Source organism: Mastigoproctus giganteus, chromosome 5 (assembly GCF_048544385.1).
Source record: "Mastigoproctus giganteus isolate SK-2022 chromosome 5, ASM4854438v1, whole genome shotgun sequence".
NCBI classification, from domain to species: Eukaryota; Metazoa; Arthropoda; class Arachnida; order Uropygi; family Thelyphonidae; genus Mastigoproctus; species Mastigoproctus giganteus.
The window spans coordinates 150,465,530-151,618,962 of record NC_143579.1 but is presented as its reverse complement, the minus strand read 5'-3'; the positions used below and the strand labels follow the sequence as shown (position 1 = coordinate 151,618,962).

The window sequence follows — 1,153,433 nt, the reverse complement described above, 5'->3', positions numbered from 1 at the left end:
GACTTTACGAGATAATTTGTTCCTAGCGCGGACTCGTAAAGCGGGAATTTATTTCTCGGAGACATAAGGTTAAAAATAGGGGTTTCATTCTCAACAATTAAATTAGTTAGCTAATTAGTTTATATTTAAACAATGATTGATTTATCGAAAGAAATCAAAGCGTAGCCCTGTAAATGTCAAGCAAATTGTAATAATATAGAAATTATTTACGACTTACAAATGTTAAAGAATGTTTATTCTTCACCATCATCATTGACTAAATGCACACTCATTGATTACTCATTATTGGCTCGGCACTTGGTTTGTTGCACAATGAGACATCTTCTTCAGAAATGTTTCAAGAGCCGTTTGTTTCCAAGATAATCTTCTCTTTTAATTATAAATTTCACAATTGCATAAGCATTTTTTAACGGCACACAGAAATTGCAACTAATATGGTTCGCGTGGAGTAACAAGTTTGCGAAACTTAAAAAAAAAAGGAATGAAGAGAAGATTCTGAAAATTTGTTTTTTTATACGATTGAAGATTTCAGTAAAGGGGAAACACATTTCACCATAGTAACATAAAAAGCCGCACAATTCCAGCTATTGGTATTTTCGTGAATGCAAGAAGATCGAGTTTACTACCCCTTTATAATTGCTTGCAGTAACAGAAAAGCCCAATAAACCAGAAAGTGCAAATTGTATTTATTGTTTTATGTTCGTGACCTCCAGAAATGTGCTTTAGAAAAATATCACAAAGCATTCAAAATTGATTCATATAACGGAACATATGATAACGACGAAATTGTAGTGCATTTTAATGACTTGAATTGGTAACTAATACAATTTACAAACCATGCTGACGACTTTTTATGTGGCCTTAAGGTCATGCTCGTGACCTTAAAAATGATAATTTAGAGAGATAAATAGCTTAGTTATACAGTGAAAATTTCAACTTCTGAGGTCTTGAAATTACCAATAAACAATGTGTTATTGGGTTCACATTACGATTTTTTCATGATATGATGGTGTCTCTGGAACGGATTAATATCGTAAAGCGGGGTACACTGTATTGTATAGCTACACATGTGGTTTAGAATGCGGCATTTGTGAATGTTTAACATTCATTTTTTGCAATTGATGTTCATATTTTCAATTTTGTTGAATACTTGATACTTGGGGGAAAAAACTCGTAAAGCGAGAACTGCCTGTATTTAAATTTGCCATTACTGCGTAGAAATAATAGTCCATTTCTGTGGTGGAAAAACATGCAACGCAAACTACTTCTTCTGAATAAACTGGCTTTGAAATATTTAAATGCACCAGCTTCATCATTTGAAAGTGAAAGAATAGTTAGTATTGGTGGTAATTTGTATGAATTTGCAAGAAGTATGCTGTCCTGAAAATAGGGAAACTCTGATGTTTTTGCTTTATGCAATTAATTCAAAATCAAAAGATCAATTAATCAAAATTGAATAAAGAGTATTCAGTTTTGATTACTCTGTGTAAAACGACTTTTGATTTGTTTTTTCCTTTATACTATGTTAAAAAGGGTAATAAATTTGATTAAAATGCCTGTTAAATGCATTTTTTATTGTATTCTCTGTATTAATAAAAATAAATTGGCAATGACGTTAAGCAGCCAAACTCAGAAAATGTTTACTTAATCCATTTCAGTTTACCAAAGCTATCGGATGAATCTCTTGGTAGTGATTAACTGGCTTAAATTTAGCAGGAAATGGCCGATTAATAAAACTGATTAAGTGACAGATAACCGATTTAAGGATTAATCGGCCAAGGATCCGATTACCAATTATGTACCAATTAATCAGTGCATCCTTAGTTCAAGGGATACATAAGAAAATTTAGTCTCAGTCCTCTCTGCTGTAATGTCACACATTTCCAGATTTGACATAATGAGAATACATACTTTTATAAATCATTTTCAGTAAAATGAGTGAATTTGTACCTTGGTTAGAACCAACACTAACATAACAGGCTTGTGTCATGGTGTCACCCTCAAGTGGTTATGATGAGTTTTCTCTGTGCTATTTGTAAGTATTTAGGAAGAATAGGCAACATGTAAGGGGGTGGGCTTGTGCTTTTTATCAAAGCAGTCTGAGCATGAAAACAGCTCATCCTGTTCAGAACCTAGATGTGCCACCATAGAATCTGTGGTGTGGTAGTTGGAACAAATGATAAAAGGAAAGTGTAGTATGCTACAGAACAGAAGATTGTAAAGAGTAAGACGAGGGTCTGTTTATCTAAATGGAAGGGTTGAGCAAGTGTTGAATGTCTTATTATGGGTGATTATTTCAATTTGCTCCTTATTGATTGGACCAAGCAGGAGGAAGACACCATGCAGAACAGAATTTTTAAATCAGCTAGACTAGAGGTTTCCAAACTTTTGTGTTGTACTCTCCTCAAAATATTTCATAAATTTTATGTCACAGATTTCCAGAATAAATGTAGATAAACAGATTTGACATAATGAGAATACATAATTTTATAAATCAATACAGTGGATGCTGCTTATTGTGGTCACTTTGGGGCTCGGCTAAAATGATAACAATAACCAATTAATAAAATAGGTGATGAAACAAGAATGCAGCTGTTCAGTTTTGTTTATTGAAAAGTTATTTACATAAAAAGGTGCAAGTGGATAGAAAGTAAGCAAGCATTAAAATCAAGTAATATAAAATACTTTAATTTGACTGTCATAATGTTTCTGGAAATCCATATAAGCCATTAAAAACAAATAAAGAAAATATTAAAATCAAGAATTAGAAAAAGGTTAATGCTCTCTAACAGTCAGCTTGGTGGGAGTATAGATTGTAGGAGTATACTTTCTTTCATGGAGCAATGACACCGACAACCTTATGAACTGTACGAAGTGACTGCAGTAACTGGACGTGCAATGGGTCAGAGTTGAACAACAAATTGGAATGTTACATAATTCCACTGCATGTGCAGATGCTCTCATAATTATAGCTGAGGGTTTGCTTACCTCCTTGCTGCCTCTCTTAATATTAATTGTATAGATCCCATCCACCCCAGACACCTTTTTTATATTTATCTTCAATTTCTGTTCCACTTTCCTCTGAGTTATCACAAGATCGTTTAGCTCATTTATGTGAAAAGTATCAAAAGATTTCCTGAAATCCAAGTATATGACATCAAAATTATTGTTTGCATTCAGTTCCTTTGTTGTTGCATTACAGTATCCATTCAGATTGGTCAGACAAGATCACCCTTTAACAAATCCATATTGTGAATGCAAGTATGACTGCATCTTGTCTAGGTGGTCCATTAGTTTTTTAATCATTGACTTGACTGTTTTCCCTGGAATAGAAGTTAAGCTGACAGGTCTTAATTACTCATGTCACATTGTTTTAGAGTTTGATAAACTTCTGGCATCTCTTTCCCTAAAGATTTCCTCATGTGTTGAATGTACAGCCAGGCCTCGCATAACGCGAGTTCGATTAACGCGTTTTTCAGTTACCGCTATTTGAAAAAAAATATACCACTTTTCACTTTACACGATGCAAATTTCCAGTTAACGCGACCTTTTTTTTTTTTTTTTTTTATGCAATAGTTGAAAAAGATGTGAATCGCACATTAAGCTCGGACGGGCAATAAACAAACTTTTGCCTGCTGCCCGCCTCAGTGTGTTCCATCAACCATCGGAAGAAGACGTGTTACTTGTTTGTCTCCTGCTAATAAAGTCAATGCAGACTTGCATTTAAAAATTCAAATTTTTAAATGAGCCAGATGAAAATGTTACCGCAAAGGAGATAATGGCAAAAGAACTAGATGAAATCTTTAGTATCGCAGAGAACCTCAAACCTTTTGTTTGAGGTTCTCTGCGATATTTAATTCGCCAGGGCCAAGAGAAGATTGTTGTCGGCTATTGGAAATTGATTGATGAAAAGAGAGAGTCAACACTGTTCAAATATTTCCGTAACAGTCATTTCTTCATTGTGTATTTTATGTTAGAGGTTTCCAAACTTTCTCGGTTCACGGCACCCTTAGAGTCTCAGTAATTTTTTCACAGCGCCCTTAGTGTCCGAGTAATTTTTTCACTGCACACCCAGACCAAAAGAAATACCTAACGGCGTCTCCGTAGCCAGGTGGGAAGGAGCAGCAGTGCGTAGCACACGCTTCTTGATTAGACCGGGGTTCGAGCCCGTCACCACCAAATACGGAGGATGCGGAAAGGTATCCGCATTTCCCGGAGCAATATGGCCTTAGTTGCTAATGCTCCTAAAATCCAAATAACAACAAATACCTAACAGTTCCGTTTAGTAGTTCGCTCAGTGCCCGACAGATGTCGAGTATCGCTGTGTTTCCCTCGAAAATTTAAAATATTCCGCAGCCCACAGTTTGGGAACCGCTGTTTTATGCAATACACATTTAATTTCATAATTATTTTCATCATCTTTTACATTGTATACAGTTAAAAAGGTATTTTTTAAAATTCTTTATGGACATTCCAGAAGGTCAAGGCCCAATTATAATTTTTCCTATTGATTATTATATTCAATTAATGCGTTTGCGCAATGCGCTCACGGGATGAATTAATCGCGTTAATCGAGGCCAGCCTGTAGTTGCAAAATAGCCATTCAATTTTTCAGCAACCTGAGCAGGATAATCAGCAGTTAAACCATCAACATTCAACAGTTTTCATTCTTTTAAAGCTTAACCAATTGGACTTGCAGTCTTTATATGAGAAATGTAAAATTTTGCTTGTAAAATTAGGGCTTGGGTAGGAATTCATGCTGATAGATTGGCTATTTTTTGAAGCCTATCTAAAAGTTGCTAATATTGTGTATGCATTTACCATAGCTTGAAATCTTAGTTAATAAATCTTTATTTTACTAAGAAAGTGTATTTGTATTTATTTTGAATACAAGTGTTTTAGTAAATTCTCTGAGTCAGACTATTTGAATCTGGCAGTTTATTAGGAAACATTTCAAGTTATCACCTAGTAAAACAATTTATTAGAAAAAATTTTGGAATTTTTGGAAATCTTGGAGTTGATGATATATCATCATCATCAGCCATTTTCAATCCACTGCAGGATGAAGGCCTCTCCAGCAACTTTCCAGTTCCTTCTGTTTTGAGCACTGGCCATCCATTTACTACTCAAAAACTCATGAATTTCATCTATCCATCTCCGCCTTTGTCTTCCAGGTTTTCTTCTAGCTCCTCTTGGGTACCATTCTGTTATTTTCTTAGTCCATCTGTCATCATGTCTTCGAGCTATGTGTCCTGCCCAAGACCATTTTAGTTCTTTAGTTTTGATAAGAATGTCCTTTACTTGAGTTTGCTGCCTAATCCATGTGTTTCTCTTCTTATCTAACAGTCTGATTCCCAATATAATTCGTTCCATTCTTCGCTGTGTTGTTCTTAGCTTCTCTTCCATTCTTTTGGTGAGTGCCCAAGTTTCACTTCCATAAGTCATGGTGGGGAGTATACATTGATTCATTATTTTACGTTTCAGACAAACTGGGATATTGCTCTTCAGTATGTGACTATATTTCCTGAATGCTATCCATCCAAAATTTATTCTTCTCTTGACTTCCAGCCATTTATCATTATTACAGCTAATAACTTGTCCCAGATAAGTATATGACTCCACCTTTTCAATTACTGCTCCTTCAATCATTATTTCCCTTTCCGTGGCATACTTGTTCATCATTACTTTTGTTTTAGCCATATTCATCTTTAGTCCAAAATCCTTACTAACTGTGCATAACTGATTAAGATTTTCCTCTAATTCTTTGGGATCGTGGCTTATGACCACAATGTCATCTGCAAATCGTAAATGGTTTAAGTACTCTCCGTTCACATTGACTCCTTTCTGCGACCAGTCTAATCTTCTGAAAGCTTCCTCAAGGGCAGCAGTAAACAGCTTCGGAGATATTGTGTCTCCTTGTCGAACTCCTTTCTCGATTTTAAATTTCCTACTGTCTTTGTCTAGTCTAATAAAGGATGTAGCACTCTCATATATTTTCTTCAAAATCATAATATATGGAGTATCTATGCCTTGTCTTTCCAGTGCCCCAAACATTGCCTTATGCTGTATGGAGTCAAATGCCTTTTCATAGTCCACAAATGCCAGGCATAATGGTGTTTTATATTCATTTGCTTTCTCCATTAGCTGTGATATTACGTGAAGGTGATCCATAGTTGAGAATCCTGTCCTAAAGCCAGCTTGCTCTTTTGGTTGATTCTCATCAAATATTCTTTCTAATCTGTTAGTAATGACCCTTGTGAACAACTTGTAGATGTGGGATAACAAGCTAATTGGTCTGTAATTTCCAATTTCTGATTTATCTCCTTTCTTATGCAGCAAAACTATGATTGCATTATTGCACTGCGTCACACCTTTTCTAATGCACTTTGTGAAGAGCCTTGCCAGTTTTCGTGTTATGTCTCTTCCTCCCAATTTTAACAACTCTACAGTAACTTCATCTTCCCCCGGAGCTTTCCGATTCTTCATTTTCTTCAATGCATGTTCTACCTCATCAGGAAGAATATCGGGTATGTCGTATGTGTTGCTACTTTGCAATCCATCTTCCCCACTGCTGGTATCATTCCCTCGCTCCTTGTATAATTCTCTATAGTAGTCTTCTGCTATTTGAATTATGCCTTCTCTGCTGTTTATAAGTACACCATCGCTATTCTTCAGTTTCAGTATCATTTGTCTTTCTGTATTACTGCTCATGGCTGCTGATTTAAATCCTTTGTTGGCGCCTCCGTAGCCAGGTGGGAAGGAGCAGCAGTGCGTAGCACACGCTTCTTGATTAGACCGGGGTTCGAGCCCGTCACCACCAAATACGGAGGATGCGGAAAGGTCAGGGAATGACCACCGCATATTCCCGGAGCAATATGGCCTTAGTTGCTAATGCTCCTAAAAACCAAACAACAACAACAAATCCTTTGTTTTCCCTTAATGCTTGTTCTACTTTTCTTGTGTTAAATCTTCTTATGTCCTCTCTGAGTCTCTTTCTAATGGCTTTGCATAACTCAGTATACTCAATTTTCTCCCTGTCAGTGTTTTTCTTGCTCTTCATTTGTCGTCTTTGGTTCATCATGACAAGTGTTTCTTGACTAATTTTTTCTTCTTTGGATTTCTGTTTCCCTATAGGTTTCTTGGGCTTTATCACTTTCAGAAAGTTGTAATATTCCTCGTCGATATCTTGGTCCTGAGCAGTCTGCAGAAGCTCAAACTTGTTCTTCAGTTCCAGTACATACTGCTTTTTCTCCTCCTCTGTTATTTCAAAGACCTTTGTATTATTTACTCGAGTCAGTTTTTTCCTTTCCTTTCCTACATCTATATCAAGTGTACATCTTACCATTCTGTGATCACTTCCAACATTTACCTTATTCAGGACGGTAACATCATTCACAATATATCTTCTGTTAGTGAGGATGAAGTCGATTTCATTAGTTGTTAATCCATTTGGACTCTTCCATGTCCACTTTCTGTTCACCCTTTTCTTGAAAAAAGTGTTCATTACTGACATTCCTTGAGATTCTGCAAATTCCACAAGTCTTTCACCTCTTTTATTTCTTTCACCAATTCCAAAATTTCCTATAGTTCCTCTTTCTGCGCTGTTTTGCCTTTTTCCAACCTTAGCATTGAAGTCCCCCATAATAATAGTGTAGTGGGTTTTCTGCTCATCTAGAAGACTCAATTTCAGTGTACATTTCTTCAACCTCATCATCATGGCTCGATGTTGGTGCATAAATCATTATAATCTTCAGCTTGTACCTCTTAGAAATCTTGAGTATTAGTCTTGACACCCTTGGTGATGTACTTTTGAATTCCAAAATGTTGTTTTTAAAATCTTTATTGACCAGAAACCCAACTCCACCTTCACTCTTTTCACTGTTTCCATTGGTGTACAGCAGATTTCCACTTGATAAACTTATAAGTGATTCATTTCTTCTTCTTGTTTCAGCCAAACCGATGATATTCCAATTCACATTTTCTAATTCCTTTTCCAGCTCTAATATCCTGTCTTCACCGATGAGTGATCGTACGTTATAACAGGCCAAGTTCAATTTCCGTGCATGGCAGCCTGGTCGTACCCAGAGATTCTTAGCACCCTCTGCTTCCACTCTGATCCTCTCGCTGCCGTAAGAGGGAGAGTGAAAGCTGCTGGGGACTGAGGGCCATTTGTATTGTTGTGCTCTCATTGCTGGAGGGTTTGGTCTTTTCCTCTTCACGCTGACCAGGCGTCTTGAAGAGAACCACTCTACACGTTCGTTGCCACCTAAGTGACGTAACAGGGCTTACCATCGAGAAGGTGTGCATGAGTGGATTTTAGGGAGGCAGGCCAACCGGACTTCTCCTAAATCTTCTGTAATAGAGAGATATTGGATCCATCAGTGTTTTAGGCTGAGTGTCTGATAACACACAGGATACCTGTTCCCCTCTAAGCCCCGATATATATACACCAGTAATTTTTAGGAAGATAGTGAGAGAATGCAGCTCACCATTAACATTAAAATTAATTATGAGGACATCATTGGACTTGGGAGAAATTGCTATGGATTGGAGAAATGTGGATGTATCACCAGTACATAAAGGCAAGGAGTGAAATGGGTAACTGCAGACTGCACCTGGCTTTATTGGTAGGAAAATCATGGCAGTGATTAATGGGGACATTTAGATGGAAGAGGAATTCTAAAGGAAACAGTGGTTTTGTGAAGGGAAAATCATGTTTGAGTACCCTGGTTGGAGTACTCATGGATTGGATGTTTTATAGATTTATAGATATTGGATGTTTCATGGATTAAGTTTTGTAGAGCAGGAGGCATAAGGTTGGGATTAATGGTTACTCCTCAGATTGGGCCAACAATAGAAGTGGGATCCTCAAAGGATTCGTACTGCAGTCGTTCTTGTTTCTGAATTTCCTAAATTATGAAGATGAAGGGATGGGAGTGTTAAGATTTGGAGAGTGGTAGGGTTTAATTTTTATATTATTTGGATTTTAGTAAAGAATTTGATCTGAGTTTTCCTTATAAGCTGGAACATGGGATCATGAGTAAGATCCTCAAATATTGCAAGATGGATGTAGAGCAGGAGGCATAAGGTTGGCATCAATGGTTACTCCTCAGATTGGGCCAACAATAGAAGTGGGATCCTCAAAGGATTCCTACTGCAATCGTTCTTGTTTCTGAATTTCCTAAATTACGAAGATGAAGGGATGGGAGTGTTAAGATTTGGAGAGTGGTTGATGATCAGTGCTCCTTCACAAAGACTTGTATATGTTTCCCACACTGTCAGAAAAGAGACAGTAATTTTTACTGTAGCAAAATGTGGTGTCTTATAGTTGAGGAATGGCAACCCCAAAAATATATACTTGTTATGGTTGAATTAAAAACAGTACAGGAAGAAAGGTATTTATGATATAGTCAGACATTAAGTTTTCTAAGCATTGTAGACAGCTGGCAAGCAGATTCCATAGTATTCTGTCAGTGATATATTGAACTTTTACTTGTGGAGATAGGTCGTAATGCCACTATACAAGGCAATTGTAAGATTTCCACTATGACTGGATAGATTTCCACTATGACTAGATGGATTTCATTATCCAGTCATAGTGACTACACCTAATAAAACAATGAACTTCTTGGAAGGGACCAAACACAGGCAGTGGGCAGGAGCAGCAGTGCATACCACATTCTGCCTGATTAGACCAGGGTTCGAGCCCGTGACCACCAAATACAGAGGATGCAGAAAGGTCAGGGAATGACCACCGCATATCCCCGGAGCAATATGAAAACCAAAAACCAATCAGTCAACCACACAGGCAGTGCATGGTTGAGATCAGCAAAAGAATGTTGAGGAAAGATTTAGAATTTGTGTGCTGCTTAGCTTGATAAACTAGGCATATTAGAGGATGTCTGAAGGGCTGTAAGAGGGGATGGTAAAGTGAATTAAGGTGAAATACAGAATGTAAATAAAATGTGGTGTAATCAATTAATGATTTACAAAAGTAAAGTTCACTTGATTTATAGAAGTAAAAGTTTCTTTTAGCAAGTGAGTTGTTAATTACTGGAATAAGTGGGTAGTTGAGATTTGGAGAAATTAAGTTAGCAGGACAGTTACCGGCTTTATTTTATTTATTTTTGGATACCTCACAGCATTTTGTGATTTGTATATTTTTCTAAAGGACATCTTCAAATTAACATAAATCTGTAAATAACCGACCACTGTGATTATTTAGAAGCAACGTTTATAACTATCCATATTATATACATATAATATGCACATTTCCAAATGTTTTTATTTGAAAATTAAATCTTTGGAAACACAAATACATATAGAGCTGTACGCCTAGACCTGTACGTTAAAAATACTGCTTTCTGCAAGGCAGATATCTCTGATTAACAAGTAATATGACCACTTTGTGTGTATATTCAGCAAGAATGTTGCTTTGCCATTTTTTTGACCATATTTAGTAGAGATTTTTTACTTTTTTTTTCGAAACTATGATAAAACATTAATTTGAGAAGCATTGTGAATTTTTCTTGAGTGAGCAGAATAGTTTTAAAGTGCACTCTGTGAAATAGCAAAAAACATGGTAATGAAATTACTTCCATACAGATAGTATTGGATAAAGGCCATTAGAAACTTGCTGTAAATTCTCTATACCAGGTTCAGTGTAAAATTTGTAATGGGAAATATTTGTTTCTTTTAACTCTTGAGCATATTGGAATTTTACTTATATATTAAAATATAAATACGTGAAAATTTTGTTTTTAAATTAAAATTTATTTATTAGGTGTGAAAATGATCGGGACAAAGCTCTACAGAATTTGCAAGGGTTTGTATGGAAAGGAAGGGAACTCCGTGTTAAGGTAAAATTGTGAGGTTTATATTTATGAAGTGATATATGTCTTCAAAAAGAATGTAGCTTTTCATACTGTTATATTTTTCAATAAATCCATTTAGAATTTTGGCAGTGAAAGACAATGAAATAGCAATTTTATTGTTATATTTCAAGAATAAGTGCTCCATGATTGCAATTGAAAGAGCTGTCTATTCAGAACTTTTTTATTTATTTGTAAAGGTCAAAAGATGCAAAGAAGCTGGGCTTTTGCTGCTTCCCCCTCCATCTTCAAATACGCACATACAGGGTGTCTCAATTAATCTGGACCTTTCTTGTCATATTTGAGTGGAAATTTTTGGTTTTTTTTTATATAAATTTTGCTTAAGCTGCTTTTTCTCAGTGGGAAAGTTGTACCCCTTTGGTGTATATCTGAAACAAACATAGAATGATTTAATTTGGAATCCTCATACCCTCCCCCATTTTGGAACAGGTATGAGGTTACTGCCGTGTTGGTCAAGATTTTTGCAGCTCTGTCGAACACTAAGTTTTCATTTATATTTAGTTGTTTTATTGACTTAATTGTTATACAGGTTGACCCTCACTAATCCGGCCACGAGTAATCCGGTTCCACCGCTAATTCGGACATAATTTCCCCTAATGTAATTTCAAATTTCCCGGGTCGGCACACCGACCTGCCACTACTATTTTGGTGGCGTTGGTTGCAGTGTCAGCTGTTGGCTTGAACTCGTAAACACTGGTAAGCCATTCCCACTTGTTTTTCCGCATTTATTATTATTATAACTCGCTCACATTTAGTCCCAGCCATGGTTCCAATGCATAAAGGAAGTGCCTCTTGTGTAAAACGCAAACACCGTACATAACAGATAAAGTTGATCTTCTGAAAAAACTCGACAGCAGTGTGTCTATGAGAAGTTTAACTCTGCTTAATTGTAAATTCCAGCAACTTCTCTCAGTTCCTCTTATCTTAGTAATTTTCTTTTAGCCATTCCTTTTTAGGTTTTTTTTTTTTTTTTTTTTTTTACAACACACTTATACAAACTTGCGGAAAAACACAACACAATATGATGGATGATACAGCATGCTAATGAACTTGTTTTCACAAAATCTCTAACAATACTGACAAACTTATTGCGATGTTTGAGAGTTTATTTTATCGTAATTAGTTTTATTGCAGCTCTTGCAATAAACTAATCACAATCGACCTTCATATGTATGCCGTAAAAGCGTCACATGTATGTGGCTGACACGGCTTCTCAAGAAATAAAGTAACCAACATATGTGGCCACTTTGGCCACATATGTTGGTTATGATCTAGGACATGATCTAGCCAAGGAGGATGTCTTTGTGTGTGTGCTAGGTGCAGAGTATGTGAAGAAATTAGGCTCCAACTCAGCATTTTGATGGGCATCTATGAGAGTTTGAGGTGTAGGGTAAATACCCTCGAAGAAATTAATGAGTACCCCATCAAGTTCTCAGCTGCCCAACACAATGCCAGAGTTCACTCCTGTGCATCGGGCAACACAGCAGCAATCTCCAAGGCAGAATGCACTGGTCCCACAGGAAATAATTATTGTCAGTGGCTCTATTGTCAGGGAGCTGAGAAATGTGTTATGCAAAAAGGATAGGTGGAACAGGACCAGGGTACTAATGACCTTAAGAGTAAGAGACACGTTGGCACTAATGACCTTAAGAGTAAGAGATCTGTAGATTTACTTAACAAGTAGGCGCCTCCGTAGCCAGGTGGGAAGGAGCAGCGTGCGTAGTGCACGCTTCTTGATTAGACCGGGGTTCGAGCCCGTCACCACCAGATATGGAGGATGCGGAAAGGTCAGAGAATGACCACCGCATATCCCGGAGCAATATGGCCTTAGTTGCTAATGCTCCTAAAAAAAAAAAAAAAAAACCAAAAATACTTAACAAGTACAGGTCAATGCTGAAAAAAAAGTCGCGAGTTAGGGTTAAATTTGAAAGTGTCTGCAATTCTGCCCAGACATGATAGGAGGGAGTATATGATGAGAGCCTTGTCAATCAGTTCAGCCCTGGAGAGATTGTGCAAGGCTCATGGGGTAGAATTTTTTTCAGCATGGTCTGTGCTTGCTAACAGGAGAGACTGCTTCCACAGGGATGGGATACACTTAAATAGAAAGGGTGTAAGAATATTTGCTGATGCTATCGAGGCAGTGTTAAGTAGGTCGGAAAACTGCTAGTTTGAGGGGATTCACAGACTAAAAGATTAACCTGTGCCTGTGAGATCAACTGGCAATGTGAGACTATGTGCCTGTGAGATCAACTGGCAATGTGAGACCATGTGCCTGTGAGATCAAATTTTTCTGATCTCACAGGCAATGTGCTTGTGAGATCAACAAAAGGGCATCCTTACAAGAATAGACTTTTAATATATGAGCTACAGAGCCTGATAACTAGGCACCTTAGAAGTATTTGATCAAGTTCTGTTAACCGTAGAACTGCCACGATTGTCAGTTTGATCATTTGCTTATGAATTTGGAGATCATGATATTTCGAACTTTCTATTAACTTACAGCATGCACAATTAGAAATAATTTTGTACCAGTTTTTCTTTTAAATTTTAGCTCTACCTAAAACTGCCAAAGCAGTCAATTTAACTGTTTGTAAGATTTTAATAAAATTAGCTAATTTTTATACAGTTAATCAAGTTTTTGCATTTATTTACCTTGTGACAAACAAACATTTGTGATTGTGCAACTACATGCCCAGGTGCATATGTTTTCAAACCACTTCAGGTCTGAACGTGTGTAGGAGTCACTGCTATATATTGCTGCACTGTCATTTTAGTTTAGTATGAGTGAAACTTTATACGTAGAAAGGTATTTCAATAATTTTTATAGTGATAATTCAGTTGTGTTACTAAAATGTGGCAATCTTGTGGTCTTAGCTATAAGCAGATTCAAAAATGTCTAGAGGAATTAGAAAAGCTGTCTGAAAATGAGTCTGGAGAGGAGAGTGGAGACGAATTTAGAGAAGAAGAAAGTGATGAATGGATTCCTAATGGAAGAGGTGATGAATCTGGTAGAGTGAAAATTATACCTCTGATTCTTGTACATCAAGTGATACTCTGTAAATGATAATGCATGGCATCATAATCATAAAAACTATGTGTCTATCAGTGGGCAGCAAACAAACTTCAAAATCTGGATGCATAGGGAAGGTTATAAAATCTGGTAGTCCTTCAGCTGGATGTGCACTACAAAGGAACATAATTCATGATAACCCTGGGCCATCTCCTTATGCAAGACGAAACGTATGTATGGATTCTGTGGTGAGTGTAGACACTTCAGTGATAAAACACGTACAGAAATGCACTGAAATCGAAATGCGTAGACAATTGAAGGATAATAATCGGTCTACATCCATTCAAGAACTTGATGCATTGGTTAGTGTACTTTAATCTCATGGAGCATATGATGCTAGAAATTTAGAACTGGATAGTTTGTACCCAAAGGTCGTGGGTTCGAATCCCACCTCGGACTTGGATCAAAGTACTGCAAAAACCTTGGGAGTTGCACTATGGCCACAGAAGCCGATGTGCCAACAACTACAAAAAAAAAAAAAAAAAAGTCAACTGTTATGGGCCTCAGTTTTTTCATGATACAATGTCGTATAACAGCTTTCGTGAAATTAAGCGGTTCATAAGATTCAACATACATTTTTCAAGGAAGGAGCATCTAGGAAATGATAAATTTGCAAATTTATTTCCAACTGTAAAGCTTGCTATATACCTGGAGCAAACATTACAATAGACGAGTAGCTGTTTCCAGTTAAAGCTAGATGCTGATTCACCCAGTATATGGCCAAAAAAACAAACAAATTTGCTATAAAGTTTTGGTTGGCAGCTGACACAATTTCAAAATATCTACTGAATGGCTTTCCTTATTTGGGGAAAGACTATATGTGCCCAGCTAGTCAACCACTTTCTGAATATGTTGTCCTAAAACTAATGGAACCATTTTTGAATCAAGGTAGAAGCATAATCACTGATAACTTCTTTGCCAGTTTTGAGTTGGCAAAGAAATTAGTCCAGAAAAATGCTACTATGGTGGGAACTGTGAATTGTGCTCATAAAGAATTTCCAATATCCATAAAAAAAGGAGGCAGAATTATTCCCCTTCAGTTTTCAAACTTAATAATTTCACTCTGACGAATTATCCGGCCAAAGCAAATAAAAATGTTATAATCTTGAGTACACTTCATACAAGTGTTGCAATAAGTCAGCAATTTTAAACCTTTTTCAACTCGCGGCACAGTGAACAATGTGATAAAATTGTCAAGGCATACCATCAGTTTTTTTTTTTTAAGGAGAGATTTTTATCATTAAAAAAACAAGTATTAAGATTGTGTTTAAAAGTTCAATAGCTAAAATTTTAATCATTGTGTTATTTTTAAAAATAATATTGATCTGGATTTCAAAAGATTTATTTTTAAAATTTACGTTCATATTTGTTATTATTCCAATTATTGAAATGAGATATAATTGAAAAAACTGTCATTTATAAAAAAAAATTATTAAAATATCATTTATATAAAAATATCAGTGGGAAACCTGTACTTGGTGATGTCTCATGATGTCTCTTGTCCGAGGTCAGATGGTTGACAAGCATACCTTCAAGTCCTCCTCCGGGATTTGAAGCCGCAACCTGTTCTTGCTCTTCAATGCAATTCATAGCAGAAAAGCCAGCCTCACACAGATACAATTTAGAGGAAGGAAGGAGTGCTTCAGTCCGCTTCTTTGTGATAATGGGGTACTCTTGTCAGAGAGACAACTAGAATGAGGCCATATCTTTTGAGTGCTTTAGTTTCAGTCTCTGTCATTTCTTATTTTTCGTCAGCTCATCTTCTTCCGCAACAGTTAATTCTGCTGATTCCAATGCACTTAACACAAACATATCTCTTACCCAGTCCAAGGAAGATACATCAAGTGATGGGAAATACTTTTCAATGTTTTTACTCAGCAATGACAAACTTGGTAGAATTAAATTGACAAGATTTTTGCCCAGCCTTCAACTTTTTGTCAATTCAAACATTTCAACTTTGTTCTCTTTTTTGATTCTGGCTCACCACAATGTTAATTTTTCCTTCAAAGAGTCCATTTTGTCAGTACAAGTAAGAATATTTTCATTCTTTCTCTGCATACTCTTGGATAGATACTCTTTTCCTGCATACAGCTAGGAAAGCAACTTTATTGCACCAGGTCTCTCATCACTAAGCAGGTCAGTCAGCTCAGACATCTTCAGATGTAAAAAAAAAATTTAAGTTCTACCCTCAGTTCATCGCGTTAGCATTAGTAAAGGCACATGATGCAAGAAAGCAAGCTTATATAGCAACAGCCAAAAAAAACAAAAAGCACCCTTCTAATTTCACCCATCCACTCCCTCCAAATGTCTTTCTAGTTCTGCCTTGAATCTATTTAAGCTATTAACTAATATAACAACAGATGGAAGTTTGTTCCAGCAATCAACCACCCGCTGGCTAAAGGCAAACTTCCGCACATCTATCCTACAACTGTCTTTTCTCAATTTGAATTTATGCCCTCTCAGGTGATTATTCTCAGCAAGATGAAGAATCCCATCAGCATTGAGCATGCTCAAACCATTCAAGACTTTATACACCTGAATCAGGTCACCTTGCAGGTGCCTAGTCTCCAGACACTGCAATCTGCAAAACTTAAGCCTTTCTTCGTAAGAGCACCCCTTTGTTCCATTCACTAATCTTGTTGCCCTTCTCTGTACTCGTTCTAACATCTCTACATCCTTCTTAAAATGAGGCCTACAGACCTGTATACAGTACTCAAGTTGTGGCCTGACCATTGCCTTATACAAAGGGATAATCACCTCCTTATCCCTGCTAGAAAAATTCCTGTATATCATTGACAATACACCATGAGCTACTCTTGCAGACCATCTGCACTGCTCAGAAAACTTCATATCTGCCTGCACAATTACCTCCAGGTCCTTTTCATTCTCTACCACTGTCAGTGTAGTACCACACAGTTGATATGTTACTCTGGGGTTACTGCTTCCCATATGCAGTATTTTAAATTTGTCAATGTTAAACTTCATTTACCACCTTTCAGCCCATCTGCTCAACCTTTCCAGATCCTGTTGCAGCAGTATAGCGTCAGTAGTGTTCTTAACAACCCTGCCAACCTTTCTATTGTCTGCAAACTTGGACATTAAGCTTGATATACCATCATCAATATTATTTATAAATACAGAAAACAATAATGGACCTAACACTGAACCCTGAGGTACTCCATTAATAACATTAGCCCACGATGAGCAGTGTCCGTTGATTACCACTCTCTGTCTTCACCCCCTCAACCATCCCTCTATCCCTAGCAGCAATTTGCCTCCAATGCCACACTGCTCCAATTTGTGCAGCGGTTTTCCATGTGCAACAGTATCAAAAGCCTAAGATCCAGATATATGATATGAAAATTGTTCTTTGTATCCAGTTCCTTTGTGACCACATCATAGTATTCCAATCAAATCAGTCAGACAAGACTTCCTCTTAACAAAACCATGCTGTGTCCAAGCTATAACCGAAGTCTTGTCTAGATGATCCTACAGTGCCTCTTTAACCATTGCCTCCATTAATTTCCTTGGAACAGAAGTTAAATTAACAGTTTTGTAATTATCTGTGTCTCCCTTTGCTCCTCCTTTGTGGATTGGGGTCACATTTGCACATTTCCAGTCCATGGGTACCTCCCCCGAGTCCAAGAAAGCTCTCATAATTATGGCTAAGGGTTTGCTTACTCCCTTTGCTGTCTCCTTTAATATAACTGGATAGATTCCATCCACCCTGGGTGCCTTATGTTTATCTTCAACAATTTCTCCTCCACTTTACTCTCAATTATTACAAGATCATCTAGCTTACTGCCAGAGTTTAATTCACCTCTGGAATTCCCCTCCCTGAATAACTCCTCATGTGTGAATGTAGATGCAAAATATTGATTTAGTTTGTTAGTTACCTGAGCAGGATCATCAACAGTTGAACCATCGATATCAAGGGGACTAATCTGATTCATTCCCTTCCTTTTAGAGTTTACATAAGTAAAGAACTCTTTGATGTTTTTCTTTGCATCCTTTGCCAAAGATTTCTCGTAATCTGCATTTGCCTGCCTAACCTCCTTTGTGACGTGGCTACAGACCAGCTTTTATCTATCATAGGCTTCCATGTCACCTGTTAATTTGTACAACAGGTGCACGTGTATTCCATGCATTTTTCTTCTTTGTCATCTGTCGATAATTAGTGTAGTCTAATAGAACCTTGAAAGCACTTGCCCTCGAGATAACACCTCACTTCCATGTGCAGTCGGAGTTGTCTGTGAGCAGCTTCCATGGTAGAACACAGTGCTGAAAACATCCTCAATTTTAATGGCCTATTCTTGATGTAGTTAACCATTTTGATCATCTCATCCTGTACTTTATGGAGCTCAGGTTCTGCTGAATTTGAAATGAGGGCCTCTCTGTGCAGGACTCTGTGTAAAAACAATGCCAGTGTTCTCTTTTGCTTGGCCAGTGCGACGAATCCTTTCAGGCTTCTCGACATAAACTGACGATGTTACCAACAGTAAATTCTAAGTGGGAAGCATTCAAGGAATTAATCGTGGAAGCTACTAAAAGTTTCATACCTATTAAGAAATACTGTTCAAGGTTTAGGCCTAAGTTTTTGTCAAACGAACTAATGAGACTCGTAACAGAGAAGAAAAATGCAAGGGATGCATATAAATTATCAAGCGACTCAGAAGCCTATGGCAGATATAAGCTAGTCTGTAATCAGGTCACAAAGGAGGTTAGGCAGGCGAAGGCAGATTATGAGAAATCCTTAGCAAAAGATGCTAAGAAAAACAGCAAGGATTTCTTTACTTATATAAACTCTAAAAGGAAGGGGATGAATCTGATTGGTCCACTTGACATCGATTGTTCGACTGTTGATGATCCTTCTCAGATAGCAAACAAACTGAATGAGTATTTTGCATCTACATTCACGCACAAGGAGTTAAGGTTTGGAAATGGCAGGAGGTTATCAAATTGTAGCAGGATACTTAATGATTTTGTAATAACTGAGAGCAAAGTAGAGGAGAAATAGTTGAAGTTAAATATAAGAAAAGCACCTGAGGTGGATGGGATCTATCCAGTTATATTAAAGGAGGCGGGAAAGCAACTAAGCACACCCTTGACCATAATTATGAGATCATCCTTGGACTCAGGGGAGGTTCCCACGGACTGGAGATGTGCAAATGTATCCCCAATTCACAAAGGGGGAATGAAGGGTGACACGGGTAATTACAGATCAGTTAGTTTAACTTCTGTTCCGGGTAAAATAATGGGGTCACTGGTTAAAGATGCATTGCAGGATCATCTAGACAAGACTGCTGCAATAATTCAGACACAGCATGGGTTTGTTAAGGGAAAGTCTTGTCTGACAAATTTGATAGGATATTATGATGTGGTTACAAAGGAACTGGATGCAAAAAATAATTTTGATATCATCTATTTCGATTTCAGGAAAGCTTTTGACACTGTTGAAAGACTATGGTACAAATTGGAGCAGAATGGTATTAAGGGTAAGTTGCTACAATGGATAAAAGGATGGTTAAGTGGGAGAAGACAGAGGGTGGTAATCAATGGGTGCTGCTCTTCGTGAACTAATGTTATTAGTGGAGTCCCACAGGGTTCGGTGTTGGGTCCACTGTTGTTTTGTATATTTATCAACGATATTGATGAAGGTATATCAGGCTTAATGTCGAAGTTTGCAGATGATACAAAGGTTGGCAGGGTTGTTAATGACAGTAATGGCAGTGTGCTACTGCAACAGGATCTAGATAATTTGGGCAGATGGGCTAAGAAGTGGCAACTGAAGTTTAACCTTGACAAATGCAAAGTACTGCGTATGGGTTTGCAGTAGAAACTGCAAACCCATATGCAGAGTTGCCCAGAGAAATGTACCAACTCTGTGGTACTACACTTAAGGTAGTAGAAAATGAAAAAGACCTGGGAGTAATTGTGCAGGCAGATATGAAGTTTTCTGAGCAATGCAGACAGGCTGCCAGGGCAGGTCATGGGGTTTTGTCAATGATATATAGGAATTTTGCTAGCAGGGAAAAGGAGGTGATTATCCCTCTGTATAAGGCAATGGTCAGCCACGCCTTGAGTACTGCGTACAGGTCTGAAGGCCTCATTTTAGGAAGGATGTAGATTTACTTGAGCGTGTACAGAGAAGGGCAACAAGATTGGTGAAGGGAATGAAGGGATCCTCTTACCAAGAGAGGCTTAAGTTCTGCAAATTGCAGTGGCTGGAGACTAGGCACCTGCGTGATGATATGATTGAGATATATAAGGCCTTGAATGGGTTGAGCACGCTGAATTCTGATGGGAACCTTCCACTTGTTCAGATTACGAACCTAAGGGGGCATAAATTCAAATTAAGAAAAGACAGATGTAGAATAGATGTGCGGAAATTTTCCTTTAGCCATCGGGTGGTTAATTGCTGGAACAAACTTCCATCTGTCGTTGTGGAAATTGATAGGTTGAATAAATTTAAGGAGGAACTGGACAGGCATTTGGAGGGAATGGTGTGTTTTTTTTTTTTTTGGCTGTTGCTGCATAAGCTCATACACATGCTTTCCTGCTGCTACTACTACTACATAGAGGGTGCACTGTCTGTGCAGATGCTGAAGCATGATTTCCATGACAAGTCGTGAGAACTGAAATAACTGTCGACAACATCAAGAATATCTTGGCCTTTTGTTGTCTCTGCAAGTGGTTTGCAAAATAAAAATTGTTCAATGATGTATCCATTACAAACAAACCTGCTGAATGCTAGGAGTTCAACTTTTCCAGTGATGTTAGTTGACTCGTCCAGCTGGATGAAAAAAAAAAAAAAAAATCAGCTTCTTTAATGTTAGCTGTCACTTGTGACTCAACGTCTTGTATATGCTGACTAATAGTGTTATCAGACATAGGGATTTTCAAAATCCCTTTTCCCTATTCCTCAACAAACATAATACTGACTCAGAAATTGTATGTGATTTCATATTTTTTGCCACGATTTCAGCAATGGCATAGCTTGCTTCTTGAGTTTTGTCATAAATAGTTGTGATTTTGGTCCATTGTTTAGCCTGGTGTGTTTGCCCTTTAGGCTTTAAGATTCTCAGCAATGGATCACCGTCACGTACTCTTACAGCTAATGGAGAAAGCAAATGAATATAAAACACCATTATGCCTGGCATTTGTGGATTATGAAAAGGCATTTGACTCCATTACAGCATAAGGCAATGTTTCGGGCACTGGAAAGAGAAGGCATAGATACCCCATATATTATGATTTTGAAGAAAATATATGAGAATGCTACCTCCTTTATTAGAATAGACAAAGACAGTATATAGAATAGACAAGGACAGAGTTATACAAGGAGCGTGGGAATGATGCCAGCAGTGGAGAAGATGGATCGCAAATTAGTAACACATACAACATACCTGATATCCTTCCTGATGAGGTAGAACATGCATTGAAAAAAATGAAGAATCAGAAAGTTTCGGAAGAAGATAAATTTACTGTAGAGTTGTCAAAATTGGGAGGAAGAGACATGACACAAAAACTGGCAAGACTCTTCACAAAATACATTAGAAAAGGTGTGGCACCTAAGAAGTGGAATAATGCAATCATAGTTTTGCTGCATAAGAAAGGAGATAAATCAGAAATTGGAAATTATAGACCAATTAGCTGGTTATCCCACATCTACAAGTTGTTCACAAGGGTCATTACTAATAGATTAGAAAGAATACATGATGAGAATCAACCGAAAGAGCAAGCTGGCTTTAGGAGATTATTCTCAAGTATGGATCACCTTCACGTAATGTCACAGCTAATGGAGAAGGCAAATGAATATAAAACACCATTATGCCTGGCATTTGTGGATTATGAGAAGGCATTTGACTCCATACAGCATAAGGCAATGTTTCTGGCACTGGAAAGACAAGGCATAGATACCCATATATTATGATTTTGAAGAAAATATATGAGAATGCTACTTCCTTTATTAGACTAGACAAAGACAGTAATAAATTTAAAATTGAGAAAGGAGTTTGACAAGGAGACACAGTATCTCCGAAGTTGTTTACTGCTGCTCTTGAGGAAGCTTTCAGAAGATTAGACTGGTTGCAGAAAGGAGTCAATGTGAATGGAGAGTACCTAAACCATTTACGATTTGCAGATGACATTGTGGTCATAAGCCATGATCCCAAAGAATTAGAGGAAAATCTTAATTGGTTATGCAGAGTTAGTAAGGATTTTGGATTAAAGACGAATATGGCTAAAACAAAAGTAATGATGAACAAGTATGCCACAGAAAGGGATATAATAATTGAAGGAGCACTAATTGAAAAGGTCGAGTATATACTTATCTGGGACAAGTCATTAGCTATAATAATGATAAATGGCTGGAAGTCAAGAGAAGAATAAATTTTGGATGGATAGCATTCAGGAAATATAGTCGCATACTGAAGAGCAATATCCCAGTTTGTCTGAAACGTAAAATAGCGAACCAGTGTATACTACCCACCATGACTTATGGAAATGAAACTTGGGCACTCACCAAAAGAATGCAAGAGAAGCTGAGAACTACACAGGAACGAATTATATTGGGAATCAGACTGTTAGATAAGAAGAGAAACACATGGATTAGGCAGCAAACTAAAATAAAGGACATTCTTTTCAAAACTAAAGAACTAAAATGGTCTTGGACAGGACACATGCTTGAAGACATGATGTCAGATAGACTAAGAGAATAACAGAATGGTACCCAAGAGGAGCTAGAAGAAAACCTGCAAGACAACGACAGAGATGGACAGATGAAATTCATGAGTTTGTGGATAGTAAATGGATGGCCATTGCACAAAACAGAAGGAACTGGAAAGTTGCTGGAGAGGCCTTCATCCTGTAGTGGATTGATAATGGCTGTCGATGATGATGTTTGCCTTTTAAAATATTCAATTGATTTCTTTCATAAATGTTGAGTGCTTTATGTGAAGGTGTCTTTTCAGCTTACTTGGAATCATAGCTTGATTTGCCAGTTTCTCACCACAAACAACTCACTTAGGAAGTAGCTACTCTTCTCCAGACAAAAATAATCCAAAGGACAAATAGTCTTCATTATACTGACACATGATGGTTTCAGAACTAACACTGACTGTACTATGTGTTATACTACCAGAAGTAGTGCTAGCTACACTTAATCATTTTCATCATCTAACTTAGGTTTTTTAATTAGAAATCTGTCCATGCCTAATAAGCCAAAAATAAAAGAAAAAAAATCAACTAAATTCAAAAATAACAAAATAACTGAACAACAGCTGATTGAAGACTGACACTGATAGCTTGACAAGGGTTGAAAGGTGGAGTGTTAAAAGTACATTGCAGAGTTATTTTGGGATCTGGAACAATAGGGATGGAAGTTCATTCATATCGTTTTCATTCTTATCTGCCTTTTATGAAAAATATACAGTACAAAAATTTACCTTCGACTATTTTTTCATTCCTCAATTTTTTTCTTCCTTTTTTTCCACCTTTCCCCCAAACTCCAGCGGCATATGTACGATTCCTTTACGGCACTGTGGCTGAAAATCGCTGCAATAAGTAATGGTACAAAGAAAAAATGGTACAATTCACAACAAAACAAAGGATGCAGTTGATGTTTTAGACCAAATGTCAAAAAAAAATTCGAAACAACTAGGTTCTTGTAGATAACTATTCATATCTTTCATGATATATTAGATTTTGCAGTAATCGATGCTTGGATTGTTTGTAAAAAAGTTACAGGGAAAGTTATGAAGAGAAGAGATTTTATATTGAACCTAGCTGAAGAACTCAGAAACAAATACAGTATATAGATTCACAAAAAGCAGCAGGTCAAACCAGTAACAATAGCAGCTATGTCAAACCTCTCAAAAAGCATCAGTGTCAAGTTAGGCAATGCAAGGCAAAAAAAAACTACAGAAATGTGCAGTGTGTGTAAAAAAGTATGTATGTGGAAAGTGTACAGGGACTGCTGAAAAACTGTCATTTGTTTAAATTGTGTAAATTAATTTTTAAACTTCATTTCCTAGACAAAATTTTGTTTAAATTTTTGCTGTCAGAATGATTACTTTTATGTGGGTTACCACAAGCACAACACTATGTACTGTTGCCAGTTACTTTCCAATATCAGTGCTTAAAATAAAACGTTGAAAACACAGCTTAAAAAAATTGTGTGTGCTGAGTATGCATAGCAGAAGCTAAGTGAAACTTCTTTAGAATTTTTTGAAATGTTTATTATTTTAATGTTACAGTGGTTTAATATTTTACAATTGTTTTACAAGTTTATCCAGTTATGTACATTTAAAATGTGCATGGATGTTTCGGTGTTTCTTAAAATCAGTATATGGAGTGTTGTACGTGAGAGTAACTTCATTCTCATCATTTAACGATAATCGTATGAGTCTCGGTGAAATATGACATCGTATGATTATATCTAAACACGAGGATGATCTGCTTGAGTGATCAATTTCCAATTGCTCCTGTTTCTACTCTGGCTGTGTGTTACTCCTGCTCCGTGTTGAATGATTTGATGGAGTACTTCTGGCAGTCGGTTTTGGCTTCTTTGCTCTTCCACTGTTAAAAGAGCTTAGATCTCTCCTTTGTACTCAGTGGAGATGGTTTCGGTGGTCACATTTCATGTATGTGTGCTCTAAATGCTTTACGGCACTTGCTATTAGTCATTGGCATGTTGAATTTTTTTATGAAATTCAAACAATTTTTTATGAAATACATGAGAGAATGATGAAAGAAATATTTTGTTGATTTTTAAATTTTAAAATCGGACTGCTAGAAGCTGAGATATAGCAATTTAAAACGTAAATGCAACATGTATGAGAGTTGCACTGTAGCTGCTCTGTAGGGATACTGATTGTGTCATAAGTCACTGCTACATACGATTCTGCATTGCTTGTGCCTAGTATGGAGTGGTACAGTGGTGAGGGAACGATGAATCATTTCATGTCGCATTTTTGTGGCAATTTTTGTCAATCTACGGACTCAAGTTATTTCAATGTGAAAACACCTGGGGCTTGCCTAAAGAAGTTTCACTTCAGAAATCTTTTGTGCACAGCATTCAAATGAGTGGCATGGCGGTTTCAGGTATTTTGCTAGCTGGCAATTGTAGTGTTAAGACTTCGGGAAAGTTTAGTAAAGTGAATAAAAATGAAAATTTTCATGGTTATGGATGACTTTATGAATGGGGGCCATAAATTCAAATTATGGAGGAAGTGGTTTACACTGGGTTGTTTTAATTTCTCTACCAGCATAAGGAAGTTTAAAGATATGCTAGATAGGTACTGTTTTGAGGAGGGGAAATAAATAATTTGTTTTATATATTTATTAGATATTAATAAGTGAAGAGATATACTTGTTTCCATGATCTGAAACAAATTGACCTGTAATTTATTCCATGTTCTGTTTCTTCAAAATACATTGTGCAGTTAAAAACATAAAAACCTCTCTCTATTTAATTCTAAATGCAATAAAAATACCAAGTAAAATCCTGATAATTACAAAGTAACCATTCCTGTTTAGTTATCAAACAGTTTAATTGCAATATCTCTTGAAAAATCCAGCTCTAATGCCACTGATAATGAAATAAGAAAAACTAGAATCTACTAAAAACCAGTGCGACTGAAACTTGTTTGTATTGTTGGCAGGGATGACAATATATTTTTGAAAGAGGTATATGCATTTATTTATATAGCAAACAACTTTTTCTAAGAGAGCGATGGAAATTACTTCTGACATAAGCCACATATTTCCATGCACCAGTGATAATAAATGATAATAAAGCTTTCATTTATTTTGATATGAAACAATTTCAGAATAAGTAGTTTATAATAATTGGCTGGTGGTGTTCACTATGGAATTCTGGTCAAATATGACACTGTTACAAAAGGATACGGCATGTTGTATGAGTTCCAAGACTCCAGAATGACTAGCATTAACAGAATTTATATCGTTATTAGTTCTATCCAGTAGGGTGCATTGGGTTGACTCCTTGTATGAGGAGGGACAACTCGACCACTCTACACGATATACTACACTGTGCTTAAACATAGTAGATTTGTCATATCTGATCTGACCATATGGAGAGCAATTTTACTAATTTTACAATGGGAAGGAATTTCAGTATTTCAAAAGATTTTATTTAATTTCCTGAGCCTAAGATATAAATGGTAACCAAACTATTTTTCTTCCTTACAAATCTGAATGTTTACAACAGAAGAATACCTGTTGAGAACATTATTTTTAATGTTATCAATTAATGATATGCATTAACCATGATTTACAAATCTGTGAATGAGACTCTCTGTCATCACTCTGTCTTCTTGTTACATACAAAATTTTATAGCATTTAAGAATTGGTTGTATACAACCCCTTTTTTATATCGGTGAGTGGGAATTTCGAAAATTACAAAAAATGCACATATAAACCTATGTTAGTACTTCTATGAAATTATTTTAGTGTGTAGGACACTGCTTCTGCATGATAGTGAGATTTAGAAAATTCAAATAATTAGCTCTTTCTACTACTGATATATAATTTCAAATGTTAGTATTTACTATTGAATGAATGAATTAAAACTTGATTTATGGTTTCTTTCATCATTATTGGTATTGGGAATATGATACAGGGAAGCAAGGCTTACACAGAACTAGCCAAAAAAAAAAAAAAAAAAAAAAAAAATTGGCTATTTCTTCCAATAATTTGTCCAAATTTTCCTTAAACTTAATTCAGACTACCCAGCTCCACAGCTCCAGGGGCTAAATCTGGGGCTGCACTGATTGTAAGGCTTCGTAGCCAGGTGGGCAGGAGCAGCAGTGCGTAGCACACGCTTCTTGATCTGACCGGGGTTCACGTCCGTGACCACCAAATATGGAGGAAAGGTCAGGAAATGACCACCATATATATATATCCCCGGAGCAATAGTCACATTTGAGATATGCTGTGTACGGGCTCTTGATTCTTAGAGTTGTATATAGTGTAAATATTTACTGTCATTTTGATATAGAGCAATAGTTTTTAAGTGTAAATAGTATTTATATTTTATTATTTACAATGAGTCAAACTAATGAAGAAGCGGTTTTGAGTGAAGAAGAATTGTTGGAGGCCACTTCTGATATCACAGATGATGAATGTGAGGAAATTGATGCAGAAATATACTCCCTAGCACAAGATCTGACAGAAATCAAAGTTTTCTTTGGAAAAACTCTCACAAGGACTCCTCCAATGCCAAGATTGTCCTCGCTCTCTAGTCTTCCTCTGGGGTCACAAAAGCCAAAAGAACCAAGAAAAAGGAAAGCAAAAACAAAGGCAACTGATAAACAAGATAATGATGGAGGTGTAGGTAATAGTAAAAGGCTTAAAAGGGATCCAAGCAAAGAAAAATCAAAGTTTACTGGACATGAGTTTATCAGGGAAATGAGAGGTCGATTAAAGTCTTTTCTGTGATGTGGGTAATAAAGTGCCAACCACATCAATGCGAACTATTCTAGAATTTTGGGATATATCGGCGACCAAAGTTACTGATATATATATATATATACTGAGAACTTGCTTTTAAAAGAAAAGTTAAACACCAAAAAACGAGAAAGGAAAAGTTATGCTAAAGCTGTTCAAGAGTTGCCCAAAGAAATAAAGAAGAAAGTGCCTAAAGTGTTAATTATAAAGGCTGCTTATCATAAATTTAAAACTAGTGAACTAGTAAAGCCATTATTGAGTGAAGTAAAAGTAAAGGATGTGCAAACAGTTAGAGATAATGGTGTCCTGATTGAGGCAGAGAGTGAGGATGATATAACTCAGTTACGGGGTTGTGCCAGAATACAGGAAGTTGGTCTTCAGTTCTCTGTCCCGAAAGAAGTTCATCTACGAATAGTGGTCTATGATGTGGACAAGAATGTGGATCAAGGCAAGTTTCTTGATCAAATGTGGATTAAGAACTGTAGAGAATACGGTATGTCAAAACAGGATTTTAAGGATACTGTGCAGGTGGTTTCGATCAATAAATCTAAAACTAATAATGAAATGTCAAATTGGGTATTGGAGACTAAGTCAAGTGCCTGGAAGATTCTTAGAAAAAGCAAACGATTGTATGTTGATTGGAGAGCATATAAGTTCAAAGAAATGTTTTCTGTAGTTCGGTGCTACAAATGTCTTAATTATGGACATGTGGCCAAGTACTGCAAGAGGGATGCTATATGTGGACATTGTGCACAGATTGGACATGCTTATAAGGATTGCATAAAGAAAGGAGAAAATCCTATATGCTGTTGTTTGTTGTTATTTGTTTTTAGGAGCATTAGCAACTAAGGCCATATTGCTCTGGGGATATCTGGTGGTCATTCCCTGACCTTTCCGCATTCTCCGTATTTGGTGGTCACGGGCTCGAACCCCGGTCTAATCAAGAAGCATGTGCTATGCACTGCTGCTGCTCCTGACTACAGAGGTGCCTCCTATACGTTGTAACTGCAATATTAAGAGTAGAAAAGCAACACATACTGCAGTAGATAGGACTTGTATAGAATATGTGAGAGCATTAGAACAGTATAAAAATAAGATATGTTATGGATTGGTTTTTTTTTTGGTTTTTTTTTTTTTTAGGAGCATTAGCAACTAAGGCCATATTGCTCCGGGATATGCGGTGGTCATTCCCTGACCTTCCCGCATCCCCCGTATTTGGTGGTGACGGGCTCGAACCCCGGTCTAATCAAGAAGCGTGTGCTGCGCACTGCTGCTCCTTCCCACCTGGCTACGGAGGCGCCTATATGTTATGGATAGTTGCCATAAGAGTGTACAAATGAATGCACAAAGGTCAAAGAGTATTGCATTTAAGTTGAATGCTGAGATGGAGAGGCACGGTTTTGATATTGCCGTATTACAAGAGCTGTATGAGGGTTGTGGTTATGTAAGAGGTTATCCCAGTAACTATAGAATATTAGTGCAGGGAGACCATCCTAAGGTTGCAATAGTCTTGAGAGAGTGTGATCTAGTGGTTACTAGGATTGCTAGGCTCTCAAACAATTGTGATCTGTTACGAAATAATAGGGGATTTTGATAGTATCTACATTGTATCAATATATTGTCAGCCCTCTGATGACATTGCACCATATATAAATTATATGGAGTGAATTGTTCAGTCTTTGGTGACTTACCATATAATCTTTGCTGTTAGAAGATGAAATGCACAAGGCATAATTTATTATGGCTTTAGATAATTAACTATACAATATCAGTGTAGATACATCATAGTTTACCCATAAATTTTAACTACGTATGTAGTGTAAAGGCATCATTTTAATTGCATCTCATATTGTGGGTGCCTTCACAACGAGATAGCTGGTATTGCACTACTTCAAATAAATAATGCTTCTCTAGTAGAGAAGGCTACTGTTATTTATTTTCAGTGGATACCACCACCCAGATGATCGTTTCGAAGCTAGTGGGCTTCATCATCAGTGGGTGGGCAGGTACCCTGGTAATGCAACATGCCATCACAGTTGTGAAGTTATTTCCACAATATGAGAGATGCCAAATGGTGTAGATAATAATAATGTATTAGAAGATGAAATGCACAAGGCATTTCTTATGGGTTTAGGTAATTAACTAGGTAATTAAAACGATGCCTTTACACTACATACGTAGTTCAAATTTATGGGTAAACTATGGTGTATCTACACTGATATTATATAGTTAATTACCTAAGCCTATAAGATATTATGCCTTGTGCATTTCATCTTCTAATACATTATTATTACCTACCCCATTTGGCATCTCTCATATTGTGGAAATAACTTCGCAACTGCGATGGCATTGCATTACCAGGGTACCTGTCCATCCACTGATGATGAAGCTCACTGGCTTCAAAGTGATCGTCTGGGCGGTGGTATCCACTGAAAATAAATAACAGTAGCCTTCTCTACTAGAGAAGCATTATTTATTTGAAGTAGTGTAATACCAGCTATCTCATGAAGGCATCCACAGTATGAGATGCAATTAAAACGATGCCTTTACACTATATACTTAGTTCAAATTTATGGGTAAACTATGGTGTATTTACACCGATATTTTATAGTTAATCTTTGCTGTTGATACCAACTCGAATTCCACTCTTTGGGATGGGGAGAGAACCGATGACAGAGGTGAACTTCTCGAGGATTTTCTCTCTCTGCCTCTGGACTGGAGGTGTTGAATGTTTTGGGGCATATGCCCACATATTCAATGATACATGGACAGTCTCATATAGATGCAACTATAAGTACTGTTTCGACCTTGAGATATGTCCAGAATTGGAGAATGCTTGCTCATTTAACGTCAAGCTATCCTAATGGCATCTCTTTTGATTTGGTGTTTAGCCAGTATGTGAAAGAAATTAGGGAATTAGAGAGATTCTCAATAAAAACAATGAATTGGGCCAGATTTGACATGGTCATTGATACCATGAAAGATGAAGTGAATTGGGAACAGATTGAACCATTAGAGCATGTAAAAGCATTGCAGGATATAATGTTTTATGCTTCTGAGAAATGTATGAAAAGAAGTAAATATCATGATAGACCTGTGTTCTGGTGGAGTGGGGAGTTAAATTATAAGAGAAAACAACTTAGAAGTAAGGAGGAAACTCCAAATGTATAGGTGTTATGTGTGATATGCAAATGTCTAATGTATACTATGATAGTTATAAAGATTTAAGGAAAGAGTATATAAAAGCAATCGCTCAGGCTAAGAAGTTGTTGTTATTTGGTTTTTAAGAGCATTAACAACTGAGGCCATATTGCTCCGGGGATATGCAGTGGTCATTCCCTGACCTTTCCGCATCCTCTGTATTTGGTGGTCAAGGGCTCGAACCCCAGTCTAATCAAGAAGCGTGTGCTGTGCACTGCTGCTCTTGCCCACCTGGCTACAGAGGCGCCCTAAGAAGTTGTCTTGGCACAGGTATGTTGAAGAAGGATCAAGAGACCTTGGTAGTCTGTTTTTAAAATTAGTAACAGAAAAGTACTTTTTTAGGGGCGTAAATTGTTCTTTGGGTAGTGGTACAAGAACTACCTTAAACTGCCAAGAATCTGTGAACATGGTCCTGGATGAATTGTGTCCTAGGGAACAAGAAGATCTAACAGAATATCAGTCTCAAATTATGCTTCTGATTAACTTTGGATTTCAAACAGATACAAGTGAGGAATTGTTCACACTTGATGAAGTAGTCTAGGCTCTGGAAAGGTCTAGGGGTGCTGGTCACCGGGCCTTGACTTAATTGAAGTGAAGGTCTTTAAAAGAGCATTTTATAGAAGACAAATATTTTTATATGAGCATTTAATAATTGTTTTGAGCGAGATGTCTTTCCCCAGGTATGGAAAGTGGCTGATTTGCAATTAATAGTCAAAAATCCGGAGAAGTTGCAGAGCAAGCCTGGATCATATCATCCAATTGCCCTGATACTGGTGATGGCAAATTATACGACAGACAGTGTATCAGTTGATATATGATTAAATATGTGTCTGAGAACATGTCTTCTAGTGTTCAGTATGGCTACAAAAAAGAAAGTTCTACATACAGAAGATGCCATTTACCAGATGATTATGGAGGGGTATGAGGGGCAATATGTTCTGGGCTTGTTTATAGATTTCTGAGGTGCCCCCCTCCCATTAGTTCCATCTGAAAAGTTAAAATCCCCCATGATAAGACATTCTGATTTGCTAGCTCGCTCTGTGTAGTTAGTTGTTCATTTTACTTATCACAATCATTTGGCCAATAATGGGCTCCAACTTTCATTTTTGTTTTCCAAGTGGCTATGTCACACCAGACTGAACTCATTATTACATTGACAACCTGTGTCTACTGGTTGTACTATTTTGGAGTCTATATGCTTCTTCACCAAAAGTATTACTCTCCTTCCACACGCACGCACATGCACACACAGTACATATCCACATGCAAATCTGTCTTGTCTGTCTTTCCTGTATACATTATAATTACCATATTCAAATTCTGGATCCTCAGTTTTAGATTACACACCATGGTTCTCTATAATGTTAAATTTATTTAATTTTTTGGGAGAGAGAGGCTCGTGGGAATTGACTAATTTTAGTAAGAGATTATAGAATACTGAACTCCGTGTAAATTTTAAGACAAAGAATTACCAAATTTATTGAAATAAGCTGAAAAGAAAACCTTGCAGAAAACATTCCAATGGCCCAATAATTTAGAGGCCAATTTTGATGACAATTTGAAATTCTTCATTTCATTTCAAGTCTAAAATATGGAGCTGACCACCGCTTATCAGCATTCATATCTTATCGTGATTCAGTTGAATAGCAGAGTGCTTGATGATTCAGTCTCCTTATTTAATTCCTTCCAGAGACAATAGCCCTTTTTTATAAGCACCTAAATTTGTTCATTAAAATGTTGAGTTGAGCATCCACTTTATTTCTTCACCCTTTCTGCACCTAGGACACACACACACACACACACACACACATACACACACCAAGGCAATTCCTGTGGCATTATGTTGAGCTATAGTTGGGTCTGCATAAATAACACACATGGTATATGTAAAGGCTTGATTTGTAGAACTATCCTTGTTAATTCCCTAGAAATTGTAGAACTTTTGATTTTCTAAATATCTGTACAACTACAAGAATAAACAGATCTGCTGAATTCTAAAAGTATTCAAAATTATTCCTTTTCTAAATGTTTGTGAAGCAAGAGATAAATGTTTTCAACATTTATCTTTTTTTATTTTGTGCAACAGTTACAGTATGCAGGATGCTATATCCCAATCGTCTTTCTGTGGGTCAGTGTATGTTGTGACAATGTAAACTTGCATTCTGAGAAGATAATTCTTTTTTTCAGGGCTCTTCTTCATGTGTTGTCAGATTTGGAGGTTTTCTGGGTCATTTTTTGATGGTTTCTCACACCAGTCTGCTTCCATTTGCAGATGGCATCACCATTCATCAACCAAGAGATCTTTAGTGCTCTTGAATTGTCACGTACATACCAATTGCTTATGTGGCTCCCTATTATCATTCTTCGATGGAAGTCTTTACTCTGTTGATTGTGGCATCATGCATTCATAATCGTACTACTGGGCTTGTACTACTTTAGGCCTCTTTGAAGGCCTAAAGCATATTTATAGTTGTATGGTATGCACTTGTGTAGGACACGATCAACTATCAATGGAGGATTGTCTGGATATTAATGGTAGGGCAGTGTTTATTTTATATATTAGGTTCCTTAAGCGTGTCTGAGTCTTAACATAGTTCCTACCTTTCCAACAAATTGAAATGAATATTCATGTTTAATTATGAAGTTAGCATTAAAGCAAAGGTATGCGTAAAATTATAAGTGTACACCCTAGCAAAATAGTTGTGATTCTGGATTTAAAGGTCTATTATACTATGTATATAAAGTGCTTAGCATCATAATACACAGCCATTTCTGAATAAACAGAAAATTTTTAAGGTGGCATCGTTTTAGGTTATATCTCATATTGTGAATACCTTCACAACGAGTTGCCATGATATTGCACTACTTCGAATAAGTAACACTTCACCTAAGGAGAAGACTAATGTTACTTATTCTCATATAGGTACCACCACCCAGACAGCACTGTTTCAGGGCTATTTGTGAATTTAATGTGAAAAAAAAACCCATTGGACCAAATCTATTAAACCAAACAAATGAATTATAAAATTCAAATCTGAATCATAAAAAATCTAAATTTAGACGATCATTTCACAGCTATTATGAATTAAATGTGAAAAAAAATCCATTGGACCAGATCTATTTAACCAAACAAATTTTGAGTGATAAAATTGAAACCTATATCATGGAACTGGTTTTAATGAGAACCTAAGACATCTAGATTTTTTATCAAGAAAACTGAATTTTGTAATAGACGAAAAAAAACCCTGCTTTTTTTTTTTTTTCCCTCTCTAAAATAACTAAAACCAGTACTTTAGATGAACCTCATCTCCAACCAAACTGCACAGAAGAGGTGGCTCTCCCCACCTTTTCAGAAACCTATCAGACCCTAAACGCCATTTTTCCAACTGTAAAAACCTTTGCATGGAAGCATACATTGTTTGTTTCAAGTCCCAAAGAGATCCCCTAAAGGTCCCAAACCTTTTCTGTTTTCGAAGCTTCTACACATGATATTTTGCCTCTGTAATTAAAAATATAGTGAACATTTTTTTCTTGCCCAAGGGATGATCGAATTGCAAGTAAATTACCTCCTCTAGTGTGAACTGTCTTATCCTCAAAAATCTACAAATTCTTTTCCAAACTTCCTGCGCGAATCGACAGTAATAAAATAAATGGTACACTGTTTCAATTTCGGTACAAAATTCGCATAATCTGTTGCCAGTCTGACTAAATCTATACGTGATATCGTTCACTGGTATGTTTCCGCCAATTTTTAAATTTTTAAAAAACAACTGGGCATTATTTCCTAAATTTGGCTTTTCTGGATTTTCTGAGTTAAACAGTGTCCAGTAGAGTCGTTTTAAACCCCCCTTAAAAGGATCTATATCTTTCTCCCTTAACTGCGTGCACATATCCCGAATTTTTTTGTAATATATAGGAATTGTCTCTGCTTTTGGCCCTAGATAATTACCGCCTTTAATTAAGGCTGTATTAAATCCCATAAAATACTTTATCAGTACCGCTACTAAATGGTTAGATTGCACCATATTAGCCACATCCAGCAGCCTCTTACAGCTACACCTCAAATTAATTTTTGGAATACTTATTCCCCCATCTTCCCACGGTAAAAATAAAAATTTCTGTGCTATTTCTTGCCGTTTTCCTCCCCATAAAAACTGAAATGTTGGAACGTAAAATCGTCTCATTGTCCTAGCTGTGATTCCTGTTATAAACACCGTGTATAAGATTTTAGGAAGAATTACGGTTCTAACAATAATGGATTTGTTCTCAAAAGAAAATTGTCCCACTTCCCACTCTTTTAAACTTTCCCGTATTTTAGTGGTGAGCCCTCCTACAGGTAGCATGGGACTCTCTCTAAACGGAACTCCCAATATTTGAATCGATTTATTCGACTCCACTTCTCGTTGTGGTAAAGGCCAATGTACCCATTCCCCTAACAATTTTATCCTGGTTTTATCTTCGTTTATGTTTAACCCCGACTTTTTACCAAAAGTAGTAACGAGTGACATAAATTCTTCCACCGCATAACTCGTAGTGAGAGTGGCGGTAACATCATCCGCATACACTATACATTTACACTGCTCTGCCGGCTTTGGCAACGGTATCCCCTGAATGGCCTCAGTTTTGTCTATTCTTCCCAACAGTGGTTCTAGTGCTAACGTAAATAATAAAGGACTAAGCGGACATCCTTGTTTTACTCCCCTATCAATTTTAATGTTTTTCGAAATTTCTCCATTTACCAAAAGTCGCGTGCTACTATGTGTGTATAGATTTCTCAGGACTGTAAACAACTGAGATCCTACGTTCGTATCTTTAATTATAGAGAAAAGGTAGTCGTGGTCGATTCTATCGAAAGCCTTTTCTAAGTCGATTGCCACTAACGCTAAATTGTAACTCTTTCGTTTCCGATATTCTAATATATCTTTTAATAGCCAAAGGTTATATTCTATCCGCCTCCTCGGTATACCGTAGCACTGTGTGCTTCTAACTACCTGGGTTACGTTGCGTTTTAATTTAGTTGTCAAAATCTTTGCAAATATTTTATAGTCACAATTAGCCAACGTTATAGGTCTCCAGTTAGCAATTTTCGTTAAATCCCGTCCATGCTTCGGAATGAAAGTAGTATAGGCATTTAAGAAGCCTTCGGGTACAATCCCTTCCTGAAAAAATTTGTTAAAGACGGCCAGAAGAATAGGCGCTAACAAGTTCCAAAATTTCTTATAAAATTCAAACCCCAAACCATCCGGTCTCGGCACGCGTCGTAATTTACATGATTTTAGAGCCACAGTTAGATCCCCCATAATTACTTCCCTGTCCTGTAATGCTTTTTGCTCTGGTGTGAATTGTCCAATCGTCCAAATGGAGTTGTCTCTCTCTTTTTTTTGCAAAGCAAGCTCTTTTTCATAGTAGTTTACAAAACTATTCATAATAGTTGGCGTTGTTGAATGTGTGTTGTCATCGTCTGTAATTTCCTGAACAGTTTTGGCTAAATTATTTAACCTTAGTCTTCTTTGGTAAAACGCAGCTGAAGGACTATCAGCCTCCCTAAATTTCAGCTGTATTTTTCGCACCTTTTCTTTCTCTTCTTCCAATATCATATTGTCAATAATCGCTTGTACTTCCGCTGTTGCACTTTCATCCCCGCACCGGTGGTAAATTCTTTTTTCTTGTAGGAGATCTTTCAGTCTATTTCTGCGTTGTTCGTTTCTTTCCTTAATTTTGGAGTAATAAAATGATTTAGCACTTTCTTTAATTTTCGCCAACATTTCCCACTCATTTCTACCTGACTCTACTATCTGTTTAATAACTGTTGTAAAGTCCCAGTCCTCTCTCTCCAGAACTGCTGGGTTGAGCTTCCAATAGCCATTACCCAGACTAACGTTCGTGAATAAATCTCCCTTCCACATTACTGCCAAGTGATCTGAAACTTGTCGACCTCCCGCAAATTTCACATGCCTTATCATTGTTATCTTATCCTTCAACTGACTTGTTGCGTAAATGCGATCTATCCTAGTTCCTATATTATTGGCTATTCTCGTGGCCGCTCGTTTCCCCGGATTTTTTTCCCTCCAGACGTCTACCAAGTCTAATTTAGTACAAACCTCGATTAATTCACGAACCCCCCAGTACCATGATGCGGGTTACCCGCCAGAATTTTGTCCATAATGGGGTCAGGAACGCAGTTCCAGTCCCCTGCCATTATAATCCACTGCACCCCCCTCATATAGTTGCCCAGCCCCTGAAACAGAGTTTTCCTTTCTAAAGTGGAATTTGGACTATAGACACAGATTAGTCTAATTGTACGCCCCCATAACTCCAATTCACTGCCACAACCCGACCTTCTGTATCCCTACCTGCCAGTCGTACAGTCCCTAAAATTGGAGGAACCACTACTATTCCCACCCCTGTGGATCGATTTGTCCCAAAACTCCAAAATCCTAACAACCGGTATCTGTTTTGAAACTGCTGGATGTCTGCTAAGCTGGCGAAGTGAGTTTCTTGTAGAAACCAAATCTTTACCCCCATGTTCATCATAATTTTCCATATCATCCTTTGTTTGTTAATCGCTCTCAGACCCTGTACGTTTAACGACATAAATGTTATTCCCGACATTATGAGCAGAACTTTACTAAAACTTCTGCTAAGATATTCCTATGTTCGGCATATAACTTTAATTTGTTACTGGTGAGTAACACAGTGAGATCTCCAACATTCTTGTTTTTAATATTAGAAATAACGAAATCACCCCAGGTGAACTGAATATTACCTACCTGACCCTCCTCGTTTTCATTCCAAAGAAAATTCGGTTCTCCTCGAGTTTTAACAATTTCCGCCAAGCTTCGCCTATATTCCCTGTATTCTTTTGTGTTTCCTACTACATTTAACCATTCTATCCCTTCGTATTCCCTCGTTTGTATGCCATCTGAATCCGAATCAGACCCCGAAAGTGTTTTGCAATCTTTCTTACCGCCTGACAAAATTGATAACTCTTCCCCCTCTATTTGTTTTATTTCGGTCTCTTCTTGAATTTCCTCTGTTCCCCCTTTTGCTCTTTTAGTTTTACCGCTTATTTCTTCCTTCTCCCCCGTTTATGTACATTTCGTACTGTATTTTCCGCTTCCATATCCTCGGTTAGTTCTGCGTATTCCGATTGTTGCCGACATATCGTACGCTATTGTAAACGTTGGTGTGATTTCTTTAATCTGCGTCTCACCCCTCTGCGCTCCTATAGTTTCCGCGCTCTCAGCGTTAGGCATATCTTTTGGTAGCTCGCTCGCTTTCTGCTGTCCTCCCGCACCAGCAACTCTTTCGGCAAACGTGCGTTCCGGGCATTGAATGAATTTATGCGTGGAAGCTCCGCATTTTTTACAGTTATTAAGGCAGTTGGCCGTAATATGACCGGTGCCATTACAATTAAAACGTGATTTTTGGCATTCTGCTCCCAAATGGTCTTTACCTCCACACCTCAAACAAACTTTTTGAACTCCTGGGTAATTTATTAATAACCTATGACCCATCAAATCGATGATGTTTGGCACGGGCGTTTTCATGTCAATATGTATTTGCACCGTACCTGTTTCCACGCCTGGCCATTCCTCATATTCTTTTCTATGAATCTTAACAACCTTACCAAACTTGTTAAAAAAACTCTCGACAGGACTATTAGACATTTCTACCGGAAATCTATCAATAGTAATCACTTTGCGTATGTTACCAATTTGCACAGGTTTGATCATTACGTTTCTAATAGAAAACCCTTTCAAGACCTTTTCTCTTGCCTCTATTGTTTTCAAGACCAACTGATATTTCTGCCTCGGTAATGGAGTTAATCCTTTTATCTCGTGAACCGAAACAACCTGAGTCACTCCCCGCATTACCTCTCTAATTGGACAAACCTCTGTAGTCTGAAACTCCACTGTTCTTTCTCTAAAGAAGAACTGTGCCATAATTAATCTCGGTTCCTTAAGGAAAATGAATAGTTAAAAAATCCCGTGTCCTGCCTGACACCAGCAAAACGAAAAAAGAAAATATCTAACTTGGCAGAAATAAATTTCAAAGAAATGTAAAACAAAAGAAAATCAATCACTTACTACCCTCCTAAAGGAGGTTCCCCACAACGGGGAAACCTCAGCTGAAAGGACCGCCGCTAACCTTATTATAGCCTTAGTTGCTGATGCGCCAATAAAACTAAAACCGCTAACCTCTTGATGCGATCGGACACTTTCTTCAACCTTCAGAACGAGAAGAACACTAATGAACGAAATAATTCACAAAACAGCCTCTAGACGGCACTGTTTCAGGGCTATTTGGCCCTTCTTCAGTGAGTGGGTAGGTACTCAAGTGATGCAATGATGGCAAAAACAGTTATGAAGTATAACTCCACAATATGAGAGATGCCTGATGGTGTATGATGTATTTAGACTAAGGCGCATTTAGGGCTAGAGCCTCAAGCTGCGAACAAATTTAGACTATGTATATAAAGTGCTTAGCATCATAATACACAGCCATTTCTGAATGAACAGAAAATTTTTAAGGTGGCATCGTTTTAGGTTATATCTCATATTGTGAATACCTTCACAACGAGTTGCCATGATATTGCACTACTTCGAATAAGTAACGCTTCACCTAAGGAGAAGACTCCTTAGGTGAAGTCTTCACCTAAGGAGTCTTCTCCTTAGGTGAAGACTTCACCACCAACCAGTTGATGGTTGGTGGTGAAGAACCATCAACTGGTTGGTATTAAACCACCAACCAGTTGATGGTTCTATTGCCACCTCAGCTAAAACTGACCAGCCAGCATCTTACTTTTATTCTAAAATTTGTACTGTAGATATTGATTGCACAATTGACAAGAAAAAATAAGATGCAAATCTTTAACATTACATCTACTAACAAAAATTAAATAGAAAACTACAAATTAAGTACAGAATTAGAGTAATTTATTAATCAATTTATTAAGTTATTCTTTCTTTATTGAGAGAGAGAGAGAGAGAGAGAGAGAGAGAGAGAGAGAGAGAGAGAGAGAGAGAGAGAATACAAATAAATTAACCAACTAAACAAAAAAAGGGGTAACCATATTGAAAAATACAGTCAAGGGGAGCAGTTGCCCTGAACTTTATTTTTGAGTTTTTTTCTTCTTCGGTGGTGTCTACATGTGGCCATTGGGAGTGGGAGTTTCTGAAGCATTTTTCCAGTAACAGTTGTGCCAACTTTAAGCAGCAAGTCTTGCTGCTTTGCTTTCCTGGGTGGGATTAGGCTTCTGATTATGTATTACAAAATTTTTCTAATTCTTATTTTAATTTTCACTTGTATGCACATGGCATCTCATCTTTCTTACTGGTTGCAGTTGCAATTATTTCTTCAGTGTGCTTTAACCTATTTTAATTTCATAAAAAATCTGCTTTCAATCCAAGAAGTAACTTTAACATTGTATATTTGGACTAAGAAAATCATTTCACTATTAGTATTGCATGATTGATTGCTTTATAAGTGGAACATGTTCTATATTGGGTAAGTTTGCTAATGGACAAAGGCAGACACAGTAGTTAATGACAGTAATCAGGGTATGCTAACTCAAGAATATCTTGATAAGCTAAGCAGATGGGCAGAAAAATCACAATGGAGGTTTAAAATTGATAAATGTAAAGGAATACATTTGGGTAGCAGTAGCCAACCCGCACTGGACCAGCATGGCAGATTATGGTCCATTTCCCTCAGCATGATTTGTTGAGGAGGCTTCCATCCTGCAGTGGGTTGATAATGGCTGCACTTTACTTTTTTTTTTTTTATCAATGCAGTACCTTGAATTGTAGTACCAATCCTAGAATTAATATATCATTTGGGTGACACCAGACCCAAGGAAGTTAAGGTAAAAAATACTTTGAAGTAATTGTACAATCCAGTTTTGAGTAGTTGCTAGGACATCTCATGGGTTTCTTTCAATGATATACAGGAATTATTGTTTATATTATTTTATATTTTATTTAAAATAACTAAATGCACAAGGCATAATACGTTAAGAGTTTATTATCTATATAATATCGGTGTATAGATACACCCTAGACAACTCTTAAGAAACTACGAAGATACAAATACTCGGTGAGTACCACCACCCAGACGGTGCCGTCTGGGTGGTGGTACTCACCGAGAATAAGTAACAATAGTCTTCTCTATTAGTGAAGCGTTACTTATTCAAGCTAGTGCAATATCATGGCAACTCGTTGTGAAGGCAGAGCACAATATGAGAAACAGAGCAAATGATGCCTACAACAAACTACTTTGTAGTTTCTTAAGAGTTGTCTATGGTGTATCTCTACACCGATATTATATTTATATTTTATATATTTTTTGTTTTAGCTAAGAAATTTTACTTTTAGCAAGGATATAACTAATAAAATATTGCGGATGTAAGGGTATAGCACAACATATAATTTGAACTTGATAGCATAAGGTAAAACGTAAACCTGATAGTGTAGTATTGTCAATTAATCATTTAAATTATTTTTTTTAATTTTTCATTGTTAATCAATTAAATTGTATTTAAATGGAAATCATGCCTCAGAGAAACAAAGCAATGGGCACAAAGTAGCGGGAGAGATGTGGCTCGGGATTGAGCCAAAGAGGACAATAATCCTATGAATTATGGCTTAACAAAATGAGCAACTTATGCAATGTTTGTTTTGTGAACCTTTCTGGAACAGGACATGATACTGCCAGGGATGTCTTTGTGTGTGTTTGGTGTGAAGAAATTCAGTCCAACTCAATGATGGGAATTTATGAAAGCTTGAAGAGTAGGCTGTAGATGCCTTCAAAAGAATTAAAATGGAGGGCCCAATCAAGCACTCAGCCTGCCAAACTCAACATAAGAGCTCACACTTGTGCATCAAACAACAGTGACAATCCCCAGGTTAGAATGTATTCATTGTTGACAATCCCCAGAGAAGGTAGTTATTGTTGGTGACTGTCTCTTCAGGGAAACGTAAAATATATTGTTCAAGAAGAATAGGTTAGGGTCTACCTGGGGCAAAAGTAGATGATATTGTAGAGTGGGTATCCTTTAAGAGTGCAAAAGATATTGTTGTACATCTTAGCACTAATGATATTAAGAGTAGGAGACCCTTATTTGACAACTACAGAACATATGTTGGTAAAAAGTTGCGAGTTAGGATTTAATTTGAAAGTGTCTACAAATCTGCCCATATGTGATAGGAGAGATTACACGTTGAGAGCCTTGTCAATCAGTTCAGCCCTGGAGGTGTTGTGGATTTCAAGCCCTGCTGTGGGTCATAATGGAAGAAGTAATTATATGAGCTGTGTTAGGGTAACTAAGAATAAGAACATGTGCATGTATACTTGCACGTAAACTAATGCTACGAGCATTATAAATAAATTTGATGAACTGATAAGTTATGAAATCAAACGCATAGGGATATTGGAGACAAGATTTCACTCAGACATAAGCGATGCTGAATTTGAATATGAAGAGTACAATGTACAGGCTGGCCTCGATTAATGCGATTAATTTGTCCCGCGAGCGCATCGTGAAAAATGGAAACGCGTTAATCGAATATAATAGTCAATAGGAAAAATTATAATTGGTCCTTGACCTTCTGGAATGTCTATAAAGAATTTTAAAAATACCTTTTAAATAATTTTTTAACTGTATACAATGTAAAATATAACGAAAATAATTATGGAATTAAATGTTTATTGCATAAAACAGCGGTTCCCAAACTGTGCGCCGCGGAATATTTTATATGTTTGAGGGAAACACAGCGATACTCAACATCTGTTGGACACGGCGCGAACTACTAGCTGGAGGTAGTTCACAGTTTCAACATTTCTTATTAAATTGTTTGGACCTAACTATTAAACAGAACTGTTAGGTATTTCTTTTGGTCTGGGTGTGCCGTGAAAAAATTACTGAGAAAAATAAGGGTGCCGTGAACCAAGAAAGTTTGGGAACCTCTGACATAAAATACACAATGAAGAAATGACTGTTGCAGAAATATTTGAACAGCGTTGACTTTCTCTTTTCATCAATCAATTTCTGATAGCCGACAAAAATCTTCTCTGGGCCCTGGCAAAATAAATATCGCAGAGAACCTCAAACCTTTTGTTTGAGGTTCTCTGCGATACAAAAGATTTCATCAAGTTCTTTTACCGTTATCTCCTTCGTGGTAACATTTTCATCTGGCTCATTTAAAAATTTGAATTTTTAAATGCAAGTCTGCATTGACTTTATTAGCGGGAGACAAACGAGTAACACGTCTTTTTCCGATGGTTGAGGAACACACCGAGGTGGGCAGCAGGCAAAAGTTTGTTTATTGCCCTTCCGATGCGCGGTAAACTTAAAACGCACGATTCAAATCTTTTTCAACTATCGCATAAAAAAAAGATTGTGTTTACTGGAAATTTGTAAAGTGAAAAGTGGTATAATTTTTTCAAATAGTGGTAACTGAAACACGCGTTAATCATACTTGCATTATGTGAGGCCTGGCTGTATATAGACAGGAGGGGTGGAGAATTATGCTTCTTAGTTAAGAAGCATATTAAATCTAAGACAATGAATCGAATCGACATAGGTGACCAGCGCAATGTTGAGTGACATAAGCATGGGAAAAACAAAAATGAGGGTAAGAATTTGGTGTGACATAAGCATGGGAAAAACAAAAATGAGGGTAAGAGTGCGTTATAGGCCTAATGGCTATGATGAGAATACAGAACAGAGAAATAGAATGGGTCAGTAAATCAGAATATGATGATAGATATTAATTTTTCAGTTAATGTTAGAATTTGTTGTTTGGTCATTCACACACTAGCAAGACTTGTAGATTTATTGGATGACTGTTTTCTACAGCAGCATGTTAGAGATGCAACAAGAGGAAACAGTACTCTTGGTCTGGTTATCAGCAGTGATCTTCATGTATTAAGAATATGCTGGTAAAAGACCCACTTGGTGGCATGATCACAGTGTAGTGTACTAATGTGGAATTTAATTAAAGATATAACTACTGTCAAGGTTAAGGGGAAAGGCTTTTGGTTTCTTGAGGGTGACTACAGTGGTCTAAGATGCATATAAATTATCAGGTCATACAGAAGCCTGTGGGATGCATATGAATTAGTCCGTAATCAAATCACAAAGGAGGTTAGGCAAGCTACAACAGATTATGAGAACTCTCTGGCAGAGAATGCAAATTACAGCAATAAAGACTTCTATGCTTATATTAACAGTAGAAGAAAGGGGTTGAATCACACAAATTGGCTACTTGATCTTGGAAGCTATTAGGCTTTTCATACCAACTAAAAAAATATTGTTCAAGGTTTAGGCTTAAATGGATGTCAGATGAACTAATTGGACTCATGGCAGAGAAGAAAAGTGCATGGGTCGCATAAATTATCAGGAGACACAGATGCCTGTGGGAGATATAAGATAGTATGTATTCAAGTCACAAAGTAGGTTAGGCAAGCAAAAGCAGTTAACGAGAAATCTTTGGCAAAGGATGCAAAGAAAAACAATAAATACTTCGGATTACTTGCATTTTATGGGATATATCAATGAGCCTGATGCCATTTTTGCAAATCTAGGTTTAGTGTATCATGTCACTTATACATAGATTGAAAAAAAAAAACACACTTTTCTTCCTCTAGACGCTGGATTATTCAAGCGAAAGAAATAGGTTTTTTTTTAATATATTTTCATTTTTAACCACTTAAAAAAAGTTATGTTAGTTTATGCCACCAATTCTGGATGGATTCAAGCAAAAAACGGTGTGTCAATAATCTTGTATACTGTATAGATTATGAAAACCGTTAGTCTTGGGTGTTTAGCCACTACTTATCGCTATTTTAAATAGCGGCAAATGGTGGATAAACACCCTAACTAAGAGTAACCATAGCTGGCTAGGCGTGTCAATAACTACTACTCGCAGTCAGTCGAAAATGGGTTACCGATTGTAAAGACTTAAGTTTTTTATATTATTTTACTTTTACTAGTACAGGAACTCCTCGACTTACGCAAGGATTGCATTCAGCGGAACGCTACATAAATTGGATTTTATGTAAGCTGAATTTCCCCCATGCTAGTGCAGCACTTGCAACTGTGCTTGCTGAATTGATTGAATCAAAAAAGAAATGTTCGTCGAACATGTAAATAGAATTATTTATTCAATTTTTTATCTTGTGCACTCAAGCAATTTAAAAAATTTCAAAATTATAAAATTACAAAAAGAGAGGAGACAGGCATAACGTCAGTAAGTTTTACCTCTCGAGCATCGTTGCCAGAATCGACATCTTCAGCTGATAAGTACGCTGCTGTGGAGGTTGACGGCTGTGGAGATTTAGAAGGGGTTGGCCACTCAACCTTACGAAAGAACACATTAATGGATGACTGGATGGTGGCTTTTTTATTTTGATCGTAGATTTCCTTGTAGCAAGCAAACATATCATTCACCCCTCTGTTAACTTTTAAGAATCGTTCACTATCAGGTTCCATCTTCTCAAACCTCGCCATTGCTGATGCAATTTCACGAAATGCCATTGCAATCTCTTTGGTGATGAAGCATTTCCTCAGCTCCTCATTTGGTTTATCTTGAGCTTCGTCAGCATTTTCTTCTTTTACTATCACTGCCTGCAAATCAATAAGTTCTTCGTTAGATAATTCCTTTTCTTCTTCCTCTATTAACACCTCCATGTCTTTGGCATCAACCTCCAACTGAAGTACCTCTGCAATCTTTACAATCTTATCTGTAACCTCTTCATATGATTCGTCTTTCTCAAATCCTTCGAAGCCTTTTAAGTGCTGTGAGAATATTTTCTTCCATGCGCCATTTAAACAACTTTTAGTAATTTCCACCCAGGCCTTATTATTGTTTAAGATGGCTTGGTAAATATTGTAAGATTTCCAAAAGTCTCTTAACATGAAATTTTTCTCACCATCTACTGCAGACAATGGCTGAGCAAATGTCTGTAAATAGTATGCTTTGAAATTCAAAATAACAGCCTGATCCATAGGTTGGATGAGTAAAGTTGTGTTTGGCAGTAGAAATATGACTCTGGCTTTTCGAATTGAAATCATCTAGATGCATAGGATGTCCAGGAGCATTATCTAATAGATGAAAATCTGCAAGGAACGTTGTTGTCTTTAAAATATTTTTCAACCTTGGGAATGAAGCAGTATTTAAACCAATCCTCGAGAGATATTGTTATCCATGCTCTCTGGTTCTATCGGAAATGCACAGGTAGGGTGGCTTTATTGATGCCCTTAAATGCACGAGAATTTCCAGAATGGTACACATGTATTAATCTCCCACTGCATTAGCCCCCAAGCAAGAGTGTGGCCCTATCTTTTGAAGCCTTGAAACCTGGCATTGTCTTTACCTTTTTGGCAATGTATGTTCGATCCGACATTTTTTTCCAATACAAAACAGTCTGGTCAACATTAAAAATTTGCTGCGTTGAATAGCCAGCCACCTTCATCAATAATTTTTTCTAACACATCACAATATTTCTCTGCAGCTGCAGAATCAGCACTGACGACTTCACCGCATAATTTAACGTTGTGGGAACCAGCGCGATGCTTGAACCTATTAAACCACCCATTGCTTGCCACGAACTTGGGTTGGGATTTGGCATACTTATCCTTAATATCTTCATAAATACTTCTTGAATGGTCATTAGACTCAGGGGGCACTCGCTTCTGAATCTGATTTTCCATCCATGTTATTAACAGCTGTTCAGTCTTCGATATAGCATCTGAATGCTGTTTTGTGATCACTGTTGATCTTAAGTGAGTTAATCCATTGACATGTTCCTTTATACGCACACTGTCCTTTAAAATAGTATTCACTCTTGAAGCAGCTAGACCTAATTCCCCTGCAATGGATGACAAACTTTGTCCTGCTTCGTACTTCTTAATCATTTTCATCTTCATTCCTAAATTAATTTTGTTTCGTTTCCTGGCACTACCAGCATTTGCCCTTTCCATTGGTCGCTTTCCCTTCATCATTGTAATACGTAAATAGGAATGGAGAGACGATTCTGGAAATTCATTTATGTTTTTTTATATGATTGACGATTTCAGTGAAGGAAACTCATTTCACCATAATACCATAACGTAAAAACCCACACAATTGCAGTTATCGGTATTATTGAAAATGCAATAAGATTGAGTTTACTACTCATTTATAATTAGATGCACTAACAGAAAGGCACAATAAACTGGAAAGTGCAAATTGTTTTTATGTTTTTGAAATCCAGAAATGTGCTTTAGAAAAAAAATAACAAAGACGTTCAAAATTTATTCTTATAATGGGAACATATGATAATGATGAAAGTGTAGTGCAATTTCCAATTATAAATATGACCTTTTAGAGAGAGAAATAGCTTAGTAATATAGCGAAATTTTCAACTTCCAACGAATTACAAAAATAAAAAAAAAAAAAAACAAACCAATGTGTTATTGGGTTCACATTATGATGTTATCATGATGCCTCCATTTATTCCTATGGGATGCAAAATACATTTCCATGATTTTTTTAAGTTTGCACTGGATGGCAAAAACTATGTAAAGTTGAATATCCATAAGTTGAGCATTACATAAGTTGGGGAGTTCCTGTATAATGCAATGTGTTTTTTTTTTTTTTTAAATTTGATAATTTTTTGTTTTTAGGCATAATACGATGGTTTTTCCTCATATGCCGTTGTATTAATTGGAAACTGTGATTCGCTGTAGAAGTGTTTCCTCAGAATTTGTATAAATCACACGATACACTAAACCTAGATTTGCAAGAATGACTTCAGGTGCATTGATATACCCCATAAAATGCAAGTATGCCAATACTTCTTTACTTATGTAAACTCTAGGAGGAAGGGGGGTGAATCAGACTGGTCCACTTGATATCAATGATTCGATTTTTGATGATTCTGCTCAGGTAGCTGACAAACTGATTGCGTATTTTACATCTACATTCACACATGACAAATTCTATAGGGAAGCGGAGGCCAGATGCTTATCAAACTCTAACAGGGAGTTAAATGATTTTGTAATAACTGAGAGCTAAGTGGGGGAGAAATTGCTGAAGTTAAACATAAGGAAGGCACCTGGGGTGGATGGGATATATCCAGTTATATTAAAGGAGGCAGCAAAGGAAGTAAGCAGGCCCTTAGCCATGGTTATTAGGCCATCTTTGAGCTCAGTGGAGGTCCCCACTGACTGGAGATGTGCAAATGTATCTCCAATTCACAAAGGGGATCGAAAGGTGACACGGATAATAACAGACCTGTTAGTTTAACTTCTGTTCCACGGAAAATGATGGAATCACTAGTTAAAGAAGCACTGCAGGATCATCTAGACACGACTGCAGTTATAGACACAGCATGGGTTTTTTAAAGTAACATCTTGTCTGACCAATTTGATTGGATACTCTGATCTGGTCACAAAGGAACTAAATGCAAAAAATAATTTTGATATCATATACTTGGATTAGGAATGGTGTTAATACTGTTGCACCTGGAAGACTACTGTACAAGTTGGAGCAGTATAACGTTAAAGGCAAATTGCTACAAGTTAAAGGGACGGATGATTGGGAGAAAACAGAGGGTGGCAATCAATGGATTAGTGTTATTAGTGGAGTCTCAATGTTGGACCCATTGTTGTTTTCTGTATTTATTAGTGATATTGATGAAGGTATATCAGGCTTAATGTCGAAGTTTGTAGATGATACGAAGGTTGGTAGGGTTGTTAATGACAGTAAGGATGGTATGCTATTGCAAAAGGATCTAGAAAATTTGAGCATATGTACTGAGAGGTGGCAACTGAAGTTGAACATTGACAAATGCAAAGTACTGCATATGGGTATCAGTAACCCCAGAGCAACATGCCAACTGTGTGATACTACACTGAGGGTAGTGGAGAATGATAAAGACCTGGGGGTAATTGTGCAGCCAGATATGAAGCTCTTTGAGCAGTGCAGATGGTCTGCCAGAGCAGGTCATGGAGTTTTCTTTCTCTCTCTCTCTCTCTCTCTCTCGGGTAATTCAGAATTTTTTTTTTTTTTTTGGCTGGTGCAGCATAAGCCTCAGGCTTCCTTGCACCATATAGCTAATTCTTGGACACTTAAAATTTCCTTAAAGGGCCTGCTGGATAAGTATGGGTAAACGGGAAACATATAATATAGATTTTCTTTGAGCTGATGTAGCAGAAGCCTCTAGTTTCTTTGTAGTGTATGGATTGATAATAATGATAATAAAAATAATAATATGTCAGTGTAACTGCTAATTTCAGTTTACGCTATTGCAGAAAGCAAATCCTATGGCAGATCCTTTGGTGAAGAAAAGGAAAGAGGGAGATGCTGAAGATTCAGAAGGTGTAAAAAAAATTAGAAAAGAAGAAGATTTACAGGTTTCAGTAAGGTAAGACTTAAAAATAACTGCTTCAATTGTTATCACAAAGCAAGGATTAATTTTATTTGTAATTTGCAGTGGTTAAACAGATTTGACGATAAAATGTTTAGTTAAGTGACTACTTAAATAATACAGTACTGTTCCTTTGTCAGCTCTGAGTGCTCTCAGGCAATAGTGAAACAATTTTCTCTTTGCAGTATGTAGTATGAATTTTCCAAGCGATAATAGGTTTATTTCTTTTCTAATCCCAGTTTCTCTTTTGTTTATGTCAAGTTGTTCTGTACTCGCATTTAAAGTTTAAAGAGTACAGAGTGGCATGAAGGGTAACCCTTCATGCCAGTCTGTACTCTTTAAAGGGGTAATAGAGTGGTATCTCTTTAATGTATTTGATGAAGAGATCATTCAAGAACTAAGCAATCAGGATTTAATACATTCTTAAAGGATAGTCATTAAGAAAGATGGTACCCTTGGTACTACTTTCTTACTCTTACTTGGACAATCCTTCCTACATTCAAAACGCCAAATCTGCCATCAAGCATAAAAGTTGGATATCTAAGTTGCAAAATTTGATTTGCATTCCCAACCCAGTCCGGTGTTTTAAGTGTCAAAAATTTGGGCACTCTACAGTCTGCAGTCTACAGAGGTGGAACTACCTGTGGTTCAAAGGAACATGTTCACACAGACTACACTACTGAAACACAGTGCTGCCCAAATTGTCAGTGAGATCATTTGGCATACTCAAAGGAGTATATGTGGTAGAGAGAAAGGAAAGTGCAAAAAAAGTACAAAGTCGAGCACAAGGTACCATACCAAAAAAAGCAAAGAAACAAATTTTGGTATTTACTAAATTGTCCTCCTGTGATTCAATTATACAAAAGCAATGCTCCATAACATTAAAGGCAGATTGTTCACTTCTGCACTTCAACATTTCAATATCTGACTGGAAAAGTGCAATCTATTCAGCACATTTCAACTCTTTCAGTAAATGCGCCCTATTAACAATACTGCCAAATAAAAAATGCAGTACAGCAGCCAGTAGAGAAAAAAAAAAAAAAAAAAAAAAAAAAAAGCTCTGAAAGAGCTAAGCAAAAATCCAGTACTCATACCATGGACTTATAGATGAAAAATAACATGCAGAAGAGAACATGGACATTGGCAGACCATTGTTACTAACCAGTAATAATGTATCATCTATTCCAGGAGTGGCCAACTTAATTTGTGATGCGATCTACTTTTTTCCTTTAAAATGTGCCGTGATCTACTATCTCAAAAATTTCATTGCACAAGGTGCACAAATCGAGGTATGACTGTATATTTAAAATTTGTTGTGATCGACCGAAATTAAATCTGCGATCGACTCATTGGCCACCCCTGATCTATTCCATTGGCCAATGATGTTCCTAGTCAAAGTAAAGAAAGTAACTTTTTTCTTATTTTTTTTATTTTTTTATTTTTTGTCTTACCTTTATCCATTTTAAATTAAAATTGATAGTTTATTCCCTAACATATAACACTGAGCAACAAATTTTTGGTCATATCTTGTTACAGCATGAGAGTAAGATTACGTTATTGATTTTGGGGTACTAAACATGGAAATAGTGCTTAAAATGGCAGATTGGCTCTTCTTTTCGAAAAAAGTAGTTTTTTATGTTTATACAAGGTATTTTTTAATTATATGGTAGTAAGATTGTAGGTACGAACATACCTATATCAAACATGGGACCTTTTTGCCTTTCGCTTGTATTTGAGTTCGGGAGCATCCCTTTTCACCATCCAACAGTAATCGGCTAATATGACAGCACTCCATTTGCTTTTGTATCTTTGTTCCATTGCTACGATGTCTTGATGGAAGCACTCACCATGTTTGTCGGTCGCTGATGACACCACAGTTTGGTGGGAAGAAATCAAGGTGTGAGTGCAACAAATGCACATCAGTGGCATGTTGCATCCCAGTTTTTTGTAAAGAAGTAATGAGATCTTCCACAAGCTACCTGTAGTTGCCGGCTTAAATATTTTCTAGAAAACCAATCGAAACATTTTGAAAGGCTTTCCAGGCTGATTTCTCACAGTCCCTACATGTTTCAACTGTTTTTATTTTTGAAAAGTTGCCTTATTTGTGGACCAGTGAAAACACCTGCCTTAATCTTCTCTGTATTGCCACGACTATCGCAGAGAAAGCAACAATACTTAGTGTAACTCTTTTGTAGTCCTAATAAAATGGTAATTATCTTAAAATCACCACATATCTTCCACTCATACTTCTATAGTGTACACCTAAGAGGATGTAGTAGTAATAATGGCATGTGATACAAGAAAGCAAGCTTATGTAGCATCAGCCAAAAATAAACAAAAAAAAAAAAAAAAAAAACATTTCACACAACCATTCCCTCTAAAAGTTTGTCCAGCTCCTCCTTAAATTTATTTATGCTATCAACTTCCACTACAGATGGAAGCTTGTTCCAGCATCAACTACCCACTAGCTAAAGGCAAATTTCTGCATTTATTCTGCAACTGTCTTTCCTCAATTTGAATTTATGCCCCCTCAGGTTCATAATCTGAGCAAGCAGAGGAATTCCATCAGAATTGAGCCTGCTCAACCCATTCAAGGCCTTACACACTTCAATCAGATCACCTTGCAAGTGCCTAATCTTCAGATGCTGCAATTTGTAGAACTTAAGCCTTCCTTGGTAAGAGGACCGCTTCATTCCCCTCACCAATCTTGTTGCCCTTCACTGTACCTGCTCAAGCAACTCTACATCCTTCCTAAAATGAGACCTCCAGACCTGTATGCAGTACTCAAGGCGTGACTTGACCATTGCCTTATATAAAGGGATAATCACCTCCTTTTCCCTACTAGCAAAATTCCTGTATATCATTGACAATACCCCATGACTTGCTCTGGCAGGCTGTCTGCACTGCTCAGAAAGCTTCATATCTGACTGCACAATTACTCACAGGTCTTTTTTTTCATTTTCTACCACCCTAAATGTAGTACCACATAGTTGGTGCGTTCCTCTGGGGGTTTACTTCTACCCATATGCAGTGCTTTGCATTTGTCAATGTTAAACTTCAGTTCCCACTTCTCAACCCATCTGCCTAACTTTTCTAAATCCTGTAGCAGTAGCACACTGTCATTACTGTCATTAACAACTGTGCCAATCTTTGTATCATCTGCAAAGTTTGACATTAAGCGTGATATACCTTCTTCAGAAAGAATTACTGTGAAATGTTCAGTTATCGGTAACCTGTAATATCAGATGATACTGCAATCATTGCAATATCAGAGGAAAAGCTATAGTCACTGCTCAACAAAGTAGTAACAGATGTGCTTAACAATTAATGCCAAAAAGGTCTTTGGGAACGAGAGTAGTCTTGTGCAGACGAAGTTTTTATGGCTCCGGATAATACAGAAGTTTTTTTTAAAATCTTTTCTGTTTTATTAACTTAAATTGGCATATTAATTTATTTTCTAGAGTAGCTTTATATTCCTAGTTACGATACTTAGTTTAATTTTTAACTTTGATAGAGATTTTGTAGGCTGTTACTATCGGTAAGGGTATCCAATCCACGTGTTTTACAAGTTTTGCAGCTCCAGCGAATGCTTGGTTTTTTAGCTATATTTAGCCGCTTTATTGACTTAATTGTTATATTAAATTATTTTCTATCAGATCACCACGCAAGTGCCTAATTATAACCCTAGGTCTATAAGTAGCTTATAGACCTAGTCAAGATCATTAGTTTATTCTGAATTTAGATGGTGAAATTTTGGAAGTTAATTAATACTTAGTGTCTGTAGATTGACCATTCGTAACTTGCCGTCATTGTTATACAATACGTTATATCCCATACTAGATAGCGTTAGCTTAGTATAGTATATAATATTATCAATTAATCAGTAAAATTTATTAATCTTATTAAACTTCATTGTCAATTAAATTGAACTTTTTCTTAATTAATACATATAATGACTTAAATTTTACAAACATAACATAATTAATTAATACATAACCTGATACGGAAGTTATATAATGAAACTTGGAGATAATACTCGATATGGAAAAAAAATATATATATGTATACAGCAGTCCTCGTATAGCACAATAGTTGTGTTCCTAGAAACCCTCGTGCAATATAAATAACAGGCCCTGTAGGAAAAATAGGGTTAGGTGCCGACCACCCAAGATTGAACACACATTTGTAACCAAAACATTACCAAACACAATAAATAATCATAATAAAGTACGTAAGTATTTTATTATGACTGTTATATAATAAAATATTGCTAATGCTTTTGCTTCTATCGTAAGCAAACTTGTTCTTTGTTTGATGATCTTCTATCCAAACAGACGTTCCATCTCTTCCAATTCTTTGTGTCTTGATGTAATGAATTTTGTTACACTTTGAGTTGTTCCTGCTATGAAAGTTGTTTTTATTTTATCTGCATTCTTTCTAATTCTCAGCGTTGCCTCATTTAGGCTGGTAGCTCGTGCAATATCACACGGTCTTTCATTTCACTGTGTTTCACAATTTCATATTTTTTCTCTATCGACAGAAGCGGACTGGCCATAAGCCTTGTTTTGTTGTTGTTATTTGGTTTTAGGAGCATTAGCAACTAAGGCCATATTGCTCCGGTGCGGTGGTCATTCCCTGACCTTTCCGCATGCTCCGTATTTGGTGGTGACGGGCTCGAACCCCGGTCTAATCAAGAAGCGTGTGCTACGCACTGCTGCTCCTTCCCACCTGGCTACGGAGGCGCCCCCCATAAGCCTTACTGGGGAAACTCCGGTGGGCCGGAGACCAAAAGATGATGGAGGCCAGTGTGATTTTCGCCATAAATGCTAGTATGAGGCCACTACAGATATTCCCGGGTAAGAATTTTTGACCCAGTCCGCCTATGTCTATCAATATTGCTTTTCTTTTTCTCTCTGAATATGTAGTGTCTTCACCAGACGGTTCCTTTTCACACCTTTTAAGTATTTTACTCATCTTTAGAGAATAAAGCACAATTACAAAATGAGGAGGCATGCTTGATACACATAAACAAAGATGCTCGCGTGTAGCAACCGAATAAACAACACTGTAAAGGCAGCAACACACCTCACATTTTACTAAAGCACATTTCTGGGGGTTACTACCATAAAACAATAAAAACAATTTTCATTTGCGTTTCTGCTGGTGGAATCTGTTATAAACTGGTGGCAAATGCGATCTAATTGCATTTGCGATAATACTGATAGCTGGAATTGTGTGGGTTTTTACGTTATTATGATGAAATGTGTTTCCCCTTCACTGATATGAAAAACATAAATACATTTTCAGAATCTTCTCTTCATTCCTATCGTGTTGCGTTCGGTTGGGGTTATTCCGTGTTTGACTGCCATTTCTTGTAAACACAAAGGCGAATCATGCATAAGCAAATTCGGTTCGTGTTATATACGATATCGTTCCCCTATTTATAAATCGTGTATGATCGAATTTGTGTAACCTAAACACGTGTTATACGAGGACTGACTGTATATTGTTATTACTACATTGGGATATAAGTTTAGGGTTATAATTTTGTACTGAAATTGAAATTTTATTGAAATTGAATTGAAATCACATTGTTATAGGCTTAATTACTCTGATGAGTATAATAAAAAACTATACAGGGAAATAGAGTGGGCCAGTAAATCAGAGAGTCTTATAATGAGGGATTTTTATTTCAAGGATGTTGACTGTTGACTCAGACCAGAGCAACAAAGCAAAAGGCTCAAACAAATGGGAGTGCTGTGGCTCAGGGGAGAACTGAGGGGGGCAGTTGCCCTCTGAATCACAGCCTTTTAAAATGCACTGCTTGTTTGATGTTTGTGGTGCAATTACGAACCTGACATGATATTGTCAAGGGAAATGTCTGTGTGTGCATATGCGATGTAAGGAGTGTGAGGAAATCAGGCGACAACTCAGCATTGTTATGGGCCTATATGAGAGCTTGAAGGACAGGGTGGATGCCCTTGAAGAATCTAAATTGGGGACCCATCAAACTCTCAGCTGCCCACATCAATGCCAGAGCTTGCACTTGATCATCACAACACAGCGGCAATCCCCAAGGCAGAATGTGCTGGTCCCACAAAAACTAGTAGTTGTTGGTGACTCTATTGTCAGGGAAATGGGGAACATATTGAATAAAAAAGATAGGTGTAACAGGACCAAGGTATGTCTTCCGGGAGCAAAGGTTGATGACGTAGAGCAGATATCTTTTAAAGGAACAAAAGGTGATATTGTTGTACACATTGGCACTAAATGATATTAAGAGTAGGAGACCAGCGGAATTACTTAACAAGCAGGTCACTGTTGAAAAAAAGCCGCGAATTAGGGTTGAATTTGAAAGTGTCTGCAATTCTGCCCAGACACGATAGGAGGGAGTATATGATGAGAGCTTTGTCGATCAACTCGGCCATGAAGAGATTGAGCAAGAGTCAACGGGTAGAATTTTTCTCAGCCTGGTCTGTGCTTGTTAACAGGAGAGACTGTTTCTATGGGGATGGGATACACTTAAATGGAAAGGGTGCAAGAATATTTGCTGATGCTATCGAGGCAGTGTTAGTTGGGTTGAAAACTGTTAGCTTGGGGGGGCGGGATACACAGACTAAAAGATTAACAGTAGCCGCTGGCAGAGGGGTAAGTGATTCTTGCACTGCTTCTATTGGAATGAGCACCAGCCTGGAAAACAAGATGCAAGGGATTTCAGATACTGCTGGGAGTCATTGCAGTACAAGTGAACACATGGGTTGTGTTAGGGTAGCTAAGAATAGGAACAGATGCATGTATACTTATGCTAGGAGTTTGATAAATAAATTTGATGAATTTGAGGTGTTGGTCAAAACATCAAAGGCAAATATTGTTGGGATACTAGAGACGTGGTGTGTCACACAGATATAAGGAATGCAGAACTGGAATTTGGGGACAACGTCTACAGAAAGGATAGACAGAATAGGAATGGAGGAGGGGTTATGCTATTAATTAAGAAATTTTTATAAAATTCAAGTTAGTGTAGCCAGTCGACTTCGCTGGACAGTGCAGTGTCGAGTCGGTTTGATGTGACATTGGCACTGGTGAATGAAAATTGAGAGTAGGAGTGTGTTATAGTCTTAATTACTCTGATGAGTATAATAAAAAACTATACAGAGAAATAGAGTGGGCCAGTAAATCAGAGAGTCTTATAATGAGGGATTTTAATTTCAAGGATGTTGACTGGAATTTGTGAGTTGGTCACTCACACACTAGCAAGGCTTTTGTGGATTTACTGGATGATTGTTTTCTACATCAGCATGTTCAGAAGGTAACTAGAGGGGGGTAATACTCTTGATCTGATTATCAGTAGTGATTCTTCACGCACTAAGAATCTGCAGATAAAGGAACCACTAGGTGAAATTGATCATAGTGTGCTGAAGTGGGATTTACTCAAAGAGGTAACTACCATCAGGGGTAAAGGGAAGGGTTATTGCTTTCTTAAAGGCAACTACGATGGTCTGAGCCAGTATTTAAATTCTATACGGTGGGACCAACTGATGATGTTACCAACAGTAAATTCAAAATGGAAGGCATTCAAAGAATTAATCTTGGAAGCTACTAAGCTTTACATACCAACTAAGAAATATTGTTCAAGGTTTAGACCTAAATGGATGTCAGATGAACTAATGAGACATGTGACAGAGAAGAAAAATGTATGGGATACATATAAATTAATGGGTGACATGGAAGCCTATGATAGATATAAGCTGGTCTGTAACCAAGTCACAAAGGAGATTAGGCAGGCAAAGGCAGATTACGAGAAATCTCTGCCAAAGGAAGCAAAGAAAAACAGCAAATAGTTCTTTATATATATAAACTCTAGAAGAAATGGGATGAATCAGATTGGTCCACTGGATATTGATGGTTCAACTGTTGATGATCCTGCTCAGGTGGCTAACAAACTAAATGAGTATTTTGCATCTACATTCACACATGAGGTGTTATTCAGGGAGGGGAATGCCAGAGGTGAATTAAACTCTGGCAGTGAGCTAGATGATTTTGTTATAACTGAGAGGAAAGTGGAGAAATTGTTGAAGATAAACAATAAAAAAGGCACCCGGGGTGGATGGGATCTATCCAGTTATCTTAAAGGAGGCAGCAAAGGAAGTAAGCAAACCCTTAGCCATAATTATTATGAGAGCTTCCTTGGACTCAGGGGAGGTACCATGGACTGGAGATGTGTATATGTGGCCCCAATTTACAAAGGAGGATCAAAGGGCGATGCAAGTAATTATAGACGTGTTAGTTTAACTTAGTTCTTGTTCTTAGTTCTTAGTTCTTGTAACTTAGTTCAGGTCTGGAGGCCTCATTTCAAGAAGGATGTAGAGCTGCTGGAACGAGTACAGAGAAGGGCAACAAGATTAGTGAATGGAACAAAGGGGTGCTCTTACGAAAAAGGCTTAAGTTTTGCAAATTAGTGTCTGGAGACTAGGCACCAGCGAGGTGATCTGATAGAGGTGTATAAAGCCTTGAATGGTTTGAGCATGCTCAATGCTGATGGGATTCTTCCTCTAGCTCAGAATAATCACCTGAGAAGGCATAAATTCAAATTGAGGAAAGACAGATGTAGGATAGACGTGCGGAAATTTGCCTTTAGCCAGCGGGTGGTTGGTTGGTGGAACAGACTTCCATCCCTTGTAGTGGAGGTTGATAGCCTAAATAAGTTTAAGGCTCAGCTGGACAGGTATTTTGAACGAACAGAGGGGTGAAGTGGAAGTGGTTTTTTTTTTTTTTTTTTTTTTGGGCTGATGCTGGATAAGCTTGCTTTCTTGCATCAAATGCCTCTACTAATGCTAATGCTAACTTGTTCCAGTGAAATTAATGGATGCTCTGGTTAAAGAAGCACTGCAGTATCATCTAGACAAGACTTCAGTTATAGCTCGGACACAGCATGGTTTTGTTAAGGGGAAGTCTTGTGTGACTAATTTCATTGGATACTATGATGTGGTCACAAAGAAACTGGATGCGAGGAATAACTTTGATATCATATATTTGGTTCTTAGAAAGGTTTTTGATACTGTTGCACTGCAGCATTAGAGGCAAATTGCTGCTATGGATAAAGGGATGGCTGAGTGGGAGAAGACAGAGAGTGGTAATCAATGGACACTGCTGTTCGTGGACTAATGTTATTAGTGGAGTCCCTCAGGGTTCAGTGTTGGGTCGATTGTTGTTTTCTGTATTTATAAATGATATTGATGATGGTATATCAGGCTTAATGTCCAAGTTTGCAGACGATACGAAGGTTAGCAGGGTTGTTAATGAGACTAATGACAGTACATACGCTGCTGCAACAGGATCTAGAAAAGTTGAGCAGATGGGCTGAGAGGTGACAAATGAAGTTTAACATTGACAAATGTAAATTACTACATATGGGAAGCAGTAACATATCAACTGTGTGGTACTTCATTGACAGTGGTAAAGAATGAAAAGGACCTGGAGGGTAATAGTGCAGGCAGATACGAAGTTTTCTGAGTAGTGCAAATGGGCTGTAAGAGTAGCTCATGGTGTCTTGTCAATGATATACAGGAATTTTTATAGCAGGGATAAGGAGGTGATTATCCCCTTGTATAAGGCAATAGTCAGGCCACACCTTGAGTACTGTATACAGGTCTGGAGGCCTTATTTTATGAAGGATGTAGAGCTGTTGGAACGAGTACAGAGAAGGGCAACAAAATTAGTGAATGGAACGAAGGGTTGCTCTTTCGAAGGAAGGCTTAAGTTTTGCAGATTACAGTGTCTGGAGACTAGGCACCTGTGAGGTGGTGTGATTGAGGTATATAAAGCCTTGAATGGTTGAGCATGCTTGATGCTGATGGGATTCTTCCTCTTGCTCAGAATAAGCACCTGAGATGGCATAAATTCAAATTGAGGAAAGACAGTTGTAGGATAGATGTGCGGAAGTTTACCTTTACCCAGCGGGTAGTCGATTGGTTGAACAGACTTCCACCTTTATTGTGCAAGTTGATAGCCTAAATACATTTAATCCTGAGCTGGAGAGGTATTTGGAATGAACGGAGGGGTGAAATGTGAGCATTTTTTTTTTTTTTTTGGCTGCTGCTGCATAAGCTTGTTTTCTTGCATCACATGCCTCTATTAATGCTAATGCTAAAAGACCAAAACTATGGTCATAATCAAAAACACCTTGTCTAGAATCAAATTATGTTGTGGCTGTTCCCCCTTCAAACAAGTGAGTAGCTTTATATATCTAGAGAAGATCTTTACAAATAATAATGATCAAGGCACAGAAATTAGAAGCAGAATTGGTATGGCCAAAGAGGTATTTAAGAATTTTATGAACTGCCTATGTGACACAAAACTGGATTTCCAGAAAAATATCGAATGGCCAAATGCTGCATATGGAGCACATGATACACATGTTAAAAATTCCATGGACAGATTGGGTCACCAATGAGTGGGTCCTTAAGAGGGCAAGAACCACAAGAGCACTACTAACTACAGTAGCAAAGAGAAAACTGCTTACCTCAGGCATATTATAAGAGGCCCACAATATGACCTGCAGAGACTCATCCTGCAAAGGAAGATTAAATGCAAAAGAGCAAATGGAAGACAAAGAAAAAAATGGCTTGATAATATCAAAGAATGGACAGGGGGTCTTACGACACAAGAACGATTTTGCAAAGCAAGAGACAGTGTTGACTGGAAAATGTTGGTCTCCAACGTTTCAATCAAACATGGAACTTGAAGAAGAAGGTGTACCAGTAGGAAAAAATGGCTATTCATTTGGCAGTAGCATAAAAGCAATAAATTGTTCCACATTAAGCATGATAATTAAGCATTTTGCTATCAAGTATAAGAAGGGATTGGAAGGAAGAAGTCTTGCTTAATATGAGGTGTGATTTGCAGATTGGTATGAGATCTTATCTTTATTGTCATCATCTTAACCTTCTGCAGATTTCTCCTTCTCAGAATAATCTCCCTTGAACTTTACACACTTTTGCCACCATCGTACCCACACATTAAATGCTTCTTGCAAGCCATTTTTCAAAAGAACAATATGCAGAAAGAAATGCAGAAATATTTGTAACATTTCAAAATGAAAATGATGGTATTTATAAGTGCTGAATACTTGTTTTCATCATTTATCATAGAACATTATCTTTCATATATTACCTAAATAATTGTTGTGTCAAGATCCACCTTCAACACAAAGTCTAAGGACAGCATGACTCAGCCTGAAATGCCTATGAACATTTCTGGTGTGAGTCATGAGTTCGTTGCTTGTATAGCCTTTGGAATGTACTCTAATAGCTCAAATGATGGTTCTTTTCTTGGCACTCACTGTAAGGAATGTACTTATCTCAAAGTAAAACATTGTGCATTACTAGAAGAGTTTGAATCTCTGAATAAACAGGTGCTTGCCCTAGAAATGATGTAACTGGGTGCTTGTAAGGAACCAAAGTATCTCGTGACTTGTCAAGTGATGCACCCCCCCCCAATTTAGGTCACAGAAGATAATAGTCAAGTGCATACCGCTCCGATTGAAGTTGTTTTATTTGGAGATTCTGTTTCAAAATCTCCAAATAAAGATATGTGGACTAGAACCAGGGTGTGTTTACCAGGAGCAACAGTTGATGTTGTTACCAACAGACTCTCAGATTTTGAGGGGGGGGAAAGAGAGAGCATTTTATTCATGTGTTGACTAATTATAATTAACAAACATGAACTGACGATTTGTTAGATAAATATAGGACCATGCCAAAAGCATGCTGCGAGTTATCTCAAATTGCATATTTCTGTTTCCAATTCTGCCAGACATGTTAGGAGGGATTATATGCTGAAAGCCTTGCGTATTACTTCAAGACTTAAGGGTGTCTGCATGGCTCTGAGAAAAATTATTTTGTGGAGTCTATTCATTTGAACAAAGTTGGGGCAAAATCAATATTTTGTCAATATTATTGAGGATACCTTAAAGGCTCGCGGAAACTGCTAGTTGGGGGGGGGAGGTAATATAGACCCTCGTTTATCTGATGATATCAGTCCAGGTATTGTTAGCATAATTCTCAAGAATTCTTGTTTGTTTTCACCACAGCTAATTTTGGCTAGATGTTCTGAGAGTGGCAATGTTTTAAATGAGCAGGAAGGTAAAGCTAGGGAAGGAAGCCTAAATAACTTCAAGGAGTCTGTTGGGGTAGTAAACTGTAGAAGCATACTTAGTCTTAACTGTATCTGTAGTAATGACAATGTAAATGTGTATAGTATCTTATGCAGGGTGGCTCCAGAATTTTAGTTGAACTCTTGCCATGATGGTACACTGTGATGATATAAAACTAAACTTTTCAGAAGGCCAGAAAGGTGTGTAATGTGTTTGTGCAGTGAAAGCGTTGCATTGTTTAGGTGTTTCTAGCCACGTAGTTACCAGAGAGGTGATCACCTGGAAAGCCTGCCCATGTCTGTTTACACCAGTGTTTCCCAAATGCAGAACACTAGTCCAGTGAGATGTGAATAAGTGTTCCGTGAAAAATCGTAAGTAATAATTAAAAAAAATAATAATAAAATAAATAAACTTTGCATATTTGTAGCGTACATCACTTTTGTATCATTATAATTCTTCACATTATTTTTTTTTGGTTATTAATATACTGGCATAGACTAATAATCAAATAGACCACGGAACACTTTATTTTGGCGGGCTTTTGAATAGAGGTAATGACATCTATGAAAAAGTAGCAATATGCTATTCATATGCGATTTAGCCTGGAGTACATGGGTTGAGCGGGGGTGGGGAACCTCTAACGCACAGGTGAACTTTCACTCCCAGTCTAATTTGAAACTGCTTACTGTTGAAGTCCCTCTAAAATGCAATACGCAAAAGTGGCATAAGCCTTAAGAGCAAACAGTCATTTAATATAAGTTGTTTTTAGCACTCTATAATAAACAAATTTCTGTTAGCTGTAATCAGAAGTGGACTGGGTCAAAAATTCTTACTGGGGAAAACTTGTAGCAGCCTCATACTAGTGTTTATGGCTATATTGTGAGGAAGTGTGTGTGTATGTCTGGGGAGGGGGGAATTACAAATAACTACAGTAATTATCGATCATTAATTTTTTAATAAATTTTAAATATAAATCACAATTAATTATTTGATAAAAAAAACCAATTTTTTTTCATTTATTTAACATAAATAAATGGTGATAGCTTCACAATCATAAAGATAAAGTTTTATTGTGAATTGTGGAATGTTAATCCCTCTAACTCTTAATTCATGGGTGGTCCAATTAACACAAATCACGAGCTAAAGGGATTAACGTTCTACAATTCAGTGGTGTCTGTAAAATTATACGCCGTCTCTCCCACATACTGTACTGAGAAGTTGCACTTGCTCTAACCACACCACAGCGCCCCACAGTCACACTACTTGTATCAATATGTATGATAGCCACTAGTTGCAATGGAAATCTGGTAGTGCTGCTTTTATCAAACAAACTCTGTGTTGTTGGGACTACTATACAGGCAAATAAAACATTTCCAAATGACTTGACTCGTATACTATTGTGGATAAGGAAGATCCATATTTTTCATATGATTTTTGTGCATTTAGGTTTCATATATCAGTCAACAAATAGAATATTTCGGAGATCAGAGTACAATATTGAAAATCACACCGATACCCGGAGTTTCTTCATTCAGTCTTATGGACAATCCGCCTATGGCCGTAATGCTTGCATTGTAACATTAATCATGAGTTGAAATACATACAAATTGATGTCCCATTATTACAGCCAATTAGCATTTGTTTCTCCCTCAAAACCATGCTTGCACGCATTGATTCTGTTTTATTAGATCTTGTTATTGGTGATGGATAGTCAGTGTTGATTTAAGTGTTTTGTCTTTGTTGGTTGCATAATTGCAAATGTTCAATAATTTTGAATGCAGCAACATTTATGGTTCTTTTGTTTAGTTCTATTTAAGTCAATATTGTAAAGTGCATAAAATAATACCTTTCTGCAATGATTAGCAATCATAAAAGAAGAGCTGCAGGCAAAAGTTCTTTGTTTAATGAGAAATGGATGAATAATTATTTTTTCATGGAAATAAATGGAAAGTGAGTGTGTCTCATTTGTAAAGAATCGGTTGCAGTTTATAAAAAGTACAATCTTGAATGCCATTATTTGATCAAGCATAAGGAATACAAAAAAACTAAAAGAGACTCAGCGTTTAGACAAGCTAACAATTTTAAAAGAATCTTTATGCAAACAGCAGTCAAGTAATGAAATGTGTGAGCTAATTTCAAAGAAACTGAAACCATACATTGAAGGCGAGTTTGTTAAAGAGTGTATAGTTGCAGTTGCACAAATTTTAACTCCAGAAGGAAGCAGATTGTTTGAACATATTAGTTTATCACAGAGGACAGTTTCTGATCATATAAAAGACATGGCTAACGATATCCATGTATCCTTGAAACAAGCAGCATCAGAATTTGTGTATTATTCCATAACTGTAGAGATGAAAGAACAGATATAACAAATACGACATATTTGTACGTGGGATAACTGTAAACTTTACATACGAGAACATTTACTTGCCTTAAAATCAATTCGCATGGATTACCACAGATGAAAATCTCTTTCCTGAAGTCAAATCAGCAATACGTGATTTTGATTTACCCTATGAAACACTGAACAGTGCAGTTACTGATGGTGCACCATCTATGATAGGATGTTAAAGGACCTTGAAGCTGAATATGGTGATTTATTATATCGTTGTGAGGTTTGCTGGCTAAGCAAAGGGCACATACTCAGTGCTTCTATGAGCTGAAAGATGAAGTGAAACTCTTCATGGATATTAAAGGCTCCCCATTATGGAATAAGAGCACCAAAAGTGGTTGTGATTTGGCATTTTTGGTTGATATCACTAGCCACTTAAATTATCTAAATTTGAAATTACAAGAGCCAAATCAGCTTGCTCAATTGTTGCTCAATACCCTGCGGTGTCACCTAACACTGGCACTCAGAGCAGACTTGGAGAACTCAGAGCAAAATATTGAGCACTTGTTGATAACAGGCTGCCATCATCTCATTAATCTGAGTGCTGTAAAATAAATTTTTCTATATAGTTTTGTTATGGAATTCCAGATGCTTTCAGGTTGGTCAGAAGAAAATGTCCAGTACTGAATTCTGTAGTCAGTCAGTATCATGGTGATCCTTAAGCAGATTGCTTAAAAAAGATATAGCTTGGAATCACTTATACATATCAGGCCTGACGTAGCCCAGTGGCAGGAGCGAGAGTACCTAGCACGCATTCCTTGAGTGGACCGGGGGTCAAGCCCGTGACTGCTAAATACGATAAATATTTGTATTGGCGATTTATTGTAAACTCTACTGACTTGGTTGTCATGCCGGAGTATAAACAGAAAATTTAGCCTTTCACATTTAATCCTAATTTACATTGCTCTGTATCTGCTAAGTAAATCCTCAGATCATCTGTTCTTAATATCATTGGTACCAATGTGTACAACAGTATTACCTTCCCCCCCTCCCCCAAAAAAAAGGTTGCTATTCTACCTCATTAACTCTTGTTGTTGGTAGAATATGATTCTTCATCTCCTAATCTTCTATGTTGAATTGGAGGAGCAGTTACAATTGCAGTTCCTGATGTTATTGGCTTAAAAATTATGAGAGAGAGTTGGTTGACAAAGAATCAACTTTTACAGTTTTTCTACACAGCCATTTTGTAGAAGTCAGAGGAGAAAGTGAATAAGAAACTAAATCCAAAAACAGCTGGCCTGCATTGTAGGAATAAGGTAGTCCCAAGGAAACCACCCCTTATTCTAACAGTTAATATTTTTAGCATTTGTACTTCATATCATATAGCATTCATACTTCAGTTCAATTTCTAAGGTTTCATGACCCAGAATTCCAAGCAGTGGTTTCCAAGTGATTTTACTAGTGTCTTTTTAGGGTGAGTACTAGCTATGCATAAATTTTTCTCTGCTCACAACATTACTACTACCCCTGCTAGCAACGTACTCCTGCCTCCACATAGCAGGGTCAGAAAACTAGGTGGAAAGAGTTATTTCAGGGTTAAAAGGATCAAATTACGGAATTTGATAATTACCCTCTAAAGAGCCTTGATGCCTCTGCACTCATTGTTTTCTTAGTTAAATGAAACTGACCATGACACAACACAATCAAAACGACTGTGTACTGACTGGTGTGCCCATCTTTTCTTGGCTTCCACTCCCTCCTTGTCAAACAAATGCATGATTAAATACTCTGTCCCCATTTCTCACACAGAAATGATTAGAAAGCAAAGCAGGTTTGCCAAAAATGGTGAGAAGACTTAGATCTGGTGATTTATTAATTGAAACTACTAAACTAGATAATCTTGTAATAACTGAGAGTAAAGTGGAGGAGAAATTGTTGAATATAAACATAAGAAAAGCACCTGGGTTGGATGGAATCTATCCAGTTATATTAAAGGAGAGAGCAAAGTAAGGAAGCAAACCCCTTAGCCATAATTATGAGAGCTTCCTTGGACTCAGGGGAGGTACCCATTGACTGGAAATGTGCAAATGTGACCCCAACCCACAAAGGAGGATCAAAGGGAGACACAGGTAATTACAGACCTGTTAGTTTAAGTTCTGTTCCAGGAAAATTAATGGAGGCACTGGGTAAAGAAGCCTTGCAGGATCATCTAGACAAGACTTCAGTTATAGCTAAGACAGCATGGGTTGGTTAAGGAGGAGTCTTGTCTGACCAATTTGATTGGATACTATGATGTGGTCACAAAGAAACTGGATGCAAAGAATAATTTTGATATCATATATTTGGATCTTAGAAAGGCTTTTGATACTGTTGCACATGGAAGACTGCTGCACAAATTGGAGCAATGTGGCATTGGAGGCAAATTGCTGCTATGGATAAAGGGATGGTTGAATGGGAGAAGACAGAGAGAGGTAATCAATGGACACTGCTCTTCATGGATTAATGTTATTAGTGGAGTCCCCCAAGGTTTAGTGTTGGGTCCATTGTTGTTTTCTGTATTCATTAATGATATTGATGATGTTATATCAGGCTTAATGTCCAAGTTTGCAGATGATATGAAGGTCAGCAGGGTTGTTAATGACACTAATGACAGTACGCTGCTGCAACAGGATCCAGAAAAGTTGAGTAGATGGGCTGAGAAGGTGGCAACTGAAGTTTAACATTGACAAATGTAAAGAGCTGCATATGGGAAGTAGTAACCCCAGAGTAACGTATCAACTGTGTGGTACTAAACTGACAGTGGTAGAGAGTGAAAAGGACCTGGGGGTAATTGTGCAGGCAGATATGAAGTTTTCTGAGCAGTGCAGACAGTCTGCAAGAGTAGCTCATGGTGTCTTGTCAGTGATATACAGAAATTTTTATTGTAGGGATAAGGTGATTATCCCCTTGTATAAGGCAATGGTCAGGCTACACCTTGAGTACTGTATACAGGCCTGGAGGCCTAATTTTAAGAAGGATGTAGAGCTGTTGGAACAAGTATAGAGAAGGATAACAAGATTAGTGAATGGAACAACGGGTTGCTCTTACGAAGAAAGGCTTAAGTTTTGCAAATTAGTGTCTGGAGACTAGGCACCTGTGAGGTGATCTGATTGAGGTGTATAAAGCCTTGAATAGTTTGAGCATGCTCAATGTTGATGGGATTCCTTCCCTTGCTCAGAATAAACACCTGAGAGGGCATAAATTCAAATTGAGGAAAGACAGTTGCAGGATAAATGTGCAGAAGTTTGTCTTTAGCCAGCGGGTGGTTGATTGCTGGAACAAACTTCCATCTGTTGTTGTAGAAGTTGATAGCTTAAAGAGATAAAAGGCAGAACTAGACAAACACTTGGAGTGAGTGGATGTGTGAAATGAGAAGGGTGTGTGTGTGTGTTTTTTTTTTTTTTTGGCTGATGCTATATAAGCTTGCTTTTTTGCATCATGTGCCAATGCTAACTGCAACTCATAAGCAATCTGAATCTCTGCTGAAACTCTCAACCTTTGGTGATATTCCTATGCAAGTTACCCACACGCAACACAAAATATCTCCGAAAGAGTAATTACAGAGTGGACTTGTTCAGAAGATGAACTGGCCCAAGAGTTGAAAGATCAAAAAGTTATGCATGCTAAGCAAATTATGATCAGAAAAGATGGTGAACTTCTTCCTATACGAAATATCCTTACTTTTGATATACACCTCCCAAACTTACCTCCCAGTGTTAAAGCCAGCTATATCAACTGCCATGTAAGACCCTATATGGTGCCTCCGTAGCCAGGTGGGAAGGAGCAGCAGTGCGTAGCACACGCTTCTTGATTAGACCGGGGTTCAAGCCCGTGACAACCAAATACGGAGGATGCGGAAAGGTCAGGGAATGACCACTGCATATCCCGGAGCAATATGGCCTTAGTTGCTAATGCTCCTAAAAATCAAATAACAACAAGACCCTATATTTCTTACTCTATCAGAAGTTAGAAGTGCCAAAAATTTGGTCTCTCTTATATTGTGTCTCATATTGTGCCCAAACCGTCGATCCACATATGGCACACAAATTGCCTGTGATGCTGAAACCCCAAATCGTCCAAACTCTCAAGGCCAACACACCCGCCTTACTCAAAGTCCTGTAAACTATGGAAAACAGGGAAAATTATATAAAAATATAAAGTAGAGCAGAAAGTCACTTATCAGGAGGCAAAGAAGAAAATGCATACCTATGCAGCAGCAACAAAGAAATACCAGTCAGCAGTGGCACAAACTGACATGCATGTTCCACCAATCATGTCAATTGTAGATTGGGCTCGAGCAATACTCTGTCTCACAGCAGTCTCCTAAGGAACAACAATAGATTGTCCAAATAATATGCCAATTACAGCCCAATCCTTGCCTCCAAGCCTGACCACAGCATTCCAGATGCAGTCTTACCATTAATTTGTATAATGGAACTGTAACCTCCTTTTTGCCTAAATGCAAAGGTGTAGTAAATCATTGATCAAATACCAAGTGCCTTCCTGGTTACATTGCTTGCTGACCTTTTTGTCTGATAACATCAAAACACCCAGTTTGATTCCAGAATATAGAACTTTACATTTGGCATCATTCAAATATAACTGCCATTTTTTCCAGCCATCTATGAAACCTATCGAAATCACTCTGAAAAACGTTGATTTGTTTTATATTGTTAACCACCCTTCCGGCCTTTATATCATCTGTGAATTTCAATTTTGTAATGCTCGTTTATTCCTCTGTCCTTATTGCTCAAAATCAGAAACAACACTTGAGAGACACCACTTATCACCATGGCTCATTCTGAAGAATGACCATTTATAGTAGCTGTCTGCTTTCTGTCCTTCAGCCATCCCCTAATCCAATATTGTTGTCAGCGTAGAATGTATTGAGCATTACAGCTCTGGTTCATAGAATACATGTAATAGTGATAAGCTGTTCTGACTTTTCATGTATGATGTGATACCATTGTGATGGGATTGAGATGTTTAAAGTTTTGAATGGATTGAGTAAGCTAAATGTTGATGGCATCCTTACTCTTGCTTAGACAATATACATAAAGGGGCATAAAGGAAGATGGCTGCTGGATAGATGAATGGAAATTTGCTTTCATCCAGATGGTAGTTGATTGTCAGACAAACTTCCATTCAGTGTTGTTGGAATTGGTTATTTTGGATAAATTTTAGGAATTAGACAAATCATTCTTATATATAAAAAATAAGAGACTGTACCTCAGTGCTCTTTTGTAGAATCCTTCAGCATGCCGAACTCCTGAATTCAACCGAACATAATTATTTAATGACTTTTCTCCTCTAAAGATGCATGAATGGTTCGACATGTCCACGATCAATAGCTAAGGACCCCCGCCCGACTGCCAACACATCAAACCACTGCCCACGTAATCCTGGATGACAGAAGGCTTTATGTCTAATAATAAAAAAATCAGTTCTAGGGCAGGTGTCTCAGAATTAGCTTTTCATGCCATCAGTGAAAATTTCCCACACTTTTTTTTATTTAGCGAATCCAAAATACTTAATATACAGCACAACTACACTAAGTATCAATTGCTGAAACCCTGAAAATCAAAATGCATGAAAATTCGATTAATGTATGTTGCCCATATCTCATATGTGATTCTTGGTCATTTTTGCACATGCACAAGATACTGAATAATCTCTATGTTAAAATTTTCACTCATTTAACTCATGTTACTTCTCTCCTGTGACCAAGACACTGTCGAAAAGCCCCAGTCCGCTTTAGGAAGGAAGTTATTCAAATTTGCTTCAAAATTATTTTAACTAATTAATTTTTTTTAGCTATTACACTCTGCAATCCTTTTATTGATTTTTTTATTATTAGACATAATGGCTTCTGTCACCCAGGGTTATGTGGTGGTGGTGGTTTGATTTGTTGTCGGTCAGGTTAGGGGTCCTTAGCTATCATTCGCGGACGTGAACACGTCCGCAAATTGATAGCTAAGACAAAGATGCATGAACCATTTTTGCATCTTTGGAGGAGAGAGAGGGTGTTAAATAATTTTATGTTCAGTTGGATTCAGGAGTTTGGCTTGCTGAAGCATTCTGCAAAAAGAGCATTGAGGTACAGTCTCTTATTTTTTATATATATTAGCACACAATTGTAGAATTCATTGAGTGTCACAGCTCTGTTGATATTTACAAATCATTATTAGAGAGGATGGATGGTATGAAGCTTTTGTATAAGCTTACATCATTTGCTGCTGCTCATACTAAAAAAGGGTTGACACTAATGTTTTTTATCAGTAATTCAGCTGCTGCAGTATTATTTTGCAATAATTGTAGTCATATAGAATCTTACTGAAATTGTAAAAGTTAATTAAAACTAAAATATAAAAAATAAATTTATACTATGAAAAAAGGGAAAAAATCATTAATAATTTGTCAAAAAAGAAGAAATTACTGCATGGATATACTGTGAATCTGTGTTGGGGATGGCCTCATCGTTTTTGCTGAACATGTGCATTCCAGCAGTGTGTTCTACTGGAGGTATGCCAATAATGAACTTTTTTTTTTCTTTTTTACGAAACAAAACTTTGTCTGGTGTACTTTGTACAGTGCTAGACTTCTGCTTCTCCCTATAAATTTCCCTGTAACATTCATTTTCTTGATCCAAGTTTCTATAAACACAAAACTTTAGTTTCCACAGGATCCATCTTTTCAGTAACTGACTATACCTCATCAATTAAGGTGAAATCATATGAGTTTTTTGTTGTAATTTGACTTCAGATCTGCTTTTCAGTTTCTTTCAGCATTTTCAATTCAAGTAAGTTTTCATTTGATAGTTTCACTATGCGAGTGTAACAACTCCCTCTCATCTCCTTCCTCGACTCAAGGAAGGCCACAACTCTTGTGAAACTTTAATGATGTCTATTATTACTGGTGTTTGTTCATCAAAGCCTTGAAAAACATCTTTTCACAGTTTCTTTCAGCATTTTCAATTCAAGTAAGTTTTCATTTGATAGTTTCACTATGCGAGTGTAACAACTCCCTCTCATCTCCTTCCTCGACTCAAGGAAGGCCACAACTCTTGTGAAACTTTAATGATGTCTATTATTACTGGTGTTTGTTCATCAAAGCCTTGAAAAACATTCCTTCTGACCATATTTTATGCACCTTAAATTCGCTGAATGATTGATTTCACCCCACGATTCTCCCATATTGTTTTATTAATGGCATTAATTATGTAAAATTTCCAGAATTCTTAATCCATTGATCTTACCCAAACTTTCTGTTCTGTGAATCACCTGGGCTAATGTTTTCTTTAAATAGTTTGCCTTGAATGTGTAGATTGTGCCTTAATTCATTGGTTGGATCAATGTTGTATTTTATTGGAGGGATTCAATTCATATATCATCAGACTTCTCATTTGTATTGATTAGGTGGCCTGGGGCATTGTCAAGATGCTTTGTGTGCAGTATTATTTTTGCAATATTTCTCGACAGCAGTGTTTCTCAAACTGTGTTCTGTGAGATGTGAACAAGTGTTCCGCGAAAAATCACAATTAATAATTAAAAATAAAATAAATAAATTTTGCATATTTATAGTGGACACCACTTTTGTATAATTATAATTTTTAACATTATTTTTTTTTTTGGTTATTAATATACTGGCATAGACTAATAGTTAAATAGACTGCAGAACACTTTTTTGGCGTGCTTTTGCATAGAAAAGTATGCGTAGAGATGACATCTACAAAAAAGTAGCAATGTATTGATCTAATATGCTATTCTTATGCAATTTAGCCTGGAGTACTCGGGTTGAGGGAGAGGGGGGAAGCGAAACCGATATCATAACTAAACTCACTTCCCTGTTTACATTTTTTTTTTTGATAATTTTCAGTATTTCGGAATACTATTATTAAAATAAATGACCATGGGTTTGTGGTTGAAAAAAGGAACTTTAAAACGAGAAGCAAATTACTTCTAGTAGTGCAACTGTGGTCAATGAAAACGCACACAATATTATCACACTTCAAAGAGAGGATGAACAGTCGCAGCCTTTTGTTCCCAAAAAATCCAAAGTGAAACAACTGTAACCAACTATTAAAAAACCAAAACGAAAGTAATGACAATTATTTGAATTTCGGCTTTACATGTATTGGAAATAAAGATGCTCCTGATGCACAGTATGTCTTATGTAATAAAATATTGGGCTCCTGCTAAACTTGTTTCGTAAGTGTTCCGTAAATATATAAGCATTCTGTCAATATATTGTGAGATGAAAAGTGTTCCGTGACTAAAAAAGTTTGTGAAATGCTGCTCTACAGTAGGGCAGAAGTAAGAAGCAAACCATTCTTTTAAAATCTTCCTTGTTGTTACCCATCTGTCCTGATATCACAAAACAACAGAAAGAGTTTTTTTTTTTTTTATATATATATATATATATATATATATATATATATATATATATCCTTTAAGAGCCATTAGATTCTTTCTGTGATATACTATCTTGGGTTTTAACATTAAATCCCCTTCAGAATTTGCTTCTAAAAGAAGTTTAACCTAGCTTTTGCCACCTTAAACCTAGATGTGGATATTTCTTGCAGGAAATAAAGGTTCTTCTGACATTCTTTTCTAAAAAAGAGAAGTCTGTTCTGCATTGAAGAAACAGCATGGTAAACATCCTTCTGCAATAGCTTGCAAAATTTCACAATATGGTTCTGTTGCTGCCTCAATTTACTTCACTTAATATTGAACTTTTATTGGTTGCTGATTGACTCTTTAAATCCTTAAAGAGACTTGGCTTTCTCTTGAATTATTGTTGTGCTTAACAGGAAATGTTGTTGTGTTTGGTCTTCAATTCAGGGCTTCCATTTTTATCTTTCATCAAGCTATCCAAATGGTGCAAAGTTGCAGTTGCTGATTGAATTACATCTTTACCACACTTTATTTTGTATTTATTTTTTCTTATGGTATGCACAGTAGATTCAGCCAACCCCATTGAATTAGCAACAGCAATCATGGTTGATGTTGCTAATTCATCCTTTTCAATGAGCATAAGCACAGTATGTTTTACTTTTAAATTAATAGTTTCCTCTAGGTAGTCCAATGAGTTGAGGATGGTATCTTTTTGAAGATGTAATGGGAGGGAAATTCCTTTAAAATATGAACCACAAATAATTTTAAAAACTTCACAGAGCAGAAACAATAAGCAATTTTCATGTGTGACACACACTAAAAGACTGACGGAGTAAAATAAGGAAAGGCAATGCATGATTTTGACAGCTTTGATTACCAATAATTTTTCTACATTTTAATGTATTCAGCCACTTGCAGTGTGATGAAAAAGCTGTTTCTTGCATAGTTTTGACATTTCTTGCAATGTCAAAGCTGTTTCTTGCATAGTTTCGACATTTCTTGCAATGTCAAAGCTGTTTCTTGTATTCACATTATAGTAATTTATCAGGTTAGTCAAACAACCTGATAAATTTACATTTAAATTGATCAATTTGTTTAATTTAAATGTAAATCAGAATTTCATTAATACTTCTCCTTATAAATCTGTGTTGTAATCAGTTTAGGACATTATATTTCTTAAGATGATCTTTGCCATAGATCACACGACCTTCCCTGCCATTGAGGCTAAACTAACCATTCCATAGTTATTGATATGTTCCTTAGTCTTCCCCCCTCCATGTATTAGTGATACACTGAAGATTACACTGGATTGGTCCTGAATGTAAAAGCAACCTCATAATTAACCCTGTGGGTTTGGCAGTTTCTTTGCAGTCTCTTTTAGTAAAGGGGTAAATACCATCTGTACCTGTAACCTTTACCGACTTTCAAGCTCAGTAGTGTTTTTCTTAATATACTTTTTATTTCCTTAATTTCCTGAAATCCTTTATTTCACATTCTACCTTAAAATCTCATCCTTAATGTAAACCTTAGTTTTCCAAGAAACATTCTAAGGCTGTTCAAGATAAGAATGTGCATATTGTAGTTGGTTCACATACAAATCTCTAGGTTAATTTTCTGCCTACACTAAAGGTTGAAACAATTGGAAAGCAGTTATTAATCAATTCAAACTAGATTTTTGAACTGTTTAAGATTTGCAAACTTCCATCTTGTCTAAATGCTAGTTGAACACTCTGGTCTGTTGCTGAAGCTGTTGGCTGCAAGCGATGCAGTCAACAGCTTTAGCAGGTATAGCCCATTTATACTTCTGCCTGTGCTAAAAGTTCACGGTTCTGTTGCATTCTCAGCTAAAGATAATTCTGACTTTCTTGCATTCACTTTTCTTCTAACTCTTGTATTGACAATCTTTTAGAATTAGTAGAGGTACATGATGCAAGAAAGCAAGCTTATACAGCATCAGCCAAAAAAAAAAAAAAAAAAAATCCTTCCCATTTCACTGATCCATTCATTCCAAATGAATTTATTTAAGCTATCAACTTCCACAACAACAGATGGAAGTTTGTTCCAGCAATCAACTACCCGCTGACTAAAGGCAAACTTCCGCACATCTGTTGTACAACTGTCTTTCCTCAGTTTGAATCTATGCCCCCTCAAGTTTGTAATCTGAGCAAGAGGAAGAATCCCGTAAGCATTGAACCTGCTCAATTCATTCAAGACCTTATACACCTCAATCAGATCACCTCGCAGGTGCCTAGTTTCCAGAAGCTGCAATTTTTCAGAACTTAAGCCTTTCTTTATAAGAGTATCCCTTTGTTATCTTCACCAGTCTTGTTGCCTTTCTCTGTACTCGTTCTGGCTACTCTACATCCTTCCTAAAATGAGGCTTCCAGACCTGTATGCAGTACTCAAGTTGTGGCCTGACCATTGCCTTACACAAGGGGATAATCACCTCCTTATCCCTGCTCACAAAATTCCTGTATATCATTGACAAGACCCCATGACCTACTCTGGCAGCCTGCCTTGCTCAGAAAACTTCATATCTCACTGCACAATTACCCCAGTTCTCTTTTATTCTCCACTACCTTGTGAGTGTAAACATCTTGGTAAACTCCCTCCTAGCATTCCAGTACACTCCACCCAGCAGCTCCTTTGGTCTTCTGTAAAAAAGGATGTCAGAAGAATTTTGAACAGTCTTGGTGCCAAGAAAGCTCCAGGTCCTGATGGCATTTCTCCACTTGTTCTCAATACCTATGCTTCTCAGCTTGCTCCTCTTTGTTGCCTCTTTGCATTTTCTTATTCCTTGCTCTTGAATTTCTAACACATTGATCATATTTGGCATAAAGGTCTTGTAAACAAGCTGCCAGCTTTTGGATTGCCAACTGCATTTTGCAATTGAGTATCTAATTTTCTCTGACTGCTTTGCTGTGGTTGCCCAACCCTGAATTATCTTGCCCAATTCCTTAAATACTGCTCTCCACATGATTCTCCAGTGAGACAAATTATAATTTGCCTCACTGGAGAATTAGTTAATTTTAATCCTTCTAAAACTCATTCCTATCTTATATCTCACCAAAAGGAGTCATGTTCCTGTGTTTACCTTCAATTCTACTCATATCTCTTGCCAAGATCGTATCTATATTAGAAATAACCCTGACTTCTATTCTCGCTTGGCACAAGCACATTACAAATATTACTTCTTCTTCTGCATCTGAAAGACTGTTTACTCTTTCTTTCATGGCTTTACTTTTCTTCTAAGCAATTACTCACTCTGTACAAATTTACCCTACCATGAAATGTTTTTCGCATATATATATATGGAGTGGTGAAACCCAAAGCCTCTCTCAGGCTTATTGTCTCCATTCAAAAGAGGGCAGTCAGTGTAATTAATGACTCGACTCTTACAAAGTCTCTCCACTCTGTCTCGCAGGTGTTTTCTTTTTCTGCTCAATCAATACGCGGTACTAAGTACTGTAGGTTCTAATACCTTTTGTGTTTGGGGCTTTCTTATTAAAAAAAAAACCACTTGTTTAATATCAATAACACATATCTTACAGTGCTTGGATATATTACCATATACCCCAACTGGAAAGGGCCTATGTCCAATTACCAAAAATTTAATTTCAATTGATTCAGCTTTTATCTCTGTACTTTGAACCAGTTTTAATAAACTTAGAACAGTTTTAATATTTCTATTTTGCCTGGTGCATGAATCTGAGTACACTTATTTTTTTTATTATTTTTAGCATAAGTTTTGTATGCTTAATTAAGCATGATGAAAAATCTTGGGAACCAGGCGATCCTTCAGTTCTTTGGCTTCAGACCTTGGCTTCTCAGTGTTATCTTTGGGACGATGTCTTTTTATTGTTGCAATCCTAATAGAATCCCGTATAAAAATATTTTGCTTAACTTGACTCTTCAAGTTGCAAAATGCCTTCATGGCTTGTTCTCTTTGATCAGAAGTGATATTTTGATTACATTTCCAAGCACACCGACATGGTTTATCTTGAAATTCTTTTGCAAGCATTAAACGTCCATTCCTATACTGGATACTTCTGTAGGAAGTATCCAGTATAGGAATGGATCAGCTTTCTACTGATTCTGTGGCATTGGATTGTTCATGTACTAAGAGTGTTGAACACATTTTATTATTTTAAAGAAGTTTTTATGCATTTTAAATTATTTAAATCGGACCTGGAGAGTAGAGGATAGAAGTCATCCTATGAAGAAGTACTGAGGTAACTCTTGTAATTTTCAAACATTGATAAAACATAGGATATATTGAGCCATAGTTGCTGTTAGATTCATAGTAATCTTGATTCCTATTATTAACTACTATGTCAATCTTTGACTCACATGTAAACTTAGACAATAAGCTTGATATTCCTTCTTCAATATTATTATTAAATACTATAAACAGTAAGGGGCCAACACTGAACCTTGGGGGGGGGGACTCCACTAATAACATTTAGTCCAAAAAGAGCTTTGCCCATTGATAACCACCCTCTGTATTATTCTTCCACCAAACCATCCCTTGCTCCAATTTATTGGTTTAATTCATGTGAAATAGTATCAAAAGCTATAAATAATAAGTATGTTCAGAACTTTCAGAAGGGGCCCATTGCTATATTTCATTTTATCTTATTTGAAATTCTCCTGATTGTAATGCCATTTAAGATGTGTGTAATTCACATTCTTTTATTCTTATAGATTAAAAAATGCAGTTACTCCATTGTGGAAAATACCATATGAAGAACAATTAAAACAGAAAGAGGAAGAAATGTGTCAGTTCTTAATAAAATTTGGACGACAATTGGAAAAAACTAATAGATTCCTTCTCCATAAGCTACAACAAGAGAGGTATATAGGCAAACAGATTATAATTTCCACTTTATTCTATTTTTTATACAAGTACAGGTAGTTCCCGACTTTACGAGTTAATTTGTTTCTAGCGAGCGCTCATAAAGCAAACTCATTAAGCAGGAATTTATTTCCCATACACATATGGTTACATTCTCGATAATGAAATTAGTTGGCTAATTAGTTTGTTTAAACAATGATTGATTTATCCAAAGAAATGAAAATGTAGCCTGTAAAATCAGGCAAATTATAATAATAAAGAAATTATTTATGACTTACAAATGTTAAAGAATGTTTATTATTCATCATTATTGACTAAATGCACACTCGTTGATCACTCATTATTGGCTCGGCACTGGTTGGTTTGTTGCACAAGGATTCGTTTTCTTCAGAAATGCTTCAAGAGGTATTTGTTTTCAAGATAATTTCATGATAGAATGCATGAGCATTTTTTAACGACATGCACAAATTGTAACTAACTAACATGATACGCTCAAGTGAGATTGCAACTAACACAATTTGCATGGGGTAACAACTTTTATGAAGCTTAAAAAAAAAAAAAAAAAAAAAAAAAAAAAAGGAATGAAGAGAAGATTCTGAAATTTATTTATATTTTTTATATGATTGAAGATTTCAGTAAAGAGGAAACACATTTCACCATAATAACGTAAAAAAACCACACAATTCCAGCTATTGGTATTTTCGCAAATGCAATAACAGCAAGTTTATTGTCTGCTTATAATTGCTTGCAGTAACAGAAAAGCCCAATAAACCAGAAAGTGCAAATTGTATTTATTGTTTTATGGTCGTGACCTCCAGAAATGTACTTTAGAAAAATATCACAAAGGCATTCAAAATTGATTTTTGGAACATATGATAACAATGAAATTGTAGTGCATTTTAATGATCTGAATTGGTAACTAATACAATTTGCATTATAAAATGACTTTTTAAGAGAGATAAATAGCTTAATTATATAGCGAAATTTTCAACTTCCAAGGTCTTGGAACGAATTATGAAAAAAAAAACAATGTGTTATTGGGTTCACGTTATGATATTTTCACGATACGATTTGGGTTTGTTGATACTTGAAAAAAAAAAAAAAAAAACTCGTAAACCCGGGAACTCACAAATCGGGAACTGCCTATATAACTGTTTTATTTCCACTTTTACTTGTGATTACATGCTAACTTTATCAATTTTTTTTACAAAGAGGAATAGAAAAGAAATTAATTTAGCATAATTTTCTTATACACCTGTCAGGAAAACAGCAATGAATTATCTGTAATATAATAATGTATAATATTAATAATAGAATATGTTATTATAAACATGCAATATTATAATATGATATTGCATGTTCTCCTGATATAATATATCAGGAGAACATGCAATAGTTTTGAGTTCTTGGGCTGGCATTTGCGAGTTTGGTGTAATTAAATGCACATGACTTTTTTTTTTTTTTTTAGTTAGTCTTGCACTTTAGTGTTAAAATTTTGTAAGCAAGATGAAGTACTCTGCTGGCACTTTTGTTGCAGTACATGTGAGTTTAAAATGAAATATGGTTCCTATTCCAGAGGGATTTCCCAGTGATGAAATTTGAACAGTCTGGTTCTGTGATAGACACTATGAAGTGAATTGTTGGCAGAAAATAAGTCTGCAGGGATGTCCAAACAATACAGGTTTGGAGGTTTTGGCCATCATATTCTCTGTGTCTGTATACTTGTGGAAATTCTTCCATCTGTAGTTGTGGAAGTGGTTCCTTGAATAAATTCAAGGAACAACTAGACAAATTCTTGGAGGATATGAATGTTTTTTTTTTTTTTTTGCTGATGCTTTATAAGCTTGCTTTCTTGCATCATTTGCCAATACTAATACTAAAGGGAAGAGTAAATGCAGCAAATGTCTCTGAAGAAACATTTGCTGCATTTATGTTAAGTTTGATTTTTTTAATGTCTTGTATGCACTGAGATCATATATTGTATGTTTTTGCTGGTACAAGACACTACCATGTCTTAATTATTTAGTGGTAACAAACTTATAAATGACATTACACTACTCAAAAAAAATTAAAGCGTTGTGTTTTCTTGATGCCTATGTATATAATATATATATTCTACCTCAGCTTTACCAAAATTTATGAACACCCTTCTATTCAGGAAACAATATGGGTTTATTAACAAAATTAATACATGATTATGCCATCTTTGGTCTTGATTGTACATACATGTAAATCTTTTCCACACTTTATGCTGAAAATCTTCCAGTATAGTGCTCTGTTCTTCCTTCAAATTATAAGTAAATTCCAGCAGTGTAGAGGACAAGTGGCCTAGGGGTCTTGGGTAGCTGAATAAATATGGCATTCTAATTCAACCCTTGTACATAATTTTGTTGAGTTAAGGACTCTGTAATGTACTCTAAGGCATCATCATGATGCTCTTTTCTTCAAAATATGAGTTTCATCATAGTTCACAAGTTATCCTTTGTGACACAGTTTATTGTCATGTTTGAAAGTATGGGGACTACCATAATCACAGTGTTGAGAAGCATGTCAATAGCCATGCTTCTTTTCATGTACTACCAGTACATGAAAAGTCTCAGATTTTATAGTTCCATGCACAGAGACCAGTGGATCAAGGCCATACTATATGGAACATCCCCACAGAATAATACATCTACCTGTAATTCATTCTGAATTGTTAGATAGTATGAATCAGAGCTGTAATACTCAATACGTTCTACATTGATAATAATATTTGTAAAATAATAAGAGGAGTTTACCTCAATATAGTACGTAGAACACTTCCGTATGATACCCTCCAGAAATTAAAACGGAAAAAACAAAAAAATCGACAACTTACTGGTACATTAGAGTAAAATATAAATAATTAAATAATTTAAAAACCAATTTAACACAATTCAAATCAATTTAAAACAATTAAAAATCAAATTAACGCAATTAAAAGAATCTAAAGAAAATATTCAAAACGATTTTCCTTCCTGAAGCTGACAACGCTTTTCGACCGTATGTCGTGATCACAGGAATGAAAATTACCGAATTGGGTTAAACCTGAAACTTAAATAGTGATTATTTGTCTTCGCGCATGCGCGTAAAGGTCCACGCATCGGAGATCAAATATGGCCGCTGAACATTAACAGAATTCTCGTGTAATTTAATTTCTACGGTTTCTGCAATTAATAGTCGCGTATAATTACATTGAACATTAAGTATTTTGGCCTCATTAAATAAAAAAGTATATTTTTCGCTAATGGCATGAAAGGCTAATTCTGACGCTGCCGAATGAGAAGCACGAATGAGGCTTCATGTTGATTTACATGAATATTAAGAGAAAATCGCGTCGAACCTTGGTAAGACGAGTCGCAATCAAAGACATCGTTCAATAATATTCATTCTAGACTCAAATTTACATTGGAAAGGGAGGATACGGATACAAAGTCATTAAACTTTCTAAATTTCATGCTTACCCGGCACTCGAATAAAATACAATTTAACATCTATCGAAAACCTACAAACACCGGTATGCTTCTACATTATAATAGTTATCACCCGTTCACCTACAAAAGATTGATTATCTTTAATCAATTTCTAAATGCCTATAAATATTCAACGACGGAATCTGTTTTGGACTCAGAAATACAAATATTAACTAGCAGGTTCTTAAACAGGGGTTATTCCATTGCCACAATAAACCGAATTAGGGTACAGGCTAAGGATAGGATACAAAATACTACACCAACCAACAATAGTAATATCAAAAAATTCTTTATTTCTGTCCCATATGTTGAACAGTGGCACAAACAGCTTAATAGATTCTTTAAAGATACCGAATTGAAAATTGTAGCCAGGCCAATACGGAAGTTACACACTATACTGAACGATCGCTCGGTTCTTTCTGCGTTTGCAACACAAATTAATGATCTGGTATACAACATGCCTTGCGGTGATTGCGACTCGTCTTACCAAGGTTCGACGCGATTTTCTCTTAATATTCGTGTAAATCAACATGAATCCTCAGTTCGTTCTTCTCGTTCAGTAGTGTCAGAATTAGCCTTTCATGCCATTAACGAAAAACATACTTTTTTATTTAACGAGGCCAAAATACTTAACGTTCAATGTAATTATACCCGACTATTAATTGAAGAAACCGTAGAAATTAAATTACACGAGAATTCTGTTAATGTTCGGTAGCCATATTTGATCTCCGATGCGTGGACCTTTACACGCATGCGCGAAAGCAAATAATCACTATTTAAGTTTCAGGTTTAACCCAATTCGGTAATTTTCATTCCTGTGATCACGACATACGGTCGAAAAGCGTTGTCAGCTTCAGGAAGGAAAATCGTTTTGAATATTTTCATTAGATTCTTTTAATTGTGTTAATTTGATTTTTGATTGTTTTAAATTGATTTAAATTGTGTTAAATTGGCTTTTTAATTATTTATATTTTACTCTAACATACTGGTAAGTTGTCGATTTTTTTCGTTTTTTTCCATTTTAATTTCTGGAGGGTATCATACAGAAGTGTTCTACGTACTATATTGAGGTAAACTCCTCTTATTATTTTACTAATATTATTATCAACGTGAACGTATTGAGTATTACAGCTCTGATTCATACTATCTAATTCATTTTTTAAACCCTTATTCACTATTTCATTCACTTCCTGTCTCTCCAGTAGTAAACAATCGATACGCACAATTATGGGAGATTTTTTGAATGGCTTGGTGCAAAATTACATTAAATCTACCCTAAGGTATTCGGCCCAAAGTTACCATATTTCTTTTCTAAAATATTGCTGTCAAAACAACATCGTTCTGAAGTTTGCCAGGGTTAATTTAAATCAAAAAATTTCAGGCATAAAACAACTAACACTGGAGTCATCGCATAATATTGTTAAGCTTGCCTTAAAATATTGATATTCGAATAAACAAAAATACCTTTCCCAGGTTAGGAAGCTTCGCGATAAATTAAAAAATTATCTACATCCGAACGATTGGTCTGTATTAATTGTTGTCGATTTTTTTCGTTTTTTCCATTTTAATTTCTGGAGGGTATCATATGGAAGTGTTCTATGTATTATATTGAGGTAAACTCCTCTTATTATTTTACAAATTCTGAATTGTTATATTAATTACCCACCAGAATTTTCCAGACTGAAAAATGTGTCTGGCAAAGAAACAAAAAAATTTGACTAGAAGAAATGAGTTGCACTATTATATAGTGCAAATCATCTTTCCCCAGTACTGTTTCAATTGATCGACAGGCTAGTTTTGATGCTCATGCACCATGTCACTCAGTACTGTACATTGGATTTGGTAATCAAGAGTTTATTCTCTGAAACTATCAGAAAAAGTCATGGAATGCAGTTTCTATGAATTGGGGAAGTACTTATAAAATACTACCATTCGTCTCCAAAGATAGCGTTACTAAAGGTAGTTGGCATGATGATGTTAACGCTGTCAGAAAATCCTTACCCCATTGGTAAGGATTTTGAGGCTGTCTGGATGTTTATTCATCACAGGAACACCTTCAGTCTTTAATTTTTGCAGCATGCTATGAATAGTCAATTTAGAGATGTTAAATTGTTGCACAATAGCACGTACTGACATTTTTTTTGAATGACATGACATTAACTATTCCACCCCTCTGATGAAAGTTTGTTAGCCCTTTACCATTGCATTCTGGTTTGATGAGGTTGATCTACTTACTGTGTAGTGTGCTGATTACCTTGAGCATAACTGCTTTTCATATCCAGTAAAATGTGTATTAGTCAGAGGGGTGTTACACTACCTCTGGAACATCAAAGGTAGTAAATATTCATTAAAGGTAGTGCATTCTAATGAAATCATCAAACATGACATGAGTAATTACAGACCTGTTAGCCTGACTACTCTTCCATGGAAAATAATAGTTGCTGGTTAAAAAAGTAATGCAGGACCACCTAGACAGGAATTTAGGGAATACAATGTGAATAGTATTCCCTACATTCTGGACAGGAGGGGGAGAAGTTAAGCACTTATTTAAGAAGCACAAAATCTAAAGTGGAGCATCCAGTGTGTATGCAGGAGGGAGGACATTGTTGAAGCCATATTATTTTTTGTTTTTTATTTTTTTGAAAAAAAAAAAAAAGTTATTCCGAGGAGCTACGTGTATTCTTACTATGCTTATGCCATATCCAAAAATTTCATTACTTCATACATGTCTTCTCCACCTTGGGTGGCCAGTTCCGTGTTGAATCAGTTTGGTGTGACATAATCACTGAGAAAACAAAAATAGGAGTAGAAGAGTGTTATAGTCCTGATAATAGTGATGTGTATAATGAACAACTTAACAGACATAGAGTGGGCCAGTGAATCAGAATATCTTATAACGAATGACTTTGACTTTCCCAAATATTTACTGTACCTATAGTGACAAATGGGCCTGGAGTACTGGGGTCCATAGTTTAACAAATAGATATTTATTTAAAGTATACCCAGTATAAAATAAAATAAAATAAAATATTTCAGTAGCTTTCGGAACTCGTGTCCCTTCGTCAACTGACAAATTTGAATACATTACAAGCAAAGTGTGGCACGTTACTCATTCGTCATTGTTGTAGCACGGACGTGTGCTGCCTTGCGCCAGTGATCATCCATCAATAAAACGGTTGTCTCCAGGATTGGATGTATACGCATGCCTTTCTGGCGATTTAATGCCTTAGGGTTGTTCATTATGTTTAGTGACTCTAGCCATAGGCGGTGGTGAAAGTGTCGCGCGTGGTCCACTATCTCAAAGTCGCGCTTGGGGTCAAGATCGTGGTTGGTAGCCCAAAAATGTTCTGCAAGCGCGGACTCCAGGATCGCCTCACGGAACACGACAGAGCAATCCGGCTTGCCGAAACTGGCCAGTCCGCGCTTGCAGAACATTTTTGGGCTACCAACCACGATCTTGACCCCAAGCGTGACTTTGAGATAGTGGACCACGCGCGACACTTTCGCCACCGCCTATGGCTAGAGTCACTAAACATAATGAACAACCCTAAGGCATTAAATCGCCAGAAAGGCATGCGTATACATCCAATCCTGGAGACAACCGTTTTATTGATGGATGATCACTGGCGCAAGGCAGCACACGTCCGTGCTACAACAATGACGAATGAGTAACGTGCCACACTTTGCTTGTAATGTATTCAAATTTGTCAGTTGACGAAGGGACACGAGTTCCGAAAGCTACTGAAATATTTTATTTTATTTTATTTTATACTGGGTATACTTTAAATAAATATCTATTTACTGTACCTTGTGGGTTTTTCACTTGCACAGTAGCAAGACATTTGTGGATTTATAGGATGATTGTTTTCTACCTCAGCAAGTTAGAGAGGCGATATGGGAAAGCAGCACTCTCAATCTGATTCATGAATTAAGAATCTGCTGGTAAAAAAAAACCACTAGGTGGCAGTGATCACATTGTGCTGATTTTGGATTTAATTTAAGACATAACTACTGTCAAGGGTAGAGGCAAGAGCTCTTGTTTTTGTAAAGGTAACTACAGTGGTCTCAGACAGTTTTTAAATTCTATATGGTGGGACTATCCAGTATCCAGCACTCAGACAATTTTTTTAAAATTCTATACAGTGGGACTAAATGATGAAGTTGCCGACAGAAAATTCTAAATGGAAGCATTCAAGGATGTTGCCCTAGAAGCTACTATGCTTTTAATACCAACTACAGTTAGCATTAGTTAAGGCATATGATGCAAGAAAGCAAGCTTATACAGCATCAGCCAAAAAAAACCCCTTCCCATTTCACCCATCCGGTCACTCCGAATGTTTGTCTAATTCAGCCTTAAATTTATTTAAGCTATCAACTTCCACAACAACAGATGGAAGTCTGTTCCAGCAATCAACTACCCACTGGCTAAAGGCAAACTTCTGCACATCTATTCTACAACTGTCTTTCCTCGATTTGAATCTATGTCCCCTCAGGTTCTTAGTCTGAGCAAGCGGAAGTATCCCATCAACATTGAGCCTGCTCAAACCATTCAAGGCCTTATACACCTTAATCAGATCACCTCGCAGCTGCCTAGTCTCCAGATGCTGCAGCTTGCAGAATTTAAGCCTTTCTTTGTAACCGCACCCCTTTGTTCCTCTCACCAATATTGTTGCCCTTCGCTGTACTCATTCTAGCAACTCTATATCCTTCCTAAAATGAGGCCTCCAGACCTGTACGGAATACTCAAAGTGTGGCCTGACCATTGCCTTATACAAAGGGATAATCACCTCCTTGTCTGTGATAGCAAAATTCCTATATATCATTAACAAAATTCCATGACTTGCTGTGGCAGCCCACCTGCCCCTCTCAGAGAACTTCAAATTTGACTGCACAATTACAGTCGGTCCTCGTATAACACGTGTTTGCATTACACGAATTCGATCATACATGATTTATAAATAGGGGAACGTTATCTTATATAACACGAACCGAATTCGCTTATACACGATTCGCCTTTGTGTTTACAAGAAATGGCAGTCGAACGCGGAATCACCCCAACTGAACGCAACACGATAGGAATGAAGAAGATTCTGAAAATGTATTTATGTGTTTTATATCAGTGAAGGGGAAACACATTTCACCATAATAACGTAAAAACCAACACAATTCCAGCTATCGATATAATCGCAAATGCAATTAGATGGAGTTTACTACCAGTTTATAACAGGTTCCACTAGCAGAAACGCAACTGGAAATTGATTTTATTGTTTTATGGTAGTAACCTCTAAAAATGTGCTTTAGTAAAATGCGAGGTGTTAATTAATAGTGTATCTTGGCCTTTACGGTGTTATTTATTCAGTTGCTACACGCGCGCAGCTTTGTTTATGTGTATCAAGCATGCCTCCTCGTTTTGTAATTGTGCTTTATTCTCTAAAAATTAGTAAAATACTTAAAAGGTGTGAAAAGGAAGCGTCCTGGCTAAGACACTGCAGATTCAGAGAGAGAAAAAAAAAAAAAAAGCAATATCGATAAACAGAGGCGGACTGGGTCAAAAATTCTTACCCGGGAAAATTTATAGTGGCCTCATACTACGGTTTATGGCCAAAATCACACTGGCCTCCGGCTCACCGTGGTTTCCCCTGTAAGGCTTATGGCCAGTCCGCTTCTGTCAATAGAGAAAAAATATGAAATTGTGAAACGCTTTGAGCGAAATGAAAGACCATGTGATATTGCACGTGCTACAGACCTAAATGAGGCAACGCCGAGAATTACAAAGAATGCGGAGAAAATAAAAACAACTTTCATAGCGGGAACAACTCAAAGTGTAATTAAAATCCATTAGATTAAGACACAAAGAATTGGAAGAGATGGAATGGCTGTCATCTCTTTGGATAGAAAATCAAACAAAAAGCAAGTTTGCTTATGATAGAAGCAAAAGCATTAGCAATATTTTATTACAACTTATGTATTATAATTTATACTTACGTATTATAAAATACGTAAATATTTTATTACGACTATTTTATTTAATATAATAAATTTTTTACGAATAAAATACGTATTTTATTCGCAAAAAATACTTTTTTAGTATTAAAAAATACTAAAAATACTTTATTATAATATAATATTATTTTTATTACGTATTTTAATCGTTATAAAATACGTAAGTATTTTATAACAATTAAAATTACCCGATTATTTATTGTGTTTAGTAATGTTTTGGTTCCAAATGTGTGTTCAATCTTGGGTGGTCGGCACCTAACCCTACTTTTCCCATAGGGCCTGTTGTTTATATTGCACGAGTTTGCATTGCACGAGGATTTCTAGGAACGCAACTATCGTGCTATACGAGGACAGACTGTACCCGTCTTTTTCATTCTCCACCTTCCTGAGTGTAGTACCACAGAGTTGGTACGTTTCTCTTGGGTTACAGTTCAAGGCATAGACCTAAATGGATGTAAGATGAACGAATGGGACTGTTGGCAGCAAAGAAAAGTGCATGGGTTAGGCAAGCTAAGGCAGATTGAGACATCTCTGGCAAAGACTTCTTTACTTATGTAAACAGTAGAAGGAAGGGGTTACCTCACACTGGTCCACTAGATAAGGATGGATGCTCTTGCGCAGGTTGTTGACAAACTGAATGGGTATTTTGTATCTACATTTATACATGAGAAATTTTTTAGGTATGAGGGAGATGCCAGAAGTAAGACAAATTCTGGCGGGGGAGCTGAATGATTTTGTGATAACTGAGAGGGAATTGGAAGAGAAATTATTGAAACTAAATGTAAAAAAGGCACCTGGACAGGTTAAACTATCCAGATAAATTAAAGGTGGCAGCAAAAGAGCTAAGCAAACCTTTAGCAGTGATTATGTGTGCATCCCTGGTCTTAAGGTTGTCCCTCTGGACTATAGATGTGCAATTCAATACCTCAATTTACATAGGTGAATCAAAGGGTGACATGAGTAATTACAGACCTGTTAGCCTTACTACTCTTCCATGGAAAATAATAGTTGCTGGTTGAAGATTGGGGGGATACAAGGACTAATAGATTAACAGTAGCCACTGGCAGAGGAGAAAGTGATTCTTGCACTCCTTCTATTGGAATGAGCAGCAGCCTGGAAAATAAGATGCAGGATATTTCAGAGACTGCTGGGAATCATTGGGGTACAAGTAAACACATGGGTTGTGTTAGGGTGGCTAAGAGGAAGAGCAGGTGCATGTATACTTGCGTGTACACCAATGCTAGGAGTCTAGTAAATAAATTTGATGAATTTGAGGTATTGCTCAAAACATCAAAGGCAGATATTGTTGGGATTTCAGAGACGTGGTGTCACACAGATATAAGGAATGCAGAACTGGAATTTGGGGAGTACAATGTCTACAGAAAGGATAGACAGGATAGGAAGGGAGGAGGAGTTATGCTATTAGTTAAGAAACACAAAATCCAAGGAAGTGAAGCCAGTCAACATCGCTGGACAGTGCAGTGTCGAGTCAGTTTGGTGTGACATAAGCATTGGGAGATCAAAATTGAGAGTAGGAGTGTGCTATAGGCCTAATGACTCTGATAAGTATAATAAGAAACTGTACAGAGAAATAGAGTGGGCCAGTAAATCAGAGAGTCTTATAATGGGGGATTTTAATTTCCCAGATATTGACTGGAATTTGGGGGCTGGTCCTTCACACACTATCAAGGCTTTTGTGGATTTATTGGATGATTGTTTTCTACATCAGCATGTTCGGGAGGCAACTAGAGGGAGTAATACTCTTAATTTGATTATCAGTAGTGATTCTTCATGCATTAAGAATCTGCAGATAAATGAACCACTAGGTGGCAGTGATCACAGTGTTCTGAAGTGGGAGTTACTCAAAGAGGTAACTACCATTAGGGGTAAAGGGAAGGGTATTGCTTTCGTAAAGGCGACTACGATGGACTGAGAGAGTATTTAAATTCTATACAGTGGGATCAACTGATGATGTTACCAACAGCAAATTCAAAATGGGAAGCATTCAAAGAACTTATCTTGGAAGCTACTAGGCTTTACATACCAACTAAGAAATATTGTTCAAGGTTTAGGCCTAAATGGATGTCAGATGAACTAATGAGGCATATGGCCGAGAAGAAAAATCCATGGGATACATACAAATTAACACGTGGCACAGAAGCCTATGATAGATACAAGTTGATCTGTAACCAAGTTACAAAGGAGGTTAGGCAGGCGAAGGTAGATTACGAGAGATCCTTGGCAAGGGATGCGAAGAAAAACAGCAAAGAGTTCTTTACTTATGTAAACTCTAGAAGGAAGGGGATGAATCAGATTGGTCCACTTGATATCGATGGGTCAACTTTTGATGACCCTGCTCAGGTAGCTAACAAACTAAATGAATATTTTGCATCAACATTCACACATGAGGAGTTATTCAGCGAGGGGAATGCCAGAGGTGTACTCAACTCTAGCAGTAAGCTAAAGAATCTTGTAATAACTGAGAGTAAAGTGGAGGAGAAATTGTTGAAGATAAACACAAGAAAGGCACCTGGGGTGGATAGGATCTATCCAGTTATATTAAAGGAGGCAGCAAAGGAAGTAAGCAAACCCTTAGCCATAATTATGAGAGCTTCCTTGCACTCAGGGGAGGTACCCATGGACTGGAGATGTGCAAATGTGACCCCAATTCACAAGGGAGGATCAAAGGCTGACACAAGTAATTATAGACCTGTGAGTTTAACTTCTGTTCCTGGAAAATTAATGGAGGCACTGGTTAAAGAAGCACTGCAGGATCATCTAAACAAGACTTCACTTATAGCTCGGACACAACATGGTTTTGTTAAGGGGAAGTCTTGCCTGACCAATTTGATTGGATACTATGATGCAGTTACAAAAGAACTGGATGCAGGGAATAACTTGGATATTATATACTTGGATCTTAGAAAAGCTTTTGATACTGTTGCACATGGAAGACTGCTGCACAAATTGGAGCAGTGTGGCATTGGAGGCAAATTGCTGCTATGGATAAAGGGGTGGTTGAGGGGGAGAAGACAGAGAGTGGTAATTAATGGACACTGCTCATCATGGACTAATGTTATCAGTGGAGTCCGTCAGGGTTCAGTATTGGGTTCTTTATTGTTTTCTGTATTTATAAATGATATTGATGATGGTATATCAAGCTTAATGTCCAAGTTTGCAGACGATACGAAGGTTGGCAGGGTTGTCAAGGACACTACTGACACTATGCTGCTGCAACAGGATCTGGAAAGGTTGAGGAGATGGGCTGAGAGGTGGCAAATGAAGTTTAACATTGACAAATGTAAAGTACTACATATGGGAAACAGCAACCCCAGAGCAACGTATCAACTCTGTGGTACTACACTAACAGTGGTAGAGAATGAAAGGGACCTGGGGGTGGTTGTGCAGGCAGATATGAAGTTCTCTGAGCAGTGCAGACGGGCTGCAAGAGCAGCTCATGGTGTATTGTCAATGATATATAGGAATTTTTCTAGCAGGGATAAGGAGGGGATTATTCCGTTGTATAAGGCAATGGTCAGGCCACACCTAGAGTACTGTATGCAGGTTTGGAGACCTCATTTCAAGAAGGATGTAGAGCTGCTGGAACAAGTACAGAGAAGGGCAACAGGGTTAGTGAATGGAACAAAGGGGTGCTCTTACGAAGAAAGGCTTAAGTTTTGCGAATAACAGTGTCTGGAGACTAGGCACCAGCGAGGTGATCTGATAGAAGTGTACAAAGTCTTGAATGGTTTGAGCATGCTCAATGCTGAAGGGATTCTTCCTCTTGCTCAGAATAATCACCTGAGAGGGCATAAATTCAAATCGAGGAAAGACAGATATAGGATAGATGTGCGGAAATTTGCCTTTAGCCAGCGGGTGGTTGGTAGGTGGAACAGATTTCCATCCCTTGTCGTGGAAGTTGATAGCTTAAATAAGTTTAAGGCTCAGCTGGACAGGTATTTCGAACGAACAGAGGGGTGAAGTGGAAGTGGTTATTTTTTATTTATTTATTTTACTTTATTTTATTTTATTTTTTTTTTGGCTGATGCTGCATAAGCTTGCTTTCTCGCATCAAATGCCTCTACTGATCCTAATGCTAATGCTAATGCTAAGTGATGCAGGACCACCCAGACAGGAATGTAGTTATGCAGTAGTCACAGCATGGATTTGATAAGGGGTAATCTTGTCTAACCAGTCTGATTGGATACTATGACACAGTAACATAGGAACTGGATGCAAAAATTGATTTTGACATCATACTCATATTTCAGAAAAGCTTTTGATACTGTTGCAAATGAAAGGCTGCTATACAAATTGGAGCAGTGTGGCATTAAGTTCAAGCTGCAGCTGCAGTGGATAAAGGTTGGGATGGTTTAGTTGGAGAAGACAGAGTGGTTATCAGTGGGCACTCCTACTCTTCATGGACTAATGTTATTAGTGGAGTCCTCCAGGATTTGGTGATTGGTCGATCGTTGTTCTCTATATTTATTAAAGATATTGATGAGGGCATATCTGTAAGATTACATGATTTGAAGGTTAGCAGGCCAGTTAATTACAGTAATCCTGAGTATACCATAGCAACAAGATCCAAAAAACTCAGATGTGCTGAGAAATGACATTTGTAGTTTAATACTGACAGATGCAAATATGAGGAGCAGTAATCCCAGATTAATGTTCCAACAGTGCGGTACCAAACTCAGGGCAGTGAAGAATGGAAGGGGATATGGGGATAATTTTGCAGTCAGAGCTGAAGTTCTTTGATGGAAAATAATAGTGTGGTGCACACAGGCTATCAAGATAATCATGGAATTTTGTGAGTGATATACAGAATTTTGCCAGCAGGAATAAGGAGATGAGTATCCCATTGTCTAAAGCAATGATAAGGCCACAGTGAGTACTGCATACAGGTCTGGGAGCCTCATTTTAGGAATGGCATTGATCTGTTTGAATGGCATCGATCTGAAAAGAAGATCTGTGAGGAAATCTGCTCAATCAGATTTCCTCACAGAGGAGTTTAAGGCAATGAATGGAATGGGTAAGTTCAGTTCACATACATGAGGAGGACATAAATTTGAATTGAGAATGGATGATTGTAGGTTGGATGAGCAGAAATTTGCATTTAGCCAGAGGGTGGTTGATGGTTGGAAAAAAACCTCCTATCTGTTGTTAGAGGTGGGTAGTTTGAATAAGTTCAAGGAAGAACTAGATAAACTGTTAGAGGGGTGTGAAGTGGGAAATGTTGGCCTTTTTTTTTTTTTTTTTTTTTTCCTCACTTATGAGCTTTCTTTCTTGCATCATTCCACTACTATTTATAATAATAATAATAATCTTGCAAAGTGTAGATATAATAATAATATCTACTAATAATATTAGCATTAGCATTAGTAGAGGCATTTGATGCAAGAAAGCAAGCTTATGCAGCATCAGCCAAAAAAAAAAAAAAAAAACCCACTTCCACTTCACCCCTCTATTCGTTCAAAATACCTGTCCAGCTGAGCCTTAAACTTATTTAGGCTATCAACCTCCACCACAAGGGATGGAAGTCTGTTCCACCAACCAACCACCCGCTGGCTAAAGGCAAATTTCCGCACGTCTATCCTACATCTGTCTTTCCTCAATTTGAATTTATGCCCTCTCAGGCGATTTTTCTGAGCTAGAGGAAGAATCCCATCAGCATTGAGCATGCTTAAACCATTCAAGGCTTTATACACCTCTATCAGATCACCTCGCTGGTGCCTAGTCTCCAGACACTGTAATTTGCAAAACTTAAGCCTTTCTTCGTAAGAGCACCCCTTTGTTCCATTCACTAATCTTGTTGCCCTTCTCTGTACTCGTTCCAGCAGCTCTACATCCTTCTTGAAATGAGGCCTCCAGACCTGTATACAGTACTCTAGGTGTGGCCTGACCATCGCCTTATACAATGGAATAATCACCTCCTTATCCCTGCTGGAAAAATTCCTGTATATCATTGACAATACTCCATGAGCTACTCTTCCAGCCCGTCTGCACTGCTCAGAGAACTTCATATCTGCCTGCACAACCACCCCCAAGTCCCTTTCATTCTCTACCACTGTCAGTGTAGTACCACAGAGTTGATACGTTGCTCTGGGGTTGCTGTTTCCCATGTGTAGTACTTTACATTTGTCAATGTTAAACTTCATTTGCCACCTCTCAACCCATCTGCTCAACCTTTCCAGATCCTGTTGCAGCAGCATAGTGTCAGTAGTGTCCTTGACAACCCTGCCAACCTTTGTATCGTCTGCAAACTTGGACATTAAGCCCGATATACCATCATCAATATCATTTATAAATACAGAAAACAATAATGGACCCAACACTGAGCCCTGAGGGACTCCATTAATAACATCGGTCCACGATGAGCAGTGTCCATTGATTACCACTCTCTGTCTTCTCCCCCTCAACCACCCCTTTATCCATAGCAGCAATTTGCCTTCAATGTCACACTGCTCCAATTTGTGTAGCAGTCTTCCATGTGCAACAGTATCAAAAGCCTTTCTAAGATCCAAGTATATAATATCAAAGTTATTCCCTGCATCCAGTTCTTTTGTGACTGCATCATAGTATCCAATCAAGTTGGTCAGGCAAGACTTCCCCTTAACAAAACCATGCTGTGTCTGAGCTATAACTGAAGTCTTGTCTAAATGATCCTGCAGTGCTTCTTTAACCACTGCCTCCATTAATTTTCCTGGAACAGAAGTTAAGCTCACAGGTCTATAATTACTTGTGTCAGCCTTTGATCCTCCTTTGTGAATTGGGGTCACATTTGCACATTTCGAGTCTATGGGTACCTCCCCTGAGTCCAAGGAAGCTCTCATAATTATGGCTAAGGGTTTGCTTACTTCCTTTGCTGCCTCCTTTAATATAACTGGATAGATCCCATCCACCCCGGGTGCCTTTCTTGTGTTTATCTTCAACAGTTTCTCCTCCACTTTACTCCCAGTTATTTCAAGATTCTGTAGCTTACTGCTAGAGTTGAAACACCTCTGGCATTCCCCTCGCTGAATAACTCCTCATGTGTGAATGTCAATGCAAAATATTCATTTAGTTTGTTAGCTACCTGAGCAGGATCATCAACACTTGACCCATCAATATCAAGTGGACCAATCTGATTCATCCCCTTCCTTCTAGAGTTTACATAAGTAAAGAACTCTTTGCTGTTTTTCTTTGCATCCCTTGCCAAGGATTTCTCGTAATCTGCCTTCTTCTGCCTAACCTCCTTTGTAACTTGGTTGCATATCAACTTGTATCTATCTTAGGCTTCTGTGTCATGTGTTAATTTGTATGTATCCCATGCATTTTTCTTCTCTGCCATATGCCGCATTAGTTCATCTGACATCCATTTTGGCCTAAACCTTGAACAATATTTCTTAGTTGGTATGTAAAGCTTAGTAGCTTCCAAGATAAGTTCTTTGAATGCTTCCCATTTTGAATTTGCTGTTGGTAACATCATCAGTTGGTCCCACTGTATAGAATTTAAATACTGTCTCAGTCCATCGTAGTCGCCTTTACGGAAGCAATAACCCTTCCCTTTACCCCTAATGGTAGTTACCTCTTTGAGTAAATCCCACTTCAGCACACTGTGACCACTGCCACCTAGTGGTTCATTTATCTGCAGATTCTTAATGCATGAAGAATCACTGCTGATAATCAAATCAAGAGTATTACTCCCTCTAATTGCCTCCCGAACATGCTGATGTAGAAAACAATCATCCAATAAATCCACAAAAGTCCTGCTAGTGTGTGAGTAACCAGCCCCCAAATTCCAGTCAATATCTGGGAAATTAAAATCTCCCATTATAAGACACTCTGATTTACTGGCCCACTCTATTTCCCTGTACAGTTCCTTATTATACTCATCAGAGTCATTAGGCCTATAGCACACTCCTACTCTCAATTTTGATCTCCCAATGCTTATGTCACACAAAACTGACTCGACACTGCACTGTTCAGCGATGTCCACTGGCTTCACTTCATTGGTTTTTATGTGTTTCTTAACTAATAGCATAACCCCTCCTCCCTTCCTATCCTGTCTATCCTTTCTGTAGACGTTGTACTCCCCAAATTGCAGTTATCTAAATAATAATAATCTTGCAAAGTATTTCTTCAGGAAATACATCTAACTTCTCAAGTTACTATTTCACTGCAGAATTATATAGTAGATCAGCATAATAATGATGAAAATAATTTATTCAGTTCAGTGAATGTGGCCGACCGGGCTAGCCGAGTGGGTAAAGTACTTGCCCGGCAACCCAAAGGTCGCGGGTTCGATTCCCGCCTCGGGCTTGGATCAGAGTACTGCAAAAACCTTGGGAGGTGCAATATGGCCACAGAAGCCGATGCGCCAACAACTACCAAATCAAAAAAAAAAAAAAAAAAAAAAAAATCAGTGAACGTAAAGGTAGCTTTGCTAATAATCTCCCGATTTTCTTGAAATTGGCAGTTTATTAACTCTTCATCAAAAAAAAAAAAAATATATATATATATATATAATATATATATATTAGAAACTTAGTTTAATATATCTATTAGAATTAATTAATTGGTGTGAATTTTAGTGAGTTCTTCATATACAGGTCTGGAAGCCTCAATTTAGGAATGAAGTCTGGAAGCCTCATTTTAGAAATGATACTTCCAGACTTCATTCCTAAATTCAGTTGTTCTGCACCAGTCATAAGTCCAGTCATTCTGCAACAATCAAATCCTCTGCTTGCACCTTCATGATGCTGGAACTGTCTAACCATAGGTATAACCCCTGTATGTAGTTCCTGAAATACAGCAGCTAGTATACTGGAGGTGATCCCCAAGGTGTGTGTGTGTGGGGGGGGAAAGAAAGAGAGAGAGAGAGAGAGAGAGAGAGAGAGAGAGAGAGAGAGAGAGAGAGAGAGAGAGAGAAAATTTTGGCATCCACATCACACAAGAGGAATACTGCCACGCGTTACCAGGCAATACTAAGTGGCAGTTGACACCCATCAACCAGTGTAGTGCTACCACTTTGCTTATTGGAGGCTTGAAGTGGTGAAACCTGTGTTTAGTCTTTAAAGCAAAGCTCTGGCAGGCCACCCATCTCTTCCATCATGCAGTATGATGGAAGAGATGGGTCTCTACAGCTTTAAAGCAATGTTTGGCTGGCCGCTAGACAGTCCACTGGACCCAACATATTGCTAACTCTCTAGGAGGCATCTGGATTAATTAGTGTATAATTTTGCTGCCTCTTCTCTGCAAGATAGTGAATGGAGGGAGTCCGAGTAGTGTGTATGCAGGAAGGAGGGCTATATTATTTTTTGATGCTATATTATTTTTTGTTTTTTTTTTTTGTTTTTTTTGAAAAAAAAAAAAAAAGTTATTCTAAGGAGCTGAGTATATTCTTGCTATGCTTGTGCCATATCCAAAATTTCATTAAATTCATACTTGTCCTCTCCACCTTTTGTTACTATTGAATACATCATGAATAGTCAAACTTAATAGACCAAACTTATCTATGAAAAGATCTAAACTTCCCAAACACTTGTTTGTTCATTTCACAAATATATGTGGTCTCTGCCAACCTCATTACTTCTAACAGAATCCCAATGATTGGTTCATTCAACTGCTTCTCATCTCAGTCTCCTAATTATTCACTGTATGATTCCTTCTTCAAGGGTAGTACTTGTACATATATCAGTTCTGATATTTCCTGTCAGTGACTTAGAATTTTCGATCTTCTTTGGCTTAAAATCTCTCTACCACATTCTGTTAAATCCATCTGTTGCCTCTATCGTTTTCCCAACCCCACTAATCACTTGGAACTCTTTGAAACTTGACTTTCTTCAGTCCATCTTTCCTAACAGTGAGGTAATTTTCCTTGGTGATTTTAATGTTCACAACTCCAGCTGGCTTCTGTTTTCTAGTGACATGGACCCAGCTATTCGAGATGCTGAGGTTTTTTCAATTACTAATTACCTTGCACAGATTGTAGATTTACCTACCAGAATACCCGACAATTCTAATCACCCAGTCAATAATCTCGATGTTTTTCTCACAAACAATCATTCCAAGTACAAGGTTGAGGTGAGTGGCCCTCTTGCTACCTCAGATCACAATTAGTGATGATCTCTTCTTCAATAGAGTCTTTCTGTCATGGCCATTCTCAACCGTGTGTTAGTTTTAGCCACATGTGCAAGGAAGCCTATGGCTTATGCTGCACCAGCCAAAAAATAATAAAAATAAAATAATAATAATAAGAAGAAAATTTAAAAAAAAAATAATTAATAAAAGAAAAGGAAATAGACAACCTATGCACTTCCTTCTTCCCGTAGGTAAGTGTATAATTTATCCAACTGACCTTTCAATTACCCCAAAATATCAGCCTCAACCGCCCATGTAGGCAATTTATTCCAGTAATTTATAACTTGCTTTCTAAAATAAAATTTCCTGTGATCTGATCTCCCCCGTAACTTAAATTTATGGCCCCTAGTTCTAGAATCATTTATAACCCTGAAAATTTTGTCTCAGAGCCTTAAACACCTCAATCAAGTCTCCTCTGAGGTGCCTCATTTCCAAGCTCTGCAACCCACATTATTCAAAGTCTTTCCTCATGTGGAGGCAGGCCATTTTGTTGATCTCACCAGGCTAGTTACTGTCTTTGGACCATTTCAGTGTTGTTTGGCATTACAGGAATGCAACATGGGATTAGCTGCGAGATTTGTATTCTTCTTTTCTTTGGTGTTCTGTTTTGAATTTTTTGATGGCAGTGTTTGCTTAGCTTGTGCTATTGGAAAAAAACCTTAGTTCCCAAGAAACATGCTAAGGCTGTTCAAGATAAGAATGTTGCATATTGCAAATGGCTCATATTCAATTCTCCAAGTTCATTTTCTATCTACACTAAAGCTTGCAACAATTGTGAAGTAGTTATGAATCAATCCGAACTAGAATTTGAACAGTCCAAGACTGGAAAACTTGCTTTTAGTCTAATCAGTAGTCAAGCATTCTGGCCTCTTGCCAAAGCTATTAGCTGAAGATTTTGCCTGTCTCTGGTTCCATCTCTGTTAAAATATATTGAGATGAAGGTAAAGAATGCCAACATGAATACAAAGTATGTTTTTACCATATCACTGATTTCTTTGTATATTTTTAAGTTTAGGTTAGGAAACTTAAAAACCTTAAAAAAGTAAAGTAAAGTGCAGCCATTATCAACCCACTGCAGGATGGAAGCCTCCTCAACAATTCATGCTGAAGGAAATGGACCATAATCTGCCACGCTGGTCCAGTGCGAGTTGGCAGATCGACCGTATTCAGCAGTCAGGGGCTTGAACCCCAGTCTACTCAAAGAGCGTGTGCTACTGCACTCCCGCTCCTGCCCACTCGGCTACGGAGGCCGTCTAAATGTACAAATAAATCAGTAATACGGTTTTTTTAATGGTGAAAACACTCATGAACTCCAATAATCTTCTTTTAACAATGAGAAAAAACTAATCGTTACATTGTCTGTCACACCTTCGTGTTGATCAATATATTCTTCTTCACTTCTACTATGACAACATGCACCATCTGTTTACCAAGTATGCAAAGAGAAACTGCAGTAGTGGCAAACCAATTTGTCCGGTAAGTTTCCCGTAGTTTGCTGTGGTTCTTGTGTTGCTGTTCTTTATCTTAGCCTTTATTGGTTCTGTTGCCACCTCAACCAAAGATAAAGCTTGATCTGCTAGCATCCTACTTTTCTTCTAACTCTTGTACTAATGAACTTGGTAAACTACACCCTAACATTCATAGTGTACTTCATTCAGTGCCTCCTGTTGTCTTTTGTCAAAAAGATGCCAGAAGAAGTAGTTTGAACAGTCTTGATGTGAAGAAAGCTCCAGGTACAGGTTGTATTTCTTCAGTTCTCTAAAGCTGTGTTCCTGAGCTTACTCTTGCTCTGTCACCTGTTTTATTCTTGTACTAGTGTTTTTTCTCGGAAAAAACTTATAAATTTCTGCTTATAAATTTTTCTCATATCCAGCCAGTTCCTATCCTAAACTATCTAGAAACCTTCCATCTGATCACTGATCACCAATATGGTTTCTGTAGTATCAATCTACTGTTGATATACAGGCTTTATGTTATCCATCTGTGGACAAATTCAATGGAAAAGTTTCCTGAAACCCAAGAAGTCTTTTGATAATTTTTGGCATAAAGCTCTTTTAAATGAGCTTCTGTCTTGTGGATTGCCAATTATTTTTTTATTTTTATTTTTTTTGTAAACGGGTAACGGTTTTCTCTCTGAGGCTGTTTGCCCTTCACAAAGAGGTTCAACTTATTGAATATCCACTACCAGTTCTTTAAATTCTGATCTCCAGTGTGGTAAAGATAACTTCAGTTAATTTCCATCCTTCTAAAACTCATTCTTGTCTTAATCTCACAAAGAGGATTCTTCTGCTCCTATTTGTATCTTCAATGACACTCAGATTTCTAGACAATATCCCATATCTCTATTAGTGATTATCCTGATGGCATAAGCCATCAGGATAATCACTAATTGATGTGCTTATGCCAAGATAATTTCTCTTGGCATAAGCACATCACAAATATTGCTTTCTCTACATCAAAAAAATTTTTTTTTTTTTTCTTTCACTCTCAGCATTACTTTTTCTTCTGAACAGCTACTCACTTTATGCAAATCAAAAAACTCCATTCGAAAAGGGACAGTTAGGTTAATTAATGACCAATCTCTTATGAAGTCCCTCCACTCTTTGTTTCAGAGATGGTCCTTTTCTACCGCATGCCTTTTCTGTAGATATTTTGGCACTGTTCTTCCGAAGTGGCTTCCATAAAACTCCCTCCCCCTCTCACTTTCTCTCTTCCAAACATTTTGAACATGTGCCACGGCCACTCAGCATCCTTTTACTGTCCAATTCAAACTCACAGAACCAACTTTTCTTCATCCTCGTATTGCTTCAACTTCTGTTTTCTGGAACATTTCTTCACATGTTTCGTGAAAATTACAACCTACAGAAATTCAAGTCTAATGTCAATGGGTATTCTCTTTCATCTTCTCAACCATCATCCCATGCATGGTACTAAGTACTACAGGTTCTTATACTATTCTTGTTTGTGGTTTTCATTTAAAAAAAAAAATGGTGTCAACTTTCAATCAGTGATTGCATTAGAATTGGAGGAATTAGCTTAAAAAAAACCAGATATCTCACTATTGGACACATGCTGTCCACTCTGCATATGTACTGCACTCCACAATTTTGTGGAAAATTTGTGAAGTGCAGATATAAGAATGCAAGTACTCACCCTTAGGAAAACAAAAGATAATTGCATTAGATATTAATTGGTCAGTTTCATATGGGTCCTTTGAGGTAGGTTAAGGTGAGTCAGAAAACTGCGAATTAGTAGTAGTAGTGGCATGTGATGCAAGAAAGCAGATGTATGAGCTTATGCAGCATCAGCCAAAAAAAAAAAAAAAAAACACACCATTCCCTCCAAATGCCTGTCCAGTTCCTCCTTAAATTTATTCAACCTATCAAATTCCACGACAGATGGAAGTTTGTTCCAGCAATTAACCACCCGCTGGCTAAAGGCAAATTTCCGCACATCTGTTCTACATCTGTCTTTTCTTAATTTGAATTTATGCCCCCTTAGGTTCATAATCTGAACAAGTGGAAGGATCCCATCAGAATTCAGCGTGCTCAACCCATTCAAGGCCTTATATACCTCAATCAGATCACTGCGCAGGTGCCTAGTCTCCAGCCACTGCAATTTGCACAACTTAAGCCTCTCTTGGTAAGAGGATCCCTTCATTCCCCTCACCAATCTTGTTGCCCTTCTCTGTACACGCTCAAGTAAATCTACATCCTTCCTAAAATGAGGCCTCCAGACCTGTACGCAGTACTCAAGGCGTGGCCTGACCATTGCCTTATACAGAGGGATAATCACCTCCTTTTCCCTGCTAGCAAAATTCCTATATATCATCGACAAAACCCCATTACCTGCCCTGGCAGCCTGTCTGCATTGCTCAGAAAACTTCATATCTGACTGCACAATTACTCCCAGCTATTTTTCATTTTCTACCACCTTAAGTGTAGTACCACACAGTTGGTACGTTTCTCTGGGGTTACTTCTACCCATATGCAGTACTTTGCATTTGTCAAGGTTAAACTTCAGTTGCCACTTCTTAGCCCATCTGCCCAAATTATGTAGATCCTGTTGCAGTAGCATACTACCATTACCGTCATTAACAATCCTGCCAACCTTTGTATCATCTGCCAACTTCGACACTAAGCCTGATATACCGTCATCAATATCATTGATAAATATACAAAACAACAGTGGACCTAAAACCGAATTCGGGACTAATAACATTAGTCCACGAAGAGCAGCACCCATTGATTACCACCCTCTGTCTTTTCCCGCTTAACCATCCTTTTATCCATTGTAGCAACTTACCCTTAATACCATTCTGCTCCAATTTGTACAATAGTCTTCCATGCGCAACAGTGTCAAAAGCTTTCCTGAAATCCAAATATATGATATCAAAATTATTTTTTGCATCCAGTTCCTTTGTAACCACATCATAATATCCTATCAAATTTGTCAGACAAGACTTTCCCTTAACAAACCCATGCTGTGTCTGAGTTATTGCTATAGTCTTGTCTAGATGATCCTGCAATGCATCTTTAACCAGCGACTCCATTATTTTACACGGAACAGAAGTTAAACTAACTGGTCTGTAATTACTCGTGTCACCCTTCGATTCCTCTTTGTGAATTGGGGATACATTTGCACATCTCCAGTTGGTGGGAACCTCCCCTGAGTCAAAGAATGCTCTCATAATTATGGCTAAGGGTTTGCTTAGTTGCTTTGCTGCCTCCTTTAATATAACTGGATAGATCCCATCCACCCCAGGTGCTTTTCTTACGTTTAACTTCAACAATTTCTCTTCCACTTTGCTCTCAGTTATTACAAGATCATTAAGCACCCTGCTACAATTTGATAACCTTCTGCCATTTTCAAACCTTAATAACTCCTCATGTGTGAATGTAGATGCAAAATACTCATTCAGTTTGTTTGCTATCTGAGCAGGATCATCAACAGTCGAACCATCGATGTCAAGTGGACCAATCAGATTCATCCCCTTCCTTTTAGAGTTTATATAAGTAAAGAAATCCTTGCTGTTTTTCTTAGCATCTTTTGCTAAGGATTTCTCGTAATCTGCCTTCGCCTGCCGAACCTCCTTTGTGACCTGATTACAGATTAACTTATATCTGCCATAGGCTTCTGAGTCGCTTGATAATTTGTATGCATCCCATGCATTTTTCTTCTCTGTTACGAGTCTCATTAGTTCATTTGACAAACATTTAGGCCTAAACCTTGAACAATATTTCTTAATAGGTATGAAACTTTTAGTAGCCTCCACGATTAATTCCTTGAATGCTTCCCACTTAGAATTTACTGTTGGTAACATCGTCAGTTGATCCCACTGTACAGAATTTAAAAACTGTCGGAGACTACTGTACTCGCCTTTATGGAAGCAAAAACCCTTTCCTTTACCCCTGATTGTAATTAAATCTTTAAGTAAATCCGACATCAGTACACTGTGATCACTGCCACCTAGTGGTTCTTTTATCTGCAAATTCCTAATACATGAATGATCACTGCTGATAACCAGATCAAGAGTATTACTTTCTCTGGTTGCCTCTCGAACATGCTGCTGCAGAAAACAATCATCTAATAAATCCACAAAAGTCTGACTAGTGTGTGAGTGCCCAACCCACAATTTCCAGTCAATATCTGGGAAGTTAAAATCCCCCATTATAAGACATTCCGATTTACTAGCCTACTCTATTTCTCTGTACAATTGTTCATTGTACTCATTCAAGTCATTAGGCCTATAACACACTCCTACTCTAATTTTTGCTTTCGCAGTGCTTATGTCACACCAAACTGTCTCAACAGTGCACTGTTCATCTATATCAACTGGATGCACTTCTTTTGATTTTATGTTTTTCTTTATTAACAGCATAACACCTCCTCCCTTCCTATCCTGTCTATCCTTTCTGTACACATTGTACTCCCCAAATTCCAGTTCGGCATTCCTTATATCTGTGTGACACCACGTCTCTGATATCCCAACAATATCCGCCTTTGATGTCTTGACCAACACTTCAAATTCATCAAATTTATTTACTATACTTCTAGCATTGGTATACATGCAAGTATACATGCACCTATTCCTATTCCCAGCCACTCTAACACATCCCATATACCCACCTGTTTCGTGATGACTGACATCCGTCCCTGAAACCCCCAACACCCCTCGCCCCTGTCGCTACTTATTCTAATAGAAGTTGTGCAAGAATCACCTTCACCTCTGCCTACGGCTACTGTTAAACTATTAGTCCTTGTATCCCCCCAAGCTATCAGTTTTCCGACCCACCTAACACTGCCTCGATAGCATCAGCAAATATTCTTGCACCCTTTCTATTTAAGTGTATCCCATCCCTATAGAAGCAATCTCTCCTGTTAACAAGTACAGTCCAGGCTGAAAAAAATTCTACCCCTTGAGCCTTGCACAATCTTTCCAGGGCCGAATTGATCGACAAGGCTCTCATCATATACTCCCTCCTATTGTGTCTGGGCAGAATTGCAGACACTTTCAAATTCAACCCTAGTTCACGGCTTTTTTTCATCAGTGACCTGTACTTGTTAAGTAATTCTGCCGGTCTCCTACTCTTAATATCATTAGTGCTAACATGTACAACTATATCACCTTTTGTGCCCGTAAAAGATGATATTTACTCTACAACGTCATCAACCTTTGCCCCTGGCAGACATACCCTGGTCCTGTTCCATCTATCCTTTGGGCGCCTCCGTAGCCAGGTGGGAAGGAGCAGCAGTGCGTAGCACATGCTTCTTGATTAGACCGGGGTTCGAGCCCGTCACCACCAAATACGGAGTATGCGGAAAGGTCAAGGAATGACCACCGCATATCCCGGAGCAATATGGCCTTAGTTGCTAATGCTCCTAAAAACCAAATAACGAACGAACGAACGATCTATCCTTTCTACAAAGGATGTTTCCCCTTTCCCTGACAATAGAGTCACCAACAACTACTAGTTCCTTTGGGACCAGCGCAATCTGCCTTGGGGGTTGCCGCTGTGTTGCGTGATGAGCAAGTGCAAGCTCTGGCATTGATGTGGGCAGCTGAGAGCCTGATGGGCCCCTCAATTTAGATCTTTCGAGGACATCCACCCTGTTCTTCAAACTCTCATATAGGCCCATAACAACGCTGAGTTGTCGCCTGATTTCCTTACACTCCTTACATCGCGCACACACAAAGACATTCCCCATGGCAATATTATGTTCTGTTCCAGAGAGTTCGGCAAACATTTCACAAGTTGCACATTTTTTAAGGCTGTGATGCGTTGGAGAATCGCCCCCCCTCAGTTCTCCCCCGAGTCACAGCACTCCTGCCATTTTGTGCCCGTTGCTTTGCTGCTCTAGTTTGGGGCATGATATTTCAAATTAATAAGATCAATAAATTAAATTAAATTAAATGTCAATACTACACTATCTAATAGAAACAGTGAAGCGTATTACTGTTTCTATAATTATACGTTAGAGCTACCTAACTACCTCAATTAAAAATTTGAATTCCCGATCACTATATATAAAACAATGCATTTGAGGAATACAGGCTAGTTTACTAGCACTGCATTATTAATGTCACTTTAGGATTCATTTTTGAATCCCAAAGTTTACAGTAATTTTACAATAATACAGTTTACAGTTTAATAATTAGTTTATGATAATAATTTATAGAGTTCTTACTGTTAGCAGACTTTGTCTATATAACTGATCATGAAAGTTTTTTGTTTTTATATTTACTTTTCTCAGTTTTTAGCTTTGTTTTTATTTTCTTCTTACATCACCTAGATCAGTGGTTCTCAGTCTTTTGTCACTGAAGTTAAACTTTATGTTAAAAGACGAATATTAATAGCACACTGAAATAGTGATTTCCATTGAACTCAATGGAAATTTTCCTAATCTCGCTGCATACTTGAAAAGGGTTGTGGCACACTGGTTGGGAACGACTGACCTAGATAAACCCAGCGTTCTGATGGGTGTTTATGAGAGTTTGAGGTGTAGGGTAGATGCCCTTAAGAAATTAATGTGAGAGGCTGACAAGCTCTGAGCTGCTCAACAAAACGCCAGAGCTTATTCCTGTGTATCAGGCAACACAGCAGCAATCTCCATAGCAGAATGTGCTGGTCCCACAGGAACTAGTTATTGTTGGTGACTATTGTCAGGGAGACAGGGAATATATTATGCACAAAGGATAGGTGGAACAGGACTAGGGATATGTTTGCCAGGGGCAAAAGTTGATGACGTTGTAGAACAGATATCATCTTTTAAGGGCACAAAAGGTGATATTGTTGTACACATTAGCACCAATGACCTTAAGAATAAGAGATCTGCAGATTTACTTAACAAGTAAATCTGCAACACTGACCTGTACGGTCAATGCTGAAAAAAAGTTGCAAGTTAGGGTTAAATTTGAAATTGACTGCAATTCTGCCCAGACACAATAGGAGGGAGTATATGATGAGAGGTCATGATGTTAGCAAGCATGGTCTATGCTTGCTAACAGCAGAGGCTGCTTCTACAGGGATGGGATAGACTTAATAGAAAGGGTGCCAGAATATTTGCTGATGCTATTGAGGCAGTGTTAGGTTGGTTGGAAAACTGCTAGCTTGGAGTGGATTCACAGACTAAAAGATTGAGTAGCCGCAGCAGAGGTGAAAGTGATTCTTGCACTGCTTCTATTGGAATGAGCAGCAGCCTAGAGAGAAAGTTGCTGGGAGTCATCATGGAACAAGTAAATACATGGGCTGTGTTAGGGTAACTAAGAATAAGAACAGGTGCATGTATACTTGCATGTACACCAATGCTAGAAGTATAGTAAATAAATTTGATGAATTTGAAGTGTTGATCAAGACATCAAAGGCAGATATTGTTGGAATATCAGAGACGTGGTGTTGCACAGATATAAACAATGTAGAATTGGAATTTTGGTAGTGCAACGTGTATGGAAAGGATAGACAGGGTAGGAAGGGAGGAAGGTTTATGCTGTTAGTTAAGAAACACATAAAGTCTAAGGAAGTGCATCCAATTGACATGGGTGGACAGTGCAATGTTGAGTCTGTTTGGTGTGACAAACACTGGGAAAGGGAAAATGAGAGTAGGAGTGTGTTATAGGTCTAATGACTCTGATGAATACAACGAACAATTGTGCCGAGAAATAGAGTGGGCCAGTAAATCAGAATGTCTTGTAATGGAGGATTTTAACTTTCCAGATATTGACTGGAACTTATGTGTTGGTCATTTGCATGCTAGCAAGACTTTTGTGGATTTATTGGAAGATTGTTTTCTACAGCAACATGTTCAAGGGGCAACTAGAGGGAGTAATACTCTTGATCTGATTATCAGCAGTGATTATTCATGCATTAAGAATTTGCAGATAAACGAAACACTAGGTGACAGCGATCACAGTGTACTGATGTGGGATTTAATTAAAGATTGAACAACCATCAAGGGTAAAGGGAAGGGTTGTTTTTTGTTTTTGCAAAGGTGACTACAGTGGTCTCAGACAGTTTTTAAATTCTATACAGTGGACTGAACTGATGATGTTACCAATGGAGAATTCTAAATGGGAAGCCTTCAGGGATTAATCTTGGAGGCTTCTAGGCTTTTCATACCAACTAAGAAATATTGTTCAACACTCAGGCCTAAATGGCTGTCAGATGAATTAATGAGGCTTGTGGCAGAGAAGAAAATGCATGGAATGCATATAAATTATCAGGCAACACAGAAGCCTATGGCAGATATAAGCTAGTCTGTAATCAAGTCACAATGGAGGTTAGGAAGGCGAAAGCAGATTAAAAAAAATCTTTCGCAAGGTATGAAAAGAAAAACAGCAAATTGTTCTTTACTTATGTAAACTCTAGAAGGAAGGGGATGAATCACTTAACATAGATGGTTCGACTATTGATAATCCTGCCTAAGTTGCTGATAAACGGAATGAGTATTTCATATTAACATTCACACATCAGGAGTTATTCAAGGAGGGGAAATACAGAATTTTATCACTCTAACAGGGAGCTAAGTGATTTTGTAATAACTGAGAGCAAAGCAGAAGAGAAATTGTTGAAGTTAAACATAAAATAGGCACCTGGGGCAGATGGAATCTATCCAGTTATATTGAAGATGGCAGCAAGGGAAGTAAGCAAACTCTAGCCATAATTATGAGAGCATCCTTAGAGTCAGGGGAGGTCCCCATGAACTGGAGATGTGCAAATGTATTCCCAGTTCACAAAGGGGATGCAAAGAGTGGCAGCACCTGCATAGCCAGGTGGGCAGGAGCAGCAGAGTGTAGCACACGCTTCTTGATTAGACCAGGATTCGAGCTCGTGACAACCAAATAGAGGATATGGAAAGGTCAGGGAATGACCACCACATATCCCCAGAGCAATATGGCCTTAGTTGCTAATGCTCCTAAAAAAAAAAAACAAATAACAATAGCAAAGAGTGACACAAATAATTATAGACATTAGATTAACTTCTGTTCTGTGGAAAATAATGGAGTCACTGGTTAAAGAGGTGATACAGGATCACCTAGACAAGACTGTAGTAATAGTTCAAACACAGCTTGGGTTTGTTAAGGGGAAGTCTTGTCTGAACAATTTGATTGGATACTACATGAGGTCACAGGAACTGGATGTAAAAAATAATTATGATATCATATACAGTAATACCCCGAAGTTACGCGATAGGTGGGTCCGACGAAAATCGCGTAAGTCGAATTCGCGTAAGTCGGGGTACAACTTTGCATATAAATACATATAAATTTTGCTTAATTGGGACCAAGGACTAACAAAAACACTAGTTTAGAAGAAAAATATTAATAAAATTGCAGTTCTTTATACATATTAATACAAAATATGTATTAAAAAAACAAATGACTTACGTTAAAAAGTTATTTCGATGTCGAATGCTTCATAAAATCTAACAAATTCGTCTGACGACACAGCGCGTTCTTTTTTTCACGCAGAATTTCTTCGTAGCAAGCTAATAATTTTTTTATTCCTTGCTTTGTAGCTATAACGCGTTCTTCGTTGGAGTCTATGTTTTCTAAAATTTTTAAGCCCTTTACAATTGAGCCCTTTTCAATTTTCAACCTGTCAAGTTTGCAATTGTCATGTGCTTTTCGCCGTTGCTTCATTTAGGCCTGTAGCACGTGCAATATCACATGGTCTTTCATTTCGCTCAAAGCGTTTCACAATTTCATATTTTTTTCTCTATCGACAGAGGCGGACTGGCAATAAGCCTTACCGGGGAAACCCCGGTGGGCCAGTGTGATTTTGGCCATAAACCATAGTATGAGGCCACTATAAATTTTCCCGGGTAAGAATTTTTGACCCAGTCCGCCTCTGTTTATCGATAATTGCTTTTCTTTTTCTCTCTGAATCTGCAGTGTCTTCACCAGGACGCTTCCTTTTCATTTTTAGGGAATAAAGCACAATTACAAAACGAGGAGGCACGCTTGATACGCATAAACAAAGCTGCGCGCATGTAGCAACTGAATAAACAACACCATAAAGGCAGAGATACACTATTAACACCTCACATTTCTAGGGGTTACTACCATAAAACAATAAAAATCCAGTTGCGTTTCTGCTAGTGGAATCTGTTATAAACTGCTAGTAAACTCGATCTAATTGCATTTGCGATTATACCGATAGCTGGAATTGTGTTGGTTTTTATGTTATTATGGTGAAAGTGTGTTTCCCCTTCACTGATATAAAAAACATAAAAGCAGCAAAGTTGAATTTTGTTCATCTTTCGCTCTCATTCTCCGCCGTCGCACCGTATATCGATAATATATGAAAAACGACCTTGAAGATAGTGGGCGGCAGCGTTGCCAAACAAAAAAATCAGGAACCGCGTAACTCCGAGTTCGCGTAAGTCGGGGTATTACTGTACTTGGATTTCAGGAAAACATTTGATAGTGTTGTGCATGGAAAACTGCTGTACAAATCGGAGTGGTATGGCATTAAGGGCTAGCTGCTGCAATGGATTAAGGGATGGTTGAGTGGGAGACGGCAGAGAGTGGTAATAAATGGACACTGTGCGGACTAATGTTATTAGTGGAGTCCCCCAGGATTCGGTGCTGGGGTCATTGTTGTTTTGTGTATTTATCAATGATTAACCCTTTGTATAAGGCAATGGTCGGACCACACCTTGAGTACCACGTCCGGGTCTGAAGGCCTCGTTTTAGGAAGGAAGTATAGTTGCTAGAAAGAGTACAGAGAAGGACAACAAGATTGGTGAGTGGAACAAACGGATTCTCTTACTAGGAGAGACTTAAATTCTGCAAGTTGCAACATCTGGAGATTAGGCACCTGCGAGGTGATCTGATTGAGGGGTATAAGGCCTTGAATGGTCAGAGCAGGCTCAATGCTGACCGGATACTTCAGCTTGCTCAGATTAAAAACCCGAGGTGGCATAGATTCAAATTGAAGAAAGACAGTTGTATAATAAATGTGCGGAAGTTTCTCTTTAACCAGTGGGTTGTTGATTGCTGGAACAGACTTCTATCTGTTGTTGTTGTGGAAGTTGATAGCTTAAATAAATTTAAGGCTGAACTAGACAAACATTTGGAATGAGTGGATGGGTGAAATGGGAAGGGTTTTTTTTTTTTTTTTTTGGCTGATTCTGTATAAGCTTGCTTTCTTGCATTATATGCCTCTACTAATGCTAATACAGGCAAATCTCAGTTTACAAATGAGTTCCGTTCCAAGATGTTTCTTATGTGTATCTTGCATTCCTGAGCTTTTACTATACGTATCTTATACATTAGCAGTAATTTTAAAGCATTACAACCTTGTACTAAATATCGAATGGTCTATGCCTCGCGTTCCCAACCCGTGGGTTGTGACCCCAATGGGATTGAAAAAGGTTTTCTGGGTGGTCGCTGCAGTTATTTTTAGTTGCAATTATTTTTATAGAAAATTTTACCACGAAGGTTTTCAACACTTATATTTCAATATGGCATATGGCTACACTGCAATATTCTACTAGTGGTTATAACATTGATTTTGATAAATGAAAGGAAGTGACTTAAGGTCCACTGCAACGGATACTTAAAAAAATATTAAAAAACCCGTTGTGTGTGTTCATAAAAACATATTAAACATTTTATATTATTTTAATTATTTGCTATGATGGGCCTTTAATATTTTTTCAAATTTCCGCTGCGGTGGACCTTGATTCACTCCCTAAAAATAAAATATAAAAATTCAGTATTATCATTAGAATAAAATTCCATGTTACAAATAGTAAACTGAAAAAAATATTCACTACGATGCAAAATTCAGTATCAAAATTCATTTTTAATTGGTGTCTCAATGTGTGAATAAAAGACTGTCTAATATGGACTATCAAATAAAGGTGAGTTATTCTCTTAACGCAGTTAAAGATCACCCTGTATGTTTTGCCGATGCCGCCATGTTTGCAATAATGTAATTCAATAATGTCTGCGATGGGCCATCTAATGCAAACTGGCGCGAACTTAGTTCACCAGTAGTCAACCACCTTTAGTTGGCACCATGATTTAAACCAGCCACTTGCTGTCGAGGGTGGGTTAGCTACTGCTTGCACTTTCTAAAATATAAAGAGCGTCAGTAGGTCATCAGTTCGTGCTAAATCCGTACCCATGGAGAAAAAACGTAAATATTCAGAAGACTATCTAAAATTTGGCTTTACCACCTTGATCAGCAATGGCATAGAGAAGCCACAATGCATTTTTCACAATGTCGTTCTCAGTGCTGACTATGAAACCTTCAAAACTGAAACGTCACTTAGAGTCAAAGCATTCAGAACATACTAAAAAGGATTTGGAGTTCTTTCAACACCATGAAACTGCTCTCAGATGTCAGAGACTTGATCCTACAGGAAGTTTTCAGCAACGGAGCACAGCAGAGGTGCAAGCATTATATGAAGTCGCACTGGAAATTGACAAACAAAAAAAACCTTACACGATTGGAGAAACTGTAATCAAATCCTGCATGTTTAAGATGGCGAAGTTAATTCTTGGGGAAGCCAGCGAGATAAAGATGCGACAAATATCTCTGTCTATTAACACTATTCGGAGGCGCATTTCAGATATGTCCGTAGATGTGAAAGATCAGGGTTTGAATGAAATCAAAGCTTCTCCATTGTTTTCTTTTCAAGTCGATGAATTAACCGATGTTTGTTCTCAGTTGCTTGTCTTCGTGAAATATATTCATTCAGATGACATCAAAGAAGAGTTCTGTTTTGTTTTGTAGTGCACTTGAAACTACTACAAAAGGTGAATATATTATGGAGAAGATAAATACCTTTATTGAAACTGGAGGACTACAGTGGAAAAACGTCTGTGGGGTTTTTAACAGATGGAGCACACCAGCTATGCTAGGGTCAAAGTCAGACTTTCAGACAAAAGCAAAAGTATTTGCCCCCCAAGCAAAGGGCATTCACTGCATGATTCATCGATATGCTCTTGCCAGTTAGACTCATCCAGCTCCTCTGCAAGAAGTACTTGATTCTCTGATCCAAATTGTGAATTACATCAAATCTGGAGCCCTCAACACCTGTCTGTTTAAAGAACTCCGTAAAAACATTAATTCTGATCACGAGGTTCTTCTTTTCTACACTGCTGTACGCTGGTTGTTGAAAGGAAATGTTGTTAATCGTGTCTTTGAGTTGAAAGATGAAATCAAGTTGTTCCTGGAAGTGCAAGGGAAACATGACCTTGTGGCTTACTTTAATGATGAAACTTGGAAGAAAAGAGTTGCTTACTTAGTAGACATTTTAGCCCAGCTAAATAAGCTGAACCTGAAACTTCAGTGAAAGGAAACACATCCAATTTTAACACAAGTATCCAAGCTGCAAAACTGGCATCGGAAAGTAAATCTTGGAAACATTGCCATGTTTGATAAATTCTGCAGTGTGGTAGAGGAATCTGTAAGAGGAGATTACTGGGCACCTTGAATCCCTTGAAAAGGAATTTCAGCGGTACTTTCTGAACATATAGAAGAAGACGTTGCACTGGTACGAAACCCGTTCTCTGTTTCCCTGAATGTAGCCAACATTCCCTGTGAAGTACAAGATGAATTCTTGGATCTGCGGAACGATTCCTCGACATGCAATTTGTTTTATGAAAAATTGCTGACTCAGTTCTGGTGTGCTATGTATCAGTCATATCCAAATGTCATCATGCTTGCCTTTCGAGTTTTACTTTCATTTGCCTCTACGTATCTCTGCAAGAGTGGATTTTCAACGCTTCTTCATATCAAAACAAAGGCAAGAAACATATTGAACGTTGAGGTTGGCTTTAACAAACACTCAGCCGTGAATTTTGAAGCTGGTAGCCCAGATGCAAGTACAACCATGGCATTAAATATTAGGTTAGAATTATATTCTGAAAAATCAATTTTTAATGTGTTTTCTTTACCCTCTTAAAAATGTCTTTTTATGCAAATGTGGCAGGCGTCGCAGGTTACTTGGCTATTATAAAAGGGGGTCACGACTCGAAAAAGGTTGGGAAACACTGGTCTATACAATACGTTTTATTATAATGTATGTGTCCTTTATGGTTTATTGTATACGATATATAACCTAAAATAAGAAAAGAATAAAAAAACAAGGTATTGTACTTTTTAATTTTAATTAAAAACTAGAGTTACAAAATATAAATAAATAAAACGAGTACAATACTAATGTAATATTTGTACTGTACGTATGTGTTCAACTTTTACTTGTCAATATCTTCATTAGAGTTCAACATTCTACATGGCGTGGCATGTAAACGAACAGTTTTTTTTACTACCTAGATTAGTTTTATTAACCAAGAACAGTTCAGTATAATTATCATATAATAATTTTCTGAAAATTATTGTAATAAATACATTTTTTAAAAGTTTATTTATATAAATCTTACAATTATGTTCACTATACTTTTTGGCATTTTGTTTTATAAGTAACTCTAACTATTGGCGACTTTAAGAAATTTTGAATGAATTGTAACATTCGTTATAGCGAATGTTCGTAAATCGAATGTTTGAAAACTGAGAGTTGCCTGTATATTAAAGTTTATTATTACAATCATGCACAACTTAAATTGAAACTGAACTAACAATGAATGATCTATACCAGGGGTTCCCAAACGTTTTGGTCAGATACCCCCTAAGTAAAAATTCAGTAAATAAAAAAGATCCCCCCCAAGAGCAATAAGCTTCATGTTAATATATTTTATAAACAATTTTTTTAGAAAATGTATCCAATTATGATTTGCAATGCATATTAAAAAAAATTTAATGAATCAGCCATTTTCAATCCACTGCAGGATGAAGGCCTCTCCAGCAACTTTCCAGTTCCTTCTGTTTTGAGCACTGGCCATCCATTTACTACCCACAAACTCATGAATTTCATCTCTCCATCTCCGCCTTTGTCTTCCAGGGTTTTCTTCTAGCTCCTCTTGGATACCATTCTGTTATTTTCTTAGTCCATCTGTCATCATGTCTTCGAGGTATGTGTCCTGCCCAAGACCATTTTAGTTCTTTAGTTTTGATAAGAATGTCCTTTACTTGAGTTTGCTGCCTAATCCATGTGTTTCTCTTCTTATCTAACAGTCTGATTCCCAATATAATTTGTTCCATTCTTTGCTGTGTAGTTCCCGGCTTCTCTTACATTCTTTTTGTTGAGTGCCCTAGTTTCACTTCCATAAGTCATGGTGGGGAGTATACTTTGGTTCATTATTTTACGTTTCAGACAAACTGGGATATTGCTCTTCAGTATGTGACTATATTTCCTGAATGCTATCCATCCAAAATTTATTCTTCTCTTGACTTCCAGCCATTTATCATTATTACAGCTAATAACTGGTCCCAGATAAGTATATGACTCCACCTTTTCAATTACTGCTCCTTCAATCATTATTTCCCTTTCTGTGGCATACTTGTTCATCATTACTTTTGTTTTAGCCATATTCATCTTTAGTCCAAAATCCTTAATAACTGTGCATAACTGATTAAGATTTGCCTCTAATTCTTTGGGATCGTGGCTTATGACCACAATGTCATCTGCAAATCATAAATGGTTTAGGTACTCTCCATTCACATTGACTCCTTTCTGCGACCAGAAAGGATTTGAATGGTCTAGTCTTCTGAAAGCTTCCTTAAGGGCAGCAGTAAACAGCTTTGGAGATATTGTGTCTCCTTGTCGAACTCCTTTCTCGATTTTAAATTTTTTACTGTCTTTGTCCAGTCTAATAAAGGAAGTAGCATTCTCATATATTTTCTTCAAAATCATAATATATGGGGTATCTATGCTTTGTCTTTCTAGTGCCCGAAACATTGCCTTATGCTGTATGGAGTCAAATGCCTCTTCATAATCCACAAATGCCAGGCATAACGGTGTTTTATATTCATTTGCTTTCTCCATTATCTGTGATATTACGTGAAGGTGATCCACACTAACACTTACCACATATCTAATGTGAAGGATGTGGTTGATGTGCTTTTAGAAGAGAGGAAATATTGGGTTCGTAATTTGTTAGTTTTCATATTAGAACTCCATTATTTTCGAGATCTAGTTGATTTCTCTGCTTAGTTAAAATGCTGTTAGTATGGCTAAATCTACCCTGTATGAACTTGGAATGGTCAATAATAAAGGCTGACAGTTTTATACAGTTTGGGATAGTTTTCAGTAATATTTTTACTTATCGAAAATCTCCTGAAACTTTCTTGACTGCAGTGATTTAGCTTCTAGATCCATCTTCATTTGAATAATTTCCTCTTGCAAATCCAGATCCAAATCGTCTCTATCACCTTCTGCATGAAATGGAGACATAATCCATTCTGGAACTTTCATATCTTCAAGATCCTTGAATCTCTTTTTAAAATCCTCTTTTAAGCATTCAAGGTGAGCTATATAGATAAATATATCAGCATCTGAAAAATTTCCTTCGGGTTCTTGTTCTAAAGATGACATATTTGGAAAGTAGTAAGTGTTAGTAACAGAAATACGAAAAATAAAGAAAGATGGCTTTTCTTTCTTGCTCCGTACAGGTACTTTTGTAACAGGAGCTGTTATTAAATAAATAAATTTCTTAAGGATAGGAACTTAAAAGAACTACAGGTCGACTGTCATTAATCCGGCAGTGTTGGGACCTGTGGGGTGGCGAATCAGTGAGTTTGCCGGATCATCAGTGGTTATTTTAGCACATACAGTTTATCCAACAGCTAACCACCTCATCCTACCTTTAACACCTTGACTGCCAAGCTAGTTTTTGTATCACTGCCACCTTGTTTTTAAGGTGGTGGTGGTTGTATAGGTTTTATGGGCAGGACTAAATTGTGGACTTTTTAAGCTCTCAATTTGTGGTCTTAAGAATTAATCACTTTAACTCTTAAAATCTAAAGGGATTAATTCTTAATCCTTTAAGCTCTTAATTCCTGCTTTCTACAGCTCTATTGCCTAGAGGTCAGAGGTGCGAACAGTGCTTACCAAGGTGTCTCGAAATCACTTCATTATATGGAAATTTTCTTATTTATACAGAAACTATTTTCAATTTAATAACCAAGGGGAAATCAGGAAAATTTGCATATGGAAGTTTGTTTAAGAGGTCCAACTGTGTGTGCGTGTGTGTGTGTGCGTGCGTGCGTGCATGTGCAGTATTTTTATAATATTATGGCGAAGATTATAGTAAGATAATCATGTTAAGATTTATAGAAAATAATAGATCTATAGAAAATGTTGTTGTTGTTATTTAGTTTTTAGGAGCATTAGCAACTAAGGCCATATTGCTCCCGGGATATTCGGTGGTCATTCCCTGACCTTTCTGCATCCTCCGTATTTAGTGGTCACAGGCTTGAACCCCGGTCTAATCAAGAAGTGTGTGCTACCCACTGCTGCTCCTGTCCACCTGGCTACAGAGGCACCTGTAACTTGGCTACAGACCAGCTTATATCTATCATAATGTTGTGTCACATTAATTTATGTGTATCCCATGCGTTTTTCTTCTCTGCCATGTGTCTCATTAGTTCATCTGACATCCATTTAGGCCTAAACCTTGAACAATATTTCCTAGTTGGTATGCAAAGCCTAGTACAGTAAACCCTCCCTATTCGCGGTATCTGTATTCGCGGTTTCGCGTATTCGCGATTGCTGATTTAATATAAAATGAAACCTAAAAAAATGTGAATTTTAAAGCGTCGTGAATATTATCTGCCATAAAAAACATGGGCGTGGCTAAAATGATCTTTCCCGGTCAAAACAGCGCTCAGAATTTTCAGCCATAGAAAATGCATAGGATAATATAATGTACAACAGTTAGTATACAAATGAATAATATACAAAACTTATCGTTGGTTACTCAGACACTTTGTCTGCGGTCAACCACCCAAATTTGAAAGTAAAACAGCAATAAATGGGTTCTCTGTTTCTATGATGATCATTATGCGCCTCAAAATTAATTTTGAGGTTCAAAACCAAAAATATAATTTTGCGTAATATAACATGTAATAAATTTAGAGGTTACATAAATAATTTGAATCTAAACCATAATACAATAAGAAAGATTTTTTAATAATGCTGTAAAGCACTCATTGATCATCATTGAACCGACAGAGAATGAACGATGTAAGTTTTTAGAAATTAAAGTAGGAATAAAGCATAAGTCATATTTACTGTGCTCAAGCCGACGAACCATGTGTAGCACAAACTGAAGTCAAAAAAGAAAGGGTATTGTGTGTAACATATGGCCCCCTAGTGAGAATTACCATGTGGTGACCCCTATGTTGGGCACAGTAAAATGTGTGTAGAAACGGCTATAAATAGCCAATTAGTTACTATTAAGTTAATGCAAAAAGAAACATGCTGACAGCGAGGTGGGATGAATGGCTAATGGAGTAGGAGTAATAGGACTTGAACTCCACAAAAAGCGAAATCCTCAGATTGCCCTAATAACTTGGAGAATAAAAACGAAGAGTAAAGGATAGCTTAAAGTCTGATGCAAGGTGTGGCTCTGGTAAGTCCGGGATTGCAAGCTCATTCCAATACCAAATAACACCTAATTATATTTTTGTTTATTAAACCTCAAAGCTGATTTTGCTTTGGTGCATATTGATTATCACAGAAACATAGATCCCATCTACCCAAGGTGCCTTTCTTATGTTTAACTTCAACAATTTGTCCTCCACTTTGCTCTCAGTTATTAAAAAATCATTTAACTCCTTGTTAGAGTTTGATAAATATCTGGCCCTCTCCTCCTTGAATAACTCCTCATGTGTGAATGTAGATCCAAAGTACTGATTTAGCATAAGTAGAAGCATATGATGCAAGAAAGCAAGCTTATGCAGCACCAGCAAAAAAAAAAAAAAAAAAAAAAACCCTCCCATTCCAGCCCTTCATTCATTCCAATTGCCTGTCTAGCTCAGCTTTAAATAATTTAGTTTATCAACTTGCACAACAAAAGATGGAAGTCTGTTCCACCAATCAACTACCTGCTGGCTAAAGGCAAATTTCCGCACATCTGTTCTACAACTGTCTTTCCTCAATTTGGGTCTGTGCCCCCTCAAGTTCTTAATCTGAGCAAGAAGAAGAATCCCATCAGCATTCAGCTTGCTCAACCCATTCAAGGTCTTATACACTTCAATCAGATCACCTTGCAGGTGCGTACTCTTCAGGCATTGCAATTTGGAGAACTTAAGCCTTTCTTGGTAAGAGTACCCCATTTGTTCCCCTCACCAATCTTTTTTCCCTTCTTTGTACTCTTTCTAGAAACTCTACATCCTTCCTAAAATGAGGCCTCCAGACTTGTCACAGTATTCTAGGTGTGGGCTGACCATTGCTTTGTGTAACAGGATAATCACCTCCCTGTCCCTGCTAGCAAAATTCCTAAATATCATTGACAAGACTCCATGACCTGCCCTGGCAGCCTGTCTGCAGTGGTCAGCAAACTTCATATTTGATTGCACAATTACCCCCAGGTCTTTTTCACTCTCCACTTCTCCGAGTGTAGTACCACACTGTTGGTACGTTTCACTTTGGTTATTGCCATCCATATGCAGTACTTTGCATTTGTCAATATGAAACTTCAGTTGCCACTTCTTAGCCCATGTGCCCAACTTATCTAGATCCAGTTGTAGTAGCATAGTGTCTTTACTGTCATCAACACTGCCAACCTCGTATCATCTACAAACTTGGACATTAATCATGATATACCTTCATCAATATCTTTGATCAATACACAAAACAACAATGAGCACAGCACCGATCGCTGGGGAACTTCACTAATAACATTTATCCACAAAGAGCAGTGTCCATTGATTACCACGCTGTCATCTCCCACTCAACCATCCCTTTATCCATTGTAGCTACTTGCCCTTAATGCCATATCTCTCCAATTTGTACAGCAGTCTTCCATGTCCAACAGTATCAAAAGCTTTCCTGAAATCCAAGTATATGATATCAAAATTAATTTTGGCATTCAGTTCCTTTGTGACCACATCATAGTATCCAATCAAATTGGTCAGACAAGACCTCCCTTTAACAAACCCATGCTGTGTCTTAACTATTACTGCAGTCTTGTCTAGATCCTACAATGCTTCATTTAGCCCATCTAAATGAAGTTCCTTTTGTCAGATAATGGCCCTCCTCAGTGTAATCATTGTAACCAAGCACATACTTCTCGAATGTACTCTATATAATAATGCTCGACTAGTGTCATTCAGTTCTTTGTCAAATTTAAAGGAACCTTTGTCACTTAGCCATATCATAGGTGAAAATTCAAATCTTCAACAATTTTTTGAAGATTTGATTTTTTTTTTAATTCTTCTCCTTCCTAAAACGAATAGGATTGTATAGCTGTTTTTAACTGCTTCTAAATCAACAAAAGCAGGCAGTATGCACCACTTCCATAAGTGCAATATGGCCAAGTAGCCATTGTACTTAAAACCCCATCATCAACAACTGTAATGCTTCTTTAACCAGTGATTCCATTATTTTCCCCCCGGAAGTTAAACCTACAGGTATATAGTTACTTGTGTCACCTTTGAACCCCCCCTTTGTGAATTGGCGATACATTTGCACACCTCCAGTCCATGGGGACTGGAGGTGTGCTCTCATAATTATGCGAGCACACCTCCAGCCATAATTATGAGGACGCTCTCATAATTATGGCTAAGGGTTTGCTTACTTCCTTTGCTGCCTCCTTTAATATAACTGGATAGATCCCGTCCACCCCAGGTGCCTTTTTTATGTTTAACTTCAACAATTTCTCCTCCAGCAGCTATGTGTATTTATTACTAGTTCAGCAGCTATGTGTATTTATTATGTATATTATGTCTTTATTATGTATATATCAGTCATTTATGTGTTTTATGTAGGAAAAATGAATGTATTACTAGTTCAGCAGCTATGTGTATTTATTATGTATTATGTATATATCAGTCATTTGTGTTTTATATAGGAAAATGAATGGTTTCAAGTGCTGCCCTCTGTTACCAATTAGAGCATCGCCTGTGATAACTGCCTATAGGAATAAGTGTGAATTTACAGTTGGCAGACATTTGGATACGGGAGATAGAACTGTTGGCTTTCGTCTCAGTCGGTATAAAGAAGGATCAATGAGTGTAGCAGAAGTAGATAATTGCATAAATATACCTGAAGCCATGATAAAAGCTGTAAAGGTTAGGTAGAATGGAACAGATTTTCATTCATTCCTTTTTGAGTAGAATTTTAACTATATATATATTTGTATGTACAGAGTGATTCAGGAGGAATAGTAAATATTTTGAGAGGTTATAGTATCAATTATTCTGACATATAAAAGTTCATATATGTCCAATATGAACTTTTTCAATAGAAAAAGTTCATATTGGACATATAAACATGTTTATATGTTCAATTCTCAATGGATACGGAAATACAAATGTTTGAAACTGCCACTCACAGAAATTATGAGAGGTATTAAAGAACGATGACTTATTGTTTGTATTTATTGACTTTTTGAATGATACAAAACACAAATAATTTACTTTTTTTTTTTTTTTTTTGTGTATGACACAACTTGGAAATTTCATATTTTAAAAAAACCTGTATAGTCTTGTTCTCAGAGGTCACCTCCAAATTTTCATTAAATACTCTTTATTCCATAAGTCATTCCAAGTTTGTGTAGGATTCATCCACTCTCATTCTTTTTCCAAGAGTAGGGAGTGTCCCAATGGTCAGTTTTCAGTGTTATGCTCTTTTTCATCATAATGAATTTTATTACCAAACAATTTCTGCAAAATGTAAACAGCACCCACTATTTTGATGACTTTGGCATATTTTGTGTCATCCAACATGAGGGTCATTGAAAGACAACTGCAGCGGCTCATTGATTGCATTCTATCCTGACCATTAACTAATGGTTTAAGGTTCTCATCGCAACAGACTGCTTACATTTTTGAGATAAGCATAATCTTCATTCTGAATTGGAACTTGGGGGGGGGGAATGTTGTAGTAGCAAAGTCTCTCTTCTATCTCATGGGATGCAAACCTTACCTTAAATATTGTGCAATTGAGTGATATCAATTAGATTTTGGATTGCACGTACTATCTGCCATAAACAGTGGACTCTGATTACTCGTTCCAATCCACCATAAGGCAATCTGTATTGCTGTTGGAGCATTTTGAAAGTCTCCTCTCCAGAGTCCTGTCTTGTACATGGAAGCAAATGAGATACACTACTCATCCAGCCCTATTTCAGGTTCAGATGATACATTCTCTCTATGATGGGAATTTGATATTTGCTTTTACAGGATCTCTAGCCACATTGCAGTTAGGGGAAATGATTTGACTGATATTGCAATAAGATCAGCTATTCCCTTGATTAATCTTCAACATTAAGTCCCATATAGAGACTACAGATGAATAATATTAGTCCCGTCTGCAGTCTGTAATAATAATATTATTACAGACTGCAGGAATGAATCTTTTAAGAATGAAAGATTCCTTTAAATTGTTATGTCATGTCTTTCTGATACTATAACGTACGCCAATAAAAGAAATACAGTAAACCGTCATTAAACCGGACTAATAGGGGCTGAGAGGTGTCCGTTTTAATGAAAGTCCAGATTATATGAAATACGCTTTGTAATGTGGGTAAAGCTTATTTAAACAACATAATGTACCTGGATAACAGTAAGAACAGGTTTATTTTACTGTAAAAACATGTTTATTTTACATTAAAAATATGTATGTACATAGTCAAAAATATGTAGTAGGTGGTAGATGACTTTCATCAACCGGTGAAATACCACCACTTTGCTTATTGGAGGCTTGAAGTGGTGAAACCCATGTTTAGTCTCTAGAGCAAAGTTTCTGGCATCCCCCCTCCCCCATACTTCTCTTTCAACCCATGCACGGTACTAAGTACTATAGGCTTTGATACCTTTCGTGTTTGGGGGTTTCATAAAAAAAAAAAAAAAAAAAAGTAAATATATATATGTACATACTGTATTCACATTAAAAATACAGAATTTCCGTAATCACTTAGAACAAGATTGCACTGGTTCATCTTCACTTACATGACTTGCCACATTCACTGGTTTGAAAAAATTACTTTTTTTTATGATGTTTGCAGTTTATTTCCTTTACTACCAATTCACGTTGGTGTCTTAAGTGTTCATAATAGGCAGATATATTTTAATTTGTTGATTGTTCAATGTACTGAATTACGAAATTCAAATGGTCTTTCACTTTGCTTACCTTAATTTTTGTCTGAGAGTTGTTGCTTACTTTATCTTCCTCATCTGAACTTTCTGCTGCTACCATTACACTATCTGCAATCTCCTCCTCGGTCATGATGTGGTATCCAGGATCACCTTTATCTTCTTCCATCCATGACTCTATCTCCTCTAAGGACAGCTCTTTCCCCTCCTCATTGTAGAGTCTCATGAAAGTCTTCTGTCTCACAGTCATCTGTTTCTGGATTTGCCTCTTCATCTAAGAGAAGTTTTTTTCTATGAATTCACCAAAGTTTTTGAATTGATTTCTTTTGCAGCATCAGCAAAGTTGTAAATCATAGATCTTATGCTGTACAACTTTAAATTTTTCAATGTCTGTTGACCTCTTCTGTCTTCTTCACCAACTAGTGGCTCCTCAACTTCTAGGACTTCACTTAAAAACTTCTTTGTGTAGAGCCGCTTTGTTGTGTAGATCATCTCTTGGTCCACAGGCTGGAAAACAAATGTCGTGTTTGGTGGCAGGAACATGCACTTAATCTTCTTATCTTGACTGGCGAGTTTGTCAACATCAGGGTTGGTTGTTGCGTTATCTAGCAAAACCAAGGCCTTTACTTCGTCTTCTGGAATTTTCAAATTTTTGATTTGATGTCTTCTGATTTCTGGCACAGTTTTCTTGTGGAACCAATCCATTGTTATTTCCATGGTAAACCATGCATTGCGGGAATTGTAGTAGTGTACCGGTAGATCGTCCATTACTACAATGTTTTTTAGGGCACGTGTTTTTTTTGCTTTTCTCAATGATGACAGTTTTTTACATATGGCTTCTGTCGGCATTTGCACACAGCAATGCTGAAACACGTTCCTTGCTTATTTTTCTTCCGGGCGTGGTTTTCTCAGTCTTTGACGCTTGTGTGTTTTCAGGCAGAGCTCTCCAAAACAGTCCCGTCTCATCAAAGTTACCTGGTTCAATTGATAACCCTCCTGTTGAATAAAATCATTCAGTTGTTTCCTGAAAGGCTCAACAGCTTCAAAATCAGCACTAAGAATTTCCCTACACATTTTCTTGTTTGAAATGTTATGCTCTTCTAAATCTAAAAAGCCAACTTGAGCTCGCTTTCAATTGTTCAATTCCTAACTGTTTAGCCAGTCTCTCCACCACTGCTTGAATTTCTATTCCTTGCACAGCCAAACCAGACGAACTAAGTTGGGAAAACCATTTGTACACAAATGGTTTTCCCAACTTTTACATCTAGTGCTTTATCAGTAGGCATCCGCATTCGTTTAGCTTTACTTTGTTCTTTCTCCATGTTAAACTTGAGAACAAAATTACGAATTTCACTTTTTTTTTTTTTAATGTCCGACACGGTTTGTTTTCCGATGCCATACTCAAGACAGTTGCTGGACACTGAAGCTCCTTTTTCCAAGTTTTTCTATCATTGATAGTTTATCATGAAGAGAAAGTGTTTTATGCTTACGTGTCTGTCCTACACTAATCTTACTTAAAGACATTGTTTAACTGCACAGCACAAACAAAAGATAAAGCATGTAACTGTGGAGCAAAAGACAAACAACTGTCTGAACCGCAGCCAAGAACCAGATTTTTTGCGCAGTGTGAGTCATCATGGCCCAGTGACCTCGGACACAATACATATGACCTTTTAGCCCAATTGTCGTTTGATTTTTAAATTTTAAATTTTAAAAAAATTTTTAAATTTAATTTTTTTAAATTTATATTAAACTTTTAAATTTTTTTTGAGCTGTCTGGATTAAGCGACGTACGGATTACCGGGGTCCGGATTAATGAGGGTTTACTGTAGTCTGTAAAATAAACAAAGAAATAAATGACAATCTAACCGATGAAACATTGTTTCACTAAGGTGGCAATTAAGTTTTTAACAGATAATTGCTGTGGCTTACACATTGTAGTTAACAATCTAATAACAGAAAATGAGAAATATTAAATAAGAGGAGTTGCAAAAAAATGGTAGACAACGCTATCTTAAAACATTTCCTCTCCATCTTCTTATGCTGATGCTGTTAAAGGTCAACCTGTTCTTGGCTTAACCCCTAATAGTCAACACAAACATTTCTCAAAATGTTAATGACTTTCCAATTAATAATGTTCTGCTGATGCTGTTAAAGGTCAACCTGTGCCTGGCTTTACCCCCAGTTTGCCCCTGAAGTTTCTCCTGTAGTTAACAGAAATATTTCTCAAAATGTTATTGACGTTCCAGTTAATAATGTTTCTTTTCAAGAGTAATATTAAACTTAATTTACTAATTCTGAAAGTGTCACTTTATAGCCACCAATGCAGATATTAGGAATGAGGTAGTAAATGTTATGAAAGCATATTTTAAAGAGAGAGAGAGAGAGAGAGAAAGAATTCATTAAAATTAATTAATAACAAAGGGGTTATAATAGAAACTGTTTCCAATGAAGAGATAAATAAGATTGCCTCTTCTATGCATCTTGCTGAAAAAAGTTATAAAATCGGAAGTCTTAGGCTTCACCCCAGTGTATTGCTATATGAAAATGATGAAACCTATCAAAAAGTGAAATAACTGCAGATTTATTCTTTAAGAGTTTGCAGCATTATGAAATAAGTTACAACAACAACTTTGTTAAGGAGTTAAATTTTAGATTCTCTATAAAAAAAAAAAAAAAAAGTTATTCCTTAGTTAATTGGGTTACTGGTTTAATTCCCAGACTTTTTAATTGAGTGTTGATTGCCTTTTTTGTGGGCCGGACCACTCACAAATGCAAGCCTTTCACTGTTGTTACACTTTTCTTTGCTTGTCATGCCTATGGATATACTACACAATCTTACACACAGGATGCTCCTTCCTGTAGGTGTTGTTCCCATATGGTTCATGGGTTTGCTGACTGCCCAAATGGGGAACAACTGCTACATTGTTCAACTTGCAAGCAGGAAAAAACATGACTTTTGTCATTCAGTTAGGGATATAAACTGTCCTGAATGCATTGGAAATATCAAAAACTGAACCATTTATATCTAAATAAACTTGATTCCAATTGTGTTTCTTGAAATTATCCATCTTCTTCTTCTGAATAATCACATTTAAAAGTATCATAAATTAATGAACAAAAGTCAAAACTATTTACTTTTGTCCATTAATTTGTGGTTGTCTTGTTGCAGATTAAATTAGACATATAACATACGAGAAAAACATTGACATAGTTTTTCTACAAGAATCATATTATTTGCATGGTACAGTTGTGAGTTATCCTTCCACTAGAGGGTCACTCAGTTTGCTCGTGATAGTTTATCATGAAGAGAATATGTGATCCTTAATGATAGTCTAGATATAACTTATTAGTGTTCACGTTAATAACAGCTTTGTGAACAAAGACATTAATATTAATGTCTGTGTTCAGTTTATTACTTTCATTCTAGCTACTGGTGGTTTGGCAGTGCCTATCTTTTCTCTGTTTATTGTTCTCCTACAGTATGGATTTAGAAAATCCATACTGTCTTCATCATTGTATTTGGCTCCTAATTCTTCAAAAATTCTCATTTGTGGTGATTTGAATGCAAAATCAGCATCCTAGTTTGGTCCGATTACAGATCCTAAGTTGTATTGTTGACTGATATATTCTTTGCATGTTATTAATCTGTTGTTAATCAGCCTGATATGATTAATAATGATTAATCTGTACCATCGACATAACTTTAGCCTCTTTTCCTAGGTTCCATTTATTAACTCCTGGACCGTCTGTACAAATTGGACTTTGTCTGATCACAGAACAGTTGTTTTTAAAATTTCACACCCTTTGGGTAATGTTGCAAATCTCCCTTGTTCACTTTCATGTTTTTCTTTTAAAAAGGTAAATTAGGATCATTTCTAAGACATTTAATCACTGATCTTTCTAATTTTGAGGAAATTTCTGAAATTTTATTATCTGCATGAATGTGCTAAATTTTCCCAAACAGTTTTGCTTAAGGCTGCCAAATTTCGTCAAAAAAGAAAATTAAGCATTACAAGGCAATTATACGGTATCATACATAGACAGTTGACTGAAGTGTGACATTCTGTTTTAAAAATTTGTCCTTATGGGTATTAAAAAAAAAGCATTTGTTGTAGGTCATCATAGGAAGGAATAGAGCAATTAAAATGTGTTTGTTACCAAAATAAATTGCAATATGTAAAATTAATTATTAAAAGTAGGGGCAAATACTTGGAAAAAACTTGGTATGTGAAACAGAAAAAAATGAAGATTCTTGAGGTGTTATTTACAAAATTGCTTGTAACAAGTTATACTCACAAATAATTTATAATTCTGAATTATTATTGTGGGTATCTATGGTTGAATATAATATTAACATCATTTTCTTGCCTGATGATTTCTGACTGATTTATCTGTAAATCAAATCACAAGAAACTTAAATGACACATGCTTTAACTTTACTCCTAAGCTTCTATTCCCTTTTCATCATGTTATAGCTAGAATAAAACCCAAAAAACATCCCAGAGCAGATCTAATGGAAAGAGAATTTATTGTGAAACTTCTTTGAAAATGTCCAAATTTTCCCTTAATTTGTTTAATCTTATTAAACAAATGTCAGTATCATTCTATTTTCCCGTCATTGTGAAATCAGTATTGCCTTAAGTATTTGAGTGAAAGTGCTGTCAAATGTCTAAGACTTTGAACTCCTCAACTTTTTTTAAAACTAGTTTAAAAACTACTTTTCAGAATGTTTTATATTGTACTTAACTGAAAAAGGCAAAAAATTTTCAGCTCAAATAATATGCATTATAAAATTGGACTGGAGATTAAAGCATAATACTTTTCAGATCCTTTACAAGGCCTTAATTTTACCAATAATTAAATAAGGCTCCAGCCATTCAATCTAAATTAGCCCTATATAAAGAAAATTTTTACTTGTCTTGCTTAGAGCTTGCATGACTGTTTTGACCTGAATGTTAGGTTATATTGGGCTGCCACTGGATCTTGTATTAGTTTTTCATGGTCTTATATATTACACCAGGAAAGGTTTAACCTTAAATCTTCCTATTCAGATAAATGCTTCCTCAACTCCAAAAACAATGTCTGCAAATCTTGACTCCTGGATGGCAAGGCCATTGGTATTCCTCAATGAAAGGGTTAGTTACTAGATGGTGTATACTTAATATTCATTTTGTAAATAAACATTAAAATCGCTTTCACCAAGTACATTGACCAGTTTTTTATTCTAACCAGCCATGGATTGTTTATTTCAAGATTAGCTTCATTTAATTTAGTTTCTGCAAACAAGTCTGCTGAAACTAAATAAAAGTAGCCTCACAGAATACTGGTCCCATGTTTTGTATCATTGCACTTATTATTTTCGTTCACAACTTTTCTCTGCCAATTGGGCTAGCCAGGTGGGTAAAGTTTCTGCCTGGCAACCAAAAGGTCACAGGTTCGAATCCTACCTCGGGCTTGGATCAGAGTAGTGCAAAAAAACTTTGGGAGGTGCATTATAGCCACAGCAGCCGATGCGCCAACAACTAACAAAAAAAAAAAAAACTTTTCTCCATAACTGGTACAAAAATCAACATGCACATGAAACATATTTTTACAAAATTCTCAGTTTTTTAAAGCTTTACAAAATTTTGCAAAATTAGTTTTGAAAAAAGAAAAGTTATGGTTAATTCAACTCTGTGTTTCTTCTGACTAATATTAGTAGAGTTATAATAATAGCTCTACTAATATTGGTTAGAAGTGAGAGGAACTGAATTTGTAAAACCTGTTAAACCATACTTGCATTTCTACTAGGTTTTAGATTTGTCTGCCCTTCTTATTAAGTGAAATCCTTTTTTAAAATGTATAACTCATTTGTGTTGTCTCGTCGTGATTTTGGATGCAGTGACACTTTCAAACTTACTGTTATTTCTGAAACTCTGCTTATGAAGATGAACTTTTAGCTCCTGGAACTTTACTCATTCATACTTTTGCAGCCTTATGTCGTACACTATAGACTTTTGGCTTATTCTAAACCTGTGTTGACGGACATTCTCAGTACTGTATATGTTATTCAGTATCATCTTGGTTGTAATATCTTTTGTTTCATAACCTCTGAGACTTACAACTGCTTCATATTTGTTTTAAATGTACCACTGTATACTATGTATATTAACTAACTTGTACTTTGCTCTCTCTCTCTCTCCCTCCCTCCCTCCCCCTCTCTCCCTCTCATACTAGTAGTATAGTACTATCTGCAGTGTCCATAGATGGGGCAGGTTTATGCCCCATCTCTGGACAGTTAATATTAGTAGAGGCCTGGCTGTCTATGCCAGGGATGGGCATTGAAAAACATTCCTGGTGATTGCTGCTTCTTGGTGACAAAAGAGGCTAAACAAGAAAAAAAACATACAATACACATAAACAACACATTATTCAAATATTAGCCTTTTTTACATCATCATCAGCCATTTTCAATCCACTGCAGGATGAAGGCCTCTCCAGCAACTTTCCAGTTCCTTCTGTTTTGAGCACTGGCTATCCATTTACTACTCAAAAACTCATGAATTTCATCTATCCATCTCCGCCTTTGTCTTCCAGGTTTTCTTCTAGCTCCTCTTGGGTACCATTCTTTTATTTTCTTAGTCCATCTGTCATCATGTCTTCGAGCTATGTGTCCTGCCCAAGACCATTTTAGTTCTTTAGTTTTGATAAGAATGTCCTTTACCTGAGTTTGCTGCCTAATCCATGTGTTTCTCTTCTTATCTAACAGTCTGATTCCCAATATAATTCGTTCCATTCTTCGCTGTGTAGTTCTTAGCTTCTCTTCCATTCTTTTGGTGAGTGCCCAAGTTTCACTTCCATAAGTCATGGTGGGGAGTATACATTGGTTCATTATTTTACGTTTCAGACAAACTGGGATATTGCTCTTCAGTACGTGACTATATTTCCTGAATGCTATCCATCCAAAATTTATTCTTCTCTTGACTTCCAGCCATTTATCATTATTACAGCTAATAACTTGTCCCAGATAAGTATATGACTCCACCTTTTCAATTACTGCTCCTTCAATCATTATTTCCCTTTCCGTGGCATACTTGTTCATCATTACTTTTGTTTTAGCCATATTCATCTTTAGTCCAAAATCCTTACTAACTGTGCATAACTGATTAAGATTTTCCTCTAATTCTTTGGGATCGTGGCTTATGACCACAATGTCATCTGCAAATCATAAATGGTTTAGGTACTCTCCGTTCACATTGACTCCTTTCTGCGACCAGTCTAATCTTCTGAAAGCTTCCTCAAGGGCAGCAGTAAACAGCTTCGGAGATATTGTGTCTCCTTGTCGAACTCCTTTCTCGATTTTAAATTTGCTACTGTCTTTGTCTAGTCTAATAAAGGATGTAGCACTCTCATATATTTTCTTCAAAATCATAAGATATGGAGTATCTATGCCTTGTCTTTCCATTGCCCGAAACATTGCCTTATGCTGTATGGAGTCAAATGCCTCTTCATAATCCACAAATGCTAGGCATAATGGTGTTTTATATTCATTTGCTTTCTCCATTAGCTGTGATATTACGTGAAGGTGATCCATAGTTGAGAATCCTGTCCTAAAGCCAGCTTGCTCTTTCGGTTGATTCTCATCAAGTATTATTTCTAATCTGTTAGTAATGATCCTTGTGAACAACTTGTAGATATGGGATAACAAGCTAATTGGTCTATAATTTCCAATTTCTGATTTATCTCCTTTCTTATGCAGCAAAACCATGATTGCATTATTCCACTGCTTAGGCATCACACCTTTTCGAATGCACTTTGTGAAGAGCCTTGCCAGTTTTTGTGTTATGTCTCTTCCTCCCAATTTTAACAACTCTACAGTAACTTCATCTTCCCCCGGGGCTTTCCGATTCTTCATTTTCTTCAATGCATGTTCTACCTCATTAGGAAGAATATCGGGTATGTCGTATGTGTTGCTACTTTGCAATCCATGTTCCCTACTGCTGGTATCATTCCCTCGCTCCTTGTATAATTCTCTATAGTAGTCTTCTGCTATTTGAATTATGCCTTCTCTGCTGTTTATAAGTACACCATCGCTATTCTTCAGTTTCAGTATCATTTGTCTTTGTGTATTACTGCTCATGGCTGCTGATTTAAATCCTTTGTTTTCCCTTAATGCTTGTTCTACTTTTCTTGTGTTAAATCTTCTTATGTTCTCTCTGAGTCTCTTTCTAATGGCTTTGCATAACTCAGTATACTCAATTTTCTCCCTGTCAATGTTTTTCTTGCTCTTCATTTGTCGTCTTTGGTTCATCATGACAAGTGTTTCTTGACTAATTTTTTCTTCTTTGGATTTCTGTTTCCCTATAGGTTTCTTGGGCTTTATCACTTTCAGAAAGTTGTAATATTCCTCGTCGATATCTTGGTCCTGAGCAGTCTGCAGAAGCTCAAACTTGTTCTTAAGTTCCAGTACATACTGCTTTTTCTCCTCCTCTGTTATCTCAAAGACCTTTGTATTATTTACTCGAGTCAGTTTTTTCCTTTCCTTTCCTCTATCTATATCAAGTGTACATCTTACCATTCTGTAATCACTTCCAACATTTACCTTATTCAGGACGGTAACATCATTCACAATATATCTTCTGTTAGTGAGGATGAAGTCGATTTTCATTAGTTGTTAATCCATTTGGACTCTTCCATGTCCACTTTCTGTTCACCCTTTTCTTGAAAAAAGTTCATTACTGACAGTCCTTGAGATTCTGCAAATTCCACAAGTCTTTCACCTCTTTTATTTCTTTCACCAATTCCAAAATTTCCTATAGTTCCTCTTTCTGCGCTGTTTTGCCTTTTTCCAACCTTAGCATTGAAGTCCCCCATAATAATAGTGTAGTGGGTTTTCTGCTCATCTAGAAGACTCTCAATTTCAGTGTACATTTCTTCAACCTCTTCATCATCATGGCTCGATGTTGGTGCATAAATCATTATAATCTTTAGCTTGTACCTCTTAGAAATCTTGAATATTAGTCTTGACACCCTTGGTGATGTACTTTTGAATTCCAAAATGTTGTTTTTAAAATCTTTATGGACCAGAAACCCAACTCCACCTTCACTCCTTTCACTGTTTCCATTGGTGTACAGCAGATTTCCACTTGATAAACTTGATTTACATAGTCTGTATCAAAAATATGAACCATGCCAGTGTTAAACTAATGTTACCATGGCAGAGTTAAACTGATGTCACCTGCTGCTACTGTACATTAGAAACACATATGTACATACATATACAGACTATAGGCAAATAATACACACATGCCCCATCTCTGTATACTCTCTTGGCAAGATTTATGGAATGGGAAGACTATGAATAAATTATGTCAGATTAAACCTGTGATCAAAACATGGCAATCTAGCCAGTGCCCGAATATAAAAAGAACTAGCCTTATCACTCAGATTTGTGAGAAAAGCAACATATCAGGAATTTTAAAAGTTATAAATCTGTACCAAGGTATATCATTTTGGTTTCTAAATTGTAATAGATATAGTAACTTCCCATTACATGGCTTTCGAAGGGACTGATCTCAAAGAGCACTATAAGGAGGGCGCCCCTCTCCCTTTTGGAGGCTATTTTGATAGATAACATTGAATTATTGGACTTTTTTTTTTGCTGTGTTTATGAAGCAGTGGTTGAAAACTTTAAACTTAATGTTCCATGCTTGCTTCATTGGCACTTTTATTTTTTTTTAAGCCATTGCTTAAAAAGAATGAAAATTAAAAAAAAAATATATATATATATTATATTAAACTAAAAATATGTTGAGTATTACATATAAACATGATGAAATGCTCAGCATTAACATTAAAATGATAATAACAATGCTGACATTGATGAAAGTTGCTGATATCATGTTGAATATATGCACACAGAAGACACTCAGCAAGGAAAGCAAATTGATAATGTCAAATAAAAAAATAAATGTATCTGAAGTCATCTGAATGCAATAGTGAATAGCTAGACATTGAGTGTAAAGAGCAGCCTATTTAAAAAAATTAAATTTTCTGTTTACACTCTGGAATGGCCACATGGTCAAAGGAGTTTACAAGATAGAGACTGAAAGAATACAAGAAACAGCATCATATTTTGTAGTAGGGGAGTTATCCTAAAAATAATGAACAAAAGCAGTTTTAAATCAATTTATTTTACAATGTAATTTATAGTCTCTTTCATGCCTTATGATGGGCTCCCCTGAGTGCTAAGCAATAATGTCCAAGTGATTTCCTCTGTGATTTATAGATGCTCTTCGCAATGCTGTTGTCAGTTCTATTTCACTTAGTGCAGTTCTCCCCCTCTGTAGTTCATTTCAAGGGGCTTCTTAAAAGGTTTCCAGTAAGAACCCAGAAAGGAAATCCACCTTTCTTTTTGTGTGTGGGTGTGGGTACATTAGTATTAGTTTATACTAATACTAATGTACCCACTAAATATAATTTGCGACTCGATTTACTTTTTTCCTTCAAAATGTGTCGTGATCTACCATCTCGAGAATTTAATTTCTCGTGGTTAAAAAAGTTAATCAACATATATTGAAAAATGTTGTTTATAAATTTTTAAATTCATACGTATTTAAATTTTTAATTTATGTGAAGCTTTCAAAACGGGGATATACTGTGATAAGGCCAACTGTAAAGAGTCTTCTGTATGCAAGTCCATAAGAGTAGAGCAATTCTTCATGTTTTGTTTCCAATACGAAAAGGCCAATTCACACAGATAATGTGGAACCAAAACAGGAATTTAAAAGTTGACAGCTTTTTTTTACATTTGAGTACTTTTCTCAGCAAACATATTTCCAAAAATCTTTTTCTGATGGTCTGGCTTTTAGGAAGATATCGTTTTGCAATGTAATAATTTCATTTTCAAGTAATATTTTCTCCATGTGAAAAATCTTAGCGATTTTTTTTCTGTAATTTGTTTCATATCTAAGTCAACATTAAATGGATAAGAAATACAGTTTATTGAAAAATGTCTTCAATTGTTTTAAAATCACTGAATCTGGTTTTCAAAACTGTCCACAACTTTCTCAATTTCAGAAACATATTTCTCACTATTAAATTCAAAAACAGAATATTTTTGCAAATGATCTTGCACATTTGCAAAATGATCAAATTTTTTTTCTTTGAGATCCTTAGCCATTGCCAAAAATTGATATTTACGTGCAGAAATACTACTAATCATGTCACCCACATTTTTATTTTTTCTTTGTAATTCCAAATTCAGATCATTTAATTTACTGGTAAAGTCTGCCAAAAAAGCCAGATTACACAACCACTCTGTATTTTGTAGCTGCTGATAATCATCTCTCCTTTGATCAACAAATTTTTTAATTTCATTCAGCAAATTTCGAAATCTCTGTAGAAACTTACTCTGACTCAGCCACCTCACATCTGTGTGTAATATCAGATCAGGTTCATTTTCATCGAGGTGCATTTTGAAAAGTCTCCTTTGAAGAGATTGTCCTCTGATGGAATTCACGATTTTGAAAGTTATGTCTGTAACACTTTTAGTATTTAATCTTTTGCTGGCTAACACTTGTTGGTGGATGATACAGTGGTAACTCAAAAAATCTGGGAATTCATCACCCTTTTGGCACAATGCAATGAATCTGTTAAGATGTTCCGTCATTGCTTTAGCTCCATCTGTTGTTATTGATACGACCTTAAATAGTGGTAATTTATTTTTTCAATAAAATTTTTAAACGCTTTAAATATCAAGACCTCTAGTTCTTTCTTTTAACAAAACCATACCCAGCAGTTCTTCTCTAGTGGCAAAATAATCGAAAACCATACAAATAAAAATGAGCAGTTGGGCTGTATCACTGACGTCTGTAGATTCATCCAGTTGTAAAGAAAAGGACACACAATTAGTAATATCAGCTTGAAATTGTTCGCTCATACTTTTACTCATTTTTTCGATGCGTCGCATCACAGTATTTTGAGATAATTGCAGATCTTGAAGAGCACTTTTAATTTCATTTTTGTTCTTAAAATTTTAAAAAAGAGAATCTGTTATTTCTAAAAATGCATCTTTGATGAATTGACCATAAGAAAATGATTTGTATTTTTTTGCAAGAAGATGACTTACTTTAAATGATATTACAGTTACTGCTTTAGATTGCAAATTAGGTGTAATGAAGAAAATTTGTTTCGTGAATAATCTGGATTTAAGTTCGTTTAAGTTATTTTTTCTAAGGTCGCTATTAGGCGGAAAATCCGATTGGCATTTACCATGGAGTGCATTGAAGTGCGTTACTAAATTTCCTTTTTTAGGTATAGCCACGTAAGCATTGCAAATCAAACAGCAACATTTTTCTTTTATCATTACAAAAAAGTATTCTAGTTCCCACTCTTGAGGAAAATGATACGTTTTACTCTTTTTCGTAGTATTTATTTTAAATCAAAGGATATTAAATTAACATTTAAGTACTACCCAGTTATTAACATTAAGTAAGCTAAATAAGAATTTCACACACATGCTATGCTCTCTACAACATAACTGCGTGAATTTTCAGTCGACAACAGGGGCTCACATCTTGTGAGTATGGGCTTAGCACACCCAGGGTCCTGAGCTAGATATCATCATTCTTCTCTTTCATGGTGATTCCTTTCTATTTCTCACTATGCTCTCTCTCTCTCAGGGTAGCTCGGGAATTTTTTTCAACCGGTGCAGCATAAGTCTCAGGCTTATGCCTTCCTTGCGCCATATGGGTAATAATAATAACAAGCTTACTTAAAGTAGTCACGTGCAACGGAGTTGTAATAAGCGTATGCAGTGGGGCGCATAATAATAATAACATTTATATTTTGACTAATCTATTTTTTATATATATACAGTATATTTAAAATTCGTTGTGATCAACCAAAATGAAAGCTGCAATCAACTGGTAGATTGCGACTGACTCGTTTGGCCACCTCTGTTATACAGCATCAGCCAAAAAAAAAAAAAAAAAAAATCCATCCATACCTATCACCTATTTCACCTATCCATATGTTCCAGTGGTGTGTCTAGTTCTTCCTTTTATTTATTGAAACTTAACTTCCACAACAACAGATGGAAGTTTGTTCAAGCAATCAACCATTCACAGGCAAAAGGCTGAGGTAAAGAAAGCCTGCATGAGAAGCATGCAAAAGTTCAATGAAATTTACCGCTAAAAGTACTTTGCTGTAACGGCATTTGTATTATTGCTCGCTCTGTAAACAGATGGTGGGTGTTATTGGTCTGGAGTAGAAATTGAATCCCACGGGAGCTTGAAATTCTCCCAAAGTGGAGGGGGTAACCTGACCTTTTTTCTTTAGAATCACTAATTGAATCACAAACAGAGTCATATTGGAAGTTCTGGCGTCGTAAAAAATGTTCGTAACGTAAGGGGTGTACTGGTAAACTTTCACCGGTAAACTTTTTTGAAGTTTGCCGTGTGGGCTTTCTTTGCCTTTTTTTTTTTTTTTTGCTTAATAAAAAATTTATCCACTAGTCATTCTAAAGAAAAAAGGTCAGATTACCCCCTCCACTTCACAAGGGTTTCAATCTCCCACAGGATTCAATTTCTACTCCTGACCGATAACACCCACCGTCTGTGTACTGATCGAGCAACAATAAAAAAATGCTGTTACGGCAAAGTACTTTTACTGGTAAATTTCATCGAACTTTTTCATGCTTCTCATGCAGGCTTTCTTTACCTTTGCCAGGCAAACTTCTGCACATCATTTCTGCAACCACCCCTTCCTCAGTTTGAATTCGTAACCCCAGGAGCATTCTTAGGGTATGTGGTGCCCAGATGCCAACTGAAATTTGATGCTCTCTTTGAAATTTTCTTCATATGTGTATGTAAGTTTCAGGTGCCCCTTGATCATTGATGCCCGAGTTCAGTACACCCCTTACACCCTCAGGACAGTCTGCCCCTGCGTAATCCCCTCTTGTCTGTAGTCTGAACAGGAGGAAGAAACCCATCAGCATTGAGCTTGCTGGGTCCATTCACAGCCTTAAACACCTTGGTCAGATCAGCCTTGCAGGCGATCTGACTGAGCGCTGCAATTTGCAGGACTAGAACCTTTCTTCGTAAGATGCCCCTTTGTTTCACTCCCCAATCTTGTTTCCCTTCTCTGTACTCTTTCCAACAGCTCCACATCCTTTTTAAAATGAGGCCTCGCAAGACATGTATGCAGTAAAGATGTGGCCTGACCATTGCTTTATACAATGGGATAATTATCTCCTTATCCCTACTAGCAAAATTCCTGTATACCATTTACAAAACTCCATGAGCTGTCCTGGCAGCCTGTCTGAATTGATCGGAGGACTTCATATCTGATTGCACAATCATTCCCAGTTCTTTCTCATTTTCCCCTACCCTGAGTGTAGTACCACACCATTAGTACATTACTCTAGGGCAGTGTTTCTCGACTTTTTTTAATTATCGTCCCCTAAAGGGCTTTTTTAGACTTTTTTTTTTTTTTTTTCCCCTGTAATTGCTCCCTCCCCATGAAATTTTTATCCTTTTTATTCAATAGGATCCCGGAGCCTCATGCTTCTTAGCTAAAAGTTCAGTGGTCAGTATGATATTAATAAGTTTAATTCTAATGTCTCCTCTTGAACATATATCAATTCTGTTTCTTTCCTTCGTAAATATGTTATTTTCTGAACTAAAACCACTTTCAACCATATAAGACGTTGGAAAACAAAAGTACTTTGGCCATTTCAGACCACATTGTTGGATAAAAAAGTTATTGTATTTTATCCCCACAACTCATCCATTCCACCTTTTTTGAATTTATATTTGCATTCTTTGTTATGTTTTAATTCAGTGAGTTCTTGAATTTCTTCCGGCATCACATCCCATTGGATCTAACATCCATGGCTTCACTTCAAAAGAAAATAAATCTGAAAATCTATATTTCATTTCACCTTTTAAAGAACACAAATGATCTGAATAGTTCTTAAGATCATTTCTTGGTGAGAGATTCATTGATTTCAGCTAACTCTTGCATATCATGAAATTGTTTCTCATTAAATTGCTTTCAAACATTTTCAGTTTATCGATGAAGGCTTTTAATACACGTTTGCTGTCTATCACCATAATTAATTTCCCTTGAAGTTGAGATAATACTTCATTACGTTTTCGAAAAATCCAAGCCATATAGTATATGTTGTTTTTGTGTTTTCTGATCTCCTTTGCTAAATGTGTCTCCTTCACTTTCTAAAAAATTAATTATTGCATCAAAAAGGTTTACAAATCTTGTTACACTTTCCTTTAGAAAGCTATCTGACTTCTGGATGTAAAAGAAGCCTCATATACTGTTCTTCATTATCAACACAATTTTCCGAAAAGGAAATCATATTTGCTCTATAACTTTATTTTATTGATTATTTTAATGACTATACTGAGAGATTGATAAAGATTGATTACTGAGTGGGACCTGATGAATGCCTCAGAAGACGAACTGGTCCAAGAGTTGAATGATCAAAAAGTCATCCACACCAAACGAATAACGATCAAGGAAGATGGTGAACTTATTCCCCCCCCTCAGAATATAGTCTTCACTTTTTGCATTCCAATTTTACCAGCCAGTGTCAAAGCTGGTTACCTTAATTGCCAAGTGCAACCTTATATTCCCAAACCAATCAGATACTACAAGTGTCAGAAATACAGCATTCTCAAACAGTGTCCTAACATCAGGTCCAAGGACCATACACAAATGGATTGCACTGTAGAAAAATCACATTGTCAGAACTGTGAAGGTCAACATCCAGCATATTCAAAATCGTGACCTTTGGAAAATAGGGGGAAAAAAGTATGGAACTATGAAATTGAGCAAAAAGTAATCTACCAAGAGGGAATATACCAAAACACACCTGTGTCGTAGCAATGCAGTCAATCAACAACACAAACAGAAGTCTGAGTACCTTCAACTATTTGAGTTGCAGATTGGGCCAGAACCATACTCTAATCAGTACAGCAGTTATGTAAGGAACATGTTGTTAGGAATCATGCCAACAATACACCAGTTACCGTATTTCCCCATGTATAAGATGCACCTTAATTTTGGTGCCCGAAATATGAAAAAAAAAAGTATTACATAAAGTTATTGAACTCAAGTTTTATTCATCATAAAATTCATACAACTCATCACTGTCAAAACTCCCATCCATTAGCTTGTCCTCATCTGTGTCTGGTGACGAATCACTGTCTTCATATATTGCCTCATCCTCAGTTCCATCTATGGCATTTGAAATGCCACACTTCTTAAATGACTTGACAATGATCTCAATCTTGATATTATCCCAGGATCTTTTTACCCAGGTACAAACTTCTCCTATAGTTGGTTTCTTCACTCTTCCTGATGGTGTCAAATTGTCCCCAGAAGACTTCATCCATTGGTTCCATTCGTCTCTCATGGCAGCTTTGAAGGGCTTGTTAATGCTGACATCAAGTGGTTGGAGCTGGGATGTCAAGCCTCCAGGTGTGACGGTAAGTTTTGTTTTTTGCTCTACAGCAATCTTCTTTGTATTTTTTGTTATGTGTGCCCTGAACTGATCAAGCACCAATAGGGCAGGTTTGCGTAAGAGCCCACCTGGTCTCCTGCTCTAAACTTTCTCAAACCAGATCTTCATCCCATCCTGATCCATCCAACCCTTGTCATGAACGTGGACAATCACTTCTCGAGGAATGTCTTCTTTTGGCATTGTTTTGTGTTTGAAAATCAGCATAGGAGGCAGCTTGGTTCCGTCGGCACGCCAAGCTAGAACAACTGTTATAATGGCTCTTTTCATGTCCACTTGTCTTCACAGTTACAGTTTTCACCCCCTTCTTATCAACAGTTCTGTTACTTGGGACATCAAATTGAAAGGGACTTTGTCCATATTTGCAGTCTGTCCTAACTCAAACTGATGTGTCTTCCAACATTGAATGACAAAACGATGAAATTCAAGGACCTTCTGCTCATAGCTTTCAGGCATCTTTTGGGCAAGTCTGGTGCGTGTATGCATGCTTAGTCCATTGCTTTTCATGAACCTGAAGCACCAATTGTGTCGTCCTTTGAAATCAGTAACTTCTTTTTCATCAGCAATTCTTCTTACCTCATGCTGAACCATCTTTGTGGACACAGGAATTCCAATTGCCCTTTGCTCCTCAATCCACATCTTCAATTCCCTCTCTAAATCAGGCCATTTTGCTGACTTGCCTCTAATGGCCTTCTTCTGCCGTGGCATTTCCAGTAGGGTTTCTTCTTCCCGTAGCCAGTCTCGGATTGTTTTCTCAGTTGGAGGAGGACCAACCTTACGTTCAGCGATTTCCATCTGATCACTTTTAACTTGAATTCACTGGATCACTTTTAACTTGAATTCAGCACTGTACAAAAATCTTTTCTGAGCCATTTCTGGGCAGAATGTGGCAAAACTTAACCTAATATACTGGTAACAAGTGCGAAACAATGAGCGCAAAGACAACAAACGTGAAAAAGCAGGAAATGCAAGTAAAAAAAAATCTACAACCACTGTATAAGACGCACCCAGTTTTTAGACCCCAAATTTTTCGAAAAAAGGTACGTCTTATACATGGGGAAATACGGTACTTCTCATGCTATACCAGATGAAACAAAATTAAAATCATGAGCCCCAATGAAGAAAGTTCAACCTTTAGCAATGACTATGGATATAGATATTGACATCAATCAGGATTAACTGATCATATATCTCCATGCATAAAATGACATCTATGCTGGACTTACAACCCTCCCCAAGAAAGAAAAAATGAAATTAGATCACTATAAACAGAATGGATCCAAAAAACAGATAAAATCATATTCACTCTCTAAAACTAAATGATGGAGTGCATTATTGACAGCTTATATGATGTGATCAAACATTGTAGTCCAGTAAGCATCTGTTTATAGATGCTTACTAAATCAACTTAACCCCTCAACAATTAAGAATTGCACAATTTATCGACAAGTATAGTATGACTAATGGTCATGCTATAACCAGTTTTTTGAATTCCAGAGTTCCTGCCAAACATACCCCACTGCAGAGTTGACTAGAAGCTGTAGCCATACACATTGCTCTAGGAATCGTGTTTATCATTGTTTCCATGTATCTTTCACCAAACAAAGAATATACTCTGCAAAAGATCTCACCTTTTATTTTACTGGGTGACTTTAATGGGCATCGTCCTTTGTGGGGCTCTCCACAAATAGATAGAAATGAAAAATTAATTGAATCTCTTCTTGGCAAGCAGAATCTTACATTATTGAACAGAGGCATTATCACTTATATGCACTTCCCAACAGAAATATCCATGGCTATTGATCTTTCACTCTGCTCTCCAGCATTATTTCCAAGCTTTAAGCAAACCATTCAGTAGTGGATCACTATCCAGTTCTTTTCAAACTTCAAACAGCTAATACACCACAGACAGAAACCTGCTCAAAATGGAAATTCTCCAAAGTGTATTATTGAAATCTGACCAATCAACAATTTTACTGACTACACTGTGACGCAGATTCTAACAGTGGCAACCATTGCTATATCCCAGACATGAATAGGCGTACTCAGCATTAGTGGAACAAAGCATGCTACCAGGTTAAAAAAGAAAAGAACAAAGCATAGAACAAAAAAAAAAAAAAAAAAAAATTTGTGTTGTAAATTTTCACTATCATTGTCTCCAGTCTTATGGTGGAATGGACAGGGACAGGATTTATTCCGATAGAAACAGCAAATGCTCTGGCAGAATCCTTTTCTCAGATCCCAACCAGATCTGTATACGATCCATCCATCTATCCTTCTAACAAGCTAAAGCTAAGTGACACAAATTAAACTTCAGTATCAAGTTTAATACTCCACTACTCTTTCATATAAACAGCCCTTTATGAGCAGGTGTCATTAAAAAATCGGCACATGGTTCACCAGGTCGTAATATTAGCATTACCATTAGTAGGGCATATGATGCAAGAAAGCAAAGCTTATATAGCATCAGCCAAAAAAAAAAAGAAAAACCTTCCCATCCATTCACTCCAAATGTTTGTCTAGTTCTGCCTTGAACTTATTTAAGTTGCTGACCTCCATTACAAGATATGGAAGTTTGTTCCAACTATCAACCACTCGCTGGCTAAAGCCGAATTTCTGCATATCTATTCTACAATTGTCTTTCCTCAATTTGAATTTATGCCCCCTCAGGTGAGTAATCTGAGCAAGAGGAAGAATCCCATTAGCATTGATCTTGCTCAATCCATTCATGGCGTTATACACCTCGATTAGATCACTTCGCAGTTGCCTAGTCTCCAGACGCTGCATTTGCAGAACTTAAGTCTTTCTTGGTAAAATCAACCCTTTGTTCCTCTCACCAATCTTGTTGCACTTCTCTGTATACTTGTTCCAGCAGCTCTATATCTTTCCTAAAATGAGGCCTCCAGATCTGTATACACTACTCAAGGTGTGGTCCGACCATTGCCTTGTACGAGAGAACAATCAATTCCTTATCCATGCTAGCAAAATTTCTGCATATCATTGACAAGCCACCGCGAGCTACTCTTCCAGGGGGCAGTTGTCCTCTGAATCACAGTCTTTTGAAATGCATTGCTTGTTTGATGTTTGTGGAGCAATCACGAACGGGACATGATATTGCCAAGGGGAATGTATTGCCTTTGTGTGTGCGCAATTTAAGGAGTGGTGTGAGGAAATCAGGCAACAACTCAGCATTGTTATGGGCCTATATGAGAGCTTGAAGGACAGGGTGGATGCCTTTGAAGGATCTAAATTGGGGGAGGCCCATCAAGCTCTCAGCTGCTCACATCAATGCCAGAACTTCCACTTGAACATCACGCAACACAGTGTGAAACCCCAAGGCAGAATGCGCTGGTCAGAAAGGAACTAGTTGTCATCAGTGACTCTATAGGCAGGGGAAACGGGGAACATATTGTGCAAAAATTATAGGTGAAACCGGACCAGGGTATGTCTGCCAGGGGCAAAGGTTGATGACATTATAGAGCAGATATCATCTTTTAAGGGCACAAAGGGTGATACTGTTGTACACATTGGCGTTAATGATATTAAGAGTAGGAGACCGGTGGAATTACTTAACAAGTACAGGCCAATGTTGTAAAAAGCTGAGAGTTAGGGTTGAATTTGAAAGTGTCTGCAATTCTGCCCAGACATGATAGGAGGGAGTATATGATGATAGCCTTGTCGATCAATTCGATCTCTTTACTATCTAACTTCAAACTCACAGAACCAGCTTTTCTTCTTTCTCATTTATCTCTTCAACTTCTCCATATTTGCTGAAAATTACAATCTACAGAAATTCAAGTCCAATGTCAAGAAGTCGCTTCTTTCATGTACTTGACCTTCAGCTCATGTACCACTACTAAGTATTATAGGTTTGAATATCTTTCTTGTTTGAGATTTTCATAAATAAAAAAATAATAAAAAAAAGGAATTAAATTCACATCACACCATGGGTTTATTAAGGGAAAAGATCTTTTTTTATCGATATGATTGAAATAAGTTTGATATTATGTATTAAGATTTTAGTAAAGCTTTTGATACTGTTTCACATAAAAGACTGCAAACAAAATTGAGCAGTATGACATTAGGGGCAAGTTACTATTGTGGATAAAAGGATGGTTTTTTCACAGAAGGCAGAATGGTGGGTAGGTATATAAATGGGCACTGCTGATCTTGGATTAATGTTATTAATTGAGTCCATCTGGGTTGAATGCTAGGCCTCTTACTATTTATAGTATTAATGAACAATATTGGTGAAGGCATATCAAGGTTATTATGTAAACAGCTGTGATTACTTATCACACCCAGATACAACAGCCTAATTTTTCACCAGAGTCGTCAGCTAGCCACACTCACTGTTAATACCTCAGTAGATCGAGGTCGCTTTGGTAGTGCTGTTATCAATTCGTGGTTAATTTTGCTATTGTGTGATTTTTTTTTTTTTTTTTCACCGAAATATGCAGGTTTTTTTTTTTTTATTTGCAAATAGTGTTCATAAATCTTAGTTAAATAGCCTACAATAGACGCAGTATAGAAGGTACATTCGAAGATAAGTATATTTCTCAATTTTTCCTCGATTTGACCCCAGGGGCTCACATCTGGTGTGTATGGGCTTGGCAAACCCAGGGTCCTGAGCTGGATATCATCATTCTTCTCTTTCTTGGTTATTCCTTTCTACTTCTCTCTCTCTGTCTCTCTCAGGGTAACTTGGGAATTTTTTTTGGATGGTTCAGCATAAGCCTCAGGCTTCCTTGTATCATATGACTAATAATAATAATAATTAATTATTGTTAGGTCTAACAAGCTTCCTATCACATTAGATCACCAATATGACTGCCATTGTGAGTTGACATGCTATTTTGTGCTCCTGATTTATCTGCTTGATTAGTAGTTTAAAATGTGCATTCTAGCTAAAAAAAAAAAAAAAAAAAAAAGTGTACCCATCAAAAGAACTTCACTTGAGGATTCCCTAGGTGAGAAACTTTTAGCATTTTAGCAAACTGTCAGTGTAATTATCTGTGTCCTTTGTTTGGCAGACTACACTGGTCACCATGTGGCTGGCAGTAGGGCCATAGAGAGGCACCGGTTACTATGCAGAGGCCACACTGGTACTTTATACTGACTGGGTAGGGTGCCCCAATAGTGTCTTTATCATGCTGTGAGCTCCAACAATTTGTGCATCTTACTGTCTTAAACAGCTAAGAAATATGTTTTTAGTGATTCTGCTCCCACCATAGACTTAATATGGTCAGATCATTGCATCCTAACATGTAGTGAAAAACAGGCTTCAGCATCGCCATCTGCTCAACAGAAAACCTCCAAAGAAAGTAGCCGGTCTCTCTAGGGCTATTTTCTCACCTGGGTATTCCTCCCCCCCCCCCCCAAAAAAAAAACCACTTCCAGTGACAGCCCAAAACTTTAAAGGCCTCCAAATTCAACTACGAACTTGTGGTGTGCATCGTTTGCCATAATTTCTTGAGCACTACTCCACTGTGAGAGAACAACCTCGATAATCCGGCAGAGTCCGTTTATTCAAACATTCATTCAAATGGTGGGGGATGTTGTTATTTGTTATTTGGTTTTTAGGAGCATTAGCAACTAAGGCCATATTGCTCCAGGGATATGCAGTGGTCATTGCCTGACCTTTCCGCATCCTCCGTATTTGGTGGTATGGAGGGGGAAATGGATAGCACCAAGGATCCACTGCAACAAATGTATTGCCATACTTAACCAACAGGATGAAGGAATGGACCCCCACAGACTGGCAATAAAAAAACCAGGAAGGCAATGATACCAAGTCAAAAAGGAAACGCGTTCCCAAAGCAAGTTAAAGGAGATGCAAAAAACCCCATAATGATAGAGACAAAAGAGACCAGCGACGACAAATTGCAGGAGCCACCCCTGGATCCTACCCTACCAGAGGGCGCCTCGGTAGCCAGGTGGGCAGGAGCAGCAGTGCGTAGCACACACTTCTTGATTAGACCGGGGTTCAAACCCGTGCCCACCAAATACGGAAGATGCGGAAAGGTCAGTGAATGACCACCGCATATCCCCAGAGCAATATTGCCTTAGTTGCTAATGCTCCTAAAATCCAAATAACAAACAATAACAAACAAACCCTACTAGAGGGCACAATATATGAAAAGTCCCTGTTCTTAAAAACAGCTCTGGAAACCCTCTTCAAAGAGCAGACAAATAGGGTCACCACCAAACGACTAAGGGCACAGATAGTGACACTATGGAGCAAACTAGACATACTCCTGGTCGAGGCCTATCTCAAGAGTGAGAGGGCCAATACCAAACTTCAGGCCTACGGCGAATGTAGGGCAAAACAAATACCACAGCGTGCACCCATGCTCAATCACTGAGGACCTTGGCTCCAGATACCATACCTCAACAGCCACACATTACAGCCATAACAAAATGTAACAAGACTCTCCTGCTGACACTACATCCGATAATACTCAAACCAACATCCACGGCAGAGCACCAGACCAGTGAAGACGTCAAAAAACTTTTATAAAGAACTTCTCGCAAGATCTAAAGATGACAAAAATTAAATCCATTTGAAAGACAAGGAACACGGATGTTATTATAGAAACACAGACGAGGGTGGATGCCAATCAAATCATGAAGAACCTGAAGATTCAGACCCCCAAAAGAAAGGCCTCCAGCATTTTCATTTTCACCACTAACGAAGATTTAACTTTAGATGCACTGCAGGAGGAACTGTACACTAGGAACCTTCAACATGAGTATCTGGAAGTGGAACCAGCTATCTTGATAACCCTAAAATTCCAAACTAAGTCTAGAATAGGAGGCCACACAAACTGGTTTGTGGAACTCACACCAGAGGCATAGAAAACAATTAGCCAAACAACTAGAATCTTTATACATTGGGGCAGTCACTGCTTTAAAGAGCACGTGTCTGTCTCCAAATGCTATCAGTTGTCGTTTAATAAACTTTTAATAATCTGGCTGAACCATTTACACTCAGTCAGATTTTATGTGACAGAGACAACATGTCTGATGTTTTTAACTTTTTACTCTTGATCAATTTATACACAAAGATTTAAGTTTATATTTTATACCTTTTATATAACCTTTAACCATAGTATCATATTTACCTTTTTGCCATGGTAGCCTGTTTTTAGGCTGACCAATATTTTTGTATTAGTTTTATTTTTGATTTGTTGCATTATGGCCATAGCTGCTAATGCGCCATTAAAAACCAAATCATTCATGCACATCTGGAAATGATGACCCCTAGGGGGGTCGTCTATAGAGTGACAACAAACAAATTCCCCAGGGGCAAAGTCATCCCTGCAACCAAGACACCACAAGTAGGGCTTAAATATAGGTATTTCAGTATTTTTAATTTATGAAACTGGGATGCCGGTATTAATACCGGTATTCCAAAAACAAACGTTTTTCTCAAATTTTGATGACAATTAGGTGCAATAAATTAAGGAAAAAAACAAGTACTGTAATTACTTGAATTCAAGTTTTAAATAAACTTTTATTGCACATAAATATTCTGAAAAAAATCATTAAAATACAGTTATTCTAAAAACAAAAAAATACATATTGTTACTGCAAAATTTAGTTATGTTTAAACATCCATACTACCTGTTCGAATAAAGTGAGCTCTTAAGAAACATAAGCAATCAATAGTATGATCGTTTAAAATGGATCTAATTGTGGTACATATTTGATTAGCAGCAGAAAACGCCCTTTCAGATTCTATTCTGGTACTGAGATAATCGTAGATTGTCTCAGTCCATATTTTCTAGGCTTTGAACTTTTTTAGCAAAAATAGTTAAAAGTATTTCATTAATTTCCGACTCAAGTTCATCTTTTAAAATCTTGTTGGTGTCAGGCAATTTCTTATTTTGGAAAGAATTTGCGGAACACTGATGTTCTGTTCCATGTTGGGCTTCCATGGTTGAATTATGTTCATCATTTTCGGAAGGAGAAAGACGTTTTATTCAGCGAAGTATCATTTTCACTGTAGTACCTTTACTGAGTCTGAGAGAGAGCAAAGAGTGCGGTTAAGGAATTCTTCACATATATAAATGCAAAGAACAGAAGGACAAATCAGATTGGACCCTTATGTAATAGACGTGGGACAGTATTAGATACCACAGCTGAAGTTGCAGATAAACCCAACAGTTACTTTGCATCAATATTTACATTAAAAAAATACCTTTGTGTCAATGAAATATTATGGAAGTGAAGTTGAAAAAATGTAATTAATGATGTTGAAATTTCAAATGATTATTTAATGAGAACTTTCGTTCCTACAGACAAGTAAGGTAAGGCTCCCGTGGTTGATGGCATATACCCTATAATCTTAAAGGAGGCGGCAAGTGAGTGCATTGAACCATTAAGGCTAGTTATGAGGGCATCACTAGACTCAGGAGAGATTCCATTGGATTGGTGTAAATTGGAACATAAAGGCTGTTCTGGGAGTGTGACGGGAAATTACTGACTGGCCAGTCTAACCAGTAGTAGGGAAAATCAAGGAGGCAATGATCAAGGGTGGAATTCAGGATAATGTAGATAGCAATGGAATTCTGTGGGATACACATCATAGTTTTGTAAAGGGAAAATCATGTTTAACAAATCTGGTTAGCCATTTTGACAGGTCGCTTGTAAGCTGGATTTAGGGAATAATTTCGACATTGTTTATTTGGATTTCAGCAAAGTATTTGACTCAGTCCCTCATGAGTGGTTACTTTATAAGTTGGAGCAGGCTGGAATCATAGGGAAAATCCTTAGATGGATAGCACGATGGCTTGAGGGCACCAGGCAGAGGGTTGCGATAAATGGTTATTCTTCAGTTTGGGTTAATGTAAGTAGTGGGGTTCCCCAAGGATCAGTATTGGGACCACCGTTTTTTTTTGATTATCTTAAATGACATCTATGAAGGGATGGAGGGGTCTAAACTTGCAGATGATGTAAAAATCAGTAGAGTAGTTAATGATTGCCGCCAACCAGAGCTTCTTCAGAGTGACCTAGATAGACTTCCGGGATGGTCAGAAAAGTGGCATCTATGCTTTAATTCAGAAAAATGCAAGGTCTTACACCTGGGGAACAGCAACCCCAAAATAGCTTATACATTGGTGAAGTTGAAGTCAGTAGTGGAGGAACGGGACTTGAGAGTTACAATTCGGTCAGACATGAAGTTGTCCAAGAATTGTGGACAGGTTGCAATGTTGCATGGTGTCCTATCAATGATTTATTAAACATTTCCTAGTAGAGATAACAACGTCATAATCACATAAAGGTGATTTTATAACCTTTATGTGATTAAATAATAAATATTTTTTTTTTTTTTTTTTAATTAGTACCAAAAAACCGGTTGTGGGTTTTTTTTTTTTTTTTTTTTATCAATACTGGTATTTCAATGCCGGAAAAAAAATGACCGGGATCCCGGTATTCGAGATCCCAGTATTGTAAGCCCTAACCACAAGGGACCTATACCAAAATGTGGCAGGAGACCACAAATATCATCTTGGACAGTATGTTCAGGGAACACCTCACCCCATCTACACCGGAATAAGTGCTACTATGCCAGGAAAATTACATCTACCGCACTACAAACAAAGAAGAACAACTCACCAAAACTTGGCAACACTACTAAGAAGCTGCAAAATAAGAAATCAGTGTGTGCCAACTTCTTGGAACCAGAGATCATCAGGAGAGCTCTCTAGGCCATTCCAAAGGAGATACTTGCCCTCTTCAACCATTGCCTAAACGAAGGTTACTTCTCACAAGCTTGGAGGATTGCCAGGCTGCATCTCATCTTAAAAAACCAAAACAAACAACAGGACCCTCCGTAGTCATATTGACCAATAGCACTACTCTCTGTATTAAGCATTCTATTCGAACACCTGCTCAGAGACAGGATTGAAACTCACTACTCAGCTGCAGGCCTCCAGTCACCAAACCAGTTTGGCTTAAGACAGGGCTTCTCCACCCAGGACACCCTAGAAAACATTACCAGAGCTGAAAACATTACCAGTAGACTTTGCCGGGTATTTGACACCTTATGGTGGCCAGGTGTCCTCAGCTGACTCTGGAAGGTCAACATCCAAGCCAACCTCTTCCAGTGTATAAAGACATATCTCACCAACAGATCAGTCGCCGTACTGCTCCACAACCAGACAGATCTTCAGAGGGTGCCTCCAGGGTTCAGTATGCACCTCATAAGCCAGGTGGGCAGGAGCAGCAGTGCATAGCACATGCTTCTTGATTAGACCTGGGTTTGAGCCCGTAACCACCAAATACGAAGGATGCGGAAAGGTCAGGAAATTACTACCGCATATTCCCAGAGCAATATGGCCTTAGTTGCTAATGCTCCTAAAAACCAGATAACAACAACAGCAGGGTTCAGTCTTGGGTCTGTTCCTTTGGAACATGATCCTCGACAGCTTTCTAAACCTGGACCTTGGCCAGGTTGCATCCCGGGCATATGCAGGCGACCTGGTCCTGGTACTGAGGGAGGATTCCAGAGCTATGCTAGAAGCTTCAGCCACCTGTGCCATCGATATCCTGCAGGAGTGGACCGACAACAATAACTTCCACGTATCCTCAACCAAAATCAGCTCGATTCTACTAAAAGTGACCCTAGACATAAGGAGATCTCCACAAATCTGCATACATGGAACCACCATAAAGCTTACAAAAGAAATAAAACACCTTGCTGTTATACTGGACAGCAACCTTACGAAGAACGTTGCATATTGTAATTTCTGAGCAGTGCAAACAGGCTGCCAGAGGCCACCTTTTTGCACTGCTCAGAAAACTTCATATTTCTTATGTCTCAAAAAAGACAGGTAGGTCATGGGGTCTTGTCAATGATATACAGGTAGAAAGGCTGCTTGATATACGAGAGACAGGATTTTATTTTTTGAGGCCCTAGTCTGATCAATTGATACAGGCTATCAGAGCTGCATAATTTCAGATCTTTTTAGGAAATAAAAGCTTACTTCCCTAATTTTAAAACAAAAGTTGATGAAAAATTTGCTGCTTAGTAAATTTTAAAAAGAATAAAACACCTTCTATTCAGTACTTGCTTATTCACTCTGACTGCAAACAAACGGGCAATTTTTGCATTACTCTGTATAGATAAGTCACTAAACATTTTGGAACAAGCCACAACTAATGCCATAATTTCAATATATGAAGACAGCCCAAGAACTTTTAATCAAACCTGATGTGTTCAACTGTTATTAGGAACATAAACGTTATAAAAAATTTTAAAAAATGCTTATATTCTATACAAATAGAATACGATATCATATTTTAAAGAATAAACTCTAATTAATATTTAACATTAATAACTATAAATTTATTTGCTATAGATGGCCTCTCCCCAGTTGTATCATCTTTTTTTTTCCTTTTGTTTTTTTTTTTAAGAAAATTAAAATTTTCTTTGAGTAAAGGTGCCATTATACAACTGTTTCATTATATGGTTCTTCATTTCTATCAAAAATATTTTTGGAATTCCTCATCAAAATTGGCAAATTTGACAACAGTATCATTGCAGCTTCTGCCTTTGTGCAATCTAACCTTTTTTCTTCACTTTCACTTAAAGATTTTTTTCCCTTGACATGGTGTTGCTATTACTTCTATCACCATATGATAATCATTCTCATCTTATAGCCATGTTATTACATCGTGCAATCAATGGAAACGAGATCATTTGCATCTAAATACAATATAAAATTAGATTCTTCATTCTAAGAGTTTGCACAAACGGGTTGTCAGAGCAATAGCATGACAGTTGGAACTAAGGGATTTATTTATTGAAAATTATTTATTATCTCCCAAATTAATATCTTTTTTGTCACGTTTGTTCAACACAACATGTTTTTACACCCTTCATTTTATTACACCTAAATGAATAAGAATACCATCATTAGTTAATATCTTTTTTTTTTTTTTACAAGCAGCCCAATTTGTAAACAGTATCACTTTTTAAACTATAATTTTTCATAGTGTGCTGTGCTGTGTATTTTCAGCTTTCGTGCCCAACTCTGTCAGAATCATCAAAAAAAACCAAACACTTTCCAACTGTTTCCTCCAATACAAACATGTATCATGATGATTGCCTGATGCTAAGGTTTTTTGAGGGTTGAAGTCCTGGGAAGTAAGAAGAAGAAGATGCTCCATCACTGAAAATGAATGAATGAATTTATATATATTAGTGTTCTAGTGGGCAGGAGCGGGAGTGCAGTAGCACACGCTCTTTGAGTAGACCAGGGTTCAAGCCCCTGACTGCTGAATACGGTCGATCTGCCAACCCGCACTGGACCAGCGTGGCAGATTATGGTCCATTTCCCTCAGCATGAATTGTTGAGGAGGCTTCCATCCTGCAGTGGGTTGATAATGGCTGCACTTTACTTTTTTTAGTGTTCTGTAATATTTAAGACTACATGACTCAATTACTGTGCTTTTATTTGCAAAAAAGTTATGCTTAATAAAAATACTTCTTACTAAACAAACATCAAACCCCAGGGTTTGGTGTTGTGCCCATTGTTGTTTTCGGTATTTATCAGTGATATTGGTGAATGCTCAACCATTCTCTAAAATAATGGAGAAATCCACTCTTTCATGTTCTCTTCAAGCAAATGAAGTATCGATATTAGTCAGGCTTAATGTCTAAGTTTGCAGACGATGAAGGTCACCAGGGTTGTTAATGACAGTAATGATAGTATGCCACTGCAACAGGATCTGGAAAAGTTGATGGGCTGAGAGGTGGCAACTGAAGTCTAATATTGACAAATGTAAAGTACTGCATATGGGTAGCAGTAACCCCAGAGTACTGTATCAACTTCATGGTACTACACTCAGGGTAGTGGAGAATGAAAAGAGTCTGGGGGTGCATTCACATATAAAGTTTTCTGAACAGTGCAAAAAGGCTGCAAGTGTAGCTCATGATATACAGGAATTTTGCTAGCAGAGATAAGGGGGTGATTGTCCTGTTGTATAAGGCAATGGTCAGGCCACACCTTGAGTACTGTGTACAGGTCTGGAAGCCTCATTGTAGGAAGGATGTAGAGTTGCTAGAATGAGTATAGAGAAGAGCAGCAAGATTAGTGAGTGGAACAAAAGGTTGGTGTTACCAAGAAAGGCTTAAGTTCTGCAAATTGCTGCGTCTGGAGACTTAAGCTTCTGCGTGGTGATCTAATTGAGGTGTATAAGATCTTGAATGGATTGAGCAGGCTCAATGCTAATGAGATCCTTCCTCTTGCTCAGTTTACGGACCTGAGGGGTGAGTAATCTGAGCAAGTGATAAGTTCTAGACAAACATTTGGAGTGAATGGATAAGTGAAATGGGAAAGGTGTTTTTTTTTTGTTTTTTTTTCTGGCTGATACTATATAAGCTTGCTTTCTTGTATCATATGCCCTACTAATGCCAAACTATTCAATCAGCAATTTTGAATGTTAGTTATTGGAACACCAAATCTATATCAATTCATTCATTCACTTTCAGTACAATAAACCACACTAATTCAGATCCTGTGTAAATTCAGACCAGCTTCTTTTTTTTTTTTTATGTATGTAGTTTATTTAAGACTGAAGTAAAACCATTTCTCACGATTTTGCGAAACAGAAATGACGTCCCTTGATGTCACTTCCAGTTTGTAGATTTGATTGGCAAACTGGAAATGATGATTTTGTAAACATCATTTCTGTGTCGCGATTTTGATGTGTCACAATGTCATGCGTCTAGAAGATTTTGTCGATTAGAAGCACGATTCGTGCAACAAGGCATAAATGCTGTTTCCAGTCGACATGTCTGTTATTTCTTGAATGTATGTTTGTGAGTTTGAAGCCTCACTAGCAAAGACACACTAACCTTGTCGATCATTGTGATGGCTTTTTCTTTATTATTGCCCAAAGGATCTTTGGGAGAATTGTTTAGTCAAAGCAAAATGTGCACGTGTGGACTACTGAAACGTTGAAATTCTATGTGCTTGAAAAAGTTGACCATGTAAAATTGACCAAACAGGCTATAATATTTTGACTACAATATGTTCATAGTTGCATCCACAATCTTTTTGAAGTATATTGCAGAAGTTACAGCATCTTCGTTCCCTAGAGTCGCCTTTAGCATGAAGTCAGTGTTGCTCGCATCATCCTCACTAATATCGCGTCCCTTATTCTGTAGCTTGTACAATAGCTGAAGCAAGCAAAACCAACTGATTTTGTTGGCACTCAGAGTCAAGAACTTTGTAGGTTTTCGGAGCTGTCTAATCAACATAAGCGCGAATAGATCGTGCTTATGTTGAGCCCAGTAGGTCGAGGTTGGAATTGTCCTTAGGAAAGCCAAATTGTTTTGATACAGCTGTTAATGTATTCTTTAGATTGAACTTACTCGTGAGTCAGTTTTGTATCTTTACCTATTTATTTGAAAGCCACAAAGAGTTTCTCGGTCTCAATCTCATTACCTTCATTGCTACGTAAAGGAGATGATATGGAGTAATGCCACGTCGGTCACATCGTCTGAGCTCACTCATTGCCATCATGAACTGAGTCACATGTATATTCTCTCTGAACTTTCTGAATTATCCAAAATAAATGCTGGGAAAGGACAGTTCTCCTACATGCTTGATAAACAGTAAGCTCTATAGTATGTTAGTTTCTCCTGGGGTGTTTCAAAATATATTTATTATTGCTCCACAACATTTGCTGTTGGGTGGTGAAACTTTCCTTAATTGGAACTGCTTTGCTTATGTCGTGCTTAGCCAAATTAATTTCTGTGTGACTGTCATCAAAGAATGATTGGTCTATTGTGATTTGATACAATCGATAGAGAGATATGTCAACCAAATATTGAAGGAACGCACTTGTTTTTTTACTAATCTGATTAAATAGCTGGACTCGTATTTTCTTATATTTTATATGCACAAATAAGACACCTGAGACATTCATATGAACAATACAGCATTCTGGGCCAAGTGATCAATGTGCCTGTTTCAGTCAATCTCCTTTGGCAAGCTATGGATCATTGGTTTACTGAAACAGTCACATTGATCACTTGGCCCAGAATGCCACATTGTTCATATGAATGTTTCTGGTGCCTTATTTGCATGAATGATAAGCAAGCAGAAATAAGCTTCTCTGTTACTAAAACTTTGGATAAAGGCGATGTAATTTCAACTTAGATAGCACTGGAATGGTGCTGTTCTTAAGTGATCCTCTGCAGCTATTACACACAAGGATCCCATTGACATCAACATCAGGAAATGCAGTGTGTATCAATGATGCATCTTTAGTGGAAACCAGGAGCCAGATGGTTTCTTTCTGTCATATTCGAACCATAGACGATCACAAAAATGTAGCATACAGAACAGAAATCATTTTTCATAAATATCCTTTCAAACTCTCCATGCTCATTCTTATGTAAATAGCAGTCGGTGTAAGGAAAAGGAGCTTGATCATTTAAACTCATCTGCTCTGCAATTGGAGAAATGTTCCGTTGTACATAATTAATACTCATTTTGGGTACATTATTGTTAGATCGCACACCGGCATGGCTGGTTGAATGTGCTGCTAAATGGAATGCTTGATTTTCTGTTTGTCTTTTACACAATCTCAATAGTCTTTGTTGTTTTTGCTTGCTCATTGCTACCTCCTTTATTTTGTTAGGTTGGCCTGCTTGATACTGTCAACAATGCTCTGCATTTGACTTTGGCATCATTGAACACAAAGGTTGTAGCAGTGTGGCATTCAGTCCCTCTCACTGCTCAGAAAATTATTGATATGAAAACACCTAACAATGGAATGTAACGAAAATGCAGATTGCAACAGTACAAATGCTTGTATTGTTGCAATCATACTATTCAACAAAAGGCTACAATTAAATGGGTAATTTGGCTATTGGCTTGGATTTCGCTAACCTCTTTCAAATGTTGATTTGCTAGAGTAAGTAGCAGGCATGTGCATAAAACATTATATTTTTTTTTTTTTTTTTTTTTTTTATGAGAACCCCAAACACGATAGGTATTATAACCTATAGTACTTAGTACCGTGCTTGGGTTGGAGGTTGAGAAGATGAAAGAAGATATTTGTTGATATTGGACTTGAACTTCTGTAGATTGTAATTTTCAGGAAATACGTATGAAGGAAGGTTGTTCCAGAAGACGGCAGTTGAATGAATAAATGAGGAAGATGAAAAGTTGGTTCTGTGGGTTTGAAGTTGGACAGTAAATGGATGTTGGCTGGTGGCGGCACGTGTTCGGACTGTTTTGAAAGAGAGAGAGCGGGAATTATAGAAGCCAATTCAGAAGAACAGTGCCCATGGAAGTATCTGTAGAAGAGGCATGCAGTAGAAACAGTGCGTCTATGAGAAAGCGAGTGGAGAGACTCTGTTAGAGATGAATCATTAATTAACCTAACTGCCCTCTTCTGAATGGAATCAAGAAGCCTGAGAGAGGTTTTGGGGGCACCACCCCAGATGTGGAAACAATATTCCATGGCAGGGCGGATTTGCGATTTATACAGAGTGAGCAGCTGTTTGGGAGAAAAGTAACGCCGAGAGCGAAAGAGAAAACCAAGTTTTTTAGATGCAGAGGAAGCAATATTTGTAATGTGCTTGTGCTAGTCGGTGGTGTGACTAGAAGTCAGGGTAATCCCCAAAACAGATATATCATTTTGCCTAGAAATCGGAGTGTCACTAAAGATAAGCATAGGAGCAGAAGAATCCTTTTTGCGAGATATAAGACAAGATTGAGTTTTAGAAGGGTTGAAATCAACTAAGTTGTCTTTGCCCCACTGGAGAATTACCTGAAGATCAGCATTTAAGGAATTGGCAGCAAATTTTCGAGAACTTGAAGCTGATTGAGCTGGACAGGTTTTCTCAAAATGGAAAGTTGAGTGCAATGTGCTATCATCGGCAAAACTATGGATAGGATTTCCAGTCAATGGAAGAAGGTCATTGATATACAAGAGGAAAAGAGTGGGGGAAAGAACTGAACCTTGGGGGACACCGGCATTAGTGGAGAAGTTAGAAGACAGAGAGCCATCTACCATCACTCTCAGTGAGCGATCAGAGAGAAAACTGGATAACCAATTACAAAAAACAGTTGGAAAACCATAAGATGGAAACTTGTTTAGAAGACCTTTATGGAAACACGATCAAAAGCCTTTGTGAATTCAAGAGCAACTGCTTGTGTTTCACCAAACTTTTACATTAAATTTGCCCATAAATGAGTAACATAAGCCAGAATATCACCAGTGGATCGACACTGACAGAATCTATACTGGCGATCGTTGATCAGATGGAAAGTTTCTAGGTAGTTTAAGAGTTGGCGGTTAATTGATTTCTCCATTACTTTAGAAAGAGTAGAAGTAATTGCAATCATACGATAATTGGATGGGAGGGATTTGTCACCCTTTTTTGGGAACTAGCTGGATGTGGGCAAATTTCCAAGCAGAAGGAAAAACACCTTTGGAATAAGAAAGTGAAAAAAAAACGGCAAAGAACAGGAGTAAGTTCAGGAGCACAGATTTTTAGAACAAGTGAAGAAATACCATTAGGACCTGGAGTTTTCTTTCCATCAAGATTCATCAAAATCCTTCTGATATCCTTTTGACGGAAGACCACAGGAGGCATTGAATGGAGCATGTTGGGAATGGTGGGAGGTGTTTTACCAAGATCATTAATACATGAGCTGGAAGAAAAATGGGATGCTAGCAGGTCAGCTTTATCCTTGGCTGAAGTAACAACTGAACCATCTGGTTTGGACAGAGGTGGGAGCAGAGATGGGCAAAAGTTGCGGCCAATAGCTTTGGCAAGAGACCAGAATACTCGGCTACCATTAGGGCAAGAAGCAAGTTTTCTACTCTTAGCCTGTTCAAACTCTAGTTTGGACTGATTAATAACTGCTTTACAATTGTTGCGAGCTTTGGTGTAGGCAGAAAATCAAACTGAAGAATTAGAAACAAGCCAATTACGATATGCAACATTCTTCTTTTGGACAGCCTTATCACATTTATTGGAAAACCAAGGTTTAGATAAAGGATGAGATTTTAAAGTGGAGTGTGGGATAAAGGATTCGATTCCTGCAAGAATAATTTCACTGTCACAATCTGACCAAATGTTGAAAGCAGAAGTTTTGAAACAGTAATCTGACCAAGGAAAAGAAGAAAAGAAATCTCGCAGGTTATCCCATTTTGCATTCTTGTAATGCCAAACATGAGGCTGGGAATAGCCATGAGATAAAGGTTCCATTGGAGAAGAGACAATCGCCAGGTTGTGATCTGAGGTGCCTAAAGGACCACTTACTTTGACCGAGTACTTAGAAGGGTTGTTTGTGAGAAAAAGATCAAGCGTGTTGGCTGTATGATTAAGATTGTCCGGTATTCTTGTAGGTAAATGAACAATCTGTGCTAGGTCATTAGTAATTGCAAAAGCCTCAGCATCTCGACCTGCTGGGTCGGTGGTGTGACTAGAAAACGGAAGCCAGCTGGAGTTGTGAACGTTAAAATCACCAATGAGTTGATTAATATCGTTCATACTAAATATTTTGGACTGAAGTATGATGCTAATGTTACTAATGTTGATTCAGTAGAGTAAGTAGTGGGCATGAGCTGATGATGATGATTTTGATTTTATTGGCGCAAAAACGACTAAGGTTACACGGCGCCAAGAAAAGGGCATGAGCATAAAACATTGTTTATAACTTAGGTTCTAGCTGTTTGATTTTAAAACAGTTCTGATTCTTGTCAAAGGTGTCTTCACATAAAACATCTTTCGTGTGTCAGGGTACACACACGGTTTATTTTAGAATGGTTTTACAATCATTTCACAAAAGAAGTAAAACCAAAAAGTTAAATGCAAATGAAAACATTATAAAACCATTGCTGTTAGATAATGCAGTTGCACTATAGTTGCCACCTGTTTGGTTTGACTTACTTGATTTTCAGTTTTAAACATACCATGTTCAGGCTCGAGGTTTTTCCTGTATTTTCTGTGGATAATAGAATGGTAGAGATTTTATATACTTCTTTTGGATTGTTTATAAATTACAAATTTAATTAATGTTGTACCATGTATCACAATGTTTTAAACCAGGAGCCAACAGCCTTTTTCAGTATGAGCTACCATAAAATAAACAATGTTATGAGATTGACTGATCACAATTTTTTTTCAATAAAATAAGCATGTTATATAATTATTTTAACTTTTTCTATAAAATACTTATAACAATAATTATTATTATTTTATTATAATAATTATTATAATAATCCATACTAATCTGGTTGCTCTTCTCTGCACCCATTCCAAGAAATACACATCATACTAGAAGAAAGGTCCTAAGTGCCAGGTATATTTATAATGAATAATATCATACCAATCAGCAAACTATTTAAAAATAAATAACTTTAATCTGAAAATTTAATTCCCTATACATACTGTTCAAGGCTTAGACCTAAATGGATGCAGACAAAGAGAGAGAGCCAAGAGAGACCAAGTGAACTGATGAGACTAGGGACAAAGAAGAAAAATGCATGGAATAATTATAATTTATCAGAGGATACAAAGACTGAAAATTGTATAAATAAAAGTGCTGAAAATTGTATAAATAAAAATGCTAAAAACTGTATACAGTGAACTAAAATAAAATTTAAAAAACCAATATAAAACCTTTGAGACACTTTTAAGTTGAGACACAAACAATGGTTGAGCAACTCAAAATAAGAGACAAAATAGTACATCGATATGTTGGCAAAAGCATAACCTTGCATATGTGTAGACATCTTCCAGTGCAGATTGTAGTTGGCAGAAGATAAAAAAAAAAAAAAAATGAGAAACAGAAAGTGGTAGTGAGATATAAACGAGGGGAGGACATTAATTGCCAAACCCTGCAAACCCAGTGCAATGGAGTTGGCAATGCTATTAGGCTGCTAATAGCATTGCCAACTGCAGCTATATATGGAGTGCTTCCCTCCACATGAGATGGTGGGATTTGTGAATGCAGTCCGACATCTCAACATTAGAATGTGCATTACAATTAAGATGTTGTTCTATCCAAAAGTGCTTTGCAATGGTTGAGCTAGTAATATTGGCCTCCAGATAGTCCCGACCTTCATGCTTCAAGATACGATCACAGAGTCTGTGTTTAGTTTTCTCAATATAATGCATCCTACACTCTGGGCCCAGAATTCAATAAACCACGTTAGCACAATGTAATAAAAGGATCATTGGCTTAACTTTAGAAAGCATTGAATGCAATTTTTTCTGCCATGAAGTTGCAAACAGCCAATACAGTACTAGCACAATATCCTGGCAAGATGTGCCGACATGCCTGGATAATGAGGGATATAGGCTGTAACAATGTGTCCACCATCCCGACCAGAATGGGAAACAGACCCATCATATAACTGAAACTTCTGTGGAACATGAGGGAAGGGGGGGGGTATCCACATATGGCCAAATCCTATCTAAATCTAAGAATCCTACCTTACAGCATCAGTATGATGCAACAAACCATGGTTAAACAGTGCTTTAACTGTGCTGAGAGATACCAAACTATAAGTCAGTGCATGCTGACTTATAGTCAGCATGTGCTGACTATAAGAATGAAGACTGCACCTAAAGACAGACATGGTGCTTCTTGAAAGGATCCAAAGATGGGAAACTCGCCTGGTGAGATCAGCAAAAGGCATCCATATGAGGAGACTTCAGATGTGTGGGTTGCAGAGCTTGGAAACTAGGCACCTTTAGAGGAGACTTGATTGAGGTTTTTAAGGCTCTGAGAGGCATAAGTAAAATGATTGAGGATGAATTTCCAATTTGATAAATGATTGTAGAACTAGGGTCCATAAGTTGAAGTTACGGTAGAAGATGTTTAGACTGTATTGCAGGAAGTTTTATTTTAGCCAGTGAGTTATAAATTACTAGAATAACCTACCTATATGGGTGGTAGAGGCTGACATTTTGGGGAAATTCAAAGGTCAGCTGGATAGTTACCTACGAGAGGAGGGAAATGCATATGCTATTTCCTTTCTTTTATTAATTTTTTATTTTTTTAAATTTTCTTATTATTATTTTATTTTATTTTATTTAATTTTTTGGCTGCTGCAGCAGCCTAAAAATAAAATAAAATAAACAATAGGCTTCCTTGCATCATGTGGCCATTGCTAATACTAATACTAAATTGCCCCTGTCACACAGGCTTCCTATAGACTGAGGTGACCAAACAGTGGCCGTCACGGTGAATCAAGATATCCAGAAACGGAAGAGCACCATCCGCTTCCAATTCCATATGGTGATAAAAAGTTGAAATATTGAACGAGCGACTCCTCCAACCCCTGGGAATGACTGCAAATACATTGTCCACGTATTTCTGCTAGAGTCTTGTAGGAATAGACAAACATGCAAATATGTCCTCCTCCAGAGCCTCCGTAGTGATATTGGGTATCCTGACCAGAGCATATGTAGCGATACCTGGAATTTGTCTATATAACAAATCACCAAATGAAATCAAGCTACTAGATAAACAAACATTCAAAGCACTACATATATCATTAATAGAAAGCAAGATCGTATCCTTCAGCGTGGTATCCCTGTACAAAAACTGCCTGTCAAAAGCAATCACAGGCTATATGAGAATAGATGTAAATAGGGAGACCACTGTGAAGGAGACCAAGACCTTGCCCTCTAAAATACGAAAATCCTTGATGACCTGTAGGAATTGAATACTACTATTTACCGTATACTCCATGTTACCAATAAGCAGAGCCTGTAAACCAGCAATATATTGGGGAGTTCATACATTGGAGTGTCACAACAAGGGCATAAGGGAATACCTGGTTTATGTACCTTGGGCAACCCAGTGTGTGAAGTCTCCACCATTCGGTTTTGCTTATTTTCTTTTGAACATACCATGAATATATTAACTATTTCACCGTGAATTCTGATTTTTTTAAGAATAGTAATGTATGAGCCCCAATAATATACTTGAGGGTCACACAACAAAGCATGGTCTCTCTGAACATAGTCTGTCCAATTTAAAACACCAGTAGAGTGTCCCCTTTCTGCTGGCAAGACGAAAATGTCCTTATCTTTGCACAAAGAATTTAGAGCAGTGCACTGATATTGTGCAGAAAATTGGCAAAAAATTGACAAATCAATTGCAATTGATGCTTTCTAAAGTTAAGACAATGATCCCTTTCTTACATCATGCCAGTGTAGTTTATTGTATTATGTGCCTGGAGTGTAGAATCTGAGATCATATCTCGAAGCATTGAAGGGGCTAACCTGGCGGGGGGGGGGTTGCAATATTACTAGCTCAGTCTAATAACAGTTGAACACACCAGGTTTGATTAAAAATTCTTGGGCTGTCTTCGTATATTGAAATTTTAGCATTAGTTGTGGCTTGTTGCAACATGTTTAGGGACTTATCTAGACAGAGTAATGCATGACTCACCCATTCTGCAGTCAGTGTGAATTGAATAGAAAGTGTTTTATGCATTTTAAAATTTACTGAGCAGCGAATTTTTTGTAAAATTTTGTTTTTAAATTAGGGAAACATGCAATAGAAATCCATGAAATATTAAATACAGCAATTTTAAAAGATGCTATGTGTCAGTTTAAGGTTTTTGGTAGTTTACAAAGTTTTAAGAGGGTCACTTGTCCATTAAAACTGGTCCTTGCTCACGTTCTTGAAGTCACACTGATCATGTCCCTTTATTGTGAGGATTCTGTAAATAACTTCCTAGACAGTATCATTCAGACTGAAACTGGGAATCATTCCCCCACCCAGCTAGACATTATAAAAGAAAACGCTGAATATGACAATGCCAATATTGAACCTCTGTTCACTATACAAGATTTAGAAATAGCACTATCTAAAACCAAAAACAGTAAAAGCCCAGGTTTTGACCTCTTAGAGGTTGAGATTATCAAAAAATTAGCGGAAATAGCACCAGATAAATTAATAGCACTATATAATAACTGTAGGACAGAAGGTATATTCCCAAAAATATGGAAACAAGCTGTGTTAAGATTAATTCTCAAAAACCCTGAAAAACTCCCTACTGATCCCAAATCATATAGACCAATAGCCCTATTCCCTGTACTAGGGAAAATATACGAAAGACTAATATACAGCAGATTAGCTCAATATTACACAGAAGCAGGTTTGCATTTCAACAATCAGTACGGTTTTAAGCAGGGCAATTCTACAGAGGATGCCATGCACCACCTACTGACAACAGTTAAAAGCACAGAGGAGAAATATATGCTGGCAATCTCCATTGACTTTGCTGTGGCATTTGACTCACTCTAGTGGCCTAGTGTCCTTAGGAGACTTTGCCAGGCAAATGCCCCACAAAACCTCTATAAGGTAATAAACAGCTACCTTACAGACAGAAGTGTCTCAGTACGCACGAGGTTCCAGGAATTGACACTCCCTGTGAATAAAGGCCGCCCGCAGGGTTTAATCCTTGGCCCTTTCTTTTGGAACATTGTTCTGGACGAATTTCTGGCCTTGGATCTGGGCCCCGTGGAAAGCCTGGCCTTTGCAGATGACATGATTTTCCTTGTAAAAGGTAACTCACGAGTGGTTGTAGAGCAAAGATCAAATGCCGTCCTCTTGCAGCTGCAGGAGTGGGCACAAATGCACATGCTCAAAATATCGCCTGAAAAAACCAAACAAATACTTCTAAAAGGCAATTTGGACATAAGAAGACATCCACAAATCAAAATTAACACAACCATAAAAAATGGTAACAGAACTAAAATATCTTGGAGTGGTCTTTGATTCAAAATTAACTTTTTACCCCCATTTGATCTACTTGGCGAAGAAAGTGAGAAATTATGCAGGTATGATTGCCAGGATCAGTCGAGCAGACTGGAGACTCAAAAGAAAGACCCTGGCAATCATATACCGTGCAATGTTCCTACCTGTTATCACCTATGGAGCTGGTGCGTTGTTCATCCGCTCGGCCATAGTAAGAAATAGGAATAAATTAGAATTGATACAAAGGACAATACTACTCACTATTACCAGAGCATGTCGCACAGTAAGCACACCTGCACTACAGTTGCTGGCCGGAACTCTCCCACTTTACCTGGAAGTAGCCAAAAGAGGCTTGTATTATAGATTTAAAAAGAGCATACCCACAGAATTACTGGGAATAGCTCTTGATACAACCAATGCCTTCAATGATGAAAGAAAAAGAATAACAAGAAAGCTCCATGAGCTATGGCAAACAAAGTGGGAGCAGGAAACCAGAGGTCTGTTTACCAAACGGTTTCTGCCACGGGTGTCAATGGTTAGCCCAAAGCCACCTAAGTGGTATGTCCATGTACTTTTTACAACATATATATTGACAGGTCACGGCTCCCTAAAAGTGAAATTAACCTCCTTAGGCCTGACCGATGACCCAAACTGCACCTGTGGCGAAAGTGAAGACTGGGCACACATTCTATATGAATGTATAATATATGACATCCCCAGAACAGAGCTAATAGCACAGATTGGTCCCCTTCCCAGGGGAGAAGAACATCTGTTCATCCTAGAAGAGGAAAATTATAAAGCTTTTACATCTTTCACACAGAAAGTATTCGAAATGTGCAGAGCAATCCAAAGAATGGCAATTCAGCCACCCCAGCGATTAAACTATAATCAATAGTAAAATTGCCCACGTTTCCCAACACGCCCAGACGATGACTTAAAAACTGTTAGGATAGCAGTATTCTGCACCCTGACAGAAACCTGACATAACAAAACTCCCCAGGACTACCCTGCCATGTGTAGGAACCTGGGGGCCCACACCAAATAAGTAGGGAGATGTACAGGCAGCCAGGGAAGCAGATTAACTGAAAAATATCAGTAAGCTAGTAGCAAGGGGATGCAATGTAGAATGAAAGAAGAATGAATGAATGAAAATGAAAGATAGAATGAATAGGCTGGGCACTGAGTGAACTAGGAATTATGATAAAAGGGAATAAATGGCAGTTTTGTTGAAAGAAAGAGTGACCTAGCATGAGGGAAAGAGAGAGTGAATGGGAATGAGTGGAAGAGCAAATGTAATTGGCCGAAAGAATACAAAGTTAAAAATAACTTACATTACTTTATATATACTGTACCAACAAACATTTACTAACCACATAAAAACACTATCACTACATTCTCCCCTGGCCTGCAAAAAAAAAAAAAAAAAAAAAAACCATCTTGTGCTAGGCCTGCATCACAACTGAAGAATAACGGTAAATTGAGGTGCCCAGAGAGTGCAGTGCAGAATGTAAGAGTCGAATAAATGAGATGAGAGCTAGAAGAATGAATAAAAGTGTAAGCATGTGAGAAAAAGAACACAAACCATAAATGCTACAGTTAAGTACACACTAACCCTAGTTTTAATTAGTATTTAAATTTATACTACACATCATTGCATCCCCCCTGGTGTGTGAGAAAAAGATGAATGAGTTGAGTGAAAAAATTATATATATATATATAAAAACTTGGAAAAAAAATTATAAAATAAGAAAAAAGTATTAAAAAAAAAAAAAAATAAATAAATAATAATAATAATAAAAAAAAAAGAATGCAAGTAGAATGAGAATGCAGTTTATGAATGCAGTAAATGTGTGTCTCCCCCCCTCGCTTGTTGGGTTCCCCACTGCCAGCTAACATATCCCACCCCGGAGCAGGATGGGCAGCTTGACCTTCATACCGGATTCGACACTGCTTGGACATGACACCGACAAAGACATTCTGCGGCTTTGCTGCCAACACGCCATTGACGATCTGAACTGTGTACTCTAACCTGGTTCCCTTTAAAATCCTGTCCCCAGACAGGGGAGGGAGGAGATGGATCTCTGTCTCCTCTCCTCCCTGCCTACCCCCATACTTCGCCTGGTGGGGCTAGTCTCCACTGACCTCTTTGGGGATGCCTACTCTATGGTCCCTATTCTTATGCCACCAAATTCTAATCAACGTCTGAATTCTACGGGCTTCATGTAAATCTCTAAGACAACTAACACTATTAGCTTTTATCTAGTGTATAGCCTCACATGTCTAAGTTTAATAACATCAAAATTTTGCTCAACCTATTAGGCCTTTAACACATCTCTTTAGCGTTAAACCCCAACCAGTGATTTCTTAACAGCAATCCCATTAAGCATTAATGTCAAACACAATTTTTTTTTTTTTTTTTTATAGGTCCTAGCCACTGAAATCCCAGGAAACTAGGTGGCAGGACCTGCCAGAGCAATTTGTTGTGATACTGGATACACCCGGCTAGCCTCCACATGGCAATGTATGGGCAACGTCGGGCCCCACTAGGGGCCTGGTGGCCAATAAGCCGAACAAACAATGGGCACCACATATCACACTGCACAGACACGGCCCACGCACTTTCAGGTCTCTGGCTTGACAGTGTACTGTCCTCGATACAGCAAAACACACACGGAGATGGGAGAAATCCCAGATGCCGTCTGACACGAACATACCTTATGATCATGTCCCTTCCATTGAAAGAGTGTGAGAGACTGAGTGAATGCACTGGGCACCGGATGATAGAGTAAAATATGAGTTCTGGTAAGGGGGAATGAATGTTAGTTTTTAGTGAGTGAGAGTGACCCAGTAAGGGAGCAAGAGAAAGTGTATGAGTGTTATGGTAAATGGGAGCAATTGAAGGTATGAAAGGAAAGTATGTAAACACACTTTAATATGTAAACTTAGAATATATATACTAACATATTGGTTCTGGCTACTAACAACACCAACGTACCCACTGCTACCTCCCTGACATGCAAACTTGCGGCCCAGGACTGCACCTCAACTGAATAATAGAATAGTAATACTAAGTTCAGGGGCCTGGGATGACAGTGAAGAGAGAGAGAGAGAGAGAGAGAGAATGGAGATGAATACCTGAGCTGAATACTTGTAAGAATGAATGAAAAAACAGGGGTGTGAGTCAGAAAGAACAAAGTTAATTCCTTTTATTGCTGTAAATACTAACCCTCACTTAGTTATACTTAGACTTTAATTTTCTGTCTAATTGTTCTTCTTTGTAAACTAACATATTTATAATAACACTATACACCATTGCATTGTCCCCTGGTGTGTGAAAGAAGCTGAATACATTGGGTAAAAAAATTATTTTAAATTAATAGAAAATGTAAGGAAAAAAACAACTCTCTCTCTCTCTCTCTCTCTCTCTCTCTCTCTCTCTCTCTCTCTCTCTCCCTCTCCCTCCCAATTTAGTCAGTGTTGTGTGGGTGGCAGACACTGATCAGCAAGACCAGTGTGGGCACAAGCAGCAAACAATTGCTCCAACATAGGGATTCCTATCCCTATGTACTTTCACTCCTACCACTTACTATCACCTTCAACTTTTTTTTTTTACTGGATTCTGTAGCTTGACTACCATGGGTTTGTTTGTTTGTTTGTTATTTGGATTTTAGGAGCATTAGCAACTAAGGCCATATTGCTCTGGGATATGCAGTGGTCATTCCATGACCTTTCCGCATCCTCCATATTTGGTGGTAACAGGTTCGAACCCCCTGTCTAATCAAGAAGCGTGTGCTACGCACTGCTGCTCCTTCCACCTGGCTACGGAGGCGCCACTACCATGGGGTTCACCCCGCCAGTGCTTTCATAGTCCCTACCGCCTGGCCCACCTCCTTGTGGTGCTGTACAGTAAATGAAGTTTTTCTGTGAAAACACAGGCCCCCTAGGCTAAGAGGCCAGATGAACTACACAGCCAACACAACTCTACACTAATACTTCACAAACACTCACTAACTTACATAAATGTGGCCTTTACAGAGTTTTGTATTCAACACATTGTTTGATGCAGAATTGGGGGAGAACCCCCCCCAGAGCCTTGTTGCAATTAATGCTATACACTATGATCATATCCCTCTGATCTGGTGTGATCAACATTTATTTATCTGTGAAATTGTTAGTGAAATTATTATTTCTTATGGAACATGTCAATCAAGTTTAACACAGTACAGTAGACTGTCGAAATAATGGCACCCCAAATAACAGAACATTCAAACTAATGGCACATTGAGATTGCATGTTAACCTACAGCAAAGATATATTGCAGTGCCAAAAAAAAGAAAACGACAAGTCATGTGATTACTATATTTGTTTACATTCACATTTTGAAACTGAATTTGGTACTGATATCACAGATTATACCACTCTTTTACGTTTAGTTTAAATTAAAACCCCCTCACTATGGTTCCTAAAGTTAATAAACCTCATACAGAGAAGAAAAGAAGAATGACATTAAAGCTTAGCGACAAACTTGATATAATAAAGAAAATAGAATGGGGCATAAGTTGGAGTGTATTAATGGCAGAATATAACATTGGATCATCAGCATATTTGTTTTTTATGTGCATTTTTAGTCTCTATTTTTTATTTAGCTTCATTATTTCTGCATTAAATATATTAAAAATAAAACTTTCTTGAAAATGGAAAAATCAAAATAATGGCACCTTGAATCCCCGAAGTCTACTGTATTTGGGAATGCAACACATTTAAGCCAAGTTTGTGCCTTGCATCCTCGTTGATCATGGAGATTGGACAGTTCTTGTTTATCAAGTTGTTCATCAGCTTGTGGCTACTGCTGCTGACCCACACTTTGTTTCTTCCATCATTACTGATGAAAAATTGTGATTATATGGCTATGACCTTGAAAACAAATAAGCAGTGGTAAATTCTGTCAGCTTTAATGCCCAAAAATTAAGGCAATCTCAATCAAATAAGATCGTGTTTATTGTATTTTTTGACTTGCACGGCATCTTTCATTATGAAATTATCCTGCGTTGTCAAGTGGTGAACCAGAAATAATACAAAACATTTCCACAGTGATTGATCTGATCAGAGAAAGTGCTGGAAAAGTGGGCTTCAAGGAATTGGTGCTTTGCATCATAACGATACCTCTGCACACTCAGCATTTTACATTCAAGAATTTCTTGTGAAGCACTCGATTACTGTGCTTCTTCATCCACCAGTCCTCCATGTTCATTGGATTTCGCTGCTTGTGATTATGTTATATAGAAGATAATCAATGACTGAGGAAACAATTCAAATGTTAAATGGGAAATGTTAGCAGTTAAAAAAATAAGCCTATCAAGAATGCTTAAAAAATTGCGGAGACAGTGTAATTGATTTATATAGTTTTAAGGAGGCTCTTCATAAGCAACCCATCCGAGTGGACAGTAAGCTTTATCATTTCCCCAAACTTTTTTAGTTACACTCTATGTTTCTGGTTTGAGAAATTGAAAAAATTTGCTTGTTTTTATGAGCTGTGACTTGAACATATTTGATTATAATTATATTCTATAATTCAGATCAATCCTTCCTCCTACAAGTGTTAGCCCAAATTCATGTGATTTTAGTTCAAAAGCTCATTACCTGTTTCACTATACAAAGGGAAAAAAAAAAAAAAACTGTCTTCATGAATATAAACAGATGAATCAATTTAATTACATCACGAGTTTTTGTTTTAAGTATAGATTTATCATGTATATGGATGTGAATTAAATCAAGTTTTTTTTGAGTCCATTTTTACCTCATGTAATTAATAACTTAAACAGTTACTATGTGTATTAGAAACATTGAAGTAAGGTTAATGAGCAAAAAAACAAAACTTTTATTTACATTGATTTTATTGATTGATCCATACAAGGTCTTGCTATTACATTAAATTTGTGCGTAGTGACTGTACATGCAGTGACTTCGCACAAAATGCCATGTGTGAAACAAAGGCACAGCAGTTGAACACCTTTCAATAATTGTCTGCCAAGCCATGTTCCAATACACACTTTGCAGGAAAAAGATTTTCCATACTTTGTTTTTTTGCAGCTTCCCAGAAAAATTACAAACAAAAGAATTGAACAAAAAATCAACCTCACATTTTTAACAAAACTAATGACAACATCAACTGAAAGTTAAATTGTTATTGTGAAGTTTATGGGGAAGATACTATGTTAAGAGCTCTCACATTTGAATGGCATAAAAGATTTTTAGAAGGAGAAGAGAATGTGGAAGATGAGAATGACCAATTCATCCGGTATCTATGAAAATTGATGACAATATGGACCTGTAAAGGACATTGAGTAGAAGTGATTGGCATTTAAGTATCAGATTGGTTGCATCAGAACTCAGTATGGACAAAGAAGCAGTTAGACAAATAGTAATTTTACCTGCCTAAATAGAAATTTAGGCAGATAAAATAGTGTGTGCCAAAAACTTTGAATGAAGGTCAAAGAATGAGAAGACTCAAAGTTTGTGGGTAAGTTTTAAAAAAAATTGAAGATCTAATCCAAATTTTCTGAGTATTGTAATTACTTACAATGAAAGTTGGCTGTTCCAGTACAACCCGGACACTAAAAGACAGTCAATGCAGTGGAAGACAAAACAATTCTTCAGATTTAAAAAAGGAGGAATATCAAAATCAAAAATGAAAACCGTGCTTCTTGTTTTCTTCAATATTAAAAGAATTATTATGGCTATATATATCCCACGAAATCAGACTGTCAGTCAAACATGCTACATTGAAGTTCTGACAAGGCTGCAAGAAAAAAAATTTGAAGGAAGAGGCCTGAATTTGGGAGGGATGGTCAGTTCTTCCAGAATACAACCTGCAAAAAACAAATCCCTGTGTATGAATATGCACTTTACTTGTTAGATCTAGCTCCTTGTGACTTTTTTACGCTTCCTAAACTGAAAAGTGTGCTAAGGAAACCCATTTGCAGTCCATTGAAGACATTCAATGTCTTTGCCCCACTGGAGAATTACCTGCAGATCAGCATTTAAGGAATTGGTAGCGGATATTCAAGAAGTTGAAGCTGATTGAGCAGGGCAAGGTTTCTCAAAATGGAGAGTGGAATGCAATTTGCTATCATCGACAAAACTATGGATAGGATTTCCAGTCAATGGAAGATGGTCATTAATATACAAGAGGAAAAGAGTGAGGGAAAGAACTGAACCTTGGGGGACACCACCATTAGTGGAGAAGTTAGAAGACAGAGAGCCATCTACCATCACTCTCAGTGAGCGATCAGAGAGAAAACTGGATAACCAATTACAAAAAACAGTTGGAAAACCATAAGATGGAAACTTGTTTAGAAGACCTTTATGGAAACACGATCAAAAGCCTTTGTGAATTCAAGAGCAACTGCTTGTGTTTCACCAAACTTTTACATTAAATTTGCCCATAAATGAGTAACATAAGCCAGAATATCACCAGTGGATCGACACTGACAGAATCTATACTGGCGATCGTTGATCAGATGGAAAGTTTCTAGGTAGTTTAAGAGTTGGCGGTTAATTGATTTCTCCATTACTTTAGAAAGAGTAGAAGTAATTGCAATCATACGATAATTGGATGGGAGGGATTTGTCACCCTTTTTTGGGAACTAGCTGGATGTGGGCAAATTTCCAAGCAGAAGGAAAAACACCTTTGGAATAAGAAAGTGAAAAAAAAACGGCAAAGAACAGGAGTAAGTTCAGGAGCACAGATTTTTAGAACAAGTGAAGAAATACCATTAGGACCTGGAGTTTTCTTTCCATCAAGATTCATCAAAATCCTTCTGATATCCTTTTGACGGAAGACCACAGGAGGCATTGAATGGAGCATGTTGGGAATGGTGGGAGGTGTTTTACCAAGATCATTAATACATGAGCTGGAAGAAAAATGGGATGCTAGCAGGTCAGCTTTATCCTTGGCTGAAGTAACAACTGAACCATCTGGTTTGGACAGAGGTGGGAGCAGAGATGGGCAAAAGTTGCGGCCAATAGCTTTGGCAAGAGACCAGAATACTCGGCTACCATTAGGGCAAGAAGCAAGTTTTCTACTCTTAGTCTGTTCAAACTCTAGTTTGGACTGATTAATAACTGCTTTACAATTGTTGCGAGCTTTGGTGTAGGCAGAAAATCAAACTGAAGAATTAGAAACAAGCCAATTACGATATGCAACATTCTTCTTTTGGACAGCCTTATCACATTTATTGGAAAACCAAGGTTTAGATAAAGGATGAGATTTTAAAGTGGAGTGTGGGATAAAGGATTCGATTCCTGCAAGAATAATTTCACTGTCACAATCTGACCAAATGTTGAAAGCAGAAGTTTTGAAACAGTAATCTGACCAAGGAAAAGAAGAAAAGAAATCTCGCAGGTTATCCCATTTTGCATTCTTGTAATGCCAAACATGAGGCTGGGAATAGCCATGAGATAAAGGTTCCATTGGAGAAGAGACAATCGCCAGGTTGTGATCTGAGGTGCCTAAAGGACCACTTACTTTGACCGAGTACTTAGAAGGGTTGTTTGTGAGAAAAAGATCAAGCGTGTTGGCTGTATGATTAAGATTGTCCGGTATTCTTGTAGGTAAATGAACAATCTGTGCTAGGTCATTAGTAATTGCAAAAGCCTCAGCATCTCTGATCAGCTGGGTCAGTGTGACTAGAAAATGGAAGCCAGCTGGCTTGTGAGCATTAAAATAACCAAGGAAAATTATCTTACTGTTAGGAAAGTTGGACTGGACAATGTCAAGTTGCAAAGAGAGGGAGTCAAAGAGTTCTAGGTGATTAGTGGAGTTGGGAGAACGATAGAGACAACAGATGGGAATGAGGTAGAGAGATTTTAAGCCAAAGAAGATCGAAAAGAGGAGATTGCAAATTACCAAGTCTCTGACAGAAAATATTGGAACAGACATATGCACAAGTATCACCTTTGAGGCGAAAGGTGTAGTGAATAATTTGGACAACTGAGATAATAAGTGGCTGAATCAACCAAAAACTGAGATTCTGTCAGAAAAAGTACATGGTGTTTGGCAGACTGTAAGTGGAAATGGACATCACTGAGATTAGTACTGAGACCACATATATTTGTGAAATTAACTAGGAAGTGTTTGAGACGTTTTGAACTTTTCACAGATAAGCTTGTTCTAATAGTTTGACAATTCATGGTGTATTCAATAGTAAAAAAAAGTGGGTGGGGGACATGCTGTATGAAGTAATGAAATTTTTGGATGTGGCGTACATATGGTAAGAATATACCCAGATGCTTGACATAACGTGGCCTCAACGATGCCCCCCCCCCCCACCCTCTGCATACACACTACTCGGACTCCCTCCGGTCACTATCTGACAGCATAGAGGTAGCAAGATTATACACTAGCTGATCTGGAAGCCTCCAAAAGGGTTACCAATAGGTTTGGTCCAGTGTACTAACTAGCGGCAGGCTTGTGAACACCGTTTTAGAGCTGTATCCTCGAAATGTAAAGAAGATTGGATCTTGCCACGATGTTCATCATAACCTCGAAAGTCATTAGTCATACTGCATGATGGAATAGGTGGGGAAGGGTTGACCAGAACTTAGCTCTGGAGACTAAACATTGGTTCCACCACTTCAAGCCTCCAATAAGCAAAGTGGTGGTATTGCACCAGTTGATGAGAGTCATCTACCACCTAGTATTGCCTGGTAACACAGAGGGGTGGCATTCCTCCATGTGGTGTGGGCCCGTCACCTCGACCCTCGTTTACGTTGGTTCACACCTGGGTGGTCACCCACAGTGTGCTTGTGCATGGAAGTTATACCCAGGATTACTACAGTCTCACCATCGTGAAGATGCAAGCAGAGGATTTGGCTGTCACAGACTGTCCGGACTTCACTGAAATTGGATCCACTTGACTTGAATGTCACTCGAATATCAGTTCCATCAGCGTTTTAGACTTCCAGGTAGCAAGTACAGCTTGCCTGCCATATCTGAGAGAATGTCTGTGACAACCTGTGACCGTTGTTGAAGTTGAGATACTTGTGAGAATTTTAAGGTCTGAATGGTATTCCAGATGTGCTCAGCCAACTCTCTTCAGCACTGTGTACTCCTATGCTAGTTAAGAGCTGGCATACATGCCACTTACAAACTGTATTCTGGAGATTAGTACTCGTTGTGGGTGCCGCTGTTGGCAGGTGGGCAGGAGCAGCAGTGCATAGCACACACTTCTTGATTAGACCGGGGTTCGAACCCGTGACCACCAAATACGGAGGATGCGGAAAGGTCAGGGAATGACCACCGTATATCCCCGGAGCAATATGGCCTTAGTTGCTAATGCTCCTAAAAACCAAATAACAAATAGTACTCGTTGCCACTTCTGTGTATTTCTGTTGCCAACTGTTGAAACAGCATCAGCAAAAACTCCTTAATCCTGCAGTATTGGTGCACCTGTCAGTCTCCTCTTGAAAATAATGAAACTTTTTTAACTGTTGGAGCATCACTGTCTGTGTTCTATTATATGAAAGTTATTCAATACTAATGCAACTCATTATGAGGGCAAAGTTTTTTTTTTTTTTTACCATTAGCATAAAGACCATTGCATTAACGTTGTGAAACATGGAATTTTGTCCATAATCCACATATTATTTAGACTGTCTGTGGTGATTAAATGAATGGGTGATGTTATCTTTTGGAGATGTCATTTATTTGAATTAGTGCAATACCAGTGCAGACAAAGTTTGTTCTGTTGTGAGCATAATGAATTGTACAGTAGACTTTCTGTAAGCTCAATCTTGCATTTTATAATATCTGACATAGTTTGTTTTTACATTCAGTATTCCTCACTGATATGGGAAAAAGGCACACCACAGTTTAACTTCTCTAACAGCTTTAATTTCTGTGCAAAAAAAAATGCACATGCACAGAAATAGGGCACAGATGAGCACTTAAGGATATGATAGCGAGCTTATTCATAAACAGACTGGGATGCTTACTCATTACTTCCTTTTTCATGTACTCAGAATGCACTTCTTTGCTATTCACTTATTTGTGTCCATTAAATCTGATGTCTGTTAAATCAATGTCTATAAATTGAAGATTTACTATATATATGAAATTATGTAAAAGAATAAAGAATTTGAGCTAATGAGTATAGTGTTTCACTCCTAATACTTTTGTCCAATTTATCTAGTTGGTATTATAATTAACTAAAATATTGTTATATATGTGTGTATATGTATATATATATATATATATATATATATATATACACACAGGGTGTCTCAAAAATAGACGGTGTAACTTCAGGAATGAGTTCCTCATATGTAGACAATAAAAATATTTAATATCAACATAGTTCCGGAAATGCTTGGTTCCCGAGTTATTAACCGGAATGCTTTATCTACCGCAGGTGATTTCCTTCATCACAAGGTACTGACAGAATCTGGTGGTTTTCCGTTCCGACCATGTACTCAAATCAAGAGCAAGCGGATATGCACTTTATGTACAGTTTGGCGGATGGCAATGCTCTGGAGGCTCATCGTTTGTACCACGAAAGGTTCCCAGAACGAAGATATCTAGACAGGAAAACGTTTGAAGGTATCCATCGCCACGTTTGTGAACATGGGACCTTTACACCTCGTGCTGCTGACAGAGGACAACCAAGATCTGTGACTCCTGAAGTAGAGGAGGAGGAGGAGATTTTGGATGTTGTGCATGCCACTCCTGGAATCAGCACACGCAGAATAGCAATGCAACTGGCTGTTCAACGTTCGACTATTTGGAGAGTGTTGCGAGAACACCAACTGTATCCTTACCATCTGCAATGGGTACAGGCCTTTTCACCAGCAGATTACCCTGCATGAGTAATGTTCTGCCAGTGGTTCTTGCAGCAGTGTGGTACAACTCCTCACTTTCCTGCCTTAGTGATATTCACAGATGAAACACAGTTCACGCGAGACGGAATCCAAATCTTTCACAATCAGTGTATGGGCTGAGGAAAACCCACATGCAATTCTTCCATCACATCACCAACAGCAGTTCAGCCTCAACATCTGGGTGGGTGTTTTTGGTGATAAGTTATTTGGACCCCATGTACTTCCAAACAAACTCGCAGGGCAGGCATACAGAAACTTTCTGGAAAACAACATCCTGATTTCTTGGACGACACGCCACCAATCATTCGTCAACAAGCACACTTCATGCATGATGGCGCTCCCGCACATTTCAGCTACCTAGCCTGCAATTACCTGAATCGAAGGTTTCCTGGTCGGTGGATAGGTAGAGGTGGACCAACTGCCTGGCCGCCATGCTCACTTGATTTAAACCCACTAGATTTCTTCTTGTGGGGCCATTTAAAGTCATTGGTGTATTTGACTCCAGTAGTTAATGTGGAAACTCTCCGCAATCAAATTGTGGCAGGTTGTTGTTGTTTTGGTTTTTAGGAGCATTAGCAACTAAGGCCATATTGCTCCAGGATATGCGGTGGTCATTCCCTGACCTTTCTGCATCCTTCATATTTGGTGGTGACGGGCTCGAATCCCGGTCTAATCAAGAAGCGTGTGCTACGCACTGCTGCTCTTTCCCACCTGGCTACGGAGGTGCCCATGGCAGGTTGTGAGACAATACGAAACATGCCAGGAATTTGGCATCATCTTCACGGGTCCATGATACGTCGATGTGAGGCCTATATTCCGACAGAAGGTGAACATTTTGAATAGTTACTATAAGGTGATGTGAACAGTTAAGTGTCATAGACAGACCTTCAAAACTTGGAAAACAAGCATTTTCAGAACTATTTTGATATAAAATATTTTTATTGTCTGCATATGAGGAACTCATTCCTGAAGTTATGCCATGTATTTTTGAGACACCCTGTATTGTATATATATATTTTTTTTATTTTTATTTATTTATTTTTTTTTAAGTGCACTAAATTATTGAAATGTAGGTGCATAGTAATTTTTGGTAGAACGTGTGTGCAATGTTTTTGCAAACACCCGTTGAAAAATACTGTTATCAGTTGATTTAAATGCTACTATATAAAAGAAATTAATTTTTTAAACTCTTACAGGCTTTTCAGCAATATGTGCGAATATCAGACAAGGATGTATATAATCCCGAAACTCATCAAGGTTATTGGAGGCAACTTACTGTTCGTGTTACCAGAAACCAAGATGTTCTTTTAATTATCATCATGCATCCACAGAATATGACTAAGGTAGCATAGAGCTATTTAAAAGAATTTTGTATTTATTTTCTTTACAATGTGTAATTATATTATTCTGTAGAATATTAATATCAGAAGATCTCAAACTACCATGCGACTTCATGATAGTTTTAATCAGTGGTGTGCTGGAGCCGGTTTGTACCGGCTTGTGCAAGCCAATTATTAAATTTTCAAGAATTTTGCAAGCCGGTTGTTAAACCAACAATGCCTATAAACTGTAGAGTGGCACATACTTCAATCCATAATGGCTAGCAGAATTTGGGCTATAAGCTTGTATAGGGTGACAGAAAATCCAGTCGGGGTACATTTATTTCGGCACTCTTTCTGCTTGCTTTCCCCCTCCACCTTCCCTATGTTGCAGCCTGTGTAGGGATTATCTTCACTGGCAATTTTACAGGAATATTATTTCCAACAAACATCTGCTTAATTTTGCCTCGGCTGCTTCTTAAGCTAATGACATTCCCAGGCTCAATGTCTGCTAAAGATTTCGCTCTTTTACAATTGTTGTGAACCTTACAAGGTCATTACCCTAAGAAGAATCGGCCCAATTGCAACCATAGATTGTGTGTTACAGAGCTCTGCAAAAGTCAATAAAAATGTTTTGTAAGAATCAATTGGCTATATGGAAATAACAATAAAATAAAATTTCAATAAAAAAAATGAACTATAGCAGAAATAAATTGAGTTAAATTAAACTGAATTGTGTGATAGAAAGACACTTGTATGATTGATTAATAACATTGAAAAAATATTTAATGGCGAGTTATCCTGCTGTGTTAAAACTGAATTAAATTAGCAGAGGCATATGATACAAGAAAGCAAGATTATACAGCCTCAGCCAAAAAGAAAACCTTCCCATTTCACCCATCCATTCACTTGAATTTATTTCCGCTGTCAACTTCCACAACGACAGATGGAAGTTTGTTCCAGCAATCAGCCACCTGGCTAAAAGCAAATTTCTGCACGTCGATTCTACAACTGTCTTTTCTCAATTTGTATTTACGCCCCCTCGGGTGTGCAAGAGAAAGAATCCCATCAGCATTGGGCTTGCTTAAACCATTGAAGGCCTTACCAGATCACCTCTCAAGTGCCTATACTCAAGATGCTGCAATTTGCAGAACTTAAGCCTTCCTTGGTAAGAGTAACGCTTTGTTCCCCCTCACCAATCTCTTTGCAATTCTCAATACTCATTCTAGCATCTGTACATCATTCCTGAAATAAGACTCCAAACCTCTATGCAGTACTCAAGATGTGGCCTGACCATTACTGTATTTTTACTGACAATTACTCTATATCATTGACAAAACCCAATGATCTGCTCTGCCAGCCTGTCTGCACTGCTCAGGAAACTTCATATCTGACTGCACAATTATCCCCTAATCTCTCTTCTCCTACTCAGCCATCCTTTTATTCATAGCCGCAATTTGCCCCCCAATGCCACACTGCTCCAATTTGTACAGCAGTCTTCCGTGTGTGACAGTATCAAAAGCCTTCCTAAAATCCAAGTATATGATGTCAAAATTATTCTTTGTAATTGTGCAGTACTTTACATTTGTCAGTGTTATTTGTCAACTCTTAGCCCACTTCAGTTGCCACCTCTCAGCACATTTCTCAACTTTTCTAGACCCTGTTGCAGTAGTGAACCGTCATTATTGTCATTAACAACCCTGCCAACCTTTTTATAAGCATTAAGTCTGTTAAACCTGCATCAATATTATTGATAAATATAGAAAACAACAATGGTCCCAACACTGCACCCTCAGGGACTCCACTAATAGCATTAGTTCACAGTGAGCATGCCAATTGATTACATTCTCTATTCTCCCACTCAGCCATCCTTTTATTCATAGCAGCAATTTGCTCCCCAATGCCACACTGCTCCAATTTGTACAGCAGTCTTCCATGTGTAACAGTATCAAAAGCCTTCATAAAATTCAAGTATATGATGTCAAAATTATTCTTTGTTTTTTTTTATTTCCAGGATACATCATAGAATCCAATCAAATTGGTCAGATAAGACTTCACCCTAACAAGCCCATGCTGCTCCTGGGTTATAACTGCAGTCTTGGCTAGATGATCCTGCAATGCTTAGTTAACCAGTGACTACATTATTTTCCCTGAAAGTAAAACTAACAGGTCTGTAATTACTCATGTTACTCTTTGATCCCTATTGTGAATTGGGGATACATTTGTACATGTCCAGTCTGTGGGGATCTCCTTTGAGTCCAAAGATGCTCCCAAAATTATGGCTAAGGGTTTGCTTATTTCCTTTACCACCTCCTTTAATATAACTGGATAGATCCCATCCACCCCAGGTGCTTTTCTCATATTTAACTTCAACAATTTCTCTTCCACTTTGCTCTCATTTATTACAAAATCATTTAGCTCCCTGTTAGAGTTTGATAAGCTTCTATCCTGCACTTCCCTGCAGAATTTCTCATGTGTGAATGTAGATGCAAAATGCTCATTGTTTGTCAGTTATTACTTGAGCAGGACCATTAACAGTAGGATCATCAATATCAAGTGGATCAATCTGGTTCATCCCCTTCCTTCTAGAGTTTACATAAGTAAAGAACTCTTTGCCTGCCTAACTTCCTTTGTGACTTGATTACAGACTACCTTATATCTGCCATGGGCTTCTGTGTCACCTCATAATTTATATGCATTCAATAAATTTTTCTTTTCTGCCACGAGTCACATTAATTCATCCAACCTCCATTTAGGCCTGAACTTGGAACAGTATTTCTTAGTTGGTACGAAAAGCCTAGAATCCTCCAAGATTAAGTCCCTGAAGGCTTCCTATTTAGAATTCACAATTGGTAACATCATCAACTGAACCCACTGTATAGAATTTAAAAACTGTCTGAGACCACTGTAGCCACCTTTACAAAAACCTCTCCCTTTTCCCTTTGTGGTAATTACATCTTTAAATAAATCCCACAATAGTAGACTGTGATCACTGCCACCTAATGGTTCCTTTATCTGCAGATTCTTAATGCATGAATAATCACTGTTGATAATAAGATCAAGAGTATTACTCCCTCTGGTTGCTCCCTCAAACATTCTTCTGTAGAAAACAATCATCCAATAAATTCACAAAAATCTTGCTAGTGTGCAAGTGACCCACCCATAAGTTCCAATCAATATCTGGAAAGTTAAAATCCTCCATTATAAGACATTCTGATTTACTGGCTCACTCTATTTCCCTGTACAGTTGTACTCATCAGCGTCATTAGGCCTATAACACACTCGTATCCTTATTTTTCTTTCCCGGTGCTTATGTCATACCAAACTGATGCACTGCCTTAGATTTTATGTGTTTCTTAACTAACAGGATAACCCTCCTCCCTTCCTATCCAGTCTGTCTTTTCTGTACACATTCTACTCTCCAAATTCCAATTCTTCATTCCTTATATCTGAGTGACACTACTTCTACTGATATCCCAACAATAACTGCCTTCATATCTTCACCACCAGTTCAAATTCATCAGATTTATTTACTACTCCTATCATAGGTGTGCATGCAAGTATATGTGCACCTGGTCTTACTCTATGTTACCCCAACACAGCCCATGTATTTACTTATTACATGGTGACTCCCCGCAGTTCTTGAAATCTCCAACAACTTGCTTTCAAGACTGCTGCTCATTCCAACAGAAGCAGTACGAGATCACTTTCACTTCTGCCAGTGGCTACTGTTAATCTATTAATCTGTGAAACCCCTCAAATCAGCAGTTTTCTGACCCACTTAACACTGCCTCAATAGCATCAACATATATATTCTTGTTCCCTTTCTTATTTAAGTGTATCCCATCCCTATGGAATCAATCTCTCCTGTTAACAAGTACAGACTACACTGAGAAAAATTCTAACCCACGATCCTTGCACAATCTATCCAGGTCCGAATTTATTGCAAGGCTCTCATCATGTACTCCCTCCTATTGTATCTGGTCAGAATTGTAAACACTTTCAAATTTAACCCTAATTTGTGAATTTTTTTCTACATTGATCTGTACATTTTCAGTAAGTCCATAAATCTCCTATTCTTAATGTCATTAGTGCCAATGTGTACAACAATATCATCTCTTGTGCCCTTAAAAGATATGTTCTCTACAATGGCATCAACTTTTCTACTGGCAGACATACCTTTTTGCACAATATATTTCCTGTTTCCCTGACAATTGAGTCACTAACAGTAACAATCTCCTGTGGTACCAGTGCATTCTGCCTTGAAGATTGCCACTATTGCCTGATGCACAAGAGTGAGTGCCAGCATTGAGTTGGACAGCTGAGAGCTTGATGGGCCTCCATTTTAATTCCTTCAAGGGCATGTACCCGACTCCTTAACTTCTCATAGACACCCTTCCAAATGCTGAGTTGGCGCCTAATTTCTTGACGCTCTCTGCTCCTTGCACACACACAAGTGTAAAAGTGTAAAGTGTATTTGTGTCTAGCGGCACTGGGGGGTTCCCCCAACTCTGCGTTGCTTTCATTGTAGGTGTAACAGTTCACTGTAAAGGCCAGAGATTTAAAAATGTATGGATTTTGTAAGTGTATTGTTGTGTATCGTTGTTCTTCTGGCCATTTAGCCGCTAGACCCCTGCTGGGGCCCAATGTTGTCCACACTTAGCCTCGTAGAGGCAGAGACCGGGTACCCAGTAGTTGACATTTTACTCTGGCAGGCCCTGCCACCTAGTTTCCTGAGATTTCAGTGGCTAGGGCCTAAAAAAAAATAATAAAAAAATAAAATAAAATAATCGCTGAAAAAGGTTTAAGGCTTTTGTGTGCACGGTTTGAATTTGGACATATTTTAATTTTTGACATTGTGTAGGACATGCGCTGGTGTATAGAGAGATAGAGTAGGGGGAGGGAGACTAAAGACTGGGGGGAAAAGCCAGAAGTATGGGGACAATAGAGTAGGTGTCCCCAAAAGCAGTGGGGCAGGCCCATGCCCCACCAGGAGTAGAGAAGTGGGGAGTGGCAGGGGAGGGAGGGAACAGGAAACCATCTCCCCCTGCCTGGGGATTGGGAATTAAAGGTGAATAGGATTAGGGAGTCCTATTCAGACCGCCATATGGCATACTGCAAGTAGTTCCTGCATTTATGTCCAGTCTGGGTTTTTTGTCACTTGGTTTGTTTGCATGTACTCATCTTCGTCGGTTAGTTCCTGTGACTGTGTCTAACCACGTTCCTTGTCACTTTGCTATTTTCTTGATCTTTTAGGCTCCTGTTGGGTTCTTTGATCTGTTTGTGGCCTCACTTTGGTCGGGGTTGTCTTCTTCAGGGTTCTCATTTTGATTTCCTCTTGCTCTTTGCAGTCTTGTGGGGTGGTCGATTTTATTCCAGTATGTAATTTACTTTCATTCATTGTGGATGGCAATTTCTGTTCTTCTTCGGTTGAAAGCTTCTCGTGCAAACTGGCTGAAAGCCGCGTAGTCGTCTTCTGTATCCAAGAGATGGTGTTCTTTGTTTTTTTGGTATGTACTGTATTTTAGTTATTAGCATGCTTCTGTGTTCCTCATAGCACTCACAGTCATGCATTATATGATGCCATGTTTCAGGCTCACCACAGGTACAAATTAGCTCCTCCATTATACCCAGCATGTTCAATTTTGCCATGAATGGGCCATGGCCCGTTAGTAAGTAGGTTGCATTTAACCCCGGGTTAAACCATGGGGGGGGACTTTTGGATATGTCTTGGCAGCCAAATCCATTGGCTTTTGGATATGTCTTGGCAGCCAATGGTATGAATCTCTTTGTCACTTTGCCTTTGTTTGATGCTGTCCGTCTGTCGTGCCACAGCTGTAGCAGGTGGGCCATGATTCTATGCTTTTCTGCTTTGTGGTTGTTGTTTGGTTCTAGGGAGAGTCCCTAGATTGTAGTGGGTGTTCCCTTAGACAGGTGGTGCATCAGCCCGCAGCGAGTCACCTCCAGGTCCAGTGGGAGGACTCCTCAAGACCTGGAGGGCGTGCATGCTCACTGTTCTGCATGCACGAGAGATGATGAACATAATGCTACACTGGATTGTGTCTAGGTGTCTTTTATTTACTACTGTTGCTGCTTTTTTTGTACCATAGGTAATGGCTGGGATGAAAATTGCTTTGTAGTACAGGGACAGGGTTTTTCTGTTTAATCCCCAGTCCCTGCGTGAGACTCTTGCTATTAATGCTGTGTAATTCCTTAGTTTTTTCTTTCAGGTGGATGATGTGAGGAGTGAAGGATAAATCACTGTTGATTGTAATTCCTAAGTATTGTATTTGTTTTGCAAGTTTGATGGTTGCTCCTGCTATCTTTATTTGCAGTGGTCTGTCAATGTTGAGCATTCCTTTCAATAGAATAGAAGTTCGTCTTTGTTGGTGAGATCTTCAACTTGTGTAGCTTTCCCAGTCCTGTAACATCTGTATTGCCTGGTTTGCATGAGTCTCCAGGCCCGATCTGGAGTCCGCCTCCACCATCAGGACCAAATCGTCAGCAAAGGCCAGGCAGCTCACTTCGCCCAAGTCCTGAGCCAGGAAGTTGTCAAAGACAATGTTCAACATGAGCGGCCCCAGGACTGAGCCCTGGGGCCAGCCCCTGCGGACCCATCGTGCCACTTTTCGAAAAGCTGTTACCAGCTCAATTCTTCGGTCAGTTAGGTAATCCTTTATATACTTGTAGAGGTTTGTTGGGAGCGCTGCCTCCCGGAGCCAGCTGAGGACGCTTGGCACCACTGGGTGTCGAATACCCTAGCGAAGTCCACTGCAATGACTAGGAAGTACTTCCTGTTGCATTGGGTTGCTTTGAATATAAGGTTTTGGACTGCTTGTATGGTTGATAATCTCAGTTTGAATCCATATTGTTTTGGTGATTCTAGGTTTGCAGCTTTGTAGTGGCTTATAATTCTTTTATGCAACAGCCTTTCGTTCGTTTGTTTGTTTGTTTTGATTTTTAGGAGCATTAGCAACTAAGGCCATATTGCTCCGGGATATGCGGTGGTCATTCCCTGACCTTTCCGCATCCTCCGTATTTGGTGGTGATGTGCTCGAACCCCGGTCTAATCAAGAAGCGTGTGCTATGCACTGCTGCTCCTTCCCACCTGGCTACTGAGGTGCCTTCACAGCCTTTCGTATAGTTTACTCAGGGTAGTCAGTAAAGCTATCAGTCGGTAGGAATCCAGTTGTTCCGGTGGCTTGTTAGGGTTCTTCAGGATTAGTTTCAGATTTGCGGTTTTCCAGGAGGTCAGAAATTTCCCCGCTTGCAGGCAGCAGTTTAGAAGTTTGAGCAGGAGGCCAGGTATGTGTTCCACTGCCATTTTGATCAGCTTCAGCTCCAGGAGGTCCGGTCCCAGGCATTTCCTATTTCACATCTGTGCTGCAGCATCTTATATCTCCTCCATGGTGAAGGGCGGCTCCATTTGTTGCGATGTGTATGCCTCGTTCACTTGGGAGATTTCTTCCTGCTTCTCACTGAGGTTGTCTGGGGGTTCTAGAATGATTGTATTTAGAATATTATTAATTGAATCATCTCATGTTTAGTGAGGGATCCTTGAGGTGTTTTTGTTGCCATCATTATTTCCCCCCCCCCCACCTGAGCTTATTTGTGGTTATTTTGTATACAACCCTCCAGTGGTCCTCATTTCCGGTCGCAGAGACTAGTTGCTCCTAGGAAGCTTTCTTATTTTTCTTTATTTTTTCAGTGTAGGCATTGCGTAGCTGTTGGTATTGATGTCTTAGATAGGCTACCTCTGCCGGTGGCCAGGTTCTCCGCACCTTCTGCTATTCTTTTCTCTTTATTTGAACTTGCTTTTGTAGTCTTTATAACTTCGGGATCAACCATGGCATGGCTCCTACGGAGGGTGCCTTCCTTTTCATAGCCATTTCCGCTGCAGTGGTTATAATGTGGGTGACTTTCTCCTGCATCCTGTCTACGTTTTCTATCCGGTCACTTCCTCCTGTGCTTGTGCTTTGCGGATCAATTGATTTCAAAAGAGCTCCCAGTTTGCCTTTTTGATGGCGAACCTGCTCACCATGTATTTGTCACTTGTTGGTCTTGGCATCATTCTCTTGATATTGAAGGTGGTTGTGCGTTGATCCAATGTGGTCCAGGCGTTTTGCACAGTCCAATCAGTCATATGAGCTTCTAAGTTTTTTGTGGTTAGCGTGATGTCTATGGTTGATTCCCATAGGGTGTTGCAGTATGTCGGTAGATTGAAGGGTTGATTCTTTGCAGTGAAGATAGAATTTGCTAGGAACTCCTCAAGCCTCTGTCCATTCCTGGTGCCTTGTCGGTCCAGTGTAGTGCTGTGCCAGACAGGGGAGCAGCACTTTACATCGGCGCTGATTACGACTCTTTGTCCTGCTAGGGTTTCTTGCACTGTTTGTAGGTAAGTGATAGAAAAATCTCTTTCTATTCCGAGTCTGCAGTACAGCGAGATTATATACAGGCTGCCAACAGAACTAATAATATGGGCACATGCTGCCCATGGCATGCAGAGTTGTGGTATTTTTGTCGTGGTTATCTCCGGGTTCCATACTACCACCGCTGCCCTCAGAGTGTCTTCGTTGTATTGTACAATTTTATATCGGAGTGGATAGCCCCTGAGTTGTCCCGTGTGAGTGCAGGGCTCCTGTATAAGGATAACATTTGTGTTAGCCTCATCAGCGCTTTGCTGTACTTGGTCAGCTACTGCTCTGGCCCGCTGCGCATTTATTTGGTGCACCACAAGGATTCCGTTATTAAATTTCTTATGGTGTATCCCCATAATTGATTCGTGACTGGTGAACTCTTAGCTTTCTGGTAGGTTGGGCAGTTTGTGTCGCGTGTGGAATGGGCATGATCTAACCTCAGGGATTTGCAGTTGGTACAGATGGGATCTTTTTCTTTCTTTGGGCAGCTGCTGTAATTGTGGCCCATTTCAGAGCAGTGGCCACATGTTTCTTTTTGAGTGCAGGTATGTGTTGTGTTGTGTGGCCGTGCTTGCAGCATCAGAAGCACCTTGGTACATCCACATGTCCTCTAAATCTATGACTGCTCCATTCTATGTATATGGTGTTTTGCATTCGTAGGATCTGCCATGCTTCGTGGGCCAGCTCTACCACCCAGTTGCAGTTTCCACTATTTCTAGATTTTGTTCTGTATTTGGGTATAATCAGCTGTTTTTCATCCTTCTCAGGTAATTCGTTTAGGAGGTTTTTCCTGTATATCTCTTCCCTTACACTTTCAGATGTCATATCACACAGTGACATCCTCCTTGGCTAGATCATGTCCTGTTCCAGAAAGTTCTGCTAACATTTCACATTTTGCACATTTTTTAGCTGTGATGCACCAGAGAATTGCTTCCTTCGGTTCTTCCCCAACCAAGAACACTTGTCTAATTTGTGCTCATTACTTTGCTGCTCTAGTCTAGGGCATGATTTCTGTTTAAATGCAATTTAATTGACTAACAATGAAAATTAATAAGGTTAATAAATTTAATTGGTTAATTGGTAATACTGTACTAATGCACGGAAACTGAACTTGAACTTGGCCTGTTATAACGTACGCTCATCGGTGAAGACAAGATATTAGAGCTGGAAAAGGAATTAGAAAATGTGAATTGGAATATCATCGGTTTGGCTGAAACAAGAAGAAGAAATGAATCACTTATAAGTTTATCAAGTGGAAATCTGCTATACACCAATGGAAACAGTGAAAGGAGTGAAGGAGGAGTTGGATTTCTGGTCCATAAAGATTTTAAAAACATTTTGGAATTCAAAAGTACATCACCAAGGGTCTCAAGGCTAATACTCAAGATTTCTAAGAGGTACAAGCTAAAGATTATAATGATTTATGCACCAACATCAAGCCATGATGATGAAGAGGTTAGAGGAATATTACAACTTTCTGAAAGTGATAAAGCCCAAGAAACCTATAGGGAAACAGAAATCTAAAGAAGAAAAAATTAGTAGAGAAACACTTGTCATGATGAACCAAAGACGACAAATGAAGAGCAAGAAAAACACTGACAGGGAGAAAATTGAGTATACTGAGTTATGCAAAGCCATTAGAAAGAGACTCAGAGAGGACATAAGAAGATTTAACACAAGAAAAGTAGAACAAGCATTAAGGGAAAACAAAGGATTTAAATCAGCAGCCATGAGCAGTAATACAGAAAGACAAATGATACTGAAACTGAAGAATAGCGATGGTGTACTTATAAACAGCAGAGAAAGCTTAATTCAAATAGCAGAAGACTATTATAGAGAATTATACAAGGAGCGAGGGAATGATACCAGCAGTGGGGAAGATGGATTGCAAAGTAGCAACACATACGACATACCCGATATTCTTCCTGATGAGGTAGAACATGCATTGAAGAAAATGAAAAATCGGAAAGCCCCGGGGGAAGATGAAGTTACTGTAGAGTTGTTAAAATTGGGAGGAAGAGACATAACACAAAAACTGGCAAGGCTCTTCACAAAGTGCATTAGAAAAGGTGTGACGCCTAAGCAGTGGAATAATGAAATCATAGTTTTGCTGCATAAGAAAGGAGAAAAATCAGAAATTGGAAATTATAGACCAATTAGCTTGTTATCCCACATCTACAAGTTGTTCACAAGGGTCATTACTAACAGATTAGAAAGAATACTTGATGAGAATAACCGAAAGAGCAAGCTGGCTTTAGGACAGGATTCTCAATTATGAATCACCTTCGTGTAATATCACAGCTAATGGAAAAAGCAAATGCATATAAAACACCATTATGCCTGGCATTTGTGGATTATGAAAAGGCATTTGACTCCATACAGCATAAGGCAATGTTTCGGGCAATGGAAAGACAAGGCATAGATACCCCATATATTATGATTTTGAAGAAAATATATGAGAGTGCTACCTCCTTTATTAGACTAGACAAAGATAGTCGCAAATTTAAAATTGAGAAAGGAGTTCGACAAGGAGACACAATATCTCCAAAGCTGTTTACTGCTGCCCTTGAGGAAGCTTTCAGAAAATTAGACTGGTCGCAGAAAGGAGTCAATGTGAATGGAGAGTACCTAAACCATTTATGATTTGCAGATGACATTGTGGTCATAAGCCACGATCCCAAAGAATTAGAGGAAAATCTTAATCAGTTATGCACAGTTAGTAAGGATTTTGGACTAAAGATGAATATGGCTAAAACAAAAGTAATGATGAACAAGTATGCCACAGAAAAGGAATTATGATTGAAGGAGCAGTAATTGAAAAGGTGGAGTCATATACTTATCTGGGACAAGTTATTAGCTGTAATAATGATAAATGGCTGGAAGTCAAGAGAAGAATAAATTTTGGATGGATAGCATTCAGGAAATATAGTCACATACTGAAGAGCAATATCCCAGTTTGTCTGAAACGTAAAATAATGAATCAATGTTTACTCCCCACCATGACTTATGGAAGTGAAACTTGGGCACTCACCAAAAGAATGGAAGAGAAGCTGAGAACTACACAGCGAAGAATGGAACAAATTATATTGATAAGAAGAGAAACACATGGATTAGGCAGCAAACTCAAGTAAAGGACATTCTTATCAAAACTAAAGAACTAAAATGATCTTGGGCAGGACACATAGCTCGAAGACATAATGACAGATGGACTAAGAAAATAACAGAATGGTACCCAAGAGGAGCTAGAAGAAAACCTGGAAGACAAAGGCAGAGATGGATAGATGAAATTCATGAGTTTTTGAGTAGTAAATGGATGGCCAGTGCTCAAAACAGAAGGAACTGGAAAGTTGCTGGAGAGGCCTTCATCCTGCAGTGGATTGAAAATGGCTGATGATGATGATGTGCCTATTTTACTTACTAGGATATAAAAGAACAATATGGTATGTAATTAAAAATGTAAAAGTAATGAATATAACCATAATAAACATTTGAGAAAGGTTTCTGTCATTGTTCCATTAGTTATCAAGCAAAATTTGTTTTATGAGACTTTCATTTCCAGTGCAATGCAAATGGCATAGCATAGGGACGATGTGCTCAGTCAATCCACAAGAAATTAAGATAACTAATATCGATAGAGGTTCATTCAGATAAAAAATTTGCTAATTCTCCCTTGAATAAATTTGAGAAAGGATTCGCCATTATTAGAAAAGATGAGCAGATGATGTGAAGGGGGGGTAGTAGTAGTAGTGGCATGTGATGCAAGAAAGCATGTGATGCAAGAAAGCAAGAGCTTATGTAGCATCAGCCAAAAAAAAAAAAAAAAAAAATCGCACCATTCCCTCCAAATGCCTGTCCAGTTCCTTCTTAAATTTATTTAACCTGTCAACTTCCACAACAACAGATGGAAGTTTGTTCCAGCAATTAACCACCCGCTGGCTAAAGGCAAATTTCTGCACATCTATTCTACATCAGTCTTTTCTTAATTTGAATTTATGCCCCCTTAGGTTCGTAATCTGAACAAGTGGAATGATCCCATCAGAATTCAGCGTGCTCAACCCATTCAAGGATTTATATACCTCAATCAGATCACCGCACAGGTGCCTAGTCTCCAGCCACTGCAATTTGCAGAACTTAAGCCTCTCTTGATAAGAGGATCCCTTCATTCCCCTCACCAATCTTGTTACCCTTCTCTGTACACACTCAAGTAAATCTACATCCTTCCTGAAATGAGGCCTCCAGACCTGTACGCAGTACTCAAGGCGTGGCCTGACCATTGCCTTATACAGAGGGACAATCACCTCCTTCTCCCTGCTAGCAAAATTCCTATATATTATTGACAAAACCCCATGACCTGCTCTGGCAGCCAGTCTGCATTGCTCACAAAACTTCATATCTGACTGCACAATTACTCCCAGGTCTTTTTCATTTTCTACCACCTTAAGTGTAGTATCACACAGTTGGTACGTTTCTCTGGGGTTACTTCTACCCATATACAGTACAGTCGGTCCTCGTATAACACGTGTTTACATTACACGAATTTGATCATACACTATTTATAAATAGGGGAACGTTATCTTATATAAAACGAACCGAATTCGCTTATGCACGATTCGCCTTTGTGTTTACAAGAAATGGCAATCGAATGCGGAATCATCCCAACTGAACGCAACACGATTGGAATGAAGAAGATTCTAAAAATGTATTTGTGTTTTATATCAGTGAAGGGGAAACACATTTCACCATAATAACGTAAAAACCCACACAATTCCAGCTATCGATAATTTGCAATTGCAATTAGATCGAGTTTTTTATAACTTTATAACAGATTCCACTAGCAGAAATGCAACTGGAAATTGTTTTTATTGTTTTATGGTAGTAACCCCTAGAAATGTGCTTTAGTAAAATGTGAGGTGTTAATAGTGTATCTCGGCCTTTACGGTGTTGTTTATTAAGTTGCTACCCGCGCGCAGCTTTGTTTATGTGTATTAAGCGTGCCTTCTCGTTTTGTAATTGTGCTTTAAAAATGAGTAAAATACTTAAAAGGTGTGAAAAGGAAGCGTCCTGGCGAAGACACTACAGATTCAGAGAGAGAAAAAAAAAAGCAATATCGATAAACAGAGGCGGACTGGTCAAAAATTCTTACCCGGGAAAATTTATAGTGGCCTCATACTACGGTTTATGGCCAAAATCACACCGGCCTCTGGCCCACCGTGGTTTCCCCCGTAAGGCTTATGGCCAGTCCGCTTCTGTCGATAGAGAAAAAATATTAAATTGTGAAACACTTTGAGTGAAAAGAAAGACCATGTGATATTGCACGTGCTATAGACCTAAATGAGGCAACGCCGAGAATTACAAAGAATGCAGAGAAAATAAAAACAACTTTCATAGCAGGAACAACTCAAAGTGTAATTAAAATCCATTAGATTAAGACACAAGAATTGGAAGAGATGGAACGGCTGTCTTTTCTATCTGTTTTTCGATTTTCTATCTGTTTGGATAGAAAATCAAACAAAAAACAAGTTTGCTTACGATAGAAGCAAAAGCATTAGCAATATTTTATTACGTAATAGTCGTAATAAAATACATAAGCATTTTATTACGACTTACGTATTATAATTTCTACTTATGTATTATAAAATACGTAAGTATTTTATTACGACTATTTTATTTAATATAATAAATTTTTTACGAATAAAATACGTATTTTATTCGTAAAAAATACTTTTTTAGTATTAAAAAATACTAAAAATACTTTATTATAATATAATAAATAATAAAAAAATAAATATTTTTTATTTTTTATTATATTATAATAAAATATTATATTATTTTTTATTACGTATTTTAATCATTAAAAATACTTAAGTATTTTATAACGATTAAAATTACCCGATTATTTATTGTGTTTGGTAATGTTTTGGTTCCAAATGTGTGTTCAATCTTGGGTGGTCGGCACCTAACCCCACTTTTCCCATAGGGCCTGTTGTTTATATTGCACGATTTTGCATTGCACGAGGGTTTCTAGGAACACAACTATCGTGCTATACGAGGACAGACTGTACTTTGAATTTGTCAAGGTTAAACTTCAGTTGCCACTTCTTAGCCCATCTGCCCAAATTATCTAGATCCTGTTGCAGTAGCACACTGCCATTACTGTCATTAACAACCCTGCCAACCTTTGTATCATCTGCAAACTTCGACATTAAGCCTGATATACCTTCATCAATATCATTGATAAATATACAAAACAACTGTGGACCTAACACCGAACCCTGTGGGACTCCACTAATAACATTAGTCCACGAAGAGCAGCACCCATTGATTATCACCCTCTGTCTTCTCCCACTTAACCATCCTTTTATCCATTGTAGCAACTTACCCTTGATACCATTCTGCTCCAATTTGTACAATAGTCTTCCATGTGCAACAGTGTCAAAAGCTTTCCTGAAATCCAAATATATGATATCAAAATTATTTTTTGCATCCAGTTCCTTTGTAACCACATCATAATATCCTATCAAATTTGTCAGACAAGACTTTCCCTTAACAACAAGGGTTTTTGCTTATGTCTTATAAGGTTGCTTCCTTGTATAATTTTTACTACTAGTGCTATTACTAAAACAAAAAAAGTATGGGAAAGCAGTCCACCACCCAAAACCAACTAGAAATAGGAGATGAAACACCGTCATTCTTCATAAGTAAAAGTTGCTTTCCTCAATCATTGTAGACAAATGAAAATCATGTATGTGAGCATGTCATGACCATCACATGGGTGGATGAATGTCAAACTGATCATAGCACAATATTTGTGGAAAATTGAATCTGTTTATGTGTACAGTAAAGTAAAGCCATGGCTATATTAATGGGTAATTTTTTCATTTAAAAAAATGCACTCTCTCTGTGATTGTAACCCATTTTGGAATTATTACAAATCTCCATCTCACTAGCAAAAGGACAAAAGATTGCTTTAATCAATGCTCGTCGCTTTAAGGGTATGGAAAGTCAGTAACCAGCTCTTAGTAGAACTACTACTGCCTTCCTTTCTGAAAGCAGAAACAGTTCTACCAATATTTTTGCTGTAAGGTGAGTGATCTGATCTGATGAAGTGTTCAAATTTCAGATATAATATACAGGGTGTTTCAAAAGTGATGGTCAATAATTTAAAGGTGAACTGTTCAGGCTACAATATGCAAAAAAAAGCCTAGTAAACATGGGTCCTTAAATGAATTATTTTTGAGATATTGCACATTTCTAGTTTTTGATCCACCACTGACTTGTTTGTTTAGGTTAGGTTATGCTCATTCTCTTCCTTTCCCCTCTTTCAGTGCTCTGAGACATAGCAGGCATACTAGTACTTGTCAAAGGATGATCAACGTGGAAAGAAGTTACAGCAACGAAGAATATGTGGACATGCACTTCATGTATGTAAAGCCAACGGCAGTGCACTCAAGGCTGCACATTTGTACCAAGAAGCATTTCCCCGCTGTAGGCAGCCCTACATGCTCACATTCATCAAAGTACATCAGCACCTTAGAGAACATAGGCGCTTTGCACATGGAGTATACGAGGTAGGCCCAGAAGTATAACACCTGATGTTGAGGAAAGGGTGTTAGAAAGAATAGAACAAAATCCAGGAATTTTGACAAGGAGGGTTGCTCTGCAAGGGCGTGAGTCAGAACAGTGTGTGGCGAATTTTACTTCACCAATTACCCCTACTATATCCAGCTTGTACAAGGTCTCAGCAATACAGACTACCTTCCCAGAGTGCTCCCATAGTCAGTGACGGATGTTAACAGAAAATGTGCATTATCTCGAAAATGGTTCATTTGCGGCCCGATGTTCACTGGGACTTCTTTGCTTATTTTAGTTTGTACTTTTCATCTTTAAATTATTGACCATCATTTTTGAAACACCCTGTATTTGTAGCAGAAGTTGTCTTAGAAATAAACTGGGTAAATTGTGGACAGGTTTTTTTTTTTTTTTTTTTTTTGTGTGTCTGTGTATGTTAAATGTGACAATGACGAAAGAAAGCAAGCTTATGCAGCATCAGCCAAAATAAAAAAAAAAATAAAAAAAAAAAAAGAAAGAAAGAAACACTTCACATTCACTTATCCATTCGCTCCAGATGTTTGTCCAGTTTTTTCTTGAATTTATTTCAGCTGTCAGCTTCCACGACAGATGGAATTTTGTTCCAGCAATCATCCACTCGCTGGCTAAAGGCAAATTTCTGCACATCTATTCTGTAAATGTATTTCCTCAATTTGAATTTATGCCCCCTCAAGTGCTTAATTTGAGCAAGAAGAAGAATTCCATCAGCATTCAGCTTGCTCAAACCATTCAAAGCCTTATACACCTCACAGGTGCCTAGTCTTCAGACGCTGCAGCTTTAAAAACTTAAGCCTTAATTGGTAAGTGTGCACCCCTTCATACCCCCTCACCAATCTCATTGCCCTTCTCTCTACTTGTTCCTGTAGCTCTACATACTTTCCTAAAATTAGGCTTCCAGACCAGTATGCAGTACTCAAGGCGTGGCCTGATCATTGCCTTATACAAAGGGATAATCACCTCCTTATCCCTGCTAGCAAAGTTCCTGTATATCATTGACAAGACCCCATGAGCTGCTCTTGGCAGCCTATCTGCATTGCTTGGAAAACTTCATATTTGACTCCACAATTATCCCCAGATCTTTTACATTCTCCACTAAGCTGATTGTAGTACCGCACACTTTGTACATTACTCTGGGGTTACTGCTACCAATATGCAGTACTTTGCATTTGTCAATGTTAAACTTCAGTTGCCACCTCTCAGCCCATTTGCCCAACTTTTCAGATCCTGTTACAGCAGCTTACTGTCGTTACTGTCATTAACAAGCCTGCTAACCTTAGTCTCATCTGCAGACTTGGACATTAAGCCTGTTATATCTTATCAATAGCATTAATAAATATAGAAAATAACAATATTTATAGAAAATAACAAGGCTTAAACCTTGAACAGTATTCCTTAGTTGGTATGAAAAACGTAGTAGCTTTAGGCCTGACATAGCCAAGTGGTCAGGAGCCGTGAGTGCAGTAGCATGTATTTGAGATATCTTTGAGATAAAATATCTGCTCCAGTCCCAATGCTTTCTCCTCCTTGTTATTTCAAGGGCCTGTAAAACCGTTCCTATGGTCGTTCTCCAAGTCATCAATGGAAAACTACCAATACAGTATGAGGTGGTCTACCATTACCTAGAATATCACAGAAGAAAACAAATATCAGCTAAGATAAACAATTTCAATATAAATCTAGAAATATCACCAAAAGAAGATAACGACAGCATCATAAAAGCCATGACTGAGTCCTGGCAAGAGGAATGGACCAAATCAGACTTGGGAAGAACTACATTTCAGTTCCTTCCAGCAGTTAAGATCTTTAAAAACAGGAAATTCAATGGTTTCACCCAGGCCTAAGTCTTACATTCCTGCTGACAGGGCGACGCCTCTGTAGCTATGTGGACAGGAGCAGCAGTTCGTAGCACGTGCTTCTTGATTAGACCGGGGTTCGAGCCTGTGACCACCAAATACGGAGGATGCGGAAAGGTTAGAGAATGACCACCGCACATCCCCGGAGCAATATGGCCTTAGTTGCTAATGCTCCTAAAAAAAAAAAACCAAACAAACCTGCTGACAGGGCATGGAAGCATCAACTCCAAACTGTTTGCACTCGGTCTCTCTGACACTGATAATTGCTCCTGCAGCCTCCCAGAAACAGTGTCTCACATAATCTTTGATTGTAATCTCTATCTGGCCATCAGAACAGAACTACACCTGGAAACAAATATTTACAGCTTGGAAGAAGCACCACAACTAGTCTGAAGTAAAAAGATTCATGGCATCTGCCAATTTTGCAGACAAGGTTTTCAAGTGAAGACGCAGGATACTGCACTCAACACCCAATTAAAGAAACCTGTTACACCTTCATCCGCTGTAAAACTACTTTCTACTTCTCAAATTCTTTGTGGGGATACCTCAACTATCTCCCCACTCTACCTATCACCTATCCCATTTCCCACATCTCCTGTCTGTAACCCACGCTCCTTTCAGGATTTTTTTTGGGGGGGGGAGGTTCCTCTGGAGAGAAGCCCCCAGGGGGAGGCTTCTCTCCAGAGGAACCTCTTCCTGGGCATACCATCAGTGCACTGTGTACACCCTGGTGCACCTCATCTTGGCTAGGGACGGGAGGCAGGGAGCATTGAACAAACTCGTTTTATGGCCCATGCCTGCAAAGATGCCTGGAGCCAGCAAAATATCACTTAACAGATTTATGTTGTTTGGTTTTTAGGAGCATTAGCAACTAAGGCCATATTGCTCCGGGATATGCGGTGGTCATTCCCTGACCTTTCCGCATCCTCCATATTTGGTGGTGACGGGCTCGAACCCCGGTCTAATCAAGAAGTGTGTGCTATGCACTGTTGCTCCTTCCCACCTGGCTACGGAGGCGCCTCACTTAACAGAACAAACATGCCACTGTACCCACACTTACCACATTGCCGACATTGGCACATACCTCATACAGACACTACAGTGGCTAATGGGGAAAACCCTTGAGACTGCCATGATACATAAGCACATTATGACATTTTTGTCCTTTCTGTACACATTCTACTCCACAAATTCAAATTCCTTATATCTGTGTGAACCACGCTCTGATATCTCAACATTATCTGCCTTTGATTTCTTGACTAGTGCTTCCAATTCATCAAATTTATTTATTATACTCCTAGCATTGGTGTATATGCAAGTATATATGCACTTATTCTTACTCTTAATTACCCTAACGCAGCCCCTGTATTTACTTGTTCCATGATGACTCCCAGAAGTTCTAGAAATCCCCAGCATCTTTGCTTTCCAGGCTGCTGTTCATTCCAGTAGAAGAAGTGCAAGAATGACTTGCACCACTGCCTGCAGCTGTTAATCTATTAGTCTGTGTATTTCCCCCCAAGCTAGCAGCTTTCTGACTCACCTATTACTGCCTCAATAGCATCAGCAAATATTCTTTCACCCTTTGTATTTAAGTATATCCCATCCCTGTAGAAGCAGTCTCTCCTTTTAAGAGAAAAGTTGTACAGCATAAGCAAAAAAAAAAAAAAAAAACGTTCCCTCTTCACCTGTCCATCCCCTTCTATAATTTGTCAAGCCCTTATACACCTCACACATGCCTAGTTTCCAGGCGCTGCAATTTGTAGAACTTAAGCCTATCTTGGTAAGAGCATCCCTTTGTTCCCCTCACCAATCTTGTTGCCTTTCTTTTTACTCGTTCTGTTGCAGTCGTGGAATAGATGTGCAGAAATTTGCCTTTAGTCAATGAGTGGTTGATTACTGGAAAAACTTCCATCTATCGTTGTAGAAGTTGACAGCCTTAATAAATTCAAGGCAGAACTAGACAAACATGTGGACCGAATGGATGGGTGAAATGGAAGGGGATTTTTTTTTTTTTTTTTGGTCTGATGCTGTATAAGCTTGCTTTCTTGCATCATATGCCTATGCTAATGCTTTCTTGGTATGGCTTCAGTCCATTAACCACTGTGACAACATTTGTATCATCTGTAAACCTAAACATTTACCCTGATATGCTCACATTAATATGATTAATAAATACAGAAAACAGCAATGGGCCCAACACCAAACCCTGTGTCAATCCACTGATTACATTAGTCCATGAAGAGCAGTGTCCTTTGATAACCAGTCTTTGGCTTCTCCCACTCAACCATCCCTTTATCCATAGCCATAACTCTCTTAATGCAGCATCAAATATCAAATGCTTTCCTGAAATCCAAGTATATGATATCAGAATTATTTTTTGGAACCAGTTCCTTTGTCACTGCATCACAGTATCCAATCAGATTTGTCAGACAAGATCTCCCCTTAACAAATACAGTGGGGGTATGTTGGAACAGCGTAATTGGTTCTAGAACCTCGTTCGTTATAGCATCTGATCATTCTAACATACATTGAAATAAAACTATTTAGGGGTAATCCGTTCCACACAGTCTAGAGCATAGGTTCCCAAACTTTTTCGGGCCACCGCCCACTTTGCAAGACATAAATTTTGTAATCCCCCCCCCCATTATAACAGTTTTCCGCATTCAAGCCATTTGATATTTTTGACGTAAATAGCAACTAATGATACATTACTGCTTATGCCGTTAAATTATTGAAAAAAGTAGTGGCCGATGTGTGCTTCATCTTGAACGCAGTTATTGCTATACCGATTTTGATGAAACATAGCCCATATGTAAAGATTGTAAAATGTATGCTCGAATAACATTATGCACAGTTTCATACAATGGTTTAAATATGAAAATTCGGAATACATATTAAGAGATTGAAAATGCATTAGTAAGAATCTTATTGTAATAATTAAAACACCATCAAATATATTACAAAATTGTTTATTTCGAACTTATAAAGTAAAAATACAAAGCAAAAATAACAAATTAATGTGAAGTATGAGCCTGATGCATTTTAAAAGTTTGATAATATCGGCTTTAACTTTCGTTAAAAACAGTCATAAATCGCCACGCTCAGTTATATGCAATCAGTTCCTTTTCTTAGATACGAAATTCTACAGCACTAAACCCACGCTCAGCCAAATAAGAAGATGGAAATGCAATTAAAAATTTCTTCACTATTTCCCATAATCCAGGGTACAGTGTCGGTATTGATTTCTGAAGGCAGAACTCTTGGTATCCACTTTTGAATTTTATTTTTAGTTCTTCATTTGTTGTGAGTTCTATGAGTCCCTCTTCGAAATTTGATGATCCTGCTGTGTTTACATGTGAGAAAGGATCTAGAACCCAATTTGGTATATTTGTGTTTAGAATATCCTTGAATCACTCATTAAAATCAGCATGAAGAACCTCCAAGTGTTGGCAGTATGGAAGGAAATCTTCCTTTTTGAGAGACACTGCTGATAAATTTGAAAAGTGGCTATATTCCCCTCGGCCTAGATTCCGCTTGAACAGAAGAAGTTTCTCCACAAAAGTGGCAATAACATTTTTTGTTTTAATTAAATTCCATTCATCACCTTGTAATTGTAGATTGACTTCATTAAATATTTTATAGAGGTCTGTCAAATAAGCGATGTCATTTTTGGATGTAATCAGGTAGGCCCGCAATCCATCGTCTCTGTTTTCTAGGAACTCTAGTACTGAATCAACCAAATTTGCAAAATCGATTCAGACAAATACCTTTTGAAAGCCAACGAACTTCTGTGTGAAGCAGCAAACAATTGAAATCTTCATCGTTTCACTACAAAGTTGGCTAAACAATCTGTCACTCAATGAATTGCTTCTAATCTTGTTGATGCTCTAATAACATAATGGAGCGACGTATGCAGGCGTTCACTTAAGGAGCCACCGACCCCTAGACCGCTTGAATGCCCCCAATTGCTTCTGAAACCACTACCCCCCCCAAAGGCTTCAGCGCCCACTGGGGGGGGCGGTACTGCCCACTTTGGGACCCTATGGGCTAGAACAAGGTTACCGAAAAATGTCTGTAAAAATAATATAAAATTAATTTATTTTACTTTTATACACTGTACATAAAATCTGAAAAGCATAAACAATATTTCCTTAGTGAAAAATACAGTAATACCCCGACTTACGCGAACTCGGAGTTACGCGGTTCTTGATTTTTTTCGTTTGGCAACGCTGCCGCCCACTATCTTCAAGGTCGTTTTTCATATGTTATCGATATACGGTGCGACGGCGGAGAATGAGAGCGAAAGATGAACAAAATTCAACTTTGTTGCTTTTATGTTTTTTATGTCAGTGAAGGGGAAACACATTTCACCATAATAACGTAAAAACCAACACAATTCCAGCTATCGGTATAATCGCAAATGCAATTAGATCGAGTTTACTACCAGTTTATAACAGATTTCACTAGCAGAAACGCAACTGGATTTTTATTGTTTTATGGTAGTAACCCCTAGAAATGTGAGGTGTTAGTGTATCTCTGCCTTTATGGTGTTGTTTATTCAGTTGCTACATGCGCGCAGCTTTGTTTATGCGTATCAAGCGTGCCTCCTCGTTTTGTAATTGTGCTTTATTCCCTAAAAATGAGTAAAATACTTAATTAAAAGGTGTGAAAAGGAAGCGTCCTGGTGAAGACACTGCAGATTCAGAGAGAAAAAGAAAAGCAATTATCGATAAACAGAGGCGGACTGGGTCAAAAATTCTTACCCGGGAAAATTTATAGTGGCCTCATACTATGGTTTATGGCCAAAATCACACTGGCCCACCGGGGTTTCCCCGGTAAGGCTTATGGCCAGTCCACCTCTGTCGATAGAGAAAAAATATGAAATTGTGAAACGCTTTGAGCGAAATGAAAGACCATGTGATATTGCACGTGCTACAGGCCTAAATGAAGCAACGGCGAAAAGCACATGACAATTGCAAACTTGAGAGGTTGAAAATTGAAAAGGGCTCAATTGTAAAGGGCTTAAAAATTTTAGAAAACATAGACTCCAACGAAGAACGCGTTATAGCTACAAAGCAAGGAATAAAAAAAATTATTAGCTTGCTACGAAGAAATTCTGCGTGAAAAAAAGAACGCGCTGTGTCGTCAGACGAATTTGTTAGATTTTATGAAGCCATCGACATCGAAATAACTGTTTTACGTAAGTCATTTGTTTCTGTTAATACATATTTTGTATTAATATGTATAAAGAACTGCAATTTTATTAATATTTTTCTTCTAAACTAGTGTTTTTGTTAGTCCTTGGTCCCAATTAAGCAAAATTTATATGTATTTATATGCAAAGTTGTACCCCGACTTACGCGAATTCGACTTACGCGATTTTCGTCGGACCCACCTATCGCGTAACTTCGGGGTATTACTGTATAAACAAACTTTCCCTAATAAAAAGCCTAAACAATATAACGCACATGAAAAACATGAACAGTCTTTCTCTAGTGAAAACTATAATTGAACTTTCCATAATATAAGCATAAAAAATCTTTCACACATCAAAAGCATAAACAATATTCCACCAGTGAAAATATAAACAAACTTTCCCTAATAAAAATCATAAAAAAATGACATAGAGGTGGAAGGAGAGGAGTCATCATTCCTCCTCATCTTGGGTGACTGTCCTGTAAGAGGTTCATCAGTTGGAGGACATTTATCCACCTTTTTGAAGAAGGAATCCAGGGTTGACTGCTTGATCATGGTTTTTTGGACCCTCCAAAAGTGGGCCATCAAGGTGTCATTAAAAAGATTCAGACCCATTTCCACGGTGGAAATATCCCGGTGATAATCTTTTATAAGTTTGGAGAGTTTATTCCAGCAAGAGAACATCTCTTTAAGGTCGTCAGCTGGAATGCAATGATTTTTTTCCTTTTCCCTTTCCTCCTCCTCATCACCAAAAGCTTTCCTCTTCTTCAGTGCCTCTGCCTCTTCATGGTGAAGCTCTGCTAGCTCCTCCCTGTGGTCCTCCATGTCCTCCTCAATCATCTACAGGCTGATGGAACTGCCCAGACACACAATTTCCTGCACAACAGGTTCATTAGCATTAGTAGAGGCATATGATGCAAGAAAGCAAGCTTATGCAGCATCAGCCAAAAAAAAAAAAAAAAACTTCCACCCCTCCGTTCATTCGAAATACCTGTCTAGCTGAGCCTTAAATTTATTTAGGCTATCAACTTCCCCAACAAGGGATGGAAGTCTGTTCCACCAACCAACTACCCGCTGGCTAAAGGCAAATTTCCGCACATCTATCCTACATCTGTCTTTCCTCAATTTGAATTTATGCCCTCTCAGCTGATTATTCTGAGCAAGAGGCAGTATCCCATCAGCACTGAGCATGCTCAAACCATTCAAGGCTTTGTACACCTCTATCAGATCACCTCGCCGCTGGCTAGTCTCCAGACACCGTAATTTGCAAAACTTAAGCCTTTCTTCATCAGAGCAACCCGTCGTCGTTCCGTTCACTAACCTTGTTGCCTTTCTCTGTACTCGTTCCAGCAGCTTTACATCCTTCTTCAAATGAGGCCTCCAGACCTGTATACAGTACTCAATGTGAATAAAAAAATGTGAACTTATACAAGCCATCAGAACAACACGCAACAGTGCCGCTGGGCCAGATGGGATATATTATGTTATGTTACAGCACCTTGATGAGGAAAACTTACAAATGCTGCTAGCCTTTTTTAACCGAATCTTCCTGGGAAATGTTTATCCCATTTCTTGGCACCATGCTACAGTTCTGGCCTTTTTGAAACCTGGAAAAGACCCCTCCAATCCTAATAGTTACAGACCAATATCTCTGTCCAGTTGCCTCGGTAAAATTCTTGAAAAAATGATCCACAGTCGACTCACTTGGATCATTGAAAGCGAACATCTACTAAGTAATAGTCAGCACGGCTTTCGCCAAAACAGGTCCTCCTTTGATCTGATGATCAAGGCTGAATCCGAAATTCGCAATGCCTTTGTTAAAAACGAACACCTAGTTATGGTCTCCATAGATATAGAGAAGGCATTCGATACTACCTGGCATTATGGAATTCTCCGTGACCTCCATAATCATGGTCTCCGTGGCAACCTGCCTATAATCATTAAGAACTTCTTCAAGAGCAGATCTTTCCAGGTGCGATATCAAAATTCCCTTTCTACTACATTCTTGCAAGAAGAAGGAGTACCACAAGGGTCAGTTTTGAGTGCAACCCTGTTTGCCCTCAGAATTGATTCTGTCACAAAAGAACTTCCAAATACTGTAGAGGCGTACCTTTACGCTGATGATCTCTCTCTTTCTTGCCATTCACAGAATATGAGATCTATTGAAAGGCAATTGCAGATGTCTCTCAATAAAGTACAAAAGTGGGCTGAGCGCAATGGATATCGTCTTTCCCAACAAAAAACAGTTGCGATCCACTTTTGCAATCAACGCAAACTGCATACAGATCCTGAACTTCGCATATCAAATACCACTATTCCGATTGCCAGCAATATCAGATTCTTGGGACTAATCCTGGACAGTAAGCTGAACTTCTTTGAGCATGTTAAATTATTACGTACTACCTGTCTCAAAAAGATCAACATGCTAAGAGCTTTATCTGCCCATTCTTGGGGAGCAGACTGTACAACTTTGCTGCTCTTATATAGAGCATTGATCAGATCCCGTTTAGATTATGGTGCTCCAGTTTATGATTCTGCCCGAAGGAGTGTACTACGTGGCTGGATCCTATTCAACATAATGCACTGCGGATTGCAATTGGTGCGTATAGGACATCTCCAACTCATAGCCTATACATTGAAGCTCATGAGCCCCCTCTGCATCTCCGCAGAAAAATGCTGTTACTTAAATATGCAGCCAAAATACAGACTTGCTCTTTGCATCCTATTCAGCCATACCTTTTTAATCAACCACTAGTTAATCTCTATAGAAATAAACTAGGTAAAATCCGACCAGCTGGCCTACGGCTTCTTGAAATATCAGAGAACTGGAATGTTCCTCTCCACAACAGGCAACAGATAGAGAATTACTCTCATCCTCCGTGGACCCCGTTTCCTCAACTAACTTGTGATACTTATTTTCTCCAATGGGGAAAGAATCGCCTACTGACACTGAATGTGCAACAACTCCATGCTAGCCATCTTCAAAGCTGTGCTGACTTCTTGCCGGTATATACGGATGGTTCCAAATCTCTTTCAACTGTTGGAGCAGCAGCAGTGTTTCCCTCTGCTATCATATCAGCTTCTCTTCCACCTGAGTATACCAACTTTTCAGCAGAACTGTATGCAATACAATTAGCTCTAGAAAATTTGACTCTACACCCATCTGCAAAATATATAGTTTACACCGACTCTCTCAGCTCAATTAGAGCAATGCAGAATCCCTCTCAAAAGAATCACCATATTTTAGTTAAAATCAGGAGTTTGCTATTGCAAATTGACCACCGTCAACAACTAGTGAAGTTTTGCTGGATTCCGGCACATTCAGGCATAAAAGGAAATGAAATAGCTGATATATCTGCTAAAAATCCATCAACCTTTGACTTTACCTCTGCCTTCATTCCAGCATCTGATTATAATATCATAATTCAAACAGCATACCATGCACAGTGGACAGCGCTAGGGCATAAAGAAACAAATAACAAACTTTTTCAATTGAAACAGGACCCGAAATTATGGCACGCATGCACCCAGAAAGTTCGGCGAGAAGAAGTGGTACTTGCACGGATAAGAATAGGGCACACCCATCTGACTCACCTCCATTTACTCACCGGCAATGATCCTCCGCAGTGTTCACACTGCTCTGAACATCTAACAGTCAAACATATTTTGATTGACTGTCCACACTATCAACCACATCGTACTTCAACACTTCAAAATCTGGCTAATCTTCAAGAACCGCTGACACTACATCATATCATATCATAGGAGAGGAGGCAAATATTAAGGAACTTTTCTGCTTTCTGAAACAAATTAGAGTGTATAATCTTTTATGAATAGCTCTCAGAACTGAAATGAATTTGAATTGTTATGTTCTTTATTATTTTCTGATATAACTACGAATAGGCGCACTATAGCCATAGCAGCTGATGCGCCAATAAACACCCATACCACACACACACACACACACACACACACACACGCTCATTCCAATAGAAGCAGTGCAAGAATCATTTTCACCTCTGCCAGTGGCTACTGTTAATCTATTAGTCCTTGTACCCCCCCCAGTCTGGCAGTTTTCCGATCCACCTAATACTGCCTCGATAGCATCAGCACACATTCTTGCACCCTTTTTATTTAAGTGTATCCCATCCCTGTAGAAGCGATCTCTCCTGTTAACAAGTACAGACCAGGCTGAAAAAAATTCTACCCCTTGAGCCTTGCACAATCTTTCCAGGGCCGAATTGATCGACAGGGCTCTCATCATATACTCCCTCCTATCGTGTCTGGGCAGAATTCCTCCAACTCTTGAAAGCCTTCGAAGTTCCTTGGAGCCACAATGGCCTCCAAGCTGAATTCAAACACCTAAAAGAAACCTCCTTCCAAGCAACCACAATTAGGAAAACAGTATCTGCTATATTGAAGTGACCCTTCCAAAAGTCCTTCAGAGTCACATCACTGGAAGAAGTGGCCTCAAAACATTTCCTGAACAGTGCCTTAGTGTAGAGTTTTTTTTTAAATTTCAATCACCTGCTGATCCATATGCTAGAGGAGAGGCATCATATTAGGTGGGAAGAAGTGAACCTTGATAAAACTCAACTCATCTCGTAATTCTTCCATCAAATTAGGAGGGTGGGCTGGAGCATTGTCCATGACCAAAAGAACCTTAAATGGAAGATCCTTCTCCCTAAGGTAGTCACGGACATTGGGGCCAAACACCTCAGTCACCCAGTCGGAGAAAAGACTCCTGGTCACCCAAGCCTTATGGTTGGAATGCCACAAAACTCCAAGGTGGTTTTTTCTGGGGTTCTCCGAATGGTACATGAGCAGTGGTTTGATCTTGCAGTCACCTAGCATTGGCACAAAAGAGCAATGTAAGCCGGTCTTTCATTGGCGTGATATTGCATTCCTTCGTGATATATGTTTTGTGTGGCATTCTCTTCCAGAAAAGGCTAGTCTCATCGTAGTTAAACACCTGCTGCAAAAGAAAGCCTCCATCCTCAATTATTTTCTTAAATTTAACACGATGCTCAGCAGCATGCCTATCCGCACTGTCAGCCTCACAACACTGTGTAATCCAGTCCTTTTCCTAAATCCGATAAACCATCCCTTAGTGCCAAAAAAACTCCTTCACAGAACCGTACTTGTACTAGGAGCTTTAGCATCAAGTTCCTCAAACAATTGTTTGATCTTTTCACAAATAATCACATCACTGACACTATCACTTGCCGTTTGTTTTTCATTAATTCGAACTAATAGAAGAGTGTCCATCTTTTCCGTGATATTACAACGTGAACTCCTTAACCTAGAGATTCCCTTCGCGACCTGTGCACTTTTTATTTCTTCTTTTTGTACTTTTATTTCTTAAAATTGTACTTAAAATTGTACCTACGAATAGGCTATAGTGCGCCTATTCGTAGTTATATCAGAAAATAATAAAGAACATAACAATTCAAATTCATTTCAGTTCTGAGAGCTATTCATAAAAGATTATACACTCTAATTTGTTTCAGAAAGCAGAAAAGTTCCTTAAAAAAGTTCCTTGGTTTAGCCATACCATATTCAGCACTTAGATCTCATACACTTTTTTCCACTTTCTCACTTTGAAATTATTTCTTTCTTAATGTCTAAGTTAATTAGCTTTCTCACTCTATTTTGCCGGCTCATGGTTAAAATTATATAGCAGAATAATTTTAAAAAATATTTTCACTGCTAAAGGGCATATAAGCTGAATTTTACAAACATAACTGAAGCTCTAATCAAAGCGGGAAGGCCCCGACACATCATGCACATGTGCGTGCTACGTCGGCCGATAGTATTCTTCCGCGTTTGTTATAGCATCCTGATTTTATTGATAAAAACTGTTTGCTGTAGCATTCATTCATTGTAGCATACCTGACTGTACACTGAGTGGAAAGAAATCATGGGATACCTATGTAATAATGGGTAGGCCCACCTTTTGCCTGGATAAGGGCAGTCACACAGTGAAGCATTGAGTCCGCTAGTTGACGAAAGCGTTCCACGGATATTTCCATGGAACGCTGCACCGCTGTCCATAATTCTGTCGCATTCCTGGGTGGAGGATCCGAAGCTCGAAGAGACTTTTCCACAGTATCACAAAGATGCTCCACAGGGTTCATGTCCAGTGAATGAGAAGGCCATTCCAGGGTGGGTGGTAAAATCTGCGGAATGCTTTTCGAACCATGTTCTAGTCACCACGGCTCCGTGGGGAGGCACACTGTCCTGCTGGAAGAGTCCGTTGCCCTGTGGGTGCAAGAATTGGACATGTAACATGGACCGTTCAGAGATGTCTAGACATACCAGAGGTCCCAATGTGAGCCAGTTGAACATGCTCTAGATGACTACCGATCATCCACCTGAACAGTTCCTTCTTGACATGATGGGTGCATAGCTTTGTGCAGATTCTGCCAGATATGCACCCTCCCATCTGCTCAGAAACTGGAAACAGTACTCATCGGACCAGGAGACCTGTCTCCAATCATCCAAGGTACAGTGCAGATGTTCTTTTGCCCAGTTGTGGCATAGAGTCCCATATCATGTTGTTAGCAATGGGACTCTGGTGGGTCGGTGACTCCCATAACCTATTGTGGCTAATGATTGCCTGATGGTCTTGGTAGAGACGTTTCTGGCACCTCCCTCATTGAAGTCGGCAGTGATTTGTGCGACTGCCACTCTCCGAGTGGCTGAAACAATGCCAGACATGCATCGACGGCCACTTTCGTCCACCAACTTTCTCCGCCCACAGTGCTGTCCACGATGAATTGTTATTCCAGAAATGGCGTATTCCTGATTCTCTCTTGATACTGCCAAACGGGGATAGTGCAGTTTCTGTACCATCTCCATGATAGAGTGACCCTTGCATCGGGCACCCACCACCCACTATCATCCCTCTTTTCAAAGTCGTTTAACTCACAATGTTTATCCATACTTACATTGAATTACCAAGGTGCCTCCATAGCCAGGTGGGATAGAGCAGCAGTGCGTAGCACACGCTTCTTGATTAGACCAGGGTTCGAGCCCGTCTCCACCAAATACGGAGGATGCAGAAAGGTCAGGGAATGACCACCGCATATCCTGGAGCAATATGGCCTTAGTTGCTAATGCTCCTAAAAACCAAATTACAAACAAAACAACATTGAATTACCATCTAAGTGAATGCAGTGTACCTATATACCTGCCAAGTGGTGGGTTCATCCACTAGCTAGAGTGGTGACAGCATCACGTTGCCCAGGAATCAGGTTTCCCATGAATTTTGTCCTTTCAGTGTACATGCTGTGACTGGAATATAACTGCACTCCTGTCTAGATGGTCCTGCATTACTTCTTTAACTAATCAGTGACTTCATTATTTTCCCTTCCCTGGAACCGAAGTTAAGGTAACAGCCTCATATTACTAGCCACACCTTAATGTGAAGGTATGTGAATCAATAGATATATGACACAAACTTTGGTTACTGTTACAACTGTGTACAAAAATTATGCATTTGCTTCACTTGTACAATAATTATGTACCTATAGTAGCATGTAGCTTTTTAGCTCTAGACACTAATACAGTATATAAAAATTCACCTTGATTGAAGGTTTTCTTTTTACCCTACCTTTCATGGCAGTAGCAATAGGTATAATGAAGATTAATTATTTTTTGGTGTTTGTAAATACTATATAATAACATTTATTTACTTATTTATTCCGGTTATTTGGGACACATCGGGACTAGTGCATTTTGGCCCGATTAAGCGGCAGTAAGCGCCAGTCATTGTGATCACGTCTGTGAATTCAATTTTAATTCAATTAAACAGCGATTCTAATTAGCAAAAATAGGAGGAATATTATCCACAGGCTATAAAAGTAAAGATATATTAAGCACAAATTTACCCTTTATTACCTTACCAATTAAATAATTAAATGATACGTGATAATCAGAATAATTAATACTTACTGTAATATGTACATACTAACTAAACTAGTTGACATTTCTGTTCACTGACATTTGTGGGTAGGGGTTAAAATTTAAAACAGTAAAAAGATAAGCAATCGATAACAAAAAACACGGCACACACAAATTGCAAGTAACACGATTCGCGCAAGTAACAAATTAAAAGTAAGTAAAGTAAACTGCAGCCTTTATCAACCCACTTCAGGATGGAAGCCTACTCAACAATTCATGTTGAGGGAAGTGGACCATAATCTACCACGCTGGTCCAGTGCGGGTTGGCAGATCGACCGTATTCAGCAGTCAGAGCGAGTGCTACTGCACTCCCGCTCCTACCCACTCGGCTACGCAGGTCTTAACAAATTACGAAGCTTTAAAAATAGGAATGAAGAGAAGATTCTGAAAATTATTTTTTTTATATGATTGAAGATTCTATAGAAGTGTAAACACATTTAACCATAAAAACCCACAGAATTCCAGCTGTCGGTATTATCGCCAATTCAATAAGATCGAGTTTACTATCAGTTTATGATAGATTTCACTAACAGAAAAGCCCAATAAACAGGTGTATGCCAATTGTTTTTATTGTTTTATGGTTGTGACCTCCAGAAATCTGACCGAACTACGTGGTACGGTCGAAGACAACCATAGGGTATTCTTCAGTGCTGCGGTCTCCTGCCCCGATTAAATGGCATTTTGTCCCAATTAAGCGAAATAAACCCTGGCTATTTTCTCCATTGGGTTCTGTTTTTTAAGATTTGCCCCAAATAAACGGCTGCCCTGATTAACCGGTGGCCCAAATAACCGGAATCCACTGTATTATATTTTTTCTCTATATATGTCTATTAAATTTTATTCTGTGTATACTTGTGTTCTCTACTGTTTATTCTGTATATAGGGTGTCTCAAAAATATTGGTACAAACGTTTAAGGGAGGTAAGTAACATCTAAGGGAATGTGAATTGCATAGGAACCCATAACCGGAAACATTACCGTAAGTCGGTACACGGATATACGCATGCATCGATATACGAACTGTGAGCTGGCAGACATGCACCTAGTGTATGGATTAGCAGTGGGCAATGGACGAGCCGCTCAATGAATTTATGGAGAATGCTTCCCAGACAGACGTATACCAGACTACCGTTTGTTTGCACGTGTGCATCAAAATTTGTGTGATTATGGGTCATTTAGAGGTAACAGGAGTAGTGCAGGCAGACCATGTTCGACGTGAACTCCCGCCATGGAAGAAAGTGTGTTGAATGCCGTCCAGAATAATCCTACTACCAGCACACGTGCCGTTGCCTCTGCCTTAGGAGTGTCTCGTTGCAGTATACAGCATGTCTGCCACAACGATTCCTTACACCCCTTTCATCTCCAGAGGGTTCAGTTACTGCTCGCCCAGGATCATCCTGCATGTGTGGCTTTTGCACAGTGGTTTCTCCAAGAAAGTGTTCAAGTCTTGAATTTTCCAGCCTATGTTTTGGTCACGGATGAGGCTTATTTCACTCAGGAAGGCTCATGTGTGGGCTCACTCATGACAACCCACACGGTGTGCACCCCCATGCGGCCCAACATCTCTTCGCAATAAATGTGTGGGCAGGTATGGTCAGTGAATGCTTAGTCGGCCCATACCTGTTACCATCCCGCATGAACTCCGCTAAATATCGGATCTTTCTTGAACAAGTTCTACCAGGGTTACTTGACGATGTTCCAGCAAATGTGAGATGCAACATTTGGTTTCAACGTGACAGGGGGCCTGCCCATTATGGAAGGTGTGTTCATGACCATTTGAACAGGCATTTTGGGCATCAATGGATTGGCCGTGGGGGACCTGTTGCCTGGCCCCCACGCTCACCTGATTTATCAGGCCTTGATTTCTTTCTGTGCGGGGCCCTCAAATCTATCGTGTATGAATTGCCTGTGGAGACGGAAATGGATCTCATGGCGAGACTCGTCTGTGCTGCTGCTACTGTCAAAGAAACTCCAGGTATGTTCGACCGTGTCTGCCAATCCGTTCTGCGTCGGTGTCACGCATGCATCGCGTCTCATGGTGGAACCTTCAAACAACTGTTGTACCATCATGAAATGCATCCATCTTGTACTCCATTGTTAATATTATGCCAAATAAATGTTTGCCACTAATTACTGTCTTGTGTCATTTGTGCTTCTTGTGCCTTTGCTACTACTTTCCCGTGACGTTTCCGGTTATGGGTTCCTATGCGATTCACATTCCTTTAGATGTTACCTACCTCCCCTAAACGTTTGTAACAATATTTTTGAGACACCCTGTATATTTGTAACAAAGAGTACAGTCAGTCCTCGTATAACACGTGTTCACAACACGAATTCGATCATACACGATTTATAAATAGGGGAACGATATTGTATGTAACACAAACCGAATTCGCTTATGCACGATTCGCCTTCATGTTTACAAGAAATGGTAGTCAAATGCAGTATCGCCCCAGCTGAACACAACACGATAGCAACGAAGAGAAGATTCTGATAATGTATTTATATTTTTTATATCAGCGAAGCAGATACACATTTCACCATGAGAATGTAAAATCCCACACAATTCCAGCTATCAATATTATTGCAAATGCAATTAGATCGAGTTTGCTACCAGATTATAATAGATTCCACTAACAGAAACGCGACTGGAAATTGTTTTTGTTTTATGGTAGTGACCCACAGAAATGTGCTTTAGTAAAATGTGAGCTAGTGAGGTGTCAATAGTGTGTCTCTGCCTTTGCGGTATTGTTTATTCATTTGCCACTCACGCAGTTTTTTTTATGTGTATCAAGCATGCCTCCTCATTTGTAATTGTGTTTTATTCCCTAAAATTGAGTAAAATACTTAAAAGGTGTGAAAAGGAAGCATCTTTGTGAAGACACTGCAGATTCAGAGAGAAAAAGAAAAGCAATATCAATAGATAGAGGCAGACTGGGTCAAAAATTCTTATACAGGAAAATTTGTAGCGGCCTCATACTAGCGTTTATGGCCAAAATCACACTTTTGGCCTCCAGCCCACCGGGGTTTCCCCGGTGGGCTGGTTAAGGCCGCTTTGGCCAAAATTGCGCCAAAAGTGTGATTTTGGCCATAAACGCGTCTGTTAGAGAAAAAATATGAAATCGTGAAACACTTTGAGCGAAATGAAAATTTTAAGAAAAGGCAACATGTAATATTGCACGTGTTACAGGTCTAAATGAGGCAACGCCGAGAATTAGAAAGAATGCAGAGAAAATAAACTTTCATAGCAGGAACAACTCAAAGTGTAACAAAATCCATTAGAATAAGACACAAAGAATTGGAAGAGATGGAATGGCTCATCTGTTTGGATCATCTGTTTGGATAGAAAATCAAAAAAAAACAAGTTTGTTTGTGATAGAAGCAAAAGCATTAGCAATATTTTATTACATAATAGTCTGAATAAAATACATAAGTATTTTATTACGATTATTTGTTTGGTAATGAATTGGTTACAAACGTGTGTTCAAGCTTGGGTGGTCGGCATCTAACCCTATTCTTCCCATAGGGCCTGTTATTTATTTCGTATGATTTTGCATTGCACGAGGGTTTCTAGGAACACAACTATCGTACTATATGAGGACTGACTTATTATGTATTTCTTTAAAAAAAATTAATGCAGTATTATGAAGGAATTATAAAATAATAGTTCGTTTTATGTTTGTATTTTAAATTTCTCTCTCTCTCTCCATCTGTATTGCTAATTTTTCTTTTACTTTATTTAGTTTGAATTAGAAGATGAAAAAAAAAACCTTGAAAAATATTTTTCTGAAGGGGATGGTTATGATTGCAGAGTAACATCTCTCTATTTCAAAACTTTTAAGAAAAGGCAAACTGGGGAGGAATCACAATTAGAACATATTTATGGAAATAAGGTTAGACCCTCTTTCTCTACTTGCAACTATAATTTTTTGTCAGTAAACAATAAAACAAAAATATCTCATTATTTTATTAGTGCAGATATTAGAAGTCATATTGTTTTCAACAGTTTTATTTTTTAATATTTGTTATTTTGGGAAATTGTAAAAATGAACTGACTAATTTTAAATTTAGTTGCCCTACTTAGGCAAAATAAAATGGCAAGATGTGACAAAAATAAACTTTTCATTTTTTTCATTTCTTTATCAATTGCTGTGGAGTTTTCAAATATTGTGGGGAAGGCTCAGTTAAATACAGTTTTATCTTCATTAAAAAGGAAAATTATTTCATATGATGGTCTAGACATTGCCATAGTAGAAAATGAGGCATATATGTTTGAATATTTTTAATTAATATTGCTAACCAATTGGAGCTTATTGGGCTCTTCTTGTATATCAGTTGGATATGCAAGAAATTTTTTGCTGTCTCCATATCTCCTTGCTTGGAGAGAGGAAACAGAGCAATTTTTGTGTTACAGGCTACTTGATTTATGTTTTATGAGATTACATTTTCAAATAAACCAGAGATTATCTGAAACAATTTTTACATGGATGTAATTCAGCTTGGCTAATTGCTTCCGGCATTTGAATTGTTTTGCTCTTACTGACACTCTACATGTAAGTGATTATTAATAAATACAATTTCATAGAATAAGTGAGACTTATGTTCCTAGATCAACTTTGTAATCATACCATATAGAGAAAGTGACAAAGCTGTCTGATTTTATAAAATTTATTTCCGCAGAAGATTGAAGAGGGACAGAAAAAATTTCTCCTTGGTTCGAGTTATATTGCACAAATGAAGAGGTATTCATACAAATGTTTAAATGAAAAAACATGGATGTAATTCATTTTCAAATTTATGTATACACATATATAAATCTTTACTTTTAAGGTATACATACCAATAGCAAAATACACATATGAAGGAAAAGTTGCCACGGTGGCTAGAAAAATGGCTGTGGGATAATTACAATAAATAACAACAGGCATCATGGGTACGAGTTGTTTGCAGTTGGTTTCATAGATATCCAATTACTCTCAACACTCCATAAAATTTAAAATTTCTCCTCTATCCTACATTTCCCTCTTCACATAGCTTTCTGTTGCTTTCCTTTTGTTCTCCTTGCACTGTTAAGATTTCTGTTTATGTTATTGTATTTTAATTCATTCTAATTCTGTCTGTATTCTAATCATGTTCTAATCCATTTGCATTATCACTTACCAACTTAAACTTTAGCTCGTTACTATACTTACCTTTCCTAAATTTAAAATTTATCTCATCCTCCTTTATGTTTATCCTTGCTGAAAATGCTATCCCATCTCTCTCTCTCCATTTTGAAGCCGAGTGCCAAATGATATTACTGACCTATTTTTAAGTTTAATCTTTTAGAATATTAAAGTTCAGAACCCTTGAATTCATTGTACAGTAAACCCCCGCTATTCGCGGTATCTGTATTCGCGGTTTCGCGTATTCGCGATCGCCAATTTAATATAAAATGAAACCTAAAAAAATGTGAATTTTAAAGCGCCGTGAATATTTTCCGCCATAAAAAACATGGGCGTGGCTAAAATTATCTTTCCCGGTCAAAACAGCGCTTAGTGGGTGGGGGGAGAGGGGTGACAAAATCGCGAGCGTGGATGTTTCTCGCTAATCCTTGTGCAGTATGTATTATGCGTTTGTCATGGAAGGTTTCGTCGTTTGCTTTTAATTTATATGTTTATAAATTGAATAAATTTATCAATTTATAAATTGATATGCTTACAAAAATGATAAATCTACCGTTTTGCAGTGTAAAACAGACTTTTTCGAGTGTGTTAACGGAAGAAAGTGACTTTATTGTGGACAAGTTCTTTCTAACCCGTACAAAAATATGGCTACGAATAAAAAGAGAAATGTGAAAATATCAAAGAAGGTGATGACATTGGCGAATAAAATTGAGTTATTAGACAAACTTTCTAATGGTGAAAGTGTCTCCTCAGTGGCAAAACATTATAAAATCAATGCGTTAACGGTACGATCAATCAAGAAATCGGAAGAAAAAAATCTGCCGTAGTGTCCGTGAAAACGCGCTAATTGCTTCAAAAATTTGCTCTGTAACTCGTGATGTTAAATTAGAAAAAATGGAAAAAGCTTTAAATCTGTGGATAGAAGACCGAACTCAAAATAAAATTCCGTTAAGTTCACTCATCATTCGCGAAAAGGCAAAACTCCTTTATCAACACTTTAGCGAAACTGGTGATAGCACTGGCGGGATACGTTTTTTAGCTAGCAAAGGCGTTGGTTTGAAAGATTTGTTTGAAATTTCTAATAAATATTACATTTAATATTAAATTGTTTCTTATTTTCATTTCGATGCCATATGTTTGCATTTCACTATGTACTGTCTATGTACATAGTCATATTATGAAGGTACATATAATACATACGTAGACAAAATTTTAGACCACTTTTTCTTATATATTTCATACTTTGGAACGGATCCCCTTTATTACTATGGGAGCCATAACTCAGTATTCGCGTTTTCGGGATTCGCGACATTTCTCAGGAACGTAACCCCCGCGAATAGCGGGGGTTTACTGTATTTAATAAATTCTAATTAAGGCCACTAACCCCAGGAGGAAAGGTCTTCACTTGTACTGGTAACTTTTTGCTTGGTTATTTGTATGACAAATTAGGTGATACTGCTTCTGGGAGATTTCTGACTCTGTGTTATAAGTCAGATACCTGCAAAGAATTCATTCCCAGGATTATAAAAAGCAAACATAACTGATACCAGCACTAAAACCATATGACTTTTTACCTTGGCTCTAAAACAACTAGGGGTGGGTAAAAAATGAAGAAAGTGACAGTTTCTACAAAGAAATAAATAGCATATCCTTACCAACTGCTTCAGAATATCTGCTTAAAACACATGATAATATATTCAACAAACAACCAATCAGTAGGAAAAATTTCTACTTTCCTAATTCAAAAAATTCAGGAGAGCATAGCTGGATCCCAAAAAATATTGACCTTCTGGAATTAGGTAAAATCATAGTATTAGTTTTAAAACTGCCAAATTATGAAGAAAGCAAACTTATACAGCATCAGCAGAAAATAACAATTCATGATTTATAACAAAATAAGTCAACCCATCGACATGAAAATATAGTACAAAGAGGCATAAAATATACTAAGTGTGCATTGAAATTTTGAAATGGATTAGAGTTTTTCTTCTAGATTTACAGTAATATTTTTGTAGGGAACGTGGGGAGGTAATGCTATGAAATTGGAATTATAGTTAGAACCATCCCAGAGCCAATAGAATGTATATAGAATTTTGGTAGCAATCTGCATTTTTCTTGTTGAGTAATGGAAAAAACATATTTTAATTTATGCCATTTTTGTTGGCAGGGGAGGGAACGACTGTTATGAAATCATAATTGGACCTGAAATTTTCCCAAGCAACAACAGAACAAAGGTTGAAAATTTGGCCTTGAACAATATGTGAAATAAACGGGCAATTCCCACTTTACGAGTTCTTTTTTTTTCAAATATCAAGTATCAACAGAATTGAGAATATCAACATTAATTGCAATAAATAAATGCTAAACATTCATAAATACGGCATTTCAAATCAACCACATAGCTATATCATACATTGCTACTGTGTTTTTTATTATTTGTTCAGGCAGAGATAAGGAGGGAGGTCCAACTCGTAAACAATTTTGGAAAGAATTGCATATTTTAGATGTAATCAAAATGATAAAATGAGCCTGGGACAGAATTACAGAGAAGAACATGAAGGGTGTTCGGAATAAACTCATCAGTTTATTGATAAACTTTAAGAATTACAAGAACCAGTAGAGATTGTACAAAATGAAACAGAAGTGATTGTTAATATTGCTAACCAATTGCAGCTTGAGGTTTCTACAACTAACATCACTCATCTGCTTCAAATACACAATGGAGAGCTCACAAATCAAGATGTCTCCTTGAAATGGCAAAATGTGAAGAAGCTGAGAAAAAAGATTTCACAAATGAAACTCCTGTTCTTTCCTTTAGTCTCAAGGATCTTTTCAACATATAGAAAAAGTAATTGAGATTTTCGAGTCACAAGATTCAAATTTCAAGTGCACTAGAAAATTCGCTACAGATTTAAAAAAATGCTTATGCATGCTGTCATGAAATTTAAAAAGAAAAGGATTACTGTCTCTGAAACAAACGACTCCTGAAGCATTTCCAAAGAAGAAGAAGAAGATTCCTTGTGCTTCCAACAAACCGAGTGACAAGCCAAAGATGAGTGAAGAACAGTCAACGAGTGTGCATTTAGTCGATGATGACCAATAAACATTCTTTAACTTTTGTATGACAAATAATTTCTTTATTATTATAATTTGCTTGATTTTGAAGGCTATGTTTTCATTTCTTTGGATAAATAAATCATTGTTCAAGCATAAACTATTGTTTTGTTGACCTTTTTTTAACACACTATGGTAATATAGTAATTGTAATACCAATCGTGGCATGTGATGCAAGAAAGCAAGCGTATGGGCTTTAGCAGCATCAGCCAAAAAAAAAACAAAAAAATGTTTTCACACAACCATTCCCTCAAAACGTTTGTCCAGTTCCTCCTTAAATTTATTTAACCTATTAACTTCCACAACAGATGGAATTTTGTTCCAGCAATTAACCACGCGCTGGCTAAAGACAGATTTCTGCACATCTATTTTCCAGCTGTCTTTACTCAATTTGTATTTATGCCCCCTTAGGTTTGGAATCTGAACAAGTGGAAGAATCCCATCAGAATTCAGCGTGCTCAACCCATAGAAGGCCTTATACACTTCAGTCAGATCACCTCGCAGGTGCCTAGTCTCCAGCCACTGCAATTTGCAGAACTTAAGCCTCTCTTGGTAAGAGGATCCCTTCATTCCCCTCACCAACCTTCTCTGTACACGCTCAAGCAAATCTATATCCTTTCTAAAATGAGGCCTCCAGACCTGTACGCAGTTCTCAAGGCATAGCCTGACCATTGCCTTATACAGAGGGACAATCACCTCCTTTTCCCTGCTAGCAAAATTCCTGTATACCATTGACAAAACCCCATGACCTGCTCTGGCAGCCTGTCTGCATTGCTCAGAAAACTTCATATCTGATTGCACAATTAACCCCAGGTCTTTTTTATTTTCCACCACCTTAAGTGTAGTACCACACAGTTGGTACGTTTCTCTGGGTTTACTTCTACCCATATGCAGTACTTTGCATTTGTCAATGTTAAACTTCAGTTACCACATCTCAGCCCATCTTCCCAAATTTCTAGATCCTCTTGTAGTAGCACACTGCGATTACTGTCATTAACAACCCTGCCAACTTTTGTATCATCTGCAAACTTTGACACTAACCTTGATATACCTTCATCAATATCATTGATAAATAAAGAAAACAACAATGGACCCTGTGGGACTCCACTAATAACATTAGTCCACAAAGAGCAGCACCCGTTGATTGCCACCCTCTATCTTCTCCCGCACAACCATCCTTTTATCCATTGTAGCAACTTACCCTTAATACTGTTCTGCTGCAATTTGTACAGTAGTCTTCCATGCGCAACAGTGTCAAAAGCTTTCCTGAAATTCAAGTATATGAAATCAAAATTATTTTTTGCATCCAGTTCCTTTGTAACCACACCATAATATCCAATCAAATTTGTCAGACAAGACTTTCCCGTAACAAACCCATGCTGTGTCTGAATTATTGTTGCAGTCTTGTCTAGATGATCCTGCAATGTATCTTTAACCAGTGACCCCATTATTTTACCCGGAACAGAAGTTAAACTAACTGGTCTGTAATTACTTATGTCACCTGTCGATCCCCCCTTTGTGAATGGGGGATACATTTGCACATCTCCAGTCCGTGGGGATCTCCCCCTGAGTTCAAGGATGTTCTCATAATTATGGCTAAGGGTTTGCTTAGTTGCTTTGTCGCCTCCTTTAATATAACTGGATAGATCCCATCCACTCTAGGTGCCTTTCTTATGTTTAACTTCAACAATTTCTCCTCCACTTTGCTCTCAGTTATTACAAAATCATTAAGCACCCTGCTACAATTTGATAACCTTCTGGCATTTTCAAACCTTAATAGCTCCTCATGCGTGAATGTAGATGCAAAATACTTATTCAGTTTGTTTGCTGTCTGAGCAGGATCATCAACATTCGAATCATCGATATCGAAATATCGATATTTCATTGTTCAGAACGTAACTCCTGTTTTTAGCAATACGTCTATGGGAAAATATTCCCGCTTTACAAGTTTTTGCTTTACAAGCTCATGCTAGGAATGAATAAAGTTGAGAATTACCTGAACTCTTATTTTATATTAATAGATTTCTTTAGTCAAGTACGGGGGGGGGGGGGGTTGTGACTGATCTTAAAAGCTTTCCAGGAATCAACAAAACATAATCTGAAAATGTAATATTCATTGAACTTTTTATTATTAAATTGCATTAGCATTGGTAATGCATATGATTTCCTGCATATGATGCAGGAAAGTACACTATAGCCCCGGCTGCTTATGTGCACTTAAACCCCCATAACACACACACTTCAAGAAAACAAGCTTATACAGCAACAACAACAACAAAAAAAAAAAAAAACTTTCCCATTTTACACATCCATTTTTTTCCAAATGTTTGTCTAGTTCTGCCTTAAATTTATATAAGCTGTCAACTTCGCAACTACAGAAGGAAATTTGTTCCAGCAATCAACTATCCACTGGCTAAAGGAAAATTTCCGCACATCTATTCAACAACTGTCTTTCCACAATTTCAGTTTATACCCCCCTCAGCTTTGTAAACTGAGCAAGAGGAAGAATCCCATCAGCCTGGAAGGACCTGGTCAATTCATTTGGTCAATCCAAACAGTCTCCAGACACTGCAATTTATAGAAATTAAGCCTTTCTTCGTAAGAGCACCCCTTTCTTCCCCTCAGTGTCTTGTTGCCCTTCTCTGTACTACTCGTTCTATCAACTCTGCATCCTCCCTTTCAGACCTGTATGCAGGACCTATAATTTTGAGAGCAGGGATAAGGAGGTGATTATCTCCTTGTATAAGACAATGGTCGGGCCACACCTTGAGTACTGTATGCAGTAATCACCTCCTTATCCCTGCTCGCAAAATTCCTGTATATCATTGACAAGACCCCATGACCTACTCGGGCTGCCTGTCTGCACTGCTCAGAAAACTTCATATATTTGACTGCACAATTACCCACACGTCTCTTTCATTCTCCACTACCATGAGTGCCACACCACTGTTTGTACATTTTTCTGGGGTTACTTCTACCCATATACAGCACTTTGCATTTGTCAATGCTAAAGTTCAGTTGCCACTTCTCAGCCTCTCTGCCCAACTTTTCCAGATTCTGTTGTAGCAGCATACTGTCATTACTGTTATTAACAATCCTTCCAACCTTTGTATGATCTGCAAACTCTGATATTAAGCTTGATATACTTTCATCAATATCATTGATAAATATACAAAACAACAATGAGCCCAAACCCTAGGGGACACCACTAATAACATTGGTATGTGAAGAGCGGTATCCATTGATTACCACTCTCTGTCTTCTCCCACTCAACCAGTGGCATAGGGGCAGGGGACAAGTGCGCTGACAGGAGAAGGGCGCCACTGACAGACTACATCAGTACAGTGTCAAGCTATTTCGACATCCGAGGATAGCTGCCAAAATGGCACCCCTCGATGATGTTGAATCAAGATGACAGCACAGGGAGGGTGAAAATTAATTTTCACACGGTGATTCAAGCCTGCATCATCCTTACATCTGAATACATACTGCATAGCATCATAGATCTATTTGCTGTCCAGAATGTAACTTTGAAGGGACCAATCAGGCGATCACTTCATCAGCTCATGCTCGAATGTATAGTAGTTCGCAATTCACCTGAACTACTTGCATTCACACTATAACTTATAACTGAATAAGTTATAGTGTTTTTGTGATTGCTATATAAGCAAGTAATCATGAATATTGTGATTTATAATTTAAATAAAACAAAAGGCCAAATTAATTTTAGACATGCCACCAAAGGAAAAAAGTGGACATATCAGTACCGCGTAGAAAGTCTGCATAAAGAGGAAATTAGAAAAAAAACATTCCGCTAGTTTACAAAACTGGCTTACAATAAGCAACTCTAAACCTGAAAGTGACAAAGAAAACAAACATGATTCAAATGAAAATGAAACAAATGATGATGCCACTGAAATGGAAGTCCAAAAAAAAAGCTCAAACAGTTGAAGTTCTTTTAAAAGAATTAGAAAGTGTGGACAATAACCAACAACAGTTGGCAGAAGAAAATGATGGCAGCAATAATATTAACATGGAACATGTTAATATTATTGCTGCCATCTTGCTGCCATATTGCTGTAAGTCTGAATTTTAATGATCCGACCTCATGGAACTTTAATACCCACCAAAACAGATCTCTTTTGGTGCAACACTGTTCCGAGCATATAGTCTTAAATATGTATCCTGTCACTAATGGCGGATGTTTCAATAATTCGTGGAAATACAAAAATGAAAGTATTGAAGGAAAAAAAAAAGATTTTGATCTCTTTTTTTTTTTTTTTTTTTTTTTTTTTTTTAAAGGTAGATCATGAAATTGGTTATTTTATTGCAAAAACAAAGATGCAATATATTGTTTTCTGTGCCTCTTATTTGTATCTGGCACAAATAATGTTCCATTTTGCAGCTCAGATGGATTTAAGGATTGGAAACATCTAAATCCAAACATTCTTTTTTCATTAGAATTCATTACAACACACAAACAATTTCACAAAAATGGAAATTATTAGAAAAGGGTCTTCAAAAAGGTGGACTAATTGACAACGTTGCACACGCAGCACTATTAAGAAGAGAAATTTCGAAATCGCAACATATATCGAAAATAATATCGAAATGTATATTGTTCTGTGCTGAAAATAATTTGGCATTTCGTGGACATGCTAGTAATATTGATACCGAAGAAAAAAATTGTGCCGTATTTTTAAACTTGATAAAATTTGCCAGTCAATTTGACATTGGTGTGAAAAATGTTCGGGAATCGCATTTTAAACGCCACACTAATTATTTATCTCAAGAAATTCAGAATGAATTTATTAATTTGTTAGCAACAAAAGTACGAAGTGCTTTAATTTAAAATTTAAAATAATTTAAAATAACTAAATGCAACAAGGCATAATATGTTAAGAGTAAGTTTTATATCTATATAATATCAGTGTAGATACACCATAGATAACCCTTAAGAAAAAACTACGATAGTAGCATGGAAGGCTTCGTTTCCTCTGTATCTCATATTGTGCTCGATGATAGACCAATAGGTTTAAAACTGTGCCGTTTCACTTCCACGAAACAACAGATGACTGCTTGTCGGGATAAAAGAAAACCACTCTCTTCTAAATCTCTAACAGGGTGCTTACAACAGAAGGTTGACCAGAGTCTATTGTCCGAATGTTTAATACACCTTGGTCTGCCCACTGGCTTTGGATAGACAGAAAGTAGTTGACCAGCTCGACTTCTCGGTATGTAGGACAGGTAGACGGATAGGTTTTACGGGTCCCACTGAGTTGCAGATGGTAATCTCTTTATCTTTTAATTCGGGCGTAACAACAGCACTATTGCTTGCTTGAAAGCCATGGGTGCAAAGGATGTGTACCCAGTTAAGTTTCATAATGCAGTTGTTATATGGAAAATCTTCGTTCACATAAAACAAAGAAATAAAAAAAAATTTTTAAATTCGGTAAAGAATAAAATACTATTTAGCAAATTCTAAAAAAAAATCGGTAAAAAGAAAACATTTATCTCTAAATAGAAAACTTTGCTATAAAGAAGTTTGTTAAACAGAGGTCCCACTGTACATATTATTTATTATGATTTTACCAATTATCGAAAAAAGGCACGTAGCCACGAATTTGCCAAGGGCGCCGAAAACCTAGCTATGCCTCTGCACTCAACCATCCGTTTAACTGCTGTAGAAACTTGCTCTTAATGCCATACTGCTCCAATTTGTACAGTAGCCTTCCATGTGCAACAGTATCAAAAGCTTTCCTAAAATCCAAGTATATGATATCAAAATTATTTTTTGCATCCAGTTGCTTTGTGACCACATCATAGTATCGAATCAGATTGGTTAAAAAAATGACTTCCCCTTAACAAACCCGCGTTGTGTTTGAATTATTACTGCAGTCTTGTCTAGATGATCCTGCAATGCTTCTTTAACCAGTGAATCCATTATTTTACCTGGAACAGAAGTCAAACTAACAGGTTTCTAATTATTTAAGTTACCCTTTGATCCCCCTTTATGAATTGTAGATACATTTGCACATCTCCAGTCCATGTGGACTTCCCCTGAGTCCAAGGATGTTCATAATTATGGCTAAGGGTTTGTTTACTTCCTTTGCCACCTCCTTTAATATAACTGGATAGATCCCATCCACTCCAGCTGCCTTTCTTATGTTTAACTTCAATTTCTCCTCCACTTTGCTCTCACTTATTACAAAATCACTTAACTCCCTGTTCAAGTTTGATAAACATCTGGCCCTCTCCGCCTTGAATAACTCCTCGTGTGAATGTAGATGCAAAATACTGATTTAGTTTGGCAGCTATCTGAGAATGATCACCTACAGGCAAACCTTTGTTATCAAATGGACCAATCTACAGGAATTTTTCTAGCAGGGATAAGGAGGTGATTATTTTATTAGGTAATGGTCAGGCCACACCTTGAGGTCTGAAGGCCTCAAGGTGTGGCCTGACCACACTGTATACAGGTCTGGAGGCCTCATTTTAATAAGAATGTAGAGCTGTTGGAATGAGTACAGAGAAGGGCAACAAGATTAGTGAATGGAATGAAGGGCTCTCTCTTACGAAGAAAGGCCTAAGTTTTGCAGATTAGAGTGTCTGGAGACTAGGCACCTGCAAGGTTATCTGATGGTTATCTGATTAAAGCCTTGAATGGTTTGAACATGCTTAATGCTGTTGGGATTCTTCCTCTTGCTCAGAATAATCACCTGAGAGGGAATAAATTCAAATTGAGGAAAGACAGTTGTAGGATAGATGTGTGGAAGTTTGCCTTTAGCCATTGGGTAGTTGATTGGTGGAGCATACTTCCATCTTTCGTTGTTGAAGTTGATAACCTAAATAAATGTAAGGCTTATGAGCTGGACAGGTATTTGGAACAAATGGAGTGGTGAAATAGGAGCGGGTTTTTTTTGGCTGATGATGCATAAGATTGCTTTCTTGCATCGTATGCCTCTACTAATGCTAATCTGATTCATCCCCTTTCTGGCGCCTCCGTAGCCAGGTGGGCAAGAGCGGCAGTGCATAGCACACACTTCTTGATTAGACCGGGGTTCGAGCACGTGACCACCAAATACGGAGGATGCGGAAAGGTCAGGGAATGACCACCGCATATCCTCGGAGCAATATGGCATTAGTTGCTAATGTTCCTAAAAACCAAATAACAACAACAACAACATCCCCTTCCTTTTAGAGTTTATATAAACAAATCCTTGCTGTTTTTCTTTGCTATTATTTATTGTTGTTGTTATTTGTTCTTTTTTAGGAGCATTAGCAACTAAGGCCATATTGCTCCAGGGATATGTGGTGGTCATTCCCTGACCTTTCCGCATCCTCCGTATTTGTGGTCACTGGCTCGATCCCTAGTCTAATCAAGAAGCATGTGCTGCACACTGCTGCTCCTGCTCACTTGGCTACAGAGGTGCCGTTTTTCTTTGCATCCATTGCCCAAGATTTCTCATAATCTGCCTTCACTTCCTAACCTTCTTTGTGACTTGTAATGTCTAAACATCCAATAACATACTTCCATTACAGGTGCCTCCTAGCCAGATGGGAAGGAGCAGCAGTGCTTAGCATACGCTTGATTAGACCGGGGTTCGAGCCCGTCACCACCAAATACGGAGGATGCGGAAAAGTCAGAGAATGACCACCACATATCCCGGAGCAATATGGCCTTAGTTGCTAATGCTCCTAAAAACCAAATAACAATGACAACAAAAACTTCCATTACAAGTTAGGCAAAGGACAATGCAATACATTTCACATGAATTCTATTTTATTTTATTTTATTTTTTTTTTTTTGTTAGAACTAAGTGATCCCCCCCCCACCTTGTCTGTAATTAACTGAATGAAATGTAAATATAGTTATCTTCTTATTGCTTAATTATTGGGATTATAACTTTATGGGACACTTAATAAAACTTAGTAGTTTTATGTTTTAAAAATTTAGCCATCCAATTCAGTTACAACTTTATAATATTTATTCTTTTCTTCTCATACACTTTTTTTTTTAATTCTCTTTTCTTCTCTCTATATATTTCTTCAAAAGTGACACCCCCATTATGGTCTTATATAACAGTGCAACCGGACGGAGCATGCACGTGCTGTCTGAAGCTAAGAATATTGCATTAAAACTTTTTGTTGAAGAATAAGTGAAATTTACCTGTATATGATACATAGAACACTTCCCTGTGCTACTCTCCAGAAATTAAAATTAATATAACATTAACGCAAAATGATTACAGTAAAAAAATAATAAATTGAAAATAAATTGAACACAATTAAAAAATTAAAAGAAGTTTAATGAAAATTTTGAAAAATGATTTTCCTTCCTAAAGCTGACAGAACTTTTTAGTCATATGTCATAATTACAGAAATGGAAATTACTGAAAATGTGTGAGCATGAATCTTAAATAGAGATTATTTGTCTTCGTAAAGAACAAATAGGAGATTAGATATTGATGGCGAAGGTTAATAGAATTCTCATGTAATTTTATTTTGCCAGTTTCTGCAATTAATAGTCTCGTATAATTACGTTGGGCATTAAGTATTTTGGCCTCATTCAATAAAAATGTATGGTTTTTGTTAATGGCATGAAAGGCCAATTCTGACTCTGCTGAATGAGAAGCATAGACTGAGGACACATGTTGTTTTACTCTCATTATTTATGCCAAAATTAGTGGAGAATCTCTATCTGCAGCTCCAAAAATGGCAAATGAATGGATTTACCGTGTTTGGACAGAAGTCAAGAAAGATTTCAATGACGAAGACATTACAATGCTGACGAAACAGGAAATCATGTTTGTTTTTAATTATGGAGAAATAAATTGTGTTTAGTATTAAATGTATGGTTTTAAAATTACAGACAAATAAATTGTATTTAATATTAAGTGTATTGTAGTTTATACAAGCATATTAATACAAATAATATGTAGATATATACTATTTTTTTTTCTCTCTCTAATATTTGTGTTATTTTTTGAATCTATCTTTTTATCAAGTTATTGAGAATTATAAAAAATAGGATAATAAAAAAAAATAGAAGGTAGATTTAACTCATCACTGATATAGTGAGTAATGGTTATAACGAGGAAATTTTGTCAATCTCTTGATGCCCGTTATAATCAAGTTCAACTGTAGTTTCAAAGCGTGGCTGGTCACTTGACAGGTTCTTGTGTACAATTTCAGTATGAAAATCATTAAAAAATAACTTTAGAAACTATTGTAGTAAAAGCTTAACTGTATTTAGAAATTTAGAAAAAATTTCAGATTTTTAATCATTGATTAACAGTTATAACATGGGAATGTTATTTTTGAGACTCACCTGATAGGTGATCCTCGAAAACAACTACTAAGTTAAGAAATAAGTTAGCTTACAAGTGTACCCAAAACCAGCAAAGCTCTTATAGATTCAAATTATTTCTGTCCAGAGCATTAACTAGCTGCCTAGGAAAAGTCATGGAAAGTACAATCAACGTGAGTACATCTACTTAAAACATAACAATCTTCTATGTCCAGCACAGTGTTACTTTAGGCAATCTCAGTGCTAAACTTGCTGCTAAAATAAAAATTATAACTGGTATATGTTTATTATAAAAGAAGTTTGAAATCAATAGGGTATGTCAAGATAAAATCCTCACTGTGGAACTATTTTGTAAAAATAGTTACACAGTGCTTATTTTCACCATATTTGCCAATAAAATAAACAGGATAGCAGAACAAATAATGAACATTATAAAAAGAGCATTATAATATGTACATAGGAGATTTCAGTATTTCACGCAAATCTCAGAAATATGCAAACACGAGCCAATTTCAAATATAATAATCAGAGTCAGAAAGTGGACACAAATGGTGTTTGCAAATCTCTAATTTTCTAATCTCTGCACAGAGAATGACATGGATACAGTTCTCTAGAAAGCAATGTCCACTCTGATCTGGAATTCACAGATCAGAGTGGACATTGAGGAAGAGACAAATCTGATAACACAAATTACAAGATCTCAAATACAGTAGACTCTCGATTTTCCAGGATAGATGGTAAAAAAAAAAAAAAAAATCCCGAATAATCAATTTCCCGGTTAATCCAAAAATACAGAAGTTCCCGACATATGTAAGAGATACGTTCCAGGACTTCTTACGAAATCGAGTTTTGCGTAACTCAGGAATTACTAATAACATATTGCTGCTATATTATTATTGACAAATCTGAATTCGGCACGATACTTGTTAATGTTTGACCATTTTCATACATCCTTATTATTTTAATTTTCTGATCCAAATCGATTGCTTTCCTTTTGTTGGTAGATTTACTAGTACCGCTGTCACTTATTCTCTCAGGCAGCACCATGATAATGGTCAAAATGAAATTTTCTGTAAAGAACTTCACAGGGCGAAAACTTGTTATTATCATCCCACACGAGTTCACATTTTACTAAAACACATTTCTGGAGGTCACTACCATAAAACAGTAAAAATTATTTGCACTTTCCAGGTTACTGGGCTTTTCTGTTCGTGCATTTATTTATAAACGGGTAGTAAACTAGATCTTATTGCATTTGTGATAATACCAATAGCTGGAATTCTGTGGGTTTTTACATTATTATGGTGAAATATATCAACTCTGTGGTACTACACTGAGAGTGGTAGAGAATGAAATGGACCTGGGGGTAATTGTGCAGGCAGATATGAAGTTCTCTGAGCAGTGCAGATGGGCTGCAAGAGTAGCTCATGGTGTCTTATCAATGATATGCAGGAATTTTTCTAGCAGGGATAGGGAGGTGATTATTCCCTTGTATAAGGCAATGGTCAGGCCGCACCTTGAGTACTGTATACAGGTCTGAAGGCCTCATTTCAAGAAGGATGTAGAGCTGCTGGAACGAGTACAGAGAAGGGCAACAAGGTTAGTGAACGGAACGAAGGGTTGCTCTTACGAAGAAAGGCTTAAGTTTTGCAAATTACAGTGTCTGGAGACTAGGCACCGGCGAGGTGATCTGATAGAGGTGTACAAATCTTGAATGGTTTGAGCATGCTCAATACTGATGGGATACTGCCTCTTTGCTCAGAATAATCACCTGAGAGGGCATAAATTCAAATTGAGGAAAGACAGGTGTAGGATAGATGTGCGGAAATTTGCCTTTAGCCAGCGGGTAGTTGGTTAGTGGAACAGACTTCCATCCCTTGTTGTGGAAGTTGATAGCCTAAATAAATTTAAGGCTCAGCTGGACAGGTATTTCGAATGAACAGAGGGGTGAAGTGGAAGGGGTTTTTTTTTTTTTTTTTTTTGGCTGATGCTGCATATGCTTCCTTTCTTGCATCATATGCCTCTACTAATGTTAATGTGTGTCTCCACTGAAATCTACGATCATATAAAAAAAACAAATAAAAAGTATGATGATAGATAAAAAAATGAAAAACTTACCACGCCACTACTCGCGTGTTCAATCGATGCTTCCCTTTATTTTTTACGATGTCCATATTAAATCTAATAGCTTCCCTTTATTTTTTACGATGTCGCATATGGTTTGGTCACCAACATTATAATGGTTCATTAAAGATTTAAAGGATGCACCGTTTTCAAACTTTTGAATAATTTCAAGTTTTCGTTTAACTGAAAGTGCAATACTTTTGTGTTTACCCATCATTTTCGCGATTTCTAAACAAAAAAATTATTTACTATAAAAAAAAGTTCGACATCCCTGACATAAATAATGAAACAAAATTTGTCTTTTTGCTGTGCAACAAAACACAAGAATCACTGCGACGCACTAAAACAAACTAACCATTTCTTCTCTTTTTTTTTTTTTTTTTTTTTTAACAGCAGGTGTGAAGTCAGCGGGGGTTACAAGATAATAGGTACATTATCTCTCAATGACTTATAACGCTTCTTGTTGCTTATTTACAACTTGCAAAACACTGTTTATACCCATTCTAGTTATTACTTGAATTTTATGATTTCTGGTTGATTTTTTTTTTTTTTTTTTTTTTTTAATTTGGAATCTTGAACTGTCGCAGTTAATTCGATCCCAGTAAATCGAGAGGCTGCTGTACTTGTTTTAAACAAATAATTAACATCCCCTAAAACATGTCAAAAGCTGCAAATTGCATACCTATAGAAACAAAGCATTCAGAAAGTACTGTCTGCAGTGATGTGAATTTCAGAAACAGTATACACTATTTTGATTATATAGTGCATCAGTAAGATCACAACTAAAGAAGAAAATAATACAGTATATATCTAGTAATTAGAATTTTAATTACTGGATATATATACTATATTATTTTCTTCTTTAAGTCAGGGAATCCAGTACCACAGGCCCATTTGCATTTATAAGATCACAACTACATTATGGTGCTGCAGTATATGATTCAGCAAAAAAAAAAGAGTGCATATTTAATTTTAAATGAACCGATACTGTACATTACCAGTGCAAAGCCTTTATTTTGATGAACCTCCACTATAGCTGAGAAGACCAAACTTGCTACTATACTACAATGTCAAGATAAAATCCTCACAGACATCTAGCTTGACAAGCTTTATCTGCTCAGAAGTGGGAAAACATGTATTATACCCTCCCAAAATTCAGTTGATACCAGGACATATATTTGAGAGATCTGCTACCGTGTATTTGCTTAAATTTTGACAAAACTGGAAACTTAATGGAGCCAGCCTCTCCACCATGAGGACAGCTGTCCAACTAATATGAAATTGAATAAAAATGAAAATTAGTTTTGCAATGAATGAAAAAGAAAACCATACCAATACTTGTTCATCAATTAATATACTGGTTAACTTATATGCTTCAACATTAAATTAACTTAACTCAAGAGTTTTATATTGTCTTAAAAAACAATCTAACTTCTTCTGAACACTTTTCGGTGTTATAATTGTTCTTAACAATAGTATAAATCTTCCCAATGGGTACTGGTATCTTGCTGCTAACATTACTGCAAGCCAGTACATTTTGAATCACATTGAATTCATTTTGCACATTGGAATTTTTAGGTAATGTGTGAACAGCTTCATCTTCTTCTTCTAGAGCAATCTAATATTTGTCAGCTATTAGAACCCCAATAGAATGTGCAGCACAACAGCCCTCGATCATTAGAATTTTCATTTCTTGCATAAATATTCTTCTGGCCAATTTTATAACCCAAATTTTACCGTAATCCAATTTATTTGACTAAAACAGCAGTAAACTGCTTTAATCAAATAAAACAGAAGTAAAAAACAGCAATTCAATAAAACAGCTTACTGTTTTATTTGACTCAACTCACAGAGTAGAGTGGTCACTCCTTTTACGCATCTTGGCCGAGAAGACTTGTCCACTGATTAGTGGACAAAACTTTGTGGTACTGCATTAGTGCATAGCATCACAGTCACCTTCGATTTGCTCAGTTTCCTCCATAGCAGGTTTTGCCATCAACAGCATGTGTTTTACTGGGAAACAAATTGTAAAACACTCCTGTTTCCTGCATTAGCATTAGTAGAGGCATATGATGTAAGAAAGCAAGCTTATGCAGCATCAGCCAAAAAAAAAAAAAAAACTTCCACTTCACCCCTCCATTGGTTTGAAATACCTGTCCAGCCGAGCCTTAAATTTATTTAGGCCATCAGCTTCAACCACTGTTTCCTGCATTAGCATTAGTAGAGGCATATGATGTAAGAAAGCAAGCTTATGCAGCATCAGCCAAAAAAAAAAAAAAAAAAAAACTTCCACTTCACCCCTCCATTGGTTTGAAATACCTGTCCAGCTGAGCCTTAAATTTATTTAGGCCATCAGCTTCAACCACAAGGGATGGAAGTCTGTTCCACCAACCAACTACCTGTTGGCTGAAGGCAAATTTCTGCACATCTATCCTACATCTGTCTTTCCTCACTTTGAATTTATGCCCCCTCAGGTGGTTATTCTGAGCAAGAGGAAGAATCCCATCAGCATTGAGCATGCTCAAACCATTCAAATATTTATACACCTCTATCAGATCACCTCGCCGGTGCCTAGTCTCCAGATGCTATAATTTGCAAAACTTAAGCCTTTCTTCGTAAGAGCAACCCTTCGTTCCGTTCACTAACCTTGTTGCCCTTCTCTGTACTCGTTCCAGCAGCTCTACATCCTTCTTGAAATGAGGCCTTCAGACCTGTATACAGTACTCTAGGTGCGGCCTGACCATTGCCTTATACAAGGGAATAATCACCTCCTTATCCCTGCTAGAAAAATTCCTGTATATCATTGATAAGACGCCATGAGCTACTCTTGCAGACCATCTGCACTGCTCAGAGAACTTCATATCTGCCTGCACAAATCTCTACCACTGTCAGTGTAGTACCACAGCGTTGATACGTTGCTCTGGGGTTGCTGTTTCCCATATGTAGTACTTTACATTTGTCAATGTTAAACTTCATTTGCCACCTCTCACCCCATCTGCTCAACCTTTCCAGATCCTGTTGCAGAGCATAGCGTCAGTAGTGTCCTTAACAACCCTGCCAACCTTTGTATCGTCTGCAAACTTAGACATTAAGCTTGATATACCGTCATCAATATTATTTATAAATACAGAAAACAATAATGGACCCAACACTGAACCCTGAGGGACTCCACTAATTACATTAGTCCATGATGAGCAGTGTCCATTAATTACCACTCTCTGTCTTCTCCCCCTCAACCACCCCTTTATCCATAGCAGCAATTTGCCTCCAGTGCCACACTGCTCCAATTTGTGAGCAGTCTTCCATGTGCAACAGTATCAAAAGCCTTTCTAAGATCCAAGTATATAATATCAAAGTTATTCCCTGCAACTAGCTGTTTTGTGACTGCATCATAGTATCCAATCAAATTGGTCAGGCAAGACTTCCCCTTAACAAAGCCATGCTGTGGCCGAGCTATAACTGAAGTCTTGTCTAGATGATCCTGCAGTGCTTCTTTAACCAGTGTCTCCATTAATTTTCTTGGAACAGAAGTTAAACTCACAGGTCTATAATTACTTGTGTCAGCCTTTGATTCTCCTTTGTGAATTGGGGGTCACATTTGCACATCTTCAGTCTATGGGTACTTCCCCTGAGTCCAAAGAAGCTCTCATAATTATGGCTAAGGGTTTGCTTACTTCCTTTGCTGCCTCCTTTAATATAACTGGATTGATCCCATCCACCCCAGGTGCCTTTCTTGTGTTTATCTTCAACAATTTCTCCTCCACTTTACTCTCAGTTATTACAAGATTATCTAGCTTACTGCCAGAGTTGAATACACCTCTGGCATTTGCCTTGCTGAATAACTCCTCATGTGTGAATGTCGGTGCTAAATATTCATTTAGTTTGTTAGCTACCTGAGCAGGATCATCAATAGTTGAACCGTCAATATCAAGTGGACCAATCTGATTCATCCCCTTCCTTCTAGAGTTTATATAAGTAAAGATATAAGGTTAGGCTGCCTTTGCCTGCCTAACCTCCTTTGTAACTTGGTTACAGATCAACTTTTATCTATCATAGGCTTCTGTGTCACTTGTTAATTTGTATGTATCCCATGCATTTTTCTTCTCTGCCATATATCCCATTAGTTCATCTGACCTCCATTTAGGCCTAAACCTTGAACAATATTTCTTAGTTGGTATGTAAAGCCTAATAGCTTCCAAGACAAGTTCCCTGAATGCTTTCCATTTTGAATTTGCTGTTGGTAACATCATCAGTTGGTCCCACTGTATAGAATTTAAATACTGTCTTAGGCCATTGTAGTCGCCTTTATGAAAGCAGTAACCCTTTCCCTTACTCCTGATGGTAGTTACCTTTCAGCACACTGTGATCACTACCACTTAGTGGTTCCTTTATCTGCAGATTCTTAACGCATGAAGAATCACTACTGATAATCAAATCAAGAATATTACTCCCTCTAGTTGCCTCCTGAACATGCTGATGTAGAAAACAATCATCCAGTAAATCCACAAAAGCCTTGGTAGTGTGTGAGTGACCAACCCACAAATTCCAGTCAATATCTGGGAAATTAAAATCCCCCATTATAAGACTCTCTGATTTACTGGGCCACTCTATTTCCCTGTACATTTTCTTATTATAGTCATTAGGCCTATAGCACACTCCTACTCTCAATTTTGATTTCCCATTGCTTATGTCGAGCATCGCTCGACACTGCACTGTCGAGCGATGTCAACTGGCTTCACTTCCTTGGATTTTATGTGTTTCTTAACTAATAGCATAACCCCTCCTCCCTTCCTATCCTGTCTATCCTTTCTGTAGACATTGTACTCCCCAAATTCCAGTTCTGCATTCCTTATATCTGTGACACCATGTCTCTGATATCCCAACAATATCCACCTTTGATGCTTTGAGCAATACCTCAAATTCATCAAATTTATTTACCAAACTCCTAGCATTGGTGTACACCCAAGTATACATGCACCTGTTCCTATTCTTAGCTACCCTATCACATCCCATGTGTTTGCTTGTACTGCAATGACTCCCAGCAGTCTCTGAAACATCCTGCATCTTGTTTACCAGGCTTCTGCTCATTCCAATAGAAGCAGTGCAAGAATCACTTTCACCTCTGTCAGTGTCTACTGTTAATCTATTAGTCCTTGTATCCCCCCAAGCTAGCAGTTTTCTGACCCACCTAACACTGCCTCGATAGCATCAGCAAATGTTGAATGCATGTTGAATATGTCTTTTGTTTCCTATTTTCCAAGAATTGGTTGCACAGATTCCAGTCTAGGTTTTCTCCTTATCTACTCCAGATTCATTGTAGATATCAAACAAGATTAAGTTTTTTCACTCTTTAAAGCACTGCAACCAAACATTGCTGCACTTTAATCACTGATATTAAGGCTCACTGTGTGCTCACTAAGATTCAGCCTTTTGTTGCAGTTGGGGACCCTGTATTGGCAGATGCCTTGCCCACATTTGGTGGAACCATTCCAGTAGCTTTTCTTCAAGATCTTTATGCTTTGCGCTACATACATGTTTTCTACTTTTAAGTGCCATTCCAGCCTCAAAGTGTCTCCTAATTTTTCTGGTTTTTTACACCCTTGATAATGTTAGTAAAGGAATATTAAATTGCTTCTCAATTTCTGTTTTGGTGTACTCCATCTTGTCAACTCCTTCAGTGATTTTGAGTTTAGTATTCAAGCATTTAATTTTCACTTTGTATTCACGTTGAAGAGCAGTAATTTTCACTTTTGGTAGAAATCTGAATGTTTACTTCTCTAAAATATAATATTGGTTCAAAACGTGAAAATCTCACTTTCACAGAATAACTCTGCATTAGAAGTAGATTCCTTGAATGACTGTGATGTGGTCATCCCATTGGCCAATCATACAGAAAATTTATATATTGTTTTAGCATCCGTCAAATTTTACACTAAACTGTGACAGATCAGGGCTCTCCCACCAGCCAAAAAGACAAAGTGACCTTGACAATGTATGATCAGTATACTTTGTACTAACCATGGTTATACTATGGTTAGTACATAATATGGATGGTTATATTATCCATTGTATGGTGCAAACATTAATTTTGTAATACGTTAACGTATTTTTTGTAAACAAATAAGAGAAGTTTACCTGAAAATGATACGTAGAACACTTAGGAAGTGTTGTAAGTATCATATTGAGGTAAACTTCTCTTCTTCTTTTACAAATATTGAGATCAACATAGAACAGATTGAGCATCACAGCTCTGGTTTATACTAACCATATTTTGTATTTAAACCAATTTTTTAACCTGAAAACATCTATTCCTATTGAAGGGGAATGAAGACAAAAAATTCATAATGAACAAAGTGCCCTGTTAATCAAAAAAATATGATATTCCATATTGCTGATTTGAAACAGAATTTAATGCAAATTTCTCTGCACAGTAAAATCACCCTTTGTAAAATGTTACAGCAGAACACATGAAAGCACCTTCTATTCAGTGTTGTGCTAACTCAGACTACAGATAAATGGGCAATTCACATGTTACCAGGGCTATGGTGGAAGGTATATGTGGGTATACACTGTATATCCTTTAGATTTTTTTAGGTGAATAGTGTATACCTTCTGATTTTTGAAAGACTTGAAAAAAAACAAATATTATTAAGATAATTTACTGAAAATTAAAAAATAGATTTATTAGAATTTGATTCTTAGGCAATACTTAGTTTTATTATTTTTAATGTACATGCCATTATATAAGTAAGTAAATAAGCTGTGTACACACACACACACACACACACACACACACACACACATGTATATGATTAGTATATACATGTGTGTATAGTAATAGCAGCATGTGATGCAAGAAAGCAAGTATATGAGCTTATGCAGCATCAGCCAAAAAAAAAAAAAAAAGTGTAATTACAATGGAATGAATTGAGAGTGCCTGTAGAGTAAAAGCAGATTACCTGAAATTAAATAAAAGTGAGATCAACATAAAAATAATAAAATGGTACTTAATACTGTAGGTCCTAAGATCTTCAAAGGGTCGACAGCCAAAACCCAAGGAACACAGCAATAAGCAAGGTCTCTGTTTCTGTTATGACGTATACGTATGAAACATATACATCATAGCCAACCCAACAGAGACCAAAAAAGGAAAGAATAAAAAGAAGAATATAATTCAAAAATAAATAAATAGAAGTAAAATGCAGAATTAAACTAAAATAATACTGATTAAATCCTGTTAAAGGAAAATTGAATGAAAGTTTGAATTAAAAATTTAATGAAGGCAAATTGCCCAGTTTGTAATTTAAACAAAGTAAAATAAAGAGTAATCTTAAGACGAAAGAATAAAGTCAGATTTTGACAACTTATTGTAGGATCAGACAGTAGTCAGTGAAATTAGCTGAGTGTAGTGAACATAGGGCTGTATCAGAGACCAAAGAAGTTAGCCGATAATTCTCTCTCTCTCTCTCTCTCTCTCTCTCTCTCTCTCTCTATATATATATATATATATATAAAAATGGGTATTCAGTGTAATCCCTTAAAGGTAATGTTTAAAGAGTTACATATGAAAAGAGGTATACAGTTGATGAAATGGTTTCAGTGAATGCCAGATTAATAAATCAGGAATAGGTATGACAGATGCACCTAAAAGTGCAAAGCAGCATTAAAGGGTGCAAGAGTATATATGAGTTGTATTAATATATTGAATTAAGTATGCATAAATGGATGTGAAAGTTAGTACATCAAAATACTAATAAAATGCAAATAAAAATAAAATGAAAATGGTATAGTTGTCATCAGATATGGGAAGAAGCATTTTTAGTAAATGGTCTAATATAGGTAATGCAAAAAATGCTTGATCTGATGTCAGCTGAAATAAATATTGATACATGATCAGGTATATCATCAGGGGACTACACCTGACCATGTATCAGAAACTGTGTTTCTATACTTGTCCATAATAGTAGAAGAAAAGTGAAAGCCCAAAAAAGCAACGAAAATGAAATTAGCACTTTCTAACACAGTATGGACAAGGTAATCCTAATGCAGTGTTATTTAGATAGTATGAATCAGAGCTGTAATACTCAATACGTTCTACGTTGATAATAATATTTGTAAAATAATAAGAGGAGTTTACCTCAATATGGTACGTAGAACACTTCCGTATGATACCCTCCAGAAATTAAAATGGAAAAAACGAAAAAATCGACAACTTACCGGTACATTAAGAGTAAAATATAAATAATTAAATAATTGTTTTTTTAATTATTTAATTATTTATATTTTACTCTAATGTACCGGTAAGTTGTCAATTTTTTTTGTTTTTTCCGTTTTAATTTCTGGAGGGTATCATATGGAAGTGTTCTATGTACCATATTAAAGTAAACTCCTTATTATTTTACAAAGTGTTATTTAGGTAAAAATAAGTATCGAGTTAGGATAAAAATGGTTAATATCAATATGTTTAATATAAATATGTAGAATTTATTGTAGGATTTAATTTTTTTATAGATAGGAAATCAATGTATTTTAAAAATAATTTAGAACAAGCAAATAGTATAAGTGTGGGGTATTAAATTGAAGATCAGGAGTATTTTAAAAAAATAAAGACGAAAAATAGCAATAGAAGTAGGAACTTTTGTGTCACCCTCGTATTACACTAATAGTTTAACGAACGGGAAGAACTTTAGAATTAGACAGCAGAAAGATAAAAATCATAGGAAAAAAAGTTATTAAATAACACTAAGCTTGCTGGGGTTGTGAAACCCAACCTTATAGTAAGGGCTGTGGCATTTGTAAGTGTTAGTATAAAAGGGAGCTAATACCAAATTCTTGTTTTGAAAGGAAAAACTAGTGTGTCAAAACATGCCGAGAAATGAATCTAAAACAAAAAGTATGAAAGTATGATAAGACAGTGAAATTGTGTGAAGCGAAAATGAGCTGGCGGAAAAAATAAAGGCAGTGAGATAAAGTGCACAAATCCAGTAGAGTAGATGAATGCATGCAGGCTTCAACCAAATGAGCAATATATCTACATCATAAAGCAATTTATAGCAGTGAAGTGGACTTAATAGTAATCTGTGAAGAAATTCAAAATAGCTGGAAAATAGTGACCTCTATAGTCATATTTAGAATACAAGTGCATGAAGATAATTTATAATTAGTGTTTGAAAAATAAAAAGAAACACGTTTGGAATAGTATGGCTATACTGTGATAAAATCATACAAAATTAAACATTACCATTAATATATAAAGAATTATACGGTGGCAAAAAATATATACACGTTATACCAAATGATGATGGGACTACATTATAATAAGCTGAATAGTAAATGTATCAGAGTATGGTAAACAAGAATCATCAAATATTTTGAGATATAAATAAATTAATAACTTAATGCAAATTTCTCTGCACAGTATTAATAATAACCCTTCGTAAAATGTTACAGCAGAACACATGAAAGCACCTTCTATTCAGTGTAATTATAATCTACCCAAATTTGCGTGAAAGTACATCCAAGGAAAAAGAACTGGCATAAATCCATAGAAATAAGTAACATGGTGACTTAAGATCCAAAGGTGGTGTAGTTAAGCATCCAATTATAAAAGAACATGGAGTAACATGAAATAAGTCCATATATATGAAATAATTCCAAGGAAACGTTTATAGTATAGCAGAATACAGGAAATAATTCCAATAATTTACTACTATTTCCATTACTGTGGAAATAGTAGTAAATGAAACCAAGGAAGAAGAATCAGTTGACATTATATCCAATGGTAGTGTAGTTAAGAATCCAATTATGAAGTGATATAATTCCATGGATATAATTGACCAGTATGTAGTAAATTATAACTGAAATTATTACTGATAAAATGGTGACTAAAGATTTAAAGGTGGTGTAGTTAAGTGATCCAATTTATAAAAGAACAGGAAATCAGTCCATGTAAATGAAATAATTCTAAGGAACCAGCTACAGTATGTAAGAACACGAAATAATTCCATGTATATCAAATTAGATGTATCCACAGGTAGTATCGGGTATGAATTCACTGTTGAAAGAAAGAATAGTAAATGTATCACCAGATAGAACCAATTGACAGATCCATTGGTAGTGTAGTTAAGAATCCAGTTATAAAAGAACAGGAAACAAGTCTATGGACATGAAACAGTTTAATCTTAAGAGGAAAGAACAAGAAGTAATTCTAAGGAACCAAAATGTTTTTGGATGTCTCTATTGCATAATGTGACATACAATCCCCAGCAGCTTTCACTCCCCTCTTAAGGCAGGAAGAGGATCAGAGTGGAAGCAGAGGTTGCTAAGAATCTCTGGGTACGACCAGGCTGCCATGCACGGAAACTGAACTTGGCCTGTTATAACATAAGATCGCTCATCGGTGAAGACAGGATATTAGAGCTGGAAAAGGAACCAGAAAATGTGAATTGGAATATCATCGGTTTGGCTGAAACAAGAACAAGAATGAATCACTTATAAGTTTATCAAGTGGAAATCTGCTGTACACCAATGGAAACAGTGAAAGGAGTTGGCTTTCTGGTCCATAAAGATATAAAAAACAACATTTTGGAATTCGAAAGTACATCATCAAGGGTGTCAGGACTACTCAGGACTTCTAAGAGGTATATGCTAAAGGTTATAATGATTTATGCACCAACATCAAGCCATGATGATGAAGAGGTTGAAGAAATGTACACCGAAATTGAGATTCTTCTAGATGAGCAGAAAACCCACTACACTATCATTATGGGGGACTTCAATGCTAAAGTTGGAAAAAGACAAAACAATGCAGAAAGGGGAACTATAGGAAATTTTGGAATTGGTGAAAGACTTGTGGAATTTGCAGAATCTTGAGGAATGGCTGTAATGAACACTTTTTTTTCAAGGAAAGGGTGAACAGAAAGTGGACATGGAAGAGCTGAATTAGATTAACAACTAATGAAATCGACTTCATCCTCACTAACAGAAGATATATCGTGCATGATGTTACTGTCCTGAACAAGGTAAATGTTGGAAGTGATCACAGAATGGTAAGATGCACACTTGATGTAGATGTAAGAAAAGAAAGGAAAAAACTGACTCGATTAAATAATACAAAGGTCTTTGAGATAACAGAAGAGGAGAAAAAGCAGTATGTACTGCAACTTAAGAACAAGTTTGAGCTTCTGCAGACTGTTCAGGACCAAGATATCGACGAGGAATATTATAACTTTCTGAAAGTGATAAAGCCCAGAAACCTATAGGTAAAAAGAAATCCAAAGAAGAAAAAATTAGACAAGAAACACTTTTCATAATGAACCCAAGACTACAAATTAAGAGCAAGAAAAACACTAAGAAGGAGAAAATTGAGTATACTGAATTATGCAAAGCCATTAGAAAGAGACTCAGAGAGGACATAAGAAAATTTAACACAAGAAAAGTAGAACAAGCATTAAGGGAAAACAAAGGATTTAAATCAGCAGCCATGAGCAGTAATACAGAAAGACAAATGATACTGAAACTGAAGAATAGTGATGGTGTACTTATAGATAGCAGAAGACTACTATAAAGAGTTATACAAGGAGCGAGGGAATGATGCCAGCAGTGGGGAAGATGGATCACAAATTAGTAACACATACAACATATCTGATGAGATAGAACATGCATTGATGAAAATGAAAAATCAGAAAGCTCCGGGGGAAGATGAAGTTACTGTAGAGTTGTTAAAATTGGGAGGAAGAGACACGACACAAAAACTGGGAAGACTCTTCACAAAATGTATTAGAAAAGGTGTGACACCTAAGGAGTGGAATAATGCAAACATAGTTTTGCTGCATAAGAAAGGAGATAAATTAGAAATTGGAAATTATAGACCAATTAGCTTGTTATCCCACATCTACAAATTGTTCACAAGGGTCATTACTAACTGATTAGAAAGAACATTGTTGTTGTCGTTATTTGGTTTTTAGATGCATCAGCAACTAAGGCCATATTGCTCCCGGGATATGCGGTGGTCATTCTCTGACCTTTCCGCATCCTTCATATTTGGTAGTCACAGGCTCGAACCCCGGTCTAATCAAGAAGTGTGTGCTATGCACTGCTGCTCCTGCCCACCGAGTACCGCGGCGCCTTAGAAAGAATACTTGATGAGAATCAACCGAAAGAGCAAGCTGACTTTAGGACAGAATTCTCAACTATGGTTCACCTTCACGTAATATCACAGCTAATGGAGAAAGCAAATGAATATAAAACACCATTACGATTGGCATTTGTGGATTTTGAAAAGGCATTTGACTCCATACAGCATAAGGCAATGTTTCCGGCACTGGAAAGACAAGGCATAGATACCCCATATATTATGATATTTCCCCATATACAGGAAAAAAACAAACTTTACCCACTCGGCTAGCCGACCGGGCTAGCCGAGTGGGTAAAGTACCTGCCCGGCAACCCAAAGGTCACGGGTTCGATTCCCGCCTCGGGCTTGGATCAAAGTACTGCAAAAACCTTGGGAGGTGCAATATGGCCACAGAAGCCGATGCGCCAACAACTACCAAATCACAAAAAAAAAAACAGGAAAAAACTGATTCTAGTCAGTTTTTTCCTTTCCTACATCTATATCAAGTGTACATCTTACCATTCTGTGATCACTTCCAACATTTACCTTATTCAGGACGGTAACATCATTCATAATATATCTTCTGTTAGTGAGGATGAAGTCTATTTCATTAGTTGTTAATCCATTTGGACTCTTCCATGTCCACTTTCTGTTCACCCTTTTCTTGAAAAGTGTTTATTACTGACAGTCCTTGAGATTCTGCAAATTCCACAAGTCTTTCACCTCTTTTATTTTTTTCACCAATTCCAAAATTTCCTATAGTTCCTCTTTCTGTGCTGTTTTGCCTTTTTCCAACCTTAGCATTGAAGTCCCCCATAATAATGGTGTAGTGGGTTTTCTGCTTATCCAGAAGACTCAATTTCGGTGTACATTTCTTCAACCTCTTCATCATCATGGCTCGATGTTTGTGCATAAATCATTATAATCTTTAGCTTGTACCTCTTAGAGATCTTGAGTATTAGTCTTGACACCCTTGTGATGTACTTTTGAATTCCAAAATGTTGTTTTTAAAATCTTTATGGACCAGAAACCCAACTCCACCTTCACTTCTTTCACTGTTTCCATTGGTGTACAGCAGATTTCCACTTGATAAACTTATAAGTGATTCATTTCTTCTTCTTGTTTCAGCCAAACCGATGATATTCCAAATAGGAATAGGTGCAATGATATTCCAAATAGAAATAGGTGCATGTATACTTGCGTGTACACCAATGCTAGGAGTTTAGTAAATAAATTTGATGAATTTGAGGTATTGCTCAAAACATCAAAGCCAGATATTGTTGGGATATCAGAGACTTGGTGTCACACAGATATAAGGAATGCAGAACTTGAATTTGGGGAGTGCAACATCTACAGAAAAGATAGACTGGATAGGAAGGGAGGAGGGGTTATGCTATTAGTTAAGAAATACATAAAATCCAAGGAAGTGAAGCCAGTGGACATCGCTGGACAGTGCAGTGTCGAGTCAGTTTGGTGTGACATAAGTATTGGGAGATCAAAATTGAGAGTAGGAGTGTGCTATAGGCCTAATGACTCTGATGGGTATAATAAGAAACTGTACAGGGAAATAGAGTGGGCCAGTAAATCAGAGAGTCTTATAATCGGAGATTTTAATTTCCCAGATATTGACTGGAATTTGTGGGCTGGTCACTCACACACTAGCAAGGCTTTTGTGGATTTATTGGATGATTGTTTTCTACGTCAGCATGTTCGGGAGGCAACTAGAGGGAGGAATACTCTTGATTTGATTATCAGCAGTGATTCTTCATGCATTAAGAATCTGCAGATAAATGAACCACTAGGTGGCAGTGATCACAGTGTGCTGAAGTGGGATTTACTCAAAGAGGTAACTACCATTAGGGGTAAAGGGAAGGGTTATTGCTTTCGTAAAGGCAACTACGATGGACTGAGACAGTATTTAAATTCTATACAGTGGGACCAACTGATGATGTTACCAACAGCAAATGCAAAATGGGAAGCATTCAAAGAACTTATCTTGGAAGCTACTAGACTTTACATACCAGCTAAGAAATATTGTTCACGGTTTAGGCCTAAATGGATGTCAGATGAACTGATGAGGCATATGGCAGAGAAGAAACATGCATGGGATACATACAAATTAACACAAGACACAGAAGCCTATGATAGATACAAGTTGATCTGAAACCAAGTTACAAAGGAGGTTAGGCAGGCGAAGGCAGATTACGAGAAATCTTTGGCAAGGGATGCATAGAAAAACAGCAAAGAGTTCTTTACTTATGTAAACTCTAGAAGCAAGGGGATGAATCAGATTGATCCACTTGATATCGATGGGTCAACTGTTGATGATCCTGCTCAGGTAGCTAACAAACTAAATGAATATTTTGCATCGACATTCACACATGAGGAGTTATTTAGCGAGGGGAAAGCCAGAGGTGTATTCAACTCTAGCAGTAAGCTAGAGAATCTTGTAATAACTGAGAGTAAAGTGGAGGAGAAATTGTTGAAGGTAAACACAAGAAAGGCACCTGGGGTGGATGGGATCTAACCAGTTATATTAAAGGAGGCAGCAAAGGAAGTAAGCAAACCCTTAGCCATAATTATGAGAGCTTCCTTGGACTCAGGGGAGGTATCCACAGACTGGAGATGTGCAAATGGGACCCCAATTCACAAAGGCGGATCAAAAGCTGACACAAGCAATTATAGACCTGTGAGTTTAACTTCTGTTCCAGGAAAATTAATGGAGGCACTAGTTAAAGAAGCACTGCAGGATCATTTAGACAAGACTTCAGTTATAGCTCGGACACAGCATGGTTTTGTTAAGGGGAAGTCTTGCCTGACCAATTTGATTGGATACTTTGATGCAGTCACAAAGGAACTGGATGCAGGGAATAACTTTGATATTATATACTTGGATCTTAGAAAGGCTTTTGATACTGTTGCACATGGAAGACTGCTGCACAAATTGGAGCAGCGTAACATTGGAGGCAAATTGCTGCTGTGGGTAAAGGGGTGGCTGAGGGGGAGAAGACAGAGAGTGATAATCAATGGACACTGCTCGTCGTGGACTAATGTTATTAGTGGAGTCCATCAGGGCTCAGTGTTGGGTCCATTATTGTTTTCTGTATTCATAAATGATATTGATGATGGTATATCAAGCTTTATGTCGAAGTTTGCAGACGATACGAAGGTAGGCAGGGTTGTCAAGGACACTACTGACACTATGCTGCTGCAACAGGATCTGGAAAGGTTGAGCAGATGGGCTGAGAGATGGCAAATGAAGTTTAACATTGACAAATGTAAAGTACTACACATGGGAAACAGCAACCCCAGAGCAACGTATCAACTCTGTGGTACTACACTGACAGTGGTAGAGAATGAAAGGGACCTGGGGGTGGTTGTGCAGGCAGATATGAAATTCTTTGAGCAGTGCAGACGGGCTGCAAGAGTAGCTCATGGTGTATTGTCAGTAATATATAGTAATTTTTCTAGCAGGGATAAGGAGGTGATTATTCCCTTGTATAAGGCAATGGTCAGGCCACACCTAGAGTACTGTATACAGGCCTGGAGGCCTCATTTCAAGAAAGATGTAGAGCTGCTGGAATGAGTACAGAGAAGGGCAACAAGATTAGTGAATGGAACATAGGGGTGCTCTTACGAAGAAAGGCTTAAGATTTGCAAATTACAGTGTCTGGAGACTAGGCACCAGCGAGGTGATCTGATAGAGGTGTATAAAGCATTGAATGATTTGAGCATGCTCATTGCTGATGGGATTCTTCCTCTTGCTCAGAATAATCACCTGAGAGGGCATAAATTCAAATTGAGGAAGACAGATGTAGGATAGACGTGCGGAAATTTGCCTTTAGCCAGCGAGTGGTTGGTTGGTGGAACAGACTTCCATCCCTTGTCGTGGAAGTTGATAGCCTAAATAAGTTTAAGGCTCAGCTGGACAGGTATTTTGAACAAACAGAGGGGTGAAGTGGGAGTGGTTTTTTTTTTTTTTTTTTTTGCTGCATAAGCTTGCTTTCTTGCATCAAATGCCTCTACTAATGCTAATGCTAAATCACATTTTCTAATTCCTTTTCCAGCTCTAATATCCTCTCTTCACCGATGAGTGATCTTACGTACTCGTGTACTGGAACTTAAGAACAAGTTTGAGCTTCTGCAGACTGCTCAGGACCAAGATATCGACGAGGAATACTACAACTTTCTGAAAGTGATAAAGCCAAGAAACCTCTAGGGAAAAAGAAATCCAAAGAAGAAAAAATTAGTCAAGAAACACTTGTCATGATGAACCGAAGACGACAAATGAAGAGTAAGAAAAACACTGACAGGGAGAAAATTGAGTATACTGAGTTATGCAAACCCATTAGAAAGAGACTCAGAGAGGACACAAGAAAAGTAGAACAAGCATTAAGGGAAAACAAAGGATTTAAATCAGCAGCCATGAGCAGTAATACAGAAAGACAAATGATATTGAAACTGAAGAATAGCGATGGTGTACTTATAAACAGCAGAGAAGGCATAATTCAAATAGCAGAAGACTACTATAGAGAATTATACAAGGAGCGAGGGAATGATGCCAGCAGTGGGGAAGATGGATTGCAAAGTAGCAACACATACGACATACCCAATATTCTTCCTGATGAGGTAGAACATGCATTGAAGAAAATAAAGAATCAGAAAGCCCCAGGGAAAGATGAAGTTACTGTAGAGTTGTTAAAATTGGGAGGAAGAGACATAATAAAAAAGCAGGCAAGGCGCTTCACAAAGTGCATTAGAAAAGGTGTGACGCCTAAGCAGTGGAATAATGCATCATAGTTTTGCTGCATAAGAAAGGAGATTAATCAGAAATTGGAAATTACAGACCAATTAGCTTGTTATCCCACATCTACAAGTTGTTCACTAGGGCCATTACTAACAGATTAGAAAGAATACTTGAGGAGAATCAACCGAAAGAGCAAGCTGGCTTTAGGACAGGATTCTCAACTATGGATCAAAGATATTTGACTCCATATTACATAAGGCAATGTTTCGGGCACTGGAAGGACAAGGCATAGATACCCCATATATTATGATTTTGAAGAAAATATATGAGAGTGCTGCCTCCTTTATTAGACTAGTCAAAGACAGTAGGAAATTTAAAATTGAGAAAGGAGTTCGACGAGGAGACACGATATCTCCGAAGCTGTTTACTGCTGCCCTTGAGGAAGCTTTCAGAAGATTAGACTGGTCGCAGAAAGGAGTCAATGTGAATGGAGAGTACCTAAACCATTTATGATTTGCAGATGACATTGTGGTCATAAGCCACGATCCCAAAGAATTAGAGGAAAATCTTAATCAGTTATGCACAGTTAGTAAGGATTTTGGACTAAAGATGAATATGGCTAAAACAAAAGTAATGATGAACAAGTATGCCACAGAAAGGGAAATAATGATTGAAGGAGCAGTAATTGAAAAGGTGGAGTCATATACTTATCTGGGACAAGTTATTAGCTGTAATAATGATAAATGGCTGGAAGTCAAGAGAAGAATAAATTTTGGATGGCTAGCATTCAGGAAATATAGTCACATGCTGAAGAGCAATATCCCAGTTTGTCTGAAACATAAAATAATGACCCAATGTATACTACCCACCGTGACTTATGGAAGTGAAACTTGGGCACTCACCAAAAGAATGGAAGAGAAGCTGAGAACTACACAGCGATGAATGGAACAAATTATATTGGGAATCAGACTGTTAGATAAGAAGAGAAACATGTGGATTAGGCAGCAAACACAAGTAAAGGACATTCTTATCAAAACTAAAGAACTAAAATGGTCTTGGGCTTTACACATAGCTCGAAGACATGGTGACAGATGGACTAAGAAAATAACAGAATGGTACCGAAGAGGAGCTAGAAGAAAATGTGGAAGACAAAGGTGGAGAGGGATAGATGAAATTCATGAGTTTTTGGGTATAATTCGTTTCATTCTTTGCTGTGTAGTTCTCAGCTTCTCTTCCATTCTTTTGGTGAATGGATGGCCAGTGCTCAAAACAGAAGGAACTGGAAAGTTGTTGGAGAGGCCTTCATCCTGCAGTGGATTGAAAATGGCTGATGATGATGATGATATTATGATTTTGAAGAAAATATATGAGAATGCTACCTCCTTTATTAGACTAGACAAAGATAGTCGCAAATTTAAAATCGAGAAAGGAGTTCGACAAGGAGACACAATATCTCCGAAGCTGTTTACTGCTGCCCTTGAGGAAGCTTTCAGAAGATTAGACTGGTCGCAGAAAGGAGTCAATGTGAATGGAGAGTACCTAAACCATTTATGATTTGCAGATGACATTGTGGTCATAAGCCACGATCCCAAAGAATTAGAGCAAAATCTTAATCAGTTATGCACAGTTAGTAAAGATTTCGGACTATAGATGAATATGGCTGAAACAAAAGTAATGATGAACAAGTATGCCACAGAAAGGGATATAATGATTGAATGCAGTAATTGAAAAGGTGGAGTCATATACTTATCTTGTACAAGTCGTTAGCTGTAATAATGATAAATGGCTGAAAGTCAAGAGAAGAATAAATTTTGGATGGATAGCATTCAGGAAATATAGTCACATACTGAGGAGCAATATCCCAATTTGGCTGAAACATAAAATAATGAACCAATGTATACTCCCTGCCATGACTTATGGAAGTGAAACTTGGGCACTCACCAAAGAATGGAAGAGAAGCTGAGAACTACACAGCAAAGAATTAAATGAATTATATTGGGAATTAGACTGTTAGATAAGAAGACAAGCACATGGATTAGGCAGAAAACTCAAGTAAAGGACATTCTTATCAAAATTAAAGAACTAAAATGGTCTTGGGCAGGACACACAGCTTGAAGACGTGATGATAGGATGGACTAAGAAAACTTGGAAGACAACAATGGAGATGGACAGATGAAATTCATGAGCTTGCAGGTAGTAAATGGATGGCCATTGCACAAAACAGACAGAACTGGAAAGTTGCTGGAGATGCCTTCATTCTGTAGTGGATTGAAAATGGCTGATGATGATGATGATGAAGTGATATATACAAAGTTAAGTGGTATAGAAGACTGCTATATGGTTTTAGTGGAAAAATCTAGAAATGGATATTCAAAGGTGTAATATGTTAATATAAGCTTGAAAAATCCAAGACCCGCAATGTAAATTCTGCACGTAATGTAAACCATATTCTAAAAGAAATTAGTAGAAGTCAGCCAGCACTCAATAAAGGCAGTTAAATATAAGTAATCAATCCGAAGAAAATAGTTGCATCATAAATCATGTATAGCTATTACTTACTAAGGAGTGGAATTCCACCAGATAATTTACAACTATACAAATATAATTTACTATATACTGGTCAGTTTAGAACTGACCAGTATCTAGTAAATTATAACTGAATTTATTACTAATAAAATGGGAAACAGTATATATATATATATATATATGTATTTTGTCGGAAATATTGGAATGCCAGTTGGTTAGATAGATGACATCAAAGTTAAATTTATTTCTTTTATAATATATGTCAATGTTATATGTAGGTGAAGTATTGTTAATAGTAATATTGAGGTCAAGGAAGTTGGCTGTGTGATTGGAGGAGTTTTTATCTTAAGTTTACTAGGGTAAATAGCTTTGGCTATAGGTTCAAAGTTAGTATTTAAGACTAGGATGTTATCTACATATCTGAAAGCTAATCAGTTATAATTTGGATTATTTATGGTGTATAGTTCTTATAATGATGCAGGAATAGGTTGGAAACTAAGCTGGATATTTGGGAACCCATAGGAACACCAGTAGTTAGAAGATATAGTTATTAAGTAAATAGAAGTTTACATAGTTGTTCCATGTGTTTTCATTTAGTTTTTATTTATCTTTGTATCTGTGATAAATTTTTTAGAGCTGTATTACTATCTCTAAAAACAGTGGCTGCTGCCTTCAAGCCAAACATTTTTTCAAATTACTAAAATTTATTTTTAATAATCTCACATCTACTTGGGTAATTAATAATAACCTAGCTGTCATCAACACCTTTAAATCTAATATTACCATAACAAACATAGAAACATTTGATTTCACCACCTTTTTACCTCCATACCACATAATTTACTGATATTAGTGCTAAAACAGCTTTATCACCTTATCACTCTAGAAGAAAGGTATCCCACTGGAGACCTCTCTTGTCTGCCCAATTTCCACTCTCTGATTGTCTTGTAAGTGCTTTTGCATCTTTATGTTATGATCTGAAATTGCATGGTCTCTTTTATCCCATTTTCGCTATTTTCTTATACTACCTACTACTTCCCTTGCTTGAAGTTAGTTCATAGCCAAGTGATCAGGAGCGGGAGTGCAATGGTATACACTGTTTGAGTAGACCAGGATTCAAGCCCTTGACTGCTAAATGCAGTCGATCTGTCAACCTGCAGTGGACCGCATGGCAGAATATAGTCCATTTTCCTCAACAATTTATGTTGAGGAGGCTTCCATCCTGAAATGGATTAATAATGGCTGTAATTTATCTTTTTTTTTTTTTATTTACATACTACTTCCCTTGCTTTGAAGGTCCTCAGATGGTACCATTTGGCCAATGGCTATAATTCTCGAGTTTACTGTGTACAACATGGTTTACTCTCAATGTGCTTTTTTCATTTCCCCTTTAATGTCGTGCCTATTACCTATTCTGTACCGACGGTGTTCCCTGAACAACAAAAAGAGATATTTTATGTTTTCTGAAATTACAAAGACTCTGATGACTGTCTCCCCTTAACACAAGCTTCTTGCTCTTTCTTCTACCATATTCTTCCTTTCTAAAATAATAAATAAATAAAAATATACATTTACAGGGTGTCTCAAAAATATTAATACAAACGTTTAGGGGAGGGAGGTAACATCTAAAGGAATGTGAATTGCATAGGAACTCATAACCGGAAACGGAAAGGAAAGTAGTAGCAGAGGCACAAGAAGTAGAAATGACACAAGACAATAATTAGTGGCAAAGCTTTATTTGACATAATATTAACAATGGAGAACGAGATGGATGCATTTCATGATGTTACAACAGATGCTCGAAGGTTCCACCATAAGATGCGATGCATGCGTAACACCGACGCAGCATGGATTGGGGAACACGGTTGAACACGCCTGGAGTTTCTTTGACAGACAGTAGCGCAGACGAGTCTCACCATGAGATCCATTTCCGTCTCCACAGGCGATTCATACACGATAGATTTGAGGGCCCCTACAGAAAGAAATCAAGGTCCGATAAATCAGGTGAGCGTGGGGGCCAGGCAACAGGTCCACCACGGCCAGTCCATCGACACCCAAAACGCCTGTTCAAATGGTCACGAACACAACTTCCATAATGGGCAGGCACCCCGTCATGTTGAAACCAAATGTTGCGTCTCACATTTGCTGGAACATTGTCAAGTAACCCTGGTAGAACTTGTTCAAAAAAGATCCGATATTTAGTGGAGTTCATGCGGGATACTACCACCATCCCGTGGCACATGATGCAAGAAAGCAAGTGTATGAGCTTATGCAGCATCAGCCAAAAAAAAAAAAAACACACCATTCCCTCCAAATGCCTGTCCAGTTCCTCCTTAAATTAATTCAACCTATCAACGTCCACAACGACAAATGGAAGTTTGTTCTAGCAATTAACCACCTGCTGGGTAAAGGCAAATTTCCGCACATCTATTCTACATCTGTCTTTTCTTAATTTGAATTTATGCCCCCTTATGTTCGTAATCTGAACAAGTGGAAGGATCCCATCAGAATTCAGCGTGCTCAACCCATTCAAGGCCTTATCCGCCTTAATCAGATCACCGCGCAGGTGCCTAGTCTCCAGCCACTGCAATTTGCAGAACATAAGCCTCTCTTGGTAAGAGGATCCCTTCATTCCCCTCACCAATCTTGTTGCTCTTCTCTGTACACGCTCAAGTAAATCTACATCCTTCCTAAAATGAGGCCTCCAGATCTGCACACAGTACTCAAGGCGTGGACTGACCTAATCACCTCCTTCTCCCTGCTAGCAAAATTCCTATATATCATTGACAAAACCCAATGACCTCCCCTGGCAACCTGTCTGCATTGCTCAGAAAACTTCATATCTGACTGCAGAATTACTCCCAGGTCTTTTTCATTTTCTACCACCTTAAGCGTAGTACCACACAGTTGGTACGTTTCTCTGGGGTTACTTCTACCCATATGCAGTACTTTGCATTTGTCAAGGTTAAACTTCAGTCGCCACTTCTTAGCCCATCTGCCCAAATTATCTAGATCCTGTTGCAGTAGCACACTGCCATTACTGTCATTAACAATCCTGCCAACCTTTGTATCATCTGCAAACTTCGACATTAAGCCTGATATACCTTCATCAAGGCCTCTGTAGCCGAGTGGGCAGGAGCGGGAGTGCAGTAGCACACGCTCTTTGAGTGGACCGGGGTTCAAGCCCCTGATTGCTGAATACAGTCAACCTGCCTACCTGCATTTGACCAGCGTGGTAGATTATGGTCCATTTCCCTCAGCATGAATTGTTGAGGAGGCTTCGATCCTGCAGTGGGTTGATAATGGCTGCACTTTACTTTTTTTTACTTTTACCTTCATCAATATCATTGATAAATATACAAAACAAAAGTGGACCTAACACCGAACCCTGTGGGACTCCACTAATAACATTAGTCCACGAAGAGCAGCACCCATTGATTACCACCCTCTGTCTTCTCCCACTTAACCATCCTTTTATCCATTGTAGCAACTTACCCTTAATACCATTCTGCTCCAATTTGTACAATAGTCTTCCATGTGCAACATTGTCAAAAGCTTTCCTGAAATCCAAATATATGATATCAAAATTATTTTTTGCATCCAGTTCCTTTGTAACCACATAATAATATCCTATCAAATTTGTCAGACAAGACTTTCCCTTAACAAACCAATGCTGTGTCTGAATTATTGTTGCAGTCTTGTCAAGATGATCCTGCAATGCATCTTTAACCAGTGACTCCATTATTTTACCCGGAACAGAAGTTAAACTAAGTGGTCTGTAATTACTCGTGTCACCCTTCGATCCCCCTTTGTGAATTGGGGATACATATGCACATCTCCAGTCCGTGGGAACCTCCCCTGAGTCCACGGATGCTCTCATAATTATGTCTAAGGGTTTGCTTAGTTGCTTTGCTGCCTCCTTTAATATAACTGGATAGATCCCATCCACTCCAGGTGCCTTTCTTATGTTTAACTTCAACAATTTCTCCCCCACTTTGCTCTCAGTTATTACAAAATCATTAAGCACCCTGCTACAATTTGATAAACTTCTGCCATTTTCAAACCTTAATAATTCCTCATGTGTGAATGTAGATGCAAAATACTTATTCAGTTTGTTTGCTATCTGAGCAGGATCATCAACTATCGAACCATCAATGTCAAGTGGACCAATCAGATTCATCCCCTTCCTTTTTAGAGTTTATAGTATGAATCAGAGCTGTAATACTCAATACGTTCTACGTTGATAATAATATTAGTAAAATAATAAGAGGAGTTTACCTCAATATAGTACATAGAACACTTCCGTATGATACTCTCCAGAAATTAAAACTAAAAAAACGAAAAAATAGACAACTTAACGGTACATTAGAGTAAAATATAAATAATTAAATAATCAATTTCAAGTGGACCAATCAGATTCATCCCCTTACTTTTAGATTTTATAGTATGAATCAGAGCTGTAATACTCAATACGTTCTACGTTGATAATAATATTAGTAAAATAATAAGAGGAGTTTACCTCAATATAGTACATAGAAGACTTCCATATGATACTCTCCAGAAATTAAAATGGAAAAAACGAAAAAATCGACATTTACTCTAATGTACCGACTTACCGGTACATTAGAGTAAAATATAAATAATTAAATAATCAATTTAACACAATTCAAATCAATTTAAACCAATTAAAAACCAAATTACCGTAATTTAAAAGAATCTAATGAAAATATTCAAAACGATTTTCCTTCCTTAAGTAGGAAAATCGTTTTGAATATTTTCGTTAGATTCTTTTAAATCATTAATTTGGTTTTTAATTGTTTTAAATTGATTTGAATTGTGTTAAATTGATTATTTAATTATTTATATTTTAGTCTAATGTACCGGTAAGTTTTCGATTTTTTCGTTTTTCCGTTATAAGTTCTGGAGAGTATCATACGGAAGTGTTCTACGTACTATATTGAGGTGAACTCCTCTTATTATTTTACTAAATTTAGAGTTTATATAAGTAAAGAAATCCTTGCTGTTTTTCTTAGCATCTGTTGCCAAGGATTTCTCATAATCTGCCTAACCTCCTTTGTGACCTGATTACAGACTAGCTTATATCTGCCATAGGCTTCTTAGTTGGCCCATAACAGGTATGGGCCAACTAAGCAGTCACCGACCATGTCTGCCCACACATTTATTGCGAAGCGATGTTGTGCCGCATGGGGGCGCACACCATGTGGGTTGTCATGAGTGAGCCCACACATGAGCATTGTGCTGGTTGAATAAGCCTTCCCGAGTGAAATAAGCCTCATCTGTGAACAAAACATAGGCTGGAAAATTCAAGTCTTGAACACTTTCTTGGAAAAACCATTGCACAAAAGCCACACGTGCAGGATAATCTTGGGGGAGCAGTAACTGAACCCTTTGGAGATGAAAGGGGTGTAAGGAATCGTTGTGCCAGACACGCTGTACACTGCAACGAGATACTCCTAAGGCAGAGGCAACGGGACGTGTGCTGGTAGTAGGATTATTCTGGACGGCATTCAACACACTTTCTTCCATGGCTGGGGTTCTCGTCGAACGTGGTCTGCCTGCACTACTCCTGTTACCTCTAAATGACCCATAATCGCAAAAATTTTGATGCACCCGTGCAAACAAACAGTGGTCCGGTACATGTCTGTCTGGGAAGCGTTCTCCATAAATTCATTGAGCTGCTTGTTCATTGCCCTCTGCTAATCCATACACTAGGTGCATGTCTGCCAGCTCACAGTTCGTATATTGATGCATGCTCTTCATGCAGCGACTACTGCTTGAATGAGTAAACCAGAAATTTTCCCTCTCGGGAACTGATGAACAGCGCCGTCTACCGACTTACGGTGACGTTTCCAGTTATGGGTTCCTATGCGATTCACATTCCTTTAGATGTTACCTACCTCCCCTAAACGTTTGTACCAATATTTTGAGACACCCTGTATAAACCCTAACATCAACTTTATGTAAGATTTGGGTCTTACAAAACATTTCCCATGCTGATTTGAGAAATTTTCCCACACTCAAAAATATTAACCCATGCTAATTTAATTGCAATAACAGTGACTTTTTACGTAGTTCTAAGACCCAGTTAAGGAGTATACAGTATTGCTCGTAATATTTGTGTTATAATCACTAATGAGTACAGTGACCACAGTGTGTATTTGCATATAATCCGAAGTCTAGTCATCTCATATGTTGCAACAAGTTGCAATGTAGCAAGTCATTGAACTGTTCAATCACACTTCATATGTGCAAGTTTTTTTTTTTTATTATTATTATTTATTTATTTATTTGAAATTAAATTTCATAAAGTTAATCTAATACGCTTAAAGATTTGTCTAATCTACAGTTTAGAACTATTTAGATTATTAATGGGTAAGCTTTACTGCAGAATTTTTTAGCACATCTCCAGCTCATTTAATATGAAAATAATACATCATTTGATATGAAAATAACATTGTATTTTATAAATCCCAATGTGCTAAATAAGCACTCTAAAATAAGAATGTAAGATAAAGTAAGGTCAAAGAAAAATTAAAATTTCAAATTATTTTCTGTACAATTCACTTCAGAATTTGTAAATTCCAGCATATTGAAGAAACTCTGTTAAACATGAAGTTTTGCATCAGTCCTGAGGCTTTCTTCCAAGTGAATGCTGCTGCTGCAGAAATACTGTATATGGCCATTGCTGAATTAGCTAATATTCAGCCATCAACTATCCTTCTTGATATTTGCTGTGGTACAGGAACAATTGGGCTTAGTTTGGCAAAGGTAACTCTCTCTCTCTCTCTCTCTCTCTCTCTCTCTCTCTCTCTCTCTCTCTCTCTCTCTCTTATATATATAAGTTTGTATTAATATATTGAATAAAGTATGCATAAATGGATGTGAAAATTAAACAGTGCCAATAACTAGAAGGGTGTGGATAGTAGAAAAGGAAGTGTTGTACATATGTGAAAGGTGAAAGAATGTTAATATCCTAAAGATTATAATGAATTAAGAAAATTATGGGCTGAATTACAAAGCAAATAGAAGATGGGTGAACTGTAATGTAAAATTAGTACAGTAAAATACAAATCATCAGATGTGGGGGGGGGTGGAAGGAACATATTTGGATAAAGGTCGAATATAGGTAAGGCAAATGTGCAAAATCTGATATCAGCCAAAGCAAATATTGATACATGATAGGTTTATCATAAAGAGAATACACCTGACCATGTATCAGGAACTGCGTTTCTATACTTGTCCATAGTAGTAGAAGAAAGGTGAAAGGCCAAAAAGCAACAAAAATGTAATTAGCACATTCTAATACAATATGGACAAGGTAGTCCCAATGCAGTGTCATTTAAGATAAAAATAAGGATCAAGTTAGAATAAAATATGGTTAATATTGTTACATTGGGTTTTATCTGGGCATCTGTGTTCAGCTGGGCTGGGCTGGGCTTTAATATTCTGAATTACCTAAAATTCTTTGAACACTGCCTGAGTTTTGGGAATGGTTTGGATATTACTAAACTGATTAAGGTTTAGTAATATCCAAACCATTCCAAAGCATGTCCCAGAAAATGCCAATGAACTTATATGATTGCCTTGTGGTTTTTATGATAGGACAATGATCTCTGTGCCCTAAAGATCTATTCAGTGTCATGGTAAATAGAACTTGCATTTTGGATCAGCATTGTGTTTTTTTTCGCTCCAAGATCCTATCTATTATAATCAGAACTTGGAGTGCCGCAAATAATGGTTCCTTTACTTTAAAACTTGTGCTATGCTTAACGTGTAGCAAGAGAACAGATATGAGGCAAGGATACTTAAACAAAACATAATTTATTGTTACTACTACTACGTCAGAAATGTACATATAATATATTTATGGACAGATTGTTTTTTCTTCACACTAACATAAATAGAGATAATACTTTATGTCTCTAGCAGGTGATATGGGTTTAATGAATTGTTTGTGATCTTCGTGTGGTTCTCCCGTAGTATCTTGCCTGTATTCTAGTTGACAATCATCATCTCACAAGAGTATACAGGTATATACATGGTGTCTCAAAAATATTGGTACAAACTTTTAGGGGAGGTAGGTAACATCTAAAGGAATGTGAATCGCATAGGAACCCATAACCGAAAACGTCACCATAAGTCAGTACACGGCACTGTTTATCAGTTCGCGCGAGAGAAAATTTCTGGCTTACTCATTCAAGCAGTAGTCAGCGCACGAAGTTCATGCATCGATATACAAACTGTGAGCTGGCAGACATGCAACTAGTGTATGAATTAGCAGAGGGCAATGGACGAGCCACTTAACGAATTTATGGAAGACGCTTCCCAGACAGACATGTACCGGATCACCATTTGTTTGCGCGTGTGCATCAAAATTTGTGCGATTATGGGTCATTTAGAGGTAACAGGAGTGGTGGGGGCAGACCATGTTCAACGCGAACTCCCGCCATGGAAGAAAATGTGTTGAATGCCGTCCAGAATAATCCTACTACCAGCACACGTGCCGTTGCCTCTGCCTTAGGAGTGTCTCGTTGCAGTGTACAGGGTGTCTGGCACGATGATTTCTTACACCCCTTTCATCTCCAAAGGGTTCAGTTACTGCTCCCCCAAGATCATCCTGCATGTGTGGCTTTTGCACAGTGGTTTCTCCAAGAAAGTGTTCAAGACTTGAATTTTGCAGCCTATGTTTTGGCCACGGATGAGGCTTATTTCACTCGGGAAGGCTTATTCAATCAGCACAATGCTCATGTGTGGGCTCACGACAACCCACGCGGTGTGTGCCCCCATGCGGCACAACATCGCTTCGCAATAAATGTGTGGGCAGGTATGGTCGGTGACTGCTTATTCGGCCCATACCTGTTACCATCCCGCATGAACTCCACTAAATATCGGGTCTTTCTTGAACAAGTTTTACCAGGGTTATTTGATGATGTTCCAGCAAATGTGAGACGCAACATTTGGTTTCAACATGATGGGGCGCCTGCCCATTATGGAATGTGTGTTCGTGACCATTTGAACAGGCATTTTGGGCATCAATGGATTGCCCGTGGTGGACCCGTTGCCTGGTCCTCACGCTCACCTGATTTATCGAGCCTTGATTTCTTTCTGTGGGGGCCCTCAAATCTATCGTGTATGAATCGCCTGTGGAGATGGAAATGGATCTCGTGGCGAGACTCGTCTGCGCTGCTGCTACTGTCAAAGAAACTCCAGGTGTGTTCTACCGTGTCCTCCAATCCATGCTGCGTCGGTGTCACACATGCATCGCATCTCATGGTGGAACCTTCGAGCATCTGTTATAACATCATGAAATGCATCCACCTCGTACTCCATTGTTAAAATTATGTCACATAAATATTTGACTCTAATTACTGTCTTGTGTCATTTGTGCTTCTTGTGCCTCTGCTACTACTTTTCCGTGACGTTTCCGGTTATGGGTTCCCATGCGATTCACATTCCTTTAGATGTTACCTACCTCCCATAAACGTTTGTACCAATATTTTTGAGACACCCTGTATATACATATAGGTACTGCATTAAACCTGGTGTAACAATCTGTGTTTGTGTAATCACATTAAGACGAATAGATTACTAGACAAGTTAATCTCTGATTTATAAACAATGAATAGGGATGTTTATGTACTGAATAGGGTAAAAGTAAGTAAAACTTTCCAATATAATAATGATTCAGTCCAACTGTATCTGGAACAGCGACTGTATATACTTTCGTCCTATCATGTTCTATTGAAAACTTCAGCTAGGAGGACTTTGGGCAGAGAAGTTTCTGGGTAACATTGGTTTCGTCTTCTTCACTCTGAGGAGTAGGGTTTGGACATTAGGATGATTCTCGGATTCATTAAAACAAGGTAAGGAGTGGCAGTTGGTCGAGGTAACGATGATTGGTCAGGAGAACAGGAATTCTCTAAGTTTCCAAGCAATTCTTAGTAGTAATAGTAGTCGTAGTACTAGTCATCATCTTTGTCTTAGTGTTAGCACCACTTCTTGGTTCTCACCTGAGTATATATAGGCCCCCCCCCCCTTTTTTTTTTACACTTTTCATGCTCCTATTAGTCCGGAGCACATTTTAGTGGAGAAACTAAATTTCAAGGGCTGATATCTGGGGACCAAAAAACAGCAAAAAAAAGCAATTACATCAATATGAAATGAAACTCATATTTGTTCGGGGTGAGAGTTCCTGATCTCTGAACTCAGAAATCTAATTCCTGCAAAAGGGACTGCCCGACACAATCTATTCTACAGTTATAAGATTCAGATTACCCCTTAAAGTCTGTTTTCAATTGTCATACTTCTTATCCGATAAAGATAATCAAGTACGTCTTTGTTATGTACACTTTCCATCTCCCAAGTTGGTCAAAACTGATCAAATAACAGCCTCCTGTTGTGCCATGACCCCTCTAATAAGGGTGGGATTGCACCATAATTACTGACCTAACTTAATGTGGTGCCAGCAAGATGTGCGCTCTCGGAGGAACGGAATGCCGATAAGTGCGATGTTGTGTTTCATACTCCCTATAGTACAGTTCAGAGAAAAAGTATGGGGTAGCTTAAATGCGGAGATACAGTGTAAATACCGCTATTTCCACACTCCTCATTGCCAACCCCCCCCCCCTAGAATTTCTGGTAGGGACGAAAAGACAGTGTCCGAAATTCTGAGAGTCTGCACAGGGTTCCGAAGTTTCCGTAAAGGGGTAGCTTGGTGGGGAAAACAAAAACATACCTCCTCTTACAAAATTAAGTAAACCTTAACTAACAATAGATAGTAAACCTAAAGAAAACATATGATGTAAACTGTACATTACTTTAAATATTGTTCCATTAAGTTACATTTCTAGGTGCTTCAAAAACCGGCCCCGAGTGCCAAGCGAGTGACTATAGCGATTTCTAAGCGATTTTGAAAGCGATTTACTTAAAAGAGCGGTTGATTATAGAATAGTGTTATTTTTCTGAAGTTATTTAATTTTGCACTTCTGAAGTAAAGAAGTTAGCTCACTTGACAGAAAGGCAAGACACCTTTCTTTTTGTATATAGGAATAACTTATTAACACACTAACAACTAATCTCTTTATCGCTTGGTCACTGGTGGCACCGCTCCTGCCTCCACGTGGCGGGGCTGGAAGTCTGGGAGAAGAAATCCACTCTCCCAGGGCTAAAAGGAGCAGTAATGGAAAACACAAAACAGTCCAGCTGCGGATCTACTGATCCAGATCTAGATAGGCATGACCTAGATCATGACTTAAACCCATCCCATGCCAAGAGACAAAAAAAAGAAGGGACAGATTATTCTGCTCCTCTCTTTTTAATATTGCATTCCTCCACAGACCAACCACTGAGTAAGTTATCTCCATTTTTGATTCAGAAATGTCTCGAAAATGTGGCTGGCCCTCCAAAAATGGTTCGTCGATTAAGATCTGGAGATTTATTAGTGGAGATGAACGAACATAGACATGCAGAGAGACTCCTGAAAATTTCTACCTTTGGTGGAATTCCCACAAAGGTTACCCCACATGCCACCTTGAACTCCTCTAAAGGGGTAATATCAGAATGGGATCTCCTAAATGTATCGGAAGATGAACTTGTCCAGGAATTAAACAACCAAAATGTAATCCACGCCAAAAGAATTTTGATCAAAAGAGATGGAGAGCTTGTCCCTACTCGAACAGTTATACTGACTTTTAAAACACCAATTCTCCCCACAACTATAAAGGCTGGATACCTCAGATGTCATGTTAGACCATACATTCCCAATCCGGTACGGTGCTTCAAGTGCCAAAAATTTGGTCATTCGCAAACGGTATGCAGAGGTGTAGTCACTTGTGCTGCTTGCGGTTCTAAAGAACACACACATACCGATTGTAACAAGGAAACTCAAAACTGTCCTAATTGCCATGGAAATCATTCTGCCTTCTCTAAGGACTGCGATCAATGGAAACGAGAGAAGAATATTCAGAAATATAAAATAGAGCATAAGGTGTCATATCAAGAGGCAAAAAAACAATTTACAACTCCTGTCAAATCATCTACGTATGCATCAATTACTCAACGACTACGCTCAATATCAACTCAAACTGACTGCTCAGTCCCTCCAAATATCTCTATATCTGGTTGGGCTAAATCAGTACTTTCTTCATCAAAGGAACACTCTCCCTCCAGATATGTAACAAAAGAAGTAAATACACCAGTAACAGTTCCTCCAGATAAGAATCCCAAACAGCAACAGAAAGAACAAATCAAGAGCTCTGAAAGAAGTGATAAATACAAACTCAGATCTGATACCATGGACATCGATGAAAAAGCAGGCGATGACGATACAATTCTTGAAATTCATCCAGAAGATGACATCGACACAGGCAGACCAGTATTCTCAAAGAAGGAAAAGGGGAAACTAGACAGGCGTAAGCAGACTACTTCACGGATGTTAGCAGACACCAGTTAAAACCAAACAATGAGTACAGTTATTCAGTGGAATTGCCGTGGGCTCCGTGGTAACGTAGATGACTTTTACGATCTATTAAGTAAATATAAGCCTGTTGCAGTGTGCCTTCAAGAAACCAATCTCACAAATACAGTGTCTATGACAATTAAACATTATACTATATATAGAAAAGATAGAAGTTCCTCTAACTCAGCTCATGGAGGAGTAGCAGTCATAGTGAACTCTGTAGTTCCCTGTAGACCTATCCCCATGCAAACATCTTTAGAGGCAGTTGCAGTTCGTGTCACCATTGGTATAACAGTAACATTAGTTTCGTTGTATCTATCGCCAAACCATTCATACAGCCTTGATGATTTAGATGATATAGTTAAGCAAATACCTGTTCCCTTTTGTATTATGGGTGACTGGAATGGCCATCACCCACTATGGGGTTCCCAACATCTTGACTCTAGAGGACAGATAATAGAAAAATTTTTAGATGAACATAATCTAACTATTCTAAACACTGGTGATCACACATACATACACTCTCCATCTGGTTCAAGTTCAGCTATTGATCTTTCAATATGCTCCCCAACAATATTTCCTATCATAGACTGGACTGTTACTGACAACCCTTGTGGTAGCGATCACTTTCCTATCATCTGTACTTTTAGCTCAAGTTCTCCTCCCCAGAGAGAAATTAGGACAAGCTGGAAATTTGAAAAGGCTAACTGGACTAAATACCAGGAAATAGCTCGAATAGATACTGCCGTCATAACAACCCTCACAATTGATTCTGCAGTCAGGTATACTACACGAAAAATAATGAAAGCATCGGAGGCTGCTATTCCAAAATCTTCATCCAAAATCAGGCTTCATCCAAAAATGTGGTGGAATGAAGCATGTAACAATGCTAAAAAAGAAAGAAATAAGTACTGGAATCTGTTTCGAAAATATCCAACTACAGCCAACCTCCTACAGTTTAAGAGAGCCAGAGCTAAAGCTCGTCATATAAGACGAGAGAGTAAAAAAGAAGCATGGGCACGTTTCGCTTCCACCATAAACAGATCCACAGATACTTCTAAAATATGGAAAAAGATCAAACGAATTAATGGCAAATACACACAAACAATTTCTCCTATTCTACTCGTAAGAGGGAAGGAAATTTCTGAACCTCTGGAGATTGCCAATATCTTAGGTAATTCATTTGAAACACTTTCAGCTGTTGCCACATATGAACCAGCATTTCAATTGTTAAAATCCCGGACAGAAAAATACAAACTAAAATTTAATACTGCCGTCCCATATTCGTATAACCTACCTCTGACCATGATTGAATTGCGCAGTGCACTTTCCCAATTAAAGAATAGTGCTCCAGGCCCCGATGGAATTTTTTACACCATGATCTTTCATTTAAGTGAGGATTCATTAACTGCCCTATTACAACTGTATAACAGAATTTTTCTAGAGGAGTATTACCCTGCTAGCTGGTGCCATTCTTATGTGCTAGCTTTCCCGAAACCAGGAAAAGACCACACAGATCCCAGAAACTACCGCCCTATTTCTCTAACCAGTTGTCTGGGAAAAACATTAGAAAAAATAGTTAATGCTAGATTGACATGGTTTCTAGAAACGGAAAACATTCTAAGTCCAAACCAGCATGGCTTCCGGAGAAGAAGATCTACACTTGATCTCATTATCAAAGCAGAAACAAATATCCGGAACGCTTTCCTCAGAAACGAGCACCTAGTCATGATATGCGTTGACATAGAGAAAGCCTTCGATACAACTTGGCGATATGGGATTCTTCAGGACTTACATAAATGTGGACTTCGGGGTCATCTGCCGATATTCATTAAAAACTTTCTAGGCAATAGATCATTTCAAGTCCGATTCCATTCATCATTGTCTCGAGCATATGTACAAGAAGAGGGAGTTCCCCAAGGTTCAGTGTTGAGCGCTACACTCTTTGCCATTAGGATTGATGCCATAACCAAGTGTATACCTAATACAGTTGATGCATACCTATATGCTGACGATCTTGCCATCTCATGTCACTCTCAAAATATGCGACTAATTGAAAGACAACTACAAGGTACTATTAACAAAATAGTCTCTTGGGCCAAAAACAACGGATATCGACTTTCTAAACCAAAAACAACAGCCGTACACTTCTGTCGCAAACGTTCTTTACATCCTGATCCAGACCTACAGTTAGATTCTCATCGTATTACTTTCCAGCCTAGTATTAGATTCCTTGGTGTAATTTTTGATAAAAAATTAAACTTTCTGCAGCATATAAAACATATCCGTACAAGTTGTCTTAGAAAACTAAATCTTCTGAGAGTAATTTCCTCCATGTCATGGGGCGCAGATCGCTACATGTTGCTACAGCTATATCGATCGCTGATTAGATCCAGGTTAGACTACGGGTCTCCTGCATATGACTCGGCCAGACCGAGTGCACTTAAATGGCTCGATCCTGTACATCATAGTGCCCTACGAATTGCACTGGGGGCTTTTCGTACTTCACCAATCTTAAGTCTATATACCGAAGCCTATGAGCCACCGCTACATCTTCGACGACAAGTACTGTTACTAAATTACGCAGCCAAAATCAGCAGTCTTCCACATCATCCCATATGGCAATATCTCTTTATACCCAAATGGAGTAAACTTTATGAAAGTAAACCACGGCTCAATAAACCATCTGGCATTAGGCTTCAAGCTCTTATCACAAGCTGGGGCCTGAATTTTACTAACATTCTTCAGGACACTAGCATAGAAACCCAGCCATGGCAAATGCCCCCGATACATATTGATAGACACTTTCAGCAATGGGGAAAGAATAACCTTCCAGATTCCAACATTAGACAAATTCATAAGACCCACTCCTCTGAGTTTAGCACTTTCATTCAAATATATACAGATGGATCCAAAATTGGTAGTAAAGTTGGTACCGCTGTAGTATTACCAAATATCACCATCTCCAGACAGCTTCCGTCCGAATGCAGTACTTATACCTCAGAACTATACGGCATTGTTCTAGCTCTAGAGAATATCAAAGAAGAGTCGTGTACCAAATCCATCATATATACGGACTCATTGAGTGCTGTTAATTCTCTACAGCGTCAATTCTTCCCTAGTCATCCGCTGGTACAAAAAATTTGGGCACAGCTACTAGAACTTCACGGACATGGACAGCTAGTAATATTTTGTTGGATCCCTGGACACGCTGGAATACTAGGAAACGAGCAGGCAGATCTAGCTGCTAAATGTGCTACAAATGTGATACCATCTAATTTCAGGACTCCTTATATTGACCATAAATCCATTATCAAACAGATGTATAAACAACAGTGGACACGCATGTGGCAAGGTCAAGCAAATAATAAACTTCTTGAAATCAAGAGAGAACCCAAGCAATGGAAATCCAGTCTGAGACGAAACAGAAAAGAAGAAACCATCCTAGCCAGATTACGCATTGGTCATACATTCCTCACACATAGCTACCTACTAACAAACGATGATCCTCCACAATGCAGCAACTGCTTATGTTCACTAACAGTAAAACATATCATCCTGGAATGCCCGCTATATCTGCAAGAACGGAAATCTGCTTTCTTCTCTCATTTTCATAACTCCAGCCGGTTATCATTACAGAATGTTCTAGGAGATCGTGAGGACATGAATGACATTTTTCTCTTTCTAAAATTGATAAATAAATATCACAATATATGAACCATATCACGTGTAAGACAAACTAAGAAGATATTAGACAGTAACCAGTGCATTATAGCCTAAGTTGCTGATGCACCAACAAATTTAACAACAACAACAACAACAAGCTTCAAAAACCACAGGATGCATTCATTTACTGTTGAACCACTCTAACAGAAGGATTATGTCAATCAATTGTATAACTTATTTAACAATGTCCTTACCCGATGTACACCATCAGGCATACTTTTATACATGTTTCTTTCACTATAATATTTAGTTTGTGTTCTTAAAAAAGAGAGAGAGTTCAATTGTTCAAAGAAAAATGTTCTTTTTTTCACACATTGAAAGATGTGGGTCTTCTATTGTGAAGGTATTCTTCATGATCACTAAACGTCTGGGAACTGTGACATGATTTCTTTTCTTATTTCACTGTGAGAATATGGTGACACTGTCTATGAATTGAAGGAGTCTCCCAGTGAGCTGGAAATTCCGGGGAGCTCACCTCTTCAGAGACACACTGGATTCAGCTACCATTTCACAGTCTTCACTCGGTTCAGAAGAACATGATATGAAACAAAATAAACAAAGGGTTAGCATCTGCTCTTCATTCTTACACTTATATACATAGTATCATCCCTACCTTATGTTAACTATATTTAATATTTGCAACATTCAGTACCTAAATGATAAACATTATATATATTTATTCATGAGTTGTGAATATATATATAATTCTAATATATACTTTGGCTAGATTCAATATAACTTAGCCTTTTCTTAACAAACATCCATATTTGACATTAATTATTCAAGGTGATGAACAAATATAGGGTTCACCAAATGACATATACTGATATAATAATATAGTTACTAATACAATAACATAAATACTCATGTGATATCATAATAACTAAAGACAGTTGTTTCTAAATCTGACAGTAATTTATATTTCTATCTATGTAACATAACACACTAATACTACTTAGATATAAATCTACAGTTAAAGACAAGTCCTTTCCTTCTTCACAAAACAGTTCTTTTTGTCTGGGACTTTCCTGGAACCCTGGTCATCACTCGTCCCACCATTCTTCTGACTGAATGGGACGACCTCTTTTCACTATGAGCCCCTCACTCTCGAGCCATTGAGTGTATTGATTTGCTGCTCGAACAGTGCAATGAGTCATGGAATGATCCCTTCAAGTCCTTTCCTTCTTCACAAAACAGTTCTTTTTGTCTGGGACTTTCCTGGAACCCTGGTCATCACTCGTCCCACCATTCTTCTGACTGAATGGGACGACCTCTTTTCACTATGAGCCCCTCACTCTCGAGCCATTGAGTGTATTGATTTGCTGCTCGAACAGTGCAATGAGTCATGGAATGATCCCAGTAGCATTTAAACTGATCTTCATCCGGTCATGTGTCTTGATCAGAGCAAGATAAATCGCTTATGTTGATTATGGTTTTGGATTCCAGGATATTCTGCAGGAAATGATCTCTCCACCCCTTCTGTGAAGATCAAATGGTAGGATTTAGTGATGGTCTAATCCAAGAATCAAAGTGGGGTGCTCTGAAAACTCCTCATTCCCACAAAAGGCCTAAGCGCGGTCGCATAGCCAGAGGTTGCATGACTGCAACTGGTCAGGGAGCGAGGAGAACTGGCATGCTCCCATCAAGACCGCATTCTTTTGCTGATCATCACACCCTATGACTGCAGCCTCCTTCAGGGAGAGCGCTCTCTCAGCATCTCTGTAGAACTGAATATCCATAAAGGCCCAATTGTCAGCTGAGAATGGGACAAATCCACATTTAGATGTCATCTGCGAGATGGATGATCAAATTAAAGATGGATGAAAGGGGCACTCCACAACTCCAAGGCGACTTGGGGAAACTCGAACTTCAAATCTGTCATTCAGGAAATCGCCTGAACTCCTGGTATCTGTTGTTCTCCCTGGTATGTGTCTGACATGGGCTGTATCCTGGGTGTTGAGAGGAGTACTTCTTTCATATGGGTCCTGCTCTTTGCACTTCAATGAAGGTATGTAATTTGATGTTTCTGTAGTTGTAGTTGCATGGTTCGGGAAGGATTGGTTGTTTCTGGGAAATAAGCCTTGATGCTTCTTCCAGTGTTAAAAAAGTTGCTGGGGATGATGTACTAACTTTGCTGCTCCACTTGGATCAGTGTTGCGTGTGTGTGGTAAATGAAAGGAGAAAAATGGCTGTTGGCTGGGTGGAGGCTGGGGTTTCTATGTCTTCTTCTGCTCTACTACCTATGTCATCACCCTCTGATCCTCTTCTTCCTTGAGGTCCTCACTGGCTACTGCCTCCCACCACCAACATAAATGGGCGAGGAGGATAGACCAGATTTTCCTCAACACCCACCATCCATTTCAGAGAAAGATACCTGTAGATTTTGAGTGGCGAGGTGCACTACGAAGAATCTGTGAATATTAGGAGAAAGATAATAAGAAAAAAAGGAAAAAAATAATAAATTCTCATTTACTCTCTCTTTCTCTCTCCATACTTCCCTTTCAGACGAAAGATGCACTTCATTTGCACGTTTAATATTTTATTTTCTTTCCTTTTATTTTATTTTATTTTTTAAAGAGATGGGTATCTTATCTCATTTTTCACTTCTTGCTCTCTCTCTCTTACTCAGGTATAACTCTCTTGATCCCTTTCCTTTTCTTCTTATTCCCATTATGAATACAATAAAAGTTTATTTACAGAAACATGCCATACATGAAGAAACAAAAAATAATCCTAATAGAGTTACTGATAGGAGTATAATAGGTATTTTGATCCAGGAGATGAGTCCTTCACCAATTAGTTGATGAAACCATGCTGTCCAAGATGTTTGATCTCGTGCAAAACTTTGATACGTGTGAGACCTGTGAAAAGTTTGGGTGGCTAACTTAATATTTTATTTTCTTTCCTTTTATTTTATTATTTTTTTTTTTTAAGGAGATGGGTATCTTATCTCATTTTTCACCTCTTGCTCTCTCTCTCTTACTCAGGTATAACTCTCTTGATCCATTTCCTTTTCTTCTTCTTCCCATTATTCTGGGTCTTCTAAACAAAACTCTATGTCTTTACAGGCTGTAATAGTTCTGCCAACTAGACAGTTTCTCATTGTGACATTTAGTGTCTGTCTTGAATTGGATAGTGAAGGTCATTGGTTCCTTTGTTAGTTTAATTGACCTCATAGCCACCAGTATACCTTGGAAGCTTACAGAAACAGTTCCGGCAATGCATGTTGACAATGCTTGAAAGGTGAGGGTAGCTGGTGTACTGCATGCAACACATCCTATGGGTGCGGATCTGTTTTTAATGTCCTCAATAAATTTGGGGCATACAGTATGTTTCCAGGTAAAAGTCAAATCCAGTAAATCCAGAGTGGGAGTCAGAAGTGTTCAAAGCCGCTAAGTGGATTTTCTTATTTATTGATTTGAAATTATTGTTTTTCTAAAACTTTTGATTTAAATTTAGTAGTATAGCATTATTTTGTGATTTTCTGATTAATCTGATGTATTTATTCTTTACTCGGCCTTGTAATTGCTAAACGTATCGGTAAGGGTATCAAATCCACGTGTTACACGTTTTCTGCTGAACGAGAAGTTTTTTAGCCATATTTAGCCGCTTTATTGACCAATTGTTACATCAAATTATTTTCTATAAGCAGCTTATAGACCTAGTCAGCATCCTTAGTTTATTCTGAATTGAGACAGCGAGATTTGGAAGTAAATTAATACTTAAGTGTCTGTAGATTTATCGATCGTAACTTGCCGCCATTGTTATACGACACAACATTATATCCCAAACTAGATAGCGTAAGTTTAGTATAGTATAGTATAGTATATGGGCGAATAACAAGCTTCGGCTACCTCCCGCTACCACAACTACCATGATGGCACAAGCACTCGACATCCCGAGGTTGAAGTTCCTGATCGTTGAAAAGAGGCTGGTCTTCACAGCCAAACTCATCTCAGGCCAAATATCATCTCCAAATATTTGGAATGCTTGCTCTTGGAGGATTCCACAGCCAAGCCTAAGGTCGGTACCAGCACTTGTGGCTCACCACAACAGGCTTGTACTCACCGAAAGATTTCTGCCCAAGCAGATGCTCGCTGCCCTCAACCGTGTGGACGCCGACATCGACACCATAATAAGTAAAAAGAAGGACAGACACAACTTTATCAAAGCTCTTGAAACCTGAATCACTGCCAAGTTGTATTTGTTTTTCTCTATTTGTGTTCAGCTCCTTGTTTTTAGGATGTATTTGTATTTCTTTTGCATTTGTAATCTGTATTTTGTATTCTTTTGTATGTGTTCGCTATATTTTGTAGCCATTTGAATTTGTACTTATGTTATCTATATGTGAACCCCTGGCGCTCGTCGCCGTGATGGGATATTGTGCTGTAATTCTACTTCACAATAAAGATTTATTTATATAATATAATATTGTCTTAGTATAGTATATAATATAATATAATATAATTTTACTATTAATCTTTAACAAGATTAATAGTAAAATCGAATAATCCTGTTAAACTTCGTTGTCAATTGTATTGTACTTTTTAAATAAATACATATAACGACTTACAAATGTAACATAATTAATTAACACATAACTTGATATGGAAGTTATATAAATGGAACTCGTAGATAATACTCGATACTGAAAAATATATATAGCGTTATAACTGTGTTGTGATACAAGTTTAGGGTTATAATTTTGTACTGGAATTGAAATTTTATTGAAATTAAATCAAAATCATGACTTAGACCACAGCAGCAAAACAAAAGGCTCAAGCTAATTGGAGTGCTGTGGCTCAGGGGAGAACTGAGGGGGGCAGTTGCCCTCTGAATCACAGCTTTTTAAAATGCACTGCTTGCATGATGTTTGTGGAGCAATTGGGTACGGGACATGATATTGCCATGGGGGATGTCTTTCTGTGTGCACGATGTAAGGAGTATAACAAAATCAGGCGACAACTCAGCGTTGTTATGGGCCTATATGAGAGCTTGAAGGAGAGTGGGTGGATGCCCTCGAAGGATCTAAATTGAGGGGTCCATCAAGCTCTCAGCTGCCCACATCAATGTCAGAGCTTGCACTTGGTCATCAGGCAACACAGCGGCAACCCCCAAGGCAGAATGTGCTCGTCCCACAGGAACTAATAGTTGTTGGTGACTCTGTTGTCAGGGAAATGGGGAACATGCTTTGTAAAAAGGATAGGTGGAACAGGACCAGGGTATGTCTGCCAGGGGCAAAGGTTGATGACGTTGTAGAGCAGATATCATCTTTTAAGGGCAGAAAAGGAGATATAGTTGTACACGTTGGCACTAATGATATTAAGAGTAGGAGACCGGCAGAATTACTTAACAAGTACAGGTCACTGTTGAAAAAAAGCAGCAAATTAGGGTTGAATTTGAAAGTGTCTGCAATTCTGCCCAGACACGATAAGAGGGAGTATATGATGACAGCCTTGTCGATCAATTCTTGCCTGGAAAGATTGTGCAAGGCTCAAGGGGTAGAATTTTTTTCATCCTGGTCTGTACTTGTTAACAGGAGAGACTGCGTCTACAGGGATGGGATATATTTAAATAGAAAGGGTGCAAGAATATTTGCTGATGCTATCGAGGCAGTGTTAGGTGGGTTGGAAAACTGCTAGCTTGGGGGGATACAAGAACTAATAGATTAACAGTAGCCACTGGCAGAGGTGAAAGTGATTCTTGCACTGCTTCTATTGGAATGAGCAGCAGCCTGGAAAACAAGATGCGAGATATTTCAAGATGGGAGTCATTGCATTACAAGTAAACACATGGGTTGTGTTAGGGTAGCTAAGAATAGGAACAGGTGCATGTATACTTGCGTGTACACCAATGCTAGGAGTTTGGTAAATAAATTTGATGAATTTGAGGTACTGCTCAAAACATCAAAGGCAGATATTGTTGGGATATCAGAGACATTGGGATATCTTATATCACACAGATATAAGGAATGCAGAACTGGAATTTGGGGAGTACAACATCTACAGAAAGGATAGACAGGATAGGAAGGGAGGAGGGGTTATGCTGTTAGTTAAGAAACATAAAATCTAAGGAAGTGAAGCCAGTTGACATTGCTGGACAGTGCAGTGTCGAGTCAGTTTGGTGTGACATAAGCATTGGGAGATCAAAATTGAGAGTAGGAGTGTGCTATTGGCCTAATGACTCTAATGAGTATAATAAGAAACTGTACAGGGAAATAGAGTGGGCCAGTAAATCAGAGAATCTTATAATGGGGGATTTTAATTTCCCAGATATTGACTGGAATTTGTGGGTTGGTCACTCACATGCTAACAAGGCTTTTGTGGATTTATTGGATGATTGTTTTCTACATCAGCATGTTTGCAAGGCAAATAGAGGGGTAATACTCTTGATCTGATTATCAGTAGTAATTCTTCATGCATTGAGAATCTGCAGATAAAGGAACCACTATGTGGCAGTGATCACAGTGTGCTGAAGTGGGATTTACTCAAAGTGGTAACTACCATCAGAGATAAAGGGAAGGGTTTTTGCTTTCGTAAAGGCAACTACGGTGGTCTGAGACAGTATTTAAATTCTATTCAGTTGGACCAACTGATGACATTACCAACAGCAAATTCAAAATGGGAAGCCTTCAAAGAACTTATCTTGGAAGCTACTAGGCTTTACATACCAACTAAGAAATATTGTTCAAGGTTTAGGCCTAAATGGATGTCAGATGAACTAATGAGACATATGAAAGAGAAGAAAAATGCATGGGATACATATAAATAAACATGTGACACAGAAGCCTATGATAGATACAAGTCGATCTGTAACCAAGTTACAAAGGAGGTTAGGCAGGCGAAGGCAAATTACGAGAAATCTTTGGCAAGGGATGCAAAGAAAAAACAGCAAAGAGTTCTTTACTTAGGTGAACTCTAAAAGGAAAGGGACAAGTCGATCTGTAACCAAGTTACAAAGGAGGTTAGGCAGGCGAAGGCAAATTACGAGAAATCTTTGGCAAGGGATGCAAAGAAAAACAGCAAAGAGTTCTTTACTTAGGTGAACTCTAAAAGGAAAGGGATGAATCAGATTGGTCCACTTGATATCGATGGTTCAACTGTTGATGATTCTGCTCAGGTAGCTAATAAACTAAATGAATATTTTGCATCGACATTCACACATGAGGAGTTATTCAGCGAGAGGAATGCCAGAAGTGTATTCAACTCTGGCAGTAAGTTAGACAATCTTGTAATAACTTAAGAGTAAAATGGAGGAGAAATTGTTGAAGATAAACACAAGAAAGGCACCTGGGGGTGGATGCGATCAATCCAGTTATATTAAGGAGGCAGCAAAGGAAGTAAGCAAACCCTTACACATAATTATGAGAGCTTCCTTGGACTCAGGGGAGGTACCCATAGACTTGAGATGTGCAAATGTGACCCCAATTCACAAAGGAGCACCAAAGGCCGACACAAGTAATTATAGACCTGTGAGTTTAACTTCTGTTCCAGGAAAATTAATGGAGGCACTGGTTAAAGAAGCACTGCAGGATCATCTAAACAAGACTTCAGTTATAGCCCAGACAGCATGGTTTTGTTAAGGGAAGGTTTTGCCTTACCAATTTGATTGGATACTATGATGCAGTTACAAAAGAACTGGATGCAGGGAATAACTTTGATATTATATACTTGGATCTTAGAAAGGCTTTTGATACTGTTGCACATGGAAGACTGCTGCACAAATTGGAGCAGTGTGGCATTGGAGGCAAATTGCTGCTTTGGATAAAGGGGTTGTTGAGGGAGAGAAGACAGTGAGTGGTAATCGATGGACACTGCTCCTCGTGGACTAATGTTATTAGTGGAGTCCCTCAGGGTTCAGTATTGGGTCCATTATTGTTTTCTGTATTTATAAATGATATTGATGATGGTATATCAAGCTTAATGTTCAAGTTTTCAGATGATACAAAGGTTGGCAGGGTTGTTAAGGACACTACTGACACTATGCTGCTGCAACAGGATCTGGAAAGGTTGAGCAGATGTGCTGAAAGGTGGCAAATGAAGTTTAACATTGACAAATGTAAAGTACTACATATGGGAAACAGCAACCCCAGAGCAACGTATCAATTCTGTGGTACTACACTGTCAGTGGTAGAGAATGAAAAGGATCTGGGGATAATTGTGCAGGCAGATATGAAGTTCTCTGAGCAGTGCAGACGGGCTGCAAGAGTAGCTCATGGTGTCTTGTCAATGAAGTATAAGAATTTTTCCAGTAGGGATAAGGAGGTGATTATTCCCTTGTATAAGGCAATGGTCAGGCCACACCTTGAGTACTGTATACAGGTCTGGAGGCCTCATTTCAAGAAGGATGTAGAGCTGCTGGAACAAGTACAGAAAAGGACAACAAGATGAGTGAATGGAACAAAGGGTTGCTCTTACGAAGAAAGGTTTAAGTTTTGCAAATTACAGTGTCTGGAGACTAGGCACCAGCTATGTGATCTGATAGAAGTGTATAAAGCCTTGAATGGTTTGAGCATGCTCAATGCCGATGGGATTCTTCCTCTTGCTCAGAATAATTACCTGAGAGGGTATAAATTCAAATTGAGGAAAGACAGATGTAGGATAGATGCGCGGAAATTTGCTTTTAGCCAGCGGGTGGTTGGTAGGTGGAACAGACTTCCATCCCTTGTTGTGGAAGTCGATAGCCTAAATAAATTTAAGGCTTAGCTGGACAGGTATTTCGAACGAACGGAGGGGTGAAATGGAAGTGGGTTTTTTTTTTTTTTTTTTTCGGCTGATGGTGCATAAGCTTGCTTTCTTGCATCATATGCCTCTACTAATGCTAATGCTAAATGATCAGTCCAGTGTTAATGGCCCTGACTGCAACATGTTAAATGTGAGTCTGCCGGAAGTTTCAATTTCTAGCTGGTGAGAAATTTGAGTTTTTCGAAGTTTATTAATTTCGCTAGCTACCATCTGCTCTAAATATGACTCGCTTTTCGGACATCTTTGTCTACATAGAAGTGACATTGTATCATTCGGTTGTCAAAAATAAACTGTATGGAAACATTGTAGTGTTGCCGATTTTACCATATTTTGGTCGGGATACTAAAGCTGCCTGGTCAAGGTAAGCTTCATCATTTTTACCCACTCTTAAGATTAACCCCTTCGTGGATTATCCCGAGATATCTCGTTTTTTGTTTAGTTCCAAAAGTTATTTGGAACTACATGAAATATCTCGGGATACAATAATACCCAAAGCAAACATTAATACCTCCAAATTTATGATTGAAACGTATTTTCTCGGGCATTTATCTGGCTAATTTTGCATTAGCCAGATAAATCCCGAGATTTCTCAGGATTTTCTTACGCCTGTCAGCAGATGACTGACTTTCATTTACTTATTGTACAGCAATGTCACAACAGTAGCGCACCTTCCTTTCTATGTGCCACCAGTAAGCAAAATAAAATTTGCCGTCCTGAATGGTGAATAGTGATGAGCGTTAACCAATTAGGAAACAATATCGAAAAATATTTTGGCACCCTCTTGAACTGCAGCCCGTAAGCAACACTTACCTCACCCATCCACTTGTGGCGACCATGTGTCAGAATGTAGTTAGTTTGCAATTATTGCTTGTTTGTTCCACTTGATTTTTCTGTATGATTAGTAGTGAAGAGAGTTTTTCTGTTCCTTTCTTTTAGCTCAAGCACTAATTTATTAAAAAGATCTGTATAATTTGCACACTTTTTGGCATACTCAAGATAACTCGGGATAGCCCAAATGGGTTAATTACTCCCATGTATTTTCTTCTGAAAAATTATATAAAAAACAAAAAAAAAACTAGACAAATGAGTATTCGCATGTGCATACTTTTAATCTGTAAAATAAAAAAAGTCGATCCGTTATGGAACTTTTTCAGGAAAAAAATGTTCTGGGAAGGGGTTAAATAGTGTTCAGGGATGTCGGTAGGTTGACTAAATGTTCCTAGGTTAAGAACATTCGATCAACCTACTGGAGACCCATATGAGTGGTCTCGGTTCCATATTAACACGTTCTTCTAAGTTTTCCTGTACTCTCCCTGTAGTTGTTTTGACAGCTGTCCCTGTGGAACTTGAAGTTTAATGTTATTCTGCGTGATGGCAAAATTTTTTAATGATATAGTCTCAATTGTTTCATAGGCATGAGTTTGTACTTCCACTATGTACTGGCAAGAAACGCCTTCAATTTTCCAGACTTCATAAACTCTAGAAAAGTCTGAAACTAACCAAACGCAGTAATGTAAACAGGGTTGGCTATCGATGATGTGGCAATTTGAACCACTATCTCCTGCAATACAATTTGTAATTCCTGGCCAGCTTAGGGATTCCTTAATTAGGGCTTCAAATTTGTATTCTGGGTGACAAAGTAGACATCATGTGCAATAAGCATTCTGCGGACATGCAACCTGACTTATGAGATACAGTTCTGTGGGAAAAGTGTAGTACATCCGCTTTGTCTGCCAGTGACATTGCAGGTGTTTAAAGGTTATCTGTAGTTGGAAAAGAGTCTGTTTGGTATCAGTGACAAACGAAAGGCACTGCTTGTATTCTAAATTCAGCAAAGTCACACAGGCTTTAGTGGAGATTTTACACAGGTGGGACAAATCTGCTTGGCATTTTCTAATTTTGGCTTGTAAAATCTGATGATTGGTGCAAGTTGTGAACCCACTAAAAGTATAAGTGCTGACAAGTATAGGAGAATCTATAGAGGAGTGACCCGTAAGAGTGGTCTCGGTTCCATGTGAACATGTTCTCTAAGTGTTCCTGTACTCTTCCTGTGGTTGTTCTCACAGCTGTCCTTCCTTGTGGAAAGACCTGCCAGTCTTGTTAGGTGCGAGGCGGTTCGGAACATTTTCCAAGTGGCACTGAGTAATATAAAAAGCCCTCTGACTGTTTGCCCTACAGAATTAAGGATAAATTTAGAATAATAGATGATCATGGCTGCAAGAATACCAAGGGCCACATATATTATATAAGACACAATAGGTGGGGAGACAGTGTCTATTGTTTATCAATTCCCAACAAAAGATGCAGCTCATTCCAACGTCAACAAATATCTTCTTTCGTCTTCTCAACCTCCAACCCAAGCACGGTACTAAGTACTATAGGTTCTAATACCTCTCATGTTTGGGGTTCACATAAAAAAAAAAAAAAAGAAAATTCTTTTGCATTCGTCTCTGCCTGTCAAGTGTATTGATCCTTGTATTAACTTCCCTTGTTGTAATATAAAAAGGAACCTCAATGGTCCTGGAGTTAGCACAAACTCACGAGACACCTCTGCCTGTAATGGTTCTTCATTTATCACGTAAATTCTTTCATTACCAAATTTCCTTATTATTAGTGTGCCCTTCTCTAATGTAGTGAAAACTGCATCTGTAAACATGATTTCCAACTCCTGCTCTTCAAAATGAGCTTGTTCATCGGACATCGGATGTCTCACAAGTCTAGTCTGATACAAATTTCCCTTTTTACACCACTAGAGGGAATGCTACCAAACACATTCTGTACGAAATGATTGGCAGATTCCTGACAGTCTGGGATCCAAACTCTGCAAACCAATAGGTCTTGGCTGCTTATCTCTGACATATACATGAAGCCTGTTCACTGCAGTTGGACTCATAACAATATTCAAGGCTTCCCTTACAACGATCTTTACTACACTCACAATCCTCTTACACTGGTATATGACTGAAGTGCCATTGTCTTTTAAGGACTCTTTCAGTATAAAATGTTCTGGCGGGATCAAGGTGCCATTAGTAAGAATTCTAGATACCCACTGTTTAAGGCAATTTCCACAATTCGCTATGGAACAACTATTATGGGGAATCAACTTACGCAGAGCCACAGAGGGCTTGCTCATTACACAAACATAAGCACCGTGTTTCACCTGACAAAGTTTGATATCAGCTTGGCTAGACATTAAATATATCTCGTGTCAAAATCTTCAGCAGACGTTTCAGACTGTGCTCCATGATCGGATCAGATTACTGTAATCAGTGTACAAGGATAGAAAAAACAAAACTTTCACTTTCAGTAGAGGCTAGAAGTCATTACATATATTTTAACATAACACACATTCTCCTCCATGTCGATTTCATTATTTGGTTTTTAGGAGCATTAGCAACTAAGACCATATTGGGATATGCGCTGGTCATTCCGTGACCTTTCCGCATCCTCCATATTTGTTAATCACGTGCTCGAACCCCTGTCTAATCAAGAAGCGTGTGCTACGCACTGCCACTCCTGCCCACCTGGCTACGGAGGCGCTTATCGATTTCATCTTCAGGAAATTCGATGTTGGCGACAACCTGCTCTCACATGAGATCAAAACAAAAGCAAGACCTGTTTCATGTCACCGCCAAGCATCTCTGAGTAAGCCTGCTAAATCAAATCCTGTGGCTTGAGAGTTCTGATTGTTTTATTGATCCAATCTCGAGGCCAGTATAGCATCCACTGTATTGTTCTCTCTAGCCCACTCAAGGAATCTGTTTCTGCTCCTACAACAGAAGCTGTACCACAATCTGTTTCTGCTCCTACAACAGAAGCTGTATCAGGCACTAATGCTTCATTCTGTGACCGGGGTGTTACAGTCACCCCCTGTGGGACATGAGTCATATGATCATGACTGCACAAATTATACCTATGGGACTGGGTGGGCACATGGGCGGTTCCTTCTGAATTCGTAGACTGTTCTGTCTTTGACTGGTTTTTCTGATTTCTAGATAGGAGAGACAACAAAGGAATGGACACTAGAATACTTAGTTCTAGTTGTTGGGTTACTATTGGTCTGGGGTCTATTGGTGTGATCCAATCACACACTTCTACCTCAGGATCATCAAAAATCCATATTTCTTTCGGTACTGTCTCCATACACGTTTGATCCGGAGGTTCAGCATCTTCTGATTCCTCTGTTTTTAGTTCAGGAAAAATTTTCCGATCAACTACCTTTGTCAATCAATCTACATGCACTTGTTGGTTATCTTTGGGATGATACGTATGCTGTATCCTAAAGTTAACTGGTGGGGGTCTGACTGATCACTCTGTAAGGACTTGTGCTCAAAGGAACCAGTTTTTTCGTAGTACCTACTTTTAACTTAGGAGTAAAAAGATAAACAAGACTTCCTACACAGATATTCTTGTCCACGGCAATTGATGCCCTACGTTCTTGCGTTTGCACTGCTTCTTCCAGATGTTGAGAGATGATCTTGTAAGTTCTATGAAGACGTGCACACATCTGTTCCAAATAATTTTCCAAAGAGGCATAAGTAGGTCTTACTTGGGTGTGCCATAGGTCGGAGGGCAACACCAAATCCCTTGCGTACATCAGAAAGTTAGGAGACTCCTGTGTGGAACTGTGGGTTGTGGCATAGTACACAGCAACTGCCAGCGGAACCATGTCATCTCAATCTGACTGAGCATTGTTGACTACATGGGACAGAATTGTTGCTAACGTATGATCCAGGCGTTTTACTTTAGCACTGCATTGTGGGTGAAAAGAAGACGTGTTGAGTTGAATATTCAATTTCTCACACACCTGTCGTAACAAAGAAGATGTGAAGTCAGTACCTTGGTCGGTGAGTATATATTTAGGAATTCCATGTCTCGAGATCACTTTGTCGACAAAAGCTGTGGCAACTTCATCAGCTTTTTGTGTCTGGAGTGGAATCACTTCAGCGTAACGTGTATAATTATCTCCTGCCAGTAATAGATATTTATGTCCTCTCAAAGACATTGGGAGTGGTCCTAAGATATCCAGGGACTTTCATCATGGCCACATTGGCCTTAGGATTATATCCTTTGCGCTCCATGCAAGATGGGCAAGACTCGATGTAGTTCTCGACACTGTACATACCTGTTCAGAAGAAGTTTTTTCTAAGTTTTTGCAATGTTTTCTGGAGTGCCATATGTCCTCCACTAAGAACATTGTTGTGACCTGACTTCAACACTTCTGTTCTCAAGCCAACCGGTATTACTAATTGTTCAAATGGCTCTTCTCATGTAGTTCCAGATCAGATAAAGAAAAATGGTATAATATCCCATCTTCGATCAAATAAAAATGAATCTGGAATTTTCATTGATGCCTGGAGTTCTCCCTCCAGCTGTTCAATTAATTTCTTCAAATTCGGGTCTTCTCTTTGTAGGGATTTGATCAAAGTTCTAGTTTGCTGTTTTGTCATAACTAATGATTCCAAAGTTACAGCGGTTGATATAGGAGTGACTAATTCAGTAGTTTTTGGTTTCTTTGGCCTTTTCTGTTTTTCGCCTTTATCTAACACTGGTCTGGAAAGGAAATCTGCATTTCAATGGACTCTGCCAGGTCAATATAAAACTTTGAAGTCAAACCCTTGTAGCAACATGCTCCAATGCGCTAAACGAAGCAACGGATTCTTCAGATGGAGCAAGTAACTCAACAGATGGTCCATTATTAGTGTGAAACTTGTAGAAACTAAGAAAGGCCTGAATTGTAAAACTACAAAAACTATCACCAAGGCTTCCTTCTCTGTGATGCTATGCATTCTCTCTGACTTCTTTAAAAGTCTAGAAGCATAAGCCACAGGCTGTCTTAAATTATCGCCTACTTGTTGTTCAAGAACACCGGTAACAGCATAACTACTTGCATCAGTACTCACAAAGAATGGCTTTGTGAAATCCAGATAAATCAACAGAGGCTGTGTTGTCAAAGCAGCTTATCGAAGGATTGCTGGGTGGAACTGTCCCAAATGAAAGGAGTGTCTTTCTTAGTAAGCTGCGCCAACAGCTATTTCAGCGAAATCTGGGATGAACTTTCTATAAAATCCTGTCATCCCGAGGAATGACCGGACCTGTTTTACTGTCCTTGAGGGTAAACAATTCTGAATTGCGGCAACATTGTTCGGATCAGGGCAGACACTATCTCCGCTAACAAGATGACTCATATATTTCAACTGCTGTTTCAGACATTCGCATTTTTTAGGCTTCAGTTTTAGCATTAGCATTAGTAGAGGCATACAATGCAAGAAAGCAAGGTTACGCAGCATCAGCAAAAAAAAAAAAACTCCTATTTCACCCTTCCATTCATTCCAAATGCCTGTCCAGCTCAGGACAGGCATTTAATTTATTTAGGCTATCAAATTTATTTAGGCTATCAGCTTCCACAACAAAAGATGGAAGTCTGTTCCACCAATCAACTACCCTCTGGCTGAAGCAAATTTCTGCACATCCATTCTACAACTATCTTTCCTCAATTTGTAACTGTGTTCCCTCAGGTTCTTAATCTGAGCAAGAGGAAGAATCGCATCAGCATTCAGCTTGCTCAACCCATTCAAGGCCTTATACACCTTAATTAGATCACCTCACATGTGCCTACTTTCCAGGCGCTGCAATATGCAGAACTTATGCCTTCCTTGGCAAGAGCACCCCATTGTTTCCCTCACCAATCTTCTTGCCCTTCTTTCTACTCATTCTAGTAACTTTACATCCTTCCTTAAATGAGGCCTCCAGACCTGTACACAGTACTCTAGGTGTGGCCTGACCATTCTCTTGTAAAACGGAATAATCACCTCCCTGTTCCTGCTAATAAAATTCCTATATATCATTAACAAGACTTCATGACCTGCCCTGGTAGCCCATCTGCAGTGTCTAGCAAACTTCATATTTGACAGCACAATTACCCCCAGGTCTTTTTCACTTTCCACTTCCCCGAGTGTAGTACCACACAGTTGGTACGTTTCTCTTTGGTTATTGCTAAACTTGTTAAACTTCAGTTGCCACTTCTCAGCCCATTTTCCCAGCTTATCTAGATCCAGTTTGAGTAGCATACTGTCTTTACTGTTGTTAACAACCCTGCCAACCTTTGTATCAGCTGCAAACTTGGACATTAAACCTGATATACCTTCATCAATATCAATGATAAATAATGAAAACAACAATGGGTCCAACACCAAACCATGGTGAACTCCACTAGTAACATTTGTACAAGAAGAGCAGTGTCCATTGATTACCACTCAACCATTCCTTTATCCATTGTAGCAACTTACCCTTAATGCCATACGTCTCAAATTTGTGCAGCAGTCTTCCATGTGCAACAATATTACTTGGATTTTCCTAAAATCCAAGTATATGATATCAAAATTATTTTTGGCATTCAGTTTCTTTGTGACCACATCATAGTATCCAAACAAATTGGTCAGACAACACCTCCCTTTAACAAACTCATGCTGTGTCTTAACTATTACTGCAGTCTTGTTTAGATGATCCTGCAATGCTTCTTTAACCAGTGATTCCATTATTTTTCCCGGAACACAAGTTAAACTTACAGGTCTGTGGTTACCGTATTTGTCGGCTTATAAGAAATTTTTTTTTCCCTTATCAGTACCTTTAAAAATTGCCCTGCGTCTTAGAAGCCGAAAGTGGCAATACAGCACATGCGTAAAACTGAGAGTTAATGTATAGTAGTTAACAAATAGTTACCTACTACTATTGATTAGTACACTTTTCAGTAATTATCAGGCTGCTGTTGGAGTAACAAGTGAATTCCAGTTATACATTTAAGCCCTAATCAATGGCATGCGCATCAAGAAGGCAAAATTATACTATTGGATTTAAGCTAAAAGTAGTACAATATGCCAAAAAACATGGGAACAGAGCAGCAAAACGAAATATTGGCTAGTGTGTGTGTGAATGGGTGCTGAAGTCATGGCAAGACTGAAATTGTGGTCAAGCCCTATAAAAAATGTGGTATAAGTAATGCAATAAATAGAGAGTACAGAAGATCATTTGTATGAGAGTGACAGTGATACTAGTGAAGAGGATGATGTTGAGGATAATGATGATCAAGTCAATAATGAATCTGAAGTTGAATAATACTAAAATAATAAGAGTAATATTCCAAAACTTTTCATTACTGGGTTTTGTGTTTTATTTTTATTGAATTTAAAATTTCCATTGTATTAATAATAATTTTTTTTCAAAAGTTTTTTTCTTAAATTTACCGTTCCAAAATTAGGGTGCGTCTTCCACGCCGCAGCGTCTTATAAGCCAACAAATACGGTACTTGTGTTACCTTTTGAACTCCCTTTGTAAATTGGTGATACTTTTTCACACCTCCAGTCCATGGGGACCTCCCCTGAGTCCAAGGAAGCTCTCATAATGATGGCTGAGGGTTTGCTTACTTCCTTTGCTACCTCCTTTAATATAACTGGATAGATCCCGTCCACCCCCAGGTGCTTTCCTTATGTTTAACTTCAACAATTTCTGCTCCACTTTGCTCTCACCTACAGTGGATTCCAGTTATTTGGGCCACCGGTTAATCGGGGCAGCTGTTTATTTGGGGCAAATCTTAAAAAAACAGAACCCAATCGAGAAAATAGCCAGGGTATACTTCGCTTAATTGGGACAACATGCCGTTTAATCGGGGCAAGAGATCGCAGCACTGAAGATTACCCTACGATTGTCTCCGACCGTACCACGTGGTTGGGTGGGATTTCTGGAGGTCACAACAATTGGACTGCTAATTGTTGCAGTCTAATTGTTGGGCTTTTCTGTTAGTGCAATCTATCATAAACGGATAGTAAACTCAATCTTATTGAATTTGCGATTATACCGAAAGCTGGAATTCTGTGGGTTATTATGGTGAAATGTGTTTACACTTCTACTCCATCTCACTTGCACATATCATGTTACTTGAAATTTGTGTGTGCTGTGTTCTTTGTTATTAATTGCTTATCTTTTTACTGTTTTAAATTTTAACTCTCATCCACAAATGTCAGTGAACAGAAATGTCAACTAGTTAGTATGTACATATTACAGTACGTATTAATTATTCTGATTATCACATATATTCTTCCAATTTTCACATATCATTTAATTTTTTAATTGGTAAGATAATAAAGGTTACATTTGTGCTTAATATTTCTTTACTTTTATAGCCTGTGGATAATATTCCTCCTATTTTCACTAATTAGAATTGCCGTTTAATAGAATAAAAATTCAATTCATAAAGGTGATCACAATGACCGGCCCTTACTACACGTCGTATAGCGAACAGTACTTTACTATGGTGACTCCATTGTAACGTGATTTGATTGTACAGTGAACCAGTTGTAAAGCGGGGGTCCATTGCATTTTTAACTTTTTTACGTGACTCTCCGGATAATTGGGGCAGCCGCTTAATTGGGTGAAAATGCACTAGTCCTGATGTTCCCCAAATAACCAGAATCGACTGTATTAAAAAATCCTGTTAGAGTTTGATAAACTTCTGGCACTCCCCTCATTGAATAACTCCTCAGTGTGAATGTAGATGCAAAATACTCATTCAGTTTATCAGCTACCTGAGCATGATCATCAGTAGTCAACCCATCTGTGTTAAGTGGTCCAATCTGATTCATCCCTTTCCTTCTAGAGTTTACATAAATAAAGAACTCTTTGCTGTTTTTCTTTTAGATCACATTCTCTTGAAAACCTTTTCCAGTTTTGCTAGATGTGATTTCAAATTCAAGGAAGCTACAATAATGTCATCCAAATATGCAAAGATTGAGTCTTTTTCAAATCCTATAGTACTAATGACATAGTACAAACGAATGAGCTTGGGGCATTTTTCAATTCAAATGACATTTTCTTATATTGGAAGAGCGATTCACTGGTTGTAAAAGCGGTTTTGTGTCGGTCTGCAGGATGAACTTCTATCTGATGAAAATCACTTTCTAGATCCGTTGAACTAAAATAACGTGCATTGCCTAGCACATTCAAAATCTCAAACGTGTTTGGGATTGGATAATTGTTTATAGTGGTCTTTGCATTGAGTTTAAGGAAGTCATTTCATAAACGATAAGATCCATCTTTCTTCTTTACTAACACAATCGGTGCTGAGCAGTGGTGAGCTATATTGGGCTCACAAGAGCCCATTGTTATTTATTTATTTTTTTGAAAATTTGCGAGCCCATTGTCGAAACGATGATTTATTTTACAAATGAAATCCTGAATGCATTTATTGAGTATTCAGAGCCAAAACTTCAGTGAGGCGAGCGGGGCCCCCATCCCCAGCATTTTAATGGCACAATTAATCAGTTATGTATTTTAAAATTGCTCCATTTTTGATTTAATTGCAGTCCGACCTCTGTTTAACCAGCTTCTTTATAGCGAATGTTTTTGAATGCCTCTTGGTAATTACATTTAAAATGGTTTCCGTTGAACAAAGAAAATTTCCATGTAACGAACGGATTAGGAGGTACAACTTTGTATGCATTGTTCTCACCTTGAAGCAATTTAGGTAATTAAAAAGTGCGAAGTAAGGGTGTAAGGGATTGCTGTTTCACAATGTTAAGTGGTGTCTGTAAAACCTATGCAGCTACATTCTGAGAAGTCTCGCTAGTCAATATGCTTTCCATAGCCAGTCAGAGGATTAAGAAGATTCTCGACACGGATTATACCCTCTGGTCAATCCTGTATTGTGGTTGCCCTTTACTTCAACAGATGGGCATTTGTTTTTCGTAGAAGTGAGTGATCTACGCCTTCCAGTAAATTTCTTCGTCTATGTTTACATGGTCACAGCAGCTGAATATCCGAGTAATTCCAACATTTTGCACAGTATTCAAAGAACTAATGAAAGTAGCAATGTGGAGAGTGAGGCAACTAAGATATTATATAAACTTTACGAAGACGAAATGTTGGAAGATTTTGAAACTTTGTTGAGGCTTTCACTGTGTATAAAATGTTCTGAACTTTAATGGCATACAGGCAATACAACAGACCCCTATTATAACGCGGTTCGCTTTACGCTGATTCGCTATAATGCTGTTCTTATATTATAACCCGTATCTAACTATAACGCTGTCACAGATCACTATAATGCTCTTTTACAAATTGCATTTTTGGCATATTTAACGAAATCGTTTCATTTGATGGAGTCGATAGCTTGAAAATGAATAGCAAAACAGCATTAAAACGTTTCCCACACCGACTTGAGAAATTTTCCCACACTCAGTGAAATTTTCTCGCATGCTAATTTAATGCAGTACAGTGACTTGTTACGTAGTTCCGAGAACAACATTTTAAAAAATTATCAAGTATATTGCTTGTAATATTTGCGTTATATGCATTTATTCAAAGACTAATCATCACTCAGTACAGTATTAGACATCATGCGTAACAGTCAGTTTATGAAAATGAATAGCAAAACAGCATTAAAACGTTTCCCACACTCAGTGAAATTTTCTCGCATGCTAATTTAATGCAGTACAGTGACCTGTTACATAGTTCCGAGAACATTTTAAAAAATTATCAAGTATATTGCTTGTAACATTTGCGTTATATGCATTTATCCAAAGACTAATCATCACTCAGTACAGTATTAGACATCGTGCATAACGGTCAGTTTACTCGACCATTGTATCATAATTAATGCAACCAATGCAGTTACATTTTCGATGAGTTAATAATGGCCGATAAGAATGAAAAAGCAACAACGTCTGGACGCAGTACGAAGACTTTAAATGTAAGAAAAGGACTGAATTTGAAAATTAAATTAGACGTTGTGAAGCATATCAATTCCATTCAACAACAAGCAGATGTGTGCCATAATTTAGGACTTGCAAGTTTAACTATAAGAACAATTATAAAAAAATAAATTAATTTTAGCAGTGGGAAAGATAGCTGTTCCACTGCAAGCAACTAGGGCTAGGCCGACTATTAGGATTGAAATGGAAATTTCAATTAATTTTATTAATTGAAAATTTCCATTTTATTAAAAATTTTATTAACTAATTTTATTGAAGATAATATCCAATGCAGAATTCAGTTTAGTTAAATATTATAAAAGAGAGAGAGAGAGATCTGAAGAAAACTCACCCAAAAAAAAAAAAAAAAAAAATGTGGAACCATTTAAAACTGGTAAGGGCTGGTTGAATAGATTTAAAATCTAGGGAGAAGCTGCAAGTGCAGATCAAGGAACCGAAACTTTCAAAAAAGAACTTGTTAAAATTATTGAAGAGGGGTATTGTGTGTTATACTTCTCAACAAGTTTATAACATAGATGAAGCAGGACTTTTGTGGAAACGAATGTCTAAAAGAAGTTTCATATTGAAATAAGAAAAAAAAACATGCCAGGTTTCAAAGCAGCGAAGGATTGGGTGACTTTATTATTGGGTGGTAACCCTGCGGGGGATTTAAAATTAATACCCCTTTTAGTTTATTTAGAAGAGGGCCAACCCAAAATCGACACATTTTTCATGATAAAAATTCATCGATTAAATTCATGATTTTAATTGGAATTTTAAGTTTAATTTTGATACATAAGTAGTTACCACATAATTATATAAGTATGTAATGCAGAATATTTTATATGTACAAATATTTGAATATTAAATATTTTGACCGACATTTGTGCATCTTTTCACTACCGTTTATTATTGATTAGGAAATATCCTATGGCACCGACCGCAACTTACAAATACATATGTTACCTTATGGGAATGTGGCACTCGCTTAGCGCGGATTCACTTAGTGCTCTGTTTTTCCGGAACGAATTATCAGCGTTAATGGGGTCACCTGTAATTAAAAAAAAAAAAAAAAAAAACTGTATGCATATCACCAATCCCCAAAAAATCAGCTCGAATTAAGGATGATTGCTACAGAACTTGCTGTGGAAACTATAAAGATTGGTCATGTATTCGAGCCACGATGTATTAAATCAACTTTTAATCTGGAATTATGATACCATTGAAAGAAATTTTAAACATATGCTACTGGAAATCATGGAATATGAAAGAACTTTTGTCTCGGTGGCCAGACGGTGAAAACCAAATAAGAAATTTGTTTTCTGAAAAAGTATGAAATAAAAATTAATGTTTTTAAAGAGTTTGTCAAAGACAATTTATCTTTAAAATCGAGTGAAATGAATGAATAATGTTGACAATTAAACACGTAGATTATGATGACTGTAAATCTAAATGGAAAACCATTGCTTCAGTTTGATCAGTAATCATTGCTCATCTATTAAGCAAAGCAGAAGATTGACAACAAATATTAATAAAGAAGTAAATTGGCAATTTTTAGAATAAAATTTTCTTGAATATTTGTGTGATAATTTTTTTTTCATGTAATCTGTGATTTTTGTGTACTTTTTCTAGAAAGTTTGTTTTTTATGTAATATGTAATTTTATATTAGTAATATAATAGTAATAAGTAATAGTAATTGTCGCATGTGATGCAAGAAAGCAAGGGTATGAGCTTATGTAGAAAAAAAAATTCACACAACCATTCCCTCTAAATGTTTGTCCAGTTCCTCCTTAAATTTATTTAACCTATCAACTTCCACAACAGATGGAAGTTTGTTCCAGCAATTAACCACCCGTTGACTAAAGGCGAATTTCCCCACATATACTCTACAGCTGTGTTTCTTCAATTTGAATTTATGCCCCCTTAGTCTGTTTTTCTTCAATTTGAATTTATGCCCCCTGTAATCTGAACAAGTTGAAGAATCCCATCAGAATTCAGTGTGCTCAACCCATTCAAATCCTTATACACCTCAATCAGATCACCTTGAAGGTGCCTAGTCTCCAGCCGCTGCAATTTGCAGAACTTAAGCCTTTCTTGGTAAGAGGATCCCTTCGTTGTCCTCACCAATCGTGTTGCTCTTCTCTGTACATGCTCAAGCAAATCTACATCCTTCCTAAAGTGAAGCCTCCAGACCTGTACGCAGTACTCAAGGCGTGGCCTGACCATTGCCTTATACAGAGGGACAATCACCTCCTTTTCCCTGGTAGCAAAATTCCTGTATATCGTTCACAAAACCACATGACCTGCTCTGGCAGCATGTCTGCATTGCTCAGAAATTTACAATTGTGGAATGTTTTGTGATAGTTACATTGTGATATGGGAAATATTTCACGTTATTTTTTATTCGCAATATTAAAATTTTATCATGAAAAAAATGTATCCATTATGCACTGTGCTGCCACTTTATTAGGTACAACCCTGCTGTGAACACAAATGGTTTGTCCCACAACATTAGCATTAGCAATAGTAGAGGCATTTGATGCAAGAAAGCAAGCTATGCAGCATCAACCAAAAAAAAAAAAATAATAAATAAAAAATAAAATAATAATAATAATAATAATAAATGAATAAATAAAAATAACCACTTCCACTTCACCCCTCTGTTCATTCGAAATACCTGTCCAGCTGAGCCTTAAACTTATTTAGGCTATCAACTTCCACGACAAGGGATGGAAGTCTGTTCCACCAATCAACCACCCGCTGACTAAAGGAAAATTTCCTCACGTCTATCCTGGATCTGTCTTTCCTCAATTTGAATTTATGTCCTCTCAGGTGATTATTCTGAGCAAGAAGAAGAATCCCATCAGCATTGAGCATGCTCAAACCATTCAAGCCTTTATACACCTCTATCAGATCACCTCGCTGGTGCCTAGTCTCCAGACACGGTAATTTGCACAACTTAAGCCTTTCTTCATAAGAGCACCCGTTTGTTCCATTCACTAATCTTGTTGCCCTTCTCAGTACTCGTTCCAGCATCTCTACATCCTTCTGGAAATGAGGCCTGCAGACCTGTATACAGTACTCAAGGTGTGGCCTGACCATTGCCTTATACAAGGGAATAATCACCTCCTTATCCCTGCTAGAAAAATTCCTATATATCATCGACAATACACCATGAGCTACTCTTGCCGCCCGTCTGCACGGCTCAGAAAACTTCATATCTGCCTGCACAACCACCCCCAGGTCCTTTCGTTCTCTACCACTCTCACTGCAGAACCACAGAGTTGATATGTTGCTCTGGGGTTGCTGTTTCCCATATGTAGTACTTTACATTTGTAAACGTTAAACTTCGTTTGCCACTTCTCAGCCCATCTGCTCAACCTTTCCAGATCCTGTTGCAGTAGCATAGTGTCAGTAGTGTTCTTGACAACCCTGCCAACCTTCGTATCGTCTGCAAACTTGGACATTAAGCTTGATATACCATCATCAATATCATTCATAAATAAATACAGAAAACAATAATGGACCCAACACTGAACCCTGAGGGACTCCACTAATAACACTAGTCCACGATGAGCAGTGTCCATTGATTACCACTCTCTGTCTTCTCCCCCTCAACCACCCATTTATCCATAGCAGCAATTTGCCTCCAATGCCACACTGCTCCAATTTGTGCAGCAGTCTTCCATGTGCAATAGTATCAAAAGCCTTTCTAAGATCCAAGTATATAATATCAAAGTTATTCCCTGCATCCAGTTCTTTTGTCACTGCATCATAGTATCCAATCAAATTGGTCAGGCAAGACTTCCCCTTAACAAAACCATGCTGTGTCTGAGCTATAACTGAAGTCTTGTCCAGATGATCCTGCAGTGCTTCTTTAACCAGTGCCTCCGTTAATTTTCTGGGAACAGAAGTTAAACTCATAGGTCTTTAATTACTTGTGTCAGCCTTTGATCCTCCTTTGTGAATTGGGGTCACATTTTCACATCTCCAGTCCATGGGTACCTCCCCTGAGTCCAAGGAAGCTCTCATAATTATAGCTAAGGGTTTGCTTACTTCCTTTGCTGCCTCCTTTAATATAACTGGATAGATCCCATCCATCCACCCCAGGTGCATTTCTTGTGTTTATCTTCAACAATTTCTCCTCCACTTTACTCTCAGTTATTACAAGATTCTCTAGCTTACTGCCAGAGTTGAATACACCTCTGGCATTCCCCTCGCTGAATAACTCCTCATGTGTGAATGTCGATGCAAAATATTCATTTAGTTTGTTAGCTACCTGAGCAGGATCATCAACAGTTGACCCATCAATATCAAGTGGACCAATCTGATTCATCCCCTTCCTTCTAGATTTTACATAAGTAAAGAACTCTTTGCTGTTTTTCTTTGCATCCCTTGCCAAAGATTTCTCGTAATCCGCCTTCGCCTGCCTAACCTCCTTTGTAACTTGGTTGCGTATCAACTTGTATCTATCATAGGCTTCTGTGTCATGTGTTAATTTGTAAGTATCCCATGCATTTTTCTTTTCTGCCATATGCCTCATTAGTTCATCTGACATCCATTTTGGCCTAAACCTTGAACAATATTTCTTAGTTGGTATGTAAAGCCTAGTAGCTTCCAAGATAAGTTCTTTGAATGCTTCCCATTTTGAATTTGCTGTTGGTAACATCATCAGTTGGTCCCACTGTATAGAATTTAAATACTGTCTCAGTCCATCGTAGTCGCCTTTATGGAAGCAATAACCTTTCCCTTTATCCCTAATGGTAGTTACCTCTTTGAGTAGATCCCACTTCAGCACACTGTGATCACTGCCACCTAGTGGTTCATTTATCTGCAGATTCTTAATGCATGAAGAATCACTGCTGATAATCAAATCAAGAGTATTACTCCCTCTAGTTGCCTCCCGAACATGCTGATGTAGAAAACAATCATCCAATAAATCCACAAAAGCCCTGCTAGTGTGTGAGTAACCAGCCCCCAAATTCCAGTCAATATCTGGGAAATTAAAATCTCCCATTATAAGACTCTCTGATTTGCTGGCCCACTCTATTTCCCTGTACAGTTCCTTATTATACTCATCAGAGTCATTAGGCGTATAGCACACTCCTACTCTCAATTTTGATCTCCCAATGCTTATGTCACACCAAACTGACTCAACACTGCACTGTCCAGCGATGTCGACTGGCTTCACTTCCTTTGTTTTTATGTGCTTCTTAACTAATAGCATAACCCCTCCCCCCTTCCTATCCTGTCTATCCTTTCTGAAGACGTTGTACTCCTCAAATTGCAGTTCTGCATCCCTTATATCTGTGTGACACCACGTCTCTGATATCCCAACAATATCTGCCTTTGATGTTTTGAGCAATACCTCAAATTCATGAAATTTATTTACTAAACTCCTGGCATTGGTGTACACGCAAGTATACCTGCACCTGTTTCTATTCTTAGCTACCCTAACACAATCCATGTGTTTACTTGTACCGCAATGGCTCCTAGCAGTCTCTGAAATACCATGCATCTTGTTTTTCAGGCTTCTGCTCATTCTAATAGAAGCAGTGCAAGAATCTCTTTCACCTCTTCCAGTGGCTACTGTCAATCTATTGGTCTTTGTTTCCCCCCAAGCTAGCAGTTTTCCGACCCACCTAACACTGCCTCGATAGCATCAGCAAATATTCTTGCACCCTTTCTATTTAAGTGTATCCCATCCCTGTAGAAGCAATCTCTCCTGTTAACAAGTACAGTGCAGGCTGAAAAAAATTCTACCCCTTGAGCCTTGCACAATCTTTCCAGGGCCGAATTGATCGACAAGGCTCTCATCATATATTCCCTCCTATCGTGTCTGGGCAGAATTGCAGAAACTTTCAAAATTAACTCTAATTCTCGGCTTTTGTTCAACAGTGACCTGTACTTGTTAAGTAATTCTGCCGGTCTCCTACTCTTAATATTATTAGTGCCAACGTGTACAACTATATCACCTTTTGTGCCCTTAAAAGATGATATTCGCTCTACAACGTCATCAACCTTTGCCCCTGGCAGACATACCCTGGTCCTGTTCCACCTATCTTTTTTACAAAGCATGTTCCCCGTTTCCCTGACAATAGAGTCACCAACAACTACTGGTTCCTTCGGGACCAGCGCATTCTGCCTTGGGGGTTGTCTCTGTGTTACGCGATGCCCAAGTGCAAGCTCTGGCATTGATGTGGGCAGCTGAGAGCTTGATGGGCCCCCAATTTAGTTTCTTCGAGGGCATCCACCCTGTCCTTCAAGCTCTCATATAGGCACACAAGAACGCCGAGTTGTTGCCTGATATCGATACACTCCTTGCATCGCGCACACACAAAGACATCCCCCTTGGCAGTATCATGTCCCGTACTCGATTGCTCTGCAAACATCAAGCAAACAGTGCATTTTATAAGGCTGTGAGTAAGAGGACAACTGCCCCCCTCAGTTCTGCTCTGAGCCACAGCACTTCCATTAGCTTGAGCCTTTTGCTTTGCTGCTCTGGTCTGAGTCATGATTCTATTAATTTATTAATTAATTATAATTAATTATGTTATGTTATTAATTATGTTAAATATAATTAATTATATTACATTTGTAATCTAAGTTGTTATATGTATTTATTTAAACGTACAATTTAACTGCTAACGAAGTTCAACTAACGCTATCTAGTACAGTATATAACTATCTTATCACAAAGGCGGGAAAATTACGAACGGTAGCGGAGTTGAAACACGTGGAAACCTTTACCGATACTTTTATGCAATTACAAGGCCGAGTAAAGAATAAATACACCAAATTAATCAGAAAATCGCAAAATAATGTTATACTACTAAATTTAAATCAAAAATTTTAGAAAAACAATAATTTCAAATCAATAAATAAGAAAAATCCACTTAGCAGCTTTGAACACGACCGTCTCTAGTAGCCTCGTCAGCAGATCCCCACATCATGTCAGAATGACACATCATGTCAGAATGTGACCTTGGTGCGCAGAACAAAATATCGCAACAGACCACTAGTCACACTTCGCGAATGGGCATAAATTCAGCCAACGGCCACATCGCGTACCTTTGTTATCACTGAAGAACAAGAGAGCACGCCTCCTGTGGGCACAGCAACACCAACACTGTTTTGAGGATTGGAAAACAGTTGCTTGGTCTGACGAGTCGATGTTCCTGGTGCATCATGTTGACGGAAGGCTCAGAATTTGGCGAAAACAACATGCAGCCCGTCTGCACTGCAGACGGGCTGCAAGACTAGCTCATGGCATCTTATCAATGATATACAGGAATTTTTCTATCAGGGATAAAAAGGTGATTATTCCCTTGTATAAGGCAATGGTCAGGCCATACCTCGAGTACTGTATACAGGTCTGGAGGCCTCATTTCAAGAAGGATGTAGAGATGCTGGAACGAGTACAGAGAAGGGCAACAATTTTAGTGAATGGAACAAAGGGTTGCTCTTACGAAGAAAGGCTTAAATTTTGCAAATTACAGTGTCTGGAGACTAGGCACCAGCAAGGTGATCTGATAGAGATGTATAAAGCCTTGAATGGTTTGAGCATGCTCAATGCCGATGGAATTCTGCCTCTTGCTCAGAATAATCACCTGAGAGGGCATAAATTCAAATTGAGGAAAGACAGATGTAGGATAGATGTGCGGAAATTTGCCTTTAGCCAGTGGGTAGTTGGTTGGTGGAACAGACTTCCATCCCTTGTTGTGGAAGTTGATAGCCTAAATAAATTTAAGGCTCAGCTGGACAGGTATTTCGAATGAGTGGAGGGTTTTTTTTTTTTTTTTTTGTTTTTTTTTGGCTGATGCTGCATAAGCTTGCTTTCTTGCATCATATGCCTCTACTACTGCTAATGCTAATGCCTAGCACATCCAAAATCTCAAGACATGTTTGGGATTGGATAATTGTCTGCAGTTGTCTTTGCATTGAGTTTACGGAAGTCAATACATAAATGATAAAATCCATCATTCTTCTTTATTAACCCCAATTGTGTTAGTAAAGCCAAAGAAGCCAAAACCGACTTCTGGCTTCTTTGCTTTTCATTTCCGACTAGGCTTCGAGGACTCTTTGTCATTTTCATTTGCAGTATTAACTTCCATGACTCTTTCTTCCAAATTCAGTTCTAACATTTCTGGGTGACGTAAGACTTTGAAGATTTCGATGGACCTTCTCCGGCTTCCTTGTTCAACTCCATCTCATGCTGTTGTTTCTTTCCCTGTTGAAATAGCTTAGATCTCTCCTTTGTACTCAATTAAGGTGGTTTCGGTGGTCACATTGTGCATACACATGTTTTATGCACCTTAGAATACTCCCCATTAGTCTTCGGCATATTGAATTATAAATCTTTTCCATCGAAATTTTTTATTAAATATGTTGGAGAATGATGAAAGAAATAACATGACAAAATCATTAGGTATACTGAGTGGGCCAATTTTTTTTTTTTTTTTGGTTTTGGATTTTAGGAGCATTAGCAACTAAGGCCATATTGCTCCGGAATATATGCGGTGGTAATTCCCTGACCTTTCCACATCCTCCGTATTTGGTGGTCACGGGCTCGAACCCCGGTCTAATCAAGAAGTGTGTGCTACGCACTGCTGCTCCTTCCCACCTGGCTACGGAGGCGCCTAGTGGGCCAATGCATTGCTCTTGTCTGTACAGTGGTACAATGGTGCGGGGGGGGGGGGAGATGAATCATTTTGTGGTGCATTTTCTTGACAATTTTTATCAATCCATGAACGCATTGCATGTGTACAATTGCCTTACAATGCTCACTACAGTGGATCCCCCCCTCACTTTATGATTGGTTCACTGTACGAGGAAATCACTTTACAATGAACACTCCATAACAAAATACCGTTCACTATACAATATGTAGTTATTGTGATCATGTTTATGAATTGAATTTTAATTCTATTGACGGCGATTCTAATAGCATTAGCAGGGTATATGATGCAAGAAAGCAAGCTTATATATCATCAGCCAAAAAAAAAAAAAAAAAAAACACCCTTCCCATTTCACCCACCCATCCATTCATTCCAAATGTTTCTCTAGTTCTGCCTTTAACTTATTTAATTTGCTGACGTCAACTTCAACAGATGGAAATTTGTTCCCCCTATCATCCACCCGCTGGCTAAAGGTGAATTTCCTCACATCTATTCTGCAATTTTCTTTCCTTGATTTGAATTTTGTTCCCTCAGGTCAGTTATCTGAGCAAGGGGAAGAATCCCATTAGCATTGAGCTTAATCAATTGATTCAAGGCCTTATACACCTCAATTAGATCACCTCGCGGGTCCTAGTCTCCAGAAGCTGAAATTTGCAGAACTCAAGCCTTTCTTGGTAACACCAACACTGTGTTCCACTCACTAATCTCATTGCCCTTCTCTGAATTCGTTGCAGCAGCAGCACCACATCTTTCCTAAAATGAGACCACCAGACCTGTATACAGTACTCAAGTTGTGGCCTGACCATTGCCTTATATAAGGGGACAATCACCCCCTTATCCCTGCTAGCAAAATTCCTGTATATCATTGACAAGACACCATGAGCTACTCTTGCAGCCTTTTTGCATTACTCAGAAAACTTCATATCTGATTGCACAATTACCCCCAGGTCCTTTTCATTCCCCACTACCCTGAGTGTAGTACCACCCAGTTGATACATTACTCTGGGGTTACTGCTACCCATATACAGTACTTTACATTTGTCAATATTAAACTTCAGTTGCCCTCTCAGACCATCTGCTCAACTTTTCCAGATCCTGTTGCAGTAGCATACTATCATTACTGTCATTAAAATCACTTTCATCTCTCAAGAATCCCATTCTTCTTTCATCTTCTCAACTTAAATAAATTAAATAAATAAAATAAATTTACTCAAGTAAATAAATTTGATGAATTTGAAGTGTTGGTCAAGACATCAAAGGCGGATATTGTTGGGATAGCAGAGACGTGGTGTCACAAAGATATAAGGAATGCAGAACTGGAATTTGGGGAGTACAATGTGTACAGAAAGGATAGACAGGACAGAAAGGGAGGGGGTGTTATGCTGTTAATTAAAAAAAACATAAAATCAAAGGAAGTGCACCCAGTTAATATAGATGAACAGTGCTCTGTTGAGTCAGTTTGGTGTGAGATAAGCACTGCGAAAGGAAAAATAAGAGTAGGAGTGTGTTATAGGCCTAATGACTTGAATGAGTACAATGAACAATTGTACAGAGAAATAGAGTGGGCCAGTAAATCAGAATGTCTTATAATGGGGGATTTTAATTTCCCAGATATTGACTGGAACTTGTGGGTTGGGGGTTGGTCACTCACAAACTAGTCAGACTTTTGTGGATTTATTGGATGATTGTTTTCTGCAGCAGCATGTTCGAGAGGCAACCAGAGAAAGTAACACTCTTGATCTGGTTATCAGCAGTGATCATTCGTGTATTAAGAATTTGCAGATAAAGGAACCACTAGGTGGCAGTGATCACAGTGTGCTGAAGTGGGATTTACTCAAAGAGGTAACTACCGTCAGGGGTAAAGGAAAGGGTTTTTGCTTCCGTAAAGGGGAGTACAGTGGGATCAACTGACGATGTTACAAACAGTAAATTCTAAGTGGGAAGCATTCAAAGAATTAATCGTGGAAGCTACTAGACTTTATATACCGATTAAGAAATATCGTTCAAGGTTTAGGCCTAAATGGTTATCAAATGAACTAATGAGACTCGTGACAGAGAAGAAAAATGCATGGGATGCATATAAATTATCAGGTGACGCAGAAGCCTGTGGCAGATATAAGCTAGTCTGTAATCAGGTCACAAAGGAGGTTCGGCAGGCGAAGGCCGATTATGAGAAATCTTTGGCAAAAGATGCTAAGAAAAACAGCAAGGATTTCTTTACTTATATAAACTCTAAAAGGAAGGGGATGAATATGATTGGTCCACTTGACATCGATGGTTCGACTGTTGATGATCCTGCTCAGATAGCAAACAAACTGAATGAGTATTTTGCATCTACATTCACACGTGAGGAATTATTACAATTTGAAAATGGAAGAAGGTTATCAAATTGTAGCAGTGTGCTTAATGATTTTGTAATAACTGAGAGCAAAGTGGAGGAGAAATTGTTGAAGTTAAACATAAGAAAGGCACCTGGGGTGGATGGGATCTATCCAGTTATTTTAAAGGAGGCAGCAAAGCAACTAAGCAAACCCATAGCCATAATTATGAGAGCATCCTTGGACTCAGCGGAGGTTCCCACGGACTGGAGATGTGCAAATGTGTCCCCAATTCACAAAGGTGGATCGAAGGGTGACACGAGTAATTACAGACCAGTTAGTTTAACTTCTGTTCCGGGTAAAATAATGGAGTCGCTGGTTAAAGATGCATTGCAGGATCATCTAGACAAGACTGCAGCAATAATTCAAACACAGCATGGGTTTGTTAAGGGAAAGTCTTGTCTGACAAATTTGATTGTTTATTATGATGTGGTCACAAAGGAACTGGATGCAAAAAATAATTTTGATATCATATACTTGGATTTCAGGAAAGCTTTTGACACTGTTGCACATGGAAGACTACTGTACAAATTGGAGCAGAATGGTATTAAGGGTAAGTTGCCACAATGGATAAAAGGATATAAAAGGATGGTTAAGTGGGAGAAGACAGAGGGTGGTAATCAATGGGTGCTGCTCTTCGTGGACTAATGTTATTAGTGGAGTCCCACAGGGTTCGGTGTTGGGTCCACTGTTGTTTTGTGTATTTATCAATGATATTGATGAAGGTATATCAGGCTTAATGTCGAAGTTTGCAGATGACACAAAGGTTGGCAGGGTTGTTAATGACAGTAATGGCAGTGTGCTACTGCAACAGGATCTAGATAATTTGGGCAGATGGGCTAAGAAGTGGCAACTGAAGTTCAACCTTGACAAATGCAAAGTACTGCATATGGGTAGAAGTAACCCCAGAGAAACGTACCAACTGTGTGGTACTACACTTAACGTGGTAGAAAATGAAAAAGACCTGGGAGTAATTGTGCTGTCAGATATGATGTTTTCTGAGCAGTGCAGACAGGCTGCTAAGGCGGGTCATGGTGTTTTGTCAATGATATATAGGAATTTTGCTAGCAGGGAAAAGGAGGTGATTGTCCCTCTGTATAAGGCAATGGTCAGGCCACGCCTTGAGTACTGCGTACAGGTCTGGAGGCCTCATTTTAGGAAGGATGTAGATTTGCTTGAGCGTGTACAGAGAAGAGCAACACGATTGGTGAGGGGAATGAAGGGATTCTCTTACCAAGAGAGGCTTAAGTTCTGCAAATTGCAGTGGCTGGAGACTAGGCACCTGCGCGGTGATCTGATTGAGGTCTATAAGGCCTTGAATGGGTTGAGCACGCTGAATTCTGATGGGATCCTTCCACTTGTTCAGATTACCAACCTACGGGGACATAAGTTCAAATTAAGAAAGGACAGATGTAGAATAGATGTGCGGAAATTTGCCTTTAGCCAGCGGGTGGTTAATTGCTGGAACAAACTTCCATCTGTCGTTGTGGAAGTTGATAGGTTAAATAAATTTAAGGAGGAACTGGACAGGCATTTGGAGGGAATGGTGTGATTTTTTTTTTTTTTTTTTGGCTGATGCTGCATAAGCTCCTACACTTGCTTTCTTGCATCATGTGCCACTACTACTACTTACAGCCCATGCACAGCACTAAGTAGTATAGGTTCTAATACCTCTCATGTTTGGGTTTTCATTAAAAAAAAAAAAAAACTAACCCTGACAACCTTTGTATCGTCTGCATACTTGGACATTAAGCCTGATATACCTTCACCAATATCATTGATAAATATACAAAACAACAGCAGGCCCAACACCGAACCGTGTGACACTCCACTAATAACATTAGTCCAAAAAGAGCAGCATCCATTTAATTCCACTCTCTGCCATCTCCCACTCAACCCACCCTTTATCCATTGTAGCAACTTGCCCTTAATTCCATACTGCTCCAATTTGTACAGTAGTCTTCCATGTTCCACAGTATCAAAAACTTTCCTAAAACCCAAGTATATGATATCAAAATTATTCTTTGCATCTAATTCCTTTGTGACTACATCATAGTATGCAATCAGATTTGTCAGACAAGACTTCCCCTTAACAAACCCATGCTATGTATGAACTATAACTGCAGTTTTGTCTAGACAATCCTGCATCGCTTCCACACCAGACTCCAGTATTTTCTCTGGAACAGAAGTTAGACTAACAGGTTTGCAATTACCTTGTCACTCTTTGATCCCCTTTGTGTTTTTGCACATCTCCAGTCCATGGGGATCTCCCCTGAGTCCCAGGAAGCTTTCCTAATTATGGATAAGGGTTTGCTTACTTTCTTTGCTGCTTCCTTTAATATAACTGGATAGATCCCATCCACCCCAGGTGTCAACAATTTATACTCCTCTTTACTCTTAGTTATTACAAAATAACTTAGCTCCCTGTTAAGAGTTTGATAAACTTCTGGCATTCCTCTCCTTGAATAACTCTTCATGTGTGAATGTAGATGCAAAATTCTCATTCAGTTTATCAGCTACCTGACCATGATCATTAATAGTCAAACCATCAATGTTAAGTGGACCAATATGATTCATCCCTTTCCTGCTAGAGTTTACATAAGTAAAGAACTCTTTGCTGTTTTTCTTTGTATCTTTTGCCAAAGATTTCTCATAATCTCCCTTCACCTGCCTAACTTCCTTTGTGCCTTGATTACAAAGCAAAAAGATTAGGAATATTATCCACAGGCTATAAAAGTAAAGATATAAAGCACAGATTTACACTGTATTATCTTACCAATTAACAAAATAAGTGATATGTGAAAATCGGAAGAATATTTTACGCAGGTTAACAAAAGAAAAAGTGAATTACACCATTTATTGCCAGGTGGTCAGCCTCACAATTACTAACCGAGCCTAACACTGCTTAACATTGGTGATCACACAAAAACTTAAGCATCTATCCTAGTACAACAGTTAGCTGTTCAGAGTATCTGTAATGTGTTTAGTTATGGCAATGGTTGCCTTTTCGTTACATTTTTTGTCATTCCACGAAAGCAAGTTACTCCCATCTGAAAACTGTCTGGAGTGCGCCTAAAGAAGTTTCACTTCAAAAAGGTGAAGATAGTGAGAGATTAAGGATAGTAGGAATGTTTGTATTATCCTTGTATTGCACTAATAGCTTTACAAACGAGAAAAGGGGGAAGTAGAATGTATAAAGATAAAAAGCTGAGAAAAAGATATTAAAGATTATTGTAGCTAGCTGAGATTATAAAGCCCATCCTTTTAGTAAGAGCCGTGACAGAGAGTTAGTAGGAAAAAAAAAGAGACTAATACCAAATGCGTGCATTGTAAGAAGCCGAAAAATAACAGCCAAAAAATAGGAGCCAAAAATAAAAACCGACAGACTTTGCAAAAAAGTAGATAGTCACTAGTATAGAGTATAAAATTTCAGGTTGGAAACTGGAGAATTTCTATCCAGATACCTGGATAGAAATTCTCCAGTTTCCAACCTGAAAATTCCAGATATCCTCTATTTTATCCTCTATGCTAATAACTATCTACTTTTTTGTAAAGTCTGTCAGTTTTTGTTTTCGGCTCCTATTATTTTTTGGCTTCTTACAACACAAGCATTTGGTATTAGTCTCCTTTTTCTACTCTCTCTCTCTCTCTCTCTCTCTCTCTGTCTCTCTCTCTCTCTCTCTCTCTCTCTCTCTCTCTCTCAGTCAGGGTTCGTACTGAAAGGATGGGCTTTACGATCTCAGCTAGCTCCAGTAATCTTTAATCTTTTACTTAGTTTTTTATCGTATTATTACAATGATAATACAACACTCCTCTCCTCTCTCCTCAACTTTGTTCGTAAAGCTATTAGTGCAATACGAGGGTGTGGGTAAAGTACCTGCCTGGCAACCCAAATGTCGTGGGTTCGAATCCCGCCTCGGGCTTGGATCAGAGTAATGCAAAAACTTTGGGAGATGCATTATGGCCACAGAAGCCGATGCGCCAATAACTAACAATAAAAAAAATAAAAATAATAATAATAAATAAATACGAGGGTGATACGAATGTTCCTACTATCCTTAATCTCTTGCTATCTTCACCTTTTTTATCTACACTTTCATCCCTTCCAACTCCTCGCTTCTCTCCCGTGCCTTATACCAGGGGTCCCCAAACTTTTATAGAAGCAGGCCATGTATGAATTTTTGGAATATTTGGCGGGCTGAAGAAAATTCCTAATTACTGAAAACTACATTCTCTACATAACTTTCATTTTATGCGGAGAAACAAATTTTATATTTACCTATATCTACAGATTCAAAAATAAATCAATGGATATGTAATATAAAATATGCCAGTTTGTTTATATCAAATTTTAATTATTGCTTATTTATTGTACTAATTATATTAGTAAATTAATAAGAGGAGTTTACCTCAATATAGTACGTGGAACACTTCCGTATGATACCCTCCAGAAATTAAAACGGAAAAAACGAAAAAATCGACAACTTACCGGTACATTAAAGTAAAATATAAATAATTAAAGTAAATTATAAATAATTAAATAATCAATTTAACACAATTCAAAATCAATTCAAAACAATTAAAATTCAAATTAACGCAATTAAAAGAATCTAACGAAAATATTCAAAACGATTCAAAAGTAAGGAAGGAAAATCGTTTTGAATATTTTCGTTAGATTCTTTTAATTGCGTTAATTTGAATTTTAATTGTTTTGAATTGATTTTGAATTGTGTTAAATTGATTATTTAATTATTTATAATTTACTTTAATTATTTATATTTTACTTTAATGTACCGGTAAGTTGTCGATTTTTTCGTTTTTTCCGTTTTAATTTCTGGAGGGTATCATACGGAAGTGTTCCACGTACTATATTGAGGTAAACTCCTCTTATTAATTTACTAATATCATTATCAACGTAGAACATATTGAGTATTACAGCTCTGATTCATACTATCTAATGTACTAATTATAAAAATACAGTCAGTAATACAACAAAATTAATTATTACTTATTTATTGTAATAATTAATTAAACTTAATAATAATTAATGACTAAACTTAATAATTAATTTGTGATAAATAAGTTTAACTGTAATAATTAAACTTATTTATCACAAACGGATTTTGTGATTATTGTACTAATCACAAAAATACAGTTAGTAATACAACAAAATTATAATTAATGCGATGAATGTGGTTGTGTGTGACTAAGTTTCATAATATCTGGTTTTAAAGTACTAGTTCCAATTCTTAAAAAAGTCATGTAAATGCGGGTCAGTTAGACTAAATTGTATTTTTTGATTTTACATATTTAATTTTTGAAAAGATATGCTCACATACACATGTACTTCCAAAAATTGTTGTAAACCTTTCTTGCAAAATTTTTAATTTTTGGATAATCTGACTTGAATAATGATGAATAAAATTGAATTAGATTTTTATTTTTAAATATTCTATTCAGTGCATCATTAGATTGAAGATCTACCAACTCTAATTGTAAATTCTCATCAACATCGTTGACAGGTACATCAAACGGATTTTGAAAACGTTCAAACACCTTTGAATTATTTTTAAAATCAGAAAATCTATCTGCAAAATTTTCTTGCAACAAACTAACATTTTGAACAAAATTTGCAGTGGAAAAATTACAACTAGGCATATTTTAAATAAATTATCGCAACATGGAAAATGTGAAAAATTATTCTTGAAGTAGTTGGCTTTTAAATAACTCCAGTTTTGTTTCAAAAGCTTTGACATTATAATACAATTCATTGACAAGTTTGTCTCGTTTTTATAGTTTCATATTAAGAAAATTGAGGTGTTCACATATATCTGTTAAAAAGGCAAGGTTCCACAACCATTTGAGATCTGACAGTTCCAGAATAGATTTCAATACGAATAAGTAATTATTTACTTTTTGCTGCACCATTTTTGAACATCGTTTCTTTGCTGCCAGCACTCTCCCTTTTCAGCAAGACTAGTTGGATTGCATTTGGTTTGTTGTTCAGTTTGTTTGTTGATTTTCACATATCATTTAATTTTGTTAATTGGTAAGGTAATAAAAGTGTAGATTTGTGCTTTATATCTTCATTTTATAGCCTGTGGATAGTATTTCTCAGATTTTCGCTTATTAGAATTGCCAATTAATAGAATCAAAATTCAATTTGCAAATGTGGTCACAATAACTGTCACTTCCAGTAATCATTTGATGGCACCAGCATAAAAAAAAATAATAATAAATAAATGTTGGCTCATTCGAATTTTGAACACTGTATTAGAAAAATAATTACATTGTACAGAAGTATAGTACAAAAAAAGTTTATATTACAATTGTACATGGCACTGAAAAAATCTAAAAATTATTACATTGTACAGTTTGTGGTTTAACCTACATTAATTTTCAAAATTCAAGCTGTGCCCCACCAGCTTGAATGCACAACCTTGCTCATTTCCCTATAAAACATGTAATGCGCAATTGGACTGCATTATGAACATGCCTTGTGACACCAAAAATTCACTGAAGTAGTATATCTTTTGTATTTGCCCTTCAGTGAATGCAGCAGCTAATTGAACAAACCACAATAACAAATCCATATGTTACTGAACCAATTCATTCAGATAACCATGACATATCCAAACTGAAGTGTAGTTATATGTCATGTTTGTAGTACAACTGCAGTCATGTTTACAGAGGGCTGTACTCAAAGAGTGGTGACAGTTCATTTTGCAAAATCCAGCTTAAATGACATCAGATGTTGTCATGGAGGACATTGTTTAAAGAATAAACAAATCTGGTGGAAGGACACCACATTTAACTGTTCTGTATGTATTCTTATGGGCCTATAAATGAAGTTTGTTGTTCATACTGTCACAAGTAAAATGTGCCTCTCCAGTGAACAAAATATACACTGAATGATCACTGAATTATGACCACCCTATGAAAACTGAATGTGACCCGTTGACCATGTGAGGTACGAGAGTGCGGAGTTAGTCGAAGGTGTCAGTGGTTCAGTATGTAGTAAAATTCTGAGTGTGATGGATAAAAGGAAGGATTTATCGGACTTTGATAAAGGACAGATTGTGGGTACTCCTCCGATATCAATCCCATAGGTCACTTGTGGGACACTATGGAAATGCATATCAGGTGTCTGGGTACACCAATCACCTCCATACCTGCATTTCTGACCGCATTACATACAGCTTGATTGGCCTCCCGAACACTTCCGACATCTTGTGGAATCAATGCCACGATGGCTGCTGTACTGAGGGCAAAAGGAGGACCCATCAAATATTAAGTGGGTGGTCATAATTCAGTGACCGCTCAGTGTATATTAATTCATTTGGGGGGTGTGCATGAACTGTTGACAGAATTCCAACTGGTTACTCATATCTATAGGTTCTATGAGATAGCTACCCATGTCTATAGTAGGCTATGGGCATAATCGAATGATTAATAATTGATTATTTCAATAATTGATAATGGCATTTTCATAATATATTATATGCAAATTCTATTTTACGAAATCAAATCAACAACAGCAGTAATGATTTCATAATCAGCTGATATGCATATAAACAATTATGAAAGTGGTATAATCAATTATTTCAATTTTGACTCTCGATTATGCTCATTACTAGTCTATAGGTTCTATAAGGTGCTCAACTTGCAGCCCATAGTTGGATACATGCTGCTGTGGGCAGTGGTTATCAATTTACAATTATCTCTACATTTTGAAAACTCATCGATCCATAACTGTTGAGGATTGGACCCATGCTATCATTATATTTTTTACTCAGAATGACCCCAAATATCACCTTCAGAAGTAACAACATAAAGGCATAGGACACCCTGTATATACATTTGGACTTGCTAAAGGATTAATCAAAATTCAATTTGCAAATGTGGTCAAATTAAATTAATCAAAATTCAATTTGCAAATGTGGTCAAATCAAATTAATCAAAATTCAATTTGGAAAGCTTTGAAATCCATTAGTAAAAGAACAAGCATTTGTATATACTAAACAGATTTAAAATAAACCTAAAACTTTTTAAAGAAAAATTTTTTTAAAAAGTTGAGCACCTTTAAGGTTCTATGGAATTGTATTTATCACAATTTCAGTGAAATCACTACTACTGTGTATTCAGACATCATTAAGATGTCTGAATATTGATAACCTTTTATAGTGTTTATCAGAAAATCTTTATTATTCTATTATTACAGGTAGTCAGCAGGGTGACTGGAATAGAATGTTGTTCACAGGCTGTTGAAAATGCAAGAAGTAATGCACTACAGAATGGTAGGTTTGTATTGTTCTTAAATTAAGAAAAAGAAAAAGGAAAAAAAATCTATAACTTCATGTTTTATCTACTTCTCCCAAACATTTTATCTAATTCTTCTTTCAATCTACATATTATGCTTCTGATGGGGTTACAATTAAAGCTTCTTAGTTTTTTAGCATTAGTATTAGTGGAGGCATACGATGCAAGAAAGCAAGCTTAGGCAGCATCAGGCAAGACTTCCCCTTAACAAAACCATGCTGTGTCCGAACTATAACTGAAGCCTAGTGTAGATGACCCTGCAGTGCTTCTTTAACCAGTGCATTCATTAATTTTCCTGGAACAGAAGTTAAACTCACAGGTCTATAATTACTTGTGTCAGCCTTTGATCCTCCTTTGTGAATTGGGGTCACATTTGCACATCTCCAGTCCATGGGTACCTCCCCTGAGTCCAAGGAAGCCCTCATAATTATGGCTAAGGGTTTGCTTACTTCCTTTGCTGCCTCCTTTAATATAACTGGATAGATCCCATCCACCCCAGGTGCCTTTCTTGTGTTTATCTTCAACAATTTCTCCTCCACTTTACTCTCAGTTATTACAAGATTCTACAGCTTACTGCCAGAGTTGAATACACCTCTGGCATTCCTCTCGCTGAATAACTCCTCATATGTGAATGTCGATGCAAAATATTCATTTAGTTTGTTAGCTACCTGAGCAGGATGACATCAAGCTCCTTGATATCAAGTGACCCATTGATATCAAGTGGATCAATCTGATTCATCCCTTTCCTTCTAGAGTTTACATAAGTAAAGAACACTTTGCTGTTTTTCTTTGCATCTCTTGCCAAAGATATCTCGTAATCTGCCTTCGCCTGCCTAACCTGCTTTGTAACTTGGTTACAGATCAACTTGTATCTATCATAGGCTTCTGTATCACGTGTTAATTTGTATCTATCCCATGCATTTTTCTTCTCTGCCATATGTCTCATTAGTTCATCTGACATCCATTAGGCCTAAACCTTGAACAGTATTTCTTAGTTGGTATGTAAAGCCTAGTAGCTTCTTTGAATGCTGTTGGTAACATCATCAGTTGGTCCCACTGTATAGAATTTAAATACTGTCTCAGTCCATCGTAGTCGCCTTTACGAAAGCAATAATCCTTCCCTTTACCTCTTTGAGTAAATCCCACTTCAGCACACTGTGATCACTGCCACCTAGTGGTTCCTTTATCTGCAGATTCTTAATGCATGAAGAATTACTACTGATAATCAAATCAAGAGTATTACTCCCTCTAGTTGCCTCCCGAACATGCTGATGTAGAAAACAATCATCCACTAAATCCACAAAAGCCTTGCTAGTGTGTGAGTGACCAGCCCCCAAATTCCAGTCAATATATGGGAAATTAAAATCCCCCATTATAAGACTCTCTGATTTACTGGCCCACTCTATTTCCCTGTACAGTTTCGTATTATACTCATCAGAGTCATTATGCCTATAGCACACTCCTACTCTCAATTTTGATCTCCCAATGCTTATGTCACACCAAACTGACTCTACACTGCACTGTCCAGCAATGTCGACTGGCTTCACTTCCTTGGATTTTATGTGTTTCTTAACTAATAGCATAACCCCTCCTCCCTTCCTATCCTGTCTATCCTTTCTGTAGACATTGTACTCCCCCAAATTCCAGTTCTGCATTCCTTATATCTGTGTGACACCACGTCTCTGAAATCCCAACAATATCTGCCTTTTATTTTTTGAGCAATGCCTCAAATTCATCAAATTTATTTACCAAACTCCTATCATTGGTGTACACACAAGCATACATGCACCTGTTCTTTTTCTTAGCTACCCTAACACAACTGATGTGTTTACTTGTACCACAATGATTCCCAGCAGTCTCTGAAATATCCTGCATCTTATTTTCCAGGCTGCTGCTCATTCCAATAGAAGCAGTGCAAGAATCACTTTCACCTCTACCATTGATCTGTTAGTCCTTGTATCCCCCCAGTCTAGCAGTTTTCCGACCCACCTAACACTGCCTCGATAGCATCAGCAAACATTCTTGCACCCTTTCTATTTAAGTGTATCCCATCCCAATTGCAGACACTTTCAAATTCAACCCCTAATTCACGGCTTTTTTTCAACAGTGACCTGTACTTGTTAAGTAATTCCACCGGTCTTCTACTCTTAATATCATTAGTGCCAATGTGTACAACTATATCACCTTTTGTACCCTTAAAAGATGATATCCGCTCTACAATGTCATCAACCTTTGCCCCTGGCAGACATACCCTGGTCCTGTTCCACCCATCTTTTTACAAAGCATGTTTCCCGTTTCCCTGACAATAGAGTCACCAACAACTACTAGTTCCTTTGGGACCAGCACCTTGTTCAGGATGGCAAATTGTTCACAATATATCTTCTGTTAGTGAGGGTGAAATCAATTTCATTAGTTGTTAATCCACTTGGGTTCTTCCGACCCCGGATGCCAAGCAATTGTGACTGAGCGATTTTTTTTGTGCTTTCACTGCGATTATCTAAAAGGTGAATTATAGTTATCTTTTATGTTTGTCTCCTTTTATTTAATAGCAGCTCATTTATCAAAAGTACTGGTAGATAGTGAGGAAGGAAAGTAACCTTTCTTTATTTTAATGGTCGGCAGAGTAGTGTCTCAGTTTTATTGAGAATTAAATTGAATGACAATTACTGATGATAATGTCTTTCTCAGTTGTTCCTAACATATTAAATCAATATGCAATATCAGCTACACATTCACCTCTTTCGGTTTGTTCAGTGATGCAAAGATACAGATATTCAAATTTGTGAACTTTTTAAATGCACTAATTTTGTTTTTGTCCAAAACCGATTCACTAGCATCATCTTTCCTTTTTTGTGGGTTTTCCATAACCAGGCATTTTTTACAATTAAAATTGAATATATTTAATATATTATTATGAATTAATAATAATTATGTACAGTACAATGCACTGGTATCAACAATTCACCAAATCAAAAAATTACAAATTTTATCCCTAAAGTTTGCTTTTAATAATGAAAATTATTCAAATGTTCCAAAATCCAATTCCAAAACATACAATCTCTGGATGAAGAGTGTTATGTGCAGCACATGACCGTGGAATGTTTGCTTGCTTCTTTTTTTTTCCTTTGATACTACTTGTATGATATATCTTGCATAAGATGAGATGAAAAATGGAAGAATTGTTGAATTGTTTTTTTTTTTCTCTGACTAATTGGAAACAAAAACAAATCTAATATATAAATATGCAAAAAAATCAGTCAAAATTTTGTGAACTTGAAAAAATACATTGAGTGCACATTCTGTTCAATATTTATTCTGTGGCATGATAACATCTGTTGCTGATAGGCAGTATTAAATTTTACTCATTTGAACTGGAAAAAAAAAATTTTCTCATGCCTCGAATATGCGTGGCCAAGCAGATATGACAGAGATTTTTTTTTAATGTGTTCCAAAATAAAAAATACAGTAATGTGTGGATATCATGGTAAGTGGTATCATGTTTACGGTTGATGATTAAATTTGTGAATTCTTTAAGCAGGATTTTTTTTTTTTTTTTTCTTACTGCCCAAGTAATTTTGGTGCCTATGACTATAGAGCCTATGTATCCAGTCAGATTCATGTATGTAGAGTAGAGCTTATTTATTAAAGGCTAAATAAAATAATGCAAGGTTAATGCACAGCAGTCTAGCAACAGTCAGACTTGATGACAGCTGTAATCTGAATAATGTACCATTATTCAGATTACAGCTGTTAAAGTGAACAATGAAAAAAAAAATCCAAGGTTAACATATATCATTGAAACCATCAATTATTCATGTGATTACAGCCAGCACTCATGGCTTGAAGCACTGCATATAGTCAGTTGTAACAGTACTAGAATTGTAATAGTTGAGTGCTGGCATTCCTTACACGTGCATAATACTGTGTTACCGGCACCAGAGTTGTGATTTACGATCATGCCCAGTCGGCTTCTGTTATTTCACCCATTGTTTATGTATACTCAGCACACCATTCACTGACTTGCTGATAAAGGGACACCTCGCCCCAAAAGCTTCTCTTTTATTGCTTTTTATTTTTATATATATTTTAACGCTTTTATGTATTTTATTGCTTTTATTTTATATCTGTTTTAGTATTTTAATTATGTATCTATCTAGTTATTTTAATAAAGTTTAACTTAAACCAGTCTGACTGTTGCTACTAGAAAGTATATAGCGATATGCAGCCTGAAGCTCAAGGCCTGTTTTCTAATAGAAATGTAAGTTTTTGACATGGAATTAATATATTTTTTTTGAAATAAAGTTAATGGAAAACAAACTGTCCATTAAGACAATCAAGAAAGTTTATTATTCATACTTACCTAATGGAAAGAATTTTAGCATTTGGATTACTGGTTGCTGTGTATTAGTCAAGGAAAAGAAGTACTTACCTATGAAGAGAGAAATGTCTTGTCTTTTGCATTGATCTAAATAGTGCTTTATTTCTTATTACCTGTTCTTCATCATTCATTGCAGAATTACAATTGTTTAGTTGAGATAAGAGATTGAAACATAGCAGTTGAACTTTTCTTAAATGAGTGAACCCCAGCCTTAAATTGTTTTTGTGGTTGTAATTTTGTCACATGTTTACTCTTTTGAAGTCACAGTCACTCAGTGTCTGGCAACAGTCCACAATTATATAATAGGAAAGAATATAACAAAGAAATATAAATACAGTAAACCCCCGCTATTCGCGGGGGTTACATTCCTGAGAAATGTCGCGAATACTGAGTTATAGCTCCCATAGTAATAAAGGGGTTCCGTTCCAAAGTACGAAATATATAAGAAAAACTAGTCTAAAATTTTGTCTATGTATGTATTATATGTACCTTCATAATATGACTGTACGTAGACAGTACATAGTGAAATGAAAGCATATGGCATCGAAATGAAAATAAGAAACAATTTAATATTAAATGTAATATTTATTAGATATTTCAAACAAATCTTTCAAACTAGCAAAAAAAACTTATCCGCCAGTACTATCACCAGTTTCGCTAAAGTGTTGATAAAGAAGTTTTGCCTTTTCACGAATGATGAGTGAACTTAACGGAATTTTATTTTGAGTTCGGTCTTCTACCCACAGATTTAAAGCCTTTTCCATTTTTTCTAATTTAACATCACGAGTTACAGAGCAAATTTTTGAAGCAATTAGCGCGTTTTCACGGGCACTACGGCGAATTTTTTCTTCCGATTTTTTTATTGATCGTACTGTTGACTCATTGATTTTATAATATTTTGCCACTGAAGAGACACTTTCACCATTAGAAATGTTGTCTAATAACTCAATTTTATTCGCTAATGTCATCACCTTCTTTGATATTTTCACATTTCCCTTGTTATTCGTAGCCATATTTTTGTACGGGTAAAAAAGAACTTGTTCACAATAAAGGCACTTTCTTCCGTTAACACACTCGAAAAAGTCTGTTTACACTAACACACTGCAAAACGGTAGATTTATCACTTTTGTAAGCATATCAGTTTATAAATTGATAAATTTATTCAATTTATAAGAATATAAATTAAAAGCAAACGACCAAACCTTCCATGACAAGTGCATAACACATACTGAACAAGGATTAGCGAGAAACATCCACGCTCGCGATTTTATCACCCCTCTCCCCCCACCCACTGAACGCTGTTTTGACGGGGAAAGATAATTTTAGCCATGCCCATGTTTTTTATGGCGGAAAATATTCACGGCGCTTTAAAATTCACATTTTTGTAGGTTTCATTTTATATTAAATCAGCAATCGCGAATATGCAAAACCGCGAATACAGATACCGCGAATAGCGGGGGTTTACTGTATAGGAAATTAGAAAACCTGTCTCATAACAGAAAGTACCCCACAGCATTTTGCTATAAGAAATTAGAATATAGGAAATTAGGAAACTTGTCTCATAACAGAAAATACCCTACAGCATTTTGCTATAATGGCACTACCAATACTTGTATTCAAGCATAAGACCACAAAAGGAAGTCCAAAAGGTGAATACAGACACCTTGTGAATAAAATGTAAAACTAAAAGAAAGAGAAAGATTAGTTTGATTCACCACTGGTTGACATCAGAATTTTTATTTTGTAGCATTGTTCTCTTATGTCAGCCTGTAGAGGACTCGTATTTAAGTTTGTGCTTTCCTTAGTTCACCTGTCATCAGGGAACTTCAGGTGTGGTTTTATCAGGATTGTCCCTATATCTGTAGAACCCAAAAAAAAAAAAAAAAAATCATATTTCTACGGTGAACTATTGAGAAGTAGCCATTCACTGGTGCCTCTTTATGACCTTAAACACAGTGAAATAAGTAAACCACAAAATTAAATACATTAAGTCCACTAAAATTTATCATAACAAAATGAATCTATAAGATGTAAATTTTGTTCTCAACTAATTGTGAATTGACTAAGCCAAACAAAATTCAGATATGCAGAGTGAAGTATATAGAATCATAATAAAGGAATTAATAAAAAATAAAAAATTAAACTATAATAATACCAATTAGTCTAATAAAATCTCAGTCTAATAAAATAAACAACATTAATTTCATTTTAATAAATGCGATAGGCCTCAGCTGATCTCATTTATTTTATTTTATTTGTTTTATTATTTCCTCTATAATTTTGTATACTTTAGTTTGCGTTTCATTTGGCTTGGATTAGTTTGATTCACCACTGGTTGACATCAGAATTTTTATTTTGTAGCATTGTTCTCTTATGCCAGCCTGTAGAGGACTCGTATTTAAGTTTGTGCTTTCCTTGGTTCACCTGTCATCAGTTGTGTAGGAGAGCCAGTTAATGTTTGGCTCCTTCTGAGCAGTCCACTCTGCAAATGTGACTTTCTAGGTTTTACAGGTGTGGGTGCTCCTCTGATGAAATTACATGTGGTTTCATTCCTTTCTTTTAGCTTTTCATTATTTTTAAGGTGTCTAAATTCACCTGCCAGATTTACTTGCATTTACTGTCAGACTTATTTGCTTGAATACCTGCTTCCAGCTCATGGACATTTTGCCAGTGATATACAGGGATTTTTCCAGCAGAGAAAAAGTGAGTATCCTGTTGTATAAGGCAATCTTGAGTACTGTATGTAGGTCTGGAAGCCTCATTTTAGGAAGAACATGAATCTATTCGAATGGGTGCAGAGCAAATGAGTTTAGTGAGGAGAACAAAAGGTGCTCTTATCAAGAGAGGCTCCAGTTCTGCAATTTGCAGTGTTTGGAGATAGGCACCTGTGAGGAGTCTGATTTAGTTGTTTAAGGTTTTGAATGGATCGAAAAGGCTCAATACTGATGGCATTCTTCCTCTTACTCAGCTATGCATATGAGGAAATATAAATTCAAATTGAGGAAGGATGGTTGCAGGATAGATGTGAAAAAATTTGACTTTATCCAGTGGATAGTTTATTGTTAGAATAAACTTCTATCTGGTGTTGTGGAAGTAGGTAGTTTGACGAAATTCATGAAAAAAAACTAGGCAAGCTATTAGAGAAGATGGACAGGTCATGTGAGAAGTGTGTATGGGTTTTTTTTTTTTTTTTTTGTTGGTGCTGTTATAAGCTTGCCTAATTGTATTGTTTGCCACTACTAATACTATTAGTATAAAAACTGCTGTGAATTAAATTGACACTTCCCTTGCTATGCAACTGCATTGGACTATGCATAAAAATCTGTTAGGGTACTTGCTGTTGTGAGGGTAGGCTCTCTGATTTTGTATTTCTTCGTTATATCCTTTTCTATTGAAAATTAAATAAAGAACTTTATTTTTTTACTTTTGCATACATGTAACAGCAGTTCCTAGCAATCATAACATTTGCTAGTTAATTATTATGTAATAATAACACAGCATGTATGTCTTGAAACTTTATATTCCTTCAAAGATAACAAAAAAAAAAAAGACGCGTATCATATTATTACATAATAATTCTGTAATTTTTTTTCTACTCTTTTTATTTGAGGCATCACTAATGCTGAATTTATCTGTGGAAAAGTAGAAGATGTGATTTATGATGTTATGCAACATGTTATTGGGTCTGATATCCTTGCTGTCGTTGACCCACCTAGAGCTGGTTTGCGTAAGTATATTTTGAAAGTTAAAGAATTTTGTGCAATAAAAGCATTGCAGTTGACTTTGAGTTAATTTTGAGTTGTATCATGTCAAATGATTCATAAGAAAATGAAAACACTGATGACAAACCATTGGTAAAAATACAAAAGTTGAAATGCAAATGTACAAACTGTGTTTATTAGTCTTAGTGGAAAGCATTTTCAATAAACATTGTTTTTTACATACCTAGATTATTTTTCTTTAGGGTGTGCTTAATGACACCAAAGTCATCAAAGCCAGCCAAATACATAAAAAAATAATAATTCAAAACTGTTGCATGCTTTCTTGAGGATCTTATATATCAGGGGTGGCCAACAAGTCAATTGCGGCTTTAATTTCGGGCGATCGTGATGAATTTTAAATATATATAAAAATAGATTAGTCAAAATCTAAATGTTATTCATTTATTGAACTATGTGACTACTCTTTTTGCCACTCACCCGCTACACTTGTCTAGTGAAAATTCATGCAGTTACATTGTGGAGAGCATAGTATATGTGTCGAATAGTGGATGAATCTACAGATGTCAATGATACAGCTGAATTGCTTGTTTTTATTCATATGGCTTTCGATGATTCTGCCACTAGAGAAGAACTGCTGGGTATGGTTTCATGAAAAGAAAGAACTAGGGGTCTTGATATATTTGATACATTCAAAAATTTTATTGAAAAAATTAAATTACCACTATTTAAGCTTGTAACATTAACAAAAAATAGTAGTAGTGGCATGTAATGCAAGAAAGCAAGCATATGAGCTTATGCAGCATCAGCCAAAAAAAAAAATAAAAAAATTACAAAACAATCCCCACTAAATATTTGTCCACTTCCTCCTTTTATTTATTTAACCTATCAACTTCCACAACGACAGATGGAAGTTTGTTCCAGCAATTAACCACCCGCTGGCAAAAGGCAAATTTCTGCACATCTATTCTACATATGTCCTTCCTCAATTTCAATTTATGCCCCCTTAGGTTCATAATCTGAACAAGGGGAAGAATCCCATCAGAATTCAGCGTGCTCAACCTATTCAAGGTCTTATACACCTCAATCAGATCACCTCGCAGTTGCCTAGTCTCCAGCTGCTCAATTTGCAGAACACAAGCCTCTCCTGGTAAGAGGATCGCTTCATGCCCCCCCCCACTCTTATTGCCCTTCTCTGTACACGCTCAATCAAATCTACATCCTTCCTAAAATGAGGCCTCCAGACCTCCACGCAGTACTCAAGGCATGGCCTGACCATTGCCTTATACAGAGGGACAATAACCTCCTTTTCCCTGCTAACAAAATTCCTTTGTATCATTGACAACACCCCATGACCTGCCCTGGCACCCTGTCTGCATTGCTCAGATAAGTTCATATCTGACTGCACAATTACTCCCAGATCTTTTTCATTTTCTACCACCTTAAGTGTAGTACCTGCACTGTCTGCAATTCTGCCCAGACACGATAGGAGGGAGTATATGATGAGAGCCTTGTCAATCGATTCGGCCCTGGAAAGATTGCAAGGCTCAAGGGGTAGAATTTTTTTCAGCCTGGACTGTGCTTGTTAACAGGAGAGACTGCTTCTACAGGGAGGGGATACACTTAAATAGAAAGGGTGCAAGAATATTTGCTGATGCTATCGAGGCAGTGGTAGGTGGGTCGGAAAACTGCTAGCTTGGTGGGATACAAGGACTAATAGATTAACAGTAGCCAGTGGCAGAGGTGAAAGTGATTCTTGCACTGCTTCTATTGGAATGAGCAGAAGCCTGGAAAACAAGATGCAGGATATTTCAGAGACTGCTGGGAGTCATTGCAGTACAAGTAAACACATAGGTTGTGTTAGGGTAGCTAAGAATAGGAACAGGTGCATGTATACTTGCGTGTACCCCAGTGCTAGGAGTTTGGTAAATAAATTTGATGAATTTGAGGTATTGCTCAAAACATCAAAGGCAGATATTGTTGGAATATCAGAGACGTGGTGTCACACAGATATAAGGAATGCAGAACTAGAATTTGGGGAGTACAACGTCTACAGAAAGGATAGACAGGATAGAAACGGAGGAGGGGTTATGCTATTAGTTAAGAAACATAAAATCCAAGGAAGTGAAGCCAGTCGACATCACTGGACAGTGCAGTGTCGAGTCAGTTTGGTGTGACATAAGCATTGGGAGATCAAAATTGAGAGTAGCAGTATGCTATAGGCCTAACGACTCTGATGAATATAATAAGAAACTGTACAGGGAAATAGAGTGGGCCAGTACATCAGAAAGTCTTATAATGGGGATTTTATTTCCCAGATATTGACTGCAAATTGTGGGTTGGTCACTCGCACACTAGCAAGGCTTTTGTGGATTTATTGGATGATTGTTTTCTACATCAGCATGTTTGTGAGGCAACTAGAAGGAGTAATGCTCTTGATCTGATTATCAGTAGTGATTGTTCATACATTAAGAATCTGCAGAAAAAGGAACCACTAGGTGGCAGTGATCACAGTGTGCTGAAGTGGGACTTACTCAAAGATGTAACTACCATCATGTGTAAAGGGAAGGGTTATTGCTTTCGTAAAGGCGACTACAATGGTCTGTGTCAGTATTTAAATTCTATACCGTGGGACCAACTGATGATGTTACCAACGGAAAATTCAAAATGGGAAGGATTCAAAGAACTTATCTTGGAAGCTACTAGGCTTTACATACCAACTAAGAAATATTGTTCAAGATTTAGGCCTAAATGGATGTCAGATGAACTAATCAGACATGTGACACAGAGAAGAAAAATGCATGGGATATATATAAATTAACACATGACACAGAAGCCTATGATAGATAAAAGTTGATCTGTAACCAAGTTACAAAGGAGGTTAGGCAGGCGAAGGCAGATTACGAGAAATCCTTGGCAAAGGATGCGAAGAAAAACAGCAAAGAGTTCTTTACTTATGTAAACTCTAGAAGGAAGGAGATGAATCAGATTGGTCCACTTGATATCGATGGTTCAACTGTTCATGATCCTGCTCAGGTAGCTAATAAACTAAATGAATATTTTGCATCGACATTCACACATGAGGAGTTATTCAGCGAGGGGAATGCCAGAAGTGTATTCAACTCTGGCAGTAAACTAGAGAATCTTGTAATAACTGAGAGTAAAGTGGAGGAGAAATTGTTGAAGATAAACACAAGAACGTCTCCTCGGGTGGATGGCATCTATCCAGTTATATTCAAGGAAGTAAGCAAACCCCTTAGCCATAATTATGAGAGCTTCCTTGGACTCAGGGGAGGTACCCACAGACTGGAGATGTGCAAATGTGACCCCAATTCACAAAGGAGGATCAAAGGTCGACACAAGTAATTATAGACCTATGAGTTTAACTTCTGTTCCAGGAAAATTAATGGAGGCATTGGTTAAAGAAGCACTACGGGATCATCTAGACAAGACTTCAGTTATAGCTTGGACACAGCATGGTTTTGTTAAGGAGAAGTCTTGCCTGACCAAGTTGATTGGATACTATGATGCAGTCACAAAAGAACTGGATGCAGAGAATAACTTTGATATTATATAGTTGGATCTTAGAAAGGCTTTTGATACCGTTGCACATGGAAGGCTGCTGAACAAATTGGAGAAGTGTGGCATTTGAGGCAAATTGCTGCTATGGTTAAAGGGGTGGTTGAGAGGGAGAAGACAGAGAGTGGTAATCAATGGACACTCCTCATCGTGGACTAATGTTATTAGTGCAGTCCCTCAGTGTTCAGTGTTGGGTCAATTGTTTTCTGTGTGCATTATAGCCTTAGTCACTAATGCGCCAAAAAAATCCCCATTGTTTTCTGTATTTATAAATGATATTGATAATGGTATATCAAGCTTAATGTCTGAGTTTGCACATGATACAAAGGTCAGCAGGTTTGTCAAGGAAACTAATGACACTATGCTGCTGCAACAGGATCTGGAAAGGTTGAGCAGATGGGCTGAAAGGTAGCAAATGAAGTTTAACATTGACAAATGTAAAGTACTACATATTGGAAACAGCAACCCCATAGCAATGTATCAACTGTGTGGTACTACACTGACAGTGGTAGAGAATGAAAAGGACCTGGGGGTAATTGTGCAAGCAGATATGAAGTTCTCTGAGCAGTGCAGACTGGTTTCAATAGTAGCTCATGGTGTCTTGTCAATGATATATAGGAATTTTTCTAGCAGGGATAAGGAGGTGATTATTCCCTTGTATAAGGCAATGGTCAGGCCACACCTAGAGTACTGTATACAGGTCTGCAGGCCTCATTTCAAGAAGGATGTAGAGATGCTGGAACGAGTACTGAGAAGGGCAAGAAGATTAGTGAATGGAACAAACGGGTGCTCTTATGAAGAAAGGCTTAAGTTGTGCAAATTACCATGTCTGGAGACTAGGCACCAGCGAGGTGATCTGATAGAGGTGTATAAAGCCTTGAATGGTTTGAGCATGCTCAATGCTGAAGGGATTCTTCCTCTTGTTCAGAATAATCAGCTGAGAGGGCATAAATTCAAATTGAGGAAAGACAGATGTGGGATAGACGTGTGGAAACTTGCCTTTAGCCAGCGGATAGTTGGTTGGTGGAACAGACTTCCATCCCTTGTCGTGGAAGTTGATAGCGTAAATAAATTTAAAACTCACCTAGACAGGTATTTCGAACGAAGGGAGGGGTGAAGTGGAAATGGTTTTTTTTTTTTGTTTTTTTTTTTGTTTTTTTTTTTGGCTGATGCTGCATAAGCTTGCTTTCTTGCATCATATGCCTCTGCTATTGCTAATGCTAACCATACAGTTGGTACATTTCTCTGGGGTTACATCTACCCATATGCAGTACTTTGCATTTTTCAATGATAAATTTCAGTTGCCATTTCTCATCCCAACTGCCCAAATTTTCTAGATCCTGTTGCTGTAACACACTGCCATTACTGTCATTAACAACCCTGCCAACATTTGTATCATCCACAAACTTCGATACTAAGCCTGATACAACTTCATCAATATCATTGATAAATATACAAAAAAACAGTGGATGCAACACCGAACTCTGTGGGACTCCACTAATAACGTTAGTCCACGAAGAGCAACACCCATTGATTACCACCCTCTGTCTTCTCCCACTCAACCATCCTTTTATCCATTGTAGCAACTTACCCTTAATACCATTATGCTCCAATTGGTATAGTAGTCTTCCATGTGCAACAGTGTCAAAAGGTTTACTGAAATCCAAATATCAAAATTATTCTTTACATCCAGTTCCTTTGTAACCACATCATACGTTGTGGTTACAAAGATCCTTTGCTCTGGGGGTTACTTTACATTTGTGAATGTTAAACTTCATTTGCCATCTCTCAGCCCATCTGCTCAACCTTTCCAGATCCTGTTGCAGCAACATACTGTCATTAACAACACTGCCAACATTTTTATCGTCTACAAACTTGGACATTAAGCTTGATATACCATCATCAGTATCATTTATAAATACAGAAAACAACAATGGACCCAACACTGAACCCTGATGGACTCCACTAATAACATTAGTCCACGAGGAGCAGTGTCCATTGATTACCACTCTCTGTCTTCTCCCCCTCAACCACCCCTTTATCCATACCAGCAATTTGCCTCCAATGCCACACTGCTTCAATTTGTGCAGGAGTCTTTCTTGTGCAACATTATCAAAAGCCTTTCTAAGATCGAAATATATAATATCACAGTTATTCCCTGCATCCAGTTCTTTTGTGACTGCATCATAGTATCCAATCATATTGGTCAGGCAAGACTATCCCCATAACAAAACCAAGCTGTGTCCGAGCTATAACTGAAGTCTTGTCTAGATGATCCTGCAGTGCTTCTTTAACCAGTGCCTCCATTAATTTTCCAGGAACAGAAGTTAAACTCACAAGTCTATAATTACTTGTGTCAGCCTTTGATCCTCCTTTGTGAATTGAGGTCACTTTTGCACATCTCCAGTCTATGGGTACCTCTCTCTGTGCCCAAAGAAACTCTCGTAATTATGGCTAAGGGTTTGCTTACTTCCTTTGCTGCCCCCTTTAATATAACTGGATAGATACCATCCACCCCGTGTGCCTTTTTTTATCTTCAACAATTTCTCCTCCACTTTCCCCTCAGTTATTACAAAATCATCTAGCTCACTGCCAGAGTTTACTTCACCTCTGGCATTCCCCTTCCTGATGTGTGAATGTAGATGCAAAATACTCATTTAGTTTGTTAGCCACCTGAGCAGGATCCTCAACTGTTGAACCATCAATATCCAGTGGACCAATCTGATTCATCCCTTTCCTTTAAAAGTTTACATAGGTAAAGAACTCTTTTCTGTTTTTCTTTGCATCCTTTGCCAACGATTTCTCATAATCTGCCTTTTCTGCCTAATCTCCTTTGTGACTTAGTTACAGACCAGCTTATATCTATCATAGGCTTCCCAGACACTCATTAATTTATATGTATCCAATGCATATTTCTTCTCTGCCATATATATCATTAGTTCATCTGACATCCAGTTAGGCCTATATCTTGAACAATATTTCTTAGTTGGTATGTAAAACCTAGTAGCTTCCAAGATAAGTTCTTTGAATGCTTCCCATTTCGAATTTGCTCTTGGTAACCTCATCAGTTGGTCCCACTGTATAGAATTTAATTACTGTCTCAGACCATCGTAATCGCCTTTACGAAAGAAAAAACCCTTCCCTTAACCCCTGATGGTAGTTACCTCTTTGTGTAAACCCACTTCAGCACACTGTGATCACTGCCACCTAGTGGTACCTTTATCTGCAAATTCTTAATGCATGAAGAATCGCTACTGATAATCAAATCAAGAGTATTACTCCCTCTAGTTGCCTCCCGAACATGCTGATGTAGAAAACATTCATCCAATAAATCCACAAAAACCTTGATATTGTGTGAATGACCAACCCACAAATTCCAGTCAATATCTGGGAAATTAAAATCCCCCATTATAAGACTGATTTACTGGCCACTCTATTTCCCTGTACAGTTTCTTATTATATTCATCAGAGTCATTAGGCCTATAGCACACTCCTACTCTCAATTTTGATCTCCAAATGCTTATGTCACACCAGACTGACTCGACACTGGACTGCACTGTCCAGCAATGTCGACTGGCTTCACTTCCTTGGATTTTATGTGTTTCTTAACTAATAAAGCATAACCCCTCCTCCCTTCCTATTCTGTCTATCCTTTCTGTGCACATTGTACCCCGCAAATTCCAGTTCTGCATTCCTGATATCTGTGTGACACCACATCTCTGATATCCCAACATTATCTGCCTTTGATATTCTGAGCAATACCGCAAATTCATCAAATTTATTTACCAAACTCCTAGCATTGGTGTACATGCAAATATCCATTCACCTATTCCTATTCTTAGCTATCCTAACACAACCCATGTGTCTACTTGTACTGCAATGACTCCCAGCAGTCTCTGAAATATCCTGCATCTTGTTTTCCAGGCTGCTGCTCATTCCAATAGAAGCAGTGCAAGAATCACTTTCACCTCTGCCAGTGGCTAATATTAATCTATTAGTCCTTGTGTCCCCCCCCCAATCTAGCAGTTTTCCGACCCACCTAACACTGCCTCGTTAGCATCAGCAAATATTCTTGCACCGTTTCTATTTAAGTGTATCCCATCCCTGTAGAAACAGTCTCTCCTGTTATCAAGCACAGACCAGTGGGAAAAAAATTCTACCCCTTGAACCTTGCACAATCTTTCCAGGTCCGAATTGATTGAAAAGGCTCTCATCATATACTCTCCTCCTCTCGTGTCTGGGCGGAATAGCAGACACTTTCAAATTCAACCCTAATTCACGACTTTTAGTCAACAGTGGCCTGTACTTGTTAAGTAATTCTGCAGGTCTTCTACTCTTAATATCATTAGTGCCAACGTGTACAACTGTATCACCTTTTGTGCCCTTAAAAGATGATATCCGCTCTACAACATCATCAACCTTTTCCCCCGGCAGACATATCCTGGTCCTGTTCCACCTATCCTTTTTACATGCCATGTTCCCCGTTTCCCTGACAAAAGAGTCACCACCAACTATTAGTTCCTGTGGGACCAGCACATTCTGCATTGGGGGTTGCCGCTGTGTTGCGTGATGACCAAGTGGAAACTGCGGCGTTGATGTGGGCAGCTGAGAGCTTGATGGGCCCTCAATTTAGATCCTTCGAGGGCATCCACCCTGTCCTTCAAGGTTTCATATAGGCCCATAACAACGCTGAGTTTCCTTGCTCTCCTTGCATCGTGCACACACAAAGACATCCCCCATGGCAGTATCATGTCCCGTACCCGATTGCTCCGCAAACATCAAGCAAGCAGTGCATTTTAAAAGGTTGTGATTCAGAGGGCAACTGCTCCCCTTAGTTCTCCCTTAAGCCACAGCACTTCCATTAGCTTGAGCCTTTTGCTTTGCTGCTCTGGTCTGAGTCATGATTTCGATTTAATTTCAATAAAATTTCAATTTCAGTACAAAATGATAACCCTGAACTTGTATCCCAACTCAGTTATAATGCTATATATATTTTTCAGTATCAAGTATTATCCATGAGTTCCATTTATATAACTTCCGTATCAAGTTATGTATTAATTAATTATGTTACGTTTGTAAAATCTAAGTCATTATATGTATTTAGTTAAAAAGTACAATTTAATTGACAGTGAAGTTTAACAAGATTAGCATTAGCATTAGTAGAGGCATATGATGCAAGAAAGCAAGCTTAATCAGCATCAGCCAAAAAAAAAAAAAAATAAATAATAATAATAATAAATAAATAAAAACTAACCACTTCCACTTCACCCCTCCGTTCGCTCGAAATACCTGTCCAGTTGAGCCTTAAATTTGTTTAGGCTATCAACTTCAACAACAAGGGATGGAAGTCGGTTCCACCAACCAACCACCCGCTGGCTAAAGGCAAATTTCCGCACATCTATCCGACATCCGTCCTTCCTCAATTTGAATTTATGCCCTCTGAGCTGATTATTCTCAGCAAGATGAAGAATCCCATTGGCGTTGAGCATGCTCAAACCATTCAAAGCCTTATACATCTCTATCAGATCACCTCGCCGGTGCCTAGTCTCCAGACTCTGTAATTTGCAAAACTTAAGCCTTTCTTCGTAAGAGCAACCCTTTGTTCCATTCACTAATCTTCTTGCCCTTCTCTGTACCCATTCCAGCAGCTCTACATCCTTCTTGAAATGAGGCCTCCAGACCTGTATACAGTACTCAAGATGTGGCCTAACCATTGCCTTATACAAGGGAATAATCACCTCCTTATTCCTGCTAGAAAAATTCCTGTATATCATTGACAAGACACCATGCGCTACTCTTGCAGCTCGTCTGCACTGCTCAGAGAACTTCATATCTGCCTGCACAATTACCCCCAGGTCCTTTTCATTCTCCACCACTGTCAGTGTAGTACCCCAGAGTTGATACGTTGCTCTGGGGTTACTGTTTCCCATATGTAGTACTTTACATTTGTCAGTGTTAAACTTCATTTGCCACCTCTCAGCCCATCTGTTCAACCTTTCCAGATCCTGTTGCAGCAGCATAGTGTCAGTGGTGTCCTTAACAACCCAGCCAACCTTTGTATCATCTGCAAACTTGGACATTAAACTTGATATCCCATCATCAATATCATTCATAAACACCGAAAAGTGTCCAAAACAGTGTCCAAAAGATTAATAGATTTTACTGATTAATTGACAATATTATATTATATACTATACTTTACTAAGCTAACGCTATCTAGTTCAGGTTATAACGTTGTATCGTATAAAAATGGCGCCAAGTTACGAACGGTAAAGCTACAGACATTTAAGTATTAATTAATTTTCAAATCTTGCTGTCTCAATTCAGAATAAACTAAGAATCCTGACTAGGTCTATAAGCTACTTAATGAAAATAAATTAATATAACAGTTGGTCAATAAAGTGGCTTAATATGGCTAAAAAAACTTCTCGTTCAGCGGAACTACAAGTTGTAACACATGGATTTGATACCCTTACCGATACTAAGTAATACGTACAAAATCTGTCTAAGTTAAACTTTAAACTAAGTATCGTAGCTAGAAATATAAAGCTACTCTAGAAAATAAGTTAATATGCCAATTTAAGCTAATAAAACAGAAAAAACTTCTCTATTCCAAGAGCAGTAAAAACTTCACCTGCACAAGGCTACATTATATTGAGTTAAATTATGGCTAAGGATTTGCTTACTTCCTTTGCCACCTCCTTTAATATAACTGGATAGATCCCCTGGTGATCTATAAGAAACATAAGAAAGGCACCACCCCTGGTGCCTTTCTTATGTTTATCTTCAACAATTTCTCCTCCACTTTGTTCTCAGTTATTACAAACTCATTAAGCACCCTGTTTCAATTTGATAACCTTGTGGCATTTTCAAACCTTAATAACTCCTCGTGTGGGAATGTAGATGCAAAATACTCATTCAGTTTGTTTGCTATCTGAGCAGGATCATCAACAGTCGAACCATCGATGTCCAGTGGACTAATCAGATTCATCCCCTTCCTTTTAGCATTTATATAAGTAAAAAAATCCTTGTTTTTCTTAGCATCCTTTTCCAAAGATTTCTCATAATCTGCCTTCGCCTGCTTAACCTCCTTTGTGACTTGATTACAGACTCGCTTATATATATCATAGGCTTCTGTGTCTCCTGATAATTTATATGCATCCCATGCCTTTTTTCCTTCTCTGCCACGAGTCTCATTAGTTCATTTGACAACCATTTAGGCCTAAACCTTGAACAATATTTTTTAATAGGTATGAAACGTTTAGTAGCTTCCACTATTAATTCCTTGAATGCTTCCCACTTAGAATTTGCTGTTGGTAACATCATCAGTTGTCCCACTGTACAGAATTTAAAAACTGTCTGAGACCACTATAATCATCTTTATGGAAGCAAAAACCTTTTCCTTTACCCCTGATGGTAGTTATATCTTTAAGTAAATCCCACATCAGTACACTATGATCACTGCCCTCTAATGGTTCCCTTATCTGAAAATTCTTAATACACGAATGATCACTTCTGATTACCAGATCAAGAGTATTACCCTTTCTGGTTGCCTCTCGAACAAAGGTAACCAAGTCACAAAGGAGGTTAGGCAGGCAAAGGCAGATTACGAGAAATCTTTGACAAAGGAAGCAAAGAGTTCTTTACTTATATAAACTCTAGAAGGAAGGGGATGAATCAGATTGGTCTACTTGATATCGATGGTTCAACTGTTGATGATCCTGCTCAGGTAACTAACAAAGTAAATGAATATTTTGCATCTACATTCACATGAGGAGTTATTCAGGGAAGAGAAATGCCAGAGGTGTATTCAACTCTGGCAGTAAGCTAGATAATCTTGTAATAACTGAGAGTAAAGTGGAAGAGAAATTGTTGAAGATAAGGAAGGTACTTGGGGTGGATGTAATCTATCCAGTTATATTAAAAGAGGCAGCAAAGGAAGTAAGCAAACCCTTAGCCATAATTATGAGAGCTTCCTTGGACTCAGAGGAGGTACCTATGGATTGGAGATGTACGAATGTGACCCCAGTCCACAAAGGAGGATCAAAGGGAGACACAGGTAATTTCAGACCTGTTATTTTAACTTCTGTTCCAGGGAAATTAATGGAGGCACTGGTTAAAGAAGCACTGCAGTATCATCTAGACAAGACTTCAGTTATAGCTCAGACACAGCATGGGTTTGTTAAGGGGAAGTCTTGTCTGACCAATTTGATTGTATCCTATGATGTAGTCACAAAGGAACTGGATGCAAAGAATAATTTTGATATCATATTTTTGGATCTTAGAAATGCTTTTGATACTGTTGCACATGGTATACTGCCATAGAAATTGGAGCAGTGTAGCCTTGGAGGCAAATTGCTGCTATGGAGAAAGGGATGGTTGAGTGGGAGAAGACAGAGAGTGGTAATCGATGGACACTGCTCTTCATTGACTAATGTTATTTGCGGAGTCCTCCAGGATTCAGTGTTTGGTCCATTGTTGTTTTCTGTATTTATAAATGATATTGATGATGGTATATCAGGCTTAATGTCCATGTTTGCACACGATACAAAGGTCAGCAGGGTTGTTACTGACACTAATGACAATATGCTGCTGCAACAGGATCTAGAAAAGTTGAGCCGATGGGCTGAGAGGTGGCAACTGAAGTTTAACATTGAGAAATGTAAAGTACTGCATATAGGAAGCAGTAACTCCAGAATAACGTATCAACTGTGTGGTACTACACTTACAGTGGTAGAGAATGAAAAGGAACTGGGGGTAATTGTGCAAGCAGATATGAAGTTTTCTGAGCAGTGCAGACGGTCTGCAAGAGTAGCTCATGGTGTCTTGTCAATGATATACAGGAATTTTTCTAGCAGGGATAAGGAAGTAATTATCCCCTTGTATAAGGCAATGGTCAGGCCACACCTTGATGTACTGTATACAGGTCTGGAGGCCTCATTTAGGAAGGATGTAGAGCTGTTGGAACAAGTACAGAGAAGGGCAACAAGATTAGTGAATGGAACAAAGGATTGCTCTTATGAAGAAAGGCTTAAGTTTTGCAAATTGCAGTGTCTGGAGATTAGGCACCTGCTAGGTGATCTGATTGAGGTGTATAAAGCCTTGAATGGTTTGAGCATGCTGAATGCTGATGGAATTCTTTCTCTTGCCCAGAATAATCACTTGAGAGGGCATAAATAAATTCAAATTGAGGAAAAACAGTTGCAGCAGTTTGCATTTTGCCAGCGGGTGGTTGATCGTCAGAACAAACTTCCATCTGTCGTGGAATTTGATAGCTTAAACAGATTCAAGGCAGACAAACATTTTGAGTGAGTGGATGGGTGAAATGAGAAGGGTTGGTTTGTTTTTTTTTTTTTTTTTTGGGCTGATTCTATATAAGCTTGCTTTCTTCCATCATGTGCCCTTGCTAGTGCCAAAGACATTCAAGAAGTGTTTGCTTATTACTGTATACGTTCCTCCCTCCCAATACAAAGATAGAGATATATAATGAGTTCAGAATGTAAGTTTTCTTCCTGAAACTTAAAACTTCCGACATTGTCTATGGAAAATTTAACCTTCCTTTGCTTCTTATGAATGAGCTGCAAAAATTAATTGATAAGCAATTCAAGGCTCTCTTAATTATTAGCTGTCTCCAGTTATTAGCTTTCCTACTATAGAGAATCAAACCCTAGATCTATTCACTGTCATTAATATTTTGGAACCTTTTGTTGGTGATATTTCTTTTTACTCTGATCACCTTCTCATTATCCTAGGTTTTAATATTGAAAACGCAAGCATCATTATTAAAGACCTTTTCAAAAATGTGTTCATCATTTCTGCTTCCATGTAGTGTTATGTTACTGTGTTGTGTTGGTGTTTTAGCTACCCAAAAGCAGCAAACAGCTGCATTTGAGTACTCCTCATTTACCATAGGAAAGTGTACCAATTGTGCTGTAATACACTGACCATCTGACCTCCCTGGTGGCTGAAGCTAGGGAGAGGGGGAAAAAAGGGGGAGTGGTGGAGGTATAGGAACTTTTCAAACAATATTCTGAAGAAAGGAATAAAAAAAAAAAACTTTGTAGCAGAACTTTCATTATTAATACTATTCACAGCATTCTGAGTATTATACAGACTTTCTGCACTCGAAAACATATGATGTGACTCTTGAAGAAAAAGGAAATTTTGTTGACAGTGAAGAAGGATAGATTCTTGGCCAGGAGAGTATTATGCAATGGATAATGCCTGGTGAACAAGAAGGATGTCTCCAGAATGAACAAAAACTAAGCCCTTGATATTTTGTTTAGTAGAAACATAACATCAGGAAGAAACTTTCATGTAGCAAACCCCAAGGGAGAAGCGTCCCACGTGGTTTGCCAGATATTTATTAGTTCATTATGAAGCATCTTCGTTTCTCTTTCTTTGGATCAGCCTGCAGATAAGGAAAAGGTCAAGTAGGAGCATAACCAGCAGTAACTTGGAGGGCAACTGTAGAAAATATTCTGCGCACATGGGTACTAAATAATAACATAGACTGCTGAATTGAATTTAATCTTGATTGGAATTTTTTATTATCTACCTTATGGAACCATCCCCCAACAGCATAAGTTACATAGGGAAGAAGACAGCATGGTAATAAAGATGCTGAGTGTCATTGATAGACCCCATTAAGATATAGAAATTCAAACGACAGAATGAAAACATTTTAATTTTGGATCTTAGATGAAGAAGATAAGGGAAGAAGCCAATCAATTTTGTCCATAAATTTTGATTTGTGGTGATGGTTGAAGATTGGATTTGAAATGCATCATCTTTGTTTTAGACTGACTAATTTTAAGTTTATTAACTTGAGACTGAAGACAGAGATTCAACAGCACCTAGATGGCTCGAGAATTAAAACCTCCAAAAATTAAAGTCAGGTCAAGTACCGTTTTTCAAACTGTTAGGTTATCTTAGCTCTGTAGACAACATTGAAAAATTTGTCTGGTGTTATGTAGATACTTAGACTTGACTGTGATAAAATGATCAGAGATGTGGCTCCTGAAAAGTTTATAGGGTTGAAGAAGACACCCAGCAAAGCAAAGATGTTTGAGGATGCTGTCCCACTAGAGGAAATCAAATGCTGCCTCGAAACCCACAAAAACAGCTATCTCCTATTTTGCTGCAGAATTATCTAAATGAAGAATGAATGAAATCAGAGAGAGAGAGAACAACCTCACAAGGCCGCCCAGGACTGAACCCATATTGAGCAGAAGAATAAGTTGCTTCCATGAATAGTTCAAACCAGTGGCTTGGGGAAATTCAGTGGCTAGCACAGCTCAACAACTGTGGGATAAGGGGAAACACTGTTTCTGGTTTTTATTGTTTGTGCATTTATTTTTATTATTTTTTGTGGCTTACACAGCAAAGACTTAGCTTCCTTGTGCCATATACCAATGGTCTCCAAAGTGGGGTGCATGAGATAATCCACAATAAATCACTATTTATTAATTATGAAAACTAGTTTTTCGAAACATAATTGAAAATAAAAATTATAAATAAATGTTTTTTTAATACTTAATATGCAGTTTTGTTTGATCTCGTGGCTGTGTTTGATCATGCACTTTCAAGTACGTGCATTTTGTACTTGAACTTCAATTTAATTTTGTTTTGTATTTTTTTTTATTTTTTTTTATTTGTGATCTTTTAAAATTATATATGATTTTAGATATAATGCCTTTCATGTAAAATGATTTATAAATTTAAAAAATATATTAAACTTATGCATTTAATTTTTTAAATGCATAATTTAAATCCACTGCCATAGATCAATATTAATCCTAACAGTAATAAATAAATTATATAAAAACATAATAATAAATAAATAATAATTTAAAAATAAATTAGTAATTACTAAATAATGATTTAGTGAAACTTAATATCAAAGGTGCATTTCTGATATTTAGCCATAGGTGTCAAAAATCCTGATTATGCCTGAGTTAAATTCCTTATAAGCATTAAATTCCTTCATAATTTTCTTTGTTCTTAGCCAAAAAGTTTTCATCTGCTTTGTCATCTCTAAAATTAAATAACTTAATTATAGGCTAATTTACACTTATTGTAGGATCCTATTTCCCGACAATTTATGATCATTTTAAACATTTTTATCCCAGCCTCTGAGTTTAGAGGCACTGATAATATGCGTGACATCATTTTGATCTAAACTGTGAACATTATTTCTTAGTTGGCATAACAGCTTATAAATATCTAGTATTATCCCCAAATACATTTCTCATTTGGGATTTGCATTTTTTATTATCAGTTGGTCTCGCTGAAATGAAGTTAAAAAAATGTCTGAGTCCATTATAGTCATCTTTGCAAAAACAAAATCCTTCCCTTTACAGTAGTTATTCTTTGAGTATATCCCACATAATTACACTGTGATCACTGCTGTTTAGTGATTCCTTTACTCAGAGATTTTTAACACATGATCTATTAATACTGATAATCAGATCAAGAATATTCTCTTCTTATTTAGAATATCTAATGTTTTAGTATAGAAAGCAGTCATCTAGCAAATTTAAAAATGAGTAATCTGCCAACCCATGAGTTACATTCGATATCGGGAATCATGGAGAATTAAGATGTTTTATCATTAGGAATTAAAATCTCATTCTGATATGCTGGCCCATTTTCTATATGCTGAATTCTTGTTCATAGCAGTTATCACAGTTGTTTGGTCTCTAACATACTCCTCTCATTTTTGCTTTTCCTGGTACTTATGTCACACTGGACTGACTTTGTGTTGTACTGGAAACTCACATCTACTAATTCTACTGTTAGCATATATTCCTGTTCCCTCGTTTCAAGTCAGTCCTTACTGTACACATTGTATTCAGCATTTTCAAATTCTATATCCACAATATCAGACACCATATTTTTGGTATTCCTATAGTTCCAACATTTGATGGTTAAACCAACACTTGAAATTTGTCAAATTTATTTACTATAATCTATGCATTAGTGTACATCAAGTAAATATGTACCTGCTTATTTATACAGGCTGTGTTAAGAGTTTTTAGTAACTTTAACATGGCTGATATAATTAGTAGTCCCTTGTGCAACCCCAGAATGCCATTTAATGCCTTCTCTGCTTCTGAGGCCATTGTATATCCCAATAGAAGTAATGCAATGCAAGAATCAATTACACCTCGCTTTATAGCTGTTATTAAACTATTAGTCTTTTTATCTCCCCAAACTATCTAATACTGTAAAAACAGACCCTTCTGTTAATACTGGCCATGCTGAGAAAAAATTCTCTACCATGAAATTAACAAAATCAATAGAAAATTATAGAAATGTTATGGAAGAAATAAACTATTATTGTTTAACAAATTCAAATGCTTTTTTTTGTTAAATAAAAAAAATAAAAGGTAAACTGCAGAAATTATCAATCCACTGCAGGATGGAAGCCTTGTCGATGATTAATGTTGAGGGGAAATGGATCATAGTCTGCTACACTGGTCCAGTGTACGTTGGCAGATCAACCATATTTAGCAGTCAGGGGCTTGAACCCCAGTCTACTCAAAGAGCTTGTGCTACTGCACTCCCGTTCCTCACCACACAGCTATGAAAGCCTTATGCCAAATAAAAAGGTACATTAAAATTCAAAATTCGATGCAGTGGGCAGCATTGTTGCCACATTTTTGAAAACTCAGATAACACATGATCGGTTATTATGCTATTTTTAGATTTTCTATGATGCAGTTATCTTATATAAGCATGGCTCTTTAAATAGCTGTACAGAGGTGGGGGATTCTGTAGGGTTTCAATTTGGTTACCTGACCTATCGCTCAATAACATTACAATTTACATTAAACTTCCTTTCTAGAAAAAAATGTGCTCAGTCACAATGCCAGGATAGAAATTGAAGTGTCTTGTAATATTAATAGCAAACACTTAATTTTTATTCATTTTCAGTTTAGCTATTATGGTTTTTAGTGGCCCAGTAAACACAGACCACATTAATTGTGCTCCTAAACCTAGCGTAATTGAATCATTTTCATTATTTTTGCATATTTGAAGTTCCGGTCAACCCTTCCCTATCTCTTCCATCAATGCAGTATGATTGATGACTTTTGGGGTTATGATGAACATCGTGGCGAGATCCAATATTTCTTACATTTCAAGGGTACAGCTCTAAAATGGTGTTCGCAGGCCAGCTGCTAGTTAGTACACCAGACCGAACCTATTGGTAACTCTCTAGGAGGCCTCCGGATCAGTTAGTGTATAATCTTGCTACCTAATAGTGACTCCCTCCAGTCACTATCTGGCAGATAGTGACTGGAGGGAGTCCGAGTAGTGTGTATGCGAGAAGCATTGTCGAGACCACATTATGTCAAGGATTTGGGTATATTCTTCCCATGTGTATGCCACATCCAAAAATTTCATTACTTCATACAGCATGTCCCACCCACTTTTTCTTACTATTGAATACACCATGAATTGTCAAACTAATAGAGCAAGCTTATCTGCGAAAAGATCTAAACCTCCCAAGCACTGCCTAATTCATTTCACAAATATACGTGGTCAATCTCAACAATGTCCATTTCCACTTGCAGTCTGCCAAACCCCATGTACTTTTTCTGACAGAATCTCAGTTATTGGTTGATTCAACTACTTCTCTTCTCAGATGCCCAAATTATTCGCTGTATGATTCCTTTTGCCTCAAAGGTGGTACTTGTGCATATGTCCGTTCTGATATTCCCTGTCAGAGACTTGGCAATTTGGAATCTCCTCTCTTTGATCTTCTTTGGCTTAAAATCTCTCTACCTCATTGTGTCAAATTCATCCGTTGTCTCTACCGTTCTCCCAACTCCACTAATCACTTTGAGCTCTTTGACTTCCTCTCTTTGCAGCTTGACTTTTTCTAGCCCAACTTTCCTAACAGTCAGGTAATTTTCCTTGGTGATTTTAATGTTCACAACTCCAGCTGGCTTCCGTTTTCTAGTCACACCGACCCAGCTGGTCGAGATGCTGAGGCTTTTGCAATTACTAATGTCCTTGCACAGATTGTTCATTTACCTACAAGAATACCGGACAATCCTAATCATACAGCCAATACACTTGATCTTTTTCTCACAAACAACCCTTCTAAGTACATGGTCAAAGTGAGAGGTCCTTTAGGCACTTCAGATCACAACTTAGTGATTGTCTCTTCTCCAATGGAAACTTTATCTCATGGCTATTCCCAACCTCGTGTTGTTTGGCATTACAAGAATGCAAAATGGGATGACCTGCAAGACTTCTTTTCTTCTTTTCCTTGGTCGGATTACTGTTTCAAAACTTCTGATGTCACCATTTGCTCAGATCGTGTCAGTGAAATTATTCTTGCAGGAATGGAATCCTTTATCCCACACTCCACTTTAAAATCTCGTCCTTTATCTAAACCTTGGTTTTTTAGGTTCATATTCTTTTCAGAAAACTGTTAATTTCCTCCTGTTTTCTTTGACATTTCTTTATTTAACTATTAGTTTTTGTTGTATTTGCTGTTTACAGGCTTATTCATTCTGCTGACATTTTAATTTAAATATGTAACTTAATTTGCATTTTATATATATATTTATTTTATTTTATTTTTTTTTTTTTTTTATTATTATTTTTTTTTATGCATACTCTGACTTTTCTCTGCCAATCTCTCTCTCTCTCTCTCTCTCTCTCTCTCTCTCTCTCTTGTACAGAATATATACACTACATGAACAACAAATTATCAGCTAACTGGCCTAACAGATCAAAACTGGAATTAAGGCTAAAATTAACCAGAATTAAATGTGGAAAACTGAAAATAATGTTACCTGTATTGCTATTGTTATGATCACCTGCACCAACAAAACAGTTTGATGGTAAATTAATTAATTTCCACCTTTATCATTAAAAAGCTTATTTTATTAATGAGTGGCACATACATATGAAGTGATTATTGGTTGCACTGCTCATTTTATTGCAGTTTCTTTTCAACCTAATTAAATTTTTAAAATTTTAAATATTATTAATTTGGTTATATTTCCTTAATTATCTGATAGCCATTGTAACACTTGTAGATATTTAAAAATATATATACTGGTGTTCAAAGAAAGTGCATCACCCCTTAAAATTGTAATTGTCGTCCGAATAATGTAAGTATATGGCAATATTTCTTACAGATTGCATAAGATAAGATTGACATGCATAGGTAGTGATGTAATATTGCATCAGCTGTTACTTTTAGCTATATAAGCATGCTCTGCAAGAGTTGCGGTCATTCCTTGCTTTTGTCAGGATGGCAAGTTATATGCATTTGATGCCACGAAGATAAAGTGCTATTGTTGCTTTATGTGAGGAAGGATATTCTTCCCATCATATTGCTTATAGTGTCTTGTAATCAGTCAACAGGGGGTAGATTTCTTTCCAAACTCAAGAATACTGGTTCTGCTGATAGGAAAAAAGGAACCGGATGCAAACAAGTCTCTACACCAAAAACAGAACTGCATTTTGAAGCGCTTATGCCTTAAAAACCATAAAGCTTCTTTGTCTGAGCTGAAAATAGAATGGGAAGAACATACAGGAGTATTATCAAGTGCAGTAACAGTCAGAAGATGCCTCTTCAAAAATGGACTTGTATTGTAGCCCGTTGTCCTAAGAAGAAACCCCTCCTCACACAAAAAATGAAAAAGGCCTGATTAATTTGGTGTAAGGAGCATGTCAAATGGACCCCGCGAGCAGTGGAAGTCAGTTATTTTCTCAGATGAGAAGAAATTCAACTGCGTGGCTCTGATGGGAGACAAACGATTTAAAAGATTTGGTGAAGAATACCATCCAGACTGTATGGTGTCTGCAGTGAAATTCCCTACTAGCCAAATGATATGGGGGTACATTTCGTATCGCGGAGTAGATCACCTGTAGTTTATAAAAGGTTCCGTAAATGCCATATTGGCTATATTGGAAGGCAAATTGCTGCCAACCATTAGAGACCATTTCAACCTGCCAAGTAACTGCATCTTTCAGGATGACTCTGCTCTTTGTCATCAGGTGAAAAGTGTAAGTAGGCACTTCTGTAGTTACTTTAGCTTCATTTCTGCATTAGAGGTTCAACAATAATGTGTTTACATTTGTTACAGGTGAAAAAATGGTTGGAAAAACAGTCCATTACAACTCTTAGCTAGCCAGGAAACAGCAGCCAGACCTGAATCCTATAGAGAACTGTTGGCATGATGTGAAATCTTCAGTTGCCAGAAAGAAACCAAAGACCCTTCGTTAACTTCAGGAAGCCATAATTTGTGCTTGGAATCTTCAGAAATTGATCTTGTCAGTGCCTCGATGGTGTGCTTCCGCCATCAGGGCCAGAGGGGAGGTTCAACTAAATATTGGTTTGCACCTGGTGAACTTTTCATTTTCTTTTCCATTTAAAATGATAAACTGAAGCAAATTGAGGGCTTCTGATAACATTTCAGCCATAATTATCGTGTTTACCAAAACTGTTGTATACAGGTTGCAAATGCTCATTTTGGAATATTTTGAGAGCACCTGTCAATTATTACTTAGCTTTGCCTTAAATATTAATAAATATCTTTTGTTTATATTTCTGTTTGTGATGCTAGTCATTAATGTAACATACCATTGCAAAAAAGGGTTAGAAATGTGAAATTCCTAGGTGATGCACTTTCCTTGAACATCACTTTATAGATAGATAAATGCTTATTTTCAGTGTATTGGGTAGGGGTGCTGACCTGTTAATTGTAATTTCCATGGAAAAATTGAGAAATTCCATGAAATTCCTAGGTGATGCACTTTCTTTTAACACCAGTGTGTGTGTTTGTGTGTGTGTGTATATATATATATATATACTTTGAATGGATCTCTCATTAATTTTTACAGATTCCAAAGTTCTTAAGGCGATCCGAGCAAGCCAGGACTTAGAACAGCTTATATATGTTTCATGTAATGCAACAGCTGCCATGACAAATTTTGTAGAGTAAGTATATTGATTTCTGTTACATAATTTTTTAACTCATCCACAATGCTTGATGTGATATGCATACACTAATATACTTTGCATTAGGAACACTATCTTAGTACTTGGTTGCACTACCTTTAATGCATGGCCCCAGCTTTGATATGTTGTAGCTTAGACTTCATGAGGTGCTGGAGACTATCCAGCTTCTGGTGAAAATATGATAGCCCATACCACCACATGTAACCCACCGTTGCTAGGTATTCAACAGTACTGGATCCAAGTGTCAAAAGACCGTGCCATGGTGTCCTATGCATTTTAATTGGGCTGAAATTGAACAAGTTTGGCAGCCACAGAGGAGGCAAACTCACCAGAATACTTGTAAAACCAGTCCAATGTTGTTGCGTCCCCATGATATGAATCACTATCTTTTTGGAAAATACTTTGGTGGTTGAGAAAGACAGTAACCATAAATGGGTGCACTTAAGTCTCCATTATCAATAGGTATCTGCCCAGGGTCTCCCATCCAAACATTCCCCATGTCGTTGTTGTGACTCCACTGGCATGTACAATTCCTTTCATACACCAGGGTTCAAGAGTTCCTCACATTTCAACCTGAACGTTCCACCCCATACCCACTATAGGCACATTTGCTTGTGATGGACCAGTGGCACGATGAACCTTTAACTTCAATAGCCCAACTGTGCTAGTGTCTGATGTATGTATGTATGTATCACCATAGCAGTAAATGTTGTGTGAAGTCATGGTTATGGGTGTTCCTTATGTAAATCTCTCAGTGTATTTTATAGGTAATCCTCAGTGCTGCAAAATCCCATACAAAAATAAATCTTCCATTCTTTCTGAAGACATGTAGGCATGTATAGTATATTATGTAGGGTGGCTCCAGAACTTTGGTTCAACTCTACAAACTTAGTTCTAGTCATTAGTCACCAGGAAGGCGATTACCTGGAAAGCCTCCCCAAAGTCCATCTACACTGTGGGGAGGTGGGCCATAACTAAGTTTGTTCCGTAGCCCATCTTAACAATCTTGAATGCCCATCCTGAAATGGACAAAAAATATCCCACACCCACTGGAGGTAGTTCAATACCAGTGGATGCCAGCCATCCCATCCCATCCCATCCCATAGTTAAGACAGCCCATGTCTCAATTACCAGCAAAAAAAAAAGAGCTCAAGGCTTTGAGCTCTTTTTTTTTTTTTTTTTTTGCTGGTATTTGAGACCTAGCCTTTGACCTAGGTCAAAAAAAAGGTTATGTCAAAGAGCTGGATATATTTTTGCCATGTATGCCATATCCAAAAAATTCATTACTGCCCTCCCCACCTTTTCTTCCTATTGAAAACATCACGAATACGCCGAACTAATTGAAAAAAACTTATCTATCTGCAAAAAGATCTAAACCTCCCAAACACTTTCTCATTTGTTTCATAAATATACATGGGGGACAGTCCAATCTCAGTAATGTCCATTTACACTTTGTCCTGGTTACGAGGTTATCCCCGTGTTAGACAAGATTTTACAGCTCCGGCAAATGCTGTTTTTTATAAATATTTAGCCATTTTATTGACTTAATTGTCACATTCATTTATTTTCTAGAAGTAGCTTTATATTTCTAGCCAAGCTGCTTGGTTTATTTTGAATTTAGATAGCGATTTTGAAAGTTAATACTTAGTGTCTCTAGATTTTACCATTTGTAACTTGCCACCATTAGTATAGTATATTAGATCGATACAGAATAGCGTAATACATCGCTGTCTTAGAAATCAGTTAGCGTGGTATAGTATTATCAATTAATCAGTAAAATTTATTAATCTTATTAAATTTCATTGTTAATTAAATTGTACTTAAATGGAATCATGACCTAGACTAGAGCAGCAAAGCAACGGTCACAAAGTAGCGTGAGTTCTGTGGCTCGGGGGAGAACCGAAGGGGGCAATTCTCCAAAGCATCACAGTCTAAAAATATGTTCAAAATGTTTGCTGACATCTAGAACAGGACATGATCTAGCCAAGTAGGATGTCTTTGTGTGTAGTAGGTGCAGAGTGTGAAGAAATTAGGCATCAACTCAGCATTCTGATGGGCATCTGAGAGTTTAAGGTGTAGGGTAGATACCCTCGAAGAAATTAATGAGCGGCCCATTAAGCTCTAAGCTGCCCAACTCAACACCAGAGCTCACTCCTATGCATCAGCCAACCCAGCAGCAATCTCCAAGGTAGAATGCGCTGGTCCAGCAGAAGCTAGTTATTGTTGGTGACTCTATTGTCAGGGAGATGGCGAATATATTATGCAAAAAGGATAGGTGAAACAGGACCAGGGTATGTCTCCCAGAGGCAAAAGTTGATAATGTTGCAGAGCATATATCTTTTTATTAAGGGCACAAAAGGTGACATTGTTGTACATGTTGTCACTAATGACCTTAAGAGTAAGAGATCTGCACATTTACTTAACAAGTACAGGTCAATGTTGAAAAAAAGTTGCAAGTTAGAGTACAATTTGAAAGTGTCTGCAATTCTGCCCAGACATGATAGGAGGGAGTATATGATGAGAGCCTTGTGAATCAATTCGGCCCTGGAGAGATTGTGCAAGGCTCGTGGGGTAGGATTTTTTTCAATGTGATCTGGTTGCTAATAGGAGAGACTGCTTCTACAGGGATGGGATACACTTAAATAGAAAGGGTGCAATAATATTTGCTGATGCTGTCGAGGCAGTGTTAGTGGGTCGGAAAACTGCTAACTTGGGGAGATTCACAGACTAAAAGATCAACAGTAGCCATAGGAAGTGGTGAATATAATTTTGCATTGCTTCTATTAGAATGAGCAGCAGCCTAGAAAGCAAGTTGCTGGTGATTTCAAGAACTGCTGGGAGTGAGCATGGAACAAGTAAATACATGGGCTGTGTTAAGGTAACTAAGAGTAAGAACAGGTGCATGTATACTTCCATGTACACCAATACTAGAAGTATTGTAAATAATGTTGATGAATTTGAAGTGCTGGTCAAGACATCAAAGGCAGATATTGTTGGGATATCAGAGACATGGTTTCACGCAAATATAAGTGGTGCAGAATTGGAATTTGGAGAGTACAGTGTGTACGAAAGCATAGACAGGGTAGGAAGGGAGGAGGGGTTATGCTGTTAGTTAAGAAACATATAAAATCTGAGGGAGTGCATCTAGTCGACATTAGTGGAGTGCAATGTTGAGTCAGTTTGGTGTGACATAAACACTGGGAAAGGGAAAATGAGAGTAGGAGTGTATTATGGGACTTAATGACTCTGATGAGTACAGCGAACAATTGTGCAGAGAAATAGAGTGGGCCAGTAAATCAGAATGTCTTGTAATGGGGGATTTTAACTTTCCAGATATTGACTGGAACTTGTGGATTGCTCACTCGCACACTAGCAAGATTTTTCTAGACTTATTTGAGGATTCTTTTCTATAGCAACATGTTCGAGGGGCAACCAGAGGGAGTAATGCTCTTCATCTGATTATCGGCAGTGATTATTCATGCATTAAGAATTTACAGATCAAGGGACCACTAGGTGACAGTGATCACAGTGTACTGATGTAGGATTTACTTAAAGATGTAACTACCATCAAGGGTAAATGGAATGGTTTTTGCTTTCATAAAGGTGACTGCGGTGGTCTCAGACAATTTTTAAATTCTATTCGATGAGATTAAATAATGCTGTTAAAAACAGCGGATTCTAAATGGGAAGCCTTGAAGGAATTAATCTTGGAAGCTACCAGGCTTTTCATAACAACTAATGAATACTGTTCAAGATTTAGATCTAAATGGATGTCAGATGAACTAATGGGGCTTTTGGTAGAGAAGAAAAATGCATGGGATGCGTATAAATTATCAGGTGACACAAGACTAGGGCAGATATAAGCTAGTCAGTAATTAAATCACAAAGGAGGTTAGCTAAGCAAAGGCTAATTATGAGAAATCTTTGACTGAGGATGCAAATAAAAACAGCAAAGAGTTCTTTACTTATGTAAATTCTAGAAGGAAGGGGATGAATAAATCAGATCGGTCCACTTGATATTGATAGCTGACAAACTGAATAACTATTTTGCATCTACATTCACACATGAGGAATTCTGTAAGGAAGGGAAGGACAGATGTTTACTAAACTGTAACAGGGAGCTAAATGATTTTGTAATAACAGAGAGCAAAGTGGAGGTGAAATTGTTGAAGTTAAACATAAAAAAGGCACCTGGGGTGGACGGAATCTATCCAGTTGTATTGAAGGAGGCAGCGAGGGAAGTAAGCGAACCCTTAGCCATAATTATGAGAGCATCTTTAGATTCAGGAGAGGTCCTCATGGAATTGCAATGTCCAAATGTATCCCCAATTCTAAAAGGGGGTTGAAAGAGTGAAAAATAATTATAGTCCTATTAGCTTAACTTCTATTCCGGGGGAACTAACAGAATCACTGGTTAAAGAAGCATTGCAGGATCATCTAGATAAGACTGCAGTACTAATTCAGACACAACATGGGTTTGTTAAGGGGAGGTCCTGTCTGACCAATTTGATTGGATGCTACAGTGTGGACCGACCGGGCTAGCCGTGTTGGTAAAGTGCCTGCCTGGCAACCCAAAGGTCGTGGGTTCGATTCCCGCCTCGGGCTTGGATCAAAGTACTACAAAAACCTTGGGAGGTGCATTATGGCCACAGAAGCCTATGTGTCAACAACTACCAAAAAAAAAAAAAAAAAAAAAAGCTAAAGTGTGGTCAAAGCAACTGGATCCAAAAAATAATTTCAATATCATATACTTGGATTTCAGGAAAGGTTTTGATACTGTTGCACATGGAAGACTGCTGTACAAATTGGAGCGGTATGGCATTAAGGGCAAGTTGCTACAATGAATAAAGGGATGGCAGAGAGTGGTAATAAATGGACACTGCTCTACGTAGACTAATGTTATTAGTGGAGTCCCCCAGGATTCAATGCTGGGTTCAGTGATATCAATAAAGGTATACCTGGCTTAATGTCCAAGTTTGGAGATGATCCAAAGGTTGGCAGGGTTGTTAATGACAGTAAAGACAGTATGCTACTGCTTGTTGTTATTGTTTGTTATTTGGTTTTTAGGAGCATTAGCAACTAAGGCCATATTGCCCCGGGGATATGCGGTGGTCATTCCCTGACCTTTCCGCATCCTCCGTATTTGGTGGTCACAGGCTCGAACCCCGGTCTAAATCAAGAAGCGTGTGCTACGCACTGCTGCTCCTGCCCACCTGGCTACGGAGGCGCCGTATGCTACTGCAGCAGGATCTAGAAACGTTAGACAGGTGGGCTGAGAAGTGGCAACTGAAGTTTAACATTGACAAATGCAAAGTACTGCATATGGGTAGAAGTAACCCCAGAGAAACATACCAACTGTGTGGTACTAAACTCTGAGAAGTGGAGAATGAAAAAGACCTTGGGGTTAATTGTGCAGTCAGATATGAATTTCTCTTAGCAGCGCAGATGGGCTGCCAGAACAGGTCATTGGAGTCTTGTCAATGATATATAGAAATTTTGCCACCAGGGATATAAAGTGATTATCCCCTTTTATAAGGCAATGGTCAGGCCACACCTTGAGTACTGCATACAGGTCTGGAGGCCTCATTTTAGAAAGGATATAGAGTTGCTAGAATGAATACAGAGAAGGGCAATAGGACTGGTGAGAGGAACAAAAGGGTGCTCTTACGAAGAAAGGCTTAAGTCCTGCAAATTGCAGATCTGGAGACTAGGCAACTGCAAGGTGATCTGATAGAGGTGTATTAGTCCTTGAATGGTTTGAGCAGGCTCTAATAATATGTCATTTTGACATATTAATTTGCAACTCCTCTTTTTGTTTGTCTCTAGCTTAAAATCTCTAACCCATTTTGTCAAATTGTTATGTTGCCTCTATCATTCTCCCAATTCCACTAATGACTTGGAGCTCTTTGACTTCTTTTATTTGAAACTTGACTTTCTGTAATCAAACTTTCCTATCAGTGAGGTAATTTTCCTTGGTAATTTTATGTTCACAACTCCAACTGGCTTCCGTTTTCTAGTCACATGGATATAGAAGCTCAAGATGCAGAGGCTTTTTCAATTATTATTGACCATGCACAGATTGTTCACTTACCTACCATTGTCAAGGCCAAATACTCAACAATCCTAACCACACCACACCACACCACAAACACTTCTGATCTATTTCTCACAAACAACCCTTCCAGGTACACCGTTGAGGTGCCAACCGGACTAGCCGGGTAGGTAAAGTGTCTACCTAGCAACCCAAAGGTCGTGGGTTTGAATGCCGCCTCGGGCTTGGATCAAAGTATTGCAAAAACCTTGGGAGGTGTATTATGGCCACAGAAGCTGATGCGCCAACAACTACCAAAAAATAACCGTTGAAGTGAGTGAGCCACTGGTATCACAACAATGGAGCCTTTCTCTCAGGGCTATTCTCAGCCTTATGTTGTTTGGCATTACAAGAATGCAAAATGGGATGAGCTGCAAAATTCTTTTCTTCTTTTCCTTGGTCGGATTACTGTTTCAAATCTTCTGATGTCAATGTTTGTTCAGATCATGTCAGTGAAATTATTCTTGTAAGGATGAAATCCTTTATTCCACACTCCACCTTAAAATCTCATCCTTTATCTAAACCTTAGTTGTCCAATAAATGTGTTAAGGCTGTTCAAGGTAAGAATGTTGCATATCTCAATTGACTTGTATCCAAATATCCAGGTTCATTTTCTGCCTACACCAAAGCCCACAAAAATTGTAAAGCAGTTATTAATCAGTCCAAACTAGATTTCGTACAGGCTATGAATAGAAAGCTTGCTTCTAATCCAATTTGCATTCGAGAATTGTGGTCTCTTGCCTAAGCTACTGGCCACCAATTTTGCCCATCTGTACTCTCACCTCTGTTAAAACTTGAATGTTCTATTGACACCTCAGGCAAAAGTAAAGTCAACTTACATCCTGCTTTTCTTTTAACTCTTTTATTGATGATCTTGGTAAACCACCTTCTACCATTCCCAGTATACTCACCTCAGTGCTTCCCCGTGGTCTTCCATCAAAATGATTTTGAACAATCTTGATGCCAAGAAAGCCCCAGGTCCTGATAGTATTTCTCCACTTGTTCTCAAAACCTATGCTCTTGAGCTTACTCCTGTTCTATTTACACTTTCTTATTCCATTTCCATATTTCTTCTTGGAAATTTGCATATATATCCAACCAGTTCCTAAAAAGGGTGACAAATCCCTTCTATCCAATTATAGTCCCATTGCACTTAACCTGTACTCATTTCTAAAATAATGAAGGAATCCATTAACTGCCAACTCCTATAGAAACCTTCCATCTAATCAGTCAGTGATTGCCAATATGGATTCCGTCAGTGTTAACCTCCTGGTGATATACTGGCTTATGTTACCCTTCTGTGGATAAATTGAATGGAAAAGTTTCATTAAACTAAAGCAGTTGATCTTGACATTACAAAGGCTTTTGATTATATTTGGCATAAAAGTTTTATATATAAGCTCCTCTCTTGTCAATTGTCGACTGTTTTCTGTAATTGGGTATCCAGTTTTCCTCATTGCAGGTGATAATAGATGGCTCTCTTTCTTTTTTACTTCTAATACTGGTGTTCCCCATGGTACTATTCTTTCTCCCACTCTTTTTCTCTTGTATATTAATGACTTTCCATTGACTGGAAATCATATCCGTAGTTTTGCTGATAGCACATTGCATTCCACCTTCCAGTTTGAGAAACCCTGCCTACGCAAACAGCTTCAACTTCTCAAATATCCACCATCAATTCCTTAAATGCTGATTCTCTAGTAGGGGCAAAGATTAGTTAATTTCAATTCTTCTAAAACTCAGTCTTCTCTTTTATCTCACTAAAAGGATTCTTTTTCTCCTATATTTATCTTCACCAATGCTCAGATTTCTAGGCAGGATCACATATCTGTATTAGGGATTACCATGACTTTGAATCTCTCTCTCTCTCTCTCTCTCTCTCTCTCTCTCTCTCTCTCTCTCTCTCTCTCTCTCTCTCTCTGCATAAGCATATCAAAAATATTGCTACCTCTGTCTAAAAAACTGGGTTTTCTCTTTTGTTCTCGACATTATTTTAGTTCTAAACAGCTGCTCATTCTGTACAAATATCAAATCTCTTGTTACCATGGAATATAGTTCCCTTCCACATCAGAGGCAGTCCCCCTGAATCTCTCTCTCTCGACTCCATTCAAAAGGGGATAGTTAGGTTAATTAATTGACCCACTTTTACAAACACTCTCCACTCATTGTCTCATTTATTCTGTTTCTGCTGCTTGCCTTTTCTTTAGATCACGGATTCCCAACCTTTTTTTTACCTGCGAACCCCTTTAAAAAACACATTTTTCCTAATACACACATTTTAATTTTAAGGAATGGATTATAAGAAAAATCTGTTAATAACTATTAATTACTTACTAAGAAATATAAAATAATTATAATACATTGGTAAGTAAAAATCAGTTTGTGATTACTTACAATTACTTTAAGTTTAGTAACTCAGAACACAGTGGAAAGTATTATTTGGTTTATTATTGCTATTTTAATTTCGAAAAAATTACAGCAAGTTACATATCCATTTTAATCATTAACATTAATTGTTAATGAGACAATTATGGCTGATGGTTTGCAATAAGCTCTGTGGTGTCTGGGCTAAAATTACTTAATTTGGTCGTTAGGTCCCCACATTCTTATATGTTCAGTCCGTTTCTTCTTTTTCTCGGTAAATTATTAATATGGCTGAATACAACTTCTATTAGATAAAAACTGGGGAAAGTCAACAAAAGCAGTTCTGTCGTATCTTGCAATTTAGGTTATTTGTTTCATATACCTACATTATTCCAATTGGAGACATGCCCTTTACATTGGAACACAGATTTGGCCTCCAAATCTTCTGTCATTTCAGTTAACTCTTCTATTAACTGAAATGACAGTTAGCGCTTTTTTTTTTTTAAATTCAACTTGAGACAACTTTCAAATGATTGCAGAATTCATTCTGGTACAATTGGAGAAATGTTGATCAAATTCTGTAAACAATTTCCTTTTGATAGCCAACGTATGTAAAAGCAGCTGGTTGTAGATTTCATTTTGGTCATATAATTGACCAAACAGATGATCATTCAATGAGTTGGCCCTTTATTTCATTTATTGATTTAATACACACTTTCAGAACACAGTGTACATTTCTAACATCAGGTATCTTTTTCTTCAAAAATGCTAAAAACCCTCTATATTTAGTATTAGTATTAGCAATGGCCACATGGTGCAAGGAAGCTTATGGCTTATGCTGCACCAGCCAAAAAAAAAATAATAATAATAATAAAATAATAATAATAAGAAGAAAATAAAAAAATAATAATAATAATTAATAAGAGAAAAGGAAATGGACAACCTAAGCGTTTCCCTCCTCCCATAGGTAATTATCCAGCTGACCTTTGAATTTCCCCAAAATAAGTCAGGCTAAAATAAGACTTGCTGCAATCCAGTCTAAACATCTTCCCCTGTAACTTGAAATTACGGGCCCTAGTTCTATAATCATTTATAACCTTGAAAATTTTGTCCTCATTCGTTTTGCTTAAATAAATGAGGAGCCTTAAAGTGCATAGTTTCCAAGCTCTGCAACCCACATATTCAAAGTCTTTCCTCATATGGACGCCCTTTTGCCGATCTCACCAGGCGAGTTACCCATTTCTGGACCCTTTCAAGAATCACAGTTGGCACTTTTCCAATCCAACGGAATCACTCCTGAGTCCAGTGATGCTCACATAATTTGCCGAACATTGTTAGTGCTCCATCAGAAGAAGTGTACAATATTAGTAATAGTAATATAGTTTTATTCCTATATACATATTTGATTGTAATTGTTCAACAAAAAAAATTCTTCTGTTACTGCCTTTTTTTCCCCCTTGGGCTGTAATAATGGACATCAGCCATAAGGATGCTTGAAGGTCTAGCTTTTCCCCATCATATTTTACATTAAATTTAGTTGTCTGCAATTAAGAAACCACTTTTTTTTTTATATATATATCTTCAGCCATTTCATCAATACAACATTCAACTATATTGTTACTCTGCAGAATGCTTTTTAATGCTGGATTCAGATCCATTTTCATACCAGATCTTATAACTTCTTGTACTGATGGCAGTATCAATTGCTCCCAAAATGTCTGCAGATACCCAGCTTCTGCAATTTAGAATTTGACATTATAAGGGACTTCCAATCTTCTTTCAGCATTTCTAGAAACTGAAAGTTTCAAAAACGATTTTAAACCCAATGTGGAATATTTTATAAATTTAACTTTAAGACATTTGAAATATTCAAAATCCTTGTCTTTTGCAGCAGGATACATCCTTTCTAGATGGCCTTTCATCTTTGATGGTTTTCATAGCCTCATTCCGAAAGGTTTTCTCACATAAGAGACATTGTGGAATGAATTTGATGCCAGGAAAAGAAATAAATTCTTGTGTTAAATAAGTTTGTGTGAAGACAGCACTTCTTTTTTGGGAGTGACATGATATGAGGATCTTCCCAAAAAACTACCTGTTATCAAAATTGCAGTAGTAGTAGTAGTAGTAGTAGTGGTAGTAGTAAATAAATAAATTTTCTGTTTATACTTCGGGATGACCAAACGGTCAGAGGAGTTAGTATTAGTATTAGTAATGGCCGCATGGTGCAAGAAAGCCTATGGCTTATGCTGCACCAGCCAAAAAAAAAACAGAACAAAACAATGATAAAAACAACAACAAAAAAATAAATAACTAAATAATAATAATTTAAAAAAAAAAAAAAAAAGGAAATTAAACCTATCATCCTATGTGCTTCCCTTACCCGAAAGTACTATCTAGATGACCTTTGAATTTCTCCAAACTGTCGGCCTCTACCACCCATGAAGGCAACTTATTCCAGTAATTTATAACTCGCTGGCTAAAATAAAACTTCCTGCAGTCCAAGCTAAACATTTCCCCCCGTAACTTGAATTTATGTCCCCTAGTTCTAGCATCATTTATAATCTTGAAAATTTTGTCCTCATTCATTTTACTGATGCCTCTCAGAGCCTTAAACACCTCAATCAAATCTCCTCTAAGGTGTCTAGTTTCCAAACTCTGCAACCCACATATTCGAAGTCTTTCTTCATAAGGACGCCCTTTTGCCGATCTCACCAGACGAGTTACCCTTCTTTGCACCCTTTCAAGAAGCTCGATGTCTTTCTTTAGGTGCGGTCTCCATACTTGAACACAGTATTCCAAGTGTGGTCTAACATAAGCCTTATATAATGGGATTATCACGTCCCTATCTCTACTTGCAAAAGTTCGATAGATCGTCGATAGGACACCACCATGGGCCTTCCTTGCAACCTGTTTACAAGTTCACAAGATAGACAGAATACAGCAAACAGCACCATATTTAGCAGTCACGGACTTGAACCCGGGTCACTAAAGGCATATGTACTTATGCACCCGTGCACCTGACCACTTGGCTACAGTGGCAGTAGTAGTAGTAGAGGCATGTGATGCAAGAAAGCAAGCATGTGAGCTTATGTAACATCAACCAAAAAAACCAGATATACTGCATACCAGCAATCTGGTATGCAGTATATGATGAGAGCATTGTCAATCAGTTCTGCCCTACAGAGATTGTGCAAAGCTCATGACATAGAATTTCTCTCGCCGTGGTCTGTGCTTGTCAACGGGCAAGACTGCTTCTACAGGGATGGGATACACTTAAATAGAAGCATGCAAGGATATTTGCTGATGCTATTGAGGCAGTGTTAAGTGGGTCAAAAACTTGCTAGCTTAGTGGGGGGATACACAGACTAATAGATAAACAGGCAAAAGTGAAAGCGATTCTTGCACTGCTTCTATTGGAATGAGCAGTAGCCTGGAAAGCAAGGTGCTAGGGATTTCAAGAACTGCTCGAAATCACCATGGAACAAGTAAATATATGGGTAACTAAGGGTAAGAACGGGTGCATGTATACTTGCATGTACACTAATGCTAGGAGTATAATTAATAAATTTGAAGTGCTGATCAAGTCATAAAAGATGGATATTGTTGGGATATCAGTGAGAGAGAGAGATCATTCCTTATATCTGTGTGGTATCACATAGATAAAAGGAATGCAGAATTTGAATTTGAAGAGTACAATTTGAAGACAGAGTGGAGAGGGAGGAGGGGTTATGCTGTTAGTCAGGAAACATAAAATCTAAGGCAATGCATCCATTTAACATGGGTCGCCAGTGCAATGTTGAGTCAGTTTGGTGGAGCATTAGCAGAGGCATATGAAGCAAGAAAGCTTATATATATAGCATCAGTCAAAAAAAAAAATCCCATTTCACTCATCCATTTGCCCCAAAAGTTTGTCTATTTCTGCCTTGAACTTATTTAAGTTGTTGACCTCCACTACAACAGATGGACGTTTGTCCCAACTATTAACCACCCACTGGCTAAAGGCGAATTTCCTCACATCTATTCTACAATTGTTCTTCGATTTGAATTTATGCCACCTCAGGTGAGTAATCTGAGCAAGAGGAAGAATCCCGTTAGCATTGAGCTTTCTCAAACCATTCAAGGCCTTATACACCTCAATTAGATCACCATACAGGTGCCTAGTCTCCAGAAGCTGCAATTTGCAGAACATAAGCCTTCGAGATGGGTGAGTGGAACAAAGGGTTGCTGTTACACTCACCCATCTCGATGACCCTCTCTGTACTCGTTCCAACAGCTTCACATCTTTCTTAAAATGAAGCCTCCAGACCTGTATACTTTACTCAAGGTGTGGCCTGATTATTGCCTTATACAAGGAGACAATCACCCCCTTATCCCTGCCACCAAAATTCCTGTATGTCATTGACAAGCCACCGGAGCAACTCTTGCAGCCTGTCTGCACTGCTCAGAAAACTTCACATAAGCACTGGTTAGGCAGGGATGATAGTAGGTGTGTGTACAAACAAATGTACAGAGAAATAGAGTGAACCAGTAAATCTGAATGTCTTATAATGGTGCATTTTAACTTTCCAAATATTTACTGGAACTTGTGGGTAGGTCCCTTACACACTAGCAAGACTTTTGTGAATTTATTGAATGACTGTTTTTTATAGCAGCATGTTCTAGAGGCAACCAGAGGTAGTAATTAATGCTCTTGATCTGATTATCAGCAGTGATTATTCAATTATTCATACATTAAAAATCTGCAGATAAAGGAACCACTAGGTGGCAGTGATCACAGTGTATTGATGTGGGATTTACTTAAAGACGTAACCACCATCAAGTAAAGGGCAGGATTTTTGCTTTCGTAAATGCGACTATGGTGATCTCAAATAGTTTTTAAATTTTATAATGTGGGACCAACTGTTACCAACAGCAAATTCTAAATGGGAAGCATTCAAAGAATGCTTCCCATTTAGAATTTGGAAGCTATTAGGCTTTTCATTCTAACTAAGAAATACTGTTTATGGTTTAGGCCTAAATGGATGCAGATGAACTAATGAGACTTGTGGCAGAGAAGAAAAATGTATGAGATGCATAGAAACTATCAGGCAACACAAAAGTCTATGTTAGACATAAACTAGTCTGTAGTGATAATATTTGTCATATAGTGCAAGGAAGCCACAAACTTTTAAAAACCAACCAAGTAATTTAAAAATATAAATTATACAAATTGTATACAAATTATATACTTCCCTCTTCATACAGGTAAGTATCCATTTCACCTTTGAACTTATTGTAACTGTCAGCCTCAATTACCTGTGAGTGCAGTTTGTTCCAGCAATCAACAACTTTCTGGCTAAAAGAAAACTTCCTACAATCTATTCTAAACCTCAAGCCCTGTAATTTGAATTTTTGACCCCTAGTTTTGGAATTATTTATAATAGTGAGAATTCCACCTTCATTCATTTTACTAATCCCTCTCACAGTCTTGTAAACCTCAATCAGGTCTCTTCTGAGGTGCCTGGTTGCCAAGCTCTGTAGCCCACATAATTGGAGTGTTTCCTCATTCGGTCATCCTTCTGCCAATCTCACCATTTGATTTACCTATCTTTGGACCCTTTCAAGAAGCTCAATGTCTTTTTTCATATTAGGTCTCTATACTCGAACACAGCATTCCAATTGTGGTCTTACAATTGCCTTATACAGTGGGATTATGACTTCCCTATCTCTACAGGATAATATTTGATAAATCATCGATAGGACACTGTGGGCTTTCCTGGCTGCCTGTTTACAATGTTCAGAAAACTTCATATCTGCCTGTATTGTAACTCCCAGATCCTTTTCCTCCTCCTCCTCCTCCTCCTTCACTATAATCAAGGCAAAAAGGAGGTTAGGCATTCAAAGGTCGATTACAAGAAATATTTGGCAAAGGATGGACAGAAAAACAGCAAAGACTTCTTAACTTATATAAACTCTAGAAGGAAGATGGTTATCGATGGTTCGACTTTTAACGATCCTGCTTGGATAGCTGACAAACTGAATATGAGTATTTTGCATCTACATTCATTCGTGAGGAATTCTGTAGGGAAGTGGAGGAGAAATTGTTGAAGTTAAAGATATGAAAGCCACCTAGGATGGATGTGATCTATCCAGTTATGTTAAGAGAGGTAGCAAAGGAAATAAGCAAACCCTTAGCCATAATTATGAGAACCTCCCTGGATTCAGGGGGAGGCCCTCATGGACTGGAGAAGTTCAAACGTATCTCCAATTCACAAAGCAGGATTAAAGGTGACACGAGTAATTACAGACCTATTAATTTAACTTCTGTTCCAGGGAAAATAAAAGAGTAACTGTTTAAAGAAGCAATATAGGATCATCTAGACAAGGCAGCAATTATAGTTCAGAAACAGCATGGGTTACTTAAGAGGAAATCCTGTTTGGATCTAGAAAAGTTTGGGCAGATGGACTGAGGTGGCAACTAAAGTTTAACGTTGACAAATGCAATGTACTGCATATGGGTAGCAGTAACCCCAGAGTAACGTACAATTGTGCAGTATTGCAATCAGGGTAGTGGAGAATGAAAAAGATCTGGGGGTAATTGTGCAGTCAGATATAATGTTTTCAGAGCAGTGCAGACAGACTGCCAGAGCAGCTCATGGGGTCTTGTCAATGACATACAGCAGGGGTGGCCAACAAGTCGATCGCGATCTACCAGTTGATCATGGTTTTAATTGTGGTCGATCACAACGAATTTTAAATGTATATAAAAAAGATCCTCAGGTCTCAGGCTTCCTTGCACCATATGGCTAATAATAACTAATAATAAATAGATTAATCAAAATCTAAATGTTATTATTATTATGCGTCCCACTGCATACACTTAATAAGATCCATTGAATCATGTGACTACTCTTGTCTGTGCACAGCCACTAGGCTTGTCTAGTGAAAATTCACTTTACTTTACATTGTGGAGGACAGTGTGTGTATCAAATTCTTATTTAGCTTACTTGATATTAATAACTAAACAGTCTTATACATTAATTTAATTTATCCAGTTATGTTAAGAGAGGTAGCAAAGGAAATAAGCAAACCCTTAGCCATAATTATGAGAGCATTCTTGGATTCAGATTTAAATGAATTAATTTCATTTAATTCATTTTAAATGAATTAAATTTAATTCAGTAAATGAACTAAATAAAATTAATCTGATTTAAAATTAATACTACGAAAAGAGTAAAATGTATCATTTTCTTCAAGAGTGGGAACTAGAATACTTTTTTGTAATAATAAAAGAAAAATGTTACTGTTTGATTTACAACTCTTCCGTGGCTATACCCAAGAAAAGGAAATTTCGAAAGGCACTTCACCGCACTCCATGGTAAATACCAATTGGATTTTCTGCCTAATGGTGATCTTAGAAAAAATAAATTAAATCCAGATTAGCATTAGCATTAGTAGAGGCATATGATGCAAGAAAGCAAGCTTATTCAGCATCGGCCAAAAAAAAAAAAAAAAAACACAACTACTACTCCCATTTCACCCCTCCGTTCGTTCGAAATACCTGTCCAGCTGAGCCTTAAATTTGTTTAGGCTATCAACTTCAACAACAAGTGATGGAAGTCTATTCCACAAACCAACTGCCTGCTGGCTAAAGGCAAATTTCCGCACATCTATCCGACATCCGTCCTTCCTAGGTGCCTCCATAGCCAGGAGCAGGAAGGAGCAGCAGTGCGTTGCACACACTTCTTGATTAGACCGGGGTTCGAGCCCGTCACCACCAAATACGGAAGATGCGGAAAGGTCAGGGAATGACCACCGCATATCCCGGAGCAATATGGCCTTAGTTGTTAATGCTCCTAAAAACCAAAAAAACAACAACCGTCCTTCCTCAATTTGAATTTATGCCCTCTCAGGTGATTATTCTAAGCAAGAGGAAGAATCCCATCGGCATTGAGCATGCTCAAGCCATTCAAAGCCTTACTTATACACCGCTATCAGATCACATCGCCGATGCCTAGTCTCCAGAATCTGTAATTTGCAAAACTTTAGCCTTTCTTCCTAAGAGCAACCCTTTGTTCCATTCACTAATCTTGTTGCCCTTCTCTGTACTCGTTCCAGCAGCTCTACATCCTTCTTGGAATGAGGCCTCCAGACCTGTATACAGTACTCACCTCTGCCAGTAGCTACTGTTAATCTATTAGTCTTTGTCTCCCCCCAAGCTAGCAGTTTTCTGACCCACCTAACACTGCCTCGATAGCATCAGCAAATATTCTTGCACCCTTTCTATTTAAGTTTATCTCTCCTGTTAGAAGCAATCTCTCCTGTTAACAAGTACAGTCCAGGCTGAAAAAAAAATTCTACCCCTTGAGCCTTGCACAATCTTTCCAGGGCCGAATTGATCGACAAGGCTCGCATCATATACTCCCTTCCTATCGTGTCTGGGCAGAATTGCAGACACTTTCAAATTCAACCCTACTTCATGGCTTTTTTTCAACAGTGACCTGTACTTGTTAAGTAATTCCGCTGGTCTCCTACTCTTATTATCATTAGTGCCAACGTGTACAACTATATCACCTTTTGCGCCCTTAAAAGATGATATCCGCTCTACAACGTCATCAACCTTTGCCCCTGGCAGACATACCCTGGTCCTGTTCCACCTATCCTTTTTACAAAGCATGTTCCCCGTTTCCCCTGACAATAGAGTCACCAACAACTACTAGTTCCTGTGGGACCAGCGCATTCTACCTTGGGGGCTGCCTCTGTGTTGCAAGATGACCAAGTGCAAGCTCTGGCGTTGATGTGGGCAGCTGAGAGCTTGATGGGCCCCTCAATTTATTTCCTTCGAGGGCATCCACCCTGTCCTTCAAGGTCTCATATAGGCCCATAACAACGCTGAGTTTCCTTGCTCTCCTTGCATCGTGCACACACAAAGACATCCCCCATGGCAGTGTCATGTCCCGTAACCGATTGCTCTGCAAACATCAAGCAAACAGTCCATCTTAAAAGGCTGTGATTCAGAGGGCAACTGCCCCCCCCTCAGTTCTCCCCTGAACCACAGCACTCCCATTAGCTTGAGCCTTTTGCTTTGCTGCTCTGGTCTGAGTCAGGATTTCAATTTAATGTCAATAAAATTACAATTTCTGAACAAAATTAAAACCTTAAACTTGTATCCTAACACAGTTATAACGCTATATTTATTTTTCAGTATCGAGTGTTATCTACGAGTTCCCTTTATATAACTTCCGTATCAAGTTATGTATTAATTATTTGTTACGTTTGTACTCTAAGTTGTTATATATATATATAGTTAAAAGTACAATTTAATTGACAAAGAAGTTTAACAAGATTAATAGATTTACTGATTAATTGACAATATTATATTATGCACTATACTATACAAAGCTAATGCTATCGAATTCCAGATATGCTGTATTGTGTTACAATGGGGGTAATTACGAACGGTAGTTCTACGGACTCTTAAGTATTGATTAACTTCCAAATCTCGCTGTCTCAATTTAGAATAAACTAAGGATCCTGACTAGGTCTATAGCTACTTACAGATAATAATTTGATATAACAGTTGGTTAATAAATCGGCTAAATATGGTTAAAAACCTCTCGTTCAACGGAGCTGCAATTTGTAACACGTGGATTTGATACCATTACCGATACTAAGTAATACCCACAAAATCTCTATCAAGTTATACTTTAAACTAAGTACCATAACTAGGAATATAAAACTACTCTAGAAAATAAGTAAATATGCCAATTTAAGCTAATAAAACAGAAAATAAATCAGAAAAAACTTCTCTTCTCCAGGAACTGCAAAATGCTCTTTTGTTACCTAGTGTAATCATCAATAGTATGCGCACTGGCACAACAAAATTTCTTCATGACACCTAATTTACAATCTAAAGAGTAACTGTAGCATCATTTAAAGTGAGTCATCTTCTTGCAAAAAAATGCAAACCATTTTCTGATGGTCAATTCATCAAAGATGCATTTTTAGAAATAGCAGATTCTCTTTTTGAAAATTAAGAACAAAAAGGAAATTAAAAGTGCTCTTCAAGATCTGCAATTATCTCGAAATACTGTAATGCGATGCATCGAAAAAATGAGTAAAAGTGTGAGTGAACAATTGCGGGCTCATATTGCTAATTGTGTGTCCTTTTCTTTTCAACTGGATGAATCTACAGACGTCAGTGACCGCAGCTCAATTGCTCGTTTTTATTCACATGTTTTTCGATGATTCTGCCACTAGAGAAGAACTGTTGGATATGGTTTCGTTAAATGAAAGAGCTACGGGTCATGATATATTTAATGTATTCAAATATTTTATTGAAAAAATTAAATTGCCACTATTTAAGCTTGTATCATTAACAACAAATGGAACTAAAGCAATGACGGGGCATCTTAATGGATTCATCGCATTGTGCCAAAAGGATGATGAATTCGCAGATTTTTTGAGTTACCACTGTATCATCCACCAACAAGTGTTAGCCAGCAAAAGATTAAATACTAAAAGTATTATGGACGTAGCTTTCAAAATTGTGAATTCCATCAGAGGACAATCTTTTCAAATGAGACTTTTCAAAATGCTACTCGATGAAAATTAACCAGTTCTGATATTACACACAGATGTGACTTGGCTGAGTTGGAGTAAATCTCTACAGAGATTCAAAATTTGCTGAATGAAAATAAATTAAAAAATTTGTGGATCAAACTTTTTTGGGGAGATGATTATCAGCAGCTACAAGATACGGAGTGGTTGTATGATCTGGCTTTTTTTGGCAGATTTTACCAGTAAATTAAGTGATCTGAATTTGGAATTACAAGGAAAAAATAAAAATGTGGGTGACATGATTAATAGTATTTCTGCATATAAATATAAATTTTTGCACTGGCTATGGATCTCAAAGAAAAAAAATTTGATCATTTTGCAAATATGCAAGATCATTTGCAAAAATATCCTGTTTTTCAATTTAATAGTGAGAAATATGTTTCTGAAATTGAGAAAGTTTTGGATGATTTTGAAACCAGATTTGGTGATTTTAAAACAGTTGAAGACATCATTCAATATATTTTTTATCAATTTAATGTCGACTTAGATACAAAACAATTTCAGAAAAAATCGCTGAGATTTTTCACATGGAGGAAAAAAATATTACTTGAAAATGAAATTATTACATTGCGAAACTATATCTTTCTAAAAGCCAGATCATCAGAAAAAGACTTTTGGAAATATGTTTGCTGAGAAAAGTGCCCAAAAGTTAAAAAATGCAATGAACTTTTAAATTCCTGTTTTGGTTCCACATGTCTATGTGAATCAGCCTTTTCGTATTTGAAACAAAAAAAGACAAGGAATCGCTGTACTCTTACGGACTTGCATACAGAACATTCCTTACAGTTGGCCTGATCACAGTACATACCCGATTTTGAAAGCTTGGCAGATGACATGAAGACAAAACTTCACATAAATTAAAAATTTAAATACATATCAATTTAAAATAAAAATTCTGAATTGTATTTAATTTTAAAATTTATAAATGACATTTTTCAAAATCGGGTATTAACTTTTTTAACCATGTGCAATGAAATTCTTGAGATTGTAGATAGCAGCACATTTTGAAGAAAAAAAGTAGATCTCATCACAAATTAAGTTGGCCACCCTTGACATACAAGAACTTTGCTAGCAGGGATAAGGTGATGATTATTCCTATGTATAAAGCAATGGTCAGGCCACACTTTGGGTACTTACTAGTCTGGAGGTCTCATTTTAGGAAGGATGTAGAGATGCTGGAATGAGTACAGAGAAGGACAACAAGATTGTTGAGGGGAACAAAGGGGTGCTCTTACCAAGAAAGGCTTAAGTTCTGCAAATTGCAGAACTTAACTCTGGAGAGTAGGCACCTGCGAGGTGATCTGATTGAGGTGGATTTGAATAGTTTGAGCAAGCTCAACGCTGATAGGATTCTTCATCTTGCTCAGATTATGCACCTGAGGGTCATAAATTCAAATTGAAGAAAGACAGTTGCAGAATAGATGTGCATAAATTTGCCTTTAGCCAGTGAGTTATTGCTTGCTGGGACAAACGGCTAATGTTATATAAGCTTGCTTTCTTTCATCATATGTCACTACTAATGCTAAAGTGCCTTCTTTCATCTTTTCAACTATCAAACCATGTGGTTTCGTATATAAAACACAATTAGTAAATTAATAAGAGGAGTTTACCTCAATATAGTACGTGGAACACTTCCATATGATACCCTCCAGAAATTAAAACGGAAAAAACGAAAAAATCGACAACTTACCGGTACATTAAAGTAAAATATAAATAATTAAAGTAAATTATAAATAATTAAATAATCAATTTAACACAATTCAAAATCAATTCAAAACAATTAAAATTCAAATTAACGCAATTAAAAGAATCTAACGAAAATATTCAAAACGATTTTCCTTCCTGAAGCTGACAATGCTTTTCGACCGACTGTCGTGATCACAGGAATGAAAATTATCGAATCAGGCTAAACCTGCAACTTAAATAGTGATTATGTGTCTTCGCGCATGCGCGTAAAGGTCCACGCATCGGAGATCAAATATGGCCGCCGAACATTAACAGAATTCTCGTGTAATTTAATTTCAACGGTTTCTGCAATTTATTATTGAAATTAAATTACACGAGAATTCTGTTAATGTTCGGCGGCCATATTTGATCTCCGATGCGTGGACCTTTACGCGCATGCGCGAAGACACATAATCACTATTTAAGTTGCAGGTTTAGCCTGATTCGATAATTTTCATTCCTGTGATCACGACAGTCGGTCGAAAAGCATTGTCAGCTTCAGGAAGGAAAATCGTTTTGAATATTTTCGTTAGATTCTTTTAATTGCGTTAATTTGAATTTTAATTGTTTTGAATTGATTTTGAATTGTGTTAAATTGATTATTTAATTATTTATAATTTACTTTAATTATTTATATTTTACTTTAATGTACCGGTAAGTTGTCGATTTTTTCGTTTTTTCCGTTTTAATTTCTGGAGGGTATCATACGGAAGTGTTCCACGTACTATATTGAGGTAAACTCCTCTTATTAATTTACTAATATCATTATCAACGTAGAACATATTGAGTATTACAGCTCTGATTCATACTATCTAATATAAAACACAATAAAGTTCATTGTTGTTTTTAATACTTATCTCAATGATGTTGACGAAGTATATCAGGCTTAATGTCTGAGTTTGCAGAGGATACTAAGGTTTGTAGGGTGGTTAATGAATATTATCAGGGTGAGCTAATGCAACAAATTCCAGGAAAATTGGTCAGTGGGCCGATATGTGGCAGTTGAAGTTTAACATTGACAAATGCAAGATACTGCACATGGTTAGCAGTAATATCAGAGTAACTTATCAACTGTGTACTACAGGGTAGTGGACAATGATAAAGACTGGGGTAATTGTGCAGTCAGACATGAAGTTCTCTGAGTAGTTCAGACATGCTCCTTGAACAGCTTGTGGTTTTTTGTCAGTGATATACAAAAACTTTGCCTTATACAAAGGGATAAGGAGGTGATTATCCCTTTTTATATCCCTTTGTATAATCCTTTTGATTATTTCTTTGTATAATTATCTCCTTATCCCTTTGTATAACGGCATGATTAGCATTAGCAAGGGCACACAATGCAAGAGAGCAAGATTATATAGCATCAACCAAAAGAAAAAAAAAAAACACCCTTATTTCACCCATCCCCTCGCTCCAAATGTTTGTAAAGTTCTGCCTTGAATCTATTTAAGCTATCAACTTCTACAACGACAGATGGAATTTGTTCCACCAATCAACCACCCGCTGGCTAACAGCAAACTTCCACACATCTATCCTACAACCGCCTTTCCTCAATTTGAATTTATGCCCTCTCAGGTGATTATTCTGAGCAAGAGGAAGAATCCCATCAGCATTGAGCATGCTAAAACCATTCAAGGCTCTATACACCTCAATCAGATCACCTCGTAGGTGCCTAGTCTCCAGACACTGTAAATTGCAAAACTTAAGCCCTTCTTCGTAAGGGCAACCCTTTGTTCTGTTCATTAATCTTGTTGCCCTTCTCTGTACTTGTTCCAACAGCTCTTCATCCTTCTTAAAATGAGGCCTCCTGACCTGTATACAGTACTCAAGGTGTGGCCTCACCATTGCCTTATACAAGGGGATAATCACCTCCTTATCCCTGCTAGAAAAATTCCTGTATATCATTGACAAGACACCATAAGCTACTCTTGCAGACCATCTGCACTGCTCACGAAAATTCATATCTGCCTGCACAATTACCCCAAGGTCTTTTTCATTATACTACTGTCAGTGTGGTACCACAGAGTTGATACGTTATTCTGGGGTTACTGCTTCCCATATGTAGTAATTCAGATTTGCCACCTCTCAGCCCATCTACTCAACTTTTCTAGATCTGTTGCAGCAGTGTACTGTCATTAACAACCCTGCCAATCTTCGTATCCTCTGCAAACTTGGACATTAAGCCTGATATACGGATATTGTGTCCATTGTTTACCACTCTCTGTCTTTTCCCACTCAACCTCCCTTTATCAGTATCATTTATAAATCAGAAAAAAACAATGGACCCAACACTGAACCCTGAGGGACTCCACTAATAGCATTAGTCCACAAAGAGCAGTGTCCATTGATTACCACTCTCTGTCTTCTCCCACTCAACCTCCCTTTATCCATAGCAGCAATTTGCCTCCAATGCCACACTGCTCCAATTTCTGCAGCAGTCTTCCATGTGCAACAATATCAAAAGCCTTTCTAAGATCCAAGTATATAATATCAAAGTTATTCCCTGCATCCAGTTCTTTTGTGACTGCATCATAGTATCCAATCAAATTAGTCAGGCAAGACTTCCCCTTAACAAACCCATGCTGTGTCCGAGCTATAACTGAAGTCTTGTCTAGATGATCCTGCAATGCTTCTTTAACCAGTGCCTCCATTAATTTCCCTCAAACCGAAGTTAAACTAACAGGTCTGTAATTACCTGTCTCCCTTTGATCCTCCTTTGTGGATTGGGGTCACATTTTCACATCTCCAGTCCATGGGTACCTTCCCTGAGTCCAGGGAAGCTCTTATAATTATGGCTAAGTGTTTGCTTGCTTCCTTTGCTGCCTCCTTTAATATAACTGGATAGATTCCATCCACCCCATGTGCCTTTCTTATGTTTATCTTCAACAATTTCTCCTCCACTTTACTCTCAGTTATTACAAGATTATCTAGTGTACTGCCAGAGTTGAATACACCGCTGCCATTCCCCTCCCTGAATAACTCTTCATGTGTGAATGTAGATGCAAAATATGCATTTAGTTTGTTAGCTACCTGAGCAGGATCATCAACAGTTGAACCATCAATATCAAGTGGACCAATCTGATTCATCCCCTTCCTTCTAGAGTTTACATAAGTAAAGAACTCTTTGCTATATTTGTTTGCATCCTTTGCCAAAGATTTCTCGTAATCTGCCTTTGCCTGCCTAACCTCCTTTGTAACTTGGTTACCTTCATCTGACATCCATTTAGTCTAAGCCATGAAAGGTATATCTTTGTTGGTATGAAAAGCCTCGTAGCTGCTTTGATTACTTCCGTAAATATTTCCCATTTAGAATTTGCTGTTGGTAACATTATCAGTTAGTCCCACTGCACAGTATTTCAAAACTGTCTAAGACCCCTGTAGTTTCCCTTATGAAAGCAAAACCATTTCCCTTTACCTTTGACAGTAGTTATGCCTTTAATTAAATTCCACTTAAGTGTACTGTGATCGCTGCCACCAAGCAGGTCTCTTACTTGTAGATTCTTAATGCACGAAGAATCACTGCTGATAACCAAATCAAGAGTATTTCTTCCTCTTGTTGCTTCTCTAACATGCTGCTGTAGAAAACAGTCAACCGAGAAATCTACAAAAGTCTTGTTAGTTTGTAGCAACTAACCCACAAATTCCAGTCAACATCTGGAAAGTTAAAATTTCCCACTTTGTGAGTCATTCTGATTTTTTGGCTCACTATTTCTCTGTATAACTGTTTGGTATACTTATCAGAGTCATTAGGCCTGTAACACATTCCTACTCTCAATTTGGTTTTCCACTCAACTCAACATTGCACTTGTTATCCATATCAACTGGATGCACTGCCTTAGATTTAATATTCTTCTTAACTAAGAGCATAACCCTCCAACTTTCCTGTCCTGGCTGTCCTTCCTGTATACCTTGTAGTTGCCATATTCTAATACAGCATCATTTTTAGCATTAGCATTAGTAGAGGCATTTGATGCAAGAAAGCAAGCTTATGCAGCATCAGCCAAAAAAAAAAAAAAACCCCACTTCCACTTCACCCCTCTGTTCCTTCAAAATACCTGTCCAGCTGAGCCTTAAACTTATTTAGGCTATCAACCTCCACCACAAGGGATGGAAGTCTGTTCCACCAACCAACCACCCACTGGCTAAAGGCAAATTTCCGCACGTCTATCCTACATCTGTCTTTCCTCAATTTGAATTTATGCCCTCTCAGGTGATTTTTCTGAGCTAGAGGAAGAATCCCATCAGCATTGAGCATGCTTAAACCATTCAAGGCTTTATACACCTCTATCAGATCACCTCGCTGGTGCCTAGTCTCCAGACACTGTAATTTGCAAAACTTAAGCCTTTCTTCGTAAGAGCACCCCTTTGTTCCATTCACTAATCTTGTTGCCCTTCTCTGTACTCGTTCCAGCATCTCTACATCCTTCTTGAAATGAGGCCTCCAGACCTGTATACAGTACTCTAGGTGTGGCCTGACCATTGCCTTATACAATGGAATAATCACCTCCTTATCCCTGCTGGAAAAATTCCTGTATATCATTGACAATACTCCATGAGCTACTCTTGCAGCCCGTCTGCACTGCTCAGAGAACTTCATATCTGCCTGCACAACCACCCCCAAGTCCCTTTCATTCTCTACCACTGTCAGTGTAGTACCGCAGACAGTGGTAGAGAATGAAAATTTATGTCAGCATCTCTGCTATTCCTACAATATCTGCATTCGACAACTTAATCAGTACTTCAAATTCATCAAATTTATTTACAGTGATCCTAGTGTTAGAACGACTAATTGAATTTTCTTGGCTTGTTTTATGACCTTGTGTATATAATATGTAATTTATGATGATTTGTATAGTGTGCATGTAATATAAGGTGACCACTTTTTTTTCTTGGGGTTTCCGGGGACACGGGACTTTTTTTTTTTTTTTTAAAAAAGGGCCCATCCCCCACTCCTGGTAGAGGATGAGTCCTTTGATGTGCTCTATAAATGCCCTTGACGGGATCTATGCCCATTATGCGTGTGGACCAGCACTGACTGCCATAGAACGGTCACCCCTCCAAACTACTGACCATGCCTGACGGTGCTTAACCCCCAGCAATCAGAGGTATAGGAGCAGCCATTGCACAGCCTTTCTGGGACCTTAAATGATACTCTTTCTAGAGTAATAATAATTTAAATCATTTAAATTAAATAATAATCATTTTATTTGAACATTTGAAAACCAGTTTTACATAAATGTTTGCATTGCACTAATTAACTACTGTATTTACTTCTTTGTTAACTGCTGTGTTAATTGCTGTACTAACTGCTTTGTTATTTGTCCGAAGAATGAATTTTTTTTCAATATGCTTCAGTTTGCTGATATTTTCACACTAAAGGCCTCACACGATAAACCCATGTTTATTTTAACAGCTATGAAAGCTCGCATTATTTCCACTTTCAACTGTGATTTTTCTCTTTTAACAAAAGCATTGCTTCCAGGGAGGCACATCACAAGACTAACAACTTTCTTCGTGTTAGCATACGGCACATTATTTTCCGTCATATGAAGAAGAGCTTCGCACCATTTCTTAGCAAGAGCCGTAGATTGAACCATTCATTGTCTCTTCCCAATAAATATGTTCGCAAGTAAGTAAATTCATCAAAAAGCTGATTGATTGAATGTTCAAGTTGAAACCTTGGGGAGGGGTTTCCCAGTACAGTTACACTGTTGCCAGATTAGCAGAATTTTAATAGCAAAATCGTGACTCTGGTCTCATCTTCATTATTTTATAACTTTAAGGAAGAAAATGCAGAATCGGGGGTGAGTACCTTAATGTAATATGTATGTAGTATGTATAGTAGAGTTTAGCAGAGTTACCAGTTTCTGTCAGGAGCCACTTTTTAATATGGAAAATGTACACATCACAGAGTGCCAATTTCTGAGTTGTGGGAAACCCCAATTGCCACTATTCAAATTACGCTATATGTTCTTTCTGTATACATTGTACTCTCCATATTCAAATTCTGCATCCCCTATATCTGAGTGACACCACTTCTCTGAAATCTCAACAATGTCTGCAATTGATGTCTTCAGCACTTCAAATTCGTCGATTTATTACTATGCTCTTTACATTGGTGTACATGCAAGTATACATGCATGTGTTCTTCTTCTTAGTTACCCTGACCAGCCCATGTATTCATTTGTTCCACAATGACCCACATCAGAGCCTGAAATCCCAGACATGTTGCTTTCCCCAGCTGCTTCATGTACCAATAGCAGCAATGCAAGAATCACTTTCACCTCTGCCTGTGGCCCTAGTTAGACTATTAGTCTGCATATCTCCCCAAGCCAGCAGTTTTCAGACCCACCTATCACTGCCTTAATACCATCAGCAAATATTTTTGCACCACTTCTAATCCAGTGTATACTATCCCTGTAAAAACAGTCTCTCCTGTTAACAAGCCCTGACCACACTGATAAGCCTTGAATATTGTTGGTATGAAAAGCCTAGTAGCTTCTTTGATTACTTCCCTTTTAGAATTTGCTGTTGGTAACAACATCAATCGGTCCCACTGCACACAATTTAAAAACTGTCTCAGACCTCTGTTATCACCTTTACAGAAGGAAAAGCCTTCCACATTTATTAATACATTCACTAATTCACACATATAACACATTCACTAATTGGAATACATTCACTAATAGAGGTTTGGCCTCTATTAAACTAATATGCTTTAAACTAATATTCAAAATTAAAAACTTTTATGGCAATAAAACTTTAACACATACCATTGTTTCAGTGGTATAATTAATTTTAAGATGGATGTAAGGATGTTTGCGATGACCCAAGACATAGGCATCAGTCAACCTCTTGAAATGAGGATAGAGTTGCAGAAGTTCAAGAAATTGTTGCTAGAGATTGTCCTTTGACCTCAGAATGATGGCTGATGAGTTGGATATGAATAAGAAGGAAATTCATCAAATTCTGCACAACGATTTAGGAAAAAGAAAGGATTGTGCAAATTTTATGCTGCACAGCTTCATGTATTAGCATTAGTTGAGGCATATGATGCAAGAAAGCAAGCTTACATAGCATCAGCCAGAAATAAAAAAAAAAAACCCTTCCCATTTCACCCATCCGGTCACTCCAAATGTTTGTCTAGTCCAGCCTTAAATTTATTTAAGCTATCAACTTCCACAACAGCAGATGGAAGTCTATTCCAGCAATCAACTACCCACGCTGGCTAAAGGCAAACTTCCACACATCTATTCTACAACTGTCTTTCCTCAATTTGAATCTGTGCCCCCTCAGATTCTTAATCTGAGCAAGCGGAAGTATTTCATCAGCATTGAGCCTGCTCAATCCATTCAAGGCCTTATACACCCCAGTCAGATCGCCTCGCAGGTGCCTAGTCTCTAGATGCTGCAACTTGCAGAACTTAAGCCTTTCTTGGTAAGAGTATCCCTTTGTTCCTCTCACTAATCTTGTTGCTCTTCTCTGTACTTGTTCTAGCAACTCTACATCCTTCCTAAAATGAGGCCCCCCAGACCTGCATGCAGTACTCAAGGTGTGGCCTGACCATTGCCTTATACAAAAGGATAATCACCTCCTTTTCCCTACTAGCAAAATTCCTCTCTCTCTCTCTCTCTCTCATTGACAAAACTCCATGACCTGCTCTGGCAGCCCATCTTCACTGCTCAGAGAACTTCATATCTGACTGCACAATTACCCCCAGGTTTTTTTCATTCTCCACCTCCCTGAGTGTAGTACCACACAGTTGGTACATTTCTCTTGGATTACTGCTACTCATATGCAGTACTTTGCATTTGTCAATGTTAAACATCAGTCGCCACTTCTCAGCCCATCTGCCTAACTTTTCTAGATCTTGTTGCAGTAGCATACTGTCATTAACAACCCTGCCAACCTTTGTATCATCTGCAAACTTGGACATTAAGCCTGATGTCCAAGTTTGCAGATGATACAAACTTGGACATTAAGCCTGATATATATACCTTCATCAATATCATTGATAAATATACAAAACAACAATGGGCCCAGCACCGACCCCTGGGGGACTCCACTAATAACATTAGTCCACGTAGAGCAGTGTCCATTTATTATCACTCTTTGCCGTCTCCCACTCAACCATCCCTTTATCCATTGCAGCAGCTAGCCCTTAACGCCATACCGCTCCAATTTGTAAAGCAGTCTTCCATGTGCAACAGTGTCTAAAGCTTTCCGGAAATCCAAGTATATGATATCAAAATTATTTTTTGCATCCAGTTCCTTTGTGACCACATTGTAGTATCCAATCAAAGTTGTCAGAGAGAAGACTTCCCCTTAACAAACCCATGCTGTGTTAAGGTTAAGTCTTGTCTAACCAACTTGATTGATGACAGGATGAGCAGAAGCAATGAAGAATATATGTGAAGTCTTTCCAGACTTGTCAAGACAATTCTAATTTTTTCTACTTTATTGTTGCTGGAGATGAGTACTATGGGTTTCAGTACATCTCAGAGACAAATTGTGAGAGCTTGCATTGGACTTCAAAATCATGATCATCAATGCCCAAAAAGTTTTGTTTATAGAAGTTCAAGGTCAAAACAATGCTGATTATTATTTTCTTTTTTTTTTTTTGACAAACAGGATGTTGATTCACAAGGAATTTATACCTGAAGGGGAGCATTTTATTTTACATAAAGATGCTTCAAAGACTACTGAAGCACATTTCCCTGTGTGAAGCTGCAGTTTTGAGAGAAAAGCAGCTGGTTCTTTTTGCACAATGCCCCTGCCCATTCCACACTTGTTGTGAAGACATTTCTGATAAAACCTGGCATTGTACAGATCAACCATCCACCCTATTCTCCCAATCTAGCATCAGCAGACTTCTTCCTCTTTCCCAAGGTGAAAACTGCCCACAAAGGAAAGAGATTTCAGGATGTTGAGGACATAAAAAGAAAAATAACTACTGAAATGAACGTCACATATTTTGCTGCCTTTGATGACTCTTTTCAGAAACTTTTAGAATGACATAATAAGTGCAGTCAATCACGTGGTGATTACTTTGAATAAAAATAAAACTATTTTTGAATTGTTTCACTTTGTGTTCTTTATAGCACCAATCCATAACTTTATTGACACAACTCATATAATTCACATTTTATTTTGCTCACTTTATCAAATTCTCTAATTGTTTTTGTTGTAATACATGAATATATTTTATTTGATCAAAATGAGCTATGAGCCAAACTTAACATTCAGATATCATTATTTACACTAGTGATTGTTTGAATTTATCAGTTAATATTTGTCTCTGTCTGGTGGCACCTGGTGTTCCTGTAACTCCACAATAGTATCTCTGAGATGTATGCAGTACTCTGTAGTCACCAGAATTAGAGTAAAGTGTGTAGGTGATGGTTACGTTGTTTGTTTGGCCTCTTAGCCTAGAGGCCTGTGAAGTACCACTGACCCCTAGTTACCATACATGAGTAAAGGGAACTGGGCCTGAAAATTTCGAGTGGTAAACTCTGGCGGGACCATCCCCAGAATTGACCAAGCCTTCTGGGAGGGCCTAAGTAAAAAAATAATAATAATAATAAATTGTTGAAGAGAATTGGGGGGTAAGGGGTAGACAGAGGGTTGGATGGAAACAGATGAAGAATAAAACGCTGGATGTAATTTGGAGGTATCCACCAGTGAAGACTTAGGGATATACTGGAGTAAGGGAAGGCCTGTCCCTCCCCCAGGTGGAAGGAAAGAGAAAGAGAAATTTTTAGGGTCAGTGTGCCTTGTGTTTTTATTGAAGTATAGCCACTCCCCGACTTATATTAGGGTTGCCTTCCATGGAACTCTATGTAAGTCAGAATTTCCCTAAATGCTTATGCAGCACTCGCTAATATGTGCGCTGAATTTGATTGAAGCAAAAAAGAAATTAACATTAGCATTAGTAGAGGCATTTGATGCAAGAAAGCAAGCTTATGCAGCATCAGCCAAAAAAAAAAAATAAAGTAAAATAAATAAATAAAAAATAACCACTTCCACTTCACCCCTCTGTTCGTTCGAAATACCTGTCCAGCTGAGCCTTAAACTTATTTAGGCTATCAACTTCCACGACAATGGATGGAAGTCTGTTCCACCTACCAACCACCCGCTGGCTAAAGGCAAATTTCCACACATCTATCCTACATCTGTCTTTCCTCAATTTGAATTTATGCCCTCTCGGGTGATTATTCTGAGCAAGAGGAAGAATCCCATCAGCATTGAGCATGCTCTAACCATTCAAGGCTTTGTACACCTCTATCAGATCATCTCGCCGGTGCCTAGTCTCCAGACTCTGTAATTTGCAAGGCAGATATGAAGTTCTCTGAGCAGTGCAGACGGGCTGCAAAAGTAGCTCATTGTGTCTTGTCAATGATATACAGGAATTTTTCTAGCAGGGATAAGGAGGTGATTATTCCCTTGTATAAGGCAATGGTCAGGCCACACCTTGAGTACTGTATACAGGTCTGGAGGCCTCATTTCAAGAAGGATGTAGAGCTGCTGGAACGAGTGCAGAGAAGGGCAACAAGATTAGTGAATGGAACAAAGGGTTGCTCTTACGAAGAAAGGCTTAAGTTTTGCAAATTACAGTGTATAGGGACTATGCACCGGCGAGGTGATCTGATAGAGGTCTATAAAGCCTTGAATGGTTTGAGCGTGCTCAATGCTGATGGGATTCTTCATCTTGCTCAGAATAATCACCGGAGAGGGCATAAATTGAGATTGAGGAAAGACAGATGTAGGATTGATGTGTGGAAATTTGCCTTTAGCCAGCGGGTAGTGGTTGGTTGGAGGAACAGACTTCCATCCCTTTTTGTGGAAGTTGATAGCCTAAATAAATTTAAGGCTCAGCTGGACAGGTATTTCGAACGAACGTAGGGGTCAAATGGAAGTGTTTTTTTTTTTTTTTTTTTTTGGCTGATGCTGCATAAGCTTGCTTTCTTGCATCATATGCCTCTACTAATGCTAATGCTAATCTGATTCATCCCCTTCCTTCTAGAGTTTACATAAGTAAAGAACTCTTTGCTGTTTTTCTTCGCATCCCTTGCCAAGGATCTCTCGTAATCTGCCTTCGCCTGCCTAACCTCCTTTATAAGTTGGTTACAGATCAACTTGTATCTATCATAGGCTTCTGTGTCACGTGTTAATTTGTATGTATCCCATGCATTTTTCTTTTCTGCCGTATGCCTCATTAGTTCATCTGACATCCATTTAGGCCTAAACCTTGAACAATATTTCTTAATTGGTATGTAAAGCCTAGTAGCTTCCAAGATACGTTCTTTGAATGCTTTCCACATCGAATTTGCTGTTGGTAACATCATCAGTTGATCCCACTGTATAGAATTTAAATACTGTCTCAGTCCATCGTAGTCGCCTTTACGAAAGCAATACCCCTTCCCTTTACCCCGTATGGTAGTTACCTCTTTGAGTAACTCCCACTTCAGAACACTGTGATCACTGCCACCTAGTGGTTCATTTATCTGTAGATTCTTAATGCATGAAGAATCACTACTGATAATCAAATCAAGAGTATTACTCACTCTAGTTGCCTCACGAACATGCTGATGTAGAAAACAGTCATCCAATAAATCCACAAAAGCCTTGCTAGTGTGTGAGTGACCAGCCCCCAAATTCCAGTCAATATCTGGGAAATTAAAATCCCCCATTATAAGACTCTCTGATTTACTGGCCCACTCTATTTTCTCTGTACAGTTTCTTATTATACTCATTAGAGTCATTAGGCCTATAGCACACTCCTACTCTCAATTTTGATCTCCCAATGCTTATGTCATACCAAACTGACTCGACACTGCACTGTCCGGCGATGTCGACTGGCTTCACTTCCTTGGTTTTTATGTGTTTCTTAACTAATAGCATAACCCCTCCTCCCTTCCTATCTTGTCTATCCTTTCTGTAGACATTGTACTCCCCAAATTCCAGTTCTGCATTCCTTATATCTGTGTGACACCACGTCTCTGAAATCCCAACAATATCTGCCTTTGATGTTTTGAGCAATACCTCAAATTCATCAAATTTATTTACTAAACTCCTAGCATTGGTGTACATGCAAGTATACATGCACCTGCTCGTCCTCTTAGCCACCCTAACACAACCCCTGTGTTCACTTGTACCCACATGATTCCCAGCAGTCTCTGAAATATCCTGCATCTTATTTTCCAGGCTGCTGCTCATTCCAATAGAAGGAGTGCAAGAATCACTTTCTCCTCTGCCAGTGGCTACTGTTAATCTATTAGTCCTTGTATCCCCCCAATCTAGCAGTTTTCCGACCCACCTAACACTGCCTCGATAGCATCAGCAAACATTCTTGCACCCTTTCTATTTAAGTGTATCCCATCCCTGTAGAAGCAGTCTCTCCTGTTAACAAGTACAGACCAGGCTGAAAAAAATTCTACCCCTTGAGCCCTGCACAATCTTTCCAGGGCCGAATTGATCGATAGGGCTCTCATCATATACTCCCTATCGTGTCTGGGCAGAATTGCAGATACCTTTAACATCAAACATTTACAGTGACCTGTAAATGTTTGATGAACGTGTAAATTGAATTATTTATTCAATTTTTTTGTTTTATGCGCAGGAAAAATTACAAAGTGTACAAAATTATAAAAATTTCAAAATTATAAAATTACAAAAAAAGAGAGGGGACAGGCATAACGTCAGCAAGTTTTACCTTTTGAGCATTGTTCCCAGAATTAACTCTCCAGCTGATAAGCATGCTGCTGCAGAAGTTGAGGGCTGTGGAGATTTATGTGGGGTTTGTTCCAGCACATCACAAAATTTCTCTGCAGCTGCAAAATCGACACTGGCGACTTCACCGCATACTTTAATATTTTGGAAACCAGTGTGATGCTTGCACCTATTAAAATACCCGTTGCTTGCCACGAACTTGGCTTGGGGTTTGCCGTACTTATCCTTGATGTCTTCATAAATACTTCTTGCTTTTGCTTGAATGGCCATTAGACTCAGGGGCATTCGCTTCTAAATTTGATTTTCCATCCATATTATTAATAGCTTTTCCATCTTCGTTATAGCATCTGAACATTGTTGATCTTAAATGCGTTGATCCTTTAACATGTTCTTTTATATGCGCACTGTCCTTTAAAATAGTATTCACTGTTGAAGCAGTGAGACCTAATTCCCATGCAATAGATGACAAACTTTGTCCTGCTTCGTACTTCTTAATCATCTCATTTCTAAATCAATTTTGTTTTGTATCCTAACCCTGCCACCACTTGCAATTTCCGTTTTTCGCTTTCCCATCACCATTGTAATAAGTAAATAGGAATGAAGAGAAGAGTCTGAAAATTTATTTGTTTTATGTGACTGAAGATTTCAGTGAAGAGGAACAAATTTAACCATAATGCCTTAACATAAAAACTCACAGAATTCCAGTTAGTGGTATTATTGCAAATTCAATAAGATCGAGTTTACTACCCATTTATAATAGATTATGCTAACAGAAAAGTCCAATAAACCCAAAAGTGCAAATTGTTTTTATTGTTTTATGATTGTGACCTCCAGTAATGTGTTTTAGAAAATTGTCACATCGGCATTCAAAATTGATTCTTATAACAGAACATATGATAACGATTAAAGTGTAGTGCAATTTCCATTAGAAAAATGACCTTTTAGCGAAATAAAGCTTAGTTATATATTGAAAATTTCAACTTCCGAGCTCTTGGAACAAATTACCAAAAAAAAACTTGTTATTGTGTTCACATTATGATATTTTCACAATACCTCTATTTAATCCTGCAGGATGCAAAATACGTTTCCACGATTTTTTTTCCTTTAAGTTTGCACTGGCCAGCAAAAACTTACGAATTTCCATAAGTTGAGTATTACGTAAGCTGGGGAGTGCCTGTAGAGCATGGGAGTGGGACAGGTATAAACTGTTTAAGGAAAGAAATATTCCTTTTGGCTAAGGAAAATGCATAGTATGGTTCATACAATTAAAGATGTTACACAATACACACATCTGTTCAACATTACTGGAGTAGTCATTTCTGTCTAGATCTGAATTAGGGTGAGGTGAACATTAACTGCTCTTTAATTAATTAAAGGAAGCACACAGAAGAGGCAAAATTAAAGGTGTTACACAATACACACATCTGTTCAACATTACTGGAGTAGTCATTTCTGTCTAGATCTGAATTAGGGTGAGGTGAACATTAACTGCTCTTTAATTAATTAAAGGAAGCACACAGAAGAGGCAAAATTACATCTGCAAGAGTCTTTGGCTTTGGTCAAAGAGAAAAAAAAAATCTAGAAAGTTAAATTTAACTGGATAAATGTGAACACTATTGTTTGTAAGCTTACCAAAACTGATATGTTATCAGTTTTGGTAAGCTACTAAGAAAAGAAAAATTTTAAAGGATTAATATATACATTTTATATACAATGTTTTTAAAGAATTTGCAGGATCATCTTGGCAGGAATGAAGTTAAACAGAAATCACAGTGTGGATTTGTTAATGGGAGATCTTGTCTGACCAATGTGCTTACCTATTATGACACAGTAACAAAGGAACTGGATGCAAAAAATAATTTTGGTATCGTATAGTAGTTTTCAGTGAAAATTTTGACCCTGTTCCCTAAAAACTGCCGTATAAAGTACAACAGTGTGGAATTGTGGACAGATTACTGCTGTGGATAAAGGGATGGTCGAGCAGCAGAAGACAGAGAGTGATTATAAATGGGCACTACTATTCAACTAATGTTATTGATGTGTCCCTTGGGGTTCAGTGCAAGGCCCCTTATTTTCATGGGCTGAGAAGTAACAATTGAGGTTTAAATTTGATAAATGCAAGGTACTACATAATATGGCATAGCTTGCATTTATCTCCGAATGACATAGCAATTGTGTGATACCACACTCAAGATGGTAGAAAATAAAACATATCTATTTATAATAGATGCAGTCTGATATAAGTTTTCTAAGCAGTGCAGACAAGCTACTAGGAGACAGTATTTGAGCCAATGATATTCAGAAATTTTGCTAGCATCGACAAAAAAGTGATTATCCCATTGCATAAGGCAATGGTTAGGCCACATCTTGAGTACTGCATACAGATTTGGAAGACTCGCTTTAATAAGGATGCAGAACTCTTAGAACAAGTCCAGAGAAGAACAATCAGTTTAGTCAAGGATACACTTACCATGAAAGACTGCAGTTCTGCAAATCACAGTGCTTGGAAACTAAGAATCTGCAAAAAGACCTGATTGAGATGTTTCAGACATTAAATAGATTGAGTAAACTAAATGGTGATAGTACATACGTGCTCTTTCTCAGACAATACAAATAAAGGGACAAACTTAAATTGAAAAAGGATAGCTGCATGATAGAAGTACAAAAATTTATTTTCAGTAATAGATTATTGGAACAAACTACCATTTTGTGTCATGGGGATGGATAGTTAGAAGAAATTTAACAGAGAATTGATACAGTCAATGGATGTGGTGTTTGTGCGCACATGCCAGGAAGGAAACATTGAAGAAAGTGAAAAAGAAAATGTTTTCAGAATTTTCTTGTTATACTGGAGATATGCTGTCTCTAGCTCTTTGCGTTATGCTAATAGAATTCCAAGCAGTAGCCAGGGATATATGCAACAAACAATTTCTGTGAACTAACTCTCAATAATCTGTAACAAGCATGTTCTTTTTAATATCTGTATTTCATGCCAGAGTGAATGGCAAAGTTAATATCTTGGAGGAATGGGTGCGAGAATACATGTGAACAGGCGAAGTTTTTACGGCTCCAGCAAATAGAGAAGTTTTTGCTTTTTTATTGACTTATATTGGCATATTAATTTATTTTTTAGAGTTGCCTTATATTCCTAGTAACAATACTTTAGTTTAAATTGAATTTAGATAGAGATTTTATAGGTTATTACTTAGTATCGGTAAGGGTATCAAATCCACATATGGACAGGTTTTCCAGCTCCCGCAAACGAAAGTTTTTAATTATACTTAGCCGCTTTATTGACTTAATTGTTAGATTAAATTATTTTCTATAAGTAGCTTATAGATCTAGTCAAGCTCCGTGGTTTATTTTAAATTTAGATAGCACGATTTGGAAAGTAAATAATACCTCGTGTCCGTAGATTAACCGCTCGTAACTTGCCAACATTGTTATGCGATACGTGTGCTAGCGTAAGGTCTAACGGAAAACTAGATAGCGTAAGGTTTAACGGAAAACTAGATAGCATAAGGTTTAACGGAAAACTAGATAGCAAGCCTAGTAGTATCAGTTAATCAGTAAAAGTTATTAATCTTATTAAATTTCATTGTCAATTGAATTGTACTTTTTTAACTAAATAAATATAGTGACCTAGTTACTACAAACGTAACATCATAAATTAATACATATAAGTTGACAGGGGATAAGAAAGTCATGTAACATAACTCGGAGATAATATTCGATACCGAAATACATATATATAGTGTTATAACTGTATTGGGATATAGATTTAGGGTTATATTTTCTATTGGAATTTTATTGAACTTGAATAGAAATCATGACTCAGAGCAGCAAAGCAAAAGACTAAAACTAGTGGAAGTGTTGTGGCTTGGAGGAGAACTTGGGGGGGGGGGCGGTTGTCCTCTGAATCCAGTCTATTGAAATGCACTGCTTGTTTGATGTTTGTGGAGCAATCAGGATGGGGGTATGATATTGCCAAGGGGAATGTCTTTGTCTGTATGTGATGTAAGGAGTGCGAGGAAATCAGGCGCCAACTCAGCATTGTTATGGGCTTATATGAGAGCTTGAAGGACGGGTGGATGTCCTCGAAGGATTTAAATTGAGGGGCCCATCAAGCTCTCAGCTGCCCACATCAACGCCAGAGCTTGCACTTGGTCATCTTGCAACACAGAGGCAGCCCCCAAGGTAGAATGCGCTGGTCCCACAGGAACTAGTAGTTGTTGGTGACTCTATTGTCAGGGGAAACGGGGAACATGCTTTGTAAAAAGGATAGATGGAACAGGACCAGGGTATGTCTGCCAGGGGCAAAGGTTGATGATGTTATAGGGCAGATATCATCATTTAAGGGCACAAAGAGTGATATTGTTGTACACATTGGCACTAATGATATTAAAGGTATGATATCGGCAGAATTACTTAACAAGTACAAGACAATGCTGAAAAAAAGCCGTGAGTTAGGTTTGAATTTGAAAGTGTCTGCAATTCTGCCCAGACAAGATAGGAGGGAGTATATGATGAGAGCCTTGTCGATCAATTCGGCCTTGGAAAGATTGTGCAAGGCTAAAGGGGTAGAATTTTTTCAGCCTAGTCTGTACTTGTTAACAGGAGAGACTGCTTCTACAGGGATGGGATACACTTAAATAGAAAGGGTGCAAGAATATTTACTGATGCTATCGAGGCAGAGTTAGGTGGTTCGGAAAACTGCTAGCTTGGGAGATACACAGACTAATAGATTAACAGTAGCGCAAAAGTGATTCTTGCACTAGTTCTATTGAAATATAATTGAGCAGCAGCCTGGACAGCAAGGTAATGGGAATTTCCAGAACTGCTGGGAGTCATAGTGGAACAAGTAAATACATGGGCCATGTTAGGGTAACTAAGAGTAGAAACAGGTGCATGTATACTTGCATGTACACCAATGCTAGGAGTATAGTTAATAAATTCGATGAGCTTGAAGTGCTAGTCAAGACATCAAAGGCAGATATTGTTGGGATAGCAGTGCAGAACTGGAATTTGGGGAGTACAATGTGTACAGAAAGGATGGACAGGACAGGACAGAAAAGGAGGAGGGGTTATGCTGTTAGTTAAGAAACACATAAAACCTAAGGAAGTGCATCCAATTGATGTTGGTGGACAATGCAATGTTGAGTCTGTTTGGTGTGACATAAGCACTGGAAAAGGAAAAATGAGAGTAGGTGTGTGTTATAGGCCTAATGAATCTAATGAGTATAATGAGCAATTGTGCAGAGAAATAGAGTGGGCCAGTAAATTAGTGTCTTATAATGGGGGATTTTAATTTCCCAGATATTGACTGGAATTTGTGGGTCGGTCACTCGCACACTAGAAAGGCTTTTGTGGAGTTATTTGATGATTGTTTTTTACAGCAGCATGTTTGGGAGGCAACTAGAGGGAGTAATACTCTTATCTGATTTTCATTAATGATTCTTCATGCATCAAGAATCTGCAGATAGAGGAACCACTAGGTGGCAAGTGATCACAGTGTGCTGACGTGGGATTTACTCAAAGAGGTAACTACCATCATGGGTAAAGGGAAGGGTTTTTGATTTCGTAAAGGTGACTACGGTGGTCTGAGACAGTATTTAAATTCTGTACGGTGGAACCAACTGATGATGTTACCAACAGCAAATTCTAAATGGGAAGTATTCAAAGAATTAATCTAGGAAGCTACTAGGCTTTTCATACCAACAAAGAAATATTGTTCAAGATTTCGGCCTAAATGGATGTCAGATGAACTAATTAGACATGTGACAGAGAAGAAAAATGCATGGGATACATATAAATTAACATGTGACACAGAAGCCTATAATAGATATAAGCTGGTCTGTAACCAAGTTACAAAGGAGGTTAGGCAGGCAGATTACGAGAAATCTTTGGCAAAGGATGCAAAGAAAAACAGCAAAGAGTTCTTTACTTATGTAAACTCTAGAAGGAAGGGGATGAATCAGATTGGTCCACTTCATATCGATGGTTCAACTGTTGATGATCCTGCCCAGGCAGCTAACAAACTAAATGAATATTTTGCTTCTACATTCACACATGAGGAGTTATTGAGGAAGGGGAATGCCAGAGGTATATTCAACTCTGGCAGTACGCTAGATAATCTTGTAATAACTGAGAGTAAAGTTGAGGAGAAACTGTTGAAGAAAAACATAAGAAAGGCACATGGGGTGGATGGAATCTATCCAGTTATATTAAAGGAGGCGGCAAAGAAAGTAAGCAAACCCTTAGCCATAATTATGAGAGCTTCCCTGGACTCGGGAGGTACTCATGGACTGGAGATGTGCAAATATGACCCCAATCCACAAAGGAGGATCAAAGAGAGACAGGTAATTACAGACCTGTTAGTTTAACTTCGGTTCCAGGGAAATTAATGGAGGCACTGGTTAAAGAAGCATTGCAGGATCATCTAGACAAGACTTCAGTTATAGCTGGGACAAATCATGGGTTTGTTAAGGGGAAGTCTTGTCTGACTAATTTGATTGGATATTATGATGTAGTCACAAAGGAACTGGATGCAAAGAATAACTTTGATATCATATATTTAGATCTTAGAAAGGCCTTTGATACTGTTCCACATGGAAGACACAAATTGGAGCAGTGTGGCATTGGAAGCAAATTGCTGCTATGGATAAATGGGTGGTTGAGGGGGAGAAGACAGAGAGTGGTAATCAATGGACACTGCCCATCGTGGACTAGTGTTATTAGTGGAGTCCCTCAGGGTTCAGTGTTGGGTCCATTGTTGTTTTCTGATTTATGAATGATTCTGATAATGGTATATGAGGCTTAATGTCCAAGTTTGCAGACTATACGAAGATTGGCAGGGTTGTTAATGACACTAATAATAGTACACTGCTGCAACAGGATCTGGAAAGGTTGAGCAGATGGGCTGAGAGATGGGAATGAAGTTTAAACATTGACAAATGTAAATTACTTCATGTGGGAAGCAGTAACCCCAGAGTGACATAACAACTCTGTGGTACCACACTGACAGTGGTATAGAATGAAAAGGACCTTGGGGTAATTGTGCATACAGATATGAAGTTTTCTGAGCAGTGCAGATGGTCTGCAAGAGTAGCTCATGATGTCTTGTCAATGATATACAGGAATTTTTCTAGCAGGGATAAGGAGGTGATTATCCCCTTGTATAAGGCAGTGGTCAGACCACACCTTGAGTACTGTATACAGGTCTGGGGGCCTCATTTTAAGAAGCATGTAGAGCTGTTGGAACAAGTACAGAGAAGGGCAACAAGATTAGTGAATGGAACAAAGGGTTGCTCTTACGAAGAAAGGCTTAAGTTTTGCAAATTACAGTGTCTGGAGACTAGGCACCTGCGAGGTGATCTGATTGTGGTGTATAAAGCCTTGAATCGTTTGAGCATGCTCAATGCTGATTGGATTCTTCCTCTTGCTCAGAATAATTGCCTGAGAGGGCATAAATTCAAATTGAGGAAAGATGGTTGTAGGATAGATGTGCAGAAGTTTACATTTAGCCAGCAGGTGATTGATTGGTGGAACAAGCTTCCATCTGTCGTTGTAGAAGTTGATAGCTTAAATAGATTCAAGACAGAACTGGACAAACATTTGGAGCGAGTGGATGGGTGAAATAAGGGTTTTCCTTTTTTTTTTTTCCTTTTTTTTTTTTTTTTGGCTGATGCTATATAAGCTTGCTTTCTTACATCATGTGCCTTTGCTAATGCTAATGCTTGTTACAGCATCTTCTAATTTTGGTAATCAGTGAATCACGCGCTGTAGTAAAGGCAGCATTGTTGAAAGAATTTTTAAAGAAACAAAAGTTAATATATGAATACAGTAGGGAAGTCGATCAAGGAAAGCCTAGAAATCACTCCAAGAAATGAAATATTTACTGTTGATCTTTATTACATACTTTTATAATGGAATCTTCACCTAAAATAATAGAAATTGTGAAAAGGAAATAAAATCATTGGTTGAAATGCTGATTTCTGATGTTAAAATTAGGGCTATAACTTTGGATAATAAATTTTTTGAAAGGGAATTTAAAGAATCCATAAATTATCCAGTTTCTTCAGATAATAAGGATGATGGATGCTTTAAATTATATTTCTTCACTTGATACTTTTAAAGTAAAGTATCAAGAGGTACAAAAGAAATGGAACAAGAGACCCCTCTCAGCTGCAGAGTTTCAATAGAAACTACTTTATTGTTTAATACAGATACAGTAGAATACGACCATTAATAGTAACCGTGTACAGCAGCAACTGGTTCCTGTACACTTACTGTTGATGGCCGCATAGAAACCAGTTGTTTTACAGCATTAATGGTATACAGCAACCACTGGTTCCTGTAGTTAATCAACCTAAGAAATCCGGCAATCCAAATATTTATAAGGCTGGGAAACCTATCATTTACTTCTAATGCAAGAAAGAAGACATGTCAATAAATTTTATCCATACCAGAATTATAATATGCAATACTTATGAAGTCAAGAAAGCAGATCCCACTATTACAAGGTCCTTCAAGGCCAGCCTTTATGAATACATCAAAACAGTATGACTACCCTAAGCAGCATACCATTGATGTCACTAAGGTTGGCAGTATATTTGTAGTATATGCCTTAAGGGAAAGGGACAGACAGTCACGTGTGGCATTTGCATGAAAGCATCAAAGACAAATGCCAAGGAAAACTCAGTAAAGGAGTCTTGTTTCACTAGGACAATACTCCTGCTCACAAATGTCTGTAATTGCCATGGCTGCACTGCATGAGTGCAGCTTTGAAAATTTGTACCATCTCCCATATTCACCAGATCTATCACCATTAGACTTTCATCTACTTCCTAATTTGAAAAAAATACCTGGCTGAAATCCATTTTCCCACCAACAATGATGTCATTGGTGCAGTGGATGCATTCCTAGAGGCAGGAAAAAACTTTCTTTACAGCTGTAATCAACACATTGGAGCATCTGTAGCAAAAGTGTATTGACTCCAAAGGGGACTGAGTTGAAAAATAACATGTACCAGGCTCCTCAAACAAATCCTTCATATTCAGTCAATGAACTTTTTCAAATGCCCCTTGTAGATTCTGCAGCCAAAATGTCTGTTAAAAAATTTTGGTAGGATCCAACTATTCTCTTTTTTACAAGGAAACTCGCAGGCTCCTTTGAAGTTGTTGATTCCTTGAATGTTGATTTCAGCACATTGTGAAGTGTCTTTTTCCTTAAGCTTTCCATAGAAGCCCAACTTGCAGCCTTCTTTTGGTCACGATGGAACATAAGGTAATGGAATGTGATTTGTTCTTAGGAGAACCATTTTTAGAATAACATCAAGTTGGAATTGACTGTATCATGAGCAATCTATGGCTGTAAGTAGAATTGAGACAACTAAAGAGTCATCAAAGAGTACTCCCAGAAGACAATGGATAAGAATTAGGACTTTTGACTTCTGAAAAGACAGCTGTATCCTGCCAGATTTATGCTAATGAAACAAATAAGGCACATTTCATTGTAGCAAATTAAAATAAGATAAAGATAATGAAGGATGCAGAATCCAAGAACTTGATAAATTTCCATTGTATCAACTAGAAAGAGGTGAGATCAGTAGTCTCTTCTGTCTTAATCCTGAGGGACTGTTGAGAAAGAGATTTACAGAATGGCATTAATGCCTTGAATTGGTTGAGTAAGCTCAATGCTAATGACATTCTTCCACTTGCTGAGACTACACACATGAGGGGGCATAAATTCAAGTTGAGGAGGGATAGTTGCAGAATAGATGTGCAGAGGTTTGCCTTCAGACAGTGGATGATTGAATGCTGGAACAGGCTTCCATTTGTTGTGGAAGCGGATGGGTTGAATAAATTCAAGGAAGACGTAGACAAATTCTTGAAGAGTATGGTGGGTGAACTGTGTAGGTTTTTTTTTTTTTTTTTTTTGGCGCATGCTATATAAGCTTACTTTCTTGACTTACTAGTTGAGTGGTTCTCAAACTTTTTTGGTTCACACTGTAGAACAATTTTCTGGCGCACTTTGTGTACAAAATTAAAAATATATTAACATATTTTAAACTATGAATAAAAATAACTTAAACTATCGAAAACTATTACTTACCTTATTTTAATAAATTAAGCATGGTCATGTGAGACATGAACTTGATGCTTTTGGTGACCTTTTCAATGTCAGGACGTATGTGATATAAACATACCCTCATTTCATCTTCAACGCATTGGAGTGAGTCTTTCTGTTTTTTTGCATTTAATGTTAGTTTGTGAAGAAAATCCTAATTCACACAGGCATGATGTAGAAAACTGTATCAAAATAGACGAAGCTTTTTTAGCTATTGAAGGATATTCTTCTCTAATTAAAATCATAAATTTTTCGAAAGACTACTCTTCATGTTTGATTTTTAGTCCACGATCGCTGGATATAGAAGCCAGTTCTTCTTCTTCAGATAATTTCAAACCAATGTCTGATGGAATATTTATGAACGGGTTTCGAACCCAATCATAGGCTTCTACATTTAATGATGGAAAATAAAAGTTTAATTTCTCTTCCAGATTTGTCAAATGCTCAACCACGATAGGAGTTATTTCTTTTATATGGGTTTATACGTAGAAAAGGAAACATTTCAAAATAACTATCTCTAGCTCTCTTTTTCCAAATTGCTATTCTTTTCTGAAATGCAATAAGCTTATCTGTCGAAGCTAAAATATTTTCATTTTTACCTTGCATACTTGTATTGAGGTTATTAAGGTGCATAAATATCTCTGTTAAATATTCCAGCCTGAAAATCCAAAATTGACAAAGAAGATATTCACAAAAGTGGTCGTGTTTTTTTTTTTTTTTTTTTACCTCAAAAAACACAAGCATCTCTTTTCGGAGTTCATGTATGCGACATAGCACCTTTCCCCTTGACAGCCATCTCACTTCTGGGTGTAAAATTAATTGGCCCTGCTGTGAATATCAATACAAATTTGCATAAATAAATGAGTCTTTAATGGTCTGCTTTTAATGAAATTAACCATTTCAACAACTTGGCTTAAAACATTTTGTAATTAAATTCCTAATGTTTTTGAAATGAGGACCTCCTTATGTAGAAAGCAATGAGTTGTAATAACATTGGGATTTTGCTGTTTTACAAGCATTGTAAACCCTTTCATAGAGCCTACCATAGATGGAGCTCCATCCATACAAATGCCAACACATGATTCCATGAACATTTCCATTTTTTAAGGTAGGCGGTTAAAGTATTAAAAATGTCGTGACCGCTTGTGGTACCTGGCATTTCTTTTCAACAAAAAATTGTGCTTTGTTACTGATGTCAGTAAATTCGTCAATTTGCAAAACAAAATCTGAATTCTGAAGTTCAAAGTTTATTCCATGCATTTTCTTCTTTGTTTTATTTGGCTTATTTCTTGTTCTGCTTTATTTCCCAACATTGTTTTAATAATCTTTCTACATGTTGGCAAAATAATTGACTCAGATAGAGTATGTAACTTCATTTTTTGTCCAACCATTTCCGATATCTCATAAGAAGCGATTTGAGCCTTTTCAAAAACTGTTAATCTTTTTTAAAAATGTTTGCTTGTTTCTATTGCTGCTCTGACAAACTTTTGAAATGGTTTGAAGATATGAGTGTTTAGTTGTAAAATGCTTTTTAACTTGCTAAGAATCATGACTTCGTCAACATTTTTTCACAACACACAATGCACAGTGGGAAAGGCTTATCTTCGTTTCCAGTCTGTTTCCGGCAATTAGATCGTGTTTTAACTTCATTGACATTTGTTGCTTTTGAAGTAAGCTCACTTTCAGATTCACAGTCATCAATGCTACGTTTCCCCTTAACAAATTTATCCATTTATATGGATAAATTTGGGGTGCTATATGTCATAAAAAATAATAATAGAAAAGCTGAATTGTATATACATACAACATATATTGAATTGCACATCTAATACAGTCACAGAGCACATATAGGCTATTCTGTAACAGAGTCAGAGAGAACATGTAGCCTATTCCACTCTCTGGCTCAAACTAATATAAGTGAGCCACCAGACTGCATCCTGAGCAGCCACGCATGCATGCGTATTTTGAATGCATTTCAAATGCTCCTCGGTCACGTTGCTTGCTAGCTGTGTACAATAATAACTATTACCCTAGGGGCCTACCTATTAATTTATCACAGATGTAATAAATCTCTATACAAATGGGTTTCTTCTTATTTTTGAAATATACTTTCGTAATATTCATGGTGCACCATTTGAGAATCACTGTACTAGGTGTTACAATACACTTCCCTATCTAATTATACTGATGTTTTGGTCTAATTGTCCTACCTCACTCATTCGTCACTGAATTTTTCTCATATGAATAGTTACAGCCCTGTATGCAGGCAAGTTGAGGAGAATTCCCAGCGTGATCAACAACTGATCAAATATTAACATAATTGGAAATTACTTATTTTGAATCATTTTTCAAGAAATTATAACTTGTGATGGTTTCTACTGAGCAGTCCATAACTGCTCAGTAGAGACCATTTGAGAACTGCTCAAATCAGACCTGCATTTGTATGACCACACTCTTGGGTAGGAGTCTGTATTCCTTGAGAAAATGTAGATTTTCTCATTCTACTGTTGAATTGTAGAATGTGTAGAGTTATTAAAACTTCATATGAAATTTCCATTTTGTGATATGAAACTTTTGTCATTTTTCCTCTTTTACATTTATTACCCTTTCAGAAAGAAGTGTAAATTTATTATCTACATATGTATGAAACTATATTTAACACATTTGTTAGAATTTTCAGCATCAGAAAATTTTTGTTCCTTTTTTTTTATCTTGGTCATTTTGCCATTTAATCAAATGGTACTAATGCCAATGCTAATAGTTTTCTTTGTTAAAGTTTGCTTATAGGCCACTTTTCTTCTCTTTGATTCTAATACTTTTAGAAGTTTCTTTTAGACAAAAGAATTAATATCCTTGGAGACTACCCTCCAGCTGAGAGAACAATCCTACAGAGAACTAATCTCTAATCCATCCTTAATGTCAATTGATGAATAAATTGCTAGTATTTGCTAAGCTTAGAATATATCCATATTAGAATTGAGCAGTTTTCCTGTGTCTGCACATTATTATCAGTTGAAGATGTACAAAACATATTGAAATAATTCTGTATAATTATTCCTTTTCACCAATGATAAGGTTACAACATTAATTTTTATTCCCCCCCCCCTCTCTCTCAAAAAAAAATTTGAGAGAGAGGGGGGGGGGGGGGGGGAATTGAAGGCTGCATTGAAGGCTCTCAAAAAAAATTTTGAGAGCCTTCAATGCAGTGTTCTTTAATTTAAATTGACTTTTAACCAATACACCTAATTCTGTTTTTGCACGAACTTTTTTTACACGAATTTGATTTAACACGAATTCAAAATAAAAATTTCATTCTCTTTTTACGCGAGTCATTTTGATTTAACACGATTTCAATTAATTTTTTTTTTGCCTAAATTCTAAGAAAATTTTTTTTTTAATTTGTGGCATATTAGTATCATTTCTATTTTACACGCACCAATAGATTGGATAACAGCTAGTGTGTGCGTTTTGAAACGCGTGCTTTTGTTTACCAATGTGTACGTCTATGAATCGTCAACGTTTTTATTGAATTTGGTGCACATCTACGGTATTTGTGCATTGTATCTTCGGAAGACATTTAGTAGTACGCTCTATTTCAAAGTGAAAGAATCTTTAGTGAAATTTGTGCACGTAAAAATTTATTAATTTTGCCAATAGTCAATAAATTGTAAGTTTACAAAATTTTTCATACCTTTTTTTATTAATTATAACTGAGATATTTTTCGGTAGCCCTTATTAATGTCGAATAATTCGCCTATTACCAAAATGAAAAGGAAAGCGATTTCTTTGGAACTTAAAATTCAGGTTTTGGATCGTCTTGCAACTGGACAAGGGGCTACGTCTGTAGGAAAGCATTTTGGTGTACATGAAGCTACCGTAAGAACTATTAAGAAAAATGAAGCTGCAATTAGGAAGTCGGTATGTTCTGAAACAAAAGTAAGTGTTAATTCATCATCATATACAAGAGATATTGTCAAGGAAAAAATGGAAAAGGCTCTGGTAATATGGATAGAAGACCAGTCACAAAAAAAAGTACCAGTAGATGGAAATGCCATCAAGCAAACAGCACTAAGAATTTACAGACAGATTAAAGAAAAGGAGCCAAGCACTTCATTTCAATTAAACAGAAAGTATGAATTTTCTGCGTGTACAGGTTGGATGACAGGGTTTCTTAAAAGGAATACTCTTCATAATATAAAAATTAAAGGTGAATCGGCTGCTAAAGTATTCCCGCAGGAACTTGCAAAAATTATTGAAGATGGAGGATACACTCCTGATCAAGTGTGGAATGCAGATGAAACTGGTTTCTTCTGGAAACGAATGTCGAACAGAACGTATGTAGCCAAATCGCAGAAAACTGCTGGTGGTTTTAAGGTAGCTAAGGATTGTGTGACCTTATTATTTTCCTCTAACGCTTCAGGAGATCGTATGTTGAAACCACTGCTGGTAAATCGAGCCCTAAACCCACGTTCAATGAAAGGTGTAGATATCAATAAACTACCTGTTCACTGGATGGCAAACAAGAAGGCCTGGGTGACTACTGCTATCTTTATAGAATGGTTCAACAAATGTTTCGTCCCAGAAGTCAGACGTTATATGAATTTGAAAGGTCTCGAATTTAAAGTTCTTCTGATTCTTGATAATGCACCCAGCCATCCTGTCTTGGAACACCCAAACGTACAAATTTTATTTCTGCCACCTAATACTACATCTTTGATACAACCGGTAGACCAAGGTATAATTGCGACAATTAAAACATACTACGTAAAACGAACATTCCAACACGTTTTGGACAAACTGAATGATGAAACACTAACAGTCATTGATGTGTGGAAGAAATTCTCAATTATGGATTGTATCAATCAAGTTGGATTAGCGTTAACTGAATTAAAACCAGCAACTTTAAATGCGTGTTGGAAAGCGGTTTGGCCACAATGTGTAAAAATCAAAGATCCCATCATCCTTAATAGGACCGCATTTCCCAACATCATTACAATGACACACAAAATTGGTGGAGAAGGATTCGATGATCTATCGTTTGAAGATATTGATGAATTGTTAACCGACAAAGCCCTAAGCGAAGATGAAATATTAGAGATTGTCCTTGGGACTCCTTATCCCACAGAACGTAGTGATAATGAAGAAAATGATCCTGTTCTAAATGCAGATTTAATAAAAGAAGGTCTGGAACTGGCCAGAAAATTAGGTAATCATTTTGTCAAACATGACCCTAATGAGGAACGCGCTGAGAAGTTTCAACTTGAACTGAAATTGTTGACAGCCTCTTACAGAGAATTATATAACGGCCTAACCAAAACACGAACACAACGATTAATAACTGAATTCGTTCGTAAAACAGGTGAAACATCAGCACCAGAGGAGACTCGTGCTGATTTTGCTCAAGAGATCACAGAAAGAATTTCATTAATAGAGGAAGAAGACGATGTCCACAACATTTCTAGTGATAGCAGAAATGAATAAAATTTTGTTATGTGTAAAACAGATTTTTTTTGTTCATGAAGAATTCATTTCATATGCATACAAATTTACTTTAATACATTTTCATTGCATATTATTACATGTGTATTTTGTTGAAATAAAATAATAAGCTTAAAAAGAATATTTTTATGTGTTTTTTTTTTAAATTATTTTTACTGATTTTTTAGATCCGGAACCAATCTTCTTTTCTTCCATAAATACAATGTATTTTTTTACACGAATTTTTTTTACACGTATTTTTCAGGAACGTATCTATCGTGTAAAAACAGAATTAGGTGTACTGTAATTAACGAGAAATATACACTTCATACATTCTCCCCATCTGGTGGTGTTATGGAAAAGAGAACACTCACTTGGGGGTTCTAATTGACTGAATTTTATTGAAGTGTTATAAAACTTTTCTTTAGGAACTATTGTTTCCTGAGGGGGGGGGGGGGAGTAAGCTTTCAGGGAAACAAAACTTTTCTTTAGGAACTATTGTTTCCTGAGGGGAAGTAAGCTTTCAGTGAAACAAAACTTTTCTTTAGGAACTATTGTTTCCTGAGGGGAAGTAAGCTTTCAGTGAAACAAACACCTGCTTTCACTTTTAAATTGAAATCAGCAACTGCTTTCAGTTTAGTTTTGGCTTCTAGTCTGTTGCTATGCTTATGTTGTTTATGTGTGTTGTGTTTATTTTAGTTTATCATATAGGTAGGTTCAGATTCTCTCTCTCTTTTTTTAATGGCCTCAAAAAAATAAAGTGAGTAATTATGCAAAAAAAAAATGCTAATTATGCAAAGAGGGTGCAAAGCCTTCAGAAAAGCTTTTCATTAGAAACTAAATTGGACATTCCAAAAAAAGACTGGATTTATTTGTTTTGAGCAATCTGGAAATTAATTATTTCGTTATGTATTTATTCAGTTTTGCATTAAAATTAACAGTATTGTACACTGAAAGGACAGAATTCATGGGATACCTAGTTCCTGAGCAAAGCAACACTAGTAGACGAACCCACCGCTTGGCAGGTATTATAGGTACACTGCATGACTGCATTCAAGTATATAGTAATTCAATGTCGGTACAGATGATAGTGGGTGCCCAATGCATGGGTTACTGTATTGTGAAGATGGTACAAAAATTGCACTATCCTCCCTTCAGTATCAAGAATGTATCAGGAATATGCCATTTCCAGAATAAAATCTCATCGTGGACAGTGCTGTGGGCAGAGAAAGGTGGTGGATAAATGTGGTCATTGACTGTCTCGCACTGTTTCAGCCAACTGAAGAGTGACAGTGGCTCAAATCGCTGCCGACTTCAACAAGGGAGGTGCCAGAAATATCTCCGCCAAGACCATTGAGCAATCATTAGCCACAATACGCTATGGGAGCCGCCGACCCACCAGAGTCCTATTGCTTACACCACGACACAGGGCTCTATGCCTCAGCTAGCTGAAAGAACATCAGCGCTGGACCTTGGATGATTGGAGACAGGTCTCCTGTTCTGATGAGTCCTGTTTCCAGTTATTTTGAGCTGACCGAAGGGTGCATATCTAGTGGAAACCGCACAAAGCTATGCACCCATCATGTCAACAAGAAACTGTTCGGGGAGGTGGACGGTTAGTAATGGTCTGGAGCGTGTTCAACTGGCACACGTTGGGACCTCTGAACAGTCAAGGTTACGTGTCCATCCTTGCAGACCATCTGCATTCCTTCATGGTCAGTGCACCCACAGATCAATGGACTCTTCCAGCAGGATACTGCACCTCCCCACAGAGCCGTAATAATTAGAAAATCATTCGAAGAGCATTCCACAGATTTTACTACCCACAGGTCAATGGACTCTTCTAGCAGGACACTGCACCTCCCCACAGAGCCGTAATAACTAGAACATCGTTCGAAGAGCATTCCACAGATTTTACTACCATGGAATGGCCTCCCCTTTCACCGGACATGAACCCTGTGGAGCACCTTTGGGATGCTGTGGAAAGGTCCATTCAAGCTTTGGATCCTCCACCAAGGAATGCAACAGAATTATGGACAGCAGTGCAGCAGGCATTGATGGAAATACCTGTGAAACGCTTTTGTGAACTAGTGGACTCAATGCCTCGCCATGTGACTGCCCTTGTCCAGGCGAGAGGTGGGCCTACCCGTTACTAGGTAGGCATCCCATGAATTCTGTTCACTCAGTGTACATTGTTATTGTAAATGTAAATATAAGTATACAAATTAACATTCTGTTATTTTAAAGTACTTTTATTGCACTCCCTTGAACATATATTATATATACATTCAGTGATCACTGAATTATGACCACTTGCCTAATACCATGTTGGGCCCCACCTTTCACACAGATAATTATAGTTGCTGTTTATCTAGGCATCGACTCCACTAGATCTCTGAAGGCAGCCATGCTACATGCAAGGCTTTCCATAGTGTCTGAATAAATGACAGCATGTCTGTATGCCTCACTTCCTGTTCCCAAACATCATTAGGTGTTCATTTGGATTGAAGTCATGTGAATTTGGAACCCAATCAAAGTGTAGCTGATATCTTCACTGTGTTCCTCAAACCATTCATGCACAGTGCAGGCCTGAAGACACAGTGCATTATTGTCTTGGAAGATCTTGTTTCTGTCTGGAAAAAAATGCAACATGGTGCAGTGCACATGGTCTCCTAGGAATAGCTTGTAACCTCACCAGTAAAGTGTTGGTCCATACATACCAGTAGTCCTAGTTCTTGCCAGAAAAACTTATCCCATATTAGGTAACCACCACCACTTGCCTGGATAGTGAGCACCATCCATGATGAGTCCATGGACTAATGTTGCTTGCACCAAAAAAGAAGGCATGTGTCAGCATTTTGCACCAGGTATTTGGACTCATCTAACCAGCACAGTCATTTCTAGTCCTCCAGTATCCAATCAGTGTGTTGTCACCACAGCATTCACCATTAGTGATGATCAGCAGTAAGGAGAGGGTATCTCTTGGGTCATCTACTGTGTAACCCCCATAAATCTGTGTATGGTGCATCGTCATTTGGGATATTGTTGTCACATTCCTCATATTGTATTGTGAACTGTAACACTGAGCTACCATTGAGCCCTTACAACTTACAATGCATGCCCTGCACCCTTCACTTACCACAAACATACACCTTGCATAATCCTTTATAGTTCTGTAGCCGGGAGGTGGTTTGACCTATTTAACACCATTCTTTTTACACCTTGATCGCAGTGAGCCATGACAAGATGTGCCATTTCCAATATGGAAGCACCTGATGCCACAATCATGCCCTTTTGAAAGTCTGTGGTATCTTTGTAATCAGCAGAAACACTGGTCATGGCAACCAGCTAAAATTATTTACATTATTTCCTAATATTTACATTATCCCCTGCTTAATGCGGATCACTTAGCCCTCTGTTTTTACAGCTCCAATTAAGAGCACTAAGCAGGACACACCTGTACAATAATGTCAAGTAAGGAAAGAAAATATTATTTTCAAGAATTTAAGGATGTATATACAGGTATGTTCATCTGTACTTTCAAGTCAGAAAGTGGAAATTAGTTTACATTTATGCAGTTTGTGCTTGTGACATTAATATATCATATGGTAGGAGAATTGATATCATTCACTATATTAAGTGTGTAAAATGCATTCATAACGTCAAGTGTCAGAAAGAAAATTAAAGCAAAACAAAAAATAAATAAATAAATAATAAAGTTTTTTGTTAAATGCAGAAATTCCAATTTATATGTTATACATGTGTCTTTTTATGGAATTTTTATTAGAACATAATCTTTGCATGTCTTTAGCAGATTATACTGGTCTGTTGTTCAGATAAATGTTTCCTACACTATGATTAAATGCAAAGTTAACATGCTAACAGTATCTCTGACTGGATGCCAGAGATTTTTAATTTTAACAAAAATAATAATATGCCATTTTCTTTTATCCTTGGATTCAGGGGAGGTTCCTATAAGATTGGAGGTGTGCAATCGAGTCTCCTGTTCATAACAGATCAAAGGGCAATATGCACAATTATAGATCTGTAAGCTTAACTTTGGTTTCACGGAAAATAGTGGAATCAGTGGTTAAAGAAGTATTGCAGGATCATATTAACAGTAATGGAATTACTGTACAGAAATCCGGCATAAATTTGTTGGGGGGGGGGGGGTCTGACTAATCCGATTTGCTACTATGGCACATTAACAAAGGAACTGGATGCAAATAATTTGAGATCATATGATAATATGATATAAGCACATTATTATATGAAACAGCACATAGGGTGTGCAAAGAATGCCTCACCTAAAACTTAGATCTGACAGATATATTATATATAGGGTGCCTCCGTAGCCAGGTGGGAAAGAGCAGCAGTGCGTAGCACATGCTTCTTGATTAGACCGGGGTTCGAGCCCCTCACCACCAGATGCAGAAAGGTCAGGGAGTGACCACCGCATATTCCCGGAGCAATATGGCCTTAGTTGCTAATGCTCCTAAAAACCAAATAACAAACAACAACAAACAAACATATTATATATAATTATTTTTCTTATAGATATACTTTTAAATTCTAACAAAATTAGGGAAAAAAAATGAAAGTCAAAACTATATTACAGGAATATTAAAATTTACACTTGCATGACTTCGATGCCAATTTAAAATTTCAAGTTTTTCATTTTCATTATTTTATGCTCACCAATGAAGCCATCACCAGGTTAAGGAAGAATTACAAATACAGCCACTCCCCAATTAACATAAGGGTTGCATTCCGTGGAACTCTATGTAAGTCAGAATTTCCCCCGTACTTGTGCGGCACTCGCTGAATTATGATTGAATCAGAAAAAAAATGTTCGACGAACAAGTGAATAGAATTATTTATTGTATTTATTCAATTTTTTATCTTGTGTGCAGGAAAAATTACAAAAGTGTACAATTTTAAAAATTTCAAAATTATAAAATTCCAATAAAAGAGAGGAGACAGGCATAACATCAGTAAGTTTTACCTCTCATGCATCGTTGCCAAATTCGACGTCTTCAGCTGATAAGAACGCCACTGCAGAGGTTGAGGGCTGTGGAGATTTAGAAGGCGTCGGCCGCTCAATCTTACGAAAGAACATATTAATGGATGACTGGATGGTGGTTTTTTTCTTTTCATCGTAGATTTCTTTGTAGCAAGCATATCATTCAGGCACCTCCATAGCCAGGTGGGCAGGAGCAGCAGTGCATAGCACACGCTTCTTGATTAGACCGGGGTTCAAGCCCGTTACCACCAAATACAGAGGATGCGGAAAGGTCAGGGAATGACCACCACATATCCCCAGAGCAATATGGCCTTAGTTGCTAATGCTCCTAAAAACTAAATAACAAAAAAGCATATCATTCACCCCTCTGTTCAATTTTAAGAATCGTTCGCTCTCAGGATCCATCTTCTCAAACCTCACCATTGCCAATGCAATTTCACGAAATGCCTTAGTATTCACTTTGAAGCAGCAAGAACTAATTTCGTGTAACAGATGACAAACTTTGTCCTGCTTCGTACTTCTTAATCATTTTCATCTTCATTTCTAAATCAATTTTGTTTGTTTCCTGGCACTGCCAGCACTTGCACTTTCCGTTGGTCCCTTTCCCTTTATCATTGTAATACATAAATAGGAATGAAGAGAAGTTTCTGAAAATTTGTTTTTTATATGATTGAGGATTTCAATGAAGGGGAACACATTTCACCATGATACCGTATCGTAAAAACCCACAGAACTCTAGTTACCAGGATTATCGCAAATTCAATAAGGTCGAGTTTACTACCCATTTATAATAAATTGCGTTAACAGAAAACCCTAATAAAATGGAAAGTGTTTTTATTGTTTTTTGGTCGTGACCTCCAGAAATGTGCTTTAGAAAAATATCACAAAGGCATTCAAAATTGATTCTTATAATGGAACATAGGATAACGATGAAAGTGTAGTGCAATTTCCATTATAAATATGACCTTTTAGAGAGAGATAAATAGCTTAGTAATATAGCAAAATTTTCATCTTCAAAGGACTTAGATGGTTGGTTGGTTGTTTGGGTTTTAATGGTGCATCATCAACTAGGATATAATGCTCCAAAACCACCAAAGGACTTGAAACATCCATTTATACCTACAGATGCAAAATACGTTTCCATATTTTTTTCAGTTTGCACCAGCCGGCAAAAGCTTGCATAAAGTTTAGTTTGCTTGAGTTGGGGAGTTCCTTTATATTAAAGGGGATAGACAGATGATGTGGGAAGGGTGTTTTTTTGTTTTTTTTTTTTTTTGTCTGATTCTGTATAAGCTTGCTTCCTTGCCTTATCTGCCAATACTATGAGGGTAATCCCAAAAGTAATACAGAAAAGCAGTTAATTTAAAATGAATTTATTTTATAACAATTTACAATAAAAACCTTCAATGTGGCTTTCTCCCCTTATTGACTGCTACCCAGCATTCAGGTAATTTTTAAATGTTATTTAACTGTCTGTTGAAGTTAAACTATCTGTTGAATTGTGTCAAGGCTGCACTCAATACTTCTAAAGACAGAAATCTTTGTCCACACAATGGTTCCTTGAGTTTGGGGAAATAGATCATAATTGCAGGGACTCAATCAGAACTGTAACAAGGTTTATGTAGTGCTTTCCACTTGTAATCAGTGAAAACAAGGCACAGATTGTGATATAAGGCCTTGCTTTGTCATAGAGTATCACAACAACTTCCATCAGTAGTTGCTGCTGAAATTTGTGATCATAATTTCTGACAAAGAAATGTTGCACAGTAGTCTGCAGTTATTGATCTTCCAAGTGTCTCATAATTAGTGGCAATGATGCTCCCATAATTGTTGCTGGCAATATTTAGAGAGGCATTGCCAAGATGAATGCTTCCACTGAGCTGGTTGTGACTTCAGTTCAGGTTCAAAGTCACATGCCCGTGTCTCATCGGTGGCAACGTGTTTAAAAGTTAAGTGAATTGAAATCATCTACTGCAATGCACGTTGGTGATCAAATACTATGTAACTGTATCTTCTTTAATAAACATATTCTCATAAAAAAAGAGAGACTTACATATTTAAACTAACCTACTTTTCACAATAAACTCAACTACAATAACAAAAAAAAAAAAAAAAAAAAATCCAGTTACCACTAATTATGAAGGTAAGCTAAACTCCATTTGAGTTATTAATATTACAAAAAACAAGTACTAAAATTAAGATAATTTTAGTACCACTCAACACATGCCTAATTACATGTGTGTTGAGTGGCATCTGTCGTGTACAATTATTCACATTAAACTGTCTTTTATTGATATGCACTTTTTTTCAATGAGTCGGCTGTCTGGCTTCATGATGTTGAAGAGCATTGTCTAGAATCAAATTGCTGATGCAAACTTTACATTTTATACAGCAATGTCCCTGTTACTGGCAGAATGGCAACCGATTGCACATATTCTTGAAGAGTGTGGTTTTTTTTTTTTTTTTTTTTGAGTTTTGCTTGCTGACAGGTCTAAAAGTAATTTTTTTTGCATCAGTGGCATCAAAGAGTAAACAGTTTTGAATTATTTCTTGCTAATTTTTAAGATGCATGTGTGTGGGGCTACTTTGCCTCCATCCCCAGCAGTTAGAGGAGTAACAGTTCTTTGAGTGTCCAGATCCAGGTTAAGTTGAATGGTACAATGGTGTGCAGTAGTCAACTTCAACCAGGTCATGAAACATAAAGATTTTTCATTAGCCAATGCACGGTCTGTAATTGAACAGAATAAATAAATGACAACTTTAAATTAAGTTTGTTTCATTTCATGATGATATGCATGATTTTCCTGCTAAAACATACAATGTGCATTGATTTTTATTGTTAATGTGGAAGAAAAGCCTGGGAATTCTGTTTGGACAGCTATTTTTACAAACCTGAGAACTAGCATGTATGTATTTTAATATTTTTGGATAGAAGGAAGTGCTAAAGGAAAAGAAAATAAAAGCTACAGAGGTTTCAAAATATTCATAGCAAGAAACCAAGAAGGTCTAAATACTATCTGCAGTAGTAATGGGCATAATTGAATAATTGATTATTTCATTGATATCAATCATTCAGTAATCAATTATTTCTGCCTCTCCCCATATATATATATATATATATATATATATATATATATATATGGGGAGAGGCATATATATATATATATAGCAACAGAGTGGAATCATTGCCCATGTGGCAAAAGTATTTTTGGTTTTGATATCAAATCCCTCTACTATCATTTCTTTTTTCTCTTTTTTTTTTTTTTTTTTTTTCATTGTTGTTTATTTCTTAATAAATTTACATATAATTGATTATGAAATTTTCAGAATCGATTATTTGATTAAAATTCACAATTATGTTATCACTAAACTATGAAAAGGAAACCAGATATTTTTTTAAATATTAAAATTGTAAAAAAAAAATTTTTTTTTTTTTACAATTAATAATATCCTCTACATCTATTTATTTATCACTAATATCCTCTGCATCTATTTATTTATCACTTAAATAAATTTTATCAACTTTTGGATCCAAATTAATTCCAGAGCAATTCAGCTTTATTAAGTCAAAATCAGGTTACAGTGGCTCACAGGCTCAACTCCTCATTAATTTTAAAGCTATTTTTGTGCTGTCATCTATTAAAGTGGTATCTACTACATGTATTTGTAAATACTAAGAAGAGATAGCAGCACATGCTGGAAAATTTTGAAGATAATCCACGCATACAAGGCACATTATTTGAAATGCACTTGAAATAACCTGAAACATAAATCTATCTCCCCAGAGCCATCGGCACACCTATAGGCAGGGCCAACTTGAAGTGGGTGCAACATATGTGACTGCACCCGGAGAGCCATTTATTTTTAAAAAATATTAAATTACAAAAATTTTTTTTTAATTAACTAAAATATTTTATATTGTGATGATATGTAATATAAAATAATTTCACATTACTATTATACAGTAGAATCCCATTAATCCAGACTTTATGGGACTGCACTTGTTCCAGATTAACCAGAAGCTATCTTAACATACCAGTTTTTATTTAAAGTTACTAAATAACGAAATTTTAACTATATTGGTTTTTATATTAAATTAATAAAACAATATTTTAAAGTAAAAATTATAAAAACCCAAAACCACAAAAAAAGAAAAACAAAGCAATACAGCAGGTAACGAACTGAGGTAAGGTGTACGTGTGGACAATGCTAGCAGCAGCTGTCAACTGAATACAATAGCTGAGCAACTGATTTGTGAGTCATTTCCAAGAATGCATGATTTATTCCCCTTCCCATCACTGATCATGTGCGACGGCACACCATCACATTCACTCTTTATCCAGTGCAGTGGGCAGATACCAGTTAGTATACATAGACTAGTTGTAGTTCCTTAATCCCTGCTTTTCTTCTTTACAATGTTGTTAATTTAAACTTGGCTAGGTGAGCTCATGCTTGTAAATATATCGTACAATTTGCAGAAAACCCACTCGTAAGTCAGTTATTTTTATAATTCCTTCCATATATATATTTTTTCAATAGTTTGAATTTTTCCCCTGACGGAAAATCCAGTCCAGATTAACAGAAAGTCTGGATTAATGGGTTCTACTTAATAATTTAGTACATGTAGCACTAGACATTTTACTTCCTTTTTTGGTTGAGAGGAAGTAAAATGTCTAGTGGCCCACTCTGCCCTGCAGAAAAGCAGCGACTGCTGAACGCCTCAGGAGGCCCTGCATTCAATGTTTGCACTTGGTCCCCCATGAAATATCCCTCCTGCTCTGCCTATAGGAGCTTTAGTTTCCCCTCTCCCCATAAGAACAATTTGTTTTATACTGTATAGTTGTACTGTTGACTTTTATAAAATCTACAAATGTGAAACAAATAAACACCTTCCCCCAACCAAACATTTCTGGATATGCCACTGCCCAGGCCCACGTGTGAAAACTATAAATCAACATGCCCACTTCTGAAAGGATTAAATGACATAACAGATGATAAATTAATAATAAAAGAACTGCATATTGAAGCATGAGATGATAAATTACCAGTGTTTTAGTTATGAACATCCATCCATGTATGGATTAATGCGTTGTAAGTTACACGGTGAAATGTGTATACATAATGCTAATTATGGAGAACGGAGGGTGAATGGAACAGAAATCGCTATCACAGTGAACAAAAAGGGAGCTAAGATAAAGAAGTAATAAGAATAACTTAGTGCTGCTCATCCTGTGACCTCAGCACTTTTATCGAGGGCCAGCCACCGAAATCAAAGGAGGAAATGGTAATAAGTGGGTAAAGCCTCTGCTCCTGGCATGAAATACATGCCACACATGAAAAGTAGGTAAAGTTAGTTAAAATTTTAATTTTTATTTTTATTCAGAGGCATGCGTATATTTCATGGCTGACCCGACAGAGGCTGGAAGTAAAGAATAACAAGAATAAAAGGCAAGAAATGGGTTAACTTACTGGGGTGTGTAGGTTGTACAGTACAGTTGTACTTGCAGTACAGATCGCCACAACCTACACAACCCCAGTAAGTTATCCCATTTCTTGTCTTTTATTCTTGTTATTCTTTTTAATCTTTACTTCCAGCCTGTGTTGGGTCAGCCATGAAATATATGCATGCCTCTTGATTAAAATTAAAATTTTAACTAACTTTACTTAATTTTCACGTGTACCACGTGCGGCGTGTATTTCATGTCAGAAACAGAGGCTTTACCCACTTATTGCCGTTTCCTCCTTTGATTTCGGTGGCTGGCTCTCAATAAAGGTGCTGAGGTCACAGGATGAACAGCACTAAGTTATTCTTATTACTTCTTTATCTTAGCTCCCTTCTTTGTTCACTGTGATAGCGATTTCTGTTCCGTTCGCCCTTTGTTCTCCATAATCAGTGTTACATGTACCGTAACGTTAGCACTTTGGGTACTTCCTGCATATAGCAGTGTCCCAGTTCCATAAACCCTTATTATTATAAATAATAATACCTTAAACTGTTGCTTCCTTTAAAACATATATATAATAAGTTACACAGTATCATTCCAGACCTTTCTTTTATTTCTGGTATGCTTTCATTTCATCAGTATTTATGTATCTACTAAATTTTTATCCTAATTTATCATGATTTTCATTAATACACTGTGTTGGGACTACCCTGTCTAATCTCTGTAAAAGTTATATCACTTTTTCATTAACTTTATTATTTTGTTCTTTTTTCAAAATTTTCTTCTCTTACTAAGCTTTGGGTGGGTATAGTAATGCAGTCCTTTGACGCATGGTCAGGCATAGTTCCCTGATGAAATGCCTGATCATGTATCAAATTTTACTTTGGCTGATATCATATTTATTCCATATTTGCTTTATTTCCCCTTTTTGATGTAATTTTATTTTACAGGTTATTATATATTTCAGCCATAATTTCCTTTTGCTTTTGGCTGTCTGTGTAACTTATTATTATTATAGATATATATTTACTTTTGCATTCTTTGCTGCTGATTTGCGTGCTTTGGTGCAATTTTCATATCCGAGTTATTTTTATTTTCCCACTATTTCTACAGTTGTTAATTTATTAATATTTAATCTTTATATATATATATATTCCTAGTCAAATATAATTGGATGGAAGTCAGTGCATTAATGTTTATAAACAGTTTCCTATGGAAGCTGCAAAAGTTGTGTGGCATTCAGTAAAGCTATTATACTAACATGCTTTATATAAAGAGCAGCAGTGCGTAGCACACACTTCTTGATTAGACTGCTGTTCAAGCCCGTGACCACCAAATACAGAAGATGCAGAAAGGTCAGGGTATGCTGCATATTGTCGGAGCAATATGGCCTAGGTTGCTAATGCTCCTAAAAACCAAATAACAAACTTTATATAAAACTGGAGGGGAGGGGAATGAGAAAAACTGTTTAATTCTCTATCGTTAATTATTACTAATTTGCTAATCTTGCAGATTAACTAACAAAGAGTAAGAGTATCCCATGATCTACTGACAAACTTTCCCCATGCCATAAATAAATTTTGCATCACAAACATTGTGGTTTACTGTGTGTTCTCTTAAAAGTTGTTTGAGCATTACAGGAATTTTTGTGACTCATGAATGAAACCTCTATTCTGCCAGAATCATTCAAAGAAAATTGAAAAAAAAAAAAAAAAAAAAAATCTAAAAAATAGATAATCTAAAACCACCCTTATTCTGTTTTGAAATTGTGAAGGTAACACTGAATTAACCTCTACAATTATGTATGCCTGTGTTGTTCAGTTTACATAAATATTTATATACGTGTACCGGTGAACAGTACAATAAAGATCTTATTTATTTATCTTATTTATATTTTCAGCTTGTGTCGGCCAACTTCAAACAATTACAAGGGCGATCCATTTTATCCTGTAAAAGCAATTGCTGTAGATCTCTTTCCCCATACTCCACACTGTGAATTACTTGTGTTGTTTGAAAGAGTTCACCATTCCAGTGAATAGATCTCAAGTTTTGCTGGTTGTAAAACACAGAAATAAAAATATCTTTTTAAATGTCCCCATTGTATTTTTTTTATAAATACGTATATATGCATGAGCATGTGCATACATGCACATTCTTATATACACTTGCATGTATGGATAAAACTGCTAAACTCAGGATAGTTTGTAAATGTATTTATCAGGAATAAAATGCTTATATGAAATCAGAGGCTATTGTGTGCCGCTGCTTAATACTGCCAATTGATAGTTTATCATTATGACCGAAAAATGCTGATTTGAGACTACTAGATTTTATGTATTATCTTAAAAAAAACACTAAATATCACACTTCATGCCAAATCTGTCCATTTAGCTTTTATTGATGTTCTCATATTGTGCTGGTTGCCATTCCTAGCTTCCAAAGAGTGGAAAATTATTTTTAAGAATTGTACAAAAATTTAGAAATTTAAAAAGGCAAAATCCTTCACCTTATTTTCAAACTAAAGACAAACTAAAAATTTCCTGTTCCTACAGCTGATTTTCTCACTCTACTTTGCCTCTCCAATTTTGTAATTTACATTACTATTGCACTGTAATAATCAGCAAAAATTGCTACTCTAAAAGTTTAGATTTAATTGATTATTTTATTATTTATTTATTTATTTATATATATATTATATACATATTTACTTCATTATTGTGTATACCATTAATTCTTTTATGGGCAGTTAAAATATTACAATGGACTACTAGAGAAAGCCAGAAACCAGTCGGTGCAAATCTTGTTTTTAATTTTACATTTATCTTGGAAATAAGACAGGCCGTTTACATCCAACTTAATTATTATGAGCTTTGTCACTCAGCTTAAATCTATGCTTAAGCTTTTAAATGGCTGACATGAAAAAGCTGCAATTAAAAAGGATAAGGAAAAAATATACAGTTTCAGAAGTCAAATTACCAATAACAAACCTAATTTATTATTCAACCAATTTAAACTCACTCATTAAATCAGCCATCTGTTTTCACAAAATGTTAATGAAATACTACTCAAAATAAATTTTTCAGCTAAAGCTTCAGTTATACGAGAATTACAAAACATTACTGAAGAAGGTCGCATTGGATGCATAGGAAATAACAAATCTGGTTTACTACAAGGTACATCGATCTCATATTGCAAGTCAGTAATTATCTTTAACTTTTGTTAACTCTTGTAAAGTACTGATTTTCACTTTTATCAAATATGTTATACCAATTGAAGATTTTCAGGTCACTGTAGTGGCTCAGGCACTTAGAGGGTAACAGGCATTCTGTGTGTTATCAGACACTCAGTCTAAAACACTGATGGATCCAATATTTCAGATTTAGGTGAAGTCCAGTTGGTCTGCCCCCCCCCCCCTAAAATCCACTCGTGCACACATTCTCGGTGGTAAGCCTTGTTATGTCACTTCGGTGGCAACAAACGTTTAGAATGGTTCTCTTCAAGACGCCTGGTCAGCGTGAAGAGGAAAAGACCAAATCCTCCAGCACATGACAGCACGACGAAACACTGTCCATCAGTCCCCAGTGGCTTTCACTCCCCCTCTTACAGCAGCAAGAGGATCAGAGTGGAAGCAGAGGGTACTAAGAATCTCTAGATACGACCAGGCTGCCATGCACAGAAACTGAACTTGGCCTGTTACAACATAAGATTGCTCATTGGTGAAGACAGGATATTACAGCTGGAAAAGGAATTAGAAAATGTGAATTGGAATATCATTAGCATCGGTAGAGGCATTTGATGCAAGAAAGCAAGCTTTTGCAGCGTCAGCCAAAATAAAAAAAAAACCTCCCATTTCACCCCTACATTTGTTCCAAAAACCTGTCCAGCTCATCCTTAAATTTATTTAAGCTATCAACTTCTACAACAGCAGATAGAAATCTGTTAAACCAATCAACCACCTGCTGGCTGAAACGAAACTTCCACACATCTATCCTGCAACTGTCTTTCCTCAATTTGAATTTAGGTCCTCTCAGGCGATTATTCTGAGGAAGAATCCCATCAGCATTTAGCATGCTCAAACCATTCAGGGCTTTATACACCTCAATCATATCACCTCGCAGGTGCCCAGTCTCTAAACACCGTAATCTGCAGAACAGTTTTTCTTGCTACCACCAACCCTTTGTTCTCCTCAGAAATCTTGTTGCCCTTCTCTGTACTCTTTCCAGCAGCTCTACATCTTTTGTAAAATGAGGCCTCCAGACCTATATACTGACCATTGCCTTATACAAGGGGTCAATCATCCCCTTATCCCTGCTAGAAAACTTCCTGTATGTATCATTGACAAACACCATGAGCTACTCTTGCAGCCTTTTTGCACTGCTCAAAAAACTTCATATCTGCCTGCACAATTATCCCCAGGTCCTTTTCATTCTCTACCACTGTCAGTGTAGTACCACAGAGTTGGTAGGTTACTCTGGGGTTACTGCTTCCCATATGTAGTACTTTACATTTGTCAATGTTAAACTTCATTTGCCACCTCTCAGCCCATCTGCTCAACCCTTCCAGATCCTATTACAGCAGCATAGTGTCAGTAGTTTCCTTGACAACCCTGCCAACCTTCGTATCGTCTGCAAACTTGGACATTACGCTTGATATACCATCATCAATATCATTTATAAATACAGAAAACAATAATGGACCCAACACTGATCCCTGAGGGACTCCACTAATAACATTAGGCCACGATGAGAAGTGTCCATTTATTACCACTCTCTGTCTTCTCCCCCTCAACCACCCCTTTATCCACAGCAGCAATTTGCCTCCAATGTCACACTGTTCCAATTTGTGCAGCAGTTTGCCATGTGCAACAGAATCAAAAGCCTTTCTAAGATCCAAGTATATAATATCAAAGTTATTCCCTCCATCCAGTTCTTTTGTGACCGCATCATAATATCCAATCAAATTGGTCAGGCAAGACTTCCCTTTAACAAAACCATGCTGTGTCCGAGCTATAACTGAAGTCTTGTCTAGATAATTCTGCAGTGCTTCTTTAACCAGTGCCTCCCTTAATTTTCCTGGAACAGTAGTTAACTCACAGGTCTATAGTTACTTGTGTCAGCCTTTGATCCTCCTTTGTGAATTGGGGTCACATTTGCACTTCTCCAGTCCATGGGTACTTCCACTGAGTCCAAGGAAGCTCTCATAATTATTGCTAAGGGTTGCTTACTTCCTTTGCTGCCTCATTTAATATAACTGGATAGATCCCATCCACACCAGGTGCCTTTCTTGTGTTTATCTTCAGCAATTTCCTCCACTTTACACTCAGTTATTACAAGATTCTCTAGCTTACTGCCAGAGTTGAATACACCTCGGGCATTCCCCTCGCTGAATAACTCCTCATGTGTGAATGTCGATGCAAAATATTCATTTAGTTTGTTAGCAACCTGAGCAGGATCATCAACAGTTGACCGATCGATATGAAGTGGACCAATGTGATTCATCCCCTTCCTTCTTGAATTTGCTTAAGTAAAGAACTCTTTGCTGTTTTTCTTTGCATCCCTTGCCAAAGTTTTCTCGTAATCTGCCTTCGCCTACCTAACCTCCTTTGTAACTTGGTTACAGATGAAATTGTATCTATCATAGGCTTCTGGGTCACGTGTTCATTTATATGTATCCCATGCATTTTTCTTCTCTGCCATATGTCTCATTAAGGTTTTTCACGGTTTTGTCTCATTAGTTCATCTGACATCCATTTAGGCCTAAACCTTGAACATTATTTCTTAGTTGGTATGTAAATCCTAGTAGCTTCCAAGATAAGTTCTTTGAATGCTTCCCATTTTGAATTTGCTGTTGGTAACATCATCAATTGATCCCACTGTATAGAATTAAAATACTGTCTCAGTCCATCGTAGTCGCCTTTACGAAAGCAATAACCCTTCCATTTACCCCTAATGGTAGTTACCTCTTTGAGTAAATCCCACTTCAGCACACTGTGATCACTGCCACCTACTGGTTCATTTTTCTGCAGATTCTTAATGCATGAAGAATCACTAATGATAATCAAATCAAGAGTATTACTCCCTCTAGTTGCCTCCCGAACATGCTGATGTTGAAAACAATCATCCAATAAATCAACAAAAGCTTTGCTAGTGTGTGAGTAGTAGTAGGAGTAGTAGAAGTAATAGTAGTGGCATGTGATGCAAGAAAGCAAGTGTATGAGCTTATGCAGCAGCAGCCAAAAAAAAAAAAATCACCCCATTCTCTCCAAATGCCTGACCAGTTTCTTCTTAAATTTATTTAACCTATCAACTTCCACAACGAGAGATGGAAATTTGTTCCAGCAATTAACCACTCGCTGGCTAAAGGTAAATTTCCGCACAGATGTGTGGAAATTTGCAACTGTCTACAACTGTCTTTTCTTAATATGGATTTATGCCCCCTTGGGTTCGTAATCTGAACAAGAGGAAGGATCCCATCAGAATTCAGCTTGCTCAATCCATTTAAGGCCTTATACACCTCAATCAGATCACGGCGCAGGTGCCTAGTCTCCAGCCACTGCAATTTGCAGATCTTAAGCCTCTCTTGGTAAGATGATCCCTTCCTTCCCCTCACCAATCATGTTGCCCTTCTCTGTACACGCTCAAGCAAATCGACATCCTTCCTAAAATGAGGCCACCAGACTCATATGCAGTACTCAAGGCGTGGCCTGACCATTACCTTATACAGAGGGATAATCACCCCCTTTTCTCTGCTAGCAACGTTCCTATATATCATTGACAATGTCCCATGACCTGCTCTGGCAGCCTGTCTGCATTGCTCAGATCATATCTGACTGCACAATTACTCCCAGGTCTTTTTCATTTTCTACCACCCTAAGTGTAGTACCACACAGTTGGTTCGTTTCTCTGAGGTTACTTCTTCTCACATGCAGTACTTTGCATTTGTCAAGGTTAAACTTCAGTTGCCACTTCTCAGCCCATCTGTCCAACTTTTCTAGATCCTTTTGCAGTAGCACACTGCCATTACTGTCATTAACAACTCTGCCAACCTTTGTATCATCTGCTTACTGGGACATTAAGCCTGATATACCTTCATCAATATCATTGATAAATATACAAAACAACAGCAGGCCCAACACCAAACCAATGGACACTTCACTAATAAGATCAGTCCACAGAGAGCAGCATCCATTTAATTCCACTCTCTGCAGTCTCCCACTCAACCCACCCTTTATCCATTGTAGCAACTTGCCTTTAATACCATTCTCCTCCAATTTGTAAAAAAGTCTTCCATGAGCAACAGTGTCAAAAGCTTTCCTGAAATCCAAATATATGATATCAAAATTATTTTTTGCCTCCAGTTCCTTTGTAACCACATCATAATATCCTATCAAATTTGTCAGAGAAGACTTTCCCTTAACAAACCCATGCTGTGTCTGAATTATTGCTGCAGTCTTGTCTAGATGATCCTGCAATGCATATTTAACCAGTGACTCCATTATTTTACCCGGAACAGAAGTTAAACTAACTGGTCTGTATTTACTCTTGTCACTCTTCGATGCCCATTTGTGAATTGGGGATACATTTCCATATCTCCACTCCGTGGGGACCTCCCCTGTGTCCAAGGATGCTCTTATAATTATGGCTAAGAGTTTGCTTAGTTGCTTTGCAGCCTCCTTTAATATAACTGGATAGATCCCATCCACCCCAGATGCCTTTCTTATGTTTAACTTCAAGAATTTCTCCTCCACTTTGCTCTCAGTTATTACAAAATCATTAAGCACCCTGCTACAATTTGATAACCTTCTGCCATTTTCAAACCTTAATAACTCCTCATGTGTGAATGTAGGTGCAAAATACTCATTCACTTTGTTTGCTATCTGAGCAGTACTCAAGGCGTACATCAAGAGCAGTACATGGACAGTCGAACCATCGATATCAAGTGGACCAGTCAGATTCATCCCCTTTCTTTTAGAGTTTATATAAGTAAAGAAATTCTTGCTGTTTTTCTTTGCATCTTTTGCTAAAAATTTCTGGTAATCTGCCTTCGCCTTCCTAACCTCCTTTGGCACAGGGAGAATATAACAGAATTTTTAGGTATAAGCACCAGAGTTGACCAAGAAATGAAAGTAGAAAAAATACGTGTTTGGCAAGAAATGAACATCATGTGGCAACCTCGATCCATTACTGATAAACGTGTAATAACATACTCCGTGCTGCCACTTTATTAGGTACTCCTACCTAGTAGCCTCCTTTATCCTTCAAAACAGCCTGAATTTGTCTAAGCATGGATTGAACAAGATGTTGAAAACGTTGTGCAGGAATGGAGTAGCATGTAGACATGAGTGTGTCACGCAGTTCCTTGAGATTCGACGAAGGTGTAGGGCTGCAACGAACAATCCTTTCCAGCTCATCCCGAAGATGTTCAATAGGATTGAGATCCATGGACTGAGTGGGCCACTTCAGTAAATAAAGTCATTGTCATGTTCCTGGAACCATCCCATAGTGATTCGGGCTTTGTGCACTAGCTCATTATCCTGCTGGAATTATTTCCATTTGACTGAGGTTAAACTGTCAACATGAACGAATGCACTTGGTCATCAACTATGTTTAGGTACAATGTGGCATTCGGACGTGAATCTATGGGTATCAATGGACCCAATGCGTGCCAAGAAAACATATCCCACCCCATGTGGGACAAACCATTTGTGTGCACAGCTATTGTATCTAATAAAGTGGCTGCACAGCGTAGATGTTTATCCCAACCGTCGACCACTTTGTCAGCTGCACCCTGATCTAGTTCATCCCCGACCTGGAGATGACATATCTCTTCTCCCGACATGGGTCAACAAGGCAAACCACAGGATTTGGGCCTCTCTAACGATAAACTTTGCGTCTGCTCTGACGTGGAAGATTGGAGTCGCATCATGTTCAACTGTGTCGCCTACTTAGACATCAGCGAACAACTTCTTCTGGAGAGTGAATATACAAAATCTACAACCCATCCACTCCCTACTTGACTTTTCTGATTTCGCTGCCAAGGTGTTCAATTGGAGTAGGAACCTCTTTGCAGCTCTCCCATAGTAGAACATCCAGCTACTGCAGCCAGATATATTACAATCTACTCCGTGGATTTAAATCTCCAATCTGGTGACCTATAATTGGACCTGTACACTTAGTACCCTGGTCATTCCACATCCGATACTTCGCTGACAATGTCCTTGGGGATTGCTTTCTCCTTCTGGGAACCTTGTGAGATATGGCCAATAGTTAAACCCTTAAGTGGGATAATACGGCAGGCCCCCCCCCTCTGCCATATTGATGACGTCCACTTTTGTTAATTCCATTTTGAGAAGGATATCTAATTTTTTCCGGGGAATGCTAGGAGAGATAAAATACCGATGTTGGATTCCCCGTTGTATAAACTCTTTCAGCTGGTCGATCCAACGCATGCCTTTTGGGGTTGGATTGACTGGTCTGGTCTCCTCCTCGTCTAGCCTCTTAGTTACCGGGAGGAGCGATCATTAAGGAAGGCACGTTCCAGCATATGCCTACGGCAAGAGGAACCGGGCGAGGAGCGAATAAGATCGTCGGACGAGGCGCCCCCCGAGAGAATACTCACTTCTCACTACAACCTTCCACAGAGAGCTTTGTGGTCTCTCTCGGAGATGAAATATCACCGATCTTTTTCCTTTAGTAGAGGAATCACCTGTCAATGAAATCACTTATGATCTCCGGCATGCTGTTGCCTCAGAAATAATCCTTAGAAGTCTATATATTCATGCTTAGCCACTTTTACCCCCTTCTTACCATTCTTCACTGCATCCCACCCTCTATAGATTTTCTTGGCTCTTTCTCTGCTCAAGGACTCGGCTCCTCTCTTGGTGTCCCCCTTTCACCATAACCTTTGATTCACCCTTCTTCCACTGTCTTCATTTTTTTCCTTCATTTGGGCTACCACCTGTCTCTGCCAGGGGTCATCCTAGTCAGACGATCTTATCTGCTCCTGGTCAAGTTCCTCGTGTCATGGGCGTATGTTAGTGATCCTTAGCCTTCCTTAGTTATCGCTCCTCCCAATAACTAAGAGGCAAGATGAACAATACAATCAACACATAGCTTACGATACCCAACAACTCATGGTCATCTAGCTTTGCAGTCTTTCATTTTCACGGTGCCACTAAGCGCGGTTTTGTTGGACTCAACTGGCAGTTCCTATCAGACACACTGTCTACGGCTTCTCGAGGCAAAGGCCATTGATACGGCAAGGAAGACCCAAGAAACACCCGGAGGAGAGGCAAAATGACTAAATGCCAGCGTCCTGAATGTACTTCTTGTCTGGAATAATGGATCCATTACCTGACAGTGACTGTTGACATTGGCGACCTGAACGGGGCGCTCTAGGCCAGTTCACATTTAATTCCCTTCCTTTGGGCCGGTGGGGATGGTTTTATGTCCCCTCCCTGTTGCCCTCTTTTCTCCTGGTGGGGCTTGTCCCCATTGACCAGTTTGGGGTTGTTTTCCCTATCATCCCATGTTTCTACCTGTCCCCCATTCTTCAGGCTCTACCGCTCCTCTAACTTTTCACATTTTCTTTTTTAATTTTTTTAAAAAATTTTATTTATTTATTTTATATATATATTTTTTAAGTTCTTGCCACTGATATCTTGAGAAATTAGGTGGCAAGGCATTCCAGAGAACTTAAGCGATCCCTGTATTGCCTGACCTGCCTCATTGGGCTAAGTGTGGGAAACGGGGAATCCCACTAGGGACCCAACGGCTAAATGGTCAGAAAAACAGCAACACGACACTAAGCAACGCTAACACACGCATTACACTTTTTAAACTGCTGGCCTTCCCAGAATTCTGTGATACACAAACAGAGTACACAACGCGGAGATGGGGGTAACCCCTAGGGCCATCACACATCGAACACTTTACATTTTACTTTGTCCATTACTTACCATCCTGGATATTACCATACTCCAAACTCCCGACATGAAACGTGAAAAGAAAAGAATAGACATGTTACTTCAACAGAAATGACGACATGACTGGGATAAAAAATACAAAGAAACTCCTGCGTTGGGTATATTTTTATCAATTCAAAAGCCCCAGCTTGGCTTTCTCTCGGGCTGTATATCACATCTTTTCCCGAAAGGATACGTTCCTTGAATGCCTAACTTCATTCTCTTGGACTACTTGTGAACGTTATTGTATCTGTGGTTACAGAGACGATTCGGCGCATGTCCTTATAGCTGACCCAACTATGGCGACCAAAACACCAAATAATCAGTACCTTTTGTGCTATACTTAGAGAAAAGGAACACCTTCTCATCGTCGAGGATCGCTATCCTTCCCACACCGGGTGAAAAATACGTGAGTTCGAGCCCCGTCGATGACGTGAGGAATTTTTTAATGGTATTTTTACAACATGGCTGAGTTAGTCGGTCTCAGGCGAGAGTAGCATGATTTTTTTCTCCCTGAAACCGGGGTTTTTGTCCAGGAAACAGAAAATCGACCTCAGAACACGCGCAATTTACAGACAGTAAACACTGAACAATATGGCCTTGGTCGCTAATCCTACAACAACAACACAGAGGAGGCCTACTCCGGGTACTCACTCACTATGGGGCAGAAATAACAACAGGCAATCCCCGGAAACAAACACGATAACGAACCTGCAGAATTAATTTCTTACGGTGGTTCAGCTGGTGCCCCGATTCTCTTTAACCATACCCTGAATGAACAAAATACCCCACCAGACTCTGGATCTAAACTGACTGCCGAACCTGGGCTTTCTGCTCAGCTGGTAAACCAGGCAATGAAAAAGTAGTGTAAATTGGTCCTGCTCCTGCATCCTACAAAACTAGACAGAAATGATTGCAGAATATGGATACCCAACCTAGACTGGAATGGGTCAGCAGCCAATGTTTCATTGCCATAACTAGCCAGAGAGAATAAAGGATGTAAGCTGCATGATCACCAGGGTGTGGATGCGATCAGTGAATATTTTAATAATGTGCTCGCAATTTTTCCGACTTTCTACCCAGTAAATTTGATCGTTCATGGAAATGACGTCATCCGCGGCTTCCACTAGAGGTGTTTCCCACGCTCGTACTACTAGTAGTGTGTTTAGAGCGCGTGACGCATTTTTCGTGACCGGTATGACATCTCCAGTTAGAGGCGGATTTAGGGGTGGACAAATGCGGCTTATTACCCCCCGTAACCATGCGTATAAGTGTATGTGTAAAACGTTCCTAGGTCTATCTTAAAAAAACTTAAAAACCTTGTCGTCATGCCTCGCCTTACAATGATAACTGGATACAACAGTGTCTGGAGTTCTAAATTTTTAGAATTTTTGAATAGTATGACGTCACAATCATGCTTCCTGAAGTTACTACTGCATTAAGTATAATTGCAACAATACAAACATTTGTCAACAATTTCTTTTTTTGTCTCGCATTTTTGTTACATTCCATTGTTAGGTGCCCCTAATAGCTGCGTATGTCGCTTCAACTACAAGATCGGTACATCAATTGGTGCTATTTTACAGAGATATTTAGATACGTTGCACTCGCAAGTATTAGTTATCATAAATACATTGCATCATGTCTTCTAGAAATTATGAAAATCTGTGAATGATCAATAAAATATTTACAATAAAAAAAAATCTTTTATTTCGTAATCGCTATATACAAATCAAAATACCTAAAATAAACGCAAAGGACGATTCGCATAAACCGCCAAGCACGCGCGCAATTTTTTTTATTCGTTTTTTTTTTTTTTTTTTTTAACAACTAGGGAAATATAATGGGTATATTTTTTTTAAAAATTTTAATATTGCGAATAAAAATTAACATGAAATATTTCCCATATCACAAATAACATAAAACTATCACAAAACATTCCATAATATAAAAACAAACATTATATAAAAAAACAAACTTTCTAGAAAAAGTACACAAAAAAGTCACAGATTACATGAAAAAAAAATATTTCCCAAATATTCACTAAAAATTTATTCTAAAAATTGCTAATTTACTTCTTTATTAATATTTGTTGTCGATCTTCTGCTTTGCTCAATAGCTGACCGATAATTACAGAGGAATGATTTGACGTAACGATCTGGATCAAATTGAAGCAATGGTTTTACATTTAAATGTATGGTCATCATAATCTGCAAGGTGTTTAATTGTCACAATATTATTCATTACTCTGAAAGCTCACTCAGCTTCAGCACAGCTAATCGCAATGGTTTCAAAGATATTTCTGGCTTTCTTAATTGAAAAGGGAATTTCATTCGATATTAAAGAAAACTGACTTTGCCAAAATCTCTAAAATCATTAATTTTTATTTCATATTTTATCAGAAAACAAATTTCTTATTCGATTTTCACCATCTTGCCCCCAAGACGAAAGTTCTTTCACATTCCACGATTTCGGGTAGCATGTTTAAAATTTATTTCAATAGTATCGTCATTTTCTTTATTTAATTTGAAATCACATTAATAACTTATCCTTTAAGGATAAAACAATGTATTTAATAACCTGTCACGAAGTAATTTGTTTTTCTTTCGATTTTGATTCTTTCAAATTCTTCACACTTCAACATGCTCTCAGTTTTAACTTCATAATTTCCTTCAGAATTTTTTAAATTAGCAATAGCATTGATAGTTCGAATTATTAATTTATATACTTTTACCATTGTGATTCTGTAAAGATTCTGAATGGTAAAAGAGCTCTTGCAGGATGTCGATCATTAGTGCTAAATTTTTAAGAAATTATAAATTTAAAAGTCGATTTAATAATCCCGAAAATTTAACTTCTGATTCAAAATGTTTGCACAAAGCGGGATAATTCCTCCAACCCGCAATTGCCGTCCGCATGTTACAAGCCTGTCATCGTGGCCCGAACACACGACCGATTTTTATAATTTCCAAATCAAGTTCTTTAGCAATCGTTCTTAATTCGTGCTAGTTGTTTGGAGATTGGTAATGCAGTTTATCTATTTATTTTTTAAATTATTGCCTGTATGCCATTATATACAGTTTATCTATTTATTTTTTTAATTATTGCCTGTATGACATTATATTTTAGAACATTCTCTACACAAAGCTCGACAGAGTTTCAAAATCTGCCAACATTTCATCTTCGTAAAGTTTACATATCTTAGTTGCCTGAATTCTCCCCCCTCTACGTTACTACTGTCACTAGTTGTTTGAATACTGTGCAAAATATCGGAATCACACGAATATTCAGCTACTGTGACCAAGTAAAATATAGACAGGAGAAATTTACTGGAAGGCGTGGATCACTCACTTCTCCGAAAAACATAGGCCCGTTTTTCAGAGTAAAGGGGAACCATAACAGAGGTTGACCAGATGCTATCATCCGTGTCGCGAATCTTCTTAATCCTCTGACTGGCTATGGAAAGCAAATTGACGAGCTCGACTTCTCGGTATGTGACTGGATAGGTTTTATGGACACCCCCTAACATTGTGAAACGGTAATCCCCTTCACCCTTAATTCGCGCTTTCTAATTACCTAAATTGCCTAAAGGCCAGAGGTGAGAACAATGCATACAAAGCTCTCTCTCCTAATCCGTTCATTATATGGAAATTTTCTTCGTTCAACGGAAACTATTTTAAATATAATTACCAAGGGAAATAAAAAAAATTCGCTATAAAGAAGTTCGTTAAACAAAGGTCCGACTGTAATTAAATCAAAAATGAAGCAATTTTAAAATACATATCCGATGGATTGCGCCATTAAAATGCTGGGAATGGGGCCCTGTTCGCCCCACCGTAGTTTCGGCTCTGAATACTCAATAATTGCATTCAAGATTTCATTTGTAAAACAAATGATCATCTCAATAATAAGCTTGCAAATTTAAAAAAAAATAACAATGGGCTCTAGCGAGCCCATTACAGCTCAACACTGGATGCGAGTTTATGAAGAATAAATGCAGATGAGTGAAAGCGATTGAATGCGAAAATGTGTAAATGGTAGGATACAGTCGTTGAACTTAATGAAACAGTTCCCTGTATGAATTGTGATTGCAAATGAAGAAATGTTGATTAGTGAATACAAAACTTAAATATGTATGTGCATGCTGACACTTAGAATTTATGGATGAATAAATAGAAAGCTTCGTATGTATGCCTGAAGGCTGTGTGAATGTGATACAAGATAAACTGAAAGGGTCTAGGTATACATGACTAGCGAGTAATACTATGACCTGTATAAGTGTGATGTATGAGAATGATGTTTGGAAGTGAATGGATTGAATGCATTGGTTGGATGAAATTCAAGCTTGAATGTGGTTATTTAGTGTGCATATAAAGTGAAGGTAATTTTAATCAGGGTGAGCTTATGAATTCCTATCGCTTATATAGTTTGATATGCAGGTTATAATGATTATATTGTTTATGTATTTCTTTTAAATGTCACTTTAATATGTGTGATTTTTGATTTTTGATATTGCTCGAATGAGGATATTTATTGTGTATATACACTATAGTGAAGGTTATTTTAATGAGGGTGAACTTATGAATTGATGTTGCTTATATAGTTTAATATGCAGATTATATTGTTTCTGTATTTGTTCTTATTGTGTATATACACTATAGTGAAGGTTATTTTAATGAGGGTGAACTTATGAATTGATGTTGCCTATATAGTTTAATATGCAGATTATATTGTTTCTGTATTTGTTTTAAATGTCCGTTTAATATGTGTGATTTTAGATTTTTGATATTAAAATTGTTTTAAATGACATCTTAATGTGTGAGAGAATGTACTTTTGATATCAACTTAATGAAAGTGGGCTTATGTTTTTGAGAATTTTGTATTTAATGTTAGTTTTTAGTGATAGTATACCTCTGGTGTAAGTGAGAATGATGGATGGATGTTATAAGCCTAAAACTACATAATATAACATGTCTAAAAGCAATATTTAGTTCAAATGCAAAGAAAAATGTAAAAAAGTATAAAAATGCAAATGTATGAAAGATGTACGGATAAATTTCATTGCATGTTCTTTCTATGTCTACTGACTAAGACTGGTGGCATTGGAGGCCACAAAGGCTCTTCATGTGATTATACATTCTGGGAAGAGCAAACAGCACAGCATCCATGCTGTGGGATGACTCCAACTTTGGCTGGTACAAGTAAGATGTGGGACTTAGAAAGTCAATCATAGATGCAGCTTCTTTTCACGTAGGGCATTTTGCCTTCACGCACAGTTTTTCCCCCATTCCTCTTGTGGAACCCACCTCTTCAACTCTCCCCACCACCTACCCCCAATACAAGGCGGGTTCCTCCACTTTATTTCTAGAAACAAAATAAACACTGTAGGGATTCCAACCTGGGCCTTTTCCACCCGGTTGGGGAAAATGATAATGATTCCATTGTGCTACTGCGCAGAGTCTGATTTCACGCTGCGCTGTGTTGCTTTCAAATAAAAATTTATTTATATTTATTTTTCTTGGGCTCTCCCTAGCAAGCTTAGGTGAAACCAGGGTTTGTTTCGCCAGAGTCTCTATCCCTGCTACATGGCTAACCTCCCCCAGGCGCTGCACTATAACTAGGGTTCGGGTGTTCCACAGACCCCCGAGGCTAAAGGGCCAGAAGAACATAACAACACAACCTGATATTAACACTACACAAATACTCACTCACCCACAAAATCTAGCCGTTACAAGTTTACAGAGTTTTACACGCGGAGTTGGGGGAAAACCCCGGTGTTGCATTAGCCTAAACACCATACACTGTATCCTTCATATACTAACATATGATGGAGGTACGTCATGCACTTTACATTGGGACTGGCGTTAGTACTCGACTCCCTTACATCTCATTTTTTTTTTGCGCGATAACAAAAACAACAACAGTTGCACTTCTATACTCTTCTTCCCCAAAATTTTATTGGTCTAAAGAACAGCCTAGTTTTTTTTTAGTGCAGGATTCAACTTTTGTTGACTGTAAGAAGCCGATTACAGGAACTTTGCTCCATTTTCAAAATTAGTTATAAATTTAGCTGTTCTATGTCTTTAACTCCGTTCGGCGCATACTATGAATCAGCATCTATGGCCGGGGCCACTTTTGCCATTATATGGTTATGCGCTATCAATATTCTCAACGGAATTATTTTTATAATCCCGTTGAAATATTATTTTGTTGAAGAATTATTTTAAGTTACAAAAATTAGAAATAATATTTGTAAATTTACAATTTAAAAAAATTACAAATAATTTTTGTAACTTGTAATCAAAAGATTAAAATGTTTGAATTCTATTTTATCCGATAGATGGCAATGCTGGTAACTCTTTACTCTGGTTAATAAACTTTACGTGTTTGTGGTATTTAAAAGAATTTTATAGAGATGCTTTGCAGGTTTTATTTAAAAGATAATTGACGTATTGTTATTTCTCTAACAGATTTTAATTAAAATGCATTTATAATTACTTTAATAAAATACGACAGGGCATTTATTTTCATTTTTCCATGCTTAGAGTTACTTGGGACGACTTCATCGTAGTCGTGAAACGGTGGAGTCGAATTAAATTTTGAGGTGATAATGATTTAGGTTACGGCAAATTGTATAATCAAAAGGATTATAAAGAAACATGACAACTGTAGAATATGATCTGGATACGTCAGGTGGTTTAATGCCGGTAAGCATGATAGTTTTATTTGGATTAAAAATTAAGGGCAATAAAATGGCTCCCGCTTTTGACAGGATTGTTAATTTAAGATGTTGGTTATTTCGAATTTCATGTTGTTTATTCACTGAGTCTAAGATTAAAATATTAACTTTTCAGCAAATTCAAGCACTTATAGCCCCACCCGTCAGTGAGGAATTGAAGAAGCTTAAGAAAGAACGAGAGCAACGATATCGTCGTTTAGGGAGAGCCGTCAACCATGATTCTTGTGATAGTTGCAAGGAAGGTGGCGATTTGATTTGTTGCGACAGGTGCCCTGCTGCTTTCCATTTACAGTGCCAGTAAGATAAAACTTCCATTTACTTAAGGGTATATAGAATTATGCATGAAGCTAGCGGCTAATTGATTATACGAATTTTTACAGCTAATTTTTAGCTTATTTTCATTCAAGGTGATATTTATATATATTTAATATGTTGCTATAATTTTCCCATGTTATATTTGGTCAATGTAAGTTATACTTACATTGACCAATGTAAGTATAACTTTGTTAATGTAGTTGAATTTCTTTAATTCAACGAGTTTGGATCCAAAGACTGCATTTTTAGAATATTTCATATCACTGGGGTTAGCTAAACCTTAGCCAAAGCCATGTCACCCTCTTTATAACATAGTGTTATGCAGTAAGGTAGTTATGAAAATAAAATAATTAAAAAACATTAAGACCTTCAGTGTTATTAGATTTAAATATCAGGTAGGTGGTAGATGACTTTCATCAACTGGTGAAATACCACCACTTTGCTTATTGGAGGCTTGAAGTGGTGAAACCCATGTTTAGTCTCTAGAGCAAAGTTTCTGGCGCCCCCCCCTCCCCCATACTTCTCCTTCAACCCATGCACGGTACTAAGTACTATAGGTTTTGATACCTTTCGTGTTTGGGGGTTTCATTAAAAAAAAAAAAGCTACTAAGGTAATAAAAAAACATTTAAAAATAATTAAAGTACATGCACATTATTTTGTATAATGGCAAACTGCAACTTTAATGCCACATCAGTTGTTTTCCAAAGTAGTAAGGTTACGTGATTGTTACATTTAATTTATTTAGGTAGGTGTTCATAAATAAATTTTTTGTTTATATTTTGGGACAACTACATAAAGTCAGAGGAGTTCAGAAGATAGCAAGAACATGACTATTTAGTAGTTATGTGGGGCTTGAAATGCTGTCATGTGACGTATGCATTCAGAGATGCCCTTGCATTTGACCACTCAGCTGCATGCAGAAATTAATGATTTCCTGTTCTGAGATAAACTCCACTGCTTGAGCCCTGCTCTTATCCCATTTGTTAACTGAATACATGTCTTAGTAGATATTTTATCTTCAATATTTAATCTTCATGCTTTTTGTCACTGCATTCATTTTATCTTTTTGGGATTTGTTACTGTTTATATACTTTTGCAATGATTATTGATGTACATTCTTGTAGGAGGTTACTGATGCATTTTGCATTGCAAATGTATCCCCAATTCACAAAGGGTGATCAAAAGATGACACGAGTAATTACAGACCCGTTGGTTTAACTTCTGTTCCAGGGGAAAATAATGGATTCAGTGGTTAAAGAAGCATTGCAGGATCATCTAGAAAAGACTGCAATAATAATTCAGACACAGCATGGGTTTGTTAAGGGAAAGTCTTGTCTGACCAATTTGATTGGATACTATGATGTGGTTAGACGGCCGGGGTTCGAGCCTGTGACCACCAAATACGGAGAACGTGGAAAGGTCAGGGAATGACCACCACATATCCCTGGAGCAATATGGCCTTAGTTGCTAATGCTCCTAAAAACCAAAAATAACATAACTATGATGTGGTCATAAAGGAATTGGATGTAAAAAATAATTTCGATATCATATACTTGGCAGGAAAGCTTTTGATACTGTTGCACGTGGAAGACTGCTGTACAAATTGGAGTGGTATGGCATTAAGGGCAAGTTGCTACAATGGATAAAGGGTTGGTTGAGTGGGAGACTGCAGAGAGTGGAATTAAATGGATGCTGCTCTCTGTGGACTAATCTTATTAATGAAGTGTCCCATGGTTTGGTGTTGGGCCTGCTGTTGTTTTGTATATTTATCAATGATATTGATGAAGGTATATCAGGCTTAATGTCCAAGTATGCAGATGATACAAAGGTTGGCAGAATTGTTAATGACAGTAATGGCAGTGTGCTACTGCAACAGGATCTAGAAAAGTTGGGCAGATGGGCTGAGAAGTGGCAACTGAAGTTTAACCTTGACAAATGCAAAGTACTGCATGTGAGTAGAAGTAACCTCAGAGAAACGAACCAACTGTGTGGTACTACACTTAGGGTGGTAGAAAATGAAAAAGACCTGGGAGTAATTGTGCAGTCAGATATGAAGTTTTCTGAGCAATGCAGACAGGCTGCCAGAGCAGGTCATGGGACATTGTCAATGATATACAGAAATTTTGCTAGTAGGTAAAAGGTGATTATCCTTTTGTATAAGGCAATGGTCAGGCCATGCCTTGAGTACTGCATATGAGTCTGGTGGCCTCATTTTAGGAAGGATATAGAGCAAGTACAGAGAAGGGCAACAAGATTGATGAGGGGATGAAAGGTGTCCTCTTACCAAGAAAGGCTTAAGTTCTGCAAATTGCAACAGCTGGAGACTAAGCACCTGCGAGGTGATCTGATTGAGGTGTATAAGGCCTTGAATGGGTTGGGTACACTGAATTCTGATGGGATTCTTTCGCTTACTCAGATTACGAACCCGAGGGGCCATAAATTCAAATGGAGGAAAGACAGTTGTAGAATAGATATGTGGAAATTTGCCTCTAGCCAGTGTGTAGTTGATTGTTGGAACAAATGTCCATCTGTCCTTGTGGAAGTTGATAACTTAAATTCAAGGAGGAACTGGACTAACTTTTAGAGGGAATGGATGGATGTGTGGAATTGTTTTTTTTTTTTTTTTGGCTGCTGCTACATAAGCTCATATGTTTGCTTTCTTGTTACTACATATTTTGTTAAAGTAACTTTTTTATGTTTTTGTGCAGTATCATAGAAATCAGGATTTTTTACACCTGCATTGCAATTGCTTATGGCAGCCAACGTATGAGTGCTACAGTTAATGGGCCATGCATTTTTGGTGGCAGATTATGGATTCAGTTTTCAATGTGTATATTAGTGATCACAGCCGGCCAAACTTATATATCGGTTGGTTCTTCACCAATTTGTTTGTCCTTTCATACTATACATGAAACTCATTCAGATCTGTCTCACAATGCCGAATAATTAGTATTACGATGATTTTCAAAATTATCATCAGAATTTTTGCATCTTTAAGCATTAAGACTGGACAAAGTATTGCTTACATTTGTTTATTTCTGTTTGTCTGTATTTTTGAAAGTTGAGAGTTCTGATTGCCAGGCAGGAGTGCTCTATAAAACAATCTGGAATTATTGCATCAATTTTCAATTTTGATTTTCATCAGCACTTTAATGATTGTGAGATACCCTGATCTGACAGCTGAGGGTTGTGAAATTGGTTCCTTGAAGGTTTAACATTTATTTAAGATAAGTGCTTTTTGGAAATGTCCTGCACTAGTATAGGGTGTTCCACCTATAGAAACAATTTGCAAACAAGTCCAATGTAATCATTTAGGCGCCTCCATAGCCAGGTAGGAAGGAGCAGCAGTGCATCGCACACGCTTCTTGATTAGACCGGAGGTTTGAGCCTGTGACCATCAAATACGGAGGATGTGGAAAGGTCAGGGAATGACCACCGCATATCCCTGGAGCAATATGGTCTTAGTTGCTAATGTTCCTAAAAAACCAAATAACAAAAACATAACATAATCATATAGGTTTGTGGCTCACAACCAGGGGTACCTCGGGCATTGCATCCAGAATGGTGAATTTTCATGTGTTTAGTTTTCGGTAAAATATTTATCAAGTAATTGGGAAATTTTACTGATTTTGCTGTGTATTTATTTCTGATGCCTTAAAATTTATGTTTTGAGAAAACTAAATCAAAACCAAAATGTCCAGCCCTATCATAGTGCTGAAGTGAAGTCATGTGATTTTTCCATAATTTCTCACTTCATATATATTATTGTTTAGTTTAGCTCTTAGCAGTTTTTGCTATTCTAAGTGTAATTTCTAGTCAATGAAAGGATGTCATGTGCTGTTGTTTGCGAAAATTTACTTTGTAACTAATGTACTGCATAGTTCCGTCATGTATATCTGATCCCTGTGCAGCTGATTACACAAGGAAGTAATCTCTCCAGTGTCAATATTGTTGAATATAGCTTACACTGAAGCACACTTGTTGTCTGCAACAGATGTTAACACCAACTCTCACAATAGGAGATGATGCAAACTGTTTTGTTCAAACATTTAAAAGAAATCCATTTATATTATTGTCTCTAATATAAGATACCTTTGAAAGTTAACTGTTCTATTTCAAAAGCAGTTTTAGGATAAGCACATCTTGGCTTTATTAGTCCTTGTGCCAGAAAAATTAGCACAAACAAAATTTAATGTTTTTTTTAATGATAAGATATTAAAAAATAACATCTTTATTGCATTAGAGGTGGATTACATTTGAGGAGCCACACTTATAGTAATGAATCATATGAGTACCCATGCATTTTTATATGTACTCTGTGATTCATTATATGTTCAAATATTGAAAATGTTTGATTAGAAAAAAATCATAATGTTGTAGTTTAGTGCAGTTGCTTTGGAGTTGTGTATAGAGAATGGTTATTATTGTAATCACAGGAGTAACATTTTTCTGATGCTTATAATTGATTATCCTCCTTCTGAAAATCAAATTGCAGTGTAACTGACTTAATGGAAACTCTTTGTATCTTATACAGTTGTAATAAAATTATCATAAAACGCTTATTTATTACTGGAAACACGAAATGACTTTGGAAAGAATAGCAGTTAAATTATTCTAAACAAAAATTGCTTTTATGTTACAGATATTATTGGTAATTTGCATATTCATCATGTGTGCTTGACAGTACATTTCACCAAAATATTTTAAATTAGTGTTTCCAAAACTTTTATGCTCATGGAACCCTTTTGGCTTCAAAAAATAACATGGAGCCTCACATCCTTGCTCACGTAAATATAGGATGATAGTTATCCAAAATTAAAATTTTATATCTAAGACCCGATGTATTATATGTTTACAATCTACCTTTTTCAGACTGACACAAAAAATAACTGAATAATAAACTGTAACTATTTGGGTATACATTCAGTCATACCTCATAGGCTGCTAGTGTGAAGATTGGTGTTGTTTCTTCATCTCACAAAGTCCTTTAAATTTAGGAGTGATTGTAGACATCTGAATTCTCATGTTGGGTGTGACATCTAGTCTGTAACAATATTTAGATTTTGTTGCCGCATGTCATGAAAATCCAGCTTTGCACACGCAAGTTGTGGGAAACAGAAGTTTGAGCACTGCATATTTAGACACTTGTGGATATTCTTGAAGATGACTGCACCAGAATTCAACTGGAGGATGCTCACTGAATTTCTGTTTCAAGCTAGTATCAGATGTAATATCTGTCAAACATTCATAATTTTGTGCAGATATGCCATCCAGGTTCTCTGAAACACAAAATGGATTTTGAACCCAGGTAGTCTGGTAGAAGATGGAAAGTATTTCTGAAATGCCTGTTGCAAATCATTTAAATATTGGATGATGCTACCATAAATAGTTTCTTCCAGGCTAGATTCTGCCACTATCAAAAAATTCATTCAGAGTTGGAAAGCATTCATACTGCCTATTTTCTTTACACTCCTTCCATAATTCAAGTTTACATTGAAAATATGCAGTTCTGTTGCTTGTTGTGAATATTGACATGCTCTTCCCTTAACATGAGAGATTTAGTTCATTAATTCTTATAAAAATATGTTGACATCTGATTTGTCAAGTTGCAATTGAAAAGCAAAGCTCGATTGAAGTTGTGACACCAATTAAATAAATAAATAAATTTTCTGTTTATACTCCGGGACGATCAAATGGTCAGAGGAGTTTACAAAATACACAGAATACAAGAAATAGCACTGCATTCAGCAGTCACAGGCTTGAACCCCGGTCACTCAAGGCACGTGTACTTATGCACCCGCGCGCCTGACCACTAGGCTACGTCGTAGAAAATTGTTTTTCTATTCTTGACTAATCTTGAATGCTAACGTTTAACAGTATTATTAGATAACTGAACTGTTTTAAGTTTCTTTTTTGACTGTTCACCAAGCACAAAAGTTGCCATTGCCACACATGGCTCAATTAGGGTTTCTGCAATTGTACGGGCTTCTTCTGCAAGTGTAATATGGTAACTTATCCTGTAAGCGGCCTCGGTAGTGTTTTCATTATTAGTTTTTGAACAAAAGTTGCCATTAATCACTATAAGGCACTGACAGTTTGTTAATGCCTCAAGCTTATGCTTGAAAAAACTACCTTTGTCCTTATATTCAGGTGATTCGTATTATGATGTCTATGAAATTTGGTAGGTAACAGGTTGTTTGATAATGCATAGGGCATCAGGGGTAAATTCATCACCTGCATGCATAAACCCCAGAGGCAAATAGGAATCATTGTACTTCCATTTTTTACTACTTTCAGCAGTTCTAGAACTACCAATACTGAATAGAGACAAAAAATGTTGAGATTCACTTACAACTGCAAGTGAATCTCATTTATTTTGTTACACCTGCACTTATTGTAGTAGTACTTGATTGTTTACTTAAACTACCTCTCTTTAGCCACTGATCCATGATAAATAAAAAACAAATTAACATTAATGTTACTACATGTTACTTCACTGACTCTACCATAGCTAATAAAAATAACTACTTTACTTCCCTTTTAATTATGTTAATCCTATATGAACTAAACCAAACTGGTGATCTGTGATGGTGGAAGCCACAAGTAAAGATTACTAAATAATGTAGTAGATGCAACAATTCAAGTGTGTTTATTTAATGTGCATATTTTTCTTTCTGCCTCCATATGCAACATACTTTATAATCAGATAGCTACGAATATATACAGTAGCATATGTAACAATGCTTTGCATGATTTAACCTTAATTAAACTGATTGCTGCTTGCTTTGTGAGTAAAGGGGGTTTCTTAACTAGATATTCTAATGGTCATTCAAAATAAACATATCACCAATTAAAGAAGTTATTTATTTTTAACAAACCATTATTCCTTTAAAATGTTTCCTTTTTTTCCCACTTTATTTTCTGAAGGTGTTACTTTATGAAGTATGAAAATGTTTCCTTTTTTTCCCACTTTATTTTCTGAAGGTGTTACTTTATGAAGTCTAAAAAAAATTGTATGATTGAGATATGAGTTTGTAAATAAAAGGTCAAAAATTTTTGCTCATAATATTTGAGAATTTGTAAATCAGATGTTGGAAACCACTATTTGAGTGCGAGAGAGAGAGAGAAGGAGATGGAATAAAATTTGCACATGCTTTTTGGTTGCTCTAAATGTGAAACTAATATATTTGTGGAACACTTCTTTTCGTATTAAGTATGCTACTTGTTTGATTAGATAAATCATCTTTCCATCTCTTCTTAGCTGTTCTGTACTTCATCAGCTGATGGGTCTGTAGTTCTTCAGTATTTTTGTCCATTATCCATAATATTTATGTTTTTCCATTTCTTTTTTTCTATAATACATCCATTCATTAATAGGATGATTAAAATAAGGTGGATTCATTAACAGGTTGTATTTTACATTGTTTTTTTGATTTCCTTATTTTTAACTTTATTAGTTATTTTCTAACTAGAAAATAACTAATAGATTTCCAGGCAGAGGCATAACTATGTCTCTGCCTGGAAATCATACGGTTTATGCACCTTTCGGCATTCTGACAAAGCATTGAAAAATCTGTCAACAAAGTTGAGCAACCAGGTGGTGCACTGCTTTCTTAGTGTTTTCATTTCTGTGGCTTCATTTATTTGTTTTAATTTTGCTGTTGTATTTCTTGTTTCAGCTGCATATGCTATTATAGGTCTTATTACAGTTTTATCTATTTTAACTTTTGCATCCTGATTAATATTTGAATTATTCCAAGTTATATCATTTAACTCCCCTGATATTCTATTTGCTTTTAATGCTTCTTTGAGGGCCCACTTCTGCTTCTTTTTGAATTATTCTTGAACTATTTATCTGTACTAAACTATTCCTATTGAACTATTCCTAGGTATTTAAATTTCATTACTTGTTCTGTTATTTTCCCTTCTAATTCTAATTTACATACAAGTGTGTTTTTTTTTTTTTTTTTTTTTTTTTAGCTATTGTTAGGCATTTTGTTTTTCCTCTTATATTTTCATGTTATATTCTTTTGCTTTTATATTATAATTATGTTACATCCTCTGCACAGCAGGTTATATTTAATTTTTTATTTTAATTCTTTATTTATTTACTGTATTTACTTCATTAATTAATTCATCCATTATCAAAAGTTGAAGAGTTGGACCCAGTGATTCTCCTTGTCTTATTCCTTTAATTATGTCTATTTCCTCGACCTGTTTTGATTATGCATTTATTGTATATATATATAAATATAAAAAATAATTACTTTTACTATTAATTGTTTAGGAACTTTATACAGCTCTAAGATTTCTATTACAGTAGAATCTCATTAATGCAAACTCTTGTTATACAAAATACTTGTTTATACGAAGTACATATATCCCTTGCAGAAGGATAGGCTTTTCTATTTAAACTTTTTTGTTTATTATAAAATTTGGTTAATATGTATATTACAAAGTTTTCACCCTGTGAGAATAGTAATAGAGGCATGTGATGCAAGAAAGCAAGCGTATGAGCTTATGTAACATCAGCCAAAAAAAAAAAAAAAAAAAAAAAAAAAAATCGCACAACCATTCCCTCTAAAAGTTTGTCCAGTTCTTCCTTGAATTTATTTAAGCTATCATCTTCGAAAATGACAGATGGAAGTTTGTTCCAGCAATAAACCACCCACTGGCTAAAGGCAAATTAAATAATGTTATTTTGTATGTTTAATACAAAGCTCTGAATGGCTGTCATATTATTGCTCTTATTCCTGTGGTGGCCCATTTCCATGTTTCTCAAAATACAGCACTGACTTGTTAGAATTTACCTTTATGTAAACAAAATTTTTTTATGTTAGCTACAGTATAAATATGTTCTGACAAACATCATTAGACTCAGTTGCAGTTGTTAGCATTAGCATTAGTAGAGGCATTTGATGCAAGAAAGAGAGCTTATGCAGCATCAGCCAAAAAAAAAAAAAAACCCACTTCCACTTCACCCCTCTGTTCGTTCAAAATACCTGTCCAGCTGAGCCTTAAACTTATTTAGGCTATCAACCTCCACCACAAGGGATGGAAGTCTGTTCCACCAACCAACCACCCGCTGGCTAAAGGCAAATTTCCGCAAGTCTATCCTACATCTGTCTTTCCTCAATTTGAATTTATGCCCTCTCAGGTGATTTTTCTGAGCTAGAGGAAGAATCCCATCAGCATTGAGCATGCTTAAACCATTCAAGGCTTTATACACCTCTATCACCTCGCTGGTGCCTAGTCTCCAGACACTGTAATTTGCAAAACTTAAGCCTTTCTTCGTAAGAGCACCCCTTTGTTCCATTCACTAATCTTGTTGCCCTTCTCTGTACTCGTTCCAGCAGCTCTACATCCTTCTTGAAATGAGGCCTCCAGACCTGTATACAGTACTCTAGGTGTGGCCTGACCATTGCCTTATACAATGGAATAATCACCTCCTTATCCCTGCTGGAAAAATTCCTGTATATCATTGACAATACTCCATGAGCTACTCTTGCAGCCCGTCTGCACTGCTCAGAGAACTTCATATCTGCCTGCACAACCACCCCCAAATCTCTTTCATTCTCTACCACTGTCAGTGTAGTACCACAGAGTTGATACGTTGCTCTGGGGTTGCTGTTTCCCATGTGTAGTACTTTACATTTGTCAATGTTAAACTTCATTTGCCACCTCTCAGCCCATCTGCTCAACCTTTCCAGATCCTGTTGCAGCAGCATAGTGTCAGTAGTGTCCTTGACAACCCTGCCAACCTTTGTATCGTCGGCAAACTTGGACATTAAGTTTGCCGACATCATCAATATCATTTATAAATACAGAAAACAATAATGGACCCAACACTGATCCCTGAGGGACTCCACTAATAACATTAGTCCACGATGAGCAGTGTCCATTGATTACCACTCTCTGTCTTCTCCCCCTCAACCACCCCTTTATCCATAGCAGCAATTTGCCTCCAATGTCACACTGCTCCAATTTGTGTAGCAGTCTTCCATGTGCAACAGTATCAAAAGCCTTTCTAAGATCCAAGTATATAATATCAAAGTTATTCCCTGCATCCAGTTCTTTTGTGATTGCATCATAGTATCCAATCAAGTTGGTCAGGCAAGACTTCCCCTTAACAAAACCATGCTGTGTCTGAGCTATAACTGAAGTCTTGTCTAAATGATCCTGCAGTGCTTCTTTAACTAGTGCCTCCATTAATTTTCCTGGAACAGAGGTTAAGCTCACAGGTCTATAATTACTTGTGTCAGCCTTTGATCCTCCTTTGTGAATTGGGGTCACATTTGCACATTTCCAGTCTGTGGGTACCTCCCCTGAGTCCAAGGAAGCTCTCATAATTATGGCTAAGGGTTTGCTTACTTCCTTTGCTGCCTCCTTTAATATAACTGGATAGATCCCATCCACCACGGGTGCCTTTCTTGTGTTTATCTTCAACAGTTTCTCCTCCACTTTACTCCCAGTTATTTCAAGATTCTGTAGCTTACTGCTAGAGTTGAATACACCTCTGGCATTCCCCTTGCTGAATAACTCCTCATGTGTGAATGTCGATGCAAAATATTCATTTAGTTTGTTAGCTACCTGAGCAGGATCATCAACAGTTGACCCATCAATATCAAGTGGATCAATCTGATGACCCCTTCCTTCTAGAGTTTACATAAGTAAAGAACTCTTTGCTGTTTTTCTTTGCATCCCTTGCCAAGGATTTCTCGTAATCTGCCTTCGTCTGCCTAACCTCCTTTGTAACTTGGTTGCATATCAACTTGTATCTATCATAGGCTTCTGGGTCACGTGTTCATTTATATGTATCCCATGCATTTTTCTTCTCTGTCATATGCCTCATTAGTTCATCTGACATCCATTTTGGCCTAAACCTTGAACAATATTTCTTAGTTGGTATGTAAAGCCTAGTAGCTTCCAAGATAAGTTCTTTGAATGCTTCCCATTTTGAATTTGCTGTTGGTAACATCATCAGTTGGTCCCACTGTATAGAATTTAAATACTGTCTCAGTCCATCGTAGTCACCTTTACGGAAGCAATAACCCTTCCCTTTACCCCTAATGGTAGTTACCTCTTTGAGTAAATCCCACTTCAGCACACTGTGATCACTGCCACCTAGTGGTTCATTTATCTGCACATCCTTAATGCGTGAAGAATCACTGCTGATAATCAAATCAAGAGTATTACTCCCTCTAGTTGCCTCCCGAACATGCTGATGTAGAAAACAATCATCCAATAAATCCACAAAAGCCCTGCTAGTGTGTGAGTAACCAGCCCCCAAATTCCAGTCAATATCTGGGAAATTAAAATCTCCCATTATAAGACTCTCTGATTTACTGGCCCACTCTATTTCCCTGTACAGTTCCTTATTATACTCATCAGAGTCATTAGGCCTATAGCACACTCCTACTCTGAATTTTGATCTCCCAATGCTTATGTCACACCAAACTGACTCAACACCGCACTGTCCGGCGATGTCGACTGGCTTCACTTCCTTGGTTTTTATGTGTTTCTTAACTAATAGCATAACCCCTCCCCCCTTCCTATCCTGTCTATCCTTTCTGTAGACGTTGTACTCCCCAAATTCCAGTTCTGCATCCCTTATATCTGTGTGATACCACGTCTCTGATATCCCAACAATATCTGCCTTTGATGTTTTGAGCAATACCTCAAATTCATCAAATTTATTTACTAAACTCCTAGCATTGGTGTACACGCAAGTATACCTGCACCTGTTTCTATTCTTAGCTACCCTAACACAACCCATGTGTTTACTTGTACCGCAATGGCTCCCAGCAGTCTCTGAAATACCATGCATCTTGTTTTTCAGGCTTCTGCTCATTCTAATAGAAGCAGTGCAAGAATCTCTTTCACCTCTGCCAGTGGCTACTGTCAATCCATTGGTCTTTGTCTCCCCCCAAGCTAGCAGTTTTCCGACCCACCTAACACTGCCTCGATAGCATCAGCAAATATTCTTGCACCCTTTCTTTTAAGTGTATCCCATCCCTGTAGAAGCAATCTCTCCTGTTAACAAGTACAGTCCAGGCTGAAAAAAATTCTACCCCTTGAGCCTTGCACAGTCTTTCCAGGGCCGAATTGATCGACAAGGCTCTCATCATATACTCCCTCCTATCGTGTCTGGGCAGAATTGCAGACACTTTCAAATTCAACCCTAATTCTCGGCTTTTGTTCAACAGTGACCTGTACTTGTTAAGTAATTCTGCCGGTCTCCTACTCTTAATATTATTAGTGCCAACGTGTACAACTATATATCACCTTTTGTGCCCTTAAAAGATGATATTTGCTCTACAACGTCATCAACCTTTGCCCCTGGCAGACATACTCTGGTCCTGTTCGACCTATCTTTTTTACAAAGCATGTTCCCCGTTTCCCTGACAATAGAGTCACCAACAACTACTAGTTCTTTCGGGACCAGCGCATTCTGCCTTGGGGGTTGTCTCTGTGTCACGCGATGCCCAAGTGCAAGCTCTGGCGTTGATGTGGGCAGCTGAGAGCTTGATGGGCCCCTCAATTTAGTTTCTTCGAGGGCATCCACCCTGTCCTTCAAGCTCTCATATAGGCCCACAAGAACGCCGAGTTGTTGCCTGATATCGATACACTCCTTGCATCGCGCACACACACAAAGACATCCCCCTTGGCAGTATCATGTCCTGTACCCGATTGCTCTGCAAACATCAAGCAAACAGTGCATTTTATAAGGCTGTGAGTCAGAGGACAACTGCCCCCCTCAGTTTTGCTCTGAGCCACAGCACTTCCATTAGCTTGAGCCTTTTGCTTTGCTGCTCTGGTCTGAGTCATGATTCTATTAATTAATTATAATTAATTATGTTATGTTATTAATTATGTTAAATATAATTAATTATATTACGTTTGTAATCTGTTGTTATATGTATTTATTTAAACATACAATTTAACTGCTAACGAAGTTCAACTAACGCTATCTAGTACGGTATATAACTATCGTATCACAAAGGCGGGAAAATTACGAACGGTAGCGGAGTTGAAACACGTGGAAACCTTTACCGATACTTTTATGCAATTACAAGGCCGAGTAAAGAATAAATACACCAAATTAATCAGAAAATCACAAAATAATGTTATACTACTAAATTTAAATCAAAATTTTTAGAAAAATAATAATTTCAAATCAATAAATAAGAAAAATCCACTTAGCGGCTTTGAACACGACCGTCTCTAGTAGCCTCGTCAGCAGAATGTTAAGCTAGGTTCAAAGAGCCTTTTATGTTACACTTATCTGTTTTGTGCCATTTTTATCAGAGCATTTTTTTTGGAACTTGTCTTTTAAAAATCAATTGAAAGTTTGCTTATGTTAAACCTCATCTAGCAGTGTTATGTTAACAAAACGTAAATGCAGAGAATTAAGCCTGGAAATAAAACTGAAAATTATACAAGAAAATTATACAAAATTATACAAGAACTGAAAAATATACAAGGATGGAACAAAGCAAATCGGACATTGAAGAGAATACAACATATCTTTATCTGCAATACTGAAAAACTGAAAAAACATGAAGTGTGTGACACTGGAGCAGCGATAAAAAAAAAAAAAAAAAGAAAGAAACAAATTTGTGGTGCAAAACATGAAGGGTTTGAAACAAAACTTTTTGAGTAGTACTAGCGAATACGTACATCAAATTTTCCAATATCAAGTCCAATTTTGCAAGAAAAATTAATTATTTAGCTCAGCAACATGGAATTAGTGCTCCAATGCAGCCGTGACTCACTCCCAAGATTTAAGGACCGAGTTTCGTGAAATGTTTATGGCGAGTCTGGATCAGTTTACAAAGAAAAGGCTGAGGACTGATTGTGTTCTGTAAGATCCATTCTTGGAAAATATGAGGTAAAGGATATTTATAACTTTGATGAGATGGGTTTTTATTATAATTTGCTGCCAAACAAAATATTTGCTGTTTGAAGAGAGGCTTGTAATGGTGGAAAATTAAGCAAACAAAGAGAATCACTTTTCTGTTACTGCAATGCAAATGGCAGTACAAGACTTCGCCTGCTTGTGATTAGACATTTTCAAGCCAAGATGTCTTAAAGTAGTTTACCATCTTCCATGCAATTATGAAGTCAAAAGAAGCACTCAAGGTGCTTGGCCTACATCAAAAGTTTTTATTATTGGCTCTCAAAAGTGGATGGAAGAATGACATCAGCAAAAAGGAAAATTTTGATGATTCTGGATTGTTACAAAGCACATCCTGCTAGGACTCTTAAGTTGACAAATATACGTAGGGTTGCCAGATTGTCTGAGATGTATGTAGGACATTGGAATCGAAAATGTAGGATATTTTTATGAAAATGAGGACAAACAGAGGACATGTTTTTATTACAGAAATTAATATCAAATGACTAAAATAGAAATGGTAAAAATGGTATGTATAGGTTACAAAGTAAGAAATATAAACATCATAACCCACAGCAAATAATTAAACCACAAAAGAAGAAAAACCAGTTAACACTAAACAGATTACAAAATCCTGATGTATAGTCTACTTACATTATATATATATTATTATTTTTATTTTTTGGCTGATGCTGCATAAGCTCATACACTTGCTATCTTGCGTCACATGCCACTACTACTACAGTGAAAATATCAACAATAAAAAAAAATTATTTTTAAAAAACCAGATATATAAACATCAAAACATTATAATATATGTACAGAAATGAACAGTTTATGTAATGAAAATTAAATATGCACACATCAAACTTTACAGTAAAAAACAAGCATAAAAATTATATACAGTCGAACTTGGTTATAACGAGCATCAAGGGACTGACAAAATTTCTTTGTTATACTGTTACTTGCTATATCAATGATAGCAGAGATGGGGAAACCCCTGGTGCTATTCAACAATGAACACTTTATATCAGCGATGAGTTAAATCTAACTCCTATTTTTTTTTTAAATTCTCAATAACTTTATAAAATGATAGATTCAAAAAACCAAAGAAATATTAAATATATACCTGCATATTATTTGTATTAATATGCTTGTATTAATACAGTACACTTAATATTAAACACACTTTATTTGTCTGTAATTTTAAAACCATACGCTTAATACTAAACACAAGTTGCTCTGTAATTAAAAACAATACTATTTAATAATAAACATGATTTCAATTAGTCTTTATTTATGAATCTTAAAATTGATGTTTGTTTTAAAGATTTCACTTTGATATTTTTTAAGTTTCCCCTTAAAACACTCAACGCAGTGAAGGTCTCATTACTTGCCTCAGTTCCTTCAAAAAAATTGACTAACGTGTCCATTGCACCTTGAGGTTGTGAGATTGTCGGCACCGATTTTGATTCACTTTCGATTGTCATCATATCATCACAATCATCATCTTTACCATCGTCATTATCGTCTTCGTTGATCACAGCATCTAGAATGTCACTCTTTGTAGGAAGACCACAAGTTAATAAGTTGTCATTGACTCCTACAAATTCATCAACGTTATCTGTATTAAAACCAACATTGTTACGTAGCAACTACTTGGATAATGGTAAGTTGTTTTCTTCGTATCCATCTTCATCTACAATTGAAATTTCATTTGAATTTAATTTCAATTTCTTGAAACAATTTGATATGGTTGTCAAAGTAACATTGTTCCACACATCATTCAATAAATTTATAGCATCCAGTATCGATATAGACTCTGTAAGTTTCTGTTCTCTTTGACTGATCAGATGTAGAACTAGAAATTTTTTATAAAATCCTTTCGAACTCGTGATTACACCTATGTCTATTGGTTTTAAAATTGATGTTGCATTGGGAGGCAGAAACGCTAGCTTAATGTTGGACAAATTTTGAATCTGGGGATGTGCAGGATAGTTATCAACTAACAATAAAATATTTTTCTTCTTTTTGAATAGCTCCTTATTACAATCATTTATGTATTGCCGAAAAATATCCGAGGTCATCCAAGCTTTCTTGTTCGCAGTGTAATCCACAGGAAGTTTCCTTACGTTTTTTTAAACACCGAGGTTTTAGTGATTTTTCGATAACAAACAGTTTTTTTTTATCAGTTCCTGTCATTTGCGCATGAGTACCATCAAGTGAGCCTTTGATTTTTTCCCACCAACTCATTTTTCCCCTTTCAATTTAAATGTATTGTCAGGTGTCAATTTATAAAAAAGTCCTGTTTCGTTGGCATTGTACTACAATAGTACAATGCCAACGTATATATAGTAGAGGCATGTAGTGCTATAGAAAGCAAGATTACGAGCTTGTGTAAAATCAGCCAAAAAGAAACAATTTCACACAACCATTCCCTCTAAAAGTTTGTCCAGTTTCTCCTTGAATTTATTTAAGCTATCAACTTCCACAATTACAGATGGAAGTTTGTTCCAGCAATTAATTACCCACTGGCTAAAGGCAAATTTCTGCTCATGAGGAAAGACAGTTCTGTTCTACAACTTCAAAATGAGGAAAGACTTCTATTCTACAACTGCCTTTCCTCATTTTGAATTTATGCTCCCTTGGGTTTATAATCTGAGCAAGCGAAGAATCCCATCAGAATTCAGCGTGCTCTACACCTTATACACCTCAATCAGATCACATCGCAGGTGTCTAGTCTCCAGCCACTGAAATTTGCAAAACTTAAGCCTTTCTTGGTAAGCGAACTCCTTCGTTCCCCTCACCAATCTTGTTGTTCTTCTCTGTACATGTTGAAGAAACTCTTATTCCTTCCTAAATTGAGGCCTCCAGATCTGTATGCAGTACTCAAGGCGTGGCCTGACCATTGCCTCATACAAAGGGATAATCACCTCCTTTTTCCTGCTAGCAAAATTCCTGTATATCATTGACAATATGATTTGCTCTGACAGCTTGACTGCACTACTGAGAAAGCTTCATATCTGACTGTACAATCGTTCCCAGGTCTCTTTCATTTTCTACACCACCCTGTTTAGTACCACACAGTTGGTACATTCCTCTGGGGTTACTTCTATCCATATGCAGTGCTTTGCATTTGTCAATGTTAAAACTTCAATTGCCACTTCTCAGCCCATCTGCCCAAGTTTTCTAGATCCTGTTTCAGTAGCACAACTGCTGTAGATGTCTTCATCGTTGAAATCTTTCCTGATTTCTGCCCAAACACGGTCAATCCATTCGTTTGCCATTATTGGATCTGCAGATCGAGATTGTCCACTAATTTTTGCATAAACGATGTTGTTGGTTTTTAAATCTATTCAGCCAACCTTGTTGCACACAAAATTGTTGTGCCCAAATTAGATCCTGACTTTATATACTGCACTTTATATACTGCACTCTAATTAACAAGGTGATGTGTCCAATAATACATCAGTATATATTAACTTCACTCTGGCATCACCCTAGGAATAAAAGGTGTAATATACATATAAGACCAAAGAGTTAATGATAAAAGTAACAAAATAGGTTCTTTTTTTTTTTTCTTTCTTTTTTATGAAAATCCCAAACATGAGAGGTATTAGAACCTGTAGTACTTAATACCGTGCTTGGGTTGGATGTTGAGAAGATATTTGTTGGCATTAGACTTGAACTTCTGTAGACTGTAATTTCAGGAAATACGTATGAAGTAAGGTTGTTCCAGAAAACAGCAGTTGAATGAATAAACGAGGAAGATGAAAAGTTAGTTCTGTGAGTTTGAAGATGGACAGTAAATGGATGTTGTCAGACAGCACGTTTTCGGGCTGTTTTGAAAGAGAGAGCAGGAATAATACAAGCCAATTCAAAAGAACAGTGCCCATGGAAGTATTTGTAGAAAAGGCATGCAGCAGAAACAGAACATCTATGAGACAGAGTGGAGAGACTCTGTTAGAGAGGAGTTATTAATTAACCTAACTGCCCTTTTCTGAATGGAATCTAGAAGCTTGAGAGAGGTTTTGGGGACACCACCCCAGATGTGGGAACAATATTCCATGGTAGGGTGGATTTGCGATTTGTACAGATTGAACAGCTGTTTGGAAGAAAAGTAATGCCGAGAGCGAAAGAGAAAAGGAAGTTTTTTTAGATGCAGAGGAAGCAATATTTGTAATGTGCTTGAGCCGAGAGAGAGAGAGAGAGTGTGTGTGTGTGTGTGTGTGTGTGTGTGTCAGGGTAATCCCCAAAAGAGAGATATCAACTTGCCTAGAAATCAGAGGAGCAAAGATAAGCATAGGAGCAGAAGAATCCTTTTTGTGAGATATAAGACAGTACTGAGTTTTAGAAGGATTGAAATCAACTAAGTTGTTTTTGCCCCACTAAAGAATTACCTGGCAATCGGCATTTAAGGAATTGGTAGCGAATATTTGAGAAGTTGAACCTGTTTGAGCAGGGCAAGGTTTCTCAATATGGAAAGTGGAATGCAATGTGCTATCATCGGCAAAACTATGGATAGGATTTCCAGTCAATGGAAGAAGGTCCAATTAATATACAAGAGGAAAAGAGTGGTGGAAAGAACTGAACCTTGGGGGGACACCAGCATTAGTGGAGAAGTTAGAAGACAGAGAGCCATCTACCACACCAACTACGGAGGATGCGGAAAGGTCAGGGAATGACCACCGCATATTCCCGGACCAATATGGCCTTAGTTGCTAATGCTCCTAAAAAAAAAACCAAATAACAATAACGGCCATCTACCATCACCCTCAGTGAGCTGTCAGAGAGAAAACTGGATAACCAATTACAAAAAAAAACAGCTGGCAAACGAACAAATGGAAGCTTGTTTAGAAGACCTTTATGCCAAACACGATCAAAAGCCTTTGAGATGTCAAGAGCAACTGTTTGTGTTTCACTGAACTTTTCCATTGAATGTCCATGAATGGGTAATGTAAGCCAGAATATCACTAGTGGATCGACACTGACGGAATCCACACTGGCAATCATTGATAAGATGGAAGGTTTCTAAGTAGTTTAAGAGTTTGTGGTTAATTGATTTCTCCATTACTTTAGAAAGAGTATAAGTAATTGCAATCGTACGATAATTGGATGGGAGGGATTTGTCACCCTTTTAAAGAATTGGCTGGATATGAGCAAATTTCCAAGCAGAAGGAAAAACACCTTTGGAATAAGAAAGTGAAAAAAGGCTGCAAGGTCAAGAGTAAATTCGGGACCACAGGTTTTGAGAATAAGTGGAGAAATACCATCAGGACCTGGAGCTTTCTTAGCATCAAGATTCCTCAAAATACTTCTGACCTCCTTTTGACGGAAGATCACAGGAGGCATTGAATGGACCATGGCGGGAGGTGTTTTACCAAGATCATTAATACATGAGTTGAAAGAAAAATGGGATGCTAGCAGGTCAGCTTTATCCTTGGCTGAAGTGACAACAGAACCATTTGGTTTTGACAGAGATGGGAGCAGAGATGGGCAAGAGTTGCGACCGATATAGTGTTCTTCATGTCTTGTTGTTGCTAGTACTCACTTCTCCATTTACATCTTACACGGGTATAAGTGTATATGTACTTGAACTGTAACACATCAATGTATAACAATTGACTTTATATACTGCACTCTAATTAACAAGGTGATGTGTCCAATAATACATCAGTATATGTTCTAATGAGGAGGGATGCTTCTATGTTATAGAATGAGAGCAAAAATAAGCAGAACTTACCAGTATAATAACTGTCTTGGTCCGACAGGAACTGATTCAGTGTCTGTATTTTTCTTGTCTTACTCTGGAAGCTTCGGCTGGGAGGGCTTGGGAGTACTTCAAGGTGAAATAGCGGGATCGGCTTCCTTAATATGGAGAGTAGATTTTGTCATAGATATGACTCTGAAGTCAGGACAAGACGGAGAAGCGAGCAGTTGATTAACGGCAAGGTGATCGGACAAAAGGTTTTACCCTAGGTCTCTGGGTTAGTCTTCATTCAGTCAAAAAACAGGAACTGCAGCATAACAGAATGAGCCAGCCAACACACTGTTCTCTGTCACCCACCTGAATATATATCCCCCCCCTTATGTCTTTACCATGTTTTCATTGGCTAGGGTACTCATTAATGGGGGACTAATTCCCAGGGTCTGTTAATTGGGAATAAAACACTGCTCAAAAAGGAACTATGTTGATGCGAAAACTGAACCTCATATCTAGGCGGGGTGAAGGTACCAAATATTTCAGTGGGTGTCCGCTGGGTTGGGGGCCTCATGTCGTGCATAGGAACTGCTAAATGCAATTAACTTGCAGACATGAGCAGATATACATCCTTTCTAGAGTGAGGCATCCAAACTTGTGTACAGTACTCAAGATGCAACCTAACAATTGCCGTATTCAAAGGGATAATTACCTTCTTATTCCTGCTAGTAAAGCTTCTGTATATCCTTGACAAAACCCCATGAGCTGCCCTGGCAGCATGTCTTCACAGATCAGAGAATTTCATTCTGACTGCACAGTTACTCCCAGGTCTTTTTCATTCTCTACTACCCTGAGTGTAGTACCACACAGTTCCTCTGGTGTTACTGCTACCCATATTGCAGTACCTTGCATTTGTCAATGTTAAACTTCAACTGCCATTTCTCAGCCCATTGACCCAATTTTCCTAGATCTTGTTGCAGTAGCTCACCCTGACGACTGTCGTTAACCATCCTGACTGCACATCCAACTCTGCAAATTTACACATTAATCCTGATCTACAGGAATACCTCGCATAGCACGGTTAATTCTTGCCAAAAAAATACCACACTATGCGAAACCACGCTGATCGAGGTATTATTAGTATGTATTTTAATGTAATGCATTCCGACAATTTGATTATATGGGTTGAGTTGCAAAAAATATATAGGTGTTTGTTTACAGTGGTCTCAGACAGTTTTTAAATTCTGTACAGTGGGATCAACTGACGATGTTACCAACAGTACATTCTAAGTGGGAAGAATTAAAGGAATTAATCGTGGAAACTACTAAAAGTTTCATACCTATTAAGAAATATTGTGCAAGGTTTAGGCCTAAATGGTTATCAAATGAACTAATGAGACTCATGACAGAGAAGAAAAATGCATGGGATGCATATGAATTATCAACCGATTGAGAAGCCTATGGCAGATATAAGCTAGTCTGTAATCAGGTCACAAAGGAGGTTAGGCAGGTGAAGGCAGATTACGAGAAATCTTTGGCAAAAGATGCTAAGAAAAACAGCAAGGATTTCTTTACTTATATAAACGCTAAAAGGAAGGGGATGAATCTGATTGGTCCACTTGATATCGATGGTTCAACTGTTGATGATCCTGCTCAGATAGCAAACAAACTGAATGAGTATTTTGCATCTACATTCACACATGAGGAGTTATTAAGGTTTGAAAATGGCAGAAGGTTATCAAATTGTAGCAAGGTGCTTAATGATTTTGTTATAACTGAGAGCAAAGTGGAGGAGAAATTGTTGAAGTTAAACATAAAGGCACCTGGGGTGGATAGGATCTATCCAGTTATATTAAAGGAGGTGGCAAAGCAACTAAGCAAACCCTTAGCCATAATTATGAGAGCATCCTTGGAATGCATTACATTAAAATACATACTAATAATATCCACATCTCCACTCCATGGGAGGTTCCCATGGACTGGAGATGTGCAAATGTGTCCCCAATTCACAAAGGGGGATTCGAAGGGTGACATGAGTAATTACAGACCAGTTAGTTTAACTTCTGTTCCGGGTAAAATAATGGAGTCACTGGTTAAAGATGCATTGCAGGATCATCTAGACAAGACTTCAGTTATAGCTCGGACACAGCATGGTTTTGTTAAGGGGAAGTCTTGCCTGACCAATTTGATTGGACACTATGATGCAGTCACAAAAGAACTGGAGGCAAAAAATAATTGTGATATCATATATTTGGATTTCAGGAAAGCTTTTGACACTGTTGGCATGGAAGACTTTTGTACAAATTGGAGCAGAATGGTATTAAGGGTAAGTTGCTACAATGGATTAAAGGATGTTTGAGTGGGAGAAGACAGAGGGTGGTAATTAATGGGTGCTGCTCTTCGTGGACTGATGTTATTAGTGGAGTCCCACAGGGTTCGGTGTTGGGTCCTCTGTTGTTTTGTATATTTATCAATGATATTGATGAAGGTATATCAGGCGTAGTGTCGAAGTTTGCAGATGATACAAAAGTTGGCAGGGTTGTTAATGACAGTAATGGCAGTGTGCTACTGCAACAGGATCTAGATAATTTGGGCAGATGGGCTAAGAAGTGGCAACTGAAGTTTAACCTTGACAAATGCAAAGTACTGCATATGGGTAGAAGTAACCCCAGAGAAACGTACCAACTGTGTGGTACTACCCTTAAGGTGGTAGAAAATGAAAAAGACCTGGGATTAATTGTGCAGTCAGATATGAAGTTTTCTGAGCAATGCAGATAGCTGCCAGGGCAGGTCATGGGGTTTTGTCAATGATATATAGGAATTTTGCTAGCAGGGAAAAGGTGATTGTCCCTCTGTATAAGGTAATGGTCAGGCCACGCCTTGAGTACTGCATACAGGTCTGGAAGCCTCATTTTAGGAAGGATGTAGATTTGCTTGAGCGTGTACAGAGAAGGGCAACAAGATTGGTGAGGGGAATAAAGGGATCCTCTTACCAAGAGAGGCTTAAGTTCTGCAAATTGCAGTGGCTGGAGTCTAGGCACCTGTGCGGTGATCTGATTGAGGTGTATAAGGCCTTGAATGAGTTGAGCACGCTGAATTCTGATGGGATCCTTCCACTTGTTCAGATTACGAACCGAAGGGAACATAAATTCAAACTAAGAAAGGACAGATGTAGAATAGATGTGCAGAAATTTGCTTTTAGTCAGCGGGTGGCTAATTGCTGGAGCAAACTTCCATCAGTTATTGTGAAAGTTGATAGTTAAAATAAATTTAAGGAGGAACTGTACAGGCATCTGGAGAAAATGCTGTGTTTTTTTTTTTTTTTTTTTTTTGGCTGATGCTGCATAAGCTCATACACTTGCTTTCTTGCATCACATGCCACTTCTATTACTATAAATTGATGCACACAAATTTCTTGCAAAAAAAGAAATTAAAATGATAAAAATGAAAAATACTAGTTAAGTACAGTACAAAACTATTTTATTGCAGTATGTACATACCAAAAGAATATAAGTGAAGTATGTACTGTATTTTTATTTTGAAAAATAACTGATCAGCTTAGTTTGCACAGTTTTTTCTTTTTTTTTTTCTTCTTTTTATCTGCATATATCTCTTTATAACATCGAATGCCATTTTGCAACGCCTGCCTTACTTTCGTACCTTGTTCGATGTTTGGATCTAGAAGAACTCTCAGTGCCATTACATTTCTTCTTTCCACTCATATTTGCCTCTAAAGGTGTAACATTTTTAAAAAAATAATCTTTAATAAAAATACACAGCGAAAAATATTTGTACAGCTTGTGCATAGTGAACGACCTCACCACTCGGAATCTAGTGTTTAGTAATGTATGAATGCTAGCAGAGTCCATATATAATGGGAGTTGTGACAACAGTCAGCTGACCTTGAATCCATAATGCATTGGCCTACGTGCTGGCATTATAATACGTACATACATATCAAATGTATTGGTGCGTAACGCATTTAATTTTTTTTCAATTTGTAAACCGTGCTATAGCAAAACCTGCGCTACGTGAGATATTCCTGTACTGTCATCAGGCTTAATGTCTAAACCTGATTACCTTCATCAGTATCATTGATAAAGATTGAAAACAGCAATGTGCTCAGCACTAAACCCATGGGGAACTACACTAATAACGTTAGTAGTAGTAGTAGTGGCATGTGATGCAAGAAAGCAAGCGTATGAGCTTATGCAGCATCAGCCAAAAAAGAAAAATAAATAAATAAATTACAAAACAATCCCCTCTAAATATTTGTCCAGTTCATCCTTAAATTTATTTAACCTATCAACTTCCACAATGACAGATGGAAGTTTGTTCCAGCAATTAACCACCCGCTGGCTGAAGGCAAATTTCCGCACATCTATTCTACATCTGTCCTTCCTCAATTCCAATTTATGCCCCCTTAGGTTCGTAATCTGAACAAGTGGAAGAATCCCATCAGAATTCAGCATGCTCAATTGGTGCATAACGCAGTTAATTTTTTTTCAATTTGTAAACCGCGCTATAGCAAAACCTGTGCTATGCAAGGTATTCCTGTACTGTCATCACCCTTAATCTTTAAACCTGATTACCTTCATCAATATCAGATGCCTCCGTAGCCAGGTGGGAAGGAGAAGCAGTGGTAGCACACGCTTCTTGATTAGACCGGGGTTTGAGCCCATCACCACCAAATACGGAGGATGCAGAAAGGTCAGGGAATGACCACAGCATATTTCCAGAGCAATATGGCCTTAGTTGCTAATGCTCCTAAAAACCAAACAACAACAACAGCATCAATATCATTGATAAAGATTGAAAACAAGAAACAGCAGGCACTGCTCTTCGTGGAAGAGCAGTGCCCACTGATAGGCAACTCCTGTTTTCTTTTAGTTAACCATCCCTTTATCCATAGCAGTAACCTGACCTTAATCAAACTGACTCAAAATTACACTTGTCACCCATATCAACTGGATGCACTGCCTTAGATTTAATATTCTTCTTAACTAAGAGCGTAACCCTTCCACCTTTTTGTCCTGTATTTCCTTCCTGTATACGTATTGAGGAAGGATGGTTGCAGGATAATGTGCGTAATTTTCCCTTCAGCCAGTGGGTGGTTGATTGTTGGAACATGGTGTCCATCTGTTTTTGTGGAAGTGGATGGGTTGAATAAATTCAAGGGAGAACTAGGCAAATTCTTGAAGGGTAAGAATAGGTGATGTGGTTTTTTTTTTGGCTGATACTATATAAGCTTGCTTTCTTGCATCATTTGGATTTCGATGGTTCAAATGTTGATCCTGCTCAGGTGGCTAACAAACTAAATGAGTATTTTGCATCTACATTCACACATGAGGAGTTATTCAGGGAGGTGAATGCCAGAGATGAATTAAACTCTGGCAATGAGCTAGATGATTTTGTAATAACTGAGAGGAAAGTGGAGGAGAAATTGTTGAAGATAAACATAAGAAAGGCACCTGGGGTGGATGTGATCTGTCCAGTTATATTAAAGGAGGCAGCAAAGGAAGTAAGCAAACCCTTAGTCATAATTATGAGAGCCTCCTTGGACTCGGGAGGTACCCATGGACTGGAGATGTGCAAATGTGACCCCAATTCACAAAGGAGAATCAAAGGGCGACAAGTAATTAGAGACCTGTTAGTTTAACTTCTGTGTCAGGGAAATTAATGGAGTCACTGGTTAAATACATTGAGCACAGTGTGTACTGAAAGGACCTATACATTTGTATGTTTGTGATGTTGGCCATCTCTGAAACAGATATTCACCTCTGCTGTGTAAACCTATGCAGCAAACATATCTATAAAATATGAGCAAAGTTTTTGAAGTGTAGTGTAGTGTTGGGTAATGTTATTATGCAGACTGGCCACTTAGCTACAAAGAAAGCAAGCAACCAGCCAAAGAACTTCCTGGGACGCATCTTGTCACAAGGAGGCAGATCTTGACAAATGCATACTGAATTTTCTAGTGGCTAAACAAAGAAAACTCCCATACCACCAAGTTAGTGTCTGCTCACGCATAGACAGTATCATGCCCTAGATGGAAAAGAGTAAAATAGAAGAAAGAAATTAATGAAAGAGTAAAGTAGTAAATAAATCCAATAATGACCTAAGTAAAAAAAAAAAAAAATTCCCAACACAACCATATCAGGGCCAGAAAAGACAAAAGTATGCAAAGCTGATAGAGATGTTCAGAAAGAACTGACTGGAATGGGACGGGGGAGATTTGCACTTAGTTAAAAAAACATTTAGAATCTAATGCAGTATAAGTTGACTAATCATGCAGTTTTTTGTCTTGAAAATTTAAATTTCTCCTTAGTCATATATTCACTGTTTAAATCGACTTTTCCTGCCTCATTTCTGTAGTCATCCTTTGATCTCAAAGTGCTACACATTGAGTTACTGGCTACTTTTTAATTCAATTATTTCTGCTCATTTTTCTTTTCCCTTACATAGCAGATCATGAAACTAAACCTAGGCATAGGTGATGAGTGACATTGCTCATTGAAGCTGTATATATTCATCAGAGGCTTTGAATATGTAACTGAGCCTTTGCTTGTACTATTAATTGGTTTTCTATATAAACAGTGACTCAAAAGGGATGTGAATTATTATAAATTTATAATCACAAACGTTCACTTTTGTAAACTCAAGAAGTAAACCCGAATGACAGAAACTGTCATTCGTGTTTACTTCTTGAGTTTACATCCTTTTGTTTTAAAAGGTGAGAGACACTGTATATTTGTGATAAATATATTTGTAAAATTAATATCAATAAATTTATTGGTATTATTTCATGGCTTTCTAGCTTTAAGCAACTACTTTTAATTCAAGCTTAGGATTTTATACTTGGCATATTAGTCAATCTTAAAATTGTGGATGATTTTTTAAAAATAATTTTAAAGGAGTTAAGAAATTTTCATTGGAATAAACAACCAATAAAAAGACTAAGATGATAGCAAGTATTTTTTGTGGATTGGATAAAGGCATTGGATGAGTGATTTTTATGCAAGAAGTTTAAAGTTGCTTGATTATTGATAATCTTACCCCAACTGAAAGTGGAAAAACCTTTAGTCTCTCAGTTTAATATTTTTTCCACAAGCATATTGCAACCATGTGGCCTAAGTATAATTAAACCGGTATCAGTTGCACAAGATCAATTTGACCCTGCACAACTGACAGAGGTTTATGTATCATGTACTCCATCCACATAGCTGAAATTCCTAATACATCTTTTTGAAAATGTTTTCTGTGAATTGTCTGCAGAAAATTCCAGAAATTTGTTAATTATCACACAATTAGTAAAAAAATTCATGATTAACATAACCTTATTATATGCATATTGATAGTTACGTGTCATGAAGAGATATTGATAGATTTCATTTTACTGCTGCATGCCTTTTTCCGATCAGTAACGCTTTCTGGGTTCGTGACATTGATGCATTGTCTAGAATCAAAGTTAGAGAAGGTTCTAATGTAATTTTGCCTCACGTTACTGGCTGGTATCAGTTATGTGCTAATTTCCCCTCCTTTCTCTAACTAACATTTTCTAATGCAAAGATACTTGACCTTAGAGATATTAGCAAAGATCCTTGCACCGCCTTTGTTTGAATTCCATCTTTTCAAAATAAGTTGTCTGCCAACTGAGACCTGGTTTGCTTGTTTTTATGGACTGCAAATTGAAAATATTTATATATAGTATTCTATAATTTGGACTACTATTTCTTACTAGTGAGGGTTCTTCAGTACCAGTTCCATTTTACATCAGCTAAATAATTTATCCAGATTTTGTTGATGCAAATGTAGTAGATGATATAAATCCTGTGTCAACTGCAAATTTTGAAATCAGTCTTCTTATACTTTCCAAAATGTCATAAACAAATATCAGAAACAGTACATGTGATCAAGTATTGAACTGAATGTCTCATAGGCTAAGCAGAAATTTTTATTAGTAATTTTTATTATTCTTTTTCCCTTGTATATAAATGTGTTGAATAATGAATTTGTCATACACTCATTGTCAGATATAAATTTGATTGAATTTATTTTGAATGACATCTCTAAGAGCATTTGCCACAGATTCTCTTTGTTAAATGGCTCTGTTAGATTAGTACTATACTGTTTAGGTCAATTTATGTAAATTATTGTTAACCTTTGTTCAGTGATCCTCCTCTCTCAGAAGATGATCTTCCCTCAGGAGAGTGGCTTTGTCATCGCTGTAAATTATCTCCTCAGGTGTGTATTTATAACTGTTGGAATTATGTATTAATGGTATGTATTAATTTTATCATTTACAGTAAAGAAAAATATTTCATGTCAATGTGTCTGCAACCCCATCCTGATAATAAAAATCATTTTAACAAAGAATTTGATTATGAATTGGCTTTGAATTTTGTAGAGACCCCTTTTTATATCAAGAATCCTTACCTTTGATAAGGATAAAGCTTGACACTTGTTAGTTTCAGTCTTTATCTCTGGGGGTTTTGTTCATGTTGCTTTGGAAAATTAGTTTACTTATATTTGAAGACAACATCGAAAATAGGGACCTTAGAAGCAACTATATTCACCTTGAAGATATTGCCATATATGCTTGTGTGTATGTTTTGTATCATTTTGCCAGATATTTTTGTTTTATATATGTTTTTTCATTGTGAGGGTCACACCCTTATGTATTATCTTCCTGATTGTTCCTAAGAAAACTGATAGATTTTAGTGTGGTGGTGATCATGTATCTGGGCATTTAATTTATTAGTGTTAGTAGAGGCATATGATGCATGAAAGCAAGCTGATATAGCATCAGCAAAAAAACAAAAACAAAAAAAACCCTTTCCATTTCACCCATCCATTTACTCCAAATGCTTATTTAGTTCTGCCTTGAACTTATTTAAATTTTCAGTCTCCACTATGACAGATGGAAGTTTGTTCCAACTATCAACCACCTGCTGGCTAAAGGCAAATTTCTGCACGTCTATTCTACAATTGTCTTTCTTCAATTTGAATTTAGGTCCCCTCAGGTGAGTAACCCAAGCAAGAGGAGGAATCCCATCAGCATTGGGCTTGCTCAAACCATTCAAGGCCTTATACATCTCAATTAGATTAACCTCACAAGTGCCTAGTCTCCAGATGCTGCAACTTGCAGAACTTGAGCCTTTCTTGGTAACAGCAACCCTTTTTTCCCCTCGCCAATCTCATTGCCATTCTCTGTACTCATTCTTCCTAAAATGAGGCCTCCATACCAGTATGCAGTACCCAAGGTGTGGCCTGACCATTGCCTTTACAAGGGGACAATCACTCCCTTAACCCTCCTAGCAAATTCCTGTATATCATTGACAAGACACCATGAGCTACTCTTTCAGCCTGTCTGCACTGCTCAGAGAACTTCATATTTGCCTGCACAATTACCCCCAGGTCCTTTTCATTCTCTGCCACTGTCAGTGCAGTACCACAGAGTTGGTACATATCTCTGGGGTTACTGCTACCCATATGCAGTACTTTACAATTGTCAATATTAAACTTCAGCTGCCACTTCTCAGCACATTTGCCTAACTTTTCTAGATTCTGTTGCAGTAATATATACTGCCTTTACTGTCATTAACAACCCTGCCAACCTTCATATCATCTGAAAACTTAGACATTAACCCTGATATACCTTCATCAGTATCATTGATGAATACAGAAAACAACGAGCCGAACCCTGGGAGATTCCACTAATAACATTAGTCCACAAAGAGCAGTCCATTGCTTACCACTTTGTCTTCTCCCACTCAGCCATCCTTTTATCCATTGTAGCAACTTGCCATTAATGCCATATTGCTCCAATTTGTACAGTAGTCTTCCATGGCAACAGTATCAAAAGCTTTCCTAAAATCCAAGTATATGATATCAAAATTATTTCTTGCATCCAGTTCCTTTGTGACTGGATGCAAGAAAGGGGAAGTTTTGTCTGACCAATAAAGGAAGTCTTGTTTTTTAAGGGGAAGTCTTGTCTGACCAATAAAATTTGTCAGACAAGACTTCCCCTTAACAAACCTATGCTGTGTCTGAACTAGAATTGTACAGATAAGAAAATTGCCCGATTAATCAGCCAATTAATGACTACAATGCTTTCCCACCTTAATAGTGAGCAGCCCACTGAAAATGCTGCGTATTGCTTAATTACAGTACAGTACATACAGTCAAATATCAACTAAATAATACTAATATAGAGGAATATTATAAATAATGATTTATGTCTAAGAGTGTTCAATTACACATTAGTTACATATCTGTAACTAGTTCTTTTAGACCATCACCTTCCAGTAGGCATTTTTTGCATCCTGAGACACCAATACCACATTTGCATCTCAGAAACACTTCCCTGATATGCATGGACAGTTAAATGCCAGTCACATGACTCCTACTTCAATAGGCTGTCCATCTCACTTGAACCTGTGAAGAAGAATTGCAAATCATGGATGAAAAAAAATTTTTTTTTTTTTTACCCTACTTAAGTCTTTCTACATTGCTACTGTTCTGGCAGTGTGGCAGACTTCGACATTCTTCTCGACACCAATGAGTTAAATGATTTTTAATGGTTTTATACGTAAATTGAAGTGATATTTTGTTATTTGCAGTATTAATAATGGTGTTAAAATATATATTGATGGTTATTTTTGTCAAACTTGAGATTTGAAAAAGTCATTTACAAGGGGGATGCTGGAAATTTGGAACGAAAGCTAACACGAGAATTACGGGAAACTCTCCTGACAAACTGCATTCTCAGTAATCAGACGATGCATGTTATCGGTTAGTTTCCCATGGTTCTCGTGTTTTCTCATGGCTTTCGTTACTTTCGCATCATGTTGTATTCAACTTGTTTATACATCTTATTAATCCATAATGTGTTTCTAATCCTCTTAATATTTTTTCAGATTAAATTTTATTAAGATTTAAGCAGTAATGTAGTCGCAAAATTAGCAGAAGTTATACTCTATGAATGTTATGAAAAGCAGAGAGTATACTGTGCATATCAGGCTTATTAATTGAATTCTCTTTGATTGCAAAGAAGTCGCATAAAACTATAAGTATTGCTTAAGAATCAACTTCTAATAAATTTATTTTTTAATTTTCAGTATATGTTTTAATGATATTTGTTTTTTTCAATTCTTTCACCAGAAGGTATATGCTATTCACCTAAAAAATTTCTGAGGGTATACGGCGTATACTCTCCGCTATAGCCCTAGATGAAAGTAATTGTTAAGGTGACCGTTATGGCACCAAGTATTGAATGGAAGTATTTTATGATAAATCCAAAGGATAAAACTGTTTTCCTATGTAATTTATGTGATATTACCATATCAAGGGGTGGTAAAACAGTCAAAAATGTTTACAACCACAAATAATCATCTCAAAAAGTTCCATCCAGAAGAAGTCAAAAGAAACAGAATCATCAGAAACAGAAGTTGAAAAGGACATATGCTGAATGTTCAGGAAGTAGCCGCACCAGTGAACCTCCTGCTAAAGTGCAAACTGCTATAGAAGCAGTATTAACAAAGGAGAATCTTTGGGATATTAATGACTACAAGGCCAAAGAGATCCATTATTTAATTGGAGAAATGATAGCTGGTGATCTTCAACCATATTCTGTAACACATGGCAGTGGATTCCAAAGGCTATTAAAAAAAAAAATTGCCGAAATTACAATATTCCAAGTAGAAAACATTTTCACTGATAAAATCCAGATATATTTCAGAAGGTGAAAACAAAACTTCAAGCATCCCTTGATAAAGCCACAAATATTTCTTTTAACCAGTGATATTTGGACAGCTACTACAAATAATTCTCCATTTCTGAGTATTTCAGGCCACTGGCTTTCAAATGAGTTTGAATAGCACAGGGCTGTCCTAAGAATTCTTCCTTTTTAAGGCTCTTATACAGGGATACGGATCAGGGAAGAGTTGAACAATGTGCTAGAAGAATATAACATCTCAAAAAGCAAAGTCTTTCTCATACTGCAAGATTCTGGAACAAATATGATAGCTGGTGTCACTGGTAGTGGTTTACAGCCACAATCATGTTTCATAACACACATTACAATTTTCAATAAATGACTCCATGTTTGCCCAGCAAGCTGTAAGGACTGTTGTTACTATTAATAGGAATATTATAAAATACTTCAGTCATTATGCTTCAGCAGTTAACAAATTAATGGAAATATAGGAGCAGCTAAATTTAAAGAAAAACTATTATACTAGGCCACCCAAATATTTAAATTCATGTGCCATGCTGTATGTCTTATATCTGTTAATTGCATATGTTCTATGGTCAGTTTGGCTGGATGGAATCTTCCCCCCCCCAAATTTCTGGGGGAAAAACCTTTTTGCTATCTGTGCCTGACTAACTCTGCCATGGAGGGAAAAAAGCCCATTAAAGTTACTTGCATCATCGGCGGGATTCAAACCCGGGCCTTTTCCACCCAGTGGGTGGAGGACGGTGACAATACCACTGTGCTACCCGCACAGACTTTAAATTTAAAGAAGCATAAATTAATTCAAAATGTATCCACTCTTAGGAATTCAACGTATTACATACTAGAAAGAACAAGAACAGTGAAAAGCTCTCGCAACATATGCTGTGCATAATAATATTCCAATATTAAGTTTATATCAGTGAGATCTTGTAGAAAAAATTGTCCAACTCCTAGATTCATTTGAAGAAATTATTAATGAAGCTAGTAAAAGAAAATCTACCACTTCAGTGATAATCCATACAATTTTGACTCTTAATTTATTTTTGTCCAAAGCTGTCCAAAATGATAATTTCAGTGGAATTCTTACCACATTTGAGGAACTTAAATCATTAATTGTCAAAAAATTTTCTGCTTACATGGAAAATAAATATTTGTGTTTATCTACTTTTATAGATCCTAAATTTAAGATAATTTCAAAGAAGTGATATGAAAAGCAAAATGAAGGAATGGGTTTTAGAAGCTCGGGAGCAAGATCAAATGGAGGTACGAGGGAATTCTCTTGATGATATTTCAACAGGTTATGCTTCCACCAGTTCTACTGAAGATCAAGGTACCCCAGGTGTTACTGTGACTTTTTCTAATTTGTTTGATGAATTAGCTTCTACTAAGACAGAGAATGTTCAAAACAAAGGAACAGAAGAAATGTTACCCAGAGTAAGTTCAAAAGAGAAGCAATCCTCAAAAAAAAAAAAACAAAAGCATTATTAAGTGTTGCACTCAAGAATTGAATCGGTATTTAAATTTGCCATTACTGCCTAGAAATAAAACCCCTGTGGTGGAAAAATGTTGCAAGACAAACTACCTCATCTGAGTAAACTGGCTTTGAAATATTTAAGTGCACAGCTTTCATCAGTTGAAAGTGAAAGAATATTTGGTACTGGTGGAAGTTTATATGAACCTGCAAGAAATATGCTGTCCTGAAAATGGAGAAACTGATGTTTTTGCATTAAAATTTAAAAGAATTCAATTTTAATTATTCTGTGCAAAACTACTTTTAATTTGTTTTTTTCCTTTATACTGTGTAAAAAAAAGGTGATAAATTCGATTAAAATACTAGTTAAGTTGCATTTTTTTTTATTGTATTCTCTGTATTAATAAAAATAAATTGACTATAACACCAGCCAAACTAAGAAAATGTTTATTTAATTCATTTCAGTTTATCAAAGCTATCAGATGAATCTCTTGATAGTGATTAACTGGCTTAAATTTAGCAGGAAATGGCCGATTAATAAAAGCGATTAACCAGCAAAGGAGCCAATTACCGATTAATCGGTGCAACCTTAATGTGAACTATAACTGCATTCTTGTCAGATCTTGCATGGTTTCTTTAACCAGTGACTCCATTATTTTCCGCAGGAACAGAAGTTAAACTAATGAGTCTGTAATTATTCCTGTCACCCTTTGATCCCCCCCCTTTGCAAATTGGGGACACATTTGCACATCTCCAGTCTGTGGGGACGTTGCCTGTGTCCAAGGTCGCTTTCATAATTTGACTGAGGGTTTGCTTACTTCCTTTGCTAACTCCTTTAATATAACTGGATAGATCCCATCAACCCCAGATGCCTTTCTTATTTTAAATTTCAACAATTTCTCCTCCACTTTGCTCTCAGTTATTACAAAATCATTTAGCTCTCTTCTAGAGTTTAAGCTTCCATCCTCCACTTCTATACAGACATTCCTCATGTGAATGTAGATGCAAAATACTCAGTTTGTCAGTGACCTCAGCACTCAGTTACATCAACAATTGAACCGTCTGTATCTAGTGAACCAATCTGATTCATCCCCTTTCTTCTAGAGTTTACATAAGTAAAAAAGTCTTTGCTTTTTTTCTTTGCATCTTTTGCTAAATATTTCACATAATCTGCCTTAGCTTGCCTAACCTCCTTTGAGACGTGATTACAGACTAGCTTATATCTACCATAGTCTTCTGTGTCACCTGATAATTTATATGCATTCCATGCATTTTTCTTCTCTGCCATGAGCCAAATTAATTCATCTGATATCCATTTAGGCCTAAACCTTGAACAGTATTTCTTAGCTGGGAGAAAAATCTTAGTATCTTCCAAGATTACTTCCTTGAATGCTTCCCATTTAGAATTTTCTGTTGGTAACATCATCAGTTGATCCCATTGTATAGAATTTAAAAACTGTCTGAGACAACTGTAGTCACCTTTATGAAAGCAAAAACCCTTTCCTTTACCCCTGATGGTAGTTACATCCTTAACTTTCTGATCGTTCCTAAGAAAAAAGTGATAGATTTTAGTGTGGTGTAGTGGTGATCATATATCTGAGCATTTAATTTATTAGCATTAGTAGAGCCATATGATGAAAGAAAGAAAGAAAGCTTATATACCATCAGCCAAAAAAAAAAAAAAAACCCCTTCCCATTTCGCCTTCATTCGCTTCAAATGCTTGTCTAGTTCTGTCTTGAACTTATTTAAGTTTTCGATCTCCACTATGACAGATAAATCCCATCTCAGCACACTGTGATCACTGCCACCTAGTGGTTTCTTTATATGCAGATTCTTAATGCATGAAGAATCACGCTGATAATCAGGTCAAGAGTATTACTCCCTCTAGTTGCCTCTCAGACATGCTGCTGTTAAACAATCATCCAATAAATCCACAAAAGCCTTGCTAGTGTGTGAGTGACCAATCCACAAGTTCCAGTCAATATCTGGGAAGTTAATCTCCCATTATAAGACAGTTTAATTAATGGCCCACTCTATTTCTCTGTACAGTTGTTCATTGTACTCATCAGAGTCATTAAGCCCATAACACATTCCTACTCTTAATTTTGCTTTCCCAGTGCTCATGTCATACCAAACTGACTCAACATTGCACTGTCCACCCTTGTCAGCTGGATGCACTTCCTTAGATTTTATGTGCTTCTTAACTAACAGCATAACCCCTCCTCCCTTCCTGTCCTGTCTATCCTTTCTGTGCACATTGTACTCCCCAAATTCCAATTCTACATTCCCTATATTTGTGTGACACCATGTCTCTGATATCCCATCAGTATCTTTGATGCCCTGACCAATTCCTCAAATTCATCAAATTTATTTACTAAACTCCTAGCATTGGTGTACATGCAAGTATATATGCACCTGTTCTTACTCTTAGTTATTCTAACACTGCCCATGTATTTACTTGTTCCATGATAACTCCCAGCAGTGCTGGAAATCCCCAACAACTTGCTTTCTAGGCTGCTGCTCATTCAAATAGAAGCAGTACAAGAATCACTTTCACCTCTGCCATGCATTATTAGTATTATATAAACTTTTTATAATCCAACCCTTAGAAATACTCTAACTTAATGACACTGATTTATTTATAGCATAAACAAGTGTACGACATTCCTTAAAATAACTGTGATTTTTCTTTGTTCGTAAGCTATTATAAAATGATTCCAAGATTAATTTTGTATACTTTTATGAGGCTGTTTGTGAAGCGCAAGGTTTCTCGTGTTGGAAGGTGGAATAGTTTGCTATTATCAATAGAACTCTGGTGAAGTTTTCCATTCAGTGGAAAAGAATTCATTAATATACGAGAGCAAAGGAGTGGGAGAAAGAACTGTAGCTTACAGTTTCTAGAAAATGTAATGAAATGTCTAGAAAAACTTTACCTTTATTTTTTTTTACTATCATTATTATCATTATTATTTTTTTGCAGTTTATTATTATTTTTTTACTATCATTATTATCATTAACAACTCTGCCAACTTTCATATTGTCTGAAAACTTGGACATTGACCTGATATGCCTTCATTAATATCATTGATAAATATAGAAAACAATATGCCCAACACAAAGCCCTATGGGACTACCACTAATAATATTAGTCCACGAAGAGCAGTGTCTATTTATTACCACTCTGTCTTCTCCCATCCAGCTATCTCATACAGCTATCCCAGTATGGCTTTATATAAAGCCATACTGCTGATATTTGTACAATAGTTTTCCTTGTGCAATACTATCAGAAGCTTTCCTGAAATCCAAGTATATCAAAATTATTTTTTTGCATCCAGTTCCTTGTGACCACATCGTAGTAACCAATCAGATTGGTCAGACAAGACATCCCCCATGTTGTGTCATGGGAATGTCTTGGACATTAACCTGATATGCCTTCATCAATATCATTGATAAATACAGAAAACAATAGGCTCAACACAAAGTCCCTAGGGCTTTGTGTTAGGCCTATTGTTTTCTATATTGACAAACCCGTGCTGTGTCAGAACTATATCTGCATTCTTGTCTAGATGATTCTGCAATGCTTCTTTACCCAGTGACTCCATTATGTTCCCTGAAACAGAACTTAAACTAACAGGCCTGTAATTGTGAATTGAGGATGCATTCACACATCTTCAGTCCATGGGGAACCTCCCCAAATCCAGAGATGCTCTCATAATAATGGCCAAGGGTTTTCTTACTTACTTTGCTGCCTCCTTTAATATAACTGGATAGATCCCATCCATCCCCAGGTGCCTTTCTCATGTTTAACTTCAACAATTTCTTCTCTGCTTTGCTCTCAGTTATTACAAAATCCGTTATCTACCTGTTAGGTTTGATAAACATCTGGCATTGCACTCTCTAAATAACTCCTCAGATGTGAATGTAGATGCAAAATACTCATTCAGATTGTCAACGACTTGAGCAGGATCGTGTGAATGCAACAACAGTGTGTCCTGAACCCAAAATTTTTAAACAACACTTTGTCCACTGACGAATCTGGGTTTACTAGTGATGGTATTTTTAATTTTCATAACTGTCACGTTTGGTCCAATGAAAATCCTAATGCAATTCACGAGTCATGACATCAGTAATGTTTCTCGTTGAATGTCTATGCTGGACTATTAGGAGACTGTCTAATTGGACCACACTTTCTGCCAAGCAGGCTAACAGGAGAACTGTACCTTCAGTTCTTGCAGTATGTTCTTCCAGATGATGATAATGTTCCACTTCAGCAATGCCAGAACATGTGGTTTATGCATGATGGTGCACTGGAACATTTTGCTCTAGTTATAACTCGGTTTCTAAGTAGAAGGTACAGTCAGCGGTAGATAGGTATAGGTGGGCCTGTAATGAGGCTTCCTAGATCACCAGACTTAAATTCTATGGATTTTTGTATCTGTATCATGTAAAAAGCTTGGTGTACACTTCTGACATTAACACAGTTGAGGAATTGCAGCGTCTGGTTGAAGGAGCCTTTCAGCAAATCAGAAATGACCCAGGAATGCCTGAGAGGATTCACAACTCAATGCAGAGAAGGCTACAAAGCTGCATACAGATGTAAGGACAGCATTTTGAACACCTTTTGTAACATCCTGCAACATGTAACAGCTGTAAAATCCTGTGGTGTTGAAACCAAAAATTAAAAATGTATTATCTTATGTTTAGTAATACCACCCTTAGCAAAAGATACACAGCTTTTTGCTAAACTAGTGCTCCCATAGTCAGTGGCGAATCTTAATAGAAAATGTGCATTACCTCTAAAATGGTTCATTTGCAGCCCGATGTTCACTGGAACTTTTTTGCTTATTTTAATTTGTACTTTTCATCAAGTGGACCAATCTGGTTCATTCCCTTCCTTCTAGACTTTACATAAGTAAGGAAGTTTTTGCTGTTTTTAGAAAAGAGTAGATATAAACCAGGGTTTCCTAAAGTGTGGTCTGCGGACCGGTACCTGAAAAGAAAATATCGGTCCGTGAACAACTTATTTGAAATATACCAATATAAAACTATAAGAAAATTTCCTTAAGAAATGAAAATGTAAATAAAATACCAAATACGCAGTTATACTAAAAATACTCATTAAATAAATATTTATTTGCCCAAAAACAGACTCAAAAATATGTCAATTTTATGCAAACGTTTGATATTAAACAAAGAAATGTAAATCTTTTATTTATATTCACTGATGTTAATGAATACCTAATTGCATTATTACTGGTATATTAAATGTCCTAATGGTAGTGTCATTATTTCCTGAACCTACGAGTATAATTATTGAAAATGCATTAATTTATGGCTATAGGTGGGTTGCGAAAAAATAAATCTGCAAACACTGGTCCATGCTTGAAAAAGTTCGGGAAACCCTGATATAAACTAGTCTACCATAGGTTTCTCTGTTGCCTGATAATTTATGCATCCCGTGCATTTTTCTTCTATACCATGAGTCTCATTAGTTCATCTGACATCCATTTTTGCCTAAACCTTGAACAATATTTCTAAGTTGGTATGAAAAACCTTCCAAGATTACTTCCTATTTAGAAATTGCTGTTCGTAATATTATCAGTTGATCCCACTGTACAGAATTTAAAAACAGTCTGAGACCACCATAGTCACCTTTACGAAAGCAAAAACCCTTCTCTTTACCTCTGATTATAGTTACTTCTTTAAGTAAATACCAAATACGCAGACATTGCTCCTTAAAGCTCTTCAAACAGAGAAGGTTTTCCTGATTTATTTTCTGCTTTATTAGTTTAAATTGTCATATTAACTTATTTTCTAGAGTAGCTTTATATTCCTAGTTACGATACTTAGTTTAAAGTTTAACTTAGACAGAGATTTCGTAGATATTACTTAGTATCGGTAACGGTATCAAATCCACGTGTCACAAATTGAACGAGAGGTCTTTTAACCAAATGTAGTCGATTTATTAACCAATTGTTATATCAAATTATCTTCTATAAGTAGATTATAGACCTAGTCAGGATCCTTAGTTTATTCTAAATTGAGATAGCGAGATTTCGAAGCTAATCAATACTTACGAGTCCGTAGAAATACCGTTCGTGAATTCCCGCCATTTTTACACGATAGCATAAGCTTAGTGTAGTATACTGCATAATATAATATTGTCAATTAATCAGTAAATCTATTAATCTTGATAAACTTTATTGTCAATTAAATTGTATTTTTAACTCTATAAATATATATAACGACTTAATCGTAACAAATAATTAATACATAACTATAGTGGTACACGTGATATGGAAGTTGTATAAAGGGAACACTAGATACCGAAAAAAAAAAAAAAAAAAAAAAAAAATTATATATATATATATATATAACATAACTGTTTTGGGATATAACTTAAGGATTTAATTTTTGTTTTAAATTTTATTGAATTAAATTGGAATCATGACTCTGACCAGAGCAGCAAAGCAAAAGGCTCAAGCTAATGGGAGTGCTGTGGTTCAGGGGAGAACTGAGGGGGGCAGCTGCCCTCTGAATCACAGTCTATTAAAATGCACTGTTTGCTTGATGTTTGCGGAGCAGTCGGGTACGGGACATGATACTGCCAAGGGGGATGTCTTTGTGTGTGCACGATGTAAGGAGTGCAAGGAAATCAGGCGACAACTCAGCATTGTTATGGGCCTTTATGAGACCTTGAAGGACAGGGTGGATGCCCTCGAAGGAAATAAATTGAGGGGCCCATCAAGCTCTCAGCTGCCCACATCAATGCCAGAGCTTGCACTTGGTCATCAGGCAACACAGGGGCAGCCCCCTAGGCAGAATGCGCTGGTCCCACAGGAACTAGTAGTTGTTGGTGACTCTATTGTCAGGGAAACGGGGAACATGCTTTGTAAAAAGGATAGGTGGAATAGGACCAGGGTATGTCTGCCAGGGGCAAAAATTGATGACGTTGTAGAGCGGATATCATCTTTTAAGGGCACAAAAGGTGATATAGTTGTACACGTTGGCACTAATGATATTAAGAGTAGGAGACAAGCGGAATTACTTAACAAGTACAGGTCACTGATGAAAAAAAGCCGTGAATTAGGGTTGAACTTGAAAGTGTCTGCAATTCTGCCCAGACACGATAGGAGGGAGTATATGATGAGAGCCTTGTAGATCAATTCGGCCCTGGAGGGATTGTGCAAGGCTCAAGGGGTAGAATTTTTTTCAGCCTGGACTGTACTTGTTAACAGGAGAGATTGCTTCTACAGGGATGGGATACACTTAAATAGAAAGGGTGCAAGAATTTTTGCTGATGCTGTCGAGGCAGTGTTAGGTGGGTCGGAAAACTGCTAGTTGGGGGGGATACAAGGACTAATAGATTAACAGTAGCCACTGGCAGAGGTGGAAGTGAGTCTTGCACTGCTTCTATTCAAATGAGCAGAAGTCTGAAAAACAAGATGCAGGATATTTCAGAGACTGCTGGTAGTCATTGCGTTACAAGTAAACACATGGGTTGTGTTAGGGTAGCTAAGAATAGAAACAGGTGCATGTATACCTGCGTGTACACCAATGCTAGGAGTTTGGTAAATAAATTTGATGAATTTGAGGTATTGCTCAAAACATCAAAGGCAGATATTGTTGGGATATCAGAGACGTGGTGTCACACAGATATAAGTAATGCGGAACTGGAATTTGGGGAATACAATGTATATAGAAAGGATAGACAGGACAGGAGGGGAGGAGGGGTTATGCTATTAATTAAGAAACACATAAAGTCAAAGGAAGTGAAGCCAGTTGACATCGATGGACAGGGCAGTGTCGAGTCAGTTTGGTGTGACATAAGCATAGGGAAATCAAAATTGAGAGTAGGAGTGTGCTATAGGCCTAATGACTCTGATGAGTATAATAATATATTGTACAGGGAAATAGTGGGCCAGTAAATCAGAGAGTCTTATAATGGGGGATTTTAATTTCCCAGATATTGACTGGAATTTATGGGTTGGTCACTCGCACACTAGCAAGGCTTTTGTGGATTTATTGGATGATTGTTTTCTACATCAGCATGTTCATGAGGCAACAAGAGGGAGCAATACTCTTGATCTGATTATCAGTAGTGATTCTTCATGCATTAAGAACCTGCAGATAAATGAACCACTAGGTGGCAGTGATCACAGTGTGTTGAAGTGGGATTTACTCAAGGAGGTAACTACCATCAGAGGTAAAGGGAAGGGTTTTTGTTTTCGTAAAGGCGACTATGATGGTCTGAGACAGTATTTAAATTCTATACAGTGGGACCAACTGATGATGTTACCAACAGCAAACTCAAAATGGGAAGCATTCAAGGAACTAATCTTGGTGGCTACCAGGCTTTACATACCAACTAAGAAATATTGTTCAAGGTTTAGGCCTAAATGGTTGTCAGATGGACTAATGAGACATGTGGCAGAGAAGAAAAATGCATGGGATACATACAAATTAATGGGTGACATGGAAGCCTATGATAGATATAAGTTGGTCTGTAACCAAGTCACAAAGGAGATTAGGCAGGCAAAGGCAGACTACGAAAAATCCTTGGCAAAGGATGCAAAGAAAAACAGAAAGGAGTTCTTTACATACTTGAACTCGAGAAGGAAAGGGATGAATCAGATTGGTCCACAGGATATTGATGGTTCAACAGTTGAGGATCCTGCTCAGGTGGCTAACAATCTAAACGAGTATTTTGCATCTACATTCACGCATGAGGAGTTATTCAGGAAGGAGAATGATGTAGGTAAAGTAAACATTGGCAGTGAGCTGGATGATTTTGTAATAACTGAGAGGAAAGTGGAGGAGAGATTGTTGAGGATAAACATAAAAAAGGCACCTGGGGTGGATGGGATCTATCCAGTTATATTAAAGGAGGCAGCAAAGGAAGTATGCAAACCCCTAGCCATAATTATGAGAGCTTCTTTGGACTCAGGGGAGGTACCCATAGACTGGAGATGTGCAAATGTAACCCCAATTCACAAAGGAGGATCAAAGGCTGACACAAGTAATTATAGACCTGTTAGTTTAACTTCTGTTCCAGGTAAATTAATGGAGGCACTGGTTAAAGAAGCACTGCAGGATCATCTAGACAAGAATTCAGTTATAGCTCAGACGCAGCATGGTTTTGTTAAGGGCAGGTCTTGCCTGACCAATTTGATTGGATACTATGATGTAGTCACAAAAGAACTGGATGCAGGGAATAACTTTGATATTATATATTTGGATCTTAGAAAGGCTTTTGATACTGTTGCACATGGAAGACTGCTGCACAAATTGGAGCAGTGTGGCATTGGAGGCAAATTGCTGCTATGGATAAGGGGATGGTTGAGTGGCAGAAGACAGAGAGTGGTAATCAATGGACACTGCTCAACGTGGACTAATGCTATTAGTGGAGTTCCTCAAGGTTCAGTGTTGGGTCCATTGTTGTTTTCGGTGTTTATGAATGATATTGATGATGGGATATCAAGTTTAATGTCTAAGTTTGCAGATGATACAAAGGTTGGCAGGGTCGTTAAGGACACTACTGACGCTATGCTGCTGCAACAGGATCTGGAAAGGTTGAACAGATGGGCTGAGAGGTGGCAAATGAAGTTTAACATTGACAAATGTAAAGTACTACATATGGGTAACAGTAACCCCAGAGCAATGTATCAACTCTGCGGTACTACACTGGCAGTGGTGGAGAATGAAAAGGACCTGGGGGTAATTGTGCAGGCAGATATGAAGTTCTCTGAGCAGTGCAGACGAGCTGCAAGAGTAGCTCATGGTGTCTTGTCAATGATATACAGGAATTTTTCTAGCAGGGATAAGGAGGTGATTATTCCCTTGTATAAGGCAATGGTTAGGCCACATCTTGAGTACTGTATACAGGTCTGGAGGCCTTATTTCAAGAAGGATGTAGAGCTGCTGGAACGGGTACAGAGAAGGGCAACAAGATTAGTAAATGGAACAAAGGGTTGCTCTTACGAAGAAAGGCTTAAGTTTTGCAAATTACAGAGTCTGGAGACTTGGCACCGGCGAGGTGATCTGATAGAGGTGTATAAGGCTTTGAATGGTTTGAGCATGCTCAATGCCAATGGGATTCTTCATCTTTCTCAGAATAATCACCTCAGAGGGCATAAATTCAAATTGAGGAAGGACGGATGTCGGATAGATGTGCGGAAATTTGCCTTTGGCCAGCGGGTGGTTGGTTGGTGGAACCGACTTCCATCACTTGTTGTTGAAGTTGATAGCCTAAACAAATTTAAAGCTCAACTGGACAGGTATTTCGAACGAACGGAGGGGTGAAATGGGAGAGGGTTTTTTTTTTTTTTTTTTTGGCTGATGCTGAATAAACTTGCTTTCTTGCATCATATGCCTCTGCTAATGCTAATGCTAAATCCCACATTAGTACACTCTGATCACTATCACCTAGTGGTTCTTTTATCTTCAGATTCTTAATGAATAAATAATCACTGTTGATAATCAGATCAAGGGTATTACTTCCTCTTGGTGCCTCTTGAACGTGCTGCTGTTGAAAACAGTCATCCAATAAATCAACAAAAGTCTTTCTATATTGCGAGTGACCAACCCACAACTTCCAGTCAATATCTGGGAAGTTAAAATCCCCCATTATAAGACATTCTGATTTACTGGCCCACTATATTCCTCTGTACAGTTCATTGTACTCATCAGAGTCATTCAGTCTATAACACATTTCTACTCTCCTTTTTGCTTTCCCAGTGCTTATTGCACCCCAAACTGACTCAGTATTGCACTGGTCACCCATGTCAACTAGGTGCACTGCCTTTTGTTTCCTAACTAACAGCATAACCCTTCCTCCCTTCCTATCCTGTTTGTTTTTTCTGTACACATTGTACTCCCCAAATTCCAATTCTGCATTCCTTATATCTGTATAACACCATGTCTTTGATATCCGAACGATATCTGCCTTTGATGTCTTGACCAGCACTTCAAGTTCATCAAATTTATTTACTATACTTCTAGCATCGGTGTGCATGCAAGTAGACATGCACCCGTTCTTACTCTTTGTTACCCTAACACTGAATTTGCTTCTTCCAGATGACATGGAGCAACATGGTATTAGTTGCTAATGGTCCTAAAAACCAAATAACAACAACTTCCAGATGACTCCAAGCAGTCCCTGAAATCCCCAGCACACCTTGCTTTCCAGGCTGTTGCTCATTCAAATAGAAGCAATGCAAGAATGATTTTTACCTCTGACTCCTGATCTATTAGTCTGTGAATCCCCCAAGCTGGCAGTTTTCCAGTGCACCTAACACTGCCTTGATAGCATCAGCAAATATTCTTGCGCCCTTTCTATTTAAATGTATTCCATTCCTGTAGAAGCAGAATTTCCTGTTAACAAGCAAAGACCTACTCTGAGAATAATTCTACGCCTATAAGCTTTGCACAATCTCTCCAGGGCTGAATTGATTGACAAAGCTTTAATCATATACTTCCTCCTATCGTGTCAGGGCAGAATTGCAGACACTTTCAAATTTAACCCTAATTGATTACTTTTTGTTTCAACATTGATATGTACTTGTCAATTAAGTCTGCAGATCTACTCTTAATGTCGTTGGTGCCAATATGTACAACAATATCAACTTTTGTGCCTTTAGTCTGCTGCATAGGGTTATGACCGGAAAAAAATAACCCCATTTGTAGTATTATTTGAATACCATATTACACACTTTTCTTTTTTTTTTTTTTTTTTTTTTTTTTGTTTTTTATTTTTGTTAAGAATTTTGACAGTTCACTAATATTCAATTTTAAATTTCCCTTTATCCTCGATGGTAAGGAAATAAATTTGTATAACGAAAGAATTTCAAATGTCACTAATGAAAGATTTTCTGTACATAGTTACCCGAAACTTCGACCTAAAATTTTATTTAATTATTTATGTTGTTTGTGCATTCATTCATTAATATTATTTAATTTAACCATATAAAATCTCAGGGAAGTCATGTATAGACAAAAGGGAAATGAAAAGAAGGAAAATGAAAGGAAAATTAAAATAATTTGTATCTCACTTGTTTAATTTGTGAATGGAAGTGAAAAAATTGAGTCATAAGTTAGTGCTGTCATGATTTGTAGTAGTTGATATTACTTAACATAGGTAATAGTGGTTCTGAATAAAGGCTATACATATAATTTCAGGTTGTATCAGGAAAAATTGAAATGTCGAAAACTTGTAAATATATTTAACATGTTCGTTGCCGGTCATGAGTCAGCATGCTATCGTCAATAGCACGGCATAGAAGGAGGAGACTGTTGCCAGAAGTCGACTGTGTTTCCATAATGAAAAAGCTTTAAAATTGGTAATAAGGGATTGTTAGGTGTACCATATCAATATTCAAGTGTCGTATAAGCAGTTTCCAAAAGATTTTGAGATTCACGTCAGCACGTGATGGGAACTGGACGTCAAATTTGGCTGTAAATGCCGCATCATGCGCTGGCGCATGACACAAAAACATAATAATATAGTATGTAAATAATAAAACAAAAAACATGGTAACATTAAGAAATACGTATTATTTCATACCAAACCAATACAGATTACAAATACTATGTGTAAGAATGTTACTTATGTACAATGTTCGCACAATCTAAGCAATAGCCGGGTGATCCTTCACAAACACTGCAGATATAGATTGTATCCTTACGTTTCTCTTCGGAATAGTAACATTTCCATTGCTTCCTCAATATCTTTCCACCTTTTCTTTCTTCTCGCGATTTGAGCACATATTCCAGTGCAGGTACATCATGTACAGTATGAGGGAGATCAGATGGCTGTTTCAATAAAGATCTGATCACTGATAAACAGAAGTCATAAAGTTACATCTTATTATGTGAATATTTATATAGATATGGTGTGCATTCATCATTATTAGTTGCAAAATATGCATAAATATTTTTGTAGGCCACCTAATGGTTTTCCTTTTGCAAGGATAATAGGCAAGCATTTGATCTTGCTTGTCAATGCCTGACATAAACCTATTATATTCAATTATAGGCAGTGGTTTTGATTTCAGTCTGCCTCGTTTGTTCTGCCTTTCCACCATATCATTTTGGTATTCTGTAGATATGTAACTGACATCTCTTCTGTCCTTCCACTTAGCAATCATTACACCTTGGGCACACCTTGATAAAGTTTCCCCCTTCTTCAGCTTTTTTCTTGAACCTCTTTCAGAAATGTTTTCCTATTACTTCTGATTGTCCCAGTACAATGGGTTTGTCTGTCAGCGAGACACTTAGCGAGTTCATAGCTATTGTAATAATTGTCCATAAATATGCTATGCCTGACATCTAACATCCCATCAAGTAAGTTCATGACGACGTTTTGTGCATGTCCTTTTCCACCAGAATCATCCAACATACCGGTATATACTTGAAATTTGATAACCATGCCAGTAGGCGTTGTGATCATATATAACTTGATGCCGTACTTATGGCATTTGTTTTGAATGTACTGTTGAAAAACAAGCCTTCCACGCCACAATATCATAGACTCATCTAAGCTAATCTCACATCCTGGATAATATATTTCCAACATTCGTGCATTGAACAGATTCACCATTTTTCGAATTTTATATAGGCAATCCCGTGGCCATACCCCTTTCTTTTCTGGATTTTTTGCAAAATGCAAGGCCTGCAGTAATGATAAGAAAAGATTCCTGCTCATGTTATCTGCGAACACATGTAATCTGAACAGTTTATCTATTTTCCAATAATCTTTATGCGGTTCAGTCAAATGGTTCCCATATGTAAAATCAATCCAAAAAATACCAGCATTTCATCTCAAGTGGTGTCCTTCCATGCATTTATTCGAGAATGTTCTTTATTTTCTTGGGGAAGAAGTATTTCACGAGCATAAACATTTGTTTGTGTAATTATTTCATCCAAGATATTGTCGGTCAATAAATGACGAAAGTAATCTATAGGATTATCACCTGACACGGGTTGCAGCAAAGACTTGGATTTTGTAAAACGAAACTGTTTCATCGATGTTATGTCATTTTCCCACATGACGTTTTCCAACTCACTGGAATCCTGCTGTGGAAGTTTAGCCTCTTCCACAATATCTTCATCTACACTTTCCGAATCCGAAGCGTCCTTTGGAGGGATAAAATCGTCGTAACTGACGTCACTGGGATATACGTCATATAACTCTTCCAACATTTTTGCAATTTCTTCATCTGTAAGGGATTTTTTTATATTGCACTTTTCTTCTTTTTGGGTGCGACGGACCTGCTAAACTATCATCTGCACAACTCATATTACAAGGCTTTTCCGCATGTCACGTAACAAAATGTTCAACACCACATACAACTACATATAGTTTACACCCTTTACTTGATGCCGAAACAACTATACACAGCAGAAACACAATGCCAACTGAAGTTGAGAACTTCATACTAACATCTAATGAATCCCGCGCATGATTGGCTACTGGGTAATGATGCCACATCCTGCACTTGTGCGTGATCGGCTCTTCAATACTGCTGCGACATCACGCGCTGGCGCGTGATAGGCAGCGAATGTGTTAAAAAAATTTCATTTATAGATTATAGGTAACCCTGTAGTGGTGATTTTTTTCTACTTGGCATCTTATTGGTTGGGTGTTTTTTTTTTTTTTTTTTTTTTTGTTTATGGATAATACAAACAAAAGATGTTTGAGACCTATAGCAGTAGATTACCATGTATGGGTTGAGGGTTAAGACAAAAGAACACATTTGTTGACATTGGATGCGAATTTCTTTAGATCATAATTTTCAGGAACTACATAAGGCGGGTTGTTCCAAAGAACATAAGTAGAATTGATAAAAATAGAAGAAAGCCTTAGTTTGAGTTTATAAGTCAAATCATAATTGGATTTTGACTAACAGATGTGTATGTATGTGCTCAGACAGGTTCTATTCGAGAAAGGGGTCATATTGGTATTGAGGGGAATGTGTACATATAGGTATAAATTATTAGATAGACATTTACTTAATAAAGCCATATAATAAATTTCCTGTGAATAATTGTAAGCTCAACCACTTGAGCTTACGATTACTACAATACTCCTCAGCCAGTTGAGGAGTATTATTATTCTTAATAATAATAATAATCAAAAAAAAAAAAAATTCTTCTTTATACTCCGGCACGACCACCAGGTCAGTGGAGTCTACAATAAATCAATCAATACAAATGTTAATCGTATTTAGCAGTCATGGGCTTGAACCCTGGTCCACTCAAAGAGAGTGTGCTACTGCAATAGCCGGGTGAGAAGCCAATTCAGCTGACTGCTGCTTATGGAAATATCTATAGAAAAGGCATGCAGCAAAAACTGAATGTCTATGTGAAGAGCAGAGTGAGTTTGTAAGTGAAGGTTAACATTTCCGTTCAGGCAACTTGTCTGGAAATGAGCTCAGGTTTTTTTTATACTCTCTCTAGTTTTGACTAGTTTTTGAGTTAAATCCCATTTAGCTTTCAAATGACATTAGGCTGTATTGTTTCCAGTCGGTGCCTCCGTATCCAGGTGGGAAGGAGCAGCAGTGCGTAGCAGTTGTTGATTAGACCAGGGTTCGCGCCCGTCACCATCAAACACGGAGGATGCAGAAAGGTCAGGAAATGACCACCGCATATCCCAGAGCAATATGGCCTTAGTTGCTAATGCTCCAAATAACTAACTGACTAACAACCATTTTTTCCAGTTGTTTGATGTGACTTAATGGAGGTTATCAGACTGTCAGCCATAAAACAGTTTTCTTAATTATCTCTAAGATAAAAGGTCCAATTTATGCAAGCCTTGTGCATTTTTTAAATCTGTTTTTGTGATCCTTTCCCACTTTTATCAACAGAGAAATGGATACTTGGTTGAGAATCATCAAAAATCAGAATAAAATGTACCAAGAAAACCCCAACTGCAACCAAAAGGTTTGCAGGAGCTATGCACTAGTGCCATAAATTCACTTTTATCCATTTCATTTTACTAAAAAAATGTAATTTTTAAAAAGTATCAGAATCGATTGCTTCATTACTCCCAGCACTTAACATAATATGCAGTTCATATTTTGATTTTACACTAAATAAAATTGCATTAAAAGCGATTACCTAATTTTGCTTTGAATTCAGTCAAATTCTCTTCTCAACCACTTTGGCAGATCACTTATTCCAATAATCAATAACACAGTATCCAAAGATATACTTCCTGAGATCTTGCCCTCTGTTAGTCCCTAATCATGGTTGTTGTCTCACCTAACAATAGAAATATATCTCCCTCATTCATTTTACTGATCCCCTTAAAGCTATATATACTTCAGTGACAAAATTTACTATTAATAAATTTTATACAGCTAGGCCTCGCATAACGTGAGTTCAATTAACGCGATATTCAGTTAATGCCATTTGAAAAATGATACCACTTTTCACTTTACACGATGCAAATTTCCAGTTAATGCGATCTTTTTTTTTTTTTTATGCGACAGTTGTAAAAGATTTGAATTGCGTGTTAAGCTTACCGCGAGTCATACAGCCAATAAACAAACGTTTGCCTGCTGCCCGCCTCGGTGTGTTCCATCAACCATCGGAAGAAGACTTGTTTGTCTCCTGCTAATAAAGTCAATGCAGACTTACATTTAAAAATTCAAATTTTTAAATGAGCCAGGTGAAAATGTTACCGCGAAGGAGATAACGGTAAAAGAGTTAGATGAAATCTTTCGTATTGCATAGAACCTCAAACAAAAGGTTTGATGTTCTCTGTGATATTTATTTCTCCAGGGCCCAGAGAAGATTGTTGTCGGCTATCGGAAATTGATTGATGAAAAGAGAAAGTCAACACTGTTCAAATATTTCCGCAACAGTAATTTCTTCATTGTGTATTTTATGTCAGAGGTTCCCAAAGTTTCTCGGTTCATGGCGCCTTTAATGTCTCAGTAATTTTTTCAAGGTGCACCCAGACCAAAAGAAATACCTAACGGTTTCGTTTAGTAGTTAGGTCCAAACAACTTAATAAGAAATGCTGAAACTGTGGACTACCTCGAGCTAGTAGTTCGTGTGGTGTCCGACAGATGTCAAGTATTGCTGTGTTTCCCTCGAAAATTTAAAATATTCCGCGGCGCACAGTTTCAGAACCGCTGTTTCATGCAATAAACATTTAATTCCATAATTATTTTCATTATCTTTTACATTATATACAGTTTAAAAGGTATTTTTAAAATTCTTTATAGACATTCCAGAAGGTCAAGGACCAATTATAATTTTTCCTATTGGTTGTTATATTCGATTAACGCGTTTCCGTTTTGCGCAATGCGCTCGCGGGACAAATTACAAATTAATCGCATTAATCGAGGCCCGCCTGTATTCTAAAATAGCATTGTTTAGTATGTAGGTATTAAACAGAGATCAATAGTTTTTTTGGTTGCAACGTGTGTATTATGATAAAATATAAAATCAAAAGGTTCAAGTAATCTGCAAGACGAATGGTTGGTGGTAGTGTCGCAAATCTTACTCTTAGTTACTCTAACACAGCCCAAGTAAATACATAGGCTGTGTTAGAGTAACTAAGAGTAAAAACATGTGCATCTGTACTTGCATGTACACCAGTGCTAGGAGTATAGTAAGCAAATTAATTTTAAGTGCTGGTTAAGACATCCAAGGTGGATGTTGTTGGGATATCAGAGACTTGGTGCCACTCAGATATAAGGGATGCAGAATTGGAATTTTGGAAGTACAATGTGTACAGAAAGGATAGGAAGGGAGGTGGGGTTATGCTATTAGTTAAGAAACACACAAAATCTAAGGAAGTGCATCCAGTTGACAACCAGAGGAAGTAACAGTCTTGATCTGATTATCAGTAGGGATTATTCAGGCATTAAGAATCTATAGATAAAGGAACCACTAGGTAGCAGTGATCACAATGTACTGATGTGGGATTTACTTAAAGATGAGAGGTAAAGGGAAGGGTTTTTGCTTTTGTAAAGGCGACTACAGTGGTCTCAGATTTTTTAGGTTCTGTACAGTGGGACCAACTGATGATGTTACCAACAGCAAATTCTAAATGGGAAGCATTCAAGGAAGTAATGTTGGAAGCTATTAGGCTTTTTGTTCCAACTAAGAAATACTGCCCTAGATTCAGGCCCAAATGGATGTCAGATGAACTAATGAGACTCGTGGCAGAGAAGAAAAATGTATGGGATGCACATAAATTGTCAGGTGACACAGAAGCCTATGGTAGATACAAGCTAGTGTGTAATTAAATCAATCAAATAATCATCTTTGGCAAAGGAATCAAAGAAAAAAAAAGCAAAGACTTCTTTACTTATATAAACTCTAAAAGGAGGGGATGAATCAGATTGGTCAACTTTATCAGTGGTTTGACTGTAGATGATCATTCTCAGATAGTTGCTGAACTAAATGAGTATTTTGCATCTACATTTGCACGTGAGGAGTTATTCAAGGAGGAGAGGGCCAGATGTTTATTAAACTCTAACAAGGAGTTAAATGATTTTGTAATAACTGAGTGCAAAGTGGAGGAGAAATTGAAGTTAAACATAAGAAAGGCACCTGGGATGGATTGGATCTATCCAGTTATATTAAAGGAGGCAGCAAAGAAAGTAAGTAAACCCTTAGCCATAATTATGAGAGTATTCTTGGACTCGGGAGAAGTCCCCACGGACTGTAGATGTGCAACTGTATCTCCAATTCAAAAAGTGAGATCAAAGGGTGACACAAGTTAATTACAGACCTGTTAATTTGACTTCTGTTCCAGGAAAAATAATGGAGTCACTCTTTAATGAAACATTGCAGAATCATTTAGACCAGACTGCAGCAATAATTCAGACAGCATGGGTTTGTCAAGGGGAAGTCTTGTTTGAACAGTTTGATTGGATACAATGAAGTGGTCACAAAGGAACTGGAACTGGATGCAAAAAATAATTTTGATATCATATACTTGGATTTCGGAAAAGCTTTTGATACTGTTGCACATGGAAGACTACTGTACAAATTGGAGCAGTATGGCATTAAGGGCAATTTGCTACAATGGATAAAAGGATGGTTGAGTGGGAGAAGACTGAGTGATGGTCACTGGGTACTGGTCTACGTGGACTAATGCTATTAGTGGTGTCCCTCCAGGGTTCAGTGTTGGGCCTATTGTTGTTTTGTATATTTATCAATGATATTGATGAAGGTATATCAATCTTAATGTCAAAGTTTGCAGATGATACAAAGGTTGGCAGGGTTGTTAATGACAGTATGCTGCTGCAAAAGGATCTGAAAAAGTTTGGTTGATGGGCTGAGAAGTGGCAGCTGACAAATGCAAAGTACTGCATATGGGTAGCAGTAACCCCAGAGAAATGTATCAACTGTGTGGTGTTACATTCAGGGTAGTTGAGAATGAAAGAGACCTTGGGGTAATTGTGCAGTAAGATATGAAGTTTTCTGAGCAATGCAAACAGGTTGCTAGAGTAGGTCATGGGGGCTTGTCAATGATTGATGTACAGGAATTTTGCGAGCAGGGATAAGGAAGTGATTATCCCCTTGTATAAGGCAATGGTCAGGCCACAGCTTAGTACTGCATACTGGAAGCCTCATTTTAGGAAGGATGTAGAGTTGCTAGAATGAGTACAAAGAAGGGCAACAAGACTGGTGAAGGTAAGAATAAGGGGTGCTCTTATGAAGAAAGGGTTAAGTTCTGCAAATTGCAGCTTCTGTACTAGGCCCTTGCAAGATGATCTCATTGAGATGTATAAGGCCTTGAATGTGTTGAGCAGGCTCAATTCTGATGGGATTCTTCCTCTTGCTCAGATTACAAATCTGGGGGGCATAAATTCAAATTGAGGAAAGTCAGTTGTAGAATATATGTGCGGAAATTTTCCTTTAGCCAGTGGGTTGTTGATTGCAGGAACAAAATCTCATCTGTCATTATTGTCATTATTGAATTTATCTGTCTTAAATAAATTCAAGAAACAAGTGGACAAACTTTTAGAGCAAATAAATGGGTGAAATGGGAAGTATTTCTTTTTTTTTTTGACTGATGCTGTATAAGCTTACTTTCTAGCATCATATACTAAAGCTAATATCTTTTTTTTTATGAAAACCCCAAACACGAAAGGTATTAGAACCTATAGTACTTAGTACTGTGCTTGAGTTGGATGTTGATAAGACGAAAGAAGATATTTGTTGACATTAGACTTGAACTTCTGAAGACTGTAATTTTCAGGAAATACGAATGAAGGAAAGTTGTTCCAGAAAATGGCAGTTGAATAACTGAGTTGAATAAATGAGGAAGGTTAAATGTGAGTTTGAAGTCGGACAATGAATGGATGTTGGCTGGTGGCGGCACATGTTTTGAAAGAAACAGTGGGAATTATAGAAGCCAATTCAGAAGAACAGTGCCCAAGGAAGTATCTGTAGAAGAGGCATGCAGCAGAAACAGTACGTCTATGAGACAGAGAGTGGAGAGACTCTGTTAGAGATGAGTCAGTTAACCTAATTACCCTCTTCTGAATAGAATCTAGAAGCCTGAAAGAGGTTTTTTGGGGGGTACTGCCCCAGATGTGGGAACAATACTCCATGGTAGAACGGATTTGCAATTTGTACAGAATCAACAGCTGTTTAGAAGAAAAGTAACATCGAGAGTGAAAGAGAAAACAAAGTTTTTTTTAGATGCAGAAGAAGCAATATTTGTAATGTGCTTGTGCCAAGAGAGATTAGAAGTAAGGGTAATCCCCAAAAGAGATATATCATTTTGCCTAGAAATCGGAGTGTCACTAAACATAAGCGTAGGAGCAGAAGAATCTTTTTTGTGAGTTATAAGACAGGACTGAGTTTTAGAAGAATTGAAATCAACTAAGTTGTCTTTGCCCCACTGGAGATTGGCATTTAAGGAATTGGTAGTGGATATTTGAAGAGTTGAAGCTGATTGAGCAGGGCAAGGTTTCTCAAACTGGAAAGTGGAATGCAATGTGCTATTTTTTGGCAAAACTATGGATAAGATTTCCGGTCAGTGGAAGGTCATGAATGTACAAGAGGGAAAGAACTGAACCTTGGGGGACACCAGCATTAGTGGAGAAGTTAGAAGACAGAGAGCCATCTACCATCACCCTCAGTGAGCGATTACTAACCAATTACTAAAAAACAGTTGGCAAACCATAAGATGGAAGTGTTTAGACCTCTATGCCAAATACGATCGAAAGCCTTTGAAATATCAAGAGCAACTGCCTGTGTTTCACTGAATTTGTCCATAAATGGGTAACATAAGCCACAATATCACCAGGGGATCGACACTGACTGAATCCATACTAGTGATCGTTGATTAGATGGTAGGTTTCTAGGTAGTTTAAGAGTTTGGAGTTAATTGATTTCTCCATTACTTTAGAAAGAGGAGAAGTAATTGCAATTGTACGATGATTGGATGGGAGGGATTTGTCACCCTTTTTGGGAACTAACTGGATATGAGCAAATTTCCAAGCAGAAGGAAAAACACCTTTGGAATAAGAAAGTGAAAAAAGGCGGCAAAGAATAGGAGTAAGTTCAGGAGCACAGGTTTTGAGAACAAGTGGAGAAATACCATCGGGACCTGGAGTTTTCTTTCCATCAAGATTCATCAAAATCCTTCTGATATCCTTTTGACGGAAGACCACAGGAGGCATTGAATGAAGAATGTTGGGAATGGTGGGAGGTGTTTTACGAAAATTATTCAAATATCCCCCCCCACACCCACATACCCCACATAACACTACTTGGACTCACTTAAGTTATATCTGGTGGAGCAGAGGTAGCAAAATTATACACTAACTGATCCATAAGCCTCTTAGAGAGTTATGAATAGGCTTGGTCTGGTGTACTAAGTAGCAGCTGTCCTGTGAACACTGTTTTAGAGCTGTGCCCCCTTGAAATGTAACGAAGTTTGGATCTCACCATGATGTCCATAATAACCTAAAAAAACATCATCATACTGTATGATAGAAGAGATGGGGAAGGTTTGACCGGAGCTTAGCTCTGTAGAATAAACATGGGTTCCACCACTTCAAGTCTCCAATAAGCAAAGTGGTGGTATTGCACCAGTTGATGAGAGTCATCTACCACCTAGATTCCACCTAGATCTGCTCTACAAGATCATCATATTTTATATCTCTGACATACACTGCTCTTATTCCACCCATCCTTTTTGCATAGAATGTTTCCTGTTTCCCTGACAATAGCGTCATGAGCAGTAAATAACTCCTTTAGAACAAATGTATTCTACCTGGAAGATTTCCGCTGTTTTGTGTGATGCACAAGAGCGAGATCTCTGGCATTGAGTTGGGCAACTGATAGCTTGATGGGCCTTCCCCACTTTAATTCCTTTGAGGGCATCTACCCTACTCTTCAAATTCTCATAGATGCCCATTAGAATGCTGAGTTATCACTTAATTTTTTCAAACTCTGCATCTGCCATGCACAAAGACATCCTCCTTGGCTAGATCATTCCCTGTTCCAGAAAGATCTTGCAAGCATTTCACAAGTTGCACTTTTTTAGGATATGATGCATTAGAGAATTGTCCCTTCGGTTCTCCTCTGAGCCACAGCATTCCCGCTACTTTGTGCCCGTTGCTTTTGCTGCTCTAGCCTGGGGTACAATTTCCATTTAAATCCAATTTAATTGATTAACAATGAAAATTAATAAATGTAATTGATTAATTGACGATACTAAACTAAGTTAATGGATTCCTAAATGCACTGATATAGGTTATGCCATCTAGTTTTACATTTAACTTAAATTATATAATCTCACTTCATTGCCAAAATGAAAACAAAATAATAAAAAGTCATTTTAACGACTACTACAACTAAAAATTGAGGGATTTGGATTGGTTTCATATATTACAGATTTGGATAGATTTCATACTACAGATCTGTATTCCAGTTTGAAGGTGTTAAGGACTAAGTTCAGAAATCAGTTTGTACTTTTTTTTTTTTTTTTTTTTTGTTTCTTATGAGTGAGAAGTGGGGTCCAGGACCATTGTGCAGGATTCAGGCAGGAATCTTCCAGTTGTATAAATTTTTGTAAGGTTGTCATCTCTTCTGGACAGTCAGTAACAACCTTGCTGTCTGGAAATCCCAGATAGCTTGAATACAGGAGAGACTGAGAGAGAGAATTTGGAGACATCTGAGAAGGCACAGTAGTAAAGTTAAGTTTATTAGCTTCCCACTTTAACATCCAGAATTCAAGCCTGATGATTGATTGCACCTGGTGGATTGTGCTGCTACAGACCAGATGGTTGAGCATATGTCATTAGTGGTTGAATATGCAAGGTGAAATATTTTAGCACCACTTTTTGATGCAACAAAAATATCTGTATGTTCTACTTAAAAATTAAACAGTGGGCAGTAGCTGACTTATGTCATCACCTACTGCCATAGCACCCTTGAACTTCATTCTGTGTTAGAATAAAGATCACTGGTGTTCTGTGTCATTTTCAGCAAAGATGTTCATCATAGCCTCATCATAAACCAGTATTAATGCATTTAATGTAATTTAATTTAAATAAAACTTTCAACTGCATTCCGTATTAAAACCTCACCACAGCTTCCCCAAGGAATGCTGTGAAATATTCACTAGAATAATTATAATAATTATAATTGTAAGTGATAAAACAGAAGAATGGAACTGTATGATGTATTAAAACATTATTTGAAAGTAAATCTTTTAGTATTGCATTGAAATCTGCACAGAATTTATATTTGAAATGCAGTCATGTAACAAGGTAAATATGAGAAAATACCTTGCTGTTTTTAACCTGATTTTTGATTAGAATTGATCAAACTGTGCAAGTAATTTTATTTGTATCTACAATTGCTATATTATATGTAAAATATGACAAAATATTGTGTTAACTCAGATGTAAATGTCAAATAAATTTTTTTATGTATCTAAGATTATGTTAAAAATGTTTATCACTGTAATGCCTAGTGGAACAGAGATGCTTGATTTGACGAATGAGTAAACGTAAATGGAAATTTGCTGAGTTTGTGTAAATTTATTATCCAAGAAGATCAGCAATTAACAACTTTGTTAAAATATTTAAAGAACTGGCATGTATGACCACAAGGAGTTGTTGGTGCTGTTCATCGAATCATCAAATTTAAATCCATGTGATTATTTCCTTTAGAGATTTCTGAAGAAAAATACATACAGGAACAGTCCATATTCATTTGAAGAATTCGAAAGTTAATATCAGCTTCACAGAGAGTATTACTGAAGAAACACTAGCTGCAGTTATCGAAAATTTCTGGACTTTGTGCAAATAGTATTGGATGCACAGGGATTGTGTATTAACCCGGTGGTGGTGGCAGATCACCTGAAATGTAACTGTCGAAAATAACGTTCCTGTATTAACTTTTGATCATATACTGTAGTAGTTTCTGAGGTGATTTTTTTTGTTTACTAATTTCTCATTGAAATTGTGCATGACAGCCTGTCAGGTGACCTGTCGCTGTCTTTGCAACTGTGTGGGCTTTTTCCTTAAACGTGTGGCCTGGTACTGGACAGGCACTGATGTGTTTGTTTATAGTTTTAGATTACGGGTGGCCCCCGCTTAATGCTTATAATTTGTTCCGGAAAAACAGAGCGCTAAGTTAATCTGTGCTAAGCGAGCGTTGTGTAGCACACGCATCTTGATTAGACCGGGGTTTGAGCCCGTGACTACCAAATATGAAGGATGCGGAAAGGTCAGGGAATGGCCACCGCATATCCCCGGAGCAATATGGCCTTAGTTGCCTAATGCTCCTAAAAACCAAATAACAAACAAACAACAGCTAAGCAAGCGCCGCATACTCATAAGGTAACATATGTATTTGTGAGTTGCGGTCGGTGCCATAGAATATTTCTGCATTACATACGTATACTCTATAATTATGTGGTAGCTACTTTACATATCAAAATTAAACTTAAAATTCCAATTAAAATCATGAATTTAATTGATCTAATTGATTTAATTTAATTGATGAATTTATCATGAAAAGTGTTGAATTTGGGTTGTACTTTGACCCTCTAACTGGTAAACTAAAATGGGTTTTAATTTTAAATCCCCTGCAGCGTTACCACTAACAGTAAAGTCAACCAATCCTTCGCCGCTTTGAAACCTGGCATGTTTTTTCCTTCTTTCAATATGAAACTTCTTTAGGCTTTCGTTTCCAAAAAAAAGTCCTGCTTCATCTATGTTAAAAACTTGTTGAGAAGTATAACACATACCTTTCTTCAATAATTTTTAACAAGTTCCTTTTTGAAAGTTTCGGCTCCTTGATCTGCACTTGCAGTTTCTCCCTGGATTTTAAATCTATCCAACAAGCCTTTACTAGTTTTAAATGGTTCCACATTTATGGTTTTTTTTTTTTTTTTTTTTTGAGGTGAGTTTTCTTCAGATCATCATATAGGCTAATCTCTCTCTCTCTTTCTTTTTTTTTTTTTTTTTTTTTATAATATTATAATAATAACTTAACTGAATTCTGCATTGGATATTATCTTCAATAAAATTAGTTTAAAGTCTCTCCATTTCAATCCTAATTGCCGGCCTAGCTCTAGTTGCTTGCAGTGGAACAGCTGTCTTTCCTGCAGTTAAAATTAATTCTTTATTTTTTATAATTGTTCTTGTTATAGTTAAACTTGCTAGTCCTAAATTATGGAAAACATCCGCTTGTCATTGACCGGAATCGATTCGCTTCAAAACGTCTAATTTAATTTTAAAATTCAGTAATTTTCTTACATTTATAATCTTTATACTACGTCCAGACGTTGTTGCTTTTTCATTCTTATCCGCCATTATTAACTCTTCGAAAGAAAATGTAACTGCGTTGGTTGCATTAATTATGATACAATATTCGAGTAAACTGTCCGTTATGCACAATGTCTAATACTGTACTGAGTGATGACTAACTTCGGATAAATGCATATAATGGAAATATTACAAGCAATATATCTGATCATTTTTTAAAATGTTGATCTTGGAACTACGTAACAAGTCGCTTGACTGCAAAAAATTAGCGTGCAAGAAAATTTTGCTGAGCGTGGGAAAATTTCTCAAGTCTGCGTGGGAACATTTTACTGTTTTGCTATTCATTTTCAAGCTATCGATGCCATCAAATGAAACGATTTCATTAAATATGCCAAAAATGCAATCTGTAAAAGAGCATTATAATGATTTGTGACATCTTTATATTCAGATACGGGTTATAATCTAAGAACAGCGTTATAGCAAATCAGTGTAAAGTGAACTGCGTTATAACGAGGCCCTGCTGTACTTGTTTTTCATTTCCCATTAGCTCAATAAATATTTACCCTAAATGTTATTCTTGCCCAAGTTGTTTTTGAAAGATTTATTATTGTTTTTTACATAATAAAGATGAGAACACAAAATTCAGTATTTCCTCGATATGGATGCTACTCTTTGTGAAGTGATATACTTAATTTTGAATTTCAAAATTAACTTGAAAATGGTTGTAACTAATAGTATTGCAATTTGAAATTTTGAAATAAACATGAAAATGGAGATACTATTATCAAATATATACAATGGTTTTAAATTTTTTAATAATATTTACATACATAATAATCTGAAATATATGCTCACATTTGTAATTTTGTACCCTTAAAAACTGGAAAATAGAAGAGACTAACACACTAACATGGCTATTTTATGTAGAAAACATTTTTTATAATTTTCTGCAGAATTAATATTCTATTTTTGAAAATAAAAGGCGCCATAACACAATATATTTTAAAATTGAATTTTTAATTAATTTCAGTTGCAATAAGTATTACAATAATTTAAGAATGAAATGTTGGCATTGTTCAAGCAGAATTCAAAAATCCCAATTAATTTTCTGGAAATTAAAAAGAAAGTTGGCCACCTGTCAGGTCACCCACCGCTGTTTTTGCTAGACGTTTGGTTGCCATCACATAATGTATTTTCAGCTGAATATAATTTTCGCGCTTTCTGAGTTTTGTGATAACAGAAGTGACACTCTAAGTGAAATACTTTAATAAACATAAACAATTCAAAGTAGAACATCTTTTTCCAGTAACCCTAATCCTAGTATACTGGAAATGGCTGTCTAGGTGGGAGTCATTGCAGATAGAAGTTGGTTGCCTGTTGATCACACTCCCACAGAAGAATGGCTGAACTTTTGTGGTAAAAAAAAGTAAAGTGCAGCCATTATCAACCCACTGCAGGATGGAAGCCTCCTCAATAATTCATGCTGAGGAAAATGGACCATAATCTGCCACGCTGGTCCAGTGCGGGTTGGCAGATCGACCGTATTCAGCAGTCAGGGGCTTGAACCCCGGTCTACTCAAAGAGCGTGTGCTACTGCACTCCCGCTCCTGACCACTCGGCTACGGATGTGGTACTAGGCAATATTAAATGGCAGATGATTCTTGCCGGAGTTAAGCCACCTTGCTTAACTTTTTCAGGAGTATGCATATATATATATATATATATATATATATATATATATATATACTTCTATATTTTTTATGTGTGTGCTCTGGTGAGTATGTATGTAGATCTATGGTTTTCAGCTTTACTTCAAACACTCTGTCCATTAATATACAAATTGTCTTGAAATTTTTCTAGACAGTTTGTACATGTAATATTGTAGGTGATTTATAATAGATCAATAGATAATAACATGATAATAGGTTGCAAATTGGACATTGCACCTGTCAACTTCAGTTGTTTGATTCGAACTTAGAAAATCCAGAAATTGAACAACTTCTGGAATCAGAAACTAGGGAAATTGACAAATATCCTATACAAAAATAATGTTGGGAAATTATTGCTAATGATAGGTTTTATTTACAATTCTTTTTTTTTTTTACCCTATGAGTTATTTTAGATTATGATTTAATTTGATTTTTGAGACTAATTTACTCTGGAGATTGTTCAGCAATGAAGTCAAAACAAGAATGCATAAATCTGGAGCTGATCTTGCAGGGTCTTTGAGACCCTGCACAATTTCAGCAATTTTGTGCTCTTCTACTTGGTTCACACTGCTCCCAGTATTTTTTAGCAAATGTATTTTCTTCACTATTGAAAATTTTTAAAATTTCTGTTGTTTATTACTAGGGTTTGGATTTTTATGTATTATTATATTCATTTTTTGTTTACATAAAGGCATGAAACTTAATGCGTCCATGTTACATGGTCTGAGAATCCTAAAGAAGCGTGTTTGTAATTTCATATTTCATCATATTTTACACATTTGGTCATAATGTCAAAAAAATATATGAAATATATTTAATAGCATATTTTATACTTGTTACATAAAATTTTTATATTTCGTCTTACGATAATCAACAAATTATTTATCAAATTGATTTAAAATATATTTCTAAAAAACAGTGGGAATTTACATTTAATCATTTCACATTCCAGCGTGGATGGGCACGAGTAGCTAAATCCCAAAGTTATTTCGATTGGCTCTTTAGTCACTCACAATGACACCGTAGCGTCATTTTAGCTATAATTTAAAACTTTACAGTTGTTTCGCTTTATACTGAGTTCAACAAATTATTCATTCAACTTATTTTGTACAGTAGAAACTTCAGCTGTTGGCGAAATAAAGCCAAAATTGAGCTTTTTAGAAAATGGATTTCTTCTGTGTTAAAGAAGAGTCCAAAGACCCGTACCAAACGGATGGAAAAATAATTTATTGCCACGCATGCAATAAAGAGGTACGTAAATTAATTAATAAATATAATATCAGTGTAGATTAGTGTGAAAGGCATCATTTCATCTGTATGTCATATTGTGCTCTTCCTTCACGAGTTACCATTAGCCATAAGGTGCAAGGAAGCCTGAGGCTTATGCTGCACCGGCCAAAAAAAAAAAAAAATTCCTGCATTACCCTGAGAGAGAGAGAGAGAGAGAGAGAGAGAGAGAGAGAGAGAGAGAGAGAGAGAGAGAGAGAGAGAGAGAGAGAGAGAGAGAGAATCACCAAGAAAGAGAAGAATAATGATGCTCATGTATTACACTACCTCGAATAAGTAACGCTTCACTAATAGAGAAGACTATTGTTGCTTATTCTCAGTGAGTACCACCACCCGGATGGCACCGTTTCAAAGCTAGTTGACTTTTCATCGGTGGGTTGTGGTAAGACAAGTAATAATAGTCTTCTCTATTAGTGAAGCGTTACTTATTAGAGGTAGTGCAATACAGGGCAACTCGTTTTGAAGGAAGAGCACAATATGAGATACAGACGAAATGATGCCTTTCACGCTACTATCGTAGTTGTTCTTAATCTGTGGTGTATCTACACCGATATTATATAGAATTTTAAATATTATGCCTTTTTGCATTTAGTTTATTTAAGTAAATTAATTAATTACCTGGTAATAGATCTATAATTTTTATTTTTGGATGCTTCCATATATGGACATTCCAAATTTAATGCCCATGCATATTTAGTTTTAGTATGCATGACTTGTACTTAAGTTACTAAAGCACTTAGCAACTTAAGTGTTAGTAGCCTTAGCCTATACATTTTGGTTTTTGTATGTTTAAAAAAATTTATTTTAATGTTTATATTTCAAAAAAAAAAAACTTTCCAATTGTGATATTTTCATTATATTACTGATTAGAAATATGTATAACAAGTCGTACAAATTTAAAAGAATAAAAAAAGTAAATATTATCATTTATATCGTATGTAAAGGTAAATTATATAGTCCTATTTAAGGTCATATTTGGTTAAATTTAATGACATATTTTCATCATGTTTTGACATTTTTAAGGTCATAAAAATCCGAACCCTATTTGTTACATAAACAGGAAGAATGTTTAAACTTGATGTTCTTGATGATTATGTACATATACTGAGAAACAGAAGTTTAAAATTAGTAGCTTCTCTCAACTTATTTACTTACAAAACTTCTCACTCACAGGGCAGACCCTAGGTCAGCTGTTCCCAAACCGTGTTAATAATTTAAAAAATAAAATAAATTTTGCATATTTGTAGCATACACCACTTTTGTATCATTATAATTTTTAACATATTTTTTCAGTTATTAATATACTGGCATAGACTAATAATCAAATAGACTGCGGAACACTTTATTTTAGCGGGCTTTTGTATGGAGAAGTATGCGTAGAGTTAACGACATCTATGAAAAAAGTAGCAATGTAGTGATCTAATATGTCATTCGTATGCGATTTAGCTTGTGTACATGGGTTGAAGGAGAGGGGGAAAGCAAACTCATATCATAACTAAACTTACTTCCTTGTATAAATTTTTTTGATAATTATTAGTATTTTGAAATATTATTAAAATAAATGAGCATGGATTTGCGGTTGAAAAAAGGAACTTTAAAATGAGAAGCAAGTATTCTAGTATTGCAACTGTGGTCGATGAAAACGAACACAATATTGTCACCCTTCAAAGTGAGGATAAACAATCACAGCCTTTTGTTCCCCAAAAATCCGAATTGAAAATATAGGAACCAACTAATAAAAGATCAGAACGAAAGTATGATGACAGTTATTTCAATTTCGGCTTTACATGTGTTGAAAATAAAGATGCTCCTGATGCACAGTGTGTCATATGTAATAAAATATTGGCAAACAGTTCTTTGACTCCCGCTAAACTTGTGTTTTGTAAGTGTTCTGTAAATATATTGCAAGATAAAGTGTTCCGTGAATAAAAAAGTTTGAGAAACACTGCTCTAGATAATGGTGAGAAAGCTGAGAATTACAGAAAATCAATGCAAAACAGTCACTTATTAAAATATATACAAAATTTGGATTAACAAAGCAGAGTGAAGAGTAATTTCTTATACATAAGGTGGTTTAAGTTTAAAATCAATATTGTGATTATTCAATAACTGAATGAAATGGAACAGAGGACTAACTTCTAAGTGTTGTGTATGAGGGAGACGGGCAGTGAGAAATTGGATTTATAATGAGAATTCAGGTGGGGGTATGCTGAAAAGTATTTGTTCAAGAAGAGATGAAGAATCGATAATATAGTTTATGATATTGTAGACAAAAAGATCCATGGAGTTGTCTGGAGTGAAGAGGAACGAATCTGAATCGACCACAAAGAGCTCCACAGTTTCAATGGTGAAAGGCAAGGTGATTTCGAAATGTGAATTTGATTTGCATTTGCTCAAGTCCGTGAGAAAAGATGCTTGTCGTCTAGACCAAATAATATAAAAATAAAAAATGGGAAGTATAAGCTGCTTGTAGAGAAGAATTATAACTTTGTCACTTTTAAAAATCGAGCAAGAACACTTAGTTAATTCAAGAAGCGGAAGTATGAGATATTTTGTGAAGGTTAGGTCAGAACAGGACACTAACTCCTTGAATGTATCAGTACTTGCAATTAGAGAGTTTCCAGTATAATAATCAGTAAGGACAGAGAGTTTAGCTACACAATTTGAGCTAAAGTAATATAATTTACATTTTAATGGGTTCAGAAACAAGTTATTTTTATTGAGCCAGAGTGAGAGGGAATGAACACAGGACTGGAGTTCATCACTGGCAGTTGAAGAATAGATAACTTTATAAAGTTTAATATCATCTGCATAGAGTTTACCACTCAGCATTAACGGACTGATATGAAGTTGACAGATCATTAATGTAAACAATAAAGAAAAGTAGACCCATGGGTGAGCTTTAAGGAACACCTTGCAAAAAGGAAAACAGACTGGTTGAGGTACCGTTGATTGTTACAGATAGTTTACAATTTCTAAGCAGTTAATCAAGCAAATCCAGTAAAGGGGGTTGTAGATCATAATATGAAAACTTGAGCATTAATGTTAACAGAGACAAATGCATGTGAAATGTGAAGGAATAGTGAATCAGTTTGTGGAGAACAAGGCCGGATTTGAAACAGTTGATTTCCTGGGAAGAAAGGCATTCTGATGATTATTGATAAAAGAAGTGAAGATACGAACTAAGATATTTGTGAAGTAGGACTTCAGAAATTTTCACAATTGTATTCAGTATAGTAATAGGTTGATAGTTGCTAGGCATAGTTTTCTCACACAGTTTTTTATATATTGGGACGATATAAGCCTCTTTGAACACTGAAGGGTAACAACCATGAAGAAGACAGAACTGAAGAGATTTCTAAGAATTGGAGCTAGAGAGGAACTGTTTTTCTTGAAGAAAAAGAACATGGAGGGTTATCAGGAGCAGTGAAATCTTTAAGCTGAGAAATTGCTTACTGATCATCAATAGTGAGAACTAATCTACCAAAACAGTATTACATTTGGATGAATAAAAAGGAACAGAATGTTGCTGTTCAGAAAAACAAACTTTCGAAAAAAAATGGATAGCAAAAAAGATTAGCAATGGCAAGAGGATTGAGATAGTCGAATCATCGAATCATTAGTTAACATAGGAATTCTGGAAGATTTCGATAGCTGTTTGAGATAGCACCATAATGGTCTGGCATTGAAATTTTCAGTAAGTTCATCTCCTCTTCAACTGAGTGAAGACAAAGCAAGGAGTTTTGTAACTTTCTTAGTATGATGTCTCTGTCTATATAAGTACTCTGACTTTTTTTATGGCAGCTTCTCCAGTTGTTTACACTTTTTGGCTTTGTGTGAAGTAAGATTGTTGATCGACTTTTTTTGCAATTAATCAAGTTAAGAGAGGTAATTTTCACACTCTTAAATAACAGAGGGGGAAAAAAAGGAAAAACATGTCTATAGTTCTGCAGTGAGGAAGGTTTATTTTCAAAATATAATTAAAAAATAAATTTTTTTATATAAAAAATGGATTGAGATAAAGGTGTCTTTAAAAGTGAACAATTTTGAGTTATTTCTTGCTGATTTTAAGGTTATAAATGGGGTAAGAAAATCTATATGAGTTTCGAAAACATTTGCTTGACCAATTTTGAGTTAATAAAATTAAATTAAAAATATAAATCATTTATGTACAAAGCTTTCAATTTTTTTTTTTTTACAAAATTTAAAAATTCCACAAAAAAACTACAAAAAACCTACTACTAATGAAATTTCACTGTGGGGAACTTATTCACTTGAAGCAAACTCACTCCTGTTGAAAGTGTTAACAGGCTACACTCTGTTTTTTGAGGATCACTCTTGTACTCATAAATAGCTATCCTGTTTATGACCTTAAAAGTCAGCAGTAAGTAATTCAAAATTGTTTACTTTCTGATACTGCCTTTATTTTCAATCTGTTATGAACACAACAGTGAAAATCCATGTTTTTTTATGTTAAAAACATTTTTAATTTTTTATTTTTTAAATACAACTGTTGGTGCAGTGCTTTAGACGTGTTTTATACATATTTTTTTATCATCTCCCCTATTTGGGCAAGTGAAATGTAATTTGAAAATCCTTATTCACTCTCAGTTAGAAAAACGTAAATTGAAAAACCACCATGTGACTTGAATAGTTGGATACTCTCTGAAACCTTCCCCGACACAAAGCAAGAGTGTGTAACAATTGGAGGTGATGTCATGAAATGTAAAGCCAGTGTGCTTCAATAATGGTATGCAAGAGGTGCTGCTAATTTTAAATTTTTGTTTTTTTTTTTTTTTGTTTTTTTTTGTACATGCATATAATTATCGAGAATAGGCTTAACTGGATCAGACACAGCATGGTTTTGTTAAGGGGAAGTCTTGCCTGACCAATTTGATTGGATACTGTGATGCAGTCACAAAAGAACTGGATGCAGGGAATAACTTTGATATTATATATTTGGATCTTAGAAAGGCTTTTGATACTGTTGCACATGGAAGACTGCTACACAAATTGGAGCAGTGTGACATTGGAGGCAAATTGCTGCTATGGATAAAGGGGTGGTTGAGGGGGAGAAGACAGAGAGTGGTAATCAATGGACACTGCTCATCGTGGACTAATGTTAATAGTGGAGTCCCTCAGGACTCAATGTTGGGTCCATTATTGTTTTCTGTATTTATAAATGATATTGAAGATGGTATATCAAGCTTAATGTCCAAGTTTGCAGACGATACATCGGTTGGCAGGGTTGTCAAGGACACTACTGACACTATGCTGCTGCAACAGGATCTGGAAAGGTTGAGCAGATGGGCTGAGAGGTGGCAAATGAAGTTTAACATTGACAAATGTAAAGTACTACACATGGGAAACAGCAACCCCAGAGCAACGTATCAACTCTGTGGTACTACACTGACAGTGGTAGAGAATGAAAGGGATTTGGGGGTGGTTGTGCAGGCAGATATGAAGTTCTCTGAGCAGTGCAGACGAGCTGCAAGAGTAGCTCATGGAGTATTGTCAATGATATACAGGAATTTTTCCAGCAGGGATAAGGAGGTGATTATTCCATTGTATAAGGCAATGGTCAGGCCACACCTAGAGTACTGTATACAGGTCTGGAGGCCTCATTTCAAGAAGGATGTAGAGCTGCTGGAACGAGTACAGAGAAGGGGAACAAGATTAGTGAATGGAACAAAGGGGTGCTCTTACGAAGAAAGGCTTAAGTTTTGAAAATTACAGTGTCTGGAGACTAGGCATCAGCGAGGTGATCTGATAGAGGTGTATAAAGCCTTGAATGGTTTAAGCATGCTCAATGCTGATGGGATTCTTCCTCTAGCTCAGAAAAATCACCTGAGAGGGCATAAATTCAAATTGAGGAAAGACAGATGTAGGATAGACGTGCGGAAATTTGCCTTTAGCCAGCGGGTGGTTGGTTGGTGGAACAGACTTCCAGCCTTTGTAGTGGAGGTTGATAGCCTAAATAAGTTTAAGGCTCAGCTGGACAGGTATTTGGAACGAACAGAGGGGTGAAGTGGAAGTGGGTTTTTTTTGGCTGATGCTGCATAAGCTTGCTTTCTTGCATCAAATGCCTCTACTAATGCTAATGCTATCCAATCAAATTGGTCAGGCAAGATTTCCCCTTAACAAAACCATGCTGTGTCTGAGCTATAACTGAAGTCTTGTCTAGATGATCCTGCAGTGCTTCTTTAACCAGTGCCTCCATTAATTTTCCGGGAACAGAAGTTAAACTCACAGGTCTATAATTACTTGTGTCAGCCTTTGATCCTCCTTTGTGAATTGGGGTCACATTTGCACATCTCCAGTCCATGGGTACTTCCCCTGTGTCCAAGGAAGCTCTCATATTTATGGCTAAGGGTTTGCTTACTTCCATTGCTGCCTCCTTTAATATAACTGGATAGATTCCATCCACCCCCAGGTGCCTTTCTTGTGTTTATCTTCAACAATTTCTCCTCCACTTTACTCTCAGTTATTACAAGATTCTCTAGCTTACTGCCAGAGTTGAATACACCCCTGGTATTCCCCTCGCTGAATAACTCCTCATGTGTGAATGTCGATGCACCCTTCCTTCTAGAGTTTACATAAGTAAAGGACTCTTTGCTGTTTTTCTTCACATCCTTTGCCAAGGATTTCTCGTAATCTGCCTTCGCCTGCCTAACCTCCTTTGTAACTTGGTTACAGATCAACTTGTATCTATCATAGGCTTCTGTGTCACGTGTTAATTTGTATGTATCCCATGCATTTTTCTTCTCTGCCATATGCCTCATTAGTTCATCTGACATCCATTTAGGCCTAAACCTTGAACAATATTTCTTAGTTGGTATGTAAAGCCTAGTAGCTTCCAAGATAAGTTCTTTGAATGCTTCCCATTTTGAATTTGCTGTTCGTGACATCATCAGTTGATCCCACTGTATAGAATTTAAATACTGTCTCAGTCCATCGTAGTCGCCTTTACGAAAGCAATACCCCTTCCCTTTACCCCTAATGGTAGTTACCTCTTTGAGTAAATCCCACTTTACTCAAAGAGGTAACTACCACCTAGTTGTTCATTTAGCTGCAGATTCTTAATGCATGAAGAATCACTACTGATAATCAAATCAAGAGTATTACTCCCTCTTGTTGCCTCCCGAACATGCTGATGTAGAAAACAAGCATCCAATAAATCCACAAAAGCCTTGCTAGTGTGAGTGACCAGCCCCCCAAATTCCAGTTCTGCATTCCTTATATCTGTGTGACACCACGTCTCTGAAATCCCAACAATATCTGCCTTTGATGTTTTGAGCAATACCCCAAATTCATCAAATTTATTTACTAGACTCCTAGCATTGGTGTACACGCAAGTATACATGCACCTGCTCTTCCTCTTAGCCACCCTAACGCAACCCATGTGTTTACTTGTACCGCAATGGCTCCCAGCAGTCTCTGAAATATCATGCATCTTGTTTTTCAGGCTTCTGCTCATTCTAATAGAAGCAGTGCAAGAATCTCTTTCACCTCTGCCAGTGGCTACTGTCAATCTATTGGTCTTTGTCTCCTCCCAATCTAGCAGTTTTCCGACCCTCCTAACACTGCCTTGATAGCATCAGCAAACATTCTTGCACCCTTTCTATTTAAGTGTATCCCATTCCTGTAGAAGCTGTCTCTCCTGTTAACAAGTACAAACCAGGCTGAAAAAAATTCTACCCCCTGAGCCCTGACAATCTTTCCAGGGCCGAATTGATCGACAAGGCTCTCATCCTATACTCCCTCCTATTGTGTCTGGGCAGAATTGCAGACACTTTCAAATTCAACCCTAATTCACGGCTTTTTTTCATCAGTGACCTGTACTTGTTAAGTAATTCCGCCGGTCTCCTACTCTTAATATCATTAGTGCCAACGTGTACAACTATATCACCTTTTGTGCCCTTAAAAGATGATATCCGCTCTACATCATCATCAACCTTTGCCCCCGGCAGACATATCCTGGTCCTGTTCCACCTATCCTTTTTACATGCCATGTTTCCCGTTTCCCTGACAATAGAGTCACCAACAACTTCTAGTTCCTTTGGGACCAGCGCATTCTGCCTTGGGGGCTGCCGCTGTGTTGCGCGATGACAAAGTGCAAGCTCTGGCATTGGTGTGGGCAGCTGAGAGCTTGATGGGCCCCTCACTTGTAATCCTTCGAGGGCATCCACCCTGTCCTTCAAGCTCTCATATAGGCCCATAACAATGCTGAGTTGACGCCTGATTTCCTTACACTCCTTGCATCGCACACATACAAAGACATCCCCCATGGCAGTATCATGTCCCATACCTGACTGCTCTGCAAACATCAAGCAAATAGTGCATCTTAAAAGGCTGTGATTCAGAGGGCAACTGCCCCCCTCAGTTCTCCTCTGAGCCACAGCATTCCCATTAGCTTGAGCCTTTTGCTTTGCTGCTCTGGTTTGAGTCATGATTTCGATTACTTTCAATAAAAATTTCAATTTCAGTACAAAATTAAATCCTAAACTTGTATCCCAACACAGTTATAACGCTATATTTATGTTTCAGTAACGAGTGTTATCTACGAAATCTACGAGTGTTATCCACGAAATCTACGAGTGTTATCCACGAAATCTACGAGTGTTATCTACGAAATATTTGTTTCAGTAACGAGTGTTATCTACGAAATATTTATGTTTCAGTAACGAGTGTTATCTTCGAAATCCCTTTATATAACTTCCGTATCAAGTTATGTATTAATTATTTATTTTTACTAATTATTTATATTACATAACCTAAGTGGTTATATGTATAGTTAAATGTACAATTTAATTGCCAATGAAGTTCGACAAGATTAATAGATTTTACTGATTAATTTTCGCGTAGCAATGGCGGCTATTTACGATCGGTAAACACGTGGATTTGATACCCTTTCCGATACTAAGTAATACCTACAAAATCTCTATCTAAGTTACTTTAAACTTAAGTACCGTAAATAGGAATATAAAGCTACTCTAGAAAATAAGTTAATATGTCAATTTAAACTAATAAAGCAGAAAATAAATCAGAAAAAACTTCTCTGTTCCAAGAGCGGCAGAAAGGCACGTCCGCACAGGCAACCCTCGTCCTCAGACAGTTGATTGATGAAGAGCACAGCATTGCTGAAATTGTGTAGGGTCCAATGTGCCTGGCTTTGGGTTAAAGTTGTCAAACCACGTTTTGGTGCCAGTGGAAAGTTGTGGCTTCCTCACCTCTCCTATGTTGTTGAATATGATTATTTTGGGATAAGTAGCACAGTGAGATCTGACATTCCTTACACATGCCTGCCAACTCTTCTGGTTTAGTGAGAAATTCCTCATTAGGCCTGGCCTGGCCTGTCTTCCAGTTTTCTAATTTTTAATCAAGTTTGTGTAGTGTTTTAATCAAAGTCTGTGGTTCAGTGTTATTTTTCAAATATATATTTTTTCCAATTAACCAATCTATTGAATTTTGCAATATATGCTTAAAATCTAATGTTAGGTTGTTTTGCTCGCATTTTTACCTAGTATAAGTGTGGGTATTTTTACAGGATAGGGTTAAAAAAATATATCTGAAACTGTGACTCACCCTTGGACAGAACTGCCTTCTCCCGAGCCAGGGTGCTTTTTATTAGGAACAAAATCACCTTTTTATCATCTCCCTCTTGTTCCTAATATTTATATTAGGAACAAGAGGGAGGTGATAAAACTTCTACTAAAGCTTACCATAAATAAGGAGAAGCCTTTTCATAGAAGCCAATCAGAGTACACCAGTGACTCACTCAATCGTAGCTGTTGGTTCGACCATATAACTAGATTCTCTACTCAACCGGAATCCACTACACCACTGGAATTCCTACTCAGTACAATTTCAACAGACTCCTTAAATTCAGTTCACCTCACCAAATATCAACTGGTGGATGCAATAAATTGCTTAGTACCCACAGCTCCATCCAGTGCACACAGGATTCCTTAGTTTATGCTGAAATGACTAAGTATGTTTATTGTTGATCCTATCCTGTCGCTATTTAAGAAGATCATTCATCAAAATTTTTCCTTCCTGTGTGTCACTCTATCTAGTAAGATGGCTGCTGAAAATACCCTTTGCTTCTTAACTCGGTCACTTCTGCCCAATATTTTCTGCATCAAGCCTATTAAAGCTCTTTAAGAAGTCTCTTCTGAGAATGTTAACAGCCCAAATAATGCCACAACAGCTACCCCAAATCCACTCTGCTACCTTGTCAAGATCCACCACTACAGATCTAGTCACAACCACTACCAAGATCCTCAAGGCACCATTATGTATATCATCGTGTGTTGGCAAGCCTATTATGTGAGTAGTAGTAGTATAGTAGTAAATGGCATATATAGCATTATATAACCATTGTCTTACAGAAAGGATAATCACCTCCTTATATCTGCTAGCAAAGTTTCCATTGACAAAACCCCATGAGCTATCCTGGCAGCATGTTTGCACTGTTCAGAGAATTTCATGGCTGATTGCACAATTACCTCCAGGTCTTTTTCATTCTCCATTTCCCTGAGTGTACCACACAGTTGATAAGTTACTCTGCCGACCGGGCTAGCCGAGTGGGTAAAGTACCTGCCCGGCAACCCAAAGGTCGCGGGTTCGATTCCCGCCTCGGGCTTGGATTAAAGTACTGCAAAAACCTTGGGAGGTGCAATATGGCCACAGAAGCCGATGCGCCAACAACTACCAAATCAAAAAAAAAAAAAAAAAGTTACTCTGGTGATGTTGCTAACCATGTGCATTACCTTACATTTTTGCAAGGCACAGCACATGGGTAGTTGAAGATTAGCATTAGTTGAGACATATGAGCATCAGCCAGGGGAAAAAAAAAAATAAATAAAAACCCCTTTCCATTTCACCCATCCGGTCACTCTAGATGTTTGTTTAGTTCAGCCTTAAATTTATTTAAGCTATCAACTTCCACAACAACAGATGAAAGTCTGTTCCAGCAATCAACTACCCGCTGGTTAAAGGCAAACTTCCGCACATCTATTGTACAACTGTCTTTCCTCAATTTGAATCTAAGCCCCCTCAGCTTCTTAATCTGAGCAAGCAGAAGTCCCATCAGCATTGAGCTTGCTCAAACCATTCAAGGCCTTATACACCTTGATCAGTATTTGTAAATGTTAAACTTCAACTTCCATTTCTTAGCCCATCGACTCAATTTTCCTAGATCTTGTTGCAGTAGCTCACACTGATGACTGTTGTTAACTACCCTGCCAATCTTTGTATCATCTGCAAACAGACATTAAGAATGATATACAGTCATCAATTCATTGATGTAAGTAAACAACGATGGACACATCGTTGTTTACTTACTGAGGAACTCTAATAACATTAGTCAACGAAAAGCAGTGGCCATTGATAACCACTCTGTCTTCTTCCATTTAACCATCACTTTATCCATAGCGGTATTTAGCCCTTAATGCCACATTGCTCCAGCACAGCAGTCTTATGTGCAATAGTATCAAAAGTGTTCACGAAATCTAAGTATATATTGGCAAAAAAAATTTTTGCATCCAGATCCCTGGTCATTGTATCATAGTAACCTGCCTGATTAGTTAGACAAGACCAGCCCTTGACAAATCCATGCTGTGATTGCAGTATAATTGTATGCCTGTCCAAATGATCCTCATGTCGTCTTTTATGAATTGGAGTTATATTCGCACCTTTCATCAACCGGTGAAATACCACCACTTTGCTTATTGGAGGCTTGAAGTGGTGAAACCCATGTTTAGTCTCTAGAGCAAAGTTTCCGGTATCCCCCTCCCCCCACACTTCTCCTTCAACCCATGCACGGTACTAAGTACTATAGGTTCTGATACCTTTCGTGTTTGGGGTTTTCATAAAAAAAAAAAAAAAAAAAACCTCTCCGGTCCATGGGGGGGGGGATACCGGATACCCTCCTCTGAATCCAAGCATGCTCTCATAATTATGGCTAAGGGTTTGCTGTCTCCCGTAATATAATGTCGCACCAGTAAACCAAACCAAAACCCTTAATATAAGTGGATAGATTCCATTCACCCCAGGTGCCTTTTTTATGTTCATTCTCAACAATTTCTCTTCCACTCTTCTTTCAGTTATCACAAAATCATTTAGCTCCTCATTATAGTTTTATAAACATCTGACATTCCATTCTCTAAGGAATTCCTTGTGTGAATGTAGATGCAAAATACGTATTCAATTTGCCTGCAACCTGAGCAAGGTCATCAGCAGTTAACTCATAGAGATCAAGTGGCCCAGTGTGATTTAACCCCTTCTACAGTTAATATAAGCATAGAAGTTTTGCTGTTTTTTTTTTTTGCATTCTTTGCCAGAGACTTCTCATAATCTTCCTTAGCTTGCCTAACCTCTTTTGTGAATTGATTACAGACTAATTTATATCTACCATAGGCTTTGTGTGTCATCTGATAATTTATATGGATCCCATGCACTTTTCTCTGCTGTTTCTCTCAATAGTTCATCTGACATCCATTTAGGTCTAAACCCTGAACAGTATTTCTTTGTTGGTATGAAATGCCTAGTAGCTTCTTTGATTACTTCTGTGAATACTTCCCATTTAGTTTTCTGTTGGTAACATCATCAATTGATCCCACTGCACATAATTTAAAAACTGTCTGAGGCCTTTGCAAAAACTAAAGCTTTTCCCTTTACCCTTGGTATATTAGTTATGTCTTTAATTAAATTTCACATTAGTACATTGTGATCGATGCCATCCAGTGGGTCTTTTACCTGCAGATTTCTAACGCATGAAGAATCACTGCTCATAACGAGATCAAAAGTATTGCTTCCTCTTATTGCCTCTTTAGCATGCTGCTGAAGTAAACATTCATCCAAGAAATCCACAAAAGTCTTGCTTGCTTGCTTGCTTGTGTGTGTGTGTGACCAACCCACAAATCAGTCAAGTCAGCATCTGGAAAGTTAAAATCCCCCATTATGAAACATTTTTATATTCTGACCCACTTTGTTTCCCTGTATAGCTCTACTCATCACATTCCTACTCTCAATTTTGTTTTCCTGGTGCTAATATCATACCAAACTGACTCAACATTGCACTTGTCACCCACGTAAACTGTATGCACTGCATTAGATTTAATATTCTTCTTAACTAAGAGCATAACCCTGCCACCTCTCCTGCCCTGTCTGCCCTTCCTGTATACTTTGTATTCCCCATTTCTAAATTCAGCGTCGCTTATATCTGAGTGACCCCCACATCTCCACTATTTCTATAATGTCTGCATGCGATGACTTAATCAGTACTTCAAATTCATCAAATTTATTTGTAGTACTCCTAGTGTCAGTGTACATGCAAGTATACATGTTATGCATTCTTACTGGTAGTTACTTGGTGCCTCCGTAGCCAGGTGGGCAGAAGCAGCAGTGTGCAACACACGCTTCTTGATTAGACCGGGGTTCGAGCCCGTGACCACCAAATACGGAGGATGCAGAAAGGTTAGGGAATGACCACCGCATATCCCCGGAGCAATATGGCCTTAGTTGCTAATGCTCCAAAAACCAAAAACAAACAAACTGGTAGTTACCCTAAAACAGCCCACGTATTCATTTGTTTCATGATGACCCACGGCAGGTCTGAAATCCCTGACACCTCGCTTTCCAAGCTGCTGCATGTAGCAAAGGAAAAATCACTTTCACATCTGCCTGTGGCTCTGGTTAAACTATTAGTCTGTGTATTCCCCCAAGCTAGCAGTTTTTGGACCCACCTATCACTGCCTCGATAGCATCACCAAATATTCTTGCACCCTCTTCTATTCAAGTGTATCTTATCCCTGTAAAAACAGTCTCTCCTGTTAACAAGCTCACACCATGCTGAGAATAATTTTACACAATGAGCCTTGTACATACTCTCCAGAACCGAATTGATTGACAAAGCTCTCAACGTATACTTCCTCCTAACATGTCTGGCAAAATTGCAGACACTTTCAAATTCAATCGTAACTGGTTACTTTTGCCAATATTGCTCTGGACTTGTTATATAAATCCTTAGATCTCTTACTGTTAATAATATTAGAGCCAATGTGTACAAATTTTTGAAGTGCATGTTTTGTGCCCTTCAAAGATGATATCTGCTCTACATCGTCATCTACTTTTGCCCCTGGCAGACATACTCTGGTCCTATTCCACCTATCATCGCACAACATATTTTCCATTTTCCCTGACACCAAGTAGCTCCTGTGGGACAAGTGCATTCTGCCTTGAAGATTGCTGCTGTATTGTGTGATGTCAGGTGTGCATTAGTTTGGGTAGCTGAGAGCTTGTGGGCCCCCATTTTAATTCCTTTGAGGGCATTTACCCTACTCTTCAGACTCTCATGAATGCCCATAAGAATGCTGAGCGAGTATTACTTCATTAACGGAGACTTGCTGTTGTTTACTCAGACAATTCTTGAGAACAAGACTATTATTGTTTGTGATGGCAATCTGAGCTGCACCAGAACTGTTACAGCTGGAATCCTGCAAGGCAGTGTCCTGTCTGGTATCTTTGATTGTCCCTGGAAAGATGATTTACAAGAACTCCAAATCATCATATACTCAAGACTTTTTCAGGTCAATATTTTGCACATTACATAACAAATTCTCTCAAACTGGTTAATGAATATGTGTTATGTAATGTGCAAAACATATATTTTGTAAACGTTACCATAAATATGTCAACTTCATCACTTAGTTTTTACACATTCTGATGCGTTTGAAATTCTATGGCAGATTAACTTTTTACGATACAACTAGATTGAAAGTGGAATATAACTGTGCAGTGATTGTTTGTTCTGCTGCCAGCATTAAGACTATTGCATTATTGAAGCAGTTTAAATCCTGCTGTAAAAAAAATGTGGTAATAGGATAGTCCTTCTAACCCTATATGAGTTAATAATTATTTTATTTTGTATAATCTTCTTAATATTGGTATTACGACTATTGTAATATAATTATAATTTAATTAAATAAATTAATAATTTCAATATTTAATAACAGTTATTATTTAATTCTTTATCAGGAATTAAATAATAATGAAATTATTCCACATTCTTTATGATGAAGCCATTTTGTTCCTGGATTTGAAGTGAAAAAAAAAATGGTAACTCTAGAATATATGAAATTACGTAAAGAAAGCATACTAAATTAAATTATGTAAGACCCAAGCATGACCTTGGTTAGCTATGAGATGTGACTGGCCTGTATTGGAGTAAAAATAAAAGTGCCACGAATATGAAATATAACCAGTCAGTTTCTTGGAGGTGGTTGAAACTGAAGTGATATCTGAGAGAATTAGTATGTAAAATCGACTTAACACGAAGGTGAATAAATGTAGTTATAGGCAGGCCACATAAGTATATAGGAAAAAAAAAAGGTTAGAAGTAAATTAATGTGTTTTTGTTTTTTGTTGTTTTAGAATTAATTTAAGGTTAAAATTAAATGCAGAATAGTTGGTGGGTAGTTAATTGGAAATCCAAATATTGCTTTCGCGCTTACTGCTTAACTGAGATAAGCAGCAATGCTGAGGGCTACATTATGTTAATTGTTAATTATTATTATCACCACTGTATTAGTAATGGCATATGATGCAAGAAAGTGAACTTATAAAGCAACAGCCAAAAAAATATAATAAAATGAAATAAAAAACTCTCCTGCTCCACCTGTCCATCTCTTAAGATAATTTATCTAGTTCTTCCAAAAAAACAAATAAAATAATAAATAAATAAAAAACCCTCCCATATCACCTGTCCATCCCCTCCAATAATTCATCTAGTTCTTACTTGAATTTATTCAAACTGCCCACTTCCACAACACTAAATGGAAGTTTGTTCCAATAATCAACCATCTGCTAGCAAACCTCTGCACATCAGTGCTCCAACCATCCTTCCTCAGTTTGAATTTATCCCCCCCTCCACCTTGTGTGTATAGTCTGAGCGAGAGGAAGAGCGTAATCAGCATTGAGCTTGCTCAATCCATTCAAAGCCTTAACCACTTCAATCAGATCATCTTGCAGGTGCCTAGTATCAGATGCTGCAGTTTGCAGAACTGGAGCCTCCCTAGGTAAGGCACCCTTTCATTCCCTTCACCAGTCTCATTGTCCCTCTCTTTCCCCAATCCAGCAGATCTATATCCTTTCTAAAATGAGGCCTCCAGACTTGTATGCAGTGCTCAAGATGCAGACTGATCACTGTGCAATGGAATAATCACTTCCTTGTCCCTGTTAACAAAGTTCCTATATATCATAGACAAAACTCCATGAGCTGTACTGGCAGCATGTCTGCATTGCTCAGAGAACATTATATCTGACTGCACAATTACTCCTCAGGTCTTTTTCATTTTTCACTACCATGAGTGTAGTACCAAATAGTTGGTATGTTATTCTAGGATTACTGCTGCCCATATGCAGTACCTTGCATTTGTCAATGTTAAACTTCAACTGTCATTTCTCAGGCCATTTCATAATTTTTTTTAGATGCTTATCCTGATTACTGGCATTGACCAACCTTTGTATCTCTGCAACCTTAGACATTAACCTGATATAATATACCTTCATAAATATCATTTATAAATATAGAAAACAATGGGCCCAGCACTGAACACTGGGGGACTACACTAATTAGTTCATGAAGAGCAGCATCCTTCCACTTAACCATCCCTTTATCCAGAGTGGTAACTTGCTCTTAATGCTACCATTTTTTTTTGCTTCCAGTTCCTTTAATGCATAATAATATCCAATCAGATTGGTCAACCGAGATCACCCCTTAACAAATCCATGCTATGACTGCAGTTCCTGTCCAGATGGTCCTGCATTACTTCTTTAATCAGAGACTCCATTATTTTCCCTGGAACAGAAGTTAAAATTCACAAAGATAGCCTCATCATTATGGCTTACTTCCTTTGCTGCCTCCCTAAATATAATTTGATAGATCCCATCCACTCCAGGCATCTCTTTTATGTTCAGCTTCAACAATTTCACTTTCTCTCAGTTATCACAAAATCATTTAGCTCCCTGTAGATTTGATAAGCTTCTGGAATCCTTTATAAAGAATTCGTGTGTGAATATAGATGCAAATAACTATTAAGTTGTTAGCAGCCTGAGCAGGTTCATCAACAGTTAAACTATCAACATCAAGTGAAAAATGTGATTTAACCCTTTCCTTCTAATATTAAAATAAGTAAAGAAGTCTTTGCTGCTTTTCTTGGCATTCTTTGCCAGAGACTTCTCATAATCTGCCTTAGTTTGCCTAACCACCTTTGTCACTCGATTACAGACTATTTTATATCTACCATAGGCTTCTATATCACCCGATAATTTATATTCTTCCGATTCACTTTTCTCCTTTGCCCCAAATGTCATCAGCTCACCTAACATCCATTTAGGTATAAGCCTGGAATGGTATTTCTTAGTTGGTATGAAAAGCCTAATAGCTTCTACGGTTCCTCTCCTGAATGTTTCCCATTTAGAATTTGTTGTTACTAACATCATCAGATGGTCCCACTGTATAGAATAGAATGTCTGAGACCACTGTAGTCATCTTTATGAAATCAAAATCCCTTCTTTATCCTTGACAGTAGTTATGCCTTTAAGTAAATCCCACATCAGCACACTGTGATCACTACCACACAGAGGGTCCTTTACCAGCAAGTTCTTAATTCATGAAGAATCACTGCTGATAATCAGATTAAGAGTATTGCTTCCTCTTGTTGCTTCTCTAACATGCTACTGTAGAAAACAGTTATCGAATAAATTCACAAGTCTTGCTTGTGTGTGTGTGTGTGTGTGTGTGTGTGTGTGTGTGTGTGTGTGTGTGTGTGTGTGTGTGTGTGTGTGTGTGTGAGTGACCAATCCACAAGTTCCAGTCAATATCTGGAAGGTTAAAATCCATCTTTCTGATTTACAAGACCACTCTGTTTCTTTGTATAGTTGGTTTTTTATACTCATCACAATCACTAGACTAATAACATTCCCACCTACATTTTGTTTTCCTAGTGCACACCAAACTGACTCAGTATTGCATTGGCCATCCATGTCGACTGGATGCACCACCTTGGATTTAATATACTTCTTAACTAAGAGCATAACTCCACACCTGAAGTTGGTTAGACCTTATCTGAACACTTCGTACTACACGTCCCTATATATTAGATGAAGTAATTTACTACGTATTAGATAATGTGTAGTAATTTATTGACCAATCTATGTTTGTGTATATATCTATGCATGTGTATAGTTTTGACTAGATATTTGACTCCACACTGGAAAATATATGCACATATATCTGAGCGTATATTTGTGAAATATGTGTTATTTTCAATGCTGATGATGAATGTAGAAAGTTGAAAGTCTTGCTTGAAATTATTAGAAATAGCTTTTAAGACTCCAGCATGGGGCACTTTTTGTGTATATTAGGATTCTTACATAAGCATATTGTTTATACTGCATATTGAATGGCAAATGCCTAAAAAACGGTACTCACCTTGTATAAATCTGCAATAAATTTATTGGTAAATGGTGGCTGAATTTAGTTTGGAAGAAGCATTAAAAAGAACTAAGGCAGAGAATGGGGTAAAAATATTTTTAAACAAATTTTAAAATGAGCGCAAGGAAGTAGAAGTGCAGATCTCCAATCCTTGGTTGTCAAATGCTAATTTCATTCTTTCATTCGCGTCCTTCAACCTTTTTATGACAACCAAGGATTGGAGATCTGCACTTCTACTTCCTTGCGCTCATTTTAAAATTTGTTTAAAAATATTTTTACCCCATTCTCTGCCTTAGTTCTTTTTAATGCTTCTTCCAAACTAAATTCAGCCACCATTTACCAATAAATTTATTGCAGATTTATACAAGGTGAGTACCGTTTTTTAGGCATTTGCCATTCAATTTTTTTAGTCAGTTTGTCACGGTATTATAAGACTACTATAATTTCACTATCGTTATACTGCATATTTGTTTAAAGTTTTCTGCTTTAAAGTTCTCTGTTTTCATTGTGAAAACTGAGAACTTAATGGATATAATGGGTAATTTTTTTGCAATCTAGTTTTAGTAAATTATATTTATCATAGGCTGAAGATGACAGTGCATCTACTGGTAGTAGTCATAGTCGTCATAGCAGTAGTAAAAGTTTTCAGAAGATAGAGATAGAGAGTGAGAAATCTCGAGATAGTCCTATTGGTTCGGTATCAATGGATGTTGATGAACCTAGTGCCAATCCATTGCAGATACTCATTCGTGCAGCATCTATGATGAATCCACAACAGTTTCAGCTACCAAATGATTTAACTTGCACAACACAGCTACCAGGTAATTATATTATACATTGAAATCTTGTAATAATGTATATATTTTTTATTCTAATTTTAAAAGTTAGCTTTGCATTTTATAAACCTAGAAAATTTCCCTAGTAGAGTATATGTAGTATTGAAATCAATACTACATATACTCTCCTAGGGAGTTTATTATACTCCCTAGAGTATATATATACTCTTCCACGAAGTTTATTTTTATTTCTTTAACGAGTGTGAATATGTGCACCTTGAAACTGTAAGAGAGGTTTACTTTTACTAAAAATAATAATGACTTCTTTCCTGGATTTCAGGAAAGCTTTTGATACTGTTGCACATGGACAACTACTGTATAAATTAGACCAGTATGGCATTAAGGGCAAGTTGCTACAATGGATAAAAGGATGGTTGAGCGGGAGAAGACAGAGTGGTAATAAATGGACACTGCTCTTTGTGGATTAATGTTATTAGTGGAGTTCCCCAGGATTTGGTGTTGGGCCCATTGTTGTTTTGTATACTTATCAATGACATTGATGGCTTAATGTCCAAGTTTGCAGATAATACAAAGGTTGGCAGGGTTGTTAATGACAATAAAATCAGTACGTTACTGCAACAGGATCTAGAAATGTTAGGCAGATGGGCTGAGAAGTGGCAACTGAGGTTTAGCATTGACAAATGCAAAGTACTACATATGGGTAGAGGTAACCCCAGAGAAATGTACCAACTGTGTGGTATCACATTTAGGGTAGAGAGAATGAAAAAGATCCGGGGTAATTGTGCAGTCAGATATGAAGTTTTCTGAGCAGTGCAGACAGGCTGCCAGAGTAGGTCATGGGGTCTTGTCATTGATATATATAGGATTGTTGCTAGTAGGGAGAAGGTGATGATTTTCTTTGTATAAGGCAATGTTCAGGCCATGCCTTGAGTACTACATTTTAGGAAGGATGTAGAGTTGCTGGAACAAGTATAGATTAGTTAAACAAGGTTGATGAAGGGAACAAAGGGGTTCTCTTATCAAGAAAGGCTTAAATTTTGCAAATTGCATCGTCTGGAGAGTAGACACCTGCGAGGTGATGTGATTGTGGTATTTAAGGCCTTGAATGGGTTGAGCAGGCTCGATGCTGATGGGATTTTTCCTCTTGCTCAGATTACGAACCTGAATGAGGGGGCATAAATTCAAATCGAGGAAGGACAGTTGTAGAATAGACGTTCGGAAATGTGCTTTGGCCAGCAGGGTGGTTGATTGCTGGAACAAACTTAACAGTAAGTAAGTAAGTAAGTAGGCTTCTCTACTAGAGAAGTGTTGCTTATTCAAAGTAGTGCAATACCTAGGCAACTCGTTGTGAAGGTGTTCACAATATGAGATATGAATAAACGATGCATTCATACTAGCTGAGTAGTAGAAATGATGGAAGTGCCATACTAATGCATAAATAACCTCTTTCAAGAAAAAAGGTAATATAATCTAATCTATGCTTAGGAGTATCCTCTTCCCTTTAGGCCTGCTGAGAATTGAATTGCTTAATCTAATTATCAATTACTCTGATTTTTAGTGCAGAAGAATGAACTCTGATTTATTAAAATATTCATGTATATAAGACTGTTTGTGAGAATGAATATACCAACTTAAAGTGAATAACAAACATTTCAATAAATATAGTTTCACCAAATCTTTCCTTTTGGAAACCATATAGATGAGGAAGTTTTCTTATCTTGATATTATATTGTCCTCCAACATGTATTGGAACACTTTCTGGGAGTATTAATGAATTCCAGAGATTATATGACAGAACAGTAGTGCCAATCAAAAGTAGGATATAAAAGGTGGTCATACTCAGTGACAAATGGATGAAACAGAATGCGATGAAAAAAGTATCTTATTCTTATATACTAATCCACATAGAGCAATTTGCCCTTCATGGCTTTAAGTTCAGGGATTTTAGAGAAAGGTTTCAAGATTAGGTGAATGTGAAATTTGTTTAAAAGAGTATATAATGAGTAAATAATTAAGTAATAATAAATGAACAATAAAGTATCAAATAATAAGTAAATTATAATAGTTATGTTTAGATATATTTATGTAAGAGGTCGGTACAATATAAAAAATAATGATATATATCAAACCAAATGGTATATATCAAATCCTACCAGGAGGTCTGAAGAAATAAGCAGAAGGATACAAGCTTGTGGGAATTTCTATAGACAGACAAGAAACTTGATCTGGAACAGGAACATACATGGCCTTCTTACACTGAAGTGTAAGAAGGCCATGTACACAGATTTACTGTGTACCAATTGTGACATACGCATCTGAAACTTGGACTGTGAGGAAAAAGGATGAAAGCAGAATGAAGGGGGCAAAAATGAGATTTGTGAGAGCATAGTTGGAAAGACAAGACTCAAAAAGCTCCAGAATATGTGATTGAAAGATCCTGCTTGTGATGGTTCAGACATGTCAAGAGGACGAACAAGAGGCATTTGCCAAGAATGTTTGATTTACAACTAAAGGACAAAAGACCAAGGGGGAGACCGAGGATGAGATGGCATGATAAAGACCAATGTCAATATGAGCAGAGGAAACTGGAGTGAAGTCAACGACAGAGAGAAGTACATGGACAGGACATTGTGGCAGGGCTTCTTACATCAACCTGTGGAACAGCAGAACAATGACTAATGATATTATCAACCCAAGTATTTAGATGCTGATTTCAGTAATATTTGTGACAATTTTACACAGCCATCCTTTATAGGCATATATAGTTGGAGTGTTGAGTCTCATGGAAAACTTTGGATACATTTTCTGTGGAGTTCTTTGAGAAGATTTTGGGAAACTCATTTCATTTATTGGCACTAATGGAGCAGCCTGGACTACAGTCATTTGAAGGAAGGTCTGAGTTCAGGGAATATTAATGCAAGTACTGTTTTTGTAGACCCGGTTATTGACAAATTTTATGGGATCTGCATCTAGTGCATTCACACTTTGTACCATTTGTTCTTCAAGAAACCAATAAGCAAGATGAAGATGGATCTGAGAGGAACAGAGCTTAGAGACGGAGCCCACCTGCTGCTTTCAGAGCTGCAGGTGGGATCCTCTAGATGCAGGAGTCCTATAATGAGGGGGCAGAAATAGGGCCAATGGGTAGTTTTATTCTGATGCCAAGCTTCATTACCTGAATAAGTTCAGTCAACCATTGTAGGGAAGCTGTTAATTCATTATCATCTCAGTGAATATGATAGTATAGCTATTGTAGTATAGCCCACTATCCATTTCACTTTTCTCTCATTATCACTATTTAGAGGTTAGTCTACCATCCATTTCAGAATCCTCGCAATATCTGTGAGAAGTGGATGTTGAAAATATAGTAAAATGAATATTAAGAGGAATTCACAGATACCTTAATGAGCTGATTTGAGAGACAATTGACAAAACTGATAGGTTTGGGACAAAAAAAAACCATCAGAAGAACACCTCATATAATGGGTTACTGTCATTGCCAAGCTGCTTGTTTCTGGGTGAAATGTATACCACTGATTATCCTGGTACAGGAAACAGGAGCATTGTGTATTATAGCTGTGGCAGAAAGTAATGCAAAGTGATAAATCATGCTGTACAGCCTTGGGTGTGTGAAGCATTTGCAAAGAATGGTTTCACCAGGATTGTATTGCACGAGCAATGAAGTTTGATGGTGATAGCATAATGGTATGGGCCTGTTTCATGTGGTTTGGACTTGATTGGTCCACTGGTTGTCCCCTCGACGTGGGCACCTGTACGTGGTGAGGGGACCTCCCAGTGATGCTGCTGGTTTTCCAGATTAGCATCACTGGAATCTAATGCCCATACCTTGGTTCCAGGGTTAAATCATTGAAATCCGGTGTGTGCAGCCGTGCGCCGCGACCTGTGGAATTCGGAAAGGGGGATCCTGGTGGTTGAAGGGTCCAGCCTTATTACACCACTTTGGCCCCTGCTTCGACAAGACGGGTGGTCCCGGACCGGCTTGACTGGGATCAATCGGCGGGTGGTTTTTTTACTGCTAGGGTCAACTGCAATCCAAAAGTCTCCCTCCCTTTGGTCCTGGGGCGGGATCAAGCCTTATTGGTAACGTGGGTATGATGCTCCTAAGCGAACTTGGCGTCCCATTTGTGTACGCAGTACCTGCTGGTTCACGAGTGGGCGTCCCCTCTTTGCGCTCCGTGGTGGGTGAGGTACTTAGGGCATCAGAAACTTTCTCTTTACTCGTATGAGTAATTTAAATCTTTCAAACCCCTCTGGGGCCTCTACGAGGTCCCTACCTGAAACTGATGAAGATAATGTAACATCAAAAAAGAAACACCGAACAGAAGCTGCACCACCTCCTGTACCTTGATTCCTTATCATACATTCTACTGGTGATAAGGAAATAGGTAAAATGCCGCCCTTCTTCATTCAGAGAGTCTTGAAAGGCTGGAAGGGTCCCCAAAGTCGGTAAAACTACTTAGATCGGGTGACCTTTTAGTAGAAACTTCCTCGGTGTGACATTCAGAATTGCTTCTCGAAGCAACATATTTTGGGGGTATTCCAATTAAGATATCACCACACAGGACGTTGAATACATCGTGTGGCGTAATTGTCAAGTGGGATCTCCTTGAAACATCTGAAGAGGAGATATGCACTGAACTGAGAGTAACAGCCATTAAGAGGATATTTATGCGTAAAGAGGAAAAACTAGTCCCAACTAGGGTTCTTATCCTTACATTTAACACACCTAAACCACCTACTTCCATCAAGGCTGGTTATCTGAACATTCCAAACCCGTTGCGATGTTTCTTGTTTCAATATGAAACTTCTTTTAGGCATTTGTTTCCACAAAAGTCCTGCTTCATCTATGTTATAAACTTGTTGAGAAGTATAACACATAATACCCTTCTTCAATAATTTTTAACAAGTTCTTTTTTGAAAGTTTTAATGTGGGAAACGTTTTAATGCCGTTTTGCTATTCATTTTTAAGCTATCAACTCCATCAAATGAAACGATTTCGTTAAATATGCCAAATATGCAATCTGTAAAAGAGCGTTATAGTAATCTGTGACAGCGTTATAGTCAGATACGGGTTATAATATAAGAACAGCATTATAGCGAATCAGCGTAAAGCGAACCGCGTTATAACGGGGGCCTGCTGTACACATCAGTTCCTTCATCTATGTTACAACATAATGGTTGTAATACTTCTCATTGGCAATAGCAGACCCAACTGCTATTTCTAATGCTCTAGGAGAAGTATTCTCCACTATAGCTGCTGAAACTTCATACTCTGCTGAGTTTCTAGTTTTAAAGAAGAAAGTGGAGAAACAAAAACTCAATTTCCCTCCAAGCAAAGCTGAAACTTATAACCTGCCTTTTAGTGAAGTGGAATTAACCATTGCACTTGCTACCTCGAAAGTGAGTGCTGCAGGGCCAGATGAAATTCAGTATGAGATGATAAAACATCTTTCATCTCACTCTCTAGAGCTGTTGTTTTACAACCGAATTTATTTGGAGGATCAATTTCCCGTTTCTTGGTGTTGGACAGCTGTTCTCGCTTTCCCAAAGCCAGGAAAAGACCCCAAAATTCCTAGCAACTATCGTCCAATTGCTCTGAACAGTTGCTTATGTAAGATTTTGGAAAAAATGGTGAATGCCCACCTCATATATTACCTTGAGGTAAACAACCATTTGAACAAGATTCAGTGCGACTTCGATTTACTTTGGACCATTTAATCCGACTGGAAACAGTGATTCGCGATGCGTTTTTAAAGCGTGAGCACTTGGTATCAGTCTTCGTTGACATGGAAAAAGCTTATGAAACAACCTGGAGGTATGGTGTTTTAAAAGACCTCTGTTCTTTTGGTCTGAGAGGCCACCTCCCTATTTTTATCAGAAATTTTTTATCTAAACGACTCTTCCAGGTTTGTGTTAAATCCAGTGTGTCCTGCCTTTTTTTTTTTTTTTTAGCATTAGCATTAGTAGAGGCATTTGATGCAAGAAAGCAAGCTTATGCGGCATCAGCCAAAAAAAAAAAAAAATAATAATAAAAAAAATAAAATAATAAATAAATAAAAAAAAATAATAAAATAAATAAAAAATAACCACTTCCACTTCACCCCTCTGTTCGTTCGAAATACCTGTCCAGCTGAGCCTTAAACTTATTTAGGCTATCAACTTCCACGACAAGGGATGGAAGTCTATTCCACCAACCAACCACCCGCTGGCTAAAGGCAAATTTCCTCACATCTATCCTACATCTGTCTTCTCTCAATTTGAAATTATTCCCTCTCAGGTGATTATTCTGAGCAAGAGGAAGAATCCCATCAGCATTGAGCATGCTCAAACCATCCAAGGCTTTATACACCTCTATCAGATCACCTCGCCGGTGCCTAGTCTCCAGACACTGTAATTTGCAAAACGTAAGCCTTTTTCTTCGTAAGAGCACCCCTTTGTTCCATTCACTAATCTTGTTGCCCTTCTCTGTACTCGTTCCAGCATCTCTACATCCTTCTTGAAATGAGGCCTCCAGACCTGTATACACTACTCTAGGTGTGGCCTGACCATTGCCTTATACAAGGGAATAATCACCTCCTTATCCCTGCTAGAAAAATTCCTGTATATCATTGACAAGACACCATTAGCTACTCTTGCAGCCCATCTGCACTGTCAGAGAACTTCATATCTGCCTGCACAATTACCCCCAGATCCTTTTCATTCTCTAACATTGTCAGTGCAGTATCACAGAGTTGAAACGTTGCTCTGGGGTTGCTGTTTCCCATATCTAGTACTTTACATTTGTCAATGTTAAACTCCATTTGCCACCTCGAAGCCCATCTGTTCAACCTTTCCAGATCCTTTTGCAGTAGCATAGTGTCAGTAGTGTCAAGGACAATACTGACACTATGCTACTGCAAAGTGTCAGTAGTGTCCTTGACAACCCTGCCAACCTTCGTATCGTCTGCAAACTTGAACATTAAGCTTGATATACCATCATCAGTATCATTTATAAATACAGAAAACAATAATGGACCCAATACTGAACCCTGAGGGACTCCACTAATAACATTAGTCCACGATGAGCAGTGTCCATTGATTACCACTCTCTGTCTTCTCCCACTCAACCACCCCTTTATCCCTAGCAGCAATTTACCTCCTATGCCACACTTCTCCAATTTGTGCAGCAGTCTTCCATGTGCAACAGTATCAAAAGCCTTTCTAAGATCCAAGTATATAATATCAAAGTTATTCCCTGCATCCAGTTCTTTTGTGACTGCATCATAGTATCCAATCAAATTGGTCAGGCAAGACTTCCCCTTAACAAAACCATGCTGTGTCTGAGCTATGACTGAAGTCTTGTCTAGATGATCCTGCAGTGCTTCTTTAATCAATGCCTCCATTAATTTTCCAGGAACAGAAGTTAAACTAACAGGTCTATAATTATTTGTGTCGCCCTTTGATCCTCCTTTGTGAATTGGGGTCACATTTGCACATCTCCAGTCCATGGGTACTTCCCCTGTGTCCAAGGAAGCTCTCATAATTATGGCTAAGGGTTTGCTTACTTCCTTTGCTGCCTCCTTTAATATAACTGGATTGATCCCATCCACCCCCGGTGCCTTTCTTGTATTTATCTTCAACAATTTCTCCTCCACTTTGCTCTCAGTTATTACAAGATTCTCTAGCTTACTGCCAGAGTTGAATACACCTCTGGCATTCCCCTCGCTGAATAACTCCTCATGTGTGAATGTCGATGCAAAATATTCATTCAGTTTGTTAGCTACCTGAGCAGGATCATCAACAGTTGACCCATTGATATCAAGTGGACCAATCTGATTCATCCCCTTCCTTCTAGAGTTTACATAAGAACTCTTTGCTGTTTTTCTTTGCATCCCTTGCCAAAGATTTCTCGTAATCTGACTTCGCCTGCCTAACCTCCTTTGTAACTTGGTTACAGATCAACTTGTATCTATCATAGGCTTCTGTGTCACGTGTTAATTTGTATGTATCCCATGCATTTTTCTTCTCTGCCATATGTCTCATTAGTTCATCTGACATCCACTTAGGTCTAAACCTTGAATAATATTTCTTAATTGGTATGTAAAGCCTAGTAGCTTCCAAGATAAGTTCTTTGAATGCTTCCCATTTTGAATTTGCTGTTGGTAACATCATCAGTTGGTCCCACTGTATAGAATTTAAATACTGTCTCAGTCCATCGTAGTCGCCTTTACGAAAGCAATAATCCTTCCCTTTACCCCTTTCCCTTTACCCCTAATGGTAGTTACCTCTTTGAGTAAATCCCACTTCAGCACACTGTGATCACTGCCACCTAGTGGTTCATTTACCTGCAGATTCTTAATGCCTGAAGAATCACTACCGATAATCAAATCAAGAGTATTGATTTGCCCTCTAGTTGCCTCCCGAACATGCTGATGTAGAAAACTCATCCAATAAATCCACAAAAGCCTTGCTAGTGTGTGAGTGACCAACCCACAAATTCCAGTCAATATCTGGGAAATAAAAATCCCCCATTATAAGACTCTCTGATTTACTGGCCCACTCTATTTCCCCGTACAGTTTCTTATTATACTCATCAGAGTCATTAGGCCTATAGCACACTCCTACTCTGAATTTTGATCTCCCAATGCTTTTGTCACACCAAACTGACTAGACACTGCACTCTCCAGAAATGTCGACTGGCTTCACTTCCTTGGATTTTATGTATTTCTTAACTAATAGTATAACTCCTCCTCCCTTCCTACCCTGTCTATCCTTTCTGTAGACATTGTACTCCCCAAATTTCAGTTCTGCATTCCTTATATCTGTGTGACACCACGTCTCTGAAATCCCCACAATATCTACCTTTGATGTTTTGAGCAATACCTCAAATTCATCAAATTTATTTACTAAACTCCTAGCATTGGTGTACACACAAATATACATGCACCTGTTCTTTTTCTTAGCTACCCTAACACAACCTATGTGTTTATTTGTACCCCAATGATTCCCAGCAGTCTCTCAACTATCCTGCATCTTATTTTCCAGGCTGCGGCTCATTCCAATAGAAGCAGTGCAAGAATCACTTTGACCTCTGCCAGTGGCTACTGTTAATCTATTAGTCCTTGTATCCCCCCAATCTAGCAGTTTTCCGACCCACACAACTCTGCCTCAACAGCATCAGCAAACATTCTTGCACTCTTTCTATTTAAGTGTATCCCATCCCTGTAGAAGCAGTCTCTCCTGTTAACAAGTACAGACCAGGCTGAAAAAAATTCTACCCCTTGAGCCTTGCACAATCCTTCCAGGGCCGAATTGATCGACAGGGCTCTCATCATATACTCCCTCCTATCGTGTCTGGGCAGAATTGCAGACACTTTCAAATTCAACCCTAATTCATAGCTTTTTTCCAACAGTGACCTGTACTTGTTAAGTAATTCCGCCGGTCTCCTACTCTTAACATCATTAGTGCCAATGTGTACATCTATATCACCTTTTGTGCCCTTAAAAGATATCTGCTCTACAACGTCATCAACCTTTGCCCCTGGCAGACATACCCTACTTTTTGTCAAGAGGAAGGAGTTCCCCAAGGCTGTCCTCAGTGTTACGCTGTTTGCAGTCAAAGTTAACTCCATTACAAAACAGCTTCCTCCTTCAGTAAATAGTGCCTTGTACGTTGATGATTTTAGTATATTTTGTCACTCCTGTCGCATGAGAGTTGTTGAACGACAGTTGCAGCAAGCAGTCAATTGCCTTAGTTCCTGGGCTTTAAACAATGGGTTTAAGTTTTCCGCCCAAAAGACTGTTTGCGTGCACTTCTGCCACAAACCGAATCTACATCCCGACCCGGAACTCAACTTGGACAAAATCCAATTTGTGTGGTAGCAGAAACAAAATTTTTGGGACTTATCTTTGATAAAAAACTGACATTTGTACACCATATCCGTCAGCTTAGAGCAAAATGCATGAGCGGTTTGAACATGCGCAGTGCTATCTCCTTCAACATTTGGGGAGCAGATAGAAGCACATTATTGCGTGTATAGGAGTGTGTTATAGGCCTAATGACTCGAATGAGTACAATGAACAATTGTACAGAGAAATAGTGGGCTAGTAAATCGGAATGTCTTATAATGGGGAATTTTAACTTCCCAGATATTGACTGGAACTTGTGGATTGGTCACTCACACACTAGTCAGACTTTTGTGGATTTATTGGATGATTGTTTTCTGCAGCAGCATGTTCGAGAGGCAACCAGAGAAAGTAATACTCTTGATCTGGTTACCAGCAGTGATAATTCGTGTATGAAGAATTTGCAGATAAAGAAACCACTAGGTGGCAGTGATCACAGTGTACTGATGTGGGATTTACTTAAAGATTTAATTACCATCAGGGGTAAAGGAAAGGGTTTTTGCTTCCGTAAAGGTGAGTACAGTGGTCTCCGACAGTTTTTAAATTCTGTACAGTGGGATAAACTAACAATGTCATCAACAGTAAATTCTAAGTGGGAAGCATTCAAGGAATTAATCGTGGAAGCTACTAAAAGTTTCATACCTATTAAGAAATATTGTTCAAGGTTTAGGCCTAAATGGTTATCTAATGAACTAATGAGACTCGTAATAGAGAAGAAAAATGCATGGGATGCATATAAATTATCAAGCGACTCAGAAGCCTATGGCAGATATAAGCTAGTCTGTAATCAGATGACAAAGGAGGTAAGGTAGGCGAAGGCAGATTCCGAGAAATCCTTGGCGAAAGATGCTAAGAAAAACAGCAAGGATTTCTTTACTTATATAAACTCTAAAAGGAAGGGGATGAATCTGATTGGTCCACTTGACATTGATGGTTCGACTGTTAATGATCCTGCTCAGATAGCAAACAAACTGAATGAGTATTTTGTATCTACATTCACACATGAGGAATTATTAAGGTTTAAAAATGGCAGAAGGTTATCGAATTGTAGCAGGATACTTAATGATTTTGGAATAACTGAAAGCAAAGTGGAGGAGAAATTGTTGAAGTTAAACATAAGAAAAGCACCTGGGGAGGATGGAATCTATCCAGTTATATTAAAGGAGGCGGCAAAGCAACTAAGCAAACCCTTAGCCATAATTATGAGAGCATCCTTGGACTCAGGGGAGGTTCCCACGCACTGGAGATGTGCAAACGTTTCCCCAATTCAAAAAAGGACGATCGAAGGGTGACACGAGTAATTACAGACCAGTTAGTTTAATTTCTGTTCCGGGTAAAATAATGGAGTCGTTGGTTAAAGATGCATTGCAGGATCATCTAGACAAGACTGCAGCAATAATTCAGACACAGCATGGGTTTGTTAAGGGAAAGTGTTGTCTGACAAATTTAATAGGATATTATGATGTGGTTACAAAGGAACTGGATGCAAAAAATAATTTTGATATCATATATTTGGATTTCAGTAAAGCTTTTGACACTGTTGCACATGGAAGACAATTGTACAAATTGGAGCAGAATGGTATTAAGGGTAAGTTGCTACAATGGATAAAAGGATGGTTGAGTGGGACAAGACAGAGGGTAGTAATCAATGGGTGCTGCTCTTCTTGGACTAATGTTATTAGTGGAGTTCCACAGGGTTCAGTGTTGTGTCCTCTGTTGTTTTGTATATTTATCAATGATATTGATGAAGGTATATCAGGCGTAGTGTCGAAGTTTGTAGATGATACAAAGGTTGGCAGAGTTGTTAATGACAGTAATGGCAGTGTGCTACTGCAATAGGATCTAGATAATTTGGGCAGATGGGCTAAGAAGTGGCAACTGAAGTTTAACCTTGACAAATGCAAAGTACTGCATGTGGGTAGAAGTAACCCCAGAGAAACGTAACAACTCTGTGGTTCTACACTTAAGGTGGTAGAAAATGAAAAAGACGTGGGAGTAACTGTGCAGTCAGATATGAAGTTTTCTGAACAATGCAGACAGGCTGCCAGGGCAGGTCATGGGGTTTTGTCAATGATATATAGGAATGTTGCTAGCAGAGAAAAGGAGGTGATTATCCCTCTGTATAAGGTAATGGTCAGGCCACGCCTTGAGTACTGCGTACAGGTCTGGAGGCCTCATTTTAGGAAGGATGTAGATTTACTTGAGCGTGTACAGAGAAGGGCAGCAAGATTGGTGAGGGGAATGAAGGGATCCTCTTACCAAGAGAGGCTTAAGTTCTGCAAATTGCAGTGGCTGGAGACTAAGCACCTGCGCGGTGATCTGATTGAGGTATATAAGGCCTTGAATGATTTGAGCACGCTGAATTCTGATGGGATCCTTCCACTTGTTCAGATTACGAAACTAAGGGGGCATAAATTCAAATTAACAAAAGACAGATGTAGAATAGATGGAAATTTGCCTTTAGCCAGCGGGTGGTTAATTGCTGGAACAAACTTCCATCTGTCGTTGTGGAAGTTGATAGGTTGAATAAATTTAAGGAGGAACTGGACAGGCATTTGGAGGGAATGGTGTGATTTTTTTTTTTTTTTTTTTTTTTGGCTAATGCTGCATAAGCTCATTCACTTGCTTTCTTGCATCACATGACACTACTACTACTACTATACCGAGCACTCGTTCGCTCTAAACTTGACTTTCGTTGCCAAGCTTACTCTTCTGCTAGAAATTCTGTACTTTGATGGCTTGACCCAATCCACCATAAAGCCATTCGGATTGCCATGGGGGCATTCCGTACTTCGCCTGTTCAAAGTCTATATGTTGAAGCCAACGAACCACCACCACTGATGCTTCGACGTCAGCAATTGTCGTTACGATATGCTGTAAAAATAAAATCCCTGCCCGACTATCCTACGTGGATATGTGTTTATATGCTACGGTGGGAAAATCTATATAATACGCGTAAAACTGCCAGTCGGCCTTTTGGTATCAGGATTCAAGAGCTAGTTCATGATATTAACTTCACGTTGGATAATATATCCACTTCAGTCAAGCAAGTTCTTCTCCGTTGGAATATACGATCTCCGTCTTGTGACTTCACTCTTAGGAGTTGGCTGAAAGCTAACACATCGCCGTGTATATATCGGCAATTCTTTGCTGCACACCTTACCGGATACTCTGAATTCTTGCCGGTTGGTTATACAGATGGCTTGAAGTCTGAAGAGTTTGCAGGATCTGCTTGTGTCTTTCCAAGCAAAACAATCTGCAGTCGTATTCCAAGTGAATGTAGCATATACACTGCAGAGCTACATGCAATAGAACTGGTCTTGGATCATATAAAAACCCAGCAGTACCAATGGTGCATGTTATATACTGACTCCATAAGTGTATTTCAGGCCTTATTCAATGTGAGAAGTACTTACCCTCTATTATGTTGGGTGCAGCAAATATTTTGCAACCTTTCAGAGTTAAACTTTGATATTCGCTTTTGCTGGATCCCTAGCCATGTTGGTATCAAAGGCAATGACTTGGCTGATGCAGCAGCAAAATCAGCAACGCCACAAAGTCACATCCGCTTGTTAGTTCCCTATACAGACTGCAGGCAACTGATCTACAAAAAATTATGCGCACATTGGCAAGAATCTTTGAATGGGTGCCTTACCAACAAGCTGAATGAAATTAAGCCTGTAATAATGCTTTGGCATTCTAGTCAGCGCAGGGTTCGACGGGAGGAAGTAATTCTTGCTCGGCTACGCATAGGACATTCTCACCTGATGCATTTGTATTTTCTGAGGGCTGATGATTGTCCTGTGTGTAGACATTGTAAAGCAAATTTAACTATCGGTCATATTTTAGTCGAATGTACATATTTTAATAATGAACGCCGTTTATGTTTTAACCATCTGTCTGAGCCTTATACACTCAGGTAGATTTTATCCGACGATAACAATGTGTCATATGTATTCAGTTTTTACAACTGATTAATCTACATAGTTTTATTTAGATTGCTCTAATGTTTAATATATTATAAATGTCTTATGCCATATTTTTGTTTATAATATATTAACTGGATATGCTATTTTATTTTTCTACATATTTATATTTTATTACCTTAGACTTGGCGCACGACAGCCTTAGATGCTGATGCACCATTAAACTTCCAATAACCAACCAACCACTGGTTGTCATTGATGAAGTCATAAATTTGCACAATAGGGGAGCTGTTATTTGTATCAGTTTGACAATGTTTTGCATCAGAAAGCATATTAATGCAAAGTGTTTTCAAGAGAATAATGGTTAACCTATCATTTGCAGGCCAGAGCTGAGGTTAGAGAATTAGCTGCAGTCTTGTGGGAGGAGTGCAGCATGATTCCATCCTCCATACACCAAAAATTTGTATAAAGTGTTTACTAAGAGGTTATTGAAATCATCAAAATGACACCCAAAATAAATCCCTGGTGGGAGGGATTTATTGACCCGTGGTGAGGAGGAGGTATTATTATCAATATTAAAATATTTATTTTTCTAACCAGATGTTTTTCATTTGTTTCCCGATATGTGTTGAAGGATGCTGTATATATCATCTTAATACATGCTAAATTAAGGATAACCTGCCCCTGAGCAATACATTGTCCTTGAGGTTGCCACAGAATAGACATTCTCTCAGGTATGACAAGCTGGGCTTCTGTTTGTAAGTCTAAAACATTAATGGAACTGATATTCAGGTGAAACTTGACTCAAGTGGACAGAATTTTGGTGAACGCTGGTCATTCTGTGACAACCAAATCGTCTTCTTGCACCTTCATGATGTTGGCACTGTTAGTAACCCTGGGAATAAGCCCTGTGTTAAATCCTGAAATACGGCAACTAAAATACTGGAGACGACAGTAATGTTGAGCTGTGGTATCCATCAGAATGCCGCTACTCTGTGTCATCAAGCAGTACTAGATAATAGATGATTCTCATCAACTGGTGCAATACCACCACTTTGTGTATTGGAGACTCAAAGTGGTGGAACTCATGCTTAATCTCCAGAGCAGCACTCCGGCAACCTCCATAGCTTCCATCATTCAGTATGATTGATGTCTTTTGAGGGTTATGATGTCCATCATAACCCACGTAACCCCACGTGGGTTATGATGGACATCATAGCAAGATTCAGTGTTCCTTGTATTTTGAGGATACAGCTCTAAAACATTCGCAAGCTGGCCACTAGCTAGCCCACCAGACCCAACTTATTGGTAACTCTTAAGAGGCATATATATCAGCTAGTTTACAATCTTGCTGCCTCTACTCTGCCAGATGGTGACTGCAGGGAGTTTAATTAGTGTGTATGCAAGGAGGTATTGTCAAGGCCTCATTATGTCAGGGAGCTGGGTATATTCTTGCCGTGTGTATGCCATATTCAAAAATTTAATTACTTCATTCATGTTCCCAAATCTTCTAAACATTTCCTCATTCATTTCACAAACATGTGGTCTCATTTCCAGTCTCAATGATGTCCTTTACCACTTACATTTCTGACAAGCCTCACATACTTTTTGGGCGCCTCCGTAGCCAGGTGGGAAGGAGCAGCAGTGCGTAGCACACGCTTCTTGATTAGACTGGGGTTCGAACCCGTCACCACTAAATACGGAGGATGCGGAAAGGTCAAGGAATGACCACCGCATATCCCGGAGCAATATGTCCTTAGTTGCTAATGCTCCTAAAACCCAAAAATAACATACTTTTTCTGAGAGAATCCCAATTATCAAGTGATTCAACTACTGCTCATCTCATTTGTTCTAATTATTCACTTCATGGCTTCCTTTGCTTTAATGCTTGTGGATATGTCCACTTTGATTTTGGATGGATCGAAAAGAGGAAAAATCTTGTCAATACTAGTAAAATTGCTTCTTGTCCAAATGGTAATTGAGCATACTGATTTCTTGCCAAAGCTATTGGTTACGTCGTTTGCGCAACTCTACTCACACCTCAGTTAAAACTCAGTGGCTCTATTGCCAGCCAAGCTGATATACTAACATCCTACTGTTCTTCTAATTCCTGTATTGATGATCTTGGAAAACCAGCTCCTGCCATTCCTAGTACATTTTCATTGAATGCCTTCTGTGATTTTCTCTCAAAAGGATGTCAGAAGAATTTTGAACATCTCAGTGCCATGAAAGTGCAAGTCCTCATGGTATTTCTTCACTTGTTTTCAGGTCCTGAGCTTTCATCTTTTCTGTTACCTTTTTTCACTTTCTTATTCCACTGATGATTTTTCCTTCTGCTTGGAAACTTGCTCATATCCAGCCAGTTCCTAAAAAGGGAAACTAATCCTTTCCATTCAGTTATCATCCCATTTGCACTTCTGTCCATTTCTAAAGTAATGGAGCAATCCATTAACTGCCAATTCCTAGCTAAGAATTGGCAGTTAATACTTAGAAACTTTCTATCTGATTAATGATTGCCAGTATGGATTCTGTCAACTGTTGATCCACTGGTGATATATTGTCTTATGATACCTATAAATGGACAAATTCATGGCAAAGTGGTAAAACTCAAGCAGTTGCTCTTGATATTTCAAAGGCTTTTGCTTGTGGCTTGGCATAAAGGTCTTCTAAATAAGCTTCCATCTTATGGCTTGCCAACTGTTTTTTGTAATTGGGTATCCAGTTTTCTCTCAAACTGCTCATTTTGGATGATGGTAGATGGCTTGTTTCTTCTAAATACTCCACTAATTCCTGTATCTCCCGAGGTTCAGTTTTCTTTTCCTCATACATTAATGACCTTCTTCCCTTGACTGGAAATCTCATCAATCGTTTTGCTGAGGGTGAACCCCACCAAGGAATTGTCTTAAGGATTTAATCCTCTCTGGAATGTGTGGGTTTAATATGTGCTCATACTCCACAACTTAGGGCAAGGCCACAGCTGTCTCACTGATGTTAGATATTTTCATTAGCTGAAAAGTTAATTCTAATATCAGCTCCCTGCTCTGAAGTGGAGTCTCTTAAAAATAAACTTTTTTTTTCCTTCTGTTATTATTATATTATGTTTGCTGGGTTTGTAACTTATTTCTAAACAGTGGCACCTTACATTTTGCCAGTTTAGGTTATGATTGCAATACTATTTTGTATTATTCTGCATATAAACATATAATTTAATTCTGACTGATGGACAGTCAAAATCACCTTCTGAAATGGAGGGGTTTTCACCCTTTGATTGGGTGCCTCCGTAGCCAGGTGGGAAGGAGCAGTAGTGCATATCATATGCTTCTTGATTAGACCGGGGTTCGAGCCCGTCACCACCAAATACGGAAGATGCGGAAAGGTCAGGGAATGACCACCACATATCCCGGAGCAATATGGCCTTAGTTGCTAATGCTCCTAAACACCAAAACAACAACAACCCTTTGATTACTCTTTTAGCGGTTAGTTTTTTTTTTTTTTTTTTTTTTTTATGAAAACCCCAAACACGAGAGGTATTAGAACCTATAGTACTTAGTACCGTGCTTGGGTTGAAGGTTGAGAAGATGAAAGAAAATATTTGTTGACATTAGACTAACTTATGTAGACTGTAATTTTCAGGAAATACTTGTGAAGGAAGGTTGTTCCAGAAAACGGCAGTTGAATGAATAAACGAGGAAGATGAAAAGTTGGTTCTGTGAGTTTGAAGTTCGACAGTAATTGAATGTTGGCTGGAGGCAGCACATGTTTGGATTGTTTTGAAAGAGAGAGCAGGAATTATAGAAGCCAATTCAGAACAACAGTGCCCATGGAAGTATCTGTAGAAAAGGCATGCAGCAGAAACAGTACATCTATGAGACAGAGAGTGGAGAGACTCTGTTAGAGATAGTCATTAATTAATGAACTGCCCTCTTTTGAATGGAATCTAGAAGCCTGCGAGACATTTTATTGGCACCACCCCAGATGTGGGAACAATATTCCCTGGTAGGGCAGATTTGCGATTTGTACAGAGTGAACAGCTGTTTGGAAGAAAAGTAATGCCGAGAGCGAAAGAGAAAACAAAGTTTTTTTAGATGCAGAGGAAGCAAAATATTTGCAATGTGCTTCTACCAAGAGAGATTAGAAGTCAGGGTAATCCCCAAAAGAGATACATCATTTTGCCTAGAAATCGGAGTGTCATCAAAGATAAGTATAGGAGAAGAAGAAGAATCCTTTTTGCGAGATATAAGACAAGACTGAGTTTTAGAAGGATTGAAATCAACTAAGTTGTCTTTGCCCCACTGGAGAATTACCTGGAGATCGGCATTTAAGGAATTGATAGCGTATATTCGAAAAGTTGAAGCTGATTGAGCAGGGCAGGGTTTTTCATAATGGAAAGTGGAATGCAATATGCTATAATCGGCAAAATTATGGATAGGATTTTTAGTCAATGGAAGAAGGTCATTAATATACATGGGCAAAAGAGTGGGGGAAAGAACTGAACCTTGGGGTACACCAGCATTAGTGGAGAAGTTAGAAGACAGAGAGCCATCTACCATCACCCTCAGTGAGCGATCTGAGAGAAAACTGGATAACCAATTACAAAAAACAGTTGGCAAGTCATAAGATGGAAGCTTATTTAGAAGATTTTTATGCCAAACACGATCAAAAGCCTTTGAGATGTCAAAAGCAACTGCTTGTGTTTCACCAAACCTTTCCGTTTAATTTGTTCATATATGGGTAACATAAGCCAGAATATCACCAGTGGATCGACACTGGCGATCGTTGATCAGACGGAAGGTTTCTAGGTAGTTTAAGAGTTGGTGGTTAATCGATTTCTCCATTACTTTAGAAAGAGTAGTTCTAATTATACTCATCAGAGCCTAATGACTCTGATGAGTATAATAAGAAACTGTACAGGGAAATAGAGTGGGCCAGTAAATCCGAGTCTTATAATGGGGGATTTTAATTTCCCAGATATTGACTGGAATTTGTGGATTGGTCACTCACACACTAGCAAGGCTTTTGTGGATTTATTGGATGATTGTTTTCTACATCAGCAAGTTCGGGAGGCAACTAGAGGGAGCAGTATTCTTGATCTGATTATCAGTAGCGATTCTTCATGCATTAAGAATCTACAGATAAAGGAACCACTAGGTGGCAGTGATCACAGTGTGCTGAAGTGGGATTTACGTAAAGAGGTAACTACCATCAGGGGTAAAGGGAAGGATTTTGCTTTCGTGAAGATGACTACGATGGTCTGAGACAGTATTTAAATTCTATACAGTGGGACCAACTGATGATGTTACTAACAGCAAATTCAAAATGGGAAGCATTCAAAGAACTTATCTTGGAAGCTACTAGGCTTTACATACCAACTAAGAAATATTGTTCAATGTTTAGGCCGTAATGGATGTCAGATGAACTAATGAGACATATGCTAGAGAAGAAAAATGCATGGGATAAATATAAATTAATGGGTGACATGGAAGCCTATGATAGATATAAGCTGGTCTGTAACCAAGTCACAAAGGAGATGCCACCTCCATAGCCAGGTGGGCAGGAGCAGCAGTGTGTAGGACACGCTTCTTGATTAGACCGGGGTTCGATCCTGTGACCACCAGATAAGGAGGATGCGGAAAGGTCAGGGAATGACCACCGCATATCCCTGAAGCAATATGGCCTTCGTTGCTAATGCTCCTAAAAACCAAATAACAAACAAAGGAGATTTTGCAGGCAAAGACAGATTATGAAAAATCCTTGGCAAAGGATGCAAAGAAAAACAGAAAAGAGTTCTTTACCAATGTAAACTCTAGAAGGAAAGGGATGAATCAGATTGGTCCACTGGATATTGATGGTTGAACAGATGAGGATCCTGCTCAGGTGGCTAACAAACTAAATGCGTATTTTGCATCTACATTCACACATGAGGAGTTAATTAGGAAGGGGAATGGCAGAGGTGAAGTAAACTGTGGCAGTGAGTTAGATGATTTTGTAATAACTGAGAGTAAAGTGTAGGAGAAATTGTTGAGGATAAACATAAAAAAGGCACCTGGGGTGGATGGGATCTATCCAGTTATATTAAAGGAGGCAGTAAAGGAAGTAAGCAAACCCGTAGCCATAATTATGAGAGCTTCTTTGGACTCAGGGTAGGTACCCATAGACTGGAGATGTGCAAATGTGACCCCCAATTCACAGAGGAGGATCAAAGGCTGACACAAGTAATTATAGACCTGTGAGTTTAACTTCTGTTCCAGGAAAATTAATGGAGGCACTGGTTAAAGAAGCACTGCAGGATCATCTAGACAAGACTTCAGTTATAACTCGGACACAGCATGCTTTTGTTAAGGGAAAGTCTTGCATGACCAATTTGATTGGATACTATGATGCAGTCACAAAAGAACTGGATACAGGGAATAACTTTGATATTATATATTTCGATCTTAGAAAGGCTTTTGATACTGTTGCACATGGAAGACTGCTACACAAATTGGAGCAGTATGGCATTGGAGGCAAATTGCTGCTATGGATAAAGGCATGGTTGAGGGGGAGAAGACAGAGAGTGGTAATCAATGGACACTGCTCATTGTGGACTAATGTTATTAGTGAAGTCCCTCAGGGTTGTGTTGGGTCCATTATTGTTTTCTGTATTTATAAATGATATTGATGATTGTATATCAAGCTTAATGTCCAAGTTTGCAGATGATACAAAGGTTGGCAGGGTTGTTAAGGACACTACTGACACTATGCTGCTGCAACAGGATCTGGAAAGGTTGAGCAGATGGGCTGAGAGGTGGCAAATGAAGTTTAACATTGACAAATGTAAAGTACTACACGTGGGAAACAGCAACCCCAGAGCAACGTATCAACTCTGTGATACTGCACTGACAATGTTAGAGAATGAATTGGACCTGGGGGTAATTGTGCAGGCAGATATGAAGTTCTCTGACAGTGCAGACGGGCTGCAAGAGTAGCTAATGGTGTCTTGTCAATGATATACAGGAATTTTTCTAGCAGGGATAAGGAGCTGATTATTCCCTTGTATAAGGCAATGGTCAGGCCACACCTTGTGTATTGTATACAGGTCTGGAGGTCTCATTTCAAGAAGGATATTGAGATGATGGAACGAGTACAGAGAAGGGCAACAAGATTAGTGAATGGAACAAAGGTTTGCTGTTACGAAGAAAGGCTTAAGTTTTGCAAATTACAGTGTCTGGAGACTAGGCACCGGTGATGTGATCTGATGGAGGTGTATAAAGCCTTGAATGGTTTGAGCATGCTCATGCTGATGGGATTCTTTCTCTTGCTCAGAATAATCACCTGAGAGGGCATAAATTGAGATTGAGAAAAGACAGATGTAGGATAGATGTGTGGAAATTTACCTTTATCCAGTGGGTAGTTGGTTGGTGGAACAGACTTCTATCCCCTGTTGTGGAAGTTGATAGCCTAAATAAATTTAAGGCTGAGCTGTACAGGTATTTCGAATGGGAGGGGTGAAATGGAAGTGGGTTTTTTTTTTTTTTTTTTTTTTTGACTGATGCTGCATAAGCTTGCTTTCTTGCATCATATGCCTTTACTAATGCTAAGGGTAGAAGTTATTGCAATGGGATGATAATTGGATAGGAGGGACTTGTTACCCTTTTTAGGAACTGACTGGATATGAGCAAATTTCCAAGCGGAAGAAAAAACATCTTTGGAATAAGAAAGCGAAAAAGGCACCAAAGAACAGGAGTAAGTTCAGGAGTACAGGTTTTGGGAACAAGTGGAGAAATACCATCAGGACCTGGAGCTTTCTTAGCATCGAGATACGTCAAAATCCTTCTGACATCCTTTTGACGGTAGATCACAGGAGGCATTGAATGGAGTGTGTTGGGAATGGTGGGAAGTGTTTTACCAAGATCATTAATAGATGAGTTGGCAGAAAAATGGAATGCTAGCAGGTCTCCTTTATCCTTGGCTGAAGTGACAACAGAACCATCTGATTTTGACAGAGGTGGGAGCAGAGATGGGCAAAAGTTGCGGCCAATAGCTTTGGCAAGAGAACAAAATGCTCGGCTACCATTAGGGAAGAAGCGAGTTTTCTAATCTTAGCCTGTTCAAAATCTAGATTAATGTCTGCTTTATAATTGTTGCAAGCTTAGATGTAGGCAGAAAATGAAACTGAAGAATTGGAAACAAGCAAATTACGATATGCAATGTTCTTCTCTTGAACAGCCTTAGCACATTTATTGGAAACCGAAGGTTTAGATAAAGGCTGAGATTTTCAAGTGGAGTTTGGAGTAAAGTATTCCATTCCTAGAAGAATAATTTCACTGACACTATCTGAGCAAACGTTGACATCAGAAATTTTGAAACAGTAATCCGACCAAGGAAAAGAATAAAAGAAATCTTGCAGGTCATCCCATTTTGCATTCTTGTAGTGCCAAACAATACGAGGTTGGGAATAGCCATGAGACAATAGAGCATTGGAGAAGAGATGATCACCAAATTGTAATCTGATGTACCTAAATGACCACTCACTTCAACCATGTACTTAGAAGGGTTGTTTTTGAGAAAAATATCAAGCGTATTGGCTGTGTGGTTAGGATTATCTGTTATTCTGTTAGGTAAATGATAAATCTGTGCACTGTCATTAGTAATTGCAAAAGCCACAGCATCTCGACCAACTGGAGTTGTGTGCGTTAAGATCACCAAGGAAAATTACCTCCCTGTTAGGAAAGTTGGACTGGAGAAAGTAAATTTGGAAAGAGAGAAAGTCAAAGAGCTCCAAGTGATTATTGGGGTTGGGAGAATGGTAGAGACAACAGATGAATTTGACGCAATGAGGTAGAGAGATTTTAAGTCAGAGAAGATCGAAAAGAGCAGATTCCAAATTACCAAGTCTCTGACAGGGAATATCAGACCGGACATATGGACAAATACCACCTTTGAGGCGAAAGGAATCGTACAGTGAATAATTTGGACAACTGAGATGAGCAGTAGTTGAATCAATTGATAACTGAGATTCTGTCAGAAAAAGTACATGGGGGTTTGGCAGACTGCAAGTGGAAATGGACATTGTTGAGATTAGAATTGAGACCACGTATATTTGTGAAATGAACTAGGAATTGTTTGGGAGGTTTAGATCTTTTTGCAGATAAGCTTACTCTATTAGTTTGACAATTCATGGTGTATTCAATTGTAAGGAAAAGTGGGTGGGACATGCTGTATAAAGTAATGAAATTTTTGGATATGGCGTACACATGCTAAGAATATACCCATATTCTTGACATAACGTGGCCTTGACAATGCACCCCGCAGACTCACTACTCGGACTCCCTCCAGTCACTATCTGGCAGAGTAGAGGTAGCAAGATTATACACTAGTTGATCCGGAAGCCTCCTAGAGAGTTACCAATAGATTCGGTCTGGTGTACTAACTAGCCGATGGCCTGCAAACACCGTTTTAGAGCTGTACCTCAAAATGTAAGGAAGATTAAATCTCGCCATGATGTTCATCATAACCTCAAAAGTCATCAGTCACACTGCATGATGGACGAGATGGGGAAGGGTTGACCGGAACTTAGCTCTGGAGACTAAATATGGGTTCCACCACTTCATGCCTCCAGTGTTGCTTCTGCCAAAAGTAATGTTAGTACTAACACTAGTTTTGGCTGCGAATGTCAATTGTGTGTTGTTAAACACAGTTGACATTCACAGAAATTAAAAGATCTACTCTTTCAGAAACTGCTCTCTTGACCTCTCAACCTAATACTTGATGCAGACCAAGATGCTTTGCCTGATAATGGAACTTATATTGACTCGGGTCCCACAGTGGAACCAACCAAGCACATGGACCTGGGCTGGTGACCCGTCTTTAAAAACTGGGCCCACAAGGTTCTAAAAAAAGTGTCTCTGTTCCCTTTGTCGATTTTTCTCCAAAGGATGCTGCTGTTTTATTGTGTAAAGATTTAGAGGACTATCTGTTTAGGGAGTTAAATAACTTGACTAAGCAAGTTTCTAAGAAGGTTTTATATAATTGGTCTGGTTTGGAACATGCTCTAAATAAACTTTACTTGGAAAACCAAGTCCTCTCTAATATGGCCACAGTGGACAAGAATTCCCTTCCCATTTGTGCTGCTGCACCTGATTTTTTATCCTATTCTCAAGTAACATGTGCACCTTCTGCGTTGCCTCCATAGCCAGGTGGGAAGCAGCAGCAGTGCGTAGTACATGCTTCTTGATTAGACCAGGGTTCAAGCCCGTCACCACCAAATACGGAGGATGTGGAAAGGTCAGGGAATGACCACCGCATATCCCGGAGCAATATAGCCTTAGTTGCTAATGCTCCTTAAAAAAAAAAAAAAAAACCTTCTGCGTCACCTCCACCTGTGAGTGAGGATGTGTTCCACTGCCAAATCCGAATGTGCGTCCCTGAACAGGATATCTTTGTCTTCAAGGCTGATGAGAACTGCTGTCTTGCCAGGATATCAAATCCACAGTCATCAAAGTCATCAAACAAAACTTGAAACATGTGAAGATTAAATGCAATGTGTCTTACACATAACAATGGGGTTGTCATTGAAAGCCATTCTGCTATAGACACTGCTAAGATTGTCTCCTTACCTGCCTTTACTGGTATTTCTTCTGCTCCATCTAAAAAGTCTGATTTGGCCATCCTCATCCCCAATCTTGATAAAGATCTTGCCAAGGAGGACTTTTTAGAAGATTTTTTTTTTAAAGAATCTTCAAACCCCAGGTTTCATCACAGATGATCTTTCCAAAGAATTAACCTTTTACTTCACTGCCAAATCAACCCTAAGATTAATGTCCACTTGGTAATTAGTGTTTTGCCTAGACTTTATCATGAAATCTTTCAACTGCCTTGCCTCTACCTATAATTTACTACTCATTCCATTCCTTTTCTGTGTTCCATTAAGTACCATTCCTTTTCTGTGGTTATAAAGCCCTACGCATGCCTTGGCTTTGGCCCTACTGCAGCCAAGTGCTGAAAAGAATTGCCCACACATGGCCACTATCATGAGTGCTGGCAGCATGGTGCAAGTGCACCACCTTTGGATGTCGAAGTAATAAACAATTTTTAATATTCTCATTAATTTGTTGAAACATTCAAACCATACAAATTGTACAAAAAAAAAAAAAAAAAACCCTAAAATATTAAAATAACTCTTGCAAAACGGAATTATACCCCATTAATTTTCATCATTATCTTTAAATAAAAATTGCAATCATCTTGGCTTCTCTGCGAATATATTTTGATATTGTTATGTTTGTAAAATCTCAAGCATTTAGGGCATAAGCCTCAAGCTATGAAGGAGTCTAGACTATGTATAAATATAGTGCAAATGCATCAGGAATACATAGCTATATCTGAATAAATCAGATTATTAATAAAACGGCATCGTTTTAAGTTATATCTCATATTGTGAATACCTTCACAACGAGTTGCCATGATATTGCACTACTTCGAATAAGTAACGCTTCACCTAAGGAGAAGACTAATGTTACTTATTCTCAGATGGATACCACCACCCAGACGGCACCGTTAAATATATGATACACCATCAGGCATCTCTCATATTGTGGAGTTATACTTCATAACTGTTTTGCCATCATTGCATCACTCGGGTACCTACCCACCCACCGAAGAAGGGCCAAATAGCCCTGAAACGGTGCCGTCTGGGTGGTGGTATCCATCTGAGAATAAGTAACATTAGTCTTCTCCTTAGGTGAAGCGTTACTTATTCGAAGTAGTGCAATATCATGGCAACTCGTTGTGAAGGTATTCACAATATGAGATATAACTTAAAACGATGCCGTTTTATTAATAATCTGATTTATTCAGATATAGCTATGTATTCCTGATGCATTTGCACTATATTTATACATAGTCTAGACTCCTTCATAGCTTGAGGCTTATGCCCTAAATGCTTGAGTCTAAATATATGATACACCATCAGGCATCTCTCATATTGTGGAGTTATACTTCATAACTGTTTTGCCATCATTGCATCACTCGGGTACCTACCCACCCACCGAAGAAGGGCCAAATAGCCCTGAAACGGTGCCGTCTGGGTGGTGGTATCCATCTGAGAATAAGTAACATTAGTCTTCTCCTTAGGTGAAGCGTTACTTATTCGAAGTAGTGCAATATCATGGCAACTCGTTGTGAAGGTATTCACAATATGAGATATAACTTAAAACGATGCCGTTTTATTAATAATCTGATTTATTCAGATATAGCTATGTATTCCTGATGCATTTGCACTATATTTATACATAGTTTGTAAAATCTTTATTGCCAATGACGAAATTTCACAAATTTTTTCTTTTTCACTCTGCATGAACGTGCTCACAGTCTGCACAGTACTTTCTCCCACCGATCACGAAGCTTTGGCTCTGCTGTACACGTAAATCAGTCAAACTTGACTTAATTCAGATATTGCATGTATTTGAAAATTTGTTGAATAAACTATTTATTCCCACATGCACCACCTTCAGTGTGCGCAGTGGTACCATCACTGTCCTCCTACACACTGCATGGAAAAGGCCCAGGGTTTGAATCCCATTGTTGACACGAGGAACTTTTATGGGCTTTTTTCTGTGGCTGGGTTAGTCAGTCTCGGGTGTAGATAGCAAGGTGTTTTCATCCAGCAAATAGACAGCAAATAGACTATAGAATACATTCAATTTACAGACAATATACATTAGTAAAATAATAAGAGTTTGTTTGTTGTTTGTTATTTGGTTTTTAGGAGCATTAGCAACTAAGGCCATATTGCTCCGGGATATGCGGTGGTCATTCCCTGACCTTTCCGGATCCTCCGTATTTGGTGGTGACGGGCTCGAACCCCGGTCTAATCAAGAAGCGTGTGCTACGCACTGCTGCTCCTTCCCACCTGGCTACGGAGGCGCCTAAAAATAATAAGAGGAGTTTACCTCAATATAGTGCGTAGAACACTTCCATATGATACCCTCCAGAAATTAAAACGGAAAAAACGAAAAAATCGACAACTTACCGGTACATTAGAGTAAAATATAAATAATTAAATAATCAATTTAACACAATACAAATCAATTTAAAACAATTAAAAATCAATTTAAAACAATTAAAAATCAAATTAACGCAATTAAAAGAATCTAACGAAAATATTCAAAACGATTTTCCTTCCTTAATTAGATAGTATGAAACAGAGCTGTACTACTCAATATGGTCTACGTTGATAATAACATTAGTAAAATAATAAGAGGAGTTTACCTCAATTTAGTGCGTAGAACACTTCCGTATGATACCTTCCAGAAATTAAAATGGAAAAAACTAAAAAATCGACAACTTACCGGTACATTAGAGTAAAATATAAATAATTAAATAATCAATTTAACACAATACAAATCAATTTAAAACAATTAAAAATCAAATTAATATTTTCGTTAGATTCTTTTAATTGTGTTAATTTGATTTTTAATTGTTTTAAATTGATTTGTATTGTGTTAAATTGGTTATTTAATTATTTATATTTTAGTCTAATGTACCGGTAAGTTGTCGATTTTTTCGTTTTTTCCGTTTTAATTTCTGGAGGGTATCATACGGAAGTGTTCTACGCACTATATTGAGGTAAACTCCTCTTATTATTTTACTAATGTTATTATCAACGTAGAACATATTGAGTAGTACAGCTCTGATTCATACTATCTAGACAATATACATATATATTGTCAATATACAGACAGTATATGTAATAACTTACCCAGTGACCCTAATGTAATACAGTAGAACATCCATTATCCAAACTAACTGGGACCAGGGTTGGTTCGGTTAATCAAATAGTTTGGGTAATCAAACATACATGAGAATACCCAGTTTATTCGAAACAAAGTGTAATTAGGCCTACAATTAAATTATTGCACACAAGGTTATTGCTACTGTATTTCGAAATATGAAGTATTATAAAAAATAATTGATTTAGGAAATGGTTTGTAAATAATAACCAAAACGTTTTGAAGAAACAATGTATATTGTATTTATTTTGAACTTACCTAATTGTTTTTCATGGTTTCAACTATAAATCACACTTTTTTTTTTACATAAACAAACTCAGGTAATTGCACACATATAAGAGTATAACGAATCTTGGGAAGGTTTATTATGTAATCTTGAATTTTTATTTGAACAATGCGGGATTCTTTTTTTTCTGGCATGATCTCAATTCCTCTTTAATAGCAATATCTCTGTAGAGCTGTATTCAGACATTTGCTCACACCATGCCATTGCAGTTTCTAGTCAGTGAAGGCCTCTGAATGAGTGGGCCTGCTCCTTCTTCTTCAGTTAAAATATGGAAATCTAGGATCATCAACATTGTTGTTTAACCATGCCTCTGCATCATCTTGCCCACACTCTGAAAACAAAGGAATCCCTTGAAATAAAGTTACAATCTCACCTATGTCTTCATTCAAATCATGCAAATGTGTGACCGTCTCTTCGGCAGCAACCCAAAGTTTATGCCTTGCCTTTTTCGGATTTCTCTCCAACAACAAGTTCCAGGCATCTGCTAACATGTAGCAGCAATCCTTAATGTTGAGCTTCTTTGAAAACTCAACCACGCTGTTTTCATCTCCCTCTAGTAGCAGCAAGCGAAAAAAGACTTGGTTTTTTGTACATCTTTTTTAATTTTTCTATAATACCTTTATCCGTTGGCTGCAGCAGGGCTGTAACATTTGGCAGTAAAAACCCAGCAATGAAGTTCTCGTCAATTGAATTAATTTTTTCAAGAGGCAGATGGGATGGTGCATTATCAATAATAAACAAAACTTTATCAGCTTTACCCTCATTTTCTCCATGCCTCTTCACACTTGCAATAAATTCTTGGCTAAATCAATCCAAAAAAACGTTGGAATTCATCCAAGCATTTTTTACACCTTTAAAGCATCTTGAATTTCTCAATCACTAACAATGGTAAAACATGCTGTCCACTTGCATTTGCACACACCATAACTCTAACATGCTGTTTGTTAGCTTTGAAACGAGGAGCAGCCATTTCGTGTCGTGATGCTAGTGATTTACAAGGGAGTGACTTCCAATTAAGACCAGTTTCATCTGCATTGTAAACGTCATCCTTGGAAAATCTTCTTCCTCTGCCATTTTCAGCAAAGACTTTTTAAAAGCTTCTGCTTCCTTGACATCACCTGATAAAGCTTCTCCTTAAACTTCAAGCTTCCTATATGCTATGGCGAGATTTGAAAATTTTCAGCCATCGTGTACTGGCCTTTAAACTCAGATGAGTTTTTAAACTTTTGATTCATTTGTAACATTTTTTCGCATAACAGAGTCTAGAAATAATTTCGCCTTGACTTTTCTCTTTCGTAGAAACCATAAATAAACAGCGTATTCTAATTTCTCAATACTGGCTTTTTTCATAGTTTTCCTTTTTTTTAGAGCCATGTTCATTGTCAAACTTTGAAGTAAACTTCAAAATTTCATTTTTTTCTGCTCTTTATGTCAGATATGGTTGCTTTACCAACGTTAAAAATCTTAGCAAGAGATACACTGGTTTTGCCCTTTTCCAGTCTATTCATAATTATCTTGTCATCTACTGACAACACTTTGCGGTTTCTTTTGCCTGTAGACACCATTATTAACACATTATTAACACACCATTATTAACACAACCTGCATATTCTGTAGTTAAATGCACAACATTCACATCTTGTTTTTGATGAGTATGTCAGCAGTATTAAAATTAAAAAGCAAAATGACACAACATTTCACTATGAAATAGCCATGAACAAAAACTCGAACATTCAGCAATTAGAAACAAAACACATGAAATAACCTCACACTGCAGTGGCTCGCAGCAGACTGAGTGAAAGCTAACCAACCCCCACCATACTCCCACGCTCACAACGGACAACAACGTAACAAGGTCACAGGAGACTATCCTGGGTCCACACAGTAGTAAAAGCCAATATTTGATTTTTAACTCCTGTAATGACAAATTAAGACTATTTCTATGTTATTTCTGCATACATCTTCAAATAAATAATTGGAAATGTATGCATCAAGCTGCAGGAGTAATATTTTAGAATAACAACCAGTGCACTAAAAATAGATCATGTAATTTTTTTTTTTTTTTTGGGTGGTGCTTCAAATAATCGACATTCTACTATAGGGGTGGTTTTTTTTTTTTTTTTTTTTGGTACCACCTTTCAAAGTATCCTGCCGGCACCCATGGACACTATGCTAAACATGGCCATGTCTATAGTGAGTGTCCCTTGAAGGCAGAGTCACCTGTTTGTGCAAACTGTCAATCCAAGAAAAAAAAAAAGCTGTCTAATTCTCAGGCTGCTTTTACAGGTTATTTGGTTTGGTTTTTTTTTTTTTTTTAGTAGCATTAGCAACTAAGGCCATATTGCTCCGGGATATGCGGTTGTCATTCCCTGACCTTTCCACATCCTCCGTATTTGGTCGTAACGGGCTCGAACCCCGGTCTAATCAAGAAGCGTGCGCTACGCATGCTCCTTCCCATCTGGCTACAGAGGTGCCATTTTACAGATTCTAATCCTAAGTCTAGGTACCTGCATATTCTGTAGTTAAATGCACAACATTCACATCTTGTTTTTGATGAGTATGTCACTCTTTAGATTATTTCAATTTTAATGAAAATGTGGCTCTCCAGGAACCGCATTATCATTCCGGTACCCAATTTCCTTGTGTTTTTTCCCTGACCATCCCAATTCTCACTGTTCCTTTATTATAATTAATCCACTTCTTAATGTTGCCAAAATGCCAGAGCTTAATGTCAGAGCACTTTGTATGTATTCATGATGCTACATCTAATTTTTCTTACATTTTTGTAATCAAGTCTACAAGAAATTTCATCAGGATCAATTGAGCTGATTGGGAGCTTAAAAGAAGGACCCTGGCAATCATATACCAAGCAGTGTTCTTGCCTGTCATCACTTATGGAGCCAGTCTATACCTGCAGTGCCATAGTCAGAGAACAAATTAGAGACAATTCAGAGAACAATACAGTAAATCCATGGTCTGGCATGGTCTCATGGATCGTGGGGGTTACATTCCTGGGAAATGGCACGAATACCAAAAATATGAATACTGAGTTATGTTATTTTATTACCTATAGTAATAAAAGGGTTCCATTCCAAAGTATGAAATATATAAGAAAAACATTGTCTAAAACTGTCTATGTATGTATTATATGTACATTATATTATATGCTCCTTGAGGTCGTCACAGACATTCTGTCAGATATGCCAGACAAGCTGTACTTGCTACCTGGGAGTCTAAAACGCTGATGGAACTGATATTCGGGTGACACTCAAGCCAAGTGGACCCAATTTCGGCGAAGTCCGGATGGTTTGTGACAGCCAAATCCTCTGCTTGCACCTTCACGATGGTGGGACTGTTAGTAATCCCGGGTATAACTTCCATGCATAAGTACATGGTGGGTGACCATCCAGGTGTGAACCAACGTAAGCAGGGGTCGAGGTGTGGCGCCCACACCACATGGAGGAATGCCGCCCCTCTATGTTACCAGGCAGTACTAGATGGTAGATGACTCTCATCAACCGGTGAAAAACCACCACTTTGGTTATTGGAGGCTTGAAGTGGTGGATGTTATGTTTAGTCTCTAGAGCTAAGTTCTGGTCAACCCTTCCATCATGCAGTATGATTGACGACTTTTGAGGTTATGATGAACGTCGTGGTGAGATCCAATATTCCTTACATTTCGTGGGTACAGCTCTAAAACGGTGTTTGCAGGCCGGCCGCTAGTTAGTACACCAGACCGAACCTATTGGTAACTCTCTAGGAGGCTTCCGGATCAGCTAGTGTATAATCTTGCTACCTCTACTCTGCCAGATAGTGACTGGAGGGAGTCCGAGTAGTGTGTATGCGGGGAGCATTGTTGAGACCACGTTGTCAAGGATCTGGGTATATTCTTACCACGTGTATGCCATATCCAAAAATTTCCATACTTCATACAGCATGTCCCACCCACTTTTTCTTACTATTGAATACACCATGAATTGTCAAACTAATAGAGCAAGCTTATCTGCGAAAATATCTAAACCTCCCAAGCACTTCCTAATTCATTTCACAAATATACATGGTCTCAATTCTAATCTCAACGATGTCCATTTCCACTTGCAGTCTGCCAAACCCCATGTACTTTTTCTGACAGAATCTCAGTTATCAGTTGATTCAACTACTGCTCATCTCAGATGCCCAAATTATTCGCTGTATGATTCCTTTTGCCTCAAAGGTTGTACTTGTGCATATGTCCGTTCTGATATTCCCTGTCAGAGACTTGGCAATTTGGAATCTCCTCTCTTTGATCTGCTCTGGCTTAAAATCTCTCTACCTCATTGTGTCAAATTCATCTGTTGTCTCTACCGTTCTTCCAACTCCACTAATCACTTGGAGCTCTTTGACTTCCTCTCTTTGCAACTTGACTTTCTCCAGTCCAATTTTCCTAACAGTGAGGTAACTTTACTTGGTGATTTTAATGTTCACAACTCCTGCTGGCTTCCGTTTTCTAGTCACACCGACCCAGCAGGTCGAGATGCTGAGGCTTTTGCAATTACTAATGACCTAGCACAGATTGTTCATTTACCTACAAGAATACCGGACAATCCTAATCATTCAGCCAATACGCTTGATCTTTTTCTCACAAACTTCGACCGTGTACTTTTTCTAAGTACACGGTCGAAGTGAGAGGTCCTTTAGGCACTTCAGATCACAACTTGGTGATTGTCTCTTCTCCAATAGAACCTTTATCTCACGGCTATTCCCAACCTCATGTTGTTTGGCATTACAAGAATGCAAAATGGGATGACCTGCGAGACTTCTTTTCTTCTTTTCCTTGGTCGGATTACTGTTTCAAAACTTCTGATGTTAACGTTTGCTCAGATCGTGTCAGTGAAATTATTCTTGCAGGAATGGAATACTTTATCCCACACTCCACTTTAAAATCTCGTCCTTTATCTAAATCTTTGTTTTCCAATAAATGTGCTAAGGCTGTTCAAGGGAAGAATGTTGTATATTGTAATTGGCTTGTTTCTGATTCTTCAGTTTGATTTTCTGCCTACACCAAAGCTCGCAACAGTTGTAAAGCAGTTATTAATCGGTCCAAACTAGAGTTTGAACAGGCTAAGAGTAGAAAACTTGCTTCTTGCCCTAATGGTAGCCGAGCATTCTGGTCTCTTGTGAAAGCTATTGGCCGCAACTTTTGCACATCTCTGCTCCCACCTCTGTCCAAACCAGATGGTTCTGTTGTCACTTCAGCCAAGGATAAAGCTGACCTGCTAGCATCCCATTTTTCTTCCAGCTCATGTATTAATGATCTTGGTAAAACACCTCCCACCATTCCCAACACGCTCCATTCAATGCCTCCTGTGGTCTTCCGTCAAAAGGATATCAGAAGGATTTTGATGAATCTTGATGCTAAGAAAGCTCCAAGTCCTGATGGTATTTCTCCACTTGTTCTCAAAACCTGTGCTCCTGAACTTACTCCTGTTCTTTGCTGCATTTTTTCACTTTCTTATTCCAAAGGTGTTTTTCCTTCTGCTTGGAAATTTGCTCATATCCAGCCAGTTCCTAAAAAGGGTGACAAATCTCTCCCATCCAATTATCATCCCATTGCAATTACTTCTACTCTTTCTAAAGTAATGGAGAAATCAATTAACCACCAACTCTTAAAATACCTAGAAACCTTTTGTCTGATCAACTATCGTCAGTATGGATTCCGTCAGTGTCGATCCACTGGCTTATGTTTCCCATTTATGGACTAATTCAATAGAAAAGTTCGGTGAAACACAAGTAGTTGCTCTTGACATCTCAAAGGCTTTTGATTGTGTTTGGCATAAAGGTCTTCTAAACAAGCTTCCATCTTATGGTTTGCGAACTGTTTTTAGTAATTAGTAATCCAGTTTTCTCTCTGATTGCTCACTGAGGGTGATGGTAGATGGCTCTCTGTCTTCTAACGTCTCCACTAATGCCGGTGTCCTCCAAGGTTCAGTTCTTTCCCCACTCTTTTAATCTTCTATATTAATGACCTTCTTCCATTGACTGGCAGTCCTATCCATAGTTTAGCCGATGATAGCACATTGTATTCCACTTTCCATTTTGAGAAACCTTGTCCTGCTCAATGAGCTTCAACTTCTCGAAAATCTGCTACTTCCTTAAATGCCGATCTTCAGGTAATTCTCCAGTGGGGCAAAGACAACTTAGTTGATTTCAACCCTTGTAAAGCTCAGTCATGTCTTATATCTCGCAAAAAGGATTCTTCTGCTCCTATGCTTATCTTTAGGGACACTCCAATTTCTAGGCAAAATGATATATCTCTTTTGGGGATTACCCTGACTTCTAATCTCTCTTGGCACAAGCTCATTACAAATATTGCTTCATCTGCATCTAAAAAACTTGGTTTTCTCTTTTGCTCTCGCCGTTACTTTTCTTCCAAACAGCTTCTCACTCTGTATAAATCGCAAATCCGCCCTGCCATGGAATATTGTTCCCACATCTGGGGTGGTGCCCCCAAAACCTCTCTCAGGCTTCTTGATTCCATTCTGAGGAGGGCAGTTAGGTTAATTAATGATTCATCTCTAACAGAGTCTCTCCACTCGCTTTCTCATAGACGTACTGTTTCTGCTGCATGCCTCTTCTACAGATACTTCCATCGGCACTGTTCTTCTGAATTGGCTTCTATAATTCCCACTCTCTCTTTCAAAACAGTCCGAACACGCGTCTCCACCAGCCAACATCCATTTACTGTTCAACTTCAAACCCACAGAACCAACTTTTTATCTTCCTCATTTATTCATTCAACTGCTGTTTTCTGGAACAATCTTCCTTCATACGTTTTTCCTGAAAATTACAATCTACAGAAGTTCAAGTCCAATGTCAACAAATATCTTCTTTCATCTTCTCAACTTCCAACCCAAGCACGGTACTAAGTACTATAGGTTCTAATACCTCTCGTGTTTGGGGTTCAAATAAAAAAAAAAACAAAAAAAAAAACAGTGAAATACAAGCATAACGTATCGAAATGAAAATAAGAAACAATTTAATATTAAATCTAACATTTTATTAGAAATTTCAAACAAATCTCAAAAATGTATCAAGAATATGTGTTGCTGGGCAAAAAATAACTCTTAATCGAAGTTTGTTTCTTCATTTTTTTTTTTATTGAACTCCTTTTGGATTTCCATTTAAGGGAAGAGTAATTGTTCTAGGTCTCGTTTAAACTTCATGCTTCTTTTCAAATTAGGATCCATTTCCACCACCTTTTCTGAAAGTTGTATGGAGAGGCTGAAGATTTCATTTAATGATTTGTTATTTAATTCTGGATCTTCCTCCTCAGGATCATTTTTGTTCTCATTTGACCTCGTCACTAATTCATCCAGCTCTTCTATTGCAAGTTAATCTGCATGAGCCTTAATAAATTCCTGAATGTCTGTTGCAGCGATGTTTTCAAAGCCCCCACCTTCTATTCCCTGTGCGATTGCTACAATATTGGCAACCGGTTAATTGACATTGGGGATTGTTTTAGCAACAACCACTTTTGGCCAAGATTTTTGTTAACATGCGATAATTGTAGATGCTCTTATCTCATCAACTGATGCCTTGATGTTGATCAGGCAATCTGTGATGTTATAATTTTTCCAACTTTAACTTATTGTTAAGCTTGACTCTCTTTCCATTTTTTTCAATTATGCCAGTAAAAGTTCTAATATAGTAGGACTTAAGCGCAGCAGTCACACCTTGGTCTAGCAGTTGTAGATGTGGTGTTGGGTGGTATATTTTTTAGTGGAAAATGTTCATGGTGCTTTAAAATTCACATTTTTTAGGTTTCATTTTATATTAAATCAGCGACCGCGAATAGCAGGGCTTTACTGTACTTCTCACTATCACAGAGAGCATGTTGCACTGTGAGCACACCAGCACTGTAGGTATTAGGTATTTGCTGGTTCTCTCTCCCACTTTATTTGGAAGTAGCCAAAACAGGCTTATATTAAAGGGCATACCCACTGAATTTCTGGGGATAGCCCTTGACACAGCCAATACCATCAAAGCTGAAAGAAAGAGAATAGCCACAAAGCTCTGAGCTGTGGCAAACAAATTGGGAGCAGGAAATCAGAGGTGCTGTTACCAAAAGGTTTCTGCCACAGGTGGCAATGGTTAGCCCAAAGCCACCAAAGTGGTATGCCCCTGGACTTTTTACCACGTTTGTACTTAAAGGTCACTCCTCTCTAAAGGCTAAATTGACTTCCTTAGGGCTGACTGATGACCCAAAATCGGCACACATTCTATATGAATGTATAATTTATGATACATCAAGAACCCAACTAATACAGAAATTGCCCCCCCCTACCCAGGGGATAAGAACATTTATTTGTAATAGAAGAAAATAATTATAAAGGCTTCACAAGCTTTACACAAAATGTATTTGAAATGCAGGGAAATTATTATTATTAGCCATATGGTGCAAGGAAGTCTGAGGCTTATGCTGCACCAGCCAAAAAAAAAAAAATTCCCAAGTTATCCCGAGAGAGAGAGAGAGAAAGAAAAAGAAGTAGAAGGGAATTGCCAAGAAAGAGAAGAATGATGATATCCAGATCAGGCCCTGCCAGAGGTTGGCCTTACAGCCTCCACAGCAAATCAACAATCCATAACCAAAGTGTCCACTTCACTCACCACTCCCAGATGATGACATTGTAACAGACAAGGTAGCTGTATCCAGCTCTCTGACAGATATCCAAATATGACTAAACCAAATTGACTAAGGTCCCCACAGGATTACCCTGCCTCTAGTGGGGGACCTGGGGAGCCCCAGACCAAATAAGTAAATGTATGGGAGGGAGATGTATGAGCAGCCAAGGAAGCAGTTTAGCTGGAAAATCTTTATTAGCAAGATTCAATGCAGAATGAAAGAAGGATGAGTGAAATGAATGAATGAAAGAGATGTGGTGGACTGAATGTGCTGGGTACCAAATGGTAGTAGTGATACAGGAGTTGTGGTAAGAGGAAATAAATGTTAGTTTTGGTGAGAGAGAAAGGGAGGGAGGAATTAGTGTTATGGTAAATGGGATCGAGTGAAGGAATGAATCTAATTGGCTGCAAAAACACGTAGTTAACAATAATATATTTATTTAGAAACACTAACACAATTTCAACTATATGCTAACAACAATACCACACATACACGTTGAACACCCCCCCCCCCATCGGCTTGCAAGATATGCAGCCCGGACTGCACTTTAACTGAAAAGTATTAGTAAGTTGAAGTGCCCCGGGAGAGCAGTGCAGCAAAAAAGAACTGAGTAAATGAGATAAATGCTAGAAGAATGAATGACGGTGTCTGCGAGTGTGAAAGGGCATAAACTATATATTGATTAAGTTAAGTATTTACTAACCCTTAGCCTTTATTCTCTCTCTTCCTATATAGCTACTTAAATTTAATTACTAGATATTTAGTATATTAAGTACATTACACATTATTGCATCCCCTCCCCCAGTGTAAGAAAGATGGATGTGCTACCTCAGTATTAATAGAATTAAAAACTAAAAGTAGTCAGCATTTCCTCTGTTGTTAACTCGTCACCTTCTGAATTGTTTCAAACTAAGTATCACTTTCCTTCAGATACGTTGTCTCACGGAGATAGTGAGCAGGATTTGCTTCAGGTACCTGTGGAATCTCCTGTCAGATCTTTGCAGAAGTTGCCAGTGGCTCATCTAAAGGTATGCAGGCAAGTGATTCATCAAGGGATCAACAAGCAAGTGTTACTCCTAAGGTTGAATCCGACAGTATGCTTATTTTAAGATTGATTTTTTTTTTTTTTTTTTGATTTGGTAGTTGTTGGCGCATCGGCTTCTGTGGCCATATTGCACCTCCCAAAGTTTTTGCAGTACTTTGATCCAAGCCCGAGGCGGGAATCGAACCCGCGACCTTTGGGTTGCCGGGCAGGTACTTTACCCACTCGGCTAGCCCGGTCGGCTTATTTTAAGAGCACTAGATTCTAGTGACTGTAAGACTAGTGTTGAGGTTAGGAATCTTGTCACCAAGACACTTAAGAGTGATCTGAAAAGTATTAAAATGAAATTGTTATGCACTATTTGCAATAAAGGTGTTATTGTTGAAACTGCATCCAATGATGACTTGCACATCCTTACTGCATGAACATCTTTTGTGTGGGCAGGACTCTCTGGGTATTCCCTGTAAAGGTAATCCAACCATTTTGTTTTACGATGTCCCCCAGCAAATTTTCAAGGGATGAGATAGTTAAATCTTTTTCAAAAATATTATATAAATTTCAATTTTTCAATTGAAGTGAAACAAGAGACAGAATTTAGGTTCACAACTAAGGCTAGATCTGCATCATGCATGCACTGGGTCATCAGTTTCTCACCCAGACTGTTAAAGTGTATTAAGTCTCAAGATAGAATTTTTCTATCGTGGTCCTCACACAAATTTCATCCCCTTACTCTTGTTACAAAGTGCTACCATTGTCTGGGATATGGTCATACTACACAATTTTGTTCACATGCCTCCCCATCCTGTGGCCATTGTGCCCATAGTGGGCATATTTTTGCAGAGTGTCTGCACAGAGAAGAAGAAGAAGAAATATGCTGTGTCAGTTGTAAAAATCAAAGTCGTAACTACCAACATTCTGTCAGAGATGGTTCATGCCCAGAATATTTAAAAGGAGATGATTTAGAAGCGGCACGCCTAAGGACTGCCTATGAGTAACACAACTAATAGCCGTATACATACGGCTATTAGTTGTGTTACTCATAGGCAACACAACTAATAGCCGTATACATACTATACATTATAATCAAGGTGTAAATAATTCTGATTCAATTTTTTCAGATGTCTGCTCAGGCAATGGGAGACCCTCTTGGTGGATACAGATCCTAAATCTTATGTGGTTGTGTTTAATGAGAATCTAGACATTACAGCCATTAATAGCCAATTTTCTACCTGTGTTATGGTCTCCTATTCTAATTAATGTTGAATTCTACCTTATATCTTTATACTGCTCACCGTCAGCTGATTTTGATCAATTTTTGGTTTACCTGGAGAATACTTTTAATCTTCTTGGATCTTCCTGCAATATTTTAATCTCATCTGACATGAATGCCAAATCACATTTCTGGTTTTGCTCCTACAATGATTCTCATGGCCATCTCCTTGAGGAGTTCATAATTAGCCATAATCTCACTATTTTAAATAGACCGCAAAATATCACTACTTACTCCAGTTTTGCTGGTGATTCAAATATTGACTTAACTCTCGCAAATTCACATTTTGATCTGATAGTTTCTGATTGAAATGTCAAGCCTGACTGGTGTACGAGTGATCATTGTGTGATCTTTTTTCACCTTTTCATCCAAACCTATGTTACTTTCTGACTTCTTACCTCTGGAGACTGAATTAGTTTGATTCTCTTTTAAAAACAGACTGGCCTGCCTTTGATTCTTCTATTCTTCTGGACATTTTCAGATACATGCTGAAATCATTGACATCCCTTTAAATTATGGAACTTGTTGATAAAATTCAAAATTTGATAATTAAAGTTTCTTATCGATCTTAAAAAAAAAAAGAGGATAACCTTCAGGACTTGCCCATAGTGGACCAAGGGCAAGTCCTGGAGGTTTCTTAATCCCAATTAAGAAAGCAAATCACAGGGCATGCCATTTTTATCAGAGACATTTAGATTCGCCACAGGATGATGTAAGAGTGTTCTACCAACAGTATGTAGATTTAAAAAAGAAATATGTTAAAGCTATTGCAATTCAGAAAGGGGAAGCTTGGTTGGTTTTTGTGCAATACTCTGAGAATGCTGATCCTTGGGCTTGCTATATAAGCTTTCGTGTGGGAAAATTTTTACTCCAAATATATATGGATCTGTTTTGGCAGACTTGACTCAGACATTAACTTGGACAGATAGTGTTAATGCTATATGAGACAGTCTGTTTCCAGTGAATTGTGACCTCTGATTCTTTAGATCATTCATGGACTCATCTTGCTAATGCCAATTACAGTGTTGATATCCAGAGTGAGCCTTTTAATCTTCTTGAATTGAACACAGCTATCCAAAAAAATTTGCATTGCCAAATGTCCAGGCATGGATCTTGTTGAAAGTACCTTTATATTAAGACTCCTGAAACTAAGACCTGAAATACTTCTGTTTTTGTTTAAGGAATACCTTCGGAGGGGTATTTTTCCAGAGGTTTGGAAAATTGCACTGGTCAAACTCATAAAAAAGCCTAGTAAACCATTTCATCCACGGTCTTATAGACCAATAGCACTCTTGGCGAACTTGGGAAAATTACTGGAGTGCCTTTTGGCTATCTGTTTCCACAACCTATTGGGAGTGGAGACTACAGAGTTTAATATCTCCAAACCAATATGGATTTTGTTCTGGCAGGTCCTGCAAGGATGCATTGGTAGACCTGGTTGTTCATCTGGAAAACTCAACTTTATAAATATGTTTTAGCTATTTATATTGACTTCAAGGGTGCTTTCGATTCCCTTTTGTGGGAAAGTGCCCCCGAATGTTTTCATATTGTCCTATAACTATACTTCCTTTTCCACAGCTATTTTGAGAGCAATAACCATAAAATCTAAGTTCAATCAAGTTTTTAGGCAAGTTTTGTGAGGATGTCCCCAGGGTTCTATCTTGTGACTCCTTGTCTGGAACATGGTCCCGCAGCAGTGAATTTCTAGAGCCTTTGAAAATGTTAAGATTATTGCCTATGTTAAGATTTGACTATCCTTATCAGTGGCAATACTCTGAGTTGGAATCTGTTGCCAGTAGTACACTTCAGGACCTATATGAATGGACTCTTCTTAACAAGCTAAAGATTAACCCTCAGAAGTCAAAGATTGTGGTATTTGGAGCAAATTTCAATATCTCTCGTCTTCCTGAAGTTAAAATCAGTAATGTTCGTCTTCCTTTTATCACAGAAACTAAAATCCTTGGAGTAACAATAGACCGAAAGCTAAATTTTATTATACTTTATTAACTTAACAGTTAAAATCAAGAACTTCACTAGAGCATTAACAAGAATTTCAAGAGTTAAGTGGGTGCTCTCGAGGAATTTAAAAATTTATTATAATGCAGTATTTACCCAATGGCTACCTACGACGCCAGCACCTGGTTTTACAGGCCATTAATTGTTAGAATTAGAAACAAGTTATATTCTTTGCAGAGAACAATTTTATTTTCCATAGTTAGAGCATGTAATACAGTGTCGACCCTGCCTTACAAGTCTTAGCTGGAGTTTTGTCCTTAGACCTACATTTGATCTTTAAAGGATTGTCTTACAAGTTAAAGAAACAAATCCTGACAGTTTATGGTAATCACTATTGACTGTCAGCAGGATATCAAGCATGGAAAAAATAGAATCTGATATGAATTGTTGAATGAGTGGCAGACCTACTGCGACACAACCTCTTTAGGATTGGTGACATGACGCTTCTTCCTGGGAGTGTTTTTTTTTTTTTTTTTTTTTTCAGAATAAAAAAATACAGTCCTGGCTTTTCATGGATTTATACATTTCTTACTTCCGTATACATGGATCATTAAATCAGCAACACTTCGGGTTCAATTTGGCTACCATAGATTTATGTCTTTGCGGTGTAACAGAGAGTTGGAATCATGTACTATGTTCATGTACTAACTACGAGAATCAGAGAACTGTCACAAATTATTGTATTCTACAGCCTGGCCAGGAATCTTTGCTTATCCAAAATGCTGAGATTTTTCGGGCTTTCCAAACTTTTGTCAGAGAGAGGTTTTTGAGAAGAGACAGCTGCTGTTATCTACAGTTTCATCTTCTTGCTGATCATCTGAGAGCGGAATCTCTACCTCATAATTGTTCTCATGTTCTTGAAATGGGACCTCAGTTAAGGCCTCATTTGATACTGATTTGTGACTCATTTGGATTGGACTGTAGCCTCATTTATTGTAATTTTGTAAGTAATGTATAGCTGAAGAATTTTATTTTATTTATTTATTTTTTAACACCATGGGAACTCCCCCCCCCCCCTCTGGAGTGGGCCTTCAGAGGGATCTGGCCCACCTTTTGGCAACATCAGGTGGGTCAGCGTCTTGAATTAAGACAGTATGAGCCCTTTCGGAACTGGTTAACCTTCCTGTCATGTGGACAAGTACCCAGAATCATCTCTCCAGGTGACGGATGTTTCTGTTTAGCCAAGTGGCCAGAACATAACAGTAGAAGACACATAATACACAAAAATTTACGTTACTCATATATCTGGCCCATTTGCCAGTGGTACTGTTCTTCATAGAGATATGAGGCTGCATCGAACTGACTTTCTAGGAGCTGCCCTTTACAAAAAAACCTCCACATGTCCATGGATGTGTGGGGAGGAAAAAAAAAAAAAAATATATATATATATATATATATATATATATATATATACTGATTTGTGCTGTTTTTCTTACCTTTCTGTTAAGTTATATATATATATATATATATATATATAACTTAACAGAAAGGTAAGAAAAACAGCACAAATCAGTATAAAATGTAAGAAATTATTATAAAACCAGAATGAGAACAGAGTGAATGATGATGAGTGAACAAAACTGCTTGCCCTCCATCAATCATCCCCCCCTGGATAGGATGATGGCCCCTGCTCATCCTAACAAGCGCCATGCTGGCTACTTACCCACCTCGGTGTAGGATGCTGACACTGTCCAGCATGGCTTTCCCCTCCCCTGCCAGTGTGGGATAGAGCACCAACACAGGTGCTCCGACATAGGAATCCCTTTCCCTATGATCCTTCATTCCTACCACCTGGGTTGGTTGTTCTCTTCCCATTCCCTTCCCCCAACCACCACTGCTACCTGTCTACTCCCACCCCTAGTGTTGGAAGGGCATCCAGTCCTGGGCCCTCTTCCGTCCCCTTTTCAACTAGGTGGGCATACTCACTACTGCCTCCCCTCTTTCTCTCTACCACTTTAACCCTTACTTCTGTCTTCTACCCTTTTTTTTTTTTTTTACTTGGTTTTCCATGCCTGTAGCCTTAGCAGCGACAGGAGTTGCCCTGCTAGTGCCCACTCCCTACTTCCTGCCCCGCCTCATTGTGGCACTGGACGCTAGGCTAATGAACAACACAACCCCACACTAAAGTACATGAACACACTAACCTACATAAATCTGGCCTTTACAGTTTTGTGTTCATCACATTACCTGATGTGGAGTTGGGGGGAAATCCCCCAGAGCCAAATTACAAATAACACTATACACTGTGTTCTCCTATAATGGACATTGCTAACTATCTAAGTTATCTTGATAATGTCATATCTACAGTTGATGCTGCATATCTTATTATGATGTCAGATATCAATGGTAAGTCTAACCTTGGTTTAGCTCTTACAATATTGCAAAAGGCAAGTTAATTGGATAATTTCTCCTCTCACATAAGTTAATTTTTTGTAATCGACTTAATATGCCATCCACCTACTGCTCAAACAACGGTGAAAGTGATATATACATTACAGTAACATCATACAATGACACCTACTATTATCTCCACCATATCTGATTGATCTGTTGACCCAGGTTTCTGTTCTAGACCATAGAGCTATAATTTTTTTATCATATCTTCATCTACTGTCTGAACTCCTCAAGTTCTTCATTGCTTCTTGCTTTGCAACATTCATTGGGATTGATTTGACAGTGCTATTAAGTCCTCTTCTTCTGACACTAAGCTTGATAACCTTTCTAAATTATTTGTTCATGATTACTCAACTTAGGTTACTGATGCTATATTCATTGCTAGCTCTCCCACAGCTAGACTTGAAGTTACACCAAAAAACCCAACACCTTGGTGAACTCATGACCTCGCCATATTACATCGTCTTGTACTCTGAACATGGTGCTCAGATTACTTGATGAATACCCCTTTGCAACTTTCAGTGCCATTGACGAAGGTGCATCCCCCCCTCCAGGATGAGGAGTAACTATGGGATGAATACTGGCTCTTAAGAGAGAGAGAGAGAGAGAGAGAGAGAGAGAGAGAGAGAGAGAGAGAGAGAGAGAGAGAGAGAGAGAGTACATCAAGGCCATCAGTCACAATAAAAGTACTACCTGGTGCTCATATATCCTCTTTGCTGGCAATTCTAATCTTTGTGGATTTAATTCATTGCTAGCTCTTTTAGCTCAGCAGAAATAAAATTCATCCTCCCGAAATCTATCAGACAATACAAAATAATAATGGAGAAACTTTCTTTCCTGGACTTCAGCTGTTAGCTCCATCTTAGATGCTTCATTACCCACAGATGACGCAACTGTGATCTTCCTGAACAGCAGATTAGGAGTAATAATAATTCTTTTGCCTCCTCAGTCATCACCACCACCACAGTTTTCACACAGCCAGAAGTCGACACCGTGGTTTCAAAAATCAGAAATGAAAGCTCTCCTGATTCTAGATTACTTAGAAGGCACTTTTATTAAAAGAACGCACAAACTCTTTCCTTCCGTCCAAGTAATAGTTTTTTTAACAAGTGCTTAACTGAACAGTTGTTTCCCACTGTTTAGCAACCATCTCAGTTGAAACTGATCCCACCAGGTTCTCCTTTTACCAAAAAAGGCTTATCATCCAGTTGCTTTACTGTCAAATCTAGGTAAAACTTTAAATGTCTTGCTGCTATTCGTTGGACTCTCTTTTTATAGATTTCTCTTTAAAATCACCAGATCAGTTTAGGTTCTGTGCTGGTTACAGTACTGAAGAAGCTCTGGTTGAATTCTTTTCCCATGTTTCCAGATACACTTTTCAGATACATAATGGCTATATTTTGATTTCTCTGGGGCATTTGACTCCCTTGGTGAGGCAGTTTGTTTGTTTGCTTGCTTGCCTTAGGACTGTTAACTGTTTGTCAAAGCTTTACAATCTTACATGTAGTTACTTTTCTCATGACTCAGTTCAAATTATTTGTGGTACTCAAAGTCTGCATTCTGTTTCAAGAGGATACCCTCAGGATTCTCTTCTTGCACTGCTTCTCTGGGATTTTGGCCTGGACGAGTGGCTGCTTCTCTCTATTCCTAATACTTCGAGTTGCTTAAACCGATGATCTTTCTCTTTTGGTTTGTAGGAATTTGTGCTCCTCACTAGAAATATCTAATACAAAAATTTTGACCTATTTATGTTCTTGAGCTATCTCTAATAAACTTTCCATTTCCTCAGAAAAAACAAAGCTTCTCTACCTGAAAGGTATTCTATCTACATCTCTAGACTCCTGTTGTACGGCTTTATTAACATTCCCTCTCTGTAGTTGATTCTCATAAATTTCTGAGCATTGTATTAGATCGTAAACTTAATTTCCAAAAGTATATTTCACACCTGCATGATAAAACTATAAAATACACATCCACAATTGTTCGCCTCTCTCTAACCAATCTTGTGGTCTTAATCATCGTACACTCCATCTGTTTTATAAAGATGTGTTTCTCCTTTTCGCTACCTATGGTGTTGGTGCCTGGTTCTCTTACATTAAAAAGGTTCACCTTCTGAAACAAATACAGGTCGACCATCACTAATCCAGCCACCAGTAATCTGCTTCCACCGCTAATTCGGAGATAATTTCCACAAACATAATTTCAAATTTCCCGGGTTGGCAGAAAAACAAGTGGGAATGGCCTGCCGCTACTGTTTTGGTGCCGTTGGTTGTAGCATCAGCTGTTGGCACGAACTTGCAATTACTGGCAAGCCATTCCCACTTGTTTTTCTGTATTTATTATTATAACCTGCTCACATTTAGCCCCAGCCATGGTTCCAATGCATAAAGGAAGTGCCTCTTGTAGTGTAAAGTGCAAACAATGTACATTGTCCATAGCAGATAAAGTTGAACTTCTGGAAAAAACTCGACAACGGTGTGTCTGTGAGAAGTTTAAATCTGCTTAATTGTAAATTACAGCAATTTCTCTCAGTTACTCTTATTTTAGTAATTTTCTTTTAGCCATTCCTTTTTAGATTTTTTACAACACACTTGTACAAACTTGTGGAAAAACACAACACAATATGATGGATAATACAGCACGATATGATGGATAATACAGCAGTGTTAGCACACACTTCTTGATTAGACCGGGGTTCGAGTCCGTCACCACCAAATACGGAGGGTGCGGAAAGGTCAGGCAATGACCACCGCATATTCCCAGAGCAATATGGCCTTAGTTGCTAATGCTCCTAAAAACCAAATAACAAACAAAAAAAAAACAAACTACAAACTATACTTATGACCTTTAGTCTATTTCTATGGCCAACCCGAGGATTGGGAGCATGTCCTCTTTAATTGTTTACTTTATAGTGATCTTTGTCAGCCTCTTATCTCTTGTACTTCATTTTCTCCTGGGAATGAATCTTCTCTTCTGATATCAAAGGAAGTATTTAATCCTTTTCAGGACTTGCTTTCAAGACATTTACTTGCCATAAACAGATTACACTTTCTCGACACTCTAGTGATTCCTCTGCTCTGGCTTCCATCTCCCCTGAACATCCCCTGAAGAAATTAACTAGACTACAAATCTACACTCTGTCAGCTGCCGAGCTACAACTCTGTCTGCTGAATTCTATTGAATCCTTCCTGAACCTTCTCTCTATCATCTCTGTTGGTCTCAGATTTAAGGTGGAAGTCTGGCACATGCTTGCTTGTGCAGGATTGTTTCATTTTCATATATGTTATCAGGTGTGTGCTTAGGGTTGCCAGACCCCATCTCAGGGTATAATACCCCTTTTTTGGAATTATATTTCCAAGTTACCCCTATTTTAAATTTTTTGAATGATTTTTTGAAATGGGGTATTTGAAAAAAGCAGAAATCATAAAACACCCTGTTTAGATGATTATTTAGGAAGAAAGAATTAACTGATGATAAAGTTGTTGAAATGCACCCTTATAGACTCAAAAAACAACAACATTCTATCCTATTTACAAAGGCGCCTCCGTAGCCAGGTGGGAAAGAGCAACAGTGCATAGCACACGCTTCTTGATTAGACCGGGGTTCGAGCCCATCACCACCAAATACGGAGGATGTGGAAAGGTCAGGAATGACCACCGCATATTCACGGAGTAATATGGCCTTAGTTGCTAATGCTCCAAACAATCCTATTTACAAAGAGGGTTATAGAATATTTATATTATGCTTACTTTGTAACCATTTACATTCTACTTGACTTCTTTTTTATTTCATTGTAATGTTTTAAGGCTCAGGCAACAAACCTTTTTTTTTTTAATTTCCAATATCATTATTGATTTGCTGTATGAAGTCTATGTTCTGTTGAAATCATTCCATAAAAATATTTTTTTTATGGAATAAAGAAAGAAAAAGAATAGAGTATTTTTTTTCTCTCAAGAGAAAAGACCTCAAAAATACCACATATATTTGAATAAAATTTTTAAATGCATATGAAGTATGTAATACAGAAAAAATTATTAATTTTGTTTTTGCTTTGCCTCACTCAAATGCAGTCAGTGAGCAAGTATTTAGCTTAATGTTTAACACATGGAAAAAGGATAGAAATAAATTCGACCTAAAGAATGTTGAAGGAAGAACTGTTGGTGAAAACCAATCACAATATGTCATGCAAAGAATTTTATGGATATGCACTAAAAATGAAAAACTGTTAAAGAAAATTCACTCAAATGGAAAGTATTGCTAGGTAAATATTTTCTTTTTGATAAAATAAATCTGGTTTATTGAATATGTATTGTAAACAATTATGTGAAACATTTGATGTTAATATTTATAAAAGTTCCCTTTAGTGTTTATAACTCTAGCAATAAAATTTTCCAAATTAAATGAATTAAAGCACAGGCTATATTTGGTTAATTTTATTAAAATTTGACTAATTTTGCATTCCACGAATTTGTAAAAATCAACAAAATATAGAAATAAAATATTTGTTATTAAAATTGTTCGGTTTTTTAAAGATATAATGCGAGTAATCCAAAATGAGGAATGAATACCCCAAACATAAACCCCGAGATCAAATTTTTAATCTGGTCATCCTATGTGTGCTGTTTTCTGGAGTGGGATTACATTTGGGTTTTTTTTTTTTTTTTGAATCATCCTAAACTCACTTTGGGCATTCGGTATGAGATTGGTATTTTACAAATTAGGTAGATTTCAATTCTAGTAACTATAAGGAATGGTGTAAGATTTTAGGTCTTCCAACTCTGAAAGATAAAAAAAAAATGTTTGATTGTAAATTATTATATAGGATGTCCCAAAAGTCACTGCGAATTTTGGTGAAACAGTGTGATTTTCAAATAAATTTCATTACAAGTTTATTTTTTTACATAAAACATAATTTGTAATTTGTTAGAGATGTTGTTATAATTTTTATTATTTATTTATTTATTTTTTTCTTTTCAGACCCATAATTCATGATGAATGTTCAAGAGCAAATTTTTGTTGTAACATTTCGCATAAAAGGAATGAAATTTTGTGAAATTAGCAAAAGAATTTCAAGGAGATTTCATAGTCCTGGTCCTACAGACAATACGATTAGTGCACTCGTGAATAAGTTTAAAAGAACTGGGTCTGTGTGTGATGAGGAGAGATGTGGATGCCCAAGGACAGCACATGAAATCATTGAATCAATTCGAGAAATGTTCTAAGAGGACCCAAAATTATCAGTTAGGGAGGGATCTCGAAGACTGAACATACCTAAGACATAAGTTCAAAGATTTTGCATTTGACGCTAATGAAAAAGCCCCACCACATCCAGCTGTTGCATGACCTGTATAAAGATTTTCCATGTCGAGCAGCAATGTGTGCGGAACTTGTTAATCAAATCCAAAATAACAGCTTAATGGACCACACTATGAAATCTTAAATCTTCTCTAATTTCACAAAACTTCATTCCTTTGATGCTGGATGTTACCACAAAAATTCACTCTTGAACATTCATGAATTGGGTCTGAAAAGAAAACGTTAAAAATTTAATAAAAATTATAATAACATCTCTAACGCATTACAAGTACTTACGTTTTATGTAAAAAAAAATAAATATACTTATCATAATGAAATTTATTAACAGTGAAATATAAACAGTGAAAATCACACTGTTTCACCAAAACATGCAGTGACTTTTGGGACACCATGTTAGATAGTCCAAGGTAATGTTGATGTTCCAATACTTTTATGCTGTATTAATTTTAACTGTCCCCCCAGGCCACTAAGGAATCAAAATTCATTTAATATTACAGAATTCAGAACAAATAATTTTAAGTGTGAATTTTTTAACAGGACTTCTGCAGTTTTTAATATAAAGAAGAGTGATTTTTTTTCCTTATAAAACTAATATTAAAAGTGAATTTTATAACTTGTTTTTAAAATTATGTAATTTATAATTATTAATATATATTATTTAAACTAATAAGAGTTCATCTAAAAGAAAGAAATTGTTTTGCTTTTAATGTTTTTTTTTTTTCTGTAATTTTATTGTATTAGTTACAGTTAAATGGCTATATTTATTGCCTTATAATTATACCTTTATATTCTTAATATTATTGCATTTTGTTATTAAAAATTTGTATTTACTGATGTTTATATACTTTTAAAATTTATTGTTTAAATAATACAGTATACCCAGCTTTACAATATTAATCGGTTCCACAGACCATCGTATTATGAAAATATCGTAATGTGAACCCAATAACACGTTTTTTGGTAATTCGTTCCAGGACCTCGGAAGTTAATTTTCACTATATAAGTCTCTAAAAGAGACTTATATATAAGTCGTTTTTATAGTACAAATTGTATTAGTTACCAATTCAAATCACTAAAATGCACTAGGAGAACATATGATAACTACTTCCATAGTTATATGTTCTGTTATAAGAACCAATTTTGAATGCCTTTGTGACATTTTTCTGAAGCACATTTCTGGAGGTCATGACCATAAAACAATAAAAACAATTTGCACTTTCCGGTTTATTGGGCTTTTCTGTTACTGCAGGCAATTATAAATGGGTAGTAAAGTTGATGTTATTGCATTTGTGAAAATACCAATAGCTGGAATTGTGTTGGTTTTTTGCGTTATTATGGTGAAATGTGTTTCCCCTTTACTGAAATCTTCAATCGTATAAAAAAACAAATAAATTTTCAGAATCTTCTCTTCATTCCTTTTTTTTTTTTAAGCTTCGTAAACTTGTTACTCTGCGCAAATCGTGTTAGTTGCAATTTGTACGTTCTGTTAAAAAATGCTTATGCATCTATTGAAATTTATAAAGAAAAGAGAATATTATCTTGGAAATAAATGCCTCTTGAAGCATTTCTGAAGGAGACAACTCCTTGTGTAGCAAACCAACGAGTGCCGAGCCAATAATAAGTGATTGAGTGTGCATTTATTCAACAATGAAGAATAACCATTCTTTAAAATTTGTAAGTCATAAATAATTTCTTTATTATTATAATTTGCTTGATTTTACAGGCTACGTTTTAATTTCTTTGGATAAATCAATCATTGTTTAGTGTTTATAACTCTACCAATAAAATTTTCCAAATTAAATTAATTAAAGCACAAGCTATAAAATAGAGAATAAATATGTTTCAACTAATTTCATTGTTGAAAACATAACCCTTATTTTTAACGTTGTCTATGGGATTTAATTCCCCGCTTTACAAGTTTTCGCTTCACGAGCACGCGCTAGAAATGAATTAACTTGTAAAGTCGAGAACTACCTTTATATATATATATATAAAGGTGGACTACAGTACATACATAGTTGTGGCCCATCTTCCCTCATTTCCCCCCCCCCCCCCAGTGTAGATGGACACTGGGCAGGCTTTCCGGGTGATTGCCTTCCTTGTGACTAAGTGGCCAGAAACAGCTAAACAACACTTACACTGCATAAACACAACATTACAAACCTTTCTGCTGTGTACAGGGTTCTGTATCATCACAGTATTTCCCAATGGAATTGAACTAAAGTTCTGGAGCCAACCTAAATAAGATAAACATGTCTACATATATCAAATACCCTTTCTAACTTCCTGTCGATGCGACTGCATTTTCAGCCATGAAAGCACTCAGGTAAGAAGTTTTGGGTTTTAGGTGCATCAGTAACTTAGACCGTATTTGACTGTTGCATATGTCTGTTTAAATGTGTGTTTACAGCTGATATGCATGTTGTGTGGACTAAAAACTCATAACTCATGGAGTGGGAAATCTACTCCCTCCTCTGCCTGAGATCGGCTAACTATAGCCTCAATGGAGAGAATTTTAGAAATTCTTGTAGCCATAGATAGGAATGGAACCCTTTTCAAATGAGTGACAGGTGGAAAAATCACTATGCTGTCATGGAGGGCCAGTTGTTCAAAATTGAAAGATATGGAAGACTTCCATATCTGCTGTCAAGAGAAGGATTGAATACTGGGTTAATCATTCTGGGTCCCTGCTGCAACTCTGTTACTGCATACTGTTAAATCTAGCCTTGCTAGGGTTGAATGATTATGTCATGCCCATCAGTAACAAGTTTCCCACTAATGCTTACTGTTCGTATTAAATTATTAGTAATAATTATTGCCTAAAATAAATTAAATAAAAATTGAGTTTTTGTTTTCATAGAAATACTTATTTAAGTTGCATTAAAAAAAAAAAAAAAGAATAAATATGAGAATTGTAATCAGCGTTAAATACATAAGAGGAGGAGATTTTTTTGGGGGGATGTGTGAAGACTGGATGAGATGTTTGCCGAAAAAGGAAAATGGTTAGGGACCACTTGTTTAGTTGACAAATTGTAATTTGTTGGTCTTTAACCATGATTTCCTGGGCTCATGCAGTTTGCTTTGCTTTAAGACATATTTGTTTCTTCAAATACTTTGGCCCCCACTAACATTGCACCTGCCTTCAAATGCTGAATATCATAAAATTTTCCTTATTATTACTCATTGATTCATTGCCCAAAGTTCATTGGTCGTGATACTGTATAGTATGCTATTATTGTTTAATCTCTAAGTTTTTACCATTATGAAATACTCTCTCTCAAAAAAAATAAATAAATAATAATAATAAAAAAAAAAAGAAAAAAATATATATAATATTGATAAAAGTAATGAAATTACAGAAAGTCTTAGCAAACAAGGAAGGTATTAGAAATGAAAAATTAAAAATATTAAACTGGGTTATGGATCTGGGGTACTACTAATAATAGTAGAAAAAAACGGCAACCATAATGAACTATAGACAAATATGTTATTATCAGTGTATTAGGTGGGAGTGCTGAACTGTCAGGTGTAATTACCATGGAAGAATTGAGAGCATATGTATGCCAAAAAACAGATTACCTGAAATAAAATGAAATTAACATAAGCATAATTAATGTAAGTACCTAAAGCCATGGGTCTAGGACTTTAACCACTGCAGTGCTACAGGCATAGCACTGCAGGGGCCTCCTCCTGTATGCATCGACAGACACACGCCCACCGTGTGTCTGTCGATGCATACAGTCTTCGTATATGGCTTTCTTAGTTGCTAGTATTGCATTAATTATTTAACATTTGTTACAGACCAAATTTAAGTTGAAATGTCGAAGAAAAGGAAGTGTGATGAAAACTATGTATTATTTGGTTTCACTTGCATTAATGAACTTGACAGGACTCAAATACCATACTGCAGTGTTTTTTGTGCGGAAAAATTCTTGTGAACGGAAGTATGAAGCCAGCAAAACTGAAAGATCATCTCAAATCTGTCCGTGCTGAAAATGCATCTAAAGATGCTGGTTTTTTTTGTGCAAAAAAATCTCAATTCGAAAAAGCAGGGACACTTCCAAAACTTGGATTTGCCATTTCACGAAAACCTTTTCTTGAAGCATCCTATAAAGTTGTTTACTGGATTGCCAAGCAAAAAGAAGCCCCACACTATTGGAGAAACTTTAGTAAAACCATGTGCACTGGAAATGGTCGAACTGGTCTGTGGACTGGAACAGAGAAAAAAACTGGAAGCTGTTTCCTTGTCAAATGATGTAATACATTCTAGGATAGTTGATGTTTTTTAATATTTTGAAGCAGGTCATCGAGGAAATGGCAGCCTTGCCATTCCCCTTCAGTATGCAATTGGATGAAACTACAGACATTTCTCAATGTAGCCAGCTCCTTGTTTTTGTTCGCTATGTGCATGCTGATGCCATCAAAGAAGAATTCTTATTTTGTGAGTCTCTTTCGGAAACTACAAAGGCCGTTGACATTTTCGAAATGGTAAAAAGTTTTTTTTACAAACGAAACTTTGAATGGAAAGGAAAACTTCATTCTCTTTTCACTGATGGAGCTCCTGCGATGCTTGGTAATACATCTGGTTTTGCTACTTTAGTGAAAAAATAAGCTCCTCAAGTCGTTGTCACGCATTGCTTTTTACACAGACATGCACTGGCAACAAAGACTCTTCCAACAGCCATAAAAGTAATTAACTTTATCAAAAGAAGTTCTCTGAATCATTGTATTTTTAAAAGATTTTGTCAAGAAATGGGAGCAGAATATGAAGTGCTTCTCTACCACACAGCAGTGTGCTGGCTTTCAAGAGGACAAGCCTTGAAGCGCTTGTTCGAACTAAGGGCAGAAGTTTCACTTTTTCTCGAAGAAAGAGAAAACCCCTTTTGGAACATTTTGAAAGGAAGGATTTTATCTATGGGTTGGCTTACCTGGCAGATATTTTTCACCATATGAACGAGATAAATCTTTCCATTCAAGGTCATGAAGTCACCATTATGGATGCAACTGAAATATTACAAGCTTTCTTGGCTAAATTACCAATATGATAGGGCTATTTCTAAGTCTTGTGTAGTAAACGGAGATTCAATACTGGCATTGTCATATTCAGTGTTTTATTTTGTAATGTCTAGCTGGGTCGGGGAATGATCCCCAGTTTCAGTCTGAATAATGCTATCTAGGACATTATTTACAGAATCCCCCAACACAGGATTGGGGTTCCATCTAGTTTGACAGTAGTTTCTAAGACTCTTGGCATCTTGTTGGTCACTATTCTGTAGACAACTCCCCAAGAGTTATTGTTTCCAGTAGTTCCTACCAAGTGCCTCCAGCATTCCTTCTTCTTGTCTCTTATGAGGGCTGTATACTGATTCCTGAGAGATTCTATAAGAATCTCTCAGTGCATCCACTTCATTTTGTGGCCAAGATGTTCTGGCTCTTTGGAAATTTCTCCTCGCCTGGTGCACCCTTCTCCTGAGTTTGGTCAATTCAAGGCACCACCACCACCAGGGGACTACCTGCTTCCTCGGTTTTTTCCGTGGGATAGACAGATTTGCTGTTTTTATTAAAATGTTTGTCATAGTCAGTGCTTGCTCGTCCGGGCTATAGTTGCCTGATCTAGACCACTAATTTTCCTGTTTTTGCAGCTCAGCTGTTGTATGTTCTGCAAAAATCTGCCAGGTTGCCTTTTCAAGGTTATACCTTTTTATATCCAACAGGGAGTGTTGGGTTGTTGTAATTGCCAGTTTAGTTTGAAGGTGATGGCTCTATGATCTGATGTGATCCAGACTGCCTGGACACACCAGTCTGTGATTTTATAAGCTATTGAATTGGTGGCAAGAGTAACATCAGTGTCACTCTCTCACATAATAATGCTAAAAGTTGGGATGTTATCTGGTTGGTTTAGCACTTGAAAGGGTGAGGTACCTATATAGTCTGAAAGTATCTGGCCATTATGTGTGCCACCTCTGTCTTCCGTACGGCTATGCTATAAGGCTTGACCGGCAGTTGACATCAGCGTACACTATGATATTTGCAGTCGGTAGCAAGTCTATGACTTCTTGTAGGTATTTAATAGTTGGGTTTATACCTTTACCTGGTCTGGAATATAATGAAATAATATAAAACTGTCCTATGGCACTGGTCATATGGGCACACACTGCTACTGGAGAGCAGAGATGACCTACCTTTTTTTGACTGTAAGGTCATTATTTTTAACTACTGTTGCTGTAGAAGGGGGACACCTGAGGTGTATTTTATTATTTTATAGCCTCTTGGGTATCCTTGAACCCTATCCATATGTGTGTAAGGTTCTTGGAGTAACAAGATATCTATATTATGTTCTTCTAATTTGAGTTTAATCTGATCAACAACAGCTCTTGCTCCTTGAGCATTCAGTTGGACAAGATTTAGAGCCCTAGTCACATTTATGTTATGAATGGTCCTTGAGGTTGTCACAGACATTCTCTCAGATATGCCAGACAAGCTGTACTTGCTATCTAGGAGTCTAAAACACTGATGGAACTGATATTCGGGTGACATTCAAGTCAAGTGGACCCAATTTCAACGAAGTCTGGACGGTCCCTGACAGCCAGATCCTCTGCTTGCACCTTCAAGATGGTGGGGCTGTTAGTAATCTTGGGTGACCACCCAGGCATGAACCAATGTAAGAATGGGACAAGGTGTGGTGCCCACACCATATGGAGGAATGCCACCCCTCTGTGTTACCAGGCAATACTAGGTGGTAGATGACTCTCATCATCCGGTGCAATACCACCACTTTGCTTATTGGAGACCTTGAAGTGGTGGGACCCCATGTTTAGTGTCCAGAGCTAAGTTCCGGTCAACCCTTCCCCATCTCTTCCATCATGCAATATGACTGATGACTTTTGAGGTTATGGTGAACATCATGGCGAGATCCATTCTTCCTTACATTTCGAGGGTACAGTTCTAAAATGGTGTCCGCAGGTTGGTCACTAGTTAGTACACCGGACCAAACTTATTGGTAACTCTTTAGGAGTTACCAATAGGTAACTTGCTGAGAGTAACTTCCTCTTGCTAAGAACCGAATAGCTAGTGTATAATCTTGCTACCTGTACTCTGCCAGTTGGAGGGATTGGAGGGAGTCCGAGTAGTGTGTATGCGTGCCACATTGTTGAGCCCACATTATGTCAAGGATCTGGGTATATCCTTACCATGTGTACGCCATATCCAAAAATTTCATTACTTCCTACAGCATGTCCCCCCTGCTTTTTCTTACTATTGAATACACCATGAATTGTCAAAAAAATAAAAATAACTACAACGTGGTCACAAAGGAACTGGATGCAAAAAAAAAAATAATTTTGATATCATATACTTGGATTTCAGGAAATACTTTGATACTGTTGCACATGGAAAACTGCTGTACAAATTGGAGCTGTATGGCATTAAGGGCAAGTTGCTGCAATGGATAAAGGGATGGTTGAGTGGGAGACGGCAGAGAGTGGTAATAAATGGACACTGCTCTATGTAGACTAATGTTATTAATAGAGTCCCCCAGGATTCATTGCTAGGCCCATTGTTTTTGTGTATTTATTAATGATATCGATGAAGGTATATCAGGTTTAATGTCCCAGTTTGCAGATGATACGAAAGTTGGCAGGGTTGTTAATTCTAGTAAAGGCAGTATGCTACTGCAACGGGATCTAGAAAAGTTAGGTAGACGGGCTGAGAAGTGGCAACTGAAGTTTAATATTGACAAATGCAAAGTACTGCACATAAAAAAAAAAAAAAAAAAAAAAGTAAACTGCAGTCATTATCAACCCACTGCAGGATGGAAGCCTCCTCAACAATTCCCTGACACCATCAAATATGGATGATGCGGAAAGGTCAGGGAATGACCACCGCGTATCCCGGAGCAATATGGCCTTAGTTGCTAATGCTCCTAAAAAAAAAAAAAAAACAAACCAAACCTCAACAATTCATGCTGAGGGAAAGGGACCATAATCTGCCAAGCTGGTCAGCGTGGGTTGGCAGATCGACCGTATTTAGCAGTCAGGGACTTGAACCCAGGTCTACTCAAAGAGAATGTGCTACTGCACTCCCACCTCCCACTCCTGACCACTCGGCTGTGGAGGCCTTTTTTTTTTTTTTTTTTGTACTGCATGTGGGTAGCAGTAACCCAAGGGAAAAATACAAACTGTGTGTTACTGCACTCAGGGAGATGGAGAATGAAAAATACCTGGGATTAATTGTGCAGTCGGATATGTTCTCTGAACAGTGCAGACGAGCTGTCAGAACAGGTCATGGAGTTTTACCAATGATATATAGAATTTTGCTAGAATAGACAAGGAGGTGATTATACCTTTGTATAAGGCAGTGGTCAGGCTATACCTTGAGTACTACATACAGGTCTGGAGGCCTCATTTTAGGAAGGATGTAGAGTTGCTAGAATGAGTATAGAGAAGGGCAACAAGATTGGTGAGAGGAACAAAGGGGTCTCTTATCAGGAGAGGCTTAAATTCTGTTAGTTGCAGCATCTAGAGACTAGGCATCTACAAGGTGATCTGATTGAGGTGTACAAAACCTTGAATGGGTTGAGCAGGTTCAATGTGGATGGGATACTTCCTCTTGCTGAGATTAAGAACCTGAGGAGGCATAGATTCAAATTGAGGATAGACAGGTGCAGAACAGGTGTGCAGAAGTTTGCATTTAGCCAGTGGGTAGTTGATTTCCGGAACAGGCTTCCATCTGTTGTTGTGGAAGTTGATAGCTTAAATAAATTTAAGGCTGAACTAGACAAACATTTGGAGTGACCGGATGGGTGAAACGGGAAAGTTTTTTTTTTTTTTTTTCTTTCGCTTATGTTCTATAAGCTTGCTTTCTTGCATCACATGCCTCAACTAATGCTAATCTCCTACTCTTAATATCATTAGTGCCGACGTGTACAATAATATCATCCTTTGTGACCTTAAAATATGATATCTGCTCTACGTCATCAACTTTTGCCCCTGGCGGACATACCCCGGTCCTATTCCGCCTATCCTTTTTGCACAATATACAGTGGATTCCGGTTATTTGGGCCACCGGTTAATCTGGGCAGCCTGTTTATTTGGGGCAAATCTTTTAAAACAGAAACCAATCGAGAAAATAGCCAGGGTTTACTTCGCTTAATTGGGACAGCATGCCGTTTAATCGGGGCAGGAGACTGCAGCACTGGAGATTACCCGACGATTGTCTCAGACAGTACCACATGGTTCGGTCAAAATTCTGGAGATCACAACCATGAAACAATAAAAACAATTAGCAGTCACCTGTTTATAATTGAAATCTATTATAAACGGACAGTAAACTCGATCTTACTGAATTTACGATAATACCGACAGCTGGAATTCTGTGGGTTATTATGGTGAAATATGTTTACACGTCCATGAAATCTTCAATCATATTAAAAAAAAAATTTATTTTCAGATCTTTTCATTACTATTTTTAAAGCTTTGTAACTTGTTACTCCGTTCTCACTTGCGCGTATTGTGTTACTTGAAATTTGTGTGTGCCGTGTTCTTTGTTATTGATTGCTTCTCTTTTTACTGTTTTAAATTTTAACCCCCACCCACAAATGTCAGTGAACAGAAATGTCAGCTAGTTCGTATGTACATATTGCAGTACGTATTAATTATTCCGATTATCACGTATATTCTTCCAATTTTCACGTATCATTTAATTTTTTAATTGGTAAGGTAATAAAGGGTAAATTTGTGCTTAATATATCTTTGCTTTTATAGCCGTGGATAATATTCCTCCTATTTTCGCTAATTAGAATCGCTGTTTAATAGAATTAAAATTTAATTCACAAACGTGATCACAATGACTGGCGCTTACTGCACATCGTATAGTGAACGGTACTTTACTATGCTACCTACCAAATCACACTACGATGGTGACTGCATCGTAACGTGATTTGATTGTACAGGGAACCAATTGTAAAGAGTGGGGGGGGGTACATTGTATTTTTAACTATTTACGTGAAACTTTGCATAATTGGGGCAGCCGCTTAATCGGGCCAAAATGCACTAGTCCCGATATGTCCCAAATAACCAGAATGGACTGTGTTTCCTGTCTCCCTGACAATGTCAGAAAGATGGGAAATGTCAGAATCACCGACAATAACTAGCTCCTGTGGTACCAGCCCATTCTGCCCTGAAGTTTGCTATTCTGTTGCCTGATGATCAAGTGCAAACTCTGGCATTGATTTTGGCAGCTGAGAGCTTGATGTCCTCCAATTTAAGTCCTTCGAGGGCATCTACCTTTCCTTCAAACTCTCATAAAGGCCCATAACAATGCTGGGTTGGTGCCTAACTTTTTCACACTGCTTGCAATCAAGCACACACACACAGAGACATTCCCCTTGGCAACGTCATTTCACAATGCCACACTTGTACAATTTTGTACATCAATCTTCCATTAGCATTAGCATTAGTAGAGGCATATGATGCAAGAAAGCAAGCTTATTCAGCATCAGCCAAAAAAAAAAAAAAAAAACCCCTCTCCCATTTCACCCCTCCGTTCGTTCGAAATACCTGTCCAGTTGAGCTTTAAATTTGTTTAGGCTATCAACTTCAACAACAAGTGATGGAAGTCGGTTCCACCAACCAACCACCCGCTGGCCAAAGGCAAATTTCCGCACATCTATCCGACATCCGTCCTTCCTCAATTTGAATTTATGCCCTCTGAGGTGATTATTCTGAGAAAGATGAAGAATCCCATTGGCATTGAGCATGCTCAAACCATTCAAAGCCTTATACACCTCTATCAGATCACCTCGCCGGTGCCTAGTCTCCAGACTCTGTAATTTGCAAAACTTAAGCCTTTCTTCGTAAGAGCAACCCTTTGTTCCATTTACTAATCTTGTTGCCCTTCTCTGTACCCGTTCCAGCAGCTCTACATCCTTCTTGAAATGAGGCCTCCAGACCTGTATACAGTACTCAAGATGTGGCCTAACCATTGCCTTATACAAGGGAATAATCACCTCCTTATCCCTGCTAGAAAAATTCCTGTATATCATTGACAAGACACCATGAGCTACTCTTGCAGCTCGTCTGCACTGCTCAGAGAACTTCATATCTGCCTGCACAATTACCCCCAGGTCCTTTTCATTCTCCACCACTGTCAGTGTAGTACCGCAGAGTTGATACATTGCTCTGGGGTTACTGTTACCCATATGTAGTACTTTACATTTGACAATGTTAAACTTCATTTGCCACCTCTCAGCCCATCTGTTCAACCTTTCCAGATCCTGTTGCAGCAGCATAGCGTCAGTAGTGTCCTTAACGACCCTGCCAACCTTTGTATCATCTGCAAACTTAGACATTAAACTTGATATCCCATCATCAATATCATTCATAAACACCGAAAACAACAACGGACCCAACACTGAACCTTGAGGAACTCCACTAATAACATTAGTCCACGTAGAGCAGTGTCCATTGATTACCACTCTCTGTCTTCTGCCACTCAACCATCCCCTTATCCATAGCAGCAATTTGCCTCCAATGCCACACTGCTCCAATTTGTGCAGCAGTCTTCCATGTGCAACAGTATCAAAAGCCTTTCTAAGATCCAAATATATAATATCAAAGTTATTCTCTGCATCCAGTTCTTTTGTGACTACATCATAGTATCCAATCAAATTGGTCAGGCAAGACCTGCCCTTAACAAAACCATGCTGCATCTGAGCTATAACTGAATTCTTGTCTAGATGATCCTGCAGTGCTTCTTTAACCAGTGCCTCCATTAATTTACCTGGAACAGAAGTTAAACTAACAGGTCTATAATTACTTGTGTCAGCCTTTGATCCTCCTTTGTGAATTGGGGTTACATTTGCACATCTCCAGTCTATGGGTACCTCCCCTGAGTCCAAAGAAGCTCTCATAATTATGGCTAGGGGTTTGCATACTTCCTTTGCTGCCTCCTTTAATATAACTGGATAGATCCCATCCACCCCAGGTGCCTTTTTTATGTTTATCCTCAACAATCTCTCCTCCACTTTCCTCTCAGTTATTACAAAATCATCCAGCTCACTGCCAATGTTTACTTTACCTACATCATTCTCCTTCCTGAATAACTCCTCAAATAACTCCATGTGCAACAGTATCAAAAGCCTTCCTAAGATCCAAGTATATGATATCAAAATTGTTCTTTTCGTCCAGTTCCTCTGTGATCACATCAGAGTATCTAATCAAATTGGTCAGACTTCCCCTTAACTAACCCATGCTGTGTCCAAACAAAAACTTTGGCACATTATAGCCTTAGTTGCTAATGCGCCAATAAAATCCAAATCAAATCAAATCCGAACTATAACTGAAGTCTTGTCTAGATGATCCTGCATCACTTCCTTAACCAGTGACTCCATTATTTTCCCTGGAACAGAACTTAGACTAATAGGTCTGTAACTACCAGTGTCACCCTTTGATCCCCCTTTGTGAATTGTGGACACATTTGCACATCTCCAGTCCATAGGTACCTCCCCTGAGTCTAAGGAAGCTCTCATTATGGCCAAGGGTTTGCTTACTTCCTTTGCTGCCTCCTTTTATATGACTGGATAGATTCCATCCACCGCTGGTCCCTTTCTTATGTTTATCTTCAACAATTTCTGCTCCACTTTGCTCTCAGTTATTACAAAATCATTTAACTCACTTCCAGAGTTTAATACACCTCTGTCATTCCCACCCCTGAATAACTCCTCATATGTAAATGTAGATGCAAAATACTCATTCAGTTTGTTAGCTACTTGAGCAGGATCATCAACAGTTGAACCATCAATGTCAAGTGCACCAATATGATTCGTCTCCTTTCATCTAGCGTTTACATAAGTAAAGAACTTGTGGCTGTTTTTCTTTGCAGCCGTTGCCCGTCTGACCTCCTTTGTGACTTGATTACAGACTAGCTTATATCTACCATAGGCTTCTGTGTCACCTGTCAATTTATATGTATCCCATGCATTTTTCTTTTCTGCTACATGTCTCATTAGTTTATCGGGCCTCCATTTAGGGCTAACACTCGAGCAGTATTTCTTAGTTGGTATGAAAAGTCTAGTGACATCCAATATTAATTCCTTGAATGCTTCCCGTTTTGAATTTGTTGTTGGTAACATCATCAGTTGGTCCCACTGTATAGAATTTAAAAACTGTCTCAGACTACCGTAGTCACCTTTTTGAAAGCAAAAACCCTTCCCTTTACCCCTGATGGTAGTTACCTCTTTGATTAAATCCCACATCACCACACTGTGATCACTGCCACCTAGTGGTTCCTTTATCTGCAGATTCTTACTGCAGGAAGAATCACTACTGGTAATTAGATCAAGAGTAATCAGATCAATCACTACTGGTAATCAGATCAGGAGGCAACTAGACTCAATCTAGTTGCCTCCTGAACATGCTGCTTTAGAAAACAATCATCCAATAAATCCCCAAAAGCCTTGCTTTGGGTGCAAGTGACCAACCCACAATGATTGACAGTGGTCTCATCATACATTACTTCCCATCATGCACCTCTGTAGCCAGGTGGGAAGGAGCATCAGTGCGTAGCACACGCTTCTTGATTAGACCGGGGTTGGAGCCCGTCACCACCAAATACGGAGGATGCGGAAATGTCAGGGAATGACCACCACATATCCCGGAGCAATATGGCCTTAGTTGCTAATGCTCCTAAAAAAAAAAAACACAAATAACTTCCTATCATTTTTGGGCAGAATTGCAGGCACTTTCAAATTTAACCTTAGTTCTCAACTTTATCTATTATAATAATGATATAATCTTCCATGCTTTAATGTTTTAGATGGCTTCCAAATTTCCAAGATGGTGATGGAGTATTTGACTGTTCTCATGCAGAGTTGCTCTACAAAAGCCATAGAGAATCACTTAAAAACCATAGTAATTAAAAAATATAATTTTAGGAGGGTAGAAAAAAATTTCAGATTTTTCATATGTGGTTATTATTTTTGTGAGTCATCTGTTTGGTGCCACTTCATAACTGCCAGGTGAAATAATAATTTTGATGTTAGTGGTTAATTAATGAAAGATTACAAATAAAATTTCTTGAATAATGTTCATTTTTATGCATAATCAAAAAAAAATTATCTATTATATATAGGGAGGTTATAATTAGTCACTTTAGATGGATGTAGATAGAAAGCAGTTCAAGAAAGATGACATCTGAAATAACATTATCCAGAATTTGCTTAAATAATATTAGTTTCCAAACCTTCTACCAAGGTGCATTTGGCACCATGTGTAGACTACTATTTGGACGAACTGCTTGGTATGAAAGTTGAGATGTTCACTATATGGTGGATGCACTGTATGGAATGGTCAGAAATTTCCTGTAACATGTCTTGTGATATGTTAGAAAGTAGACTTCTGATGCTTTCCTTCAAATCTGTCAGAGACTGTTACACCCTATACTTGGACGATTTTCTTTTTGATCTCTCCCCTCCTCTCTCTCTCTCTCTCTCACACACACACACACACACACACACACACACACACACACCACACACACACACACACACACACACAGCTGTCCTCATCCTATGCAGTTCTGCTGTCTGTTTTTTTTTTCTTTACGATTTCCCTATGTCTCTTCTACCTTGCTTACATCTTCGGCCAGATTGGGCATCCAACTCAGTTTGGAATGTTAGGAATGATGTTTCCTTCCTTCATACACTGAGTTTTCCTGGCTCCACTTGCCAGGAACAGAAACCAGGGGCTAACAGTTTGCTGTAGGACCCTGGGCTAATGTGCTGGAACCATCTACAAAATAAAAATAAGTAAATAAGTGTTCTTGAGATATCTCCCATAACCAAAATCCAAAAGGACTGTGATCTGGATCTGGATAATTTGGTTAAATGTTTCTGTAGTAATGGTTAATGAAGTGGTCTTTATTGAATATGTTAAGAAGTAGCAGATATGCTGGCAACCAGTGTCCTGCATAAAACAGTTGTTTCTAAACCCTCTCTCTCTCTAGCTCCTAAAGAGTAGTAATCATGCAATAAATTTTCAGTGCTGCTTGGCTGTTGTGGTACTTGTCTCAGCATGATACGTTGTACATTGATCATGAGCTTGAACTTCCTTAAAGAAACATTATCAACTTACAAAGTTTGTTATTAAACCATCCGCAGTTTTACAATGATGGAGATGCATTTCATTGACTGCACATGGAGGTGATGATCTACCCACTTCCAACAATTATGGCTGTTCACACTGCCATTTAATTGAAAATGAGCCTCACTGGCTCATAAGATGTTCCACATGTTATTTACCTGAAACTATTGAGCATTACGTTTATTGTGGATATATTCTTGAATTCCTGTTAGCTGTTGCACCAAATAGATCTTGTTATGAGTGCCAATGAATGATGGATCAGAGAAATATTTGGACAATTATCATGGAATACTGACCTGTTGTGATCAGCCCATGTGCTGGGGAAAGTCTTCTATAGATAAGTCACCCATTATTTTCAAATTTGTGGTTTTACCTAGCCCAGTTTTTGTTTTTGGAAAATAGCCCTCTTCTTAATCCTTTTAAATGCTGATGTTATATAAGCACAGTCAAGGCGTTGCTATTGTCTCATAACAGTTTTACCAACCAAAAATTATCCTTCTTTTGGAGATCCTCACTATCTGTTGGTTGCATTTTCCATTAATATTGGATTTTCCATTGGATAGTGTCCAATGCATGCAGAAATTAACATGGATGTGAAAGTTTATTTATGATTTCATCTTTCTGTGACTATTAGTTTTCTGCCTACAGTCAGGTGGAGTTGCACACTTTAATTATAATTAACCTATTACTATATAAAGTAATGTCGTGTATAAAAAGAGAATTTTAAGGGTTTGTCAGACTTGTTGCTATTATTGTAATATTATATGCTTTAAATTTATCATCCACTATATGAGTATGTCATTGGCAAGCATAAATTTTAATAATGAAAATATTTTGCTATATGGAAAATATTTAAATACTTTTTCAGGTTCCAGTAAGCGACCAAGGCCTAGGGAAGGAAACAGGAGCAATATGAAGAAATTAGCTCATGAATTAGATAATGGTTTAGTTTCATTGCCAGCAAAATTGTGCTTCCAGTGTAGGAGGTAAAATTGTTAATAAACTAATAATAATTTAGAAGGGGAAGTTTATTTATGAATACATGCAAGCTTGTAAATTATTGTTTCCTGTATATGAGTTATAATTTTTTTTTTTTAATGTTATGACAATGTCTCTAACATAATCTTACAAAGAACTAACATAATCTTACAAAGATGGTTGAAATAAAGGCATCTGGATTGGTTGGCAGTGCTAAGGGCCTTGCCTATGATGAAAGTTTTAGATGTGAACTTGGAGACTAGACACCTCATGGGTGACCTGATAACGTGTTTAAGGCTCTTAAAGGAATGAGCAGAGTGAATGACGGAGGTATTTTTATGTTAGCTGGTGAAACAAGAATAAGGGGAGACAAACAAAAAAAATTTAGGAAACAGTAGAAGATTAGCTCTCAAGTTCACCTATGGACAGCATGTTGTTGATCATTGCAATAACTGGCTTTCCAAGGTAGTTGAGGTAGAGAGTCCAACAAAGTTCGCGCCTCCGTAGCCAGGTGGGAAGGAGCAGTAGTGCGTAGCACACGCTTCTTGATTAGACCGGGGTTCGAGCCCGTCACCACCAAATACGGAGGATGCGGAAAGGTTAAGGAACGACCACCGCATATCCTGGAGCAATATGGCCTTAGTTGCTAATGCTCCTAAAAAAAAAAAAAAAAAAAACCAAACAAAAAAAAACCAAAAACCAACAAGGTTTCAGGTGGAATTAGATTGTTAGTGAACAGAAATGGAAAACTGTGATTTGCACAGAATTGAACTGGGAATATGCTATTGGTTAAAACCACCTTTTATTGTTCTCCATTTCCAGATAGCATACAATTGGAAAATATCACTTTTATTCATTCAGAAAGGGCTAGAAGAGTTAGTATATCTCCAGAATCAGTGAAAAGACTGCATTCACAACGAATCAAAAGACAACATGAATAATTACAGACCTGTTAGCTTAATGTCTGTTCCAGGAATAATAATGGAATCACTGGCTAAAGAAGTAATGCTGGACCATCTGGACAGACATACAGTTATACTGGAATCACAGCATGGATTTGTTAAGGGGAAGTCTTGTTTTACCAATCTGGATGTAAAAAAAATGGATGTAAAAAATAATTTTGATTTCATATACTTGGATTTCAGGAAGGCTTTGATACTGTTGCACATAAAACACTGCTGTATAAACTGGAGCAATGTGGCATTAAGGGTAAGTTACTGCTGTGGATAAAGGGATGGTTAAGTGAAAGAAGACAGAGTAGTTATCAATGGACACTGCTCTTTCATAGACTAATGTTAACAGTGAAGTTTCTCGGGGGTTCAGTGCTGGGCCCATTGTTGTTTTCAGTATTTATCAATGATATTGATGCAGGGATAGACTTAATTTCTAAGTTTGCAGATGATATGAAGGTTAGCAGGGTGGTTAACGACAGTCATCAGGGTAACTGCAACAAGATCTATGAAAATTAGGTTGATATGCTGAGAAATGGGAGTTGAAGTTTAACATTGACAAATGCAAGGTACTGCATATGCGTAACAGTAACCCCAGAGTAACTTATCCACTGGTTGGCATACTTAGGGTAGTGGAAATGAAACAGGTTTAGAGATAATTGTGCCGTCAGACATGAAATTCTCTGAGCAGTGCAGACATGCTGTCAGGACAGCTTGTGGGGTTGTTTCAGTGATATACAGAACCTTTGCTGGCAGGGATAAGGAGGTGATTATTTCTTTGAATAAGGCCATGGTTAGGCCACATCTTGAGTATTGTATACAGGTCTGGAAGCCTCACTTTATAATGTAGATCTGCTGGAATGGGTGCAGAGAAGGGCAACCAGACTGGTGAAGGGAACAAACCGGTGCTCTTACCTAGAAAGGCTTCAGTTCTGCAAATTGCAGCAGCATCTCAAAAATAGTCACCTGCAGGGAGATCTGATTGAGATGTTTAAAGCCTTGAATGGATTGAGGGAAAAAAAAAAAAAAAGAAGTAAACTGCAGCCTTTATCAACCCACTGCAGGATGGAAGCCTCCTCAACAATTCATGCTGAGGGAATTGGACTGTAATCTGCCACGCTGGTCCAATGCGGGTTGGCAGATCAACCGTATTTAGCAGTCAGGGGCTTGAACCCTGATCTACTCAAAGAGCGTGTGCTACTGCACTCCTTCTCCTGACCACTCGGCCATGGAGGCGTGGATTTAGCCGAATGTAAATTCAATTCTTCCACTTGCTGAGACTATACATGTGAGGATATATAAAAATCCAGAGGCTAAAGCATTATTTTAATATATGTGTTCAATTTTGTCTTCAGCCATCAGTTGGTGATTGTTGGAACATGTTTCCATCTGTTGTTGTGGAAGTGGATTGGATGAATAAATTCAAAGAAGAACTGACAAATTCTTGGAGGGTACAGATTGGTGAACTGTGTAGATTTTTTTTTTTTTTTCCCTAGCTGATGGTATATAAGCTTGTCTTGCATAATTTGCCATTGCTACTACTATTATTCTGGCAATCTACAACCTGAAACTTCATGTCCCAAATATGCCCACACATTCTGAAAGCTGCATTGATTGATGGGGGGGGGGGAATACCTATCATTGTTAACCCCATAAAACTTTGAACTCTTTGTGGTGTCATCTCAGAGTAGCATTTTCTTCATGTCTCTGAGGAAGAGGTCTGCTCTGAACTGGAAATTCAGTGTATGACAACTGTGAAGCAAATTCCAATGCATAAGGATGGAAATCTTGTTCCTATCTGAGTTCTCATCTTCACTTCCAAGTTCCATCAAGGTAGGCTACTTAAAGGAATAACAGTATTAATTAGGAATCCCAGTAAGGATTCCTAATCCACTGAGGTGTTTTAAGTGACAAAAGTAGGCCATTTAAAAACAGCTTTTCATATCTTCCCTGCTTGTACTTGATGTGGTATCAAGGACTGTTCATCTCCTAAGGCGTCATACAAATTGCTAAGGAGAGCACCTTGCATCTCCTGGACACAAATGAGGACCCAATCACCTGCCACATTTTTATCCTCAAAAAATTCCTACTTCCCCACCTAAAAAAAAAAAAAAAAAAGTGAGTGGAAAGGAAAAGAAATCAAAACTGCCCCATCTCAACTGCAAGAACAAATGGATGTAGGGGTGAAGGAAGTGAAACACAACCCGGTCTTGAAAAAGCTTTTTACTGAAGAAGAAATAGATACTGGACAATATCCATACTTCCCCGAAAAAGAATAACCTGAAGTCTGAGGAAACAAATCCCTCAGCTCTTTGGAAGTCTGCAGACTGATCTAGCAAAACTGAATGATGGCCAGATTCAAATTCTTATGGTGGAATTGTTGCGGATTCTGTAAAAATAGTAGTGACATTGGGGGGGGGGGCCCTCAAGTAGAGCTGAACATGCTGACATAGCTTTGCCAAAACGGTTACCAATACAATGGCAACACATCTGGCAGAGTCAACCCAATAAAAAGCTACTCATATAAAAAAGGATCTCAAACCATATGTATACGTATTAGCCAGACACGAAGAAGTCATATTAGCCCGATTTTGGATAAGCCACACACACGCACATGCGTGCATGTGACACATATCTTTATCTGCTTGCAGTCACTGACACACCACGGTGCACAAACTGCAATACTGAGCTACATATTCTTATTCCCTCTTTTTCGTCAACGAGCTCTGAGTATTGTTCATCTCCTAGCGGATACACCACACATGGACAAAATCTTTACTTTCCTCAAACTGATACAACTCTATAATGCACTATAAACTTCAACTGCAATTCATATTGATAAAAGCGGTGCCTTGAACCGTGCCACAGTTAGGTGCCTTATGGCCTTGTTGCCCTTTTGCTTTAAAGTCCACAAACAAATTGACATTTGCATCATGCCAATGCCCCTACATGTTCAGTGCTCACCATTCAAGAATTTCATCAGAAGCACTCCATCACTGTGGTCTACCATCTATATTCACTGGATTTAACTCCATTTTCTTCCCCCCAAGCTTAAAGTCCCCCTTCCCCTGTAAGCTTACAAATTTGCAACAAATGAGGAAATTACTGAGAATGCAACACAGAAATTATTACTAATTCCAGAAGAAGCCTAACAGGAATACTTGCATAAGTATGGTTACACTGTTACGTAGTAGACTATTTCAAAGGACATTCATCTGAATATCTGGGTAAGTCTCGTATTATTTGCCAAATATTAGTTCTTTTTGATCACACCTTGCACCCAATCCACCTACCTACACACCACATATACAGTATAGTCAAAAAAGTTTAATTTAAAAAAAAAATTTTTTTTTTTAAAAAAGTGCTATTTTTGGGTAATGAAACACATGTGGTGCAGGTAAATAATGGGATGTGGAACCCAGCAGTACTGTATTTAGTAGAGCTCTTGTTTCCTGAGAAATGAGCATTGTGTAGATGTGTTGTCTTTTAACAACTTCTGGTCTTTTGACACTATCTGGCAGAGTAGAGGCAGCGAGTTTATACAGTAGCTGATCCGAAAGGAGAGAGTTACCAATAGGTTCGATCTGGTGGACTCGCTGGCCTGCGAACACCATTTTAGAGCTGTACCCTCGAAATGTAAAGAAGATTGGAAACGGTAGAAAATTGTTTTACATCAATAACAATCAATAGAAAAAACATTTTGTAAAATAATTAGACATAAAACAAAAAATATCTGATTTCTGTAGCTGATTCTTCTGTCACATCACCCAACACTCTGATTTCAGTTACTGAAGATTGTGCCTCAGCATGAAATTCAAAAATTGTAAATGCTAGTATTAGGACCCAGCAAGTCTTACACTTATAAATTCAAGTAAATAATAAATGTTCATTTCCAAAAGTCTCAAATAAAAGTTTGACTATATATATAGGAAGGTAGAAAAAATTTCAGGTTTTTAATCTTTAATTAACAGTTAATATGTAACATTTTTTTTTGGTGGTGGGGGGGGGGGGTGTCCCAGGTTCCTTGCAAGCAGTGGTTAAATAGCAAAGTGCTTTTCAGGTAATATGTTCTCCCTTCTCCCATAAATTTTGCAGATTGTGTTAAACAGTATATGTGTAACCTTTTGGCACCTCTCATTTTTATTTTAAATAAAATGTGTCAGAATTGATTTTTTTCCCCTTAACTACTGACAGTTTTAAATTCAGTTATACATATTGTTATTAAAACATTAGTAATTACTAAACAGAGCTATGCTGTTCACAATTTCTTTCATGATTAATTAATATTGCATGTATTAGTTATTGCAATTTTTTTTACACAGTGTAAAAATTAACGTATCATAAGAAATAGTTGCGAAACAGTTGTCAGGGATCGACAACCAACCTTATGGCATTGGTGTATAGGGTGACATTCGAGGCTGCTCTAAATGGTGCCATGTAACAATTTCTAATTGTCTCAACAATGATGCTGACACAAGTAAATAAAATTTAATTGTCTCAATGCACATGCGTACACACACACCCACCCACCCACCCTGTGATTTCAAAAATTAATCACTGACAGCTAAGATCCCCAAACTAAAGTTAAACTGGTGCTCCATCCCTGAAAAGTTGCTGACCTCTGAGTCATGATTATGTAGATCAGGGTGGCCCAACCACAGCAGTGAAGGCCATAAGACCCATCTATGGCACACGTGCACCAAAAAAAGTTGCTATGAAATAGGTTGGAATTAAATGCAATGAAAGCTTGCTTTCTTGCATCATATGCTCTTGGTAATGCTAATGATATCCAGTTCAGGACCCAGGTCGGGCCAAGCACATACTCACCAGATGTGAGCCCCTGTAGCAGAATCCATTGATAACCACTCTGTCTTCTCCTAAACAACCATCTTTTTATCCATTGTAGCAACTTGACCTTAATGCCATACTGCTTCAATTTGTACAGTAGTCTTCCATGTGCCACAGTATCAAAAGTTTTTTGATATCATATACTAAAATCCAAGTGTATGATATCAAAATTATTCTTTGCATCCAATTCCTTTGTGACTACATCATAGTATCCAGTCAGATTTGTCAGGCAAGACTTCCCCTTAAGAAACCCATGCTGTGCCTGAACTGTAACTGTAGTTTTGTTGATCCTTCATTTTATAGATGATCCTTCATTCCTTCCTTTACCAGTGACTGTATTATTTCCCTGGAACAGAAGTTAGCCTAACAGGTCTGTAATTACCTATGTCACCCTTTGATCCCTCTTGTGAATTGGGGACACATTTGCACTTCTCCAGTCAATGGGGACATCCCGTGAGTCCAAGGAAGCTTTCATAATTATTAATAAGAGTTTGCTTACTTCCTTTGCTGCCTTCTTCAATATAACTGGATAGATCCCATCCACCCCAGTTGCCTTCCTTATGTTTAACTTCAATTTCTGCTCCACTTTGCTCTCAGTTATTACAAAATCACTTAGGTCGCTGTTAGAGTTTGATAAACTTCTGGCATTCCCCTCCTTGAATAACTCCTTGTGTGAATGTAGACGTAAAATACTTGTTGAGTTTATCAGCGAGAATGATCATCAGTAGTGAAACCATCTATGTTAAGTGGACCCATCTGAATCATCTTTTTCCTTCTAGAGTTTACATAAGTAAAGAACTCTTTGCTGTTTTCCTATGTATCCTTTGCCAAAGATTTCTTGTAATCTGCCTTCACCTGCCTAACCTCCTTTGTGACTTGATTACAAACTAGCTTATATCTGCCATAAGCATCTGTGTCACCTGATAATTTATATGCATCCCATGCATTTTTCTTCTCTGCCACAAGCTGCATTAATTCATCTGATATCCATTTAGGCCTAAACCTTGAACAGTATTTCTTAGTTGGTATGAAAGCCTAGTACTCTCCAAGATTAAGTCCCTGAAGGCTTCCCATTTGGAATTCACTGTTGGTAATATCATCAGTTGATTCCACTGTATAGAATATAAAAACTGTCTCAGACCACTGTAATCAAAGTCTGCTGACGAGGGTACTAGGAGACGGTCGTGTTCAAAGCCGCTAAGTGGATTTTTCTTATTTATTGATTTGAAATTATTGTTTTTCTAAAACTTTTGATTTAAATTTAGTAGTATAACATTATTTTCTGACTAATGTGGTGTATTTATTCTTTACTCGGCCTTGTAATTGCATAAAAGTATCGGTAAGGGTATCCACGTGTTTGCAACTCCGCTGAACGAGAAGTTCTTTAGCCATATTTAGGCGCTTGATTGAATATTTTTTTACATCGAATTATTTCTGTAAGTAGCTTATAGACGTAGTAAGGATCGTTAGTTTATTCTGAATTGAGACAGCGAGATTTGAAAGTTAATTAATACTTAAGTGTCCGTAGATTACCGTTCGTAACTTTCCCGCCTTTGTGATACGATAGTTATATACCGTACTAGATAGCGTTAGTTGAACTTCGTTACCAGTTAAATTATACTTTTAAATAAATACATATAACGACTTAGATTACAAACGTAATATAATTAATTATATTTAACATAATTAATAACATAACATAGTTAATTAATTAATTAATAGAATCATGACTCAGACAAGAGCAGCAAAGCAAAAGGCTCAAGCTAATGGAAGTGCTGTGGCTCAGAGTAGAACTGAGGGGGGGCAGTTGTCCTCTGACTCACAGCCTTATAAAATGCACTGTTTGCTTGATGTTTGCAGAGCAATCGGGTATGGGACATGATACTGCCATGGGGGATGTCTTTGTGTGTGCGCGATGCAAGGAGTGTATCGATATCAGGCAACAACTCAGCGTTCTTGTGGGCCTATATGAGAGCTTGAAGGACAGGGTGGATGCCCTCAAAGAAACTAAATTGAGGGGCCCATCAAGCTCTCAGCTGCCCACATCAATGCCAGAGCTTGCACTTGGGCATTGCGTGACACAGAGGCAACCCCCAAGGCAGAATGCGCTGGTCCCGAAGGAACTAGTAGTTGTTGGTGACTCTGTTGTCAGGGATACGGGGAACATGCTTTGTAAAAAGGATAGGTGGAACAGGACCAGGGTATGTCTGCCAGGGGCAAAGGTTGATGACGTTGTAGAGCGAATACCATCTTTTAAGGGCACAAAAGGTGATATAGTTGTACACGTTAGCACTAATGATATTAAGAGTAGGAGACCGGCAGAATTACTTAACAAGTACAGGTCACTGTTGAACAAAAGCCGAGAATTAGGGTTGAATTTGAAAGTGTCTGCAATTCTGCCCAGACACGATAGGAGGGAGTATATGATGAGAGCCTTGTCGATCAATTCGGCCCTGGAAAGATTGTGCAAGGCTCAAGGGGTAGAATTTTTTTCAGCCTGGACTGTACTTGTTAACAGGAGAGATTGCTTCTACAGGGATGGGATACACTTAAATAGAAAGGGTGCAAGAATATTTGCTGATGCTATCGAGGCAGTGTTAGGTGGGTCGGAAAACTGCTAGCTTGGGGGGAGACAAAGACCAATAGATTGACAGTAGCCACTGGCAGAGGTGAAAGAGATTCTTGCACTGCTTCTATTAGAATGAGCAGAAGCCTGAAAAACAAGATGCATGATATTTCAGAGACTGCTGGGAGCCATTGCGGTACAAGTAAACACATGGGTTGTGTTAGGGTAGCTAAGAATAGAAACAGGTGCAGGTATACTTGCGTGTACACCAATGCTAGGAATTTAGTAAATAAATTCGATGAATTTGAGGTATTGCTCAAAACATCAAAGGCAGATATTGTTGGGATATCAGAGACGTGGTGTCACACAGATATAAGGGATGCAGAACTGGAATTTGGGGAGTACAACGTCTACAGAAAGGATAGACAGGATAGGAAGGGGGGAGGGGTTATGCTATTAGTTAAGAAACACATAAAAACCAAGGAAGTGAAGCCAGTCGACATCGCTGGACAGTGCAGTGTTGAGTCAGTTTGGTGTGACATAAGCATTGGGAGATCAAAATTGAGAGTAGGAGTGTGCTATAGGCCTAATGACTCTGATGAGTATAATAAGAAACTGTACAGAGAAATAGAGTGGGCCAGTAAATCAGAGAGTCTTATAATGGGAGATTTTAATTTCCCAGATATTGACTGGAATTTGGGGGCTGGTCACTCACACACTAGCAGGGCTTTTGTGGATTTATTGGATGATTGTTTTCTACATCAGCATGTTCGGGAGGCAACTAGAGGGAGTAATACTCTTGATTTGATTATCAGCAGTGATTCTTCATGCATTAAGAATCTGCAGATAAATGAACCACTAGGTGGCAGTGATCACAGTGTGCTGAAGTGGGATTTACTCAAAGAGGTAACTACCATTAGGGGTAAAGGGAAGGGTTATTACTTCCGTAAAGGTGACTACGATGGACTGAGACAGTATTTAAATTCTCTACAGTGGGACCAACTGATGATGTTACCAACAGCAAATTCAAAATGGGAAGCATTCAAAGAATTAATCTTGGAAGCTACTAGGCTTTACATACCAACTAAGAAATATTGTTCAAGGTTTGGGCCAAAATGGATGTCAGATAAACTAATGCGGCATATGGCAGAGAAGAAAAATGCATGGGATACTTACAAATTAACACATGACACAGAAGCCTATGATAGATACAAGTTGATATGCAACCAAGTTACAAAGGAGGTTAGGCAGACGAAGGCAGATTACGAGAAATCCTTGGCAAGGGATGCAAAGAAAAACAGCAAAGAGTTCTTTACTTATGTAAACTCTAGAAGGAAGGGGATGAATCAGATTGGTCCACTTGATATTGATGGGTCAACTGTTGATGATCCTGCTCAGGTAGCTAACAAACTAAATGAATATTTTGCATCGACATTCACACATGAGGAGTTATTCAGCGAGGGGAATGCCAGAGGTGTATTCAACTCTAGCAGTAAGCTACAGAATCTTGAAATAACTGGGAGTAAAGTGGAGGAGAAACTGTTGAAGATAAACACAAGAAAGGCACCCGGGGTGGATGGGATCTATCCAGTTATATTAAAGGAGGCAGCAAAGGAAGTAAGCAAACCCTTAGCCACAATTATGAGAACTTCCTTGGACTCAGGGGAGGTACCCATAGACTGGAAAAGTGCAAATGTGACCCCAATTCACAAAGGCTGACACAAGTAATTATAGACCTGTGAGCTTAACTTCTGTTCCAGGAAAATTAATGGAGGCACTGGTTAAAGAAGCACTGCAGGATCATTTAGACAAGACTTCAGTTATAGCTCAGACACAGCATGGTTTTGTTAAGGGGAAGTCTTGCCTGACCAATTTGATTGGATATTATGATGCGGTCACAAAAGAACTGGATGCAGGGAATAGCTTTGATATTATATACTTGGATCTTAGAAAGGCTTTTGATACTGTTGCACATGGAAGACTGCTACACAAATTGGAGCAGTGTGACATTGGAGACAAATTGCTGCTATGGATAAAGGGGTGGTTGAGGGGGAGAAGACAGAGAGTGGTAATCAATGGACACTGCTCATCGTGGACTAATGTTATTAGTGGAGTCCCTCAGGGCTCAGTGTTGGGTCCATTATTGTTTTCTGTATTTATAAATGATATTGATGATGGTATATCATGCTTAATGTCCAAGTTTGCAGACGATACAAAGGTTGGCAGGGTTGTCAAGGACACTACTGACACTATGCTGCTGCAACAGGATCTGGAAAGGTTGAGCAGATGGGCTGAGTGGTGGCAAATGAAGTTTAACATTGACAAATGTAAAGTACTACACATGGGAAACAGCAACCCCAGAGCAACGTATCAACTCTGTGCTACTACACTGACAGTGGTAGAGAATGAAAGGGACTTGGGGGTGGTTGTGCAGGCAGATATGAAGTTCTCTGAGCAGTGTAGAAGGGCTGCAAGAATAGCTCATGGAGTATTGTCAATGATATACAGGAATTTTTCCAGCAGGGATAAGGAAGTGATTATTCCCTTGTATAAGGCAATGGTCAGGCCACACCTAGAGTACTGTATACAGTTCTGGAGGCCTCATTTCAAGAAGGATGTAGAGCTGCTGGAACGAGTACAGAGAAGAGCAACAAGATTAGTGAATGGAACAAAGGGGGTGCTCTTACGAAGAAAGGCTTAAGTTTTGCAAATTACAGTGTCTGGAGACTAGGCACCAGCGAGGTGATCTGTTAGAGGTGTATAAAGCCTTGAATGGTTTGAGCATGCTCAATGCTGATGGGATTCTTGCTCTAGCTCAGAATAATCACCTGAGAGGGCATAAATTCAAATTGAGGAAAGACAGATGTAGGATAGACGTGCGGAAATTTGCCTTTAGCCAGCGGGTGGTTGGTTGGTGGAACAGACTTCCATCCCTTGTAGTGGAGGTTGATAGCTAAATAAGTTTAAGGCTCAGCTGGACAGGTATTTTGAATGAACAGAGGGGTAAAGTGGGTTTTTTTTTTTTTGGCTGATGCTGCATAAGCTTGCTTTCTTGCATCAAATGCCTATGCTAATGCTAATCAACTTAAGAAAGCTAAAACCCTTCCCTTTTTGGTAGTTACATCAGTACACTGTGATCACTGTCACCTATTGGTTCCTTTATCTGCAAATTCTTAATGCATGAACAATCACTGCTTATAATCAGATCAATTACTCCCTCTGGTTCCCCTCGAATATGTTGCTGTATAAGACAATCCTCCAATAAATCAACAACTGTCTTGGTAATGTGCAATTGACCAAACCACAAGTTCCACTCAATATCAGGAAAGTTAAAATCCCCCATTGTAAGACATTCTGATTTACTGACCCACTCTATTTCTCTGCACAATTGCTCATTATACTCATGAGATTCATTAGGCCTAAAACACACGCCCACTCTCATTTTCCCTTTTCTAGTGCTTATGATCCCCATTGCATTGTCCACCAATGTCAACTGGATGCATTTCCTTAGATTTTACATGTTACTTAACTAACACCATAACCCCTCCTCCCTTCCTTTCTGTACATGTTGTACTTCCCAAATTCCAGATTTGCTCTGCTTATATGTCTGTGGCATGTCTCTGATATCCAAACAATATCTGCTTTTGATGTCTTGACCTGCACTTCAAATTCATCAAATTTATTTTGTATACTCCTAGCATTGGTGTATGTGCAAGCATACTTAAACCTATTCTTACTCTTAGTTACCCTAACACAACCCGTGTATTTACCTGTTCCGTGATGACTCCCACCAGCTCCTGAAATCCATAGTACCTCGCCTTGGGCGCCTCCGTAGCCAGGTGGGAAGGAGCAGCAGTGCACAGCACACGCTTCTTGATTAGACCGGGGTTCGAGCCCGTCACCACCAAATACGGAGGATGCGGAAAGGTCAAGGGAATGACCACCGCATATTCCCGGAGCAATATGGCCTTAGTTGCTAATGCTCCTAAAAACCAAACAACAACAACAACCTCGCCTTGCAGGCTGCTGCAATGTGAGTCACTAATCTATTAGTCTGTGAATCCCCTCAAGTTAGCAGTTTTCCAACCCACCTAACAGTGCTTCGATATCATTAGCAAATATTTTTGCATGCTTTCTATTTAAGTGTATACCATCCCTGTAGAAACGATCTCTCTCTCCTGTTAGCAAGCACAGACCACCCTGAGAAAAATTCAACCCCATTAGCCTTGCACAATCTCTCCAGGTCTGAATTGATTGACAAGGTTCTCATCATATAATCCCTCCTATCATGTCTGGGCAGAATCGCAGACACTTTCAAATTTACCCCTAACTCCTGACTTTTTTTCAACATTAAACTGTACTTGTTAAGTAAGTTTGCAGATCTCCTATCTTCATGTCATTAGTGCCAACGTGTACAACAATATCAACCTTTGTGTCCTTATATCTGCTCTATAGTGTCATAAACATTTGCCCCTGGCAGACATACCCTGGTCCTATTCCACCTATCCTTTTTGCACAGTATATTTCCTGTCTCTCTGACAATAGCGTCACCAACATTAACTAGCTCCTGTGGGACCAGCACATTCTGAAGGTTGCCTCTGTGTTGCCGGATGATCAAGTGGAAGCTCTGGCATTGATGTCGGCATCTGAGAGCTTTGAAGGGTCCCCCAATGCAAGTCCTTCGAGGGCATCCTCCCTGTTCTCGTAAAGGCCCATAACGCTGAGTTGGCACCTAACTTCTTCACACTGCTTACATCGGGCCCACACAAAGACATTCCCCCCTGGCAACATCATGTCCCCCTCCCAGAAGGTTTGCAAACATTTCACAAGTTGCACATTTCTTTAGTCTGTGATGCGTTGGAGAATCCCCTTCTTCGGTTCTCCCATGATCCACAGCACTCCCGCTACTTTGTGCACATTGCTTTGCTTCTAGTCTGGGGAGTGATTTCCATTTAAATACGATTTAATTAACAATGAAAATTAATAATGTTAATAAATTTAATTGATTAATTTACTATACTATACTAAGCTAATGAAGTAATATGTATTCGCTATATACTTTTATGTTATACCTTAGCTATCAAATTCGAGATATACTTTGTCAAGTTACGCTATACTGTAACGAATACAGTGCTAAATTAGTTATATCCTTAGCTAAATACAAAAGATGTATGACCAAAAAGAGGTTAAAACCTTCAAAATACTCATTTATTACAGTTAAAACACTACTATTCTTCTGTGCTACAATATTCTAGCCAAAACACCAATACGAGAGAGGTAAGACTAGTGATTTATAATTTACAAAGTCACTAGCTAAATTTTAAAAAATATGCTAACGAACACTACTAAGGCTATTTAATCTATTTGTTAAACACAAATTAATGCGTTAATTAATCAAAAAATACTACAGATATATGCCCAAGAGGTGATTAAACCCTTCAAAATACTTAATTATTACAATTCAAACCTTACTATTCTTCTGAATAGTAAGGTTTGAATTACGCTGCAATATTCCCGGTTACTGGTTATCCTACTGGTTACGCTGCAATATTCCTGCCTAAAACACCACTACAACAGTGGTAGGAGTAGTGAGTTGCAACTTACAAAATCACGCGCTAAATTTAAAAAATAAGCTAATGAACGCCACTAATCTTATTTAATCTATTTGTAAAACACAAATTAATATGGTAACTAATCAAAAATACGATAAAATTTCAATGAAAACTTATCAGCTTGCAGCGGCTGCAGAAATCTTGCATTGTCTTCGACAATGTAGATGTAAAAAATACCCCCCCCCCCTCTCTCTCTCTCTCAGATTCTACTAAAGATTGGAAAGAACAGTCTTTTGGAGTATTATTCTGAGCATATTCTTTCCCTAGATGATATTCTCTGCTCATATCACTAGACAGAACTGCACCAAAATTCTCGTGTATTGTCCTCATTTAATAGTAATATTTATTAAAGCTGCTTTAGTACATTAACACAGATGGAGTAATGGCATTTTTTGAACTATGTTATTATTTAAATGTATGAGTTATATTTAGAGATAACTTGTGGCTTTTAGTGTTGATAGTGTATTGGACCAACATGAAGTAGATTTAGAATTATTCCTGTAGAAGTATGAACATTTGAGGTGCACTCAAGATTTGTATTTATGTTATTCTTGTAGAAGTTGCCGAAAAGCTCCTCTAATACAGTGTGACTATTGTCCTTTACTCTTCCATGCTGACTGCCTTGATCCGCCACTCACTACACTGCCTACAGGAAGGTGGATGTGTCCAAATCATGCTGAGCATATTTTGGTAAGTTTACTTTCTCCCAGCACTTGAAATTGTTAATGAATTTTGGATAAGGACCTTATCAGAGGTTTAAAGTGTTCTTTTACTCATATAATTTTCTTAGGTTGCAGAATGACAAATTATTGATGTTTATCCAGACATGGTAATGTACTCATACCTGCCAACTGTTTTTACCTGTAAGATTTCTTGAAATCATGTGTTTTGTGGACTTTTCTTTCAATTTTCTTTAACTGAAGTCTGTGATATATTTTTTCAAATATGAGCATATTTTATAAATATGAATCTAACAAATTTATCAATGTGCTTCAATACTGCTGTAGGTGGTTTTGCTCTTCTTTGTCATAGAGCATGGTATATGATGAACATGCGATTACCGTGTTTGGTTTTTACATTTGCTGTGATTTCTGTATCCATGTAATCTTGTCAAGTTTTGTTAATTCACCTAACTCTGCTCTTGAAAAGCACATGGGAAATGTACAGGCTACCTAAGTATTGCTTATTGTTTCCGATAAATGCATTGAGTGTTATACACCTACAGCAGAATAAAAGTTCTTTCATTTGATATGTGAGAAGTTTATAAGGATAATATTTCAGTCATTACCACAATAGAATATAATGTGGATGCAAATTGGGCTAGGATAGTCACTGTTCATGAATCGTATGTAATTATTGAATTATAATAGAATATCTAAAATTGTTTTATCTGTGTTCATTGTACTTCACAGTGATGCAGAATGTTAACATGTTTTGGGTATTTTCAAAAAGAAAAGTATGGAATTCAGATCAAATAAAAGATTAGTTTAGTTTGGTTTTAAGATGCATCACATTGAATTTTTATGTACAGGGTTTTAGTGCAGATTTCTTCAAAAAAAAAAAAAAAAAGTGAATGAAGATACTCAAAGTATTCCATATCAAGATGGATTTCTGCTTGCATTCTGATTTATTATGGATGATGAGAAATTAGCTGTTTATTCGACATATAATAGACGCCAACTAAGGAATGGAATTTTTTTACAGGATTATAGTTTTTTGTAGTTATTGGACTGTACAAATATCCCTCATTGAGCAGCTGCAATTTATCCCTCCATCCTTAAAGGTAGATATATAGTTGAATAAGGGCAGTATCCCTGCATTATATTCATTTGAATATTTTTCTAAACATCCTAGGAGTATTCATTTCAGCATATAGCAGTGATTACTAGTAAAGATACTGGTGGCAGCTGGTTATCAAGTACCACTGAACCATGTCAGTGGTACTTGATAATACTTAAAAATAATTAAGTAACACTACAGTAATACTTAAAAATAATTAAAAGTAAATACCCTTTTTGTGTTTATTACTGACATATATATTTTGTTAATTTATCATTTGTATTTATAACCAGTGTTATAAATGATTATTAATTACAACATTATAATATAATGATCAGTTTATAATGCATACCTGCCAAAGAAGATTTATGACAGGGAATCTGTATTTTTGATTAATTTTTATCACTTTTTTTTTCTGGCTCTCACAACAAATTTTTTCTGTACCCCCGCCCCCCCCCGGAAAAAGTTTTAAAGTTACAGCTAAGATGCTAAATTCAGAATTTCTGAATTTTTTTTAACAAATTCAGCATCATGTGTGCTTCTCTTTGTTTAAGTGTTGGAATAAAGGAAATATTAAGCATTGATCTTTGTTACATGTGATTGCATTACTTCGTGGTACTATTTTTTTTATTTATTTATTTGTGTGTGTGTGTGTGTGTGTGTGTGTGTGTGTGTGTGTGTGTGTGTGTGTGTGTGTGTGAACATTATTAACATTGTTTTTTAGTAATATGCCAAAGAGATACAATGCAAAATTTCAAAAGACGTATATGGAAGATTTTTCATGTATTGTAAATGGAAAAGGTAGTATGTCTGCTTTGTGTACTCTATGTAGATGAGATTTTTCAATTTAAAGTGGCAAGAAATGTGAAGTGATCTGACATTTGCAGACAAGATGATGTGCAGAAAAGAATGCAAGAATAGAGGTATCATTTCACAGCAAAGAAGATATTCTCATATGTGCCAAAGTGTTATTCACATTATTTATCATGTAACATAATCTTCCTCTGAATTGTGCTTATCATGTAGATATGTTTTTCATAAATGCTTTCAGATAGTGAAATAGTAAAAGCACACTGTTGTGGAAAAGCAGAAACAGCAGACTGGAAAAAATGCTACTCTAAATTACATACGGCTGTGATGTAATTTTCTGCCAAATGATGTAATTTTGGCTGTGATGTAATTTTCTGGATTTACAGTGGAGAATCCGTCTCTTTTTGGCTTGATGTTTGACCTTCTCCATCTCACCATTGTAATATAGTTGATACTATAGAGATTCACCTTTGTTTTTGCAAAAACACAGTTTTGCAAAAAATAGTAAAGCTGCATTAAAATTCAGTACTTTTCAAAAATTTTGTTTTCATCAACAACTGTGATAAAAACTTGTGAATAGTTTCTATAATTATTCAGTCAGCCATATTAAAAAAAAAAAGAGGGGGGGAGGACAAACTATATTCTGTGGGTAAATTCCAATACAACATATATGTTATTCTGCAATTCTGCCCAGACACGATAGGAGGGAGTATATGATGAGAGCCTTGTCGATCAATTCGGCCCTGGAGGGATTGTGCAAGGCTCAAGGAGTAGAATTTTTTTCAGCTTGGTCTGTTCTTGTTAATAGGAGAGACTGCTTCTACAGGGATGGGATACACTTAAATAGAAAGTGTGAAAGAAAATTTGCTTATGCTATCGAGGCAGTGTTAGGTGGGTCGGAAAACTGCTAGCTTGGGGGGATACAAGGACTAATAGATTAACAGTAGCCACTGACAGAGATGTAAGTGATTCTCGCACTGCTTCTATTGGAATGAGCAGCAGCCTGGAAAACAAGATGCAAGGTACTTCAGAGACTGCTGGAAGTAATTGCGGTACAAGTAAACACATGGTTTGTATTAGGGTTGCTAAGAATAGGAACAGGTGCATGTATACTTGAGTGTACACCAATGCTTGGAGTTTGGTAAATAAATTAGATGGATTTGTTGTATTGCTTACAACATCAAAGGTAGATATTGTTGGGATATCAGAGACATGGTATCACACAGACATAAGGAAGGCAGAACTGGAATTTGGGGAGTACAATGTGTACCGAAAGGATAGACAGGATAGGAAGGGAGGAGGGGTTATGCTATTACTTAAGAAACACATAAAATCCAAAGAAGTGAAGCCAGTCGACATCGCTGGACAGTGTCGAGTCAGTTTGGTGTGACATAAGCATTGGGAGATCAGAATTGGGAGTAGGAATGTGCTATAGGCCTAATGACTTTGATGAATATAATAAGAAACTGTACAGGGAAATAGAGTGGGACATTAAATCAGAGAGTCTTATAATCGGGGATTTTAATTTCCCAGATATTGACTGGAATTTGTGGGTTGGTCACACACACACTAGCAAGGCTTTTGTGGATTTATTGGATGATTGTTTTCTACATCAGCATGTTCGGTAGGCATCTAAAGGGAGTAATACTCTTAATCTGATTATCTGTTAGTGATTCTTTGTGCATCAAGAATTTGCAGATAAATGAACCACTAGGTGGCAGTGATCACAATGTGCTGAAGTGGGATTTACTCAAAGAGGTAACTACCATCAGGGGTAAAGGGAAGGGTTCTTGCTGTCGTAAAGGTGACTACGATGGTCTGAGACAATATTTAAATTCTATACAGTGGGACCAACTGATGATGTTACCAACAGCATATTCAAAATGGGAAGCATTCAAAGAACTTATCTTGGAAGCTACTAGGCTATACATACCAACTAAGAAATATTGTTCAAGGTTTAGGCCTAAATGGATGTCAGATGAATGAGACATATGGCAGAGAAGGAAAAATGCTTGGGATACATATAAATTAATGGGTGACATGGAAGCATATGATAGATATAAGCTAGTCTGTAACCAAGTCACAAAGGAGATTAGGCAGCAAAGGCAGATTATGAGAAATCCTTGGCATCAAGGATGCAAAGAAAAACAGGATAGAGTTCTTTACCTATGTAAACTCTAGAAGGAAAGGCATGAATCAGATTCGTCCACTTGATATTGATGGTTCAACAGTTGAGGATCCTGCTCAGGTAGCTAACAAATTAAAGGAGTCTTTTGCATCTACATTCACACATGAGGAGTTAATCAGGAGATAGAATGCCAGAGGTGAAGTATACTCTGGAAGTGATCTAGATAATTTTGTAATAACTGAGAGGAAAGTGGAGGAGAAATTGTTGAGGATAAACATAAAAAAGGCACCTGGGGTGGATGGGACCTATCCAGTTATATTGGAGGAGGCAGCAAAGGAAGTAAGCAAACCCTTAGCCATAATTATGAGAGCATCTTTGGACTCAGGGGAGGTACCCATAGACTGGAGATGTGCAAATGTGACCACAATCCACGAAGGAAGATCAAAGGCTGACATAAGTACTTATAGACCTGTGAGTTTAACTTCTGTTCCAGGAAGATTAATGGAGGCACTGGTTAAAGAAGCACTGCAGGATCATCTAGACAAGACTTCTGTTATAGCTCGGACACAGCATGGTTTTGGTAAGGGAAAGTCTTGCCTGACCAATTTGATTGGATACTATGATGCAGTCACAAAAGAACTGGATGCAGGGAATAACTTTGATATTATATATTTGGATCTTAGAAAGGCTTTTGATACTGTTGCACGTGGAAGACTTCTGCACAAATTGGAGCAGTGTGGCATTGGAGGCAAATTGCTGCTATGGATGAAGGGATGGTTGAGGGGGCGAGAAGAAAGAGAGTGGTAATCAATGGACACTGCTCATTGTGGACTAATGTTATTAGTGGAGTCCCTCAGGGTTCAGTGTTGGGTCCATTGTTGTTTTCTGTATTTATAAATGATATTGATGGTGGTATATCAAGCTTAATGTCCAGGTTTGCAAACAATACAAAGGTTAGCACTGTTGCAGCAGCTCTGCTGCAACAGTGCCAACCTTTCCAACAGTGCAACAGTGCCAACCTTTCCAGATCCTGTTGCATCAGCTCTGCTGCTGCAACAGGATCTGGAAAGGTTGAGCAGATGGGCTGAGAGGTGGCAAATGAAGTTTAACACTGACAAATGAAAAGTACTACATATGGAAAACAGTAACCCCAGTGCAATGTATCAGCTCTGTGGTTCTACACTGACAGTGGTAGAGAATGAAATGGACCTGGGGGTAATTATGCAGGCAGATAGGACGTTTTCTGAGCAGTGCAGATGGGCTGCAAGAGTAGCTCATGGTGTCTTGTCAATGATATACAGGAATTTTTCTAGCAGGGATAAGGAGATGATTATTCCCTTGTATAAGGCAATGGTCAGGCACTTGAGTACTGTATACAGGTCTGGAGGCCTCATTTCAAGAAGGATGTAGAGCTGTTGGAACGAGTACTGCAAAGGGCAACAAGATTAGTGAATGGAACAAAGGGTTTCTCTTACGAAGAAAGGGTTGTGTTTTGCAAATTACAGTGTCTGGAGAGTAGGTACCGGTGAGGTGATCTGATAGAGGTGTATAAAGCTTTGAATGGTTTGAGCATACTCAATGCCGATGGGAGAATCTTTCTCTTGTTCAGAATAATTACCTGAGAGGGCATAAATTCAAATTGAGGAAAGACAGATGTAGGATAGATGTACAGAAATTTGCCTTTAGCCAGCGGGTAGTTGGTTTGTGTTACAGACTTCCATCCCTTGTTATGGAAGTTGATAGCCTAAATAAATTTAAGGCTTAGCTGGACAGGTATTTCAGACGAATGGAGGGGTGAAATGGGAGTTTTTTTTTTTTTTTTTTATTTGGCTGATGGCTTGCTTTCTTTCATCATAGGTCTCTACTAATGCTAATGCTAATCTCTCTTGGCACAAGCACATTACAAATATTGCTTCCCCTGCATCTAAAAAACTTGGTTGGTTTTCTCTTTCGCTCTCGGCATTACTTTTCTTCCAAACGGCTGTTCACTCTGTACAAATCGCAAATCCACCCTACCATACAATATTGTTCCCAAATCTTGGCCGGTGCCCCCCAGAACCTCTCTCAGGCTTCTAGATTCCATTCAGAAGAGAGCATTTAGGTTAATAAATGACTCCTCTCTAATAGAGTCTCTCCACTTGCTGTCTGATAGACGTACTGTTTCTGCTGCATGCCTTTTCTACAGATACTTCCTTGGGCACTGTTATTCTGAATTGGCTTCTATTATTCCCACTTGTTCTTTCAAAACAGTCCGAACACGTGCTGCCACCAGCCAACATCCATTTACTATCCAACTTGAAACTCACTGAACCAGCTTTTCATCTTCCTCGTTTATTCATTCAACTGCTGTTTTCTGGAACAACCTTCCTTCATACGTATTTCCTGAAAATTACAGTCTACAGAAGTTCAAGTCTATTGTAAACAAATATCTTCTCAGCCTCCAACCCAAGCATTGTACTAAGTACTATAGGTTCTAATACCTCTCGTGTTTGGGTTTTTATATAAAAAAATAAATAAATCCTGAGAAGAAGAAAAATGATAATTTGTAGAAAACAAGTCAGAAGGTCACTTCGCTTCCCCCCTGACTTGTGTCACAGAAACCTGAATTATAAGTTTTTATATTATAAATATTTTATTGGAGGAAACACCCCACACCTCTTCTAATAATCAAAAGATGTACAAAAATTATATTATATTATTTTATTATCTAAAATCAAATTAATAACAAAACTATGATTTATATATTTTATTATAAACATTTCTTGTGTGTGTGTGTGTGTTTTTTTTTTTTTTTTGGTGGAATTAAGAATTTTAGTTCCACAAAAATCTGAAGCAAAGGAACTAGGATTTTTAGTTCCTTCACTCTACTTAATTTAACGTACAATTGTCCATGCACAAAACATGGTGATGTTACGTCAACACCAACATTAGATAATGTTTTACCTTGACTTTTGTTTATTGTCATACTAATACATATATGCTTTCGATCCATCTCTGTCACATGTGACGTGTTCACAAACCAAATAGTCCTTCCTTATTTCCATTACACTTAGTCTTGTACCACTGAAATTCCATTTTTTATATCTAAGTTTCTTAAAATCATAACAATTGTGTTTACCTTTAATAGTAATTTATGCGGAGTTAAACCTGAAGACTCCAGAGAATAAAGTGTTTCGGCGTTACAGAGTTGTATTCTTCAGCATTACTGCCATCTGGCATAATTTGGTCTGATGAATAAACTATTTTCAATTCTGGAATAATTTTGGATAAAATTTTTTCATTCAGCGACTTAACAGTATTATTTGGTGTGGCTAAAATTGCACATTGAAGCTTTTCTTCTAAAGGAATTTTGAAACTTCCAAAAACATCATGTATTAAATTTCCTGAACTGCAAATATTTTCAGGAATCTCTATTTGATCATTTTCGTCTTTTACCACTTTATCATTACCAACATCTACTTAGAAAATTCAGTTTCCATTACATGTACTGACGGCGCCTCCGTATCCAGGTGGGAAAAGGCCGCAGTGCATAGCACACCCGTCTTGACTAGACCGGGGTTCGAGCCCATCACCACCAAATACGGACGATGCGGAAAGGTCAGGGAATGACCACCGCACATCCGGAGCAATATGGCCTTAGTTGCTAATGCTCCCAAACAACAACAAAAAAAAAAAAAAAAACATGTACTGAATGCAGACTTAACGTTTACTTTTCTCATGTTTTCCAGAAAAAAAGTTTGGAAGCCTCACTTTTTCCATCTTGAAACAATTTTTTCAAACTATTGAGAAAGTTGTCAAAAATATCTTTGTAAATTAATGAATGTTTATTATCACAACACTTTCTTAATTTGGTTTCTTTTATGAAAAATAATATATCACAATGATTACAAACATCTGAAAGTGACTCCAAATAATATTCCGGTTCATTGTTGTTATTTCTTGCAGCTAAAGGGGACATTTTCCTCGTTATATGGCATTAAAGCATTTTGTGGTGTTTCTGTCATTCTTACTTTCCACTTACTTACTCTAAATCGAGCACTTTCTCTTCTTTTAGGAGTATTTTCATGCAAAATATTTTGACATGGTTCTACATTTTCAGTAGATTGTAATACAATTTGACCCTTTGTATTATCAGTTGGTGTAAAAAGAGATGGGGCACCAACATCATTTACCTTAACCAATTTAGGCACAGAAGGTTCATTGCTAGAACTTTTTTTTCTTTCTTGGTATCTTTTATGATCAGATTATGATTTCTTGGAAATAAATATTATTTTCAAATTTATCAAATATTGCTTTGTTTTCAAGCAGGTTTGTTAAGTGCTGCATCTAAAGCTCCACGTTCTTTTTTTTTCTGGATTCCTTCATTCTTAAACGATTTTTTCTTTTTTATCAACGATTTGAGTTACAGTTGAGCTATCAACATTTTGTGATTAATTTTTTTTGCTCGTTTCGTGTCTTTTCTTTCTTAATTGTGAAGCCTTTAACTGATTATTTTCATATTTTTCAATCACTTTTTCTTCAATATCAGGATTTTTAAATGCTGCTTCATGCTCTTCAAGATATTTTCTTTTCTTCTCCGCCTTTCTCATACGATCTTTCTCCTTTCTATTACTGCTGTTATTAACAACATTGCTTATACCTTGAGTCATGTAGAATTCTAAAATTAAAACCACTATTATAAACTATTCTTTCATATATAGAAAAATTTAAAGGCTAAAAAAGTAAAAAAGAGTTCATAAAAGTTAATTTGTTTGTTTGTTTGTTATTTGGAGCATTAGCAACTAAGGCCATATTGCTCAGGGATATGCGGTGGTCAATCCTTGACCTTTCCGCATCCTCCGTATTTGGTGGTGACGGGCTCAATGATAATTATATGCAAATGCTAAAAAAACATCAATTTAAAATCATTACATGTCTCTCTTGCAGCACATTTAATCAGTACACCTGGCTTTGCATCATGGGGAAGCCTGGCTGGTGTCCAATTGTTGAGAGAAATGTTTTTGATTGGCATTTTTCTTGCTGTCAGCCAAAGATAAAGAAAAAGAGATATTTAAATAAGAGAGGGTATAAAACATGTCTAAAGCACTTCAGAGCTATTTTATTAAAAAAAAAAATAATTCAGAATATGTTTTTAATATAAAAAATGCATTTTTCACAGTTTTTTGTGTTCAGAAAAAAAAAAAAAATTATATATATATTTTGTGTTCAGAAAAGCTTAAAAAAAAATTGAATAAAAAAATATGAACAGTTCTGAATTATTTCTTACCTATAATCATGACTTTTAATGTATCTTTGCTTTCATGGTCTAGTCTCAGGTAACTACAATTTAAACCACTATTACACCATAATAATTTATAAACATCATCCATTCTGGAACCTATACTAGTTTCATAATCACATGCACTACTTCTCTTGGTGGTCAGGTTGTCCAGGCAAGTAAATTAAGAGAAAGGTCATAAGAGAGTAAATCAGTTCAGGAATCAGTACTGTCTAATGATGTTATCTCCACTCACTTATTTGCCTGGATGACCTGTGACAACTGAGAGGTGAAGGTAATTATACTAGTCAACAAAATAATTTTTTTTCCCCAATCAAAGATGTAAACATGCTTTCCTAAACCAGTTTTGTATGCATATTTCAAATATGTTCATGGGTTTTTTTTCCCTAGTACATGTAGTTTTTTAATACAACTTCAGTAGAAGACAATTTTATTACAATTACAACACACACAATGGTTATGATTATATTTTTGTTACTTTTGCAGTTTAAACAAAATACACTTTATATAAATAGTTAAAATAACACAGTACACTATCATAAAAAAAGATATGCACAATTTAAACAGCTATGCAGGTGATTTACTTTGGTAAACTTCATCCAGAATGTTGCAGTACTCTGGTAGTCTGCCAACATATTTTTATTCCAGAGACCTTGGTAGCCATTTTCCTTTAACTTAATGTCTTGATTGAATCATTCTCCTAAGCAGGGGAAAATTATTTGATCACTCACCATGCCAATGTTATTGGGAAATCTAAATGCAAATGTAAGAAACAAAGTTTCAGTGACATATGATCTCTTATTTTTCTAAATGCATTAAGCAGTTTCTGAATTCTATCTTTCTTTGCAGAGGACGTTTGGGTTACCCAAAGAAGTTCCAATAAAGCCATTTAAAAGCCTGCCATTCTTTGCTATACATTGAGGCATTATTCAGAGTTTTTCATCCTGTAAAAGGCCCCTCATTCACTTTTGTGGCACTGTTCTTTGGAAATTTCTCACTTAAGTAATGAAATCCTGTCAAATTACTCTTACCCATTGCTTTTGCAAACTCTTAATTAGATCACATTTAATTTTGGAAAGAGGAAAGAAATTCAATCTAAATTGAATTTTCATTCAATCTACTAATGGAACATACTGCACACAACTTGTTCTTATGTGCTTCTTTGAGGCCACTCACATCTGATGTCTTCATTAGAACAATTATCTCATCCATTGACTCCTCACAATTCTTGAAAATCCGATTTTGAATTATTTTTAGGAACATTTTGAGAACTTGGCTCATCAAGCTGAAGTCTCAGGTTTTGGTGTTTAGTTTCTTGGGAAGAGTGATGAATGCCGATGTCAGCCAGTCCCAAGGGATGCTGCCTGCACTGTAAATTCTGTTAAATAATTCAACAAGAATGTTGGTGTTTTTGTAGATGAGCAGTTTGTCTGTTTCTGCTGTGATTTCATCAGGTTCTTTGGCTTTTCCTTTCATTGATTTAATCAGCCTCTCCACCTCGGATCTTAGGATAGATGGCCCTACCACTGCATCGTCGTTGTCATCTAACTCACGTTCACTGTCAGCAAAGTTATGTATTTAGTCCACATGTCCAGTTTTTCTGATTCTTCCGTGATAATTTCACCTCTGTCATTTTGGATTGAAGTTGGTTCTGTCCTATTAATTCCTGAAATCTCTTTAATCTTTTTGTGAAGGTTGAAATCATCATGTTTTTCTTGCAGAATTAATATTTCTTTGCATTTTTCTGTGATCTAGCTCTCTTTAGCTCCTTTAATTTTTATTCTTAATCAGTCTGTTCACCTCCTTATACCTTATTGCATTGCAGTTCTTTAATGCTCTACACTTTTCCACGAGTGTCAAAATTTCATCTGTTATCCAGGCATTCTTCAGACATACTATAACCTAGAACTTCTGAGTTCATTTCAGTCAAAACAGATTTAAAGGTCTTCCAATCCCCCTCTCCTTCTGCCTATGGATGTGTTGCATTCTTTCATTAAGGCATGTCTTCATTAACTGATACATTTATGGATTTTTTAACTTCTCTGTCAACTTTCTTCATCCGTTGCTTTCTCCCAGTAGCTTTCAATCTCAGATTGATCTCGGTTCTGGTTTGGATCAATATCTGCACTGGGGTATGTCTTGGAACTTTTAATACTGCTCCGGAAATGCCAGTTGATCATGATATAGTCAATTTGGTTTCTGACCACATTTTTTATGCTGTCTAGGGGTTATTTCCATGTATAGAGCCTTCTCTTGGGGATTTGAAACCAGGTGTTAGCAGTCATCAAGTTCTCCTTTTAGCAAAATTGTATCAGCTGTGATCCCCTCTTTTATTCCTTGCTCCAATACCAAATTCTCCTACAGTTTCACCAGATCTGCCCTTTACCAACCTTAGCATTCAGATCTCCCATAACAATATTTAGGTCTTGTTTCTTTGTTAGTTTGACTATTTCTTTCAGCTCTGTATAGAAACGTTCAATTTCCGTATCTTCCATATCAGCTTTTAGAGCATCTACTTGAATTATGTTGACATTTAAAGGTTGTGCTTTCAGCTGGAGTAACATTATGCGCTTGGAGTTTTTTTTTTTTTTTATGAAAACCCCAAACACGAAATGTATCAAAACCTATAGTACTTAGTACCGTGCATGGGTTGAAGGAGAAGTATGGAGGGAGGGGGATGCCGGAAACTTTGCTCTACTCTTGGGTTTCACCACTTCAAGCCTCCAATAAGCAAAGTGGTGGTATTTCACCGGTGGCACAAAGTTGAGGATGCTTTTGGAGACATCCTTGGTGAATAGAATCCCCACTCCATGCTGGTGTATGTTGTTGTCATTTCCAGAATAGTATAAGGTTATGTCTTCTATGCCATCTAGTTTCACACAAGCCCCGTCACCTGCACATTAAGTCTTTTCATCTCCTGGATCGCATTCTTAAGTTTTCCCGCAGCAAACAGCATTCTGACATTCTATGTTCTAATCCACAAAAGATTCACTGTTTTGAGCCTGGGAACTCGGGGCCGGTTGCTGTTGCTTTTTTTTTTTCATAGTGATTGTTCTAGGGATATAGTAATACAGTAGTTTCCCTGCTGGCTTTCTTCATCGTCTGGCTCCTACCTCAGTAAGACCTCTCTAGCTTGGGTGACCCTACTAGTAGCTATGCTACTGCCAGCATGGCTTTCGAGGTTGTCAGAGTATGCAAGTGCCATCACCACGAAAAGATGAAGATACCATTGAGGGGAAAAGGATATATGAAGAATCTTAAGAGTCTGTGCTGTGGGCACAGATAAACCTGGATAAACACAAGATAGTTTATCCAGGTTTGGATAAACTATCTTGTATTTATTCTTCACTAAGAATCCAGTTACATTCACAATATGAAAGTAACACTCGCCATTTTGATATTTTGGCTCCCTCCATATTATGGGTATGGCAAATGATTTGATACTTTTGCCACGTCCACAGCTTTTCCGTTTGCTCAACCAGTAATGTAATCAATTTGACTTATCAGTACAAATAACATATGGTGTCCACTTCTTATTTTTATCATCTAGAGGACAGCCAAAATATAACTGGTAAATTTTCGGGATCATGATCATACTTTGTTGTGATTTAGCAGTGAGCTGTACACATAGCCGAATTTCTTGATGCGATTTTTATATAACTTCACAGCATGATGATGAGCATATTTCGGTAATTCAAAGAATCTTCCCTGAAATAAATACATTACGAAATAACAAGGATATAGATAAATTCAAAGAATTATATAAATGTGAACGTATAAACAACAATAATTATATTTATGTAGGTTGGCTGAATGGCCAACCTACATGAATATAATTATTATGTAAGTGGTATTGTCAGTGTCATCATAAAACCTGATATGCTAGAGAAAAACAAACAGATTTGGAATTAGCATTCCCAAAGATATTTCTAGTCCACTTATTTTTTTTCCTAGTGAAAAACACTTGTTGACCTTTGTTATCATGATGGTATGGCACCATGTTAATGGACCCCTGCTTATGACCTGTGTAATAACAGTGGTTTAAACTGTAGTTCTCTCTTTATATTTCCCGCTTATTTTTAATGAATGGCTAAAGTGACCAGACGTCCCAGATTTCAGTCATTTGTCCCGGATTGGACATGTAGCCTCCATACTTAGTGGCAAACATAATGCAAATCATTTGCATTATATTCATTGGGAACCAGTAGTACAACAGAAAGAGTTTTTTTTTGGTAGTAAATAAGCTGTGGATGTCAACAAAAACACAACTGACTAGAAATGCTAAAAGTAGTATTACAAGTTAGGTGCAATTTTGCTAATTCTTGTGAAGAATTTTATAAAGAAATAGCAAATAATGACGAATTAAGAAAAATTCACTCAGTGGTAAAATATATTTAATTATATTTAATTTCTCTTGTTTTTATTGTTAAAAGAAATATGTATTTTTATTATTATTTCACAGAAGAAACTTAACCTTTTTTCACTAAACAAAAATGAAAATTGATTAAATACATGACCCCTCTAATGAGTGTTCCCCCCCTTCTAATTACAACTATTTTTCTCAGTTCATGTCCTTCACGCAACCTTCTTTTCATTATGTAGCATACCATGGGGGTACCGTATACCGAATTTCAGCCTTTCTGTGAAAAAAAAGCAAACAAAAATATAGACTATATATATATATATACACACACACACACACACACACACACACACACACACACACACACACACACACACACACTCGATTCCGGTTATTTGTGACACATCGGGACTAGTGCGTTTTGGCCAGATTAAGCGGCTGCCCCAGTTATCCGAAGCTTCATGTTAAAAAGTTAAAAATACAATGGGCCCCCGCTTTACAATTGGTTCACTGTACAATCAATTCACATTACGATGGAGTCACCATAGTAAAGTACCGTTCACTGTACGATGTGTAGTAAGTGCCAGTCATTGTGATCACGTTTGTGAATTGAATTTTAATTCTAATAATTAGCGAAATTAGGAGGAATATTATCCACAGACTATAAAAGTAAAGATATATTAAGCACAGATTTACCATTTATTACCTTGCCAATTAAAATATTAAATGATACGTGAAAATCGGAAGAATATATGTGATAATTGGAATAATTAATACGTACTGTAATATGTGCATACTAACTAGTTGACATTTCTGTTCACTGATATTTGTGGGTGGGGGTTAAAATTTAAAACAGTAAAAAGATAAGCAATCAATAACAAAGAACACGGCACACACAAATTGCAAGTAACATGATATGCGCAAGTGAGAAAGGAGTAACAAGTTACGAAGCTTTAAAAATAGGAATGAAGAGAAGATTCTGAAAATTAATTTTTTTATATGATTGAAGATTCCATGGAAGTGTAAACACATTTCACCATAATAACCCACAGAATTCCAGCTGTTGGTATTATTGCAAATTCAATAAGATAAGAGTTTACTATCCATTTATGATAGATTGCACTAACATAAAATCCAAGTAAACAGGTGTGCTAATTTTTTTTTTATTGTTTTATGGTTGTGGCCTCCAGAAATCTGACCGAACAACATGATACGGTCAGAGACAATCGTAGCATAATCTCCAGTGCTGCAGTATCCTGCACCGATTAAACAGCAAGTTGTCCCAATTAAATGAAGTAATCCCTGGCTATTTTCTTGATTGGGTTCTGTTTTTTAAGATTTACCCCAAATAAACGGCTACCCTGATTAACCGGTGGCCCAAATAACCAAAATCCACTGTATATATATTTTTAAGAAGTGTGATATTTTATTTTATACGTTTAGTTCAAAGAAGTATATGTAATTAATTTATATTTTGTATATGAATATTTTTTATATATAAAAATTTAAAAAAAAGAAGTTTATATTGTTTCTAGGGGGTGTTGAAAATCCCCCCCCCCAGATGGAATACTAAGGATCTGGTCATTTTATGAATGGCATAACTGTTTACCCCATTAATTGAGTGCACATGTGAGAAACAGAAAATCACTGGTGCACCTAGTGATTTTTTGTTCCTCGTATGTTATGTCATATTGAACAATTGACATTAATGTACTGTACTTAATGTATATTCTAATTTTTCAAAACCTAAGGGCCATTGAGGAATTAGCATGTTACAGTCAGTGGTGCATGTTGCTTGTGTTGATAGCTTCTCATTACATTTCAAGGGTTTGCTTGTGAGGTTGATTTTAATGACTTCCATCTAAATGCGTAGTGAAATTATATATTCTGGAATCAGAACCTGGTGCTGTAATTATTGGCAGTGATTTGCAGATTGCTAATACTTGATTCTGCTCTCCCTCTCCACTACACACATACAGCTACAGATTTTCTATGCAAGTGATGGTAAAGGGCAATATGCATGTAGGCGCAAAAACTTACTTTTCATGTTTACTATTAATTTTTATTATTTAGTATTATATTTTAAAAAGTTATCAGTAGTTGTATCATTTTATTTGCATATGTTTTTTTAATTATTTATTTTATAATTCTGTTTATACAGGGAGGTTTTTGAGGACTGTACTCAAATACAGTGACTTGTGGTGGATCACTTGCAATCAGTGTCACTTGATAGTTTCCTGAGCACATTATCTTCTCTTAACTGCAAATTAGAAATAAAAATTTCATTAGCTTATTTTTATTTTCCTGAACTAACCAGATGTAATAATTTCATTAAGAAAACTTAGGTAAAGTAAGAAATGAGGGAGAATGTACAAGTCATTGGCATCAGTAGTGACACACTGGACATTTGGGAGTCAGCACCTCTGGTAAATGTGTGATCCTTTGTTAATACAAGGCATCGTATTAGACCTTTATTTTCATTTTAGAGTTTGGCTGCTTTTTTTTTTTTATTGTCATTTTTACCTGATATTAAGATGTATTTTATTGGTAAGAGTTTCAAAAATATTGTTGATGCCATCCAGTGAAGGAGGCGCCTCCGTAGCCAGGTGGGAAGGAGCAGCAGTGCATAGCACACGCTTCTTGATTAGACCGGGGTTCGAGCCGGTCACCACCAATTACAGAGGATGCGGAAAGGTCAGGGAATGACCACCGCATATTCCTGGAGCAATATGGCCTTAGTTGCTAATGCTCCTAAAAACCAAATAACAAACAAACAAACATCCAGTGAATCTCCCCATCATAGAAAGAGTTTGATTCTCAGTGAACAGTATCATTTGCTTGTTGATTTATAAATGTCACTCGTTGAACCTTTTTTTTTTTTATTAGCCATACCAATTCTTGGCAAGAGTATTGACTTTATGTTAGTTAAAACCAGAAATGCCTAGCTGTTAATCATCATTAGTGAAAGCTGATGTCAACTAACATCAGCTGTGTTGTATAACCAGTCATAATATCTGTGGCAGTTTTCTGTAGTGTTATTCTTGCCACAAGTCTATAGTGGGAGATTGCCCAGCTGTCAGTCATCATTAGTGAAAGGTAACATTAGCTACCTCATACAACCAGATCTATCGCAAAAGTTTTATCAGGATAAGGATTCACTTCAGTACTTTTACCCTCATTTCCTACTTTCCATAACTTAACTTATCTTAATGAAACTTGTCTAGTTAGTTTAGAAAATAGGAATAAGTTAATAAAATTTTTATTTCTAATTTGCAGTTAAAAGAAGACAATGCACACATGAAACTCTCAAGTGACGTTAATCGCAGTTTTGCTGTGCCTGCATGATATTGATGGAGCCAACTGCGAGAAAATACTGGCTAGCATGCATCATTCTGTCTGAATACAGGCCTCTAAAATCTGTTTATAATTAGGTTTTGGATAACTTTTATTTTAATTGGGCACACGTATTTCACTTATTTGAATTAAAATATCATAAAAAAATTGTTCAAAATTTAAAATAAAAAGATTTAAAAATAATTTTTTTTTTTATGATTTTTGTTTTATTTAGCAGGCAGAGTGTGGTATTTAGTCTATTGTTTCTATCTAGTATTAAATGGGTGGAGTATTGTTTTGGACTAGGAGATTTGATATTAGAATTATCAAGAACCAAGATTGTAAATGTTTTAAAATACATATTGGAAGTGGCATATATTGGAAAGAAATTAACACTTTCTGTTAATATCCTATAATGACATATTTTAAGTGAATTTTTAAATAATTCTTTTTTTTTGAATGGAGTCATGTTGTTTTTGTAGTACATTGATTAGTGATTCTCTGTGCAAGCATTATTAGTGATTGTAGTTGCTTTGTGTTTTGAGATATATTACTTTTGTTTTAGAAAATAAAGCTTCCTTATTTCTCTAAATTATATTGTTGAGTTATTTCCATAAGATGATAGGTTCATTCTGTATTTTTTATATATATATAAAAGGATGGAATTTATAAGTTAAATATAAGAGATAGAGAAATGAAACTGATATGGCTAATGAAAAGTTTAGGGTAAACATAGAATAATTAGTTTTAATAGCCATTCCCCCCCCCTCCCCAAGTCAGTTTTTATTATTAGTATTAATAGAGGAAAAATGATTTCAGGCTTAATATAGCAAAAAAAAAAAAAAAAAAAAAATTTGTTTGCCCATCCATCCCTTATAATAATTTATCCAATCCATCTTTAAATTTATGCAGAGTACCCCATTTCACAAATCCAAATTTTAATGTTTCAACAACCAGTCACTGGCTGAAAACAGATTTTTACGTCTATCCTGTAACCACCCTCTTTATTATTATTATTATTATTATTATTATTATTGGCCATATGGTACAAGGAAGCCTAAGGCTTATGCTGCACCAGCCAAAAAAAAAAAAAAAAAAATCCCAAGTTACCCCCTGAGAGAGAGAGAGAGAGAGAGAGAGAGAGAGAGAAGTAGAAAGGAATCACCAAGAAAGAGAAGAATGGTGATATCCAGCTCAGGACCCTGGGTTTGCCAAGCCCATACTCACCAGATGTGAGCCCCCGGGGTTATTTTTTGTGGTCCCTTGAGTGTGTCATCTGACAAAGAGTAAGGATACCATCAGCATTTAGTTTACTCAGTTCATTTAGTTTATGCAACCTAAACAGATGCCTAGTTTCACTGCAATTTTCAAGCTCCAGTCTTTCTTTCTAAGAGAGTACTGCTCTGTTCTCTTAACTAGATATATTGCTCTTCTCTTCACCCATTTCCAACAGATCTATATCCCTTTGAAATGAGGAGTTTTCAATGCCTCATTTTAGGAGGGATATAGATCTGTTGACGACTGCCTTAGTTAATGGTAGGCTTCATTTTTAAGAATGCAAAATATGGCCTGGCTTAACCATTGCCTTATACAAAGAATCATTTTGTTCTCCCTGCTGGAAAAATTTCTGCATATCATTGACAGAACCCATATGATATGTGTTAGCAGCCAATATGTGTTAGCACAGCCCAGAAAACTTCATGTCAGTCTGTATAATTATGTAATTTTCATTCCCTACTACATTGAGTGTGGTACCACCCAACTGGCATATTATTCTAGGAGATTATTGCTGCTCCAGATTCTAGGTTTAATGTTGAAATATGCTACCTTGCATTTTTCAGCATTAAACCTCAATTTTCACTTTTTGGCCCATCTGCCTAAGTAATCCATGTCTTGTTGGAGTAGCATACCCAAATTGCTCTCATTAATCCCCTTGCTTACCATTCTGTCTAGGGGACTCCACTAGCAACAATAGTCCATGAAAACAGTGGTCATTAATAAAACATTGAAAGGCATTGGTTAATTTAGGATGGAGAAAACTTGCATAGAAAACACTTTACTGTGATGGAAAATAGTTTATTAAATTGTATTAACATTTGACTTTAAGATTTTAAATTTTGTGATACTTACATTCTGACTACTCTTTGTGGTTCTGCTTCATTAGATTTGGAATTAAAAGAACCTTTATTTATATTAAAAAAAAAAAAAAAATTAATTAACAAGCAAAGAACTCTACAACTCTTAATATCCTATTAGAATTATTGCTTATAAAGGCTCTTTAAATTCTAAATCTTTGGAAATAGTCCCATAAAGAGGCATGTGGTATCTCTAAATGTGAAAGTTGAATTTCAGTTAACATTGAAATTTAATTTTAACATTTATTAATCCATTGAATCCAGTTGGGCACATTGCAGTGACACCTCAAGGTTGTATATAAAAATGTGTTGTTTGCAGTATTATTTATATGGTGGGGGGCAAAAAGACCATTTTGAAGACTTCTCTTTAATCAGAATAAGAAAATTTCCATCTAAAATTAAGAAAATTTAATACCCCAATGTGCGGTTTCAATATTATGATCAGCAACTCAATCTTATAACTTGGTGATTCCTAAGCCTTCTCGAATGTGGACTTTATATAAAAATATGTTATTTTGAAGATGATGCACATATAAAGTGCCAGTCATATATGAATTTACATGCTACTCCAAAAGGAAATTAACCCACTTGATTATAATGCATTTAGGGCATTATAGTCTTAATACATCATACACCATCAGGCATCTCTCATATTGTGGAGTTATACTTCATAACTGTTTTGCCATCATTGCTTCACTTGGGTACCTACCCACTCACCGAAGAAGGGCCAAATAGCCCTGAAATGGTGCTGTCTGGGTGGTGGTATCCACTGAGAATAAATAATGTTAGTCTTCTTCTCTAACGTTAGTTTTATGTGAAGCGTTACTTATTCAAAGTAGTGCAATATCATGGCAACTCGTTGTGAAGGTATTCACAATATGAGATATGACTTAAAACGATGCCGCCTTTGCAGATATTTTGCTAATTTAGAATTGGCTGTGTATTAATGATGCATTTGCACTTAACTTACCCACTTGATTATTAAGTTTTTAATCAACACTGATTAAGACTTAAATAGTTCTAAGAATCACATTTATCAGTGGGGTCCCACATTAGGATGTTGATTGCATAGCTCACAACCATAGCTGGATATTTCCTCTGCCAAAAGGATTTGATACAATTTTTTTCTCTCTGAACGGTGATCTCACTTCATGCAGTGATTATTGATGGTTTATGGATGCTTTGGATCACAAGCATCACCCTGAAAACTGGAGGCATTTTGTAGACTCATCAAAACATAGTTCAAAGGCCCTACTGTTGCATTATATGAATATATATATATGTTCATATTGATTGGGTATCAATCCTTTTTATGGAAACATAAATAACACAAAATATAAAGTGGGAAATTTGTGTTGATCCTAATGCAGTTTTATTTTTAATAGTTTTCACTTTTAACAAAATTTTGTTATCTTGTGTGAATGAGGCAGAAAAACAAGGAGTTTTTATTATATTGTCGAAAAATTGGTCAATCAGACCCCATTATATTTTTGACTAGAAGATCATTCACCATCAATCTCTATATCAGATTAGACTTAATATAAAACTTGGTGAAAGCAAAGAAGGATGGGGTGCCTTATTCTCAAAAAAAAAAAAAAAACATTGACTTCAGTGATACAAAAATAAAACAGGGAATGTTCATTGATCAGCAAATTATGAGATGCTCACTGACCAACTCCTGTATGTGCACAAAGAACTGGGTATAGAAAATTCATCTTCTACACCCTGTTCTTTGTGCACATACAAGGGTACATTTAAATTTTTCTTCTTAAAGACATTTTGTGCATTAAAAACTGTATGAAGGCAAATGGAACCTGGAACGTGTTTTCTGATTACTGCTGAATGTTTAGAGTTCTGGGGGGGGGGGATGAAAATCATGTCCATGTGGAAATTATGATTCAAAATATTTAAACTCATAAAAATTTGCATTTTAATAAAATTTCTTAGGGAAATTGCAAAACAAAAATGTTATTTTTCTGAAAACCAGACATGCAGATATGATTAAAAAAGTTAAATCATATATATGATTTATGTTTGTTACTGCAAAATATGTGTTGATAACATATTTTATTATTTGGGGGGGGGGATTAATTTTTTGACCAATGTTTTTAATCAGTTCAAAAGTATTACTTAGGAACTGGAGATTGTAATTGGCAACTGTTAGAAAAGTAAAATTATTGATTTTTGACATTGAGGATGTTATATTTGCTGATTCTGTAATCATTTTATTGCACTTTAGACAGTGTGGAAATTGATTTTGGCTCTCACACATTTTATTTAAAGGAGGATACAATTTTTTTTTTAAATTTAGACAGCTTTGTAATTAGAAAATTACATCTATGGACTTTACAACAAATTTTGGCTATCAAAACTTTTAAAAGGAAACATCTGCTAATAGAAAAATAAGAAAATAAAGAAGAAGAAGAATATGAAGAAAAATGTACTTTTATTTTATTGTATTTTTCCCCCTTTTCCTATGAACTCCACTTCATCTCAGCAGAAAATATGGTGGTAAGTTACTAAAAACGAAAGAGAAACTTAGCTAAATCTTTGGTAATATCATGTTCTGTAATTTAAAAAGATTATGCCTATAATATGAAGAAATTGGGATTTTGTCATTGATAGGGACAAATAATACAAACTCACAAGCTTATACAACAACTGCAAAAAAAAAAAAAAAATGACAATTTTCATATCACCTGTCCATCCTCTCTAATAGTTTGTCTATTTCTTCCTTGAATTTATTCAAACTGATCCCACCTGTACAACACCAGATGGAAGTTTGTTCCAACAATCAATCAGCTGATGGGTGAAAGCAAATTTCTGCACATATATTCTTCAACCATCCTTTATCAACTTGAATTAATGTCCTAGTTGTAACACAGATTGGTGAGCACTGTACACCAATCTGAAATATTTCAAAAAGGTTAAAAGCTTAAGAGTAATTTGTTCTACTTTGTGGGATCAGAGCATGAAGGGCTAATTATTGGGATCTTGAAAAGGCTAATGATGGTTCGTACACAAAAAAGTTTATAACATATTTAACACATTTGCTGCTACCAATATTACTGCACTTTCATTGTGCAGTAATATCAGTGTTATTTTCCAGTATTTTCAAAAATTTTTAATAGTAGTTGAGACTTAGAAGTTTGGAATTCATAGCAGAAAGCCACACTAACTTTTAGGCTGAGCTGTAAATTGAAACAACTCAGTTTTCTCAAAAGTTTATTCAGTGTATAACCTCAATACAAGCAAAAAACAAGTAAAAATTGTACCAAGCTTTAAACAAAAACAAATTATTACTTCTAATAATCAAGAGTGCAATCAATGTGCTAACAAATTTGAGCAGTTAATTTCTGTGCTTTAATACTTTTACACCACTTGTATATTAACTACTTAAGAAGACCACCAATATACATTTGTAGTATCATACTACTATTAATGCATATAGGTGATATATATATATATATATATATATATATATATGCAAAGCACTTGTAGTATTTGTTTATTGCCTGTATGGGTCAGACAGTGCACATTGTAAATCTGCAAACATTTATAGTGACTGAAAATAGTACTAGTCATTAAAAATGTAAATTACAGTAAATAAAGTCACAGGAAATATGTTGTAATATACAATAATATCAGTACAGTTCAGACAGTATTATTGAGTACACATGTGCCTCAGTGAAAAAATATAGTTTTGCATTGGAGAATAAGTGGAAGAAAAACAGTCCTTCTTAGAAGATAATTATAATGAAATATGTGCAGTTACAATTTACATGGCATTTTATTAATATACTGTAGAGGAATTAGCGGAACGGGAGGTAAAATGAGTGATCTTGATTAGCTGTAATGCCTGCAAAAAACTAGGTTGTGGAGAATTAAATCTGTTTTTTGCGTGCCACTGTTTACGGGAAAGGATAACCACAGATTTAATCACTTATGTGAGGTGTCCCAATGAAGTACCTAGACTGATGCTGTTGTGGTCATGTTTGATGAGATTGAAAATAAATGGAAGTGGTATGTTTTTATGAGTCTGTCCAGTTGGCTGACAGGTTCAGGTAACAACCAGTCTTGTTAGTAGTGTTAACATTCTGTGTAACGATTTTTCAATGGGGCATGAATGAATATCAAATTTTGCTTTAAACTTGAAAAATCTGCAACAGAAATGTATGAAATGTTAAAAACTATTTATTGTGGTGAACTGTCAAGTCTTACCAGCGGTTTGAATGGTATAAGCGGTTCAAAGATGAATGTGGGGATGGTTGTGATGACCCAAGACATGGGCATCCATCAACCTCTCAAAATGAGGACAGAGTTCCAAACATTCAGGAAATTGTAGCTAGAGATCATTGTTTGACCTTCAGAATGATGGATTGGATATTAATAAGGAGATTATTCATAAAATTCTGCATGAAGATTAGGTAAAAGTGAGGTCTGTGCAATATTTGTGCTGCCTAGCCTCACGAATGAGCAGAAGCAGCAAAGAACGTTGTCATACAGAGGCTTCATCTAGACTTATCAATACAATCTTTGTTTCCTTGACTGTATTGTCACTGGAGATGAGTATTGGGTGTTTCAGTATGACCCAGAGATGAAGCCTCAGAGCATGCAGTGGACTTCAAAATCCTAATCAAGGGCCAAAAAGTTTCATTTACATCAGTGGTTCCCAAAGTGGGTGGTGGGTTTATTTAGGGGACACAATGAAGCAAGGGGGGACAGCAGGGGGGTGCTTGAGGCCAAACACTCCTGAGTGTGTTAATTGGTTATTTACTATTGTTCAGATTCCACGTAGCACGAATATTTGTGCATATTTGTTAAAAAATTAAGGGACAGGATTCCGTTCTCAAATTATAAGTGAAAATCATTCACCCTTGTCTGAGTACAGCATTTTCAGGAACTATCATCCTTAGGAACAATGGTCTCTGCAGCATTTTTTATTCCAAGCATAAAAGATTCTTTTACTTTCATTTGTATGCCAAGAATCAGCATATTTAATGAAAACAACTACAGTAAAATAACTAGAAATAGAAAGAAATATTTTACTGTAGCTTAGAGCAACAATTCAGTTCAAAGACAGATGAAATGGCTGAGAATGTGGAAGATATGTTATGTAGCATACTAGGGACTACAGAATTTGAATTACAGCTAGATTAGTCAACTTTTCCTGGCAATGAATCTTTTGCTTCTAGCATATGTGTGCTTTAAAAAGATGAAAGTTTAGTTCTAATGTTGTTGTTTGCAAAGCAGTTAGAAACAGAAACTAAAGATGAGTCAATATTTCGTGTTGTTGAGCAGTTCTTTAAAGAAAACAAAATTCCACTTGCTAACATTCTTGCTACGGATGGAGCTCCATCAATGACTGGTTGCTACCGTGGTTGTGTTGCGTACTTGAAGGTTGTACCAAAAGTCTTTACCATTCACTGTGTCATTCATCACTAACATCTGGTTGCAAAAAATGTTGGTGATCGCCTTCACAAGTCATTACATGTTGTCATTACTGATGTTAATAAAATGAAAGCCCATGCTCTCAATGATAGACTATTCCAAGAGTTTGTGTTGAGAACAATGGAAGATTTTCAACATTTGTTTCTTCACACTGAAGTTCGTTGGCTATCAAAAGGCATCAAATAATTTCTGCACGGGTGACTATTATCAGAAAACACACCTGTGCATGGAAAAGGTACAGAGCGATAAAAAGTACTAGACTTTGCCTGCTATCTGACTGGTTAGGCCTGAAGCTGTTTCATTTTTTTACAAATGGCCAGTTTACCTTGGAGAAAGGCCACCTTTTTTAAAACATTGTAAATGCAAGTTTATTGGGCTGTTAGAATTAAGTCTGTTGCTTTATCTATGCAGTTTAAATCCTGCTGGCTGCAAAAATAGATGAAAGAAATGTCACCTATTTTTGCACGGCTACTTAAAGGCAAATGCAGTCATGGGAGTGTTGTATTGCTTTCTTAATAATTCCAAATTCTAAAATGTTGATTTATTATTATTATTTTTTTATTCTCAGTAAAAGCCCTTGATTTTACAGTTTGCTATAAAATTATTCAGACACTTTTTATGGTGGTATGGACATTCAAAATGACATGTTGTCCTAAGTAAATTACCACAGCTGTAGTTCCCTGAAGAAGTTGGCAGTTATATTCTTCCTTTTCAAATTATATTAATAATGATGTATTAGTAGCAATGGTCACATGGTGCAAGGAAGTCTATGACTTATGCTGCACCATGTAGCTATCAAAAATAATAATAAAATTAAAAAATAAAAAGAAAATTGAAAAAAATAATAATTAATAAGAGAAAAGGAAATGGATAACCTATGCGTTTTCCTCCTCCGGCTGTCCAGCTGACCTTTGAATTTCCCCAAACCGTCAGCCTCTACCACCCATGTAGGTAACTTATTCCAGTAATTTATAACTCCCTGGCTAAATTAAAACTTCCTGCAATCCAGTCTAAACATCTCCCCATGTAACTTGAAATTATGATCCCTAGTTCTAGAATCATTTATAACCTTGAAAATTTCATCCCCATTCATTTTACTTATGCCTCTCAGAGCCTTGAAGACCTGTGAAGTCTCCTCTACGGTGCCTAGTTTCCAAGCTGTGCAACCCACATATTTGAAGTCATTCCCTCATACAGACGCCCTTTTGCCGATCTCACCAGGCGAGTTACCCGTCTTTGGAACCTTTCAAGAAGCACAGTGTCTTTCTTTAGGTGCGGTCTCCACACCTGAACACAGTATTCCAAGTGTGGTCTAACAATAGCCTTAATACAATGGTATTAGGATGTCCTTATCTCTACTAGCAATTGTTCGATAAATCGTCGATATGACACCATTGGCCTTCCTTGCAGCCAGTCTACAATGCTCGTAGAACTTCATGTCTGACCGTATTGTAATACCCAAGTCCCTTTCCTCCATTACTGGCCTTAGTTCAACTCCATCAAGTGTATAAGTTATTTTGGGGCACCTGTTCCCCAGGTGCAGTACCTTACACTTTGCTGGATTAAAGCATAGCTACCATTTTTCTGACCATCCCTGAAGTCTACCTAGGTCATTCTGAAGAAGCTCTGCTTGGCAGTAATCATTAACTACAATACCAATCTTTACATCATCTGCAAATTTAGATGTCATGCTCTCTATCTCTTCATCGATGTCATTTATGAAAATCAAAAACAAAAGTGGTCCTAATACTGATCCTTGGGGAACCCCACTTCTTACATCAACCATCAACCCAATCTGAGGAATAACCATTTATCACAACCCTCTGCCTCCTGCCCCGAAGCTTGTTGTTGTTTGTTATTTGGTTTTTAGGAGCATTAGCAACTAAGGCCATATTGCTCTGGGGATATGCGGTGGTCATTCCCTGACCTTTCCGCATCCTCTGTATTTGGTGGGCGTGGGCTCGAACCCTGGTCTAATCAAGAAGCGTGTGCTACGCACTGCTGCTCCTGGCTACGGAGGCACCCACCCTGAAGCCATCCAGCTATCCATCTGAGGGTTTTGCCTGTGATTCCAACATGTTCAGCTTATAAAGTAACCGCTCATGTGGACTGAGTCAAATGCTTTGCTGAAATCCAAATGAACAATATCAAAATTATTCTCTAAGTACAGCTCTTGAGTGACCCTGTAAAAATACCTAACCAGATTAGTTAAACATAATTTTTCCCTTTACCAAACCATGGCGTGTATCCTTCGGAATTTAATTTCTATCTAAATGATTCTGAATTCCACCCTTGATGATTTTCCCTACTACCGAAGTTAGACTAACCGGCTGGTAATTTCCCACTTCACTCTTAGAACCGCCCTTATGTATTGGAGATACATTGGCACTTTTCCAATCCAACGGAATTATTCCCGAGTCCAGTGATGCTCTCATAATTAGCCTCAGTGGTTCAATGCGCTCACTCGCCACCTCCCTTAAGATTATAGGGTATATGCTGTCAAACCCAGGAGCCTTACTGGCCTGAAAGGAAACTAATTGAAAGTTTTTTCATTAAATAACATGTGAAATTTCAACATCATTAATTACATTTTTTTCATCAACTTCACTCCCATAATTTCTCATTGATGTAAAGCATTTTTCTTCTGTGAATATTGATGCAAAGTAACTGTTGAGTTCATCTGCAACTTCAGCTGGGGTATCTAATATTATCGCACATCCATTACAAAAGGGTCCGATCTGGTTTGTCCTCTTCTTTGCATTTATATATGTGAAGAATTCCTTATCCTGCTTCTTTGCCAGCAATTTCTCATAATCTGCTTTTGCCAGCCCAACCTTTTCTGTAGCACTGTTACAGATCAATTTGTAGCTGTTTTATAGGCTTCAGTACTTTTTATTGCTCTTTACCTTTTCCATGCTGCCTTTTTCTGCTCAAGTGATCTGGCAACTTCGAATGCTAAGTTACAAGGTAATATCTACCCAGTTAATAGAGCTTATGTTGGCACCTTAAGCTGTCGTTATTTCCTCTCCTGAAATTATAACTGCCTTTAACTACTTCTACCTCTCTCTCTTTTCGTCGTCCACCATATAACTCAGTGATCACTTCCTGTACTGTCAGCCCTGTTATGTCATCTGGTACATGGTTGATGATGGGGTCTAGAGTATTCTTTTCCATAGCACTTACCCTGCCATGTTGATACGAATAGCAATCATGTAGTTGATTTAAAAATTTTGGCCTCCACGTGGAGTTTCCTTCCCATTTGCACAAATCAATTAGAGGCAAATTAAAATCACCCATAATGAGACATTCACACTTATTTGCTCATTCCATTTGCATGTAGAGGCTCATCATAATCTTCACAATCACGTGGCCTGCAGATTACTCCCACTCTCATTTGCTTCCAGTTATCTCACACTATACAGATTCTATACTTGCAAGCAAAACGTCTGAATCCAGGAAAGCTTTCATCATGCTCAGGCTGCTTTTGATAAGAAGCATGATCCCACCACCCCTTCTATCTTTCCTATCCTTCCTAAATACATCATACATACTGTACTGAAACTCATCATCCCCTACCTCTGTGTGGTACCACGTTTCTGTAAACCCTATTATGTCAGAGTTACTTGTCCTAACCAGAAGTTTGAATTCACTCATTTTATTGACAACACTTCTGACATTACTGTATAAACACAGACTTAGTGTTCTTGTATAGTTAACTGCCCTGACACACCCCTTAAAGTTATTTAAGCCCGCTTCCCTGGCATTATCTTCCTGCTCATTTGAAACGTTTTTGGCCTCAGAACATCTTGCTAATATGTTCTGTTGCGGTAACAAAGAAGAACTCTTGAGGTATGTGCAAATATTAATTTGACCAATATTATCAGATAAATGCATATCTGTATTACCCTTGTCCCCTACCCCCAAACTAGTAGTTTCCCTGAACCTTTAAGGTATCCTCAATAATACTGGCAAAAACTCTTGCACCACCTTTGTTTAAAGGTATCCCGTCTCTACAAAACAGATTCCTTCTACCTACAAATGCATGCCAATCTGATAGAAATTCCCCCCCCCCCCAAAAGCCTTGCAGAGTCCTTCAAGTCTTGAGTTAAACCACAAGGCTTTCAGCATATAATCCCTCCCATCTTGCCTGGGCAGAATTGCAGACACACACACACATCGATGTTGTGACCTTAAATCGCGGCATTTCTTCAGGTCCTGTTTTTGTGTAACAAATTGTCAGATCATGTATGCTTAATGTCATTAGTTTTCACATGAATAATAATATTCTCTTTACCCCAATTAAAATCTTACAACCTGTTGGTAACATCATTAATAGTTGCTCCTGGCAGACATACCCTGGTTTTAGTCCACCTATCCTTATTACAAAAAAAATTTCCCATTTCTCTGACAATGGAGTCTCCTAATAAAACTAAGTCCTTTTGAACCAGAGTAGTTTGCACTTGGTTACTCTGTTCTGGGGCTCGAATCAAGACTCTAGCAACCTATCAATTACTTGGTAGGTTGCTAGAGTCTTGAGTCCCTGATGAGCTCCCAGTTGCATTATTCCTGAGGGCAAGCGCCCATTTATTCAGTGACTCAAATTGTAACTTAAGATTGGTGCACTCCTTACAACGGTGACAAAGAATCTCCAAGTGAGCTAGAATTATACACTAGGTCGACCTTGGAATACATGCCACAGGTTCTGCAAAGGATAAAATCATTATTCACTTGGAAATCGCCATCGGCTATTTCCATATGAATCATGGTATCCTCTGACAAAGTGTTCAAGGTAGATCTTGTAATAACCATTTTAAAATTTACTAATTATTAATAAAAGAAACTCAAAAAATTATATTTATAATTTTAAAAATATCAAAGTATTATCTTATCAAATAAACTTTACAATATACAGTAAACCCCCGCTATTCGCAGGGGTTACGTTCCTGAGAAATGTCGCGAATACTGAAAACTGAGTTATGGTTCCCATAGTAATAAAGGGGTTCCGTTCCAAAGTATGAAATATCTAAGAAAAACTAGTCTAAAATTTTGTCTATGTATGTATTATATGTACCTTCATAATATGACTATGTACATAGACAGTACATAGTGAAATGCAAGCATATGGCATCGAAATGAAAATAAGAAACAATTTAATATTAAATGTAATATTCATTAGAAATTTCAAACAAATCTTTCAAACCACCGCCTTTTCTAGCAAAAAAACGTATCCCGCCAGTGCTATCACCAGTTTCGCTAATGTGTTGATAAAGGTGTTTTGCCTTTTCACGAATGATGAGTGAAGTTAACGGAATTTTATTTTGAGTTCGGTCTTCTATCCACAGATTTAAAGCTTTTTTTTCCATTTTTTCTAATTTAACATCACGAGTTACAGAGCAAATTTTTGAAGCAATTAGCGCGTTTTCACGGACACTACGGCGGATTTTTTCTTCCGATTTTTTGATTGATCGTACCGTCGACTCATTGATTTTATAATGTTTTGCCACTGAGGAGACACTTTCACCATTAGAAATTTTATCTAATAACTCAATTTTATTCGCTAATGTCATCACCTTCTTTGATATTTTCACATTTCTCTTGTTATTCGTAGCCATATTTTTGTAGGGGTTAGAAAGAATTTGTCCACAATAAAGTCACTTTCTTCCGTTAACACACTCGAAAAAGTCTGTTTTACACTGCAAAACGGTAGATTTATCTCTTTTGTAAGCATATCAATTTATAAATTGATAAATTTATTCAATTTATAAGCATATATTAAAAGCAAACGACGAAACCTTCCATGACAAGCGCATAACACATACTGAACAAGGATTAGTGAGAAACATCCACGCTAGCGATTTTGTCACCCCTCTTCCCCTACCCACTGGACGCTGTTTTGACCGGGAAAGATAATTTTAGCCACGCCCATGTTTTTTTATGGCGGAAAATATTCACAGCTCTTTAAAATTCACATTTTTTTAGGTTTCATTTTATATTAAATCAGCGATCGCGAAACCGCGAATACAGATACCGCGAATAGTGGAGGTTTACTGTACTAAGTAACCTTTAAAATCCTGCTGTATTTCACTAATCCTGCTCTAATCCCCTCTTATCTTTACTGTCTCTATGAAGAGCTCTAATAGGCATGTCTACTCGCCACAAATGCGAACTGTACATATTTATATCATCTCACATTTTCATTAACCTTTTTGCTAAAAAAAAACAAAAAAAAACCTCCCACACATTCAGTATTATCAACATTATTGATATTTATAATTTTTATAATTTATTGTTAATCTGTTGCTTTATTTAGTTATGTTTGTTTCAATTGTATATAACACTTTTAAGGTTTTACCTTGTAACTTAGCATTAGAAGAGGCATATGATGCAAGAAAGCAAGCTTATATAGCATCAGCCAAAAAAAAAAAAAAAAAAAAACCTTCCCATTCACCCCAAAGGTTTGTCTATTTTTGCCCTGAATTTATTTAAGCTGCCAGCTTCTACAACGACAGATGGAAGCTTGAATCTTCTACAACTGTCTTTCCTCAAATTGAATCTGTGCCCCTTCGGATTCATAATCTGAGTAGGAGGAAGAATCCTATCAGCGCTGAGCTTGCTCAAACCTTCAAGACCTTAAACACCTCAATCAGATCACCTCATAGTTGCCTAGTCTCCAGACACTGCAATTTGTAGAACTTGAGCCTTCCTTAGTAAGAGCAACCCATTGTCCGCTCACCAATCTCGTTGCCCTTCTCTGTACTTGTTCCAGCAGCTCTACATCTTTCCTAAAATGAGGCCTCCAGAACTGTGTACAGTACTCAAGATGCAGCCTGACCATTGCCTTATACAAGGGGATAATCACCTCCTTATCCATGCTAGCATTCCTGTATATCATTGACAAGACCCCATGAACTACTCTTGCAGCCGAGCTGCACTTCTCTAAAAACTTCATATCTGACTGCACAATTACCGCCGGGACTTTTTCATTCTCCAATAACCTGAATGTAGTACCGCACAGTCAGTGCATTACTCTGCAGTTACTGCCACCCATATGCAATACTCTGCATTTGTCAATGATAAACTTCAGTTGTTACCTCTCAGCCCATCTGCTCAACTTTTCTGTTTACTGTCATTAACAACCCTACCAACTTTCATATCATCTGAAAACTTGGTCATTAAGCCTGATATATCATTGATAAATTTAGAACACAATAATGGGCCCAACGTTGAACCTCGGCGGACTCCACTAATTACATTAGTCCTCGAAAAGCAGTGTCCATTGATTACTACTCTGTCTTCTCCCACTCAACCATCCCTTTATCCACAGAACAGCTTGCCCTTAATGTCTTACTGCTCAATTTGTACAGTAGTCTTTCATGTGCAACAGTATCAAAAGCTTTCCTAAAATCCAAGTATATGATATCAGAATTATTTTTTGTATCCAGTTTGTTTGTGACCACATCATAGTATCCATTCGAATTGGTCAGACAAGACTTCCCCCTTACAAACTCGTGCTGCATCTGAACTATAATTGCTGTCTTGTCTAGATGATCCCGCAGTGCTTCTTGAACCAGTGACGCCATTATTTTCCCCGAAGCAGAAGTTAAATGAACAAGTCTGTAATTACTCTTGTCACTCTTTGATCCCACTTTGTGAATTGGGAATACATTTTCACATAATTATGAGAGCATCTCTGATTCCAGAGATGCTCTCATAATTATGGCCAAGGGATTGCTTATTTTCTTTGCTGCCTCCTTTAGTATAACTGCATGGCACTCAACCCAGATGCTTTTCTTATTTTTAACTTCAACAATTTCTCTTCCACTTTGCTCTCAGTTATTACAAAATCATTAAGCTCCCTGTTACAGTTGATAAGTTTCTGGCTTTCACTTCCCTACAGAATTCATCATGTAGATGCAAAATACTCATTCAGTTTGTCAACTAACTGAGTCAAATCATCAACTATTGATATCAAGTGGATCAATGTTATTCACCCCTTCCTTCTAGAGTTTATATAAGTAAAGAAGTCTTTGCTGTTTTTCTTTGCATCCTTTGCCAAAGATATCTCATAATCTGCCTGCTCTTGTCTTACCTGCTTTGTGACTTAAATACAGATTTGTTCATGTCTGCCATAAGCTTCTGTTATTATCATAAGCTTCTGTTATCTGATAATTTATATGCATCCTTTTCATTTTTATTCTCTGCCATGAGACTCATTAGTTCGTCTGATATCCATTTAGGCCTAAACCTTGAACAGTATTCCTTAGGTGGAACAAAACGTTTAGCAGCTTCCAAGATTACTTCTTGAATGCTTCCCATTTAGAATTTGCTGTTGGTAATATTATCAGTTGGTCCCACTGTATAAAATTTAAAAACTGTCTGAGACCACTGTAGTCACCTCTATGAAAGCAAAAACCCTTCCCCTAACCCCTGATGGTATTAAATCTTTGAGTAAATCCCACATTAGTACACTGTGATCAATGCCACCTAATGGTTCCTTTATCCGCAGATTCTTAATGCAGGAATAATCACTGCTGATAATCAGATCAAGAGTATTACTTCCCCTTGTTGCCTCTGGAATATTCAGCTGTAGAAAACAATCATCCAATACATCCACAAAAGTCTTGCTAGTGTCGAAGAGACTCATCCACAAGTTCCAGTATATATCTGGATAGGTAAAATCCCCCATTATAAGACAGTCTAATTTACTTACCCACTGAATTTCTCTTTACAGTTGTTCATTGTACTCATCAGGGTCATATGGCCTATAATACACTGCTATTCACAATTTTGCTTTCCCAGTGCTTATGTCACACCAAACCGACTCAACATTTCACTGTCCACCCATGTCAACTGGATGCACTTCCTTAGATTTTATGTGTTTCTTAACTAACAGTATAACCACTTCTCCCCCCTCGACGTGGGCACCTGTACGTGGTGAGGGGACCTCCCAGTGATGCTGCTGGACTTCCAGACTAGCATCACTGGGATCTAACGCCCATACCTTGGTTCCAGGGTTACATCTTTGGAATCCGGCGTGTGCAGCCGTGCGCCGCGACACGTGGAAGCGGAAAGGGGGATCCTGGTGGTTGAGGGGCCCAGCCTTAATACACCACTTTGGCCCCTGCTTCGACAAGTCGGGTGGTCCCGGACCGGCCCGACTGGGATCAATCGGCGGGTGGTTTTATACTGCTAGGGTCAACTGCGTTCCAATAAGTCTCCCTCCCTTTGGTCCTGGGACGGGATAAAGACTTATTGGAAACGTGGGTATGGTGTTCTAAGCGAACTCGGTGTCCCATTCGTGTACGCAGTACCTGCTAGTTCACGAGTGGGCGCCCCCTCGTAGGGCTCCGTGGTGGGTGAGGTACTTAGGCATCAGACACTTTTTCTTTACTCTTATGAGTAATTTAAATTCTATTTCTTCTGGGGCCCCAACAAGGCCCCTACCTAATCGAGACGAAACCACAGAAAACACTTGTGCAAAAAGAGCCAGAACTGAGGATACACCACCATCTGTGACACCGCTTTTCCTCATTCTCCATTCCACCGGAGAGCAGGCACTCGGGAAAATGTCACCCTTTTTCATCCAGAAAGGATTAGAAGGGTTGACAGGCTCTCCAAAATCTGTCAAAAGGCTACGTTCTGGAGACATTTTAGTTGAGGCTGCAAGCCAAAAACATGCACAGCAACTACTGAAAGCCACATCTTTAGGGGGATTACCGATCATCGTTACTCCCCATAAAACCTTGAATTTCTCACGCGGTGTTATATCAGAGTGGGATCTTCTTCATGTTTCTGAAGAAGAGATCTGCTCTGAACTTAAAGAGCAAGGAGTGACGGCTGTCAAAAGAATATCGATGCGGTAGGATGGGAATCTCGTCCCTACCCGAGTTCTCATCGTAACGTTTAACACCCCACGGCCTCCAAGTTCCATAAAAGCAGGCTATTTAAACTGCCCAGTGAGGGTTTATATCCCCAACCCACTGAGGTGTTTTAAATGCCAAAAGTATGGCCACTCTCAAACAGCTTGTCGTGGCAACCCCGCCTGTGCTCGCTGTGGTGCTAAAGACCACGAGAGCAAGGAATGTTTAGCTTCTAAGCCATGTTGTACAAACTGCCAAGGGGAACACCCTGCATACTCTCGAGCATGCCAGCGGTGGAAAGAGGAGAAGGAAATTCAGAAACTAAAAACAGAGCTAAACATCTCCTATCAGGAGGCCAGAAGGCGCATCCAACCTATAAATAGCGCCAAGCCCTCATATGCCCAGAAAGCTTCTGGGAAAAGTACCATTGGTACTTAGACTGATATGAGTATTCCACCAAGGGAGTCTTTTACCCCCATTGCGCGCTATTTATTAAGTTCCGAAAAGCCCACCCAAAAATCACAGTCAGCCGCCACTGCTATATCCGTACCTCCTAGTGCTCCACCGCTTCCAAAACAGAGTACTAAAGAAACCAAGAAGAAAGGGGAGCAGGCATCTACAATTCAAGAGACAATGGATGTCGAAAATAAGGAGGTACAGGACGACCCTGTCCTGGAACTCTTTGCGAAAGACGAAGAAGAAATGGATACAGGCCAACGTCCAGTCTTTCCAAAGAGAGATAAACCCAGGACTGAGAAAATTAAGCCCTCAGCCCTTCGGAAGCCACCAGACGGACCCAGTAAATCAAAATAATGGGTACATTTAAATTTCTCCAATGGAATTGCCGTGGATTTCGTAGAAATAGAGATGACATCAAGGCCCTCCTGAGTAAGCATGAACCAACTTGCTTTTGCTTACAGGAGACGTATTTAACGGCAAATGAAGATCCTTACTTACGTAACTGCTCAGTTATTCGCAGAGACAGAGCTGGGGATGGACCTGCCCACGGAGGAGTTTCTATCCTTGTGGGTAACCACAACCCCTTTCAAGCTGTGATTCTTACCACTAATCTAGAGGCTGTAGCAGTTCGTCTTACAGTAGGGTTCCTACTAACTGTTTGCTCCATTTATTTGCCACCTGGGAATGACACCGCCCAGGCAGACCTTGATGATTTCATTAAGCAACTGCCACCCCCTTTCCTATTATTAGGGGATTTTAATGGGCATAATCCGCTGTGGGGTAGTTCTGACATCAACAGAAGGGGTCGGATTATCGAGCGATTGCTTGAAAACAATGATCTGGCCATTCTAAATGTGGGATGTGTCTAACACCTTTTTCCACACGGCTACCCGTACATTTACTGCTATTGATCTTTCCATCTGCTCCTCTTCCCTCCTGCCTCTGAGTACGTGGGAGGTTGAAGATAACCTTTATGGTAGTGATCACTTCCCCGTGTTATCCACCATTTCAAATGGGAGACAATGTCACCAGTCGAGGATACCACGTTGGAAGATCGATCATGCCGACTGGAATGCCTTTCGTCATCTGGCAACGTTTAATACCACCATAGTCAGCCAGGAGCCAATTAATGAGGCAGTAAAAGACATCACAGAAAGTATAGTCCAGGCAGCAGCAGTTGCAATTCCCAGGACATCGTCCCGCTTTCCACGTTTTCCAAAACCATGGTGGAATGGAGAATGCACAGCGGCTAGGAAGGCTCAAAACAAAGCATGGGGAATATTTCGCCGTTACCCCACGACAGATAATTTAATAGCCTTTAAACGTGCACGTGCCAAAGCACGGTACATTAGACGTCAGAGCCAAAAGGAATCTTGGATCAAATTTACATCTTCCCTTATACGGGCCGCCAATCCCAAAGCTATCTGGGACAAAGTTCGGAAAATGAAGGGCAAATACAACTCACACCCTTCATCGATCCTGGAACATAATGGATGTACAATTGCAGGTCTAACTGCAATTGCAAATACTCTAGGGGAGACATTTGCTAAAGTGTCTTCAGAAACAGCTTACCCCCCAGAGTTCCTCGCACACAAGCAGAGAGCAGAAAAACATCACCTAAAGCTGTCCTCTAACAATCGCGAGGAATACAATCAGCCCTTTACACAGTGGGAGCTGAAAGCAGCACTCTTACTCTCCAAGGCGAGTGCTGTTGGGCCAGACGACATCCGTTATGAGATGATTAAACATCTTTCATCGGAATCCACGGATCGTTTGCTCCGTCTCTATAATAGAATCTATAATGAAGAGACATTTCCGGACTCGTGGCATGTGGCAACTATCCTTCCCTTTCCGAAACCAGGAAAGGATCCAAAAACACCAAACAATTACCGTCCTATTGCTCTGACGAGCTGCTTGTGCAAGATCCTGGAAAGAATGGTCAATGCTCGTCTCTTGTGGTATTTAGAAACTAATGACCTCCTTTCCAGGATACAGTGTGGCTTCCGAAGGAACAGGTCAACACTTGACCATTTAATCCGCTTGGAAACATCTATACGTGATGCTTTCCTAAAACGTGAGCACCAGGTGTCAGTTTTCTTTGATATGGAAAAAGCGTATGACATGGCTTGGAGATATGGAATTTTAAAAGATATATATAACTTTGGTCTTAGAGGACACATTGCCCTCTTTATCAAAAACTTCCTTACAGACCGGTCTTTCCAAGTTCGTGTGGGATCCACCCTCTCCCGACCATTCTACCAAGAAGAGGGAGTTCCACAGGGATCAGTTTTAAGTGTTACGCGTTTTGCAATCAAAGTTAACTCTATAACCGAACAACTTCCTCCTACCGTAAACAGTGCCCTCTTTGTAGATGACTTTAGCATCTTTTTGCAGTCATGCAATATGAGGGTCATCGAAAGACAATTGCAGCATGCCATAGACCACGTCAACTCCTGGGCAGTGACTAATGGTTTTAGGTTCTCGCCACAGAAGACCGTCTGCATACACTTTTGTCGCAAACGGAACCTTCACCCTGAACCAGAACTTAAACTCGGACAAGACATCATTCCAGTAGCACCTGAGACAAAATTCTTGGGGCTCATTTTCGACAAGAAGTTGACATTCTTACCTTACATTCGTCAACTGCGGACAAAGTGCACAAGAGGGTTGAATCTCCTACGCTCTATTTCCTCCAATAAATGGGGAGCAGACCGCTCCACTTTGCTCAGCCTCTATCGTGCACTTGTCCGATCTAAACTAGACTATGGGTCCCAAGTGTACACATCGGCAGAAACCCAAGAAACAGCGTATTTAGATGGCTGGACCCAGTCCACCACCAAGCCATCCGTATTGCTACTGGAGCATTTAGAACATCCCCTGTCCAGAGTTTATATGTTGAAGCATCTGAACCACCACTGTCATTGCGACAAAAGCAATTGTCTTTAAAATATACTGTTAAATTAAAATCCCTGCCAGACAACCCTACGTGGACGTCCGTTTTCAAGCCACAATGGGAAAACTTATATAACACTCGTCAGACTGCCAATCGGCCTTTTGGTATCCGTGTCCAAGATCTGCTCAGAGAGCTCGACATCACGGTAGACAATGTTGCCCAGTCACCAAGGCAATCACTTCCACCCTGGCATGCTCGCATTCCATCATGCGACTTCTCCCTTAAAAATTGGGGTAAGTCCATAACTCCATCTTCTGTCTACCACCAACTCTACGCTGCCCATCGGACCGAATATTCCGACTTCTTGCCTGTCTTCACTGATGGCTCGAAGTCGGAGTTGTCTGTTGGATGTGCTGCTATCTTTCCAGATCGTTCTATATCTGGAAAGATTCCCCAAGAATGCAGCATATATACAGCTGAGTTGAATGCTATAGTGTTAGCCTTGGACCACATTAAAACCCATAGGTATCAAAAGTGTATGGTGTACACTGACTCTGTAAGTACACTGCAGGCTTTATCGGGTATGAGGTATAATCCTCATCCATTTGTGACCCGGATTCAGCAGACGCTACACTCTCTGTTTGAGTGTTCTTTCGACATTCGTTTCTGCTGGATTCCAAGCCACATTGGGATCGTGGGAAATGAACTGGCAGATGCTGCGGCCAGGTCACCAGAACCCCACAACACTTATTGCCTGTTAGTCCCCTATACAGACTACAGGCAGCTAATATACGATAAATTACTGTCCCAATGGCAACAATCCTGGCATGAGCAAGTCACAAACAAGCTCTATCAGATAAAGCCTGTGATCCGACATTGGCAGTCTAGTCTGCGCAGGAATCGCAGAGAGGAAGTTTTAGCTCGCACCCGCATAGGACACAGTCATCTTACACATGCCTTTTTGCTGAGGGCAGATGACTGTCCTATGTGTGAGAACTGTGACACCTATTTAAGCATACGGCACATTTTAACTGAGTGTCCACGTTTTAGACACGAACGTGAATTTTATTTTACTGCTTTTAGTCATCTGGCTGAGCCTTATACACTCAGTCAGATTTTATCCGACAATGACAATGTGTCTGCTGTTTTTAACTTTTTAAAATCAGTAAACCTTTTTTCTCGTATTTAAAATTGATTTGTCATTCCTTTGTTCATGTTTTGTACTATTACTCCTTTTATAGCTCGACATGGTGGCCTAACTCCTTAGGTCACTGCAGATCTTAACTTTTTATTTATGACCGGTATTTGGCGCATTATAGCCTCAGTTGCTGATGCGCCAATAAAACCCAAACCCAAACCACTTCTCCTTTTCTATCCTTTCTGTACATATTTTACTTCCCAAATTCGAATTCTACATTCCTTAAATCTGTGTGACACCATGTCTCTGATATCCCAACAATATCTGCATTTGATGCCTTGGCCAATACATCAAATTTATTTACTATACTCTTAGCATTGGTGTTCATGCAAGTATGCATGCAGTTGTTCTTACTCTTAGCCCATATATTTACTTGTTCCACAATGAGTCCCAGCAGTGCTTGAAATCATGAGCACTTTGCTTTCCAGGCATTTGCTCTTCAATAGAAGCAGTGCAAGAATCACTTTCATCTATGTCTGTGACTGTTAATGTATTAGTCTCTGGATCTCCCCAAGCTAGCAATTTTCTGACCCACCTAGCACTGCCTCAGCAGATATTTTTGCACCCTTTCTATTTAAGCGTATTCCATCCCTGTAGACACAATCTCTCCTGTTAACTTTTACTACACTTCTCTTATTTCTTCTTAATTTTTTTTATTTCTCTTTGGACTGGTGTTTTATACATAGGCCTTTTCATCCCCAATTTTACACTCTTAGATTATTCCTTTAAATATGTATACTCCCTGGTTTATGTTAATCCGTTCCAGAGATACCATCATATCATGAAATATCGTAATCTGAACCCAATAACACATTGTTTTTTCATAATTGGTTCAAGACCTCGGAAGTTGAAATTTTTGCTATATAACTAAGCTATTTATCTCTCAAAGGTGATTTTTATAATGGAAATTGTACATATTGATTAAAAAAAAATTGATTAAATTGATATATTGATTAAAGCAGAAAACAAAAATCACTTCAACCAAAGGATGCAAAAACAAAACATGTGGCCAACACATTTACAAACGCTACTATTGGCTAAGAGGCAAGACCACGTGGTCCTGTCGGAAATAACCGTAAGTCCATCCCATCGTAAAATGAAATAAGTAGGCAGTGGTTAACAGAATCACTCGTTAGTGGAATCAGCCACTTTAATTTCAAAAAACCAATCAGATCATTAAAATTGACCAAACTTTCATAGTTATCACATGTTTGGTTTTAAGAATCAGTTTTGAACACCTTTGGGATATTTTTCTAAAGCATATATCTGGAGGTCACTACCGTAAAACAATTTGCGGTTTCCAGTTTATTGTGCTTTTCTGTTACTGCAATCTGTTATAAATGGGTAGTAAACTCTATTTTATTTCATTTACGATTATACCGATAGCTGGGATTCTGTGGGTTTTTATATTGTTATGGCGAAATGTGTTTCTTATTCTGTCAATTAAAAAACATAAATTTTCAGAATCTTCTCTTCATTCCTATTTTTTAAGCTTCATAAACTTGTTACTCCATATTCTACTTGTGTGTATTGTGTTAGTTGCAATTTGTGCATGCGTGTTCTTTGTTATTGATTGCTTATCTTTTACTGTTTTCAATTTTACAACTACAAAAAACAAAAAAATCATGTTGGTGAATAGATATATCAATTAGTTAGTATGTACATATTAAAGTATTAATTAAGCTAGTATGTAAATTTATTTTCTAACCTGTGGAAAATGTTCTTCAGATTTTCACATAAAATATAATTTTGTTAATTGGTAATGTAATAAAGGGTCAATAGTAGTAGAGGCATGTGATGCAAGAGAGCAAGGTTATGTAGCATCAGCCAAAAAAAAAAAAAAAAAAAAAAAGCCATTTCACACATCCATATCCATTTCCTCTAGAAATTTGTCCAGTTCCTCCTTGAATTTATTTAAGCTATCAACGTCCACAATGACAGATGGAAGGTTGGTCCAGCAATCAACTACCCCTAGCTAAATGCAAATTTCTGAACATCTATTCTACAGCTATCTTTCATCAATCTGAATTTGTTTGTAATCTGAGTTAGAGGCAGAATCCCATCAGAATTGACCTTGCCCATCCTGTTCATGGCCTTATACACCTCAATCATATCACCTTGCAGCTGCCTAGTCTCCAGACGCTGCAATGTGCAGAACTTATAGTCCAAAATTATACTTGATATGAGGACCCTTCATTTTCCCTCACCAATCTTCTAGCCCTTCTCTGTACTTTCTCAAGCAACTCTACATCCTTCCTAAATTGAGGCCTCCAGACCTGTAACCAGTACTCAAGGTTTGACCTAACCATTGCCTTATATGAAGGAATAAAACCTCCTTTTCTCTACTAGCATAATTCCTGTATATCATTGACAACATGTCATGACTTGCTCTGGCAGCCTGTCTGCACTACCTCAGAAAACTTCATATCTGACTGCACAATTACTCCCAGGTCTTTTTTCATTTTCTCCCACCCTAAGTGTAGTACCACACAGTTGATACATTTCTTCAGTTGCCACTTCTCAGACTGTTCTAGATCCTGTTGCAGTAGCACACTGCCATTACTGTAATTAACAACCCTGCCAGCCTTAGTATCTGCAAAGTTTGATGTTAATTCTAATATACTTCCATGAGTATCATTGATAAATCATTGATACAAAACAACAGTGGGCCAGACACCAAACTCTGGGGGACTCCCCTAATAACATGAGTCTACAAAGAGCAGAGTCCATTGATTACCTCTGTCTTCTCCCACTCAACCACCTCTTTATCCATTGTTGCCTTTAATACCATACTGCTCCAATTTTTACAGTAGTCTTCCATGTGCAATGATATCAAAAGCTTTCCTGAAATCCAAATATACGATATCAAAATTATTTTTTGCATCCAGTCCTTTGTAACCACTTCATATTATTCAGTCAGATTTGTTAGACAAGACTTTCCCTTAACAAATCCATGCTAAGTCTGAATTATTACTTCAGTCTTGTATAGATGATCTTGCAATGCTTCCTTAACCAGTGACTCCATTATTTTCCCAGGAACAGAAGTTAAACTAACAGATCTGTAATTACTCTTGTCACCCTTTTATCCTCCTTTGTGAATTGGGGATACATTTGCACATCTGCAGTCAATGGGGACTTACCTTAAGGATGCTGTCAGAATTATGGCTAAGGGTTTGCTTACTTCCTTTGCTGCCTCCTTTAATATGACTGGATAGATTCCATCTGCCACAGGTTTCTACAATTTAAACAATTTCTCCTCCACTTTGCTCTCAGTTATTACAAAATCATTAAGCTCCCTGTTAGAGTTTAATAAATTTCTGTTCTCCACTTCCCTACAGAATTCCTTACATGTGAATGTAGATGCAAAATATTCATTCACTTTGTTAGCTATCTGAGCATGATCATCAACAGTCGAACAATCGATATCAAGTGAACCAATCTGATTCATCTCCTTCCTATAGTTGATATTAAGTAAAGATGTCTTTGCTGTTTTTCTTAGCATAATTTGCCAAAGAATGCCCATAATCTTCCTTCGCTTGCCTAACCTCCTTTGTTACTTGATTACAGAGTAGCTTATATCTACCATAGGCTTTTGTGTTGCCTGATAATTTATATGCATCCCATGCATTTTTTTTCTCTGCCACGAGTCTCATTAGTTCATCTGACATCTATTTAGGCCTAAACCTCGAGCAGTATTTCTTAATCGGTATGAAAAGCCTAGTAGCTTCCACAATTAATTCCTTGAATGCTTCCCATTTAGACTTTCCTGTTTCTAACATGAGCTAACATCTAGAGTTGGTTCCACTCTAGAGAATTTAAAAACTGTTTGAGACCATTGTAGTCACCTTTACCCAAATTTGTGATCTTTACTTTTATAGCCTGTGGATAATATTCCTCATATTTTTGCTTATTAAAATTGCCATTTAATGGAATTAAAATTCAATTTGCAAATGTGATCACAATGATCAGCCCTTACCACATATCATATAGTGAATGTATTTTATTATGGAGAGACCATTGTACAGTGATTTGATCTTACAGTGAACCAATCATAAAGCCGTATCCATTGTATTACATACTACATGGATCCATATTACATTCTTCTTATAGACATCGTGGAGTCTAGGGGACAAGTCTCAAGCTGTGAAAGCTACATAAAATCATTGTTATGGCAAATTCACAAGCAAAGAATGAAAAGAATAACAGCAAAGACTTCTGTGCTTATATTAACAGTAGAAATTAGGGTTGAATAACATTAGTCCACTTGATATTTATGGATTAACTGTTGATGACTTTGCTCATGTTGCGCTCAAATTGAATAGGTATTTTGCATCTACATTCACGAATGAGGAATTCTTTAAGGTAATGGATGCCAAAAGTTTATCAAACTGTAATGAGGAGCTAAATGAATTTGTGATAACTGAAAGGAATGCGGAGAAGTACAGTCAGTCCTCGTATAACACGTGTTTGCACTACACGAATTCTATCATGCACGATTTATAAATAGGGGAACGATACCTTATATAACACGAATCGAATTCGCTTAAGCACGATTCGCCTTTGTGTTTACAAGAAATGGCAGTCGAACGCAGAATCACCCCAACCAAACGCAACACGATAGGAATGAAAGAAGATTCTGAAAATGTATTTATGTGTTTTATATCAGTGAAGGGGAAACACATTACACCATAATAACGTAAAAACCAACACAATTCCAGCTATCGGTATAATTGCAATTGAATCAGATCGAGTTTACTACCAGATTATAACAGATTCCACTAGCAGAAATGCAACTAGAAATTGTTTTTATTGTTTTAGGGTAGTAACCCCTAGAAATGTGCTTTAGTAAAATGTGAAGTGTAAATAGTGTATCCCTGACCACTGCCTTATACAAAGGGATAATCACCTCCTTTTCCCTGCTAACAAAATTCCTATATATCATTGACAAAATTCCATGACCTGCTCTTGCCGTCTGTCTGCATTTCTCAGAAAACTTCATATCTGACTGCACAATTACTCCCAGGTCTTTTTCATTTTCTGCCACTCATTTGTCAATGTTAAACTTCAGTTGCAACTTCTCAGCTCATCTGCCCAAATTTTTGCAATCATGTTGTAGTAGCATACTGCAATTACTCTCATTAACAACCCTGCCAACCTTTGTATCATCTGGAAATTTCGACACTAAGCCTGATATACCTTCATCAATATCATTGATAAATATACAAAACAACAGTGGACCCAAAACCGAACCCTGTGGAACTCCACTAATAACCTTAGTCCATGAAGAGCATCACCCATTGATTACTACCTTCTGTCTTCTCCCACTCAACCATCCTTTTAGCCATTGTAGCAACTTACCCTTAATACCATTCTGCTCCAATAGGTACAGTAGTCTTCCATGTGCAACAGTGTCAAAAGCTTTCCTGAAATCCAAGTATATGATATCAAAATTATTTTTTGCTTTCAGTTCCTTTGTAGCCACATTATAGTATTCAATCATATTTGTCGGACAAGACTTTCCCTTAACAAACGCACGCTATGACTGAATTATTGCTGCAGTCTTGTCTAGATGTTCCTGCAATTAATCTTTAACAACTGACTACATTATTTTACCCGGAACAGAAGTTAAACTAACTGGTCTGTAATTACTCGTGTATTTAATTACCTTTTGAACTGCCTTTGTGAATTGGTGATAACTTTGCACACCTCCATTCCATGGATACCTCCACTGAGTCCAAGGAAGCTCTCATAATTATGGTTAAGGGTTTGCTTAGTTCCTTTGCCACCTCCTTTAATATAACTGGGTTGATCCCATCCACCCCGGGTGCCTTTCTTATGTTTAACTACAACAATTTCTCCTCCAGTTTGCTCTCAGTTATTACAAAATCACTAATCACCCTGCTAATGATAAACTTCTGGCATTTTCCTTCTTTAATAACTCCTTATGTCTGAATATAGATAAAAAATACTCAGTTTGTTTGCTATCTGAGCAGGATCATCAACATTCGAACCATCAATATCAAGTGAACCAATCTGATTCATCCCATTTCTTTTAGAGTTTATATAAGTGAAGAAATCCTTGATGTTTTTCTTAGCATCCTTTGCCAAAGATTTCTCGTAATCTGCCTTCACTTGCCTAATCTCCTTTGTAACTTGGTTACAGACTAGTTTATGTCTACCCTAGGCTTCTGTGTTGCCTGGGTGGATGGGATCTATTCAGTTATATTAAAGGAACTAAGCAAAGCCTTAGCCATAATTATGAGCATCATTGGACTCAGGTAAAGTCCCATGGACTGGAGATATGGAAATGTATCCCCAGTACACAAAGGGGGATCAAAGGGTGACACAACTAATTAGACCAGTTAGTTTAACTTCTGTTCCGGGTAAAACAATGGAGTCACTGGTTAAAGATGCATTGCAAGATCATCTAGACACAGCTGCAGCACTAATTCAGACCCAGCATGCGTTTGTTAAGGGAAAGTCTTGTCTGACAAATTTGATTGGATACTATGTGATTACAAAGAAACTGGATGCAGAAAATAATATTGGTATCATATAGTTGGATTTCAAGAAAGCTTTTGACACTTTTGCACATTCTAGCAGAATGGTATTAAGGGTAAGTTGCTACAATGGAATAAAGGGTGGTTGAGTGGGAAAAGACAGAGAGTAGTAATCGATGCACACTGCTCTTCGTGGACTAATGTTGTTAGTGCAGTACCACAGGGTTCAGTGTTGGGCCCACTGTTGTTTTGTATATTTATCAATCATATTGCAGTTGATACAAACGTTGGCACGGTTGTTAATGACAGTAATAGCACTCTGCTACTGCAAGAGAATCTAGAAAATTTGAGCAGATGGGCTGAGAAGTGGCAACTGAAGTTTAGCATTGACAAACAAAAATTTGAAAACTGCTAGCTTGGTAGGATACAAGGGCTAATAGATTAGCATTAGTAGAGGCATTTGATGCAAGAAAGCAAACTTATGCAGCATCAGCCAAAAAAAAAACAAAACAAAACCCCACTTCCACTTCACCCCTCTGTTCATTCAAAATACCTGTCCAGCTGAGCCTTAAACTTATTTAGGCTATCAACCTCCACTACAAGGGATGGAAGTCTGTTCCACCAACCAACCACCCGCTGGCTAAAGGCAAATTTCCGCACGTCTATCCTACATCTGTCTTTCCTCAATTTGAATTTATGCCCTCTCAGGTGATTTTTCTGAGCTAGAGGAAGAATCCCATCAGCATTGAGCATGCTTAAACCATTCAAGGCTTTATAGACCTCTATCAGATCACCTCGCTGGTGCCTAGTCTCCAGACACTGTAATTTGCAAAACTTAAGCCTTTCTTCGTAAGAGCATCCCTTTGTTCCATTCACTAATCTTGTTGCCCTTCTCTGTACTCGTTCCAGCAGCTCTACATCCTTCTTGAAATGAGGCCTCCGGACCTGTATACAGTACTCTAGGTGTGGCCTGACCTTTGCCTTATACAAGGAAATAATCACCTCCTTATCCCTGCTGGAAAAATTAACAGTAGCTACTGGAAGAGATGAAAGTGATTCTTGCACTGCGTCTGTTCGAATGAGCAGCAGCCTGGAAAACAAGATGCAGGATATTTCAGAGACTTCTGGAAGTCATTGCGGTACAAGTAAACACATGGGTTGTGCTTGGGTAGCTAAGAATAGGAACAGGTGCATGTGTACTTGCGTGTACACCAAATAAATTTGATGAATTTGAGATATTGCTCAAAACATCAAAGGCAGATATTGTTGGGATTTCAGAGATGTGGTGTCACACACAGATATAAGGAAGGCAGAACTGGAATTTGGGCAGTACAATGTGTACAGAAAGGAAAGACAGGATAGGAAGGGAGGAGGGGTTATGCTATTAGTTAAGAAACACATGAAATCCAAGAAAGTGAAGCCAGTTGAAATTGCTGGACAGTGCAGTGTCGAGTCAGTTTGGTGTGACATAAGCAGTGGGAGATCAAAATTGAGAGTAGGAGTGTGCTACAGGGTGATTCACTAATGGTGCGACAAACTTGCAGGAGGTGTAGGGGGCACAAAGACGAATCAGAATCACATAGCATTGCAGGGTCCGAAATGCCTTCATCATGCGGTACAGGACGTTGAACGGGAGGTCACGTGAACAGCGATCCCGCTGGAAGTCAGCATTTGCGAACTGTTTCTGTTGAAGAAACCAAGTAGCAAAAGTCCTCCGGAGTGGATAATTCGCAGGCTCCAATGATTGGACGCGTTGCAGATGGTATGAACTCATTTCGTTTGTTGACAGTATCCTCTATACAGTGCATTGGGAAATACCCAATCGTTGGCCTAACGCTAGAGTACTCATACTCGGCAATGAGTATGAGTACTCATACTAGAGTACTCATACTCATGTCCTACGTCTTGCCATCTGCAAGACGTAGGACATTCTCCTCATTGTCTGGCATCCTCCTCGTACACTCTCGATTCATGGTACCTCTCGTGAAACAACCAGTCTCACGTGACCGTCTGTGCACACGTGCAAAAATTGTATGATGAGAAGCACGCCTGTGCGGGAAACATTCCTGGTACAAGCGCAAAGTGGCACGCCCGTTACAGTCCGCAGCTCCATATGTGAGTTGCATGTTGGCCAGTTCAACATTTGAATACTTGTCCATCCTACTGCCTCGGGAACTAGTTCGCAAATGCTGACTTCCAGTGGGATCGCTGTTCACGTAACCTCCCGTTAAATGTCCTGTATCGCCCGACAAAGGCATTTCGGACCCTGCAATGTTATGTGATTCCGATTCGTCTTTGTGCCCCCTACACCTCCTACAAGTTTGACGCACTTGTAGTGAATCACCCTGTATAGGCCTAATGATTCTGATGAGTATAATAAGAAAGTTTTCAGAGAAATAGAGTGGGCCAGTAAATCATAGAGTCTTATAATGGGGGATTTTAATTTCCCAGATATTGACTGGAATTTGTGGGTTGGTCACTCACACTAGCAAGGCTTTTGTGGATTTATTGGATGATTGTTTTCTACATCAGCATGTTCGGGAGGCATCTAGAGGGGACTAATACTCTTTATCTGATTATCAGTAGTGATTCTTCATGCATTAAGAATCTGCAGATAAAGGAACCACTAGGTGGCAGTGATCACAGTTGATTCAATGAGGTAACTACCATCAGGGGTAAAGGGAAGGGTTTTTGCTTTCGTAAAGGCTACTACGATGGTCTGAGCCAGCATTTAAATTCTATACAGTGGGAGCAACTGATGATGTTACCAACAGCAAATTCAAAATGGAAAGCATTCAAAGAACTTATCTTGGAAGCTACTAGGTTTTACATACCAACAAAGAAATATTGTTCAAGGTTTAGGCCTAAATGGATGTCAAATGAACTATTGAGACATATGGCAGAGAAGAAAAATGCATGGGATACATACAAATTAATGGGTGACATGGAAGCCTATGATAGATATAAGTTGATCTGTAACCAAGTTACAAAGGAGGTTAGGCAGGCGAATGCAGATTACGAGAAATCTTTGGCAAGGGATGCAAAGACAAACAGCAAGGAGTTGTTTACTTATGTAAACTCTAGAAGGAAGGGGATGAATCAGATTGGTCCACTTGATATTGATGGTTCAATTGTTTTTTTTTTGTGATGATCCTGCTAAGGTAGCTAACAAAGTAAATCAATATTTTGCATCTACATTCACAAATGAGGAGTTATTCAGGAAGGGGAATGCCATAGATGAAGTAAACACTAACAGTAAGCTAGATGATCTTGTAATAATTGAGAGTAAAGTGGAGGAGAAATTGTTGAAGATAAACACAAGAAAGGCACCTAAGGTGAGTGGGTGGCATCTATCCAGTTATATTAAAGGAGGCAACAAAAGAAGTAAGGAAACCCTTAGCCATAATTATGAGAGCTTCCCTGGACTCAGGGGCAGTACCTATAGACTCAAGATGTGCAATTGTGACCCTAATTCACAAAGGAGAATCAAAGGCTGACACAAGTAATTATAGACCTGTGAGTTTGACTTCTTTTCCAGGAAAATTAATGGAGGCAGTGGTTAAAGAAGCATTGCAAGATCATCTAGACAAGACTTCAGTTATAGCTCGGACATAGCATGGTTTTGTTAAGGGACAGTCTTGCGTGACCGATTTGATTGGATACTATGATGTAGTCACAAAAGAACTGGATGCAGGGAATAACTTTGATATTATATATTTGGATCTTAGAAAGACTTTTGATACTGTTGCACATGGAAGACTGCTGCACAAATTGGAGCTGTGTGGCATTGGAGGCAAATTGCTGCTATGGATAAAGGGATGGTTGCATGGGAGAAGACAAGAGAGTGGTAATCAATGGACACTGCTCATCGTGGACTAATGTTATTAGTGGAGTCCCTCAGGGTTCAGTGTTGGGTCCATTATTGTTTTCTGTATTTATAAATGATATTGATGAATCAAGCTTAATGTCCAAGTTTGCAGACGATACAAAGATTGGCAGGGATCTTAAGGACACTACTGATGCTATGCTGCTGCAACAGGATCTAGAAAAGTTGAGCAGATGGGCTGAGAGGTGGCAAATGAAGTTTAACATTGACAAATGTAAAGTACTGCATATAGGAAGCAGTAACCCCAGAGTAACGTATCTCCTCATTGTCTGACATCCTCATCGTTCGCTCTCGATTCATGATACCTCTAGTGAAACAACCAATCTCATGTGACCGTCTGTGCACACGTCTGAAAATCGTATGATGAGAAGTGGTACTACACTGACAGTGGTAGAGAATGAAATGGACCTGGGGGTAATTGTGCAAGCAGATATGAAGTTCTCTGAGAGTGCAGACGGGCTGCAAGAGTAGCTCATGGTGTCTTGTCAATGATATACAGGAACTTTTCTAGCAGGGATAAGGAGGTGATTATTCCCTTGTTTAAGGCAATGTTCAGGCCACACCTTGAGTACTGTATACATGTCTGGAGGCCTCATTTCAAGAAGGATGTGGAGCTGCTGGAATGAGTACAGAGAAGGGCAACAAGATTAGTGAATGGAACAAAGGGTTGCTCTTACCAAGAAAGGCTTAAGTTTTGCAAATTACAGTGTCTGGAGACCAGGCACCGGCGAGGGGGTCTACTAGAGGTGTATAAAGCTTTGAATGGTTTGAGCATGCTCAGTGCTATTGGGATTCTTCCTGTTGCTCAGAATAATCACCTGAGAGGGCATAAATTCAGATTGAGGAAAGACAGATGTGTGGAAAATTGCCTTTAACCAGCGGGTAGTTGGTTGGTGGAACAGAATTCCATCCCTTGTTGTGGAAGTTGATAGCCTAAATAAATTTAAGGTTCAGCTGGACGGGTATTTCAAGCGATCGGTGTGGTGAAGTGGAAGTGTTTTTTTTTTTTTTTTTTTTTTGGCTGATGCTGCATAAGCTTGCTTTCTTCCATCATATGCCTCTACTAATGCTAATGCTAAAATTGCTGGTAGAAAATGAAAAAGACCTGGGAGTAATTGTGCAGTCAGATATGAACTTTTCTGAGCAATGCCGACAGGATGGAACAGCAGGTCATGTGGTTTTGTCAATGATATTCAGGAATTTTGCTAGCAGGGAAAAGGAGGTGATTATCCCTTTGTATAAGGCAGTGGTCAGGCCATGCCTTGAGTATTGCATACAAGTTTGGAGGCCTCATTTCTAGGAAGGATGTAGATTTGCTTGAACGTGTACAGAGAAGGGCAACAAAATTGGTGAGGTGATTGAAGGGATCCTCTTGCCAAGAGAGGCCTAAGTTCTGCAAATTGCAGTGGCTGGAGACTAGGAACCTGCGAGGTGATCTGATTGAGGTGTATAAGGCCTTGAATGGGTTGAGAACACTGAATTCTGATGGGATTCTTCCACTTGCTCAGATTGTAAAGCTAAGATGCATAAATTCAAATTGAGGAAAGATAGTTGTAGAATAGTTGCAAATTTTCACACACAGATATGTGGAAATTTGCCTTTAGCCAGTGGGTGGTTAATTGCTGAAAAAAACTTCCATCTGTTCTTGTGGAAGTTGATAGCTTAAATAAATTCAAGGAGGAACTGGACAAACATTGAGGGAATGGTTGTGTACATTTTTTTTTTTTTTTTTTTTTGGCTGATGCTACATAAGCTCATATGCTTGCTTTCTTTCATCACATGTCTCTTTTACTATTAATGTAGGAGCCTTTTTTAAATTTAATTCAACAATTTCTCCTTCACTTTGCTCTTAGTTATTACCAATTAATTAAGCACCCTGTTACAGTTTGATAAACGTCTGGCATTTTTCTCCCTTAATAACTCCTCTAGTGTGAATGTAGATGCGAAATACTCATTATTTGTTAGCTATCTGAACAGGATCATCAACAGTCGAACCATCGATATCAAGTGGACCAATCTGATTCATCCCCTTCCTTTTAGAGTTTATGTAAGTAAAGAAGTCGACGTTTGCAGGTGATACAGAGGTTGGCAGGTATGAACAACAGTCATTAGGGTGAGCTAGTGTAACAAGTTCTAAAAAAATTGGGTTGATTTGCCCAAGAAATGGCATTTGAAGTTTAACATTGACAAATGTAGGTTACTGCACGTGTACCTTCAACCCCATAGTAACTTATCAACTATGTGGTACTACACTTAGGTTAGTGGAGAATGAATTACCTTGTGGTAATTTTGCAGTCAGACATGAAATTCTCTGAGCACTGCAGAAGTGCCGACTGTGCTAGCCGTGTGGGTAAAGTGCCTGCCTGGCAACCCAAAGGCTGCTGGTTCGATTTTCGCCTCGGGCTTCGATCAAAGTACTGCAAAAACCTTGGGAGGTGCATTATGGCCACAGAAGCCTATGCGCCAAAAACTACTGGAAAAAAAAAAAAAAAAAAACTGCAGAAGTGCAGGACAGCTCATGAGGTTTTATCAATTGTATACAGAAAGTTTGCTAGCAGGGATAAGGAGGTTATTATTCCTTTGTATAAGGCTATTGTTAGGCTACATCTTGAGTACTGTATGCAGATCTGGAGGCCTCACTTTAAGAAGGATATAGACAGTGGTGGGATTCAAATAATTTAACAACCGGTTCGCTGCCCTAATGACCGTTCTAAGTATAAAAAACTATATACCAAAAGGTAGTTTATTATTTTCTGCAGTTAATACTTAAATAAGAACAATAAAAGAGGTCCACAAAACTAGATTATGTTATAAGAAAGAGTTTTTTAAAATATTAATGAAAAAATGTTAAATAATACCTAACAAAAAACAATAAAACTGTTATTTAAGATATTTCCATATCTTCTTGATTGGCGTCATCACTTTGCAATTTTCTTCGCTTTTACCCGAGCATCATCGGATGAGTGATTTACCCTTAACCATCTTTTCACTGTAGGAGTAGGATCCCATTCCTTTAGAGGTAGGCCGATTAGACTAATAGTCATTGTATTTGATATATTAGAAACAGTTAGGCGACTTCTCTTCTCTGAACATATTATGTTCATCTTTGAAAAACCTCTTTCTGCTTCTGCTGAACTTACAGCAATTGTTCTGACAATATTTTTAGCTCTTTGAACACTTTCAGGAATTGCATAATTCTGGGAATTTTTTAAAACGTTTTCCACAAAATCTCGATAATCATTAATATCAATTTGGTAATTAAAAATGTCATTAAATACGAGCAATTGTTCTTCAGCTGCTTTCCATGGAACTAGTACTTCTTCAATATTGCAGTAATCTGGCTCCAAAGAATTGAGATATTGTAATTTATTCCTATCTTGAAATTGACTACAACTTGCTTTTAAATGTTCACAATCCATTAGTCTTTTTTTTTTTCAAATTCGTTACGATGTTTTCTAAAAGTCTTTCCCAAGAAAGCCCAACAAATCGATGATTTTCTGCAAATTTTATATTTTTGAAGGTTTCTGAAGTAATTAATTCATCAACTGTTTTTTTCATATGGATCCTTTTCCTTTCCAAGCATTTCAAATGCTTTAATAGATCTTATCACGAGTTTTTCAGCCTTTATTATATTTATATTTCTATATTTCTTGCTTGCAGTGCATTTTGAAAGAAGAGAAATTTCTTTTAAAATATCAATCATCAATACCAAATCAGTTATAAAATATTTTCAAGATGAGCAGCCATACCTAAGTACTTTTTATTTGAATAAAAATAGTGATGTAGCGCTGGATAAGCACGCCACACAGCTAGGGTTGACCTTAAACTACAGCAGCCCATCTTGGTCCCAAAACTCTACCAATCTGTATAATTTCAATTCCAAGTTCAGATATTTTTGAAAGTTCAATTTTGTTCTTATTGGATTGATGAAAAATAGTATATATCTTATCAATAAATATTTTAAAATGATGTATTTCTTTTATCGAATCATCTAAAACAAGATGGAGGCGATGATTCAAACAGTGCCATATTATTATGTTTGGAAACTCTTTTGCAATCCTAGTGCTCGCTCCAGATTTTCTCCCAAGCATAATGCTGATACCATCAGAGCAAAATCCTATTAAATTTTCTTCTAGGTAGTTCTTCGTAAGCCCAACATTATTTAAAATTTCTATAACTGAAGAACATATTGTCTCTGCATCTTGTTTTTCCAATTCAACTAGTTCAACGAAAATTGTTGGTGATGTAACTGAATCCTCAAGTTTTAAGAAAAGTATAATAACTGGTTGCAGGATATAGTTGAAGCTTCGTCAATAATCAAACATATTTTTAGATTATTTTCAATAATTTTATTAAATATTTCTTTTTTAATTTCCTTTGCAATGAAATCAACTACTTTCACAGCAGTTTTACGAGAATGTAATCCTATTCTCATATATAATCCATTTTTAATTTGCACTTCTATCTCATCTTCTATGTCTGAAAACAGTTTACATCTTTTTTCCAGGCTGTAAACTGTATATTAAATACTCTACAAGTAGCATTTAAATATTTTTCATTCATTGTATCTATTACTTTTGTTATTGAATCCTGCTCACATTGTTTTAAGTTCTCTTTACAAATGTTATGAGCTTTTGATGAAAAATGTTCTTTCATTTTTTTTCTTAGAGAAGCCTCATGCCTCAATCTGAAAACATTTCCTCTGAAAACATTTCCATTTTTTTGACACATGAACACTTTTCTCTTTTATAAAGTCATATTTTGCACAATACTCACAACCTAACTTTTTGTTAAAAATTACCAGTCTGTCATATTTTATTTTAAAATTGTTATATTGTTGCACTGTCCAGCATTCAGGAAGATTATTTTCAATTTTGGAATTATTGTTTTTTATTTCAATAATTGACATGCTGCTTTCTTCAAGTTGGAGTGGTTGTGCTTGTGACTGTTTTGTACCATCCAAGGCCAATTCTGATTTTGGTTTCTTATTGAAAAAATCTGTCAAACTCTGTTGCCTTTTCATCCTTTTAAGGGCTACTGCAAAAAATTGTAAAAATGTTTTATTTTAATATATTATAGAGCAGGAGCAGATATGTGCCTATATACAGGAATACCTTGCATAGCGCGGTTAATTTGTGCAAAAAAAATACCGTGCTATGCGAAACTGTGCTGATTGAGGTATTATTAGTATGTATTTTAATGTAATGCATTCCGACAATTTGATTATATGGGTCGAGTTGCCAAAATATATAGGTGTTCGTTTACTATAAATTGATGCACACGAAATTCTTGAAAAAAAAAAAAAAGAAACTAAAATGATAAAAATGAAAAATACTAGTAAATACAGTACAAATGATTTTTATTGCATTATAAAGAATATAAGAACCAAAAGAATATAAGTGAAGTATGTACTTCATTTTTATTTTGAAAAATAACTGATCAACTTAGTTTGCACAGTTTTTTTTTTATTCTTTTTATCTGCATACATCTCTTTATAACATCAAATGTCATTTTGCAATGCCTGCATTACTTTCATACTTCGTTCGATGTTTGGATCTAGAAGAACACTCGGGGCCTTACATTTCTTCTTTCCATTCATATTTGCGTATAAAGGTGTAATGTTTTTAAAAATAATCTTTAATAAAAATACACAGCAAAAAATATTTGTACAGCTTACGCTCAACCAACGACCTCACTGCTCAGAATCTAGTGTTTACAAATCTATCAATGCTAGCAGAGTCCGTATATAATGGGTCAACAGTCAGCGTGGCCTTCAATCCATAATGCATTGGCCTACGTGCTGGCATTATAATACATACATACATATCAAATCTATTGGTGCGTAATGCAGTTATTATTATTATTTTTTTCAATTTGTAAATCGTGCTATAACGAAACCCATGCTGTGCGAGGTATTCCTGTATTTGAATATTTTTACTGGTTTTGTCCACGTGTGGTCATATCATAAACTTTTATAAACAAAGTACTGTTCTTATACCATTGATAAACATCAGTCAGAACATACATTTTCTTCATTTTATCAATACTAAACGAAAATTCCTTGCTGAATTAATAAATGGCATAGGCTATACAGATTAAATACGATAGAATAATGTGTATGACAAACCTGTTTGTCACGGGAAAGTTGTGATAAATACGCCTTAATTACCACATGTACATTGGCATAAGGATTCCAACATGGAAGAACATTCTTCCACAGTTTCCGAAATGGGCAATAAGATAACCCCTGAAATCTATATTTCTATTGGTTCGTTGTGTCCTAGCTTCCTATTGATTTTATTGATCGGGGAACACCAATGCACTCATAATATCTCGTGTGAATTTAGGGCGTAACACAAAGCTGAAACAAATGACAGTGTGTCACCCCCTGGTTGTTTGGCACTTTTTCTCTTTACATTATATGTTTATATACTTAAGTAACAAATGCGAGGGAATAAAAATGTAGTATTTCATCAAAGGTATAATGAGCTTTATGAAATTAATAAATAAATATTACGAGCATAGTTCCGTCTAATTTTTTTTAACCTATGGACGGACTGAACATTACTATGGGCACTTGGAATACGCTGTTGTGTAGATGAACATTAAAAAAGAGTAAGAAATGTAAATTTGTGATTTCCACATTGGGTGGCTGCCCAGGCACCCACCTTAGAGAGAACCCTGATCACAAGTGCCATTTTAACAACCGGTTCGCTGAACTCGACAAAAAATTAGGTATCGGTTCTGCTGAATCCCACCAGTGGATATAGATCTGCTGGAACCGGTGCAGAGAAAGGCAACCACATTGAAGGAAACAAAAGGTGCTTCTAAGTAGAAAGGCTTGAATTCTGCAAATTGCAGCAACTCCAGACAAGGCACCTTCTGGGAAATTTGATTCGGATGTTTAAAGCATTGACTGGATTGAGTAAGCTGAATGTTAATTCTTCCGCTTGCTGAGGCTACTCATGTGAAGGGGCATAAATTCAAGTTGAGGAAGGATGTTTGCAGGATGAATGTGTGGAAGTTTGTCTTCAGCCAACGGGTGGTTGATTGTTGCAACGTGCTTCCATCTGTTTTTGTGGAAGTAGAATGGTTGAATAAATTCAAGGGAGAATGAGATTTATTCTTGAAGATTACAAATGGGTGAAATGTTTTTTTTTTGTTTTTTTTTGTTGATGATATATTAGCTTGCTTTCTTGCATCATTTTCTATTACTACTACTACTTTCTGCTACAGCATGTGGAAGAGATAGATGCATATTGCTCAAGTTATATCAGGCACTAGTCTGATCCAAACTAGATTATGTGGCTCTGGTGCGTGGCTTAAAGACATGCACTTTTGTTGAATACCATGTCATAAAGGAATAATTAGTGATGCTGCAGCCGACCATGCCACAAAATTAACTACAACTTTGATAAATGAAGACTTTAAATTACCATACGTTGACTTTAAACCATCAATCCACAATTTCTGAAAACAGACTGTTCTAGATAAAACAGAAATTAAATATATGGATCACCAGTTAAAGATCAATGTGGCAGGAACAATTTGCCATATCTAGACCCTGAATTGGTCACATAAAACTAATCAATACATATCTACTCTGGGCTGACAATCCACCTCAGTGACAAATTTGTAACACTTCTCTAACGGTTAATCACATACTAATAGATTGCACAAATTTTGAAATAAATCTTAAAGTGGGTTTCTATTCATTAAGTCACATGAACAGCTTATTCTCAAAGTGTTACGGACACATGTAACATAAAATGACATGTTTAAATTTCTGATATACAGAAACTATAACCTTCTGTAGTGAACACAAAATAATACACATCCTGAGTCCCAGGGCACCATGAAGAGAAGACCATGTGCCACTAAACATCAAATCACATAACCTTTTCCTGATCTATTTCAGTACTTATTGTAATATACTTTTTTAAGTTTTAATAAAAAAATTTAAAGAATTTAAAATATGTTACAACTTTTATTTTCAAAAAAGAAAATATCTTGAATGTTGTAAAAAATCATTTTAGACATAAAATAGAAACAAAAGTCTGTTAGTATTTTCCCTTACCCACTTTAAAAACACATATATTTACTTCCTATTTAAGGTTTATTTCAAATTTAGTGTGCCCCACCTTGCATGGAATTTGAAACTACTTATCTTGCCTACTGTATTGTAAGTCATTTTGAGAGGGTTCATTTTTATTCTATGAAAACAAGAAATTTTTCAAAAAAGAACTAGGGTAAGGATGACAGATACTTAATGAATGAATGGGAGTATAGTTAGGGAAAATAGTTAACCTGAAACTTTCACAGTGTTGGTACTTGTTTGATATGATGCTAATTTTTGAGCAAAAGTAGCCAAATAATTGCAAAGGTAACCTGTCAGATTCTTGCAGTCCATCTCTGTAGGAGAATCGTAAAAACATCACTTCAGAAACTATTGGAGTAAATTACTATATTTAGGAAGGTAGAAAAAAATTTCAGTTTTTAATCTGTGATTAATGGTTAATGCTGGAACATTATTTTTGAGTCAGCTGTTTGATGAAGTCATCTACCTGTGATGAAGAGTCACCTATGTCTGTGTATTAAATTTCACCAGATGTTGACCCCAGCTATTCTAGAAGGCAGTTTGTTTTAGTGAGGTCCAATCAACCAGCTTTTCCTATAGTTTCCATTTATGCTACCTGATATTTCTGTCTTATGTCATTGTAAAAATTCCACCATGTCTTTCAGTTTGCTATCCTCCACTCCACCCATATCTTTTATACATGTTAGATCACCTCTGAGACACCAAGTTTTCAAGCTCTGTAATTCACACTTTCTGAATTCTTTCTTTGCACCAGTTAACCAACCTTTGGACAATGTCAAGAAGCTCAATGTTTTTCTTAAAATATAGCATCCAGACCTACTCCAAATATGGCTTCATCATTATCTTTTTTAATGGAACTATAACTCTGTTTCTGCAAGATGCAGAGGTGTTGGTAAATCATTAAAGAAACTGTGTGTGTTTGTCTTCAGTTTCATGCAACACTGGAATTGACATGGATGAAATGGGACTTACAGGTGCTAACTTTACTCTGGTTTTACTCCACCTGCCTTCCAATTTGTTGCCATCTATTACCAGTGTTTATTACTACTTTTAAACATAGTTAATAGATGATAACATGTACTTGTGTATTTTTAAAGGTAATTGGGAGTCATCTTGAAACAAGAAATATATGGGCTGTGTTAGGATAACAAAGAGCATGTGGATGTATACTTGCATGTACACCAATGCTAGGAGCATACTAAATAAATTTGAAGTGCAGGTCAAGACACCAAATGCAGGCATTCTCGAATATCAGAAAAGATATTCGAGAATTGGTGTCACTCAGATATAATTGATGCAGAATTTGAATGTGGGGAGTACAATGTGTACAAAATGTCAAAATGTGTTTATGTTTTATGGTGGTCTCCAGGGTTTCCCCCATTAGCTGTTGTAATGTCTGTATGAAGCATGTGCCAATGCTGGCAGTGATTAGTGTGGGTGTGAAGTGGTGTGTTTGTTCTGTTAAGTGTTCTTTGCAGGCAGTGGGGCATAGAACAAGTTTGTTCACTGACCCCTGCCTCCTGTCCCTAGCCACAAGGAGGCATGCCAGGGTGTATGCAGTGCAGGAAGAGGTTCCTCCAGAGAGGAGCCTCCAAAAAAAATAAAAAATAAAAATACAAGCTGTAAATATTTGTTTCCAGATGTAGTTCTGTTCTGGTCAGTCAGGATGGGAGAGTTTATGCTCTTAGTTTAGAAACACAATCTAAGGTAGTTCATCCAGTTAACATGGGTGGCCAGTACAATGTTGAGTCATTCTGGTGTGATATAAGCACTGGGAAAGCAAAAATAAGAGTAGGACTGTATTTTAGGCCTAATGGCTCTTGTGAGTACGATGAACAACTGTACAGAGAAGTAGAGTGGGCCAGAAAATCATAATGGGGATATTAACTTTCTAGTTATTGAATGAAACTTGTGGCTGCCACCAATGCTAGCAAGACCTTTGTGTGTTATTGGATGACATGTTTTCTACAGAAGCATGTTAGAAAGGCAACAAGAGGGAATAATACTCTAGATATTATCAGCAGTGATTATTCATGCATTAATAATTTTCAGATAAAAGAACCACTAGGTGGCAGTGATAACAGTGTATTTATTTGGGATTTACTTAAAGATGTAACTACCATCAGGGGTAAAGGGAAAGATTTTTGCTTTCGTGAAGGTAACTACAGTGTTCTCAGGCAGTTTTTAAGTTCTATACAGTGGGACCGACTGATGATGTTACCATCATAAAATTGTAAATGGAAAGCATTCAAAGAATCAATCATAGAAGTTACTAGCCTTTTCATATCAACTAAGAAATACTGTTCAAAGTATTTGATTAAATGGGTTTAAGCTGAACTAATGAAACTCATGGCATAGAATAAAAATACATGGGATGCATATAAATTATCTGGTGAAAGAGAAGTCTATGGTAGATATAAACTAGTCTGTATTCAAGTCACACAGGATATGTGACTTTATTACAGACTTGTTTAGGCAGATTATGTGAAATCTTTGGCAAAGGATGCAAAGAAAAACAGCAAAGCATTCTTTACTTATGTAAACACTAGAAGGAAGGTGACGAATCAAATTGTTCTGCTCGATATCGATGGTTCGATTGTTGTTGATGATCCTGCTCAGGTTGCCATCAGACTAAATGAGTATTTTGCATCTACATTCAGACATGGAGAATTCTTTAGGGAAGGGGATGGCAGAAGTTTTTAAAACTCCAGCAGAGAGCTAAATGATTTTGAAATAATTGAGAGTTAAAAGGGAAGAGAAATTGTTGAAGTTTAACATAAGAATTGTATCTGGGGTGGATGGGAATTATCCAGGGAGGCAGTGAAATAAGCAAACAAATCCTTAGCTGTAATCATGAGAGCATGCTACAATAATACCGCTCCGATCAGTACAGCAGTCTTCCAATTTGTAAAGTAGTCTTCCATGTACAACAGTATCAAAAGCTTTCCTGAAATCCAAGTATGTGATATCAAAATTATTTTTTGCATTTAGTTCCTTTGTGACCACATCGTAGTATCCAATTAAATTCAGTAAGACAAGACTTAACAAACCAATGCTGGTGTGTCTGAACTATTACTGTAGTCTTGTCTAGGTGATCCTGTATCACCTCTTTAACCAGTGACTCCATTATTTTCCTTTGAACAGAAGTTAAAAAAAGAGATCTATAATTATTTGTGTCATCACACTTTGAACCCCTTTTGTGAATTGGGGATACATTTGCTCATCTCCAGTCCATGGGGACCTCCCTTAATCTAAAGATGCTCTCATAATTATGGCTTGACTTGGTGCATTATAGCCTTAGATGCTAATGCGCCATAAAATCCTAAAACAAACAAACAATCATAATTATGGCTAAGGGTTTGCTGACATCACTCGCTGCCTCCAATATAACTGGATAGATTCCATCTACCTCAGGTGCCTTTTTTATGTTTAACTTCAACAATTTCTCCTCCAATTTGCTCTCAGTTATTACAAAATCACTTAGCTCCCTGTTAGAGTTTGATAAACTTCTGGCATTCCCCTCCTTGAATAACTCTTCATGTGTGAATGTAGATGCAAAATACTCATTCAGTTTATCAGCTACTTGAGCAGGATTATCGATAGTTGTACGATCTATGTGAAGTGGACCAATCTCATTCATGCTCTTCCTTCTAGAGTTTACATAAGTAAAGAACTCTTTGCTGTTTTTCTTTGCATCCTTGCCAAAGATTTCTCATAATTTGCCTTTGCCTGCCTAACCTCCTTTGTGACTTGATTACAGACTAGCTTATATCTGCCATAGGGTTCTGTGTCGCCGGATAATTTATGTGCATCCCATGCATTTTACTTTTCTGCCACAAGCCTCATTAATTCATATAATATCCATTTAGGACTGAACCTTGAACAGTATTTCTTAGTTGGTATGAAAAGCCTAGTAGCCTCCAAGATTAAGTCCCTGAAGGCTTCCCATTTAGAATTCATCTTTGGTAACATAATCAGTTGATCCCACTGTATAAAATTTAAAAACTGTCTGAGACCACTGTAGTCACCTTTATGAAAGTAAAAGCCCTTAATGGTAGTTACATCTTTAAGTAAATCCAACATCAGTACACTGTAATCACTGTCATCTAGTGGTTCCTTTATCTGCAAATTCTTAATGCATGAATCATCACTGCTGATAATCAGATCAAGAGTATTTCTGCCTCAGGTTGTCCCTTGAACAGGTTGCTGTAGAAAACAATCCTCCAGTAAATCCACAAAAGTCTTGTTAGCTTACGATTGACCAACACACAAGGTCCAGTCAATATCTGGGAAGTTAAAATTCTCCATTACAAGATATTCTGAATTACTGGCCCACTCTATTTCTAAGCAGAACTGTTTGTTGTACTCATCAGAGTCATTAAGGATATAACACACTTCTCTCATTTTCCCTTTCACAGTGTTTGTCACACCAAACAGACGCAATAATGCATTGTACACCCATGTCAACTGGGTGCACTTCCTTAGATTTTGTATGTTTTTTAACTAACAGCATAATTCCTCATCCTTTCCTACTTGTCTCTCCTCTCTGTACACATTGTACTCCCCAAATTCCAATTCTGCATTGCTTATATCTGTGTGACACAATATCTGTGATATCCCAACAATACCTGCATTTGATGCCCTGATCAGCACTTCAAATTTATCAAATTTATTTAACTATACTTCTAGCATTGGTGTATGTGTAAGTATACATGCACCTGTTCTTACTCTTAGTTACCCTAACACAGCCTATGTATTTACGTGTTCCATGATTACTACCAGCAGCTCTTGAAATTGCCAGCAACTTGCTCTCTGGGCTGCTGCTCATTACAATCGAAGCAGTGCACGAAACACTTTTTCCTCTGCCTGCGGCTACTGTTAATCTTTTAGTCTGTGAATCCCCCCCCCCCCAGGCTACCAGTTTTCCGACCCATCTAACACTTCCTCGATAGCATCAGCAAATATTCTTGCACCATTTCTATTTAAGTGTATCCCATCCCTGTAGAAGCAGTCTCTCCTGTTAGCAAGCACAGACCATGCTGAAAAAAATTCTACCCCATAAGCCCTGCACAATCTCTCCTGGGCTGTATTGAATGACAAGGCTCTCATCATATACTCTGTCCTCTCATTTTTAGAAGAAAAAAAATTGTGCATCTGTCATTTGAAAAAATACTGTAATTATTATTAAAGTCCATCACCATCACCTGTTTATTAAATTTGGGACAACTACCAATCTTTTTGTATGACCCAATTATTAAAATTTCATAAAAATGTGACCAGATGGAGTTCTGTTATTACATGTTCTACAATGCAAACAAACAAACAAACAAACAAACAAACAAGCAGATAGTAATTGGGATGGACAAGTGATTGGAAGTATTTTTTTTTTTTATATATATTTATATGGCTAATACTGCATAAGCTTTCTTACATCATTTGTCACAGCTAATACTATATGGACAAGAGGAAGAGAACTGGTGGTTTACACATTTGTGAAAATGCATAAAATTTGATATATGAGACATAGTCTCAAAAAAGTAGAAATGCGTATATGGTTTACTTACATAGTAATCTTCTCTGATTACTATAGTTTGTTGGATGTAGGTTATGTGTTCACAGGAGAGACTGCTTCTACAGGGATGGGTACACTTAAATAGAAAAGGTGCAATATTATTTACTGATGCTATCGAGGCAGTGTTAGATTGGTCGAAAACTGCTAGCTTGGGGGGGGGGGGGCTGAATACACAGACCAAAAGTTTAACAGTGGCCACAGGCAGAGGCAAAAGCGATTCTTGCACTTCTACTATTAGAATGAGCAATAGCCTGGAAAGCAAGGCAATGGAGATTTCCAGGACTGCTGGAAGTCATAGTGGAACAAATAAATACATGGGCTGTGTTAGGGTAACTAAGGGTAGAAAAAGATGCATGTATACTTGCATGGACACCAATCCTAGGAGTATAATATAGTTAATAAATTTGATGAGCTTGAAGTGCTAGTCAAAACATCAAAGGAAGATATTATTGGGATATCAGAGATGTGGTGTGACACAGACATAAGCAGTGCAGAATTGGAATTTTCGAAGTACAATGTGTACAGAAAGGACAGATGGGAGGAAGGGTTATGCTGTTAGTTAAGAAACACATAAATTCTAAGGAAGTGCATCTAATTGATTTTGGTGGACAACGCAATGATGAATCTGTTTGGTGTGACATAAGCACTGCAAAAGGAAACATGAGACTAGGTGCATGTTATAGGCCTAATGAATCTGATGAGTATAATGAGCAATTGTGCAGAGAAATAGAGTGGGCCAGTAAATCAGAATGTCTTGTAATGGGGGATTTTAACTTTCCAGATATTGACTGGAACTTGTGGATTGCTCTCTCGCATGCTAACAAGACTTGTGCAGATTTATTGGATGACTGTTTTCTACAACCATATGTCCAAGAGGCAACCAGAGGGAGTAATACTCTTGATCTGATTATCAGCAGTGATTATTCATGCATTAAGAATTTGCAGATAAAGGAACCACTGGGTAACATTGATCATAATGTACTGATGTGGGAATTACTTAAAGATGTAACTACCCATCAAGGCTAAAGGGAAGGGCTATTGCTTTCGTAAAGGACTACAGGGGTCTCAGACAGTTTTTAAATCATGTACAGTGGGATCAACTGATAATGTTACCAACATCATCGGTTGATCTAAATTGAATTCTAAATGGGAAGCCTTCAGGGACTTAATTTTGGAGGCTACTAGGCTTTTCATTCCACCTAAGAAATACTGTTTGGGGTTTAGGCCTAAATGGATGTCAGATGAACTAATGAGGCTTGTGGCAGAGAAGAAAAATGTATGGGATGCATATAAAGTATCAGTTGACACAGAATCCTATGGCAGATACAAACTAGTCTGTAATCAAGTCGCAAAGGAGGTTAGGCAGGCGAGGCAGATTACAAGAAATCCTTGGCAAAGGATCCAAAGAAAAACAGCAAAGAGTTCCTTTACTTATGTAAACTCTAGAAGGAAAGAGATGAATCAGATTGGACCATTTAACATAGATGGGTTGATTATTGATGATCATGCTCAAATAGCTGATAAACTGAATGAGTATTTTGCATCTACATTCACACACGAGGAGTTATTCAATGAAGGGAATGCCAGAAGTTTATCAAGCTCTACCAGGGAGCTAAGTAATTTTGTAATAACTGAGGGCAAAGTGAAGGAGAAATCGTTGAAGTTAAACTTAAAAAAGGTACCTGGGGTGGATGGAATGAAAGTAAGCAAACTCTTAGCCATAATTATGCGAGCTTCCTTGGACAGTCTCCATGTACTGGAGGTGTGCAAATGTATCACCAATTCACAAAGGGGGTTCAAAAGGTGACACAAGTAACTATAGACCTGGTAGTTTAACTTTGTTCCGTGGAAAATAAGGGAATCACTGGTTAAAGAAGCATTTCAGGATCATCTAGACAAGACTGCAGTAGTTAAGACACAGCATGGGTTTGTTTAAGGGAGGTCTTGTCTGACCAATTTGATTAGATACTATGATGTGGTTACAAAGGAACTGGAATTTTGATATCATATATTTGGATTTCAGGAAAGCTTTTTATACTGTTGCACATGGAAGACTGCTGTACAAATTGGAGAGATTTGGCATTAAGGGTAATATGCTACAATGGGATAAAGGGATGGTTGAGTGGGAGACAACAGAGAGTCGTAATCAATGGACTGCTCTGCATGGACAAATGTTATTAGTGGAGTTCTCCAGATTTCCGTGTTGGGCCGATTGTTGTTTTGTACATTTATCAATGATATTGATGAAGGTAGTGATACAAAGATTGGCAGGGTTGTTAACGACAGTAAAGACAGTATGCTACTCCAACTGGATCTTGATGAGTTGGGAAAGTGGGCTGAAAAGTGGCAACTGAAGTTTAACATTGGCAAATGCAAGTACTGCATATGGGTAGCGATAACCAAAGAGAAACGTACCAACTGTGTGGCACTACACTCAGGGAAGTGGAAAGTGAAAATGATATGGGAGAAATTGTTCAGTTTAAAATGAAGTTTGCTGAACAGTGGAGACAGGCTGCCCGGGCAGGCCATGGAATCTTGTCAATGATATATAGGAATTTTGCTGACAGGGAGGTGTTTATCCCCTTATACAAAGCAGTGATCAGGCCACGTCTAGAGTACTTTGTGCAGGTTTGGAGGCCTCATTTTAGGAAGGATGTAGAGTCGCTAGAACGAATACAAAGAAGGGCAACAAGATTGGTAAAGGGAACAAAGGGGTGCTTTTACCAAGAAAGGCTTTAGTTCTGCAAATTGCAGTGCCTGGAGACTAGGCCTTATACACATCTGATTGATGTGTATAAGGCCTTGAATGGTCTGAGCAGGCTGAATGCTGATGGGATTCTTCCTTTTGCTCAGATTAAGAACCTGAGGGGGCACAGCTTCAAATTGAGGAAAGACAGTTGTTGAATAGGCACCTCCGTAGCCAGGTGGGAAGGAGCAGCAGTGTGTAGCACACACTTCTTGATTAGACCGGGGTTCCAGCCCGTCACCACCAAATACGGAGGATGCGGAAAGGTCAGGGAATGACCACCGCATATCCTGGAGCAATATGGCCTTAGTTGCTAATGCTCTTAAAAACAAAACAAACAACAACAGTTGTAGAATAGATGTACGGAAATTTGCCTTAAGCCAGCGGGTAGTTGATTGGTGGAACAGACTTCCATCCTTTGTGGTGGAAGTTGATAGCCTAAATAAATTTAAGGCTGAGCTGGACAGGTATTTGGAACGAATGGAGGAGTGAAATGGGAGTGTTTTTTTTTTTTTTTTTTTTTTTTTTCGCTGATGCTTCATAAGCTTGCTTGCTTGTATCATATGACTCTACTGATGCTGATGTTCGACAGACTAGCATGGTGTTTGTTATTTTCCTCAAGTATAATTCTTTTATGGGATGCCAATTATAGAATTTTTATGGTGTTAATTATATTTGCCATACACAGTTAAACCATAATTGAATATTTGAATAAAGAATGGAAATATTTATTAGTGAATTTTAAATTGTGATTATTTCAATGAAAGTGAATTTTTTTTTTTTTTTTTTCCTTTTTTTTTTTTTTTTTTTTTTTAATAGGACCAGAAACTATTGACCTCTGTCAGTTTAACTGAAAGGGTTAAACTGTGGGATAAATTTTCTGGCCCAGTTTCACAGGATGCCATCAAAATAGATTTTTTAGGAAAAATTCATAGGCAAAATCCTCCCTTTAGGTATAAAACCAAGCTGCCGCTTAGGAACAGGGTACAGGTATGTTTTAAATTAAGTGACAGTAATTAAAACTATAAATATGAATTGCTGATTAAAAAGAAAATGAACGTTGAAATTGGATAGATTTTATCACAAGGTAATTTTTAAAACCTTTCTGTGTAGTTATCAAACTAATATAAGTGAATCTAAATATTTCAGAATATCTTACATTCTTCATAATTTTAAAACCTATCCATATGACTTTTCTCTTAGTTTGTTGACTATAGTCATCATCAGATGCTGATGCACATTAACTTCCCATCTCCGAACTATATCATTGTGTGACTTCAGATTTTTCTTTTATTTTTTTTACATTGCACAAACATATCAGATTTTTTTTTTCTTTTCTTCTTCTTACAGTTGGCTTTAGCTATAGATTCAATAAAATAGTGTTTTTGACTAATTTCTTTAATCCACCAATAGATAAATTACAATATTATCTTATTGATAGAAAATTGTATGCATAAATTTCTACACACCTATTCTGCAACTACCTTTTTCAATTAAAAATGATTCACGTCTGTGTATGATCTAAGAAAGAGTAAAGATGCAATTAGTATTTAGGTTATTTAACCTTTTTTAAAGCCTTTTACATTTTAATTAGGTCACAATGGTCATGCCTCATTTACTGAACCCTTGTATTTCTTGGTAAGTATACCCTTTTGTGCCCCAACTAATCTTTCTTGCTCTTCTCTGTTTCCTTTCCTACAGATTTATAACCTTCCTGAAGTGAGGGTTTCCAAACCCCTATGCTGTATTCTGAACGTGACCTGACGATTTCCTTATAATTGCTCTTTCCCCCCCCCCTTTATGAAAACCCCAACCACGAGAGGTATTAGAACCTTAGAGTACTTAGTACAGTGCACGGAATGCAGGGCGCCTCCATAGCCAGGTGGGCAGGAGCAACAGTGAGTAGCACATGCTTCTTGATTAGACCGGGGTTCGACCCAGTGACTACCAAATATGGAGAATGCGGAAAGGTCATTTAATGACCACCGCAAAACCCCGGAGCAATATGGCCTTAGGTGCTAATACTCCTAAAAACTAAAAATAAAATAACAATAATGGAGTGGAGGTTGAGAATGTGAAAAGAGATATTTTTTGACATTAGACTTGAACTTCTATAGCCTGTAAATTTCAGGAAATATGTATGAAGGAAGGTTGTTCCAAAAAACGGCAGTTGAATGAATAAACAAGGAAATTGAAAAGTTGGTTCTGTGAGTTTGAAAATGGACAGTAAATGGATGTTGGCTGGGGGTGGCACGTGCTTGGACTGTTTTGAAACAGAGTGGGAATTATAGAAGCTAATTCAGAAGAACAGTACCCATGGAAGTATCTGTAGAAAAGGCACAGAGCAGAAACAGTACGTCTATGAGACAGATTGTGGAGAGACTCTGTTAGAGATGAGTCATTAACTAACCTAAGTACTCTCTTCTGAATGGAATCTAGAAGCCTGAGAGAGGTTTTGGTAGCACTGCCCAGGATGTGGGAACAATATTCCATGGTAGGGCAGATTTGTAATTTGTACAGAGTGAACAGCTGTTTGGAAGAAAAGTAACACTGAGAGCGAAAGAGAAAACCAATTTTTTTAGATGTAGAGGAGGCAATATTTGTAATGTGCTTGTAACAAGAGAGATTAGAAGTCAGGGTAATTCCCAAAAGAGATATATCATCTTGCTGACTAAGGTAAAGAAAGCCTGCATGAGAAGCACGCAAAAGTTCGATGAAATTTATCAGTAAAAGTACTTTGCCATAACAGCATTTGTATTGTTGCTCGCTCGGTAAACAGACGGTGGGTGTTATCGGTTTGGAGTAGAAGTTGAATCCCACGGGAGCTTGAAACCCTCCTGAAGTGTGGGGGGGGGGTAACCTGACCTTTTTTCTTTAGAATCACCAGTAGACATTTTCAAAAATTTCCGTGCTTCTCGTGTGGGCTTCCTTTGCCTTTTTTTTTTTTTCTCTTAATAAACAGTTTATCCACTAGTCCAATAGTGATTCTAAAGAAAAAAGGTCACGTTATCCCCTCCACTTCGGCAGGGTTTCAATCTCCCATGGGATTCAATTTCTACTCCTGACCAATAACACCCACCGTCTGTTTACCGAGCGAGCAACAATACAAATGCTGTTATGGCAAAGTACTTTTACTGATAAATTTCATCGAACTTTTGCGTGCTTCTCATGCAGGCTTTCTTTACCTTTGCCGATAAGTAACACTGAGAGCGAAAGAGAAATCAAGTTTTTTAGATGCAGAGGAGGCAAATATTTGTAATGTGTTTGTAACAAGAGAGATTAGAAGTCAGGGTAATCCCCAAAAGAGATATATCATCTTGCCTAGAAATTGGAGTGGCTCCAATTTCTAGGCAAGAAGATCAGAAGAATTCTTTTAGCGAGATATAAGACAGAACTTAGTTTTAGAAGGATTGAAATCAACTAAGTTGTCTTTGCCGCACTGGAAAATTACCTGGAGATCGGCATTTAAAGAATTGGTAGCGGATATTCGAGAAGTTGAAGCTGATTGAACAGGGAAATGTTTCTCAATCCGGAAAGTGGAATGCAATGTGCTATCATCAGAAAAACTATGGATAGGATTTGTGGTCAATGGAAAAAGGTCATTAACACACAAGAGGAAAAGTGTGGGGGGAAAGAACTGAACCTTTTGGGACACCAGCATTAATGGAGAAATTAGAAGACAGAGAGCCATCTACCATCACCCTCAGTGAGTGATCAGAGAGAAAACTGGATAACCAATTACAAAAAACAGTTGGCAAACCATAACATGGAAGCTTGTTAAGACCTTTATGCTAAACATGATCAAAAGCCTTTGAGATGTCAAGAGCAACTACTTGTGTTTCACTGAACCTTTCCATTGAATTAGTCCATAAATGGGTAACATAAGCCAGAATATCACCAGTGGATCGACACTGATGGAATCCATGCTGGCGATCGTTGATCAGACTGAAGGTTTCTAGATAGTTTAAGAGTTGGCGGTTAATTGATTTCTCCATTACTTTAGAAAGAGTAGAAGTAATTGCAATGGGATGATAATTGGATGGGAGGGATTTGTCACCCTTTTTAGGAACTGGCTAGATATGAGCAAATTTCCGAGCTGAAGGAAAAGCACCTTTGGAATAAGAAAGTTAAAAAAGCCGTCAAAGAACAGAAGTTCAGGAGCGCAGGTTTTGAGAACAAGTGAAGAAATACCATCAGGACCTGGAGCTTTCTTAGCATCAAGATTCGTCAAAGTCCTTCTGACATCCTTTTCACTGAAGACCACAGGAGGCATTGAATGGGGCATGTTGGGAGGTGTTATACCATTAATACACGAGTTTGAAGAAAAATGGGATGCTAGCAGATCGGCTTTATCCTTAGCAGAAGTGACAACAGAACCATCTGGTTTTGACAGATGTGGAAGCAGAGATGGGCAAAAGTTGTGGCCAATAGTTTTAGCAAGAGACCAGAATGCTCGGCTACCATTAGAGCAAGAAGCAAGTTTTCTAATCTTACCCTGTTCAAAATCAAGTTTGGACTGATTAATAACTGTTTTACAATTGTTGTGAATAGGCAGAAAATGAAACTGAAAAATTGGAAATTTGCCAATTACGATATGCAACATTCTTCTCTTGAACAGCCTTAACACATTTATTGGAAAACCAATTTTATATAAAGGACGAGATTTTAAGGTGTGAATGTGGAATAAAGGATTCCATTCCTACAAGAATAATATTACTAACACAATCCGAGCAAATGTCGACGTGAAAAGTTTTGAAACGGTAATCCGACCAAGGGAAATAAGAAAAGAAATCTTGCAGGTCATCTCATTTTGCATTCTTGTAATGCCAAACAACACGAGATGATGTTATGAAATTTTTGAATATGGCGTACACATGGTAAGAATGTACCCAGATCTTTCACATGATGTGGCCTCGACAATGTTCCCCCCCCCCCATACACCTACTTGGACTCCTTCCAGGCACTATCTGGTAGAGGAAGCCTCCTAGAGAGATATCATTAGGTTCGTTTTGGTGTACTAACTAGTGGACAGCCTGCGAACACCGTTTTAGAGTTTGCCATTTTAGAGCCTTGCTGACAATGCCCCTATGCATCATTAGCAGTTCTCTGGAGCTCTTCTAACAGCCTGGTAGGAGTGCTCAGCGAACATGAAATCAGGATGATATTATTACTTCTGTAGTAGAAGGAAATTCTATAGGTGGTTGAAGGCCATTCTTTAGCTGCCATCTTTTTCATGTCATATACCTTTCACCCACATAATTTGTTGTACTGACTGCTTACATAAAAAGTTCATGTCTTATCCCAGTTGCTGCTACCCTTTTTCTGCATCAGATGATTTATAAGGTAAAAATACGTTATAAATCATTTTTCTTTTTGAATTTTTGTGATGGGTCATGACAGTCAATCAGTAACGAAAACTATGTAATGTAGATGTTGTAGATTATGTAGAATGTAATTAATAAATTTTAAAAAATCATTCACAAATCTTTTATTTTTGAAATCAGTCCTAAATACATTTATTTATATACATGTAATAATAATAATAATATTTAATTGCTACATTTTTCAAATATAAATTTTAGTAACGAAGTGTAAGAATTTTTAATGTTTTCCTTGATGCTGAATTTTTTTTAGAAGGATTTACTAAATTCAGTTGTTATTTTGCTTCATTTAACTGCACATATGATGCTGAATTGTCTTTTATTAGCTTGCTTCATAATGGATTTAACACATATTTCATTTGAGAAAATATTTGTTCACACATATAGGAAATGCAGATAGAATGGTGATTGAAATTTTTTTCCTATAGCAAAATTTTGTAGAAGAGAAGCCCAACATTCGGATGTTACTTTTAATTGATTTGAATAATTTTTTCCTAATTCATGGTGTAATTCTTTGAATTTAGTTATCCATAAAGGTGAACTTTTGAATTCTGTAAATTGCATGTAAAAATTGTCAGCTCCTAAAAATTGAAAATACTGAAGTGTATGGGCAACATCTATTTCATTGATTTCCTCAGGATCAATTATGAATGAAAACCTTGGACTATGTAATTCTAAATGTTAAAATCATTAAAAAGTTCCTCAGCACAATCCATAAAAGTTTTCTTTAGATATTCACCATCCTTAAAAGGCTTACCATGTTTTTCTGTACACATTGAAGCAGCAACAAAGCTTTCTTCTGCATTTAATTTCATCACTGGAATAACGTGCTTCATGGAATAATGATGCTCCTTGTGTGCGGACATTATGCTTTACACAAAACTCTGCCTACATTTGCAAAACATCCATTTTTTTCTCCTTACATAGATTGCCTACCTTTCTTAACTTTTTTTTTGGTTCCAACATGGCTAAAATTAAATTTTACATCCCATAAATATATAATTTAATTACTTATAAAAGTGATACTTAAATTTTCATTAAATGCTCAAAACAACAAATTATTGCAATCAATCTGTACCAACTGGTAAACATCCAGCTTTTGCTATGATTGTTGCATATAGTACATGCACACATACATCAACTTGAATGTTACACACATGCGTATTGATATATGAACAAACAGGAATGCAACACATCACATACTAGAACCATGCTTGCCAAGGTGCTTGAATTGAAATTTCCTCTTGGATTTTTAATTTTTTCAAATGAATTTAAATGTTCAGCTACTGGACAACCAAATTATACTGGTGGGACATAAGTTGCCAACAGTCTTATCCCAACAGCCTCTCTATGAGAAGGGTTGGAATTGTAGCATGAATGTGTTGTTGAATAGCTAGGGAATGATTTTGACCTACCTATCAGGGCCGGCCCGATGCAAAGTTGAGTTGCGGGGCCTTGATACAAATTTTGTACAACAAAATTTATTGCATTTTGATATTTATTACATTGCACAAATTGGTTTAGTAAGGATTACATGAAAATGATAAATAATTAAATTATTTTAATAAAATTAACATTTCAATCACAAAAAAATCTTCAATGAATCAAATAAGAAAAATAATTGCTTCATATACTTATAAAATACAATTTGGTATGCGGCTTAATCGAATAAGGTCACAATATGTGATTTTTGTTTCATTTTCTTATATGTTTTATAGCAAATTCGTTGATAATATCATCATAATTTAGTTTTTTGACTATTTCGGATTCAATAGATAAAATGGCTAATGAGGTAAATCGTTTTTGACTATTATTTTCAATCTTGAGAAAGATCTTTCTGCAGATACGACGGTAATTGATAAGGTTAATATAATTTTCAGAACAGTAACAAAATTTGGATACAATTCAAATAAATTAGTTTTCAGTAAATATTGTAATATTTGTAATCCTGGAAGGCAAAACTCAACGACAAATTTTGATTTCCTTAAATAAATCAATGCAATCAATATCATCTTGCAAGGTCGCATTTTAGTCTTTGCAACATTTAAGAAGATCATTTTCAGTCAGTTTTTGAATATTATCTGAGTTATATAAAAAACCATATGATGGTCTCATGTTCGTGATAAATTTCGAATCTTTTCTTAAAAGAAATAATCGCACTATCGATTATGACCAGAAAATATTGAATTCTGAAATATTCTTCGCCTGATGAAATAGGCTGATCGGTTCCTTCATAACAAAATTGCTTTGTTTTTCTTCCAGTTCTTTGATTCTTAAATTCAGATGTCACTTGTAATTTTTCATCTATTTCCTTTGCAGTTATTAAAGAAGATTTGAATCCAGATTCACGATACTGTTCAAAAAAATTTAAAAGGCCTTTTAAATGTGAATTTGCAGTACCGATATCTATATTTGAATTTTGAAATATCTTGCTCACAATATTTACTTCATTCAGTATGTCATACCAAATGACCAAACTTAATAAAATTCAAATGAAGTAAGTTTATTTTCGATTGACTTGATTTCGTTTTCATGTCACTAGTATGTTCATAAAGGCATTTCAAAGCTAGAGAAAATTATGGTACTTGGTATCTCACAATTTCACACTTTCGAGGCGACATTTGCACCTCGTTTCTGACAGTGGTTTTTGAGTAAGATGTTTGACATGCTCTTTTAATATATCCCAGCGTATCACAGAACTTGCAAAAATATTATATATGGTTTGTAAAGTCCCAAAAAATGAATTTGCAAGAGAAGATGATTTTGAAATGTCTCCAAGAACTAAATTCAAATTATGACTTCTGCAGGGCATATACTGTGCTTTGGAATTCTTTTGCAGGATAAGTGCTTGCACGCCTTTATATAAACCTCTCATATGAGCTCCGTTATCTTACCCCTGTCCTCGACAGTTCCCTAAATCTAATTCCTCCTTTTCTAATATGCTTTCAATTTTAGCTGATAACCCTTTTCCTATCGAGTATTTTACTGTTTCAAAACAAATAAATTGTTCTTGTATACTCACACCACTTTCAGTTATCTACATTAACATATCTTAAAATAACAGATAATTGTTCTTGATGGCTTACGTCTGGAGTGCAATCTAATAAAATTGTGAAATACTTAGCTTTCCGAACTGTATTTATTATTTCCTTTCTAACTTTTTTAGCCAAAGCAGAAATCAGTTCATCTTGTATTCTATGAGTAAATAGGAACGCGATGCTGATTCTATGCACCAATCCAAATGTTGTTTCATGATTGGGTTAAATCTTGCAAGTAATTAGTAGTAGTAATAGTGGCATGTGATGCAAGAAAGCAAGTGTATGAGCTTATGCAGCATCAGCAAAAAAAATACAAAAAAACACACCACTTCTATGAGACCTAAGAAATTACCATTGTGCGGTTTATATAAAGCTTCGCTACTGCCCCTGAACTCCAAATTATGCTCCGATAAATATAAAATTGCAGCCACTATTCGTTCACAAACACATTTTAAACGCTGTGTTTCGTTTTTAATTATTTTTTCGTGTTCTTTGTCAATAGTGTTTCCAAGTTTCAAATTCTTTTCATGTTGTAACAATTTGTACATAGCTTGTAAATAATATTCTGATCTTTCGTGACTTTGTAATCGCGAACTTAAATGTACCCAATCGTTAAGTCCAGTTAAACACAGGGCGCCTCCGTAGCCAGGTGGGAAGGAGCAGCAGTGCATAGCACACGCTTCTTGATTAGACTGGGGTTCGAGCCCGTCACCACCAAATACGGAGGATGCGGAAAGGTCAGGGAATGACCACCGCATATCCCGGAGCAATATGGCCTTAGTTGCTAATGCTCCTAAAAACCAAACACCAAACAACAGTTAAACACAGAGAAGTGGTATTTGAAGAGAATAACTTACACGCATAACACAATGTGGCATCTTTCTACTTTGAGTAGAGGAATCACGTTCGTTCTTGACGTTCCCCATTCGTTAATTTTCTTAAATAATAATTTTCAAAAAAACTTCTGTTTTTTTGAAAATTATTTTTATTGATATTTTTACTGTTATTTTTATCTTTTGGAAAATCATAGTTTTTTATTTGTGTCACGCCATTTTGTATGATAGCTATTCTAAATTTATCAGTTATAATTTCAGGCCAAGTACCAGGATCATTGATATAGACGTTTTCGTCTTCGTTGCTTTGTTGATTTTCTTGAAGCTGAGGTCCTCGGAATAATTCATCTTGTTCTTTGTTCGACGCTGATAAAAAATCCTCCATCTGTACGTTTCCCTCTGCTTCATGATAACTTCCCTTTCTACAGTTTTCTTATCATCGCTTTCCTCTTCATTAGGACGAGAGCTGGCTGTATGATGATCAGGATCATTTTTGTGGATGTCGCATGGCGTAATTTCATTTCCACGAGTTTGATCTTCCAGTAACTGTGAATTATGCGTTTCTTCAGTTTGTTGCACATTTTTGGTTTTTAAAAATTTTGCAAGGAAGTTCCTCTGTTTTTCCGTAATTTCTTCTCTCTTTCTTTTTTCTTCATTTTATCAGAGCCACACATATACTTTCTTCCTGCATCTGTCTCTACTAGTCATGTTGCGAAATAGATACGAATATGTTATTTATTTTCACTCCTCGCGAATTGTGATTAAAAATGTAAGATGTACGATCAGCTGTCATATATATATTCGTATTTGTGGGGAATATTTATTCAATAATTTCAAATGAAACTCCAATAAATTATTATATAATTATTATTTTTATTTGTAGGCTTTGATCAGTCTAATTGTTTATAAGGTCTCTAAGAGACTCAATAATATTGCAGTAGCCTAGATTAGGATCAAATGACTAAATGGCCTACTAAAGAAGCGTAGTTAATGAGTGGTATACTAAAGAGGCTTAAAATGAATAGCCTAGTCAGTGGTATATATAACCTTTAGAGTACGATAACTATGCAAACGCTGGCAACATATAATCGTATGTCTGAGCGACTTGTAAGGAGAGATATTTTAAATATATTTGAAAGAAAATATATTTTTCCATGTTCTTTGGAGAATTCTTGGCGGGCTTTCAGATAATGTTAATAACATGATTATTGACATGTTATTTCTTTTGTATATTAAAAATATGGCCATTTTATGATGATTTCGCTAGATTTTGCGGCAGTATTAAAACAAAAAAAAAAAAAAATGAAACCATTTTTATTTTGAAAAATCAGTCAGCGGCATGGGGCCTTGTGCGCTCAAAACCGTTCGCACCCCCCTTCCAGCCGGCTCTGCTACCTATAAAATATTCTTTCTACTATACATCTCTTTTTCCTTGAGTTTAGTACTGCCTAGATGTAATACCTTGTATTTATCATATTTTATATATTATAATGGCAGTAATCAATATCCTGTTTACTGCCATTAACCATTTTGTTGACCTTTATATCATCAGCAGATGTGGACATTGAACTTGAAATTCCTACCTATATATCATTCATTAACAGTAAGGGACTCAGTACTAGTTCTGTGTAGTATGCTCCACTCATCACGTTTTCTTTTGAGGAGCAGTAGCCATTTATAAATGCTCCTTGTCTCCTACCATTTAACCATCCTTTTATTTATAGTAGTGTGTGGGGGGTGTTTAGTGCGCTGGCTGTAGTGCATCCATTTATAGTAGTTACTTGTCCCTAATGACACATTGCTCCAATTTATACAAAATGAAAAAAAAAAAAGGTGTAACCACTGTCAAGAGCAATGGGAAGGGGTTTTGCTTTTGTAAAGGTGACTACATTTAGTATCAGACTGTTTTTAATTTCTTTTCAATGGTGCCAGATGTTCTTACCAAATGGAAATATAAATGGGAAGCATTCAGCGAAGTAATTTTTGAAGCTACCAAGTGTTTCATAACAACCTGTTGAATGTTTAGACCTAAATAGATGAACTGATTAGATTAGTGATAGAGAAGAAAAAAATTCATGGGATGATTACAAATTATCAGGAAAATAAAGTACAGTAAATATGAACTAGTCTGCAATCATGTCACAGGCGGGGTTTAGGCAGGCTGAGTCACATTATAAGGCTTTGGCCAGGAAACCAAAGAAAAGTTATGAAGAATGTTAAAATGCTTACGTTAAAAATAGAAGGAAACGAATAAACCAAATTGGTCCACTAAGATATGACTGACATAATTCTGGATAATCCTGTTCTGTTTCCTGATATAATGAATAAATATTTTGCATCCACACTCATGCATGAAGAAATGTTTAAATATGGACATACCAAAAGTATTACTTAAAACTGGCAATTAAATTATTTTGTGATAACTGAGAAGAAAGAAGAAGAGAATTTTTTGAGGCTAAAAGTAAATAAACATTTAAAGTCTGATGGAATCAATCTAGGTATATTTAAAAAAGCAGAAAAAGAAGTAAATATACTGTCAGCCATAATTATGAGCGCTTACTTGGATTCAAGGAAGTTCTTATGGATTCGATATTCTCAACTGCAAATGTCTGTCTTATTCATAAAAGTGATCAAAGTGAGAATTGAGCAATTGTAGGCATGAAAGCAGAACTTCTGTTCCAGGGGAAAATAATGGACTCTATTATCAAATAAAAAATAACACAAAATTATGACGGTAATTCAGTTTACAGCAATCACAGGACGGATTCATTAACAGAATACTTGCCAGTATTCTGTTCGAATCTGGAAAATCTGGTTGGGTACTATGATACAATGACAAAGAAACTGAATGTAAAAAATAATTTTGATTCGCAAAACTTTTGATAGTGTACCACAGGAAAAATTGCTAAATTGATGCAGTATGACCTAGATGCAAGTTACTATGGATGAAGGGATAGTGGAGTGGCAGAGAGTGATTATTAATGAGCACCATCTTTTTTTGACTATTGTTATTAACTGAGTCCCTCAGGTTCAATAACATTCATAAAAACATCAAATTTTAATGTCAAAGTTTGCAGATGATGCAGAGGTTTACAGGTGGTTAATGAGAGAAATACTAATAAATAGATTGGACAAACACCAAGCTGGAGGATATCATAAGAAAGACAAGGACAATGATGATCAAGAACTGCCAACACCACCCGAAATCAGCCATGGAGAGACTGACAATTGCGCGGAAAGGAGGAGGAAGAGGCCTGATAGACCTCATCGAACAACATGAGAACACAGCAATTGCTAACCTAAATGATTACTTCCAGAAACACATAGCAGCATTCCACTAGGCCATAAGGAATATAGACAAGCGGTGTACCCCACTCGACCTAAGCAAGGAGTCCCCTACCAACCAGGAGGCAGAAACAAAGCCAGAAAGATGGACAAAGAAGGCATTCCGTGGCAGACACTACAGTGATCTCCATTGAGATCACATAGATGAAATTGCTTCCAATGCATGGCTGACCAGCAGGATGCTCTTCCCCTGAGACTGAATGATTCATGTTCGCCATCCATCCAAAAAATATAGAAAATACATTGCCAAGGAGCCCAAAGTGTCATGTCGATGATGCTACCTGGCGTCAGAAATGATCCAACACATCACTATGGGATGCAAGGTGATCACCCAGACTCAGTATACTCATAGACACGACCAGGTAGCCAGAATAATACATCAGAAGCTAGCAAGGAAATGCCAGTTGACCAAAGAAAGTGTACCATATTACAAGTACGAACCCCAGGCAGTACTAGAGACCCCAACCCAAAAGCTGTACTGAGACCATGCCAAAATAATGGACAAGACAATCCCTCACAACAGACCGGACGTAACCCTTATCAACAAGAAGGGAAGGGCTACCTATCTCATTGACATAGCAGTGCCAAACACTGACAACCTCCAGAAAATCCATGAGAAAATGAAAAGGAAGTACGTGGACCCAAGACAGGAGATCAAACAGATGTGGCATAGGCAACAAGTAACAACCATCCCAATCACCATGTCAACCACTGATATGGTGTACAAAAGAACCTTCATAAAGCCTAGCAGCAAGAGGTCTCCCATAGAACACCTACAAGGAACTCTAGAAAGTTGCAATCCTGAACACCTGTAGGATAGTCAGTGAGTTCCTCGATCAACAGTAACACCAAACATTACAACCACCCTGAGTACTTGGTAGCAATACCTGTCGGGGGGGGGGTTGAACCCCCTCAGAGAGAAATAATATAAAAGCAATAATAATAATAGAGATAGTGGCAGCATCTTTTGTTGCGCCCAAGAACTAACACTGCCACTGGATGTAAGCTGAAGCCACGCAAGTCCACCTCCGTGGTGGATGATAATGTCGAAGAGAAGTAATGATCATACTGCATCGAGTGTTGTGCAGGATAAAGTCACTAGCATTCAGACTTTAGGCAGAGGGGTCGAATTGAAAAGTCAGAGACAGTCTACCAAGGAAGACAGTGGAGAAAATGATGCTTTCCCCCGTATGGCTACTACAAGGGAAGGGCACCATCTAGCCCAACCAACTGGAAGTAGTTCCAGTGCAGCTATAATGTAAAACTAGATAGGTTAATATTTGTCATATGCAACTTGTGAAATGTTTGCAGACTTTCTTGAACAGGACATGATCTAGCCAATGAGGATGTCTTTGTGTGTGCTAGCTGCAGAGCATGTGAAGATATTAGGTGCCGACTTGGCTTTATGATGGCATCTATGAGAGCTTGAAGAGGAGGGTAGATGCCCATGAAAAATTTAAAATGTGGAGTCCATCAGGCAATACAGCAGCAATCTTCAGGGCGGAATATGCTGGTCCCACAGTAGCTGGCTATTGTCGGCGAATCCATTGTCAAGGAAATGTATTGTGTAAAAAGGATAGGCAGAATACTACCAGAGTATGTCTGCCAGGGGGCAAAAGTTGATGATATTGTAGAGCAGATATCATATTTTAAAGGCACAAAAGGTGATGTTGTTGTTGTACACGTTGGCACTAATGACATTAAGAGTAGGAGATCTTAAGATTTACTTAAGAAGCACAGGGCAATGTTGAAAACAAAAAAAAGTTGCGAATTAGGATTAAATTTGAAAGAGTCTGCAATTTGCTCAGACCTGATAGATGGGAGTATATGATGAGAACCTTGTTAGTCAATTTGGCCCTGGAGAGATTGTGCAAGGCTCGTGGAATAGAATTTTTTTCAGCGTGATCTGTGCTTGTTAACAGGAGAGACTGTTTTTACATGGATGGGATACACTTAAATAGAAAGGGTGCAAGAATATTTGGTGATGCTATTGAGGCAGTGTTAGGTTGGTCGGAAAACATCTGGCTTAGGGGGGTACATGGACAAATAGATTAACAGTAGCCGCTGGCAGAGGTGAAAGTGATCCTTGCATTGCTACTGTTGTTACATGCAGCAGGCTGGAAAGCAAGGTGTCTGGGAATTCAAGCTCTGCTGTGGGATGAAATGAGTAGATGTGATGTGATAGGGTAACTAAGAGTAAGAATACCTGCATGTGAACTAATGCTAGGGGCATTGTAAATAAATTTAATGAATTTGAAGTTCTGATTAAATCATCAAATGTGGACATTGTAGGAATAGTGGAGATACGGTGTCACTCCCCCTCGACGTGGGCACCTGTACGTGGTGAGGGGACCTCCCAGTGACGCTGCTGGACTTCCAGACTAGCATCACTGGGATCCAACGCCCACAGCCTAGGTTCCGGGCTTACCTCAATGGAATCCGGCGTGTTTGCCGTGCGCTGCGACCCGTGGAAATTCGGAAAGGGGGATCCTGGTGGTTGAGGGGCCCAGCTTCAATACACCACTTTGGCCCCTGCTTCGACAAGACGGGTGGTCCTGGAAGGCCCGGCTAGGATCAATCGGCTAGTAGGCTCGCCTGCGAGGGTTAACCGTGTCAATGCCACGCCCCTACCCTCATGGTCTGAGGGACAGGATTCAGGCTGGCGGCGGTGCGGGTATAGTGTCTGGGTAGCCCTGGCGTCCCACTCCCGAGCGCATTTATTGCATGCCGGGTAGTGGGCGTCCCTTTGGGCTCCGTGGTGGGTGGGGAGCCCGGGCACTGAACCATATAAAAAACTTCATGAATCCTGAGAAACTTACTTCTTCAGGGGCCCCAACCCGGTCCCTATCTGAAAATACCGACACTGACAGCAATATTGCTTCAAAGAGGCAGCGGACTGAATTACCATCAGGTCCTATCCCGCGGTTTTTAATCATGCACTCCACCAATGAAAAACCGATTGGAAAAATGTCACCTTTCTTTATACAGAAAGGGTTAGATGGGTTAGTAGGTTCACCCAAATCAGTTAAGAGGCTCCGCTCTGGAGACCTCTTAATTGAAACTAAAAATGACAGGCAATCCGAACATCTACTCCGAGTAACATCAATCGGAGGAATCCCTATAACGGTGACACCACACAGAACACTCAATTCATCGAGAGGTGTCATTTCGGAGTGGGACCTTCTCGACGTCACCGAGGAGGAAATCTGTTCCGAATTAAAACCACAGGGAGTCATTGCCGTCAAGAGAATCACTGCGCGAAGGGATGGAAAAATAGTTAAAACCAGGAGCGTTATCCTGACTTTTAACTCTCCTAAACCTCCTGACGAGATCAAAGCTGGATATATTAATTGTTCAGTGCGTCCATACGTTCCGAACCCTTTACGGTGTTTTAAATGCCAGAAGTATGGACATTCTCAAATGGCCTGCCGTGGAGTCCTTGCATGCGCACGATGCGGTGCAAAGGACCACGAAACAACAGCATGTTCAGCCGCAAAACCCACCTGTATTCACTGTGAGGGCGAACATCCGGCCTACTCACGAGCATGCCAGAGGTGGAAAGAAGAAAAAGAAATTCAACGGCTGAAGGCAGAGCTAAATATATCATACCAGGAGGCAAGGAAATCGGTCAAACCCCTGAATATCAACAGACCTACCTATGCCCAGAAGGTAGCAGGGAGTTGTTCCGTTGGAACCCAGACGGACATGACCATTCCTCCAAAGGAGTCTTTCACTCCCATCGCGCGGTATCTTTTAAGTTCGCAAAAACCTACACAGAAGGACCAATCAGCTGCCACTCCTATATCGGTACCTCCTAATGCTCCACAAGTTCCAAAGGTAATTATGAAAGAAAAGAATAAGAAAGGGGAAGTCCCCCCTAGTACCCAAGAAAAGATGGATGTTGAGCAGAAGGAGGCACCCGAAGATTCAGTCTTGGAACTCTTTGCGGAGGAGGAAATGGACACGGGACAGCGTCCATTCTTCCCCAAAAAAGATAAATCCAAGACTGATAAAAGTAAGCCCTTAGCACCTCGGAAGCCGCCTGATGGACCCACCAAGCCAAAATAATGGCTAAATTCCTACAATGGAATTGTCGTGGATTCCGGCGAAATATTGATGACATCAAGGCCCTCCTGCAAAAGCACGAGCCAGTTTGCTTTTGCTTGCAGGAGACATATCTAAAGACAAATGATGATCCCACCATGCACAACATCACACTTTTTCGAAAGGATAGAATTGCGGATGGCTCTGTACATGGGGGAGTGGCTATCCTTGTGGGTAACCAGACCCCAGTGCAGCCCTTGCTAATTACAACCAACATAGAGGCTGTTGCAATTCGCCTTTCAGTGGGATTTTTAATAACTGTGTGCTCCATTTATTTGCCACCTGGGACTGACATCACCCAGGCAGACCTTGATGATCTTCTAACGCAGCTGCCTCCCCCATTCTTACTTCTCGGGGATTTTAACGGACATAACACCCTGTGGGGTAGTGCTAACATCAACGGAAGGGGACGAGTCATAGAGCGTATGCTCTATGACAATGACCTTTCCCTTCTAAATACTGGAACAAAGACCTTCTTCCACATGCCTACCCGTACTTTTTCTGCCATTGATCTCTCTATCTGCTCTCCTTCTCTACTCCCTTCACTCAGCTGGGAAGTGGAGGAGAATCTATACGGAAGTGATCACTTCCCTGTGATAACCTCGTTACACAGTGGGAGACCATGTCTTCCCTTCAGGTTACCACGGTGGAAGATTGATCAGGCTGACTGGACTGCCTTCCAACATCAGGCAATTTTTGATCTTAGCACTGTCAGTCAAGAGCCTATCAATGATGCAGTGAAGTACATCACAGAAAATATTGTCCAAGCAGCTGCGAATGCTGTTCCAAAAACATCTTCCCGGTTTCCACCATTTCCCAAACCTTGGTGGAATTCACAATGCACAGCAGCAAAAAAGGCTCAAAACAAAGAGTGGGGGATATTTCGCCGATATCCTACCACGAACAACCTTATAGCCTTCAAACGTGCACGAGCCAAAGCACGCTACATCCGTCGTCAGAGTCAAAAGGAATCGTGGATCCGTTTTACATCATCTATTAACCAGGCTACAAGTTCTAAGGTAGTCTGGGATAAAATCCGGAAAATGAAGGGGAAATATACATCCCACCCTTCTTCAATCCTAGATTATAATGGATGCGCTATTGCAGATCCAACTGCAATAGCCAATGCTCTTGGGGAAACATTTTCTAACATCTCTGCAACATCTTCGTATTCTCCAGAGTTCCTGGTCCTGAAATACAAAATTGAAAAACAGGCACTTAACTTTAAATGTAAGAGCATTTATCCCTACAACGGGGATTTCACTATTCAGGAACTCAAAAGAGCCCTCGCTCTTTCCAAAGCAAGTGCCGTTGGACCAGATGGCATCCATTATGAAATGATTAAACATCTTTCACCAAAATCTATGGATTGTCTGCTCCTTCTGTATAACAGAATCTTTACTGAGGGGCAGTTTCCAGATTCCTGGCGAAAGGCAATCGTTCTTGCCTTTCCTAAGCCAGGAAAGGATCCAACAGTTACAACCAATTATCGTCCTATTGCTCTGACTAGCTGTCTGTGCAAAATCCTGGAGAGAATGGTCAATTCTCGTTTAATATGGTATTTAGAATCAAATGACCTTCTCTCCAAAATCCAGTGCGGCTTCCGAAGGAACCGGTCCACTTTGGACCATCTTATTAGACTGGAAGCATCCATCCGGGATGCTTTCCTAAAACGCGAACACTTGGTGTCGGTGTTCTTTGACATGGAGAAAGCGTACGACACAACTTGGAGATTTGGCATTTTAAAAGATTTACATAGCCTAGGCTTAAGAGGGCATCTGCCCTTTTTTATTCAAAACTTTTTAGCCAATCGATCGTTCCAAGTTCGTGTGGGATCCTCACTCTCTCGCTCCCTTAACCAAGAGGAGGGAGTACCACAAGGATCAGTATTAAGTGTCACGCTTTTTGCCATCAAAATAAATTCCATCACAGAACAACTTCCTCCAACTGTAAACAGTGCCCTCTATGTTGATGACTTTAGCATTTTTTGCCAGTCGTGCAACATGAGGGTTATCGAAAGACAACTGCAGAAAGCCATTGATAATCTGAATGTCTGGGCACTTGCTAATGGCTTCAGGTTCTCGCCGGAGAAGACCGTTTGCGTACACTTTTGTCGCAAGTGTAATCTTCATCCTGAACCTGAATTAAGGCTCGGACAAAATGCTATTCCAGTAGTGTCACACACAAAATTCTTGGGACTTGTGTTTGATAAAAAGTTGACCTTTCTTGAACATATTCGTCAGCTTCGTACAAATTGCACAAGGGTACTAAATATTCTTCGCTCTCTCTCCTCCACGCATTGGGGAGCAGACAGGTTCACCCTACTACGTCTTTATCGTGCACTTGTACGATCGAAATTAGACTACGGGTCCCAGGTATATTCCTCAGCCAGAGATAGTGTCCTTCGATGGCTGGACCCTGTCCACCATCAGGCTATTCGTATCGCTACTGGAGCATTTCGAACATCTCCTGTCCAGAGCTTATACGTCGAAGCAAACGAACCACCGTTATCGCTTCGACGTAAGCAGTTGTCTTTAAACTATGCTCTAAAGTTGAAATCCCTGCCAGACCATCCTACGTGGACATCCGTTTTTGAGCCACGTTGGGAAAACTTATATAATACCCGTCAGACTGCCAACCGACCTTTTGGTATTCGTGTCCAAGAGCTACTCAGAGAGTTTAACATCATGGTAGACAAGGTTGCACAAACACCAAAAAGAAACTCTTCCACCATGGCATGCTCATACTCCATCGTGCGACCTTTCCCTTAAAAAATGGGTAAAGTCTGAGACCTCATCATCTGTCTACCAGCAGCTCTTTTCTGCACATCGAGCTGAGAACTCCGACTTCCTGCCCGTCTACACAGACGGCTCGAAGTCTGAATCGTTCGTTGGATCTGCTGTTTTGTTCCCGGACACTATAATATCTCAGCAGATTCTTCCTGAATCCAGCATATACACTGCAGAGCTGCATGCTATAGAGTTAGCCTTGGATCACATTCGAACTTGTCAGTGCCAAAGGTCAATAATATATTCTGATTCCTTGAGTGTATTACAGGCTTTATTATCTCTGAGACACAACTCTCATCCAGTTCTCTCTCGGGTTCAGCAGAAGATACATTCTCTTCATGAATACAAGTTTGAAATTCGCTTCTGCTGGATTCCTAGCCACATTGGGATAAAGGGAAATGATTTGGCCGACACTGCAGCCAAATCAGCAGCTCCCACTAATAATCGTTGCCTGTCAGTCCCCTATACAGACTACAGGCAAATAATACGAGAAAATATATATTCCCAATGGCAAGAACTATGGCATAGAGAGAGAACAAATAAATTATATCAAATAAAGCCTGTAATTGAAACATGGCAGTCCGGCCTGCGCAGGAATCGGAGCGAGGAAGTTGTTCTTGCCCGACTCCGCATAGGACACACTCATCTGACACATTGTTTTCTGCTGAGGGCGGATGACCCTCCTATGTGCGAGTCTTGCGACACCATTTTAACTGTAAAGCATATTTTAATAGATTGCGTTAATTTTACCGATATTCGCAATATATATTTTACCGCTTTTACTCATCCGACTGAGCCATATACACTCAGTCAGATTTTATCAGACAACGACCACGTGTCAGCAGTTTTTAAGTTTTTACAAGCTATTAATATATACAAACATATATAAATTGGATCATTTACTTTTAAACTTATACTGCTCTATATATAGAAATAACAATTTGACGAGGTAACCTTTTTAAAGGGTACCAGAATTTATATTTGTTGATATTTTAATTGATACTTGGCGCAGTATAATCTTAGTCGTTTTTGCGCCAATAAAACTAAAATCACTCACTCACTCACGGTGTCACTCAGACATAAGTAATGCTGAATTTGAATATGAGGAGTACAATGTATATAAGAAGGACAGAAGAGGTGTAGGGGTTATTCCCTTAGTTAAGAAGAATATTAAATCTAAGCCAATGCATCCAGTTGATATGGGTGATGATTGAAATGTGTAGTCAGTTTGGTGTGATATAAGCACTAGGAAAATAAAATTGAGAGTAGTAGCGTTTGTTTGTTATTTGGTTTTTAGGAGCATTAGCAACTAAGGCCATATTGCTCTGAGGATATGCGGCAGTCATTCCCTGACCTTTCCCCATCCTCTGTATTTGGTGGTGACGGGCTCGAACCCCGGTCTAATCAAGAAGCGTGTTCTAAGCACTGCTGCTCCTGCCCTCCTGGCTATGGAGCCGGCGGTGTTATAGGTGTGTTGTAGGTCTAATGATTGTGTTGAGTATAACAAACAGTTATACAGAAAATTAGTGGGCCAGAAAATCAGAATGTCTTATAATGAGGGATTTCAACTATCTGTATGTTGATTGGAATTTGTGGGTTGGTTACTTACACAGTAGCAAGACTTTTGTAGATTTTGTGGATGATTATGTTTTTTCAGTAGCATGTTAGAAGCAACAGTAGTAATCAATAGCTCTTGATCTGGTTATCAACAGTGATTCTTCATGCATGAAGAATCTGCAGGTAAAGGACTAACTGGGTTGCAATGATCACAGTGTACTAATATACAATTTAATTAACAATGTAACTACTGTCGAGAAGTTGGGTATAGGGAAAGTTTTGCTTTTGTGAGAGTGACTACAGCAATCGCAGACAGATTTTAAATTCTATACAGAATTTAAAATTGATAACTGATCATGTTACCAATAGCAAATTTTAAATGGATTGTAATCATATAAGCTACTAGGTTTTTCATACCAGCAAAGAAATATTGTTCAAGGCTTATACTTAAATGGATGTCAGATGAACTATTGAGACACATTGCAGAGAAGAAAAGTGCATATGATGCATTAGCATTAGTAGAGGCATATGTTGCAAGAAAGCATCAGCAAAAAAAAAAAAAAAAAAAAAAACACTTCCACTTCACCCCTCCTTTCATTCGAAATCCTTGTCCAGCTCAACATTAAATTTATTTAGGCTATTAACTTCCACAACAAGGGATGGAAGTCTGTTCCACCAACAAACTACTCGCTGGCTAAATGCAAATTTCTGCATATCTGTCTTTATGCCCTCTTCTGTCTGAATCAATCTGAATTTATGCCCTTAGGTGATTATTCTGAATAAGAGGAAGAATCCCATCGGCATTGAGCATGCTCAAGGCTTTATACACCTCTATCAGATCACCTAGCTGGTGCCTAGTCTCCAGATACTGTAATTTGCAAAACTTAAGCCTTTCTTAGTAGGAGCAACCCTTTGTTCCATTCACTAATCTTGTTGCCCTTCTCTGTACTTGTTCCAGCAGCTCTACATCCTTCTTGAAATGAAGCCTCCACACCTTTATACAGTACTCAAGGTGTGGCCTGACCATTGCATTATACAAGGGAATAATCACCTCCTTATCCATGCTAGAAAAAATCCTGTATATCATTGACAAGACACCATGAGCTACTCTTGCAGCCCGTCTGCACTTCTCAGAGAACTTCATATCTGCCTGCACAATTACCCCCAATTCCTTTTCATTCTCTGCCACTGTCAGTGTAGTACCACAGAGGTGATACGTTGCTCTGGGGTTGCTGTTTCCCATATGTAGTACTTTACATTTGTCAATGTTAAACTTAATTTGCCACCTCCCAGCCCATCTGCTCAACCTTTCCAGATCCTGTTGCAGCAGCATAGCATCAGTAGTGTCCTTAACAACCCTGCCAACCTTTGTATCGTCTGCAAACCTGGACATTAAGCTTGATATACCATCATCAATATCATTTATAAATATAGAAAACAATAATGAACCCTGAGTGACTGCACTAATAACATTAATCCACGATGAGCAGTGTCCATTCATTACCACTCTCTGTCTTCTGCCCCTCAACTATCCCTTTAACTATAGCAGCAATTTGCCTCCAATGCCACACTGCTTCAATTTGTGCAGCAATCTTCCATGTGCAACAGTATCAAAAGCCTTTCTAAGATCCAAATATATAATATCAAAGTTATTCCCTGCATCCAGTTCTTTTGTGACTGCATCATAATATCCAATCAAATTGGTCAGGCAAGACTTTCCCTTAACAAAACCATGCTATGTCTGAGCTATAACTGAAGTCTTGTCTAGATGATCCTGCAGTGCTTCTTTGATCAGTGCCTCCATTAATTTTCCTGGAACAGAAGTTAAACTCACAGGTCGGTAATTACTTGTGTCAGCCTTCGATCCTCCTTTGTGAATTGGGATCACATTTGCACATCTCCAGTCTATGAATACCTTCCCTGAGTCCAAGGAAGCTTTCATAATTATGGCTAAGGGTTTGCTTACTTCCTTTAGTGCCTCCTTTAATATAACTGAATAGATCCCATCCACCCCAGGTGCCTTTCTTGTGTTTATCTTCAACAGTTTCTCCTCCACTTTACTCTCAGTTATTACAGGATTATCTAGCTTATTGCCAGAGTTGAATACACCTATGGCATTGCTGAATGACTCCTCATGTGTGAATGTCGATGCAAAATATTCATTTAGTTTGTTAGCTACCTGAGCAGGATCATCAACAGTTGAACCATCGATATCAAGTGGACCAATCTGATTCATCCCCTTCCTTCTAGAGTTTACATAAGTAAAGAATTCTTTGCTGTTTTTCTTTGCATCATTTGCCAAAGATTTCTCGTAATCTGACTTCGTCTGCCAAATCTCCTTTGTAACTTGGTTACAGACTAGCTTGTATCTATCATAGGCTTCTGTGTCACATGTTAATTTATATGTATCCCATGCATTTTTCTTCTCTGCCATATGTTTCATTAGTTCATCTGACATTCATTTAGGCCTAAACCTTGAACAATATTTCTTAGTTGGTATGTAAAGCCTAGTAGCTTCCAAGATAAGTTCTTTGAATGCTTTCCATTTTGAATTTGCTGTTGGTAACATCATCAGTTGCTCCCACTGTATACAATTTAAATACTCTCTCAGACCCTTGTAGTCGCCTTTACAAAAGCAAAAACCCTTCCCTTTACCTCTGATGGTAGTTACCTCTGATGAATTTCCAGATAAAGGAACCACCTAGAGGTTCCTTTATCTGGAAATTCTGAATGCATGAAGAATCACTACTAATAATCAGATTACGAGTATTACTCCCTCTAGTTGCCTCCCGAACATGCTGATGTAGAAAACTCATCCAATAAATCCACAAAAGCCTTGCTAGTGTGTGAGTGTCCAACCCACAAATTCCAGTCAATATCTGGGAAATTAAAATCCCCCATTATAAGACTCGCTGATTTACTGCCCACTCTATTTCTCTGTACAGTTTCTTATTATACTCATCAGAGTCATTAAGCCTATAGCACACTCCTACTCTCAATTTGATCTCCCAATGCTTATGTCACACCAAACTGACTCGACACTTCACTGTCCAGCGATGTCGACTGGCTTCACTTCCTTGGATTTTATGTGTTTCTTAACTAATTATGGGTTATGCTTAACTAAATTAATTAGGAGGAGGGGTTATGCTTAACTAAAGCATAACCACTCCTCCCTTCCTATCCTGTCTATTCTTTCTGTAAAAATTGTACTCCCCAATTCCAGTTCTGCATTCCTTATATCTGTGTGACACTATGTCTCTGATATCCCAACAATATCTGCCTTTGATGTTTTGAGCAATACTTCAAATTCATCAAATTTATTTTCCAAACTCCTAGGATTGGTGTACACGCAAGTATATATGCACCTGTTCCTATTCTTAGCTATCGTAACACAACCCATGTGTTTACTTGTACCACAGTGACTCTCAGCAGTCTTTGAAATATTCTGCATCTTGTTTTCCAGGCTGCTGCTCATTCCAGTGGAAACAGTGCAAGAATCACTTTTGCCTCTGCCAGTGGCTATGTTAATCTATTAGTCCTTGTATCCCCCCAAGCTAGCAGTTTTCCGACCCATCTAACACTGCCTCGATAGCATCAGCAAATATTCTTGCACCCTTTCTATTTAAGTGTATCCCATCCCTGTAGAAGCAGTCTCTCCTGTTATAAAGTACAGACCAGGCTGAAAAAAATTTTACACCTTGAGCCTGCGCAATCTTTCCAGGGCCGAATTGATCGACAAGGCTCTCATTATATACACCCTATAAACATATAAATGATCAGGTGATACAAATGCCTGTGGTTGATATAAATTAGTCTGTAATGAATTCGCAAATGAGGTTAGGCAAGCTAAGGCAGGTTATGAGAAGTCTCTGAAAAAATTGCATAGAAAAGCATCCGAGACTTCTCTTCTTATATTAACAGTAGAAGGAAGGGAGGTTCAATCACATTGGGCAACTTTTTACTTGATGGGTTAACTCAGTGTTTTTCAACTGTTTTTTTTTTAATAACGGCACCCCTCAAGTAATTTATTTTATTTTGTGACACCCCTATTCAATTTTCTGCCTATTAGATCCGATTCTCTCCCTGTGTGTGTGTGTGTGTGTGTGTGTGTGTGTGTGTGTGTGTGTGTGTGTGTGTGTGTGTGTGTGTGTGTAATATTAAAAAATATATATGTTATATGATACTGATTAGAATAATATAGTTAGAAAAATTACATTTCATAATACAAATTATATATATACAGTATACAGGGTGTCTCAAAAATATTGGTACAAACGTTTAGGGGAGGTAGGTAACATCTAAAGGAATGTGAATTGCATAGGAACCCATAACCGGAAACATCACTGTCAGTCGGTACACAGCGCTGTTCATCAGTTCGCTACAGGGAAAATTTCTGGTTTACTCATTCAAGCAGTAGTCGTCGCACGAAAAGTATGCATCGCTATACGAACTATGAGCTGGCAGACATGCACCTAGTGTATGGATTAGCAGAGAGCCCACGCAGTGTGCACCCCCATGCAGCACAAATCGCTTCGCAATAAATGTGTGGGCAGGTATGGTCGGTGACTGCTTAGTCGGCCCATACCTTACCATCCCCCTTGAACTCCGCTAAATATTGGATCTTTCTTGAACAAGTTCTACCAGGGTTACTTGACAATGTTCCAGCAAATGTGAGACGCAACATTTGGTTTCAACATGACTAGGCGCCTGCCCATTATGGAAGGTTTGTTCGTGACCATTTGAACAGGCGTTTTTGGAGTCGGTGGATTGGTCGTGGTGGACCTGTTGCCTGACCCCCACATTCACCTGATTTATCGAACCTTGATTTCTTTCTGTGGTGGGGGGGGGTCCTCAAATCTATCATGTACAAAGGGTACTAGGAAAGTTTTGCAATACAGCTTTGTTTATTTAATTTTTTCAAAGTAATTTCCTCTACATTCAATACACCTCTCCATCCTTTGAAACCAATCTTTAAACAAGTTCTGCCAAGTTTCACTAGGGAGTAAAGCACACTCGTTGTCCCAAGCCCATAGAAGGTCCTCATCACTGGAAAACCGCCTCCCTTTTAGCTTCATTTTCACATCCGGGAACAGTGCAAAGTCACAGGGAGCAAGGTCTGGACTGTAGGGAGGGTGCTCGAGAAGTTTCAGTCCTGTTGTGGTCAAATATTCGGTGCAGGCTTTGGCGCGGTGACCTGGAGCATTATCGTGATGGAGGTACCAGGTGTCCATTCTTGACTTTGGCCGCAGGTTCTTCATAGATCCAATGACTTTAGGCAGGCATTGTTCAGAATACCACTTAGCTGTGACTGTCTTCTGCGTGTCCAAAACGACACGTTCCACAATTCCACTCGATTTGAAAAATACAGCTATCATTTTCTTCTTTACAGATCGGGATTTTCTGACAATTGCGGGTGTGTCGTCATCATCAAAGACCCAAACTTTGTTTTGAGCCTTGGTCGGCAGATCGTAATAGTACAGCCAAGTCTCGTCACCTGTCACGATGTTGTTCACATACCGAGATTGTCCCTTATCAAACTTTTTTAACATCTCCCAGCACCAAGTCACACGTCGTGTCATCTGCTCTTCAGTCAGTTGATGCGGCACCCAGAGAGAACAAAGTTTCTTCACGTGCAAATGATCTTGCAGAATCGAACGAATTGCTGGTGCATTTAGGCCCAAAGTATCCTCTATCTGTTGGTAGGTCACTCGCCTGTTTTCGTCAAGCATTTTCCTCACAGCAGTAACGTTTTCCTCCATAACTGGCGTTCGTGGCCTTCCCGGCCTCTCAGAATCCTCCAGAGTGAAATTTCCCCTTTGGAATTCTCTATACAACCTGAATATCGTTGTATGATGTGGACAATCATCATCTAGTGCAAGAGTCATTTCTTCTAAGCACTGGTCTATGGTTAAACCACGCACGAAATTAAACCGCAAAACTGTCCTTATCTCATTTCGTGACCACGATGCCATCGCAAGCACTTTACACTCTCACTACTAATGAATAACTGAGCCCATCGACTTGGCGCGGCGGCTACTATGCACGTATGAACATGTCTCAACATGCAGCAACAAGCAGCTTCCTGTGATTCATTGTTGCGTCATATTGCAAAACTTTCCTAGTACCCTTTGTATGAATCGCCTGTGGAGACGAAAATGGATCTCATGGCGAGACTCGTCTGCACTGTTGCTGCTGTCAAAGAAACTCCAGGTGTGTTCGACCATGTCCGCCAATCCATGCTGCATCAGTGACACGCATGCATCGCATCTCATGGTGGAACCTTTGAGCATCTGTTGTGACATCATGAAATGCATCCATCTCATACTCCATTGTTAATATTATGTCAAATAAATGTTTGCCATTAATTACTGTCTTGTGTCATTTTTGCTTCTTGTGCCTCTTCTACTACTTTCCCGTGACGTTTCCGGTTAGGGGTTCCTGTGCGATTCACATTCCTTTAGATGTTACCTAGCTCCCCTAAATGTTTGTACCAATATTTATGAGACACCCTGTATAATAATTTTATTCTTTATATAGAGGTACTAAGTAAACATATAAATTTAAAAAAAGTTTAAGTAACTTAAATCCAAATTACGTGGCACCTCTGGAATTTTGTTGCGGCACCCCGGTTGAAAACCACTGGGTTAATTGTTGATGGCTGTGCTCAGGTTGCTGACAAATTGAATAAGTATTTTGCATCTACATTCACAAATGAGGAGTTCTTTCCAGGATAACTGAAAAGAAATTATTGAAGCTGAATATAAAAAAGGCACCTTGAGCAGATGGAATCTATCCAATTATATTGAAGGAGGTGGCAAAAGAGGTAATAACCCTTAGCCATAATTATGCGAGCAAAGTTCAATTCGGATCCTGTGGACTGGAGATGTGCAAATGTATACTGAATTCATAAAGAGGATCAAATGGTGACATAGTAATTACAGACCTGTTATCTTAACATCTGTTCAAGAGAAAATAATAGAATCACTGGTTAAAGAAGTAATGCAGGACCATCTGGACAGAAATACAATTATACTGCAGTCACATCCTCGATTTCTGATGATATATTAAGGAATCCTTATGTGCCATGATGTAACAACTAGATCATAGGTATAGTGTAGCTTAATTATCAGCACTCACCTCATAGTAATCCGCTTGGTTTGATGAAACTTATAACAGGTACATAGTAGTTATAAAACTTTTAAATTCCGATTAGTATCTATTTATAACTTAAAGTAATTATGAATTAAAAAAAAATTATATAATGTACTAAATTATGAACTGTAAAAAATGTTAAAATTTGCCTAAGAAAAGAAAGTGCACATTCCATTCTATAGTTGTCTTATTAAAATGTGTTAGAAATTTTTGAAGTCCCAAATTTAGCTGTCTCTTGTACTACCAATGTAACATGCTTGACAATCTGATTGACATCTCATCAAATGTATAATGTTATTATAATCCTGTGTCGCATACTTATATCTTGTCCTGTGTGAATTAAATTTAGAACCTGATTTATTATAAGATGTAAATATTAACTTGATATCTGTATTCTTAAAAATCTGTCGAAGTCGTCTAGCATAGTGTTGATGGTATTGGAAGGACGATAAGGGGTTTGTGTATCTTATTCAAATAGTTATTAATGTTGTCAGGGTTATTAATACTGTTATGGATTTTAGTAATGGTTTCTTTTATTAGTTTTAATGGGTATTTCCTGTTGATAAATTTTTTAGTGAGGTATTGCAATTCTGTGGATAGATCTGCTTGTGTGTGACTATATTTAATAGCATTATATATCTGATTATAAAAAACTGCTTTTTTGATGTATAGAGGATGGTGTGAGTAGTAATGTAAGAACTTGCCTGTAGGTGCGTTCTTTCTGTATATTTTGGTGCCTAAAATTGTACCGATTTTATATATAGTGAGATTTAGAAAATTAATTTTATTATCGATTTCTACTTAAAGGGTAAATTTGAGTCTTCATATTACACACACACACACACACACACACACACACACACACACACACACACACACACACACACACAGTGTTCTCCCCAGAAAATTTTGCAGCCGAGTGGCATTATGAAGTAGCCCAATGGGGAACTGTAATACTTTGCAATATTATAAAATTTCCTGTTATTTATAAATGTGACAAGCAATCCAGAGCAAAAATTAATTGCATAATTTAACATTATATGCTCCTGTCACATTGATTTCGATCGCATAGTATGTTCGAATTAATATTAATCAAGATCAGTGGGCAGTACTATGCAGTACTGCAAGGATCACTTAAATTTTAGCCAGGCCGTCAATTAAATTACCGGGCAATGCACCCAATTGATAGGTTTTGGGGAGAACACTAATATATACAGGGTGTCTCAAAAATATTGGTACAAACGTTCAGGGGAGGTAGGTAACATCTAAAGGAATGTGAATCGCATAGGAACCCATAACCAGAAACGTCACTGTAAGTCTGTAGACGGCACGGTAGTCGCCGCACGAAGAGTATGCATCGACATACAAAGCTGGCAGACATTCATCTAGTCTGCACCTGGATTAGCAGAGGATGTGACCTGGCAGAGCATGCACCTGGATTAGCAGAGGATGTGACCTGGCAGAGCATGCACCTGGATTAGCAGAGGGCAATGTACGAATCGCTCAACGAATTTATGGAGAACGCTTCCAGACAGACATGTACCAGACCACCGTTTGTTTGCACGTGTGCATCAAAATTTGTGTGATTGTGGGTCATTTAGAGGTAACAGGAGTAGTGCAGGCAGACCACGTTCAACGTGAACTCCCGCCATGGAAGAACGTGTGTTGAATGCCGTCCAGAATAATCCTACTACCAGCACACGTGCCGTTGCCTCTGCCTTAGGAGTGTCTCATTGCAGTGTACAGCGTGTCTGGCAAGACGATTCCTTACACCCCTTTCATCTCCAAAGGGTTCATTTACTGCTCTTTGTGGGATGTCTTTGTGTGTGCGCGATGCAAGGAGTGTATCGATATCAGGCAACAACTCGGCGTTCTTGTGGGCCTATATGAGAGCTTGAAGGACAGGGTGGATGCCCTCGAAGAAACTAAATTGAGGGGCCCATCAAGCTCTCAGCTGCCCATATCAACGCCAGAGCTTGCACTTGGGCATCGCGTGACACAGAGACAACCCCCAAGGCAGAATGCGCTGGTCCCGAAGGAACTAGTAGTTGTTGGTGACTCTATTGTCAGGGAAACGGGGAACATGCTTTGTAAAAAAGATAGGTGGAACAGGACCAAGGTATGTCTGCCAGAGGCAAAGGTTGATGGCGTTGTAGAGCGAATATCATCTTTTAAGGGCACAAAAGGTGATATAGTTGTACACGTTGGCACTAATAATATTAAGAGTAGGAGACCGGCAGAATTACTTAACAAGTACAGGTCACTGTTGAACAAAAGCCGAGAATTAGGGTTGAATTTGAAAGTGTCTGCAATTCTGCCCAGACACGATAGGAGGGAGTATATGATGAGAGCCTTGTCGATCAATTCGGCCCTGGAAAGATTGTGCAAGGCTCAAGGAGTAGAATTTTTTTCAGCCTGGACTGTACTTGTTAACAGAAGAGATTGCTTCTACAGGGATGGGATACACTTAAATAGAAAGGGTGCAAGAATATTTGCTGATGCTATCGAGGCAGTGTTAGGTGGGTCGGAAAACTGCTAGCTTGGGGGGAGACAAAGACCAATAGATTGACAGTAGCCACTGGCAGAGGTGAAAGAGATTCTTGCACTACTTCTATTAGAATGAGCAGAAGCCTGAAAAACAAGATGCATGGTATTTCAGAGACTGCTGGGAGCCATTGCAGTACAAGTAAACACATGGGTTGTGTTAGGGTAGCGAAGAATAGAAACAGGTGCAGGTATACTTGCGTGTACACCAATGCTAGGAGTTTAGTAAATAAATTTGATGAATTTGAGGTATTGCTCAAAACATCAAAGGCAGATATTGTTGGGATATCAGAGACGTGGTGTCACACAGATATAAGGGATGCAGAACTGGAATTTGGGGAGTACAACGTCTACAGAAAGGATAGACAGGATAGGAAAGGGAGAGGGGTTATGCTATTAGTTAAGAAACACATAAAAACCAAGGAAGTGAAGCCAGTCGACATCGCAGGACAGTGCAGTGTTGAGTCAGTTTGGTGTGACATAAGCATTGGGAGATCAAAATTAAGAGTAGGAGTGTGCTATAGGCCTAATGACTCTGATGAGTATAATAAGGAACTGTACAGGGAAATAGAGTGGGCCAGTAAATCAGAGAGTCTTATAATGGGAGATTTTAATTTCCCAGATATTGACTGGAATTTGGGGGCTGGTTACTCACACACTAGCAAGGCTTTTGTGGATTTATTGGATGATTGTTTTCTACATCAGCATGTTCGGGAGGCAACTAGAGGGAGTAATACTCTTGATTTGATTATCCCAATATCTCCCAATGCTTATGTCACACCAAACTGACTCAACACTGCACTGTCTTCTTCATGCATTAAGAATCTGGAGATAAATAAACGACTAGGTGGCAGTGATCACAGTGTGCTGAAGTGGGATTTACTCAAAGAGGTAACTACCATTAGGGGTAAAGGGAAGGGTTATTGCTTCCGTAAAGGCGACTACGATGGACTGAGACAGTATTTAAATTCTATACAGTGGGACGAACTGATGATGTTACCAACAACAAATTCAAAATGGGAAGCATTCAAAGAACTTATCTTGGAAGCTACTAGGCTTTACATACCAACTAAGAAATATTGTTCAAGGTTTAGGCCAAAATGGATGTCAGATGAACTAATGAGGCATATGGCAGAGAAGAAAAATGCATGGGATACTTAGAAATTAACACGACACAGAAGCCTATAATAGATACAAGTTGATATGCAACCAAGTTACAAAGGAGGTTAGGCAGGCGAAGGCAGATTACGAGAAATCCTTGGCAAGGGATGCAAAGAAAAACAGCAAAGAGTTCTTTACTTATGTAAACTCTAGAAGGAAGGGGATGAATCAGATTGGTCCACCTGATATTGATGGGTCAACTGTTGATGATCCTGCTCAGGTAACTAACAAACTAAATTAATATTTTGCATCGACATTCACACACGAGGAGTTATTCAGCAAGGGGAATTCCAGAGGTGTATTCAACTCTAGAAGTAAGCTACAGAATCTTGAAATAACTGGGAGTGAAGTGGAGGAGAAACCTGTTGAAGATAAACACAAGAAAGGCACCCGGGGTGGACGGGATCTATCCAGTTATATTAAAGGAGGCAGCAAAGGAAGTAAGCAAACCCTTAGCCATAATTATGAGAGCTTCCTTGGACTCAGGGGAGGTACCCATAGACTGGAAATGTGCAAATGTGACCCGATTCACAAAGGAGGATCAAAGGCTGACACAAGTAATTATAGACCTGTGAGCTTAACTTCTGTTCCAGGAAAATTGATGGAGGCACTGGTTAAAGAAGCACTGCAGGATCATTTAGACAAGACTTCAGTTATAGCTCAGACACAGCATGGTTTTGTTAAGGGGAAGTCTTGCCTGACCAACTTGATTGGATACTATGATGCAGTCACAAAAGAACTGGATGCAGGGAATAACTTTGATATTATATACTTGGATCTTAGAAAGGCTTTTGATACTGTTGCACATGGAAGACTGCTACACAAATTGGAGCAGTGTGACATTGGAGGCAAATTGCTGCTATGGATAAAGGGGTGGTTGAGGGGGAGAAGACAGAGAGTGGTAATCAATGGACACTGCTCATCTTGGACTAATGTTATTAGTGGAGTCCCTCAGGGCTTAGTGTTGGTTCCATTATTGTTTTCTGTATTTATAAATGATATTGATGATGGTATATCAAGCTTAATGTCCAAGTTTGCAGACGATACAAAGGTTGGCATGGTTGTCAGGGACACTACAGACACTATGCTGCTGCAACAGGATCTGGAAAGGTTGAGCAGATGGGCTGAGAGGTGGCAAATGAAGTTTAACATTGACAAATGTAAAGTACTACACATGGGAAACAGCAACTCCAGTGCAACGTATCAACTCTGTGGTACTACACTGACAGTGGTAGAGAATGAAAGGGACTTGGGGGTGGTTGTGCAGGCAGATATGAAGTTCTCTGAGCAGTGCAGACGGGCTGCAAGAGTAGCTCATGGAGTATTGTCAATGATATACAGGAATTTTTCCAGCAGGGATAAGGAGGTGATTATTCCATTGTATAAGGCAATGGTCAGGCCACACCTAGAGTTCTGTATACAGGTCTGGAGGCCTCATTTCAAGAAGGATGTAGAGCTGCTGGAACGGGTACAGAGAAGGACAACAAGATTAGTGAATGGAACAAAGGGGTACTCTTAAGAAGAAAGACTTAAGTTTTGCAAATTACAGTGTCTGGAGACTAGGCACCAGCGAGGTGATAGAGGTGTATAAAGCCTTGAATGGTTTAAGCATGCTCAATGCTGATGGGATTCTTCCTCTAGCTCAGAAAAATCACCTGAGAGGGCATAAATTCAAATTGAGGAAAGACAGATGTAGGATAGACGTGTGGAAATTTGCCTTTAGCCAGTGGGTAGTTGGTTGGTGGAACAGACGTCCATCCCTTGTGGTGGAGGTTGATAGCCTAAATAAGTTTAAGGCTCAGCTGGACAGGTATTTTGAACGAACAGAGGGGTGAAGTGGAAGTGGTTTTTTTTTTTTTTTTTTTTTTTTGCTGATGCTGCATAAGCTTGCTTTCTTGCATCAAATGCCTCTACTAATGGTAATGCTCCCCCAAGATCATCCTGAACATGTGGCTTTTGCGCAGTGGTTTCTCCAAGAAATCATTCAAGACTTGAATTTTCCAGCCTATGTTTTGTTCACGGATGAGGCTTATTTCACTCGGAAAGGCTTATTCAATCAGCACAATGCTGATGTTTGCGCTCAAGACAACCCACATGGTGTGTGTCCCCATGTGGCACAACATCGCTTTGCAATAAATGTGTGGGCAGGTATGGTCAGTGACTGCTTAGTCGACCCATACCTGTTACCATCCCACATGAACTCCGCTAAATATCGGATCTTTCTTGAACAAGTTCTACTAGGGTTACATAGTATTAGCATTAGTAGAGGCATATGATGCAAGAAAGCAAGCTTATTCAGTATCAGCCAAAAAAAAAAAAAAAAAAACACCACTCCCATTTCACCCCTCCATTCGCCCGAAATACCTGTCCAGTTGAGCCTTAAATTTGTTTAGGCTATCAACTTCAACAACAAGTGATGGAAGTCGGTTCCAGCAACCAACCACCCGCTCGCCAAAGGCAAATTTTCGCACCTCTATCCGACATCCGTCCTTCCTAAATTTGAATTTATGCCCTCTCAGGTGATTATTCTGAGCTAGAGCAAGAATCCCATCAGCATTGAGCATGCTCAAACCATTCAAGGCTTTATACACCTCTAACAGATCACCTCGCTGGTGCCTAGTCTCCAGACACTGTAATTTGCAAAACTTAAGCCTTTCTTCGTAAGAGCACCCCTTTGTTCCATTCACTAATCTTGTTGCTCTTCTCTGTACTCGTTCCAGCAGCTCTACATCCTTCTTGAAATGAGGCCTCCAGAACTGTATACAGTACTCTAGGTGTGGCCTGACCATTGCCTTATACAAGGGAATAATCACGTCCTTATCCCTGCTGGAAAAATTCCTGTATATCATTGACAAGACACCATGAGCTACTGTTGTATCTCGTCTGCACTGCTCAGAGAACTTCATATCTGCCTGCACAATTACCCCCAGGTCCTTTTCATTCTCCACCACTGTCAGTGTGGTACCGCAGAGTTGATACTTGCTCTGCGGTTACTGTTTCCCATATGTAGTACTTTACATTTGTCAATGTTAAACTTCATTTGCCACCTCTCAGCCCATCTTTTCAACCTTTCCAGATCCTGTTGCAGCAGCATAGCGTCAGTGGTGTCCTTAACAACCCTGCCAACCTTTGTATCATCTGCAAACTTGGACATTAAACTTGATATCCCATCATCAGTATCATTCATAAACACCGAAAACAACAACGGACCCAACACTGAACCCTGAGGAACTCCACTAATAACATTAGTCCACGTTGAGCAGTGTCCATTGATTACCACTCTCTGTCTTCTGCCACTCAACCATCCCCTTATCCATAGCAGCAATTTGCCTCCAATTGCAACTCTGCTCCAATTTGTGCAGCAGTCTTCCATGTGCAACAGTATCAAAAGCCTTTCTAAGATCCAAGTATATAATATCAAAGCTATTCCCTGCATCCAGTTCTTTTGTGACCGCATCATAATATCCAATCAAATTTGTCAGGCAAGACCTGCCCATAACAAAACCATGCTGTGTCTGAGCTATAACTGAATTCTTGTCTAGATGATCCTGCAGTGCTTCTTTAACCAGTGCCTCCATTAATTTACCTGGAACAGAAGTTAAACTAACAGGTTTATAATTACTTGTGTCAGCTTTTGATCCTCCTTTGTGAATTGGGGTTACATTTGCACATGTGCAGTCTATGGGTACCTCCCCTGAGTCCAAAGAAGCTCTCATAATTATGGCTAGGGGTTTGCTTACTTCCTTTGCTGCCTCCTTTAATATAACTGGATAGATCCCATCCACCCCAGGTGCCTTTTTTATGTTTATCCTCAACAATGTCTCCTCCACTTTCCTCTCAGTTATTACAAAATCATCCAGCTCACTGCCAATGTTTACTTTACCTACATCATTCTCCTTCCTTAATAACTCCTCATGCGTGAATGTAGATGCAAAATACTCTTTTAGATTGTTAGCCACCTGAGCAGGATCCTCAACTGTTGAACCATCAATATCCAGTGGACCAATCTGATTCATCCTTTCCTTCTTGAGTTTAAATAGGTAAAGAACTCTTTTCTGTTTTTCTTTGCATCCTTTGCCAAGGATTTTTCGTAGTCTGCCTTTGCCTGCCTAATCTCCTTTGTGACTTGGTTACAGACCAACTTATATCTATCATAGGCTTCCATGTCACCCATTAATTTGTATGTATCCCATGCATTTTTCTTCTCTGCCACATGTCTCATTAGTTCATCTGACAACCATTTAGGCCTAAACCTTGAACAATATTTCTTAGTTGTTATGTAAAGCCTGGTAGCCTCCAAGATTAGTTCCTTGAATGCTTCCCATTTTGAGTTTGCTGTTGGTAACATCATCAGTTGGTCCCACTGTATAGAATTTAAATACTGTCTCAGACCATCATAGTTGCCTTTACGAAAACAAAAACCCTTCCCTTTACCTCTGATGGTAGTTACCTCCTTGAGTAAATCCCACTTCAACACACTGTGATCACTGCCATCTAGTGGTTCATTTATCAGCAGATTCTTAATGCATGAAGAATCACTACTGATAATCAGATCAAGAGTATTGCTCCCTCTTGTTGCCTCACGAACATGCTGATGTAGAAAACAATCATCCAATAAATCCACAAAGCCCTTGCTAGTGTGTGAGTGACCAATCCACAAATTCCAGTCAATATCTGGAAAATTAAAATCCCCCATTATAAGACTCTCTGATTTACTTGACCACTCTATTTCCCTGTACAATATCTTATTATACTCATCAGAGTCATTAGGCCTATGGCACACTCCTACTCAGTTTTGATTTCCCTATGCTTATGTCACACCAAACTGACTCGACACTGCCCTGTCCATCGATATCGACTGGCTTCACTTCCTTGGACTTTGTGTTTCTTAACTAATAGCATAACCCCTCCTCCCCTCCTGTCCTGTCTATCCTTTCTATACACATTGTACTCCCTAAATTCCAGTTCCGCATTTCTTATATCTGCATTTCTTATCCACGTCTCTGATATCCCAACAATATCTGCCTTTGATGTTTTGAGCAATACCTCAAATTCATCAAATTTATTTACCAAACTCCTAGCATTGGTGTACACGCAGGTATACATGCACCTGTTTCTATTCTTGGCTACCCTAACACAACCCATGTGTTTACTTGTACCGCAATGACTCCCAGCAGTCTCTGAAATATCCTGCATCTTGTTTTTCAGGCTTCTGCTCAGTTCAATTGAAGCAGTGCAAGAATCACTTTCAACTCTGCCATTGGCTACTGTCAATCTATTGGTCTTTGTCTCCCCCCAAGCTAGCAGTTTTCCGACCCACCTAACTCTGCCTCGACAGCATCAGCAAAAATTCTTGCACCCTTTCTATTTAAGTGGATCCCATCCCTGTAGAAGCAACCTCTTCTGTTAACAAGTACAGTCCAGGCTGAAAAAAATTCTATCCCTTGAGCCTTGCACAATCCCTCCAGGGCCGAATTGATCGACAAGGCTCTCATCATATACTCCTGCCTATCGTGTCTGGGCAGAATTGCAGACACTTTCAAATTCAACCCTAATTCACAGCTTTTTTTCAACAGTGACCTGTACTTGCTAAGTAATTCCGCCGGTCTCCTACTCTTAATATCATTAGTGCCAACGTGTAGAACTATATCACCTTTTGTGCTCTTAAAAGATGATATCTGCTCTACAACGTAATCAACCTTTGCCCCTGGCAGACATACCCTGGTCCTATTCCACCTATCCTTTTTGCAAAGCATGTTCCCCGCTTCCCTGACAATAGAGTCACCAACAACTACTATTTGACGATGTTCCAGCAAATGTGAGATGCAATATTTGGTTTCAACATGACGGGGCACCTTCCCATTATGGAAGGTGAATTAGTGACCATTTGAACAGGCATTTTGGTCGTCGATGGATTGGCCCCGGGTGGACCCGTTGTCAGGCCCCCCAAGCTCACCTGATTTATCGAGCCTTGATTTCTTTCTGTGGTGGGACCCTCATATGGAAATGGATCACATGGCGAGACTCGTCTGCGCTGCTGCTACTGTCAAAGAAACTCCAGGTGTGTTCGAATGTGTCCGCCAATCCATGCTGCTTTGGTATCACATATCGCGTCTCATTGGGGAACCTTCAAGCATCTGTTGTAACATCATGAAATGCATCCATCTCGTACTCCATTGTTAATATTATGTCAAATAAATGTTTGCCACTAATTATTGCCTTGTGTCATTTCTGCTTCTTGTGCCTCTGCTGCTACTTTCCCCTGACGTTTCCGGTTATGGAAATATACAGGATAAGCCTCCGTAGCCGAGTGGGCAGGAGCGGGAGTGCAGTAGCACATGCTCTTTGAGTAGACCGGGGTTCAAGCCCCTGACTGCTGAATACGGTCGATCTGCCAACCCGCACTGGACCAGCGTGGCAAATTATGGTCCATTTCCCTCAGCATGAATTGTTGAGGAGGCTTCCATCCTGCAGTGGGTTGATAATGGCTGCACTTTACTTTTTTACCTCCCCTAAACGTTTGTACCAATATTTTTGAGACACCCTGTATATATAAAATTTCTTAGCTAAAAATGAAAAAAAGAAGGGATTATATATATAGCCATTTCTGCATAAAGCTTACATTGAAAAGCACGTCAACTTGGAGCTAGAGCCTCTCAATATGTGCTATCAGTAACAACATGAGCCATCTTTTTCTGCGAGTTACATGCCAGGTCACATCTTATTAATATATACCAAATATAGTATATAAAATAGATGAAAAGTTAAATTTGAATTATTTAAATTTTAAGCTAAGATAAGGTTAAAGACGGTTAAGTTATAGATAGCATAATATGCTAAACTTGCCGAATATGACTTGCACAATAAAAAATTTTTACGAACGGCTGTCTGGCAAAATATAACTGCTAGCCCTACAGATAGCTTTACTCTTACAATATTTACATGTGTGTTTCTGTTACTGTAGCTAAGTGGGCAGGAAAAAGCAAAGGGCTTAAGCCAAAGAAATAGGCGGAAGGAGCCGGCAAAAGTAATAGTGGTAGCACCTCAATTTCCCTCGAATTACCCTAATAGATTTCGAGGCGGAAGAAATTAGAGTTAGATAGCAAATAGATAAAAGAATAGGTAAAGACAGCACTACTTCGGAATTTTACCGGGAGCATAAATCCCCGTCCCTTAGTAGGGTTCCTGGTAATTTGTTGTGTGAAGAATTTTGCACTATTACAACTAAGATTAAGCAACTGAGATGTATAAATGAATGCCATAGTAATAGCTAGTATTAAGTATCTCTAGACAAAATGCAAAGAGGCAAAGATTTTTCGATACGTTGGAGCTAACAATAATGCAAAAAGGCAAAGATTTTTCCGATACTTTGGAGCTACCAAAAACTTGGACTGACCAGAGCTGCAGCGAGAAACTAAAGAAAGTTCTAAGCTCCCTCTTTAGACTCAAAAGATTATGGAAATAGCATCCACCAATTAGAAGCGATATGAGTAGAGGCAATCTCTGGAAAAAAAAAAAATTGTTCTCATAGAACAACCATGGGTACAACTTTTTCAGAGTGTAAGACACGGATCAACTGTTCTATGAGAAGTACCTAGTATATACTTTTATACATAAGTTCCACCTAAGACATCACTTCAGTGTGACCCCAAATTCCTAACTATATCTTGTGGGCAGATATTAACATGCCATAATTTTATTGCAATATAAATAGTTCTACGTAGATGTCTAAATATAAATTTTTGAGGAAAGCCATTTTTACATAGCTTGTTGATAAAATCGGTTAGAGATGCTAGGATATTAACTCTACTATTACATATTCTTAATCCTTGTGATTTAATTACATTACTATGAATTCTGTGTGATATGTTTGAATGCCAGTGCGTGAGATTTATAGTCTCAAATTTAAAGTCAGTACGTTTGTTGTACACTTTAGTATCAACCTTCCCAACTTTCATTTTAATGCCAATATCTAAAAATGTGGGAGCAATAAAACTATCATCATTAGTACGTTCAAGCTGTAGATCCGAAGGATAAAAAGTTGCCATTTCCTGTAGAAAATTTGGCTCATTAATTGCAATAAGATCATCAATATATCTATAAAGTATAACATTTTTGTTAAATTTACTTTCAAAGTGGTGCAAATATAGGTTGGCCACGATACATGAACTACACACACCCATGGCTATACCCGTATGTTACCTATATACCGCACTTCCATTAACTATAAAGCAATTAAATAAACATTGATCTATTAAATTATCCCAATAATACTTATCACAAGGGATAGCCCTATAATATTCGTTCAAAACCTTTTTTAGATTTCTATGCAACATGCTAGTAAACAGATTTTTGAAGTCGTATGTGCCACTATGTCTGATGCTTGTGGTATTGGTATTAAGATAATCTAGAACCTTTCCGTTATTTAATATAATCTTTGTATCTCTTACCTTACTTAATATTATTCGTAACAATATTTCCAGCTTTGTATGTGGAACTTCTACATAACTATCCCTGCAAGAGGTTATAAACCTAAATGCCATTGGGGATTTATGAAACTTAGTGATCCAATGTACATATGGAAACTTGGTGTAATAGCAGTTGAGATTTAACCTTCTCATAGCTATTAGCCTTTTTCTGTGGTACTTGCATTAAGTAGCTATCAGCCTTCTTCTGTGGTATATGTGGTACTGCTATTAAGCTTTATATCCAAAGTGTCGATATAAAGCCTTTTACAGGTAATCCTATAGTTGTTGGCTGACATTTTTACTTTTTTATTTTCAGTAATTTTTTCTTTTCAATAGTTTTTACATATAAATCAGGTATTGCAGTTTATTTCTACTTTATACACACCAACTGTATTTTCTACAATCATATTCTATTTACTGTCCTTCCCCTAAAATTCTTCAACACTCTGAGCTATTAGTGCAATACGAGGTCAGGAGTGTCTATTGCTTTCCTAAGTATTTTCCTAACTTCACCTCCCACTAGCTTTATAGCCAGACATGGACTGCGTGTGGAAACAACCTACACTTAGAAAAGTCAATACAAAAAAAAAAAAAAAAAAAAATATATATATATATATATTTATATATATATATACATATATATATGTATTATAAAAATATTAGCATTAGCATTAGTAGAGGCATTTGATGCAAGAAAGCAAGCTTATGCAGCATCAGCCAAAAAAAAAAAAAAAAAAACCCACTTCCACTTCACCCCTCTGTTCGTTCAAAATACCTGTCCAGCTGAGCCTTAAACTTATTTAGGCTATCAACCTCCACCACAAGGGATGGCAGTCTGTTCCACCAACCAACCACCCGCTGGCTAAAGGCAAATTTCCGCACGTCTATCCTACATCTGTCTTTCCTCAATTTGAATTTATGCCCTCTCAGGTGATTTTTCTGAGCTAGAGGAAGAATCCCATCAGCATTGAGCATGCTTAAACCATTCAAGGCTTTATACACCTCTATCAGATCACCTCGCTGGTGCCTAGTCTCCAGACACTGTAATTTGCAAAACTTAAGCCTTTCTTCGTAAGAGCACCCCTTTGTTCCATTCACTAATCTTGTTGCCCTTCTCTGTACTCGTTCCAGCAGCTCTACATCCTTCTTGAAATGAGGCCTCCAGACCTGTATACATTACTCTAGGTGTGGGCTGACCATTGCCTTGTACAATGGAATAATCACCTCCTTATCCCTGCTGGAAAAATTCCTGTATATCATTGACAATACTCCATGAGCTACTCTTGCAGCCCGTCTGCACTGCTCAGAGAACTTCATATCTGCCTGCACAATCACCCCCAAGTCCCTTTCATTCTCTACCACTGTCAGTGTAGTACCACAGAGTTGATACGTTGCTCTGGGGTTGCTGTTTCCCATGTGTAGTACTTTACATTTGTCAATGTTAAACTTCATTTGCCACCTCTCAGCCCATCTGCTCAACCTTTCCAGATCCTGTTGCAGCAGTGTAGTGTCAGTAGTGTCCTTGACAACCCTGCCAACCTTTGTATCATCTGCAAACTTGGACATTAAGCTTGATATACCATCATCAATATCATTTATAAATACAGAAAACAATAATGGACCCAACACTGAGCCCTGAGGGACTCCACTAATAACATTAGTCCACGATGAGCAGTGTCCATTGATTACCACTCTCTGTCTTCTCCCACTCAACCACCCCTTTATCCATAGCAGCAATTTGCCTCCAATGTCACACTGCTCCAATTTGTGTAGCAGTCTTCCATGTGCAACAGTATCAAAAGCCTTTCTAAGATCCAAGTATATAATATCAAAGTTATTCCCTGCATCCAGTTCTTTTGTGACTGCATCATAGTATCCAATCAAGTTGGTCAGGCAAGACTTCCCCTTAACAAAACCATGCTGTGTCTGAGCTATAACTGAAGTCTTGTCTAAATGATCCTGCAGTGCTTCTTTAACCAGTGCCTCCATTAATTTTCCTGGAACAGAAGTTAAGCTCACAGGTCTATAGTTACTCGTGTCAGCCTTTGATCCTCCTTTGTGAATTGGGGTCACATTTGCACATTTCCAGTCTATGGGTACCTCCCCTGAGTCCAAGGAAGCTCTCATAATTATGGCTAAGGGTTTGCTTACTTCCTTTGCTGCCTCCTTTAATATAACTGGATAGATCCCATCCACCCCGGGTGCCTTTCTTGTGTTTATCTTCAACAGTTTCTCCTCCACTTTACTCCCAGTTATTTCAAGATTCTGTAGCTTACTGTTGAGTTGAATACACCTCTGGCATTCCCCTTGCTGAATAACTCCTCATGTGTGAATGTCGATGCAAAATATTCATTTAGTTTGTTAGCTACCTGAGCAGGATCATCAACAGTTGACCCATCAATATCAAGTGGACCAATCTGATTCATCCCCTTCCTTCTAGAGTTTACATAAGTAAAGAACTCTTTGCTGTTTTTCTTTGCATCCCTTGCCAAGGATTTCTCGTAATCTGCCTTCGCCTGCCTAACCTCCTTTGTAACTTGGTTGCATATCAACTTGTATCTATCATAGGCTTCTGTGTCATGTGTTAATTTGTAAGTATCCCATGCATTTTTCTTCTCTGCCATATGCCTCATTAGTTCATCTGACATCCATTTTGGCCTAAACCTTGAACAATATTTCTTAGTTGGTATGTAAAGCCTAGTAGCTTCCAAGATACGTTCTTTGAATGCTTCCCATTTGGAATTTGCTGTTGGTAACATCATCAGTTGGTCCCACTGTATAGAATTTAAATACTGTCTCAGTCCATCGTAGTCGCCTTTACGGAAGCAATAACCCTTCCCTTTACCCCTAATGGTAGTTACCTCTTTCAGTAAATCCCACTTCAGCACACTGTGATCACACAGTGTGCTGAAGTGGGATTTACTGAAAGAAGTTGATATGACAAATAAAAATATAGATGATGGTAGTACAAAACGTTCGGAAAGCCATAGACCTGTTACTAGCATTGGCATTTATTATTATTATTATTATTATATATAAAGTTATGTAAAAGAATATAAGAAAAAGAGTGGCAGAACAGATTAATTCCATCAAATTTATGATTGTACATTACATCTGTCTGTATATAACAATTTTTTAGTTAATTATAATGCCAACTAGATAAATTGGAGACTTTAGCATAAAAATATTAGGGGTGAAAACTATACTCATTAGTTCAAACGGCCAAGTTTTGGTAACCTAAGTTGGACTTATTTGTTGTACCCTATTAATAAACACCTAAAATAAAATAAAAATAAAATGAAATAGTAAAATTAAAATGATAATATAGCTAATTATAGATATATGGGTACATTGAATGGAACATTAACTAGGGCTAGCTCCACTCAATATATCTCATCAATAATTAGCTGAGGCTATCTGTTTCTGTTTGCCAGTTGCCAGTTTTTATATGTTCAAATATACTGAGAATTTACTGCGAATATATAATCAAATTGGCTTAATTACTTTAATATACCTTAAATTTAGCAGAAAACTGGCAGAATAACCGCTAGCCCGACAGATAGCAGTGAAAATTAATAATAATGGAAGTCAATAATGAATAATATATGTGAGTAACAACAATTTATTTATGTAGTGAAAGGAAGGCTTATGCCTAAAATTAAGGCGAATATGAAGAGGAATAGTAATAGACCTCAATTTCTTAATTTTCGCCTTAATTTTAGGCATAAGCCTTCCTTTCACTACATAAATAAATAGTTGTTACTCACATATATTATTCATTATTGACTTCCACTATTATTAATTTTCACTGCTATCTGTTGGGCTAGTGGTTATTCTGCCAGTTTTCTGCTAAATTTAAGGTATATTAAAGTAATTAAGCCAATTTGATTATTTATTCATAGTAAATTCTCGGTATATTTGAACATAGAAAAACTGGCAAATGGCAAACAGAAACAGATAGTCTCAGCTAATTATTGATGGGATATATTGAGTGGAGCTAGCCCTAGTTAACGTTCCATTCAATGTATCCATATATCTATAATTAGCCATATTATCATTTTAATTTTACTATTTCAGTTTATTTTATTTTATTTTATTATATGTGTTTATTTATAGGGTACGACAAAGAAGTCCAACTTAGGTTACCTAAACCTGACCCTTTGAACTAATGAGTATAGTTTTCACCCCTAATACTTTTATGCTAAATTCTCCAATTATATCTAGTTGGTATTATAATTAACTAAAAAATTGTTTTATATATATATATATATATACACACACCAACCCGTGTAATTAGAACCTTTGACCTACTTATTTGCCACAGTTAAAACACCAGTGCCAATACCATGTATTACATTATGAATTACTAGTTATGAGATATGATATTTGAGCCAAAATCGCCGGTATTCAAATCAGAATTTGAATATGGGGAGTACAATGTTTAGAGAATGGAGGAAGAGGGGTTATGCTGTTAGTTAAGCAGCATGTTAAATCTAAGGCAGTGCATCCATTTGATATGGGTGCCCAGTGTAATTCTGAATCAGTTTGGTGTGACATAAGCACTGAGAAAATGAAAATGACAGTAGGCGTATGTTATAGACCTCATGAGTGATGAGTACCACAAACAACTATACAGAGAAATAGAGCAGCCCACTGAATCATCAGAATGTCTTATAATGGGGGATTTTAACTTTCCAAATAATGACCAGAAAACTTGTGGGTTGGTCAGTCACATACTAGCAAGACTTTTGTGGCTTTGTTGGGTAAATATTTTCTACAGCAGTATATTAGAGAGGCAACAAGAGACTGCAGTACATTTGATCTGATTATCAGTGGCGATTCTTCATGCATTAATTATCTGCAGAAAAAAATACCTGTTGAAGTAGGATTTACTTAAAGATGTAAGTACCATCAGGATAAAGAAAAGGACTTTATTCTTATAAAGGTGACTATAGTGGTCTCAGACAGTATAAATTGTATGCAGTGGGACCAACTGATGAAGTAAACAAAATCAGATTCTAAATGGGAAGCATTCAGGGAAGTAATCATAGAAGCTACTAGGCTTTTTTTATACTAACTAAGGAAAGGAATAATGTTTAAGGCTTAGACCAGAATTATGTCAGATGTACTTGACACTTGTGGCAGAGAAGAAAAATGTATGGACTGCATATATAAATTATCAGGTGATACAGAAGCCTGGGGTAGATATAAACTAGTGTGCAAACTAGTCACAAAGGAGGTTAGACAAGCTAAAGCTGATTATGAAAAGACTATGGCAAAGGATGCAAAGAAAAACGCCCTCCGCATCCTCCGCTATGCACTGCTGCTCCTGCCCACCTGACTACGGAGGTGCTGAATGGAATCACTGGTTAGGTAATGCAGTAAATCCAGGACCATCTAGACAGGAATGCAATTATACTGAGCTTATAGCATGTATTTTTTAATGGCTGGTCTTGTCTGACCAATTTGATTTGACTGTGACGCAGTAATAACAAATCTGTGCAAAAAATAATTTTGATAACAAATATATTTGGATTTCAGGAATGCTTTTCATACTATTGCACATAAGAAACTGCTGTAAAATTGGAGTTTTGGCATTAAGGAAAGTTGCTGTTGTTGAAATGATGATTGATTTGAAGAAGACAGATAGTGGTTATTAATGGACACTGATCTTACTAGGCTATTATTATTAGTAGAGTCCCCCCCCAGATTCATTGCTAGACCCATTGTTGTTTTCTGTATTTATTAATGATGTCGATAAAGATTTATTAGACTTCAGTTATAAGGTTGAAGATGATACAAAAGTTGACAGGATGGTTAATGACAGCAATTAAAGTATGCTACTGCAACGAGATTTAGAAAAATTAGGCAGATGGACTGAGAAATGGATGAAGTTTGACATTGACAAATCTGAGGTACTGTATGTGGGTAGCAGTAATCTCAGATTAATGTATCAATTTCTCCAGGGGCTCACATCTGGTGAGTAGGGCTTGGCTCAACCAGGGTCCTGAGCTTGATATCATCATTCTTCTCTTTCTTGGTGATTCCCTTTTACTCTCTCTCTCTCTCTCTCTCTCTCTCTCTCTCTCTCTTGCCTGGTACAGCATAAGCCTCAGGTTTCCTTGTACCATATGGCTAATAATAATAATAATAATAATAATAAGCTATGACAGAAGGAGAGACCTACAAATACCTAGGAATGATGCAGGCTCATCAGTTAAGAGCACAAGGAAATCAAGAAGTGCCTGACTGAAAAATATCATCAGAGACTCAGAAGCCTGCTGAAAGCAAAATTGAATGGAGGGAACACAGTTAAACCTATAAACACCTATGCAACTCCAGTACTAATATACAACTTCGGGGTCATAATAGATTGGACTAACACCGAGCTAGATATCATGTGAAAGACAAGGACAATGATGACCAAGAGCCACCAACACCACCCGAAGTCAGCAGTAGAGAGACTAACAATAGCTCGGAAAGAGGGAGGACGGGACCTGATAGAGCAATAGAAAACAGCGATAGTTAACATGAGGGATTACTTCGCGTACAACACAGCACCACTCAACCTAAGTGAGGAAACCCCCACCCCCGAGGAGACGGCACAAGAAACGAAGTTAGAAAGATGGGCAAAGAAGACACTCCATGGCAGACACTACAATGACCTCCATCAAGATCATATCGATAACATTGCTTCCAATGCATGGCTCACAAGCGGGATGCTCTTCCCCAAGACTGAAGGATTCATGCCGGCCATCCAAGACCAGGTAATCAACACCAGAAACTATAGAAAATACATCACAAAGGACACAGGAATGTCAGATGACACATGTCGATGATGCCACCTGGCCTCAGAAACGATCCAACACATCACCGCGGGTTGCAAGGTGATCACCTAGACGGAGTACACTCATAGACATGACCAGGTAGCCAGGATAATACATCAGAAGCTAGCGAGGAAATACCAGTTAACCAAAGAAAGTGTACCATACTACAAGTACGAACCCCAGGCAGTACTAGAGACCCGAACCCAAAAGCTGTACTGAGTCCGCGCCATAATAACAGATAAGACCATCCCGCACAACAGACTGGACATAACCCTTGTGGACAAGGTGGAAAAGGCTACCTACCTGATTGACATAGCAGTGCCTAACACTAGCAATGTCCAGAAAATCCATGAGGAAAAAATTAGGAAGTAGACAAACCTGAGACACGAAGTCAAGGAGATGTGGTATATGCAAGAAGTATCGACCATCCCGATCATCAAGACTACATAGCAGCCTAGCAGCAATAGGTCTCCCAGAGAACACCTACAAAGAACTCCAGAAAGTCGCAATCCTGAACACCTGTAGGATAGTCAGAGATTTCCTTGACCAACAGTAACACCAGACATTACAACCACCCTGTGTACTTGATAGCGTACCCATCACGGAGTGGAATCCCCCACTCAGGGAGAAATAATATAAGTGCAACAATAATAATAATAATATTAATAACTGTGTTGTACTACGCTCAGGGTAGATGAAAATGAAAAAGGAACTGCCATTATTATTGTCATTATATCGATATAAGACTGTGACTTTTTCTTACTCCCCCATCAAAAATTTAAGCTAAGAGTATACCAGAATTAGTCTTTGCATCCAGTTCATTTTTGACAACCTCATAGTAACTAATCAGATTAGTTAGACTTAATATCCTCTTAATAAGTCAGTAGTAGCCTTGTAGCTGTATTACTTCTGTAACTATGGTCTCAATAAGTTTCATGGAAATATTTTTTTTACTTATCATACCAGATTAAGAATGATGCCCGAAAAAAAAAATTTTTTTTTTTAGTTAACCGTGTTTTTTTTTTTAGATTGATATTCAAGAAGTTGAAGTTGGTTTGTGTAGGGAAAGGTTTCATGAACCTAAGATGTAGTATATTGTTTGCCATCACCATCACACACGCCGACCGGGCTAGCCGAGTGGGTAAAGTACCTGCCCGGCAACCCAAAGGTCGCGGGTTCGATTCCCGCCTCGGGCTTGGATCAAAGTACTGCAAAACCCTTGGGAGGTGCAATATGGCCACAGAAGCCGATGCGCCAACAACTACCAAATCAAAAAAAAAAAAAAAAAAAAAAAACCATCACACACAGTATCGTCGACAAACCTATGAATGTGATTTTTAGTCTGCTGAAGAAGGTCATTAATATACAAGAGGAAAGAAAAGACTTTGAGAAAGAACTGAACCTGGGGGAACACCAGCATTAGTTGAGACATTAGAATACAGGATACCATCCTCAGTGAGTAGTTGAAGAATACCATGTCTGCTCAATTGCAAAAAACAGATGGATGGAAATCCATTACTGTGTTAAGAAGACCTATATGCCATACACAATCAAAACCCCTAGAAATGTCAAGAGCAACTTTTTGCATAGTTCTCTGAAGGTGAATAACATTGAATAACTTTTTAGGACCTTTCTGGATGTGTGCAGATATCCACGCAGAAGGAAAAACATCTGTGAGATAAGAAAGCATAAAAAGGCAAAAAAAAAAAAAAAAAACTTGCAAGCTCAAACACACAGGTTTTGAGAACAAGTGAAGAAATTCCTTCTGGACCTGCCATCAAAATTGTTCAAAATTATTCTACCATCCTTCTGTCAGCAGACCATGGGAATCATTGAATGGAGATTTGCCAAGTTCATGAATACAAGTGTCAGAAAGAAGGTAGGATGTTACTAAGTTAGCTCTATCTTTAATTGAGAACTGCAGAACCATCAGGTTCTAAGAGGTCAAAATATAAATGTACATATAAATGCAAGTATAGATGGACGTACAATTTGGTAAGAAATCAGAAGGCTTGACTGCAACTTTTACATGAATCAGAAGGACTTTAGAATGTCTGGTTATTTTCCAGAATCTGTATGCATAATGTCTAGAAAACTTTAATTCGTACGTATTGATGGCTGAAAAACTTGCCCATCAGTATATACAGGGTGATTCACTACCAGTGCGACAAACTTGCAGGAGATGTAGGGGGCACAACGACGAATCGGAATCACATAGCATTTCGGGGTCCGAAATGCCTTTGTCATGTGGTAGAGGACATTCAACGGGAGGTCGCGTGAACAGCGATCCCACTGGAAGTCAGCATTTGCGAACTGGTTCCCGAGGCAGTAGGATGGACGAGTATTCAAACGTTGAATTGGCCGACATGCACCTCGCGTACGGAGTTGCGGACTGTAACTGGCGCGCCGCTCTGCGCTTGTACCAAGAACGTTTCCCGCACAGGTGTGCTCCTCATCATACGATTTTCGCACGTGTGCACAGAAGGTTATGTGAGACTGGTTGTTTCACGAGAGGTACCATGAATCGAGAGCGAATGATGAGGATGCCAGACAATGAGGAGAATGTCCTACATCTTGCAGAAGGCAATCCGAGTACAAGTACTCGAGCGATAGGCCAACGATTGGATATTTCCCAATCCACTGTATGGAGGATACTGTCAACAAACCAAATGAGTTCATACCATCTGCAACGCATCCAATCATTGGAGCCTGCGGATTATCCACTCCGGAGGACTTTTGCTACTTGGTTTCTTCAACAGAAACAGTTCGCAAATGCTGACTTCCAGCAGGATCGCTGTTCACACGACCTCCCATTCAACATCCTCTGCCGCATGATGAAGGCATTTTGGACCCTGCAATGCTATGTGATTCCGATTTGTCTTTGTGCCCCCTACACTTCCTGCAAGTTTGTCGCACTGCTAGTGAATCACCCTGTATAGAATTGATGTGCGGGTAGTTGATTGGTGGAACAGACATCCATCTTTTGTTGTTGTGGAAGTTGATAGCCTAAATAAATTTAAGGCCGAGCTGGACAAGCATTTGGAACGAATGGAGGGGTGAAATGGGGGGGGGGGGGTTGGCTGATGCTGCATAAGCTTGCTTTCTTGCATCACATGCCTCTGCTAATGCTGATATATATGTACTGGCAAATTCAGATTATTATTTTAATGGCAGTGGAACTGTCTCTCGTTTCCATGTAGTTTTTGTCTGTAGATCTCTATGTGGACTTGTATGTTGTGTGGGCTGAAAATTCCAGAATAATTCAAATGACAAAATCTACTTGCTCTGCCTCTCAGATAGAATGGTTGACTACAACCTTGATTGCGCAGGACTTGAGAAATTCCTACAGTCATTGATGGGAATAACCAAACCTCTCCAAATAGGTTGCAGACAGTTATGTATTGTCCAACTATGCTGTCACAATAGACATGTAGCAGTAATAGTTCTCTGTTGTCAATGTGTTTGCTATGTAAGACTCCAACAGAACCCTCACAGGTATCTGCTGGAGTCTTAAGGAAAATGCTTTCCTTTCCATTGTGGATAAGACTTGGATTTGGATCCAAATCCAACCACTATCCACAGAAGGAATTTTTATTGAACTTTTCACATTGTAGCAGAGTTAGTCAGTTTCAGGCAAGGATTGCACAATGTACATTCTGCCCCAACAGTTTGGCTTTTTTATTCACTAGAAAAGGCAGCCCAACCCAAAAATATATATATAATTTACAGATATGTTATTCTGTACTAATTCTGTACTTACTTGCTTTGGCACAAATGCCAAGAAGGTCAAGATGCTCAAGTATATATTTATTAGTACTATGTATATCCTGATAAAGGCCCAGATTACTGAGATTTTTAGCAAAAAAAAATTACTGCAGTATCAGATATATACTACACTGAATGGCCACTTCATTGGATATGTCGGTCTAATAATGAGTAGTACGTACCTGCTTTAACTTCAGAACATTCTCAAGTATTTTGAGGGTATAAACTCCATGAGGTGCCAAAAGCATTCTACTAGAATACTGTCTCATACATGTGTTGATTGCAACCCACAGTTGCCTCAGATTGAATGACAGCCTTCTGTGAACAGTGTATTCCACATCCCATAGATGCTCAGTCAAGTTGAGGTCTGCTAACTGAGTAGGCCATCAAAGTACAATATTCACATTCATGCCCAGGAACCATTTGCAAACATTCTGCATCCTGTAATATGGAAATAACTAAATGAATAAAATTTGAGCATGTAGTATGCACATGATCAGCAACAATATTCAAGTAGGCAATGGCAGTCAAATGTGTGCAGTGAAGATATTCTATGTACCATGACACTTCCACTCTTACCTTGCATATTGAGACCTGGTCCTATATGAGTCTGTTGATTCATGCTGTTGCCATATACTTGTCTGCCATCAACATGGAACAATTGTAACTGGGACTTGTTGTACAGAGTAACCTTGTCTCACTCCCAGAATATCCAGTGTTGGTGTTTGCATGCTCACTGTATCTGCATCTGCTTGTTTTTCGTTGAGAGGAGTGAAATCCAGTGAGGTCATCTGCTGCTATTATCCCACCTGTGTCCTTACCCAATGCATCATCCATTCTAACTTACTCCTTTGTGCACAATTTCTATACTACACTATCATTTGACTGACTTAAAATTGACTGACTGCATTAAATGTTAGTGCAGTGCAAGAACCATGCACTATAACATCTGTTAGACTGCATGATTCTTTTTTCACTCTCTCTTTCTGCCTTTCATATAAGTGAGTTGTTTCTGGCCACAGAACTGTCATTATCTGGATGTTTTCTGGTTGTTTGATCATTCTCATTACACTCAGACACTGTTATGCATGAAAGACCCCCACTGAATTAGCAGTATCCATGTTTTTTTTGGATGATCGGAGTGTACCTGATAAACTGGCCACCCAGTGTATATTATGATCAGGGAAACTTCTTGAAGCGGTGTTTATTATTGTCATTAAGGTTATATCAGAGGTATCACAGGGCAGTTTATTGGCAATCACTCTCATGTTGTTTAACTCTCATTGGTTGTTCTTAATTAGATCTGACAAATCTTATTCTATATGTGTCATATAAATTTTAATGTGGGCATCTGCTTGGAATGTGGTCACCAGCAACTTTTCTGTGGCTAGTGCTTCAGCAGACAGCTGTTGTATTTTCCCCAAGTTGAGCTGTATCACCTATGGACCTACTTAGATAAAATAAATATAATATATATATATATATATTTTTTTTTTTTTTTTCTCTTTTTTGAACACTTTATGTTATTTTTAAAGTACCAGAGAAAATAATTTAATAGAATAATGAATAATATTCATAAATACACGTTTTATATCTGGACTGTAGAGAAAAATAATTGGTGTGAAGACATCAGTTATTTTTTCAGTCGCTAGCACTATGTGACCACTCATTTCAAGAAATTAAATGTTCTTTATTGTAGATGTTAATGATCTTTTATTGGAAATCTTATTATTATTATTTTTTTTTTTTCTGTACTCCTTGATTTAAAATCTTTAAAATGACTTTATTTTTGTTCTCAAGGATTTTTATGTAAATAAAAGTAATTCCAAATAATCAATGCACACATAAATGAATTATATGTATTGGTAACTGTGTGCAAAGTGGGATTATAATGGAAAGTGACTGCAGTTTTAGTTATTAAGTGCAGAACATAGTTGACTTTTGACTCAGTGGTGCAGCCTTTCCAATTTCATGTGGTTTCCAAGTTTGTTCTTTCTACTTTGTTTCCTAATCTTTGAAAGATTTTTTTTTTGAAGATATTTGTTATATTTTTTTTGATTCCCCTGTAAATGTGTAATCATACATATGTGCAATACTTTTAGGTCCCTAATGCAATAAAACAACAGTACAAATATCCACTGCCATTGTTGCCTCATGTTACAGAAGTACCACCACAATCCAGTGATGCCAGTTTAATTTCCACAGTATCAGAATCAGGTTTGACACCAGAAGAACAAGATGAGGTAGGTTGATTTTTAGTGTTTTTTTTTTTTAATTCTCCCTAATTTTCTTTAGTCTGTTAATGATAGTTGATTCTCAAAGTTCCTTGAGGATGTGTAGGACATTTTTTCTTTGCTTTATTGTTATTCTTATTATTATAAAACTTTTTCTCCTTTATGGTATTTTTTCCACCTCATGACCGGGTACTAGTACCAAGTGCGTGAGGTGGTTGGTTGTATTCAAGTTATTATTGTTGGTCAGTAAACTCTCTTACTATCCTAAAAGTAAGTGTGCATGAATTTTACTAAAAAAAAAAATAAATAATAAATTATATGCATAATTACATATCAATTAATATAAAATTCTCTGCCATTATCAGTGATGTTCATATCATCAGTCTTGAATAATTTTAGAAATCTGTTGGCTATTTAATTAAGTTACTGTATGTTGTAAGCTGCTTTTAATTATTTTTTCTATGAAATTTGCAGTTTGCAAAATTTGCAGTTTTCATAGAAAACTGCAAATTTTGTTGGCTGGTTATAACAGTTAACTTGCTAATAAATTCATGTCACTTGTGTGCTGCGATCAATAAATTAATAATAAGTTATATTAATGCTAAGAAGATACTATTAAATCATATGCAATATTAAATAAGTTTATTTAAATGGTTACACGAGAACTAACTAACTACATTTCGAAACTCACCTGAATAACAAAGTTAGAATGAAAAATTACAATTTACAATAATAAATTACAAAATAAACTTATAATTAAGGTTTTAAATTGCATTAGGATTGAATAAAAGTATTTTAATTCAGAAGCAAAATAGTGTATTATAAGTTGCTAAAAAGCTGTATTACAATTATTACAAAGATACATTACAAAAGTACAAGTAGAGGTAACATAATCGAAACTTTCATAGATGATCAACAACTGAATTTACTGAATACCGGATCTCACACTTATATCAGTTTGGGTACAGGTATCACCTCTGCAATAGACTTAACAATATGTTCTCCATCAATTTATCCTAGTATAGAATGGTTCGTGTTGAATGATCCTTACAACAGTGATCATTTTCCGATAGTATGTTCCATACGGGCACAATCAACTCTTACAGAAGGAACCAGAACAGTATGGAATTTTAAAAAAGCTAATTGGAGTAAATATATGCAATTAATTGAACTAGATAAGCAATTAATAGAAACCCTGCCAATAGATGATGCTGTCTTATATATCAATGATCAACTGCTAGAAGCTTCCAAAACTACAATACCTCAAATAAGTAAGGCAAGGCAGGCACGTTACAACTCTTGGTGGAATGCAGAATGTGCAACAGCAAAAACAAAACAAAATCATGCATGGAATAGATTCCGGCAATATCCAACTATCGCCAATTTAATTGCATATAAAAAAGCCAAAGCTGAAGCGAGGAGAATTCAGAAAAAACCAAAGTAAAAGTCTTGGATCGTGTTCGCTTCCACACTTACTAGGAACTCAAATCCTGGTTTGGTGTGGAAAAAAATTTGGATTTTAAGTGGAAGATATTCAATTACACAATCTCCAATCTTCCATTGGAAAGGGCAGGACGTTTTTACAACAGACCAGATATCAGAAATTTTGGCTGACTCTTTCGCTTCCATATCAGCAGTTACAAGCTACAGCACTGACTTTCAAAAATATAAAGAGCAAGCTGAATGGAATAAGTTGAATTTCTCTACCAAGATATCTCATTCCTATAATCTACCATTTCTAAAAGAGGAATTACTTACAACCATTACAAAATTGCCTAATAGCGCACCAGGTCCCGATGGCATTTATTATACTATGATACAACACCTAAACTCTGATTGTCTGGAAATCCTGTTAGCTCTATATAATAGAATTTTTCTGAACAACCTATATCCATCCATATGGCGGCATACAATTGTCCTTGCATTTCCCAAACCCGGAAAAGATCCTTCCTATACATATAATTATCGCCCGATTTCATTGACCAGCTGCTTAGGAAAAATCCTTGAACGAATGGTGCATAATAGACTTACATGGTTGCTGGAAAAAGAGAATGTTTTATCATCCCACCAATTTGGATTTAGGAAAAATAGATCAACACTTGACTTACATGTCAAAGTGGAAACAAATATTAGAAACTCATTTATAAGAAAGCAGCATATGGTGATGGTAAATCTAGATCTTGAAAAAGCCTTTGACACAACATGGAGATTCGGAATTCTACGAGATCTATTTCAGTTAGGATACAGAGGACAACTTCCACAATTTATAGAAAACTTTCTTGCAGACAGAACATTTCAGGTACAATATAAAGGCTGTTTATCTACAATCTATATACAACAGGAAGGGGTTCCCCAGGGCTCAGTATTAAGTGCAACCCTGTTTGCACTGCGGGTGAACAATATCACAAAGGTTATACCACCATCATTGGAATATATATGTATGCAGATGATCTTTCCATTTCATTTCAATCACAAAGCATGAACACAATTGAACGACAGCTGCAATTATCCATAAACAAAATAGAAGTATGGACTCAAAATAATGGATATAGAATATCTGAGAAAAAATCAGTTGTTATACACTATTGTAAAATGTGTGGTCTTCTCCTGAACCGGTCTTATACTTAAATAAAATTGCTCTACCTGTTGTTCAAAATTTCTCCTTTTTGGGCTTAACAATAGATAGAAAACTAAACTTTCATGAACATATATTAAGACTTCGAACTAGTTGCCTCTTAAAACTTAACATCTTGCGCACAGTATCTTCAATGGCTTGGGGAGCCGACAGGTCCACATTATTACTATTACATAAAATTTTGATTGGATCTCGTTTAGATTATGGATCTCCTATATATGCTTCAGCAAGAAGGAGCATCTTACGTCGCCTAGATACCATTCACCATAATGCTCTCCGCATAGCTCTAGGAGCATTTAGAACTTCACCAATCTACAGCCTGTATGCAGATGCTTTGGAACCCCCGCTGCACCTTCGACGAGATTATCTACTGTGCATGTATGTGGCAAAAATATACGGTCAACCATCACATCCAGATTGGTCCATTATTCACAATCCACCATGGACGAGTAATTATGATTGCAAGCCAAATGAAAATAAACCAGTAGGACTGCGCCTCAGACACTTAGCTCAAGTTTGGGAAATACATTTCCAGCACATTTCTGCAGACCTCCTTGGATTCCGACTGTGCCTTTATCCATATCACATCTTACAAACAGGAATAAAAAAGAGATCTCTCCAATCGTTATACAGAAGCACCATGCACTGCACAGTTTTGAAAATAGAAACAGTCATCAGATTTACACGGATGGTTCAAAATCGAACAACTCAGTAGGTGCCACAGTAGTTTTACCAGAATATATTATATCTGTCTCCTTGCTTCATGTTTGTAGTATTTTCACAGCAGAATTATATGCTATTAAACTAGCACTGGATGATATTACCCAGCATCAACTTCTACCTGCTCTAATCTATACTGACTCCCTTAGTGCAGTAGCAGCTTTACAGAACAGCAAATATTCCTCAAATTCCTTGATTCAGCATATCAAAAAACAACTCGGAGTTTTGCATAAAGCAAGAAAACAAGTGTCTATCTGTTGGATTTCCAGCCATGCTGGAATTCCAGGAAATAATCATGCAGACCAAGCCGCAAAAAATCCAGATCTTAATATACAAGATAACTTTCAGTTTGTACCATTTATGGATTATAGGGATGTATTTCGTACCAAATATACTTCCATCTGGAAACAACTTTGGAGGGACCAATCGTGCGATAAACTTCGCAGAATAAAAAAAGATCTATGTTTGTGGCGATCTAGCTCACATACAAATAGACAGGAGGAAATTATATTAACAAGACTGCGCATTGGGCATACCTTCCTCACTCACAAACATTTACTTTTAAGAGAAGATCCACCGCTCTGCTCTGTCTGTCAGATACAACTTACAGTAAGGCACATCCTGATTGATTGTCCATCCTATTCAGCTGTTCGAACCACATCCTTCCAATCATTAGCAAACTTGCAAGCTCCTCTAACCCTCTCTCATGTACTTGGTGACAAAGCAAACCTAAGTGAGCTCTTTATATATATTAAACATCTAGGAATAATAAATACACTCTGATATATCCATCCTAAATCATTAAAATGAATGTAATGATGCTGACAGACACATATTGGCCACAGTTGCCCTTGTGTCGTGAAACTTTCATACCAACAACAACAAAAGTACAGTTATTATAAAGATATTAGAAAAGTGTAGTATTTTACAAACATACAATGCTGAAAGTAAAAGTAAGCTAAGAAGAAGTTATTGTTGAAACACAACAGAAGTGAACACACAAACCCCAGATAGGTGACTTTATTTTAATAAAGGTCACTATCATGAATTTTTAATGAAGTACCTTAATTTATATCAAATGTTTTATTCATTTTAAAAGATGTCTGTGAAATTCTAGAAGTTGTGTTTTATAGATTTTGATCCACGTATTTTGCTTACCAACTATTTTTGGATGGATCTTCCCCAAAGTAGCCTCCTTGACACCATATATATTGATTTCTGCCAAAAAAAAAAAAAAAAAATCCCGAATAAAACAATGATAAAAAAAAAAAATAATAATTAATAAAAGAAAAGGAAATTAAACCTATCATCCTATGCGTTTCTCTCACCCGAAGGTACTATCCAGATGTCCTTTGAATTTCCCCAAACTGTTAGCCTCTACCACCCATGTAGGCAACTTATTCCAGTAATTTATAACTCGCTGGCTAAAATAAAACTTCCTGCAGTCCAATCTAAACATCTCCCATCCCCCCCCCGTAACTTGAATTCATGTCCCCTAGTTCTAGCATCATTTATAATCTTGAAAATTTTGTCCTCATTCATTTTACTGATGCCTCTCAGAACTCCTCAATCAAATCTCCTCTAAGGTGTCTAGTTTCCAAACTCTGCAACCCACATATTCGAAGTCTTTCTTCATAAGGATGCCCTTTTGCTGATCTCACCAGGCGAGTTACCTGTCTTTGCACCCTTTCAAGAAGCTCAATGTCTTTCTTTAGGTGTGGTCTCCATACTTGAACACAGTATTCCAAGTGTGGTCTAACAAAAGCCTTATATAATGGGATTATCATGGCCCTATCTCTACTTGCAAAAGTTCAATAGATCATCGATAGGACACCATGAGCCTTCCTTGCAACCTGTTTACAATGCTCAGAGAATTTCATGTCTGACCATATCATAACACCCAAGTCCCTTTCCTCCAGTACTGGGTTTAGTTGAACTCCACCAAGTGAATAAGTTATTTTGGGATTGCTGTTTCTCAGGAGTTGGATTAAAGCACAGCTGCCATTTTTCTGACCATTCCTGAAGGCTATCTAGGTCTCTCTGAAGAAGCTCAGCTTGACAGTGATCATTAACTACTCTACCAATTTTAACATCATCTGCAAATTTATCAATGTCATTTATGAAAATTAAAAACAACAGTGGTCCTAATACTGATCCTTGGGGAACCCTGCTTCTTACATCAACCCAATCTGAGGAATAGCCATTTATCACAACCCTCTGCCTCCTGCCCTGAAGCCATCCTGCTATCGATCTAAGAATTTTCCCAGTGATTCCAACCTGTTCCAGCTTATAAAGCAAGCACTCATGTGGGACTGAGTCAAAAGCTTTGCTGAAAGCTAAATAAACAATGTCGAAATTATTCCCTAAATCCAGCTCATGAGTGACCCTTTTAAAATAATAGCGAACCAGATTTGTTAAACATGATTTTCCCTTTACAAAACCATGCTGAGTATCCCTGAGAATTTCAGTTCTATCCAAATGATCCTGAATTCCACCCTTGATCATTGCCTCCATACCACTGAAGTCAGACTGACAGGTCGATAATTTCCCACTTCACTCTTAGAACCACCCTTACGTATGGGAGATACATTGGCACTTTTACAATCCAATGGAATCTCCCCAGAGTCTAGTGATGCTTGCATAATTATCCTCAATGGTTCAATGCATTCACCTGCCGCCTCCCTTAAGATTATAGGGTATATTCCATCAATCCCAGGAGCCTTACTGGCCTGTAGACTCGATAGTTTTTTCATTAAATAATCTTGCAAAATTTTAATATCATTAATTACATATATTTCAATTTCCCATTGCCACAAAAGGTTTTTCATCTGCAAATATCGATGCAAAATAACCGTTGAGTTCATCTGCAACAGCAGCTGATGTATTTATTACTATCCCCTTTCCCTTACGTAAAGGTCTGATCTGGTTTGTCCTGCTCTTCTTAGCATTTATATATGTGAAGAATTCCTTATCCCCCTCCCCCCCCTCTTTGCTCTGTTTGCTAGCGATTTCTCATAAACTGCAGATCATCTTGTAACTGTTATAGGCTTCAGTACTTTTTATTGCTCTGTAACTTTTCCATGCCACCTTTTTCTGCTCAAGTAATGTGGCAACTTCACTATTCATCCAATTTGGAACCCACCTCGTAGAGTATTTTTTTAAAGGTAAATGCATTCAAGGCATCTGTGATTAATGTTTTAAAAGCATACCACAGTTCAATTGTATTCATTCTCTGTGCGATATCTACCCAGTTAATAGAGGCCATGTAGCACATTAAGGCATCATAATTTCCTTTGAAATAACCTTTGAAATTACATTGAAATAATATCAGAATTTACAAATAAAATTCTCCAGTTGCATCTGTAGAATAGTAAATTTTTAAATGAGATACAGGTAGTTCTCAACTTTACGTGTTAATTCGTTCCTTGCGTACTCTCTTAAAGCGGGAATTTATTTCCCATAGACAATGTTAAAAATAGGAATTATGTTATCAACAATGAAATTAGTTAGCTAATTAGTTTATGTTTAAACAATGATTGATTTATCCAAAGAAATGAAAATGTAGCCTGTAAAATCAAGCAAATTATAATAATAGAGAAATTATTCTTCATCATCATCATTGACTAAATGCACATTCGTTGATCACTCATTATTGGCTCGGCACAAACTTGTGCCGAGCCAATAATGAGTGATCAACAAATTGAGCCAGACTTGATTCCTTATGTAACAAACTCGTTGGTTTGTTACACAAGGAGTCGTCTTCTTCAGAAATGCTTTGAGGCATTTATTTCCAAGACAATCTTCTCTTTTCTTTATAAATTTCAATAGCATGCATAAGCACTTTTTAATGGAATGCACAAATTGCGACTAACACGATTTGCGTGGAGTAACAAGTTTACGAAGCTTAAAAAAAAGGAAGAGAAGATTCTGAAAAGTTGTTTGTTTTTTATACGATTGAAGATTTCGGTAAAGGGCAAACACATTTCACAATGATATACAGGAATTTTGCTATCAGGGATAAGAAGGTAATTATACCACTGTATAAGGCAATGGTCAGGCCACATCTTGTGTACTAGAGTCTAGAGGCCGTATTTTAGGAAGGATGTAGAGCTGCTGGAACGAGTAACCCTAGGGGCTCACATCTGGTTAGTATGGGCTTGGCACACCCAGGATCCTGAGCTGGATATCATCATTCTATTCCTTCTTGGTGATTCTCTTCTACTTCTCTCTCCCTCTAGGGTAATTCTGTTTTTTTTTTTTTTTTTTTTCCCCGTTGGTGCAGCATAAGCCTCAGGCTTCCTTGCACCGTATGGCTAATAATAATAATAATAACCTAAAAGTGTTCAGGATCGCAGCTTTTTGGAGTTCCATGTAGGTGTTCTTAGGAGCCCTATTGCTGCTAGGTTCTTATGAAGGCTCTTTGGCACCATGCTGATGGTTGATACGGTGATCAGAATGATGATCGTTACTTGTTCCTTATGCCACATTTCTTTGACTTCCTGTCTTAGATTTGTGTATTTCCTGATGTTTTCCTCATAGGTTTCTGGAGGTTACTGTTATCAGGTAGATAGCCATTTCTCTTCTTGTTAATGAGGATTATGCCTGGTCTGTTTTGTGGTTTAGTCTTGTCCATTATTATAGCATGGTCCCATTATAGTTTGCAAGTAGGGATCTTTAGTACAGCCTGAGGTTTGTATTTGTAATATGGTACACTTTTTTTTTTGATCAACTATATTTTCGCGTTAGCTTCTGATGTATTATCTAAGTGATCATTTTGCATCCCGTGATGATATGCTGGATTGTTTCTGGGGCCATATAGCATCGTCAATGTGTCATCTGTCACCCCGGAATTTTTGGTGATGTATTTGCTGTAGTTCCTTGTGTTGATTACCTTGTCTTGGATGGCGAGCGCAAATCCTTTGGTCTTGGGGAAGAGTCTCCCATTCATGAGACATGCATTAAAAGCCACCTTATCAATGTAGTCTTGATTGAGATCATTGTAATGTCTTCCCTGGAGTGCTTTCTTCACCTATCTTTCTGGCTTTGTTTCTTCTGTCTGTGTAGGTGGGGTCTTCTTGTTGAGGTTGAGTGTCATTTGTCATTCTTATGGCTTGGTAGATTGGTTCTATGTTTTCCTGGAAGTAATCCTGCAGGTTCTTAATCTCCTCTTGCTCAATGAGGTCAGTCATTCTTCCTCCTCCTTTCTGAGCGGGGATCAGTCTCTTGATGGCTGATTTTTGGGTGGTGTTGGTGGCTCTTGGTCATCATTATCCTGATAGATCTCATAATCTTCTCCAGCTCGGTGTTGGTTTAATCTATGATCCCAAAGGAGTACATTATTATTGGGTTATTTTGGTTTGCTTTTTTTTTTTAGGAGCATTAGCAACTAAGGCCATATTGCTCCGGGAATATGCGGTGGTCATTTCCTGACCTTTCCACATCCTCCGTATTTGGTGGTGATGGGCTCGAACCCCGGTCTAATCAAGAAGCATGTGCTACGCACTGCTGCTCCTTCCCACCTGGCTACAGAGGTGCCACATTATTATTGGGACTGCATAAGTGTTTATGGTTGTGACCATGTTCCCACCATTCAGCTTTGATTTTAGCAGGCTTCTCAGGCAGGCCTTGATCTCCTTTTGTTCTAACTGGTGAGCTGCATCATCCCCAGATATTTGTAGGTCTCTACCTCTGTATCGTGGCTTTGTTCGCAGCTGATGTCAGGGATACCCCAGCCTTATGTGCATCCTATGCCCAGTCCATCTCCTCATGAAGCACAGGCAACAGGGGACTTTGGTTCTCTAAGAAGCTAAGCAGCTGGAAGACCAACATAATCCAACACCTACAGTACACAGATCACACAACAAACTTATACTCAATGGGCTTTAGAGAGTTGGGGGAGACCTCCATTGCAGCATCATTTAACATTAGATACACTATATATAGATTGGAAGAACAGAATTATGTAGGAAATGTGGTGTGTCTTTGTTGGAGGGAAGTCATTTGATGGTCACAAAAAAATATAGATGTAAAAGATAATTCTGATGTAGTCGTTTTTAGATGTGAGCTCTTGATGTATAGAGGACAAAGAGTCTTCTTTTTAAACAAAATGGTTACAAATAGTTATTACTTTTCATGGACAAGGGTCACAAGTAAGTCCTCACTGGGTTCGTACTGAAACTATTATTGTTTCTGATTTTCACTTGTGACTTTGAAAGTATAACAACTGCTGTATGTCAGATTGAGAGGATTACTTAAGCAATGAGTGTGCTATTTGATCCCAATACTACCAAAATTAAGTCAAAAGTATATGACTATTACTATTATCAGGAGGGTTGTGATTCTATGACAACTGGGCACCTACATTAGAACAGACCAGCAATGATGACAAAGCTTTCCTGACATGCCATCATTGCTAGTCTGTTCTGATCTATGTTTAAAATATATTTTAGTATACATGCTCACTTGTAGAATGTGTGTCACTGATTTGCCATTGCTGGACTAGAGCTTTTAGGTATTCCTCCATATAAAAATACATGGGATTCAAATGGTGGTGAGCATGGAGTCAGCAATAGTTGGCCCACCCCAGCCTATCCACCAACCAAGATAATGGGCAGTGAGCAGTAATGCCAAAATGATGAGGAGACCAGTCATTCACAAACCACAGACATACTAAGGTCTATAAATAGGGCTGGCACCTCTGTAGCCAGGTGGGCTGGAGCAGCGATGCGTAGCATGCGCTTCTTGATTAGACCGGGGTTCAAGCCCATGACCACCAAATACGGAGAATGCGGAAAGGTCTGGGAATGACCACCGCATATCCCCAGAGCAATATGGCCTTAGTTGCTAATGCTCCAAAAACCAAATAACAACAACAACAACAACAAGAACATAAATAGGGCATCTTTGAGAAATGCAAGTAGATTGTTTTCAAAAAAAAAAAAAAAAAAAACCATAAACCCTTCCTAATATTTGGTCAGTAATGGTGCTGAATGTTGCTAATGCACGAGGATTATTCCTCTGCCCACAGGTATCCATTATGAAAATTGATTGCAATGAAACAATTTGTGGTAATCTTCATAATAGCATTTGATAAAAATCCATTGTTACTAGCATCCATCATTAATGGGTGTGTGGTCCCTCTGCAACCTACATTACATGAATTATAAATCAGTGATTTAGAAAAAAAAAAAAAAAAAATTTCAGTGAGACAAGTCGAAGGGAAAATAATCCAGTCATTCACTGCCCACCATTCTGGATACTTTTGTTGAATTGCATCTCACAGTCAACAATACCTGCACACATCCCTCCTTATTCATATTGGCAGCCTTGAAAAATGAATTTGTAGCACACAATATACCATACTAGTTAAAAAAAAAACTTCTAGTTTTTGTACAGCATTCATTTCTCGTGCAACAGAACTTTTCCAAATGTGGTACCTGCAATATTGATGGTTTGTAAGCATTTTGATTTATTTCATCTTTGGAAAAAAATCTTGAAAAAAGGAAAAGTCAGTCCCAAAATTGTAGATAATGTTATAAACAAACATAACAGAAAGACCATTAAATTAAAAGGGACAAGAAAAGTGATGCTGCTTTGTGTGAGAAGATTGTCAAAGTTATTATAATAGCATTAGCATTAGTAGAGGCATATGATGCAAGAAAACAAGGTTATACAGCATCAGCCCAAAAAATCCAAAAAAAAAAAAAACACTTCCCATCTCACTCACTCATCCATTCATTCCAAATGTTTGTCCAGTTCTGCGTTGAATTTATTTAAGCTGTCAACTTCCACAATGACAGATGGAAGTTTGTTCCAGCAATCAAGTTCCAGCAAACTACCTGCTGGCTAAAGGAAAATTTTTGCTCATCTATTCGACAACTGTCTTTCCTCAGTTTCAGTTTATGCCCCCTCAGGTTTGTAATCTGAGCAAAGAGAAAGAATCCCATCAAAATTCAGTGTGCTCAACCCATTCAAGGCCTTATACACCTCAAGTACAGTGAGTGAAGTTTAAAAACTTTTTTTAAAAAAATATTGCATTAATGCGGAAATTTCATTCATAGTTTTTCTCCCTTTTATGTGATTAAAAGTTAAAAATAATAATAAAAAATTAATAACTAATATAATAAAGTCTCTTGTAAGTTTAACATGTCTTGAAGTCCACATGAAAGTATTTTCTACTTTAATTGATTTCTGTGTAAATAGAAATTTATTTTCATTACATGAGATTGAAAAGTTTGTGAACTAATGCTGCACACAACACTCTTACTCCCTCATATGATGAGTCAATTTTTGAGTATAGTTTCGTTCTTCTGTTTAGGCAAGTTTTACAGTTCAAAAAGTGGATGAAAAAATTGAGCTAACAATTTGCAGAAGCTATCGAACTGTTAAAAGAAGCTTTGTGGACCTTGCTTTCAGTAAAAGTGCCATTTGCAAGTATGGTACATTCAAAGATGCCAAAATGATGAGGAGATCAGTCAGTCACAAACTAATTGGGCCAAGCTTACTCTCACACTGTGAGAGTAAGCTTGGCCCAATTACTATCTTCTTCAGAAACTGCTAACAACATCACACAGGTAAGAGACCTCATGCATAAGAATCACAAATTGACAGTAAGGATGGCCAGGCACCTAGAATTCACACTTTTATGTTAAGATGGAAGTTCAGTCCATCTTAACTTTAGGCACTGCCAGAATGTACTGAAAATGATAATAATTTCTGAATTCAATCATTATGGGTGATGAGACATGGGTCTATAGTTAAGATCCTAATACTAGAGCCTAATCTTTGTAATGGGAGTCAAGATAACTTAGTAGCTCACTGTGACCAAATTTTTGGATAAATGTTAATTTCCTCCTTTCATAAACTGCTTATTTTAAAGATCAGTCCAATGCAGATCTATGTTTCAGTTTCAAAAATGAAATTGACACTTTAAGGGAAAAGATTTGACATTGAAATGAGTCGAGAAAATCCACTGAATTGGAAAAGCGGCTTTTAGTAAACCCTTAAAAAAGACATCCAGGAACTTCCACATCTGAATAATTTTTTGAATTGTTTTAAAGCTCAACAGGAAATGAGCTTTAAAACATAAGTACTCCGATTTAATATTTACAGCATTAGTCCACAAACTTTTCAGTCATACCTCCCATATGGGGTGATGCTTAACTTGTAAAATAGTGATAACTTTTTCATCTAATTTTATTTTTTAATTCATTCCTAAATTTTCTTTTCTTTCTCTCTTTTTAGTGGCTTTCTAGTGTAATATATTTCCAAACCAGTGTTGCCAAACACCTTGCTCAGAGACAGCTAGTTCTAAACAACAGCAAAAATGTTGAAAATCAAGAAATAAGGCCGCCTTCTTCTTTGTTAGTTAGTACTTCTTGTTTAGGATCTGAAAATCTGACTGCTGATACCAAACCAATCCTTAATAATAGTAATGCACACAGCATTACTAAACTTGTTTGTGTTTCTCAGAATGGGCCTATGTTAAATCATTCTAATTTGGTGACTTCAAATGGTGATGTGGATTCAGAATCTATGTGTAAAATAAAATTGGAATGTGAAGATAGCAATATCCTCACCAATGCAAGTGCCAATGGCCCACAGAATGGTGCTTTGAAAAGTGTCTCAGCAGTTACAGCTGCAGCTACACAATTAAGAACATTTGTAACTCAGAACAAAAGTGCAGTAGTAAATAATGCAAAGCCAAATAGTGTTGCTGTAGTGACTAGAGTGGTACGAAGTCCGACTCCAACTCCTAGGAGTGGAACAAATCCCAATATTGGTGTTGCTCATGGTACATCTGTAAGTATTTTACAGCCTCGTCCTCAGACTCCTAACCATATAGTTTCTTTACCTTCTGGAACCTTTCCCTCTACACCTAATGCAACTTTAAGATCTGTCGTGACAACAGGATCTAAAGTATCACTTATGCAGGGTGGCACTCCAGGATCCCCTAGAGTAGTAACAGTTCAGACAGGTATGCGATAGAAGATAAGTTATCTCTTCTAAGAATATTGTCATATTTATATTGTGTTATAATTGTTGAGTTTAGTCACAAAAAAAATGCTCATATTAAATTCAAATGAAAATTTTTGAGCATCTTATTATTGCACCATTAAAAATACAAGCCAATATATATATTTTTTAACAAAAAATTAACTTTAAAATTGCTTTTAACTGACTGGATATAATATAAATTCTTAGGAAGAAACTAGATTTTTATTAAAGGTGCACCATTGTTTATTTACAGATGTAATACTTTAAAAATATATTATATATATTATCTATTTTGGTAATATATAATATAAGTAAATAAATAAAAGTAGTAGAGATAAGAGAAGTAAATACAATTTATATAGATAAGAGAAGTAAGTAAAAAGTGTGAAAGAAAAGAGAAAAGAAGGGTAGGGGAAAATAAATAAATAAATAAATACATATATAAAGAATTAAGTCATTATTATTATGCACGGTATATTCATGATTATATTGCCATATATCTGTAAAAGAATAAGAGAAGTTTACCTCAAAATGATATGTAGAACTTCTGTATGATACCCTCCAGAAATTAAAACAAATATACCATTACAGTAAAAAATTAAATTAAAAACAATTAAAAAAATTTAAATATTTCATTACAGTAAAAAAAAAGATCATTGAACACAATTAAAAAAAAATTAAAAATTAATTAAAAATTTAACTGAAAGAATTGAATGTAAATTTTGCAAAACGATTTTCCTTCCTGAAAATTTACATTAAATTCTTTTAGTTAATTTTTTATTTAATTTTTAATTGCATTAAGTTGGTTTTTTAATTGTGTTAAATTGATCTTTTTTTACCGTAATATTTTCAATTTTTTAATTGTTTTCAATTTAATTTTTTACTGTAATGGTATATTCATTTTAATTTCTGGAGAGTATCATATGGAATTGTTCTATGTATCATGTTGAGGAAAATTTCTTATTTTACAAATATTGAGATCAATCTAGAACATATTGAGCATCATAGCTCTGGTTTATACTATTAAATTCATATTTTAAAATATTATTGACTATTTCATTAACTTCCTTTCTCCAGGTATTATCTATCGATACACACAAATATGGGAGTTTTTTTGAACAGCTTGGTGCAAAATTACATTAGATTAACATTAAGATACTCGGCCCAAAGTTATCATATTTCTTTTCTAAAATATTGCCTTCAAAACAACATAGTTCCAAAGTGTGCCAGGGTCAATTTAAACCATAAAATTTCAGGCATAATGTAATTAGCACTTGCCACATCACGTAATATAGTTAAACTTGCATTAAAATCTCGGTATTCTAATAAACAAAAATACCTTTATCGGGTTAGGAAACTTCACGACAAATTAAAAAATTATCTACATCCTAACGATTGGTCTGTATTGAAGACCTCCATAGATTTGCGGCATGAAGCACAGGCCTCAGAAATAAAAAACAGACACATTAACAAATTCAGTACATTATCGGGGGTTTCAAGACAGGATCATACGGGTTCAAAACATTGCCACGAGCTCTTGAGCCGACTGGGCCAGCCGGGTGGGTAAAGTGCTTGCCTGGCAACCCTAAGGTCGCGGGTTTGAATCCCGCCTCAGGCTTTGATGAGAGTAGAAAATGCAAAAACCTTGGGAGGTGCAATATGGCCACAGAAACTGATATGCCAACAACTAACAAAAAAAAAAAAAAAAACGAGCTTTTGACCAAGTACATACGAGTTTGGTAACGACCTCCCTACATACAACGAGCCAACACAGAATACTTCAACTAGTTCGTGAACATCCCCTCGCCCAATGTGCAATGAACCTACATATCAACAGGTTACAAATATTTCCTCGTATATGATATTGCAGGACCAGATTTCACTTTTATCCAAAGGATTAAATTATAATTTACCTCGTTGCAAGCTACCTAAAAAAACAGTGCGCAATTGATATTGAATTTGAACTTTGTAATGTTCCAGAAAATGATTTATTTATTCAACAAGTTAACCAAGTGGTGAATAACATAAAAGAAACTCAACTTCCTAAATTGAACAGACATGATAGTTCAGCTTTATGTGAACTTTGGGGAAATAAAGACATTATTATTCAGAGAGCAGTAAAAGAGATACAGTGGTAATACTTGATAAACCTGATTATAAAAATAAGTTCGATTCAATTGTATCAGATACCTCCACATATCGAAAAAATGACTACATTACTATTGCTTAGTTAAATGAATTGAAGGCCAGAACATATAACATTCCTACACTTTTCGGTCAGGTAAAATTGCATAAGATTGGATTTCCTATTCAGTTCATTGTTTCCTACAGAAACTCGGCATTTTCATCCTTGGTCACACATGTATATAATATTATAAAACCTTTTAGACAGGCGATACAATTTGGGATAAAAAACTACGATACATTATTTAATAACTTTAAGGACTGTAGACTCTGCGATAATGATAATTTATTCTCACTACATGTTACTTCATTATATACGAATTTAACTGTTCAATATACACATTAGATATTCTTTGGGACATGTTAAATAATAATTCTATACCGATTAATTATACAAAGCTTCCTCTTAAAGAAATTTTCCATTTAATTAAACTCTTAGTTGAAGCCAACTAAATCACATTTCGAGACAAGGATATTATGATATGGTTACAACGGAACTGGATGCAAAAAATAATTTTGATATCATATATTTGGATTTCAGGAAAGCTTTTGACACTGTTGCGCATGGAAGACTATTGTACAAATTGGAGCAGAATGGTATTAAGGGTAAGTTGCTACAATGGATAAAAGGATGGTTGAGTGGGAGAAGACAGAAGGTGGTAATTAATGGGTGCTGCTCTTCATGGACTAATGTTATTAGTGGAGTCCCACAGAGTTTGGTGTTGGGTCCTCTGCTTTGTATATTTATCAGTGATATTGATGAAGGTATATCAGGCTTAGTGTCGAAGTTTGCAAATGATACAAAGGTTGGCAAGGTTTTTAATGGCAGTAATGGCAGTGTGTTACTGCAACAGGATCTAGATAATTTGGGCAAATGGGCTAAGAAGTGGTAACTGAAGTTTAACCTTGACAAATGCAAAGTACTGCATATAGATAGAAGTAACCCCAGAGAAACGTACCAACTGTGTGGTACTACACCTAAGGTGGTAGAAAATGAAAAAGACCTGGGAGTAATTGTGCAGTCAGATATGAAGTTTTCTGAGAAATGCTGCCAGGGCAGGTGGGTTTTGTCAATTGTATATAGGAATTTTGCTAGCAGGGAAAAGGAGGTGATTGTCTCTCAGTATAAGGCAATGGTCAGGCCACGCCTTGAGTAATGCGTACAGGTCCGGAGGCCTCATTTTAGGAAGAATGTAGATTCGCTTGAGCGTGTACAGAGAAGGGCAACAAGATTGGTGAGGGGAATGAAGGGATCCTCTTACCAAGAGAGGCTTAAGTTCTGAAAATTGCAGTGGCTGGAGACTAGGCACATGCGCGGTGTCTGATTGAGGTGTATAAGGCCTTGAATGGGTTGAGCATGCTGAATTCTGATGGGATCCTTCCACTTGTTCAGATTAGAAACCTAAGGGGACATAAATTCCAATTAAGAAAAGACAGATGTAGAATAGATGTGTGGAAATTTGCCTTTAGCCAGCAGGTGGTTAATTGCTTGAACAAACTTCCATCTGTCATTGTGGAAGTTGATAGGTTAAATAAATTTAAGGAGGAACTGGACAGGCATTTGGAGGGAATGGTGTGATTTTTTTTTTTTTTTTTTTTTTGGCTGATGCTGCATAAGCTCATACACTTGCTTTCTTGCATCACATGCCACTCCTACTACTACTACGAAGTATACAAACAAATTTTTGGTTTGCCAGTGGGATTGAACCTTGAGCGGCTTAATATCGGAGATCTATCTCTCAAAAATTGAGTGTGTACATTTGATACCTTTTCTACCCTGTATCACATACTATGGGAGGTATTTAGACAATGTTCTTGTTATTACTGATAGTTATCCAAGACATTTTACATTCATTTAATAATATTCATCCTAGACTCAATTTTACATTGGAGAGGGAAAATACTGATACTAAGTCATTAAATTTTTTAAATTTCATGCTTACACAGGACTAGAATAAAATCCAATTTCACATCTATTGTAAACCAACAAACACTGGTATGCTTCTGCATTATAATGGCTATCACCCATTCTCCTGCAAAAGGTGTATTATCTTTCATCAATTTCTCAATGTCTATAAATATTCAACGACAGAATCTGCTTTGCACTCAGAAATACAGATATTAACCAGCAGATTCTTAAACAGGGATTACCCCCTTGCTACAGTAAACCGAATTTGTATTTTAAGGATAGGTACAAAAAACTACACCAGCCAACCATAGTAACATCAAAAAGTACTTTATTTCTGTACCCTATGTTGAACGAACGGTAACACACACAGCTTAACAGATTCTTTAAAGATGCTGAATTTAAAATTGTGGCCAGACCAATACAGAAATTGCACACTATACTGAACAATCGCCCAGTCCTTTCCTCATTGACAACACAAATAAATGATCTGGTATACATTTCTTGTGGTGATTGCGACTTGTCTTATCAAGGATCTACGTGATTCCCTCTGAGTTTTCATGTTAAACAGCATGCATCCTCAGCTCGTGCTTCTCATTCAGCAGCATCAGAATTAACCTTTCATGCCGTTAATGAAAAACATACCTTTTTATTTAACGAGGCCAAAATACTTAGTGTTAAACATAATTATACAAGACTATTAATTGCAGAAACTGTCAAAATTAAATTACAATAGAATTCTGTTAACGTTCGCCATCCATATCTAATCTTCGATTCTTGGTCTTTTACGTGCCTGCACAAAGACAAATAATCCTTATTTAAGATTCGTGCTCACACACATTCCATAATTTTCATTCCTGTGATCATTATATATGGAAGGAAAATCGTTATGCAAAATTTATGTTAAATTCTTTTAGTAATTTTTTCTTAATTTTTAATTGCATTCAATTTGTTTTTTAATTGTTCTCAATTGATCTTTTTTTACCTTAATGTAATATTTTCGAATTTTTAATTATTTTCAATTTAATTTTTTACTGTAATGGAATATTAATTTCAATTTTTGGAGAGTATCATACGACGGTTTTCTAAGTATCATTTTGATGTAAACTTCTCTTATTCTTTAACAAATATTGAGATCAACATAGAATGTATTGAGCATTACATTCTATGTTGATCTGGATTATACTATGAGCTCCTGATTATACTATCAAATTGCCATACATCGCCCAATCAAATTGTCATACATCGCCCAATCCTAGTGTCATTTTCAAATGTCAACCACCAGAATTGCCTGACAAGATGACAATATAGTGTTCTCTATTTCTAACATAAAATACATGCCATGGCAAAATAGAATTACATCAAAAAATATAGTATGGGGGGGGGGGTTATGTGAAATAATGTAAAATTAAAGCCATAAGGTAACATATATTTAGACTGCTGCCATGTAATTTAAGGTTGACATGACACAGGACCTTTATAAACATAAATGAACAACGAAACAAAAATAAAGCAAAAATGAACAAAGAAACTAAAACTAAATCCATTGTTGAGAGTAGAGAAATGGCCCGCAACTAATGGAGGAAATGTGTTTAAAACCTACTTACACCGATGAGCCAAAACATTATGACCATCTACCTAATATGATGTTGGTCCTCCCCATGCAGCCAAAACAACTTGTACCCAGCGAGGCATGGACACTACAGGATTTCTAAATGTGTCTTGTGGTAACTGGTACCAACAGGTAACCAGCAGATACTTTAACTCCTTAAGGTCCGTGGTTGAGACGCCACAGATCGGAGTTGCTGTTCCAACACAAACCACATATGCTTGATGGGATTGATGTCTGGGGAATTTGGAGTACAGAACAATACCTGGAAGTCTCCCTCATGTTCTGCGAACCAGTCTCGAACAATCTGGGTGGTGTGGCATGGCGCATTATCCTGCCGAAAGACAGCACTGCCAGAGGGGAAGAAAGGGTGTACCTGGTCAGCGATGATGTTTAGGTAGGTGGCAGACGTCACAGTGCCCGGCACATGGTTGACTGGACCCAGGTTATCCCAGCAGAACATCACCCAAGCCTTGACACCGCCGCCACAGGCTTGTTTTCATCCCACGGTGCATCCAGATGCCATCACTTACCCAGGTAAACAACACAGACATACCCGGCCATCCACATGGTGCAACAGGAAACGTGATTCATCAGACCAGACAATCTTCTTCCAATCATTCAAGGTCCAGTTTCGATGCACGCGTGCCCATTGTAGGTGCTGTCGCCAGTGAACTATGGTTAGCATGAGCACTCACAGCGGCATGCAGCTACACAGCCCCATTTTCAGCAGGGTTCGACGTACTGTGTGTTGTGACACATTACTCCCATCACAGCATTCTGATTATTACCGAGTTGCGCCACAGTTGCCCTTCTGTTGCCACGTACCATCCGGGAGAGCCTTGGCTCACCTTGAGCATCAATTGAGCTGTGGTCTGGCCACGGCTCCTCAACACCTCGCTGGCAGTTTGTGAGTTTTCCCTCCTCAGACCACTTTCGGTAGGTACTAACCACGGCTGACTGTGAGCATCCCCAGCCGTGCCATTTCCGATATGCTCTGACCCAGTAGTCTGGCCATTACAATTTGGCCTTTGTCAAACTCGCTTAAGTCTGCTGCCTTTCCCATCTGGGGAAGAATAAGAGTAACACTGATTAACAGAGCTCAGTATAGGGTGTTATTTTTACCATGTCCCAACCACGCATATGCCGTAGTCCTGCAGTTGCTTCAATTTGCATAACAACTTGCTGGTCATAATCATTGGTGTATATTATAGGCTAAGTTTTCTGATGATAAAGAAATTGGTAGGGTGGTTCATAAGCAACAGTATAGCAGTTTAACTAACCAGAGGTGAAATTAGGTAGGTAATTAGGATAGAAAAAGATACACCTGCCCTGGTATTACACTAATAGCCCCTAGTGTGGCAAAATGATAGTTTTAGGAAAGTGAACAGTATATGACTGAAGAATGTTAAAGTTGGAGCTCGGATTACTCTGGGGCATGATTTCCCATCCGTGCTAGTAATGGCTCTGGACGTAAATATGAGTAGTAAGCAGAGAGTAGCGGGAAACTAAGAACAGTAACTATATAGGTTATATAGTTACTACAGATGATTAGGATTAAAGAACCGACTACATAAATGTGAACTCACCCAATACAAGGCTATCGAACCAATACATGTTAATCAAACTAGATAAGACCTGTATAAGAAAGAAAGAAAGTAAACAGATACATGATGTGTATGCTAGCAACCTCAGTGCCAAAACTGTGAAGAAATGTGAAAAATTAATAAGAAATAATTTAGACAGCACCCAATAAGCATCTGAGCCGTATTCTGCAAAATATCACATTGAAAAGATGTTATTCTTTTCAGTGTGATGAGATGAGATTATTTTTAATAGGGCCTTTAAAAATAAGGTTTCTAGGAATTTTTTATTTTTTTATTATTTTTTTTTTAATGTAAATCCCAAACACGAGAGGTATTAGAACCTATAGTACTTAGTGTCATGCTTGGTTTGGAGGTTGAGAAGATGAAAGAAGATATTTGTTGATATTGGACTTGAACTTCTGTAGACTGTAATTTTCAGGAAATGTGTATGAAGGAAGGTTGTTCCAGAAAACGGCAGTTGAATGAATAGAGGAAGATGAAAAGTTGCTTCTGTGTGTTTGAAGTTGGACAGTAAATGGCTGTTGGCGGCACGTGTTTGGACTGTTTTAAAAGAGAGAGCGGGAATTATAGAAGCCAGTTCAGAAGAACAGTGCCCATGGAAATATCTGTGGAAGAGACATGCAGCAGAAACAGTACGTCTATGAGACAGCGAGTGGAGAGACTCTGTTAGAGATGAATCATTAATTAACCTAACTGCCCTCTTCTGAAACGGAATCAAGAAGCCTGAGAGAGGTTTTGGGGGCACCGCCCCAGATGTAGGAACAATGAGTGTATAGTTTCTGTATTGTATAAACAGATGTGCCAAGAAACTCTTGGATAGCGACCAGACCCTTGGCAGCAGGACCAAACTAACACCAGATGATATCTCCCTCAGACTGTGCTTAACTGGTGGCACAATAATTCACTCCATTGGTAAATGGAGTGAATTATGTTCACTCCATTTACCAATAGGTGCACAGCATAACCATGGGTTTCCCAGTTAGTTCTGTCACAGCAAACATTGCGATGGAAGAATTGGAGGGTCATGCATTTAGGAATGTACCAGATCCCATTACCTTTTGGTGCTGTTATGTGGATGATGTGTTTGTAGTTATCTCCTGAGATTCAGGCAACCAGCTCTTAGATGATCTCAACTCTATGTTGCCTTTCATAAAATTCACCATCGAGCTAGAGTCAGACAATACCCTACTGTACTTAAACACCCTTCTCTGACGAGAGAGCACATGCTTGGACAACTTTCTACCACAAACCAACGTGTGCTGACCAATTTACTAACTATCGATCAACACACACACACACACACACACACACACACACACACACACACACACACACACACACACACACACACACACACACACACACACACACACACACAGCCATCTTCTTGGCACTGCACAGACCTTGTTAATATATGTATTTTACAATTTAATAATATTAAACTTGTCATTTAGTTATTCTGTCTTTCTTTTCGCTCTGTGCTACGTAATAACTCATCATAATAAATCCAGAGCGCACAGGCCTCTTTAACTGTATAAACAGCATTATGTAAGCTGCATGCATAAATTTATTTTTTTCATTTTTAATGCTTTGTGAAGTAACTGGACTGGTCTGTGACATTGGTAAATGCTTAAAGTTGGGTATAGCTGATATAAGATTATAGTTAACAGATGTAGTGATCAGTTTTTTTATTATTAGCCAGGAAGAATTAGTTGGCTTCATGGTCTTTCTGACTTTAAACGTGGAATGCCAAAGGTCATACATGGAACTGCTTCAAACATTGTTGAATCCAGTGTTTGCACCAGGGAGGGAGAATATAAACTTCAAGGGGGGCATTTAGTATATTTGTATATTTTTTATTATTATTTAATATTTATAACATATGTATATGTTGCAAATAAATCTGCATATTTATGAATGTTATAATAAGAGAATATGAGAAAACAAAATAGGAAACAAAAAGAAATATTTATTATTTAACATTAAATACTAATAATCATTTTACAAAATACAATAATCACAAGACAATAATCAGAGTTTAATAATATAAAAATCGCAGATTAAAATTCTCAAAAAAATCATACAAATTATAATCAAATGTGCAAGTACAGTGGATTCTGGTTATTTGGGCGACAGGTTAATCGGGGCAGCCATTTATTTGGGGCATATCATAAAGAACAGAACCTAATCGAGAAAATAGCCAAGGTTTTCTTCACTTAATTGGGACAACATGCCATTTAATTGGGGCAGGAGACTGCAGCACTCGAGATTACCCTACGATTGTCTCTGACCATACCACATGGTTCAGTCGGATTTCTGGAGGTCAAAAACCATAAAACAATAAAAAAATTAGCAGTTTCTGGTTTATTGGGCTTTTCTGTTAGTGCAATCTATTATAAACGGAAAGTAAACTTGATCTTATTGAATTTGCGGTAATACCAACACCTGGAATTCTGTGGGTTTTTACGTTATTATGGTGAAATGTGTTTCCCCTTCCGTGAAACCTTTAATCATATAAAAAACATAAATTTTCAGAATATTCTCTTTTCATTCCTATTTTTTTAAGCTTTGTAACTTGCTATGCCGTTCTCACTTGTGTGTGTTATCGTGTTAGTTGCAATTTGTGTGTGCTCTGTTGTTTGTTATTGATTGCTTATCTTTTTACTGTTTTATATTTTAACCCCCCACCAAAATGTCAGTGAACAGAAATATCAGCTAGTTAGTATGTATTTATTAATTAAGCTATGACTTAAGCATAAATTTATTTTTATTTTGCTAACCTGTGGAAAATATTCTTCCGATTTTCACGTATCATTTAATTTTTTAATTGGTAAAGTAATAAAGTGTAAATTTGTGCTTAATATATCTTTACTTTTATAGCCTGTGGGTAATATTCCACCTAATTTTGCTTTTACATTCGCTGGTTAATAGAATTAAAATTCAATTCACAAACGTGATGACAATGACTTGGGCTTATTACATATCGTATAGTGAATGGTAATTTACTATGGATGAGACCATTGTAACGTGATTTGGTTGATCAATCATAAAGCGAGGATCCACTGTATTTTTAACTATTTACATGAAATTTTACGTAATTGGGGAAGCCACTTAATTGGCCCAAAATGAGCTAGTCACAATGTGCTCCAAATAACTGGAATCCACTGTATTATAATAATCACATTCTTTTTTGCCTTTTCTTTGCATATGTATCAATCATTTCATTTATTAATTTTTCCAATAACTCATTCAGGCCTTCTACACTTATCTCCATGCAATGTTGCCTGTCCCATTCGGTTTCTTAATTTTGTCACGAATCAATTCATTATGTTGAAAGAATGTTCAGCACTAGCAGGTAAAACAAGAATACAGCATACCTTGAAACAAAATGTCTTTAGCTCAATATATCTCCTCTGACCGTTTGGTCGTTCCAGAGTATAAACGGAAAATTTATTTATTTTATTTATATCCAACATTTGATTCTAAAATTGAATGCATAAGATGCTGTTGAATTGGTTTTCCGTTTTTTGTCACATATTTGAATGAGTGAATATCAGTCCACGAAGGATCAAAGTTCAAGTTTAGAAAAGACGAGATTATCTTTATGTCATCTTCTGTTAGTTCGCAGAAAGATATCTATGATTCAAACTTTGCAGAAAACGATCCTTCACTGAAAGAGTATTCTATCCCAACTGCACTACTTTCATGACTTTGAGTGATATTTGTGAAAGGTGACAGTGATAAAAGAATCAAAGAATTGGAAATCCCTGTGATTGGCTGAATTTTTCTCGTTTCAGTTCCCACCCTTTTTCCTAATTTTTCTTTGTTTCAGCTTTCCATACATGTATATAGCTTTATTATTTCTTTGTCCTTTGAAGGGCATTCATCAAGGTAACCTGGCAACAGATGATCCCACCACAAACTATATATATATATATATATATATATATATATATATATATATATATAGTATATATAGTTTTTTTTTTTTTTTATGAAAACCCCAAACACAAGAGGTATTAGAACATATAGAACTTATATGTGCTTGGGTTAGGAACTCTCCAACTTACGTAATACTTGACTTACAGAAATTCGACTTTACATAAGTTTTTGCTGACCGGTGCAAACTTAAAAAAATCATGGAAACATATTTTGCATCCCGTAGAAATAAATGGAGGTATCGTGAAAATATTGTAATGTGAATGCGATAACACATTTTTTTATTTTTGTTTCAAGTCCCTGGAAGTTAGAAATTTCACTGTATTGCTAACTCTCTAAAAGGTCATATTTATAGTGGAAATTGTACTACACTTTCATCTTTATCATATGTTCCCGTTATAAGAATCAATTTTGAATACCTTTGTGATTTTCTAAAGCACTTTTCTGGAGGTCACAATCATAAAACAATAAAAACAATTTGCACTTTCCAGTTTATTGGGTTTTTCTGTTAGTGCACCTAATTATAAACTGGTAGTAAATTCGATCTTATTGCATTTGCGATAACACCAATAACTGCAGTCGTGTGGGGGGTTTTATGCTATTGTGGTGAAATGTGTTCTCCTTCACTGAAATCTTCAAAAAAACAAATTTTCGGAAACTTCTCTTCATTCCTATTTACATATTACAATGATGAACGGAAAGCGACAAACAAAAAAGTGCAAGTGCTGACAGTGCCAGGAAACAAAACAAAACAAAATTGATTTAGAAATGAAGATGAAAATGATTAAGAAGTATGAAGCAGGACAAAGTTTGTCATCTGTTGCAAGGGAATTAGTTCTTGCTGCTTCAACAGTGAATACTATTTTAAAGGACAGTGCATGTATAAAAAATATGTCAAAGGATCAGTGCACTTAGGATTACAGTGATCACAAAACAGCTTTCAGTTATCAAAGATGGAACAGCTGTTAATAATATGGATGGAAAATCAGATTCAGAAGCAAGTGCACCTGAGTCTACTCACCATTCAAAAAAAAGCATCAAGTATTTATAAAGATATTAAGGATAAGTACAGTGAACCCCATCCCAAGTTCATTGCAAGCAACGGGTGGTTTAATAGGTTCAAGCATCGCACTGGTTTCCACAATGTTAAAGTATGCTGTGAAGTCGCCAGAATATGCTTTGAAGTTGCCAAAATTTCTCTGCAGCTGCAGAGAAATTTTGTGGTGTGTTGTAAAAAATTATTGATGAAGGCAGCTATTCAATGCAGGAAATTTTTAACCTTGACAAGACTGCTCTGTATTGGAAAAAATGCCGGATCGAACATACATTGCTAAAGAGGAAAATACAATGCCAGGTTTCAAAGCGTCAAAATATAGTGCCATGCTCTTGCTTGGGGCTAATGCAGTGGGAAATTACAGATTAAAACCACTGCTTGTGTACCATTCTGGAAATCCTCGTGCATTTAAGGGCATCAATAAAACCACCTTACCCATGCATTTCCGATCGAACCAGAGAGCATGGATAACAATATCTCACTTTTAGGATTGGTTTAAATGCTGCTTCATTCCAGAGGTTGAAAAATATTGTAAAGACAATGACATTCCTTTCAAGATTTTGCTTCTATTAGATAATGCTCCTGGACATCCTACGCAACTAGATGATTTCAATTCGAACGTGAAAGTCATATTTCTACTGCCAAACATGACTTCACTCAACCAACCGATGGATCAGGGTGTTATTTCGAATTTAGAAGCATACTATTTACGTACAACATTTGCTCAGGCATTGTCTGCAGCAGCCGGTGAGAAAAACTTCACGTTAAGAGACTTTTGGAAATCTTAAATGGCATCTTAAACATAAGGCCTGGGCAGAAATTACTAAAAGTTGTTTAAATGGTGCATGGAATAAAATATGTCGATGGCACGTAAAAGGCTTCGAAGGATTTGAAAAAGACGAATCATATGAAGAGGTTGCAGAGCTACTTCAGTGGCGCCTCCGTAGCCAGGTGGGAAGGAGCAGCAGTGCGTGTCACACGCTTCTTGATTAGACTCGGGGTTCGAGCCCGTCACCACCAAATACGGGGGGATGCGGAAAGGTCAGGGAATGACCACCGCATATCCCGGAGCAATATGGCCTTAGTTGCTAATGCTCCTAAAAACCAAATAACAAACAAACAACAGCTACTTCAGTTGGAAGTTGATGCCAAAGATGTGGAGGAGTTAATAGAGGAAGAAGAGAAGGAATTATCTAACGAACTTATTGACTTGCAGGCAGTGATAGTGAAAGAAGAAAATGCTGATGAAGCTCAAGATGAACCAAATGAGGAGCCGAGATGCTTCATCACCAAAGAAACGGCAATGGCATTTCGTGAAATTGCATTGGCAGTGGCAAGGTTTGAGAAGATGGATCCTGACTGCGAATGATTCTTAAAAGTTAACAGAGGGGTGAATGATATGCTTGCTTGCTACAAAGAAATCTACGATGAAAAGAAAAAAGCCACTGTCCGGTCATCCATTAATATATTCTTTCGTAAGGTTGAGCGGCCGACCCCTTATAAATCTCGATTACATTGATTCTGGCAATGATGCTCGAATGGTAAAACCTACTGACGTTATGCCTGTCTCCTCTCTTTTTTTTGAAATTTTTTTAAATTGCACGCTTTTGTAATTTTTCCTGCACATGAGATAAAAAATTGAATAAATACAATAAATAATTCTATTTACATATTCGTCGAACATTTATTTTTTGATTCAATCAATTCAGCGAACACAGTTGCGAGTGCTGCACAAGCATGGCCGACTTATGTAGCATTCCGTGGAACGCAACATAAGTCAGGGAGTTCCTGTACAGTACAGATACATGTGTAATAACAAGGTTATAAAATGTATTGTTTATAGGCTGTGACCAAGTTGTGTTGTCAACAACTTAGAATTAGCCACAAGTAGACTCTTTTTTGTGAAAAAAAAAATAAAGGGAATCTGAAACCATAAAGAAAAACTGCTGACAATTGAAATAGTGGCTGCAGTAGACTCCTCTCTCTGTCCAGACAATTTAGCCCTTCATCTGAAAGCAGTGAGACACTTTCTAATTATGAGTAGCATCCATCACTGAGGGACCAATTCAGGCGAACCTATCACTGCAGAATATAGTAAAAACAGGAACTGGTATCTTAAAATAGGCACTCAAGGTAATTTTTCTGGTTTCTCTCTCTCTCTCTCTCTCTCTCTTAGGCGCCTCCGTAGCCAGGTGGGAAGGAGCAGCAGTACGTAGTACATGCTTCTTGATTAGACCGGGGTTCGAGCCCGTCACCACCAAATACGGAGGATGCGGAAAGGTCAAGAAATGACCACTCCATATCCCGGAGCAATATGGCCTTAGTTGCTAATGCTCCTAAAAACCAAATAACAAATAACAATCTCTCTCTCTCTCTCTCTCTCCTCCACCTGATGATTTGTTGTTAGCGCACTCCATGTTGATGAATGCCAATTAAATCCATACTATTAAAGATGCACCCCAACATTAACAGGAACAGAGCTCCTCTCCCACAAGCCTTTGGTATTTTCTAAAATCATGAATGCTTCACTTGGTCATAAGAATACCCATATTATTTTGGAACTAAAGGCTCTGCAACAACTCTTAATTTTTAAAGCCATTTGTTCATTGGGAATTCAGCAATTCATATCCGAAATCTGAAATTTCATATCCGAAAGCCCTTTTTACTAAGTTCATTTGTTTACTACTATAATTTCTTGTACCGACTGACAAACTACTAAAATAAATTAAAGTAAAATACAATATAAAATATATACATAAATAAAGCACTAAAACAATGTGAAAACATAGATAAAAGTATTAAAATAAAATAGCAGCTTTCGGGGCAAAGTGTCCCTTCATCAGCTAGTTAGTGTATGGTGTACTAAGTGTATATACATTTGATATAACAGAAAATGACTGGTACATTTCATAAAATCACAAATCCAGTGCTGGTGATGTAGTATTATGCATGCGCAATGCATGCCACTGCTCATTGCACTGCACAATGGCAGACTCCATAATGGGCTGTATATGAACTCCCCTGTTCCGGTTCATAGTATGACTGCAGCTAACTTTGGGGAGTGCCTCAAGCCATGAGCTCTGGCGGTAATCACGGGAGTAGTAGATGGTTTCAATGTTGGATTAAGGTTATGTTGCTCGGCCCAATAGTGTTCCTGCAACAGCAGAGCGTTCACAGTTTGTGGTGCAGAGAGCCAGTTCATGCTCTGAAGCATGATATGGGACGTAGGCAATGGAGACAGACTCATTATTGCAGTGAGAGCATGCTCGGGTGAAAAAATTGTGGTTTTGTAGCTCACACTAACCCAGAACACCAGGAGGATAACCATAATTAGAAAGCCCCATTCTTACCTTAGAAATATCCATTTACTTATGACTAATGGAACTGGAATGTGTCCATTCGTGGGTAAACAAAATACGGTCAGTACTACGTAAGTGTCCAGGAACATGTGCAGATCCATAATTAGTAAATTGGCCAGTGCACATTGGTTTCGTGAAGGTGGAGGTTGTAAAGCGTGTACCTACACTTTGGACAAGAATGTTTAAGAAAGGAAGAGTATTGTTTGCTTCCTGCTCAATAGTAAATTGAATAAAGGGTGATAGACAATTGAGATACTGTAGGAGTAGAGTCTCTGACCCCCAAGAGACAGCAGCAAAACATTAGCATTGCATTGGCATTAGTAGAGGCATATGATGCAAGAAAGCAAGCTTATGCAGCATCAGCCAAAAATAAAAAAATTTCCCATTTCACCCATACATTCACTCCAAAAGTTTGTCCAGTTCTATCTTGAATTTATTTAGGCTATCAACGTCCACAACAACAGATGGAAATTTATTCCAGAAATGAACTACCTGATTACTAAAGGAAAATTTCTGCACATCTATTTTACACTATATTTTCTCAATTTGAGTGTATGATCCCTCATTTTCGTAATCTGAGCAAGAGGAAGAATCCCATCAGCATTGAGCCTGCTGAAGCCTTTCTTGGTAAGAGCACCCCTTTGTTCCCCTAACCAATCTTGTTGCCATTCTATGTACTCGTTCTAGCAACTGTATATCCTCATAAAATGAGGCCTCTACACCTGTACGCAGTACTCAAGGTGTGGCGTGACCATTGCCTTATAGAAAGGGATAATCACCTCCTTCTCCCTTCTCGCAAAATTCCTGTATATCATTGACAAGACCCCATAACCTGCTCTGGCAGTGTGTCTGCACTACTCAGAAAACAAACTTCATATCTATTATTGTCCTTTTCATTCTCCACTCCCTTGAGTGTAGTACCACACAGTTGGTACTACACTCAAGGGATTACTTCTCTGGAATTACTGTTACCCATATGCAGTACGCTGCAGTTTTCAATGTTAAACTTCAGTTGCCACTTCTCAGCCCATCTGCCCAACTTTTCTAAATCCTGTAGGAGCGGCGTACTGTCATTAGTGTCATTAACAACCCTGTCAACCTTTGTATCATCTGCAAACTTGGACATTAAGCCTGATATACCATAATCAATATCATTGATGAATACAGAAAACAATGGACTCAACATCGAACCCTGGGGACTCCACTAATAACATTAGTCCACGTAATATTAAAAATATTAGGTGAAAATATACTGCCGTTACTGTTATTAATAACCCTGCCAACCGTCATATCATCTGCAAACTTAGACATTAACCCTGATATACCTTCATCAATATCATTGATAAATACAGAAAACAACAATGGGCCCAACACTGAACCATGGTACACTCCATTAATAACATTAGTTCACAAAGAGCAGTGTCCATTGATTACCACTCTCTGTCTTCTCCCACTCAACCTTTTTTCCATTGTAGCAACTTTCCCTTAATGGCATACTGTTCCAATTTGTAAAGTAGTCTTCCATGTGCAACAGTATCAAAAGCTTTCCTGAAATCCAAGTATATGATATCAAAATTATTTTTTGCATGCAGTTGCTTTGTGACCACATCATAGTACATCATCGACATACTACCAATGCCAAAAAGGCGAGAGAACAGGTAAGTCCAAATATCCACAACCTTCAAGTTCCTCCATAGCAATATTTGCTATGATGGAACTGACGGGGGCACTCATAGCTGTGTCTTGGATCTGGAGAAACAAAGACTTTAAACATGATCATGCTACCAGTCAAACACTAATCGACGGCAGCACACAACTGTCATTAGTAGAGAGCCAGGTCCTGTCCTTCAAGGTAGTATCCCCATCTAAAAGTCACCTCATACAAGTAACTGCATGTTGCACAGGGAAGGAAGTAAACAGGGAGACCACATCAAAGGAAACAATAACCTCAGCCTCAGAAATGATAAAATCTTTAATAATATGTAAAAAGTGCACACTGCTGGATATAGTATGTTCAGTCCTCTCAACAAAGGGATAACAGCCTGAAAATATATTTGGAAAGTTCATATGTGGGTGTGTTACAGCAAGAATCAATAGGTTGCAAGGGAATACCAGGTTTATACATCTTTGAGAGTCCATAAAATTGTGGGAGATGGCAAACTGTTGCATGAAGTTTCCAATGTACATTTTTTTGTGATCTTGCTCTGAAGAAAACTAGGTGTGCACATGCTTATTGACTTTTGATTCCAAATCGTCCCTTGTGATGGGGATAGTACCTTGAAGGACAGGACCTCACTCACTACTAATGTCATATGTGCTGCCCTCAATTAGTGTTTGACTGCTAGCATGATCATGTTTAATCATGATCATGCTAGCAGTTTTGCCAGATCCAAGGCATAGCGATGGGTGCCCCCGTCAGAGCTAATATTGCTATGGAGGAACTTGAAGGTTGTGTATTTTTGAACTTACCTGTTACCATCACCTTTTTGGTGTCGGTATGTTGATGATGTACTGTAATGTGGTCACAAAGGAACTGCATGCAAAAAATAATTTTGATATTATATATTTGGATTTCGGGAAAGCTTTTGATCCTGTTGCACATGAAAGACTACTATACAAATTGGAACAGTATGGCTGTTACACCCCATGTTGGGAGGACTGAACACACTATATCTAGTAATGCACACTTTTTACATATTATTAAGGATTTTTTCAATTCTGAGGGCGAGGTCATGGTTTCCTTTGATTTTGTCTCCATGTTTAATTCTGTCTTTTGCAATAGGCTGTTGCATGTATTGGGTGACTTTTAGATAGGGGTACTTCCTTGAAGGACAGTACCTCGCTCTCTACTGATGACATTTGTGTTTGACTGGTAGCACAATCGTGTTGAACGACTTCGTTTTGCCAGATCCAAGGCACAGCTATGACTGCCCCTTTCAGTTCTGTCATAGCTAATATTGCTATGGATAGGCTGGCCATACATCCCGTTTTCAACAGGACAGTATCGTTTTTTTTTTTTTTTGCTATGTCCCGGCCTTTTAGTAAAAATATCACTTTTGTCCCGTTTAAAAAAAAAAAAAAAACTTTAAAGCACGCATGAATATTGGCACAACATAACCTATAATCTTGATTATTTTGTAGGACGGCTGCCATCATAGTAGTCATTTGTGAAACAGGTAGAGGCGTGTCGATTGAATGTCAAGAATTCCATCTGCTGGTAGCTGGTAACCACCAGCAAATGGAATTTTCATTTTCTACCACTTATGGTGGTAGAAACAAGATTGGTGAGGGGGAATGAAGGTGATCCTTTTACCAAGAGAGGCTTAAGTTCTGCAAATTGCAGCGGCTGGAGACTAGGCACCTGTGAGGTGATCTGATTGAGGTGTATAAGGCCTTGAATGGATTGAGCATGCTGAATTCTGATGGGATTCTTCCACTTCTTCAGATTACGAACCTAAGGGGGCATAAATTCAAATTAAGAAAAGACAGATGTAGAATAGATGTGCAGAAATTTGTCTTTAGCCAGCGGGTAGTTAATTGTTGGGACAAACTTCCATCTGTCGTTGTGGAAGTTGAAAGGTTAAATAAATTTAAGGAGGAACTAGACAAACATTTAGATGGAATGGTTGTGTGAATTTTTTTTTTTTTTTTTTTTGGCTGATGCTGCATAAGCTCATATGCTTGCTTTCTTGCATCACATGCCACTACTACTACTACCATTGCATTAACTAGGTAACTTAAATCCTGTCAGCCCTATAAACATGATTGAGCAAGATAACTGTTTTCATGATTATGAAATTTTCTTTTTTTGTCTTTTTTTTTATTGCTCATGTATGGCCTGCTACAGAATTTAGCAAAATGGCTGGTGAAAGCTTTATCACCACTGGAGGACGTAGTCATTAATTTTGAGGAATTCATCAAAGAAATTAAACAAAAACACAAAAAAAAAAAAAAAAAATGTGGACATTTTAGCAAGTCTGAATGAATGTCATGTTTACTAACATTCTTGTAGATCAAGTTATTAACAACATAGAAAGAAAAGTCCCAGGTTGGGAAGTAAAAGTGCCACAGACCATTTAAGATATTATCTAATAGAACTCTTATACATCTCATCAAATTAGCTTTAGAACCATGTTATTTTAAGTTTGAAGATAAAATATGTGTTCAAAAGTTAGGCATCACTGTGGGTCCATTTCATGGATGACATTTTCATAATTTGGGAACACGGATAGGAAGAATTACGTAATTTAAAGAATATATAAACACCATTCATCAGACCATTAAATTTACGCTTGAGTAGGAGGCCAGTGAAAGCTTTGCTTTCTTGGATGTCCTAGTGACCAAAGAGAAAGACAAATTATGTTTATGTATCAACCAATGAATTCAGGCTGATACATAATGTCTACCCAAGTACACAAAATTAAAGCAGGTATTTTTAAAACATTATTGAGTAGATGTTTCAAAATTTGCAAAAATAACAAAAAAAATTGCGGAGGAAATCTGCACTATTAAATTATTATTATTAAATAACAGGTACTCAAGTAATTTTATCAATGAGACCATAGAAAAAATTTTTAACAACAAAAAATAATAGCATAACACACAATACGGATTACTAAAGAGCAGTTGTAATTCTGCACATAAAAAGGTATTGGCAGAAAAACAAAAATAATCTGCAAAAAAGTACTGGCTTTAAATGATTTTTAAATCATTTAATATGGTGGGGGAGGGGGCTGATTCAAAGATCTTACACTAGAAAATACACAAAAGTATGTGTAAATGTGGCAAAATATACATAGGCGAGACTGGTAGGAAATTTTAAACATGTATAGATGAACACACGCAGTCAAAGGAAATTCTAAAGAATCAGAATTAGCAGATGCACTGGAATGCATATAGTGGTAGGAACTTTGCATTAATATAATGAGGGGGGAGAGATTTAGAAAAAAAGATAAATAAAAGAAGACTTTTACATTTAGAAATTTGACCAGCTGGCTTTAAATAGAAACAAGGGGAGAAATATAAGGAAACTGTGGAATGGGGCTTTTCAACAGTAAAATTAATTAGGGTCCAGTGGAGCATAGCAAGGGGGTGCTGTTTAATGTAAGGCTGAGAGAACACTGGATTGTAGACACCTCATATGACATGATGTCAATAGTGAGAGAAAAGCTAATTTGTAATCCTTGTTCTGAGTAATTTTTCTCTTGAACAAGAACCTGTGAAGTGGTTTGTAACATAATGCTCATTTGTTAAAATTAATTATTGTGGTGTACAAAGTGTGTGACTAGTTTATTTGGGATAACACCCATGAAGGAAATATCTCATATAATGATATGATTAAAGCCAAATGTGATATTCATTTCACATAGCTGGAATGTGTTTATATGGAAGATGTGACTAGCAAGTAAATTTTCCTGTTGCTTTCTATAGAATTTGTTAAATTTTATTATAGGAAAACCAAGTTCATCAGGGCCTACCAAAGTAAATATTGCAACTAGCCTAAGCAATTCTCCTGCCATCTTGAATTTGAATAATAGTTTGCAAGCATGTATAGAGGGAGTTGGAGGTAAGTTTGTTGTAATTACTTAAATTCATTTACAGTATTATCAAGGAATAACCAATTGCACATATTCCTTGTTTAATTTGTGGATTTTTATGTGTGGAATAATAATATGCATTTTGGAAATGGAAGATGAGTTATCTTTGTTGCTCCCCTGCATTATCAACTGTAACATGTTTGGAATTATCTTATTTAAACAAAGAGGTGTCCATATGAAATAAGGTACTTGCAGACAATTTTAATTGCATATAAAATAATATGTGGCTTTTCAACAGTAAAATTACTGAATATGAATAAAATACAATGTATTGTATATATTGATTGCATCTGAATAGCAGAATTTTTTCCCAAATTCTGCTATTTGCGTTTTATGTTCAATTAAGGTTGACCAAGGGTATTTAACCTGCAAATTTTATTGCAGGTTAAATACAATTGTTAAATACAATTTATTGCATTTAACTTTTATTGCAGGTTAAATACAATTGTTAAATACAATTGCAGGTTAAAAACAACTGTTATTCACAATAGTTGTGAATAACAGTTGTTATTCACAACTGTAAATAGTTGCATAATATTAATTATTGTACATTCATGTTCAATAATTAGGATTAATTAGACACATATTTTATATCTGTGTGGTAAATATTTAGGCTCTAAGATTAAAATAACAGTTTTTAATGGTTAGCACATTCCATATGAAAGGAGTGTAAATTTGAAATACAGGAACAAATATTTTAAAACGTAAGAAATGTATTCATTGGTGGGTTAAGACTGTGCGAATCAGCATGTAAATATGTTTATAGTAAGGAAATATTGCATTCTTTATGGTTTGGGAGAAATTTATTTTAAAATATATTCAACATAATTAATTAGAAATATTGGACATCGAAGAAGGAAGAAGAGGGATAAAAGCTTCACCTTATGAATAAATTCATTAACTGTAGATGTAATAACTACTGGTGCGAATCTAATGAATAATATATATCTGTTTATATACATAGACGACCTCTGGAAACCAGGCGAAAACCAGTTATAATCAGCCTTCTGCACTAAGTGGGACTCTGCTGTAGTCACCCTTCCTCTTCAAGAGTATCTCATGGGATACATGATGACTCTTCCTATGATTAAAGCCAGCCCCTTTCAAAATCGGCCATGTGGTAGGCAATGGCACACCACCACATTATCTGATGCCACAGAGACCATAACAAAACCAACTCCAAAAACTGCTGTTAAAGAAGACCTGCAACTAGGTGGAAGGATGGGATCAGTGAACTTTTGGGTGTGACATTTTGCAATACCTCTCACTTCTAAATGTGGATTCTAATACCTTCTTCCATATGTCCACTGTACATTTGCTGCTATTGATCTTTCTGTATGCTCCCCTTCTCTCTTTATGTATGAAGAAAAGCTGATGAAGAAAACCTTTATGATAGTGATCACTTCCTTGTGATATCCACCCTGAGAAATGGGGAACCACATCAACCATCGGATACCACAGTACAAGGATTATCTTGCTGACTAGAGTGCCTTTCAACATCTGGTATTTAATATCACCAAAGTAAGCCACGAGCCCATCAGTGATATAATAGTGATAGTATTTGCCCTATAGTGTAAGGAAGCCACAGGCTTTTGCTGAACAGGCAAAAAAAAAAAAACCAATCAAGTAGATAAGAAAACACAAATTATATGCTTCCCTCCTCACACAGGTAAGTATCCAGTTGACCCTTGAAATTATTCAAACTGTCAGCCTTGACTACCAGCAAGGGCAACTTGTTCCACCTATCAATGACTCGCTGGCTAAAAGAAAACTTACTACAATCTAATCTAAACCTTAAGCTCTGTAATTTGAATTTATGACCTCTAGTTCTGATTTGTTTACGACATAGAGTTATTTGTAATGCGGCTCCAGGGGTTCCTCTCAACCCCACACCAAGCAATGTGGTGAATACAAACTCTGTAAAGGCCAGATTTATGAGTATTAGTGCGGGTTGTGTTGTTCACCCAGTCTCTTAGTCTAGAGCAGGGGTTCCCAACCTTTTTTTGCTTGTGGACCCCCTGAGTCCTAACTTTACGTATGTGGACCCCCATATGTGCATATGTAATATTCCTAAATGAAATATTTATTTGTAGGTTAGTAAAAGCTAATAATTAAACAATTCCAATATAATGTAAAAAATGTAAATTACAAATTTTGAAAATTTTAATTGATAAAACTGAAACATATTTTTACTTGTAATGACAGAATTAGTAAAAAAAAAATTTTAAAAATACTATTTCAAACAACATATATAAATTTATTCCTAAGGCTATGAAATAGGATCCCATTAAATAGGCCCTACTAATGAGATCCTTGTGGCTGATGTTTTGATATTAGCATTTTAATATCTGGCTCCAATTTTGTGAGAGTCAGACGAAGATCACCTCTTTTTACTATATCAAGTCGATTACGAATTTTTGTTAACAACTGTGTTACACGACTAAAGCCAGATTCCACAAGATAAGATGATGAGAAAACAATGACATACATTTTAGCTTTCTCCCATAAAAGCAGATATTTACATGCAATGTCATTATTCTTCCATACATCATGCTTTCCTTTTTTGATTAGACTTCGGACTGTCTCATCAGACCGCAATTCAACAAGTTCCTCTTGTAAATCAATTTCAACATCAGCAACATTGGGTGCTGATTCCTCAAATGGAATCAGCACCCAATCTGGGATGTTCAGTTCTAGTAGGTCCTTGAACCGAACTTGCATGTCTTCATAATTTTTTTTTTAAATGATCAACATACACAACACAATCATCATCTTTTAAATCACTGCTAACTGAAGCAAGGTTTGGAAACCTTGCTTCAGTTAGCAAACCTTGAATTATGTTAAGAGAATTCAGTTTTTCAAACACATCTGAGAGATAAAATATGTCTGTTTTCATGGCAACCAACTGTTTTCCAATCTCCTTTTCGTTTAGAAATGATACAATACTGTCCCAAAGGACGACAAAGACAATTGCCTTTAGACAACCATCGCACCTCTGTATGCAGTACAGGACAGTGAAATCCTTCTTCATTTTCATCACAAAATTTGTGAAAGAAACGATCTTAAAGGGTCTTAATGAGGTTGACAGCTTTTATTACAAGAGTTAAGGCTTCATGAAGACGTCCACTCAATCTCTTTGTCACCAGATGTTGGCAGTGAATCATGCAATGTATGCAAAATACTTTTGGCAATGCATTTTTTAAATGAGTAATAAACCCTCTGTACCTACCAACCATGGAAGGAGCACAAGCCATTAAATTTTCGAGTGAAATATTTTTTTCTCTAAAATAAGACTGGACTTCCTTAAATATTGTTTCACCTTTAGTATTTGTTTTGAGGAATCTTGCAAAAAGCATTTCCTCTCTGAGTTGATTATCATCCATACATCTTACATATGCCAATAAAAGTGCTTCATTGCCCATCAAAGTTGATTCATCGAGTTGCATTGCAAACTGTTTCACTCGTAATTGAGCAATAAGTTGATTTTCTACATCTTCAGACATTTCATCAATGCATCTGGATATTGTGTTATTGCTCAAAGGAAGGTTATCGGTAATTTCATTACAACTGATATCGAAGGCAAGATGACAGTTTCACCAATGCTATGTGGCTTTCCAGATTTTGATATTATTTTGCTGATTTCACATGATGCTAATAAACCGCTATCTTTATTGCTTGCTTGTTTGCTAAAAATCTGATCCAATTTGTTTCTTCCTTGAAAATTGTCTCGTAGTTTTCAGAAATACTCCACTGATTTATTTTTATTTTCGCTGTGCCTTGTCTCCAAATGGTGACGAAGCTTACTTGGCTTCATGCTATCATTAGACAGCACAGTCATACATATAAGACACATTGGTTTTGTGATCTTCTCTGGTGATTCAATAAAACCATACATCAGATATTCAGTCAAATATTGTCTTGTTTTCTTCTTTGCAAGAGCCATGGGTAATCTGAAAACAATAATAATATTATTAACCTCAAATATTTAATGTTGGAAATGCTTGTAGGTACTAATGGAAATGTAGTTCACTAGAACAATAACGTTCAATAACACAAACAGTTGATTTCACCACGACGATGCCGATTACTCATTATAGAATGAAATGACTGCCTCTGACTGACTGACTCTTTCTAGATTAGTTGGTGCTTAAATAATGTTTTCTATGGAAAGAAATTTTTTTTTGCGTCAACTAAAGAAGGTTCCAGAAAATACGAGTATCTTCTAACTGCAAATTTCTGGACTTTTCTGTGACATTAGTTTATTTTATTATTATTATTTTTATTTAACAAATTATTTTATTTATAATATTTTATCATGAACCCCTTAGTTCATATTATGGACCCCCGAAATACAGTTTTTTTTTCCTTGTGGACCCCCCCCTCAAAGCTTCTATGGACCCCAGTTGGGAAACGCTGGTCTAGAGGCTTGTGTTTTCACACAAACCCTCTTAGTTTACCGTCCAGAACCACAGGGAGGGAGGCAGGCAGGCCAGGCAATAGGAAGTATGAAGCACTGGTGGGGCAAACCCTGTGGTAGCCAAGAGTACAGACGGGAAGAGCCAAAAAAAAATAATAATAATAATAATTGATGGAAGAGAATAGTGAGAAGGTAATAGTAGTATTAGAAGCATGTGATGCAAGAATGCAAGTATATGAGCTTATGTAGCATCAGACAAAAAAAAAAAAAAAAAAAAACATTTCACACATCTATTCCCTCTAAATGTTTGTCCAGTTCCTCGTTGAATTTATTTAAGCTATCAAGTTCCACAATGATAGATTTTCGAGCAATCAACTACGCTGGCTAAATGCAAATTTCTGCACATCTATTCCACAACTGTCTTTCCTCAATTTGTATTTATACTCCCTTAGGTTTGTAATCTGAGAAAGCAGAAGAATCCCATCAGAATTGGGTTGAGCCTGCTCAACCCATTCAAGGCCTTAAAGACCTTGAATCACTCAGATCACTCAGCAGGTGCCTAGTCTCCAGCTGCTGCAATTTGCTGAACTTTAGCCTTTCTTGGTAAGAGGACTCCTTCGTTCCCCTCACCAATCTTGTTACCCTTCTCTGTACTCGCTCAAGCAACTTTACATTCTTCCTGAAATGAGTCCTCCTGACCCTTACACAGTACTCAAGGTGTAGCCTGATCATTGCCTTATACAAAAAGGGGGTGCCTCTGTAGCCAGGTGGGCTGGAGCAGCAGTGCGTAGCACACGCTTCTTGATCAGACCAGGGTTCGAGCCCAATGACCACCAAATGCGGAGGATGCGGAAAGGTCAGGGAATGACCACCGCATATGCCCGGAGCAATTTGGCCTTAGTTGCTAATGCTCCTTAAAAAAAAAAAAAATGTACAAAAAGGAAAATTACCTCCTTTTCCCTACTAGCAAAATTCCTGAATATCATTGACAATATCCCATGACCTGCTCTGGCAGCCTAACTGCATTGCTCAAAAAACTTCATATCTGACTGCGAAATTTCTCCCAGGTCTTTTTTTATTTCCTACCATCCTAAGTGTAGTACCACACAGTTGGTATGTTTTTTTGTGGTACTTTGCATATGTCAATGTTAAACTTCAGTTGCCACTTTCCAGCTCATCTGCCCAACTTTTCTAGATCCTGTTGCAGGATCCAGAAAAGTTGTCATTAACAACTCTGCCAACCTTGTATCATCTGCACACCTGGACATTAAGCCCGATATACCTTCATCAATATCATTGATAAATATACAAAACAACAGCGGGTCCAACGCTGAACCCTGGGGGACTCCACTAATAACATTAGTTCACGAAGAGCAGCGTCCATTGATTACCACTCTCTGTTGGGCCTGCTGTTGTTTTGTATATTTATCAATATACAAAAGGAAAAAGTGAAATAGTGAATAGAGGGAGGCTGGGGATGACCTGGCTGAAAGGGGGGGAAAGAAGAGGGCCCTAGATCAGGATGCCTAGGCTGCTGTGGGGTGGGAGATGATAGTTGACAGTGGGATGACCCACCAGGCAAAGAGGGGGGATACCACCCAGGATAAGGAGCCGGGATAGTCTTGGGGGAATCTCCACTATAATGTTTAACTGGCCATTTTTCTACTCTTTTTTTTTTTTTTTTTTCTTTTTTTTTCCAGAAGTTATCCCTATATACGTGAACATGTTATTCCAAATGTGGCCTTACAGTTACAAGTGCAAAGTGTGTTAGTTGTCTGACGGCACCAAGGATTCTTCCATCTATGTGTTGTGTACTCTGTTTGTGTAGCACAGAACTCTGTGAAGGCCAGAGATTTAAAAAGTGTGTGGGGTGTGGAGCGTTGTGTACTGTTATTCTTCTGTCCATTTAGCTGTTGGGGACCCACCGGGTCTTACAGTTACAATGGGATTATGACCTCCCTATCTTTACAGGTGGCCTTTCTAGCTGAGTGGTTAAGAGCAGGATTGCAGTAGCATAAGCTCTTTGAGTAGACGGGAGTTCAAGCCACTGACTGCCAAATACAGCCGATTTACCAACCTGCACAGGACCTGCTTGGAAGGTTAGTCCATTTATCACAACATGAATTGTTGAGGAGGCTTCCATCCTGCAGCGGATTAAAAATGGCTGCTGCTTATCTCTATCTCTACAGGATAGCATTCGATAAATCAATAAGACACCATGGGCTTTCCTGGCTGCCTATTTGCTCTGTTCAGAAAACTTCATATCCGTCCGTACTGTAACTCCCAGATCTCTTTCCTCCTCTACTGTTTATAATTCAACCCTACCAAGTGTATACTTTATTTGTGAGTTGCTATTGCTATTCCCCAAGTGCATTTAGCAGCATTAAAACATAGCTGCCACTTCTCTGACCATCTTTAAAGTCTGTTCAAGTCATCCTGAAGGACTGCTGCTGCTTGGCACTGATCATTAAGAAATCTGCCAATCTTTATGTCATCTGCAAATTTTGACATCACACCTTCGTCATCACTATCCCTTTGTCATTGCCATTTATGAAAATGAGAAACAACAGTGGTCTGAGAGCCAATCCTTGAGGGACCCCAACCCTGATGTTACACCAATCTGAAGAATATCCATCAATCACAATCCTCTGTCTACTGCCCTGCAGACACCCAGCAATTCGCCTTAGAATCTTACCAGTAATCCCAACCTGTTCGAGCGTATACAGTAACCTCTTCTGAGGAACTGAGTCAGATGCTTTGCTGAAATCCAAATAAACTATGTCAAAATTATTCCCTAAATACAGATCCCAAGTAACTATGTCAAAATAGCCTACTACATTAGTTAATCATGATTTACCCTTAACAAAGGCATGTGTATTTCTCCAGAATGCCACATCTATCTAAATGTCCCTGGATTGCACTCTTAATCACTGCCTCTGAGATTATTTCTGCCACTAAAGCCAGACTAACTGGTCTGTAGTTGCCAACGTCGCTCTTAGAACTGCTTTCATGTATTGGCGATACATTGGAACTTCTCCAATCCATACGAATCTTTGCTGAGTCCAAAGATGCCCTCATAATTAACCTCAGTGCTTCAGTACACTCCCTCGCACTCTCCTTCAAAAATACAAGGTACATTCCACCAACTCTGGGAGCCTTAATTGCCTTTATGCTCAAAAGTTTTTCTAATAAGCAATAATCCGTAATTACAACATCACTAATTTCATATGGCTCAGCCTCACTTGCACAGTCCCTTCTCAGCACGATGGTTCTTTCGTCAGTAAAAACCGATGCAAAACACTTATTTAGTTAAACTGCAACGTCAGCTGGGTTATCTATGTTTTTCCCACACCAAGTGCACAGGGGTTTGATCTGATTAGTTTTTTTCTTCTTCATTGTATTCACATACATGAAAAATTCCTTCTCCCCATTCTTTGCTCTCTTACCCAATGCTTTCCTCATACACAGCCTTGGCCTCCCTGACCTTGTTTGTGGTACCGTTACAGATCAACTTGTACTTTTTGTAGGCTTCAATACCTTTCATCGCTCTGTAACTGTCCCATGTTATCTTTTTTTCTGCTCTATTTCACCAGTCGGCTTCATAGTCATCCATTTTGGCATACTTCTCCTGCAATATTTTCTTAAAGATTTGTAGGCATTCATGGCTTCTTTTTTTTTTTTTTTTTTTTTTTTTTTTTTGCTTTAAAAGTATTCCATAATTCAAATGTATTCATCATCCTTTGGCAATCCACCCAATTCACAGATGCCATATAGCACTTGAGCTGTCAAAGTCTCTCTTCTAAAGTTAAAACCCATGCCTTTATCTTTAACTACTGCAACATCTTTCTTCATCTTCCAACTGCCAAAGATTTCATGATCACTTCCTGACAATGCTTTAAGCCCTATGATGTCATGTGATTCATTAGTGGTGATGAAGTCAAGAATATTCTCATCCCTTGTGCTTTCTTTAATATGCTAGTACAAATAATAATCATCTAGTTTATTTTAAAAAGATTTTTCCCATGGTCAGTTTCCCACCCACTTATTCCATTCAGTCTGGGGCAGATTAAAGTCTCCTATAATAAGACATCCATGCTTGCTTGCCCTTTCCATCTACAAGTAAAGACTCATGTTCCTTTGCTTCTGACTGATTCACACCACACAGATTATTTACTGGCAGCCACAACTTCAGACATAGTAAAAGCTTTTTTCATGCTCAGACTGCTTTCAATGAGAAGCATTACACCTCCACCCCTTCAATCTTCCCTATCTTAGTTCTTAAACCCCAAGGGCTCACATCTGGTGAGTATGGGCCTGGCACATCCAGGCTCCTGAAGACGGGATATCATCATTCTTCTCTTTTTTGGTGACTCCCTTCTTCTTCTTCTTCTTCTTCTCTCTCTCTCTCTCTCTCTCTCTCTCTCTCTCTCTCTCTCTGGGTAACTCAGGAATTTTTATTTATTTTTGATTTTTGGCTGCTGCATAAGCCTCAGGCTTCCTTGCACCATGTAGCTAATAATAATAATAATAAATACCATAGTGGAAATCATCAATGCGAAAATCTAGGTGGCACCACATTTCTGTTAGCCCTATTATGTCAGCATTATTTGCCCTACCCAGGAGTTAAAATTCAGCCATTTTGATGACAACACTCCTGACATTACTGTAGACACAGTTGAGACCAAGTAATCTCCTATAGTTTACTACCCTGATACACCCCTTTGAAGTTATTCTGGTTTGTATCCCAAGCTGTAACTTCCCTCACATTTGAAACATTGCTACCCTCAGAACATCTTATCAGTATCAGCTGTTGTGGCAATAAACAAGAATTCATGAGGTGAGTGCAAGCATTACTTTAACGCATATCATCAGAATTACTCTTCTCCTACCCCCCCCCCAACTAGCAGTTTCCCTGAGCCCTTAGTGTATCTTCAATAAGAGTGGCACAAGTCCTTGCACCATATTTGTTCAAATGAATACTATCTCTACAAAATAGATTCCTACTACCTGGCCATGCTGATAAAAATTTCCCCCCAGAGAATTGCAGATTCCCTCAGCTCTCAAGGGAAGTGGCAATAACTTTCTCTCATAAAAGCTTTACTGAAATCTAACCATATGATATCACATTTATTTTTTACATCTATTTCCATCTTAACTACTTCATAGAAACTATCAATAACTGCATTCCTGTTGAGGCAATTCTGCATTATTACTTTTTTAACCACTAACTTCAGCTTTTTCCCCCTGGAGAGAAGCCAAGCTTAGAAATATATAATTACAATTTTCTCTCTGAATCCCTCTTTGGAAATATGAGAGCTGTCTGCATGGCTTTCATTTCTGGGGACTTCCCCTGAATTCAAGGATACGCTCATAATTATGAGTAAAAATATTGACATCTCTTGCTGCTGCTGCTTTTAATATAATTTTATATATAACATTAGCCTGAAATTACTTATTTACTTTTAACTGCCACACAGTTTTTTTTTTTTTTTTTTCACCCCAATTTCCTCTCAGTTATCATAGAATCATTTAGATCCAGTTAGAATTTGGTATACCTCCAGTATCCCCATCTCTAAGAACATCTTCAAATGTGAATGTCAATGCAAAATATTTATTCAGTTTCTCAGAAACCTAAACACAATCATCAGTAGTTACCCTGTTCATATCTGGTTCATGCCTTTCCTTCTAGTGTTAATATAAGCAAAGAATTTTTTTGCTATTTTAATTTGCTTTCTTAAATTAATTTTAAGATTTCTTAAATTTGCTTTCTTAAATTTCTAAAATTAATCAAAAGCTGGTAATCTGCCTTTGTCTGCATAACTCTTAACTGTTTGCAGGTTAGTTTATACTGTACTTTTTAACTGTAGGCTTTTGTGTCCCTTAATAATTCATACATTGAATGGCCACTTTATTCTTCAGATTTATTCCTTAAATTCTTCAGTCTTACATAGTAATAGTAATTGTTGTAATGAAAGAATCCACAATCCTGAATCCACCTCTGCACTTATGGAATCATAGAAAATAGACACGTCAGATGACTGAGTATTTATATGAAATTTAGCAGCAAAAGAGTTAAGCAAACCTTTTCCAATAATTATAAAAGCATCTAGGGGAGATCTTATAGATTAAAGATGGACATATATCTCTTATATTCACAAAGGGGAGTCAATGGGTGAAGTAAGTATTTACGAATCTGTAAGTTTCATTTCTGTTCTGGAAAAATAATGCAGAACATGGTGAAAGAACTAATGCAGTATCATCTTGACAGGAATACAGTTATACGCCATTCACAACATGGATATGTTAAGCAGATCTTCTCTGACCAATCTGATTATCTACTATGATGCAGTGACAAGGAACTGAATACATAAAATAATAATGGGATGCTGAGTGGCAGAAGACTTGGGTGGTTATTAATGAGCACTGCTCTTCTTGAATCACTATTATTAGTGGAGTTCCTCAAGGTTCAGTGCTGAGCCTCCTTATGTTTTCAGTATTTATCAGCAATATTGTTGAAGGCATATCAAGCTAGATAACTAAGTTTGCATGTGATAATATGAAGGATGGCTGGTAGTTAATGAAGGAACAAGGCATTCTGCTATAAAAAGACATAAAATAACCGTGCAGATGGGCTGAGAAGTGGTAAGGGAGGTATAACATTGATAAATGAAAGATACTATACATGTTTAGCAGTAATCCCAGTTAAGATAAAAGTGGTAGAAAACAAAAGCAACCTAGGGTAATTGTATGGTCAGAAATTAAATTCTCTGAGCAGACAAGCTGCTAAGCACAGCTCATGTGGTTCTGTCAATTATATACAGGAATTTTTCCAGCAAGGACAAGGAGGTGATTGTTCCATTGTATTTAGTCATTGGTTAGGCTGTATTTCAAATATTGCATATATATCTCTAAATACCTCATTACAGTTGTGCCTCTGTATCCGCTGATTCGGTTACCCGCAGTTAACCACAGGAAAAAAAAAAAAAAAAAACTGGAAAAACTTAGCACTTACTACTTGCGTGTCCAATATGACGCTTCCCTTTATTTTTTACAATGTCGATTTTAAATCGAATAGCTTCCCTTTGTCGCATATGGTTTGGCCACCATTATAATGGTTCCTTAGAGATTTAACGGATGCACCATTTTCAAACTTTTGAATAATTTCAAGTTTTTGTTTAATTTGAAAGCACAACTCTTGCATTTGCCCATCATTTTTGCGATTTCTAAACAAAAAAAAAAAAAAATCCTTTTCTGGTGCGATGGAACACAACAATCGACGCGACTAAAACAAACTAAACATTTGGTCTCTTTTTTTTTTCTTTTTTTTTTTTTTTCTTTTTTTTTTGAGTGTTAGGTGTGAAGACAGCAGGGGTTGCAAGATAATAGATACACTGATTTCCCAATAGCGACTTATAACGCCAGCTCTTGTTGCTTATTTGCAACTTGCAAAATTCTAGTTATTACTTGAATTTTATGACTTCTGGTTGATTTTTTTTTTTTTTTTTTAATTTGGAGTCTTGAAGTTTCCTGGTAAATTGAGAGTCTGCTGTACTTTATTATTACCATATTTAATATTGGTAATGTCTTACTGTGTGTTTAATTTATCAATTAAACTTTATTATACGTATGTATGTATGTACAAGAAAATTACATTATATATGGGGTCAGCAGGGTTCACTTATATCCGTGGTTTCAGCCATCCACGGTAGGTTTTGGAACGTATCCCCCCCCCTGCGGATACAGGGGTCTTACTGTATATGAATCAATGTGGATCTGTTGGAATGGTGAGAAGAGCGAACCAGATTAGTCAAAACAGAGAAGGGTACTCTTACCATAAAAGACTTTGGTTCTGCAAATTCCACTGCCTGGAAATTAGGCACCTATGAGGAGACCAGATTGAAGTGTTTTAGGTTTTAAATGGATTGAGTAAACTAAATGCTGATGGCTTCTTTACTCTTTTATGGCTGATTGTTGGAAAAACTTCCATCTGGTGTAGAGGAAATTTGTAATTTTAAAATTATGATTTTTTTTTTTTTTTTGCTAACGTTGTATAAGCTTGCTTCCTTGCATCATTTTCACCACAAATACAAAATAAAGACCTTATTATACTTTGAATCCTATCATCAACAGCACAAGGGAATAGACAGATAATTACTATTAAATGCATACAAAGCACTAATTAATCTAAGTTGGATTACATTCCTGTTGGAAACAACCATAGGGTCTGAGTAAATATAAATAATGGATAAGATTATTCATTGGAACTGCCAAAGGTTATAACATAGTATACACCATTCTGTGTCTGTCTCCTAGAAATTTATCCCAAGAGACAAGGTGCTTCCTATGTCATCTATTCAATGTACCGAAAAGTCCAACCCACTGAAGGTATAATGCATGGTGAAGTCACCATATTGGTACTGATGGCATAAAGTGCATTTAAGCAATTCTTTGCAGGCAATAACAATTCATCTGGTAATAGCAATCCTCCTAATTTACATGCTCAGTTTACATTCCAACAAGAGAAGATAGCCCTTACAAAGATTTAGGTATACTGTTCTAACAACTAACTCCCCATTTCTGTTTGATGGGAGACCTGGATGGGTGTAATCCCCTGTTGAGATTCAGGCCATACCAGAAGAGAATAAATTATTTGAACAGCTTCTGGATAGACACAACCTCTCACTTCTTAACAGTGGTAATCACTTTTATTTACACTTTCTAACTTAGACCACTGCAGCAAATAAACCTTGCCATATGTATGCCTATCAACATAATTGGAAGTAATTGGAGTCCCTCTTTAATGACCATTAACCAGTTATTTCTATCTTGACTGCCCCTGTCATACCTAGAGGACTCCTAGCTGAATGTTAATTAAAACAAATTGGAAAAAATTTATCAGAAAAGCAGTTTTCAACACACAGATCATGCAGCATGAAGTGCTAACACCCAAGTGAATGTAGAAAAAATGTAAATAATAGATAAGATTGCTACAAATATCATGTAGAATGCAGCCAAGCTCACAATCCCTCAGATCTCATCACCTTTCCCAGACTATCCAAAGACCTAATGAAATGTCATTTGTGCAGAAAATGAGACCTGGAATTGCTTTCGGAGATGCCTTGCTACAAGTAATCTATTTCGATACAAACATATTCAAGCCCAGGGAAACAGCCAGAAAACTTCATTGATCCAATTCACAATTACAATAAATAAGACAAAAAATACTCAGATAGTATAGAGCTTGGAAAAAAAAAAAAAAAAAGTCAGGTAAATATTGCAACAGGCCAACACCAATATTTTTCTGGAATGGGATCAGTTTGATGGATCATTCCATGAGAAATGCATTGAGTGAGGCTTCATACCCTCGTGAATTTCTGATTCAAAAAAACAGAAAAACAAAAGATTAATTTAAAATCCAAAGGTAATGAATAAACCAAGACAGAAAAGCTTCTAAAATTGTATGACAGAATATTACATGAAAAATGTATTCCCAAGCATGTATTTCCACACTACATTTTCAAGAAAATGTAGTGCAAATGAAAATGGGCATGTAGTGCTGGATTCCAAGGATTAAGATAATAATAATACAACACATCCATTAGAGACAATAACAAGATTTTTAATGACTAAGTAAGTTAAGACTAATTCGTAGCTTTCAGGGTAAATGAACCCCTTCTTCAGCAAGTGAATAAACATATACAGAATACTAACAAAATATAGACATTAGAGATAGAATAAAATAAATACTAAGTGAGTTGTGCATGCTCAGATGCACACATGGTTGCAAGATTGTGCAAGCATTCATTCACTAGATCGATGTTTATTGTTTGTGCACAGATGTGTATGTGATAGCTGCCAGTGTTTGTCGATTTTCAAACCTGTTGATTCAAAGATGGGGTGTAGCCTTGTACCCTTGCAGCAATTTAAGGCTTTTGGTCAGTTCAATATATTTAACGATTCTAGCCAAAGGCGGTGGTGCTGCGATCACCTCACAATCGGGTCTGGGGTTAAGGTCATGATGGGTTCACCAGCAATGTTCCACAATGTGGAGTGATCAGTGTCGCCAAGGCGAATCGATCTATCATGCTCTGCGAGGTGATCCTGAAGGCATCTTGAGCTCTCCCCTATATAGCAACTGCCACAATCATGGCAAGTTGCTCAGGAAACTATTCCACTACGTAAGAGAAGGGCAATGGGAGTTTTTACGTTCAAGACCAGAGATGTAAGCTCCTACCAGGGAGTTGTACGTATTTCATGTGGTACTTGCATAGGATCTTAGAAATCTGGTCCAACGTGCCCAGATAGTAAAGAATTTAGGCAGTAAGCATACTCTCACACTGGTACAACGGCCTCGGATGAGTTGCAAGTTCTTGTGCTTGTAGCAAGCATCTGTCTAATACATGGGTTGGGTACCCACAATCGACTAGGTCAGCTTTTACTCTGGAAATCTCTGTGTGCCTAGTTTCCTCTGAGCTGGAATGGCTCCAGGCTCGAGAGAATAGAGTGCGTGCAGTGCTGTTTAGATGGCAAGGGGCATGGGCTGATCTGTAGTTAGTAAACTGCCCGCACCACATTGGCTTACGGTACACCGAGGTTTCAAGGTGTGGGCCCACTCACTTCACTAGAACATCCAGGAATTGAAAGGACCTATTCACTTCTAACTTCAAAGTAAACTGGATGAACAGTGATAAGGAGTTGAGGTACTCTAACAGTGTTGACTCTGAACCACGTGGGATGATGGTGAAGATATCATCAACATATCTGCACCACGTTGTAATCGGTACAGGTGGGCTCAGGAATATCTATTATTTTAATTCCTCCATAGCGATATTAGCAACAATGGAGCTGACAGAGGTGCACATAGCCGTACCATGTATTTGTTTGTACAGAGAATCAGCAAAGGCGATGACACATCTCGACATGCATAGGTTGAGGACAGTACAGATGTCCTCTGTAGATAGTGATGTTCTGTTCAATTGTGGTCACTCTCTAGAAGTCGCTTGGTACAGACAATGGCGTTGGATGGGAATTGATGTAAACAGAGAGACAACATCGAAGGACACCATAATACCGCTGTCAGGAATTCCTCGCTGTTGTTGACTGTATGGACGGTATTTCCCACTAGAGGTGTTAGGAGTCACATGATGTGTTTACACAGTTCATACGTTGGCGAATTGCAACAGGACACAATGGGTCAGGGAGGAACGCATGGCTTGTGAACTTTTGGAAGTCCATAAAATTGCGGAAGTTGGCAGCCTGTGGCATGCAATTGCCATCATGTTGATGTTGGAATCTTCCCAGATTCGAACCATATGTAGATCAGTTTGTTGACGTTTGATTCTAGATGACCTAAGATAACCGTACAATGTCCTTTGTCAGCGGGAAGCATGGCGATGGTGTTGCCTACATTCCTTGCTATCCGGGCATGTCGGACCAGATTTTTCTAAGATCCTACGCGAGTACCGCATGAAATGCATAACTTCCTGGTAGGAGCTTACGTTCTCTCAGAGAGCTTACGTAAAAACTCCCATCGCCCCTCTCTCTCTCTTACGTAGTGGAATAGTGTATACCACGTAACTTGCCATGATTGCAGCAGTTGCTCTATAGGGGAGAGCTCAGGACACCTTCAGGATCACCTCGCAGAGCACGACAGATCGATTCGTCTAGGTGACACTGATCACTCCGCAATTGCGGAAGATTTCTGGTCAACCCATCATGATCTTAAACCCAGACACGATTGTGAGGTGATTGACCAATCCCAGCACTCCCCTCACCACCTTAGGCTAGAATCGTTAAATATATAGAGCTGTCCAAAAGCTTTAAATTGCTACAAGGGTACAAGGCTACACCCCATCTTTGAATCAACAGGTTTGAAAATCGACAAACGCTGGCAGCTATCCCGTGTGTGTGTGTGTGTGTGTGTGTGTGTGTGTGTGTGTGTGTGTGTGTGTGTGTGTGTGTGTGTGTGTGTGTGTGTGTGTGTGTGTGTGTGTGTGTGTGCGTGTGTGCACAAACAATGAACAGCAATCTAGTGAATGAATGTTTGCACAATCTCACCACCATGTGCACATCTGAGCACGCATAATTCATTTAGTATTTATTTTCATAATTCATTTAGTATTTCAGGTTAAATAAACCCCCTCTGAAGAAGGGGTTCATTTAACCTGAAAGCTAGGAACTAGTCTTAACTTACTTAGTCATTAAAAATCTAGTTATTGTCTCTACTGGATGTGCTGTATTATTATTATCTTACTTCTAGGGCAATTATCAACAGCATGGGGGAGCAGACAGATACTCATTATTAAACGTATAAAATATTAATTAATTAGTGTTGGACTGTGGAGCCCAGATATATGATTCAACATAAAAAAATTGCTCTGAAATACCTAGATCCAGTTCATCATACCACAATCTGCTTAGAGAATCCATTGTGCTTCCCTATATGCGTAACTTTCAACTCTTTGGATATACAGTTGAGAACGCCTATTTTTTATTTGATTCAACCTTTTATATTCCCTTCTCTCGCGATCATAATATAAGCTGGCTGTAAAGAGTTTCTCCATCTTTTGGCAAAAATGTTTTTCTCCCTTTTATTTTCACAATAAATAGTAATACCACTTAAAAATTGAAATTTTTAAAACTTTCACATTAATTCCTCATTTTTGTTAATGGATTGACTATCGGGTGTGCTAGTCTCTACTACAAAATAACTACAACTCCTTCCCACCTGCACCTCCGTAGCCAGGTGGGAAGGAGCAGCAGTGCATAGCACACGCTTCTTGATTAGACCGGGGTTCGAGCCTGTCACCACCAAATACGGAGGATGCGGAAAAGTCAGGGAATGACCACCGCATATCCTGGAGCAATATGGCCTTAGTTGCTAATGCTCCTAAAAACCAAATAACAAAAATAACAACAATAGCCATGTGCTCTATAATTTACGGCCATTCATTCATACTTGTTAAGTGCAGTGCTAATTCACAATCCTTTCAGTAAGATGCCAAAGAAATAAGACCTAATTTCAGAAGACATACGAGGTGCTATCCAAATGTTCCCAAAATTTGAATGTTGCATGAGAACTATATCTAGTATGGACTTGTGGCACTAGGTAACACTGCATGCATCCTCTGTGAATCAATGTGCCACATGGCATCTGGCTGGCTGGATAGAGTAATTGAATATTTATGCATAGTTCTTTGGCAGTGTGTTTTGCTTAGTTTGCAATTGTTGCAATGGCTGATGAGAGAGAGAGAGAGCAACGTGCTCTCTCTCCTTCTTAATGATGCAGCAGCAGAAACCCATAAGAAGTTGAAACAAGCTTCTGGTGCAATGCTTTAGGCCAAAAGCAGACCTACTACTCGTTTAACTGTTTTAAAAATTTGGTCGAATGTTGTCATTGTCGGTGAACATTGGCATCGGTTGATGACGATGATCGCTCTGGGTGTCTATCATTGAGCACCACCCCAGAAAATGTCGCAAAAGTTCATGCAGCAATCCATGAAGACCGCAGGTGGACCATTGAAGACATTTGTGACATTGTAAGACTATCGTATGGCATGTGTCAGTGAATTTTGTCAGGAGAGTTGAACATGAGTAGGATTGTGGCCAAGTTCGTGCCATGGTTACTGAGTGAAGACCAAAAGCAGCATCGCATGGAAGTTAGCAGAGATCTTCAAGAATGGGCCAGGAGGGATCAAAACATCCTTTCTTACGGTCGTCACTGGTGACGAGAGTTGGGTATATGGGTATGACCCAGAAACCAAGCAACAATCATCCCAGTGGAAGAGCACATCTTCGCCCTGAACAAAGAAAGCCTGACAAGTGAGGAGCAAGGTGAAGTCCATGCTGATCTGTTTTTTTGGACATTGACGAGATTATCCATAAGGAATTTGTCCCTCCTGGCCAGACCGTCAATGCAAAGTTCTACTGTAATGTCCTGAAGCGGTTAAGGGATGCCATTAGGAGGAAACGTCCAGATAAGTGGTGCAAAAAGAACTGGGTCCTTCATCGTGACAACGCGGCAGCCCACACATCTCTCGCTATTGCGCAATTTTTGGCATCCAACAACATGACAATCGTCCTCCTCGCCCTTATTCGCCAGATTTAGCCCCCTGTGACTTCTTCCTCTTCCCAAGAATGAAAATGAAGCTGAAGAGTCGAAGATTTGACAGCAGAAATAATGCAGAATCCAATGTGAATCGCAGGCAGTTCAGGACACATTAAAATCATGGGGAAAGCTCTGGGATCGGTGTTTATGCTCTCAAGGGGACTACTTCAAAGGTGATGGTGGCAAATAAGACCCAGGTGAGTAATTTATTTTATAAATACATTTCGGGAACTTTTGGGTAGCTCCTCGTATTTGCAAGATCTTCAATGCATTTTAAAATATGAAAAATGTGATACATTTGATTGTGTACTGCCATATGTAGATATAATTTTTCAATTTCAAAAGATGAGAAATGCAGTGTATTCAGATAGTTGCAAACAAATAAGCATGAGGACATTTTGTATTGCTTTCTGTGCAGTGCACGGAATAGCAATTTCACATCTGAAATGCTACATCTATATTTGCATTTTGCAAAAATAAATGTAGCATTTCAGATGTCATAATCACGATGATGTCACACTTGTTTATTTACATCTTTTGTCATAAAACATAATCTTCCTCTAAGAAGTCATAGAAGTCATGCTGACTGTGCAGGTTCACTGTTCAAAAATGTTTCCCAATGGTTTCCCAAAAAAAATATATATATATTATTATTAGCTATATGGTGCAAGGAAGCCAGAGGCTTATGCTGGGCATCTCCGTAGCCAGGTGGGAAGGAGCAGCAGTGTGTAGCACATGCTTCTTGATTAGACCGGGGTTTGAGCCCGTCACCACTAAATACGGAGGATGCGGAAAGGTCAGCAAATGACCACCGCATATCCCTGGAGCAATATGGCCTTAGTTGCTAATGCTCCTAAAAACCAAACAACAACAGCTTATGCTGCAACAGCCAAAAAAAAAAAAAAAAAAAATATTCCTAGTTGCCCTGAGAGAGAGAGAGAGAAATGTAGAAGGGAATCACCAAGAAAGAGAAGAATGATGATATCCAGTTCAGGACCCTTGGTGTGCCAAGCCCATACTCACCAGATGTGGCCCCCCGGGGTTTAGGAAATGTTTCGGAAGAACATAAGTAATAGGCATTACTAATGAAATTGCACAGATAGGAAAAGAAAAAAACACTGAACTATCTGAAAAAAAATGCCATTTTTTTCTATATTCCATTGTGACAGTGATGGCCCTTTGTAATTAAAAAAATATATATATCAGATCAAAAGCTGCTTGCTCTGCAGGGGAAGGTGACCCTGCATGGTGCAATATTTGGCATCTTCTTCTGGACAACCTGAAAGCATGTGGAATTCCTTTAAGAAACTATCATTTGGTGTTCATAATGTGCCTATTATGGTACTTGAAAATTGGAATAGCAAGGGTATTAAAAGAATAAATTGAGCACTTTATGATACTAGGCTTCTCCCTTATTAATTTGAGTGTTGAAAAGGGGATATATACTGTGTTCAGAAAATTGAATGAATATTTGCCAGACACTTACTAATATCTAGAAAAACAGTGTGAAAAAAAGATGACAAGCCCATTAGATTTTAGCATTAGCATTAGTTGAGGCATATGATGCAAGAAAGCAGGCTTATACATCAGCCAAAAAAAAACCCCTTTCCATTTTACCCATCCAGTCACTCCAAATATTTGTCTAGTTCAGCCTTAAATCTAATTAAGCTACCAACTTTCACAGCAACACATGGAAGTCTGTTCCAACAATCAACTACCCGCTGGCCAAAGGCAAACTTTCGCACATCTTTTCTATAACTGTCTTTCCTCAGTTTGAATCTATGCCCCCTCAGGTTTGTAATCTGAGCAAGTGGAACAATTCCATCAGCATTAAACCTGCTCGAACCATTCAAGACCTTATTCACCTCAATCTGATCCCTCACAGGTGCCCAGTCCCCACATGCTGCAACTTGAAAAACTTAAGCCTTTCATGGTAAGTGCACCCCTTCATTCATGTCACTAATCTTGTTCCCCTTCTTTGTACTCATTCTAGCAACTTTGTATCCTTTCCTAAATTGAAGCCTCCAGACCTGTATGCAGTACTCAAGGTGTGGCCTGACCATTGCCTTATACAAAGGAATAAACACCTCCTTGTGTCTGCTAGCAAAATTCCTATATATCATTAACAAAACTTCATGACCTGCTCTGGCTGCCCATGTGCACTGCTTAGAGAACTTCATATCTGGTTGCACCCCCAGGTCATTTTCATTCTCCACTTCCCTGAGCTTAGTAACAATTCATACGCTACTCTGTGGTTACTGCTACCCATATGCAGTACTTTGCATTTGTCAATATTAAACTTCATTTACCATTTCCCAGCACATCTGCCTAACTATTCTGGATCCTGTTGCAGTAGTTTACTGTCATTAACAACCCTGCCAACCTTTGTATTATCTGCAAACTTGGATATTCAGCCTGATATACCTTCATCAATATCATTGATAAATACATAAAACAATAATGGGCCCAGCACCAAACCCTGGGGGACTCCACTAATAACATTATTCCATGAAGAGCAGTGTCCATTTATTACCACTGTCCCACTCAAACATCAGTTTATCCATTGTAGCAACATATCCTTAATGCCATACTGTTCCAATTTGTACAGCAGTCTTCCATTTTCAATAGTATCAAAAGTTTTCCTGAAATCCAAGTATGTGATATCATAATTTTTTTTTTGCATCCAGTTCCTTTGTGACCACCTCATAGTATCCGATCAAATTGGACAGACAAGACTTCCCCTTAACATACCCATGCTGTGTCTGAACTATTACTGCAGTCTTGTCTAGATGATCCTGCAATGCTTCTTTAACGAGTGACTCCATTCTTTTCCCCAGAACAGAAGTTAAACTAACAGGTCTGTAATTATTTGTCCCACCTTTTGAACTCCTTTTGTGAATTGGGAAAAATTTGCACATCAGTCCATGGGGTCCTCCCATGAATCTAAGGATGCTCTCTTAATTATGGCTTGTCATGGCATCTCACTATTTCTAACATTTTTTTTTTTTAAATAGACTTGTCATGACAAGTCTATTTAAAAAAATAGACCTGTGATGACAAAACTATTGATATTAACAAAAGTTTGACTCATCGTTTCTGAAGATCACAGAGCTTGCAACAGTGTATTCCTTTAAGCAGTGATAATCATTTGGTGGTGTCTGACAGATATTCCAAGAAATCTACAAACAGAAAAGTCCTGGGTGTTTTAATGAATACTGTATACTGCTAAAGAATGCTGCAGCTTTATCTTAATATAAAACATGTATGTTGCTAGTGAAATCAAAGGTTGGATTCTAAAAAATAAATTTTTTCTGTTTTCTAGAAGTGAAGTGTTGGCTGCATATATCATGTTATCAAGTGTCCTGCTAATTCTTTACAAATTTCCATTGTCTTAGAAGTTGTTAGTGCAATGAAAGATATATATATCCATACTAGGATTTCATAGATTCAGAGCAAATTCAGATAGACAAAAATTAAATTTCTCCTAAAAAGGCAGCAAACAATATAATTTATTCCTTACTAACGCTGAGAAATGTACACCTTTCTCAATGCCTAGACGATTGTTCAGCAAATTCCATTCACTGCTCAGTTAAACAGGAACTAAGTATTGCATCATTAACAGTTGCTTCTCTGTCTCTTCAACAGACTTTATCAGAAAATATATTCCCCAAACATTGGCATCAGGCTATAGTCCTTGCGTTTCTCAGATACGGTTAAAATTAAATAAAAATGAAAAAGTCATTATAGGCCAAAGATCCTGCAGCCTCGGGAAGTATTCCTGATATGTTTATTTTGGAGTGCTAATAGTTCCTGTGCCATTTGAGTATTAGTAGCAGCAGATGATGCAAAAAAGCAAGCTTATACAAAATCAACCACCAAAAAAAAAAAAAAAAAAAAACCCTACCTAAATCTCCTTTCCATCCCATCTAATTCTTCCTTACTTACATTTATTCAAATTACCCACTGCCACAACACCAGATATTAATTTTTTTTCCCAACAATAATAAGGCACTATATGGCATCTGTTAATTGGACAGGTTGCAGAGTAAGGGTGCACACACTCACATCTGGTGAGTATGGGCTTGGCAAACACAGGATCCTGAGCTGGATATCATCATCCTTCTCTTTCTTGGTAATTCCTCTCTGTCTCTCAGGGTAACTCAGGAAATTTTTTTGGCTGGTGCAGCATATGTCTCAGGCTTCCTTGCATCATATGGCTAATAATAATAATAAATAAGTCACTCTGGTTCAAACTAAATTTTTGCATATCTGTCCAACAACATTTCTTTTTCAGTTATGTCTCATCATTTGAGTCAGTGGAAGGGTGCCATCAGCATTCAGCTTACTCAATCCATTCAAAGCTGTAAACACCTCAAGAATATGTCTTTTGTCCAAGCCTATGTCAGATATAAGCTAGTCTGTAATCACATAGGAGATTAGGCAAGTGAAGGCTGATTACGAGAAATCTTTGACAAAGGATTCTAAGAAACAGCAAAGATTTCTTTACTTATATAAACTCTAAAAGGAAGGACATCAATCAGATTGGTCCACTTGATATTGATGGTTTGACTGTTGATGATCCTGCTCAGATAGCAAACAAACTGAGTATTTTGCATCTACATTCACACATCAGAAATTCTGTAAGGAAGGGGGAGGACAGAAGTTTACTGAACTGTAACAGGGAGCTAAACAATTTTGTAATAACTGAGAGCAAAGCAGAGAAGAAATTGTTGAAGTTAAACATAAGAAAGGCACCTGGGGCAGATGGAATCTATCCAGTTATAATGGAGGCAGCAAGGGAAATAAGCAAACCCTTAGCTGTAATTATGAGAGCATTCTTAGACTCAGGGGAAGTCGCCACAGACTGGAGATGTGAAAATGTATTCCAAATTCACAAAGGGGGATCGAAGGGTGACACGAGTAATTACAGACCAGTTAGTTTAACTTCTGTTCTGGGTAAAATAATGGAGTTACTGGTTAAAGATTCATTGCGGGATCATATAGACAAGACTGCAGCAATACTTCAGACACAGCATGCGTTTGTTAAGGGAAAGTCTTGTCTGACAAATTTGATTGGATACTATGATGTTACAAAGTGGTTACAAAGGAACTGGATGCAAAAAATAATTTTGATATCATATACTTGGATTTCAGGAAAACTTTTGACACTGTTGCGCATGGAAGACCGCTGTACAAATTGGAGCAGAATGGTATTAAGGGTAAGTTGCTACAATGGATAAAAGGGTGGTTGAGTGGGAGAAGACAAAGGGTGGTAATCAATGTACTCTGCTCTTCTTGGATTAATGTTATTAGTGGAGTCCCGCAGGGTTCGGTGTTGGGACCACTGTTGTTTTGTATATTTATCAATGATATCGATGAAGGTATATCAGGCTTAGTGTCAAAGTTTGCAGATGATACAAAGGTTGGCAGGGTTGTTAATGACACTAATGGCAATGTGCTACTGCAGCAGGATCTAGAAAATTTGAGCAGATGGACTGAGAAGTGGCAACTGAAGTTTCACATTGACAAACGCAAAGTACAGGTAACCCTTGTATAACACAGTAGTTTGGTTCCTACAAAATCTCGTGAAATGCGAAACCGTGTTATACGCGACTAAGAACCAGTACAAAAAGGGGGGGTTGTTTTCCAAATGCTAACAAAAATACACCATTTTTTTTATAACTATTGAAAACTTCATTTTTATAATAGTAATAACTTAATATTTTATCTTTATTTTTATAACAGTAGTAGCTTAAATAGTAATAACTGAACAAACGTCTTATCTTACAAACTGTGATACATGTACAGTATATGTCAGATAATGTACATTCATTTCATTTTCTTCCTCTTGCTCGCTGCTAAGCACAATCAAATGAGAATATTTTCTGTTGCAGAATATCTTCACCTTCTGAACTTTCTTCTGCAGCATCTATATTTCGTGTGCCTTCTGCTCTCCTTAAAAAATCAGTAATCTGGGTTTGTTTGCTTTTGCTTGATAGAGCTTTGTAAATTTCTTGATATGGAGCTAAACATTTTTGAAGCTCCATTTGGTCAATCATTGACCAAGAGGAAAAGGTACTTGATCTAATTGAGGTGTATAAGGCCTTAATGGTTTGAGCAAGCCCAATGCTGATGGGATTCTTCCTCTTGCTCAGATCACTCACCTAAGGAGACATAAATTCAAATTGAGGAAAGAAAATTATAGAACAGATGTGTGGAAATTTGCCTTTAGCCAGCAGCTGGTCAATAGTTGAAACAAACTTCCATCAGTCATAGTGGAGATCGACAACTTAAATAAATTAAAGACAGAATTAGACAAGCATTTGGAGTGAATGGATGGACGAAATGGGAAGGGTTTTTTTTTTTGGTTGATGCTATATAAGTTTGCTTTCTTGCATCATATGCCTCTACTAATGCTAATAATGATAAAGAGACTTGGGAGTAATTGTGCAGTCAGATATGAAATTTTCTGAGCAGTGCAGACAGGCTAACAGAGTAGGTCGTGGGGTATTGTCAATGATATACAGGAATTTTTCTGGCAGGGATAAGGATGTGATTATCCCCTTGTATAAGGCAGTGGTCAGGCCATACCTTGAATATTGCGCATAGGTCTCAAAGCCTCATTTTAAGAAGGAAGTAGAGTTGCTCGAATGAGTACAGAGAAGGGCAACAAGACTGGTGAAGGGAACAAAGGGATGCTATTATGAAGAAAGGCTTAAATTTTGCAAATTGCAGCTTCTGAAGACTAGGCACCTGCAATGTGATCTGATTGAAGTGTATAAGGTGTTGAATGGATTGAGCAGGCTCAATGCTGATGGGATTCTTCCTCTTGCTCAGGTTACAACTTCTCAAAATTATTTCCCCATTTTCCCACTCACTAGCAGCTTCCCTGCTAGTGAGTGGGAAAATGAAAATAGTTATGGGTGGGAGAAGGATAATTTTGATCCACATTTATCTGATAATATAGGTCAAAGTAATGCTTGTACTCACCTCAAGAATTCTTGCTTGTTGCAATAACAGTTGATTGTGATAAGGTGTTCAGAGAACAGCAGCAGCATTTCAAATGAGGGGGAAGATAAAGCTTGGGATACAAACGTAAACAACTTCAAGGGTAGTGAGGGTGGTAAACTATACAAGATTGCATAGTCTTAACCAGGTCTAAAGTAATTTCAGGAGTGTTGCCAATGAAATGGCTGAATTTGAACTCTTGGTTAGTACAAATAATGCTGATAGATAATAGGGTTAACAGAAACATGGTGTCAACTGGAAATTGGGGATGATGAGTTCTACTATGCTATATATAATGTATTTAGGAAAGATAGGGAAGATAACAAGGGAGGAGGGGGGGGTGATGATTCTTATTAAAAGCAGCCTCAGCATGAAAAGAGCTTTTTTTGAATCTGAATTATGTCTGCCAGCATAGAATCTCTGTGGTGTGAGTTAGTTGGAGGCAAAGGTATAATGACTGTGGGAGTAACCTACAGTCTGGAAGATTGTGAAGAGTATGACTAAGAGTCTCTACATGCAGATGGAATGGGCAAGAAAGCACTAATTTCTTACTTATTACGGGGGAAATTAATCTGCCCCAGATTGATCGGAATAAGTGGAAGGGGAAACTCACCATGGGGTAAAATTTTTTAAAATAAACTACGTGATCATTATTTGTGCATTTCTCTAACAGCATATTAGAGAAAGTACTACCAGGGGTGAGAATATTCATGACCTAATCATTACTAACAAATGAAATGACATTACAGGGTTTAATGTACAGGAACCATTGTCAAGAAATGTCAATGAATGCAATTATTGTCAGTTGGAATATGAAGAAAGATGTTTCAGTAGTTAAAGGTGAAGGCATGGGTTTTAAATTCAGAAGAGGACTTTGAAAGTTTAAAGTGTAAAATGGCATCTTTGAATTGGGCAGATTGCTGAGGTGGGAGGCAAAAACATTTGAACAATGAAACACTTTTAAAGCAAAAATCACAGAAGCCATGAAAGCATACAAATGGGATTCATAAGGAGACATAAAATCAAATTGAGGAAAGAAAATTATAGAACAGATGTGTGGAAATTTGCCTTTAGCCAGCAGCTGGTCAATAGTTGAAACAAACTTCCATCAGTCATAGTGGAGATCGACAACTTAAATAAATTCAAGACAGAATTAGACAAGCATTTGGAGTGAATGGATGGACGAAATGGGAAGGGTTTTTTTTTTTTGGTTGATGCTATATAAGTTTGCTTTCTTGCATCATATGCCTCTACTAATGCTAATAATGATAAAGAGACTTGGGAGTAATTGTGCAGTCAGATATGAAATTTTTTGAGCAGTGCAGACAGGCTAACAGAGTAGGTCGTGGGGTATTGTCAATGATATACAGGAATTTTTCTGGCAGGGATAAGGATGTGATTATCCCCTTGTATAAGGCAGTGGTCAGGCCATACCTTGAATATTGCGCATAGGTCTCAAAGCCTCATTTTAAGAAGGAAGTAGAGTTGCTCGAATGAGTACAGAGAAAGGCAACAAGACTGGTGAAGGGAACAAAGGGATGCTATTATGAAGAAAGGCTTAAATTTTGCAAATTGCAGCTTCTGAAGACTAGGCACCTGCAATGTGATCTGATTGAAGTGTATAAGGTGTTGAATGGATTGAGCAGGCTCAATGCTGATGGGATTCTTCCTCTTGCTCAGGTTACAACTTCTCAAAACTATTTCCCCATTTCCCCACTCACTAGCAGCTTCCCTGCTAGTGAGTGGGAAAATGAAAATAGTTATGGGTGGGAGAAGGATAATTTTGATCAGATAATTTAATAAGAGAGAGCAAAGACTGGGAAAGAGGAATTATGTGAATATAATGAAGACTAAAGCTAATCGGATGATAAGCTTGCATGCTGGGTGTGGGAAAATCTTAGATAACTAAGCTGATGTTGCGAATGAATTGAATAGGCATTTTGCATCGGTCTTTACTGATGAAAGGCCCTTCATGCTTAGAAGTGGCTGTGCAAGTGAGGCTGAACCATATGAAATTAGTGATGTCATAATTACAAATGACTGTTTATTAGAACAACTTTTGAGCATAAAGGCAAGTAAGGCTCCCAGAGTTGATGGCATATACCCAGTAGTTTTGAGGAAAACTGCCAGGGAATGTATTAAACCATTGAGGTTAATCATGAGTGTATCTTTGGATTTGGAGGAGATTACTTTGGATTAGAGCTGACCGGGCTAGCCGGGTGGCTAAAGTGCCTGCCTGGCAACCCAAAGGTCATGGGTTCGAATCCTGCCTCAGGCTTGGATCAGAGTAGCACAAAAACTTTGGGAGGTGCATTATGGCCACAGAAGCCGATGCGCCAACAACTAATAAAAAAATAATAATAATAATAATAATAATAAATAACTTTGGATTAGAAAAGTGCCAATGTGTTACCAATACATAAAGATGGTTCTAAGAGTGAAGTTGGTAACTACAGACCGGTTAGTCTGACTTCAGTGGTATGGAAAATATATCTTAGGGCAGTGATGATGAAGAGTGCAGTCCAGGAACATTTAGATAGATATGGCATTCTGAATAACACACATCATGGTTTTTTTTAAGGAAAAATCATGTTTAACTAACTTCTTCTTCTGTTATTATAACACAAGTTGGGGGTTAGCCTTCTCAATGATGTTCCACCAGTAAGCCTTCCCAGAAGTCAAACTTCTCCAACTTCTTATTCTCATTATCTTTAAGTTCTCCTCTTCTATGTCATCCATTAATCTTTTCCGTGGTCTTCCTTGTGCCCTCCTACTGGTAAGTTTCCATTTCATTATCCTCTTAGTTGTTCTGCTGTCATCCATTCTCATAACATGTCCCAACCAGGCAAATCTCTGGCTCTTCAAAAATCTGACGATGTCCACACCCGAATAAGATTGTCAAGTTCCTGGTTCATTCTGATCTTCCAGGATCCATGTCTTGTATGGGTCCAAAGACTCTACAGAAAATTCTAGGCTCAAACACTCTCAACAACTGCTCACCTTTACTCGTTAATGTCCAAGCTTCACAACCATATGTTACAACTGGTCTAATGAGACTTTTGTATATTCTTAATTTTAAATGTCTGTTCAATACTCTGGACTTCATTAGTTTTTCATCTGCATAGAAGCATCTGTTTCCACTCAGGATACAGGACTTAATAATTTCATTAGTAATAGAGTTGGACTGATTTATCTACGAACCTAGATAGGCGAAATTTTGAACATGCTCAAACGAGAAGCTGCTGATTCTTAACTTTTCCGTGTTATCTGCCATTCCCTGGATTTACATATATTTTCTGTTCACTAAAACTCGGGTATGAGAGTACATGTGAACAGGTGAAGTTTTTATGGCTCCAGCTAATAGAGAAGTTTTTCTTAAATTTTTGCTTTTTTATTGACTTCAATTGGCATATTAATTTATTTTCTAGAAGTGCTTTATATTCCTAGTAATGATACTTAGTTTAATTTGAACTTAGATAGAGATTTTGTAGGTTATTACTTAGTATCGGTAAGGGTATCTAATCCACGTGATGGACAAGTTTTGCAGCTCCCGCGAACGCTTAGTTTTTAATTATATTTAGCGTTTTATTGACTCAATTGTTATATTAAATTATTTTCTATAAGTAGCTTATAGACCTAGTCAAGCTCCGTGGTTTATTTTGAATTTAGATAGTACGATTTTGAAAGTAAATAATACCTAGTGTCCATAGATTTACTATTCGTAACTTGCCACCATTGTTATACAATACAACGTATACCCCGAACTAGATAGCGTAAGGTTTAACGTAAAACTAGATAGCGAGTATAGTAGTATCAATTAATCAGTAAAATTTAGACTCAAGCGTTTAGGGCATAAGCCTCAAGCTATGAAGGAGTCTAGACTATGTATAAATATAGCGCAAATGCATCAATATGAGATATAACTTAAAATAATTTCACAATATGAGATATAACTTAAAACGATGCCGTTTTATTAATAATCTGATTTATTCAGATATAGCTATGTATTCCTGATGCATTTGCACTATATTTATACATAGTCTAGACTCCTTCATAGCTTGAGGCTTATGCCCTAAACGCTTGAGTCTAAATATATGATACACCATCAGGCATCTCTCATATTGTGGAGTTATACTTCATAACTGTTTTGCCATCATTGCATCACTCGGGTACCTACCCACCCACCGAAGAAGGGCCAAATAGCCCTGAAACGGTGCCGTCTGGGTGGTGGTATCCTTCTGAGAATAAGTAACATTAGTCTTCTCCTTAGGTGAAGCGTTACTTATTCGAAGTAGTGCAATATCATGGCAACTCGTTGTGAAGGTATTCACAATATGAAATATAACTTAAAACGATGCCGTTTTATTAATAATCTGATTTATTCAGATATAGCTATGTATTCCTGATGCATTTGCACTATATTTATACATAATCAGTAAAATTTATTAATTTTATTAAATTTCATTGTCAATTAAATTGTACTTGTTTAACTAAATACATATAACTTGACAGGTCATATAACGTAGCTCGGAGATAATATTCGATACCGAAATACATATATATAGTGTTATAACTGAATTAGGATATAAGTTTAGGGTTACATTTTGTATTGGTATTTTATTTGAAATTGAATAGAAATCATGACTCAGACCAGAGCAGCAAAGCAAAAGGCTCAAACTAATGGGAGTACTGTGGCTCAGGGGAGAACTGAGGGGAGGGTGGTTGTCCTCTGAATCACAGCCTTTTGAAATGCACTGCTTGTTTGATGTTTGTGGAGCAATCAGGAGTGGGCCATGATATTGCCAAGAGGAATGTCTTTGTGTATGCGTGATACAAGGAGTGTGAGGAAATCATCGACAACTCAGCTTTGTTATGGGCCTATATGAGAGCTTGAAGATGCATGCCCTCGAAGGATTTAAATTGAGGGGACCATCAAGCTCTCAGCTGCCCACATCAATGCCAGAGCTTGCACTTGAACATCACGCAACACAGCAGCAACCCCCAAGGCAGAATGTGCTGGTTCCAAAGGAATTAGTTGTTGTCAGTGACTCTATTGCCAGAGAAATGGGGAACATATTGTGCAAAAAGGATAGGTGGAACAGGACCAGGGTAGGTCTGCAGGGGCAAAGGTTGATGACGTTGTAGAGCAGATATTATCTTTTAAGGGCATAAAAGGTGATATTGTTGTACACGTTCTACACTTTGGCACTAATGATATTAAGAGTAGGAGACCAGTGGAATTCCTTAACAAGTACAGGTCAATGTTGAAAAAAAGGCATGAGTTAGTGTTGAATTTGAAAGTGTCTGCAATTCTGCCCAGACACAGTAGGAGTGAGTATATGATCAGAGCCTTGTCAGTCAATTTTCCCCTAGAGAGATTGTGCAAGGCTGAAGGGGTGAATTTTTCTCTGCCGGTTTGTGCTTGTTAACAGGAGAGACCGCTTCTACAGGGATAGGATACGCTTAAATAGAAAGGGTGCAAGAACATTTGCTGATGCTATCGAGACAGTGTTAGGTGGGTCGGAAAACTGTTATCTTGGGGGTGATTCACTGACTAAAAGATTAACTGTAGCCGCAAGCAGAAGCAAAAGTGATTCTTACACTGCTTCTATTGTAATGTGCAGCAGTCTAGAGAGCAAGTTGCGTGGGATTTCAAGAGCTGCTGGGAGTCAACATAGAACGAGTAAATACATAGGCTGTGTTAATTTGAACTTAGAGATTTTGTAGGTTATTACTTAGTATCAGTAAGGGTATCTAATCCACGTGATGGACAAGTTTTGCAGCTCCCATGAACGATACGTTTTTAATTATATTTAGCCATTTTATTGACTTAATTGTTATATTAAATTATTTTCTAAGACTAAGTACAGGTGCGTGTATACTTGCATGTACACTAATACTAGAAGTGTAGTAAATAAAATTGATGAATTTGAAGTGCTCATCAAGACATCAAAGGCAGATGTTTTGATATCAGAGACATGATGTCACACAGATATAAGGAATGCAGTACACAAATATAAGGAATGCAGAAAGTGAATGGAATTTGGGGAGTATAATGTGTAGAGGAAGGATAGACAGGATATGAAGGGAGGGAGGAAGGATTAAGCTATTGGTTAAGAAACACACAAAATCCAAAGAAGTACAGCCAGTGGACATGGCTGGACAGTGCAGTGTCGAGTCAGTTTGGTGTGACTTAAACACAGGGAAAGCAGAATTGAGAGAAAGAGAGTGTTATAGGCCTAATGACTCTGATGAGTGTAATAAACAACTGTACAAAGAAATATAGTGGGCCAGTAAATCAGAGTGTCTTATAATGGGGGATTTTTATTTCCCAGATATTGACTGGAATTTGTGGGTTGGTCACTCATACACTAGCAAGGATTTTGTGGATTTATTGGATGATTGTTTTCTACAGTAGCATGTTCGAGAGGCAACTAGAGGGAGTGATACTCTTGATCTAATTATCAGTAGTGATTCTTCATGCATTAAGAATCTGCAGATAAAGGAACCACTAGGTGGCAGTGATCACAGTGCGCTCTAGTGAGATTTACTCAAAGACGCAACTACCACCAGGGGTAAAGGGAAGGGTTTTTGTTTTCATAAAGGTGATTACGGTGGTTTGAGACAGTATTTAAATTTTATACGGTGGAACCAACTGATGATGTTACCAACAGCAAATTTAAAATGGGAAGCATTCAAAGAAATTAATCTTGGAAGCAAAGAAATATTGTTGGCCTAAATTTTTTAGCATTAGCATTCGTTGAGGCATATGATACAAGAAAGCAAGCTTATATGGCATCAGCCAAAAAAAAAAATTCCCATTTCATCCATCTGGTCACTAAATATTTGTCTATTTCAGCCTTAAACCCATTCAAGCCACCAGCCCCCATAACAACAGATGCAAGTCTGTTCCACAATCAATCACCCACAGGCTAAATTCAAACTTCCACAATCTATTCTACAACTGTCTTTCCTCAGGTTTTTAATTTCAGCAAGAGGAAGAATCGCATCAGCATTGAGCCTGCTCAAACCATTTAAAGCCTTATACACCTCAATCAGATCACCTCGCAAGTGCCTAGTCTCCAGATGCTGCAATTTGCAGAACTAAAGCAGAACTAAATGGATGTCAGATCAACTAATTTAACACATGGCAGAGAAAAGAATGCATGGGATTCATATCAACTAACAGGTGACATGGAAGCCTATGATAGATATCAGCTGGTCTCTAACCAAGTCGCAAAGGAGGTTAGGCAAGCAAAGGCAGATTACGAGAAATCTTTGGCAAAGGATGCAAAGAAAAACAGCAAAGAGTACTTTACTTATGTAAACTCTGGAAGAAAGGGATGAATCAGATTGGACCACTTGATATCGATGGTTCAACTGTTGATGCTGCTGCTCAGGTGGCTAACAAACTAAATGAATATTTTGCATCTACATTCACAAATGGGGAAGTATTCAGTAAGGGGAATGCCAGAGGTGTATTAAACTCTGGCAGAGTAAGCTAGCCAACTTGTAATAACTGAGAGTAAAGTGGAGGAGAAATTGTTGAAGATAAACATAAGAAAGGCACCGGGGGAAGGGGGGGATGGAATCTATTCAGTTATATTAAAGGAGGCAGTAAAGGAAGCAAACACTTAGCTGTAATTATGAGAGCCTCCTTGGACTCAGGGGAGGTACCCATGGACTGAAGATATGCAAATGTGACCCCCATCCACAAAGGAGGACCAAAGCGAGACACAGGTAATCGAACAGAAGTTAAACTGTTTCCCTGATACAGAAGTTAAACTGTTAGTTTAATTTCTGTTCCAGGGAAATTCATGGAGGCACTGGTTAAAGAAGCATTGCAGGATCATCTAGACAAGACTTCAGCAATAGCTCAGACACAGCATGGGTTTGTTAGGGGGAAGTCTTGTCTGACCAATTTGATTGTATACTATAATGTGGTCACAAAGGAACTGGATGCAAAGAATAATTTTGATATCATATATTTGGATCTTAGAAAGGCTTTTGATACTGTTGCACATAGAAGACTGCTGCACAAATTGGAGCAGTGTGGCATTGCAGGCAAATTGCTGCTATTGGTAAAGGAGTGGTTGAGTGAGAGAAGACAGAGAGTGGTAATCAATGGACACTTCTCTTTGTGGACTAATATTATTAGTTTAGTCCCCCAGGATTCAGTATTGGGTCTTATTGTTTTCTGTATTTATTAATGATATTGATGAGGATAATGATATTGATTGATGATATCAGGCTTAATCTCCAAGTTTGCAGACAATACGAAGGTCGGTAGGGTTGTTAATGACATTAATGACAGTACGCTGATACAACAGGATCTAGAAAAGTTGAGCTGAGAGGTGGCAAATGAAGTTTAACATTGGCAGATGTAAAGTACTACATATAGGAAGCAGTAACCCCAGAGTAACATATCAACTCTGTGGTGCTACACTGACAGTGGTAGAGAATGAAAAAGACCTGGGGGTAATTGTGCAGGCAGATATGAAGTTTTCTGAGCAGTGCAGAAGGTCTGCAAGAGTAGCTCATGTGTCTTGTCAATGATATACAGGAATTTTTCTAGCAGGAATAAGGATGTAATTATCCCCTTATATAAGGCAATGGTTAAGCTACACCTTGAGTACTGTATACAGGCCTGGAGGCCTCATTTCAAGAAGGATGTAGAGCTGCTGGAACGAGTACAGAGAAGGGCAGCAAGATTAGTGAATGGAACAAAGGGTTGCTCTTACGAAGAAAAGCTTAAGTTTTGCAAATTACAGTGTCTGGAGAGTAGGCACCTGAGAGATGACCTGATTGACGTGTATAAAGCTTTAAATGGTTTGAGCATGCGCAATTCTGATGGGATTCTTCCTATTTGTCGGAATAATCGCCTCAGAGAGCATAAATTCAAATTGCGGAAGTTTTCCTTTAGCCAGTGGGTGACTGATTGCTGGAACAAACTTTCATCTCTCATTGCAGAAGCTGATAGCTTTAGCATTAGCATTAGTAGAGGCATTTGATGCAAGAAAGCAAGCTTATGCAGCATCAGCCAAAAAAAAAAATAAAGTAAAATAAATAAATAAAAAATAACCACTTCCACTTCACCCCTCTGTTCGTTCGAAATACCTGTCCAGCTGAGCCTTAAACTTATTTAGGCTATCAACTTCCACGACAAGGGATGGAAGTCTGTTCCACCTACCAACCATCCGCTGGCTAAAGGAAAATTTCCGCACATCTATCCTACATCTGTCTTTCCTCAATTTGAATTTATGACCTCTCAGGTGATTATTCTGAGCAAAGAGGAAGAATCACATCAGCATTGAGAATGCTCAAACCATTCAAGGCTTTGTACACCTCTATCAGATCACCTCGCTGGTGCCTAGTCTCCAGACACTGTATTTCGCAAAACTTAAGCCTTTCTTCGTAAGAGCACCCCTTTGTTCCATTCACTAATCTTGTTGCCCTTCTCTGTACTCGTTCCAGCAGCTCTACATCCTTCTTGAAATGAGGCTTCCAGTCCTGTATACAGTACTCTAGGTGTGGCCTGACCATTGCCTTATACAAGGGAATAATCACCTCCTTATCTCTGCTAGAAAAATTCCTATATATCATTGACAATACACCATGAGCTACTCTTGCAGCCCATCTGCACTGCTCAGAGAACTTCATATCTGCCTGCACAACCACCCCCAGGTCCCTTTCATTCTCTACCACTGTCAGTGTAGTACCACAGAGTTGATACGTTGCTCTGGGGTTGCTGTTTCCCATATGCAGTACTTTACATTTGTCGATGTTAAACTTCATTTGCCACCTCTCAGCCCATCTGCTCAACCTCTCCAGATCCTGTTGCAGCAGCATAGTGTCAGTAGTGTCCTTGACAACCCTGCCAACCTTCGTATCGTCTGCAAACTTGGACATTAAGCTTGATATACCATCATCAATATCATTTATAAATACAGAAAACAATAAAGGACCCAATACTGAACCCTGAGGGACTCCACTAATAACATTAGTCCACTATGAGCAGTGTCCATTGATTACCACTCTCTGTCTTCTCCCCCTCAACCACCCCTTTATCCATAGCAGCAATTTGCCTCCAATGCAACACTGCTCCAATTTTGTGCAGCAGTCTTCCATGTGCAACAGTATAAAAGCCTTTCTAAGATCCAAGTATATAATATCAAATTTATTCCCTCCATCCAGTTCTTTTGTGACTGCATCATAGTATCCAATCAAATTGGTCAGGGAAGACTTCCCCTTAACAAAACCATGCTGTGTCCGAGCTATAACTGAAGTCTTGTCTAGATGATCCTGCAGTGCTTCTTTAACCAGTGCCTCCATTAATTTTCCGGGAACAGAAGTTAAACTCACAGGTCTATAATTACTTGTGTCAGCCTTTGATCCTCCCTTGTGAATTGGGGTCACATTTGCACATCTCCAGTCCATGGGTACCTCCCCTGAGTCCAAGGAAGCTCTCATAATTATGGCTAAGGGTTTGCTTACTTCCTTTGCTGCCTCCTTTAATATAACTGGATAGATCCCATCCACCCCAAGTGCCTTTCTTGTGTTTATCTTCAACAATTTCTCCTCCACTTGACTCTGTTATTACAAGATTCTCTAGCTTACTGCTAGAGTTGAATACATCTCTGGCATTCCCCTCGCTGAATAACTCCTCATGTGTGAATGTCGATTCAAAATATTCATTTAGTTTGTTAGCTGCCTGAGCAGGGTCATCAACAGTTGACCCATCGATATCAAGTGGACCAATCTGATTCATCCCCTTCCTTCTAGAGTTTACATAAGTAAAGAACTCTTTGCTGTTTTTCTTCGCATCCCTTGCCAAGGATCTCTCATAATCTGCCTTTGCCTGCCTAACCTCCTTTGTAACTTGGTTACAGATCAACTTGTATCTATCATAGGCTTCTGTATCACGTGTTAATTTGTATGTATCCCAAGCATTTTTCTTCTCTGCCATATGCCTCATTAGTTCATCTGACATCCATTTAGGCCTAAACCTTGAACAATATTTCTTAGTTGGTATGTAAAGCCTAGTAGCTTCCAAGATAAGTTCTTTGAATGCTTCCCATTTTGAATTTGCTGTTGGTAACATCATCAGTTGATCCCACTGTATAGAATTTAAATACTGTCTCAGTCCATCGTAGTCGCCTTTACGAAAGCAATACCCCTTCCCTTTACCCCTAATGGTAGTTACCTCTTTGAGTAACTCCCACTTCAGAACACTGTGATCACTGCCACCTAGTGGTTCATTTATCTGCAGATTCTTAATGCATGAAGAATCACTACTGATAATCAAATCAAGAGTATTACTCCCTCTAGTTGCCTCCCAAACATGCTGATGTAGAAAACAATCATCCAATAAATCCACAAAAGCCTTGCTAGTGTGCGCGTGACCAGCCCCCAAATTCTAGTCAATATCTGGGAAATTAAAATCCCCCATTACAAGACTCTCTGATTTACTGGCCCACTCTATTTCTCTATACAGTTTCTTATTATACTCATCAGAGTCATTAGGCCTATAGCACACTCCTACTCTCAATTTTGATCTCCCAATGCTTATGTCACACCAAACTGACTCTACACTGCACTGTCCAGTGATGTCGACTGGCTTCACTTCCTTGGATTTTATGTGTTTCTTTACTAATAGCATAACCCCTCCTCCCTTCCTATCCTGCCTATCCTTTCTGTAGACATTGTACTCCCCAAATTCCAGTTCTGCATTCCTTATATCTGTGTGACACCACGTCTCTGAAATCCCAACAATATCTGCCTTTGATGTTGTGAGCAATACCTCAAATTCATCAAATTTATTTACTAGACTCCTAGCATTGGTGTACATGCAAGTATACATGCACCTGCTCTTCCTCTTTGCCACCCTAACACAACCCACGTGTTCACTTGTACCCCCATGATTCCCAGCAGTCTCTGAAATATCCTGCATCTTATTTTCCAGGCTGCTGCTCAATCCAATAGAAGCAGTGCAAGAATCACTTTCTCCTCTGCCAGTGGCTACTGTTAATCTATTAGTTCTTGTATCCCCCAATCTAGCAGTTTTCCGACCCACCTAACACTGCCTCGATAGCATCAGCAAACATTCTTGCACCCTTTCTATTTAAGTGTATCCCATCCCTGTAGAAGCAATCTCTCCTGTTAACAAGTACAGACCAGGCTGAAAAAAATTCTACCCCTTGAGCCCTGCACAATCTTTCCAGGGCCGAATTGATCGACAGGGCTCTCATCATATACTCCCTCCTATCGTGTTTGGGCAGAATTGCAAACACTTTCAAATTCAACCCTAATTCACGGCTTTTTTTCATCAGTGACCTGTACTTGTTAAGTAATTCCGCTTGTCTCCTACTCTTAATATCATTAGTGCCAATGTGTACAACTATATCACCTTTTGTGCCCTTAAAAGATGATATCCGCTCTACAACGTCATCAACCTTTGCCCCCTGGCAGACATACCCTGGTCCTGTTCCACCTATCCTTTTTACAAAGCATGTTTCCCGTTTCCCTGACAATGGAGTCACCAACAACTACTAGTTCCTTTGGGACCAGCGCATTCTTCCTTGGGGGTTGCCGCTGTGTTGCGCGATGACCAAGTGCAAGCTCTGGCATTGGTGTGGGCAGCTGAGAGCTTGATGGGCCCCTCACTTGTAATCCTTCGAGGGCATCCACCCTGTCCTTCAAGCTCTCATATAGGCCCATAACAACGCTGAGTTGTCGCCTGATTTCCTTGCACTCCTTTGTATGTGCATCGCGCACATACAAAGACATTCCCCATGGCAGTATCATGCCCCATACCTGACTGCTCCACAAACATCAAGCAAATAGTGCATCTTAAAAAGATGTGATTCAGAGGGCAACTGCCGCCCTCAGTTCTCCCCTGAGCCACAGAATTCCCATTAGCTTGAGCCTTTTGCTTTGCTGCTCTGGTTTGAGTCATGATTTCGATTTACTTTCAATAAAATTTCAATTTCAGTACAAAATTAAATCCTAAACTCCCAACACAGTTATAACGCTATATTTATGTTTCAGTAACAAGTGTTATCTACGAAATCTACGAAATATTTATGTTTCAATAACGAGTGTTATATACGAAATATTTATGTTTCAGTAACGAGTGTTATCTACGAAATCAGTAACGAGTGTTATCTACGAAATATTTATGTTTCAGTAATGAGTGTTATCTACGAAATCCCTTTATATAACTTCCGTATCAAATTATGTATTAATTATTTATTTTTACTAATTATGTATGTTACGTAACCTAAGTGGTTATATGTATAGTTAAAAGTACAATTTAATTTCCAATTAAGTTCGACAAGATTAATAGATTTTACTGATTAATTTTCCCATAACAATGGTGGCTATTTACGAACGGTAAACACATGGATTTGATACCCTTTCCGATACTAAGTAATACCTACAAAATCTCTAAGTTACTTCAAACTTAAGTACCGTAAATAGGAATATAAAGCTACTCTAGAAAATAAGTTAATATGTCAATTTAAACTAATAAAGCAGAAAATAAATCAGAAAAAACTTCTCTGTTCCAAGAGCGGCAGAAAGGCACGTCCGCACCGGCAACTCTCATGAATTAGATCATGCCTTTGTCAGAATAATGGCCTCAGAGAGCATAAATTCAAATTGCGGAAGTTTTCCTTTAGCCAGTGGGTGACTGATTGCTGGAACAAACTTTCATCTGTCATTGCAGAAGGTGATAGCTTGAATAGATTCAAGGCAGAAGTAGACAAACGTTTGGAGCAAGTGGATGGGTGAAATGAGAAGGGTGTGTTTTTTTTTTTTTTTTTTTTTTGACTGATGCTATACAATGCTATATAAGCTTGCTTTCTTGCATATGTGCCTTTTCTACTGCTAACTTCATTTATCCTAAGTCCTCTTCTTTGTGTTTCACTATCCAGCCTGGCCACTGTTTTCTCCAGTGTTTACTATCTTTAGTAATACTGATAATAGCGGCATCATTAGCATATGCGCAGACCTGCACTGCCTTTCTTCCTATATGTCCAGTTATTTCTAATTTTCTGAGACTCGCCTCTAAAACCAATTTAAATAACACAAATCTTATGAAAAGACTGAAGGCCAAAGCAAGACAAATAGGATGATCAGCAAAAATAGATTCCTAGATACACTCTACCTCTACAATTACTAAAGACACGGATACCAGATTAATTTGAAGAAAAGTCAAACAAATGTATGGCAAATGCCCATAAATGGGGCGATATGCTCTGTACTGTAGAGAGTGCATCACCGTGTCTAACAACAGCGTTAATGTCAAATGGAATTGTAAACTCATTGTCAATTCTCACCACTGCTTTAGAGCCAGCCAGGGTTGCTTTTATGAGCCTAACAATCTTTGCAAGTATACCCAGGGGAAGGAGATCATTTATCACTTCCTCTCAGTTGAGTGAATCAAAAACTTGTTTGAAATATGCATATAGGTTAAATAAGTGTATATTATACTCAACTTGCTTTTTCCTGTGTCTGCCTCAAGATGAAAATTTGGTCAGTTGTTGAGCAATTGGGTCTAAAACCACACTGATATTCTCCAATGATTGTTCTCTGAAATATGCTACCAGTCTGTTGTAAATAACTCCCTACAGAACTTGTAAGTAATGCTCAGGAATGTAATACCTTTATAGTTAGAGCAAAACAGTTTGTCACCCTTCTTGTATATCGGCTGTATGATTCCAGGTGTCCATTCATATGGGAGTATTTCCTCAGACCATATTAATAGTATTAGATTATGTATTCATCTATATAGTATCACTCCACGGTTCTTGAGCAACTCTGCAGTTATTCCATCAGCTCTTGGTGCTTTATAGTTCTTTAAGCACTTAATAACTTTTCGAATTTCTTCAAAACTAGGGTCTTAAATGCATGGTTCTACTGTATAGTACAATAGCAATCTTCTTAGGAAAATTTCTGCTTTCCTTCTTGTAATGTTCCACCATTTAATCGACCTTCCTTCTCAAAGCTTCTCTCTTTTTCTTTCTACATTTCTTAACTGCGGCAATCCATTTTTTCTTGTAGTGTTCACTAATCGCTCTGCTATTCCACTGTAAACATTTTGCCCTGGGCTACTTGACACGTCATCATACCATTGCTCATTTCTTAGCCTTGAGGTTTCACCCAAGGTTACGTGTGCTGCACCCAGAATTACAGCCTTTATGCAAGTCCATTCATTCATCTTCAGTCTTGTCACTTTTTTCTTGTTCCTGCAGTCTTCAGGCCAACTCTGCCTGGTACTTCGTTTCAACAAGTCTATCTTTCAATTTCTCTATATTCTGCTGCTTAGTTTTCTCAGCCTGCTGCTTAGTTTTCTTAGTTTCCTCTTGCTACTAGAGCTATTTTATACTTCATTCTGACTCCCAACAGAAAATGATCAGAATTGGAGCTGGCACACCGAAAAGAATGGACATTTTCAATTGCAGTAGCCCACTTCTTAGAGACCAGTACATAATCAATCTGATTAGCCTGATTTGTACCATGGATTTTATATGTACATTTGTGAATATTCCTTCTTGGAAACCAGGTACTCGTGACCTTAAAGTTGGCAGCAGAAAATTCTGCTATTCTACGACCATTCTTTAACTTCTTCCCTGCTTTTACATTGAAGTCACAGAGAGTAATAATAGCATCATGTTTTTGAATTCTTTCACACACGGCCTGGAGTTGATCGTAAAATCCATCTGCAACATCATAATCTGCACCTTCATTTGGAGCGTACACATTAATGAAGGTCACATTATGGAATTTTCCTTTAATTCTAAGGCTGCACATTCTCTTAGAAATCCTATATCCTGTACTCCTTGTCTGTCATCAATTTCAGAGTAATACATTGTAAATTTCAACTTATTAATCTTAACATTTCCATCTAACTTCTTGGAGAGCAACAATATCAATCTTAAACTTTTCAACTTCCTCTGCTATGCTGTTCTTAGCTCCAGCCTTCAACAGGGTACGCACATTCCAAGTTCCAAATCTCAATACCAAACTCATGTCCTTATTTCAAGGACCAGTCTATTTCCATAAAGGTTGTCCGGTTTCATTTGTCAAGCTATACATAACGGTTAGATTTTTTTATAGGGCAGGGTTGTCAACCCTGTGCCCAACCTGGAGGACTAGGGTATCAGGACCAGGTTTAACTAACTTAGTAGGCTATTTTGACACAGTTACTCATGAGCTGGATGTAGGGAACAATTTCAATGTAGTTTATATGGATTTTAGCAAATCATTTCATTCGGTCCATCTTGAGAGGTTACTGTATAACCTTGACCAATAATTAATGGATATTCTTCAGATTGTTGTAATGTCAGAAGTGGGGTTTCTCAAGGATTGGTTCTTGGACCACTGTTGTTTCTCATTTTCATAAATGACATCGACAAAGGGGTAGAAGGCATGATGTCAAAATTTGCAAACAATGTAAAGATTGGTAGCATCGTTAATGATCAGTGCCAAGTAGTGCTCCTGTAGGGTGACTTGAACAGACTTCAAAGGTGGTCAGAGAAGTGGTAGCTATATTTTAATGCTGCTAAATGCAAGGTGTCACTTGGGAAATAGCAACCCCGAAAGAAATTATACACTTGGTAGAGTTAAAACCAATGGAGGAGGAAAGGGATCTGGGTGTTACAATATTGGCAGATATGAAGTAAAGAGAATTCTAGAACTCAGGGGGAGGGGATAAATTAAAATTTCAGGAATAGTGTGTGTGTATGAAGGGGACATTGTCGATGCCACATTATGTCAAGGAGCTGGATATATTCTTACCCTGTACAAACCATATCCAAAAATTTCATTACTTCATGCAGCATTTCCCCTCCACCTTTTCTTACTACTGAATACACCATGAATTGTCAAACTAATAGAGCAACCTTAACTGTGAAAAGATCTAAACCCCCTCCCCCAAACACTTCCTCGTTCATTTTACAAACATAAGTGGTCTCAGTTCCAATCTAAATGATGTCCATTTCCATTTAGAGTCTGCCAAACCCATAACTTTTTCTGACAGAATCTCAGATATCACTTGATTCAACTACTGCTCAACTCAGTTGTCTGAATTATTCGCTGTATGATTCCTTTTGCTTCGAAGATGGTACTTGTGCATATGTCTGTTCTGATATTTCCTGTCAGACTTAGTAATTTGGAATCTCATCTTTTTGATCTTCTCTGGCTTAAAATCTCTCTGCCACATTCTGTCAAATTTGTCTATTCCCTCTGTTGTTCTCCAAATCCACTAATCACTTGGAACTCTTTGACTTCCTTTCTTTGAAACTTTACTTTTTCCAGTCCAACTTTCCTAACAGTGAGGCAATTTTCCTTAGTGATTTTAATGTTCACAATTCCAGCTGGCATCCATTTTCTGGTCACACGGACCCAGCTAGTCGAGATGCTAAGGCTTTTGCAATTACTAATGACCTCACACATAAATTGTTCATTTACCTACCAGGATACCAGACAATCCTAACCACATATCCAACAAGCCTGATCTTTTTTTTCACAAACAGCCCTTCTAAGTACATGGTCGAGGTGAGTGGTCCTCTAGGCACCTCAGATTACAACTTGGTGATTGTCTTTCCTCCAATAGAGTCTTTCTCTCATGGCCATTCTTGGCCTTGTGCTGTTTTGTATTACAAGAATGCAAAATGGGATGAACAGTGGCATTTCTTTCCTTTTTTACTTTTGTCAAATTAATATTTCAAATCTTCTGATGTCAACATTTGCACAGTTCGTGTCATGTCATAAAAATTATTCTTGTAGAGGTGGAACTCCACCTTAAAATCCCCTTCTTTATCTAAACCTTGCTTTTCCAATAAATGTGCCAAGGCTGTTCAAGAGAAGAATTTTGCATATCATAATTGACTTGTTTCCAAATTGTCAGTTTCATTTTGTTTTTACGCCAAAGCTCAGAATGATTGTAAAGCAGTTGTTAATCCATCCAAACTAGATTTTGAACAGGCTAAGAGTAGAAAACGTGCTTCTTGTTCAAATGCTAACCAAGCATTTTGTTCTCTTGCCAAAGCTATTGGCTGCCATTTTTGCCTATTTCTGATCCCACCTCTGTCAAATCCAGACGGTTCTATTGCCACTTCAGGCAAAGATAAAGCTGACCTTCTTACATCCTATTTTTCTTCCAACTAGTGTATTAATGACCTTTGTGAACCACACCCCACCATTCCCGCATGCTCCATTCAATGCGTCCTTTGGTCTTCCATCAAAAGGATGTTCAGAAGGATTTTGATATGTTGATGCTAAGAAAGCACCAGGTCCTGATGGTATTTCTCCACTTATTCTCAAAACTTGTGCTCCTAAACTTACTCCTGTTCTTTGCTGCCTTTTTTCACTTTCCTATTCCAATGGTATTTTTTCTTGTGCTTGGAAATTTCCTCATATCCATCCAGTTTCTAAAAAGGGTGAGAAATCCCTCCCATCCAATTATCATCCCATTGCAATTACTTCTACTCTTTCTGAAGTAATGGAGAAATCAATTAACTGCCAACTCTTAAACTATCTAGAAACCTTCCATCTGATCAACGATTGCCAGTATGGATTCCCTCAGTGTCGATCCACTGGTGATATTCTGGCTTATGTTACCCATATATGGACAAATTCAATGGAAAAATTTGATGAAATATAAGCAGTATCTCTTGACATCTCAAAGACTTTCGATCATTTTTGGCATAAAGGTCTTCTAAACATGCTTCTATCTTATGGCTTGCCAACTGTTTTTTCTAATTGGTTATTCAGTTTTCTCTCTGAGCACTCATTGAGGGTGTTGGTAGATGGCTCTCTGACTTCTAGCTTTTCCTTTTATTTATTAATGACCTCCTTCCATTGACTGGAAATCCTCTCCATAGTTTTGCTGATGATAGCACATTACAACCCACCTTCCAGTTTGAGAAACCTTGTCTTCCTCAAAAAGCTTCAACTTCTCAAATATCCACTACCAATTCATTAAATTCTGATCTCCAGTCTGGTAAATTTTTTTTTGACTGACTCTGTATAAGCTTTCTTTCTTGTATCATTTGCCATTAATGCTTATGCTAATAGTATACAATCAAATTAGCCACACGATCTCTCATTAATGAACCCCTGCTGCAACTGAAGTACAGGTAGTTCTCAACTTTACAAGTTAATTCGTTCCTAGCACGTGCTCGTAAAGTGAGAATTTATTTCCCATAGACATAAGGTTAAAAATAGGTGTTACGTTCTCAACAATGAAATTATTTAGCTAATTAGTGTAAATGAATGATTTACAATGATTGATTTATCGAAAGAAATGAAAATTTAGCTTGTAAAATCGAGCAAATTATAATAATAGAGAAATTATTTACGACTTACAAATGTTAAAGAATATTTATTCTTCATCATCATCATCGACTAAATACACACTCGTTGATAACTCATTATTGGCTCGGCACTCGTTGGTTTGTTGCACAAGGAGTTATCTTCTTCAGAAATGTTTCAAGAGGTGTTTGTTTCCAAGATAATCTCTTTTAATTATAACTTTCATGATTGCATGCATAAGCATTTTTTAACAGCACACACAAATTGCAACTAACACGATTCGTGTGGAGTAACAAGTTTACGAAGCATAAAAAAAAGGAATGAAGAGAAGATTCTGAAAATATATTTGTTTTTTATACGATTGAATTGAAGATTTCAGTAAATGGAAAACAATTTCACCATATTAACTTTAAAAAACCACACAATTCCAGCGTTATTTTCGCAAATGCAAGAAGATTGAGTTTACTACCCATTTATAATTGTTTGCAGTAGCAGAAAAGCCCAATAAACCGGAAAGTGCAAATTGTTTTTATTGTTTTATGGTTGTGATCTCCAGAAATTTGCTTTAGAAAAATATCACAAAGGCGTTTAAAATTGATTTTTATAACGGAACATATATAATAACGATGGTGCATTTTAATGATTAGAATTGGTAACTAATACAATTTACAAACCATGCTCACGACCTTTTATATGATCTTATAGTCACGATCATGACCTTAAAAATGGCATTTTAGAGAGATAAATAGCTTAGTTATACCGCGAAAATTTCAACTTCTGAGATATTGAAATGAATTACCAAAAAACAATGTGTTATTGGGTTCACATTACGATATTTTAATGACATGATGGTGTCTCTGTAACTGATTAATATCGTAAAGCTGGGTACACTGTATCGTGTACCTGCGGACATGGTTGGGAATGTGGTATTTATGAATGTTTAACATTCATTTTTTGTAATTAATGTTCATATTTTCGATTTTGTTGATACTTGATGGGGAAAAAAAACTCATAAACCTGGGAACTCGTAAAGCGAGAACTGCCTGTATACACCTCTCCTGTCTAGATGTCCTGTATTACTTTAATTAGTGACTTTAATCATCTTTAATCAGTGATTCCATTATTTACCTGGAACAGCAGTTAAGCTGTTCTATTTTTCCACTTGTTCTCAAAACATGTGCTCCTGAACTTATTCCTTGTAAACATGAGAGACTACTTCTACAGGGATGGGATACACTTAAATGGGTTACACATGGGTTGTGTTAGGGTAGCTAAGAATAGGAACAGGTGCATGTAAACTTGCGTGTACTCCAATGTTAGGAGTTTGGTAAATAAATTTGATGAATTTGAGGTATTGCTCAAAACACCAAAGGCAGATATTGTTGGGATATCAGAGACGTTGTGTCATATAGAAATAAGGAATGCAGAACTCGAATTTGGGGAGTACAATGTGTACAGAAAGGATAGACAGACAGGAAGGGAGGAGGGGTTATGCTATTATTTAAGAAACATAAAATCCAAGGAAGTGAAGCCAGTCAACATTGCTGGACAGTGCAGTGTCGAGTCAGTTTGGTGTAACATAAGCATTTTGAGGTCAAAATTGAGAGTAGGAGTGTGCTATAGGCCTAATGACTCTGATGAGTATAATACGAAACTGTACAGGGAATAGAGTGGGCCAGTAAATCAAAGAGTCTTATAATGGGGGATTTTAATTTCCCAGATATTGACTGGAATTTGTGAGTTGGTCACTCACACACTAACAAGGCTTTTGTGGATTTATTGGATGATTGTTTTCTATATCAACATGTTCGGGAGGCAACTAGAGGGAGTAATACTCTTGATATGATTATCAGTAGTGATTCTTCATGCATTGAGAATCTCCAGATAGAGGAACCACTAGGTGGCATGATCACAGTGTGCTGAAGTGGAATTTACTCAAAGAGGTAACTACCATCAGGGGTAAAGGGAGGGATTTTTGCTTTCATAAAGGTGACTACGATGGTCTGAGACAGTATTTAAATTCTATACAGTGGGACCAACTGATGATGTTACCAATAGCAAATTCAAAATGAAAAGCATTCAAAAAATTTATCTTGGAAGCTACTAGGCTTTACATACCAACTAAGAAATATTGTTCAAGGTTTAGCCCTAAATGGATGTCAGATGAACTAATGAGACATATGGCAGAGAAGAAAAATGCATGGAATACATATAAATTAATGGGTGACATAGAAGCTTATGATAGATATAAGCTGGTCTGTAACCAAGTCACAAAGGAGATTTGGCAGACAAAGGCAGATTATGAGAAATCCTTGGCAAAGGATGCAAAGAAAAACAGAAAAGAGTTCTTTACCTATGTAAACTCTAGAAGGAAAGGGATGAATTAGATTGGTCCACTGGATATTGATGGTTCAACTGTTGGTGATCCTGCTCAGGTGGCTAACAAACTAAATGAGTATTTTGCATTTACATTCACACATGAGGAGTAATTCAGGAAGAGGAATGCCAGAGTGGAGAGTTGGCAGTGAGCTAGATGATTTTATAATAACTGAGAGGAATGTAGAGGAGAAATTGTTGAGGATAAACATAAAAAAGGCATCCAGGGTGGATGGGAACTATCCACTTATATTAAAGGAGGCAGTAAAGGAAGTAAGCAAACCCTTAGTCATAATTATGAGAGCTTCCTTGGACTCAGGGAAGGTACCCACAGACCGGAGAAGTGCAAGTGTGACACTAATTCACAAAGGAGAATCAAAGGCCAACACAAGTAGTTAGAGACCTGTGAGTTTAACTTCTGTTCCAGGAAAATTAATCCAAGCACTGGTTAAAGAAGCACTGCAGGATCATCTAGGCAAGACTTCAGTTATAGCTCGGACACAGCATGGTTTTGTTAAGGGAAAGTCCAACTTGATTGGATACTATTATGCAGTCACAAAAGAACTGGATGCAGGGAATAACTTTGATATTATATATCTGGAGCTTAGAAAGGCTTTTGATACTGTTGCACATGGAAGACTGCTACACAAATTGGAGCAGTGTTGCATTGGAGGCAAATTGCTGCTGTGGATAAAGGGATGGTTGAGGGGAAGAAGACAGAGAATGGTAATCAATGGACACTGCTCATCGTAGACTAATGTTATTAAAGTCCCTCAGGGTTCAGTGTTGGGTCCATTGTTGTTTTCTGTATTTATAAATGATATTGATAATGATATATCAAGCTTAATGTCCAAGTTTGCAGACGATACGAAGATTGGCAGGGTTGTCAAGGACACTACTGACACTATGCTGCTGCAACAGGATCTGGAGAGGTTGAGCAGATGGGCTGAGAGGTGGCAAATGAAGTTTAACATCGACAAATGTAAAGTACTGCATATGGGAAACAGCAACCCCAGAGCAACGTATCAACTCTGTGGTACTACACTGACAGTGGTAGAGAATGAAAGGGACCTGGGGGGTGGTTGTGCAGGCAGATATGAAGTTCTCTGAGTAGTGCAGATGGGCTGCAAGAGTAGCTCATGGTGTATTGTCAATGATATATAGGAATTTTTCTAGCAGAGATAATGAGGTGATTATTCCCTTGTATAAGGCAATGGTCAGGCCACACCTAGAGTACTGTATACAGGCCTGGAGGCCTCATTTCAAGAAGGATGTAGAGTTGCTGGAACGAAAGATTAGTGAATGGAATGAAGGGTTCTCTCTTACGAAGAAAGGCTTAAGTTTTGCAAATTACAGTGTCTGGAAACTAGGCATTGGCGAGGTGATCTGATAGAGGTGTATAAAGCCTTGAATGGTTTGAGCATGCTCAATGCTGATGGGATTTCTCCTCTTGCTCAGAGTAATCACCTGAGAGGGCATAAATTCAAATTGAGGAAATACAGATGTAGGATAGATGTGTGGAAATTTACCTTTAGCTACCGGGTAATTGGTTGCTGGAACAGACTTCCATTCCAACAAGCAGTTGCTCTTGACATCTCAAAGGCTTTTGATTGTGTTTGACATAAAGATCTTCTAAACAGTGGGGCAAAGACAACTTAGTTGATTTCAATCCTTCTAAAACTCAATCCTGTCTTATATCTTACAAAAAGGATTCTTCTGCTCCTATGCTTATCTTTGGTGACACTCCGATTTCTAGGCAAGATGATATATCTCATTTGGGGATTACCCTGACTTCTAATCTCTCTTGGCACAAGCACCTTACAAATATTTCTTCCTCTGCATCTAAAAAACTTTGTTTTGCTCTTGTCATTTCTTTTCTTCCAACATGCTGTTCACTCTGTACAAATGCAAATTCATTCCTACCATGGAATATTGTTCCCACATCTGGGGCGGTGCCCCCAAAACCTCTCTCAGGCTTCTAAATTCCATTTAGAAGAGGGCAGTTAGGTTAATTAATGACTCATCTTTTGCATATTCACTCCACTCTCTGTCTCATAGACATAGTGTTTTTGCTGCATGTCTCTTCTACAGAAACTTCCATGGGCACTGTTCTTTTTTGAAGTGGCTTCTATAATTCCCGCTCTCTCTTTCAAAACAGTCCGAACACATGTCGCCACCGCTTTACGGAAAAGTAGCCCCTCGCATCTCGCCCCTGGAACATTTCGCCCCTAGTAGATAATGAGTAGGTTACAAAAATGTAAATACAGTCAATTCTCGATAACCCGAATTTTTATTGAAGTCCCAGTTCCTTTAGTGGAGATTCAATGTTAAACTCTCTCGGTTACTCGACCTAAACTTCCAATAACTCTAACTTTTCCGAACAAATTTTCAAAATTACATTCGTGTACAAATTGTCACGTAGCCTTTAAACTAATTTCTTCCCTTTTGTATGTCTTCAGGGTTCTCTTTCCATTGTGAAAGGATTAACTGGAACTGTTAATCCTTTCACATGGAAAGAATACATACTCGACCACGTGGGTGATAGTCACATGGTTAGTGACAGACATGGGGGAGGGAACAGTGACTAATCTTATAGGAGTCTTTTCAGTAACAAGTGAATCTTGTTCTGATTTTTCCAAATTCAAACAATAAAAGTTCCTGCATCTGGCTCTTCTCACATTTCCTGGCGCAGTGGACAGCGCACATTAGCTATTTTTGCCGCCTCGTTATCGGTGTTGCATCATGTGAACAAGCTGAGTGTCGCAGGCAGTGCAATATCTGCATATTATTTTTGCATCTTGATTGATTAATCCTGTGGTACAATGGCAAAAAGTGTTTCGTCAATAAGAGGCAAAAGAAAATTGGTAGATGATGACAACCATATTTACGTGTTTTCAAAGAGAACTCTAGATGAAAAACATGGAATCTGGGTTTGTGAAAAATGTTCCACCTACAAAGAGCGTGTTTGGACATAGGGTTTGGAAGGCCCAGTTGTGAAAGTCATAACTAACATAACCATGCAACTCAAGCTGCAAGGTCGGAAGCATTGCAATTGATTGGTCAAATACAGCAACATGCAACAACCACGAATGAATGGCCACAGCAAATTGTTGCATCAGTAATTGCAGAGTCTCATGCCAATGTCACGGCATTACTTCCTAAAAAGAATTCACTTAAACGAACTATTTGTCATGTTCGATGCAACAATGGTATTCCTGCTTTACTGAGCAATCTCCAGGACCTAGTAATTCCAAAAAATTTCAAGAAATTATCATCGATGGCAATGTACAACAGTTTTTGATGTGTGATTCTCAGGACGAACTGCTCCCGGGGTTGCATGCTTATTTTTTCCACTAGTAACAATGTTCAGTTATTGGCACGTAGCCAGGAGTGGTTTTCTGATGAAACTTTTAGCACAGTACCCACGCATTTCCAGCAGCTTTATACAATTCATGTGGTTCAATTCAATGCATTTATTCCAGTGGTCTATGTGCTTCTGCCAAACAAAACTCTTGCCACACGTCAAGTTGCTTCAAGAAGTTAAAAATCTACAACCGGGTCTCCAACCCCAGCGAATTATTACAGATTTCGAACACAGTGCCATGCAAGCCTTCCAACAAGAATTTCCTAGTATTGTAAATACCGGTTGTTTTTTTATGCAATTTCTGCTTTCCCAAAGCGTTTGCAAAAGGTACAGAATGAAGGTTTAAAAGCCTGATACGAACAAGACCATGAATTTGCTTGTTGGATCAGAATGATTCCAGCATTGGCATTTATTCCTCCTGCTAACGTTATTCAAGCATTTGAAGATTAAATTGAAGCTGATGACATCCCCATTGAAGCTATGGTGATTGCAAACTACTTTGAAGATACATATATTGGAAGAAGGCCGGCAATTACCCATTTTTGCCATCGAATTATGCAATGTTTACACACGAACACTGAATGATCAGCAATATACGAACAACGGCATGGAGGGGTGGCACAGGAGATTTCAGGTAACTTGTGTTACTTTATTCCCAAATATTTACCGATTCATTAATTCTTTAAAGAAACAACAAGGGCTACACAATTTCGAAATTTCACAACTAATTGCCAGTAATTCAGGCAATCAACGAAACAAGAAGTATGCTGCAATTTCTGCTAGAATCGAAAGATTAGTCCAAGATTTTCAGAATTGTAATGTGATTGATTACCTTAGAGGCATTGCATACAACTTCGAGTTTTAAACAGTAATAATGTGTATGTTTTGCAAATTACAGTGTCTGGAGACTAGGCACCAGCGACGTGATCTTGATAGAGGTGTATAAAGCCTTGAATGGTTTGAGCATGCTCAAAGCTGATGGGATTCTTCCTCTTGCTCAGAATAATCACCTGAGAGGGCATAAATTCAAATTGAGGAAAGACAGATGTAGGATAGATGTGAGGAAATTTGCCTTTAGCCAGCGGGTGGTTGGTTGGTTGGTGGAACAGACTTCCATCCCTTGTCGTGAAGGTTGATAGCCTGAATAAGTTTAAGGCTGAGCTGGACAGGTATTTCGAACGAACAGAGGGGTGAAGTGGAAGTGGTTATTTTTTATTTATTTAGGTGGTTGGGGGGGAGAAGACAGAGTGGTAATCAATGGACACTGCTCATCGTGGACTAATGTTATTAGTGGAGTCCCTCAGGGTTCAGTATTGGGTCCTTTATTGTTTTCTGTATTTATAAATGATATTGATGATGGTATATCAAGCTTAATGTCCAAGTTTGCAGACCATACAAAGGTTGGCAGGGTTGTCAAGGACACTACTGACACTATGCTGCTGCAACAGGATCTGGAAAGGTTGAGCAGATGGGCTGAGAGGTGGCAAATGAAGTTTAACATTGACAAATGTACAATACTACATATGGGAAACAGCAACCCCAGAGCAACGTATCAACTCTGTGGTACTACACTGACAGTGGTAGAGAATGAAAAGGACCTGGGGGTAATTTTGCAGGCAAATATGAAGTTCTCTGGGCAGTGCAGACGGGCTGCAAGAGTAGCTCATGGTGTCTTGTCAATGATATACAGGAATTTTTATAGCATGGATAAGGAGGTGACTATTCCATTGTATAAGGCAATGGTGAGGCCACACCTTGAGTACTGCGTACAGGTCTGGAGGCCTCATTTCAAGGAGGATGTAGAGCTGCTGGAACGAGTACAGAGAAGGGCAGCAAGATTGATGAATGGAACAAAGGGGTACTCTTATGAAGAAAGGCTTAAGTTTTGCAAATTACAGTGTCTGGAGAGTAGGAACCAGCGAGGTGATCTGATAGAGGTGTATAAAGCCTTGAATGGTTTGAGCATGCTCAATGCTGATGGGATTCTTCCTCCTCTTTCTCACAATAATCACGTGAGAGGGCATAAATTCAAATTGAGCAAAGTCAGATGTAGGATAGCTGTGCGGAAATTTGCGTTTAGCCTAGCCAGCAGGTAGTTGGCTGGTGGAACAGACTTCCATCCTTTGTCGTGGAAGTTGATACCCTAAATAAATTTAAGGCTCAGCTGGACAGGTATTTTGAACGAACGCAGGGGTAAAGTGGAAGTGGGAGTTTTTTTTTTTTTTTTGGCTGATGCTGCATAAGCTTGCTTTCTTGCATTTTATGCCTCTACTGATGCTAAGCTAAATTATTCTTACTAATATAAACTAAATGTCAGAATAAATTAAAACATAATGAAGAACCAAAGTGGTGGACATAAGCGTTCAGAACGCCATCAACTGGTCACCTTCTGCTGGATTCCAGCACATTCCGGAATTTCTGGTAATGATCTGGCTGATAAAGCTGCAAAAAATCCAACTACCTTAGATTTAACCAATATCCCTGTTCCAGCATCAGACTATGTACAAATCATTTATGTTGCATGCCTATCAGAATGGACAACCATCTGGAGCTCTCAAACTAATAACAAGCTGTTGCAGTTCAAACAGGATCCCAAAATTTGGCGGTGAAGTGTCCGTACATCTAGACGAGAAGAAGTAGTCCTTTCAAGAGCAAGAATAGGTCATACACATCTGACCCATTTTCATTTACTATCAGAAGATGATCCATGACATTGTTCTATAACCCTGACTGTGAAATACATTCTCATTGAATGCCCATACTATAAACAAGATAGAAATTCAACCTTACCATCGTTGGTTAATCTTCGGAAATCAATAAATCTAGAGAATCTAATCGGTGACAATGCAAATGTTTCTGAATTTTTCAGATTTCCGAAGCAAATTGGAGTTTTTAATCGTTTCTGATCTCAGCCTTTCCTGACATTATGAAAACTTCTCATCTATTTCTACAATAAATGAATAGGCGCATTATAGCCAAAGCAGTTTATGCGCCATCAAACCCCCATAACAACAACAAACAACAACATAAGCATTCAGATTAAACTATATCAACTTATCTTTGCTATTGCAACCTACCTCAATTTATCTTTACAATATAATGCATTGTGGGATTGAATAATGGTCATGCATGATTCGATCCTATCATGTCCCATCAGTCTATCGAATGATTCAGTCCCATTAGGCAGGGAAGATACTGCTCATAATTTTCAATCAGCAAAAATCATCTGTACCAGTGTAACACTCCCAAGAATATTCAAGGTTTTCTTCTTATCACTACATAAGATGATATTTCTATTCTTAAAGTGAAAATCTAGTTTGTTCCTTTCAGTAAATAAACATTTTATTCCAAAGACATATCATTCTTATAGAATATTTCATTGAAGTTTACTAACCCTGGTCTTAATGTCTCATTAATGTTTGTTTTAAATTAAAAGCATGCTACAAAATCTTATGCAGCCCCATTACATTATTTTATATGGATTTATGTGATTTGCTTTTCAGAGTTATTTTTCTGTTAAAGAAAATAAAATTTATACCGAATTTCATGGGAGAAGTAATATCATTTTTTAAAATTAATATTTGTATGTTGGTACATTGGTGTGGGAGCAAAAGATCAGAATGTTTTTGCTGAAATAGTGGTGTTGCATTGTGAAATCTAAAGTTTTAAATTTCTCTTTTTATCTGTGGAACCATGTGATTTCTTGATATTATTTTGTTTTTTGAATGAAATACTAATTTAGATAAATAAAAAATTCATATGACAATTTTTTTTTACCTCAGAAGTCGAATTAACAAAGCTGGATGAAAGATTAATCCGCATCTTAGCATGGCAGAGGCTGCAGCAGCTTTTACCACAGAAGAATTCACCATCAGTGGGTGTAGTAAAAGGAATAAATGGAATTGTAACTACAGGTAAGAATCTTCTCTGTATATGCAGTCTCATGCATAATACAGTCGGACCTCTATAAACAAAATCGATCGTTCCCTTGAAAAAATTCATTAAACAGAAATTTCGTTATAAAGAAATATGACCTTTTCAACAATGAAAAATACTGTAAATTCAGAAATATAGTAAAAGATGGAAAATAAATCAGAAATAGGTGGGAATGAATAAATTTTGTAACATTTTAAAACAATTAATTTATTAATACATACATATTAAGAAATGATTACTTAATGATGCGTACAATGTATTAGTACACTTTTAAGAATTATTTCGTAAAATTTTTGGTTATTTTTTGTTGTACACTGCATTCTACTATACACCATTCATAAAAATGTTCCAATTTGTGTAAACACACAAATATATTTTCTGTTACTTTTTGTTACCAGTGAAGGCCTCAACACAAAGATTCAAATGATGCCAACATTTCTTGTTTGGAAGGTTTAATATTGCCTTCATTTTCATCCAACTCATTGTCGATATTATCACTAGTTGTTTGAATACTCTCCAAAACTCTCCAGTTGTTTGAATACTCGGATATTTAGCTACTATGACATCATTATCAATTCCTAAAAATTCGTCAAGAACAATTTCTCCAATGATCAAACCTCTTGCTTGGAGTTTTTCCCAAGATTGCTCAATGTCTTGTCATAGTTCATACCTCTCATCGCTGTTAATTGGTGTTTTAGCAAAACCTGCTTTTGCAAAACAATTTTTAATCATTGTTTCCGTTGCATGTTGACTCCATACTTTCGCCAACTCTGATATGCACATCCGCAAATCTATAACAGAGTTTACAGGTTGGTTGGTTTATACTCTCAGTATAATTTTTTTCAATGTGCGCCTTCAGTAGAGCATTTTCAAATTCTTGATAATGCCTTGGTTCATTGGCTGCAATTTAGACGAGGTATTCTGAAGAAAGAAAACAAGCTTTACACTTATAAGTTTCGAAATTACCGAGTGAAGGTGGGCAGGGCAGTTGTTGATTATCAACACAATTTTTCTGTTTTCTTTCATCATCTTTCTAACGAAATTTAAAATCCACTGCTTAAAAATTTTGCTTGTCATCCAAAATTTTTTGTTGCAGTTGTAGTCCAACTCTAATAACTTTACTCCTTTCAAAAACATCGTGGTTGTTTACTTTTGCTTATTACCAAAAGCTTCAGTTTTTCATTACCAGCCATATTTGCATGAACCAAGACTGTAATTTTCTCCTTACTATTTTTACCACCTAACATTTATCATCTTTAAAAGTCAGTGTCTTGTTCAGCAAGCGTTTAAAAAATAGACATGTTTCATCAACGTTGAATGTGTCTTTGGGCTTGTAGTCGTCAATTTTTTTTCAACTGTCCCTTTCTAATGGGTATAGTCTTCTTCGATTGCAACTCCACTTTCATCAGAAATAACTTTTTCGAGTAAACCATGCACTCTTTAAATTTGTCCAGCCAACCAGAACTTGCTTGGAATGTTTTATGCCCTAGAAAAGATGTGTACTCCGTAGCCTTTTCTTTTATAAATGTCCCTGATATCGGAACGTTTTGGTCTCGAATCAACTTCGTTCAAATCTACTTCATCTACACCCTCATGCAGGCATAATTTCGCATGCTTCTGTCTAGGTCCCGTTTCCTCAAACAGTTGAAAATTGAAACACTGAATTGTTAACACACTACTGACAGGAATACCAAATTTAAAGAAATTTCTTTTTTTTTTTAACGCCTGATCTACATTATTAAGCACTTCTAATGTTTCACACTACACTCAAGGATTTCCTCTTAGACATTGTGAGGTTACTTGCACAGCAGATAAAACAAAGCTGATTTAGGAACCACATCTACCGTGACAGGTGAAATTTAGTAAAAGTGTGGATGACTCATTTCTTTGAAACAACAGATGAATTTCCGGGATAAAGGAAACTCCTGTTTTCTATTGTTCTATTAGAGAACAATAGAAAACAGGTTGCCCAGAGCCAATATATTCACTGGGAATATATTGCTGTGGCTGTGGATGCATAGATAGCAGTTGACCATAGTAACTTTTCGGTACAGTAGTGTATAGGTTTTTTTTCAGACATTGCTGACCCACTGCTGGGCAAAGGGTTCTCCAAAACCTTCCATATTTTTCATCTCCTGCAAGGCTTTATGGGCACCACTAAATTTTAGAATGTTTTAGCTCTTAACCTGTGTAATTAATCCCTTTAGCTCTTAATTCGTGCTTTCTGCAGCATCAGCTTTATTGCCTAAAGACCAGAAGTGCAAACAATGCATACCCAGGTCTTTCAAAATCAGTTCGTTATATGGAAATTTTCTTCGTTATACAGAAACTATTTTCAATGTAATGACCAAGGGGAAATCAAAAAAGTTCACTACACAGAAAAATTTGCTATATGGAAGTTCATATAGGGAGAGGTCCAACTGTATATGTTTTTTTTTTTTTTTTAATAAATAATTGGTAAAAATTTAGGTATGGATAAAAAAGAAACATAACAAAATAATATATAAAAATATATTATTTTGTTTTACAATATAGTGAGATTTTACAGTGTAATGTTTTATTATAGTATACTGAGTTCATCACTTGTCACTTGCTTGGAATGTCTAAGTGCATTCTGTGAGAAACTGGAGGAATTCTTAAAGGCCTCTTCAATGAAGACTTGTAGGGATTAGGTCCTCCTCTGTGAGTTATCCAAGCTTTCAATCTGCACAACATGCAAATTAGCCCCTGAACATATGTTCATAAGGTAAGATACCATTGACACAATGTGGCTTAAAATGCTAATGCATTATAAAACCAATGATAATGAATGGCTGCCTGAGCTGAGTATTCCAATGCAAGTGTACTAAAAAGTAGTCATTTGACTTACGGTTTTCAAGCCCATGTGAAGTATTAAGATGGTGATGTGCTTGTATTTTCTTTATCTTGTGAATTTCTCTGAACTTATGTGGTCATCCAAAATTATAAACAGAAAATTTAATTTTTAATGTATTTTTATGTATTGTATAAAATTATTCCAAACTGGTTATAACAAAGATTGAAGAATATTTAAGTAAGATTTTATTTCCTAAATTGGAAATCACGGTATCAAGTAAATTTTGTCATAAGCACAAAAGAAAAGTCGAGTGCAGAAAGCACCCTTTTGCAAAGTATGTAAACAAATGAAATCCTCTCACTATTCAGTATTGTTTGAGACACTTTAATCTCCTTCGTGTGATGATTGGTGTGCACTCATTGCCATTTTATTATAAAAATAGAATTTTTATTAGTCATAATATATTATCAGCTGTAGTTTGTATATTTTCAGTTTTCTATATAAGACAATCCTTTGTACAACAATTTAATTTAGACAGTTTGGTTAATTTCCCCCCAGTAGTTTGCATTTATGACACTTTGTTTTTTGTCCCATTTCTTTTTGAAATTTCTACTATCATTCAATTTATTCCTCCACTTTCACCACTTTATATACTTTAATCAGATCCTCTGAGGTATGTTTTTTGCATTCTCTGTAACCCTTTGTAATCTCTTCTCATGCGGAAGCCCTTTTCCTGTTCACACTAGTTGAATGACCTCATCATTTTTGCTACACAAGATAAATGAGAAAAACAAGCAACTCACTAGAATGGCTCATAACAGCAATTTGAAATGCATTGTTCTCCAAAGGTGTTGTAAGCCTTTATGCACAATTTTTTACATATCACTGTGTTCAAGAATTATAAAATCATTCACTGAACTTTTTTGATCAAGCCTTATGTATCATGTGTTATTATAATTTTTCAAATACATAACATGCTTTTCAGAAAAAACAAGATAAGATATTTGTAGCTTACTAATAAAGGCAAGAAGCTGAAGAAGCACTAAGTAACAAAATTAAAATGAGAGAAGGGTTGATTTGATTCTAACCTGGCAGTAAGAGTAGGGTTATTTTTAAGTCTCATTTAATATACTGTCTTTCATGTGGATTTGTTTTTTTAAAAGAGTATACTAAATTTATAACTATAGTACTAGCAGCCATTCTCAAATATCTTTCAATAAAATCAAATTTAAAAAATTGTTTTATTACTAATTAAAGATATGAATAATATAAAGGTAATAAATCAAGCTCCATTCTAATGTTCTATGTGATTAGTTTATTTAACTAGTCAATTTCCTTCCCAATAATATGCGTTTTTATATCTGTCATTTAGCATTATCATTAGTAGAGGAATATGATGCTAGAAAGCAAGCTTAAAAAACCCCCTTCTAATTTCACCCATCCAATCACTCCAGATGTTTGTCTAGTTCTGCCTTGAATTTATTTAAGCTGTCAACTTCTACAATGATAGATGGAAGTTTGTTCCAGCAATCAACCACCCACTGAATAAAGGCAAATTTCTGCCTATCAATTATACAACTGTCTTTCCTCAATTTAAATTTATGTCCCCTCAGGCGACTAATCTGGGCAAGAGGAAGAATCCCATTAACGTTGATCTTGCTCAAACCATTCAAGGCCTTATACAGTTCAATCAGATTACTTTGCAGTGCCTAGTCTCCAGATACTGCAATTTGCAGAACTTAAGCCTTTCTTTGTAAGAGCAACCCTTTCTTACTTTCACCAATCTCGTTGTCCTTCAGTGTACTCGTTCCAGCAGCTCTACATCTTTCCGAAAATTAGGCTTCCAGACCTGTATGCAGTTGTTGTTGGGTTTTTAGGAGCATTAGCAACTAAGGCCATATTGCTCCGGTGCGGTGGTCATTCCCTGACCTTTCCGCATGCTTCGTATTTGGTGGTGACGGGCTCGAACCCCGGTCTAATCAAGAAGCATGTACTACGCACTGCTGCTCCTTCCCACCTGGCTACGGAGGCGCCCCTTGTATGCAGTACTCAAGGTGTGGTCTGACCATTGCCTTATACAAGGGGATAATCACCTCCTTAACCCTACTAGAAAAATTTCTGTATATCTTTGACGAGATACCATGACTCTTGCTACTCTTGCAGACTGTCTGCACTGCACTGAAAACTTCATATCTAACTGCACCACAATTATCCCCAAATCTTTTTCATTCTCTACCACCCTGAGTGTAGTACCACACACGTTACTCTGGGGTTACTGCTCCCATATGCAGTACTTTACATTCGTTAATGTTAAACTTCAGTTGCCACCTCAGCCCATCTGCTCAACTTTTTTAGATTCTGTTGCAGTAGCGTACTGTCCTTAGTATCATTTACCACTCTGCCAACACAGAAAAGAACAATGGACCCAACATCGAACCCTTAGGACTCCACGAAGAGCAATGTCCATTTATTACCACTCTCTACCTTCTCCCACTCAATCATCCATTTATCCATAGCAGCAATTTGCCCTTAATGTCATACGCTCCAATTTGTACAGTAATTTTCCATATATAAGAATATCAAAAGCTTTCCTAAAATCCAAGTCTATGATATCAAAATTATTTTTTGCAACCAGTTCCTTTGTGACCACATCATAGTATACAATCAAATTGGTCAAACAAGACTTCCCCCTAACAAACCCATGCTGTGTCTGAGCTATAGCTGAAGTCTTGTCTAGATGATTCTGCAATGCTTCTTTAACCCGTGCCTCCATTAATTTCTCTGGAACAGAAGTTCCATAGAAATAGACAGGTCTGTAATTACTTGTGTCACCCTTTGATCCTATTTTGTGAAGTGGGGTCACATTTGCACATCTCCAGTCCATGGGGACCTCCCCTGAGTCAGGGAAGCTCTCATAATTATGGCTATGATTTTGCTTACTTCCTTTGCTGCCTCCTTTAATATAGCTGGATAGATCCCATTCACCCCAGGTGCCTTTCTTATGTTTAACTTCAACAATTTCTCCTCTGCATTGCTCTCAGTTACTACAAAATTGTTTAGCTCCCTGTTACAGTTCAGTAAACTTCTGTCCTCCCCCTTCCTTACAGAATTTCTCATGTGTGAATGTAGATGCAAAATACTCATTCAGTTTGTCAGCTACTTGAGCAGAATCCTTAACAGTCGAATCATCGATATCAAGTATTCATCCCCTTCCTTCTAGAGTTTACATAAGTAAAGAACTCTTTACATACTTTGCAAAAGATTTCTCATAATCTGCCTTAACCTCCTCTATGACTTGATTACAGACCAGCTTATATCTACCATAGGCTTCTGTGTCACCTGATAATTTTATATGCATCCCATGTGTTGTTTTCTCTGCCACACATCTCATTAGTTCATCTGATATCCATTTATACCTAAACTTTGAACAATATTTCTTAGTTGGTATAAAATGCCTAGTAGCTTTCAAGATTAATTCTTTCAGTGCTTCCCATTTAGAATTTGCTGTTGGTAACATCATCAGTTGATCCCACTGTGTAGAATTTAAAAACTGTTTCTGACCATCATAGTCACCTTTACGAAAGCAAAAACCCTTCCCTTTATCCCTGATGGTAGTTACATCTTCGAGTAAATCCCACATCAGCACAATGTGATCACTGCCACCTAGTGCTAGTGGTATTTATATCACTTTGCTTAATTTGTCTGTCAAAAGAAACAATAAAAAAAAAGCATCCACAGCTGCATTTGATCACATGTACTTGAAATAATAAAAGCATACGTGAGAGGTGCCTCCATAGCCAGGTGGGCAGGAGCAGCAGTGCGTAGCACACGCTTCTTGATTTGACGAGGGTTCGAGCCCGTGCCCACCAAATACGAAGGATGCAGAAAGGACAGGGAATGACCACCGCATATCCCCAGAGCAATGTGGCCTTAGTTGCTTATGCTTCTAAAAACCAAAAAACAAACAAACAAAAGCATACACGATACTCCTTTGCCGATTAACCTACTGTTTAAACTGCTATCATTCCACATTGTTTTATAATGTCAGTCATTTGCACAAAATTGATTACTTAATTTCCTACTCGTTAAATTTTGTTTTATTATAAATCAGTCAAGGCTGTAGTCAAAGCACACCTATTGTGACTTTTCAAATATCATCAACAAACATATTTTTTATCTAAGGTTTTCATAGTAGAAAGATAGATATTCCATGAGTTATACACCTCATGGAATGTCTAAAAGAACTCTGCACACATTTATTAGCACATGTTTTTGTTCCAGATTTTATATCCTTCAATTTGAAGAAATATGTTGTTTCTGCTCGAAATTTTGTGCCAAAACAGCATATTTCTTTCTAAAAATATAGCAAAATTCTGTAAGGTTAGTTTTAATCAGATGATTCCCACAGTATATACCGACTAGCCCCCTCAACGTTGCATAGTACAGTAAACCCGGGGGTTACGTTCCTGAGAAATGTCGCGAATACTGAGTTATGGCTCCCATAGTAATAAAGTATGAAATATATAAGAAAAACTAGTCTAAAATTTTGTCTATGTATGTATTATATGTACCTTCATAATATGACTATGTACATAGACAGTACATAGTGAAATGCAAGCATATGGCATCGAAATGAAAATAAGAAACAATTTAATATTAAATGTAATATTTATTAGAAATTTCAAACAAATCTTTCAAACCAGCGCCTTTGCTTGCTAGCAAAAAAACATCCAGCCAGTGCTATCACCAGTTTCGCTAAAGTGTTGATAAAGGAGTTTTGCCTTTTCGCGAATGATGAGTGAACTTAACGAAATTTTATTTTGAGTTCGGTCTTCTATCCACAGATTTAAAGCTTTTTCCATTTTTTCTAATTAACATCACAAGTTACAGAGCATTTCGAAGCAATTAGCGCGTTTTCACGGACACTACGGCGAATTTTTTCTTCCGATTTTTTGATTGATCGTACCGTTGACTCATTGATTTTATAACGTTTTGCCACTGAGGAGACACTTTCACCATTAGAAATTTTGTCTAATAACTCAATTTTATTCACTAATGTCATCACCTTCTTTGATATTTTCACATTTCTCTTTTTATTCGTAGCCATATTTTTGTTGGGGTTAGAAAGAACTTGTCCACAATAAAGTCACTTTCTTCCGTTAACACACTCGAAAAAGTCTGTTTTACACTGCAAAATGGTAGATTTATCATTTTTGTAAGCATATAAATTTATTCAATTTATAAGCATATAAATTAAAAGCAAACAACGAAACCTTCCATGACAAACGCATAACACATACTGAACAAGGATTAGCAAGAAACATCCACACTCGCGATTTTTTTCACCCCTCTCCCCCCACCCACCGAGCGCTGTTTTGACTGGGAAAGATAATTTTAGCCACGCCCATGTTTTTTTATGGCGGAAAATATTCACGGCGCTTTAAAATTCACATTTTTTCAGGTTTCATTTTATATTAAATCGGCGATCGCGAAACCGCGAATACAGATACCGCGAATAGCGGGGGTTTACTGTATTATTAAACTCACTTTAAAATACCGGTTTGTGGTAAAAAGGAGATATTTTATGCAGGTGAAAGAATTTCATAATAGGATTAAGAAATATTTACATTCAAATGACTGGGTTGTCCTTAAGCCCTCTATAGATTTACTGTGTGAGGCTTTGACAACCAAAATATAAACCAGGCACAGTAATAAAATACAGGCATTACAAGTATCTAACTCAGGTACGACAGAAACTCTGCACACGAGTGCAACATGTCATCTACAACTCCTTTACATATGTGTAACGTGATTATACAGGGCCAGGACACAAACTGAGCCTATAGACGTCACCTACCCATACAATCGAATTGCAGTATTTCTACACAAAATCAGCACACAAACTTAACTGACATAGGTTCCCCCTCCCCCACTAAATACAACGTGCAACCTGTCAACCTGTCCTTGCACAAACAAGTTTCTAAAATGTCTTCATACATATTGTCAGAGCATCAGATTTTCCTTTTAGCTAAAGGGTTAAATTATAATGTACCACCACGTAGATTACCTTAGAAGCAATTAGTGATAGATTTTGAGTTTTGTCTCGGGAAAATTCCACAAAAAGACCTATTTGTTCAACAAATCAACCAAGTGGTAAATAGCTCGAAAATTACACAGTTATCCAGGTTAAATAAAAATAAAATTATGGCTTTACGGAAGCTACATGAGAACAACAACAACAACATTGTCATTCAGAAGGCAGATAAGGAGCCATGGTGGTTGTACACAATAGGTGCATGTATACTTGCATGTATACCAATGCTAGAAGTATAGTAAATAAATTTGATGAATTTGAAGTGTTGGTCAAGACATCAAAGGCGGATATTGTTGGGATATCAGAGACATGGTGTCACACTGATATAAGGAATGCCAGACTGGAATTTGGGGAGTACAATGTGTACAGAAAGGATAGACAGGATAGGAAGGGAGGAGGTGTTATGCTGTTAATTAAGAAAAACATAAAATCAAAAGAAGTGCATCCAGTTGATATAGATGAACAGTGCACTGTTGAGTCAGTTTGGTGTGACATAAGCACTGTGAAAGCAAAAATAAGAGTAGGAATGTGTTATAGGCCTAATGACTCGAATGAGTACAATGAACAATTGTACAGAGAAATAGAGTGGGCTAGTAAATCGGAATGTCTTATAATGGGGGATTTTAACCTCCCAGATATTGACTGGAACTTGTGGGTTGGGCACTCACACACTAGTCAGACTTTTGTGGATTTATTGGATGATTGTTTTCTGCAGCAGCATGTTCGAGAGGCAACCAGAGAAAGTAATACTCTTGATCTGGTTATCAGCATCTGGTGATCGTTCATGTATTAGGAATTTGCAGATAAAAGAACCTCTAGGTGGCAGTGATCACAGTGTACTGACGTGGGATTTACTTAAAGATTTAATTACCATCGGGGGTAAAGGAAAGGGTTTTTGCTTCCGTAAAGGCGAGTACAGTGGTCTCCGATAGTTTTTAAATTCTGTACAGTGGGATCAACTGACGATGTTACCAACAGTAAATTCTAAGTGGGAAGCATTCAAGGAATTAATCGTGGATGCTACTAAAAGTTTCATACCTATTAAGAAATATTGTTCAAGGTTTAGGCCTAAATGGTTATCAGATGAACTAATAAGACTCGTAATAGAGAAGAAAAATGCATGGGATGCATATAAATTATCAAGTGACTCAGAAGCCTATGGCAGATATAAGTTAATCTGTAATCAGGTCACAAAGGAGGTTCGGCAGGCGAAGGCAGATTACGAGAAAAACTTGGCAAAAGATGCTAAGAAAAACAGCAAGGATTTCTTTACTTATATAAACTCTAAAAGGAAGGGTATGAATCTGATTGGTCCACTTGACATCGATGGTTCGACTGTTGATGATCCTGCTCAGATAGCAAACAAACTGAAGAGTATTTTGCATCTACATTCACACGTGAGGAATTATTAAGGTTTGAAAATGCAGAAGGTTATCAAATTGTAGCAGGATACTTAATGATTTTATAATAGCTGAGAGCAAAGTGGAAGAGAAACTGTTGAAGTTAAACGTAAAAAAAAGCACCTGGGGTGGATGGGATCTATCCAGTTATATTAAAGGAGGCGGCAAAGCAACTAAGCAAACCCTTAGCCATAATTATGAGAGCATCCTTGGACTCGGGGGAGGTTCCCACGGACTGGAGATGTGCAAATGTATCCCCAATTCACAAAGGGGGATCGAAGGGTGACACGAGTAATTACAGACCAGTTAGTTTAACTTCTGTTCCGGGTAAAATAATGGAGTCGCTGGTTAAAGATGCATTGCAGGATCGTCTAGACAAGACTGCAGCAATAATTCAGACACAGCATGGGTTTGTTAAGGGAAAGTCTTGTCTGACAAATTTGATAGGATATTATGATGTGGTTACAAAGGAACTGGATGCAAAAAATAATTTTGATATCATATATTTGGATTTCAGGAAAGCTTTTGACACTGTTGCGCATGGAAGACTATTGTACAAATTGGAGCAGAATGGTATTAAGGGTAAGTTGCTACAATGGATAAAAGGATGGTTAAGTGCAAGAAGACAGAGGGTGGTAATCAATGGGTGCTGCTCTTCTTGGACTAATGTTATTAGTGGAGTCCCACAGGGTTCGGTGTTGGGTCCACTGTTGTTTTTTATATTTATCAATGATATTGATGAAGGTATATCAGGCTTAGTGTCGAAGTTTGCAGATGATACAAAGGTTGGCAGGGTTGTTAATGACAGTAATGGCAGCGTGCTACTGCAACAGGATCTAGATAATTTGGGCAGATGGGCTAAGAAGTGGCAACTGAAGTTTAACCTTGACAAATGCAAAGTACTGTATATGGGTAGAAGTAACCCCAGAGAAACGTACCAACTGTGTGGTACTACACTTAACGTGGTAGAAAATGAAAAAGACCTGGGAGTAATTGTGCAGGCAGATATGAAGTTTTCTGAGCAATGCAGACAGGCTGCCAGGGCAGGTCATGGGGTTTTGTCAATGATATATAGGAATTTTGCTAGCAGGGAAAAGGAGGTGATTATCCCTCTGTATAAGGCAATGGTCAGGCCACGTCTTGAGTACTGCGTAGAGGTCTGGAGGCCTCATTTTAGGAAGGATGTAGATTTACTTGAGCATGTACAGAGAAGGGCAACAAGATTGGTGAGGGGAATGAAGGGATCCTCTTATCAAGAGAGGCTTAAGTTCTGCAAATTGCAGTGGCTGGAGACTAGGCACCTGCGCGGTGATCTGATTGAGGTGTATAAGGCCTTGAATGGGTTCAGCACGCTGAATTCTGATGGGATCCTTCCACTTGTTCAGATTACGAACCTAAGGGAGCATAAATTCAAATTAAGAAAGGACAGATGTAGAATAGATGTGCAGAAATTTGCCTTTAGCCAGCGGGTGGTTAATTGCTGGAACAAACTTCCATCTGTCGTTGTGGAAGTTGATAGGTTGAATAAATTTAAGGAGGAACTGGACAGGCATTTGGAGGGAATGGTGTGATTTTTTTTTGGCTGATGCTGCATAAGCTCATACATTTGCTTTCTTGCATCACATGCCACTACTACTACTACTACTACTCAATAAACTAGACTATATTAATAAATTAGATAACATTATATCGGATAGCACAACCTGTCAGGCGGCGCCTCCGTAGCCAGGTGGGAACGAGCAGCAGTGCATAGCACACGCTTCTTGATTAGACCGGGGTTCGAGCCCGTCACCACCAAATACGGAGAATGCGGAAAGGTCAGGGAATGACCACTGCATATCCCGGAGCAATATGGCCTTAGTTGCTAATGCTCCTAAAAACCAAATAACAAACAAACAAACAACCTGTCAGGAGGTTGACTCAACTATATTTACTAATTTAGTTAATCAATACAAGGCTCTTACCTTATACCAAAAAAAAAAAGAGATTATATCTCAATGGTCCAATTGAAACAGCTGAAAGTTAGAACTAAAAATATACACAGTACCAGTACTTTTCAGACAATTAAAGCTTCATAAGCCAGGCCGATAGTGTCTTATAGAAACTCTGCATTTTCACACTTAGCCTGCATGCTTGTACAACATTATAAAACACTTTTAGACAAGTGTTAAAACATAATATTAAGAACTACAATGAATATATAATAGTCGTAAAAATCTCAATATCGGTAACAACTACATTGTTTTTGTTAGACATTACACAAATGTCAATGTGGAATACACGCTCAACATAATTTGGGATCTGCTGAATAATAGAACTATTGGGATTAGACTAAACTGCCTAAAAAATAAATTTTCGAATTAAGTAAACTTCTGACGGAGCTAATTATATTACCTTTCAGAATAGAGTATATAAAAAAAAAATTTTCGAATTGCTGATGGGCTTAAGCCTTAATAGCCTTATAGCAGAGATTTATTTGGACAATACAGCTAGGTCACAATTAATGCAAGTTCGAATAATGCGATATTCGATTTAATGCAAACCAAAATTCAGTTAATCCGAGACTAGCTACGCTAGCCTCACGTTACACGCCGCTACACTTCACTTGTTTATCTTTGCGTGTGCATGTTCTACTGCCTGTCGTAATATGCATTAGTTTTTGTGATTTGTTTTAATTGTTTTAAGAAGTGCCCTTAACAAAATGGACAAAGGGAAGATTCATTCAGATTAAAAATACTAGGGACAGAAAAAAGAAGAGGCTTGTTATTAGATTAGAGCAAACAATTTATGTGATTGTTGTTGTTGTTATTTGGTTTTTAGGAGCATTAGCAACTAAGGCCATATTGCTCCGGGATATGCGGTGGTCATTCCCTGAATGACCTTTCCGCATCCTCCGTATTTGGTGGTGACGGGCTCGAACCCCGGTCTAATCAAGAAGCGTGTGCTACGCACTGCTGCTCCTTCCCACCTGGCTACGGAGGCGCCATTATGTGATTGAATGACATGAACGTGGTCATAGCAACTCTAAGTAAGACAAGATGTTGGAATGCCTGAATCTACGATATGGAATATTATAAAACACGCAGGGGAAGTAAAAGAAAAATGTAAAGTTGCATCAGCTTTTTGTGGTTTGTAAACATCTACAAGGAATAGAAGTATTACTATGATAAAAATGTAGCATCTTTTAACTGTATGGATTGAGGATTGCAATCAAAAATACATTCCCCTTAGCAGAGCAGCCATTCAGACAAAAGCTTTAAATTTGTTTAACAGAGTGAAAGAAAAAAATAATGAAGTAGAAGAAATGTTTAGTGCAAGTTTTGGTTGTTTGATTGATTTAAAAATTGAGTTCAGCTGCATAATGTTAAAATTACCGGTGAGGCATCCAGTGCAGATGAGGATACAGCATTTAAATATCCTGATGTTTTAAAAAAAATAATCGAAGATAGTGGATCAACAAATATTTAATGTGGTTGAAACCAGTTTATTCTGGAAAAAGATGCCTTCCGGAGCTTACATTTCTAAGAAAGAAAAAACTCAACCTGGATTTAAAGTGTCCAACTATCACCTAATACTTTTATTGGGAGGTAATGCTCAAGGTGATTTTAAATTGAAACCGATTTTTGTTTATCGGTCTCCAAATCCTCATGCTCTAAAAGGTTACAACCATAGAGCACTTCCAGTTATTTGGCGATCAATTAAGAAAGCATGGGTGACCCATTCTGTATTCACTGACTGGTTTTCAAGCTATTTTTGCATTGCTGTTGAAAAATATTGCAAGGAAAGCAACATCGCATTTAAAGTACTACTAATTTTAGGCTCCTCCGTAGCCAGATGGGAAGGAGCAGCAGTGCTCCTTCCCATCATCGCCCGTCACCACCAAATACTGAGGATGCGGAAAGGTCAGAGAATGACCACTGCATATCCCGGAGCAGTATGGCCTTAGTTGCTAATGCTCCTAAAAACCAAATAACAAAACAAACACTAATTTTAGATAATGCTCCAGGTCATCCAACTACACTCGGTTCATTATGTGAAAATTTAAAAAATCATTTTTTTGTCACCAAACACAACATCTTTGTTGCAGCCCATGGGACCATCACAAAATTTAAGGCCTTCTACGTAAGAAAAACACTTAAACAGGCAATTGCTAAAACTACTGGAGACGATGCAATTTCCTTAACAGAGTTCTGGAAAAATTATAACATCAGACATGCAATAGAAAATACTCAGCATACTTGGCAACAAATAGCTGCAAATAACGTGTGGAAGGGCATTTCACTTAATTTTACAAAGATTAGTGGCTTTGAAGAAAAAACTGTTATAGAAGAAATAACAAATATTGGAAGAGAACTTGGATTTGTTGAACTAGAAAATGACGATGTTCGGGAACTGCTCAATTCACACTCGGAAGAATTGACTGGTGATGATCTCCTACTTTTAGATCAACAAAGAGCATTTGAAGAAGCCGACAATGATGCCGTAGAACGAGATAATATGCATGTGAAGTAGTTCACTCTCAAGGAATTCAAAGATATCTTTCGAGCTGTAGAAGTTGTGAAGCAAAAAATTATGGATGCTGACCCTAACCTCGATCGAAGCATGCAAATTCGCTGAGATGTGGATAAAGCACTCTGCATCTACCAGCATATGCAAAAGGGTTTAAAGAAAGAGAAAATGGTTCAGTGTGTGCTGCTAAAATATCTCAAAAGACAAAGATATTTTCATCAGTGTAAGCTTACCTTAGGAATGTTATTTAAAATTTTTTGTTTTTATTTTGCTTTCTCTAATTACAGTACTCTATGACTTTGTTAATAATGAATTTAAATTATAAATATATTATTTATATCCTTTACTGTAATATTTCTTTAATAAACATAAAAACTTATGTTTAAAATTTTTCGTTACCTATTTCCGTCAAGCTGGAACCGATTACCATATTTTACACATAATTATAACTTTGAATAATATCAAGATATTTCATACAACCAACTGTTTACCATAAATGAGTTACATAAAGCATTAGCCAAATCAAAACAAAGTGCAGCAGGTTCCGATGGAATCCACCATCAAATGATTAAACATCTCACCGAAAATTTCTGCTTTTACTAATTTATAATAGGATGTACCTTGAGGACACATATCCAGACTCTTGGTGGCATTCATTTGTGCTGGCCTTTCCAAAACCAGGAAGGACCACTCAAATCCATATAATTATCACCATAATCCTCTTATCAACTGACTTGGAAAAACTTTGGAAAAAATGGTGAATGATCGGTTAACGTGGTTTCTTGACTCATGCAATCTCCTTGTCCTGGTCAATTCAGTTTTCAGAAAAACAGATTAACAATAGATATAATGACAAAAGCCTAAGCAAACATACAATCACAGTTGTTTGCTCCAGAAACGTGTTGTTTCTGGAGCATTTCGTACCTCACCTGCATACAGTTTATACATAGAGATCCACGAACTGCCACTCAGTCTTTGTAGACAAGTTCTTCTTCTGAACTATGCTGCAAAAATTCAAAGCCTTCCCGGCCAACTTGGCAGTATCTCTATAATCTGAGATGGGAAACTTCTTTATATGCAAATAAACCTAGCTTATGCAAATCTGCTGTTATCCAACTAAAAGAATTACTTTCACAATGGAACTTAAACATGGATAAAATCTACCAAAATTCCCCCACATCTCACCCTCCTGTGGGAAATCAGTTCAGTCGACTATGGCATGGATCTCACAAAATGGAAACAGAACAATATCCTCCCAAATCAACATGTAAAACAGCTACATTCCTCGTATTTAAAACAATTCTTAGACTATTTTCGTCTGTATACTGACGGCCCCAATACAGATACACATGTTGGTGCTGCAGTCATCTTGCCAAACAGCATAATCTTTCAGTCTCTTCCAATAGAATGCAGTATTTACAGTGCTGAATTGTTTGCAATAAGTCTCTCACTAGACTACATTGCCAAAACTTCCCTCATAAAAAATATAATTTTTACAGATTCATTAAGTGCAATATATGCTTTACAGACAGAAGATCATCCATCTCATCTGTATGTAAGAAAAATTCTTTCTTTGCTTATCACTCACATCTTAGGACAAAAAACAAAGATTCAGATTCGCCTGGATTCTTGGACATTCTGGAATATTGGGTAATGAATGTGCAAATCAAGCTGCAAAACATCCTTCAAATGAAAATTCTCACCTATATAAAATTCCCCAAAATGACTTTAAAAACGTCATTCGAAAGGCCTCTGAAAACATATGGACAGAGACCTGGAAATCTCAAACTAACAACAAATTATACCAAATCAAACAGCAGCTGAAATCTCGAAAATCAAGCTTTCGGTCTAACTGAAATAAAGAGGTTATTCTCGCCAGACTTCGCATCGGCCACACACATTTAATGCACTCCTATCTCCTAATGAAAGATGAAATAACAAAACTTGAAGGCGCAATATAGCCGAAGCAGCTCTTGCACCATAAAACCACAAACAACAACAACCAATGATAATACCACTAATGATGTTTTACAGACACTTATTAAGGTCTACGTGAAGTTGCAATTTACACTGGAAAGAGAACATGGAAGTACTAAATCTCTAAATTTTTTAACACTTCACACTCACACGGGATGTTAACAAAATACAATTCAATATTTATCGTAAGCTGACCAATACTGGTAAGCTCCTCCACTATAAGTTACCATCCATTCGCGTACAACAGAGCTATCATATTTAACTAGTTCCTCAATGGTTTTAAATATTGCACTACACAACCTGCCTTTCACTTAGAAATTGAAGAATTAACCAACAGGTTTTTGAACAGAGGATACCCTCTCACTACTATTAATCAAATAAAATTGCAGGCAAAGGACAGATCAAAAAATACTGCACCAAGCAATAAAGTTAATAAAAAATACTTTATTTTAATACTTTATATAGAACAATGGCATAAGCAACTAAGTAGAATCTTTAGGGACACAGAATTTAAAATTGTAGCAAAACCTATGAGAAATTATACTCCACACTAAGAAATCGTACTGCCCTTTCCTCCTTTTCAGTACAAATAGATGACCTTGTATATAGTATTTCATGTGGAAAGTGTGACTCCACTTACCAAGGCTCAACCAGGTGGGTTCTGGTCTTGAGATTGAAACTAACATGCTGCATTAGTCCGAGTTTCACGTGCTCCGGCGTCAGAATATGCTTTTTGTGCTGTAAATAAAAATCACACGTTCCTATTTAATGAAGAAAAAATTCTAAATGTCCAGGATAACTATATTAAGTTATTACTATTATTTTTTTTAATGAAAACCCCAGACACGAGACGTACTAGGACCTATAGTACTTAGTACCATGCATGGGTTGGAGGTTGAGAAGACAAAAGAAGATATTTGTTAATATTAGACTTGAACTTCTGTAGACTGTAATTTTCAGAAAATATGTATGAAGGAAGGCTTATCCAGAAAACAGCAATGCAATGAATAAGCGAGGAAGATGAAAAGTTGGTTTTGTGAGTTTGAAGTTCGACAGTGAATGGATGTTGGCTGGTGGTGGCACATGTTTAGACTGTTTTGAAAGAGAGAGTGGGAATGATAGAAACCAGTTCAGAAGAACAGTGCCCATGGAAGTATCTGTAGAAAAGGCATGCAGCAGAAACAGAATATCTATGAATCAGAGAGTGGAGAGATTATGTGAGAGATGAGTCATTAATTAACCTAACTGCCCTCTTCTGAATGGAATCTAGAAGCTTGAGAGAGGTTTTGGGGGCACTGCCGGAACAGTATTCCATGGTAGGGCAGATTTGTGATTTGTACAGAGTGAGCAGCTGTTTGGAAGAAAAGTAATGCCGAGAGCGAAAGAGAAAACCAAGTTTTTTAGATGCAGAGGAAGAAATATTTGTAATGTGCTTGTGACAAGAGAGATCAGAAGTTAGGGTAATCCCCAAAAGAGATATATCAACTTGCCTAGATATCGGAGTGTCACCAAAGATAAGCATAGGAGCAGAAGAATCCTTTTTGTGATATATGACAGGACTGAGTTATAGAAGAATTGAAATCAACTAAGTTGTCTTTGCCTCACTGGAGAATTACCTGAAGATCGGCATTTAAGAAATTGGTAGTGGATATTTGAGAAGCTGATCGAGCAGGGCAAGGTTTCTCAATTGAAATGCTGGAATTAATTAATAATTGGAATGCTGATGATGGGAAAAATGTGTCACAATACACAGTACATTGAACCCTGCTGAAATTGGGGCTGCATAGCTGCATGCCGCTGTGAGTGCTCATGCTAACCACAGTTCACTGGCGACAGCGCCTACAATGGGCACGCCTGCATCGAAACTGGACCTTGAATGATTGGAAGAAGGTTGCCTGGTCTGATGAATCACATTTCCTGTTGCACCATGTGGATGGCCGGGTATGTCTGCATCATTTACCTGGGGAAGTGATGGTGCCTGGATGCACCATGGGATGAAAACAAGCCTGTGGCGGTGGTGTCAAGGTTTGGGCGATGTTCTACAGGGATAACCTGGGTCAGTCATCCATGCGCCGGGCACTGTGACATCTGCCACCTACCTAAACATCATCGCTGACCGGGTGCTCCCTTTCATGGCAACGATCTTCCCCTCTGGCGGTGCTGTCTTTTAGCAGTATAATGCGCCATGCCACACTGATGTCTGGTGAATTTGGAGTCCAAATTCACCAGACATCAGTCCCATCGAGCATCTGTGGTTTTTATGTTAGAACAGCAGCTCCGATCTGTGGTGTCTCAGTCATGGACTTTACAGGAGTTAAAGGATCTGCTAGTTACGCGTTGGTAGCAGAACCACAAGACACATTTAGAAATCTTGTAGCATCCGTGCCTCACCGGCTATGAGCTGTTTTGGCTGCACATGGAGGACCAACATCATATTAGGTAGGTGGTCATATGTTTTGGCCAATCAGTGTATTTGTGAAATGAAATAGGAAGTGTTTGGGAGGTTGAAATCTTTTCTCAGAAAAGTTTGCTCTATTAGTGTGTCAATTCATGGTGTATTCAATAGTAAGAAAAAGTGTGTGCTGTATGAAGTAATGAAATTTTTGGATATGGCATACATGTGGTAAGAATATACTAAGATCCTTGATATAACGTGACTTTGACAATGCCTGCATACACATTACTGCTGCCTCTACTCTACCAGTCACTATCTGGCAGAGTAGAGACAGCAAGATTATACACCAGCTGATCCGGAAGCCTCGTAGAGAGTTTCCATTAGATTCAGTCCGGTGTGCTATCTAGCAACCAGCCTGCGAACACGATTTTAGAGCTGTACCCTTGAAATGTAAGGTGTTTGGTTCTCGCCATGGTGTTCATCATGACATCAATCATACTGCATGATGGAAGAGATCGGGGGAGGGTTGACCAGAACTTACCTCTGGAGACTAAACATGAGGTTTATCACGTCAATCCTCAAATAAGCAAAGTGGTGGTATTGCACCATTTGATGACAGTCATCTACCACCTAGTATTGCCTGGTAACACAGAGGGGCAGCATTCCTCCATGTGGTGTGGGCACCACATCTTGACCCCTGCTTACGTTGGTTCACACCTGGGTGGCCACCCACAGTGTGCTTGCGTATGGGGTTATACCCAGGTTTACTAACAGTCCCACCATCGTGATGGTGCAAGCAGAGGATTTGGCTGTCACAGACTGTCCGGACTTCTCCAAAAGTTGGTCCACTTGACTTCAGTGTCACCCCAATATCAGTTCCCTCAGTGAATCGCTGAAACCTTGGAAATAAAGTTACATGGTAATTTTATCAATGTTCGACATCCCTACCTTATTTATGATTCGTGGTCATTCACATGCATGTGACAGGATAAATAATCTTCTATTAATAGCTTAACACACACATTCCTTGTGTCATTTTCCACCCTGAGAACAAGATGTTAATCGAAAAGCTTAGTCTGCTTAAGGGAAGGAAATTATTCAAAAAATAGTGTTATTTTACCATTGTAATATTAAAGTTTTATCATTATCGTAATCATTTCTTGCTTTAGTGAATTTGATGCTATGTCTTCTATCAATCAGAGTTTCTTGGGGGGTTTGATATGTTTTGGGGTCAGATTCGGCTTTAGCTCGATCCCAGAGTGGCGAATCATTTGTGGGCAATGAGTGGAAGAATTCATTAAAATTATTTAAAATCATTTTTAGTTGGTCATATTTGGAGAGTATTGTATTGAAGATATCCTAATAAACTGAATGAGGTAATCTCTTATATCTTTAAGTTATTATTTTACACTCAAACGAGTGATAGAGGTAGAAGCTCCCTACTGTTTTCTTAGTCCATCTGTCTTCATGTCTTTGAGCTGTGTGTCCTGCTGAAGACCATGCTTACCTAAAGAATTCTGATATTGACAAAGAATCGTAAACCACGTACTTCTTCCACTAAGAAAACAGGTTCTCTCTCTCTCTCTCTCTCTCTCTCTCTCTCTCTCTCTCTCTCTCTCTCCACATCTTTATGAGTCATTGGGGGTATATCTAAGCAGAATCCTCAAAAAACTCATCTGTAGAACTTTATGAAGCTTCAGTACCCTGGTTATTATTATTTTTTTTAATGTTTCATGGCACATCGTTAAATTAGTCTGTAAAGGATCCACATCAAAATTCATGGAAAATCCATGAAAAGGTTTAAAGGAATACTGTAAATGATGGTGTAAATCATCATCAGCCATTTTCAATCCACTGCAGGATGAAGGCCTCTCCACCAACTTTCCAGTTCCTTCTGTTTTGTGCAATGGCCAACCATTTACTACGCACAAACTCATGAATATAATCTATCCATCTCCGCCATTGTCTTCCAGGTTTTCTTCTAGCTCCTCTTGGATACCATTCTGTTATTTTCTTAGTCCATCTGTCTTCATGTCTTCGAGCTATGTGTCCTGCTGAAGACCATTTTAGTTCTTTAGTTTTGATAAGAATGTCCTTTACTTGAGTTTGCTGCCTAATCCATGTGTTTCTCTTCTTATCTAACAGTCTGATTCCCAATATAATTTGTTCCATTCTTCACTGTGTAGTTCTCAGCTTCTCTTCCATTCTTTTGGTGAGTGCCCAAGTTTCACTTCCGTAAGTCATGGTGGGGAGTATACATTGGTTCATTATTTTACGTTTCAGACAAACTGGGATATTGCTCATCAGTATGTGACTATATTTCCTGAATGCTATCCATCCAAAATTTATTCTTCTCTTGACTTCCAGCCATTTATCATTATTACAGCTAATAACTTGTCCCAAATAAGTATATGACTCCACCTTTTCAATTACTGCTCCTTCAATCATTATGTCCCTTTCTGTGGCATACTTGTTCATCATTACTTTTGTTTTAGCCATATTCATCTTTAGTCCAAAATCCTTACTAACTGTGCATACCTGATTAAGATTTTCCTCTAATTCTTTGGGATCGTGGCTTATGACCACAATGTCATCTGCAAATCGTAAATGGTTTAGATACTTTCCATTCACATTGACTCATTTCTGCGACCAGTCTAATCTTCTGAAAGCTTCCTCAAGGGCAGCAGTAAACATCTTCGGAGATAGTGTCTCCTTGTCAAAATCCTTTCTTGATTTTAAATTTGCTATTGTCTTTGTCTAGTCTAATAAAGGAGGTAGCGTTCTCATATATTTTCTTCAAAATCATAATATATGGAGTATCTATGCCTTGTCTTTCCAGTGCCCGAAACATACCCTTATGCTGTATGGAGTCAAATGCCTTTTCATAATCCACAAATGCTAGGCATAATGGTGTTTTATATTCATTTGCTTTCTCCATTAGCTGTGATATTACATGAAGGTGATCCATTTTTTAGAATCCTGTACTAAAGCCAGCTTGTTCTTTCGGTTGATTCTCATCAAGTATTCTTTCTAATCTGTTAGTAATGACCCTTGTGAAGAACTTGTAGATGTGGGATAACAAGCTAATTGGTCTATAATTTCCAATTTCTGATTTATCTCCTTTCTTATGCAGCAAAACGATGATTGCATTATTCCACTGCTTAGGCATCATACCTTTTCTAATGCACTTTGTGAAGAGCCTTACCCATGGGCATCCACAGAAAATTTTCTGGGGGGGGGGCAAAGCTTGGTGACAAATAATTACATCAATAAACTTTTATTTAATTAAACTTTAATTTAATTAAACAAGTAGATTATAGAATACAGTATTGCATCAATACAAAAACACATACATAATGTATATAAATATACAATATAAAGGAAACAAGAATTAATATATATATATATATATATATATAAAGCAGCTTTTTTAGTTAATTATAATACCAACTTGATAAATTGGAGAATTTAGCATAAAAGTATTAGGGATGCAAACAGAAACAGATAGCTTCAGCTAATTATTGATGGGGTATATTGAGTGGAGCTAGCCTTAACATTCCATTCAATGTATCCATATATCTATAATTAGTTATATTATCATTTTAATTTTACTATTTTATATTATTTTATTTTATGTGTTTATTTATAGGGTACAACAAAGAAGTCCAACTTAGGTTACCTGACCTGAACTTGGCCCTTTGAACTAATGAGTATAGTTTGCACCCCTAATACATTTATGCTAAATTCTCCAATTTATCTAGTTGGTATTGCAATTAACTAAAAAATTGTTATGTACAGACAGATGTAATGTACAGTCATATATTTGATGGCATTAATCTGTTCTGTCACTCTTTCTTCTTTTCTATTTCTTATATTCTTTTACATAACTTCATATATATATATAGATATAGATAATAATAATTTCGATAATCACGTATCGTATAAGAATTGAATTCTCCGTCAATCACTTGCAAACCTATTGATGACATTTTCAATAAATTTCTTCTTTACCACTTCCTCTTCTAGTTTCTTCCTGTGCACACTAATCATACATAAACCTTATAGGTGAGTTTCTGAGATAGTGGACACCTTAACCATGTTTTCACACATCTCAAGGTGCTGAAATTTCTTTCAATGGTACAGGTCGTAACAGGTAATGTCATACCAATAGTTATTGCTGAATTAATAGAAGGGAAATAGTCGCAATGTTCTAAAACTTCTGGTAAAGTTTGGGGAATATCAGTTGATGAACCAAAAACAGGAACTGTGTTTTATTGCTGCAATAGATGAAACACGTGTTCTGTGGTTACCCCGCCGAGGGCCGAAACCGGCCAACCCCGTAATAAAATTTTAAGGCAGACAAAGCATCCCATGGTCGAGGGTTTAAGCTTACATATCTCAATCACTTTTACAATTATAATTTGTGGAATTTTTTACTCGATCCCAGGAAGGGGCAAGTGCCCTGTTTTCCCCCCTCCGCGGATGCCCATGGCTTTGCCAGTTTTTGTGTTATGTCTCTTCCTCCCAATTTTAACAACTCTACAGTAACTTCATTTTCCCCCGGGGCTTTCTGATTCTTCATTTTCTTCAATACATGTTCTACCTCATCAGAAAGAATATTGGGTATGTCGTATGTGTTGCTAATTTGTGATACATCTTCCCCACTGCTGGCGTCATTCCCTCGCTCCTTGTATAATGGTGTAAATATGTATATCATAAAATAACATAAAATTAAGCTAAATTTAAATGAATAATCATTACTGAGATAAGACTTCTTTATAAAGAAATCTTTATAAAGAAATTATTACTTCTTGATACTTCTTTATTTAATTCATATTAGAGTGAAAATTAAGAAGAGTATAAAAAGCTGAGGAATGGAGGAGCACATATCTATGATGTGTACCTAACTGATGCATGTATCATTCACCGAATGCAACAAACAAACAAACAAACAAACAGAGAGAAATGGGAAGAACCTGAAGTAGATTGGTAAGAAGAGACTGGTCTTTTTTGTGGTCATCATCTCATCGTTTAAGTGTAAGAATGGATTTTTAAAGGCACGCAGTGGAATGTGAATTGACAATCAATCTATACTGGATTGATTGTTAATGAACTTGAACTTATCAAATCATCAGATTAAAGAAAATTTGACAGGGGTCTAGTACACTTTGGCACCCTGATTTGTATTTGGTTATGGTTAGCACTCCCATGGTTCTTAATTTGTAGTTGATGTTCAGCATTATCAAAGTTTTGTATTAATCTATTAGGGGAATGTGCACATGGAGTCTGGTATGCATTTAAATCTCTTTGGGCACTGTATATACTATAAGCTTGGCCGTTAGCATGCATGTTGGGAATTTCACTGTACAACCTTGCTGACAATCAGTAAGGAACACCACATTGCAAACTTGTCAGCTGTATGATTTGTGATCTCTGTATACTGGGTTTGCAGAGATTGCAGAAATCTCACCTCTTGCTACTGCTTTGTTCATAATAGAGCTGATGGTGTCATAGGATAAGAAAACTACTTTTATATCAGTTTGCTTGATTGAATATATTGAATTCTGTGGGTTAATGAGCTGTGAAAGGGAAAGGCCACTATAATGCTACAGTTTCCTGGAAGGTTAAGCTTTTGTGTGCAGTGGGAAGTTTTATGGGAAATGAAATTACTCCATTTAAGGCGAGGCAATCCCAAGCACAGAAAGATGACACAGATAACAGAGCTCATATTCAAGGTAATTTTTTAAAGAGCAATATTTCTTTTCAATTAACACCTGATGAATAACATAGATCTTTTTTCATGGAGGGAAATGATGTGAATTGTACTGAAGGAACCGACTAGACTGTATTAGTTTTCTGAAAATATGGGTGTAAAGAGATAAGTTCTTTTTTTCTGTGGTAAGATTGAAAAAGTTTGTGCTCATCCTTCTGCACATCCTTCAATTTACCAGTTGACCATTAACCAGAGCTGCAGGGGATTCATGAACTACATCTATTGGAAAATGTAGCAGCCTGGAAAGCAATGTGTCGTGGATTTCTGGCTCTAGTGTGGGTCATCATGGAACAAGTGACTACATGGGCTGTGTAAGGGTAACTAAGAGTAAGAACATGTGCATGCATACTTACATATACACTAATGCCAAAAGCATTGTAAATAAACTTGTTGAATTTGAAATATTGATTAAGTCATCAAATGAGGGCATTGTAGGAATAGCAGAGACATATCATTCAGACATAAGTGATGCTGCAATTTGAATATGGGGAGTACAATATAAACAGAACAGACAGGACAGGATGGGTGGAGGGGTTATGCTCTTAGTTAAGAAGCATGTTAAATCTAAGGCAATGCATCCAGTCGACATGGGTGACCAGTGCAATGTTGAGTCAGTTTGGTGTGATAAAAGCACTGGAAAACAAAATTGAGAGTAGAAGTGTGTTATAGTCCTTATGACTGTGATGAGTGTACTAAACAGCTATACAGAGAAATAGAGTGGGCCAGTAAATCAGAATTTCTTATAATTGGGGAATTTTAACTTTCCAAATATCATAATCTACATTTCATCACTAACTATATGCATAACGTGTAAAATCTGGGGGGGGTTGGAATTAGGTACTTGCTGTTCTTATTGAAATTATTGGAAAGGAAATACAATAAATAATAATAGAACTGCAGTTTAAAGGAAAGAAAGTAGAGTTAATAACATCAGGGAAGGAATTGCAGTAAATAATATCAGAAAAATGGTAGTTTAAAGTGAGAAAAAATGGCAGTTAATAACCTAAGAAAAATACAGAAAATAATTACTGAAAAATGTATGGTAAAATGCTCAATCAGTTAGCAACAAGGATACAAAAATTTCAGTCGATTAAAATTATCACTTTGTTTATAAAACTGTACTAGAAACTGTGTCATGTTCTTTATAAGAAGTGATAATGTTTTGCTTAGAAATACAGTGGAATTTGTGAGTGGTGAGGTCAGTTATGTAGGGAAGGCAAACATGAAATTTCTACCCCAAAATATTAATTGCCTCTTGGGTTGCTTGCACTGTATGCTATAATCATATTCAGAATTGCTTCCAGTGTAGGAACTACATCATTCAGGTACACCCTTCTGTCCTGGTTACATTCATATAAAATATTTCTCCATTGGCATGATACAGTAAATTCAACATGCATGATGCACACATTTGAATTAACTGTGGTTTGAGTTCATGTAACCACTAAACAGATGAGAACATTCTTGTCAGCTTGAATATATAGGTTGGAGAAGTTACAGACTTCATTATTACTTTTTCCAAATTGCAAAAAGTAATGCTGAAGAAGTACTAAGTGCTGCCTGTATGCAAGCATTAAAAAATAAATAAATAATAAAATTTAAACCACTATTAGAAAAAAAACCTAAATAAAATAAAATATCAGAATGCACAAGTTCCTGCTCATGCAGGGAGACTCATCAGCACAGTATTCTGCAAATAGTTATTGGTACAACTACTGCCTGGCAACTCACTTACTGTACCAACTTAAAGAGTGAATACAGACACCACTAAGAAAGAAAAATAAGGAAGTTTAAGAGGAACCATTGTGCCAGAGTGAAGGGAGTTAATCCACAGATGAATTTTTTCATTATCTTGTTTCTAGGAGGCTATTGAGGGAGTTGTATATTGTGTTGAATGAGTTCATTCTGCTCACTAAACAGGATCTTTGGCCAGATATACTCAGATCTTGGCTCCGACTACATGCATTTATTTTTGTCATTCTGATGTCAGGTGGATATCTTGAAGAAATGTCCTTCAACAAGTTGTGGCATTACTCAGTGAGATTGAAACCTTTTTTGTCTAAAAAAACTTGAACTCCAAGTGGATGTTAAAACTAGCATATATTTCATATATATTTACTGAAATTAATAAGTTGAATATTCAGTGACTTTCAAAAGAAAGCTGAAATTATGGAAAAAGAAATGGGAAGGAAAACAAGGTTCTTGAACATTAAATTTGCTCCTGGAAGATGAACTTGCTGAATTTTCTGACATAAAAAATTGCTATCATGGAACACTGAGAAAAACGGACTCTTAATTTTGGCTGCTACATCCTGGAGGACATGTCTAAATATAGCTGGATGTGCATCCCATTTGACATTGACATCTAAGATTTGGCTGATGACATATCGAGATCCATTGATGAGGCACTGCACTCCAGATTTCAGAAACAAACAGCAGATTCTTCAGTGCCTGAGGCTCTGAAAGTTTTACCCTTTCTACAACTTACTTCTGTGAAACATACTTTTCAGCACTTGTCGTCATAAAATCTAAACTAAGTTTCAAAGCTGACTGCACCCAGAGCATGATTTAAGATGCAGTGCAATGAACAAATACATGACAGTGGTTTGAAGAACTTTCAAAACCTGTGCAAAGTTTTGAAATTTTGGCCCTACAAGCCCTTAATAACATAAAGGGCCTGTAGTGCCAATGCCTTATAGGACATTAACTGTAGGCTTACGTAAGCATAAATTTTAGAGTAATCCTAAAATACTATGATTACTACAGTAATCAAATTATTTTATTCTTCCCAAAGACATTGATAATATTGGATTTGAGAAGAACTGATTTCCTTTCACTTACATATATTGATTCACATTATTATATTAATAAGTTTTTAATTTTGTGTTAGCTTTCTAATATTTGTGCTTTTGCAAAACTTATTTTGGAAAATATTGCCAACTAATAAAGTAATTATTAATAATATTTTAATATTATTATCCATAAGTATTATTTACTTAATACTTAATTTTAATTTGTAGACAACAATAGTTAAAGGAAATACATTATTACTTCAAAACTGAACCATAGGTCATGAAGCTGACTTGCAAACTTAATCTGAGTCCCGACTGAAAAGGTTAGGAACCCTAACTCTTGCCACAACACTCCAGGAGTTCCTCAGTACCTAGCATGCAATCTAGATGCCTATATTTAGAAGACCCACTAGAATAACAAAGATACTACTCTAGTGGATCTTCTAATAAGAACAATTTCCCTGATTCAGTAACAAAGTATATTACATAATTGTCTGCATCCAAATGAGATTTAATAAGCATTTCCCATCTTAATTTTATATTGATTCTATATTGAGTGTTGCTTTGATAATGACTGTCCACTATCCAACAGAAATATCAGAATATAATGTAAATTAATTTTATTATATAGTGTTTTAATAACATAAAATTCCATTGTAATTTATTAAAAAAGCAAGGTTAAGTGCAAATTGACTAGTTCTGATCATTTTAGTCTACTTACTACAAGTTACACAGTATTACATATTTCCTAATTTAATATTAAATTGATGGTACAGTATGTGATGATTTTAACAGTGGACTGCTCATTATAGGTTAGACTTGTTTTCATGTGTATGTATATATTGATAATTATTTTAAATTGCTTGTCTGCTCATTATCTTATTCACTTACAAACTTTAGGACCAACAGAAGTAAGAGCAAGAGCGATAGTTTGTCCATTAACAGGAAAAGGGCCTGTAGTGCCAATGCCTTATAGGACATTAACTATAGGCTTAGGTAAGCATAAATTTTAGAGTAATCCTAAAATACTATGATTATTACAGTAATCAAATTATTTTATTCTTCCCAAAGACATTGATAATATTGGATTTGAGAAGAACTGATTTCCTTTCACTTACATATATTGATGTAGTAGTAGTAGAGGCATGTGACGCAAGAAAGCAAGTGTATGAGCTTATGTAGCATCACCAAAAAAACCCCTCAGGTTCATAATCTGAGCAAGCAGAAGAATCCCATCAGAATTCAGCATGCTCAACCCATTCAAGGCCTTATAGACCTCACCTTTATCAAGTTAATTAGTTGATTAACCTGGCAGTGATGCCGCATGTAGCAAGAAAGTGTTATGGGTAACCTGACTTGTGCCCAACTTACTTTTTAATTTTGGAAAATGTTTGAGGTTTTTTGAATCCTGCTTAAAAAGCAGCAGTATTTCATCTTTTCTTATTGTGCTTATTGTATGTACTTTAAATGTTAATAAAAAAAATTAAAAATTTTAAAACATTTTAGATATTTTACACCTTTTATTTTAAAAAAAAAATTAATTCTGCTTTAACTTGATGACATAAGATAGAAACGTCAATCTCTTATTTTCTTCCATTTTCCAGTTTAAAAGACTGTTAAGTGAGTGAAATTTCAAACATATGCATGCATATGTATGTCTGCATTATTAAAAAATTTAAAAATATATTATATATGTTTAGTTGTTGTTGTTATTTTGGTTTTTAGGAGCATTAGCAACTAAGGCCATATTGCTCTGGGAATATGCGGTGGTCATTCCCTGACCTTTCCGCATCCTCCGTATTTGGTGGTGATGGACTCGAACTCCGGTCTAATCAAGAAGCGTGTGCTGTGCACTGCTGCTCCTTCCCACCTGGCTATGGAGGCGCCAATTAAATGTTTAGTAAAGACACTTTACCACCTGAAGTATTTAATTAGTTTATTGGAATGAGAGGACAGCTATTACAATAGACTCACACAATTTCAACAGAGAAAATCCAAAACACACAGAAATCTGTCTTCGTGCCTGGATTTTTTTGGTTCTGTAATATATACAAAGTGAAGTTAACTGTGTATATGTATATATATATATATATGTATTTCATATGTATTATATGTATCTATTATGAAATTATGGAATGAAAATAAAAGTAAGAGTGGTAAAATGTGTTTCAGAATTACTCTAATTAGAGTAATTCGAGGGAAATTGAGGTGCTATTGCTTTACTTATTCTTACCTCTGTTCCCCTTGTTTCAGTATAAGCTTTCTTTTGCACATGTATATAATAAATACACCACAACTCAATTGATAATTATGGTTGGTATACATTTTTTATATTTTTTTTTGTATTATTTGTTTCAAAGCTATCTGTCGGGCTAGTTGTTATCTTACCTGTTTGCTGTTAAATTTAAATTTAAGTATAGATTGCCATATGATTTATAATTTGGACCTAGTTAAACAGGCAGATAACAAACAGAAACAGATAGCCTTGCTAATTACTGATTGGATATATTAAGTGGTGCTAGCCCTAGAAAAAGTTCCATTCAAGGTATTCCATTATCAATAATTAGCCTCATTATCATTATTTTATTTTATTCTATTTTATATTCTTTATTTTATTGTTAATTATATGTTTATTTGTAGGGTATAGTGAAGTAAACCAGCAAAGGCTATTTTTGTCTTTATCATATGGTACATATTACACTCTTACAGTAGTAATTATATATATATATATACAGGGTGTCTCAAAAATATTGGTACAAACGTTTAGGGGAGGTAGGTAACATCTAAAGGAATGTGAATCGCTTAGGATCCCATAACCGGAAACATCACTGTAGACGTTTCAATGTTTTGTTTGTGGATGAGGCTTATTTCACTCGGGAAGGCTTATTCAATCAGCACAATGCTCATGTGTGGGCTCACGACAACCCACACGGTGTGCGCTCCCATGTGGTACAACATCGCTTCACAATAAATGTGTGGGCAGGTATGGTCGGTGACTGCTTAGTCGGCCCATACCTGTTACCAGGTATGGGCCGACTAAGTGCAATTCACATTCCTTTAGATGTTACCTACCTCCGCTAAATATCGAATCTTTCTTGAACAAGTTCTACCAAGGTTACTTGACGATGTTCCAGCAAATGTGAGACGCAACATTTGGTTTCAACATGACGGGGTGCCTGCCCATTATGGAAGGTGTGTTTGTGACCATTTGAACAGGCGTTTTGGGCGTCGATGGATTAGCCGTTGCCTGGCCCCCATGCTCACCTGATTTATCGAGCCTTGATTTCTTTTTGTGGGGGCCCTCAAATCTATAGTGTATGAATCACCTGTGGAGACAGAAATGGATCTTGTGGCGACACTCGTCTGCGCTGCTGCTACTGTCAAAGAAACTCCAGGTGTGTTCGACCGTGTCTGCCAATCCATGCTGCGTCAATGCCACGTATGCATCGCGTCTCATGGTGGAACCTTCGAGCATCTGTTGTAACATCAAGAAATGCATTCATCTTGTACTCCATTGTTAATATTATGTCAAATAAATGTTTGCCACTAATTACTGTCTTGTGTCATTTCTGCTTCTTGTGCCTCTGCTACTACTTTCCCGTGACATTTCCGGTTATGGGTTCTTATGCGATTCACATTCCTTTAGATGTTACCTACCTCCCCTAAACGTTTGTACCAATATTTTTGAGACACCCTGTGTATGTATAAACAGATCCCAAGATACAAATGTTGAGTGTTTTAAAAAGATACAAAGAAAGGTTACAATAATAATACAAAGAAATTATACAGAGAACATCCTACGTGTTTTGGAATCATGATGGGAAAACTTGTACAATGCCCATCAGACTGCCAATCATCCTTTCAGTATTCATTTCCAAGCACTACGTCAAGATATATATCACGATATACAAGGTTGCCCAAACACCAAAGCAGACTCTTCCACCTTGTCATGCTCGCTCCTGTTCCGGCAAGTGACTTTTCCTTTACGAACTGGGTAACGTCTGATTCCTCATCATCTGTCTCTCTGCAACTCTTTTCTACATGCAAACCGAAAAAGAACATTCTGACTCCTTTCCAGTTTACATAGCTGGTTCAAAGTCAGAATCGTGTGTGTTGTGTATGCTGCCATCTTGCTATCTTTCCAGATACTACCATATCCGAGATTCTTTCCAAATGCAACACATACACTGGAGAACTGCACGCTGTATAGTTAGCCTTTTTTCACATCAGAACTTGCCAGTACTAATGGTTATTATATGTTCCAATTCGTTGAGTGGCTTTATTGGCATTGAGATACAGTTCCATCTCAGTTTCAGCAGAAGATTTATTCTCTCTGTGAACATAATTTTGATATTCACCTCTGCCACATTCCTAGCAGCCACATTGTAATAGGGGGAACGTCATGAGTTTAGCTGTTACTGCAGCCAAATCAATAATACAAAGTCCCCTGTACAGACTAAATGCAAATAATACAAGATATATCCCCAATGGTTAGATTTATTCTCTCTGTGAACATAATTTTGATATTCACCTCTGCCACATTCCTAGCAGCCACATTGTAATAGGGGGAATGTCATGAGTTTAGCTGTTATTGCAGCCAAATCAATAATACAAAGTACCCTGTACAGACAAAAGGCAAATAATACAAGATATACCCCCAATGGTTAGATTCATGGAATAAACAGGCAACAAATAAATTATATCAGATAAAGCCCGTAATTGAAACATGGCAGTCTAATATGTGCAGGAACTGTAGGAAGTAAGTTGTTCTTGTTTCACTATACGCAGCACACAGTCATCTTACACACTCTTTCCTGCTGAAGGCTGATGACCCTCCTGTGTTCGTCTTGTGGCACCATTTTAATTATAAAAAATTTTAATTGATTGTGATAATTGTATCAGTACATGAAATGTATGTTTTATCAATTTTACCCATCTGACCAGGCCATGTCGGATGTTTATAAATTTTTACAGAATATTAATTTTTACAAATACAGCTGAAACCTGTTAAAACATGATTCGTTAGAACACGAAAAATGGGAATTTAAATTTTGATTGTGTGGGGCATACGCCCTGATGTTTAGAAGTAGTGGGGAGAGAGACTGAAGGCTGGGGGGAAAAGACAGAAATATGGGGTCAATAGAGAAGAAGATCCCAGGTATGTCAGTTGGGCATGCCCATGCCCCACCAGAAGGAAAATAGGCGAAAACAACTGACGAAAAATGGGAACCATTTTTCGTCAGTTGAAACATGTTTTGAATCTTTGAACATCAACATTTTGTATTCCTTGTGAAAACGTGCCAATATTTTCAGATTAACGCAAATCTGCAATATGCATTAAGATCACATTGATCTTAAAAAACCCTTCCAAAAATCCTGACCTGCCAGGGTCTTATCGACCAATTGCACTGGTTGCTGTAGTCAGTAAGCTGTTCGAGAAACTCCTGCATGGAAGAATCTGCAGGCACTCTGAAGCAACAAACCTCGGTATGCCGACACAACATGGCTTCAAACACCAGTCATCAACCACTGATGCTCTCAGAAATCTCATGGATGCTGTGGCCACTTGTCAGAGGAAGTATTTTTCGGTCATTTCTATTGATTTTGCCAGGATGTTGGACACCATCTGGTGGCTGAGCGTCCTGGCAAGACTCAGGAGTTCTGGCGAGCCTCTTCAAACCAATAAGATCATACCTGTTGCAGAGGAAGATCAGTGTTGTACCCTATGGAAAATTGATCAGGTCTATCTGCAGGGGCTGCCCCTAGGACTCAGTTCTCTGACTGCTCCTGTCTGGAATATGGTCCTTGATGAATTCCTCGCCCTCGATCTTGGGGATGTCTGCTCCCAGGCCTTTGCTGACGACCTTATTTTGATGGTTGCCGTGGACAGCACAGCCCAGTTGGTGGAAGGCCAGGCAAACCAGGCCCTGACAGCCCTAAAAGCTTTGGCTGAAACCCATCATCTGAAAATATCATCAGACAAAAAACCTCTTCAATCTTGCTTAGGGGATTCCTGGACCTCAGGCGGCTCCCACAAATAAAAATAGAAAACAGAACTGTCAGGTTGAAGAACCAGCTGAAATACCTGGTAGTTATTCTGGATTCAAACCTTTCCTTCAAACACCACTTGAACTATATTAGAGCCAGAATCAGGAAGTACTCAGCACTGGTGTCTAGAATAACGAGACGGGATGGGGGGCTTAGCAAGTGCACCTTGTCTCTATCCTACAAAACGATATTCCTACCAGCAATAGCCTATGCCTCTCTGGTTTGGTTTCGTAAAACAACAATGGCTGTCAATTGGCAAACCTTGGACACCACCCAAAGGACAATACTACTCATAACCACCTGTGCCTGCCTTACCACCAGTACAAACATACTCCAGGTCCTGGTAGGGCCCCCTTCCCATGGATCTGGAAATCATCTGCTGTGGCATTTCCTACCACATTGCCAAAGGACAACCCTGCACCTTCATGAACTTTACAGTGGACTTAACAGCTAACCCAAAGCGGGAAAAAACCAGACTCCAAAGACATCTGGAACAGGCATGGCAAGACCGTTGGTTGACTAGAACTAAGGGAGAAATCACAAAAAAGTTCCTACCCAACATTAACATGGTGTACCCTGAGCCCCCAACCTGGTTCAAACCTGGCCTCTACACAACCTACCTGCTAACGGGTCATGGAGCATTCAATGCTAAACTGAATTCCTTTAGGATTCTGGATGACCCACGCTGCATTTGTGGTGACGAGGCCGTGGACTTACACACTATGAAGACCTCCGTTGCATGCTAATAAAGGAAATCACTTACTTCCCTTACTACTGTACTCACTGGAAGAATACAAGGCCCTGACCAAGAACTGTTCACCAGATGCAGAACCCTAAATGCAATCCACCATGGGGAACACTAACTAGAACCTTCTGAGTCAACACCTAGACTTTTGACAGTGACAAAACTAAACAACAAAGCCACACTGAGCACATACCACCTACCTGCACCTGAAAGAACAAACCTGGACGGGTTGACAACCCATGCTTGAATAAATCCATGAAGAGACACAGACTAAATGACGAATCAACCTTTCACTTTGGACAGTCTTGTACCCAAGAGTTGCATTTGGATAGAGGCCTACCTGGATTGGACATTTCTTCATGACTGCAGCTATGCTGCCACACTGCCGGCTGGTGATCTGGACTGGGCACCTTGCCTGCCCCACTTTCTTTCCCCCTATCCTGGCAGGGGCAACAACCTCCCCATCTCCTCCCCTGCTGCCCCCTTCTTTCCTTCTGGTGGGGCATGGGCATGCCCGACTGACATACCTGGGGTTTTCTTCTCTATTCACCCCATATTTCTGTCTTTCCCCCTAAGCCTTCAGTCTCTCTCCCCACTACTTCTAAACATCAAGCCGTATGCCCCCACACAATCAAAATTTAAATTCAAAATTAAATTGCTTAGCCATGCATCACCCTTTTGGACTCCTAATCTCATTAACGTCTTACTTAAACATCTTTCACAGCGTTTTCAGCCCTACACGTCCAAATTTAACTACATCAAAATTTCTTGCCCGACCCATTTAGGCTTATAGAAAATGTCAATTCAGTGTATAGCCCCTCGCAAGATTCTAAATTGTTTTAACAAACACCAATGACAAACAGCGAGCACTTTTTTTTTTTTTTTTTTTTTTAGGTCCTAGCCACTGAAATCCCAGGAAAGTAAGTGACAGAACCCGCTAGCAGAGCCGGCCCGAGGAGGGTGCGAACGGTGCGAGCGCACAAGGCCCCGCGTTTCTGAAGGCCTCGCGCCGCTGACTGATTTTGCAAAATAAAAATGGTTTCATTTTTTTTTTGTTTTAATACTGTCGCAAAATCTAGCAACATCGTCATAAAATGGCCATATTTTTAATATACATAAGAAATAAAATGTCGATAATCATGTTATTAACATTATCTGAAAGCCCGCCAAGAATTCTCCAAAGAACACAGAAAAATATATTTTCTTTCAAATATCTCTCCTTACAAGTCACTCAGTCGTACGATTATATGTTGCCAGCGTTTGCATAGTTATCGTACTCTAAAGGCTATATATATATACACCACCGACTAGGTTTTCTCGGCCCTTTTTCGCTTTCTACCTTCGAGAGATCGAGTGAATTCGAAATTACTCAAAAAGTCGACTTAAATTTTCTTCTGAGAAAATTTTAAGTTAATAATACTGGTTTGACCAAGTCACTTATCCTGCAAAAGAATTCCAAAGCACAGTATATGCCCTGCGGAAGTCATAATTTGAATTTAGTTCTTGGAGACATTTCAAAATTATCTTCTCTTTCAAATTCATTTTTTGGGACTTTACAAAGCATATATAAGCTTATATAAGCTTTGGGACTTTACAAAGCATACATACTGCTAGCTTGGGGGGAGACAAAGACCAATAGATTGACAGTAGTCACTGGCAGAGGTGAAAGAGATTCTTGCACTGCTTCTATTAGAATGAGCAGAAGCCTGAAAAACAAGATGCATGGTATTTCAGAGACTGCTGGGAGCCATTGCGGTACAAGTAAACACATGGGTTGTGTTAGGGTAGCTAAGAATAGAAACAGGTGCAGGTATACTTGCGTGTACACCAATGCTAGGAGTTTAGTAAATAAATTTGTTGAATTTGAGGTATTGCTCAAAACATCAAAGGCAGATATTGTTGGGATATCAGAGACGTGGTATCATACAGATATAAGGGATGCAGAACTGCAATTTGGGGAGTACAACGTCTACAGAAAGGATAGACAGGATAGGAAGGGGGGAGGGGTTATGCTATTAGTTAAGAAACACATAAAAACCAAGGAAGTGAAGCCAGTCGACATCGCTGGACAGTGCAGTGTTGAGTCAGTTTGGTGTGACATAAGCATTGGGAGATCAAAATTGAGAGTAGGAGTGTGCTATAGGCCTAATGACTCTGATGAGTATAATAAGGAACTGTACAGGGAAATAGAGTGGGCCAGTAAATCAGAGAGTCTTATAATGGGAGATTTTAATTTCCCAGATATTGACTAGAATTTGGGGGCTGGTTACTCACACACTAGCAGGGCTTTTGTGGATTTATTGGATGATTGTTTTCTACATCAGCATGTTCGGGAGGCAACTAGAAGAAGTAATACTCTTGATTTGATTATCAGCAGTGATTCTTCATGCATTAAGAATCTGCAGATAAATGAACCACTAGGTGGTGATCACAGTGTGTTGAAGTGAGATTTACTCAAAGAGGTAACTACCATTAGGGGTAAAGGGAAGGGTTATTGCTTCCGTAAAGGCAACTACGATGGACTGAGACAGTATTTAAATTCTATACAGTGGGACGAACTGATGATGTTACCAACAGCAAATTCAAAATGGGAAGCATTCAAAGAACTTATCTTGGAAGCTACTAGGCTTTACATACCAACTAAGAAATATTGTTCAAGGTTTAGGCCAAAATGGATGTCAGATGAACTAATGAGGCATATGGCAGAGAAGAAAAATGCATGGGATACTTACAAATTAACACATGACACAGAAGCCTATGATAGATACAAGTTGATATGCAACCAAGTTACAAAGGAGGTTAGGCAGGCGAAGGCAGATTACGAGAAATCCTTGGCAAGGGATGCAAAGAAAACAGCAAAGAGTTCTTTACTTATGTAAACTCTAGAAGGAAGGGGATGAATCAGATTGGTCCACTTGATATTGATGGGTCAACTGTTGATGATCCTGCTCAGGTAGCTAACAAACTAAATGAATATTTTGCATCGACATTCACACATGAGGAGTTATTCAGCGAGGGGAATGCCAGAGGTGTATTCAACTCTAGCAGTAAGCTACAGAATCTTGAAATAACTGGGAGTAAAGTGGAGGAGAAACTGTCGAAGATAAACACAAGAAAGGCACCCGGGGTGGATGGGATCTATCCAGTTATATGAAAGGAAGCAGCAAAGGAAGTAAGCAAACCCTTAGCCATAATTATGAGAGCTTCCTTGGACTCAGGGGAGGTACCCATAGACTGGAAATGTGCAAATGTGACCCCAATTCACATAGGAGGATCAAAGGCTGACACAAGTAATTATAGACCTGTGAGCTTAACTTCTGTTCCAGGAAAATTAATGGAGGCACTGGTTAAAGAAGCACTGCAGGATCATTTAGACAAGACTTCAGTTATAGCTCAGACACAGCATGGTTTTGTTAAGGGGAAGTCTTGCCTGACCAACTTGATTGGATACTATGATGCAGTCACAAAAGAACTGGATGCAGGGAATAACTTTGATATTATATACTTGGACCTTAGAAAGGCTTTTGATACTGTTGCACATGGAAGACTGCTACACAAATTGGAGCAGTGTGACATTGGAGGCAAATTGCTGCTATGGATAAAGGGGTGGTTGAGGGGGAGAAGACAGAGAGTGATAATCAATGGACACTGCTCATCGTGGACTAATGTTATTAGTGGAGTCCCTCAGGGCTCAGTGTTGGGTCCATTATTGTTTTCTGTATTTATAAATGATATTGATGATGGTATATCAAGCTTAATGTCCAAGTTTGCAGACGATACAAAGGGAGGCAGGGTTGTCAAGGACACTACTGACACTATGCTGCTGCAACAGGATCTGGAAAGGTTGAGCAGATGGGCTGAGAGGTGGCAAATGAAGTTTAACATTGACAAATGTAAAGTACTACACATGGGAAACAGCAACCCCAGAGCAACGTATCAACTCTGTGGTTCTACACTGACAGTGGTAGAGAATGAAAGGGACTTGGGGGTGGTTGTGCAGGCAGATATGAAGTTCTCTGAGCAGTGCAGACGGTCTGCAAGAGTAGCTCATGGAGTATTGTCAATGATATACAGGAATTTTTCCAGCACGGATAAGGAGGTGATTATTCCATTGTATAAGGCAATAGTCAGGCTACACCTAGAGTACTGTATACATGTCTGGAGGCCTCATTTCAAGAAGGATGTGGAGCTGCTGGAATGAGTACAGAGAAGGGCAACAAGATTAGTGAATGGAACAAAGGGGTGCTCTTACGAAGAAAGGCTTAAGTTTTGCAAATTACAGTGTCTGGAGACTAGGCACCAGCCAGGTGATCTGATAGAGGTGTATAAAGCCTTGAATGGTTTGAGCATGCTCAATGCTGATGGGATTCTTCCTCTAGCTCAGAATAATCACCTGAGAGGGCATAAATTCAAATTGAGGAAAGACAGATGTAGGATAGACGTGCGGAAATTTGCCTTTAGCCAGCGGGTGGTTGGTTGGTGGAACAGACTTCCATCTCTTGTGGTGGAGGTTGATAGCCTAAATAAGTTTAAGGCTCAGCTGGACAGGTATTTTGAACGAACAGAGGGGTGAAGTGGAAGTGGGTTTTTTTTTTTTTTTTGGCTGATTCTGCATAAGCTTGCTTTCTTGCATCAAATGCCTCTACTAATGCTAATAATATTTTTGCAAGTTCTGTGATATGCTGGGATATATTAAAAGAGCATTTCAAACATCTTACTCCAAAACCACTGTCAGCAACTAGGTGGAAATGTCGCCTCGAAAGTGCGAAATCTGTGAGATACAAAGTACCACAATTTTCTCTAGCTTTGAAATACCTTTATGAACATAAAGGTATTTCAGAGGTAACTAGGTTGCTCTAACGCATAATTATATAGAGTAATACGCTTCACTGTTTCTATTAGATAGCATAGTATTGACATTTAATTAATTTAATTTATTTATCTTATTAATTTAAAATAGCATGCCCCAAACTAGAGCAGCAAAGCAATGGGCACAAAGTGGCAGCAATGCTGTGACTCGGGAGAGAACTGAGGAGAGTGATTCTCCAACGCATCACAGCCTAAAAAAATGTGCAACTTGTGAAATGTTTGCCGAACTCTCTGGAACGGAACATGATATTGCCATGGGGGATGTCTTTGTGTGTGCGCAATGTAAGGAGTGTAAGGAAATCAGGCGACTACTCAGCATTGTTATGGGCAGGGTGGATGCCCTCGAAAGATCTAAATTGAGGGCCCATCAGGCTCTCAGCTGCCCACATCAACGCCAGAGCATGCACTTGGTCATCACCAAAACAGCGGCAACCCCAAGGCAGAATGCACTGGTCACACAGAAACTAGTAGTTGTTGGTGACTCTATTGTCAGGGAAACGGGGAACATGCTTTATAAAAAGGATAGGTGGAACAGGACCAGGGTATGTCTGCCAGAGGCAAAGGTTGATGACATTGTAGAGCGGATATCATCTTTTAAGAGCACAAAAGGTGATATAGTTGTACACGTTGGCATTAATGATATTAAGAGTAGGAGACCAGCAGAATTACTTAACAAGTACAGGTCACTGCTGAACAAAAGCCGAGAATTACGGTTTAATTTGAAGGTGTCTGCAATTCTGCCCAGACACGATAGGAGGGAGTATATGATGAGAGCTTTGTCGATCAATTCGGCCCTGGAAAGATTGTATACAAGGGTCAAGGGATAGAATTTTTTTCAGCCTGGTCTGTACTTGTTAACAGGAGAAATAGCTTCTACAGGGATGGGGTACACTTAAATAGAAAGGGTGCAAGAATGTTTGCTGATGCTATCGTGGCAGTGTTAGGTGTGTCGGAAAACTGATAGCTTGTGGGGATACAAAGACTAATAGTTTAACAGTAGCCGTAAGCAGAGGTGAAGGTGATTCTTGCACAACTTCTATTAGAATAAGTAGCGAACTGGAGCAAGGAGTGTTGGTGATTTCAGGAACAGATGGCAGTTATCCTGAAATAGGTGAGTATATGGGATGTGTAGGGTAACTAGGAATAGGAATAGGAGCATGTATGCCAATGCTAGACGTATAGTAAATAAATTTGATGAATTTGAAGTGTTGGTAAAGATATCAAAGGCGAATATTGTTGGGATAGCAGAGAAGTGGTGTCACACAGATATAAGGAATGCAGAACTGGAATTTGGGGAGTACAATGTGTACAGAAAGGATAGAAAGGGAGGAGGTGTTATGCTGTTAATTAAGAAAAACATAAAATCAAAAGAAGTGCACCTAGTTAATCGAGATGAACAGTGCACTGTTGAGTCAATTTGGTGTGACATAAGCACTGCGAAAGCAAAAATAAGAGTAGGAGTGTGTTATAGGCCTCATGAATCGAATGAGTACAATAAACAGTTATATAGAGAAAAAGAGTGGGCCAGTAAATCAGAATGTCTTATAATGCGGGATTTCAACTTTCCAGATATTGACTGGAACTTGTGGGTTGGTCACTCACACACTAGTCAGACTTTTGTGGATTTATTGGATGATTGTTTTCTGCAGCAGCATGTTCGAGCGGCAACCAGAGAGAGAGTAACACTCTTGATCTGGTTATCAGCAGTGATCATTCGTGTATTAAGAATTTGCAGATAAAGGAACCACTAGGTGGCAGTGATCACAGTGTACTGATGTGGGATTTACTTAAAGATATAATTACCATCAGGGGTAAAGGAAAAGGGTTTTTGCTTCCGTAAAGGTGAGTACAGTGGTCTCAGAAAGTTTTTAAATTCTGTACAGTGGGATAAACTGACGATGTTACCAACAGTAACTTCTAAGTGGGAAGCATTCAAGGAATTAATCATGGATGCTACTAAAAGTTTCATACCTATTAAGAAATATTATTCAAGATTTAGGCCTAAATGGTTATCAAATGACTAATGAGACTCGTAACAGAGAAGAAAAATGCATGGGATGCATATAAATTATCAAGTGACTCAGAAGCCTATGGCAGATATAAGCTAGTCTGTAATCAGGTCACAAAGGAGGTTAGGCAGGCGAAGGCAGATTACGAGAAATCCTTGGCAAAAGATGCTAAGAAAAACAGCAAGGATTTCTTTACTTATATAAACTCTAAAAGGAAGGGGTTGAATCTGATTGGTCCACTTGACATCGATGGTTCGACTGTTGATGATCTTGCTCAAATAGCAAACAAACTGAATGAGTATTTTGCATCTACATTCACACATGAGGAGTTATTAAAGTTTGAAAATGGCAGAAGGTTATCAAATTGTAGCAGGATACTTAATGATTTTGTAATAACTGAGAGCAAAGTGGAGGAGAAATTGTTGAAGTTAAACATAAGAAAAGCACCTGGGGTGGATGGGATCTATCCAGTTATATTAAAGGAGGCGGCAAAGCAACTAAGCAAACCCTTAGCCATAATTACGAGAGCATCCTTGGACTCGGGAGGTTCCCACGGACTGGAGATGTGCAAATGTATCCCCAATTCACAAAGGGGGATCGAAGGGTGACACGAGTAATTACAGACCAGTTAGTTTAACTTCTGTTCCAGGTAAAATAATGGAATCACTGGTTAGAGATGCATTGCAGGATCATCTAGGCAAGACTGCAGCAATAAATCAGACACAGCATGGGTTTGTTAAGGGAAAGTCTTGTCTGACAAATTTGATAGGATATTATGATGTGTTTACAAAGGAACTTTGCATCCTTTGTAACCACATCATAATATGGTGTGGTTACAAAGGATGCAAAAAATAATTTTGATATCATATATTTGGATTTCAGGGAACCTTTTGACACTGTTGCGCATGAAAGACTATTGTACAAATTGGAGCAGAATGGTATTAAAGGTAAGTTGCTACAATGGATGAAAGGATGGTTAAGTGGGAGAAGACATAGGGTGGTAATGAATGGGTGCTGCTCTTCGTGGACTAATGTTATTAGTGGAGTACCACAGGGTTCGGTGTTAGGTCCACTGTTGTTTTGTATATTTATCAATGGTGGTAGAAAATGAAAAAGACCTGGGAGTAATTGTGCAGGCAGATATGAAGTTTTCTGAGCAATGCAGATAGGCTGCCAGGGCAGGTCATAGGGTGTTGTCAATGATATATAGGAATTTTGCTAGCAGGGAAAAGGAGGTGATTATCTGTCTGTATAAGGCAATGGTCAGGCCACGCCTTGAGTACTGCATACAGGTCTGGAGGCCTCATTTTAGGAAGGATGTAGATTTACTTGATCGTGTACAGAGAAGGGCAGCAAGATTGGTTAGGGGATCCTCTTACCAAGAGAGGCTTAAGTTCTGCAATTTGCAGTGGCTGGAGACTAGACACCTGCGCGGTGATCTGATTGAGGTGTATAAGGCCTTGAGTGGGTTGAGCACACTGAATTCTGATGGGATCCTTCCACTTGTTCAGATTACGAACCTAAGGGGGCATAAATTCAAATTAAGAAAAGACAGATATAGAATAGATGTGCGGAAATTTGCCTTTAGCCAGCGAATGGTTAATTGCTGGAACAAACTTCCATCTGTCATTGTGGAAGTTGATAGGTTGAATAAATTTAAGGAGGAACTGGACAGGCAATTTGGAGGGAATGGTGTGATTTTTTTTTTTTTTTTTTTTTTTTTGACTGATGCTTCATAAGCTCATACACATGCTTTCTTGCATCACATGCCACTACTACTACTACATACCAGTGACATGAAAACGAAATCCGAAATCCAATCAATCGAAAATAAACTTACTTCATTTGAATTTTTATGAAGTTTGGTCATTTGGTATGACATACTGAATGAAGTAAATATTGTGAGCAAGATATTTCAAAATTGAAATAGAGGTACAGCAGGCCCCCGTTATAACGCGGTTCGCTTTACGCTGATTCGCTATAACGCTGTTCTTATATTATAACCCGTATCTGACTATAATGCTGTCACAGATCACTATAACGCTCTTTTACAGATTACATTTTTGACATATTTAACGAAATCGTTTCATTTGATGGAGCCGATAGCTTGAAAATGAATAGCAAAACAGCATTTAAACGTTTCCCACGCCGGCTTGAGCAATTTTCCCACGCTCAGTGAAATTTTCTCTCACGCTAATTTAAGTACAGTCACTTGTTACGTAGTTCCGAGATCAACATTTTAAAAAATGATCAAATATATTGCTTGTAATATTTGCGTTATATGCATTTATCCGAAGTCTAGTTATCACTCAGTACAGTATTAGACATCGTGCGTAACGGACAGTTTACTTGAACATTGTATCATAATTAATTCAACCAACGCAGTTATATTTTCGAAGAGCTAATAATGACCGACAGGAATGAAAATGCAACAACGTCTGGGCGCAGTACGAAGACTATAAATGTAAGAAAAAGACTGAATTTGAAAATTAAATTAGACGTTTTGAAGCAAATCGATTCCGGTCAACGACAAGCGGATGTGTGCCATAATTTAGGACTCGCAAATTTAACTGTAAGAACAATTATGAAAAAATAAAGAATTAATTTTAGCAGCGGGAAAGATAGCTGTTCCACTGCAAGCAACTAGGACTAGACCGGCTATTAGGATTGAAATGGAAAGACTAATTTTTTTGAAGATAATATTCCAATGCAGAATTCAGTTAAGTTAAATATTAAAAAAAAAGAGAGAGAGAGAAAGAGATTAGCCAATACGATGATCTGAAGAAAACTCGCCTAAAAAAAAATGTGGAACCATTTAAAACTGGTAGAATAGATTTAAAATCCCAGGAGAAGCCGCTAGTGCAGATTAAGGAGCCGAAACTTTCAAAAAAGAACTTGTTAAAATTATTTAAGAGGGGTATTATGTGTTATACTTCTCAACAAGTTTTTAACATAGATGAAGCAGGACTTTTGTGGAAACGAATGCCTAAAAGAAGTTTCATATTGAAAGAACAAAAAAACATGCCAAGTTTCAAAGCGGCGAAGGATCGGTTGACTTTATTGTTGGGTGGTAACGCTGCGGGCCATTTAAAATTAATACCCCTTTTAGTTTATTTGGAAGAGGGCCAAAGTTAAACTCAAAATCCACACATTTTTCATGATTAAATTCATCCATTAAATCAATTAAATTCATTATTTTAATTGGAATTTTGTTTACTTTTGAGACGCAAGTAGTTACCACATAATTATACGTATGTAATGCAGAATATTTTATATGTGCAAATATTTGAATATTAAATATTTTGACCGACATTTGTGCATATTTTCATTACCGTTTATTATTGATTAGGAAATATCCTATGGCACCGACCGCAGCTCACAAATACATATGTTACCTTATGGGAAAGCGGCGCTCGCTTAGCGCGGATTCACTTAGCGCTCTGTTTTTCCGGAACGAATGATCAGCGTTAAGCGGGGGTCACCTGTATCGGTATTGCAAATTCACATTTAAAAGGCCTTTTAAATTTTTTTGAACAGTATCGTGAATCGGGATTCAAATCTTCTTTTATAACTGCAAAGGAAATAGCTGAAGAATTACAAGTGACATCTGAATTTAAGAATCAAAGAACTGGATGAGAAACAAAGCAATTTTGTTATGAACGAACCGATCAGCTTATTTCATCAGGCGAAGAATATTTCAGAATTCAATATTTTCTAGTCATAATCGATAGTGTGATTATTTCTTTTAAGAAAAGATTCAAAATTTATCACGAACATGAAACATCATATGGTGTTTTATATAATTCGGATAATATTCAAAAACTAACTGAAAACGATCTTTTTTGAATGTTGCAAAGACTTAAATGCGACCTTGCAAGATGATATTGATTGCATTGATTTATTTAATGAAATTAAAATTTGTCGTCGAGTTTTGCCTTCCAGGATCACAATGTTACAAATATTACAATATTTGCTGAAAAATAATTTATTTGAATTGTATCCAAATTTTGTTACTGTTCTGAAAATTATATTAACCTTACCAATTACCGTCGCATCTGCAGAAAGATCTTTCTCAAGATTGAAAATAATAAAAAATTACTTGAGATCTAGCATTAGTCAAGAACGATTTACCTCCTTAGCCATTTTATCTATCGAATCCGAAATAGCCAAAAAACTAAATTATGATGATATTATCAACGAATTTGCTATAAAACATGTTTTATAGCAAATTTACATGCATTAAATGTTAATTTTATTAAAATAATTTAATTATTTATCATTTTCATGTAATCCTTACTAAACCAATTTGCACACTGTAATAAATATCAAAATTCAATAAATTAATTTGTTGTACGAAATTTGTATCAAGGCCCCGCAAGTCAACTTTGCACCTGGCCCCGCTTTTGTTCGGGCCGGCCCTGCCCGCTAGAGTACTATATATTACAGGCCGACCAGCCGGCCTCCCTGTGGCATGATATGGTAACGTCGGGTCCCACTTGGGGCCCAGATTAACAAGAGCACAACATGCTACATACCACATGACCCATATACTTTTAAATCCCTGGCTTGTCCGATACATATGTGGAGATGGGAGAAATCCCAGGAGCTGTTAGACCCAAATGTACCTATACCTAATACGCATTATACTTTGATTTCCCATAAAAACAATAATAAACAACTTGTAACTTTAATTGTTGACTTGTATTGCGAAGGCACTCGCTGGTTTGCAAACTGGACTTAAATTTCATGAAACAGAAAAGGTTGATTTCATTTCAATTTTATAGTTAAAATTCCTTATTGAAATTGTTAAAAAGAAACAAAGAGATGCAATGAAACATTCTACCATTGATACAGTTTTTTTAAAATATGAAGGACTTGAAAGTAGAGACTAAAATGTGCAAACGTTTGTTTACTATTGTCTACTCAGTAGTTGAAAGAACATGGAGTGCATTATGTTTTCCTTTTTCTCTTGAATTTTTGACTGTTTGTTAATTTCAGTACATGATTGTGACAGTCAATACAACCACATAGAAAAGCAGTTTTTGTTAGCATTGATTTGTTTTTGTGCCAAAAGGTGGTTGTTTATTGTGTTTCTATATTTATTGTAATAAGAGCTTTATATGCTCAATATTTCCTATATTTTGTAACATTTAATAAATAATACAGGGATTTACCTTGATCTCTTTATAGGAAGGCTTCTTATCCAACTCTCCTAGTCAATCACGTAAAACAAGTAAAATACAATGATAAAATTTAATAACTACATTTTAATGTGTTCCGCAATGACAGCATGATAGCGATTTAATATCCCGGAATCACCGTTGAGGGCCCCAACCCGAATCCAAAATTATTAACTGCAGAGCTACTTGTATGGGAAAACATTTTGTAAAAAAAAAAAAGAAAAAAAAAATTTAACAGCAAAAATAAAATACATGAAGACAGATTTCTTCCTCCTTAAGTTATACGAAATTTTTCGGTACTACGTGTTCACAGGACGGAATGAAACTAAAATATGTGCCGGTGTGTCTGTATTTAAAAGAAATTTGGTCCTCATCACACATGCATTCTTAGGACCAGTCATCTGATATTAAAAAAGGACTGCGAATGTTGATTGAGTTTTTACATAATTTCATTTCAAGAGTTTCTGCAATAAGTAGATTGCTATAATTATGCTGAATATTGATTATTTTAGCTTCATTAAAAATAAACGAATGAACCTCATTTACAGCATGAAATGCTAATTCCGAAGCATTTACTCTCGCTGTGCGTACCGAAGCCTCATGTTGTTTAACACGAAAATCCATCCCCCGAGTAGATCCAATGTAAGCCGAGTCACAGTTCTTTGCAAGAAATGCTATAAACAACATTGTGTTTGTTGAAAGGAAGAATTTGTCGAACATTTTCTTAATAATGTATGTAATTTATTAGTGGGTTTAGTTATTACTTTCATATCCGTGCCTTTACAGAAATCATTCAGTTTGCTATACCTGAGTTCTACACATGGAAATGTAATAAAATGCTTTTTATCAATATTTGTTTTCTGATTGTTATTAGTTATCTTTTCTTGGGCAATCAATTTAACTTTATTAATAGAGGTGATTGGATAACCTCTATTGAGGAATCTCCTTATTAGTTCATTAATTTCTTCTGTAACCCAAGCTGTATGATAGAATATTTAAAAGCATTTAAAAACTGGTTGAGCATGACCGATTCCTTATATGTATATGGATGATAGCTATTGTAGTGTAATAACATGCCCATATTAATGGGTTTCCTATAAATACTAAAATTTAGTTTTTCCCCCACCCTCTGTAATGTGAAATTAAGAAAGTTGATAGATTTGTGTCTTCCTTCTCAATTTCTAATGTGAACTTCAATCTACTGTAGTTATTATTTAATACTTGTAAAATAGAATTTATGGAAGTCTGATTGGTTATGATGAGAATGTCGTCTAGATATCTGCTGCAATATGAGATTTTTGATATAAATGGATTCAAATGTATATTCTCTAATTTATCTAAATATAATTCAGCAATGAGTCCACTAATGTTAAGGCCCATTGGTAAGCCAAAGATCTGTCTGTATATTTTGTTTTGGAATAAAATATAGTTGGTGGAAACTATCAAAGATCTTATCTTTGGGGAGCCTGGTATTATTAATATTGATATTACTGTCATTAAGTAGTTCCCTAACAATATCTAGTGCGTATGGAATGTTTGCATTAGTGTATAATGATGTTACATCTAGAGAGTATAATTTGGTGTAATTCTTAATTTTGTGGTCTTTTAATCTCATAAAAAGCAATTCATAATTTTTAATATAGTATTTTAAAATTTCTCTAAATGGTTTTAAGATAGAATAGATGACGTAGCTCAAGATGAAAAGGCAGAATTTTTATACGAAACAATTGGGCGGATCGGATTTCCTGGTTTGTGTAACTTTATTTGGCTAAAAAAGTGTGGGAACATTATAGGTACGGACCTTAATTTGTTTAATCTTTGATATTGTAATATGGTTGTTCTTCCTATATGATGTCAAGGTTTTATTATATTTATTCACTAAATTATAAAAAAAAAAAACAGAAGAATCAACCTCTTGGTATGTAGTTATATTCAATATAACAGAATGTAATTATTTTTATTAAATATAATCACTGCATCCCTCTTATGAGCCTTTTGTATAATAATATCTTGGTTTTCCCTCAATGTTCATCTATTCTATCTTGGTTTTAAGATAGAATAGATGAACGTAGCTCAAGATGAAAAGGCAGAATTTTTATACGAAACAGTTGGTCGGATCGGATTTCCTGGTTTATGTAACTTTACTTGGCTAAAAAAGTGTGGGAACATTATAGGTACAGACCTTAATTTGTTTAAGCTTTGATATTGTAGTATGGTCATTCTTCCTATATGATGTCAAGGTTTTGTTATATTTATTCACTAAATTATAAAAAAAAAAAACAGAAGAATCAACCTCTTGGTATGTAGTTGTATTCAATATAACAGAATGTAATTATTTTTATTAAATATAACCACTGCATCCCCCTTATGAGCCTTTTGTATAATAATATCTTGGTTTTCCCTCAATTTACATAATGCATCATATTCATTTTTTTTCTCAATCTCAGAATTTTTGTAACATTGGTGTGATTTAAAATCTGATTAGCCTGTTGAATGAAAATATTTCTTTGAGGTAAATCTCTGAGACAAAACTCAAGATCAACAATTAATTATTTCTTAGGAAGGATTTGCAGTGGTAAGCTGAAATTTAGGCCTTTACCTAATAATGTTACTTGATCGGATGTAAGAATATATGATGTGAGATTTATTACATTAATAATTTTTGTATTTAAATTTACTGATTTAGTATTATTTGCTCTTACTTAATATACAACTGTGCCACAATCAGAAACTAACGCGTTGCAATGGTTTAGAGTCTTGTGCTGTTCATTCGTTGTGCAATTGTCCATGTTACATCTTGGAAGGGGTGTGGTAGTAATCCTATCAATGTTATTCCATACGCCTCAAAGTGATTGTAATTTTTTCAAATACTTATCTTTTAATTCTGTTGCCAAGGCTTCTAATTTTAGTTTAATAGACTCTTTTAGGATAGTCCAGTCTTCAAGTCTCCAATATTTCTTAATTGTATTTCAATAGCATTGAATTTCTTTAAAGTATTTCTTTTTAAGTATGAAATATGAAGCCGACCGGGCTAGCCGGGTGGGTAAAGTGCCTGCCTGGCAACCCAAAGGCCGCGGGTTCGAATCCCGCCTCGGGCTTGGATCAAAGTACTGCAAAAGCCTTGGGAGGTGCATTATAGCCACAGAAGCCGATGCGCCAGAAACTACCAAAAAAAAAAAAAAAAAAAAATGAAATGTGATTCAAGAGCTAATTTTACAATTTTCGTGATGTAGATTCAATTAAATGAAACATGCCAGGGAACTTCTTTCTCAGTTTAACCTTAACAAATTTTGGGATGATATTTTCAGAGAGAAATTGTTTTAGGAATAAAATATGATACTTTTTGGCAGAATACTTAAGTATAATTTTGGCATATTCATGCTTTATTAACTAACCAATCTCCCATAATATTCGTGTATTTATGTATAATGAAAAACGTGTAATTAAACAAATGTGTGTTAATTTTACCATTGTGTGAATATGTGATTAAACGAATGTAGTTAAAAATGAATGTATATCTAAAACGGGTGTAATTAAACAAGTGTATACCTAAAATGAATGTGAATGGATGCTTAATGAATGTATACTGAAAACAGGTGTTTAACGAACATATACCTAAAAATGAATGCTTAACGAATAAATACTTAAATGAATGTATACTAAAGGCTAATGTGTACTTGCTATACATGAATGTATACTAGACTTGAATGTATCTTGACGAATGGGCACTTGAACGCATGTGTAAATAGCTGTGTGGGTTAATGAGTGTATGATTAAAAGAGCAGGGTTATTTAATAAATAACCCTGCTCTAACAGCAGGGTTATTTAATAAATGATTTACAAATGATGAGTCCTAATAAACGAGTGCATGAAACGGAGAGGGAGAAGCATAATACGAAGTAAAATATATGAACTAAGTAATTTAGTGCAATAATAGCTTTATATGCTCCATATTTCCTATATTTTGTAACATTTAATAAATAATTTGATCTCTTTATAGGAAGGCTTCTTATCCAACTCTCCTAGTCCATAACGTAAAAAATGTGATAGACTAGGAGTTTGGTACCTACTTAATGACAGTAATATCAATATTAATAATTCCAGGCTCTCCAAGGATAAGATCTTTGAACTTGCCAAGTTATTAGTTTCCACCAACTATATTTTATTCCAAAACAAAATATACTGACAGATCTTTGGCTTTCCAATGGGCCTTAGCATTAGTGGACTTATTGCTAAATTATATTTAGATAAAATAGAGAATATATATTAGAATCCATATAAATGGATTCTAATATATATTCTCTACTTTATCTAAATATAATTAGATTTATCTAAATCAGAAATCTCATATTACTGCAGATATTTAGTTCTCATCATAACCAATCAGATTACCATAAATTCTGTTTTACAAGTATTAAATAATATCCATACTAGACTGAAGTACACATTAGAAATTGAGAAGAAATACACTACATCTGTCAACTTTCTTAATTTTCACATTACAGAGGGTGGGGGAAAAACTAAATTTTAGTATTTATAGGAAACCCACTAATATGGGTATGTTATTACACTACAATAGCTATCATCCATATACATATAAGAAATCGGTCATGCTCAACCAATTTTTAAATGCTTTTAAATATTCTACTACACAGAATGGTTTATAGGTAGAAATTAATGAACTAATAAGGAGATTCCTCAATAGAGGTTATCCAATCACCTCTTTTTTTGTCTTCTCCTTTTCCCATTATATATGAGATCAGCGTTTTTATTGTCTTGGTATGCATATTTTTATGGCCGAATGCCTGACGCCAACTCTCACCCTTTGCCTGGGCTGGGGATATGCGGTAGCCATACCCTGACCTTCCACATCCTCCGTATTTGGTGGTCACGGGCTCAAACCCCGGCCTAATCAAGAAGCTTGTTCTATGCACCACTGATGCTGCTATGGAGGCTCCATCATTTCTATTAATAAAGTTAAATCGTTTGTCCAGAAAAGATAACTAATAACAATCATAAAAAAATATTGATAAAAAGCATTTTATTACAGTTCCATATGAAGAATACTGGTATAATAAACTGAATCATTATTTTAGCTTCATTAAAAAGAAATGAATGAACCTCATTTAACGCATGAAATGCTAACACCGAAGTGTTTGCTCTCGCCACGATAAACCCACTAATAAATTACATACATTATTAACAAAATGTTTGATGAATTCTTCCTTTTAACAAACACATAATGTTGTTTATAGCATTTCTTGCAAAGACTGTGACTCGGCTTACATCGGATCTGCTCGGTAGTGTTGGATTTTCATCTTAAACAACACGAGACTTCAGTACGCGCGGCGAGAGCAAACGCTTCGGAGTTAGCATTTCATGCTGTAAATGAGGTTCATTCATTTCTTTTTAATGAAGCTAAAATAATCGATATTCAGCATAATTATAGTAAGCTACTTATTGACGAAACTCTTGAAATGAAATTATGTAAAAACTCAATCAACATTCGCAGACATTTTTTAATATCAAATGACTGGTCCTATGCATGATAAAGACTAAATTTTTTTTAAATACAGATGCACCGGCACATTTTTTAGTTTCATTCCGTCCTGTGAACACGTAGTACTGAAACGTTTTCGCCTAACTCAAGGAGGAAGAAATCTGTCTTCATGTATTTTATTTTCATTCTTAAACTTTTTTTTTTTTTTTTTTTTTTTGACAAAATGTTTTCGCATACTGATAGTAGTGGTGCAGTTAATAATTTTGGAGTCGGGTTGGGGCCTCAACGGTGATTCTGGGCTATTAAATCGCTATTGTGCTGTAGTGAAACGCATTAAAATATAGTTTATAAATTTTATAATTGTATTTTAATTGTTTTACGTGATGGACTAGGAGAGTTGGATAAGAAGCTTTCCTATAAAGAGATCAATGTAAATCCCCGTATTATTTATGAAATGTTACAAAATATAGGAAATATTGAGCATATAAATAATATCTAATAATAATGAGGTGTTGCACCCACGCCACATGGAGGAATGCCGCCCCTCTATGTTACCAGGCAGTACTAGGTGGTAGATGACTCTCATCAACTGGTGCAATACCACCACTTTGCTTATTGGAGGCTTGAAGTGGTGGAAGCGATGTTTAGTCAGTAGAGCTAAGTTCCGGTCAACCCTATCTCTTCCATCATGCAGTATGATTGATGACTTTTGAAGTTATGATGAACGTCGTGGCGAGATCCAATATTCCTTACATTTCGAAGGTGTTCTCTAAAACGGTGTTTGCAGGCCCGCCACTAGTTAGTACACCGAACCGAACCTATTCGTAACTTTCTAGGAGGCTTCCAGATCAGCTAGTGTATAATTTTGCAACCTCTACTCTGCCATATAGCGATTGGAGGGAGTCCGAGCCTTGTAGAGGCCACATTATGTCAAGGATCTGGATATATTCTTACCATGTGTGCGCCCTATCCAACAATTTCATTACTTCATACAGCATGTCCCATCCACTTTTTCTTACTATTGAATACATCATGAATTGTCAAACTAATAGAGCAAGCTTATCTGTGAAAAGATCTATACCTCCCAAGCACTTCCTAATTCATTTCACAAATATACGTGGTCTCAATTCTAATCTCAACGATATCCATTTCCACTTGCAGTCTGCCAAACCCCATGTACTTTTTCTGACAGAATCTCAGTTATCGGTTGATTCAACTACTGCTCATCTCAGATGCCCAAATTATTCGCTGTATGATTCCTTTCGCCTCAAAGGTGGTACTTGTGCATATGTCCTTTCTGATATTCCCTGTCAGAGACTTGGCAATTTGGAATCTTCTCTCTTTGATCTTCCTGGCTTAAAATCTCTCTCTTCCTCATTGTGTCAAATTCATCTGTTGTCTCTACCGTTCTCCCAACTCCACTAATCATTTGGGGCTCTTTGACTTCCTCTCTTTGCAACTTGACTTTCTCCAGTCCAACTTTCCTAACAGTGAGGTAATTTTCCTTGGTGATTTAATGTTCACAACTCCAGCTGGCTTCCGTTTTCTAGTCACACCGACCCAGCTGTTCGAGATGCTGCGGCTTTTGAAATTACTAATGACCTTGCACAGATTGTTCATTTACCTACAAGAATACCGGACAATCCTAATCATACAGCCAACACGCTTGATCTTTTTCTCACAAACAACCCTTCTGTGGTCTTCCGTCAAAAGGATATCAGAAGGATTTTGACGAATCTTGATGCTAAGAAATCTCCAGGTCCCGATGGTATTTCTCCACTTGTTCTTAAAACCTGTGGTCCTGAACTTACTCCTATTCTTTGCCGCCTTTTTTCACTTTCTTATTACAAAGCTGTTGTTCCTTCTGCTTGGAAATTTTCTCATATCCAGCCAGTTCCTTTTTAGGAACTGGCTGGATATGCCTGCGTAACCAGGTGGGAAGGAGCAGCGGTGTGTAGCACACACTTTCTTGATTAGACCAGCGTTCGAGCCCATCACCACCAAATACGGAGGATACGGAAAGGTCAGGGAATGACCACCGCATATTCCCGGAGCAATATGGCCTTAGTTGCTAATGCTCCTAAAAACCAAATAATAACAACAACAACAAACTAAAAAGGGTGACAAATCCCTCCCATCCAATTATTGTCCCATTGCAATTACTTCTACTCTTTCTAAACTAATGGAGCATAACCGCCAACTCTTAAACTACCTAGAAACCTTCCGTGTGATTGCCAGTATGGATACCATCAGTGTCGACCCATTGGTGGTGATATTCTGTCTTATGTTACCCATTTATGGACTAATCCAATGGAAAGGTCTTCTAAACATGCGTTTAGAAGATCTTTATGCCAAACAGTTGGCAAACGAACTAAAAACAGTTGGCAAACCATCTTATGGTTTGCCAACTGTTTTTAGTAATTGGTTATCCAGTTTCCTCTCTGATCGCTCACTGAGCGTGATGGTAGATGGCTCTCTGTCTTCTACCTTCTCCACTAATGCCGGTGTCCCCAAGGTTCAGTTCTTTCTCCCACTCTTTTCCTCTTGTGTATTAATGACCTTCTTCCATTGACTCGAAATCCTATCCATAGTTTTGCCGATGATAGCACATTGCATTCTACTTTCCATTTTGAGAAACCTTGCCCTGCTCAATGAACTTCAACTTCTCGATAATCTGCTACCAATTCTTTAAATGCCGATCTCCAGGTAATTCTCCAGTGGGCAAAGACAACTTAGTTGATTTCAACCCTTTTAAAACTCATTCTTGTCTTATATCTCGCAAAAAGGATTCTTCTGCTCCTATGCATATCTTTAGTGACACTCCGATTTGTAGGTAAAATGATATATTTCTTTTGGGGATTACTCTGACTTCTAATCTCTCTCTTGGCACAAGCCCATTACAAATATTGCTTCCTCTGCATCTAAAAAACTTGGTTTTCTCTTTAGCTCTCGGCGTTACTTTTCTTCCAAACAGCTGCTCACTCTGTATAAATTGCAAATCTGCCCTGTCATGGAATATTGTTCCCACATATGGGGTGGTGTCAACAAAACCTCTCTCAGGCTTCTTGATTCCATTCAGAAGAGGGCAGTTAGGTTAATTGATGATTCGTCTCTAACAGAGTCTCTCCACTCGCTGTCTCATAGACGTACTGTTTCTATTGCATGCCTGTTCTACAGATACTTCCATGGGCACTGTTCTTCTGAATTGGCTTCTATAATTCCCGCTCTCTCTTTCAAAACAGTCCGAACACATGCCGCCACAAGCCAACAACCATTTACTGTCCAACTTCAAACCACAGAACCAACTTTTCATCTTCCTCGTTTATTTATTCAACTGCCATTTTCTGGAACAACTTTCCTTCATATGTATTTCCTGAAAATTACAGTCTACAGACGTTCAAGTCCAATGTTAACAAATAGCTTCTTTCGTCTTCTCAACCTCCAACCCAACCATGATACTAAGTACTATAGGTTCTGATACCTCTCGTGTTTGGGGTTTACATAAAAAAAATAATAAATAATAAAAAATAAAAAGCTCTTATTGCACTAAATTATTTAGCTCATATATTTGACTTTGTATTATGCTTCTCCCTCTCCATTTCAAAATTGTAGTAATACATATTCGTTTATATTTCATGCATTCATTTATTAGGACTCATCATTTTTAAATCATTTATTAAATAAATAACCCTGCCATTACATATTCTTTAAACCATACAGTAATTTACATATGTGTTTTGAGTGCACATTCGTCAAGTATACATTCACGCCAAGTATACATTAGCCTTTAGTATACATTTGTTTTAAGTATTTATTCGTTAAGCATTCATTTTTAGGTATACATTCATTTTCGGGATATATTCGTTAAGCATTTGTTTTAGATATACACTCGTTTAATTACATACGTTTTAGATATACACACGTTTTACATATGTTTTAGATATACACACGTTTTACATACGTTTTAGATATACATTCATTTTTAACAACATTCGTTTAATCACATATTAACACATTGGTAAAATTAGCACACATTTGTTTAAATACACTTTTTCATTATTAGCATTAGCAAAGGGACATGATGCAAGAAAGCAAGCTTACATAGCATCAGCCAAAAAAAAAAAAAAAAAAAAAAAAAAACTCCTTATTTCACCCATCCACTCGCTCCAAATATTTGTCAAGTTCTGCCTTGAATTTATTTAAGTTATCAACTTTTACAACGACAGATGGAAGTTTGTTCCGACAATCAATCACCCGCTGGCAAAAGGCAAACTTCCGCACATCTATCCTACGACCGTCTTTCCTCAGTCTGGATTTATGCCCTCTCAGGAAATTATTCTGAGCAAGAGGAAGAATCTCATCTGCATTGAGCATGCTCAAACCATTCAAGGCTTTATACACCTCAATCAGATCACCTCGCAGGTGCCTAGTCTCCAGGGTGCCTCTGTAGCCAGGTGGGCAGGAGCAGCAGTCCGTAGCACACGCTTTTTGATTAGACTGGGGTTCGAGACCATGGCCACCAAAACGGAGGATGTGGAAATGTGAGGGAATGACCACAGCATACCCCCGGAGCAATATGGCCTTAGTTGCTAATGCTCCTAAAAACCAACTAACAACAACAACCTATTCTCCAGACACTGTAATTTGCAAAACTTTATTCATAAGAGTAATCCTTTGTTCCATTCACTAATCTTGTTGCCTCTCTCTGTACTTGTTCCAATAGTTCTACATACTTATTAAAATGAGGTCTCCAGACCTGTATACAGTATTCAAGGTGTGGCCTGACCATTCCCTTATACAAGGGGATAATCACCTCCTTATCCCTGCTAGAAAAATTCCTGGATATCATTGACAAGACACCATGAGCTACTCTTGCTTACCATCTGCACTGCTCAGAAAACTTCATATCTGCCTGCACAATTACCCCCAGGTCCTTTTCATTCTCTACTACTGTCAGTGTGGTACCATAAAGTTGATACATTATTCTGGGATTACTGCTTCCCATATGTAGTACTTTACATTTGTCAATGTTAAACTTCATTTGCCACCTCTCAGCCCATCTGTTCAACTATTCTAGATCCTGTTGCATCAGTGTACTGTCATTAATGTCGTTAACAATCCTGCCAACCTTCGTATCATCTGCAAACATGGACATTAAGCCTGATATACCACCATCATCAATATCATTTATAAATACAGAAAACAACAATGGACCCAACACTGAACCCTGAGGGGCTCCACTAATAACATTAGACCAAGAGGAGTAGTGTCCATTGATTATCACGCTCTGTCTTCTCCCCCTCACCCATCCGTTTATCCATAGCAGCAATTTTCCTCCAATGCCATACTGCTCCAATTTGTGTAGCAGTCTTCCATGTGCAACAGTATCAAAAGCCTTTCTAAGATCCAGATATATAATATCAAAGTTATTCCCTGCATCCAGGTCTTTTGTAACTACTTCATAGTATCCAATCAAATTAGTCAGACAAGACTTCCCCTTGACATACCCATGCTGTCCGAGCTATAACTGAAGTCTTGTCTAGATGATCCTGCAATGCTTTTTTAACCAGTGTCTCCATTAATTTCGCTGGAACAGAAGTTAAACTAACAGGTCTATGTCTTCCTTTGATCCTTCTTTGTGCATTGTGGTCACATTTGCACATCTCCAGTCCATGGGTACCTCCCCTGAGTCCAGGGAAGCTCTCATAATTATGGCTAATGGTTTGCTTACTTCCTTTGCCACCTCCTTTAATATAACTGGATAGATTCCATCCACCCCAGGTGCCTTTCTTGTGTCTATCTTCAACAATTTCTCCTCCACTTTACTCAGTGGCGGATTTAGCACTTGAGAGGCCCCAGGCGCAATTAAATTTTGAGGCCCCCCCATAAATATTTTCGGTACCACTACAGTATGCATTCTACGCGCACGTTTTTACTATAGCACGCGCTCTAGATTTGGTGTTGCGGTTTTAATCATTTTGGTTGCGCAATTCTTCCATACATATTTTAAATAAATAAAAATAAATTTTCTGTTTATACTCCGGGACGACCAAACGGTCAGAGGAGTTCACAAGATAGAGAGAATACAAGAAACAGCACCGTATTCAGTAGTCACGGGCTTGAACCCCGGTCACTCAAGGCACGTGTACTTATGCACCCGCGCGCCTGACCACTAGGCTACGGCAGCCTTTAATTGGGAATTAAAAAATTAATTCCCAATTATCACTTGCTATAAATGTCACGTTGTTGTTATTTGGTTTTAGGAGCATTAGCAGCTAAGGCCATATTGCTCCGGGAATATGCGGTGGTCATTCCCTGACCTTTCCGCATCCTCCGTATGTGGTGGTGACGAGCTCGAACCCCGGTCCAATCAAGAATCGTGTACTACGCACTGCTGCTCCTTCCCACCTGGCTCCGGAGGCGCCTAAATGTTACGCCTCATCAAACAATTCAGTTTTGATAAATACATAAACAATACATAAGATATTCCAGATACTTGATAACAAAACAAAAATACTCCTACACTAAAACACCAACCACACCAAACTCTAGTAATTTGTAACAGATTCGTGAGTGAAATGTTAGTTCCGAAAGTTATTAAAAAAGACGATGCTCCGTTACATGTGAGCCAGCGCAGTAATGATTTCAGAGGCTTTAAAAGACTACTGCGCTTGCTTATTGGTTCCCAATTAGTTTTTTTTTTTTATGAAATCCCCAAACACAAAAGGTATCAAAAGCTATAGTACTTGGTACCGTGCATCATGGGTTGAAGGAAAAGTATTGGGGGGGGGGAGTAGCGGATTAAGATCGGTTGAGGCCCCGGGCGCAGAAGAAAATATTGGGCCCCTTAAAAAAAAGACAGAGACAGGGAAAATAAAAATACATGTTAATCATTTTTTTTAAATAAATAAAAAATATTATGTACTATTAATGTTTTATTTCCAATAAAATTTGAATATAATATATGTATAATATAATTAATAATAGCATGATAATAATCACAAAGTTTTGAACTAATAGTTGAACATATTAGTTCAACTATTTTGTTGTGGTTTTGCGTATAAAGTTGGGGTTTTGCGTGGGCCCTTCAGAAGTCGGGGCCCAGGGCGCGCGCCCGGTGCGCCCGCCGTTAAATCCGCCTCTGACTTTACTCTCAGTTATTATCACATTATCTAGATTACTGCCAGAGTTGAATACACCTCTGGCATTCCCCTCCCTGAACAACTCCTCATGTGTGAATGTTGATGCAAAATATTCATTTAGTTTGTTTGCTACCTGAGCAGACTCAACAGTTGAACCATCGATATCAAGGTACAAATCTGATTCATCACCTTCCTTCTAGAAGGAAGAGGATGAATTAGATTGGTCTCTTGATATCCCTGCAATCAGATCTTAGGCTTCTGTGTCACATATTAGTTTATATGTATCACATGCATTTTTCTTCTCTGTCACATGTCTAATTAGTTCATGTGACACCCATTTAGGGCTAAATGTTTAACAATATTTCTTTGTTGGTATGAAAAGCCTAGTAGCTTCCAAGATTAATTCTTTGAATGCTTCCCATTTTGAATTTGCTGTTGATAACATCATCAGTTGGTTCTACCATATTGAATTTAAATACTGTCTCAGACCACCGTAGTCACCTTTACGAAAGCAAAAACCCTTCCTTTTACCCTTGATGGTAGTTACCTCTTTGAGTAAAGAACATGGAAGCCCATGATAGATATAAGCTGGTCTGTAACGAAGTCACAAAGGAGATTAGGCAGGCAAAGGCAGATTATGAGAAATCCTTGGCAAAGGATGCAAAGAAAAACAGAAAATAGTTCTTTACCTATGTAAACTCTAGAAGGAAAGGGATGAATTAGATTGGTCCACTGGATATTGATGGTTCCAGTGTTAATGATCCTGCTCAGGTGGCTAACAAACTTAACGAGTATTTTGCATCTACATTCACACATGAGAAGTTATTCAGGAAGGGGAATGCCAGAAGTGAAGTAAACTCTGGCAGTGAGCTAGATGATTTTGTAATAACTGAGAGGAAAGTGGAGGAGAAATTGTTGAGGATAAACATAAAAAAGGCAACTGGGGTGGATGGGATCTATCCAGTTATATTAAAGGAAGTAAGCCAACCTTTAGCCATAATTATGAGAGATTCTTTGGACTCAGGGGAGGTACCCCATAGACTGGAGAGTGGGAATGTGACCCCAATTCAGAAATGAGGATCAAAGGCTGTCACAAGTAATTATAGACCTGTGAGTTTAACTTCTGTTCCAGGAAAATTAAGGGAGGCAGTGGTTAAAGAAGCACTGCAGGATCATCTAGACAAGACTTCAGTTATAGCTCGGACACAGCATGGTTTTGTTATATTAATTGTTATTTGTTATATTGTTATTATGTTATATTTGTTATATTATATTCTTCAAAGGGAGTGATCACTGAATGGGATCTATTAAACGTTCCTGAAGATGAAATAGCCCAGGAACTTAAAGAACAAAAAAGTCACTCAGGCAAAGAGGATCATGATCCGAAAAGATGGCAGTTTAGTTCCTACCCAGAGTATAATTTTAACTTTCAGTTCTCCAAACCTACCAGCTTCAGTCAAGGCAGGATATTTAAACTGTCACATTCGGCCATATATTCCGAACCCCCTAAGATGTTTTAAATGCCAGAAATTTGGCCATTCCCAGACAGCATGCCGTGGAGATGCAAATGTGCAAACTGTGGATGTAAAACTCACACACAAACAGAATGTAAGGCACCAACCCCACAGTGTCCAAATTGCAAGGGCAGCCATCTGGCATACTCCAAAGACTGCGACCTCTGGAAGTTGGGGAAAAAGATACAGAAGTATAAAGTTGAAAATAAAGTTTCCTACCAAGAGGCAAGAAAACAAGTAAGATTAAATAATCCAAAATGCACTTATGCCTCTGCTACTTATAGTCACCAGTCAGTAGCATGTCAGACAGAAGTGTCCATCCCTCCAGATACATCAATCTCAGACTGGCTCGATCAGTCCTCTCAGTCCAACATCCATCAAAGGCAGTCGATCAATGTAGTAATGTGCCACTGACAGTTCCATCCCAGAGACTTCTCCATTGTCAAGCAGCGGAAAAATTAGATCCAGTTGAGGTGAAGCAATCTCACCCCCTCAAGCATGGACACTGATGATACCACCAACTCAGAAGATCTGCTTGAAATACATGCAGCTGATGATATGGAAGAAGGAAATGACTCAAGATGCCCAAATTTTTCAAGAAAAGAAAAATCAAAACACGACTGATATAAACAAGCCTCTCACAAAAAGCAAACAGACTCCTCTTCCGCTCACAAAACCAAATAATGGAACAAATCATACAATGGAATTGCAGAGGTTTTCGCCGCAATATTGATGATATCTATGAACTAATTAACCGTTACGATCCTGCTGCCATATGCTTGCAAGAGACAAATCTAACAAAAAAATATCCGTTTCAGTCAAAAACTATACTATCTTCAGAAAAGATCGATCTGAAACTAACAGCCCCCATGGAGGAGTAGCTATACTAGTGGAATCAGGAGTCCCCTCCAGGCACATTCCATTGCAAACACCATTAGAAACTGTTGCTACCCGTATAGTAATCGGTATCACACTGACACTAGCCTCAATTTATCTTCCGCCGAATCAATCATGTATAATTCAGCAACTGTTAAATCTAATTTCTCAATTACCACCTCCTATTTGTTTACTAGGAGATTTTAATGGGCATCATCCATTATGGGGATCTCTGGTCTCAGACGGACATGGTGAACTCATTGAAATGTTACTTGACCGAGAAAATTTTACACTATTGAATAATGGCTTACCGACATATATCCATTTTCCTACTGGGTCAACCAGTGCAATAGATCTCTCAATTTGCTCTCCGATCCTCTTCCCAACTATAGAGTGGGCAGTACATGACAATCCTCTAAATAGTAACCACTACCCGCTGATCTGTAGTATTCAAACCGCCCATTCCAAACAAACTGAAACAAAAACAAAATGGAAATTTTCCAAAGCAAACTGGACGAAATTTATCAGCCATGTATCTTTTGATGATGACACCATAGAGTCTTCTGCTATTGACACTGTCACCGATCATATCACAATGCAGATACTAACAACAGCAAAAGCCGCCATCCCACAGTCTCAAATAAGAAACCATCAGCAAACCAATGTGGTGGAATGGTGATTGTAATAAAGCAAAGAGAGGAAAAAAAAAAAGCATGGAACACCTTCTGCAAACATCCCACCACTGCCAACCTTATTAACTTCAAGAGACTGAGAGCCAAAGCTCGTTATATCCGGCGGAAGGCGAAAAAAGACTCCTGGATAAAATTTGCCTCCTCAATCAACAAAGATACTGATACCCGAATAATCTGGAAAAAAATAAAGAAACTAAATGGTAAATATCATAAGTTGCCTTCTCCTATTATTAATTGGAATGGGAAGGAGATCTCATCTGTTGATGAAATTGCCAATGCCCTAGGAACGGTGTTCTGTGAATTGTCCGCCTCAACTGCATATCAACCATCTTTTCAAAAAATCAAAGCTGAAGCTGAGAAAAGGAAACTAAACTTCAAAACTGTCTTCAAACCTATTCAAACCTATAACCAACCACTCACAATATCTGAACTGAAAGAATCTATATATACCTCAAGAAAGAGCTCTCCTGGCCCTGATGGAATCTATAATATAATGATTCAACACCTCAATCAGAAATCACTAATTTCATTGCTATACTTTTACAATAGAATATTCTCAGAACATATATTCCCTACTTTCTGGCGACATTCTTACGTAATAGCCATACCTAAACCTGGAAAAGACCATTCGATTCCTAACAACTATAGACCAATTTCTCTAACCAGCTGCCTGAGTAAGACGTTGGAAAAAATGGTTCACCATCGACTCACCTGGTACCTTGAATCCGAAAACATAATCAGTTTGGCTTTCGGAAGAAAAGATCTTCGCTAGACCTCATGACCAAAGCCGAATCCAACATAAGCAATGCATTCATCAGAAATCAACATCTCGTCATGATATGCCTTGATATAGAGAAGGCCTTTGATACCACATGGCGCTACGGTATCCTAAGAGATCTCCATTCTATTCATATGAGAGGCCATTTACCATATTTTATTCAAAGCTTCCTTCAACACAGATCTTTCCAGGTGAGGTACCGGCAGGTTTTATCTCAAACATACATTCAAGAAGAAGGAGTCCTAGACTCCTTCTTCTTGAATGTATGTTTGAGAACAGAGTGGCACTAAGAACAAGGCTCTGTTCTTAGTGCCACTCTGTTTGCAATACGAATAAACAACATTACAAACAGCATTCCAAATACCGTTGACTCGTATCTCTATGCAGATGATCTTACCGTATCCTGCTATTCCCAGAATATGAACTATATTGAGAGGTATCTACAAATATCCATTAATAACATTGAATTATGGATTGCGCAAAATGGATACAAACTGTCAAGCCACAAATCTACAGCTATACATTTATGCACAAAGCCTGCAATGCATCCTGAACCCGAGTTGCACTTGGCCGATCATCCACTACCAATTGTGAATAGTATTCGCCTCGTAGGGCTAATTTTTGATAAGAAGTTAAACTTCCAGGAGCACATCAAGTATCTAAGAATCACTTGCACAAAGAAAATGAATATACTCCGGGTCATCTCCAGTACATCTTGGGGCGCCGATCGTTATACCCTGCTCCACTTATATAAATCTCTAATTAGATCTTGGTTAGACTATGGTGCACCTGTTTATGACTCAGCTAGGGAGAGCACGTTGGCCCGTCTTGCACCCATCCAACATTCTTCTCTTAGGATAGCCCTAGGTGCATATAGAACATCACCAGTTCAAAGTCTATGTTGAGGCCCACGAACCTCCACTTAGCATCAGAAGAAAGGTGTTGCTGATAAACTACTCAGCTAAAATTAAAAGTCTGCCTACTCATCCGGTTTGGCCACTGTTGCATAATCCTCAATTAAAAACCCATTATACAAATAAACCTAGAACAATTCGACCTTCTGGTATCAGACTGCAGAATCTAACAGAAAGCTGGGAATATTCAGCTTGATAATATCATCAGAGAAAAAAAAGATCCAGATCCACCGTGGACTAACTTCACACTTTCTTCTGATGAATACTTTGAGCAGTGGGGTAAAGGCTCTATAGCAGATATTAACATCCAACAACTACATGTTGCTCACTCACAAAAGTACCCCCACTTTACCAAGATCTATACTGATGGTTCGAAGTCTGACAGTCGTGTGGGTGCAGCTGCTGTCTTCCCTAATTTCACTTCCAACCGAATGCAGCAGATACACTGCTGAACTCTATGCCATTAAGCTTGCTCTGGAAAACATCTCGCTAATGTCAATAAATAAAAGTATAAAATATACTGATTCACAGAGTGCTATTTTAGCTTTGAAAAGGACTTCCCCACCTAAAAATCCTTTATTAAAGCTCATAAAACATAAGCTGATGCGTCTTCATGAGCATCAGAAAACTGTTATCTTTTCATGGATCCCTGGCCACAGTGGTATTCCAGGAAACGAATGTGCAGACAGTGCTGTTGAGTATCCTTCCATCATATCCTCAACAAATAACCCAGTCACATATCCTGATTATAGACATAACATACGGAGAACATCTATGAAACAAGGGACACTTCTGTGGAAAATGCAAACAAATAACAAGCTATTTCAAATAAAACCTGAACCACAATTATGGACTTCTAGCCTTCGTAAAAATAGAAAAAAAGAAGTAATCTTAGCCAGAACTCCTATAGGTCACACTCACCTCACACATCTTTATCTGCTTACAGGATATGATCCTTCGCAGTGTGCACACTGCTCGCAACCACTTACAGTAAAACGTATACTCCTTGAATGTACCTTGTTCAACAATGCCCGACAAATGGTCCTTGAGGTTGTCACAGACATTCTCTTAGATATGCCAGACAAGCTGTTCTTGTTACCTGGGAGTCTAAAACGCTGATGGAACTGATATTCAGGTGACACTTAAGCCAAGTGGACCCAATTTCGGTGAAGTCTGGACGGTCTATGACAGCCAAATCCTCTGCTTGCACCTTTACGATGGTGGGACTGTTAGTAATCCTGGGTATAACCTCCATGCACAAGTACATGGTGGGTGACCACCCAGGTGTGAACCAACGTAAGCAGGGGTCGAGGTGTGGCGCCCACACCACATGGAGGAACGCCGCCCCTCTATGTTACCAGGCAGTACTAGGTGGTAGATGACTCATCAACTGGTGAAATACCACCACTTTGCTTATTGGAGGCTTGAAGTGGTGGAACCCATGTTTAGTCTCTAGAGCTAACTTCCGGCCAACCCTTCCCTATCTCTTCCATCATGCAGTATGATTGATGATTTTTGAGGTTATGATGAACGTCGTGGCGAGATCCAATATTCCTTACATTTCGAGGGTACAGCTCTAAAACGGTGTTCGCAGCTTCCGGATCAGCTAGTGTATAATCTTGCTACCTCTACTCTGCCAGATAGTGACTGGAGAGAGTCCGAGTAGTGTGTATGTGGGGAGCATTGTCGAGGCCACGTTATGTCAAGGATCTGGGTATATTCTTACAACATGTACACCATATCCAAAAATTTCATTACTTCATACAGCATGTCCCACCCACTTTTTCTTACTATTGAATACACCATGAATTGTCAAAATAATAGAGCAAGCTTATCTGCGAAAAGATCTAAACCTCCCAAGGATTTCCTAATTCATTTCACAAATATACGTGGTCTCAATTCCAATCTCAACGATGTCCATTTCCACTTGCAGTCTTCCAAACCCCATGTACTTTTTCTGACAGAATCTCAGTTATCGGTTGATTCATCTACTGCTCATCTCAGATGCCCAAATTATTCGCTGTATGATTCCTTTCGCCTCAAAGATGGTACTTTTGCACATGCCCATTCTGATATTCCCTGTCAGAGACTTGGCAATTTAGAATCTCCTTTCTTTGATCTTCTCTGGCTTAAAATCTCTCTACCTCATTGCGTTGAATTCATCTGTTGTCTCTACCGTTCTCCCAACTCCACTAATCACTTGGAGCTCTTTGACTTCCTCTCTTTGCAACTTGACTTTCTCCAGTCCAACTTTCCTAACAGTGAGGTAATTTTCCTTGGTGATTTTAACGTCCACAACTCCTGCTGGCTTCCGTTTTCTAGTTACACCGACCCAGCAGGTCGCTTTTGCAATTACTAATGACCTAGCACAGATTGTTCATTTACCTACAAGAATACCGGACAATCCTAATCATACAGCCAATACGCTTGATCGTTTTCTCACAAACAACCCTTCTAAGTACAAGGTCGAAGTGAGAGGTCCTTTAGGCACTTCAGATCACAACTTGGTGATTGTCTCTTCTCCAATGGAACCTTTATCTCATGGCTATTCCCAACCTCGTATTGTTTGGCATTACAAGAATGCAAAATGGGATGACCTGCGAGACTTCTTTTCTTCTTTTCCTTGGTCTGATTACTGTTTCAAAACTTCTGATGTCAACGTTTGCTCAGATCGTGTCAGTGAAATGATTCTTGCAGGAATGGAATCCTTTATCCCACACTCCACTTTAAAATCTCGTCCTTTATCTAAACCTTGGTTTTCCAATAAATGTGCTAAGGCTATCCAAGAGAAGAATGTTGCATATGGTAACTGGCTTGTTTCTAATTCTTCAGTTTCATTTTCTGCTTACACCAAAGCTCGCAACAATTGTAAAGCAGTTATTAATCAGTCCAAACTAGAGTTTGAACAGGCTAAGAGTAGAAAACTTGCTTCTTGCCCTAATGGTAGCCGAGCATTCTGGTCTCTTGCCAAAGCTATTGGCCGCAACTTTTGCCCATCTCTGCTCCTACCTCTGTCCAAACCAGATGGTTCTGTTGTCACTTCAGCCAAGGATAAAGCTGACCTGCTAGCATCCTATTTTTCTTCCAGCTCATGTATTAATGATCTTGGTAAAACACCTCCCACCATTCCCAACATGCTCCATTCAATGCCTCCTGTGCTCTTCCGTCAAAAGGATATCAGAAGGATTTTGATGAATCTCGATGCTAAGAAAGCTCCAGGTCCTGATGATATTTCTCCACTTGTTCTCAAAACCTGTGCTCCTGAACTTACTCCTATTCTTTGCCGCCTTTTTTCACTTTCTTATTCCAAAGATGTTTTTCCTTCTGCTTGGAAATTTGCTCATATCCAGCCAGTTCCTAAAAAGGGTGACAAATCCCTCCCATCCAATTATCGTCCCATTGCAATTACTTCTACTCTTTCTAAAGTAATGGAGAAATCAATTAACCGGCAACTCTTAAACTACCTAGAAACCTTCCGTCTGATCAATGATCGCCAGTATGGATTCCGTCAGTGTCGATCCACTGGTGATATTCTGGCTTATGTTACCCATTTATGGACTAATTCAATGGAAAGGTTCGGTGAAACACAAGTAGTTGCTCTTGACATCTCAAAGGCTTTTGATCGTGTTTGGCATAAAGGTCTTCTAAACAAGCTTCCATCTTATGGTTTGCCAACTGTTTTTAGTAATTGGTTATCCAGTGTTCTCTCTGATCGCTCACTGAGGGTGATGGTAGATGGCTCTCTGTCTTCTAACTTCTCCACTAATGCCGGTGTCCCCCAAGGTTCAGTTCTTTCCCCCACTCTTTTCCTTTTGTATATCAATGACCTTCTTCCATTGACTGGAAATCCTATCCATAGTTTTGCCGATGATAGCACGTTGCATTCAACTTTCCATTTTGAGAAACCTTGTCCTGCTCAATCAGCTTCAAGTTCTCGAAAATCTGCTGCCAATTCCTTAAATGCCGATCTTCAGGTAATTCTTCAGTGGGCAAAGACAACTTAGTTGATTTTAACCCTTCTAAAACTCAGTCTTATCTTATATCTCGCAAAAAGGAGTCTTCTGCTCCTATGCTTATGTTTAGTGACACTCCGATTTCTAGGCAAAATGATATATCTCTTTTGGGGATTACCCTGACTTCTAATCTCTCTTGGCACAAGCACATTACAAATATTGCTTCCTCTGCATCTAAAAAACTTGGTTTTCTCTTTCGCTCTTGGCGTTACTTTTCTTCCAAACAGCTGCTCACTCTGTATAAATCACAAATCCGCCCTGCCATGGAATATTGTTCCCACATCTGGGGTGGTGCCCCCAAAACCTCTCTCAGGCTTCTTGATTCCATTCAGAAGAGGGCAGTTAGGTTAATTAATGATTCATCTCTAACAGAGTCTCTCCACTCGCTTTCTCATAGACGTACTGTTTCTGCTGCATGCCTCTTCTACAGATACTTCCATGGGCACTGTTCTTCTGAATTGGCTTCTATAATTCCCGCTCTCTCTTTCAAAACAGTCCGAACACGTGCCGCCACCAGCCAACATCCATTTACTGTCCAGCTTCAAACCCACAGAACCAACTTTTCATCTTCCTCATTTATTCATTCAACTGCCGTTTTCTGGAACAACCTTCCTTCATACGTATTTCCTGAAATTTACAATCTACAGAAGTTCAAGTCCAATGTCAACAAATATCTTCTTTCGTCTTTTCAACCTCCAACCCAAGCACGGTACTAAGTACTATAGGTTCCAATACCTCTCGTGTTTGGGGTTCTCATAAAAAAAAAAAAAAAAAAAAAAAATGTCTTTTGGTTTCATTTCAGATCTACCTCTCTCTCTGAATAGCATAATAGGTAAAGAAGCAAATCTCTCTGAATTCTTTTTCTATATAAAACAAATAAAAAATGTATGACCGTTTCTAACTGCCCACCGTGCAGGTAGAAACTCAATAAGTAACTCAATTAATTTGGAAGGTGCAATATGGCCTAAGTAGCTCTTGCGCCAGAAAACACCACAACAACAACTCTGGTCTGAGTCATGATTTCTGTTCAAGTTCAATAAAATTCCAATACAAAATATAACCCTAAACCTATATCCCAATGCAGTTATAACACTATGTATATGTATTTCGGTATCAAATATTATCTCTGAGTTACGTTATATGACTTTCTTATCCTCTGTCAACTTATATGTATTAATTTAGGATGTTATGTTTGTAATAACCAGGTTGCTATATTTATTTAGTTAAAAAAGTACAATTCAATTGACAATGAAATTTAATAAGACTAATAAACCTTACTGATTAATTGATACTACCATACTCGATATCTAGTTTTCCGTTAAACCTTATGCTATCTAGTTTTCCATTAAACCTTACGCTATCTAGTTTTCCGTTAAACCTTACGCTAGCGCATGTTGTCTTGTATAACAATGGCGGCATGTTACGAATGGTTAATCTACGGACACGAGGTATTATTTACTTTCCAAATTGCACTATATAAATTCAAAATAAACCACATAGCTTGATTAGGTCTATAAGCTTCTTATAGAAAAGAATTTAATCTAACAATTAAGTCAATAAAGCGGCTAAGTATAATTAAAAACTTTTCGTTCTTGGGAGCTGCAAAACCTGCCCACATGTGGATTTGATACCCTTACCGATACTAAGTAATAACCTACAAAATCTCTATCTAAGTTCAATTTAAATTAAAGTATTGTTACTAGGAATATAAAGCAACTCTAAAAAATAAATTAATATGCCAATTAAGTCAGTAAAAAGCCAAAACTTCCCTATTCGCTGGAGCCTTAAAAACTTCGCCTGTTCACATGTTCTCTCGCACCCACTCTCCACATATCATATATATAAATATATGAACGTTATGGGAGATTGATTAGTTAATTTAAAACAGGATTACGCCAAAATTACACTTAAGTATTCTGCCAAAAAGTATCATATTTTATTCCTAAAACAATGTCTCTCTGAAAATATCATCCCAAAATTTACTAAGGTTAAGTTGAGACAGAAGTTCCCTGGCATGTTTCATTTAATTGAATCTACATCACGAAAATTGTAAAATTAGCTCTTGAATCGTGTTTCATACCCAAAAAGAAATACTTTAAACAAATCCAATGCTATTGAAATACAATTAAGAAATATGTGAGACTTGAAGACTGAACTATCCTAGAAGAGTTTATTAAACTAAAATTAGAAGCCTTGGCAACAGAATTAAAAGATAGGAATTTGAAAAAATTACAATCACTTTGAGGCTTACAGAATAACATTGATATGATTACTACCACATCCCTTTCCAGATGTAACTTGGACAATCACACGTTGAATGAATTGAATGAACAGCACAAGACTAAACTATTGTGATGTGTTAGTTTCTGATTGTGGCACGGTTGTAAATTAAGTAAGAGCAGGTAATACCAAATCAGTAAATTTAAATACACAAATAAATAACATAATAAATCTCTCGTCATATACTCTTATACCCCATCAAGTAACATTATTAGGGAAAGGCCTAAATTTGAGCTTACCACCACAAATTCTTCCTAAGAAACAATTAATCGTTTGTTCTTGTTTTGTCTCAGAGACTTACCTCAAAGAAATATTTTCATTCAACAGGCTAATCGTATTTTAAAAAAAGAATCTGATGCGTTACGTAAATTGAGCGAAAATCAAGATTACTATACAAAAGGCTGTGTGGGGGGGGGGGGTGCAGTGGTTATACTTAATAAAAATGATTACTTCGAAAAATTGCATTCCATTATATCGGACACAACTACATACCAAGAGGTTGATTCTTCTGTTTTTTATAAATTAGTGAATAAATATAATAAAACCCTGACATCATATAGGAAGAACGACCATATTACACTGTCACAGCTTAAGCAAATTAAGGCCTGTACTTATAATGTTCCCACACTTTTTCGCCAAGTAAAGGTACTTAAACCAGGAAATCCGATCCACCCAATTGTTTCGTATAAAAATTCAGCCTTTTCACCTTTAGCTACATTCGTCTATTCTATTTTAAAACCATTTTAGAGAAATTTTAAAATACAATATTAAAAATTATGACTCGCTTTTTATGAGATTAAAAGACCACAAAATTAAGAATTAAACCAAATTATACTCTCTAGATTTAACATCTTTATACACTAATGTAAACGTTTAATACACACTAGATATTGTTTTGGAACTACTTAATGACAGTAATATCAATATTAATAATACTGGGCTCCCCAAAGATAAGATCTTTGATCTTATCAAATTATTAGTTTCCGCCAACTATATTTTATTCCAAAACAAAACATACAGACAGAACTTTGGCATGCTAATGTGCCTTAGCATTAGTGGACTCATTGCTGAATTATATTTAGATAAAATAGACAATATATATTTGAATCCATTTATGTCAGAAGTCTCATATTACTGCAGATATTTAGTTCTCATCACAATCAATCAGATTACCATAAATTCTGTTTTACAAGTATTAAATAATAACTATAGTAGATTGAAGTTCACATTAGAAATTGAGAAGGAAGACACTATATCTATCAACTTTTGTAATTTCACATTACAGAGGGTGGGGGTGAAAACTAAATTTTAGTATTTATAGGAAACCCACTATACAGCCCCAGGTGCTCACATCTGGTGAGTATGGGCATGGCACACACTGGATATCATTGTTCTTCTCTTTCTTGGTGATTCTTTTCTATTTCTCTCTCTCTCTCAGGGTAATTCGGAAATTTTTTTTTTTTTGCTGGTGCAGCATAAGCCTCAGGCTTCCTTGCACCATATGGCTAATAATAATAATAATAATATGGGTATGCTATTACGCTACTATAGCTATCATCCATATTACACATAAGAAATCAGTCATGCTCAACCAGTTTTAAATGCTTTTAAATATTCTACCACACAGAGTGGGATAACTTCTATTGTGATTCCTCAATAGAGGTTATCCAATCACCTCTATTAATAAAGTTAAATTGATTGCCCAAGAAAAGATAACTAATAACAATCATAAAACAAATATTAATAAAAAACATTTTAGTACAGTTTCATATGCAGAATACTGGGATAACAAACTGAATGATTTGTGTAAGGGCACTGATATGAAAGTAATAGATTTGCATGGGTGTCCACAGAAAATTTTCTGGGGGGGGGGGGGGGGCAAAGCTTGGAGACAAATAATTACATCAATAAATTTTTATTTAATTTTTTAAATAATTATTTAATTAAACAAGTACATTATGGAATACAGTATTGCATCAATACAAAAACACATACATAATGTATATAAACGAAACAAGAAATAATATATATATATATATATATATAACAGCTTTTTTAGTTAATTATAATACCAACTTGATAAATTGGAGAATTTAGCATAAAAGTATTAGGGATGCAAACAGAAACAGAGAGCTTCAGCTAATTATTGATGGGATATATTGAGTGGAGCTAGCCTTAACATTCCATTCAATGTATCCATATAAATTAGCTATATTATCATTTTAATTTTACTATTTTATATTATTTTATTTTATATGTTTATTTATAGGGTACAACAAAGAAGTCCAACTTAGGTTACCTAAACTTGGTTGGCCCTTTGAACCAATGAGTATAGTTTGCACCCCTAATACATTTATGCTAAATTCTCCAATTTATCTAGTTGGTATTGCAATTAACTAAACAAATGTTATATACAGACAGATGTAATGTACAGTCATATATTTGATGGCATTAATCTGTTCTGTCACTCTTTCTCTTTTTCTATTTCTTATATTCTTTTACATAACTTCATATATATAGATAATAATAATTTCAATAATCATGTATCGTATAAGAATTGAATTCTCCGTCAATCGCTTGCAAACCTATTGATGACATTTTCAATAAATTTCTTCTTTACTGCTTCCTCTTCTAGTTTCTTCCTGTGCACACTAATCATATATAAACCTTATAGGCGAGTTTCTGAGATAGTGGACACCTTAACCATGTTTTCACACGTCTCAAGGTGCCGAAACTTCTTTCAATGGTACAGGTCATAACAGGTAATGTCATACCAATAGTTATTGCCGAATTAATAGAAGGGAAATAGTCGCAATGTTCCAAAACTTCTGGTAAAGTATGGGGAATATCAGTCGATGAACCAAAAACAGGAAGTGTGTTTTATTGCTGCAATAGATGAAACACGTGTTCTATGGTTACCCCACCAAGGGCCGAAACCAGCCAACCCCATAATAAAATTTTAAGCACACAAAACGTCCCATGGTCGAGGGTGTAAGCTTACATATCTCAATCACTTTTACGATTATAATTTGTGGAATTTTTTACTCGATCCCAGGGAGGGGCAAGTGCCCCATTTGTGCCCCCCTCCCCTCTCTGCAGACGCCCACGACTAAACCCACTAATAAATTACATACGTTATTAAGAAAATGTTTGCCGAATTCTTCCTTTCAACAAACACGTAATGTTTATAGCATTTCTTGCAAAGACTGTAACTCTGCTTGCATTGGATCTACTTGGGGGATGTTGGATTTTCGGGTTAAACAACATGAGGCTTCGGTACGCACGGCGAGAACAAATGCTTCAGAGTTAGCATTTCATGCTGTAAATAGGTTTATTCGTTTCTTTTTAATGAAGCTAAAATAATCAATATTCAGCATAATTATAGTAAGCTACTTATTGCAGAAACTCTTGAAATGAAATTATGGTAAAACTCAATCAACATTTGTAGGCTTTTTTTTTTAAATCAGATGACTGGTCCGCATGTGTGATGAGGACTAAATTTCTTTTAAATACAGACGCACCGGCACATATTTTAGTTTCATTCTCTCCTGTGAACACATCATACCGAAACGTTTTCATCTAACTTACGGAGGAAGAAATCTGTCTTCATGTATTTTATTTTCGTTCCGAAAGTTTTTTTTTTTGACAAAATGTTTTCCCATGCTGATAGTAGCATTGTGGTTAATAATTTTGGAGTCAGGTTGGGGCCTCAACAGTGATTCCAGGCTATTAAATCGTTATCATGCTGGCGTTGTAGAACACATTAAAATGTAGCTTATAAATTTTATCATTGTATTTTAATTGTTTTATGTGACAGACTAGGAGAGTTGGATAAGAAGCCTCTGTAACGAGATCAAGGTAAATCCCTGTATTATTTAAAAAATTATATGTTTATTTAACAACATGAATATTGTTTTTTTTAAATACTCTAAAATTGTACAGTGCATCAATAAAAGATTGAGACAACACATTTACATGTTATTTCCAATATTATTCTTTGCATCATTTTTCTTAGATGTAATGTTGCAATTATTGCGAAAAAAAATTGATAGTACATATGAAGTTTGAATGTCAAAAAATCAGTACAATTTTCTAACGTGATTCTGCTTATTTCGCGATGTGATTCTTTGGACCCCGAGCATCATGCTATAATGGGTTTCATCTGTATATGTACACTAAAATATATATAACATTGAGCTTCTTTTTTTTTTTAGTTAGTGTATATTGTCTTTTACTCTATTATATATTTTTGATGCAGTAACCTTTCTGAAGTGTTACTAAAATCTTTTTTTTTTTTTTTTTTTTTACTTTTATACATTTTATGACTTGTTCATGGCAGACTATATACTCAATCACTTTTGTGCCAGTAAAACAGAAATCAAGTCAAATCAAACCATGCTGAAAAAATGCCATGAGTTAGCTCAGGATGTATATGGTCCCTCCTGTGCTCTCCAGGAGCAACTTGAGGAAGTCTGCAAGCATTTTGGAATTTTATCAGCATGGTCCACTCTTAATAGGTAGAAGGAATTTATTTTGTAGAGATGGAATGCATTTCAACAATGGAGTGCAAGGGTCTTTGCCAATATCATTGAACAGTGTTTACAGATACCTGAAGAGTTCTTGTATGAGCCCCTCCAGAAGAGAAAGAGCCTTCAGATAGTATTAATAGTAGCAATATTTTAAATGAACAGCAATTTAAAATGAAAAGTTAAGTTCATTGAGAAATTACTGCTTTAACCATTTGATGCATTAGAGTCACAATGAATGCAAAAAGGCAGACCCACACATGTTTGCTCACTACTGCTAGGAGTGTAGTTAATAAATTTGATGAATTTAAGTATACTGCTGAAATGTACAAATGCAGACATTGTGGGAATATCAGAAATGTGGTGTTATTTCTGATATTCCCATGATATACTGGATGAATTTAATGCAGAAAATGTTTTTATCAGCCATATCAGTGAAAGAGCCACAAGCTTGTTATGAACCGTCCAAAATAAAAATAATAATAACGATTGAAAAATAAAAAATAAAAAAAATTCAAAGGTCCATTTGATTGAATTTCCTCAAGCTGCATCAACTTACAGGAATAGCTTATTACAGTAATTAACAGATTGCTGCTAAAAGAAAATCCTCCTACAATCCAGTCTCAATCACTTTCCCCATACTTAAATTTATGACATTTTTTGGAATCATTTTTAGAAATTTCTAAAATTTCTAAAAATTATTTAAAAATGATTCCATTAAGAATCCTAAATACCTTTCTTCCCGTATATTTTTTAATTATACGGGAAGAAAGGTATTTAGTTTGGTTATAATACCAGGTGTATAACTTATTTTTGAGTTGCTGTTCCTCAAGTATAAAACATTGCTGTCGCATTTCTGGACATACTTGACAGCTATCAGAGTCATCTTGAAGAAGTACTACTTGGTTCTCATTATTAATCACTATCCCAATCTTTACACCATCTGCAAATTTTGACACCACACCTCTATCCTTTTATCATTGTAATTTATGAAATTCAGAAATAAACAGTGGTCCCAGAACTAATCCTTGGGAGATCCCACTCCTAACTTAGATCAATTTGAAGAGTAACAAATAATTATTCCTGCCTTGCAGCCACTATGCAGTCCATCATTAAATCTTACCCATGATCCCAGCATGTTCCAGCATATACAGTAACCTTTCAGGAATTGAGTTAAATGCTTTGCTAAAATCAAAATAAATAATGATGAAATTATTTCCTACATCCATCCATTGAGTAACTATCAAAATACCTGCCCTGGTTACAATTTTCTCTTAACAAAACAGTGTTATGTATTCTTCAGAATTTCATTTCTACTTAAATATCCTTGTATTGCACTCTTCATCACTGCCCACATGATTTTCCCTACCACTGAAGTTGACCAGTTTGTAGTTATCCACTCTGCTCTTAAAACTGCCTTATGCTTTGGCAGTATGTTGCCACTTCTCCAGTCCAAAGAATTCTCTCTCAAACACTATAATACCCACATAACACTGGCCAAAAAAAAAAAAAAAAAATGATACCTCCAAAGCAAGAGTTGCAGATTCTAAAGGAAATTGATTCTACTAATTCCAAATTTTTGTAAAATAATAAGAGAAGTTTACCTCAATACAGTACGTAAAACACTTCCATATGATACTCTCCAGAAATTAAAACGAAAAAATCAAAAAACTTACATTAGAGTAACAAATAGTATAAAAAATAATTAAAAATCAGTTTAATGCAATTAAAAATAAGAAAATTAATTAAAGAATTTAACAAACAAAATTGCAGAACGATTTTCCTTCCTGAAGCTGACAACCTTTAGCCAGCGGGTGGTTAATTGCTGGAACAAACTTCCATCTGTCTTTGCGGAAGTTGATAGGTTAAATAAATTTAAGGAGGAACTGGACAAACATTTAGAGGGATTTGTTTTGTAAATTTTTTTTTTTTTTTTTTTTGGCTGATGCTGCATACGCTCATACACTTGCTTTCTTGCATCACATGCCACTTCTACTACTACTATGCTTTTTGACCATATGTCATGATCACAGGAATGAAAAGTGGTGAGTATATAGGGATTATTTGTCTTCGTGCATGCATCTAAAAGCCCACAAATCGGAGATGAGATATGGCTAACGAACTTTAACTGAATTTTTGTGCAGTTTAATTTCTACAGTTTCTGCAATTAATAGTCGCGTATAATTACGTTGGACACTTAAGTATTTTGGCCTCATTAAATAAAAAAGTATGTTTTTCGTTAACGGCGTGAAAGGCTTATTCTGAATCTGCTGAAGAGAAGCATGAACTGAAGCTGCATGTTGATTAATACGAATATTCAGAGGAAAACGCGTCGAACCCTGATAAGACTAGTCACAATCACTGCAAGAAATGTTGTATACCAGGTCATTAATTTGTGTTGCGAACGAGGAAAGGACTGAATGATTGTTCAGTATAGTGTGTAATTTCCATATTGGCCTGGACACAATTTTAAATTTGGTACCTTTAAAGAACCTGTTAAGCTGTTTGTGCCACTTTTCAACATATGGAGCAGAAATAAAGTATTTTTGGATATTACTATTGTCAGATGGTGTAGTATTTTGTGTCCTATCCTTAGCTTGTACTCTACTTCAGTTTATTGTCGTAAGTGGATAACCCCGTGTTTAAGAATCTGCTGGTTAATATTTGTATATCTAAGCCCAAAGCAGATTCCGTCGTTGAATATTTGTAGGCATTTAGAAATTGATTAAAGATAATCGATCTTTTGTGGGTGAACGGGTGATAGCTGTTATAATGTTGAAGCATACCGGTGTGCGTAGGTTTTCGATAGATGTTAAATTCAATTTTATTCGATTCCCATTAAATGTGAAATTTAGAAAATTTAATGACTTTGTATCCGTATCCTCCCTTCCCAATGTAAATTTGAGCCTAGAATGAATACAATGAAACAAATGTAAAATGTCTTGGATAGTGCTACTATCAGTAATAACTAGAACATCATCTAAATACCTCCCATAGTATATGATACGGGTTCGAAAAGGCGTCAAATGTATATGCTCAATCATTGAGAGATAGATCTCCGATATTAAGCTGCTCAGTCTCAATCCCACTGGCAAACCAAAAAATTGTTTGTACACTTTGTCTCGAAAGGTGATATAGTTGGCCTCAACTAACAGTTTAATTAAGGACTATTAGTTTAACAACTAATAGTCCTTAATTAGGAAGCTTCATATAATTAATCGGTATTGAGTTATTATTTAACATATCCCTAATAATATCTAATGTCTATTCAACGTTTACATTCATATAACATCTAGTGAGAATAAATTGTCGTTATTGCCAAGTCTACAATCCTTAAGGTTATTAAATAATGTATCGTAGTTCTTAATCCCAAATTGTATTGCCTGTCTAAAGGGTTTTATAATGCTATATACATGTGTAGCTAAGGATGAAAATGCAGAGTTTCTGTAGGAAACACCAGTAGGCTGAAATCCAGTCTTGTGTAATTTTACATGACTGAAAAGTGCAGGAATATTGTATGTTCTGGTGTTCAATTCCTTTAACTGAGCCATAGTAATGTAGTCGTTTTTTCTATACGCGGTAAACGTTTTATTGTATTGATTGAATAAATTGGTAAATAGTGCTGGGTCTATTTCAAAATAAGTGGAGGTATCTGAAACAACTGATTCTAACTTATTAATATAATCAGGTTTATCGAGTATTACCACTGTATCTCCTTTATCTGCCCTCTGCATAATGATGTCTTTATTTTCCTGAAGTTCACTTAAAGTTGAACTGTCATGTGTATTCAATTTAGGAAGTTGCGTTTCTTTTATGTTATTCACCACTTGGTGATATCTGGTCCTGCGATAGCGTATAAGAGGAAAGATTTGTAACCTGTTATGTCGGTTCATTGAATGCTGGACGAGGGGGTGTTCGTGAACTAGCTGACATATTCTGTGGTAGCAAGGTGTGTGTTTGCAGGGGGGGGGGGTCTTCACCCAACTTGTATGCACTTGGACACAAGCCCGCGACAGTGTGTTACAATTTGCATGAACGTGTCTTGACCCTTCAGATAATGTTTGTAATTTGTTAACGTGTCTGTTTTTTATATCTGAGGCCTGTGCTTCCCGTCACAAATCTATGGAGGTCTTCAATATAGACCAATTGTTCGGGTGTTCATGTTAATGAATATTTGTGTTAATCAGCATGCGTCCTGAGTTTGGGCTTCTCGTACAGCAGTGTCAGAATTAGCCTTTCACTTGTTAATAAAAAACATACTTTTTTATTTAACGAGGCCAAAATATTAATTGCAGAAACTGTAGAATTTAAATTACACAAAAATTCTGTTAATGTTCGTCAACCATATCTCATCTCCGATTCGTGGGCTTTTACACGCATGCTCGAAGACAAATAATCCATATTTAAGTTTCATACTCGCCACTATTCGGTAATTTTCATTCCTGTGATCACGACATACGGTCGAAAAGCATTGTCAACTTCAGGAAGGAAAATCATTTTGCAATTTTTTTCGTTAAATTCTTTTAATTAATTTTCTGATTTCTAATTGGGTTAAATTGATTTTTAATTATTTTTCAAACTATTTGTTTGAAATGTAATGTAAGTTTTTCAATTTTTTTGTTTTAATTTCTGGAGAGTATCATACAGAAGTGTTCTGCATACTATATTGAGATAAACTTCTCTTATTATTTTACAAATATTGATATCAGCATAGAACGTATTGAGCATTACAGCTCTGGTTCATACTAATTCCAAATATACCAAAATTGTTTCTATCTCATCGCCATTGAAAGATAACCAAAATTTTAGTAACTTAATAAATGACTAATTTCAGATATCATACAATAATATATGTACTATATTAAAAATTAATCTTATTCATTTTAAAATATCTAATCAAACATTTAATATACTACATACATACATTCTGTTTCCTTAGACATTTTTTCCGCTTAGAGTTTTTCTTTCTCATTTTGTTTTCCCTCTTAAGAAACCAGTAGTAAACACCACCATGGCTGTATCGAGATTTAAGCATTGCCACTAGCACATCACTTACATCTTTGAAATTTAAAAAAAAAAAAAAAAAACACCAAACTAAGATCAGAATGAAGAAAATGAATTATTAAAGACATCTGGCAGTCCATATCTAAATAACATTGCAGTAAAGTTAACACTGGAGATTTATAATTATTATCTTTCCTTCTTCCAAGAATTCCATGTACAACTGCTTTAAACAATCTGCAGGCTAATACCTTGGTATCCTCTATCTTGGTTTCAAATACAGGCAGTTGTCGCTTTACAAGTTCCCAGGTTTTACGTTTTTTTTTTTTTTTTTTTCTGTCTCTTCAAAGTATCAAGTCTCAACAATATCGAAAATATGAACATTAATTGCAAAAAATGAATGTTAAACATTCATAAATACCGCATTTCAAATCCGCACATAGCTATACAAAACAGTGTACCCAGCTTTACATTATTAATCCGTTCCAGAGACACCATCATATCGTAATGTGAACCCAATAACACATTGTTTTTTGGTTATTCGTTCCACAATCTCGGAAGTTAAAATTTTCGCTATATAACTCTCTAAAAGATCGTTTTTATAGTGCAAATTAGTTACCAATTCAAATCACTAAAATGCACTACACTTTCATTGTTATCATATGTTCTCTTATAAGAACCAATTTTGAACGCCTTTGTGACTTTTTTCTAAAGCACATTTCTGGAGGTCATGACCATAAAACAATAAAAACGATTTGCACTTTCCGGTTTATTGGGCTTTTCTGTTATTGCATTTGCAAAAATACAGATAGCTGGAATTGTGTGGTTTTTTGCATTATTATGGTATAATGTGATTCCCCTTTACTGAAATCTTCAATCGTATAAAAAACATAGATAAATTTTCAGAACCTTCTCTTCATTCCTTTTTTTTTTTAAGTTTCGTAAACTTGTTACTCCGCGCAAATCATTTTAGTTGCAATTTGCGCATTCTGTTAAAAAATGCTTATGCATCTATTGAAATTTATAAAGAAAATAGAAGATTATCTTGGAAACAAACGCATTTCTGAAGAAGATGACTCCTTGTGCAACAAACCAACGAGTGCTGAGCCAATAATAAGGGATCAACGAGTGTTCATTTAGTCGATGATGAAGAATAAACATTCTTTAAAATTTTTAAGTCATGAATAATTTCTTTATTATTATAATTTGCTTGATTTTACAGGCTACATTTTAATTTCTTTCGATAAATCAATCATTGTTTAAACAAACTAATTAGCCGTTGAGAACATAACCTCTATTTTTGACATTATGTCTATGAGATTTAATTCCCGCTTTACGAGCCCACAATAGGAACGAATTGACTCGTAAAGAGTCGAGAACTACCTGTATATTATCTTTGAATACTTTCTTTATTTGAGGCCCAATGACAATTCCCAAATTAGTTTTATCCCTTAGAGTGGATTTGGCAATGACTTACATCACTGAACAGATTGTATAGGCTGTAGAAATCTCAATACCAAACCCTCGCTTTCACAAATGTACTTAAAACATTATAATTGTTGATGGAATACAATTGCTCATTGGCAAAAAAAGTAAAATTATGCCTGGAATAAATTTTTCAGATGTTCTATGTTTGATAACTTAATGACATACAAAAAAGCAAAAGTGGAAGCCAGCTGAGAAGCTAACAAAAATTTAATTACATTATATCTCCATAATTCTGCTGTCTAACAACAAGTGACATTTTATTACGTAACTGAATAATTTCTACCTCCGTTATTTCCCTCCTCTGCTTTTAGGCTTGATGATGCCATTCATTTGAATAATGAGCAATGTCACCCAGCTGTTGCTTACTAGCAGTGTGGTAATTATAGTATTATTAAATTTTTGCTACCCTATAATGAGTGATTCGATAATATACACTAAAAACAGGAAAAATATGCCTGCAGATATGCAATAAAATATATCAAAATATGCACCAAAAGTGTGCAAACTAATCAAGCCGGCACCGAACTTACACAACAAATGCACTCCCACAACCACAATCCCCTAATCAGTTCAGCCATTGCAATTATTAAATTAGGATCTAGTTACAAAATCTTCCAACATGAGGCACTTGTCATTGAATGGTGTCGCCATAACACTAAATTTAACGTTTCTAAACATGAAACTTCCAACCAGCCTTTATGTGTGTAAGGTTCCCACGTCTCAAAATGCATTATGGGAACATAGGAATTCTTTAAATACATAATTCCTTTTCTCCTATCATTGCCAACCGAAGACGTTTTTCACAAAAGTTGCTCATTGTGACTATTGGCTTCACCTTGTTGTCATATTAATATTTTATAAATGACAACCAGGGATGAGGTAGTGCACTTCTTCTTCCTTGAGCAAATTTTAATTACAGGTTTTTAACTTATTTTAAACTTTATTTCCACTTCAATACCATGTAACTAAGCAGATCAATTGAGGTGAGTACCGTCAATTAAGCTCTTATTGCTATTTTTATTATTATTATTAAGTCGATTACATAACAGTACATTAAGAAGCTCTATAAATCAGCTAAGCACCAAAAGTGTTTAATGAAGAGTTTTAGAGGATCATTTTACAGCTGTCTGGTGGAATGACTTTTGTAACAGTAAACAGCAATATATTTTTCAATGTGATCCATTCTAAATCTGTGGCTTTTGTTGTCCAAAATTAAATTAAAAGTAGAGAATAATCTTTCCACATCTAGGGTAAATTCAAAAATGTGATCCATCAAAGCCTCTACTTGAAATGGAATTTCCTTGTTCATTTTCATTTGTTTGTTTTTTTAAATATAAATCTGGAGTTAATTTTTTAAAGCACTATCAAATTATTCTCTCTCTCTCTCTCTCTCTCTCTCTCTCTCTCTCTCTCTCTCTCATGTTTCCAGGAATGGTTTAAATTTCTAACTGAACTTTCCATACCTCTTCAGTTGCACCTCTCAAAGTTCCCCATATTTCAAGTTTGGTTACAAAATTAGGTAAACAAACCAAATTAGTCTCAAAGAACAGCAAATGTTTTTTAACCAAAGAATGAGAAAGAATTGCCTTACAAGTGCCAATGGCTACAGCATCCATAGTAACCAAAGCATTGACAATTTTTTTTTCTTCGTAGAACCAAAATTTTTAATATAAAATAATGTAGCACATAACCATATTCCATGCAGAATATGCGCAGAATATTATCAGAATATGCTCTACAATACCACATTGCATATCTCTATAAATAGGTATGCATACAGGAACTTTTACAAAGATCTTTTTTACACAAGGAAACAGCTTATTGATTAACTTTGCCAAAGTTCTCCCAAATTATTTCTGCAAGCCTATAAAAGTACCTGTAATGCATAACTTGCTTTTATCATATACAGATTAACAAAACTCCTTACTTTTTTTGCCATGTGTCAATTCTCAGTCTGGTTCTAATAACTGCAAAGAATTATTCACGAATCTTGCACTTGTGGAGGAGGTGCAAGATCTCAAAATTCACATTTTAAGATCATGCAAGCAAGAAAATACACAATGTTGATGGCCACAAGCATCATCTGTCAATTTCAGATGCACTTTTCCCTAATATCTTAACATATTTTGTGAATGGTGTCATCATAATGGAACCATTCACAAAATTTAATAGCAATATAAATTTTTCCCTCAAGGTACATTCATCTGGAATGTTTGAATATTTTTTAAAAAATCATTTGAAAAAAGGGATTACTTAACTTATTGAAAGGGATACAGCTACTTACTAAGGCACAACAAGAAAAGTCACTTTTTTCTTCTCTTTAGGTAATGGCTTGGACAGAAAGTGACTGATCAAGAAATTTTTTGTTGTTTTCATATGTTGATCTGTCTGGAATTTTTTCTGCATGGTATGTTCTTTTTACAAATAACACAAAAGGCAAATCTGCCACCTGTAATTAAATGTTTTAAATGATTGGTAATCCACAATTCCGTAAATCTAGCAGCAGATTTGATTTTTGAATGAAGACATTTTTTTTTTCTCATTTTGAACAAGAACTACAACCGCATATTCTGTAGAATTTTTATAGGAAAACTGAAACTGTCATGTTACATATTCAACGAAATTACTCTCATCCAGTGTCATCGATGGCACGGGATTTACTGTAAAAATCACCTTTGACATTTTATCACACAAATTGAAAAGTTTACCATCCTAATTTATTGTAATAACATAATGTTTTCAGTGAATGAAGTGAGGTTTCCAAGTTTTAATGTCTGAAAAACTGACAGAATTAACAAAATATACAGTGTTTCTGTTATGTTATGTTTGTTGTTTGTTTGTTTGTTATTTGCTTTTTAGGAGCATTAGCAACTAAGGCCATATTGCTCCGGGATATGCGGTGGTCATTCCCTGACCTTTCCGCATCCTCCGTATTTGGTGGTGACGGGCTCGAACCCCGGTCTAATCAAGAAGCGTGTGCTACACACTGCTGCTCCTTCCCACCTGGCTACGGAGGCGCCTCTGTTATGTTATATGCATTAATGTGTGCTAATGATTAAAACAGCCAAAATGTGCATTTGCGTATTCAGATATGCAACTTCATATCCAATATATAATAAGGTGCCTCTGTAGCCAGGTGGGAAGGAGCAGCAGTGCGTAGCACACGCTTCTTGATTAGAGTGGGGTTTGTGCCCGTCACCACCAAATACGGAGGATGTGGAAAGGTCAGGGAATGACCACCGCATATCCCGGAGCAATATGGCCTTAGTTTCTAATGCTCCAAACAACAAACAACCATCCAATATATAATCCAATGTCTACTTGTAACCGTTCAAATAAATGTATATAGGATTTACGTGTGGTTTATAATGTCTTTATTTTAATTACTGATTTCATTTGCTATTTCAGCATTTCCCAAACTTTTTTTAGTCACGGAAAACTTTTCATCTCACAATAAATTTGCAGAACACATATATTTATGGAACACAAGTTTAGTGGGATAAAGAAAACTGTTTGCTAATGTTTTATTACATACGATGCACTGTGCATCAGGAGCATCTTTATTTCCAACACATGTAAAGCTGAAATTCAAATAACTTGTCATCATACTTTTGTTTTGGATTTTTATTAGTTGGCTACTGTTTTTTCACTTTGGATTTTTGAGGAACAAAAGTCTGTAATTGTTCATCCTTACTTTGAAGTGTGACAATATTGTATTCATTTTCATCGACCACAGTTTCAATACTAGAAGTACTTTCTTCTCGTTTTAAAGTTCCTTTTTTCAACCACAAATCCATGGTCATTTATTTTAATAATAATATTTTGAAATACTAATAATTATCAATAAAAATTTATGCAAGGAAGTGAGTTTAGTTATGGTATCCATTCGCTTCCCCCTCTCTTTCAACCCATGTACTCCAGGCTAAATCGCATACGAATGGCATATTAGATGATTACATTGGTACTTTTTCATAGATGTCATTACCTCTATGCAAAGCCTGCCAAAATAGTGTTCCGCGGCCTATTTGATTATTAGTCTATGCCAGTATATTAATAATTGAAAAAAAATAATGTTAAAAAATTATAATGATACAAAAGTGGTGTATGCTACAAATATGCAAATTTTTTTTATTTTATTTCATTTTTTAAATTATTAATTACAATTTTTCACGGAATACTTGTTCACATCGCGGGAAACACTAGTGTTCCACAGGAGAGAGTTTGGGAAATGCTGTGCTATGGAATGGAAAGCCACATATTATCCATTTTTCATATCTGATAAGGGCAGAACACAGTCTGTTCTTTTTGCAAATGTGATTGTTTGTTTATTAAAGAAATCATTTTCAAAATGCTTTTAAGTTTTCTAAATGAATGCAAACATCACTTCCAAGGGGTTAATCGTGAAAGATCTTGTTAAGGATAGGCTCTCTGAAAAATTTAGTCCATTGCACAGTGAAAACTGCCATTCTCTGTTTCCTCACAACTTAGAAAAGACATTAACTATATCAGATTCAACCACTTGGCTTCGTTTAAATTAGTTGCCGACATTTTCAACAAGAGGTCAGTGGTTCACCTATGGCATCCAAAACAATTCCCTTGAACAGAATAGTTCTATCTTCAGAACCTTCTGTTGTATCTTCATTTATTATTTTAGTTTTTAATCATCCTTGGATTGCTGTGTGGCCAACCCAAGGGTTTTTCCTCCCTTTTTATTAGCTTTTGTTATATCACACCCTTTTCTCTCCTCTCCCTCACTAACATAGCAAAAACTCTCATCCTACATCCTACCCTTGTCTTTTAGGTGTTAACAGTATTCTTCTTAGTGTTTACATCCCCCATTTAACCCCCTCCTTCTTGCATATACCTTCAATAAGCTTGCCCAGTGTATGCCTTTATATAAGTTTTTTTATTATTTTTAAATTAATAATCCGTTTCTTCTTTCATTTTGGTAGGCACTCTTGTTGAGGGACATTCGCTTCATTCTTTTTTATCTAATTCACCAACTTTTAGAGCAGTCCACTTCTTTTGAACATCTCCTCCACCTCTCTCTTAAATAACTGTGTAGCGTTCCCTGCTTGAGCTGTCTTCGTGTCCCATTCATTGCCAGAAATATATTAAAAATTTTTACGCTTAAGATGTTTAGTCCTAATTTCTTCCTCTGTTCATCATCTCAGTCCCCCCCCCAATTCCCCTAAAAAAAATTGAAGTTAAATATAAGAAAGGCACATGGGGTGGATGGTCTCTATCCAGTTATTATTAAATATATTAAAGGAGCCAGCAAAGAAGTAAGCAAACTCTTAGCCATAATTATGAGAACATCCTTGGACTCTGAGGTGATCCCCATGGATTGGAGATGTGCAAATGTATTCCCAATTCACAAAGGGTGACACATGTAATACAGACTCGTTAGTTGAATTTCTGTTCTGGGGAAAAGAATGGTGTCACTGAATAAAGAAGCAATGCAGGATCATCTAGACACGACTGCAGTTATATTTCAGATACAACATGGGTTTGATAAGGGAAAATCTTGTCCAACCAATTTGATTGGTACTGTGATGTAGTCACAAAGGAACTGGATTCAAAAAATAATTTTTATATCACTTACTTGGATTTCAGGAAAGCTTTTGATACTGTTGCATGTGGAAGACTACTGCACTAATTGGAGCAGTGCAGCATTATGGGCAAGTTGCTGGTATGGTTAAAGGGGTGGTGGAATAGGAAAAGACAGTGGTAATCAATATGCACTGTTCTTCATGGACTAATGTTATTAGTGGTGTTTGCCAGAGCTCGGTGTCAATGATATTGCTGAAGGTATATCAGGCTTAATGTCAAAGTTTGCAGTGATACAAAAATTGACAGGGTTGTTAATAACAATATGCTACTGCAGCAGGATCTAGTAAAGGTGGCCAGATGGGCTGAGAAGTGGCGTCTGAAGTTTAACTTTGACAAATGCATAGTACTGCATGTTTGTCATTTGGTTTTTAGGAGCATTAGCAACTAAGGCCATATTGCTTCGGGGATAATGCGGTGGTCATTCCCTGACCTTTCCGCATCCTCCGTATTTGGTGGTCACAGGCTCGAACCACGGTCTAATCAAGAATAAAGTGTGCTACCCACTGCTGCTCCTGCCCACTGGCTACGGAGGTAGTAGTAGTAGTAGTAGTAGTGGCACTTGATGCAAGAAAGCAGTGTAGGAGCTTATGCAGCATCAGCCAAAAAAAAAAAAAAAAAAATCACACCATACCCTCCAATTGCCTGTCCAGTTCCTCCTTAAATTTATTTAACCTATCAACTTCCACAACGACAGATGGAAGTTTGTTCCAGCAATTAACCACCCGCTGGCTAAAGGCAAATTTCCGCACATCTATTCTACATCTATCCTTTCTTAATTTGAACTTATGTCCCCGTAGGTTCGTATTCTGAACAAGTGGGAGGATCCCATCAGAATTCAGCGTGCTCAACCCATTCAAGGCCTTATAGACCTCAATCAGATCACCGCGCAGGTGCCTAGTCTCCAGCCACTGCAATTTGCAGAACTTAAGCCTCTCTTGGTAAGAGGATCCCTTCATTCCCCTCACCAATCGTGTTGCTCTTCTCTGTACACGCTCAAGCAAATCTACATCCTTCCTAAAATGAGGCCTCCAGACCTGTACGCAGTACTCAAGGCGTGGCCTGACCATTGCCTTATACAGAGGGACAATCACCTCCTTTTCCCTGCTAGCAAAATTCCTATATATCATTGACAAAACCCCATGACCTGCCCTAGCAGCCTGTCTACATTGCTCAGAAAACTTCATATCTGACTGCACAATTACTCCCAGGTCTTTTTCATTTTCTACCACCTTAAGTGTAGTACCACACAGTTGGTACGTTTCTCTGGGGTTACTTCTACCCATATGCAGTACTTTGCATTTGTCAAGGTTAAACTTCAGTTGCCACTTCTTAGCCCATCTGCCCAAATTATCTAGATCCTGTTGCAGTAGCACACTGCCATTACTGTCATTAACAACCCTGCCAACCTTCGTGTCATCTGCAAACTTCGACATTAAGCTTGATATACCTTCATCAATATCATTGATAAATATACAAAACAACAGTGGCCCCAACACCGAACCCTGTGGGACTCCACTAATAACATTAGTCCACGAAGAGCAGCACCCATTGATTACCACCCTCTGTCTTCTCCCACTTAACCATCCTTTTATCCATTGTAGCAACTTACCCTTAATACCATTCTGCTCCAATTTGTACAGTAGCCTTCCATGCGCAACAGTGTCAAAAGCTTTCCTGAAATCCAAGTATATGATATCAAAATTATTTTTTGCATCCAGTTCCTTTGTGACCACATCATAATAACCAATCAAATTTGTCAGACAAGACTTTCCCTTAACAAACCCATGCTGTGTCTGAATTATTGCTGCAGTCTTGTCTAGATGATCCTGCAATGCATCTTTAACCAGTGACTCCATTATTTTACCCGGAACAGAAGTTAAACTAACTGGTCTGTAATTATTCGTGTCACCCTTCGAACCTCCTTTGTGAATTGGGGATACATTTGCACATCTCCAGTCCGTGGGAACCTCCCCTGAATCCAAGGATGCTCTCAATCAGGTGATGCAGTACTATGCAGGTGCCTGCATAGTACTGCATATGGGTAGCAGTAACCCCAGAGTAACATACCAACTGTGCAGTACTATACTCAGGGTAGTGAAGAATGGAAAGGATCTAGGGGTAATTGTGCAGACAGGCTGCCAGAGCAGCTCACGGGGGTCTTGTCAGTGATATATACAGGAATTGTGCTAGCAGGATATGGGAGGGATTATCATTTTTTATAAGTATAAGGCAATGGACAGGCCATACCTTGAGGTCTTGTCTTAGAAAGGATGTAGAGCTGTTGGAATGAGTACAGAGAACGGCAACAAGATTGATGAGGGGAACAAAGGGGTTCTCTTACCAAGAGAGGCTTAAATTCTGCAAATTGCAGCATATGAAGACTAGGTGCCTGCAAGGTGATTTGATTGAGGTGTATAAGGCTTTGAATGGTTTTAGCAGGCTCAGTGCTGATGGGATTCTTCCTCTTGCTCAGATTATGCACTTCAGGGGGCATGAATTCAAATTGAGACAGTTGCAGAATGGCTGACTGGAAATTTGCCTTTAGCCAGCAGGTGACTGATTGCTGGAACAAACTTCCCTCTGTCATTATTATGAAAGTTGATAGCTTAAATAAATTCAAGGAAGAACTGGACAAATGTTTGGAGCAAATGGATAGATGAAATGGGAAGTGTTTTTTTCTTTTTTTTTTTTTTCTTGACGCTGTATAAAATTGCTTTCTTGCATTATATGCCACTGCTAATGCTAACTCTGCCCCTCTTGCACTTCTCTATTACCTGCTTTCTTCAGAGTGCCCCTACCCCTCTTTCTTTATATAAAGTTTATTTTTACTTTCTGTTGGTGCCACCATTTTAATTTTTTTATTATTTTTTTTTACAACAAATGTCGTTACATATGTTGTATCTTGTCGTGGTTCTTCGGTTGCAGCTGTCACCCTCTGACCATTTCCATTAAGGGTTCAGAGTGCCCCTACCCCTCTTTCTTTATATAAAGTTTATTTTTACTTTCTGTTGGTGCCACCATTTTAATTTTTTTTATTATTTTTTTTTTACAACAAATGTCGTTACATATGTTGTATCTTGTCGTGGTTCTTCGGTTGCAGCTGTCACCCTCTGACCATTTCCATTAAGGGTTCAGTCTTCAGTTTATGTTTTGTTTTATGTGTTTGTAGTTTTTTGTTTTAGCATTTAAAGAATTGATTGTTCTTTGCTATTACTGATTTACTTTTTAATTTATAATCTCACTTACACCAATGAGCCAAAACATTATGACCAGGATTCGTTATGCAAATCGAAGCATCTGCAGGTGAACTACAGCATGTGTGCGGTTCAGGACATGGTATACTCCGTTAATCAGTGTTACTGATTATACAACATGGAGGAAAGGCAGTGTCATGCTTTGGGCGATGTTCTGCTGGGATACCCTGGGTTCAGTCTTCCATGTGCCGGGCACTGTGACATCTACCACCTACCTAAACATCATTGCTGACCAGGTACACCCTTTCATGGCAACGGTCTTCCCCTCTGGTGGTGCCGTCTTTCACCAGGATAATGCGCCATGCCATATCGTCCGGATTGTTCGAGACTGGTTCGCAGAACATGACGGAGACTTCCAGGTATTGCCCTGGCCTCCAAATTCCACAGGCATCAATCCCATTGAGCATCTGTGGTTTGTGTTGGAACAGCAACTTCAATCTGCAGCGTCTCAACCATGGACCTTACAGGAGTTAAAGGATCTGCTGGTTACACGTTGGTAGCAGAACCACAAGGCACATTTTGAAATCTTGTAGCATCCATGCCTCACCGGGTACGAGGTTTGGCTGTACATGGAGGATCAACATCATATTAGTTAGGTGGTCATAATGTTTTGGCTCATCAATGTATCTTTGTAAATTAGAAATTTTATTTCTAAATCTGTTATTTCCCTGATTAGGCCTGGTGACATTACTCAGTTGAATAACAAAACCTTTCCTGATTTTTAGGTACCATTGCACTGGTTATGCTGTTATTAAACTTTTGTTACCATATACTCCCTTAAATGTACCATATACTTCAACATGTAGTTTATAATGTCTTTCTTTTAATTACTTAATCTTAATTAAAAATTGCATTTAAAATTTTCCATGTTACTTTGCTTTTTTGTCACAAGGTGCCGACATGGACGTATGTCTCACTAACTATGGGCATTGTAACTATGTGTCTGCTAAGCATGCTTGTGTCTTTTTTGATGAGGTGAGTAAATTTTAAAGTTTGTTACATATAATGTGTAATATACTATTGATTTTGATAATTTATAATTTTTATATAAGAATTATTCATAATGAATCCCTTTAAATTTGACTAAATTGATCAAAAATACTGTGGGACTGAAAAATTTAGACACCAACTTACATTGTAAATTGGTCTACTCTTTAAGTAAATTAAACATCAAATTCTGTCTTGTTTAATCTATGGGATATTTCGCTATCTGATAAACAAAACAAATATATTTTCATTGACTTGTATAAAAACTGGTAAGCATTTGCCTCTGGTATAAAATTTTAAAAAAAAAATTTTTTTTGTTTGCTGTTGGCTGGTTCAGGATAACTCAAGGCACACTGCCCCTAGAGGGTGAACATATTTAAAAAATACATACAGTGAATTATTTCATTGTATCAAAAGTTTGTTTTAATGAATATCACTTCTAATTATTTTAGAAAAACCATTGTTTGTTGAAATACATTCAGCTGCACTTTTCTAATATATAGAAGCATTGACTTTCATTGTTATGCCCACCTTTTTTTTTTTTTTTTTATGTGAACCCCAAACACGAGAGGTATTGGAACCTATAGTACTTAGTACCGTGCTTCGGTTGGAGATTGAGAAGACGAAAAAAGATATTTGTTGACATTGGACTTGAACTTCTGTAGATTGTAATTTTCAGGAAATACATATGAAGGAAGGTTGTTCCAGAAAACGGCAGTTGAATGAATAAATGAGGAAGATGAAAAGTTGGTTCTATGGGTTTGAAGTTGGACAGTAAATGGATGTTGACTGGTGGCGGCACATGTGTTCGGACTGTTTTGAAAGAGAGAGTGGGAATTATAGAAGCTAATTCAGAAGACCAGTGCCCATGGAAGTATCTGTAGAAGAAGCATGCAGCAGAAACAGTACGTCTATGAGACAGCGAGTGGAGAGACTCTGTTAGAGATGAATCATTAATTAACCTAACTGCCCTCTTCTGAATGGAATCAAGAAGCCTGAGAGAGGTTTTGGGGGCACCACCCCAGATGTGGGAACAATATTCCATGGCAGGGCGGATTTGCGATTTATACAGAGTGAGCAGCTGTTTGGAAGAAAAGTAACGCCAAGAGCGAAAGAGAAAACCAAGTTTTTTAGATGCAGAGGAAGCAATATTTGTAATGTGCTTGTGCCAAGAGAGATTAGAAGTCAGGGTAATCCCCAAAAGAGATATATCCTTTTGCCTAGAAATCGGAGTGTCACTAAAGATAAGCATAGGAGCAGAAGAATCCTTTTTGCGAGATATAAGACAAGACTGAGTTTTAGAAGGGTTGAATTCAACTAAGTTGTCTTTGCCCCACTGGAGAATTACCTGAAGATCGGCATTTAAGGAATTGGTAGCAGATTTTCGAGAAGTTGAAGCTGATTGAGCAGGACAAGATTTCTCAAAATGGAAAGTTGAATGCAATGTGCTATCATCGGCAAAACTATGGATAGGATGTCCAGTCAATGGAAGAAGGTCATTGATATACAAGAGGAAAAGAGTGGGGAAAAGAACTGAACCTTGGGGGGGGGACACCAGCATTAGTGGAGAAGTTAGAAGACAGAGAGCCATCAACCATCACCCTCAGTGAGCGATCAGAGAGAAAACTGGATAACCAATTACTAAAAACATTTGGCAAACCATAAGATGGAAGCTTGTTTAGAAGACCTTTATGCCAAACACGATCAAAAGCCTTTGAGATGTCAAGAGCAACTACTTGTGTTTCACCGAACCTTTCCATTGAATTAGTCCATAAATGGGTAACATAAGCCAGAATATCACCAGTGGATCGACACTGATGGAATCCATACTGGTGATCGTTGATCAGACAGAAGGTTTCTAGGTAGTTTAAGAGTTGCCGGTTAATTGATTTCTCCATTACTTTAGAAAGAGTAGAAGTAATTGCAATGGGACGATAATTGGATGGGAGGGTTTTGTCATCCTTTTTAGGAACTGGCTGGATATGAGCAAATTTCCAAGCAGAAGGAAAAACACCTTTAGAATAAGAAAGTGAAAAAAGGCTGCAAAGAATAGGAGTAAGTTCAGGAGCACAGGTTTTGAGAACAAGTGGAGAAATACCATCAGGACCTGGAGCTTTCTTAGCATCGAGATTCATCAAAATCCTTCTGATATCCTTTTGACGGAAGACCACAGGAGGCATTGAATGGAGCATGTTAGGAATGGTGGGAGGTGTTTTACCAAGATCATTAATACATGAGCTGGAAGAAAAATTGGAATCCTAGCAGGTCAGCTTTATCCTTGGCTGAAGTAAGAACAGAACCATCTGGTTTGGACAGAGGTGGGAGCACAGATGGGCAAAAGTTGCGGCCAATAGCTTTGGCAAGAGACCAGCATGCTCGGCTACCGTTAGGGCAAGAAGCAAGTTTTCTACTCTTAGCCTGTTCAAACTCTAGTTTGGACTGATTAATAACTGCTTTACAATTGTTGCGAGCTTTGGTGTAGGCAGAAAATGAAACTGAAGAATTAGAAACAAGCCAATTACGATATGCAACATTCTTTATTCTTCTCTTGGACAGCCTTAGCACATTTATTGGAAAACCCAGGTTTAGATAAAGGACGAGATTTTAAAGTGGAGTGTGGGATAAAGGATTCCATTCCTGCAAGAATAATTTCACTGACACGATCTGAGCAAACGTTGACATCAAAACTTTTGAAACAGTAATCCGACCAAGGAAAAGAAGAAAAGAAGTCTCACAGGTCATCCCATTTTGCATTCTTGTAATGCCAAACAACACGAGGTTGGGAATAGCCATGAGATAAAGGTTCCATTGGAGAAGAGACGATCACCAAGTTGTGATCTGAAGTGCCGAAAGGAGCTCTCACTTCGACCGTGTACTTAGAAGGGTTGTTTGTGAGAAAAAGATCAAACATATTGGCTGTATGATTAGGATTGTCCGGTATTCTTGTAGGTAAATGAACAATCTGTGCAAGGTCATTAGTAATTGCAAAAGCCTCAGCATCTCGACCTGCTGGGTCGGTGTGACTAGAAAACGGAAGCCAGCTGGGGTTGTGAACATTAAAATCACCAAGGAAAATTACCTCACTGTTAGGTGAGTTGGACTGGAGAAAGTCAAGTTGCAACGAGAGGAAGTCAAAGAGCTCCAAGTGATTAGTCGAGTTGGAAGAACGGTAGAGACAACAGATGAATTTGACACAATGAGGTAGAGAGATTTTAAGCCAGAGAAGATCAAAGAGAGGAGATTCCAAATTGCCAAGTCTCTGACAGGGAATATCAGAAAGGACATATGCACAAGTACCACCTTTGAGGCGAAAGGAATCATACAGCGAATAATTTGGGCATCTGAGATGAGCAGTAGTTGAATCAACCGATAACTGAGATTCTGTCAGAAAAAGTACATGAGGTTTGGAAGACTGCAAGTGGAAATGGACATCGTTGAGATTAGAATTGAGACCACGTATATTTGTGAAATGGATTAGGAAGTATTTGGAGGTTTAGATCTTTTCGCAGATAAGCTTGCTCTATTAGTTTGACAATTCATGGTCTATTCAACAGTAAGAAAAAAGTGGGTGGGACATGCTGTATGAAGTAATGAAATTTTTGGATATGGCGTACACAGGGTAAGAATCCCAGATCCTTGACATAACGTGGCTTCGACAATGCTCCCCGCATACACACTACTCGGACTCCCTCCAGTCACTATCTGGCAGAATAGAGGTAGCAAGATTATACACTAGCTGATCCGGAAGCCTCCTAGAGAGTTACCAATAGGTTTGGTCCGGTGTACTAACTAGTGGCCGGCCTGCGAACACCGTTTTAGAGCTGTATCCTCGAAATGTAAGGAATATTGGATCTCGCCATGATGTTCATCATAACCTCAAAAGTCATCAATCATTCTGCATGGCGCCTCCGTAGCCAGGTGGGAAGGAGCAGCAGTGCGTAGCACACGCTTCTTGATTAGACCGGGGTTCGAGCCCGTCACCACCAAATACGGAGGATGCGGAAAGGTTAAGGAATGACCGCCGCATATCCTGGAGCAATATGGCCTTAGTTGCTAATGCTCCTAAAAACCAAACAACAACAACAACAACATCATTCTGCATGATGGAAGAGATAGGGAAGGGTTGACCGGAACTTAGCTCTAGAGACTAAACATGGGTTCCACCACTTCAAGCCTCCAATAAGCAAAGTGGTGGTATTTCACCAGTTGATGAGAGTCATCTTCCACCTAGTACTGCCTGGTAACATAGAGGGGCGGCGTTCCTCCATGTGGTGTGGGCGCCACACCTCGACCCCTGCTTACGTTGGTTCACACCTGGGTGGTCACCCACCATGTACTTGTGCATGGGGGTTATACCCAGAATTACTAAAAGTCCCACCATCGTGAAGGTGCAAGCAGAGGATTTGGCTGTCACAGACCGTCCGGACTTCGCCAAAATTGGGTCCACTTGACTTGAGTGTCACCCGAATATCAGTTCCATCAGCGTTTTAGACTCCCAGGTAGCAAGTACAGCTTGTCTGGCATATCTGAGAGAATGTCTGTGACAACCTCAAGGACCACCTGTCAGCCAGTTATATCGGTTGGTGTTTTATTTTCTCTGTTCACTTCATTTTATCAATTTGAGCGCTTTGTTTTTTTGTTAAGGGTATAAGAGCATACCTAGCTTTTAACATTTGTTTCTGTATTTTGTATGCAGAGTTGTTAAAAGGTTTTCAAACAGTATATGAATATTTTTGATTGGAGCTGTTTTTTTGTGTGAAATTCACATGCTTTATTCTTGCCATGGAAACTGGCTTCACTCCACATGTTATGACAGTTTTTGCAGCACAATGTGCTCAACAGTAATGTGTCTCATCTTTACTAGTGGTTTAAGAGGATATCTAGCTTTCCCCCCCACATCATGGGGGTTAGGTATATATTCCAATAGAGGAAGAAAAGAAAAATTTTACACAGTTAATTGTAATCACCTTGCTGTAGCTGACAAGTGCAGTGGACTGCAAAAATCCCCTTTAAATGCAGCTGTAACATGTGCAGACGGAAAACTAGCCCAACTTTCTCACATAAAACAGTGAAATAAATCATCTGAAATAAATGGCCACTTACCATTGTGAATTTTTAATAACATCCGAAGGGAATAATACTCCACATAGATGAACACTAGAGAATATTTCTAATGAGTAAGAACAGGAAAATAACTTGCTGGCATGCTTGGTGGTATCACTTATTCAAATTATACCCATCAAGTGTTTCCCTTTTTTTTTTTTTTTTTTTTTTTTTTTTGTCTGGTTCCAAAGGCATAGCTACCAGCTCTACAGATTGATGTCAGAGATTCCATCTTTTTTAACACAATGTGGCTCATTTTTCTCTTTTTCTTTAAAAATTTAAAACTGCATTAAAATCTGAATTTAAAAAAAAAAAATTGTGAATATTTTCTGAATTTTATTAAATAATACAGCCATGTTAAACACCTGAGACTTTGCATTAATTGTTCAGAGAGCCATAAAAGAAAAAAACTTTATTCTGAAGGTTTTCATTTACAGTGCAACATAACCATTTTAACTCAGGAATGATATCCTCTTATAAAGCAACAAAGATTAATAAAAGTTTATTAAAACTTTTATTAATCTTTGCTCTTTCTATTATTTGCTCTTTCTATTATCATTAAAAATTTATTTTCAAAGAAAATAAATTATATCTCTAAACACCTTACTCCCTGTTAATAAACTTAGCAGGGAGAGAGGTGTTTGGAGGTATAATCAAAAAACAATTAACAAAATTAATCAATCACAATTAACAAAAGACCAAGTACAAATACAATACATCATGATTTTTCAAACCAAGTTGATGTGATAAATTTCAACAGAAGCTGTTTTATTATATATATAGCAAAAAAAACATTGTATCCAACATAGAAAAACCGGTTCACTTAGGAGATCAGTTGCATGCAGGATAATCTCTGATATCCACAGCCTTGTACTGCCTCTCTTGTCTGTTTTTTTATGAAATTTCCTGTTCTTAGAATAGATGTCTGATGAGAGTAACTTTCTTTTGTAGTTAGTGCTTAAAATTTACTGTACTTGTGGCTGTATTTCTACTGTATTGTGGACTTTAAAAACCATCTTGCTTTTTTCAGAAAATATGTTTTCCTTCTTTTTGGTAAGATCTGTTTTTTGAAAGAAAAATCTTGTTTTCTTCCTGCTTAGAAATACTTAATCTCTAGTTTATGAAAATATTGGCAGCTTGCAAATGTTAGCTTATTGGTGTAACATCACAAAGAAAATAGACATAAATAATAAACATACTTATATATACTAAAAAATAAATTGTATTTTAGTTAGAATATAAGTCAGGATATGAAAAGAAAGTTATTAAGTCACTGAAATAATATTAGTATTCATAACTCTTAATGTTTACGATCCAATGTGCAAAAACATTGCACAAGTTATATTTAACTTCACAGTAGTTAGGACAAACATATCAGAACTCAATTTTACCTAAGATTTATCTATAATATAAAACAGCTTTCTGCTGCCTAGACAAATAAATTCATTTAAGTTTTAAAGCTTTATTTTTAAATGCAGAAGTTAGTTGTTTCATTAGTCCATAGTTCTTCTCACTAGCAGTTCACAAAGACCAAAATCTTGATTTCACAACCTTAGGCAAAAGACTGGATTCCATAGTTATATTAGTAATTGTTGCTGGAAATTGTTCTGCATAACATAAAATACCCTGTGGAAATGTTCTCCTTTCGGGTGCTTTGCAAGAAATTTAAAAGAAAAATGCCATACCTCTGTCTCACACGAAACAGCTCAGATTCCAAATTATGTATAAATTAAAATAAAATAAATTTAAATAAATTTTATGATGAGACATTTATATGATGGGACAAAATAATGAACCGTTATTTCCATCGTGGACCAACATAAAAAAATATATATATACAAGGTGTTACAATAAAGTGAAATCTCATTCCATTGAGGGCAGTTTCACCTTGGAAGAGAGGAAGAAATCCATTGGTTCTAGAGAGGAAGAAATCCATTGGTTCTAGAGAGGAAGAAATCCATTGGTTCTAGAGAGGGAGAGTAGGCTGAATTGTTGATCTGTACAGTGCGGTGTTTCATCAGAAATATCTTCACAAGTGCAGAATGGGTGGGGCATTGTTGGGCAACAAAAACCAGCTGCTTTTCTCTCAAATTGCAGCCTCATCATGGGAAATGTGCTTCAATAATCTTTGAAGCACTTGCATAGAACATTGACTCTCTTCTCTACAAATTCCTTGGGAATTGCATCCTGTTTGTTCAGAAACATGATCAGCATCATCTTTATCCTGGACTTCTGCAAACAAAACATTTTGGGCCTTGGTAATGATTTTTAAGTTCACTGCATTCTCTTAGACTTTATCTGTGGCTCATACTGAAATACCCAACAGTCATCTCCAGTGACAATACAGTCAAGGAAGTTAGGATTGTCTTAACAAGTCTAGACGAAATCTATACATGATGACATCTTTTGCACAGACCTTCACAGACCTTCCTTTTCCCCAAATCCTAATGCAGAATTTGATGAATTTACTGCGGAATTTGATGAATTTACAGAATTTGATGAATTTTTTTGATGAATGTACATGAATTTACTGCACAACAGGTCTTTAACAGTGACTAAACAAGCTTGTTTTAGAAAAAAAAAAAAAGAGGCCAGAACTCATTTCGAAAGAAGGAAAAACAATGCTTGATTTCAAAGCTACAAAAATAAACTCACTCTTTTATTGGGGGTAATGCATCTAATGACTGTGAGCTTAATCTGCTCCTAGTTTACCATTTCATATCCAACTCATCAGCCATCATTCTGAGATTCAAATAACAATCTCTTTCCACAGTTTCCTGAACTTTTGCAACTCGTCACCATATCAAGAGATTGATGGACACCCACTTCTTGGATCATCATGAACAGACACCCTTACATCCATCTTTGAACTGCTCGTACCATTCAAACTCACTGGTAAGACTAAATGTTTCATCACCATAAACAGTTTTTAACATTTCATATGCTTCTGTTTCAGATTTCCTAATTTAAAGCAAAATTTGATATTCATTCACAGCTCCATTACAAAATCATGACAGGGGACATTAATGTCACTAAAAAAGTGGTTGTTCTTGGAAACTGTTACTCTACTGGACATTCTCTGTAGCACCATCTGTTGGAGGACATTTCAACTACAACATACCACTTTCATTTATTTTCAAACTCGTCGAACATGATTGCAACATCACCAGTGCGAGAACTTTATGGCCACACCTTACACACGCACTCTCTCTCTCTCTCTCACATGATATGCTATTTACATAAAGTTTCCACAGGGCCAAAGTTACAGTTTCAAGTTGTACGAATCTTACATTGCACCACCAATGCAACACTGCTGCCACCATGCTCAGTCTTATTCTCTTGTAGATGCTACAATATGGATAGTCATGGAGCTCCCTTCGTTTTTTGATAGTTTTGATTTTAAAAAATTTTCAGTACTTTAATCGTGACTGGAAAGAGGCTAAGAGATATTAAGAACATTTAACCCATTCACAAATACCATAAGCTTGATTTATAAATGAAAATAAGAAAGTTTGAATGAGGCAAAGCTTGTTGGGCATAGCATCTGAACTCTGTCTCTCGGCATCCACAATGAATACCATTGTAAAGGAGGCTGTGCATATAAAAGAATATGTGAAAGGGTCTGGACCTTTAAAGTCAACAATTATAACAAAACAGCACTCTGATCTCTCTATGAAATGGAGAACTATTAATTATGTGGATGGAAGACCAGATACAAAGGCATGTCCCTTTAAGCCTAATAATGATTCAGGAGAATGCTAGAAGTCTGTGCTGACATTAGCCCCAAGATGCACCCAAAAACTTTATGGCCAGTAATGTGTAGTTTAATTGGTTTAAAAATTGTGCTGTTTTCATTATGTGTGGTAAAGCTGCAAGTGGAAATGCTGAAGCTAGCTGATGTATCTGAAATGTATCTAAATATTGCAAGAAATTATCAATGTACATGAATTTACTGCACAACAGGTCTTTAACAGTGACTAAACAAGCTTGTTTTAGAAAAAAAAAAAAAAAAGAGGCCAGAACTCATTTCGAAAGAAGGAAAAACAATGCTTGATTTCAAAGCTACAAAAATAAACTCACTCTTTTATTGGGGGTAATGCATCTAATGACTGTGAGCTTAATCTGCTCCTAGTTTACCATTTCAAGAATCCCTGTTCATTAAAGGGTGTCAGTAAACCAACTCTTCCAGTTTTATTATTGTTCTAATCAAAAAAAAAAAAAAAAAAAATCTTGGACTAACCTTCCTATTTTTAATGATTTTTCATGAATTGCTTTATTCCTTTCTGTATTATGTTATTGACAGTGCATGTTATCAACAGTGTCCCTTGTCATTCTGTGCATTTGGATGATTTTCATTTGAATGTTAAAGTTGTTTTTTGGAAAGAGTACGGTATTTATCAAGGCATCAAAAACATTGCAAAAGCATGGCAAGAGGTGACACAAAATTGTCCAAATTCTATGAGAAAAAAAAAAAAAAATATATATATATATATATATGCCCCCAGTTTTAGTGTATGGTTTCAAAGGTTTTGAGAAGTGTAAGACATGCAGAGATGTGGCGGATAAAATTGAAAAGTTTTTGAGCCGCTGCAGTTAGAGGTTGATGAAATGATGTCGAAGGATTAATTGAATCACAGAATTGTCAAATGAAAACCTTATTCAGCTAGAAGCAACAAAGGCAGAAGAAGACAGTCAGGCCATAGTTTTATCAGAACTGGAAGAAGAGCCACAACATTTTGTTACCAAGAAGATGGCACTTTCATTCTGCGAGATTGTAAACGCATTGCTGTGAATTGAGATGCATCCCAATCTATGTGATTTTTAAAGGTGCAAAGAGGGATAGATGATATTTTGGCCTGTTATCAAGATATATATAAAGAAGAGAAGAGAAAAAGGCTACTATCCATCATCTCTTGATAAGTTTTTATGGAAGACTGAGCACCAGTAAATTAAATTATAGTTCCATTTCTTTTCATTTTTGAATTTCAAATGTTTTTTATTCTTCTAAACTTAACACTATTTAGCATGTATTTTATCTCGTGTAGGTCAAATTCCAACTTAAAAATCAATTTACATAAAGTTTCATCGAACATAGCCCTTCCATAAATGCACGGACTGTGCATGTGTACTTGATGCACTACCCAGCTACACAACAAAACTAAAACTTTTAACAATAAGTGCCTATAATGACTTAAGTCAATATAGATCATTTAATAAAGAATGATCATAATTTTTTTTTCACAACGTACATTTATTAATCATCTATATTTTGATAGTCCTTTTCTAAGTTGTCCCCATTTATAAAATGCCCTTCAACGTTTCTGGCATTCTTCAAAAACCTGATGGAAGGCATTTTTTGACATGTTTGAGAATCACCTCCGAAGTCTTTACAATTTCTTCTGAAAACTGGAAATGTTTTCCTCACAGCTCCTTCTTTTACTTTTAAAATGGGAAAAAAAAAAAAAAAAAAAAAAAAATAGAGAAAAAAAAAAAAAAGGGTGCAAGGTCAGGGTGTAGGTTGGATGAGGAACACAGTGCTTGTGCTGGCTAAGTGTTTGATGAAAGTATGAGCAATGTGAGGTCTCACATTGTCATGATGCAGCATCCATCCACCTGTGTGCAGTTTTGGTTGTTTGCGATGGATATGAACCTGCAATGTGTGCAGTGAAATTCTGTTGTTGTTGTTGTTATTTGGTTTTTAGGAGCATTAGCAACTAAGGCCATATTGCTCCAGCGATATGCGGTGGTCATTCCCTGACCTTTCCGCATCCTCCGTATTTGGTGGTCACGGGCTCGAACCCCAGTCTGATCAAGAAGCGTGAAATTCTGTATTAAGACCCCATAATAGTCATATGACATTGCAAAACTATTCCTTGAATGTCAAAAAAAGAGATGACCATAACCAACCACAACTTTTGCTTTTTTCGGTGTTGGCGATGACTTACACTTACAAACAAAGCTTTGTTGCTTACTCTCTGGGTCAAAATGATGAAGCCATATTTCATTCTCCGTTATCACCTTGTGCTAACCTTACCATCTTCAGTAACCATCTTTTGCAGTTCCTAGCAAATCATGCAGAGTTGTTGCTCAGGTGTGAGTAGTCTTGGAACCCAGCATGCATAAACATGGGTCATATGCAAATGATCATAGAGAATACCATGCATGCTTCCCACTGATATTCTCAACATCTCTGCCAATTTCCTTACTGTTATATGACAACAGTGTTCTCTCATGATTACAGAAGTATTGTTTTTGGTTTCTGTGGTGACAGCAGTGAACTCCAGGACCACTGATATTTGCGATTGGATCACGTCCATGTTTAAACATTCTAGACCGCCTGCAAGCTGTGCTATATTGGAAGTGTAGATTCATCATAAGCTTCTTTTAACATTTCATGTGCTTCAGCTAATGTTTTCTTGAGACAGAAACAAAATTTGAGAGTAGCATACTGTTCCTCCCATGTCACGTCCGTTGTTTCGTAGGTGAAACTTAATAGGCATAAATTTGACCGACCGACATGGTCATATACCGTCTATGCAAGTCAGCTGTGTAGTTGCTATGTGATACAGTTTTTAATTTGGTCTTAAATTCTACAGCTCAGCTAGAAATAGTAAACATTATGGTTTTTCATGAAAAAAATTATTGTTCATTATTGAACAGCTCTTCTTGTTATTTACCAACTTTTCATTACAAAAAGAGCAAACTGAAAACTGATCAGAAACATTGAAAAACAAGCTGTCCCTCAGTTTTTTTATTACAACTTCTAAATCTTATATAAGTGATGTATGCCACAACCGGTCGCATATATTCACTTTGGTCGGCTTGCAAAGGGATTGCACTTTATTAAACCTGAAGATGTGATTATGTTGAATCTCAGAAGTTGCCAAAATATCTTGTATTAAGTATTGAGATTATCACATTTCAGTAAACATCTCATACAACCTCAACACAGTAAAAAAAAAAAAGTATATTTTTTCAATTTTTAGTTTGGAACTTAACTTTAGTAAGTTTAAAGCCAGGTATCATCCCACCCCCCCCACCCTTTTTGCTATTCAAAAAAAGAATAAAAATATTTTGGAAATTTATTTAATCACCATAATAGATAGCCACCAAGATTAACATAATATGAACAGTGGGCTGCTGTAATATTAAATACAGTATTATCAATTTTAGTACAACAAAAAAAATCATAAACAAAAAAGTGAGCATCAAGTAAGCAGTTGACATGCTGTTACCCAACTTTTTAATTAACTATGCCTTACAATCAAGTTTTCAAGAAAATTCACTCTGTCCAGTATATTATTCTTGGCATATATGCTACATCAAAAACTTTCAAATGTATACTTAAGACAGCTGCTGTAACTGACGTACCATTTTCTATGACGTGTAGTAATTCATTTTCATTATCAGTCATAAAGCATTTGTTTGGCTCAATAGTGATTTCAGCATCCAGTTATTACGAAGCTAACAAACATGTTGTCGTCTGCAGCACAAAAGTCCTAAAAATAGCACCACCAGTGTGTTTATAGTTTATATTAAATCGCATCTTATCTACAATACTGAAAAACCAAAAAAAAAACTTGAGGAAGTGCGTGACACTGGAGCAGGAAATGAATTTGTGTTGCAAGACATGAAGAGTTTGAAACAAAACTTTTCGAGTGGTACCAACAAATACATGCATCTAATTTGCCAATATCGGGTCCAATTTTGCAAGAAAAGGCAAATTATCTAGCTCAGCAATTTCAAATGCAGTAGTGGCTGGCCCCAAAGATTTAAAGATAGGAATAACTTGGTTTTGCAAAATGTTTGCGGCGAGTTGTAATTAGTTGACAAAGAAAAGGCTACAGACTGATTGTGTTCTGTACAGTCCATTCTTGAAAAATATTATTATTATTATCCGTATGGTGCAAGGAAGCCTGAGGCTTATGCTGCACCAGCCAAAAAAAAAAAAAAAAAAAATCTGAATTACCCTGAGAGAGAGAGAGAGAACAAGAGTCAGAAGTAGAAGGGAATCACCAAGAAAGAGAAGAATGATGATATCCAGCTGAGGACCCTGGATGTGCCAAGCCCGTACTCACCAGATGTGAGCCCCTGGGGTAAAATGAAGCAAAGGATATTTTTAATCTTGACAAGTCAGGTTCATTATATAATTTGCTGCCAAAGAAAACTTGAGGAAAGTCTTGTCATGGTGAAAAATTAAGTAAACAAAGACTCACTGTTCTGTTATGCTGCAATTCAGATGGCAGTACAAAATTACACACATTTGTGACTGGTAAGTTTTCCAAGCCAAGACATTTTAAAGAAGTTAACCAACTTCCCTATGATTATGAGGCCAATAAAAGCTTGGCTTAAAGTCAGAATTTTTCAGTCTTGGTTATCAAAAGTGGATAGAAGAATGTCTTCAGAAAAAGGAACATTTTGATGATCCAAGATTGTTCTATAGCACATTCTGCTGATACACTTAAGTTGACAAATATGCAGCTGTTGTTTTTACCTCCCAATACCACCAGTTTTATGGAGCCACTGGATCAAGGCATTATTAACCTCAAGAGGATATAGAGCATATTATATATATACAGGAACTCCCCGACTTACGTAATACTCGACTTACAGAAATTTGAATTTACGTAAGTTTTTCCCGGCCCGTGGAAATGCATTTTCCATCCTAGGAATAAATGGAGGTATCATGAAAATATCGTAATGTGAACCCAATAACGCCTTTTTCTCCTTTTTTTTGTAGTTCATTCCAAGTCCTTGGAAGTTGAAAATTTTGCTCTATTACTAAGCTATTTATCTCTCTAAAAGGTCATATTTATAATGGAAATTGCACTACCCTTTCATTGTTATCATATGTTCCGTTATAAAGAATCAATTTTGAATGCCTTTGTGATATTTTTCTAAAGCATATTTCTGGAAGTCACAACCATAAAACAATTTGCACTTTCTGGTTTATTGGGCTTTTCTGTTCATTGTCTAATTATAACGGGGAGTAAACTCTATCTTATTGCATTTGTGATAATACCGATAACTGTAATTGTGTTGGTTTTTACTCTGTTATGGTGAAACGTGTTCCCCTTCACTGAAATCTTCAATCATATAAAATACAAATTTTCAGAAACTTCTCTTCATTCCTATTTACATATTACAATGATGAACGGAAAGCAACCAACAAAAAGTGCAAGTGCTGGCAGTGCCAGGAAACAAAACAAAATTGATTTAGAAATGAAGATGAAAATGATTAAGAAGTACGAAGCAGGACAAAGTTTGTCATCTATTTGCAAGAGAATTAGGTCTCGCTGCTTCAACAGTGAATACTATTTTAAATGACAGTGCGTGTATAAAGGAACGTCATGTCAAAGGATCAACGCACTTAAGATCAAAAGTGATCACAAAACAGTGTTCAGGTGCTATATCGAAGATGGAACAGCTATTAATAATATGGATCGAAAATCAGATTCAGAAGCGAGTACCCTGAGGCTAATGACCATTCAAGCAAAAGCAACAAATATTTATTAAGATATTAAGGATAAGTACGGCGAACCCCAACCCATGGCAAGCAACGGGTGATTTAATCGGTTTAAGCATCACTCCTGTTTCCCCAACGTTAAAGTATACGGTGAAGTCGCCAGTGCCGATTTTACATGTGCAGAGAAATTTTGTGATGTGTTGGAAAATATTATTGCTGAAGGTGGCTATTCAATGCAGCAAATTTTTAACGTTGACGAGACTGTTCTGTATTAAGAAAAAAAATGCCAGATCGAACATAATTGCCAAAGAGAAAAATACAATGGCAGGTTTCAAGGCATCAAAAGATAGGTCTTTGGGCTAATGCAAAGTGTGTTAGTTGTCTGACGGCACCAGGGGTTTCCCCCATCTCCGCATTGTGTACTCTGTTTGTGTAGCACAGAACTCTGTGGCCAGAGATTTAAAAAGTGTGTTGGGAGTGGAAGGATGTGTAGTGCTGTGTACTGTTTTTCTTCTGACCATTTAGCCGTTGGGCCCCTGTTGGGACCCACCGTTACCGCACTTGGCCCTGGGGAGGCAGGTCAAGTACCCAGTAGATTTTTGTACTCTGGCAGGCCCTGCCACCTAGTTTCCAAAGATTTCAGTGGCAAGGGCCTATGTGGAAAAAAAAAAAATAAATAAATAAAAAATATATAGAAAGGAGTTAACGCTAGAACATAAAAGGCCAAGAGTAATATGTAAGTGTGGTTTAAATTTGGATGTTATGAATTGATAAGTTGTGTGGGGTGTACACTACAAGTTAGACAGAGTAGAGGGGGGGGAAGTTGAAGGCTGGGGGGAAAAGACAGAGGTATGGGGACGATAGAGAAGGTGACCCCAGAAGTTAGTGAGGCAAGTCCAGGCCTCACCAGGCAGAAGAAGGGGGTGGCAGGAGACAGGAACCAATCTCCTCCACCCGGCCAGGGAGGAGAGTAAAATAAAACAAAGGGTAGCGTGCTTGGTTTGATCGCCAATGTGGCTTGTGGCAGAAAAGCTGCTGGTGTCTCCAGTGTCTGTGTTTTGGAGTCTTCAGTGGGATTAGGTACTGGTTGATCTTGCCTGGAGATTCAGTTGCAGATATTAGCCCGATGGAACTTGGATGAATTTCAGTTCAACTGAGCTTCGATGAGGTCGGCGGTTGATTCTACTGGAGAGGGTGTCCAGAATCTCTCAAGTTATTGCTCTTGGTGGTTTAGGCTCCTTAATGTTCTTCGTCTGTTGAAGACATCCTGTGCAAAAGTGGTAAAGTATTTATAATTGTCATGGGTATGAATTAATACAGCAGGGTATTACAGATTAAAACCACTGCTTATGTACCAGTCTGGAAATCCTCGTGCATTTAAGGGCATCAATAAAGCTACCCCAGCCATGCATTTCTGATCGAAACAGAGAGCATGGATAACAATGTCTCTCTTTGAGGATTGGTTTAAATGCTGCTTCATTCCCGAGGTTGAAAAATATTGTGAAGACAACGATGTTCCTTTCAAGATTTTGCTTCTATTAGATAATACTCCTGGACATCCTACTCATCTAGGTGATTTTAATTCAAACGTGAGAGTCATATTTCTACTGCCAAACAAGACTTCACTCATCCAACCTATGGATCAGGGTGTTATTTTGAATTTAAAAGCATACTATTTATGCACAACATTTGCTCAGGCATTGTCTGCATTAGACGGTGAGAAAAATTTTACGTTAAGAAACTTTTGGAAAATCTTACAATATTTGCTATGCCATCACTAAAAGTTGTTTAAATGGTGCATGGAAGAAAATATGCCCACGCACGTAAAAGGCTTTGAAGGATTTGAAAAAGATGAATCATATGAAGCGGTTACAGATAAGATTGTAAAGGTTGCAAACCTACTTCAGTTGGAGGTTGATGCCAAAGACGTGGAGGAGTTAATAGAGGAAGAAGAGAAAGAATTATCTAATGAAGAACTTATTGACTTGCAGGCAGCGATAGCGAAAGAAGAAAATGCTGACAAAGCTCAAGATGGACCAAATGAGGAGCCAAAACACTTCATCACCAGAGAGATGACAATGGCAATTTCGTGAAATTGCATCGGCAATGGCGAGTTTTGAAAAGATGGATCCTGACAGTGAATGATTCTTAAAAGTTAACAGAGGAGTGAATGATATGCTTGCTTGGTACAAAGAAATCTACGATGAAAAGAAAAAAGCCACCGTCCAGTCATCCATTAATTTATTCTTTTGTAAGCTTGAGTGGCTTCTAAATCTCCACAGCCCTCAACCTCCGCAGCAGCATACTTATCAACTGAAGACATCCATTCTGTCTGGCAACAATGCTCGAGAGGTAAAACTTACTGATATTATACCTGTCTCCTCTCTTTTTTATGTAATTTTTTAATTTTTAAATTTTTTTAAATTGCACGCTTTTATAATTTGAATAACATTGAATAAATACAATAAATAATTCTATTTACATTTTGTAGAACATTTCTTTTTTGATTTAATCAATTCAGCAAGCACAGTTGCGAGTGCTGCGCAAACAAGGGAAAATTCCCCGACTTACGTAAAATCTGACTTGCGTAGCATTCTGCTGAATGCAACCCTTACGTAAGTCCGGGGAGTTACTGTATATACTGTACTGTACAATATTTTCATTTCCATTTATTGCTTTTCTCTTAATTTATCTTATAAATAAAATAATATCTTTAAAAAATGTGTTATTACTATTACTGTATTGTTAGACAAAGCTTTGTTTTTTTATTATTTTTTATTATTTTTTATTTTTATTATTTTATTTTATTAATTTAAATTAATTTATTTTTAAATTTATTTTTGATATTATTATTATTTATTATTATTCTTAGATATAGACTATGTACCAAAAAAAAAAAAAAAAAGAAGTGGTAAAATTTTGACACTTTTGGGAATACTTTCATTACTACAAACCTCGTTATTACAAAATGTGAAAATTTAGGTCCCTTGAACTTTGTATTAACGGGATTCAACTGTATCATTTTTAGTGTTTATAATCCAATCATAGAAGGATTCTACTGGTGTATTTTACTTATGAGCTGGGCGCCTCCGTAGCCAGGTGGGAAGGAGCAGCAGTGCGTAGCACACGCTTCTTGATTAGACCGGGGTTCGAGCCCGTCACCACCAAATACGGAGGATGCGGAAAGGTCAGGGAATGACCACCGCATATCCCGGAGCAATATGGCCTTAGTTGCTAATGCTCCTAAAAACCAAATAACAAACAACAACAACTTATGAGCTGTTTTATAAACAAATTGTAGCAAATCAGAATGCAAATTACTTTTAACCCATTCTAAATTTATTTTGGTGCAAAACTGAAATTTAAACCCCTTTTTCCATGATATCTTTTTACTTGCTCACCTTTCAATATTTCCAGTTCTCCATTAAGTGTATGATTATATTAGGGTCAACATAGCATATTTCATTGTATTACATACATAGACATGGATAGTTAGCTTCTGATTCTATTCTTCTGGTGTTTCTTCACCTTTTTTTTATAGTTGCAGGCTGCCAATCCTATTAGGTTTTTGTAACTATATCTTACATCTACTTTGATTTGCTTTAGTGGCATATACTGCCCCATTTTAATCATAAGTTTTTTTTATATTAATTGCATCAAATATTGTGTTTTGGTATTTGATAACACAATATTCGTTATGCATGCCTGAAGGTTCTTATGCCCTATTTTGAATTTTAAAATATCTTCTATTAGGTGCTTAAGATAACTTAAGCACCTTATAGAAGATGGCCTGACGTAGCCCACTGGTCAGGAGCGAGAGTGCATAGCACGTGTTCCTTGAGTGGACCAGGGTTCGAGCCTGTGACTACTAAATACGATAAATATTTGTATTGACGATTTATTGTAAACTGTACTGACTTGGTTGTCATGCCGGAGTATAAACAGAAAATTTATGTATTTATTTATTTATTTAGGTGCTTAACTTTCATTAGTGCTGCAATTTTGCTAAATGCTTTTAGTTTACTGTGTTTAAGACCAAACAGTACATTGTGTATGTACTTTCTTCTATTACAACCATGTATTCTACATTAATATATAAGCCTTACAGATTGGAAATCTAATATTTCAAAAAAAGTGAATGCTAATGTACGCAGGGGACTTTAATGCCCACATTGGCGTTGACAGATCTGGTTGGGAAACAACAATGGGAAAGTTTGGCCATGGGAAGATCAATGACAACGGACTACGTTTGTTGTCCTTTGCCGCATCTAACAACCTGATCATTGGAAACAGCCATTTCCAGCACCCTCAAAAACATCAACTTACATGGTGAAATGCCAAATTTCGCTCATCACTCATGGACGTTCGTGCCATGAGGGGACCTGATTGCGTATCTGATCACTACCTCATCCGGGCTAAGGTGCAGCTCAAATTACGGCATGCAAAAAGATCATCTCGGTCAGCCAAGCTGGACTGGAGGCAGCTAATGAATGCTGCCAACAAACAGGCATATCAGATCGCCCTATCCAACCGCTTCGAGATGCTAGCCGTGCCCGAGGATATAAATGAAGAAGAAAAGCAGATCTCTGATGTGCCAAGCCCCTATGTCCACCTGCCCGACGTCGAACGCAACCATGGATATCAGACGAGTGCCTCGACCTCGTGGACAAACGGAAACAGGCAAAGTTGGTCGACTTTGAACGGTACCGGCAGCTAAACCGAGAAGTCCAACAAAGAATGACAGCAGAAAGAGAAGCATACTGGAACCAAGTGGCAGACGATCTTGAAGTGGCGGCATCCAAGAACGAGTACCGCACTCTCTACCGCACCCTCAGATGTCTGAGTGGAAAGACCAAATTGATTAGTGACAACATCAAGAATGCTGATGGGACCTTCGTGCGATCACCATCCGAACGCCTGCAACGGTGGAGTGAATTCTTCAAAGCTTTGTATAATCACGACCCACCTCAGGGACCGCCAGCAACAGCACTCTCGATCGACCCCCCTGAGGTCTCCATGGTCGATGTTGAGCCTACAGTAGAAGAAGTGAAAGCAGCCATACAATCCCTGAAGAATGGCAGGGCACCAGGAGTGGACCAAGTCACCACAGAAGCGATCAAAGCCAGGGGAGATGTACTGCTTCGCCGACTACACTCACTCCTCAAAACCATCTGGTGCACTGAACAAATTCCGCTAACATGGAGGAAAGCCATTATCGTACCGATCCACAAGAAAGGTGATAACCGGGACTGCAAGAACTACCGTGGCATCAGCCTCCTTTCCATCATCGGAAAGGTCTTTATGAAGATCATCCAGTCAAGACTGCAAAAACATCGCGAGCAAACCAGTGGAGAAGAACAGGCAGGATTTAGACCCGGGCGAGGATGCTGTGATCAAATCTTTGCCATTCGTCAGCTGATGGAGGAGAGGATCTGGTGTGGACAGCGAACCGTCATTGTTTTCATTGACTTTAAGTCTGCTTTCGACTGTGTCCACCGGCCTGCCTTATGGAAACTACTAGAGGTTGAACATGTACCTCGAAAAGTCATCACACTCCTCCAAACTGCATACAACGGTTTAACCAGCCAGGTGTGCATCCAGAACGATTTATCTGAGGAATTTACCATCCAAACTGGAGTCCGCCAAGGGGATGTAGCCTCCCCGTTGCTTTTCAACATCGTGGTCGACGCCATTATGAGGCAAGCATTCAGAAACAGACAGGGCATACAATATGACAAGGATCACTTGTGACTGACCTGATGTTTGCTGATGATAGTGCTATCCTTGCCAGTAACGACGCTGAAGCCACGGACATCCTCTACGACATTGCCCGCATTGCCCGGCCATACGGTTTGAAGATCAATGCTGGTAAGACAAAGGCCCTGACAACAGATGGGTCGCAAGCCACCATCTATCTCGAAGGCGTCCAGATCAAGCAAGTGCAGGACTTTAAATACCTTGGGTCGCTGGTCCAGGAGAAGAAAGTTGCATCCACCATGGAAATCCACAGCAGAATTGGACAGGCAGCCACTGCATTCGCCTCGCTCAAATGGTGTCTGTGGAAGAGGACCAACATTTCCACAAAGACTAAAATCCGACTCTTCCGGACTTTGATTCTGCCCGTTCTTCTTTACGGATCGGAAACATGGATTTGTCTCAAGTTAGATTTGAACAAACTTGAGGTATTCCAAATGCGATGCCTGCGGCAGATCTTGGGCATCTCTCTTCATGACCACATCACTAATGATACCATCCGCGCCAGATGCCAACAGCAACCAACCATTGCCGACCAAATCCAGAAGCAAAGGCTTAGATGGTTTGGCCACGTATGTAGAATGGGCACGAACAGAATACCATCCAGACTCCTTTGGAGACAACGACCCACCCAATGGAGCATCCAACGGACCGCGCCTAGGAAAACGTGGGCCAAGCAAGTGGAAAATGACTTGAAGAGCCGACGTCTCGACCTTAACCAGGCCAGGACTGACGCCATTGATCGTAAGGTATGGAAGAACATCACAGAGCAAGTCTGAAACCCTGCGGCACCTACAGCAGCATACTGGTTGCGTGGCCAACCGCCTCCCCCAGCTGCCAGCTAAGGACCAAAGAAGAAGAAGAAGAAGAAGAATGTAATAAGAATGCAAATGTGCAGAAGAATTACAATAAGTAGCAACTCTGTACACTCAGTTAGTGCTTTGAACAGCTTAAAACAAAAATTGATTAACAATTGTATTCCAGAAGGGTATATAAAATACCATATGGGTATAGCTATTTTATTTTATTTTAAAGAGTCAGCTGCTTATTTTATCCAGATATGAAAAAAATAAGCAGTTGACTCCTTTATTCTCAGGGCTTGATATCTGACAGTATTGAACATCAATCTGTATCACAGAATTATTACTAAAACTTAAGCTTACAGTGTAGTCTGTGTGAAACGTGAAGCTTGAAAACCAGTAAATTTAAGCTTAATAATGTAATCTGTTTGAAATTTGAAAACAAGTAAATTAGTAATTAACATAATTCCGAAGTTTTTATGCTGTTGATTTGCATGCATTGAAGAGTTGTAAATATGTATATAGGCTTTTTTTTGATTATGCTGTGGAAAGGCTATACCAATCAGTTCAGAATAATAGTTTTATTCGTAATCAGTAATTTTAATTGTAGTTCGATTTATATACATTTTAGTTTGTTATATTAATTTCAGTTTGTCTTATATGAATTCTTTTCATTCAATTCTCCAAATTGTAATACAAGTTAGGATGTGCTGTTGTGTGGATCAGATAGAATTAAATACCATAAAAGGGGAAGTTATTGTCTACTGTATAAAAGAACATATGTTATGCATTTTACTTCTTTCTTGCTTTCTTTAAGACCAGACCAGAGAGAAGAAAACTTTCAGGAATGGAAAGCGAAATAAGAGGGGCTTTCAGTAAATTATCTACCTACCTTCCTACCTATGAAGGAAATGAGATAGAGGCAAAAATCTGGTTTTATTTTTCAATGTTACTCCCCTGAACTTCAATACACTTGTTCCATTTTATTGGCAATGAGAAAGACCAGACAAATTTTAATTTTCAGACAAATAAAATTCTTTGTCCTCTCCATCAAAGAATGCACAAATGGCAGACTTCGGTTCATTATCATCAGGAAAGCAATGGGCCCCAAGTGATAGTGTCCAAGCAATTTTTCCCAAACAATATAAAGAGTGATTTCATTCTGTTTAGTTTCTAGTGCCTTTATTATTATCAGTTCAGTGTAAGTGGTTCTGTACTTAACAGATTTTGAGTGAGAATGCAGAAAGGAAAACCATCTTTCTTTTCTTTGTATATTTATTAGCTTTCTCGCTAACCAACTAACTTCTCTAGCCGCTTGGTCACTAGGTGGCGCTGCTCCTGCCTCCGTGTGGTGGTACTGGTAACCTGGGGGAAAAGTTATCCTCCAGGGCAAAAAGGAGCAACTATGGATATAAATGAGCATCCACCTCTAGAGGCTTTAAACTCAAGGCCAGACACACCAACCGATAATAACTTGAACGAACCGAAAAGGCTTAGGAAGGACGAACAGTGCCATGACTTGCCAAACTTTTTGGTAATACACTCCCTATCGTGCCTCCATAGCCAGGTGGGCAGGAGCAGCAGTGTGTAGCACATGCTTCTTAATTTGGGGTTCGAGCTCGTGAGCCACCAAATACGGAGGATGTGGAAAGGTCAGGGAATGACCACTGCATATCCCTGGAGCAATATGGCCTTAGTTGCTAATGCTCCTAAAAACCAAATAACAACAACATAACACTCTCTATCCACCCAGCCTGTAGGCAGGTTATCACCATTTCTAATTCATAGATATTTGGAATCCATTGCTGGATTACCAAAAATGGTGAGACAACTGCAATCGGAAACCTCCCAGTCGAAACAGCTTCCTCTAAACATTCTGAATGGCTGCTAAAAACAAAGATGTTTGGCAGGCTGCCAGTATCTGTCACTCCTCACAACACCTTAAATTCATCTAAAGGTGTTATCACAGAGTGGAACCTACTTACAGTCTCTGAGAAAGAACTTAGCAGTCAAAAAGTGATGTGCCAAACGAATAATGACAAAAAAAAAATGGAAATCCTATTCCTACTAGATCCATCACCTTAACATTCAACACTCCAGAATTGCCATCCACAGTAAAAGCTGGCTATTTAAATGGCCGAATTCACCCTTGCATCCCAAACCCAATTTGTTGCTTTAAATGCCAGAAATATGGGCACTCTCAGCAGGCATGCAGAGGGGATGCCATCTGTCCAATTTGTGGATCAAAAGACCATACACAAACAGATTGTTCAGCCTCAACTCCCATTTGTCCCAACTGCAAAGGACGCCACCCTGCTTTTTCCAAATCATGTGAAATATGGGAAACTGGAAAAAAAATCCAAAATTACAAAATTGAACAAACCTGAGGAATGCAGACAGATTATGTTGACCATTCCTAGTTGATCATATGCATCTCACACCCAGAGCTCTTTGTCAACGGAAGTTCAAGCAGATGTGTCAATTCTGCCTAGCACTTCTCTTGCTAACTGGGTAAAAGCTACCCTATCAAGATCTGGCAATGACACTCCTAAAACTAAAACCAGTGAAGCCACTAACACTCCAATCAGTATTCCAACTGATAATCCAACGGGCTCGAGTGACATAGAAAACTGCTAAAGTCTCTAAGTAAACGAAACACCCACTAACAGTATGGAAGTGGATGAACACCAAGGTTATGAGAAACCCATCTTGAAACTTTATGCCAATGACACAATTTAATCCCATAGGCCTACAAGAAACATTCCTGTCACTCCAGATCTCGCCAAAATTTTCAAATTATATGATGTACAGATGAGATAGAAGATCAGAATCTCCTGTAGGTGGAGGAGTAGCTATTCTTATTAATTCCAATGTTCCTTCGAGACTTATCCAGTTACGAACCTCCCTAGAAGTTTTGGAAAAAGAAAGGTGGCTTCCTTTTCAGCTTGTATTGAAGTTGGTAATTCAGTTACCCTTGTTTCTGCTTACATTCCACCATCTCTGCTGTTTCCTCATTCAGAACTGGACAATCTAACCCCAGGGGCTCACATCTGGTGAGTATGGGCTTGGCACACCAGGGTCCTGGGCTGGATATCATCATTCTTCTCTTTCTTGGTGATTCCCTTCTACTTCTCTCTCTCTCTCTCTCTCCCTCCCTCCCTCCCTCTCTCTCTCTCTCTTAGGGTAACTCGGGAATTTTTTTTTGGCTGGTGCAGCATAAGCCTCAGGCTTCCTTGCACCATATATCTAATAATAATAATAATAATAATCTCCTCACACAACTCCCAACACCAATTTGCCTTTTCAGTGATTTTAATGGCCACCATTCATTGTGAGGATCCACTACAATCGACGCATGAGGCAAATTGATTGAAGAGTTTTTGAATAACAATGATCTAAATTTACTTAACTCTGGATCTCCCACATACATCCACCTTCCTACAGGATCCACTTCTGTAGTTGTTGTCAATTTGCCTGCTCACCGTCCATTTTTCCAAACGTGACTTGGTCGGTGTTAACCAATCCCTTTAATAGCAATCATTTTCCGATTATTTGCACATTTCAAACATTGGTAACTATAAATCCCAACCAACGGATCCACTTGGAAGTTTAGAAAGGCGAACTGGGATGGCTATTCTGTCCAAATGTATCTAGACAGATTTTATGTTCAAAAACAACCCATTAATGATGTAACTGTATACATAACCAATCAGATTCTGACAGCATCCGATGGATCTATTCAAAAATCCAAGGCATATCTCATTCACCCGAATCACTGGTGGAATACAGACTACCTTCATGCCAAACAGGAGAAAAACCATGTGTGAAATATTACCAAAAGTATCCTACCACAACTAACTTAATCACTTATAAGAGACTTAAAGCTAAAGCAAGGCAAATTAGACGGAAAGCAAAATATGATTCGTGGATTGCCTTTGCCTCAACCATCATCAAAGACACTGACACCTAGCTCATCTGGAGAAAGATACAGGCCCTAATTGGCAAATTTGCTCGGCTGCCCCCTCTCCAATACTTCATTGGAAAGGGAAAGACGTGTCTACTCCTGAAGAAGTTGCTAATGCACTAGCAGAATCGTTTGCCACAATCTCTGCTTCTGCTTCCTGTGCATAAAATCAACTTCTTCCCACTCCACTCCTTCCGGTACAACCAACCTTTTACATTAACAGAACTCAAAGAATCATTAAATAGATCATCCAGTAGTGCCGCAGGCCTAGATGGTATTCATTACATTTTGCTGAAGCATTTACCCGAAAAGGACTTGCTTACTTTATTGATCTTCTACAATCGGATTTTCTATGAAAATGCTTATCCTTCTTCCTAGTGCCCTTCTTTTATTATTGCCCTACCAAAACCAGGAAAAGATCCTGCCCTGGTTCAAAATTATAGGCCCATATCTCTCATGAGCTACTTGGGAAAAAATTTTGAAAGGATGGTTTACTCACATCCTGAAGTCACAGAATTTCCTGCCAGATCATCAGTATGGCTTTCGAAAAAATAGATCAATCTTAGATATGCTCATCAAGAAAAGGTCCCACAAGGATCAATACATAGTTCAACACTTTTTGCAGTTAGAGTTAGAAGCATGACACATGACATCCCAAACTCTGTTGAAACTTTTATGTATGCAGATGATCTTACAATTTCCTCTCAGTCTCAAAGTATCAATGCCATCATTGAATGCCAACTCCAACTTGCCATAACGAAAATAGAATCCTGGACTTTAAGGAATGGTTATCGACTATCAGAAAAGAAATGCACTGCCACCCACTTTTGCAAGCGTCAGGCTCCCTATCCTACTTGCTACTAACATTAGATTTCTTGGTCTGATATTAGACAGCAAGCTTAATTTCCATGCTCACATCACTCAATTAAGAAATGTTTGTCAAAAGCATATGAACATACTTCGATCAGTCTCATCCATGTCTTGCGGAGCTGATTGGTATACTTTACTTCACCTTTTCAGAACTTTAATCCATTCACGCTATGATTATGGTTGTCTAGTATATGACTCTGCCAGAAGCACTGCTTTACAACATCTAAATATCATCCAGCACAGTGCTCTGAGGACGGCATTGGGCGCTTTCAGGACTTCTCCAATCCAAAGTCTTTATATCGAAGTGCATGATCCTCCTTTACATCTTCTTAGGAAAACATTACTGCTCCAATATACTTCTAAAATCCAGAGCCTTCCATCACACCCCAATTAGGAGTATCTTTATAATACTCTGTGGGATTTTTTCTATGAGAACAAACCAAATGAAAATAGATCTGCTTCACTCAGGATTAAAGAGCTTGTTCAGAATTGGAATATTGATTTAAGTGATATTTTTCAGGACACAACTGCTCCTTTTTCACTTTGGACATAAGTTTCTGCCTCTTATGATGTACATTTTCTTCATTGGGAGAAAAATGTCATACATCCATGGTTAATGACCATGGATCCAGCAAAAACTGATTGAACTCCTGTGCCTGTAAAATCTATACTGACAAATTGAAAACTGCCAGTATGGTAGGTGCTGCTGCAGTTTTTGCTTCACTTGCTGCTACAATCTCACTACCATTAGCCTTCTGCATTTCACTGCTGAATTATATGCTATCAAGTTAGCACTAAGTAAAATTATTGAGCTATCCATCTCACCTGCCATAATTTACAAAGACTCCCTCAGTGCTGTGTCTGCCATAAGCAAGAATTTCTCATCTTCCCATCCTCTCTTGAAATGCATTCATTCCCAGTTAATCTCCTGCAGTGTTCAATCAGTTTTTGCTGGATCCATGGTCATTCTGGCATTTCAGGAAATGAAAGTGCTGACATTGCCGCTAAACATCCTTAACCCACTCTCTGACAATATACTCAGGTTCCTTACAGCGACTATAAGCCTATCATTCGCAAAGCATGCTGCGACAACTGGTCACAGATCTTTAAAAGTAACACCAACAATAAACTTTATTAGATAAAGCAAGAACGAAAGCTGTTGCTCTCTGCCTTCCGATGAAACAGATGAGAGGAAGTGGTATTGGCAAGACTTAGAATTGGACTCTGGACACACTCATCATACACATATCTTCTTACTATTGGAAGAAAACCCACCTCAGTGTTCATCCTGTCTGATGCAACTTATGGTCCTTCATTTTCTGGTTGATTGTCCCTTACATTCAACCATCTGCTCTAACACTTTTCAATCTCTCTCCACATTGAACATCTCTCATGATTTATCTCACTTCATAGGAAATGAAGCAAACATAAAAGAACTTTTGATGTACCTAAAATATATTGACCTGTACAGGAGCATATAATTTAACATCTATAGCTATATGTTGCCTGTGGATAAACAATGAACAGACACGATTTGGTCTCATTAGCCCTTGTGTCGTTAAGCCCAATACCAACATCCACTTAAGTTTTTCTTGAGGTGTCGAAACAGGAAATAGGCACTAGGGGCCAGTTCCAAACTGTAAGGTGGATGGGTAAGTTCTGTAAAGTCACTGTCTCTCAAAGCAGCAGCAACATGTGACCTGTGCACTGGTGCATTCTCCTGAAGAAGCAGCACACTTCATTAAAGTTTTCCCCAGAATTTTTCCTTTATGATATCCCTTAGGTTGTACAGTAGGGATGCATATGATTCCTCAGTAACTGTCTGCTTGTGTTCCACATAGTTAATGTATAAAATTCCCTCATCATCCCAAGAAATAGTGGCCATAATCTTGCCAGCTGAAGGTTGTGTCCGAAATTTTTTGGGTGGGGGAGAACCCTTATGCTTCCATTGCATTGATTCTTGCTTGCTCTCAGGATTCCAGTGATGAACCCATGTTTCATCACCCGTAACAATTCTGAAGAAGAAAATTTCAGGATCCCTCCATAAAGCTCTAAATTCTTTTCACAACACCATACTCTGAATTGTTTCTGCACAGGGGTCAGGAATCTGGGGATCCACCTTGCACTGACCTTAATCATCCCCAAATGTTCATGGAGAATAGTTATAACTGTACCCTCAGATATGTCACATTCCCTAGAGATTTGGGACACCTTTAAACATTTGTCATTCAGCACAAGGGTTTCCACACCTTGGCACATTTCAGGACTAGTTGCTGTCACAGGCATTCCTTAATGTGGATCATCTTCGATGTACTCTCTACTCCACTTGATTTGTTTTAACCAAAATTTCACCTGGTTCTCTGAAGGTGCACTCCTGTGAGTGCAAAGGATGGTGCACTCACAGGCACCATCCTTTCACGAATGCCTTTTGCCCATTTCCTTTGGTGAGAAACTTGATGACTGAACGATGCTCCAATTTCAGCAAATCCATAATTTGATACAGGTGTCTTCCTTCTTTCTGTTACAGCAACACAACCTAAAAACATATGGGCTCAAATTAGTATGATTCAAGTTGTTATATGTAGGAACATGATAAGGCATGAATCGTTGAAATACAGTCGAACTTGGTTATAACAAGCATGGAAATAACGAGATAATGATGAGCAAAAAACCATAATGATTTTAATTTACGAGTATTCTCATACAATCACTCACTGTTATAACGAGCATACTACACAAATATACCGAACAAATTTTGGTAACTATGCAAACATTCTTAATTGCTGCACAAGCTTGGGGAAATAAAAAAAAAAAAAAAAACAATTCTTGGAATAGACGAAAATGACAAGGGCGACAGCTTTTATCACGACTAAGAATTTTGTCAATGGGACTTCTAAGAACTTTGTATGCAGATTACTTTACTGTCATTTAAAATAAAATCAGTTAGAAATGAACCCTTCCTCCAGAAGCATGCTACTAACAAAAAGTCTCGATTCGCGAAAAGGTCGAAATTATTCGTGAGTGTGGTGCAAAAAATATAGAAGTATGTAAAAAGTTTCTTTTTCCTCTTCAAAAGTAATGACATTGTGGAAGAATAAACGTTTGGCTAAACTCCATTATTTGGGTACCACTTGTCGCCATGCAGCGGGCGTAGAACAGAGTGGTTGTACGGTTGAGTTCTGTGATTGGGTGATTATTGTGAAGCCGTTTTCTTTCTGATTGTTTTGTGTCATTGGGGAGGGGGTGCTTAACTCCCATCCAGCTGTTTTAAAATTGGAAAACGAGTTTGCGGTTTTAAAAAAAAAAAAAGGCGAATGGGGGAATAAACACCCTAGGCATATCAACCTGGGAAGACAGTGGGTGAGGAAAGTAGTGAGTGGCACTTGCCAATCACTGCTTTGTTCCTGTTTGTTTGTTGAAATATGGACTAGAAATAGTACCCAAGATCTGGAGTTTTACCAAATGTTTACATATCTGCACTGGAAAAGAACAAAATCAAATAAATAAAAAAATTAGAAAGTGCAAGGTTACAAATGCCGAAGAAGCATTGTTTCAATGGTTCACTACACCTGAACCTAGGAACATCACAACAACAAAGACCTAGCACAGCCCTGCTGTTGGCCATATTGTCCCTCCAAACCACACTCCCTTGGTGTTCCTATCATTCTTTCTACCCTGGTGGAGGGGAGACAGTTTTCTGTCTCCTCCCCTCTTTTCGCCTGGTGGGCATGCACCTGCCTCAATGACCATCTAGGGTCATCTTCTCTATCATCCCCATATTTCTATCTTTCTCCCCCAGCCTTCAGTCTCCCCCCCCACTCTGCCTAACACGGCAGTGTATGCCCACACAAGCTGTCAAAGTCTAATAATGTTCAAATCTAAATCACACCTGCATAAACCTCTTTTGGCCTTTTCTATTCCCAGGGCTTAACCCCCTCCCTTTTTTTTTAGGCCCTAGCCACTGAAATCTCAGGAAACTAGGTGGCAGGGCCTGCCAGAGTAAATATAAATCTAACTGGGTACCTGGCATGCCTACACGGGTCAAAGTGTGGAAACGCCAGGTCCCAATAGGGGCCCCAACAGCTAAATGGCCAGAAGAACAATGGTATACAACACTACACATATACACAGCCCACACATTTTAAAAACCTCTGGCCTTGACAGTACTGTCTTGCACTCACAATTAAAATTACATGGATACGAGGAAAACCCATGGTGCCGTGAGATCCTAAACATGCTTTACACAAAGTGCTGGATTTTCAGTAAACGGTCTGATCTTTATTTGACGGCTCATTTTGTATGTAACAACGGTTGGCTGGATCAATTTAAAAATCGAATACAAGCATATTAATACAAATAATATGTGGGTACTATATATACTAATACTGTATTATTTTTTTCTCTAATATTTCTTTTGTTTTATGAATCTATCTTTTTATCAAGTTGTTGAGAATTAAAAAAAAAAAAAATAGGAGGTAGTTTAACTTGTCACGGATATAGTGAGTAATGGTTATAACAAGGAAATTTCGTCGGTCCCTTGATGCTCGTTATAACCAAGTTCTACTGTATAACTATGGGAAACCTTAGGTAGATAATTTATTGAACTACTCTTAAATGGGATAAAAATGTCTTAATGTAGCTATGCATACACATTTTTAAGTTTTTTTTTTTTTTTCCAAGTCCAGTGTACAGCTGTATTGTTATAAATTGTATATGTTTCATTTGGCCATATTTTATCTACATATTATTATGATAAGCATTGTATATAAGCTTCAAAATCCAGCATCATATACAAAGGGTACTAGGAAAGTTTTGCAATATGACGCAACAATGAATCACAGGAAGCTGCTTGTTGCTGCATGTTGAGACATGTTCATACGTGCATAGTAGCCGCCGCGCCAAGTCGATGGGCTCAGTTATTCATTAGTAGTGAGAGTGTAAAGTGCTTGCGATGGCATCGTGGTCACGAAATGAGGTAAGGACAGTTTTGCGGTATAATTTTGTGCGTGGTTTAACCATAGACCAGTGCTTAGAAGAAACGACTCTTGCACTAGATGATGATTATCCACATCGTACAATGATATTCAGGTGGTATAATGAATTCCAAAGGGGAAATTTCACTCTGGAGGATTCTGAGTGGCCGGGAAGGCCACAAACGTCAGTTATGGAGGAAAAAGTTACTGCTGTGAGGAAAATGCTTGACGAAAACAGGCGAGTGACCTACCAACAGATAGAGGATACTTTGGGCCTAAATGCACCAGCAATTTGTTCGATTCTGCAAGATCATTTGCACGTGAAGAAACTTTGTTCTCTCTGGGTGCCGCATCAACTGACTGAAGAGCAGATGACACGACGTGTGACTTGGTGCCGGGAGATGTTAAAAAAGTTTGATAAGGGACAATCTCGGTATGTGAACAACATCGTGACAGGTGACGAGACGTGGCTGTACTATTACGATCTGCCGACCAAGGCTCAAAACAAAGTTTGGGTCTTTGATGATGACGACACACCCGTAATTGTCAGAAAATCCCGATCTGTAAAGAAGAAAATGATAGCTGTATTTTTCAAATCGAGTGGAATTGTGGAACGTGTCATTTTGGACATGCAGAAGACAGTCACAGCTAAGTGGTATACTGAACAATGCCTGCCTAAAGTCATTGCATCTATGAAGAACCTGCGGCCAAAGTCAAGAATGGACACCTGGTACCTCCATCACGAAAATGCTCCAGCTCACCGCGCCAAAGCCTGCACCGAATATTTGACCACGACAGGACTGAAACTTCTCGAGCACCCTCCCTACAGACCAGACCTTGCTCCCTGTGACTTTGCACTGTTCCTGCATGTGAAAATGAAGCTAAAAGGGAGGCGGTTTTCCAGTGATGAGGACCTTCTACGGGCTTGGACAACGAGTGTGCTTTAGTTCTGCCAAGTTTCCCTAGTGAAACTTGGCAGAACTGGTTTAAAGATTGGTTTCGGAGGATGGAGAGGTGTATTGAATGTAGAGGAAATTACTTTGAAAAAATTAAATAAACAAAGCTGTATTGCAAAACTTTCCTAGTACCCTTTGTATATTGCATATCACTGGATTAAGAAAACATTAACATATATGTATTACATGTTTTGTTCATTTCTTGTCAATATATTGATCCTTTCAAAGCCCCTGATGAGTGGGGATAAATGTTCGTGTGATTGAATAAAGGCACTATTTCTTCTTGTTTTGTGATTTTCATATTTGTTATCTTTAATAATTTTCATAGGCTAAGCACTGCATCTAATCAAGTCAACAGCCGATTAAGGTTAGTACACAATGGTGCACTTTATTTTATTTCATATCAATCGGGCTACATTAGAACTAAAAGTTTATATTATAATAAGCTTGTTTTACATTGATTAGGTTCCATTAGAACAGCATGTGTGTGTGTGTATATACACAGTAGTGTTGAATATCCAAATGTCAATAATTTGAAATGTCAGTAATCCAAATGAGCCAGCATTTATTTATTTTTTATGCAGGTGCCATAAAATAATTACAGTAAGCGTCATTTATTGTAATCACATTTTTGAATTGAATTTTAATTCTATTAAATGGCGAAAATTGGAGAAATATTATCCATGGGCTGCAAAAATGAAGATATAAAACACAAATTTACACTTTTATTATCTTACATAGAAACATAACAAAATTATAATTGAATGCTGAATCAACAAATTGAATGCTATGCAACTCAACTGAAAAATAAATAATTATTTTCGTTAAAGGCCTAAACATATGTCATTATGGCTGAAAGTTCTTTTTTTTTTTTGTTACCTTTAAATAAAAATACTTAAGTTCAACTTCGTGTTTTTATTTCTAAACTTACTGAACCTTTATTTTTTATTTTTTATTTTTAATCTCCAGAACAGTATTTTTCAAAAGTTTAAAATCTGAACAAATCGGAAGTCCAAACTATCCCCGGTCCCAGTTAGTTTGAATTATCGACAGTCTACTGTATGAGAAAGAATTAAATCATATATTCGGGATAACCCTGTAATGTTCAAGAGCTCCAAAATATTCAGATGAGTTTGCCAACACTAATGACAGATGGGGGAAACACTTTAAACTGTGTTATATTTAGAGAAACTATTAAAATGTGAATTTAACAAGAAAAATTAATTCTGAATTTCAGCAGAATTCTGAATTATAAAATTTACATGTTTCATAGGTTACAAAACACTATGAATTGCTGAACTATAGTGAGCATGGAACTACAGTGGACAATGTGCTTTATTCATGTGACTTCTCAGACAAACATAAGAGTAATGTACCTCATAGTCCATTGGCTGCCTCCATACAAAAAGTTACTAACAAACCAAGGCAGAAATCTGATGCTGCTTCCCTTGAAAGGTTATCAATGAGCTCCCGAGCAAGAGAGGTATGTTTATTCACACAATTGCATTCTTGATATTTAGTTATGTATAAAATGCAAATTTTATTTGATAAGGTCCTGTAACCTTCCTTTGACTTGGAGTAGAATCGCCCCTTTCATAACAAGTGTTATGAGTAGTGTGGCAGGCCTGGATATTTAACGTTAATATATGAAAAAAAAGTATTTAGTTTTATGAATTATACCTTTAATACCAATGCTTGACCTTTTATCAGTAGAGTGCAATTCTTATTAATTTCAGTTCCTCATCTTCAAATGTGTTCAAACACACACACACACACAAGCATGTAAACGTCATAGAGATAAGAGAAGTAGGTAAAGAAAAGTTGTAGAGATAAAAGTAAGTAAAAAGTTAGAAAGAAGAGAGAGAAAAAAGAAAAAAATTAATACGTATATAAAGAAATAGAGAAAAGAAAAAAGAATCTTGACGGCACTTAGTGGAAACTTCTGGAAATGCCTACCCTTGGGGAGTTGGCTTCAGAATAGTGACCAACTAGCTGCCAAGAGGGGATACAGTATAAACTACAGCGAAACAAGATGGAACCCAAACCTGTGTTGGGCAGAGTCTGTGAACATCTTAGACACTATTATCCAGACTGAGGCTGGGATTATTTGACATTATAAAAGAAAATAGTGAATATGAAAATGCCAACATAGACCCTTCTTTTACAACAGAAGTTTTGACCTGGTTTTGACCTCCTTAAAGGTTGAAAGCATCAAAAAATTAGCTGAAATAGCAACAGATAAACTGATAATCCGCTGACAAGGCTAGTTGGGAGCCAATGTTCAAAGCTGCTGTCAACTTTTTTTATTTATTGATTTTAAATTATTGTTTTTGTATAACTTTTGATTTAAATATAGTAGTATAGTATTTTTTTTTGTGATTTTCTGATTAATTTGGTGCATTTGTTCTTTATTCGGCCTTATAATTGCATAGAAAACCAAGTCAATTTCTGCAGGCATTGAATTGACAGTAGCATTTGAATCTGCTGCCATTGTTTTCGTATCGATATAGCAGATACTGGAAGTTTCTATGTAACTTGTGGCAGTGTAGTATCAGCAAAGGATTATAAATTATAGGACTACTTACGTGTTTTATTAATTTAACTTGTTACATAAATCATAATGTACAAGAGTATAGCTTTTAGAATCGGGATTTGGCATAGATAGCCATAGTGAGAGTTCGAACCACATGGGTGGCAATAGATAGTTAAATTTATTATTTTTTATAACTACTTAGATTTTACAAACGTAAAGTTATAACCTAATACATATAACTTAACTTTGGCATAGATAGCCATAGTGAGAGTTCGAACCACATGGGTGGCAATAGATAGTTAAATTTTTTATAACTACTTAGATTTTACAAACGTAAAGTTATAACCTAATACATATAACTTAACTTGATAGGAGATGCAAAATTCATGTAACATAACTCAGTAGGAGATAAAACTCAATACCGAAATATATACAGGGTGTTTCAGTTAAACGTTTCAGAACTTCTAAGAGGGGTAGGGTACATCCTGACAACTCGAAATCATATAGCAATGTGGGGTCGGAAATGCTTTCCTGAAGCGGTATTGTACACAGAAGTCGTCGTGCGATGTCGTGCAGCACAGATTCGATTTTCGGTCAATGAATGGGCCGGTATTATGGGAGATCACCTCATCGGACCTTACCTGTTACCGTGTCGTCTAACCGGACCTATCTACTTGATCTTTCTGCAGCAAGTATTGCCACAACTTTTGAGAGATGAACAGATTTCTGCATCGACGCAACAGACAATGTGGTTCCAACACGATGGAGCCCCTGCCCATTATAGCGGAGATGTTCGTAACTACCTGGATGTCACATTTGGTCAACAGTGGATCGGACGTGGTGGTCCCGTGCGTTGGCCTGCTGGGTCACCCGACCTATCATGTCTTGATTTTTATTTCTGGGGTCATATGAAATCGCTAGTTTATGACACCCCTGTTGACAATGCTGAGGAGCTGGTTGCAAGAATCGCAGTAGCTGCCGAAGAAATTCGAAATTCGCCTGGAGTATTCCAGAATGTTCGGATGTCCATGCGTCGGAGATGTGAGGCGTGCATTGTAGCCCGTGGAAGAAACTTCGAACACTTACTTTAATCCTGTACCTTTTGCTTCTTTTCATGTATTATTAAAACGATTTCTCACTTACGGTCTCTTTTCTTTTTATGGTGCTTCTGTGTACAACACCGCTTCAGGAAAGCATTTCCGACCCCACATTGCTATATGATTTCGAGTTGTCAGGATGTACCCTACCCCTCTTAGAAGTTCTGAAACGTTTAACTGAAACACCCTGTATATATGTACACACCCACACACACACATGTATATATAGTATTATAACTGCATTGGGATTTAAGATTAGTGTTATATTTTTAATTGAAATTGGATTGAAATCATGCCTTGAAGCAGCAAAGCAAAAGGCTCAAGGTAGTGGGAAGTTTTGAAATATACTGCTTGTATGACGTTTGTGGAGGAACGGGTGTCTTTGTGTGTGCTCTGTGTAAGGAGTGTGAGGAAATCAGGCGCCAACTCAGCATTGTTATGGGCCTTTATAAGAGCTTGATGAACAGGGTAGATGCCCTTGTAGGATTTAAATTGAAGGGCCCATGAAGCTCTCAGCTGCTCACATCAACACCAGAGTTGATGTGGGCATTTGAACATCAGAACACAGTGTTAATCCCCCAAAAAAATGAGGCTTCCAGACCAGTATGCAATACTCAAGGTGTGGCCTGACCATTGCATTATACAAAGTTATAATCACCTCCTTGTCTCTACTAGCAAAATTCCTATATATCATTGAAAAAACTCCATGGCCTGCTCTGGCAGCCCATCTGCACTACTCAGAGAACTTCATATCCAACTGCACAATTACCCCCAGGTCGTTTTCATTCTCCACCTCCCTGAGTGTAGTATGACATGGTTGGTATGTTTCCCTTGGGTTACTGCTACCCTTTGCATTTGATGATGATAAACTTCAGTTGCCACTTCTCAGCCCATCTGCCTAACTTTTCTAGATCCTGTTGCAGTAAAGATAATGATAGTAAGGAGACAACTTGTCTTTACTATCATCAACAACCCTGCCAACTGGAAAATTTCAGACAAGTTGTCTCTGTCAAATGGATAAGATGGGGGGGACATCAGCCCTCAGCAGAAAAGAATGTATAATATAATATAAAACAACTATGTTTTGTATTATACATTTTTTTCTGCTGAGGACCGATGATTCCCCCCACCCACCCCGTCTTATCCATCTGACAGAGACAACTTGTCTGAAATTTTGTCTGATGTATATATATTAATGCATTTAATTATTTACCATATACCCCATTATTCTTTAGATCGTGGCCCAGAAAACTACGGTACACATTTTTAAATGGCTGAGAAAAAATCAAAAGAAAAATAATATTTCGCGACAACGTGAAAATTTTATGAAATTGTTGTGGCACTCAAAACAGTCAAGGTTTGAGTGCCACATGTTTTGCCGTACCACAACATTTTATTTTTATCTTATTACCGATGCGAACCCATCATGTTGAAACAAGAAAAAGAAGAGAAAAGAAAAGTGGACTTTGATTATTGCGCTATAGTGTCAATGCATTACGTTTGTAATGCATTGACACTATAGCGGTGCTAAAAGAATACAATATACGTTGAAATTACCAGACTAAGCACTTATCACAATAATCCCAACTCACAGGAAAGCAACATCAGAAAATTTTAAACTGAATATCTCATCACAGCAGAATTTCTTTGCAAAATTAAAAAATTAAAATGAGGCTGAAACCAAAGTAAGTTTACGAGTGACTCATTTGTTAAGCAAGCAAGGAAAGCCGTTTACTGATGGTGTGTTAATTAAATCATGTTTGATTGCAGCAGCTGAAGAAATGTGTACAGAAAAAATATACTTGTTTAAGGCTATTATCCTTTCGGCGAGAACAGTTGCTTGAAGAGTTCAGGACATTGCGAGCAACATCAATGGTCAATTAAAAATATAGGACAAATGATTTTGAATGGTTTTCCTTGGCTCTTAATGAATCGACAGATGATTCCAATACTGCTCAGTTGTTGTTTATTCAAGAAATCAATGCCGAGTTGAAGTGACTAAAGAATTAGCCTCTATGAATAGTCTGCGTGGGACAACTACAGGCGAGAATATTTTTAAAGAAGTTGAGAAAACACTAATTCAGTACGACCTGAAGTGGAATCTGCTAAGATGTGTTACAACTGATGGTGGTAAAAATATGTGGAGCAGGAAAAGGCTTAGTTGGACAAATTTACAAAGCTTGTGAAAATGCAAGATGTTTAAAGCCTATGGTTATTCATCAGCAGATACTTTGTGGAAAATATTTGAATCCATTGTGTCATTGAACCAGTAGTGTCAAGGGTAAACTTTATTTGCTCTCATTGACTTCACCATCATCAGTTTCATGATTTTTTGTCAGAAAAAGAAGCTAAATGGAAATTTGCTTCTGCTGCAGACTTGATAATGTATTTTAATGAATTCAACCTAAAATTACAAGGTAAAATGGCGCTTATATGCAAAACTTATACTGCATTAAAGTCAATTTGACAATAACTAACATTTTTTGAATCACAACTAATGTTAAGCTGCTTTGTACACTTTTCGTGCTGTCAAAAGTTAAAACAAGAAGCAGGATCTCCATTCCCATACAATTTTTGCCGAGGATATATTTTCCGAGCTCAAACTACAGTTCCAGCAGTGTTTTTTGGACCTCGATGCAAGTGCAAAATAAATTAGCATATTTCAAAATCCATTTAGCTGTGCAATTGAGGAGCTTCCACCTAGCCTAATTGGAAGTGATCAATCTACAATGTAATGACATGCTAAAAGGCAAATATCAAGAGAAGAATCTAATAGAATTCTATAAATGCCTTCCAAGCGATGAATATGCTCAATTGAAATCATATGCTTGTGTATTTGGCACTACCTATCTCTGCGAAAACAAATTTTCAAAGATGAAATACATAAAATCTCATTACAGATCAGCATTAACAGATGAATGCGCTGGTCCCACAGGAACTAGTAGTTGTTGGTGACTATTGTCAGGGAAACGGGGAACATGCTATGTTAAAAAAAGATAGGTGGAACAGGACCAGGGAATGTTTGCCAGGGGCAAAGGTTGATGAGAGCAAATATCATCTTTTAAGGGCACAAAAGGTGATATTGTTGTACACATTGGCACTGATGATATTAAGAGTAGGAGGCCAGCGAAATTAATTAAAAAGTACAGGTCACTGTTGAAAAAAAAGCCGTCAATTAGGGTTGAATTTGAAAGTGTCTGCAATTATGCCCAGACACAATAGGAGGGAATATATGATGAGAGCCTTGTCGATAAATTCGGCCCTGGAAAGATTGTGCAAGGCTCAAGGGGTAGAGAATTTTTTTTCAGCATAGTCCGTACATGTTAACAAGAGAGACTGCTTCTACAGGGATGGGATACAATTAAATAGAAAGCATGCAAGAATATTTGCTGATGCTATCGAGGCAGTTTTAGTTGGGTCAGAAAACTGCTAGCTTGGGGGGGGGATACAAGGACTAATAGATTAACAGTAGCCACTGGCAGAGGTGAAAGTGATTCTTGCACTGCTTCTATTGGAATGAGCAGCAGTCTGGAAAACAAGATGCAGAGTATTTCAGAGACTGCTGGGAGTACAAGTAAACACATGGGTTGTATTAGGGTAGCTAAGAATAGGAACAGGTGCATGTTCATTTACTTGCATGTACATGAATGCTAGGAGTTTGGTAACTAAATTTGATGAATTAAAGGTATTGCTCAAAACATCAAAGGGCGATATTGTTGGGATATCAGAGACATGGTGTCACACAGATATAAGGAATGCAGAACTGGTATTTGGGGAGTACAATGTGTACAGGACAGGAATGGAGGAGGGGTTATGCTATTAGTTAAGAAACACATAAAATCCAAGGAAGTGAAGCCAGTTGACATCACAGAACAGTGCAGTGTCGAGTCAATTTGGCGTGACGCAAGCATTGGGAGATCAAAATTGAGAGTAGAAGTGTTTTATAGGCCTAATGACTCTGATGAGTATAATAAGAAACTGTACAGAGAAATAGTGGGCCAGTAAATCAGAGAGTCTTATAATGGGGGATTTTAATTTTCCAGATATTGACTGGAATTTGTGGGTTGGTCATTCACACAGTGGCAAAGCTTTTGTGGATTTATTGGATGATTGTTTTCCACATCAGCATGTTCGGGAGGCAACTAGAGGGAGTAATACTCTTTATCTGATTATCAGTAGTGATTCTTGATGCGTTAAGAATCTGAAGATAAAGGAACCACTAGTTGGCAGTGTGCTGAAGTGGGATTTGCTCAAAGAGGTAACTATCATCAGGGGTAAGGGGAAGGGATTTTTCTTTCGTAAAGGCGACTACTGTGGTCTGAGACAGTACTTAAATTCTTTACAGTGGGACAAACTGATGATGTTAACAACAGCAAATTCAAAATGGGAAGCATTCAAAGAATTTATCTAGGAAGCTACTAGACTTTACATACCAACTAAGAAATATTGTTCAAAGTTTAAGCCTAAATTTATGTCAGGTGAAGTAATGAGATGCATGGGATACATATAAATTAATGGGTGACGTGGAAGGCTCTGATAGATATAAGCTGGTGTGTAACCAAGTCACAAAGGAGATTAAGCAGGCAAAGGTAGATTATGAGAAATCTTTGGCAAAGGATGCAAAGAAAAACAACAAAGAGTTCTTTATCTATGTAAATTCTAGAAGGAAAGGGATGAATCAGATTGGTCCACTGGATATTGATAGTTCAACTGTTGATGATCCTGCTCAAGTGGCTAACAAACTAAATGAGTATTTTGCATCTACATTCACCCATGAGGAGTTATTCAGGGAGGGGAATTCCAGAGGTGAGTTAAACTCTGGAAGTTGGCTAGATGATTTTGTAATAACTGAGAGGAAAGTGGAGGAGAAATTGTTGAAGATAAACATAAAAAAGGCACCCGGGGTGGATGGGATCTATCCAGTTATATTAAAGGAGACAGCAACGGAAGTAAGCAAATGCTTAGCCATAATTATGAGAGCTTCCTTGGACTCAGGGGAGGTACCCATGGACTGGAGATGTGCAAATGTGACCCCAATTCACAAAGGAGGATCAACGGGCAACACAAGTAATTATAGACTTGTTAGTTTAACTTTTGTTCCAGCAAAATTAATGGAGGCACTGGTTAAAGAAGCACTGCAGGATCATTAAAGGGGTGGTTGAGTGGGAGAAGACAGAGAGTGGTAATCTCTGGACACTGCTCATCGTAGACTAATGTTATTACTGGAGTCACTCAGGATTCAGTGTTGGGTCCATTGTTTTCTGTGTGTATAAATGATATTGAAAATGGTATATCAAGCTTAGTGTCCAAGTTTGCAGATGATACGAAGGTTGGCAGAGTTGTTAAGGACACTAATGACAGTATGCTGCTGCAACAGGATCTAGAAAAGTTGAGCAGATGGCCTGAGAGATGGCAAATGAAGTTTAACATTGACAAATGTAAAGTATTACATATGGGAAACAGTAACCTCAGTGCAACATATCAACTCTGTGGTACTACACTGACAGTGGTAGAGAATGAAAAGGACCTGGGGGTAATTGTGCAAGCAGATATAAAGTTTTCTGAGCAGTGCAGACAATCTACAAGAGTAGCTCATAGTGTCTTGTCACTAATATACAGGAATTTTTCTAGCAGTGATAAGGAGGTGATTATCCACTTGTATAAGGCTATGGTCAGGCCCCACCTTGAGTACTGTATACAGGCCTGGAAGCCTCATTTTAAGAAGGATGTAGAGCTGTTGGAACAAGTACAGGGAAGGGCAACAAGATTAGTGAATGGAACAAAGGGTTGCTCTTACGAAGAAAGGCTTAAGTTTTGCAAATTACAGTGTCTGGAGACTAGGCACCTGCGAGATGATCTGATTGAGGTGTATAAAGCCGTGAATGGTTTGAGCATTCTCAGTGCTGATGGGATTCTTCCTCTTGCTCAGAATAATCACCTGAGAGGGCATAAATTCAAGTTGAGGAAAGACGGATGTAGGATAGATGTGCGGAAGTTTGCCTTTAGCTAGCGGGTAGTTGGTTGGTGGAACAGACTTCCATCCTTTGTTGTGGAAGATGATAGCCTAAATAAATTTAAGGCTGAGCTGGCAGGTATTTGGAACGAATGGAGGGGTGAATTGGGAGGGTTTTTTTTTTTTTTTTTGTTTTTGTCTGATGCTGCATGAGCTTACTTTCTTGCATCATATGCCTCTAATAATGCTAATCAACATTTGTAATTGATTTTGATGATAGGGAACACAAACTTTATAGCTCAATTAAGCAAAATATTTTCCCAAAAAAAAAAAAGAATTCCACTCTTCTTATTAGTAGACCTGTATTCCAAAAAAATTTACTCAATTATTATAATTATATTTTGAATTTCGTCAATATAAAATTTGTGGAAATTTGTTTTCTCTCTTATTATATAAGTACCTACATAATATCCTCGATTTTTCATCTTTGCCCGCAAAGCCTAAAATCTTTACTATCTGGTCCTTTACAGAAATCGTTTGCAGACCCCTGCTTTAGATTTATAGGCAGCCTGTTTTTAGATTGCCTATAAATTTTTTGACTTATCATTTTATCAAGTTGCCAATTAAAAACCGTTAAAAATCAAATGTAATCAAATCAAACAGTTGCATTTTAATTTAGTAAAACCTAATGAATCCAGCACCTTCAGGGACATATCACATTTTGGATTTTTGAAAATTCCAGTTTGCTAAGTGTAACACATAACCGAGGTATTCAGGGGTAATTTGTTATTTTTACTAAATACTACAGTGGCTCTGATCCCTATAATCTGTACAAATTATAGGATCAGAATTACTGTACAGTTGCCAATATTAACCCATAGTGCAGGACCATTCCAGTGGGTAACGTACATACCCGAAAAAGAGGATTGCAGGTTTGAATGCTACCTCCAGCATGGGTTTTGCAATTCTCCTATTGGTTTTTTTTTTTCTAATATGAGGTAAAGTTTGTGACCTGAGTATGAAGGGTTTATTTGGGGAGTTTAGTAACCTGTAATTTTTCAACATAGTCCACTTTGTAGTCGATACACTTTTGCCACCGATGCTGCACTGTCTTGATTCCAGCTTCAAAGAAAGAATTCCCTTGGGCTTGCAGGAATGCATCCACAGCAGTAATGATGTCACTTTTGGTATTTTTCAAATTAGGAAATAAGTGAAAGTCCAAGGTGGTCCAAGATTTAAAAACCACACTCTCATGCAGCGCATCCATGGCAATGACAGACTTATGAGCAGGCACATTGTGCTGGTGGAACAAGACTCCTTTGTTGAGTTTTCCTCAGCATTTGTCTTTGATGTTTTCATGAAAATGCCTCGCAAGGTCTGCAGAATATGCACATATGATTATCTGGCCTTTCTGAAGGTAATCCTGAAGGTGGTCCTTGAGGTTGTCACAGACATTCTCTCAGATATGCCAGACAAGCTGTACTTGCTGCCTGGGAGTCTAAAACGCTAATGGAACTGATATTCAGGTAACACTCAAGTCAAGTGGACCCAATTTCTGCGAAGTCCGGACAGTCTGCGACAGCCAAATCCTCGGCTTGCACCTTCACGATGGTGGGACTGTTAGTAATCCTGGGTATAACCTCCATGCACAAGTACATGGTGGGTGACCACCCAGGTGTGAACCAACGTAAGCAGGGGTCGAGGTGTGGCACCCACACCGCATGGAGGAACGCCGCCCCTCTATGTTAGTGAATAACATAGATGACATAGGTGGTAGATGACTCTCATCAACCGTGAAATACCACCACTTTGCTTATTGGAAGCTTGAAGTGGTGGAATCCATGTTTAGTCTCTAGAGCTAAGTTCCGGTCAACCCATCCCTATCTCTTCCATCATGCAGTATGATTGATGACTTTTGAGGTTATGATGAACGTCGTGGTGAGATCCAATATTCCTTACATTTCAAGGGTACAGCTCTAAAACGGTGTTCGCAGGTCAGTTGCTAGTTAGTACACTGGACCGAACCTATTGGTAACTCTCTAGGAAGCTTCCGGATCAGCTAGTATATAATCTTGCTACCTGTACTCTGCCAGATAGTGACTGAGGGAGTCCAAGTAGTGTGTATGCAGGGAGCATTGTCGAGGCCATGTTATGTCAAGGATCTAGGTATATTGTTACAACATATACTCCATATCCAAAAATTTCATTACTTCATACAGCATGTCCCACCCACTTTTTCTTATTATCGAATACACCATGAATTGTCAAACTAATAGAGCAAGCTTATCTGCGAAAAGATCTAAGCCTCCCAAGCACTTCCTAATTCATTTCACAAATATACATGGTCTCAATTCTAATCTCAACAATGTCCATTTCCACTTGCAGTCTGCCAAACCCCATGTACTTTTTCTGACAGAATCTCAGTTATCGGTTGATTCATCTACTGCTCATCTCAGATGCCCAAATTATTCGCTGTATGATTCCTTTCGCCTCAAAGATGGTACTTTTGCATATGCCCATTCTGATATTCCCTGTCAGAGACTTGGCAATTTAGAATCTCCTTTCTTTGATCTTCTCTGGCTTAAAATCTCTCTACCTCATTGCGTCAAATTCATCTGTTGTCTCTACTGTTCTCCCCTAATCATTTGGAGCTCTTTGACTTCCTCTCTTTGCAACTTTACTTTCTCCAGTCCAACTTTCCTAACAGTGAAGTAATTTTCCTTGGTGATTTTAATGTTCACAACTCCAGCTGGCTTCCGTTTTCTAGTCACACCGATCCAGCAGGTCGAGATGCTGAGGCTTTTGCAATTACTAATGACCTAGCACAGATTGTTCATTTACCTACAAGAATACCGGACAATCCTAATCATACAGCCAATACTCTTGATCTTTTTCTCACAAACAGCCCTTCTAAGTACACAGTCGAAGTGAGAGGTCCTTTAGGCACTTCAGATCACAACTTGGTGATTGTCACTTCTCCAATGGAACCTTTATCTCATGGCTATTCCCAACCTCGTGTTGTTTGGCATTACAAGAATCCAAATGGGATGACCTGCGAGACTTCTTTTCTTCTTTTCCTTGGTCGGATTACTCTTTCAAAACTTCTGATGTCAATGTTTGCTCAGATCGTGTCAGTGAAATTATTCTTGCAGGAATGGAATCCTTTATCCCACACTCCACTTTAAAATCTCGTCCTTTATCTAAACCTTGGTTTTCCAATAAATGTGCTAAGGCTGTTCAAGAGAAGAATGTTGCATATCGTAATTGGCTTGTTTCTAATTCTTTAGTTTCATTTTCTGCCTACACCCAAGCTCGCAACAATTGTAAAGCAGTTATTAATCGGTCCAAACTAGAGTTTGAACAGGCTAAGAGTAGAAAACTTGCTTCTTGCCCTAATGGTAGCCGAGCATTCTGGTCTCTTGCCAAAGCTATTGGCTGCAACTTTTGCCCATCTGTGCTCCCACCTCTGTCCAAACCAGATGGTTCTGTTACTTCAGCCAAGGATAAAGCTGACGTACATTCCATTTTTCTTCCAGCTCATGTATTAATGATCTTAGTAAAACACCTCCACCATTCCCAACATGCTCCATTCAATGCCTCCTGTGGTCTTCCGTCAAAAGAAGACCACAGGAGGCATTCAGAATCAGAAGGATTTTGATGAATCTTGATGCTAAGAAAGCTCCAGGTCCTGATGGTATTTCTCCACTTGTTTTCAAAACCTGTGCTCCTGAACTTACTCCCATTCTTTGCCGCCTTTTTTCACTTTCTTATTCCAAAGGTGTTTTTCCTTCTGCTTGGAAATTTGCTCATATCCAGCCAGTTCCTAAAAAGGGTGACAAATCCCTCCCACCCAATTATCGTCCCATTGCAATTACTTCTACTCTTTCTAAAGTAATTGAGAAATCAATTAACCGCCAACTCTTAAACTACCTAGAAACCTTCCGTCTGATCAACGATCACCAGTATGGATTCCGTCAGTGTCGATCCACTGGTAATATTCTGGCTTATGTTACCCATTTATGGACTAATTCAGTGGAAAGGTTCGGTGAAACACGAGTAGTTGCTCTTGACATCTCAAAGGCTTTTGATCGTGTTTGGCATAAAGGTCTTCTAAACAAGCTTCCATCTTATGGTTTGCCAACTGTTTTTAGTAATTGGTTATCCAGTTTTCTCTCTGATCGCTCACTGAGAGTGATGGTAGATGGCTTTCTGTCTTCTAACTTCTCCACTAATGCCGGTGTTCCCCCAAGATTCAGTTCTTTCCCCCACTCTTTTTCTCTTTTATATTAATGACCTTCTTCCATTGACTGGAAATCCTATCTATAGTTTTGCCGATGATAGCACATTGCATTCCACTTTCCATTTTGAGAAACCTTGTCCTGCTCAATCAGCTTCAACTTCTCGAAAATCTGCTCCATTCTTCAGGTAATGCCGAGCTTCAGGTAATTCTCGAGTGAGGCAAAGACAACTTAGTTGATTTCAACCCTTCTAAAACTCAGTCTTGTCTTATATCTCGCAAAAAGGATTCTTCTGCTCCTATGCTTATGTTTAGTGACACTCCGATTTCTAGGCAAAATGATATGTCTCTTTTGGGGATTACCCTGACTTCTAATCTCTCTTGGCAGAAGCACATTACAAATATTGCTTCCTCTGCATCTAAAGAACTTGGTTTTCTCTTTCGCTCTCGACGTTACTTTTTTTCCAAACAGCTGCTCAGTCTGTATAAATCGCAAATCCACCCTGCCATGGAATATTGTTCCCACATCTGGGGTGGTGGCCCCCAAACCTCTCTCAGGCTTCTTGATTCCATTCAGAAGAGGGCAGTTAGGTTAATTAATGATTCATCTCTAACAGAGTCTCTCCACTTGCTTTCTCATAGACATACTGTTTCTGCTGTATACCTCTTCTACAGATACTTCCATGGGCACTGTTCTTCTGAATTGGCTTCTATAATTCCAGCTCTCTCTCTTTCAAAACAGTCCGAACACGTGCCGCCACCAGCCAACATCCATTTACTGTCCAACTTCACACCCACAGAACCAACTTTTCATCTTCCTCATTTATTCATTCAACTGCCGTTTTCTGTAGATTGTAATTCAACCGAAAATTACAATCTACAGAAGTTCAAGTCCAATGTCAACAGATATCTTCTTTCATTTTCTCAACCTCCAACCCAAGCACGGTACTAAGTACTATAGGTTCTAATACCTCTCGTGTTTGGGGTTCACATAAAAAAAAAAAAAAAAAAAAAAATCCAATAACAAACTCCAAAAAAACAATGTGGTCACTTTGTGAGCAGAAGGAATTAACTTGGCTTTCTTTGGAGTGGGGGAAAGCTATGTTTTCACTTTTTGGACTACTCTTTTGTCTCTAGCTGAAAGTGATGCAACCACATCTCATCCATAGTCACAAAGATATCCAGAAAATGCACCAAAAACAATTCACTAAATATCAATTCACTGAAAATACAATTTATTGAAAAAAAAAAAATAGTTTGCCTAATATCAATTCACCAAAACATAGTTCACCAGTAAATAAATAACACACTGAAAAAAAATTTCTTTAAATTGTGGGTGATTCCTCTAAGGTAGGTTACCATATCAATTCCTGGCAGATATTTGTTGCTCAAAACCATGATGCCATCCTTCTACTGAGTTATTGGTTTATGGTGAATTTTCTTGTGCTCTCATAACAATTTCACATTTATTGAGGGAAACATGGTGGCCATCAGCAATTCCTACGATCTGGACAACCAGTCCACGTGCCCTCAAAATAATCACAGACTAATTTGGCATTGGTGGCAATACCTTGCTTTCAAGGGCATTTTCAAGGTATATTGGAGGTAAGAAAACTAAAGCCAGAAACATTTTTAAATGTAATGCAAAGTCAGCATCAGCAATGTACTTTTGCTTTAATCAGTTTTGCCGAATATGTCGGTATAGAGATTGGCAAAAGTGAAAAAAAAAAAAAAAAAAAAACACCCTTACTGTTTGCAGTTCGGTTTTTACAGCATTTATAAATCCTGTCTTAAAATCAGTCATTATTGTTTCTGGTGATGCGGATGGAATTAATTTTCTTAATTCTTGTTGTATGTGTTTTCAGCTTTGTCAGGTAATAATGCAAATAATAAAGGAATAACACTTATTTCTTAAACCATGAAAAATAGCTGAGAAAGAAGGAGGATGAACAATTTTAAGCATACCATCTGTATACCAGTGCTGGTAATAATTGTGGTAATAATTGAAGGTACCATTGTGTTGAAAATATTAAAATACGATCAACTTCAGGACCAGTCACATAGTAAAAAATTCACCGTTTGCTGTTTGTTTATAAATTTCAGGAAACGCTATATCTTCTCATTTTGCAGGCACCACTGACCCATGGCCCCAGGTGCCAAGCGATATTCTTGTGATTTATAGAGTGCTCTTGATAAGTGATTGAAGTTATTTCTTTTTAAGTTCCTGCATTTCTATCAACAATTTTTCTTTAAAACCAGTTCTATACTTGAAAGCCACAGGTTGGAACGCAGGAAGGAAACACACCTTTCTTTATTTTCTTATATTTCTAGTTCTACTAATCAACTAGCACTTCAACTGCTTGGCCTCTGAGTGGCACTGCTCCTGCCTCCCTGTGGCAGGGCTGGTAACCTGGGGGAAACGTTATCCTTCAGGGCTTAAAGCAGTAACCATGGATTCAAACGACTATCCACCTGTAGAGCCTTCAAGCTCCAGACCCAACACATCCACTGATAATGACTGTAATCAACCGAAAAGGCTTCGAAGGGAAGCGCGGTGCAACAACATGTCAAATTTTCTCGTAATACACTCCCTCTCCATTTGTAATCCAGAGATATTTGGAATCCATCCTCGAACACCAAAAATGATTAAACTATTGCAATCCGGAGACCTTATTGAAACAGTCAACTCCAAACATTCCGAGTGGCTGCTCAAAACGACGTTCAGTGGGCTGCCAGTATCTATTACTCCACACCTTAAATTCCTCGAAAGGCGTCATAACCAAATGGGACCTACTTACAGTATCTGAAGGGAAATTAGTTCAAGAACTGAGCAATTAAAAAGTAATCAGCGCCAAATGCATAATGACTTTAAAAAAATATGGAAATCTCGTCCCAACTAAATCCATCATTTTAACTTTCAGTATCCCATATTTGCCATCCTCAGTAAAAGCTGGCTATTTAAACTGCTGAATTTGGTCTTATATTCCTAATCCCATTCATTATTTTAAGTGCCAGAAATATGAACATTCCCAGTAGGCATGTAGAGGTGATGCCATTTGTCCTATTTGTGGTTCCAAGGAGCATACACAAGCCGACTGTTCAGCCTCAACTCCCATTTTGCCCGAACTGCAAAGAAAATCACCCAGTCTTTTCTAAATCTTGTGAAATGTGAAATGGCAAGAAAATTCAAAAATATAAAATATAACATTAAGTGACATATCCTGAGGCACGCAGACAAGTTATGTTGACCATGCCCAGTCGTTCTTATGCATCTCACACTCGAAGCACCCATTCAACAGCAGCTCAAACAGATATATCAATACCCCCCCCCAGCACATCTCTAGCTAACTGGGTTAAAACAACACTATCAAACTCTGGAAAGGACACACCTCAAATTAAAACCAGTAAAGCAACCAACACTCCAATTAGCATTCCAGCTGACAATTCCAGCGGCCTCGCATGATAGTGAAAAATTAAAACTTAAAGACAGCATGAAAACCACGAACAGTATGGAAGTAGATGTACCCACAGATTATGAGGAACCCATACCAGAACTTCATGCAAATGACACTATGGATACTGGATGCCCCTGCCTTCTCAAAAAAAAGAACAAAAAAAAAAAAAAAAAAAAAAATGCTCCTCATACAAAAAACAGTCAGATGAATCATCCTCAGTTAAACCAAAATGAGGCGCAACATCATGCAGTGGAATTGCTGAGTTCAGTACTTGCTCAGTTCAAACCCCATAGGTGTATGCATACAGGAAACTTTTTTTGTCACTGCATGTTTCACCAAAACTTTCAAATTATATCATCTACAGACAAGATAGGATATTATATCATCTACAGACATTGCCCATGGAGGAGTAGCCATTCTTATTAATTCTAACACACTGATGCCACACTGTCCAAGCACATCCAATTACAAACCACTCTAGAAGCTGTGGCAGTTCGTATTGCAGTTGTTGTTTCAGTTACCTGTTTCCATTTATATTCCACCATCAATACCATTTCCCCTGTCAGAACTGAATAACCTCATTACACAACTCCCAACGGTAATTTGTCTTTTAGGTCATTTTAATGGCCACCATCCATTGTGGAGATCCACAACAATGGACACAAGGGGCAAATTGATTGAAGAATTTTTGAACAATAATGATCTAAATTTACTAAACTCTGGTTCTTCCATCTATATCCACCTACCTACAGAATGTACTTCTGAAATTGACTTATCAATCTGTTCACCGTCCATCATTCCATTCATGACGTGGTCAGTTCCTTTTACTGATCCCTTTAATATCGATCATTTTCCTATTATTTGCTCATTACAAACAGGGGTAACTTGAAATCCAGATGAGTGATCCATTTGGAAGTTTTAAAAGGCTAACTGGGATGGCTATTCCACCCAAATATTTCTAGACAGGCTTTATGTTGAAAAACAGCCGATTGATGATGTAACCACCTACATCACTAATCAGATTCTAATGCTTCATGCTTCTATTCCAAAATCCAAACCATATCACTTCACCGAAATCAGTGGTGGAATATGGATTGCTTTCATGCCAAACAGGAGAAAAACCGTGCTTCGAATAATTTCCACAAGTATCCTACCACCATTAACTTAATTACTTATAAAAGACTTAAAGCTAAAGAGAAACAAATTATACGGAAAGCGAAACGTGATTCATGGATTGCTTTTGCCTCAACCATCACAAAAGACACCGACACACGTATCATCTGGTGAAGACTACAGGCTCTAAATGGCAAATTTGTAAGGCTGTCCTCTCCGATACTTCATTGGGAAGGAAAAGACATGACTGCTCCTGAGGAAGTTGCTAATGCATTAGCAGAATCGTTTGCCACAATTTCTTCCTTTGCTTCTTATGCATCCTCCTTCCAGACCATCAAAGCAGATGTAGAACAATATAAATTCAACTTCTCCACGCACTGCTCACTCCCGTACATCCAACCTTTTACATTAACATAACTCAAAGAATTGTTAAATAGATCATCCAACAGTGCTGCAAGACCAGATGGTATTCATTATATTATGATGAAGCATTTACTTGAAGGATTTGTGTACCTTGCTGATTTTTATACAATTGGATCTTCTCCGAAAATACCTGTCCTTCTTCCTGGCACCATTTTTTCATTATCGCCATACCAAAACCAGACAAAGATCCTTCCCTGGTTCAAAATTATAGCCCCATATCTCTCACGAGCTGCTTGGGAAAAACTTTCAAAGGCATGGTACATTCAAGGTTCACTTGGATCCTAGAGTCACAGAATCTCCTGCCAGATCATCAGTATGGCTTTCGGAAAAACAGATCAACCCTGTACATGCTCATCATGGCCGAATATCGTATCCGCAATGCCTTTGTTAGGAAACAACATCTAGTCTTGGTCAACTTAGATCTTGAAATAGCATTTGACACTACCTGGCATCATGGTATCATAATGGATCTTTACCATCTGGGAATTAGAGGCCATTTGCCTAAAATAATTCAAACTTTCCTACATTTGCACTCTTTTCAGGTACAGTATAAAAACTTACTCTGTGCTTCTCACATTCAGGAAGAAAAAGTTCCACAATGATACTTAGTTCAACACTTTTTGCATTCCAAGTTTGCAGCATGACAAAAGACATCCCAAAAACTGTTAAAACTTATATGTATGCAGATGACCTTACCATTTCCTGTCAGTCTCAAAGTATCAATACCATCGAACGGCACTCCAACTTGCCATAACTAAAATAGAATCCTGGACTTTACGGAATGGTTACCAGCTATCAGAAAAGAAATGCACTGCCACTCACTTTTAGAAGTGTCGAGCCTTCTATCATGATCCTGAATTGCAAATAAACCATACTCCAATACCACTTGCTACCACTGTTAGATTTCTCGAACTGATATTAGACTGTAAGCTTAATTTCCAAGCTCACATCACTCATTTACGAAATATTTGTCTAAAGCATTTGAACATACTTCAGTCCATCTCATCCGTGTCTTGGGGAGGAAAAGACGATTGGTATACTGCATCTTTACAGAATTTTAATCCGTTCATGCCTAGATTATGGTTGTCCAGTTTATGACTCTGCCAGAAGCACTACTTTATAATGGCTGAATGTCATCCAGCACAGTGTGCTTGGAGCTTTCAGCAGTTCTCCAATCCAAAGTCTTTATATTGAAGCTCATGATCCCCCATTACATCTTCGTAGGACTACTGTCACCAAACCTCCACTACTACTGTCACCGGTATCCCAAGCACATGTAGTGTGTTGACAAGTGATTTGTATGCTCTTCAACTTTTTAAAAATTTAAATAGTTTCTTCCCGTTTATCAGATCTAAACTTATACTAATAGATGCTTCATTGGATGTTCTTCTCGTCCTTCAACTTATATTATGCAGATTGTCATCAGGTAACCTTTTATTTTGAAATTTTCCTATATGATATGTATATGTGTTAAGACACTCTGTCCGCTGCAGTGTGACACAAGGTCAAAGTTCTCAGCTACAAAAGCTTTACAGTCAACGACGGGAAAACACAAGGTCAAACATTCCTATTTTTGCAGGCGTTAAGAGTGCCATCGTACCTCCCTGCTAATAGCCTTACTTGGGGTTGTGGTGACCTTCCGATCTGAAGGCGATTAATTAACAGAACACAACAGTTTATTCTGTCAAACGCAGCGGCCTTGTTTCCAATGCATTTTTCGGGAACAATTTCCTATACTCTAGCAGTGATTAACATTTATTAATTTGATTGCTTGCTGAACTATTTACATAGTGAACTAGCTGTGCTGTGTGTTAAATTATGCAAATTTAGATTAGTTATGGTCCTGAACATTAATTTGAATATGCAAATCTGCTATGCCCCCTGGCGGATTCAGTAGGACTTATTGGAAAATTGGTAGATTATGGTATAACAGCCCAAATATACCATTGATTGCTAATCTTTTGGCTATATGCCACGGACTTGTGGTGGGTATCATTTGCCATCATTTTCAGTGGCCTATCTTACTATCCTACCATACACTTGATAATCCGAACTGTACCGGTTATCCGAATTTCGTGAAATGGAAGGAAGAACAGGAAAACACAATAAATCCCCGGGCCAGAGTGACGACCCTGTTATTGTGGAACCCCAGGACAAAGAGGAGGACTCCCATTCTGGATCGCAACTAACCAAGCGGAAAAATCGAAATCATCTGATCCCTAGATTGGGGCGGGAAACACGTTCCCATACAGAAACTAAAGAACAGCCAGAAATAGCCGCATCACAAAAAGACCAAAAAGAAGACATACAGCAGGACACACCCCTCGACCCTGCCATACCGGAGGGTACCATATACGAAAAGACGCTCTTTCTGAAAACCGCACTTGAGAACATTTTCAAGGAAAACTCAAATAGAGTGTCGGCAGCACTCAGATCTGAGATTGTCACAATCTTCCACAAGATGGAGACAATCTTACATGATGAACACCTTGACAGAGAGAGAGCTACCACACAGCTACAGGCCTATATGGAATGCGGGGCAAGTCAAATGCCACAGCGCGCCCCGACATATTCTGATGCGCTGAGGAATCAAACTGCGACAACAATGGCTATCACAGACACCACCAACACCAAGTCCGCACCCAGGAAGACGCTGCTGCCTACACCACATCTTGTGGTTCTTAAACCAACCACTACTGATACTCTTAAAACTAGCGAAGAGGTTAAGAAGAAAGTCATTGACTCTCTGACGCAAGAATTCAAAACAGCCAAGATTAGAGCCATCAGGAAAACGCGTAACACTGGGGTAATAATCAAGACGGAAACAAAAGACGATGCCAAATTGATCATAAATAACGCCAAGATACCGACGATCGGACTCTCTGCTGAGCTGCCTAGAGAAAAAGGCCCCTCAATTGTTATATTCGGCACAGACCCGGATCTGACCCCCACTTCCATCTGCGAGGAGATATACACAAGAAACCTCCAACAACATCTACCAGACAGAGACCACGCAAGTCTACTGGTACCTAAACACCAAACCAAGAGCGGGAATGGTAGCTCAATAAACTGGGTGGTCGGACTGGCCCCCGAGGCATGGAGGGTGATAACAAAACAAGAGAGGATATATATAAACTGGAGCTCCCACCGCTTCAGGGAACACATCGCAGTCCCAAAGTGCTTCCGGTGTTGCCGATTCGGCCACACCACCCACACATGCGTCCAGCAGGAGCCAACTTGCGGACACTGTGCTGAGAAGGGGCACAATTGTGCAAACTGTCCAAATAAACAAAGCGACCCAGCCTGCACAAACTGCAAGTGGCAAAAACTCCCCCACACACATTCAGTCAGAGATAACAAATGCCCGGTGTATATTAAAGCAAGAAGTGCCCAACAATCAAGAATATATTATGGGGACTCTTCCTAAAAGTTACAACAACAGCTGCATTAAATTCCTCCAACTTAATGCACAACGAGCCATCGCTGTAGCGGGACAGATAAGGAAAAGGGCCGAAGAAGAAAATCTAGACATTCTCCTGCTGCAAGAACCTTATACCTGTGCAGGCGCTGTCCGAGGATACCCACCCAGCTATAAAACTGTCCAAATGGATGGAGCAACCCCATGGGCTGCAGTTGTTGTACGAAACCTCAACATAACTGTCACCAAGATCTCACACCTGTGTCATGAGTGGGCATCCTGTGCACACATCATAACTTCTCTAGGGGAACTCTACATCATTTCCCTGTACTGTCGTCCAGAAGCAGATATCCTCCTGTACATTAAATATCTGCATAAAGTGCAAACCGAACTAGCAGGAGCAAAGATCCTTGTATCCGCCGACTTAAACTGCCGCTCACCTTTGTGGCACAGTGAGACCCCAGAGCGTAGAGGCTCCAGAAATGGACAACACATGGAGGAGTTCTTGGCCAATAGCAGCTTTGTTGTCATAAATCGCTCTAATAATCTACCAACATTCAGTTCGACTCTCTGGGAGGCCACACTGGATGCCACCATGGCAACTAGATCCCTAGTCGGTCACCTCAATGACTGGAAAGTGCAGGAGGATTGGACCTCCTCCGACCACAGGGCTATCACCTTTACTATGCATAGGTCACTCCACCGTACTCAGACAAACTGTTACAAACAGAATAGATATGCTGTCAACAAAGCAGACTGGGGAAAATTCAAAGAAGCCATCACTAGAAATGCACAAAACTTGCCATCCAACCAGCTCCACATACAAACTCCGGACCAACACCAATGCATTGTCACCAATGCCATTGTAAATGCGGCTAATCAAGCAATCAGGAAAAGGACCCCTTGGCCGGGAGCCGTTTCGTGGTGGTCGCAAGAACTTGATATTTTAAGAAGAGAGATGAACCAGAAGAGATGCGCCTTCCAAAGAGCCAGATGGACATGGCCCGCCCCTGAGGTGGAACCACTCAGGCAACAGTACAGGGAGGCCAGGAACACCTATACTGCGACGATCAGGCAGCGGAAAAAGCTGTCCTGGGAGCATCTGGTCTCTACTGTCGGCAACTCTGACCCCTGGAGTATCATCTATCGGATAGTCACAAATAAGCTGCCAAGGGGGGAGGTAACCCCTTCCACCATCACTCCCCAGGGTGCCATGACCAACAACTGGCACGATACTGTAAACAATATACTAGACGCCACTTTTAAATCCATTGAAGGAGACAACACTCCTGAACAGCAACTGCTATGCCAAGCCAATGATGCATACAAATCCCCCAGGACGGAGGAGCCCTTCACCCAAGCAGAACTCCAAATTGCTATTAACAAGATAAGAAACAGGAAACCCCCAGGATTAGATACGCTCGAGCCGGAAATAGTAAGGAAAGTGGCTGAGTACACCCCGAATCTGCTCCTGGACCTTTACAACCACTGTCTCCACTCAGGCTGATTCCCTACGGACTGGAAGGTGGCAAACATTAAATTGATCCTTAAAAACCCTTCAAAACCACAGCACAAGCCGGACTCCTATCGGCCAATAGCCCTCCTGTCTGTGCTGAGCAAAGTGTTGGAGCAGCTGCTCAGACATAGGATTGAATCACACTACCTCACAGCTAGCTTAACAGCAAACAAACAGTTTGGCTTTAAACCTGGAAACTCAACCCTCGACGTACTGGAATGTATCCTTAACATGGCGGAGAGCTGCCCACAAAAATACTTTCTCCTCATCTCTATAGACTTTGCGGGGGCGTTCGACGCCCTCTGGTGGCCGAGCGTCCTCGCAAGACTCAGGGCAGCCCAACTGCCATCAAATCTATTCAGCTGCATAAGAAGCTACCTAACAAACAGATGGATCCTGGTACAGGCCCCTTGCTGCAAGGTAGATCGACAGATACACCGAGGATGCCCCCAGGGCTCAGTATTAGGCCCCCTCCTGTGGAACTATGTACTGGACGAGTTCCTCTCCCTCGACTTAGGGAGTGTACAGGCATTGGCCTATGCAGACGACCTCTCCTTAGCCCTTACTGCAGATTCAAGAGCCCAATTAGAAACTCTCGCGAATGCAGCAGTAACCACACTGCAAGAATGGACGGAAAGGCATCGGCTCACCATTTCTTCCACCAAGACTAAATCCATCTTACTTAAGGGCTACCTAACCCCAACTAGACTGCCGCAAATTAGAATCAACAATAGAACAATTAAGCTAGTCACAGAACTAAAGTACCTGGGAGTTATCCTGGACCGTAATCTGTCTTTCACCCCACACCTAAAATATATACAGGCTAAGATGAAAAAATACGCTGCCATGCTTGCCAGAGTCACACGTTGCGACTGGGGCCTGAAAAGGCGCACACTTGCGATCCTTTATAAAGCAGCCATTATCCCGGCAATCGCATACGCCTCCGGTGTCTGGTTCCACAAAGCCTCAACAGCGGTAAACCGCAGACGACTGGATATCATACATAGACCCATCCTATTGACCCTCACCCGAGCATGCAAGACAGTCTTTACTCATGCACTACAAGTTATCACGGGCGCTCTCCCTCTTGATCTTGAGGTGACTCGCAATGGCATGCTTCAGCAACTCAGACGTGGCAAAGTCACAACCTTCCAGGACCACACTACGGACCCGGCTAATAACTGTAAAGTTGAGAAATACAGGCTGCAAACGTACTTGACATCGATATGGCAACAACGCTGGACGATTTCTGACAAAGGAGACATCACACGAAGGTTCTTTCCGAACTTGCAAAAGGTGTACCCAAAATATCCGACATGGCTCTGCCGTGGTCTCCACGTCACCTACCTTCTCACAGGACATGGAGCTATCCGCCACAAGCTAAACCTCTTTGGACTGACAGATAACCCAGCCTGCGCATGTGGTTCCCTCGAGACCTGGGACCACCTGCTACACGAGTGTGAACTGTACGAAGATCTGCGTGGACACCTCATCACACGAGTCCAGTTCAACCCCAAAAATCAGGAGCACTACCTACTGGAGGACGAAGGAACCTACAATGCCCGAACCAACTTTGCTCAGTGCCTCTTTGTAAGACGCCAGACTCTTCCTTTGCCGGAAAACCTAGGACAACTAGGATAAATACAACAACAATCACAACAAATGATGAACGAAGATAAAACTGGACTGTGGCTGAACTGCACTCTCCCAAATACTGACCGATGGAGGACACCGATTCCATTTGAGAACTGTTAACCAAACGCATTGACTACAATCTGACCTTCGGGAGTCCACCCTGACTGTGACTGAAGCCTATCCTACTGAATATCCACCAGTGGACGGACCTGGATCCCACGAGTAACTACTTAATAAAAGACCAAGCATGATCTGCACAAATGTCAGACAGACCTGGACTGAAAACCTGGACAGAGATATCTTCACTCCACTCCTGGGAATACCAAATGGGGTAGCCCTGACGCCTTGGCGCCCGACTGAAGCCACCCCACATGTATGCCCTGTTGGCGAATAGGCCAGCTCCCTTGCCTGGCCTACTTTCAACCCTTCCCTGGCGGGGGATGAGGGGACAGCCCTGCTGTCACCTCCCCTTCTCGCCACCCCTTCTTTTCCTTCTGGTGGGGCATGGGCATGCCCCACTGTAAACTGGAGTTGTCTTCCCTATCGGCTCCATACTTCTATCTATCTCCCCCCCAGTCTTCAGTCTCCCTCCCCACTCTACCTGCACGCTAGTGAACGCCCCACACAATCTAAATTCCACAACTGAAAATCAATTTCGCCCACCATTTCTTTTGACCTCCTAGCGCTTCCTCCTCAACGTGATCACATTTTTATTTATTTTTTTTTTTTTATTTATTTATTTTTTTATTTATTTTTTTTTTTATTTTTTTTTTATTTATTTATTTATTATTATTTTTTTTTTTTATTATTTTTTTTTATTTTTTATTTTTTTTTTTTTATTTTTTTTTTTTTTTAGGTCCTAGCCACTGAAATCTCAGGAAATTAGGTGGCAGGACCTGCCAGAGTGAACTATATTCTAGTGGATACCTGGTCTGCCTCCACGGGGCAAAAGTGGGACAACGTCGGGCCTCAGTAGAGGTCTGGCGGCTAAATGATCAGATGAACAACAGTACAAGGCATCACACATATACAAAGTCCATACACTTTTAAATCTCTGGCTTTTCCAGTAAACTGGTTCACCTACAATGTAAACTACGCGGAGATGGGGGAAACCCCTGGTACCATTTGACCCTAAACACACTTTACACTTTACATCTTCGTAGAAAAACACTACTGCTCCACTATGTTGCTGAGATCCAGTCTTCCATTGCAACCTAGTTAGGTGTTTCTTTTTAATACTAGGTGGGTTTCCTTCTATGAGTGTAAGCCAAATGAGAATCGATCAGCCTCACTCCAGATTAAAGAGCTTGTCCAGAGTTGGGATATTGACTTAAATGATATTTTTCAAGGTTCAAGTGCACCTGTTCCTCCTTGGATATGTGCTTCTGCCTCTTACGATGTACATCTTCTTTGATGGAGAAAGACATACCTCCCTGCAATATCAGGCAGTTACACTCAGCTTACTCTACTCTAAACTTGTATGCCTGTAAAACCTACACTAATGGATTAAAAACTGCAACTACGGTTGATGCTGCAGCAGTCTTTCCTTCACTTACAGTTACAGCCTCACTACCACTAGCCTGCAGTGTCTTCACTGCTGAATATATGCCATAAAGTTGGCACTTAGTAAGATTATAGAGCTCCCCATCTCATCTGCCATAATTTACAGACTCCCTCAGTGCTGTCTCTGCCGTAAGGAAGAATTTCTCCTTTTTTCATCCTACATTGAAACAGATTCATTCCCAGTTATTCTCCTGCAGTGTGTCCAATCAGTCAATTAGTTTTTGCTGGATCCCTGGCCATTCTGGCATTCCAGGAAATGAAAGTGCTGACTTTGCCTCTAAACATCCTCAAACTGTTCTCTCACAACAACCTCAGGTTCCTTACACTGACTGTGTCTGTCATATGCAAAGCGTGCTATGATAAATGGGCACAGATCTGGAAAAGTAACACCAACAACAAACTTTACCAGTTAAAAGAAGATCCAAAGCGATGACTCTCTGGCTTCTGACAAAACAGATGAGAGGAAGTGGTATTGGCAAGACTTAGAATTGGACACACTCATCATACACATCTCTTCTTACTATTGGGAGAAAACCCACCTCGGTGTTCATCCTGTCTGGCGCAACTTATGGTCCTTCATTTTCTGGTTGATTGTCCCTTACATTCAACCATCCGCTCTAACACTTTTCAATCTCTCTCTCCATATTGAACATCTCTCATGATTTATCTCACTTCATAGGAAATGAACAAAATATTGAAAAACTTGTATTGTATCTAAAACATATTGGCTTGTACGGAAGCATATAATTGAACATCTCTAACGATATGCTTCTGTGAATAAACAATGAACAGACACAGTTTGGCCTTAGCAGCCCTTGTGTCGTTAAATCCAATACCAACAACAACCACCACTGGCCCAGCAGTTTTCTTCACACAAATATTTATTACTATTCTTTTAAAACTTTGTTCAGCTTTTAGCATCATCACCACAATGGCAGTGATCTCCAGATATTTTAATAATTTTACTTCCTTTGGTTGTAATTCAAGCTCTAAATTTTATTTTCGGTGGCTTTATTTTTGAAATACAAATATCTGTTGAAATGTATCTTTTACTTTCCTTTCTCACTCTCCACAATTTCAAAAGACATGAAAATCATGAGCAACTAGCTGATTGTCATAATGATCAGCATTGAAATATAGTTAGATCCTTAAAATTCTTAGACTTAATCTGTTTAACCCTTCAATAGTCACATTTGAAATTCTTTGGATGAAATTAGCCATGCACAGAATTTCTAATTGGTGCCAATAAATGGTAATTGCACTTGCAGCTGTGCAGCTCTCAATACTTTCCTGTCTTAAGCTAATATATTGTTTATGTGTGAATCAAGGTCAGCTGACAGTTTTCTGAGTATTTTGCACACAAATTAGCCTGCAGGACAATAGTCATACATGTGACTAAGCATGTCATGAAAGGGCATGCAAGTACTGAAGGATTAAATGATTTTATTTTTTTTTTTGCAGAAATTAATTTCGATAAAATTAATTTTTTACCTTCTCGGTGAATTGTATATAACAGGCTCTACAGCAAAAATAAACATTATTACTATGTTACTTATTCTAATTCGTGTATCAGTGAATTGATATTTAGTGAATTTTTTTTTTTTTTTTTTTTCAATTAATTGTGTTTTCAGTGAATTTCCTGGATTAGGTCGAAAACAATGCAAATGTTCATTTAACAACTGATGTGCATTTTTGATCTACTGTTATTATGTTGTACACAGGTTCAGATGAGATGCCCAAGGAATGGCAGTGTATCAAAATGTATCGATCACTCATTTCCAGGTCATGCACACTGTCAACAACTTCTGCAGTGCTAGACATTGCAGAAAATGACCCCAGTGTGAGTCATCTTCCAGGCTCTCTCTGCCTTGTTTAAATTCTGCTGCACAATTCTTAACCATGGAATACGAAGGACATCCTCCCCTAATATTGTAACCATACCGTCATGAATTGCCTTTGGTGTTATTCCCTTTTTTCCTAAATATTGGATGACTGCACAGGGACTGATTTTGTTTCGTCCATCTTTACTCGGTCACACAACTTTGTTGACTTCTTGGACTGTAATTTTTAAAAAAAAAAAGACATTATTGGAACTCCTGTGAAACTTGGTGGGTTACTATTTGAAGTGTTACATATTAAGTATTGAAAATTTAACACTGTACTACTATTCTTTCATACTCAGGCCACAAACTTTTCAAGGACCCCACCTCCCCTTCTAGAGTTCTTCTTAAGAACTAAATACTGTACATACTGTATCATGAAGTACTATGCTGTAAACCAATATTGAATGTCTTGCAAAATGAACAATTTTGTACATTGAAAATGTAAAAAATTGATTTTTTTATCTCAAATTATAAAATTTAAGGAACTTGAACACTGTGTGATAATAATATAATTATTTCATTATCCTAAGTAAAATTTCTAGCAAGAACTATATAAAATGCATATGTTATTATTGAAATTTTGCAAGTCTAGTGTGGATTTAAAAAAAAACCCTTGCTTTTTCAATAATCTCCTTTCCAGAAATCAGAGGTGGCCACTATGTACTGTACTCATCCTGAATATTTAACATTACCATCATAAGCTCTGGCTAAGTACAGTAGACTGTTGAAAAAACGGAACATTCGAGCTAATGGCATATTGAGATCGTATGTTTACATACAGTGCAGATGTCTTGCAGTGCCAAAATAAGGAAACGGCAAGTCACGTGATTACCATATATGTTTACATTCCCCATTTTGAAAGTGAATTCTGTATAAGGTATGTTCATGTCAGACGGCACCTGGGATTTCTCCCATCTCCACGTGTGTTCGCTGTGTCGAGGACAGTACACTATCAAACCAGAGACTTGAAAGACTTTTACATTTATTTTAAATTAAAAATCCCTCGCTATGGCTCTTAAAGTTACTATTGTCCTCAGATGAGGGTTGCCTGTGCGGACGTGCCTTTCTGCCGCTCTTTGGAACAGAGAAGTTTTTTCTGATTTATTTTCTGCTTTATTAGTTTAAATTGACATATTAACATATTTTCTAGAGTAGCTTTATATTCCTATTTACGGTACTTAAGTTTAAAGAAAATTAGATACAGATTTTGTAGGTATTATTTAGTATCGGAAAGGGTATCAAATCCACGTGTTTACCGATCGTAAATAGCCGCCATTGCTACGCGAAAATTAATCAGTAAAATCTATTAATCTTGTCAAACTTCATTGGCAATTAAATTGTACTTTTAACTATACATATAACCACTTAGGTTACGTAATATAAATAATTAGTAAAAATAAATAATTAATACATAACTTGATACGGAAGTTATATAAAGGGATTTTGTAGATAACACTCGTTACTGAAACAAATATTTCGTAGATAACACTCGTTACTGAAACAAATATTTCGTAGATAACACTCGTTACTGAAACAAATATTTCGTAGATAACACTCGTTACTGAAACATAAATATAGTGTTATAACTGTGTTGGGATACAAGTTTAGGATTTAATTTTGTACTGAAATTGAAATTTTTATTGAAAGTAAATCGAAATCATGACTCAAACCAGAGCAGCAAAGCAAAAGGCTCAAGCTAATGGGAATGCTGTGGCTCAGAGGAGAACTGAGGGGGCCAGTTGCCCTCTGAATCACAGCCTTTTAAGATGCACTATTTGCTTGATGTTTGCGGAGCAGTCAGGTATGGGACATGATACTACCATGGGGGATGTCTTTATATGTGCGCGATGCAAGGAGTGTAAGGAAATCAGGCGTCAACTCAGCATTGTTATGGGCCTATATGAGAGCTTGAAGGACAGGGTGGATGCCCTCGAAGGATTACAAGTGAGGGGCCCATCAAGCTCTCAGCTGCCCACATCAATGCCAGAGCTTGCACTTGGTCATCGCGCAACACAGCGCCAGCCCCCAAGGCAGAATGCGCTGGTCCCAAAGGAACTAGTAGTTGTTGGTGACTCTATTGTCAGGGAAACATGCTTTGTAAAAAGGATAGGTGGAACAGGACCAGGGTATGTCTGCCAGGGGCAAAGGTTGATTACGTTGTAGAGCGGATATCATCTTTTAAGGGCACAAAAGGTGATATAGTTGTACACGTTGGCACTAATGATATTAAGAATAGGAGACCGGCGGAATTACTTAACAAGTACAGGTCACTGATTAAAAAAAGCCGTGAATTAGGGTTGAATTTGAAAGTGTCTGCAATTCTGCCCAGACAAGATAGGACGGAGTATATGATGAGAGCCCTGTCGATCAATTCGGCCCTGGAAAGATTGTGCAGGGCTCAGGGGGTAGAATTTTTTTCAGCCTGGTCTGTACTTGTTAACGGGAGAGAGACTGCTTCTACAGGGATGGGATACACTTAAATAGAAAGGGTGCAAGAATGTTCGCTGATGCTATCGAGGCAGTGTTAGGAGGGTCGGAAAACTGCTAGATTGGGGGGATACAAGGACTAATAGATTAACAGTAGCCACTGGCAGAGGAGAAAGTGATTCTTGCACTGCTTCTATTGGAATGAGCAGCAGCCTGGAAAATAAGATGCAGGATATTTCAGAGACTGCTGAGAATCATTGGGGTACAAGTAAACACATGGGTTGTGTTAGGGTGGCTAAGAGGAAGAGCAGGTGCATGTATACTTGCGTGTACACCAATGCTAGGAGTCTAGTAAATAAATTTGATGAATTTGAGGTATTGCTCAAAACATCAAAGGCAGATATTGTTGGGATTTCAGAGACGTGGTGTCACACAGATATAAGGAATGCAGAACTGGAATTTGGGGAGTACAATGTCTACAGAAAGGATAGACAGGATAGGAAGGGAGGAGGGGTTATGCTATTAGTTAAGAAACACATAAAATCCAAGGAAGTGAAGCCAGTCGACATTGCTGGACAGTGCACTGTCGAGTCAGTTTGGTGTGACATAAGCATTAGGAGATCAAAATTGAGAGTAGGAGTGTGCTATAGGCCTAATGACTCTGATGAGTATAATAAGAAACTGTACAGAGAAATAGAGTGGGCCAGTAAATCAGAGAGTCTTATTATGGGGGATTTTAATTTCCCAGATATTGATTGGAATTTGGGGTGCTGGTCACTCACACACTAGCAAGGCTTTTGTGGATTTATTGGATGATTGTTTTCTACATCAGCATGTTCGGGAGGCAACTAGAGGGAGTAATACTCTTGATTTGATTATCAGTAGTGATTCTTCATGCATTAAGAATCTGCAGATAAATGAAACACTAGGTGGCAGTGATCACAGTGTTCTGAAGTGGGATTTACTCAAAGAGGTAACTACCATTAGGGGTAAAAGGAAGGGGTATTGCTTTTGTAAAGGCGACTACGGTGGACTGAGACAGTATTTAAATTCTATACAGTGGGATCGACTGATGATGTTACCAACAGCAAATTCAAAATGGGAAGCATTCAAAGAACTTATCTTGGAAGCAACTAGGCTTTACATACCAGCTAAGAAATATTGTTCAAGGTTTAGGCCTAAATGGATGTCAGATGAACTAATGAGGCATATGGCAGAGAAGAAAAATGCATGGGATACATACAAATTAACACGTGACACAGAAGCCTATGATAGATACAAGTTGATCTGTAACCAAGTTACAAAGGAGGTTAGGCAGGCAAAGGCAGATTACGAGAAATCTTTGGCAAGGAATGCGAAGAAAAACAGCAAAGAGTTCTTTACTTATGTAAACTCTAGAAGGAAGGGGATGAATCAGATTGGTCCACTTGATATCGATGGGTCAACTGTTGATGATCCTACTCAGGTAGCTAACAAATGAAATGAATATTTTGCATCGACATCCACACATGAGGAGTTATTTAGCGAGGGGAATGCCAGAGGTGTATTCAACTCTGGCAGTAAACTAGAGAATCTTGTAATAACTGAGAGTAAAGTGGAGGAGAAATTGTTGAAGATAAACACGAGAAAGGCACCTGGGGTGGATGGAATCTATCCAGTTGTATTAAAGGAGGCAGCAATGGAAGTAAGCAAACCCTTAGCCATAATTATGACCCCAATTCACAAAGGAGGATCAAAGGCTGACACAAGTAATTATAGACCTGTGAGTTTAACTTCTGTTCCCAGAAAATTAATGGAGGCACTGGTTAAAGAAACATACCAACATACCAACTAAGAAATATTGTTCAAGGTTTAGGCCAAAATGGATGTCAGATGAACTAATGAGCATATGGCAGAGAAGAAAAATGCATGGGATACATATAAATTAACATGTGACACAGAAGCCTATGATAGGTATAAGTTGATCTGTAACCAAGTTACAAAGGAGGTTAGGCAGGCGAATGCAGATTACGAGAAATCTTTGGAAAGGGATGCAAAGAAAAACAGCAAGGAGTTGTTTACTTATGTAAACTCTAGAAGGAAGGGGATGAATTAGATTGGTCCACTTGATATCGATGGTTCAACTGTTGATGATCCTGCACAGGTAGCTAACAACTAAATCAATATTTTGCATCTACATTCACAAATGAGGAGTTATTCAGGAAGGAGAATGCCATAGATGAAGTAAACACTGGCAGTAAGCTAGATGATCTTGTAATAATTGAGAATAAATTGGAGGAGAAATTGTTGAAGATAAATACAAGAAAGGCACCTGGAGTGGATGGGATCTATCCAGTTATATTAAAGGAGGCAGCAAAGGAAGTAAGCAATCCGTTAGCCATAATTATGAGAGCTTCCTTGGACTCAGGGGAGGTACCCACAGACTGGAGATGTGCAAATGTAACCCGAATTCACAAAGGAGGATCAAAGGCTGACACAAGTAATTATAGACCTGTGAGTTTAACTTCTGTTCCCGGAAAATTAATGGAGGCACTGGTTAAAGAAACACTGCAGGATCATCTAGACAAGACTTCAGTTATAGCTCAGACACAGCATGGTTTTGTTAAGGGGAAGTCTTGCCTGACCAATTTGATTGGATACTATGATGCAGTCACAAAAGAACTGGATGCAGGGAATAACTTTGATATTATATACTTGGATCTTAGAAAGGCTTTTGATACTGTTGCACATGGAAGACTGCTGCACAAATTGGAGCAGTGTGGCATTGGAGGCAAATTGCTGCTATGGATAAAGGGGTGGTTGAGGGGGAGAAGACAGAGAGTGGTGATCAATGGTCACTGCTCATCGTGGACTAATGTTATTAGTGGAGTCCTTCAGGGTTCAGTATTGGGTCATTTATTGTTTTCTGTATTTATAAATGATATTGATGATGGTATATCAAGCTTAATGTCGAAGTTTGCAGACGATACAAAGGTTGACAGGGTTGTCAAGGACACTACTGACACTATGCTGCTGCAACAGGATCTGGAAAGGTTGAGCAGATGGGCTGAGAGGTGGCAAATGAAGTTTAACATTGACAAATGTAAAGTACTACATATGGGAAACAGCAACCCCAGAGCAACTATCAACTCTGTGGTACTACACTGACAGTGGTAGAGAATGAAAGGGACCTGGGGGGTGGTTGTGCAGGCAGATATGAAGTTCTCTGAACAGTGCAGACGGCCTGCAAGAGTAGCTCATGGTGTATTGTCAATGATATATAGGAATTTTTCTAGCAGGGATAAGGAGGTGATTATTCCCTTGTATAAGGCAATGGTCAGGCCACACCTAGAGTACTGTATACAGGCCTGGAGACCTCATTTCAAGAAGGATGTAGAGCTGCTGGAACGAATACAGAGAAGGGCAACAAGATTAGTGAATGGAACAAAGGGGTGCTCTTACGAAGAAAGGCTTAAGTTTTGCGAACTACAGTGTCTGGAGACTAGGCAGCAGCGAGGTGATCTGATAGAGGTGTATAAAGCCTTGAATGGTTTGAGTATGCTCAATGCTGATGGGATTCTTCCTCTTGCTCAGAATAATCGTCTGAGAGGGCATAAATTCAAATTGAGGAAAGACAGATGTAGGATAGATGTGCGTAAATTTGCCTTTAGCCAGCGGGTGGTTGGTAGGTGGAACAGACTTCCATCCCTTGTCGTGGAAGTTGATAGCCTAAATAAGTTTAAGGCTCAGCTGGACAGGTATTTCGAACGAACAGAGGGGTGAAGTGGAAGTGGTTATTTTTTATTTATTTATTTTACTTTCATTTTTTTGGCTGATGCTGCATAAGCTTGCTTTCTTGCATCAAATGCCTCTACTAATGCTAATGCTAATAATCCAAACCATTAGGTTCCCCTGAAAATTAATTTATACACCCATGTGTATTTATATGGGTTTATGGGTTCATATACCCATGTATATTGTTATGAGTAATCAACCAGAGAACACACGTTCTCTGGTTGATTTGCCTGTTTTGCTGGACGAAAAACTCCACTTTCTGGTGTAAAAACCTTGCTATCTACCTGATACCGACTAACTCAACCATGGAGTGTAAAAGGTTCCTCGCGTCAAGTTGCATCGACAGAATTCGAACCAGGACTTTTCCACCTGGTGTGGGGAAGATGGCGATGATACCACTGTGCTACCTATGCAAACTAAACTTGATATATAAAGAAAATTAATGACAGAATATAACACTGTATCATCAGCATGTTTATTTTTAGAATATAACACTATCATCAGCATGTTTGTTTTTATGTGCATATAATAAAATTGCATTCTTAATCTCTATTTCTTAATTAGCCTCATTATTTCTGCATTAAATATATTAAAAATAAAACTTTCTAGATAATGGAAAAATCTAAATAACAGCACCTTGAATCCCCAAAGTTACCATTATTCTGAAAGTTTACTGTATATATTTAAATTATTAAAAGATATGAAGGAGTTTGTTTATGCATAGGTAATGCATACACATCGTTTCTACCACCAAGGTAGTTTTAATGCATCATTTGAATCATATCTCATATTGTGAATACCTTCACAATGAGTTTTTATTATTTATTATTATTATTATTATTATTATTAGCAGCCGTATGGTGCAAGGAAGCTGTGGCTTATGCTGCACCAGCCAAAAAAAATTTGAGTTACACAGACAAACAAAGAGAGAGAGAGAGAGAGAGGGAGGGAGGGAGTGAGTGAATCACCAAGAAAGAGAAGAATGATGATATCCAGCTCAGGACCCTAGGTGTGCCAAGCCCATACTCACCAGATGTGAACCCCTGGGGTTTCCATTGTATTGCACTACGTTGAATGAGCAACGCTTCACCTATGAAGAAGACTTTGTTACTTATTCTCGGCAGATACCACCACCCAGACAGCACCATTTCAAAGCTTATTGGCTTCTCATCAATGGGTGGGCAGGTACCCTGTTGTTGCAGTAGTGACAACACAGTTATGAAGTATAACTCCACAATATGAGAGATTCCTGATGGTGTGTGTGTGTGTGGTTTAATTGAAAAGATATTGCTTGGCTAAATGGCTAAGAGTATAAAGGGGTTTGTTTATGCATGGGAAATACACACACACACACACACACACACACACACACACACACACACACACACACACACACACACACACACACACACACACACACACCATTTCTACTACCAAGGTAGTTTTAATGCATTGTTTTAATCATATGTCATATTGTGAGACATTGAGTTGCAATGGTATTGCACTACCTCGAAAAGACAATTATATCTGTTAACTTTCATATTTAAAATTAAACTATTTTAATAATTTTTGCAAGAAATTCATGATCCTATACTGTAGGTTAAGACTGGCAGCTTGGGACATCTTATTTTTCATAATCATGATATTATAGGAGCAGTGGTTCTGATTATTATGTGGTTGGTATGTCATGACATTTTTGTGGTGGTTTGACACTGCATGTTGTTTTTTGGTGGTTCTGCTAAATTTTGTATTATTTCTTAAAGATAAAAACATAATACAATGAGCTTTTAATTGTTTTGATGAAATTTTAAGGCCTGATCAATCAACCAATATGCCAGTGAATTTTAGAATACTGCTGATGGAGCAGATAGTGTGGCTGCATTGGTAGTAATCAGAACTGTTGTTGCTACAATGCTATTTTTAAAAATATGGCATAAAACTGTATAATATTTTTCAGGGTTGGAAATCTTGTAACTGCAAAACCAGTAGCTCAAGTTTAATAGGAGGAAGTGGAGCAGGTTGGGAAGGTACTGCTGTTCTTCATCATGGTAGTTATATTAAATGTGGTTGCCTTCAGTTTGTGTTCAGTTTTGCAGAATGTGGAACTAAATCAGATGTTACAACAGAAAAAAAAAGTGAACTTCCAACAGTGGTGAATAAAACATAGAAATTACAATAAACTTAATAGTGTGTGTTAAATAAAATATAAAAATTCAGCAAAAGCCATGAAGGGTTTCTTGGCAGAAAAATCATAAATTGCAGATATCCTGGTTAGCCTCAGGCTGGTGATCTTTTTAATAACATTTTGTTTGTGAAGCATTTAGGTACCATGATCTGGAATTTACCAAGCAGTCTCGTCTCTTGGTTATATATGATATGATCATACACACACACACACACACATGTGTGTGTGTGTGTGTGTGTGTGTGTGTGTGTGTGTGTGTGTGTGTGTGTGTGTGTGTGTGTGTGTGTGTGTGTGAGAGAGAGAGAGAGAGAATACCATGATTTTTTTATGTTGGATGCATCAAATTCCATGACTCTACAAGTGAAATGTACAGACATTTTGCTGCACAATCATTTGGCAATTGATGCAAGTTTGTTAACTGGAATGTTGTGTATACAGTAGCTAGGGGAGGAGTGTACATTTTGTACATTGCCATTTTATGAAATACATTGTATATGGCCATTAATTTGTATTTTTGTCTCTTATTATAAGCATTCTATGAGTGGTACCCATGGTTCATAGAATGCAGTTTTAATCTTGAATTTTTAAATCATGGGTATCATAAATATAAATCATTAAGTTGGTTAAACTTCATGGTGTACATAATTGTCAGTTGATTAAAAGGAAAACAGATGCTACTGAAATGTGTAAAATAACTGTTTAATCTGTTACTTATAAAAAAAAAAAAAAAAAAAATGGCTATTTGTTATTGCTTGACTGTTCAATAATTTTAAAATATGAATTAACATTTTTACAGTTACAAATTATTTTTCTGAGTAGATCTCACTTAAGATATATTGCTTATATTCTAGTTAGAAAAATATTTTTATTTTATCAAATCCATTCTTTCATTTTATTTCAGAAAATTTGAAAGTCAAAGGAATTTTTAACATTACTCAGGTAAAATTGATATAAATACCAGATAAACAGGCACTTAGAACTAAAATATACTATAATGAAATGTTTTATGCAGATGGTTATGAAATTGAAGTGTCTGTTTTCTCTGATGGCTGGCTACTCCAAAAGTAAATCTATATCAAGTATATATTAGCAAACAAAATCAAGCAGGTCACATGCAAAATGGATTTGATTGGGGTTTATTTGGAAACCATTTTGACCTGAAAGAAATAATTAAAGGCCTATATATAATGAAATATCAAAAAAAAAAAAAAAAAACTATATGATATGATGAATGTGTAATAGCCACCTTTTTAAAAGCACAGAAGGATTACGAAGGGAAGAATACTGATAGTTAAAAATTCTAAAGAAATGTATTGTTTCTAAAATAAAATAAAACACTCAAACATATATTTTCCCTAAAACTCTCAATCAAATTCAAATTTTTACTCTTATTTATATAAAATGTCTTATAGCTTCTTTAAAGCTCCCAAAAATTTGGAAACTTGACATTTTAAACTTATATTTATATTGCAACATCGACATAACAGGTGTTGGTGGGCAACTTTACCACCATATTATAAGCATATTATAGACAAACAAAATTAAACTTTTTTTTTCCCCCCTTCCAATTGTTTAGTGGTGAATATGACTGAAAGATGATATGTTAAGCAAGCATTTTATATAAGAATTTAATTTTTTTTTTTTTTTTTTTTTACTATTTTGCTGTGAATGGATGAATAAAGGTTTTAAATGACAGATGCTCTATTGATGATTCCTCTCCTTTTTTTTGACTAATGCTGTACTTTAAAATAAAAACATTAAACATCACTGCTTCATATTCTTAAAAAATAAAATTTCAGTATTATCAATTTCTTATAATAATCTTGCACTTCCAAATGACAGGGGAATCTTATTTACATATAGTATATAAGTAGGAAATCTTATTTACATATAGTGTATAAGTAGGAAATAAGGGGGGGAAATGCTTTATCTTCTAACAGGCACTCCTTTGAGCTATGCAGTTAAGGTATTCCTGGGAATCATTGCATAGTCAGAAACCATTACAAACTTTATTGAAATTTATAAAAATATACAGTTTGTATATTTTTATTATTTCATCAATTCACCCACACTTTTAATTATGCCTTTAGAAGTTTTTGGCATTTGAAATGCAATTTCATCCTTGAAAAGAATGCCACATTCTGTTATTTACAAAAATTTGTAACTGAATATATATCGTAACTGACAAATTTGGTCAATGGTTCTCTTTTCAGAGGAAAATTTTGTTTTGCATTCCCACATGCAATTAATGTGTCATTGGTGTATTTTTTTTATTTATTTTTTATTTTATTTTATTTTATTTTATTTTATTTATTTATTTATTTTTTTTTTTTTGCATCTTTAAGGTGAGACAGGGAGAAACTGAACATCTACAATAATTACTCTCAGATAGCTATTTGTTCTTTATAAAAAATTTAATTATCTAATTGAGGAAATATACCACAGAAGAGAATACAATAGCTCAGCAGTCTGTACTGTGGAAATCATTGCAGTAGCTAGTTCTACTCCATAAGATATGTAAGTTGGCATATTCTAGTGCCTATTTGAAATTCACATTTTGCCCAAAACTGCATTTTTTTAATGTCCCTCTTTCAGGACATACTCCAGTATACTCCAGTATAACCAGCCATTCGTACATCGAGATTCCACTGTATTAAAATTTTACACATAAGCACTACTGTTATACCCAAGCACATGCAAGTATCATGTTTTTTGGTTTATAAACTTACCATGCTTTCTTAATGATTACATCAAATTTTCAATTATTTTCTGTACAGCGAAGAATGGAGCGACCATATGGAAAGTTATTTTATATAAATAAAAGAAAGCAGGTGTGTATAGAAAATTGAATTAAGAATAGCATTTTAGATCCAATGTATAATTCAGTTTACTTTTATAAATGTGCTATCTGTGTTGAAAAAGTTAATAAGAATAAAGATTATTATTAAGAATGATTTCTATCAGTGTTTTAGATTTTTTTTTTTTTTTTTTTATTGTGTCTGTTTAAATACACCACTGAAGTTTATGGAATTTCTGTTTCATTAGCAACATAAACTGATAGATTTAAAAAGATTTTCTCTCTCTCTCTCTCCTACTTGTTAAGGCAAGCAGAAAATCAAAACTGGAATGTGAACAGAATATTTTAACAAGCTGCTAATTATATCAGGAGTGGCAATAAAAATCCCAGACTGGTGCTGTTGCAATCACGTTTGATGATAGGCGCCTCCATAGCCAGGTGGGAAGGAGCAGCAGTGCGTAGCACACGCTTCTTGATTAGACCGGGGTTCGAGCCCGTCACCACCAAATATGGAGGATGCGGAAAGGTCAGGGAATGACCACCGCATATCTCGGAGCAATATGGCCTTAGTTGCTAATGCTCCTAAAAACCAAATAACAAACAAACAAACAACAAACGTTTGATGAATTTGAAAAAAAATGGAAGTGTGGTATGTTGTAGCTCAACCGGTCAGCCTACTGGGTGTGGATTGGCCAGTTAGGCTGTTAGATTGCAAGTAACAACCAGTTTCATTAGTAACATTAATTTTATTCCCTGTCATGATTTGGCAGTGGAGCAATGAATGAATATTAAATTTTGTTTTAAACTGAGAAATCTGCAAAAGAAACATACTGTTAAAAACTGATTATGGTGAGGAAACATTGAGTTGTACTAGTGTGTTTGAATGGTATATGCGATTTAAAGATGAATGTGAGGACATTTGCAATGACCCAAGAAGTTGGCTTCCATCAACCTCTCGAAATGGGGACAGAGTTGCAAAAGTTTATAAAATTGTGGCAAGAGATCATTTTGAACCCTCAGAATGATGACTGATGAGATGGATATGAATAAAGAGGCAATTCTTCAAATTCTGCATGAAGATTTAGTAAAAAGGAAGGTCTGTGCAAAATTTGTGGCACACTGCCTCACCAATGAGCAGAAGCAACAAAGAGCATAATTGTACAAAATCTTCATCCATATTTGTTAAGACATCCTAACTTCCTCAACTGTATTGTTATTGCAGATGAGTGTGGGGTGTTTCAGTACGACCAAGAGACAAAGCATCAGATTTTGCAGTGGACTTCAAAATCAGCATCAAGACCCAAAATGTTTTGTTTACAGAAGTTCAATATCAAGACGATGATGAACATATTTTTCAACAAACAGAATGAGATTCACAAGGAATTAGTACCTGATGAGGAGAGAGTCAGTGCTGCATTCTATACAGGTGCTTTAAAGATTATTGAAACACATTTCACAGACAAGGCCACAATTGGAAAAAAGGCAGTTGATTCTTGTTGCACAACAATTCCCTCTCCCATTCTGCATTTGTTGTGAAGACATTTCTGATGGAATGGCACTGTACAGATCAGCCATCCATCCTACTCTCTCCATCTAGCACAATGCACTTCTTCCTCTTTCCCAAGGTGAAACTTACCCTTAAAGGAAAGAAATTTCAAGATGTTGAGAACATAAAGAAAAATGTAATTGCCAAACTGAACATCATCCCTTTGAACAGCTTTGCTAACTCTTTTCAGAAACTTTTGAAATGGTGTAATAAGTGCTGTCAGTTTAGCTTTTGTTCTGGGGAAATTAATGGAGGCACTGGTTAAAGAAGCACTGCAGGATCATCTGGACAAGACTTCAGTTATAGTTTGAACACAGCATGGGTTTGTTAAGGGGAAGCCTTGTCTGACCAATTAGATTGGATAATATGATATGGCCACAAAGGAACTGGATGCAAAGAATCTTAGGAAGGCTTTTGATACTGTTGCACATGGAAGACTACTGTACAAATTGGAGTAGTGTGGCATTAAGGGCAAGTTGCTGCTATGGATAATGGGATGGTCGAGTGGGAGAAGATAGATTCAAATTGTAATGAGTGGACACTGCTCTTCGTGAACTAATATTATTAGTGGAGTCCACCGGGGTTCGGTGCTGGGCCCATTGTAGTTTTGTGTATTTATCAATGATATCGATGTATCAGGCTTAATGTCTAAGTTTGCAGACGATACGAAAGTTGGCAGAGTTGTTAACGACACACTAATGACAGTACGCTACTGCAACAGAATCTAGAAAAGTTGAGCAGATGGGCTGAGAGGTGGCAACTGAAGTTTAACATTGGCAAATGTAAAGTACTGCATATGGGTAGCAGTAACACCAGAGTAACATAACAACTGTGTGGTATAGGTTGACTATCACTAATCCAGCAGTGGTGGGACCTGTGGGGTGCCGGATTATTGAATTTGCCAGATCACCGGTGGTTAGATTAGCACATACAGTTTACCCAACAGCTAACCACCTCATCCTACCTTTAACACATTGACTGCCAAGCTAGTTTAAGAAAAAAATTCCCCAGGGGCCAAAAAATATTTAGCAAATCGTTTGATTAGTAATTCTAAAATAAATATTGTAATGTCAGTGTTGTTATTTTTTTGCTTAAAATATCAGAAAAAGAGTCTTTTTTTTGTGTCGCATATATGTGGCTGACGTAGCCTAGTAGGTTACTTTATTTCTTGAGAAGCCATACCGGCCACATGCGTATGATGCTATTACACATACATACGAAGGTCATTTGTGATTAGTTTATTGCACGTGTGGTGAACACCGCAATAAAACTAATTGCGATAAAATAAACTCTCAAATGTCGCAATAAGTTTGTCAGTATTGTTAGAGATTTTGTGAAAACAAGTTCGTTAGCCCACTGTATTATCCATCATATTGTGTGGTGTTTTTCCGCAAATTTTTACAAGTGTGTTGTAAAAAAAAAAAAAAAATCTAAAAAGGAATGTGTAAAAGAAAATTATTAAAATAAGAGTAATGAGAGAAATTGCTGGAATTGACAACTAAGCAGAGTTACACTTTCTCACGGTGTTTTCAGAAGTTCAACTTTATGAACAATGTACGATGTTTGCACTTTACGCATTGGAACCATGGCTGGGGATAAATGTGAGCAGGTTATAATAATAAATACAGAAAAACAAGTAGGAATGGCTTGCCAGTGTTTACGAGTTCGAGCAGTACTGGCAGGTCGGTGCGCCGACCCATGAAGGTTGAAATTACGTTTGCGGAAATTATGTCCGAATTAGCGGTGGAACCAGAGTGCCAGTGACCAGATTAGTGATGGACGACCTGTACTACACTCAGAGTGGTATAGAATGAAAAGGGCCTGGGGGTAATTTTGTAGTCAGATATGAAGTTTTCGGAGCAGTGCAGACAGTCTGCAAGAGTAGCTCATGGTGTTTAGTCAGTGACATACAGGAATTTCTCTAGCAGGGATAAGGAGGCGATTATCCCCTTGTATAAGGCAATGGTCAGCCACACATACTGTATACGGGTCCTGAGGCCTCATTTTAGGAAGGATGTAGAGCTGCTGGAATGAGTACAGAGAAGGGCAACGAGCTTAGTGAATGGAACAAATGGTTGCTCTTACAAAGGAAAGGCTTAAGTTTTGCAAATTAGAGTGTCTGTAAACTAGGCACCTGTGAGGTGTTCTGATTAAGGTGTATAAGGCTTTGAATGGTTTGAGCAAGCTCAATTCTGATGGAATTCTTCCTCTTGCCCAGATTAATCACCTGAGGGGACATAAATTGAAATTGAGGAAAGACAGTGGAGAATAGATGTGCAGAAATTTTTCTTTAGCCAGCTGGTGGTTGATTGCTGGAACAAACTTCCATCTGTTGTAGAAGTTGACAGCTTAAGTAAATTCGAAGCAGAATTAGACAAACATTTGGAGTGAATGGATGGGTTAAATGGGGAATTTTTTTTTTTTTTTTTGACTGATGCTGTATAAGCTTGCTTTCTTGCATCATATGCCTCTACTAATGCTAATTCTAAAGTGCATTCAGTCACGTGGTGATTACTTTTAATAAAAATAAAACTATTTTTGAGCTCTTTCAATTTTTTTCCTTTCATTGCACCAGTCCAGGAACATTATTGCCCAACCTCATATATGCAGAGAATAAAAATGCCTATATATTAGCTGTTACTGTTAAAATATTTAGGAAATATCATGCAATAGATGCATTATTGGAAAATTTGATTTTTCTACTAAAATAATTTTGTTTATCCAATTAAATTTCTTTGCAAATACTTATTTTTCATTCGTTTTTAGCTTTGTTTTAATATGCTTTGGAGATGGTGAAAACAAGATATGAACCTTCAATATTGCATTGACAGTATGGTTTTCAACTGAATCCATGCATTTGTCAGAGTATTTGCGACTAGTTCTCTGTGATTGTGGTTTTATGGCAAATTCACATCTGTGCTGTCTTTGAACTTCACTCGTTTGCAGAGATGCAGTTTAAAATTGCTCTTCATTGTTCAAATGTCCAGCTGCCTTGTAATTTAGACTTTGCATTATGAGTATCATTTTGCTTTGTTTTAACAACTAATATCATCTTTTATGTAAACCTTACATCAAAGAAGAAAAAAATTTTGAAGTTCAATAAAAATGTAATTAAATATTTATGATCAAAATGTGTGTACATCGTTTTGGGATACCATTTGTTGCTCTTTTAGGCTGTCTTCATTCCACCCTAGGTATGGAAGGAAGGAAGAACAGCCCAATGAAAACAGGAAAACTGGGGAAAGCAGTAAATTGGCCACTCATTGCTATTCACACATACATTCATATTAAGATTATCTCATGCCAGAGAATGGGAGACCATGGGTCAGGCCTTGTGCTATTGTTATTGTTGTTATTGTTATTTGATTTTTAGGAGCATTAGCAACTAAGGCCATCTTGCTCCAGGATATGCGGTGGTCATTCCCTGACCTTTCCGCATCCTCCGTATTTGGTGGTGACGGGCTGAATCCCGGTCTAATTGAGAAGCGTGTGCTATGCACTGCTGCTCCTTCCCACCTGGCTACGGAGGTGCCCAGTCCTTGTGCCTCCCCACTGCTGGGTAGCTGAAGGATCAGCATAATGTGCGATACAACTGGCAGGGAGCAAACAGGTAATCCATACTGGGCAGGGTTGCCTTGGTTTAACAGGAACTTTGACAAAAGCTAGGGCTTCATCAAAAGTAGTGGAGATCACTTTCTTGTTAGCTGCTGCTTATTTCTGGTGACAATAATTTGGAGTATGCTTTTGACGGCTTCATCCAGAAAATGATTTAATATTGTGGACAATAGTAGAATGTGAGTTTATCCTTTTATATTGACAAAAGTGCATGCTACTTCTGTGTCATAAATTCCTAGTGGTTGCAGTTTTTTCCTTGTTCTAGTCCATGTTGAAAGAGATTTCAATGTACAGTGTAGTTGAGTCTTTTCAGTTAGACAGAAAATGCCACTGTAGTTAATTTGAAGATTAGTGGTTTACCCATGATAACTTGTAGACTGGAATAGCAAATTTCCTACAGGTGCAAGTGATTTGAAGTAACATAAGCTTTTGTTTTTGTTCTAAGAGTTTTTTAAAAGCAATCTTATTGGCCTGCTGGAACATACACCTGCTCCACAAGTCGCTGGGCACAAAAGCAAATAGAAATTGCTTTGTTGAAGCAAACTTTGCAGACTGAGCTTGCATTTTAAAACCATACTTCAGCTCTTAGTGGTGAAAACTTTATTTTGTGAAGTGAGGTGGCCCTGCAATGAGAGATTCCATAAGGTGGTGCAGCCTTGTTGGTTTCCTATAACATGGATAAGCAAATCAACAGCATAGGCAGCTTTGCATATCAGCTGGGGGATGAGCTGAGACACTTATAAAAGACAATATTCTATGGAGTTGCCCAGAAGAGTGCCTTTTTGAGATATCCTGGGTAATCCCATGATACTTTGTTTGAATGTACTCTTCTTGTTAATAAAGTAACTTTTCTTGTGTTATCAATTATTCTCTTGGTTTTCTAACCCTAACTCACCTCAGCATGCTCAGTCACCACATTATGTGAAAAGCACTCTGGAAGTCAAATAACTATGATTTAGATGCTTTATGCATAGGTGAATTTCCCAAACGTGTGTGGGCTGTCTGTAGCGAATTTCAAGAGGGGTGGACTCCATGGAGTGAATTTCTTTGATATTTGAAATTTTGTAAAAATTTAAAACTTTGTACATAAATGCTTTTAAATATTAATTTCTTTTTATTTTTACTTGATTGCCTATTATTTGAGTAAATTTGTTGCCAAAAATAAAAACAATTTATAAAAAAAAAAAAAAAAAAAAATCTCTCTGTTACTTTTTTTTTTTTGTTTGTTTGTTTTAAGCAATAATATCCTCTAAGTCTATTTAGGTATCACTTAATTTGATTTCATCAACTGGATGAAAATTCCAGAGAATTCCAGCTTTTAGGCACATTCATATATATGTATATGTATATTCATATATATGTATAGTACATGAATTTTCATGATTTTTTTTGTATGTGGGGCTTGGCCTGTTAAAAATATCTGTCAAGCCACACCAAATTCACATCAGACAAATAGAAGCCTGGCAATTATTATTTTTATTTTTTTCCATACATTTTATATAGAAAAAAGAAATTCATAGATTAAATGTAGTTCTTAGCTTTAGACAGTCTTTGCATGCTTCTCGTGTATTGTTATGCAAGACTTGCAAATATATAATGTTGCTTTTGAAGAGTCTATACAGAGATATATACATATAGGGGAAAAAGGAAACACCTATGATAAGAGTTACATGTATGCATTAATATGGTGTTGGGCCACCCTTTGCTTTTAAAACAGCTTGTATTCTACATGGAATAGATTCAAATAAATGTGTGACTGTCTTAAGAGGAATATTGAACCATTCTTCATGGAGGAATGTTTCAAGCTCCTTAAATGACAAAGGTGGAGAAAAACTGCTTTTCACTCTCCTCTCCAAATATGCCCAGTAGCCCAATAAAATTTGAGTCTGGTGATTGTGCAGGCCATGGGAAATGCTTAGCCTCAGTTTCATGCTCCTCGAACCAAGGTTGGACACATCTCACTGTGTATATTGTACAACGTTTGCACCCTGGAGTGAACCTGGTCACTAACAATATCATGATAATCAGTGGCAATAATTTGCCCATTCAGGGTGATGATAGGACCTAAAAAATTTTAGTGTACTGCTGCCCATGCCATTGCTAATGGCTTGGACAGCAGTACCTTGATAAACATTCATTCAAACTTTATCCAGGAGCAGTACCTGATGTTGGAAAAAGTGTGAATGATGATCTGTCTGAAAATATGACATTTCCAATCGTCGAATGTCTGGTTGTTGTGCTTCCTACACCACTGCATCCACTTTCTAGTATTACCATCAGTAACAGGTGGCTTAGCAATTACAGCTCTGTGAAGTTCTCGCCAAACTGTTTTGCTAGAAACTAAATTGCTGTGACTCATTAAATTCTGCAGCTATTTTTGAAGCAGTAGCATTATATTTTTGGGCTACAATCCTTTTCAGTGTCCAGTGGTCTCTTTCAGTCAGCTTCAATTTTCTGCCTCAGATTACGTGGTGATTGCAAAGGTCGCTTTTGATACAGTTGCTCTGGATAAAACAGATCGGTAGTTTTAGCCACCAATCCCCCTGCTAAATGTGTACCAACAATTTTACCTCTTTGGAATTCAGACAAGTTGGGCATTTTCTCCAATACTTTTTATATCACCTCTAAATGAACATCAGTTTTTATCATCGTTCCTTCACAGTACAACCGACAAGGAAAAAAAAGAGAGAGGAAAAAGAAAAAAAAAAAAAAAATACAATACATGTTTATAAATATGCCATATAGCCATTACAAACACTGTACATTCATATTGAGTGTTTCCATTATTTTGTCCACCTCCTGTATTTGCATTACTAGAAGAATTTAAGTCACAGAAGAAATGAGTGCTTGCCTAGAAACAAATGTAATTCGGATGTCGCCAGGGCTCCAGTATCTTGTGAACTACCAAGTGATGCACCCCAGTTTGGGTTCCGGAACAGAATGGTCAAGTGCATACCATTCTAGTTGAAGGAGATTTGGTTTCATTGGGAGATTCTGTTGTTGGAGAAGCAAGTAATTTTTTTGGTAATAAGGAGAGGTGGACAAGAACCAGGGTGTGTTTGCCAGGAGCAACAGTTGATAATGTTACCAACAGATTGTCAAATTTTGAGGGGGTTATAGAAAGCATTGTTATTGATTTAATATTTAATAGTATTAAACAAACATGATTGTTTTATCATTAAACAAACACAATCCGACGATTTGTTGGTTAAATATAGGACCATGTTGAAAAACTTCTGTGTTAGGTCAGAATGTGTATCTGCCTGCAATTCTGCCCAGACATGATGGGGGGGGGGGTGATTATATGCTTTAAGCCTTGTAGATTAACTGAAGACTTGAGACTTTGCAAGGATTTTGGGAATGTGGGAATTTTATCAGCATGACTTGCACTTGTAGATAGAAGGAATCTATTTCGTAGAGGTGATATTTATTTGAACAAAAAAAAGGTGGTGCTAGGGATTTTTCCAATATTGTTATTTGGTTGTTTTTTTTAAAGGAGCATTACCAACTAAGGCCATATTGCTCCGGGGATATCCAGTGGTCATTCCCTGACCTTTCCGCTTCCTCCGTATTTGGTGGTCACGGGCTCGAACCCCAGTCTAATCAAGAAGTGTGTGCTACGCACTGCTGCTCCTGCCCACCTGGCTACAGAGGCACCACCCAATATTGTTGAGGATACCTTAAGGGCTCAGGGAAATTGCTAATTATATGGGGGAAGGGTAATATAGACATGATGATATGGGTCAAAGTAATGCTTTTATGCATCTCAAGAATTCTCATTTGTTGTTCAACATCTGATGTTCTGATATTTCAAATGAGCACGAAGATAAAGCTAGGAAAACAAGCATAATTAACTTCAAGGAGTGTTTCAATGTTGTAAAGTAAAAAAGAATACTTACTCTTAATTGTGTCTCTGATAATATCAAGTGTGGTGTCAATGAAATGATTGAATTCGAGCTCGCAGTTAGGACAACTAATGCTGACATAATAAGCCTAACAGAAACATGATGCCACCCATAAATTAAGGATAATGAGCTCCACTGTGGTATATATATAATGTATTTAGGAAAGATAAGAATGATAGAAGTGATGCTGGGATCACGATTCTTATCTAAAGCAGAGTGCAGAAAGAGCTTTTGCTGAGTCAGTTGTTAAATCTGCCATCATAAAATCTGTGTGGTGTGAATTAGTTGGAAGCAAAGGTGTAATGAAGGTGGGAGTAATCTACAGACAAGAAGATTGTAAAAAGTATGACAAGAGTCTCTAAGTGTAGATGGAATGAGCAAGCAAGCTTGAATGTTTTTTATGGATGACTTTAATCTGTCCCACATTGATGGAATAAGTGAGAGGGAAGACTCACCATGGGGAAGATTTCTTTTTAAAATAAACTAGATGATTATTGTTTGTATCAGAGAAAATTCTAGGGGTGAGAATATTCTTGACTTCGTCATTATTCAAGAACCAGATGACATCACACGGCTTAAAGTATAGCAACCATTAGCAGGTAGTGATCACACAGTCATTAGGTGTAAGGTGAAGAAAGATATTGCAGTAGTTCAGGTAATGGCTCTGGCTTTAATTTAAAACCAGCCTTTAACTTAAACCATCATAAGGAACAATGATGGTTTAAAGAACTATATGGCATCCATTAATTGGGTGGATTACAGAGTGAGGGCGATTACATTAGATTCATGGAATACCTTTAAATCAATAATTACAGAAGTCATGAACACATATATACCATTAAAAAAATATAGTACAAGGAAGATGCCAAGATGGATGAACACTGAGCTGGCCATTCTGATCGAGCAGAAGAAGATAGCATGGAAAGTTACATAGTGATGAAAAGTTTGATGAAGAGCTTTTATTATCCAAGATAAGGCCTAGACATTTGGTTCCCACTTAGCATTAGCATTAGTAGAGGCATATGATGCAAGAAAGCAAGCTTACGCAGCATCAGCAAAAAAAAAAAAAAAAAAAACCTTCCACTTCACCCCTCCGTTCATTCGAAATACCTGTCCAGCTGAGCCTTAAATTTATTTAGGCTATCAACTTCCACAACAAGGGATGGAAGTCTGTTCCACCAACCAACTACCCGCTGGCTAAAGGCAAATAAATTTCCGCACATCTATCCTACATCTGTCTTTCCTCAATTTGAATTTATGTCCTCTCAGGTGATTATTCTGAGCAAGAGGCAGTATCCCATCGGCATTGAGCATGCTCAAACCATTCAAGGCTTTGTACACCTCTATCAGATCACCTCGCCGGTGCCTAGTCTCCAGACACTGTAATTTGCAAAACTTAAGCCTTTCTTCGTAAGAGCGCCCCTTCATTCTGTTCACTAACCTTGTTGCCCTTCTCTGTACTCGTTCCAGCAGCTCTACATCCTTCTTGAAATGAGGCCTCCAGACCTGTATACAGTACTCAAGGTGTGGCCTGACCATTGCCTTATACAAGTGAATAATCACCTCCCTATCCCTGCTAGAAAAATTCCTGTATATCATTGATAAGACACCATGAGCTACTCTTGCAGCCCGTCTGCCTGCTCAGAGAACTTCATATCTGCCTGCACAAATACCCCCAGGTCCTTTTCATTCTCTACCACTGTCAGTGTAGTACCACAGGGTTGATATGTTGCTCTGAAGTTGCTGTTTCCCATATGTAGTACTTTACATTTGTCAATGTTAAACTTTATTTGCCACCTCTCAGCCCATCTGCTCAACCTTTCCAGATCCTGTTGCAGCAGCATAGCGTCAGTAGCGTTCTTAACAACCCTACCAACCTTTGTATCGTCTGCAAACTTGGACATTAAGCTTGATATACCATCATCAATATTATTTATAAATACAGAAAACAACAATGGACCTAACATTAAACCCTGAGGGACTCCCTAATAACATTAGTCCACGATGAGCAGTGTCCATTAATTACCACTCTCTGTCTTCTGCTACTCAACCATCCCTTTATCCCTAGCAACAATTTGCCACCAATGCCACACTGCTCCAATTTGTGCAGCAGTCTTCCATGTGCAACAGTATCAAAACCCTTTCTAAGATCCAAATATATAATATCAAAGTTATTTCCTGCATCCAATTCTTTTGTGACTGCATCATAGTATGCAATCAAATTGGTCAGGCAAAACCTTCCCTTAACAAAACCATGCTGTGTCTGAGCTATAACTGAATTCTTGTCAAGATGATCCTGCAGTGCTTCTTTAACCAGTGCTTCCATTAATTTTCCTGGAACAGAAGTTAAACTCACAGGTCTATAATTACTTGTGTCAGCCTTTGATCCTCCTTTGTGAATTCGGGTTACATTTGCACATCTCCAGTCTGTGGGTACCTCCCCTGAGTCCAAGGAAGCTCTCATAATTATGGCTAACAGATTGCTTACTTCCTTTGCTGCCTCCTTTAATATAACTGGATAGATCCCATCCACCCCAGGTGCCTTTCTTGTATTTATCTTCAACAATTTCTCCTCCACTTTATTCTCAATTATTTCAAGGTCATCTAGCTTACTGCCAGTGTTTACTTCATCTATGGCATTCCCCTTCCTGAATAACTCCTCATTTGTGAATGTAGATGCAAAATATTGATTTAGTTGTTAGCTACCTGTGCAGGATCATCAACAGTTGAACCATCGATATCAAGTGGACCAATCTAATTCATCCCCTTCCTTCTAGAGTTTACATAAGTAAACAACTCCTTGCTGTTTTTCTTTGCATCCCTTTCCAAAGATTTCTCGTAATCTGCATTCGCCTGCCTAACCTCCTTTGTAACTTGGTTACAGATCAACTTATATCTATCATAGGCTTCTGTGTCACATGTTAATTTATATGTATCCCATGCATTTTTCTTCTCTGCCATATGCTCATTAGTTCATCTGACATCCATTTTGGCCTAAACCTTGAACAATATTTCTTAGTTGGTATGTAAAGCCTAGTAGCTTCCAAGATAAGTTCTTTGAATGCTTCTCATTTTGAGTATGCTGTTAGTAACATCATCAGTTGGTCCCACTGTATAGAATTTAAATACTGTCTCAGACCATCGTAGTCGCCTTTACGAAAGCAATAACCCTTCCCTTTACCCCTGATGATAGTTACCTCCATGAGTAAATCCCACTTCAGCACACAGCGATCACTGCCACCTAGTGGTTCCTGTATCTGCAGATTCTTAATGCATGAAGAATCACTACTGATAATCAAATTAAGAGTATTGCTCCCTCTAGTAGCCTCCCGAACATGCTGATTTAGAACAGTCATCCAATAAATCCACAAAAGCCTTGCTAGTGTGTTGTGAGTGACCAACCCACAAATTCTAGTCAATATTTGGGAAATTAAAATCCCCCATTATAAGACTCTGATTTACTGGCCCACTCTATTTGCCTGTACAGTTTCTTATTATACTCATCAGGGTCATTAGGCCTATAGCACACTCCTACTCTCAATTTTGATCTCCCAATGCTTATGTCACACCAAACTGACTCGACACTGCACTGTCCAGCGATGTCGACTGGCTTCACTTCCTTGCATTTTATGTGTTTCTTAACTAATAGCATAACCCCTCCTCCCTTCCTATCTTGTCTATCCTTTCTGTAGATGTTCTACTCCCCAAATTCCAGTTCTGCATTACTTATATCTGTGTGACACCACACTTTGTAGCAGAAAGAATCAGGGGCACAATTAGAAATTCATATTGAGAAATGCACATGCGCATGCGCACACATATATATCTTCTGTATTAATTTATTTATTAATGCACATACAAAAAAATCAACTTCTAGTTTTAACTTGAAAAACTAAGTCTAGATTCCTTTCATTTGGTAATAGTATCTTAAAATATAATAAATATAAAATATGTTAAAATAGTAAGAAAACTAAAAGTAGATTGCAATAATTTGAACTGATAGTAGTAAAATAAAGTTTTTGAGAGGGCAGAAATGCACCTTACATCCCCTTCTCCTTGCATTACTGGAGGGAGTAGTGTGACCATGATGATACTCAAAGGCTAAGCTTGCCTTTGAGTATCATCATCATGGAACTTTTAATGGTAGAGAATTTTAACTTGTGCAGGATAGTCCATCGGGAGAAATCTTGAAGAACATTATCAGCTGTACATTCAAACTCAAGTCTAGAACCTTCAACAGAGATAAGTAAGACATCACCATATACTGTTTTATGTGTCTTTCAGTGTCCCCTCCCATAGACACCTGTACATGGTGAAGGAACCTCCCTATTATGCTGCTGGTTCTACAGATTAGCTTCACTGGGATCCAGTGCCCACATCCTAGTCTAGACTACCACTATCGGAATCTGGCATATTTTACATGCACTAACATGCACTGACCTGTGGAAACTCAAAACAGAAGATTCTGTTGGTTGATGGGGCTAGCCTCTTATACCCACACACACTTTGCAGTACTTAATAAAATATTCCTTTCTGTCAGAATAATAATAATAAATTATAAAGTGCTAATGTACAAAGTTTTCATTATATATATTATTAACTCCCATTATAGTGCTTTCAAAGGATCCCCTCCCTGCACAAAGAACATTGTAAGTGGAATAGTGCTGTAAGCAGGAGGAGTTTATTAAGAACATTATAACAGGAGTTTACTGTATATAAGAAATTTATACAATAAATATGATATTCTTCAAAGTTTGGGAAAAGGCACAAACCACCCACCTTCTCCCATTCTATTTATACAGCAAATATAGTGTATAAATGGCAGAAGGGGGCTGGCTTGTGCCAGCCCCATCTCCAATTCTACATCCATTGTGTAAATCTTTTCTTAACTGTCACATCTGCAGGTTATTTTGTATATGTGACAGATTTTTTTGTGCATACCTTTTCTTTCCTCTAATAAGTCTTTCCTATAATCAACTGAAAGAGCAAGTTGGCTTTAGGACAAGATTCTTAACTATCGATCACCTTCACATAATATCACAGCTAATGGAGAAAGCAAATGAATGTAAAACACCATTATATAAGTTTTAGGAAATGCCTTGCATTTAGTCCAAAGAGTTTGCTACAAGCAGAACTTCTTTATCATTTTTATCAGCCCCCCTTGACTTGGGCACCTGTTCATGATGAGGGACCTCCCATTGATGCTGCTGGTGCTTCAGATTAACATCACTGGGATCCAACACTACAGTCTAGATTCCAGGTTCCACAACCATAGAATTCTGGCAGATTCACTATGGACTGCATTCTATAGAAACACAGTAGGGGGAAACATCCTGGGATGTCTCACCCAGGATCAATTGGCTAGTAGGTTTGCTTGCGAGAGTCAATGTTGCAGAAGCCATGCCCATGAGCCTCTTGGACCATGAGGCAAAATTCTGGCTGGTGGATGTGTGAGTATGGTGCTTAGGTAGGTCCGCTTTCCCCACTTCTGAACACATATTTCTTTCATCCCCTTGGGCTGTGTATTGGATGGGAAGAGCCTGTACGCTTAACCACATAAATAAGCTCCATGCGTCTTGATAAAAGGAATAATCCTGATAAAAGTAAGAACTGATAGGCATTCAGAACAGATTTTTCAAGCCAGTGCTATTTGAGGTATTCCAATAACTGTATTCCTGCATGAGACACCAAATTCATCCCAGGTGTGATCTCAGATTGGGATCTGCTTGAAGTATAGAAGACGAATTCTGTTCTGAACTAAAGCCATAAGAGTGACAGCTGCAAAATGATTATTCATTCATAGGGATGGGAATCTAGTCCCCTACTAAAAGCTCCATCCTTACTTTCAGTTCACCAACATCTCTGAATTCATTTACAGCTGAGTATCTGCACTGCCCAGTAAGGCTATATGTACCTAACCCTCTAAGCTTTTACACTTAAAGCACTTAACCCAATAAGGTGTTTTAAGATGAAATGGCCTGTCATGATGCCCTTGCCTGTGCTCTCTGTGGTACAAAGAGCCATGAAATTGCACTCCTCTGTTCAGACCGAAAACCAACTTGTATTAACTGACAAGGAGAGCATCCTGCGTATCCCAAGCATGCCAGCAGCTGAAAGAAGAAAAAGAGATGTAAAAACTAAAAGGCAGAGATGAACACACCATATGCAGAGGCATGAGAAACGGTGAAACCCATCATTAACAACAAACCTTCATATACACCCAGAAGGTTGCAGGGAGATGTTCTGGAACACAAGCTGAAATGACCATTCCACCCAAAGAGTCATTTGCCCCTATTGCACAATATTTATTAATCTCACAAAAACTTGTACAGGAAGATCAATCAGCTGCCACCCCTATATCTGCACCCTCTGTACCAAAACCCAGTGGTAAGGGGAACCACAAAAAAAAAAAAAAGTGCACATGGTCATTTAAAAAAAAAATGTATGTTGAAGTGAATGAGGTTCAGAAAAAGGTGAAAAAGATGATTCAGTCTTGGAACTCTTTGGCAAATAAAAGATGGGCACTGGCCAATGGCTATTCTTATCCAAAAAGGACAAATTGAAGATATAAGAAGCTGAACAACAGACCCACCAAGCCCAAATAATGGCTACATTGCTACAGTGAAATTGTTGTGGATTCTGACGAAATACAGGAACAAACCCTTTTGCTTTTGCTTATAGGAGATTAGAGGCAAATGATGACCTACCTTGTATCACCTTTCATTCGAAAGGATGGAAATGGGACTGGACCTGTCCTTGGAGAAGTTGCTGTCCTTGTGGGCAACTAGACCCTATTTCAGCCTATCCAACTTACTACCAAACTAGTGATGGTAGCAATCGGACCAACAGCTGGGTTCCTATTAACAGTGTACTCCATCTATTTGCCACCTGGGTCAAACAGTCCCCAGCCAGACCCTGATGATGTTATAATGCAACTACCTTCACCACTTTTACTGTTAGGAGATTTCAGTGGTCATAACACTCTGTAGGATAGTGTAGACATTAATGGAAAGGGGCATGTCATCAAGCACATATGATCACTGACAATAACATTTCCTTCTAAATGTGGGAACCAACACCTTCCACATGCCTACCCATAGTTTTTCTGCTATTGATTTTTCCATCTGCTCCCCTTCTTTCCTCCCTTCACTTACTTGGGAGGTGGAAGCTGCTTCCATACAAACTTCCATACAAAGAACCTGTGTGGAAGTGATCACTTCCCTGTAATAACTACTATATTTAATGGGAGAAGGCATCCTGTCAGGTTATCGTGGTGTAAGAGATCAGGAATGTAAGAGATCTGGAATACCTTCCAACATCTGGCAGAGTTTGATACCACTGCAGTTAGACACCTATCAATGATACAGTGATTGTACAATACAGAAAATATTGAACATGCAACTGCAGTTACAATTCCAAAAACATCTACCCAGTTCCCACCAGTTCCTAAACCATGATAGAATGTAGAGTGTGCATAGTGCAAAAAAAAGGCACAAGGCAAAGCTTGGGGAATATTCTGAAGGTATCCTACTGCGATTAATTTCACAGCCTTTAAGCATACATCCACCAAAACACTATGTCTGCCCTGCCATCTGAGCCAAAAGGGATCGTTGGATCCACTATTACCCAGTCTATTAGGAGGAAGAGACATGACACAGAATCTGGCAAGACTCTTCACAAAATACATTAAAAGAGGCTCGACGTCTAAGGAGTGGAATAATGCAATCATAATTTTGCTGAGTAAAAAAAGGAGATAAATCAGAAATTGGAAATTATAGACCAATTAGCTTGTTGTCCCACATCTACAAGTTGTTCACAAGGGTCATCATTAACAGATTAGAAATGAATCTTGATGAGAATCAACTTGAAAGAGCAAGCTGGCTTTAGGACAGGATTCTCAACTATGGATCACCTTCACATAATATTACAGCTAATGGAGAAAGCAAATGAATATAAAACACCATTATATCTGTTATTTGTGTATTATGAAAAGCGCCATTTGACTCCATACAGCATAAGGCAATGCTTCGGACACTGGAAAGACAAGGCATAGACACCCTATACATCACAAATATATGAGAATGCTACCTCCTTTATTAGACTAGACAAAGACAGTAGCAAATTTAAAATTGAGAAAGGAGTTTGAGAAGGGGAGACAATATCTCCAAAGTTGTTTACTGCTGCCTTGAAGAATATTTCAGAATATTGGACTGATCGCAGAAAAGAGTCAATGTGAATGCAGAGTACCTAAACCATTTATGATTAGCAGATGACATTGTGATTATAAGCCATTTTTCCCGAAGAATTAGAGGAAAACCTTAATGAATATGGCTAAAAGTATTGATGAATAAGTATACCACAGGAAGGGATGTAATCATGAAGGAGCAGAAACTGAAATGGTGTATTCATATACTTATCTTGGACAAGTCATTAGCTGTAATAATGATAAATGGCTGAAAATCAAGATAAGAATAAATTTCAGATGGATAGCATTCAGGAAATATAGTAGCACACCGAGGAGCAATATCCCTGACATTACAATTTGCCTGAAATGTAAAATAATGAACCAATGTGTACTCCCCCACCATGACTTATGGAAGTGAAACTTGGGCACTCACCAAAAGAATAGAAAAGAAGCTGAAAACTACACAGTGAAGAATGGAACAAATTATATTAGGAATCAGATTGTTGGATAAGAGGAAACACTTGAATTAGGCAGCAAATACAAGTAAAGGACATTCTTATCAAAACTAAACTAAATTGGGCAGGACACATAGCTTTAAGACATGATGATGGACTAAGAAGCTAACAATAGTAACCCAAGGCGAGCTAAAAGAAAACCTGGAAGATAACAACGGAGATGGGCACATGAAATTCAAGTGTTCATGGACAGTAAATGGATGGCCATTGCACAAAACTGAAGGAACTGGAGAGGCCTTCATCCTGCAGCAGATTGAAAATGGCTGATGATTACCCAGTCAATCAAAACTAAGGTTATTTTGGATAAAATCCAGAAAAAAGAAGAGAAAATAAACATCTCTTTCCCCCCCCCCCCCCCCATTGATCCTAGGATGTACTACTGCAGGTTCAATTGCAATAGGCATTGCTCTTCGGGAATTATTTTCTAACATCTGCAACATCATCTTACTCCCCACACTTTCTGGGCCTAAAACAAAAAAAAGAAAAGCAACTACTTTCATACTGAGCATATTTGTTCTTATAATTAAACCTTGACCTATGCCTGAGACCGACTAGCTCAGTCATTCAGTGAAAAAGCTCATAAAAGTTCCTCATGTCATTGGCAGGATTCGAACTTGAGCCCTTTCCATACAATGTGGGAAGGTTGGTGATGATGCCACTGTGCTACCTGTGCAGACAGCCACATTGGGAAAAGTATAACACAACTGCCAGACTGTCAAATACTCTTTTTCATGTCTGTATCTGAGAACTACTCTGAGATTTGCATATCATGGCATGCCAGGGTGGAATAGTTTGCTTATTACCAAGGCAATCTGTTGCACCCTGGCATGCTCTGGTTCCAGCATGCAACTTCTCACATAAAAACTGGTTGAAGTCTAATACCCCATCCTCTGCAACTGTATTCAGCACACTCCAGTGAGCGTTCTATCTTTTTGCCCATTTACACTGATAGTTTGAAGTCAATTACTTGTATCTTCTGCTGCCTTTCTAGAACCAATGTTATCTGAGCGGATTCCTCATGAGTGCAGCATACACACTAGAACTGCACGCTGTAGAATTTGGCTTGGATCAATAATGACTCACTAATACCAGTGCTATATTAAATATGCAGGCTCGTAAACTGCATTACAGGCTGCATCAGCGATCAAATAGACCAGTGGGAGCGTGCTGTATTTCTGAGGACCCACAAGTAAAAGTTGTAAAATTGGGGGCCATGGAAACTTATTTGAGCTACAGAAAGTTCACTTCTAAAATAAAATTATTACTAATATAAAAAAAAATTAGTGAGATTTTTGCATATCTCACTAAACTAAGGGACAATAATATTATTGTAATATATTTCATTAGGAGCATAATTATATATTGTGAATAAACAAAATATTATATGAGTAAAAATTCTATTATAAATAAAGATTGTAGTTAATAAACCCCCTTTTTATTATTAATATTCCTTATATTATAAACAAATAATACATGTTATAAATAAAAAAATGCAGTTAATAAAGTACATATTTATTATAAATATTACATTTATTATAATTAAACAATATGAGGGGTGGGGCCACAGAGGTGAATGAGACTCAGAAGTAGGCCATGAGCAAAAAAAGGTTGAGAACCACTGAGATAGACTACTCGTCCAGTTGTCTCAGGTTCATCAGAAGATGAGTAGAAGTTCGATTCCCGCCTCGGGCTTGGATCAAAGTACTGCAAAAACCTTGGGAGGTGCAATATGGCCACAGAAGCCGATGCGCCAACAACTACCAAATCAAAAAAAAAAAAAAAAAAAAAAAAAAGATGAGTAGAAGTTCAAAGAGCAAGTCTCTGTTAACATGAACTTGATACCTGCTTCGCTTAGATCCCTAGCCACATTTAAGATTAAGGGAAATGATTTTTCTGTTTCTGCAACAAATCTCACAAATACTCTTTTGCTCTCAATCCCTTATATAGAATACAGGCAAATAATACACAAAAAGGTATACTCACAGTGGAAATGGACAATATGAATTTACATCAGATTGAGGACATAATCAAACCACCAATTCTGGTGTGCACTGGAATCACAAAGAGGAGTTCATTTTAGTCTGATTTCAGATCATGGGTAGCACAGATGGTATAATCACCATCCTCCCTGTGGAAAAGACCGGAGTTTGAATCCTGTTAATGACGCGAGAAATTTTTATAGGTCTTTTTCACATCGTGGCTGAGTTAGTCAGTTTCAGGTGAGAACAGTATGGTTTTCTTCCAGAAAATCAATTAGTGAATACATGCAATTTGCAATATGCATAAGTGGCTGATGGGCCTAAAACCTAACAACAACCAACTAACCAGTTTATAATGAATACTGGGAGTCTGAATAATAAAATTTTACTATAGTGCAGTTTTTGTCCCTGTGGCCACATAGTGATTCCATAGGACGACTAACATACACTTCACCAAAACATAGTCCTTGCCTTACATCGGGCCTACAGGACAGTCTCCTCTGCTGCACTGCAGACCACAGGAGTATAAAGGATATATACAAGGATAAAGGATAATGCTATAGAACTAAATACTGTATTTCAACTGAAATCCAAGGAATAATAACAAATGATTAAGCTGTCATAAAACATGAAAAAATTTTGTTGCTGGAATTTAACTGATAAATATTTGGCATACAAAATGGGATAATTGCCATACAGAAACAGAGTTCTTCTTATGAAAAAGGATATTAGAGATTATTCTCTACTTGTTCTCAAAACCTGCGCTCCTGTTATTTGCAGCATTTTTTCACTTTCTTATTCCAAATGTTTTTTCTTCTGCTTGGAATGCTCCTATCCAGCCAGTTCCTAAAAAGGGTGACAAGCCCCTCCCATCCAATTATCGTCCCATTGCAATTACTTCTACTCTTTCTAAAGTAATGGAGAAATCAATTAACCGGCAACTCTTAAACTACCTAGAAACCTTATCAATGATCGTCAGTATGGATTCCGTCAGTGTCGATCCACTGGTGATATTCTGGCTTATGTTACTCATTTATGGACTAATTCAATGGAAAAGTTCGGTGAAACACATGCAGTTGCTCTTGAGAACTCAAAGGCTTTCGATCGTGTTTGGCATAAGGGTCTTCTAAACAAGCTTCCATGCTAAGGTTTGCCATCTGTTTTTTGTAATTGGTTATCCAGTGTACCCCCACCCTCAGCTCACTGAGTGTGAGGGTAGATGCCTCTCTGTCTTCTAACTTCTCCACTAATGCCAGTGTCCCCCAAGGTTCAATTCTTTCCCCCACCCTTTTCCTCTTGTATATGGCACACCCAGGGTCCTCAGCTGGATATCATCATTCTTCTTTCTTGGTGATTTCCTTCTACTTCTCTCTCTCTCTCTCTCTCTCTCTCTCTCTCTCTCTCTCTCTCTCTCTCTCTCTCTCTCTCTCTCTCTCACACACACACACACACACACACACAACACACACACACACACACACACACACAGGGTAACTCAAATTTTTTTTTGGCTGGTGCAGCATAAGCCACAGGCTTCCTTGCACCATATGGCTAATAATAATAATAATAATAATAATATTAATGACCTTCCATTGAACTGGAAATCCTATCTATAGTTTTGCCAATGATTGCACATTGCATTCCACTTTCCATTTTGAAAAACCTTGCCCTGCTCAATCAGCTTCAATTTCTTGAATATCCGCTACCAATTCCTTAAATGCCAATCTCCTGGTAATTCTCCAGTGGGACAAAGACAACTTAGTTGATTTCAATCCTTCTAAAATTCAGTCTTTTCTTACATCCTGCAAAAAGGATTCTTCTGCTCCCATGCTTATCTTTGGTGACACTCCGATTTCTAGGCAAGATGATATATCTCTTTTGGGGATTACCCTGACTTCTAATCTCTCTTGGCACAAGCAAATTACAAATATTGCTTCCTCTTCATCTAAAAAACTTCCTTTTCTCTTTCGCTCTCACCATTACTTTTCTTCCAAACAGCTGTTCACTCTGTACAAATTGCAAATCTGCCCTACCATAGAACATTGTTCCCACATTTGGGGCAGTGCCTCCAAAACCTCTCAGGCTTCTAGAGTCCATTCAGAATAGGGCAGTTAGGTTAATTAATGACTCATCTCTAACAGAGTCTCTCCACTCACTGTCTCATAGATGTACTGTTTCTGCTGCATGCCTTTTCTACAGATACTTCCATGGTCACTGTTCTGAATTGGCTTCTATAATTCCCGCTCTCTCTCTCTCTCTCTCTCTCTTTCAAAACAGTCCGAACACAAGCTGCCACCAGCCAACAGCCATTTACTGTCCAACTTCATACTCACAGAACTTTTCATCTTCCTCGTTTATTTGTTCAACTGCCGTTTTCTGGAACAAGCTTCCTTCATATGTATTTCCTGAAAATTACAGTCCACAGAAGTTTAAGGTTAATGTCAACAAATATCTTCTTTCGTCTTCTCAACCTACAACCCAAGCATGGTGCTAAGTACTATAGGTTCTAATACCTCTCGTGTTTGGGGTTTTCATAAAAAAATAATAATAAAAATGGTTTACTCCCAGGCTTTAGTCTTCCCATTTATTAGCAGGACATAGTTTTCTAAATTCTAAACGATACTGGCTGGACCTCCTCAATTTAAACTTATGTCCTTATGGACTAAATAAAATTAAGCACATATATGTGAGAAGCATGAAAGGTATATTTGATGAGTGTGAGTCTGAGTGTAAAAGGTATATTTCTTTAGCATAAATATTACTAGAGGCATACAGTGCAAGAAAGCAAGGTTATACAGCATCAATAAAAAAAATAAAAATAAAAACTTTCCATTTCACCCAGCTATTCACTGCAAAGGTTTGTCTAGTTTTGCCTTTAATTTATGTAATCGGTCAACTTCCATAGCAACAGATGGAAGTTTTTTCCAGCAATCAACCACCCGCTGGCTAAAGGCAAACTTTCGCACATATTTCCTACAACTGTAGGATCCTGCACATCTTTTCTCAATTTGAATTTTTCCTAAAATGAGGCCTCCTAACCTTTATGCCGTACTGAAAGTGTGGCCAGACCATCCCCTTATATAAGGGGATAATAATCTCATTATCCCTGCTAAAAAAATTTCAAATTATTATATTAGGACCACCCTTAATTTCTTACAATCTCATTTATATATTATGTTTGTAAATTGCTTGTTCTCTTGTCGATTTGCCTGTTTTGAAATTTCTTCCTTTTTTTTTTTTATTTATTTATTTTTTTGCAAATTTCTCTTGAATAAAGAGGCATAGTATTTATTTCAGACATAAAAACTCCACTTTCTGGGGGGAAAAAAACTTTGCTGTCTGCTCCTGAGACCGACTAAGTCAGCCACGGAGTGAAAAAAGTCCATTAAAATTCCTTGCGTCACGACGGGATTTGAACCTGCGCCTTTTCCAGCTGGTGGGAGGATTTTTGTTGTGTTTTATTTATTTATACAGGGTGATTCACTACCAGTGTGACAAACTTGCAGGAGGTGTAATAGGCACAAAGACGAATCGCATAGCATTGCAGGGTCCGAAATGCCTTTGTCATGCAGTAGAGGACATTGAACGGGAGCTTGCGTGAACAGCGATCCCGCTGGAAGTCAGCATTTGCGAACCGTTTCTGTTGAAGAAACCAAGTAGCAAAAGTCCTCCGGAGTGGATAATCTGCAGGCTCCAATGATTGGACGCGTTGCAGATGGTATGAACCCATTTGGTTTGTTGACACTATCCTCCATACAGTGGATTGGGAAGTACCCAATCGTTGGCCTATCGCTCAAGTACTCGTACTCGTATTGCCTTCTGCAAGACATAGGACATTCTCCTCATTGTCTGGCGTCCTCGTCGTTCGCCCTCGATTCATGGTACTTCTCGTGAAAACTGGTCTCACGTAATCTGTGCACACGTGCAAAAATCGTATGATGAGCATGCCTGTGCGGGAAATGTTTCTGGTACAAGTGCAGAGCGGTGCACCCGTTACAGGCCGCAGCTCCATATGCGAGGTGCATGTCGGCCAGTTCAACGTTTGAATACTTGTCCATCCTACTGCCTCGGGAACCAGTTCGCAAATGCTGTCTTCCAGCGGGATTGCTGTTCACGCGACCGTTCAACATCCTCTACCGTATGACGAAGGCATTTTGGACCGTGAAATGCTATGTGATTCTGATTTGTCTTTGTGCCCCCTACACCTGCAAGTTTGTCGCACTGGTAGTGAATCACCCTGTATATATAAATATGTATTTCTGTACCCATGTTTGACCTTGGAACCACAATCTGGTAGTTATAATATTTGAAAAGAAAATAACTGGTTCCTCACTTCCTCCAAGGCCCACAAGCTATCTGATTGCCCTAAATAAACAATTTCCTTTTTTTTTTTTTTTTCCTTCAGAAGATTTCAGATTATGAGGGTTTGTTTTATGTCCCCTTAGAATAATTCCCAATGAAATTTCTTCCTTTTTTTTTTTATTTATTTATTTATTTTTTTTTTTTTGCAAATTTCTCTTGAAAAAAGAGGCATAGTATTTATTTCAGACATAACAGGTTTATTTCTATATTTGATTTTACACAAAGTAATACAGCATTCTAAGAAAATTATATATATATTTACCACTTTTCTTAACAAGAAACTTGAAAACACATCCTCTATTTCAAGTTAAAGTTTTAACTCCAGTACTAAAATACCCCTTAAATTTCTTCATATATATTTATAAGCAAATTAGCATTTACAACCTTTTATCCATTTTCTGACTGTCTCAGGCTATACGACCAACATCAATTCTGTTTGTCTCAGCGAATACTAATTTCAAGCCCAAAACCAATTATTCTTCTCACACTTGGCTATATAAAATTTTAAGAACACTTATATATATTCCCTTTATGTATTCCTATAGGACTGAACATAAAATCTTCTTATACATCAATATCTCTTACCAATCATGAGCAATACATGCACACAATGTATGATTAAACTAACTATAAAAATATATATATATATTTATATAACCTCTCCTTGATCGCATCAATATTCAACAAAACATATATATATATATGTATATATATATGGTATTTACATGACAATATATATATGTAATTGTATATCTTCTCCTTAGTCCTAAATGTTAAATCTAAACATATATCCTACCTCTTACTTAGATTCCCTTCAGTGCTCTGAGGATTCCTAAACCTTTGTTCTTACAATGCCTTTGAGTCAGAAAGATATCACATTCACGGCTGTCTCTCTTCCTATCTAATACTTTTTTCTTTCCCTTCCATTTATTTGTATACAACACTACCTAACTCGAAGCTCTCCCTAGTTGAGATTAAGTCTGTCAGTCCTATTTGTATTTTAACTACCCCACAGAGTCAATATTTGGTGTCTTAATTTTTCTTCTTTCTTACACCTCCACTTGGTGATCTTCCGCTCCTAGTTTTTTTCCTCTATGCAGCTGCCTTCCTTGATCTCGGCTTACTGAACTGCCAGGCGTTCATTCTGTAGGCTCTCTTGGATTCTTTGTTTAGGGAATTCGGGTAACCTATGGTCAGCATCTGGTTCATTAAGACAAGGCTCCAGCTTCCAAAACATTCCTCTGGCCATCCATTCAAACTGTCTTCTCTCCATGCAACTGTCTTCACTTCTTTCACCACAAAACCAGCACTCCTACATAACTTCTTTAACAGAACCCTTTCCTCCACTTTTCTCTGTCAACCACACTGAAATGCTTTGTATCCCTGCTAGCAAAATTACTGTATATCATTTAAAAGACCCCATGAGCTACTCTTGCGGTCCATCTGCTTTGCTTAGATACTTCACATCTGATTGCACAATTACCTCAGGTCATTTTAATTCTCCACTCTCCTTAGTGTAGTACTGCACAGTCCCTCGACGTGGGCACCTGTACGTGGTGAGGGGACCTTCCAGTGACGCTGCTGGACTTCCAGACTGGGATCCAACACCCACAGCCCAGGTTCCAGGCTTACATCAATGGAATCCGGCGTGTTTTCCGTGTGCTGCGACCCGTGGAAATTCAGAAAGGGGGATCCTGGTGGTTGAGGGGCCCAGCTTCAATACACCACTTTGGCCCCTGCTTCGACAAGACGGGTGGTCCTGGAAGGCCCGGCTAGGATCAATCAGCTAGTAGGCTCGCCTGCGAGGGTCAACCGTGTCAATGCCACGCCCCTACCTTCATGGTCCAAGGGACAGGATTCAGGCTGGCGGCGGTGCAGGTATAGTGTCTGGGTAGCCCTGGCGTTTCACTCCCGAGCGCATTTATTGCATGCCAGGTAGTGGGCGTCCCTTTGGGCTCCGTGGTGGGGTGGGTGGGGAGCCCGGGCACTGAACAATTTAAAAAACTCCATGAATCCTGATAAACTTATTTCTTCAGGGGCCGGTCCCTATCTGAAAATATAGACACTGACAGCACCATTGCTTCAAAGAGGCAGCGGACTGAACTACCATCAGGGCCTATCCCACGGTTTTTAATCATGCACTCCACAAATGAAAAACCGATTGGTAAAATGTCACCTTTCTTTATACAGAAAGGGTTAGATGGGTTAGCTGGTTCACCCAAATCAGTTAAGAGGCTCTGTTCTGGGGATCTCTTGATTGAAACTAAAAATGACATGCAATCTGAACATCTACTCCGAGTAACATCAATCGGAGGAATCCCTGTAACCGTGACACCACACAGAACACTAAATTCATTGAGAGGTGTAATTTCAGAGTGGGACCTTCTCAACGTTACCGAGGAGGAAATCTGCTCGGAATTAAAACCACAGAGTTACTGCCGTCAAGAGAATTACTGCGCGAAGGGATGGAAAAATTGTTAAAACCAGGAGCGTTATCCTAACATTTAACTCTCCTAAACCTCCTGATGAGATTAAAGCTGGATACATCAACTGTTCAGTGCGTCCACACGTTCCAAACCCTTTACGGTGTTTTAAATGCCAGGAATATGGACACTCGCAAATGGCCTGCCGTGGTTCCCTTGCATGCGCTCAACGTGGTGCAAAGGACCACGAAATAACTGGATGTTCAGCTACAAAAGCCGCATGTATTAACTGCAATGGAGAACACCCTGCATATTCAAGAGCGTGCCAGCAGTGGAAGGAAGAAAAGGAAATACAACGACTAAAGGTAGAACTTAACATCTCGTACCAAGAGGCCAGGAAAGCAGTTAAACCAGTAAGTAGCGGCAAAGCAACATATGTAAGGTGTAAGATGTATCGTCATGCGGCCCCAGGGGTTTCCCCCATCTCTGCGTTGCTTTCTTTGTGGGTGAACCACTTTCCTGGGAATGCCAGAGGTTTAAAAGTGTGTGGGTATTGTACCTGTGTAATGTCGTGTACCGTTGTTCATCTGGTCATTTAGCCGCTGGAGCCCAGCGTTGCCCCACCTTCGCCCCATGGAGGCAGACCAGCAAACACCAGTAGACTAAGATTTACTCTGGCAGGTCCTGCCGCTTAATTTCCTGAGATTTCGGCAGCTAGGACCTAAAAAAAAAAAAAAAAAAAAACTTATGTACACATACACATATATGCACATACACACAACAGTGATACATAATATATACGTATCCATGCAATCGTAATTACTTTGGATGTTTGCATACAGCACGTGTGCATGCATTCATACGGCAGGAGTAGGGCATTGCGTAGGATAATTAGGCCGAGACTGGGCGAAGATTATTTTTCGGCTAGATTAAATTTAGTGTGTAGGGTGCTCGCGTTGTGTATAGATAGAGTGGGGGCGGGGAGGAAGAAGGTTGGGGGGGAAAGGCAGAAGTATGGGGGACACAGAAAAGATTCCCCCAGGTGGTTAGTGAGGCATGCCCATGCCTCACCAGAAGGAAAGGTGGGGTAGCAGGGGGCGAGGCGACTGGTCATCTCGTCCTCCTGCCAGGAAGGGGTATTAAAGGAGAGCCAGGCTAGTGCTTGGCTCAGGCCGCCAGAACAGCTGCTATTCGTCCTTCATTCAGATTTTTTGTCTATCTTCATGGTTGCTTAGTAGTCCATCTTTGGTGTTATGCACATTTTGGCTTCTAGCCATTATGTGGCTAATGTGCATTCAGGTCCCGTCTTCTTCTGTACAGGGGCTTCAGCGAACTTTGAGAAGGCAATATATTCCTGTCTCCCATCCAGGAGGTGTTGTTCTCTATCTCTGGGCAAAAAAGTGATCCGAGTGATGAGTTGGCAGCGGAGGTCATCATAAAGCTGGCATTCATGCATGAGGTGGTGCCAGCTCTCCACAGCAGCAAGTAGGGTCATCTGTAATGCCCAGGGCTGTAAGTTTAGCCTTAAAGGCACCATGCCCTGTTAGCAGGAAGGTCGCGTGGAGTCCCGGCGTGAACCATGCTGGAGCCATTGGATAGAGTTTTCCAACGTTGGGGAAGAATCGTTTGGTGACTTCTCCCTTTGGGGAATTCTCCCATCTGGTTTGCCAGGTTTGCATGAGTGAGCCCATGCCAGGACAAGAAAAAATGGATGTCGAAACCAAGGAGGTATATGACGATTCAGTCTTGGAACTCTTTACGGAGGAAGAGATGGACACAGGACAGCGCCCTTTCTTCCCCCAAAAAAAAGACAAATCCAAGACTGATAAAAGTAAGCCCTCAGCACCTCGGAAGCCGCCTGATGTACCCACCAAGCGAAAATAATGGCTAAAATCCTACAGTGGAACTGTCGTGGATTCCAACGAAACATTAATGACATCAAGGCACTTCTGCAAAAGTACAAGCCATCGTGCTTTTGTGTACAGGAAACCTATTTAAAGGCGAATGATGACCCCACCATACGTAACATTACGATCATTCGTAAAGACAGAATTGGGGACAGTCCTGCTCATGGAGGAGTTGCAATCCTCGTGAGCAACCAGATTCCCTTTCAGCCTTTGCAACTTACAACCAACGTAGAGGCTGTAGCAATTCGCCTTAAAGTGGGGTTCTTATTAACTGTTTGCTCTCTTTATTTACCACCTGGCATTGACATCCTCCAGGAAGATCTTAATGATCTCGTCATGCAATTGCCTCCCCCTTTATTATTTCTTGGGGAGTTCAATGGACATAACACTCTGTGGGGTAGTACTAACATTAACGGAAGGGGATGAGTCATAGAGCGTATGCTCACTGACAATGACCTCTCCCTTCTCAATGTGGGAACACACACTTTCTTCCACATGCCTACCCGTACTTTTTCTGCCATGGATCTTTCTGTCTGCTCCCCTCCCCTTCCCTCCTTCCTTCAGCTATATGGGAGGTGGAAGAAAACCCATATGGAAGTGATCACTTCCCCGTGATAACCACCTTAACTAGTGGTAGACCGTGTCAGCCATTTAGTTTACCGCGGTGGAAGATTGATCAGGCTGACTGGAATGCCTTTCAACATGGGGATGTCTTTGTGTGTGCGCGATATAAGGAGTGTAAGGAAATCAGGCGCAGCAGCGTGTTCGAGAGGCAACCAGAGAAAGTAACACTCTTGATCTGGTTATCAGCAGTGATCATTCGTGTATTAAGAATTTGCAGATAAAGGAACCACTAGGTGGCAGTGATCACAGTGTGCTGAAGTGGGATTTACTCAAAGAGGTAACTACCGTCAGGGGTAAAGGAAAGGGTTTTTGCTTCCGTAAAGGGGAGTACAGTGGTCTCAGACAGTTTTTAAATTCTGTACAGTGGGATCAACTGACGATGTTACAAACAGTAAATTCTAAGTGGGAAGCATTCAAAGAATTAATCGTGGAAGCTACTAGACTTTATATCCCGATTAAGAAATATCGTTCAAGTTTTAGGCCTAAATGGTTATCAAATGAACTAATGACACTCGTGACAGAGAAGAAAAATGCATGGGATGCATATAAATTATCAGGTGACGCAGAAGCCTGTGGCAGATATAAGCTAGTCTGTAATCAGGTCACAAAGGAGGTTCGGCAGGCGCAGGCGGATTACGAGAAATCTTTGGCAAAAGATGCTAAGAAAAACAGCAAGGATTTCTTTACTTATATAAACTCTAAAAGGAAGGGGATGAATATGATTGGTCAACTTGACATCGATGGTTCGACTGTTGATGATCCTGCTCAGATAGCAAACAACTGAATGAGTATTTTGCATCTACATTCACACGTGAGGAATTATTACAATTTGAAAATGGAAGAAGGTTATCAAATTGTAGCAGTGTGCTTAATGATTTTGTAATAACTGAGAGCAAAGTGGAGGAGAAATTGTTGAAGTTAAACATAAGAAAGGCACCTGGGGTGGATGGGATCTATCCAGTTATTTTAAAGGAGGTGGCAAAGCAACTAAGCAAACCCTTAGCCATAATTATGAGAGCATCCTTGGACTCAGGGGAGGTTTCCACGGACTGGAGATGTGCAAACGTGTCCCCAATTCACAAAGGTGGATCGAAGGGTGACACGAGTAATTACAGACCAGTTAGTTTAACTTTTGTTCCGGGTAAAATAATGGAGTCGCTGGTTAAAGATGCATTGCAGGATCATCTAGACAAGACTGCAGCAATAATTCAGACACAGCATGGGTTTGTTAAGGGAAAGTCTTGTCTGACAAATTTGATTGGTTATTATGATGTGGTCACAAAGGAACTGGATGCAAAAAATAATTTTTATATCATATACTTGGATTTCAGGAAAGCTTTTGACACTGTTGCGCATGGAAGACTACAGTACAAATTGGAGCAGAATGGTATTAAGGGTAAGTTGCTACAATGGATAAAAGGATGGTTAAGTGGGAGAAGACAGAGGGTGGTAATCAATGGGTGCTGCTCTTCGTGGACTAATGTTATTAGTGGAGTCCCACAGGGTTCGGTGTTGGGTCCACTGTTGTTTTGTGTATTTATCAATGATATTGATGAAGGTATATCAGGCTTAATGTCGAAGTTTGCAGATGACACAAAGGTTGGCAGGGTTGTTAATGACAGTAATGGCAGTGTGCTACTGCAACAGGATCTAGATAATTTGGGCAGATGGGCTAAGAAGTGGCAACTGAAGTTCAACCTTGACAAATGCAAAGTACTGCATATGGGTAGAAGTAACCCCAGAGAAACGTACCAACTGTGTGGTACTACACTTAAGGTGGTAGAAAATGAAAAAGACCTGGGAGTAATTGTGCAGTCAGATATGAAGTTTTCTGAGCAGTGCAGACAGGCTGCTAGGGCGGGCCATGGGGTTTTGTCAATGATGTATAGGAATTTTGCTAGCAGGGAAAAGGAGGTGATTGTCCGTCTGTATAAGGCAATGGTCAGGCCACGCCTTGAGTACTGCGTACAGGTCTGGAGGCCTCATTTTAGGAAGGATGTAGATTTGCTTGAGCGTGTACAGAGAAGAGCAACACGATTGGTGAGGGGAATGAAGGGATTCTCTTACCAAGAGAGGCTTAAGTTCTGCAAATTGCAGTGGCTGGAGACTAGGCACCTGTGCGGTGATCTGATTGAGCTCTATAAGGCCTTGAATTGGTTGAGCACGCTGAATTCTGATGGGATCCTTCCACTTGTTCAGATTACCAACTTACGGGGACATAAGTTCAAATTAAGAAAGGACAGATGTAGAATAGATGTGCGGAAATTTGCCTTTAGCCAGCTAGTGGTTAATTGCTGGAACAAACTTCCATCTGTCGTTGTGGAAGTTGATAGGTTAAATAAATTTAAGGAGGAACTGGACAGGCATTTGGAGGGAATGGTGTGATTTTTTTTTTTGGCTAATGCTGCATAAGCTCCTACACTTGCTTTCTTGCATCATGTGCCACTACTACTACTACAACAACATCTGGCAAATCTTGACATCGCTACAGTCAGTCGGGAACATATCAATGATGCAGTCGCGTACGTTACAGAAAGTATTGTCCAATCAGCTGCAATTGCAATCCTAAAAACATCCAGCCGGTTTCCACTATTTCCTAAACCTTGGTGGAATTCAGAGTGCACGACAGCAAAAAAAGGCACAAAACAAATATACTATCCTGATATACTATCATATTCCGTCGATATCCCATGACCGATAATCTAATATCATTTAAACGTGCACGTGCAAAAGCACGTTATATCCAACGTCAGAGCCAAAGGAAATCTTGGATCCGTTTTACATTCATCCCTAACCCAGACTGCCAACTCAAAAGTAGTCTGCGACAAGATCCGGAAAATGAAGGGCAAATACCCACCGTGCCCTTCGGTGATTCTCGAGCATAATGGATGTCTAATTGCAGACCGAACTGCAGTTGTAAATACTCTAGGGGAAACATTTGCGGAAATATCTGCAACAACATCATTCCCTCCAGAGTTCTTGGCCTTGAAAGAAAAACGTGAGAAACATCCATTAAACTTCTCTTCAAAAGGGCTCGAACTATATAACAAGCCCTTTACACAAGAAGAGAAATGCAGCACTCTTTCTTACGCATGCAAGTGCTGTCGGGCCCGATGACATACACTACGAAATGATAAAACGTCTGTCACCACATTCTAAAAATCACTTATTAATTTTATTTAACAGAATTTTTCTTGATAAACTATTTCCGGATTCCTGGCGGAAAGCAATCGATCTTGCCTTCCCAAAACCAGGAAAGGATCCTAGATATCCAAGTAACTATCGTCCTATTGCTCTGACAAGCTGTTTGTGCAAGGTCCTGGAAAGTGGTTAAAGCCCGCCTTGTGTGGTATTTGGAAACAAATGATCTGCTTTCCAGGACTCAGTGCGGCTTCCGAAGAGACAGAACCACTTTGGATCATTTAATCCGACTTGAAACATACATTCGTGACTCTTTTATTAAATCCGAGCATCTGGTAGCAGTTTTCTTTGATATTGAAAAAGCGTACGACACAGCCTGGTGATTTGGAATATTAAAAGACCTCTACAACTTTGGTCTTAGGGGTAACCTGCCTCTCTTTATCAAAAACTTCCTTTTGAATCGTCATTTTCAAGTGCGTTTAGGATCTACTCTCTCTCGAGAGTTCTGTCAGGAAGAGGGAGTCCCACAAGGGTCCATTTTAAGTATCACGCTTTTTGCAATCAAAATAAACTCTTATCACCGAACAACTTCCGCCCACAATAAACAATGCCCTCTATGTTGACGACTTTACTATATTTTGTCACTCATGCAATATGAGGGTCATTGAAAGGCAACTGAAGAAAGCCATTGACCACCTTACATCTTGGTTCAGATTTTCATCATAGAAGACCGTTTGTGTACACTTCTGTCGCAAACGTAATCTTCATCCTGAACCGGATTTAAGGCTTGGGCAAAACATCCCAGTCATAGCAGAAGTCAAATTCCTTGGACTTATCTTCGACAAAAAGTTGACATTTCTTCAACATATTCGTCAGCTTAGGACATGGTGTGTTAAAGGGCTTAACATCCTTCGTGCCTTTTCGTCAACTTCATGGGGCGCAGATAGCTCTACTCTTCGTCTCTACCGAGCCCTTGTCCGTTCTAAACTCGATTATGGGTGCCAGGTATATGGATCTGCTAGAGATAGTGTACTTCGGTGGTTAGATCCAGTTCACCATTAGGCCATTCGGATAGCCACAGGAGCATTTCGCACATCTCCAGTCCAAAGCCTTTACGTCGAAGCAAATGAACCGTCCTTATCTTTTCGACGTAAGCAGTTGTCTTTACATTACACCTTTAAATTGAAAGCCCTGCCTGATCATCCCACATGGGCATCAGTTTTTGAGCCACGTTCATTGAGCGTTGGGAAAATCTCTAACACCCGTCGGACTGCCAACAGACCTTTTGGTAGTCGGATGCAAGGGCTATTAAATGAACTAAACATGACGGTAAATAATATTGCCCAGTCACCAAGGCAACTCCTTCCACCCTGGTATGCACATTTGCCAATGTGTGACTTCTCCCTCAAGATCATGGAGAAGGCTAATACACCGGCGGCCGTCTATCAGCAACTCTTCGCATCACATAGAGAGCAGTACTCTGACTTTCTGCCAGTCTATACAGATGGCTCAAAGTCAGAATCTTATGTGGGATCTGCTGTTGTATTTCCTCAGAAGACATTATCATTCAAGATCCCACAAGAAGCTAGCATTTATACTGCAGAGTTGCATGCAATTGAAATAGCCCTTGAGTTCATTATAAATAGCGATTACCAAAGGTACATGATTTACTGTGATTCATTGAGCGTGTTACAGGCTCTAGTATCGATGAGGTACAACTCTCATCCGGTCCTGTCCCGGATCCGGCAGATGCTTTGTTCTGCCTTTGAATCAGAATTTGACATTCGCTTCTGCTGGATCCCAAGCCACATTGGGATCCGGGGAAATGAAGTAGCTGATACCGCTGCCAAATCAGCCATTTTCCTGGATAGTCATTGCCTGTCAGTCCCCTATACAGACTACAGGCAAATAATACGATGTAAATTACAATCCCAATGGCAAGACTCTTGGCACGGACAGACCGCGAATAAACTACAGCGTATTAAGCCTGTAATTATTTAATGGCAGTCCAGTCTACGCAGGGTCCGAAAAGAGGAAGTTGTTCTTGCTCGGCTCCGTATAGATCATAGCCATCTAACACACACCTTTTTGCTGAGGGCGGATGGCCCACCTATGTGCGAGACGTGTAACGTTATTTTAACTGTTTCTCACATTTTTATTGAATGTCCTGTCTTTAGACGATCCTTTTCTAGAACTTTTAATAATCTGGCCGAACCATTTACACTCAGTCAGATTTTAGGTGACAGAGACAACATGTCTGACGTTTTTAATTTTTTACACTCGATCAATTTATACACAAAGATTTAATGTCATATCTTATACTTTTTTATATAAACTTTAACGATAGTATCATTTTTATCTTTTTTACACGGTAGCCTGTTTTTAGACTGACCAATATTTTTGTATTAGTTTTATTTTTTGATTTGGAGCATTATGGCCATAGCTGCCATTAAAAACCAAACCAAACCAAGTACTGCACAGTTGGTATGTTACTCTAGTTTTACTGCTACCCATGTGCAGCACTTTGCATTTGTCACTGTTAAATTTCAGTTGCCACCTCTCAGCCCATCTGATCAACTTTTCTAGATCTTGTTGTAGTAGTGTACTGTCATTAACAACACTACCAACCTTTGTATCATCTCAAACTTTGATATTAATCCTGATATACTATCATTGATAAATACAGAAAACAATAATGGGCCAAACCCTAGGGGACTCCACTAATAACATTATTCCATGAAGAGCAGAATCCATTGATTACCACTCGATGTCTTCTCCTACTCACCATCCCTTTATCCATAGCAGCAACTTGCCCTTGATGCCATTCTGCTCCCGTTTGTACAGTAGTCTTCCATGTGCAACAGCATTTACAGCGTTTGTACAGTAGTCTTCCATAGGACACCAAAAGCATTCCTAAAATTGAAGTATATGATTTCAAAATTATGTTTTGAATCCAGTTCCTTTGTGACCACATCATCGTAACCAACCAAATTGATCAGACAATACTTCCCCTTTACAAACCATTGATGTGTCTGAACTACAACTGCAGTCTTGTCTAGATAATCTTGCAGCGGTTCTTTAACCAGTGACCCCATTATTTCCCTCATAACAGGAGTTAAATTAACAGGTCTGTAATTACTCGTATTACCTTTTGATCCCCCTTTGTGAATTAACGATATATTTGCACATCTCCAGTCCGTGGGAAACTCCCCTGAGTCGAAGGATGCTCTCATAATCATGGCTAAGGGTTACTTCATTTACTGCCTCATTTAATATAACTGGATAGATCCAATCCACCCCAGGTGCCATTCTTATGTTCAGCTTCAACTATTTCACCTGCACTGCTTTCAGTTATTACAAAATCATTTCTGGCAACCCAAAGGTCCCAGGTTCGAATCCCGCCTCGGGCTTGGATCAAAGCACTGCAAAAACCTTGGGAGGTGCATTATGGCCACAGAAGCTGATGCGCCAACAACTGCCAAAAAAAATAATTTAACTCCCTGTTAGACTGATAAGCTTTTGGCTTCCACTTCACTACAGAACTCGTGTACAATGCAGATGCAATATTCTCATTCAGTTTGTCAGCTACCTGAGCAGAATCAGCAAGCGAACCATCGATGTCAAGTAAACCAATCTAATTTATCCCCTTCTAGAGTTTATACTGAAATGACAGGTATATAGGTATACTGCATTTTTGTAAACAGTAATTCAATGTCAATTTGGATAAACATGAGTTAACCGACTTTGAAAGAGGGGTGATAGTGGGTGGTCGATTCGTGGGTAACTGTATTGTGGAAGTGGTCGATGTCTTCATTTTTACAGTCAGCTGGAGAACAACATTGGCACAAATTACAACCAACTTCAACGAGAGAGGTGACACCAAGACCATCAGGCGATCATTAGCTGCAATAGCTTATGTGAGCTGCCGACCCACTGGAGTCCCATTGCTAATCCCACAACTCAGGACTACGCTTCAACTGAGTGTAAGTGCATTAGCACTGTACCTTGGATGATTGGAGATGAGTCTCCTGGTACAATGAGTCGCGTTTCCAGCTATTTCGAGCAGACCGGGGATGCATATCTGGTGGAAACCGCACAAACCTATACAGCGGTTATGTCAATAAGGAACTGTTCAGGCAGGTGCACGGTCCGTATTAGTCTTGGGCCTGTAACTCGCACACAGGACATCTGGTACATCTAGACATCTCGGAATAGTCCATCGTTGCAGACCACCTGCATCCCTTCGTGGTTGTCATGCACCTGCCAAGCAATGGGCTTACAGCAGGACAATGTGCCTCCCCTCATGGCTGTGGTGACCAGTACATGGTTCAAAGAGCATTCGGCAGATTTTACCACCACATAATGGCCTCCCCATTCGCCGACATGAACCCTGTGGAGTATCTTTGGGATGCTGTGGAAAGGTTTTGATCCTTCACCCAGGAATGCAACAGAATTATGTACAGTGCAGCAAGCATGGATGGAAATACCTGTAGAACACTTTCGTGAACTAGTAGACTCAATGCCTTGTCGTGTAACTGCCTTTATCCAGGTGAAAGATGGACCTACCTATTACTAAGTAGCTATCCCATGATTTCTGTCCACTCAGTGTACATAAGTAAAGGAGCCTTTGCTGTTTTTCTTTGCATTCTTTGCTAAAGATTTCTCGTAATCTGCCTTCACTTGCCTAACCTTTATTGGGGAAGGTATTGAGCTTCCTGCAGGGAAGAAAGATAGGAAAATTTAATTATTTAACTCATTAATTGCATATAGCTGTAATCATCAAGCAACACAAATATGTTTATTTTCTCCAAAAAAATCGGTATAGCATAAGATATATAACTCTCTAAAACTAGTCTCAAATATATACAATGTTTACAGTTCTATTAATATTCTATCATAATTCTTTTTGAAGGAAGTTGGGGCAGCGGTACAGGAAAAATAAGTTAAACTATTGTCATAAAATTTAGTTGAAATGTGTCTAAGAGTATTCTAGTCCTGAAATTTTGAAGAAGATTGGAGCTGTTGTGCTAAATTTATATCAATGTTTCTGTAGATGGGGAGAACTGGGGAATAATCTAAATCTAATTACAAATTCCACTATCCTTATAAATTTACATTTGTCTCGAAGATGGTGGGACTCGGAGAAAGGGATGGCAGTTATGTAATCACTTGCGAAATATTGCAGCACTTGAGAGAAGGCAAGCTGAAAATCTTGTCTATTCAACTTATCAAGTAATGTCCATCCATCCGAAACATACTTTCATTTTCAGGGTTTTTCAAACTGCTATCTTCAAATTCCAGATGTGAACTCACAAGAGAAGTCTATGAAAACGTTTTTTCGTATCTCGGATAGTTTCTGCATTAGGGTGTTTCAAAACTCTGCTGTCAAAATTTCGCTGAATTTATTTTTGCTTTATTTAAATTTATTTTACTTTTAAAGTTTGTTGCATCATTTATAGAAGTTTTTGAAATTGTTGTCCATCCACGACAGGACAAAGCTATGTATCACCGGTCTCAATTTATATGTATCCCATACAATTTGCTTCTCTGCCACGAGTCTTATTAGTTCAGCTGACATCCATTTAGGCCTAAGCCTTGAATAGTATTTCTTTGTTGGAACAAAAAGCCTAGCAGCTTCCAAGATAACTTCTTTGAATGCTTCCCATTTAGAATTTTCTGTTGGTATCCATCAAACTCACATGATCTGAGTTTGAAAGGTACATTTGATGAGTCTAGTAATATGTTACTTTTCAACAATTCCCCGTTTTGGAATCAATACACTTGCCACCGATACTGCAATGCTTTGATTACAGCTGCAAAGAATGTTTCTCTTGGGACTCCAGGAATGCATCCACAGTAGCAATGACATCGCTGCAGATGGGGAAAATGGATGCCTACCAAATATTTTTTAAATCAGATAAATGGAAGTACGATGATGAAAGATCTGGTTATATATGGAGGTCGGGGTATGGTCCAAGGTTTCAAACCCATATTTTGGTAGTGCAGCCAGACGACAGACTTATGAGCTGACATATCCCAGTGAAATAAGACTTCGCTTTATGCTGTGTTTGTCTTGTTGTTTACATATTACTGCATCAGAAGGTCTGAGTAATATCTAACTCTGGCTTGAATATCTGAAGGTAATCCACTAGCAATACTCCATCAGCATCCTAGGTAACTGATGTTATCACTAGCAGAAGGAATCGACTTGGATTTCTTTGGATGGGAAAAGAGCTACCCTTCGGACTGCTCCCTTGTCTCTGGCTGAGATGAACCCAAGTCACATACATTTTCCTGGATCTGCACGCAATGAATGTTCACTTGACAGTGGTGTCTTTTTGATCTCGGTCAACAACTCTGAGACCCATCGTGCAGATACCTTTTTTCTTACCACCTCTGTTATGTGCAAAAGACATTCAATGAGATGTCCAAGACGTGGCTGTATATCAAAATACACCAAAATGTATCGATCACGCATCAGCAGGTGCTTTCGGTAAAATTGCTGTCTTCCCCACATCGGGTGAAAAAGAACTGACCTCGATTCTCGACGATGACGTGAGGAATTTTTATCGGCATTTTCCACACCGTGGCCGTGTTAGTTGGTCTCAGACGAGGGTGCTTTTTCTCCGGGAAACCCGGTTTTTCATACAGTGAACAAAATCGACCACAGAATGCACGCAATTTACAGACAGTATACATGCAATAATATGGCCTTGATCGTTGATGCTTATAAAACAGTACTACAACAACAGATCAGGAATACTGGCAACCCCAGGGGCTCACATCTGGTGAGTATGGGCTTAGCACAACGAGGGTCCTGAGATGGATATCATCATTCTTCTCTCTCTCTCTCTCTCGCGGGGTAATTCAATTTTTTTTTTTTTTTTGGTTGGTGCAGCATAAGCCGCAGGCTTTCTTGCACCATACGGCTGATAATAATAACTTCGGGAGTGATGGATATTGCAGGCCTTTCATGGCATGAGTTATCTTCCAGGCACTTTCATTCGTTTAAATTATTATTATTAATAATTATTTCCGTTTATCATTATTTCCAGCCGACCGGCTAGAAGGGTGCACAAAAATGCAAGAATGGCAATTTTTATAATGCATTTATAAATCATGTTTACAATATTTACAGAAGTGCGAATCATTTACAGTATTATTTAATAGTAAAAATAATAAGAGGAGTTTCCCTCAATATAGTACGTAGAACACTTCCGTATGATACCCTCCAGAAATTAAAACGGAAAAACCGAAAAAATCGAAAACTTACCGGAACATTAGAGTAAAATATAAATAATTAAATAATCAATTTAACACAATTCAAATCAATTTAAAACAATTAAAAATCAAATTAACGCAATTAAAAGAACCTAACGAAAATATTCAAAACGATTTTCCTTCCTGAAGCCGCCGACGCTTTTTGACCGTATGTCGTAATCACAGGAATGGAAATTACTGAATCGGGGTTAAAACTGAAACTTAAATAGTGATTATCTGTCTTCACGCATGCGCGAAAAGGTCCACGCATCGGAGATCAAATATGGCCGCCGAACATTAACAGAATTCTCGTGTAATTTAATTTCAACGGTTTCTGCAATTAATAGTCGCGTATAATTATGTTGAACGTTAAGTATTTTGGCCTGGTTAAATAAAAAAAAGTATGTTTTTCGTTAATGGCATGAAAGGCTAATTCTGACGCTGCTGAACGAGAAGCAGGAAATGAGGCTTCGTGCAATCACAGCAAGAAATGTTGTATACCAGATCATTAATTTGTGTTGCGAACGCGGAAAGAACCGAGCGATTGTTCAGTATAGTGTGTAACTTCCGTATTGGCCTAGCTACAATTTTAAATTCGGTATCTTTAAAGAATCTGTTAAGCTGTTCGTGCCACTGTTCAACATATGGGACAGAAATAAAGTATTTTTTGATATTACTATTGTTGATTGGTGTAGTATTTTGTATCCTATCCTTAGCCTGTACCCAAATTCGGTTTATTGTGGTAATGGAATAACCCCTGTTTAAGAATCTGCTAGTTAATATTTGTATTTCTGAGTCCAGAGCAGATTCCGTCGTTGAATATTTATAGGCATTTAGAAATTGATTAAAGATAATCGATCTTTTGTAGGTGAACATGTGATAGCTATTATAATGTAGAAGCATACCGGTGTTTGTAGGTTTTCGATAGATGCTAAATTGGATTTTATTCGAGTCCCGGGTAAGCGTGAAATTTAGAAAGTTTAATGACTTTGTATACGTATCCCCCCTTTCCAATGTAAATTTGAGTCTAGAATGGATATTATTAAACGAATGTAAAATGTCTTGGATAGTACTACTATCGGTAATAACTAGAACATCGTCTAAATACCTCCCATAGTATGTGATACGGGGACGAAAAGGTGTCAAATGTATATGCTCAATCGTTGAGAGATAGATCTCTGACATTAAGCCACTCAGTCTCAAACCCATTGGTAATCCAAAAATTTGTTTGTACACCTTGTCTCGAAAGGTGATGTAGTTGGCCTCAACTAACAGTTTAAGTGAAAATTTTCCTTAATAGGTAGCTTCGTACAATTAATCAGTGTCGAGTTTTTATTTAACATATCCCAAATAATGTCTAATGTGTATTCAAGGTTTACATTCGAATATAACGAGGTAACATCTAGTGAGAATAAATTGTCATTGTCGCCGAGTCTACAGTCTTTAAGATTATAATGTATCGTAGTTCTTAATCCCAAATTGTATTACCTGTCTAAAGGGTTTTATAATGTTATATACATGTCTGGCTAAGGATGAAAATGCCGAGTTCCTGTAGGAAACAATAGGTCGAATAGGAAATCCAGTCTTGTATAATTTTACCTGACCGAAAAGTGCAGGAATATTGTATGTTCTGGACTTTAATTCCTTTAACTGAACTATAGTAATGTAGTCGTTTTTTCGATACTTGGTTAACGTTTTATTGTATTGATTGGCCAAATTGGTAAACAGTACCGGGTCTACTTCACGATAAGTGGAGGTATCTGACACAACTGAATCTAACTTATTAATATAACCATGTTTATCTAGTATTACCACTGTATCTCCTTTATCTGCCCTCTGTATAATAATGTCCTTATTTCCCCGAAGTTCTCATAAAGCTGAACTGTCATGCGTATTCAATTTAGGAAGTCGCGTTTCATTTATGTTATTCACTACTTGGTTCACTCGTTGAATAAATACATCTTTTTGTGGAACATTACGAAGTCCAAATTCAATATCAATTACGCATTGTTTTTTAGGTAGTTTTCGAGGTGGTAAATTATAATTTAGTCCTATGGATTAAAGTGAAATCTGGTCCTGCGATAGTGTACACGAGGAAAGATTTGTATGACATATCAACAGGTATGTTGATATGACGGTTCATTGAAAACTGGGTGAGGGGGTGTTCGTGAACTAGCTGACATATTCTGTGGTAGTACATTGTGTGTCTGTGGGGGAGGGGGGGGTTGTCACCCAACTCGTATGAACTTGGTCGCAAGCCCGCGCGACAATGTGTTAGAATTCGCATGAACGTGTCTTGACCTATCCGATAATGTTTGCAACTTATTAACGTTTTTTTTTTTTTTTTATTTCTGAGGCCTGTGCTTCTCGTCGCAAATCTATGGAGGTCTTCAATACAGACCAATCGTTCGGATGTAGATGATTTTTTAATTTATCGTGAAGCTTCCTAACCTGGGAAAGGTATTTTTTTTTTATTCGAATATCGAGATTTTAAGGCAAGCTTAACAATATTACGCGATGTCGCCAGTGTTAGTTGTTTTATACCTGAAATTTTTTGATTTAAATTCACCCTGGCAATCTTCGGAACGATGTTGTTTTGGCAATATTTTAGAAAATAAATATGGTAACTTTGGGCCGAGTACCTTAGTGTAGATTTAATGTAATTTTGCACAAAACCGTTCAAAAAATCTCCCATAATTGTGTGTATTGATTGTTTACTACTGGAGAGACAGGAAGTGAATGAAATAATCAATAAGAGTTTAAAAATTAATTTTCAGTTAATTAAGTTTCAGTTTTAACCCGATTCGGTAATTTTCATTCCTATGATCACGACATAGTCGAAAAGCGTTGTCAGCTTCAGGAAGGAAAATCGTTTTGAATATTTTCGTTAGATTCTTTTAATTGCGTTAATTTGATTTTTAATTGTTTTAAATTAATTTGAATTGTCTTAAATTGATTATTTAATTATTTATATTTTACTCTAATGTACCGGTAAGTTGTCGATTTTTTCGGTTTTTCCGTTTTAATTTCTGGAGGGTATCATACGGAGTGTTCTACGTACTATATTGAGGGAAACTCCTCTTATTATTTTTACTAATATTATTATCAAAGTAGAACATATTGAGTATTACAGAATGTAATTATCGACAACTTTAGAAGAGGAAATTATTCACAGTACCATTTAAAAGTAGATGTCCAACAGTTATTTTATATTTTGGTCATTCCTTCCTATTTATAAAGTTCAAATTCCTAGCTTTTTCTAGTTCAAACCACAGGGGCTCACATCTGGTGAGTGTGGGCTTGGCACACTCAGGGTCCTGAGCTGGATATCATCATTCTTCTAGGCCTTCGTGATTCCCTTTTATTTCTCTCTTTCTCTCTCTCTCTCTCTTGGGGTAGTTCAGAATTTTTTTTAGTTTTTTTGGCTGGTGCAGCATAAGCCTCAGGCTTCCTTGCACCATATGGATAATAATAATAATAATAAAGCAAGCTGTAAGCTTCAGAGAGACTCTTCACTCTGTACTGCTTGCCTTCACAGTATTTCACAGGATCTATTGCCAGCGTATTGAAAAGGGGGCTGCGTTGTTCGGAAAGAAGTTCTTCAGATAGCACAGATTGGATAGTGTAGAATGCAACGGTAAGTAGAAATTGTCATTACTGCGTCCAGCATGTCGAGTAGCGATAACTCCTTGAAGACTGGGGGCGTCAACCACACCAGTTAGCATCTGAGACAGAAGAAGAATATTCCTGGATGCAGTGTGAACTCTCCAGGGAGTGATATTTAAGTTGGCATATAAAACAGCCCTGGGGATGGTGAATGCGCTGCCCGTGACTCTGTTCGTCCATCGCATTACCCAGTACTCGATTGCCAGGAACCCAACATAAATATCTGTTTATGTACGAGGTCGGTGCAGAAGACCAGATTGGTGATGCATATAGTGCGATTGGTTGTAGGCACCGCTGAACGTATCCTCCGAATACATCGACGTGGAGTATCCCCGTCAGCTCTTGTCGAATTGCCCACATCGCCGAAAAAGTCTTAGTTTTCATGGTCGAAAAATGGTTTTGAAAAGTGAGGCCCTCGTCCCAAGTCAAGCCGAGGTCCGAGTGAGACTGCACTTTCCTTATCTGCACTCCGTTGTGATAGGCTGTGATGTAATTTTTGATTCTCTTTTTTGTAAATGTGATTTGGGCTGATTTAGATATGTTTAGCTCTAGACCTATCTGCAGTAGATAGGTTACAAGTTGATCAAGACGGTGGCTCGCTGATTTATCAGGTGGGTTTGTTCAGGGTCATTTGATTTTATATACAATTTGAGGTCATCTGCATATGATGAGAAATCAGTGTACTTTGCGAGGAAAGGTTCAAGGGCCGGGCGTTCCACAAACCGAACAGGACACCTCCCTGCGGTACTCCACGCGTTATAACACGCTCCTGTTTGAAGGATTTATGGCTGATGATGGCGTAAGGATGAGATTGATGGGTTTTAACAGGCTTCCTGTAATGCCAAAGTATTTTTCCAGAATGTAGACGAGAGCGGGAATTGAGGGCTTATCATAAGCAGATGAAATATCAAGGAAGATGACGTCCAGCTGAGATTTACTGTTGAGAGCAGTTTGAATTTTAAACAGGGTGTCTAGTAAGTTTGTATATGTAGATCTTTTGGGGATCACGGTATGCAGATGTTTCGGTCTATGAGAGAAGCATTGTTCGATCAGTGCTGATAAGATAGTTTTCTCAAACACTTTTAATAGAGTGCAGACCACCGAGATCAGTTTGAAGTCCTTAGGTTCCTTATGGTTTCTTCTTTTGGGTATGAGTTGTATCCTGTAGTGATTCCATATTGTCGGGATTGATCCAGAATTTAATATCTGATTAAAGATTGATAGAAGGGGCTCCACAATGAAGGAACTGCACACTTTAACCATGAATAAAGGAAAACCGTCAGGACCAATTGTAGGTTTATTGGGAAGTCTATTGATGGTATTTATAAGGTGTTGCTCTGTTAGAGATATAGTTGAAAAGGGCTCTCTGGAGTGTATGAGGAAATCGCCCAATTTTGGGGTTTTTGGTTCTGATGGCACCTCGTTGAAAGTCAAAGATTCCCATTCCTGAAATACCTTCTCTTCCACATGGAAAACTTTTTTGCATTTGGATGCAATACGTTTGGAGTGATTTATTCTGTTGAGTACCAGCTGCTGGATTGCTTTTCTTTTGTATTTAAGGAAAAGTTGCCCGCTCTTTCTTGTACATCTGGTAGTCAGCTGAGTATTGAAACTTTTTCCATTTTCTGAAAGTTTTTTGTTTCCTCTTGAATGCTTGTCTGACTTCGGCATTGAACCATGCATTGGATCTGTCAGATAATTTTATTTGCTTGGATGCTCCTTGGGTGGCAATTTCAACTAGCTGGTTAGCAAGGCTAGATATTGCGATGTCCATTGGTTCCTGCTGTAGATCCTTCCAGTTTATATCTGTGAGACGTGCCAAGATGATCTTTAGGTTTAAGTATTTGATGGAGTATACTGTTTTGGTCAGCACTTCAATACAATTTATGTATTGAAGCTTCGCCAGCGTTTGAGTCGTTAGTAACGTTGAACTCAAACGTGATGGGAGATTGATCAGAAGGGAAGCTGTACTGTTTAATGGTCAGATTAAGGTGCGGGAGATTGTGGAATAACTGATCCAGTGTCTGGTTTCCCCTGGTAGGAGGTGTGGTTTGATGAACTAAGCCAAATGTACGAACAACTATTCTGAGATTTTCAGTGGCTTTATCATGTCTAGGCATAGACATGTTAAAATCGCCTATAATGAAGGTTGGAGTATTGGAGGCTAGGTTGGCTGCTATCCATGCTTGTAATTCACTCCGGGAATCTTCTGTATGATCGGGGGGGTAGGTACACCAGATAAATTTGTAGTAGTATGGCATCCTTTCTAAATGTGGCACATAGGGCTTCGAAGTTATCTGATTTGGTCACCTGAAATCTCAAATGTTTAAAAATAGATGAATACAGCAATGCAACACCTCTGCCGCGTCTGTTATCCCTGGAGTTATGGAGGCTGAGATAATCGAGAGGCTGGCCTATTACATCCAGTTGCCTACCGTGAGATAACCAGGTTTCGGTCAAGCAAATGAACTGATATTCAGATAGTAACATGATTGTAGAGGGTGTAGTTTATGGCTGAAACTCCGTACGTTTTGGTCGAAGCATTTTCTGCTCTGCTCTCTCTTTAACCACGGAACAGATATCCATCAGATACTTCGAGGCAGCCTCCGTAAATTTTGTGACCATATCCTCATGAATTGCCTTTAGTATTAATTCCAAATACTGTGTGATTGCATAGGGACTTTTTTTTTACTCTTTCCTCATTCACAGAACTTTGTTGACATCGGGAACGGTAATTGAAAAAAAATAAAAAAAACTATTTAAACTGTACATATCTTGGTTGGTTGCTAATTATTCATTAGGTGCATAAAATTTTAAGAGTGTACGATTACCCCTTAATACTCAGACCACGAACTTTTCAAACGTCCCTTGTATGTTTTGAATGCCCTGATTTTGCTGATTTCAGAACCACGCTTGAATCCAGCTTAGTTTCTTTTGATTGAGGACTTTCAAGTTTCTTTTCTGATCAACACGATCAACTTGCAACCTTTCAAATTAGTTCTAAAACTTTCTCAAAAAGAAAATAACTGCTGACATTTTTTTAAAATGTCTCCATACTTATTTACTGTCCATTCTAATTACTATCTCATAAATATATTATATTAATATAAACACCACATATCTATGTCCTTCGGGAAGTCATATCCCAGCATCTGTCTACAAAATGTGAAGCTGGACCAAGTAAACACAAGAAACGTTATAGTTAGGACTCTGGCAGATCACCAACACACTAGCCAGGCAAAGTTGAAGAAAGTACTGATGAAGAGGAATTAGGCTGTAGTTGTTAGTAACGACAAATGCCCTCACGGGTAGCACAGTTGGTACAATAGTCATCCTCCCCACACCGATTAGAAAACACTGTAGTTCGAGCCAAGTCGACAAGTGGAGGGATTTCTATAGGCCTTTTCCCAACGTGGCTGAATTATTCGCTCTCAGGGCGAAGGTCGAAAGGATTTTTCTCCGGGAAACAAGTTTTTCGCCCAGCAAACAGAAAATCGACCGTAAAACAGAAAGTATACACGGAGAAATATGGCCTCAGTCGCTGATGTTATTACAAACCTGTTCCATCAACAGCAACCTAGTAAATAACTGGGAAATAATGCAAGAAAGCAAGCTTATATAGCATCAAAAAAATCTACACAGTTCACCCATTCGTAACCTCTAAGAATTTATCTAGTTCTTCCTTGAATTTATTCAACCCATTCACTTCCACAACAACAGATGGAAGCCTGTTCCAACAATTGACTATCTGCTGGTTGAAGATAAATTTCCGCATATCTATCATGCAACGATCCTTCTTCAGCTTTAATTAATGCCCACTCGTGTGTGTTGTCTCAGCATTCCTGAATCAAATCTTCAGATCTGCAGTGGATAGCAGAAGCTTTCTAGGTAATAGCAACGTTTTGTTCCCTCCACCAGTCTTGTTGCCATTCTCTGCACCTGTTGCAGAAGCTCTACATCCTACCTAAATAATGCCTACAAACGAATAGAGTACTCAAGTTGCTGCCTAACGATGGCCTCACAGAAAGGAATAATCACTTTTTTATCCCTGCTAGCAGAATTTCGGTATATCCCTGCTAGCAGAGTTTCGGTACAAACACGCATGAGGTGTCCTGGCAGCATATCTAAACTGCTCAGAAATTTTTGTCTAACTTCACAATTACCCCCAGGATTTTTCTCGAGTGTGGTACCACAGTTGATCAGTTACTCTGGGGTTATGTGCCATATGCAGTACCCTTGCTTTTGTCAATTTTTAACTTCACTACCATTTCTTTGCACATCGACCCAATTTTTCTAAAACTTGCTGCAGTAGCTCACCTGGATAACTGTCGTTAATCACCCTACCAACCTTTGTATCATCTGCAAACTTGGACATTAAGCACATAAAACCATGAAGTACTTTCGCAAATTTCATTAATAAATACAGAAAACAATAATGGGCCTAGCACTGAACCCTTGGGATGTGCACTAATATCATTAGCCCACCAAGAGCAGTGCCCATTGAAAACTATTGCCTGTCTTTTTGTACTTAACCATCCATTTATCCACAGCCTTAACTTGCCCTTAATGCCACATTGCACTAGTATGTAGAGTTATCTTTTATGTGCAACATTATCAATGGCTTTCAAAAAATATTTTGCATTCAGTTCCTGTTACTGCATCATAGTAACCTATAAGATTGGTTAGACGAGACCGCTCGCTCCTTAAAAAAATCTGTGCGGTGATTGCAGTATAACTGCATGCCTGTCCAGATTGTTCTGCATTACTCCTTTAACAAATGATTAAAATAATTACCCTGGAAGACACGTTAAGGTCTGTAGTTACTTCTCCTTATAGCATTAGCATTAGTAGAGCCATACGGCGCAATAAAGCAAGCTTATGCAGCACAAGCCAAAAAAAAAAAAAAAAAAAACCCCTCCCATTTCACCCCTCCATTCGTTTTAAATGCCTGTCCAGCTCAGTCGGATGGTCCGTCCATGGTATGAAGGATTTTTTCAGAGTATCACGCTGTTTTAAATGTCTTGGCTACGAACACTCGGCCAAAAACTGCCACCAGTCTGAGTTTACCTGCGGACATTGCGGTGACCTGGGTCATCAAATTCAAGACTGTCCTAAAATGGAGGAACCTGTTGTTTGCCCAAATTTTCGGTTTAAGAAGAAGAATGCGAACCATTCCTTCAAGGATGTTAAGTGCCCTGAATTTGTGAAAGCCCAAGAGGTAACAAAAATTCGGACCGACTTTACCTAACTCTGGAATTTCTTGTGTATATACGTTACAGTTTAAATTGTCAACGATCTTTATCGGTTTTAAGTGATCTTTCTAAGTTAATGGTCCAACACAAATTTCAACTTTTAGGGTTGGTTACAAGAACTGTATTCTTATAAGGGTGTGGTCAAGGGCCTCCCTCTCAGCTGTCGCATTATTATTTCAAACCCTGTTACGGTCGGTGACTGTGGTAACGCCACCAGGGTTTGGGTCGCCCTGGTGGTTGCTGACTCCCTCATTACTGTAACGAAAATTTCTAGTCTTTGCACCACACATGCCGCATGTGCATGCTTGGAAGGCTGTTTTGGAAAAATATATGTGGTTTCTCTGTACGCTCAATGTAGTCAGGCTAGGCAGGCCATAGAGCCATTTCTAAATTACATGGAAGACGTTTTGATCCGTTTACTGGTTTTCCCGTCATTTTTATGATGGATGCTAATGCTCACTCCCAGCTTTGGAATAGCCCTACTACAGATTCTAAAGGTGAGCTTTTGGAGGAGCTTATTCAGTCCAATAACCTTACTCTGTGGAATACCCCAGGCCATCCGCCTACTTTTGTTTCTTCTCTGGGTCAATCTTATATTGACATTACCCTTTAAAACTCTACTCTTGGTTATGGCTTAGCCATACTTCGTGGTGCTCGAGCGACCACAATGTCATCACTTTTATGATCAGTTTAAGCAACAATCCTAGGGTTATTAGGTGCTGTTTTGACTTCCCGCGGTTTAAGACAAAACACATTGATTGGAATATCTTTGATGTAAAAGTACATGAGCTTACTTCAGAAAAAAGAATCGTCCAACTTGGCTCGCTTCCTGCTGATATGTAGGTTTCTACGGTTCAAGAGATTCTAATCACTGTCTGTGAGTCCGCTCTAAAAAAGAAAAAACGAAAAATGAATAGTGTTTCATGGTGGACCCAAAATCTCACAATTCTCAGAAGAAACTTACAAAATGCTCGTCGTAATTTTCAGAGAGCAAAGAGAGCTAACAGGCCCAGATATGAGATTGACAGACTTGGTGAGTTGCATAAATCCAATAGAAGGAGTTATTTCAATACCATTTTCCAAGAGAAGAAACTTGCCTAGGCAAGGTTTGTTCAGCATAACATAAATGAAGATCCGTGGGGATTACCCTACAAACTTGTTACTAACAAAGTTCATCCCGGCGATGTTCTTTCTTCTATTATTGTAAATGGTAACGAAACCCTGGACTGGAGTTTGTCCATAAATGCTATCTTAGACGGCTTGCTCCATGAGGACACTGCCTTCTGTGAAAACACCATCCAAACTACAATGAGATTAGGTCATTTATCTTACCAAGGGCCCCGAACCGAAGCTCCTTTTACGGATACTGAGTTGGAATCTGCTATCTCAACTTTAAGGGATGGTAAATGTCCTGGACAGGATATCTCCTTGAGGTTTCTCTACTTAAAAGATTTTGGAAAAATTGCCCATTAATTATATTAAATCTTTTGAATGCTTGTCTGTCTTCGGGATTATTCCCACTGGCTTGTAAACAGGCTAGACTTAAACTTCTGCTTAAGTCCTTTGACAATGATCCTCCAATGATCCGGCTTCTTACAGGCCCATTGCACTGCTGCCCATCCTTGGCAAAGTCTTGGAAAAATTAATTGTTTCTCGTCTTCTAAATTACTATTTAGACAGAAACCTAAGTTCCCCACTTCAATTTGGCTTTACACGTGGAAGGTCTTCTGTTGATGCTATTTGTCAGGTTTTGAGTTCTGTTCAAAATTCCAATTCTAAATATGTCCTCTGTCTCTTTGTTGATTTCCAAGGGGCATTCGACAATGTTTGGTGGCCGAGTGTCCTGGCGAGGTCCAGAGAGGCCGGAGTCTCTGCTCCTATTTACCGTCTCCTTCTTTGATTCTCGCAGCATCACAGTTTCCTCAGTTTCCTCTGTCTCCAGATCTGTTTCTAGGGGCTGCCCTCAGGGCTCTGTTCTTGGCCCTGTGTGTTGGAACATGGTCCTTGATGGGTGTCTATCGGTTGATCGAGACAACATCCTTCAGATAGCTTATGCAGATGACCTTGCTATTCTGATTTTTGGTAATTACCGCCGGGAGCTAGAGTGCAGAGGAAATGAAGTTCTAGAGGACTTGAATATCTGGTGTCAAACACATAAACTTCAAATCTCGACTAATAAAACAAAATAAATGTTGCTAAAAGGCTCTCTTGATGTGAATAGACCACCTGTTATTAAGTTGAATGGAGAAATGATTAGGAGTACTCGGCAGCGTAAATACTTAGGAATTTATTTTGATGACCGTCTTAATTTTAATTACCATGCAAAATATGTACTTCAGAAAATAAAAGCTATGACCTATAAAATTATTAAGTTTACCAGGAGTACTTTTGGTGTAAAGAAATCTTCCATTAAATTATACTACAGTTGTATATTTATACCAATTGTGTGTTATGCGGCTGGGGCCTGGGGATACAGAATCGGGAACTCCCTTGTTCAAAAATATCTTACCCAAGCGCAAAGATTCTTTCTTCTCGCTGTAAGTAGAGCTTGTCGAACTGTCTCTACAGCTGCTCTCCAGGTCCTCAGTCATTGACTGCCAATCCAATATGAAGTAATATTACATTATCTTTTATATTGTAGAAGAAAAAATGTTCCTACGATTGTAAATGGTATAACATATAATACTGACTTGCAAGAAAAGGTAGAAATTAAAAGAATGAGAAATGAATGTTGTAGAGCGTGGCAAAATACCTGGTCTGCTTCTACCTTGGGTAGGGAGACCTTTATAAGTTTTTTTCCCGAGGTTGTTGATTACGACAAGAAAATGGACTGGTTCAATCCTGGTTTATACGTTACGTTTTTATATACCCGTCATGGAAGTCTTAACTTTAAATTGTTCTACTAGCATTAAGTAACACTCCTCTCTGTAGTTGTGGTGCTGAAGAAACTGTTGAGCACCTCATCTTTCATTGTCCCCTGTACGATGATTTAAGACTGGATTTTCAACTTCTCACAAATGTATTTGACTGCTCCGAACTGCCAAGATTGGTTAACTGTTCTAAATATTATATCGCCTTCTCCACCTATGCAGAGAAATTGTTTAAACTGAGGAAAAGAATTCTTGCTCCTGAGGTTCAGTAAAATGCTAGACTGTTTCTTAGGATTACTCTTACCTGATGTATTGATCAGTCTGCTGGACTCCGAAGCCCAGTATTTATTTATGTATCATCATTGTATATAGTCTTTTTATGTATCATCATTGTATATAGTCTTTTTATCTACCAGCATTGTAAATAGTCTTTTAATGTATAATTTTATCATTGTACTTTTCATGTATAATTAATCATTATAAATTGTACACAATGTATAGATTACTTTCAGCGGCGAATAGGGGAAACCCTGGAGCCCGCCAAAAAATAATAAAATACTTTGAATACTTTGTCCAGCTCAGTCTTAAATTCATTTAGGCTATTACCTTCCACAACAAAAGAAGAAAGCCTGTTATGCCAATCAACTACCTGCTAGCTAAAGGCAAATTTCCGCACATCTATTCAACAACTATCTTCTCAATTTGAAACTGTGCCCCATCAGTTTCTTAGTCTGAGAAAGAATAAGAATCCCATCAGCATTAAGCTTGCTCAACCCATTCAAGGCTTTATACACCTCAATCAGATCATCTCGCAGGTGCCTAATCTACAGGCCCTACAATTTGCAGAACTTAAGCAATTCTTGGTAAGAGCACCCCTTAGTTCCCCTCACCAATCTTGTTGCCCTTCTTTGTAATCGTTATAGTAATTCTACATCCTTCCTAAAATGAAGCCTCCAGACCTGTACACAGTACTCTACGTTTGGCCTGACTATTGCCTTGTATAACAGGATAATCACCTCCCTGCAAAATTCCTATCTATCATTGACAAGACTCCATAGCCTGCCCTGGCCGTCCGCCTGTACTGCTCAGCGATCTTCATATTTGACTGCACAATTATTCCCAGGTCTTTTTCATTTCCACTTCCCTGAGTGTAGTACGACACAGTCGGTACGTTTCTCTTCGGTTATTGCTACTCATATGCAGTACTTTGCATTTGTCAATGTTAGACTTCAGTTGCCACTTCTCAGCCCATTTTCCCAACTTATCTAGATCCAGTTGGAGTAGCATACTGTCATTACTGTCGTTAACAACCCTGCCAACCTTTGTATCATCTGCAAACTTTGACATTAAACCTGATATATATACCTTCATCAATATCATTGATTTTGACCCTTCTCCCATTTATGAATTTGGGGACACATTTGCATATCTCCAGTCTAAAGGGACCTCCCCAGAATCCGAGTATGCTCTCAAAATTATAGCTAAGGATTTCCTTACCTCCTCTGCTTCCTACCTTCATGTGAATGAATATATCCCCCTCCACCTCAGATTAATTTTTATATCCATCTTCGGCAGTTACTCCACTTTCCTTATAATTTTCAGAAAGTCATTTAGCTCCTCATTATAGTTTGATAAACGTCTCACATCCTCTTACCTAAAGAATTCCTCGTGTGAATGTAGAAGAAAAGTACCTATTCAACTTGTCTGCAACCTTAGGAGGGCCATCAACTGTTAACCCATAGGCATTATGTGTCCCGATATGATTCAACCCTGTCCTTCCAAGGTTAATATAAGCATAGAAGTCTTTGTTCTTTTTCTTTTCATTCTTTGCCAGAGACTTCTCATATTCTGCCTTTACTTGCCTAACCTCCATTGGGACTTGATTGCAGACTGATTTATATCTAATATAGGCTTCTGTATCACCTGATAAATTATATGCATCCCATCACTTTCTTCTCTGCTTCGTGTCTCAATTGTTCATCTGACATCCACTTAGGTCTAAGCCTTGAACAGTATTTCTTCGTCGGTACGAAAAGCCAAGTAGCTCCTTTGATTTCTTTCCCTAACAATTCCCATTTAGAATTTCCTGTTGCTAACATCATCATTTGGTCTTACTGCCCACAAGTTAAAAACTGTCTGAGACCCCTGTAGTCACCCTCACGGAAGCAAAAGCCTTTCCCTTTACCCTTGACAGTTTTTATGTCATTAATTAAATTCCACATTAGTACTTTGTGATCGCTGCCACCCAGTAGATCTTTTACGTGCAGATTCTTAATACACGAAGAATCACTGCTAGTAACCACATCAAGAGTATTGCTTCTTGTTTTCTCTCTGTCATGCTGCTCTAGAAAACAGTCATCGAAGAGATCTAAAAAACTCTTTTTCTAATGTATGAGTGAATAACCCACAGATTCCTGTCAACATGGAAATTTTAAAGTCCTCATTATGAGACATTAAGATTGTGGGTCCACTATTTCTCCCCATATCTGTTTGGCATACGTATCACTGTCATTAGGCCTAAACATACTCCTATTTTGTTTTCCCTGTTCCCAAATCACCAAACTGACTCGACAATGCACACGTCACTGAATGTCGACAGGATGCACTGCCTTAGATTTAATATGCTTCTTATCTAAGAGCATTACCTCTCCCCCCCTCCTGTCCTTCCTGCATACATTGTACTCCGCATATTCATAGCTAGCATCACTTATGTCTGAATGACACCATATCTTTGTTATCCCTACAATGAGCGCATTTGATGACTAAATTAGTACTTAAAATTCTTACCCTTGTGGGTAGAACACTTAGTGTTATCGCCGTCCTCCCCCACCGGTTGGAAAAGCCTTGAGTTTTGGTCCCTTCGATGACGTGATGAATTTTTATGGGCCTTTTACTCAATGTGGCTGAGTCAGTTTGTCTCAGGCGAGGGTAGCTCGGTTTTTATCCCGGAAACCCCGGGCTTTCATACAGCAAACAGAAAATCGACCACAGAACACACATAATTTGTAGAGAGTGTATACAGACAATATAGCCCTATTCGCTGATGCTCTTAAAACCCTACTAAAACTACTATTTCAAATTCATCACGTTTATTTACAGTGCTCCTGGAATTAGCGTACATGCATATGTCTTAGTCTTGGTTACTCTAACAACCCATGTATTTATTCGTTTCATGAAAACCCGTAGCAGGGTCTGAAATCCCAGACACCTTGCATTCCAGGCTGCTGCATGTACCAATAGTAACCAGTGCAAGTATCACTTTCTCCTCTGACTGTGGCATTGGTATTGGTATTGGTATTGGTATTGTTATTTCTGGTGCAAGGGCTTCTAGGGCCATATTGCGCCTATCAAGGGTAAAGGAGATCAGATATTGTGATTATAAAATCATGTCAAATGCAGTCATATAGCTGTATCTCTTTGAGGAAGCAAAAAAAGTCTATTAGATTTGCATCATTGCCTATAATGTGACGAAGTGTTAAAGGTTCTTGAAGATTTCGTAGAATACCGAATGAGGCTTTTCTGGCAGCAGTATATAGTGTACAATCAATGAGAATGTGTTTGATAGTGAGAAAAGAGTTGCAGTGAGTACACTTCGGAGAATCGTCTCCTGTGAGTAGATAAAGATGGGTGAGGTAACTGCGACCGATTCGCGCTCTGCACAAGACGACTTCTTCCCTTCTGTTTACACGGAAACTGGAAGCCCATAACTGTGGTTCAGATTTTATTTGCAGGAGCTTGTTCTGCAGTTGAGCTTGCCACAGAAGTGTCCACTGTTCTTTACATACATGTCTTATATAGGATCTATAGTCAATATATGGAACATAGTAATTCGTCGATGCTATTTTGGATGATTGTTTTACTGCATAATCCGCTTTTTCATTCCCTGATATCCCCATGTGGCCTGGGATCCAACAAAAGATGACTATTTGCTGCTGTTCTTGGATATGCATCAGCCGAGATTTTATTGTTGCTATTACAGGATGTGTTGGCGAGGAGGAATTTTGCAAGGCTATCAGTGCACTCTGTGAGTCTGTATATATCAGAGTTTTTTGGATGGACAGATGGAGGATATTTTCTAAGGCAAGGTTGATGGCACATAATTCTGCTGTATAACTGCTGCATTCAGTGGGCAAGGAAACAGAGATAGTATTATGGGGAAAGACGGCTGCAGCCCCGACTCCACTTTCAGACTTTGATCCATCAGTGTATACTTTTGTAAAATGTGGATAATTTTGTGTGTGAGCAATATGGAGTTGTTGCATGTTGATATTAGCAAGCGAATGTTTTCCCCAGCTTAGGAAATAGCTGTCACAGGATGCTTTAATAGAAGACCATGGAGGATCTGCACTGTTTGAATCTTGGAGGACTTCGTCAATATGTATATTCCACGTTTGCGATAATGCCTGCAATCTGATGCCAGTAGGTTGAACTGCTCTAGGTTTGTTTCTATAGTGCATAAAGAACTGTGGATCATTAAGTATTGGCCTAATGGGGTGAGTAGATATACTTTGAATTTTGGCCGCATAATTTAGGAGTAACATCTTTCTCCTGAGTCTGAGGGGAGGTTCATGGGTTTCAATATAAAGACTTTGTACTGGTGACGTTCTATAAGCACCTACAGCAATCCTGAGGGCAGAATGTTGAATAGGGGAAAGACATGATAACGCGCTTTCCCTAGCAGAATCATACACCGGGGCACCATAATCAAGGCGAGATCTGATTAGGGCTCTATATAAGTGAAGTAGGGTGCAACGATCTGCACCCCACGATGTAGAAGAAATAACTCTTAGTAAGTTCATTTTTTTCTGGCAAACAGTCCGTAGATGTTTAATGTGTTCTTTAAAGTTCAATTTATTGTCAAAAATCACACCAAGAAGACAAACGCTGTTCACAACTGCGACAGGTTGGTTTCTTAAATGTATTTCAGGATCTGGGTGCATCTTTCGTTTGTTACAAAAATGAATGACACTAGATTTCTGATAGGACAGTCGGTAACCATTCTGTGTCATCCATAATTCGATATTATTGATTGATGTTTGAAGTTGCCTCTCAATAAAACTCATGTTTTGTGAACTGCAAGAGACCGTCAGATCATCAGCATATAGATATGAAGTCACTGTATTGGGAATAATTTTAGTCAACTGATTTATTCTTATTGCAAACAAAGTTGCACTAAGAACAGAGCCCTGAGGGACTCCTTCTTCTTGTATATATGTTTTGGAAAGGACTTGCCGATAGCGAACTTGAAAGGTCCTCTGCTGTAGGAAATTCTGTATGAAATAAGGTAAGTGACCTCTCAGATCCAGGGAATGTAGATCTCTCAGGATGCCAAAACGCCAAGTGGTGTCAAAGGCTTTCTCTATATCGAGACATGCCATGACGAGACGTTCCTAATATTAGTTTCTGCTTTGATCATAAGATCCAGTGATAATCGGTTTTTCCTGAAACCAAATTGATTATCAGATATCGTGTTTTGGGAATCAAGGTACCATGTTAGTCTACGGTGTATTATTTTTTCTAGGGTTTTACTTAAGCAGCTGGTGAGAGAAATGGGTCTATAATTATTAGGCATAGAGAGATCTTTCCCTGGTTTGGATATTGCCAGTACAAAAGAGTGACGCCAAGAACTGGGGAATGAATGTTCTATGAAGATGCGATTATAGAATGTCAGAAGTGAAGATAGCGATTTATTATCCAGATGCTGTAGCATTATGTAGTATATTCCATCAGGGCCAGCAGCCCTGTTCCTTGCAGTGGATAGCGCCTCTTGAAGTTCTAGCATAGTGAGTGGTTGATTGTATGGTAGAAAGGATTTGGTTCTGAAATTCAGGTGGGATTTTTCGGCTGAAGTCTTAATCTTTTGAAATGATAATTCGTATGCTGTTGATTGAGATAACTGTGAAAATACTGCGCCTAGGGCATCTGCAATCTCTGCAGGAGTAGACAGTTCCAGCCCGTTCCAGGTGATAAGTGGAGAGGACAATGGGTGAAATTTGCCATTTAATTGCTTGATTTTTTTCCATATAATTCTTACGTCAGTATTTTTATTAATTTCAGTTGCGAATCGAATCCAAGAGTCTTTTTTTGCTTTTTTCCTAATATGGCGGGCCTTAGCTCTAAGTTTTTTGTAGTTTATAAAGTTAGCAGTGGTAGGGTATTTACGGAATAAATTCCAAGCACGGTTTTTTTCTTTTTTTGCGTTTCTACAGTCCTCATTCCACCAGTAGTTTCTGCTTTTACGGATGCTTGACTGTGATTGAGGAATGGCAGTAGATGCAGCTATTAGGATCTGTTTTGTAATATGGTTGGCAGCTTTGTCAATTGGTTGATATTCAATGATCTGGTTGTCAAAGGATACATGGGAAGCGTACTTTGTCCAATCTGCCTTAGAAAATTTCCATTTTTTGCTGGTTTCTGAAGTTATGCAGAGTGAAGTTTGTATTTTACAGATTATTGGGTAGTGGTCACTATTGAATCGATCGTCCAGAGCAGTCCACTCAATACTAGGAAAGAGGATAGGAGAGCAGATGGACAGGTCTATTGCAGAGAATGATCCTGTTGGGAGATGGAAACAAGTTGGAGAGCCTGTATTTAATATGGTTAGATTTTGTCTGTCGACAAGCATTTCAATGAGTTGTCCTCGGGCGTCTGTGTTGGGAGATCCCCACAATGGATTATGTCCATTGAAGTCGCCCAATAAACAGAAAGGAGTTGGCAACTGCAAAATGAGATATTATGAGATATTATGCAAAATATGTTCTTGAAACGTACAAGGATCACTGGGTGGCAGGTAGATGGAAACCAGTGTTAGGTTAATGCCAATCGCTATTCGCGTGGCAACGGCTTCAATGGCAGTTTGTAGAGGAATGCGTTTACAAGGGACTCGTGAGTCCACGAGTATGGGTACCCCTCCATGAGCATTTGTGGTTGTAGGTCTGTCTTGCCGAAAGAGAGTATAATTTTTTATCGAGGGAGACAACTGCGGTGTTAAATATGTCTCCTGTAAGCAGATTCCAATTGGATTATGGTTCATAATTATTTCGTGGATGTCGTCAATATTGCTGCGAAAGCCTCTGCAGTTCCATTGTACGGTGTTTTTCATTGTTTAGATTTAAATGGAGTAGCTGCGTCTGCTTGCTTTTTGGAAATCTGTTTCAGGCGGTCAGCTTTCATTTTCTCTCTCTTTGAAAAAACAGGTCTGGTTTCTATTTCGTCTTCTGGATGGATTTCCAGAATGGTTTCATTTTCTTCTTGATTGCAAGTCTCATTTGTGTCCATAGCGGAAGAGGATTCAGCATGCTGCTTATTAATGGGATCAGAATTTTCTTTTTGAGCAGGTCTTACGGAAGTTGCAGCAGCAACAGGTGGTATCGTAACTGGAGTGTTACAGGATCTGGTTGAAGTCTGTTGCTTTGAGAACTGTGGTACGGAAGAGAGTATAGATCGAGCCCACTCAGAAATAGAAATGTTTGGTGGTATTGATGTGTCAGTCTGAACAGATATTGTATGAAATCTTTTGGTAGCATCAGCATATGTATGTTTGGTATCACTTGCTGTATTTGTTTCCTTGCTTCTGAAAATGAGACTTTTTTTTCTACCTTGTACTTCTGAATTTTCTTTTCATATTTCCATTGGTCACATGTTTTAGAGAAGGCTGGGTGGTTGCCTTTGCAATTAGGGCAGAGTGAGGACTGTGATTTACATTCAGCTTGGGCATGCTCCTTCGAGCCACAGTTAGGGCATACAGCATCACCTCAACAGACTGTTTGGGAGTGTCCGAATTTCTGATATTTATAACATCTTAATGGATTTGGAATATACGGGCGAATGCGGCAGTTCAGATACCCGGCTTTCACCGATGTAGGTAGGTTTGGTGAACTAAATGTTAGTATGATGCTTCGAGTTGGGATAAGTTCGCCATCTTTCTTCCGCATAATTCTTTTCGCCTGTGTGACCTTCTGATCTTGCAATTCATTTACAATTTCCCCCTCTGAGACATTCATTAGGTCCCATTCTGAGATGACACCTTTGGAGGTATTGAGTGTAGCATGTGGTGACACCTTGACTGAAATTCCACCAAATGTGGAGAGTTTCAGAAGGGACTCAGAGTGTTTGGAACTGGTGGTCTCAACCAATAGGTCGCCAGATTTAAGACGTCTCACCATTTTCGGGGAACCTGCTACACTTTCCAGACATTACTGTATGAGAAATGGAGATAGATTACCTATGGCCTGGTTTGTTAAAGAATGCAAGATCAGGAAAGTTGGATGTTCTATTCTGCAAGCATCCGTCTTCAGTCTCTTTCTGGTGTTTGTGTCATCATCGGGAAGGTGCAAATCCATTGAGTTAGGATTTGCTGTCTGGATCGGGGGAAAGTTGTCGAAATCCATGTTTTGCTCCTTTTGGCCCTGGGGGTTTACTTTACCACCCAGGTTTCCGGCCCCTCCACGGGGAGGCAGGAGCAGTGCCACGAGGTGACCAAGCGGCTGTGTTAGTAGTTAGTACTAATAGAAAAGGAAACAGAAAGGTGATTTTCCTTTCTGGGCTTCTGCCTACTTCTTGTAGTGCGAGAGAGCTACTCTAATATATAAATTAAGAAAACAGTGTTTGAAACTAAAAATATAAACTGATTGCTTAAATTCTCTTTTTAGAAAACGCTTTCAGAGACGCACTATAATCGCTTGGCCACGGAACGCTTGGCACCCCAAGCTTGAAGCTTTCCTACTCACCTAGCACTGCCTGGATAGCATCAGTAAATATTCTTCTACACCTTCTACCCCGTTAGCCTTGGATAATCTCTCCTGAGTCGAATTGATTCCCAAGGCTCTCAACATATTCTGCCTCGTATCAAGATTGGATAGAATTGCAGACACTTTGAAAGATAACTTAATGTAGCTTAATTAATACTACAGCTAATAATATAACTAACAATATAACTTAATACTGCTAATTATTATTATTATTATTAACTATATGGTGCAAGAAAGCCTGAGGCTTATGCTGTACCAGCCAAAAAAAAAAATAAAATAAAATTTCCCGAGTTATCCTAAGAGAGAGACAGAGAGAGAGAGAGAGAGAGAGAGAGAAGGGAATCACCAAGAAAGAGAAGAATGATGATATCGAGCTCAGGACGCTTGGTGTGCCAAACCCATACTCACCAGATGTGAGCCGTTGGGGTTAAATAATATAACTAACAATATAACTTAATACAGCTAATAATATAACTAACAATATAACTTAATACAGCTAATAATATAACTAACAATATAACTTAATACAGCTAATAATATAACTTAATATAGCTTAAGCAATAACAACAGGGGAATGTGAAGAGAGTTATATTAGAGAAGACACACCCCTGGTGAAGCGGAGAAAGAAAACCCAAACGATCGGGATGCTGTCGGAACGTATGGTTCCACCCAGGCCTGTAATTATTGTGTAGTAGATTGCAGAGCATTCAAAATCTGATTCTCAAGCCTTTGCATAGTTAGAAAAGGCCTGACAAGCAGAAGTTAGATGCCATGATGAAATGGAATGAATAAATACTATCGTCTGTACTGAATCCCATCAGCTCAGAAGAGTATCTTGAAGACAGTGAAATAAATCATACATGTGAATTGAAATTGCCAGTAAGGAGATGAATCTATCTTGAGTTTGATCTCCCGAGTTGAGTTGTAGCTGCATTGCGTCTGATAATGTTAAAAAACTGACCAGGTCGAAGCCTGGTCAATTGTAGCAAACAGGGTGCTGAAGCAGTCAGAGAAAGTTGGTCAGCCTATCTTTTGTACTGGTTAGTTACAAAAAAAAAAAAAAATAATAAAAAAATAATAATAATAATAAAATTAACAGTCAGGAAGGTGTGTTGGTTTTTGTGGAGACCATAGGGTCATAGGGAAGCAGTGTTGAATCCAGAGCGTTTGCACGGGGGGGGGGGAGAGAATGTAAACTTCGGGGGGTTCATGTAGTATATTTTTTTATTATTATTTCATATTTACAACATATGTATACGTTACAAACAAATGTGTATTTTTATATTTATGCATAAATATAAATATACAGATTATGCATATTTATGAATGTTATAACTAGAGAATATGAGATAACAAAATAGTAAATAAAAGGAAATATTTATTATTTAACATTTAAATACTAATAGTCAGTTCACAACAACCACATTACTGACAATATTCAAACTTTAATATGAAAATCACCGATTAAAATGCAAAAAAAAAATAAAAATTATACAAATTATAATTACCCCAGGGGCTCACATCTAGTGAGTATGGGCTTGCACACCAGCTGTAAAATAGCTTTATTTTACCTCTTGGACTTATCTGAATAAGTAAGCTTTGTAACGCTAATACTTTGCCACGGCCTGTAGAAGTGAAAGCTTCCTCCCTCCCCAACGGAGAAGGTTGCGTCGTTGCCCCCTGTGGTGTGCAGGTGACGCCGCGCGAGTGAAACAGTATCGCCCCCGTCATGTGCCGCCAGCTAGTGGAGAGTGGTCATCTTTCCCCAGGCAGTGGGCTGACGCATGTTTTCAAAAGAGAGAATGTGAGATTAGACACTCTGAAGTGAGAAAAGTCGCCCCTGTAAGAGTCATACTACTGATGCCGGCTGAATCATGTATCAGCGGAATGTTTGGTAGTGGGGAGGCTAAAAAGGGGAGAGGTGAATGTCACATAAACTTCTCCAAAGCAGCCCTGCACGAATATGCAAGCCCCTTAATAAATATCGTCCCTGGGTGAGTCAGGTCCTAAAAGTGTCAAGCAAAAACCCTTTTTGCCTGACCGTCCAAATGAACACCTGCATCTCAGAGGGGAAGGCAGAAAGGGGACAAACTTATATATAGAAATTGAGAACAAAGGAGAGGTTGTCTAGTCGTCGTCGAGGGAGTGGTCCAGTTCGTTGATCAGAAAGTTGTCCAGTTGCCGTGGTCCAGTGGTCGCAGTCGAGTTGATTCGAGAGCAGTAAGGAGAAAAGAGGCAGAGAGCGGTATTACCCCGAGTAGAAGCGAGATAAGATGATGCCGGAGGTAGTGAAGTCCTCGCTCCGACGTGGCTCGGAACTTTGCGGTAAGTTCACCCCATTTTAATCAATAGAATTGTATATGATAGTATGTCATATTATACCCACCTTTCTTCTCATTGAAGTAAGCTTCAAGATGTGTTTGATGTGATTGTAACAGTAAAGTAATAATATCCAATGATACCATATTGTGTTCTATTATTTACCCAGCAATTACCTTTGCTACTCATTTAACACTAAGATAGGAGAATATCTATGTCATCATCTAAAGGAAAGGAATCGTTGTTTGCCTAACTACATGAAGATACACAGATTTAATGTACCAACCAAATATCCCTTAAACTAACTTAACAATTATCTGGATACTAGATACGGTTATATTATGTTTATTGTATGTTTATATGTAATGTTGTTATGTAATGTTGTTGTTTAATAAACCATGTTTGTTTGCTAATTTTGCCTCATGACATTCTCTGGTTACACACGGACCACGGAATCCGAATTAAGAAAGAACCTTTATTTGCGGCCACTCTCGAGGCTCTATTAAGTCAATAGAGAATCGGGGTGGAGAACACAGCACCCTCCGATGTTGCCAATTTTATTCCACGAATAAGATTGAAGAACACGTGAGGTTTATGTCCTAATACAAACTGGTAGACGAGCACATTAAAACCCGACTCTCTGGATGTTCATTTTAGTGTTGAGCATGCTTGAAGGTTGTATGGATATAGGTGAAAGTTACAGTAGCATGCCCGCGCTATAACGGAGAGAAAAGGCGGCGTTACACTGGTGCCGTGACCAGGATTACACTGGCGCTAATCGCGACCAGGATTGGATGTGTTATTTCGGGATGAAAAACTGTTTTATGAGTACTTATTGGTAACTAGGATTGCTGTAGACCGAAGAGTGAAACAGCAGTAGAACCAACGAAAATAGAGAAGAAGAAATAGAAGAAAATTACTACTGTAGAAGAGAAGGCACTTGTACCGTGGATGTGTTTGCAGAGAATGGTAGAGGCAGTTTGTTTTTCAGCACATCAGCACAAGTAACACGGTCGTCTTCAGGAACACCCACATTGAACAACAGTTAGCAACTAGTAACTAGTACTATTTTTACATCTAAGCGAGAAGGGAAAATCAATAAAATAAATAGTTGCTATATGTTGTAACACTTTTGTTTAGGATTATTGATTACTAACGTTATATAATTCTGTTTTCAGCAACGTAAAGGTAGGTCACACTATTTTGGAAAACGGGATCCCACAGTACATAGATAGGCTTACCCCAACATTTTATCTGAAAATTAATAGGGTCATCTAATTTCACTTACACAGGAATAAGTTTAAAATGGAGGGACAGAGCCCACAAACCACACAGGTCGGAATAGATCCCTCAGCTCCATTATTCGTAACAAAACAGATAGGGAGAGATATATGTGACAAAGATCAGTTCCTGCACCAAATAGAAAGAGTTTTTCATGTTATAGAACTACCTCATTGCAACAAAATGTAAACGGAATCGCTAAATCGTATGCCCGTAGTAAAAACGTACAACAAGGGGTATATATATTAGATGATGATTCCAAATTGCCATTGATTAGTGGGTTTATTCAAGGTGTTCCGGCTAAATTTCTAGTGGACACAGGAGCTAGCATAACGCTTATGAATACAAATTTATATAATAAAATTAAACATGATAAGTCATTAAATTCGAGAACACCAGACCTAACTATAACCGGAGTTTCTGGCTATATTGTTCCAATTCATACTGAGGTTACAGCGAATTTTAAGTTAGGTGATGCTACTTTCCAAGAAAGTGTTTTAGTAGCTTCAGGGAATTTTAAGGGTCGTTATGATTTAATATTAGGACTAAATGTCTTAAGACGTTTTTCATTTACCATAGATCTAGGTAAGGGAATTATACACTCTGCCCCATTGAACATTTGCTTAAGGGAAGAGGGTAGCGAGGAGAAAGGCGTAAGAGGCCAGTATGTGAATTTAAAACCGTCGGTAGCTAAATTAACGGGTAAACATTTGATCCCCGCCTCATCAGAAAAAGTAGTAACGGCTGTTTGTAACCAACTCGCTGCTTTTGCCGAACAGTTGGTTTTGACAGAGCCTAACTCCAACTTAGGTCGTGACGACCTGGCAGTTAAATGCTCAATAGACAGAGTAGGTCCAGATGGCAGAGTGTCAGTTCTTGTTGCCAATCTGACAGACGAGCCGCTCCACCTTCCCAAAGGAATGAATATTGCTAGTCTTGAGGGTGTTAGGGATAATACAGTTGTTTTTACAGGTGAGAAAGCTAATGAGAAAGCTGCATCTCCCGTGACTTTGCAAGACTTTTACCTCGATCACTTGACAGATGATCAAAGGCATAAACTGTCTGATTTGTTATACGAATATAGAGATATCTTCGCCAAGTCCCCAGCTCAGCTAGGAAATTCGAAGGTGCTAAAACATAGGATTAGATTGTCTGATAATACACCGGTGAAACAGACAGCCTATAGAGTACCATATTTGCTAAAAAATGAAGTTCAAAGGCAGGTAAATGAACTATTGGAGTCCAACATCATACAACCAAGCCATTCCCCATACGCAGCGCCTATAGTTCTAGTCAAAAAGCCTGATTCGACTTATAAGATGTGTGTTGACTTTCGAAAATTAAATTCTAAAATTCTTTCTGAAAATTATTCTCTCCCTAATGTTAGTGAGGTACTTCAACATCTCAAGCAAGTGCGTTATTTTACTTCACTCAATTTACGAAGTGCATTCCACCAAATTGAAGTACACCCAGCGGATCGTCACAAAACCGCCTTCACTACTGGTGAATCCTTATATGAATTTTCTCGAATGCCGCATGGATTAAAGAATGGTTTTACGTCGCTTTTGAAAGCCTTATCATTAGTGCTTCATGGACTCGGAGAAGAATCGGTTTTCGCTTACCTTGAACATATAATTATTGCTTCACCCAACCTTGATTCACATCTCTTGAGGTTGCGAAAGGTTTTCCAGCGTCTGAGAGAATACGACCTTAAGCTAAAACCCAAGAAATGCGAGTTCCTAAAAGAACATTTAAAATACCTTGGGCATCTAATCAATTCTGAAGGTATTCGTCCTGATGCAGACCAGGTGGCTGCTGTTCGAGATGCATGCCCTCCTCGGAATGCAAAACAAGTGCGATCTTTTCTAGGAATGGCAGGGTTTTACAGGAAGTTTATTCCTAATTTTTCGGAGATTGCGAGACCTCTAACAAATTTGACGAAGAAAGGAACACCATTTGTCTGGAACAGCTCAACGCAGCAGGCTTTCAATCAGTTAAAGGCTGTTTTGACTACACCACCTTTGCTGGTCTATCCTGACTTTTCCCGACCTTTCGTCCTATCTGCTGATGCATCTTCATATTGTGTCGCGGCATGCTTAGAAGTACAGATAGATGAGAATTCTAGACAGCCAGTAGCTTATGCGTCCAGATTGTTAAAAAAGTCAGAGTTGAACTATAGTACTACAGAGAAAGAAGCCTTGGCTATAATCTTTGCAGTCATGCAATTTAGGCCTTATTTGGTGTCAAATCATTTTACGTTAATAACGGATCATCAACCATTGAGCTTTTTGCTTAATCTAAAGAACCCATCGCCCCGTTTAGCTCGCTGGAGTATGATGTTGCAAGAATACGATTTTCAAATTATCTACCGTCCTGGTAAAGTGCATTCAAATGCAGACTTTCTTTCTAGACCGGTTTTAGAGGAAGATGAGACACAAAAAGGGAATAGGAAACCAAGAAATACGAAGGTAGTCGCTCCATTATCAACAGAGGCAAATCAGGAATCAGTGATTTTTCCTCAAAATCAAACCAGAACTTTGATCAAAACTCTACAGAGAGAAGATCCGATTTTGCGGAAATTAATTGAAGCGCTAGAAGGAACACTCCAGGCATCAACAAGAGTGCCAGATTCCTTTTATATGAGTAATGATGGATTATTATACCACTATACTCTGTCGGGCTCTGGAAACACCCGGGAAGACCCAAATGAACAGTTAGTTGTTCCAGAAGGTCTGAAGGGAGAAATTTTAAAATCATGCCACGACGATTTACTTTCTGGAGGCCATTTTGGGTTACAGAAGACACTGGAAAAAGTTAAGAGGGACTTTTTCTGGTCAGGCATGTACGCAGACATCCATAATTATATTGAATCATGCCCATCTTGTTTGGAACGTAGAGGTTTTAACCCTAAAGCGAAAGCGGCTCTGATGAGAGTCCCAGTCGAAAACGCCCCTTGGGTGAGGGTGTCTTTAGATATTTTGGGACCTCTCCCAATGACACTGAAAGGAAACAAGTATTTGCTGTTGGCAGTTGACAACTTTACGCGTTATGCCGAAGTGGTCCCACTGCAGACTCAAAAAGCGGATGAAGTTGCAACAGCTTTTATTAATAATGTGATTGCTAGGCATGGAATTCCTAAGTACATTCTTACAGACCAAGGCACAAATTTCATGTCCTCTTTGGTACGACAAGTGTGTGAGAGGTTGAATATCCATCAAATTCATACGTCTCGATATCATCCGCAAACAAATGCCAAAGTAGAACGTCTAAATCGCACCTTAGCAAATATTTTATCGCATGTCATAAATGAGGCTCAATCAGACTGGGATGAAATGACGCCATTGGCGATAGCTGTGTACCATGCAGCGACCCATAGTGCTACTCAGGAATCGCCTAACTTCTTAATTTATGGTAGAGACTTACTGTTGCCTTCTGATTTATGGCATGCGAAAGAAAAACAGTCTTTTGCATCCTTAGAAAATTATTCTGAAAAGTTGTGTGCGCGTCTTAGAAGAACCTATGAGATTGTGTCCCAACATCTGGAAGACGCAGTGCAAAAACAAGAAGAACGAAGAGCTACAGTAGCTGTAGACAAGAATATTCGTGTGGGAAGTCTTGTCTATCTTTTTACTCCTAAAATAAAGGTTGGCACAACAAAGAAACTGGCTCGATTGAGTACAGGTCCTTACTGTGTAACCAACCAAACTTCGCCAGTAAATTTTGAGATTCAGAATCTGTCCAACCCAAGAGACAAGCAATTAGTGCATGTGGACCGATTGACAAAGGTAGTTGATCGAAAAGTTTTCCCTGAACTGAGAGTTGAAGAGACAGTAGAAGCTGAAGATAATGAACCGGTGGAAGAAACTTGTACAGAGACAGTGCCTAAGGAAACTTGGATATTTGACGAACCTGTTGTAGAAGCTTGTGATTTAATCCCACCAATAGACCCCAGGCCGGCCATAACAAGACCAGTTCAGCCTACAACTGTGCCAGTATCCATTCCCTTAAGGAATCTCCCAAGTAGGAATAAAAATATTCTGGCTGATAAATCAGTGGAAGCTACCCAAGTGCCAACACAGACACATGGATACAACTTGCTTAGCCGAAATCGAGTGACTCATACTCCGCATGTAGTGACTATCACTTCCCCACCACAAAATGAAGTGTTAGTTCCCGAATCACTTCCCAGCGAAAGAGAGGAAACAGGACAGAGTAATCCCATTCTTGAAGTAGAGATGCCGAGTGATGAAGTTCAAGAGCAGAATCTTGTAGACCTTAGTAGTCCTGAACAAAATGAACCACCAGGTGGTGCCGAAAGGACATTACAGTGGATGCTTGGACCACTTGCATCAAGCGTTGATTCACAGGACAGTGAAAAGAGTTTTAATTGGTCAAGTCTCCTCAGAGATGCTTGGAGGGATTAAAAAAAAAATAATAATAATAAATAAATAAAATTATTTCAGTTTTTGACTAATGAGAAGAGTATGCTAGAATGTATATTTTTTTTGAGGCATTGACTAAGGAATCCTTGAGTTGGCCAGGGATTACAAATTGCATTGCAGGAGATAGTGGTTCGAATTGTTTCATTATCGATAGCCAGCCCTGTTTACACTATCGAGTTTGGCTAGTTCCCGACTTCACACGTGTGTATGAAGTCTGAAAGATTGAAGGAGTTACTTGTAGATACATAGTGGAAGTACAATCACATGCTAATACAACTGTTGAGACGTTGTCATTAAAGAATTTCGCTATCACACGAAATAACATTGAAATTCAAGTTTTAGGAGCTTTTGATCAACCCACCGACATTCTCGAACACCATTTAATACTGAGAGTTGGTGATAGTACTGAAGCCTACTTAGACCAAGCAGCTTTAATATCTCGACCAAAATACGGAGAGATTGGTGACGTTCAAGCGAATTATAGTGTGTCGAAACATTTTATTTTTGATGACAAAATGATTCAGTGTCAATACTATGAAGAGAAAGTTCGTTGTCAAAAAAGCGAGTCTTATTTAGAACAAATGGTAGCCAGCAAAATAAATAAGCTCCCCAAAACGCAAGTTTCTCATCAACTAGAAGTTGAACCTTCTGGTAGGCTCACATCAAAAATGCTGCAATCAGCTCCATTAACCTTAGACTTGTCGTTTCTCGGATTCGAATTTTACTTGGAAACACACACAGTATGTCCAAAGTTTGTTGACGAGGTTACCAAACCGATTGGATGTTTTACATGTGATACACTGGCTACACTTACTTTTCAAGCATTTTCGACATGTCTTTCTGGAACAGTTACTGTAAACTTTCAAAACATATTAGTGGCCACAAGATCAGTTAAGTTAACTCAAGAAACAAGTACATACACTATTCAATTCAAGACCGATATTAAATGTCATAATGAGAACTTGTGCCTAGTCGCACGAACTATTACAGCTTGTAAGGACATAGAATTCTGTTTAGAAGACCCAGCATTACAAGTAAACCACCCAAACTTTTCACAAGTTTCACACATAGCAAGTTACGCATCGGGACTGTCGCCATGGACAGTGTGGTTCCACCAATTAATGGATGGAGGCCTCATTTCTTGGATTAAAATACCGATTATACTCCTTTCTATGGCCTTATTAGGATCATTTATTGTCTCGACATGCTTAGCTTGTTTTCGCAAATAATAATAAATAATAAGGATAATATTAGTTAAAAAAAAATTAAAATTCTATGTGTGAAGAGGAATGAAAGAAGATTAAAAATGTGAACAGTAAATGGATAGTATGAATGTGAAGAGTAAATGACAGCAAATGTCCTCCTGCTTGATTCCAACATAAGAGGTGAACAGAAGTACAAATGAAGCAAATTTTTGTCTAAAAGGAAGGAGTGAGGAGAATAAATGAAAAAAAAAAACAGAGATTAATTTTACACCTATTTCTCTTTGTTTCTTCCCACTCACAGTTTCAGCAATAACCAAATTATGGGGGTATGTGTTGAGTTGCTTGAGGATCTTCCTCGGCACTCATTTAAATTGGTTTTGGAGGGGTGCAGCACCCTCTCCCCCCTCTCGGAGAACCTGCCAAGACCATACCAGGGCACAGCTGGTATTGACGCCGGAAAAACTTGCCAGGCACTGCCGAAGACATGAGGCGGCAAGAATGCGTGTAGTAAAAAGGAGACGTGAAGACGACAGCTCCTTTGAAGGTAGTCTTCCCCGTCACACCCCGGAGCAGCACGTTGAAGATGCCAGACCGACGTTTATCAAGCTTACCCCATCCCAGATTGCCACTACGAGTCGCCCTTTCAAGACGCTCGAAGTGCCATTTAAAGATTGGGCATTTTTGGACGCTCGTTTTACGCGAGACATTCAGGAGTCAGGGCCAGTTGAAGAACTTGCCTTCATTACGGCAGATGGTCAGGATGGTGCTTTCCTTCTCCAGCCAGGAACCCTCTTTTCCCCGGAGTTTGATTCTCAGCTAACCCAACTCCTAAGAAGCTATCCTGTGATTCTCACAGATGGTTCGGAAAAGGCACGGCTTCTCCGTGAGTCTCTCGTTTTCAAGACCGTCCTGAACATTAAAGACTTCTCCTGCCCTGCTCAAGACCGTCTCCCTGCGGTTCGAAACCACCAATTTAGATGTCCTTGGGGTCACCAAGAGAAGTTTTGCGCGGTCCACTCGGTCGGTGTCCTCACTCAGTGGGCAGAATCCGAGGGCCTGATCCAGCTGCGTAGTGAGACCAGCTCAACTGAATAGTGGGAGTGACCTTCTTTAGACTGATGAAAAGAAGTATCCCAGGAGGATCTTTTATTGATTGAGAAAAAAAATGGGGAGAAAACCTCTCTCCAAACAGAGTGTATTGACTATAACCATATCCTATTGTAACTAATATGTGTTTTTGGCTATTTTATAACTAATTACTTACTGCTAATATTGCTTAAATTTAATTATTGACCAGCTATATATGAAATGGTCTTATATGTATATCAAAAAAAAAAAAAAAAAAAAAGAAAAAAAATATAAGATATATTATAATGAAAAAAAAAGAAATAATCATATGTATGCGGAAATTACTTTTTTTTTTAGATAGATAAGTAGGTTTTAAGATAATTGTTTATGTTATTAATTGTATGGATAATTGGCAGCATTGTAGCACCTGTCATTATCAACTATGCACTTTCTAAAATCATTGCTTTATAAATGGGTCAAGTATGTTACCTATTTCGTTTATAATATAACCTTCATAAGCATTTATTGTGTGTTTCGCTATCAAACCTTGAGAATATATCTGAAGGTATTTTTTAATCAATATGATATTTAATCAATATGATAGTTAATCAATATATATAACTTTTCAAGTTATTAGATGGTAGTACGTATATAATGGATTGTTCTGAGATATTGATGGTAATGTGTTGTGTCTTTAATAACAAATATATATGACAAGTATGTATGTGTTTGACAAATTATATTAGAAATAAGGGCAGATACTAATGTTGTGTTCCTTTGTTTCATGTTGTATCACCACTTTGTATGACAACGAATGACAAGTGTCACAAACCAACTACGTCTTCAGCATACCAGGAGAAGAAACTTTCAAAGAACTTCCGTTCCAGTGTTAAACAGTTTCAACCAGACTGTGCTTAGCCTGAATCAACTGTCACAAACAGAAGAAGGTGATGCAGTGAACATGATAATGTATAAATAGTGAATTCAAGAGACATTCATGAGACATTCATACATACATCTAAGAACATTTGGACTCCCAAAAACATGTGAACATTTATTGTGTTAATTATTTATGTGAAAACAATATAACGGTATTGCTTTGATACTAATTATTCTGAGATAACCATCTTAATACATAACAAGTTATTATAAATTGATTTTAGATATTATTTAGATTAGAAAGAGTAACCCAATTATGTAAGAGAAGAAATGTGTGTTTTTACCCTAGTCCAAGAACTCCATGCTCGATTCGACGAGTACGTACACCCCTTTATAATTTTGGGCACGAGAAATTAACTTTTCACGTGCGCAAAATCTTCTGGTGGGGTAAAGGTGTGTAAAATAGCTTTATTTTACCTCTTGGACTTATCTGAATAAGTAAGCTTTGTAACGCTAATACTTTGCCACGGCCTGTAGAAGTGAAAGCTTCCTCCCTCCCCAACGGAGAAGGTTGCGTCGCTGCCCCCTGTGGTGTGCAGGTGACGCCGCGCGAGTGAAACAGTATCGCCCCCGTCATGTGCCGCCAGCTAGTGGAGAGTGGTCATCTTTCCCCAGGCAGTGGGCTGACGCATGTTTTCAAAAGAGAGAATGTGAGATTAGACACTCTGAAGTGAGAAAAGTCGCCCCTGTAAGAGTCATACTACTGATGCCGGCTGAATCATGTATCAGCGGAATGTTTGGAAGTGGGGAGGCTAAAAAGGGGAGAGGTGAATGTCACATAAACTTCTCCAAAGCAGCCCTGCACGAATATGCAAGCCCCTTAATAAATATCGTCCCTGGGTGAGTCAGGTCCTAAAAGTGTCAAGCAAAAACCCTTTTTGCCTGACCGTCCAAATGAACACCTGCATCTCAGAGGGGAATTCAGAAAGGGGACAAACTTATATATAGAGATTGAGAACAAAGGAGAGGTTGTCTAGTCGTCGTCGAGGGAGTGGTCCAGTTCGTTGATCAGAAAGTTGTCCAGTTGCCGTGGTCCAGTGGTCGCAGTCGAGTTGATTCGAGAGCAGTAAGGAGAAAAGAGGCAGAGAGCGGTATTACCCCGAGTAGAAGCGAGATAAGATGATGCCGGAGGTAGTGAAGTCCTCGCTCCGACGTGGCTCGGAACTTTGCGGTAAGTTCACCCCATTTTAATCAATAGAATTGTATATGATAGTATGTCATATTATACCCACCTTTCTTCTCATTGAAGTAAGCTTCAAGATGTGTTTGATGTGATTGTAACAGTAAAGTAATAATATCCAATGATACCATATTGTGTTCTATTATTTACCCAGCAATTACCTTTGCTACTCATTTAACACTAAGATAGGAGAATATCTATGTCATCATCTAAAGGAAAGGAATCGTTGTTTGCCTAACTACATGAAGATACACAGATTTAATGTACCAACCAAATATCCCTTAAACTAACTTAACAATTATCTGGATACTAGATACGGTTATATTATGTTTATTGTATGTTTATATGTAATGTTGTTATGTAATGTTGTTGTTTAATAAACCATGTTTGTTTGCTAATTTTGCCTCATGACATTCTCTGGTTACACACGGACCACGGAATCCGAATTAAGAAAGAACCTTTATTTGCGGCCACTCTCGAGGCTCTATTAAGTCAATAGAGAATCGGGGTGGAGAACACAGCGCCCTCCGATGTTGCCAATTTTATTCCACGAATAAGATTGAAGAACACGTGAGGTTTATGTCCTAATACAAACTGGTAGACGAGCACATTAAAACCCGACTCTCTGGATGTTCATTTTAGTGTTGAGCATGCTTGAAGGTTGTATGGATATAGGTGAAAGTTACAGTAGCATGCCCGCGCTATAACGGAGAGAAAAGGCGGCGTTACACAGCTCAGCACACCCAGTGTCCTGAGCTGGATATCATCATTTTTCTCTTTCTTGGTGATTCCCTTCTACTTCTTACTCTTGTTCTTTTTCGGGGTAATTCAGAATTTTTTTTTTTTTTTGTTGATTGGTACAGCATAAGCCTCAAGGTTCCTTGTACCATATGACTAAAATAATAATAATAATAATAATAATAATAATAATAATAATAATCAAACATCAAGTACTGTATTGTAATAATGTTATTCTTCTTTGCATGTGTATCAATTATTTATTATTTTTTCTGATAACTCCTTCGGGCTCTCAGCTTCTCTTCATTCATGCAATATTATAGTACCGATTCATATATAATATAAAGGTTGTAAAATGTATTGTTTATAGGCTGCGACCAAATCGTCTCGTTTTGCGGGTATACAAAGGAAGAATTAGCCACAAGTAGACTCTTGCTGTGAAAAAAAAAAAAAAAAAAAAAAAAAGGAATGGGAAAACCATAAAGCAAAACTGCTGACGATTCAATTGGTGGCTGAGATTCCCCTGAAAGCCGCGAGACACCTTATAATTACAAGTAATACATCTGTCAGGAACCAATTCAGGCGAACCTATTCGCGGCCTGCAATCTTGTTTGCGATATACAAACAACGAATTAGTCACAATTAGACCGTTTGTGTGAAACACTATCAACGGATGGTTTGTGTGAAAATAAAAGCAACCTGAAAACCATATAAAACGAAAATGCGGACCCTTGAAATAGTGGCGTTTAGTTACAATTTGTGCAGCCAGAAATATTGTCCATTTCATTATTTTGAAAATTTCGTGACTTGATTTTTAGTGATTTATTTTCGCCGTCTACCACCTATCAAGTACCTCACTTAGTTGATGTGATTTTTCGTGTTTATTTGACATAAATTTATGTTCTTTATAAAAAATTTAATTATCTAATTGAGGAAATATACCACAGAAGAGAATACAATAGCTCAGCAGTCTGTACTGTGGAAATCATTGCAGTAGCTAGTTCTACTCCATAAGATATGTAAGTTGGCTTATTCTAGTGCCTATTTGAAATTCACATTTTGCCCAAAACTGCATTTTTTTAATGTCCCTCTTTCAGGACATACTCCAGTATACTCCAGTATAACCAGCCATTGGTACATCGAGATTCCACTGTATTAAAATTTTACACATAAGCACTACTCTTTTACCCAAGCACTTGCAATTATCATGTTTTTTGGTTTATAAACTTACCATGCTTTCTTAATGATTACATCAAATTTTCAATTATTTTCTGTACAGCGAAGAATGGAGCGACCATATGGAAAGTTATTTTATATAAATAAAAGAAAGCAGGTGTGTATAGAAAATTGAATTAAGAATAGCATTTTAGATCCAATGTATAATTCAGTTTACTTTTATAAATGTGCTATCTGTGTTGAAAAAAAGTTAATAAGAATAAAGATTATTATTAAGAATGATTTCTATCAGTGTTTTAGATTTTTTTTTTTTTTATTGTGTCTGTTTAAATACACCACTGAAATTTATGGAATTTCTGTTTCATTAGCAACATAAACTGATAGATTTAAAAAGATTTTCTCTCTCTCTCTCTCTCTCTCTCTCTCTCCTACTTGTTAAGGCAAGCAGAAAATCAAAACTGGAACGTGAAGGAAATATTTTAACAAGCTTCTAATTATATCAGGAGTGGCAATAAAATACCCAGACTGCTGCTGTTGCAATCACGTTTGATGAATTTGAAAAAAAATGGAAGTGTGGTATGTTGCAGCTCAACCGGTCAGCCTACTGGGCGTGGATTGGCCAGTTAGTCTGTTAGATTGCAAGTAACAACCAGTTTCATTAGTAACATTAATTTTATTCCCTGTCATGATTTGGCAATGGAGCAATGAATGAATATTAAATTTTGTTTTAAACTGAGAAATCTGCAAAAGAAACGTATTAAATGTTAAAAACTGATTATGGTGAGGAAACATTGAGTTGTACTAGTGTGTTTGAATGGTATATGCGATTTAAAGATGAATGTGAGGACATTTGCAATGACCCAAGAAGTTGGCTTCCATCAACCTCTCGAAATGGGGACAGAGTTGCAAAAGTTTAGAAAATTGTGGCAAGAGATCATTTTGAACCCTCAGAATGATGACTGATGAGATGGATATGAATAAAGAGGCAATACTTCAAATTCTGCATGAAGATTTAGTAAAAAGGAAGGTCTGTGCAAAATTTGTGCCACACTGCCTCACCAATGAGCAGAAGCAACAAAGAGCATAATTGTACAAAATCTTCATCCATATTTGTTAAGACATCCTAACTTCCTCAACTGTATTGTTATTGCAGATGAGTATGGGGTGTTTCAGTACGACCAAGAGACAAAGCATCAGATTTTGCAGTGGACTTCAAAATCAGCATCAAGACCCAAAATGTTTGGTTTACAGAAGTTCAATATCAAGACGATGATGAACATATTTTTCAACAAACAGAATGAGATTCACAAGGAATTAGTACCTGATGAGGAGAGAGTCAGTGCTGCATTCTATACAGGTGCTTCAAAGATTATTGAAACACATTTCACGGACGAGGCCACAATTGGAAGAAAGGCAGTTGATTCTTGTTGCACAACAATTCCCTCGCCCATTGTGCATTTGTTGTGAAGACATTTCTGATGAAATGGCACTGTACAGATCAGCCATCCATCCTACTCTCTCCATCTAGCACAATGCACTTCTTCCTCTTTCCCAAGGTGAAACTTACCCTTAAAGGAAAGAAATTTCAAGATGTTGAGAACATAAAGAAAAATGTAATTGCCAAACTGAACATCATGGAAGCACTGGAAGAACATCATGGAAAATTAATGGAAGCACTGGTTAAAGAAGCACTGTAGGATCATCTGGACAAGACTTCAATTATACTTTGAACACAGCATGGGTTTGTTAAGGGGAAGTCTTGTCTGACCAATTTGATTGGATAATATGATGTGGCCACAGGCTCTGACCATTCATGCCACAAGTTATTATAAATAATTATATTAGGGTTACCTGTAATTTAATACATAAAGCCGTATTTGTATCTGTAAATTGTATGTGATCTCTGGTTGATTTGCCTCTTTTTTGCTGGATATAAAGAACCCCAATTTCTTTGGGGAAAAAACCTTGCTCTCAATGCCTGATACCGCCTAACTCAGCCCATTCATGTCACAACGATCTACACAGCAAACTTGATGTGTAATTTTCATCTCTATCATTAGGGGGTTCTCCCTGTCACTAGTGAATCTTCCTGTCCCTCGCCTGGTGGAAGGTATGCCCCTACAATGTTAGCTGGAGATGCCTTCCTCTACACCCTACAATTATTCTTACTTTTACCCACCCTTCTTTGCATGGTTTGTATACTACTCTTTTTTTAAATACATAAATTGGTCTTCATTCATGAAGCTCAAGCTCCGACGTCCCTGCCTGATGTCAGGCAGATTACCAATGTCTAATTCCTGTTTCACCTAGTGGTGTGTATGGCAACATGGACTTCCACCACAGTCCTAGTGGCCAGGTATCCAGCAAAAAACAACAGAACATAACTGAACTCTACACAAAAATCACACACTACATGCAAACTGTTGGCTTTTACAGAGTATTTTTCTTTACAAGAGTACTAATGTTACAGCTGTGTGGAACCACAGGTAGCGTCTTGCCCCAAATACTATATCACTAGGACTGTATGCATAACAGAGTTACTTCGCAGAGTTGGGTGAGACCTTCGGTTCCACCAGACAATAAATACTAACTCACTTCTACTACCCACAGATTAGTAACCTTAGCTGCTAGGTTTGACTGACACTCTAGGCCTGTTATTCGGAATTTCCCCCAGGGCTCGGTCCTGGGTTCTTCTGATCCATTGTCGTGGAAAAGTTCCTTCGACAGGATTTCTAGTGCGTGACATCCTTCGCCTTTTCTTTTCACGATGGGCAAGAATGGCCATCGTGAGCAACCTGTACCAGGGACCTGATACTAGTTGCTCACCATGACTTTTTCAAGGGTTCAGCTTGAATTCCACAGCAACCAGGCACTAAACAAACTACAGCAATGGACTAGAACAATCTGCATCGACTGCTTATTTTTGGGGAGAAATCCAAATCGATTCTCTTAAAGGGATCTTTCCAACTTAGAAGACTACCAATAATCACGATAAATATGTCCCAATCAGATTATACTCAGAAGTCAAATATCTTGGCATATTAATAGATATGAAGCAGACATTTTACCCACATCTGATACATTTATCCACTAAGATAAAGTATACAATTATGATTTCCCCGATCAATCAGCAGTGTGGCTTGGGCTCTCAAGAGAAGAGCACTTGGATTACTTTGGATATACAGGATAATTTTCCTGCTAATAGTTTGCTATGATCCAGCAATTTGGTGTTGCTTTTTAGCCTAAAGCCTCCTGCCTGGTATGTCCCAGCTCTCCAGGTATTGTTTCTCCTTTTTGGTCATCGACCCTTTAGACATAAGTTAATAGCTCTTGCACTTTTGGCGAAGATGAGATCTTGGAGCACGACGTGTACTTCCATCCTGATTACGACGAATACCGGATCACCCTTATCACCAGCATCGAAGATAACCCACGAAATTTTGAGTAACTATTCCTCAAAGTAGAACACTACTACTGCAGAACCTTTACAAAGTGGACTCAATCTGATTTTCAATGGAGACAAACTACCCACCTGAGAAATATCCAAAGTGCAAACATGAATCAAGTTCTGTGGCTATTTATTGACCATATATAGACCAAAAACTCTGAGACCACATTACCTCTTAATTAAACTTGTTGACACTTCAGAGTGTGGTTCATGTCTTCCCAACCCCATCCTGCTGACATTCCTCTGGCACGTGGATGGACATCTTGTTCACCATCCAAACAGAGTGTGACAAACCCCATTTACTTACCACAGCTGGGGTAGGATGCGAGTAACAGATTGCCCAGATTGTTGTTCGGTTTATGGAGCATAAGGCCATATTACTTTGTATATATTGTCTGTAAATTGCGTGTGTTCTGGGGTCGATTTTCAGATTGCTGCACGAAAAATCGGTTTCCGGGAGAAAAATCCATAGTACCCTCGCCTGAGACCCATTAAATCAGCCACGTTGTGAAAATGGCCCATAAAAATTCCTCCTATCATTAACTGGACTCAATCTCAGGTCTTTTCCACCCGTTGTGGGGAGTACAGCAATCTTACCAACTGTGCTACCCACGAGGGCATACGAGTTACCCCAGGGGTCACATCTGGTGAGTATGGGCTTGGCACATCCAGTGTCCTGAGCTGGATATTATCATTCTTCTCTTTCTTGGTGATTCCCTTCTACTTCTGATTCTCACTGGGTAATTCACAAAATTTTTTTGGCTTGTGCAGCAAAAGCCTCAGGCTTCCTTGCACTATATGCTGATGATAATAAGTAACCCCTTCTGGGGTAATTTCAGCTGCTGGCCACTTTCCGGGTAAATAAACTGCTAATTCCTTCCAGGCTGGGATTAACTGCTAACCCACTTCTCGGGTAGAGTATACACCTGTCATGTGGTCCTCATATGGTGCTCCCACGAGAGCATCTGTTTTCTATGGGCTAGTCTCCTCCCATACTCATCCTGTTTAAATACATTCTGACACCACCTTTCTTTTCTATTTCTCTACTCACTCTTTTTTCTTTTCTTTTTTTAATTCGGAAGCTGAAGTAACCCCGCTGGAGGCTAGCCAGAGTAGGATGGGCAGCCTGGCTCACCTCCAGTGGTGGGGGCTGTCAATGTAGGACCCTGTAGATGGGCAGAGAAGGGGCAACTGAAGTTTAACAAATGCAAAGTACCGCATATTGGTAGAAGTAACCCCAGATGAATGTACGAACTGTGTGGTACTACACTTAGGGCGGTAGAAAATGAAAAAGACCTGGGAGTAATTGTGCAATCAGATATGAATTTTCTGAGCAATGCAGACAGGCTGCCAGGGCAGATCGCAGTTTTGTCAATTATATACAGGCAATGGTTAGGCCACGCCTCGAGTAGTGTGTGCATGTCTGGAGGCATCATTTTAGGAAGGATGTAGATTTGCTTGGGCATGTACAGAGAAGGGCAACAAGATTGGTGAGGGGAATGAAGAGGCCCTCTTACCAGGAGAGGCTGAAGTTCTGCAAATTGCAGCGGCTGGAGACTAGGCCCCTGATTTGATTGAGGTGTATAAGGCCTTGAATGGGTTGAGTGCGCTGAATTCTGATGGGATTCTTCCACTTGCTCAGACTAAGAACTTAAGGGGATATAAATTCAAATTGAGGAATGATAGCTGTAGAACAGATGCGCGGAAATTTGCCTTTAGCCAATGGGTGGTTAATTGCTGGAACAAACTTTCATCTTTCGTTATGGAAGTTGATAGCTTAAAAAAATTGAAGGAGGAACTGGACAAACTTTTAGAGGGAATGGGTGCGTGATTTTTTTTTTTGGCTGATTCTACATAAGCTTATACACTTGCTTTCTTGCAGCACATGCCACTATTACTATTACAAACAACAACAGAACATAACACTATTTACACAAACAAGACAACACACTTTTTCTGGCTTTTTATACATTTTGTACTGTTTCACAAAGTTCCAAACGTGGGAAACCACCGGGCACTTTCCACAAAAACACTATGCCACAGTCAGACAAAACTTTCCTTGATGAGCACAAAAATTTGAAGTCACAAACAACAAAATAATAAATACACGACTTATATGTATGAATGAAATATTTAGAATAATTTTAATTAATTTTAATTTTTTCTAAATTTTTTGATCTAAGCTCTAAGTGAGGTCTCTTGGTGCTCAAAAGGAGGCGATATCTCTTCATTCATTCTGTCTCTTCATTTTGATCCTGTCAGTATGTATGAGAATTTTAGTGATTTTTTCCTGAACTTTTAAGCACCTGTGTAGTTGGTAGTGTATGGGTAGGCTACTTGAATAATATTTCAAATAACTTGTGACAGTTATTTGATTTTGAGAAGTAGAGGGCGGTATCACAGTTCTCCAAGATCTCGAACAAAAGTTTCTAGCTCTGTGTACTTTGCTCACCGTCGGAAGAAGAGCTTGTGGGCTTTTTATTGTTAAGGTTTTATTAATTCGCCGTTTGGCACGGTTTAGGACCTGTAGTGATCTTAACATGGGTGACGAACCTGTAAGTTTATTATAGCTAATGTAATTGGTATATTCTGTGTTATTCTGATTTTATAAATTACTTTGTATGCTCTTTCGCGGATGGCACACACATTCACAAGAAGTTGGGTTGCAGGATAGATGTGCGCGAATTTGATTTCAGCCAGAGTAATTCATTGTCGGAATATACTTCCACCTGGTGTTTTGAAAGTGTTTGTTTGAATAAATTTATAAAGGGATTATACAAATTATTAAAAGAGCACTGGGAATAATTATAGGCCTAATGACAGTGATCAGAGGTATGACATTAAGGGTAAGTTGCTACAATGGATAAAGGGATGGTTGAGTGGGAGATGACAGAGAGTGTTAATCAATGGACACTGCTGTTTGTGGACAAATGTTATTAGTGAAGTTCCCCAGGGTTCGGTATCCAAGTTTGCAGATGATACAAAGGTTGGCTGGGTGTTAACGACAGTAAAGACAATATGCTACTCCATCTGGATCTAGATAAGTTGCGCCAGTGGGCTGAGAAGTGGCAACTTGAAGTTTAACATTGATAAATGCAAAGTACTGCATATGGGTAGCAATAATCCAAGAGAAACGTACCAACTGTGTGGTACTACTCTCAGGAAAGTGAAAAATACAGGTTAATTGTTCAGTCAGATATGAAGTTTGCTGAGCAGTGCAGATGGACTGCCATGGCAGGTCATGGAGTCTTGTCAATGATAATGTAGGAATTTTGCTAGCAGTGATAGGGAGGTGATTATCCTGTTATACAAGGCAATGGTCAGGCCATACCTAGAGTACTGTGTAAAGGTCTGGAGGCCTCATTTTAGGAAGGATGTAGAGTTGCTCGAAGAAGTACAAAGAAGGGGAGCAAGATTGGTGAGGGGAACAAAGGGGTGCTCTTACAAAGAAAGGTTTAAGTTCTGCAAATTGCAGTGCCTGGAGATTAGGCACCTGCAAGGTGATCTGATTGAGGTGTATAAGGCCTTGAATGGTATGAGCAAGCTGAATGCTAATGGGATTCTTCCTCTTGCTCAGATTAAGAATCTGAGGAGTTAAGATTCAAATTGAGAAAAGACATTTGTAGAATGATGTGCAGAAATTTGTCTTTAGCCAGTGAGTAGTTGATTGGTGGAACAGACTTCCATCTTTTGTTGTGGAAGTTGATATCTTAAATAAATTTAAGGCAGAGGTGGACAGGCATTTGGAACGAATGGAGGGGGTGAAATGGGAGGGTTTTTTATTTATTTTTTTGGCTGATGCTGCATAAGCTTTTCTTGCATCGTATGCCTCTACTAATCCTAATGAGTATAACAAACAGTATACATAGAAATAGTGAGTCAGTAAATCAGAATGTCGTATAATGGGCGATTTTAACATTTCCAGATATTGAATGTAACTTGTGGATTGACCACCCGCACACTAGTAAGACTTTTATGGATTTATTGGATGACTACTACAGCAGCATGTTAGTGAGGCAACAGGAGGAAGCAGTATTCTTGATCTGATTATCAGCAGTGATTCTTTATGCATTAAGACGTAGCCCAGTGGTCAGGAGCGAGAGTGCATAGCACGTGTTCCTTGAGTGGACCGGGGTTCAAGCCCGTGACTACTAAATACGATAAATATTTGTATTGACGATTTATTGTAAACTCTACTGACTTGGTTGTCGTGCCGGAGTATAAACAGAAAATTTATTTTAATCTTTAGCTAAAAGACTTGCTGTGTAGCAGTGATCACATATCTAAATTTACTTAAAGATGTAACTACTTTTTATAAATTCCCTGGTACAAACTGGTGATGATTCCAACAGAAAATTTTAAGTGGGAAGTATTCAGGGAAGTAATTGTAGAAGCTGCTATGCTTTCATACCAACCAAGAAAGTGTTAAAGGTCGAGATCTCAATGAATGTCAGATGAACTGGGAGACTTATGGCAGAGAAGAAAAATGTGTGGGATGCATATAAAATATCAGATGATACAGAAGCCTATATTAGATATAAATCAGTCTGCAATCAAGTCACAAAGGATGTCAAGCAATTGTTGATATAAGCAGCAATGACTGCTTATATTAACAGTAGAAGGAAGGGATTGAATCACATTGGCCCACTTGATGTTGATAGCCAAACTGTTGATGATGATGCTGCTGCTGTTGCTCAGGTTGCTGACAAACTAGGTAGGTATTTTGCATCTACATTCATTTATGAATGTAGATGCAAAATACCTATTCGGTATTAATGCTATGCTGCTGCAACAGGATCTGGAAAGGTTGAGCAGATGGGCTGAGAGGTGGCAAATGAAGTTTAACATTGACAAATGTAAAGTACTACATATTGGAAGCAGTAACCCCAGAGCAACGTATCAACTCTGTGGTACTACACTGACAGTGGTAGAGAATGAAAAGGATCTGGGGGTATATTGTGCAGGCAGATATGAAGTTTTCTGAGCAGTGCAGACAGGCTGCAAGAGTAGCTCATGGTGTCTTGTCAATGATATACAGGAATTTTTTTAGCAGGGATAAGGAGGTGATTAATCCCTTGTATAAGGCAATGATCAGGCCACACCTTGAGTACTGTATACTGGTCTGGAGGCCTCATTTCAAGAAGGATGTAGAGCTGCTGGGACGAGTACAGAGAAGGGTAACAAGATTAGTGAATGGAACAAAGGGTTGGTCTTACGAAGAAAGGCTTAAGTTTTGCAAATTACAGTGTCTGGAGACTAGGCACTGGCAAGATGATCTGATAGAGGTGTATAAAGCCTTGAATGGTTTGAGTATGCTCAATGCTGATGGGATTCTTCCTCTTGCTCAGAATAATCGTCTGAGAGGGCATAAATTCAAATTGAGGAAAGACAGATGTAGGATAGATGTGCGGAAATTTGCCTTTAGCCAACGGGTAGTTGGTTGGTGGAACAGACTTCCATCCCTTGTTGTGGAAGTTGATAGCCTAAATAAATTTAAGACTCAGCTGGACAGGTATTTCGGACGAACGGAGGTGTGAAATGGGAGGTTTGGCTGATGCTGCATAACCTTGCTTTCTTGCATCATATGCCTCTGCTAATGCTAATGAAGAATTTTTTAGGGAAGGGATTGCTTATGTTTATTAAACTCTAAGAGTGAATTGAATAATGTTGTGATAACTGAGTGGAAGAGAACTTGAAGCTACACATAAAAGAAAGGTTGAGATCTATCCAATTTTATTAAGGGAGGCAGCAAAGGAAGTATTGCAAACCCTTGATGTAATAATGCGAGCATCTTTGGATTCAGGGAGGTCTCCATTGGCTGGAGATATGTAATTATCATCATCAGCCATTTTCAATTCACTGCAGGATGAAGGCCTCTCCAGCAACTTTCCAGTTCCTTCTGTTTTGAGCACTGGCCATCCATTTACTTCCCAAAAACTCATGAATTTCATCTATCCATCTCCGCCTTTGTCTTCCAGGTTTTCTTCTAGCTCCTCTTGGGTACTATTCTGTTATTTTCCTAGTCCATCGGTCATCATGTCTTCGAGCGATTTGTCCTGCCCAAGACCATTTTAGTTATTTAGTTTTGATAAGAATGTCCTTTACTTGAGTTTGCTGCCTAATCCATGTGTTTCTCTTCTTATCTAACAGTCTGATTCCCAATATAATTCGTTCCATTCTTTGCTGTGTAGTTCTCAGCTTCTCTTCCATTCTTTTTGGTGAGTGCCCAAGTTTCACTTTCATAAATCATGGTGGGGAGTATACATTGGTTCATTATTTTACGTTTCAGACAAACTGGGATTGAATATCCCAGTTTGTCTGAAATATAGGAAATTCAGGAAATATAGTCACCTACTCTTCAGTATGTGACTATATTTCCTGAATGCTATCCATCCAAAATTTATTCTTCTCTTGACTTCCAGCCATTTATAATTATTACAGCTAATAACTTGTCCCAGATAAGTATGACTCCATCTTTTCAATTTCTGCTTCTTCAATCATTATTTCCCTTTCTGTGGCATGCTTGTTTATCATTACTTTTGTTTTAGCCATATTCATCTTTAGTCCAAAATCCTTACCAATTGTGCATAACTGATTAAGATTTTCATCTAATTCTTTGACTCCTTTCTTTGGATGTAGAAACTAGGACACCATCTTTTGGTGTCCTAGTTTCTTTTTAATTTCTGGAAACATTTTTGGGTTTACTGAATTCTACTTGAACAGTGCCAACATTTCATCTTAAATGTATTGCAATACATATTGTATGTACTGTTTAAATTTTAATAAAAAAATTAATTTTAAAATATTGTGTATTTTACATCTTTCATTTTCATAAAAACAAAAGGAAAATATTGATTAAATTTGAAGTACCATATTTTCCCATGTATAAGATGCACCTTAATTTTGGGGCCCGAAATTTGAAAAAAAAAAAATGTATTACATAAAGTTATTGAACTCAAGTTTTATTCATCATAAAATTCATACAACTCATCACTGTCAAAATTCCCATCCATTAGCTTGTCCTTATCTGTGTCTGATGACGAATCACTGTCTTCATATGTTGCCTCATCCTCAGTTCCATCTATGGCATTTGAAATGCCACACTTCTTAAGTGACTTGACAACAATCTCAGTCTTATCCCAGAATCTTTTCACCCAGGTACAAACTTCTCCTATAGTTGGTTTCTTCACTCTTCCTGCTGGTGTCAAATTATCCCCAGAAGACTTCATCCAATGGTTCCATTTGTCTCTCATGGCAGCTTTGAAGGGTTTGTTAATACTGACATCAAGTGGTTGGAGCTGGAATGTCAAGCCTCCAGGTATGGCGTCAAGTTTTGTTTTTTGCTCGGTAGCAATCTTCTTTGTATTTTTTGTTATGTGTGCCCTCAGGTTTGGACTGGTTTGCATAAGAGACCACCTGGTCTCCTGCTCCAAACTTTCACAAACCAGATCTTCATCCCATCCTGATCCATCCAACCCTTGTCATGAACGTGGACAATCACTCCTCGAGGAATGTCTTCTTTTGGCATTGTTTTGCATTTGAAAATCAGCATAGGAGGCAGCTTTGTTCCGTCGGCATAACAAGATAGAACTATATAATGGCTCTTTTCATGTCCACTTGTCTTCACAGTTACAGTTTTCACCCCCTTCTTATCAACAGTTCTGCTACTTGGGACATCAAATTGAAGGGGGACTTTGTCCATATTTGCAGTCTGTCCCAACTCAGACTGCTGTCTTCCGACAAAACGACAATGACAAAACAATGAAATTCAAGGACCTTCTGCTCATAGCTTTCAGGCATCTTTTGGGCAAGTCTGGTGCGTGTATGCATGCTTAGTCCATTCCATTTCATGAACCTGAAGCACCTCCTTTGAAATCAGTAACTTCTTTTTCATCAGCAATTCTTGCCTCATGCTGAACCATCTTTGTGGACACATGAATTCCAATTGCCCTTTGCTCCTCAATTCATATCTTCAATTCCCTCTCTAAATCAGGTCATTTTGCTTACTTGCCTCTAATGGCCTTCTTCTGCCGTGGCCTTTTCAGTAGGGTTTCTTCTACCCATAGCCAGTCTCGGATTTTCTCAGTTGGAGGAGGACCAAACTTACGTTCTGCAGCACGATTTCCATTGACTTTTGCAAACTGGATCACTTTTAACTTGAATTCAGCACTGTACGAAAAGCTTTTCCGAGCCATTTCTGGGCAGAACATGGCAAAACGTAACCTAATATACTGGTAACAAGTGCGAAACAATGAGCGCAAAGACGGCAAGCCCGAAAAAGTGGGAAATTTAAGTAAAAAAAATCTACAACCACTGTATAAGACGCACCCAGTTTTTATACCCCAAATTTTTCGAAAAAAGGTGTCTTATACATGGGGAAATACGGTAGATTTCATTTAACACTATCCAGTAAGGATCTAAGACAGTGCTTTATGATATGAGGTATTTTAATTAGTTTATAGGTATGCAATGGACATTTGGTACAATTATTCCCCAAATAAGCCCAACAAATATTTTTTGTGTTATATAAAATTATGTACAAAAAGAAGTTAATACATGACATGAATCCAATTCTGTAGGTAACAGTTTTAAATTAGAATTTAAAATTAAATCTTGTATTATCCTTAAACATAAGACATTTACTCTGCAAGGATGGACATATAGAGGTTTCTGCAAAATAATATAATTGTTAAAACACACTAATCCTTTAACTGGATTTTTAAAACACAATATATAGTCCTGAGTTAAGAATGAAATTGAAAGTGTTTGCACCAGACGTGATAGGAAGGAGTGTACATTTCAAGGCCTGCTGGGGATCCTCGTGTAACCTTGCATTTCAAGGCTTTAATGTTAAACGGCTCTGGCTTTCCCCTCGCTAAATAACTCCTCATGTGTGGATGTCGATGCAAAATATTCATTTAGTTTGTTAGCTACCTGAGCAGGATCATCAACAGTTGACCCATCGATATCAAGTGGACCAATCTGATTCATCCCCTTCCTTCTAGAGTTTACTAGAAGTAAAGAACTCTAAAGAGTAAAGAACTCTTTGCTGTTTTTCTTTGCATCCCTTGCCAAAGATTTCTCGTAATCTGCCTTTGCCTGCCTAACCTCCTTTGTAACTTGGTTACAGATCAACTTGTATCTATCATAGGCTTCTGTGTCGTATGTATCCCATGCATGTTTCTTCTCTGCCATATGCCTCATCAGTTCATCTGACATCCATTTAGGCCTAAACCTTGAACAATATTTCTTAGTTGGTATGTAAAGCCTAGTAGCTTCCAAGATAAGTTCTTTGAATGCTTCCCATTTTGCATTTGCTGTTGGTAACATCATCAGTTGGTCCCACTCTATAGAATTTAAATACTGTCTCAGTCCATCATAGTTGCCTTTACGAAAGCAATAACCCTTCCCTTTACCCCTAATGGTAGTTACCTCTTTGAGTAAATCCCACTTCAGCACACTGTGATCACTGCCACCTAGTGGTTCATTTATCTGCAGATTCCTAATGCATGAAGAATCACTGCTGATCAAGAGTATTCCTCCCTCTAGTTGCCTCCCGAACATGCTGATGTAGAAAACAATCATCCAATAAATCCACAAAAGCCTTGCTAGTGTGTGAGTGACCAGCCCCCAAATTCCAGTCAATATCTGGGAAATTAAAATCTCCCATTATAAGACTCTGATTTACTGGCCCACTATTTCCCTGTACAGTTTCTTATTATACTCATCAGAGTCATTAGGCCTATAGCACACTCCTACTCTCAATTTTGATCTCCCAGTGCTTATGTCATACCAAACTGACTCGACACTGCACTGTCCAGCGATGTCCACTGGCTTCACTTCCTTGGATTTTATGTATTTCTTAACTAATAGCATAACCCCTCCTCCCTTCCTATCCAGTCTATCTTTTCTGTAGACGTTGTACTCCCCAAATTCCAGTTCTGCATTCCTTATATCTGTGTGACACCACGTCTCTGATATCCCAACAATATCAGCCTTTGATGTTTTGAGCAATACCTCAAATTCATCAAATTTATTTACTAAACTCCTAGCATTGGTGTACACGCAGGTATACATGCACCTATTTCTATTCTTAGCTACCCTAACACGACCCATATGTTTACTTGTACCGCAATGACTCCCGGCAGTCTCTGAAATATCATGCATCTTGTTTTTCAGGCTTCTGCTCATTCCAATAGAAGCAGTGCAAGAATCTCTTTCACCTCTGCCAGTGGCTACTGTTAATCTATTCGTCTTTGTCTCCCCCCCAAGCTAGCGGTTTTCCGACCCACCTAACACTGCCTCGATAGCATCAGCAAATATTCTTGCACCCTTTTTATTTAAGTGTATCCCATCCCTGTAGAAGCAGTCTCTCCTGTTAACAAGTACAGTCCAGGCTGAAAAAAATTCTACCCCTTGAGCCTTGCACAATCTTTCCAGGGCTGAATTGATCGACAAGGCTCTCATCATATACTCCCTCCTATCGTGTCTTGGCAGAATTGCAGACACTTTCAAATGCAACCCTATTTCACGGCTTTTTTTCAACAGTGACCTGTACTTGTTAAGCAATTCCGCCGGTCTCCTACTCTTAATATCATTAGTGCCAACGTGTACAACTATGTTACCTTTTGTGCCCTTAAAAGATGATATCTGCTCTACAACGTCATCAACCTTTGCCCCTGGCAGACATACCCTGGTCCTGCACCTATCCTTTTTGAAATGGAGAGACTTCTAAATAATTTTATTGAAGTTAATATCCAACGCACAATTCTGTTAAGTTAAATATTATTAAAGAACAAGTGATTAGCCTATATGATGATCTGAAGAAAGCTTGCCTTTAAAAAAAATGTGGACCCATTTAAATCTAGTAAAGGCTGGTAAGATTGATTTAAAATCCAGGGAGAAGCCACAAGCAGATCAAGAAGGAGCTAAAACTTTCCAAAAAGAACTTCTAAAAATCATTGAAGAGTGGTGTTTCATCTATATTAAAAACTTGTTTTTAATATAGATGAAACAGGACTTTTTTTTGAAAACGAATGCTTAAAAGAAGTTTCATATCAAAAGAAGAAGAAAAGACATGCCAGGCTTCAAAAGTGGCAAAGGATTGGTTGACTTTATTGTTAGGTGGTAATGCTGCGGGGATTTTAAAGTAAAACCCCTTTTAGTTTTCTGGGAAGACGGCCAAAGTACAATCCAAAATCGACCAAAGTAACAAAAACTCGACAGCCCAGGACCATTGGATTAATAAATTCATGATTTTAAGTTTAATTTTGATGTGTAATGTAGTTACTTACCACATAATTATATATGTATGTAATGGAGAATATTTTATATTTACAAATTTTTAATATTAAATATTTTGACCGACATTTGTCTTTTTGCTACCGTTTTTTATTGATTAGGAAATATCCTATGGCATAGACTGTGACTCACAAATACATATGTTACATTACGGGAATGCGGCGCTCACTTACCTCGGATTTACTTATCACTCTGTTTTTTGGGAATGAATTATCAGTGTTAAGCAGGGGTCACTTGTATAAATTATCAAGCAATACAGAAGCCCACAGTACATATGAACTAGTTTGCAATCAAGTCAGAGGCAGGCTAAAGCAGATTATGAGATGTCTCTGACAAAGAATGCAAAGACTTAGGTAAATACCAGAAGAATGAGGATGAATCACATTGGTATGATATGTTTTGCTCGTTTGTTGACGAACTGAATAGGTACGTTGCAGCCTCTGACATCCACCAGTTCTACGGTGGATGTCAGAAGGTTATCAAATTCTATCAGAGAGCTAAATGACTTTATGGTATCAGATCTACGGCACCTTGCAGTGTTACGCTTTTATCCCAAAGGTGGTGGTCACTTCATTGTTGAAAATGCAACAGTGCATTGTCAGAATTGTGCAAGAGTAGTGTGGAGAACGTTACACTGATTTCCACCACTTTCCCTTGCCCCCAACATGTACCTGATCTCAATCCTATTGAGAATGTATGCAATAGGAGTGCACCAATCTTAAGTTAAAATTTGGTGCATTGCTAGAACAATTTGAGTCACTGAAAAAAACAGGTGCTTGCCCTCGAGAATAGTATTTCTGGCAGCTTGTCAAGGACTCAAGACTCTAGTAAGTTCACCAAGTGATGCACTCCCGATTCGGGCCCAGAGCAAAATAACCAAGTGTAAACTATTCTGGTTCAAAAGGACTTTGTTTTATTAGGCGACTCCAATGTCAGGGAAACGGGAAATATTTTTTGTAATAAGGATAGGTGGACTAGAACCAGGGTATGTCTGCTGGGAGCAACTATTAATGATGTCACCAACAGACTGTCAGATTTTGAGGGGGAAGTAAAGAAAATATTATTGTTCATGTGGGGACTAATGCATACACGATCTGACGATTTGTTAGACAGATATAGGACCTTGCCGAAGAAATGCCGTGAGTTAGGTCACAATGTCTGTGTCTGAAATTCTGCCCAGGCACAATAGGAAGGATTATCTGCTAAAAGCCTTATTACTCAAGACTTGAAGTGAAGGATTCTGCAAGGCTTTTGGAGTGAAATTTCTATCAACTTGGCCCCACTTGTAGGTAGATAGAGGGAATCTGTTTTATAGAGACAGGATACATTTAAACAAAGGTAGTGCAAGAGTTTTTTGCTACTATTATTGAGGATACCTTAAAGGTTCAGGGAACCTGCTAGTTTGGTGGGGGGGCAAGGATAATATAGGTAGGCATTTATCTGATGATATTGGTCAAAGTAATGCTTGCACATACCTCAAGAATTCTTGTTTCTTGCTGCAATAGAACATAGCAGCAAGATGTTCTGAGGACAGAAAGGTTTCAAATGAGTGGGCAGCTAATGCCAGGGAAGCGAGCTTAAATAACTTTAAGGAGTGTGGCAGTGTAGTTAACTAAGTTATACAGTAATGTCAGAAGTGTTGTCAATAAAATTAGTGAATTTGAACTGCTGGTTAGGACAAATAATGCTGACATAATAGGGCTTGTTTGTAAAAACATGGTGCCACCTGGAGATAGGCGATGAGTTTCAGTATGGTATGTATAATATATTTAGGAAGGATAGGGAAGGTAGAAGGGGCGGTGGGGTCATGCTTCTTATGAAAAGCAGCCTGAAGGTGACTGTATATTGTGAGATTGTTGGAAGCAAAAGTATAATGAGAGGTGAGAGTAATCTATAAGCCAGGTGATTGTGAAGATTACGATGAGAGCCTCTACATGCAGTTGTAATGGGCAAGTAAGCGTGAATGTCTTATTAGAGGTTATTTTAATTTGCCTCTAATTGAGTGGAGCAAATGGGAAGGAAACTCCATGTGGGACAAAATTTTTAAATAAACTAGATGATTGCTATTTGTATCAACATGTCAGGGAAAGTACTAGGGAAAACCAGAATCCTCATCTAGTCCTCATCACCCTTGAACCAGATGACATAATAGGGCCAACAGTACAGGAATCAGTAGTAGGAAGTGATCAACCAGTTCTAAGGTGGACAATGAAGAGAGACGTAGCAGTAGTTAAAGGCAAAGGAATGGGTTATAAGTAAAGGAATGAGTTATAGGTATATATCTGTAAGATATATACCCAGTTAATAGAGGCCATGGCTTTTGGTGCTACATGGCCTCTATTAACTGGGTATATATCTTACAGAGAGTAAATACAATTGAATTATGGTATATCTTTAAAACATTAATCACAGAAGCCTTGAATGCTTATATACCATTAAAAAACACTTCACAAGTAGGATTCCAAGTTGAATGAATAATGAAGTTGCCAGATTACTTGAGCAGAAAAAGACAGCATGGAAAATTTACAGAACAATAAAAAGTACTGAAGCCTATAACAGCTACAGATTGATCTGTAATAGTGCCACAGAAAAGGTTAGGCTGGCAAAGGCAGATTATCAGAAATCACTGGCAAAGAGATCAAAGAAGATGGATAAGGGATTCTTCACATAAATAAATGCAAAGAAGAGGACTAACAAGGTCAGACCCTTATGTAATGAAGAAAAAAGAAACAGAAGAAAAAAATTTTATGTCAATGAGAAATTATGGGAGTGAAGTTTAAAAAAAAAATGTAATTAATGATGTTGAAATAATCTCATGTTTATAGATCGCAGATATAGCTTAGCGTAATTTGCAAGAAGAAAATCTCGTGTTTATTTAATGAAAATTTTCGAGCCTTCGGAATAGTAAGGCCCCAGGGGCCTTACTGGTCCGAAGGCTCGAAAGTCTAAGGGAGGCAGCAAGTGTGCATTGAACCATTGAGGCTAATTATGAGAGCGTCACCAGACTTGGGAGTGATTCCATTGGATTGGACAAGTGCCAATGTGTCTCCAATACATAAAGGCAGTTCTAAGAGTGAAGTGGAAAATTACTGGCTGGCTAGTCTAACTTCAGTTGCAAGGAAAATCATGGAGACAATGACCAAGGGCGGAATTCAGGATCATTTAGATCAGCATTACCCAACCTTTTTCTGTCCAATGCCCTCTTTTTCTGTCCAATGCCCAACTCAGACTAAGTATATGCCAATGCTTCCTATTCTTTCCTTAAAATATGAGTAATGCATAAAAGGTATTTTCAATGATTATTACTGATTGTTTTTATCATGCTTTTTTTTTTTTTTTTTGCACTTAGATTGCATTTTGAATTCTTAGTATAATTTATTATAAAATACTAGTGTGATCTTTGAGCTTGAGTTTTGGCTAACTTCACAATATCTTGGATAGTAATAGTCTTAAGCCACCATGACTAACAATATCAAACAGTTTCTGTTCTTCACTAGTATGTGATTCACTGCACTAAATGCTCTTTTGATGAGATAAGATGGAAAGGCAGTATAAAGAAGTTTTGCTTTTCTCCATAGAACAGGAAATTTCACACAATGTTTTAGCCATGATTTGATGTCCTCTGTTGTTGAAGATTTGCTTCGATTCTTCATCATTTTGAACTCAATTTCTTCTTGTGAACTAAATTCTTGGTCTTCTGCTTTGCAAATGAATGGATTTGTTACCCAGACAGGTATTTCCAAATCAATCAAATCTCTAAAGTGATTCTTCATTATTGATTCTCAAAGTCACTTTTCAGTGATTGCAGATGTAAGCAATATTCTTCCAACTCAGTCTAAATAGGATGTTTTTATGCTGCTCAGGTAGGAAACTGCAAAAAAATTCTTCCGCCAATGTTATGTTTAAACTCCAACTTCATGATGAAAGTAGATATCGCAGTTTTTGCCTCAACTAAATTGAAATTATCACCCTGAAACTGCATGTTCAGATGCAGTCAAGACAGCATTGGAACATTACCTAGTGCTAGGGCATGGCTAATATTCTCACTCTTTGATATGACACTGACCACTATCAGAATTTCTTTACTAAAGAGCACACTATTTATAGTGTTGAGACCATTAAATGCATTCTAACTGGGGACAAAACAGTTGAAAAATGTGTATTAAATAAAATTAAACTTAAATGCTTCAACTGTCACATCAGACTGCCAAATGTCAACACCCCCTAATGAACCCAAATGCCCCCAAAGTTTGTAGTCACGAAGCACCCCCGCCCCTCCTGTGAGTGCTACCGTCCATGTTGGGAATTGCTGATTTAGATAGAAATTGAATTCTGAAGGATATTCAGCATAGTTTTGTACAGGGATAATCATGTTTAACTAATATGGTTAGTTATATTGACAGGGTCACTCAAGAGCTGGACTTAGGGAATAATTTCAACATTGTTTATTTGTATTTCAGCAAAACTCAGTCCCACATGAGTGGTTACTTTATAAGCTGGAACAGGTTGGAATCACAGGAAAAAATCCTTAGATAGATAGCTGGATGGCTTCAGGGCAGGAGGCAGAGGGTTGTGATAAATGGTTATTCCTCAGATTGGGTTGTTATAAAAAGTGGCGTTCCCCAATTGTCAGTATTAGGATCAGTGTTGATTTTGATAAATTACATCAACGAAGGGATAGAGAGCACAATGTCTAAATTTGCAGATGATGTAAAGATTGGTAGAGTAGTTAATTGATCACTGCCAAGCATTCTTCAGAGTAATCTAGATAGACTTCAGGAATGGTCAGAAAAATGGCAGCTATGCTTTAATCCAGTAAAGCGTAAGGTATTGCACCTGGGGAACAGTAACCCCAAAATAACTTATACACTTGGTGGAGTTGAACTAATGCCAGTAGTGGAGGAAAGGGACTTGGGTATTATGATACAGTCAGACATGAAGTTCTCCGAGCGTTGTAGAGACTGGTTGCCACGGCGTCCTATTGATGATTTATCAGACAATTGCAAGTAATGATAAGGACGTCATAATCCCGTTATATAAGGCTATTGTTAGACCACACTGAATACTGTGTTCAAATATGGAGACTGAACCTAAAGAAAGACATGAGAGAGAGAGAGAAAGAGAAAGAGAGAGGTTGTCTATTTCCTTTTATCTTATCTTTTTTTTTTTTGTTATTTTATTTTAATTATTATTTATTTATTTATTTTTTTTTTGCTGGTGCAGCATAAGCCAAAGGCTTCCTTGCACCATGTGGCCATTGTTAATACTAATACTGATATGCTGGAGAGAGCTGTTCAGCAACAAAGATGTATTATAGAATGATTACAATTAGACCAAAATATGCTAAAACACCTTATAGAATCCAAGCCATGCCACATATTTGCTGTTATTTGAAACAAAGGCAGTGCACCCAATTTGATGCTGAATAAAGGTTCATATATTTTTGGTCTCTGTGTGTAATTAAAATACTTCATATGGAAAAGTGTTATTTTAAATATTTCTTACCTAAATAAAAATTAATTCTGCTGAAAATCTCAAAAAAAAATCCATTTTCTAGTTTAAAAGACTGTTAACCATGCAAAATTTCAAACATGCACCTATATTTTTCCTTATTATGTATATAAATATTATTATTAAAAAAATTAGCCATTTGGTACTATTAGTTACTTCCATTTTCATGTTTATTTCAAATTTGCAAGGTTCAGCCTATGAAGTTTGAAACTACATATCTTGCTTCTCACAGTGTAGCAGCCTTCTACAGAGAATATCAGTCTCATGTTCCTGTATTTACGATGAAAATAAAATCCTTTTTAAAATAACTAGGACTGTAGATGTTTATTTAACTAGTGGGAGAAGTGTAGATAAGTAACCTGAAACTATAAGCAAACACAGCAACAGTGCTTGTCTGGTACTGTATCACTCTGTGAGTAAAAAGCCAAATTGTTGCAGTGAATGGTGGTTGGTTACCTGATAGGTTCATATACAATTTCTGAACAAAAAAAAAAAAAAAAAAAATTATGATCTCCTGTATAAGTTTGAATAAACATAGGAAGGTAGCAAAATTTCATATTTTTAATCAACGATTAAAGGTTAATGTGGGTGCATATTTTTGAGGGTTGCATGTCAGGTGACTCACCACCAAAGCTTGGTTCACAAGCACTGGTGGCTATGATGTGAAAAATTCTACTCCTGATTCTTGCACAATCTCTCCATGGCTGAATTGATTAACAAGGCTCTCAACATAAATTCCCTCGTGTTGTATCCTAGCAAAATTCTAGATTCCGTTGAAGTTCAACCCTAACTTGTGGCTTTTTCACAATATCAGCTCACACTGGTTGGGCCTCAGAATGCCTATACAGGAATGCCCGGACTTACGTAATTTCCCCCATGCTTCTGCAGCACTCACAACTGTGCTCGCTGAATTGATTGAATCAAAAAAGAAATGTTCGACGAACATGTAAATAGAATTATTTATTCAATTTTTTACAAAAGCGTGCAATTTAAAAATTATAAAATTACAAAAAAAGAGAGGAGACGGGTATAACATCAGTAAGTTTTGCCTCTCGAGCATCGTTGCCAGAATTGACGTTTTCAGCTGATCAGTACCCCGCTGTGGAGATTTAGAAGGGATTGGCCGCTCAACCTTACAAAAGAACATATTAATGGATGACTGGACGGTGACTTTTTTTCTTTTCATTGTAGATTTCTTTGTAGCAAGCAAGCACATCATTCACCCTTAACTTTTAAGGGTTGACTTTTAAGAATCGTTCGCTGTCAGGATCCATCTTCTCAAAACTCGCCATTGCCGATGCAATTTCACGAAATTGCCATTGTCATATCTCTGGCGATGAAGTGTCTCAGCTCCACATTTGGTTCACCTTTAGCTTCGTCAGCATTTTGTTCTTTCACTATTGCTGCCTACAAGTCAATAAGTTCTTTGGTAGATAATTCCTTCTCTTCTTCCTCTATAACTCCTCCATGTCTTTGGCTTCCACCTCCAACTAAAGTAGTTCTGCATCCTTTACAATCTTATCTGTAAATTCTTCGTATGATTCGTTTTTTCAAATCCTTCGAAGCCTTTTACATACGAGGCATATTTTCTTCCATGCACCATTTAAATAACTTAGTAATTTCTGCCCAGGCATTAATAAGGCCTGGGCAGAAATTACTGCCCAGGCCTTATTAATGCCTGGGCGGAAATTAGACTCAAAGTCTCTTAGTGTAAAATTTTTCTCATCGTCCAGTGCAGACAATGCCTGAGCAAATGTTGTGCATAAATAGTATGCTTTTAAATTCGAAATAACACCCTGATCCATAGGTTGGATGAGTGAATTCATGTTTGGCGGTAGAAATATGACTCTCACATTTGAATTGAAATCATCTAGATGTGTAGGATGTCCAGGAGCATTATCTAATAGAAGCAAAATCTTAAATGGAATGTCATTGTTTTTTCAACCTCTGGAATGAAGCAGCATTTCAATCCTCTAAGAGAGAGAGAGAGAGAGAGAGAGAGAGAGAGAGAGAGAGAGAGATATTGTTATCCATGCTCTCTGGTCCATCGGAAATGCATGGGTAAGGTGGCTTTATCGATGCCCTTGAATGCACAAGGATTTCCAGACTGGTACACAAGCAGTGTACCATTCTGGAAATGCTACACTTCTTGTGTAGCATTAAAAAGTGGTTTTAATCTGTAACCTCCCACTGCATTAGTCCCAAGCAAGAGCGTGGCCCTATCTTTTAACTCCTTGAAACCTGGCATTATTTTCCTCTTTAGCAATGTATGTTCAATCCTTCATTTTTTTCCAATACAGAGCAGTCTTGTCAATGTTAAAAATTTCCTGCATTGAATAGGCACCGTCAATAACTTTCCAACACATCACAAAATTTCTCTGCAGCTGCAGAATTGGCACTGGCAACTTCTCCACGTACTTTAACTTGTGGAAACCAGTGCGATGCTTGAACCTGTTAAACCACCCATTGCTTGCCACAGCCGACTGGGCTAGCCGCGTGGGTAAAGTGCCTACCTGGTAGCCCAAAGGTTGCAGGTTTTCGATTCCCGCCTCAGGCTTGGATCAGTGTACTTCAAAAACCTTGGGAGGTGCATTATGGCCACAGAAGCCTATGCGCCAACAACTACCAAAAAAAAATTGCTTGCCACAAACTTGGGGTGGAGTTCACTATGCTTATCCTTAATATCTTTATAAATACTTGTTGCTTTTGCTTGAATGGTCAGTAGACTCAGGGGCACTAGCTTCTAAATCTGATTTTCCATCCATATTATCAACAGCTGTTCCATCTTCGATATAGCACCTGAACACTGTTTTGTGATCACTGTTGATCTTAATTGCTTTGATCCTTAGACAGGTTCTTTTATATGTGCACTGTCCTTTAAAATGGTATTCACTGTTGAAGCAGCGAGACCCAATTCCCTTGCGATAGATGACAAACTTTGTTGTCCTATTTCGTGCTTCTTAATCATTTTCATCTTCATTTCTAGATCAATTTTGTTTCATTTCCTGGCACTACCACCACTTGCATTTTCTGTTGGTCTCTTTCCCTTTGTCATCGAAATAAGTAAATAGGAATGAAGAGAATTTTCTGAAAATTTGTTTTTTATATGATTGAAGATTTCAGTGAAGGGGAAACACATTTCACACATTAGCGTAAAAACCCACAGAACTGCAGTTATTGGTATTATTGCAAATACAATAAGATCGACTTTACTACCCGTTTATAATTAGATGCACTAAATAACAGAAAAGCTCAATAAACCAGAAAGTGCAAATTGTTTTTGATTGTGACTTTCAGAAACTTACTTTAGAAAAATATTAGCATTAACATTAGTAGAGGCATTTGATGCAAGAAAGCAAGCTTATGCAGCATCAGCCAAAAAAAAAAAAAAAAAAAAAAACCACTTCCACTTCACCACTCTGTTCGTTCAAAATACCTGCCCAGCTGAGCCTTAAACTTATTTAGGCTATCAACCTCCACCATAAGGGATGGAAGTCTGTTCCACCAACCAACCACCTGCTGGCTAAAGGCAAATTTCCGCACGTCTATCCTACATCTGTCTTTCCTCAATTTGAATTTATGCCCTCTCAGGTGATTATTCTGAGCTAGAGGAAGAATCCCATCAGCATTCAGCATGCTTAAACCATTCAAGGCGTTATACACCTCTATCAGATCACCTCGCTGGTGCCTAGACTCCAGACACTGCAATTTGCAAAACTTAAGCCTTTCTTTGTAAGAGCACCCCTTTGTTCCATTCACTAATCTTGTTGCCCTTCTCTGTACTCACTCCAGCAGCTCCACATCCCTCCTGAAATGAGGCCTCCAGACCTGTATACAGTACTCTAGGTGTGGCCTGACCATTGCCTTATACAATGGAATAATCACCTCCTTATCCCTGCCGGAAAAATTCCTGTATATCATTGACAATACTCCATGAGCTACTCTTGCAGCCCGTCTGCACTGCTCAGAGAACTTCATATCTGCCTGCACAACCACCCCCAAGTCCCTTTCATTCTCTACCACTGTCAGTGTAGTACCACAGAGTTGATACGTTGCTCTGGGGTTGCTGTTTCCCATGTGAAGTACTTTACATTTGTCAATGTTAAACTTCATTTGCCACCTTGAAGCCCATCTGCTCAACCTTTGCAGATCCTGTTGCAGTAGCATAGTGTCAGTAGTGTCCTTGACAACCCTGCCAACCTTCGTATCGTCTGCAAACTTGGACATTAAGCTTGATATACCATCATCAATATTATTTATAAATACAGAAAACAACAATGGACCCAATACTGAACCCTGAGGGATTCCACCAATAACATTAGTCCACGATGAACAGTGTCCATTGATTACCACTCTCTGTCTTCTCCCTCTCAACCACCACTTTATCCATAGCAGCAATTTGCCTCCAATGCCACACTGCTCCAATTTGTGCAGCAGTCTTCCATTTGCAATGTATCAAAAGCCTTTCTAATATCATAGTTATTCCCTGCATCCAGTTCTTTTGTGACTGCATCATAGTATCCAATCGAATTGGTCAGGCAAGACATCCCTTAGCAAAACCATGCTGTGTTTGAGCTATAACTGAAGTCTTGTCTAGATGATCCTGCAGTGCTTCTTTAACCAGTGCCTCCATTAATTTTCCTGGAACAGAAGTTAAACTAACAGGTCTATAATTACTTGTGTCGCCCTTTGATCCTCCTTTGTGAATTGGGGTCACATTTGAACATCTCCAGTCCATGGGTACTTCCCCTGAGTCCCAGGAAGCTCTCATAATTATGGCTAAGGGTTTGCTTACTTCCTTTGCTGCTTCCTTTAATATAACTGGATAGATCCCATCCACCCCAGGTGCCTTTCTTGTATTTATCTTCAACAATTTCTCCTCCACTTTACTCTCAGTTATTACAAGATTCTCTAGCTTACTGCCAGAGTTGAATACACCTCTGACATTCCCCTTGCTGAATAACTCCTCATGTGTGAATGTCGATGCAAAATATTGATTTAGTTTGTTAGCTACCTGAGCAGGATCATCAACAGTTGACCCATCGATATCAAGTGGACCAATCTGATTCATCCCCTTCCTTCTAGGGTTTACATAAGTACAGAACTCTTTGCTGTTTTTCTTTGCATCCCTTGCCAAAGATATCTCGTAATCTGCCTTCGCCTGCCTAACCTCCTTTGTAACTTGGTCACAGATCAACTTGTATCTATCATAGGCTTCTGTGTCACGTGTTAAATTGTATGTATCCCATGCATTTTTCTTCTCTGCCATATGTCTCATTAGTTCATCTGACATCCACTTAGGCCTAAACCTTGAACAATATTTCTTAGTTGGTATGTAAAGCCTAGTAGCTTCCAAGATAAGTTCTTTGAATGCTTCCCATTTTGAATTTGCTGTTGGTAGCATCATCAGTTGGTCCCACTGTATAGAATTTAAATACTGTCTCAGTCCATCGTAGTCGTCTTTACGAAAGCAATAACCCTTCCCTTTTCCCCTAATGGTAGTTACCTCTTTGAGTAAATCCCACTTGAGCGCACTGTGATCACTGCCACCTAGTGGTTCATTTACCTGCAGATTCTTAATGCATGAAGAATCACTACCGATAATCAAATCAAGAGTATTACTCCCTCTAGTTGCCTCCTGAACATGCTGATGTAGAAAACAATCATCCAGTAAATCCACAAAAGCCTTGCTAGTGTGTGAGTGACCAGCCCCCAAATTCCAGTCAATATCTGGGGAATTAAAATCCTCCATTATAAGACTCTGTAATTTACTGGCCCACTCTATTTCCCTGTACAGTTTCTTATTATACTCATCAGAGTCATTAGGCCTATAGCACATTCCTACTCTCAATTTTGATCTCCCAATGCTTATATCACACCAAACTGACTCGACACTGCAATATCCGGTGATGTTGACTGGCTTCACTTCCTTGGATTTTATGTATTTCTTAACTAATAGCATAACCCCTCCTCCCTTCCTATCCTGTCTATCCTTTCTGTAGACATTGTACTCTCCAAATTCCAGTTCTGCATTCCTTATATCTGTGTGACACCACGTCTCTGAAATCCCCACAATATCTGCCTTTGATGTTTTGAGCAATATCTCAAATTCATCAAATTTATTTACTAAAATAGTAAAAAAAAAAAAATAGTAGATGTTTAGCTTCCTAAATATTTAGGTAAAGAAATCTGCATAGTTAAGGTGCTTAAAATTATTCCTTTTCCAAAGATTGCAATGCTTGCTAGCGAAAATACAAAAAAATTACTAAATTATGTGTGACTTAATATGATATTTTAGGTTTCCTGCAAGGCATATTTTTCATAATTTAAAAAGAAATAATAAATGACAGTATTATTGCATAAAGCAGTATTTGTATGCATTATAATGTTAAATTGTTTTGGATTTTCATTTTTGTGTATAATAAGTGGCTGATAACAATAACCAGCAATAACATTAACTGGCATTCAATTTAAACCTCCACCCCTCTCATAGTCTGGATGATTTGATAGATGCTATTTTGTGGAGTATTTTATGTTTCTTGAGAGAAGTGATACGATTATTGGTTATTTTTCTAGGAAGAAGTTCCTTCAAGTCCAGAAGTTCATTTTGAACCTATTGTAAAATTGCCCCTTGTTGAAACTAAGACTTTGGAAGAAGAAGAGGAGGAATTAATAAAACTGTAAGGATTTGTATCAACATACTTATACACTTAAGTGATAATTCATAGTATTTGTTTTGGAACATGTACTTTTAACAGGTGTGAAAATGTTTAATTATTAAGCATGTATATTGATGAAACAGTTTGATTTATTAAATTTTTCCATAAAGTACCATTTCAAAGTTCATCAAAGGGCACTTTCCAAAATTCCAGTTTGTTCAGTTTTAGTAATCCAGAACTTATTTTAATTTGATGGTCAAAAAAAATTGAGGGACATTCTATAAGATGTTCAGAGTGATGATATATTTTGTGTCTATATTTCAGTCCAGTTTTTGTCCCTCTGATCCTCTGCTAAGATAACTAAAATTGCCACGTGTTGTATGAGAGCATTGTGTTTATTTATTAGTATTAGTAACGGCCGCATGGTGCAAGAAAGCCTATGGCTTATGCTGCACCAGCCAAAAGAAAAAAAAAAAAAAAAAATCCGAAGAAAACAATGATAAAAAATAAAATAAATAACTAAATAATAATAATTAATAAAAAAAAAAAAAAGGAAATTAAACCTGTCATCCTATGCGCTTCCCTTACCCGAAAGTACTATCCAGATGACCTTTGAATTTCCCCAAACTGTCAGCCTCTACCACCCATGAAGGCAACTTATTCCAGTAATTTATAACTCGCTGGCTAAAATAAAACTTCCTGCAGTCCAATCTAAACATTTCCCTCCCGTAACTTGAATTTGTGTCCCCTAGTTCTAGCATCATTTATAATCTTGAAAATTTCGTCCTCATTCATTTTACTGATGCCTCTCGGAGCCTTAAATACCTCAATCAAATCTCCTCTAAGGTGTCTAGTTTCCAAACTCTGCAACCCACATATTCGAAGTCTTTCTTCATAAGGATGCCCTTTTGCAGATCTCACCAGGCGAGTTACCCGTCTTTGCACCCTTTCAAGAAGCTCGATGTCTTTCTTTAGGTTCGGTCTCCATACTTGAACACAGTATTCCAAGCGTGGTCTAACATAAGCCTTATATAATGGGCTTATCACGTCCCTGTCTCTACTTGCAAAAGTTCGATAAATCATCGATAGGACACCATGGGCCTTCCTTGCAACCTGTTTACAATGCTCAGAGAATTTCATGTCTGATCGTATCGTAACATCCAAGTCCCTTTCCTCCAGTACTGGGTTTAGTTGAACTCCACCAAGTGAATAAGTTATTTTGGGATTACTGTTTCCCAGGTGTAATACCTTACACTTTGTTGGATTAAAGCATAGCTGCCATTTTTCTGACCATTCCTGAAGTCTATCTAGGTCTCTCTGAAGAAGCTCAGCTTGACAGTGATCATTAACTACTCCACCAATTTTAACATCATCTGCAAATTTAGACATCATGCCCTCTATCCTTCATCAATGTCGTTTATGGAAATTAAAAACAACAGTGGTCCCAATACTGATCCTTGGGGAACCCCACTTCTTACATCAACCCAATCTGAGGAATAGCCATTTATCACAACCCTCTGCCTCCTGCCCTGATGGATCCTTCTATCCATCTAAGGATTTTCCCAGTGATTCCAACCTGTTCCAGCTTATAAAGCAACCGCTCATGTGGGACTGAGTCAAAAGCTTTGCTGAAATCTAAATAAACAATGTCGAAATTATTCCCTAAATCCAGCTCGTGAGTGACCCTTTCGAAATAGCGAACCAGATTTGTTAAACATGATTTTCCCTTTACAAAACCATGCTGAGTATCCTTGAGAATTTCAATTCGATCCAAATGATCCTGAATTCCACCCTTGATCATTGCCTCCATGATTTTCCCTACTACTGAAGTCAGACTGACAGGTCGATAATTTCCAACTTCACTTTTAGAGCCACCCTTATGTATGGGAGATACATTTGCACTTTTCCAGTCCAAGGAAATCTCCCCAGAGTCCAGTGATGCTCGCATAATTAGTCTCAATGGTTCAATGCACTCGCTTGCCGCCTCCCTTAAGATTATAGGGTATATTCCATCAACTCCAGGAGCCTTGCTGGTCTGTAGGCTCGAAAGTTTTTTCATTAAATAATCTTGCGAAATTTCAATTAAGGTCAGTTTTATATTCCTATTGTGGTATTTGTATATATTCCTTCTCCAAATGGCGCCAGTCAACATAGACTTTGAGGAAGTTGTGTTTTTCAGAATTTTTGGGTTAATCCAGTAATAAATAAATTAACAAACCCAGTAATAACTATAAATATATATGATATAACTTACTAATAGTGTGTGTGTGTGTGTGTGTGTGTGTGTGTGTGTGTGTGTGTGTGTGTGTGTGTGTGTGTGTGTGTGTGTGTGTGTGTGTGTGTGTGTGTGTGTGTCAGTTATTTTAGTATCAGTGTTTTGGGTTTGATAGTCTTGATTCTTTTCACTATCACACATGCTTGGAGAACTGTTTCATAATTACTTGACCTTTCCTTGTAATTTGGTGGTCCCTGGTGCCAAGCAATCCAACTGCATCTTTCCAAAGTAATTTTCAAAGCCTTTCCTAGAAATGAATCATCTATTTAGTTAAAACTTTTAACTGATTAGAGGATTCTTACTATTCTTTTCTGATATAAAGTTAAACTTCAGCCTTACAAGTAATAAGCAAAGTCAGGAAAGAAAGTCACCTTTCCTTTTTATTTTCTTTTTTACTAACCTTACACTGCTTTTCCACTCATGGCATTACTCTTGCCTTCCCTTGGTGGGTTGTTAACCTGAGTAGAAAAATTAACACTGAGGACCAAAAAGAGTATAGAATTTTTCACCAATACAGCCAGCATACTCTAATCTGGAAACCATGACAAAGGCAATGAGACTTCTCAACCGAAAAGGATGAAAAAAGGACATCTGTTTCACAAGATGTTCCATCCTTCTTGATGGTTCATTTTCTGGGAACTCAACCTTTAAGCATACTTTTCACAATTTCTTGTACAGAAAATTATGGAGGAAATTTCCGGTTATCCCAAAATGTTTAAGACACTGCAACCTAGGGATCTTCTGATAGAAATCTATAATTCAAGACGTTCAGAACAGTTATTAAAACAGATTATTTTTGCTGGATCTCCTGTTACAGTCACTACAGGTTGACCATCACTAATCCAGCCACCGGTAATCCTGTTCCACCGCTAATTCGGATACTATGGGCTGTAATCAGTGCTGCTGATCACAGCCCATGGTATTACCCTGTAATTTCCGGGGACGTAATTTCAAATTTCCCGGGTCGATGCACTGACTTGCCACTACTGTTTTGGTGGTGTTGGTTGCAGCATCAGCTGTTGGCACGAACTCATAAACACTGGCAAGCCATTGCCACTTATTTTTCTGCATTTATTATTATTATAACCTGCTCACATTTAGCCCCAGCCATGGTTCCAATGCATAAAGGAAGTGCCTCTCATATTGTAAAGCGCAAACACCGTACATTGTCTATAACAGATAAAGTTGAACTTCTGAAATAATTCGACAGCAGCGTGTCCTGTGAGAAGTTTAATTATAAATTCCGGCAATTTCTCTTAGTTCCTCTTATTTTAGTAATTTTCTTTTAGCCATTCCTTTTTAGTTTTTTTTTTTACAACACACTTGTACAAAATTGTGGAAAAACATAACACAGTATGGCGGATAATACAGCGTGCTAACGAACTTGTTTTCGCAAAATCTCTAACAATACCGACAAACTTATTTGCGATGTTTGAGAGTTTATTTTATCGCAATTAGTTTTATTGCAGCGCTCATCGTGTGTGCAATAAACTAATCACAAACAACCTTCATATATATGCCGTAATAGTGTCACACATGTGGCAGACACTGCTTCTCAAAAAATAAAATAACCTACTGGGCCACATGTATGCAACATGAAAAGTTTCTTTTTTATATATATATATATATATATATATATATATATACATATACACACACAGGGTGTCTCAAAAATATTGTACAAACACTTATGGAAGGTAGGTAACATCTAAAGGAATGTGAATCGCATAGGAACCCATAACAGTAAACGTCACCGTAACTCGGTACATGGCGCTGTTCATCAGTTCGCGAGAGGGAAAATTTCTGGTTTACTCATTCAAGCAGTAGTCGCCACACGAAGAGCATGCTTCGATATACGAACTGTGAGCTGGCAGACATGCGCATAGTGTATGGATTAGCAGAGGGCAATGGACGAGCTGCTCAACGAATTTATGGAGAACGCTTCCCAGACAGACATGTACTGGACCACCATCTGTTCGTGTGTGTGCATCAAAATTTATGCTATTATGGATCATTACAGGGAATAGGAGTAGTGCGGGCAGACCACGTTCGACCAAACTCCCGCCATGGAAGAAAGTGTGTTGAATGCCGTCCAGAATAATCCTACTACCAGCACATGTGTCATTGCAGTGTACAGCATGTCTGGCACGACGATTCCTTACACCCCTTTCATCTCCAAAGGGTTCAGTTATTGCTCCCCCAAGATCATCCTGCACATGTGGCTAATGCGCAGTGGTTCTCCAAGAAAGTGTTCAAGACTTGAATTTTCCAGCCTATGTTTTGTTCACGGATGAGGCTTATTCAATCAGCACAATGCTCATGTGTGGGCTCCCGACAACCCACATGGTGTGCCCCCCCATGCGGCACAACATTGCTTCGCAATAAATGTGGGCAGGTATGGTCGGTGACTGCTTAGTCGGCCCATACATGTTACCATCCCGCATGAACTCCGCTAAATATCGGATCTTTCTTGAACATGTTCTGCCAGGGTTTCTTGACGATGTTCCAGCAAATGTGAGATGCAACATTTGGTTTCAACATGACGGGGCACCTGCCCATTATGGAAGGTGTGTTCGTGACCATTTGAACAGGCGTTTTGGGTGTCGATGGATTGGCTGTGGTGGATCCGTTGCCTGGCCCCCACACTCGATTTCTTTCTGTGGGGGGTCCTGAAATCTATCCTGTATGAATTGCCTGTGGAGACAGAAATGGATCTCGTGGCGAGACTCGTCTGTGCTGCTGCTACTGTCAAAGAAACTCCAGGTGTGTTCGACCGTGTCTGCCAATCCATGCTGCGTCGGTGCCATGTATGCATCGCGTCTCATGGTGAAACCTTCGAGCATCTGTTGTAACATCATGAAATGCATCCATCTCGTACTCTATTGTTAATATTATGTCAAATAAATGTTTGCCACTAATTACTGTCTTGTGTCATTTCTGCTTCTTGTGCCTCTGCTACTATTTTCCCGTGACATTTCCAGTTATGGGCTCCTATGCGATTCACATTCCTTTAGATGTTACCTACCTCCCCTAAACGTTTGTACCAATATTTTTGAGGCAACCTGTATATATATTTTTTAAGCAAAAAAACGACAACACTGACATTACAATGTTTATTTTAGAATTACAAATTAAAAATTATTTGCTAAATATTTTTTGGCCCCAGGGGAATTTTTTTTTCTTAAACTGGCTTGGCAATCAATATGTTAAAGGCAGGAGGAGGAGGAGGTGGTTAGTTGTTGGATAAACTGTATGTGCTAAAATAACCACCGGTGATCTGGCAAACTTACTAATCCGGCACCCCACAGGTGCCGGATTAGTAAGTTTGCTAAGGGAGTGAGATTTGTTAACCATCTTAGAGGAAGAAATAGCACAAGAGCTCAGAGACCAATGAGTTGTACAGGCAAAATGCTTTGACAAAAAAAAGATGGCAGCCTTATTCTACATGGAGCATGATACTCACCGTCAACACCCCAATTCTACCACAAATAGTTAAAACAGGATATTTGTTATGCTAAATCCAGCTGTACATACCCAATCCAATTGGGTTTTATAAATGCCAAAAATACAGCCATTCGCAAGCAACATGCTGAGGCAATGCAGTCTGCCCTGACTGCATTGACCCTAATCCAGAGAACATAACCAAGCAGACAGATACACAAACTTCTCCTATCTGTCTAAATTGTTAAGGAAATCATTTGTCCTTTTCTAAGATGTGTGAATTATGGAAACTTGGGAAAAAATACCAAAATACAAAGTGAGAAATAAGTAACAACGCCTGAAGCAAGAAAAGAAATCCTGTGAAGTATGCCTGCACACCCTCTAGCTGCTATCAGTAGCTACAGAACTGCTTCTAGCCATACGGATATCTCAGTTTCTCCAAATATTTCTGTTGCTATGTGGGCCAGATCAATACTCTTCCACCAAACCAGTTATTTCCTCGAACACAGTTCATGAGAAAGCAAACACTTCGATAATCATAGCACCTGACAAAGAGCCACTATTACAGGAATGGACTAAAATGAAGAATGCTGTCACTGATGACAATTACATTTCACCAATATGGAAATAGATGATCAAAATGAGAATACTATTGCATCCACACAGAAGATGACATAGATGATGGTCTCCGTCTTCCCAAAAAAGAACAAACAAAAACAGGATGATATACAATATATTCCTCTAAAAAATAATGAGATCGAGCAACACCAGCCAAAAGCAAGTAATGCAAATTGCCAAGGATTATGCAGGAACAGACAAACTGGAAGATTTGATACAACAATTTGGCCCTCTAAGGGTTCAAATGAGAAAGCAAGAAACTTACCTAAACCCCAAGTAGCTCCCAAGTTTTGGAATTGCCCCATTTATAGACGTACAGAGTTACTATCTCACAGAGGAGTTGTTATTCTGATATAGTTATCATCTAGTGAACGACTTTCTATTCCGATTATATGTAATATCCCTTCCAGATCTGTGCCTCTTAAGACAATGCATATTGCCACTGCCTCTGGAGAGGAAGTGGCAGTATGCATTGTTACTGGGATCACTTTAACTCTGGCTCCTATATACATATCACCAAAATTTTCATGTTCACATGCTGATCTTGACCATAAAGTAGACCAACTTAGGCCTCCACTTTGTATCTTGGGCGATCTGAATGGCCATTATATGGGGATCCCGTTATGTGGATACCAGAGGTCGTTTAACAATCATTACTTGATGATTTACAACTTCTATTGCTAACCACAGGATCACATACCTACATCCATTTCCCAACAGGTACTGCCTCTTCTCTGGACTTCCCATTATGCTCTTCCTCTGTCTATCCGAGTGTGGAGTGGTCAGTGCTATGACCACTATGATCCACACAACCATGATCGCTTCCCTGTTATCTGTAAAATCCAAATGCAATTAATCACTAATCCCACAAGTTGGATTGCCTGAACTTTTTTAAAGCAGGTTGGAAAAATTGCAAAAAAGTTGTCCAATTCGATGATCAGTTAATTCTGTCCAAATCCATTGAAGATGTTACTGTGCACATCACCGAACAAATATTAATAGCTGCCACTGCAGTGATACTAAAATTGTGAGCAAACAGACCACGAGTCTGCAACCCTTGGTGAAATAGAGAATACTTACTTGCCAAATCATGGAAGGTTAAAGCTTAGAAACAATTCCATAAATGTACCACTACTTTATTGATTACAAAAGACACAAAGTTGATGCCTGATGAGTTACTAGGAAAGCTAAACAAGATTCTTCTATTACAAAGACACAGATTCATGGCTAATCTGGAGGTGAATACAGGTTTTGAATGGCAAATATCAAAGGAATTCCTTTCCAGCCCTTTGCTGAAGAAATAATTGTCTTTCCCTACTGCTACTACATTTATATACCTCTACTATGACCCCTCGACGTGGGCACCTGTACGTGGTGAGGGGACCTCCCAGTGACGCTGCTGGACTTCCAGACTAGCATCACTGGGATCCAACGCCCACAGCCCAGGTTCCAGGCTTACATCAATGGAATCCGGCGTGTTTGCCGTGCGCTGCGACCCGTGGAAATTCGGAAAGGGGGATCCTGGTGGTTGAGGGGCCCAGCTTCAATACACCACGTTGGCCCCTGCTTCGACAAGACGGGTGGTCCTGGAAGGCCCGGCTAGGATCAATCGGCTAGTAGGCTCGCCTGCGAGGGTCAACCGTGTCAATGCCACGCCCCTACCCTCATGGTCCGAGGGACAGGATTCAGGCTGGCGGCGGTGCGGGTATAGTGTCTGGGTAGCCCTGGCGTCCCACTCCCGAGCGCATTTATTGCATGCCGGGTAGTGGGCGTCCCTTTGGGTTCCGTGGTGGGTGGGGAGCCTGGGCACTGAACCATATAAAAAACTTCATGAATCCTGATAAACTTACTTCTTCAGGGGCCCCAACCCGGTCCCTATCTGAAAACATTGACATTGATTCAGATAGCATTATAGATACAAAGAGGCAGCGAACAGAAATATCATCAGGGCCTGTTCCAAGGTTCCTAATTATGCACTCAATAAGTGAAAAACCGATTGGAAAAACGTTACCCTTCTATATCCAAAAAGGGTTGGATGGGTTAGCAGGTTCACCCAAGTCAGTTAAGAGGCTCCGTTCTGGGGACCTCTTGATTGAAACAAAAAATGACAGGCAGTCCGAACATCTACTCCGAGTAACATCAATCGGAGGAATCCCTATAACGGTGACACCACACAGAACACTCAATTCATCGAGAGGTGTCATTTCGGAATGGGACCTTCTTGACGTATCCGAGGAGGAAATCTGCTCCGAATTAAAACCACAGAGAGTTACTGCCGTCAAGAGAATTACTGCGCGAAGGGATGGAAAAATTGTTAAAACCAGGAGCGTTATCCTGACATTTAACTCTCCTAAACCTCCTGATGAGATTAAAGCTGGATACATCAACTGTTCAGTGCGTCCACGCGTTCCAAACCCTATACGGTGTTTTAAATGCCAGAAGTATGGACATTCTCAAATGGCCTGCCGTGGAGTCCTTGCATGCGCTCGATGCGGTGCAAAGGACCACGAAACAACAGCATGTTCAGCCGCAAAACCCACCTGTATTAACTGTGAAGGCGAACACCCGGCCTATTCACGAGCATGCCAGAGGTGGAAAGAAGAAAAAGAAATTCAACAGCTGAAGGCAGAGCTAAATATATCATACCAGGAGGCAAGGAAATCGGTCAAACCCCTGAATATCAACAAACCTACCTACGCCCAGAAGGTAGCAGGGAGATGTTCCGTCGGAACTCAGACGGACATGACCATTCCTCCAAAGGAGTCTTTCACTCCCATCGCACGGTATCTCTTAAGTTCTCAAAAACCTGCACAAAAGGACCAATCAGCTGCCATTAGGAGGTACCTATATCGGTACCTCCTAATGCTCCACAAGTAACAAAGATAATTATGAAAGACAAGAATAAGAAAGGGGAAGTCCCCCCTGGTATCCAAGAAAAGATGGATGTGGAGCAGAAGGAGGTACCCAAAGATTCAGTTTTGGAACTCTTTGCGGAGGAGGAAATGGACACGGGACAGCGTTCATTCTTCCCCAAAAAAGACAAATCCAAGACTGATAAAAGTAAGCCCTCAGCACCTCGGAAGCCGCCTGATGGACCCACCAAGCCAAAATAATGGCTAAATTCCTACAATGGAATTGTCGTGGATTCCGGCGAAATATTGATGACATCAAGGCCCTCCTGCAAAAGCACGAGCCAGTTTGCTTTTGCTTGCAGGAGACATATCTAAAGGCAAATGATGATCCCACCATGCACAACATCACAGTTTTTCGAAAGGATAGAATTACCGATGGCTCTGTACATGGGGGAGTGGCTATCCTTGTGGGTAACCAGACCCCAGTGCAGCCGTTGCTAATTACAACCAGCATAGAGGCTGTTGCAATTCGCCTTTCAGCGGGATTTTTATTAACTGTGTGCTCCATTTATTTGCCTCCTGGGACTGACATCTCCCAGGCAGACCTTGATGATCTTCTAACGCAGCTGCCTCCCCCTTTCTTACTTCTCGGGGATTTTAACGTACATAACACCCTGTGGGGTAGTGCTAACATCAACGGAAGGGGATGAGTCATAGAGCGTATGCTCAATGACAATGACCTTTCTCTTCTAAATACTGGAACAAACACCTTCTTCCACATGCCTACCCGTACTTTTTCTGCCATTGATCTCTCTATCTGCTCCCCTTCTCTACTCCCTTCACTCACTTGGGAGGTGGAGGAGAATCCATGCGGAAGTGATCACTTCCCTGTGATAACCTCGTTATACAGTGGAAAACCATGTCTTCCCTTCAGGTTACCACGGTGGAAGATTGATCAGGCTGACTGGACTGCCTTCCAACATCAGGCAAATTTTGATCTTAGCACGGTCAGTCAAGAGCCTATCAATGATGCAGTTAAGTACATCACAGAAAATATTGTCCAAGCAGCTGCGAATGCTGTTCCAAAAACATCTGCCCGGTTTCCACCATTTCCCAAACCTTGGTGGAATTCACAATGCACAGCAGCAAAAAAGGCTCAAAACAAAGCGTGGGGGATATTCCGCCGATATCCTACCACGACCAACCTTATAGCCTTGAAACGTGCACGAGCCAAAGCACGATATATCCGTCGTCAGAGTCAAAAGGAATCATGGATCCGTTTTACATCATCTATTAACCAGGCTACCAATTCTAAGGCAGTCTGGGATAAAATCCGGAAAATGAAGGGAAAATATACATCCCACCCTTCTGCAATCCTAGATTATAATGGATGGGCTATTGCAGATCCAACTGCAATAGCCAATTCTCTTGGGGAAACATTCTCTAACATCTCTGAACATCTTCGTATTCCCCAGAGTTCCTGGTCCTGAAATATAAAATCGAAAAACAGGCACTTAACTTTAAATCTAAGAGCATTTATCCCTACAACGGGGATTTCACTATTCTGGAACTGAAAAGAGCCCTAGCTCTTTCCAAAGCAAGTGCCATTGGACCAGATGGCATCCATTATGAAATGATTAAACATCTTTCCTCGAAATCTATGGATTGTCTTCTCCTTCTGTATAACAGAATCTTTACTGAAGGGCAGTTTCCGGACTCCTGGCAAAAGGCAATCGTTCTTGCCTTTCGCCAGGCAAGGATCCAAAAGTCACCACCAATTATCGCCCTATTGTGCAAAATCCTGGAGAGAATGGTTAATTCTCGTTTAATTTGGTATCTAGAAACAAATGACCTTCTCTCCAACATCCAGTGCGGCTTCCGAAGGAACCGGTCCACTTTGGACCATCTTATTAGATTGGAAGCCTCCATCCGGGATGCTTTCCTAAAACGCGAACACTTGGTGTCGGTGTTCTTTGACATGGAAAAAGCGTATGACACAACTTGGAGATTTGGCATTTTAAAAAATTTACATAACCTAGGCCTTAGGGGGCATCTCCCCCTTTTTATTCAAAACTTTTTTGCCAAACGATCGTTCCAAGTTCGTATGGGATCCTCACTCTCTCGCTCCTTTAACCAAGAGGAGGGAGTACCACAAGGATCAGTATTAAGTGTCACGCTTTTTGCCATCAAAATAAATTCCATCACAGAACATCTTCCTCCAACTGTAAACAGTGCCCTCTATGTTGATGACTTTAGCATTTTTTGCCAGTCGTGCAACATGAGGGTTATTGAAAGACAACTGCAGAAAGCCATCGATAGTCTGAATTCCTGGGCACTTGCTAATGGCTTCAGGTTCTCGCCGGAGAAGACCGTTTGCGTACACTTTTGTCGCAAGCGTAATCTTCATCCTGAACCTGAATTAAGGCTCGGACAAAATGCTATTCCAGTAGCAGCGAACACAAAATTCTTGGGACTCATATTCGATAAAAAATTGACCTTTTTGGATCATATTCGCCAACTCCGCACAAAGTGCACAAGAGCCCTTAATATGCTCCGCTCGCTCTCCTCCTTATCTTGGGGTGGAGACCGATGCACCCTTCTATGGCTTTACCGTGCACTTGTGCGATCCAAATTAGATTATGGGTCCCAAGTATATTCTTCAGCCAGAGACAGTGTACTTCGATGGCTGGATCCTGTCCATCATCAGGCTATACGTATCGCTACTGGAGCATTTCGAACATCTCCTGTCCAGAGTTTATACGTCGAAGCAAATGAACCACCGTTATCGTTTCGACGTAAGCAGTTGTCTTTAAAGTACGCTTTAAAACTGAAATCCCTGCCAGACCATCCTACGTGGCCCTTTGTTTTTGAGCCACGATGGGAAAACTTGTACAAAACCCGTAAGACTGCCAATCGTCCTTTTGGTATTCGTGTCCAAGAGCTACTCAACGAACTCAATATCAAGGTAGACAAGGTTGCTCAAACATCAAAGCAACCCTTTCCACCCTGGCATGCTCGTGTCCCGGCATGCGACTTGTCGCTTAGAAACTGGGGAAAGTCGGACACTCCATCATGTGTCTACCTGCAGCTTCATTCAGCACACCGAACTGAATATTCCCACTTCGCGCCAGTCTACACAGACGGTTCGAAGTCAGAATCATATGTGGGATCTGCTGCTATCTTTACAGACAGCACTATATCAGAGCAGATTCCCTCTGAATGCAGCATATTTACTGCAGAGCTGCACGCAATTGAGTTAGCCTTGGATCAAATTAGTAAATGCCAATACCAACGGTTCATTTTATATTCCGACTCTTAGCATGTTACAGGCTTTAATATCTGTGAGGTATAATCCTCATCCAGTTCTGTCTAGCATCCAGCAGAAGATTCACGTTCTCCATGAACGCGAATATGACATCCGTTTCTGCTGGATTCCCAGCCACATTGGGATTAGGGGAAATGATTTGGCTGATGCCGCAGCCAAATCAGTAATTCCCAATAATAACCGCTGCCTGTTAGTCCCCTATACAGACTACAGGCAAATAGTACATCAAAAGATACATTCCCAATGGCAGGATTCGTGGAATAGACAGACTGCGAATAAATTATATCGTATAAAGCCTGTAATTGAACCGTGGCAGTCTAGTCTGCGCAGGAATCGTAAGGAGGAAGTTGTTCTAGCTCGTCTCTGCATAGGACACAGTCATCTTACACATTCTTTTCTGCTGAGGGCAGATGACTGTCCTATGTGTGAGAACTGTGACACCATTTTATCTATTTATCACATTTTAACCGTATGTCCACGTTTTACTCCTGAACGTGATTTTTATTTTGCCACTTTTAGTCATCTGGCTGAGCCTTATACACTCAGCCAGATTTTATCCGACAATGACCACGTGTCTGCTGTTTTTAGCTTTTTAAAATCAATAAACGTTTTTGCTTATATATAAAATTTACATTTTATTGTGATTTTCTGTTTTTTATACATTTGTTAAATTTTTTGACATAAGGTATAAGGTATAAGGTATGTTAGTGTCTAACGGCTCCTGGGATTTCTCCCATCTCCGCGGGTGTACATTGTATCGGGGCCAGAGATTTGAAGTGTGTGGGGGTCATGTGCTGTGTATTGTGTTGTGCCCTTTGTTCCTCCGGTCTATTAGCCGCCGAGCCCCTAGTGGGACCCGACGTTACCACACCATGTCACGGGGAGGCTGACCGGGTGTACCACTGTAGCTAGAGTACTCTGGCGGGTCCTGCCACCTACTTTCCTGGGATTTCAGTGGCTAGGACCAGATTTAAGAATGAGATGATCGCTGTTTCTTGAGCAACGGTTGTAATTTTAACAGAGCGTAGGGTTGTTCGCTGATAACTTGTTCTAGGGCCAAATAGGTCGGGCAGTAATTTTGATGTTTTTAGATTTAGACCTGTGGGGGCATGAGTGTGTGTGTATATAAAAATATATATACACACACACCCACACACAAATATATATATATATATATATATATATATATATATATATATAAACTAAAAAAAAAAAAAAAAAAAACGTTGTGCAAGAGAAAAGTAAGGGAGGAAGGCAAAAAGACTGGAGGGTAGGAAACAGAAGAAAGGGGCCAATAGAGAAGATGGCCCCTGATGACAGTGTGGCATGCCCAACGCCTCACCAGAGAGAAGAGTGGGGTGGCGGGTGGACGAAAACCACCTCCCCACAAAAAAATAAATAAATAAAAATAAAAAATAATAATAATAAATAAAAAAAAAAAAAAAAAAATCATTCTGTAAGAGAAAAATAGGGGGGGGGGAGTAAAGAACGGATGGCAGGAAACAGAAGAAAGCCGGAAAAAAAAAAAAAAACAAATGAGAGAGAGAGATACCCCGCAAGTTCAGGGTAGGTACAGCTAGCACGGCCAGTCAGTTGCAGCCGTGCACTTGTGCGATCCAAATTAGATTATGCATTTTTTGACATAGTGACCTAACTAATTAGGTCACTGAAAGTTTACTCTTTTATACATGACCTGGTCTTGGCGCATTATGGCCTAAGTTGCTAATGCGCCAATAAAACCCAATAAAATGAAAAATCAAACCTCTACTATGACGGTGAGTATCGTGCTCCATGTAGAATAAGGCTGCCATCTTTTTTGTCAAAACATTTTGCCTGTACAACTCATTGGATTTATATAGAGCAGTGTTTCTCAAACTGTGTTACACAGAACACTAGTGTTCTGCGAAAAAACTTAATAATTTAAAAATAATAATAAATAAATTTTGCATATTTGTAGTGTACACCACTTTTTTATCATTATAATATTTAACAATTTTTTTTTTTTTTTTTTTTTTTTTTTGTTATTAATATACTGGTATAGACTAATAATCAAATAGACTGCAGAACACTTTATTTTTGCAGGGTTTGCATAGAGAAGTATGCGTAGAGGTAATGACACCCACAAAAAAATAGCAATGTGATGATCTAGAATGCCATTCGCATGCAATATAACCTGGAGTACACATGTTGAAGGAGAGGAGGAAGCGAACAGATATTACAACTAAACTCACTTCCTTGTATAAATTTTTTTTGATAATTATTAGTATTTTGAAATGTTATTACAGTGGATTCCGGTTATTTGGGCCACTGGTTAATCAGGGCAGCCATTTATTTGGGGCAAATCTTAAAAAACAGAAACCAATCGAGAAAATAGCCAGGGTTTACTTCGCTTAATCGGGGCAGGAAACCGCAGCACTGGAGATTACCCTACAATTGTCTCTGACAGTACCACGTGGTTCGGTCAAAATTCTGGAGGTCACAACCATAAAATAAAACAATTAGCAGTTATCTGTTTATTGGGCTTTTCTGTTAGTCAAATCTATCAAAAAAATGGACAGTAAATTCTATCTTATTGAATTTGTGATAATACCAACAGCTGGAATTATGTGTGTTATTATGATGAAATGTGTTTACACTTCCATGAAATCGCAATCATATATAAAAAAATTAATTTTCAGATCTTCTCTTCATTCCTATTTTTAAATCTTTGTAACTCGTTACTCCGTTCTCACTTGCACGTATTGTGTTACTTGCAATTTGTGTGCCATGTTCTTTATTATATTGATTGCTTATCTTTTTACTGTTTTAAATTTTAACCCCCCCCCCCACCCAGAAATGTCAGTGAACAGAAATGTCAACTAGTTCATATATACATATTACAGTACGTAGTAATTATTCCAGTTATCACATATATTCTTCTGATTTTTCACGTATCATTTAATTTTTTAATTGTTGCTTAATATATCTTTGCTTTTATAGCCTGTGGATAATATTCCTTCTATTTTCGCCAGTTAGAATCGCTGTTTAATAGAATTAAAATTCAATTCACAAACATGCTCACAATGACTGATGCTTACTGCACGTCGTATAGTGAACGGTACTTTACTATGTTGAGTTTGTCGTAACGTGATTTGATTATGCAGTGAACCAATTGTAAAAAGGGGGGGTTACATTGTATTTTTAACTATTTACGTGAAACTTCGGATAATTGGGGCAACCGCTTAATCAGGCTAAAATGCACTAGTCCCGATGTGTCCCAAATAACTGGAGTGGACTGTATTAAAATATGTAACCATGGATTTGTGGTTGAAAAAAGGAACTTTAAAAAGAGAAATCAAGTACTTCTAGTAGTGCAACTGTGATCAATAAAAACGAACACAATCACAGCCTTTTGTTCCCCAAAAATTTAAAGTGAAAAAACAGGAACCAACTAATAAAAGACCAAAACGAAAGTATGACGATGGTTATTTGAATTTTGGCTTTACATGTGTTGGAAATAAAGATGCTCCTAATGCATGGTGCATCACATGTAATAAAATATTAGCAGCAGTTCTTTGGCTCCCACTAAACTTGTATTTCCTAAGTGTTCCATTAATATGTTGTGAGATGAAAAGTGTTCTGTGATTTTGTGAGATAAAAGTCTTCCGTCACTAAAAAAAGTTTGGGAAACGCTGATATAGAGCATTAATCGATCATAGGCAAATTATAGTTTTCCAGTGTATTTCTCAACCAGAGAGAGAGTGTAATAGTGCTTCAATACTGTCCAGCATATTGCACTTTGGGCAGCCATCAGAACTCTTTTATAACTTCTCCAATACAAAGTTTGTATATAGAATCAAATGAACCCCCCTGTTTTTCAGGAGGCAAACCCTCTTGTGTATATATGAAGCTAACAGTCTTCCCACACATTTCAGCAGGAACGTTATCTATAGTCCCCCAGTGGTTTTCTTTTTTATGAAACAAAACTTAGTGAACTGCAACCTGCAGGAAGCCTACAACCATTGTGGAAGAGCTTGACCCCTCTCTGTGATGTATCCTTTACCCAGTAGGGCAGGAATTCACCTACCATATCATAATTTCAGCAAATGCATGCTGTGATTGCTTAAGGTATTCCAGATAAATATATATATGAAAATTGGGGAAATAATGAGCACCTCTATTTGCAGGGAGTGTAATGTACCTTTTAATTTCTTAAAGAATTACAGATTATTCTCAGATGTTTCATAGTACTCCCTGTACCACTGCAGTGAATTCCTGTAATGCTGTCCTTATAGTACTGAAAAACACTGAAATTAGTGTATTTCAATGAAACAACAAATTTCTGTTAATTCTGTCTGTATGGAATGATTATTATAAACATGAATTAATAAAAGAGATGGTTTACTGCACGTACTTCATTTCTACTTTCCAGGTAATAGAAATGAAGTACGTGACACTCGTTGTGAATCAACCTTCACAACAAGTTGTTGTTGTTGTTATTTGGTTTTTAGGAGCATTAGCAACTAAGGCCATATTGCTCCGGGGGTGTGCGGTGGTCATTCCCTGACCTTTCCGCATCCTCAGTATTTGGTGGTGACGGGCTCGAACCCCAGTCTAATCAAGAAGCGTGTGCTACACACTGGTGCTCTTTCCCACCTGGCTACAGAGGCACCTCACGAGTGTCTCAGGTATTGCGCTGATTTGAATAATAGTAATAGAGGCATGTGATGCAAGAAAGCAAGCGTATGAGCTTATGTAGCATCAGCCAAAAAGGAAAAAAAAAGAAATTCACATGACCATTCCCTCTAAAAGTTTGTCCATTTCCTTCTTGAATTTATTTAAGCTATCCAACTTTCACAACGACAGATGGAAGTTTGTTCCAGCAATCAACTACCCTCTGGCTTAAGGCAAATTTCTGCACATCTATTCTACAGCTGTCTTTTCTCGGTTTGAATTTATGTCCCCTTTGGTTTGTAATCTGAGCAAGGGGAAGAATCCAATCAGAATTCAGCATGCTCAACCCATAAGTAATGCGTCACCAGTGTAAAAGACTAACGTTGCTTATTCTCGGTGAATACCACCACCCAGGCGTCACTGTTTGAAGCTTGTTGGCTTTCATCAGTGGGTGGACAGGTCCATATTGTGGAGTTGTACTTCATAGCTGGGTTGTCACTATTGCAACAGGGTACCTGCCCACCCACTGATGAGTAAGCCAACAAGCTTCGAAACGGTGCTGTGTGGTGGTATCTGCCGAGAATAAATAGCATTAGTCTTCTCCACTGGTGAAGCGTTACTTATTAAAAGCAGTGCAATACCTCGGCCACTTTTGAAGAATGGTTCACAATATGAGATATAATTAAATTATGCATTCATACTACATGGGTAGTAAAATGTTGTCTGTGTAGTAACCATTAAACCATTTCCCTCATACTATTTTTATTTAGCCAAGAATATATTTTTAGGTGAATTAATAACATGATATCGTTCATATCCTTTTTATCCAGGGTTCCTGTGACATTCACTACCTGAATTTTTTTTTTTTTTTTAATGAAAACCCCAAACATGAGAGGTATTATTACCTGTGGTTCTAGTGCCTTGCATGGGTTGGAGGTTGCGAAGATGAAAGAAGATATTTCTTGACATTAGGCTTGAATTTCTGTAGATTGTAATTTCAGGAAATACATATGAAGGAAGGTTGTTCCGGAAAACAAGTTGAATGAATAAATGAGGAAGAAGAAAAGTTGGTTCTGTGACTTTGAAGTTTGGCAGTAAAAGGATGTTGACTGGTTGCAGCAAGTGTTCCTACTGCTTTGGAAGAGAGGAGGAGAGTGAATTATATAAGCCAGTTCAGAAGAATAGTGTCCATGGAAGTATCTGTAGAAAAGGCTTGTAGCAGAAACGGAATTTCTATGAAAAGAGTGGAGAGACTGTTAGAGAAGAGTCATCAATTAATCCAACTGTCACCTTTTGAATGGAATCTAGAAAAGAGAGGTTTTTGGGGTACTGACCAGGTGTGCGAACAACGTTAGCATTAGTAGAGGCATATGATGCAAGAAAGCAAGCTTATGCAGCATCAGCCAAAAAAAAAAAAAAAAAAAACCACTCCCATTTCACCCCTCCGTTCGTTTAAAATAACCTGTCCAGCTGAGCCTTAAATTTATTTAGGCTATCAACTTCCACAACAAGGGATGGAAGTCTGTTCCACCAACCAACTACCCACTGGCTAAAGGCAAATTTCCGCACATCTATCCTACACCTGTCTTTCCTCAATTTGAATTTATGCCCTCTCAGGTGATTATTCTGAGCAAAGGAAAGAATCCCATCGGCATTGAGCATGCTCAAACCATTCAGGGCTTTATACACCTCTATCAGATCACCTTGCCGGTGCCTAGTCTCCAGACAGTGTAATTTGCAAAACTTAAGCCTTTCTTAAGAGCAACCCTTTGTTCTGTTCACTAATCTTGTTGCCCATCACTGTACTCGTTCCAACAGCTCTACATCCTTCTAGAAATGAGGCCTCCGGAACTGTATACAGTACTCAAGGTGTGGCCAGACCATTGCCTTATACAAGGGAATAATCACCTCCTTATCCCTGTTAGAAAAATTCCTGTATATCATTGACAAGACACCATGAGCTACTCTTGCAGCCTGTCTGCACTGCTCAGAGAACTTCATATCTGCCTGCACAATTACCCCAGGTCCTTTTCATTATCTACCACTGTCAGTGTAGTACCAAAGAGTTGATACCTTGCTCTGCGGTTGCTGCTTCCCATATGTAGTGCTTTACATTTGTCAATGTTAAACTTCATTTGCCACCTCTCAGCCCATCTGCTCAACCTTTCCAGATCCTGTTGCAGCAGCAGCAAAGTGTCAGTAGTGTGCTTAACAACCCTGCCAACCTTTGTATTGTCTGCAAACTGGGACATTAAGCTTGATATACCATCATCAATATAATATATAAATACAGAAAACAATAATGGACCCAACCCTGAAGGACTCCACTAATAACATTAGTCAACGATGAGCAGTGTCCATTGATTACATTCTATCTTCTCCCCCTCAACCATCCCTTTATCCATAGCAGCAATTTGCCTCCAATGCCACACTGCTCCAATTTGTGCAGCTGTCTTCCATGTGCAACAGTATCAAAAGCCTTTCTAAGATCCAAATATATAATTTCAAAGTTATTCCCTGTATCCAGTTCTTTTGTGACTGCATAATAGTATCCAATCAAATTGGTCAGGGAAGACTTTCCCTTAATAAAATCATGCTGTGTCCAAGATGTAACTGAAGTCTTCTCTAGATGATCCTGCAATGCTTCTTTAATCAGTGCCTCCATTAATTTTCCTGGAACAGAAGTTAAACTCGCAGGTCTATAATTACTTGTGTCAGCCTTTGATCCTCCTTTGTGAATTGGGATCACATTTGCACATCTCCAGTCTATGGGTACCTCCCCTGAGTCCAAGGAAACTCATAATTATGGGTTAGGGTTTGCTTACTTCCTTTGCTGCCTCCTTTAATATAACTGGATAGATCCCATCCACCCCAGGTGCCTTTCTTGTGTTTATCTTCAACAATTTCTCTTCCATTTTACTTTCAGTTATTACATGATTATCTAGCTTACTGCCAGAGTTGAATGCAGCTCTGGCACTCCCCTCGCTGAATAACTCCTCGTGTGTGAACGTCGATGCAAAATATTCATTTAGTTTGTTAGCTACCTGAGCAGGATCATCAACAGTTGATCCATCGATATCAAGTGGACCAATCTGATTCATCCCCTTCCTTCTAGACTTTACATAAGTAAAGTACTCTTTGCTGTTTTTCTTTGCATCCTTTGCCAAAGATTTCTCGTAATCTGCCTTTGCCTGCCTAATCTCCTTTGTAACTTGGTTACAGACCAGCTTATATCTATCATAGGCTTCTTTGTCACATGTTAATTTATATATATCCCATGCATTTTTCTTCTCTGCCATATGTCTCATTAGTTCATCTGACATCCATGTAAGCCTGAACCTTGAACAATATTTCTTAGTTGGCACGTAAAGCCTAGTACCTTCCAAGATAAGTTCTTTGAATGCTTCCCATTTTGAATTTGCTGTTGGTAACATCAGTTTGTCCCACTGTATAGAATTTAAATATTGTCTCAGACCATTGTAGTTGCCTTTACGAAAGCAAAAACCCTTCCCTTTACCTCTTTGAGTAAATCCCACTTCAGCACACTGTGATCACTGCCACCTAGTGGTTCCTTTATCTGCAGATTCTTAATGCATGAAGAATCACTACTGATAATCAGATCAAGAGTATTACTCCCTCTAGTTTCCTCCCGAACATGCTGATGTAGAAAACAATCATCCAATAAATCCACAAAAGCCTTGCTAGTGTGTGAGTGACCAACCCACAAATTCCAGTCAATATCTGGGAAATTAAAATCCCCCATTATAAAACTCTGATTTACTGGCCTACTCTATTTCTCTGTACAGTTCCTTATTATACTCATTATACATCAGAGTCATTAGGCCTATAACACACTCCTACTCTCAATTTTGATCTCCCAATGCTTATGTCACACCAAACTGACTCGACACTGCACTGTCCAGCAATGTCGACTGGCTTCACTTCCTTGGATTTTGTGTTTCTTAACTAATAGTATAACCCCTCCTCCCTTCCTATCTTGTCTATCCTTCCTGTACACATTGTACTCCCCAAATTCCAGTTCTGCATTCCTTATATCTGTGTGACACCACACTTCTGATATCTGAGCAATCTGAGCTTTGATGTTCTGAGCAATACCTCAAATTCATTAAATTTATTTACCAAACTCCTAGCATTGGTGTACATGCAAGTATACATGCACCTGTTCCTATTCTTAGCTACCCTAACACGACCCATGTGTTTACTTGTACTGCAATGACTCCCAGAAGTCTCTAAAATACCCTGCATCTTTTTCAGGCTGCTACTCATTCCAATAGAAGCAGTGCAAGAATCACTTCTCTGCCAGTGGCTAGTGTTAATCTATTAGTCCTTATACCCCCCCAAGCTAGCAGTTTTCCAACCCACCTAACACTGCCTCGATAGCAGCAAATATTCTTGCACCCTTTCTATTTAAGCATATCGCATCCCTGTAGAAGCAGTCTCTTGTTAACAAGTACAGACCAGGCTGAAAAAAATTCTACCCCTTGAGCCTTGCACAATCTTTCCATCAACAAGGCTCTCGTCATATACTCCCTGCTATCATATCATGTCTGGGCAGAATTGCAGATACTTTCAAATTCAACCCTAATTCATGGCTTTTTCTCAACAGTGACCTGTACTTGTTAAGTAATTCTGCCGGTCTCCTACTCTTAATATCATTAGTGCCAATGTGTACAACAATATCACCCTTTGTCCCTGTTAGATCTACTCTGGTCTTGTTCTACCTATCCTTTTTACAGTTCTGCATAGCATTTACATACCTTTTTACTATATAATATCGGTGTAAATACACCATAGTTACCCCATAGATTTGAGCTACGATTGTAGCGTAGAAGGCATCGTTTTAATTGTATCTCATAATGTGGTTGCCTTCACAACAAGATGGCTACTATTGAATTACTTCAAATAAATAACGCTTCTCTAGTAGAGAAGACTACTGTTATTTATTTTCAGCGTACCACCACCCAGACGATCGTTTCGAAGCTTTTTGGCTTTGTCATCAGTGGGCGGGTAGGTAATACAATAAGCCATCTCAGTTGCGAAGTTATATCCACATTATGAGAGATGCCAGAAGGGTGTCGTGGTAATGTATTTGGAAAATTAAATGCACTAGGCATAATCCTTATGGGTTTTGATAATTAACTATATAATATCTCATAATATGAGATACAATTAAAACGATGCCTTCTACGCTACAATCTTAGCTCAAATCTATGGGTTAACTACGGTGTATTTACACCGATATTATATAGTTAATTATCAAAACCCATAAGAATTATGCCTAGTGCATTTAATTTTCCAAATACCTTTTTACATAGCATGTTTGCCCGTTTCCCTGACAATAGTCACCTACAACTAGTTCCTGTGGGACCAGCGCATTCTGCCTTGGGGGTTGCGTGATGATCAAGTGTAAGCTCTGCCGTTGATGTGGGCAGCTGGGAGCTTGATGGGCTCCTCAATTTAGATTCTTCGAGGGCATCCACACTGTCTTTCAAGCTCTCATATAACAAATAATGAAGAACTTTTATTATATCTAAAACATATTGATTTGTTCAGAAGCATATAACAATACGCTTTTTGTCAATTAATGATGAAAAGACACAATTTGGCCGTAGTAGCCCTTGTTTCGTTAAACCGAACTACAACAACAAGCTCTCATATAGGCCCATAACAATGCTGAGTTGTTGCCTCATTTCCTCACACACCTTACATCGCACGCACACAAAGACATCCTCATTGGCAATATCATGTCCTGTACCTGATTGCTTCACAAACATCAAGCAAGCAGTGCATTTTAAAAGGTTGTGATTAAGAGGGTAACTGCCCCCCCCCCCTCAGCACTCCATTTAGCTTGAGCCTTTTGCTTTGCTGCTTTGGTCTGAGTCATGATTCTGATTCAGTTTCAGTCCTTGAGTGTGGTTGTCACAGATATTCTCTCAGATATGCCAGACTAGCTGTACTTGCTCCCTGGGAGTCTAAAACGCTGATGGAACTGATATTCGGGTGACACTCAAGTCAAGTGGATCCAATTTCGTCGAAGTCCGGACGGTCTGTTAGAGCCAAATCCTCTGCTTGCACCTTCACAATGGTGGGACTGTTAGTAATCCTGGGTATAACCTCCATGCATGAGTACATGGTGGGTGACCACCCAAGTGTGAACCAACGTAAGCAGGGGTCGAGGTGTGGCACCCACACCACATGGAGGAACGCCGCCCCTCTGTTACCAGGCCTTACTAGGTGGCAGATGACTCTCATCAACTGGTGCAATACCGCCACTCTGCTTATTGGAGGCTTGAAGTGGTGGAACCCATGTTTAGTCTCTAGAGCTAAGTTCCGGTCAACCCTTCCCTATCTCTTCCATCATGCAGTATGATTGATGACTTTTGAGGTTATGATGAACGCCGTGGCGAGATCCAATATTCCTTACATTTCGAGGGTAAAACGGTGTTCAGCTCTAAAACGGTGTTCGCAGGCCGGCCGCTAGTTAGTACACCGGACTGAACCTATTGGTAACTCCCTAGGAGGCTTCTGGATCAGCTAGTGTATAATCTTGCCACCTCTACTCTGCCAGATAGTGACTGGAGAGAGTCCGAGTAGTGTGTATGCGGGGAGCATTGTTGAGGCCACGTTATGTCAAGGATCTGGGTATATTCTTACCACATGTACACCATATCCAAAAATTTCATTACTTCATACAGCATGTCCCACCCACTTTTTCTTACTATTGAATACACCATGAATTGTCAAACTAATAGAGCAAGCTTATCTGCGAAAAGATCTAAACCTCCCAAGCACTTCCTAATTAATTTCACAAATATACGTGGTATCAATTCTAATCTCAACTATGTCCATTTCCCCTTGCAGTCTGCCAAACCCCATGTACTTTTTCTGACAGAATCTCAGTTATCAGTTGATTCAACTACTGCTCATCTCAGATGCCCAAATTATTCGCTGTATGATTCCTTTCGCCTCAAAGGTGGTACTTTTGCATATGTCCGTTCTGATATTCCCTGTCAGAGACTTGGCAATTTGGAATCTCCTCTCTTTGACTTCTCTGGCTTAAAATCTTTCTACCTCATTGCGTCAAATTTATCGGTTGTCTCTACCATTCTCCCAACTCCACTAATCACTTGGAGCTCTTTGACTTCCTCTCGTTGCAACTTGACTTTCTCCAGTCCAACTTTCCTAACAGTGAGATAATTTTCCTTGGTGATTTTAATGTTCACAACTCCAGCTGGCTTCCGTTTTCTAGTCACACCGACCCAGCAGGTCAAGATGCTGAGGCTTTTGCAGTTACTAATGACCTAGACAAATTGTTCATTTACCTACAAGAATACCGGACAATCCTAATCATACAGCCAATACGCTTGATCTTTTTCTCACAAACAACCCTTCTAAGTACACAGTCGAAGTGAGAGGTCCTTTAGGCACTTCAGATCACAACTTGTTGATTGTCTCTTCTCCAATGGAACCTTCATCTCATGGCTATTCCCAACCTCATGTTGTTTGGCATTACAGGAATGCAAAAATGGGATGACCTGCGAGACTTCTTTTCTTCTTTTCCTTGGTCAGATTACTGTTTCAAAACTTCTGATGTCAATGTTTGCTCAGATCGTTCAGTGAAATTATTCTTGCAGGAATGGAATCCTTTATCCCACACTCCACTTTCAAATCTCGTCTTTTATCTAAACCTTGGTTTTCCAATAAATGGGCTAAGGCTGTCCAAGAGAAGAATGTTCATATTGTAATTGGCTTGTTTCTTCAGTTTCATTTTCTGCCTACACCAAAGCTTACAACAATTGTAAAGCAGTTATTAATCAGTCCAAAATAGAGTTTGAACAGGCTAAGAGTAGAAAACTTGCTTCTTGCAAGGTTTCTTCTCTTAGGTAGAAATGGTAGCCAAGCATTCTGGTCTCTTGCCAAAACTATTGGCCGCAACTTTTGCCCATCTCTGCTCCCACCTGTGTCCAAACCAGATGGTTCTGTTGTCACTTCAGCCAAGGATAAAGCTGACCTGCTAGCATCCCATTTTTTTTCCAGCTCATGTATTAATGATCTTGGTAAAACACCTCACACCATTCCCAACACGCTCCATTCAATGCCTCCTGTGGTCTTCCGTTAAAAGGATATCAGAAGGATTTTGATGAATCTTGATGCTAAGAAAGCTCCAGGTCCTGATGGTATTTTTCCACTTGTTCTCAAAATCTGTGCTACTGAACTTACTCCTATTCTTTGCCGCCTTTTTTCACTTTCTTATTCCAAAGGTGTTTTTCCTACTGCTTGGAAATTTGCTCATATCCAGCCAGTTCCTAAAAAGGGTGACAAATCCCAAATCCCTCCCATCCAATTATCGTCCCATTGCAGTTACTTCTACTCTTTCTAAAGTAATGGAGAAATCAATTAACCGCCAACTCTTAAACTACCTAAAAACCTTCCGTCTGATCAACGATCACCAGTATAGATTCCGTCAGTGTCGATCCACTGGTGATATTCTGAGTTTTATGTTACCCATTTATGGACTAATTCAATGGAAAGGTTTGGTGAAACACAAGTAGTTGCTCTTGACATCTCAAAGGCTTTTCATCGTGTTTGGCATAAAGGTCTTCTAAACAAGCTTCCATCTTATGGTTTGCTAACTGCTTTTAGTACTTGGTTATCCAGTGATGGTAGATGGCTCTCTGTCTTCTAATTTCTCCACTAATGCCGGTGTCCCCCAAGGTTCAGTTCTTTCCCCCATTCTTTTCCTCTTGTATATCAATGACCTTCTTTCATTGACTGGAAATCGTATCCATAGTTTTGCTGATGATAGCACATTGCATTCAACTTTTCATTTTGAGAAACCTTGTCCTGCTCAATCAGCTTCAACTTCTCGAAAATCTGCTACCAATTCCTTAAATGCCGATCTTCAGGTAATTCTATAGTGGGACAAAGACAACTTAGTTGATTTCAACCCTTCTAAAACTCAGTCTTGTCTTATATCTCCCAAAAAGGATTCTTTTGCTCCTATGCTTAGCTTTAGTGACACTCCGATTTCTAGGCAAAAGGATATATATCTCTTTTGGGGATTACCCTGACTTCTAATCTCTCTTGGCATGAGCAATTGCTTCCTCTGCATCTAAAAAATTTGGTTTTCCCTTTCACTCTTGGCATTACTTTTCTTCCAAACAGCTGCTCACTCTGTATAAATCGCTAATCCGCCCTGCCATGGAATATTGTTCCCACATCTGGGGTGGTGCCCTCAAAACCTCTCGCAGGCATCTTGATTCCATTCAGAAGAGGGCAGTTAGGTTAATTAATGATTCTTCTCTAACAGAGTCTCTACACTCGCTTTCTCATAGATGCACTGTGTCTGCTGCATGCCTCTTCTACAGATACAGTAAACCCCCACTGTTCGCGGGGATTACGTTCCTGAGAAATGTCGTGAATACTGAGTTATGGCTCCCATAGTAATAAAGGGGTTCCGTTCCAAAATATGAAATATATAAGAAAAACTAGTCTAAAATTTTGTCTATTGGATGTATTATACAGGGTGATTCACTACCAGTGCGACAAACTTGCAGGTGTAGGGGGCACAAAGACGAATCGGAATCACATAGCATTGCAGGTTCCGAAATGCCTTTGTTATGCGGTAGAGGACGTTGAACTGGAGGTCGCGTGAACAGCGATCCTGCTGGAAGTGTCAGCATTTGCGAACTGGTTCCTGAGGCAGTAGGATGGATGAGTATTTAAACGTTGAATGCGCCGCTCTGCCCTTGTAATTGGGAACGTTTCTCGCACAGGCGTGGTCCTCATCATACAATTTTCACACGTGTGCACAGAAGGTTTCGTGATACTGGTTGTTTCACGAGAGGTACTATGAATCGAGAGCGAACGACGAGGACGCCAGACAATGAGGAGAATGTCCTACATCTTGCAGAAGGCAATCTGAGTTAGAGTACTCCAGCGATAGGCCAACGATTGGATATTTCCCAATCCACTATATGGAGGATACTGTCAACAAACCAAATGAGTTCATAACATCTGCAAAGCGTCCAATCATTGGAGCCTGCGGATTATCCACTCCGGAGGACTTTTGCTACTTGGTTCAACAGAAACGGTTCGCTAATGCTGACTTCCAGTGTAATCGCTGTTCACACGACACTCCCGTTCAACGTCCTCTACCGCATGACGAAGGCATTTCGGACCCTGCAATGTTATGTGATTCTGATTCGTCTTTGTGCCCCCTACACTTCCTGCAAGTTTGTCGCACTGGTAGTAAATCACCCTGTATGTACCTTCATAATATGACTGTACATAGACAGTACATAGTGAAATGCAAGCATATGGCATTGAAATGAAAATAAGAAACAATTTATTATTAAATGTAATATTTTAGAAATTTCAAACCTGCACCTTTGCTAGCAGAAAAACTTATCCCGCCAGTGCTATCACCAGTTTCGCTAAAGTGTTGATAAAGGAGTTTTGCCTTTTCACGAATGATCAGTGAACTTAATGGAATTTTATTTTGAGTTCGGTCTTCTATCCACAGATTTAAAGCTTTTTCCGTGTTTTCTAATTTAACATCACGAGTTACAGAGCAAATTTTTGAAGCAATTAGCGCGTTTTCACGGACACTATGGCAGATTTTTTCTTCTGATTTTTTGATTGATCGTACCATTGACTCATTGATTTTATAATGTTTTGCCACTGAAGAGACACTTTCACCATTAGAAATTTTGTCTAATAACTCAATTTTATTTGCTAATGTCATCACCTTTGATATTTTCACATTTCCCTTGTTATTCGTAGCCATACGTTTGTACGGGAACTTAAAGGCACTTTCTTCCGTTAACACACTTTTGGAAAACAGTAGATTTATCTCTTTTGTAAGCATATCAATTTATAAATTTATTCAATTTATAAGCATATAAATTAAAAGCAAACGACCAAACCTTCCATGACAAGCGCATAACACATACTGAACAAGGATTAGCGAGAAACATCCACGCTCGTGATTTTGTCACCCCTCTCTCCCACCCACTGAACGCTGTTTTCACCGGGAAAGATAATTTTAGCCACGCCCATGTTTTTTTATGCCGGAAAATATTCACGGCACTTTAAAATTCACTTTTTTTTTTTAGGTTTCATTTTATATTAAATTAGCGATTGCGAAACCGCGAATACAGATACCGCGAATAGCGGGGGTTTACTGTACTTCCATGGGCACTGTTCTTCTGAATTGGCTTCTGTAATTCCTGCTCTCTCTTTCAAAACAGTCCGAACACGTGCTGCCACCAGCCAACATCCATTTACTGTCCAACTTCAAACCCACAGAACTTCCTCATTTATTCATTCAACTGCCGTTTTCTGGAACAACCTTCCTTCATACGTATTTCCTGAAAATTACAATCTACAGAAGTTCAAGTCCAATGTCAACAAATATCTTATTTCATCTTCTCAACCTCCAACCCAATCACGGTACTAAGTACTATAGGTTCTAATACCTCTCGTGTTTGGGGTTCACATAAAAAAAAAAAAAAAAAAAAAAAAAGTACAAAATTATAATCCTAAACTTGTATCCCAACGCAGTGTCTATATATTTTTTTTAAGTGTCAAGTATTATCTTCTGGTTTCTTTATATAAATTCCATATCAAGTTATGTATTAATTAATTATGTTACGTGCATAAAATCTAAGTCGTTATATGTATTTAATTAAAGTAAAATTTAATTGACAGTGAAGTTCAACAAGATTAATAAATTCCTGATTAATTGATGATATTATATACTATGCTATACTATACTAAGCTAACGCTATCTAGTTCGGGATATAACGTATCGTATAAAAATGGCAGCAAGTTACAAACTGTAAATCTACGGCCACTTAAATATTAATTAACTTCCAAAATCTCGCTGTCTCAATTCAGAATAAATCAAGGATCTTGCCTGGGTCTGTAAGCTACTTACAGAAAATAATTTAATATGACAATTGTTCAATAAAGTCACTAACTAGCTAAAAAACTTCCCCTTCACCGGCTCTGCAAAATTTGTAAAACATGTGGATTGGATACCTTACCGATACTAAGTAATAACCTACAAAATCTCTATCTACGTTAAAATTTAAACTAAGTATCATAACTAGGAATATAGAACTACTCTAGAAAATAAGTTTATGCCAATTCAAGCCGATTTAAGTTAATAAAACAGAAAAAACTTCTATGTTACTCAGCCGTAAAAACTTCAAGTTATACTTCTTTAAAAACTTTTATTAATAAATTGCTCAAGTATGCCGTGGCACAAGTTTACTGATATCTGGAAATGTTGCTTTGGTAAGGTGTGACGAGGTTTCCAGTGGTTTGAGACTTATCTGCCATAAAGGTCCGGTCCTAGTGTTCTGAACCCTTATGACAGATATGTGTGTTTACTATGTTCATAAATTCTTTCACGACTGCTGTTCATAAAGAGTTTAATTTTCTTCATTGCTATATTTAATATTTTAGTTTGTTGATTAGGAAATTAATATTGTGAGTGATGTGCTATACTTGTTTGTAGAAATGTTAGTTCTTTTCTCATTTGGCACATTACATTATTTTGCACTCTGCTAAAAGCAATTCTTTTTATTATTACATTGCAAATTCTGGTTTCCAGATTTATGAAGTGTGTGTATGCAGTGGCAGCCCCAGATAGGGACTAAAGAGGCTATATCAGTGATAAAAATGAGGATTTTTTTTTTTTTTTTTTTTTTTACTGCTACATCATGAGTAAAACTCAGATTCTATTGAACACTGCTTTAATTCTCTCCCTCCCCAATCCCCAGAACATCCTGGGACTACCACTGTGTTTGGCAGTCGTGTGTGCGTGTGTGCATGCTGTAACATGGCTTCAAATAATGTTCTGGCATTGATTTTCAGAAGAGCCAAGCTGTTCAGATATGACAGAAAGGAACAACCACCAGAATGGAAAGAGCGGGGTACAGGAGAAGTTAAAATTTTAAAGCATGTAAATCAGCAATCTTACAGAATTTTAATGAGGAGAGATAAAACACTTAAGATTTGTGCCAATCATTATAGTAAGTTGAATTCTGTTTGACTTCCAGTGATAGTTTTCTTATGAAATTAGTCAGATAATTATTCACCAAAATGCTGTTATATGCAATAACATCTTAACATTTATTACTAATTTATCACAATTGAATTACAAGTTCTATAAATTCAGCACTCGAAATTAACAAAATAGTTAATGAAAAGTTTTAAAATATGGATAATTTTTGCAACTTCCACATGGAATAACCATTGTTACAGTGAACAACAAAATATTTTTCAAAGTGGTCCATTGTAAATCTCTGGTACGTATTTTCCAAAATTATTTTTAAGCCAGAGAATGATATTTTCACATTGAAAATACCATTACCTTGTAGAACTGAAAATGGCCAATATGACATCGTATGTGTATATTTCTATTCTTTTCTTGTACCGTAAATTCAATAATAACACTATTTATACATTATGTTTGTAGGGTTTGTTTGCCTAAGCAGTGTCCCTTGTCCATAATACCAAATTTTTTTTCTTCTTACCAATCTTTTTCTCTCCAATCCTTATCCAGTCTTTATTTATTATATAAATGAAATCCAGAGTTCTTTTTTAAAACATTTCCAAATTTATTTCTGATTCTCGATCCCTCCTATTTAGTTGCACTGCTCAAAGAAAGTCTTTTGGCATTACAAACGATTTGAGAACAACCATTAAGAGATATACTGCATGTTTTATTGTAAGTGGATTGCTCAATTATGTCATGATGTGAGTTTACTGATATCAGAAACTGTTGCCTTCTGAAGGCTTTGTTTGGTAATAGAATTAGGTAACTAAGCAAATGAGTCAATTAACAGCAAGTATCCTAATGAAAGAATTGGCTTAGCTATAGCATCCACAATATCCAAAGTATAGCCACCAAGGTTCCAAATTTATGACAAAGAATCATTTTTACTCAGTCTTCTCTGTCTCACCATCGTAATGTAATTGGTGAAACTGTTTTGATCTGGCTTTATTTTCACAAAAAAATAAATAATACTATAGTGAAATTGGAATTTTTAAAAAAAATTTGCAATATTTCCCTTGCCTTGCCTTGAATTGGCATACAAGTGTTGTTAGTCTACATTGCATAATCAGTGTGTGATAATAGCATTGTTCTTGTTATGTGCAGTTATCTCATGGTACATGTCTTGTGCAAAGTAGTTGATGTGTTTCAGTAAGATGCCAGAGAAATACAATGTAAAATTTCAAAATACATATATTCAAGATTTCCCATATATTGTAAAATGTAACATGTGTACATTTAATATCATATGTACCTGTGATTTCAATATAGAGTAGTCAGAAACACTGCGTAATTATATATTTGCAAATAAATAAGCATAAGAGCAGCACATGGAGCGAAATTCAAAATTAGATGTTGCATTTTGTGGTGGTGATTGTGTCATATGCATTGAATATTTGTTTGCATCGTTTGTCGTAGAACATAATATTCCTCTGAGTTGTGCTAATGATCAGACATGTCTAGAAATATGTTTCTTAATAGTGAAATATTAAAAATATGGTTGTGGAAGAACCAAAATGGCAGGCGTTATGTTAATGAAATTGCATGGACAGGGAAAGAAGAAACAGTGATGACTCCGAAAAATTACCCATTTTTGATTGCTATAGATAGCAGTAATCAAAAGTGATTCCAAGTTATTCAGTTTTATTATAATTTGTAATAAAAAAAAATTATAAAATTAATAATGGCTTGGTCCCACTGCCAGCATTGGAAGGCGAGTGTACTGGGAACAGCATTTGACACTGACTTAATCCATCTGAAAACCTGAAACCACATATTACTAATAGTAGTGACAAATGATGGAAAGAAGGAGGAAATTTTTTTATTTATAAAATAGTTTAGCTGAAGACAAATTTCTGCATAACTATTCGGCAATCATCCTTCCTCAATTTGAATTTGTGCTCCCCATTGTGTACTTGAACAAGAAGAATGCCATCAGCATTGAGCTGGCGACATTGAGATCCCCATTCAGATTGTCTCAGAAATGCCTAGTCTCCAGATGCTGCAATTTTCTGAACTGATGCCTTTCCTGGTAATAGCACCCTTTGTTTCCTTTGCCAATCTTGTTGCCCTTCTCTGCTCCTGTTCCAGCAGATCTACATTCTTCCTAAAATTATGCATTTGGCCCTGTATGCAGCTCAAGATGCTACCTAATCATTGCCTTGTACAGTGTGATAAACACCTCATTATCCCTGCTAGAAAATTCTTGAATATCATTGAAAAAACCATATCAGCTATTTTTGTAGCATGTCTTCCACTGCTCATATATTTCATATATGACTGCACAATTACCCCCCCCCCCCACCAAGTCTTTTTCATTTTCCACTATGTAGTATACTACACAGTCATTGTGGGATCACTGCTACCCCATATGCATTACCTTGCATTTGTCAATGTTAAAATTTGAATTGTAATATTTAAGCCAATTCGCCTGATTTCCTAGCTATTGATGCAGTGGTATACTTGATTATTGTTGTTAACCATCCTGCCAACCTTTCTGTTATCTGCAAACTTAAACATGAAGTCTCATATGTCTTTATCAATATCATTAATAAATATAGAAAACAATAGGCCCAGCATTGAATCCTGTGGGACTCTGATAATAACATTAGTCTATAATGAGCATTGAAAACCACTTTGTCTACTCCCACTCAACCTTCCTTTTAATCACAGCAGTTACTTGCTCATAATATTGCACTGCTCCAATTTGTATAGCAGTCTTAGGTGTAACAGTATCAAAAGCATTACTGAAATCCAAATACGTGATATTAAAATTATTTTTTACATCTGGTTCCTTTGTTACTGCACAAGGTTTGTTAGTGCGTGATCAGACAAAATCACCCCCTAACAAATCCATGCTGTGACAGAAGTATAACTGCACTCCTGTCTAGATGGTCCTGTATTACTTTAACCAGTGATTCCATTATTTTTCTTGGAAAATTTAAACTAACAGATCTATAAATGACTCATGTCACCCTTTGATCTTCCTTTAGAAATTGCGGTTATATTTATGTCTTCAGTAAATTAATAAGAGGAGTTTACCTCAATATAGTACGTGGAACACTTCCGTATGATACCCTCCAGAAATTAAAACGGAAAAAACGAAAAAATCGACAACTTACCGGTACATTAAAGTAAAATATAAATAATTAAAGTAAAATATAAATAATTAAATAATCAATTTAACACAATTCAAAATCAATTCAAAACAATTAAAATTGTTTTGAATTGATTGAATTAATTGTTTTGAATTAATTAATTGTTTTGAATTAAAATTGTTTTGATTCAATCAATTCAAAACAATTAAAATTGTTTTGAATTGATTGAATTAATTGTTTTGAATTAATTAATTGTTTTGAATTGATTTTGAATTGTGTTAAATTGATTATTTAATTATTTATATTTTACTTTAATTATTTATATTTTACTTTAATGTACCGGTAAGTTGTCGATTTTTTCGTTTTTTCCGTTTTAATTTCTGGAGGGTATCATACGGAAGTGTTCCACGTACTATATTGAGGTAAACTCCTCTTATTAATTTACTAATATTATTATCAACGTAGAACATATTGAGTATTACAGCTCTGATTCATACTATCTAATTTATGTCTTCAATCCATCACAAGGACTTTCCCTGAATTCAAAGATATGCTCAATATTAGCTAAGGGTTTGCTTACCTCCTTTCTGCTACATTAATATAATTGGATAGATTCCATCCATCTTGAGGTGCCTTTTTATATTTAGGTCGAACAATTTCTCTTCCACTTTCCTGTCAGTCACAATCCTTTAGCTCCCTGTTAATTTTATTAATGCCTCCATCCCCTTCCTTGAAGAATTCCTCATTCGTGAATGTAGATACAACATACTTATTCAGTTTGTTAGCAACCTGAGCAGGATCATCAACAGTTAAACCATTATCAAAAAATGGGCCAATGTGATTCATCTCCTTCCTTGTATTGTTTACATAATTAAAGAAGTCTACTGTTTTTCTTTGCATTCTTTGCCAAAGACTTATAATCTGCTTTAGCTTGCTTAACCTCCTTTGTTGCTTGACTGCGGTATAGTTTATATCCATTATAGGCTTCTGTATTATAAGATAATTTTAGCACATCCCATGCATTTTTCTTCTCTGCCATGAGTCTTTTTTGTCCATCTGACATCCATTTTGGTCTAAGCCTAGAACAGTATTTCTCATTGGTATAAAAAGGTTAGTAGCTTTTAGTTACTTTCCTGATTGTGTCCAATTTAGAATTTGCTGTTGGTAACATCATTTGTTGGTCCTACAATATATAATTTAAAACCGAGACCACTGTAGCCACCTTAATGAATGCAAAAGCCCTTCTGTTTGCTTGATTGTAGCTAAATCTGTAAGTAAATCTCACATCGTAGTGAGATTTACTTACAGATTTACATACACTCTGATCACTGCCACTTAATGGGTCTTTTATCTGTAGATTCTTAATGCATGGGTACAACACTCAGCTCACTGTCCAGCATGTACTTATTGATTGCCCCAAATACAATACTGATCGACAAGCTATGTTTACCTCATTTTCCATGACGAACCTCTCTTTCAGCATTTGTGACCTCCTAGCAGATGCGCCACATGACCAAAATTTTTGGTTTCCTCAAACAGATAAAACTACAATGCAGTATAAATTTGAATGACATCTATACAGATATAACTATGCATTTAACATCATAGTTAGGCACATTATGGCCTTTGCTGGTCTTGTGCCATAAAGCCTACAAACAATTTAATGCATATACTTTCTGCTTACTCTCTAACACATTTAGAAAACATCCAATAAATCCACAAAAGTCTTGCTACTATGTGAGTGACTAACCCACGAGTTACATCATAATCTGGATGGTTAAAATTGTCCGTTTTAAGATCTGATGTAATCTATTTGTAATCTGATGTAATATTTGTCTGTATAGTTGGATTTGCATATTCTATTTGTTTATTTTATGTTCATCAGTCATTAGCTCTATAACACACTCCTACTCGTATTTTTTGTTTTCCTGATTTTTAACTAAGAGCATAACCCCCCCCCCCTCCTTCTGCCTGTCTGTCTTTTTCTGTACACATTGTATTTCCTGTATTCAAATTCTGCATTCCTTGTATCTGAGTGATGCCATGTCTCCGATATCCCTTCAATGTTGAAGGGAATTTTATTCTTATTTAAGAAAGTTATTTCCTTTGTAATCTTGAGCCTTCAGTTGGTCAAACTATGCTAAAACAGTCATGGCCAAAAAGATAATTCTTCAAAGGGAAGTAAAATTTTAATTTGCTTCTTTTATAACAAAGCTAGATTTGAGATCTTAAAAAATATGCGAATCTTGGCACTCTGCCAAAAGTGCAGATTTTTAAGATTTTTCATTCAGTAGCATCTTTGACTGGCCACCTGAATGTGGTAGGGGGACCTCTCAATGACAGTGCGGCTCCTCCAGATTAGCATCACTGCACTCCAGCATCTTCACTCTTGCTTCCAGGCTAACACCACAGAAATGTTGTGTATGTGCCATGTGCTGTGACCCTTGGAAACTCAGGAAGGGGGATCCTTGTGATTTGAGGAGCTCTGCTTCAACACACCGGTTTGACCCATGTTCAATAAGACCTTGGAATGCTTGTACAGGGTCAATTGGCTAGTGGGTTTGCCTGTCAGATTTAGCTGTACCAGCGCCATGCCTTATGACCTACCTTCAGGTCTGAGGGAGAGCATTCAGGCTGGTGGTGGTAAGTACATTATAGAAAGTATTGCCCAAGCAGTGGCAACCTTCTTGGACAATACTTGCGTTTCCACAATTTCCAAAACCGTGGTGAAATGTACAGCAGCAAGAAAGCCTCAAAACAAGACATGAAGAATATTTTGTCATTAACCCACCACAGATAATTTAATAACCTTCAAATACACAACCTTTTAGAGGGATTTGTTTTGTAAATTTTTTTTTTTTTTTTTTTTTGTTGGCTGATGCTGCATAAGCTCATACACTTGCTTTCTTGCATCACATGCCACTACTACTACTATTACATGCACCAAAGCATGTTACATTGGGGTCAGAAGGAATCTTGGATCTGCTTCACATCTTTCATCATTTGGGTGACAACACCTAAGGCTGTCTGAGACAAAGTCCATAAAAATGAAAGCAGATATACATCACACCTTTCATCAATCGTAGAGCATAATGGACGTGCAATTGCAGACCCAACTTCAATTGGACATCCATTTGCTGAAATGAAAGTGGCACTATCTCAATCATGTGCTGTTGGGCCATCCATTATGAGATGATTAAGCATCTTTCACTTGAATCTGTGGATTAGCAGTTCTGTCTGTACAACAGAATCTATCTCGAAGACCATTTTCTGCATTAAAATTTTTTTGTAAAATCACTCCTTCCAAGTTCATGTAGATTCTTCTCTCTCGATCTTTATGCCAAGAGGAAGGAGTACCCCAAGAATCAGTGTTAAGTATTTTGCTTTTTGATATCAAAGTTAGTTTGGCAACTGAACAACTTCCTCCAACAGTGAAAAGTGCCCTATCCATTGATGATATCGGTATCTTCTCCAAGTCATGTAATATGAAAGCACAAGTGGACTGAAACTCCTGCATGCCTTTATAACTAATAATTGGAAGCAGACTGCTCGACCTCTATTGTGTGTTGTATGATCTAAATTACATTATGGGTTTCAAGTGTACATATCTGCTAGAAACCATACTTCAAGGATATACCCAGTTTAATGTTACGCCATCTGCATTGCTATTGGAGCATTTCAATGCAACTAAACCACCTCTGTTGCTTCGATGAGAGGATTTGTTGCTAAAATATACTTTGAAATCCCTGCTAGACCACCCTACAAGCCACAATAGGAAAATCTATAACATCATCAGAGTTACAACTGTCTCCTTAGTATTCATGTCCAAGAGCTGCTCAGAGAGCTTCAGGTGTGGTAGACAATGTTGCCCAGCACCGAGGTAACCCCTTCTACCATGCAACTTCTCCATTAATAACAGGGGAAAGGCCGGCACTTCTTTATCTGTCTACCTTGCTACCCAATGATTTGCTTATTCTGATTTCCTGCCTGTCTTCACCGATGGCTCAAAATCAGAATCATTTGTGGGGGTCCACTACAGTCTTTTCAAATAGTGTGTTATCTGAGAAGATTTCCCAATGAGTGCAGTATATTTTGTCTCTTGGGGGATTTCAGTGGCCACCACTCCTTATGAGGATCGACTAAATTAGAAAGACGTGGCCAACTGATGGAAACCTTTCTGGATATGCAAAACCTCACCATTCTTAATACTGGTGCACCCACTCGCGTAAAACTACCAACTGGACAAACTTCTGCAATTGATCTCTCGATATGCTCCCTAATTCTGTTTCCAGTCATGGAATGGTCTGTTATAGATGATCCCATGGGCAGTGACCATTTTCCAATTGTTTGTGATCTGCTCACTACACAACCACCATTAGCCCAACCAAGCAGGAAATGGAAATTCTTTCAAGCCAACTGGGTCAAATTCCAGTCAGCTGCCACGCTCAACAAGAAAATTATAGAACACAGCCGATAGATGAATCCACAGGTTATATCGCGTCACACCTGTTATCTGCAGCTAAATGCGGCACCTCTGTAGCCAGGTGGGCAGGAGCAGCAGTGCGTAACATACTCTTCTTGATTATACCGGGGTTCGAGCCCGTGACCACCAAATACGGAGGATGCGGAAAGGTCAGAGAATGACCACCGCATATCCCCGGAGCAATATGGCCTTAGTTGCTAACGCTCCTAAAAACCAAATAACAACAGCAGCTAAATGCTGAATTCCATTGTCAAATCCCCCATCTTGACCATAACTATTCATGGGATTTATTTCATAGCTCACCAACCACAGTTAATTTTATTATCTACGAGAAGCTAAGGGCAAAAGCTTATCTCATTCAAAGACAAGCCAAGAAGAATTCCTGGATTCAATTTGCCTCTGCTGTAGATGGAAATACTAACTCCAGGCTAATATGGAAGAAAATTAGGCAGGTTTCTGGCAAGGTTCCAACCATCCCTTTTCCTGATTCTTTCATGGAATGGGCAAGAACTCTCTGCTCCTTAGGACATAGCAAATGCCAAGGCATTTGCTGACCTTTGCCCAAGTTTCAGCAGCATCGACTTACTCTCTGGATTTCCAGAAAATTGGGATCATGACTGAATAGTGATCCATCAACTTTCGAACCTCACCTCTATTCTTTCCCTATAACCAGCCTCTTCAGAATAGCATGTAGAAGTTCAGAGTTAATCAGAATGAATATTCTGAACTTCTACGTACCATTAAAACAACATGCAACAGTGCTTCTGGGCCAGATAGAACATATTATATCATGTTGCAACTTCTTTAAGAAAAAAAACTGCAAGTACTGCTGGTCTTTTGTAACCAAGTCTTTCTGGAAAACGTTTATCCCTTCTCTTGGCACCATGCCACAGATCTGGCCTTTTTGAAACCTGGAAAAGATCTTACTAGTCCTTACAGTTACAGACCAATTTCCCTCTTATTTTAAATTAACTTGTTTAGATATATTTAAAATATACTTTTTTATTACATACAGTATACTTCTAAGACTTATTTATATATTTTTTATACTTTTTTGATGATTTTTCTATTCTTATATAGCTTACAAAACCTTTCTTGACATAGTGACCAATTTTCATGGTTTGCTATTATTTTTCGTCTTTTACCATTTTTATAACTGTTTTTATTCATTTACTGTTGTTGGCACATTATAGCCTGTGTTGTTGATGCACCAATAAATTCCAAATCAAGCATCCTCAAAATAGTCGAAGGAACGCAAAATAGTCTATGGAGTTATCTTATCCAGAAAGATTAGCCTTATCTCTTTCTGAGAAAGTATGCATCCTAATTTTGTTGATACCAACTCTCAAGGACCTGTAACAAATTGTCTCATCCATTCTTCTAATCAAAACTTGGGGAATTTTCTGCTTCAGATTTATTTGAAGAAGTATTGACTGCACATGGATCTGTTGATAATGTATTGAAGGTTAGGTTCTTATGTGTAAATTTACATTTTATATGAATCACTTAAATTATGATGATAAATTAAACATTATCAGCACAATCACTAGTTTTTCAGTTCCTACACACTAAATATGTTAGTAGAGGCACCTGCCTCTACTAATGCTAATAAATTTATTGACCTCAGTGTTGATCAGTATCAACAATGTACTTGTGATAGCATTATTAGATACAAGAGCTCAAAAGTGACTAGGTTTGTATAAACTTTGAGCAAAATATACCTCAAACATGAAATGGTGACTTCCAAGCTGACTCTGCCTATTAAACTCAAAACTACACAGGGAAGAACAAGATGGATAACCATGACCATTTGTTTCGACTTAAAAATTTTTGAAACCAGTATTGTGTTATCATTTAAAACTCATGTTATAAAAGAACCATTTGATGTTAATACTCATTTAATATTAGGTCAAGATTTCCTTCTTGAATTGGAGCATAAGCCAAATTTTAAGAAGAGCATCTTGTTCGTTTCCCATGTGGAGTGAAAATTAAAAAAAAAAAAAAAAAAATGAAGATAGCTGGAAGTATCTCTATCAATGTTTTCTGTGCTTCAGAGCTACTTTCTGAAAAGACTGAAAACTAACAAGCATTTTGAGATCCTAGTCCTTAAAAAATTTAAATCCTAAGTAAGGAAGAAATAAAAGTATTTCTACATTAGGGTTAAAAGGAGCTGCTGGCGTAGAATATCCTGTTTGTGTCACTATGGATAAACCCATACACATCAAGTAGTGTAGGGCACCTCTGAAATTAAAGGACAAATTACATAAATCATTGAGCAGCCCACCTCTTTATGGATCTCACCATTACTAGTAATAGAAAACCTAATGGAGACCATTGATTTGTCCTTGACCTCAGAGCAATCAAGTCACTAGTTCAAATGACTTTCCACTAAGCAGTTCAAAGAAATTTTCACATGCCTGCATGGTGCTAAAATATTTTCAAAGCTTATATGAATAGTAGTGATTATCGTATATACCCCTCAGAGCAGAAGACTGAAAATATTTTTCTTTCAGTATAATGTGGTCCAAGCATTGTTTAACTCATATTCCACAAGCAGCTGAAAACAGTACACAGAGCTTTCAGTACCAAATCAATATGGTTATGGAGCTCACCATTCCTAGGTTTGGTGAAGGCTTGGTGAAAGGGTTCCAAGATTACCTACTTTTGTATTTTAAGTCTTTGGAAGAATATAAACAGTTTGGGAGAGGTCTTCAAAAGGTTAGTGGTGACAGGAACCTTATGCTCAAATGTTTGAAACAAGGCATGTTTCAATCAGAAGTATGCCGTTTACAACATAATACTAATAGCCATACAGTTCAAGGAAGCCAGAGGCATTTTGCTGAGTGGCCGGGGGGGGGAGTAGATAAGAAAATACAAATCATTTGGTCCTATATAACTATCGGAAACTTAATTTTTTTAGTAGTAATAACTTAATATTTTAATTTTATTTTTATAATAGTAGTAACTTAAATAGTAATAACTGAACATGCATTTTACCTTACAAACTGTGATACTTATATGTTGAGATAATGTATGTTAATTTAATTTTCTTCCTCTTCATCACTGCTAAGCACAATCTCTTCTGCAGCATCTAGATTTCATGTACCTTGTGCTCTCTTTAGAAGTCGGGCACTGCACTCTTCATCCCATGCAGTGGACCCTGCTTTAGGTGATACGTGAAAATCGGAAGAATATTTTCCAGTTAACAAAATAAAAATAAATTTACACTTGCATACATAGCTTAATTAATATGTACTGTTATATGTACATGCTCATTGATATTTCTGTTCACTGGCTTTTTTTTTTTTTTTTTTTTGTTGTAAAATTGATAAGCAATTAGTAACAAAGTGACCTCCAGGAATGTGCTTTAGAAAAATACCATGAAGGCAATAACGACTAGTGAGTCAACAGCAGGGATTCACAAAAAGGAATGCCGACCGGGCTAGCCAGGTGGGTAAAGTGCCTGCCGGGCAACCCAAAGGTCGCGGGTTCGATTCCCGCCTCGGGCTTGGATCAAAGTACTGCAAAAACCTTGGGAGGTGCACTATGGCCACAGAAGCCGATGCGCCAACAACTACCAAACCAAAAAAAAAAAAAAAAAAAAAAAAAAACAAAAAGGAATGGAAACCGCTCTGGAGCCCATTGGCTCCGGAGTGGTGCCATGTGGGAGATGGTGTCCTTGTTGTAGAAGAATCGTATTATATGAGGGTTGTCTGTGATGCAATACCAGAGAATTTTGTTACAAATAAAAATTTGTTCTGCTGTGAAGATTTTTAAACTTCATTATTCGTGCAGTTTAAATCCTACTTGATAAAACAGATGGAGAGTTGAAATACTTACTATAAATGTTTACAGATATATAATGAAATTCAATTGTTTGTGTTTAATATTTACTGAAATATGCTTCTCTAAAACTGCTGAACACTAAGTATACCTCTCTAAAATCTGGCATCTTCCAGTACCCTAGAGTGTTAGATTTTAAAGAGTTTGCCTATTCTACTCCTAACTACCCATGTTACCATTGTTTTAATGTAACTTTTACATCAAAAAATTTTTTAGAAAATTTGTAAAGTAATATAGAAAACCATAAACTTCTTTGATTAATAAAAAAATTTTAAATGGGTCTTTTTTTTTTTTTTTTTTTTTTGGCAACTATATCCATGACGTATCCATGTACATCCATGAAGTTATGTAGGTATCCTTTTTTTTTTTTTTTTTTAATAGAGTTAACCTCAGATCTGAAATTATCAAGACTAATGTATTTATGCTCAGTGAACACTAAATTATGATCACCCCATCTGTAATGGACTATGCCAGTGTTTCTCAATCTTTTTACTCTCGTGGCACATTTTCCAAAGAAGAAAAATTTCGCGGCACACTAATGTGACGAGGCACACCCTTTGAGAAACACTGGACTATGCCACATAGCTCTCAGTATAAAAAGCCGAACAGCATTGTACACTAGAGCAGTGGTAATTTGCATCTGGTCTTTCAAGTCAAAGTGATAAAGTAGCAGCTATGTGAAGTAGTAAAGATACCAAGGAGTTTCAAAAGGGTATGATTGTTGGAGCTCATGCATTAGGTGCTTCCATATTGAAAATGGCATGTCTTGTCAGCTGCTCATGGCCCAGTGTGGTTAAGGCATACAAAGAATGATGTTAAATGGGTCAAACCACTTCTTGCTGACAGAACTGTAAAGGGTTGTGCAAGTTGGATATATGTGGTGAGTGAAGGGTATAGTGTGTTGTACAGGCTCAGTGGCGAGGTTGATATTGCAATACAATATGGGGAATACAAGAACAATATCCCAAATGATGGTGTGCCACATGCTCAGAAATATGGGATTCTACAGTAGACAGCCCAAGTCTCTCTCTCTCTCCCTCTTCTGATCATTGATGGTGAATGCTGTTGTGTCACCAACATGCGGGTTGGACACTGGACTGGAAAGAAGTGTGCTGGTTGGAGGAGTCCAAATACTTGGTTCTGCATCCTGACATGCCTTTGTGCATGGTGCAAGAAACACAAGTCCATTGGTACATCGTGCATGGTGTCTACTATCCAGGCAGGTGGCAGTGGTTGCTTAATATGGGACATATTTTACTGGCAAGAACTAGGACACCTGGTGCATATGGACCAGCATTTCATTGGTGAGGTCTGCTGACAATTCTTAGGAGACCATGTGCTCCCTGCCATGTAGCATTTTTGCCCAGACAGAAACAAGATCTTCCAAGATGATAATGCACTGTGTCATTGGGATAGCACAGTGCACAAGTGGTTTGAGGAACACAGTGAAAATATCCCCCATCTTGACTGGCTTCCAAATTTTCCTGACCTCAAACCAACTGACCACCTGTAGGAAGTTTTGGAATGGGAAGGGCTGTATATGGACACGCAACCATCATCTGTTCTGACACTGAAAAGCCTTGCAGGCAGCATTGCTGCAAATCTTTACAGACTTGTGGTGGAGTCAATGTCTAGGTGAGCAGCTGCTGTTATCTGTGTGAATGATGGCTCATCATGGTTATTAGGTAGGTAGGTAGGTAGGTAGTCATAATTCACTGATTGCTGGGTGTATTTTTATTATTAAATTTGGATTTTGCATTAATCAGATTTTTAGTGACAGACAAGAGAGAGAGAGAGAGAGAGAGAGAGAGAGAGAGAGAGAGAGAGAGAGAGAGAGAGAGAGAGATGATGAACTCTCAAAAAGTATGGAATTATGATTCATTTTATTTCAGAAATTTTAATAATCTAATTTTGAATGACCTAATTTAGCTCATAAATACATCTTCCTTATTAAGTTATTAATTCTTCCCATTGAGCCACTACCTTAAGAAAAATTGCTTTATAAACTTGTAACAGCACTAGAAACTGATTTTTAGTAAAATCAGTAACTTCTCAAATTTCAAAAACATAGGGAAGCTTTTGAAACTTGGGAAGTGTGGATTTCAGTCTCTGCCATGGTAGTTTTAAGTTACTATGTCATCCTAACAAATATTTAATTATGAAGTGTTGTAGACAGTCAAAATTAAATGCTTTTATTAGACACACATACTTCAAAATGAAAACTTGCAAATTAGCAGAAATAAAAAAGCAGTGAACACGATACAGTAACACTTCATTAATTCAATATTAAATTATTCAAAATGAGATGTATTTTGAAGTTGCTAGCTTTTGAAGAATATGTACAGTGAATTTCAAAGTCTGAATTGGTCCCACAGTTTTTGTGAATAGCTTGTCTACTTTGAAAATACTACCTAAAATCAACTGTAATTAAACATTGCTGTATTTAATTTGAAGGGCTATAAAGAAAATGAAAATTCCCTATGCAGCATACGTTACCTTTAAATTTTAAAATTATTATTCACATTCCTCATTAATGTGCAGTATAGACAGTTGAGAAAATTCACATGCCTCTGACTTGTGCTACAAACTGTTTGCTCATTCAGTATAGGTAATCAAAATCTGGTAACCTCAAGACCTGGAGATTGTGGGTTTTTGTAAGATAAATCTAACCTATAATGAAATGTCAATTCAAGCACAGATAAAGGGAGGACATCTGCAGTTTGGCAGTTTGTCCCGGTTAGGGGTCAGCAACATGGATGGAATGCTTCCACTTAGTGTGCTTGGGATGGTTGGCTGGAGTCAGCCCCAGTTCTTGCATATCTTGCCACACTTTGCTCTTGGTTATCATCTTTGGCCTGCCTCTCCTTCAACCTGGAACTTGGCAGCTAAGCACATGTTTGGTAATGTGGGTAAACTCGCAGCACTGGATGAGCCCCCCCCCCACACCATCATCTAAGTCTTTTCTCCCTAATCTTCAAGTTGTTGGGTTCAGTTTTCATCTCCTGTCTTCCATCTTCATTTTGCCTATATATATAGTAACGAATAATGGTACTAGGAAGCTAATTAATCTAGGGAGGGGGGAGTGCCCGTATGAAAAAGATAATAATAGTAATATTGCTTATGGATCAGGGACACTGCATTAGCAAAATGTACCCTACAGACATAATGTGTATATATATATATATAATATTGTAAGTAGAACGTGTAAAGTAGATTTAATTGGTTTAAGTCTAATGAAAATACAGTATACACTGGGAGTGATATACGGAATGAAAAAGAGGATGAAATGGACTGGAGATTAAAATAAAGATAAGAAGTGAAAAAGCGACCAAAATGAAATAACATTGTGGTGTCTTTCACAATTTCAGTGTCATCATCAGAGGTCATCCACCGAAATTATGAAAAAGATAGCAATGTTCTTGTTTCTGTTTCCGACATGATCTGTATGCAGTGGTGCATGTGTGTAGTTGCCACGTGCTGCAAAGGCAAATTTTGATATGAATTTTGCATTAATAAGTTTATAAGGGATGTGCCAATAATAGTAGTGCATACGGACCATGGATGACCTTACAGAAGCAAGTGAAAAGAATTGAAAAAACTGGATAAACTATAATAAGGAATATCAGTATAGGCCGGAAGAAAGGGAGTTACCGTTACTCTGTAAGACTGACCAAAAGAACAATATGTTGGGGTGCCGGTATATTTATGTGGGGGAACGCTAGTGGCTCCTAGTGTTAGGTGTGGGGGGAAAAAATTTTTTTTTTTTTTTATGGTGTATGTATAGATAGGAATGATATGAAATAAGGTAAAATTAAATATGATTACAATATATACATGTTTAATACACTGTGTTAGGCCGATTGGTGGGTACAAGTTTTCTAGACTGTAAGACACCACAGAGGCCTGGTGTATTATATATATACACTATATACATACTTGGTGTGTATGAGTTTAGTTATTAATTAAAGATTATGCTGTTTATTTTAATGTCCCATAGTTTTTTATGCTTTAAGATGTTAAGGGCTTTACCGAAGTGGTAATGATGATATGCTTTAGGAAAATGGTTGTTAATTAGTTTATTGTATAGTATCTGGATGTTATCTTTGTTGCTGCAAATAGTAGCTATTCTGATGCTTTGCGCTAGTATAACGTTGGCATATACTCCTCTAGAAATATTGGAGTTCCACTGTGTGAGGTTGACTATATTAAAGTTGAATGCGTCACGTTTATTGTATAGGTTGATGCTAGCTTTGTTGTTTATTAATGTAATATCTAGATCTAGAAAATGGGCTGCAGTATCATTGTTGTTTGTTTTTTCTAGTATGAGTTCATACTAGAAAAATACTATTTTTAGAGGCACCTCCGTAGCCAGGTGGGAAGGAGCAGCAGTGTGTAGCACACTTCTTGATTAGACTGGGGTTCAAGCCTGTCATCACCCATAACGGAGGATGCGGAACGGCAGGGAATGACCACTGCATATTCCCGGAGCAATATGGCCTTAGTTGCTAATGCTCCTAAAAACCAAATAACAAACAAACAATATTTCTAGAGGAGTGCATGCCAACGTTATACTAGCGCAGAGCATCAGAATAGCTACCATTTGCAGAAACAAGGAAACCACTATCGATAACATCCAGATACTATACAGTAAACTAATTAACAACTATTTTCCTAAAGCATATCTTCTTTACCACTTCAGTAAAGCCCTTAACATCTTAAAGCATAAAAAACTATGGGACATTAAAATAAACAAATAATCTTTATTTGTTTATTTTAAGATTATGCTGTTTATTAAAATAAACAGCATAATCTTTAATTAATAACTAAACCCATACACACCAAGTATGTACAGGCGGGCCTTGATTAATGTGATTAATTCATCCCGCGAGCGCATCGCGCAAAACGGAAACGCATTAATCGAATATAATAACCAATAGGAAAAATTAAATTGGTCCTTGACCTTCTGGAATGTCCATAAAGAATTTTAAAAATACCTTTTAAATAACTTTTTAACTGTATATAATGTAACAGATAATGAAAATAATTATGGAATTAAATGTTTATTGCATAAAACAGCGGTTCTTAAACTGTGCGCCGCGGAATATTTTAAATTTTCGAGGCAAACACAGTGATACCCGACATCTGTCGGACACCGCACGAACTACTAGCTCAAGGTAGTTCACAGTTTCAGCATTTCTTATTAAGTTGTTTGGACCTAACTACTAAACGAAACTGTTAGTTATTTCTTTTAGTCTGGGTGTGCCTTGAAAAAATTACTGACACATTAAAGATGCCTTGAACCGAGAAACTTTGGGAACCTCTGACATAAAATACACAATGAAGAAATTACTGTTGCGGAAATATTTGAACAGTGTTGACTTCCTCTTTTCATCAATCAATTTCCAATAGCTGACAACAATCTTCTCTGGGCCCTGGCGAAATAAATATCGCAGAGAACATCAAACCTTTTGTTTGAGGTTCTATGCGATACGAAAGATTTCATCTAATTCTTTTACCGTTATCTCTGTCGCAGTAACATTTTCATCTGGCTCATTTAAAAATTTGAATTTTTAAATGCAAGTCTGCATTGACTTTATTAGCAGGAGACAAACACGTCTTCTCCTGATGGTTGATGGAACACACTGGGGCAGGCAGCAGGCAAACGTTTGTTTATTGACTGTACGACTCACGGTAAGCTTAACGTGTGTTTCAAATCTGTTTCAACTATTGCATAAAAAAAAAAAAAAGATCGCATTAACTGGAAATTTGCATCGTGTAAAGTGAAAAGTGGTATAATATTTCAAATTTGGCCTCTGTTTTGGCGTTAACTGAATATCGCGTTAATCGAACTCGTCTTACAGTCTAGAAAACTTGTACCCACCAATTGGCCTAACGTAGTGTATTAAACATGTATATATTGTAATCATATTTAATTTTACCTTATTTCATATCATTCTTATCTATACATACACCATAAAAAAATTTTTTTTTTTTCCTTTTTTACCCGCACCTAATTCTAGGAGCCGCAAGCGTTCCCCCACATAAATATACCGGCACCCCGCCAAATTGTTCTTTTGGTCAGTCTTACAAAGTAATGGTAAGTCCGTTTCTTCCGGCCTATACTGATATTCCTTATTATAGTTTATCCAGTTTTTTCAATTCTTTTCATTTGCTTCTGTAAGGTCATCCATGGTCCGTATGCACTACTATTATTGGCACATCCCTTATAAACTTATTAATGCAAAATTCATATCAAAATTTGCCTTTGCAGCACGTGGCAACTACACATATGCACCATTGCATACAGATCATGTCGGAAACAGAAGCAAGAACATTGCTGTCTTTTTTATAATTTCGGTGGATGACCTCTGATGATGACACTGAAATTGTGAAAGACACCGCAATGTTATTTCATTTTAGTTGCTTTTTCATTATCTTTATTTTAATCTCCAGTCCATTTCTTCCTCTTTTTCATTCCATGTATCTCTCCCAGTGTATACTGTATTTTCATTAGACTTAAACCAATTAAATCTACTTTATGCATTCTACTTACAATATTTTATATATATATATATATATATATATATACACACACCGATGAGCCAAAACATTGACTAGCGAGTCAATGAAGCAACTGCAGATGAACTACAGCACGGGTCAGGACACGGTATAAAAAACACCTGACACTGAACTCCGTTAATCAGTGTTATTCTTGTTCTTCAGATGGGAAAGGCAGTGGATTTAAGTGAGTTTGACAGAGGCCAAATTGTAATGGCACAGCTGGGGGGATGCTCATGGTCATCCGTGGTGAGTATCTAACGAAAGTGGGCCGAGAAGGGGGAACCCACGAACCGCCAGCAAGGTGGATGACCATGGCTCATCGATGCTCAAGGTAAGCGAAGGCTCTCCCGGATGGTATGTGGCAACAGAAGGGTAACTGTGGTACAACTCTCTGGTAATTGGAATGCTGGTGACGGGAGTAATGGTTACAACGCACAATACATCAAACCCTGCAGAAAATGGGGTTGCGTAGCCGCAGGCTGCTCCGAGTGCCCATGCTAACAACGGTTCACCAGCAACAGCACCTACAATGGGCATGCGAGCATTGAAACCGGACCTTCAGTGATTGGAAGAAGGTTGTCTGATCCGATGAATCACGTTTCCCGTTGCACCATGTGGACGGCCTGGTACGTGTGCATCATTTACTTGGGGGAAGTGATGGTGCCTGGATGCACCATGGGGTGAAAACAAGCCGTTGGGGGCAGTGTCTTGGTTTGGGCAATGTTCTGCTGGGATACCCGGGGTCCAGTCATCCATGTGCTATGCACTCTGATGTCTACCACCTACCTAAACATTGCTAACCAGGTACACCCTTTCGTGGCAACGGTCTTCCCCTCTGGCGGTGCCGTCTTTCAGCAGGATAATGCGCCATGCCACACCGCCCGGATTGTTTCGAGACTGTCTCGCGGAACATAAGGAAGACTTCCAGGTATTGCCCTGGCCTTCTTACAGGAGTTAAAGGATCTGCTGGTTACGTGCTGGTACCAGATACCACAAGACACATTTAGAAATCTTGTAGCGTCCATGCCTCGCCAGGTATGAGCTGTTTTGGCTGCACGTGGAGGGCCAACATCATATCAGGTAGGTGGTCATAATGTTTTGACTCATCGGTGTGTGTGTGTGTGTGTGTGTGTGTGTGTGTGTGTGTGTGTGTGTGTGTGTGTGTGTGTGTGTGTGTGTGTGTGTGTGTGTGTGTGTGTGTGTGTGTGTGTGTGTAGAGTGTGATGATGAAATACCTGACATGAAACTATGCATTTTTGCCATCCCTGTATTTGACTTAACTAAATTTGCCCACCCATATCTGATGACAGCTCTACCAACTTTTATTTTATTTTACTTTATTTGGTTTAATCATTTGGTATTAATAGTTTTATTTTACAGTTGCTTCATCTCCAAATTGGCTTTGCAATTCAGCCCATAATTTTCTTAATTTCATCATAACTTATTGGATATTAACATTCTTTCTCCTTTTACAAATCTACATTACTCCCTTTTTCTACTATCCTTACCCTTCTAGTCCTTGGCACTTCGTGTAATTTTCATCTCCACCTATGCAAACTTTATCAGACTTATCTATTCTTACATGCTTAATACTTTTGCATCGTTTACTGCTGCTTTGCACATTTTGGTGTATTTATCATACCTTGCTTATTCATTTTTTATTTTTCCCTCTGGGAAAAAATATTTTTTTGATTTATGTGTTCCTACTTTATTAACTTTTATTAATCTTCATTTTATTCCTTAATAAACAAAGTAAAGTGTTTTTTTTTTTTTTTAATTTGCAGCTGAAGATGATACCATCCACATATGGGAATAAAATAAAATGTTCCAGTCATAGCGTGACATCTTCATTGCCTTACAATAAGTGCAAAAAAAAAAAAAAAAAAAACCCACACATCACTCTAGAGAGGAAAACATGTTTATATTTTAATTTGACATCAGTGTTACATTTTATTCAGAATGTGGAATCTCAATCAATCTTTTGGTATAATGCAGGTGTCAAACAATTTATCCTTAAAGCTTGAAATATGAGACAAGTTGATTTTCTAGTTTTATGAACAATACATATACAAATAGTACATTACCCTGACTGTACTCATACTCTCTCTTTGGCCAAATGTATTTTTAAGTGATGATGGAGAAAAATCGGGAATGAAATTCACCGTAGCAATGTTTGGGTACCTTTAATAAATAAATATATATATATATACACACACACACACACACATACACACACACACAGTCGAACCTCTGTATAACGAAATCGATTGTTCCCTTGAAAAAATTTGTTATAAACAAATATGACCTTTTCAGCAATGAAAAATACTGTAAATTCAGAAATATAGTAAAAGATGGGAAAGAAGTGGGAATGAATAAATTTTCTAACATTTTAAAACCTTATTAATACATACATATTAAGAAATGACTACTTACATCAGTGGTTTTCAACCAGGGTGCTGCGGCACCTTAGGGTGCAGCAACAACATTCCAGGGGTGCCACGTAATTTGGATTTAAGTTACTTAAACTTTTTTTTTTAAATTGATATGTTTATTTCATTATAAAAAGGTGTACAGTATCTTTTTAATTTTAGCATTTAGCATTAGCATTAGCAGAGGCATATGATGCAAGAAAGCAAGCTTATTCAGCATCAGCCAAAAAAAAAAAAAAAACACACCACTCCCATTTCACCCCTCCGTTCGTTCGAAATACCTGTCCAGTTGAGCTTTAAATTTGTTTAGGCTATCAACTTCAACAACAAGTGATGGAAGTCGGTTCCACCAACCAACCACCCGCTGGCCAAAGGCAAATTTCCGCACATCTATCCGACATCCGTCCTTCCTCAATTTGAATTTATGCCCTCTGAGGTGATTATTCTGAGAAAGATGAAGAATCCCATTGGCATTGAGCATGCTCAAACCATTCAAAGCCTTATACACCTCTATCAGATCACCTCGCCGGTGCCTAGTCTCCAGACTCTGTAATTTGCAAAACTTAAGCCTTTCTTCGTAAGAGCAACCCTTTGTTCCATTTACTAATCTTGTTGCCCTTCTCTGTACCCGTTCCAGCAGCTCTACATCCTTCTTGAAATGAGGCCTCCAGACCTGTATACAGTACTCAAGATGTGGCCTTACCATTGCCTTATACAAGGGAATAATCACCTCCTTATCCCTGCTAGAAAAATTCCTGTATATCATTGACAAGACACCATGCGCTACTCTTGCAGCTCGTCTGCACTGCTCAGAGAACTTCATATCTGCCTGCACAATTACCCCCAGGTCCTTTTCATTCTCCACCACTGTCAGTGTAGTACCGCAGAGTTGATACGTTGCTCTGGGGTTACTGTTTCCCATATGCAGCACTTTACATTTGTCGATGTTAAACCTCATTTGCCACCTCTCAGCCCATCTGTTCAACCTTTCCAGATCCTGTTGCAGCAGCATAGCGTCAGTATTGTCCTTAACGACCCTGCCAACCTTTGTATCATCTGCAAACTTGGACATTAAACTTGATATCCCATCATCAATATCATTCATAAACACCGAAAACAACAACGGACCCAACACTGAACCTTGAGGAACTCCACTAATAACATTAGTCCACGTTGAGCAGTGTCCATTGATTACCACTCTCTGTCTTCTGCCACTCAACCATCCCCTTATCCATAGCAGCAATTTGCCTCCAATGCCACACTGCTCCAATTTGTGCAGCAGTCTTCCATGTGCAACAGTATCAAAAGCCTTTCTAAGATCCAAATATATAATATCAAAGTTATTCCCTGCATCCAGTTCTTTTGTGACTACATCATAGTATCCAATCAAATTGGTCAGGCAAGACCTGCCCTTAACAAAACCATGCTGCGTCTGAGCTATAACTGAATTCTTGTCTAGATGATCCTGCAGTGCTTCTTTAACCAGTGCCTCCATTAATTTACCTGGAACAGAAGTTAAACTAACAGGTCTATAATTACTTGTGTCAGCCTTTGATCCTCCTTTGTGAATTGGGGTTACATTTGCACATCTCCAGTCTATGGGCACCTCCCCTGAGTCCAAAGAAGCTCTCATAATTATGGCTAGGGGTTTGCATACTTCCTTTGCTGCCTCCTTTAATATAACTGGATAGATCCCATCCACCCCAGGTGCCTTTTTTATGTTTATCCTCAACAATCTCTCCTCCACTTTCCTCTCAGTTATTACAAAATCATCCAGCTCACTGCCAATGTTTACTTTACCTACATCATTCTCCTTCCTGAATAACTCCTCATGCGTGAATGTAGATGCAAAATACTCGTTTAGATTGTTAGCCACCTGAGCAGGATCCTCAACTGTTGAACCATCAATATCCAGTGGACCAATCTGATTCATCCCTTTCCTTTTCGAGTTCAAGTATGTAAAAAACTCTTTTCTGTTTTTCTTTGCATCCTTTGCCAAGGATTTTTCATAGTCTGCCTTTGCCTGCCTAATCTCCTTTGTGACTTTGCGATGATCTATTATAATAATAATAATAAGATTCTTTATTAACATAAATTTTATACACTAATGATTCCTTACACAGAAAGCCAGAGAAATCTTACAATTAGTTGTTTATACAAGTGATTTTGATTTATAAAAAAAAATAAATAAATAAAATAATAATAATAACTTATTATTATTATTAGCCATATGGTGCAAGAAAGCCTGAGGCTTATGCAGCACCAGCCAAAAAAAAAAATTCTGAGTCAACGAGAGAGAGGAAGTAAAAGGGAATCGCCAAGAAAGAGAAGAATGATGATATCCAGCACAGGACCCTGGGTGTGACAAGCCCATACTCACCAGATGTGAGCCCCTGGGGTTACAATTGATTTTAATTACTACCTCTATATAAAGAATAAAATTATTATATACAGACGATTCCGGTTATTTGGGACACATCGGGACTAGTGCGTTTTGGCCCGATTAAGTGGCTGCCCTAATTATCCAAAGTTTCACGTAAAAAGAGTTAAAAATGCAATGGACCCCCGCTTTACAATCGGTTCACTGTACAATCAAATCATATTACGATGGAGTCATCGCAGAATGGTAAGATGCACACTTCATATAGATGTAAGAAAAGGGAAAAACTGACTCGAGTAAATAATACAAAGGTCTTTGAGATAACAGAAATTGAGAAAAAGCAGTATGTACTGGAAATTAAGAACAAGTTTGAGCTTGTGCAGACTGCTCAGGACCAAGATATTGACGAGGAATATTACAACTTTCTGAAAGTGTTAATGCCCAAGAAACCTATAGGTAAAAAGAATTCCAAAGAAGTAAAAATTAGTCAAGAAACACTTCTAATGATGAACCAAAGACGACAAATGAAGAGCAAGATAAACATTGACAAGGAGAAAATTGAGTATACTGAGTTATGCAAAGCCATTAGAAAAAGACTCAGAGAGGACATAAGAAGATTTAACACAAAAAGTAGAACAAACATAAAGGAAAAACAAAGGACTTAAATCAGCAGCCATGAGCAGTAATACAGAAAGACAAATGATACTGAAACTGAAGAATAGCGATGGTGTACTTATAAATAGTAGAGAAGGCATAATTCAAAAAGCAGAAGACTACTATAGAGAATTATACAATGATTGTAAGAATGATCCCAGCACTGGGGAAGATGGATATCAAATTAGTAACACGTATGACATACTAGATATTCTTCTTGTTGCGGTAGAACATGCGTTGAAGAAAATGAAGAATCAGAAAACCCCAGGGGAAGATGAAGTTACTGTAGAGTTGTTAAAATTGGGAGGAAGAAACATGACACAAAAACTGGTGACTCTTCACAAAATGCATTAGAAAAGGTGTGATGCCTAAGGAGTGGAATAATGCAATCATAGTTTTTCTGCATAAGAAAGGAGATAAATTGGAAATTATAGACCAATTAGCTTGTTATCCCACATCTACAAGTTGTTCACAAGGGTCATTACTAACAGATTAGAAAGAATACTTGATTGAGAATCAACCGAAAGAGCAAGCTGGCTTTAGGACAGGATTCTCAACTATGGATCACCTTCGCGTAATATCACAGCTAATGGAGAAAGCAAATGAATATAAAACACCATTATGCCTGGCATTTGTGGATTATGAAAAGGCATTTGACTCCATACAGCATAAGGTAATGTTTCGGGCACTGGAAAGACAAGGCATAGATACCCCATATATTATGATTTTGAAGAAAATATATGAGAATGCTACCTCCTTTATTAAACTACACAAAGACAGTAGCAAATTTTAAATCGAGAAAGGAGTTCAACAAGGAGACAATATCTCCAAAGCTGTTTACTGCTGCCCTTGAGGAAGCTTTCAGAAGATTAGACTAGTTGCAGAAAGGAGTCAATGTGAATGGAGAGTATCTAAACCACTTACAATTTCCAGATGACATTATGGTCATAAGGCATGATCCCAAGGAATTAGAAGAAAATCTCATCAGTTATGCACAGTTAGTAAGGATTTTGGACTAAAGATGAATAAGGCTAAAACAAAAGTAATGATGAACAAGTATGCCACAGAAAGGGACATAATTATGAAATGGTGGAATCATACTTATCTGGGACAGTTATTAGCTGTAATAATGATAAATGACTGGAAGTCAAGAGAAGAATAAATTTTGGATGGATAACATTCAGGAAAATATAGTCACATACTGAGGAGCAATATCCCAGTTTGTCTGAAACGTAAAATAATGAACCAGTGTATACTCCCCACCATGACTTAAAGAAGTGAAACTTGGGCACTCACCAAAAGAATGGAACAAATTATATTGGGAATGATTATGGAAATAGTTAACACCAGAAAGAAAGGAGTTAGATAAGAAGAGAAACACATGGATTAGGCAGCAAACTCAAGTAAAGGACATTCTTATCAAAACTAAAGAACTAAAATGGTCTTGGGCAGGCACATAGCTTGAGGACATGATGACAGATGGACTAAGAAAATAACAGAATGGTACCCAAGAGGAGCTAGAACAAAACCTGGAAGACAATGACGGAGATGGATAGATGAAATTCATGAGTTTGTGGGTAGTAAATGGTTGGCCATTGCACAAAACAGAAGGAACTGGAAAGTTGCTGGAGAGGCCTTCATCCTGCAGTCGATTGAAAATGGCTGATGATGATGGTGCAAGGAAGCTTGAGGCTTGTGTTGCGTCAGCCAAAAAAAAGTTTGAGTCACCCCAGAGAGAGAGAGAGAGAGAGAGAGAGAGAGAGAGAGAGAGAGAGAGAGAGAGAGAGAGAGAATCACCAAGAAAGAGAAGAATGAGGATATCCAGTTCGGGACGCTGGGTGTGTAAAGCCCATACTCACCAGATGTGAGCCCCTGGGGTTATAATTGATGTTTACTTAGTACCTCTATATAAAGAATAAAATTATTATATACTGTATATACAGTCGATTCCGGTTATTTGGGACACATCAGAACTAGTGCATTTTGGGGGTAAGTTCATATTATAATCATTCGCAATTGAGTGTTGAGAGATTAAGTCCTCAAAGGTATGAGGTTTTCACCTATAATTTAAGATAATAGGACCCTTTTGATTTGAATTAATTTTCTGTTACATTTTCTTCCTACTGAAAGCCTGGATGCAAAGTTTCAAATGCTGCCAACATTTGTTTGGAAGGAAGGTTTAATATTGCTATCACTTTCATCGAACTCATCATTGATATTGTCACTAGTTTTTTAAATATGCTCCAAAATGTTGGAGCCACTCGGATATTCAGCAACTATGACATCATTGTCAACTCCTAAAAATTCGTAAAGAACAATTTCTGCACTGATCGAACCTCGCTTGGAACTCTTCCCAAGGTTGCTTCTAGTAATTCATCCTTCTCATTTCTGTTAATTAGTATTTTAGCAAAGCCTGCTTTTGTGAAACAATTCTTAATCGTTGTTTCCGTCACAACTCACATCTTGACTCCACACTTTCTCCAACTGTGATATGCACATCCACAAATCTATGGGTGGTTGGTTGGTTTCTATTCACAGTTAGTTAGTTAGTTATTTGGTTTTTAGGAGCATTAGCAACTAAGGCCATATTGCTACGGGATATGCGGTGTTCATTCCCTTACCTTTCCGCATCCTCCGTATTTGGTGGTGACGGGATCGAACCCCGGTCTAATCAAGAAGCGTGTGCTACGCACTGCTCCTTCCCACCTGGCTACGGAGGCGCCTTTCTATTCACAGTATAATTTTTTTTTTTTTTTTTTTGTTCAGTATGTGCCTTCGGTAGTACATTTTAAAATTCTTGATAATGCCTTGGTCCATTGGCTGCAGTTAAGACAAATTATTCAGAAGGAAGAAAACAAGCTTCATAGTTGTGAGTTTTGAAATATTACTGAGCGAAGGTGGGTAGGGCAGTTGTCCCCAATCAATGCGATTTTTCTGCTTTCTTTCATCTTTCTATCGAAATTTAAAATCCATTATCATTCAAGGTTTTTTGTTGTAGTCGTAGTCCAACTCTAACGACTTTACTCCTTCGAAACAACAAAGGCACCTCCGTAGCCAGGTGGGAAGGAGCAGCAGTGCGTAACACATGCTTCTTGATTAGACTGGGGTTCGAGCCTGTCACCACCAAATATGGAAGATGCAGAAAGGTCAGGGAATGACCACCGCATATCCCAGAGCAATATGGCTTTAGTTGCTAATGCTCCTAAAAACCAAAATAACAACATCGAAACATCAAGGTTATTTACTTTTGCCTATTACCAAAAGCTTCAGTTTTCCATTACCAGCCACATTTGCAACCAAGAGTGTAATTCTCTCCTTACTATTTTTACCACCTAAACATTTATCACCTTTAAAAATCCATGTTTTGTTTGGCAAACATTTAAAAAATAGACATGTTTTATCAATGTTGAATATGTCTTTGGACACGTAGTCCATAATTTTTTTCAAAACTGTTTCTTTCCAATGGGTATAGTCTTCTTCAATTGCATCTCCACTTTCATCAGAAATAACTTTTTCTAGTAAGCTATAACGCTCTTTAAATTTGCCCCAGAAAAGATGTGTATGCCATAGCCTTTTCTTTTATTAATAGCCCTGATATCGGCATGTTTTTGGTCTCGAATCAATTTCATGCACTTAAAAACTGCTTCATCTACATCATCCCAAAGGCATAATTTCGCACGCTTCCGACCGGGTCCCATTTTCTCAAACAGTTTGAGAATCGAAACAAAATTTTTCAGAATGGTTGACACACTACTGGTAGGAACATCAAATTTTAAAGTGATTTCTTTTTTTTTTTTTTTTTAACAGCGCGATCTACACTATTAAGCGCTTTCACTTTATCACACTACACTTTAGGATTTCCTCTTGTAAGGACACTGTAAGGTTACTTGCACAGCAGTTAAAACAAAGCTGAAATTAGGAACCACTTGTGGCTACTATGTAAACAGAGACAGATGAAATTTAGTGAAAGTGTGGATGACTCATTTCTTCAAAACAACAGATGAATTTCCGAGATAAAGGAAAATCTCTCTCTCCTAATCCTCTAATAGGATGCTTACGGTAGAAAATAGGTTGATCACATGCCTTAATCTTTGCCAATGACTGTAGGCAGCTGACCAGTGGGACTTCTAGGCATAGTAGTGTATAAGTTGTATAGGTTTTACTTCATTTTAGCCATTGCTGGGCATATGCCCCTCCTAAACTTCCATCTTTTTCTATTCCATGCCATGGTTGGCCAGTTTCCTCCTGCAGGGTTTTACAGGCATCATTAAATTGTAAAATGTTTTAGCTCTTAATTTGTGGAATTAAAGCCTTTAGCTATTAAAAGCTAAAGGGATTAATACTTAGTCCTTTTTGGCTCTTAATTCATGCTTTCTACAGCATCAGTTCTATTGCCTAAAGGCCAGAGGTGCGAACAGTGCGTACCTGGGTCTCTCGAAATTAGTTCGTTATATGGAAATTTTCTTTGTTATACGGAAACTATTTTCAATGTTTCATATTTTCACCAGGGGAAAATCAAAAAAGAGAGGTCTGACTGTATATGTGTGTATATATATATATATATATATATATATATATATATTTATTTTTTTTTAATTTACTGATTGGTTTTTGCCAAGCAAAACAGCGATAAAAGTAATAAATTAAAAAAACAAGTGTAATGGAAAGGCCAATAATAAACCAGCACAAACTTAGCCATCAAGCTAATTTTGTTCTGGTTTATTTCTTAAATTTTCAAGAAAATTGAGAATCTAAATTTTTGAAAAGTTTATTTAACTTTTATGTGAATATTCATATCTTTTGATTAAAAAAAAACTGATTTTCTGAGTGAACGAACCGGTTGAATTCTGTTTATTGTCAAACTAAAGAGTTTTTTTTTTTTTTTTTGTTTGAATTTAAAAAAAAAAGGCAGTACAGTTGGTCGTCGACTTACGACTGACTTCCGTTCTGACTGACAGGTCGTAAGTCGATCTGGTCGTATGTCGGCTATATATTTATTAACAGTATTTTTTAACCTTTCTAATCTTTTTATCATCTTTATGATTTATTTTTATAATCTTTTATTTTTCATTTTAAATACAGTAATGTTTTTATCTTTTACTTAGCGCCGGACCAGGCTAGCCGAGTGGGTAAATGTACCTGCCCGGCAACCCAAAGGTCGCGGGTTCGATTCCCGCCTCGGGCTTGGATCAAAGTACTGCAAAAACCTTGGGAGGTGCAATATGGCCACAGAAGCCGATGCGCCAACAACTACCAAATCAATCAATCAAATCAATCTTTTACTTAGCGATACTGAATATACCTTCGTTTCTACGCCTAGGCTATCTCTCTCTCTCTATGAGGTTAAATTCAAACGTTCTCTACATTTTAATTGGTTTATTATTCATACTGTTTATAAAAAAACAAAACTACAATCTATAATTATATTGTACATAATGTACTGTAAACACAAAAATACAATCTAAAATTAATGTAAAAATTAATACAAATGAAATTTACAAAATCAATTTTCAATCTTTGCTTGTGCTGGGTTGTGCATCGTCAGGGCCATGTTCTTGGGTTGAGGTAGGAAATGTTTATTTATAGAGACATTATGCAAAGAAAATCTTTTTTAAAAACGCTTAAACCACCCAGTTCTGTGTAATTGTCTCCGGCGCATGATTTTAAACTGAAACAAACTTCTAGCCTTTGTTTGCACTGTGTGAAGGCTCATGGGTGTATTTTTTTGTATTAAATCTTCCATCCACATAAACAACAATTTCTCCTTTTCATGGATGGGTTCCTGTCGTTGTTTGGTTAAAATTGTAGACTTAAGTGCAGAACCTTTCACAGCTTCCCGAATTCTTTCTTTGTCCTTAAGTATCGTCAATACCGTGGAATGTGATAACTTCAAGTCACATGCTATCGTATTCACTTTCTTTCCGCCTTCATACTGCTGGATAATTTTCATTTTACACTCTAAATCAATAGTTTTCCTTGACTTTTTAGCTGGCGTATATGTAGATGAAGTCATTTTCCTTTTACTAAACATTTTATGCGTATTTCAGTAGAATTTTAATTAATACACCACACGCAACAGATACTTGAAAGCGACTGGGTGTATGTGCCTGTTGCTGTCTTCAGGCCTCCCGTCATCGATTAATTAATTTATTATTATTATTTTTTTTTTTTGTGGTCGTAAGTCGACAACCAGGTGTATATGAACTGATAGTTGCACATGAAACATACATTTCTCTGGTGGATTAGAGGAATATTTACTGTGTGACTTGCCACTTAGTATTTGAAATATCTATAATTTATACATTTTGTTTCACTTCAGGTACAATTTTTTTTGCTGTATAATTACATCAGAAAATGGCATGTACAGTTTTATTAGCACTTGCATGATGGTGACTCAAAATCAGTATATGTTTGCTTCCTCATTATCTATTGATTTTAAATTTCTTTGACAGTTCAGCCATTCATGGAACTGAAGCCTAACAGCACAAGTGATCGAGCATGGGTATGGAGTACTCCAGCTGACTTTGCTGATGAAGAAGCAAAGCCAGAATTGTTAGCCATTAGGTTTTCAAATGCTGAAAGTAAGTAGACGAAATTAAATATTGTACCTGAGATACTAGTAAAGCAATTAGAGTGGATCACAATGCAGACCTCCTTGCTGAGTTTCAAAGAGATTTAATTATAAGTTCCATAACGATTTATTTGTGAATATGTTGAGCATAACTTTAGTTCATTTGGCATACATTTAATTCTCTGGGGGAATGAGAAATGATGGCTTGTAAACTCTGTACTGAAAGATATCTGATGTGCTGTTTACTTTCATTTTTGTAAATGACTTTAGTGATAAAAACTGTGTAGATAAGCATGAAATCTTATATTTTTAACATTAGACATGCATATGTAAATCATTTATTTATTTATTTTTTTTTTTTTTTTTGCACTTCTAATATAGGATTGTATCCACATAGACAACCAGCCACAGGCCTTTATAGTGTGGTGCTTTATTAACATGATTTGTTTAGCTTCTTAAAACATGAATATTTATTATAACAACAATAAAAAAAAAATCACCAAGCAAGTCCTGCCTAATTTCATGACTACTCTTCTTGCTGTTATGAATTGTGGTTCTCTCTCTCACAGATAAAATAAGTTCTTTCAATCACCGAGCTATTGCCTTTGTGTGCATTCTCATTCCGGTGGTGAGAATGTGTGTGTGTGTAAATTGTGAGTGAAAAGTAGAAGTTTAAAAAATGCTTAAATTTAAAAAAATAGACAGCAAACTCTAACAAATTGCAATTGAAGCTCCTTTTTATATGAATTTTCTCCTATTTCTTAATTTATTCAATCTCTCTCTCTCTCTCTAGAAACATATCCTTGTATGTTGATATTGAAGAAAACAATGGTAAGATATTAAACAGATTAATGCAGTCAAATTTAAAAACATAACACGACAGCGGATGGATTTCTTCTTGCATATTTATAACCATTTTGATGAACTGTGACTCGCCATTTAAATGGAATCATAACATTTATTTTTTGATTATCTGTATAGATAAAACAGGTAGGCACATAAATTAAGTGGAAAATCATTTTATTTCACTTAATTAAGTCTAAAGTTTTAACAGAATCAATACATTTTTTCACATTAATGCCTTCTATTTTGTATCTTCCAAAATGAACTGTGGATATTGTTGGGAGAGGGGGGAATGAGAGAGAGAGAGAGAGAGAGAGAGAGAGAGAGAGAGAGAGAGAGAAAGAGAGAGAGAGAGAGAGAGAGAGAGAGAGAGTTAAATCTTCCTAGGCCTGACGTAGCCCAGTGGTCAGGAGCGAGAGTGCATAGCACGCGTTCCTTGAGTGGACCGGGGTTCAAGCCCGTGACTACTAAATACGATAAATATTTGTATTGGTAATTTATTGTAAACTCTACTGACTTGGTTGTTGTGCCGGAGTATAAACAGAAAATTTATTTATTTAATGGTTACGGTAAGATGTGGACATCAGTATAAGTGGATATTAATCTGCTCTGCAAGAAGGTGTTTTTTCCATTGTAGATGTAGCTCCAAATTTCACCATAGCATCAAAGAATGTTTATAGTGTGCATTAGCCTCTTTTTTTAATGGATTGATAAAAAGAGTTGCTGTGAAAAGATTAATGAAGTGCACCCATTGTTCATATCAGTTCAAAAACTGAATTTGAGTAGGATGTAGATACTAATTTTCAGCAAATGTTTATGAAGGAAGATTGTTTCTGAAAACAGAAGTAGATGGGATAAATGAAGAAGAGGAAAGTTTAGTTCACAGTTGGACAGTGAATGGATGCCGACTGGTTGAGGCACACCTTTTCATTGGTTTGAAAGAGAGTGGGGAAATTATAGATATCAATTTGGAAGAACTTATGTTGAAGTGCCAAAAAAAAAAAGGAAAAAAAAGTTTATAGCAGAAATTGAATGTCTTTGAGAGAGTGGAGAAATGTTGAAATAATTAAATATTTATCCCAATACTTTTCTAGGGTGGTAGGAACAATATAATGAAATATTGTTCAATATAATGAACAGTATAATGAAATATTGTTCCCACCATCCTAGATGTGGAAACAATATATCATGATAAAACTGATTTCATGTTTGTAGCAGTGTGTGTAGTAAGAAAAATAATGCTGATAGTAAAAAAGAAAACACTATCTTTTTTATTGATACAGAGGGAATATTTGTGATATGCTTCTGCAAAGGGAGAGGTTAGAAGTCAAGGTAATCCCCAATGTAGATATTTGATCATATCTAGAAATTAAATAACATTGGAGACAAATTGGAGCAGTTTTTTTTTTTCTTTTCTTTTCTTTTTTGTGAAAAATAAGAGTATACATCAATGAGCCAAAACATTATGACCAGCGAGTCATTTTGCAAATCGAAGCAACTGCAGGTGAACTACAGCATGGGTCAGAATGCGGTATAAAACACACCTGATACTGAGCTCCGTTAATCAATGTTACTCTTGTTCTTCAGATGGGAAAGGCAGTGGACTTAAGCGAGTTTGATAAAGGCCATATTGTAATGGCCAGACGATTGAGTCAGAGCATATCCGAAACGGCATGGCTGGTGGGGTGTTCACAGTCAGCTGTGGTTAGTACCTACTGAAAGTGGTCCCATGAACCGCCGGCAAGGTGTTGGGCGACCACAGCTCATTGATGCTCGAGGTGAGTGAAGGCTCTCCTGGATGGTATGTGGCAACAGAAGGGCGACTGTGGTTCAACTCTCCGGTAATTGGAATGCTGATGATGGGAGTAATGTGTCACAACACACAGTACATCGAACCCTGCTGAAAATGGGGCTGTGTAGCTGCAGGCTGCTCAGAGTGCCCATGCTAACAAAGGTTCACTGGCAACAGCACCTACAATGGGCACATGAGCATCGAAACTGTAACTTGAGTGATTGGAAGAAGGTCATCTGGTCCGATGAATTACGTTTCCTGTTGCACCATGTGGATGGCTGGGTACGTGTGCATCATTTACCTGGGGAAGTGATGGCGCCTGGATGTATGGGACAAAAACAAGCCGGTGGTGGCAGTGTCGTGGTTTGGGCGATGTTCTGCTGGGATACCCTGGGTGCAGTCATCCATGTGCCGGGCACTCTGACATCTACCTAAACATCATTGCTGACCGGTATAGCCATTCTTGGCAACGGTCTTCCCCTCTGGCGGTGCAGTCTTTCAGTAGGAAAATGCACCATGCCACACTGCCTGGATTATTCTGGGACTGGCTCACGGGACATGAGGAAGACTTCTAGGTATTCCCCAGACATCAATTCCATTGAGCATCTGTGGTTTGTATTGGAACAGCAACTCCAATCTATGGCGTCTCAAACACGGACCTTACAGGAGTTAAAGGATCTCTGGTATCAGATACCACAAGACACATTTAGAAATCTTGTATCATCTATGCCTCGCCGGGTAAGAGCTGTTTTGGCTGCACGTGGAGGATCAACATCATTTTAGGTATGTGGTCATAATGTTTTGGCTCATCGGTGTATGAAGGATTGACTAACTAACTAAGTTTTCTTTGCCTCATTTGGGAATTACCTGTAAATTGGCATTCAAGTAATTGCTGGTGTACCTTGAAAAAGTTGAAGTTGTTTGTGCTAGGCAAGGTTTCTCAATGTGGTTTGCGATTGTTGGCAGAACTATGGATAGGATTTCCAGTTAGTGAAGGGTTTTTGATATATAAGAGGAAAAGAGTGGGATAAAGAATAGAACTTCAACACTGACATTAGTGGAAAAGTTAAAAATCACAGAACCATTGCTCGAAGTGAGCAGTCAGAGAGAAAACTGTATAACAAATTGCAAAAACATCTATCAGCAATCCATAAAATGGGTGCTTGTTTAGAAGACCATTATGCCAAACCCAAATCCCTTCAGAATGTCAAGAACAATTTTTCCAAAGATGAGTAACAACCCAATATAAGAATATCTGTTACTTTGGAAAGCTTAGAGGTAAGCACAATAGGGCAATAAGTTGATGGTATGGATTTGGCTTCCAGTTTAAGAACTTCCTGGATATGTACAAATTTCCAAATGGGGGGGGGGGAATATAGTAGTGAAATAAGAAAGCATAAAAAGGTGACATGAAACAGGAGCACAGTTTTTGAGAAATGGAGAGAGGTCATCACAAGCTTTCCTAAAATCAAGATCATTCTGAACTCTTCTTACATCCTTCTGTTGATAGATCACAGAAGGCATTGGGTGAAGTGTAGTGGATATGGTTGGTTAAGATGTGGCATACGAGGATTAGCAGAAAAGTTAGGATGCTAGTAAATCGGCTTTATCTTTAAATGAGGACACTATGGTACTATCAGGTTGTAAAACAGCTGTGAGTAAAAATTGACTGACTGTGCAGTTAGTGAAGGGTTTTTGATATATAAGAGGAAAAGAGTGGGACAAAGAACAGAACTTTAGCCTTGGTAAGAGTTCAGAATAATTATTTCAAGTCTGTTAGCCTGTTCAGAATCAGACTTGATTGATTATTATTAGTAATGGTTAATGCAATAAAGCAAGCAGAGAGAGAGAGAGAGAGAGAGAGAGAGAGAGAGAGAGAGAGAGAGAGAGAGAGAGAGAGAGAGAGAGAGAGAGATTAAACACCTGTCTCTAAAATCCATGTACCACCTGATCTTCCTATACACAGAATTTTCATTGAAGAGCAGTTTCTGCATACCTGGTGAAAACAATTATCCTTGCCTTTGGTAAGTCAGGCAAGGATGCTAAACTTACAGCAAATTACCCCCCAGTTGTTCTGACTAGCTGTGCAATTATTGGAGCAAATGGTCAGTGCTCTTCTTTTATGGCACTTATTTCACAAATGAATGCTGGAAAGAAGGTCACAAATGACCTTCTTTCCAGCATTCATTAGCATTAGTAGAGGCATATGATGCAAAAATGCAAGTTTATACAGCATCAGCCAAAGAAAAAATCTTCCCATTTCACCCATCCATTTGCTCTAAAAGTTTGTCCAGGTCTTCCTTGAATTTCTTTAAACTCTCAACTTCCACAACAACCGATGGAAGTTTGTTCCAGTGATCAACCACATGCTGGCTAAAGGCAAATTTCCACACCTCTATGCTAAAACTGTCTTTCCTCAACTTGAATTTATTAGCATTAGTAGAGGCATATGATGCAAGAAAGCAAGCTTATTCAGCATCAGCCAAAAAAAAAAAAAAAACCCCCACTCCCATTTCACCCATCTGTTCGTTCGAAATACCTGTCCAGTTGAGCTTTAAATTTGTTTAGGCTATCAACTTCTACAACAAGTGATGGAAGTCGGTTCCACCAACCAACCACCCGCTGGCCAAAGGCAAATTTCCGCACATCTATCCGACATCCGTCCTTCCTCAATTTGAATTTATGCCCTCTGAGGTGATTATTCTGAGCAAGATGAAGAATCCCATTGGCATTGAGCATGCTCAAACCATTCAAAGCCTTATACACCTCTATCAGATCACCTCGCTGGTGCCTCGTCTCCAGACACTGTAATTTGCAAAACTTAAGCCTTTCTTCGTAAGAGCAACCCTTTGTTCCATTCACTAATCTTGTTGCCCTTCTCTGTACCCGTTCCAGCAGTTCTACATCCTTCTTGAAATGAGGCCTCCAGACCTGTATACAGTACTCAAGATGTGGCCTAACCATTGCCTTATACAAGGGAATAATCACCTCCTTATCCCTGCTAGAAAAATTCCTGTATATCATTGACAAGACACCATGAGCTACTCTTGCAACTCGTCTGCACTGCTCAGAGAACTTCATATCTGTCTGCACAATTACCCCCAGGTCCTTTTCATTCTCCACCACTGTCAGTGTAGTACCGCAGAATTGATACGTTGCTCTGGGGTTACTGTTTCCCATATGTAGTACTTTACATTTGTCAATGTTAAACTTCATTTGCCACCTCTCAGCCCATCTGTTCAACCTTTCCAGATCCTGTTGCAGCAGCATAGCGTCAGTAGTGTCCTTAACGACCCTGCCAACCTTTGTATCATCTGCAAACTTGGACATTAAACTTGATATCCCATCATCAATATCATTCATAAACACCGAAAACAACAACGGACCCAACACTGAACCTTGAGGAACTCCACTAATAACATTAGTCCATGTTGAGCAGTGTCCATTGATTACCACTCTCTGTCTTCTGCCACTCAACCAACCCCTTATCCATAGCAGCAATTTGCCTCCAATGCCACACTGCTCCAATTTGTGCAGCAGTCTTCCATGTGCAACAGTATCAAAAGCCTTTCTAAGATCCAAATATATAATATCAAAGTTATTCCCTGCATCCAGTTCTTTTGTGACTACATCATAGTATCCAATCAAATTGGTCAGGCAAGACCTGCCGTTAACAAAACCATGCTGCGTCTGAGCTATAACTGAATTCTTGTCTAGATGATCCTGCAGTGTTTCTTTAACCAGTGCCTCCATTAATTTACCTGGAACAGAAGTTAAACTAACAGGTCTATAATTACTTGTGTCAGCCTTTGATTCTCCTTTGTGAATTGGGGTTACATTTGCACATCTCCAGTCTATGGGTACCTGAGTCCAAAGAAGCTCTCATAATTATGGCTAGGGGTTTGCATACTTCCTTTGCTGCCTCCTTTAATATAACTGGATAGATCCCATCCACACAAGGTTCCTTTTTTATGTTTATCCTCAACAATCTCTCCTCCACTTTCCTCTCAGTTATTACAAAATCATCCAGCTCACTGCCAATGTTTACTTTACCTACATCATTCTCCTTCCTGAATAACTCCTCATGCGTGAATGTAGATGCAAAATACTCGTTTAGATTGTTAGCCACCTGAGCAGGATTCTCAACTGTTGAACCATCAATATCCAGTGGACCAATCTGATTCATCCCTTTCCTTCTCGAGTTCAAATATGTAAAGAACTCTTTTCTGTTTTTCTTTGCATGCTTTGCCAAGGATTTTTCGTAGTCTGCCTTTGCCTGCCTAATCTCCTTTGTGACTTGGTTACAGACCAACTTATATCTATCATAGGCTTCCATGTCACCCATTAATTTGTATGTATCCCATGCATTTTTCTTCTCTGCCACATGTCTCATTAATTCATCTGACAACCATTTAGGCCTAAACCTTGAACAATATTTCTTAGTTGGTATGTAAAGCCTGGTAGCCTCCAAGATTAGTTCCTTGAATGCTTCCCATTTTGAGTTTGCTGTTGGTAACATCATCAGTTGGTCCCACTGTATAGAATTTAAATACTGTCTCAGACCATCATAGTCGCCTTTACGAAAACAAAAACCCTTCCCTTTACCTCTGATGGTAGTTACTTCCTTGAGTAAATCCCACTTCAACACACTGTGATCACTGCCACCTAGTGGTTCATTTATCTGCAGATTCTTAATGCATGAAGAATCACTACTGATAATCAAATCAAGAGTATTACTCCCTCTAGTTGCCTTCCGAACATGCTGATGTAGAAAACAATCATCCAATAAATCCACAAAAGCCTTGCTAGTGTGCGAGTGACCAATCCACAAATTCCAGTCAATATCTGGGAAATTAAAATCCCCCATTATAAGACTCTCTGATTTACTGGCCCACTCTATTTCCCTGTACAATATCTTATCATCAGAGTCATTAGGCCTATAGCACATTCCTACTCTCAATTTTGATCTCCCAATGCTTATATCACACCAGACTGACTCGACACTGCCCTGTCCATCGATGTCGACTGGCTTCACTTCCTTGGACTTTGTGTTTCTTAATTAATAGCATAACCCCTCCTCCCCTCCTGTCCTGTCTATCCTTTCTATACACATTGTATTCCCCAAATTCCAGTTCGTTCTGCATTACTTATATCTGTGTGACACCACGTCTCTGATATCCCAACAATATCTGCCTTTGATGCTTTGAGCAATACCTCAAATTCATCAAATTTATTTACCAAACTCCTAGCATTGGTGTACACGCAGGTATACATGCACCTGTTTCTATTCTTAGCTACCCTAACACAACCCATGTGTTTACTTGTACCGCAATGACTACCAGCAGTCTCTGAAATATCCTGCATCATGTTTTCAAGGCTTCTGCTCATTTCAATAGAAGCAGTGCAAGAATCACTTCCACCTCTGCCAGTGGCTACTGTTAATCTATTAGTCCTTGTATCCCCCCCCCCAACTAGCAGTTTTCCGACCCACCTAACACTGCCTCGACGGCATCAGCAAAAATTCTTGCACCCTTTCTATTTAAGTGTATCCCATCCCTGTAGAAGCAATCTCTCCTCTTTACAAGTACAGTCCAGGCTGAAAAAAATTCTACCCCTTGAGCCTTGCACAATCCCTCCAGGGCCGAATTGATCGACAAGGCTCTCATCATATAGAGCCTTGTCGATCAATTCGGCCCTGGAGGGATTGTGCAAGGCTCAAGGGGTAGAATTTTTTTCAGCCTGGACTGTACTTGTTATACCCCCTCAGCTGTGCAATCTGAGCAAGAGGAAGAATCCCATCACATTGATCTTGCTCAAACAATTCAATGCCTTATATAGCCAATCGGATCACCTTGCAGGTGTCCAGTTTCCGGACACTTCAATTTGTAGATCTTAAGTCGTTCTTGGTAAGAGCAAAGCTTTGTTCTCCTCACCATTCTCATTGCCCTTCTCTGTACCCTTTCCAGTAGCTCCACATACTTCCTAAAATGAGTCTTCCAGATCTGCAGTACACAGAGTGTGGCCTGACCATTGCCTTATACAAGGGGATAATCACCTCCTTATCCCTGCTAGAAAAATTCAAAAACAAAGAAATAATAATAATGATTAAATACAAGTAGCATTAACAAAACTTACATAGTCTAAGGCTTTCGAAGGGGACGATTCATATTGGTCCACTTGATATTGATGGTTCAACTCGTTGATGATCCTGCTCAGATAGCTGATAACCTGAATGAGTATTTTCATGCCGACCGGGCTAGCCGAGTGGGTAAAGTACCTGCCCGGCAACCCAAAGGTCGCGGGTTCGATTCCCGCCTCGGGCTTGGATCAAAGTACTGCAAAAACCTTGGGAGGTGCAATATGGCCACAGAAGCCGATGCGCCAACAACTACCAAATCAAAAAAAAAAAAAAAAAAAAAGTATTTTCATCTACATTCACACAAGAGGAGTTGTTAAGGGAAGAAAATGCCGGACAGTTTATCAAACTGTAACAGGGTGCTTAATGATTTTGTAATAACTGAGAGCAAAGTGGAGGAGAAATTGTTGAAGTTAAACATAAGAAAGTCACCTGAGGTGGATGGGATTTATCCAGTTATGTTAAAGGAGGCAGCAAAGGAAGTAAGCAAACTGTTAGCCGTAATTATGAGTGTCTTTGGACTCGGGGGAAGTCCCTGCAGACTGGAAATGTGCAAATGTATCCCCAATTCACAAAGGGAGAACTAAGGGTGACAAAAGTAATTACAGACCAGTTAATTTTCTTCCATTCCAGGAAAAAAATGATGAGGTCACTGGTTAAAGATGCATTGCAGGATCATCTAGACAAGAGTGCAGTAATAATTCATAGATAGCTTGGATTTGTTAAGGGAAAGTCTTGTCTGACAAATTTGATTGGATACTATGATGTGGTTACAAAGGAACTGGATACAAAAAATAATGTTGATTTCATATACTTGGATTTCTAGAAAGCTTTTGACACTGTTGCACATGGATGACTACTGTATGAATTGGAGCGAATGGTATTAAGGGTAAGTTGCTACAATGGATAAAAGGGTGGTTGAGTGGGAGATGACAGAGTGGTAATCAGTGGATGCTGCTCTTTGTCGACTAATGTTATTAGTGGAGTCCCCCCAGGATTCGGTGTTGGGCCCATTGTTTGGTATATTTATCAATAACATTGATGAAGGTATGTCAGGCTTAATGTCGAACTTTTTTTTTCAGATGAGACAAAGGTTGGCATAGTTGTTAATAACAGTAATGGCAGTGTGCTATTGCAACAGGTTCTAGACAGAAAAATTAGGTAGATGGGCTCAGAAGTGGTAACTGAAGTTTTAACGTTGGCAAATGCAAAGTACTGCATATGGGTAGAAATAACCCCAGAGAAACATACCAACTGTGGTACTACACTTAGGGTGCTAGAAAATGAAAAAGATCTGGGAGTAATTGAGCAGTCAGATGTGAAGTTTTCTGAACAATGCAGACAAGGCTGCCAGAGCAGGTCATAGGATATTGTCAATGATATACAGGAATTTTGCTAGTAGGGAAAAGGAGGTGATTATCCCTTTGTATTAGGTTAGGCCATGCCTTGAGTACTGCGTACAGGTCTGAAGGCTTCATTTTAGGAAGGGCGTAGAGTTGCTTGAGCGTGTACAGAGAAGGGAAACAAGATTGGTTAGGGGAACGAAGAGGGTCTTCTTACCAAGAGAGGCTTAAGTTCTGCAAATTGCAGCATCTGGAGACTAGGCACTTGTGAGGTGATCTGGTTGAGGTGTATAATGGGTTGAGCATGCTGAATTATGATGGGATTCTTCTGCTTGCTCAGATTATGAACCTTGGGGGGGGGGGGCATGAATTCAAATTAAGGAAAGACAGTTGTAGAATAAATGTGTGGAAATTTGACTTTAGATGGCAGGTATTAATTGCTGAGACATTTCCAACTGTCGTAGTGGAAGTTGATTGCTTAAATAAATTCAAGGTGGAACTGGACAAACTTTTAGAGGATGTGTGAAATTGGGTTTTTTTTTTTTTTTTTTTTTTTGGGCGATGCTACTTAAGCTTATACACTTGCTTTCTTGCATCACATGCTTCTTTTACCACTGCTATATCTAATATTAAAAAATATGTTATATGATAGTTATTACAGTACTATAACTATAAACAATTAAATTGATAATACAAATTTTATATATATATATATATATATATATATATATAATTTTATTCTTTATATAAAAGTACTAAATAAACATCAATTATAGATCACCACAAAATTAAAAAGATACCGTACACCTTTTTATAATGAAATAAATATATAAATTTTTAAAAATAATAAGTTTACTACTTAAACCCAAATTACGTCGCACTCCTGGAATGTTATCGTGGCATCCTAGGGTGCTGCAGCACTCTGGTTGAAAACCACTGGTCTAAGGTTTATAATGAGTACTAACTCGATCTCTCAAGAAAAATCTTCCTCGTTGGTTGTTTCAAATTTTTTATACTTTTAATCGAATATTTTGTTACTTCTTGCATTGCAGAAATATTAGTTGCTTGGTGTTGTAATACCGATATTGAACATTATAGCATCACTATTAGTCCAATTTGGGTAGATTTGGACAATCTTATCACTTGAGAAATCTTTGACATTTTTCTAGTTGTTAGCATAAGGTCTATATTGGACTCTTCAGTAGTGCTACTAGGAAGCCTGGCTTATTGATAATGTTTTGCCAGCATAATAATGAAATCTTCCAATGTTCATCCTCTTGCATCAATAGTGTTGCTATATCATAATTGGGGATTTGGCATTAGTCTGTAGTGAAAACAATATTTGCACTTTGTGCTGTATAAAATCAGAGGAGAAAGGGTAGTATAGTGACAGCAAGTAAAATGAGATGGATAGATATAGTGACCAATATACTAGTAGCAAACTTTTCATATAAGCTAATGTACCGTTGATAACTAACAATATATTCATTGTGTAGAATGCTAATATGGGAATTTGTTTAAGTTCCAGTTTACTTGAATGACTTGGGAGTTCGTGAAGTGATATGTCAGTTTAGGAGAATGCCCTAGAGCACAGTTAGAAACACACATTTCTTGTGTGGTTATCTCATCAGTAACACTTCTTTACGTGTATGCATTTATTTGATTGATTTTTATTACAGCACCATAAATACTGTCACAAAAGTAATACTCCCGTAAAAATAGAAAATGATATTACAGAGCTATGAGTTTTGCCTCATCTGTAGTTTTGATGTATGGTTTTCTTTAACAGGTATCATCAACTAGTAAAAGAAGCCAGTGAAAATGGAATGGGGAGATAAAGAAAACAGGACTACTGTCATAGGTCTTCATAAGGCAGGACATGATGCACCTAAAATTTTCAAACTTCTGAAACCACTTGGAGTAAGCTGAAGATTTGTCTACAGGGAAATTGATAGGTAGAATGAACAGCAGAGAATTGATGACAGGTCCCAGTCTGGCTGCCCCAGAACCATGAAGACCCCTGCAGCTATCAAGGCGATGGAGAACAGAATTCGTAGGAATCCCCTACAAAAACAGAAAATCATGTCCAGAGAAATGGGAATATCACTAAGATCGATGTCACGCATAATCAAAAGTGATGTAGGGATGGGTGCCTACCAGGAGAACAGAACAGTTCTTAACTCCAGCTCTAATGGAATAGAGGCAACAAAGATCAGAGGCACTGCAGCATGTGTATGCAAATGGTAAGCATTGACAGATACTCTTCACAGATGAAAAGATTTTTACTATTGAGGAGAGTTACAACCATCAAAATGACAAGGTTGCCCATGGCTCTGCAGAGGCATGTCAGGCTGTTAAAAGGGGTCATCATCCAGCATCTGTAATGATTTGGTGGGGAACTCCTATGAAGGTATAACAAAGATCCATTTTAGTGTTCATGCCATTAAAACCAGTGCAAGGGTGTACCTGAATGATATTTTAGAGCCGCATGTGAGACCCCTCAGACTCTCTTCAGTGGCCAGGACTTAGCACCTGTCCACAAGGCAAAGATCACCCAAACATGGCTGACAGAGAATGTGCCTGAGTTCATCAAGCATGACGAATGGCCTCCTGCCAGCCCAGATCTTAATCCACTTGATTACCATTTGTGGGCTATTTTTGAAGGGATGGTCTGTGGTAAAAGGCATGCCACATTGGAGAACCTGAAGAGATCACTGGAGCATGCTGTGACCAGTTTCCTGCTGGACGTGTGCGTACTTCTATTGATGGATGGCCGGAATGTTTGAAGTCTTGTGTAAAAAAAAAAAAAAAAAAAAAACCGGGGGAGGGCATTTTGAATGAGTGTTGTGCTGCTTCATTTGTTGGGTGTTCAAGAATAAACCCACAGAGTTTTGAGTTCCTGTGTCTTTTACTATTGAAGAGTTATAATCGTCAAAATGACAAGGTGTATGCCCATAGCAAGGGTGTACTTTTTTTTATTTTGTGGCTACCTGCAGTAACGCATGTGACACTATTTATGGCAGTACTGTGTACATCCTGTATGGGTAGTGGAATTTCTTAAATTGATATGAATGTCAGTTGTGGTATGGTGTTCATTATTTTTCCTCAGTCTTACTCTTTGAAGAGCTCTTTCATATTCATTACAAGAACTGTTCCTAATGGAGCGTTGAATTTTTCCCCCCTCCTTTTACAATTGCTGTACTTCACTTTGAAGGGTAATTTTTATTAGGACAGTCTGCAAAGAAATGTCATCCCATAGTACATTGTCTGCAAGTGTTGATTTGTGGGTATGATATTGCATGTTGTGCCCAGAAACAGCCACTGGAAAAATGTTATTACTACTATGAATCTTTTAAATTTATGGGAGCTCTACCTGATGTCAGCCTTTTCATGTCAATCAATAATTTATGGAATAAAACTTACAATGCAATTTATAGAACTTTTTTGTTTTATTCAAGGTCTGAAATCTAAAGGCAGTTTCCTGTATTTACTACTTTTCTGGTAAATTAGTTTCCACAATTACACCTTGGTTTCATGACATTAAGTGTGATTTCACTTTAATCTTAAATTTCATTTAACCTATTAGCCATTTCTTTCATGTCTGGGTTGTCTGATTCAGAATTGTTAGAAGATTTTAGTACAACTGCATTCTCTGATAATTTGAGTCTATCCTAACTATTAGAAATGGTTCTCTTGTCCCCTTATGACCAGAATTTTCCAAGTGTATGGGCAAAATTAAAGTGGTTTCACCACTTCCTTTAACTCGAAAAAGGAATAGGCTTTTGAGAGTTACATGGTATGACTATCTGTGTAACTGTTTTATCATCAACAAAGATAAGAAAACTGGTCCTGACTTAATTGCCTGAGCAAAGGTTAGTTCATTCTTTTTTTGCAGTAGTTATTAGAAACGCAATTTTGCTTGTTAATTCTTCAATTTGCATTTATATCTTTTTCTGTTATTAACAGCATTGTTATTGAATCTATTTGTCAACTTAGAATAAAATTAATGGCAAATTTGATTATTCTGTTGTATTCGTCAATGAGAGATAGTCTTCAACCTCTTTATTTAGTTTAAGGGAAAAAACAGGCGCCTCCGTAGCCAGGTGGGAAGGAGCAGCAGTGCGTAGCACACGCTTCTTGATTAGACCGGGGTTCGAGCCCGTCACCACCAAATATGGAGTATGCGGAAAGGTCAGGGAATGACCACCGCACCGGAGCAATATGGCCTTAGTTGCTAATGCTCCTAAAAAAAAAACCAAAACCAAGGGAAAAAACCTTGTAAGCTTTTACACATTGGGAATATAGTACGTTTTCATTCTGGATGTAGAGCAGCTGTCTTGTGTTAAGCATTGGCGATTGTCTTTGTCAGTGTGATGTGAGTTAATTCAGGTCTTAGTTATTGATCTTTATATCTTAAAGGAGGAAACTCAGAAATATCAAGAGATAATGGGTATGGTGGGAATTTTTTTTTTTTTTTTTGGCTAATGCTATATAAGCTTGCTTTCTTGCATCATATGCATCTGCTAATGCTAAGAAGTTTTTTTTTTTTAATCGAATTTCATAAAAGTTCAACTTGGTAAATCACCAACTGGTAATTTCACACTTAGCAGTAACATATGAGGAGTGGGATTGACTTATTAGTCTCACTGAAACAATTTCAGTGACACCTAAAATGTCTGTGCACATTGCCTCAGAGTGGAGTTAAGGGCACTGCTCAAGATGGAATGCATAGACACTCCATCTTGAGCATACAAAAATTCAGGAGATCTGTGTGGCAGTTGTGAAAGTGCATGTAGTGAGAATTGGGGTTCGAATATTCCCAATTGATTTTCATAGGTATTAGTGGTGGAAAACTCCCATGTAAAAAAATTGCAGTTACTGTGACTAGTACAGCATGAACTGTCTACTGCAAAAATACTAGAGGGGTTCTTTGAGATAGGTGAGGAAACAGGCGTGAGGGGATTCATATATCCCTTGTCAATTAGCAACAGTTTCAGGTTTTGAATTGCAATAGCTTCCAAAATACACAGAACAGGAAAATCGCACAATTTCCAAAATAGTAGTATAGTAGTAATGGTAAATGATGCAAGAAAGCAAGCTTATGCAGCATCACATCAGCAAAAAAGAAAAATGAAATAACAGTTCATCCGTCTATGATCTCCAAGAATATATCTCGTTCTCCCTTTAATTTATTCAACCCTTCCACTTCCACAAGAACAAGTGGAAGCTTGTTCCAACAATCAACCACCCACTGGCTGAAGGCAAACTTCTGCACATCTATCCTGCAACCATCCTTACTCAGCTTGAATTTATGACCCATCATGTGTGTAGTCTAACCAAGTGGAAGAATGCCTTAACATTCAGCTTACTCAATCCATTGAAAGGCCTTAAACACTTCAATCAGGGCCCCGGGTGCCAAGCGATTGTGACCGAACGATTTCCAAAAAGCGATTTACAGTTCTTTTACGTTCCTGTAATTAAGTAATCTATTTATTTCATGACGACTTTTCAAAAGTACTTGTACAGAGCAAGGAAGGAAGAAGTACAAAATTGAACATAAAGTTACTTGAACCAAAGAAACAAATATCATCAATTACAGTATAACTCGCTCGTATGCAGCAACTGTCCAACAGCATAAACAGATAAGTGCTGTTACCACCACTATCACTGCGGTTTAAACTAATGTTACAGTTCCTCCCAATATCTCTATAGTTGATTGGGCCTGCTCAACCTTAGTTCATTAGTAAAGTCATTCTCAATGCCAACTTCCAGTCAAGTCATCAACACACCAGTTACAGTTCTGCCAAACGCATATTCCACGTCGCAGCCAACCACAAATATTAAAGACAGAAGACAAACTCTCCGTCTATGATCATTTGGATACACGTGGGAAAAGAATTCTCAGAGAAACCGATCTTAGAGATGGATGTTCGTCCATTTTTCCCCAGAAAAGAGAAAGGGCCTGAATGATCTAAGCAGACCACCATTCGCAAAAAGACAGATACAAAGCCAATATAATGCACGCAGTAATATAGTGGAATTGTTGAGGTTTCCACAGTAACATCAATGACAGTCGTGACTTAATCGATAAATATCATCCAGGTGTCTGCCTTCGAGAAACTAACCTAACTCTGCATGTAAACATAGCAATGAACTGTTACGGAACCTATAGAGAAGACAGATTTCCTTCCAATGGAGCTCATGGTGGAGTGGCTATTTTAATTGACTCCAGAATTCCGTGTAAACGCCTCCAACTACAAACATCTTTGGAAGCAGTTGCAGTAAGAGTCTCAATCCAGTTTACATTCTCACTGGTCTCACTCTACCTTCCCCCAAATCAAGAGTATGCATATGCTTATCCAGAAGCATTAGTAACCCAGCTTCTCTCCCCCCCCCCCCCTGTATCATGAGAGATTTAAATGGACAAAATCCCCTGTGGTGATCTCGCTGACAAAACAAACATGGTAAATTGATTGAAAAACTATTGGAAGAGCAAAATCTCTCGCTCCTTAACACTGGAGTTGAGACATATCCATTTGCACACTGGAATAGCCTCTTCAATTGATATCTCCATATGCTCACCCGTCCTGTATCCACTTATAGACAATCTTGAATAATCCTCTTAATAGTGACCATCTCCCTGTGGTCTGAAAAATATTAACAAATGATGTTACACGATGGCCAAAAAAAATGGAGATTCCATAAAGCTGACTGGACAAAATACAGGGCACTTGTGGCAATAGATAAACAAATAATCACCACTCAGCCTATAGACAATGCCATAACACATGCCACAGCATCGTGGAATGAAGAATGCAGTATAGCCAAGAGAGAAAAGAATACCGCTTGGAATCTCTTCCGAAAGTATCCCACCTCCATAAATCTCAAATTTTAAAAAATCTAGAGCCAGATATATTCAGTGTAGGCATAGAAAGGAATCATGGATGCGTTTTCCCTCCATAATGAACAAAAATACAGATACCCATGTTATATGGAACAAAATCAGAAAACTTAATGGGAAATTTCTTTGTTCCAATTCTACTAATAAACTGGAATGGACAGGAGCCAGTAACTCAAAGGAAATAGCAAACATACTTGCAGTTACTTTTGCAAATATATCAGCATATATCCCATCCTTTTAGAAAACAAAAACTGTAGTTGAAAAACACAAACTAAACTTTAATACCCAGCCAACAACTCCCATATAATTGGCCTTTCAACGTAGAAGAATTGCAAAAGGCTCTGGCTAAGTCGATGAAGAGTGCAACAGAACTCAGTGGGATTCACTATGAAATAATCCAACAACTTAGTCAAAAATCTACATTACTAAAAGACATTACTTGTACTATATAATAGAATTTATATGGAAAACTATTATCCAAACGCCTGGCGTAACTCCCTTGTAATTGCCTTCCCTAAACCTGGCAAAGATCATACAATCCCCACAAATTATTGACCAATAGCTCTAACAAGTGGGGAAACCCTGGAGAAAATGGTGACAACCAACTAACCCAGTTCTTGGAAACGTGTAACTTACTAAACACAAATCAGTATGGCTTCGGTAAAAATAGATCATCTCTTGCAATGATCAAACCACAGTTTAAACAATAGAATTGTGGACTAAAAAAATTGATACATGAATATCACAACAAAAAACAATGGCCATACATTTCTGTAGAAAGTGAAAAATGCACCCAGATCCAGAAATAAGACTAGAAAACCAGCTGATACCTCTAGCAAATAGTATTCATTTCCTTGGCCTGATTCTCGATAAAAAAACTTTTTGGAACATATACCTCCGAATAACCTGTCAAAAAAAAAATTAAATATTGTCAGAGTTCTTTCTGCAATGAAGTGGGGAGCTGATCGGTTCACACTACTTCACCTATACCGTGCTATAATCACATCAAGACTAGACTATGGAGCCCCTGTGTATAGCTTGTGTAGACCAATATCATCAAATGGCTTGATTCCATACATCATAGTGCCTTATGCTTTTCCTTAGGGGCATACAGACCATCGCCTGTACAAAGCTTATATGCGGAGACCCACGAACCTTCACTATATCTCCGGAGGTAAATGCTGCTATTAAACTATGCTATTAAAATCTGAAGTCTTCCTCATCATCATACTTGGCAGTATCTCTTCAGTCCATAGTGGGAGATCCTCTACAGCAATAAACCCATAGTAAATAAACCAGCTGGAATACGACTAAAAGAAATAGTTTCAAAATGGGGCCTATGCTTTGACAACGTACATGAGGATAATAGCATAAGCATTCCACCATTGTTACACTTTCACACCTAACTGTGACACTTATTTTCAATAGTGGGGTAAAAGCACTCTGGCAAATGTCAGCATAATGCTCTCCAACGAAAGTAGACTCCATAACCCATCCTTCACCAGATACATGCTCAAAAGCAAAAGTAGGCAAGTAAATTTCTTTTTGATTCCAGGACATGCAGACATTGATGGCAATGGAAGTGCTGATCGAGCAGCAAAAAATCCTACAAATACAAACATAAGGCTTTATAAAGTCCCACATTTTGATTATATACCTATCATAAAACAGATTCTCAACACTAAGTGGTCACAAATCTGGCAAAATGAACTAAACAATAAACTGCTTCAAATAAAACACGAACTTCAGCAATGGACTTAGTTTCCCTAAGAATCGGCACGAAGAAGTCATTCTAACAAGACTGCAAATTGGACATACACATCTTACATACTTGTATTTACTCACAAAAGCAAATCCTCCAGAATGGCACGACAATCAACCTTCCATCTCCCTGTAAATATTCAGGATTCCCTGACTATCAAAATCCTAGGCAATAACTCCAACATTGAAAATATATTTACTTATTTAAAACTAATAGGATATTTTAGCCAGATATAAACCAAAATTAAGGAACGTCATTGTCACTAATATTCATTGATAGGCACAATATGGTCAAAGTTGCTTTTGCGCCAAAAAAAAAAAAATCCAACAACAATCAACCAACTTCAGTCAGATCTCCCCATTGTAGCACTGCAGTTTGCAGAACTGAAGCCTTTCTAGGTAAGAACACCCTTTTGTTCCCTTCACCAAATTGGTTGCCCTTCTCTGCATCTGGTCCAGCAGATATACATCCTGAGGTGAGGCCTCCAGTCCTGTATAAAGTACTCGGGATGTGGCCTAACCATGACCTTATACAAAGGGATGATCACCCCCTTGTCACTGCTTTTTTTTTTTTTTTTTTTTTTTTTTTTTGATAGTTGTTGGCGCATCGGCTTCTGTGGCCATATTGCACCTCCCAAGGTTTTTGCAGTACTTTGATCCAAGCCCGAGGCGGGAATCGAACCCGCGACCTTTGGGTTGCCGGGCAGGTACTTTACCCACTCGGCTAGCCCGGTCGGCCTTGTCACTGCTAGCAAAGTTTCTGTATATGATTAACAAAACCCCATGTGCTGTCTGACTGCACAATTACCCCCAGGTCCTTTTCACTCTCTACTACCCTATGTGTAATGCCACACAGTTGATAAGGTACTCTTGGGTTATTACTACCCATGAGCAGTACCTTATATTTGTCAGTGTTAAAACTTCAACTACCATTTCTCAGCCCATCAACCCAGTTTTCCTAGATTTTGCTGCAGTAGCTCACATTGATGACTGTCATTAACCAGCCTGTCAACCTTTTTGTATGTAACATCTGCAAACTTAACTTAAGCCTGACATTATACCTTCATCAATATCATTGATAAATATTGAAAACAACAATGGACTCAGCACTAAACCTTGAAACTGCTAATAATAGTACTCCACGAAGTGCAGTGCCCATTGATAACTGCTTTCTATTTTCTACTTAACCATCCCTTTATTGATAGCAGTAACTTCTCCTTAATGCCACATTACTCTAGTTTGTACAGTAGTCTTATATGCAACAGTATCAAAAGCTTTCCTGAAAACCAAGTATATGATGTCAATATTATTTTTTGCCTCCAGTTCCTTGGCAACTGCATCACAGAAACCTATCAGATTGGTTAGACAAGAGTGCTCCTTGACAATTCCATGCTGTGATTGTAGTATAATTGCATGATTGTTCAAATGGTTTTGCATAGCTTCTTTAGCCCTGGAACAGACATTAAGCTAACAGGTCTGCAATTACTCATTTACCTTTTGAAACCCTTTATTAATTGGGGATATATTCACACATATCGGGTCCATTGGGACTTCCCCTGAATCGAAGGATTTGTGTATAATTGTGGCTAAGGGTTTGCTTACCTCCTTTGCTGCCTCCCTTAATATAATTGGAATGATTCCATCTGCCCTAGTTGCCTTTATTTTTTTTTTCATCCTCAACAATTTCTCCTCCACTTTCCTTTCAGTTATATCATTTATCTCCTTATTAGAGTTTGATAAACTTCTGGCATCCCCTACCCTAAAGTATTCTTTGTGTGTGAATGCAGATGCAAAAAAACCTATTCAATTTGTCCACAACCTGAGCAGGGGCATCAAAAAACAATTAACCTGTAGTTATCAAGTGGCTCAATGTGATTCAACCCCTTCTTTCTACTGTTAATATAAGCAGAGAAGCCTTTGCTGTTTTTCTTTGTCAGAGACTTTTCATAATGTGCCTTAGCTTGCCTAACCTGCTTTGTGACTTGATTGCATTCTAATTTATATCTACCTTAAGCTTCTTGTATCACCTGATAATTTATATTCATTGCATGAATGCACTTTTCTTCTCTGCCATCTTTTCTTCTCCTCCACTTTCCTTTCAGTTATATCATTTATCTGCTTATTAGAGTTTGATAAACTTCTGGCATCCCCTACCCTAAAGAATTCTTTGTGTGTGAATGTAGATGCAAAAAACCTATTCAATTTGTCCACAACCTGAGCAGGGGCATCAAAAAACAATTAACCCATAGTTATCAAGTGGCCAAATTCATCTGCATTCAAAAAATGGCAGAAAGAAATGCATTTGAGGAGGACAATGTCTTGAAAACAACATCAAAAATTAAAAATAAGTATGCCAGCAGGTCTCCTGTTTAAAAAAAAATAAAATAACGGCGGGGGAGTGCATTTGGAATCAATAGATCGGAGAACCAGGCACAATGGACAGAAAGTCCCTCTAGAGCCTTAATGTTACTGCATTGGGGATGCATAGAAAGGCTGATTATTTCGCCACAGATCTGTGTTGAACTATGAAATCAGACCATAAAAAGTAATGTTATTTTTGATTAAATTGATCTTGGCTCTCCCTGAGTAAAAGAAGACTAAACTTGCACCTCAACTGCAGCCCCAGATGCTGAATTAAATGGTAGAACTCCAGTTATTTGTAACACTATTAATACAGTAATATCTTCATTGTTGTGGAAGTTCAATCTTGCAGCTATGCTTGTGTAGAGTACAAGTCTTGTTTACAGCATCACTAACAAGACAAGTGTTATAAAAGTGTCAAGAGTTCAAGCTGTGTGGTTTCTTGCAGCACATCTAGCTAATTGTAGCCTCTCATGAAACAGATGTAGACGAGAAAATTTGCAAAGTTCTAGAATAGAAATTCTATATCCTGGATCATCTAAACTTTTTTCTTAAAAGCTTTCTTAGAAGTATATTAAGTAACTATAATGAAATATAAACATGTATTACATATCAAGTATTGATGTTTCAGATGCTCAGAAATTTAAAGCTGCCTTTGAAGATGCAAAGAAAGTGGCAATTTTGGATCAAAATTCAAAGTTTGACGGGCATACAGAGGAGAATGATATTCCAGGTTAGTTTAATAGTTTCATATTTAACACAAGCAGTATACCAGTGTTTTCACACAGGTGAAAACAATGTGTGGATCGTAGCATATTCAAACAATGTGTAAATGTATGCATGTGTACCTCTGTGAATGGCCCGTGCCATTCACAGAGGTGACTGGTTGTCGCTTTAGTGGATGGTACAGGCACACAGTAATATAGTAATTTGCTACACTTGTGGAAATCCTGTTTTCAGGCGACTAAGCTCTCCTACTAGAGCAATTGAATTTTTTTTCCAACTTTTCTCATGAAAAGTTGCTTGGTGGTCACCTAATTAGTTTGCTCCCCCCCCTCCTTTTTTTTTTAATTATGAAATCTCTTCCACTAATCTAACTAACATTTGACCACAATGTTACCTGCAACTGATGTCTCATAACTTGGCTCTTCACTCTTCAGTTGCTGAAACATTCAGGAACTGAGTACAGGCAACTCTCGGTTTACAAATGAGTTCCATTCCAAGATGTTCGTTATACGTTTTGCTCGTTATGTGTGTCTTGCATTCCTGAGCTTTTACGATACGTATCATATATGTTAGCAGCCATTTTAAAGCATTAAAATGATGTACTAAACGTTGAATGGTCTATACCAGTGGTGTCCAACCTTTTCCCGTATGGGGGTTAGTGTTAAATTTGTGAAAAATTGTGAAAAAATTGTCACATTTTCTATATCTTTTTACTTGTAAAAGGAAGTTTCTATTTTCATGTTACCGTTTTTTTCTTTTCAAGCTATATAGAATAGAATCTTTAATTGCAGCATGATATACATACAATTAGTCCTGTCACGGCATGGTGGTGCCAGGGGTTTACAAAACATTTACAAAAGAGATACACATGAGAAAAACAAAGTTACATCAGATTATTGGAAGGCAACAAAGCACAGTTTTACATTTTCAGTTCTACGGGGATTTCCTTCCTGTATTTTTTATTGTTGACCACTTCTTGGAGGTCCCCGTCGATGGCTTGCAGTGATGGCAACATTTGCTTTGGCAGGTATCTGCCGGTTATAGTTTGCTAGCAGCTGTGCTGAAGACCGGAGATAAGGGGGAGGAATGTGCCAAGGGCAGTGAGCCCAGATATAAAAAATATAATTTTTTTTTTGCATTTTGGGAATTTGCATTTTTTTATATATAAAAAAAAATGCCAATTCCCAGCACTTTTATGTGCAACAAATCTGTCAGTGATTTGTTTTTTAGATTTTATTAAAATTATAAAAATATGACTTAATTTTTTTTTTTTAGATACTTTATTTTTGTTTGAAATACTTCACTTTTGTTTGAAATACTTCACTTTTGTTTTAAAAAAATACTTTACTTTTGCTTTTAAATGCTCATTTTAAAAAATTTACAACCTGAAAAGGATCACTGCTTTTCAATATTAAGGTGAATAAACAAATATAATGATAAAGCTAAAATTTTATTAAGTACAATACACAATAACATTTACTGGACAAAACTTAACATTTAATGAGATGATTGAGGCTGGATATTTTTAAATAATTATTCAAAATTTGGTTGCAAATTTGTGATGCAGTCTCGATACATAATGAAGATTATGTCCTGATGGTATTTCCCGATGGAGCTCCAGGTCCTGATGGTATTTCTCCACTTGTTCTCAAAACCTGTGCTCCTGAACTTAGTCCTGTTTTATGCCACCTTTATTCACTTTTTTATTCCAAAGGTGTTTTTCCTTCTGCTTGGAAATTTGCTCATATCCAGCCAGTTGCTAAAAAGGGTGACAAATCCCTCCCATCCAATTACTTCTACTCTTTCTAAAGTAATGGAGAAATCACTTAACCACCAACTCTTAAACTATCTAGAAACCTTCTGTCTGATCAACGATCAGCAGTATGAATTCCGTCAGTGTCGATCCACAGGTGATATTCTTACCTGTGTTACCAATTTATGGACAAATTGGATGGAAAAGCTCAATGAAACACAAACAGTTGCTCTTGACATCTCAAGGGCTTTCCATCGTGTTTGGCTTAAAGATCTTCTAAACAAGCTTCCATCTTATGGTTTTCCAATTGGTTATCCAGTTTTCTCTCTGCTTGCTCACTTAGGGTGATGGTAGATGGCTCTCTGTCTTCTAACTTCTCCACTAATTCTGGCATCCCCCAAGGTTTAGTTCTCCCCACTGTTTTCCTCTTGTATATTAATGACCTTCTTTACCAAAAATCCTATCCATAGTTTTTCCAATGATAGCACATTGCATTCCAATTTTCATTTTGAGAAACCTTGCCCTGCTCAATCAGCTTCAACTTCTCGAATATCCACTATCAATTCCTTAAATGCTGATCTCCAGGTAATTCTCCAGTGGGGCAAAGACAACTTAGTTGATTTCAATCCTTCTAAAACTCAGTTCTGTCTTATCTCGCAAAAGGATTCTTCTGCTCCTATGCTTATCTTTGGTAACACTTCGATTTCTAGGCAAGATTATATATTTCTTTTGGGAATTACCCTGACTTCTAATTTCTCTTGGCACAAGCACATTAGAATTTTCCTCTGCATCTAAAAAACTTGTTTTTCTTTTCCTCTCGGTGTTACTTTTCTTCGAAAACAGCTGTTCACTCTGTACAAATCGCAAATCCACCCTACCATGGAACATTGTTCCCACATCTGTGACGGTGCCCTCTAAACCTTCCTTCATATGTATTTCCTGGATATTACGGTGTATTGTACAGAAGTTCAAGTCTAATGTCAACAAATATCTTCTTTCATCTTCTCAACCTCCAACCCATGCAGGGTACTATAGGTTCTAATACCTCTCGAGTTTGGGGGTTTCATAAAAAAAAAAAAAAAAATGCTCATCTGTTATTCTGTTTCTTTTTAAATATTTATTTGATTTTACGAGTGAAAAAAATCTGCTTGCAAACATACGTTGATCCGAACAAAGTAGCCATTTTCATGGCATTTTCTTTTATTAGCAGAAAATCTTCAGATGGGAAAGCCTTGTAGAATTCAAATAGTTTATTTTTGCAGTCTATATACTTATTTTTGAATCATATTTTTGCTTGAAGATCAATCATTTCAAGTTGTAATCTGGGATTGTAGTTTTCAGCCATAGAAGTTAATGGGTTCTCAAACAAAAGCTTGTTTTTTCTTGGGATTTTATATCAAAGTTGACTTTCAAACTTGTCCAAAAGTAATTGTAATAACGAAAGGCAACGGTTCTTTGGAAATGTGTTTCTCCTTTAGCTCAGTACAACATTCAAAGTGAACTAAATTGTCTTACACAACTGGGATTTAAATAATAACAACTTATTCTGAAATGATTTGATGTCACCAAACAAATCAGACCAATTTTCCTTTCCCTTGTAGTTTTAAATTAAGAGCATTTCAATGACTAGAAATGTATGTATGAATTGCAAGATCAAACAGCCACTCCATATTTGATAGTTGTTTTATTGGTTTCAACAGCCACATTAAGGCCAAGTGATCTTGTTACAGTTGAAATAACCACAATCATAACGTGTTGGAGATCCACTACTTTCCCATAAAGAGCTTCTTGATGCACAATGCATTGAATTCCAATCCTAGTTTCAGCTCCGACATCTATCATTTTCTTGGTTATTCTGCCCATAAGCCCAATGATTTTGCCAATCATATTTTTTGCACCGCCAGTTGTTGACTCCTACCAGGTTTTTAATATTTAATCCTAACTTTACTATAGATTGGCAAAAAATTTCAAAAAGATTTTCACCTGTAGTTCCGCGCATACTCTGTAGATCAGCTAAATCTTCAGTTGGGCTGTGTCATTTACATCAGTATTGTCATCCATTGCCACACTAAAATATTTTATTTGTTTTCCAAAAGTTGTCTGAACAATTCTTTCCGATGTCATCTACTCTTCGCATAATTGTTTGTCGAGACAAATAATGTGTTGTATCATTGTTCGTTTCTCCGGACAGATTTCTTCCACAACTTTTAACGAACAAATTCACCATCATTGATTGGTTTACTTTCAAAGGCGATCAAATGTGCAACTTGATAACTGGCACATACAGCAGATAAATTTCTTGACTGATACGTTTTTAGTATGTTTTGTTATTTTCTTAATTTGTTTTGTAACTTTGAACACTTTTTGCAGCACTCCTTTATGTTGAACATAAGATTTATGATTGGAATCAGTGTCGTTTTAAATTATATTCTTTAAAAACTCACACAATCTCCTGACACACAAAACACTGCTTTTTCGTGGTAATCAATGAAGAAATAGTCTTCAGTCCACCTTGGATCAAAAACACGAAACTCCAAATCGATTTTCCACTTTTGGAACATTTTTAAGAATGATTTTTTTAATTTAATACAAATTAATAATTAATTCAATGCAATGAACAAGCTATATTAAAACAGCTAACTGTATTTAGCGTACATATGACTGCACTGAACCACACATACATGTTTGATACAGTCGAGCTGGATGCTGCATGCCTGTACACGCAGTGGCGATAGTTTACTTTCCTTGCGGGCCTTATAAAAATTATTCACGGGCCATAAGTTGGGCACCACTAGTCTATACAATACGTTTTATTATAATGTATGTATGCATTATGATTTATCATTTACAATACATATTTTAAAAAAAGAAAAGGATAAAAAACAAGATATCGTACTTTTTAATTTTAATTAAAAACATAGTTACAAAATAGAAATAAAGAAAATGAGTACTAAAATAATATATGTACTGTACATACATATGTATTCAACTTTTACTCATCAATATCTTCATAGGAGTTCAATATTTTCCACATAAGTGACACTAGGTGCAGATGAGGTAGATGGAAGGGTGCCAATAATGAAGAAACAGCTGGGTTTTCCACTTTTTTAAAATATGTTTTTATAGAAGATTGCACAGTTAATTTCTTTTTATCTTTCAAAATCTCATTGTAGCATACTAGACAGTCATAAATGCCTCTTCACTTTTGCAATTCTTTCCAATTTGCATCTTCTTTTTCAAAGATTGTCAACCCCTTAGAAATTGATTTAAAAGCTGCAGCCATTTTCTGCCTTATAAATGTTCTGGGAGGCTGTGGAATATCAGATTCTTCTGTTACTTCAGAATTTAGATGCATCTCTAACAGTGTCTATAAAACATATTCAGGCCACACCTAGAGTACTGTATACAGGTCTGGAGGCCTCATTTCAAGAAGGATGTAGAGCTGCTGGAACGAGTACAGAGAAGGGCAACAAGATTAGTGAATGGAACAAAGGGGTGCTCTTACGAAGAAAGGCTTAAGTTTTACAAATTACAGTGTCTGGAGACTAGGCACCAGCGAGGTGATCTGATAGAGGTGTATAAAGCCTTGAATGGTTTGAGCATGCTCAATGCTGATGGGATTCTTCCTCTCGCTCAGAATAATCACCTGAGAAGGCATAAATTCAAATTGAGGAAAGACAGATGTAGGATAGACGTGCGGAAATTTGCCTTTAGCCAGCGAGTGGTTGGTTGGTGGAACAGACTTCCATCCCTTGTCGTGGAAGTTGATAGCCTAAATAAGTTTAAGGCTCAGCTGGACAGGTATTTTGAACGAACAGAGGGGTGAAGTGGAAGTGGGTTTTTTTTTTTTTGGCTGATGCTGCATAAGCTTGCCTTCTTGCATCAAATGCCTCTACTAATGCTAATGCTAAACAACTGACCATGTCTATTGTTGTGCAATGCAAAAGATCGGTAGTGCATTTTTTGCTGTGTGTTCGCAGTGCTGCTGTTATCCATTTCAGGTATCTTTGCGACTGGAAGAGAAAGGGATGGGGAAGCTTCCCTTTCCCAGAACCTAAGTGAACCAACAGTTGACCATCCAAGATAACCTAGGCAACGCAAGTGATGATCGTATTATATTATGATAGGGGGAATCACCTCAATCCCACGAGAAAACATTCTATTATTAACCAAGAACAGTTCAGTATAATTTTCATATAATAATTTTCTGATAATTATTGTAATAAATTTAAGTTTATTTAAATCTTAAAATTATGTTTACTATACATTGGGCTTTTAGTTTTATAAGGAGCTCTATTGGAAACTTTAAGAAATTTTGAATGAATTGGGACGTTTATTATAGTGAATGTTTGTAATTTGAACGTTTGTAAACCAAATATTGCCTGTAATATGCAATTACAGTGGATTTTGCTGCCAGAATTAAATTAGTATTTATCCTTGAGCAAAGTAAAATAAAAATGAGGTGGTATTTCCTATTGCCAAATACCCAAATAACATATATAAGAATAATTTGAGGGGAAAAAAAAAAGTAGTACATTCAAAAAGTTCTTGGGATCACACACTGATATTTAAATGATTTATGCTACAGTCATAAGACTTTGTGAGGCATTGTTGACCTTGGTGTGCAGGCATGCTAAGTGGGAACTGGCTCAACCGCTTCACTGCAGTTTAAGCAGTGTTCTAACATCAAGTTCTTCGTTAAGCTTGGGAAAAGTGCTATAGAGACACTGTAGGCATTACAGAAAGTTTATGGAAATGACATTTTGACGAAAAGAGCAGTTTATGAATGATTTTAATTGGTTTAAAAATGGACAGGAAATACTGGGAGATGAACCTCGCTGTGCATGCCCTTCATCTTCAGAAAACAACAAACATGTCTGGAACGTGAGGGAACTTGAGTGCAGTGATAGGCGAATGATTGTTATCATTGCTCATGAACTTGGATTGTCTCTAGGCTTAGTACATAATCTTACAAAGATTTAGGATACATCGCAATGCAAAGTTTGTTCCTCACTTGCCAACACACACACACACACACACACACACACACACACACACACACACACACACACACACACACACACACAGTGATGGTAGTTAAGCAGTTCTTGGCTGCAAAAAAAAAATTGTAGTCCTCCCTACTCTCTCGACCTTGTATGGTCTGACTTCTGGCTGTTCTGTAAACTCTGAAAATGAGGCTTCAGGGTCATCATTTTGCTACAGTGGATGGCATTAAAGAAAATGGCAAAGTTACCCTATATGCCATAATAAAAAAACAACAAGACTATTTTAGACAATGTTTCAAAGCGTGGGAAGACTTGCTTGTGTGCATTGATACATGCAGAAGGACGGTACTTTGAAAGTGAGGAAGTTAGTAAACCGAACTGTTCACTCGATAAACTTTTATAGTAAAATTCCATTCCCACTCTGTATAATTTGATATAGAGTGGTAACTTTTTGAATATTCCTTATATATATATAAATTCACAAATGAAATGCCTATCCTCTTTACTGTTTGTTATTTATTTGTATGGAGCGAGACACTGATACCCTTCAAACTGGGGATTAGCTTTATTCTAATTTGGAATCTTCCCCCAACAGTAATTTTGTTTTAAATACCGGGGATCTGCATTATCTGATTATAATTGGTTCCAGAAAATTCCACTTAAAACGGTGATCAAATTTGCGTAATGTGTATTATGAACTTGTACATAATATACTTGTAACTGGATTGAAGGAACTGAAAAATGAAACAATTATTTTATTAGACATTTTTATTATGGTGTGTTGAACAATGTAAGGTTAAGTAAAGTTTATTGAAGTTACACTATTTTTCAGTTTTATGAGTAAAGAAAGAATCCCCCCCCCCCCCCAGTATTTTTTTCAGGTAACATTGTGTCATAGCATTTAGCTGTCTTTAACTTCACATTTAACTTTTGCTGCAGGATCATGAAGAGGATCATTCTCACAAAAATATCAAGTGCTTGGTCAATTTCTCAAGGGCTTCCTTTAATTTTCAAATCCTAACTGTGAGGACTTTGGTACTGGGGGCACTCTGTACTATTATATATTTCTAGTTTCATGTCGAAATTTCAGCAGTAGTTGCAGTCCATATGCTGTTTGCAACCCAACTCCCACCCTTGCATCACTGCATTCATATATTTATTAAAAGGACACAGAATAAGCATTATTTATTTTCTTCTAATTATTTATATAAGTTTATCAAGTGGAAATCTGCTGTACACAAAACAGTGAAAGGAGTGAAGGTGGAGTTGCGTTTCTGGTCCATAAAGATTTAAAAAACAACATTTTGGAATTCAAAAGTACATCACCAAGGGTGTCAAGAATAATATTCAAGATTTCTAGGTTATAATGATTTATGCACCAACATCGAGCCATGATGATGAAGAGGTTGAAGAAATGTACACCGAAATTGAGTCTTCTAGATGACCAGAAAACCTACTACACTATTATTATGGGGGACTTCAATGCTAAGGTTGGAAAAAGACAAAACAGTGCAGAAAGGGAAACTATAGGAAATTTTGGAATTTTGAAAGAAATGAAAGAGGTGAAAGGCTTGTGGAATTTGCAGAATCTCAAGGATTGTCAGTAATGAACACCTTTTTTCAAGAAAAGAATGAACAGAAAGTGGACATGGAGGAGTCCAAATGGATTACCAACTAATGAAATTGACTTCATCCTCACTAACAGAAGATATATCATGAATGATGTTACCCTCCTGAATAAGGTAAATGTTGGAAGTGATTACAGAATGGTAAGATGTACACTTGATATTGATAAAGGAAAGGAAAAAAACTGACTCGAGTAAATAATACAAAGGTCTTTGAGATAACAGAAGAGGAGAAAGGGCAGTATGTACTGGAACTGAAGAACAAGTTTGAGCTTCTGCAGATTGCTCAGGACCAAGATATCGACGAGGAATATTACAGCTTTCTGAAAGTGATAAAGCCCAAGAAACCTATAGGTAAAATGAAATCCAAAGAAGAAAAAATCAGTGAAGAAACACTTGTATGATGAACTGAAGGCAACAAATGAAGAGCAAGTTAAGCACTGACAAGGAGAAAATTGAGTATATTGATGAGTTATACAAAGCCATTATGCAAAACACAAGAAAAGTAGAACTAGCATTAAGGGAAAACAAAGGACTTAAATCAGCAGCCATGAGCAGTAATACAGAAAGACAAATGATACTGAAACTGAAGAATAGTGATGGTGTACTTATAAATAGCAGAGAAAGCATAATTCAAAGAGCAGAAGACTACTATAGAGAATTATACAAGGAGTGAGGGTATGATGCCAGCAGTGGGGAAGATGGATCGCAAATTAGCAACACATACGACATATCCGATATTCTTCCTGATGAGGTAGAACATGCATTGAAGAAAATGAAGAATCAGATAGCCCCGGGGAAGATGAAGTTACTGTAGAGTTGTTAAAATTGGGAGGAAGAGACATAACACAAAAACTGGCGAGGCTCTTCACAAAGTGCATTAAAAGAATCTTGACGTCTAAGGAGTGGAATAATGCAATCATAATTTTGCTGAGTAAAAAAGGAGATAAATCAGTAATTGGAAAATATAGACCAATTAGCTTGTTATCCGACATCTACAAGTTGTTCACAAGGGTCATTACTAAACTAGAAAGAACACTTGATGAGAATCAACCGAAAGAGCAAGCTGGCTTTAGGACAGGATTCTCAACTATGGATCACCTTCACATAATATCACAGCTAATGGAGAAAGCAAATGAATATTAAACACCATTATGCCTGGCATTTGTGGACTATGAAAAGGCATTTGACTCCATACAGCATAAGGCAATGTTTCGGGCACTGGAAAAACAAGGCATAGATACCCCATATATTATGATTTTGAAGAAAATATGGGAGAATGCTACCTCCTTTATTGGACTAGACAAAGACAGTAGGAAATTTAAAATCGAGAAAGAAGTTCGACAAGGAGACACAATATCTCCGAAGCTGTTTACTGCTGCCCTTGATGAAGCTTTCAGTAGATTAGACTGGTCGCAGAAAGAAGTCCAATGTGAATGGAGAGTACCTAAACCATTTACAATTTGCAGATGACATTGTGGTCATAAGCCACGATCCCAAAGAATTAGAGGAAAATCTTAATAGTTAGCATTAGTAGAGGCATGTGATGCAAGAAAGCAAGCTTATGCAGCATCAACCAAAAAAAAAAAAAAAAACTTCCACTTCACCCCTCCGTTCGTTCGAAATACCTGTCCAGCTCGGCCTTAAATTTATTTAGGCTATCAACTTCCACAACAAGGGAGGGGAGGAGTCTGTTCCACCAACCAACTACCCGTTGGCTAAAGGAAAATTTCCGCACATCTATCCTACATCTGTCTTTCCTCAATTTGAGTTTATGCCCTCTCAGGTGATTATTCTGAGAAAGAGGAAGAATCCCATCAGCATGGGATTCTTTCTCCTTGAATGGTTTGAGCATGCTGAAACCATTCAAGGCTTTATACACCTCTATCAGACCACCTCGCTGGTGCCTAGTCTCCAGACACTAATTTACAAAACTTAAGCCTTTCTTCGTTAGAGTAACCCTTTGTTCCGTTCACTAATCTTGTTGCCCTTCTCTGTACTCGTTCCATCAGCTCTACATCCTTCTTGAAATGAGGCCTCCAGACCTGTATACAGTACTCAAGGTGTGGCCTGACCATTGCCTTATACAAGGGAATAATCACCTCCTTATCCCTGCTAGAAAAATTCCTGTATATCATTGACAAGACACCATGAGCTACTCTTGCAGCCCATCTGCACTGCTCAGAGAACTTCATATCTGCCTGCACAATTACCCCCAGATCCTTTTCATTCTCTACCACTGTCAGTGTAGTACCACAGAGTTGATACATTGCTCTGGCGTTGCTGTTTCCCATATGTAGTACTTTACATTTGTCAATGTTAAACTTCATTTGCCACCTCTCAGCCCATCTGCTCAACCTTTCCAGATCCTGTTTGCAGCAGCAAAGCATCAGTAATGTCCTTAACAACCCTGCCGACCTTTGTATCGTCTGCAAACTTGGACATTAAGCTTGATATACCATCATCAATATTATTTATAAATACAGAAAACAATAATGGAACCAACACTGAACCCTGCGGGACTCCACTAATAACATTAGTCCACGATGAATAGTGTCCAATGATTACCACTCTCCCCTCAACCATAAATAACAAACTTTTATTTGTTATTTATTAAAAGGTAGTAACTTAGTAAAAAATGAAAAATAATTGCTTTGTTGAGAGTATTTCATTTTGACAATTTCATTTTTGTTGTGTATAATTAGAAAGCTTACTAGTTTTACTCCATATTCATCGTTTTTGCTCACATAGAATTCTTTTAATGTGTTTAGGTAATTTAATGCATTGGCATATTTTATTTCAGGTCACGCTGCTGTTCATCCCTTTTCAGGTTCTTCGTCTTCCTCTTACTCCACAAGTTTTTTATTGTTCAGAAATTCACTTACAATGTCCTTTACTTCACTGTTTATGCTTGCCACAGAAACATTCATCACCACACAGTGAAAAATTTCCTAGTATCCACAGCAAGCCATTAGTACAGACATATCAGCTGAATTTGCAAAGTCACTATCATACTGACTAAAACTCAAATCTATTCCTAGTTTGTGGAAGCAGTTTTTAACTGTAGTGGGGTCCCTCTGCTGCACTAATCCAAATTATAGCTTGTATTACATCTATACTTTTTCAAAGTTTTGAACGACTTTTTTATCCAAGTTTTGAATTAAGGTGTTTAAGAACGTGTCAGTATTTTACCTTAAAGTTTGCAATTATTCCTTTAACTAGGGTTGAAAAATGGATTGATATTGGGAAGGAAAAACACTGTTTTAATATCCAGTTTAATGTGTGGATAAGATGTGGCATTGTCAAGAAATGAAATAGCTTTTCAATTCTGACATATAAACTGCTTAGGGGGATACACTGACTAATAAATTAACAGTAGACACTGGAAGTGCCCATCACGCACGTACACAAAAGTACATTTAGACACTCCTTTTCCACTTTACTTCCAGTGTTTTCCCTCTAAGGCACGTTGTTTTATCTGGAACTGAGTGAACAACAAGGCCCATTTCATCAGCATTTGTTATGTTTAAATGCTGACAGAAACTTAGCAAAAGGTTTCCAAATTAACAACAATAGACTCCAGCATTCTTCACCGGGCTAAAATTTAAGCGATTCTTGCGGTACCATACGGTACTGGTCTATCAATATTATCAATATCAATATTAATTCGAACATACTGTGTGATCAAGGTCAGCGCGTCAGGATTGGATGGCAATCCAGCTGGAATTGTGATTGGATACAGAAAGATCAGTATAACTCGGCTTTCCGATATAGCCTACCTATGAGGTTATAAGATCTCCCACTATTCGACCGGGTGCCTCCGTAGCCAGGTGGGAAGGAGCAGCAGTGCGTAGCACATGCTTCTTGATTAGACCAGGGTTCGAGCCCATCACCACCGAGGATGCGGAAGGGTCAGGGAATGACCACCACATATCCCCAGAGCAATATGGTCTTAGTTGCTAATGCTCCTAAAAACCAAATAACAAACAACAACAAACAGTCTCTGGAACATGTACAATTAGCAGACGTGAAATACTGATTCCTCAAAAACCAGACCTGCTTTGCTGCTAATTGTAGGCAGTTCAACCTGACACAACTCTCCTTCAATCACCCATGTGCTAGGTATGGTATTAATTAGATATTCACTTATTAAGGGCACCTCCGTAGCCAGGTGGGAAGGAGCAGCAGTGCGTAGCACATGCTTCTTGATTAGACCAGGGTTCGAGCCCATCGCCACCGAGGATGCGGAAGGGTCAGGGAATGACCACCACATATTCCCGGAGCAATATCGCCTTAGTTGCTAATGCTCGTAAAAACCAAATAACTAATCAACTATTCGACCATCGCGCTGACATCATGCAGCCATCATGTGGTTCGACACCGTGAATCGAGATTATGGAGAATATTCTCGTATGCTTTATGCTGAGCTATCAGATGCCAGTCAGTTGATGGCATTGATATGTTGGTTGAATTCTGCGATTAACTGAGTCGACTCAGATTCACTTTTGTTTTACAAATCTTTTGACACTTGCTGAGTCAACTCATTGTATCAACTCACTCACTCTGCAAGCTAGTACACCACGTTATATTCTGTGACCTGCTAGGTGTGTTGTTTGTCTTGGTCTCCGTACAGCAGCACAAATATAATAATATTGTACATGTTGGCATTAATGATATTAAGAGTAGGAGACCGGCAGAATTACTTAAAAGTACAGGTCAGTGTTGCAAAAAGTCGTGAGTTAGGGTTCAATTTGAAAGTGTCTGCAATTCTCCCCAGACTCGATAGGAGGGAGTATATGATGGGAGCTTTGTTGATCAGTTCAGCCCTGGAGAGATTGTGCAAGGCTTGAGGGGTAGAATTTTTCTCTGCTTGATCTGTGCTTGTTTACAGGAGCGACTGCTTCTACAGGGATGAAATACACCTAAATAGAAAGGGTGCAAGGATATTTGCTGATGCTATCGAGGTAGAGTTAGTTGAGTTGGAAAACTGCTTGGGGGGGGGGATACCGGACTAATAGATTAACAGTAAACATTGGCAGAGATGAAGGTGATTCTTGCACTGCTTCTGCTGAAATGAGCAGTGGCCTGGAAAACAAGGTGCAGGTGATTCCAGAGACTGCTGGGAGTCATTGCGGAACAAGTAAATACATGGGCTGTGTTAGGTTAGCTAAGAATAGAAACAGGTGCACGTATACATGTGTACACCAATGCTAGGAGTATAGTAAATAAATTTGATGAATTTGAGGTATTGGTCAAGACTTCAAAGGCAGATATTGTTGGGATAACAGAGATGTGGTGTCACATAGATATAAGGAATGCAGAACTGAAATTTGGGGAGTACAATATGGATAGGAAGGGAGGAGCGGTTATGCTATTGGTTAAGAAACACAAAATCCAAGCAGGTACAGCCAGTCAACTTGGCTAGCATTGCAGTGTCGAGTCAATTTGGTGTGACATAAGCACTGGGAAAAGAAATTGAGAGTAGGAGTGCGTTATAGGCCTAATGAGTATAAGAAACAACTGTACAGAGAAATAGAGTGGGCCAGCAAATCAGAGTGTCTTATATGGGGGATTTTAATTTTCCTGATATTTACTGGAATTTGTGAGTTGGTCACACACACTAGCAAGGCTTTTGTGGATTTATTGGATTTTTGTTTTCAGGTGCCTCCATAGCCAGGTGGGCAGGAGCAGCAGTGCATAGCACACACTTCCTGATTAGACTGGGGTTCGAGCCGGTGACCCCCCAAATACTGAGGATGTGGAAGGTCAGGAAGTGACCACCACATATCCCCAGCCCAGATAAAGGGTGAGATTTGATGCCAGGAAGGGCATCCAGCCGTAAAAATTTCATACCAAAACAGTAAAAACGTTGACCTCATGTATATTTAATAATAATGGGAAAAGGACAAGACCAAAAAAAAAAAAAAAAAAAAATTGGATGATTGTTTTCTACAGCAGCATGTTCGGGAGGCAACTAGAGGGAGTAATACTTCTTTCTTCGTGCATTAAGAATCTGCAGATAAATGCACTAGGTGGCAGTGATCACAGTGTGCTGAATTGGGATTTAATGAAAGAGGCAACTACCATCAGGGGTAAAGGGAAGGCTTTTTGCTTTCATAAAGGTGACTATGGATGGTCTGAGACAGTATTTAAATGATGATGTTACCAACAGCACATTCAAAATGGGAAGCATTCAAAGAATTAATCTTGGAAGCTACTAGGCTTTTCATACCAACTGAGAAATATTGTTCACGGCTTAGTCCTAAATGGATGTCAGATGAACTAATTAGACATGTGGTGAAGAAAAATGCATGAGATACATAAATTAACGGGTGACACAGAAGCCTATGATAGATATAAGCTGGTCTGTAACCATGTCACAAAGGAGGTTAGGCAGATTTACGAGAAATCTTTGGCAAAGGATGCAAAGAGAAACAGCAAAGAGTTCTTTACTTATGTAAACTCTAGAAGGAAGGGGATGAATCAGATTGGTCCACTTGTTGTCGATGGTTCAACCTTTGATCCTGCTCAGGAAGCTAACAAACTAAATGAGTATTTTTTTTCTACATTCACACATTGAGGATGGGGATGATTTATTGAGGATGGGAAATTCCAGAGGTGTATTAAACTCTGGCAGTAATCTAGATAATCTTGTAATAACTGAGAGGAAAGTGGAGGAGAAATTGTTGAAGATAAACATAAGAAAGATGCCTGGGGGTGGATGGAATCAATCCAGTTATATTAAAGGAGGCAACAAAGGAAGTAAGCAAACCCTTAGCCATAATTATGAGAGCTTCCTTTAACTCCGTGGAGGTACCCATGGACTGGAGATGTGCAAATGTTGACCCCCAATCCACAAAGGGGGAGACCGGTAATTATAGTGCTGTTAGTTTAACTTCTGTTCCAGGGAAATTAATGGAGTCACTGGTTAAAGAAGCATTGCAGGATCATCTAGACAAAACTTCAGTTGTAGCTCGGACACAGCATGGGTTTTTTAAGGGGGAGTCATGTCTGACCAATTGTATTGGATACTATGATGTTGTCTCAAAAATTAACTGGATGCAAAGAATAATTTTGATATCATATATTTGGATCTTAGAAAGGCTTTTGATACTGTTGACTGTTGCACATGGGAGACTGCTGTACAAATGGAGCAGTGTGGCATTGGAGGTAAATTGCTGCTATGGTTAAAGGTAATCAATGAACACTGCTCTTTGTGGACTAATGTTATTAGTGGAGTCCCATTATTAGTTACATCATGTTATTAGTGTTGGGTCTATTGTTGTTTTCTGTATTTATTAATGATATTTATGATGGTATATCAGGCTTTATGTCCAAGTTTGCAGACGATACAAAGGTCGACAGGGTTGTTTGTGACGCTAATGACTGTATGCTGCTGAAACAGGATCTAGAAAAGTTGAGCAGGTGGACTGAGAGGTGGCAACAGAAGTTTAACATTGACAAATGTAAAATACTGCATATGGGAAGCAGTAACCTCAGAGTAACATAACAACTGTGTGATACTACGGTGACAGTGGTAGGGAGTAAAAAGAACCTGGGGGTAATTGTGCAGGCAGATATGAAGTTTTCTGACAGGCAGATATGAAGTTTTCAGACAGTCTGCAAGAGTAGCTCATGGTGTTTTGTCAATGATATACAGGAATTTCTCTAGCAGGGATAAGGATATGAATATCCCATTCTATATAAGGCAATGGTCAAGCCACACCTTGAGTACTGTATACCGGTCTGTAGGTCTCATTTTAAGGAGGGTATAGAGCTGTTGGAACGAGCACAGAGAAGGGTAACAAGATTAGTGAATGGAACAAAGGGTTGCTCTTAAAAAGAAATGCTTAAATTTTGCAAATTACAGTGTCTGGAGGCTGGGCACCTGTGAGGTGATCTGATTGAAGTGTATAAAGCCTTGAATATTTTGAGCATACTCAGTGCTGATGGGACTCTTCTTCTTTCTCAGAATAATTGCGTGACAGGTCATAAATTCAAATATATATATATATATATATATTTTTTTTTTTTTTTTTTTTTAAATTTGTTATTAAAACATACTTTTAACATTTAAGTATGTTTTTACTTAAAACATACCTTTTTACATAAAATGTACTTTTTACATTTTCAGCGTGTTTATGTATGTTGAAATTAGCTGTTTTCGAGACATGGTGTAGTAGAGTATGTAACTTTAAATTCTTATTCAAGAACTGTTCGCAGAATTTCACAATTGTCCAGAATGAAATTTATCAGAGTTCTGTAACAATCACACAATCTGAGGAAGCAAAACAGCCTTACAGAATAGATAGATGGTGGCACCAGATGTCTTTTTTTTTTTTTTTTTTTTTAAATTTGAAAATCTTGATATGCCATATGTTTAGTGGTGATAGATTGCAGAGCAGTTTCAAAATGCCCGATTCATTTTGACCGACAATTTTATTAATGTAGCATACATTTGTAGAGGACTCTAATGCAAATGCATTAGTCCGTTTTGTAGGATGTTCCTTTTTTAAAAGAAATTAATTGTACAGTATTACAACTATATTCTTACATCCTATCCCAGACTACAAAACCACTATACGAAAAGCTTACTACTCCCAATGGAAAAATATATGGCAAGAAATAGCAACAATATGTGGAAATTAAGATGTAGCCATCCTTCCTCCAGGAAAGTAAGTAAAAGAGTGGTTTTTGCAAGAGCACTCATTGGACACTTTCATATAACTCATCTGTACCTTCTTGTTAAGCAACCTCTCTAGTACAGTTACTGTCTAGTCCACATCTACTAGAGTCCACTTAACATGTAATTACAAGTACTTGTGGCCAGTACCCAAGCCTGCATGTCTGCTTTAGAGAAGGGTCCGTTAAAGAAGTTTTTACTGTATTAGCAAAATGCTTTAAGCATAATTACAGAACATATAAACAAATATTTGGGCCTAAGCCCATTGGGTTCGCAATGGGCTTATTTCCAATGTCAGATATTTATTTTACAGCAATTGAAAATAGTATATTAAGCCCAAGTATTCTCACAGATCAAAATATTTGTTCTTTTTGGAGAATATATGCTGAAAATCACAGAACTACAATGGATAGGCTTTTAAAGCAGTTCAACACATTCCAGATTAAGTGTATGACACAGCTTCCAGATTTGGAATCCTCAAAGGTATCTACAGTCTTGATCTTAGGGGCCATCTAGCCCTTTTTATTAAAAAAATTTTAATGAATCGCTCATTCTAAGTTCATGTGCCCATTCCAAGCCCGTTCTATCAATCTTTTGGTCAAGAGGAGGGCATCCCTCAAGGGTCAGTTCTAAGTGTTATGCTTTTTGCTATCAAAGTTAATTCTATTACTGAACAACTTCCTCCAACTGTAAAAAGTGCTTTCTTCATTAATGACATTATCATCTTCTCTCAGTCATGCAACATGATGGTTATCTAAAGGCAATTGCAGCATGCCTTTTCAGATTCTTATCTCAGAAGACTCTCTGCGTACACTTTTGTTGCAAATGGAACCTTTGCCCTGAACCAGAAATCAAGCTCTGAGAAGTCATCATTCCAGTAGTATTCAAGACGAAAATCTTTGGTCTCGTTTTCAATAATAAGTTGTCTTTTTGTTTTTTACCTCGTATCCGTCAACTGTGGACAAGGTGCACAGTGGTACTGGACCTGTTATGTACTGTCTCATCCAATAATTGGGAAGCAGACCGCTGCACTTTACTGCACCTCTACTGAGCATGTCCAATCTAAATTTGATTATGGGTTCCAAGTGTGTGCATCTGCTGGAAACAGTGTACTTTGATGGCTAAACCCGGTTCACCATCAAGCCATTTGCATTGCTACTGGAGCATTCCGAACATCCCCTGTGCAGAGTTTATACGTTGAAGCAACTGAATTGTCCCCTTTGCTCTGATGAAAGCAATTGTCGCCAAAACTTGTAAACTGAAATCCCTGTCAGAGAACCCTACATTGACATCCGTTTGAGCCACAATGAGAAAATCTTTATAACACCTGTCAGACTGCAAACTGTCCCTTTGGTATTTGTGTCCAAGAGAGATTCACCTCACAATAGGCCCAGTCACTAAAACAATACTTTCCACCATGCAACTTCTCTCTTAGCATCAGGTTAAAGAAGAGCACTTCATCTGTCTACGTACAACTCTGTTCTGCCCATCGATCTAATTTCCTCCCTATCTTTACTGATGGCTCAAAATCGGAGTCATCTGTAGAATCTGCTGCTGTCTTCCCATATAGCATGGCTTCTCAGAGAATTCTACAGTAGTGCAGAGTTGCTATAGAGCTTGCCTTGGACCACATTAAAATTAATAATTATCAAAGGTTTACACTGATTCTTTAAGTGCATTACAGACTTTATGCAGAATTAGATATAATTTGCGTCCAGTACTCTCCAGGGTTCAGCAGAAGTGGTTTACCATTTATGAATTTACATTTGATATCCCCTTGTGCTAGAAACCAAGCCACATTGGGATCAGGGGAAATGATATGCTTGACACTGGCCAAATCAGCATGTGTTATACACACCCAGTGGCAACAATCATTGCATGGATAGACCAAAAACAAGTTCTATCAAATTAAGCCCGTAATCCAAAGATGGCAGTTATATCGTTTATACTTCGTTCACTACTTTATCCTTCATTTGACATAGTGACCAATATTCACAGGTCACTATAATCTTTTAACAACCTTCTTTTTTACTTTTTATAAATGCCAATATTCATTTATCGTTGTTGGTGCATTATAGCCCAGGTCGCTGTTGAGCCAGTAAATCCAAAACCAAACCAAATTGAAGTATAAACTTTAAATAGAAGGAAAAAATGGTGTAAGTTTTAAACTACTTGTTTAGAAGGTCTAACCAACTACTTGTATAGATCTACTCAAGTTATTCAAATATCAGCTCGATCAACTCTAAAATATATTGGTTTGCCATCTGTGAGATATAGTTCTTCAGAAATATCAAGCAGATGTGCATGATATGTCTGAACAGCATGGTTTTTTTTCCTCAAGACCACTTTTACCCTGCATAACTGAAATTTTAAACAGGTTTTTGCAATACATGTATTAGTAAAAACACAGAGCTACAAGGCTCAGTAACTTCTACGTTGTAAAAATCTATATAATATTAGTGTAAACACACCATAGACAACTCTTAAACAAAAAAAAATCTACGTTAGTAGTGGGAAGGGCATCATTTTATCTGTATCTTATTGTGCTCTTCTTCACGAGTTGCCATGTATTGCACTACCTCGAATAAGTAACGCTTCACTAAAAGAGAAGACTATAGTTACTTATTTTCAGTGGGCACCACCACCCAGGTGGCACCATTTCAAGGCTTGTTGGCCTTTCATCGGTGGGTGGGCAGTTACGTTGTAACAATATATTTAAAAGAGCAAGAGATAACCTCTATCTTTTACGTAGAATGTTTCCAGTCAGTGCTCCCTAAATGTAAACAAATAAAATAAATGGATTAAAAAATATATTTCATATTCATTTACATTTGGAGAGCATTGACTGGAAGCATTCTATGCAAAAGATTGAGGTAATCTCTTAATCCTTTTTTTTAAAAAAGTAATACATGTATGTTATTAGAAACTGAAATAAAACAATGAAAACTAGATTGTATTTACTGCAGCTTGGTAGTTTTATTTTATTGGTGCATGGAAAAAATTTATTGGAGTCAGAGTTAGGGAGCAAAAGTTGAGATACTGGTGAACCTTCGGGTTTCTTAATATTATTTCTTGCTTTTTGCTATACCCGACATGGTTTTTTTCCCCCATGCATTATTCCCTCCTATATACAGGAAATAACCACACCACCACGGTCTAACTTCTCTAACAAGTTTAATTTTTGCACAACACTCAGATGCACATGTTTTCTCTTTTTACTAATTTCCTTAGGGGCTATGATGATACGCTGGAAGTGAAGTTATAGAGAAATCAAGCACAGACAAGTACTTAATGGTATGATAGCAAATGTATTGATGAACAGACTGGGATGCAGACACTTGGACACTTGCTGTTAAGTGCTGTGGCTCATGAGTTCCCAGTTTTCCCTGATACGAGCACACTCAAACTGCAAGCTAGTGCAAATCTGCCCCTACCCCCCATTAAATTCAAAGTCCATAAAATAAAATAAAATAAAATGCTAAAATCCTAATAAAAGAAAATAATGAATATAAATTATGCATACATGAAGCTGACACTTGATTTTGAAGCTACATGACAAGAATTTAATGTCATTAAATACAAGACCAGCTGTGGATTTTTCAAGACATGGAACTTAAACAACATTAAGTTCCCTTCACTATAGCATTAGCATTAGTAGAGGCATTTGATGCAAAAAAGCAAGCTTATGCAGCATCAGCCAAAAAAAAAAAAAAAAAAAAAAACCACTTCCACTTCACCCCTCTGTTTGTTCAAAATACCTGTCCAGCTGAGCCTTAAACTTATTTAGGCTATCAACTTCCACGACAAGGGATGGAAGTCTGTTCCACCAACCAACCACTCACTGGCTAAAGGCAAATTTCCGCACGTCTATCCTACATCTGTCTTTCCTCAATTTGAATTTATGCCTTCTCAGGTGATTATTCTGAGCGAGAGGAAGAATCCCATCAGCATTGAGCATGCTCAAACCATTCAAGGCTTTATACACCTCTATCAGATCACCTCGCTGATGCCTAGTCTCCAGACACTGTAATTTGCAAAACTTAAGCCTTTCTTCGTAAGAGCACCCCTTTGTTCCATTCACTAATCTTGTTGCCCTTCTCTCTGTACTTGTTCCAGCAGCTCTACATCCTTCTTGAAATGAGGCCTCCAAACCTGTATACAGTACTCTAGGTGTGGCCTGACCATTGCCTTATACAAGGGAATATTCACCTCCTTATCCCTGCTAGAAAAATTCCTGTCTGCACTGCTCAGAAAACTTCATATCTGCCTGCACAATATACCCCCAAGTCCTTTTCATTCTCTACCACTGTCAGTGTAGTACCACAGAGTTGATACGTTGCTCTGGGGTTGCTGTTTCCCATGTGTAGTACTTTACATTTGTCAATGTTAAACTTCATTTGCCCCTCTCAGCCCATCTGCTCAACCTTTCCAGATCCTGTTGCAGCAGCGTAGTGTCCTTGACAACCCTGCCTACCTTTGTATCGTCTGCAAACTTTGACATTAAGCTTGATATACCATCATCAATATCATTTATTAATACAGAAAACAATAATGGACCCAACACCGAGCCCTGAGGGACTCCACTAATAACATTTGTCCACGATGAGCAGTGTCCATTGATTACCACTCTCTGTCTTCTCCCCCTCAGCCACCCCTTTATCCACAGCAGCAATTTGCCTCCAATGTCACACTGCTCCAATTTGTGCAGCAGTCTTCCTTGTGCAACAGTATCAAAAGCCTTTCTAAGATCCAAGTATATAATATCAAAGTTATTCCCTGCATCCAGTTCCTTTGTGACTGCATCATAGTATCCTATCAAATTGGTCAGGCAAGACTTCCCCTTAACAAAACCATGCTGTGTCCGAGCTATAACTGAAGTCTTGTCTAAATGATCCTGCAGTGCTTCTTTAACTAGTGCCTCCATTAATTTTCCTGGAACAGAAGTTAAACTCACAGGTCTGTAATTGCTTGTGTCAGCCTTTGATCATCCTTTGTGAATTGGGGTCACATTTGCACTTCTCCAGTCTGCGGGTACCTCCCCTGAGTCCAAGGAAGCTCTCATAATTATGGCTAAGGGTTTGCTTGCTGCCTCCTTTAATATAACTGGATAGATCCCATCCACCCTGGGTGCCTTTCTTGTGTTTATCTTCAACAGTTTCTCCTCCACTTTACTCACAGTTATTACAAGATTCTCTAGCTTACTGCTAGAGTTGAATACACCCCTGGCTTTCCCCTCACTAAATAACTCCTCATGTGTGAATGTCGATGCAAAATATTCATTCAGTTTGTTAGCTACCTGAGCAGGATCATCAACAGTTGACCCATCGATATCAAGTGGACCAATCTGATTCCTCTTCCTTCTAGAGTTTACATAAGTAAAGAACTCTTTGCTGTTTTTCTTTGCATCCCTTGCCAAAGATTTCTCGTACTCTGCCTTCGCCTGCCTAACCTCCTTTGTAACTTGGTTACAGATCAACTTGTATCTATCATAGGCTTCTGCGTCATGTGTTAATTTGTATGTATCCCATGCATGTTTCTTCTCTGCCATATGCCTCATCAGTTCATCTGACATCCATTTAGGCCTAAACCTTGAACAATATTTCTTAGTTGGTATGTAAAGCCCAGTAGCTTCCAAGATAAGTTCTTTGAATGCTTCCCATTTTGCATTTGCTGTTGGTAACATCATCAGTTGGTCCCACTGTATAGAATTTAAATACTGTCTCAGTCCATCGTATTCGCCTTTACGAAAGCAATAACCCTTCCTTTTACCCCTAATGGTAGTTACCTCTTTGAGTAAATCCCACTTCAGCACACTGTGATCACTGCCACCTAGTGGTTCATTTATCTGCAGATTCTTAATGCATGAAGAATCACTGCTGATAATCAAATCAAGAGTATTCCTCCCTCTAGTTGCCTCCCGAACATGCTGATGTAGAAAACAATCATCCAATAAATCCACAAAAGCCTTGCTAGTGTGTGAGTGACCAGCCCCCAAACTCCACTCAATATCTGGGAAATTAAAATCTCCCATTTAAGATTCTCTGATTTACTGGCCCACTCTATTTCCCTGTACAGTTTCTTATTATACTCATCAGAGTCATTAGGCCTATAGCACACTCCTACTCTCAATTTTGATCTCCCAATGCTTATGTCACACAAAACTGACTCGACACTGCACTGTTCAGCGATGTCCACTGGCTTCACTTCCTTGGATTTTATGTATTTCTTAACTAATAGCATAACCCCTCCTCCCTTCCTATCCAGTCTATCCTTTCTGTAGACGTTTTACTCCCCAAATTCCAGTTCTGCATTCCTTATATTTGTGTGATACCAAGTCTCTGATATCCCAACAATATCTGCCTTTGATGTTTTGAGCAATACCTCAAATTCATCAAATTTATTTACTAAACTCCTAGCATTGGTGTACACGCAAGTATACATGCACCTATTTCTATTCTTAGCTACCGTAACACAACCCATGTGTTTACTTGTACCGCAATGACTCCCAGCAGTCTCTGAAATATCCTGAATCTTGTTTTTCAGGCTTCTGCTCATTCCAATAGAAGCAGTGCAAGAATCTCTTTCACCTCTGCCAGTGGCTACTGTTAATCTATTCGTCTTTGTATCCCCCCTACCTAGAAGTTTTCCGACCCACCTAACACTGCCTCGATAGCATCAGCAAATATTCTTGCACCCTTTCTATTTAAGTGTATCCCATCCCTGTAGAAGCAATCTCTTCTGTTAACAAGTACAGTCCAGGCTGAAAAAAATTCTACCCCTTGAGCCTTGCACAATCTTTCCAGGGCCGAATTGATCGAAAAGGCTCTCATCATATACTCCCTCCTATCGTGTCTGGGCAGAATTGCAGACACTTTCAAATTCAACCCTATTTCACGGCTTTTTTTCAACAGTGACCTGTACTTGTTAAGCAATTCTGCAGGTCTCCTACTCTTGATATCATTAGTGCCAACGTGTACAACTATATCACCTTTTGTGCCCTTAAAAGATGATATCTGCTCTACGTCATCAACCTTTGCCCCTGGCAGACATACCCTGGTCCTGTTCCATCTATCCTTTTTACAAAGCATGTTCCCCGTTTCCCTGACAATAGAGTCACTAACAACTACTTAACTGAATAGCATCTAAAAAAACATGATGGTCCATAGTATATAAACCACCCTTCTGTTTTTCTTCCATAATAGAAATTGAGTTAAAGCTAAAATAGTAGCTTTTAAAATTACTGCTTTAAAGCTAATTCACTAAAAATTATCTTCAAAAAAGTAGCTCCTTTCAGATTTCATCATTAAGTAAATTAAATTCAGTTTTGTTTAGGTTGCACAAAGGGCACACCTTGACTGGAATGCATTTTAGCATGCATAAGGTTAGTTTCTTAAAGAAACTTACATCACATACGTTTTAGAACTTTTTCATCTGTATTTTTTATGATCATTTAACTCAACAGATAGTGAGGTGAGTTATTTAAAAAGAAGCTCTTGCTGTTTTTTTCTGTTGGATTAGAAAGACATAATAACTAGCAGCCATCGAGTTATAATTATGTCACTGCTTCATTAAAGGGGGGGGGGGATATTGTTCCTTGATTGCTATTTTAAGAGCAAAAGTGACCTGTTGCTGTCCACGAGCATATAAAATTAGATTGGTAGTAACGTGGGGCACATGACTCAGCTTCCCAACACCTTGGTTAAATAAAGTATGTTTGGAACAGTCTTAATATTTTATTTTGAAAATTTAGTATAACTACTGGATTTGTTCATAGATATTTTATATATCATTGTTATAGTTGATGGACCTCAGAAGGATGGAAAGGAAGTGATTTCTCAACTGAGTGCACTGACTCTGACAGACTTGCCACATGGTAATGGTGAAAGCAGTGAAACAACATGTGTAAAGGGAGAAACTCAAGATGGTATGCTAGATGATAAAAAGAATAATGTTTAATATCACTTCTGAAATTGAACATTTTTCTTCAATGACTTGCTACAGCTCAAGACTTCTAGGTCTGTATATTGTGTAAGAATGATATACATCAGAACATCAATAAATGTACCTGCATCTTTGCCTTACCTGTCCAAGTAATCCAGCCTTATTTGTCTATCATAATTTATTAACATTTAAAGAATAACTTCAGCTCTTTTCTTAAATTCATACACGAATTAGTCAATAAGAGATGATGAAATGTTGCCTGCCATTTTGGAAATAAAATATAACCAGTACTTGACGACACAAAATATAATAGATGCTGGAAGATTCTCTGCACAGTATTTGCATTCCTACTTGTCTTTCACTTGTTGGTAACTGATACTGTTAGAAGTATTGTAACTTATAATCCTTGAGTTTGGTTAATTTTAAATGAAATAAATGCATGCTCTCTATAAAGTGACTATACAACAGGGAAGTCATTTGCATGTTTCATCATGAATTTTTCCCCCTAATCATTTTTGTTCATTTTTTAATCTCACTTAAAATAATAAAAAAATAAATTTAAACTGAAATGTGATCTCTAATGCATGACATTCTGTCTTGAATGTATTGGACACTAATCCACTCAGTCATGAGGGAAGACTGCTTAAATTGACAATTTTTTTTAACCCATCCCTCAAATAAAAAAAAGTTGTTTAAAAAGATATCAATTCTTACCTTATTTGTTAATTGATAAAAATTATTATGAATAACCATTACTAATTATTATAGGTGTTTTACTAATACATTATTTTAAATATTTAGATATTTTCTATTCAACATTCAGAAAACTTTCAGCTTAATTGAAATGATATTAGACTTTCAGGAAAATTTTATTTAAATTCTTCCACTTAACAATAGAGCTGATTAATATAATAGGAAGAACTGGTTTCATTTATTTGCATATGTGCAAACTACTTTCTTTCTGTAATGCATATAGTTTTGTTATCCTTGACTCTAGCATATGGAATGGAAAACAAAAGTAGTTTAATGTGTTGAGAGAAGAACGTTAAATGGGCATTCATGATGAATTAATGTGAAATGTGAGCAACACCTTGATATCAGTTAACAAGAACTGTTATCAAGTGAATTTTATTGTGTATAAAGTAGTTATATTAAGTAAATTAAACTCCCCACAACAGACTACTTGATGATTAGCAGAGTTTCTGGAATACATGTGAAACCTTGTCATCAGGCCTAATCTTGATAGACTTGAAGGTTGTTACTGACCATACAGAAGAGCGTTCTGCTCTGTACAGTTAGTACTAGCTTAAAGTATTACTATATGCACAATAAAATTCTTTTGGTTCCTTTGTGTTATTCAAATTTCATATCAATTCAGGAAAAAGTTTAATCACATTGACATAAGTCATGTGATTTTAACACCAGATTAAATTGGTATACTGAAACATGAACGTATCCGGAATTTATGTGAACTACTACATAAGATTCGGCTGACATTTTCTGAAAGGTATGAATACCTTTATATCTTTTTTCTGATAAAATGCTTTTATATATATTTGTTTGGGGGGCCACTGTATCCGGAACCAACTAATGTATACCCTTTAACTGGAGAAATATCATACTCTTGTGATACAAGGAAGATGCAAAATCAGTTTTAGAAGGGGACCATTATGTATATTTTGACATTCTCAATTAAGAACTGTAATAATGTGAAGTAAAACTAAATATTTTTGTGTGTTTTGAGAGTTCTATATGCTTTGTATTTTTAAAGCCTTATCTATTTCCAGAACATTTGTACCTGTCAAGATTATACTTTTGCAACATTTAATAGAAAGTGTCATTTATTAAAAAAAAAGTAATAAAAAAATAAATAAAAAATTTTACTATGAAACTTAAGGAGTTAAGAGCATTAAAATTTTTTAGTTTATGAATTCTTATCTTTAATATAATATTGTGTGAAGTAGGAAAGCATTAAAACATTTCAGCTTAGGAACATTTCCAATTCAAAAGATGTAAAATATATTTACTATTGTCACTCTGTTAAAGAGAAAATAAAATCAGGATTTTTTTTTTTTTTTTTTTTTGTTTGTTTGTTTCCCCAAAAGTGTTTTATTTCAATACAGCACAAAATTCTGCTCTCAGAATGTTATCCCATGTACACCTCAATTACTCAATATAGATGCACCAGTCATTCTGCAGGCATCCCAAGAGAAGTCAGTGTCAGTTCTTTACTATAGAATTTTAGAGGGAATATTTTGTGCAGCAAAAAAAATAAAATTTGTATGCTTTACTACATTGAGTTTTTGATTGTGGAAATCATTCTGCTCCCAGTGAAGGCTCAGTGCTAAGTCTTAGGCTTATATTTATTTTAGAGACAATGTTGTTGTACACAGTCCTGCCTAAGTTGCTGAATATTTTAAGATTGTATAGCGTCACCTGAATAGTGAATCCATTATACATACAGCTGATGGGAAGGTGTACAGTGGATTAAGATTATATCATCATGTGTTTAAGTGAAAGTTTTACTTCCATACAAACACAATTCAGTTAAGCAAGGTTCAGTTACAATTGGCTGTTGACAACTTAGAACTGAAAATAATGAATGATATTTGTCTCAAGTCAAATATAAGCCAAAATCTTGGTGCTAAGTACCGGGTTTTTCCGTTAAGAAGCCCATGGGCTTGTGTTTGGTTTTTGCATTTTTAAGGTTCTCGTCCCTAAATAGAAGCCCATGGGCTTCTTAGCAGAAACAGGTTTATTTTGAAATAATATTTATTTGATTAATGAAAGGTTTTTAAATATTGCAACAATAGAACAGTATGAAATTAAAAATCATTCTTATTATCTTAAAAAAATATAAACATATAAGACAAATAATAATTTAAAGAAGAGAATTATTTATATTAGTAATTTTCATTCAGAACCTGATGTATCAGAGCAATCTGAGTTAGTAGTGGAAGAATTGTTGTTTTCGTCTTCATCCAATTCCATTAATTCTTCATCACTTCCATCACTAGCAGCCAGATCATCAGATTCAATTCCAAGTCCATGATTGTTTTCAAGGATAATTTGCAATTTTTGATTTAATATATTGGTCGCTGGTACTTGTCCATTTGCAGCAGTGCCACAACATTCAAATGCTCTTTGAATTGATTTTGATTGGATTGTATTACAGGCAAAATAACCATTTCAACAATCTTTAGTAAGATAGTCTTTTTCTATATCCTTTTGGAGTAAATTCAGCAGTTTCTTCTCTTACCCAATTATCCCATTCCTTTCTCATAGCCGACCGGGCTAGCCGAGTGGGTAAAGTACCTGCCCGGCAACCCAAAGGTCGCGGGTTTGATTCCCGCCTCGGGCTTGGATCAAAGTACTGCAAAAACCTTGGGAGGTGCAATATGGCCACAGAAGCCGATGCGCCAACAACTACCAAATCAATCAATCAACCTTTCTCATAGCAGTTTTGAAACTGGAATTTATGGCAAATTTCTCCTTTCTTATGAGTTCCATAAGAATCCCAAATAATTATTGATGGGGTGTTACTAAAATAAGACCCTCCCTCTTGCAGAAAACAGTATCCATCCATGTCTTCAGTAGATTTGTGTCCATTGATCTGCTTTTGTTTACAGCAACAACTGCTTTACCGCTGGGGATTGTTACTTTGGGAATTTTCTTTAAGCTATGAAAAATAATCATAGGTGGGAGTATGCATCCATCCAATGATATTGTCAAACAGCGTATAGATTTTTTCTGAACCCTGTATCTGCACCATCAACATTTTTGCTCCCAACAAAGTGAAGAGTGTAATCTCTTGCCATGTCAAAGTAACATGGAGTTTCATCCATGTTAAAAACACGATCACTTGTCATTCCTGCTGCAGCGTTATTTACTTGAATTAAGTATTGCTTTACTTGTTCCTGCGTTTCCTTTGGATCGCAATTATCCAGTTGTCTATGATGAGTTATTCTACGTGATCTAATCTGATGTCTCCTGGTCCATCCAAATAAGAACTTGTTGCTTACTTTAAAAGCAGGTGGTATTTTAAGACCAAATCTGGTGAGAAAATATAGTTTCACAATGTGTTATAGGTAACTGATTGGTGGTTATTTCGTTCCTTTTTGAAAAATTCAAATAGTTTTCTCAATTTTGGGATAAAACGCCTTCCTTCCTTCCTGCTCCCTCAAGACGTTTGTGTTTACGTTTTTTAACCAGCTTCAATAATTCTGCTTCTTGTTGCAACCAACGGTGAAGATTTTTTCCTGTCAATGCCTGTTTGTTACGATATCGAATTTTGACTTTTCCCCACTTTTAAACATGTCACAAACTAGTTTTTTGTGGATAGTATACAATTTTCATTTACTAGACTTTATTTTACATTTTTAGGGCTAAATATTCTGACAAGTAAAGATGTGCAGTTCACATCTATTGCAATGGCATCTCAGGCATGTGCAGAGTGCCGATATATGGTACATTACGAGAAAGCACGTTATTACAGTCAGTCCTTGTATAACACGTGTTTACACTACACAAATTCGATCATACACGATTTATAAATAGGGGAATAAAACACAAACCGAATTCACCTTTGTATTTACAAGAAATAGCAATTGAATGCAGAATCACCCCAACCGAATGCAACACAATATGAATGAAGAGAAGATTCTGAAAATGTATTTGTTTTTTATACCGGTGAAGGGGAAACATATTTCACCATAATGTAAAAACCAACACAATTGCACCTATCGGTTTAATCGTAAATGCAATTAGATCGAGCTTACTACCAGTTTATAACAGATTCCAGTAGCAGAAATGCAACTGGAAATTGTTTTATGGTAGTAACCCCTAGAAATGTGCTTTAGTAAAATGTGAGGTGTTAATAGTGTATCTCCGCCTTTACGGTGTTTATACAGTTGCTACATGTGTGCAGCATTGTTTGTGTATCAAGCACGCCTCCTCATTTTGTAATTGTGCTTTATTCCCTAAAAATGAGTAAAATACTTAAAAGGTGTGAAAAGGAAGCGTCCTGGTGAAGACTGCAGATTCGGAGAGAAAAAGGAAACAATATCGATAAACAGGCGGACTGGGTCAAAAATTCTTACCCGTGAAAATTTAGTGGCCTCATGCTATGGTTTATAGCCAAAATCACACCGGGGTTCCCCGGTAAAGCTTATGGGTCAATTCGCCTCTGTCGATAGAGAAAAAATATGAAATTGTGAAACGCTTTGAATGAAGTGAAAGACCATGTGATATTGTACGTGCTACAAACCTAAATGAAGCAATGCTGAGAATTACAAAGAATGCAGAGAAAATAAACTTTCATAGCAGGAACAAAATCCATTAGATTAAGAAAAAGAATTGGAAGAGATGGAATGGCTATCATACGTTTGGATAGAAAATCAAACAAAAAACAATTTATGATGGAAGCAAAAGCGTTAGCAATTTTTTATTATGTAATAGTAATAAAATACGTAAGTTATTTATTGTGTTTGGTAATGTTTTGGTTACAAATGTGTTCAATCTTGGGTG

General features: G+C 37.8%; 3 protein-coding genes across 6 annotated transcripts in view; all 3 read left to right on the top strand.

Annotated features, from left to right (window-relative positions):
- LOC150085768 (tRNA (uracil-5-)-methyltransferase homolog A) overlaps positions 1 to 392,133 on the top strand; it is a 488,197-nt gene extending 96,064 nt beyond the window's left edge. For all 4 annotated transcript variants that reach the window (XM_090374238.1, XM_090374237.1, XM_090374236.1 and 1 more), the window contains exons 4-14: positions 10,784 to 10,859; positions 48,933 to 49,045; positions 76,671 to 76,820; positions 118,873 to 119,092; positions 174,472 to 174,618; positions 209,376 to 209,525; positions 251,340 to 251,522; positions 300,704 to 300,779; positions 308,790 to 308,906; positions 330,349 to 330,445; positions 391,948 to 392,133. In XM_090374238.1, coding sequence (XP_090230364.1) covers positions 10,784 to 10,859; positions 48,933 to 49,045; positions 76,671 to 76,820; positions 118,873 to 119,092; positions 174,472 to 174,618; positions 209,376 to 209,525; positions 251,340 to 251,522; positions 300,704 to 300,779; positions 308,790 to 308,906; positions 330,349 to 330,445; positions 391,948 to 392,086 — 1,468 coding nt within the window. In that variant the 3' untranslated portion in view covers positions 392,087 to 392,133. The remainder of the gene's footprint in view (positions 1 to 10,783; positions 10,860 to 48,932; positions 49,046 to 76,670; positions 76,821 to 118,872; positions 119,093 to 174,471; positions 174,619 to 209,375; positions 209,526 to 251,339; positions 251,523 to 300,703; positions 300,780 to 308,789; positions 308,907 to 330,348; positions 330,446 to 391,947) is intronic.
- A 15,311-nt stretch (positions 392,134 to 407,444) lies between these two features.
- LOC150085767 (PHD finger protein 12) lies at positions 407,445 to 936,839 on the top strand. The gene is made up of 15 exons (XM_090373472.1): positions 407,445 to 407,717; positions 407,865 to 408,046; positions 435,835 to 435,907; positions 488,711 to 488,948; positions 553,517 to 553,634; positions 568,160 to 568,292; positions 634,911 to 635,081; positions 687,158 to 687,298; positions 699,888 to 700,620; positions 721,751 to 721,864; positions 776,267 to 776,398; positions 805,076 to 805,171; positions 867,510 to 867,592; positions 900,764 to 900,973; positions 936,475 to 936,839. The coding sequence occupies exons 1-15, from the start codon at positions 407,670 to 407,672 to the stop codon at positions 936,682 to 936,684; spliced, it is 2,682 nt and encodes an 893-aa protein (XP_090229598.1). The 5' UTR covers positions 407,445 to 407,669; the 3' UTR covers positions 936,685 to 936,839.
- Positions 936,840 to 1,019,576: 82,737 nt separating this feature from the next.
- Positions 1,019,577 to 1,149,701, top strand: LOC150085766 (ran-specific GTPase-activating protein-like). Its single transcript, XM_090373471.1, has 6 exons — positions 1,019,577 to 1,019,850; positions 1,040,684 to 1,040,787; positions 1,070,837 to 1,070,994; positions 1,100,918 to 1,101,046; positions 1,122,805 to 1,122,906; positions 1,147,765 to 1,149,701. Exons 1-6 carry the CDS (start codon positions 1,019,836 to 1,019,838, stop codon positions 1,147,920 to 1,147,922), a joined length of 666 nt encoding a protein of 221 aa, XP_090229597.1. The 5' UTR covers positions 1,019,577 to 1,019,835; the 3' UTR covers positions 1,147,923 to 1,149,701.
- Positions 1,149,702 to 1,153,433: the final 3,732 nt, after the last annotated feature.

Coding starts and splice junctions, on each gene's coding strand:
- LOC150085767 (XM_090373472.1), top strand. CDS start 407,670: ATGACAACTGTAGAATATGATCTGGATACGTCAGGTGGTTTAATGCCG. Junction 687,299..699,887: donor CACCAGAAGAACAAGATGAG/GTAGGTTGATTT, acceptor CTCTCTTTTTAG/TGGCTTTCTAGTGTAATATA. Junction 805,172..867,509: donor GACATTAACTATAGGCTTAG/GTAAGCATAAAT, acceptor TTTTGTCACAAG/GTGCCGACATGGACGTATGT.
- LOC150085766 (XM_090373471.1), top strand. Junction 1,070,995..1,100,917: donor GATTTGTGCCAATCATTATA/GTAAGTTGAATT, acceptor TTTCTTTGACAG/TTCAGCCATTCATGGAACTG. Junction 1,122,907..1,147,764: donor AGAGGAGAATGATATTCCAG/GTTAGTTTAATA, acceptor TCATTGTTATAG/TTGATGGACCTCAGAAGGAT.